This window comes from Bubalus bubalis, chromosome 12 (genome assembly GCF_019923935.1).
Source record: "Bubalus bubalis isolate 160015118507 breed Murrah chromosome 12, NDDB_SH_1, whole genome shotgun sequence".
NCBI lineage: Eukaryota > Metazoa > Chordata > Mammalia > Artiodactyla > Bovidae > Bubalus > Bubalus bubalis.
The window spans coordinates 93,722,153-94,821,422 of NC_059168.1; the positions used below are offsets into that span (position 1 = coordinate 93,722,153).

Sequence of the window (1,099,270 nt, forward strand, 5' to 3'; positions counted from 1 at the left end):
TTTAGGGAAATCTTGATGGAGGTGAGCGAGTGGTAAGACCTTGAAAGACAAAAGCATCTTACCAGGCCGAGATGGAAGATGGCACTGCGGGCCCCAGATGTGCACATGCAGGGCAAGCAGCCGAGGGGCAGAAGTGGTCAGTACCCAGACTCTGGGAAGAGTGCTCTTCCGACCACTGCTGGTCTTCCTACGCTGCAGCCCCCGAGGAGGAGGCTCCCAGACAGGCCGTCCTTCACCACCTCACCCACTTCTCTGCAGCAGGAAGAAGAGAGCAGTGCTCCCCGCACCCGACGGCCCCTGCTTGCTTGACCTGCCCTCCACGACCCTGACACCAGCCTCTGGATGAAGCAGGCTGAGCTGTAGGCCCCGGAGAAGGGAAGGCGGTGAGTGAGCCCTGCCCCGTCTTCTCTCCACAGCCCACATTGCAGGCCTTGGGCCTGGCAAGTGGCCGGGCTGTGACAGGAGCTCTGCAAAGGCCGGCACAGGGACTCTGGAGGACAGATGGGATCCCTTCGCTGCTCAAGGCCAGAGGGCACGTTTCTGGGATCCATGTTCCCGGCCAACCAGGTCGAGTCCAGAAGGGCTGGCCTGCCCCTGGCTTTTCCCTGCCCCAGGGTCACAGTGTGAGGAGGATAGGGGCTTGCAGAAATCATCCACTCAGCGGCTGTGCCCTGTCAGGAGAAAGGCACCCCCTTGGCCCATCAACCTTGGCAGACCTAAAGTGACCAGGGTCATCCCAAGAGAATGAACGAGCTCCACCTTGGGTGAGGGTGGGCCTGGATGAAGTGGTTTGGTGACTGGGAAGCGGCTGGAGCTCAGAGTGGGAGGAGGTGCAGAGGTGGTCGCGTGCAGCAGAGGGGCCAGACTAGCCCCCCAGGAAGCTGAAGCAGGGTGTAGGTTTCAAGAAGCCTGGCTGTGAAAGTCAGTCGGGGGGGAGGAGGGTGGTTGGAGGGAACCGTGGTAGGAAGAGCAGTGACTTCATGCTGGAAAACTGGCATCCTGGTTCTGACCACATGACCAGGGCTCCACTTCTCCCAGACTGCAAGACATGAGACAGGCTGAGTAGCTTGTTGAGCAGATCTCCGGGGGGCTGCTCGCTGTCAATGCGGGCTGAAGGCAGCTCATAACAAAGGCAGGAGGGATCCACCGCCCGGTCTCCAGGAGTGCAGTCTCCATCTGTGCTGAACCCCAAGTCCTGGCGGCAGGAGAGCACCATGCGGGGAGTGAAGGAAAGAAAAACCCTCTAGAACTAAACCCCAAACAGCACTCTCAGCTCTGAACTGCCCAGGAGCTGTGCAGAAAGAGGAGGTGCCAGGCCTCTTGGACCTTTTGGTTCATCTGGATGATGGACGTGTGAAGGGCTGTGGTGCTTCACTTGCTCAGAGATGCATCATTCTGACCCTGGGATTCAGGCCACCTTCTCAGCTTCATTCAGACAGAGTGTGAGGAGAAGCAGGTAGCTGAGCTCAGAGTGGCTGGGGCACTCAGTTCCAGAACAAAAGGACTGAACGCTCCCTATCCCTGCCCTTCCCCCGTTACTGTAGGTGTAGGAATCTGGCCCATGAAGAGGTTTCTGGCCCAGACCCTGTGGTGTCTCAGCTCCCAGCGACTAGCAGGGCAGCTGCTTTAAGATGACCACATGGGCCGCAGGTGGGAATAAACTCACACTGCTTCACTGCAGGCACACCGGGGCTTCCCAGGTGGCTCAGCAGGAAAGACTGCCTGCAACGCAGGAGATGCGGGTTTGACCCCTGGGTTGGGAAGATCCCCTGCAGCAGTGGTAACCCACTCCAGCATTTTTGCCTAGAGGATGGGCAGCAGTCCATGGGGTCGCAAAGAGTCGGACACAACTGAGCACGCATGCATGGGCACAGCTGGACCAAAAGCCCTGGGTTCAAGCCAAGCCATGACTCTGGATGCGCACCTCAAGTGGGAAGGTCACATCTCCCTCCTGAGTTCTCTGCCATGGCTTCAGCGCTCAGCTCTATCTTATGTGCTCCTGTTAAGCTCGGCCCTTCCCCTGTGTTCTCCCTCCAGTTGATGGAACAGCCCTATTAAGTGATGCTGTCCCCAGATTTGAAGGTGAAAGGCTTGCCCATGGTGACAGGATCTTGGATTTCAGTGCTTTCTACCAGGTACCACCACCACCACCTTCTCTGGCCCAAAGCCAGGCAAACAGTGCTCCTCCCGTGAAACCCTGGTTTCAGGGTGGGAGCAGGGCCCCCGGGAGAGAGCAACAACTGGCTGGCTCCCCTTGCCATCAATGCGCCCACCCACAGCTTTCGTCCACTCACCTGGAGGGCAGCAACAGGCCCTGGCCTGGCTCCCCCAACACCCCTCCCTGGGCTGCAGGGCATCTTTCTCATTCTTCGGGGGTGAGCCGAGACCTTAGAGTTACTGGAGCAGTTACTGCAGAACCTCACACAGGGAGCAATGGGAAGAGCTGTTTTTCAAGTTGCTGCCACCATTTAGAAGTTCTCCCTCGGGCAACTGTCTTTACCTCTCTAAGCCTTAGCGTCAAGTGGGAAACCCGTCAAGAGTAAGACTGAGGCAGGTGTGTGAGACCCCGACGCCTAGTCGAGGCAGCGGCCACAGCTCAGCACTCCCTGTGCCAGCTGTGGGTCAGAGGCTCAGGCAGCGTAAACTTGCATCATTAGCAAAGAAGCAGAGTGTCAAGGACTGTAAACAGGAGTAGGGCTGAGGCCTGGCCCTCTGCAATGAAGGGAAGGTCCTTGTCCTCAGGTGCTGAGCTGGAGGGTCAACGTGGCTCTGCACTTGGCCCTTTCATCAGAGCCAGAGTAAATCCTGCACAGAAAAGTCCAGCCCCGTGCTGTTGAAGACAGAAGCTTTTATTTTTATTCATCCAAATGAGGAAAATGCAACATGTCAGGGCATTATAGACAAGCTGCAGCAGCCAGACAAGAGGGTCGGTCAGTCTGTTAGAGTCCAACACAGTCAGTGTGGAGGAGCCGCAGTGTGGACGCTGCCTATGGGAGTCGGGGTGCAGAGAGTCCCTGTGATGAAGGCCAGGCATCTCTGGGCGAGGCACTGGAGACAGTCCACACGTGCAGGCTGCTGCCTCAGCCTTACAGCTCAGAGTCCTGCGTGTACTCGCCGCCCCAGAGTGGGGACAATCCACGGTGCTCGTATTCGCCAGTGTTTTTTAATATAATACAACATAGTTATTGCCAAGGACTTTGCACTGCAGTTATACTATGTACACTTTTGTATTCAGAAAAAAACACAGTAAATAGATATAAACACAGGTATTTTATATAGATTTCTTAAAAGCTATCTTCATCACCAGGCCAGAGTGAAAGCAAGTTAGCCAGAAGTTCGACGTCCTATGTGTAACTGTGCAGTAAACCAGAAATGTCTTCTACCCACAGCTACATGTGGCGCCGCCTGAACCCCTGTCCTGGCTGAGGGAGGGCTAAGACTGAGCAGGACCCCTTCCTCCTCTGTAAGGGACAGATGCCCTTTCAACAGCTCAGGGCTTCAGGTCTAGACTGGCTGCCTCCTTCCCAGTGAATTCTGCTCGGAATGGATGAGCAGCAAGTCTCAGTGGCCACCATTCGGGAACCCTACTACATGGCAGGCGGACCAGGGTGCCGGGACTGTAGGGCCAACAGGCCCAGCCCCCCTGCCTCCGGCAGGTGCCCTGGCCCCACCCACCTAGGGCTCCTTCAGGAGACCTGCCTTTTCCTCAGCATGTGGCCGGGCCCCAGCCACTTAGAGAAAGATTCAGCACAGCTGGGCCACCCGGTCCCCAGTCAGCTGAGCTCACAGGTACTGAGGGGACAACAGGCTCCACCACTGCTGAAAGCTGTAGTAAATGACGTCTGCCTGAGGCAGGTGGCTCACGACTCATTCCGACATCACGAGAGACAGAGGCGCCCCCTGACCAAGCATTCCCTTTGCAACCTCAAGACCCTGGAAAGGAAGTCTATCTGGAGGTTGACACCAGGTCATGAGACATCGGAACCACCCTTGATCCCTGGGACGTGTGGAAAGGCCCCTGCCTCCTGAGAAGCCACCACAGTAAGGGAACAAGGGGACCAGCAGTACTCCACCGCACCACATAGGGCCAGCCTGGCAGGTGAAGAGGTATTTCAGGAACCTGACTGAACTCCCAAATGTCCCTCATGCAGGGGCCATCATCACTACCTGGGCATCAGGGCCGCAGCTGAGGGAGCCGGTGAGGCGAAGAGTCAAGGAGGCTCAAAGGTGCAATGCAAACAAGGAAAGGAGGGTAAGCTTAACCACAACTTAAGCCCAAGGGTGTTTGTGAGGAGAGGTGCTCATGCCATCCTGAAGGGAGCAGAGAAGAGGCTGGATACTGGGAATTAGGTTCAGCGTCCTTGATAATAAAGTACAAGTGGAGAAGACAGTCTAGCTGTCTATGACTCATTTCCCTAAACAAAAATATTAAAAAGTCTTCCCAGAACAAATATTTAGGTTAGATTCAAAAAAGAACTTTAGACCATCATCTGTTTCCCTAAGCAGGAAAACGAGACAGATGGTATCAAGCTCAGGACCGTGGGCTAGGACAGGGTGACTCCACAAGGGTCTGGGTGCCCCGACACGAGTAAGCCTCCCTGTGAGGCCAGAGCTGCCGTGCAAGGATACGCCTGGTGCCAGAGCCAGCTGCACCTCTGGAAGATACGAGCCACATGTGTTGGAGTTACACACCTACTGGCATCCCAAGAGCCCCACCAGGAGCCAGATGAGCCCAGCAACAACAGCGTGTGTGCCCTGCAGCCAGGACTTCGCAGCAACTAGTTCCACCACCCTCACCTGATGCCACAAGCTCACTCAAGCAGGCAGTTCCTTAAAGTCTCCCACCAGTATTAGGCCTTTCCCACATCTGCCCAGCGGCTCAGGCAGCACCAAACCCCTCACCTGCTGGCTCCATCCCCAGAGGACCCACAGGCCACATGAGGCTGACCGCACCCCCTCTCAGCTGGGGGGCCTTGTCTCCTGAGCTGCAGGGGAGCCTCACCTACTCCCACAGGCGTCCCTGCAGGCACTCGTGCTCTTCTGAAGCCAGCACCCTCCTGACTTCATCCACACCACAGGAGAATGCTGGCAGCTCATAGCCCTGAACTTCACCTCGGTGCTCAGTCAACAGCTGTGCCCTTCGTTTGCTCAGAAACATCTCTGAGGGAAAATACAGTGGCCAGTAGAAACCACTTAGTTTTTTTCATTGCCCCAACTTCACGGAGCACCTTGGGGCAGGCACTGTGTCCGATTCGCAGTCGTCCCTGGCGTCTGAGATGCACCTGAGCAATGACTGCTCCAGCTTGTGCATCCCGCCTCAGCAGTTCACAGGCTTCAATTCCCTCCCACTCCTGCATAAGGCTTTCTTGCCAGGTGACTCCATTCTGAAGCGAGGGAAGCCCGTCCCTAGCATTTTTCACCCTCGTACACCAAGGCCCTCAGCCAGCATTAGACCAGAGACAAGGTTTCATTGATGTTGCCCTTATAAGGGACTTCTGAATAGCAAGAGAGAAGCAGCACAAAGGTGGCAGACCTGGCCATGTCAAAAACTGGGCCCCTCATGCCACCGGGAGTCAGAAAAGCTGTCTTGACTCATAGGCCTCCCCTTCCCACTCGAGTTCCAACACGGTAAGCAAACTGGGTGAAAGTCCAGACTGTAACAAGCCTGATCTTCCCCAAGCAGAAGATCTTTCTAAAACATGTTGTCGTCATGGCACCGTCCTGAGCACAGCCTCCACATGGCTCCCTAGCAGCCTTACCTCACACGTTCCTCTCTGGAGCTGGTCACCGTGGCTTTCCCTCGTTTCAGCACCCGCTTTGGGCAAGAGCTGCACACCTAACAGACATGCAGGAAGCCTTGTGGGAAGGTGGATGGGTCCAGGCAGCAGATGTGAGGAAACGTCCAGTCATGATTACGTCAGAGGGACTGGAAAGCAGGAACTAGAAAAGTGTGGCCCACAACTGTCTGTATACGCTCAGCTGCTACAATGGCAGCGCCGAGTGGCCATGACCACCGAACAGGCCACACAGCCTGAAAGACTTACTGACACCAAGCCTAAGGCAGCTTCCACGTTGTGACACATGGAAAGGCCCACTGGGCCGAACAGAGAGACTCCCAAACATCCCAAAGGCTTGATGGGCTGTGTCTCAGTGAACCTTGACCTTTAGGGCTCTGACAAGTGCTCAAACCACCGCTGCCTCTTGCTCCCCAGCAGAGCTACAGAACTGCAGACGTGCAGAAGCACCACCCCCTCCCCACCAACTCCTCCGAGCTCCCTGCCCACCTGGGCGGAATGAGCCAGAGGTGGCAGAACAAAACAGGCCCAAAGCAGAATTACTAGTAATCTTAAGAGTCCCGCCTTTTCCTCTTTAAAGTACTTGTAGAACAACTGCATACCTCCCCTGGCTAAAGGCCTTTCTCTACAGATGCTGAATCCAAGGGACTCCACCCCTTGCCAGGTGAAGAGGCCTAAACATTACTTTAAAAAGCAGAAGCCCCTGTACCAATGACCATCCAGTACCTGCCACTCCCTTAGACGGGCAAACTCAGCAGAGCTGGCTACAAACCTCTCCATCCATCACCAAAAAGCTTCCCAGAGAGCACAGGAGGGGCACGGGGTGCCATGCCAACCAGACTCTCACCTCCTGGCCCAATGGAGGCAGTCCCTGCCACCCCCCCCCCCATTCCTATATTAGTCTCAGGCATCACCATCGTCCGTCACCTACTGCACAGGGGCCCCCCATGCCCCTGCTGGGTGTGGGTTCCTGTGGTTCCCTGGCCCCACAGCCTCCAGCCCAACCCAGGCAAGGAGCCTGGACGTGAAGAAATGCCCTCCCTGCCTCTCAACCCGCTGGCTGCCTCCCTCAGCCAGCCACCATCCTTCACCAGAGCACCTGCACCAGCCTCTCCGTTCAGTCCATCCTCATCCAGCTGTCCAAACTGACCTCCAAAGTCCTCTCACCATCCTGGAGGATGGTTATCACTGAGGGCAGAGCACCTTTCACAGAGTGGCCCCAGACTGCACACCCATGTGCCACTTCACCTTCCTTGCCATCCCAGTTCCATCAACAAGCACCTCCATGCTGTCCCTTCTGCACGCACCACACCGCCCTCGAGACCCCCTCGAGACCCAGCTGCCCCACTGGGCCCGTGGATGCCCGTCTCTGCGGGAAGCCTCAGCTACCTCCCTGGAGCCCCTCACTCTCAGTTCTCAGTCTGCACAGGCCTGGCTCTGCTCCGGGATGGAGTGGGAGTCCCTCTCGCAAGCATCCCCCTACCTCCTGGGCTCCTCGGTCAGGTTTCACCTTCTACTCGACTAAGCCGAAAATCCTGACATTTTCTTCAGCGGCTCCTTCTGCCCCAGCACAGCGTGATTGGGAAGAGGAAGTGACAGTGGATGTTTCCATATTATCCATGTGCCCAGGACAGGAGTTGTGGTCCCGGGAGTGGCAGCAGTCTCATCAGCCTTCCGTGCTGACTACACTGAGGACCAGGCTCCATGTGGCCAGGAGACCAGGACTGTGTGGGCAAGAGGCCAGCTGTGCAGGCTATCAGTTTACACAGAACACGGATGTGATCGGTGACACTCCCAAGACCACTTCTCCCCTCTTGGGCACATGCATTTATTGGAAACACTCACTGCCACCTTAACTGCCCAACTGGCTGCACCAGAACCACCTATTCCCTTCTGGAGCCACATACGACAAGTAAACAGAAGCCCTCAGGATACCTGGCAGAGAGGTCCACAGTGTCTCCACATCTGCCCTTCACCAGCCTCATCTCTCTCTCTCTCGAGGTTCTTTCTGCTTTTCTGAGCTCCTCAGGGGCCACCCTCCAGTTGATGTGGGAGGAGGGACTCCCCTCCAGGGTGATGGCACAGCCACCATACTTGCCATAAAGCTGCCTCCACAGATGTCAGAGAGCTGAGCAATTTCTGAGATCAGCTACGGGCTGGAAGGGCCCAGTGAGGCCCTGGCCCCAGAACTCTGGAAAGGTGACTGAGGACGACCCCTTCAGTTAGAGCAGCAGAGAAGGCCTAGCCAGAAACAGGACTGCAGACAACCAGAACGTGGATGAAGCTCAACAAAGAAAAAGCACCTGTCAACAGCACATCCCTTCCCCTCGTCCAGTGCCTGGGGGCCTCTCCAGTGGCAGTTACTGGTTTGCACATATCCCAGGGTTCTGTTATGGTACAAAAGTGGGTCTGTGGAAACAGCGGTGCAGCTGACAAAACGACAACGCGCAAGTCGCAGGGCCCAAGGATGGGTGTCAGCAACCCTGCCCAGGAGCCAGCTGGCATGTCTGAGCAGCCAGAGAAGAATGAATCTGAAGTCTGCTTTCCTTCTCCCATGGTGGGAGGGGGCAGGAGTCGGAGAGCAAGCTACACAGGATATATTCCAGAAGTCTGGAAGAAAGGTAAGTAGGATGAATGCATCACAAAGAGGAGAGGAAACTGTTGCCAAATGGTTTTGGAAAATAGGACAGGCAGCAGACTGGACTGCCAACACCAGCCCAAGTGTGAGCACAGCGCTATCAGAATGGGTGGCCTGGGCCACTTACCAGCTATGTGATTTTGGGCAGGTCGTTTTGTGTAAGCCTCTATTTCCTCATCTGTCAAAGGAGAGAACTTCTAGATCCCACAGTTGTGGTGGTGTTCAAATCTCCTCCCTAAGAAAAAGCTGCTGTGAACTCTAAAAACAGAAGAAATGGCACTGCTTCTGTGTGGTGAAAAACTCACTTATTAGGAGCCACAATGTTTTGCCACAAATAAGCTGGGTGGTTTTCAGAGTCTCTTGGCTTCAGTTTCCTTGTCTGTGGAGAGGGAACCACATCCCTACGCTGCTGCTGCTCTGAGCGGGACCATCAGGGCAGGGCATGGTGGCAGCCGGGAGAGGACTCTGCTGCTGCCACACACACGGGGCCAGTCTCTCCACAGGCCACGGCTCGGGGGCTCCTGCAGTCTGGGCTGAAGAGAAGGTTCTTCTCCCTGATCCCCTCCAGGATTATGGCTCATGGCTCAGAAAAATGGCCAGCTGTCAAGGATGGCAGTGACTTGGGGTCAGGGAAGACTCTCCCTGAAGAGGATTCTGTATCCATCCCCACACCCCACGGACCCTGACCAGAGACCCAGCCGGCACTACCCTGCTGAGGCGCTAGTGAGGGGCCCATGGCCTTCCCTGAAGCCAAGTCCAGGGGCCACTCCTGGTCGGCAGAACAGGCCACTGCAACCTGTCCCCACCCCCACCTCTGCCCCAATGAGCCACACCTCGCCAGCTCTCCTTCAGAGTCTGGCTCCGACACCCCCACCTCCAGTCTCAGGCCAGACAGCGTGTACTCAGAAAGCATTAGCTGAATGAAAACATACACCTCAATTTCTCACTAATACTCAAACAGAAAAACAAGCCTCAAATACAAAAGCTTCCTCTGTTTATACAGCCACACCTCAGCCTTCCAATCTATCTTTCCAGTTTGTTGATCTTTTCCAGTCACTCTAAAAGAAAATAGCCCTATTTTCAGCCAGGATACTGGTCTAAAATGACCTCAAGTTAAAGCCTAGACTCCAGCACAGATCCCAGGATTGGCCTGAGCCTGTGAGCTCCAAAGACCCTATGACAGTGAGGCCCCTGGCTTGTGTGCAGGCCCTTCACAGGCTCCACGTGGCCCTGCCTTGCTGCCCACACACCACCTTCCTGTCACCCAGCATGCTTTCTCACTTTCTTTTAATCCGCAGCTTGGTGCTGCAGAAAAAGGCACTGGCACTTAAAGCCTCTGGGTTTCAGTCCTGACTCTAGCCCTTCACTCTGAGCATCAGTTTTTTTCATCTGTAAAATCTACCACCTTAAAGAGGGTTGAGAAGAAAAATGTCCAAGTGCCTGGCACACACAAGATACCAATTTTAGCGTCTTTTCTCCTGCTCTCCTTTCTTCCATCCACTGCTGCCCAGAGGCCCCCCAGATGAACTGACTTGAGGGCTACCAGTAACTACTTGGGACATTCAGCTAACATGTGAATGCAGAGACTGTTCTTCCATATGGCACAAAAGGATCAAGGGAGGAGAAAATGAAGCAAAGCCTAGAGAAACCAGGCGCCTAGGCAGCGCTAAGAGAACACCCTCCCGGCAGTGGCTCATTCCCTCACCTCCTTGGGGCCATAAGCAGCGAAAAGATGACTTGGGACCACATCTCCAGTTAGGAGACGCTAATCTGACTCTCAAGCAGCCCGGGCAGATGGTGGCAATCCCCATGCTACCCACCAGCAGAGACAGCAGAGTTCTGCCAAGAAAGACCCTCCTTAGAAGGGCCAAGTAATTAAGGTGTTACCTACTGATTGGTCAAGACAAGACAAAACAAACAAAACCCCGAGGGCTTCCCACAGAGTTTATTAATGAGGCAAGGATCCCACTCAACAGCCACAGCAGTGGAGTGGGGTCACTTCTGCCAAGGCATCACTTACACAAGTATTTCTTGAATTTAAGAAAAACCTCCTGACTGCAAATCTATCTTATTTGCCTTTAGAAGTAACAGTTCTGTCTACACAGTTTTTTTAACCTCAGAACATCACCAAACTCAGTCTGCATTCCCCACACAGCTCACCTCCACAGGCAGAGAGGTGCGGCCACAACCTCCAGAGGCTCCTGAGGTTCAATGCGGACACGTGTGAACCAGAGACACGAAGATGCTCACCCTTTATTCAGTCCAGCCATCTATATCTATATATATATATCTGCTGCTGCTAAGTCGCTTCAGTCGTGTCCGACTCTGTGCGACCCCATAGACGGCAGCCCACCAGGCTCCCCTGTCCCTGGGATTCTCCAGGCAAGAACACTGGAGTGGGTTGCCATTTCCTTCTCCAATGCATGAAAGTGAAAACTGAGAGTGAAGTCGCTCAGTCGTGTCCAACTCTTAGCGACCCCACGGACTGCAGCCTACCAGGCTCCTCCGCCCATGGGATTTTCCAGGCAAGAGTACTGGAGTGGGGTGCCATTGCCTTCTCCGATATATATATCTATATATATCTGTATCTATATATATATATATATCATTTTTTTTTTTTTTTGCTGAAAAGCAACTTCCCAGCTGTGTCCAGATAGATAAATGGGTAGATGGACAGAGAGACAGATGTGTAACAGGCAGAAGGGAGGCCTTATGTGGTGATAAGCACAGGATTTTTTAACCCCCAAAATACTGCAGGAAACTGTAGAGAGAGAAGCGCAGAAGGCTGTTTAGAGAAGCGTCTGCGTCGACAGCCTTCTAAGCCTGTCTCCCAGTCTCCTTTTTCTTTTCTGTGCTTTATGATAACTTAGTTTCTACCTGCCAAATAAATGGTGAGCTCTGAATGTCAGATTCTGGGGCTAACTGTAGTCACACAGTTTTTTCTTACTAATGCTAAGACAGGGAACTTGGAATCAGCTGGCTGACATTGTAAGCTCAGCCCCTTTGAAGTTGCAAGCTCACCTAAATCCCAAAGCAAGTATTACAAACTCCTGGCAGCAGACTGTCCAGTGACTGACTACCACACAAAAACACAAGCATCTTTATCCAGCGTGGACCTGCAGCCACCTCACATACCACGTCTCACCAAGTGTTTGCTCTGGGTCTGTCTTGACCCTAAGATGCTAGGAGTCCTTTCCCAAAGCCAGGGAGCACCCCAAACCTGCGTACACGAAGCAACCCACACAGTTCCATCCGAGCGGACCACGCACCTGCTTCTCCACTCCCTGTCAGCACAGCCTGGCCAACCACGGTAAAAGCAGTCAACATTTACTGAGCACTTCCTATGTACCAGGTACCATTCAAAGAACTCTGTGTATTACTCATTTAATTCCCAGACCCTACAGGAATTCGCTGGAGGGAGAGGAATATACTCTGGCCGAGAGTCCCACATGGTTTCTATTCCCTATTTCTAGCTGTGCTGTAAAGCTTACATAACCTAATTTGCATTACAGTGCTATTTTTAAAAATCTCCAAAGATCACTGCTTCAAGCATCAATGGAAGCTGTTAGCTCTTACCTAAAATGATAATGTGGAAAAGGATATCTATTCTTATAACTAAGTCAACTTCAATCCTTGACTAAAACAGACTTTCTGGAAGATGCTATTAGGAAAGGAAGGAACTTACATAAGAAGTACTAGCTCTGTAAATAGCTGCTAGAGAGGAACACATCAAAACTGAACTCACCACAGTGGTAGGTAGTTTCTTGGCTCTGCAGGTGGTTACTCATTTACCACCCATCTCCCTTCTCGGCCTCCTAGTGACACTGAGAAGTCTCTGGTCACTGAATGGCATGGCCTCAGATGGTTACAGAGAAAAGTCTGAATACAACAGAAGCTTTCTTATTCTGGGCAACCTCAGAGGGACCACCCCCACCCCAGCACCACCACCAGGCAGGCAGGGCATACGCTGAACAGGAGTCACTTCAGGAGGCCGTTCACAGAGCAGGCGGCTGGTTCTCAGATGAGGACTCTAGGTTGCTAGAAATCTAACTTTGGGGAGAGGGGAGCAAATCTCCTTAGTTCACTCCTCTCTCTCACTACTAAAGATTTACCTCCCACTGCAGTTATTAATGAAACCCAAGACAGGGAAATAATAATGAATGACTGATTTATTATAAGAGTAAAATTCCCCTCACTTGTCACTGAAAAATGATTAGTGCTTAAATTAACCACTATTATTCTTTGCTACACTATAAAAACTGCTTTAAAAGGACTGGGCTATTTGTTATTCATTTCACTCATTTATGTGGATAGAGGTGCATGAACATAAACCAGAGTAGGTTTCAGGCTCTCAAAACTGTCAGGGAAATATTTTAAATGAATCAGTTTCCAAATGATGTCCATTTCAATGCTATCAGAGGGCCCATATTATCAAATAATTTATAAATAAACTATTAACTAAGTTAATTTTCTCCTGACACTGCTAATGTGTTGTCTCCCAAGCTGGGAGATTTACAGTAGGCCCAACTCCACCAGAAAGACACCCTCCGACCTAAAAGGTCCCCAGTGGGTGGAGCCTGTGTCACCAGAATCCAGAGAAGAACCTGGCACGTACAGGGCTCTCGGGTGCTTGTTCAGGACTGGAATGTTCTTGGTACTAGTCACCTAGGCCTCATACAACCTTTTACAGATGCCAAAGCCACATTCAACATACATACAGATTCTGTATGGGAAAAAAGTTGTCCCAGCAACCTTCAAAGTTAGTAGGAAAAAGAAAACTGCTACTTAGAGACAAATATAAAACATAAGCTTCATTTTAATCTATATATATATATATATATATGTATATATCAAATACAACCTTAGCACAGAACATCTAATACAAATGAAATCCATTTATGGAATACACTAAATGAAGCAAATCCTTTTCAAAATATTTGGCCTAACCATATTTTTTAAATGAACCCCATGATGGTGAATAGGTAGGAAATAAATCATCTATCTAACCTGGAAAAGATGGAATTCCTTACATCTATTTGGTCTCTGCACACCAGGTATTCACCACTCTGAGTCTTAACATACTTGGTTCTGGAAATAGTTTAACTCAGTCAATTACATATTTTTCCATAGTTACCTTAATATTTTGGTTTTTTCATTTTCTATTGCTTTTTTTTATGGCTTCTTGCTGCTGTTGTATTAGGGCATACAACACAGATCAGAGATATTCCTTTCTCAGAGAACTCTCCGAGAAATTGGCACTTTGAGCCTCAGCTTCTGTTGCAGCTACACATAAATGGGTCCTGCCGGCACTGCTCCCAATCTCGCTGCTTATGAAATTCTAGCACTTTGGCTGAAAGAGTGCCCTGACGTTAAAATCTTCTTAGGTGAACACATCCCACCACCAAATTCTTTTATTTAAACAGATAAGTGTGTGTAATTCGCATATATGTTATATCATAATTTCTATACACATACACACACTTAGTGAAATGTCTCTTGAATACAAATTACAAGGGTATTATTAAAAAACAAAATGCTGAAAATAACTATTTTACATTTAGATCATAAAAAATTTTAAAGTAATGTGATGACAGAAGACCCAAGAGATCAAATACATCATATATGATTGTCATATATGCATGTTGTGTTCATTGATTTTTAATTTTCTCTTTAATCAGAAAATAAAAGAGCTTACCTTTGTATACTGAGACCACAGCTTACAGTCACTATATCTCAGCCTATTTTATACAAGTGATATGGCTACGAAGGTCCGAGGAGAACGAGAATAAAGTGAGATAAACGTGCTGAAAACTGCTTAAAAGTATTAACCTGAAATACACAGAGGGTCCAACACCAGTTTTAAAAATACATTAACGAGGTATTCCCAGCTCTTCAATTAATAACGGTGACTGACTGATTCATGATTTTCAAATATTTCACCAAAATTTTAAAAAAGAAGAAAAGGCTAATACCAGCAAAATCTATCAGTGGTTTGTTCCCCAGGTTAACAATTTGAGAGCCTACAAACGACTCAAGGAGCCCTCGCATCCCCGCACCATGCGCTGTGTCTAGTCAGCGTGAGGTATGTTGGGAATCTCTTGGACCAATTACCTTGCACAAGACATGGGGCACACCCGCAGCCTCGAGAAACACGGCTGCAGGCTACCTCCCTGGCTGGGTGCCAGCCCCCATGCAGAGAAATATGGCTTCAAGGAGGACCCCTATCTCTGAGCAATTATAATAGCACTAACTGACGCAGTCAGGAATGCAACTATTCAGTTTATGTGCTAAAAAAGTTTAAAAATTGTCAGAAGATAGCACAGCTCATACACTAATTCTAAGTTCTACATTGGTCTGTAGACTCCCTGACAAAAGACTAGGCTAGGAGGGGTTAAGTATATCCAGGTATTGCTAGGTTTCCAAAGGAAAAGTTTTCAAACAGACACCGTGGCTTTGAATAAAGTATTGCTCTTCTTTAAAATGCTCAGTCACTGCTTTCCAAAAGGAGGTGTCAAGAGTGCTGTGTCTGAAAGCTGGAAAGCCTCAGGGGGTCACATTTCTCTTAAGATCAAGACATAGAAATTGCCATTTCAAGCCAGACAACCTGATGGTTCTAGAAGTCAGAGAAGAAATCTTGAGGGCCCAAGTGAATAATAAATGGTGCGACGCTCAGAGGCTGGCAATAGGGGCTGTCAATGAAAAAACCACCTACAGTGGAGAAAAGAGCAGAGAAGCAAAACTTGGTGTTAATGTCACAGAATTTGGTGAAGCCAAAAGCTTCATTTATATTTCTCTGCTCTTTCAGCTGTAAGTGGAATTTTCATTACAAAATGAAGGGGTGGGACGGGCAAAGGGGGGTGGGGGTAGGGGTGGGGGAGGACACTTAATCCATTACAAAATTTAAACAGTTGAACTTGCATGGTTACCACTTCTAACAAAGGACTGACAGCTCGATTATTTTAAGTAAAGCAGAGAAATGTCAAAAGTTTGCAGCAACTGGGCAGGTTTACAAAACATGGTTAGTAACTTCCAACAAACAACAAATTAAAAAAAAAAAAAAAAAAGACTTGGTAGAAACCATTTGAAATGACTGCCATCATGGTGGAAAAGAGCACAGCTCCCTTTGCACCGTTACAGAGGGGTTGAGTTGCGTTACAAGTCAGCTACTTTGAAATAATTTTCTAAAGAGAAATCTCCAGAGAGATTCCAACTTGGAATGCAAATTTGACAATCAATTTCAAATAACAATACAGCTGCAGCTGCCAATTAATAGTATTCCATAAACAAAGAGGGCTGTTGTAAATAATTAAGAAAAACTGGACACTACCAGCCATGCTTTTTCTTCTCAGTGATGGCTCTGTTTCATCCATAGGTCAGCAAAACAAATCAATGAAACATGAAAACTCCCAGCTGAGATGGGCCCTTCTTGTGTAGGTCTAGCCACTAATGCACAGGATGAGAATGGTAAGTTCACAGCTACTTCCAGCAAGTGATGAGGTTTTATTAAAGTATCACCCACCACTGATACAGACAAAAGGTCAAGGAGCTGAAGGAACAGACAAGCTGTGGTGTAAAAATCAGATATGTGATTAAGTAACACTAACATTTATTTTCAACTGCCTGTTTCATGCTTGTTTAGTGGTCCCAGAGAAATTGGGTACATAAATTTGCCATATTTTGAAGCCCACTCTCAGCGATGAGCACTATTCAGCTCCAAAAGACAGAAATGAAGAAAGAGGAGGAAAGCTAATTCAAACTAAAAATGGACAATTTTAAGACACAGCAACTTGTAGATATCAACACGGGACCACAATGTTGCCTTCATGGGGGTGAGTACCTTAATGAAACCATTACCTTCTAGTAACATCATAGGCTTCCAAAGGAGGTGAGAATGCAAGTGGAAGACTTAGGTCTGCACCCTTATAGAACAGCACAATGTTACCGACTGATCATTTTTCACCAGCTTAATCAGGTGTCTTAAAAAATAAATGCTGACCCATGGCTGAAACCTGTCACTTTTCACAGCAGCACTCAACAAGAACTGGGACAATCGAAGAGCAAGTTTTTATGGGGACCCTGTTGCTGCTTTAGATTCTGATGTAATTGAAGAGGATAAGAGACCCTTCAATGAATTCCAGAAAAATTGCTAATCTTCTATCTACATGAAAAAAGCCAGGGAGTGAACACAGTATCTTACAGAGTGAAGAAGGCCACAAGAACGAGAGGGTCATTGATCGATTAATTTATTATTTTTTAAAACTTGGAAATTCGGAAACTAAAATAATCACATTCCTCCTTCCCCATCTCTGGGTAGTGCCATCATTTTAATAAGCCATTGTCAGATAACAGAATAAACCTTTATCGGGGGATGCCCTTGTACAGCAGGAGTACAAAGGGCTTACAAAGTAAATAGACGGGCTCAAACTAACAATCGTCTTTGCTTTGTTTTATCATTTTACTTACAAATGAATGGGTTTCTAGGGCTAAGTTATTATTAGTTTTCAATTCTTTATAATTTGATACCAAAACATATCAAAAATAATAAGCTAAAACAATATTCAAACCCATATTTTATTGGCTTTAATTACACACTTCAGTATTTACAAAGTTAAAGTTTAAATGAAAAGTCTCTATTGTATTAAAAAAAATAACTACAGCCCGAATTAAAGTGCCCTGGGGCAAATACAGATCAATCAGCTAAGCATCAGTGACTGCGTCAGGAACCAGGCAGTACTCTTGTGTTACAACAAAGCAGTTTATTTGTGATCAGTGTTTGAGACTCTATACATCCTTCACAAATTTAATTTTACATAATCTGATATTCCTCTTAAAACTTAAACTTTGAACTGCTAGACTTATTTCCCTAGAACAGAAGGGCTGGTATAAGTTATTTTCCGGAAATGAGGTACCGTTTCACAGAACTAGTTTCTTTTTTGTTTGTTTTCAAGTTTTAGAGAACTAAATTTGCATTTGTTAAAATCAAAAAGTAGGAAAAGATGTCCTTTACAAATAATTTTGATCAAGTATGTGTTCAAAGAAAGCAGGATAAAAAGGCTTTTTCGCTAACATTCTGTATGTACTGGGTTGTTGTTGGAATAGGAATTAGCTTCTGTCATTTGCTAAAAGAATGAGTAGTGGGGAACAGGATATGTTGGGAATTTCATAACGGGTAACAGAACCATTCTCTTGGGTAAACCTACAGAGAAAAGAAACGGAGAGGACTCCAAATAAGTTTAATAATCCAATAAAAATTTCAGGTTAAAAAAAAGAATCTTACAGAGATTATCATTAACCTTTTCCAGATTAGTCAGTCAACATGTACCATTATGAAAGAGGCCCACCAACTTTGAAATTACTCTTAATAGTGTGATAATATTTGCCACTCAAAATTAAGATGGCTACATCACAGGAAGAATGATATCCAAAAAGGGATTTCATTTGAGTGAGCTGCCATCAATTATAAAGCTCAAAAGCAATGCCATTGATATGCTAAAGTGACTCTCAATTCGGCACATCACATATTACAGGAGAAACAGGGATTGTCAAGATTCAAACACAGCTTTCTGTGCAGGCCTCAGCTCCCCAGAAAGACAGTTCCAACTGGAGTTGTGACCAGGTATTTATCTTAATGGCTAATGCCAATATTGGCATGGCAAATCTGGAAAGATTAATTACTTTCTTAATTTTGTAATTAATGAGTTCTTGTGGCCTCACAAACTTCTGCATACTCAAGCATGATTTGAAATCTGCTCCTTGTTTCTGTTCTAATGTTTAACCTATGGAGAAATCACAAAGCAGCAACAGCAGGTATCTGAGAGCACCAGATGATCAGAGGGAAACTACCCCACATGCAACAGCTTTACGAAGGCCAAAGACATGTTTACCTTACAGCCAAAATAAAGCATCGTTTTAGTAAGTTGGCATCACAGTAACATTTAAAAACCATATCTTTTATGTGAAAAATGGGGGCATTAAATTTCACCAGCTTTGGAAGTCAGTTATATGACACATGGAAGAGAGGAGCCTTCTGAAGAGCGGGCTCGGAGGCCACAGGGTGGAAGTTTAATGTTAGAGGAAAAGGAAGAACGAGGGAGAAATTAAAAAGATTGAGGAAAAACATGAATGTACCTTAGAGCCTAGATATGTAAGTGTTTTAAAGAAAAAAAGCTCTTGCAAACCTAAAGAACATGGGTCTTACTATGTCTAAAAGAAAGGCACCAACTTAAGGACCTGCCCTAGAAGGCAGATGCTTTGGCTTTCACACAAGACATATCACAATGAGTCCAGTGAGTCAAAATGTATTTGGATAAACTGACCAGACCTAATTCACAGGAAGGAGAGGTGGTCGAGATATGCAGAAGTTGGCTGAATGGTAAAAGCAAATGGCCAAATCAAAAGAAGCTAGAGAGTTTGAATTTAAAATAAATTCTAAAAGACAGCATATTCCTAAATGAGCCCCCAGTTCCTAACCCCCTCCCCGTATCTAAGAATAAACAGAATACGGGGAGCCCCTGGCCACAGCTGAGTATGCCAATGGAGACATGCAGGTAAGGCTGAAACTCCAGACTCTGTTCTCAACCTTAGAGAAAACCTACCCCAAGTGTCAGTCTTCCAGCTTCCCTACATCTTTCCAGGTTGTAAAGGATCTATCTTAATGGGGAAAGTGCTCAAATTGTTCACTTTCTACTTATTTCTATAGTTATGAAATCAAATGAAGCTTCAATTTAGCAGTGTCTTAAAGACCCATAATTTCCATCCAAACAAAAATGGGAAAGCTGATGTATGAAGAGAAAAAGCACAAGCAAAGGCCTGAGGCTCGTGTGAAGGACCAACACCACAAGTAGCAGCACAGGCAAGGTCCTTCTCTTCCGTGTGCACGCACGCCCAGCCTAGGGTCGTACTGGGGCACACGCACTCGTGTTGCTCCACACGCATGCTCTCACACACTCACATGAGCACACACACACTGGCGCTCTTTTTGCTCTAAGTGACAAACATTCTGCAGATGGCTGATTCTATACCATGTAGCACCCAAGATAGGAAAAATGTCTAAGAGAGCATATCACTGACTCCAAACCTACTGCCTCCATTGCCACATAAACCTCATTCAAAAGTTATCCAAAGGGCCACTGAGGTTCATTTCTGCATTTGCCTTTATTTTTATTTTTGAAGGGAGAAGAGATATTCCTATGATTTTCTCACATGTACTACACAGACTTTCTGCAGTAAGAACTTCGGTAACACTGCTGTGGATAACCCTGCATCACTCTCTGGGACCTGTTCCCTTCACCTCCACAGCAAAATTCACAACAAAGCATAACACTACCAATGTGAAGTAAGTACTTCCTATCCCTAACTCAAATCACCTGCAGTTCATACAGTTTCTAACCAGAAACTTAAATGTGCCTCTGTTACTGGCAGGCAGCCAAGCTAGGAACTGGGTATGGCCCTTCAGTAGCCTTTGAATGGAGTGTAAGTTGGCTGTAAGAAGAACTACTTAGAATATTTAATTTCAATATGGTCAGAAACAGGCAATTAGAACAAGCAGTCCTTCAATCAGGCAAAGCAGAGAGAAGAGCAACTCCAACCAAACCAAGAACCACAAGGTTGTGGCATTTTCAAAGGGAATTTAAGTTGGGTCACTAGAATGAGTAGGTCTGAGATCCTCCAATTCATTTAAAGAAACCCTAGATACAAACTGTGCTTTGGATTGCTGTGCAGAGAGGCTAAAAGGAGAAATCAGTAAGAGTGTACATACCATAGGCAGGGGCAGCTGTGCCGTAACCATAGGGTGTTCCATAGCCTGGTGCAAAGAAGGAGAAAGCAGATCAGTCAGGACAAAGGGCAGTCAGCACTGGCCCGATTCACAAGGAATGTCGCCCGACACCTTGGGCCCTGCCTGAGGCCTTCTTCCAGGTGTGGCTGAACAAGAACCCTTCCTAGGATGGCCCTAGCCCACCAATCCCTCCATGCCTATGCAGATTGGAAGCTTTTTATTATGGCCTACCAGATACCGACTACACTTAATTCTCACTACACTTACCACATTACACTGTAGTTATCAACTCTACCTGCATTCCCCACTAGAATGGCAGAGACTCAAGTCTTATACATCTTTGAATCACCGGAACCTAGCAGAATGGCATGTAGTAACCACTCACTAAACATAATTTGTTCAACAAAACAATACTCAGAACCACTCAAATTACCAATTTCTCAAAGTTGGATAATAGAAATTTCCAAGTCTTTTTTCAGAAAGCAGTAACAAGAGCAGACTAAAGCCGCAAATGCCAGTAAAGAGGCACACACATCAGGCTGCAGGCTTGAGGCCAAGCTCCATGCCTTGCTTATATCCTAATTCTGGGCCCCAGCACAGGGTCTCTCAATAAATGTTCCTAAAATTGACATTAGCATCTGGTGCCTATGAAAAGGCTCATACTGTCAACATAAACTAGTACAAAGAACACGTTTTTGAAACAATTAGTTCTACCACTAGTTTCTTATATGTCCTTAGATATCTAACTTTTGAGCTGCCACTTTCATCTATAAAATGGGAAACCCTCCAAGCTACTTTATAGTTTTATAGGGATTAGAAACAGTATGTTAACAGAAACAATCTTTAACCTTTCAGTAAAATGACTTTAAAACATAAATATTAAAACACTTGGGTAAATCTCTAGGAAAAACAGAATAAAGGCACAAAATCTACACGGGCCCTTCACCTTGTACCAAAAACAAATCCAGCCTTTTAACCTCACAGCCCCTTTTCCTACAATCATTTCTGCTGCTAAAATGATTTTTTTTCCTTCTTCTTTAGCTGATCAACTCCAACTCATCCTTTAGGAATCACCTCCTCCGTGAAGTCCCCTAGGCTTGCGGTTCACTTGGCCCACCCCGTATCATCGCTTATATTGTATTTCATGGTGCTTTCTAAAGTGTCTGTTCTCATCCCAAGTGACCCCAAGCATTCCCTGGGGCAGACGCTAAATCTTAAGTCATCTTTGAATGTTCAGTTCCAAATCTCTCGTTTGAGACAAAATATTCAAGCGTATGTTGAAAAAAAAAAAAGTAAACTGCTTTTGGGGACTAATTGAAACATTTTCATAAGAGATAAAATTTTTCACTTTTTAGTCTACACTTAAGTCATAAACCTAGGGGCTGTCATAAACCTAGGGGCTGTACAACTGAGTCTTTAGTGCTCACTACATCATATATTTCAAGAGGACAAAAGACAGCTGAAATAAGCAGTAGGAAATGAACAGCAGGAAAAGTATCAGAAGCCCAAAAAGAATTTAATGCTTAAAAAAGAATGCTGTATACCAAATTTATTCCAGGAAAAGGCAGTTGGTTGGCAAAGGTTATAGTTTCAAAGGCTTTACTAAAATCTCCTTAAAGAGAGAAACTATAACTGCTGAGCTGGCCAGTAGTTGTACTCCAATACAGGCTACTAGCTGCTAATCCTGGCTTCCCGTCCCACTAAGCAAGGTGACTTTGAACTGCACGCACTATTTAATATTTACCCTCTCAGAGCCTCAGTCTTCTGCAGAAACTGACAGCAGAGGAATGCATTTAAAAACATGTAAAAATACTACAGTCCCTGCTGCAAGGAATATGCTCTGCAAAAGGCATATAACCTATTCATAATCTAATCTGACCTCATCTGAATGTTCTCTAGGCTCTAAAAGAACTTCCTTTTGAAAGCCTTCAGGAGACAGGCCTTTCACAGAGGTCAGGGCAATGATGTAAGAGAGAAGCTACTAGGATTCCCTCACAATCACTTCCACCAGCAGATGGTGGCTGGCCACCTGAGTGAGGACAACATCCCATGACCCAGCAGCTGAACACACCCAGACAAGCACATCACCAAAGGCAAGACAGTTCACCTCAAGCTGCCTACTACTGTTTAATGAAAGCCGCTTCCTTTAACGAGACGTTAAACAAGGCAAAAAAAAAAAAAAAATTTAAATTTCCATATAATAATGACATGTACAGAAAAAGGTCTTAATTTTGGACACACAAACTGTATCAAACTGTAACCACCCTCCTTCCTCCCCTGGTCCCACTGCCACTGGTCTTTCAGCGTCTGTCTCTTTCAATGGCACCACCTCCAACCCACCTCCTGCAGCTAAAGATCCTGCAGGGACACTTGAAATCTCACTCTCCACAATAAACCAATCAATTGCCTCTCAAGTTGTTCCATCTGCTCACTTCCTGCCACCCTTCGACTTCCCTACACCCACAGGAGGTGCCTCCACTGCCTCCTATCTGGGCTCTGAGTTTACAAAAACCTTCTACTGGGTCTTGGCATGCCAACTTCTGCCCCTACAAGTCATCTTCATACAACAGAGAGTGATTTTTACAAATAAAGTCTGATCTCATCACTTCTCTTAGAACCCTTCACGACTTCCCACTGCACTTAGGTTCTAAGACCAAAACCCAAACCAAGACCTCCAGGACTGGGACTAAACATCCAGCTTCAGCTCAAATCGACCCTACCCCCTCCCTGGGCTCTCCACACTACAGACTGGTCTCATCCTAGTTCTTCAAATGAGTTAAGTTCCCGCCCACCAGCACCACAGGGTGCTGACATGCTGGTCCCTCTGCAGGCAGTGCTCTTCCATCTGAATCTACTCTAACTCCTACTCATTCTTCAAAGCTCAGTTCAAGTGTCACGTCTTCAGGAAAACCTTTGAGTCCCCAACAGACTAGACTAGGTTTCCCTGTCACGTTCCCTCTCAGCACTGTGCCTTTCTCCTTTATCACAGAGCTTGGTCAATCGTTAGCATTCCATTAATATATCTCATCTTTATGCCAAACACTCCAGGAGAAGAGAATGCCATCCTGCTCTGTGTCAGAGCAGGCACACAATATTTGAATGAGAGAGTACATTCTTTATATGACACATTTTTGAGCTAAGCCCCTAGTGGATCAACTTCTAGAAGCTTAACTCCAAAGCCACATTATCCACAAAACTTCCCAAAAAGCCTATCCTAATTCTTTCTTGGGGCAGGGGGGAAATAACCCACAATCTAAGTGAACTTCTTATGAGTGTCACACAGTTATGCAAAAAATAATGACAAGACCCAATCTTTACGACAATTTATCTGATCAACAACTACAAGAGGTTTACTTGTCAAGTTCAAACTTCCATGCTTGCACAATTACAGGAATTTAACTTAACTTCAAGGAGACAGCTGTATAGCTACTGCTAAAATGATATAAAGATTGGAACAGAAGACAGAAAGAAGGCTTCTTTCCCCATCTTCCTCAAGCCATGCTGTGAAATGGAAATAATACAAACTTTGGAACTAGAAACTCTTACATTCAGATCTCTGCTCTGCTGTTTACAAGATGTCTCACACTGAGCTCACTGCCTCACCTCCCTAAACTTTAATTTTTCCTCATCTGGAAAAAAACAGAAATAATTTCTACTTGAGGAAACACTGTGAAGACTAAAATCAAGTAACTGAAATCATTTATATGTAAGTATCTACTGAATACTGAGCACTGAATAAGAAAGCTCCCCCTTTCTTTTTTATGTAATTCTATAGCCCTTGATGATTCACCAGACACTGAGTTAAAGAAATGCTAACACCGTCAGGCTTCACCCCAATTGAGCAGCCTCTTACCAATCGTTTTTCTCACCTGTGATACCCAACCTGTCATCTGTGTCCCTAATGAATACACCCTGCTCAGTATCCAAACTCCCCAGTGTGTGGAATATCTCTGAGCTTTCTCATTGTCAAAATATGTCCCCTCCACCAGGTGCAATATTCTTCATCTGTCACCTCCCTCCAAAAGGCCTCTAGTCATTCAGCAGATTACCAGGGGAAAACCTAATAAGATTCTATAGACTCTCTTCTTTTAAATTTCAGTGCACACGCATCCTATACCTGTATTATGTTTCCAGAAACCCTCTGTAACCCTGGAAAATAAAGGAGAAGCTATTCTTGGAAACTGTGGCCCAGAAAAAGGAGGCAGACATCTCTCAGGTTGTACTATACCTGGAGCTATGTAGCCGGGAGCAGCTGTGGCCCCAACAAAAGCCCCCCTTGTTAGAGTTCCTCTTCCTCTGCCCCGAACAGCTTGGACTGCTGCGGACACAGCTGTATTCACAACACCCTTTGCCTGTTAAAAATAACACATTTCATTACTGAGAGAAATAAGATCATCTCATCAACCCTGTAATGTATATAACCTCTACGAGAAACTTGAGCCTGTACATGACACAGGTCATCTATGCCTTTGATGACTTCAGTTTATCATCTGTAAAATAAAAATGACATATTACAGAGTTAGTCCAGAAAATATGCTGACATATAGAAGTATGCTGGGCTTCCCTGGTGACTCAAATAGTAAAGAATCTGCCTGCAGGAAACCGAGGTTCGATCCCTGGATCAGGAAGCTCCCCTGCAGAAGGAAATGGCAATCCACTCCAGTATTCTTGCCTGAAGAATCCCATGGACAGAGGCTCATGGAGGGCTGTAGTCCATGGGGTTGCAGAGTTGGACACGACTGAGCGACTAACACACACACAGAAGTATGCAGATAAAGTGTTCTTATCACTTGAAGGTTATCCAGAAACAGTTCATTTTCTACACACACATTTCAGCAGTCAGATTACATCCAAAGTTATTTTAGGCCTAATTAAAAGTAATTACAGACACCTGATATCTAGGTTCAAGATCTACTGAATTCTCTTCAACAAACCAAAAAACACAGCAAACCTCCTACAATTAGCTATGAACCTGAGTTAGGTTTAAAAAGAAAGAGGTGGGGAAGATTAAGACAGGAAGACCAAAGATGTGAATGCCAGTCCCTGCTCTAAGTAGCTGAGACCTCAGGAAGAAGATTCCTCTGGCAGCGGGGATGGGGGCTGTGGGGTGGGGGTGGGTGGGGGTGGGTGTGTGTGTATATGGGTATGGGTGGGTGGGTGTGTGTGTGTGATCTCTGAAGTCCCTTCTTGCTCTAAAATGCCACAGGACTCTGGTAAAGTCGCAGAATTTCTTTGGCAGTCTCCCCTCTAATTGTAAAATGGGGATTATGACATCTACTTTGTTTTCCTTACTGCAGAGTAGAAAGAGCAACTGCGAAAACAGATATAAAACTGAAAAGTAGACAAGGAGTAACACTATACAGGAATGCAAAAACATTTCTTTCGGAAATTGAAATTTTAAGAAATAAGAAAACATCTAGATTTAAATTAAATATTGTTTACTTTTTAATATAATAATGCAACAAAAACTCAAGCTCGGGAAACTTAAGAAACTAGTAACATTCCCTGCTATAACCAAGCTTCAGGGAAGGAGGTTCAGAGCCTCAAAAGCGTTGCAGAGCAAGTCAGCAGCACTACACACAGTTTAAACAGTCAGTGCATACACCCATTTATCTCTCACTGAAAAATCCCCAGCTTTTTTCCTCCTAGGATAGCCTCTATTGCTAGTATGACTGAATAGAAGACAGCTTCAAGGTCAAATGTATCATGAACAGAGAACAGCCATCTTCCTTTCTGGCTGAAAAGAAAAATCCAACCCACAAATCCAAAATAGACTGCTTCTTGGCTGTCAAGCACATTGAACACATGAGTTTTATATCTTCTAGTATGGAAAATTTCTAAAAATGAGTGAACTTCATGCAGACTTTTTTTTAAACACAGCTTAGTCAAATGCAGTCAGGAATTAGCAATCTGGTGGCAGCACAGTGACTCCACACAAATCAAACTCCTGTCTCCTAGAACCAAATCTAACTACCTAATAAGTTATCTGCACACAGGCTTTATAAACACTAAAATTAAGTGACCATATACAAGATGTATGCACAAGAAGAACACACCAAAACAAACAAGGTCACAATTATCTTTCTACTAATTTAGAACATCTTATAAAAGATTTTCAAAAAAGAAAATCCATTTATCCTTTCTCTACACATGTACCAATACAACTTAAATGCTTTATTTGTATTTCATCTCAGTAATAATTTTGTTTATATTTTGAATTCTAGAATATAAGCAGTGTTTATTATAGTAAATACAAAAAATGTAAATGAACACAAAACATATTTCTAAGATGGATATCATATACAATAGGAGTATGCCCACAGTCTTGGGAACAAGAAAAATCAGGTTTCAAGGGAAACCATTACTGTCAGCTGTGTTACTACAAGCAGTGTCAATGCGTTCAAAGTGTTCTATTGTGATCTATTCTACCCTGTTAACAATGGACTTTGCATATGCATACTTAACACAGAATCTTAAATAATCTATGCTTCCTTCTACTGGTCTAAAGATTTTTACTTGACTTTTCCCTATCACGTAATATATTCAGATATTATTATACCAGTATTCTCCACCAGAGAGAGAATGTGTCTTATATTTAGTTACATATCTTTTCCCCTCACAATCATGCACATAGTGTATGTCTAGAAAATATTTTTGAATATGTAAATGAATGCATGGGAGAATCTGTTATTCAAAAGCGTGCAATTAGGAAGCCATCTTTTCTTACTGCAATCCTTGCTACAATCCTGGGCTTTCCGTAGCTCTGACATTTCCAGTGTCAGTAACGAACAAAAGCAACACAGGGTCAATTTCTACTGTGCTGCCCTCAAAGAAACCCCAAAATAAACAATGTAAAAGGACAAAACTGGAAAGGAAAGAAAACAACTGCGGGCTGGGATGAGAATAAGCCCAACACTCTTGGCAGCTTCCCTAAACAAACGCAGGATCTCATTAGAGTCGCAGCCCTTCAACACTGCTTCATCAAGAGGACTTGAAGCCCCAAATATTTAAAGCCAACGGTCTCCTTTTAACATAGGATTTGCCTGAAAGACCACAAAACAGGGGACCAGTAATCATATTTCTATTATGCATGATCAACCCAACAGAAAAAGTTGCCAAGTCCAAGCAAGAAAAATAAATAACTTCAGAAAAATCTCAAGTGGCACAAGGACATGAAAGGAGATTTCACTCTGGTGGTATCTTTCCAAGGTTTAATGCTTATCTCATACCTGAGGGATAATCTTCTTTTTCTTATTATTTGCTGCATTGGGTCCAGAAAACAGCTTCTCCAGGGCAGCTAAGGCTGCACTTGCCTTTGCCACTTTCTTATTGGGACCTGCACCTCTGAATTTTTGTCCATCCACTTCTACCTAAAATCAAGAACAACACTCTGCAGTTATCCCATGCAATTCCTCTGTGTAGTTTTAATTTAAATGTATCATAACACAGAAAACAAAAACACCAAAAGTCAAATAGTGCCATAAGAACTGACTGAGTCTAACTCTTTTTAAAAGTAAGCTCAGAACAACCTATGTCTTTGAGGGGGAAAGTAAGGTTGGCTTGTATCTAGGTACATACCTCCATCACAAAGCGTTTGTCATGGCTTCCACCAGTCTCCGAGATGAGTTCGTACTTGAGACCTCTTCTTTTTTCATTGAGCTCCATTACAGGATTTTTGCCACTTGCTGTGAGGATAGGGCCCTGAGTTCTTACCTAAAAGGAGGTTCAATCAAGGAAGATTTTAAAGTATTAGATTTCTTATTAATACAAGTATACTATACTGAAAAAGAGGCTCAAAAATTATACTTTAAAGCATTGGGGAGCTAGGATGCATTATTACTTCTATGTATGAATGACAAAACATCTCTAAAGGGACAGAAATCCTACATACAGTGAACACTGCAGGAAGTCATCTTGCCAGCCTGTCATGGAAGCAAGGAGGTCTCCACAAAGCAGGATGCTAGAGCAGTGGAGCCTGGCCATTACCTGACACTCCAGGCTCTGATCTAGTGTGTTCAAGATCTAAGAACAAAACTATAAATGACTGACAGTGTAGGTAGAAGAGTAAAGATTCACATTCAATGTTTTTTACCTTTAGGATAAGGTTTAAACAGCTCTCAATTTGGGAGATGGAAAAAAATATGCCTACACACCTCTCAGTCTCTAAAGAGATTTGAGGGAACCAACAGTAAAAACAGCAGGCTACAGACTATGAATTCTGAAATTTAAAAATAATAAAAGCAGTCATTCCCTGCCCTCAAGGATCTAGAGTACAGTGGGAGGGACTGATCTAATCACTATGAAATAATGAACACTATAAAGCAGGTGCATGTTATGGAAACACAGTACAAGTAATTATTTTCTAGGGCAAACAGGATAGTTTTCCTAGAAGTGACATACAAAACTGATCTTAAAAGGTAAGTAGTACCAGGCCATGATAAGGAGGAAACCTAGAAGAAGGGCATTCTGGACGGAAGAAACAGCCATGCAAAAGCCCAAGAGAAGGAAAGAATATTTGGGAAATGTAAATAAATTCTATTTGGCTATATTAAGGGAGTGAGGAGACAAAAGCAGAACCAGATTAGAAACACCCTTGATGTAGCCAAGCCATAAAGGACTTCAAATGTCATGCAAATGAGCTTCAACCTTATTATGGACAACAGGGAGCCACTGGAGGATTTAAATCTGAAAAGCAGGGCCATTACTTTACTAACAAAGGTCCATATAGTCAAAGCTATGAGTTGGTTCATTTCGTATGCCCTTACTATCAACCACAGTACCAAGTACAGAACAGATGATAAATAAGTCTGTATTTACTAGTAAAATCTCTTTATCTTAAACTAATCCTCTTGGTGTATCAGTGAGATGTCTTTTTCTTATTTTATATTTGCCCTTCTTTAATATAGTGTATAATAATGACAAATCTAGATAGCGTATTAAAAAGCAGAGACGTCACTTTGCCCACAAAGGTCACATACAGTTTAGTTTATGGTTTTTCCAGTAGTCACATATGAAAGTGAGAGCTGGACCATAAAGAAGGCTGAGCATCGAAGAATTGATGCTTTCAAACTATGGTGTTGGAGAGGACTCTTGAGAGTCCGCTGGACAGCAAGGAGATCAAACTAATAAATCCTAAAGGAAATCAATCCTGAATATTCATTGGAAGGACTGATGCTGAGACTGAAAACCAATACTTTGGCCATCTGATGTGAAGAGCCAACTCACTGGAAAAGACCCTGATGCTGCGAAAGATAGAAGAGAGGAGGAGAAGGGGATGACAGAAGATGAGATGGTTGGACGGCATCACCTACTCAACGGATATGAGTCTGAACAAGCTCTGGGAGATGGTGAAGGACAGGAAAGCCTGGCATACTGCAGTCTATGGGGTCTCAAAGAGACAAAATCATGATTAAATTAGAAAACAACTCTAGGAGTGATGGAAAGAATTGACATAAAGATAAACTAGCAGTGAGGAAGAGAAGTAATTCATGTAAGAGTGCGAAGCTTAGGACTGAAAATCACAAAATACCACATAACTACAATTTTAGAAAGACCCAATGATTGAGCACTTTTTGAGGTTAGAGATCATGTCTATAATTCTGCCACAGTAATTGCTCAAGAAATGGTGAACAACAAGTATATATAATAGGATTTTAATGTATATAAACCTAACGGACAGCAAGATTCTCTTAAAATACTCTATGTTGATTCAATAAGGAGTTGATATTATCAAAGTGGAACGCTGGACAATTTTACAAGATAATGTTAATAAACATTCCTGGATCATTTTGTTAAAAACAACATTTCTTGAAGAATTTTAAATAATCTACATTTTTTTAAGTTTCAAGGCAAAATTCTGGTCTCCGTCTTTTAAAGGTAATGAGTAATTTCTGAAATTATTCTATGAGGTAATCACTCTCTGTTTTCAAACCTGAAATCACTTTTTAAAAATATTTAATTATTTTGTATTTGGCTGTACTGGATCTTAGTTGCGGCATGCAAGATCTAGTTCCCTGATCAGGGGTTGAACCCAGGCCCCCTGCAGTGGGAACGTGGAGTTTTAGCCACTGGACCAACAGGGAAGTCCCCTGAAATCACTTCTATAAAAATGAGTCAAGACAAAAATAAAAGTTCCATTACTACATTTTACGGAAGCAAAGCAAAGACGGATTCACTACCAGAACTTCCATATACTCTCTTGCTGCTGCTGCTACTGCTAAGTTGCGTCAGTCGTGTCCGACTCTGCAACCCCATAGACGGCAGCCCGCCAGGCTCCCCCGTCCCTGGGATTCTCCAGGCAAGAACACTGGAGTGGGTTGCCATTTCCTTCTCCAATGCAAGAAAGTGAAAAGTGGAAGTGAAGTCGCTCAGTCGTGTCCGACTCTTCGCAACCCCATGGACTGCAGCCCACCAGGCTCCTCTGTCCATGGGATTTTCCAGGCAAGAGTACTGGAGTGGGTCGCCAGTGCCTTCTCCGATATACTCTCCTAACTGCTGCTAATTCAGCCCACAGTGCTCTGCTCTCTTAATTTCCTTTGAACAGTCTGAACCTTATAATTAATGAGCTTTTTTTCTCTTAGTGAGCTTCCCAGGTGTGCTGTGGTAAAGTAAGTAAAGTCACTCAGTCGTGTCCGACTCTTTGCGACCCCGTGGACTGTAGCCCACCAGGCTCCTCCATCCATGGGATTCTCCAGGCAAGAATACTGGAGTGGGTTGCCATTTCCTTCTCCAGGGGATCTTCCTGACCCTGGGATCGAACCCAGGTCTCCTGCATTGCAGGCAGATGCTTTAAACTCTGAGCCACCAGGGAAGCTGTGGTAAAGAACCCACCTACAAATGCAGGGGGCATAAGACACTTGGGTTCAATCCCTGGGTAAGGAAGATCCCCTGGAAGAGGGCATGGCAATCCATTCCAGTATTCTTGCTGGAGAATCCCATAACAGAGGAGTCTGATGGGCTACTGTCCGTGGGGCCACAAAGAGTCGGACACGAGTATTTATAACACTGCCAGCAAACCATCTTGGCCTGCCTGTGACAACCACTTATGAATGACTGGTCCTCTCCAAAGGCAGGTGCCAATCCACCACATCACAAGAGGAATCAGGAATGGCTTTCACAGGCCTCAGCCCTAATCAGTTCCCTCCATACAGGCCTACCTGGTACTTCTCAGACATCTACTCTCACAATTCCAGATCTCTGGTGGCCCAGATGGTAAAGAATCTGCATGCTGTGCAGGAGATCGGGAGACCTGGGTTCGATCCCTGGGTCGGGAAGATCCCCTGTAGAAGGGAATGGCTACCCACTCTAGTATTCTTACCTAGAGAATTCCATGGACAGAGGAGCCTGGCAGGCTACAGTCCATGGGGGTCACAAAGAGTCGGACATCACTGAGTGACTAACATTTCCACTTTCCTTGTCCAAGAATGTCTTCTTTCCATCTCTTCCCCACAGAGCAAATTCCTCTTCATTATCTCAAATCAAGCTCATATATTACTCTGATTTTACATGTGTGTATGTTTCATTTTGCAATCATGGCTCTTATCACATTATATCATAATAATGAATATATTTTGCCCTTCTATCCTCAGAACACTTTAAGGCTCTGGACACAATTTTTGTAGCATCTAGTAATATGCAGACACTAAAAGGAGTTTAGTATCCTCCCTCATAGCTCAGTGGGTTAAGAATCTGCCTGAAAGGCAGGTAGGAGACCTGGGTTTGATTCCTAGGTCGGGACAACCCTCTGGAGAAGGAAATGGCAACCCACTCCAGTATTCTTGCCTGAGAATTCCATGAATAGAGAAGTCTGACAGGCTACAGTCCATGGGGTCTCAAGAGTTGGACACGACTTAGCGACTAAACCACCACCAAAAGGAGTTTAGTACTAAGTCCTTGATAAATATTCATTCTTACAAAAGAAATTTTAAAAAAATGTCATATAAGCTCTTGCTAAGTTAATTTTCCTTATGTAAAATGCCACAAGCAAGGGCCCCTTGAATTTCCAATTAAGCCATGTATCATTTCTACTTGGATTTTTGTAAAATTCTATTATCTGTGACAATGTGTCATAGGTCAGGACTACTCAAGAGTCTGAGGAACAGGCTATGCCCTCTTTAGGGCTGGACCAACTCAATGATGACCTGACCCCCACAGCTTAGAACAGATTTCAAATAATCCTAAATTTCCCTCATTAGCTTTTTTTTTAAGTTTACAAACATACATAAATACATTCATTCATTGATAGCCAAGCAGCTGGCAGGATCTTATTTCCCCTACCTGAGACCAAACCCAAGAGACTGAACCTAAGTCCCTGCAGTAGAAGCATGGGGTACTATCCACTGGACCAGGGAATTCCCTAGATCTTTTTGCTTTTCACGCTTCAGTTATTGTTGACATTCTTGATATACTGTAATTGTGAGATGCTGGACATGACTCCCATGGCCAGCAAAAGAGAAATGCTAGTTAAATTAGGATACATCCATACAGTACACAGTTAGGCTTACAAATATTTTTAGAGTTAAGTGAAAAAGCGAGATGTAAAACTGTATGAAAGTATCATTACCTTCATAAAAAAAATAACCAAAGAAAAAAGGCTGGATAGAAATAAACAAAAATATTAATAATGGCTGCCTCCTAAATACAAACACCTGTATATGCTTTTGATTATCTCATTGGTACTTCTCCAGACCTCTCAAATTTTTGACATTAAACATACATTACTTTTTTTCTAAGAAAAAAATATATAAGTATACCTCTAAGGTACTGGAGGTTTCAGTTGTAGAATTTCCAGTATTATTGCTTGAGTTTGAAGACACTGTTTCATTTTTGCCTTCGTTATCTGACTTTTCATCGGAACTCATACATTCAATATCTGCATCAAAGCCCGTTGGGTATCCCATTGCCTGCAGTACCTGTAAAAATTACATTAAGATTCAGTTTTATTCAAATACCAGACACCTCAGAGAATAGACGAAATACTAAGAACACCAGTTTCAAACCCAAAGCATTTGAATCCATGAAACGCATTGCAGGGAAAAGCAAGATGTTGCTTATCTACAAATCCTTGGTTAAACAAGCTTTACCTACCAGGGTATCACCACAAAAAAATGGAGGAAACCTCCTCAGAGTAATTAGGTTTAAATAACAGATAACAGAAATGCAAACCTGAGGCTACTCCGAGTTCACTTAATTTGGAGATGAGGACTTCTCTGATGGCACAGTGAATAAGAATCTGCCTGCCAGTGCGGGGGACATGAGTTCCAGTCGCGATCCAGGAAGATATCATATGCCAAGGAGCAACAAGGCCTGTGCACCACACCTACTGAGCCCGTGCACTGCAACCAATGAAGCCCACATTCCTGGATCCTGCGCTCCACGAGAGAAGCTACCCGCATGGGAAGCTTGCTTACTGAAATGAAGAGTAGCCCCCACTCACCACAACTAGAGAAAGTCCACGCAAAGCAATGAAGATGCTGTGCAACCAAAAATTAATAAAGTACATAAATAATTTGGAAATGAGAGATGGATAAATAGAATAGCCAAATTCAGCCAATGAGGTAGCAGTAATTAAAAGTAGGGTGGCACACTATGAAAAGTACACTGGGCTAGAAAGGAGAAGACCTGATGCTCTAACCCTCTTCTCCTCTGATCCTCAATTTTCTAATTTGCAAAACAGGAAGGCTGATTAATTGACCTAAGTTTTATGACTCAATGCAATAGAGAAAATTAGCACAGAAAGGAAATCAAGACATTTTCTTTACCTTGGAGCCAGTTTGCCTGTTAGTTACGAAATTACAGCTGTAGCTTCCTACTATCCATTCCTTTGGCTTCCATCTTAAAGCATAATCAAGACTTGAAAGAAAAGATTCAGTCCTTGGGTTCATCCTCTGCTGCTAAGTGAACCAGGAGCAAGTCTAGGCGTGTATCTCCATCCTGCCTGTCAAGGAGCAATTACTCTATGGCTCCCTCCCATGTTTATTCTTGTGTATTTCCATTCATGTTTGGCACTTCTCATCTTTTTTAAAATAGTTTTCCAAACAGTTTGTGTGCATGTGTGTGTTTGCAAGCCTTTTAAAACCTCCTTCCAGGTTAAACTGCTTTAGATGTTTGCAAAAGAATATGTTCATGAGCACTTTTTATAAGCCTCTTTCAAACAGGCTGACACTGAATTGTCAGTCACTGACTTAAAGGTCTGTACCAAAGTTAGGTTCCTAAAGATCCCTGTATTTGTCTAGGCTTTTGAGTATGTTTTAAGTTGCTTGAGTGTAAAAGCAATGGCATATTTCTTTATAACCTCAACTATACCTAATAGCTTTCTCAAAAACCTGTAATGGTCGCCACACAAATGAGAAAGAAGTCAAACAGCCTAGTCTTTATAAATGACGGCATCCTGTACAAAGGATTTTGATAACATACATGAAATTACGCTAAACAAAAAATGGGCAGAAATAGAATTCTAAACCAAGAGAACCTGAAATTAATTCACCCAGTTCATATGGAGAACTTGGCATTCTGTTGAACATTTCCAAATTGTAAATAAATTCTCTGTATTCAATGGGAGTAAGGCCAAGAATACTTTAACATCCTAAGTTCTAAAAGGACTCAAATAGTACTTCACACTAAGTATACTAACGTCACTTGGTTATATCCTCATCATTATTTGTAAAAAAAACACCTTCTCTACTGCCCAAGTCCTGCAAATACGCTCTCTCTGAGAAATTCCATCTCTGAAAGAGCAGTTACCAGTCTGGAATTAATACCAGGTTAACACAGGCTGCAAGTCAAAAGCCAAGAGTCCCAAAGAAATTTGATTTGTTTACTCCAATAAAAACTAAAGACATGCAGTTTCTCCAAATTTAATACAGATAGTTAAAAGAGAATAATGTAAATTATTTAACACCACTTCTCTCTGCCCTTTTTTCACATATCAGATTCATTTGTTTTTGTAGCAACATACTTCAATACATTTATAAAAATTTCATATAAATGGATGGATAATCTCAAAGGATATTGCAAATGTGCTTACAACACAGCACAACAAAAACATTTTCAAATTAAGTCGTATTTCTATGAACACATATTCTGAAATTATTAACTAGCATAAGCCACAAAAGTTAAAAAAAAAAAAAAAGTATGGAGTTCTTGGAACTACAGAACCAATTTGTTTGGAATCAGTATTAAGGTAAAAAAAAAACTGGTATACCAAAGAAAAGTGAGTTTCAAATGTCTGGCAAACAAATCAAACCTAATAAACAAATCAATTGAACTGAAAATCACAAGATAATCCCTGGAAGAAAGGTGAATAGAAAATCAAGGGTAATCACGCCTGTTCTCTTCTGGCAGGGGGTTAAGGCTGAGACGGCTGATACCCTCAAAGATGAGGGACCAAGAGTGAAAACGTTAAACACCCTCTCCATGGCTCTCCACTCAGGAGAAAGCCATACGCACAGGTTACACTGGTAGAGAACTGATGGCTCCAGAACTTCTGCAGAGGGGCTTTATTTCTTGCCCCCTTCACCTGATCTTTTGCCTACAATGACTAAGATTCTTTTGGTGGAATATAGCTGATTATGTCCATAACGATGTCTTTTGTGAGGGATTGTCAGGAAAAAGAGGAAGAAAGGGAAGATTGGCCAATAATCTTCATTACTTTAGGGTATGTGCTGCTAGGCAGCCAGGCTCCTTGAGCAAAGCTCCTTGAGCAAAACTGGTTTCTTCTTGTCTCATTTTGATTTCAGTGCTGTTCTTAACAGGTACAGAGGTCTACCAAGTTACCGAGTAAAGAATTCAAGGATTTTTATCTAGTGGGACCTACTTTTATAAACACGTTACATATAAAACACACTCCGAAATTCACTTATAACAGAATCTATAATGTGATATAACCTTTACAAGAAGGCAATTTGGCAATATATGCCTGACATTTAATAAGAAATCCTAATCCTTTGCTAAAGGCAAGGGAAAAAAGGAAAGATATATGCATTTGAATGCAAGTTCCAGAGAACAGCAAGGAGAGATAAGAAAGCCTTCCTCAGTGATCAATGCAAAGAAATAGAGGAAAACAACAGAATGAGAAAGACTAGAGATCTCTTCAAGAGAATTAGAGATACCAAGGGAACAATCATGCAAAGATGAGCACAATAAAGGACAGAAATTGTATGACCTAACAGAAGCAGAAGATATTAAGAAGAGGTGGCAAGAATACACAGAAGAACTATACAAAAAAGATCTTCATGACCCAGATAACCACAATGGTATCATCCCTCACCTAAAGCCAGACACCCTGGAAGGCGAAGTCAAGTGGGCCTTAGGAAACATCACTACAAACAAAACTAGTGGAGGTGATGCTATTTTAAATCCTAAAAGATGATGCTGTTAAAGTGCTGCACTCAATATGCCAGGAAATCTGGAAAACTCAGCAGTTGGCCACAGGACTAGAAAAGATCAGTTTTCATTCCAATCCCGAAGAAAGGCAATGTCAAAGAATGTTCAAACTACCATACAATTGCACTCATCTCACATGATAACAAAGTAATGTTCAAAATTCCCCAAGCCACGCTTCAACAGTACGTGAACCATGAACTTCTAGATGTTCAAGCTGGATTTTGAAAAGGCATAGGAAACAGAGATTAAATTGCCAATATCCACTGGATCATAGAAAAATAAGAGTTTCAGAAAAACATCTGCTTTATTGATCACGCAAAAGCCTTTGACTGTGTGGATCACAACAAACTGTGGAAAATTCTTCAAGAGATGGGAATGCCAGATCACTTTGTCTGCCTCCTGAGAAATCTGTATGCAGCTCAAGAAGCAACAGTTAGAACTGGACATGAAAAAACACACTGGTTCCAAATTGGGAAAGGAGTACGTCAAGGCTATATATTGTCACCCTGCTTATTTAACTTCTATGCCGAGTACATCATGCGAAATGGTAGGGTGGATGAAGCACAAGCTGTAATCAAGACTGCCGGGAGAAATATCAGTAACTTCAGATATGCAGATGACACCACACTTAATGCAGAAAGCAAAGAATAAAGAGTCTCTTGATGAAATTGAAAGAGGAGACTGAAAAGGTTGGCTTAAAGCTCAACATTCAGAAAACTAAGATCATGGCACCCAGTCCCATCATGTCACAGCAAACAGATGGGGAAACAATGGAAAACAGTGAGAGACTATTTTTTTGGGCTCCAAAATCACTGAAGATGGTGTCTGCAGCCATGAAATTAAGACACTTACTCCTTGAAAGAAAAGCTGTGACCAACCTAGACAGTATATTAAAAAGCAGAGGCATTACTTTACCAACAAAGGTCCGTCTAGTCAAAGCTATGGTTTTTCCAGTAGTCATTTATGGATGTGAGAGTTGGACTATAAAGAAAGCTGAGTGCCAGAGAATGGATGCTTTTGAACTGTGGTCTTGGAGAAGACTCTTGAGAGTCCCTTGGACTGCAAGGAGATCCAACCAGTCCATCCTAAAGGAAATCAGTCCTGAATATTCATTGGCAGGAATGATGCTGAAGCTGCAACTCCAATACTCTGGCCACCTGATGCAAAGAACCTACTCATTAGAAAAGACCCTGATGCTGGGAAAGATTGAAGGTGGGAGAAGAAGGGGACAACAGAAGATGAGATGATTGGATGGCATCACCAACAGATGGACATAAGTTTGAACAAGCTCCAGGAGTTGATGATGGACAGGGAAGCCTGGCGTGCTGCAGTCTACAGGGTCACAAAGAGTCAGACAGGACTGAGCTACTGAAGTGAATACATGTTTAATGAATTAACAGATCACTCAAATGTGCTTTCTTCTTCTTATTTATTTTTGGCTCTAATGGGTCTTTGTTGCTGTGTGGGCTTTTCTCTACTTGTGGCGAGAGGGAGCTACCCTCTAGCTGTGGTGTGCAGCCCTCTCACTGCAGTGCCTTCTCTTGTTGTAGAACATGGGCACTAGGGTTCGAGGGTTTCAGCAGTTGTGGCTTTCGGGCCCTAGAGCACAGACTCTATAGTTGTGGCACATGGGCTTAGCAAGGTTATAGCATCTTCCCAGATCAGGGATCACACCAGTGTCTCCTGCCTTGGCAGGCAGATTCTTTACCACTGAGCCACTAGGAAAGCCCTGTGCTTTCTTCTTAACCTAGCAATTCCATCTCTAAAATGTATCATAAAGGATAATCAGACTAGTTCACAAACATGAAAAGCAATCAACTCAATGCATCTAAATCTAAATGGATTAGTTACATTATGGCAGATTGATACTAATAAAATATTATACCATCACTAAAAATTAGAGCAAACTTTGTTGTTATTAAAAAAAAAAGCCTCATAATAAATTTTTAGATACACAAGAAAGCCATGGTCCTTATTTTAAATATACATTTTTGTATATACAGTATGTTGGTCCCTCCATTCCTTATGTGAAACCCTTGGAGCCAGATTGTTTTCACAATTCCTAATGATGCAAAGTTTATAAAGCTAAAACAGTACATTTACCAAATATTTTCCAAATCCTCAGTGGATTCTCAGGTGCCACCCCATGTGTGTGCATCAAACTTAGGGAAATATTTTTCATTTTCAATACTTTTTTGAAATTATAATTTTAAAAACAAAAAGCTTAGAAAAATACATACCAAAATATTAATGGTTATTATGAGGACAAACAACATCTAAATCTTGTCTTATTGCAAAATTTGCCACTCTACTAACTCCCCCAAATTTGCCTAACTGAAATCTGCTATGAGGCCACTAGCTTATATTACAGGTTATTACAAGAAATAACCCACAGACTGTCACAGCATCAGAGATGCCTCTGAAAGACATCACTGCTTCATGATATTGCTTTGACTCCTTTTTATGAAGACCCACCCAAGGGGAATGCCAAGCGACCTTTAAACCAAAACAACTCTTGACTCTCATAATCAACTGTCATAGACAAAGAACTGATGTAGATATTTCACAAGCTTTCTGGGTCAGATGTTAGAGAACTTATATTCAAATTTGTGACTCATTCACAGCATACTTTACAACTAAACTGTATTTTTAGCCTTATTTCTAAATTCACTTTTCCCTCATTCTTAGTAATCTTTTTGTCTCGTTTGAAACTCATACTATTTCGACATACTTAAAAAGTACTCCCTTTTAAACAACATACCCTATTGTTCTATAATTTTATGGCTAAGTTGTAATTTTTCTGCATTATGCTTATTACCACTTAACAAATAACTGACCCATGTATCTAACCACTGTCTTTCTCCCCATCCTATCCTCATTAGAATGCAAGTTCCAGGAGGGCGGAGACTTTGTTCTGGTCACTGCTATATTCTTAGCATCCATGAGAAATGTTTACATTTACATTAATAAATACCTGCAAACTGGAATGATTATGAAAACAGACCAATTACATCTTATGTCATACTGTTACATACCAGAACTTTTCTGAAGTTAAAAGTTATCTTCTATCTACATGATCTTTGACATTTTCATATTTCTCTGCAAGAGGCCAGATGTACTCATGGATAGAGTCTAGCATTTAGCAACTTTCTACAAACTTATATGCATAACTGACTGGTTCAATCCTGGATCTTATTCTTTATGGAAATATTTCAAAATACAGAAAAAGCACCAGTTGCAAAAAAAAAAAAAAAAAAAAATCATTAATTTATGATAGAAAAAAATCTGCAAATAACAAAATATCCAATGACAGGAATGTTTAAACAAGTAACAGTATATCTATTATAATCATTATAATAACACAGCCATTAAAATACATTTATAAAGATTTTAATAACATGGAAAAATACTGATGACATGTGAAATGAAAGAGGATTAAATTACACATACACTGTGAGCTCAACATAAAAGAAACAAAAATACTGTTGTATATACTATATAAAATATTAATGAACTGCCTCAGAGATAAGCAATTAACATAGATTTTCTTTCCTTTTTTCTGTGTTTTGCAAATTTTGTATCATCAATACATATTATTTTATAATCAAAAAAGAATAGTTTTGTGATTCAGAGGTAACAGAAGTCTACACGCTATTGTCATTAAACTCCTGAAAATTCTGTTAATATACCATAGATACATAAGCACCTTATTTACAACATAAAATAACAAAGCATTTTTAAGTAAAATAAATACTGTACCTTCACTGCTACGTGAAGCTTTGCTGTTTTCTTGGATGGTCCTGAGGCTTCATATGTTGTACCATCCACATCTACAGACATTGTGAAGACTGGGGCATGGACAGGGCCAGACTGAGATAACAGCTTATACTGAAGCCCAGGCCTGATCTGATTCAGCCTCATTAGTGCATTCATAAGGTCTATTGCTTTACTATCCAGAACTGCAAGAGAAAGAGGAATGAGATCAGAAATTAGACCACTTGCTTTAATCTATGTTTTTGTAGGTTCCTAGTAATAGTAACCACTATAAACTCAGGTTTTAAAAAAGCAAGAATTTCAAAATGCACATATAAATTCACTTCATAAATAATTCTAAAATTACTGCTTAAATACTTACACTAACATCATTGTAAAAGTAACATGCATTAACATCTTTGTTGTTCTTTAGTTGCTAAGTCAATTCCAACTCTTGGTGACCCCATGGACTGTAACCTGCCAGGCTCCCCTGTCCATGGGATTTCCCAGGCAAGAATACTGGAGTGGGTTGCCATTCCCTTCTTCAGGGGATCTCCTCACCCAGGGATCAAACTAGTGTCTCCCGCAATGGCAGGCGGATTCTTTACCCATCAGGGAAGCCCATGCATTACCATATTAATTAATTTTAGTTTGCCAATATTGATATATCTTAAGCAAATGGTGCTTGAAAACAGAAGCTATTCCTTTTCTTCAAACTCGAATTCAAATCAATCAAAGTCTTCACTTTTTAATTTTTATTTTCCTGGGACATAAATCCTTTCTAGTTCACATCTATAAGAATAAAGATTTTACACACTTTTCCTTAAGTTTCGTTTCATCTTCTTATTGGGATCTTTATCATCCCCTAATCCATCTTCAAATGGCCTCTTCAGAGCTGAAGACCCAGCACCTAAAAAAAGGTACAAGAGATTATCAGTTAAAATAGTGATTCCACTTACTCTACCAAATATATTTAATATGTTCAGGAAGGAAAAATCTTAGGAATCACATAAGGACCATAAGACCCTTTCACGGATCAATTGAAAATGTAGGGACTTCGCTAGTGGTCTAGTGGTTAAGACTGCGCTTCCAATGCAGGGGGACGTGGGTTAGACCCCTGATTGAGGAACAAAGATCCCACATGCCACATGGTGTGGCCAAAATATAAAACATTTTTTTAATTTTAAAACATATATGTGTTCAATACAGTTCAGTCCAGTTCAGTCGTGTCCAACTCTTGCAACCCCACGGACTGCAGAATGCCAGGCTTCCCTGTTGATCACCAACTCTCAGAGCTTGCTCAAACTCCTGTCCATTGAGTGGGTAACGCCATCCAACCATCTCATCCTCTGTCGTTTCCTTCTCCTCCCGCCTTCAATCCCTCCCAGCATCAGGGTCTTTTCCAATGAGTTGGTTCCCCGCATCAGGTGGCCAAAGTATTGGAGCTACAGCTTTAGCATCAATCCCTCCAAAGAATATTCAGGACTGATTTCTTTTAGGATGGACTGGCTGAATCTCCTTACAGTCCAAGGGACTCTCAAGAGTGTTCTCTAAGACCACAGTTCAAAAGCATCAATTCTCTGGCGCTCAGCTTTCTTTATGGTCCAAGTCTCACATCCATACACGACTACTGGGAAAAAGCATAGCTTTGACTAGACAGACCTTTGTTGGCAAAGTAATGTCTCTGCTTTTCAATATGCTGTCTAGGTTGGTCATACCTTTTCTTCCAAGGAGCAAGCGTCTTTTAATTCCATGGCTGCAGCCACCATCTGCAGTAATTTTATAATCTTGTAATAGCAAAAACTATTAACTGAATCTTCATGAAACAATATTAACCCTTCTTATATTTATTTTTTCATTTATTCAAATATATTCATACAAATATCTATGCATATATTCACAACTGTATATGCATAAACAGAAAAAAGTTTGGAAAGAAAAATATCAAAATGTTAAAAGTAGTTATCTCTGGTAGTAAGATTTATTTTCACTTATGTCTTTTCAAATATTTCTCTAAGTTAACATTTATTGTATAAATTTTTAAAGTCAACATGTTAAAATCTCATGCTTTTGGAAATCTGATTATTTCTCATACAACAAAATAATTCTGCCTGCCCATTCAAATTCCTAGTCAAGATTTTATTTACAGCTCATTTCATTAAGTTTTCTTCAGCTTCTCTCTCATCTCAATTTTTTATAAGAGTTTCTATGATATCAGAAATATAAAGTGTCATATGGAGTCTTGTGTCATTGTCTATTTCATACATAGACACCTTGTGTTTCCTTAGTGCTCTAGGAAGGTCAAAGATACTTTCTCCTTATCTTGCATCTTATAAACTATCTAACATAAGACTTAGAAACAACATAATGGGTATGGAACAAAAACTAAAAACTAGTATTATCAATTTCTTAGATAAAACAACTAGTTAATAATACTGGCAGACATAAAGCAGGAGCTTTATTGTCCAAAACAAAAACAATCAGAGAAAAGCTTATCAAAGCAATCATTAAGTTGCATTAAAAGCTGCTCTCTGATTGCCTGGAATTCACTAGCTGGCTTAAACGTACAGATCTGTTCTCTAAAATCTCCAGCTACATGAACAGTTTGCATGGATTAAGCTTCATTCTACCAAGTACCTTAAAAGACCTCTCTGTGTTTTCACCTTAAAAGCTGGTTGTTGGGTTTCCTAAAGAAAAGTTATGCTCAAAAGATTCATGCCAAAAAAAAAAAAAAAAATTCATGCCATAATGTTTCCAGATACTTCTTGGAGAAAACTACATATTCTCTGATCATCAAGATTTATAATCCCTTTGGGTAAACACTGACTTCGGCATTTCCTTGAGTCAATACCTACTACTCAGGCCAATCAATCTTGATGTTCTCTCTTCAACAGAAGGCAATATCTACTTATATCTGCTTAGTATTGTATTTCATCTGCATTACATAAAACTGTGTATATGCCAGTCTTCCAGAATGCAGTCTTCAAGAGATAGAGTTAAGAAGGAACAACGTCTATTCAATCATTCTCCCACTCATTAAGTTGCATTAAAAGCTGCTCTCTGCCTGGAATTCACTAGCTGGCTTAAACGTACAGATCTATTCTCTAAAATCTCCAGCTACATGAACAGTTTGCATGGATTAAGCTTCATTCTACCATCCCTGCTACTGGACAAGGGCTGTAAAATCTGGAGCTAATCATAATAGTAACAGGGGTGGAGAGCATGCCCTACAAAAAAACAAGCTGTTCTCAATACATGTAGTACCTAGAAACAAGAAGTGGTCATTTGAGAGGCAACAATTTTTAAAAACAGGTGAGGGGGGTTCAGGTTGGGGAACACGTGTACATCCGTGGCGTATTCATGTTGATGTATGGCAAAACCAATACAATATTGTAAAGTAATTAGCCTCCAATTAAAATAAATAAATTTATATTAAAAATAAATAAATTTTTAAAAACTGTTTTAATTAAAATACAAAAAAAAAATAAACAGGTGAGGGCTTACCATATGCCTGGCACTGTTCTTAATACCTTATATGAATTAATTTAACAAGCATCCTATGAAGTCTGTACTTCATCATTCTCATTACAATTTCATTCATGTATTTATTCAGCAACAAATATTAATAGAGCATACTTCTATGTTCAGGACAATTTTAGATGCTAGACAATGAGAACAAAACAACTTCCCTGTTTTTAGAGAGTGTGTGCGCACCTGGTGGTGGAGACTAAACCCAGCATGTCATCCAGTCCAGGCACAATGGAGAAAAGTAAGAGACTTAAGGGAGAGCAGACACTGCCATTTTTTAACATGTGGTGCCCATCAGAAAGGTATCACTTATAGATAAGGTAATTAACTGACAAAGACTTGAAGCAAAGAAAATTCAGCTATTTGGGGAAAGAGCCCCAGGAAGAGAAAACTCAACTACAAAGGTCTTCCAGCAGGAACATACTAAGAAACAGCATAAAGGCCTGAGTGGTGGAGTGGCATGAACAACAAGAGGACAAGAGAAGACGATGAGCAGGAGCAGAAGTTCTCAACCTTAACTACCACTAATTCACCAGACAAAATTTTGGAAAATACAAAAGTTCCACGTCTAGTATGAGAAAGTAAGTCAAAGGAAACAGACTTCCTAACGAGAGTAATTAGAAAAGCCGGACCAAATGCAGAATAAATATCTGCTTCTGTACAATAATGAACTATGGAGTCAAGGTCCAGGAGATGAAGGAAGCCTTGCGCTGGGGGCCACATTTCCTTTGGAGGTATCTTCCACCCCCAGAAGAAGCCACTAAGAACTGAACAGAGCACTTCTTAAAAAACTTTATTATGGAAAATTTCAAACACTCACAAAAGGGTAAAGAGTAGTATAATAAATTCCCACTAATCCATCAATTAGCTTCAAGAATTATCAATATGTGGCCGATCTCATCTCATATTTATCATTCTCTCGTCCTCTACCTTTTTGTTAAACAATAGATTCTTGTTGGTTATTTATTTTTAAATATAGCCATGTGTACATGTCAATTCCAAACTCTGTAACAATCCCTCCCCTTCAGGTAATGGTAAGTTCTGAACAGAGTACTTTTAATAGCACCCAGGTCTCAGGGACCAAAAACTGAACTTCAAGGACCTCCAAAAGAGGAAGGCCTGGTGAATTTCCCACACTGTGGGGTAGCGCTCTCCAGTGCCATATATGGGAAGTAAATGAATTGGAAATAGTCTGGATTTCACAAGGATTGAGACCCAGCTTCAAATCACCAGAATGCCCAATTCCATTAGGATGATCCAGATTGCCAATTCCACTAGCCCAGAAAGAAATATAAATCCTCCCTGAAGGACGGCATCATTACCCTAGTCTTTAAATTCTAAAAGGTTTTCAATTTACATCTCCAGGACTCAAAACAAAAACACATGAAAAGACAAGATATTCTAACAAAAATCATGAGAATCAGCAGAAAATAGAAACAGATCCCCAAAAGACTCTGATGATGAAGCATTCTTTCAGAAACAAACTGTATTAAAGAGAACGATCAGACTTCTGAAAAAGAAAAGACATCAAGAAGAATTTCTGCCCCAATATCTAAAGCTAGAAAAGCCAAGATTCTAGAAATTAAAAACTGAAAGACCTACGATAGGAAACAGACAATCCATAATTGAGGGGAACTGACATACCTACCTCAATAATTAAGACAATAAAGTTTTAAAAAATTATACTACAGATGTATAAGATTTAAACAACATGACCAAATGTGACCTGACATGTAAAGAATATTCTGACTCTACCAACTGCAGACCATACACACTTTTTCAAAGTATGAATCATTTATAAAAACCAACCATGTGCTGAGCCATAAACTAACTTTCAAGAAATACCAAGTTCAGTTCACTTCAGTTGCTCAGTCGTATCCGACTATTTGCAACCCCATGGACTGCAACACGCCAGGCATCCCTGTCCATCACCAACTCCGAAAGCTTTTTCAAACTCATGTCAATGGAGTCGGTGATGCCATCCAATCATCTCATCCTCTGTCATCCCCTACTCCTCCTGCCTTCAATCTTTCCCAGCAGCAGGGTCTTTTCCAGTGAGTCATTTCTTCGCATCAGGTGGCCAAAGTATTGGGAATTTCAGCTGCAGCGTTAGTCCTTCCAATGAATATTCAGGACTGATTTCCTTTAGGACTGAATGGTTTGATCTCCTGCAGTCCAAGGGACTCTCAAGAGTCTTCTCCAACACCATAGTTTGAAAGCATCAATTCTTCAGCACTCAGCTTTCTTTACAGTCCAACTCTCACATCCTTACATGACTATTGGAAAAACCATAGCTTTGACTAGACAGACCTTTGTCAGCATAGTAATGTTTCTGTTTTTTAATATACTGTTTAGGTTGGTCACAGCTTTTCTTCCAAGGAGCAAGCGTCTTTTAATTTAATAGCTGGAGTCAACATGTGCAATGACTCTGGAGCCCAAAAAAATAAAGTCTCTCACTGTTTCCATTGTTTCCCCATCTATTTGCCATGACATGATGGGACCAGATGCCATGAACTTAGTTTTCTGAATGGTTAATTTTAAGCCAGCTTTTTCACGCTCCTCTTTCACTTTCATCAAGAGGCTCTTCAGTTCCTCTTCGATTTCTGCCGTAAGGGTGGTGTCATCTGCATAACTAAGGTTATTAATATTTCCCCCAGCAATCTTGATTCCAACTTGTGCTTCATCCAGCCTGCCATTTCACATGATGTACTCTGCACAGAAGTTAAATAAGCAGGGTGACAATATACAGCCTTGACATATTCCTTTCCCAGTTTGGAACCAGTCCATTGTTCCATGCCCAGTTCTAACTGTTGCTTCCTCACCTGCATACAGATTTCTCAGGGGGTAGACAATGTGGTCTGGTATTCCCATCTCTTGAAGAATTTTCCACAGTTTGCTGTGATCCACACAGTCAAAGGCTTTGGTATAGTCATTAAAGCAGAAGTAGATGTTTTTCAGAAACTCTCTTTCTTTTTTAATGATTCAATGGATGTTGGCAATTTGATCTCTGGTTCCTCTGCCTTTTGTAAATCCAGCTTGAACATCTGGAAGTTCATGGTTCATGAACTGTTGAAGTGTGGCTTGGAGAATTTTGAGCATTACTTTGCTAGTATGTGAAATGAGTGTAACTGTGCAGTAGTTTGAACATTCTTTGGGACTGGAAGAAAAACTGACCTTTTCCAGTCCTGTGACCACTGCTGAGTTTTCCAGATCTGCTGACATATTGAGTACAGCACTTTCACAGCATCAACTTTTAGGATTTGAAATAGCTCAACTGGAATTGCATCACCTCCACTAGCTTTGTTTATAGTGATGCATCCTAAGGCCCACTTGACTTCATACTCCAAGATGTCTGGTTCCAGGTGAGTGATGACACCACTGTGGTTATCTGGGTCGTGAAGATCTTTTTGGTACAGTTCTTCTGTGTATTCTTGCTACCTCTTCTTAATATCTTCTGCTTCTGTTGGGTCCATACCACTTCTGTCCTTTTTTGTGCCCATCTTTGCATGAAGTGTTCCCTTGGTATCTCTAATTTTCTTGAAGAGATCTCTAGTCTTTCCCATTCTGTTGTTTTCCTCTATTTCTTTGCATTGATCGCTGAGGAAGGCTTTCTTATCTTTCCTTCGTATTCTTTGGAACTCTGCATTCAGATGGGTATATCTTTCCTTTTCTCCTTTGCCTTTCACTTCTCTTCTATCCACAGCTATTTGTAAGGCCTCCTCAGATAACCATTTTGCCTTTTTGCATTTCTTTTCCTTGAGGATGGTCTTGGTCACTGCCTCCTATACAACGTCACAAACCTCTGTCCATAGTTCTTCAGGCACTCTATCAGATCTAATCCCTTGAATTTATTTGTCACTTCCACTGTATAGTTCTAAGGGATTTGATTTAGGTCATACCTGAATGGTCTAGTGGTTTTCCCTACTTTTTTCAATTTAAGTCTGAATTTGGCAATAAGGAGTTCATGAGCTGAGCCACAGTCAGCTCCCAGTCTTATTTTCGCTGACTATATAGAGTTTCATCATCTTCTGCTGCAAAGAATATAATCAATATGATTTCAATGTTGACCATCAGGTGATGTCCATGTGTAGAGTCGTCTCTTGTGTTGTGGGAAGAGGATGTTTGTTATGACCAGTGCGTTCTCTTGGCAAAATTCTTAGCCTTTGCCCTGCTTCATTTTGTACTCCAAGGCCAAACTTGACAGGGGGTGGGGAGCAATGGAATCACACAAAGCATGTTCTCAGATCACAGTAGAATAAGTGAGCTCAAAAATAGAGATTAACTAGAAAAATCTTCATTTGTCTAGAAATTAAACAATGACATTTAAATGGCTTATGTGTCAAAAAACTGATAACAAGGGAAAATTAAAAAATAGTTTTAACCAACTGATAATAAAAATACTAATGTAAATAGAGTACAATGCACATAAATCTGGGCATAAAGGAAAACAGTCTTAATAGTGTATATGATAATATAAGAGGCTAAACACTAATAATGAATTCACCTCAAAATTTTTCTTAAAAGAACAGCAAATTAAACCCAAAGGACGTAGTGAGGAAGAACAAAGGATAAGAACAGAAAGCAATGAAATAAAATACAAGAATATGCCAGGAGATAATCAACAAACTCAAAAGCTGATTTCTTTTTAAAAACTGATAAATCTGTAGTGAGAATGATCAGAAAAAAAGAAGGTACACAAATGTATAAAAGAGGACATCGATATTGCAGACACTAAGAAGAGGATCTTATAAACTGTATTTAAATTTAGATGAACAAATTCCTAGAAAAACACAATTTACCAAAACTCTCATAAGAAGATAGCTTGATACACATTAAGGAAATTAGATCCTTAAGTTAAAACCTTTCCACAAAGAAAATCTCACACCCAAATGGTTTCACTGATAAATTCTTCCAAACATTTAAGAAAGAAATAACATCAATATTACACAATCTCTTCCAAAGAACAGAAAAAGGACAGACGGATACTTCTCAACTCATTTTAAGAGGCCTGTAAAACCTTAGAGCCAAAATTGGACAAAACACTACAACAAAGGAAAACTGCCGATTAATCTAACACACAAAAATCTGTGTTTCTATGATCTGCTCACAAAAACCCCCACAAGGTTGTTCACAGCATCTTTATTTGTAATTGTCAAAAACTAGAGACCAACAAAATGTCCTGCAATAGGTGCATGACTTAACCAAACTCTGGTTCATCTGTGGCACAAAATCCTACTTAACAGTAAAAAGGAATAAACTATTGACATGTGCCAACAACTTGGATGGGTCACAGAAGTATCAGGCTAAGTAGGGGGATAAGGATCTCAAAAAAATCACATAATGATAACTTCATTGATATAAAATTCTTGAAGTAACAAAATTACAGAGATGGAGAAAAATCAGTAGTTTCCAAGGCTTGAGGGCTTCCCTTGTGGCTCAGCTGGTAAAGAATCCGCCTGCAATGTGGGAGACCTGGGTTCGATCCCTGGGTTGGGAAGATCCTCTTAAGAAGGGAAAGGCTACCCATTCCTACTTGCAAAGAGTCAGACAGACTGAGTGACTTTCACTCCAAGGCTTGAGGATGGCTGAAGGAAGAGGAGTGGTATTGCTCTAAACAGGCCGCATACACGAGTTCTCTGTGGTGATGAAATCGTCTGTGTCTTGACTGCCATGGGGTTTACACAAATCTACACATGTGATAAAGTGGCATAAAACCTATACCCACATTGTATAAATGTCAATTTCTTGGTTTCCATATTCTCCTATAGTTACACAAGATGTAACCACTGGGAGGAACCAGGTGAAGGTTCCATGGGACATCTCTGTACAATCTTAGTAACTTCTTATGAATCTGTAATTATAGATAATAAGGGGAACAACAAAAAGAAAACTGCTGCTTTATTGAGAACAGATAAGATGGGCAAGGAAGACCAGGTACAGCAGACAGACAATAACAAAGGCAAGAGATGACAAGGGCAACTTAGGCCAGGATGGCACCAGTGAAGAAGTTAAAGAGCTGAATACCAGACACACTTTGAAAGTAAAACAGCCAGGTTTGCTGATGATGTGCATGTGGGTGAAAGAAAGAGAAGATTCAAGGGTGAAGGTTTTTGGCCTGAGCACAGAGATGGGTAGTTTCCAACGTCTGGGATGGTGATAACAATGGGAAGAACAGGTGAGAAGGAGGGTAAGGACAGGACATCAGAAGTGTGAGGTGTCTGTGAGACATCCATGTGGAAACACTGAGAGGGATTTAGATAGGGAGGGCTGAGGTCAAGGGCTGGGAGTCTAGAGTGAAAACGTAAACTTGGGAATCTGCAGTGAATAGAAGGTATTTCAAGACAAGAAACTAGATGACATCTCTGAAATAGTCTAAATGGGTGTAAATAAAGAAAAATGGTTTGAGGTCTGCACCCAGGACACTTTAATATTCGAAATCAGGAAGATAAGAAAAAACAAAGACAGCTGAGGAAAGTACAGTGGTATAAAGATCCATGACAAAGTAATGACCTGGAAGTCAAATGAAAAGTAGTACTTCATGTCAGAAAAAGTGTCTGACAATAGCAAATGTTGTTGAGGATATAAAACAACAGGAACTCTCATACACTTCTGGTAGGAATATAAATTGCTATGTGTACAACTTCCTAGATCTTATACTGGTCTACAGTAACTCCTGCATCTATACTCCAGAAGGCATATATAAGTAAGCTCCCAGCAACAATGTGGATGGCTGCCAAAAAAACAAAAAGAAGCCTAATGTCCTTCCAAAGTACAATGGCTAAGCTACAGCATATTCATAATGGATACTACATAAGTATAAAATGAACTATGACTATGTGCAGTAACATGAAAGTATTCCAAACAACACTGGACAGAAAGACGCCAGTCACAGAAGATTAAATTCAATAGGATTTTATTTCTATAAAGTTCTAGGCAATAGCAAATTAAATTAAGAAAGCATACAAAAGTGGAAAAGCTTTAAAGAAAATCAAGAATATTATAAAAAATCAGTAGTTTAAGGAGCAGGGAAGTGATGTGTTAGGATAAATAAATGTTTTTGAGAAGCTGACAATGTTCTGTTTCTTAACTAGGATGGTGATTATATGGAATTTTTAAATAATTACTTTTTTAATGACACGACTGAGAGACTGAACTGATCTTATACTTTTCTATATATAACTAATTATAGCAGAGAAAGTATTCACCTGTGTCCAGTGTTACTGAAAAAGTCACAGGAAAGACTCAGAGAGATGAGGAAGAAAGTCTGGTTGGAATAAGCTTTAAAGAAAGTGAGGAAAAGGAAAAAAAAACATACTCCTATAAAAGGGAGCAGCTTCTTCCTGTTGGAGAAAGTTGCAGAATCAAGGAGGAGTTTAGCTTTGTTTTTCAAATGAGAGACATTACAGCAGGTTTTTATGCTGATGAGAATGGTCCAGCAGAAAAGGAGGAATTCATGCTGATGAGAAAAGAAAGAATTGCTAGGATGATGTTCATCTGTAGGCAAAAGGGGATGTGATATAGTGAATGAGTAGAAAGGCTGGGCTTTTCCCAGTCAAGGGAAGGAAAGTTAAGTGCAAGGGGACTTCAAACAAACAAGGTCATCAGTTGAGAAGGAGGGCTGGGGAGAAAAGTATAAAGTGACAGAAGATGTTCAACAGCTGTCTAGGAAAATTGGAGAACGCTACAACTTACAAGAGAATTGCCAGCCAACACAAATAGTCTACTTAAGGCTAATGTCTGAAACTTAAAGGGAAAAGAGTTAAGATGTCCAAGTATTTTTTTCTTCAATGATGTCTGACATAGGGAAAGAGTTGGATTTCAACCAGAGTTGCTGGGAAGAGAGGATCAACAAAGAAGGTATATGCTACGGAGTGATCAGAATGACAGACCACGTGACTATAAGCAGAGAAGTGACACAAGTGAGAACATGAGGAAGGTGAAGCACTATCAGAAGTTAACAGAATCAGTGATGAGTATCAAGAATTGGAGCAGAAGTACTAGACATTATGACAACTAGAGGCAGTTACAATGTGGGCTTTTTGAGAATGAATTAGGGAGGGGGCACAAGTATACATACTGAAGACAAGATCTAGGATATGTCCTCAAAATGCACACCTGAGACGAAGTAGAAAATATTTGTGAGAGAGGATGTCAAGGAATTAAGAAGTCAGAATTCTAAAGAAAAAAATCATCTAAATGCATATTGAAATCACCAAGAATTCTAAGAATAAAGTTTAAAAGCCAGGTGCTAAAAACATGAAAGCATGAAGAATAATGCAGCTCCTGTCTGGAGGCAACGGCCTTAACTCCCTCATCTTACGGCCAAGCCATGTAGCTAGTAGTAACTGATAGGATTCAAATGGAAACACCAACTGTCTGGTTCTATTTTAAGCTAAAAATTGACAGACCAGTAGTTCCCAAACTCTTGAGAACTTTAACTCTAAAGTTAAAAGAAGTCTAAGTCACATAACAATAAACTTTTACTATCCAGTAAAAGACAAAACACAAAACCAGAAGAACTACTACGAATTCAGTGACTAAAATAAAATTTTTCATTATTAACTCTGCTGCTGCTGCTAAGTCACTTCAGTCGTGTCCGACTCTGTGCGACCCCATAGACGGCAGCTCACCAGGCACCCCCAACCCTGGGATTTTCCAGGCAAGAACACTGGAGTGGGTTGCCATTTCCCTCTCCAAGGCATGAAAGTGAAAAGTGAAAGTGAAGTCGCTCAGTTGTATCCGACTCTTAGCGACCCCATGGACTGCAGCCTACCAGGCTCCTCCATCCATGGGATTTTTCCAGACAAGAGTACTTGAGTGGGGTGCCGTTGCCTTCTAGAATCTACAAATATATATGAAATTTCTATTCAGTCATTCAATCTAGAGACATGGTTATGTGAATCTCTTTCAAAAATGCTGCTGAGTGAGCACTCTCTGCAAGAAAATGGCCATCATTCCACAAACATTTATTGAGCATTGGTTTGTAACAGCTCTGTGGTGAGCTCTGGAGGATTCCTTACCCCTGAGGAATTTACAGAAGAAGGCAGTGATGCTCAAACTTTTCAGTCTCAGGACCACTGTATCCTCTTAAAAAACTGAGCACCCAAAGAACTGATAGGATTCAAATGGAAACACCAACTGTCTGGTTCTCTTTTAAGCTAAAAATTGACAGACCAGTAGTTCCAGTTTGTTTTGTGGGTAGTGTCAATAAATAGTTAACATATTAGAAATTAAAACAAAAATTTTAATACAAAAAATTCATTAGCATCAGAGGGACGATGCCATCACAAGTCATATGCAACTTCTAGAAAACTGTAAACACATGAAAGAGCAGAAATGGGTGAAAAAAAAAGTTTTAGTATTATTATGAAATAATTTTGATTTGGTAGACTCCCTGAAAAGTGTTTAGATACACTGGAATTCTGTTCTTTGAATAAACAGATTGGGCCACTGCACTATTTTTGTCATTAAAAAAATTATTAGAATAGTATCATTCATGGTAGGTGGGATGCCACAGGTGAAAATAACTGGTGTTAAACATCCCACCTTCTAATATAATAGGGGAGAGAGGGAGGAAAAGAGGGAGGGAGGTTTTTTGTGGCATAATGAGAATAAGATTCATATTGCGTATCTACTGTTTCCAAGCACTGAGCTGGGCATATAATCTGACAATAGCTAATAAATTGGGAGTAATACCCACAAGGCAAGAGATGAACTAATTGCTCAAGGCCTAAAGCTAGTGAGCATGGGCACTGTGAGGGGAACCAGGTCATACTGACCCTAAAGCCTGTGCTCTTTCTGCTGAAACTCTGAGTTCACACAGACTAGAACAAATGGAAGACAGTTCTGAATTTTCCAATATATTTTTCTCCTATATTATGCTTATGTTTTCTCTTCCTTGGTTACATAACACTTCCAAGCATGACAAGATCATCAAACTGATGAGTGACCCTGACATCTCCCCCTAGCTTGTGACTTTTCTCTTCACTTCAGACCAAGGGTTCTCAGAGTGCCATCCCTAAGTCTATGCCGTAATGGAATCTGATCAACAATAGCCAAATGAGTTTGTCACTAGAAAGAACAAATGAAAGCAAGTTGATGTCACTGATGGGACAGAAGAAAATGAAGAAAAGCAGTAAACGCTCTTATATATGACTTAGGTTAAAAATTCAAATGCTCTCAGCTCTAACAAGAGAAACATTTCACAACCATCTCCATCACCGCCCACATGCAACCCCAATACAAAATATTTATACTCACCTTCTTTATCAGTAACTGACCAGGAATATTTCTGAAAAGGCTTACTAGATGGAAGGGGGTCCATCTCCAGCACTTTATAAATCTGACCAAAGGCTGATAGTCTGAGTGCATGCTAAAGAAAAAAAGATTATATTTATTAAAATTTTTCATTCATAAAGCCCTTAGAACATCTAGCTAAAAACACATTCATAAAATGCTATTATTATGATGACAAAAGTCCCCAACAGAAGACAAGAAAAAAAGTTTTTAAATAAATTACATGATACCATTCTTTCTAAGAGACCACAGTCATAGGGCCCATCTCCTACCTGTGCACTGTGGGTAATATCTTCTTTTTGCTGGATGGTCATATAGCTCAGAGCATCTGTTGGATCTCGCTCACAAGGATCATGAAGACCAGGACCCCCTTTGGCAAAGGCAAAAAAAAAAAAAACAAAAAAAAACACAAGTACCATTCAGAACTGAACTTAGAATTCAATAAACTAACACAAAATAGAAAGAAAAGAATGGAGAGGAAAAAGAAAAGAAAAGGGAAAAAAAAAACAAAACCTAAAAGAACAAGGTTAAAAGTCTGCTGAATTAAATGGAGTAAAATGGACACTTATTTTCAGTATGTTAGTATTTAAATGTCCTTATTTTACTAGAAGTCATTTGTATATCGAAGGTCAAAATTGGGTCTTAACTCTGAGAATTTAGAAACAGCATGATGAATCACCCCAAATCTTTTAAGGGATTATATATGGAAAAAAGGACCAAATTTAATTTTTCCAAATTAAACACCAGACTGCAAACAGAATGAAAGTCATACATTTTAACTTAACATAACCATTTTCAAATTCAGAGTTCTGGGTAAAGCAACTTCATAGCAGACACAATATCTTATTAGTACCTTTTATGTTAGTACATATAAAACATAAATTACAATTATTGAAAGAGAGTTTTATGACACTTCTAGTTGCTAAAATTCAAAGCAAAACAACTCCTACACATCATTTTCCTGTGTAGAGGACAAACTTAGCACATAATAGAAAACTAAATTTAAATGAAATTGTTCTGATTCTTCTGCCTCCAGAGTTTGAAACCCTTACCAGGAAGTAGAATTCCAGATGCCAAACACTCCATTACTCGTCTCAAGGCCTCCCCAGCGCCCAAAGGTCTATTACAAGTACCTATAGACTTTTCACATATAAGCTCTAGTGGCTAGAAGATATTAAATTACAAATTAGTACATGCACCAAGTGTTAAAAGGTTTCCAGTTAAATGTGAGCTGACATTTCTATCTACAATGGAGGCCAAAAGGTTAAAGTCCATTTAACATTTAGGGCCCAATTAACTTTTCCCACTTGATTATCAAGTTTTACCCCAGCCAGAGTGCTTAAATCAACCCTTTTTGAGAGTACATATTCAGAAGACTTTTTGCTACAAAAAGTTTATTTTCAGTTACCCTGAAAGGATTACTAAAGAAACTGCAGTCATCTAACTTAACAAAGATTTAACAAGCCTTCATGTAGGTTAGTAATGGCCAATAAATAATCAGTGTTCAAATCCAGCCCACCTATCTCCCACTTTACCTAGGATGGACTCAAACCATAATAAGACTTCATTCCAGACATCCTGCCCCAAGTAGTACAACTGGAATTAAAAAAGGACCAAATCTCCATATTTAATAAACTAAAAGGTTCATGATGCCAATATCAAAGTAATAATTGTTAAATTAATCTAAAATAACCCTTTATAACTTTACTTGTTTTATACATGTTCTTTACTGGATCAAGCATAATAATTTCCAAATTAATTAAGTTTGGCAACATACATTTTAAACTATGGTTAACTGTACTATTCACCTAACTTTAATTAATATGAACTTATTTTTAAATGTCTGTACTCAAAAGAGAAAGGAAAAGAAGATATGGGAACCTTATACTGGTATACCAGGTAATTTTTATTTTAAATGGAAGTAGCACTGAAAGAGAAATGTGCCAGTCAAGCATGCTTTTCCAGGCAGTAGGTCAATAATAATCAACCATCAGTGGAGAATAAAAGTGCAGGAAGACACTCACTTTTAACAGGTAAAGAACCTTTTGTCAGAAAAATTATCTCAGTCTCTATAATATGAGTATGATGAAGTAAGAGAGACATTTTTCACATATAAGCTCTAGTGGCTAGAAGATATTAAATTACTTATTAAATTTACATATTTTACAAATTAATGTAAATTTATAAATATAAATGTATGTATAATACAAATTAAATTCATAAAAAAGAAATCATATAAAAACCTCTATAATTTTTTACCAGAACAAAAATAGATAAATGCACACCTTAGCTAATTCAGAATACAGTAACATATAATTTCTACCAGATTTCCTCTGACTATAGTTTCATGATTTGCTTTTAATCATATTTAAGTACTTACCCATCCTTTTAATGGTGCCCATGTGGGGACTCTGTTGCACAAATCACGGAGAATGCGGAGGACAATTACACACGACTTTAATCCATTTGCCCTTGCCTAAAACAAACAAAATGATTCCAATATCCCTGTTGAAATCCATTCTTCATTTTAAGGACACTGATCATGGACAAGTTCTTTAAAATGAATACTAATTGGTCAATCATTCATAAGTTGTCAAGCAAACCAAAAAATCAAGTTATTAAAAGCATTAAAATTATGGTTTAGAAAGGCAGAGTTTAAAGTAAAGGAAGTATATTATTAGAATTGGCTTTATAGCCTCATGGCAACTCCATTTTTAGCTTTTCTCACCCATGTTTGCATTTTATAAGCTATCATTTGAAATTCAGAGTACTAAGTCCAAAAGGATTATATGACAATTAAACATCATTAACTATAGTAGAAGCTATAGTAGGCATTTCACCTAAATTAAATCGTTTACTCCTACAATAACACTAAGAGGTAGAGCGCACCCCATTCTATATATTACACAGAAACCATTAAGTGGCAGGTGTTCCAAATGAAACCTGCAAAAGGTTACAGTAACAATAAGAGAATAACAAAAAGCCAACCTGAAACCATTTGGCATGTCGAAGAGACGCCAAGGCGTTCAGGCATTTCTGCCTGTCCAGTAAGTCCGGAGGATCTTTCATCGCAACTTTTTCTAATAGGAAAATGGGATAAAGAGAGACAGATACAATTTGACCAAGGGATTCCTGTCAAATTACCAAACAATAAAAATAAAAAGAAGAGCAGCATATGAGTGTAACTAATAAGACTCCCAGAAGATTTCAGGTTTTGGCTTTGTTGCTTTCTTTTTAGATTATGTGCACTATCATTACTTAGGTAAATCATCAATAGAGCCATTCTGCGCACAAGTACAACAGGAGCACAAAGGCATTCGCTCAGTCAGTAAACAAATCAATGATCACTGCTACATACAGTCTGGGATCTTATTAAGCATGTATGTAACATCACAGGGCACAAAATAGGTACATAGCACTTTTCCTTTGACAAAGTACAAAAAGTGGAAATCTGGGACCAACAGCAATAACAACTTTTCTGTATAGAAGAAGGGATTTTAATCACTAATCAGTTCTTAAGGAAAATTAGGGCTTAGGTCATCAATTTGAGATATACTAACAATACACTGAGCATGGCAATTTTATTTTACAACAAAATTAACTCATCCAACAAGATAACCATTAATAGAAACTTTACCCCACTGAGGAGAACTCTTCCAGTGTAACCATGGAGCTCTCTGTTTCTTCTCTAAACCAAAATTATTAAAACTAAAATATGAAATATGGTGAAATACATTTCAAGTTTTGCATACCTTTTTTTTCCCCAAAAAGTAGCAAAGAATACTACTGAAGTACAACTATCTGACTTGCCTTAACATTTCAGAGTTGGACTGGATGGCCAGGAGCAGCAAAATTAAGAACTCAAACATGTGATTAGTGACAAATATTCATATTTGAGAAGATGTCACAAGATACTAAATCCATGTTTAGATAGCCAAATTTATTTCCTCTTAGCCGCTAAAAAGTGGGTTTTTAAACGTTTGAAGAATCGCTGCATTAATTTAAATGCATATAACATACAAATGTTTCTTGGAGAAGTCTTTGTCTAATCCAATTAAGTCGTATTTACCTTCCTCTTTAAAGAACTTACAGAGCCCACCAACACTTCCTGGTACAATCAGACAGTCACAATCTCAGCAGTATGTTTATGTGGGCTTTCTTTATTGGCTTCAACATGTCAAGGCTGAAGTGCTACACACTTATTTTCTGACCAGGTGAGCCCTACAGCAGATACTTGCATTGTTTCACATTAATATCCGCCAACAAATTCACAATACAGGGTCTCATTTCATCACCCCTTTTTCCTCATAAAATGGAAAGCCTCAAAAAGAAATGATAATGTGCTTTTATTTATAAACATAAGCAAACACACTATAGGTATTTACTTCATAGGCGACCTAGTTCCTGTCTTTGCATAATTCTTTTGAATGACACAAAACACAGAAGTAATTCATTTTCGTGTTTACATGTCAAAATGTTTAACTGTGGTCAATACAAGCATCTGTGTAAAGCTCCCATACAAAGCAGAACTACTATAAATGAACAGTTAGAATCTCTTAAAAGTTAGACATGACAAAGGTTGACTGACTGCTAAATAATGTAATCTCAAGAAAAGGAATAGACCACGCTTATTTTTTAGGACTTTAAGAGTAAAGCAAACTATGTTTCATTCTGTCATTGGATCAAGTAGGAGTATCAGGGCAGGAGGGCGGCAGCGGGCAAGATCAGTGGAAGAGGGGAGGGGTCAGAAAAAGTCTGGGTAGGAAAAGACAAGGCCAAAGAACTCCGTTTCAACTTTCTGATGCTACCGTCCGGTGAACAGAGCTTGTAATTAACATCTGCTCATCGCCACACAGACAGTTTTACAGGGGAACAATGGCAAAAGTGTTTAGATAAATTCTCTTATTCCCAAAGTCAAATTATATTCATTAATTCTTATTTTAAAAAACTAGTGACATCAGCTTGCTACAGACAGTCAACATTTGGAGGCAGTAGATTCTACTAAAAAGAGATGAAAGGGACAGGCAATGAACAGAAGACTTGACTGAATTCCCTTTAACATCATCATCAGCATGGCCATGTTTCTTCATGCTCTGATAGTCAAAAAATCCAAAATGTTTCAATATTCATGAGGTGAGAACAGCAGAGTGGATGTAATAATTCATCTCATTTTACCTTCTTCAAAGTTTATTTTAAAACTATATAAATTTATGCGGCACTGTAGTGCTACTTGTAAGCCTTGCTTGCCTATTTCTTTTACATAATTAATAACACAGTTTTATATATTTTCATTCATTAAAAAATGTGGCAATCACAGAATTGCTGCTGGAAAAACACTGCACTTCTCAAAGTAGAACCTCGAATTTAACATTTCTGTATAAACTTTAACATAGGTGTTTCAGTTTTGTAGAGAAACAAAGCTTTTCTAATAAAAAAGGCATCTTGGTGTCTTTAAATCAGAAACAATGGAACTATGAACCATTTCATTTTTTTCCTATAGGACCAGTATAACAGATTTTAAAAAAAAAAAAACAACATAGGGGATAGTAACAAAAATGCCAAAAGCAAAGAAAAACAGCTTTTAAAAAAATTCATTGCTCAATAACCTGGCATCAGAGCACGAAGGTACATAAAACATTCTAAACAATGGAAGCACTGGAAGGAAGTCTATTATGCCTAACTTTTATTTGGTTAGGGGTTAGATCTGTGACCAGAAACACACCGTCCTGCAGGAAATGTTGGTCAGTTTCTCTACATCCCTTACATGCAAGCTAACTCTTTGCCTGTTCACAAAAACACTAGCCTGCAGATGGGGCAGGGAAAAGCCAGAACATGATTGTGTTAAATAGAATTTATGTGTCTGGAACCTGAGTTCTTCAAAGGTAAAACAATCAAGCTGGGTTATCATGAAGACCTCCCTGACATTTCAAAGTTGGAATGAAGCTGAGCTACTGAGTCCATACTGACAGAATCTCCAAGGTAGCCTGAAGAGATCCGAGCAGTCCTTCTCTCAATTCCTTGAGGCTGTGTGAAGAGCAGACATTATGCTTCAAGTCACTATCCATGAGAAACCTCAGGCTACAATAATATGAACAGGTAAATGTAGCATGAAGGTAAAACAGAGCACTGTTATCCTAGTTTATGACAGAAACATCACTAGATATGACTTTTCTGCAATGCCTCAGTAGGCAGTGGGCCACTGGAAAGATAGGGGCTACAGGTTTACACAGGACAAGGCAAGTAAAGCAGCTGGGGAAGGCAGGAGAATAAAGACTGCAGCATTGTTAGAAATCCTAGTTGTGACCTTTGGACTAGTCTTCCACCTAACAGGACTCACACTAGTGAACTTCTGACAAACCGCACTGGAAGTTCACACTGGCAACTAAGGGGCACTTGGGCAACTTTTTTGTGACACCCTGAGAATCTCCCCTAATATTGAGCACTGCAGTTTATCTCAGTCTAAGTTATCACAAGTGCCTTTGAAGTTTCCCTATCCACTTGGTTTCAAAGTATGGTAAATACAGTAAGCAGATGGATTTATCACCCTCATAGCAAATATACTTCTGGTTTAAAATCACAAGCACCAAAAGCAGCTTGGACAATGGGACGCTCAGAAAAACTAAATCAGCTAAGATCTCCTACGATCATCCTATATAGTAACTGGACTTGAGAGTCAGAAGAGATGGGTGAAACATCAGACTTTCTTCATTATAAAACAGGACAACTATCTACCTCATAGCTGCTGCTGCTGCTAAGTCGCTTCAGTCGTGTCCGACTCTGTGCGACCCCATAGACGGCAGCCCACCAGGCTCCCCTGTCCCTGGGATTTTCCAGGCATGAACACTGGAGTGGGTTGCCATTTCCTTCCCCAATGCATGAAAGTGAAAAGTGAAAGCGAAGTCATTCAGTCGTGTCCGACTCTTTGCAACCCCATGGACTGTAGCCTACCAGGCTCCTCTGTCCATGGGATTTTCCAGGCAAGAGTACTGGAGTGGGGTGCCATTGCCTTCTCCAACTCATGGCTATTGAGAGTTAAATCATATATGAGAAAGTGCTTATAACACAGTAAGTTATAAAATACCTTAGCAAAGCAAAATCTTTTATATATATATATTACTTGAATTCTGAGATGTCCATTGTTAATGCTTCTTACACACCAAACAGTTCTATTTGATCAGATAATATGCTAGCTATAAAAATTAATTTAACAGGTTTTAATTGCCTACTAAGTATTAGGTACCACTCAAGGTGCTACGGATAAAGGACATGGGTAGGGAAAAAGACGTCTGTCTCAATGAACCATAAACTTTACATTAATAGTAAGTCAGCTCATTACTAGCACTGCAGCAAATATAGTATACTGATTCCAGTACTACACATCAATGGGTATTTAACAGTTTAACTCTGTTTGTGTTTACTACTTCAAACCTATTATTACACATTATTCTCGCTGTAAATTCAAGGCACTTTGAGTAGATGAGTTTGTGCTGTGACTTTTTGCTTACTAAACTAAGTAACTACCACTGTTTACTAATCAATCACTTTGTGCTGGGTATTGTACAGGTCATATTATTACATAAATTCTCTCAAACAACTTCTAAAGTATTCATTTTGAAGTGAAGACACATGTCCAAGGCACACAGTAACAGTTAATGGAGTTAAGGGTCAAACACTTGGCTGCCACCAAGGTCTGTGTTCTTTTTGCTATGCCTTCTTTAGCAGGAAGCATGTAGTAATGCATGTATGTGTGCATGTCAGGTCGCTTCAGTGTGTCCGATTCTTTGGGACTCCAAGGACTGTATGTAGCCTGCCAAAGTCCTCTGTCCACGGGATTCTCTAGGCAAGAATACTGGAGTAGGTTGCCATGCCCTCCTCCAGAGGATGTCCCCGACCCAGGGATCTAACCCACATATCTTATGTGTCTCCTGCATTGGCAGGAGGTTCTTTACCATTAGCGCCACCTGAGAAGCCCCATATAGTTATAGGGAATGGTTATTCTACAGGGCCTTCAAGTAAAGGGTTAGAATATAGAAAGAAGGCTGACAGTACAGGAGGACTCTTACCTGTGAAACAGTAAATAATACCAAAGAAATTCACTATAGTCTGGCCACTGAAAATCCAAACAGCAATAGGAAATGAGTAATTAGCTAGAGCCACTTCTGCAGAAACACTGAGAAGAAAAGTGTGGTGCTCTCACCAGATTCAGTCCTCCAGTTCTGCCTGCTCTCAGACATTTTTCCTTTTTGATTTTACCCAAATATGTCCCAAGGAAAGGGAAACACATGAGGTATATACTGTGAACAGCCTGTTTGTTCTGTGGGAGAAGAGAAGTTGAGATTCTGCAGGAAAATCTCTTCCCAAAAAGTATTTACAACGCAAATTTTTTTAAACTTTGAGAAAGAAAATGAGTGCATATTTTTTTAAAGAGATTTCTCTCAAACTTAGAAATTCCTGGAACCCAAATGAATCTGTACTTTCACCCCATGCAGCTGAAAAGAACTGCGTCAAGGCAGAGGAGTTAACTGGTGGGATGAAAGAAACCCTGTAGAACTGTACAGCCCAGGTCTTAAATGCTTACACTGGATCCTCAGTTACCCAATAACACACAAAACTGCTAGCACAGATCTAAAAACTTCGACAAAGTCCAAATTAGACAAAACGAGCAAATTATGAGAGATAACAGGTGAGTGGGCAGGGCTGTGAGGTTAAGGAAAACAGCAAAGCAAATCTTGCTGCCATTCAAAAGGAGAGGAAGTAACGTGTAAAAAATTAGATTCAAGCGGATTCTTTCATCTTATCTGATCCCACGCAATTATGTTAACATCAGCTGATGAGATTGAGCTTATAAAGAGGTCTTGCAATCCTTTAATAACCTGAAGACCTTGAACAGACTATGACTCTCCTACTCCACTGGAAATTCCATTCTGCAATAACTAACCTTCTAGTAAGGGTATAACATACTAAGATCAGTTTTCAGGTCCTCTGAACCTAGTAATAAAGGCAACAGACTAAGCTTAAGAGTTATCACTGAAACCTTAAAATCCCATGTAAGTGCACAAAACCATGGAGGGAAAGAAGCCTGTTGTTCTCAATGCTTTCAAAGTAATGGGAGAGATGTCTCCAGCTGCAAGCAAACATTATTTAGTCTTTGGCAACTTAAAATCTAGACAAATTTAGCCTCTGGCAACTTCAGTCATCTTCTCATCTCTCTATACTCAAAGAATTTTTAATAATATCTATAACTATACTTAGAAATGGTTAGTTTTACACTAGAGGGTCAAATAGAACACAGCTTACCAGAATTAACAGAATTATCTTGATACTTCAGAAATCATTTTATAGTTCTACAGTTAATGGTGAACTGTAATGCTGTTAAAGAAATTAAGCCATTTAAGAATGGTTCTTCAGAGGTGTTAGAGATACTATATACAGCCCAAAAGAAAAAGTACAGGGATAAACCCAATTACAGAGTGGATGTACTTTAATTTTAAACTATGATTCATAAATGTACCTAGTTTATATCTGTTGGGTATGGTATAGCTGATTTTAGTACCCAAAGGACTTCTTTAAAAAGGAAGTCTATCACTTTTACTTTAAGAAATCCTATGAGTCATGCCTTCAAAACTTGAAATTCTAATATCTATGATAAAATCTGTCTTTTTCTTCCTTTATCATCAACTTGAAATAAACTAAGAAACTGACCAATACTTCTTGCTGCACTGGTATTTCAGGTAGGGGAGTAAACAATGGAACTTGCTGAATATCTAGTGATGAAAAACAGCAACATGGAGTCCTTGATGGCCCAGTTAGGCCACATTGCCTCTAAACTGTCATAACAGAGAGAGGCCAGTTGGTCAAAGGTCTGACACAGGAGAAATAGCACACGGCAAGTTTCTAGAGACAGGACTAAGAGGCAGAAACAAGCTGATGTGAAAGGATAAAAATATTCAAAAAGAAATCCAGCTCCAACAGTACTTCTTAAAACGGAATAGATTTCTCACTCCACTTTTATTTGACGGCATTGCTATGCAGAAATTCTTTTTAACTTCAGAAGAAAGTCAGATTAAAATTCCCACATATATAAAATCCTAAATGTTAAAAGGATCACACACCTCCTAGAAAAAAATTTTTACTAAAGATTATTTAAAAAAAAAATAAAAAGCCCCCCAATTTATCTCTCTTACATTACAAAACACTTAGGCAATTAAAGCATAATTCTTAAAAAGTTACTACATGTAAATTTGAAAACAGTACTGTTTTGAACCACATTTAACCCTAAAATAAGACCTAATAACCAAGCTATCCAGAACAGGTTAGCTGATACCAATAGCAATGCAAAACTAGACAAAGTAAAACAGAACACCAAAACAGTATAAAAATTAAAGTGGATTTAAAACCAACATAAGCACAGGTTTTTCTGAATTAACATATTTTAGGTTGAATATAAACATTTTTGCAAAATACAGAGATCGTATAGGAATAAATCTGCTTAAAATACTCTGGGTGGCATAAAACAAAAGACAGATTATTTCTTAAATCCACTGAACATTATTAGTGCAGCATTTAAGAGAGGTCTTATGTGAACAAAACAAATGTATATTTATATATACACATCTATGTCTCTCTATATATACATATACATATACATATATATACACATGTGTACCTCCGTCCTTCTTCTCCAATTCGTCTCTAATTAGAGGGGAAGTAAGTATCACCTTCAAAGTTAGCGTGGGTTCTTTTGTATTCCGAATTATAATAGATGCCTCATCTACACATTGTTCCACTTGATATTTCTCTTCTGTGAGTTTCTGAAAGTCACCAAGATTTCAAAAACAGCCAATTAATTAAAATTTCAAAAAATGAATGATTCCCCCCTTAGTCTTGGTTTTCAAAAGTTAACAATTAGTTTTTACTGTTCTGAAAGAGTAATCTTTAACTAGTTCTTTAGGGCGGAAGTAACATTTCTCTCTCCCAACTTACCGGCGAATCCTCTTTCTCCATCCCTCAAAAAGCAACCACAAGGTCAATCATCTATTCAATTATTAAACAACATTTGAAATCATTCTTTCTAATATTTGAAAGTGAAAGTTACCAAAAGCATCATTATACAACAAAAGGTAAATTATTGTTCTTGAAATTATTATAAAGGACTTATAGAGAATAATAAGTTGCTGGGAATGCTCTCTAAACCAATATCTTTTTTGATAGGACAACCTAAACAGGAACTTCCACTTGCTAATAAAGATTTATAAATATAAGATTACCTAATCTTTTATGTAAGATTATGTAGATTTTTAAAGAAAATCAAGTAAGAATAAATGAAAATGGATCTCTGCACAATCACTCATCAGTAGAAAGGTTAACATAAACAAGTAACTAACTTCCCATCTCTAACAAGAGGTGTCAGAGACCACTCCAGTGAGACCTTCTCTGGGACAAGTCATCTGACATCCACACAGAAATGTTCACCGCTTCTTTTAACAATTATACAAAAAATTATCACCAACTAGGATTGCTTTTAAGTATACATTTAATGTATTACTATACATTAAATATATATAGTTCAGTTACACAGGGCCTTTCTTGGTGGTAAAATTTAATATATATTACCTAATATCAATAGTTGAACAGAAACAATACTGGGTCTCTCTACTCAACTGTGCATTAAGGGAACTCAAAGTCATTTATATAAGAACAGCATTTTACCATTAAACATCAAAAAAAAGATAGAAAACTGAAAATTCATTACCCTAATTTTGAACAGAGGAAACCAAGAAAGGGAAAGGCCACATAGTGGCTGGAAAAACCAGAACTAGAGTACAGAGAAAAAGCAGGAAACTGATCACATATACTCTGCATAAGAGCAGTAAAGATGTCTCAGAGAAAAAAGCACAGTCAATTTTTCAACTGTACATGCAGATCACTCTTTAAGACACATCCAGAGTAATGAAATATGATATGAGTGTTGGGCTAGACTAATTCTAATTGACTCTGGTTTTGGTCATCCTTCTCCTTCCTCTGCTCAAGGGAAGTTCTAAAATCACCATAGAAAAGAGTACATAGAGAAAAGGTCTGATATAATCCCAATTAATTAAGGTACCCTGATAACTCAAAGTTTTGCTATGATAAGTGCTCAGGGAAAAGGTTTTTAATTCATAAGGAAATAAGTTCGTATTGTATCAGAGATTGGTTTTCCAAACGAACACCAAGAAAAAAGGTGTAGGCAGGGAATAAATGCAAAAATCCCATTTAAAATGATTTTCTAAACATTTTTGTATTAATAATAAGATATCCATGCTTGTGTATACATATAAAGGCATAGCAACTATGTGTACATGTATATAAATTACTATCAAGTGACTCCCCATTTATTTGGGTACCTCTACCCAAACAGCTACAGTCATGGATCCCAACCATTACACAAAGCAGCTGGTTTCATTGCTGGATAACTCTATTGGCTATGTTAAAATCAGGTATGTTTCTTAAAATGTCCACCACTGGTCTTAAGAGTTCAGGCCACTTTTGCCTTCTCCAAGAAGCTCTTTAAAGATCTGAAGATACTTGTATCTTTTTTCAGCTTCTCTAGTTTTAAAAGCCCTAGTCTCTTCAAATTTGAAACAGTTTACACAGTCTGCATTCTCTCCCAGGCCCTTCCCTCAAACACTTGCTAGCCTGACAAAAAGTTTAAAACTGTGGTGCCCAGAAATAGAAAAGACAGAGTTCACACAGTTGTGAACTACACAGAGAAAGCTCTATTAGTACAACTGAAGCTCCAATTTCCTGCATCTTCAATACTGAGAAATACAACAGATCTTCAATTTCTTACAGCACTGATTCTCAACCCTTTTTCCATCCTGACACATCTGAAAATATGACCACTCTTATATAAAACAGAACTCACTAAAGAGAACAGAAAAGGGGGTGAGATGGTTGGAAAAGCCTCCATATGTCCAACTCGTTGCTTATTACCCTAGTACAAATTTAAGAATAACAATGTTCACTATAATAAAAGCAGAAATAAATGTAAAAATAATGGAAAAAAGATGGATTTTACAACATTAACATTCTAATAACAAAAAGTATAGTCAGAAACCCGTTACTGAACTTTCTTTACTGTACTCCATGTTGCTTACCACTCTCCCTTCTCAAATGATCACACGATTTAGTCTTTAATCTTTTATATCTTTCTTTAAAAGAAATGAATTTAACCCTTGAAAGAACAGAAACTTTCCTTCAATCAGAACTAAAAATGGAAAAATCAAATATATTTGCTCACTTAGAAAGTGTTAAGATCTAAAAATGATTTTTTTAAAAAAGTGCTCCAGAAATTAATATAGGAGAATGTGTCAACAAGTAACACAAATTTGAGTTTCAGGAACGGCAGATTAAAGTCAGGAAGATGGTTCTGAAAATCAGTTGGTGAATATGAAAGAAAATGATCCAGTAACAAGGCTAATAAAGACAAATTTAGAATTCATTTTACTTTGGGGGGAAAAAGGTCTCCACAGAAGAAATACAAATAAAGGAAACCAACTACAAAAAAAGAGAGCATTCAACAACTCACAGTTCAACCTTGTGTACTGATATCTATTTATGCAACATGGATTGAAGGACTGATATAAAATCATCAAAAAGATATAATCTAATTATACCAAAGGTAACATATCTGAAAATGAAAGGTGATCACAGTTTTCAACTGACCCTTGGAGCAGGCTGGTAGAGCAGGTCCTAAAGTGACCACAGCCCTGGACCACCAGTTGCCTTCAGCCCTGGGGAACAGGCTCCAGCAGCATCCTCCAGGAAACATGACAACAGTAAAATTCTCTTAATGCATCCCAGTGTGAAAAAGGCTCGAAAACAAGGAATTAATAGTGAGTTTCTATTAACAGAATGAATGAATGAAATGAAATTAACAGAGTCGTCAATTTAAAAAATTAGCATCTTTCAAAGTTTCCAGTTGTCCAGGCTCTTTTTGTTCTTTTCCACCCTATATCAAACCTTCTAGAGAGTTTTATAACATTGAGAGGCCTACTCTGGAAAACATGAAGACTCTCAGCAAGATACGTCTGAAAAATTTAAGACTGTACTTTGAATACTAATCACCAGAAGTTTGCCTTAGATGTGATGGATGATGCACAGACCCAGAGTAGCCGTCTATACCTACCTTTTACGTTATCAATTTCTTTTTATTAAATTAATGAAGATCACTACCTATTTTAACCTTTTCACAAATTCTCCTAGAGGTACAATTAAACTGTACTCACCTGAATCTGAACAGGAAGATTATCTTTGACTGTATTTAACAGGGTCTCTGTGGGTTTGTCTTTGCACATTAAAACCAGCTCCAAGTCCATATCATCTTTAATCAGCAAGCCTTTTGCAACCAGGCCAATCCTCATTACACCACACAATGTCCGACCACCTTGATCCCTAAAAATAAAAGTCTGAATGATTACTTTCACAGCCTACTTCTGAAACTATAACTTAATCATCACTTGGTTTTCTGGATATCCATATGAATTGATAAGGGAGAACATAAATCCAGATATCCAAAATTCCACAAAAGTAAGTCTCAGATTTAAGGCTCATAAACTACCTTACACAAAGAACCAATAGGGAGACTGTTTCAAATGATAGATCTCTCAATTCTTTATTAAATCTATACTGCTTAGGAAAATCCAAAAATACTGTAGCCCCTTAAATATCTTTTCAATTATTCAAACTTCCTCCTTTTATCTTTTAATTAGCAACTAAAGAATTGTGAGAAACATGAACACCGTGGTATACTAAGAAAGAGCATCAGAGTGGAAATGAAAAGACCTGACCTCTGCTCCTAGCAGTGCCTTCTGGCTCAGTATCTATAACTGTAAAATGGCTATTGGCTGGGTAAGCCTTAGCTCTCTCCTTGGTAGCTGTAGCATTCTAGGAATCCATACAAGTTTATGGGGAAAGCAAAATAATGTGATAAAAGTGAAGAGCTGAGGAACCCAAAGATGATCTGCCAACACACACATTCCAAATCCAGTGGTAACCAGAAGAACGAACATTCAAAGAATATCAAGTCATGAATGGTGCATAAGAATAACATTAATATCTATCCTTGATTTTAATACCTAAAGCTTATTAGTTCATTCCCCTCAATTACAAATGAAAATGTAACTAAACTTAATGGTCATTCAACAAGTAAGCAACTGTTTGAATATGGAGAACATACTCCAAATTCTCCTGCTTCAGAGGCTCACACTGCAGATTAAGTACAAAAGCTGTTTAAAACCTGCTTAAGAAGGAAGAAAAATGTGACATCTGAGAACAAACTGCATGCCACAAATCTCATTTAGACCTAACAAAGAGCCTGCATTTGAAAGACAAGGAATGAGAATCTCAAAACTGGTGATTAATTGTTCAAGTTCACAGAGAGTAAAATGGTGCTGCAGTCCATGGGGTAGCACAGAGTCGGACATGACTGAACAAGTGAACGACAAGATTCAAACTCAAGCTGATTTGACCACAACACTCAAGCTCTTTACGTTATGACTGCATCATAATTTCAGAAAAGAGAAAGATCAAAATTAGAGACTTCAAGCAAGGCAAACTTCAAGAGTGACTTCAGCAGAGTCATGATTTGGTTAAAGAGAAAAAAAAGGTCATTCTAGCTGAGGGCAAAGAGTCAGCAGAGTTGAGCCCAAGTAAGCAGAGTTGGAGAATGAACTGGAGAAAAGAGAAACAGAATAGTGGCAATGGAAACAAGACAGGAAATCATAAATAACTCAGCCACAGCTCAGTGCCTGGCACACCTGAGAGAGTCAATAAACATTAAAGCAATGAAAAATTATAAGGGTGGTACAAGTATAAAAAGAAATAAAAATCATTTTGAAGCAAGTAAACCAAATATAGGGCATTATTTGATATTAAGAATAGAGTCTGTCATCTTTGATTATTTTTTCCTCTGTATTCGTATTCTTTCATCTTTCTCCCAAACCTAGTAACAGTTTATCAATTCTCCCCTCATAATCACTCTCAAACCCCTGTCTTCAAACTAGCTTCTTTACAGGCTCTTACTACGTCTCACCTAACTCCTAGCATCTCATCTACTATATAGAGTATGTTACAACCAGAGCAGTCTTCCAAAGGCACAACAAGGACGGAACTCTGCCTGCGTCTTTCCTGGTGTCCCACTGAACACTTAGACATGGGTTTATTGGGAAGCAATTTAGGAATGAGCATGACTTCCTGTTTTGAATCCTGGATCTGCCACTTGCTATATGACACTGGACAAATTACAAATTACTTGACTTTGAGTCTATTTCTTCATTTGTTTAAAAAAAAAAAACAACAGAGTAATATCTTCCTCAGAACGGTACTGAGAATATCATTTATTAATAATTAGCATAAGTAATGAACTTAGCCCAGAGCCTGGCATATATTAATAGCTCAATAAAAAATAGCTATTATTCTTTAAACAGTCCCGATACTTTTTCCTGATACTTTTTCACACCTAGATCCTTGCTGATATTTATTTTTTCTTCTACTCTCCCTGTCTGACAAACCCTACTCACTCTCTGGAGAGCCAATTGCAAACGCTACCTCCTTTGTGAGGATTTTTCTGATCCCCAGACCCCGCACCTAGTGTTTCCCTGCTCTGTACTTTCACGTTTTGGTCATGGATAATCAAAGTGAAGATGTGAAGAAAAGGGGATCCGAGTCTGACAGACTTGAATGTGAATCCTGACTCCACCACACACTCAGTGACCTTAAGCAAGGTAAATCTGTTATCGATTCTGAGTCACTCTTTCTTCATAACCAAATATGAAGCACTGGAAATTTAAGTAAAATGGGGGTGGAGGGCAGGCAACAGTAATAGAGACTAGCAGATTTGTTGTAAAATAATGTGAAAAGTAATCTGATACAGTAATTGGCACTCAATAAATAGTAGATGTTATTAACTAGCCCTTATTAGCTTGCTTATTCCATTCTATACCATAACTATGATATACTTGGTCTTACCATGTAGAAGACAGCAAGACTGAGCAGAGAAACTAAGTCTTAATTCAGCTCTAAATTTTAGTAATGAATTTGAATATGAGGTATTATAAAGCAAGTGACCCCAACAGGGAATTAATTTAAATTAAGCTAAATATTTCTAAAATACATATAGTGGGAACTTGTGAGTCAGTTGTAAAGAGGTAAAACATGAGCACACAGGTAAAAGCTGTTTAACAGTGCCTGGCAACAGAAGGTCCTTATAAAAACAAGCAAGCCCTCCCTGTCTCTGGGCCCTCTGCAGTGCTTAGCACACATCAGGAGCATAATTCGTGTCTATGACCACAACAGCTCTGTCTGGAAGCCATGCCTGCCTCTGTTTTATATAAAATAGGGACACAATCGTTCTACACCTTAAGCTCTACCACACGGGAAGAATCACACCCAAGGGCTCAACCCAGGAATGTTTCACAAACTGGAAACACTTTACAGAGTCCACACAACACTATTTAAAAATTCAAACAAAGCACACAGTACATCATGTTTTAAACACCTTGACAACTCAGCAACCTGATCCAGTTCAACAAGTGTCTACTGGAGCACTTTCCAAGAGTCTGTTCAGCCTTGACAGCATAGAGATGTATTTAAAAGGACTGACTTCGCTGAAAAATACTTAGAAATGGTAAAAACAGCAAATCATAGAAGCTTTACCACAATAAATGGTATAAACACATTCCGACATGCAACTTAAACACGGAATGCAGGAATTCCCTAGTGATCCAGTTGTTAAGACTCGGCACTTTCACTGCCGTGGCCCAGATTCAATTCCTGATTTGTGAACTAAGATTACACAACCCCTGCAGTGTGGCCAATCAATCAGTTAATCTACAAGTAAGGAATTTATGACTATTTAACTTGTGCGGGGACTGAGATACAAAGAGCTTCATTATTGGATGATACTACTAATTACCAATAACTGTATATTTTGACAGTATCTTTTTTAAACTTATCATATGCAAGAAAAAGTGAATTATATTGCCAAGAAACTTCAAGGTGACAAATCTATAGCTAATGTATATATTACCTGTAATAAGTTAACAAAGTCAAGAAAATATAATCTTCAGCTAAAAACAGATACTGATTTTCTTTCATCTGAAGATGGAAAGGTTACACTATCTTTCAGCTAAAGAAATCGATTTATCAATACTCTCCCACTATTCTTTATCTACTTATCATACTGATTTAGAATTGAAAGGCTGAGAAAAAAATTCTGTAGCTTCTATCCTCAATTTACCAGTTGTAGTCAAAGTAATGTTCTTAATCCTACGAATACAATGCAGTCAAATGAGCTTCATCTTTCAAAGTAAACTATATTCTTACTCCAATCATAGTGACATTGCTCACAACAGTAACTCTAAGTTTAGCAAGGCATAAATAGTTTCCTAGTTCTCACTCAGCTTTATCTCACTTATAACTCACTTTTGCTGCAGCACTGGAAGCACTGCTGTAATAGCTGAAGGGTCTGGTTCCCATTAGGCCATTCATTCAATACCCAATGAGCATGTACTACATGCAAGACACTACACTGGATCCTGGGAGTCGACGAGGAAGATACAGTCAAAAATACCTTTGGAGGACATTCTCCTGCACTCTTTCTTCTACATCAGGATTTTTAAACACCTGAAAAAATGACATTTTACGACTTCCCCAGAGACAAAAAAAAAAAACAAAAAAACTAGTGTTTATTTCTGAATTTAGGAAACTAAACCAACACATGAAAAAGATGACATATCACAATCTCTGAAACAGAGGGTTTTTTTTAAAGGGCTTATATCCCTTTTTAAAGGGATCCTGAACATCTCTCTCCTGTTTCTCTGATCTAATCCTTATTCCTCTTCTACTGTCCCTTCAAATTTAACTCAGAAAAATTCCACATTTACTTCCTTGTTTACAGTCATATAAATGAGAAAACCCAAAGAACACCACATACCAAGTGTAACCCAGTGGGATGGGACCCTGGGCTTTTCTGGGCACTACAAGTAAAGTGTCACACAAAGGTCAGGTCACACTTACTTGGAATAGGTGTCTACGGCCTCTTCCTTCTTTACTTCGGTCTCACCCTCTGCTTTTGTGCCTTTACTTGTTTCATCCAGCCAATCTGACACATGTTTAAGAGCACACTCAACAGTAGATACCATATTCTGAACAGCTTCAAGTTCCTCCGGAGATGGATAAATTGTCGAATGTTTCACCATAACATGGCGATCATCATTGGCAAAAGATCTGATAGATCTCTGTCAGAAGATGAAAGAAAACTATTACTTTGATAAAAGAAATGGTACCTGAAAAGGATGACTTACAAATATATTTTAGTCAAGTCACAGCTAATAACTGTTGTGATTAGCTATGTCAAACTGTTGTAAAATAGTTAACATTGAAACAACAAAAAAACTGCTCAAGAAAGGAAGTAAAAACCCACACCAGAAAACCTTAAATCTTTCATTCATGTTTTGGAAAAGTTCACACACATCACATTCAGTATTATGTATATTCCACCTTTTAGCTGAACAGATGTGTTTTCAATATCACATCAAAAAAGGTCATCCATATCACACATCATTGGCAAGGAACAGACACTTCCTAGTTTCGGGAGAGTATATAGAAATGCATACAGGTGACTCATGATACCCAGTCACTCCTTTCCAAACTGCTGAATACTTCTGCACTTTGAAAAACTGAGATTTTGTAATATAATAATATAAAATACAAAGTTATATGTGAACAAGACAGTAAAACTATGGGCCACATCAGAATATTACTTACTTTTTGGCATTCAAACCTTTGGTGTGATGCTTTAATTTTTAAAATAGATTAGTAGGAGATATTCCAGGTTCCAAAATGGGGAAAATAAATATTGTAAAAGAATTAATTTCCCAAACTAATTTACAAATATGTACACATTCTCAATCAAAATTCCCTCAAGATAGATTCATTTTAGTATTTCACAAAAATAATTTTAAAGCTCATGGGGGTGAGGGGAGGGATCAATGACAGCATTAAGAACTATTCTACAAAGGTGGATGGGTGGTACCATCATGCTAAAATAAAATATCAAAAATTTAAAAAGCAATAATTAAAATGACATGCTGGCCCAGAAATCAGTGGAGCAGATTAGCACCTAGAAATAGAATGAATTTCATGAAATTTTAATAGAGTAGATCCTTCACACTTATGAGTCACACATCCAAAAACCTTTGAATATCTCCAAATTTACAAATACCATTAAGACACTTGTACCACTACACAGCAAAATGAACAAGCTACATTTAAAATGAATAAACTAGGAAAAGAATTTTCACCAACTATGACAAGTGATATATATGAAGTATTTAAGCAGTAAGAATATCTAGACTGCAACAGATAAATAAGCTGAAGAGGCAAATAATTCATTTCATATGAGAAGAAATACAAGTTATAGTGTCATTCATCACAGCTCACCATAAAACTAAATGACAGAGAAAATCCATCCCAAGTTAACATTTTTCTCCACCATTCACAATTAAAATATTAGTAGAGTTCCTTCTTTAGAGACCAAGTCAACTAAGTTGCTAGAACAAACCCAGAACACATTTTTTTTTAAATAAAATCTTTCTTAAAGAAATACCTTCAGACTTGCTAAACAACATATTTCAAAAACACAGATGATTAATATTTTGTGCTTTTCCCCACACTTATCTTTTTTAAGCATTTTCTTACTTACACTTAGTGGTGGGGGGGTGGGGGGGAAATCACATATCCTTCAGAACCAAAATAGGAGGCAAAAAAATTTCAGCATATTTTACCAATTAAAAAATTAATTCAATTTAAGTATGAACTTTCCAGAAAAACTAAGGTTTCTAGGATATTCAGTTCAGTATTCTCAATACACTCAATATTTGACCTTATTATTTTAAAATCAAAAGCACATGAAAAAAAAGGTGTTAATTTTCAGTTAAATACACACACACTTTACAAACTGCAAAACCTTCAAATCATTACTTAAAGAACTGGTTCAGGACTTTAAAACACTGAGCTTCAGGTAGAAGGCTAGAGAAAAATTACATAATTTCAAGTTCAAGGTCACCTTAGCCATTTGTATCAGTTTGCTAATACCAGTTTTATTATAAAATATTATTTATGAGCATTTTCTCCTTTGTATTTAATAATTTATGGACTGCAGGCTCATGGGGCTCCATCTTGTGGTTTAAAGGGCTCGTAATAAATCTGAACTCATTTGCTTTGCTTAAATAGTAGAATGGCATCTTCAGCTGATGCACTGGAGCCAAAAATTAACACCACTGTTTTTACTTGCCTTCACTGTTAATAGTTTCAACTTTAAATGACTGAGCTCTTTGGTAACTAAATTAAGGAATTATAAATTATAACCTACCATGGTTTTCTATAGTATTTTAGCTTCTTCTTCCGATCCTTTCCCCTCTTTCTTGTCGTCTTCACTAGACACTGCTTTGTGTGACAGTACCTCCTCATAAGCCTGAGTCCCCTGATGGCTCAGAGTCAATATGGCAAAGATATCCGAAGGCTTGTTCTCTAGAGTACACTTGCAAGAGAAAAAGAAAAACAACTTTTCAAAAATGCTTATTTATGATTAGTTTCATATCAGAGGGTGAAACCCATAAACATATTACTGAATAAAACAGAACAATCTTTATAGTGGAAAATTACTTATTTTAAACAAAAGCTAAAACATCCTTTGAAGGCCTGGGCCCAAGAGCCTAAGTGATATGACCAGAGAAATAACTTTTTTGGTAGCCACAAAGTAGCAGACAACTGACTTGTATTCAATGAGATGAATATATTAACAAACACAGATTCAGTAAAGAAATACAACCAGAAAATGTAATACTACTATTGGTGGGGAAAATGTTGCAATTAACCATGACATTTTCAACAGAAATTGGCATCAGTCAGGCCTATCTGAAAAGTAGATAAGGACACCTGGAAATATAACACTTTTGCTTGTAACCAAGAGGCTTTTCCCTTTGACACTGCCATCAGACTTACAATATATGTTGGAACAATATCTCTTCTTTAATCATTTCAGGCCTAAAATTCAGCATGCTTTTTTGGCTCTCCTCTCCTAACTCCCTAGAGACCTTACTGCCCTCTCAACCTATATGCAGTGCTATGCCACACTGCTGAATATTCACTCAATCCTTATTTCATTACCCATGAATGGCTGTCACCAGAATCCCACGCATATTTCTGCCCAGAGGCCTAAGACTCATTCTATTACCCCTATGTTCCACTTTTGAGATTTCATTCCAGGTAAGGTAAAAATAAGCTTTTCTGAACACTGCTGAGGTCCTTATACACAAGCCAGCTGTAAAAAAATAAAAAAGAAAGAAAAACTAGAGACTATTAAAATAGAACATATACATTACATGACTATCAGGAAAAACACACACACAGAAGACATGAACACCCACGAGAAGCAGCTTCCTCTTCATCGCAGTGTTGTGTGTGTTGTGCTGTGTTGTGTGTTCAGTCGTGTCTGACTCCTCGCAACCCCATGGACTGTAGCCCACCAGGCTCCTTTGTCCGTGGAATTTTCCAGGCAAGAATACTTCCTTTAAATTTTCCCTTGAACAAGGAAATCCCCTTTTTACTTTTATCTACAATAATTTCCTAACAGTTACTCTCTTAAAGAAAAAAAGATCCTTTTTGAATTTTTAGGACCAGCAAAGTTAAAGGTGACATTTAACTCTACCCAATACTACAAATGAAAAAAACAGATCCACATTCACAGTCAAATGATACTAAGTTATGACCTACATGCAACGCAATTCACATCTTATAACCAACTTCCCTGACTCTGACTTACAAAATCCACCTGAAATAAGCCAATGAAGATTGAGTTTTTTAAGGTACATAACAACTAATTATGGAAAGATTGAGGGTAGGAGGAGAAGGGGACAACAGGATGAGATCATCATCAACTCAATGGACATGAATTTGAACAAACTCTGGGAGACAGTGAAGGACAGGTAAGCCCAGCATGTTGCTGTGCATGGGGTCGCAAAGAGTCAGACATGACTAAGCCACTGAACAAAATAGATGGAACTTAGATTATTCCATATATCAAATCAAAGAGGGAACATACATATACTGCAAATCACAGGGTCCTTTTGTACAACAAAGTTAAGACACAAACTAAAACATGATCAATGGTAAGAGACATTTCAAAGACCACCCTGTCACTAGAATTTTATCTTTCGTATAAAGATCAAACTATACTATTTAGAGTTTTTTGCATTTCCCATTTCCAACCTCACTCCATTCTAGAGGATTCAACCATTCAGTACTTGGCTGTGAATCCTGCAGCCAAAGACTGCTGTACATTTACATAAGAACTGAAAACAAAATCCACAAGCTGCTCTCTATAAAAAGGTAAAACCAGTAAGTCAAACATATTATGAAAGTTGGTTGAAAACAGAAAAAGAGAGAAGAATGCTAAGTAAAAGTTGATGTAGTGGGACTTGCCTGGTAGTCTAGTGGTTTAAGAATCAACCTTGCAAAGCAGGGGATGCAGGTTTGGTCCCTGGTCAGGAAACTAAGATCTCACATACAATGGAGCAACTAAGCCCAAGTTATGCAAGTACTGAGCCTGGGTGTTCTGCCCATGTGCCACAACTAAGAACAAATGCAACCAAATAAATATTACCAAAAAAAAAAAAAAAAAAAAAGCTGACATAGTGGAGAAATTATGGATCACCAACAGCACTTTTCAGTCATTAGTATGGAAAGTAAACACCCTACCCAAACATCAAGCTCTGGGCCCTATTTGCCACTTTTATTCAACAGTTTTAGAAATCCTAGCCACAGCTATCAGAGAAGAAAAAGAAATAAAGATAATTCAAATTGGAAAGGAACAAGTAGACCTGTCACTATCTGCAGATGGCATGGTACTATACATGGAAAAGCCTACACACATCACCAGAAAACTATTTTGTTGTTCAGCCACTCAGTCATGTACAACTCACTGGACTGTACATGGAACCCCATGGACTGTAGCACCAGGCTTCCCTGTCCTTCACCATCTCCCAGATCTTGCTCAAACTCATGTCCATTGAGTTGGTGATGACATCAAACCATCTTTTTGTCTGTCGTCCCCTTCTCCTCCTGCCTCAGGGACTTTTCCAATGAGTCAACTCTTCACAACAGGTGGCCAAAATACTGGAGCTTCAGCTTCAGCATTAGTCCTTCCAATGAATATTCAGGGTTGATTTCCTTTAGGATGGACTGGTTTGACTGACCTCTGTGCAGTCCAAGGGACTCAAGAGTCTTCTCCAACACCGCAGTTCAAAAGCATCACTTCTTCTGCGCTCAGCCTTCTTTATGGTCCAACTCTCAAATCCAAACATGACTACTGGAAAAACCATAGACTTGACTATATGTGACCTCTGTGGGCAAAGTGATATCTCTGCTTTTTAATACACTGTCTAGGTTTGTCATTATTGTTCACTATATTAAAGATAGGCAAATACAAAATAAGAAAAAGACATCTCACTGATACACCAAGAGGATTAGTTTAAGATAAAGAGATTTACTAGTAAATACAGACTTATTTATCATCCATTCTGTACTTGGTACTGTGCTTGATAGTACAGGGCATACGAAAATGAACCAATTCAGATACATTAAAAGAAGAGCAAATACATATAAGTTCAATAATTCTTCCAAATCCCTTCGAATAAACTTTTCCTACATGGTGGCATTAAGTTTCTGTACAATACTAACTTGAAAAAAAAAAAAAAATACTGAATTTCAGTATTTTCCTCTGGAAATTCCATTTTCTATATTAAAAAAGCACATATGAGAAAGCTAAACTGGAAAACCCATAAATTACATATACCTACTCCAAAAATCCAGCTTTTCATTCCTACCTGGAAACACCTATCATGATGGAAAAGTTCAATCCCACCACATCATTTGAAGCCTTGCAACACTGGACACAGGCAAAAAGGTCCCTACTCCACTAATAAATAGTGTAAACAAAGACGGCAGGAAAGCTGCTCTCCTAACATAAGAGGCACTGCACAAGCCGGCTAGGTCAATCAGAAAGCTTTCTGAACACTTACTATCAGTGAGCAGAATGGAAAAGATGTTATTAAGTAACCTGTTCAAGGAAGTGGTAACTAGAAAACACATCTCCTCACCGAAGGCACACACACTAGCCCTTCCCCATTCCTGACAACAGGGACAGAAGGACAGAGCTGTATCCCCCAGTCAGATGACTCATTTGGTTAAAGAACCAATAATTCAGTGCATCTCAACAAGTCTTCATTGAACATCTATAATAACCCAGCCACTGCTCTAAGCACTTAGACTGGATCAGTGAACAAAACAGACAAAAATTCCCACTCTTCTAAGTCCAGAGAGGGGAAAACAACCAAAAAACAATAAATGTAAAAATAAATAATCTAAACAGTATGTGAGAAAGTGTGAAGCCATATGGGGAAGAAAGCAGGGGACAGCACAAATACGTGCAGATACTACACAGAGGAGGGTAGGATTATGGTTGGTCTTCATTGAGAAGCTGATGCCTGAGTAAACCTTGATGGGGAAAGGGCATGAGCCATGCAGAGATCTCAGGAATGAGTATTCCTGGCAGGGGAAAAACAGTGTACCTGGTCAGATGGAGACACAACAAGGAGACCACTGTGGTTGGAAGGTTGAAGCAGGGTGAGTGAGGAGAGAAGGGCAGTGAGGACTGCGGGTGGAAGTAAGGGACCAGACCACACAGGGCAGAAGCTGGCAAACTTTTTCTTTAAAGGACCAGATAAAAAGTACATTAGGCTTTGGAACCAGAAGGTCTCTACTACTCAACTCTGCCTCTGCAGTGCAAATGTAGCCATAAGACAGTATGCAAACAATTGAGTGTGGCGGTATTCCAATTTAATTCAATTTTTATTTATAGGCACTGAAATTTCAACTTCATCTAATGTTATTTCACAAAATACCAGTTTTTTTTAACGATTTAAAAACAGGAAAATCACTCTTAGCCCACAGCTCATGCAAAAACAGGCAGTGGATCAAAGTGGTCCCAGGGCCATAGTTTGTCAACTCCTAATACAGGAGGTCTTTCTAGTCACTTTAAGGATTATGGCTTCTACTGAGTGAGACACCCTTAGACTGCTTTGAGTAGAGAAGTGACAATATCTGACTACGTCTTAAAAAGATCACCATGATTGCTATGTTGAAATACATAGTAAAGAGGGCAAGGGTGGAAGGAAGGGTGTATCACTAAAAGAGTTTAGCAATCAGAGTATGGATACATTCTGAAGGGAAAGATGGCAGGTCTTCTTAATAGAATGGATGTGGAGTGGGAGTGAAGTGGAGGCCTCAGGACTGACTTCTAGGTTTTTGGTTTGAGCAACTGAGTTATGGAAGGTGCATGCAGAGGCGGTTTTGGGATGAAGATCAGGAATTCAGTTTTGGACATGTTGAATTTGAGATAATTATTAGATAGCCAAGGAGGTAACTGGATATGAACCTAGAGTTGAGAAGAGACGTCTAGATCAGGATACAAATTTGATGCTTTTCAGTATATAGGTAGTATGTAAAGCCACAAGATCACCAAAGGATGATGATTAATGAACATGGAAAAGGAAAAAGAGGCACAACTAGAGTCAGCAAAGTGGCCTGAGAGATAGGAAAATGAAGACTGTGCTCTTCTGAAAGTCAAGTAAAGAAAACATGAAGCAAGCTCCTGATATAGCATAAGAATGGAAATCCTAAGTCTCACTCCTTCTTTTACTACTAAGGATGTTTATAATTCAAGGATTTTGAAGTCTTGTACACTACTGTGTATCAGTTCAGTTCAGTCGCTCAGTTGTGTCCGATTCTTTGCGGGCCCCATGAATCGCAGCATGCCAGGCCTCCATGGCCATCACCAACTCCCGGAGTCCACCCAAACCCATGTCCATTGAGTCAGTGATGCCATCCAACTATCTCATCCTCTGTCGTCCCCTTCTCCTCCTGCCCTCAATCTTTCCCAGCATCTGGGTCTTTTCAAATAAGTCAGCTCTTCGCATCAGGTGGCCAAAGTACTGGAGTTCCAGCTTCAAAATCAGTTCTACCAATGAACACCCAGGACTGATCTCCTTTAGGATGGACTGGTTGGATCTCCTTGCAGTCCAAGGGACTCTCAAGAGTCTTCTCCAACACCACAGTTCAAAAGCATCGATACTTTGGCGCTCAGCTTTCTTTGTAGTCCAACTCTCACATCCATACATGACCACCGGAAAAACGATAGCCTTGACTAGACAGACCTTTGTTGACAAAGTAATGTCTCTGCTTTTTAATATGCTGTCTAGGTTGGTCATAACTTTCCTTCCAAGGAGTAAGCGTCTTTTAATTTCATGGCTGCAATCACCATCTGCAGTGATTTTGGAGCCCAGAAAAATAAAGACAGCCACTGTTTCCCGTTTCCCCATCTATTTGCCATGAAGTGATGGGACCGGATGCCATGATCTTAGTTTTCTGAATGTTGAGCTTTAAGCCAACTTTTTCACTCTCCTCTTTCACTTTCATCAAGACACTCTTTAGTTCTTCTTCACTTTCTGCCACAAGGGTGGTGTCATCTGCATATCTGCTGCTGCTACTGCTAAGTCGCTTCAGTCGTGTCCGACTCTGTGCGACCCCAGAGATGGCAGCCCACCAGGCTCCCCGTCCCTGGGATTCTCCAGGCAAGAACACTGGAGTGGGTTGCCATTTCCTTCTCCAATGCAGGAAAGTGAAAAATGAAAGTGAAGTCACTCAGTCGTGTCCGACTCTTCACGATCCCATGGACTGCAGCCTACCAGGCTGCTCCGCCAATGGGATTTTCCAGGCAAGAGTACTGGGGTGGGTTGCCATTGCCTTCTCCGCTGCATATCTGAGGTTACTGAAAATTCTTCCAGCAATCTTGAGTCCAGCTTGTGTTTCCTCCAGCCCAGCATTTCTCATGATGTACTCTGCATATAAGTTAAATAAGCAGGGTGACAATACACAGCCTTTACGTACTCCTTTTCCTATTTGGCACCAGTCTGTTGTTCCATGTCCAGTTCTAGCTGTTGCTTCCTGACCTGCATACAGGTTTCTCAAGAGGCAGGTCAGGTCGTCTGGTATTCCCATCTCTTTCAGAATTTTCCAGTTCATTGTGATCCACACAGTCAAAGGCTTTGGCATAGTCAATAAAGCAGAAATAGATGTATTTCTGGAACTCTCTTGCTTTTTCGATGATCCAGCGGATGTTGGCAATTTGATCTCTACTGTGTATAGTTTTGCCGTGTTTTACTATTTACAAGAATTAATCCTCTCCTATTCTATCCCTGCTTCAGCCCATCTTTGGTGAAAACTCTGAGAACATCAAGCTCCCCTTTAAAACCTTCAATGACTACTCATTAGCTAAACAACTGGTATCCACTGAGATACTGGGTGTCACCAAGGCCCTTCACAATACCACACAGATGCAATTCTGTCCCTGTTATTCCTCTCATCATTATAGTTCCAACCAAAAAGAAAATAATGAATCTTCCCCAGAATACCATGCAACGTGCTAACACTAAGCTTCACATTAACCCTTTCCCTTATCTGGACTGCAACCTCCGCCATGATCTGTCCTTGTTCTAGTCATCAAATGTCCATCTCAAATCTACCCTTCCAGGAAGCCTTACTTAATACTTGAGGTTAATATAATATCTTCCTTGAGTCATCCAGTCCTTTTTCAACTTCATTTATGACACTTCTCTTACTCAGTTTTCATTATTTTTATCATAAGCTCCTTAATGAAATTACTTACCTTTATCTCCACAGCATCCAGTAAACATGCCCTGCACTCAGGAGAGGCTCAATAAAAATTTGAATTTAACCCTAGATTTCTCTTTCCTTAGAGAGAGCCATAACTTAGAAGCCTCCATTTGAAAGATCACCTTCTCTTCCCACACATTTGCATGGCTGTCATCATTATAGTGACTTACAGGGAATTTTAGACTCTTCTTCCATAAGCACAATTTCTACTATTTATTTGACTTATTTCACCCATCTTGGATTAATCCCCCAAACTCTCCCACTCCTTCAGGACTTTATTAGTACTTAACTTACCTCTAACTCCTGGCATAATTTTTCGTAATTTCCATAACCAGATAAATGATCCTTCTAAATTCTGGACTCTCCATTGCTTCTACTACATTCCTCTGATGTTTTCATCTCCTTTCCTACCCCAGGCACCCACTCCTCACCAGGGCTCACAAGCTACTAACCCCAGCACTTTTCAGTCCCTCCATCTTTTGCATGCCCTCATTTTTGTCTTTATCTAACTGAAGTTACACAATCCATCATTTATCACTCACTTTCACCAGCAATCCCCTTTGTTATCCTATCCTGGCAAAATCCCAACCCTTTTAACTATACCCCACCAGTAACACTGGAAATTGGGGCGGGGGGTGGGGGGAATCATACAATAGTGTTTTTTTTTACTTCCAAATTCATGATCTAACCTTTAAAGGAATAACCAACAGTTTCCAATCCAAGCAGGGGTGGTACTGCAACCTTCAGGGATTTACAAATGTGAGGTAAAGTGTTCTGGCTGTCTCAAGGTAGAATCCTGGCATTTGCTAGACATCCTGCAATGTCCAAGGAGACTCAATGAAAACAAATATTTACTTCCCACTTTCCTAAGTATAATTTCACATCTTCTTTCATCTCTTCACATCTATATCTTCTTCCCATATCCTCAGATTCCTTCTGCTTCCTTTACTGTTGTTCTTTGGTCACTAAGTCGTTGTCCAACTCTTTGCAACCCTATGGACTGCAGCACACCAGGCTTCCCTGTCCTTCACCATCTCCTGGAGTTTGCTCAAACTCATGTCCATTGAAATGGTGATGCCATCCAACCATCTCATCCTTTGTCGCCCTGTTCTCCTCTTGCCTTCAATCTTTCCCAGCATCAGGGTCTTTTCCAATTAAGTTGGCTCCTCACATCAGGCAGCCAAAAGTATTAGAGCTTCAGCTTCAGCATCAGTCCTTCCAATTGAATATTTGGGGTTGATTTCCTTTCAGATTGAATGGTTTGACTGCTTCCTATTTCAAGCAAAATATCAACCTTGCTATATCTTTTCCCATATATTATTTCCTTCCTGTTATTACAAATAAATTGTCCCTATTCCTATCTAGTGGAAATCTCTCTACTCAAATCCTCTAGACCCCATCCCCTCAAGAATATCACTCCAGGATTTCCCCAGTGGTTCAGTGGCCAAGACTCCATGCTTCCTCCGAAAGGGATACAGGTTGAATTCCCTAAGGGACGTTTTGCATACCATGCTAGTTCTGCATGCCATGCAGGTGGTCAAAACAAAAAATCAAAAAAGAGTATCACTCCAGTAATCATCCCTGTCCTCTCGAATAACTTTCTTTGATTCTTGCCTCCCCGTGGCCTGTTTCTCTGCCCATCTTAGGGCGTAATTCTTTGAGTTTACCCTTGGTTTTCATTTCCTCTTCTCCCGTTCTCTTAAACTCACCTCAATCAGCCTCTTACCCCAATGCTTCACTCAAACAGTTCTTGTCAGGTCCCATAGGACTTCCATGGTGTTTAGTGCCGTGAACAATTCTCAGTCCTTGCCTTTAGTCTACCTTCAGCAACCGGTGACATAGCTGACTTCTCCACATTTAAACCTTTTACCTCCTTTGGCTCCCACCCAGTACACCACTCTCTTCCTACTTCATAAATTACTCTCTTTTCTTTCTTATCTCCACAATCTAAATGTTAGAATGCCTCTGGACACAGATCTCACCTTTAATCTCTTTACTATCTTAGACCGTTCCCTTGGCAGGATCATCCAGGCTTGATGTTTTAAATACCATGTATACACTGAGGACTCCCAAATTTATACCTCTCTGGGTTCCAGACTCCATTCAAGTACATAACCAACATAACCCACCTAAATATCTAATAAACATCTTAAACTTAATGTGTCTCAAACCAACTCCTGATCTGTCCCTCAAAAAACACACAACAAAAAGAAACTTTACAAACAAAAAAAACTTTACCACTCCTGGTTGCCCCTCTCTCAGAAGCCTACTACCCCATCCTCCAAAAGCTCAGGCCAAAAACTTAGGAGAGTCATCCTTGACACCTCTCTTCCTCTCACACCCACATCTAATCCATCACAAAATCCTTCACCTTTACCTTGTTCTCTTGCTTCCCCACCTTAAGTTCATTCTCAGTAACAGCCAAGACAAGGAAGCAACCTAAATGTCCCTCGACAAATGGACAAATAAAAGAAATGTAGTACATATATACAATGGAATGTTGTCCTCAGTTGTTCGGTCGTGTCCGACTCTTTTGCGACCCCATGGACTGCAGCCTGCCAGGCTCCTCTGTCCATGGAATTTTCAGGCAAGAACACTGGAACAGATTGCCATTTCCTATTCCACAGGGTTTTTTCCACCTAGGAATTGAACCCACATCTCTTGCATCTCCTGCATGAGCAGGTGGAGTCTTTACCACTGCACCACCTGGGAACCCCACAACAGAACATTATTCAGCCAAAAAAAGAATGAAATAATGCCATTTGCAGCAACACTGATGGACCTAGAGATTATCCTACTAAGCGAAGTCAAGACAGGCAAAGACAAATATCATATGATATCACTTATATGTGAAATCTAAAAAAATGATACAAATGAACTTACTGTAAAACAGATACAGATTCACTTACTTGGAAAACAAACATAGTTACCAAAGGAGAAAAGTTGGGGGGGGGGGGAATAAATTAGAAGTTTGGGATTAACCTTCTAATTTATCAGATCAGATCAGATCAGTCGCTCAGTCGTGTCCGACTTTTTGCAACCCCATGAATCGCAGCACGCCAGGCCTCCCTGTCCCTCACCAACTCCCAGAGTTCACTCAGACTCACGTCCATTCCTCCCCCAAACAGGAAAAGGAGTACGTCAAGGCTGCATACTGTCACCCTGCTTTTTTAACTTATATGCAGAGTACATCATGAGAAATGCCAGGCTAGATGAAGCACAAGCTGGAATCAAGACTGCCGGGAGAAATATCAATAACCTCAGATATGCAGATGACAACACCCTTATGGCAGAAAGTGAAGAGGAACTAAAAAGCCTCTTGATGAAAGTGAAAGTGGAGAGTGAAAAAGTTGGCTTAAAGCTCAACATTCAGAAAACGAAGATCATGGCATCTGGTCCCATCACTTCATGGGAAATAGATGGGGAAACGGTGGAAATAGTGTCAGACTTTATTTTTGGGGGCTCCAAAATCACTGCAGATGGTGACTGCAGCCATGGAATTAAAAGAGGCTTACTCCTTGGAAGGAAAGTTATAACCAACCTAGACAGCATATTAAAAAGCAGAGACATTACTTTGCCAATAAAGGTCCGTCTAGTCAAGGCTATGGTTTTTCCAGTGGTCATGTATGGATGCGAGAGTTGGGCTGTGAAGAAAGCTGAGCACCGAAGAATTGATGCTTTTGAACTGTGTTGGAGAAGACTCTTGAGAGTCCCTTGGACTGCAAGGAGATCCAACCAGTCCATTCTAAAGGAGATTAGTCCTGGGTGTTCTTTGGAAGGAATGATGCAAATGCTGAAACTCCAGTACTTTGGCCACCTCATGCGAAGAGTTGACTCACTGGAAAAGACTGATGCTGGGAGGGATTGGGGGCAGGAGGAGAAGGGGATGACAGAGGATGAGATGGCTGAATGGCATCACAGACTTGATGGACATGAGTTTGAGTGAACTCCGGGAGATGGTGATGGGCAGGGAGGCCTGGCGTGCTGTGATTCATGGGGTCACAAAGAGTCGGACACAACTGAGCAACTGAACTAAACTGACTATTTATAAAATAGATAATCTACAAGGATCTACTGTATAGCACAGGGAAATCTACTCAATGTAATAACCTATATGAAAAAAGAATTTGAAGGATATATGTATATGTATAACTGGATCACCTCACTGTACACCTGAAACACAACACTGTAAATCAACTATATTCCATTATAAAAGTAAAAGTTTTTTTTTAAATTAGGTCATGTCATTTCTCTGCTCAGAACCTGCCAATGGCTTCTGGTTTCTGAGTAAACACCTAATAAGTGAAAGTGAAGTCACTTAGTCATGTCCGACTCTTTGCGAGCCCATGGACTGTAGCCTACCAGGCTCCGCCGACCATGGGATTTTACTGGCGTGGGCTGCCATTTCCTTCTCCAGGGGATCTGGTCTCCTGCATTGCAGGCAGACACTTTCCCATCTGAGCCACCAGGGAAGCCCCAAACACCTAGTAATGGCCTACAAATCTCCAATAATCTGATTCCCATTAACTTCTTGGTCTCATCCCCCCCTCCAACTATTTGTGACCCATGCCATGGACTGCAGCCCCCAAGGGACCCTCTGTCCATGGGATTCTCCTGGCAAGAATACTGGAATGGGTTGTCATGTCTCCTCCAGGGGATCTTCCCAACCTAGGGATTGAACCCATGTCTCCTACATTGGTGGGCTGGTTCTTTACTACTGAGCCCCTGGGGAAGCCCTCCCATTACAATGTCTATGGCCAAATCTAGGTCTTCCTATAGCAAAAGCTGATAAGACAAAATCTACAGGGGTGACAGAATTTGGAGGCTGAGTTCTGCCAGGTTAGAGAAACTTGGGAAGCACCTTAGACTTTCCATAGATACTCCAACACAAGTATTACTTGCCTTTTTATTTAAAATTGGAATGTTTCTAAGGAGTATTGCCCCCTGTAGTGTTTGTGGACCTTTCTAACAGTGACAGTGGCTTCAGCTTACACACTCTGATACTCTGAAAGTCTTTGGTTGTTCCCCTAGTCAAACTCTATGTAAGAATATGTCTCATTCCACTTAAAAAAAAAAAAAAACTTATACTCCTTCTTGATGAGGGAGCTTCCAAGGGTCATATGTCCAATGTCAGTATTTAAATTGAAAAAGTTGTTAATCCCCAAAGGCTAGAGCTAGAGCTAAGGTACTTTCCTGTCTAAGAGGACCAAGGAAGATTCCTTTTGTTTCTGAATATTTTAAATTTAAACAATATTTTGAATTTACAAAATAAATTTACATTTCATGCATACAGACAAAATAGAATGTTAACAAAAAAAAACTGTATACTTACCATACACAGCTTTTCTTACATATTAATGTTTTGTCAAATTTGCTTCAGATTGTTTTTCTAAGAAATAGTATCTCAGATTAAGTATTGTGTGTATATCCCTCCTTGATCCCTCTTTTCCCAGGGATAACTACTCTTGAATTTTTTGTGTGTTGTGTTGGATGTTTATATTGAAAGAAGTGTGTGTGTTTCTATCTATAAATTATATGGAATATTTTATACATTTTCAAGATTAAATAAAAGCCATCATTTTGTACTTATTATTCTGCAACTTTAACCTTTTCACTCAACCTTGTTTTGAATTTAGATGGTAAAATGTATCACTGTAGTTCATTTACTGTATAGATAATATCTTCATTTTCTTGCTGATGGACACTTAGGTTTCCAGTATTTTGTGATTATGAAAAGTGCTGTAGTGAGTATTGTTGTTATCTTACTGTGTTTTATGTATTGGAGTTTCTCAGAACAGTATTGCTGCTTACGTAGTATTTCCACATTTTTTACTATCAATTATTACTGAATTGCTTCCTTCACTGGTTCTATCCTTTTATAATTTTACCTGCTTTGGTTTGCACAGTTACATCATGGATTCTCTAAAGCAGACATGTTTGTTGTACTGAAGAAAATATGACATATGACAATCTCATTTTACTACAGATAAGTGGAAATTTGTTTGTTTAGATTCTTGATAAATTTTTTCCTGTTTAAAAACCTTATTACAGAAATGTTCAAACCTCTACAACTGGAGAGAACCCCTGTGAAGTACAGAGAAAATATCTGTCATCAGTTTTCAGTAATTATTAACATATGGCCAGCCTACTTACTTCACTCTCCCTCATCCCCTCAACTAGATTATTTTAGAGAAGATCCCAGATTTTCACTTAATTTCATCTGTAAATACTTTACTAGATACTCTAATCTCTGTATAGTATATATCTACCACTCTCCCAAAAGAAACCCACACTTCATTATCACCCCCAGAAATAATTCCATAATGTTATCAGCTTTTCAGCATTCAGATTTTTCAATTATGTTTTTTCAGTTTTAGCTACACTATTTTTATTTATTTTTAATTGAAGGATAATTGCTTTACAGTAATATATTGGTTTCTACCAAATATCAACATGAATCTGCACTATTTGATTACACTGTGAAAATATATACTTTTAAGGAATACATTTAAGCAGTGTCATATAAAATATACTTGTAGATTTCCGATTTATCATGGAATCATGTTTTAAACAGATGGTACCTAAAAAGTAATCTAGTTGTAGTCTAACCCTTTTACTTTTGTAAATGAAAGCATTGAGGCTCAGAGAGGTTGAAATTTATTTAAAATTGGACAGCTTACTGTAGCAGAGTTGGAATTAGAAGGCACATCTTCTGACCCTAAATCCATTGCTCTTACACTAATTACACTGTGTTGCCTGTGTCATGTTTTTCATCAGTTTTCTAAATCTAGCATTATTAGTATTTTTTCCATTGGCTTTTCATAAATATTAGACTACGGTATTGTCTGTGCAGTACTAATCTTGTGATTTACAACAGGTTGTATTTTAAAAGGAGTTTGTGAAAGGGTTGAATTATAATAGCAACACTTGTGCCAAAGATATTGAGCTGTTCTGAAAAGCTGCTTGTCTCTTCTGACCTAGATACACAGTTTCCAACTGTGGCAGACTATGCCAGAAAGGGAGAATGAGTGCTAGCAAGAGGCTGGAAATTAAATTATATTATTGAGGAATCTGATATATTTCTTCATTTTTAGCACTGTTGTATATGAAAATTTTTCTGTATTGATGTAAGTAATAACTTGAATTTATGCAGTTTTTTGCATTTAAGACTTACGGTTTATTTTGCTAAGGTGAAAACAAAATGACTTGTTTTAAAATTGGTTGTTTTTTTTTTAAACATTACTCCTTATTTGTAACTAGATTGCAGGTTTTAAAATCATTTTGCAAACCTAACTAAGGGAAACACTCTTGTCCATTCTGTCTCCAGATATGGTTTCTTTGTGATGCTCTGTTCTGTAGAATACAAAAAGTCTTTTGAAAACCAAAGACAGTGTCTGAACCTTGTTTATTACCAAGGTGCCAGTTTACACTAAAGTGTGCTGTCTTGGACACAGTAGGGCAGAGAATACTGCTTACTGGCACATTCATTTCCCCGCACCCCTTTGTTTTTTGATCAGAGCTGTCCCAAGATCTATAAATTCTGAAGATACTCTGATGACCTTCTATCACAGCCGCTCACAGCCGCTTAGTGAGAAGACAATAAATAGGTAATGTGGCACATATATTTCAGCCTTTACTTCATGTTTGATCATGATTTAAAGAACTAGATCTTTTAAAGATCACTCTGCAAAATTAAATATATACCTGCTCTTTAGACGCAGTACTATGAATTTAATTGCTAGAGACCCAGCCCAAATTCTAGGGATAGCTCTAACAATGTGTGATCACAGACAATATTTAACGTCACTTAACGTCTTTGGATATTTGTGCTTTAGCATTTTAAAGTTTATTAAAAAATTTATACCATTGTATTTTTTCACTAATTTTCAGGGTTGTTGTAAGAATAGAATGTGATGGTGTATGAGAAAATATTTTGAGAAATTCATTTGCGTTTCTCCTTGGGTGCCAGAACTGCTATATACGTCCAAAACAAAGATTAAGCAAAGTAAAGATATCAAATGCCAGTAGTAAATCCTATATGGAGACAACAGGATCAGAGGTGTTTTGGAGGAGGGGTTGCTATTTTATATAGGATAATCAGAGTTGGGCTCATAATGAGGTGACATTTGAGCAGGCACCTAAAGAAGCAGAGGAATTGTGTGGATGTCAGGGATAAACTAGTAACAGCTAGGCTTCAAGGGTGGGGATTGTGTGCATTGTTTGAGAAACAGCAAGGATAGTAGTCCGGATGGAACATAGTGAGTGAAGATGGGAATGATGGCCACATCACTTGGCCACAACAGTTGGCCACAACAGAGCACACGCACACATATTCTAATATGCTCCTCATTCTGCGTTCATTTTTCTAAACTATCTTCTTCCTTCACTGTTATTCTATCATTGCAATCTCAGGACTTTCAATGTCAGCTTTAACATGAACAGATATTGGCATATGAAATGAAAAAAAGGCCGAGGATTCCTTAAAAACACAAAAGTGCTGACTACAAAATATGAGCATATTAAAATCTAGAACTTCTGTTCATCAAAAAAAAACGCCCCAAAGAAAGTTGAAAGAATTAGCTACAAACTGGAAAGACTTCTGGAAAACATACATCCAACAGAAGTATCAAAAATATAGAAAGATGACTTAAAATCCAAAAGAAAAGCACAGACAACACAGAAGGGGGGGAGAAAAAAGTCATAACCTTTTCACAAGGGGGGGAAACCACAAGACCAATAAAAATGAAAACCACTTTATATCCACTAAAGCTGTAAAAATTAAGACTGGCAATATTAAGTGTTGAAAAGGAAATAGATCCATAAAGTCTTTTATAGACAGATGGGAAAAAATGTTTTGCATAATTTCCACAAATCAAATAATCCCATACACAGGGATTTGACTCCTAGGTATACACAAAGAGAAACTTACACACATACAGAGACAAGACATGCACATTAACATGTTCATAGCAAAACTGTGCAAAAAAGCAAAATCCTTGAAAACATGCAAAATGCCCATTCACAGAAGAATAAATGAATACACTATGGTATATTAATGCATTGGATTGTTATTCAGCAATGTGAAGGAACTATAGAGACATATGGCAATATGGATAAACCTCAGCAATGCAATATTAAGTAAAAATACTATGTCCCAAATGGCTACATATAGAGTATCTTTTCCAAATAAAAAGATACACTATCTAAGAATCTATAAAGATATGATAAAGCTATACGCAAAACCAGAAACAAGGGAATGGTGAATACAGAATGCAAGCTGAGAATGCTATCGCAGGAAGGCACTGGGATAGGGGTAGCTGGGAGAACCAATGAAGGGAGACTTCATAGGGAGAACCTATGAAGTCAGATGTAGGTTACTAAGGATTAACTTTTGTTCTGATGGTGGGTTCACAGAAGCTTATTAAATTTTTAAAAATAATACAAAAACAGGGATTTCCCTCAGTGGTACAGTGGATGAGAATCTACCTACCAAAGAAGGAGACACTGGTTTGATTCCTGGTCCAGGGAAACTCCACATGCCACAGGGGAACTAAGCCCACGCGCCACAACTACTGAACCCTCAGTCTAGAGCCTGCAGCTGCACCTGCTGAAGTGTACAGCTAGAGCCCGTCTCTGCTACAAGGAAGCCACTGCAGTGAGAAGCCCACGCACTGCAACCACGAGTAGCAGAGTAGCGTCCACTCGCCGCAACTAGAGAAAAGACGACGCATGCAGCAATAAAGACCCAGGCCAGCCAAAAATAGATAAATTATTTTTAAAATAATAATACAAAAACAGACTATCCACTGGCAAATGAGCATGTCATAAACAAGGTTTATGTCTAATCCATTACCCAATTCGGTGCACTTATCCAATTTTTAAAAAAGCTTCTTAACCTATGTTAAATTTTTTACTAAATTGAGTTTTGATCTTCCTAATTGGCGTATAATTTTTTTAATCTAAGTCAAATCCACTCAAGTGCAAACATTTATTAAACTGTTTTCCTCATGAGGATAATAAAACATATGAATTTCTGATACAGTATCCTAAGTTATTCTGTCTATTACTATGGATAAGTCACATAACTACGCCCTGACTCATGGTATACTCAGCACAACAGCACTTGTGAAACTGCAATGTAGTAAGTGCTCTTAGTTTGCCACATAACTAAAGCGAACAAAAACGTCCATGATCCACAGAAAATATCCGTACTTTTCACAGGATGACTTCTTGCTCACCTACCTCTTAAAATATAGATGCCAAGTAAAAAGAGTCTTCTTACTAATAAATAGCACTTTCAAGTTATCCTCAGTAATTTTACCCAACCTATCATACAGAAAAAGACAGGTAAAATGCAAAATTTCTTCCTTAACACAGATTGTCTCAGTTATCAGAAAACTTAAAATTAAGGTTTTCATAATAACTCAACTTAATAAACAAATGCATATGTATATATTTAATACTTCAAGAAAGAATAAGAGTATAAAAATAATTTGTTCTACTTAACCTCTACTCTGGCATGCTGCAGTCCATGGGGTCACAGTCAGATACAACTGAGCGACTGAACTGAACTGAACCTCTACTCGACATTTTGTAATTTCCAATTAATATGGTATTTATAGAACAATATATTCACCTACCTGACAGAGGTTCACAAAGACAATATATAAATAACTGATAAACACTCATGAACAAATGATATTCAGATGTAAAAAGCATCCCCTCATATAAATTTCCAATGGGAAACAAACCTCAAACTTCTAAAATGATGTATTTTATTATTAGCTGAAAAGGTTTAAAGCGTTCAACCATCTGAGTAATACTAAGCAGAGAGAGACAGAGACACACAAAAGGGAAAGACCAAGTAACGCAACACAAGTAGTGATGTGAAAAATGAATTCGGTTGTTTTGTGAAGTATTATTATTCATCCATCCAAACACTCCCAGATCTCCTACATTTTTGCAAGATGGAGTCTTCACATCACTATCAAAGATATTATCCTTAAATAAGCAGGATAACAACATAAAAAGCAACAATGAATTAGGAATATTTCCTACGGACATTATCACTAGGCAAATAAGACACTAATGAATAAAGTTGCATCTTAATACACATTCCCATACAACATTATACAAAGTAACTTTTTTTAATTGAAGTATAGTTGATTTACAAAGTTGTGTTAATTTCTGGTGTACAGCAGGGTGATTTAGTACATCATGAGAAACGCTGGACTGGAAGACGCACAAGCTGCAATCAAGACTGCCGGGAGAAATATCAATAACCTCAGATATGCAGATGATACCACCCTTATGGCAGAAAGTGAAGAGGAACTAAAAAGCCCCTTGATGAAAGTGAAAGTGGAGAGTGAAAAAGTTGGCTTAAAGCTCAACTTTCAGAAAATGAAGATCATGGCATCCGATCCCATCACTTCCTGGCAAATAGATGGGGAAACAGTGGAAACAGTGTCAGACTTTATTTTTCTGGGCTGCAAAATCACTGTAGATGGTGACTGCAGCCATGAAATTAAAAGACGCTTACTCCTTGGAAGGAAAGTTATGACCAACCTAGACAGCATATTCAAAAGCAGAGACATTACTTTGCCAACAAAGGTTCGTCTAGTCAAGGCTATAGTTTTTCCTGTGGTCATGTACGGATGTGAGAGTTGGACTGTGAAGAAGGCTGAGCGCCGAAGAATTGATGCTTTTGAACTGTGGTGTTGGAGAAGACTCTTGAGAGTCCCTCGGACTGCAAGGAGATCCAACCAGTCCATTCTCAAGGAGATCAGCCCTGGGATTTCTTTGAAGGGAATGATGCTGAAGCTGAAACTCCAGTACTTTGGCCACCTCATGTGAAGAGTTGACTCATTGGAAAAGACTCTGATGCTGGGAGGGATTGGGGGCAGGAGGAGAAGGGGACGACAGAGGATGAGATGGCTGGATGGCATCACTGACTCGATGGACGTGAGTCTGGGTGAACTCCGGGAGTTGGTGATGGACAGGGAGGCCTGGCGTGCTGCGATTCATGGGGTCGCAAAGAGTCGGACACGACTGAGCGACTGAACTGAACTGATATACTTTTCATATTCTCATTATAGGTTATTACAAGATACTGAATATAGTGCCTGGGCGATACAGCAGGACCTTCTTATTTATTTTATACATAGTAGTTTGCACAAAGCAAGTCTTATAAAGCATTACACGAAGTAAATTCAGCATCACAGATAATCCTGTGTGGTTCAAAGTCTCATCATTTGACATATGGAGAACAGAAGACAAAAATTAAATAACTCTGACAAGGACATGTCAGTGACTAAACACAACTCAGGTTTGCTGACCGACTTCTATTCACAGGAAACTAAAGAAAAAGCAGCAGCGTGTGAGTCAGGAGACCAGGGCCAGAATGCTGGAATGGCCACTGACAGCTTAAAGGCCTTTCCCCAGTCCTGTGGATTCTGCTTCCCAAAATCCTCTTGCCCAACCTGCCCTACATGCCTCACAAGGCTACCGTTAGGATCAACTGACTAACCGTTGTGGAAGCTGTACTCTGTAAAGTACAGAGTTATATAAAGAGGAAAAGATTATCCTTCCAACCTAATGACAATGAGTCCTGAACTCAAGGGACAGCAATACAATACCATGAGCTTGTGACTGCTGTTCTGTTGGGTTTTTTGGTTTGTTTGGGGGTTTTTTTGCAACAAATTCTGCAAATCACAAAATCTAAATCACAATAATTCAATGTGTGATTCATAAATGGAAAAATACAACTAGGCTCATTTATTAAAACTTGGTATTTTATCAAGTCAGGACAATGGAAAAGACAAAATTTTCTCTGCCTGAAAAGACTTCCCCACCAATCCTTATCAGTGTTAATGATGATGCCACAGTAATAACAGCAAGAACTTTATGTATGCAAAGCACCTGGTTAAGCATCTTAAATGCATTACTTCATTCAATCCTCAAAACTCTCTAATGGAAACATGATCATATCAATTTTACAGAGGAAACAATAGTCCAAAGGAGTGAAATAACTAATTTGCGATCAAGCACTACTAGTCAGTGGCAAAGCCAGGACTGGCCAGACCACCGATCTACAGAACTGGAGCTCTTTGTGGTTATATATCATCTGCCAAAAAGGCCCACTGATCTCAAATGCTACCTCTCCAGGAAGGCTTCCTTCATCCCAAACAAAGTGTAAAACTAATACTCCCTCATATGCATCTGTGTTTGTGTGTGTGTGTGCATATGCACTCAGTCGTGTCCAACTCTGCAACCCCGTGGATTGTAGCCCCCCCAGACTCCTTTGTCCATGGGATTTCCCAAGCAAGAATATTGGAGCTGGTTGCCATTTCCTTCTCCAGGGGATCTTCCCAACTCAGAGATCAAACCCCTGTCTCTTGTGTCTCCTTCACTGGCAGACAAATTCTTTACCACTGGCACCACCACTGGCATGACCTGGGAAGCCTGCCATATACATATATATACACACACATACACACAGTTATACAAACATACATATAAAAAAATTAGCATGTAACTCATCTGAGTCTTGGGTTCCTCATCCTTGAAGAACTATCTGCTTCAACAAGACTTGTTTTGAAACTAAATAATAATGTCAGAGACATTGAGACAGAAACATGAAGTTATTTGGCCAATCCCATAGGGTAAGTGACAGACCTAAGACATGAATTCACATTTATTTATGCTTAATAACTAATGTTATTAAGCCAGTTGCCTGATTCCAAAGCTTAGTGCTCTTGATACTATTTATTAGCTCACCCAATCTCTGAGCCTCTCAGATATTAAGTCTTAAGGCTGGAGTGGGTTAAATTATGCCAATCCCATCTGCTATTCGGTCAACAAATATTTACTGTAACCAAATTTTTAAAACTCAATACATACACTGCTGATAATGTTCTAAAACTCTAAGAACAGAAGGCCCTCAGCTTCCAAGAGTGATCCTGGACTCTTGTCTTCCAGAGCACAAAGTAGATCTAGTCCCCAAACTACATAATACTGAGAGAAAGAAAGGATCTCTGAAATTTGATTTCCCACCTCTCTGCTAGAAATATCAACCAAGCCCAATGAGTAACCTATTTTCAGAAATAAGATGCTGAACTCTTGGAATGAAATTTTCAAAATACCATCCCTAACTTCTTAAACCCTCTACTCTCACTATACATTCAGCTTAAACAGCACCTCGTGCAGGAAATCCTCCCCGATCTTGATCTCCACTTCTGCTCCTTCTCAACCCTTTGCCAAGCTTGGACTGATTACACTGCACTACATTACAGTAGTTTGCCTCCTGGCTCACCACTTGGCTACTTTGTAACTATACATTCCTTGAAGGCAGATATCCTCTGCTGTATTCTTAGAGTATACCATAGTGCTAGATACTAAGGTCTCAAAGATTTGTCAAATAATAAATGACTAATGACCCAATTATGATTCTCAGTACTTCTGGTGGGGCATATGAACAGCTCCCCATCATTCTCCATAGCTGCAGCACAGCTAGACTGCTCATTTAAAACAGACAACTTGCCATAGGGCTGTCTCTATACCAGGCTCTAGGCAAGCAGCTGCTAAGACCACAGCTACTATGCACCCTTTGGTTGCTAAGAATTAAATCCAAGCTCTTAAGAGTGTGTGAAATGCTGACCCTGATTCATACCAGGTGCTTCATTCCCAGATAATTCATTTAAGGAACTATTCATATAAATTATAGGGGCTTCCCTCATAGTTCAGATGGTAAAGAATCTGCCAGCAATGCACCAGATCTGGGCTCAAACACTGCTACTATATCATACGCAATTATATAACCAATCCTCTAAAATCATCACCTTGACAGTTAAGCCTCCATTTTTGATCCCCTATGTGCCACAGACTGTACAAAGGCACTAATCATATACTTTAACATTTATTTCAGCCCTACAAGGTAAAAAGCATATGATCAGTCTCCATTTTAAGGTTGAGGAACTGAGACTGAGATGGTTAAGCAAATTGTCCAACAGTATCAAAAGGCAAATCTACAGTTTAAACTCAAATCTATTAGGTGCACCCAAAGCTATGGGTCCCTAAACTAAACCACCCTCAAGTAAAAGATAACCTGCTTTGTCTGCTTCACAAGGTACTGTCAACCAATGAAAAATTAAGCTAAGGAGTCTGGAAGATACAAGTGCAGGTAGGCTCTCCATCACCTATTATATATATACACTCAACCCAAAAGACAAAAGGTGCTTCAAAAATCAAAACTCTTATGATGAATAGAAGTTATATAATTCTAAATGACACTGTCATGAGAAAATTTAAGTCACTGTTACAAGGTGGCCTTTTTCAAAAACAGTTATTCAAAGTGACAGAGCAGAAGGATAAAATGAACATCTGTTAACAGGGTGGTTAAAGGTTAGGGAAGTAGACCAGAAGAGAAAGAAGAGAGGAAAAAAAGTCTTATTCCAAAAATAACAGACCACATGCAAAATTAGTCCCTTGCCAACTTTTAAGAAACACAAAGAATAAGGAAAATATAACAATCTTTACAGGAATTCTCTTTTTATGAAAAATTGTCAATTAAAACAAAAAGGTTCAAATCATTAGCAATTAGACCACAAAATATGTGAAATACAATCTAAAAAACGACACCTTGTATGCAGTTCCCCTAGACTTACAACACCTGTCAGCACAAGTACAGTAATTTTTCTAGTCAAATCATTCCATTCAATGCATCTGTTGTTGTTATTTAGCTGTTCAGTCGTGTCCAACTCTTTAGCAACTCCATGGACTGAAGCCCTCCAGGGTCCTCTATCCATGGGATTTTCCAGGTAAAAATACGGAAGTGGATTGCCATTTCCTCCTCCAAGCGATCTTTCCCACCCAGGGATTGAACCTGCATCTCCTGCGGTGGAAGGCGGATTCTTAACCACTGAGTCACTGGTGAAACTCTCAATCAACATGTAGCAACATAATCGTTTATAATCAAGTCACTAGATAAAGTTCAGTTCAGTCGCTCAGTTGTGTCCAACTCTTTGCCATCCCATAAATCACAGCACACCAGGCCTCCCTGTCCATCACCAACTCCCAGAGTTCACCCAAACTCATGTCCATCGAGTCTGTGATGCCATCCAGCCGTCTCATCCTCTGTCGTCCACTTCTCCTCCGGCCCCCAATCCCTCCCAGCATCAGGGTCTTTTCCAAGGAGTCAAATCTTCACATCAGGTGGCCAACATATTGGAGTTTCAGCTTCAGCATCAGTCCTTCCAATGAACACCCAGGACTGATCTCCTTTAGGATGGACTGGTTGGATCTCCTTGCAGTCCAAGGGACTCTCAAGAGTCTTCTCCAACACCACAGTTCAAAAGCATCGATTCTTCGGCGCTCAGTCTTCTTCACAGTCCAACTCTCACATCTATACGTGACCACTGGAAAAACCATAGCCTTGACTAGATGGACCTTTGTTGGCAAAGTAATGTCTCTGCTTTTGAATATGCTGTCTAGGTTGGTCATAACTTTCCTTCCAAGGAGTAAGCGTCTTTTAATTTCATGGCTGCAGTCACCATCTGCAGTGATTTTGGAGCCCCAAAACATAAAGTCTGACACTGTTTCCACTGTTTCCCCAGCTATTTCCCATGAAGTGATGGGACCGGATGCCACGATCTTCATTTTCTGAATGTTGAGCTTTAAGCCAACTTTTTCACTCTCCTCTTTCACTTTCATCAAGGGGCTTTTTAGTTCCTCTTCACTTTCTGTCGTAAGGGTGGTGTCATCTGCATATCTGAGGTTATTGATATTTCTCCCGGCAATCTTGATTCCAGCTTGTGCTTCTTCCAGCCCAGTGTTTCTCATGATGAATTCTGCATATAAGTTAAATAAGCAGGGTGACAACATCCACACTTGACATACTCCTTTTCCTATTTGGAACCAGTCTGTTGTTCCATGTCCAGTTCTAACTGTTGCTTCCTGACCTGCATATAGGTTTCTCAAGAGGCAGGTCAGGTGGTCTGGCATTCCCATGCCTTTCAGAATTTTACACAGTTTATTGTGATCCACACAGTCAAAGGCTTTGGCATAGTCAATAAAGCAGAAATAGATGTTTTTTTGGAACTCTCTTGCTTTTTCGATGATCCAGTGGATGTTGGCAATTTGATCTCTGGTAAGACAGTAGGTGTTCCGAGAGGGCATCAGAGGGCAGACACACTGAAACCATACTCACAGAAAACTAGCCAATCTGATCACATGGACCACAGCCTTGTCTAACTCAATGAAACTAAGCCATGCCATGTGGGGCCACCCAAGACAATGGGTCATGGTGGAGAGGTCTGACAGAATGTGGTCCACTGGAGAAGGGAATGGCAAACCACTTCAGTATTCTTGCCTTGAGAACCCCATAAACAGTATGAAAAGGCAAAAGGATAGGATACTGAAAGAGGAACTCCCCAGGTCGTTAAGTGCCCAGTATGCTACTGGAGATCAATGGAGAAATAACTCCAAAAAGAATGAAGGGACGGCGCCAAAGCAAAAACAATACCCAGTTGTGGATGTGACTGGTGATAGAAGCAAGGTCCGATGCTGTAAAGAACAATACTGCACAGGAACCTGGAATGTTAGGTCCATGAATCAAGGCAAATTGGAAGTGGTCAAACAGGAGATGGCAAGAGTGAACGTCGACATTCTAGGAATCAGCAAACTAAAATGGACTGGAATGGATGAATTTAACTCAGATGACCATTATAGCTACTACTGTGGGCAGGAATCCCTTAGAAGAAATGGAGTAGCCATCGTGGTCAACAAGACTCCGAAATGCAGTACTTGGATGAAATCTCAAAAACGACTGAATGATCTCTGTTCGTTTCCAAGGCAAACCATTCAATATCACTGTAATCCAAGCCTATGCCTGAACCAGTAATGCTGAAGAAGCTGAAGTTGAACAGTTCTATGAAGATCTACAAGACCTTTTAGAATTAATATCCAAAAAAGATGCCCTTTTCATTATAAGGGACTGGAATGCAAAAGTAGGAAGTCAAGAAACACCTGGTGTAACAGGCAAATTTGGCCTTGGAGTACGGAATGAAGCAGGGCAAAGGCTAATCGAGTTTTGCCAAGAAAATGCACTGGTCATAGCAAACACCCTCTTCCAACAACACAAGAAAAGAGTCTACGTATGAACAGCACTAGATGGTCAACACCGAAATCAGACTGATTATATTCTTTGCAGCCAAAGATGGAGAAGCTCTATACATCAGCAAAAACAAGACTGGGAGCTGCTGTGGCTCAAATCATGAACTCCTTATTGCCAAATTCAGACTTAAATTGAGGAAAGTAGGGAAAATCACTATTCAGGTATGACCTAAATCAAATCCCTTATGATTATACAGTGGAAGTGAGAAACAGATTTAAGGGACTAGATCTGATAGACAGAGTGCCTGATGAACTATGGACGGAGGTTCATGACATTGTACAGGAGACAGGGATCAAGACCATCCCCATGGAAAAGAAATGCAAAAGAGCAAAATGGCTGTTTGAGGAGGCCTTACAAATAGCTGTGAAAAAAAGAGAAGCAAAAAGCAAAGGAGAAAAGGAAAGATATACCCATCGAATGCAGGGTTCCAAAGAATAGCAAAGAGAGATAAGAAAGCCTTCCTCAGTGATCAATGCAAAGAAATAGAGGAAAACAACAGAATGGGAAAGACTAGAGATCTCTTCAAGGAAATTAGAGATACGAAGAGAACACTTCATGCAAAGATGGGCTCGATAAAGGACAGAAATGGTATGGACCTAACAGAAGCAGAAGATATTAAGAAGAGGTGGCAAGAATACACAGAAGAGCTGTACAAAAAAGATCTTCACAACCCAGATAATCACGATGGGTGATGACTGACCTAGAACCAGACATCCTGGAATATGAAGTCAAGTGGGCCTTAGAAAGCATCACTACGAACAAAGCTAGTGGAGGTGATGGAATTCCAGTTGAGCTATTTCAAATCCTGAAAAACGATGCTGTGAAAGTGCTGCACTCAACATGCCAGCAAATTTGGAAAACTCAGCAGTGGCCACAGGACTGGAAAAGGTCAGTTTTCATTCCAATCCCAAAGAAAGGCAATGCCAAAGAATGTTCAAACTACCACACAATTGCACTCATCTCACACACTAGTAAAGTAATGCTCAAAATTCTCCAAGCCAGGCTTCAGCAATACGTGAACCATGAACTTCCAGATGTTCAAGCTGGTTTTAGAAAAGGCAGAGGAACCAGAGTTAAAGTTAAGCCTCACTTAAAATTACAATTAGCTACTTGTTGGGTTATCATCACTGAAGACTTCTGATTTAATACTAAACTAGTCTAAACTTAAAAGAAATATGTAAGTGGTGTCCAGTCTTAATTTATTTCCCATTCTCTTTTATGACAATAATTGAAGACACTGGCATTTTAATATTGCAAATCCACACTACTTCTCTGACACATGTTTGCTTTTCTTCTTCTTAAAGATTAATGAGCCTTCACTTAAATGTATTTCTAGTCTGTCAGTCCTGATGCTTGAATGGCTTTATAATTTCCCTTGGAATAAAATTTTAACAGAGAAAGCAGTTTTTTATTCTTTATACCTGTGGCAGAAGCTTAGTTAGCACCCTCAGGTTGCACACAATTTCCTGAAAAAACTAACTCAAATAGATAATGTTTCTAAGTTCAGCAACAAGCACAATTCCTGTATCTTTCCTATGTATCTTTATAGCTTCTTTCTACAATATACTGTTTCATCAGAGGTTTAACTAACACTGTCTCCTCTCCTCTCTTCTGACTACAGATTCTTAACAGAGAATGTTCTCTTCACTCTCATTTTTAGTGACAAAATGAATTAACTTAGGAGTGGATTAGGAATGATATACATGTAATCAAAAACGATACAATGGGAAAATGACCTAAGTGAATTATATAGTTCATCCACATACATGGATATAATTCTAAAGATTTTATGTTCTCTATATCTAGGTGCATGCATGCTCCATCACTCAGTCGTGTCCAACTGGACTGTAGCCCACCTGCCAGACTCCTCTGTCCCTGGAGTTTTCCAGGCAAGATTACTGGAATGGGTTGCCATTTCCTACACCAGGGGATCTTCCTGACCCAGAGATAGAACCCGGGTCTCTTGCACTGGCAGGTGGATTCTTTACCACTGTACCACCTGGGAAGTTCCTATATCTAGAAGCAGAGGTATAAAAATACAACAGTATTTATCCTGGGGAATTCTCTGGTGGTCCAGTGGTTAAGACTCTGTGCTTCCATTACAGGTGGAGCGGATTCAACCCCTAGTTGGGAAAGTAAGATCCTGCATGCCATGTGAGGTGACCAAAAAAATTAATAATAATATTTATCCTATACACATTCTACTGATGACTAGAATTGTGATTAACCCTGTGATAGGCACTGGTTACTAACATACATAATTTCATTTAACAATAACAATATTAATAAAATCACACTTAAAACTTAAATCATGTTTACTGTATTTCAAGTACTGTTCTAATAAATACATTGCACATATTTATTTAATCCTCAGGACAATCCTATGAAGTACTATTATTCTTTTGAATTCACAGGAAACTGAGGCTTTAAAAAGTTAACTTATTCACAAGTGTAAGTGAGGAAGTGACAGAGCCATAGTTGAAATTTAGGTTAGAACTTGGAATCAAGCCAATCTCTTATCCTGTAATAATATTTTCTACTTTCCTTGTATTACCCCACCCCAAACAACTCTTCAAAGATTCTGTGACCTAAAACATAAAGAACAGGAATTTATAGCTCTCCATAATGAGGCACCACTTTACGTACAACCTTATCTCCAACAATATTTATAAACTTCAGCTAGAGTCAACTCAACCTTATCATTCAGCCCTCCAAGCCTTTTTTCATGTGATCTACCCCTGATTTAAAGCAGCCTCTACAATCTCTACCCTCAACAACGTTTACCCTCTGCCCAGAATTCAGACAAAGTTCCACCCCCTTCATAGGACCTGACACCTCCAGTGAATTGTGAAATCTCCTTTGCATAAAATCTTGCAGTAATTATTGCAAGCTATCATCATTTTAGTTATTAACCATTTACTATCTCACATTGCAAACTGAATGTTTTGGGCATAGTTTTCTATAAACTGAGGATCAGAAATAATGTCTCAAAAATCTGGTATTCACCTTGATTCCTCACATAGTATTATACATGTAACAGAAACATAATAAATACCACTGAAAAGGTAAATATGTACTTTTATTATTTTATTATTATTTAGTGAGAGGCGGTAAGACAAAGTAGAAAAAAACAGATGTTGACACTCAACAGACCTGGATTTTAATCTACTACTTGCTAGCTGTTTGACGCTTGCAAGTTATCCTGAGTTTCTAGTCTCATCTAGTCTTCATCTCACAGGGTTGCTATAAAACTTAAAATGAGAAAAAAGGACAGATCACCTTCAAAGGAGAGACAGACTGACAGCTCTCAATATCTATAATGGAAACCAGAAAACAGAGGGAAGTATCTTCAATGGGCTTAAAGAAAATAATTTCCAATACAGAATTCTATACCCAGGGAATGTATTCTTCAGGGATGAATGCAAATAAAGGTACTTTCAGAAAAACAAACACCAAGAGACTTTGCTACCAGCAGACCTATACTAAAAGTAATTCTAAAGGCTGTTCTTCAAGCAGAAAGCAAATTATCATAGATACAAGACCAGAGATCGAGACATGAAAGGAGCAAAGAAAGTGATAAATATATGGGTAAACCCAAATGAGTATCAACCATAACTAACTTGTGGGGCTTTAACATAACTAACTTGTGGGGCTTTAATATAGAAAGCATACAGCTACAGTATCATATAAACTGAGATGAGGGTAAAGAAAGTTTAAGTGCTCTAAGATGCATACATGGCCAGGATAAAGGGTTCAGTTCAGTTCAGTTTCTCAGTCGTGTCCGATTCTCTGCAACCCCATGGACTGCAGCACGCCAGGCCTCCGTGTCCATCACCAACTCCCAGAGTCCACCCAAACCCATATCCATTGAGTCAATGATGCCATCCAACCATCTCATCCTCTGTCGTCCCCTTCTCCTCCTGCCTTCATCTTTACCAGCATCAGGGTCTTTTCCAATGAGTCAGTTCTTCACAACAGGGGGCCAAAGTATTGGAGCTTCAGTTTCCACATCAGTCCTTCCAATGAATATTCAGGATTGATTTCCTTTAGGATGGACTGGTTGGATCTCCTTTCAGTCCAAGGGATTCTCAAGAATCTTCTCCAACACCACAGTTCAAAAGCATCAATTCTTCAAAGCTCAGCTTTCTTTATAGTCCAACTCTCACATCCACACATGACTACTGGAAAAACCATAGCTTTGACTAGATGGACCTTTGTTGGCAAAGTAATGTCTCTGCTTTTCAATATACTGTCTAGGTTGGTCATAGCTTTTCTTCCAAGAAGCAAGCGTCATTTAATTTCATGGCTGCAGTTACCATCTGCAGTGATTTTGGAACCCCAAAAATAAAGTCTGTCACTGTTTCCACAGTTTCCCCATCTATTTGCCATGAAGTGATGGGACCAGACACCATGATCTTAGTTTTCTGAATGTTGAGTTTTAAGCCAACTTTTTCACTCTCCTCTTAATGGTATCAATTAACAATAGGCTCTAAGAAGTCAAAGATGTATGACTGAATTTTCTAAGAAAATCACAAAAAGAACTGGGGGGCGGGGGGTGGGAAACACTGTATAACTTCCAGAGTAACCAGGGAGAAAAGTGACTTATAAAAATATCCCAGCCCTCATCTTTCTGTTTTTCATGTCAGTGTCTTTTTTTAGAAGTCCAGGCCAAATGTCTTATCAAGTACCACATATTACAATTTCTCTGATTATTTCATTTCTGGCAATAACATAACCAGAGGTGATGCTATGTAATTCCTACTGCATCAGCAAAGGAGAATCTGATGTCAGCTCAGTGATCTTAAGTTTAATCACTTGGTTAAGGTGGTGAATGCCATACTGTAAGATTATTTTCCCTTTTGTAAACAGTTTCCCTTCTTGGCCAATGTAATTATTCTCCCACCTTAGCCAAAGAAGACTTTCCTCTCTCCCCCTTCCCTTTCCCCTCCGTGGTATGAGCCTTCAAAGAGAAGAAACTTCAAGCCACTTTATAAATGTTTTATTTTTTATTTTTGACACAGAGAGGAAAAAAAACAAAGTTGCCAGTGCAGAAGAACAAGGCAGAAGAGAAGTTGGACAAGTCACTTTGGAGACACTATAGTCAGTCAAAATTCCAAATGGACTGAAACTGGCAGAAGGTGAATTTCCTCTCTCTCCTGTATTATACTCTACAACATATATTTTAAAAAGTCTGACCTACTGTATAGCACAGGGAACTATACTCAGTACCTTCTAAAAACCTATAATGGAAAATAATCTAAAAAGAATAGATATGCATAACTAAATCACCTTGCTATACATTTGAAACTAACAAAACATTGTAAATCACCTATATTTCAATTTAAAAAAAATTTTAAGAAAAAGAACCCAATCTGAATGTTTAAAAAAAAATTTTTTTAACTGACTGCCACATAATAAATCATGCAGAAAATAAGAAAAAAAATCTACTCACATTTTTATATTAGCTCTAATGTTTATAAGAACAGGTGAGTTCCATTTATGAAGATACTAAGAACTAAGAGATAAAGCTAACCAAATAAACACCAACCCATGCTTTGTCTAATCTGTGTCCAATCACAGGCCCAAATCTTTTCTTGTAACTGTTCTCTAACAGCAGAACACACCAGAAAAACACAATTCTTCATTCACAGAACAAAACAGCTTTCATTAATTCCTTCCAAGTCCAGGAACCAAAAAGGGCTATTTATTAACTACAGAACCCAATGAGATTCCACCTGACTTAATTCTACACTATCACCACTGTTTCCAATATACCATTATTCATTGCTAATTCAGAAAACTAAGATCATGGAATCCGGTCCCATCACTTCATGGCAAATAGATGGGGAAACAGTGGAAACAGGGGCTGACTTTATTTTTCTGGGCTGCAAAATCACTGTAGATGGTGATTGCAGCCATGAAATTAAAAGATGCTTACTCCTTGGAAGGAAAGTTATGACCAACCTAGACAGCATATTCAAAAGCAGAGACATTACTTTGCCAACAAAGGTCCATCTAGTCAAGGCTATGGTTTTTCCAGTGGTCATGTATGGATGTGAGAGTTGGACTGTGAAGAAAGCTGAGCACCGAAGAATTGATGCTTTTGAAGTGTGGTGTTGGAGAAGACTTTTGAGAGTCCCTTGGACTGCAAAGAGATCCAACCAGTCCATTCTGAAGGAGATCATCCCTGGGATTTCTTTGGAGGGAATGATGCTGAAACTGAAACTCCAGTACTTTGGCCACCTCATGCGAAGAGTTGATTCATTGGAAAAGACCCTGATGCTGGGAGGGATTGGGGGCAGGAGGAGAAGGGGAACAACAGAGGATGAGATGGCTGGATGGCATCACTGACTCGATGGATGTGAGTCTGAGTGAACTCCAGGAGTTGGTGATGGACAGGGAGGCCTGGCGTGCTGCGATTCATGGGGTCTCAAAGAGTCGGACACGACTGAGCAACTGAACTGAACTGATAAATCAAAAATTGGAAGTAACCCATATGTCCATCAACAGACTGTTATATCCATACAATGGGACAATGTGAAACCAACTCCTGCCATGCACAAGAACATCGATGAAGCTCACAAATACTTACAGAAATCACACAGACAAAACAAAGCATACAGCTTTGGTTATATAAAGTGTGAAAACAGGCAAACTAGTCAAAGTTAGGATAGTGGTTACCCAGATGGGGCAGGGAGGTAGAAGGAAGTGGGCAGTTTCCAGGAGGGCAATGAGAGATTTCTGGGGTGTTGGTAATGTTCTATTTCTTCTTCTGGATGTTAAAAGGATGAATTCATGAAAATTCATCGACCTGTATATACTTCTGATTTATGTACTTTGTTTGATTACACCTCAATTAGAGTTTACCTAAAAGTTTACCTAAAAAAGACAGATGGGGAAAGAAGTAGGCGGCGAAGCAGACTAACATTTACAATCTACTAAGTAGGAAGCACATATTAAGTTCTAGAAACTGTATGCAAATTATCTAATCTAATTTGCATAAGTGTGTCATTACTTTTAGCAGCCCCACATCTGAACCCTCTTTTCATGTTTATGGAATCTCCCACCTGATTAGACAGAGCCCACCTTCAGAAGGTGATGCAAAAATAGTGACTCAAAGAAACTGAGTCCTCAGACAATCCATTCTAACAAGTGCTAGCATCAGAGCAGCTTCATCTGGCTTTTAGAGACTGCAGTTCTACTTATAGAGTCCAGCACCCCCCAAAAGTGCTGGCAGCTAAAACCCCTGTATCTGTGCCTGGGATACACAACTTCTGAGCCAGTCTCTCCATCCCTCCAAGAGATTTTATGGGCCAGCTAAAAATATTTTATTCTTAAGTTCCCTGCCATTTGCTGAGTCACTTAAGCCATGTCCAATTCCTTGAGACCCTATGGACTGTAGCCCACCAGGGTCCTCTCTGTTCGTGGGATTTTCCAGGCAAGAATACTGGAGGTGGGTTGCCACCCTCTCCTCCAGGGGATCTTCCCAACCCAGGGATTGAACCCACATTTCTTATGTCTCCTGCACTGGCAGGCGGGTTCTTTACCACTAGCACCACCTGGGAAGCCCCAGAAGTTCCCTTGTCAGACAGAGTCAACTTCTATTGTTTGGAACTATGGGTTCTGACGAATAGATTCTCAACTGATAAAAGTGAAAAAAGATTCAACACTCTAAAAAACAGTTTGATACTTTCATAAAGTTAAAAGTCACTTAACATACAGTCCAGGCTTCCCTGGTGGCTCAGCAGTAAAGAATCTGCAGGAACCACAAGAGATACGGGTTGGATCCCTGGGCCGGGAAGATCTCCTCAAGGAGGAAATGGCAACCCACTCTAGTATTCTTGCCTGGAAAATTCCCATGGACACTGGAGCCTGGTGGGCTACAGTCTCTGGGGTTGCAGAGTTGGACACAACTGAAGCAACTTAGCACACACGCTCACACCATACAGTCCAGCAATCCCACTTCCAGGTACTTACCAATGAAGACTTATGTCCACCACCACCCCCCCCAAAAAAAGATATATATATATATATATATGTAGATTTAGTACAGATATAGATATATCTATGATACATCAGAAGATGTGTCAGAGCGTGAAATGGCAGGATGGCATCACCAATACAATGGACATGAACTTGGGCAAACATTGGGAGATGGTGAAGGAACTGGAGGCCTGGCATGCTGCAGTCCATGGCATCGCAAAGAGCTGGACACAACTGGGCGATTAAACAATAAATGATACATGAAAACGTCTACAGCAGTTTTACTTGTAATGACCAAACATTAGAAACCGAAAAACCCACCAACTGGTGAATGAATAAACAAACTGCAGTACAACCATACACTGGAATACTATTCAGCAGTAAAAAGATATCAACTCCTATACTTGTATGTGGAATCTAAAATATGGCACAAATGAATTTATCTATGAAACAAAAACAGACTCACAGATATAGAGAACAGACTTGTGACTGTCAAAGGGGGTGAGTATAGACTGGGAGTTTAGGATTAGCAAGTGCACACTGTTATATATAGGATAGCTAAGCAACAATGAACTGGGCATCCCTGGTGGCTCACTGCCAAAGACTCTGCCTGTCAATGCAGGAAACGTGGGTTCATTCCCTGGATCAGGAAGATCCCCTGGAGAAGGAAATGGCAACCCAGTATTCTTGCCTGGGAAATCCCATGGACAGAGAAGTGTGGCAGGCTACGGGTTCACAGGGGGGTCACAAAAGTCAGACACAGCTTAGTGACTAAACAAAAACAACAACAAAGCAACAAGGTCCTACTATATATATAGCACAGGGAACTATATTCAATATCCTACAACAAACCATAATGGAAAAGTCTGTGTGTGTGTGTGTGTGTGTGTGTGTCTGTAACTGAGTTACTTTGCTATATAGCAGAAATTAACACAACACCGTAAATCAACTATTCTTCAATAAAATAAATTTTAAGAAAAATCAACTCCTTGGTTCAAGATGACAAAGCAGAAGGATGTGAGCTCATCTCCTCCTGCGAGAGCACCAAAACTGCAACTACCTGTTGAAATACCATCAACAGGAGGATGCTGGAACCCACCAAAAGAGATACCCTATGTCCAAGGACAAAAAAGCAGCCGCAGCAAGACAGAAGGAGGGGCGAAATCATGATAAAATCAAATCCCATAACCATCGGGTGGGTGACCCACAGACTGGAGAACAATAATACCAAAGAAGGTTTCACACTATTGTGTAGGTTCTGAACCCTGCATCAGACTTCCCAGCCTGGGGATCCGACAAAGGGACTGGGAATCCCCAGGGTATCTGGCCTTGAGGAAACAGTGGGATATGATTATAGGCCTTCCAAAGGACTGGGGAGACAGACTCCAGTCTTGGAAGGCAAAAACAAAATTTTGAACGCACCAAGATGCAGAGGAGAGAAGCAGTGACCTCACAGGAGACTGAACCAAAACTGCCTGCTAGTGTTGAAGGGCCTCCTGTGGAGGCGTGGGTCGGCAGGGGCTCACCACAGGGACAGGCGCACTGCAAGGTCCTTCTTGGCCTAAACCCTCTTGGAGTTTGCCATCAACCCTGCCATAGAGCTGGCATACCCCAGGGGTCAGTAACCTCAGGCCAAACAACTACCAGGGAGGGAGTGAAACCCCACCCATCAGCAGATAATTGGATTAAAGCTTTATTGAGCAAGGTCCTGCCCACCAGAGCAAGACCCAGTTTTCCTCATCCCTCCCATCAAGAATCTTACACAAGCCTCTCAGCCTCAGCCATGAGAGGACAGACAGAAGCAGCGGCAGTCTCACAGCAGCTAAAACAAAAACCATATTACAGAAAGTTAATCATGATGAAAAAGCAGAAAGTTATATCCCCAATGAAGGAACAAGATAAAATCCCAGAAAAACAACTAAATGAAGTGGAGATAGGCAACCTCCCAGAAAAAGAATTCAGAATAATGATAGTGAAGATGATCCAAGATCTTGGGAAAAGAATGGAGGCAAAGATTGAGAAGATGCAAAAAATGTTTACCAAAGACCTAGAAGAACTAAAGAACAAACAAACAGAAATGAATAATACACTAAAAGAAATCCATAGCAGAACAGCTGAGGCAGAAACACAGATAAATGACCTGGAGGACAGAATGGTAGGAATCACTGCCACAGAACAGAATACAGGAAAAAGAATGAAAAGAAATGAAGACAGCCTAGGAGACCTCTGGGACATTACACACACCAATGTTCTCATTATAGGGGTCCCAGAAGGAGAAGAGAGAAAAGGACTTGAGAAAATATTTGAAGAGATAAATGCTGAAAACCTGCCAAACATGGGAAAGGAAATAGTCAAATCCAGGAAGCACAGAGTCTCCCAGGAAGGATGAGCCCAAGGAGGAGCACACCAAGACACACAGGAATCAAATTGACAAAAATTAAAAACAGATAAAATATTAAAAGAAACAAGGGGAAAATGGCACATAACATACAAGGGAACTCCCATCAGGCTATCAGCTGATTTTTCAACAGAAATTCTACAAGCCAGAAGCGAAGGGCATGATATATTTAAAGTGATGAAAGGGAAGAACCTACAACCAAGAATACTCTACCCAGCAAGACTCTCCTTCAGAAATCAAAAGCTTTCCAGATAAGCAAAAATTAAGAGAACTGAGCACCATCAAACCAGCTTTACAACACATGCTAAAGGAACTTCTCTAGGCAGGAAACACAAGAGATGGAAAAGACCTACAGAAAACCCAAAACAATTAAGAAAATGGTAATAGGATCATATATATCAATAATTACCTTAAATGTAAGTGGATTAAATACACCAACCAAAAGACATACAGACTGACTGCATGAAAACATGTGCATGTATGCACTTCCACTTACCACATCACTTTGCTTGACACTCTCCCCCCAAATTGTACAGAATTATTTTCTATTATTAAGTTAATCATGTTCCCATTATGGCTTCCAATTATAATTTATCTTTTAATTTTTGTCTGGCTATTGATTGTGAAAACTGATAAACATCTTTCATTATGGTGATTATGTAACTATTGCTCACTTAATACCATTGTATCATGATTGGTCAACAGAAAAATAAATACAACTCTGTATCACCAAAACTAGGATGTAATAAAAACACAAAACCTGTAATCACTTTTGAAAATCCAGATGCATATCAGAATTACCTTGGAATTTTTTGGAAAATACAAATACTCAGATACTCCTTTTTTTCTCCAGGTATGTTTCTAATGAGCTTCCCTGGTGGCTCAGAGGTTAAAGTGTCTGCCCGCAATGCGGGAGACCCAGGTTTGATCCCTGGGTTGGGAAGATCCCCTGGAGAAGGAAATGGCAACCCACTCCAGTATTCTTGCCTGGAGAATCCCATGGAGAGAGGAGCCTGGTAGACCACAGTCCACGGGGCCCTAAAGAGTTCTAATGAGCAGTCATGTTTAAAAACAACTGGACTATATGTAAAAGGTTAGTTTTACTAACCTTTTATCTAGTTTGTTTCAAGTTTTCTATTTCACATTCAGTGCTCCCATCTCATTTAGTTTATGTTCTCCAATTTCTCCATCTCTTCCTTTTTTATGTTTTTTCTCAAGGCTTTATCAAGGGCTGTAGAAAAGCCTTCCTATACATATATATAAATATGTACAATATATATTTTAGAAGCTTTAAGGATTTTTGCCTAACTAAAAAAATTGACATTTTGATTCCACTTGTTTGACTTAGTATGAATAGAATGCTAGATTTCTAATTAAAAAATAGATATGCAACAAGCAACACAGGTTTACTGTATAGCATAGGGAACTACAGTCAATATCTTGTAATAACCTATGATGGAAATAACAAAACTAATATTATGTGTCTGTATAACTGAATCACCTTGCTGTGCATCTGAAGTATTGTAAGTCAACTATACTTCAATAAAATATATATATTTTTTAAAAATTAATTCCTGAAGTATGCATAACATGTATGAACCTCAAAAGCATTAGGCTAAATGAAAGAGACTCAAAAGGAGTCATATTTGGAACTTTCCCTAGTGGTCTAGTCATTAAGAATCCACACTTCCACTGCAGGGAGCACAGGTTCAATCCCTGGTCAGGGAACTAGGGCCTCACATGCCACTCAGCACACCCAAAAGAAAAAAAAAAGGAGGCATACTTAAAGGATTCCATGTATATGACATTCTGGAAAAAACATAACTATAAGGGACAGAAATTAGATCAGGCTGTCAGGGGCATTAGATGAAGGAAGGGAACCGACTGCAAAGGAACTTAAGCAACTTCTTGCAGAGATGGAAAACATTTTATATCTTGATTGTGGTGGTGGCTACATGACTGAAACAGTCTGTCAAAATTCATAGACCTGTATACCCAAAAAGGATGAATTTTACTCTATGTAAAAAGTGAAGGTGTTAGTCACTCAGTCAAGTCTGACTCTCTGTGACCCCATGGATTGTAGCCCACCTGGCTCCTCTGTCCATGGATTCTCCAGGCAAGAATTCTCTTCTCCAGGGGATCTTCCTAACGCAGGGATCAAATCAAAAATTTCAACACCTGTCTCAGACACTACCCTCCCCATAAAGCTATCCATTTTTTGCTCTTTTCACAAATATTTCTTGAATGACTAGAATGTGCCATCCCCTGTTCTAAACACTTAAGACACAACAGTAAACAAAACAAAAATCACTGCCCTCATACAGCTACACCCTAGCAGAGGGGTTGGGAGGGAAAGCAATATATCATTTGTTGTTCAGTCTCTAAGTCGTGTCTGACTCCCTGCGACCCCATGAACTGCAGTACACCAGCTTCCCTGTCCTTCACTATCTCCTAGAGTTTGCTCAAATCCATGATCATTGAGTTGGTGACGCAACCCAACCATCTCATCCTCTGCCACCCCCTTCTTTTGCCTTCAACCTTTCCCAGCATCAGGGTCTTGGATTTTCAATGAGTCAACTATTCGTATCAGGTGGCCAAAGGATTGGAGCTTCAGCAACAGTCCATGCAATTAATATTCAGGACTGAATTCCTTTAGGATTGACTGGATTAATCTCCTTGCTGTCCAAGGGACTCTCAAGTCTTCTCCAGCATCACAGTTCGAAAGCATCAATTATTCAGGGCTCAGCCTTCTTTATGGTCCAACTCGCACATCCAAACTTGACTACTGGAAAAACCACAGCTTGGACTACACAGACCTTTTCCAGCATAGTGATGTCTCTGCTTTTTAATACGCTATCTAGGTTTGTCACAGCTTTCCTTCGAAGGAGCAAGCATCTTTTAATTTCATGGCTGGCATTCACTGTCCACAGTGATTTGGGAGCACAAGAAAATAGTCTTTCACTGTTTCCATTGTTTCCCCATCTATTTGCCATGAAGTGGTGGGACCAGATGCCATGTTCTTAGTTTTCTGAACGTTGAGTTTTAAGCCAGCTTTTTCACCCTCTTTCACCTTCATCAAGAGGCTCTTTAGTTCCTCTTCACTTTTTGCCATTAGAACATTATCATCTGCATATCTGAGGTTCTTGGTGTTTCTCCTGGCAATCTTGATTCCACCTGATTCATCTAGCCCAGCACTGAAAGTGAAAGTCCAACTCTTTGTGACCCCATGGACTATAGCCTACCAGGTTCCTCTGTCCACGGAATTCTCCAGCCCAGAATACTGGAGTGGGTAGCCATTCCCTTCTCCAGGGGATCGTCCCAACCCAGGGATCAAAACCAGGTCTCCCACTTCGCAGGCCGATTCTTTACCATCTGAGCCACCCGGGAAGTCCCCAGCCCAGCACTGGTCATCTGAATATATCATAAACATCCTGTGTAACTGAATAATGTAGTCAATGTCACAGTCAAGTGCTATGCAAATAAAAACACAGCAGAGTAAGAGGAGCCCAGAGTGTAGGAAACGCAAGTTACAGAATTAAAAATTAAAGTCAGCTAACTGACATGATAAATTTTGAGCAGACTTGACAGTGACGAATATTTCAAGTAGAAGGAACGGCAAACACAAAGGCCATGAGTCTAAAACATGTCTGGCCTGCTTGAAAACCAGCAAGGAGGTGAACAGAGTGATCAGGGAGAACAACGGTGGATGAGGCCAGACAAGTAATAGGGTTAGATAACATAGGGCCTTGTTTGGCTATCACTCTTGGACTGCAAGGAGAGCCAACCAGCAGATCCTAAAGGAAATCAGTCCTGAATATTCGTTGGAAGGACTGATGCTAAGGATGAAACTCCAATACTTTGGCCACCCGATGCAAAGAACTGACTCACTGGAAAAGATCCTGATGCTGGTAAAGACTGAAGGCGGGAGGAGAAGGGGATGACATAGGATGAGATGGTTGGGATGGCATCACCAACTCAATGGACTTGAGTCTGAGTAAACTCCAGGAGTTAGTGATGGACAGGAAAACCAGGCGTGATGCAGTCCATGGGGTCGCAAAGAGTCAGACACAACTGAGCGACTGAACTGAGTGAAACAGGGAGCCAAAGTAGGGTTTGGACAGTAAATGATGATCTGACATATTCCAGAAGGATTCTTCTGGCTATTGTATTGAACTAGACTGCTGGAGGCAAAAGTATCTACAGCTGAGGATCTGACAGGATTAGGACTCTTTCTACAAAGATCCAGGGGACAGATGATGATGGGAACAAGATGGCGGCAACAGGGGCGGTGGGGAGAAGTGTTCCAACTCTGCATGTACTTTGAAGGTAAGACCAAGAGGACTTCCTAGCAGACTGGATGTGGCATGTGAGAAAGGAGGAATAAAATTAATGCCAAGGTTTTTGCCCTGAAAAACTGAAAGATGAAATTATCTTCATCAAAGACAGGGAGATCTGGAGGCGGAGCATATTATAAAGAGAAGAGAAGGGGTTTGGCTTTAGACATGTTCCATTTAAGATGTTTACCAGACACCCCAGTGAGGTTTAGTAGGTAGTTGGGTATTTGGCTCTTAAGTACAAAAAAAGAGATATCAACATGAAAGCCAGTATAAGCGAGTATTAAAAGATATAGAAGTACTGATATGATCCCCAGGGGAAACTCCTATTCTAAAAAGTAGGGAGAAAGAAAATAATAAAAGAAACTGAGAAGGATTGACCAATAAAATGGGAGGTGGGCGGGGGGGGGGGGGGTGGGTATGAACGTGTGGTATTCTGGAAGCCAAAAGTAAAAAAAAAGTATACCAAGGAGCAATGAGTGATCATGTGTCAAATGCTATTTATAGGTCAAACACAATGATGACTAACAACGTACTTTGAATTCTGGTACTTTTATGTTATCGATGACAACCTTGTCAAAGGCAGCTGCAGTCAAGAAGGAGGGGAAAAGCCTAACTGAATTAAGCTGGCTTAAGTGAGAATAAAATGGAGAAACTGGAACCCTCATACACTGCTGGTGGGAATGTAAAATGCAGTCCTTTTGGAAAACGGTCTGACAGTTCCTCAAAATGGTAAACATAAGGCTATCTTATGACCAGCAATTCTCCTCCAAGGTATGCACCCAAGAGAACTGAAAGCACATTCTCACAAAACCTGAATATAAATGTGTCTGATCAGCATATTTCATAAGAGCCAAAAAGTGGGAACAACCCAAATGTCCAAAACCTGAAAGATTAACAAAACATGGAACTCAACCACGGAATGGAATGTTATTCAGCCATAAAAAGGAATGTAGTGTTACAAGACATTTTACTTAGTTAACCTGAGAATAGGTTAACTAAGTAAAAGCAGACAGACACAAAAGGTCACATATTGTTTGGTTCCCTTTATGTGAAATTTCCACAAGAGGCAGACCCACAGAGACATAGGTAGATTCCAAGAGAACAAGCAGAGCTACAGACTGAGGAATAGAGTGACTGCGAAGGGATAAAGAGTTTTTTATGGGATGATGAAAATGTTCTGTAGACAGTGGTGATAGATGCACAACTCTGAATATACTAAAAAAACCACCGAACTGTACACTGATGGTGGTGAATTTTATAGTATGTGAATTATATTTCAATAAAAGAATAACAGAGGAAGAGGTAGAATCAGTTCAGTTCAGTTCAGTTGCTCAGTCATGTCCGACTCTTTGCAACCCCATGGACTGCTGCACGCCAGGCCTCTCTGTCCATCACCAACTCCCTGAGTTTACTCAAACTCATGTCCATTGAGTTGCCAACCATCTCATCCTCTCTCATCCCCTTCTCGTTCCACCTTCAATCTTTCCCAGCATCAGGGTCTTTTCAAATGAGTCAGCTCTTCGCATCAGGTGGCCAAAGTACTGGAGTTTCAGCTTCAGCATCAGTCCTTCCAATCAACACCCAGGACTGATTTCCTTTAGGATGGACTGGTTGGATCTCCTTGCAGTCCAAGGGACTCTCAAAAGTCTTCTCCAACACCACAATTCAGAAGCATCAATTCTTCAGTGCTCAGCTTTCTTTATAGTCCAACTCTTACATCCATAAATGACTACTGGAAAAACCACAGCCTTGACGAGACGGACCTTTATTGGCAAAGTAATGTCTCTGCTATTTAATACGCTGTCTAGGTTGGTCATAACTTTTCTTCCAAGGAGTAAGTGTCTTTTTATTTCATGGGGGCAGTCATCATCTGCAGTGACTTTGGAGCCCAAAAAAATTAAGTCTGCCACTGTTTCCCCATCCATCTGCCATGAAGTGATGACACTGGATGCCATGATCTTTGTTTTCTGAATGTTGAGCTTTAAGCCAACTTTTTCACTCTCCTCTTTCACTTTCTTCAAGAGGCTCTTTAGTTCTTCTTCACTTTCTGCCATAAGGGTGGTGTCATCCGCATATCTGAGGTTATTGATATTTCTCCCGGCAATCTTGATTCCAGCTTGTGCTTCTTCCAGCCCAGCGTTTCTCATGATGTCTCTGCATAGAAGTTAAATAAGCACGGTGACAATAAACAGCCTTGACATACTCCTTTTTCTATTTGGAACCAGTCTGTTGTTCCAGACTGAGAGAGAATGGGAGGGAAGAAATTAGAAACAATTGAATAGAGACAACTTTCTAAAGTTCTGCTACAAAGGAGAGCAAATATATAGGACAGTACCTAGCAATGAAGGTAGGGTCAAGAAAAAGTATTTTTTAAACTGGGGGTATTTGAAATAACATGCTTTATACACTGATGAATGACCTAATAGACAGTAAAACAGTGATATAGGGAGCTGGCTGGCAGCAGTGATTCTTGGACTAGTATCCTTAAGTAGTTCAAAGGGGGTGGTATTCGGCATACAACTAAAGATGCACAGATGCACTGATAGTTCATCATGTTAAAAGGAGGGAAGGCAGAATGCACAGGCACAGAGTGCCTCAGTCTTCCTAGTGAAGTAGGAAGTTTCTTAAGAAGCAAGGTCATCAGTTGAATGGGAGAGATGTTATACCTTTAAAGAGAAAGGTGATGGTACAAAAGAGCTGTCTAGAAGAGTGATAACACTAGGTACATATGTCACTGCCTGGCAGTATTAAGGACCCTCTGAGGTTCAAGGGCATGAACTTAAGATCAGTCAGCACAGCTGTGGGAGTGTGCGTGTGCACACATATGTACACACATGCACTTTCCAGCTATGTTCAGATGCACAGGTACAAAGTAGAAGAGTCAGCTTAACCAGGATTACAAATTTTGCCAAGTAAGTATGATAAAGCAAGAAGGGCATGGTAATTGAGGGTATATGAAGAGGAGTTTGTAAAATTACTGGCTATGGAATTTACACTGGGTGAGGAAGGAAATGAGAATGTCAAGAAGGTAAAAGACAATGAAAAAAGTGATAAGATCATGGGCCTGAGGTCCACGGAAAACAAAATCACTAGAGGAAGAGAGTCCAAGGAACTAGAGGCTGGTGAGTGAGAATCATCATCTATGGGTTAGGTCATACCTAAATGCTCAAACCCAAGAAATCATTCCAGTTTCTGAACAGTAAAGAAAGTCTTACAATTATCAAATAATTTTGCATCCTGCTGCCCTTTATATGCCATCCAAAATGGAAATACTGGCACGCCTGATGCAAGTCCCTACATTTTTATCTATATTTAGTAACTTACATAAATTTACCCCTGGCATATTTTAGGTACTAATAAATACTTACTGATGGATACAGGACCCTGATGAGTTACAAAGCTATGTAGTGAAGGAAAGTAAAGACCAACGAGTGAGCAACTGTCCTTACCATATCACATATAACAGAGACAATTTCACAGCATTTACAGCTGTCTGCCTTTCAGACTACATCACACAAACAATTAACATTTACCAATCATTGTCCTTCATATTTACTATTCAAAGACACTGCAGCCGATGAGGCAATTTTCTATGTTTGGCTGCAAAGCCTATACATTATTAATAATTAAAACTAGAGAAGACACAGCCATTTCATCAAAAGAAATCTGTTTTAAAACTGTTTTAACTGAAACAGCTTGCATCTTCCACATGTTTTTCTTTAGGAACACACATACATTGTTATTTTAACCAAATACATTCTTTTTTAACTTCAGGTAATAATGGGGGGAAAGTGCTCACTTCAGCAGCACATATACTAAAATTGGAACGCTACAGAGAAGATTAGAATAGCCCTGCGCAAGAATGACACGCAAATTCGTGAAGTGTTCCGTATTTTTATAAAATTCATTCTAATCCAAATAATAATAATAATAATAATGGGGGGAAAGCACAAGGCTTAAGAATTATGTCCTGGAACTTCCCTGGTGGTCCAGTGGTTAAGAATCCATGCTTCCACTGTTGGGGGCCCAGGTTCCATCCCTGGTCAAGGAATTAAGATTCTACATGCTGCACAGTACAGCCAGAAAAAAAAAAAAAAAAAAAAAAAAACAAGAATCATCCCCCCCCAAATATAAACTTATTTTGAATTCTAAAGCAATTACAAAATCCTCTGTGCTCAACTCTATCTCTTCATCACAGAATGTAGGAAATGAGCAATTTTCCTGAAACCTAGCGGTTCTCATCTCTGCATCAGAGTAAGGAGCACAGGAAGCTCTGTAAACTAGACCTTGTGCTGTTATACCACCAAGGACCAATTTAATTGGTCTGGGGTGGGATGTAGGTTACCAATAATTTTTTTTAACTCTCCAGAAAATCCTAACATACAAACAGGAAAGCAAACTACAGACCTAATCTAATCCTTTCATCAGCAGCCCATACTTCAAATTTCATGTCCAACTTACTGCCTTCTACATATCTCCATCTGGAAGGTTGCATGCACACCCCAAATGCAAATGTCCAATCCTACAGTCAGCATCTTTTTCCCAAAGCATATTTTTTGTGTTTTTGTTCTGTAACATTTCTGATTACGAAATATAACTTAAATGCACAAAAATGCATAAAACATATAAGTACAATTTAACAGTCCTAAAAAAGTACATCTGTGATTATCAGCCAGATTAAGAAATACACAACTAACAGCAAGCACCTCAGTATCCTATATATCTTATCTTGGCTGGTATCCCAACTCATCCAGCCACCATCAGAATACGGGTTATCATCGTAAGATTTCTCCTTCTCCCAATCTTCAATAAACCCAAAGTACTGAAGATTTTACTGCCTAAATATATCTCCTGTTCTTTTTCACTTCCATTTTCTTAGTCCAGGCTCTCATGAGTTTGAACTTGTCTCCAGTTTAACCAATGAAATGGTATCTTAAAATAAATCTGATTGTGACCTACTCTTGCTGGTTTCCCATATGTTAGCAAGATAAGATTCTCCTTTGAACTGGCCCTGATCTATATCTAAATATCTATCTACCTACCTACCTATTTCTCTCCCTCTCGCTTTCCCATCACTATGGAACTTGCCCCACTTCAAAAATTATACTGCAGATATACTAACGTGCTTACAATTTCCTAAACACACTATGCCATTTCCTGTCTTTCTACCTGTTCTTCTGCAGCACACATGGTTCTTTCCCACTGCTGAACTTGAATTTACTTTCAGACCCAACCCAGCCACCAATTTCTTCAGGAAGTGGTCTCGGACCACCACTCTATCCCTGAATAGTGATTCATTCTCCCTCTATGCTATTTCTGTACCCTGTTCTTGTCTACAGAATCATTTATCAAACTCGTACTTAGAAACAATTTTCAGTGGCAGCCTCATTTCAACAGCCCCACACCTGCTTCAGGAACCGTCCTTTCTCCATCCACAAAGGCAGGCTTCCAATAGGAGATCCAAACTTCAAAACCTGCCCTCAAGCATAGCTGAACCAGACTGGGCCAATCAGACTCCAGCATGGGCCAATCAGACTCCCTCCCAGAAACCTGGAATTCAAATTAAAATAGAAAATTGGTATCTCCATGTGGCTGAGAACTATTAGTTTTAAAAGAAAGGCTATGGGACTTCCCTAGTGGCTAAGACTCCACAACGCAAGGGGCCAGAGTTTGATGCCTGGTTAGGGAACTAGATTCCACCTGCTGCAATGAAGACTCAGCACAAGCAAATAAATATTTTTTAAAAAGAAAGAAACGTTATGGAAGCAGCCATATTCTAACCATATGTACTAAAAAGAGGAGAAAGCAAATCTTCAAAGAGAAAAGAAAGAATAGATGGGCAGAGTAAAACAAAGGTAAGAGGAGACAGTTCTATGGGCCTTCCAGTTATTCCTAGAAGCTGCTCTGATTCCTTCCTGTTCTTGAGTTTTAAAAGCAAGACCTATATACTGAGATACTACAGATTTCTATTACTTGCAACAAAAAGGTCCAAGTAATACTGGATTAACTTTCTTACACATTATCTCTATTAGCATCCTGAAGGCAGAGGCTGTCTCTTCTATCTGCCAGACCAAGACAGGTCCTGGGAATGTCAGTTCAGTTCAGTTGAGTTGCTCAGTCGTGTCCAACTCTTTGCGACTCCATGAACCGCAGCACGCCAGGCCTCCCTGTCCATCACCAACTCCCAGAGTTCACCGAAACTCAGGTCCGAGTCAGTGATGCCATCCAGCCATCTCATCCTCTGTTGTCCCCTTCTCCTCCTGCCCTCAATCCCTCCCAGCATCAGGGTCTTTTCCAATGAGTCAAATCTTCGTACGAGGTGGCCAAAGTATTGGAGTTTCAGCCTCAGCATCACTTCTTCCAATGAATACCCAGGACTGATCTCCTTTAGAATGGACTGGTTGGATCTCCTTGCAGTCCAAGGGACTCTCAAGAGTCTTCTCCAACACCACAGTCCAAAAGCATCAATTCTTCGGCGCTCAGCTTTCTTCACAGTCCAACTCTCACATCCATACATGACCACTGGAAAAACCATAGCCTTGACTAGAAGGACTTTTGTTGGGTGCTCATTAATTAATATCATCCATGGCAGACTTAAGAGCTGTGCATTTTTCCATATGTAAATTTTAATTTTAAAAAAATGTAACAAGTTTGAACTCCAGCTAATTATAATTAACATGTATGTCAGTGTTTAGAAATAAACTGTAAGAATGTCTGCAACTTATTTTGTAATCAAAAAAAAAAGATTGATAGATAATGGGATAAATTGATGGATAAACATGATAAAGCAAATAAAAGAAAATGTTAATTGCTGGGGTTGAGCTAATTGTAGAATATGTAGGTGTTCACTGTATAATTCTTTCAAATCTTTTGCATTTTTAAACTTTAATAATAAAATGCTTAGAGAAAAATGTACCAGCAATACATCTACACTGACTTATATGGACAAGGTCCACACACATAACTGATTGTACTCCTCTCTGCCTTAAAATGAAATTTCAAAGGACTTTAACAGATACACTAGATAACTCAGCAACTTCCTTTCACTGATTAAGAAATTTTAAAACTGTTTTGTCTGTCTTTCCAGTTCATATGGGTTTTATAATGACAGCTGTTAGGCACAATTAAAATGTAAAACTAAATACTTCTAATTTCATACTTCTAAACTCCTTTAAAACTAGTTTTAGAAAACATAATAAAGTTAGATGGGGAAAATTCAAATCATGTTTTCTACTATCAAGACCATTCATCAAGACAAAAGAGCTGGCAGCTTTATACTGTAAACCTCCCCTTGACAAGACAGAAAAATACACTAGGAGAATAAGAAGAATCACAAAATCACAAAGTGCTGAAACTAGTCAAAAAGACTAACACAAGATTGTTATTTGTCAAAAAGAAAATTAAGACCCGAAGAAGTGATATATCTTGCCTGATGATGATGTGAAAGTCGTTCAGTTGTGTCCAACTCTTCATGACCCCATAGAATATACAATCCATGGAATTCTCCAGGCCAGAATACTGGAGTGGGTAGCTGTTCCCTTCTCCAGGGGATCTTCCCTACCCAGGGGTTGAACCCAGGTCTCCCACTTTGTAGGCAGATTCTTTAACAAGCTGAGCCACCAGGGAAGCATCATCTTGCCTGAGGTCACCAACAACTTTTTAGGAAGGCTCAGACTCAAACCCTGGACTCATGACTAAAGTCCAGCGCCCTTTCCAACCTCTCCTGTGGTTTTTATCTTTTTTTTTTTTTTGGAAGAGTAATATTACATAGGTAGTTCAGTGGTAAAGAATCCACCTTCCAATGTAGGAGATGCAGGTTCAATCCCTAGGTCACAAAGATCCCCTGGAGAAGGAAATGGCAACCCACTCCAGTATTCCTGTGTGGGAAATCCCACGGACAGAAGAGCCTGGTGGGCTACAGTCCATGGGGTCACAAAAGAGTTGGACTTAGCAACTAATCAACAATAAAATATTACATGAAGTGCCTCATTTCAGCTTAAATATTTAATATTTTTCAACTTGTTTAATTTTTTTGTACCACATGTTCAAATTCTAAATACAAGTGAATACAGGAATCACATTACAACCAGGATTCAAATGATATACCTTATCATTCACTGTAACTAAACTTCATTAAAACAGCCTGAAAGTGCTATTCCACTGTTTTAGGCAAATAAAGACACATTGACAGAATTTTAGCAGTAAATGTGCCTGCATTCCTCGTATGTAGAAGTTCAAAATTTAACATGTACTTTCCCCAAAAATGAGTAACTCAAAGCTACAAAAACTAGAGAATAAGCCTTAATTCAGCCTATTTTTGGTCTTTTTTTTTTTTTTTTTAATTCAGAGTGTATTTTAGAGTATATTTACTAAAATAATGGATTACAGATCTGGATAACTGTATTTTTTCTTGCAAAAGCATTCAAGAAATGCTAGTCTGTGTTGTATAAAGAGTGTGGTTAGGCTTCAGTGAATTATGATGCAATTACTGTATTTCTACTGAGATTTCGTCAGACAACTGAAAATCAAAGCAAAGACTAGACTCCTAAGATACAACTTCAGCAGAATACACTGTTATCCCACAGAGCCATAGGTGACCAGCCAGATGCAAACAAAATAGTGTTTCTTTTCCTATCTCTGTTTCATAGCAAAACGAAAGCTGTAAGGAATGTTGAAAGGGTAGCTCTCTATATGCAAAATAAATTTAAATCATGTTACTTCTATTTAATAAAAGACACTTTTGAAATAATTTAGCAATAGAACGCTCAACAAGACAGAGTTCCAAGAAAAATAACCAAAAATAAGTCAACCAGAATGAGCTTGCTGTCTGTTATATTAAAATGGAGATATGTAGAAGTATCCAGCTTACTCTCTGATTAATAATCCATCTGTACAAACATTTAACATTCTGCCATAGTCCACAGCTTTCAACCCCTAAATCAGATTCCCACAAGTGCTGTTGCTGAAAACACCTCACCAAGAACACCTCAACACTGATGAAACACTCAAAATACTACAGAAGGGCATCATACTTCTAGTATGTCAGTAAGGAAGGACCCCTCTGCTACAAAGCAGAATATGTTCCCAATTTCTTGAGCAGCATGTACTAACATGGTTTTTTAACACATGGTAAGTACAGCAAAATTATCTGTGAAATTACACAGATAAGCCCTGTATTTCAAAAAGAATATATTTTTCCTACTGAGAGAAAATGTAACTGCCACAATTATTTTGTTTCTTACTTCCTTTACTCATTTTACACATCATTTTATCTACCAAAAGCAAGGCTAGAAAATGTAACTTCTAAACAGAATAAAACCTCTCGTATTTCATTAACTGACATACCTGAAGTAGGATGTCATTTACAAATGTAATGATGACAATGAAGCAATGCAAGTTCTTGATGAACTTTCTGAATCTTCAAAATAAGACCAAATTATGCCAGTAATTTGTTAGTATATTATACTGGACATCAGTAATACTGTATTGGACATATTGTTAAGGAAAGATACATTTAAGAGCAGTGATAATAGTAAGCATAAAAAATGCTGGATAGATTTTCTGCCCAAAAAATTGTGTGTTATACAAATTGCACTTTGATGCCATGATATCTGCATGTGAAAGTCCCAGCTCTACAACTTCTTTGAAGTTCTCTCATTTGCAATGGGAATACCACTACTTGGCTAAAATTGATCTGTTGATAGTCACCTCACAGAGCTGGTACAAGAAGCAAGAGCTGAATGTGTATAGTCACACTTTGTAAACATAACACTGGGTTGCTCTGGCATTCCTACTGAAATCTACAGCATTACAGCTGTGGAGGAGGCAGCTAACTATCCACCAAAAGCCACTGTTTCTTCCAAAGTAAGAGAGTTGTAGTGGGGACAAGGTTCGCCTCCCTTCACATTTTGTAGCTGAAAATGAACTCCTCCCAAGAACATTTCAACACTGATGAAATAACTCAAAATACTACAGAATGGCATCCTACCACCCAGTCAGCAAGAGAAAGGACATGACATTTCCCAATCCCTCTGCAGCTAGATAAGGCAATGAGACTAAGCCCTCAGCAACCAAAGTGAGCAGAAATTGTACTTGCAACTTCCACCTCTCTTAGACAATGTGTCCAACAAAACAACCGTGGAAGCCAGGTACTAAAGATAGTAGGATCCCCATCAGCCCTATTGCCTGAGCTCCCTAAATGCCTTTTATGGAGAGCCATAGGCTGAGGCAGAAAAGGCAATGGCACCCCACTCCAGTACTCTTGCCTGGAAAACCCCATGGACGGAGGAGCCTGGTGGGCTGCAGTCCATGGGGTCGCTAAGAGTCGGGCACGACTGAACGACTTCCCTTTTACTTTTCATTTTCATGCATTGGAGAAGGAAATGGCAACCCACTCCAGCCTTCTTGCCTGGAGAATCCCAGGGACGGGGGAGCCTGGTGGGCTGCCGTCTATGGAGTCGCACAGAGTCGGACATGACTGAAGCAACTTGGCAGCAGCAACAGACTGAGGTGGATACCTGCTCTGGGCTATTACGCACAGGATTTAGGCATTTTAGCTGATGTATTTCAGGGCTCTAATTCAGCAGCTGGGGTTACTTAACTAATATTAATAGCCAACCCCTCACACAACAAGGTAATGGGTACAACTTAAAAATCCCTAACAGGAGCTTAACAAGCTTCCAACATCTTCCCACAAAGAAACACATAAAAGATAAAATTCCCAATGTAAGAGTTTCCCGGAAGGACATTATCTGAGAAGACTGTTAAAGTTTTAAAGGTAAGAGAACTGGCCCTGAAATCAGACTGCCTAGGTTCAAATCCCTGCTCTATCACTTGCTAACCGTGTAACCCTGGATGGAAATTAACCTGTCTCACATGTAAAGTGAGAATAAAAACAGTACTCACCTTATTATGTTGTTGTGATGTTTAAATGAAAAAAAAAAAAAAAAATTCCATGCTTAGCAGAAAACATGGCATAAGAACACTCAGTAAATGTTAGCTTTTATTATTAAAACTATAAAAATTATGATTCTGTAAAATTTCACTGAGCTGATCATATACCAATAGTAAAGTTACTGGAATGCTATCAAGATTCTCTATAGTCTAGTTACTAGCGCAAAGTATTCTAGTAGATATGCAGTTAAACCTAGATTCCCTGAAAGGCAAATTAAGAGGAGTTCACTCTCAGTATTCAAGAAAGACAGCTGCATTGAAGAAGCATGACCTAGGGTCTGGTCATTTGCAAACCATTACAGTGACCAAGAGAGAACAGTGCGTTGTATTAAAACAACCTAATTTCAGGACAGGCTGTACAGGACTCTAATGGCACTGGTTTTCTAAAAGAGAGAGTCATCCTAGCATCCCAAATAGGCACAAGGATTTATAAACAGTTGAGAAACAATCTAAAGATGTGAAGGGAGATTACCAAGGAAACTTCAGAAATTTGTCCTGCCTTTGGAACAATAATCTTATAGCATAGAGTTTTGTGACTAATACACCTACAAGAGAAAATCCATAACAGACTTTAAACCTACGTGTATCATAAAAGCAATTCCATATTTTTAAAAAACACACTCCAAAAATAAATTCTACACTGTAATACCATCTGGAGAGAAAGCACAAGTTCAATAAATTTACAAGGAGAAAGGTAAACTCAATTATAACATTACACAAGTTTTAGAATGAGAATCTTTTAAGTGTTACTAATGATTTCCTCAGCAGTAGCAGTAACATTTATGCTTTGGTATCCCTAAATATAAATATATTTAAGTAAATAAAACAAAATAAAATATTGGGTTGGCCAAAACTTTGTTTGGGTTTTTATGTAAGATAACAGAAAAGCCCAAATAACTTTTTAGCCAACCCAAAGCCCTGTTAGTACAGAACACCTACCCTGCCCTCCCTGCCTATCCAAATCCTTTTTTCCAGGGCCACATTTACTCACACTGCTCCAATGAGGTCTAGAGAAAGACGTTTACCCTGATCTCTTTTATTTGTACCTGTAGCACAAATTTAGACTCCAGGGCATTGAATGCCTTATATTCATATGAGTATAACTTAACACCAAGAGCAAAAACTCCTGAAGGGAAGAGATTGTCATCCTGTTTTGCTATGCCTGTTTTACTCAGCCTGAGCTGACTAAGAATGATTAACACCTACAATTCACTGAATGGCTCACACTGAGCTAGGCACTCTAAATATTTTTAATGGAAAGTTATAAAAGATTTGATAAATACAAATTACTAAATGACATCTGAATTTACGGAACATGTTAATGCTGCTGCTAAGTCGCTTCAGTCATGTCCGACTCTGTGCGACCCCATAGACGGCAGCCCATCGGGCTCCCCCGTCCCTGGGATTCTCCAGGCAAGAACACTGGAGTGGATTGCCAATTCCTTCTCCAATGCATGAAAGTGGAAAATGAAAGGGAAGTCTCGCTCAGTCATGTCCGACTCTTAGCGACCCCACGAACTGCAGCCTAGCAGGCTCCTCCGTCCATGGGAGTTTCCAGGCAGGAGTACTGGAGTAGGGTGCCAGTGCCTTCTCCGACATGTTAATGAATATCTGCAAACCAGTCATCTAACAACAAAACTAGTGCAATCTCGTTACAGTAGAAGCAACCCATACAGTCTTCATCTTCACAGCAGCCCTATGAGAAGGCAGGGGAGACACAGGCTCAAAGGGACCCAACCAAAGTCACAAAGCTATTAAACGTCAGAGCCAACATTCAAACCAGGTCTTCTGACTAAGATGCCAATTTTCTTTCCACCATATCTATTCTGATACTTGGATTTACTCTTCTCTTCTGCCTAAGTCCTACTATTACTCTTTAAGCTTCAACTCCTCCAAGAAGTCCTCTCCAACTACCACAGGTTACACTTTTTTCACCTCTTTTTTCATCAAAGTTCAATGAAAGAAAGGTCTAAATTTTACACTTCCTTTGTTGTTGCCCCCAGTTTTAGCACAACACCAGGAGCAGTTACTTAATTGCTGTGTGTGTGTGTAAATATATTTGCCACATATCTGAATATATACACATTTATGTATGATAAATGTATACGTAATATAAACTCCTTACCCAGGTTACAAAGTCTCAGCTGATCTGGCCCCTGCCTACCTCACCAAACTCTCATCTGCATCTCGCTCTCTGGCTCCCCCTCCCCCTCCTGGTTATACTCACTCCCTCCGTCCTCCTTTTGGGCCCCTCCCACATACCACCGTGTCCCTGCACTGCGCTCGCAGTCCTCTCTGGCCGGCAGTCTTGCAGCCAGAAAGACTCTTTCTTAACCTTCGGATCTAACTATAAACGAGATCTCTTCAGAGGCCTTCCCCAATCATCCAATTAAGTAGCCACCCCCATCACTCTATCTTAATATCAACCTATATTTTAATTATCTGCCTAGCACTTAATGGTGTATTTCTTGATTACTTATTCTCTACTTCAACACAGGAACATAAGGTCAACAAAAGTAGGGACCTTGCCTGTCTTATTTACCACTGTATTCCAGTGTCTAGAACACTGCCTGGCCCACAACAGATATTCACAGGGGTGTTGAGTAAATACATTTATGAATAAATTAACAATTACTTCCATTCCCATTACTCGATTAATGGTTTTAGCACCAAAGTGGGGAGGGGGGCTTAAAAAGTTAACATTTTGCTAGCTATAAACAAATCTCTCCATCTATTTGAAGTAGAATACTTTTTCTACAGAATTCCTTCTCTAATCTCATTCCAATCTCTAATTTCATTCTCATCTCAAACCAATGGTAAAGATGCACCATAGTAAAGCTACCAATTTCCCCCAAATTGATCCACTGATTTAATGAAATTCCTATCAAGATTTTTCTTACACAAACTTTTTCTAAAATGGCAAGTCACAAGATCTAGAATTGCTAAAACAATTTTGAAAAAGAATAAAAGATGAGGAGTCACTCCCCACCCAAGTTAAAGACTTACTATACTGCTACAGTAAGCAAGCCTGCTGGTACCAGCAGAAGAGTACACTTAGATCAATGGAACAGAATAGAGACCCAGAATTAGAATCACACAAAACTCGGTCCAACTGGATTTTGAAAAAGGTGCAAAAGTAATTCAAAGAAGGAAGGATAGCCTTTTCAACCAATGATGCTGGAGGACTTGGACATGAATAGTCCAAAAAAAAAAAGAAAACAAAAGAAAAAAAATAAAACTTTGACCTAAATCTCATAGCTTACATAAAAAACTAATTCTAACAGATCACAGACTTAAATGTAATACTACAGAAAATCTTCATAACACAGAGCTGGGTCTACAGTTCTCAGACTTGACATTTTCAGACTTCACATTCTCAGACTTGACACCAAAAACAAGACCCATAAAAAGAAACTGATAAACTGGACCTCATCAAAGTTAAAAACTTTTCTTCTAAGAGATCCAATTAAGATTTTAAAAAAATAAAGTTAAAAACAGAGAGAAAATATCTGCAAACCATATATCCAACAAAAGACTTCTGGCTAAAATACTGGGTAGCCAAAATGTTTGAATACATAAAGAACGTTCAAAGCTCAACAGTAAAATAAAACAAAAACAAGCAATCCAATTAGAAAATGAGCAAAAGACATTTCACTAAAAAGGACATATAGATGGCAAAAAACACTTTAAAAGATGTTCAATATCATTAGCCATTAAAGAAATACAAATTAAAGCCAAAATGATATATCACTACATATTGATCTGAATGGCTAAACAAAAAATAATTCATTGCAAAATAGTACAGCCACTTTGTTGGGAAGATCCCTCCTTGGAGAAGGGAAAGGCTACCCACTCCGGTATTCTGGCTGGGAGAATTCCATGTACTATATAGTCCACAGGGTCGCAAAGACCTGGCTTCATGGGAAATAGATGGACAACAGTGGAAACAGTGTCAGACTTTATTTTTGGGGGCTGCAAAATCACTGCAGATGGTGACTGCAGCCATGAAATTAAAAGACGCTTACTCCTTGGAAGGAAAGTTATGACCAACCTAGACAGCATATTCAAAAGCAGAGACATTACTTTGCCAACAAAGGTTCGTCTAGTCAAGGCTATGGTTTTTCCTGTGGTCATGTATGGATGTGAGAGTTGGACTGTGAAGAAGGCTGAGCACCGAAGAACTGATGCTTTTGAACTGTGGTGTTGTAGAGGACTCTTGAGAGTCCTTGGACTGCAAGGAGATCCAACCAGTCCATTCTGAAGGAGATCATCCCTGGGATTTCTTTGGAGGGAATGATGCTGAAGCTGAAACTCCAGTACTTTGGCCACCTCATGCGAAGAGTTGACTCATTGGAAAAGACTCTGATGCTGGGAGGGATTGGGGGCAGGAGGAGAAGGGGACAACAGAGGGTGAGATGGCTGGATGGCATCACTGACTCGATGGACGTGAGTCTGAGTGAACTCCGGGAGTTGGTGATGGACAGGGAGGCCTGGCGTGCTGCGATTCATGGGGTCGCAAAGAGTCGGACACGACTGAGCGACTGAACTGAACTGAGCTCCTTTCACTTTGGAAAACCATTTGGCAGTTTCTTACAATGCTAAGCACAGTCTTTTATCATATAATACAGGAATCGCACTCCTAGGTATTTATCCAATGAGTTAAAAATTTATGTCCACCTAGACATAGATGTTTATCAGAGAAGGCAATGGCACCCCACTCCAGTACTCTTGCCTGGAAAATCCCATGGATGGAGGAGCCTGGTGGGCTGCAGTCCATGGGGTCGCAAAGAGTCGGACACGACTGAGTGACTCAACTTTCACTTTTCACGCATTGGAGAAGGAAATGGCAACCCACTCCAGTGTTCTTGCCTGGAGAACCCCAGGGACGGGGGAGCCTAGTGGGCTGCCGTCTATGGGGTCATACAGAGTCAGACATGACTGAAGTGACTTAGCAAAAGACACAGATGTTTATAGCAGCTTTATTCATAATTTTCAAAAGACTGGAAACAAGATCTTTCAATAGGTGAATCAACAAACTAATATATCCACACAGAGGAATATTATTCAGGAATTTAAAAGATGAGCTATCAAACCACCAAAAGACATGGAGGAACCTTAAATGCATACTGCTAAGTGAAAGAAGCCAATCTGAAAAGGTTATACATGTATGATTTCAATTACAGTCATCCCCTGTACTCAATCCACTCATCTGCGATACTCAAATTCATTGGTATCCATAGGTTCCACATCTGTATATTCAACCAAATGAAGACTGAAATTCCAAGGTTAAAGACCCACAGATATGGAGGACTGATTGTATATGACACTCTGGAAAAGGGAAAACTATCACTGGAAAAAGATCAGGGGGTAGGGGAGGGATAAATAGGTAGAACACAGGGAGAATTTTTTAGGATAATGAAACTATTCTGTATGATATGGTGGATATAGATGTACTTGTCAAAATCCATAGAACGAATAACACAAATAGTGAACCCGATTCATGGGGTCACAAAGAGTTGGACACGACTGAACGACTGAACTGAAATGAACTGAATGTAAACTATGGACTTTAGATTATAATGTATCAATATTAGTCCATCAAATTTAACTCGTGAAAGATATTAATAAAAGGGGCAAGCAGTGAAGGAGAAAGATATATATCTGTATTAACCTGAAGTTGAACTCTGCTCAACTGTCTGCAAACCTACAACTATCCTAAATAATAAAGTCTGCTAATTTTCCTCAAAAAACAGTAGTAACGTCATATGCTAGTAAAGATGTAGAGAAATTGAGCCATTCATATATTGCTGGTGGAAATGTAATGCTACATCCTCTCTGAAAAAGTCAGCAGTGTCTTATAAAACTACTGTATTCACCATACAATGAAGCAATTGCACTCTTGGGCATTAATCCCAGAAAAATGAAAATGTATATACAAAAACCTGTATACAAATGTTCACATTAGCTTTACTGGTAACAGCCAAAAACTGGAAACAATCCAAACGTCCCCCAATTAAACTAAGACATTTCTATCTACCATGAAATACCACTCAACTATAAAAAGGAACAAACTATTGATACACAAAACTACTTGGATGGATCTCAACAAAATTGTGCTAAGTAAAAAAAAAAAAAAAAAGCCAATCTTAAAAGATTACATACTGTATGATTCCACTTTTATAACATTCTTGAAAGACCAAATTATACTAATGGGTTTTTATTGAATATATTATTTCTTAACAACAGCAAGAGAATCTACAATTATCTCAAAATAAGAATTGTTCTACACTCCAAAGGTTAAAGACATAGTCTCCAAAATCAAGTATTTCCCCTGGGTGGGCCGACAAATTTCCCAGAGCAGTGGGTCTCAGTCTCAGATGCATATAAGAATCACCTCTAAGAATTTCGATGCTTAGGCAGTATCCTAGACCAATTCAATTAGAATCCCTTGAGGTTAAAAGGTGATCCGCACTTTTTTAAGCTCTTAGATATTCCAATATGCAATTAAGATTGAGCATCAGTATCTGCCAAAGTAAGAGAGTCTTTTCAAAAGCAACCCTTATTGCATGCCAGGATTATTAACAAGAGTTAAGGATCTGGCCATTAACAGTTCGCTAAAATCTTAGCTACAAATCTCACTGATTTGTACTCACCCAAATCTCACTGATAAATCTCACCCAAATCTCACCCATCTTCCAGAAACAGAAGACTCAAAAAATTAATACAAGAAAGATAACAGTTCATTATGATCTATTTTTAAATAACATCCTTCCTTGGTAATGGGAGTTTGAATCAGAAGTTGGGAATACTAGGTTCATTTTCATCTGTGAAACTTCTATAAATATAAAAATGGAACCATTAATTTGGCTTTCCAAAATCTTTCAAGCAAAAAGGTTACCATATTCCATTTAAGATTTAACCTAAAATCAAAAGGAAGGATTTGAAACAATCTCAGGACTTTCACAAATTTAACTACCTACACACAAACCATGAAGCTTTCCTGGTGGTTCAGCAGTAAAGAAGCCGCCTGCAATGCAGAAGAGGTAGGTTTGATCCCTGGGATGGGAAGATCCCCTGGAGAAGGAAATGGCAACCCACTCCAGTATTCTTCCCTGGGAAATCCCATGGACAGAGGAGCCTGGCGGGCTACAGTTCACAGGGTCGCAAAAAAGTTAGATGACCGCACGTGCGCGCACACACACACACACACACACACCCCCCATGAGAACAAGGCAAATAACATGAAACATTTCAAATGAACTGCTCTTTTCCACCTGCATGTAAAAAAGCAGCAGTGGCAGCATCACAAACACATCAAAAAAAGATTTAAAACTAAATGTCATGTAGGAACACTAAACACACCCAAACAAACCCACATACCACATAATTCAACACATCCGGGTAGCAGTAGCTAAGAAATGGAACAGCATGGAGATTGCAAGGATCTGGCAGACTGGTTTAGAAGAGATTCACATCTCCTTTGCCTTTAATTTTGCCTGTTACATTACCCAAATAGTTTTTGGTTTTAGGTTTGTCTGGAGTTTGGAGCAGGGGGGGATGATTCCACTATATAAATTATCAATTTAAAACAGATTCTCAGTCCAGGTAAATTAAATAAAACACACAAGAATGCTATAAAAAAATTCGACACCTGTATGTTGCTTAAAACATTAAAGTGATAAGGTCATTTTTAAATATGTGTAATCTTTTTACAAGTTCAGAAGAACCACAAATTATGGAGCTACAAACCACCAGCTATTCAAAAGAAAATTGTAGCTTATAAAATATTGGCTGACTGCCAGTACAAATGAATTTTTTTTCCCTCAAACCAGCTTTGTAAGCCACAATACTCTTTCAAAAGTGACTATAACCATATTATCCAATCAAAGAGTAATGTATTAGACAGTAAAGGTAAGTTAATTCTTGGCCTAAAACAAACTGTAAAGTCCACAAATTGTTCACCAACATAGTAAAATACCACCTTAGAAAATTTCAATTCATTACTATTTTACCATAATTTAATCAAGTAACTAAGTAAAAATTACAATAAAAAATAAATTTGGAATCCAAATACCAATCAACACCTTTAAAAGGAGAAGAATAACCACCATCCACCCTCCGCTTAAAATAGTCATCCTTTGAAAAATCGCAAAATTCCCCACTACAATCCAAAAATACTTCCTTAAAACTCACTGACCAAACAGAAACATAAAAGAAAACACTTTGGAGACAGACAAGGGTTCAAATCCCAGCTATACAACTTCTTAGCTATTAAGTCAATTAACCATTCCAGGCCTCACTTTTCTCCTTTATAAAATGGCAACACCACTGTTCACCTCACAGTGAAACTGTTTCAAAGATCTAAAGATAGGGCTAAAGATGTAAAAATACTGGAAACCATACAATTCTACAAAAATAAGGTAACAATGTGAGAATAAAAATATATATTCCAATTTAATTTTGCAAGCCTAGATTAATTACTCTATATGAATTATCCAGTCTAGCTTAACTGACATAACGACTATCTAAGTATCGCACTTTGGCCTCGTCAAGACAATGGCCTCCTCTCTCCCTCACCTACTTAAATAAAACTCATTCTACCCAACACGGTAGATGTCACGCTTGTTACAGAGAACACTGCATTAGTTATCTTTTCATGAGATTATACATCTAACCTCTCTCACTAGACTACAAACTACTGAAGAAAAGGAATCCATTTTCATAACGTACATCTTTTGCTCCGTTTAGTCACTGAGTCCTGTCTGAATCTTTTGCGACCCCATGGACTGTAGCACATCAGGCTCCTCTATCCATGGAATTTCCTAGGCAAGGATGTTGGAGTAGGTTGCCATTTCCTTCTCCAGGGAATCTTCTCGACCTAGGGATGGAACCCACGTTTAGTAGTACCTTAACACAAAGTGGTATCTATAAAAAGCACTTAAATATTCAATGACCAATTCACTGCACTTCAAAATTAGCCCACTTTTTAGTTCAAGGAATATATTAGATAGTTTCTGAGACTGAGACTTACACAACAATCCACTGCATTTTAATTTCCACATTACCCATTATTAAGTTGCAGTCTGCTTATCTGGTCACTACCTTTACTTTGTCTAATGCACAGTTTCTCTAACTGTGATCCAGGGACCTCTAGAGGTCTTCAAGACACTTCCAAGGGTCTAAAAGGCCAAAAGTATTTTCACAGTAGTACTAAAACATTACATGCCATTTTAACTCTCATTTAAACTCACAAGCGTAGAGTTTTCTAGAGGCTACAGAATGTATGGAGATATTATAAAATGAAATATATCATGTCCAGAAGTTCAATATAATTTAGCAAACCAACATTTTCCAAATGACCAACATACGATGTTACAAAATCACGTATGGATAAAGATCCATTCAAAATGCAACAGATCAACAAATTTTAATGTGACAAATGTAAAAAGCTCACTGATCTGGTTTCAAATTCCATTAAGACACTACCATTTGTCAAGTTCTAGTACAGTATTAAAGAAGAATACCCAAAAGTATCAGAAAAAGCTATTAAAATACACCTCCCTTCTTTCAAATTAAAATCTGTGTAAAGCCCAATTCAACTAGAACAACATACAACAGATTAAATGCAGAAGCACCTATCAGAATGCAGCTCTCTTCTATTAAGCTATACATTAATGAGATTTGCAAAAATGTAAAGCAATGCTACTCTTACTATTTTGTGTTTTGGAAAACAGTTATTTTTCAATAAAAATACATCATTTACAGGAAGTGGGGGAAATGGGTAGATGTTGGTCAAAGGGTACAAAGTGGCAGTTATGTAGGATGAATAAGTCAATTAATCTAATGTCAAGCATTATGGCTATAGCTAATAATACTGTACTGGATACTTGAAATTTGCTGAGACAGAAGATTTCAGGTGATTGCACTACCAAAAAAAAAAGAACTACACCAAAGACGGATATAGTAATTAGCTCAACTATGATCATCATTTCACTAGATATATGTTTATCAAAATATCATGCTGGGTACCTTAAATATATGCAATTTTTATTTTTTAAAAAGTCACCAAACAACATTTATAGTATGAGAGAAAGAATTTATAACTGCATAGAAATAGTTCTAGAAGAATACATGCTAAACTCTTGACCACAGGCGTTGGAGTGTGTATATGACAGGAATGAAATAATTTCATTTTTTATTTTGATTCTATATTACTTTAATTTGCATGCATAACTTTTGTAACTTGAAACAAAAAATTTAAAACCTAAAACTTAAAACATTTACTTACACATATATAATTTAACATTTCTTATTTTAAATGAATAATTATATACATTTTATCAGGTATAATTTCTAATAATATAAATATCAACAGATAAAACTCTCATAAACAAGAGATCCTTGGGGTCCTCAATAATTTTTAAGTGTATAAAGGAATCTTGAATTCAGAAGTCTGAGAATTGCTAGCCTAACTAAACGTAGGTGGATTCTGGTGTTCCCCATTCTATTCCCATTTTCCTTGGGAAATGCCAAACATTTCCCAGGAAGGAGCAACGTCAACACTGTACAACTTGGAGCAGCTCTGGAGTGCAAGATGAGTTTTACTCTCATTTTGCAGTAAACAGTCCTCTTACAATGAGCTACTATATTTTTCAGTGAAAGGATTTGGCAAAAACATTAACCATTCTCACTGATTCCCATTTCATAAAGAATACTCACTTAACCATATGATCTGTTTTAAGTAATCAAGAAAAACAGTACAACGTAACACAGCCCTTGCGTCCATAGCCTATGCCAGGCACCATGCCTTACTTACATTACCTCACAATCCTCACGGCCCCACAAGGTGTAACAGGGCAGGAAAGAGATTCAGATGCTCTTGACAAAGGTCATACTGTTAATAAATGGTGGAATCAGGACGCAGAATCAGGGCTGAGCGATTTCAAAGTCCAGGGCTCTCTCCACTCTACCAGGTTAGCCCTCAGCACTAGACCGGAAATCAGACCTGTCACCTGCTCTCGTGTCCTGAAGCAACTCACAACTTCTCTCAGCCAGTTTTCTCATCTACAAGATAAGCTAGCTGATCTCCAAAGTCCCCTCCATAGCTAATACTCTTGGATTATAATTCATTACAACTCCAAGCCTACAGTTTAGAGTAAAAAGCCTTTTGTATGCTTTTCTGAACACAACAAGAAAAGCGAAACAAGTAATGGGGAAGTAATGAGTAAAATTAATAGACTAGGATATAGATTTTCATGCTTTAATATTAACAGTCATCATAAAATATACTATAAACGCTAAGTAGGCACTTGGTACTTCTTTCACTCCAGGCAACCAGTACTTTCTTGTTTGACATAAGCTTGGGCATTCAGCCAGCAGACATCTCTGAAGGTGGTAAGAACCTGTCAGCATGCAACACATGAACACCTCACCGAAGGCCAGCTATGAGGAGCGAATGCCTCATCATTAGCTTGTACAGGGAGCACCTTCTAATCTGTGAGGTAAATTATACAATAATCAATGGAGATATTTGCCAAGCATTTCTGAGAAAAGGACAGCAAGCTGCAGGAAGTAGTGAAAACTGACACACGGCACTTCAAAAAAAATAACAACAAAACAAAAAACCCAGGAAGGAATGTATTGATCTCAGAATGTGCACTTGCTGTGAGGCTGCGCTGTATTTGCACTGCACTGATATTTGTCTGCTGCTACTGCTAAGTCACTTCAGTCGTGTCCGACTCTGCGACCCCATAGACTGCAGCTCACTAGGCTCCGCTGTCCCTGGGATTCTCCAGGCTAGGCTACCAAAATTTAGACCTCTTTCTACAACAATTACAATCTGAACACAGTTTAATGTGTGCCGGACACTGTACTGAGCCCTTTAGAGACATCACTCTTTAATCCTACTTGGTAGAGTTATGAGGTATTATATTATTTTTAAAGGTGAGAGAATGTCTTAGAGCTATTAAGTGGCAGAGAAAGGATTTGAAATCTGACCAACTCCAAAGCCTGTACTCTTTATGATATGATTTTACTGGTTCCAGAGTGAAAAAACTCATCCTGGTCAAAGGAGAAAAATGATGCATAATATCTGAGCCAAGTTATTATATAAGGGCATTTTAAAATTTTTAAATAAAAAGTTTTTAAGAGTTTGGAATCCATTTATGTAAGTACCTACTGTTTAGATTATTAGCAAAAGTCACAGGGTCACTGTAGAAAATCTATACTTCTTTGGATAACTATCAATACACTTAAACTCAGGACATTTGAGATGGCCACTGTTGTTTCAGCTTATATTATGTTTACATAACCATAAAAAAAATTATTTTGTCCAAAATAGCCAGGAAGCTATCTTTTACATCCTTTTCACTCAGAACCCAGCATATCAAAGCAAATTACTCCAGTGCCTATTACTCAGGAGAAAAGAAGTCATGTCATTCAAAACACAGTAAAAAGTGACAAGGTTTATGAGGTGACTTACTAGCCCCTTTGAGGGGAATAACTGAAAATTGGCCTACTAAAGTTATTTCAAATTTTAAAGAAAAGATATAATTAGGGTTTTTTTCAACAGGGGCAAAAGTGTAATTATAAAATCCTTCAACAAACACAATTTGAGTTATTCTTTGGAAGTAAACCACCGCTTTTTAAAAGTATCTAAAATGGAAAACTCAATCAAGTTCCAATACTGTTATGACCAGTCATATGGTCATATGCAAAATCAATTTACAAAATCAATGCAAATCAATTTAAAATTTTAAAAAGAAAGTAACAATTCACAAAAAATTAATGAGAAGGCAAAAAATAAATATAGAATTTCTAAGAACACACCTCAGAAGCTACACTGCAATCTCTTCTAATTGTATATATATGTCCATTAAAAGGTTCCAAAGATTATTTCCTATTTTGCTTTTCCTGTATGGAATACAGGTATTAATTGGTCAGGACAAAGTAGTTATTACTGCAGACACTACCAAGACCAGTAAACTCAACTACTCCCCTTTTCTTATACACCTTCCTGCTAAAATCATCCTGGCCCACCCCCAAACACCACCCTTATGGCAGAAAGTGAGGAGGAACTAAAAAGCCTCTTGATAAAAGTGAAAGTGGAGAGTGAAAAAGTTGGCTTAAAGCTCAACATTCAGAAAACGAAGATCATGGCATCTGGTCCCATCACTGCATGGGAAATAGATGGGGAAACAGTGGAAACAGTGTCAGACTTTATTTTTCTGGGCTCCAAAATCACTGCAGATGGTGAATGCAGCCATGAAATTAAAAGACGCTTACTCCTTGGAAGGAAAGTTATGACCAACCTAGAGAGCATATTCAAAAGCAGAGATAATACTTTGCCAACAAAGGTCCATCTAGTCAAAGCTATGGTTTTTCTGGTGGTCATGTACGGATGTGAGAGTTGGACTGTGAAGAAAGCTGAGCACAGAAGAATTGATGCTTTTGAGCTGTGGTGTTGGAGAAGACTCTTCAGAGTCCCTCGGACTGCAAGGAGATCCAACCAGTCCATTCTCAAGGAGATCAGCCCTGGGATTTCTTTGGAAGGAATGATGCTAAAGCTGAAACTCCAGTACTTTGGCCACCTCATGTGAAGAGTTGACTCATTGGAAAAGACTCTGATGCTGGGAGGGATTGGGGGCAGGAGGAGAAGGGGACGACAGAGGATGAGATGGCTGGATGGCATCACTGACTCGATGGACGTGAGTCTGGGTGAACTCCGGGAGTTGGTGATGGACAGGGAGGCCTGGCGTGCTGCGATTCATGGGGTCGCAAAGAGTGAGCGACTGAACTGAACCCCCAAACAAGACAATCCCTTACGTTTGTTGCTGTTAGCCAACTTTTGGAACCAAACCAACATGGATTCAAAAAACAAGTTCACAATTTACCAGTTAAATAATGCCAGAGTTACTGAACAAAGCCTTAGTTTTCTCATCTGAAACAGAGCAATCTTTCTGAACTGCTAGTGTAAAGATCAGAGGTAATATGTATAATGCATGTCGGCTAGTGTTGTTAATCATAATGTGACTGACACTTTCTTTGGAATGCTGCTGCTGTTATAAATACAACATGTCCATTACTAAATAACATGAAAAAAATTCTCTCTTTCTGGCAAATCAGAGATGGGTGACCTCTAATACAAACCTGCTATTGCTGACCTGGTCAAAGTAAATATATTTATTTTAATTATTTAAAATTTTTTATTTTAATCGCTTAAATTTTTTTCAAACTGCTTAATTGGTCAGGGGTTTCACTTTGGAATGACAGAAATGTTTTGAACTAGTTAGGGTGAATGGTTGCTCAACATATGAATAAACTATATGCCACCAAATTGTTCACTTTAAAATGATTAACCTAAAAACAGTAATTGTCAAAGGAGACAAGGGAAAAAAACCCTAATTGTTCTTATTGAACATCATTAGATGCCAGCAATGTGATAAGTTAAACTAAGTTTATTCCAAGTTTTTTGGTCTACATTTCTAACACGGCAGCTTGACACGGTGGAAGGAGTCCACACCTGGAGATCAAGAAACCTATTTCTCATCCTAACTCTGCCACCAGTGAGGTGTGTGATTTTGAACAAGTGCCTTAACCACATCTGTCAAAGAACAAAGCAAGACTAAAAAGATTCTTACAGGTTTCTCATAATATTAAGATGGTACACTTTATATTCTTGGCAAACAAATTAAGTGAAAATTGCCTACGGTCAAAAAAATTATAATATATGCTACATCTGCTAAATTAACTACCATATGTACAATATAAGTACCTTCTCTGGACTGAAAAATGTAAGTTATCCTAAACAGGAAAACCTCCTCTCATTTCAGGGTAATTGGGTTCTACAGACTCCTATTCACTGGGAAGTAAGAACAGACTCTATAAGGACAGTGCCAAAACCATATTCACTGACATTATGATCTAAGCACAAAGGAGAGATGACTAATGTGGTAAACTCAAGGTCACCATTCCAAACCAAGCTGGTGAAGCTGCAAGTTCTTAACAAGCTCAACGATGCCTTTTTATTCAACTATTTAAAAATGCACCAAGTATAAAATTATAAATATCATGCATCATTAGACAGTCTATAAATAAAAGCTGTATACCTTAATCAACATTTTTTTGCAAATAATTCTTTTTTCCTATAAATAACCTTGGGGTTAAAAACGCCTCCTGCTACAAGGCTCATGAAAATGATATAAATCTAAAAAGACCTTATTCTGTTTTTGAATTTGCCTGGAATAGAAGCTAAATCCTCTTGTTATCTTCTGGTATTTTGTTAAGTGTAGGTTGTTAAAGAATTGTTTTGGCAACTAACACCTTAACTACCATTAATTAACATAGAATGCTTGTCTTCCTCTCCCTCTCCTATGCCTCTAAGTCCCAAGGCGAAAGAAAAAGAGCGGTATGGCCTGATCCTACAAACCTTTTCACTCAAAGCAATCTCAACAAAGTGATCAAGGTAACGAGTTGAGAACTCTGTTGTTTTCACTGCTAAGATATCCACAGCCAATGAATCAGCAGTAAAGGAACATTCAAAGGGTAACATTTAAGTTGTTTCAAGCTGCTAAAGTGCTTTACAACTTAGAGAAGCTTATCTAACAAACTTAGTGAAACAAGTGGCTGCTGCTGTTGCTAAGTCGCTTCAGTCATGTCCGACTCTGTTCGACCCCATAGACAGCGGCCCACCAGGCTCCCCCGTCCCTGGGATTCTCCAGGCAAGAACACTGGAGTGGGTTGCCGTTCCTTTCTCCAATGCATGAAAGTGAAAAGTGAAAGTGAAGTCGCTCAGTCGAGTCCGACTCTTCACGACGCATTGACTGCAGCCCACCAGGCTCTTCCGTCCATGGGATTTTCCAGGCAAGAGTACTGGAGTGGGTTGCCATTGCCTGGAGCCACTCACAAATCAAAAGAAAAGTTTGGATGACTTGAAGTTTCCCAAATCAATTATCAAGATTCAGACCTCAGGAACAGTTTGAGCAACTGAATCACTACTCTGTCATTAACTGTATGAAAATGAAGGCACAAAGCCACAGATGCACATCCTTTCTAAAGATTCCTGATTTTCAATCAGAACAACAATCACCTATGATGTCACCACCACACTTGCAAACTGAATATCCAAACTAAACTAAAAGTGTGCCCTGATCCCATCTCTCCTGGGTCCCGACTTCTCTTCAGGGCACCCCAGCCTGGCCTGTCAACTACACCTGAAACCCTGCAGGCTTGGAGCTCAGCCCTCACATCCAGCTACCAAGTTTCATCAGTTCCAAGGCATCCTTTTTATACCCATTTGCACTACCTTTATCACATTTTTCCTCAAACTGTTATAATGGCATCGTTAATCACGTCACTATATGTGCTCTGGCCCCTCTTTTCACATAAAGTTGTCAAATTCATAAAGAAAGCTCTAATAATGTCATCCCTCCACTCTTGCTCAAATCAAAACCTTTCACTGAAGCCTCACTGTCGACAATAAAGTTTGAATTCCTCATTCTTACACTCAAGACCTCTATCAGTGACTCCAATATTCCACTGCAAACACACTCCACCAAGTCCTTTCATATTCCCCTATCTTTAACTAATTGAACCACTTTGTTCTTTTCCACAGAAATCATTCTTATTTTGCCAGTGCCGTCCCCTCCATATGGAATTCTCTCCCCCTTTATTTCATAATCTAATCCCAATTTTTATCTGTGACTCAGCACAGGTACCACATACCAGAAGTCTCTCCCTATTCCCCTTAGCAGAAGTAATTTCTTGCTCTTTTAAATTCCTCAGCCATTTTCTCTCTTAAGTACTTATTTTAAAAAATTTATCGATATCTCAAAATCATACCATCACCTTCCCCTCATAGACTAAATTTTTGAAGGTCAGGGTCAATGTTTTATCTTTGTATCCTCCAATGCAACTAGTACATAACAAGGACTCAAAATTATAATGAATAAATAATAAAGCCTATTAGCAGTCTCAAGAAAAGATATTCATGAAGAAGACAGAAATACATCATAAAAATTTAAAGGTACACAGTATCCATGGGAAAAACCAAAATCCCAACTATAGCATCCTTTACAAAGTGACAGACTATAACTAATAAAAGAATAGTTCACTGAACAAATACTCAAGTGCTTGCTTAGTGCTAGGCACTATTCTAGATGCTTTCAAATCTACAGAAGACAAAAACAACACTAATCTTTGGTTTTATGGAGCTTATATATACTAATGAAGGGGAAAAGGCAATAAACAAAATCAGCGAGAAAAACATACCATAAGTTAAATGGTTTAACTGGTATGGAGAAAAAGGTGGGAAAGGTAGGACAGGGAAGGCCAGAAACAGACGAACCGCCATTTCAACAGCGTGGTAAGAGCAGGTCTCTGGTTTCCTAGGTGGCACAGAGGTAAAGAATCTGCCTGCCAAGACAGGAGACACAGGAGACAATCCCTGAGTTGGGAAGATCCCCTGAGTTGGGAGTAGAAAATGGCAACCCACTCCAGTATTCTTGCCTGGAAAATTCCATGGACAGAGGAGCCTGGCAGGCTATAGCCCTGGGCGTTGCAAAGAGTCGAACACACACACGCACACACTAAGGCCTCATGGAAAGGGGAGACAGGCACAAAGACCTGAAAAAGATGAAGCCACCCATATATGTGAGAAACAGTATTCTAGGCAGGGCAAATAGCAAATACAAAGGACAGGAGACAGGCATGTGCCTCTCATGTGAGAGGAACAAGAAGGCGACTGTGGCAAGAATGGAGTAAGCAAAAAGAAAAGTTCAAATGCCAGAGAGGAAAGAAGGGATCCAATCACTTACAGCTTTAATAGAACCTGGCCTTTTACTCTGGGAAAAGATATGGAATCCCTGAGGGTTCTGACCGGCAGGAGACAAAAATGACTTAGCTTCTTGAAAGAATCATTCTTGCTAGAGTATTGCAAACAGACTATAAGAAGGCAAGAGTAAAAAGGGCCACTGTAGTAATTCAGAGGAGTTGATGTAGACTTAAACCAGTAGCGCTGATGAAAACTGCTCAGAGTCTGGATATACTTTGAAGAAAGGACTGGCAAGATTTCTTGGGGAGTCAGATGTGTGTGAGAGGGAGAGAAGCAAGGATGACTCCAAGTTTTGGCCTGAGAAACTGGAAAGATGGAGGAAGCTGCTATTTACTAAAATAAAATGTGGAAGACCACGAAAGAGGCAGAGGAAATAGGGAGTTTGGTTAAGACAAGTTCAGTATGAGATGCCAACGAAATATCTAAGTGGAAGTGCCAAAATACGCAGTAACCTGGAGTTTCAGATAAAAATTTGGAACTTACTGGCACATATATCATATTTAAAGCCATGAGGTTGAAAGAGATCACCAAGAGAATGAGAATAAAGAGCAGAGATCCCATGGGACAGTCCAATATTAAGAAGCAGGAGTGATAAGAAAGAACCAACAAAGGAGACAGAGAAGCCAAGGAGGCAGGAGGAAACCAGCAGAGTGTGGTGTCCTAGAAACCAGAGCATAAAGCATCTGAAGGAAGGCGGCACCTACTGCACCCAGTGCTGCTAACGGGTCAAGTGAGAATTAAACGTGGTGGTTTTGACAACAGCAGTGACGGAGCTGGAAGTTTCACTGTAGTAGGTTCAGGAGAGGACAGGAAAACTGAAGATGAGCAGAAACAACCTTTTCAAGAAGCTGAAAAATTGAGTTGTAGTTAGAAGAGACAGTGTGGTCAAGAAAAGGTCATTTTAAAAAAATAATAAATGAAATAATAGTGTATATATGCTGACTGGAATGAGCCAGTAGGAGAATAATGTTGCTACAGGAAGGAAGGAAGAATGGATATGATTTCAACTGTTACAGAATTTTACCAGAAGAGTCAGATAGCTCGATGAAGAGAAATTTTACTAGGTTAGTGGGCAGGAATTCCAGAGTACTGTTACCCCTTGTGATACTCCAGAAGGGAGGAGGCCACCCCTTAATTCTAATTCACATGGCACAGGAGGCTCAGAAGAGAGGTTGGGCCATTTACTGAGAATCTTCATGTTAAGTATTTTATATGTTATTTCATTTAAGTTTAAAATAACTTCATCAAGTATTATCTTTATGTTACGATAAGGGAACCAGAAGCTCAGAGAGAGCTAGTAATTTGATTAACACACAAAGCTGGTGAGTGGTAGAGCTATGTTTCAAATTCAGCTCCGAGTATTAGATAAGGAATAATTGTTAATTTAGAGGGTTAAAATAGTTTGTGAGGTTCTTTTTAAGTTTCTGATCTGTTAGAAATACACACTGAAGTATTTAAGGACAAAAGCACATGATGTCTAAGATTTGCTGTAAATACTCCAGCAAAAACAATGACAAATAGTAACTGAATGAGGGATTGATGAAACAAGAGCAGCATCTTGCTGCTAATTGTTGAAGTTAGCTGATGGGTATACGGACATTCACTGTACTGTTCCTTTTTATGTACCTCTGAAAATACCATGATAAAAAATAAAAATCCAGGACCTCCAAGTCAAACTGCTCATTACTTCAAAGCCTGTCCTTAATTTCTGCTCAATCTTCCCTTAAAAAAAAATGCCATATGCTTCAGAGCTTACAATTTTCTTATCTTCTTTAATTCTCACTATAATTCTGTAAATTAGGGGTTTTATTCCAATTTTATACATGAGAAAAGAGATCTACGACTAGTAAACAGCAGGAGCAGATCTCTGGGCCAAGCCTTTCTGTGCCAAAAACATTCTTCTACTACCCGATCCAGCAATTGAACTTGCACAGGGTCATCTCTGTGCCCACCTGTAAGAAGAGTCCACCCAAGTCTAGCCTTTTCCCTCAGATTCACTGCTACTGCATCATCCTAGGACCCTGCGCTTCCTAAGAAGGACAAGCATTACTCCAAGTAGTCCTTAAAAAGACACTAAAAGAGGCAGGTTTCAAATTTGCTCAGCCATCAACCTTCCTTGCAAAATGTGGGGACTATCAGGAATTCGATATACAGCTTCATAAAGAGTGCTCTGAAAGTCTATCTCTGCTCTAGGGTCAACTCTTGGTTCCTCCATTTCTTTAAATGTAATACTCTGCTGTTCACTTACACAGCTATCACAGGGACCAAAGTCCAGGTATGTGAACTCTGAGCTCTAAAAATAAACGACACTACTAAACAATAATGCTGACCAATTTCAAAAGCCTGTTTTGTATAACTCCACATTTACCCCAAAGCTGGCTTATCAGAAAGCATCATGGTTAATACTCATTTTTAAGATACTATCTTTTAAAAAGCCTCATCACTAGTATGGGTATCTGTTCTTCCATGCAAACCTTGGCCTTATAAGCTTATTTACAGCTTACATCAAAAACAACCAAAAATATGCATACCTACGGTGCCAAATGCTTATTTTCTCTAGCTGCTAACCTACACTACCAAAACTACAACACCTTTCCCCTCCAGTTCAATAGCTTCACTAACTAAACCTGAGCTGTCCAGGGTTAAGAGCTACCCAGTATCCCATGGTTCCATTAGGTTAAAATGTAGATTGCCTAAGCTCTAGAAGCCTAATCACTGCATAATTAGATGCAATGTTTGAGATTTATCTGGAATTATAAACATCTTAAGAATGAACTGCCTTCATCTTAACTTTCAGAAACAAAACACTTCATCAGGTCACCACTACCCATCTGTCTTAAAATATACTGATTTTCAGGCAGGCTGACTGAACATAGGTAACCACAGTTATAGACTTCATTCCCATGTTTAGGACCAGTCTATCTAGGAAAGGATCTGTTCTTTACTGAAAACAATATTATTGAGCCCTACTAAGAAATCTCAGGTCTGGCACAAAACATGCCTTTAAGCCAAAAGTTAACACGTGTTTGCTGACTTAAACGGACAAAACAGGCAAGCAACACAAAAAATTAAAATAAATCTAGACAGTCTTTAGGACAATTACTTTCTGCTTTATGTCCATAGTATTAACTGTTAAATTCAATTCATAAACAAAAGACTGATCTAACCAACTGGATATTGTGTTTCCCAGCACCTGGAAAACTGCAAAGAACAGGAAAATCTGCAGGTGCAGAAAGAAACTCCATCTTATCCATGACCCAGAAATGCCTTAGAATTTATCACACAACCTGCTACAGGATTCTCGCTTTTCAAATGGAAATGAACCATGAAGTCACACAATGCAAAACTGTGATTTTATTACTGATATAATCAACTGTACCCTTTTGAGTTGTGCTAAAGTTAACTAAAGAAAGCAGATGTTCTACACAGTGTTAGTTATGTCAGAAGTTAAGAGAATTTGAATACCAAATAACTAAAATTTAAAGCTGCTTCATTCACTCTGCAACACACATATTGTTGAGATAGACATCGTAATTCTCAAAAATGATACACTTATAAGGCAGAAAACCAATACAACACTGTAAAGCAACTTTCCTCCAATTAAAAATAAACTTAAAACACCAATACAGTGTTTTAAGAAAAACACCAATACAGTATACTAACGCATACATATGGAATTTAGAAAGATGGTAATGATAACCCTTTATGTGAGACAGCAAAAGAGACACAGATGTATAGAACAGTCTTTTGGACTCTGTGGGAGAGGGCGAGAGTGGGATGATTTGGGAGAATGGCATTGAAACATGTATAATATCATTTTGAAACGAATCGCCAGTCCAGGTTTGATGCATGATACAGGATGCTCTGGGCTGGTGCACTGGGATGACCCAGAGGGATGGTATGGGGAGGGAGGTGGGAGGGGGTTCAGGATGGGGAACACGTGTACACCCGTGGAGGATTCATGTTGATGTATAGCAAAATCAATACAATATTGTAAAGTAATTAGCCTCCAATTAAAATAAATTTATATAAAAAATAAATAAACTTTTTAAAAAATGATACACTTAAAGGACCCTCAAGAAATAAAAAGCATGAAAGTGACAAATCAGGTCCTTTGGTCACCTTATTATTTAATGTATGACCTAAAAGTTAAAGAATTGCAAATCTTTCAGGCTCAAACCATTTAAGTATTCAGCTCACCACTAATCTGGTCTCAGTATTTTATTCCTTTCTATTTTAACTGACATATAAGTTTAACATACATCTCTCAATAAACAGTTTTCTAAAATTAGACTGAATTATGAAGCCTCTCATAATTACCTGTCAGAAACAGTTTTTCTACAGCTGAATAAATTTTTAAAAACAAGCAATTTTCCAATAAAAGGATCCATGCAAAACAAATGAAAACAGAAGAGCAGTAAGATGGGTAACGGTGTCCAAAATGTTATAAAAGGTAGTAAACTACTAAGAATAGATCAGTTAGCATAGAAAGACTATTGTCAGGGCTTCACATATTACCAAGCTCAAGCAAATTAATGCCTAATAAAGCAACTTACTATTTACATTTTTGCAATGTCAATCAGGACCAAAATCTGGAGGTTTATTTTACAACTAATAAACCAAATAAAACATTTAAAAAGCATTTAAAAATTATTCCCTCACAAACAGAGCATAACCCGTCAATGGGCTTAGTAATGTCAAACAGATACGGTAATTATTTGCTAACTAAAAATTAAAAAAGGAAAAAGTATGCAATAAATCTGAAAAAGGAGGCTTAATGCCACTAGAAGCAATAGCTCCATTTTTCTGTTCAAGTCACCCAAAATTAATCAATTTTCTACAAAAAACCATAGGGAAATGTATTACATGTATTATTTCTGATTTAGAAATCGAATTCTCTGAGACATAAAAAACATCCTGTCCCTGGAAATTCATACTTAGAACTCAGAATGTCTCTCACAAGTTTCTGCTCAGACTGAAGAATTCAAATCAGCACCAATACTTAGCTGCACAAATGAGCCAGGAAAAATCAGTAGACAGTAGAGCAAAGAATGAACAAACTTCAATTTGCCGATATCTCTAATAGTCACAGAAGTTTCATCTCTATCCAAGTTTCTCACTACAAATTAACCCACCTAATGCCAAATTATTACTTGACAGGCTAACATGAAATAAAGAGTCAAAGAAATAACAGCTATTACCCCTACTTACATAGTGCTAACCTTCCTGAAAGGTTTAAACTTGTTTTATATAAACCATCTCAATTCTCCTGGGAGGTAGATAAAGAGTCAGGTTTCTGGAGGAGAAACAAGCACAAAGGGATTAAGTATCTTGTCCAGCAAGTCACAAGTGAAAATAAAACCAGACCCAATTATTTAGCCTACAAAGTCTAAACAACCTGCTTGCCTTGGTTCATAAACTTAGGATAATATTTTAAAGTGCCTACAAATTATCCCAAACCTTAGAACTTCACGGAACAATACATATAAACAGAACACTAAACCAGAATTGAGTATTTTGAACAAGAAAGTACTGCTTGCTCCAAATCAATTAAATGAACCAACACAATGGACTTAAAAAATACAAAGAGAAAACAAGTCAAATGGGAAAGAATTTTCAAAGGTCACTCTATTCATCTTATATCCTACTGCTCAAATTCTCTGCCAGGAAGCCAAAGGGGTCAAACATGTTCGTTATAATTACATTAAATACATGTATCAAATCTCAAAACACTGCTAAGAGTTTCAAAAAAAGGCATTTATATTTTTAAAAACTTTGCCCTCCAAAAATAAAATCTTATAGCAATGCCTTTAGAGCATTATTTTTCTGCCTTCATGATACACTTCAAATTTGGATTTTAAAAATGACTGGTTTCCAGTTTATTTTTAAAATATTTATACTTACAGATAGAGATTACTTAAAATGTGGTGTTCTGTTCAGCCTCATTATGTTTAGGCAAGATTCCCACTTCCACTCAAACTTATTTGAACTCACAATGGCTGCATTATTCAAACTAACAATTTAGATACTTCCTAAATGGACAAAAGAAGAAAACTAATCAACCCAGAAAGCTTCCCAAGGTACCAAAGAGGACCTTTCATGTGAGATCATACTAGGTACCACATTAAACACTACCCGAAGCCCAGAAAGCAATAATTGAAGTTACATCTGCAACATGATGAAATAATTTTTTTTTTGCAAAATCTGACAAGACTGAACCTTCAACTGTCAAAAAGGAAATCACTTTCCAAGATTCTAGAAAACACTGCTTACTGAGGCAGTCTCAAAGCAGTTTCCTTAATCCTTCCAAATCCCAAAGAATCTAACACAAGCCACAGAACACTGAACTAGACCTGCTGAAAAGTCTGTGTTCAAACACCTAAAGGTTATTTCATAACACATAACCCCCAAAGTCTTTCCACAATAAAGCTAACACTGCACTCCCCAACTCAAATTAAAATAACAGAAAATCCAAAAGCCTCTATTAATAAACTTTACTTGAACTATTCGGGAGACAACCGAGGATCTGTTATCTCCACCTTGAAAGAGTCAAAGCTCCATTCCTGCCACTTTTAGAAGCTGGATGTATTTAATACATTACCTCTGTCTGCCTCTAGCATGGGACTGAGATATGACATCACTCAGATGCCTGAAAACTGCCCTATTACCCAGAAAGCACCAAGGTATCTGATACACCGCACCAAGGTATCCTTTCCTCCCTCTGATGCACAGCCCTCAAACACGCTGGGCCCTGCCCTCTTGCAGAATCTTCACAAAGAAACCTGCCCTGAACCTGCTGCAGTCCTGCTTCTATTCACTCCAGGTGCGCTCCTCTTGACCCTGCATGGCTCCTCTATTTGCCCACTCATCAGGCCAATGTGCCAGAATGATACTCCACCCACAGCTCCTCCAACCAGGGAGTGTGTGCTCAGCTCTCCCTTATCCCATCCCCATTCACTGGGTTCTGGAACTAAAATCAAGGCTTCCTGATCTCTCTGATCCTAGAAGCATGAACTTTCATATATGGTAAAGGGCTTAATGTCCTCCATTTTCCATTAACATCATTCCAGAATCCACACACACACCCCTCACACACTCCAGTTCCTCTAAGGCAATAATTTAATCCTCTCCCTTTAGGGTTCCCCCCCCTCAAATTCTACACTCTGCCCTTCCACATACTTTCACTGACCCAAAACATGGTGGCTCCTTTAGTCTCTCAAGACCCAAAGTTTTCCAGGCTTTCCTCACACTTCAGCACCCACTCCTTCCGCACTCTTTCAAGCAACCAGTTTTCCTAATTCTCCCCAGGCTGAATAGTCATTTCCTGCTCTAAACCTGGGCATCCCACTTCCCCCACCACCACCCCAAACCCAAATCCAACCTACCACATTCTAGTCACAGACATGTCTACATACATACCCACCTTACCCTTTCCTTACCCCACTACTGCTGGCACTAGGCATTTTTCAACATCCTCTACTCAAAAATATCCTATCTTCCCCCTTTCATTCCCTTTGTTCCCTCCTACCCACTTCTACCATAGCCCCCAAACCCATGCTTCTCTCCCTCCCACACTGTACACAGACCTGTACACTTCTTTGAACCTACTCCTACTGCACTCCTCTACTCATCTCCCCTCAGCACGCACCACGCACCCCCTCTCTTTCCTTCTCCCCAACTTCCCTCCACAGGTCCTGCCCTAGAAACACTTCCATCTGTCCTCACACCTCACCTGCCACTCCAAGAACATTTCCCTCCCCCCACACACACCTCTGGCCCTGACACTGCACTCCACTGGTCCCCTCCCAAGTCTCCCCAACCCTTAAGTCCCACCTCTTGATACTCCCCACCTTCATTCATACTTCCTCGAGAACACCCTCCGTTTCACTCACTCTGATCTCTACTAAATGCCCCAGTACCTCCTCTCGTCCCCACCACCCTTCACTACCGTCAGGACTTCTCTCCCAAACCCCTCAAACTCAGGCCCTGCTCCAATCGCCCGCCCTCTACTCTTCTCCCCTGAGCGCCTCACCAGATCAGATACCTGCTTCTCCTCTCACATGCTCTTCCCTGGCAGGGCCCATCTCTCCAGCCTCAGACCCTCCTGCCTCCTTCCTGGACAGACCCTGTCCTCACACCGCTCACCGGGTCTCCTGAAGCCTCTGGGCCTACCCTCCCGTTCCTCCTGCCTGAACACCCTCCATTTCCCTCCCCATCACTCCAGAGACCCTCCTTCCACCCACCCCCACAACCTCTTTCCACGCTCACCCTGCCACACTGCCCCGAGCCGGACACCTTCTTCCACATTTCCCTTCACATTTTTGTCCACGGTCTTCCTGCTATCTGGCCCCACTCATTGCCCCTCACACGTAGCCCCGGCCGGGACATCCGCCTCTTCCATGCCTCCCTCGATTCCTTCCAATCCCATCACACTCGCCCCCTGTCCTCCCTAAGCCTCCTTCACACCCTCCCGAACCCCCACAGGCTGCCCCCACTCGCTCCGGCCCCCATGGGTCTCCCGAACCTGCCCGAAGGGCCTCACCCTCCAGTGGGCCAGATCCCTCTACCCTTCCTTCTCACCCAAATCTGCCCACACCCTCCAGCCGCCCCCCGCAGCCTCTCCCCCAGCCCCTGCCCCCAACGTCCTCCAACACCTGCCCAGAGCCCTTCACCCTCCATCCTACCCAGAGCCCCCAGCGCCGGGTCTCCTCACACAGCCCACGCCCTCTCCCCGCTCGGGGCCGGGACCCTGCCCCCCCACCCCCCACCCTCCACGAAGGTGAGGAAGACTGCCCGCTGCCCTTGCCCGAAGCAGCCAGGGCACCGCAACTGCGGCGGCGGCGGCGGCCACAATGCTGGAGCCACGGGGGCCGGGATTACTCCCTGCTCTCCGCCCCGGCCGCCGCTGCCGCCACCGCCGCCGCCGCTGCTAAGGACGCACAACAAACAATGCGGGGCCCGGGCCGGCACCGCCAACCGCCTCAACCGCCGCCTCAACCGCCGCCCGCCCGGGACAGCCCGCCGCGCAGGCGCCTGCCCCTCCGCCGCAACCTACCCGCACCGCCGCGCTCTGCCCGCGCCCGGTCCCTGCTCCCGCTCCGCCGCCGCCGCCACCTCGTCAGCCTGCGTCTCCGGCTCCTCAGCCCAGCGGCGGCGGCTGCGGCGGCTGCTGCCCTGGTGGCGCTCGCGGCTCCGGTCTCCGCTTCGGCGGCGGCGGCGGCGAGCACGTGACACTGTCGAGCGCGCCCATTGGCCGGGCCAGGGGGCGGGCCCCGCGGCTGCCGGGGAACGGAAAGCCCGCCCCCTCACTCGTCGCGCGCCCCCTCCACGCGCGCTCTGCCGCACCTGAGAGCGCCGGCCAGCGCCCGCCGCCGCCGTGCCGCGCCGCCGCCTGCGCCAACTGCGCACCTGGGAGCGCGCAAGGAGCACACGCTGTGGCGGCCGCATGCACCTGCGAGGAGACGCTTACGTAAACTGCGTCGCTGCCTCCCTCCCGGCGGCAGGCCCCCGCCTGCGGCAGCACCTGAGCCCTGCTGCGCTAGCGGCGTAAGTGCTGCGGAGCGGGGACGAGCTGCGGAAGGGAGGCCAGCGAAATCCACGGAAACTTCGTAACGTCCGAATCTGGGAGCGGCTCCCGGTCGCCACTAGGGCGAGCCGGCCTCTCCCGCCCCGCGCCCCAGGGCGCTGTACCCCCGACCCCAGCGGCTACGCAAATGGAGTAGGTGCCGTAACGCCTCCCCAGGTGGAGGAGGGGGAAGTTAATGAGCTTTGACTAGTTAAAAGGTTGAAACCCAGCCTCCACCCCGCCAGCACCAACCAGCTGTGTGACCTTGACCAAATTACAGAACCACTCTGATCCTCAGTTTCCTGGTCCGGGAAACTGGGACAGTAATTCTGATTTAGGAGTCATTGGAGGGATGGAAGAAAAAAAGAGAGAGAGAGACAATAGGTGAAAAGACTGTAGGTGCAAATTCTTCTAGCACATTGCAGGTACTGAGCAGAAGTTGCATTTTAGTCAACAACCTCCTCTCCTCCCACCCCTCAGGGACCTCCCTGGGACTGAGATGGGGGCCAGGGCTTCTCTGACCTCCTTAGAGTTAGGTCAGACTTTGGCTGAACCCTGGCCCAGCACTGCTGGGGAAGAAAGGAAGATTTGCTTTTTAGTCACTAGCTGGCACCTTCTTGGCACCCAGCATTCTGCCGGCGAGGTCGGACCTCTATCAGTGCCTCCTGCATGACAGGTCCTGTGCTAGGGGGCTGGGATGCACAGGTGAATGAGATAGGAAATTACCTGCCCTAAAGGAATTTCAAGCCTAGAGTGGAGACGACCTGACCACTCAGTGCCAAGGCTTGGAGAGCTGGGGGTACAGCAGGGATCTCCCACAGCAGCCCCATCGGGGGCCCTTCCACCTTTTAAACATACTAGGCCCAAACATTTTAACACTTTGCTTCATTCACAGAATAAAGTGTAAACACTCTAAATCAACTTTAAAAGCTTGAGTGATCTGACCTTAAGTTTAAGTGCCCTTTACTTTCCCTCCTCCTTTAGGCCAACTTGACCCTCCAGTCACATTGAACTTAAGAACTGTAGTTGACATAGTATGGCACTTCTGAGCCTCCTGAGCCAGGTGCTAGGCCCCAAATCATTTTCAACACCCTCTCCCCACCCCCAACCACCATACCTTTATCCTCCTAAAAAACTCCTTGGCGTTCTTATCAGCCATCTCAGAATGTATTCGCCTCAGAACTCCTTAGCTGCCTCCAAGGCACTGTCTAAACTCCCTCCACTTGGCACAACAGCCTCATGAAATGATGAATTCTTATAGCACTAGACTGTAATTTTTTTTTTTTTGCTGTCTGTTGCCTTCCTGGACTATATGCACCTAGAAGACAGGGTCATCTCTCTACCTGGGTGGGATAGGGAACACATGAGATGAGATCATTAAAGTTAGGCTTTTCAGGAAGAACATGAGTCTGCTAGGGGAAGGAGGGACAAGCTGCAGTGAAAAAATCTGGGTTCAGGGTATACTAGCTGTGTGACCTTGGAAAATCAGTCTCCCTGGGTCTTACTTATCTATCAAGTGAGATAATAATATTGCATACAAAATATGGTTGTTGTAAGGATCCAATGAGAAATATATCTCAAGCACTAAGTATGATGCTTGGTACTTGCTAAAATGTAAAAATGTTCTTAAATGGAGGACTGGACAGCATTAAGTATTCAATAGTATCTCTTATTTCAGTATCTTTTTTTTGGGGGGGGGGTGGGCACAAGGGGCAGCATGGTGGGATCTTAATTCCCTGACCAGGGATCAAACCCATGCCCTAGCAGTGGAAGCAAGGAATCCTAACCATTGGACCGCCAAGGAATTCCCTCCAATATCTTTTTTAACTTAAGTATAACTGATTTACAATATTATGTTAGTTTTAGGTGTACAGTAAAGTGATTTCAGTTCAGTTCAGTCACTCAGTCATGCCCAACTCTTTGAGACCCCATGGACAGCAGCACACCAGACCTCCCTGTCCATCACCAACTCCTGGAGCTTGCTCAAACTCATGTCCATCAAGTTGGTGATGCCTTCCAACCATCTCATCCTCTGTCATCCCCTTCTCCTCCTGCCCTCAATCTTTCCAGCATCAGGGTCTTTTCCAATGAGTCAGTTCTTAGCATCAGGTGGCCAAAGTACTGGAGTTTCAGCCTCAGCATCAGTCCTTCCGATGAATATTCAGGCCTGATTTCCTTTAGGATTAACTGGTTTGATCTCCTTGCAGTCCAAGGGACTCTCAAGAGTCTTCTAACACCACAGTTCAAAAGCATCAATTCTTTAGCCCTCAGCTTTCTTTATGGTCCAACTCTCACATCCATACATGACTACTGGATAAACCATTGTTTAGACGGACCTTTGTTGGCAAAGTAATGTCTCTGCTTTTGAATATGCTGTCTAGGTTGCTCATACCTTTTCTTCCAAGGATCAAGCATCTTTTAATTTCATGGCTGCAGTCACCATCTGCAGTGATTTTGGAACCCAAAAAAATAAAGTCTCTCAGTTTCCATTGTTACACCATCTATTTGCCATGAAGTGATGGGATCTGATGCCATGATCTTAGTTTTTTTAATGTTGAGTTTTAAGCCAGCTTTTTCACTCTCTTCTTTCACCCTCATCTTCAACTAAAGGCTCTTTAGTTCCTTTTTGCTTTCTGCCATTAGAGTGGTATCATCTGCATTATCTGAGGTTGTTGATATTTATCCTGGCAATCTTGATTCTAGCTTGTGATTCATTCAGCGTGGCATTTCCCATGGTGTACTCTGCATGTAAGTTAAATAAGCAGGGTGACAATATACAGCCTTGACGTATTCCTTTCCCAATTTTGAACCAGTCTGTTGTTCCATGTCCAGTTCTATCTGTTGCTTCTTGACCTGCATACAGATCTCTCAGGAGGCAGGTAAGGTGGTCTGGTATTCCCATCTCTTTCAGAATTTTCCACAGTTTGTTGTGATCCACATAGTCAAAGGCTTTGGTGAAGTCAATAAAGCACAAGTAGATGTTTTTTCTGGAACGCTCTTGCTTTTTCAATTTAGTTTTATTTATATATATATATGTGATTTAGTCATATATTTATCAATTTAGTTTTATATATACATAAAAGTGACTTATATATATGTTCATATTCTTTTTAAAATTATTTCCCACTATAATTTACTAGATTAGATTAGATCAGATCAGTCACTCAGTCGTGTCCGACTCTTTGCGACCCCATGAATCACAGCATGCCAGGCCTCCCTGTCCATCACCAACTCCTGGAGTTCACTCAGACTCATGTCCATCGAGTCAGTGATGCCATCCAGCCATCTCATCCTCTGTCGTCCCCTTCTCCTCCTGCCCCCAATCCCTCCCAGCATCAGAGTCTTTTCCAATGAGTCAACTCTTCGCATGAGGTGGCCAAAGTACTGGAGTTTCAGCGTTAGCATCATTCCTTCCAAAGAAATCCCAGGGCTGATCTCCTTCAGAATGGACTGGTTGGATCTCCTATCATTTATTACAAGATATTAAATGTAGATCCCTGTGCTATATAGTAAACCCTTGTTATTTATCTATTTTATATGTGGCAGTGTGCATCTGTTAATCCCATACTCCTAATTTACCACCCCCTCCCCTCCCCTTTGGTAACCAAAAGTTTGTTTTCTATGTCTGTGAGTCTGTTTCTGTTTTCTCTTATTCCAGTATATTTCCTGGTTTCCAAAGTACTTGCCCTGAGAGGTACAAGTCAGTCTGGTGTTCCGATTGTTTCCCCACCCCTCCCCCAACCCTAGGCCACTGTAGAAAGAAGTTGGAAACATAAAGGTGGCCAGTCTGACCTAAGTGGCGGGTGGGACCTAGGGGATGGGACATCCCTCAACTTTGTGCCATCATCTTTCTAAATCTACATGTAGCTCCAGCCATTCTCTCATCCTCCCCTCTTTGTACAAAAACTAGCTCTTCTCACCAAGACTAGGTCCTTCCCCTGTGCCTGGATGCCCTCCTTACCTACCCTCTAAGGAACTTCACCCCTTAATGTGCCTCTGTCGTGGTCAGCCTCTTCTTCTCTCCTGGATTCTTTCCATTGTTTTCCAAACAGTCTCTTCTATTCTTTAAAGAAAAAGAAGAAAAGAAACAAGATCCCCAGGTGATCACATGCACCTTGCTGTTTGAGAACCATTGACCCAAAACCAACAGCTTCAGATGCCAACTGGAGGAGACTTGAACATCACAGCAAAATTGTGGTTGCTGACATGATTTTCTAAAATGGTGAATAACCCTTGGTAGAGTCTGAACACAAAAAGGTGTAATCTTCATTCACTTTGCATAGTATTTGCCTCCCTGGAATATTAAAATCATGCTAGAATGTACTTTGTCTTTGTTTGAAAAAGGGAGTTAGTTGTTAGGCTTAGATAATTGTACACAGGACTTTCACTTATGTAAATGCCCAGTGTGACATTCAAAAAATCATGATGCCTAATTGTCCATGCATTGCAGGATATCTAGCATTCTTCACTTCCCTGCGATAAATGCCATTATGACTACCAAAACTCCATCACAAATGTCTAAAAGCTCCAAGTGAGTTAATTCTCTGGCGTTCCAATGGTTAGTACTCCACGCTTCCACTGCAGGGGGCCCAGGTTCAATCCCTGGTCAGGGAACTCAGATCCCACATGCCACAAGGCCAAAAAAAATTAAAATTTCTTGAACTGAAGAAAAATGAAAATGCAACATATCAACTTAATAAAAAAAAAAAAAAGATTAAAAATAAAAGCTCCAGGTGAGAACTATGGCTCTAGACTCTCATTCAACAGCCTATTCAGGATATCTATTTGGTCTCACACAAGCTATGAAACTGTTCATAAGTGCTGGATCTCTTCCCCGAAACCCTGAACCTATTGCCCCTCCTGTTCCCCATTTCAGTTCTCTCGTTGAGGCTATGATAGTTATTGATATTGAATGACCAGTAGACTGAAGGTTTCACGTGGGCAGAATGTTTCTTTGATTTGTTCTCTTTGTATGCCTTAGAATAGTGCCTGGCATAGAGTAGGCACTTAAATATTTATTGAATGTATGCCCAGCAGACTTTCCCAGCCCTAACAAACCTCAAAAAAGAAAAGAAAATACCAGGAGTTCCATGTCAGAAAGCCCCCACTTTCCAGAAGGACTTCTAATATCCCTGATACTTCTATCAGTTAAACATGCAAAACAGCACAGATCTACTGCTGACACTTTCCACCAAAGTTCTCTCACAGGAGGTCTGAGGATAAAGCCCAAATTCATCCACCTCAAGCATAACATTTCTTTGAAGTCTCACCTTTTATCTTTTAAATTCATACACATCTCACCTTTTATTCCCATGTTTAACATGAAAATAATGTTTAAAATTACTTCCCTTTAGGAGAAAAATTCAAAGCCCAGGACTTCCCTGGTGGCACAGTGGATAGGAATCTGCCAATGATGGGAGCGTGGGTTTGATCCCTGGTCCAGGAAGATTCCACACGCCGTGGAGCAACTAATCCTGTACAACTACTGAGCCCAAATGCTGCGACTACTGAAAGCCATGCACCTAGAGCCTGTGCTCTGAAACAAGAGAAGCCACCGAAATGAGAAGCCCATGCGCTGCAACTAGAAAGTAGCCCCCATTTGCAGCAATTAGAGAAAGCCTGTGCAAACAGTGAAGACCCAGTGGGACCAAAAGTAAAAGTAAATAAAAAGTTAAAAAAAAAAAAATTTAAACCCATTTTTCCAACTCTTCAAGAAGAAATTCACTCTATCAAGTGGCTCTGAATAGTCCCTGGCACACCACCAGCTAGCCCTGATGGTAATTACACTAACAGCCAACATTTATTAAGCACTTATTATATTCTAGGCAGTATATTATGCACTTAACATGCATTGTCTTTTTTTTTTTTTTTTTGGCACTCAGGATCATAGTTCCCTAACTAGGGATTCAAACTCATACCCCTTTTAATGAAAATGTGGAGTCTTCAACCATGGGACAGCCAAGGAACTCCACATCATGTCTTTAATCCTCATAACAATCCTATAAAGTAGGATTTTAATTTTCATTTTAATTTAAGGCTCCAGGAAGGTATGTAACTTGTACTAAGGCACAGAGCTGACAAGTTAAAGACCTGGGATTCAACTTGGTATTTTCAATCACTGTGCTGTCCACTCCAGTTTGAAAAGCAAGTTTCTTGACTTTTAGGATAAGATTACTTTCAGACATCAGGAATGCCCTAAGAAATCACCCAACCCCAGTACTTTGCAAACTAGGGAAAGCACTGCAGTGTCTGGATCTCTGGGTGCACACACTTTTAGGGTCCAAAAGTTCTAAGAGAAGTTTCTAAATTATGTATCTTATAACCTACAAATAATAATAATATAAGCATATTTTGGATGACTGGGACAGCCATCTTATGAGTGATTCCTGATGCCCTAAATTTAGTGCTCATGTTGGTCCAAAAGGATTGCCTAAAACGATGGGTTTAACATAAAATGCAGATATTTTAGACTAGGGGTCAAATATTCAAGCCAGCAAGAAATCATTTTCCTTAAAACAGTGACTCTTAACTAGGTGTAATTCCTTCCTCATCCCCTCAACCCCTCGTCTAGGACATTCAGCAATGTCTGGAGGCTTTTTTTTTTTTTTTTTTTTTTGGTTTTTATAACAACTGACATCTAGTGGGGAGGGTCCAAGGATGATACTAAATATCTTACAATACACAGAATAGCTCTCTTTCCCCCCATAACAAAGGATAATCCAGCCCAAAATAGTGGTGCCAAAGTTGAGAAACCAAGCTTTAAAAGGAGTTCTATGGGGGAGAAAGAGAACAGAGTAGAAGGAAAAAGATTGGAAGTGAGGCTTCTCTAAATGAGCCTTGTTAAATAGCTTTGACTTTGAAATCCCATAAATAATTTATGTAAATATTTAAATCATTAAGTCATATAAATTTTTAAATAATCCCTAATATGAAAAACAAGTCAAAACATGAACATAACTTTATATGAGGTTGATAATATGCCCGCAGGAAAAAAAAAAAAATTACCCCAATTGACCTTAAAAGAAAGTACTTTTGACCATACATCTTCAATGAGATATATTCTAAGCATAAAGGGGAAAAAGCAGTAACAAAGAGATCTTGAATTTCTCTCAATAATCTTATTTGTTAGGAATGATACTAGCATTGTTGTTTTAAAATGTCTATCTTGGAATAAAACAGAGTAATTATTATCTCTCATGGTCCAATAGGTTGACTGGGCTTCACTGAGTGATTCTCACTTGGGGTCCCTTATGAAGTTGCAGTCAGAGGTCAGTTGGGGCTGAACATCCAAGATGGTTCACTCATGCTCTTAGCTGGGGAGCTCAACTGCAATGTGAACTGGACTACTTATATGCAGCCTCTTTGTATGTCTTAAGATTCTCACAACAGTAGCTCTTAAAGCTAGTCCTACAACTGGCCCAGCGTCATCGTCCCTGGGTTCAGTGGATCACGGTAGTCACAGGCCCGACCGGACCGAAGTGGGTGGAGATACAGACTCCATTAAGGAGTGCTACATATGCTCAGGAGGGAAGAACTGATGGCAAAGACAGGCCACCCATAAGAGATTAGTACAGCACCACTATGGGAAATGGCCTTGCCTCTGTTTAAACGTCTCTCAAGGCACTTCCCTGGTGGTCCAGGGGTTAAGACTGCAATGGCTGTGGGTTTGATCCCTGGGTGGGGGGCGGGGTTGGAGGGGAGAGAACTAAGATCCCACATGCTGCAGCGTTTGGCAAAAAAATAAAAATAAATTTCTCTCAAATCCAGCCTATTCTCTCCATCCTCCCCTTCTCCCCACCATTATCTTGGTCCACCTCTAAGAGTGGAGGCCTCATCTCCGCTCATTCTGTTACTGGATAATTATTGCATACTCCCTGAAAGTTTTCCAGAAGACCAGATAGCCAAGATAAAATGCAAGCCTTAGTAAGGTGAAGCTCACTGAAACATTTAAAGGAAAGAACTTGCCAGGAGGTCCTCTTATGCTGCCACCGATGGTCACTATGCTCCTTTCAAAGGCTCACTTCTTAAAAAGAGGTCACAGAAATCGTCCTTGCTGACTCCCAGTGAGTTTGGATTTCTTTAAAAATAGCTTGTTCTTCAAGTACAAAAAATAACATCTGAGACGTTTGTTTAAGTGTGAAACACACCTTTGTCATGACTCAGTACAGGCTGAACGGAAGTTTATTAAACTTTCCAAAAAAGAAAAATTTCCTCTTGAACCAAGAAAGCCTGAGAGACAACAGCTTGGGGTGAGGGGTTGCTGGGGAGGGGGGCGGGGCGGGGAGGGAGCGGTAGGAAGAAAAGAGACAGACAGGTGGAGCAGGGAGAGAAGCAGTAGAAGGATCTTGCCCATCCTGTGAAAGCAGCTTTCACAAGACGCTCCTTCCACCTTGAACGACCTTCCTCCCCTCAGCCAGCCCGATAATATTCCTGTCCTCCTTGCAGCCTCATTTAAATTTCACCTCTGTGAAGCCTTCTCTGACCCCTCCAGGCAGAGTTACTCCCTCCCTCTTTGTTCTCAAAACACTTTGAATGGGTCTTTATTATTAGCACATTGTATTGAAGTTGTCGGTTTACAGGTCTGTCTCCCTTCTTAGGCTGTGAACTCCTCAGCATCTCCCCGGCAGAGGTACCAAGTGAGTCATCAGAGAGCCCCTCTGCCTGGCGCCAGGCCGGGCGCAGGCGGGGTGTTGGGAGAGGTTGTTGATAAGAGATGGTCTTGCTGGGAGCCGCCTTCCATCCTGAGGTCGCAGCTTTCATTCCTTGTTCTACTTTCCAAATGCCTCCTGACTCTCCACAGCCTCCAAACGCCAGATCTTTCAATCTACCTGCCTCGGAGCCCTTTCCAGGCTCTGCCCTCACTCTGGATACAAAGGAAGAATTGTGCTTGCTGCTACCTGAGGCCTGCTGCTGCCCTTGTCCACCGGATCACGTGCTCTTTGTTTCTGCAACTGACCCCCTTTCATGCCCGCATCATTGATAATTTTCCCTTTCTGGCAAACTATTCCACCAAGATACAAATATTCCACTTTTTCACAACTAAACACACACACACACACACACACACATGACTTACTCTGCAATTATCCTATTCTATCCTCACCCCACTGTACTCTGCTCCACTTAATCTTATCAAGGTCATCTGTGTCTTCCATGTTGTTGAATCCCAGTGGTTAGTTCTTTCTCTGCCTCAGTTTACCTCCTGTCTAATGCACCCCATTCCCTGCCTCTTCCCCACTGCCTTGGCACTGTGACTCTGCCAAGCCTCAGCAGCATCCAAGACCACTGTTCTGCTCTTTTCTGGAAAATCTTTCTTCCAGGGCTTCCAGGACTTTCTAGGAAATCTTTCTTCCAGGACTCCACGAGCCCTCCTTATTTTTCCACCTCACTGGCCACTCCTTCTCAGTCCCTGTTGGGCTGCATCCTTTCGCTTAACCCTTCTTCTGTTGGGGTTGGACTGCCCCAGGGCTGGATCTTCAGACTTCCTCACTATCACACCTACTCCATAAGTGATCCATTCCAATCTCAAGATCTGACATAGCCCTGGAGACTGCTCAGATTGCCATCTGCAACCCCAGCCTGGACTCCAGACTCAGTGGCTAATTGCCTGTGTCTTGGACATCTAAAAAGCATCTCAAGCTTCACATATCTAAAATCAAACTTGTGACATAGAGAACAGATATGTGGACATGAGGGGGACGCAGGGGGCGATGAACTGGGAGAGCGGCATTGAAATATACACACTGCTATGTGTAAAATAGCTAGCTGGTGGGAAGCAGCTGTAGCACAGGGACCTCAGCTCGGTGCTCTGTGATGACCTAGAGGGATGGGAGGGAGGCTCAAGAGGGAGGGGATACATGTATATTTCTACTGATTCCTGTTGTTGTAGGGCACAAACTGACACAACATTGTAAAGCCATTATACTGAATAATAAATAAATACATAAAACCAAACTTGTGCTTCCCCCCCAACTCATCTATTCCCTCACCAGGGACCCCGCATCTCAGCAAACTAAATGGCACGACGATTGACTGAGCTGCTAAAGCCGAAAGCTTTGGACTTTATTTTCTCCTCCCTCACCTCATATCCAACAGTTCAGGAAAGTCTATCAGCTCTGCCTTCAAAATGTACCTGGAATCTGATATTTATTCACCACTTTCTCCACTACAAATGTTGTCCAAGCAATAACTGGTCTTAACTGGTCTCCCGGATTTCAATCTTTTCAACGCAGCAGCTAGTATCAGCCTGTGGGAACAAAAGATTATGCTCTTATATAAGATGCCAAAGGCTCTCCCTTTCCAAAAATTCATCATGTCCTACAAAGTCTCACAGTCTCTGACCCCTACTGGCCTCTCCCACCTCGTTTCTCAATCCCTCCCTCGCTCACTGTGTCCCAGCCACATGGCACTCCTTTTCTCAAACAGATGAAGAACGCTCCTGTCTCAGAGCTTTTGCACTTGCTGGTCTCCTCCCAATCTCCAAACATCTGCACGGTTTACTCCCTCACTCCCTTCAGATTTCTGCTCAGATGTTACTTATTCAAAGGGGCTTTCAGGACCACCCCATCGAAAATAGTTCTCTCTCATTCCTTATCCTACTTTATGTTTCTTCATAGCACTTTTCAATTCCACATTGAACCATAGTATATTGATTTGCCTTTTATTGCATATCTCCCCTGCCCCGAGCTAGCAAGTTCCATGAGAGTAGTACTTGCTCATCATCAGCTACAGCTTTATCCCCCTCAATGCCCCTGGTGGCTCAGATGGTAAAGAATCCATCCACCTGCAATGCAAGAGACAGGGGTTCAGTCCCTGTGTCGGGAAGATCCCCTGGAGGAGGGTATGGCAAACCACTCCAGTATTCTTGCCTGGAGAATCCCACAGAAGAGGAGCCTGGTGGGCTACAGTCCATGGGGTCGCAAAGAGTCAGACACAACTGAGCAACTAACGCACACAGAGCCAGACATACAGGAAGTGTTCAATCAATTCTTATTGAATGAATGGCTAGCCACCTAACTGACTAAATGAATGCATTCACTTCTTTTTACTGCCCTGCCCTAGGCCAGGCTTCAGCATTTTCCATCTGTGTGATAGACTGTGAAATAAGTCTACAAATTCCTCCTATCACATGCACACCCCTTTGCAACGTGACTTTGCCTTGCCTCCTATCAAAAGGTGGAGCCTCTCTCCCCACCCCTTGAATCCAGGCTGGCCTTGTATGTTGCTTTGGCTGGTGGAATCAATCAGAAGGGTTAGTGTACGACTGCCAAGGCTAGGCCTTAAGACATCTTGCAGTTTCTGTCTCCACTCTCTTAGAACACTGCCCCCAGAGCACCATGCTGAGAAGAAGTCAAGGATGAAAGACCATCTGGAGAGAAGTGCAACCGCTCCAGCCAGTCTGGCTCCCAACCAGTCCACCAACTGAAGGCCGCTGTGTGAGGGGGCACCAGTGAGGTCTGCAGGAGAACTGCGAGGCCAATCCACAGAATCAGAAGAAATAACAAATCATTGCTTAAAGCCAGGAGATTTGGGAGCTGTTTTGTTACGCAGTAACAGATAACCATAGAATCTGCATAGTTGCAGTGGCCTCTCCTCTAGGTCCTCCTCCTCCTGTCTTAACTCCAGGTCATCCCCACAGATCCCCAGAGTGGCCATCCTAACTTGAATTCACACCAGATGAACAATTTTGTTAAGTGTTCAGTAACTCGCCATCTTACAGAGTAACACTGAGCCTGTGTTGTGTTGTATGAAAGCCTCCGAGATCCAGCTTCTACAGACCTCTTCAACCTCATCTCCAAACACAGTGGCAACCTCTGCTGGGAAGAGCAGTTCTCAGACTCTGTGCATCAGAATTACTTGGGGAGCTTCGAAAAATTCCAGTGCTCAGGCTCTTCCCTCAGAGACTCAGAGATTTAATTGGTTTGAAATGGAACCTGGGCAACGGTATTTTTTAAAAGCTCCCCGGGGGGATACTAATGTGTAGTCAGGATTGAGAATCATTGAGTTAGAGGATCTAAAAGTGTATTTTAAAATTGCTGATCTTGCCTTCAAGGAAATTCAGAAGCTTCAAGGAAAGATTAAATTATGCTCAGCGCTCTTTTAGCATTAAGTAAGCAATATTGTGTTCTAAGTTTTGGGAAATTGGTAACAGACTCTATGAGAACATTCTTTAATTATTTGAAACATTGAATTATCAATACTTTATTTCTTCCACTCTAAGACACACCCTTTTCATAGTTTAATATTTCTGAAATCAGGCTCCATCTCATCACTAATATGTACACTTAACGTTATTTTGCTTCACCCAAAAAGCCTGTAATTAGATTAAGGGTGTGTCTCATTGCCTGTGGTGATCACAATCAAGGAAGTACCTTTCTGAGATGTGGCACGTGCAAGTACTACAGCTTTGATCCCAACTGATTCTCCCACCAATCTGGTGAGGCAGAGTTTTTAACTATGTTTCATAAATAAATCATTGCTATGGTTTTTTGATCATTTCCTTTGGGCCAGATACTGTTCTAAGTATTTTGCAAATACTATCTCATTTAAACCCCACAGTGACCCAAGATGTGCACACCTTTTATGCACAGGGAAACAGGGCTGAAGATGCTAAGTAAAGTGCCTGGGGGTCACACAGCTGGGAGGCTTATGGACCACAGTCCAGGGGATTCTGAGTGTGCTGTGGGGTTTTCAGGAGATGGTCCTCCCTGCTTGTTTCATAGAATAAAGTGCAAATGCCTTTACCATCTGTCCCCAAATTATATTTCAATGGTAATGAAAAATCCAGAACTTCCAGGTAGAGAACAGTCATCAACTGAGAAGAATCCCAGTAACTGAGAGCCCACAATGTGCCAGAACTTTGCTCATATTATCTCTGATCTTCCTAACATCTGAGAGTATTTGCCAGGGGCTTGGGTTGGTTTTGCTGCTAAGCCCCGCTCCTCTTTCTTCAGGCTTTTCCTTTGGGTATCGTCTGTGTCCCTTAAGGCTTCCCTGGTGGCTCAGATGGTAAAGCATCTGCCTGCAGTGTGTGAGAGCTGGGTTCGATCCCTGGGTCGGGAAGATCCTCTAGAGAAGGAAATGGCAACCCACTCCAGTACCCTTGCCTGGAAAATCCCCTGGACGGAGGAGCCTGGTATGCTATAGTCCATGGGGTCACAAAGAGTCAGACATGACTGAGCGACTTCACTTTCCTTTTTTTTGTCCCGTAGCCTGCAGTTTTGGCAGGGCTGTCAATTAAGATTTCCCATCCCTGCCTGGTCAAGGAATAGGTGAGTGACCTGAGTTAGACCCATCACCTTTTCTAGGGGTCTGATCCTTGAACAGAGTGAGGCACGGTTAGAAAAACCGTGTCAAGTTGAATCATCCCAGTGATAAGGCCCTGTCAATAACAGTAATATTTATTGAGTGTTTACAGTACAAGGTACTAAGATAAGTGTTGATGGACATTAATTCACTGAACCTTCACAAGGATCTTACAAAGGAGGCCTGATAACCCTCCTCTCTTCCCTGTCTAGCAGCTGAACAAACTGAGCCAACAGAGCAAGGCCACACAGCCCTTCTGGGCAGAGCTAGATTCAAACCCAGACAGCCTAACTCTGGAGCTCCAGGCTTCCCCAGTAACTCCATCGCTCCTCTGTTGTACTCTTCTTTAGATTCTGTCCTTGGGCCTTTTCTTTCTGAGCCTGGCTCTTTGTCCTTGCCTCAAAGTCATCCACATTACAGCCTTCCAATAAATTCCCTTTACACTCATGAGCCAGGGTAGGTATCTGTGACTAAGAAACCCTAACTAATTAAAGGAATATCACTCCTGCTTGTCGATGCGCAGTCAAGCCCTGAGGAGGTTAAAGAACTAAAAGCAGGTTAAGGAACTAAATAATACCTATCATTTAGGAATAAGAACAGTAATCACAGTAGCTAGCATTTTAAAAAGGCAGGCTACAAGGCGCACTCTGTTATCTCCTTTAAACATCACAACACCTCCCCACCTCCTCCGCCATGAGATCAAGTTGTGTTTTTTAATTGAGATATAATTTACATGCCACAAAATTCCTTCTTTTAAAGTGTACAATTCAGTGGTTTTTAGTATATTCCTAAAGTGGTATACCCATCACCACGATCTCATTCCAGGACATTTTCTTCACCCCAAAAGGAAATCCCATACCCATTAGCAGTCATTCTCCATTCTTCTTTCTGGCAACCACTAGTCCACTCTCTGTCTCTATGGATCTGCCTATTCTGGACATTTCATATCAGTGGCATCACACTATGTGATCTCTTCGACTGGCTTCCTTCACCGAGTACAGTGTCTTCAAGGATCATCCTCACTGCAGCATGTATTAATACTTCACTCCCTTTTATTGATGAATCCATTGTATGTATGTACAATCCATCCACTGTATGGACATACTGCATTTTTTTTAATCTAGTTATCAACTGATAGAGATTTGAACTGTTTCCATTTTTCCATCCTTAAGAATAACACTGCTTCGGGACTTCCGTAGTGGTCCAGTGGTTAGGAATCTGCCTTGCAATGCAAGGACTGCAAGTTCAAGCCCTGGTTGGGGTACTAGGATCCCACATACCACAGAGAAACTAAATCCGTGTGCCACAAGTACTGAGCCCCTGTGCTTCAGAGAGTGTCTGCTGCAACTATCGAGCCCACACCCCACAACTAGAGAATCCATGCACCGCAACGACAGAGGTCACGTGACACAGCAACGATCCCGCGTGCCACCGCCAAGACCAGATGCAGTCAAATAACAAGTAAAAATGATGAATAACACTGCTGAGAAGATTCATGTACAATTTTTTTGTGGATCTCTGTTTTCATTTGTCTTGGGTAAACACCTGGGAGTGGAATTACTGGGGTCATATGGTAACTCTACATTTAGCCTTTTGAAGAACTGGGCACGGCTATTATTATCCTCACATTATAGGTAAGAAAATGGTGCTCATATTGGTTAGGGCACTCAGAACCACAAGGCTTAAAAGTGGTGGCTGGGCTTTGAGTCTGGTCTGGCTGTCACAAGCACAGAAAGGAAAGAAGCCTTTGTTCTAAAAAAGATCACTAGCAGTGTGGGATTTTTCAGGAATTTAATGCTGCTTCAACCCTCAGCAAAACACATCTTCATCATCATCACCGTGATTACTACTCGCTACTATGTGTTGAGTGCCTGCTATGTCATTGGTATTTTATATATTATTTGAGTGCCTGTTATGTCATTTGTATTTTATATACTATTTGTCTTAAATCTTAAAACAGGGACGCCTAGTGGGGGTCAGACAGCTCCCAGTTTGTTTCCTGCTCTGCCACTTGGGCAAGCAACATAACCCCTCTGAGACTCAGTGTCCTTATCGGTAAAATGGGAACAATAGGGATAACTGTCTTATAAAATGATTATGAGGTCTTATAAAATGATTATGAGGTCACATGAGTTAGCACAGTAGAGTCAACAAATACTAGTTTTAACAAGAGCTTGTAAAGACCTAAAACCCGTCTCCTACACACATTTTCCAGTTGAGAAATGGAGACATTTGATGTAGTCTTCACAGTCATGTCCAGTTCTTTGTGACCCCGTGGACTATATAGCCCACTAGGCTCCCCTGTCCGTGGCAAGAATACTGGAGTGGGTAGCCATTCCCTTCTCTCAGGGATCTTCCCAACCCAGGGATCAAATCCAGGTCTCCAGCATTGCAGGCAGATTCTTTACTGTCTGAGCCACCAGGGAAACCAGGAGTGGAAAAGGTGATGCTTTTTCATCTTTCCACTATTGGTCCATCCTCTGCTCTCCCCACTCCACCCAGGGACCACTCAGACATCTTGAATTTCTCCACTCTGCCCTCTTGACCTAATAAGTGTCAACCTTTGGGGCCCCTACTGATGCCCAGCCTACCCTCCCTTTCCCTCCGCATCGGACCGTGTCTCCCAGGATATCCCCTCCTCCAGGAGCTCTGGCTGGACTTTAACTTCTCAGGACCTGGGCATGCACCAGGGAGACCATCTTGTGGAGGGGAAAGAGTATGGGCTTTGAGTTCGAATTCTAGCTCCATCCCTTAGAGATACAGCTTCATTCCCCTGGTTCTTAGCTTCCTCAAACGTCAAATGGGAAAAATGGTTATACTTTGCTGGACTGCTGCAAAGATTTGTGAATGCATGTCAAGCATCAGGTGCCTGGTGCACCACAGGCATCAACACATGCTCACTACCTTTTTCTATCCCTGTTTCGCTCATGGGGGGTGATGAGGAGAGGTGGAGGCTTCCAGAAGACAAAGCTCAAAGAATCTGCAGGGCTGAGGAAACAGCTTGGCAGCTGGACTGAGAGCAAAGGAGGCTTGGGGGTGGCAGAGATCAAAGGCTAAATTATGCAGATTATTCCTTTGTTCCTTGTAGTTTGCACTTGCCTTGGTGCCTCCTGGGGCGCAACGAGAAGCAAGCTCACACCATATGCACACAGATACACAAAAGCACACATGTGCAAACACGCACACAAACCCAGATGCAGGTGGAATATATCCTACTGCACCACACCAAACAAGCACATGGTCGTGGGCACCCTTGTCTGCTTACAAGTGCATGTGTGTATATACTCCAAACACATACCCATCCATGTGCTCACCCAGTCATTCGGGAGCTCATGTGCCCATGAAAATGGGTAAATGGACAACCATGTGGGTCCATGCAAGCACATGTACGTGCATAGACACACGTGTGTTCACAACCCCACAATTTGACACTAGAATGCACACAAATTCTTGTCTACGTGTGTGCGCCCTCTCAAATTCCCAACTCTAAATAGAAGCATAAGCTGCAACATATGTGCCTCCCTGTCGTGAGGAGAGAGGAGGCTGTAGAAAGACAGCTTTGCAAGATCACGTAGAGAAACTGGCAGGGGTTCCAAGCACTGCAGAGAAGGTTGAAGGGATGGGGGTTGTCAAAACAGTGGACTGGAAGAGGACAGAGGATGAGATGAGTCTCTGAGGGAGAGGAGATGACCCCTGAAGTCACCCGCCTTCAACTTGAATCCAAATTGACCAAAGGTTTATACCAGGGGCTCCCAGACTTATTGATCACCAGGGCTATTCACAGCCAAACAAGGCTCAGTAAGCACACTTAGCATCTCCAATAGGTCAGGCACTGTTCTAAGCTGTGTGCTTAAATCATTTAAACATCAACAAAAATAATGCTTAACATTAATATTATCATTATTGATATTATAATTCTCCTCGATTTTCAGACTGAGGAAGCTGAGGCAGACTATCTGGCATGCCCTCAATGATGGGACACCCAGATCTGGCTTGACCTCCGACTTATGACCTCTCTGGACTTGCCATCTCCAGATTTCCTACTGTGCCCCCTCCTCCCTCCTGGAGTCTCCACCATCCTCTGAACACAGGTTGGCTCTCCTTTACCCTCAATCATTCATTCATCACCATGCAAAATGTGAGTCATTTACTCCTACTCATGGTACAGACTAAAGAAGGTTAATATAGTTGGGGTATTGGAGGTGGGGACAGAAGGAGTTCAGACCTACCTTACTTGGGAAATGACTTTTTTCAGCTTGCTGAAGTATAATATGTAATAACTGCACATATATTGAAAATACATATTTGTTACATTTTGACATATATTGATACTCATAAACCATCACCACACTCAAGACAGTAAATATAACTATCATATACAAAAGTAGGAGATGACTTTTCAGATGAAACATGAAGCAGAGTTGACTCCTCCAGGTGATGGAAAAGTAGGAAGGGAGAGGGAAGAATATTTTAGGGAGCAGAGACCCTTCCAGCTAAGATCTTTTGGAAAGGAAAAGCAGGTTTCATCTGAGAAACTCAAAGAAGCTTGGAGATCCCCTGGAAGAGGGCACGGCAACCCACTCCAGTATCCTTGCCTGGAGAAACCCATGGACAGAGGAGCCTGGCGGGCTACAGTCCACAGGGTTGCAAAGTTGGACACAACTGAAGTGACTTAGCATGTACACAGCACACACACTCAGTGGTGGGCAGCAGGGAGCAGGGAAAAGTGGGAGGAACAGTTCCCAGGGGTCAGGCGACAGGAGCCAGCACTGGCCCCGCCCTGAGGTTGAGATCTCTACCAGGGTCCTCATCACACTACAGGTCAGGACCACCCTGGGAAGGAGGCAAATTGGAAGCATTTCCTCCGTGGACCAAGACAGCAGGGTTCTCACTCATCAAGGGAGGTTCCTGTAGCCTATTTCTGGAGGCTGACCCTGCAGAAGCCATGGTAGCACTTAGCTCTGAGCATTCAGCCTACTTGTTAGCTGGGACGTTTTTAAATTTTTAATTTGTACTTCAAAATCTGTAAAAGTTTTAAAATTCTTATTTTGAAGTTTTTGTTTGTTGATAGCTCAATTGGTAAAGAATCTACCTGCAATGCAGGAGACCCCAGTTTGATTCCTGAGTCGGGAATCCACTGGAGAAGGGATATGCTACCCACTCCAGTATTCTTGGGCTTCCCTTGTGGCTCAGCTGGTAAAGAATCTGCCTGTAATGTGGGAGACCTGGATTCAATCCCTGGGTTGGGAAGATCCCCTGGAGAAGGAAAAGGCTACCCACTCCAGTATTCTGGCCTGGAGAATTCTAGTCCATGGGGTCACAAAGAGTCAGACACTTTCACTTTTACTTGTCGTCATTTGGGTTTTTTTTTTTTTTTTTTTTTTTTGGTCTTACTCATGGCCTGCAGGATCTTAGTCCCTCTACCAGGGACTGAACGATCCTCAGTCATGAGAGCACGGAGTCCTAACTACTGGAATGCCAGGGAAGTCTTGAAGGTATTTAAAAATTACCATAATCCCACCTGCCTGGATATGACCAATATTAACATTTGGGGGTATATTCTTCCAGACACTTTTCCATACCTAATTATTACATATATGTACATATAATTTTTAAGGGATCACACCAAGGGCAGGTTTTTAATCTATATTTTATTGCATCAGTCGCATCTGACTCTTTACGATCCTATAGACCATACCCTGCCAGTCTTATCTGTCCATGGGATTCTCCAGGCAAGAATACTAGAATGGGTTGCCATGCCCTCCTCCAGGGGATCTTTCCTGACCCAGGCATCAAACCTGTGTCTCCTGCATTGGCAGGTAGGTTCTTTACCACCAATGCCACCTGGAGAGCCCAAAATTTAACAATATGTTATACATGTTTCCATATCTATAAATATAGTACTATAACAAACAACTCTTTATTATTATATATTTTAAAAGTGCTGTGATAGGCTTTCTTGCTTATATACTATACACACTTCCACAATTATTTCCTTAAGCTATCCAAGGACTACAAATACATATCTTCAAAATCAACTCTATGGAGAAATTACATACTTTTAATAATTTTGATATATATTGCCAAACTGCTCTTCAGAAAGCCTGAAGCAAATTACACTCAAATTTTCAGTATATGAGTGTTTCTCTTACCAAACTGTTGCCAAAACATATTGTGAACTAGCAGGTTTTTCTTCTAAAGTTGGTCAGTTAAAACAGCATCACACAGCTGCTTTAATTTGCATTTTTAATAGCTAGCAAGGTTGAGCTAGCAATTTTTTATTAGTCATTTGTATCTACTTGCATGGGTTTCCTTTCCTTTTTTTTTAATTGCAAAGAATAATTTCATGGCTTCTTCTAATTATTAAAGTACTACATTCTGACTACAGAAAATTTAGAATATAATAACAATAAAGAAGAAAATAAAATTTAGTCAGAAACCCACAATTAATCATATTGTAGATTTTTTTCCAGGTAGAGTTAGAAACAGATCACATATTTAGAAAACCCAAATAGGATCATGCTCTATATAGCTTTACATACTGCTTTTAAATGCATTATAGAACAGTAATTTTCCCATGCTATTAGGTATTGATTTAAAAACATGATTTTAACATGTGCAAAAATGTAGTTATACCATAATTTACTTAATAATTATCCTAATTTAGACATTTAAGTCCTCCCAATTTTCTCTGGTCATAAATAACAGATTAATAAATACCTTTATTCTCAAGTTTTTTTCTTTTTTATTATCTTTAGCATAAATTCCTGGAGGCAAAATTTTTAGATAAAAAGGTACATATAATTTTTTTAAAGGCTTCTCATAACTTAAACTCTGTTTCAATATACACTGCCATTACCATATTTAAGGAGTACCTGTTTCTTGACACTGTTGCCAATATTAGGTGAAATAAGGCATCTCATTATTATTTTCAGTTTTGTTCATTTGATTACAAATGAACCTGAGAAATGAACTGATGGTATGTCTTATTTTTCCAATCCAACTAGTGGTGACAGAGGCTGGAGGTAGTGGGTCATCCTCCACCACTTACCAGAGAACTAGGCACAGTTTTTTAAAAATCATCTTTGTTGTTTAATTCACATTTTAAAAGAATTTTAGTAATATGAATAGCTTTAGTTAAAAACTTACTGGTCTTAGGACTTCCCAGGTGGTCTAGCAGCTAGGACTCCAGGTTTCCAATGCAGGGGTCCCAGGTTTGATCCCTGGTCAGGGAACTAGATCCCATATGCTGCAACTAGGACCTGGCACAGCCAAATAAATAAATGAATATTTAAGCAGTGCTAGTTGCTCAGTTGTGTCCGACTCTTTGCGACCTCATGGACCGTAGCCCATCAGGTTCCTCTGTCCATGAAATTCTCAGGGAAGAATACTGGAGTGGGTTGCCATTCCCTTCTCCAGGGGATCTTCCTGACCCAGGGATTGAACCTGGGTCTCCTGCATAATAAATAAATAATAATTTTTAAAAATGAATATTTAAAAAAAAAACCTTACTGGTCTTTTCTGCCTCTAGGTTTTTTGACTCCCTCTTGTGAGTCACTCTCCATATATCACCAGAGTGATCTTTCTAAAACACAGGTCTGGGCTAGGATATTTTAAGTGGTGGTGGTGGGGAGGGGGTAGCGCACAGAGCCTTCTTGAGTCGTCCTCAGAAACCCTGCTCAAAACGGCAGCAGTGATGCAGCTTTTATAAACAGTAGCCTCATTCATAAAAGCACACCTGGGCACTGGGAGTATGATAAACCTGGAAGATAGATAGTACTTCATGCCAGGAGTATCACACATTGTAGAAAAGGAAGGAACCACAGCTACACAACAAGGACAAATCCCAGAGCATAACGAGCAATAAAGCAAGTTACAGGACACCATTTCAGAAAGCATGAAACTAAACATCATATGGTTTTTCCAGTGGTCATGTATGGATGTGAGAGTTGGACTGTGAAGAAAGCTGAGCACCGAAGAATTGATGCTTTTGAACTGTGGTATTGGAGAAAACTCTTAAGAGTCCCTTGGACTGCAAGGAGATCCAACCAGTCCATTCTAAAGGAGATCAGCCCTGGGTGTTCTTTGGTAGGAATGATGCTAAAGCTGAAACTCCAGTAGTTTGGCCACCTCATGCGAAGAGTTGACTCATTGGAAAAGACTCTGATGCTGGGAGGGATTGGGGGCAGGAGGAGAAGGGGACGACAGAGGATGAGATGGCTGGATGGCATCACCGACTCGATGGATGTGAGTCTGAGTGAACTCTGGGAGTTGGTGATGGACAGGGAGGCCTGGCATGCTGCAATTCATGGGGTCGCAAAGAGTCAGACACAACTGAACAACTGAACTGAACTGAACTGAAACATCATAAGGTTACATGTTACACGTTACAAGCTGTGACAAGAAATGGTTTTGGTGATAAAATGACTTAAAAAACAAAATAGGGGTGTAATAAATACAAAAATCAAGCTGGTAATTATAAAAAATAAAGCACGAGTCTGGGACTTCCCTGGTGGTTCAGCAGTTAAGACTCCACCCTTCTACTGCAGGGAACAGGGGTTCGATCCCAGGTTGGGGAATAAAGTTCCCACATGCTGCATAGACAAAAATAAAGAACTTCTTAAAATAAATAAATAAAAACAAATAAATAAATAAAACACAGGTCTAATGGTGTCAGCCCTGCCTAAAACCTTCAGTGGCTCACTATCTCTTCCAGAATAAAGTGTAAGCCCCTCGACCTGAAATTTGCAGCTCCTTGTGGTTTTGCCTCAGTCTTCCTTTCCAGACTCTTCTCCAATGGACAACCCCCACACCCTACCTCCCTGACCCTACAACTAATCTCCTAGCCACATCAGACTCCACTTTGCAGCTTCCTATTCAAATTACAAAAGGAGGGCCTTTATCCACCACTGCTCCCCTTGCCCAGAATCCCTTCTCTCCTTCTCACCTGGCAAAGGCCTCCCGAGCCTTTGAGATCCAGCTGAACGTCTACTTTCCATATTCCCCAAAGAGAGAGCAGTTTGTTCTCTCCCCTATGCCCCTATGATCCAACGACCACACCTTGTCATCATCCTTGACCTGAGCCCCCAGCTCCTCCACTGCACTCTGCATCCTTAGGGGCTGAGACTTAGTGCGCACACTCCCCTCCCCAGGAGTCTGGCAGACAGTCTGGGCTTCACATGTGTTTGCTGTTGAAGAACAGTGTCTCTCTGATCATTAATATTTGGTTATAGAGCGCACACTCTGACACAAAAGCTGTCATCGAAGATGTATAAATTAAAACATGAAACTTCTCATCAGGATGTCTCCCAGGAATGGCTGGGTCAGAGCGGTTGGCTAGCTGGGAAGGTGTTTAATAAGAACCCCAGTTAATTAACAAGAGAAAGATTCCTTTGTGGTTTGCTTCAAGGCAGAGGACAGCCAGAAGCTGGTGCTGGAGACAGATTCCAGCTTCGCTTCAGGTTTCTTTCAGAACTTTTAGAGTTAAAAGAGCAACTTGACAGTGTGACAATGTCTAACCACTTTGACCTCCCATCCCACTGCCAGGAACCCAGACTAGAGAGATACCTGCTCAGTCATGCAAGGATACGCATGTGAGGATGAGCTGTTATTGCATTGTTAGGGAGAAAGATAAGCAAATCATGACTTACCCAGCCATGGAATCCAAACAAAAGTTTAAAAGTGTTAGGTAGAGCTGTCCATTGTGAGATGACAGTGAAATTCTATGTAGGATTCCATTTTGCAAAACAACAACAAATTATATACATGGGTGTGTGTGTGTGTGCGCACACACACACACACACACACACACAGAGTTTATAAAGGTCTGAGAGAAGATCTAGGGGCTATACATCTAATCTCTGGGGAGAGAATTGTGGGGGAAGGAAGGAGTACTTTCACTTTTTTTAAAAATCATCCCAGCTGTGGGTTGTTTCACTTCTTACAAGCATATATGAATTTTGTAGTTAAAGGGAAGATAAACAGAGTCAGTTCCAAAGCTGGCTTCCAAGTTATCTTCTCAACCTTGACTCACAGGGCTTCCTCATTCCAGGGATAATCAAGTGACAAGAATCACTAACCACTGTGTCAGTTGTGTTTTCTTTCTTTTTTTTTTTTGAAGTCTTTATTGAATTTGTTACAATATGGCTTCTATTTTATGTTTTGGGGTTTTTTTGGGTGGGGGGAGGGCAGGAAGCCTGTGCTATCTTAGCTCCCTGACCAGGGATGCGATCTGCAACCCCCTGCATGGCAGGTGAAGTCTTCACCACTGGGCCACCAGGGAAGCCTCAGGTGTGCTTTCTTCTCAAGCATTTTCTGTCTACTAGGTGCTTTGACTATCACAACAAATCCACGATAGATACCATTATTATCACTGCCATCTTACATCTCAAGAAACTTGGATCCATGAGTATCTTGAATTTATCAAACTCACACACACAAAAAAATCATCAATGTTAGTGGAAAGGCTAGAATGGCCCCCTTATATTCTCCTAGCAAGACTATAAATCGGTACAAGGTTTCCAGGGAGCAATTTGACAATACGCATTAGAATTCTTTAAAATCTGCATCCCTTTATCCAAGCAATTCCTTTTCTAGAAATTTATCCCAAGGATATAATTAAGGGACATGCACAGAGTTCCAGCCACAAGGATGTTCATTTAGAAGATGCTTATGATATTGAAAAGTTGGAATCCACTTCAATACCCAAGAATAGAAAATTACTTAAATAAATTATGTTTCATTCATATGAGAGAATATGATAAGGCCATTAAATAGTGGTGAAGAAGAATATTTAATGACAGGGAACATGGTTCATGATGCATTTTTAAAAGCAGGTCACAAACAGTATTATATTAGTCCATTTTTCTTTTAAAAAAAAAGGAAAGAGAAAACATCGGTAATATACACGCATAGAGAAACAGCAGAAAAAAGCACACAAAATGTTAGCACCTCTGGGAAGTGAGACTACTGAAGGTTTTTTAATTGACTCCTTTTCTTAATTGTATTTTTGTATTTCTCCCTTGCTAAATGCCCTATGATAAAAGTGTACCATTTTAAATTGTATTACACTTTTTAAAAAAGATTCATCTCCTTGCTCTTTCCCCTGCAGCAACTTCTGTGGTCCTGCCTTTGTGCTGTTCTCCCTCCAGATCCTGCCCTCTCTACTCCCAACAAACACTGCTCATTCTATGAGGACAGCTCTTCCAGGAAGGCTGCCATGATCTCTGCTGGCTTCTGGGTTCCCCAGCTCACACTCAGCTTTCAGTTCTTCTTGCATGAGACACGCGTATCATGCGACACTGCCAAAGTGTACTGGGAAGTGGTTCATCAGCCCGGGAAGCTTAAGGCATCTCCAAAGCAAGCACTCAGCCCCTGGTACTTTAAATAGATCTGACTGGTATTTGGGTGCCTAAAGCCCAGCAGCCCTCAAAGCCCCACCCTTGGGCTTTCATGGGGGCTCTCCCATTCAACCGGCCTCACTCTCTTCTTCATGCTTGGCTCACTAATCTCTTGGTTCTCCCCACATTCCCAGCAGCCTGTGGGCTTGCCTTGCTCTGACCGCTGGTCTTCCCATGCTTTGGAGTTCAGCTTTTGGTTGCATTGATGTCTGCATAATAAGCAAGACGTCTGGTCCTCAAGCCCTTCACCAAGCACCTGCACAAAGTCAGGGGTCAAACACAACCATAGCATTTATGTGCTAAGTATCTTATTATGTGTTAGGCATTCTGCCAGGTGCTTCACTGGCTGGTCGCCTTTATTTTCTGCATAATAATAATAACCATAGCTGTCCTTTACTGAGTCCTTACTCAACTCCTTACACGAATCCCCATTCTCCCAAACATGGATGAAACTCTCAAAGAGGTAGGGTGAGTTGCCCAAGGCCACAGAGCTAGTATGGAAGGGGCTATGCCCCATCTCAAACCAATCCTTGTCTGAGCGCCAACTTATCCCCTTACCTGGTACCTATGCTGCTCCTACAACTATGCTCTGGGATGGGTGTGAGAGATAAGCAAACTGAGCTTTGACAAGGTTAAGTTATGGTTCAAGGTCATTCCAGCAAAGTATCAGAGGGGCCTGGGAGCTTAGCCCAGGTCCGGTCTTGGCAAAGTACTGGACAAATAGGAGGGTCACAAAAGGGGAGAGTCTGGTGGGGTTGAGGAATAGGGCTAAGGTCCCCACCAGGAGGGCAGAGGTCCAGGGCTGGGCTCCAGTCTCATCAGAAGAAGTAAAAGCCGGGAAGAGAAACTTCCTGGGGCTCCCCTCCACCCCAGAGACACCATCCACATGTCTGGTACAGCACAATCATTTCTAGATTGTGTTATCTGAGTGTTAGTCACTCAGTCGTGTCCAACTCTGCGATCTCGTGGACTGTAGCCCACCAGGTTCCTCTGTCCATGGGATTTCCCAGGCAAGAATACTGGAGTGGGTTGCCATTTCTTTCTCCAGGGGATATTGCTGACCCAGGGATAGAACCTGGGTCTCCCGCATCGTAGATGGCTTCTTTACTGTCTGAGCCACCTGTCTCACCTTAAATCCTCTCTCTAAGGAAAGGAACCTCATAACCTCCTTTCAGTGGATGAGGAAACTGAGGCAGAGGGAGGTTCGGTAACTTACATAGCTTGGTGCTCCACAGGTACAAGGTCAGCGTGGACCCCACAGTTGCTTGTACCTCTTTCTGTGTCCAGTCTCTCTGTCCATCTCCCCCTCAAGGCCACAGGCGCCTGGGGAGCAGATGTTTTATCCTCGGACACCCGGCTCAAGGCCTGGCTCATAGATGTTTATTGGATGGGCAGAGAATTGTGCTATCTCTGCCCTCTTGGCCTGGTGTGGGGAGAAATCGACTTCGCACAAGAGCACAGCATCCACTGTGAAATCTCAAGGCTGCCAGATGCCCCTTTGCGCTTGCCCTGAGGTTGCTGAGAACGAGAGGCAAGAACCACCTCAAATCAAGACAAAATGCATTTGTGGTTTTGAAGGAAAGTTGTTAGAAGACAGAATCTGTCTTTCAAGGCCAAGGTTGCGCCAATTCCATTTACTTAAAGTAGAAAGAAGACAATCCTGCCCCGGTGAGTCTAGGCCGGCTTGCAGGAAGGAGCGTTTGTTTTTTTTTTGCTGAGTATCCACCGCGGACTGCAGGAGAGAGCGGGCAGGAGGCCGTGGAGCCAAAGCAAACATTCTGAAGTCAGAGATAATGGGAGAAGGTGGGAGGAATGGGAATAAGTTTGGAGGCCAAGCAGGAAACAGGTCTGAAAGGAAGGGTGGGAAAGCAGGAAGCTTTCCGCGCTTTTATGAAAAGATGGCCCTCCTGAGTTTGGCGGGCAGGTCCGGCTGGAGCCGGGCTGGCTGACAACAGCACGAGCCCACCCTGCTCCGCAGCCTCTTCCCGGCCTGCCCCCTCCCTGCCACCCTGCCCGGGAGCCCGAGGGCTTCTGCTAACAGAGAGCGCCCCATCCCCCAACCTCTGTCTTCCGTGGCTCCCTGTGGCCAGTCTCTTAGAGGCTGGGGCATCTCCGGCTTCCGCGGCCACACGCCGACCCAGCCCTCTGCGCCCTTTCAGCTTTCATCGCCTCCTTTCTGTAGCACCACCCTGGGATCCAACGCACCCACCTGCCTGCTCTTCCCTAAATGAACTCTACCTTTCCCAGCCCTTGCAGTTCTGTGCTCCCCACCCCGACCTGCAGCTGTCTTGCCTCCTCAAATAGCATCTCAAGGGACTCTTGGCTCCACTTCTTGAATCTCCCTAAGTGTCTTCCCGGAGCCGGCCATGCACCAAATGCTCAGTAACTGCCAGGAGAACCAATCAAGTGGCCAGAATGCTGGAGAACGGAGGGTTCTGGACAAACCCCGTGTCCGTCCGGTCAGCTCTTACACGGCTGGATGTCTTAGGCTGGGGTCCCGGGGAAGCAGCCTCTGAGAAAAGGATTGGGGTCCTAACCGTGCATGTGGGAGGTGAGTGTCCTACAGGATGCCCTCAGAAGCAGGGCTCCATCCCTCCGGGAACTTCTGGGAAGGGGGAAGAAACACCGCTTAAGAGTTGCAGCCACCTCGAGGGGCCAGGACACTGGGTAAGTGCCTGACATCGCCCCTTCATCTTGACTGAGGGCAGTGCTGGGGTATTTGCCCTGGGCACCTGTGGCCAGCTCCTGGTTGCACAGCTTCTCACAGAAGGACCCTCACCGGCAGGCTCCAGGTGAGCGGGAGGGGCGGGGTGGGCAGTGACATCTTTGCCTCCAGACGTGGGCTCTGCTCTCCCTGCCTTTGCACCTTTGCCTATGCCGGTCCCACACCTGGACTGCCCCCTTCTGGGCCTCTCCCACCAGCAGGGGAATTCCTGCGCCCCCAACATGGCCCAGCCAAAGGGCCTCCGGAGCAGGCTTCTCCTGACCCACCCCAGGGGAGTCAGTGCCTCTCTGTACAGCCCCATTCTCCTCATCGCGTGTGTAGTTCCCCCAGCACCGACCCTGTGTTATCACTGAGTCCAGTAGTGGCCCCGGGTCCCATTTGCCTGCCCCTCTGACCCAGGGGGCCCTGTGAAGGCGGGGTCTCCCTCTGGTTCATCTGCGTCCCTAGCACCCAGCAGAGTGGAAGTGTCCAGTGAGTGAATAATTGAGTGAATAAGCAACAATAATTCATGGAGTGCTTACTATGTGCTAGACTCTGATCTAAATTCTTTACATGTGATGACATTTAATCCACATGGCCACCTATGAAGGAGGGGCTGTGACTATCACCAACATCCGGAGGAGGCGCCCAACCACAGAGGACCTAAGGTACTTGCCCAGGGCCCTGCATCTCTAAGTGGCCGAGTGGGGCATGAGCGGGAGACCTTCTCTGGCCCCTCATCAGCACCATGTTCCCACCAGCTGGGCCAGAATAGAGACCCAGCTGGCTGAGGGCTCCTCCAAGCCACCCCATGCTGGGGGAATGGTGAGACAGGGGAACAAAGGAGGCTGCAGAGAGGGGCCTGGAGTCCACCCTCCCAAGAGCCAGGAAACTGCCCAGGCCCTGATAAATGGAGCTGAATATGGAGTCCTCCTGTGAGGGGGAGCAGCCTGGGTGGGTGTGAAGGGTGTCAGGTCACATGATTTCCGGGAGGGCTGTTGTGACAAGAGTGTCCCAGCCAGACGGCCCCTAACAGGCTTCTCAGCTGCTGCTTATGCACGATCCCAGGTGCCCCTCAGGACTGCCTGCTCCAGCCCCATTGACGTGGGGAGATATGGGCTAGAGGGGTCAGTCCAGAGTCGCAACCAGAGCTGGGGCCTCACATGACGGGTGTGTGACTCTGACGGTGGCAGTCTTTCCAGTTGTGTCTCAGACCTCAGTCAGGGCAACCTTATCTTCCCTGGGGGCGGAGAGAGAGAAGAGGGAGAGAGAGAGTGCACCAACATTAAGTCAGGCTCTCAGTACGTATCAGAAAAACCTCATTCCATCGTCATCACAGCCTTATGAGAATAGGATCATTACCTTCCTTTCAGATTTGAAGGAACGGACGCCCAGAGAGGTTAGGCAACACAGCCAAAGACACACAGCAAGGGGCTGGAGAGCTAGAAAGGGGACCCAGTTTGAAATGGCCCCAAAGTGTAAAATCTAACAGGTAGATAGAAGAGGACATTGGAGGGATTGTAAATTCAGTTCAGTTCAGTTCAGTCCCTCAGTCTTGTCCGACTCTGAGACCCCATGAATTGCAGCACACCAGGCCTCCCTGTCCATCACCAACTCCTGGAGTTCACTCAGACTCATGTCCATCAAGTCGGTGATGCAATCTAGCCATCTCATCCTCTGTCATCCCCTTCTCCTCCTGCCCCCAACCCCTCCCAGCATCAGAGTTTTTTCCAATGAGTCAACTCTTCGCATGAGGTGGCCAAAGTATTGGAGTTTCTGGAGGGATTGTAAATTAAGTTTGGCCAAATCGGATTCTGAGGTTGCACTGTTTACCTACAACCTACTAATCTATATGCACTTCATGCCAGAGATTCCTCACACCACAGGAGACAGGCTGCCTGAGAGACCTGCAACTCAGACAGTTCACCCTACAGCAGGCATGAAGCATACAGCCAAGGTCATGAATAAGAGGAGGATACACACTTCCTGTGGCCAGAGGCAGCTGATGGCTGGCCGCTGACACAGTGGTCTCTAAGGCTTGAGCCCTAAGAGATGCCAAGGGTCTGGGCAGCAACCCCTGGGGGTTGGGAGGAGGGCAGGGATGCACGAAGGCATCTCAGAAGACAAGACACGTTTCTGTTAGCCGCTGAAATCCCAACTGTTTCATGAAATTTTATCTAGCCTCTGGGGGAAGAAATAGCTGTGCTCCAACAAGGGCAAAAGCACAGATGCAGAGGGGGGAAAAAAGAACTAGTCTCTGAAAATGCAGAGGTTGGAAGGTGCTTTCCAGAGGCTGCACTGAGGTAAACTCAGCGGTAAGAGAGACATCCGTTCAGAGGATGACCGTTCCGTGGTCATCCCAGGGCAGGTCTGGGAAAGATGTTTTTCTCAATGATGTGACAGTGAACTTGCAGCAACTGCTAAGAGTCAGCTGTTAAGGAGAGCTGGAATTCTCTTTATTGCTTTAGAAAGCTTTGGAATTAATAGGGAATCCACCATGCAGGGTGGAATGCACTTAACAAATACCAAAGGCATTTAAAAATTTAAGACTAAGGGTTACAACTGTATTTTATCTTTGCAGAGTTTCTCAAACACTTTCACTTGCATTAAAACACAGGAGCTGCAGAATTTTAACAGGGCAGAGGAGTGGCCGGCATTACACATTTTCTTTTAAAACAAACATTTTTTTGAGGGGGTGGAATTTCTTGGTGGTCCGTGGTTAGGACTCCATACTTCCACTGCAGGAGGCATGGGTTCAGCCAAAAAAAAAAAAAGCCCCCAAAACTAGCTCTTTCGAGATATAATTCACATACCATACAGTTCATCCATTTAAAATGTACAGTTCATTAGTTTTTAGTATATTCACAGAGTTGTGCAAGTACCACCACTATCTAATTTCAGAACACTTTCAAAAATAAACCATGTATCCATTAGCAGTCATTCCAAACTCCTTCTTTCTCCCAGCCCCTGGCAACCACTAATCTACTTTCTGTCTCCACGGGCTTACCTATTCCAGACATTTCGTATTAATGGAATCATACAGTATGTGGTATTAATGGGTTGAGTTGTGTCCCCTTCCCTCAACACACATTGAAGTCCTAATGCTCAGGACCTCAGAAGGTGACCCTGTTTGGAAAGAGGGTTGTTGCAGATGTAATTAGTCAAAGTGAGGTCTTGAGGGTGGACTAGTGACTGGTGTCCTTATAAAATGGGGAAATTTAGGGACCTCCCTGGTGATCCAGTGGTTAAGACTCCGAGCTCCCAGTGCAGGGGGTCCAGGTGCCATCCCTGGTCGGGGAACTAGATCCCACTTGCTGCAACTAAGAGCCAGTGCAGCCAAATGCAAACATACATACAGACATATTTTTTTTTAAAGGGGGGAAATTTGGATAAAGGGAGATGGTTATGTGAAGATGAAGGCAGAGATTGAGGTGATGTACCTACAAGCCCAGGAATACGGCAGATTGCCAGCAAACCACTAAAAGCTAGGAGGGGCATGAACAGATTCCCTCAGAAGAAAGCAAAACTGTTGACCCCTTGATCTTGGTCTTCAAGCCTCCCTCCAGAACTGGGAGGCAATATATTTCTGTTGTTTAAACCACCCATCCTGTGCTATTTTGTTACAGCAGCCCTAGCAAATGAATCGGAGAAGGCAGTGGCACCCCATTTCAGTACTCTTGCCTGGAAAATCCTATGGACGGAGGAGCCTGGTAGGCTGCAAAGAGTTGGACACGACTGAGCGATTTCACTTTCACTTTCATGCACTGGAGAAGGAAATGGCAACCCACTCCAGTGTTCTTGCCTAGAGAATCCCAGGGATGGGGGAGCCTGGTGGGCTGCCGTCTGTGGGGTTGCACAGAGTCGGACATGACTGAAGTGACTTAGCAGCAGCAGCAGCAGCAAATGAATACACAGGTTCTTTAGTATCCAGCTTCTTTCATGTGGAACCATGTTTTCTAGGGTCATCCATGTTGTAGCATGTGTCGGTGTTTCATTTCTTTGATGATCAAATCATATATTCTTTTATTTTTTTGGCCACGCCATGTGGCATGTGAGATCTTGGTTCCCCAGTCAGGCATTGAACCCATCACCTCTGCATTGGAAGTGTGGAGTCTTAACCACTGGGCTGCCAGCGAAGTCCCCAAATCATATTCTACTGTATGGATTTTATTTATCCATTCACCAGTTGATGGGATATGGGTTTCATTTGCTATTATGAAAAATGCTACTATGAACATTCTTGTACATGTTTTAATGTGGACACATGTTTTCCTTTCTCTTGGGTATAGACCTATATTTATTTTCCAGCTGCGGATCCTAGGCCCCCATGAGACAACTTGCCCAAGGTTAGTGGCTAGACCATGGAAAAACTGTCCCTCCAACTTACATCTGTTGGATTTCGAACTCAGAGGTCTTTCACCTCTTATTAGGCTAGACACACTCACACTCGTGCAAATTTGTTGACATGTACACACATTACACCCACACACGACAGACAGTCCTTTGACAGACAGTCAAAGGAGCCCGCTGCTTTGCCCAGGGTACAGTAATTCAACAAAATCTATCATCAAACAGAAGTGATGCGATGCTGAGGGAGATACTGAGACTCCCAAAGAATAAATAAGTCAGGACATTGATTTGAATATTACCGAGGGAAAGACCAAAAACATTTAAAGGGGAATAAAGAGATTAGTGATCAGCCAATGGCTCAAATGTGGTCTCCCGTAGCACGCACACAACTTGTATCGATTGCGACGAGGTTTCTGGAAACAAAAGCAATTTACCAGAAGAATAGTACACGAGTCAGAGATGTTTATGTGAAGAGAGCCTCATCTGAAATCTGTCCGGGGCTCTGCTCTCACCATCCAGTTACTCAGTGAGGGCGGGAGTAGCTTACATAAGCAAACTGGCCTCCGATGGGGCGAGCACAGGAAGATTTGATTTCACCGTTTCTGTGAGCGAGCAGGATCAGAAGCTATTCTGAGCGGCCTCAAAGGAAAAGCGCCAGAAATCATAAATAAAGAAGAAGTCAAGCGTGTCCAGTGGCCATATCAAATGTGACATTCCGGCAGAATGTGTGAACATGGTGTCTTTCAAGCTGCTGATTCTTTAAAAAAAAAAAAAGAAAATACCTTAATTCCCAGTGACAATAGCATTCGCTGCAGTTAAAACCTAACAGAAGGCAAAGCAATGTGGGGCATAAAGAAAAAAGTAACACTTGGAGGAATGCAACATTCAGCCTTTCATTTAACAGACATTTATTTTCGATACCTTCTCTCTGCCTGTCCTTCTGGCCCCACTGTTCTCAAGTCAGTTGCCCTTCTTCATTTTTCCCCGTACTTTTTTTATTGCTCCCTGACCATACATTATTATATGTTTATTTGCTTATGGCCTGTGATGGCTAATTTCATGTGTCAGTGTGACTGGGTCATGGGGTGCCCAGGTATTTGGTCACATGTTTTCCTGGGTGTGCCTGCAACAGTGTTTTTGGAGGAGATGAACATTTGAATCAATGGACTTTAAGTAAAGCAGGTTGTTCTCCCTAATGTGGGTGGCCCTCATCCAGTCAATGAAGAGCCGAGTAGAAGAAGAGACAGAGGAAGAGGGAAATCTGCCTCCCTGACTGTTTGAGCGAGGACTTTGGCTTTTTCTGCCCTCAGGCTGGAATCTACGCCATATGGTCTACTGAATTTCAGGCCTTTGGGCTCAGGCTGGAATTATATCACAGGCTTTCCTGGGTCTCCAGTTTGACAAATGCAGACTTGAGGGGTTTTTAACCTCTATAATTGTATGAGCCAGTTAGTACAGTAAATCACTTGCTATAAATACAGATAGAGATGATAGAGACAGAGGTATATCCCGTTGGTTCTGTTTCTCTGGTGAACCCTAATACATGGCCCATCTCCCCTTGGAATATAAGTTATCTCACTTCCAGGTGATGGCTCCAGCCTCCTAATTCATCTCTCTGGTTCTCTTTTTGCCTCCTCCTCAATTTGTTTTTCACCAACTGGAAGGTTATTCTCCTGCTTTAAGTCACCAGGGTTTCCTCTGGGGTCCAGAGGGCCAAAGAGTAGACAGCAGGCCAGGCTCCCTGTTCTGGAGGCCTGACATCTGGCAGCTACAGATGGACACGCTTTCTGACCGGCTCTCTGAACTCAAGTGACTTGACTTTTCTCAGGTGCCCTCATGTCTCAGGGATGCTTACCCCTCTGATCACTCTCTTATCTACCTGTCTGCCAAACTGGGCCTCTCTGCTCCTTGCCTCCCTCCAAGAAGGTAGGAGTCACACGAGTCCAGCTCAGGCTCCTCAACAGGTCAGCCTTGACCCTAAAGCCTGGTAACAAACTCAAGCATATACTCAGCTCACTCGCTGGCACACTGAAAGTGCTCAAAGGTGGGTAGCACTTATTTGCTGCTACTGCTGCTGCTAAGTCGCTCCAGTCGTGTCTGACTCTGTGCGACCCCATAGACGGCAGCCCACCAGGCTGTCCCTGGGATTCTCCAGGCAAGAATGCCAGAGTGGGTTGCCACTTCCTCCTCCAATGAATGAAAGTGAAAAGTGAAAGTGAAGTCACTCAGTCGTATCCGACTCCTAGCGACCCCATGGACTGCAGCCTACCAGGCTCCTCCGTCCATGGGATTTTCCAGGCAAGAGTACTGGAGTGGGTTGCCATTGCCTTCTCCAGCACTTAATAGCAGCTTTATTGAGATTATAATTCACACACCACAAAATTCACCCTTTAAAGTGTGAAATTCAGTGATATACTCAGAGTCGTGCAACCATTACCATTACCTGTTTTCAGAACATTTTTATCACTGCCAAAGAAACCCTGTTAAAAAAAAAAAAAAGAAACCCTGTTACCATGAACAGTCCCCTGTTCTTTTGCCCTCTTTCCAGTCCCTGGTAACCACTAATCTGCTTGCTGTCTCCCTGGATTTACCTATTCTAGATATTTCATATAAAAAGAATCATACAACATGGGGTCTTTGGTGTTTGGCTTCTTTAATTTAGCATCATGTTTTAAAGACTTATCCATGTTGTGGTATGTCTCAGTCATTCAATCTTTTCTAATTGCCAAATATTATTCTATTGTATGGATAGATCACATTTTGTTTCTTCAGTCCCCATTTGACAGAGGTTGGGTTGTTTCTGCCTTTTGGCTATTACAAAAAATGCTTCTGCAAACATTCATGGATAAGTTTTTGTGTGGACAAATGTGTGGATGTGGGCAAGTACACAGTAGTGAAATTGCTGGATCATATGGTCACAAAGAATAGCAAGAAGAGATAAGAAAGCCTTCCTCAGCAATCAGTGCAAAGAAATAGAGGAAAACAACAGAATGGGAAAGACTAGAGATCTCTTCAAGAAAATTAGAGATACCAAGGAAACATTTCATGCAAAGATGGGGTCAATAAAGGGCAGAAATGGTACGGACCTAACAGAAGCAGAAGATATTAAGAAGAGGTGGCAAGAATACACAGAAGAACTGTACAAAAAAGATCTTCACGATCCAGATAATTACGATGATGTGATCACTGACCTAGAGCCAGACATCTTGGAATGTGAAGTCAAGCGGGCCTTAGAAAGCATCACTACGAACAAAACTAGTGGAGGTGATGGAATTCCAGTTGAGCTATTTCAAATCCTGAAAGATGATGCCGCGAAAGTGCTGCATTAAATATACCAGCAAATTTGGAAAACTCAGCAGTGGCCACAGGACTGGAAAAGGTCAGTTTTCAATCCAATCCCAAAGAAAGGCAATGCCAAAGAATGCTCAAACTACCGCACAATTGAACTCATCTCACATGCTAGTAAAGTAATGCTCAAGATTCTCTAAGCCAGGCTTCAGCAATACGTGAACTGTGAACTTCCTGATGTTCAAGCTGGTTTTAGAAAAGGCAGAGGAACCAGAGATCAAATTGCCAACATCCTCTGGATCATCGAAAAAGCAAGAGAGTTCCAGAAAAACATCTATTTCTGCTTTATTGACTATGCCAAAGCCTTTGACTGTGTGGATCACAATCAACTGTGGAAAATTCTGAAAGAGATGGGAATAACAGACCACCTGACCTGCCTCTTGAGAAATCTGTATGCAGGTCAGGAAGCAACAGTTAGAACTGGACATGGAACAACAGACTGGTTCCAAATAGGAAAAGGAGTACGTCAAGGCTGTATATTATCACCCTGTTTATTTAACTTCTATGCAGAGTACACATCATGAGAAACGCTGGGCTGGAAGAAGCACAAGCTGGAATGAAGATTGCTGGGAGAAATATCAATAACCTCAGATATGCAGATGACACCACCCTTACGGCAGAAAGTAAAGAGGAACTGAAGAGCCTCTTGATGAAAGTGAAAGTGGAGAGTGAAAAAATTGGCTTAAAGCTCAACATTCAGAAAACGAAGATCATGGCATCCGGCCCCATCACTTCATGGGAAATAGATGGGGAAACAGTGGAAACAGTGTCAGACTTTATTTTTCTGGCCTCCAAAATCACTGCAGATGGTGACTGCAGCCATGAAATTAAAAGACGCTTACTCCTTGGAAGAAGAGTTATGACCAACCTAGACTGCATATTCAAAAGCAGAGACATTACTTTGCCAACAAAGGTCCATCTAGTCAAGGCTATGGTTTTTCCTGTGGTCATGTATGGATGTGAGAGTTGGACTGTGAAGAAGGCTGAGCGCTGAAGAATTGATGCTTTTGAAATGTGGTGTTGGAGCAGACTCTTGAGAGTCCCTTGGACTGCAAGGAGATCCAACTAGTCCATCCTAAAGGAGATCAGTCCTGGGTGTTCATTGGAAGGAATGATGCTAAAGCTGAAACTCCAGTACTTTGGCCACCTCATGCGAAGAGTTGACTCATTGGAAAAGACTCTGATGCTGGGAGGGATTGGGGGCAGGAGGAGAAGGGGATGACAGAGGGTGAGATGGCTGGATGGCATCACTGACTCGATGGACGTGAGTCTGAGTGAACTCCGGGAGTTGGTGATGGACAGGGAGGCCTGGTGTGCTGCAATTCATGGGGTCACAAAGAGTCGGACACGACTAAGCGACTGAACTAACCATGGTCACAGTATATTTAATCATCTAAGGACATGCCAAACTGTTTTCAAAAGTAGTTGTAGCATTTTACATTCCCACCAGCCATGTAACAGGATTCTAATTTCTCCACATCCTCATCAACACTTGTTATTGTCTGTCTTTGTTTTACGTAACCTAGTGGCTGCTGCTGCTGCTACGTTGCTTCAGTTGTGTCCAACTCTGTGCAACCCCATAGATGGAAGCCCACCAGGCTCCCCCATCCCTGGGATTCTCTAGGAAGAATACTGGAGTGGGTTGCCATTTCCTTCTCCAATGCATGAAAGTGAAAAGTGAAAGTGAAGTCACTCAGTCGTGTCCGACTCTTTGCGACCCCATGGACTGCAGCCTACCAGGCTCTCCATCCATGGGATTTTCCAGGCAAGAGTACTGGAGTGGGATGCCATTGCCTTCTCCATCCTAGTGGACATAGTGCTTAATATTCATCGTGGGAACTGGGGTAAATGTTGTGTGCTCAAGAACCCACCCAGCCTCCCTGTTGCCCATCCTTCAAGATGCTGACCAATCTCAGTTGCCAGATTCCTACTTGGCTTCCACCTAGCATCTCTTTTCCTTTTCCTGGCTCCATCCCTCACTTTCTCATACATGGAGACACCCTTCTCTCTGTGCTATTGGTAGTTTTACCACCCCAAACTAGATAAACATCTAGAACCAGGTACAGCTACCTGCCTGAGGAATATGACTGCTGTCTGGACCTTCCAGGGTTTGAAACCAGTGTTCTTGGTATGGACTCCAGCCCACACTGAGCCCAAGTACTCTGTCCCTTTAGATACCACAAGAGGAGACAGAGTTAGCTCTGATTAAGGTCAGTTCAAGATACAGTTAATGAGGGACTTCCCTGGGGGTCCAGTGGCTAAAACTCTGTGCTCCCAATGCAGGGAGGGCCCAAGTTCGATTCATGACCAGGGAACTAGATCCCACATGCTGCAACTAAAGATCCTGCATGCTGCAACTTAGACCTGGTGTAGCCAAATAAATATTAAAAAAAAAATAATAAGTGGAATTTCCCTAGGTAGTCCAGTGGCAAAAAATCCACCTGCCAATGTGGGGGACACAGGTTTGACTCCTGGTTGGGGAACTAAGATTCCACATGCGACTGGGCAACTAAGCCCATATACCACAAGTACTGAGCCCATGTGCCCAGAGCCTGTCCTCTTCAAGAAGAGAAGCCACTGCCATGAGAAGCCCACACACTGCAACGAAGGGTAGCATCTGCTCAACACAACTAGAGAAAGCTCCGACAGAGCAGTGAAGACCCAACACAGCCCTCCCACCCAAACAATAATATAAAAAATACAGAACCTACACAACAACGTATTTACAAAAAAAAATCTTTAAAACAAAATACAGTCAACGATGCATGGCAACAGTGGTAACACTGGCCAGCATTTATTTATTTGGCGTTCCCCATCGGCCTGGCACTGAGCTAAGCACTAACACACATGCTTTTTGTCAATCTTTATGACAGTCTTGTGAAGGAATACAGTTTTTCCCATTTTACTGATGAGGAAATTCTGTTGAGAGGACGAATCACTTGCTCAAGGATACACAACGTGCAAACACTACAACGTAAGCCATGGGTCATCCGAGGCAGAATCTGAACGCTTACCTGGTATGTTGCACCTCCCGACGCTTTGGAGATGAGCGAGGTGCAGTCCTGCTCTCCAGTTCCAGGTACCAAACTCGGGAGGAGTTTCCTATTGATGCTGTATGTAACAAGTTAACAGAAACCGAGTTATACACAAACTCCAAACAACACAAATTAATTATCTTATAGTTCTGGGGGGTCCAAGTTCCCTGTGGGTCTTAACGGGCTAGAATGAAGATGTGGGCCGGGCAGGGCGGCATTCTTTCTGGAGGCTCTGGGAGTGAATCCCTTTTCTCATCTCTAGTCTCTCTAGGCTGCCTGTGCTCCCCTACTTGTGGCTCCTTCCTCCATCTTCAAAGCCAGCAACTTTTTTTGACCTTTGGTTTTCCAATAATCTCTCTAGGATGGCCACTTTGGCTCTAAATTTGAGAAGTTCTAAGACTTTGCAACCCTATGGTTTGTTTGTTGTTTTTTTTTAAATTGAGCTCACCCGAGGACCAGAATGGGCCAAAGCTACCAAAATGTTCTCAGCCCTTATCAAAAATGCGAAAGTGTCTTGACACACGCTACAACATGGATGAACCTTGAAAACATTATGCTAAATGAAAGGCCACATATGGTATGATTCCATTTCTATGAAATCTCCAGAGTAGGCAAATCTATACAGACAGAAAGTAGACACACGATTGCCAAGGGTTGGAGAAGTTGAGGGGAAATAGTAAGGGACTAGTAGGTACAGGGTTTCTTTATGGAGTGATGAAAATATTCTGGTTAGTGGTGATGGTTGCACAACTGTGAGTATACCACTGAACTGTATACTATAAAAGGATGAATTTTGTGGTATTACAATAGGAAAAAACATATCTGACTCCATATTGGATGTTTCTTTTACTTTAATCTTTGTATTCTATTGCTTTTGCTGCAAGTTAATCACCAAAGGCATGTTGTCTGTAAGCTTAAATTATACATAATTGCCCGTCTCTGGGAACCCTGCCACCCAGGTAATGAGTGTTAAGCTAAAACATCATTGTTTAACTTCTGACCAGGCCCACCTGTGCAGGGTGGCAAGAGGGAAGAAATCAACACATCGCCTACAGTGTCTAACTGGAACCAGGATTTTACTCGCTCCCCTCCTAGAATTCTAACACAGAGACGATGGCTCTTTGGGATATTTATCCACCATCTTCTTGGTCTACTGGCTTCCCAAATAAAAATAAAGTTGCTTTTCCTTGCTCCAACAACCCCTCTGTCCATTTACTGGTGAGCAGTATAAGCTTCAGCAAAGCGCAGCCGCTGCTCCTTACCTTGGACGAGGGGTATCTCCTCACCTTTGCCCTTCCTGACCTTCAACTTGGGATAGCTCCTCTACGCCCTCCTGCTCCCGCGCAGCCACGGCTCCTTGGGCGTGGGTTGGTCCTCCTGGCGGCCGCCCCTGGCCTCGGGCGTGGCCTTGGGCATGGGGTTGGTCCTCCTGGCTGCCGCCCCTGACCCTCAGACACGGGGTAACTCCTCTCGGCCGGCCCCCCTGACCTCGGACGCCGGGTAGCTCCTCTCCGCTGTTCCTGCGCCGTCGCAGTCTGGCACTCTCGGCTGCTGCCCCTGACCTTGATGGTCAAGCTGGTTTTAGAAAAGGCAGAGGAACCACAGATCAAATTGCCAGCATCCGCTGGATCATGGAAAAAGCAAGAGAGTTCCAGAAAAACATCTATTTCTGCTTTATTGACTATGTCAAAGCCTTTGATTGTGTGGATCACAATAAACTGTGGAAAATTCTGAAATAGATGGGAATACCAGACCACCTGACCTGCCTCTTGAGAAATCTGTATGCAGGTCAGGAAGCAACAGTTAGAACTGGACATGGAACAACAGACTGGTTCCAAATAGGAAAAGGAGTACGTCAAGGCTGTATATTGTCACCCTGCTTATTTAACTTCTATGCAGAGTACATCATGAGAAACGCTGGGCTGGAAGAAGCACAAGCTGGAATGAAGATTGCTGGGAGAAATATCAATAACCTCAGATATGCAGATGACACCACCCTTATGGCAGAAAGTGAAGAGGAACTGAAGAGCCTCTTGATGAAAGTGAAAGTGGAGAGTGAAAAAGTTGGCTTAAAGCTCAACATTCAGAAAACGAAGATCATGGCATCCGGCCCCAACACTTCATGGGAAATAGACGGGGAAACAGTGGAAACAGTGTCAGACTTTATTTTTTTGGGCTCCAAAATCACTGCAGATGGTGACTGCAGTCATGAAATTAAAAGACGCTTACTTCTTGGAAGGAAAGTTATGACAACCTAGATAGCATATTCAAAAGCAGAGACATTACTTTGCCAACAAAGGTCCATCTAGTCAAGGCTATGGTTTTTCCTGTGGTCATGTATGAATGTGAGAGCTGGACTGTGAAGAAGGCTGAGCACCAAAGAATTGATGCTTTTGAACTGTGGTGTTGGAGCAGACTCTTGAGAGTCCCTTGGACTGCAAGGAGATCCAACCAGTCCATTCTAAAAGAGATCAGCCCTGGGATTTCTTTGGAAGGAATGATGCTAAAGCTGAAACTCCAGTACTTTGGCCACCTCATGCGAAGAGTTGACTCATTGGAAGAGACTCTGATGCTGGGAGGGATTGGGGGCAGGAGGAGAAGGGGACGACAGAGGGTGAGATGGCTGGATGGCATCACTGACTCGATGGACGTGAGTCTGGGTGAACTCCAGGAGTTGGTGATGGACAGGGAGGCCTGGTGTGCTGTGATTATGGGGTCGCAAAGAGTCGGACACGACTGAGCTACTGAATTGAACTGAAGTATAAGCTTATTTGTGAGTTACATCTCAATAAGGCTTTAAAAAATGTGATAAGTGTAAAAGGTGTTCTTGGGACACAAGGTCTCTTAGTCAAATCTGGGCTTTGGGAAAGGCTCTCCAGAGGATGCAATGGAAGATGAGTTAGTGTCAAATGAAGGAAGATAGAAAGAGCATGTAGGCAGAGGGAGCATGGAGGTGTGAATAAGTATGGCCTGTTGATGAGCCTTGTTAGATGAATGGACAGATGGATGGACAGACAAGTGAATGAATGAATAGTGGAGGGAGGGTAGATGAATGGAGGTGGGTCAGTGGATGCAGTGGCAACTTAGGCATGCATAACCTAATGATCTTATCTTATCCAACAGTTATCTCAGCATTTATGGCTTACTCCCTTGATGTTTGGGTCAGGAATTTAGGGAATGTCAAAGATGAAAGACACAGTATGGCCCCTGGGGAGTCTGCAGTCCTGAGTGCAGAGTTGTGGAGCCACATTACTCTTGGTAGGGGACTTCCCAGGAGAGCCACCAATGGTTACAGTTAGGGGACAGACAGAAGGAGGAACTAGAGAAGAAGGTGGAATCAGAGAGCCAGGCAGGAACCAGCCTGGGGCAGCCTCACCAATCAGCCCTGCAGGGAAAAAGAAGCCATGGAACAGGATACCATCAAGGTGGCATGTCCTCTGGGGAGGGCCCTAGCATCAGACTTAGGAGACCTACATCCTTGTCCCCTTTCTGCATTTTAATCCCTAGACTGAAATGACTACAGGCTGGACACTAACTCTCTCTGGACTCCACTTCCTTGTCTGTTTGATAACAAACTCACCACTTCACGGCAAAAGGGAGGAGAAAAAGTGGAAGCACTGACAGATTTTATTTTCTCAGGCTCCAAAATCACTGCGGACAGTGACTGCAGCCATGAAATTAAAAGACACTTGCTCCTTGGAAGAAAAGCTATGACAAACCTAGATAATGTATAGGAGAGACATCACTTTGCCCACAAAGGTCCATATAGTTAAAGCTATGATTTTTCAAGTAGTCATGTATGGGTGTGAGAGTTGGACCATAAAGAAGGCTGAGGACTGAAGAATTGATGCTGTTGAATTGTGATGTTGGAGAAGACTCTTGTGAGTCCCTTGGACTGCAAGGATATTAAGCCCATCAGTCCTAAAGGAAATCAACCTTGAATATTCATTGGAAGGACTGATGTTGAAGCTCCAGTATTTTGGTCACCTGATGCAAAGAGCTGATTTATAAGAAAAGACCCTGATGCTGGGAAAAATTGAAGGCAATAGGAGAAGGTGGTGGCAGAGGATGAGATAGATAGCATCACCGACTCAATAAATATGAATTTGAGCAAACTCGGGGAGACAGTGGAGGACGGAGGAACCTGGCGTGGTGCAGTCCACAGGGTCACAAAGAGTCAGATACTACTGAGCGACGGAACAATACATGAATGATGATGAATGTGAGCTTGAAAGTTTCAAAGGCCCTTCGGTGAAATGGAGTTGGTGGGGTTTTGAGACTCAGCAAAGCAAGGGCAGAAACATCATTTCCAATCAGTGCCAGGCAGTGTGGTACAGAGGAAAGAGCATAACCTCTGGCCTTGGATAGTACTGAACTCTCATCCAGCCTCACCCCTTACTAGATTCAACATCTTGGGCTAGCGCCGTAACTTTCCAAGCCTAACTTCCCTCATTTGTGCAACAAGGTTATTAATGCTTATCTCGCAGAGTTCTTGGGAAGCCTTAAGTAAACTGAAAACTGTATGGACAGCACTCGACATTTATCAATTTTTTAAAAATGTTAGTTCCCATCCCTTGATTTTATCTCTCTGCTTAGTGCACATATTTTAGGTCTTAATCTGCACCCTGTTCCCTCTTCCTCCGAGAAGACCCAGCACCAGGGTTGAGCCCCGGGAGCCATGAGTATTACATAACCCTGGTCCCTTGGTCATAGTTGATTGGACTCTGCTGGGCGCCTGTATCAGTGACACATTTGAGAGCCAAGTTTACTTGAGTAAACAAAGGACGGAAAGAAGGAAGAAGAGAAGTTTCCTTCGTGTCTTGACTTAATTTGATCAGCTTCTCACTGACGCTTTGGGTACCTCTCTAGACTTATCCCTGAGGCTGAAGGCCTGACTGATGTCACCACATCACCGAAGGTCTTCCCTGTGGTCTGCCCCTGACATGGACCCCTCTGAAGAAGAGAGGGTACGGGGGCAGACAAGAGGAAGGACCCCGCTGAGATGTGCTGACCTTGGCCAGGAATGGCCTCCTCTGGCTGGGCCAGAGATTCACGGCTGGGTGTGCGAGGCAGCCTTAACGACTAGCAGTGACTCAGGTGGTCCCTGAGGGTTCCTGATAAGGAGGCTCAGGACAACAACGAAGACCGGAATCTAAGCCTCCCGACTCCATTTTGTGCAGACAGGCCCTTGAGGGTCCAGTGCTTCTCTGATGGCCATGGGGCGCCATCTGCCAAAGCTGGTCTGCTCTAGGGCCCCTCCAAGCTGACTCCCCCCATCTCAGCCGTCATGCTCCCTGCTTCACCCCCCAGTGCCTCTCTCCTACCTTTATCCCATCTCCTGGCTGCCGCCGCCACCACTTTTTATTCATTCCTGGCTTTCAATCTCTGTTCTCTTACTGTGTCTCTTGGCTTCTGGCCTTGCAAAAACAGAGCTCTGCCTCTCTCCGGAGGCTGCCTCTCAAGCCCCGAGAGGGAAGCACGTTGGCTCCTTTGATCACTGTTATCTGTGCTCAGTACATGGGGCTCAGCCAGGCTCCTCCCCAGGCCGCTGGCCCACCTGTGGGGTGGCTGCCTTTGTGTTGGGTACACACCTTAATCCAGTGTGCAAGGGTGGGTCAGCCAGGCACCTTTATTCTAGAAGGGGCCTGGGTCTGGCAGCTCTCAGAGAATGCTACATCTTTCTCTAACATACCTGGGGAAGGAGCAAATGAGACTGTGGAGGTGACTATGCTTTGAAAAGCATAATGGGCCTGCTGGCACAGAATATCTACTCTTCACCACATTAACAAGGCCGTCACGTTGCTGCTCCTAGGGAACTTTTGCTTCCCTAGGACTTGTGGCCAAGGGCAGTGGGTACCAATGGCCCTGGTCTGTGATTTCCAAACCCCTCTCCAGGGAAGTTGCTGGGACAGCCAGCCCCCCTCCACCTCCCCCCACTAGTGCTGCTTCTTCGAGAACCCTCCTTACCTGCTTCTCTGCTGCAGCTCGTCTCTCTGGGCTCTCCCGACAAGGTGCACAGAGCCCCACGCTGCCCGAGGGCTCCCAGGTGCTTGCATTTTAGAGCTCCTTCCATGGGAACCTCAGAACATTCCCAACAGCTGGGGAAGCAGCGCCCTCTTCTTTTCAGCCTTGCCCTCGGGGAGTAGGGGGAGGAGGCTCGGCCCTTCACTACCTTCTAGCTCACGTGAGCTAGCCTGTTGAAGAGAACGCCTCTTCCTCTGCCAAGGTCCCAAATTCCAGAGAAAGAACCAAGGCTGGTTCAGCTGGGGTCAGAGGTCCGTACCTGTGCAACCAGCTACAGCCAAAGGCCATGTTGGAACCATCTCCACAGACAGGCAGTGGGTGACAGTGGAGGGGGTCGTCCAGGACCAAGCCTTCACACCAAGGAACCCGCACATGTCACAGTCCTGTGCTACCAGATCTCTGATCTCTCCCTGGCACTTGAGCCAGTGACCCAGACTGGCATCAGTCACCTGGACCCTCTGCTTCCTTGTGGAGCTTCCTACCCACCTCTGGCCTTGGAGATAGAGTTTCTTCTCTCCCCCTTTTTCCTTTGACTGTTATTCTTTGCACCTCAGGGCTGGACTCTCAGCCCCCAATTCCCTTCACTTGTTTTGGAATCCAAGGGATGAGGGGAGGGCAGGGTGGCCAGCTGATCATCAGATGGGTGACCCTGACATCTTGGAGTTCCCAGGCTGCCCTGCAGCTTAGGCCCCCTTCTCCTACCTCTAGATATATTCTTTTCTTCTTCTTTGCTAATAGCTATCCTGAGATAATAATTCACATACAATATAATTCACCACCTGTTTAAAGTGTACAATTCAACGTTTTGTTGCATATTTTGTGTTCACAATTATGAAACCACCACTCCAATTTGCAACATCCCCCTCCAAATCCCCATTAGCATCATTCACTTTTTTTTTTTTTTTTTGGCACCAATTCCTCCCCCCACAGCTATAGACAATCCCCAATCTACATTCTGCCTGTATATATTTTTCTATGCTCGACATTTCATAAATGGAATCATACATCATATGGTCTTTTGTGACTGGCTTATTTCTCTTTTTATATTTTTTAATTTATTTATTTGACTCTTTTTGGTTGTCCCATGCAAGATTTTCGATCTTCATTGCAGCACGTGAACTCTTGGTTGCAGCCTGTGGGATATAGTTCCCTGACCAGGAACTGAACCTAGGTCCCCTGTGTTGGGACCACCAGGGAAGTCCCTTGGCTTCTTTCATTTAACATTTTCAAGGTTCAATCACATTGTAGCAGATATCAGTACTTTATTTCCTCTTATGATGGAATAATATCCCATTGTATGGACAAACCACATTTTTATTTATCCATTCATCAGCTGGCAGACAGTTGAGTTGTTTCTTCTTTTGGGCAATTATGAAGAATGCTGCTGTGAAAATTCATGTAAAAGTTTCTGCATGGACTCATTTTCATTTCTCCTGGGTATACAGCTAGGCGTAGAATGACTGGGTCATACGGTAGCTCTATGTTCAACTTTTTGACGACCTGCCAGGCTGTTTTCCAAAGCGAGTGCACTATTTTGCATTTCCATCAGCAGTGTGTGAGGGCTCCAAGTTCCCCACATCCTCGCCAACACTTGCAACTACTTGTCTTCTTGACTGCAGCCTTGAGAAGTTCTTACTGTCCATCCTTGAAGGACTTGCTCAGAGGCCAGCTCTTCTATGATCCCCTCCTCTCTCCCTGACTTCTCTCCTTGGATTCCCTGCCTCCTTATGATTCCATGTAACAGGACCTTTATAAAACTCCAATGATGCCAAGTGAAGGCCTCCTGCTTGGGCTAGAGTCAGAACCAGTCCCCTCTGGCTCATGTGTGATTTGAATGGAGATTAGTGAAAGCCCAAGCGAAATCAGCCCTCCATAAGCTGCTGTCACAGGTGAAAGCTTCCATTAGAACCGTTCCCCTAGGACAAGGGACTGGCCCTGAGCTTACTCAGGGCTCCATTGATTTGTAAAACAGAAACTCACTTAACTCCATACAGAGACTTGTCAGGGGGCAGAGCAGTATTTGGCATTCAGTCTCCATTATTCTGAAAACAGTAATTAGATTTTTTTTTAAGTCCATTCTTCACCCTCTCTTAGTCTATTTGGTTTAGGTGGTCCTGGACCCAGCCAGAGGTAATGGCCCCTGTTTGGCCAATCACAATAATGGTTTAGGGTCACGTGACCAATTCTGGGCCAGTAATAATCAGTCCTGGGACCTTTTCTAGATGAGCCAATGAGTCAGCAGAAACACTGATCTGCAGAGGGGAAAAAAAGGAGATATGCAGAGAAAAAGCAGGAATGGGAGATTGTGTGGCCTCAGGGAGAGAGGTCAAGAGCGAGAGATGTGGAGTCAGAAGCAGCCTGTTCATTCCTATGGTTTCTGGCTGTGCTTTCTGCAGTGGATTTCATGACATTCCCCCTTGTTTTATTATACACCCCATTTTCAGTTGAAATTCTTCACTAGTCAAGATTCATTCACTTTTGTATTGATTCAATTTTGTATCAAATTAGCTTAAACAAGAAATGGGAGATCTCTGGGCACACAACATCGGAAAACTCAAGGGATAAATCCAGGTATGGCAGAATTTAGAACCTCAGATGACATCACTGAGAAGTAGTCTCTTTTTCTCTGTGTCGGCATCCTCATTAGGCAGGGTTTCCCAAGAGGTAGACAAGATGGCCCCAGAAACTCCAGGCTGTATAGAGACCCCTGAAAGACAGCAAGTCCTTCCCAAAAGCTCAGTAATGTTGGAGACAGATTCCCATTAGGCCCCAGATCTGCCACTGCTGTTAGTGCTGTTCGTACATGCCTTGGTGGTGTGTGCATGCTCAGTCATGTTGGATTCTTGGTGACCCCCATGAACTGTTGCCCACCAGCCTCCTCTGCCCATGGAACTTTCCAGGCAAGAATACTGGAGTGGGTTGCCATTTCCTCCTATGGGAGATCTTCCTGACTCGGATTGAACCAGCGTCTCCTGCATTGGTAGGCAGATTCTTTACCACTGAGCCACCTGGGAAGCCCTTAGTGCTGTTTACTTTCAGCCTAATGGGGTTAGGGGAGGGGAGGAGGAGAGAAAGAGGAAGAAAGGCATAGGATTTGTTTAGTACCTATTGGCTTGGGGGTCACTGTTCAACCCCTTTACCTGTGATGGAGCCCATTCACAACCTTGGCTGATTGCCAGTGAAGGAGGGCCAATCATGTTCAAAGAACACTCCTTCTGTGCCTGAGACTTCCTGGACCTGAATATGCAAAGATGGCAAGATTTGGGACAGGGCCTGAGAAGTTTGAATTGTTCTGTCTAGAAAAGTAGGAAAATTTGGAGGGGGTTAAAAATAATAATTGATAGTGTGATCACTCATCTAGAGCCAGACATCCTGGAATGTGAAGTCAAGTGTGCCTTAGAAAGCATCACTACGAACAAAGCTAGTGGAAGTGATGGAGTTCCAGTTGAGCTCTTTCAAATCCTGAAAGATGATGCTGTGAAAGTGCTGCACTCAATATGCCAGCAAATTTGGAAAACTCAGCAGTGGCCACAGGACTGGAGGAGGTCAGTTTTCATTCCAATCCCAAAGAAAGGCAATGCCAAAGAATGCTCAAACTACCGCACAATTGCACTCATCTCACACGCTAGTAAAATAATGCTCAAAATTCTCTAAGCCAGGCTTCAGCAATACGTGAACTGTGAACTTCCTGATGTTCAAGCTGGTTTTACAAAAGTCAGAGGAACCAGAGAACAAATTGCCAACATCTGCTGGATCATGGAAAAAGCAAGAGAGTTCCAGAAAAACATCTATTTCTGCTTTATTGACTATGCCAAAGCCTTTAACTGTGTGGATCACAATCAACTGTGGAAAATTCTGAAAGAGATGGGAATACCAGACCACCTGACCTGCCTCTTGAGAAATCTGTATGCAGGTCAGGAAGCAACAGTTAGAACTTGACATGGAACAACAGACTGGTTCCAAATAGGAAAAGGAGTACGTCAAGGCTGTATATTGTCACCCTGCTTATTTAACTTCTATGCAGAGTACACATCATGAGAAACGCTGGGCTGGAAGAAGCACAAGCTGGAATGAAGATTGCTGGGAGAAATATCAATAACTTCAGATATGCAGATGACACCACCCTTATGGCAGAAAGTGAAGAGGAACTGAAGAGCCTCTTGATGAAAGTGAAAGTGGAGAGTGAAAAAGTTGGCTTAAAGCTCAACATTCAGAAAACGAAGATCATGGCATCCGGTCCCATCACTTCATGGGAAATAGATGGGGAAACAGTGGAAACAGTGTCAGACTTTATTTTTCTGGGCTCCAAAATCACTGCAGATGGTGACTGCAGCCATGAAATTAAAAGACGCTTACTCCTTGGAAGGAAAGTTATGACAACCTAGATAGCATATTCAAAAGCAGAGACATTACTTTGCCAACAAAGGTCCATCTAGTCAAGGCTATGGTTTTTCCTGTGGTCATGTATGGATGTGAGAGCTGGACTGTGAAGAAGGCTGAGCGCTTTTGAATTGATGAGCGCTGAGAATTGATGCTTTTGAACTGAGGTGTTGGAGAAGACTCTTGAGAGTCCCTTGGACTGCAAGGCGATCCAACCAGGCTATTCTGAAGGAGATCAGCCCTGGGATTTCTTTGGAGGGAATGATGCTGAAGCTGAAACTCCAGTACTTTGGCCACCTCATGCAAAGAGTTGACTCATTGGAAAAGACTCTGATGCTGGGAGGGATTGGGGGCAGGAGGAGAAGGGGACGACAGAGGATGAGATGGCTGGATAGCATCACTGACTCGATGGACGTGAGTCTGAGTGAACTCCGGGAGTTGGCGATGGACAGGGAGGCCTGGCATGCTGCGATTCATGGGGTCGCAAAGAGTCGGACACGACTGAGTGACTGAACTGAACTGAAAAATAATAATAATAATAATAGCTGACATTATTAACACTCTGCTAAGGGCTTCCCATGGATTGCTTTATGAAATTCTCACCACCAAACCTGTTATCTTCAGCTTTTATTATCCTCAGAGAAAGATGAAATTGATGTTCAGTGAGTTTAGGTAACTCTCATATTATCACATAGCTGATGAGATGCAAAGCCAGGCTCACAGAGTCAGGCCATATGGGAGCAGAACTCTTGCATTTAACCACTGGACTATTTTGAGTCTCAAGGAAGAGAGGTGTGAAAAAGAAAATGAGGAAGAGAGCCAGGATTATTGTACAACACAGGGAATATAGCCAATATTTTATAACAACTAAAAATGAAGTATAACCTTTAAAAATTGTGAATCACTATATTGTACACCTGTAACTTATATAATATTGTACATTGACCATGTCGTTGCTGTTTAACAACTAAGTCATGTCAAACCCTTTTGTGACCTGATGGACTGTAGACTGCCAGGCTCCTCCATCCATGGGATTCTCCAGGAAAGAATACTGGAGTGGGTTGCCATTTCATTCTGCAGGGGATCTTCCCGACCCAGGGATTAAACCCACGTCTCCTGCATTGGCAAGCGGATCCTTTACCGCTGAGCCACCAGGGAAGCCCACATTGACTATGCTTCAATTAAAAAAAAATTTTTAAAGGAAAAGAAAAGAGCCAGGCTGGGGAACTGTGTGAGATAAAAGGGTCCATGAAAACTTCTCAGGGGTGAAACTTTAAAGAACAGCACTGTCCAATGTCTGTTTGAAGTTTTTATTGTCGCACTTGAAACCTTCCCTCTGACTTCCCGAAATCTCCCTCTGCCTGCCTTCCACACAAATACCTCTGCGGTGGGTTTCTGGTGGAAATAGCAGAAGGCGACAGCCACATTCCACATCTCAGTCAGGGCGCTGTGAAAACAAAACAGCAGACCTGGGTCAGAGGCCTGATCCAGACACTAAACGAATTTAGCAGAAGTCGCTGCTCTGATGCAGAAGGGAGGGAGAAAATGTAAACCAGAGTGCTCCAAAGCATAGGCGGTATCTTTGCATTCCCACAGGGTGTGGAATATGGCTTTGAATTGATATTTTTGAAATCATAAAGGATTGGGGGGGTGGTCCAGCTGATACATGGGTTACGTACAGAGGGGAAACTGAAGCTGAGAGATGCCCCAGTTCCCCATTCACCTCCCCATGCCCCAAGCCTTGGGCTGGCTGGGTTTTGAAGATCGACTCCAGTTTACACAAAGCATGGAGTGGGCCAATGACTTAGGTGAGAAAGGAACCAGGGAGGGACTTGGGTTCCTTGGGTCCAAGTGTCTGAGCCGGAGCATAAGCCCTCTTGCGGGAAGTGACACGGATGAACTTAGGGGGAGTGGGCTGGCTTCGCTACCTTCGGTGGGGAGGGTCCCAGGCCTGGCATGTGGCTCTGTCTGCAGATGGGCCTCAACTGGCTCGTGCTGTAAGCCGAGGAGACAAGGGGGCAGCGAGCCAGGCTGAACTTGGCCAGGGACTCCGGTGAGAGACTCAGACCTGCCTGGTAAACTCTGATGAGGGGAAAGACTGGAACGCTGGGCCCTGAGGGGGAGGGGGTATGGGGGGCTGACTCAGAGGCGGCCCTGAGAGGCAGCCAGAACCGGAGGAGGGGTGCAGGAAGCAGGGAGGTAAACTTGACCCGCCGCCCACCTGGGCAGGCTCAAGGCCATTTGGTTTCCCAGAGCAGCTGAGAGATGCGTCTTGTCAGTTGCCAGAGGGGCCAGAGCCCGGCCAGGATCTGGCGGCTGCCCGGCTCTCAGGCGAGTTCCCGCAGCTTTTCCTCCCTCTCCTGAACGTTCCATTGGCTCCTCTGAGGCTCCCTTCCCATCCTCTCCCATCCTGCTTTCCCTCCGAGGCTGCAGCATCCCTTCTATCTGATGATGCCCAGATGTCCACCTCCCGAGAGTCCCCGACCTCGTACCCACCCCTGCCCCCGCATTGCCACAGACCCCTCAGCCTGAGAGGCCCTGATTCACACTCCCCTCTGCAGCCCTAGGCCTGGGGAGCAAGACTCCCTTCCGCAGTCCTTTCTCTCCTTACGTCCCCTGACCCCCAGGAGAGAGCTAGACCTTGAAGTCAGGTCCCCAGCTAGCCCTGTTTACCAGTGGGTGGGCGCTGGGGGAATCCGATCCCGCCCATGCCTGTGTCTCCTACGTTGAAGCTCTCCTCTTCCTGTGCCTGCGCTCTCCCTCTGCTGTCTTCCCACCCTGGCTGCAGAGGTGGTTGGCTAAGTGTGGCCTGAGCTCTCTGCTGCTAGCTGCTTCCTCTCTGGAAAGTCATCCACGTGACGCTGCGTCAGGCCTATCCCACCTGGCCCAGTGAAGGTGATGGGATCCTGAGATTTGGCCTCGGCCTTGGAGGAGAGGTCTCCTTGGTCCTTAAACCAACCTGGGTTGAGGGGCGGGCTCGCCATTGATCTGAGGGTGTTACTGGCACCAACCAATAACACGGTGACCTGCATTTCCTGAGACAGGCTAGTCCCAGACCGTGCAGAGAGGGGTGAGTGGAGAGACAGGTGTCCCGCTTTCTGGGTCCCTCTGCTTGATCCATTCAATAAAGCCTCATTCTGTCCTGATTTCTAACCATCTTTCCCCTTCAAATCAGACCCTTTTTTGTGTTCCCCTCATAGACGGTTTATTAAGGACTTTCAGGTCCCTGGGTTACAATTATGGCACAGCTTTATGTTTTCAATAACAGCGACCAGCTGGGCTCTGCAAACCCCTCCACCAGTGGGGAGTTATGCGCCTTTGATAGTATTTGGTCCAGTTTCAAACGTTCAGACAGCTTTTGATTATGAAAGCAATCTTTCTCTCGTTAAGGTCTGGTCATTTCAAAACTTCAGGCTCAAATTTGATCCCAAACTTTCTTCTTCCTCCACAAGGTAAGCTAAGCTGGGAGCTCTGGGGGCTGGAGGTGTGAGTGTGGGGTCTGTCAAACACAGTCACACAGTCACACACACGCACACCCTTCCTCCGTGTGATGGTAAGGTCTGTCACACATACACACAAACACACACTTCTTCTGTGTGAGTGTGGGTCTGTCTCTCTCTCTCTCTCTCTCTCACACACACACACACACATACACACACACACACATACACCCCCTTCCTCTGGGCTCACCCCCCAGGGTTGGGGTCAGGGGAGCAGAAGCAGGGAAATGGCCATCCCTCTAGCAGCACCTGGCCAGGCTGTGGTTCCCCTCCTGTGAGTCATGGCTGTGGTGTCTGCAGGTCTGGAGGTAGTAAGTGGAAGCCCCCAGGCCCCTCTGACCAGGGACCCAATCCCAGGCCTCTCCCCCAGGCACAATTGGTCCCTCCCAGACAAAGCTACACCTTCCAGTGACCCCTCAGCCACATCCCTCCAGTGCCGAGACCCCAGCCCCAGGCTACAAAGGTTCCAGGGAGCCCATCACCTCCACCTCCTCCCAACCCCCCACATCCTGCACTTGGCTTGACCTCTCTACCTCCAGGTACCAGAATCCAAAGGACTCTATTCTGGCACTGTGCCATCACATCCCCCTGTGCTGGTCTTAGGGCAGGTGGCAGTCCATGGCTAAGTCCATACCATTCGGGTAAAGACATGTCAATCTCCCCTTCTTGCAGTCACCCCCAGACTTTACAGTCAGTACCTGTGGGCTCCCATTTCTCCACGCTGGGGAGAACCACCAGGCACCTGCTCTCCCGCCCTCTCCCTGCAGGTCTCTGAGTGGGGGACAGAGGCATCTTGCGATTGTTAGTTTCCTCAAAAGGCAAGTTTCTCCAGGCTCTGATGCTCTCAGTGGTAAACCCACCAAACCTGTTGGGCCTCTCTCCCACAGGGGCCCAGAGTCTCAGGGTGATCTCTGGACAAAGATTCCTATCAGGACCTCCCGCTGTGCTGTTCCACCTGCCCATGCTGGGCCGGGACCCCAGAGACCCCGGAGTCATCCTAACCACCTTTCTCTTCTCACTGCCCCTGCGACAAACCTCTCCTAGACCGTCAGATCCACCTCTCTGCTCCCTGTTCAGTGTTCAGTTGGGCCCATCTCTTCTCACCTGGACATGCCCCTCAATGCCTCCTCTGCCCCAGTTCCTTCCACCAATGGCAGTGACCTTCCTGAAACTCCTCAAATGTTAGTCTAGTTATATCCCTCCCTCTACCATCCTCTGCTGGTTCCCTAACACTAGGGAATATTCTAGCTCCTGCTCCCACATTCTAGGCCTCTCTCAACTTGAGCTCCAGCTTCCTCTCCAGCTGAGTCCACACCTGTTAGCCACTGCTGGCTTCATCTAGTACACAGCCTGACCACTGGTCGTGACCGGCCCTGGCTCTGTGTTGAGGGCTGTGAGGATGAATCAGTAGGAAGGAGAGTGCTGTGATCAATTAGTGATGCCTGCCATGGGCCCCGGCTAGCAGAGCTGCTGGGTGTTTGCCACCCTGTTCTACCCAGGGATCCAACCTGGGTCTCCGGCATCGAAGGCAGATTCTTTACTGTCTGAGCCACCAGGGAAGCCCCAGTTCCAAACTGTCCACCTTTTCCCACTTGGAGGCCACCCTGGACTCTCCATAGCACACTGCCTCTGTAAACTCTCCACTTGTCCCCACCCTTCCATGACTTCACACATGCCATCCCCCCTGCCAAGACTCCCCTCCACTTGTCCTCCATTGTCAAGTAGCCCATCACTTTTCCATCTTTCTAGACTTAACTGGGGCAACCTTGCATCTTTATTGCCCAGGTTTACACTGTCAGTTCAGTCACTCAGTTCTGTCTGACTCTTTTCGACCCCATGAATCGCAGCACGCCAGGCCTCCCTGTCCATCACCAACTCCGGGAGCTCACTCAGACTCATGTCCATCAAGTCAGTGATGCCATCCAGCCATCTCATCCTCTGTCGTCCCCTTCTCCTCCTGCCCCCAATCCCTCCCAGCATCAGGGTCCTTTCCAACGAGTCAACTCTTCGCATGAGGTGGCCAAAGTACTGGAGTTTCACCTTTAGCATCATTCCTTCCAAAGAAATCCCAGGGCTGATCTCCTTCAGAATGGACTGCTTGGATCTCCTTGCAGTCCAAGGGACTCTCAAGAGTCTTCTCCAACACCACAGTTCAAAAGCATCAATTCTTCTGCGCTCAGCCTTCTTCACAGTCCAACTCTCACATCCATACATGACCACAGGAAAAACCATAGCCTTGACTAGATGGACCTTTGTTGGCAAAGTAATGTCTCTGCTTTTGAATATGCTATCTAGGTTGTCATAACTTTCCTTCCAAGAAGTAAGCGTCTTTTAATTTCATGGCTGCAGTCACCATCTGCAGTGATTTTGGAGCCCAGGAAAATAAAGTTTGACACTGTTTCCACTGTTTCCCCATCTATTTCCCATGAAGTGATGGGACCGGATGCCATGATCTCCGTTTTCTGAATGTTGAGCTTTAAGCCAACTTTTTCACTCTCCTCTTTCACTTTCATGAAGAGGCTTTTTTAGTTCCTCTGCACTTTCTGCCATAAGGGTGGTGTCATCTGCATATCTGAGGTTATTGATATTTCTCCCGGCAATCTTGATTCCAGCTTGTGTTTCTTTCCGTCCAGCATTTCTCATTATGTACTCTGCATAGAAGTTAAACAAGCAGGGTGATAATATACAGCCTTGACATACTCCTTTTCCTATTTGGAACCAGTCTGTTGTTCCATGTCAAGTTCTAACTGTTGCTTCCTGACCTGCATACAGATTTCTCAAGAGGCAGGTCAGGTGGTCTGGTATTCCCATCTCTTTCAGAATTTTCCACAGTTGATTGTGATCCACACAGTCAAAGGCTTTGGCATAGCAATAAAGCAGAAATAGATGTTTTTCTGGAACTCTCTTGCTTTTTCCATGATCCAGTGGATGTTGGCAATTTAATCTCTGGTTTCTCTGCCTTTTCTAAAACCAGCTTGAACAGGAAGTTCACGGTTCACGTATTGCTGAAGCCTGGCTTGGAGAATTTTGAGCATTACTTTATTAGCATGTGAGATGAGTAGCCCACCATAATTATTAGTAAGACCTCTTTACTCTCATATGAGTCCCAGTCTGCACTGTGAATTATGTACACTCACCCTGACTCTAGCACATATGATGCTAAAGGTGCCTCCTGTCATTTTTAGGGCTGTCTTGCCAGTACCCAGCCCAGTGTCTGGCACAGAGAAATATCTTAGACTGGAGTGGAATTTAACTGGCTGGAAGACAGAGAGAAAGCAGCTGGCAGGGTGAGAGGCGGAGAGAGCTGGTGTTGACTGGCACTGGAGTGGCCCCAATGCCCAGTGGACCAGTCAGTTACCTGCATTACAGGAAGCCGGCGCTTCCCATCGGCCCCTTAGCTCAGGACCCCGGGGGATGGGCCGAGATGCAGAAACCCGAGGTGGGAGACTATAAAAAAACTGACTGAGGGGGCCCAGATCCTGCTAGCCCACCAGTGTCATCTGAAAGTAAGACATCTAAAAATACAGCTGCAGACAAACAGGAAGTGGGTGCAGCCAGGAGGTGGCTAAGACACAGCTCTTGGTCTGCACTGCCTGCCGCCCTGAGGGTATCCTGGCGGGGGCACTGGCACCCCAGGATCTTCGCTCTGGTAGTGCCCCCTGCTTGGAAGGTTCCTCCTTCCCTGGACTCTTTCCCTATGGAACTCCCCTTCTGGAAGCTCTCAGCTTCAAGGACACTTCAAGAAAGCTGTCTCTGATCTGTCACCCCTCCCCTCAATCTGGATAGATTAGTTCTGATCTCTCCTCCATGGCTCTGTCCTTAGATCATTAGTCTGCCTAACCCTGACCAAAGCCCCTCATACACCCTGGGTCAGAGGGCTTAAAGTCAGGCGCCTGGGCTCAGATTCCCCTGGCGGGACCTTGCGCTGCATGCTCTGCACCTCCTCTGTAAAATCTTTCCTTGCCTGTAAAATGGAGACAGTTTCAGCAGCCGCCTCTCTGGGTGGTTATGTCGGTAGTGTGCTTTGAAGCACGTCACATGTCTAGAACCTTCCGTGACACCTTGTAAATCACCTTATTATCAGCATTCAGTACTATTACTTGAATCCTAAAGGAAATCAACCGTGGAATATTCATCGGAAGGACTGATGCTGAAGCTCAGTTCAGTTCAGTTCAGTCACTCAGTCATGTCTGACTCTTTGCAACCCCATGGACTGCAGCACGCCAGGCTTCCCTGTCCATCACCAACTTCCAGAGCTTGCTAAAACTCACGTCCATAGAGTCAGTGATGCCATCCAACCATCTCATCTTCTGTTGTCCCCTTCTCCTCCTCCGTTCAATCTTTCCCAGCATCAAGTTCTTTTCTAAGGAGTCAGTTCTTTGCATCAGGTGGCCAAAGTATTGGAGTATTGGAGCTTCAGCAACAGTCCTTTCAATGAATATTCAGGGCTTATTTCCTTTAGGATTAACTGGTTTGATGTTCTTGAAGTCCAGGGGACTCTCAAGAGTCTTCTCCAACACCACAGTTCAAAAGCATCAATTCTTCAGCACCCAGCTTTCTTCACAGTCCAATTCTCACATCCATACATGACTACTGGAAAAACCATAGCTTTGACTAGATGGACCTTTGTTGGCAAAGTAATGTCTCTGTTTTTTAATATGCTGTCTAGGTTGGTCACAGCTTTTCTTCCAAGGAGCAAGTGTCTTTTAATTTCATGGCTGCAGTCACCATCTGCAGTGATTTTGGAGCCCCCCAAAATAAAGTCTCTCACTGTTTCCATTGTTTCCCCGTCTATTTGCCATGAAGTGATGGGACCAGATGCCATGATCTTCGTTTTCTGAATGTTGAGTTTTAAGTCAACCTTTTCACTCTCCTCTTTCACTTTCATCAAGAGGCTCTTTAGTTTCTCTTCACTTTCTGCCATAAGGGTGGTGTCATCTGTATATTTGAAGTTATTGATATTTCTCTTGGCAATCTTGATTCCAGCTTATGCTTCATCCAGCCACCATTTTGCATGATGTACTCTGCACAGAAGTTAAATAAGCAGGGTGACAATATACAGCCTTGATGTACTCCTTTCCCATTTTGGAACCAGTCCATTGTCCCATGTCCAGTTCTAACTGTTGCTTCTTGACCTGCATACAGATTTCTCAAGAGGAAGGTCAGGTGGTCTGGTATTCCCAACTCTTGAAGAATTTTCCAAGTTTGTTGTGATTTCCATAGTTTGTTGTGATCCGCAGAGTCAAAGGCTTTGGTGTAGTCAATAAAACAGAAGTAGATGTTTTTTTGGAACTCTGTTGCTTTGCTTTTTTGATGATCCAAAGGATGTTGGTAATTTGATCTCTGGTTCCTCTGCCTTTTTAAATCCAGCTTGAACATCTGGAAGTTCTTGATACTATTGGAGCCTCACTTGGAGAATTTTGAGCATTACTTTGCTAGTGTGTGAGACGAGTTCAATTGTGTGGTAGTTAGAACATCCTTTGGCATTGCCTTTCTTTGGGCTGGAAATGAAAACTGACCTTTCCCAGTCCTATGGCCACTGCTGAGTTTTCCAAATTTGAAGGCATATTGAGTGCAGCACTTTCACAGCATCATCTTTCAGGATTTGAAATAGCTCAACTGGAATTTCATCACGTCCACTAGCTGTGTTCATAGTTCCACTTGACTTTGCATTCCAGGATGTCTGGCTGTAGGTGAGTGATCACTCCATTGTGGTTATCTGGGTCATTAAGATCTTTTTTGTACAGTTCTTCTGTGTATTTTTGCCACCTCTTCTTAGTATCTTCTGCTTCTGTTAGGTCCATACCATTTCTGTCCTTTATTGTGCCCATCTTTGCATGAAATGTTCCCTTGGTATCTCTAATTTTCTTGAAGAGATCTCTAGTCTTTCCCATTCTATTATTTCCTCTATTTCTTTGCATTGATCCCTGAGAAGGTTTTCTTGTCTCTCCCCGCTATTCTTTGGAACTCTGCATTCAGATGGGTGTATCCTTCTTTTTTTCCTTTGCCTTAAGCTTCTCTATTTTCTCAGCTATCTGTAAGGCTTCCTCAGACAACCGTTTTGCATTTCTTTTCCTTGGGTATGGTCTTGATCACTGCCTCCTGTACAATGTCATGAACCTCTGTCCATAGTTCTTCAGGCACTATGTCTATCAGATCTCATCTCCTGAATCTATTTGTCACTTCCACTATGTAATTGTAAGGGATTTGATTTAGGTCATACCTGAATGGTCTAGTGGTTTTCCCCACTTTATTCAATTTAAGTCTGAATTTTGCAATAAGGGGCTCATGATCTGAGCCACAGTCAGCTCCTGGTCTTGTTTTTGCTGACTATATAGAGCTTCTCCATATTCAACTGCAAAGTATATAATCAATCTGATTTTGGTATTGACCATCAGGTGATGTCCATGTGTAGAGTCGTCTCTTGTGTTGTTGGAAGAGGGTGTTTGCTATGACCAGTGCATTCTCTTGGCAAAACTCTGTTAGCCTTTGCCCTGCTTCATTTCATACTCCAAGACCAAACTTGCCTGTCACTCCTGTGAAGAGTCAACTCATTAGAAAAGACCCTGATGCTGGGAAAGCTTGAGGGCAAAAGGAGAAGGGGGTGGCAGAGGATGAGATGGTTAGATAGCATCACTGATTCAGTGGATATGAATTTGAGCAAACTCCCAGAGATAGTGAAGGACAGGGAAGCCTGGAGTGCTGCAGTCCATGGGGTTGCAAAGAGTTGGACACAACTGAGCAACTGAACAACAACATCTATTACTGGAGGGCAGGGCTGAACTGATACTCTTGCCTCACCCTGGAGCCCCAGTAAAGTCCTTGACTTGTTTATCAAGTGAACACATTTTCTTTTAATGTACCACTTGGTTCCAAGAAAAAGACTTAAGGCCACACGACAACACGTGCTATTGAAGAGTTTTGCAAATGTTAGAGCAAGCTTAAAATGTTAGTTATTTTTCCTAGGCAGCCCTGGTCTCTCTGCATGGATAACCATCCCTCCCCACCACGGGCTGGTGTGAACCAGCAGGACCCACTACACTGGGGCTCCCTCCCTCCCAGAGTGCCTGCCTCTGGTCACAAGAAAAGTCTGTGTCCCAGGGCACTGAATTGAAATGTGCCTCGCATCACTTCCTGCCACCGGTCCCGGTTCTGCCCTTCAGGCCTTGGCCTGAGAAAACCTGCAGGAGATTTGAGCACCGGGAACCTGGCAAATCCTGGATGTAAGTGTAGGGTGTGGGGTGGGGGGGTGGAGCGAGGGCCTGGGGAGGTGCCCTGGGCTGGCCGGCCATCCCTCTTCAGGCCTCTGAGGGCAAGTTGGGCATGTGAGAACGATGGAGCTGTGTTTTAGTTAAACCGTTGCTCTTGCAGGAGTCCCAGGGAGCCTGAATAATTGACAGTGTGGTCAGCAGCTGACCGCTACTTCCAAGTGTGGTGGAAATTGACTGGGTCAACATTTACTGCCCCAGCCCCAGGAGGCCCCGGGGTCAGAGGTGAGAAACACTGCCGCGTCCTGCCATCCTAACCAAGCAGTGGGACCCGAGTCAGTCAGGCCCGTCTCTGAGCTCAGCTCCATCCCTCAGCCAGTCTGCTTCTTCTCTTCTGTGGGGCCAGGAATCTGCTCCTCATGGCAGGTAGATGGGGAAAGTGTCCACAATCAGAACACGGATACAAACGATGGGCAGGAGGGGTAGGGTGAAGAGTCCTATTTGGGTCTGAGGGGTTTGCCGCAGTCTGGAGGAGAAGGGGGTTCTGGAGCTGATGGAGCTGGAACTGCGGGAGGCTGCACCATGAAGTGGTCTGCAAAGCTACAGGAGCTGATGAGGGCGTCCAGGGCGAGGGCGGCGCAAGAGGCCTGGAAGGCCACTGATAATTAAGGAATGGGGGTGGGCCTGGGAGAGGACACCCCAGGGGGACAGCGAAGGAGCTGCCAAGGAGCAGCAGTGGGGCAAGGTCAGAGTGTGGAAAGCTGCTCAGAGGTTAGGGAGGATCAGGACTGAAAGGGACTGTCTTCCAGATCTGGGGGGCTTATCAGGGCCCCCTGTGAGGGCAGTTGTAAGAGTGTTGCTGGGTGGGTGGGAGGAGAACCAGGGCCATGAGTGGAGCTGAAGGGTGCCCAGGCACTCACTCACATGGGTGATACCCAGATGCACAGGGCCATGAGGGGAGCCAAAGGGCAGCCAGACACTCACTTACATGGGTGATACCCAGTTGCAGCTCTGGGATCATCAGGAACACAGGATTTAGACCAGATCAGCCCCTATATGTACAAGTCCTAAGTTTGTATCTGATATTAATTCTTTCTCAGCCTAGTCCCTGTTGTCTTCACTAACCTCTTCCCCCCACAATCGTCATCCAGTGAACTCCTATTCACCCTTCAAATCCCACTTCGAATATCTCCTCCCACCCTAGGCAGTTCCTGATGTCTGCCCACTTAGAGTTAACCCCTCTCCCCTCTGTACCTTGGACTTTCTTTCTTCTTTTGTATGTGCGTGGTTGTTCATTCATTCATTGACAGGTGTTGACTGCACACCTACTATGCACCAGGCACTGTGAGGACCCTGGAGGTTCAGTGGGAACAAGACAAATGGTAACAAACTCTGTTTCCAACCAGCTTAGGCCAAAAAAAGTGGGAAGCTCAAGCAGACAATGGATAACCAGACTGCTACTGGGCAGGGCCGCAGCTGGGCCAGGGGTCAGGATGCTGCCAGCTCCCTCCGCACCGCCCCACCCCGTTTTACGCCTTTCCTCTTTCTGTCTCTCCAGCTTCCTTTCCTACTCAAATTTCCTTCCCCCACTTTGTGGAAAACAAAACTACTCTTAACTCATGAGTCCCCACCAGGGAGGCTGTAACAGTTTCCCCCAGTTCTAGTTTTAAAAAGACAACTGCGGAGAAGGAACTGGTTGGCCAGGTTTGGGTCAGGAGTCTTGCTTCCTTAATCAATGAGCTGATACTAGAGAGTGAATCATGTGATAATGACCTCCCTCTAGGGACTGCCTGGCTCTACAGAGTGGAGAGAGGAGCTCACCCCTGGAAGAACTAAGGACCTTCTTCCAGTAAGAACCATGCAGGGAGGATGGGATGGTCCTCCAACCAGATCCTAAGGCGAAGGAGACCTATGTTGTTGACGAAGGAATACTGGTACCAGCAGTCTGGGGGCTACAGTTCAGAGGGTCCTCACCTTCTTGGTGTCCTGGACCCCTCTGGCATCAAGGGAAGAGTGTGGGCCTCTTCTCAGGATAATGGTTTTAGAAGCACAAATGAAAATACATGGGATCACAAAGAATACCAATTATGCTGATTCTTAGGAACTTAACTGTTGAAGGAGTGTGAAAAGACATTGGAAATTTGCTCTGAAATCTCCTGGAGGGGAGAGATGGGAATCCCGGCCTTTGCCTTGAGGGTGGAGGCTGTTAGACCTGCCTGGGGCCTGGAATGGCCCTGAAGGAAGCTGGCAAGCAAGGAGCTCCTTGGAGGGAGGGGGTCAGTGACCAGGTACAGCAAGCAGGGTTCTTGGCAGCCCCGTCAGTGGAGACTGACTCTGGTTAATGTAAAGGAGGCGTTTGGGAAAGTGTCAGGTGCGGCATACGATTGATGGGGGACTGGAGAAACAGGTTTGACGGGAACCCAGAGAGTGCCCGCCCAGCCAGGATGCCACGCTGGAGTGTGCCGCTTGCCAGCTGGTCGCCACGGCTTCGGCTGGCACCTGGAGATGGTGCCATTCTGCGGCAGCGGCCTTTAAAGGTCCACCTGACGCTGGGCCTCTGTGCCACTCCAGCAATTCCCAGACCCGGGAGGGTGTGTCCAGACTTTAGGGCTTCCTTGGTGGCTCAGCGGTAAAGAATCTGCCTGCAGTTCAGGAGACCCGGGTTCAATCCCTGGGTTGGGAAGATCCCCTGGAGAAGGGAATGGCAACTCATTCTAGTACTCTGGCCTGGAGAATCCCATGGACAGAGGACTCTGGCAGGCTACAGTCCATAGTGTCGCACAGTCGGACACAACTGAAGCAAGTAAGCAGCAGCAGCAGTCCGTATTCTGGCCACAGAATACATGTCCTGGTCAGCTTCTGCGGTGGCGGGAGTCTGCTCACCATCTGGGAATCCCTCAAATGGATACTGGCTAACCAAAGCGACAAACTTCTGCTACGCCCAGTTCTGAGGAGTGTGTGTGTGTGTGTGTGTGCACACACATGTATGAGAACTGAGGCCCTGGGTCATCTTCTCAGTGCTGTTCTGTTGAGAGCCCAGCCCGGGCCTGGGGTGGTGTGAGGTGACATGTAGCCCTTGGGAGAGAGGCTCTCGCCTCCCTGGAAAAGGAGACATTGCTGGCCTGATCCAGAGAACAGGGCCTTTCAGGAAATGAACCCCTTTTCCCCATTTCTTCTCTGCAACCCTTTAGAGACAAGGGTTGCTGCTGACTCCTTCTGGAATGAGTTAGCCAGGGCCGTGGGAGTCTCAGACTGATCATGGGCGGGGGTGGTCTCTCAAGAGACCAGGCATCCAGTGATCAATGGACAGGGCTCAAAAAGATGAGATCTTGGGGCTAACCCAAGTCCAGGGGGTAAGACTCTGAGTTCCCAATGCAGGGGTCCTGGGATTGATCCCTGGTCAGAGGATTGAAGATCCTGCATGCCCCAACTGAGACCCAGTGCAGCCAAAGAAATAAGAACAAAAAAGATGAACTCTTACTGAGAACCTCAAACTGGGGGCATGGGTGACCTGCACCTCCGTTTCAGTACTCTCTGCCCACACAGCTTTCAGCCTAGACCAGGCCAGCTGTTCACCCATCTGTCTCTTCTTCCTCTGAGGCACACAGCCGGGCTACGCTTCCCAACCTTCCTTGCAGTTAAGTATTGAAAGTGACCTTGGATCAACTGATGCAACACAGACAGAGGTGGCCTGATCCACTTCTAGGCCTATGTTGTTGTTTAGCCGCTAGGTTGTATCCAACCCTTCTGTGACCTCATAGACTGTAGCCCGCCAGGCTCCTCTTTCCATGGGATTTCCCAGGCAAGAATACTGGAGTGGGTTGTTGTTTCCTTCTCCAGGGGATCTTCCTGACTTAGGGATCAAACCCACATCTCCTGCACTGTCAGGCAGATTCTTTATCACTGAGCCACCTGGGAAGCCCAGAAGTTTTTATAAAAATCCATAAAACCGTGCAAGCCTCCAAATTCTTCTTCCAGTCAGCTAAAAGCAGATGATTCTGAGGCTCTCGAGGAGGGTGTAGCCACAAGGAGGGAGCCTGGGTCCCTGAATCACCACGTGGAAGGCCCATCCACCCATCACCCACCACCACATCTGCCCCATGAGCTGGAAAGACAGCTCCTCTGTGCCACGGACACCGGGGCACGGCTCTGCAGCAGTGGGGCTTCACTGACACACTCAGAAGACGACCGTTGAGCCAAGCTGCTCCCCGATCATGGATGAAGCACTGGCCTGTCCTGGGCCTCAGATTCCTTGACTACCAACAAAGACCTACTGTATAGCCCAGGGAACTCTACCCAATAAATATTCTGTAATAACCTATATGGGAAACGAATCTGAAAAAGAATGAATATATATATATATATATATATATATATATGTATAACTGAGTCACTAATGCTGTATACCTGAGACAAACACAACACTGTAATCAACTCTACGCCAATTAGCAAAGAAGTCACACTCACACAAACATCCCTTGACTAGATGAGAGCCCGGGCCAGGTACTCTCTAGGGAGGGACCTTTCCTTCTGGGGCAAGGCAGAATTTTAGCTGCACAGTTGCACGCACGCACGCGCGCGCGCGCACACACACACACACACACACACCCCTGCACTATAAGGAGGCCCAGGAATGATTTCGTGACAGTATTTTTCTCAAGACCTAAATGAGGACAGCAACCTGGAACCTTGTTTCTAACAGACATAAATGTAACAAAACACACGCTGTAGACCAGTAAAATGCGAGGGCCAATTCCAGTGATAAAATGCGCTGTTTATCTGTATTTTTATACCTTCCAGGGTCATAAAAAGAACTACACTCTCGTCAGATGGTGTCCACGCACAGACAGCACTGCAGGGAGAGAGGAAGTGGCAGCTTTTGTTCTTATAACCTTGTGATCCTCTGGGACTAAACAGCCATCCCTGTTGGCTGTTTTCTGACTCCTCCAGGGCTGGGGGAGGGCGCGGGGTGGGGGGGTACAGCAGAAAGGGAACAACAGCAGATGCTGTGGAGGATGGTTTCTCCCCTGGCTCCTGCTTCTCCCCTTTCTTATGGGGAGAACGGTACCAGTGAGGCTGCGGTCTTGCGCCGGTACTTTGTCACAAAGGTCCTTGATGCTAACGACGGCTCACACTTGTCTACCAGGCACTGCTTATGTGCACATTGTGCAAACTCATTTAAACCTCCTGATATAATTCGGCAGGGGGCATTGTCCAGATAGGAACACTGGGGCACAAAGAGGTGGAGCACTTGTCCAAGGTCACACAGCCAGCCAGTAAACAAGTTGATGTCTCACCTAGCCAGTTCTGGCTCCATGGCCGCCTCTCTAGGTTGGGAGAAAGAGGCTGATCCTTATTACAAAAGCCACCAGAAGCAGAGAAAATGAGAAGGAAAGTGAACAGAAACTCGCTGCTGGGTGGTGGCCCCCAAGGGACATCTGGCAATGTCTGGAGACATTCTTGGTTGTCACAAGTGGGAGGATGGATTACTTTCGTCTATCCGTCAAGAGGTTAGAGGTCATGGCTGCTAAACATCCTAAAAGGCCCTGGACTGCTCCCACCTCCAACAAAGAATTATCCAGCCCCCAAATGTCAGTAGCAGCTAGGTTGAGAAAACCTGCTCTGAGGTCAGGCAGGCCTGTGACCTCTGCCATCTCCTAGCTGTGTGGCCTGGGGCAATGGGCTCACCCACTCTGAGCTTCACTGTCTTTAGGAGAACCCTGGGTAGGGTATTAATGAGGCAAAGCCTGATGCATAGGAAGTGCTCAATAGATGCCAACTCTTGTCTCCACCTTAGCCTTCCCTGCCCTTCCCCATCCTCACCGGCCCCAGGCCCTGTCACGTTTCTTGACAGAGAACCAGAACTGGCCCTCCCCAGTGAGCCTGGGAGACTTAAGGAGTTTATATTCCCCTGCTCACTCCTGGATGTGCCGCCGTCTTCAGTGCCTCTAATTACTTATTTAAAGGCTATCGATTCCTTGGCTGCTGCTCGGAGGCCTCACGGAATTGCCTGTCTCGCAAAGAGCAGAAGCGCCTCGGCCTCACGGTTGCGGCCCCAACCTGACATAACCAGGCAGGGGGTTATTTGCGCCGGGGATGCTCATGAAATATTCATGTGCTGATTTAAATACCGAGGATGTCGGAGCTGGAAAGAGCCAGAGAGATTGTATCAGCAAAGCTCACCCTCGTCCAGTAGGGGATGTGGTTGGGTTTGGTGGGGAGGGAGGCCAGCACGTGAGGATTCAAGACAGATACCCAAGCCTCGGGCTCACTGTGTGACCTTGGGCAGGTCACTTGCCCATCCTGGGCCTTTGATTCCTCCACTGTCATGAGAAAAAGGGGTGGTGAGGCTTAAATGAGGTGGATATACAAGAATAAATGTAGCACATAGTTGGCCTGAAAGATTTAACTGTGTTTAAAAGTCAGCAGGCTTTATAACTGGTTCACTTTGCTGTGCTAGAGAAGCTAACACAACAGTGTAAAGCAATTACACTCCAACAAAAATTAATAAAAAAGAAGTAAAAAAATAAAAAGTCAGCGAGCCTGTCTGAGCCTTAATTTCCTCCTCCAGAAATTTCCTGGGGCTTCCCAGGTGTCACTCGTGGTAATAAACCTGCTTGCCAATGCAGGAGATGTAAGAGACATGGATTGAACCTCTGGGTCAGAAAGATCCCCTGGAGAAGGGCATGGCAACCCACTCTAGTATTCTTGCCTGGAGAATCCCACGGATGGAGGAGCCTGGTGGACTATAATCCAAAGTGTTGCAAAGAGTCAGAGATGACTGAAGCAACTTAGCACACACAGAGAAATTTCCTAGGGTTGTTAAAGCTAAATGAGGTGACAGATGTGATTACCTTATACTAGGCAGAGACAAAAGTTTGGCTGATAAATGTCAAGTGCATTTAACTAACATGTATCAGTGCCCAGGTGCTGTGTTAAGTCCCAGGTACTGTGCTAAGGGCTTAACAGACACTAGCTCTCAGAATCTCCCAGCAACTACGGTGGAAGGTATTGTTGTCTGAGTTCCACTGTCCTGCTGATAAACTGACCGCTGGGGGTGGGGGCAGCGGAGTCCTGATTTGTAATGTTTGCCAATTTCCCTGATGTAAACAGTCCCACCAGTGTGACGGGCCAGTGTGATGTCACTGAACAGATCCGCGATGAGATGTACGTACCACTGGATCCCTGATTAGAGATGAGGAAACTGAGGCTCAGAGAGGTTGAGAGATTTGGCCAGGGTCACACACCATGATGGGTCAGAACCAGGACAAGGCCACGCGTCCTTTCTCACAGTCCAGTGCTCCTCTCAATTAATAAAAAATAAGTAAAAAGTAAAAATACTTAGGGCAGTGTGGGGGCCACCTTGTCCTCCCCTCCCATCCCAAAGCTAGTTCAGGAAGCCAAGAGAACCAGCGTTCGTGGAGCACTGGCTCCAAACTGGGCCCTGTGCCGGGTGATTAGAGATGACACCTTCTTACTGATTGATCCCAACAGCATGTGAGGAATTCTGATTGCCAATTAACGGAGAAGGCAAACAAGCCTAGAGGGTGCAGTGACTTGCCCAAGGCCACAGAGTGGGAATGAAGGAGAACTGGGAATTCGAACCCAGGCCTCCAATGACTCTGAAGCCCACGTAACTTCCTCTGCCCTTGCCCTGGACCCCAGCCCCCAGACTGCCTGATTCATGGAGGGATCCTTGTGGAAACCCCACTGGCACTCAGACCCATTTGCTCTCCCAATTCACCTTCTTTCTCTGTCTCAATGATGTCTATTTGAATCAACTAGAATTTAAAAGAAATCAGTCATTAGGCCCCAGGTCAGATCACGTCTCAGTGGAAGAGGAGCAAGGACCAAGTGGCCCTGGTGTTAAAAGCTTTCCAGGGGATTCTGAAGTGCAGCGGGTCCTGGGAATCACAGTCCTGTTATTTTGTTATCCCTGGTGCCCCTGGGAAGAGGCAGTGGCGAATGGGGACATGTCAGACCCTAAAGGAGGATCCCAAGTGCCAATTGGGGTCCAAGGAGGACCCCAATGGCCCTCAAGGATACCAAGGATGTGTTGGTGGGGGATTGTTTCCGCATCTTAAATGGACACACGCCAGCTTCAGCGTCTTCCTGAATCAGTTCCCTTGTCATAGAACTGACCTCCGCGGACTGTGGTCACTGGACAAGCACACAGGGCAGCTTTTTTCCTCCCCCTGACTCAGCAGCCCACCACTCATTTATTCATTCACTCAGCACATGTTTACAGGGCCAAACACGGGACTGAGTGCTGGGGCACAACAGTGACCAAAGAGTGCATATGGACCAGTGTGTGCAACCGGACGAGAAAACCTGCATTCACAATTGCTGGGGATTTTCTGGCTTTGCTCAGAAAAATGAATCGTACTACAGAGGGGAATGGCAATCCACTCCAGTGCTCTTGCCTGGAGAATCCCATGGACAGAGGAGCTTGGCGGGCTACCGTTTGTGTGATCGCAGAGCTGGACACGACTGAGTGACTAACACTACAAGAGGAGGCAGGAGGGCCATGCTGATGTCTTGCTTCTGAAGAGGAAGGAGAGGAAGAGAAGAAGGTGGGGCAGGAGGGAGAGAGGCTGGGTTGGGCTAAGGGGCAGGGCGATCAGCGCTGGGCAGCTGAGGAAGCGGGGTTCCCACAAGTCTGGGCCTCAGGGCTAGGTCAGCGGGCATCTCCCGGGTCACCCCCAGGGAAATCGTTAAAGGGTGTCAGGTCCATTGCCTTTGTGATAGAAAAAAGGAAAGAGACAAGGCAGGATCACAAAGAAGACAGGGCTGCCTCCTGCCGAACTCCTCCCGTTTGGCTGAGTCAGCGATGCCGAGAGGCCTCCCTGGCCTCAGAACAGAATTGCAGGAATCTGCAGATATGCTAGGGTTTCTCTGAACAGGGATGGGGGAAATGAACTGCTGTTTTTCTCCTCTGGTTCTAGCTGCTGTCTTTACCCACTCTCACCCTGCATCTTGCCCATGTCTCTGAAAGGCCACTTGTCTCAGACTTCACAGCACTCGACAGTCTAGAAAGCCCTTGCAAAGAGCTCTATGGCCCCTAAAGTGGTTTATGACACTGAAGTGCTTTTCGGATTATAAAAAGCTAATCCACAACTGCCTCCTTAATGCGGCAACATTTACAAAATGCTCTGCAAGTCACAACGTGTTTTATAGTTTGCGCTGTCCTCTGCAGTCCAAAAATGCTTGCCTCTCCAGAGGGAACTTTCTAGTTTGCAAACCCTGGTCACACCCCTCACCGCATCTGAACTGCAGAATTAGCTCCATGGTGAAGGCTAATAATACCTATTCCTTGTACAGCACTTAGAGTGTGCCCGGCAGCTGTGTGAGAGGTTTGTGTGTGTTAATAGGCTTCGTGGGCACAACAACCTGGCGAAGCTGGTATTTCTATCATCCAAGTTTACAAATGAGGATGCTGAGGGCGGTGAGGTAAAGTGCTTTGACCAAGGTCACAGCACAGCAGAGCTTGCATTTGAGGCACTGAAGTTTGATGGGATGAAGGCAGCTTTTGTATCCATTTTTTCAGACGAGGAAAACAAAGGCCCAGCTCTGCCTTGCTCACTGTGTCTCAGCACATCTTTTGGCTTCCCTTTTCCTTTTCTGCCGAATCAAGGGATAAGCCTGCCTTCGTCTGGTCTCTTCCCAGCTCTGAACACATGTGGGACACAGCAGTGAACTGGAGAAGGGCCAGGCCTGAGAACCCATGTTTGCCCTGCTCCCTGTGTGGCCACCGTGTGGCAGGAGCCCTGCCTCGGTCTCTCCCTCTGGGGTTCTGCTCTGCTCTGAACAGAACCCAGAGACCTCCTGCCTCACAGATAGGAGGAGGGAGGGCAAAGTGAGGGGTGTGAAGCACAGGGAACTTCTCTGGGGGCCTGACTCCAGGAAGGGAGCTGCAGAGAAGAGAGTAGGCTCCCCTGGAGAAACTTTACTGAGAGCCTGGGGGGAAAAAATCACATAGTCCAATCCCAACCCACTGTACAGATGGGAAAACTAAGGCCCAACAGGTGAGAGACTCATCTGTGGTCATGCAGTGCACAGGATGCAGAGGTGGGACTAGAATTTATTTCTACACTCTTCCATGGCCCAAGAGGGCAACTGGCTTTTGGTCTAACAAGGCCTCAGACATTTGTTCATTCATTCATTCAGCTACTTAGTCAGCTAGTCATTTGACAAACGTTCTCCATCTCCATTACATGCCAGACCCTGGAAACAACAGTGGTGGGTACAGTCATGGCCCCGATTCTCATGGAGTTCACAGTCTAGAGCCGAGCTGTCCAACACAGTAGCCACATGTGTTCTATTATGCACTTGAAATGCAGCCTGTCCAAACTGTAAGTGTAAAAGACACACTGGTTTTTGAAGATCTAGTAGGGAAAAAAAGTTTTAAAAAAAACTCAGTTGTTACATTGATTACGTATAGAAATATTTGGAATATGTTGGGTGAAATGGGCTTCCTGGTGGCTCAGATGGTAAAGAATCCGCCTGCAATGCAGGAGACCCTGGTTCAATCCCTGGTTTGGGAAGATCTTCTAAAGGAGGGAGAGGCAACTCACTCCAGTATCCTTGCCTAGAAAATCCCATGGACAGAGGAGCCTGGTGGGCTACGGTCCCTGGGGTTGCAAGGAGTCAGACACAATGGAGAAACTAACACACACTGGGTGAAATAAAACATTAAAATTAACTTCAGCTGCTTCTCTTATTTTTTTAAGTAGCTACTAGAAAATTAAAATTAAAAATTACTCAAGTGGCTTGTATTATGTTCCTCTTGTGCAGCGCTGGTCTATAGGGAAAGTCTGAAAAGGAACAAATAACCCCATTGGCAGCCTTACCTTTATGCTGACATCAGCCAGAGGTGCAGATAGGCTCGGACACCTCATGGAAAGCTGATCCAAGACACGACGAAGGTCCAAGAGCTGGAGCCAACTTATCTCGTTCTTCTCGGCTCTTCTCCTCCTGAAGGCCCCAGAAACCCCTTTTGTCTTTCTTCTTCCTTCGTTTTCTTTCCTTCTCCTCCTCCCAGAATCCAAGGCCAGCTCACCTTCAATCCCATTTCAGGCCACCACCTGCAGGCTCTCCAGCAGCTGCAAGGCCGGCAGAGAGGCGCACGTGCGGCAGGCCCTGACTGCCCCCCTCCCAGCCCTCACAGCTGCGGCCCATCACCAGTAGTGACTCACCTGATCACAAGTGAGATTTGGGCTGCGCAGGGAGAGCACAGGAGGATCTGACCTTGGGGGAGGCCAGGAGGAGGCAGCATTTGAGCTGAGGCCCGGCTGCAGGCAGATGTGACTTCAGGGGACAGGAGGTGACAAGACCGGCTGTGCTGGGCTCTCAAGGGGTCCTGAGAGCAGGCCAGCGTTGCCTGGCTGGGACTCAGAAATCCAGGGCCGTGATGGTAGGTGGGCTCTGGGAGTGGGCAGAGGCTACATCACAGGGCCGTGACAGCCTTGAATTAGGTCTTTCTCTGGAGGGCACTGGGGAGCCCTGGAAGGTGTGTGAGCAGAGTTGTTCCTGGAAGCCTGATGCTTTCCCTGCCCCGGGTCGAGGATCTCAGGAGGCAGAGCCTGAAGCTGGCTCTCTTCTTCGGAAAGCTGGCCCTGCTGGAATGCTAGCTCTACTGCTTCCCAAGGTCCCCTGCTGTGTGACCTTGACCAGACTGACTTCTCTGTGCTTTGGCTCCCAGGGCAGCCGGGATGACAGTGGTGATTCTCTGGGAGCGTTTTTGCAAAGATCCAGAGATGTGCTGCCTGCGAGGCACTTGGCACAGAGTAGGTCCACACATGGCTGTCCCCTTTCGCGTTCCCAAGTTGCCACATCCGTGCCCCCGCGCCTCAGGCAGCAGGAAGCAGGATGGGGGAACGTCTCCGAGCCCGCCAGAGTATTTATAGCTGTGTTCTGTCAGCTCGTTGTTGTTTTTCGGTTGCATATATATTTTTACATTCTCCTCCGTCACACATGGCTTCTCAGTGGCTGAGAAACAGTGCGGGTGGGTGGATGCAGAGGGTGGAGATGGAGGAGGTGGAGCCAGATGGCCCGGACAGCACCTGGGCACCTGAGGACCAGCCGGGGTCAGTGCTCTCCAGCTCAGCAACCATCACTGGTTGCTCCTCCTGTGGCGGGAGGAGCCCCCAGGCCTCAGGGCATTTTTCTCCCTTTGCCCTCTCTGCTCCACCCCGCAAGCGGCCTGCTTCCTTGGACAAGCACAAAGCAGGAGAAAGCACGCTGGACTCGGCCCTGCCACTCACCAGCTGTGCCACCGGGAGCAAGTGCCTGTCCCTCTCTGAGACAAATTTCCTGTCCTGTGAAACCGCAGCAGTGATTCCACCCTCTGGAGCTGCTTTGAGGACTAAAGGCAAACCTGAATCGCAGTAGCTGTTATCGACTGGATGCGCTTGTCTTGTGCCCCCAGGCCTTTGCTTGGGCTGTTCCCCCGACCCCTGTCCCCGTCCCAGGCCAGGAATTCTCTCCTCCTCCCAACCTGCACCTCCACTTGGAGAAGTCCTTCAGGGTCCACCTCTTCCAGTCCTCCTCCAGGTGCCCTGCAGAGCATCCCGTTCTCTCTTGGAGAAACTCTGAGAGTTCTTTGCCCCAGTATTCTTTCTCCTCTGAAGATAGTTTACACACTCCTTGCTTATAAAAACAGCCTGCACCCACCCAGTGCAAAGCTTTCTCATGGTTCCATCCTGTCTTTGCACCATCCCCCGGGGATTGGGCACCGCGTCACCATGCTGCCGATAAGGAAGTGGGTTCAGGAAGGAAAGTGAGTCATCCAAGATCTCCTCCAATCAGGACTTCCAACTCAGGGCCTCACAGTCATTGCCATGAGCAGTCATGGGCATCTGCTCCTGCCCTGTGGCGGGCAGGTGCCCTTGGAATAAAGGTTGGTCCAAACAGCCCCTTTTGTACGGGACTTGGGGCTCTTCTCCCAGTCTAGGAGCCCATCAGGGCCAACTTTCCGACCTCTGAGCTTCTTCCCCCCCAACCAGGGACCCCCGCTGCCAGGCCTCACCTCCAGCTCTGAAGTGGGGTGGGGTGGTGGTGGGGAAGGAGAGCACCATTGCTGGGCAGCAGCCTGGAAAGGATTCAGACCTTTCTGAGAGAGGGGAAGGGGCCTTTTCCTGGGAGCCAGAGGTGGAACAGTGGCGATAGCCTCCACCTCTCCACTCTGCAAGACCAACCTCTCAGCTTTGCTGCTGTTTCTCTCCTTCAAAACCTCCTTACTTGGGACTTCCCTGGCCATCCAGTGGCTAAGACTCGGAGCTCCCAATGCAGGGGGCCTGACCATCCCTGGTCAGGGAACTATTATTAATAGATCTCACATGCCGAAAAAAAAAACAAAAATAAACTTCACAAACTTACCTTTTCTCTCCTGCATTAACCCATCCTAACTCAATCATTTATTCATCAATTATTTAGTTAATTTATGCACTTGCTCACTGCCTGGTGAATCACGGCTTCCCTGCTTACCAGCTGTGTCTCAGTTTCCCCATCTGTGAAATGGGGGTAATAATAATACCCACCTCAAAGGATTGTGCTGACACAGCAGCCGGTGTCTAGTGGGCACTTTACAAGTATCTGCTCTTAGGATGATTTTTCACTGACAGCATTTTCTAAGCACCAATTCTGTGCCTCGTGTCACATGGTGACCAAGGTAAAGAAGCTCTCAGTTTAGAGGGAGAGGTAGACAAGACTAAGGGGGATGCCCACGTGGCCTTGCCTCTCCTGTGTCTGGATTTCCTGCTTTAGTTCCCTGGCACATCAGGGGAGCGGGAAGAGCACAGGCCGACCCTCTATTTGCTAACTCTGTGCTCTTGGGTGGCGGATTGAACCCCTTCTGACCTAATTTTTTTTTAATTAATTAATTTTTATTTTTTGGCTGTGCCATGAGGCATGTGGTATCTTAGTTCCCCCACATTAGAAGCACTGAGTCTTAACCACTGAGTCGCCAGGGAATTCCCCGTGACCTCAGTTTTTCTATCTGTCAAGAGACCCAGCAGTAAGAATCTGGGGAGGAGGAAACGAGCTCATGTGCGACCCTCCTGGGGCTCACAGTAGTCTGCTTCCAACAACGGCAGCAAGTACTGTTTCTGGTGTCTGGTGTGACTCGAGGCTCCCCAGGGTGCTGTGGAATCCCTGGGGGCTGAGACCCAGTTTCTTCCCCTTTCCTCCTCTTGCTCCCCCACCCTGGGTCCACCTACTGTCTCTCACCTCCACTCGGATGTTCATGCACTTCCTCCCTCCTGAAATATCCTCTCTCCTGTCTCCTAGAGCTCTGATTGCAGTTCTTCGCGGCTTCCGGCCCCATGTAGCATTGCTTGCAAAGCAAATCTGGGGGCAGACCCACACCCTCCATTCACCTCCAGACTTACTTCCTGCTGCAGCCACGCCTCCAGGAGCCCACCTACTGGAGGGGCCAGGTGGGCTGGCTGCAGCCTCACCAAACTAGCTGGCGGTTGGGGCGTTATTGAGCTCCTGTGCCCTGAGGCTAAGCCCATAGGGCCATCTCAGGGTCTCCTGCCCACCAGCTCCCAAGGCCCAGAGAACACTCCCTGGAGAGATGGTCCTGTTACACCCACTCACAGCATCCTGGATTGCTTCTTCCCAGCACTAAGCACAATGGTGATGCATTTGTTTTTTGGTGGGTGTATTTGTTCAATACGTGGCTCCTTTGCCAGCCTGTACATGCCACATAGGGTGGGCCCTGCCCTCCCTGTCCCAGTACCCAGGCCACACCTGGTACGTAGAGGATACTCACTGCACAGCTGTGGATGGATAGACGGATGCATAGATGGTTAGGTGGGTACATGGATGCGTGGATGGATGAGTGGATAGACAGATGGAAGGATCAACAGTGTGCGCAGATAGGGAAAGTGGTTGCCTTAGCCACTTAGTCCAATTCATGCTGCTATAACAAAATATCGCAGGCTGGTGGAGGGGGTGGGGTGGCTTTGAACAAAAGACCTTTTTCTCACAGTTCTGGAGGTTGAAAAGTCCAGGATCAAGGTGCTGCCAGATTCAGTGTCTGGTAAGAGCCCACTTCCTGGTTCAGCCACCTTTTTGGTATAACCTCACAAGGTGGATGGTATCAACACAACGGACATGAGCTTGAGCACACTCCGGGAGATGGAGAAGGACAGGGGAGCCTGGTGTGCTGCAGTCCATGGGGTCACAGAGAGTCGGACACGACTTTGCAACTGAACCATAATACAAGGTAGAAGAGACAAGGGAGGGATCTCTCGGGGGCCTCTTTTAAAGGGCAGTATCCCATTCTTGAGGGCTTCACGCTGTAAGACCTCATCACCTCCCAAAGGCCCCACCTCTAAATACCCTCACCCTGGGGGGTTAGGTTTCAGCACATCAATTTTGGGGGATCCAAACATTCCGTTAGCTACGGCCTTCACTCTTCCATACAGATGAACAGAGGACAGGAGAACAAGCGTCAGGAACTCTCAAGGTGAATCCCAGCTCTGCAGGTCTGGGCAAGCTTTGTCCCCTGCCCGGGCTGTTTCCTCACCTATGTCGTGCCCACCACCATTGTGCCAACCTCGAGGAGATGGTGTGGGAATCAGAGCATATGAATTGGAGGGCCCTGAGAGGAGCAGTGTGCTGCCTGAAGCAGGGGCTGACTGCAGTTACTTACTCAAGGACCGCCCACCCCTCTGTTCCTCACTCCCTTGCTGCCCTGCAGGCGTGGGGACTTGGTCAGCAGCTGGTTCAGGTGACCCACGGTGGGGGCGGGGAAGCCCCTGGATGGCGTTTCTTTGGGAGACCAGCCTCTGCTTGAGCCTAGATACCACAGAAGCATAGACCGGTCCAGGATCTGAATGGTTCTGCCATGGGTGAGGCTTCCTCCTCTGCCAAATGGGTGACAAGAGAGGCTCCCAGGGCGGCTCCGAGGAGACAGTAGGGTCATTCCGTGGAGCCCAGGACCCTCCCTGCTTGAGAAACGGCAGCTATGATGATGCTTCTCGTTCCCAGTTCGTATTGATGTTCCATAAAGAAGATCTCTGGTGGTCCAGTGGCTAAGACTCCGTGTTCCCAATGCAGGCGTCCAGGGTTCGATCCCTGGTCGGAGAACTAGATCCCGCACGCCGCAACTGAAAATCGCACATGCTGCAATGAAGATCGAAGATCCTGAGTGCCGCAACTCAGCCACCTCAGGATCCAGCCAAGTAAACAAATAGTAAAAAGAAGAAGTAGGTCCCAGTTAGTTGTTTTTGAAAACACCTCCCTGAGAGGTGAGATTCTGTGACTCTGAGGGCATGGCTGATGGGGTCGTCAGCCAGCCTCTTCCACTGAGGTTTACTCTGCTCCTACCCTCGGTCTCAGTCAGACTCCCGTCCCTTCCACTTACTCTCCCTTAGTTCTGTCTTAAGTGTCCTCTGACTTCCATGAGCTACTTGGGCTCAGCCTGTGGCCAGGCTCAGGCCTCAGTCTGGGACCAGGACTGGGGCTCAGTCTGTGCTTAGAGTCAGGGCTCAGCCTATGGCTGACACCGGGGCTCAGACTGGGACTAGGATCAGAGCACGCACCGGAGCTGAACGTAGGCTCTGCCCGTAAGCAGTATTGAGTCCAGTTGGTGACCTGGACTGGATCTCAGTGAGTGCCAAGGTTGGGCTCTGACTGTGACGAGAACTGCAGACTGCAGTCCTGGAAAATGACTCTGAGCTGCAGGTTTACTGGAGTGTGTCCACCTGGAAAGAAGTGGGAAGGCAGGACTGGGCAGAGGGAGAAGCTTGCAAGAGAGGCCCCTGCAGGGTTCCCTGGGGCTGTGACGGTCCTTCTGCGTCGTCCCAGTTGGGGTGAGGGAGCTGGGCCTTTGCAGCTCCCCAACAGTCAGACACTGGACTCCAGCTGCCCCGGGCAGGGGGCATTAACTCAGTGAACCAACAGCTGCCAATGGTCCCAGCAGCTGGGGTGGGTAATTGACCTGAGGGGGACTCTAGAGCCCCCAGGACCCCTTACAACCAGCTTCGGGGCTCTGGCTCAGACCAGGGTCTCAGCCAGATCCTGAGAATAGAAGACACATGGAGGCTGGATGTCCTCACAGACAGGCTCTCTGTGCCTGGCTTCCAGGACAGGGCCTAGGCTGGGCAGCACAGGCCTCAGCTCACACGTGGAGGAGGAAGAGAAAGTAAGCAGAACCATCTGGTCAGCCTCCCCCAGAGGCCCAGAGAGGGTCGGCCACCTGCCTGAGGTCACACAGCCGCCCAGAGCAGAGCCAGGCCTGGGGCCCAGGGCTTCTGAGTCCAGAGCTTATGTTCTCTTGACAACACCAGACTGTGAGCCTGTTAGAAAGCAAAGGCTGGGGATGGGAGGAGGAGAGGTTCTCCACCCCATCCTTAGTCCGCCAACTCTGCTGCCTCTGGCTGGCCCACCAGGACCCATGCCCAGGGGAGGGAGTGGCATCTTGCGGGCCGGCAGCCCTTCTGGGTAATGAGGCCCAGCCAGCGGTTTGCAGGCCTTACAACGTGAATAATTTATTTGAAACCAAGTCTGGGAACACTGGATGATTTATTTAACAGGGGCTGCTGCTGGGGAGAGGGGAGGGCGACTTTGAACTACAAGAGCAAAGTGGTGCCTTGTGGATGGATTTAGAGAGGCCTATAGACCTGGGTGGGGCTTCCCAGGTGGTGGTAGTGGTAAAGAACCCACCTGCCAAAGCAGGAGACATGAGAGACACAGGTTTGATCCGCAGGTCAATCCCCTGGAGGGGGGCATGGCAACCCACTCTGGTATTCTTGCCTGGAGAAGCCCACGGACAGAGGAGCCTGGAGGCCCACAGTCCATGCAGTCACAAAGAGTCGGACACGGCTGAAGCAGCTTAGCACATGTACATGTAGACTGGGTTCCAGTTCTAGTTCTGCTTCCTGCCAGCTGTGACTTCACCTCTACGTGCTTCAGTTTCCTCAGCTGTAAAACAGGGATAATCGAGTTGTTAGAAGGATAAAACGAAGCAGAATTTGGAGAATGCGTCAAATCATGTCTGGCTCATAGTAGGTGCTAGTAGGGACCGAATAAAGGAAAGCTTATACATAACAGGAACTCAATTGACCATCTGCTCTATGCTGAGCCTCATGCCCAAAACATTACAGGCACTATTCCTACATTGCAGATGAGAAACTAGGAGCTCAGATAGGTTAAGTCACCTGCTCAAGCTCACACAGCTAGTCCTGGAAAAGCAGGGATTTGAACCCACAGGGCCTTCACACTTAACCACATTCCCATATCAAGGACCCGGCACACAGCTGGTGTCCAGTGAATGACCAACTCTTATTTTACTGAAACTTGTCCTTTCTCCCCTCACCTGCTATTAAATTTGATTCTAATAACCAGTCTAACAGGTGGTCAGGAAGACCGTGGTCCCCGTTTCTCAGACGAGACGGCTGAGGCTCAGGGCCCACAGCCCCAGATGGAACCCAGGCCTCCAGACCTTGCAGCCGATGACACAAGTGTGATGTAACCATTCCGCTGTGGGCGTGCCCGCTTGCCCCTGGGCAGCAATTCTGGGGGCAGAGCCTATGTTTTGGTTTCGCTTGATTCACAGAAGGTCCTCATTAAACGTGAGACAAAGGGGGCTTCCCTGGTGGTCCAGTGGCTAAGACTCTGTGGTCCCAACGCGGGGCTCCCCGGTTTGATCCCTGGTCTGGGAAGATTCCATATGCCACAGCTAAGATCTAGCACAACCAAATAAATAAATAAAATATTAAAAAATAAAGCAATGATTTATATATATACATATAAACCCCAGGCAGTAGATGAGCTTTCTCTTTCCATCTTGCATTGCCTTGCCCTGCCCCCATAAGACACACTGGAACACTCCCACTCATGCACTCCCATGGGGTAAGGAGCGGGTGGGGGGTGTAGCTGGGGCTGGGGGACATTGCGGCTCCCCGAGCTACCTGCCCACTTGCTATGAACCACCCTGGCTCTTCCGAAGGGTGTGGTCCTTGGCCTCCCACAGGGGGCAGCACTTCACCCATCTCAGATTCCCGAGCCCTTGCCAAGGCATGTGGGGTAGGGGGTGTCTCTGCCCTCTCCACACTGACCTGGATGTCGGCACCGCCTGGATGTGAGCAAGGGGATGTAGCTGTTCAGCCCAGAGTGTCAGCCTGTGGCCACAGGGCTCTGTGTGTGTGTGTGAATGAATGGGAGTGCATGTGTCTGTTGTGTGTGAGTGGCATGTTTGTATAATAGGTGTGCATTGAGGGTATTTCCGAATCTTGTGTCCATCTGTAGTTATTTGCAGGGGGTGTGTGTGTTCCATGCAGGTGTCTGTACATATTTGAGCTTCAGATCTGGAAGGATCAGATGTACGTGTGTGAGCACCTGTGTATGAGCATGAGCATGTTTGTGTATGTATTGGGGTGCTCTGGGTGGCATTGTGGGGACGTCTGCATACGTCTATCCAGGCAGGTGTAGGTCTATGTGAGTGAATCTGTGAGCCTGTGGAATCTTGAATGCGTCCAGGTATTTGCATATCTGTGGGATGTGTATGTGTATATGTGTATTTGGTGTGTGATGTGTGCAGACACACAGGAGTATACAGAGAGAGCCCCAAGCTTTGGAGTGGGGAGTCTTTGTTGCAGGTCCAACTCTGCCCTGTGACCTCAGCTAGACCGCACCCCATCTAAATTGCTGGCAACCGGAGCTTGGTTATTTATGAGGCTTCAACTCGGGGCTCCTGGCCCAGAAGAGGTGGCTGGAAGTGCGCTCTAATGGTGTTGTGGGCAGGTTTTGTTACAGGTTATTAAAATCCTGTTAGCATTATTTTGGGCTTGGATTTGCTCTTTCCATCTGACTGAAAAGGAAATGGATTTCCTGTTTCTGTGTCTCTATTTGTTATTCATTCTTTGTTTTCATAAAAATTTAAAAGATTGCACTATTTAGACTCAACTCGAGAGACCAATCACTTTTCCAAAAAGTGTGATTCTGCCACTCCCTTCCCTGCAGCCGGAGCCATCCTTCAGCCCATCCAAATGCCCAGCTGTCCTGGCATTGCTCCCTGGTGGCCTCCAGCCCCCCGAATGTGCCCCACCCTCCCGGTCACCTCTGGGCCACCCTTGCTCTCTGCACTCCTGCCATACTGCTCGCTGGCCCCTCCTGGAACCTGCCAGCCTCCAGGCCTCTGCCCATGGACGCCCTCTGCCCCCGGGGTGCCAGGAGATGTGGAAGGTGGTGCTCGGAAACCTCCCCCACACCAGGTCTCTGCAGGAAGGGTGGGGTGGCACTGGCCGGTACTCTTCTAGTTTGAGAGCTGCCCTGATTTGGGGAGCTCTGCTCCGTTCCCCTCCCCCAGGTGGGGCAGCAGCGCTGGCCTGGATTGGTGTTGCCTCTGACAGTGGTGTGACCTTGGCAGCTCCCCTTCTCCCCGTGGGAGCAGGGGATGCGCACAGAATGAGACAGGATGGGCTCGCAGTACTCCTCACCCACAGTCCCTTAACCTCTGTCCTCACCTGCCTACCCCCCCAAATGCTCCCCCATCCTTACAAGCTGGCAGCTGGAGGATGAGACAGCCCTGAGACAGTGAGCCCCTGGCAGTATCCCCAGAGCCTACCTCTGAGCAGTGGGGTGGGTCCAGTCCCCCTTTGAGAAGGGGGTGGCAGCTGGCAGCTGGTGGGCGAGGGAAGTCTGGCCTATCTTGGAGCTCCCTCTAGTGTCTGCAGAGGGGCCTGCAGCCCATCCTTCAGGGCGGAGAGAGGACTGGGTTTGTCTGGACCACCCTCCCTGAGCCATCTTGCCAGCCTCTGTCTCCACCCTTATCCATTCATCACTGGGGGTTCACTAGGCTGGGGTTCGGGTACCTCTGGCCTCCTCCCTCTTTCTCAGCCCCAGCAAATATCACGTTCTGTTGTTCCTGCTGCTCAAATGCCCACCCCCATCTCTGTCCTCTACCTTCCTCTCTCCTAATTCAGACCCCCTGGCCTTCCCCTGGAATACCTGTTCCTTCCCTTCTGCAGGGCACCTTCCTCACGCCTCCCAGAGGGCACTCTGCCACATACAAACCTGATCGCATCACCCCTCTGCTTTAACCCCTTCTGTGGCTCCCCAGTGCCCCCAGGACAAAGCCCAGCCTCCTTGGCACCTTTCAAGTTCTGTGTGAGCCATCCTCTGCTGATGAAACTGCCTCTGATAACAGCCGCTCAGGCAGTGTTTCAGCTGTCTGCCGTCCCGCAGGTACAACGGCGTGATGCCTTCTCCCACACCTGACCTTTGCCCACGCTGGGTCTCCCCCCATGTATGCTTTCTGCCTCCTCTCTCACCAGAAATCTCCCACCTCCTCTAGCAAGCTGCCCTCCGACAGCTGGCCTCTATGTCCTGGGGCTCCCACCAGGCTCTGAGCTACTGCCTCCCAGCACTCTCTGGGCATCTGTCTTTCTACTACAGGTGAGTTCCCCAGGGGCAAAGGCCGACTGGCTCTCACTTGTGTATTAACCACCTACTACACGCTCTTCCTCAGGAGGGCACAGACATCTTGGAGCAGAGCATGGCCGCTCAACACTGGGGCTCTGAGTGAAGCTGTGGGGTGCACCTGACCAGACCTGGGGAAGACCGAGGCTGCTCTGAGGCGGTGATGTCAGAACTGGGTCTTAAAAGAATCAGCCAGGTGTCAGCACACCATTCAACCAGGGTGGGATTTCCAGGGAGCAGATCCCAGGAGCAAAGACTAACCAGCCAAAAACCAGCTGGGGAGTGTGAGTGAGTGTGTATGTGTGTTCAGCTGGGGGTCAGGGAAGGGGGCAGGTGGAGCTGGTGGTGAAGGTCCTCCTCTGGGGAGGGAAGCAGGCAGCTGCCTGTCAAGGATTAGGGCATCCGGTCCAGGAATTTAAACTTGGCCAGGGGGTAACTGGAACCAATGACTTGGGATTTGGAAAAGTCCCGCTGGTGGCTGGTGGAGAACCCAGGAACCTTCTGGGCGCCGTTCTGGGAATTTGTGGGGATACATTCAGTTGTTGTGATGACTGGGGGCCCCGCTAGCATTTGGTGGGTGGGCCCTGGATGCCGGCCACCCTGTGATGTGCAGGACTGTCCCCACCTTGGAGGATGTCCCGCAAGACTGTGACTTTCGAGTGTCCGGCCAGACATTCACGAGGAGGAAAAATACCTGTTTGTAAGTGTCTGAGCCCAGGACCCAGGTATAGCTTGCACTGGAATAAGAGCACTTTTGCAGGAATGCTCAGAGTTTTAATATACACTGAATTTTCTAGAAATACAACTTTCATGTAAATTGAAGAAACTGCTCTTTATTTTGTTCAGAACCTTACCCAGAGTTGTTACCATTTGGGAAAATTACCTACTTAATGTCAACAGTACTTGTGGTATTTGAGTTGCTAATACATCATACTACATAGGTCTGCATGTTGGGGCTGTTGCATGCAGGGGGGTTCTGCGTGTAGGCGCATGCTTCTCATTATTTTATCATGTCTTCCAGTGTAAATCAATTAAGAGTATTTACAACTAGAAAGATCTATCATCTTAAATTTAACCGACCCTCATTCTGTTCTTAACATGTGCCAAGCACTGTTCTAAATGCTTCATGAATAATTACTTATTTAATTCTGATAACAACTCTATGCAGTCAAGTGCTGCACAAAGAAAAAAAAAACTTTTTTGACTGGGGAGCTAACTGAGCACAGAGAAGTTTTAAGTAACTTACCTAAGGTCACACAGCTGGGAAGTGGAGAAGCCAGGATTTGAACCAGTGTCTGTACACATCACCGCCAGCCTACAAGGGCTCCCTCGGATATTTCAGTCAGGGCACTGGGATTGTTTTCTGCTGAGGAACTGCACGCGCACGTAATTTCATTTCAGGGTAATAAGGGGTGTTACAAGACATTTGTTATCAAGGGGGAGTTAAAACAAAGTTAAGAACCACAGGCAGAGAGCTTGGGAGAGAAGTGGGCTGCTCAGGATGCTCACCCGAGGAGGGTTGTGTGAGATAGGCAGGGGGCTGGGAGCAGACCCAGACACACCGCAACATTCTGTGGGGGAAAAGGGAGCAAGGAACAGCCAGGCAGGCAGGAGGGAAGCAGGGGAGAGAGTTCCAAGATGGAGGGAGCGGGTGACAGCGAGGAAGGCTTTGGAGAGACCCAGTGAGGCCAGGGCTGAAGGCGGCCCCACACTTGGCCCCAAAGAGACCTGGGTTATCTGAGCAGAGAGCGCCTCCAGCGGAGCTGCGGTCGGAAGTGCACCCAGGGCTGGAGGAAGGAGCCGGAAGCCCTCTGCCTCCCGCTGCCTCCCAGCGTGGGGGCGGGGACGGAGCCGTTCGGAGGGCCGCCGGCATCTGCGAGGCTGTGGGGGGCAGGCAGTAACCACGCAGCCCGGGGGAAGGGAGATGTAGTGCCCTGCTGGGGGCGACCAGGGCAGAGGTCACCTTGGAAGAGGCCACCACCCCTCCCCCGCCTGCCCTGGGGGCAGTAGCCCTCTCTGCACGGAGCTCGGAGGTAGACACTAGTATTGCTCCAGTTTACAGATGGGGAAACTAAGGTTCACAAAAGTAAAGACAGACCAACAAAGTCTTGCCTAGGGGCACAGGGCAAAGTCAGGATTCAAATGAATGGGGCCTGATGCCAAAGTGGGAGCTCAGTTATGTCCAACTCTTTGCGACCCCCCTGGGCTGCAGGCCACCAGGCTGCTCTGTCCATGGGATTTCCCAGAAAAGAATACTGGACCGGGTTGCCATTTCCTATTCCAGGGGAACCTTCCTGACCCAGAGATGGAACCCGTATCTCCGAACCTGTATCTGAGGGCAGGCAGATTCTTTACCACAGAGCCACTAGAGAAGACACTAAAGTAGGAGGTACCGACCACTAAGCTTTATGACTACATCTCCCTACTGTTGGTGGGCACCCACCCCAAGACTGGGTGCCTCTGACCAGGGTAAGTAAGTGTAAGTGTTAATCGCTCAGTCGTGCCCGACTCTGCAACCCCATGGACTGCAGCCCACCAGGCTCCTCTGTCCATGGGATTTCTCCAGGCAAGAATGCTGGAGTGGATTGCCATTTCCTTCTCCAGGGGATCTTCCCGACCCAGGGATCGAACCTGGGTCTCCTGCACTGCAGGCAGATTTTTTACTGACTGAACTACAAGGGACGCTCTCTGAGCAGGGAGCAGGCAGCAAACAACTCTTGAGCTGAGTGGAGTGCAAGTAGTCACCCTCCAGTCAGAGGTATGGGAGGGGAAAGGGTCGATGACAGGGTGTCCTCAGTTCGAATCCCGCCCCTGCACTGATTAGCCGTGGGACCCGGGGCAGCCAGTCTCACCTCTCGGAGTCTCAGTTGTCTCATCTGTAAAATGGGGTCAATGCTGACCTTGCAGTGTCCTTGAGGGGATAAAATTAGGTCATGTTGGCTTCCTTCTCCCTTCCTCAGTCCCACCCCCAGGTTGGGAGGATGGAGGAAGTGGACTCTCCCGAGGGACCATCCTCTCACAGGGCCTGGCCTACTCCTACTGGCTCTTCTCTTCTCCAGATCCGGTCGCCCGCGGGTAACCTCGGTCGACCTACCGCCCGCCGCCCACTCCCAGGCCCTTGCTTCCTGCTTACTCGGGCTCCCCCTGCCGGTGCGTTGAGTTCTCGCATCCCTCCCTCAGCGTCCTCATAGCCCGCCTCGGTGACCTCCAGACCTCGCAGGACAACCCCCCATTCTGACCACAAGGTGGCGCGTGGCGGCCGCAGGACCCGGGCGTGGGGCAAGGGCGGGGTTGGAATTGTTCAGTCGCTAAGTTGTGTCCGACTCTGCGACCCCATGGACTGCAGCACGCCAGGCTTCCCAGTCTTTCAGTATCTTCGAGAGTTTGCTCAAACTCATGTCCATTGAGTCGGTGATGCCATCTAACCATCTCATCTTCTGTCACCCCCTTCTCATCCTGCCCTCAATCTTTCCCAGCATCTGGGTCTTTTCCAGTGAGTTGGCTCTTCTCATCAGGTGGACGAAATATTGGAGCTTCAGTTTCAGCATCAGTCCTACCAATGAATAGTCAGGACTGATTTCCTTTAGGATCGACTGGTTTGATCTCCTTGCAGTCCAAGGGACTCTCAAGAGTCTTCTCCAACACCACAGTTCAAAAGCACCAATTCATTAGTGCTCACTCAGCTTTCTTTATAGTCCAACTCTCACATTCATACATGACTATTGGAAAACCATCGCTTTGACTAGATGGACCTTTGTCAGCAAAGTAATGTCTCTGCTTTTTAACATGCTGTCTAGGTTGGTCATAGCTTTTCTTCCAAGGAGCAAGTGTCTTTTGATTTTATGGCTGCAGTCACTGTCTACAGTGATTTTGGAGCCCAAGAAAATAAAATCTGCCGCTGTTTCTACTTTTTCCCTATCTATTTGACATGAAGTGATGGGACCTGATGCCATGATCTTAGTTTTTTGAATGTTGAATTTTAAGTTTTTTCACTCTCTTCTTTTACCCTCATCAACAGGCTCTTTAGTTCCTCTTTGCCTCCTCCCATTAGAATGGTATCATCTGCATTATCTGAGGTTGTTAATATTTATGCCGGCAATCTTTATTCTAGTTTGTGATTCATCCAGCCTGGCATTTCCCGTGATATACTCTGCATGTAAGTTAAATAAGCAGGGTGACAATATACAGCCTTGACGTACTCCTTTCCCAATTTTGAACCATTCTGTTGTTCCATGTCCAGTTCTAACTGTTGCTTCTTGACCTGCATACAGGTTTCTCAGGAGGCAGGTAAGGTGGTCTGGTACTCCCATCTCTTTAAGAATCCACACACAGTCAAAGGCTTTAGTGTAGTCAATGAGGCAGAAGTAGGGCTTAGAATGGGAGCTCAGAAAGGCACCCTTCTGACCGCGGAGCTCACTGTAAAAATGTGGGTGTTTGTGTCTGTGCATCCAGAGACCCAGGGGGCTGTGGGAACCTTGGGGTCCTCCTGTTCTCTGCTTGGGGCTTCCTGGATCTCTGAGAAGCAGAATAAAGAGTACTTGCTTCAGCTCATTATCACCGCCATTTTATAGGTGGGGAAACTGAGGCCCAGGAAAGGCATTCACGTGCTGGGGTCACTCTCTAGTCAGTAGTAGAGCTGGGCTCAAACCTGGATCTGTTCAGCTGATGAGACTGTACTTTTCCCAACAGGTGGAGAAGGGCTTCCACGTGGAGCAGGGAGAGGTGAGAGAATTAAAGATGATTTTGGTGGGGAGCTCCAGAAACCGGGGTTTCCCTGGTGGCTCAGATGGTAAAGAATCCGCCTGCAATGCAGGAGACCCAGGTTTGATCCCTGGGTTGGGCAGATCCCCCTGGGGAAGGAAATGGCAACCCACTCTAGTACTCCTGCCTGGAGAATCCCATGGACAGGGAAGCCTGGCGGGCTACAATGTATGGAGTCACAAAGAGTCGGACAGGACTGAGCAACTAACACTTCACTTGTAAAAAGCAAGAAGCAGCCCCCACCCCATAAGGACCAAGCCGGGAGGGTGGAGATGGGGCAGGGATTGGACAGGGGCCCGCCCAGGCCTTCGGTTCCCTCTCTGAGCACTTCCTGGCGCTGAAGGACAGCGGAGCCACTGCTGCCCATGACCTGCGTGACACCCACCGCTCCCTTCCCAGAACTGCTACGGACCATTGCCCATCCCTCCCACGCAGCCTGGAGCTCCATCAATTACTCAGGTCTGTCTCTCCGGACAGTGCCCTCGGGGTGTCCGGGACACATACAGAGCCCAGCAGAGGGCCTGGGAGGCCTGAGTCCATGGTCACTGAATTGGGGCATGAGGGGTGAGTTGGCAGGGGCCAGCTGCTCATTTCAGGAAGTCCTTTCAGTGAGGGGATTCTCCTTTCACCGCAGCTGAGGGCAGTGGAAGAATGGGCTGCGTTTTGATGTTGTAGTGCCTTTGAGATGACCTAGATTCCTGGGTCCAGGTCCTCGAAAGAACTCCTCCTTCTTCACGCAAATAGATACTATTCCCCTCTCCAGCCTGGAGCAAGCAAACATCAAGTACAGCAGGAGACTGTAAGGTTAGACAACAAGAAGGACTTCCCAGCAGTAGAGCAGGGAAAGCTTGCCGCTCAGAGCTGCCGTAATGGGCTGCCTTGGACTGTAGGGAGGCTTCTGGAGTCATAAACAGCAAAGGCGAAGATCTAGGCAAAGGGGAGAAATAGAAGAGACTCAGTTTGTCTGGTGAGGGGGTGGTGAGAATGGGGGCCTTAGCCTGGGGGCTGAGGTGAGAGGGGCTGTGTGTGGCAGTGTGGGAGTGCAGAGAAGGGGTGGGGAGACCAATGGACTTGGAGAAGGAAGAGCTGCCAGGAGTTGGTGGTGGACTGAACGTGGGGAGGGGGGCTTCAGCGGCACGGGGAAGGGTGGTGGGGAGGGGGTGGGCGCCTTTGTGGGTGGGAGGGAGCCCTGGGAGGGAGCAGGATGGGAGGACCAGGCTGAGTGGTAGGGGCTGCAGCTTCCAGCAGAGGGGAGGTCTGGGAGGGGAGCTTGGCCAGGCTGGGGAGGGAGCTGAGAGATGATGGGGAGGAGGGCAGAGTGGGATTGCTGGGAGGATTTGGGAGTAGCTGGATCCTCTGGTGAGAACAGTCCCCAGAACAGAAATGTCTCTGGGAGGCTGAGGCAGCAGGACCTGAGAGGTGGGAGGACAAGGCGGTGGGGGGGCTGCGGTTCAGGAGGGAGAGAGGGGTGGGCCCTGAGATGAGGTCAGACCCATGGGGGCTCCTGAGGCCTCATCTGGAGTCTGGGGCCCCGGGCCTGGGGGAGAGGGGTGGCTCAGACCCCTCCTCTAGAACGCTGCTCAAGGTGGAGCCGCCAGGGAGGGGAGGGGGAGGGGGAGGGGGAGGGGGAGGGGAGGGGCGGGCGGGCGGGGCCGGGCCTCTGTCCACAGCATTAGTGCTGGTTGGAGGGAGAGGGGGGTGTGGAGCCAGCCTGGCCGCCTGTTCCCACAGCCGCCGAGCAGAGTGCTGCCATGGCGCTGGCCCGGCCTGGGACCTGGGACCCCAGGCCCTCGGCCCATCTCCTGCTGCTGCTGCTGCTGCTGCACAGGGCCCCAGTCCTCGCCCTACCGGCTGGTGAGTTGGGGTCCCAGGCTTGGGGAGCCTGGGGCTAGGTCTGTCCACAAAGCAGACAGCCCAGGCCGTGGGGCTGTCCATGTGGGCGCCAGGCCCGACGGTGAGGTGCACAGGGTGCGCTGCTGTGGGGCACTGGAGCTCGTGCCATCCAGGGGGGACTTTCTGGGGGGATCTTGGCCAGCTGTGGTCCCTGTGGTCTGGGTAATGGGTGGGCTGTTGTGCCCTGTAAGGCGGGGGGTGGGGGGCGTTGGGCTGGGGTGTTCTGCCTGTGAGGCCTGAGTCTGGGGAGTCTGATGTGAGCTGTGTGCAGGTTGTGGACGGTGCGTTGTGGGTGCATTTAAGTTGTGAGGGGGGACAGCTGTCCTGCACGAGCCAGCAGTTGTATCTGAGGCTCTGTGGGTGTGATGGGCTATATCCCAGTGTGAGTTGTGGGGCATAAGTTATCGAGTGGGATGAACTGTCTCTGCTCTTGACATAAGGACATGGGGTGGGGGCCGCAGACCCCAGCCCAGTGGATTGCGGTGGAGAAGAGGGAAAGAGACGCAGGGTTTCTGCCTGCCTCGCTTTCATGGGTGTGTGTGTGTGTGTGTGTGTGTGTGTGTGTGTGTGTGTGTGAGGGACAGGGCTGGGGATGCTCTGGGGTCCCTGGGGGGTGGCTGGGTACTGTTGCCCCCCACACTCCTGGCATTCCCAGATCAAGCTGAAAGGGCTTTGTGAAGCCAGACTGTTCATCAAGAGGTTTTTGCTTTTGTCCAAGTGGATTCACGTGTGCGCGGGCTGGAATTCTTCCTGGGGGGTCTGGGGATGCTTTGTCTTGGTCACTATAGCTACGGGGCCAGGCCTGGGAAGCCTTGCGCAGGAGGGTGGCCTGGCCTCTGCAACCCAGCCGCTGGGGGAGCCCCCACCTCCTCAGAGTCCCCCCCAGGCCCCTACCTGTGACCTTCTTCAGCCTCTAACAGGACCCAGCTCACAAAACCTTTGTCTCAGCTCCCCTCTGCCGGGTCCTTGGGGAGGATGAGGTCCCCCCACCCCCCACCGTGTGCAGCGAGGAAACTGAGGTGAAGGGAGGGATGGGGGCTTATAAGCTGGGCCCTGAGGCAAATCGAAGAGGAGCTGGGGCCTGCTCTCTGCTCTCTGCACGAGGGGCACGGAGTCCTGGTCTGGGTATCTGGTGTCTGTCCCCAACCCGAGAGTGCACACATATAGATCACACACATGCACACACGCACCTGCACACACATGTGCACACATAAGCCACATGTGTGCATTCACATGCACACCCCCCCACAGCAGCACAGTCAGGTGGCGTGCACCAGGGCACGCACCACCATATGAACAGGTGTCCACAGGCACATGTAGAGCCAGCACACATGCACTTGAGCACACACACCCACCTGTGCGTGACACACATGGGTGTGCGTTCGTGCGCTAGTGTGCCTTTCCGTGAACCTTGTGGCAGAGTGAACACTGAGTAGATGGGCGCTGCAGAAGGGCACGGACACTGATCCACACACTCACCCCCACCTAGCCCTGCTGGGATCCCCAGGGCCAGCCTTTCCCCCTGCGATTTCAGCACAGGGAGCCCCCTCCCTAGGGATCCCCAGAAAGCTTGGGTGGGGGTGCTATGGGAATGAATATTTCTGGAGACCAGGACCCCAGGGCATGACTGCCAGGAGGGCAAGGGCAGGAGATGACATCATTTGAAAAGTAATTTCCATTCCAGAGGGGATGGGGTTCTGGATGCCCTGGGCCTCTGGCTCTGCCGCCCACCCCTACCAGGCCCTGAGCGGGGCCCCTCCGTCTGGGCCCGCTCGGCCACAAAAGCCTGACTGGTTGCTAGGAGAGCACCAGGCATCTTGAAGCACAGTGGGGCATGTCGGGCTCTCACATCCCTCCCTCCCTGCCGCCTGCTCACCCGGGGAGCCTGGCTGACAAAGGGGTGGCGAGTCCAGCCCTTAAACCCAGCTCCTCCTCCAGCCCGAGCTGCGTGGGGACCTGGAAGACAGAGGCGGGGAGAAGGAGCCACATGCTAGCACCCTAACATCAGGATTTGTTGGATAGTCACTGTTTGCCCCATGTAAAGATAATGAATAAATAATACACCAGCCTTTACGTGGCAGCACTGTGCTGCTGGATTTTTGCTGTTGTTCAGTTGCTAAGTCATAGCCAACTCTCTGTGGCTCCCTGGACTGCAGCATGCCAGGCTCCTCTGTCCTTCTCCCCGAATTTGCTCAGATTCATGTCCACTGAGTCAGTGATGCCATCCAACCATCTCATCCTCTGCTGCCCACTTCTCTTCTTGCCTTCAATCTTTCCCAGTATCAGGGTCTTTTCCAGTGAGTCAGCTCTTTGAGTCAGGTGGCCAAAGTATTGGAACTTTGGCTTTAGCATCAGTCCTTCCAGTGAATATTCAGTTGATTTCCTTTAGGATGGACTGGTTTGATCTCCCTGCAGTCCAAAGCTACTGTGCTAGCATGATGGAATTTAATTCTCACAACAGCTCTGTGAGGTCAACTCTGATACCCCCAGTTTACATAGGAGGAAAGCGAGACCCCAAGAGGGTCAGTAACTTGCCCAGAATCACACCTGGTGTGTGGCAGGGCCAGGGTAACTTGCCCAGAATCACACCTGGTGTGTGGCAGGGCCAGGATTTCACAGCCGCCTATGGGACAAGTCTATGGGCAGTCACCTCTTTTCTCTGTGCTTCTCTCTAAAGGCAGCAAACCAGCTCATGCTGAGAGCTGCTACAAGAATTCAGCAAGAAAATGCAGTGGTTCTCTAAATTAGGTTTGGCGTGAAACCCCGTTTCAAAGGAAATTTTAGACAGAAGCCAGAGGCCACTAACAGTTAAAAGTGGCCTGTTGGGGTGGCAGGTCTGGAAACCCATTTGCTTGGCCTCACCCTCCTTCCAGAAAGTGCCTGCCTCCATGGCTCCAGCCCTCTGAGATCGTGGTTTGGAAACACTGGGATTTGTCAATGAGGACAAAGGATAGGCTGTGGATCCATGACGGCTATTGTTGGGATCATCAAAATGCTGCCTTTTAACCTCAGGAGATAAACATTCTTGTAAAAGACTGTCCCGAAGGAACTCTCCTCCCTTGTTAGAGTCCTTTAGCCCTTTCCGGATGGCTCTCAGTTGCGCTGCGCTGTTTCAGCCCTGCCCTTGGGGCCTCATGCTGCTAGATGGATAGTTTCTTCCCTAGAAGCATGTCTTAAGGGATCTTGGGTGGCTTCTTAGATATATTCTCTTTTTTGCGTTGTCAAGATGAGAAGCTTCACAAAACCCACCTTCAGCAAACACTTCTCATGAGTTGGCAGTTCTCACTAGGCCTGTTACAAGTGCACATAATGTAGGCATTACTAGGCACCAGCAAGGCCTGGAACACCCTGGGATTGCTAGCAGCTGGGTTCAGGGTGGACAGGGAAGACTGCCCTCTCCGCCCAGGCTGATATTGGAAACTGCACTCTTAGGCAAACCTTCTGCGTCTGGAGTCTCTTTCAGTGCCTGGGGGAGGCTGGGCTAGAATGCTCTAAAGTGACAATATGTGGGTGGCAATTGAGAATTTGCAGGATGGGCGTTTCAGAAGCACTGGGAGATGTGGACTTCTCACAAGGCTGGAAATGATCTGCTGCTTAGTTTTTCGAGGGGTGATCCTGGGCAAGTTAAACAGAAGTTTTCTTAATGGCCCCCATCCTTTCCAGTTTAACTCAAACTCAATAACGTGATATAAGACACGTAGCAGAGCTACACATGCACTCACAAACGGTTCCTGTTACTATAATCCTGTCCTTTGCTCGAAGAAGATTCCTTTCCGGGAGGTGGGTTCTGGGCCTTCCAGGGCAGGGCAGCAGGTCCGAGGGGAGGGGCGAGTGTCCGTTAATCCTTCCCTGGCCAGGTCGTCCCAAGCAGCCTGAGAGGTCAGGAAGGATTTGTAAAGATAAGCACAGGCCCCTCGTCACCCTGGCAACAGGCCACGCCCCTCCAGCCAGACCAGGAAGGCCCCGCCTCTGACCCGCCATCCTCACCTCTCCTCCTTTCAGCCCTGGGCGAGCCTGGCCTCCTGGGCTGGCTCCCTGAAGGCAGAGAGCCCAAGGTCAGTGCTCGTTCCCAAGCCTCAGTGTGCAAAGAACTCCCCAGGGAGCATGTTGCAGTGAAGATTCTTGGGCCTCGGAACCCAACAGTTCTGCATCTCTGGGTCTGGAGTGGGGCCCTAGCATCTGTATTCTTAATACAGGCCCTGGGGTGATGCTGGAACCCCCCAGGGTGGAGGCTCTGGAGCAGTGAGACCTGGGTTTGGATTCCAGGCCCTCTTGGGAAACTGTGAAGTCGCTTATCTCTGAGCGTCACTTTCCTCAACTGTGAAAAAGGAATGGTAGCACTCTCTACCCCCTAAGGTAAATGTGAAAACAGATTACACAAGAGAGATGGCTGTCCCTCTGGTGCAGAACTCCGCTCCACTGCATGCCTCCTGGGACAGAGGGCTCCCTCCCTCTTTGCCTGCAGGAAAACTCCTTCCTCAGTGGGGCCGGGCTCTGTCTCCTGGGGCCACCTGCTCCTTCAGGGACAAAGCACCTTCCCTGTCCCCCCAGGCGCTGTCTCTCCAGTCTGCTCTGAAATAGAGGGTTCTGAATCAGGGGGCAAAGCTCCAGATTGGGGTGGGATCCCTTAGGATGGTCATGCTTTCCTGGTGGCTCAGCGGTAAAGAATCCTCCTGCCAACGTAGGGTATTCGATCCCTGGGGTTCGATCCCTGGGGTTCGATCCCTGGGTAGGGAAGATCCCCTGGAGAAGGAAATGGTTACCCACTCCAGTATTCTTGCCTGGGAAATCCTATGGAGAGAGGAGCCTGGCAGGATACAGTCCATGGGGTCGCGAGAGTCGGGCACGACTCAGCGACTAAACAACAACAACAAGAACCCTTGGGTCACACACACGAGGAGTGACACCTTGTCGGGATCAAATGAAGGGCCTGCTGGCACAGGACCTAGGAGACAGGGTTCCTCACAGTGGGAGCTGCGGTTGCTGTGCTGATCCTCCTGAGGGCGCTGGGTCCAGGGACCCAGGTCAAAATGGCCAGAGTTCTCACTGAAGGCTCACTAGTGCCCAGCAGGGCTTCACTCACGTCCCCTCGGTGGCTCCTCACAACAGTCACAAGGTGGGCACTGCTCACACCCCACTGTTCACACAAGCTGGTCTGATGCCCATCACAGCATCCTCCCCTCTCCTTCAGACTGTTTAGCCCTGGGGGACAAGGCTGACCAGCCATCATGGCTCAGGGCGGGAAAAAGACAAGCTGCCCATAAGCCCCTCCCAGAGGCCCAGAAGCCCCCTGTCCTCACCCATGCGACCAGGCTTGGGGGAGTGGGGCTGTGGGCAGAGAGGGTCTGTGAACCTCAGCGCCCCAGGTCGTCTTGGCCGGACAGTGTTTCAGACCCTCTGTCCCCCTTGGCACAGGCCCGGCCCTGGGTGGGTGCTTGCCCCAACCCCCTCTTAGTGAGAATCTCCGGGAGTGAGCCCGTGCTGAGTTGTACCACGTGCTTTGGGAGCCGGGGGTGGGGCTGACAGGAGGTCTCTCCTTGGATCATTGGCTGGTACCTCTGTCTCCCTGCCGGTGGACCGCCCTGCCTGCTGGAATGTGGATGACGCCTGAGAGGCTGTCGAGCCTTATCTGGGGGTCTTCGCTGGGGAGGGGAGGGGAGGCACAGGGCTCGAAGCTGTGCTGGGGCCTGGTTAGTGTCTGGATGACAACCTGGGTGGGGGTGGGGCACCTTGGAGCACCAGGTGCGGGGGTGGGGGGTGGAGGGGGGCGGGGGTGTGCCTCCTTCTTGGGGGCCGCTCCCCTCCCCCATCACGTACGGAGTTCTTTGAACGTGTGGGCACTTGACTGCCGTCCCAAGGCTTGCAATCTGCCCTCATCCTACCAGGCACGTACGTTATCATCCCTCAGTAGGAGAAACGACTTGCCCGAGGTCTCACAGCTTGTTTTGAACTAGGGTTTGAACCCAGGGCTCTCTGCCTTCACAGCTTCTAAGTTCTTACAGGGGCTTCCCTGGTGGCTCAGACAGTAAAGCGTCTGTCTGTAGTGCGGGAGACCCCGGTTCGATTCCTGGGTTGGGAAGATCCCCTGGAGAAGGAAATGGCAATCCACTCTAGCACTCTTGCCTGGAAAATCCCATGGACGGAGGAGCCTGGTAGGCTACAGTCCATGGGGTCGCAAACAGTCGGACACGACTGAGCGACTTCACTTTCACTTTGGGCTTCCCTGGTGGCTCAGACGGTCTTACACCAGCTTGACACCGACAGGCCCTTAGCAAAGGAGGGCGGGAGGGAGGCGGGCCGCGGAGCAGGAGGTGACCCTCTAACAGAGGGAGCTCTGCCTCGTGGAGACGTGTCCAGTGGCTGGAGCTGGGAGTTTGGTCAGCACGTCTCACTACCTGCCCTGAACCCTGTGACTGCGGCCAGTGCGGCAGCTCACATTTACTGATGGCAGATCCGGTGAGAAGTTCAGGGAGGGGAAGCGGGGTGGAGTGGGGAGAGGGGCCTTTGAAGTCCTCCATCTCCAGTTTCACGTAGGGATGGAATTACCAGACCCCCAGCGGGAGTGGCGGAGTGGGCAGTGGGAGGCCAGGGACCCCTCCCCAGGTGGGGCTGGAGCACGAGGATGGACCTTGAAGGCTGAGCCAGGACTCAGGCCAGAGACCTCACTTTCACACTTGAGCCTGGACCTGCTCTCCTGTAAAGTGGGCCCAACAGGGACTGCTTGCCTGCCTGCAAGGGGTGCTGCGGGGATGTGCGGGCACTGGAGCACGGAGCTCACAGGGTCAGGGGACGTCTGCTCACTAATTCTGCCTGGGGAGTCAGGCAGCCTGGGTCCTCCTTTACGGAGGAGACACTCCCCAAACCATTCCCAGATCTGGGTGCCTGTTGGGACCTTGTTTGTAGACCCCCTGGCCCTCTCTCCTGAGTCCGGACGACCTCCGCTGCTCACCAACTCTGGGATCTGGGGATGGGCCTGGGTGTGGGGAGAGAGGTATCCCAGCAGCCCCTGTCCACCCTGCCCAGCCAGTCTCCTTTCTCTGCAGGGACGGTGCCTTCGGAGACCCCGGGCGCCTGCGCCTCAGACCCGTGCGCTCCAGGGACCAAGTGCCAGGCTACAGAGAATGCTGGCTACAGCTGCGTGCCCCCAGAGCCCCGGGGCTGTGCCAGTCAGCCATGCCACCACGGCGCTCTGTGTGTGCCCCAGGGCCCAGGGCTTGATGACTTCCGCTGCTACTGTGTGCCAGGATTCCAGGGTCCACACTGTGAGCTGGACATCGACGAGTGCGCGTCCCGGCCCTGCCACCACGGGGCCACTTGCCACAACCTGGCCGATCGCTACGAGTGCCACTGCCCCCTCGGCTATGAAGGTAACGGCCCCAGCTGTCCCTGGAGACATGTGTAATGTTGGTCCTGTCAGCGACTCAAAGAGGTCAGATCGTGAATTTGGCTTTGGCCTTAGCATAGAGACCCCCTCTAGGCACCCTGGCAGTTCTGGGGTGTACCCACTCTTGGTCGTGCTGCGGAACTGATGCTTCTCAGGCTACCCTGGCAGCTCTGGATGAGAATGTGGGTGAGTGAGAACTCGCACAGTGCCTGGCACAGAACAGGCACTGGACAATGTTATTTCAGTCCCTTGTGGGGTTTGGGTGATGATTGGGGCGGAGACACCCTTCGGGCGTCTCTGGGACTAGAGTACAGATAGGCGTGGTTTGGCTTTAATGAGGACACGTCTAGACAGTATTTCCAGTATCGATTCACTCCAGACCTGTCATTTGGTGGCTCATCTGATGCTTCGAGAGCATGAACACCCCGGTATGGTTCAGGTTGTCATGCAGACCCCCCACCCCTGTGAGTAGCCCCCCCCAGCTCCTGCAGAGACACTGGTGGTCTTGCTCAAACTGTAATGTAGATGTACCCCCAGGGATGTCTTGAGGGGGACAGTTCCTTCCTCCAGAGTATGTTCCCGTCCCGGTCCCATCCAGGCTCCAAGTTGAGAGCAACCTGGAGCAACTGCATGCACATCAGGAAGGAGGGCACAGCTGGGACAGGTCTGGGGGTGAGGCTGGATTTAGGGCAGCCGGGAACCTGCAGTGTGGACACTCTGGGTTCCTGAATTCAGATGACTCTCTCTGACTGCAGAGGGCAGTTTGAGGTCACTCAGAGGTAGGCATACAGACTGGGGGGCTGGGCTCCAGGAGAGGAGCTGTATCATGGAGAGACATCTCGGCACACAGATGAAAATGAAACTTCGGAAGTGGGTTCTGTGTACCTTTCTCATCACGTGAGAGTGCAGGTGTCTGGACAGATTAGTTGTGGACGTGTGAGGAGGTCATGCAAAAGGCCTCTGTCTCTGCCAGCATCCACGGGTTTCTGGACTCCCTGAATGCATTTGTGGGAACCGTCTGGGTGGGGGGTGCCAGCAGGTGTGTGCGTGCCCGGATGTGCGGTGCTGACGCTTTGGGTAATGCTTTCTGGGTGAGCTGTGGATATGAGTGGGGGCAGCATCTGCTGTGATTCATTTCCTGCTCCTTCCACTCTGAGCCAGGCGGGGGAGGTTGGGATTCCAGGCCGCCTGGGCCTGGCTCCCCCTGGCACAGAGGGTGGGAGTGGGGCTGGGTCACAGGAAGGAGGGGCTCTGTTTTGTGCTCACTGAGCCGGGAATGGGGGAAGGTTCCAGCTGGAGTCAGCTGGGTCCCTGGCCCCCCATGACCAATCCCACTGAGGGAGCAGAGGCAGGGCCACCGGAGTGTTCGAAGGCAAGTGGGCTCCACGATGAACTCTGGCAGCTCGTTTCCAATCTCTGAGCTCCTCTATCTCCTTTCATCCACGCAGCCCCTCCCACAAGTGTCCCAACTGATTTAATTTTGTCCAGGACTGAGAGGGTTCCCAGGACACAGGATTTTCAGTTTTAAAAGCAAGATGGTAGTTTGTCAGAAACCAACACAATTCTGTAAAGCAATTATCCTTCAATTAAAAAAATAAATTAAAAAAAAGCAAGACGGTACAAGGGAAAACCCGAAGGAGCTGGTTACCTTGGTCCAGCATCTTTCACTGGGGAGTGCCTCTCCTTGCTGGGGTCCCTCCTTACACCCTCCACAAAAAGCCAGCAGAGTGAGCCTTCTAAAATGTAGAAAAGACCGTATAAGTCAGCCGCCTAAAACTTTTAGGATAAGGTCGGATCGTGTTACTTGGCCCCAAGGCCTGTCACCACCCGCTTTCTTGCCCCACCTTCTCCACTCTCCCCTTGTCTTCACCAACAGTTTCCCTGGAATCCAACTACCCGCACAAGCACTTATCTTAGTCTAGACAATGCCTTCTCATCTTTCTCGACTCCCCAGGCTAAGACCCTGACTCTCGCCGTCACAGCATCTAGCACGTACCCACAGTAAAGCTTATCAAAATAGAAAAATCAATCCTCATTTACGTAATATTGACTAATCCCCCGTGTCCCGGGCTAGACTGCGGTGAGCTCTAGGGGCCAGGGAGGTATGTGTTGTTTCCCTCTCACTGCTATTGCTGGCTCAAGAAACACCTGCTCTGGAAAGACGCACCAACGGATCCTCTCCGGATCCTGACATTCCGCTGCTGGTCACGCTGTCTGGAGTGGGTCTGGGGTCAGCCTGGCTCGGCTTCTTCCGCTCTCCCTCTGGGCATGCAGATGTCCGTCTGTCTCGGGCCCTGTCCAGGCGTGACCTGCGAGACGGAGGTGGACGAGTGCGCCTCGGCGCCCTGCCTGCACGGGGGCTCGTGCCTGGACGGCGTGGGCTCCTACCGCTGCGTGTGCGCGCCGGGCTACGGGGGCGCCAGCTGCCAGCTGGACCTGGACGAGTGCCAGAGCCAGCCGTGCGCACACGGGGGCGTGTGCCGCGACCTGGTCAACGGGTGAGCGGGAGGCCGTGCCCCCGGGCTGGGAGGCTGCGCGGTGTGCCGGCGCGAGGGTACGGGGAGGGGCGCGAGGCAGGGGGCTGGGGGCTCGGGCACGTGCTCAGCTCGGGCCGCGCGCTCCCTTCAGGTTCCGATGCGACTGCGCGGACACGGGCTACGAGGGCGAGCGCTGCGAGCTGGAGATTCTGGAGTGCGCGTCGGCGCCCTGCGCGAACAACGCGTCCTGCCTCGAGGGCCTCGGGAGCTTCCGCTGCCTCTGCTGGCCAGGTGTGTGCGCATGCGCGCGCGCGCGCTCCCGGAGGGGCGCGGGCACAGGGTGCGGTGGCCCGGCCTGGGATGCCAGTGCGGGTGTGCGCTGGTGCAGAGTGCGCGCACGTGACTGCAGCTTCTCTGGGCCTCGGTTTCCCGATCTGCGAAGCAGGGCTGATCATAGCACTTACTCCTGGGCTGTTGGGAGCCGCTGCGCAGTCCTGTCAGACTTTTTGCGATCCCATGGACTGTAGCCTGCCAGGCTCCTCTGTCCGTGGGATTATCAGAATACTGGCGTCCGTTGCCATTTCCTTCTCCAGGGGAACTTTCTCCGGATCGAACCCAGGTCTCCGGCTTGGCAGGTGGATTCTTTACCACTGAGCCACCTGGGAAGCCCATTGTGAGGAGAGTAAATGAGTAAAGCCCACGAAGCCTTGGCACAGGGCCCTGCAGGAGCAGAGTGCTCAGTGATCCTAGAAATACTAGTGATATTAGTCACATGTTGCTGGTGAAGGCGGTCCCGGTCACTCCTGTCCCCTGTGTGCCCCTGCCTCAGAGTATCTGGATTGGTGTTCTGAGTTGCTGTCCCAGCCTGGCCCTGGCGGGCTTGGCAGCAGTGGAGGAGTGCTGCCTGGTGGCCCCGTGTGACCCGATGCCCATGTGTGTGTCCCTAGGCTACAGTGGCGAGCGCTGCGAGGTGGATGAGGACGAATGTGCGGTGGGCCCCTGCCAGCATGGGGGCCAGTGCCTGCAACGCTCGGATCCGACCCTCTATGGGGGCGTCCAGGCCACTTTCCCAGATGACTTCAGCTTTCGCCAGGCTGCTGGCTTCGTGTGCCGCTGCCCTCCGGGCTTTGAGGGTGAGCCCCCTGCCCCACTTCTAGGGAAGCAGGTCTGTAGTGTCCAGGTGCAGGGGAGGGATGCTGGAGTTGGGTTCAAGCATTTCTCTCTGGTCTCAGTCTCCCTAGCTGTAAAAATGGGCCGTTTCCAGTTCCAGCTGGGCTCTGAGGGGGCCGAGGGAACCACAGCTGGGCCTCTTGCAGGGGACGACTGCGGCGAGGATGTGGACGAGTGTGCCTCTCGGCCGTGCCTCAGTGGAGGCCTCTGCCAGGACCTGCCCAATGGCTTCCAGTGCCACTGTCCAGACGGCTACACAGGTGCCCGGGGTCGGGTGGGCACTGGGGCAGGGCCAGGTCAGAGTTGGTGGGCCTGGGGCAAGAAGAGCCCCTCTGGCTGATGTGTGGAGGCTGGGTTGATGGGGTTAAGGACATTAGGGAGGAGGTAGGGGCAGTGGCCCAGGCAACAGGAGAGAGGGCTGAGCTGCGACCTGGGCTTAGGGGGTGGGAGTGGAGGGAAAATGTTTTGGAGTGGAGGTTGAGAAATACTTACTAGGGGCATGCTCCAGGTCCTGAGGGTTATTCCAGGCGTGAGGGGGATGTGTCAGAGATGAGGGCTGAGTTTCTGCCCTGGGTGGCACTGGGTAGAGAGGATGGTGGGTTCAGTCATCCACCCTGAGTCTGTTTGTGGAGCACCCACGCGAAGGAGTCTGGGTGGGGGGCTGAGACTGGGGGTCAGGAGTGTCATCCTGGCAGTTGGGGTCAGAGGCGGCCGAGGTTGTCTGGGAGGAAGTGTGGGGTGATGGGCAGAGAGAGCTCTAGACACCTAACATCAAAGGGCTGGGCAGAGGCCAGGGCCTGCGGGGAAGGGGACAGAGGAGGTGGAAGCGGCAGGGCCGTGTGTGGGTGGAGGGTGGGGGCCGTGTTACGGAAAGCTGGGGGACAGTGTCTGGAGAAGGGTGGGGGGGAGCTGGGTCTGCAGAGGCCTCTCCCTGCCTCGGGTACGGTGGACACACAGACACACAGACATCCTTCCCTGCGGACACTGATGAGCCCAAGGAGCGTCCCTGCTCCTCTGGAATGCCTGTGGCACCTCCCCATGCCCGCCCTCATTCCTGCTCAGAATGCAGGGCCTCCTCTCCCTGGCACGGTTCCTGGGCACCCGCTCCCCAGCCCAGGGGAAGGAGGGGGCGATCATTGCCATCCCTTCCACCCTCACCCACACACAGATGCTGGGGTTCAGCCTCCCACTCCCAGGTGGCCAACACCCCTGGGCACCCTGAAGGCCCATCTCCTCCCCCCCACGCCCCAGAGCTGGGGTTCCCTGAGTCCTGCCCCAGAGGCAGTGGCCTCGTGGGTGCCTGGCACACAGTGGGTCCACTGCAGCACGCCCTGCTCTGCAGAGCGCTCTCTGCACTGTGCTTCTCCTCAGCAGGGCCCCCTGAGCTTGGGCTCTGACCCCCCAGCCTTACAGAGGAAGCCGGAGGGGCTCTCTCGAGGGTGTGTCATCCCCCAGGTTCAGTAGGGTCAGCGGAAGCCCAGCTCCTCCACACGCTGAGCTCAGCTGACGGGTGACAGGGAGGTCAGCCCTCTGAGGTCAGGGCCCGGGAGGGGGAACCCCGGCTGTGGGGCTGGGCTCCTTGCCATCCTCCCTTTGGGTTGTGCTGGGCGTGGGGGAGGCCAGTGCCTGGCATTCCTGAGTCCGTGCTGAAGGAGGAGGCAGCTGGCCAGGCGGGGAGCACGGCTCCCCAGCCTCGGTGCCTGCCCGCCACTCTCAGCCCGTCCGTGGGGACATGCAATGGGGCTGCGGGCTCTGGGGACCTTCCTGCGGGTGTTGTGGCTCCTGGCAGGTAGGCAGGGTGGGGCCCTCGGGCAGGCGGAGGTGGAGTGCTGGGGCTGGCCGTCCCCGGAAGGTGGCGGTGGTGTTTGTGGGCTGACTGGGGCCAGGATTCAAATCCTGCTGGCTTCTCTAAGTTTGGGTCCCCCCTGGCTGGGTTACGCAGGCAGGTCTGGCCTCAGTGGTTGTGTGGAGGTTGTGACTGAGCAGGGGTGGGGCTGTGGCTTCTAGATTCATTCTGGGGCCAGAGTACCTGACCTGGGGGCTCTTGGAAGGGAGGGTGACCCCACTGCCAGAGCAAGGGTCCTAGGGTAGAGGGACGGGGGTGGCATTAGAGCCAGGGCCTGCTCCAGCGCCACAGATGCATACACCCACCCCCGCTCCCTATTCCATTTCATCGCTCCGTTCACAAGGGCCATGTCATGTCCTTTGCTGGACACCAAGGATGTACCCAGGCCCCTGGAGGAGATCTCAACTGTGTAAACAGATATTTTCAATCCAGGGTTCTGGGGAACTGTGCCTGGGAGTAGGCAAGGAATTGGGAGGGACACAGTAGCTTGCGGTTGAGGGCCAGAGAAGGCCTCTTAGAGGACTGGTCATTTGAATTTGGGCTTTGCTGGATGAGTAGGAGTTTGAAAGGCAGGGTTAGGGAGAATGAGGCATGCCGAGCAGAGGGAGCAGTATGAGCGAAAGCCCAGAGGCAGGACTTCCAGGAAATGCTTGGAGGAACAGGCAGCTCGAGGTCTGTAGGGAGGCGGGTTGACATCTGAACGCCTGATAGTGCCCAGGCCATGAGGGATCGTGAGTGCCAGGGGGAGTGATGGGACATTACGCAGCAGAGGAGCTGGGCCAGGTCACGCGTTAGATCTCTGGCTGCTCGTAGAGATGGATGATGGAGGGGGTTCTGAAGACTGGTGAACTAGAGATCACACGTTAGATCTCTGGCTGCTCGTAGAGATGGATGATGGAGGGGGTTCTGAAGACTGGTGAACTAGAGGATGCTAGACTGTGGCCCAGAGAGTTCGTGAGTCCGGGAAGGCAAGGTGGGAGGAAAGCAGGCACTTTGGGGATGGACCGCACAGGGCCTGGAGACTCACCAGACGTGGGAACAAAGGGAGCATCCTGGATTCCAGCCTCCAGTGACTTCCAAGGACCTCAAGAAGTCCTTTGAGAATTGGGAATGGGTTCAGTTGATGGATACTGAGCTCCTTGTCCCAAGAGGCAGGTAGGCTCTAGGTCAAGACTGTGGTTCTGGCCTTGGTGCTGAGCCTTGGCCTGGTCTCTCCTGAAGGCCCGACGTGTCAGGAAGACATGGACGAATGCCTGTCGGAGCCCTGCCTCCATGGTGGGACCTGTGAAGACACCGTGGCAGGCTACATCTGTGGGTGCCCCGAGGCCTGGGGTGGACTGGATTGTTCTGTGCCACTCACCGGCTGCCAGGGCCACACTTGCCCACCAACTGCCACCTGCGTCCCTACCTTCGAGTCAGGGGTTCACAGTTACACCTGCCACTGCCCACCTGGTACCCATGGACCTTTCTGTGGCCAGAATACTACATTCTCCATGGTGGCTGGGAACCCCGTACGGGCTTCGGTGCTAGCTGGCAGCTCCCTAGATCTGGCCCTGAGGTTTCGTACCACGATACGTGTGGGTGCCTTGGCCACGTGCTCTGACGCTCAAGGCAGCGTGGAGCTGGCGCTGGTGGAGGCCAGGCTTCAGGCCACACTCTGGAGCCACGGCAAGAATGTGCTCGTCCTGAGGCTGCTGGAACCACCCCTCAATGATGGCCACTGGCACCGGGTGGAGGTGACGCTCCGCCTGGGGGTCCTGGAGTTGCGGCTCTGGCATGAAGGCTGTCCCGCCCACCTCTGTGTGGCCTCCAGTCCCATGGCCACGGCTGCCCCGGCGCCCACGCCTGCTGGGTCCCGCGTCACCCAGCTGGGCGGCGTGGCCTTTGCGGGCTGCCTCCAGGATGTGCAGGTGGATGGGCATCTCCTGCTGCCCGAGGACCTTGGTGAGAACGTCCTCCTGGGCTGCTGGCACCAGGAGCACTGCCAGCCTCCGCCTTGTGCCCATGGAGGGGTCTGCGTGGACCTGTGGACTCACTTCCATTGTGACTGCCCCCGGCCCTACAGTGGTCCCACGTGTGCTGATGGTGAGGCATGGGCCAGGTGGGCCCCAGGGCAGTGGCTGTGCCTGCCGTGGCCTGCAGGCCTCACGCCTGGCACCCTCTCTCCCTGCAGAGGTTCCTGCTGCCACCTTTGGCTTGGGGGGCACCCTGAGCTCTGCCTCCTTCCTACTCGACCAGCCGCTAGGCCCCAACCTCACCGTGTCCTTCCTCCTCCGCACCCGGGAACCTGCTGGCCTTCTGCTCCAGCTTACCAACGATTCGGCCGCTGGCCTGACAGTGTTCCTGAGCGAGGGCCAGATCCGGGCAGAGGCACTGGGCAGTCCTGCTCTGGTGCTCCCGGGGCGCTGGGATGACGGGCTCCGCCACCTGGTGACACTCAGCTTCGGGCCTGATCAGCTGTGGGGTGTGGGGCAGCAGGTGCACATGGGCGGCAGGCTCCTCCCCGGTGACGCCGAGCCCTGGGGTGGGCCCTTCCGAGGCTGCATGCAGGACGTGCGACTCAATGACCTCCACCTCCCCTTCTTTCCACCACCGCTGGAGAACTCCAGCCTGCCCAGCGTGCCCGGCCGCGGGCAGTCCTGGAACCTCACCATGGGCTGCGTCTCTGAGGACACATGCAATGTGAGTGCCAAGAGGAAGGGGTGGGTCCTTTTTCCAGGATCTTCCCTGCATCTCTGGGAGTCAGCATGCCCTTCTACTGGTCAGGGTAGCACCAGGAGGTGGGGCGCCTGCCCACGATTCCAAGGCTGAAGACAGAGCAGGGTTTGCTTCCATTTCTTTTCCAGCAAGCTGATCTTGCCCTCTGGTAGTCCCCATACCTTCCCTTTCAGTTGTGGTCTGAGACAGACACCCTGGCCTGGGCAGAAGGCTGCCCAAGACTTTCTGCAGGAGTTGTTTGGTGGACAGGGACACCCAGGGTCATGAACAAAGCACCAGCCCTAGAATTGGAATAGCCTGGGTGTGAGCTTGGGCTGCTCTGTTTACTGCCTTGGTGACTCAGGCAGGTGGTTTCTCCTGAGCCTCAGTTTTCTCATCTGAAAAATGGGAATGCTAGTTACTTTCCTATCTGTTTGTGAGGAGGTGATGTATCTGCAGTAGGTGCCCAGTGAAGAGCCACTGTAGGGATGTTTATGGTGGGGAGATGCCAGCCCCAGGCCTGAGCCAGTCCCTGTCCTGATTCTCCTGCAGCCTGAGCCCTGTCTCAATGGTGGGACTTGCCGCATCACCTGGAATGACTTCCACTGCACCTGCCCTGCCAACTTCACCGGGCCCACCTGTGCCCAGCAGCTGTGGTGTCCTGGCCAGCCCTGTCTCCCGCCTGCCACCTGTGAGGAGGTCCCTGATGGCTTTGTCTGTGAGTGCCTGCCCTGGGCAGCCCACATGCTGGACACCCAAGCTGGCTTAGATCTGCCACCTGCCTCAGGGCTCAGGGACAGTGGACAGGATGGTTGCAGCCCCAGTCCACTGCACTCAGAGGACAGGCTCTCTGGAGGAGGAGAGCACTTGCTAGGTTTTCAAGGGCGAATAAGACCTTGGGCACAGGGAACGACATATCAGCAAGGGGGCAAAGCACGTGCAAAGGCCTGTGAGGTTTATAAGAACTTGGAACTTTCTGGGGGAGCCATGGGGGCGCCTGCAGGAGAAGCCCATGCTCAGCATTTTAAAAAGAAGACAGTTCAAAGGATTGCAGTGAAGAGCGAGTGGGCGGATTTTCTGAAGGGGTGTTACTGCCTGGTTTGTGACCTGGGGGGCGGGGTGGGTGCCCAGAGTTGGTTCTCTGGAGGTAAGAGAGTTCTATGAGGTATGGGGAACACTTCCTGGGATTAGATCCTAGGTGGGTGTGTGTGCCCCCAGGCCCAAACGGCGGGGGTTGGGGGAGTGGAGGCGGCGACTGGTCCCCACATCACCCAGATGTGCTTGGGTTGGTGTGGGGGCCGAGAGGCCGTCCTCCGACGCTCTCTCCTCCCGCAGGTGTGGCGGAGGCCACGTTCCGCGAGGGACCCCCGGCGGAATTCAGCGGGCACAACGCGTCATCGGGCAGCGCTCTCAGCGGCCTCTCGCTGGTCTTCCGCACGCGCGACCCCGAGGCAGGGCTATTGCGCGCTGAGGACGGCCCGGCCGCCGTGTGGCTGGCAGTGCGCAACGGCTCGCTGGCGGCCGGCGTGCGCAGCGGCCCCGGTTTGCCCCGCGCGGTGCTGCCAGCACCAGGGCCGCGTGTGGCCGACGGCGCCTGGCACCGCGTGCGCCTGGCCATGGAGCAGCCCGCGGCCGTCGCTTCGCGCTGGCTGCTCTGGCTGGATGGCGCGGCGACGCCGGTGTCGCTGCGTGGCCTGGCCGGCGACCTGGACTTCCTGCGCGGCCCGGGCGCCGCGCGCGTCCTGCTGGCCGAGAACTTCACGGGCTGCCTGGGCCGCGTGGCGCTCGGCGGCCACCCGCTACCCCTGGCGCGCCCGCGGCCCGGCGCGGCCCCCGGCTCCCTCCAGCCCTTCTCGGCCCGGCCCGGAGCGCCCGCCCCGCACCTCGGCTGCAGCGGCGCTCCCGTGTGTGTCCCCTCGCCCTGCCTGCACGGCGGCGCCTGCCGCGACCTCTTCGACGCCTTCGCCTGCGCCTGCGGCCCGGGCTGGGAGGGCCCGCGCTGCGAGGACCGCGCCGACCCGTGTCGCTCGGCGCCCTGCGCCCGCGGCCGCTGCCACGCGCACCCAGACGGTCGCTTCGAGTGCCGCTGCCCGCCTGGCTTCGCAGGCCCGCGCTGCAGGTGCGCTCGGCCGGCCGGGGTGGCCTGGGTCCGAGGGGTGAGGAGTTGAGGGTAGGCCCCCGGGGGCGGTGGATGGGACAGACTACACTGGAAGCCCGACTGTGGAAGCGCTGGTTCCATCGGCCAGCCCCGTCCCTTCTCTGAGCCACTTCGCTGTGATCTGTAACTTGGGAACAACAGCCCCCTAGCGTTGCCAGATAAAATACAGGACACCCGGGTGAATTTAAAGTTGAGATAAACAAAGCTGTCCTCTGGGAGTGGGGGTGGAGGAACCAGAGCTAGTGTTGGAAGAAAACTTAAGAGGCTTTCCTGCGGAGCTGCCCATCACGGACCTCTCCCCCCTCCCTGAATCCCGTGGGACAGGGGCAGAGAAAGATGCTCGGAGTCTTGGCCGCTTCCCATATTCAGTTTGGCTATGACTTCTAGCTCTTTCGGAGCCAAGCTTATGGAAGGGTGTCTGGCAGAGGTCTGACTCCCCTTCTCCCTGCAAAGAAGGTCAGGCTTTATGTCCAGGAGCCTGCTTTTACCCCTGGAGGGTCCTTACCTTTCATCAGCTCCTCCAAGGTCTCTGAGCCGCCAAAGGTTCTGCCAGGGTCTAGCTGTGGTACACCTTGTTGGGGGTGGGGCTGGAGCAGTAGAGTGGCAGCCCGGTGTCCCACCCCTTCCACCCCAGACACCGCTTCCATGACTTCCAGCAGGGCCTGTGGGAGGTGGCCCTGAATTCCTTGGATGATGATGCAGAAGGCTCAGGTTGCCTGAGTGACCCACAGGGCGTGGGGGTGGGCCAGGTCCCCTGTGTCCTGACCCAAGTCCAGCCCCTGTGCTTTCTCTCAGGTTGCCTGTCCCACCAGAGGGGTGCAGCCTGAACATCACCTGTCTCAACGGTGGCCAGTGTAAGGAGGGGCCCCAGGGGGCCAACTGCAGCTGCCAGGAGAGCTTTGCTGGGCAGAGGTGGGTCTGGGCTCCATAAGCCTGGGAGGTGCACTGGGGAGTGTGGAGAGTACAGATCCAAAGGCAGGGAGTGGACGTCCGGATCCCCTCCAACCAGGGCGGGTGAAGTGGGGTATGGATCCTTGCTCACCTACTCAGCCCTTACTGTCATCACTGCGCTAGACACTCCACCTCTGTCACCTGAGATCTTTCCTTCTGGGGCTTCCAAGACCATCATCCTCTGTTACCAGACACCTGCTGGAGAGTAGTTGCCTAGTGGTGTTTCTTAGAGCACCACACTCAGCATCAGGACCACATGGGGACACTATGCAAATAGAGGCTCTGGGTCCTCCTGTCAGAGTCACATCCCTGGGCAGGCGCCTTTACACAGGCTCCCCTGTGCTTTCAATGGAGTGAGAGGGTCGTTCTTGGTCACGAGTGTTGGGGTGAAGGGGTCTGCTGTGTAATGAGGGTCGTATTCAACTTAGGTCCCCCTGGCAGGGCCCAACCGGCTTGGGACCATGCTGGGGGCAGCGGGTGAGCGGCGTGGAGGGTGTGGGGCGGGTTTGAGAAGGTAAAGGAGCTGGGGGAGCTAGAGGCAGCCTGGGAGGGAGCAGCTTCCTCAGCCCCGCCCTCTTCCCTGCCTCCCAGATGTCAGATCCCCTGTGAAGCCAACCCCTGCTTGAATGGGGGCACCTGCCGGGCAGCTGATGGGGTGTACGAATGTGTCTGCAATGCCAGGTTCTCAGGCCAGTTCTGCGAAGTGGTGGTGAGTGATGGCCGACGGGGAGAGTGGCCTGTTTTGGACTTTGTGAGATGATGTTGTGGGGGGTGGGGGGCGTGTGTACAGGGCCTGTGGAGCTATTCCTGGACCAGCCCTGTCACAGGGTGGGGAGTAGCAGGCCAAGGAGACAGGGCCCTTCCACACCCCTGCACTGGAGGTCTGTTCATTCTGGGGGAGCCTGGGGACCGCCCCCCACCCCCCCACCAACCATTCCTCTGGGGACCACAGTGAATTCTGGGATTTACGTTGGTGGATATAGGAGCCTTTAATCTCTGGTGGTTTCTGAGCCAGGTTTGGAAAGTAGGAAGATTTGGGGAGCCCAGGACTCTTAAGCCAGAGAAGGCTTGGCTGCCGTGAAGGCAGGCTCAGCTGAAGGGGGCGGTGGAGAGGGGGAATAGATGGAGGCCAGCAGATGGCCTGAGCATGCACCTCCCTCTGGCCCCCTCCGCTCCAAGGGGCAGAGCGGACTCTGCAGGCCCAGGCAGAAGTGAGCCAGAGTGGGCCTGGCAAGAGGGGCACGAAGCCTGGGGAGGCGCCTTGATCTCCACAGGCTTCTGGCGGGCCGGGTCATAAACCCCAATCCCCTCTGCTTCTGGGGAAATGCTTCCTTTCAAGTTGAACTTTACAGCCTCTGGCTCCCCCTCCCGCCCTCCTCCTAGGGAGGAAATGGCTTTACAGCTCCCCCAGGCTGGCGGCTGGCCTGCCCTGGTTGCTTCGGGGCTGGGGTGAATTTTTCTCTACAGCCTTGGGCACCTTCTTCAGGGCTGGGGGCTGAGACTGGGACCCAGGCCAAAGTGGGCTGAGAGGTCTCATGGGATGGAGGGAGGGCCGATGAATCTGAGACCCTGGGCCTCTGCCCCCTCCCCGGAAATCTGTGATTCTGGGGCTCTAGAGCTCCAGGTCTGTAGAATCTTTTGATGGGGCATCCAGGTGTCTGTCTGGGCCCCCCACGCCTGGTCTGTGTATCTCCTGGGGGTGGGGGCCAACTGGGGGACTCTGAGCTCACCATCAACCAGGTCAGCCTGCTCCACCTCATGCCCTGCACGGGCCCCCTGGCCCTGAGATGCCTCCCACTTCGGGCTTAGGCATGGTCTCCGCAGACCTTCAAAAAACCAGAGCACCCTTTGGGGTTGGGAGGATCAAGTCCCATCACTTGTTTGGGTGTCTCTTGAGAGAGTGGGGTGGCAGGGCTGGGCGCTGAGGCCCACCTTGGCCAGCTGAAGGAAGGACCTCTGGCTGGAATTCGAGACTGTAGGATGGTGGTGTGAGCTGGGCATGGCGTGGCATGGTGTTGGGGGTGGACAGAGGGCAGTGCCAGTCCTGGTTCGTCAGCCCCTAGTCATGTGTCTGGGGGAATCTGGGCAGAGCCTCCGTGTTCTCCTCTCATACTTACCGAGTGTCTACTGAGTAGGCTCTCCTCTCAGCGTTTTGGGGATACACGGGTGGACAAAATAAACCAAAGATTTCTGTCCTCACGGGCGGCCTCACTCTCACTTCATCAGATCACTGAGGTTTACGTGAAATCCCACGCTTGGTGTTGAGCTCCTACTAGGCATTCAATAAATGTGTTTCTCTTCTACCGGAAGCCCTTGGTTGTACAGGAATCCCCTTGCAGTGGCTATGATAGGTGGCTCCTAGGCACTTGCTCATATACCCCTGGGGCCAGGTCTCTCACTTGCTCTCAGGGAAGCTTCCGCCCCATGATGCTTTTTTCCTCTCCTCTGCAGGGCCCCCGGGTCGGGGTGGGGTCTCCCCAGCTCCACTGTCTCAGGCCTCTTACTGCGTCTCTTGCAGAAGGGCCTACCACTGCCGCTGCCGTTCCCGCTGCTGGAGGTGGCAGTGCCTGCGGCCTGCGCCTGCCTCCTCCTCCTCCTCTTGGGCCTCCTCTCAGGAATCCTGGCAGCCAGGAAGCGCCGCCAGTCGGAGGGCACCTACAGCCCGAGCCAGCAGGAGGTGGCTGGAGCCCGGCTGGAGATGGACAGCGTCCTCAAGGTGCCGCCCGAGGAGAGACTCATCTAGGCCCACCTGGCTGCAGCTCCAGCCCCTGTGAGGGCCTCGATTTCTATCTGGAGACTCAAGGAGGCCACTTCTGGGAGCCTGCAGGGAAATGGCTGGCCCCTTTTTAGCCTTGGAGAGCTGCTGCAGGGCTCAGGATACCTGCTGGGCAAGTGTCCCCTTTGCCAGGAGCCCCTGCCTCTGCCCCGTGCTGGGCTGAGGGGAAGGGGCGCGCTCAGGGAAACAGAGGGGCCTGTGAGGTTGTGGACACTCACTGTCCAGCCACCAGGTCTCGCCTCGGCAGATGCACGGCTGTGCTGGGAGAAGCACCTGTGGGTGCACACGATGTGTTTTGGGAGTGTGTGTGTATACGTACATGTGTGTATGTGTGTGTGTGTACCTGGGACTGTTGATCTGCACGTACCCATGTGAGTGTTAGGGATGGGGTCACGGATGTGCTGTCCTTGTTTGTGCGTGTGATCGTGTAGTGGGTGCAGCTAGCCCCACGGAGGAGCAGCTGGGTGGAGGAGACCACCTTCTCAGTCCCGGGACAGTGGCAGCCCGGGGCCACGAGTGCTCCTGGAGGCCAGGCCAGGGCTGGCCCAAGGACCAGAGCCCCAGCTCTGGCAGCTTCTCCCACCTCCCGTCTCCGGAGGCCTGGAGGCAGCTGGAAATCAGCGGGAGGGGGGGCAGGAGCCAGAGGTTAATGTGTGAGCTCCCAGTTCTCCTAACAGATGCTCCTGGAGGGAGATTTGAGTGCCCTGCGCTGGAGCCAGGCGGTCTCTGGGATGTGGACTGCGGGGCAGACCTGCAGGAGCTGGGGGTGGAGTTGGGGGGGTAGTGTCTGGGCCCGCGCAGCCTGCCTCTTGCGGGCCTGTCGCTCGGAGGACGCGGAAAGCAGCCCTGGCCTACCTCACAGGGCTGTTGTGAAGATGGTGGGTGACTATGGGGAAGGATGGGGCTCTGGGACTCGTTACAGTCCAGCCTGTTGTGGGGCTACCTGGGTCGTCCTGTTAGGTGTCCGGAAGGGAGAGGGAGAGCGCAGGGAAGGGGCCTCCCCGAGGGGCAGCCAGGGGGCGATGAGGATGGAGGAGCCACCCTCCCTGCCCACCTTGTGCTTCTCCAGTTCCTCCCGCACCAGCGAGGTTGCTCCCTCACCTGCAGACCAGTGGCCTCCCTAACGGTCGCTGGGAGGATTCGAGGAGAGGATGCGCAGGAAGCCCTCAGGGTTGTTCCCTGAGGCAGGTGCTCAGCAAACATTGGTACCACCTCTGTGTCGGGGCTGGTCCTGTGGACAGACACAGATGAGGGGAAGAGCTGGCTGCTTTGCTTCCGGCCCCTTCCCTGGTGATGCCGCCACACGAGGATCTCTGACAGGCATCTGTCTGAGGGCCTGGCCTCTGAACTCCAGAGTCCCTTTGTTCCTGACCTGGAGATGTGCCCTTTGGTCCTTCCTGTTTCCCAGGCCAGCGCCCCCTGTGCCAAGACCAGGAGACCCCTTTCCACTTCTCGATTGTAGGTTGACCTTACCCAGGCCCCCCAGGGGTCTCATCCAACTTCCAGAGGCACAGGAATCAGTGGGAGGTGGAGCCATGTGGTGATGGGGCCACGGGATGGGGTGGGAGGGCTGAGGCTGGACGCTAGGCTCCAGGGGCTTGCTTGGTCCTTAGCCTGTAGGAGGTGGGACCAACTTTCCCTGTGGCTCCTGGGAAAGGCAGGGAGAAAACATCTGGTACCATGAGCTTAGCCAAGCTGCTGCCTTGATTAGTTAATCAAGTCAGAGATTTGGCAAACCTGTGTTTTTGCAGATTCCTAAGACAAGACATTCTGGGTGGAACCCCAGTGTATAAAAGCTGGGTGGTTCTTTTTTGTCCTCCTCTTGTTCTTGAGAGTTCTGAGAACTTGTAATTTTCAAGCACAGACCAGGGAGGGAGACACAGACAGAATGATGGGCAGGTGGGGGTGAGGGGTGGGGACAGTTAAGGGTGGGGACACCCTTAACATCCACTCTGGGTGCTTGGTTCAGGTATCCTCTCCAACCCAGCCAAGAGGTGCAGTTTCCCAGGCTCTGCCCTTGCTAATAAGAGGTGGTTCCAGGTATCCCCTTGAGCTTTACTTTTCCTGGAGCCAAGGTGCCTTTGACATCATTGGTGACCTGGAGCCCTGCTGTGTGGGGCCCGACAGCCCTGTGCCCAACTGTGACCAGCCTACCCCTCAGAGGCCTGAATGGGAACAGGCTTGGGGGTAGGCCAGGGTCAAAGCCTTCCTGACTACTCCATGGGTCCCGCCTCTACCTCTACAAAAGCAGATGCAGAAGGTTCCCCAAGGTGGAGTCCCCTCCCTGCAGAGCTTCCTCAGGACACAGGGATACCAGCTTCTCTCCAAGAAGATTTTATTGAACGCACACACAAAATTCATCCTTGGATTTGCAGACTCAGTCCAGCAAGGGAAGAGAGAGCAGTGCTCTTGTGAACATGGTGCTCTTGCCACCGGCCCCAGCCAGGGAGACCATGGGGTGGGCTCGGCTTCCCTGAGGCCACCGAGCACCTCTTGCCTTAAGACTCTGCCCGCCAAGGGGGCTACCCTGTCCTGACGGGGCTCGGGGGTCTGCCCAGGATGGATCTGCAATCTCTGCTGAAACACCTGAGTGTCCTAGAGGCGCCCGTGTGGCCCAGGCGTGACGCAGCGCCCTGCTTCCGGTGGCCAGAGGACATTGCCGAGACTGAAAGAGAGGACTTGCCCCAGGGGCCGGGACTGCCGAAGGCGCTAGTGCGGGGCCAGCAGCCCTTCACACCCCATGCTGTCGGAGCAAACCTCAGGGTCGGGCCTCGCTCACTCACAGGTGGGGGTGGTCTCCCAGTCCCTCAGATGATGACAAGGCTCCCTGGGGTTACAGGGGCCTCTAGAAACCCCCTTGCCCCCTCAGACACCCCTGAGACTGTGTGTCTGACCATTCACAAATAGGAAATGAGAAATCAGGTCAAAATGTTCACAATTTCCTGCATGTCTCAGATGGTTGTTTTCTTAAATGGTTGGGCCATATTTTAACTTGGTTTATTGAAACTAGTCAATTTCAAGATTCCATCAAATCAATAAAAGTAAAAAGGAAAAGAAAGATAAAAGAAATAATAACAAAACATTTCAATTCAGCTTTGGTGATGTTGGCCTCAGGAATTTCTATGCTGGCAGGAATCACAAGGTGGGCAGGGAGGGGGTGACTCCAAGCCCTCCTGCCTCTAGGCTGCCAGAAGCCAAGCCTGCCCACTCACCAGGGCCCTGGAGAGGGGCTTAGTGCCCTGCCCCCTCTTGCCCCAAGGAGCCAGGCACTGGGACCCTTGCATCTCTGTGGTGGTAAGCTTGGCCTTCCAGTGGGGGTCTGGGTGTCTGCTTCTCAGCTCTGCCCCCTGAGACCCACTCGACAAGAGTCTGAGCCTCATGTGATCATAACTGGAGACCAGGAGAACCTCTGGGGACCCGAGGGAGAGTGTGGACAGCGGCCGGACCCGTCCCAATGCTCTTAGGTTTGCCTGTTGCCGTCTTGTCTTCTATAATCAAAGTTGCTGGTGCTCCCGGCCCTCACGCAGGGCTGGCTGGGGCTTGGTTTGGTTACCACAAGGGATCCCGTGGATCCCTCAGCCCCCAGATCCCAACCAAGTCAGAAAAACGGAGGTGGAGGGGTTGGGGTGAAGACTCAGTAAAGAAAGAGTGTGCATATTGCTAGACAGGGTTTGGAAATGCCCCGCCAGGTAGATCCTCCAGCTGGGGAGGGGTGGGGGAGGGGGGTTCCTTACTTCAAACTCCAAACCACGTGCCTCTCGTGCAGACGAGCTGGTGTACTGCCAACACTCGTACCCATCGAGGTGGGGTGTGCGGGCTGGGCTGCAGCTGGGGCAAGAGAACGGGGCTCAGGAGGAGACATCCTGAGGACGCGCGGGGCTCCTGGTGGGCAGTTTCCAGAGGGAAGGTGGGTAAGATGTGGCCTGGGGCAATCGCTGGCCCAGCTGACCTCTTTAGTGCAAAACCCAACTGGGGGGGCAGGGGAAGGGTCGGGACGGGACAGGCACCCAGGAGCTGGGTCGATTCCCAGGCTGGAACTGGCGCCATTCTCCAGAGATGGGCAGTGTGGAGAGGAGGAGGGGCGGCAGAGAGGGTTCCCATCCCTTCCCACCAGTAGAACCTGGGCAGAAACAGCAGCAGGGGAAGCAGGGCCGGCCGGCCTTGGCTCGCCCCACCCTCAGCGCTGCTCACTCGAAGGTCTCCCATTGCTTCCTGAGCTGCTCCACGGAGCCGGGGGCCGGGGCCGAGCTCACGTCTTGCTTGGTTTTCCGTAACAAATCCTCAAAGGGGTCTCTGGCCCCTCGTGGAGCAGAGGGCCGCAGTGCTGGCTCCAGGCCCTGGGGGGGCCTGGCTGGGAGGAGTGGGGGGTCTCCAGGCCTCAGGGCCAGCCCTTGCTTGGCCTCGGCGGCCCGGGCACTTGAGCGGGCCAGGGGCAATGTTCGGATCCTCGAGGGGGCGACTGCTGGGGGACCCAGAGGCTGCAGGGAGTGGGTACCCATGGGCACTTGGCCAAAGAGGTTGGGCATGGAGAGGGCAGACAGGTTGGGCTGAGATCGATGTGGGGCACAGAAGCCAGAATTGGACAGCAGGAGGCTGGGGGCAAAGGCTGGCCCCAGGGAAGCAGGAGGGGCCCCAAAAGGCCCAGCTGGTGCAGAGACCAGGGGCATGGTGGGCAGTGTTGCTGGCAGAGGTGGGACAAAAGGATTGAGTGATGGCTGTGGAAATGGGGTGGGGGTCCCCATGGGGGGAAAGCTAAATTGGGGGGTAAATGGGGTGGCTACATTTGGGGCTGTAGGGCCTGGTGGAAGGGAGCTGCCCGACCAGGTTGTGTTAAGTGGGTCCAGCAGGGCCAGCAGGGCATCACTGCTGCTGCCGGCGGTCCCTGGGGCCAGGCTGAGTGGCTGGAGCAGTTCGGTGGGGTCTTGGGGTGCAGCACTGGAGAGGAGCCCAGGGAATGGGGTTGAGCTGAGGGCAGCCTGCCTTTCCCGCTCAGCCGGCAGTTGCTCCAAGAAGTCGCCAAGGGCGATGCCGGGGGCCTGGAGCTTGGCTGGGCGGGCAGTGGGAGGCGGGGGCACGATGCCCAGCTCCGGGGTCTTCCTGCCCTGGGGCCGGGGGATAGTGATGCTGCCCAGGGTGGGTGTGGGCACCTCCTCCTTGTCGCTGGGGTTCAGGAGGCCGTTCTGGTTCTGGGGCCTGCAGGGTGAGGCCAGGGAGTTCCCGAGCAGGGCTGAGGGCTTCTCGGGGCAGGTGGCGGGCGGCTTGCTGGGGATGGCCATGTCATCCTGGCCTAGGCTCCAGAGCCTGCTGTGTGGGTGGGCGAGCTTCAAGGCCCCTGGTGTCCCACGGCTTCTGTCACTTCTGCCCAGGTCCAGCCTCTGCCGGAAGAAATGAGGGAGGCAATGACTGCAGCTGACCAGGGACAGATTGGCTCTCCCCACCCCCTCCTGTGTGCCAGGGGGACACTGGGGCTGTGGTCCTGGGAGTGTGGCCAGCTAGGTCTCTGGGGCTCAGGGAAGTTGGGGGTTCGGCCCAGGTCGGCAGTAGAAAGCAAGCCCAGGCTTCTCTCACTAGGGTGGCACAAAGGGTCTCCAGAGAAAGCCCTGTCTTTTCAAGCCAGCGCTGCTAATTAGTTTTAGGAAAAGGACTCCATCTGCTGACCCTCTATTGGCCTGACCCATTTTATTTTTCAAAGCATGTGGGCACTTTCAGCCACCCCTGAGCCCAAGAGGGCAAGTGAGGCTCGGAGGCTGGGTGAGGGCACACTGGCTGGGAATGAAATAGGACTGGGCTCTGTCCAGCTCTGCCACCTGCTGGGCCACGACCTGGGTGTCATGTCCCTTCTCTTGGCCTGAGCTCCCTCATTTGCAGCCTGGAAATAGCAATTCCCTACAGATGGGCTTGTGTGAATCATCGGATATGTGTGCTAAGTTGCTTCAGTCGTGTCCAACTCTTTGAAACCCCATGGACTGTAGCCCCCCAGGCTCCTCTGTCCATGCGGATTCTCCAGGCAAGAATACTGGAGTGGGTTGCCATGCCCTCCTCCAGGGGATCTTCCTGCCCCAGGGATCGAACCCCTGTCTCTTAACATCTCCTGCATTGGCAGGTGTGCTCTTTACCACTAGTGCCCCCTGGATACGTGGGAGCTTTGTGAATTCCACACTGTGACCCAGGGACTGCAGAGTCAGCAGCCGCCTGGCACAAGTGAGGAGACAGGCACAGGTGGCGACAGACTGAAAGTCTCAAGGAAGATCAGGGGTTACAAGTGAATATCCAGAGCCCAGAGCTCTGATCCACAGGCTCTTCAAGGAGCCTGGTGGGGTGGGGACAATCCCAGCTCCATCAGGGGTCATGGTGCCGCCCATGAAGCAGGGGGCAGATTTTCATCAGGCTGTAGCTGTTCTCCAGCGATCACTGTGTGCGAGGCTCTGGCCACTGGCCCGCCTGGCAGAGTTTGCAGTCAGAGTGACTCTGAGCACTGGCTGAGGGACTTGGAAAAGTGGCTCTTTCTCCCTTGGTGTCTCACTGTCATGTGGGAAAACCTGCCTCACGTGCAGAAAGTGCCCCCAGCCCGTGTCCACCTCCAACCACCATACCTGATAGTCAAAGGTCCCCGGCTGCTCCCTCAGGTCTTTGGGGGTCCGAAGGTCTTCCAAGCTTTTGGCCTGGCCCAGCGGCTGCAGCGGGACTTCCATGTCGAGGTTGCTGAAGACATCCTCCAGGAGGTTGATGCTGGCGGCCCGATCGTGTGGAGCTGGGGTGGGGCCCACAGGCTCCCGCGCTCGCTGCTCCGGGCTTTCGGCCTCGTCCCCTGCACTGTCTGACTCCTTGAGTGTCCGATATGGCTGCGGCCTGGGGGGAGGCAGAGCAGGCTGGATTCTCCCACCCAGAGCCGTCCCGGGAGGAGCAAGCAGCCCCCACCCCGGAGAACTTCCAGGCCTCAAGGAGCACAGCTGGGAGCCTTGGGAGAGGAGAGTGTCCTGGGTCCCTGCGAGTGCAGGTGTCTGAACGGTGCCCGTCAGACAGACAGACAGACAGACCTGGGCTGATCTCGGGTTCCGCTCACTGAGAGGCTTTGGGCAAGTTGCTCTGGCTCTAGCTTGTACCAGGGAGCCCACTTAGTTTCCTCCAGACCACAAGACCTACCACAGAACTGGTCAGCAGGCTCCCACACCATTCACACAAGGCATGAGGAATGGGGCACGGCTGGAGAGGGAACCGGCAGGAGGACTCACTCCTGAGCCCGTTGTCCGTACCCTCACCCCTGCAGCAGTCGGGTCCTGGGCCCAGCCTGTGCGGAACTGAGCAGGGGGAACTCTCCCCCAGGGGGCTGCACAGTGCACCCCAGGACCCTCAGCCGTGAACTACCTAGGCCTCAGCCTGTGCTGATCTCGGTTCCAGCCCTGGTGCCATCTCTTGCTGTGGGACCTTGGGCAAGTCACTTAACCTCTCTGAGCCTCAGCTGCTCCCCCGTTCCAGAGTGCACGTCCTTGCAACTGGTGGTGGAGATGACACGAGCAGACGTGGTGCCGGCTGTACAGCAGGCATGCTGAGGCTGTTAACACATCCTGTGCATTCATGCACCAAAATCTTATAGCCAACCCAGGTGCTGGGGACACTGGGTGCCTCTCGCTATCCTCTCTCACAAGCCTGAGCCCCAGGGTACATGGAGAATGCTGCCCAGACCTCTTGTGAAACTGGGTCAGAGTAGCATCCTACCTCCAACCACAAGGCTCTGCCCCCTGGGTCAGGCCGAAACTGCTCATGGCTCTGGTAAAGTGGGGAAGGTTGCCACCTGGTGGTCTGAAGGCCCACTTGCATGAACCTCTGCAGGGGGACAGTCAGTAGAGGAAAAGGGGCTCAACTAACAGTCTAGACTCTGGGCAAGGACTGCGTCGGACTGTACTATCTCCCTGAAGCCATACAAGCAGCCCATGAAGTAGGACTCACGCCCTCCACTTTACAGATGAGGAAGCTGAAGCTCAGAGAGGCCAAGTAACGGAACCTAAGTCACACAGCACCTAGCAAGAGGCAGAAGTGGAAGCCAAGTATGAGAAGCTTCTAAAGTCCCTCACTTGCTCTAACTAAGCCATCTGACCAAGCTCCTTTGACCAAGTTTGAACACAGTGAAGGGGACAAAGAAAAGTCAGTGTGCTTTGTAGTTAAGGAAACAGAGTTTCTTTAGAAGGAATTCATTTTAAGTGGCCGTTTCCCTTTAAACACACACAAAACCCTATGCTTTTCATAGATCATGGTTCAGGGAGTGAGCATTATTTTAAATAATTAAGGCATCAATTAATTTAAAAAGAACGTGGCCAGCCAGACCCCACGGTGGGGGTCCTTGGCTGTTATCTGTGTGGGATCCTTTTACCAGCAAGGCAATTGTAAGTTGATACATGGCTGGACATTTCTTGTTCCAATGATGCAATCTTTATTGTAATTAATAATAGAAATAATAACTGATACATTAAGTCTATGATATTATAGATACTATTGCTTAGGACAAGGCTTTTCTCCTAGTTTTAATGAAGGAGATTCACTGTACAGACCAGGCAGCACGCAAAACTTGGGCAACACTGGCTTAGGGCACTGCTCTTTAAGTGAGGACCTCAGGAGGGGGCTGACTTGCCTGCAGTCACAGGGGAGCTGGAGGCACAAAGGGCCAGAAGCCTCTTGCCTGTGGGGGCAGTGGCAGGAAGAGAGCTGTTGGGCTTGTCGGGTGCCCCAAGGAACCCACAGGCCCAGCCTTGGAGGAGAGAGTGGGTGCAGGGAGATAGTGAAGGGGGCTGACAAGGGGGGAGCAGGGGGAGAGTCCCTCTTATGTAATCGGGCCAGAATGGTTCACTCCCCAAGGTCTGCTGTGGGTGTTCAGCAAAGGGCAGTTCCCTTCCCCTGAAGGCTCCCATTAGAAACACCATGCAAACAGATAAACACAGACCAGAGCTGGCCCTCTGCTCAGTCCCAGCTGGGAAAAGCCTGTGGGTGGAGAGGCAAGAAGTGGCGAAAAAAACAGGCAGCCACCAAAGCCCAGTTCCCGGAGTGGCTGTGGTGAACCTTCTTTTTCTCTTTGTTGCAATTTGTAATTAGAAGGAGGCTTAGGCTATAAATAATAATGAGAAAAGTTATCTTAAAGTCAGACAAATCGGTAAGATCTTTGGCTATGCCATCATTAATATATATATATATATATATATATTCCATACCAGTAACTTTTTTTTGTTTTTTTTAAACTTTAAATCTGACGCTCCATCTCCATGGCTTCCCAAGGTGTGCTGAGATAAAGGAAGACTGGGCAGCAACAACCAGCCTAACCGTAGCCGATGCTGCAGTCGGCAACCCCATTAACAGTCCAGTGCATTTTCCCTGTGAGGAAGGAGACCGATGTTCCTGTCTCACACCTTTACAGCCCAGTCACCCTTGTCACCTCACCCCATTGCCACAGGCCCTGTGGGGCTGGCAGAATGAACACCCTGGGAGGAGGCACACGGGGGGCCAGGGGAGGTGCGCCACCCTGCAAGCGGGCACCGGAAGGCAGCAGCCCCAGGCACCCTCCCCACACACAAGCACAAGCTGGCCACCCCCGCCCCTTCAAGTGGTCCCGGAGAGTCACCAAGCCGAGCTCAGGAAAACGGAAGAAGGAAGGAGAGACCATTCAAAGGGAGTGGAGAAGAAAAAGCTTTCGGTGAAGCCAGAGCTCGGGCCCTCTTCCCGCTGGCACTCATCGTCAGAGGAGTCTTCGGAGAGGAAGACAGCATAGTGTCGCAAGGGCCTTACGAGGCTGGGGCAGAGGGAGACAAGAGAGAAGACCGTTAGGAGGCACCTCAGGACTCCGCGTGGTGGGGAGGGAAGGAGGCCTGCAGCCCGGTGCCTGACCCTGGCCTCCCTCTGCCGGCCAGGGAGGAAGCTGTCCAGAGAAGGCCCGACGGGCCCCCACGGTGAGGAAGCTGGTCCCGAACAGAAAAGAAACTGTGAGTTTGCCACCTGTGTCAAGAGCCTTAAATGCATCTATGACCTCATGATTTCACTTTCATTTAGATATCCCAAATTGTAGCAACAGATTATGCACAAAGATGTCCATTACCGCTATGTTTATAAAATATGAGACAATCTAAATTTCTGCAGTAGGAATCTGGTGAAGCGAATTATGGTACAGTTGGCTGAGTATTATCCTCTCATTAAACTATGTTTATAAAAACCTTCTGTCTCATTTGCTAATGGAAAAATGCATAGATAAAAGACTGGAAAGGCAGGTGTCTAAATGTCAACAAAAGCTAGTGGATTATGGGTGATTTTTTTTTCCTTTCTCCCATTTTTTATTTTCGTATCTTCTACATTTTCTCCAATGTGCATATCTACTTCAATAATCAGGAAAAAATAAAAAATGAAAAAGTTAAAGAAGAAAGTGAGCCACGTGGAAGAGCACTCGCAAGAAGGCCCTTTTCTGATTAGCGGCTGCTCTCTGGAGTCTCCCTCAGATGCCTCTTCAGAGAGTCTTTTTCATCTGTGATGTGGAAATTAAATATTCATTGTTATAAAAAATACATCTCCCTTGTCAGCCACCTGTGAGCTCTACCTCTATAAACACAAACACATACACAGCCCAGAGAAACTCCACGCTGGCTCCTATGAATTATACACTGACCAGGGTGTGTGAGAGGCGTGTGTTCAGGAGAGAGAGGCTGGACCCCACAGCTCTTGGTTCAAATCCTGGCCCCACGGCTGCTGCCCCAACATACAAGTGGGGAGCCGGCAGCTCACGCCTCTGCCCAGTGCAGAGGGCTGGATGCACACCGAGGGTCTCCTGGGCACTGGTGAAATTTGGAGAGGTACCTCAAACACAGGAGACACAGGGGTACCTGATCGGGACTATCTCCTCTTTCCCCAAACCCCAGCCAGAGCAGTCTCCTTTCTTTGCCTCATATGATGCAATTCCCTTCTGACTTCATTTCAGGAAGAGGAAACGTCCAAAAAAGTGCATGGGTACCAGGGCTGGAGGGTAAATGAGAGACAGCAGCTATCCCTGGGTGGACTGGGCGAGTGAGCTGTGACCCATCATCCCTGGTGCTAAGACAGTTGTTACCCAAGGATATCTTGTTCTTTCAAATGTGGAATCAAAGCTGGCGCCCAGGGCTGAGGGCCCAGCACGATCACGCTTGACCCTTCATTGCCTTGCACTGTCTCTGGAAGTTAGCCAGGCAGAGTTTCGTCCTCGTACTGAAGGGGAGGTTGAGGCTCAGAGAGGGGAATTCACTTGCCCAGGGCTGCACAGGGAGGTCACCACTCTCCTCTCCTCTCCCAGGCCGCCTTCCCAGGTGTCAGGGACAAGATGCATGTCAGCCCGCCAGGACTGGGGGCAGCATGGCCTAGAACATGCATTTGTCTCTGCTCAGGAGAGAGAGCAGGAAGGTCTGACCCACAGGAATGTGCCCTGGCCAGCACAGGGGCCAGACTGGGAGATAAAATAGGGCTCAGCAGAAGGGCCACTTTCCACATGGCCCCTGGAATCTTGCTCTGAATCACAGTCCTGGCCTTGCCAAATCTCTGTACGGTGACTTCACCTCAGCTGGTCATGCAGTGTCTAAAGCATCAGCAGTACTGATGTTCAGATGTGTCTGGAATGACTTATTCATCTGTCTAAAGGTTAGGAGGACCCCTTCTTACTTGCCAGCACTGGACTGTTGTCCCGAGTGGGGTGGGGCGCAGGGGGGCAGGCACTCTGCCTTAGGCTGCACTCAGAGAGCTTGTGGAAGGTGCCGGGCAGGAGTTCGGGCTTTGAGCAGGGCGGGCGCTGCTTTGTGCCTGGCCCGGCCATCTCCGGGCTCTGAGCAGGGCGGGCGCTGCTCTGTGCCTGGCCCACCCATCTCGGGGCTCTGAGCAGGGCGGGCGCTGCTCTGTGCCTGGCCCACCCATCTCTGTGCTGCTTTCCTGCTGCCCCCGTCACCTGCCTTTGCCTTTGCCTGCTGCACTGACTGCCCTGGCCTGCAACACTCAGCTCAAACCGCTCTCCTAGATGCCTTCCTGGAGCGCCCAGTGGATTTTCTCCCTAGATGGAGTGGGCTTCTCCTTGGGCTGAGTGGTTTAGCGCTTCATCAGTACAGCTGTGTGTGCTGTGCTTAGTAGCTCAGCTGTGTCTGACTCTTTGCGACCCCATGGACTGTAGCCTGCCAGGCTCCTCTGTCCGTGGGGAGTCTCCAGGCAAGAATACTAGAGTGGGTTGCCATGCCCTCCTCCAGGATCATCAATAGAGCTGAACCTCTTGCAATTCTGTTTGCGATGAGGTCCTCAAGGGCGGCAGCCTGGTGCATTCTCTCTATCCCCACACCCCTGGCACAGTGTTAGTGCAGAGGAAGTCTGCTGAGAGACTGAGCAGAAGCCAGCGTGCTGGGGAGACAAGGCCTCACACGCGCCCATTTTATCCCTCTTTCTGGACACCCACCAGGCACACGATCCTTTACTCAGCTTGAGGATACAGTGTAGGAAGGTCCCCTCTCTGATGTGGAGAAAAGGGAACCCTCCTACACTGCTGGTGGGAATGTAAATTGGTATAGCCACTATGGAGAGTCGTATGGAGGTGCCTTAAAAAACTAAAAATAGAGTTTCCATGTGATCCTACAATCCCACTCCTGGGCATATATCCAGAGAAAACTCTAATTTGAAGGCATACATGCACCCAATATTCATAGCAGCACTATTCACAATAGCCAAGACATGGAAGCAACCTAAATGCCCATCGATAAATGAACAGATAAAGAAGATGTGGGACATGCATACACAATGGAATATTACTCAGCCATAAGAAGGGATGAAATAATGCCATTTGCAGCAACATGGGTTGGACCTACAGATTACTGCACTAAGTGAAATAAGACAGAAAAAGACAAATATCAGAGGATATCATTTTTATGTGGAATCTAAAATGTGATTTAAATGAACTTATTTACAAAACGGAAACAGACTCACAGACAAAGAAAAACTTACGGTTACCAAAGGGGAAGGTGGGTGATAAATTAGGAGTTTGGAAATAGCAGATACAAACTACTATATATAAAATATATAAATATCAAGGTCCTACTGTAGAGCACAGGAAACTATATTTAATATCTTACAATAAACCATAATGGGAAAGAATATGAAAAAGAGTATTAATTTAAGAATGAATAGGACCACGTTTATGGATGAAAGTGTTATACATACGGGGGCAGGTGGGAATCTCAGAAAAATGCTTAAAATAGTATCCACAAGGAGGTAATGTGCCAGTGTCTTTACATAGGTTATCTCTACCACCCTGCCCCCACCCCCCAGCAGGAAGGTGTCACTGCACAGATTTTAGAGAGGACAAGACTGTCATAAGTCCATTCATCCACCTGTCTTGCCCAGTCACCCACGCACCCAATCGAAAAGCACAGCCCGAGTGCCGACTGAGCAGACCCAGTGCTAGATGAGCACTGGGGGTCATGGTGAAGAAGAAAGGTGTGATCAGGCCACCCAACCGGGAGGAGACGAGCAGGGACTCCAGTTCAGAGCCCTCTCCTTCCTGTCCTCTGGGCTGGTGGAAGATTGTGTACATGTGGGCCTCGTATCTCTGCTTGAGTCAAACTGAATGAGGCTTTGGTGATGCTCAAATCCATCTTGAATGCATTTCCAGAACCTGTCCAAGCACAGTCCCCTCCTCTGGCTTTGACAAGCAAGCAGAGAGCACAGCTTGGCACATTAGCTGCATGCCACTAAAGCTGCCAGCAATATCTGGATTCATATGAGAGCCAAGAGCCTTTGTGCTGGACTCTACCTTGGTTTTGTTGGATCAGGCTGCTGCACTTCCCATCATTGTCAGAATCCAGTGCCTCCCCCGGGCACATCACAGAGGTGCTTGGGGGTGAGGTGGGGGAGAGGGAGCCTCACGGTCCAGCTCAACATTTTCCTCTCCAGCTGGCTCTTTTGATCAGGCCAGGCTGGTCGGGCAGGGCTTCAACATGAGGTCCCGGGTGCCTCCTGGACACACTATCTGTCTCTCAAGAGTGATGGAAATACCCAGACAAGAACTCGGCCATGTGGTTTGATGCGAGTTTCTTCAGGTCCAGGCTTTGGGCCGCATGGATGGCGGTGCGACACTATAGCAGTATTTACACGTGTTGGGCCAAATGCTGTCCGTACGGTTTCTGATTAATACTCATCACATCATCCTTATTCTGCAGACAAAGCAGCCAAGGCTCAGAGAGGCAGAGTCACTTGCCCAGTGTCACACAGCAGCTAAGGGCAGAGCATGGAATTTGGATCCGCCTGACTCTAAACCACTTTGTGATCCTGCCTCTTTAGTTCTGTGGATCTGAAACAATGAAATAAGGGGTTGTGTGTTTCTCCTTCCACTTTTGATAAAAGGTGAGATTTCAAAATAAACGTATTTAAATTCAGCTGCTCATGTTCGCCCATGAAACATACAGTCAGATATTTGTCAGAGATAAAGGATGAACCGTCGAATACGTCCAGGTTTAAATTTTTTATTAGCTTAAGGCAGAATATGAAAAAAAAAAAAGCATACCTCTTCCCTCATTAACCCAATTCAGCTACTACCCTGCAGTCTGCCACCCACCACTTGCCTGGATTTTATTACACACAAAGAGCTGTCTGTGAAAAGGCAGGTTGTGGCAAACTTGGCTACCCAGTGAGGGCTGCCGGGGTCGTGGCGAGAAAGAAAGGCCCGCTGTCCATCACATTCAGACCCCAGCGTCTCCCACGGCTGCGCCCGCCTCTGCCCACCTCATCTCGGCGCGGAGCTCCCGTGCAGATGATGCCCTGAACCCTCTCTAATGTTTGGTGTGACGTGTCGCTGGCTAGCGCGCGTCTGACAGTGGTGACAGGCGCGGCTGCTCCTTTTTAAATACCATGTCAGAGACACGGCGTCAGGAAGCGGGGACGTGCTCTGTGGCTCTCTGCCGTGCCGGGATCGCACGGGCTTAGTTTTTAATGAGGAAGATCTGCATCTCGAGAGTTTTTTTCATGTGTCACATCGCGTGGACAAATCAGCAGCACGTCACGCTGGCCCACAATGAAATGCTGACAAATGTAGATATTTCAAATTTAATTGACATTTAAATATACTTGAGATAAAGAAGGGGGAAAAAATCAGCAAGGACTTGGTCTCCAGAGGTAACGAATGAGGGGAGCTGGTGATCATGTTTTAAAGGATCATTTCATTCCAGCACAAAGGATCTTTACTTTACTGGACGCCACTCTGGCATCCACTGATTACAAGGCTCCTGTTGGGCCGCTGGGCAGGGACAGGCCCCAAGACAAGGCCCGTCTGTCCACCCTCCCCCAAAGTGCCAGCCAGACCGACCTCGGGACAGTCATTGTACCTCCCTGAACCTCAGTTTCTTATCTGCAAAATGGAGATTCTACAGCCCTCTTGTTAGTCTTGTCACAAGAGCTGAATGAGGACACTCGTGAAGGGCTTCACACGGTGCCCAGTGCACGCTCAGCTCCTGCCCAGATGCTGCGCTCACCTGTCCACAAACAGATTTTGCGCCTCTCCACCCTGTTCAGAGTCTCCCCTGGGTGTTCAAGGATGAATAGGGTGGTCCTGCCTTCAAAAATCTCCCCAGTCAAGGTTGCTGGTCCCCGGCTGGGCACGTCTCAGCACATCAGAGTCACCTGAGAGCTCCCCCACCTGGAGGCGCTGCCATGCCTCCCTGCCAGCACCGCTACACAGGGCCGATACTCTGGAGGGTACCTTAGCACATACGTGGGTTAAAAACAGAGAAAAAGGCTCTGAAGCAAGTCTCTTCTATGGAAGGGACGAGTGTGGTGGAGGACCCATAAGGGAAGCTCTGGAACGTCCACTGGAGCTATTCCATGTGCCTGGGGCAAGGCTAGGACTGCTAACCAGGAAGAAGAACTAAAGACAGATATGGGAACCTGCTGGACCTGCGGACTTTGTTCTCAGCGGTAGGTGAATATCTACTTAAGAACAGCAATGAGAGACTCGCTGCTGTGATGAGAAGGTGTCTTCCTGTCCTGTGGACTGGTCGAGGGTGGATGGTGAGTGTGAGGCCAGGGCCTTTCCTTCCTGTTGGGGACTTGCCCTGCCAGAGTGCAGTGGTGTGTGTGCCCAGCTCAGGGGCCCCTGGACAAGGCGCCACCTGGGAGGTGACATGGGGGCTGGGCTTTAATCGTGAGTCCAACAGAGGCTGTACAGTGGCCTGGAGGTGTCTCTGTGGAGGAGTGGGCACGGGGGCTTGAGGGTGGCAGGTGGGGTTGGCAGGGACCAGGTGGTGTGAGGTCGGGGTGGGGCGGTGGTGGCCTGGGGAGGCGGCACGGGGCACTTACTGGCTCCACTGCCCTCATCTCCATCTCCTGGGTTAGTTGTGCCTTTTACCTTTCTTTAGTATCTTGCTAATTGTCCACTTATTCATCAACCTGTGTCTGTCTATCTGCCTTCCTCCCACAAAGATCACTAGTGTAGACTTCCCATGTCCACACCCACACCCAGCAGGCTGAGGAGACCTTCCCTGGTGCCGGTGGACACTCACGCAGGCGGAAAGGCCTGGATCCACTCTCCCACCCTTCATGTTCTCTGCTGGAGGGAAGACGGGGAAGGGGACACCTTGGGGGCGCTCTCCTTACCCGGAAGAGAAATTATGTAGATGCTGAGAAACACCCATCCCTCATCCTGAGGACCGTCTCTGCCTGCCAAGAGCGCAAGTCTTTTCTAGGGACTGCGGCAGCAGTTGTGGGAAGGTGTCTGGTGTGGAAGCAGTGGATGTGGATGTGGGACCCAGTGGGCCTGGGTATACGTGCTGGAGCCAGGGCAGGTCATTCCACCTGACAGAGTCTTGGTTCCCCCGTGGCTGGGTGGGCTGCCAATGCCTTCACTGTGAAGACTTTGTGGGAGCAGGGGAGGCTAACCAAGATGACACATGTCAAAGTACTGGGCCCAGAACAGGCGCTTGGGAAATGGTGACATGGAATTTGGACTGGGGAGGGTGCTTGTTGGTGTGGCAGAGCCTTTCAGAGGAGGCTGAGCTCAGTGACATCTTGAGGAGGGGGTGCTGTGTCTGAAGGCATCATAAAGGCTTGGCTTTTCAGTTGCATCTAATCCCCTACTGTGATCGCTCCTGGGAGAGTCCCTCCTTCTGGGTGGTAGGTGAAAGTGGTCGACATGAGGGCTTCCTGTGTCTTCCTGGGCTGCTGTGTATGCGGGGGGCCCTACGGCAGCTCCTGCTTTTCTAGTCTGGGCTCAGGCTTCACGTCTGGCTTCTGTCTTGGCTTTGTCTCTGGGGCCTAAAACTCACCGGTGGGGAGCGGGCAGGGGCCAAGTTTGGGTCAGGAGCCTCTTGCCTCGCTAATTGAGTCTGCACCCGCCTGCTTGGTCTCCTGGCGGCTTGCCAGGCCATAGTGCCCAGGAAGCTGCCCCTACCTCCTGGGTCCTAGGGCGCAGCTGGCACCCTGGAGATTGCTCCCGGGGCTGATTGCAGCTTCTAGCTCTTAGAGGGCCAGGCCAGGCAGGTGCTGCTAAGCCTCCTAATCACACCTGGCTCATAGCAGGTGCTCTTTACACATCTGTGGTTGTTAACTGACACCAGCCCTCATCTCCAGGACGCTGGGCTGTAAGCTGCCCGCAGGGATTCCTCCGTTCACTCATTCAGTAAATATCCCTGAGCAGAGCTGGGCCAGGCTCTGGTCTTGAAGTTGAAGAGTCAAAGCTGATGGTCACAGAGCCCTGCCCTGCTTACAGACTGTGGGGGTGTGTGAGTGTGCGTGTGGCATGCGGTGATACACGACACGGTAGTTCATGGCTTCGTCAGGGGGAGTCCTGGGTATTGTGGGCTTGGGAGGAGGCAGGCTGCAGCAGTCATGGCTGCTGACTGAGGATGCTTGTGTGGCTCCTATGGGCAGCTTCCCAGATTGTGTTCTTTGGGATGTTAACAGGTATTGCAAAAAAAAAAAAAAAAAAGACAGCAAAGAGAGTTGTGCAATGTCTCAGACTGGCAGCTGGTGGGCCAGGATGCTGCCCAAGTCTGCGGATGCCAAGCCAGGCATGTACACCAGGCCCTCACTCTTGGGCAGCTCTGGGTCTGGGCAGGAGGCAGAGGGGCTCCGGTTGTGATCCTGAGCCAGAGGCCGTGCTGAGCCCAAGGAGACTCAGCATGGGGGCAGGGGAAGTGGGGGTGAAGCAGACGTCATCTCCTGCCAGAGCATGTGTGCAACCAGCCTGAAGAGATACGACTGCAAAGTGTTCTGAGACCTGGTTTTTGGGCAGAGCTCTCACTAAATGCTTCTGGCAGCTTCTTCTGATCTTACTTTAATCTTCGGGGGCTTTGGGTACTGGGGTCATGCAGTGCAATTCAGATGAGCAGACTCTCCAATTCCTGAGCAGTGGGGGCTGGCCGTTTGGTGCACACACTGCCTGCCCAGCCAGCACCACCTGCAGAAGTACTCCTCGTCCAGAAGGATTTCTAAGGCCAGCCGCATGTCCCGATGGGTCTCTGGGACCCAGATTCCCGGGGATTCCACAGTTCTGACGGGAGTGTAAAGTGGTGTGATTCTTTCAGAAAGTTATTTAGCAACACAGAACAGAAATCTGTCTAAAAGACTGGTTAAGGACAGACTTTCCTGGCAGTCCAGTGGTGGAGACTTGGGGGTGTGGGTTCCATCCCTGGTGGGGGAGCTAAGATTCCATGTGCCTTGAATCTCACATGCCTTGAGGCCAAAAACCAAAGCAAAATAAGAAGCAGTAGTAACAAATTCAGTAAAGACTTAAAAAATGGTCCACATCAAAATATCTTAAAAAAAAGGAAAAAAAGCCTGGTTAAGGGTTGGTCTTTGGCGTTACGGGCAGCTCTCCACTACCTAGCTGTGTGGCCAAGCGCAACCAGCACTTCCTGGAGTCACAGCCACTACTTCTATACAACAGAGCTAATGACACCTACCCCTGCCCCCAGATCCCCATGAGGATTTAATGAAACCATGTATGTAAAATGCTTAGCATGCCGTATTCAGTTAACGGTAGTTGTTCTTATAATGATATAAAAACTTGGAGGACAAGGACATTCACTTTGGCATTTTTCACATTTGTGAAAAACTGGAACAGTTTACAAATCCCATATAAGGGGTGTGGTCAGGCAGACCACATAGATACACACAGGGGGATCTTCCATTCCATGGTCACCACGGGGCTAACAAGGACATGGGGATATCGGCCTGTAAGAGTGGCTAAGACAGACTTTCCTGGAAGTCCAGTGTACAATGCGATATTGCAAGGAGGCTGGCAGCTCTGCAAGATACATCTAGAAAATCTGCAGAAATGCTAGTAAGGGGTGGAACTGAAGTAGTGGGATTCAGAATGAACTTGTCTCTTTTCCTTAACTTCCAGCTCACCTGTAAGGCTACTGGGTTATTTTTACAAACAAAGAAAATTACTGGTAAAGAGCAGTTTTTTTACATGGATCTGGCCAGAGAAATGACAGGGCAATGGCTTACAGGCCCCTGGTGGCTGAACATAGACTATTCTCACTTACTTATTTCAAACTCCAAATAACCAGCCTACAGCCGGTCAAGACTCAGGTGGCTGGAGGGTGCTCTGTGTCACCTTTAGCGGACAAGGTATGCACTGAAGGAGCTCAGTCTCTGCGGCTGGCAGGACTGGGCACACCTCAGATCTACAATGGGCACAAGCTCTGTCACCATTAGGACTCAGAAGACAGCCCTATCCTTCCAGGTTATTGTGAAGATTTGAAAAAAGGTGAGGACTGCTCCTGTCTCCCTCCCAACTCTCACAGCAGAATGAAATTTCACGAATGAAAGAGAGGCACCTGGGGACCAGTAGGTCATCCCTTTCCTTTGGTCTCTGCTTGCTGTGTGTGGTCCTGAGGGGCGGGCAGTACTGAGCACAGCGCTGCCTTTTACAGCTTGCTATCGACTCTTTCTAAGCCTTAGGTTGGATGGGAAATTGCCCCATATCTAGCAAGCCGGAGGGAAGATAAGGTGGGGCCTGGGAGCCATGCACGCTCCCGTTGAAAAGCCTACCTTTGATGGGGTGGGGAGCTGTGACCTCAGTATGCCTACTGCAGCCGCCATCATCCTCATAGTCATAATTAGGTTCTTAACAAAAAGGGCTGGATGCTGCAGAAGAAAGGACCAGGCCTGTCATCGAAGAGATGATCTCTCCATTTTCCAGCCCCCGGACCTTGGGCAAGTTATGGAAAGCCTCTCTCCGAGCCTCAGTTTCCCCATCTGTTCAATGGGAAAGCCACTACCCACCCTTCACCATCTTCAGGGATGTTCAGTATATGTTACTTCTCTTTCCTTCCCCAGATAGAAACACTCAGCCACCAGAGAACACTGCCTCCTGGGCTGGAAGAGGACTGAACAGCTCTGGTTCCCAACCCCAGGGAAGCAGAGAGGAAGGTAGCGTGCAGGATAAGACACCTCAGGACATGGAGCTCTCTGGGCAAAGCCAGGAGAACAATGGACCCCCTTGGGCAGCACAGTACAACCGAGAGAACGAAGCTGAGCAGCACTGGGAGTCCTGGCCCTGCCGCTTTCTAACTGGATGGCCTGGAACCCTGGTTCATTCCTTCCCGAGCCTGAGTTCCCATTCTGTGGGAGGGATGCCTAAGAGGGCCCAGAACACATCAGGAGCTCCACTGTACTCGCTGCCAACTGGCCTCTGACCCGCGGCCCATTCCGTCGGATCCCTCCTAATCCTAACTCTTACCCTAGGGGATCCTTGGGGCATACCATCAGTCATGCTGTGAATAATAATGTAAGTAGCTAATACTTCTGGAGAAGTCATCACTGAATATTAATGAGCTAATGTTAACCGAAAAACAGAGGGAAATGTTATCCCCAGAAGACTTCCTAAAGGATTCTTCCAATTGCCATCAGATGGTTTTGAGGGGCTAGGACACCTACTTTTCACTGGGGAAGAAAATTTAACATAGCAAACATTTTGCTTTGGGAAATTGCAAGTCAATAAAATTTAGCTGTGGGATTCCCTTTAGGGCACCCTTTAAAATCCTAAGACGCTCACACCTGGTAGGTTTTTGAAGATGTTTGTGGAATGAACGGATGCAAGAATGGACATAAGTTGGAGCACAAAAAAATGGACTTCAGTGAAGGCAGTGGCCAGCATGCTGCGGCCTCCATGAATTCAGATGCCGCTGCCGCAGGAGGCCGTGGAGACCGACTTATTCTGAATCAGCTCCATCTTGTGGTCCACATAGTTAATTATTTAATGTGCTTTTTGGAAGTGAGAGTTGGGGCAAGAAGTCAGGAGGACCAAATCCCGCCCTCCACTTCAAAGATCCTGTGTCTCCTTCTGCCGCCAAAAATCCTCCAAGTTTCTGATGCACTCTGGTATTCCCAGGAGAGACAAAGATTGTGATTCAAGAGAATCCAGGCCAGATTAAAGGGCCAGGCACCGAGTCCGTGTGCCCAGCACTGAACCACCCGCAACAAAGCCCCATTAGGATGTGGCTCCTGCCCGCCGGCTTGTCTTCTCCTGTCTCCCGACACAATGCTGACAGGCTGGGGGGGGCGGGTTCTTCCCCCCAAAACAACATTTTATGAGGAGTCTGTTTTATTAAAATATTTTCCGCTGGATGCTTCCTGTGTTTCAAGAAGTTGGTCTTGCCAGCTGGAGCTGATGACAGTTGAGAAAAACACATCCAAGTGCTGTTGTGACATGGCATTTGGAAGTGGAGCACGACAGGGGGCGGGGGCAGGGAGAAGGCAGCATGGGAAGAGACGCAGGGAAACACCCGGGTTACACCACAAATGTCACTGGCGTTATAGGAATACAGCCCTGCCCTCCCTGCCCCCATAAAAAAAAAAAAAAGTGAACAGAAACTCTTGGAATGATGTTCTAAAATATACCTCCCTATCTCCTGGTGGGCCACTGTTATGGTGGAGCACTGTTAACGTGTGATCATAGAGAACTTGTCATTTGTCTCCTATAACTGCCAGTTTGCCAGCCCACTAAACTAGCCAACCCTGCTCCCACCGGTTCATTTCAACCTCAAATGTTTCCCCCAAAGAGATCCAGAACAAGGCATAATGCAATAAAACAAAACAAAACCCACACAAAGTGGTACCGACCTAGCTCTGGTAACCACCAGAATGATGGGGGTACCAGACACTGGCTCTTTGCATACACTGACGAAGCAACCTCCTATCACGGGGCTGGAAAAGCAACAGCATAAATACGTGTGGTGGGGAGGTCCAAGCTCTAATCGGGAACTTGGCCACAAATGGGCAATGCTTTTCGGTAGACTGGCAAGTGTTGGTGTGTTTCTGGTTCAATGCAAGGATATTCTGGATTTGCCTTTCAGTATCTCCAGGCCCATGACCCTCTATCCAGTACATAAATATTATGTACTGGATAATAAAATATTTAGTCCAGTTTTAAAGAGATGACTCTAAAGAAAAGTGACGCATTTCTTCCCCCTAAAGAGAAATCTTTGGGCTCTGAGGCACTCTGAAGCCACACTGCATTCTCTCCACAAGGGGGCAATCATAATCCACGGCAGGGAAACAATCCACATTCCCTTTGTGCACAGCTCAAGTAGTCCAGTCCTCTCGTCCAAATTCTCCGTCACCACGCATCTCCCAAGACACACAGACACACAGGTTTGAGGGCCTCCTAGGCAGGCTGGTTCTGTAACCACACCGCAGTCTCCAGTGATACTGAACTATATACCAGAGAATCCTGGATGACAGGCAGGCTAGGCCACAGCCCGGCATCTGAGAATTACTGCTTCCTTTTGGCTCCTATTCTCGCTAGGACCTGCCATCTCTCTTAACTTCCTTCTCTGAGAACTTTTCTGAAAACAGGGCAGCCAGGAGAAGCACTGCCCTCTTCACCCAAGGGACATCAGGGTCCCAGGGGCAATGATTTTGGTTCTCGCAAAAACCCGAGGTGGATTCATGTACTTTTCCGGGCGTCACGGGAAGCCGGCGTGTAGCTGCTGAGTTGTCTGGGCAGAGACCAGGGGCTGTGCATCTTGGGGACCAAGGGCAGACAGCATCCTCTGATGGAAGCAGTGCTACCTTCTCCAGACAGCGCTGAAGCCAGGAGGCCTCTCACATTCACACCGCTCACCTCTGGCTCTGGCGTTCCCCTCACCTACCCAACGTCCACCCAGAGAATGACTCTAAGCCAGTTCCTCTGCTTGCTATGGGGCATGAAACCCAGCACCTGTCCTGAGGAGCTCTGGGCCCGAGAGCTAGAAAAGCAGACTCATGATGAGCTAAACGCTACGACACAGGTGAGCAGAGGTGCTGGTGCGGGGGGCGGTGGATGAAGATAGCCCTGGGTGTACCTCCCTCGAGCAGTCCAGGCCTAGGAAGGTGGCGCGTGTGTGAGTCGCTCAGTCGTGTCTGACTCTTTGCAGTCCCAAGGACTGTAGCCCACCAGATTCCATGGGTCTTGGCCCTCATTAAATAGGCAGCCTCTTCAACTGGGTTCCTAACTCTCTCCTGCTGACCCTCTATTTTTAGCGTAAGAAAAAGCCGAGAACCACTTTCTGAGCTTGTCTGAGTACCCCGTGGGTGTCACCACTCAAAACCCAGCCTGGTGCCCGGTGTCCTGGCCTCGGGGGCCTCCTGCTGGTGTGACAACTGCCAGCGGAACCGACACTGAAGATCAAGCCCTGCTCCCCGACTGACCTCTTTGTGAAACACCCGCTCAGGGCTCCGGGGAAGCCCTTCAAAGGCCAGGGCTGCCGCGTGGGCTCCACAAAGCACTGGCCCCCCTGGGCTCCTGCAGATAGAGGGGAGGGGAGGACGGGGTACTCACTGGTCGGGGCTCGAGACGGATGTCCTTCGGGCTTCCACTGTGATGTTGCTCTTCGGTCTTTTAACGACGTGTGGACGGGGAGGGCGCACCTAGAATGGGCATGGGGAAAATCCCCAAGAAGGGCTGAGTTGGAAAAGCCATTCAAGGACATTTTCAAGATGCAGGTAAGCAGCCCTAAAACAAACGTTAAGGGATTTTCAGAGCACAGACTTAAAGGCTGTGCTTATGATGGAGACTGTTGAAGTGGTGGCTGATCTGTGAACTGGAATCTGTGGCCTACTCAAAGGAGAAAGGCTCTTCTGAAGGGCTGGGTGTCCTGATTTGCACCCAGCGGGTGGTTCCACCTGCTTCCTCGTGGGGCTGCCCTGGGGGCTCAGCGAGACACTGTCTGGGCACGACCCAGAACAAAGAGGCCCTAATGGTAAGTCCCGCTTGCCTTCTCCTGGAACCTGGAAACCAGTTTGGTAGAACAAGGAGGTTTCACTCAGACTTTGTGTTTAGGGCACACATGCCTATTTTGTTCTTTTTAACAGCTGAATTATAGGATGCTTGTTTTACTCTCTAAGTGGGAGGGTGGAGAAGCAAATACTAACAGCATCAGGGCACCAATTAAAGTCCTCCTTCTGCTCTCCTGGGCAGCCCTGTGCAAGGCTCGGTCTGGACCCTCACACAGTCCGTGTGGCCACAGACAAGCTCAAGGGCCGGAGCCGGGGGTATTGACAGTGAAGTGCACAGTCTCCTGGTCCACGGCCAGACTGCAGAGACACGGTGGTTTTTTTACTACCTATGGCCTCTGAAGGTTAAGATGAGGGATTGTATAAAAAGACACTTCCTTTTCATACTAGAGCCGGTGATGACAGTTAGGCTAAGAATTTCTAGGTGTCCTTAGAAGAACACTCGTCTGGGCCAGTCAACACTAACTGGCTTTAAACTTGGCACCACCCTCTCTGTACAATGCCAGAGGAGGACTGGAGAGAGCCTATCTGTGAATTTTGTTGCCAGTAAGAAGGACCGAGCAGCCCAGTGCGGGCTGCTCCTGTTCTGCAGACGAGGGACCACTGCAGGCAATGCCACAGTTGCTGAGGTTAGTGGACAAGACCGAGAAAGAGAGCACAGGCACGCTCCAAACCCTGTGCCCTCTTCTGGAACCTCCCCCAGCCCCAAACCCCACACTGCTGGGTGACACAACACAATGGCCTCGGAATACAGGCTACAGAAGTTGGCTGCATAAGAGACAAGTCTTTACTGAGTTTCATCAGGCCCTCAGGCCTCCTCACATCTGATCTAACCAGAGTTTTTCCTGTGGAACAGCCAGTCTGATCTCAGCCTGGTTTGGCAAATCAGAGATGTGGTAAAAGCCAAGTGCATTCCACTGAACTTGCTGTCTGCTATGGGGTTACTGTGACGATCCAATGAGCTCATGGAGGCGAAGCGCTGGCATGGGGCCTGGCACATGGTAGGGGCTCAATACAAGCTCATCGTGCTTCCCTGTGACCTTATCAATAGCAGACGGAAGACAGGGGGCAGCTCTGAATTAGAAGATGGATTTACGATGGTCTCACCCTTGCCTAGCACTCCGCTCCATGCCTGTTTTAGTGACCCCCTCAGCTGGATTTTTTTAAATGAATGTTGCTGCTTGGAATCTAAGAAGCGCATAATAATGTTGCTATTATTATCATTGCTATTAGAACAGCGCCTTCCATGGTGCAGACAGACGTCCAGTCACTGGCTGCTGAGTACACGAGTGGATCCACCCCCGACCCGCGCTAACCCTGAACTGGTTTCTGGCCCAGAGCCTGCCTCCTCTGGCAGCTGGTAAGCAGGATCACCTGGTTTGCACCTGACTTTGCACCACAAAGAGGGCATGCAGTTGGGGCAACTGCTGCCTTGCCCCGGGGTCCTGGGGTGGGGGCTTCAGGAAGGTCAGACAGTAAGGCCCGTTCGCCTGTCCTTGCCCACAGCTGCTCCTCGTACAATAGAGGTGGGTTAGGAATGTGAACTTGTGGCTGAAATGGGGGGATTAAGTTTGTGGCAACTTCAACTGAACTTGCAACGTGGTGAAACATGGGGAAAAAGAACAACAGAGCTAATTAGACGAGCTGAGCTGTCAGAGTGCCGCTGAATGGCTCAGCGCCAACAAACAAAAGGAATGGGTTGGCAATCAGCAGGATCGATGGAGAAGACTGCTTCATTAGGGATGATAAACCAGACAGAGCGGGAGAGGGAGGGGTGGGAGGGGGAGGGCGGCAGTGGAGGCGGGGGAGGGAGAGAAAGGCTCGGCAGACCCAGAGACAGTCACCCGCATGGCTGCAGGCACACCCAGAGTCACACGCACGTCTGACTGGTGTGGACAAAGCAGACGCAAAATTATACTCACGGACAGACAACCACCCAGAGACATGCATGGAGGCATGGAGATGCCAACAGACCCATAGTCTCGCAAATACTTGCAGAGGCACACACAGGAGAAGGCCCACGCACGGATCTCTCTCTCTCTCTCTCTCTCACACATACACACACATACACACACACACACACGGCCGTGGACGTACAGCTAGAGCCACACCAGACACAGACACACACAGACAAAATGGTTTAATTAAGCCCGAATCACAAGATGATGCAGACAACTGGCCCGTCATATTTCAGTGATCAGATCCATCTTTCCAGGGTGCTTAGGAGGGGTGGGGGCTGGGGATGAGGGAAGAAACCAGGCGCACACACAACGCGACCGGCGCACCAGCACTCCGGTCCCAGCCGCGCTGGGGAGAAAATGCTAAACAGGGATTTAGAGCTCTGTTCAAGGGGGACTTGAGGGGAAAGTTGGGAAACCAGCCAATTCCCCACTGGATTTAAAACCTGAGAAATCTAAGTCGGCAGGGTTAAATGTGTATTGAATACAAAAGCACCGAGTACATTTGATTTTAATGGTGAGCAAGAAATAATAAATACAGAGCTTATAAAGCGCTTCACATGCGGCCGACCACAGCCTGCCTCTCCCCTGCACGCCCCAGCCCACTCCCCTGAGTCCACAGACACTGGCAAGGCTTTCTTCTGCTCTTTCCTTTCTCTTCTTTTTACAAAGAAAATCTAAATCCTCTGGTCACATCTGAACTCCAGCGACAGGTGCCAGGCTACAAAGCTCCTTCCAAAAAGGCTGGATGCTGGCCCCCGCGCTCCCACTGCCCTGGGCTGACAGCCATACTTCTGCCGAGAATGCCTGCGGCTAAGTGACCCAGCAAAGCCCGGTCAGGGGCCAGAGGCTCCTGACATGGGAGCTTGGCAGGCCGTCATCTCTGAGGCCCTCGAAGCCACGGGCTCATACTCCATGTCTCCCAGGTTCACCCCTAGTGTGCAGGGGTGCCCATGGAAATGCTTGCGTGAGGGCACTCAGAATGAACAGACCTGGGGCACAAGGGAACGCAAGGCCCAGAAAGCACAGAACTTCTAGGGCTCCCACATTAGCCCCACAGTGACCCTGCTTTGGATGAAGGTATTTGGGTGGGCAAAACTGGGCTACGTGTGTCCACCTTGTGCCAGGGACTGTGCTAAGTACTACAAATATACGACCTCATAACCCCACCAGGTAGGTAAAGCAACCCATTTTATAGATGATGAAACTAAGGCTCAGAGAAGGTATGCATATGGCCCCACGTCACACAGCGAAGAAGTGTCCAAACTGTGATTCAAACTAAGACAGGCCTCTCTGGCTTCCAGGCCCAGGAGGATCAGTTCTGTTCGGCCACCTGCCTCTTCAGTGTCTCATAATCCTAGACCCCCGAGTGCCAGGCCAGTCACCTCCCACACTAGGGCAGTGGCAGCAGCAGCTGCTACTCAGTGTTCAGGGCAGTATTTGCCTTCCCAAGTCCTCAGTCACTGGTGGATGTGGCTGAATTCCAGCCCTCCGCACCCCAACCCCCCAGGCTGTCCGGGTCCTCACACTGGCTACACAACCTGGAGTCAAAAGTAGCTGTCTCCAGCTTCTGAGTTCTTCCAAGGGGAGCAATCCTGCCCCGGATCCTACTAAGAGATTCCCTGCCATCTTTGATCCTAGGTCCCTCCAGGCACTTCTTAGTGCTAGCCACTGGATGACTCTGGCTTGGGAGAGGCTGCTTGGTGAGGAGTGAGGAGAGGCAGGGCAGAGGCAGGCCTGGGCTCAAAGGCCAGCATGGCCTCTGATTATCTCTGTGGTTTCAGCAGCCAACTGGGGACATGGCATCTGCCTCCTCTGGGTTGTTGTAAGGACAGAGGAGCAGAGTCTGAGGCACGTTAAAGGTGCTGACTAAATGTCAGTTCTTCTCACCTCTGCATCCGCTCCAGGGCCTAACGCTGCAGTAGCGATTCCATAGGAAACACAACCTACCCCTGATTAAACTTTTCTCACCTGAAGGTTCTCCCCCCATCCTTTGTACTAAGATGGACTCTGTGGAGATGGAGGGCCCAGGGAACTTGGTATGCACGAAAGACCATAGTTTCTAGAGTCTGGTGACCCCTTCGTGTAGTTGAGGGACTTGGGTTAAGTTACTGAGCATCAGTTTTCTCATTTAAAACAGGTGGAGGAGATGCCTACTTCATAGAGATTCTGTGAGGCTCAGCTGGGATGATATGACTAAGAATGATTCGCTGACTATGAAAATCCTAGGTGAATGATTAAGAAACTGGGTCATTCCTTAGAAGTTTTAAGACTGAAAAATCTATTAAGAAGAATAAGAACCGCTACTGTGTCCCAGGCCCTGTGCAAGGAGCCTTACAAATGACGTCTATACTCACGCTCACAAAAAACCTCCATGAACAAGGGTGTATTAGAGAGAGAGGGGCGAGGCTCAGAGAGAGCTTCAGGACTTGCCTAGAGTCACACAATCCGGGTATCAAGCCTGGCTCTGTCTATTCCCCAGATCCACGTTGCTATTGACTGCACTGAAATTCTCACTAAATCACACAACACTTGACCCTGACATTGGCTTCCTGTCCCCCAGAGCAGTTTCTCTTTGCTGTTTGTGCCTCCCACCCAATGACAATAAGCAGAAACATTCCAGCCCCTCGACCGCTGTGCTGACAATGGTGCGACTGGGGTACGGGATGGCTCTGTCACGTGTGGAACCTCAGTGTCATGGCTGCCTCCACCCCAGCCCTGCAGCTCCCGTACACGGGAGGGAAAGGAAGGGAAGGAAGACAGCGCCACAGAATGTTCCAACATCCACGCAGAGAAGGCCACCCATCCGACATTAGGTACGTGTGACAAGGATTCAAACCAGACACAGTTTGAGAGCACTCCTAACCACTTCTGGTTTGGTGCCATCTGATTCAAATAGATCTTCACTCTAATAAACTCTTAAAACAACAACAACAAAAAAAAGCCAGACACAGCTCAGCCCAGTCACCTGCAAACCCTCAGCTCCCACACTTTTCAAGATGGGTGTGGACAGCACAGCGGGGAGGGCAGGAGGGGCTGGGACTCGGGTTTGTGGGGAAACCTGATGGCCGCTGGGCTGGAACCAGACCCCTTTTGCTTGACTGCAAGAGTGGCGGCTGCTTTGAACAAGAAACAGAGAAACTCTTCTCTTGGTCAACAGCCCTCACTCAATGGTCCCAGCCAGTTTCCTTCCCACTTTAAAGGAAGCTGCTAAAGTTATCAGGCCTCAGCATGACTGCAGCCTTAGCTCACAAGAAAAAGGACTTCACTGATGCTGAACACCGGATCCGCGCCCAGTATTTTCCCAAGGCGTTTCTCTTGAGAAGACATGGATGGGTCCCTGTCCCTTGCCTGCCCATTCCCAGGTGTTGGTGGGTTTATCACATCTCGTCCTGCTTTTCTGCCCTTCCTCGGATCTTTGCTTGGGAATGTGGAGCCCCATGTGCGGCCCGGGAGAGGAGGAGACTGGTCTCCATCTGAGCCGGCTCGATATTCTCTGGGCGTAGCATCCGCCCCTGGGAAGGGACATCAAGTGCATTTCCAAACCAAGATCTGGCGGAACGAGACCCCTGCTGCCAGACTTCTGTTTCCTTTGTGAGGAAGAGGCGGCTGCAGCCTTTAAAGCTCACTGGCTAGCAACGTGGCTCAACCTAGGAGACGCGCTCAAACCAGGCACGCACGGCAGACACAGCACACAGCAGCCCCGCTACCTACAGCTCCGACCTGCAAGTTGCCAAACTGATTCAGAAGAAAGAGACAGAAGCTCAGGAAATGCAAGTCCGGGTACATGCCACACAGAGGGAAGCTGAAAAACCCACTTCCTGGTTTTCCTTGGCAAGGCAGCTGAGTTCAGACCCCCGAGGTTTAGTCAGGCGGGGAGACGGCTCAGGCAGTGTTAGGTGAGAGGGCAGAACCACTGGCTACTCACGGGCCTCGAGCGCTGTATCTTGGGAGGCGGCGGGCGAGTGGGACGGAGTCTCTGTGGCTGCATTAAAGTGGAAACTTAAGGAATCAGTACACACAGAGGTGGTTTGATGCATTTTCACACACAGCTCCGGGCATCCAGCCACCCAAGCCTGAGCCCAAGGGCCATCTTTGATGCCTCCCACTCCCATGGCTGGCTGCCGGCTCCTGCACACCCCATGTCTGAGGCCCTCTCCTCCACCTCCGGCCTGGATCACTGTTATCAGCTGGGCCCCCGCCTGGAGCTCCTCAGCCATTCTCCACTCTGGCCGAGAGTAGTTTTCTTAAATGCAGTGTGACCTTGCCACCCCCAGCTTTGAGACTCTGCTGTCCTCTCCTGTCCTGGGGTGACAGTTCACCAGGGCCCTGGGCTGGCGTTCTAAATCCTCTAAGACCTGGCTTCTGCTGTGCCCTACCCAGACCCCTCCCAACCTTCCCCCCATGCTCACTCGAAGACCCTTGCATGGCCCGAGGCTCTCAGGCCTGCTTCACGCCTGCCCAGCAGGTGGAATGACCCGCCCCACCCTGATCTGCCTGGCAAACTTTGCTTGTCCTTCGAGACTCTGCCAAGGTTGGGTGCTGTCCCCCAGTGCTCCCACTCATCACCCACTATCGCCCCGTGTCTGCCCCTCTGCCCTCCTACTCCTTCAAACGTTCATTTCCTTGAGGGACTCATCCCTGTACCATGGGGAAAATGTATCTTCTTAATAAATGTCTGATGAATAAATACAATTTGCACAAAATGCTTGGCTTTTGAATAAAAATCAGTGGAGCACAGATCTCATAGCTCACCCCTTGAACCCTCTGTGTCGAAAGTCAAGCTTTGTTCTCTCAATAGCCTGCCCAGATATCTAGATGCCCTGGACAGTGGGGCAGATGAACACAGTGTAAGGAGAGTAAAGTCCACACTAGACCAAGGTCACGGACACTTGGCAAGCCCTGGGAGGCTTCTGGTTGGTTCTTCCCATCAGCCTCATGGTTCACAGAGGTCCATCATTACGCCGCAAAGTCCAGACCTGCACTTCCCACGACAGGGGTCAATGGCCACACAGGGTGAGTCCAAATTCAGATGTGCTGTTAAGTGTAAAATGTACATTGGGTTTTGGAGACTTAGTTTGAAAAAGAATGCAAGATATCTCAATAACTTTTTATACTGATTATATGTTGAAATGAAAATGTTTTGGATATTTTGGTTAAATATATTATTAAAATTAATCTCGTCTGTTTCTTTTTAATTTTTAATACAGTTACTAAAATATTTAGAATTCCATATGTGGTTCACATGTGTGGCTCCTGTTACATTTCTCTTGGACAGCACTTCAGAGCTTCACTTGGTTGGAGTGGTCCTCCAGGCAGCAAACCTGCCTTACAATTCCTTCTCCACACCCGACTCCTGCGGGGAGAGGCTGTGTCTCCAGAGTCCCTGGATCCCTGGTGCCCAGCACAGGGCCAGTCGGAATGGCCTATGGAGAAAGTGGGCTGACAGACTTAGTGGAGAACTGGGGTCCCTCATGGCGCACTAAGAGCACATCTGGATGGAAATCAGCCTGGCTTCCTGGATCCTATGCTGTTTGGAGTGTGGGCAAACCCACACTCGGAGATCCTTCTTCAGCTGGAGGCTGTCGAGGGTTGGGATGCCACCCAGAGAGACGAGCATGGCTGCCCGCAGGCAAATAGGCTGTGGTCCTCGTCCAACCCCTCAACTCTCACACACACCCTCTGCTCCCCTTGCTCTCGGCCCTTCTGCTTCTGGGTGGCCTCCTTCTCGAGCTCCAGAGCCTTCACCACTAGTCACCTCTGACCTGGCCGGCGGGGGTGGTAGTGGGGCTGGGGGCTTAGGAGATGACCTCTGGGGTCAGACAGTCTCACACTGAACCCAAGCCTGCGATTTAACCATCCAAGCTTGACTTTCCTCATCTGTAAAGGCAGGTAATGGCACTATCCACCCTAGGGGACTGTTAGAAAGTTTCAATGAGATGATGTTTGCCAAGATCTTTGGCCAGGAGACGCCAGCAACTATCACCATTAGCAGCTTTCCCATCCTCCAGCTTCTTCCCCACCCCCCCCCCCCACCCCAACCATCTTCCATCTTATTTCAGAGTGGACTTTAAAACAAACAAACATGCCCAATTATGTTCTTTGTCAGCCTAAATCATCCCAGTGGAAGGCTGGCATCTCCTGAGCTATCTTCTGAGAAATACCATCCTGGGAGATGCATTGTATGAAAGAAGAAAAGGGGGTTCCCCTGGCAGACATGAGAAGTGTTGAGTCTTGCTCCGTTTGGAGATTTACGACACTGGTTAGCACAGCAAAGCCTGTCAACCCTTCTGATAAAAACGCTACCCTCAACAGGCAAAACAGTATTAACTCTTCCCTTCCCCCACCCTGCCCCATAAAAGTCCTGCTTCCCATATTTATTTGAACAGACTCACATCCCCTATAACACCTGTTAAATATTCCCTGGAAAATGCTGACTGAAGTGTTCAAAGCCCTCCAGAGTCTGGGCCCCACACATAAGCCTCTGCAAACTCCTCTCTCCCTCCAACCCTGCCCCACTCACCCCCTTGCTCTCCCTGAAAGCTCAGGTGTTCTTGAAGGCTGCTCCTGAAACACCTTCCATTTCCCTTTGTCTCACTCTTGGTGCCTCCGTTCATACTTTGCTATCTGTCTCAAGCACCACCTCCCCCAGGGGGCCGGCCCTGCCCTTCCCTGAGCCGCGAGGGTCAGATGCTCTGCCTGCCATGTATTCTTGGTACAAAGGTTGTAATTATCAGCTCACTCATCTAACGTCTCTGCTTATCCTGGGGTCTAGTGTGGTACTGGATAAATAGGTGCTCAGCAAGATTTCTGACTGAAGCTTCCTGGCACACGTAGGAGAAACACAACGAATGTCAGTTCTCCAGATTCTGTAATTATTTTGCTTTGATTGTCATCAGGAAGTATTAGCTCTTTCGCAACCGAATTTATAAATGGTGGGAAAAGCTGCCTCTTGACCACACCCAACCTAGAAACCAGGAGAGTAAACCAGGGGGATTTATAGACACCGAGAGAGGGTAACGCGGTCCACGTGTTCTGAGCGAGACACGGGGTGGATCACAGCAGCTTCCCGAGGGCAAGGCACTGCTAAGAAGCTTCTGCCTCTTGGAGGGGAGAGGGTGAGAGCGCTGCTGAGCTGTAGTGGTTGCTGTTCCCCAAATATGCTGGGGGGCATGACAGCGGGGGACACAGGCTGAGGAGAGATGAGTTCTCTGGGGACAATTAGAACAGGCCATAGCATGGAGTGGTGGTGACTTAGGGGGGAGGAGCGGGTGCAGAGGGAAGCTAGGAAAAAAATCAACTCAACACACGGTTTTCTAGAACATGGCTCCAGTGCTCGGGAAGCTGAATCAGGGAGTGACTGAATGTGGGGCTACAATAGGTTGAGGTGAGGCCCGGGAGGACTGCACATTGCTGGCCAGACTCAGTGAAAGTCATTTCAGTAAACTGGAACCCCCGCACCAACCCCACCCATGCTCTAAGTCCCAGGTTCAGGTGGCCTTGTCTGCTTCTTCCATGGCTCTAGTGCCAGGAGCTTATCCTTCCATGGATAGGGACACAGACTGGAGGGAGGGAGAGTGGCCTGCTCTCAGGCCTCTTGACTGTAAATCCAGGGCCCCTCCCACAGCTGCACAAGAGGAGACCAAACCAGAAGAGCCTTGGAGCAGAGAATTGAGAGGTCCAGGCACTTTTACAGAGAAATCACGTCGTGTGCGATCCTCAATTCCCTGGCTACACGGATGGCTGGTTCTTAAGTGAGTTTAAAAAGGCTAGGCCTTTGGCAATCTTTGGCTAAGAAGAGTTCTGTTCAGCAGTTGATCTGGCATTCCAGTGGGGGCACTGGAGGTTTCAGTGGCCAACATAAGCACCCGCCTTTCTGAAAGTCACGTGGAGTCCAGATGCAGATTCACTCTCTCAGAGTGGAAAGATCCCTCCCGTGAGCAGTGATGGAACAATTGTCTGGGGCCAGGGCCTGGGGATTCAGGAGAACAGGACAGAGTCTGTCCTTAAGGGGTATATGATTCAATGGAATTTGACCTACTTCTCAGAAAAATACCTTTCTTAGAGTACAAAAAGCATTGCTAAAACCCCAAGAATTAGACTTTGGAAAGACTCATGTTCATGACTTGGCTCTGTCATTTTCTAGTTGAATTCAATCCTGGCTTTGCCATTTGGCATGTTATTCAATCTAAGCCTCAGTTAAGTCTTCTGTAAAATGGAAATAACTCCAGAGTCACCAGCACTGGCATGAGGATGCTATAGGAGGGCATCCCCGCTGTGGAAGGCTCTCGTCTGGCAACCTGCTGATGAAATGAGAACATCCGATCCTCTGTCCCTCCCTTAAATCCACAAGTCTTCCCAGAAGAGTCTTGTGAACGCCAGGATGTTGGCTTTCGAAGGAAGCGTGCTTTGAGCAGGGCACTGTTGAAAGGGACTGGGTTTTACTAATCTCTTCTATTTACATGATGTATTTTCCTTTCAAAGCATTTCTACTTCTCTTCTTTCCTTTGAGCCTCACATTCCCTGGTGAGGCAAGTTAGAGGAAGGTTATTTCCCTGCAGAAGAGGCGGCCCAGAGAGGTTAAGTGACTAACATGAGGTCACCGAGCTAGTAGCAGGAACTAAAACAAGTAGGTTTTCTTAGTCCATTGTGCTATCCTTGTCAACCGAAACTTCCAAAGTCATCTGGAATCCTTTCTGATTTGGTTTTTCTACTCCATATCCTTTCTGAAGTTGGACTCTGCTGTTAGGAGATCTGTGCCTTAGAAAGTAGGCTGGTGAGAGAATGACTGACATCCTCGCCTTCCTTATTTTAGCATCTCTTTCCAGTGCTTTCCAAAGAAGATTCTTGTCTCGATTCATTCAACAAACAATGGAGTATATTTTGTACAAGCGAAGGGCACAGTCCTGAATAAGACCCAGTCCTGCCCTCAGAGGGTTCCCACTCTGATGGAGGGGTTATAACAGAGGAGAGAGGGGTGCTGAGGTGTGTGGAAGCACCGGAGGGGCTCTTCTATCTGATGCGGGGGGAGTACAGAATTTAAGTGCACGAGATGGGAACCACAGCGATCCAGCAAGACTAAGTGAGGGTGAATATGAGGATGGGGTAGGTTGGGAGGAATGGCCTGTGGAGGTCACGTAATTTAAGGCCTTAAATGCCAGCTTAAGGAGTGTGGGTTTTCTCCTGAGTGCAGTGGGAAGAATTCAGGTAGGAAGGGACATATCAGAGGCCTTTGGTGTTCTTGCCATAGAAGATGGGTGGGAGGAGGTTGGGTAGGCTCCTAAGAACATACTCTCTTCCAGCTATGGCCTGCCTAGGCCTCCATGTTGTCAACTCACCAGCTGGCCACGTGACTGCTGGGAGATGTGGACATGAGCGGGTAAGCCCCAAAGTGTGACTGACACGAAGTCCTAGAGAAGAGAGGGACTCTTTGACCTCTGCCAGTCTCTGCCTGGCCCTCGGCGTTTATATCTGTCAGCTCTGGGGACCAGGTGAGTATGGTCATTGGCTATGAAACCCACATTGATGAGAACAGCATCTGATTTGCAGCTAATTTGTTGATGCAGCAAAACACATTGTTTCCAAAAGGTCAGGAGGGGAAGCTGTGTTGGAATATCAACTTAATTACCTGGGTGGCATGGACGAGCGGGCACCCAGCACGGGGCTGCAGGGTGGAGAACACTTCACTGCTGGGCGCAGACCTGGGCAGATAGTAAAGCAGGGGTGGAGGCGGGGGCAGCCCGCGAGGGGGCGCAGAGCCCAAAGCTGTTGTGGCCTGCTGTGAACTGACGCCTCGGCAGGGTACTACTCGCCAGCCCAGGAAGCCTCATGCCAGGAACAGGGGTCATGACTCCATTTCACAGACGAGGGGAGGCAAAGACTTGCCCAGGGTCACACCGAGCAGTGGATGAGGGTCAAAGAGCTCATCTCACGTTAATCACACACTGGTCCTGTGATGGACGTGGGAGGGGTCGGCTGTTCCGGAACCAATGCATGGATTTTCCCAGTCCCTAAGGAGGACACACCTTGGACCATCCCTTCAACATTCCTTCAAGGTCAGAATCAGTCTCCCCATTTCATTGCTGGGAAAGCAGGCTCAGAGAGGGGAGACACGCACTACCTAAGGCCACGCAAAGATGAAATGTCAAAGTCAGTGAGGCAACAGGCTAGACTGCAAGAAGGGACCAGAGGTATGGGGAAGGATGAACAGAGATGCCGAGCAGCTTCACTGAAGGCTGAGGGATATGCACGCAAAGCTTGGGGTAGGGCGGCACCCAGGGCCTCCGCACTTCCTGTTCCAGGAGCCAGAGAAGGTGGGGTGCATGCAACGGTGGCTGGAGGCATAAGAATGGTGGCCTCCAAGGTCAGCCTTAAAGGGGGTCTCAGATCCTCTGGGTCTGAATGGTGTCCTGAATTGTCCCATTTCTGTCAGATTTTCCTCTACCCACCCAGAGGAGGCCCTGGCATCAATGGGGAGACAGGGGAGATGCTGGGGGCTTCTCTGTCCCGGGGACGTGCTCCAACCACATCCGCTGCCAGCAATGGACAGGGTGAAACAGAAAATTCACAATTAAACCCCGTCACTGTTTAACGAGGCAAGAGTTCACCTGGTTAATTTTCCTGGCTAGTAGCTACATCAATGCTCTGACCTGTGCATGAAACGGCCCCGGCTGGGAGAGGAAGACAAAGCTTTCTGTGGCTTTACAAAGGGCCTCTGGGCTGAGAGCAAGGCTCCTCTACTCCTTGGGAAGGGAGAGCCACTATTATGCAAGGTATGGAAATAAAAGAGGGCTTCTTTTGATAGGCCTCCAGAAAGGAGTGTATTGAAGCTATATTTGCGTGGAGTGTCTCCTTTGAAATGCCCAACCAGCTCTCTCAGGCACAGCTCTCGCCTGTCCCCCAACTCCTGTCATTATCTTGAATCCTCTCGTCCACACTTGATAGAGCTGATCCTGCTTGTTGGGGAGGATCAAATGCTTGCCTCCGCTTCAGAGTGCCAGCGAGGGTGCCGGAGAAGACTGCGCTGGTGTCCTACAGCACGTGTTCTGTACTGACAGTGCTGGCCAGGCCCTGGGCCCTTCGGGGGGACCCCAGGGTCCTCGGGCCCTGCGGTATCTGCAGAAGTAACCCTCAGCTCCAGGCTGTAATCTGGGAGGGTGCTCACTGAAAGACGCTGTGTGGGACGGACTTCCCCATCAGAGCTGAGTGAGAAGTCTCCATCCTGTTGCACACACAGAGAGGGAAGGTGCTTCTTCGTGGGAGCGGGAGGCAGGGAGGGGCCTCACCCTGGAGCACCCTCGACAGGCCATGGGTTACCCAGTATATCCCAGTCAGTTCTAAAGCTCCAGACAGAGGTGCGGCCATGACCTCTCCTGCCTGAGTCGGCACATTGCACAAGGAAGCTGGTGGGGCTGGCCTTCAAGCGCTGGTTGTCAGACTCTGGAGACAGGTCCCATGTGCCCGTGGCTAACCTTCCTCAGGCAGCCTCGATGGGGGGCTGGGGGCTGAATGTTGCCCTCGAAGAAAAGCTGAAGCACTTGCCGTTGGGTCTGGAAGCCGGTGTCCCTGGAGAGAGGCCGCCGGGGACTCAGCCGCCTCAACAAGTCACCTTGCGAGGCCATTCTCTCCACCGGGCCCGTGAGTGAGAGCTGAGCTGAGACGGTTTCGCCTGGTCCTGAGAGCGAAGCATTCTTCCCCGATGTTGACAGGAGTAGTATTTTGTAGTGGTGCTGGTTAATTTGTAGTGGCATTTGTGGTTTGAAGCCTTGTCAAGATCCCTGATTACTTCCCGTGCAAGGAGCTCGGCTGACGGGGAAGTTCACATGCTGAACAAAAGCGGCAAGGCAGCTGGGAGGGAAGGCAGCGAGGGGGCCGGGTGACCCCGGCCGCTTGGGGGACAGAGGCGGGGGAGGGAGGAGGGCCAGCAGTGGGGCAGGGGAGGGGGGGCTTTTGTCTTTAGTCAGGTGCAGCTGCTCGGCCTCAATCGGTGGCATCCCTTGGCGGCCTGAGGTCGGGCAGCAGATGTGGCCGTGGCTGGGCAGGGGCCAGGAGCCTTGCTGACGCGTGCCATTCTCTGCCCAGACAGGAGCAAGGGGCGGGGGCTCCACTGCTACCCACAGCGGGGCAGCCATCTGGGATGCCATCAAGGGTGCCTAGGTGACATTCCCAGGAGGGGGCGATGCGAGGAGGGGCTTCCAGATGTTGGGAGGGAGAATCCCCCTCCGATAGCAGTGGCAGGTGGGGGGTGGGTGGCTGTTTTGAGGCACTTGCTGTGTTCCAGGTTCTGTTCTAGAAGTTCTACCTGGAAGGTCTCTAGTGATCTCAACAACCCTGCAGAGAAGGTAAAACTCCCCATTTGGCAGATGAAGAAACTGAGGCTGCACTGCTCAGTGACTTGCCCAGGCCCCACCGCTAACAGGTGGCAGAGCCGGGCTCCAGACTCAGGTTAAGTCTGATCCCAAAGAAGCCTTCCATCAGACCTGATACACAAATGGCAGAGGAAGATGCTGAAATTTACCCCTTGAGAATGAGGGTGCTCCCCGCTCCTGGGGGAGTTCTTCCCCCCACCCCTCGTATCCTTTGAGCTTTTTGCCTTGCTAGGTCTGTTCTGACCACACAGACATGTTCGTCTTTGCAGCCACCTACATGTCCCCAGGCCTGCATCCTGACTGGGGGAGGGTTTGCTCAGTACGTTTAAGGGCCAGGGCCCACTCAGCAAAACCAAGGCTAATTTATCATCTCAGGAATGATGTCTACCCCAAGCAGTACACTGCTAGGAAATTAAAATAAACATCTTCTCCTGATTCTGCAGTTGTACAGACAGAATTGCACAGAATCCTGTGATTCTCCAGAAAGGGAGTCTGGTGATGATGACAGCTTCCACATGGCTCAGCCCGCCACTGGCAGCCCCCGTCCCAGCCCACCCACAGCTCAGGGGACTGGTCACATCCTGTCGGCAGTCCTGGACAGGCTATTCAAGACCCGGTCCCTGGCCCGCCAGCTCCGTGTCCCATCATACCAAAGGCAGCCCCCCTGTCCAGCCCCACAAAGGGCTGCCCTGCGCTTCTGTGCCACAGCCCTTCCCAAGGCACGTGCTCGCTCTGTGTGCCCTCCCCACACCTGCCGACCTGGTGGGCTCAGCTCTTCCCTCAAGCCTCTGTCCCCTTCCCGGACGCTGTCCCTCTCTTTCTGACTGGATACAGCCGGGCTTCTTTCTTCTGTCCCTCTGCTAAAGACAAGGGGCTCCTCACAAGTGCCATGGTTATCTTGGTCACGTCAGGATCCTGGGCTGTAGGTGCAGGGCCTGTGCATGGTCGGTGCAAAGTAGATGCTTGCCCAAGACTGTAGGACTAGCCTAAAATGGTCAGCAAGACCGTCGCCCAGCATTTGACCGATGTGGACCAACTGGCTGTCATCCTGTCACTGAATGCTGCTGTCCACTAAGCTGGCAATGTTTCTGATCAGGAACGGCCTGCTTCTGATCAGCAAAAACTCCCAACCTACAGGCATCCTGGTCTAACGGGTTGAGCCCAAGGCCACCCCAAAGAGCAAGACTTTCTGAGGAGAATGCACAGGTGGGAAGCTTAGATGTGAAATACCCCCCATATATTTCATGTCATATTTCCCCCATGTCTGTTAAAGACAGTCAGGTTTGCCAGACAGAGATGGGGTTTTTTCCCCCCCCCCCCTTCTTCCCTCAGAACAAATGGATGGAGATCCTGGTTTTAAAATTCCTGGACCCTGGAATACATTTCTATCTGTGTCAAAGTCTAGCCCTCCACCGCCTCAGCAGAGTTTAAAATCCTAGCTAATAGGTTAACAACTGTTTTTCTTCAGCTTCAAATGAAGAATATCAGAAGGCTGGGGGGATATGCAGCTCTCCAATTTGTACGGACTGCACACAGCTCCCTGCAACGTGTGTTTGACAGGACTGACATTTTGTACCGCTGTGAGATGGGAAAACGTGTGACATTTTTATTCATGGTGGCGTACGCCCTTGTAATGATCAGCTCTGGTCGATGTGCTTACCGCAGCAGCCCCAGAGCCCTCGGAGAACAAACAGGAGCCCAAGGTGCCAGCAGTTCGACTGCCTTATTAAACACCGCCAGGATCCTAACGAAGACCAACTGCTGGAAAATCTCACTGTCAAATCCTCAAGGACATTGTCAGCGCACAGCTAACTGCATATATTTTTCATTTAAAATACTGAAATCCAGTCTTGTGCCATTACAACCAAGGGGAGGGGCACCCACTCCCATGGCCATTCTGTCAGCTGCCTCTTTGGAGCTCCGGATGCTGGAGCCGGATGCCCAGTGGGGTTCACGACTCGAGAAGGGGGCAGTGGGAGATGGGAAACCGACCTTCTGAAAACGCAGCCCAACCTGAAAGTTTCAGGGCTCTGGTGAGAGTCACTTGAAAAGTCGACCCACCAACTCCTAAGCCTGAGTGAATGTGCATAATGAGAAAACCCGATTCCCCCGCAAGCCGACTGTCTTCCTGGAGGTACAGCCCCTCACATCCCGCTCCTCGGTGCTCAGCAGCCTTCTGCTGGCGGCAGACCCTAAGCCAGCTGTAGGAACACACGGCCATGGTAGGCTGCACACCTTGGCGGCAGAGCTGCGCGTCAGGGCGCCCACCTGCAATCTCACCACCTGCCTCGACTCCAAGACCTCGAGGTCAGCACGCAGGAGGACCTCCTCCCTTCGGTGGTCATTTCAAGTGCTGATGCACACTGATGGATGGCAGCCAATCACATGGCGGGCCCCGGAGCTTCTCCTGGTTGTTACGCAGGGTGGTTTGGTTATGGCTGTTCACGCGAACGTACTGATGTATTTATTTTGTAAGTATGTATTATTTATGCAGTGCCTCTATTTCCATACTCCAGCCCTGATGCACCAAGACACACTCTGCTATTTATTTATGGGGTCCTTGGCGTAACAAGCCTAACAAGACACCCCTGTGTGGTTCTTAACGGTTTGCAACAAACTGTAAGTGGTTGGCTAAACAACTGGATGTTCTCCATCCATCACGGGCAGAGGCTTGCATTTTAAGAGGCTGCCCATAAAGCTGGTTTAGCATAATATTGTACATCATCCTTGGCAGAAATGCCCTGGGATGCTGAAGAGCTGGCAACCCAGCGAGAAGGAGCTCTAACCTTCCTCGCTATGGGATGGGGCATGGGGTAAGAGTAAGCCATGGATACCGTGGTTACAGTCCCCAGAGTGAGGGGGGAAAGAAAGGCGGATGGAAGACAGTCCGGCAGAAAAAGCAGGACAGTGAGGCTGGAGGTACCTTGTCTCTGCCCAGCTGGCCACTCTGTCTCTCCACAGAGCCTTTCCAGTGATCCCGTTCATCCTAACACACGCAGCTTTCACTGCAGGCTGCCCCTCAAACCTCCCTTTAGAGCACGCTGGCTGGAGGAGAGAAATGCAGCCGGCAGCCGGCCTTGTGCCATTCCAAGGTGAAGGCAACAGCTCCCAGGGAGGGCATCCAGTGGACTGCGGTGTCTGTCTGTCTGGTCTCCTGGACCTCTTTCCCATCGTCCCCTCATCTTCACATCCATGAGCTCCTGCCGGAGTGTTGGCAGTGCCGTTAGTCGTCTCACCTGCTTCCTCCCCTTCCTGCAGCGGCTCAGAGTGGATCCTCCAGGGGCCATTCCCTCGAATATAAGCCCGCACTGGCTCCTGACACCCAAGAGATACCATTCAAGCTGCCCCAAGGCTTGGTCCCCAACTACCTCTGCAGTCTGACTCCTGGCCCTCCCCAGCTGCCTCCTGGCCTCTCCCTGCCCCACACTAGCCCCTGCTTCTCTGAAGAGTTGGGACTCTCCTCCTCTTTGCTCTGTCATTCTCTTTACCTGGGATGCCCTCCTCCTCTGGCTCCACCTGATGTACAACTTATCTTTCAAGATTCAGCAGAAAAGTCACTGAGAAGGCACCCCTGTTCTCCCCAGACATTCTCAGGACTTCTCTCCAGTCAGAACACCTATATCCACTACCTTTTCTCTTTGCATATGGCTTGTTCACTGTGTCTCCCAGACAAAGAGTGCCAAGAAGGCAGGACACACATCTCATGCCTTTGTGACCCTGGGGACTGGACAGGGCTTGGAATCCAACATGCCTCATAGTACACTGGATAAGTGAAATAAGGCCCTGAGGGCATAAAAAAGTAACTCAGGGTTCTGCCCGACATCAGGTTTTTTAACCACAAAGACAGGAGGGCAGCAGGGGGAGAATTCTTAGCTGGTCATCATGGCTTGGGCAATGGAAGGTGTTTGGTAGACAGCTCAGGGGTGCAGGTGCCCCTCTGTCCTAGAGCACCACCGTCTCCTGCCTTCTGCCAACCGCTTTACCCAGCTGCCTCCTCAGGCACCATCTTGCCAAAGGTCAACTTACTGCCCCTCTGGAAACGTTCGCTATCAACCTCTCCAGAGAGTGAAAACAGGGATCCACCGAGAAGGGGTGAGGGACCAGGACATCCCAAGGAGGGTGACCAGGTGGCTGTGACCATGGAACCATATGGCTGATGGGCAGTAAGGTCTCAAAAATACAGTTTACATTGCTTCAGGGCAATGTTAATCCCCCAACACTTGGCATGTTAAGTGAGATATAATCAGCGATCCTTTAGGAGGAGTCCCTTTTACATATTCTCTTCTAGTACTTTTATTACATTTTAAAATTCTTTATAGTATAAACAAAATGATTTGATATTCCAGAAGACATGGAATTAAGCAGACCGACAATAAAACTAAGCCGGCAAAAACAATGGCCTGAATTAGGGACACCGTCAGCGCCATTTCAGGTCGAGTGGGCAGGAGGCTGGCGAGGCCGTCTTTGCTGCTGTTGCCACCAAGCTGCCCCAGGTCCAGCGAGCTGAGCGGTGTGGTGGAAGAAGGCGGGGTCCTGAATCTGAATCCATCCTACCAACCAGGGGATTAGGGTAAGGCCCCGGACCCCAGTGAGAACTGGGGCAGTCATGGTCCTTCCTGCATCAGTCTGGGGAAGATGATGTGAGAAAATGCAAACGCCCACCGATCGCACTGCCCGGCGCCCAGCAGGCCCTCAGAAGGGCAGCACCACTGGTGTTCTTACCCCTGTGTGAAGAAATTCGGGGCTCTGTTAGGTTTATTCTGGGGAGAAACAGAACAGTGACCTTGACCTCCTTAGCCACCCTAAGCCGCACTGCTGGATTCTAAGCATGTCCCAAACAACTGGCAGCCACAGCCAGTTACCCCAGGAACCAGACAGATCTGAGGCAGAAGGCTCGATGAGAGAGGTACAGTGAGGGGAGGGCCTGGGCTCCAGCATCAGGGAGGCCTGGTTTGGAAATCTTGCTCTGCCACGTACAGTGTGATCTCGGGCAAGTTGCTTGACCTGTCTGAGCATCAGCTTTCTGGGGATAATAACAACTGTACCGATGTCATAGGGTGTTGAGAAGCCTCAGGCAGGTGACAGCTGTCGAGGGGCCTGGCTTCCACGAGTAGGTCTGCAGGAGCATGAAAACCAGCTTGACCCATCTGACCCCTCCTCATCCTGCCACCTCCCAGTCAGCCCTTGTCACACCACCCCCCCATCCCACCCCCCCAGCACGGCCAAGTTAATCATTCACTTCATCCCCAAAAGGGCTCAGGGATTGATGGGGGACAAGGCGACAGGGAGCTCTTGGCACAGCGCTCCCATGGCCGCGGGGTGGGGACCGCCAGCGACACTGAGCTGACTCTCCTGGAGGATCGTGCTTGTGGGATAGAATGTATTTCCAATATATTATGTTTTATTTCCCCTTCCCTGCTGGGATAAACTCTCCACCTTTGGCACAGAGAATTCTAATCTGAGAAAATGCCTTCTCTGGTCTCGCTGAATCAGATTTCCTGCTCCTGTCCTGCTGGGCTCAGTCTCTCCCTGGCAGGGAGCTGCTCCAGCACAGACCTTAAAAGAAATGCTGCTTTTGGGCTCTGGTCAGTCCTCTGGCAAAGAGGCCCCGCTGTCACACTGCTGAACACAGACAGACGTGGGGGACGCAGGAGGCCTGTTGCCCTCACATGGCACTACACGCAGGGGTCCTCAAGTGAACACAGGCCTGCAGAACAACAGCTAGCCCTCCCTTTGGTCTCTCCTGTTCTCTGAAATGACTGGCGGTTCAAGGGCATGGGGAGTGCACAGAGCTGCCTTCCCCTCCGCATGACTCAGGGCCTTCTGTGTAGTCAGTGTTCACCACTCAGTCGCTCCCTAGACTCCCTGGGCAACTCATCTGCACAGGCCCTAGGAGGCTGCTAAGGTCACGGGGAGGAGGTGGCCACTATTCGTGTCTGGGGACAGTGTGGCTGGCACAGGGAAAGTGCTGGTCCAGAGCCGGGAGGGGCTGGCTCTGGTGGGAGGAGTCAGGGAGCCTTGTGGGCCCTGAGAGGTTGATGGCATTTTGTTAGTTGGACAGAAGAGGAAGGACATTGCTGCACTGGAGACAGTAGGAGCCGATTTGTCTCTGGGTCCCCCAGCACCAGATCGGGGCCTGGACTGGAGCAGATACCCACAAACAGCTGGTGAAGGCATGAATATGGAATTGTGTTGGGCACTTTAGGAGAGGCAGGGACCCTGCCCCGGGTGGGGACACTTAGCAGAGTCTTGTGAGTGAGAAGGAACTGGCCTGACATCATGGACACAGGTGCCTCCAGCCCAGCAGGCCCGGCTGTGGGCAGGGTTTGGGGAGGGGTCTGGGGGACTGGGTAAGTCCTCCTGATCATCCAGCATGTCCGTGTCTGGGGAGGAACTCCTGGAGAGGGACCCCCCATTCCAGAGGGCTCAAGGGCTCGCCTATCTCACTACTTGCTGATGTTTCTGATGCCCCTTGTGCCTCCCAGATCAGCAGACGAGAGTGACTGGCAACCGCAGGGATATGAGGGATGCATGGGTATAGTGGGACTGATGCCCAAGTGGAACCAAGGTGGGGCAGGTTTGGGGAAGGCCAAGGACAGCCTAAGACAGTGCAGTGACTGGAGCTCGTGAGACAGGAGTGGATGAAAAGCAGACACTGGAGCTGCCAAAGCAAAGGAAATGATGGAAACCACAGGGGTAGCTGGGTTCCCCGTAGAGTGGGGAGTCAGAGGGGACAGGCCAGAGCTGGGGAAGAGCTCTGTCCAAGGGAAGGAGGACAACAGACAGCTCCCTTGGTGGGAAGCCTAGTTCAGAACTCCTGCCTTGTTGGACTCGAACTTCATCCAGCCACCAGTTTCCTGCCAGGTGGCCTGATTTCCATTCCTTGGTGTGTTTCAGTCGGACCTTTCTGGAGGCTCTACCTTGGGCCAAAGGAACGGTTTAGAAGGCAAGAATCCTCTACTGCAACTGGCCAGAGAAAGCCATGGGGAGTGCATGGACAAGGTATAGGGAATTCCAGGGCTTAATTGAAGTCAGTTGCTACCCCATTCTAGAACAGGCTACAACGGCAGCTGTGTTTGGTCTCTCAGGTTCAGAACCTTCACCAAGTATCTGAGACATGGCCTGAAGAAAGCTGCTCCACATAAACTCGGACAACGAGCTCTCTGCGCAGTCCTTGAAGCTGATGGAGAGCAAGGGCGTTCGCTAAACATTGCGTCTACTCTACAGGAATCTCCAGCAAGTCAGCAGTGATGAGGTGATGGGCGCCTCCTGAGCATGTTGGCGGGGAATCACCCCCCCTCAAACCAAACTGGTTGATGTTTAAAACAAACAAAAAGGAATTTTGAGACGGCCCATGACATGATCACACACCAGATGGATTCTGTCCACAGGACGACACTAAATCACTCACTGTGACACTGTGGGCCCCCCGAAGTCAGGATATGGCCGTGTGATCATCAGCGTTTTCACAGGTGCGGAACAGAATGGGGATCCATGATTACCTGCTGAACAAGTGACCTTGGCTCTTTCTCCGCTCCTGGGCCCTGGTTGCCGCTGACCTGGCACACCCCACTCCCTGGAAGCTGTCACAGGCGACTGTGTCCATCTCTGTAAGCCGTGAGCCCTGACTGTACCCCTGTGCATGCCTCCCTGCCATGCACTCACTTGTCCCCTCTCTATCTGGTGCCTGGCTGACTTCTGACCCTGATTCTCTACCATGTATGCTCTTGATTTCAAGATTGCTCACTGCTCTGTGTATGAACTTTTCTGTCATCAGACAGGAGGACAAGGGTCTGGGACGATGGCTCCTGTTTGGCCTCTGTGCACACTTATCGGTTTAATCTGTTTGCCCTTTTGATAACAGGCCCCCTGATTTCCTTTCCAGGAACCACCCTTCCTTCACGTCTTAGTGTGTGTTTCAGGAAGAGCCCTACCCCTGGCACCCAGGGAACCCTTGGCCACAATGAAGGACTCTAAGACCGGCATGTGACCCCATGCTTTCTGCGGCAGTTACTAGGAAGTGACTCTCTCCCGCTGTCTTGCTCCTGGCAGGTTATGGCCAGGAGCTGCTGCAGCTACCTGGCCACCAGGAAGGGAAAGTCCCCTGAGAACGGCACCAGCAGAGGAGGCCAAGCCAAATGCAGCCAATACGGATCTGATTGATGAGATTTAACGTCTGGATCAAGCCATACTTGAAGCTGGTATGAGGAAACAATTTCTCTTTCGGGGTTTATGTCCCTTGCAAACCAAAGTAACCTAACTGATGTAGATTCCCTGGTCCTGGGGACTGGACTAGCTCCTGCCACCCCCAGTACTAACCCCTACACATGTCCAGTTTCTACCTTGCATGCAAATCCCAAGAAAGTACCCAGTGTGCCTTTCGTGTCTAGTGATGGGTTTGGTGTGCAGTGTACACCAGGTGCAGGATACCAGCTTTCTCATGTTGGTGTCAACTGAGGCCCAGAAACATTAAAGAAGGCCTGGGGTCTGGAAGGAAACTAGGAACAAGGATTACCTGTGGTTCAACATCCTGGGATCCTGGGTCACCTGCCTAGGCTGCGGCATAGACCCCATCACAACAAAACCAGCAGGAAACTGCCGGGTTTTTAGCACAGAGCTGGGGTTTGAACCTGAGGTCTATTAATAGACAAATGGCTTTGAATCTTGACCGTGCTTCTGAGTTGTAAACCTTGGCTAATCCCCTAACCTCTCTGGGCCTTGCAGAGGAGACAATACCTGAGACCCGGCCGTGGCTGAAAGGACTAAGTGGGCTAGCTTGTGGGAACTGTCCAGCCTGGCACCTGAATTGGGACACAGACCCACTTCTCCAGGTCTCAGCGAGGTGCCTGGCACATGGTGAGCAATTCAACGTCACGGCCGCCCTCCACTCCCTCACTGCTCTTCAACCATAAGAGGAGCTCCAACTGCTGTGAAAGTGCCCAAGGCCTAGCAGAAGAGGGGTGGATGTTACCCCCTAGCCCTCTGCAGTCCCCCTAACTTGTGCTGAATTGAGGTCAGGTGGTGGAGCTTAGAAAGCAAATTGCAATTTTGAATCTGGATTTTCATTTAGCTGCTGATATTGCTCAGCTCTTCCATGGCATGCCAGGAGCCCTTGAACTCCTTGTGGCAAGAGGAATACTATCTGAGAAGGCAACATCGTATGTTTAATAAGAAATTGCTTGGATTTTCAACTCAATCCTTATGAATTTCCAGAATCTGACCTCCCTTTTTTGATTGGCAAGTTTTTCCTCTTGAAGTCGAACATGGCTGCTCATGGGAGCAAAGCCTGGCCTTGTTAATTTTGCATCAGAAAGCTGTCTCTGGGCTACCTGGACTTTTTGGGAAAGTGAGGCCACATGTGTCCCACCAGTTGCCCTCTCCAGACAGACCTGACAAACCCACAAGGGACCACAATCACTATGGGTGATGGCAGAGAGGGAGTCAAAAGAGCTCTGCAGCCGCCTGCCGGCGCTGAGGGCACAGCTGCCTTCCAGTCACCCTGCCGCCGGCAAGCAGGAGCTGGAAGGAATGGAGCTGGAGACCACCCCAGACGTGCCTGCTTTTTCACACAAAGTTATGGCTGAAAGAGTGGAAAAAGGAGTGATGGAAAAGGGGGAAATATGATTTGGAAACAACAGGGATTGAAGGGGCAGCCTGCAGAGGGCTCTGCCTCGTGGTCTGTGCAGGCGCGGCTGGTAAGTCAGGCCAAGAAGGCACTCTGGCCGGCAGACCACAACGTTCACTTCTCACTCACGCCTGGTGCCCCAGCCTGCGCCCTGGCCCCTGCCGCTCGTGTGTCTGAGTCAGACTTGGGCACCGTCTCCTGGCTGTGCCCCCAGCGCCTCTCCCTCTGCCCCACGATGCCAGCCCTCCTCGGTTCAGTGCTGACTTTCCACAAGAGCGCAGGCCCGTGGGTCAGTTACATGTGTGCATGAGCTGGGGTGGCTGCCACTGAGGGTGTACGTTCTGAGAGACGCCGGGTGACGGGTGCTGGGAAGACAGGCTGACTGGGAGGCCCTGTCCGTGGGTGACTGACATCTGGCTCTGCTTCTGCTCCACTGGAGGAAGCGACCGATGTTTACTGAGCACCCGTGTGCAGCACAGAACCAGGCAGACAGTGCCTCACTTAATCCCTATAAGGACCTGTGATGTGAATATTATTATCCCCACCTTCAAGCTGAGAAAACTGATTTCACCGAGGTTAAGTTACTGAGGGCAGGTTACCAGCTTGTTAGTGCCAGAACTGAAAATTTAAGCCCAGAGCTGCCTGATGCTCTATGTTCAACCACACTGCTTCCATCAGCTGATCAGCCTTTGCCTTTCAGCAGCTAAACTCCTGGGGGCATTGGGGTGGTGGTGCCATATTTACTTTCTCTCTCTCTCTGTGAATGGCTGTTACATATGTGTGTGTGTGTGTGTAATTTTTTGGCCATACCATTCTGAAAGCAAGTTTCAGACGTCACCTAAATACCAAAGTGTGCACCCCTGAGGCATAAAGATAAGCTCCTAAAAACCATGCATCAACAATAGCTCTATCATGTCACCTAACATCCCAGTCCATCTTCAGATCTCTGAACTTTTCAAAGAATATCTTTGATGCTTAAAAAAAACAAATCCAAGTTCATATTTTGCATTTGTTTATACAGCTTAGTCTCTTTTACAGATGAAATCTTTGCTTTCTGGGAAGAATTCAAGGGGCACTGGACCTTCCCTTCCCTTGCCTGCTTTCTCCCCAGCTCTCCTCCTCTCCAGGTCCACTCATTTTGGGAGTCTGGGGTGTCCCAGAGCCCCCTCACCTCCCCTCTTTTCCTGGGGCATTTAGGACTAGCCCTTAGGAGCTCATAAAAACACAAAACGGAATGAGACAGGATCTAAATTCCTATAATACAAATCTGTCTCTACTTGGAAACAAAACCCTTATTTATGGAAAATGATTTGGAATTTGCTTTTGACCACTAATGGAATATTCATTTTCCTTTTTCCAAATGAATGGAATTATAAGCATAGCAACTGAAGTAAAACCAAATAACCTGGATACACAGAAAGTACTTAAACAATAATCAGTTATTAATCAGTTTAAAAATCCACATAAATAATAAAACCCTAAGACGTTTACTGAAGGCCAGGTCAGTGCCAAGCCCTGTGGTGGACATCCCAGGCTCACATTCTCATTGAGGGAGACAGGCAGGCATTAAAGATGTGATCACAAAGCTGTGTGAGATGCACCGCATGTGCCAAGTTCTGAGGCAGGACAAAGACAGGAGCAACCAACTCAGTCGGGAGGATTTACAAAAGGGACCGGCTCTGAGGGCAGACAGGCAGATAGATCATCACGGGCCTCATGGTCTACGTCAAGGGTGATGGGGAACCTTCAGGGGAGGCGAAGGGCAGGGAGGTGGCACGGCCACTGGTGTGTGGGTCAAGTGAGGCTGTATGGGGATGCAGGGCAGCTGAGTCTGAAGGTCAGTTAGGAGGCTGTGGCTCAGTCCAAGTGAGCGGTAACACAGCCTGACCCACTGCTGTGTCAGAGGTGTGGACAGGCGAGGGACTGGGCAGTGTCAGGGGGCAGAAGGGAGAGGCTTGGGAGGGTGGTGGGGAGCAGACCCGGGTTCCTGGATGGACCTCACTGCGGTGGGAGGTGCAGGAGGAGGGGCCCGTGTAGGCGGGAGTGTACCCTCAGCATGTGGGGTGAGGTGTCGGGAAGGACGCGAACCTCGGTTGGAGGTGTGTGGGAGGCAACGGTGGAGTTGAAGGGAATTGTGTGTGACTTCTAAGCCCAATGGGGTGGAGGGGTTCCTCAGAGCTGAGGGTGCCAGGAAGGTATTCGCTGGCAGGGCAGCTTTTCCAGCCCAGCGTGAGCCTGGCGCTAAACAGCCTGGCTCAAGCTTGTAAAGTCAGAACTCTCCGCATGCACAGACAACAGGCAACCGCATTCCAGGAGCAGATCCTAAGGGTGTATCCCAACCACTCCATCCCAGGCCTCCAGAAGCCATGGTAGTGCTTAGTTTGAGCTTTGGTTTAACTGGCTTTTCAAACTTTATGTTAAAGAGGTTTAGAAAGCTTTGCTCAACTGGGAGAACAGACACGTTTCAGTGCACATTTTTTTGGATTCTATCAGATTGGAAAGCAGGCAATTACTTTGTTTGTAGGATCAACTAGGGGTAACACAACGAAGCGGGTCCTAGAGTGGGTCTGCCCTGTCCTCCCACCTCCTGAGAAGGCCCAGTCTCTGGCCGAGGCCCCCGGCGCCCAGCAGCACGCGTCCAGGACTAGAACCAGTGTCCCTGGGTGCCACTGTCATGCAGCCCCCAGAGCCCGCGAGGGAGAGCTACACTCAGGTGAGAGAAGAGGGCTGCTGCTGGTGGGGGAATAAGAATTAGCTCCTAATTCAAGCAAACGTCTTCTGGGCCTGTTTCCCCATCTGTACTATATTTATGAGACCATCTTCCTTACCACTTGACATCAAAGATTCAATTAAGGACTTCCCTGGTGGTCCAGACTTTGTGTTCCCAATGCAGGGGACCGAGGTTTGATCCCTTGTCAGGGAACTAGCTCCCACACGCTGCAAGGAAGATTCCGTGTGCCACAACTAAGACCCAGTGCAGCCAAAGAAAACAAAACATTCAACCAAATTAGTACATAGGTCTTTTCAAAGAGGGGTGGATGGGACCAAATCCAGGAGCCCTGAATGATGTGACCAAAGACTGAGTTCTCCATTGGCTATAATAGTCACTCAATAGTGCCATATTTTCCCGATAGGGATACAAGCCACTCACACCCATGATTGGTGATGTGGGAAAGTAAAAATAAATGTAAATGTCTTCTAAGTTAAAAAAAAAATTAGATGAGTACAGAAGTGAAAGCACCAAGTAGCCTGTCCACTTAATTAAACACGGGGAGCACAGCAGTTTCCAAGGGGTGCTCCCTCTGCTAATTCCTCAGAGGGGGAAGAGTTAAGGCAAGATGTCTGGCTGAGCGGCACCCAGACCCTGCTGGGGAGGACAGGGCTTCCTCACTCCTTCCCCAGCCACAGAGAGGAGAGCAGGCCCACTTCATACAGGAGAGAAAAGCACGGGGACACCTCAGGTTCTCTCTGGGCCCTCTGGCTCTCAGTTGCCAGGAGGGGAGAGCATCTCCATTGAGTCTAGGAGATGGAACTGAGCATGCCCTGTGCTCCTGGTGCCCACCCCCCCGCCCCCCGCCCCACTACACACACACAGCTGCCAGTGCACAGGCACCCTGGGCACCGCCTGAAATTGCCCACATTTTCTGTGGGGCATAGCTCAGTCTTTTCAATTCAGAGATGAGGTTTGAGCAAGCCCATTTGGCTTCAGGTCTAAAGCCATATTCTCCTTTTAGCCTCTTGGTAAAAAAACAAAAAACTGGCATCCTTATCTCATTTGACTGTCTCCCGGGCCTTCTTTCTCATTTGATTCTGAACTTGAGAGAAAAAAAGTTATTACAGCCTCCTTAGACCTAAACATTTTCCAAGGTAGGAAAAGATATTCTCGAGTCAGACACTTTTGAACTCTTTAAAGAAATTAGATAAGGATGCAGAGGCTAACTAAAAATCCATTTACTTGACCTTGTTTGGAACCATCGACATGGCTCATGATGAACTGTGAGTGGTGTTACATTATGTCTGCTTTAGAAAAGAAATGAAAGGCTAGAGAGTTCAGTTTGTTGTCTTTTAGTTACAGGGCCCAGCTTAGGTCCACAGACAATGGGCCTGCAGGGGAAGAGGATGTCCCTGTGGGGGCCCTCAGAGAGCCCCGAGCTCACCTCTCTCACTGTTCTCATCACTCTGGGTTGGGCTGTCCATTTGCTGGTCTGTCACCCTTATTATATCCCACAAGGACTTATCTATCTATTTATTTTACACATGGATGAACAGATGCAGAATCAAAGGGAGAAATGGTCATAGTCTTGAAAGAAGAAGTTCCAGTGAAGCAGAGGCAAGAAAGTACCTTTTCTCCCCTGAGGGCTCTGCAAAGGCCACCCCCTACCCTGCTGCAACCGGCCACAGGTCTCCATGGAGTCCCCGGCTGGCTTCACGGGCACTAACTTTGCAAGGTGGAGGGATGAATGTAATCAAGACCTCACTAGTCTCTGCCTCCAGTGGAAAGCTAACTGTTCTTAAAGAATGAAATCCACAGGAACACAGACTCAAGGCAAGGGTCTTTCTGAGGTTGGCGTGCACTGTCTGGCTAGCTTAAATTATTTCTCCGGAACACAGTAGCTTTACTGGACATTTCAAACAGAAGCTGATGTCTCTGCTTGGTGAGGGAACTGAAGTGGGCTCTGGGGGTGAATCGTCCTGTGCTGGCAATATGGTCCTGGGAAGGTCCCTGAGCTCTGACTCTGGCTCGAAATACAGCTAAGGACCTCTTCCTCAGAGGGTATGGCAGAAATGACACAAGTTTTCCAAAAGGAGAATACGTACTATTAGGGCTATATGAGTAGTTTAGGTAACACATGGATGGACCTTATTTTTTTAGATAGACCTTATGAAAATATTGGGCCAGTATTGATAATCTATGGGTTTATCAACATCACTGCTTAAGAAAGTAAAATGTCAGATTAGTATAAATGTCAGGTTGGAGTCTGTTTAAAGAAAAATATGAAGTGAAAAAAAAAAAATAGTACAGATAGAATACAGAGGAGAGTGTGGCAAAAAACTCTGAAATGGAACTCAAAAGGCTTCTTTGAGAATGCATGGCCCCTGAAACACATGCCTGCCGGTAGAAGGTGCTCTAGAAACACTGCCTATTCTGGTCAATGGTTCATCAAAGCAGGCACCCAGGGAAGGACTGAAGGCCAAGCTAGCACCAGGGCAAAGCTGGAAAGAGTTAAAAGAAAGGGGTCTTGGGTTTCCCTGGCCCATCCCCCCTGCCGCTAATCTGTCACTTAATGAAGAAGCTGTGGCACAAGTGAGCTGGCTGGCAGTTCACTTACAGCAAACTGATTAAGAATGTTCAACCAACAGCAGACTGTAGACCTTTCCAGAGAAAATAAATAGAGTGTAGACTGTATGCAAATGTGTTTGTCACTTTGACAGCACGTCTCAATTAAGGCATCTCGCGGCTGTGGGTAGGCTCTGTGGCTGCAGCTGGAAGGGAGAGCCCGCTGCATGGCTGATACTTGGGGCTTGACCTTAATCCGCATGCATGCATTAAAAAAAAAAAAAACCCTGCCTTCCTGTACACTTGCATAATGCTGGCAGCCACGTGAGGGAAGTGACAAACGGGGAAAAAAAGCCACTTTCATCCTCTCCAGTTTACAGACCTGTGAAGGCACAGACAGCTCTTATTTCAACAGAGTTTGGGGTGGCTTTTTTAATTGTTTATCCCCCACCCGTGCGTGCACACACTCTTATTCTGCATTTAGCTGGGAATGACATTAAAGCATCTCTACTTCTCGCTGAAATGGAAAGAAGGTCTTTCTCCATTTCAAATAGGGCCTCCTTTTTTGTGTTTCGAAAATGGAATGTTTAACACCATGAAATCCCTCTCCCCCGCCCCCTCTTTCTCTGTAATGGGCTCCAAACTCCAGAGAGGGGCTCTTTTCATGGGAAGGTTAGTGTGTGCAGGAATGAGGACAAAGGAAAGCAGGAAGCTGGCTCTGGAGTGCCATGCTGGCGACAACCAACCGACCGGGGGCTGCGCTTTCAGCAAACACAGTCAGAGAACTAGGGTGCAGATTCCTCCAACAGGGCTTGAACCCCAGGAAGGGGCAGCTCCTTGGGGTGCAAACACCGATGAAATTTGAAGATAATCATTAATCAAGTGAGCACTGCCCTGTGCATGCCTCTTTCCTATACTACACTTCAATTTTTATAACATCCCTTTAAAGTGTAAAATCAGAAAAGGGGGATGGATATCTCCAAGTTTAAGATGTATGAATGTATTATCTAAAAATATTGATTACAGAAGAAGATTCTTGTGTTTCAACAAACTCATCCCTCACCATAATAACCCACCACAACAGTTTCATTAGTTCCCTTCATTTCTAAATAGCTCAAAGTCTGGTACATAGCAGGCACCTGATAAATGTCTGTTAAAAGCAGGAACATTTTAAATGCACGCTTCTAGATCTTTTAGGTGATAACATAGCATCATATTAAAGATAAAATCATGAAGATTATTTTAATCACGCTTCATCTAATTAATGGTTAAGAATCAAGTGACTTAAGAATGAATAACCGTGCAAATTCTTATTACAGTCATAGCTTGCTAACAGAGCCATTTCTCACAAATCAAGAAATTATGACTTTGGCTCATCAAGAGAGTCAATTCAAGAGAAGAAGAGGAGGGTATACAATGTTTTTTAACCAAAAATATAACCACTGATAGGACATGGATAAGAAAAATTTCAGTTTCTATGTTTTACTTAAGAGGAAAAAAAAATCAAACAACTGAACAATGTTTTAAATGCTCAGGTTGAAAAAAGTTGGTTACAGAATCGAATCATGAGAATTATAGTGCGGGTGTTTACTCTGAGAAGCACGACCCCCAATATTGATTTTCAGGAAGTATATTAATAAAGAACTCCTAATTGATTTTTTAAGACTTCACTTGTTGTCTTTTATTTGAAGGTGCAAAGAAGGGCCTGGGATGCTGAAGTGTTCTAATGAGATGCTTAGCTAACAGAGGCACCTTAAACCGAGTGCCTTGGAATGGAGAGGCAGCAGCTGCATTTAATGACTTCACTTAACAGTTGAGCTGGTTTATGACCAGAGCCACACTGTCTTCTCAAAATTTCTGAAAATTCACCTTTTTGGAAACATGCTTCTACCAAGTGAACCTTGACAATGTGCAGAACTCCATGGAGTTTTTTGTTTTGTCAGAGAGAGCTGAAATGAAAAACTGTTTACATGTGCTATATTGTCCGCTAAAACAACAGAAAGCCCAGGCCAGGCAAGGGGCCAGGTACATACCTGTCCAAAGTGGACTGTGATTGGCCGCCGGTCTTCTCGGAACTTGGGGTCCTTGGCCTCTACCAGTGGGGATGGCGCAGTCTTTGGCAGCTGCTCTTCTGTGGTGGGGGCACAGCCATTCTCAGTGATGTCCTGCAAGCAGAAGTTCCATGGGGGGGTTGGTGTCTGGGTTATGGCCCCTGCCATGAGCACAGGGGCTCTTTCCCACCCCACTGCTAAGACGCCTGCCAGAGAACCCCCTCTCGGACACTCCTGCTAGAGATGGAGGAAATGGAAGGCTAACTTGGCCCTTTCACTTAGGGAAACCAAAATCATGCACATTATATTATAAAGACTACATAATAATTCACAATAGTGGGGAAGACCTTTCCTCCTGCTACCTCACGCAGTTATTTTAATTTTTATATATTCACTGTCTGCATGCAGGCATTTAAAAATTACTTGCAATCACAACTCGTGCATAATTTTACATTCTGTTTCTTCTACTATAAACATTTCCATGGTACAATACAGTCATTAGAATGATCATTTTAATGGATGCATAATATTTCATTGAGCAGATACTCAATAATTTAATAAACCATTTTTACTACTACTGGGCATTTAGATTGCTCCTAATTTTTTTTTTAAACTTTTTTTTTAAACATCACAGGGATAAACACTGCCATCTTTCTTTCTTTTAGATTAATTCTTTAACAGAAATCCATAGGAATGCAACTGCTTGATCAAAAGATATACACATTATTAAGGCTTTTTATTCATTCTACCAAACTGCTTTCCAATTTACACCAACTACCAGCAATGGATGTATTATCAGTTTCACCATGCGTGTTAGCCATACCGTTTTAAAAATGTATTGCTAATTTAGGAGGTGAAAAGCTAGACCTTGTTGTTGTTTTAATTTGCATGACTTTGATGATTTGTGAGTGTGGACATTTTCTCCGCATTTGTTCACTGATGACGTTACTGTTTGTGAAAACCGTGTGTTCCTGCTCCCTCCTTAGCCTTAGTCTTTTCAGCAGAGAATGAAGAAAGACACTTAAGTCTGAGTTAGGATTCTATGACCTGGAGAAAATTTAGGGAGCCAGTGTCATCTTTTTTTTTAATTTAGAAATTCACATTTAATTTGTGCTTGTGATAAATAAAGTCAAATTTTAAGGTAAAGAAAAACCACAATGTGCAAAAAGCAGTGACGCTCCTTTCCCTAACGCTAGCAGCTGACTATCCCCGTGGGTTCTTCAGGACGTGGATGGTGCCGACTTGTGCAGTGAGGATCATATGGCTTTATTCAAGTCAGGAAAGTTGCTTAAATCTTCATTTAAGCAAGGCAGAGAATAAATGTACAAGTAAAAAACATTTAAATCGTTTTTTTTTTAACTAAGTAAAAATAACTCACAGCTAGAATAAAATAATAAATACAGACAGAGGATGAGATGGTTGGATGGCATCACTGACTCGATACACATGAATTTGAGCAAGCTCTGGGAGTTGGTGATGGACAGGGAAGCCTGGCATGCTGCAGTCCATGAAGTTGCAAAGAGGCGACTGAGCAACTGTACTGAACTATTTTCATTGCAAAAACAAATACACATTTTGGTCAACAAGACACATACCCTTAGTACTCATTAAATACTGCACATAAAAGACATGACAATTGATTGTTCTTACTGAGTTAAATAGAGAGAATGGTGGCACGTGGAGGAAAGTGATCCCTTACTAAATAATAATGCATTAAAGAAGAAACACAGAACATCTTTGAGCCTCAGTTCCTCACCTGTAAAATGGAGCTACGGTAGCTATGAGGAATAAAGATGATTAAGCCACATAAATGTCTAGAACATTTTTCCTCAGGAGTGTCCTATGTATGGTACTCAATAATAATAACTGAGTAACTACTAACGAGGCACTCAATAAACTATAGGGAGTAAATAAACTATGGTGGTTTAGTCACTAAGTTGTGTCCGACTCTTGCAACCACATGGACTGTAGCCTGCCAGGCTCCTCTGTCCATGGGACTCTCCAGGCAAAAATACTGGAGTGGGTTTCCATTTCCTTCTCCAGGGAATCTTCCCAACCCAGGAATCAAACCCAGGTCTCCTGCACTGCAGATAGATTCTTTACTGAGTTACAAGGGAAGCCCCAAATCAACTATACTTTAATAAAAATAAATAAACAATAGGGACTGCTCCCCCCACCCCTCCTCTCTATATATTCAACTCCATACACCCAGCTGAGTCTCTGTGCTGCTTGGTAACAACACATGGAGATGGTGACCTCTTGGTTTTGCTAGGCAGGGCTTGCACCAAGTGGCCCCTGAGTCTCAGCCGGGCCGAGGCTCAGTGATGAGAGAAGCTGCCGCCAGCCAATTAGAAACAGCTCTCTTGGAAAGGGGCTGCCCAAAGGTGCTCAGGTCAAGTGGAACAAAGAGAGGGAGGGACTCCTTCGGTGCCACAAAGTAACAAAGGGCACAAGGGGCATTATGGATCCAGTGGGGTTACTGAGAGGACATACATAAGAGGTTAAATAAAGCCAAACAAAACAGTTCACTTTTAGTTCAGGAAAAGTATTGCACTGTATGTGACTGGTTGGGGAGAAAAATAAAGACATGAAGCAGTAAGGTAAGCTAGTAAGAAAATATTGATAGTAATGAAAACTATAAGATGATAACTATTTTTTAAAATGTCTGTTGTAGTTTTGGGCAAAGTGTCTTAGCTTAAATTTTTAAGTTAAAATTTCAAGTAAAAATGTCCTAGGTTTTGTTTTTACCATTAACTAGCTATCTGATCTTTCCAATTCACTCAACCTCTCTGTACCTATTTATTTTTACAACAGGGAGACCACCATCTGCTTGGCAAACTTCAAAGCTGCTAAGAGAATGGGTTAAATGAGATGAGATGTGAGGAAGCTTTGAAAAATGTCTAAGTCCTGTGCAAATTGAACATGAGACTTATTCCCTGCAAAATGGAAAAAGCACCATCTAAAAGGAAGAGCTTCCCTGTCCCTGTGCTGAGTGCCTACTACTTGCAGTCACTTCTCCAGACCCTTGACCTTCACTATCACACTTAGCTTCCACAAGAACCACAAAGTAAATGGGATTATCACTCTTTTATAGGTGAGGAAACAGGGCTCAGAGAGGGCAAGTTACCCAAGACCACACTGCTAGAAAGCGGAGGAGCCCAGGGTGATGTGATTTATACCATATGGACCCATGACAACAGCACAAGAGAAGGTATTCTGAGTCAAGGAGGTGCTCAAAAACTCATCAGATGTGACCTTGTCCTCAGAAACCCTATCACAACAAATCGTTGTAAAGTTGAATAGAACATTTGGAAGCCAAATGTGTCCAGTATACACATGTGCTTGTGCATCAATATATATGTTAATTTTCTTTAGTTAGAAGACCCAAAGGTGCCCGAGATTTCTTACAAAATCCTGGGGCTCGCCCCACTAATCTGTTAACTTCTTCACTATTTCTTTCACCTGGGGTAGGAAAACTGCTTCCTCCCAGGATCCTAGAGAGCAGAGAGGGAGAAGTCCATCAGGAAAGAAACAGGGCCAGCTCACACCCTCTCCCGCAGGTACCAGCAGAGATCTTACATACTGCATGGATCCAAAAACACAACATTTGGTACCTGTGATTAAAGAAATTGTCCTTTAAGAATTAACTGAGATGCCATTAACAAAGAGAATGGTAAAACTCTCATACTCTTCTGGTGGGAACAGAAACTGCAATTCCTATCAAAACCCTAAAAGAGGAAAGAGCCTCTGGCCCACTAAGTCTACTTTCAGAAATTTATCCAGATGGAATAATTAAGAATTCCTGCAAGGTTTACCTATGAGGATGTTTGCCTAGAAAACACTGGAACTAACTAAAGTGTCTAGCAATGGGATTAATGAATGTATGTACATCTATCAGATAAAACTGTATGTGGCCATTTAAAACAACATGTGCAGGAAATATTTAGTATTTTGAGAAACAGTCAGGATACAGTGAGTGAAAATACAGGTTATAAAATTCCCTTTTTTCCTTGTTGATGTGTTGAATTTTCTCCACAATTTTTTTTTTTTTTTTTTGGTAAATGCTCAAAATGTCCTTAAAAAAAAAATCAAGAAGGTAACAGGCAGGGTAAATCTGTTCCTTCCTGAAGAGTCACACAGGAGGAAGACACTAGATGGAGCTGCGGGTAAGAGGCCGCTGAAGGTTGGGAGATTTCTCCCATGGCTCTGTTCAGAGCTGGGAGATTGTTAGTTCCCATCCCTTGGTCAACAAAGGAGTCAGAAAAGAATACAATTTCTATCACCTTCCCCAGGCTGGAATCAGAGATCATGCCTGGGATCTAATCTCCATTTGCCTGTGGAGAAGGCAGGGACTGAGTCCCTAGGAGGAGTCTCGAGATGGGAACCCAGAGGAAGAAGGGGGCTTGGCATGGCCTTGGGTGGGAACTGGGGTGAGGGAGCTGAGGCTATATGACTTCATGAGGCAGAGATTCCAGGAGAACATTCCTGGCCCATGGGAGGCAGGGAGGAGGGTGCCTGGAAGACTACTCTGGTGGCTGTGTGGAGGACCAAAAGGGAGAGGCTCCCAGCCCGGCCATGCTCTCCGGGTACACGCACACGGGTGCGTGGGCAGACTAGCCGCTCCAGATGCGGGATAGAAGAAGACAGACAGGTTGGAATCTCCCATTTGCCAAACGGCTACTATGTGTTGCTGTTTAAACCCATTATTTCTTCTAGTCCTTACAACAGTCCAGTAAAAATCTCTATTTCCCATAGTTTATAAATGAGAAAAACTGGCAGGACTGAATCCGGCTTATCTGTCTGCTTCAGAGGCCCCAACACCACACCACAGAGTGAGGGCTTTGAAGGCTCTCGTGGGTGTGAGGCTGGGGCCTCCCATCTCTGACTTAGCTTCCTGGTCTCCATGTTCGGATTTGTGCAGTGTCCTTCTTTTCCAGACTACTTCACGCTACAGCAAATGCAAACTATGGGATGAATATTGATAGCAAAATAGTATCCAGAGTTGGAATTTCTGTGATTTGAGGCTGCAGCGGAGACAGGGAGCTGACAGTTGTGTGATACAGTGTGAAAACGTCTGTCCCACAAGAGTCCACCTGGGTCTCCCAGCCCCAAAGGTGCTGCCTCACTCCCTTCGATACACTAGGAAATGCTTCTCCAGAAACTCAAGTCTTCACCGACTCAACTGTGAACCTGCTCCTTTCAGTCACACAGACTCTGAATCGACAAGCTCGATGTATCTTTAAAAGATCAAATATTTAAAAAGGGCTGTGAGGGAATTCCCTGGAAGTCCACTGGTTTGGACTTGGCCCCTTCACAGCTGCAGCCTGGGCTGGGTTCAATCCCTGGTCGGGGAACTAAGATCCCTCAAGCTGTATGGTATGGCCAAAAAAAACCCAAAAAAAGGCTGTGAAACGGGCCCATTTGACTCAGTCATTTTAATTTTATACTGAAGAAAATAATATTATTTTTCAGGGGTTCTCCAATAGGCAAAAAAAAAAGAAAAGAAAAAAAAAGGGACATCCTTACATAAATATTTTAATGTTCCTCATAGGAAAGAAGGAGTGTGGGAATAGCTACCGTTTTTAAAAGAGGGCATTTGGTGCAGCGGTGTACAACACTGCAATAGAAGGAGGTTTGTTGAGAGCCACAGCCCAGCCATGTAGCATCCTCCCAACAGGCCAGGTCTGGTGGGGAGGGGCTCTGGATGAAAGAACTGATTTTCCCTTTAGAAAGTGATGGCTGGGTAGCATTCCTTGCCATTTCTTCTTCCTAATTTTGAGCAAGTTAAACTTCAAAGAAGGCTAAGCTATAGAAGAATTTGACCACCTTGCTCCATTTATCCAGAGAAATGTGTTATCCATCCTTTTTTGTTGTTGGGCTAAAGCAGAGCAGGTATGGAATAAAAGCTACACTACAGTCTCTATTAACAATTACTTGCCAATGGTCACAGGGATACTTTGAAAGCTCCTCTTTCAGAGGCTTTGAAAGTCTGCAGCACAAACGAACGAGGGATGGAGAAGGGCCCTGCTCAGTCATATTAGAGATGGACCTCCACACACCATGTTGACCTCTCCACAGGTCGGCCCGCATTTTCTATTTGCAATTCAAACCCAAGGCAAGAGCGAAGAGGGCAAGGTTGGGTTCTTGATTATATCTGTGGGGTCACCATTGCTATGCAGAGTTAGAGGAGGCCAGGTGGCAACCCAGTACATTTGAAAATTAGGTCTTTGTTGGGAACAGCCTCGATTTTGTAGCAGAAACCAAACTTGAGATGTCTACATGGGATGCATCTGGGGAGCCACACACATATGTTGCCACGTAAAGGGAAGGTGGAGGGGTAAAAAAGCCAAGGAAATATTTTCTACTGCGGTGAGAGAGGTCAAACAAAGCCAGATCCTAAATTAGCTCAGGAAAGGGAGCTGGAGCCCTGTGGAAGACCTGGTCCTGTCTGTCCCGAACAATGCTAGAGTCTCAATTACAAAATGGCTCTTCCAAGAACAACTGCAAAATATCAAGTCTGCAGAAATCTGTAAGACCGAAGGGGGAAAAGTGAAAATGGAAAAGGGTGCACTAATAGATCTGTCAACAGTCTGATGGTGACAAGCCACATTTCTATGAAATGCCTTCACCATTGGTGTCACCTGAAATGTACTGACACTCTCTATAGAACATTATCTCCTGAAGCTATTCTTGAAAAGACTGGCAGGGGGAAGAGGAACAGGGGAGGGAAGACTCTGCCTCAGATGCCATCAAGGAGAGGAAAGGGAGATGGTAGGGAGAAGAGTGATCTAGATTGTCTAAGTGAACCTTTGAACAACATCAAAAACCCTCAGTTTAACTGGTTATTTGCACAAATTTTACCCATCATAAAAAGGGGATTTTCTTAAGGCCTGATGCTTATGTGTACAAGGAAGGAGGCGATGGCCTGCAGAAAACAGATCTGACCAAGGAGGCAACATGTGTCCTCTGCCTGAGGAGGGGACCTTTCTCTGCTTACTCCAAGTAACCTTCTAATACCAGCCTGATGTGGTTATCAAGGAAGGAGAGCCTGGCCCTCCCTGCCCCTCCATTTTACATCTGCAATCCAATTCAGTTATGCATGACTGGGATAGGAGATAAAAAGGTGTATTTAGGGACTTAAATAACATCCAAGTAAAGGCTTCCACCTGCCAGTCTCTGGCGGAGTGCAACAGACCACAGTTAAGGTCTATCTGAATTTACATTAGCAGGATTTTTATTTCCAGGACTTGAATCTCAGCTGCTAAAAATTCACTCCCAGCTGAAACTAAGAATGTGAATGCTTAGTCAGAGCAAATTATTTTGCAATTAGAGGAATCAATTCCTTTGACCATTTCAAATTAATGAGAGGTCCTTTCTGACTTCTAAAATTAAAACTGCTTTCAATTTTTAAAAAAACTGCCGAGATAGACAAAGATCCTTATTACCTGGCACATTTTGGGGGTGTGGAGATAATGAAGTAAGTGATCCCAAACATCTTTTGGAAAACAAAACACTTGTTTCAAGAAGGCAGTATGAAATACTATAGAGGTAAGAGCACAGACGCTGAAGCAGATGAATCTGGAATTGAATCCTGGCTCTGCCAGGCTCCACCAGTGTGACCTTGAACAAATTACTTCACCTTTTAACTGGGGGTCTCCTTACACAGGATATGAGAATAATACCCCCCAGAGTGGCTCTATGGATTAAATGTGAAAGCTCCTGGGCTGGACCATCCTTAGAAAGTGCTTAATGAAGGGTAGCAATGCTAACACTGATGCTGATATTCATAATAATATAAAGATGCCCTCTCTGTTATAGCAACTTCCCTGCACAAGTCTAGAGAATCAGGTAGGGGCAGTCTTAGCCAGGATGCAGTCTGTATGATTTTATATGACTTTACTGATGGTCCATGAAGACAATCAAGAGTCTTTCCCTGCCCCTTGGGTCTCACACATGAACTGCGAGCAGAGCCTGCAGCGTCCTCCTCAAACCCACGTGCAGGCTGGAACCACGGCAGTCATTTCCCTGGAGGTGCTTCTTGATTTTGGTTACAACCAGCCCCAGGGCAGAGGTCAGCTGTAGGAGCTGGTAGTGCTGGGGTGGGGAGGCCAAGCCAATCTGTATGGACCCTAGTGAAGTGCGGGCCCAGTGGGGTGAGCAGGGGACAGACTAACAGTAGTAACTCTGAACTTGCTTGCCTTTGTGGGTTTAAGCCAGTCTTAATGTTATTTGAAGACAGTTTTTTGTCTGTGAATATTTATAACAGTGTGAAAACTCCCGGACAGCTGGTAATGCATTTTGAAGTGTGCTAACAACACTGTATCAAACAGCCTCTATTGATCACATCGTACTTTTTTGTGGCCACGCATTTCATACACGGTGCTTATACATTTTGAATAAGAACTTCAAGTACCTTTTGCTTCAAGCGGTTTTTCACCTCTTTTATTCCCATTTTTGCATGATCTTTTGCCTGCATGAAAAATTAATTTAAGTTAAGATTCCCCTTCTGTTTCCAGCAGGGACTGTGCTTGATTTCAGTCCATCGTGAATCACCTTCTCTGATTACTAGAAAAAGGAAGGAAAATGGGATCATCAAGTTGAAAACATAATGGCTATGAAAACAAATACAATGTTGAAAGGTTAAAAAAAAAAGCCCTTAAAGAGGCTACACAGATTTTATTTTCTGCATTTTGATGGCACTGATTTTTCCCCACCTCTGAAGCTCTTCTTCTGCTCTCTGTAATTATTTATCTCTGCAGCCTGGCGACAGCTACCAGTAAGAGGAGAGCAGCAGCTTCTCCAGCTGCAAGGTTCAGAATATCCACTACGCTTAACCAGGGCAGGGCTTCAGGACCAATTTTCTGCCCAGGCCAAATAGACACATCACTGGGTTTCTCTGATGCCATTTCGTAAATTTCATTTCAGCAGACACCCTGGCTTTGACTTTCTGTCATTCTACGACCTGTGCGGTTCTCTTGGCAGCCACCCACCCTATTAAAATAATTACTATTTAAGCACAGAAAGGACTAACAAAATTAAAAATGGAAATAAAACAAAACCACCCCAGTGAAGTGGCTCGGAGTCAAATTAGGAAGCAGGAGAAACCATGAGAAAAAATACTTGAGGCTCGTAAAAGATGGAGCATCGGGAACCGGCGCTTTCTCTTATTTTCACTCTGCTGTGGGCACAAGTTTCACAAACAATGCATTTCCTATAGGGCGGTGATGAGAGAGATGATGAAGAATTTGGGACAAAAAAATGGGCATGTGTCCCACCATGAGCATCCTTCAGGAACCTGCAGAGCAGCCTCTTTATTCTGACATAATAGCGAGGATACACACAGGAAAGGTCTACCAGAACACCCAACAGACCACAGCTTCTGGGTCTTTGGGATGGAGCACTGGAATTTTAGCCACCCCATCTACATCTGAAAAGCTAAAACAAGTAGCCGCCCATTTCTCTATTGCAGCAACTGTGTGCAGAAACATTTTAAATGAAAAAATGTCACTGACCTGGTCATAAAACATCAACGCTAAACAATTCTGAGAGCTTTGAGAGCTTTAGGAAATAACACAGCAGCCCCCAAATCAGCTCTGCAACACAGGGTTCAGTCTAAGAGTTTTGTCGTCATGCTCAGGAACAGATCTGTTTGGATCCTGAGACCAAGACCAGTACTTACGAACTTATAGACAGTCTTCATGGCCGGGTTTGCTTTCGTTTTTACAGTATTCAGAATTGCTCCACTTCCTTTCTATAATAAAAACGTCAGTTAGCAATTTGGACTGAAGATACAGTAGGCCAACAGCAACAAAGACCTCTTCTCTTTAATCAAGTTAAGCAACATTTCAAAAGTGTGTAACTTAATTAGAGGAACAGGCTTAGATGGTGACTGGTCCTGGGCAATTAAATCCCGACCACAGCAGAATCCCTATGGGTGGGTGTGGGGGCAGAGGGGGGATGGTGGATGGTGATGGAATAGCTGAGATGGGACCCCAGGCTCAGTATTGTGCTTGGCACCTGTCTGCTGGCTGGGAGGAAAGCTCATCACAGGCTCTCTGAGGCAAAGCTTTCTTTGGAGTGATCTACAAGGAATTCTACAAGAAATCTACAAGAATTTCTTCTCAAGAAATTCTAGTTACCACGGACAACACTAGGATAAGTTTAATAACAATGGATGCTAACACTGAGCTGGGGCAGAAAACTGGGGGCGGATTAGGCAAGGTTATCCGGCTACTGTGACTACCTTAAGTCACGCACCCTCCTTTCTTCCCCCTGGTTTTCTGTGTTGTTTTGTAAGGACTCACGGTGGGGATGCCCCGGTTTAGGTTCTGAGGGTACCAAGCCACTAGAGGGCAGGTCTCTGCCTTCAAAGACCCCCAGTCTGGGGGGTAAACAAGTGCCACCCAAGGTGGCAAGAACCACACTGGCCATGCGCACAAGGCAGGTGGCGGCAGCTCATTGTGTAGCAGGATGAGGAAGGCATCAGAGGATGAAATATTTGGCCCATGAAGGAAGAGTAGGCGCTTGCGTTGGGGACAGCGCAGATAAGGACATCCTAGGGACAGGAAGCAGCTCGTAAACAAGCGCAGAAGCTGTAAAGCCATGGCATGTTCTGTGAGTAACAACAGTCAGCGCATCATAGGAGGACTGGTGAGTGGAACAGAGAGCCAGACGGGGTCAACCACAGAGGGCCAGCATGAGCAGTCCATACCCCAGAGAATTTTTAACCAAGTGCATCACATAATCAGATTTGTGGTGATTTGGAAAGATATTGGGTTGGCCCAAAAGTTCATTCGGGTTTTTCTGCAACAATCCCAACAGATTTGAATGGAAAGAGAAACTGGATCCAGGGCATATACAAAAGAGTCAGACATACTATATAATTATTGGGATTAACTTTTAGCACAATTTTTGGTAACTGCCTATATTAGAAACCTTGAGCTTTAATTAAAAACTTCAAAATTTGACCTAGAAAGCATTCTCTGTTGTAGGATAATAGGAAATTTTCACCCACTCATTTGTTCCATACTGCTTTCCAAAATTACTCAGTATCCTATTTCAATGGTCCTTTAGAGTATTAAAACTCCCTTTATCAATCAATCAACAAGTCCTTATTGCTTGTCTGTGATTTGCCAAGTGCCATGTTTGGCCATTCGAGAAGAACAAAAGAAACCTTTCATTGAGGAATTGCTTACTCTCGGCCAACTGCAGCCACTTCCAAGGGACCCGCCTTGGCAGCAGTGTGCTTGGCCCACGAGCAGGAGAGCACACTTATCACACCATGCTGGGGCTGCCTGTTTATGTGCCTGCCTCCCCAGCAAGAGCGGGATCTCCCTCAGGGCAGGGCCTGTGTCCTGCTTCCCACTGGATCCCAGTACCCAGCGCAGCGCCTGGCACACAGAAAGCCTTGGGTACATACTCACTGACGAACCCATTTAAGGAAAGGCAACCATCTGAACTCTTTAGTGGCTTTTGAAGCCCTAGCACCTGGCTTCTAACACAGTCAAAAACTGTTTACAACAATAGTGAGGGGACGAAAACTCTCAGTGATGCGTTTTCCATCCTCCCAGGAGCCTCGTGCTGTGAAAGTATTTCAGAGCAGGAAGTGGGACCGATTTTTGGGTTTCTCATGAAAAGTTCCCAACTGGTCTGACCCTAGAAAGAGACCCCTGGAAATCCTCTGAGGAGGCAATATCCTCGGCCTGCTTCCTGAGGCAAGGAAGCTTCTCCTGCCTCTCACTGAGGGCGGGCTTTGGACAGTCTCTTCCTGCTAGTCTCCACCTGGCACCAGAATGGCCTGGCTTTACAAACAAAAGTATCTTCAGCTGGGCGCACACAGTGCCCTGGGCCGAATGACAGCACTGTGGGTGGCAGGGGAGGAGGAGGGTGGCCAGCAGCCGAGGAGGGGCCCAGGCAGCTCTGCGGGGGCGGCACTTACCCGGACTGTGGAGAGCCACTGGTGGTACAGCTTATCACTCCCTGGGGCAAGAGGAGGCAGAGAAGCTGGTATTTAGAGAAGTCATACATCCGCCCTCAGGAGTTCCTCAAGTTGCTTTCAGCATGCAGGACTTGGAAAGCTCAAAATCTGGAGAACCACACGGAGGCTCCCATGCCCCTCCCTGAAGGAGCTGCTGCCGCAGGTTTCTTTCTCAGAGTGCTATCTGATCCTATCAGTGTCCTGAGTACAAACCCAAATCCTCCTTCTTGCCTACTGGACAGAGGTCAGACCCCTTAACAACCCTGCTTCTCTTCCTCTGTCTTGTCTTGGCACTGCCCACTGTCTGCCTCTCCGTGCTGTACTACCATTCTGTACAACCTCAGGCTCCCTGATCATGCATCCTCCAAGCTGTGCATGCCCTCACAAATGCTGTTCCCCTTGCCTGGCTAACATTCCCTGCTCTCTCTGCTGCACACACTCAGTGACCAGCTCAGTCATTTCCTCTGTAGGCTTCTCCCACTCCTTCCCTTGAACTGGAGGGAAGGAGTTACCTGTTCTTGTTACCTCTAGAATAGGTAACATCTATAGGTCCATGCTCTCTAAAATCCTGAGAGTCATGCCAGGGCAGGAGCCACAGGGCCGCGTGTCCAGTGTAAGCACACGTTCGGCCTGTCTTATGCTAAAGTAGTACCAGGAAAAGGAAAAGGGGGTGCTGTGGGGAACGGATTCATTTTATCTGGTGGGATAAGGAGGTCTTATCAGCAGACAGCTTTTCTAGAAGACTGAATGACTTGACTTAGTTTATCAACACCTGAAGCCTGTCTCCTCCCCAGAACCCATAAATTCAACTGTTAGGACACTTCTCAAACCCGCCTCCGTTGTAAAGCTCTCATGTTACAGAGTGAGCGTTAATAGAGCCCTGTGCTACTTGCAAAAAGACCTGTGTCTGCTCCTTTGCCTGCAATGGTTTAGTCTGTATTTGTTTTTGGTTGTGAGTTTTCTCCTGGCAGTCTAAAAGTTCCCTGAGGGCAGAACTGGCCCCCTCTCATTCTTACTGTACAGAGTTGTGGTCACAGAAGAAGGCATTCAGGAAATGCTCCTCAGTGATTTCCACACTGGTTTTATTGTTATTGATTACTGTGCTCTCCATGCAGCCCAGGTTAGTCGGGCCTGACAAAGGGGTTCGTAGGTGAGATAATGCCTGGCTCTAAGAATTTATGCCCAGTTAGATTATCCAGCACAGTCCAGACCAGACACATGCCCAGCAATAAGAGGGGGCCTGTAGCTGACTACCATTGTTTTGCATTTAGCTTTACTTTGCCAACAAAGACTGAGGCGCTGAGATTTGGAAAGGCGGACAGATTGGGATTCAGGAGGCAGGGTCAGCCTCTAACACTTCTCTGGGCCTCAGATGCCTCCTCTGAAAAAATGAGAGCCTGATTCCTCTGGTTCTAAAAGTCTACAGAGACACGGCCCCTGCGATGATCTTCACATTTTAAAGAAACATTTAGCGATCCTGTGCCAGGGTCTGTCCTGGGTGTCTGTACACACCTTTCCTCAGGGTCTCTGATTTCATCTCAACAGGACTCCTATGAGGTAGGCACTATTACAGTCCGTGCACAGATAACACTTCAGTTAAAAGAGGTGAATGACTCACTGCTAGGCAGTGAATCCAGGTCTCCTAATTCAGTACCTTTTGTGCTTTCCACTGCATTGTGTGGGCCACCACATTATCTAGACTTCACCCACCTGGGGGGGGGGGAAGCAAGTGACCCCAAGATGCAGGACTTCAGTTGCACCAGTGCACATGTCATCAAAAAGGGAAGGGAATTCCTCCAACGTTTCAAGGCCAAGTTGGAAATCAGTCTCTCTTTCATCCCCAGTGAAGGAAAAAAGAAGTCATGGCCACTCCTTGTGAACACACCCCAATCCCACACACAGACCACAGCTCATAAAGAAAAATGAACTGCCCTTACCAGCATACTCGCTCATGTTGATCTCCTCTTCAAAAACATCACTGAAGCCCTCGCCAGAATTGAGAAGGTCTAATCTACCATCGATAAACTATACAAAGAAAGAACAAAAGCTTATCAGCTTGTACAAAGAAACAGGGGAAGGCCATTCAGCTGGGCTCCTTAGTATACGACCAAAGAACCAAGACAGGAAAAGGCCTTTGGAATTGTGAGTTTAAAAAACTGGCTGTGTGTTTATGATAACTTGTTAAACTGCATGGCATATTTGCAAAAGCACTGTCTGGTGGCTAAGCACCCTCCTTGCCCAGTCTCCCTCCCCAGACCCTGGGCCTCTTTGCACTGAGGCCTGAGTCCCACCCATGTCTTCAGCCTCAGTGCTTAGAGTGGAGGCGGCTGCAGAAACCCCACTGGGGCCCCAGACGCTGACCAGGCAAGGGAGGCTGGGCACCTGTTTAAAGAGCTGCAGCTGGGTGGCATTCTGCAGGAACTGCCTCATGGCTCCTGAGCGATAGTGCGACACGAAGGCTTCCTCACAGAAGGTGATTGGCTCCTCCTGGGAGACAGAGATAAGATGGAGAGAGGAGGGTTAGAGGGAAGGAGCGAGGCCATCAGTGCTTGAACTCTGGCAGGTGGCACTCCTACATCCGCCAACGTACCTAACTCTCACAGACCTGTGAAGTGGCTGTTATCCTGGTGGCATTCTACTCTACGGATGAGGAAGCTATTTCAGAGAGGAGGAGACATCTCCCAAGGTCACAGAGCTGGTAGGAGGCAGGGTGGGAATGAAGGGCAGGATTCCAAACCCTGGCCACTTCCATATTAGCCACAGTCATACCCCAACAGCAAGTTATGAGATGTGTCCTTCAGTGGGATGATTCCCAAACTTTTCTTTGCACTTGTAGGAGAGGAACCCGCTCTTTGGATAGCACTTTATACATAAGGAGCCCTGCTACCTTCAACAGCCCAGATGCTCTGGGGGTGGTGGGGGTGGGGATGCTGGCTGGGCTCTCCTTGCTGGCTGGTCTTCTCTCCACCCCATGCCCCTCTCCCCATCCCATACCTTTGCAGTCCCTAAGGCAGTGAACACAGTTTGGAAACCATTTATAGAGTGATCTTAACCAGTAGCAAGTTATAATTTTAAAATAATAAACAGGGATGATCAAAAATAAGATTTTATCACCCAGGTAACTTTGTGCTTATGCTGTTTGATAAGGAAGTTTGCTTTTACCGAACCACATTTTATGAGTCAAGAAAACGACACCCTAAGCTTAAAAAACCACCCATCTTTGTAGTCAACACCTCAATCCTTCTTTGAAGGTATTTGGAGTACTCATCTACACAGACAAGGCTTTAATTTCAACAGTGTATTCTCAATTCTGAAAGATCAGACTTCTACATCTTGAACTGAATTAAAGGTACCCCTCCTCTCACAGACTTGGTGGCAAACACAGACATTTGAAGCTTCACTTTTATCCTGCTTTAATGAGTTAGGTGAGTGTTAAATTTACTGTGTAGCTGCTGTAAATTCCGAGAGTCCCTCCTGCTTAAATCCAGTTAATATTAGCTCAGCAACTGAGCAGACTTACTGCACAAGGATGACCCTAAAATAATAGAGTAAGGGGGATATTTATTTGTATACAGTTGTACCCCACCTAATTTTACAAAGGAACTGAGGCCCCTAAAACAAAGAAAAAAAAAATCGGTGCTGGAAAATACATAAACATATAAAATGTATTTATTTGTGAAAAGAGCATCTGGATATGCAGGTCCTATGTGGTTTCTAAAATTAAGTTACAGGGACTTTCCTGTGGTCCAGGGGCTAAGACTCTGTAGTCCCAATGCAGGGTGCCCGGGTTCAATCTCTGGTCAGGGAACTAGATCCCACGTGTCACTGTATGCTTCAACTAAAGATCCCACATGCCACAGTTAAGACCTGACACAGCCAAATGAACTAACATTCTTAAAATGAAATAAAATAAAGTTACAAAATTAGCTCTGAGCTTCCCAGCTGCCAAAGCAAGAAGGGAAGAATGCAAATATTACACTGTCTATGAGGAGAAAAACACACATCAGTTCCTCAGGGGAAAGAGTTTTCATGACATTTATTACTTTGGCATGAATTTATACCTTCCTTGCTGCAAAGTGGAAAGATCAGCCAGTGAGAACCAACAGAAGCCCACCTGGAATTCCATTCCTGTGGTCTGGAAGTTTCTCACCCTTGGAACCACAGTAGGGCAATTAATTCTTTCTCCAGGAGGTCTCAATCATGAGCACAATGTCTCTCATACACTGATCACTGCTAATAAACACTGTCAGTTCAGATTTCTCTCATTCCAAACTCATGTCTCAATCCCCACCTGGATGGAACCTCAAACTCAGAAGGGCCCCAAAACTTCCAATTACTATCCCATCTGGACTGCACTCTAAATCTGCTTTTCTTTCTGGAGTTATCATCATCCATGGCTGCTCACAGTAGACCTATCAGACTTCTGAGTCTGTCCCCTTTCCCCAGGGCAACGTCTCATCAGCCTGTCCCCTGCTCTCCATCCCTTGGCACAGGCCTGACTGCCATGGTAGGCGTTCAGCTTTATGTGGCTCTCTTCTTTTGTTCCTCCCCAACCACTTTAATTCTTCTGGCCAGAGAGATTTCTAAAATGTAAATTGGATCACATCACTATCCTACTCAAGGACTGTGGAGATGTTACATTTGGGTGCTTATCTAGTCCTTGCACTAGACTATAAGCTTCATGTGGGCAGGAGCAGTCCCCAGCTTTGTTTCCCAGAGTCCTTCTGTGTCACTTTCCTATGTCCTGTACACCTGATGCTTCAAATGCATCTCCTAGTCACAGGCCAGGTCCTTTCCCACTTCCTCCTGTGCTTTTGCCAGTTCTGCTCCTTCTACCTGGGCTATCATCCTTTAAACACAGGCCTGTGTGTGGCAGTCACACACCCCTACTCAGTGCTCCCACAGTGCCTGGTACACCCTGCGTGCAGGGTAATCTTCACTGGTGTCCCCATGACCAGGAGCTCGAGAGGGCAGAGGCCCTGCTGGCCTCACTACTATACTCTCAGCCCCTAAGTAGAAACTCAGGGATACTGGTTAAAGAACCACAGAGTGTGTGTGGCCCTGGTTCTTGTCATAGGAGCCCTGCAGTCTCTGTGTGGTTGAGATACCGCTTAGCTTGATGGTAAGGAGGTCTCAGAGCACGGGGCCTGATGAGTGACACTTGTGTCCAGGGAGCTTAGAGCTGCTCAGAGGAAATGCTCATTGGAGCTGTGAGCATTCATTCCTGGAGATTTGGCCGAGCATTGCCAGGAAGAAGTCTGCTGAGGGATCAAAAAACTCAAGTTTGCAATCAGATTTGTATGGAAGAGTAGCCTGAGGCAGGCTTTAGCTGTAGGAGAGCAGAAAGAATCTAATCTTTGGGGAGACATGAACATGTTGGGGCTGTTGTCTATTTACTGGAGATGACATCCCCCTGGTCAGATGTCTGTGTCATAGAAACAAACTGAAGGACATGGGCACGGATGGGAAGGACTTAGGGGAAATGTGACAGAGGGGGCCTTTCACACAGAGAGCTCAGAGAACGTCAGCCGTGTCAGCTGAGAATGGAGACAAGTACTGCGTATGGTGCCGGGCTGCTGGGCTGGGTGGCAAAATAGCACCGGAGTCAGAGAGGAAAAGGCTAATCCTTTCTGGGCAGCAGGTGTGAACTTGGGAGAAGTGGACACGTTCAGTGGAGCCTGGGAGGGTAAGAGTCAGGCGAGCCGTTCCCACCCAACGGGCAACCGTCCTGCCCTAACCTGGTGCTATTACTGGAGGCACGTGTGAGGTCTGACCGGCAGCAGGCACAGAGGGCGCTTTCCCTTGCAGGACTCATCTTCTAAGGAAGTGAGCATACTCACGGTTCACCTGATCCTTACAGAGGAGCAGGGCACATGCCCCGCACAGGGCCGAGTCTGAGTTTTACACAAGGTGGCTTCCGAAGCCCAGCCCTCTCGTGTATGGTCTGCTGTAGACTCGGGCCTTTCTCGAAGGCCTCAATTCTGTCTCCCCTTGGACACCTGCTGGGGAGCACAAGCCTTCTCTTCAAAGGGGGAGCCCGTCACGTTCTCCGAGCCCCTCAGAGATGAACTGCTCCCAGGAGGGAGGAGGTGAGCTGCGGTGAAGGTCCTTTCTGCCACAGGCCCAACTCAATGCCTACCCATTTGCACCCGCTTGTCCACCCCCTCCTGCAGTTGAAATGGCCGCCCCCATTCTGCTCTCTGCAGCGGTGGAGGGGAGTAGGGAAGCTGTCTCGTTAATTCCCTCCTTTGTAGGAAGTGCTGATTTAGTTCTCCTGTTAGGCTGATTAAACCCTTTGTCTTCTTGGGCGACACTCTAGGCGCTGGGGCTACTGACTGAGCGCGATTTTAATTCAGGCAAGTCAGGCCGTGAGCATTCAAGCTCAGATCGCATTAGTGGAGTTTTCCGTCCCTGACCCGAAGGACAGTTAAACACAACTGCTTAACCCTATCAAGGACTTGGTTATGAAAAGACAAGTTTTACTCCTGGATTATCTTCTTGACACATGGAGTCAATAAAAAATTCCATTATTGATGAGTCCATCTTTGTTAACAGGTGAAGTTGGTGATTCCAAAGGTTTAATTCCAGAAATAAATGGCTTTTATCCACAGCACTGAGAGTACTGGCATAAAAATAAAATCTCCCATCAGATTCTTCAGCATCTTTCCTTGTTCTGCTGATGTATACTGAAAGCATCAAATTCTTATTTTTCTTCATAAATTTAATTTTTACCAAAATTTTATGTGCATATTTATCCTGCAATTTTAGGGGAAAAATGAGGTGCCCATTCTTTATGGACCTTCCTTAAATTTAAAAAGTGATAATTCTGGAAGATTCATCCATCCAAAAATTTTGAAACACCTACTGTGTGCCTGGCTCTGAGTTAGAGAAATACAAAGATGAATAAAATACAGTTCCTACAAGTAACACTAATAATCAAATGAGGGCTAGGGAGAGGATGAGGTATGTATGGATGATACAAGAATGGCAGAATGTTATGTTTATAGCAGCATTATTCACAAAAGTCCAAAGATGGAAGCAATCCAAGTGTCTACAGGCGAATAAACAAAATATACATACAATGAAATATTTTTCAGCCTTCAAGAAGAAGGGCTTTTTGGCACATGCTACAGTATGAATGAAACTTGAAAGTATCACGCTAAGTGAAATAGCCAGTGACAAGAGGACAACTCTCCTATCTCTGGAGTTGTCATCTTCACAGGGACAGAAGTAGAATGGTGGTTGTCAGGGGCTGAAGGGGGAAGGGAGGGGAGCTGTTCCCTAAAGGACATGGACTTTGTTTTGCAGGATGAAAAAAGTTAGGGGTGGCCAGTGGTGATGCTGCATGGCAACGTGAAGCGTGAACATATTTCACGTTCCTGGGCTGTCCACCTAAAAATGGTTGAACTGGTAAAATTTATGTAATATATATTTCACCATAATTAAATTTTTAAAAATGATACAATACTTATAGTTGTAGAAGCAGTGCAATAGGTACATAGGAGTTGGTGTATTTTGTACATATTTGAAATTTTCCATAACAAAAACAAAAAACCTCCTGTTACCAAGGAGTCTGGCTACTTCAGGGAACAAATAAGCACAGTACAGCGTGATGACGGGCACACCAGAGGGCTGGTTCTGGTTTTTCTGGGTAAAGCCATCTTTAAAAAAAAACAACAAAACTTAAAAAAATTAAAGAAGAAATTGGATTCATTTGAGGTAACACAACATGGTGGAGAGAGAATATGTCCTGGGGTCAGAAAGTCCTGGACTTGAACCTGGACTCTGAAGATACTGGCCACGTGGTCTCAAGTAACTTGTCTTCTCTCATCTGCAACAATGACTCAAGGAGGGCCCATCTCTTAGGGTTGCTTCTAAGATTCAGACAGATGACAACAAATACATTTTGCACAAATAACTATTCTTGAGGGCAGAGACTGGGTTTTACTAAGACTGATAACATAATTTGCAGAAGCCAGTGTAAAAGAAATAAGCAGGAAAAAAGTGCTGTTGAGTACTAAAATATAAAGCTTTTTTTTCTTCATGATCTCTTTATGGTGCTTTTAAAGTTTGCTATTTAATGTCATTCCATGTAAGGAAAAAAATAAGAATTTAAATTATTAGCATGGCTTTAATTGTTCAGCTTTGTATCATGCAATGCCAGTTCTAAATGCTAACATATGTGGAATCGTATTTTGTAAATCATATATGCATTCGTGTTTTGTTCTTACCAGACAGTGGAAATGCTGCACAAAACTAACTCAACTGTTTTTTCTTTCAATTTTTGATACACACACATTTTATTAACATTCTCTGTCTTTGGCTTACTGACGAGAAAAGAAAAGGGACGGTGGTTGCTCCATCTTTTTCTCTTCTTCCTTGTCATTGAGGGAGGAGGTGGTTGGCACACAAGGATGAGTTAGGAACGTGACAGGTTTCGGCGGTCGTTATTGGTCTTCCTAGAACACCCCTGCCTTCTCTCAGTGCTGAAGAACTTCTGGCTCTGACACAGAGTGTGGACTCTGGGGCCTGTCAGTGGCCCTGTCGCGGCCGCAGACACTGACACGTTTACCCTGCCAGTGAGCTCCATGCGTGCTGGGTGAGCTGGAGCACCCTGTGCAGACCTCTTCTCCCGCGCACACCCCACTGCCCCTCAGCCTCCATCCACAGAGCACAAGTTCGAGGGTAAAATTGGTAAGGAAGTTTGAGATGGTGACAGAAGAGCATAAACCACACACAGGCCATCTGTGCATAGGGCCGCGGCTGCATACCGCACAACATACACCAGTGAGGCCTCCGGGCTTCACACTTCTCTTATCCCCCTCTCCCTTCACAGGCTAAATACTCCGTAGGGGCTCTGGTTGTTGACTCTGTTTGCCATCTGGCTGGCCAGCGTAGAACAGCTTTAGGCAAGTGTGTAGGTTGACGGAGGTGGGGTTTCTAAACTCCTGAGCGTGACACGCAAATCTCTATGTGACCTTCCCCAGCTAATGTTTCTTGCTTATGACCCATCTACCTTGTCCATACGCTCATTCCCTTCCAGAAAGTCTGGACTATCGACTACCCACTGCTTTACACACTCTCACTCTTCTGGCTTCCTTCTTCACGTTACTTCCTTGTGAGAACCTTACCTGATGCCCTCAGGTGAAGAGAGCCTCTGTTCCTCCTCCAAGCCCCTACACCTGTGCCCACCGGCCTCTTCCCAGCCCAGGGCAGACTCCTAGAGGTGGGCTAGGACCTGGCATGCAATAAACATTAGCTGAGTCACTGCAGGAAGAGGCAGATGTGGCAGCGGGACACAGAGCTCGGCTCCAGCCCCAGCTCTGCCCCTGCGCACACGGCTGCACCCTTGGATCCCCATTCTCACCACCTGCCACAGGGGATCGCTCGGGGGTTAAACAGGGGTGAGTGTGATAGTGTGTTTAGTAATGCTTGACCATGGCCATGCATTAGAATCACCCAGGGCACTTTCTTAGTAGTTTTTAAAACTCCCCACGTGACTCTAATATGGCCAAGGTTGAGAACCATGTGCAAGTGAAAGTGACCAGCACAGCATCCATACCAATCAACGTTCATGTTTTGAAATTTAAGAGTATAGAGAAAGTCAGAGAACCTGGCCCTGTTTATCACCAGTAGTCCCAAACCAACTGCATTTTGTTGAAGTACCTCCAATTTCCTAGCAAAATACCCTAATCACTGGCCAAAGTGCAGGAGAGCCATATCTTGCTCTGAGGTTTGAAGGGTCCTTCTAAAGTCTCCCCTGAGCAGCCAGTAGTGTTTGCTCCGGGTCTCAGCACCACTCTCAGCTGGGTCAGAAGGGCTGCTCCTCACGGGGTCGGGCAAGGACCCTCGGTGAGTTCCCAGCAGACACGGAAAAGGCTGAGGATGGTGTCCAGCCTAGTATATGCCAAATACTTACTCCTGGGAGGCAGGGAAAGAGAGAGGGAGAGTTGGGACAGAAGGATTAGACTCCAGCTGATTCAGGTTAGCCAGAAGCAGGCACGAGTATAGGGTGAGGAGGCTGAGGTCGGCTGAGCACTTGCTCTGGACCAACATGTGTTAATACCTTCCCCTCCCGGAATCCTCACCAGAATCGTGGGCACCCATGAATGACTCCCACTGCACAGATGAGGAAAGGGTGCCCCGGCCGATGAAATGCTTTGCTCAAGGTTCCAGAGCTGGTGGGTCTGAATGACTCCCAAGTGCAAGCAGCTCTCCCCGCAGCCTCAGAGGCACGTGGTGGTCCGTGCCTGAGTGCCAGCAGGGGTGGAGGGTGGTGGGAAGGTGGTCGAACCACAGCCAGAGTCATGGCTCTGGCGGGGCTGGGCCGAGCCATGTTGGGGGATGAGAGGACCAAGACAGTCTTTCGAACCACGCATCTGGTAGCCCAGGCGCGCCAGGGACAGCCTCCCAGGCTGGGCCCCTGTGACTATAATAAGCCCTAAACAAAGAATCAATGTGTCGCTGAAGGCGGCTCACTGTTGGGATGATTTCAGCAGGGAAATGTGGGCGCCCGGCGAGAGCTCCTCAGATGATATACAGGGCCAGGGACAGCCGGGCTGACAGTATTTGCCCATTCGGGCGGGCCAGCCGCTTGGTATTGACAGGAGACCCCACACACTCTTGCTAGATTACAGTAAAGACATTCAAATCACAGGCGCGCGGCCCACACCCAGCTCCTCTGTGCCAGCAGCCCCTGCCTTCTGCATTAACCGAGACAAACAGGGGGAAGTCAGGAAATTCTGATTAGCAGATGAGCCGGGAGGCTGCGGAAGCCGAGGAGACACGACGAAGGGGGTCCGCGTGCATACCAGCTTAAGATTTCCTTCCCATAAGAAATGCAGATGGCGGCGGCTCGATGGGAAAGCAGGTGCCGTGATTAAACAGAGGCCGCTCACTGAGCGCTGCCTGCCCTGGGCGCTCTCCTGTGCATCGTCTCACTCTCCAAGGCCACCTGTGAGGCAGGTGTCGCCGAGATCTCCATTTGACAGATACAGCTACTGAGGCTCAGAGGGGTGAAGTCACTGGCCTCTGGCCATAGAGCTGGTCACAGACAGAGCCAGAGTCTGAAGCCAAGTCTGTCTGGCCCTGGACTCATGTGACACAATATTATTTAAAATATAACACAGTATTTGTATCTCTCTCTCAAATACAGAGATAGTATTTGGTGTAGCAACTGCCACTGGGGCTCCTCTGGGAATTCGGGGTGATGGAGTAGAGGCGGTGAGGAAGGGTGGGCTCTGGAGAGATGAGTGAGCCTGGGCTCCACCCTGGGCTGGCAGGAGCCATCCAGCTCTGGAGCCTCTGTTTTCTTACCAAACATGCCGGTGACAATCCCCACCTTCATCCTCTGAGGACTCATACCATGACATAGGCAGATCCCAGGAGCAGTGGCTGGGTTAGTGAGAGCTGGTGACCACCCCTCACTGAGTGAACTGCCACGCTGTCCCCAGTAGGGAACCACACAGGGACACGCCAAGATCTCAGTGTCAAACACCTTCTGCTCAGCCACCGGTGGGCCTCGCTGTCACTGAGTGCCACATTCTCGGTTTTAACACAGTGACCCTTACATTCCAAAGTCCCAGGAAAGGATGTGCCGAACTGACTAGAGACGAGGATTTTGTTTCCTGAGAATGAGGACAAGACAGTTCAGGAGCACATACTGGAGAGGGGGTGGGTTTGGAGGGCCTGGTGGTCCCCTGGGCAAAAAGCAAACCAACCTGAAGAGCGACCAGAAGGAGAACCAACGTTTGCTATGGCCATGGGAATACGGGACTCACAGATCAAAAGGCTTTTAAAGCGCACAAAAATAAAACTGGAGCAGCACAAAATAATTCTGTAGAGAGGAGAAATCCCAGCTCTCTGAGTTAAGTGAGGGGGAGACAGACAGACCTCACCTAAGATACACCAGTCCTTGGTGACACGGCCCCCAGGGAGCTCATTCACGGTACTGTCCACATGCTGGATTATCGGGCTCACTCACAAGGTCACAGACACATGACCAGGCCTCTCCCAAATGTCATTTATTCAGGGCCAACCTCTGGTGTCTGGATGGGGTGTGCTACCCAGGAGGCTCTGGCAGCAAGTTTTTAGTCTTGAGCAAATGGCAGCATTGTGAAGGGGAAAGGGGACAAGGAGAGGAGCCGAGATGCTCAGCTTGGCTTTGACTCTTTCTCCTTGTCTGGCCTTCAATTTCTTCATCTATGAAATGGAAAGGGACTGGGCTAGAAAATCTTCAAGGTACTTTCAAATGTTAACATGTACCGTTTCTAGACACCCATCCAGGTCACTCTTATAAAAGACCTTTCTCTACAAGGTCACCCACGCTCCCCACAGTGAATGTGCTTCTCTGCACAGCTCTCCATGCAGAGCTGGGAACAGGGAGAACAGCTCTGCCGCTTTCTGCACGGTGGAAGGCCCTGAGCTCTCGGAGACAGTTTTCTTATTCCCCAAATGGAAGATACATTTCTTACCTCATGGGGTTATGCGGGGATCAACAGGTGATTCACATAAAATCAAACTCAGGCCTTGACTCCTAGAGGGGCTAAAAAATATTGGTTTTCTACCCCCAAATAATGGTTGTTCTCTGCCAGAGTGTGCTTCCTGTGACTTACTTCAGGGCCTGTGATGTGCACTCCCTGTCCAGGACACACATCGGGTCAGTGGGGTCAGGACCATGATGTGGAGCGACAAGAAAAGGATAACGCCCACAGAGACCTCTGTGGAGCCCCTGCCTGGGCTGGGCATGGCAGGCACGTGGAATCGTGCTTGAAGGCTGGATCTGCACAACAACCCTACCAAGAGAGGCTCTTTATCCTCACCTTGCAGAGGGACACGACTTGCCCAAGACCACAGCACTGCAAAGAGCCAGGGCTGTATTTGAAGCCCTTTCTGTCTGTCCCCAAAACCCAGACAGGCTCTTCCTGCAACACACCAGGGCACTCAGAGCATGCTTAGTTGCCCAAACTCTTTCCCACTCTGGGTTTCTGGGGGCACTTGAGACAAAGAAGATGATTTCTCACACATGAGCCCTTTCTCACGTGCTGGAGTCCCAGCCTAAGGAGACTGGAGTCTCTATATGGGGATTACGTACTGTCTAGGGACTCGAGAGAGCCTCAGAGCAGCCCAGAGCCCCAGAGTGGGGAAGCCAGTGAGCCTCTGTGAGCCTGTTTCCTCACCTGTAAATTGGGGATATTACCTACTTCATATCGAGAGGTTTGAGATGATACCATATTTGCCTAGATGCCAATTCTGAGGGCACAGAGCAGTTGCACAAAGGCAGTTCAGGTCCTAACAGCTCTTTTCAGATGCCCTTTGAGAGCTGGGTGCTTCATCTTGTGTGGGGCCTTCTGCATCTTTCCCTCAACAAATACCTGTGATGGGGGCTGTGCGGGGTGTGGACTGTGAGAGCACAGACAGGGTGACCATGCAGGGCACAGCGGCGGGGAGCTCCGAGAAAGGCCGCGTGGCGGGGAGGGTGGGGGGACAGCAGCACTGATACAGAAACCGAGCTCCAAGGAAGGGCAGGCGTTCACTAGATCGCAAAGCAGAGGGGGCCAGGAGCAGCGGGGCGGCGACAAGGAGTGCGCGGTGAGGAGGTGCTGTCGCTGGGGCTCGAGCGGCACGCCACAGAAGGAGTGAGTGAGACAGAGATGCCACCTCTCTTCTTGAGAGCCAGAGATCTGAGGAGTGGTGAATGCTGGACCCCTATAATACACAACTGCCAAGAAAGGTGCAGAAAATAATTTACTCAGCACGCGCCAGCAGCTTGCCCCTGAGCAACCCACCCAGCCCTGAGCTGAGCCTCCCCTGTCCGAGGAGCAGACTTCATTCACAGGGAAAGAAGGGCTTCATTTTCTCAGAGCCTCATCTTCAAATCCACCCGCTATGGGCCAGGCTGCGGGCGGAAGTCCCCCCTCCTCGCCCTTCCTTCATGGATTAACTGGGGACAGCTGCCCTGGGATACCCCCGCCTTCCTTCTTCCTGCCTTGGCGGGGTGAGGCGTCCCTGCTCTGGGTTCCGCAGCCCCTGTGCCCTCCCACTGTAGCCCTTCCTGCCGTTTCTGTACTCCTGGCCGCCCAGGCGTTCCCTCACTAGATGCAGACTCCTCGTGGGCCCAGGTGGAGTCTTACGTGGCTCTGCATCTCCTGTTCTAGCACACTGCCTAGGTCAGCACAGGCACTCCGATGCTTGTTGAATGAATTATTCATTGCAGATAAGGCTACAGGAACACTTCCGAGAAAGAGGCCAATGGGGTGGAGAGCAAGACAGACAAACTGAGGATGCGAGCGTGAGGGTGAGCGAGAGGAAAGGAGGAGAGAACGTGGTGTGTGTGCTGGGAGGGGTAGCGAAGGGAGGCGGGAGGCTGGGAACACTGTCTAATTAGACCACATGTGCAGAGCAGCATCTGGCTCAAAGCGCAGCAGTTTACACCGCTCCTGGAGTTGTCGTGGAGACAACCACATGACCAGCCTGGAGCCGAGACTCGGGGGCAGCAATCCAGATGCACTCCTAACATATTCTGACAGAGAGCAGATGGGCAGCTATTTGCAGGGCCAAAAAATGCCAACTCCGCTCCCCTCCAGACCTGTGTGCCCTCACTGATCATTTTCATCTTGTAAAGTCATTCTTATCTGCCCTGGAACCACCAGTTCCTCCCATGTAGGAATCAGTGTGAAAGCTGCTATTTCTGTAGTTCTCCGACCATCACAACTTCCAGCCTGCTCTTGTGAGCGAGGAAATGTCACCACCTTTAATGAAGGGGTCCTCTCCGTTGGGCTCCGCTGCTGCAAGTCTCCTCCCCCTTCCAATCTCTTTCTTCACCATTAAAGGGTCTAAATTCCTCAGTCTTTAGGTCCCACTAAACAGATCCTGGATCAAGGGCAATGTTGAACAAGTGTGGGGAGAAAAGAGGCTTTGTGGCTGAGCTCCTGGCCAGGCCAGGTACTCACCTGGGCGTGCCCTGGGCCTCTCTCAGCTCGATTTACTTCTCTGCAAAATGGGCTTTGTAATATCTACTTTCATGGGGTTATTTCAGGATCAAAGTAAATAATTATAGAAGATCCCTGAAAATAACAAAATCCTATAAAATTTTTTTCACCAGGATAAAAGTTCTTTATAAACCTCAAAAATTTTAGGTAGAAAGCTCATTAAAAAAAAAGGACAAAGAATGACAGAAAAGTGACCAAAAAAAAATCTTAGGTTCTATATGAAGCTTGATTACCCAGGTATGTGACAAATTTCTTATATCTTTGGTGAGGGGGGAAAATATCTAGTGTTGGAGAGTCAGGTTGGGTTTGAATTCTGGCTCTGATGCTTACCGGCAGTGTGATCTTTAGGAAGCAACTTAAGAGTTCTCTAGAGCCGCAGGTTCTTTATCCATTAAATGGGAATAATCATTTTTACCACTAATGACCTAGTTCAATATAATGACAACATATATAGGCACTCAGTAAAGGTTTCCCTTCTTCCTGCCTGATCATTTAACAGAATCAAGTAAGACTGAGGATAAGGAAGAGTAGTTGATCATTTAACAGAATCAAGTAAGACTGAGGATAAGGAAGAGTAGTAGAAAGTGTGGGTTCAGTTAGAGTGGACTGGAGTCACCCTTCCTGGCTGTGTGGCCTTTGGGAAAGCACTCATCTTTTCTGAGCCTCAGTTTCCTCTTCTGGAAAAGGAGGAGAATAGGACCTACCTGTCACGCTGCTGTGTGGTCTACAGGGAACAGTGAACATAAAGCAGTTAATAAAGGCCATCATGATTCTCCCCTCTCTTACTGGAGAAATCCTCAACTCTTTTGGCAAAAATTACACTTTTTATGTGGGTCTAGCCTGGGGTACATATGCTACACTGTCTCAAAAGAAATGAGTTTCCTTTTTGATGGACAGGGCATAAAGTGACAAAGTGAAGTGAGGACTGGGACCAGAGGTGTGGGCTGCTTTGGGCTCCCACCAGCGCGGCATCCCGGCCCAGCCTGCTGCCTGAGTGGCGTGCGTGGCGGGCTTGTCCAGGTGCGCAGAGGCTTATTTATAAAGCACCGCAGGGCTTCCCGCTGCCACACATGCCTGCCATCGCAGGTGTGGGGAAGGCCTGGCTAAAAATACTGCTAACGTGGGTTTAATGTCGCCCAGCAGAGACTAATGATTGTTTTAAGTAAATATTAATTATAAGAGTCGCCTGGATAGAGTGGCATGAATATTCCTGCACCTACATACGCAGGCGAAGAGCCTATGTGGGGAGACAACTTCTTACATACCTCCTCCAGGGAGTTATTTAATGACTGGAGGACTCTAAATACTTGGGCCAATTCCTGGTTAAAAGAGTTGGGAAGTGTTTCAATATGTGAGATACAGGGATTTTCCTATCTGAGAGACAGATGATCTTCACCAGACCAAATAGTTGATTCGACTGGGCCCTTTACAATGAAAAACGATCACAGTGGTGCGGAGAACCCTGATTTGGTTCAGGGTCCAGCACACTGGCCAGCCGATCGCAGGGGGCAAGTATCTGCCCAGGAGCCTGGAGGTGGGGATCACAGGTCTCTTCTAGTGCTTTGCTACTTGTGTCCCCTTGGGCATGCTCCCCCCCGGCTCTGAGTCTCGGTTTCCTCACTTGTATGGGAAGCTAACATTGGTTGATCATTTTGATAATGGTTCCTACATCTGGTATCGCAAGGAGACTCACGTAGGGATGGCCTTTTAAATGCAGATTCCTAGGCTGTGGCTCAGACCTTTACAAAGCTGCTCAGATGATTCTAAGGCATTTGGGAACCTGGGTGGGGTTCCTACTACTACAAGAGTAGTAGACACTTACACAGACACCTTTCTAAGCGTTTTATGTGTATGTCCTCATTTATTTATTTTTCCTCATTTAATCCTTGTAACAGCCCCATGAGGTGGGAAACGGAGGCACAGAAATGAGTTAACTTTTCTAGGTTCACACAGGCAGGATCTGACACCCAGGTGGCCTGGCTCAGGTCTGTGCCAGACCTAGACTGTAAGCAGCAAGGGAACGGCAGCTCTGCTCCTTTTCTCTACCACTGGGTCCTCAGTGCTCAGGGCAGAACCTTCTGGAGCAGGTGATGGACGCTTTCATCAAATGTCCAAGTGCTTTTAGATAGCATATCTCACAACATCCCAAGGAAGATGCGATCATCACACCCTCCATTTTCAGACAAAGAAATTGAGGGCAGGACAGGGTGATAACCAACTTGAGGCCATTTCTGAGTGATGGGTGGGATAAGATTGGAGGCCAGGCTTGGCTTGCTCCTGTATCTCCTGCTATGTAGCCAGGCAGCACACAATGGCAAATTCCTGCTCCACAAGATGGATGTAAGGATTAAATGGATTTAAGACTCCTCATACACTAAACTGCTTCCCAAATCCTCCCAGTAGACTACTTCTATTTCTCCCTAGTTGTTTACTTCAAAGTACCTGTTGCTATGACCCCACACAGTTTTTAGAAAAGAGAAGGTCCTCAGAGGGGTCTTTATACCTGAGCTCTTTTGCTGGGACGTGTGGACAATAACAGTTCTATGTAAGGCTAAGACATTCAATGGTCAGGGCCCCCAGACTCTGACTTTCTAGAACCTGGATTCATGATCTTCCAGCTCCTGATCTCTTTGTCCCAGGGGTGTTTTTAAGTCCCAAAGTCTTGTCCAACTCTTTTGTGACCCCAGGGACTGTAGCCTGCCAATGTTCCCTGTCCATGGGATTTCCCGGGCAAGAATATTGGAGTGGATTGCCATTTCCTTTTCCAGGGGATCTTTCTGACCCAGGGATCAAACCTGCATTTCCTGCATTGCAGGTGGATTCTTTACCATTGCGCCCCTGGGGAAGCTCTGGTGTCCAAAGTCCCTACTGTAATAGACAAAGCTGAGGGAAGGGGGTGGGACTGCATCTGACCCAGCAGGACTTGGGAGGGACTCAGCCCAGATAACCAAAGCTGTCCTCTGTAGAAATTCCTTGTGAAAGTCTCAACCTGCACTGTCACAGTTGAGTTATTAAGTCTTCCAAAGGCTTCTGGAGTCTGTCCAGGGGATGGGCATCAAGGGGATGGGCTGCAGTCTGTGCCAAGGCACTACGGTGGCTGTGACTTCAGCCATTTCCTAGTCCACAAACTAAGGGCAGTTCAGTTCCCAGGAAATGGCAGGCCCCTTCCAACAGGGGCAGGCAGGTGTCTTTTCTTCCAGAATATCAGATCACCATGACTGTCCTTCTTTCCTTAATAATAATAGTAGTAGTAGTAATAATAGCAGTAAACACTTACTGAGTGTCTGCTATTCACAAACAGTATTCCAGTTAGCAGTTAACATGCTGAATTATTTAGAGGAAACTGTACTGAGACCTGGGCTTCCCAGGCGGTGCTAGTAGTAAAGAACCCGCCTGCTAATAAGGGAGACGTAAGAGACGTGGCTCAGTCCCTGCGTTGGGAAGATCCCCTGGAGGAGGGCATGGCAACCCACTCCAGTATTCTTCCCTGGAGACTCCCATGGACAGAGGAGCCTGGCGAGCTAGAGCCATGGGGTCACAAAGAGTTGGACACGACTGAAGCCACTCAGAACATACTGGTATCTGCAACTTTCTCTGAAAGTGCATCAAAAATAGGTGCAGTGAGAGACGGAAAGATACCTGATGCAGCAGACATGGTAAGATGTTAATTTAGGCACAATCTAGCTGGTAGGTATGTGTGTATTCACTGCAAAATTCTTTCAATTTTTATTGAAACATTTTAAACAAAATATTGGGGGGAAACCCACAGAGGAACACGAAATATTAGGTATCACGGGGCAAGGGTGGTGGCAGGCAGGATGTGTTATTCTACAATCAACTAGTTTTGAGGAGACACCGAACATGACATTGTGTTATCCAATTTATTGCTGATCTAGTGATAGGGAAGTAGTAAAAGTGAGTTATAAACGAAAAAAACAAACTATTTATTGCACATCTACTCTGAGCCAGGCCCTGGAATAGTAATGGCTAACCTGGTCAGTCTCTCTCCCTTCAGAGTGTAGGGAGATCGCTGCCCCTACCCCTGCTACATATATGTGATGGGAATGTGAAGGCATCTACCCTCTTTTGACAGATCTGGAAATAAATCTCTGAAAGGTCAAGCGACTCACCCAAGACCGTATCACAGGTAGGTGGTGGGAGGGGGTTCCCACCTGTGCACGTCTTAAGTGCAAAGGCTGGGTTCCTTCTTCTGCCACCTTGCAAAAGGTCACCAACACCATCAAATCTCACTTGCTCTGGAGGAGAGGAACTACACAGAAAACTGAAATCCCAAGATCATTTCCAAATTTCATTCCAGCCATTCTTTTCAACCCTGCCCCTCATCAGACTGGTTCATAGATTACTAGCAATCAACTTAATTGTCTTCACTTGGGAAATCTTTCAGCTTTGAAGGTGGCTCCCCAATCACTACCTTATATAATGCTTGTGTGGCCCTGAAAGGTGACTCTGGGATTTCATCTGCCCTGTGACAGGCTGTCTGCTGAGTCCTCCCTTCCCCCTGCCCCAGCACTAGTGGGGGCTGGTGAGTATGGCAGAAGGACAGGAGAAGCTGCCTAAAGAAAGCACGTGTTTGACAGAGTTTTGACTGGACAGTTCCAGGCTGTCTGCCTATTGGGCTGTTTGCCCCTTCAGGACCCCAAAGGCCTTTTGCCAATAACCTCTCCACAGGGACCAAAAGATTCTCCCTCTTGTTCTGGTGGTACACTGGGAACCTCTCACTTCTTGCTTCCTTTAGAAGATAACTGCAGGGTAATTTGAGGTTTCCGCCAGGGGGACTGTTAAAAAACCATCCCAAGAACCCCTGGAAAGAGCTTTTATTTAGTAATGATGAATGGGGAAAGCAAGTGTCACCTGAATTGTTTTACTAGCAACACATTCCCTGTGTCAGGACAGATAGAAAAAGAGAGCTGGTAATCTAAGTCACTTAGGAACAAAGTTGTTTTAAGAGAAACACAAGGTGTAACAGATTTCCTGCTGCAGGGTGACTTGACTTCTAAACATCCAATCCCCTGAGCCCTCCCTCTGACCCTGGGAGGCTGTGCAGGTTGGTTCTTGCCTACTGTCGCCTCCCTGGGCCCTGCTTCCAGGCTCTCCGTGCCCTCTCCTGCTGACCGCCACCCAGAGGGATCTTCCTAACATGCCACTTCCACCATCTAGCCACATCACACCCACTCAAAGCACTGTCCTTCTTGTTGCCCCGTGAGGGCTCCGAGGCTCCTCTCTGTTGGCCTGTGAATGCCCCAAAGGCTCCTCCAGCCACACCTCCAACGCTTACCCCCGCAGACTGGAAGTGTCGATCACCACAAACTGCCTGCAGCTCCCCGCACCAACCACACTGCTTCAGACCACCCCATTCTTCTCGTTCCTCCCTTCCTCATCAGGCTAACTCCTACTCACCCTACAAGGCCAAGCTAAGGTGTCATGGCTTGTAGGAGTCACCCCTGTCCCCGGGTCCCCCCTCTCTGGAACTTCTGTGGGCTCCCATGGCACCCCAAGCCAACCTCTATCACCTCATACAGTTCCCTGTTTACACAGCCTGGCACACAAGTGGCACTGAACACCTGTGTGCTGAATAAATGAATGAAAGAATGAATGAACTGTCTACAGTCCCGTATGGGGGTGAGTCCCATGAAGTGAAGCTGCTTTCTGAAAAGTAAAAGAATACCAAGATAGTTCGAAACAGACCCACACCATCCCAGAATTTTTCCTGGAGCAGACGGCTGCACAGCAAGGCTGCAATTATAGACACGCACACACACACGTGCACACATTGTTTAAAAAAATTCATAGAATGTACTTAACGCTGACTTTTTTTTTTCTTATTGGAAACCTGTTTACAATCTTGTCCACTGTCAGTCTTAAATGTCACTTTTCAGAAAGATGGCTGCTGCCAGGAGAAATTTATTTTCAAATTGAATCACAGCATGTTCATGCAGAGAAGCGCCTCTTTTGAATCTCTAAATTGGAGGGAATTCAGCGAAGAGAACGCGAGGTGATTAGAATCTGCAAAGGCTGATTCAGGAGGAAAAATTATGAGGCTAAAATATGCATGGGTGAGCTAAACAGCCGCTATTAGTTGGTGGAGATGGTGAAGGCAGGATAACAACTACCTAGAAACCGACCAGAAAAGCGAGGATGCACAGGAAGAAGTGAAAGCAAGGCCAAGGGAGTGGGAGAATGAAATGGGGGGCGGGGAATCTAAGCAACAGGAAGAAAGCACACTTCTACTGACTGCCCATCTGTGCCAGGGACTGTGCAAGGCAGTCTTACTGGTTCAGCTTTTGCCCATTATTATTCCTGTTGTAAAAGTGACGAGTCTGAGCTTCTGAGAGATGAAGAGACCCAAGTAAGGAAGTGGGGTGTGGGCGTCAGTGTCTACCAGCCACCCTCCCACCAGCTCACGACTAAAACAAGTTTGCGGCAGGCATCACTGACCCTGCTATTTGCCAGAGGAAGGTGATCAGGGAGGGCTTCCTGGAGGGGGAACACGGTAGCTGAAGCTGATTATGCTTCTTTGTCCCTGCTCAGAAGAGAACTGTCAGCTTAGGAAGCTGAGCTGGACCTCAGCAAAGCTTCCTGAGCAGATCCCCTCCCTGGGGAGTGTGAAGTGCCTGTCCTTCGTGGCAGGTTCTGTGTTCCTGCTGAGCCAGCCAGCAGGCACGGTGCAGACTGGCTCTTGTACCTTTACGCCAAGTGAACTTGAGCCAGTCTGAGCCCAATTTCTCCCCCGAGAAAATGGAGCTGATGCTACCAGCCTCATGGGGATGTTGTGAGGATGAAAGAACCGGCACATGGTCGGAACCCAGTATGAACATTATTTTTCTTTAACACAAACATTGCATATGCTGTTGATCATTCCCTTGACCTGGCAACTGTGTACTCATCCATTAGGACCCAGCCCACGAAATGATGCCTTCAAGAAGCCTGTCCCAAATCTGCACAGTTCCCCCTACACCAACCCCAGCCCCACCCACTCCCCACCCTTCTGAGAGTCCAGCAGAGGCCTTGAGTCAGGATTGTGTTTTGCTCACTACTAAACCCCCAATCCCAAGGGCAGGGCTGGGCACATGGAAGGTGCTCCAGGGTCGCTGGTGAGTGGATGGCTGCGGGATTTGTTAGTCCTTCCGTATGCTGTTGATGACCCCCCAGGCGGCCTCCAGGAACTCAGAAAACTAGTTCCAAGTACAGCAAAGGCTGGACCTTGCTTGCTGCTTCTGTGTGCAGACTCTTTCTATCTGGAAGGCCAGGGCTTACCAGCCCAGGCCCTGGGGTTCTGTGGGTTCCCCAGCTGTTAGTCAACCTGATGCTTGAAAACTGGTGTTTACTGGAGTCTCTCCTAGGCTCCACCTGTTGTGAAGGAAGTGTCCTGGGTTGACTAATGTGCCATTCTGATGACTTCTGAGGGAGGGTGTGTTCTGGGTGGCTTGGGCTCCAGAGTGGGCTGGGCTGGGGATCTGGGCTCTGTTGTTCACTATCCACTTGACTGTGGGAATGTTTTTAAGCTAACCAAGCCTCAGTTTGTTGTTTGCAAAATGGGCATAATATAATCTACCTCACAGTGCTGTCAGGGGAACAGACAGATTTTATGCCTGACTCAGGGCGAGATGTGTGATGAAGACTCAGTGGCTGGTAACTGTTATTACAATCCTATTCGTTCCATCTCCTCGAACTACATAGTAAACTGCTTATTTTCTAATAATTGTGGTTGTCCAACATAAGCTATTACTTAATTCATTTAAAAACTTGTTTAAATCTGGTCATAGTGACTTGGTTCTGTGGAGTTGGCACCTCTGGTCTTTGAGAAGCCTGAGTGCCTATCCTAAAAGCCCTCTATCCAGTCCCCAAGGAGCCCATGCCAGAAAACTCTCTGTGTCCCCGGCCATCTAGTAATCCTATCTAGTGGGCCACATGGTGAAGGGAGAGAGCTCGGTTTCTGTAGACAGAGGGACCTGGGTTTGAATCCCACCCTGACTCCCAAGCCCCTGGGCAACTTACAGCAAAACGGCTCAGGTAGAGGCAAAGGGCTGTGGTGAGGAACTGATGTTTGGATCCCAGTGTCCTGTGATCCACCAGGGCACGAGAAGAGGGCTCCCCACCCGAGGGTTCCTCCAGCCAGCCCTCTGACACTGTCCGTCCCCTGCCTTTAATCAGTGATTGTCCTAACTTCAGGGTGGCTGTCTCTTGACTCACCAACACTGACTGACAACCTACTAACGTACTGGGTGCTTTCTAGGTCCTGGGGAAGGTGCAGTGGTCAGGAGGTCCGAAGCCTTCACCCTGCATTTGAGGGCCTCCTGCTCGGGCCCCTCCCTTCCCTTCTTGCCTCAATGACCCCCGCCCCTGCTCCCTACTCTGCAACAGTGCCAAGGGCCTTTGGGTCTGCGAATATACAGGGCGTGCTCTCACCACTGAGTCTTTGCCCAGGTTCCTTCTGCTTGGATGGTTCTTGCTCACATCATCCACCGGCCTGACTGTGCCTCCTGCCCTCTCCCCGTCTCATGCACGAGCTTCCCGCAGTGCACGGTGTGGTGCAAGAGGGAGGCCCTGGGCAAGAGCAGGGAGTTCACTGGCTGTGGTGGCCCGCAGCCTTGGTCTTCACTGGCTGTGGTGGCCTGCAGCCTTGGTCTTGCCCAGCTCCATACCTTCCCATCTTGTCACCTGAGGCAGGTGACACCACTGCTCTGCCCCCACTTCCTCTCCTGTGACACAGACATGGTAATGTCTGCCTCAAAGTTTCATTTCAAAGAATACAGGAGACAATGGGAGGCATGTGGAAAATGGCAGCTATTGTAATTGTCGCCATAGTTTCCTGCCTGTTCCTCTAACTAGACTGGGAACTCCCTAAGGGCAGGGGCCATGCCTCTTTCCTTTCTCAGGATGCCCCATGGGAGGTGCAGAGCCTGGTGCACTTGAAATGAGCAAGTGACAAGTCTTGGGGAGATGTGTCTCTTGAAATCAAAAGCCTCTTTGGTGCTGAAGGAGTTAAAATCTGCTCGTGCTTATAAACAAGCCCCATTTCAGCTCAGCACTATCACTGGGTGTGAGTCACAAGGCTTAGCAGGTGTGGGCAATAATTAAAGGCTTCAGCAATCTACCTGGGCAAGGTATTTTTGCCTCTTATTCCAAAGAGGAAAGTCTCTCTATGGAGAGCAGAGGAGCTCATTAATGAGACTAATTAGGTGTAAAGGGGGTAGAGGCTGGCATCAGCTGCAGCTTGGAGAAGCTAATCATTAAGCTCTGTAATCTCCTCCACGGAACACAAGCAGCTCAGGCTCAGAGGCTTGAAGCAGGCTCCCACACCTGAGTACCTGACCATGGGCTTTGGATAGGCTGCAAGGCCTTACCTCCTCCCCCTGCCACGCTCCACCAGGACACTTTTCTCTCTCTCTCTCTCTCTCTCTCTCACACACACACACACACACACACACACACACACACACACACGCACGCGCATGCACCCATGTGGCGTCGGGTCAGCTTCCAGCAAAGGATGCGGCTCATCCAAGAAGAGGATTTTCTCTTAGTGTTTCCTCACCCCTGAGGAAAACGTGCTGGGAAGTTGTGCCTTGGGTTTCATAAGCTTTCCTGGATACAAGGAATGGATCAAAGAATCTACTTCTTGACCTCCACATGTGGAAGATGAAACTCCATGCCTAGAATTCCAGATAGTCTAGCCACCATTAACATTTACTTGGCACTGACCTGTGAGCTCAGGGACCTGTGGACTGGGAGCTGGTATCCCAAGATGTCCTGGATACACTGACACATGGTAGGAAGGACAGGAGGGAGGGCAGTAGGGAGAGAACAGAGGGACGGACTGGGCCACTTTTCTCAACTCTGTGGCTTTGGTCAAATCACAACAACCCCAAGCCGTAATTCCCTCGTCTGTGAAAGGAGTATAAGGAGATCATGGGTGCAAGAGCATTTTCAAAAGTATAAACCACTTATAGAAGTAGTTCATTTATAATTATCTTGCATTAAAATTTCAGTAGAAGAAAGAGGCTGATCATTGAGGAAGTGGGAAAATAATTCCAATAATGTCTTCACTCAGGGCTTGAGCTTGCCAAGGGCAGATGTCCTTGACCAGGGCTGCGGAGACAGAGAAACTCTCACCTGGAAAATGGGCTCTTGGATGCTGGAGCCAAAGATACAGAGCTCACATCGGCTTCAGCCCAGCTGCCTGCTGCCTGGGATGCTCTCCATCTCGGGGATGTGCCTCAGAGACTCCTGGGAGGCAGGGAAGGAAGCAGCTCGGCTCCATATCTCCCCCATGAGACCACACAGCCCCCTCTGACCTTCTATACCCAGAGCCATGTCCGACAGGAGCCAACACACCCTGAGGGGCAGTTTTCTAGGGACACCCTCCTTGCCTTTATAGCCTCAGCTCTGCCATGAGCACCGAGGTGAAGCCTTCCCTGATACCCAGCTTCTTCCCTCCCCTTACCAATCTTCTGTAGTCCTTTAATCTTCTTGGCACCCTCCACCCCACCACTGACCACTTGTTTTCATGTTTGTCTTTTCCACCCCATTGCGAATGGGAAGTAAAAATCCTTCTTCTCAATGAAGCTGATCTTGCCAACCCCCATCCAACCATGGGGTGGGCATGTGACCTATGTCTGGCCAACTGGTCTGGTAACAGTGATGGGTTCAGGGTGGCCCAGATGTAGCCAAACTGCGCCAAGTGGTCCGCCCTGAGAGCTGATGCACAGACACCATGGGTGGAGACTCACTTTAAGCTCTAAAGACCACACAGGCCTTATGCTGCTACTGCAAGAGAACAGAATCTCTTGCCTCTAAAGCAAGAGAATGTTTGAAATAAAAACTAACAGGCAAGCCAAGCCAAGGCTAACAGTGATCAGTGAGAGATGAGACATCATTTGAGCTCCTGAATCCAGCCATGGCTGTAGCAAGAGAAGCCTCAGGGTTCTCAGCTATGTGAGCCAAGAAAATTCTCCCTCATGCCTTTTTTTTACCCAAGTTAAAGTTCTACCATCTACAGCCAAGAGAGGCCAAGCCAGGGGTTTAACCAGGTCTAGGGCCGTTTTAGTCAACTTGCAGGTTATTTTCCTCCCCAATATTATCGCTGCTACCATCCTAACTAGAACAGTCTCCATATTTATCCCCCGCCCCCCTTGCCTTTTAATTATGAGCCAAGGTCACAGTTCTTGACCAGAGACAAGCAAAGACATTGCAGGACCCAAGGCTGCTCTCAGATCAATGCCTATGGTCCCCAAATTGCTTTCCTGCTTGTAGCTGTCCTGTGGACATTTTCTGACACCATGTGCTCCTTATAAAAACCATGTTTGTTTCTCTAAGTTTTCTTCTGAGATCCGTTAGAATGTTTTCTATCATTTCCTTGGTCTGAACAACAACAACAAAAATCATGAAAATATCAATATACTCCATGTCCTATAAAATCAATAGCTTTAAAATAATTGGAATTAAAAATGGGAGCAGGGGAGCCCAAGACCTGCTCCCAATAACAGTATGAAGCACTCTGAAAGGGGTGCTGTTATGTCTGGAGCTGTGATGCTTCATGTACATATTATAATCCCCATCTCACAGATGAAGAAACTGAGACTCAAGAGGGGGTGAAGTAAGTTACTTTCCATCACAGAGCTTGGCAAATGCCTATTCCTCCCTGTTTAAGGCCCAGCTTGAGTGATGTCTTCCCTGTGACCTGAGCTGCCTTCCTGGCATCTCCAGCAGAGCCCCCCAGTTACCAAGCAGGGTCTTGCTGATGGTTACAGGTGGGCCACCATAGCAGGCGAGATCTCAAGAGAGAGACTTTTGCATTCATCTCCACATCCTGTCCATCAGCACAGGGCCTGGCCCTGGCTACAGTAAATCTTCACTGGAGTAAATAAGTGGCTGAGGGAGTCATGATTTGAACCCCGCCTGCTCAACTGTAAGCCAGGGAGAGCTTCCCCTCCCCCAGCTGCCTCCATGACTGCCTCTGGTTCTCCCTGGAGGGAGGCAGGCTGGGTAGAAGTGGTTACAAGACCAGAAGGTGCACGGACAATGGTAATAAATATGTAAAACCCAGAATTCATTACATCAAGCTAATTCCAAATGCAAAAGACACCACATCCTCTGAGACATATCCCAACGAAGGAGTCTGGTTTGCGGCTAGAAGAGCGGACCAGAATTGTTTGGTCTGATTTAAATGATTCTCTTCTTGATGGGCAAGGTATCCACAAGGCTCTCCATCCTCTACTAACTTTGTGCCCAAGGGATCATCTCCCACCCAGTCTCGGTTTTAATCCTTTAAAAGAGCCTTCTTTTGGTCCCTGAGAGATCTCACCACCTGATGGCTCTAAACTAGAGACTCTCTGGTCAGGAATCTCAAAATCTGAGAAGCAGAGGATATAGTTCTCTCTCTCTCTTTTTTTTTTTGAGAATGTAGCTCTCTTAAAGAGACAGTGTTACAGCAAGATGTTAACATTGCACAAAGTAAACTGTGTCCTCTGAGGGGGAAATGCTCCACCAACCAGAAATAGAGTGAGTATTCCTCATGCAGCGCACTTGAAAACAGGCACGTCCGTGCCGTGCCTGCCTTCATCTGTCAGCCCAAAGAAAGGGAGAAAGGGCCTGGCGGGCCACCCAGGAAAGACAGCTAATGCGTACAATTCAGGCGGGCAGGAGGTCTGCAATGCTCCCCTCTAGCCTCCCACACTCGAAACGTTTCCTGTAGCGAGGGCTTCAAAGGTAGAAAGGGGAAAAAAGATTTCCCCTCTGCCCTATGCCAGCCAAGAGAATATCCTTCTGTTCCCTCTGCCACACACACACACACACACACACACACACACACACACACAGAGCTACAGGAGAGAACCTAAACTATACACCTTAGCGAGAAAGGAGGGGATTGTGTTTGAGACCATAGATGAAGGTCATGCCAAAAGCACGTGATCTGAAGTGAGAGGTTCAATTCCTATTTCTGAAACTTATGAGGACTAAAGGAGATTAGGAGAGGGTGTGGGAAGAGGCACTCCATGTGAGCTGTTACACAACAGTGGGCACACACATCTACAGATTCTGGCACTCACTAGATGGTATTGATGGGGTCTTCATTACCAACCATAGGCAAGACTGTTCTTCAGTAAAAACTAATGAGGAAAGTCTTGAAGGGCACAGGACAAAGCCCCATTCCTCCCCACTGAAGGCCCCAAACTTCTTTTCTATTGCCTTTGCCTCAGTGGTAAAGCTCCAAATAAAGTTCTCTCTCTGCTGTGGTACTGAAGGTCCCAGTTAAATGCTGCATGATCTCTTTTAAAAGATAAAAGTCAAGTTCAGCCCTATTAATCACTAACACTTTACTGAAAACTAACTAATACATTTGGTGTCTAAAAGCAGAAGAACAAGTCACATCAGATTTTGTGTTAAGGTAGCTTGAGGGTAGGGTTGGGGCGGGAGGGGAAAGTGGCTACTGTAGGTACAATACAGGCTAGTATTAGTGAGACACCTGGAAAAACTCAGTCTCCATGTGGGCAAAATGGAGAAACGTTGGCGGAACAACCATAGCTAAATGATGGGTTTGCAGCTGTTGTCGAAACTGTTGACCAAAGTGCTTTGTGTGCTTTCTACTTTGTTCTGATGCTAACCAACATCACCAATAGTGGCTTAGATAGAAGCACAGAAAATGCTGATCAAATCTGTAAAGGAGATGGTGACAGCAAGAATTAAAAAAAAAAAAAAATTCTCAGGAGACAGGAACAATGGACTGAAGCTAACAAGCTGAGATGTATTTGGGACAAATGTAAATTCCTACACTTAAGTTAAAAAAAATCAACTTACAAGTACTAGACAAGGCTGACCTGTTTTAAAAGCAATTTATATGGCAGGTGTAAAAGTGATAGAATTTTATGTTCAGTACATGTTCAGCAATGGTCAACAGTGTGATACAGTGCAAAAAAAGATAATGCAACCTGCTACATTCACAGAAGTAAAAAATCTAGAGCTGCACTCAAGTCCAATAAAGTCAAATAGAGATTTAATGCCAGTCACATATGCAATTTAAAATTCTCTAGCATCACATTTAAAAAGTAAAAACAGAAACAGGGGAAATTAATTCTAATAATGTGTTATATTTTACCCAATAAATACAGTAATTATAATTTCAATATGTAATCAATATGGAAAATTATTAATGAGTTTTACATTCTTTTCCCATACTAAGTCTTAGAAATCTTGTTATATTTTGCCCGTTCAGCCCATCTCCACTTGGACTAGCCACGTTTCAAGTGTCCTACAGCCACATCTAGCAAGTGGCTACTGTACTGGACATCACATGCCTTGAGTAAGAGTGGGGACAGGTCCTCCAAGTTTTACTCACATCAGACTACATTTGGATTTATTTAGGAAGGACAGTGACAGACTAGAGCCCTCCAGAGACTAGCTGAAGAACTCGGACGTGAAGGCTGAGTGCAAAAGGTCTTCTAGGACTGAGTAAGATCGTAAGCAAGAGATTCTAGTGTTACGTGGCTACAGAGCATAAAATTAGAACTAGAGGATGAAAACTGTGACAAGATTTGGCTCTTTAACAATAGGTTTTCCTGACACCAGGAGTGTGTAAGCACAGGCCAACTAACCTACAGAAAAGGATGTATGTAGACAGGAAGATGGATGTCATCTAAGGTCTCTGTCACTTCCAAGGTCTAAGTGTGACCACCAGGTAAAATGGCTGGCTGTCTAGCTGACAATCAGAACATGTACGTTGAAAGACATTTTCTCCATCAGGCAGTCTTCTTGGGGGACAGGTTTATTCTGGCTGTCCCTCACGGGCTGCCTGTGTGGTTCTGGTTCAGACAAAGGCACTGTGGGGCCTGAATCTGCATGATGTCTACTGTCAGGGAGTTTACAAGTGAGGGTGTGCAGAGAACAGTTCTTGCTAATGCTGTCAACGTGCTGGCTCCCAGCTGACTATGCTGAACAGAAGTGCCATTAGAAGGGTCTCTGTGTGAACGTTCCTCCTGCCGTCTCATGGGAAAAGGACACTTCTAGTTGCTCCACAGACTCCAAAGACTGAGAGGCCTCTGGCCCCTAAGAGTTGCTGGGAAGCCCAGAGCTCTGTTTGAATGTGTCACAGATACCCCAATATCAACACGTCCCCAACTCAACCCTTTATCTCCTACCCGACCCTGTTCCTCTGTGACCTCGGGTCTGGCGGAGTTCTCTGTTGACCCAGGAGGCCATCTCTGACCTGGGTACTGGCTCTCACAACCTGGTGGGAGGAGCACATGTGGCCGATATAAAGCAGACTGGCTGGGACAGAGGGCTTCCCCGGCGCCCTGGGAGGGGCAGGGGGGATGACAGAGATGACTTCCACCTGGGGGAGCCCAGGAAGACCTTTCAGAGAAGGGCCCCCTCCCCTCTCCCCCTGATGTTCATCGGGGAACATGTGTGCCGCGCACTGACGACTGCCAAGGACTCTGACGGGGTTTTGGTCCTTGGGGTGCCTGCAGCCTTCTGGGAGAGACAGGCACACGAATTATGGAGATAAAGGGCTTAAGGGAGAGGACAGAAGCTTGCCTGGGAATAAAGAAGGTCTGAGAGAAGAAGGGGTGGATGCCACCCGGGCTGTCGTGGAAAAGCCAGGCAGAGGAACAGAGGGCGGGATGCTCCTGCTGCGCCTTGAACCTGGTTGGGTGGAGCCGGGAGGGTGTTGCAGGCAAAGAGAGAGCATGAGCCAAAGCATGAGTAGAGCAGCCTGGGGCCAGAGGCCCTCAAGCGAGGCCCTTCAGCCCTCCATAAGGGGACTGGAGAACAGAGGAGAATGTGAAGGGGAGTGAAAGGAGGCAATCGCTGGCCAGATCATGAAGGCCTTAGATGCTAGGACAAGGAGTTGAGACACTATCCTCTAAGACTTGGGGGGCACAGAAGGGTTTTAAGATCAGATCTGCCAGGAGTAAGTGTACATTTTTTAATACAAGAATTTTTTTTTTTTGGTCCCTGCCTTCATTTTAGTAAAAATGAAGCATTATGGAGCTGGCAAATCATCTCTGCATCCCAAAGACAGTGCGACATGTGATAATGACTGTGAAGCAAGGCTGAGCCTGTTAGCAAGAATGACCGGGGAGTGAGAGGCAGGAGTGGTGCATTACCCTCCACCATCGTGTCTTTGTTTGAGCATCATTAGGAAAGGAGCCATTAGGAAAACGCCAGCCAGGTAATAGGAGGGAAACAGGTCTTGGCAGGGCTGTGTTACCCATAGAGAAATTAGCAAATAAAATTCAGAGAAGGCAGGGGCCTCTGTGCTTGCCCATGGAGTTTCTCAGGCAGTAACAGCACACAGGCAGCCACCTGAGAAACTTGTGATGAGGCCACAGACTTGCTCAGCGCCCCGCAGCGGGCTTCAGGTGGGCAGCAGCAGCCTTCCCAGGTGGGACCCTCATCCCCAGGCTCCTCGCAAGGACTGCCCTTCACCCCCGCACTGCTCTCCCAGTCACCGGGTGATGCACCAGGGATGGTGTGAGGACCCAGGAAGCCCACCCTCCCTGAACTGACGGCATCGGAGCCTTGAGGGAGGCAGGGCGGGGCTGTCAGCCATATTCCACAACTGTGGGCAGTAGGGGAGGGAGGGACTCGGGTTATTCATGCATCTGTTCCCAGGCACTCTGCTTAGCCCCATGTTCCTCCTGTTGAAGTGATCACTCGGAATACAGAAAGCGGAAAAAAAGGTGAGGTGACTCCCTGGTCTGAGCGTTGGAACTGCCATTATGGCAAAGAGGGGTGACGCAGAGGGTGGTGTCATCACAGTGATAACTCCCTCCCCTCCCTAATTCTCTTAGGTTTCAGATATCCCTTCACCCGAGATTTCACGGAGCGCCCGGTACAAGCCAGGACCCCGAGGAGAGTTTCTATGCTGTGCAGTCCAGTCTGGTGCTTCCAACAGGAATCCCTGAAGGAATTCGGCTGGGACCAGAGATCTGATTTCCAGGGGTTAAAGTTGGGCACTCTGCCTTAGGGGTACCTGAGAAGCACTGCTGGGCGATGAGGAACTGCTGAAGGGTTACAGGTGGGAGGAGGACAGGGTGTGGAAAACGGCTTGAGGTGGGAGAGTGGAGGCTGGGGCATGGGAGGATGACTGCTTGTACCACCATCACTTCATGAACAGCTTCTGGTTCTCTCTCCTGATGGCAGTTTAAAAGAGAAGGAGACATCCTGGGTGTGGTGAGGAGCTGGGATAATCTGTCTCTAAACGTGTTCTGCAAAGGTTTCTAGGGAAATCCCCTCCAATAGGGGTGCTACCTCCTGGGAAACAGGGGATCTGGGCAGGCAGCCAGGGGCTCTTCACCTCTCCTGGTGGGATGGCAGAGCGCATTTGAGTGGGCCAGGCCTGAGGGTCTCTCAGCTGACAGCTGCTTCAATGCCAGGAATTTTCATGTCACCTTGTACTGTGGGAAGAGGTGCCAAAGATGAGGCTGGATCCCCAGAGCTTCCTACTTAGCCAGTAATACCAGCTTTTTTTTTACTGCTGCTGCAAAGGAAGCTGAAGCTGCGTGGTGGACACAGGGCCTGGAAGCTGGCCTCCTGTGAGGGTGGCTCCTAGTGGTGATGCTCCCCGGCAGCTGGGGGAGCCTGGACAGACAATTACAGCTAAGAATTTGTCCTCAACAGGTCATCAAGCCAGATCCTCTCTACAAAGGATACACAGTTTGACAACCTCATTTCCTCACCTCTGAACAGCTGCCCTCTCTCTAGAAGCTCCACCTCACCTCCTAACTTGTTAGCAAACTTCTACTTATCTTTTAAGATCCATCTCATATGTTACCTTGTCTTCTGAGAAGTCTTCAGACTTTTTTTCATACTTCTATACATCCATCTATCTCAACCCATCACTGTTTCATTCGCATATATATATTTATTTTTAATGTCTAACTACTTCACAGGACTTGAGCTTGGGCACAAGGGGCTGTACCTTATTCATCTTTTTATCACCAACAGGCAGCAGTGCTGGGCACACAGTGGGAGTCAGCTGAGTGCTTCTCAAATGGATGGTCTTAGGTAAGCTGGGCATTCTGGGAGCTGGGAATAGCCCTCGGAGGATACACTTTCATGAATACTCTGCACCTCTTCCCTCCATGGGCAGACATTCGAATGGCCCATTGCCCAAGTCACAACCTCAAAGACAAAGCCCCTTTTTCTTCTCAAAGAAATTATTTAATAAACCGTGGGTGTTCCAAATTGCCACTTTCTCCACTATGAAAAACACCCTGAGGTGGGGGAAGCTGGGGAGGAGGCAAAGGAGAGGGACAAAATATCAGATGTACATGGTCAGAGATCATGACACTTACATACCCCTAAGAACCCCTGACCAGTAATAAGCAAGTAATGTCCCAACAGAAGGACAAGAGGTTAGACTTGGATTCTTTCAAAGCCAAGCCAGAGTCCTGCTATCAGAGGCCTCTCCAGTTCCTGTCCATTTCTTACCTTCTAATGTCCCCCTCTGAGCCATCTTCTTGGCCCATGACTCTAAGCACTATTTTTCTATTGTTTTAATGGCCCCACTAAGGGCACCATTGTTCCTTAGCGGTATACACGCTTCATTCTAGTAATTAGCTGTCAGAGAAGACCCGACAGCAGCCTAATGTTGTCCGCTCAAATCATATTAATGAAATGCAATCCACTCAAATGTCCTGGATGCATATCTGTAATTGCATTAAGCAGAGAGACTGGGGACATCAGGATCAAACTTCAGTCTCTGAACAGAGCGTTACGATCAAGCACATTAATCCATTATTTCTTCAGAATCTGACAGCCAATTAATATACCAGGCCTTCATACACCAGGCAAAGGATTGATGTCCCTGTCATGGTTTTGTTTTTTAAAAAAATCATTAAAATGACTGTTTGTACTCAGGGATGTCAAAGTAAATGCTGGGTGTAATGCTTCTAATCAAAATCAATTGTTCAAAGGTGGAAAGGTAAGAAACAAACTTTAGAGAAGCACTGTCATCTCTCCCCCAAAAAAAAAGAAATTTAAAGATCTGAAAGCTTCACTGCTTTCCCTGGTGTTTTAAACAAAAAAGTAGCTAAAATTAAGTACTAGTCAGAGTTCAAAAAGCTCAACTTCATCAAGTGATTTTGAACAAGACACATTCAGCATGGGTTCTTTTGATTTTTAACACAAACAGGTCTTCATTTTAAGGATTTCACTAGTATTCACAGCTTAAGCACAAAAGTACACAGTGCGAGATGGCCCAGTCCTGAGTTTTCCCGCTTTAGTCCATAGAACACATTTTGTTAATTACCAAAGCTGCCTTACACAAATTAGAACTTCTGCCAGCCTGGGAAGGCAAAAATGAGAATAAATACCTCTTCAAATCTGCAGAATTGCACAAATGTCCTATGAGTCAGACCCACTTGGAAGAGTGTGCAGGTCAGCGGTACATTCAGGACTGTGATAAAATTTAATTAGAAGCTGCTATTAGGACACCATTATTGATGCACTGGAGCACATGAGATAAAGCTGCAGCCATGTGTTGTCCATGCCCTTGGTGAGAACTGTCTTGGTGGGGCTGGCTGCACTGTGCTGAAATCAAACTCATTTTTGGGTGGAGGACCGTAACGTGCACCCCCCATCGTTCCCCTGCCTCCTCTGGTATGTTCCAGCCACACAGCAATGCACACTTCCATGGTGGGTCCCTTGACAAATATTCCTTGATTCTTGAGTGACACCTTCAACACGGAGTCCCAACGTCCCTTTCCTGAGCCAGGGTTGGTAAGATTTCTGTGTGGCTCCACAACCCCCACGCTTCCCTCTAGCACGGTACCCACCAACACTGCGATGGAAATGCTGTGCTGCAACAGGACTCCCAGGCTGACTTCCTTCACCTGAGCATGTGCATGGCCACCTCGCGTAGGGCCCAGCAGGCAGAGTGACTCAAGAGAAGCTTGCTGAATCCAACAGAGCCTGAATATCTTTATGGCTCTTGATGTGAACTGCCACGCTGCTTCCATACTCTCTCAGCAGCATAGGCGAGTGCTTCGTGGGCATTATTCCAGTTGTAAAAATGAAGTGTGTCGATGCTGACTTCCATGGCTCACCATACAAATACTGGCTGTTTCTAGTTTTATTTCCATAGACCCATCTCCCTTCCACCTAAAACAACAAAAACCAAACCAAAACAAAAAACCCAACAATTCCACTTCTCAAGTTAAGTCCCACCCAAGCCTTGGGAAATGGGACATTGATTTTATATGCAATACCACAAAAGTAGCAGTTGCCTCATCAACCCGGACCTCATGCTGAGAGAGGGAGAGGTTGTAATTACTGTGTAAGGAGGCTTCAGTGGACAGAGAGATGTACAGGGCATGAAACATGATGTGTGCAATTTTAGGGTTCATGTCAGAAAGAAACTTTTAATAGAAGAATTTAGATGCTGACAACTAAGAGATGGATTAAACATGCAAAGCTTTGAGTGCAATAACTGCTTGAAGTTCCTATGATAAAAAAGAGTTCTGTACAACACAGGAGGGTGGGGAAGGAGGACACACCATTGACAGTGCACCTACTATGTGACTTGCACAGGCTCACTTTACATGGATCTCACATTCAGTGTCTACCACCATCCCTGCAAGGCAGGAATGATCACCCTGTCTTACTAAGGAGGCTCAGGGGAACAAGTGTTAGCTGCTCAGTCATGTCCAACTTCTGGTGACTCCACAGACTGTAGCCTGCCGGGCTCCTCTGTTCACAGAATTGTCCAGGTAAGAATACTGACATGGGCTGCCATGTCCTTCTCTAAGGGATTTTCCTGACCCAGGGATCAGTGCAGGGTCTCCTGTGCTGCAGGCAGATTCTTTGCCATCTGAGCCACCATGAACTGTTTAAGATCATCAGTGTGCTAGCCAGGAGCAAAGCTGGAGTTCGAGTCCAGGTTTCCCTTGTTCTCCTTTGTTTTGTCCATCTTTTCTCTCCATGCTGTGTCTTACCAAAGGTCAACAATTTTTCTTTTGTGAAAAGAGTTTTAACTACCATTAAAGCAAAGACTCTATTCAAAATATCCAGGAGCTTGGACACAGAAAGGTACTCAGTAAAGATGTGAAGGTATAATGAAGTGGGCCAGGGCTTTGTGGCCCAACAGGCTGGTGTTTAACTCCTGGCTCATTCATTTACTAGATGTGTGGTTTTAGGCAAATCACTTAGCCATTTCCAATACTTGGTTTCCTCATCTGAAGTATGGGGATAAAACCACAAACCATAAGAGGATCCTCTAATTTTATCTAACCATTTTCTCCTGCTTACAGGTTGAGGGATGGTGGTAATTCATCCCTCAAGCCTTAGCTCAGTCACCTCCTCAGCAGAGTGCCTCAGGGTACTTCTTGTTGACAGTAAACACGTCTGACTCCTCTACTCAACTCTGAGTACCAGGCCAAGCAGGATGTGGGTCCTCCCCTCTCTGCGCCCTCGGACTCCAGCACAGAGCAAGCATCCTCCATTCACACTTGGGCAAGCAAAAGTCCTACACTTATTCCAGTCAGTCCGCCTACACGGCAGGGGAAAGTTTAATTAAAAAGCATAAAACCTGGGAAGCCAAAATTGAAAAAGACACAAGTACTCCAAAGTTCAACTGCAGCACTATTTATAATAACTAGGACATGGAAGCAACCTAGATGTCCACTGACAGATGAATGGGTAAAGAAGCTGTGGTACATATATACATGGAATATTACTCAGCCATAAAAAGGAATGCATTTGAGTCAGTTCTAATGAAGTCAATGAACCTAGAGCCTATTATACAGAGTGAAGTAAGTCAGAAAGAGAAAAACAAATACAGTATATTAATGCATACATATGGAATCTAGAAAGACTAGTGATGAACCTATATACAGAGCAGCAGTGGAGACACAGACATAGAGAACAGACTTATGGACACGGGGCAGGGGAAGGAAGGAGGGGGTGGGATGTATGAAAGAGTAACATGGAACCAGATACATCACCATATGTAAAGTAGACAGCCAACAGGAATTTGCTCTGTGACTCAGGGAACTCAAACCGGGGCTCTGTGATGACCTAGAAGGGTAGGCTAGGGAAAGAGGTTCAGGAGGGAGTGGATATAGGTATACCTATGGCTGAATTCATTTTGATATACGGCAGAAACTAAAACAACACTGTAGAGCAATTATCTTTCAATTAAAAACAAATGAATTTAATTATAAAAAAAGCAGAAAGCCTAAACATTTACTTATTTTCCCCCTAGGTTTCATCATCTGTATGATTTTAAATGAAGCAGATCACCTGAATACACCATGGCGTCTGAATGAACAAACGTTTGTAAATGACACTCAGAAAGGATGGGTGTGGAAGGCCTCTGCAGGTCTCCAGGTCTCATGGTTCCAGTTGTGTCAGGTTGGCAGATAGGTGGGATTAGATTTTCTTAAAAGCAAATCAAAGCACCAAGAGCACCAACTTCAAGCTCTCCATGAATCCTGCTATTGTTCTTAACTGGATCATCAACATTCAAGCCAAGGAAGAAAAATAAACTCAGACATGTTTTCCCTTCAGAGTCTGGCAGACTCCTATACACCCTTTAAAACCCACTACAGTCACACTTCCTGTGAAGCCTGCCCTAACTCCTCTTCTGGGTTCCCTGAACAGGCTTCAGTAACAGCGCTTAACACGTTGTGCTGAGAGTTCTCCACACGTCTCTCCCACATGTAAGGACAAAGGCAGGGTTTCAACTCATGCTCAAGCCTCCAGTTCTGAGCTCAGTAGCAGGACTAGAATAAGGGCTTGATAACATATGCTGCGAGAAGGCAATGGCACCCCACTCCAGTACTCTTGCCTGGAGAGTCCCATGAACAGGAGCCTGGTAGGCTGTAGTCCATGGGGTCGCAAAGAGTCGGACACAACTGAGCGATTTCACTTTTCACTTTTCACTTTCATGCGTTGGAGAAGGACATGGCAACCCACTCCAGTGTTCTTGCCTGGAGAATCCCAGGGACAGGGGAGCCTGGTGGGCTGCCGTCTATGGGGGTCGCACAGAGTCGGACACGACTGAAGTGACTTAGCAGCAGCAGCAGCAGCAGCAACATGTGCTGAATTAAAGAAAAAACATCTTCATTCAAATGTGGGTTTCTCATTTTCAATAGCAAGGCCAGGACCTAACCATTAGGCTCAACTTAGGTCAGAGCCAGAGTATTGTTACACAAAAAATAAAGCCCACAAAATTTCTAAAAGGTCTATAGAGAAATACTTCTGAGCAATTTTTTAAACAACTTCCTTAGAATTCTTAACAGGGAGTAGTGAGCAGACTGACTGAAGTTCAGCTCCTGACTTTGCAATATCTAGTTGTGACCCTGGCTACTAAGCAAAGTCTTAGTTTGCTCATCGACTAAACAGGGACAACACCACTTACCTTGAGTTAAGTAATGCATGTAAGGTGACTTGCATAGTGCCTGGCAGACAGTCAGTGCTCTTAAATGGAGGCTTTCTGGGGCAGGCAGTACAGTTCAGTGTGAAGATAATGGACTTAGAAGCCAGTTGGATGGGTTTGAGGGCCATCAGCCATGTGACTTTGGGACAGTCAACCACTCTCTCCATGCTTCTTTCTCCTTACTCATCAAAGTGGAACAATTCCAATACCTGTCAGATGGTTTCAAGGACTGGCACATAGTAGGCCCCCAACAAATGGCTTCAGGGAACCAGGGAAACCTTTAGCATCAGTCTTCATCTTCTGCCTTCAACCTCCTAACCCCCAGCCCATCCTGTGTCATCACCAACTCTATCTGTGGGCCCTGGCATGGCTGCCAGGCAGATGACTTTGACTATTGGCATCCAGCTGGTTTCCTGTTTGAAGGACTCCTGGAAGCCCCAAATGCATAGAGATGTGGATTGTAATAAGAGAGGGTTCTCCTTTTTTAAAAAAATTTGACCATGCCACATGGCATGTGGGATCTTAGTTCCCCAGCCAGGGATTGAACTTGTGGTTCCTGCATTGGAAGCACAGAACCACTGGGTCATCAGGGAAGTCCCAGAGGGGGGCTCTCCTTAAAACGCACCTTGAATACTTTTCAGATACTGGTGACGCTCCCTTTCATTCTCCCCCAACTCTAGTTTCTTCTCCAGGCCAGACTAATCTTTCTAAAATGCTGACCAGACCTTCTGTTTCTACTGACTGCAGCTCTCTAGTGGGACTCCCCACCTCAAGCTCTACGTCCTAAAGTTGGCTCTACGTCCTAAAGTTGGCTCCACAGCATCAGAAGGACTTCTGCCTCAGAAGGGTTTGATGGTTAAAGAAATCTGAGAAACACTGGGTTAAACCAAGTTCAGTATGAGTAATTGCTGAGCATGTGGAGTCTTTATTGTACACAGTGTACTTCCAAGAAGTGAATCGAGTCAACTGTATTCCCAGTGTCTCTTGGCCACAGAACCCCCTTTATTAGAAGAACACCCATTACCAGTTTGAAAAACACTGGGCATGCTCCTTAGAATGGAACCAAGAGCCTGAGACTTTCCACAAGACTTTTGTTCTAGTTTTGCCCCTCCCTCTGGCCCTTCCTCAGCCTATTGCCATGTTTTAATAGTGCAGAACTCATGGCTTTGCTCCAGTATGTTGCACCCTCTCTTCCTGCCTTCTCCATTTGGTGAAACTGTGCTTGCCTTTCAAGATCCAGCCCAAATATCTCTTCTTCTGTGACAACTGCCCCTCGTCCCATCTCTTTTATCCTCCACCTCTCTCCAAAGAGTACGCTATAAGGATCCATTTTAACAAAGGGATGACCTCGGCTTGCTTTTCACATATACTGCAGCCCCCACCACAGGAGATAAGCCCCTACAGGGCAAGGCCATGAATGACCTACCTTTGTACACCTGGCACCAGGCCGTCACAGGTTAGGTGCTCAGTTATGCTGAGTAAATGCTTACCATTCAGTAAGAAAGAGCCATTGCATGCAAAGTAACAGGATTTTTAAAAAATGTGGTCTAAATGCCTTAGGTTTTATAGACTTAAAGACTTTTTATTTCTCAGAACATAAATCCTTAGCATCTGACTATAAATTCTTAGTGGATTTAAAAGCATCATGTACTTTCTGCTCTACTGACTACAGAATCTGAGAAAAGCAGGGCCAACGGGCCTTCAAAGATCTGCTGACCCTGCTCATCATTTTAAAGATGAAGAAACCAGAGCCCAGAGGAGAGAGGGGCTCTCCCAAGGGCAGCTGTCCTGATGCCCAGGCCAGCCCTCCTTCCCTGAAGCACTGTGGGCTATACAGGCAATCCTCAGGGGTACAGACATGACTGACCACCGTCTTGAGATCCAACTGCCTCCTCATGCCTAGCTAAGCTGAAGAGAACTTCTCTGCATTGGCGCCAAAATGTGCTGCCTGGTCATCATGGACTCAACGGTCATGAGCTGTGGCACATACAGAAAAGGCTCCAAAAGAGCAGTGACAGCAGGAGACAAGGAAAGCCACGCCCACCCCGCCCCGCACCTCCAAAGCGCTGGCTGGTGCTCACGATCAGTGTTGAATGATGGCAGTCACATATTTCTTCAATATAACTCTGAAGGAACTCCGTGATAATTTGGCATCAATACGCAACTTATGTTACCTAACATATTTTAACAGCTACGACTCCCGCATGAGATATTCTATATGGACAGATCTATGGTGATTGGTAAATTACAATATGTACAAGTACAAATGCCTTTAAGGAAACAGAACTTTATGTAAATATGTGCTATTTTATACAGAATCCATGCTACCTACATACACAGGTTGCTGTAATAGATGTGTAAACAGATAATTGTTGGAGAAGATAATGTTTGCCTTCACAGTGACTTGGGTTTATTTCTTTAGACAATGGAGTGTGAAGTAGGATTTGTAAGTACCCTCCACATCTTGAGGCATGTAGGCACACAGCTTTAAAAGAGTTAACATGTCTCTACCAGAAGTCTTAACAAATTGAATCTTATTTAATTAGATATTGTATTTGGGGGGAAAAATGAAATAAAATTCTTTCATTAACTAAACCAAACTCCCTTAAAGGCAACAATATGTTCCTCTTTGTCAGGACAGAATGGAATGAAATCTTTATTTTAATTGGGGTCAGATGAGGAGCCATTTGGCTTCAGATGCTTTGTTTATCAGCCCTGAGCTTTATGGCTGAACCGGAACGTGAAATATTCCATTACACAACCGTTCCACTTAAAAGCCCACTTTCCCAGTGATTTTTCATATGTTAAACGCTGTAAATATAGCCCAAGCTTGCTTTGAAATTTAGAAATAGACTAGTTAAAGATTCCCCAGTGACATGATGATCCCAGATGGCCTTGGGTCAGAGGTGCTAGTTCTTCTAGCCAGCAGCAAGCATGGCTTCCCTTAGACAAGGCCCTGTGTTGGAGAAGAGCAGGCAGGGAGCCATAATCATGCCACTGCCCCTCAGCGAGCATGAGTGTATGCCCTTCAGACACCTGAGCTGACAGGTTCCAGACTTATCAACAAGCACTTACTGCAAGCCAGGTTCTGAGTGACAGCACAGAATGGTGATTAAGAGCAAGGACTCTGGGCAAGTCACTTGAGCTTTCTGTACTTTAGTTCCCTCATCTGTTCAACAGGAAAAATAATACTGAATAGCCTCACCTCACAGGGTGTGAAGATAAATGAATAATATGCGTCAAGTGCTTTCAGAATGCCTGGCAGAGTAAGGGCTATTATTATGATTACTGTTAATAAATTTTTCCATCTCTGTCCTCATAACAACTGAGGTAAGGATAAGCAAAGCCCTTTCATAAAGGATGAAACAGGCTCAGAGAGGGTATGTTATTTGTCCAGGGTCACATAGCCTTCAATCCAGGCTTAAGTTCACAAAGAGGTGTTCCTTTCTGGACAAACAGAATAAACACACATTTAAACTTTAGAACCCACAGATGGTTCAAAATTTCTATATACTCTTTAAAAAAGAAACACATAACATTTTGATATGGGTGACCAAGAGGAGGAGAATAAATCTATAACCACTACCATTTTTTCCTATAACTTGTATCCCAAGGACTTCCTGTAGCCCAGACAGTAAAGAATCTGCCTGCAATGTAGAAGACCCAGGTTTGACCCCTGGGTCAGGAAGACGCTCTGGAAAAGGGAATGGTGACCCGCTCCAGTATTCTTGCCTGGAGAATCCCATGGACAGAGGCCCCTGGCAGGCTACAGTCTGTGGGGTCGCAAAGAGTCGGACACGACTCAGTGACTCAAACGACACTACTACACTGTGTCCCTAAGGGAGTTCTAAAATAGATCATATTATCTATTAGTACAGAAAGATGGCCTACCTATCTGATGCAGTGAATGATCCAAATTTAAAAATTGGCATCTTTATTATAACTGAGGATAACATTAGTCATGATTAAGTATGTTATTAACTCATTATGTGTTTACATGCAAGGTTCTAGGCTGAGAGCCATTCAAGTTGATTATGTGAGGTTATGATTTTTCTCCCCCAAATGGATTAAGGCAGGAAAATATAAATATAGTATTACTATTTCTTTTCTCAAAAATATTGGAACTTAAAATAAGTGTCAGAGAGTCAAAAGACAGTTTTCATGTCCACTGTGAAGTTTCATTTGGCTTTACTTGCTTTCTCCATAAAACATATTTACTCAGAAAACAACTCGCTTTTCGTCTTTCAAGTTCTAGCACCGAAATTCATCTAGAGTTTCTGCATTTTTTTTGAAGCACATCAGCAATGGGTTAATGATGACATTACCTGACAGCTCCCAAATAACACAGGCTAAGAGGGATGAAGCTAATGAAGAAATTACTCTCTCAGCTAGATTTGGCAAGTCCAGAGCCAGCGTTATACTCGACATGGCTCCTATAAAGAAACTGGGAAAGTGGCAGAGTTTCGTCAGAAGGCACAGTGTGCTTTATTTTCAGCGCTGACAACGTCTGCACCTGAGAGGGGCGAGTCAGATTCCAGCACTGTCTTTGAAATTTGCATTCATACATGCTTACAGAAAATACAGCCATTTCAAATTAAATGCATCATTCATGGTTCATAAATTCTAAGACAACATCCATATAGTTCTCTCTACATTTTCCCATCTTCTGCGAAACGTTCTGTTCTGGAAAATGTCATAAAATGAGCCGTTTCTGCAACTTCACAGTGGGTAATTTGATATGATGGTAAATCACTTCCCTTTACTATTTTCATATAATTGTGCCACAGTCTTTTGACACATAAAAAAGTGGACACCCACATACATGTAATTCACTAACTATATCTTCAGTGAGGTAAAACGATTATTTTAAAAGTTATTGATTCTCTTAACCAGAGATCAAAGCTAAGGTACCATGAATATCTGAATAAATACCAAGGAAGGGTCAAAGGTAACAAAAGTGGAACCAGCTAAAGTGCGAAGTGTGAAATTATCTTGTAAAGAAAGAAAGTGAAGTAGCTCAGTCGTGTCTGACACTTTGTGACCCCATGGACTGTAGCCTACCAGGCTCCTCTGTCCATGGAATTTTCTAGGCAAGAGTACTGGAGTGGGTTGCCATTTCCTTCTCCAGGGGATCTTCCCGACCCAGGGATCGAATCCAGGTCTCCTGCCTTGCAGGCAGACGCTTTACCATCTGAGCTACCAGGGAAGCCCGAAATTATCTTTAAAAGGTTTAAAATAATAGAGAAAAAAAGACAGATATACTGAATTTCCAGTTATCATAATGTTGTCTTAGCACATTCTCAAACTTGAAAAAGCACTGGAACCAGAAAATTCAGAGGAGAGAGTCCCCAGCTGCAACGTGCAGCTGTAGCAGCAGAGCAGTAGGAGGAGGCCCCGCTTCCGCACAGACCCAGCTCTGGCCCCTGCTTGGTCGCTGACAAGCTTTGGACACTGGGAAAGTCACCTCTTACATTCAATTCCCTGTCTCTTTAGTTGAGGAATGTAACCAAAACTGGTACTTGCACCTCTTCCCTGACAGTTGGCTGTGTGTGTTAGGAGGGCTTTGTGAACCGCAGAGCTCAAGCCAATGCCAGCGATGGATGCTGCAGGGTGAGGCTGGGATGCGGACAGGAGAGGCAGAGGGCTGCAGCGTGGCTGGGCCAGGGGTCTGGGGGTTGGCTGTAGTCTGGGGTCATTTGGCTCTCACAACAAAACCCAGCAGCTGTCAGGGCCTTGTGACTTGAGGGTCTCCACTTTGCTCGCGTGTGGAAGCTGTGTGCGGTCAATCACAAGGGAAACCAAAATCAGAGAGGAAAATGACAAAGGGAGAGAGAGGAACACAGAGGATCGAGTAGGGCAAAGTGTTCCTGGAAAATAAAAGCGCCAAACAAGAGCCAGCAGAATGGCAAAAAGGCAAACAGACGATCAAAAGCAAGAGAACAAAATGCAGGCCGGGAAGTCAGTGCCGAAGAATTGATTAGTCAAACATATGAATCTCTCACACTGAAGCAGAAATATCACAGCCCTGGCTCCTCACTGTGGAGCCCTCTCGGCATAATGGGAGCTATGAAGAAACCGGGGAATAAAGCAACTTTCATTTTTCCTCTGTGAACGCAGAGGGCCTGGCCCCATGAGGACCTTGCCTTGTGCTGGCTTCGAGGGGGAGCATGGCCCCTGGCCATGGGAGTGGGGTGCGAGTGAATGGGCCGGCACTCGGCTCACTTCACTTGAAAGCTTGAAGGCCTCTACAGACGCAGATCTCGGGCAAGAACAGCATCCTGGGATGTGGACTTATAGATTCAAATGAGGAAAGGTGAGTGTCCTTCTCAGCACCATGGGGACTAGAGTTCCTTCGCTTCTCTGTTCGGCACTCCTTCCTTGCTGCACAGGCCTACCAGTTACTCCCGCAGCCGGGAATGACAGAGCTCTGTGGATCTCAATAAAGCAGGAGCCAGAAACAAATGATGTGACTGGAAGACGCCCAAATGTGTGGGGTGGCCCCAGAAAGGGTATATGTAAGTTTGGTTGGCAACAATAAAGAACTGTAGGCAGCTTGGAACAGTGGAAGGAGCAGCAGATTTGGAGCCAGCAGACGTTGGTTCTAATACTAGCTTTGCCATTAACAGTTATGTGATCTTGGCCAAATTACCTCATCTCTCTGAGACTCGGTTTCTTAAGCTGGAAAATGGGGATAATGATACATACCTTAAGGAATACTGTGAGGATTAAATTAAATGAGACGTGAAGATGCCTGGAAGTGTGTCTGCCTCACTGCTGTGCAGTTTAGGTGATTTGAAGAAGATATGCTGCCATATTTTAAAACATTTCTGGTATTCTGGAAAGTAGAGAATGACCTCCATATAATTGTGGCTCTTCTCTGAATGAGCTACAGGAACTTGGGCCACTCAAGCTTATTTCCATTGAAACGTCACTCTGAGGCCTGTCACCTTTGGTCTTTCTTCTCTGGTGACCTCTGTGGTGGCCCAACCTGAACTCTGGAAGGAAGAACTCAGGCCTTGTTTCTCTGCTGACTCTGATTCTCAGGGCAGCCCAGGCCTTCTAGTTTACTCCATACCCAGAATCAGCCTGGCACAGGGGAAACAGCTCAGGCTTTGGGGTCAGAGACTCAGGTGGGAAAACCACATCTACTACTGACTCAGTGGTAAAGGTGTTTCTAAGTTCTCTATATACCGTGTATGCATGAGCTACTGAAAATTTCAAGAAGGAAATACCTTTTTTCAGAGTTGCTCCCAACGGGACACGTGAGATCCAACAGAACTGCTACAAATGGAAGATTTTCTACATACCTTGATGCTACACTGTAATTTTTATCAAGATTTCCACCTCTTTATCTGCTTGCCAGGTGCCAACTAAGGCCTACGGTCTGAGGACATCCAAGCTGGAAGATTCACTAGACTTAATCCAGCCCATCTTCCTTTTACTGTTGGAGAAATGGAGGCCCAAAGGGGTTAGACAATGTGCATCCATGTTACACAAGGAACTAGAAGTACTGCTTTCCGTTGGTGCTGCCCTGAGTTGGCTCCAAAGTTAACACACAGAGCACTGCTCTTGCCCACTGGTAGGAAGGGACTAGCTGGCTGCTTCACGGACAGGATGGATTGGTCGGTACAACTGTGCTTGCTGCTACCTGGAAGGCAAACGACTACAGAATAGTGGGACACACCCTTGCTGATAATTGCCTATACTGCCCACACCTTAGATGAAAAGGCAAAACTGCTCATCTCATTGCAGCTTTGCCCAACATCTATTCCCAAAGCCTCTATTCTCTAGGATGAAAAAGGTAAGAAGGAATCATCTAGAGACAAAGAGCTGCTATATACATGATATTCAAGAAATTGAAGTCAACAACCATCTAGAAAATTCCCAGACTGAAAAAAATACTTGTAACCTATATCATGAACAAAAGGCTTATTCAACCCAATATATAAAAAGTTCCTAAAAATAAAGAAGAAAAAGAATAATTAACTAATGTAAAATATACAAAATCATATAGTTTATAGGAAAAAAAACTCCACAAATTACTCTTAAATGTAAGAAAAGATATTCAACCTCACTTGTAATAATATGGATGTATATAAAATTTCATTGAGCTATCACTTCTTACCCATTCGACTGGAAACAATCCATAAGTTAGCAATATAGTCTACTGGTGAAGCTATGGGGTAACAGGATAGGAATGTGAAAAAATGAAACCCCTATGGAGGGGAATTTGGCACTATCTAGCAAAATGATATATGCAATTACCATCTGACCTGACAACCTCGCTTTTAGGATCTATCCCAAAGATATATTTAGAAAAACACAAACCGACATATGTACAAGGTTACTCATTGTGACCTCTAACAGCGACATCCAAAGAACATCAACGTGGTACTGGCTGGCAAAAACCTGTGACACACAACCACTCTGTGGAGCAATAGGGAGCTGTGGAAAAGAATGAAGATCTCTATACACTGTGATGGACTGATCTCCAGAAAAGATTGTGTGCAAAAAAAAGCAGGATGCAAAAAAAATGTATGTAGAAGCTTACTTTTTTAAGTAACAAAGAGAGGTTATGGGGGAGGGAAGTGTAAGGGTAGAAGGAATGGGGATGAAAGTCTGATTCTTTAATGAGAAGTATATCAAGAATCTTAAAGATGTGCATATCCTTTAACCTGACACTGAAATTACTGGGAACTTAGTTTAAGGAAAAACTCAAATGCCAATGAATTTCTCTTTGCGAAGCTGTTCATATCAAACCTCCACTACCAAAAATTTAAATTTCCCTCCAGGGGGGCACAGTTAAGTAAATTGTGGCAAATCTAGGCAAAGGAATTAATAGCCATTTACAAAGACACTATATACCATCTCATGACCTGAGGAAAATCTCTATGATGAAGACCACATGCAAAAGAAGAAACAAATGTACTGACTATATACATTCAATTATGTAAAAAGGCATAAAAACATTTGGAAAGAAATAGACCAATGGTGAATGCTGGTTGCCTTAGGGTGGTGGGAATGTTAAGAGACACTTTCCCCTCATGTTTGCCTGTCTTTTTCAAATTTTCTACAATGAAAATACATTATGTTCACAATCAGAAAAAACATTACACACTGTTATTTTTTGGATGTTGTTTCAACCTGGACCTTTGCCCTGGTGTGTGTTTTTATGACTGCTACTGTCATTATACCAAGAAGAGAAACATCGTAAGTGACTAGGTAGCCCTGAGTAGCATTAGGCGTTTACCTACGTAGGTCGGATTTTTATCTAGCACAAAGGACCCTATAAGTAGGAACATTCAAAGGCAATTAGTTGGTAACAATATTATAAATAGAAAAGGAGCCAAATAAATGTTTCCTGGATATCATTAATTTAGTTGCAAAATAGATTCAGAGTTACTCTGATAACCCCACATAAAGAAGGCACTCATTATAAAGACAGCCATGTGTTAAACAAGAAAATGTTAGATGCAGAGATGGCTCTGCTGTACACAACTAAGATATTCCCACGGAGACAGCAGTTCTCAAAATATCACCCTCAAAAACAAAAGCTTCGTCTAGGAAAACAATCCCAGCACAAAACTAATTGATTTGGTCCTGCCTACTTGTCTCAGAATCTGGCACACTCTTCCTCCTCCCTCCCTGCTCTGGTTTGGTCTGAATACTATGACCCAGTGCAGGCTACTTCTTGGAACGTTCTTATTTATAAAGTGAGCATAATAATTTGCTTAACAAAACACTATTGTATAGGAGTACAGAGAAGACTGGACAAGAGGCACGGGGACACACTTAGCACAGTGCCGGGTAGGTCCTGTCGATCCCATCTCAAAAGAACTCATTCCCGTCTGTCTCCACTGCCACATGCAAGTTCAAGTCACCTGCATCTCCTGCCTGGGTGATCACAGTGATTTTCTATCTGCTCTCTGTGCTTCCACTAAGGCCCCTCTCCCAGCAGCCAGCATGATGAAACAAACAAAACAAAACAAAAAAAACCAAACTGACTGCATCACACCTGTCTTAAAAACCTTCACTGGATTTCCAGACTTTGAGTAAAATCCAAACTCCCTTCCATGACCTTCAAGACTGTGTGATCTGGCCTTGCTTAAATGTCTAACTTCAGCTCAGGCCACAGGCTTTCTCCCCTGCTACGTCCTGGGCTCCCTGGTTTGGCTCCTCCAAGTTGTGGTGTCATCCTTTCACTCTGTCTCATACATCTTGCCTCAACTCACCCTGGTTGGCTGATTCTCACTCTTCATCTCTCAGGTAAAATGTCAGCTCCAAGAAGACTTCCTCAGTCACTCCATCTGAAGTAGAAGCACTGACGTACAACTCAGATGAAACATTTAAAATGATCTAGCTGTCCGCTTTCCTGTTTACTGTGTCTGTTTCACTAGACTGTAAGCTCCTTGAGGACATCTGTCTCTAGGTGCTACTATGGGCTGCCTTGTTTCCTCCTTTCTTTCTTAACACAACCACGATTTGTTCATGCCCTCACCCTCCTCCGTGAGGACAAGTGTTTCAGGCCCCATCCCAGAGGCAGGGGGTGGGTCCTCACACTGAAGCCAAGCCCAGTGGTCTCAATTTCTTTGCCAGTGACTGCTTAGGGCATATGCATGCGACTCAATTCTGGTGAATGACGCATGAGCAGAAGTCACCAGGAGAGGTTCTGGCAAAGGTTTTCTGAATCTTAAGAGATATCAGGAAGAGAAGGTCCTTTTTTCTGCCTTTTGAGACTGTTGTGAGGGTGCAATGCCTGGAAGTGACACAGTCATCTTGAGACCATGAGGAAAGCCGTTCTGGTGGCACAGGTAGGAAGCTGAGATCAGCAGATTCATGAATCCAAGAATGGGGTTCTTGACATCAATGAGTTGGCTCAATTAGCTAGACACAGAACTGCCTACCTCTGACCTATGATTGATAATAAAGTCATTATTTCAGATAGATTGTTGGCTCTAAGTTTCCCTGTATATTATTCTTTTCTCTTCTGCCTGCAATCCAGCACAGTGTCTAGCACATAGTACGTCTTCCATAAAACTTATTTGAATGAATGAATCAGAGTGTTAATTGTAAAGTATTACAAAAAAACATAAAATAAAGCCTTGATTTTAGAATAAGATTCATGCCACTTCTATGAGAAAGTGTTCAGTTTTTGTTTCTCCCCTCTTCTACTTTTTTATTAAACCAACTACAGTAAAAGTAGTTTACTCCCACTTTCTCTGAGTGAAAGAAAAAAAAAAAGAGTGGAAAAAAGAGAAAGAAGAAATTTTAAGTACAGTTCTACCATCCTAATGTAGTGCAGGACTGGGCTGTTACAGTAAAAGTTCTCACTATAAACATAGACTCTGTGTACCAAGGCAGCTCGCAGAGATGCAGTTCCCCAGTTCCTTTATGCACTAAAGTGTGGGTTTAAATTATTTTACAAATATCTCAGGAATAGGAAGAAAAATTTTCCATTGGCCATTAAGCTTCCTGGAATAGTCACAGAAAAAGCTTTTCATGTATATGGAACATCCACTTCCAAAAAAGCAGCCTAGTGGTAAAGAGGTTTAGAATCAGACCTGGATTTGAATGCTGGCTCTGCAACCCCCTTGCTGTGTGACGTTGTGCAAGTCATTTACCTTCTCTGAGCCTCAACTTCCCCATCTGTAAAATGAGAATAATACCTAATTTATAGTTTATTTTTAAGTGTGCTACTCATATGGCCCTTAGCTTGGGGCTTAGTATACTGGTAATACTCAAAAGATGCTATTATTAGGATGAAATTGTTTCTAAACTAATCCTTAAGTTTCATGATTTCTTAAAGAAGGGCCTTACATGTTGAAGGACACAGTGAAAAGTGTTAGTCGCTCAATCATGTCTGACTCTTTGCAACCCCATGGACTGTAGCCTGCCAAGCTCCTCTGCCCATGGAGTTTTCCAGGCAAGAATACTTAAGTGGGTAGCCATCCCCTTCTCCAGGGGATCTTTCCAACCCAGGGACCGAACCCGGGTCTCCTGCATTGCAGGCAGATTCTTTATGGTCTGAACCACCAGGAGAGCCAGTTGAAGGACACTGGAGTTGGCCAAATGCCATGTGTTAGTTGAGATCTGGCTTCCCAGTATTGCCAAAAGCCAGCCTTCTTCCTGGGAGACAGCAAGGGCAGTGAAAAGAGCAGAGGCCTTGGAATCAGTCAGAACTGGACTCCAGTCCCAGCCATGTACTCAAAGACTGTGACCTTAGGTCTGGCACGAAATCTCTGCTTTTCAGTGTCCTCGTCTGTAACAGGGGTCCTACTACTTACGCCTCCACGATCTGCCCAGCATCTCTGTGGACTGAGTGACAGAGCACATGGATAGTGTCGAGCACTGTGCCTGGTGCACAGGGGGGATACAATACACACTAACCCCCATTTTTTCAGTATCAGCTCTTCTTAATCATACTCAGGTTGAAACCAGAAGTTCTCACTACACAATGAACTGGGCCCCCATGGCAGGAGGGTGCAGGAATGGTAAAGCTGGTTTGAAAAAGATGACTAAATTGCTCAACAATGGCAAATACGTATAATAAATCTATCCCACAAATGTTTTATTTGGTTTTAACGCCTTGCTGAGCTGCATCCTGCTACCCTCTTGAACATGGGGGTCTCTACGGCTCACTCACACAGAGAAAATTGGCAGACCCCTTCCCTCTACCCAGAGTTGCTTCTTGTGCCCTCTGCCCGAGGATGGTAATGTCACAAGAGCAAGGGAGCTGCACAATGCCCAGAGATTTATGAAAATAAGCATCTGAATAAGGGAATGCTGTGCAGAGAGTGGTCGTGTGGGCAGGCCTGGTGCATGGGAGCAATTAGAGCAGGTTTGCAACAACTCAGTGCTGTTCTATTCAATTGCTTAAAGAATTGCCATAGCAACAGCAGCCACACATAGTAAAGTGGCAGCAAGATGGAGCAAACACTTGAAAAAGACTCTCTCTTGTTAACCCTCCTCCCCTCCCCAAAATGAATAAAGGGTCATTTTTTTCCTCTAAAATAGTCTTCCAATCAATGTCCACACTTCATGCCAAAGTGGATGACTAGATGCCCATCTTTCTTCTTCTTTTTTTTTTTTTCTGTTAATAACAGCAGCTGCCTTTTAATGATCTCCTACTATGTCCTGGGCCCTGGGCTGATGGAAACTTCACCTAATAATTCTAGCAACTGGTATTTACTAAGTACATACTATATCTGCAACTGGGGATGTGAGCTGTCCTGGACATTGTCTCTACCTTCAAGTGAGAGGGAGCCACACAAATCTGCTTATGAGATGGGGTGGCATCTGAGCCAAGTCTTGAATGAACACTCAGTGGGCACCCATTATGTGTTAGGGATCTACAGATGAATAAGAAACTCCCTTTTTCTTAAAAAAACTCTCAGTCTAATGTATAGGAGAAACATGGAGGTAAAGCATTTATGTGAGGCCATATCTAACTGCTAACCTATGGAGTTAGGAGAGCACATTGAGTAATTTACTTGACAAAATAAAACAGATTTTGGGAGGGGTGTATGGGGAAGGGCGAACATTTAGGCAGCGCTGCTTCCTGTCAGCCGATGGCCTAGGGCCCTTAGCTATGTTATGCATGGACAGTATGACAACCCCCTGATGTGTTAACAGGCTGATCTCCAACTTCATGCCACGTGCTCTTCCTCATCCTGTGGCTGAGATGTTCTTCATCCTACAAGAACCATGGGAAGCAGTAATTCCTATTTCATGTGTACAATAAGATGTGGAACCAGAGTTCAGCTAGCTGTGACTTGCTTTTAGGACCATACGGCTAATAAGTTCGACTTAGAGACTCATCCTGATTAAAAAATCTGTCTTGTTTACTTGGTATGCTGAATAGAAACAGACTGACAGGTCACTAGTGGGAGACATCATTCACAGCCTGTTCTTGGGATAGCAGAGGTTGGGGCTGGAACCCAGACCAGTGGAGTGGCCCCTTCAGAGAGACTCTATGTAGAAAAGAGTCCTCTCTCCTGCTTTCAGGGCTGTTATTAGGCACAATCTACCCTGCTGGGAAGTGGGAAGGTGACTAAAGGAAGGAGCATAGCAAGAATCCCAGCTTCCTTTTTCTGAGGCCTTCCCTGAAATATGTGCTACCCACCTAAATTCTATGAGAGAAGACACTGTTTGAGAGTTTGCCTCAATCACCTGTGTACGTAGGTGGGTGGCAGACAAATGCCACAAGCCAGGGGGCAGAGAGAAGACTGCTTTAGCTGGATCCTTCTCTTTCTGATCGATAACTCACTGAACAATTGTCAGCTGGCATCATGACCCTGCTCCATAAAAGTCACAGGGGAAAAGAATTTAAGAACATGCTCCGAACATAGGGAAAAACAGGCGGACTGTGGAGAGTCCACTTCCTTCTCACTGATGGGCAAATTCCCAGCATCAGGTCAAAGAAAACCATACATCTTCCAGGTTCATCTAGTGAGTGCTCGCCACCATTCTCTATTCAAACCTTCTCCCCTTTCCCTAGCTGCTCACCTGTCCCTTTTGTCCCCAGCCACACACACAGACATACACACACACATCTGCCTGGATGTTGCAGAGAAAACTAAAACCATTAGATGGACCCCTGCTCCAACCTCTTTTTTTCACCAGAATCCCTCCCCCACTTCAGGCTTCCTTCCCCACTGAAACTCAGACAGAGGGGCAGAGGGCCTGTTCTCTGCTCCAAGGCCAGTGTAACCACCCTGCTTTGCCAAACTCCCTCCTTCTCAAGGCCTCAATTCTGTCAAATATCCTTACCTCCCCTTTCCTTCTCATCAGCATTTTAATGCGCTCATGTTTCTTCCAATGTTAAAACAACAAACACTCTCATCCCTGCTCCCCCACTCCATTTTTCTTCCTTCCTATAAAGCCACCTGGCTATCATGATTCCCTCTCTCCACTTCCTACCAGCCAAATTGTCCAGAGGAGTTGTCCAGTTTCACCCAAGATGCTGAAGACCTTGTGGCTAAAACCCACGGGAGAATCTATGTCTTTATCTAATTAACCTCTCTTTAGTGGTTGGACACTGTTTACTAAGCACTCTTATCCCAGGCTTTGCTGTGTTAGCCTGGTTTTATTCCCACCTCTCTGGATGTATCTTCTCTGGCTCCTTCACTGGCTCCCCCAATTTTTTTGACAGCCTCTTACATACAGATGTTCTTCCTCTTATGCTCTCTTTATCTCTTATGCTTTTATTTCCCCTAGTTAAATATTTGCCATCCATATACTGACATCTCTCAAATCTCTATCTCCATCCCACTCCTCTCTCCAGATTCATATTCAAAGTGGTTCTTCTTCCTTCATCTGAGGGGACAGGAATAGCCCTACCCAGTCACCTGGCTCAGTCTGACTTTTCTTCTCTCCATTCACTCAGTTACCAAGACCTGGGGATTTTACCTCATTGTGTTTCTCAAGCCCATCCACTTCTCCCTGTCTTTTCAGCCAGGTGGCCATCGTCTTTCCCCTGGGCTATGGTAACAGCCTCCAGGGTAGGTTCTGCCTCCAAGTTTGTCTCCCTATTAATCAGTTCTCCTCACACTACTACCACAGTCATCTTTAAAATTGCCTGCATATTCATGTAATTTCCTTGCTTTAACAACTCTTCCATAGTGGTCCCAGTGATATCAGAATTCATCTTCAGCTTCCTGACTTGGCTTAAAAGGTCCTCCCTGATCTGGCCACACCTACCTTTAAATTTCACTTCTTGCCACGCCTCTTCCTATGCCAATGTCTGTTACCCTCAGAGGATGCTTCCCCCTCCCTGTTCCCTGGCTAACTTGTACTTCTCAAATTTCAGCTTGGGTATCACCTCTTGTGGGGCACCTTCACTGAGCCCCAGTTCCTGGTTGGGTGCCCCTCCTAGGACCCATCCTCATCCTCTACTTCCTCTCTGGAGCATTCCTTAAACTGTATTATATTGATTATTTGCTTGTCATTCTCACCACTGGTCTGTCTCATTCTCAGTTGCTAACCTAGTGCCCAGTGTGATTACTGAGACAAAAGAGGAGCTATTTGTGGTTACAACAACAAACAGATGAGTGAAAAGAGAGCTCAAAGAAAGGTACACTTTTTTTTGTTTGTTTTTTAAGTTCATGCTACAAGAGTGGACGGCATAAGACAGTAGGAAAAAAACACCAGATTTTTAGTATGAATCAGTTCCTAACCTTGATTCTGCAAGTGACTTGCTTTGTGACCTGGATTGATTGTTTAACGTCTTGGAATCTCAGTTCCTCATCTGTAAAACTGATGTTACCACCTTTCTCTCAGGTTGCTGTATTAAATGAGATGACATGTAAAAAGCACCTGCCATCATGCAGGGTGCATAACAGGCCTCAGAAATGTGTGTGTGTGTTTTTAATTAAGTGAAAAAGTCTAATTATTCAAAAAGAATATTTCGAGGTGCATGAGAATAGAGCTGACTGGTAAGACACATGACCAGCACTCCATCTGCAATGATGAAAGAAAGCTAAAGTCAGGAGTCACGAACTCAGTATCAAAGCTATTCTGTGCAAAGGAGAGGATTCCTCCAAAGACGCTAAATTAGAAGAACTAAGTTTCCACACATTGTTCTCATTACCTTCCTAGAAAGTTGCTGAGAAAGTGAAGTCATTTTTCTTGGGTGGCTTCTCTAGTACACTGTTCTTACAGAAAACCAACATTGCTGATTTCCTCAAGGACTGGGGGTTGCTTAAACAGAAATCAAGATGAAGAGAAACATTTGCCATATTTATTGCTGGAGCCTGATGGTGTGGAAAAAACTCTCCATACAGGGCCTCAAGCTGGAATCCTAGAAGTCACCCAAGACCAGTCCCTTTCTAGCCAGCCCTACATATTTTGACTGACTGATCCTCTCTCTTAAATCTCTCTCAGATTTGTTCTCTTTGCTCTATTTCCACTACTTAAGAGTTTTAAGTTCAGTTTTTCTTCTATGAACTACTAACGGCCTTCTCACTGGTCTTTGCTTTGGTCTCAGTTCCTTCCAACCAACTTTCTGGATGCCATTAGAAAGCAAGTGTTCCCTGCTTCAAATCCCCAAGTAACTGCAGTACACCCAAAGCTCAAGTGAAGCAGTTAAAGGATTCCACAAACTGGCCCCTGCCTCCCAGTGTTACTCAAAATCACTCTCTCTAATCCAGCCATGCCTCAGGTGGAATGAATGTGTCTTTTCTAAAGGGTTATTACTCTTACTGTCCCCTCTACTTAAAATAATCTTTTGTTTTCTGGAAAACTCTTTCAAGCCCATTTCAAGTGAATATCTACTCCTCTGAGAGCCATTCAACCTATCCTGGCAGATTTAAACATATCTTTTTTTGTGCCGTTCACTTATCTAGCACCTTCCTTCATTTTACTGCATTATAACTGTTTTTCATGTTTGTTTTCCTCATGGGCCTGTGAGCCCGCCCCCCTGTCAAAAAATATGATCAATATAGTATTTTTTTTTAATTTTATTTTATTTTTAAACTTTACATAACTGTATTAGATTTGCCAAATATCAAAATGAATCCGCCACAGGTTTACATGTGTTCCCCATCCTGAACCCTCCTCCCTCCTCCCTCCCCAACAATATAGTATTTTTAAATGAATGAATGAATGATAAAATAATGTATGTGTAACTCTCATCTTTGGTTGTTATGCCCAAGCTGGGTGGTGTGAGCTCTTACCAAAATGTTACTGAGCTACTTGAGATAAACAACAGAGACTTCTGGGGTGGCTCAGGCGGTAAAAGAATCTACCTGCAATGCGGGAGACCTGTGTTCAATCCCTGGGTTGGGAAGATCCCCTGGAGGAGGGCATGGCAACCCACTCCAGTATTCTTGCCTGGAGAATCCCCATGGACAGAGGAGCCTGGCGGGCTGCAGTCCATGGGGTCAAAGAGTCTGACACTATTGAGTGACTAAGCATGCATAATGTTACAAAGAAATTACAAGGGATGTGATCTGCACAGAAAAAAATCTGTGTGTGTTTGGACCCTTCCTCCCCCTACTATAGTGATACTCAACACCCAGCATTCTGTGGGCACTTAACAAATGTTGAATAATAACAGTAGACTTTTTATTTATAGAAAAACATTGTAAACATTTCGTCACTTCCCTGTGGCTAAAAAATTCTAAGTTTAACAACATCTGCCCAATAAAACAAAACCAAAATTCTGCTACTGAGAAAAGATAAATGGGACACAAACAAACCTTGGTGAACAGTCTATTTAGACAGCCGAAAGAATGGGAAAGATGGAAATTTTGTGTACCATGAAAGATAAAAAGGAACTAAAGTTCCATTTCTCAGAAACAACGTAGGACGAAAACGGAAAAGAAGCCAAATATAACTCCTGACACTTCTCAGGTCTTCTAGCATGTGGTACTTCACACAGGCTGAAGCTGAAGTCATGTTCATCCTCCCAGTTACATCCACCCACACGACAGGATAATGCAGTGATTTGAAGCTATTTTACTGTTCTGGGGTTTTAACTTCAGGGATGAACTCATTAAATAGAACCCAGATCAGAAGTCAGGAAGATATGGATTCAAATTCAGGCTCCTACTTCTTACTAGCTGTTTTATATAGGGCAAAATCCAATTTTTTTAAAAAATCATAAAATTAGAAGAATATCACCTATTTTGGAGATAGTACTTAAGAGTTCAGCAGAACAAAGCAGAGACAGATTAAAAGAAGATAAAAGAGTAGCTGGATAATAGCTTGGAGGTACCAATGTATTTATATAGGAGATTCCAGAATAAAAAAATATCAAACAAAGGAAACCCTAGGTTTGGCAGAGAAGTAATACTTAAAAAGATAAAGGTTGAGAAAATTCCAGAGTTGAGGAAAGAGGAGCCCTCAGACTGAAGAGACACTACAAGTACCAAGCAGCATGAATAAAAATAAAGAGATAGCTAGATACATTATAGTAAAATTGCAGAATAAAAGGTGAAAGAACTTCCTAAAGAGAAAAGATGGATTTTTTTTTTTCCAAAAGAAAGATAAGTGGGTTGATCATGGACTTTTCACCAGTGAAAACAGATGAGAAAAGACACATTTTCAAAGGAAGAAGGAAAACTGTTAATGTACAGTTTTATACCCACATAAACTATCCTTCAAGAGTCACAGTGAAATAAAAATATTTCAGACATATAAAAGGGATTGGTAGATTCTCATTGAACAAAATATGAAAAACATAATTCAGCAAGAAGAAAACTGTACACAGGGAAATGACAGTAAACACAGATGTTGGTAAATTATAAAACCAGTCTGTTTTATTTTTTTATTTTTCAAAACAGTTAATATTCTAATAATGATAAGATTTGTACATGGGGGTGCACAGTGAGTCAAGTATATTAAAATCCTCGTAGTGTTTAGGAAGAGAATAAAGATGCTAAATAATTTAGAATTGCTGATGTATGTGATTAAATTGTTAATTTATGTGTTAATTAATTGTTATCTGGGCTAGACTCCCAAAAAGATCTTCCTGGAATAGCAAAATGTCTCCCTTTTCCATTCTGTAGATGTAGTTTTCCTATTATATTTCCTAAAAAGCCTGCCTTACACTAAGCTCAAGTTTCAAGCTACTCTGTAGAAAGCTTGTTTAGGCGCTCTTCCCTGTTCTGCTTTGGTCTTTTTCTCAGCTGAATCATTTCCATTCCCTGTGAATTTCTTTCATTTTTCATATTTGAACTTCAATTAAAAAAACAAAAGCTTTTCCAATCCTCTACTCTTTCATTTTCTTCTGACATAATTTCAGATTTACAGAAAAATTGCAAGAATAGTATAATATAAAGAACTCCTATTTACCCACCACCCAGATTCCCAAAATGTCAACATTTTAACACAATGGCTTTATCCTCTCTCCCCACACATATATGACTATATTACATGTATGTTTTATCTGTATACAGGGTTTCTCTGAACCATATGGGAATAAGTTTAAGACATGATGTCCCTTTACCTCTACATACTTTAGTCAGTTCTGCTATAATGTGACATATATCTTCCTAAAATTCACCATACTTGGGGCACAATGCTCAAAAACTTCATCAGTGATATGTTAGAAATAAAATAGAAACCTCCTAAAAACAGCATGCCATTTTACACATGTTCAGCGGGTAAAAAATATATAAATACTATATGTCATTTTTACCTTGAAAAAGACTTGAAGTCTGTTGTGGAGATGGGTGTCAGAAGGACTGCAACATGTGGGTAGATTCTGAAGTGGTGGAAGAAGGATGGAGAACTGAAAGACTTGTGGACAGAAATGTGTGGTTCGTCACTTTGTTCACGTGTGCATTCTGTGTATTCTGACACATCTTGGTTAATTTGAAATCTTGGTTAGTTTAGGTGCAGTTATCTACATTCACCTAGTATTTCTCATGGATGATATCACACATAATCAAACATGACTGAATATATTATGCTCAAACTGTTCCCAAATATATCAATTGCATTAGAGCAATCTTGTGTTGTTAAAACAGGCATTATAGCAAACTGTAGTTCCTAAAATCAAGAACGGCATTTTACATAACCATTGTATGATGATCAAAATCAGGAAATTAACATTGGTACAGTAAAAATCTAATCTACAGGCTTTACTCAGAATTCACCAATTGTCCCAGTGATGACTTTGTACAGTAAAAGAAAATCCTGGCTCATATATTGCATGCAGTTGTCCTGCTGCTGCTGCTGCTAAGTCACTTCAGTCGTGTCTGACTCTGTGCAACCCCATAGACGGCAGCCCACCAGGCTCCCCTGTCCCTGGGATTCTCCAGGCAAGAACACTGGAGTGGGTTGCCATTTCCTTCTCTAAGGCATAAAAGTGAAAAGTGAAAGTGAAGTCGCTCAGTCGTGTCTGACCCTCAGCGACCCCATGGACTGCAGCCTTCCAGGTTCCTCCGTCTGTGGGATTTTCCAGGCAAGAGTACTGGAGTGGGGTGCCATCGCCTTCTCCTAGTTGTCCTGTTAGTCTTCTTCAACTGAGAATAGTTCTTGGGGTCTTTCTTTTTGTAAGACATTAACATTTTTGAAGAGTAAAAGTCTGCTATTTAATAGAACATGCCTCAACCCAGGTCAAACCCTGTACTCTTAGCTCAATCTATTACTGTTGGCTAAGGCACTATTAATGCCTGAAATCTTCCTGAATGTGATTCAAGTGTGGAGGTAGGGTCTGTATCTTTTATCATGACTTCCGTTGAAAAACTAAGTGAAATTTGCATTGGGAAACCTAGAAAATGGCAGTTACCTAACTGCCCTTAAAATAAAAGTCCCTTCTTTTAAGAAAATTAAAAACTAAAACACACACAGAAAGCCCATCTACCACAGAAGGTAATTGGCTTACCATATTCCAAAGTACAGAAGTACATGTCACTCACTAAACAGTCATTTTTAGAAGTCTGACATTCAGATTAATATTTTAGGAAGGCTATTGTGACTGGAGGAGGAAGGTTGGGAACTAACATTTTTAAAGCATCTACAATATGGTAATTATACACATTATGGTAATATGCATTTAATCCTCGAAACAGCTCTGTAAAGTTGGCGTTAATGTTCCAATTTTACAGATAAGGAATATGAACTCCTGCCTAGATTGCTCTAAATCGTATACTCTTTCTCCCATATCTCACTGTATCTTCTAAGAACTGCCAGGGTTCTCATGTGTATTAATCAACAAAAAGACAAACCAGCAAGGCTGCAGTCCAAGGCAGAGCATGAATCAAAGAAGCTGAATCTCAGACATGGATAAACAGCGCAGATAGTGGTTGTCACCGCTTTACCCAGAGCTAGCACTCACAAATAACGCTGTCGTGCACAAGCATACCTAGGACAGGGTATGTAGAAACTGCAGGGTTACAAGGCAATATTTGGATGAACTATCTCATGTGGGGCTTCCTCAGTTTCTGCTATTTAAACGTTTCTCCTGAAAAAGGAAAAGCACACTTTCTGCAGAGCCAAGCTGTGTATCTGATTCAACATTTGCCATGTGGTTGTTGAACACCAAGCTCTGCGTCAAGCAAATGGAAGGTGCTCAATATATGATTCAAGAAAACATTTTGAAAATGCTTTTAATCAGTTTAGTGGTGGGCTTTTTTCCCCAACTGGATTCTTATCTTGACTAAAAAGAAAATGGCACAATCTAGTCATTCATTCATTCACTCTTCTGAGCACACAAAAGACAAGTCTAAGGAATCTACAAGAACATTCTAGTATCCTTTGCATCCTAAGGTTTAGAACAGGAAAGTTCTAAATAACAGATGAGAAGAAACACCACTTATCTCTCTAAACCATAGAGAGTTCCTCATAATTCTTCTAGAAGTACCACACTGAAGCGTGACTTTCTCAGATTCTAAAACTTGCCATTCCCTGTGCCATAGCTGGAGTTCAGAAAGGGTATCCTCTTGGAATTTGGGGGTTGGTGACTGTGATTTCTTTGTGTGTACCCTTCCTGTGGGATATCTGGAGGGCTGGAAATTGGAGAGAAAGCACGTTCTAACTAGTCAGGTAGGTTTTAGAATAGGGTATGTGATGCTGCTGCTACTAAATGTGACACTTTAGATCATTCTGAGACTCGCGGTTCACAGCTGCAGGAGGCAATTCACCTGTCCAACAAAGTTTCTGAAGTCTTTCTTCCTAGAAAGGCTGACAAAGGTAAAGGGTGTAAATTGGATTATCTGTGTTTAGTTACCAAAAACCTGGGAAAGAATGTTTACTTAAATTGAGACACCCTGTCTCTTCCAAAGAAATCCAGAACCTCAACATATTGGGTGAAGCCACACTTCATGATCCTTAGGAAGTTGGGAATGTGTTACCCTAAGAAGGGTTCAGACCTTGCAATCTCTAGGCTGGATTTTAAATGTAAAATTATTAACACCTTATCTACTTTACAATTCCATTGAGCTGCCTTTAATTCACAATGTAATTTATATTTACACATGAAAGACTATATGTAACCCACATTAAGTCATGTAGCACAATAATAAAATGACCATCTGTGAAGCTATCCCCTAACTTAAAAAACCGACATTATCACTGCATTGTCTTGGTATCCTACCCTGTCTCTTCCTATCCCTGTCCCTGCTGCCAAGTCACTTCAGTCGTGTCCGACTCTGTGCGACCCCATAGACGGCAGCCCACCAGGCTCCCCCGTCCCTGGGATTCTCCAGGCAAGAACACTGGAGTGGGTTGCCATTTCCTTCTCCAATGCATGAAAGTGAAAAGTGAAAGTGAAGTCACTCAGTCGTGTCTGACTCTTCCCAACCTCATGGATTGCAGCCCACCAGGCTCCTCCACCCATGGGATTTTTCAGGCAAGAGTACTGGAGTGGGGTGCCATTGCCTTCTCCAAAATTGAGGGGCCAATTTATATTTTAAGCCAGAAAAATAAGGACACCTATTGCTTTACACGGTCACCAATACAAGTACTGGCTTCCTAATTTTTCACAATTTAATGGGTGCAAAATGTAATGATGCTTTGGTCTTAATTTCAGCTTCTTTGATTTATTAGTGAAGTTGAGTATATTTTCAGGATATCTGAAACATCTGTTCATATCTTTCCTCTGTTTTAATTATTATTAAAGAAATTCTTTATAAAGCCAGAAACCAAGTTTCTATCTATTAAAGTTGCAAATATCTTCCTTCAGTCTGTGGCTTGTTTTCCAACTCCCCCTGCCCCCACCCCCACACACACCACTTGCCTTTATAGTATCTATTTGTTTAGGAGTAAAGCTCTAGGTGACTTTCTCTGAGAAATAAGATTCAAAAAGATAAGAAACTGGACGTAGACCAAGATCCCAGAAGACATCTTTGAGTCTTCTCTTTCCTTCCTCTGGCACATTATCAAGTCCTGTCTTCAGGTTATACCCCAAATCTGACCACTGTTTTCCACACCCTCTAGGCCACAGTGGTCTCTCCTCCAGTTCCCTGACTTCTCCTCTGGAGCCTCTAAAGTCCTTCCCCCACATAGCAGCCAAAATAGGCTTCTTAAAACTTAATTCAAACATGCTACTCTTCTGTTAAAGTTCCTCCAATGGTTTCCACTGCACCAACGTTAAAATCCAAATACTTCCTGAGCCCACAAAGTCCTTCACAATCCAGTCTTTGCCTACTTCTCTGACCTGTCTCCTAGCACTCTGCCTCAGACACGCTGCCTTACTTTCCCTCCCCCAAATAGGCCAAACTCTTTCCTTCCTCGGGTATCTGTATCTGCTGTGTTTTTTGCCTGGAATGCTTTTACCCCAGGTAACTGTACACCTGTTATTTCTCATCATTCAGCTCTCTGGTCAGATGCCACCTCCTTGAAGAACACCAAAAAGCACCTCCACAATCCCCTCAAACCTATTACTCACTGCCCCTTCCAATGTTTTCTCCTCTTTGTGGTACTTGTCACCAACTGAAATCATCTTTCATTTTTTGTTCATGTGTATCACCTGTCTTCCTTCCAGTAGAAGCTCCATGAGAGGAGTTATTACATTTGTGGTTTTCTCAGGAAGAAATGGAAAAACAGAAAAGAAGGATTCTGGGAATTTGCTGGTCATGGTAACAGTAGTAGCATAGTTTTTTCAGTATCTTCAAATCCTCACATAAAAAAGGCAGAAAAACTAGAAAGCAAAACTTCAAATACACATGCAACATTTACAACAAAAACTGGTGAACAATGAACCCCAAAATACAAGCAGATGAGTACAAACCATCAATACTGCAAATCACCAACAGACCTGCTTGGTGTCAGTGTCTGGAGACGTGAGAACAAGTGAACCTCCAAACAACCAATATGGGTTTGCAAAAAGCTCAGTAGGCCAATTTAAGAACAGTAGTTGAAACTGGGACCTGCTGACCTACGCAACAGCTGAGAGGGCAGGGACCTACAGTAAAAAGTGTAGGGGCTGGAGCAGCCTAGCCCCTGCAAGCCTCTATGAACTTGAGAGAATGTGTCTGGACTCCCTTCCACGGCAGGGATGTACACTCTGGACAGAAGCTGCTGGGAGTGGAAACAAGACAGAGCAGCATAATGACAAGGAAGACGAATGTCTAGATCAAACTGGGAGATGGGAACACAGCTAGAAAGGTTCACAAAGCATCTGTCAAACTTTTGAATACTACCGAAAATGGCAAAGAGGGAACTCTGTGAAGTCAGAAAAGCTTTCTTGAACTCCATCTCATCCTTAAGTCAGGAAAACTAATTTCACATAAAAATGGATAATACAAAAGCACTGAGGTAAAATCCCCCACAAAGTTGTAAGAAATAAGAGTGAGATATAGCCACAGAAAATATCCTGAAAGATATGCCCACAAATAGATTAAAACTGCAATCTACTATTTCAAAATAAGCTAAAGACATTAAGAAAATTATACAAAGTGTGCAAGAATAACATATACATGAACTTTAAAAACTCAGAAATGAGGGTACAGAACTTGAATAAGAATTAGAAATAAAAGAAAAATCTTTTCTGAAATGAAGGCTAACCTAAAGGGACTATAAGAGCATATCAATATCAACTCAACAGATAATGCTTTAAGAAAAACAAAAGAAAAAGACAAAGTCTTTAAAAATAAAAAAAAACAAGGAGAAATTCTATCTTAACAGTAATATAAAGTTAAAAAATCAATTGAGATAAAAAAGATTTTAAAGAAAGTGAAAAGTACTGAAGACAGGCAAAGAAGATTAAATATACAAATAATTGGAGCCCCTGAAGAAGAAAAATGAATACGAAGAACAGAACCAATGCCAAAACCTATCATTCAAGAAAATTTTTTTGAAACTAAAAAAAGACTCAAAATTGTATGTTTCATATATGTTGAATGTGTTAGTTGCTCAGTTACGTCCAACTCATTGCGACCCCACGGACCCCTTAGCCCACCAGGCTCCTCTGTCCATGGGATTTCCCAGGCAAGAATACTGGTGTGGGTTGTCATTTGCTTGTCCAGAGGATCTTCCTGATCTAAGGAGAGAACCAGTGTCTCCTGTATTGCAGGCTGATTCTGTACCACTGAGCCATATTACATACCTGAGATGACAGAACCAAAATGACCATCCAAGACTGTCTAATAATATTACTGGACTTCAGGAGAGAAAAAACTCCTTAGCATTTAATAAAAAAGAACATGCAATTTATTAAAGAAAGAAAATTAAGATAATCATCAGACTTTGATAAGAGCAACACTTTTTGCCAAAAGAAAACATAGCAATACGTTTAAGACATTCAAGAAAAGAAAGTAAGAGCCAAGGATTTTATATCCAGGAAAACTGACTCATCTAGAAGGGGCATAGAAAGATTATTATCCACCTTTAACAACCGAGGGAATATTTTTTTTTTTAATTTTATTTTATTTTTTAAACTTTACATAATTGTATTAGTTTTGCCAAATATCAAAATGAATCTGCCACAGGTATACATGTGTTCCCCATCCTGAACCCTCCTCCCTCCTCCCTCCCCACACCATCCCTCCAACAGAGGGAATATTGTTCTCATGAGCCTTCCTGAGGAATCTACTAGGGAGCCAGCTTCAGACAACCAGAATGGCCAAAAAGCTATCACCATTAGAACTGGTTATAGTAACCTAAAGCCTGAGGCTAACAAGGGCTGATAGGGAGAAAGGCTAGTGTGTTATGGCTGTGTGTTCTAGCAAACCAAATACAGTTTAACAGCCAAAATCTGCAGGGAGAATAGGGAAAGAATACACAAAGCAAAGTTAAAAGATACTCTAATCATGCTGGTAGTAACATCTGTAGTGCTTTCTGAGGTTCCGTGAAAGTGAAGCTGCTTTGTCGTGTCCAACTCTTTGTGACCCCATGGACTGTAGCCTACCAGGCTCCTTGGTCCATGGGATTTTCCAGGCAAGAATACTGGAGTGGGTTGCCATTTCCTTCTCCAGGGGATCTTTCCAACCCAGGGATCGAACCCAGGTCTCCAGCATTGTAGGCAGATGCTTTACCATCTGAGCCACCAGGAAAGCCCATGAAAATAAATGAGTAATTATGGGATATTGTAATTCTGTTATCCCCCATGCCCTTCAGAACCAGAATTCTCAGTATACAAGAAAGGAAATATTAATGTGATAGAGAAGAAGTTAAGCAAAAGGTCTGTAGTCTTGAAGTTGGGTGGGATTTATCTATCTATATGCACATGTACACGTGTATACTAGTGTGTGTCTCCCTCCTTTGTCCACTGAAAAGGCCTGGAAATAGTGACCAATCCAGTAGTGAGTATCTTAAGAACTCAGATGTTGGTTTTGAGATATTACTTCTCACTAAAAGAAACCAGTGCTTCCTGAAGAAATGTCTGATTCTAGGTTTGGGGCAGGAAAGGTATAAGATGAGTCTGGGGCATCTTGTAATTTCAGATAACAAGGGAGCTAGGCTCACGAACAACAACAAAAAATACTCAGGGCCAACCTGAACAAATTCTCAATGGCCAACATGAGATAGTTTGAGTTTCAATAACAATGATAATTTCAATGGGCCCAAACCTATCAAATATGTTTAAATCTACCAAGTTATAGCAATACATATACAAAAGAACTGTCATGCTTTGAGGGTGTTAGGGAGTTAATTCTTTATACTAAACACTGGTAAATATAGGAAAGAATCAGCATTTACCTTGTCTTTGCCATAGCAACTATGACACTGGATAACAATATAGTAAATGAAGCAAAGTGCCTATTTATAAAAACATTCCAACTAATAAATGAAAAATAAACAATAAACTGAAAATATCCTCATTTTGCAACTCCCAATGAATAAACATATGTAGATATTAAGCATCACTGGCTACTAAAAATCACTAATTACGATGCAACCAAACTTGATATGCCTCTTGTAGCCTTGTCAAACACCACCTGCAGTCTCACCAGAAGACTGAACCTTAGTCCATCCAATTTCAAAACTCAGTCACCAATTATCAGGAAATATAGAGGACAGAGCCTGGTGGGCTGCCGTCTATGGGGTCGTGCAGAGTTGGACATGACTGAAGCGACTTAGCAGCAGCAGCATAGAGGACAGAAGAACACAGTGAACAGCACCATGATCACGCAATCAGCATGAAAGGGGTGGAGGAGGAACCTATAATTTTAAAGAGAATTTTAAAAGCCATATAACTTTTTTTTTTTTTAATGGACAAGACTAAACTACAGCATCTAGGGACATATATTTGGGTAATAAAACTATTTTTAAAAAGTATTAAAGTGAGTATGATGGTTACTTTTGGTAGGAGGAAAAGAATTTTGATGAAAGGGGTTTCTGGAGAGGGTAGAGAAAAAAGAAAGTGAAAGTTGCTCAGTCATGTCCAACTCTTTGCAATCCCATGGACGAGACAGTCCATGGAATTCCCCAGGCCAGAATACTAGAGTGGGTAGCCATTCCCTTCTCCAGGGGATCTTCTCAACCCAGGAATCAAACCCAGGTCTCCCACATTACAGGCAGATTCTTTACCAGCTGAGCCACAGTAAAGTTCTATTTCTTGTTCTGAGTACTGTTGGTCTTCAGCCATTTATTTGATTAAGGCAGTTTTCTTTATCTGTTTTACAATGGAGAGATTTTTTAAAATGTATAATGATACCTATCCAGTGGGAAATATTGTAATGATTGAATGTTAACATTTCTTTGTAAAGTGTCATTACGAATGAGAAGTCTTACTATCTTTTCCTTAAATTATGTTGTCTTGACTTTGAAAAAGAAACCTTCATACTAACTCTATTGTGTCCTCATAGGATAGAATGTAGAGAAAACTCTGCTATAAATTAAGTCATTTTTAATCATATTCAAAACTAATATTGTTGATAATGGAGGAAGTTGTGCATAAGTGGGGACAAGAGGTATATGGGAAAGTCTATCTTCCACTAAATTTTTCTGTGAACCTAAAACTGTTCTAAAATATGAAGTTTATTTATTAAAAAAAAAAAAAACACCCTACCTAATATTAAGTCCGTTCCACGTGTTAGGCACCATGCTCAGTTCAGTTCAGTCTCTCAGTCGTGTCCGACTCTTTGCGACCCCATGAATCACAGCACACCAGGCCTCCCTGTCCATCACCAACTCCCGGAGTTCACTCAAATTCATGTCCATTGAGTCGGTGATGCCATCCAGCCAGCTTATCCTCTGTCGTCCCCTTCTCCTCCTGCCTCCAATCCCTCCCAGCATCAGAGTCTTTTCCAATGAGTCAACTCTTCGCATGAGGAGGCCAAAGTATTAGCGTTTCAGCTTTGGCATCAGTCCTTCCAATGAACACCCAGGACTGATCTCCTTTAGGATGGCACCATGCTAAATTATCTCATCTAATCCTCACAACAATCCTATGAGGCAGACTACATTTGTTCTCCTTTTACAGATGAGGAAACCAAATCACAGAGCAGTTAATTAACTTGCTCAAAATTATATCAATAGAATAGTAGAACCTAGATCTATTTGACTTCTGTGGGCATTTCCATACTTGATCCATCTCTTAATGCCCAGTTTCTACTTTTGGAATTCAACTGATTTACTGAAAAGTAAAGATCAGGAAACATACATTAAGGTTACAGAAGCTACCACATACAGCACCACTTCTTGGAAACAGAGAGAAAAGAGGCATGAGTTCCCTTGAGCCCACTTGTCACAGAGACCCTCCTCTAGGACAGACTGATCTCCCCAGCACTAGGGCTTGAATCTAAGCTGGCAAGATGCTTTCCTGCATCAAGATTAAATGGTTTGGGAAATCAGAGAGATGAAAGAAACAGCTCCATGCTGCTGACAGCAGGGAGTGCAGCAAAAATGTTTTCTGTACCCTAGGAATGCAAAGTCACCACCCTGACACATTGAATTATCAACTCTGGATTAAGAAGCAAGATGTTAGAGTTCACATTTCTTCACTCGATGCTGGAAACCATCACCAAAGAGAATCAGAAGGACCATGGAACCAGTGGGGAAAAAGGTAAGTTCTAGACCCAGATGGCCCTGGCCCTCCATCCTGGCTCTCTCCTACCAGCACCTACCTCACCCAGGGGCTCTCTTTATCCCCTTCCTTGGTTTTCTTTTTTCAAATGACATTTATCACCACGTAACACAGTATAAATGGACTTCCATCTTTGTTTCCTGTCTGTGTCTCCCTAGAATACGAGATGTAAGGGCTGGGGCTTAATTTTGTTCACTGCTGCATCTCCAAGCACTTAGAACAGAGTCTGACATAGTAGGGTCTTGTTAAATGTTTGTTCAAAGTTATTGGTTTAAATTATTTCAACTCTCTTTAAGTTCCTTATCAAACCAGGGATACATACGATGCACATTTAACCACGAAAATATAAGAAAAGGGCAAGAAGTAGGCATTCAATAAATAGTGGGTTCTCCTTCTTGTATATCTTTTGCATAACATTCCTCAACAGAGGATAAAATTAATCAACTCAGGATAAAAGCTCCCCTTCAAGGGATAATGACATTTTGAGCTGGCAACTAACTTGCTCAGCACACCCTCAAACCTAGAGACCATTTTTAAAGCTGTGAACATGAGAGTAAAAGTGTATCACAGTAGGAATATGGGCAGAGAAAATCTCAAGGAAATGGTTTACGAATAATGCCAGTGAGCTGTGACTGAGGAGAACAGGGTGAGTGGAGACCTGCCAGGTCACATCACTAACAGGGACCAGCAAACCAAACATGAATAATCTCCAGTTAAAGGCTTTCCAAAATTCCTGCCACACCTCCATGGAATGCGACTGCTGGTGAATTAGGCATTCACTGGATAAAAGGGAAGCTACCCCTGCAGTCTGTTGTGGTGAGCAGAGGCAATTAACAGAGAGCAAGTGCTTTATATCCACCATCTCATTTAATTCTGAAAATAATTTTTAGGAGGGTGGTATTTTTATCCCCATAAAACAAATTAGAAACCTGTGGTTCAGCGGGAAAGGGCTTCAGAGGTTTCACATCTTGTAAGTGGTGGCTTTCCTGGAATCTCATCTTTCTTTAGCCTGTACTGAACTGATAACTACAATACATGGAGGGGTGCCTCTCCAACACTGGAATATTCCACTGCACATTCAAGCTGCCCCTACTCCAATGCCCCCAGGAAGTGAATATATTAAGAAATTAGACATTACTAGATAACAAATGCTAGCTAATAAAGTGAAGTGAAAGTGGCTCAGTTGTGTCCAACTCTTTGTGACCCCACAGACTGTATAGTCCATGGAATTCTCTAGGCCAGAATACTGGAGTGGGTAGCCTTTCCCTTCTCCAGCAGATCTTCCCAAGCCAGGGATCAAACCTAGGTCTCCCGCATTGCAGGTGGATTCTTTACCAGCTGAACCACAAGGGAAGAACTTCAGCCAATTCACTGAAGTCTGGAGTAGTCAATCAACATATGCGGATCTCTAACTCTCCTGTTGGCTCCAGGCTAAGCCCCCAAAGTTTTAAATATCTTATTCTTGTTTCAGTTTAAGATAGGAATCAGCCAGACATGTCAAAGACACCTTGTGAAGGTATCACTTACTTATTCTCCTTCCTTACAATTCAGGAACTAAGGTTTAGGGAAGTATAATAACTTGCCTAGAATCACGTGGCTGGGAAGAGGCAGAGTCCAGGTTGGCACCAGGTTTAACTATAAATCAGGTGTTTTTGTTTTGTTCTGTTTTTTTTTAACTTCACCATGTTGTTTATTATTTGCCAGGGGTGTGTGTGTCAGTAAATAGCCTAAATATCTGGAATCTGGGAGCGTTGGTTCTGAGCCTGTCTGATCTCAGACCCTCTCTCCACTCTGCTCTATTCTATACAGTGGGCAGGCTGAGTTCCCTGGTATCCTGAGTTAGCTGGCTTCCTGCCTGGTTTGGCACATGCAAGGTGCTGGTGGGAGATGAGGAGGAGAGGGAGGGAGAGGCTGAGTGTTTTCCCTCTCTCCCCTGCTGGGCTGGGCTGTCCAGCAGTGGTTCACCTCCATCTAACCCAAGCATCCACAGCACAGACCCACAGGTTCCAGCTTTTGTCAGGTGACCCTCGCCTTGGACTCAGGCACACCACCTCTGCTCTTGCTAATCTCTGGATTATCTTTGCTCCTCTGTCAGCTGGATAACCATTTACTGAATTGTTTTCCCTCCTGTAAACATATGAAGTGGTTCCTGTCATCCTGGTTAGATCCTGACTGATATATGGATCACACTGCTGGCTGGAGGGGATGGGGACCGGTGGCCTGTGGCCCTGCACTGAGAAAGCTTGAGTGATGGCTGGGCTCTGTGTCTTACTTGTTAGCCACAATCTTCTGTCTGACTAGAAAAGCAATGCTCTGGAAAAGGAACATGCTTTTTTTAACCTGAGGCTCATAGCAGTGAGACTGGAGTGAAATGAACACAGTTGGTATCCCAATTCCACGGCCTTAGAGCAAGAAACATTCATAATCAATCTTTAGCTACAGCAGTGTTTCCCAAACTGTGATGAGAAGTAGTTGATGCCTGGAATGTTAATAGGTAGTTTGTGGGGAAAAGCATTTGAAAAATGTTAACAAAGTTAATCAGGTTTCTTTATAACAGGACTGTAGTAAGGTACATTGTAAATTTTTTTTTTTTTAAGTATTACAGTATGCAATATGCAACAGTCACAAATTTTATGTGCTTAGAAAACATATCAATATCTTGGGGATCTAACATTTCAAAGACCACTGTTCTAGAAATGCTGGTTTATGATATTAGTGCTAAACCCCATGGTAAAGAGTCTGCTTGCAATGCAGGAGACCTCGGTTTGATCCCTGGGTCGGGAAGATCCCCTGGAGAAGGAAATAGCAACCCACTCCAGTATTCTTGCCTGGAGAATCCCATGGAAGGAGGAGTCTGGCAGGCTCTTTGTGACCACGGGGTCATAAAAGTCGGACATGACCGAGCAACTTCACTTAGGTCTTTCATGGACTGGAGCTGATCATTTCTTCACTTCGTCCTCAGCCATACTCCTTCCTGTCTATGCTCCAGACACACAACTGCTCACAGTACCTGACCATGCCATGTAGTTTCAATGTCCCTCACCTCTGCAAGGGCTACTTTCTGCCCTTGCTCCTGGGGTACTGCTACTGCTTCTGCATGGCACCATCCCAGGGCATTCTTCCCTGGTGAGCTTTCCCTCGGCATCCAGAAAGAAGTGACTGCCAGTGCCTTTGGATGTCCACCACCTTGTACAACATTTCACTATTGCAGTTACCAAACTTAGTGCAACTCTCTGTATACCTTTTCTCTGCCCTGCATGGCTCTTAAGAACAGGACCGAATCTTTCTTGTCAGTGTGTGCAAGCCAGTGCCCTAGGCTGGGTGGTCACCAGGTCAGGTTTGTAGAGGGGAACAAGTATACTAAGATTTTAGGCACTTGTATTCACTTCCCGCTAAGGTTTGATTATACTCGACTTAAAAACATGTTAAGTCAAAGTTCCATTGTTATGACGATCCATAATAAATTAACCCTATATGAATGTAGCTTTTATTATGATGCAAATAAGTGATTTTCTTAAAACAACAACAACGAAACCCTAGTATCAACTGAAAAACGACTAATAAGAATATTTAGTACCTGGATTAACACTGCTACCAGAAAGCTCACCACTAGGTGTCAGCCAAGGAAAAGGGGAGGAAGGACCGCACTTTAGAAATGTTTTACTTTTTCATCCAATTATCACTGTCAATATCAACTATTTAAACAACAAAATATTAGGCCATTAGAATTATCTATTAATGGGATGTTTTTAAGAATATATATAAAATTTTGAAATTTCCCCTTTGCAATTCATAAATAGTTCATAAATGGTGTTAGTTTAACCTGTATTTTTCAAGAAACATTTGCACAGATTGGAGATGCTGACTCCTAAGAGGAGACCAGATCACTATTCTTCTGAAATGACCTCAAATTGTACATAACATAGATCATATGGTAATCACCACTGGGGTGAGTGGTCAGAGGAAAGAGCATGGTTGTAAGAATCAGATAGATGGAAAGTCCGAATCCTGGCTCTGCCACTTCTTAAAAAAAGTGACACAACCTCTCCTAGCCTCAGTTTCTCATCAACAAAATGGGGCCACATCACTTCTTCCATATGAGGACTGTAAAAATCGAACAAGGGAATATATATATAAAGAGTGTAGCATAAAATAAATCCTTTGTATTATTTTCTTTTTCTTAAGACTTTGAGTCTTAATGACTTATTTAACAAAACTGTGTGTCAACTCCCAAACTGCTAAGGACACTGTAACTAGGGACTATTGTCATTTCTTCCCGTCCACAGAGAATTATCAGGCACTGTCTATGTACTAGGCTCTGTGCCAGGGATACATGGCTAACCATGACATACTACCGAAGCTTCCGTCTCTTGGCGAAGGGATAGCATAAAGTTGAATGTGACTGTCTATTTCTGAGAATATACCCGTTCCCCGCAGAAAATCAGTGTGGATGCATGTCTGAGGGATTGGGGGTGGGGGTGGGGCAAGGATATCTACAATTTCATCCTCTAAGCATCATTATGTGCCACCCCCCCCAACAAACCCACCATTACTCCACCTTACATTACTGAACCTCTACTGTGTGCTGGGTGTACAAGAAGGAGTAAGACAAAATCTTTTCAAGAAGCTCACAGTCTGGCTAGGTACATGAAGTCTGCACTGTTTCAGGCTCTAAATTGTCAAATGTTATCACTGCTTGAAAATGGATCAGTCTCTTTTTCAGAGTCTCACTGAAAAAGTAAAAGACCCTCAAGTGAGATGATCTGACTTAAGACATTGGTGACAGTAACCATGCCTCTTTGCCACTGCTTCCGCAAAGACACAGTATTTAACACTGCCACCGTGGATTCAGCTTACTTGCTGAATTAATATGCTGCCTCGTGCATTTTCTTAGCTAGAACTGAATATTTACTGGGTGTGGTGATTTTCACAGAGGGTGAGCCCCTCCAAATCCTAATGGCCTGGTGTTGGCTAGCACACGGATGCTGCGCAGGGTCTTTGTCTTACTTTTACACATTCATGGTGTGGTGTTTGTGTCAGATTCTTCCTCTCATGCTCTAAGATGAAGCTGTGGATAATTTTTTTTTTTAAACTAAGCATATATATTGTGCAACACTGAAACATTTACCACCAGTCTTTCTAAGGCATACTATGGGGAAAATGGTATAATTCATTCATTTGTTCAGTCATTCATTCAACAAACATTTAATGAGCACCTACTAAATATTAGACTATGTTTAGGACACCAAGGATTACCAAACATGGTCCCATCCTACAGGAACAAAGTAAGAAAGGAGCCAGGATTATTAAATGAGATCAAGTGAAAGCCTGGAATTCCTCCTGGATACTCTAAGATATACTAGCTGTGTTTTATTTTTCAAGTATTTTAGAACATATGGGGATTTCATTTTGATCATATTCAGTGATGCTCTTTGAAACCATACAGTAGAGCTTGATCACTGTGTTTAAGAGGATTTCCTGCCAGTTCTCATCTTCTCTCACTTCAGGACTGACTTTCACTTGAGCAGTCTACTTCTAGAGCAACGACTCTTAGTTCAGTGAGCATTCACTGTGGTGTGACTCAAGGTGCCAGGACTCCCAAAGTCTCTTCCTGAGCAACAGCAATGTCTGTGGGAGGTGGACAGTGGATATGTGGTGCCAATATCAAACAAGGGTCATCTCCCCCCAACAGGCAAAAATTGGTTTGATGAAATAGGTAAAAAGATTCTTAGTTCTATTTTCTCTTATGCCTGTTAGAAAGTAATGCACTTTGGAATTTTAAATCCTTGGTACTACCACTCCCACCTGTCTGTAAGTGCAGTAACATGAATAAATAAATATTAAATAAATATAAATGAAGGAAACAAATGTGGTTTCTTACAAATCCTTTATGCCATTATTTGAGATAAAAACTGAACTTTCATGGTTACTTCAAAAGACAGAAATAAATGGGCCAGAATCTTGGGTTTTGCCTGGTTCCAGATAGCCTGACACCTACTGAATAAGTATGGCCACTAGTGTTCTAGAACGGGACAGTCTCATTTCCTCCTCTTCCTTCTTTACCTTCTTGTCATCCAGAAAAGGTCATTCTCAGTTAAAATCCACTATTAGCAAAAAGCTACATTATCACTATTTTTCTCAATAGTCTTACAGAGTAGGTATTATCTCCATACTGTTCATACTCTTCATGGGGTTCTCAAGGCAAGAATACTGAAGTGGTTTGCCATTCTCTTCTCCAGTGGACCACATTCCGTCAGACCTCTCCACCATGACCTGTCTGTCTTGGGTGGCCCCACATGGCATGGCTTAGTTTCACTGAGTTAGATAAGGCTGTGGTCTGTGTGATCAGGTTGGCTAGTTTTCTGTGATTATCTCCATTTTAAAGATGAGACAACTGAGACTCAGGTCATCTTCTGGCAGATGCCACAGCCAGGATTAAAACCCAGGTGACTCTAACGACCGTAGCTTTCCATCATACTCAGGAGCCTCCTGAGCCACTTGGAGCCACAAGCTACAGGGCTGGTCCCTGGAGCCCTGGTGTTGGAAGCCTCTCCCCTTTTCCCTGTTGCATTCCCAGGACATGATCTGGACTTTGGATAAACACTAAAACGAGAAAAAACAGTAACCACTTATCAGTCCCTCCCTAGTCCACCACAGACTCCTGTGTCAATTCATCTAATTTAGCTCAGGCCTATAGACTTTGGCTATAATTCCCTACCTACTTACCTGGAACAAACTAGAAAATAAGAAAATCTTCTACTAACTTTTCCTATAGAACATTCATAGGTACCCATCCATACTTCACAGACAAATGTAACATTAGCATGGCCTGTATGTGGAAAACAATTTGGTGGTTCCTAAAAAAGGTAAACATAAAATCACTATATTACCTAACAATTCCACTCCTAAGTATACTTCCTGAAAAACTGAAAACAAGCACTCAAACAAATACTTGTACAGATATATTCATAGTGGCATTATTCTCAATAACCAAACATTGACAGATGAATGGGAACATAAAATGCATGGGTATATATACACATTCAGTGGAATATTATTCAGCCATAAAAGGGATGACATTCTGACACATGCTACAATGTGGATGAACCTTGAAAACATTATGCTAAGTGAAATAAGCCAGACACAGAAGAACAATATGATATGATTTCATTTATACGAAATACCCAAAATAGGCAAATTCATAGAGATAGAAAGTAGAAGTCACCAGGGGCTAGTAGGTTGGGGGAACTGAGAGTTATTGCTTAATGAGTTCAGCATTTCTGTTTGGGGTGATGAAAAATTCTGAAAATACATAGTGATACTGGTTATACAACATTGTGAATGTAATTAACGCCATTGAATTGTAACTTAACAATGGTTTAAATGGGAATTTTTATGTTATTTATGTTTTACCACAATTTAAAAAAAGTAAAAAGCAAAGGCTCTGGAGACAAACATGTGTTTGACTCCCTGCTCTACCACTGCCAAGCTGTATGGAGATTCTCGGAGTCATCCTTGAGGCACACATAGCAGTCCCTTCCATGCTTCATCTAATTTCTCCTTTCCCTTGGTTTCCTTATTTCCTTCTCTCATCTCGCTTTAAGGTTCCACGGGCTTCTTTGTTTTCTGTGTGTGTGTGTGTGTGTGTGTGTGTGTGTGTGTGTGTTTTGGCATAAAACAGAGGCACAGACAAATTAGTAACATCATTTATGTATGTTCTGGGTACACTCTGCTTGCCTCTGTGGAGGGCAGGGAGCACACACCAGGAAGCATTCTCAATGCTTTCCATTTTGAGTTGCTCCTAGGCTGAGTCAACAGAAATCTGCTTCCTTACCATGTTGTGACAAGTTGGCACCCAGAGTCAGGCTCTTGCAGACTTGTATTTCTCCGAGTCAGAAGACTTTGAAATAAGGCATACCAAAGCTTTATTTACAAAGATGGTTGGTGGAATATTAATGATAATCTCAAAAAACTGGAAACAATCTAAACGTTCAACATGAGATGGTTACAGAAATTAAGGTAGCTGTACTTGATAGAATATTCTGCAGCCATGTAAAAGAGCCTAGGATGTAATGTAAAATGGAGGATCAATAAGATTTTAACTTAAGATCTGAAAGCAATGTAAACACTTTGCATAATGAAAAACAATAAGAATGTACAAAAGGTAGTTGAGTAGTTGTATTAGTTTTGTGGAACTACAGGGATATTTTAATTTTCCTAGTTTGTAAATTTCTTTCTTTTTTTTCTTTTTAATTTTCTGTTACACTAAATCACATAAGTAGAGTTTGGGTTTTGTTTTTTAAACCATAAGATCAATGGTGTTACCCAACCAGAAGACAGATATATATAGTATTTTTCTGACCTGCTCCAACATAACCTCGTCCATTCATGCTTGAAAGCCAGGTTATCAATCTGCTTTTATCTTAATGTCTCTGTCTTCAAGGGGTTTTAGGTGGATAAATATGACTCAGCAGAATTATGTCCGAAATCAGAGGCTGAAAGGTGGATGATGGTAGCATTCCCATAGCTGAATCTGGAGCCGGGCCTCTTGGGAAGGACTAAGCAGGCAGGACTGGAGGAGCTGGCTCCTGCCCACACAGGCAGTGCCGCTTCTCTGCGGCACTGGTGTTGACTGTTGGTTTACCGTCCCCACCTCAGCCATCGTGCCCTGTGGGTAGGGGCTGAGCTCCATTCATCCTGGGGAGGCCCAGCTAGCACGCTGGCCCAGAGAGAGCCACATGAGTCTGTTGAATAAACAACTCTCACTGTGCTCCATCTATACTGGCCTTTGCACCGCTACCGGCATGGAACCGAATGCATCTTAAAGTTCCAATCCCCACCAGTTTTGCTGTTTGATATCACATTTACCAGGGACCTGCAATGGGTCAAACATGGGAAAAGCACCTTCATACACATTGCCTTAAGATGACTCCACAGAGCCATGAGCTAGGAACTAAGAAACTATGGCCAGAAAAAAGGATGCAATTAAAGCACACAATTCTATTTTTGAAAGTTTTTTAAAACTGAGGCCACTGTGCTAAGAAATGTCTTCCAAAGAGAGGGTGGTGGTGTAGCCTTATTCCGATTTCAAGATGATATAATTTTAAACAAAGGAGTGAGGTAAAGTAAGATTCTTTTTAAAATTCATTCGTTTTCCTGAGGAGGGAGAAAGGGGACTCAATGCAAATTCAAGACCCACACTGCTATACACATATTCCAAAAGTTGCAATCTTCTACCCAGCAGAGAAAGGATCCTTGGCCTAGCAATTAAAATCATTTGTCTTTTATCCCCTTCTTGCCAAAAAGGACCCCAGCCCTAACTAGTTAATCCCTAACACACACTGCTACTCCCAGAGTTGCCTGGCAACTGCTAGGAGGCGTGTCAGAGAGCAAGAAAGGCCTAAATAAATGAGCTGAAGCCTGGGCTGCTGCTTGACACGGATAAAGGAGGTTTTTCCAAATGGAGCTGCCTGGCTTCTTGTGGTTCTGTCATTAAAGTGGAGAAGAACAAGTTGGCTTGCCCGATATTGTTAAATACCTTGGGCTTTGCACCTGATATTCTCTGAGTGGTGGAAAAATGGCTCACATGCCCTTGTGATTCACCGACACTCTCCCCTCTGCCTGGCAGCACCAACCTCCAAAGCCTCAAGTCAGGGAAGAAGCAATGTACATGCACTGAACAGAGGTCGAGGGCCAACCCCGGCCCCACACACTTCTCTGTTCTTTCATTTCTTTCACCCATCCTTCCGACCACTGTTCCAAAACACACGCATTGATGCCTCTGCTATGCCACGACCTGTGCCCGGTGACGGAAATGCAGAGAAAGAGTTGTTAATGTGGAACACGAGGAAATCAGAACAAAGGCAAGAGAGAGGGTCGGGTGGAAGAAACCTGGGTTTTCGAGTCAGGCCAATTTGAGTCTGACCCCAGGCTCATAACTGCCAGGAAGTAACGGACAACTGCTGCTCCTCTCCCATCTGTGATGTGGGCAGCAAGGGGTAGTCGTGGGGAATTACTATGACCACAGATGCAAAGCAACTCAGGGATGAAGCCTGTTGGAAGCTGTCAAGCAGGTAGAAGACTCGGCTATAGCTGGATACCCTGGGGTCTCACTTTCTGATCCTCGGGAGGAATAAGTCACCTAGCCCTAAAGAGAGACCTCACTGGGGATCCCACAGGGGCCCTCTGGCCCTGAGATGGGCACATGGCAGAAGGCACAGATGGAGGGGGCAGCCTGGCACCTGGCTGGGCCTCAGCAAGGAGGCTGCCTTCCTCTTCCCTTCCAGGCAGGGGAAAGAAAATGAAGCTTGAGACTCCCCAGCCAGCTGCATTTTGAATTTTTTTTTCAGTAGGAGAGAAAGAAAAAAGGCCAAGGAGTTGAAAATCTCAAGCAAGCTCTGGGCCGTGGAGGAACTGCTGCCCATCTCTGCCTCTTGGGCTGGGATGGGCCCCTCCAGAGGGGCCCCACTGGAGCTGAGCAGAAAAGTACACGAAGCCTGTGATGTTGCATCTTTTAAAAAACCCAAGCCCTGTGACTTGGTAGTGACCTGAGTCCCATGGCCACAGCTGCTGGCCCAGGTGGGAAGCTCCTACACTGTATCCTCCGTGCCTCACATGCTCCTGCAGGCCATCTCTGTCCTCAGCCTTGGGCCGTTTCCCACTCGACCTGCCCCAGAGTCTCCCCTCCAGGCTACCAACCACTTCTGGCCACCAGCCTTCTCCTCCAATTTATGAATTGAAGGCCTTAAATGTACTCGGGTACCTTCAACTCAATAAAACCAAGTTGAGGATGCTGCCTAGGGAAATAATTCACACCATGGGATGAAGATTTATATAGAGATATTCACCACAGTGTGGTTTAAGATGGTGAAAGTTACCAACAAGCAAATGAACCAGCGCTGGGATAATGTGGTGGGCCTCCGCACTGGTTTTAGATGGCAAGGACTTGATAAAAATCTCTGTGAGTGGGGCCCAGACATTTACCTTTTTAAGAGCCTCACAGGCAATTCTGATCTACAGCCAGAGCTGAGACCCCCTGGAGTCACCTGATGAGAGATGTGCAGCCAATTTTTAAAGAGTTTTTATATGATATGGAAAAAGTGCTTACTACACTCTAAAAGGCAAAACTAAATAACAGGGAACTAGATTGCTTTGCCAGGAATGTCTCAACTCTCTAAAAGTAAAAAATCAAAACCTCAAAGTAAAAACAAAAACAACCCCAATCTTCCAACTTATCCCTCCCCCTCTTATATACAGAATAGATAACTAATAAGGACCTACTGTATAGTACAGGGAACTCAATTCAATACTCTGTAATGACCTATATAGAGAAGAATCTAAAAAGACTGGATATACATATATGTATAACTGATCCACTTCGCTGTACAGCAGAAACTAACACATTATAAATCAATTATTCCTCAATACATTTTTTTTTTTAAAGATGAGGAAAACCCAAAACAGAAAAAAAAAAAGAAAAGTGAAACAAAAAAACCCCCCAGAAAAACAAAAAAAAAAAAAAAAAAAAAAGGAAAGAAAAAAAGAAAAGCCCAAAATAAACATACAAACTCCAAAACCTAGAACCTTGGTGGAAACATGCTAACATATTATCTCAGCTCCAGATGAAAGGATTATGGGTATTTTCTCATTTCTATTCCCATTACTTTAAACCTTTCTCAAATAAGAAAAACCAACAAAAAACCAAGAGCAGTTTTGTTTTGTTTTTTTAAATAATCAGAGAAACACATAAAAGACAAGTGGCCCCATGAAGAACACCCCTTCCTCAGCACTGTGCTGCTTGCCGCCCAAGTGGGCTCATCCAGGCACTGTTCTCCACGCCTCCCATATGGCCTGACTCTAAAACCCCTGACCCCTTCTTGAGCTCACATGCATTTTGCAATCATTATTTTAATTAATCTCACAAACAATCTGGTATTGGAAGTGTTGTTATTCCTTTTTTTTTTTTTAGATGAGGGGAATTGGCTAGAATTAAATCTACGGTTTAAAAACCATCTAGATAACATGATGAGGCTTGGTCAGAAACTTTCAGGCCTTTGGCTTCTCTCTTGGCCTTACAAAAAAGAGCTATTCTGGTGCACATAAATCAGACCAATAGCATGACAAGTCTGCCTTATTTCATTGATTTATAAGATGCAAATTTCTTCACGTTTTAACATCTCTGAAATCTGGATGTCTTACAATTGATGGCATCCTTCAATTATAATTGGCAGCACCCTTTCTTAATGATACGTGAAACAGTGGTACACCTTATGATGGAATGACACGTAAAATTCAATGAAAGGTACCACGTTTATAATCAATGCTATTTTTAATGACTTCATAATATTCTATCACATGGATATACTTTAATTTACTTAACCAGTTATTTATCATTATGGACACTTAGTCTGCTCCACATTTTGACCATTATAATCTGTTACTCAGGACACTTTCACATCAAGCTGTCCCTGTTTCTACTATGGGCATCATCATCTTCTCCCAGATCTGTATCTTAGGAGACATTTTGATACTTCTTGCCCCTCATCTCTCATATCTTATCTATTTCTAGACTCATCTATCATTTCTTCTTCATAGTACCTTTTCCTGGTGTACCCACTGGAGGGCTATCTTCTGAGTTCTCCAGCAGTCCCCCGGTCTCTGCTTCTGGTTTCCTTTTCAGTCCAGTCCTGCATTACTAGTCAAACATGACTTCAGTCACATCATGTCTCTGCTCACACCCCTAGTCTAGGATCTAAGGCTCTGTCAAATTTGGCTCTAGCCTCTCCTGCAGCCAGCCCTCTCTCTCTACCCAAACCCATGACCCCAGACAAAGAGGCTATGAGGGGTCCTGCCTCCAAGTCTTCGCTCACTCAGATAATTCCACGCCCACCACAGGAAGGGTTGCTGCTATCCTTCTTTTTCCAAGTTTTCCCTTTCCTCTGAACTGTATTATGGCTCACTTGTTCCTTATAACCATCATTATAACCAAAATGTAGACTAAGTCTTCTTTTTCTCATTTCACAGTAAAGAAACCGAAGTTTAGGGAGATTAAGTGCCCTACTCAAGGTTGTACAGCCTAGAAGTACAGAGCCAGGCTGTAAACTCTTGGACTTCCATCTTTAAACCTGAGGCCTTCAAGGATGTATAGCAGGATGTTTTACTCACTCAGTCGTGTCTGAATCTTTGCGACCCCATGGACTATAGCCTGCCAGGCTCCTCTGTACTTGGAATTCTCCAGGCAAGAATACTGGAGTGGGTTGCCATTTCCTTCTCCAGGGGAGTTTCCCAACCCAGGGATTGAACCCAGGTCTCCTGCACTGCAGGAGATGCTTTACCGTCTTAGAGACGTAAGTACAAATACAACCATAAACTCCTCTGGAGGAGCAATTTGTGCCCAGATTATATACCCAGCAATATGTACCACAATCAACAGTCTCTGGACTCTAGACGTATACATGACAACAATGACATCTTTGTAAGACTGTAAATACTTCATGTCAGTATCAGTCCCAGTAGCCTAAGATAAGGACAGGCCAGTTGTCCCATTCTTACTTTAAAGATGGGAAGAAAACAGAACTTTCCTTGAATTCTATCAGTTTGCAAAACAGCACTGAACCTGACTGGTTTGGCTGGGCCCAAGGTCAGGACAAAGAATCCGAGCTACCTGTCTTGGAGACAGCAGGACACGAGAAACTTGCTTTAAGCCGAAGGGCTTTTCAGGACCTAAGGGAAGTATCTCTTAAGAAGCAAAGGCAGTGCATCCCTTCTGTCCAGTGACACAGCGGAGCAAGTCAGGCCCTAGTGCTGGATGGAAGACGAGAACAAGGTGGCTCGAGGCTGCTGTTCCATGGGCACCCACTGCCCCAACCACTTCAGAGTGTGCACCCTGGCTAAAGGGTGCTTGCTATCACTCTGTGCTTCACTTACACACATGATGGATTCATAATAGTCAAAAAGTACTTATCCAGCTATAACTGTGGCTTATGAGGCATCATGGTCAAGGTTCACTGTCAGAGTTTGCACATGAAACGCACTGTCTGATACCTACTCATCTTCTGTCATTTAATCTAACAAAATGTCTGTCTTAGGTCCCTCAGAGCCACTCTGACTAGGTTGGGCGTGGTTGCCATCTCCTCCTGCTCAGGATGGAGTCCCATGTCCTGAGAGGAAAGGGCTATCAGCAAGGTCCCCTCCAGCATCCTTTCCTATGCAGTGAGGCAGGCCCCTGGACCAATTTCTCCATTCTCCTTGGCCGAGAGGCTATGAGTAATCAAGCATCTGATGAACGCTTCTCACTGAAGTTGGGAGAACTGATAGTTTCTTTGGTTTTAGGGTTGACCTGGTGTCTTCCATCCTCACAATAACTAATCACCTCAAGGATGAGGCAACAGAGAGAGGCTCTGAAAGGCTGATGGGCTCTGGAGGCAGATGACATCATTCCCCAGTCCTCAGCACACTTAGTAGTCAGTATACCAAGACCACTCTGGGAACCTCTAAGAAGTGAGCCTCTGGATACTCTGCTCTCTCAAGTGTGGAGAAGAGGTTCCTTTGCAGGAAAAGGGCAGTGAGGCACAGAGGGAAGCATGGGCTTTGGGACAACCTACCTGGCTCTTCCACTGGTTAGCAAGTCATTGTTTCTGTGAGCCTCACTTTCCCCATTTGTCAAGTGAAGATGATCACTGCTACCCCACAGGCTTACCAGGATTTCTCAGTTTGAGCAGATGTGTACACTGCTAAGCACTGCGACCCGCAGAGGGTGCTGCTGTCCAGGGAAGGAAGGGGTCCTAACATCCACAGGAGCAGACAGTCCTCCACTCGGGGCAGCACAGCTTCCTTGTGCTAAGAGGTAGCGTGAGGGGAGCACACTTCTCCGTCTCCACCAAACACACACACACAACCTCCTTTGGTGAATTCAACAACAAGATGACTAGCAAGTTTCTTGTGGCCCTGACCAAACATGGACTTGTGACATGCCAAGAAGCTACTCACCGGCTCGATTTTCAGAGCGTTTCGGTAGCTGCCGAAGAAAGCGGCCTGGGCCTTGAGGAAGGCTCTGGCCACACCGTCGCCAGTTGTCGTGGACACCTTCTTCAGCCGGCTCTTCAGGGAAGAGATCTGATGACAGAAAGGAGACACAGGCTGAGGGCAGGGTGGGAGGACGATGGCTATCCCTCACGAGCACAGAGCTTTAGAAAACCCTGGGGAGGGGGTGGATCTGACACCTCCGCTGCTGGGAGAGCATACACACATTCAGGATTAGGGCAGGTTTTTGAAATGTAAATAAATGTTGCTCTTATTAGTGCATATCTAAGAAAAACAAAAACAAAATCACTTTCTAAGCAGTTTCAATGTGTCAGGTAATTGCTTTCACATAAATTTCTGTACTTAATTCTTTCAACAATCCTATAGAAAAGGGATTGTGTTCCTATCTTATAAGGGTATTAACAGTCTCAGAGAGATTAGATTACATGCCTAGTAACAAACCAAAGAAGTGGTCAAGTTGGAATTATGAATTGAAATCTTATAATCTGAGGCCAAACTATACAAATTTTTTTAGTTTCAATTCTATTTCCTCTTTAGATTACTTACAAATATTAGAAATAAATGGCTTATTTATAACACATAATACATTCTATATTATTATATACCTCATACCCAAAATATTTATCAAATGTATTATAAATTATATATGCCTGCAATGCAGGAGACCCCAGTTCTATTCCTGGGTCGGGAAGATCCCCTGGCGAAGGACAGGCTACACACTCCAGTAGTATTCAAGAAGTATTCATGGGCTTCCTGGTGGCTCAGTTGGTAAAGAATCTGTCTGCAATGTGGTAGACTTGGTTCGATCCCTGGGCTGGGAAGATTCCTTTGAGGAGGGTATGACAACCCACTCCATAAAGATGTGTGCTTAGTTGCTCAGTTGTGTCTGACTCTTTGCAACCCTATGGACTACAGCCCACCAGCCTCTTCTGCCCATGGGAATTCTGCAGGCAAGAATACTGGAGTGAGTTGTCATTCCCTCCTCTAGGGGATCTTCTCAACCTAGGGCTCAAATCCACGTCTCCTACATCGCAGGTGGATTCTTTACCAACTGAGCCACCAGGGAAGCCCCCATAAAGTATATATAATATATATTATTATAAAACTCATACTCTAAAGGAATAGTCATTATATAGATGTACAGAAACACACTTATACATCTTATAGATATGCATGCAACAGATTAACATAAAAAAGACAAAATCATGGCAATGGAAAAAGAATAAGTTCAGGTATAGATTTAGTATATAAACATAAGCCATCAGGTCTTATGTTTTCAAACTGTGGAAAATTCTTAAACAGATGGGAATACCAGACCACATTACCTGCTCCTGAGAAATCTGTATGCAGATCAAGAAGCAACAGAACGGGACATGGAACAATGAGCTGGTTCCAAATTGTGAAAGGAGTACGTCAAGGCTGTACATTGTCATCCTGCTTATTTAAATATGCAGAGTACATCATGCAAAATGCCAGGCTGGATGATCACAAGTCGGAATCAAGATTTCCAGGAGAAATATCAATAACCTCAGATATGCAGATGACACCACCTTTATGGCAGAAAGCAAAGAGGAACTAAAGAGCCTCTTGATGAAAGTGAGAGTGAAAAAACTGGATTAAAACTCAACATTCAAAAAACTAAGATCATAGCATTGGCCCATAAGTTCATGGCAAACAGATGGGGAAACACTGGAAACAGTGACAGACTTTATTTTTTATGGCTCCAAAATCACTGCAGATGATGACTACAGCCACAAAATTAAAAGATGCTTGCTCCTTGGAAGAAAAATTATGGCCAACCTAGACAACATATCAAAAAGCAGAGACATTACTTTACCAACAAAGGTCCATCTAGTCAAAGCTATGGTTTTTCCAGTAATTATGTATGGATGTGAGAGTTGGACCATAAAGAAAGCTGAGCGCCAAAGAATTGATGCTTTTGAACTGTGGTGTTGGAGAAGACTCTTGAGAGTCCCTTGGACTGCAAGGAGATCCAACCAGTCAAGCCTAAAGGAAATCAGTCCTGAATATTCATTGGAAGGACTGATGATGAAGCTGAAACTCCAATACTTTGCCACCTGATGTGAAGAACTGACTCATTTGAAAAGATCCTGATGCTAGGAAAGACTGAAGGCAGGAGGAGAAGGGGACAACAGAGGATGAGATGGTTGGATGGCATCGCTGACTCGATGGACATGAGTTTGAGCAAACTCCGGGAGTTGGTGATGGACAGGGAGGTCTGGCGTGCTGCAGTCCATGGGGTTCCAAAGCGTTGGACACAACTGAGCAACTGAACTGAACTGAACTGAACATCAGGTCTTACATAGTAGCTAGAAGTAGACTTCAAATTTGAGTTGAGCCTCCTAGCCGTCAAAGCAAAAAGCTTCATGAGAAGCTGTGGAATTCTTTGGGTCAAAACAGTTGTACAAATAAAAACAAAATTTACTGAAGATGAGAACTGAAAGAGATTTTTCCTGAATCCTCAACGTAGGAAAGATTGTGTGAGCTGACAGTTGTTACCCTCAAAGTCAGAGACAAGATCAACCCTCCCAGGCTGTTTCCAATAAGCCATTCATCTCAGGATGCCATATTGCACAGCTTCTGGGCATACCACTCACACTGTGTTCCACGTGAAAATTGCCCCTGGAATCAGGCAACTTGGTAGCCTTGAAACAATGGTGATACAATGGTGAGCAAAACCAGACAGCAAAATCTTAAACTTATACTCTTGTGAGGAAAATACCAATACATGTGACATTGCTACCATGATGAGCCTGTGCTAGAGCTCACCAAGGAGGTCAAGGAAGCCTTTGTGGAGAGAAACAGGCTTATACTGAGATCTGAAGGATGAGCTGAAGCAGTTAATTCACAAAGAATGGAAGAAACAGTGTACCAAACTTGGGGATCAGCATCTGTAAAGACACTATAGTGCAGAGGAGTTCAGAGACTACGGAGAACTGTGGCTTCAGTTGAGAGAAGGTGGAGAAGATAGCTTGAAATGAGAATAGATGGAAGGGCTGGGGTTAAGAATTGAATATATTAAGGAATTTTCCCCTGACTTTGAAGTAAATGTAAAGCTAACAACTGTTGTTAAGTGTGCAGGTGATAGATATATCAAGAGCGCAATTTAGGAATCTGTATGGGACTTAGATATAGGACTACCTAACGGCCTGACATTATTGAAGGATAAGATCTAGGGTAGAATTTTAAGTTCAAATAGGAAATTAGATGCAGGTGGTCCATGAATTATCAACAAATTTTTTTTTTAACATGAATGAGTAATGATTTTTTTTCTGGGTGTAGGCTGTATAGCTATATTCAGGTTCCTAAAGGTGCCTGTGAACATAAAAATATTAAGAATCTGGGATGGATTATACACACTTTTGAAACATTCCATGGACATTATTTCTTGTCAGAAGCCCCAGGCTTCTGATAAGGGGTTTGTAATAGCTTATTAAGATATATTTTACATATTATAAAATTCATTCATTGAAAATATATAATTCAGAAGTTTAAGTACAGTGACAATGTTGTACAACTATCATTACTAAATTCTAGAATACTTTCATCACCCCAAAAAGGAGAATCCAGCTTATTGGTAGGCACTTCTTACTCCCCACTACTCTTGTCCCCTTCTCCCTTGCCCCAGTCCTAGATAACCCCTGATCCACATCTTGTCTCCATGAATCTGCCTCTCTGGACATTCCATATAAATGGAACCATATACTATGTGGTCCTTCTTGTGACTGGCTTCTTTCACTTAGCAGTGTTGTTGCTGTCGGTCAGTCACTAAGTCGTGTCTGACTCTCTGCTACCACATGAACTGCAGCACACCAGGCTTCCCTGTCCTTCACTATCTCTCATACTCATTTGCTCAAACTCATGCCCATTGAGTCAGTGATGGCATCCAATCATCTCATCTTGTTGCCCTCCTCTCCTCTTGCCCTCAATCGTTCCCACCATCAGGGTTTTGCCAATGAGTCAGCTCTTTGCAACAGGTGGCCACAGTATTGGAGCTTTAGCATCAGACCTTCCAATGAATTTTCAGGTTTAATTTCCTTTAGGATTGACTGGTTTGATCTCCTTGCAGTCCAGGGGACTCTCAAGAGTCTTCTCCAACACTACAGTTCAAAAGCATTAGTTCTTTGGCACTCAGCCTTCTTTATGGTACAACTCTCACATCCATACATGACTACTGGAAAAACCATAGCTTTGACTATATGGACTTTTGTCAGCAGAGTGATGTCTCTGCTTTTTAATACGCTGTCTATGTTTGTCATAGCTTTCCTTCCAAGGAGCAAGTGTCTTTTAATTTCGTGGCTGCAATCACCATCTGCAGTGATTTTGGAGCCATAAAATATAAAGTCTGTCACTATTTCCACATTTTCCCCAGCTATTTGCCATGAAGTGATAAGACCAGATGCTATGATCTTAGTTTTGTGAATGCTGAGTTTTAATCCAGCTTTCTCATTCTCTTCTTTTGCCTTCATCAACAGGCTCTTTGGTTCCTCTTCATTTTCTGCCATTAAAGTGGTATCATCTGCATATCTGAGGTTGTTGATATTTTTCCTGGCAATCTTGATTCCAGCTTGTGATTCATCTAGCCCAGCATTTTGCATGATGTACTCTGCACGTAAGTTAAATAAGCAGGGTGACAACATACAACCTTGATGTATTCCTTTCCCAATTTTGAACCAGTCCATTGTCCATTGTCCATGTTTGTTTCTCAAAATCTCTGCTGTCTCCACATAAAAGCATATACAGAAATGACGCAGATGCCGATCAGCTGATGGAGATACATAAAAGGCATTCTTTCCATACTTAGCCTGGTGCTCATTATAAACATATTTCATCCACACTATGGCACTTATTAGTACTTCATTCTTTTTCACAGGTGAATAATATTTCATCATATGGAAAGAGCACATTTTATGCATCTCCATCAACTGAAGGGCATCTGGGTCATTTCTACTTTTTGGCTATTATTATTAATGCTGCTGTGAACATTCATGTATAAGCTTTTATGTGGGGACAGCAGAGATTTTGAGGCCAGAAACCAAATGGCAAAAATACTCACTGCTAGATCTTTTAAGATAAAAACAATCTGTGTTACTGTACTTGGGGGAAGAAACCCTGTGCCGCTGCTACAGGGGCAAACCACATGCTTCGAAAATCCAGTGTGTGTAGGCAGGTGACCTCCTTCTTGGCTAAGCCAAAAGGGATGGGAACATGTGTTGACGGGGTAGCCACTGCATCTCCATGCAGAGGTGGGCCAAGGAAATCAGTTTTCCTCTGGAAGCAGCTTGGAGCCTATCTCCACACCTGGTTGTAAATATTCTGTTTATCGTGACTCGTCCCTACCCCTCCCACCCCTGTTCTGGGACTCATGAGTCCCAGAGCCCATTCATGTGGTGAGAGCCCACAAGAAGCAGCACTAGCCACCTGGTGCCCAGTGGACTGCCATGGGCCTCCAACTTGAAATAGCAATATAAGAAAAAAACATGTTTTATTAACATGTTAAAAATATTGCCCACTTCCCACCCTCCAAATAATAAAAATTCTGCCTTTCTTAGGGACGAGGGTGACATTTCCATCCTTTGAAATAGTGCAAGCTGGTGTCACTCTTTTGGCTCCTCAAAGCCCTTGGGCCACCTGTGCTGCAGATTATTCCTCACTTAACCTTCCCTGGCCTTTCCCTTTCATTCGGGAGGTGTTTAATTACCTTGGACTCACAGGGCTGCACTTCAGGTGAGCCTCTCCTAATGGCCTCATTACCATTTTGCACAAAGAAGTCGTTGCTGATTGTAACTGAGCAAATAGGAGTGTGTGCCTTCCCGCTAGCCCCAGCTGCTCTGAAACCAGCCAAGCAGTCCTGGGTTCCCGGTGCCCCTGTGACCACTTAGGCCAAGACTTCTGAAGACCTCTCCTCACCCTGAAACAAGGAGAAGCTTTTGTCAGCACTTCAAAATTTGAAACTTCAAGTATATGCGCATCTGATAACTGGTGATAACATTCTGTCCTTTAAATAAAAGCGAGGAAGGAAAATCTGAAGCTTAAATAACCCACAGTTGTCTAAAACCCAACTTGCTCTGAGTGCTCCTGCAGATGCTGGTCAAATCATTAACATCAGGGATCATCTGGCATAATCTGGGGGGGACAGAAAAGCCAGTGGGGGTGGCTTCCTCCTTTAATGAGGTATCAGGAGGGAGACAGAAAACAAAGGGAAGAGGGTACAGAATTGAACTGGTAAGCTTCTTAGCTCTCCCATTCCTCCTCTTCTCCCATCTTGGGTAGCACAGCATCCTCCAACCAGTCTCCCAGGCTAGATTCAGACGTTAGATCCCTTTCTTCTCCTTCTTTTCCCAGAACCATTCTCCACATGTTATCACCTCCTCCCCCAATATACTCAGAACCTCTCAGTGTCCATGACCTTGGCCCTGCACTGCTCCGCTCTGCCCATCCTCTCTGATCAGTGGAGTTGTTTCCTAGATGGGCTGGCTTCAGTTTTCCCTCAGTGCCATCAATCCATAGCTGTTCTAGTATTCTCGGAAACATATGAATCTGATTTCTGTCAAAGTCCTTCAATGCCCCCACTCTTGGCCATCGCCACTTGCAGAAAAACATTCCAACTCTTCAGAGCAGTCTGTGACGCTTTCTTCAAATGGCCTTGCTTCCTTTGGCCCCACTTAACGGATACTTGACTTACACTGAATTGCTATCTAGAAGCATATACTACTCTCCAGCCCAAACACATGCTAACAACTCAGATGGAACTGTCCCTGGTCCCTTTCTGTCCCACTCGTGAACATCTATTTAGTCTTTGAAAGACCATGTAAGTGCCCATGAGTAGGGGCCTATGCTATGCTATGCTATGCTATGCTAAGTCACTTCAGTCGTGTCCGACTCTGTGCGACCCCATAGACAGCAGCCCACCAGGCTCCCCCGTCCCTGGGATTCTCCAGGCAAGAACACTGGAGTGGGTTGCCATTTCCTTCTCCAGTGCATGAAAGTGAAAAGTGAAAGTAAAGTCGCTCAGTCGTGTCCAACTCTTAGCGACCCCATGGATTGCAGCCTAACAGGCTCCTCCGTCCATGGGATTTTCCAAGCAAGAGTACTGGAGTGGGGTGCCATTGCCTTCTCCGGAGTATGGGGCCTATTAAATAAATTATACCACATCCTTGAAATACCACATAGCTGCTAAAAGAAGTGTAGCAGTACTTTATGAAGTAACGTGAAAAGATGTTCACAAACTACTCCCAAATGAGGGGAAAATACAAGTTACAGAGCAATACATATAATATGAATCATTCAGAAATATATATAAAGACATAAAGTCATTTTTATATATGGCTGTTTATATACAGGTAGTAAGAATATAAAATGCCAAGGATCAAACTAACCATGTGGAGATACTTTCACTTTCTACTTGATGCACTTTTGATTGCTTTGATTATCCTTTATAAAAAAGCATGTTACTTTTATAATGAAGAATTCAAATGAAGTGTTTCTCTTTAACAGTCAAATTAAACATTGCCTTGGGTTAAGGGAAAGCGGGAATCCAGATGTCCCCTCCTTTGTGAAGCCCTCCCTGACCACTAAGACAGGCTTAACAACGTCCAGTCTGGGCCCCCTGGACTGGCAGGTGATGTGTCCGTGAACTGCAGTGTCTACCACCTTTCCTACTCGAGTTCCTAGAAGGGCCAGCAGTGTTCCCGCAGAACTTGGCCCAGGGTTATCATCCAGCACTTCTTGCTAAATAAAAGAACAGATGAACGAGTGTTTCGACATTTTGAAAGGCATTTCCAGTGGTTGAGCCTCCTTGCTTGGAGGAAAGTCTAGGATTACGTTCTTCAGTGACTGATCATTGGAAGAACTGGTCTGGACTGAGAAGGATTGGGGGAGAAGTGGATACTCTTCCACTTCCCTTTTGCAGAAGACCATCACTAAGACTGCAACCAAAACTGCAAGGAAAATGAAGCTCTGGTCACTAAGTCAATTAAAGTGGACACCTGCACCAGTCATACTCAGCACTGCACATGCCACACGTCCAGGAACATATGCAACACAGACCACCCCATCCTGCACCCTCTTCTTGTTTGCTCTGGGCACTGCAGGCTCTACCTCTGGGCCTCTTGGCTTCACTGGTCCTCCATCCCTAATGCACTCCTCAGGCAGTAGATGTAGAGCTTGAGTCACAAATGCCTGAGATTAGAAGTCAGCTTTCCTTACTTTCTTAATCTTTCTGAGCTTCAGTGCCTTTTGCTGTAAATTGAGGTATTTGTAACATGCATACATTGTGAGGATTAAAATATGATAGATGCAAATGGAAAACAGGTGCAGCAAACTGCCTGGCTTTGCGTTTTGGTTGATTAGTACCTGGACTACTGCATCAATCCTTTCAACTGGTGGCGCTTCTCCGATTTTCTTCCTGGTCTAATCCATCCTTTGCTATGAATTACCTACAATGAGAAGCTGAGCATATCACTCCCTTCCTCTAAAATTTTCAGTGACTCCATGGTGTTAACATATAAAGTCCAAGTTCCTTAGCACAATATTCAAAGCCTTCTATGGGTTTGGCTCCAGCTCTGTTTCCAACATTATCTTTTGATCAATTTCAGGGGCCTCAGAACTGTCCCTAAGCCTGGATACACTTTATGTCATTCTCTAACAAAACTTTTCTATTAGAAAAAAATTAGAAAAAAAAAGCCGCTGACTTTCTGTAATTCTGTCAGACCAAATAGCTCTTTCTCAGGGCACATTAGTCTGTTACTTTGGTTGATGCCTAATCTTTGCAGGCCCCATGCTGGAGAAATTAAAAGATGCTTGCACATCTCATGCTGGGAACAGAGCTACACATGACCAGGGCCCAGCTCCTGTGAGATTGTAGTCAAGCACCCCCAGGCCAGCCGTAAGTTAGCTTAATACTACTCCAGAGGTGGTTCTCCCATTGAATTCATCATCATCATCATCATCATCATTTGTTGTTGCTGTTCAGTTGCTCAGTCATGTCCGACTTTTTGGGACCCCAAGGACTGCAGCACGCCAGGCTTCCCTGTCTATCATCAACTCCCAGAGCCTATTCAAACTCATGTCCATCGTGTCAGTGATGCCATCCAACCATCACATCTTCTGTCATCCTCTTCTCCTCCTGCCTTCAATCTTTCCCAGCATCAGGGTCTTTTCTAATGAGTTGGCTCTTCGCATCAGATGGCCAGAGTATTGGAGCTTCAGCTTTAGCATCAGTCCTTCTAATGAATATTCAGGGCTGATTTTCTTTAGGATTGACAGGTTTGATCTCCTTGCAGTCCAAGGGATTCTCAAGAGACTTCTCCAACACTGCACTTCAAAAGCATCAGTTCTTTGGTGTTCAGCCTTCTTTATGGTCCAACTCTCACAACCATACATAACTACTGGAAAAACCATAGCTTTGACTATACAGACATTTGTAGGCAAAACACTGTCTTTGATTTTTAATATACTGTCTGGGTTGGTCATAGCTTTTCTTTCAAGGAGCAAGCATCTTTTAATTTTATGGCTGCAGTCACCATCTGCAGTGATTTTGGAGCCATAAAAAATAAAGTCTGTTACTGTTTCCATTGTTTCCCCATCTATTCGCCATTAATTGAGTAGACCGGATGCCATGATCTCAGTTTTTGGAATGTTGAGTTTTAAGCCAGCTTTTTCATTCTCCTCTTTCACTTTCAATAAGAGGCTCTTTAGTTTCTCTTTGCTTTCTGCCATAAGGGTGGTATCATCTGCATATCTGAGGTTATTCATATTTCTCCTGGCAATCTTGATTCCAGCTTGTGCTTCACCCAGCTGGCATTTTGCATGATGTACTCTGCATATAAGTTAAATAAGCAGGGTGACAATATATGGCCTTGATGTACTCCTTTCCCAATTTTGAACCAAGCTATTGTTTCATGTCCGTTTCTAACTGTTTCTTCTTGACCTGCATGCGGGTTTCTCAGGAGGCAGGTAAGGTGATCTAGTATTTTCATGCCTTGAAGAATTTTCCACAGTTTGTTGTGATCCACACAGTCAAAGGCTTTAGCATAGTCAATGAAGCAGATATTTTTCTGGAATTCTCTTGCCTTTTCTATGATCCAACGGATGTTGGCAATTTGATCTCTGGTGCCTCTGCCTTTTCTAAATCCAGCTTGAACATCTGGGAGTTCTCAGTTCATGCACTGTTTAAGCCTGGCTTGGAGAATTTTGAGCTTTACTTTGCTAGCATGTGAAGTGAATGCAATTGTGTGGTACTTTGAATATTCTTTGGCATTGCCCTTCTTTGGGATTGGAACGAAAACTGACCTTTTCCAGTTCCTTTTTCCAGTCCTCAGCAGAAAGCCCACTGCTGAGTCTTCCATTATTTGCTGGCATATTGAGTGCAGCACTTTAATAGCATCATCTTTTTGGAATTGAAATAGCACAGTTGGAATTCTATCACCTCCACTAGCTTTGTTCATAGTGATGCTTCCTAAGGCCCATTTGACTTCGCATTCCAGGATGTCTGGCTCTAGGTAAGTGATCACATCATCGTGGTTATCTGGGTCATGAAGATCTTTTTGGTATAGTTCTTCTGTGTATTCTTGCCACCTCTTCTTAAAATCTTCTGCTTCTGTTAGGTCCATACTGTTTTTGTCCTTTATTGTGCCCATCTTTGCATGAAATGTTCCCTTGGTATCTAATTTTCTTGAAGAGATCTCTAGTCTTTCCCATTCTATTGTTTTCCTCTATTTCTTTGCATTGATTGCTTAGGAAGGCTTTCTTATCTCTCCTTGCTAGTCTTTGGAACTCTGCACTCAGATGGGTATAGCTTTCCTTTTCTCCTTTGCCTTTAGCTTCTCCTCTTTTCTCAGCTATTTGTAAGGCCTCTTCAGACAACCATTTTGCCTTTTTGCATTTCTTTTTCTTGGGAATGGTCTTGATCACTGCCTCTGGTACAATGTCACAAACCTCCACCCATAGTTCTTCAGGTACTCTATCAGATCTAATCCCTTGTATCTATTTGTCACTTCCATTGAATAATTACAAAGGATTCGATTTAGGTCATACCTGAATGGCCTAGTGGTTTTCCCTACTTTCTTCAATTTAAGTCTGGATTTGGCAATTAGGAGTTCATGATCTGAACCACATGATCTGAAGGAGTTCGTGATTTGAGCTACAGTCAGCTCCTGGTCTTGTTTTTGCTGACTGTATAGTTATCTTTGGCTTTTTTGTATAACCAGCAGCTGACATATCTTCCTTCCCACTGTGATGAAGAAAATGCTTGCAATTCATATCAGCATTCAACAAATACAGGTGTCTTTCTTCATCACTAGGTTGCAACTTGTTGGGCTAGAGGCAATAAGGATGGTATACTAGTCACCTGTCACCTCTTAAACACTCCTATTCACCTCTTTCTGTCAGTGCTGGCAACTTCAGATCTTTCAGCAGCTTCCCCACCGCTCTGAGGATAAAGACTGAAGTCGAGCCTGCAAGACTCCAGCCTTTTTCAGATCTGCGGCTCCTGCACCCCCTCCATGGCTTCAGCCACCCCACTGGGCTCCAGTCGCCCAGGCCCCTCTCACACCTCAGGATGTTTGGATAAGCTAACTCCTCTATCTGGAGTGTTCTCACCAACATCACCCCGGCCTAGCATTCAGCACCATGCAATAGGCCTTTCCACAAATAATCCACCACCTGTGTTGTCCAATATAAGAGCTGCTAAGGAGCACTTGAAATGTAGCTGCTCCGTGAGGAACTGCATTTTATTTCATTTCAATCTATTTAAATTTAAATAGCCACGTGTGAATATTAGCCAGCATACTGGACATCCCAGGGCCTAGATTAACTCCTGCTCATCCTTCCAGTCTTAGCTCAATAACACAGCCTCAGTCTGACTCTCTCAGATTAAATCAAGGTTCCCTTGTCAAATACTCTCAAGGTATCCTTTCCTTCAGAGACAAACAGCAATGTAACGATGCATTGTGTGACAGTCCATCAACGTCTGTCTCTTCCATAAGACTGAGGTTCCAGGGAGGCAAGGACCATGGCCACCCTCAGTGCTGGCATAACACTGCAAGCAGAGATACAGCTCTTCTCAAAGTCTGACTCAAGTTAGCCTGTGCAGGGGGCCCCACTTCTTGCATTAACTGCTCAGTGTCAGAACTACAGTTTAAAGTTGTTTTTTTTTTTTTTTTTTGGTGACAAATCAGATACCTATCAGCAGCTATAAGAGGGGCAACAGAATTACTTTCTCTCCCCCTTTAAAAAATAGCCCTTAAGGATTAAGGCAAATGGATTCTTCCTTTCCTGAATAAACTAGACATCAAGGCTTTGTTATAAGATCTCCTGGGGAACATGTGGGTCTGGAGAGGGGAGAGGGAATTATTTCCTTGTTTTCCCATCCTCAGGGGCACACATACATTGGCTCCTCTGCTGCCTTCACGTGGACATTGAAAATGGTACGGTACATCTGTCAGTGCCTTCGTTTTTGTCACAAGTTTGAAGTAAAAAGTTTTGATGTGTAAAGGCAATCTCACTCCCCTTTTTCTGAGTAATAGTTTCTGGGAAAACCAGGAAAAAGGAATAGGAATTAGTATTTATCAAGCACTCTACTAGGTACCAAAAGCCATGGTAGGTGTTTTCATACCCAGCACTGCATTAAAATTTCAGAACAAGAAGGCCAGGGGGATGGTTATCCCCACTATACAGATGAGAAAAGTGAACCTTAGCTCCAAGTCACACAGACAACAGAGCCAGGGGCAGAGGCCAAAGTCAAGTACAAATGTGTCTTACTCCAAAGTCTGTGCTATTCCATTAATTCTCACTGCTGCCAGGATTTTTTAGACAAGCAAATAAGATTTGTCCACAATACTGGTTTATTTTTTCCACAGCTGAATATATCTCCATTATTGCTTCCTTTCATTCCTTGCTTTTCTGTTTCTTGCTTGAGAACATGGCTGTACCTTGACCTCGGTTGGCTTTAATTGCTTCTTCTGCATCCCATTTTCCCCTCAAAGAGCCTGGTTCTCCATGGGGGAGTGGGGCCTGTGCTAGTTATGTGGAGCTCCAAGCTGGGGCTGGCTATGACCCCAGGGGCCCAGGTTTCTGCTCCCTCTGTCTCTCCTGACATCTCATGGGCCAAGTATTAAGTCAGAAAGTTAGAGGCAAGCATTACAATTCTAAGCAGCTTTTTGACAGACAAAAAGATCAATTTTCATTATGTGAGTGGCTACTTCACTACAAGCTATAATGGCTTTGTTGAGCAGCCTGAGAAGAAACTATCAAGTCCTCAGGATGACATTCTTGGAGTAAAAAAGTACAATTTTAAAACGAAAAGGCCCATTTCTACTATCTGCCAAATAAAGCACAGGAGGGGTCATGTGCTCACAGTGCACTCCAGCCCCATCCCTGCGCAGTTAATCCTAACACCTCAGCATTGTAAATGGAAACACCAGCAGCAAAAATTTCTGCATTTGTCTATTTGTAATATTTATCTTCCTCCAAACACCTTTTTTTTTTTTTTGCCTGAAGCAGGAGAAATTGTCTTTGTTTTCCTTAAAAAACAATTTAGTTTTAACACACCACACACACATACACACACAATGAATGCAGCTGAACACTAAAAGAGGGTATAAGATTTGAGCTCAAAGTAAATGTGTATTTATAGTATTAGGTGGTCATTCAATAAAAAGATTATCTCTATCCAAATGTGTGCCTGCATGTATGCCTATGTATGTATGTATCCATGGAGTATTTTCAAAGAAGGGTTTTCTCCCCCATACTTCTGGCAGTTTAGGTTTAAAGGTCAGATTTAAACTATCACCATGTTTCACAACGCAATCTGTGCAGTGCTGCGTAATGAAATGGTTCAGTAAAGGTGCTCGTGGAAATTCTTTTAATTAGGTCTAAGGCTTTTCAGTTGTCAACATGAATAAACCAAGAACCATTCTCTTGCAAACACAAGGCACAAAATACAAATGCAAGTTACCTTTGAAAAGACAGATACACACTTGTAAAAGGAAAGTTATAATACATGTTTTTTTACAACATATCCTTCACCAATTAAAAAAAAATACAAACCAACATCTTCCAACAACAAAATTGACTGAAGATCAGAAATAAAGTGGTTACTCTATTTCTAATGAATCAGGACACATGCCTGGTTCTAATGAAAAGTATTTGGAGGAAGACTAAAGTTAATCATAACTAAAAATGTTTACTAAGAGACTGACTTTCTTCATGAGCAAAAGTCACCTTTCCATTTAACTATAATTAATCCTACAGATCAGCAGTTTTTCAGCCAGACATGTGAATGTCCCATAACAACTCCCTCAAATTGAATGATAGTGATTAAAAATGTACCAAAATGCACTTTTGCCCCCCCCCAGCATTATCAGAGACCCAAAGATCAGCATACCACAGTAGAAACATCAAGATTCCTGCTTTTCAAAGCTGTGTGCTGCTGCTGCTAAGTCGCTTCAGTCGTGTCCGACTCTGTGCGACCCCATAGACGGCAGCCCATAGACACACTAAATTATGTAGATTTGGAATTCTCAGCTGTCTGCTCAAAGTTGAATCTAGGGATTGAAATTCACAAAATGAAAACTACAAGACATGGAAGATTGCTTAGGGAAGTTGGCTTGTATTTGCATTGAGCTCTGATGGAAAAAGGAAAACTAAACAAATGATTCCAATCATCACCAATAGTTCATATTTAGATGTATACAAAGATGTTCATAAAAGCCAAATGTCTGGCCAGAGACTGATGTGGAATGGGACAATCCTAATGTAGAAATGGCTGCATGTAATAAACGTGTAATAAATCCAGGCCTTGATTGATCAACCAAAGAATGTATGTCTGGCAAACCCTGAGTTCAAATTCTGACTCAGCTGCAAGGCATCTTCTTTACTTCTTCCCTTCATTTATCAAAAAAGGGGTAAAGTACCTCCCCCTTGCCCTCAGGATTGTTATGTAGATTAAATGTCAAAATTTTAAAGCTTCTACCACAGTGCCTGGCACACAGTAGGAGCCTAACAGGTGGTGACTACTCTTCCATACTAACCCAACTCCAAAGCCAAAAAACTACCCAAGCCATTATTTTAGCATATAAAATAATGGGCTCACAATGAACATTTTTCTAGGGCATCAATGACTGAAATGTCACTCATTATGCTAAGCTTATTGACCCAAACATATGTGTCGTTGCTGCTGCTGTTGTTTTTCAGTTGCTTCGTCGTGTCTGACTCTATGTGACCCCATGGACTGCAGCACACCAGGTTCCTCTGTCATTCACTATCTCCGGGAGTTTGCTCACACTCATGTCCATTGAGTCGGTGATGCCATCCAACCATCTCATCCTCTGCTGCCCCCTTCTCCTCCTTCCCTCAATCCTTCCCAGCATCAGAGTCTTTGCTTAAGAGTTAATGAGGTGCTTGGTGTTTACAAAGGAAAAAGTAGGATTTGTCTCCGCAACAATCCTGGGCTGAATGGATACAGATTTCCATGCTTAGGAATGCAGCCAGGCTGGATCCCTGGTGGATCACATGGATATATCCACACAGACTGAGATATCTCCCAAGGGGATCTGGGCATCTCCACCTCCTCAGGGGAGGGAAAAAAAAAAAAAAAACAGGAAGGGGGGGGTGGGAAGTACATATAATAGATGTGTTTCACAGTGTCCCTGCTGTGATGAACAACTTGATCCACTTACAGTTCCAAACACATGATGCATAAAAGAGCTGACAGAAATTCAATTCTTGCAAAGAAAAGCATCTGCTCTCTAGTAGGAACGGCCAAATATTAAGCAGTTTTAAGGCAGGGCAAAGACCTAGAGGAGCAAACTTCATTATCTAGATAGCCGGAGTCAAGAAATGCAGGAGATCACAAATGAACGAAGAAGTAGCCGAGATTCCAAGCATTAATTACCCAGAGTAAGATGATTCAAGTTAAATCTTTGTTACGACAAATATTAAACCCAGCTGTGTTTATGTAGCAGTTGTGAAAAAGAAGGAAAAAAAAGAAATCCGTGTACAATATCTGTGAGCTCTGCCAGTTAATTGAATTCGCTGGCAGCACTTCCTCTACCACGAGCCAAACATCCTCAAAGATAAAATGTAGCTTTTAAACAGACCTGGGGAAAACGGAATCAAGAAATTTCAACCAATAAAACACAACTCTTTACTGGTATAAAAGTAAAGTAAAATTCAGTAATGAAAGGAAGGAAGTCTCTTAAACATTTACTGCATTCCAGAGTGTGGAGTTGTGGTTTATTGCCAAGGTCTCTTCTGATGTCCCACAGAGCTCCTGCTCCAGCATCTTTAATGAAGCCCCATAAACTCCCATAAAATACTCGATTGTTGACAAATCATACACACACACACACTCAGGGCAAGGCCCTCTGGATCACGACATACCTTCCCTTCTTTCATGAAATTTACAAGTCATGGAGTGGACACTGTCATGGAGAGTGGTCCAGCACAGAGCAGACACCTATAGATAGTCCCCTAAAGCACAAGCAATGAATGACTGGATAATGGTGATGCTGATAAGAGTTCTATTCAGCAAACTGTCCCCTGACCCAAGTCCGATATCAGATTTGGGGTGGAGAGAACTTGGCCAGATTCTAAGAACCAGAGAAGCAACAAGAGGTTGGGTCCAACACCTTAGTCTGCAGTGCAGTAGATTCTATCTACTATCTATCATATTCCTGACCTAACTACCTTAGTAGATTCCCACTGCCCAAAATATGAAGTCCAAACTTGTTTTTATGACAGAAGACCAGTTCCCAGCTGATCTTTTCCATCTACTTCTTTAGTTTCATCTTTTGTCCTTCCCAAACACACACTCTGTGCTCCAGCTGGACTAAACTATTATTCCCTGCCCAAACACATTACCCTTTTGTTCACACCTCCAGCTTCAATGCATTCCATTCCCGCCTCCCAGTATGCTCGTCTCTCCTTTTCCAGGAACAGTGACTGTTTCTTGTACATCTCCATGTTCCTATGGTCCAACACACTGAGCACACATCCAAAAAACTTTGGCTGGATAAACAATCTCCATTCGTAAACTGGCTATCGACCTGCCCTTTTGCGACACACTGAACCAGAAGCATCTGGAGGCTCCTGTGGATGGAAACAAAGCTGCTGGTACAAGATGTGCCAGGAGAGCAGGCAGAGACTATAAAGGGCCATATTATGGAGCCTGAATTTTACCCAGAGGAAAATGAGGAACCATTAAAGGGTTTTAAGTTGAAGAGTGATATTCACGTTCCAGATTATGCCTTTATTTACAGCAGTAGAGAATGGTCTGGGATTGGATAAGTGGAGACAACGCTGGAAGTCCAGTTTTCTATAGCTGTTTTACTAACTAGCCACTGACCTCACTGGGTCTTAAATCTTCTCTGCATCTGTTATACCCAATACAAAGTCTGACACATAGTAGGTGCTCAGGGAATGCCTGTTTTGTTTTTTTCTGGCTTTACTGAGGTCTAATTGACAAAATTGTGTACATTTGAAGTGCACAAGGTGACAATTTGATAAATGTATGTATTATGAAGTAATCACAATTAATTAACATATTCACAATTTCACAGGGTTACTTTTTCACTGTGTGTGGTAAGAATACACCACACACAGTGTTAAGATCTATTCTCTTAGCAAATTCCAAGTATGAAAAGGAGTATTACTAACTATAGTCACCATGCTGTACCTCAGATCTTTGGAACTTTATTATGTTATAATTGAAGTTTGTAACCTCTGACCAACGTTTCCTCACAGGAAATACCTGTTGAATGATGAAATCTTCTATTAGAGGATACTAACAGTATGTTTTAATGTGTTAGAAGGATCAAATCCATGAGGGTAAAAGTCCACAATGCCTCTACACATAACACATAAGATACTCAACACAATCAGAGCCTGTCCATCTCCCCACTCAGCATTTTTCTTCCTATTGGGATTTTAAGAATGGTTTTTCGTAATGTTTACTATTAGTTCAGACATTTCCCAGAAGGACAGACTGCTAAGCCGGATAGCCTGTGATGTCTGCTCCCTTGCTTCTGGGATTAAATGCATTGTTGTCTCGTAGGCTGGCACATCAACACCAAGGAGGCCCTGCAGCAGCCTCTATAGAGGCGGAGGGTTCTGGGCCTTTGGAAAAACATGGCATAGAGAAGCTCCAGCCAACAAGCTGTTAGCAATGGCCTAACAAACCAAGGCCATCTCTGAGCAGGGGCTGCTCTCTATCTAAGTAGCATACTAAGCAGAGGTACTCCAGAGGCGAGGCAGCAAGCAGACTCCAGGCTGATTTGAATCTGGACCTTTCTGAACCAGTTTTGCCTTTGGACTCCCATAGACAGTCAGTTGCATGGTACAGCCCATTTTTAATGTAATCTGAACCAGTCCTGAGGTCACAATTAAACACGATGCTGTCATTCATTCAGTGAAAAGTTACTGAGTATGTGCTATATATTGAACTCTGGGGCAGAAACAAACGTGAAGAAGGAAGAGTTTTTAGTCCCTACCCTGGAGGGGATTGAAGAGAGGACACTAAAAGACAAAAATAACTCCCATATAACATGATGAGTGCTGCAAGAGAAGGATGAGCCACATACTTTGAGAATACAAAGAATACAGCAATCAACTACTGAGGGAGAGTCAAGGAAAACTCGATTCTAGAAAGACCAGAAAGCTGACTGGAGTTGGAAGAGACTGAAGACAGGACTGTAATGAGGAAGCCATGGCCAATTTTCCAGTTTCACAGAAGAGAAGTACAGGGTCCAAACCACTACCAGCCTCACACAGGTGACAGGGGTACATATACATACATATGATCTTCACTAAAAATTATACGGATTTTAAACAATTTTTCAAAAGTAGGTGCTAACTTTCATGTTAGTGATAAAAGTGAAAACTAATACAATCTTTCAGGGGAGATGGTGGTATTTAAAAGTATGCATCAAAAGCCTTAAATTTTTATATACTCATGATTCAGAAATTCTACTTCTAGCAATTCATGCTGCTGCTGCTGCTAAGTCACTTCAGTCGTGTCTGACTCTGTGTCACCCCATAGACGGCAGCCCACCAGGCTCCCCCGTCCCTGGGATTCTCCAGGCAAGAACACTGGAGTGGGTTGCCATTTTCTTCTCCAAGAAATTTATGGAATTTGAGTAAATGAGACAGAGATTTAGCTACAAATCATTGGGATTCCCTGGTGGTTCAGTCCTCCTACTAATTCAGGAGACGTTGAGTTTGATCCCTGGGTCGGGAAGATCCCCTGGGATCTCCTGGAAAAGGAAATGGCAACCTGCTCCGGTATTCTTGGCTGGAAAATCCCATGGACAGAGGAGCCTGGCAGCCTACAGTCCATGGGGTGGCAAACAATCAGACACAACTTAGCAGCTAAACAACAATGTCCATCATATAGTTTAAAATAATGTGTGTGTTAGTTAGTTCAACTCTTTGCAACCCCATGGACTGTAGCCCGCCGGGTTCCTCTGTCCATGGAATTCTCCAGGCAAGAGTACCTAAGTGGGTAGGGAGCCATTCTCTTCTCCAGGGGATCTCCCCAATCCAGGGATTGGACCTGGGTCTCCCACATTCCAGGCAGATTCTTTGCTGTCTGAGCCACTAGGGAAGCCCTTAAAATAAAGCAAAAGTTGAAATTATCAGGTCAAATATATTATGGCTCAGACAGTAAAGAATCTATCTGTGATGCAGGAGACCCAGATTCGATCCCTGGGTCAGGAAGATCCCCTGGAAAAGGGAATGGCTACCCACTCCAATACTCTTGCCTGGAGAGTTTCATGGACAGAGGAGCCTGGCAGGTTATAGTCCATCGGGTCACAAAGAGTCAGACATGACTGAGTGACTAACACTTTTACTTTCATATATTATGGTATAGATTCATACAATGAAATGGTAGTTCACACTTTAAAAGGTATGAGTTCTTATGATTAAAATGGTCACACAATATCAACGGCTTTCTTTTTTTTTTTTTACTATGATGTAATTAATGCATTATACTTGGTAAACTAGTATTATATGTATATTAAATACAATATATTTAATTAAAAAGTTTCATGAACTGATGCTTACCCATATTATCTGTGATATACTCTGATATTTCTTGTTCAACTCCATTTAAAAAATGCTTGCTGTGACCCATTAAGTTGATTTTATGGTTTCACTAATGGGTGACTATTTGCAATTTAAAGAAAACCACTTTTAGGTTGTAAAGTAAAATCCCAATGGCATTTAGTAATCATGACCAAAGAGTCAAAATACTTGGCACTCAATATACCCAGTGAATTATAGTTGTACTGTACACTGAATTTCTCCTGTCTCTTTTGAAAAAGGAACTCTGCTCTTCAGAGATCTTTTGCTTTTCCAGATACCTGTACAAAGTGGAGTTAAATGTTGAATAAATGATTTTTCCAAGATCTAGAGTTCAAACCAGACTGCATATTTTGCTCTGTCTTTCATTCACTCACTCACTCCACAAACATTCACCGAGTGCCCCTGTGAGCCATGCACTGTGCCAGGGCTGTGTTCACACCATGTAGAGCCTAAATGCTTAGGAGGGGAAAGAGTTATGATGTACCAAGTGGTATAAAAGAGGTATGGAAACAAACGTTATGAAATCCCAGAGAAGTCAGTGCCAAATTGTGGGAGCATCATATTGACAGAAGTGACATTTGAGGGGTGCCTTATAGAACAAACAGGTTCAGCCATGCAGAGAAGCAAGGGCGTCCTAACCAGAGGGAAGAGCATAGAAAGAAACACAGAGATGTGGAAGAGCATGAGGCCTTAGGGAACGGGATCACTCTGTGTGTGGCTGGGAAATGGGGTGTGAATAGTGAAGAGACACAAGATGAGGCTGAGAGGTTGCCTGGGGTCAGCGTCCAGCTCGTGAAGAAATGGATGCTGCATAGAAGGACTGGAAACTACTCTGGCCTGGGGCACTGCGGATGCTCTGTGAACAGTATCTTTCTTCTCTTGCCTTCTTCCCTTTCTCACATCAATGAAGACTGCTCAAGGTGGTTTCTCTGTCTCTTCACAGACTTAGAAACCTCTTGGATATCCCTCTAAAATTCCACTAAGAAACAAGAAGAAGTTTAAGTGATTTAATATGCAACATTAAATCATTTGTGATTTTTTTAATCCAAAGTATATGGAAAAGAAAGAGAAACTATAGTCCTGAACACATACAAACCATAAAGTCAAAAGCCAAGTATTCAAGTGTTTCAGGAGACAGGAGGAAAGATGATTTTTCCATCATAAAACTATTCATTTTGATATTTGGCAAAACTAATACAATTATGTAAAGTTTAAAAATAAAATTAAAAAAATAAAATAAAATAGCCAAAAAAAAAAAACCCAAAAAACTAGTAATAATGGTATCACAGAAAATTTAGAAAATGTTAACTCATAACTTTACTATCCTAATATACCACTGTTGATAAGTTGAAAGTTCTTTTAAAAATCTTTTACTTATGAGTATCTGGGTGTTTTTTTCCACTATAGTTATAGTAGAGATATCATTCAATATTCTGCTTTTTTTTTCACTGAATTGTATCCTTAGCATTTCCTGTGTTGTCCACATTCTTTATCCCCATCATTTTTTAGTGACTGTATGGAACACCAGTGGAATAAATCACCTTAAATACTCCCCTTAATTTTGGATATTAAGATTGTTTCTAATTTGAGTTAACATAATACTATTTGGTAAGGTGGCTTTCTCCATTTAGAAGTATTTGTTGGAAAAAAATCTTCAAAGTAGAATGCATACAGTCAAAAGGGAATACGTACTTTAATGTCCTATTACATATATAACCACACACGAAAGCCTGATTTAGAAGAGCATCAATCAGGTTATAGAAAGTATGAAGTAAAAGAAAGTAAACAGATGGTAAGGGTCTTCATATACTCATGCATACACATGAGTGCCTTTGGCCTGTGAGTTTCAGGGCAAAGAATATAAGAAATGACCCTGACTGAGCTCTGGGAAATCAGTGATAAAGTGTGGTATGTCCACATCACTGGAAGCCTGGAAGAGTTTGAGCTCTCTTTTACCAAGCTTTTTAAAAGCCTTACAAACTATCCATTGGCTAAACAGCATACAATTAACACTCTTGAAGGAACAAGAGATGCTCTTTAAATTTTAAGAGGGAAACATGAAGAGTGCTTAGTTAAATGGCTGTAGAGGGAGGGACATGATGTTTCTGTTCTCAGCATCCACATGGGCTTGAGATGAACGTGAAGTCTATAAACAGGCCTTGACATCAATAAAAGATGGACTATTCTTGTCATATTCCTTCCCCTAAATCCACAGCTAGGGAACAACACAATATTGTCAGTGAAGGCAATACATCTGCAAGTTTCATGATCCCAGCATAGTACAACAGTGTTAGCCTTGCCAACTTTTTTTTTTTTCAAAAGGTACAAAAAACTAACCGAGATAAGATTACAAAATTCAAGACTAAATTGTCTAGGCAACTAGTAGAAAGCCAAAGCCACTCTGTCTCCAAAGTTACCCCATGACCCACATTCATAAATCATGTGAAAATCAACAGAGCTGTTCTGAAAGCTACTCAGTTAGAACTTCTTTTAAAAATTAATTTCTAAGTCCTCTTCCTTTTAAAAATTTACTGTATCAAGTCATAATTAATATACAGTAGAATGCAAACATTTAAAAAGCACAATTCAATGAGTTTTGACAAATATATACATCTGTGTAACCATCACCACAATCAAAAAACAACATTTCGTTCACCTCAAAATGGTCTTTGGTGCCCTTTTCAGTCAGTTCCTGCATTCTCCATCCCAGGCCAGGGTAACTGCTGGCCTGCTTTCACCCACTATAGACTAGTTTTATCTCTTTCAGATTTTATACACAGGAAATCATATAGTATATTCTCATATGTATGGCTTTTTTCCCTCAGTGTAATATACTCAAGATTCATCCATATTGCTTTGTGTATCACAAGTATGTTATAATGAATAATGACTCATGCAGTAAGAAATAGGGATAAAATATTGTTTATCCATCTAATAGCTGATGAACATTAGGGATATTACCAGGTACTGTTTACTATGAATAAAGTTGCTATAAATTGGACTGTGAAGAAAGCTGAGCGCCGAAGAATTGATGCTTTTGAACTGTGGTGTTGGAGAAGACTCTTGAGAGTCCCTTGGACTGCAAGGAGATCCAACCAGTCCATTCTGAAGGAGATCAGCCCTGGGATTTCTTTGGAAGGAATGATGCTAAGGCTGAAACTCCAGTACTCTGGCCACCTCATGCAAAGAGTTGACTCATTGGAAAAGACTCTGATGCTGGGAAGGATTGGGGGCAGGAGGAGAAGGGGACGACAGAGGATGAGATGGCTGGATGGCATCACTGACTCGATGGACGTGAGTCTGAGTGAACTCGGAGAGTTGGTGATGGACAGGGAGGCCTGGCGTGCTGTGATTCATGGGGTTGCAAAGAGTGGGACACGACTGAGCGACTGAACTGAATTGAAACACTCATGTACAAATCTATTTGGATTATACATGTTCATTTATAAAATAATGGATAAATACCTAGGAATGGAATGATTGGGTTATATTGTTGGTATACATTTGACTTCAGAGAAAACTGCGGAACTGCTTTCCAAGGATTGTACCATTTTATGCTCCCACCACCAGTGATGAAAGCTTCAGATCAGTTGTTCTACATCCTTGCTAAGAGCTGTTATTGTCAGTCTTTAAAACATTTTTTTTTTAAGTCAGGCATGACTTGCTTACAGTAAAATTTACCACTTTCAATGGCTAGTTTTATGAATTTTCAGAGATACATATAGCCATATAACCATCCACACAATCAAAACATAGAACAGTTCCATCATCCCCCAAATTTCCCTTGTACCCCTTTATAGTCAGCTCCTCCTCCCACCCTCTGCTCCTGACAACCACTAGTTTGATTTCTCTCTTGATAGTTTTGCCTACTCCTAAATGTTAAATAAAAGGATTATTTCACTTGGCATAATGTGAGAGTCACCCATTTTGTTGGATGGTACTCAGTTTCTTTTGATTGCTAAGTAGCATTCCATTTTATGGGCATAGCACTGTCCCCTACCAGTTAAAGGACATTTGGAATGCTTCCAGTTTCTGGTGATTATGAACAGACTGGTTAAATACATTCACATACATGTGTTAGTGTGCATGTAAGTTTTCATTTTCTTGGGTGAATACCTGAGATTGGAATTACTTGGTCACATGGTAAACATTTAAGATACTCATTTTTAAGAAATGCATGGTCTTTTTATTTTAGCCATACCAGTACCTTCCTTGTGATATTAATTAACACCCTCACAGAGCATCTTTCCCTGTACTTATTAGCTATTTGAATATCTTTTATTGTTAAGCATCTCTTCAAGTCTTTTGCTTACTTTTTAACTGCACTGTTGTCTTATTCAGTTTAAGGGGTTCTTTATTCTGGGGAAAAAGTCCTTTTGCGGATATAAGTATCAAGAGTATTTTCTCTCAGTCTGTGGCTTGCCCATTTGTTCTTAAAATGGTGACTTTTGAATAGAATCAAATTTTACCTTTTATGAGGTTCAATTATGACTTCTTTTATGAAGTGTATTTTATGTCTTGACTAAGGAAACTTTGCCTACCTCAAGTTCATGAAGATTTTCCCCTATATTTTCCTCTATTCATTTTACAGTTTTTGCCTCTAAGCTTAGGTCTATAATCCATATTGGGCTAATATTTGCATGAGGTAAAAGTCAATGTTCATTTTTTCCCACATAGATATCCAGTTCTTCCAGTAGCATTTGTTGAAGAAAACTATCCTTTCTTAGTTGAATTATTTTGGCATATTTATTGAAGATCATTAAACCACTTATGTTTGGGTCTAATTCTGAACTGTTTATTCTGTTCTATTGAACTCTTTTTACCTACAATGCTGATCTACATTCACTATAACTTTATTGTAAATCTTAAAAGTAGGTAATTCAAGTCCTACAACTTTGTTCTTTTTCAACATTGTTTTGGCTATTCTAGATCTTTCGCATATTCATGTACATTTTAGAATCAGCTTTAGCTGTTTTTTCTTTTTTAAGCCATCTGGAATTTGGGCTGGGATTACATTGAATCTATAGATCAATTTAGGAAAAATTAACATCTTAAAAATATTGAGTCTTCCAGTCCAAAAAGTGGAATATCTTTCCATTTGTTTAGGTCTTTTAAATTATTTTCTCAGAAATGTTTTATAGCTTTCAGTATACAAATCTTGCACATATTTTGTTAAATTTATTCCTAAGTATTTCGTGTTTTGTGTGCTATTTTAAATGGTACTTTAAAATATTTCATTTTCAATTGCTCATTGCTACTATAGAGAAATACAGTTGGTTTTGTACACTAACCTTATCCTGTACCTTTGCTAAATTTATGAGATGCCCCTCTTCAGGATCTTCCTTATACACGATCATGTTGTCTGAGTAAAGACAATTTTTCCTTTCTTTCTAATCTTTAGTGCTTTTATTTCTTTTACTTTTCTTAGTGAATGGTTAGAAACTCAGTACAATGTTGAGTAGAAATGAGCAAACACCCTTTTTTTGTTCTCATTCTCAGGTGTAAAGCACTGTATTTCACCACTAAGTATGATGTTAGTGGTAAGTTCTTCCTACATGCTCTTTATCACAATGAGGATACTTAAGTTTGCTAAGAGCTTTTATCAAGGACAGATATTTAATTTTTCCTAAAATCCTTTTTTTTGGGGGTTTATGTTTTGATACTGCTTTCCTTTTTCAGTCTGTTGATATGATAAATTACACTGATTTATTTTCAATATTTAACCAGTCTGTACACATTTGATCATGATATACTGTCCTTTTTATATACTGTTAGATTCAATTTGCTAATATTTTGTTAAAGATTTTTACATCTATATTTATTAGGTATATTGGTCAATAGCTTTCTTTTCTTTGATTTTCATGTCAGGGTAATGCTGACCTCAAACAATAAGGTGGAAGGTGTTCCTTTCCTATTTTCTGAAAATGTTAGTGTAAGATGTATCCTTAAAGATACGATAGAATTAATCAGTGAAGCTATCTGGGCCTGGAGTTTTCTTTGTGGGAAAAGTTTTAACTACAAATTTCTTTAATAGAAACAGTAATATTTTTCTATTTTCTATTCCTTCTTCAGTCACTTTATATAACATGTATTTCAAAGTATTTGTTCATTTCATCCAATTCGTCAAAATTATAGGCGTCAAGTTGTTCCTAATACTGCCTTAATTCCTTTTTTTCTCTCACAGTAAAGTTGCAGTGATAGTAGAGAGACTGCCCATGTACTCCTCACCCAATTTCTGTTTCCCATATCTCACATTACCATGACCCATGTCGAAACTAAGAAACTGACACTGGTATATTATTATTAACTGAACTCCACACCATATTGTGATTTCACCAGGTTTTCCATGAGTGTGTCTTTTCTAACCTAGGATCCAATTCAGAATTCCACACTATATTTTATTGTCATGTCCCTTTAGTCTCCTCTGGTCTGTGACAGTTTCCCAGTCTTTCCTATGTTTTTATGACCTTGAGAGTTTATTTACTTACTTTGTTCTGGACTGTGCAGCATGTGGGATTTTAGTTCCACCTGCAGTAGAAGTACAGAGTCTTAACCACTAGACTGCCAGGCAAGTCCCTGGCCTTGATAGTTTTGAGAAGTACCTGATAGAAGGTCCCTCAATTTGAGTTTATCTGAAGGTTTTGTCATGATTTGACTGGGTTTTTAGAAAGAATATCACAAAGGTGACGTATCCTCTTCATCACATCATATCAAAGTTACACAATATTCACATGACATCACTTGGTTAAGGTAGTTTCTGCCATTTCTCCACTAAAGTTCTCTTGTTCCCTTCACATACTTTAGTTTTTGAAAGTGAGTCACTAAGTCCAGCCCACACTTAAATGTGTAAGTGTGTGCGTGTGGGCAGGGGTGGGGTGGGGAGATGGAGATTAAACTCTTTCTTCTAAACAGGATAGTATCTACAGATATTATTTAGAAATATTCTATAAGGGAGATTTGTCTCTTCTCCCCTACCAATTCTCCTCATTAGTGTTTGTATGGTATATCTTCTCTATCCTTTTACTTTTCATCTATCTGACTCTATATTTACAGTGGAATTCTCACAGATAGCATATAATTGAGTCTCTTAAAGAGTAATTTAATATCTTCCAATAAGTGGATTATTTAGACCATGCACATTTAATGTAATAATCAGTTAAGGTTGGATAAGTCTATCATCTTGCTAACTTTTCTATTTGCTCCATCTGTGTTTGGTTCCTTTATTTACCCCCGACCCTCACCAAATCTTTTGGATCTTCATATTATTGGCTTATTAGCTATATTTCACTGTTTCATTTTTTTTCCTTAGTGGCTCCTCTAAGGTTTACAATACACATTTTAAGAGTATACTTTCAAATAATATTATACCACTTTATATAGAATTTAAGAACCTTAGCACAGTATACTTCCATTCTCTACCTGTCCTTTATGCTACTGAGTTCATATATTTTACTTTCATGTATAGCACATAATACACAGATATTATTTACTTTAAATATTCAATTATCTTTTTTAGAAATTAAAAGTGAGAAAAGAGTCTCTTCCATTTACTCACATATTTACTACTTCTGGCACTCTTCACTCCTCACTGTCCAAGTTGCTCTATGGCATCATTACTCTCCCATGTGAAGAGCCTCCTTTAACGTGTCTTACAGTGCAGGTCTGCTGACAATGACTTCTCTCACTTTTATTTGTCTGAAGAAGCTTTAAATTTTGCCTTTATTTTAGACGGATATTTTCACTGGATATAGATTTTGAGGTTGACAAGCATTTTCTTCGTTACTTCAAAAATGTCATTCCATTCTCTTCTGGCTCATGTTGTTTCTTACAAGAAGTCTTCTGTCATCAATTCTTTCTTTTATATAATGTATCTTTTTTCTTTAGCTAATGTTAAACTTTTCTTTGTATCACTTGTTATCATGATACACTTTTGTGTGGTTTTGTTTGAGTCTATTAGGCTCAAGATTCATTGAGCTTCCCGAAACTCTGAGTTTACTGTTTTCATTAAAATAGGAAAAAAAAATGGCCATAATCTCATTAAATATTTTTTTCTGTCCCTCTCCTCCTTCCTCTCCTTCTGGTTCTCTAATTACACACGTTAGTCCTCTTGATATTACACTAAAGGCTCCTCGAGGTTCTCTTTACTTTCTATGCTTTTTCAGTCTTTTCCTTTCTATGCTTCATAATGGATAGTTTTTATTGCTATGTCTTCAAGTTCATTGATCACTTATGCTTGAGTGTCTAATATCCTTTTAATCCTATTAATGAAAATTTTATTTCAGGTTATTATATTTTTCACCTCTAGATATTCCCTTTCATTCTTTTTATATCTTCCATTTCTCTCCTAATTCAGTTCAAGTCTTTCTTTAAATTCATGAGCATACTTATAACTTTTATAATGTCTGCCTTAAGGTTCTCATCTGCTAATTCCATCATATCTGTCATTTTTTAAGTTTGTTTCTATTAACTATATTTTGTCTTGGTTATATATTACATCATTTCCGATTCTCAATATGTCTAGTATTTTTTGATAGGATGCTAGATACTGTGAATGTTACATTGTTGGGTGTTAAATTTTTAGTCTCTTTTAAAAGTGGGCTGCTAAGTCGCTTCAGTCGTGTCCGACTCTGTGCAACCCCATAGATAGGCAGCCCACCAGGCTCCCCCGTCCCTGGGATTCTCCAGGCAAGAACACTGGAGTGGGTTGCCATTGCCTTCTCCAATGCATGAAAGTGAAAACTGAAAGTGAAGTCTCTCAGTCGTTTCCGACTCTTCGCGATCCCATGGACTGCAGCCTGCCAGGCTCCTCCATCCATGGGATTTTCCAGGCAAGAATACTGGAGTGGGATGCCATCGCCTTGTTTTGACAGGTTCATTTTCCTGTATATCAGGTTGATCCTGATAAGTTTTAAAAAGAAACGGTTTTATTTAAAACTTTTTACTGAAGTTTAACATACATATAGACAAAAGTACACACATCACTCATGTCCTGCTTGATAAATTCTTGGTCATGTACCTGGCACTCAGATCAAAACCCAGCACATTACCAGCATCATTCAAGCCCTCTCTTATGCTCCTCAGGGCTTGATTTTTAAGCTACACGAGGGCAGGGCTAAAATTACCTTTATTCTAGAGCTAATTTAGACTACTCCACCAGGGCATAGCCTCTGGGGTCTCTAATGATTGCCTGAGTGATCAACAAGCTCTCCTTACTTTGGTTGGCTAGAGCCTGAATGACTCCTACTCTGTGGAAGCTCCCCTCTACACATGGGCAGATCTGTCTACAGCAGATGAGCCAAGAGGACTCAGTTTAGATTTTTTTGCTGAGTAGCTCCCTTGTATCTGGTACTCCGACCCACAAATTTAAACCACCTCCCCCTCAAACTCAGATGTCTAACCCCTTGATTCAGCAAGACTGTTGTGCTTCACTGGGGAGTCCCCTCTAGCAACAGAGTTTAGAAAATGCTTCAAGGCAGAAAGCCACGAGGACCAGAGTCTTCATCTCAATTGCTTCCTTTCTCTCAGGGATTATATTCCTGCACTGCCTGTTGTCCAATATGTGAAAACAGTTGTTTTCATATTTGCCCAGAGTTTTATTTGTAAATGGAGGGAGGAGAAATTCAGTTCCAATTATTCCATCATGGCTAGAAGCAGAACAAAGGCCTCTTTTAATAAAATTTCCAGCATGGATGCCATGTTTTGCAAGATTTCATCTACCAAAATAACCCAATCCATATGTCCCTTCCATCCTTCCATCTATCTATTCAGTGGCTGCTACATCCCTCAGAAACAAAGATGAATAAAACTTGATTCCTGCCCTCAAAGAACTCACAATTAAAAGGGAAAGCCAGAAATGTATATTGCTGGCTGGTAAGTGTAATTTTATAAGTAATACAGGGGCTTCTGAGAACAAAGAGAAAGGTACAGTCAAATCTACTTAGAGAGGTCAGAGAAGGTTTTTACAGTCTTACATTTAGCCCAAGTCTTATAAAATGAATAGAGATTGACAGATGGAACAGAACATTCGGGACAAAAGAAACTGTATGCAAAATATAAAGTAATGAAACAACATGTAAACTTGGGAGAATTATTAATTCCAAACACCTATAACATAGAGTTTGAAGCAGGGAGAGGAAAGAGCTAAAGTTATGGGGAAAAAAATGGGAGGATCGTATCAAAAAGGAGGGCCTTGCATACCATGCTGACCATCATTCACATCCATAATTCATCATCACTGACTCCACCTACAGAACTTTATACATATTATGTTCATTACATTTAATTCTCACAACCACCTTATAAGGAAATTAAGCCTCAGAGAGCTTACATAATTTTGTCCAAGATCATATGATAAGTAAGTGAAGAAGCCAGAATCTAAACAAAGGTCTATCTTATTCCAAAACCAACAAAAGAAACTTGCCTTTTAAATCTATAGGAACTGGGAATTATAGAAGGATTATTTTTATTTTCAGAAGTTGTTTTTTGTTCTTAAAACTGTGTTCATTGATGAAATGGTTTTTAGTTGGAGGAAATAAAGTTAAATTTATGTTTTAGAAAGGGCTCTCTGGTACAAGAGTAACAAGGGCTGGCATCTGAAGAACCAGTTCCGAGGCTGCTCCAAACAGTGCGGGAGAGGAATAAGAGCTTGGATTAGGTGGTGTTTAGGATGGATGGCGAAGACAATTTGAGAAACTTTAAGAAGCACAATCTGCCAGATGCAGTAAACAAGCAGCTTTGACAAAAGGGGAAATGGTTAGGTCAACTGGACGTATTGAATCATTGAAAGGACACAGTTCTGTACCACGCGCAGAGGACAAAGGTGTGCTGGATGAGATTTCTCCCTCTCAAGGACTTGACAGCTCACACAGCCTCAAGGAAGGCAAGCACCTTTCAACACTAGATGGTGGGGACATCACGAGTGCCCAGTGCTTCAGTCCTAACTGCTACTGGCTCTGCTGCCATAGGCCCAGCATCCAGATCTGAGACTTGGAGGGCAAGGTCATTGCAGGTGAACTGAAACAAGAAGTTATCAGTACCAGTGGCAAAGCACAGTCACCCCAATAGCGCTGTATGCTGGCTTTGTATGCTGATGGCCAAACTCTGTTGGCTGCGGCAGACAATCTGGAACAAGTATGGCAGGTGACCATCAACACCCACTACAAACAGCTTTAAAAACAATAAAACTCGTTTTCTCATTAAAAAAAAAAATCAAATCTTTGAGTCAGATCTATGAATCCCACTGAATCACAGTAACTACTGTATGGATCACTCACGACTATATTGGAATCTTTGATGAGTCTGGAGCCCCATTCTGGAAACCACTGCTGTAGGACCCTTCACAATCCACCTTGTAAATGGGAGGTCCTTTTCATGCAGGCTGAGGAGTGTTAGGATAAGGAGGGAACCAACCGTCTTCTAACTCCGCCTGTACTTACTGACAGTGATCTTATTAAAGACAAATGCGGGTACCGTTTATCACACACTGACAACATGTGAACGTGGCGCCAAGCACCTGGTGAACACCACATCTCACTCACTTGCCACGACAATCTAACCATAGGCCTAGTACTCCTCTTTCAAGGATGGGAACCTGAAGCTCAGCAAGAGGAAACGACTTGCTCATAGCTGTTCTTTTGATCAGGAACCAAAGATTTGGTTCCCTGATCATTCAAAAGGCATCTTGGAATGTGGCATCTTCAGGAGGCTTCTGTTACCCTCCCCCTGGGCAATTCTGTGTCTGATTCTTATTTTCTTTTGGCCTCTAATATGCTATACCTTGAGATATATGTAATTTACATGTTTGTTTCCCCTAGTGGAATATGCTCTTTGAAGGAAAGGACTAGATCTGCTTTGTCTTTGCTATTCGAAGTGCAGCACCGGGTCAGGGCACCGCCTGTGGCACAGTTGGTCCACTCCATGGTTTCTGAGCCGTCAGTCACTCATCCCCAGCTGCCTCGGGCTCTCAGCCATTCCTCGTACCTCAAATACCCCAGGTTTACGTTCTACATTTGCTCAGCAACTACAAGGTCCATACCTAAGACATCCATGACTTAAAGAGAGAACTTTTCCACTGAAAGGGAAGTGGAATAGAAACCTCAAATTCCTTGGATCAAAAGAACTCAAATTACAGCCAAGAGGTCCAAAGACACCAACCACATACCCTGTCCTGATCAACTGCAGACCTCACAGGGCTGGCATTTTCATCTTTCCTACGCTGTCATCTCTCTCTGCCTCAGAGGCGGGCCATGTACACAGAGTGGAGGCAGCATGGGCGGGGCGTCATCCATACTAGGCTCCGACCACAGCTCTGCCCTCACCAGCCTTATGGCTGGTGGCAAGACATGCGCCCCTCGAGCATCTTTTCTCCCGCACCTACTCCATGGAGCTAGGATGCCAACTGAATGAGACCCCAGATGCAGAGGCACCTAGAGGGGCACTGGGGCCGGTAGCTCTGGAGTGACAGAACTGGGTTCACTTCTGTGGCTCCCCTTCTTTTTAGCTCTGTGGGTAAAGTGAGGATGAGACAAATACCTTCCAAGAGGTGTGAAGCGTAAATGGAAGGTCAGTGATGAGTGTTTAGCATGTAAAAGTCAGTGAATTGTACCACTGTTCAACTATGGTACAAGTAACTCATCCTTACAAATGACCCCCCAAAACCTTGCAGCGAGTTAAGAGCAGAGTCTGAAACCCTGCTGCCAACCAACCATTCATCAACAAGCAGCAACCTCTCCCGGGCAGCTAACCCCCAAGGGCCACTGGGACTCCTGGCAGTGATGCAGGGCAGTGCCCACTGGCCACCACGCAAACCCAGACCTGCATAGTGCACACAGTTAGGAGCACCCACCCCTTCCAGTCTGGAAGCCAGCATGACTCTATACACTTTCTCTCAAGCAGAGTCATGGACACTAAACCACAAACATTAGAACTGTACTTCTGAGGGGACCCCAATCCTCCTCATTTGTATGAATGATGGGGCAGACTGGGTCTACTTCGAAAAGCCACACATAAGGCAGCTCTGAGGTATATGGTCAGGTGTCAGTGTGGCAAATGTGGCAGCCAGTTGCTTTCCCCTAAATAGGCACACCTTCTGTCTAGTCCTGAGGTAACTAAGAAAAAACAGATTTAGGGCACGTGGAGCCACATTCAGAACACCGGCAGCAGATACTCTGCCACATGGGAAATGGCTGGGTTTGACGATGGCACAAGAAAAAAATGTAGGCTTGAAGTGCCCCAAATTGCTCACACTGAAGCCCTTCTGCCTGCCTTTGGTGGGGTTACCTGGGGAGGTTGTTCTGTTCTCTAGACACGGCAGTGGCAATGGGGATGGCAAGACCCCCTAACTCCCCAGGAAGAGAGGCTGTCTAGACCCTAGGGTCACTTCAGGTGAGGGTTATGAGAGCAATACAAAACTGAAAAAGTGAACCACCTCCCAACTTCCTTCACTGAGACAAAGGTTCCAGAGGTCATAACAGAAAGCAACTGTGGTTCCTAGGCCACAGGAAAACCACAGCAGTCTCGACCTCTTCTCCTCCCCAAACGCATGTTCATGGCCACTGCAGGAGCTCCCGGGAGTCAGAACTCAAGAGCTCATTACCCACCACATCATTTGGGAGGCTCTGGAGGTCATCAAAGGGGGTTTCCAGGGTGTTGGTGTCCACATTCAGGATCACGACATCATCCAGGGCCATGCTTCTGACTTTCTGCAAGTAAAAGAAAAAATCCAGAAGAGAAAATCATCGAACTGCCATGAAGACACAGACATTTCCCTGGCTTCCTCAGGGAAAAGGGAGTGAGGAGGAAGAGTGACATCTGACAAAGTGTACTGTGTGGCAGGTGCAATGCCAAGCAGTTGACATGTGAGGCCATCTAATTATCAGAAAAACTCCGTGAGTTTCTACGGTTATCCCCAACCCCCAGGAGCGAAAAGGGTTTCAGAGACTAAGCTAGATGCCCTGGGTCACACAGCTAGGGGGACAGATCTTTACACCCCAACATTATTTTTTTCCCCTATATTTTCAAGTTAAAATAAAAAAGAAGAAGCTGAAGTCTAAAGCTCTGGCTCCAGGAACTCAGATATACAGTTAGCTCTTATTATAGTCTCATTCCATCCATCTCTTCTCATTTACCAAAGATTACTTGGCCATCTCTCTCAGATCTTGGCATTCTTGGGTATGGAATATGTTGTACAACCTAGTGTTAACATATTAACATTTCTCTTAAACATTAAGTAGAAAGGTCATACTTTCAATTTGGTTCCATTTTGCACAAAAATCCAGTGAATCATGGATCTCAGGTTCTGGCCATAACCCATTCTTCTACTGGTATAACAACAAGAAGGGTAAGGGAGGCTTGTGCCTACCAGGTGTTCATATTTGGTGAGAGGATGAAGGGACTGTCTGCAGAAATGAAGAGCCTACCAGCCGGCAGTAACTCTCCATGGTTTGTAGAAGTGTAAGCCTATGAGTAAGCTAGTTTTCAATCACATTATTTACCCACTGCTAGAATCCACCTCTACTTCCCCTCACCTGCTTCCTACTGTCAATCTCCTTCAATCTTCTTACCCCATTATATATCAAAGCTCATTTCTTTAGAGTCTGTAACTTTCATTTTGTCCTGATTAAGTAGAAAGACCCTGTAATTTGTGGTCCAAATTGGGACACTTGTGGATATGAAAGAGTATATTATATCAGGGCAGCAGCGTAAGATGAGCTATGTGGTCACCCTATGTAGAAGGGGTCAGTTTCATCATCAGCCGACCTCTGTGCTACTGGGTATGACTGTGCAGGTGTGCACTGCCCAGCACGCCCCGCTAGCCAAGCTGAGGATGAGATCTGCCAACCCACAAGCTTGCTGACAGGCATCAGTTGAAGGCGGGGGTAGGTGCTGGTGGAGGGAGAGAGGAGATGCCCTTTCCTAATTCATCCCAGAGCACTGTATGGGTTAGTGATGGAGCTGGATGTCCCAATGGCTGCTAAAGCCTATGTTTGCTAATGCCCTGGAAAAGGACAACAATTACAGTGTAATAGATGCTCACATGTTCTATGCTTTACTTACTAATTTTTTATCAATCCCTGCAAAGTGTACCCTATTATCTTCATGTTTGGTAACTTGAGGAAAATGAGGTTCAGAGAGGTGAGGTGAGTGGCAGAGGTAACGCAGCAGTGGCCACCTACACAGCCTGTGCTCTTGCACGGCACTTAAGCCTCCTTATTCTCAGACACCCCCAGAGAAACCAAATTCTGCCATGCTTGTTGCTCTGAGCCCTAGCACCCCTTGGCCTGCCTGCCTCCCCCTGTTGGGGTGTGGGTTCCCTCAGGGGCTCATCAGTTTGGTTCAGCACTGCATAATAACCAGCACTCAACAAAATGATTGGCACCTGGTAAGCACTCGTTAATATTGGTTGATGTTTGTTGCCTCAAATCCCAGCCTCGAAGACAGACTTTGGTACCTAAGTAAACATTTTGAGATTTTTCTCAGCAGGAGGATGGAGCCATGCTGGTCAGAAGCCTCCTAGAGTTGAAACAATACTCCCAGAGGGCAGGGTCCTGGAACTCTTCCACTCAACAAGACCAGCAGCCTCAAATTTCGTCCGCTGTTGACTTCTTCAGGGGCTAGTCCACAAACCTATCAATCATTTCATACATTTACTAAATGCTTCCTGTGGGTGGAGAGCCACAGGGGAGGGACAAGATTGCCTACTTAGAGGTTTATTTTTTCTTCCAAACCCCAAAGCTCATATTAACTGACTGCTTTATTCACAGGGTAAAAAGCTAGCAGCAAGCAACATTGATAACTAGTATTTTACAAAGCACAATCCCATTTTACAGTTGAGAACATTAAGACTCATGAGGAACTGTCCGGAGCTCCTTAGCTGCCTTACTTTGCAATCTAACTGGTTAAATACTTAGCAGTGCACAAGCAGGGAGTGACAAAAACAGCCTCAGTCAGAACCTTTTTCACTTACATCACATTTTAGAGCTCACAAAGCACTTGCTCACAGATTCTTTCATTCTCAGCAGTAGCTGGAGATGAGGGGTCACCATTTTATAGATGAGAAACTGAGCCTTAGAGAGGTGAAGGGGCTTGCTCAAGGTTATATGGTTACTAATTGGCCCCTTCATCTGTAAAATCAAGAAGGTAACTGTGACTATCCCTCTTAGCCCTCTTCCTTGTGGACTGCTGTGAGGACTGGAGGTGGTGTGCGCACAGCACTGGGCACACAGTAGCCTTATAGTAGGTTTTATTATTGCTATTATAATATACACATCAGCCACGACCCCAGTTTGGAAACTATAGTGGCAATGACCTAAGGGCAAAAATCCTCTGGTCCCTTCTGGTAACTGCTGGGCTCTCACTTCAAAGGCAGAGACCCTGGCACTGGACACAGAAAGGGAGAAGGGGTCATGGGGGGCTCCAGAACTTAGCCAGGGACTCCAGGCTGCTGCACCCCACAATCACTAATTTTGCCTCATCTGACCTCCAAAGAGCTCCAGAGAGCCCCAAACAGATGGGGGCAAGAGGCCTGGCCACTGGAGAGAAGCCTGGGCTGAAAGGCCCAGCGACAAGGCTGTTGATACTGGACCAGGATCGGGTGTTGTTTCTGCGTTCCCAGTGGGGCCCCGCAGCACAGACCAGCCCTTGTAGGCTCTCCATGGCTGGGCTGGAGCAGGCTTTTGATTTCTTCCCACTCCTGGCTGGAGGACTTGCTGCTTAAGCTGTGTGGAGTGTTTACTTTTTGAACAATGGCAGTAGGCTGAAGAAGAGGAAAAAACCTGGCCCTTTTTTCTGACTTAGCAGGCCAGGGTCCCCTTAGTAACCAAAATGCTTGTGCACCAGGCTCCAGGAGGAGCTGGGTCGGCACAGTTTCCTCTCATAGGACAATGCTGCCCTCCTGGTGGCAAGGCCTCTTCCAAAGGGGCTGGCATGGACTCAAGGGCCTTCCTGAAGCTCATGTTCCCAAGGAAAGAATCGGAGGCCAGCTTGGCCGGATGGTGCCCTATCCTTGAAAGGCTCAAGGAAACAAGAGGAAAAAAGGCAAAAAACAAAACAAAACCCACAAAACCTCTTAAGCTGGGGGGTGGGGTGGGTAGTGCTGATGGAGAAGGAAACTGGGCCATTACTGTATGCCTGCCTTTAACCCTGACTATGCTATGAGGGCGATATCAAAGGAGGAGGCTCAGAGAGGTCAAAGAAACTGGTCCAAATCACACAGATAAGGAGTGACAGAGCTGACTTTTAAACTCAGAATGACTCTTTCTGAAGACGTCCTCAAATCAGCTGCTCAGACTTCAGAACAAGTATCTACATAGGGCATGCAGCTACACCAGCACGCTCAGGGCTTGCTTCCTCTTATGCAAAAGGACCCTTGTCTTTTGTATCATAAAAATTACGTAGGTAAAATGTATATATATGGCTGAGTCCCTTTGCTATTCACCTGAAACTATCACAGCACTGTTAAGCACCTACATCCCAATACAAAACAAAAAGTGAACAAAATACATATGTTTAAAAAAAATTGGAAAGACAAAGAAGTTCAAAGAAGAAAACTGTGGTTACCCTAATCCTCCCCTTGGAGATAACATTTTGGTGTATTTCCTTCCATAACTCTCTGTCCCAATACCTCCTTTTAAAACCACAGTTGAAGCAATTCATAATGTTTCTTTCTGATTTTCTCATTTATTACAATATAAGCAATATTTCACTTCATTAAAAGCTTTGTGAAGATCATTGCTAATTGCTACAAAATGTTCCACTTCCTAGAAACAAACCCAATCAAGCCCCTTTTATTGACTATTTCCAGTTTTTAAGAAAATATTATAAATATTGTTGAGAAATCTGTAGGCATGAAGCCTATGCTTTAGGATGGATTCCTCGAAGTGGAATTTCCTTTCCACTTCTTAAAGAGTGTCCCTCTCAAATTCAACTTTGAGAGAGATATCTTTACTTCCAATTATTTTAAAGTCATTTTATCCACAGCTTGTGTTTCCTACTCTAAGTGAAGAAAAATCAGCAAAGACACGAGCAGATGTCAAAATAGTCCTCCAAAAACCCTACCCAATTAAAACACTTACTAGTACCACAGCACACCGAGACAGCTCTCCGGTAGCTCGTCCCACCAACACATTCCCTCTCTTTTTAGTTACAACATATGCCAAAGCTCCTGCCAGCTGCAAACCCTCCCCCCACCAGACTCTATAGGCTTTTTCTCAGAATGAAAAAAAAAAAAAAAAAGATACTGACATGCACACCGGCTTTCCAAATGGCATTTCTTGCACAGAGAAACACACAAAAATGGCATCTTCCCATAAATACTGTTAATCAAAAATGTCTTTCTCTTTATGTTTTGTCACAGAAATCTGACCTGTTTTTCAGGACAAGAAAGGGGAAAAAAAAAATCACAGCATGCGAGGTGGTCAGGGGAACCTGAGCAGACACAGATTCAGCCTCATAAATTCTCCAGCTTTTAGATGGGGATCATGGTAGTACCCACCTCACAGAGTTCTCGTGAGGATTAGATAAGCAAATGTACATAGAGTTAGCAAGATTCCTAGGACGTCCACCGAGGAATTCAGCCAACAGTGGCTCTCCTGCCTGTCACCTCTTCCTCTTGGAGCCTCAGCGAAGCCTGGTTAACCTTACCCCAGAGGGCTTGAGGGAGCAGCAGTTTGCCTTTCCTCATGTGAGCCTGTGGTTTACTCCCACAACCAGAATAATACATCCATCTAGAGTATTAATCCAGGCATTTGATCCCTTCTCTGGTGTGTGGGCTTCTTGGGGCCACCAAAACAGATCTCTGAACTTTCGGCTCCTACCCCAGTATCTGGCCCACAGCAGGCAGTTTCTGAATGAACACATGAATGAAGGAGAGGCAGCAGAGCCTAGACATGAGGAGCACGGGATCCGAAGCCAGTGTGTCTGAGCTCTCACTCAGCGCCACCACTCGCCAGCTGTGTAAACTTGCACATTTCACTTCACCTCTCTGCACCTCAGTTTTCTCCTCTATAAACAGTGCCTACATCTCACACTTGTGATGAGGATCAAATGGGCTAACATTTCTAAAGCACTTAGACTAATGACAGGCACATGAGAAGCTCAAGACAAAATGAAATGTAAATTAAATGGTCTTTTGAGGGTGATGAAAATATTCTATATCTTTATTGGTAGTATATAAAACTCAGAATTCATTGAATTGTACACTTTAAATGGGTCATTTGTTGTGCATAAGTTATAACACAATGAGTTGATAAACACATTAATGCTTTGTCCAGAATATAGAATAAAACCACAATGCTACTGCTGCTGCTGCTAAGTCACTTCAGTCATGTCCGACTCTGTGCAACCCCATAGACGGAAACCCACCAGGCACCCCAGTCCCTGGGATTCTCCAGGCAAGAACACCGGAGTGGGTTGCCATTTCCGTCTCCAATGCATGAAAGTGAAAAGTGAAAGTGAAGTTGCTCAGTCGAGTCTGACTCTCAGCGACCCCATGGACTGCAGCCTACCAGGCTCCTCCATCCATGGGATTTTCCAGGCAAAAGTACTGGAGTGGGGTGCCATTGCCTTCTCTGAAAACCACAATAGACCAGGAAAAATAACAACGTATGAATGATGGTGACCAAACGCCACATGAAAAGGTAATTCTGTCCCGAGCTACCAACAATGTACATTCTGATTTGCAGCTGTGTTTGGCTCCCAGTCTCCTTCCTTTTTTTGTGTAGCCTAGGATTTTTAAAACTTTTTTTCTACTCATACCCTCCTAGGATAAATATAGAGTCCAATGCCCCTGATATTCTTCCCGACACAAAAGTGGGGTCCACTTGAGAACCACTCTACCTTCAGTGGATCTTCTCTAGTCGAGATTTCACTGAACCTTACTTTCTAAAGTTGATTGTGTGAAAACAATGGGTCCTCCCCAAGGCCGGCTAAAATATAAAGTATCAGCTGCACTTGTTCAAACCACAGCAATCTTCCACACAGATAGGGATGACCCTGTTTATCTAGGGAGGGCATTGGGCAGCGAGGGACAAAAGGCAGGACTTAGAATCAGGTCATAAAATGAAAAGCAAGGATTTGCACTGGTGAGGTAATGCAGAGGATCCAAAGAATGGTCAAGAGCATGTGCTGCTTCCCTGGTGATGAAGGTGGGGGCTGGAGGTGGAGCAAAGAAGCTGGTTCTAGACCTTGATGAGCAGGGGCCCAGGTCCATCTCTGCTGCCTCAGCTGAGCACTGGGGTCCTTAACTTGGATGGAGGCTGTGGGGAGGGTGGGTCGGTGAGGTGGCATGTATGGAATTCATGAGCCAGGGAATGGTCAATCTTTTCTGCTGTCCTTCCACCAGGACCATCATCAGGGCAGAGCTACGTCTTCTTTATCTTTGCAACTCCAGTGCCCAGGATGGTGCCTGACATAGGGCAATTGCTGATTAACCGAAGAATGAGTGAAATACTGTGGCTGGGCCCACTCTACTGGGAGGCAGGCCTGGTACAGATGTCAGTGTGAGCCCCAGTGGACAATGTAAGCTCAATATGAGTCTGCACAGGAAGTGTGATGGGAATAGCAACAATAATAATAAACAATAATAGACAATAACAATAAACATGTAAAATCATTACAACTAATTCATGTAGAATTAATTCACAGTTGACAAAGAAAGTAAGATAGGCATTACCATGGTAGCTAAGATGTGGGTTCTAGAATGAGACAGCCAGCTTCAAGTCTTGCCTCTGCAACTGCGTACCTTCAGTTCTTTACTGAGTCTCAGTTTTCTCATCTATAAAATGGGGATAATACTACCTACTCTCCAGCAGTGTGTGGTGGTTTAAGGGGGATACTGTGCTGTGCTGTGCTTAGTTGCTCAGTCGTGTCTGACTCTGTGCGACCCCATGGACTGTAGTCTGCCAGGCTCCTCTGTCCATGGGGATTCTCCAGGCAGGGATACTGGAGTGGGTTGCCATGCCCTCCTCCAGGGCATCTTCCCAACCCAGGGACTGAACCCAGATCTCCTGCATTGTAGGTGGATTCTTTACCATCTGAACCACCAGGAAAGCCCCTTGTGGGATAATACATGTAAAGAATTTAACACAGCATCTGGATGCAATAAGTGCAATAAATGGAAGGCTCTCAAAAGCAAGTTTCTATCCTTGCAATTTGAAAGTAAGACTAGAATTCCAAGACTGTATGACTGTGAACAACTGATTTTCAGACCAAAGGAAAAGGCCAATGACTCCACTACTATGATTTTAAGCCATTAAAAACCACTCCAACCTATTGTTCTTTTCCTGGCCATGTCTTCTTTCCCTGAGGACATGAGCATATTCTCTGGAGCCTGAATTGCCCAAGTCCAAGTCCCAACTCCACCAGTTCTTGGGCAAACCCTTTAACCTCCCTGTGCCTCAGTTTCCTCATAAGTCTGATGAGATTAAAATAGTCCTGACACCCAGGACAATCATTACCCTTGGGTCAGAGGGAGAATGACTACAAGGGGGTACAAGAGGGGCTTCGGGGGTTCGTAGTTGATCTGGTGGTACTTTAAAATAGCTGCTTTAAGATAACTCACCTTGCTCTACACTTCAGATGAGTGTACACCTCCTATAAATCTCATACTTGAGCAAAATGTTTACAAAAAGCAAATAATATAGACTTCACTGGATTGTTGTGGTGGTTAAATGCGTTAATATACGTATAGTACCTATAATAGTGTCTGGCATATAATAAGCACTGGGTATTGCCTATTGTTACTATGAAAGCAGTACAGTAATAATTCTACAAATAAAAAGGATGCAATATAGACTATATGTCACTGTCAGAAAATTTGTTTGCAAAGGTAGACCCCTCCTAGACACCTATGGCTTTTTCAGTCAGCCCTGTCCCCTCTCCAGTGAGGAGAAAAGCAACAATATTATTGGGTACCTCCCAAGAGACCTGTGCAGTCCTGAGTCAGCCTGCTTTGGGAGAGTAACAGGACTGAGTAGGGGTCAGATTGGACTTTGGGTTTAACCTTCTTTAATTCCTACTTACAGGACCTACAGCAGGTTATTTAAATGTAGTTGAACCTCAGTTTCTTTCTCTATAAAATGGGGCCCTGACCATGTGCTACACAGGATTGTGACAGGATTAAGTAAAAAGGAAAAAAAAAAAAAAAAAGAAACATTTATTTTATACCTATGTGACCAAGTTCCCATCTGCCTAGGATGCTGGTCTTGGCTACAGGCAGGCCTTCTCCCTGCTGGAGGGACCCCTGAGGCTTGTAAGCAGTCTCCTCTCTGATGGCTGAACCAGCGACTGAGACAGCACCTCTGACACCAGCATCTAGACCACCAAGCAAAGGGGACAGGTCTAGACTGACTTCCTGCAAAAACACTTTGCTTCAAGAGGATGCATCCATCCTCTTAAATCAGAGCATTATCAAGCCCACAAAGTGCTTTGCTTTGGCACTGTGTGGAAAATCCAGTATTCGTTTCTCTTTGAGAAAGGCACAACTGATATGGCTCCTGGCATTGCAGTTTATGTCTCACTTAGGTATAACTTCTCGGCAGCTTTCTTTCCTTTTTTAAGTTCTGAAAGGTACGGAATATGGTTAAAACTAAACCAAAATCTGCATCTTAATAGTTCACCAATCTAAACTTTATCCTAAACAACTACTGCTGGACTTCACACCGTCACCTCTTAAAGGCTGGTTACGTGGGGGCTGAGGCAGAGCTAACTTTACAGGGGCCTGCACAGAAACAGGGACTGTGTTAACTCTGCATCCATCAGATGACTGACTCCCAGAACAACAAAAAGAGCTCCTAGGTGATGTGTTCCTCCTGTGGCCCGACCCTTACATGTACCATTTAATGCAATCCTCATGACACCCTGTGGAGAAGGCACAGTGGTAAAGAATTTGCCCACCAGTGCAGGAGACGCATGGGACGCGGTTCAATCCCTGGATCAGGAAGATCTCTGGAGTAGAAAATGGCAACCCACTCCAGTATTCTTGCTGGAAAATTCCATGGGCAGAGGAGACTGGCGGGCTACAGTCCAAGGGGTCACAAAGAGTCAGAAACGACTGAGCGTGCACACTGCCTCATGACACGCTTGTGCGGAAATAAGGAAATGCAGGGTCAGAGAGGCAAAATAATTTGTCTAAAGCCCACGGCTTAGCAGCAGCGGAGATAACACCAAACTCAGATGAACATCAAAAACTCTGTATTACCCAGTGTATCTTGCTAACTGCTCTGAGGGCAACTGTAATTTAACAGATGTTTGTCAGGGACACACAAGAGGAATCAAGCAGCTTGATGGCTGGTCCAGACACCGTTAAAATTTTCAAGGGAAAGAGTTTGCTATGGAATACTGTACCCATTTGGATGGATAAGGACACTGAGGCTAAAGAGATTAATAGTTTGCTCATGTTCTCCCAAATAGCGTTTGTCAGAGAAAGGATCTGAATTTGGGTTCTCCATGCCAGTATTCCTTCCACTATACAGTCCATATCAAATGTACTCAAATACATGCGCATGTATATGAGAACATAACAAAGAACAGCATGGGGAGCTGCTGGCCTCCTAGGAGGAGGGGAAAGAGAAATTAGAGGGAAAGTGGAAAGGACAGGAAGAGGAAAGGCAAATATTCAGGTATTCTAAATTCTCTATTCCCTCCTGAAATCTCAGATACACGTGGAGAGAAGAGCGACATTTTCCTTCCCTTCCTCTGGCCCCAAAGGTCACTGAGCTGCCAAGCAGTTGATAAACGTAGTGGTTTTTCCTTTGGAGCCAGGAGTCACTGATTTGCTCCTTCCTGCTCCACAAAATTAAAAATCTGAGTCCAGCAGTTCAGAGGACCCCTGAAAACACTGCTGGAATTTCCCAGGGTGCTTTAAACAGAAACAGAAACTTGGCAGGGGAGGGAAGTGTGGAAGCACCTCACAGCTCAGGCCAAATCCTCTCCTCACAAGGTAATAAGCACTGATTCTCATTAAAAAAATTCAAGAGATTTTTCAACCCAAGTCAGCAAAGGGGCTATTTCTCCAATGGGCTTTTCCTCCTTTTCTGACCATCCATCCATTGGACATTCATTCATTCACCCATTCATTCACACATTTGGTTAGTCATGTCAACCCAATGCATGACTAAAAGGTGATCTCTAAACTCAAGAGGTTCCCAGCCTACTTGTGTTGGGGTGTGGGGGAGAGGGAGTAAACTATAATCAATAAGCCTAAGAAAAGGCACAGTCATAGGAGGTAGAAAAGACCTCACTTTGGTGAAATATCTCCATTCACACAGAGCCTGCCCAGCTGCCTCCTCAGGACGGTCATGGGCTACGGCTGCAGACTCTCAAGGTTGGTATCCTCGCTCACTCACTCACCAGCCAGGCAGCGTTTTTGGGCAAGGCCCTTTTCCTCCTCCAGCAACAATTTCCTTATCTGTGAGACTGGGACTTGATGCTCACCTTCGGGATTGTTAAAAGAAGTCATGGTAGGGCATGAGCTTCATAGAGGGCCAGCCACATAGCAGAAGCTCAGTCAGTGCTGACCCGCCTCCTTCTAAGACTTTGGTTTCGCCAGCTCTGTGGCTCACTTTAGAAGTCCACCCAACACAGCACCACCACCCCACCTTTCCTCTGTTCCACCAGAATGGAGGCGTGAGTCCACGTACATCTATGACACAGCTGAGGTTTTACCCCAAACGGAAACACCCTTCCTACTGCTAGAGACTCAGTTTCCTCATTTGTAAAAAGAGGACGAGGAAGGTATCAACACCGTTCACCTCCACTGCAAAATGCAAACAAGAGATGAGGTGGAAGAGCGCCTGGAAAGACATGAAGATGGCCAAGACATGGATCACCATGGATTATCTTCATCCTGCAACACTCTGCTCTTCTACAAAATCTTCCTATTTCTGCTCCCACAGCAAGTGGCCTTCTCTGGTCCTAAGCAAGTATAGTGGGCAACACATATTTGGCTCCCCAATTAAAACTTGATTAGTGATGTTTCTAATTAATTCATGTGTACCTGTCACTTTTCCCTTAAAGTAACTCGTTTAACTATACTATATTTACATACAATGCAATACCACCACTGTCATCTATAAAATATTGTAGAGTTCGAAAACACTACATTTAAAAAAAATACATGATTTCATTTGATCCTCAAAGCAACCTCATGGAATAGGTATTATTATTCCCATCTCACAGAAGAGAAAAATGAAGCTCTTGTCCCAGGTCCTGAGAAATAGCAGAGCCAGGATTTGAGCTCTGGACTGCCAGTCCCCAAAGCCTGGTCCTCTTGTCCTCTCTGTGGGGCCTCCTCTCCTTCTCTAGTTTACCAAATACTGAGGACATTCACATAGGTCACATATTTCTTTTGTAACCTCCATGGATATATTTATCAGAGGCTAGATATATAATAAAAAACAGAACCAAAAAGCAGGGCCAGTATCATTTTTCTTTGTACACACTAAAACACTTCACACAACAAAATAATTTGGTTTGAATTCTTGTCCTACTAATCATTAGCTGTATGACTCTGGATGAGTTACTTAACCTTTCTGTGCCCAAATTTCATCATCTGTAAAGCAAAGCCATTACCTCTAAAGCACAGATGTGTGAAAATTAAATAATGAGCGTAATGCATCCAGCAGTATTTCAAAACTAGTATCCATCCAATTTGAAATGATGAAACTTAAATTTAAGAGTTTCACTTGGGGTTTAAGGGGATGATGATTCCCTAGCCCCAAAATGGTTTGGGGTCACTGTTTCAGAGAAGAGGGCCCTCTTTCCTCCCACACAACTGCCACTTGCCATCATTCATTCATCACTAACCACAGCAAACCTGGACTCCCATCTCCACCTGCCTTTTATTTGAAATGTCAATTTTTAAAGAGTGGAGAGGTTGGAAACCCAATTTAACAAGCATGCTGAAACATTGTTTATTGCCCCCATAAACATGGCTTAGTGAGAATTACGGACTTAATCAGAGTGAACTTATCTCCCGGTGAAAAGGAACACTTTAAATTTCAGAAATGGCACCTTCACTGTGAAAATCTCTTAACTTTTCAAACAAACGACAGGGGGTCTTAAACATATGGGCAGTAAAGGGGCAGCCATTACTGTGATTTGTCTTGCCCAAGAGCCAAGGAGCCCTAAAGGTCCATAACAACTTTAAGATCTAGGAAAAATATTTGGAAAATCATATTCAGGAGACATGTCTCTAAAAACACCCGAAAGGTCTGCCAAGTGGGAAGTAATATCAGTAGAGTTGCTTGGGGTTGCCAAAAGAAAGGACCCTGTCGTCATTAGAACAGGGGCTATTTAATAAACAGAAGCACTGAGAAAGCTCACCTTTCCTCCTGTGTGTAAGATTAACCATTTAGCAATAGGCAATATTTTGGGACCAGCTTATCACAAGAGAGGTGCTACATAAATCCCAAAGGCTGCTAAACGGTTTGTGTGATTTTTTTCTTTTTAAAAAACATTTTCAGAGGATGAGGTCCTGTGAACCCCAGCTTCCTCATTTGAGGCTTAAGACTGCTCTGATCATTCCGGAAAAGGTTTTCATAAAGATGCCCCATTTTGCACAGAATGTATCAGCCTGGCTGCCAGAGGCAGGAAAGGCAACAGATATAAAATTTTATTATTTCAATGCCCCAGTAGCAGCCAGGAGGACTTAATGAAATCGCCAAGATTTACAATCTGAAATAGCTATTGCACAGACAGATATGGTTAAGGGAGCTGTGCCCTCTGACCTTTCAACCCTTTGATCCTCACACAGCAGGTGGCCTGGAGCCCCCTCCTGGGCATCTTCCCGCTCTTCCGACACTGCTGAACCTTGATGTGCAATAAGTCTGACCCTACACAGGTGACTCTCACAGTGCTTATCACCAGCAGCTGCTGCTAATGGAACAACCCGAACCACTTGGCCTCGAGACTCTAACTTCAAGATGCTGGGAGAGGGATCTGCTGTGCTGCGTCCAAATGGTGCTGAAATGATGCCCGATAGTTCAGCCCCAAGTCCAGTTGCTCGGAAATGCTTAACGATGTCATTACCAAAAACTGTCCTAGAAATGAAACTCTGATCTCCTTCAATCCATACTTTGAGTTTAAAAAAAAAATCACAAATCTCAAAAAAAAAAAAAAAAAAAAAATCAACCCCGAAGTCCCAAATGCATCTCTCAGAACTTCCCTAAAACCATGTGCAGCAAATTTATACCAATGAAAATCAAAACAATTTTTGGAAACCTAAAATTGACTGTTTTCAGTTCCATGAAATTTCATTTAAAAAACCCCATATGCCAAAATGTCCAAATTCTCTTATTTTTAAAAATTGGGATGACTTCCAAAATCATAGCTATCTTTTTCTTCCTTTTTTTTTCCTTCTAAAGCTAAGGATGGGTAATGTGCATATGTACTTATCAAGCTTCATAATTTAACCCATTCGGTCAGTACAAAATACTTTCAATGAAATGCTGAAGAGGCAGGATATAAATTTATTACGACTGCATCCTTTAAAACAATTGACTCCTAGGCACCAGGATTTAACAGATATTCTGTTTGGTTAAGAACGTGTCTAGGAGTCTAGGCAGGCCCAGTCTGCAGGTTTTCGTTTTTGTCAGATATTTGGGTTTATCGAAGAAAGGGTTTTAGGCAGGACAGAAAAAACATGCTGTGGGATGTTGATAATGTCCAACTTAAGAGCCACTGTTGATTATATTTAGGAAAAGCTCTGAGCCCATGCCTCTGTTTCTAAACAGACATAATACAGTGGCCTCATTCGTTACCTGCAAAGGCATGAGCTTAGGTCCTGAATGTCTGAACCCAATAAGCAAAAAAAAAAAAAAAAAAAAAAGCCCCACTTCTTTTGTAGTCTAACAGGCATATATTTTAAATGCTCAACTTTAAATTCATTTTGAAATCAGCTAAGAATCAGACTATATGTAGACAGAGGTTTACAGGCTTCAATTTTAGTCATACTTTCTTCTATAGATAAGTTTAAGTTTAGTAGAGAGAGCAGTTTAATGGAGAAATTGGTTTAGTAGGGGGAAAAGAAGGTAGAGTTATTATATTACAGTGTGACCACTCTGTACAAAATTATTATTAAGCCCTCTTCTTCAGAGATGCCCACTGGAAATGCTTTATTAATAATAGCAGCTACCTTTGAGTGAGGGTCTACTAATGTGCATGGAACTTCAGCCGTATTATTTCTAACTGTCATCATTTTAAGGCAGGTGACCCCGTTTTGCAGATGAAGATGTTATGGCATACATGCACAGATGCTCAGTGAGTTGCCCAAGCAGGACAAATAGTGGAGCTGGGATTCAAACTCCTGTCACTGGTCACTGCCTGTCTCCTAAAACCCTTGGTCCACCCACATTTTTCCCAACAAAAGCAAAACAAGGACAAACAAAACAATATGCAATAATTCTTGCATAAAATGCCAGATTTCAGCTTGCTTACACATTTCCATGGTCCATTTAAAGGCCTTCTGAATCAATTATTTTAGGTCATTAAGGGGAAGTTTAATTTGGTTGACAAACACCCCTACTGTGGTGACCTCACATATCAGCAACAAATGTCTGATGGTCACAAACCTGTACCGTGAGTCTGCTGAGCATGGTGTTAAACAAAACCACATGTGCTCTGATTCCAAGTGGGATTTGACTAGGCCGACCAAGGGTACTGCTCTTCAATCATCATATGCTGGTCTCTAAGCACCCATGATGGCCCTGCCCCTAATCACTTGCAAGGAGTTTATGAAAAGAAGTCACCAGTCCCACGTGGCTGTGTTCGGTTGAGAGTGCCTTTAAGCTAACGAAATTTAGAAAAAGTCACTCAGTAAAAAGTACAAAATGAGGCTGAAAAAGAGGGCAGAGCCAACCTTAGGTAGATGTCTCAGCTTATTTTAAAGAAAATTTACCAGTTCTACACAGACATATACTGATAATCACTTCCATTTATTTGGCGCCTACAACGTGTCAGGTACCAATTTTCTAATTTACTCCTCATTAAAAAGTTCCTATGAAGTGGAGAATCTACCCATTTTACAAGCAAGGAGTCTGAAGCTCAAAGAGGCACCTTTACATCCCCATCTGCAAAATAGGAGCACCCCTCTCAAAGGTGTGACAATTAAAAATTACATGGCTCAAGTGCCATGCATATTAGTAGAACATCATTCAATGGGTGATATTATTATTATTAAATATTTTCAATAGGCATCTCTTCAGAGGATAACATAATAGTAGTTTTGTACAAAGTGGTCAAACTCAAACTGTGTTTCCTTCTGCTAACCTGATTTCTCCTTTAAACAAAGGAGCATGTTTAAAGTCGCCTAGTAGCAATGGAGCTAGAATTTGAATCCAGGTCTCCATAACTCTAGAGGCCAAGAATTCTTTCTACTCTGTTCCATAGCTTCCTGCATGCTGCTCTTTATCTTAATCTGATAGAAATTTGGTTAAGTTCTTTTAGTAACAATTTAGAAACTTAGGTTTTCTTTGAAGTCAGTTTCAACATTGCTAAATCGACTGGCTAAGGGATGACAGGAAAGTTGGAAAACAAAAGCATCAATGATGGTTTTGCATTTTCTACTGGGATCCTCCCTAATAAATTACCCAGTTTTTCTGATCTATAACAGAGGGCTATGTCATCTCACAAGAGAACATTTCAGTCACAACAAATTAGACTGAAAATGTACTGACTGCAAGAGATACTTAAATCAGCCACAAGTACTTGTTCCCTTTGATTACATAAATTACTACTAGATTTAAGTTGCTTTATATTAACTAATTCCAAAATTAAGATAAGTGACATTTAAGAACCACACTCATTTTAAAAGCAGATGCCATGAGGAGGAGAGAGCTTCTAGAGGAAATTCATCAGGTGAAATCCAGAACATTCTTCAGGCTCTAATTTTGCTCTGAATGCTCTGGATGTGACAGATTCACATGTGATGATTTTGCTTGATAACAGCATGCTAAGGAAATTCTAGCAAGACCAAGCTACTGGCCAATTCTTTTTCTTTTTATATGATTAAGCAAGCATTAGGGATTCATTGATCTAAACTTTGCCTCTTATTTTTATAGTACTCACTATGAGGAATAATGTTTGGTAGAGTTTTTTAGAAAAAGCTCTTCACATCCATTATATCAATTAGTTCTCACAACTCTCTGAGATGGATAATATGATCTTAATTTCACTAATGAGAGAATGGAGATTGGAGAGGCTAAGTAACCAGCTCTAGTCACAAGTGTACTCAGAGCTTTCCTCTGGAGAAATACGAGGCTGGCAAACGTCACCCCTCCTTTCCCCTCGCCACAATCTCCAGCACGCGGCCTGGAGGCCTCCCTGAGAGGGAGAAGCTCAGGCAAAGGTGAGAGTCTGTATGCCCAGGGCTGGGGTAATCTACACAGCCTCATCCAGGGGCTCTGGGGTTTGACAAGTCCATCAGAGCAGAGAAACTGGATGCAAATTATTTTCTCTCTCTGAGCCTCAGCTTCCCCGTTTGCAAATACGGATATTTCCTCCTTGGCAGAGAGATTCTTAGGATGTGCAGAAGTGAGAACAGGTGGAGCACCCAGCACTGTGTGTGGTGTCGAGAAAGACACAAAAGATGGTAGCTCCTTCCCAATGGGAGGGCCTCTCCCTTTCTTGCTAAAGCTCTTTCCATGAGCCTATGACTGGAATTACCAGGTGGAATTTTTCAGGCAAATATCACCTTTTTATAAAGCAGGGCTATGACTACTCATCACTAACAAACAGATCTCACATGCAGTTTCTCAATTCTTGTGAGGACAGATGCACAACCACCACCTATACCTGCATATAGTTATGGCCCAGAGTTTCTGCATGAATCACAATATTAACAAGGGAAAACTATATCCGACTACTGTCTACCTGTGGAGTCCTATGATAAAGCAAAACGGTACATGGTAAACAAGAAATATTCTTCTAACACTCAGCATGAAACTTTTAAAAAATAAACATTAAAAAAATGAACAAAGGATTAAAGACTTCCTATGCCAGAGAAAAATGAAAAGAAAAAACTAGTTAAAATGGTGCCAATTCAGTTGACAGATATTCAAGTTCTCTGCGAGGTAAAGGGGGATAAAAGTTATTTTTCCTTGTCTGTAAATAAGTAAATCCTGTTATTTTGTGTGAAAGCTTCACAGTTAAACCACTACAGACACAGACAAATACCAGATCTGGGTCCTAGCAATCAAGAAGAGGCATTTCAGATGTGGACTGGGATGCTGTCCATGGAGTGGTGGCTCAGTGCTGTCCCAAGCACTCAGTGCATTTGCAAAACCAGGCTTCCATGTGCTCCAGCTAAACCTTCCCACATAAAAGATGGTGAGGAAGAGAGGTAAGCTGTGGGCTGGGCCTGTCTCCTTGTGCCCACATCACATGTGTCTTGAAATTGCATTAGTGGGAGAGGTAGGAAGAGGCCTTATGAACTTGGTACCTGGGTGTCACTCTCCCTGTTCCTACCACCTGGAACTAGTACTTAGTATACATCCTAAATTTATCCTCTCAAATTTGAGCTGTAGAAAAATTATCTAATTCATAGAAAGTAGTTGGAAACACAGAGGAAACAAAAATCTAGTAAAAAATGTGCTTAAAACTGCAAAGAAAGTCTTCACTACGAACATCTCTATCATGGTTCAGAAGCCTGGGTTTGGGACAATAACATCTGAATTTTATATATATGGTTACTTAAGAATTACCTTGATCTTTACAAATATCACTCTACTTTATTAACTTGGTTAAGCCATTTCCAAACATTTTATATGGAAGGACCGTGGTTCAAAGAGCCCAGGAGGAGGCAGCCTGACCATGTCCCTCCCCTATTTACACCCTTCAATGGCTCCCCATTGCCCTATAAAGTTGAGACTCTTTAACACGGCTTACAAGGCCCTGGATGGCCTGGCCCTGGCCTGCCTCCCTCAGTAATCCTCTCCCTACTTCAGCTCCATGCTCCTGCCAGACAATGAACTGTTCAGACCTCCTGGGAAATGCCATGGTCTACACTGTAAATCTTTGTAGATGATGCTCCCTGTCCCCTTGGTGGAAGACAAATTTATCTGCTCAGTTTCCATTCAGGCATTCCTTTCCTCTGAGAAGCAGAGCCCTCAAGGCTCAGTTTGCTGTCTTTAGCACAGCCTACAGCTTCTCAAACTCCCTCCATTTACTTTCTCCTTGTCTGCATCTGTTCCAGACAAAACTCTGCAGGCACAGAGTGTGTCACACTCACCATTTTATATAGAACCCCTAGTGCAATACAACGCCTAGTACACATCAGGCTCTCCAAACATTTCTATAGAAGGGGGTGCGTACCATGTACCGACCACAGGCCATACACTGGGATACGCTGGACATACATGGAACTCATTTCTTTAATCTTTACCACACTCTTAAAAGATGGGTCCTAAGGTCAGGAAGCAACAGTTAAAACTGGATATGGAACAACAGACTGGTTCCAAATAGGAAAAGGATTATGTCAAGGCTGTATATTGTCACCCTGCTTATTTAACTTCTATGCAGAGTACATCATGAGAAATGCTGGGCTGGAAGAAGCACAAGCTGGAATCAAGATTGCCAGGAGAAATATCAATCACCTCAGATATGCAGATGACACCACCCTCATGGCAGAAAGTGAAGAGGAACTAAAGAGCCTCTTGATGAAAGTGAAAGAGGAGAGTGGAAAAATTGGCTTAAAGCTCAACGTTCAGAAAACTAAGATCATGGCATCTGGTCCCATCACTTCATGGGAAATAGTCTGACACAGTGGAAACAGTGTCAGACTTTATTTTTCTGGGCTCCACAATCACTGCAGATGGTGACTGCAGCCATGAAATTAAAAGATGCTGACTCCTTGGAAGGAAAGTTATGACCAACCTAGAAAGCATATTAAAAAGCAGAGACATTACTTTGCCAACAAAGGTCCGTCTAGTCAAGGCTATGGTTTTTCCAGTGGTCATATATGGATGTGAGAGTTGGGACCGTGAAGAAAGCTGAGCGCCGAAGAATTGATGCTTTTGAACTGCGGTGTTGGAGAAGACTCTTGAGAGTCCCTTGGACTGCAAGGAGATCCAACCTGTCCATTCTAAAGGAGACCAGTCCTGGGTGTTCTTTGGAAGGACTGATGCTAAAGCTGAAACTCCAATACTTTGGCTCCCTCAGGCGAAGAGTTGACTCATTGGAAAACACTCTGATGCTGGAAGGGATTGAGGGCAGGAGGAGAAGGGGACGACAGAGGATGAGATGGCTGGATGGCATCACCGACTCAATGGACATGAGTTTGGGTAAACTCTGGGAGTTGGTGATGGACAGGGAGGCCTGGTGTGCTGCAATTCATGGGGTTGCAAAGAGTCGGACACGACTGAGTGACTGAACTGAACTGAACCACCCCTATAGATGAAGAAAGTAAACACAGACGCAAAATAACACTGACATTACTACTGAGGGGAATGGTCAAGCAGGGAATTGGAAGTCCATTTATCAAGTTCTTATGAAGTACCACTCCCACCCCCAGCAGTGTCTCCAGCACTGTTGACCAGGAGAAAATAGGGCGGGTACAAGCCAATTCTACTGAAATTCTTTCCCTAGGGAATGAAGATGATAATCCCTGGAACCCATGAGTCCCTAAAACACAATTTCAAAGCCATCAACTCAACATAAATGGCTTTAAGGCCACTAAGGAAATAAAAACAGCAGTGGCTGCTGACCTTCATTGAACTCATGCCACTGCCCCTATTTCACAGGCGAGAAAACAGGCGCAGAGGTCCATCGCCTTGCCCAAGATCAAACAAGGAGGGAGCAGGAAAGCCAGAACCCACGGCCCATTCGCACTGACACATTTTTCTGCCTCTGTGGAAAGGGGAGCTTCACCTTCAGGCTAACCTGAGCCTCTGTCTGCACTGCATCACTGCTATCACCTTTCTTTCCTGCTTCTTGACCATTCCACCACTAGGAATTAAAAACACAAAAATAAAACAAACCACCTTCTGTATGCGTTCCTCAGGCTCTGAGGCCTGTATACAGAGCACTGTTGGTGAGGCTTGGAAAGGAAGATCTTCATTTATCACAAAAGGAGAAGGAACACACCTACCAGACCTGATATGGCACCCCACTACCAGACCTGGCACAGAGCAGGAGCCGAAGAGCATCTCCTGCACTCAACTGAGGTCGAGGGAATGAAGGGAAATAGTTACTGTGTAATCTGGCCGCGTTTTGGTATTTCCTAGCCAGCTAACAGGATCATTCTCTCCAAGAAGAAACTAGGTCTATGCCAATACCCTTGGCTATCCCGCTAACTTACCACCAGCCTCAAATTAGTGTTTGCTTAAACGAGAGAAAGGATATAAAAAGGCAGTGGAGGGATAAGAATGAGAATCAGCTAGAAACTTGTCACTTTAGAAGGAAGGCAGACTCTTCTAGGTGACTATGTTACCAGCTCTTACCCTGTAAGAGCATGAAGGCTGGAATTATATCTTCTCCCCAAATAACCTTTTTTCAAATGAGAACACTAGGTTATAATTTATATTTCTTTTTGTGCAACAAATTTGAGTGTCATAAAAATGGTTAAAAAGTCTTCCTATGGTAGCTTTTTCTAAACTTTTATGAACATCTGCCACATTCATTTGAAGTTTAAAAAATTCTGGCACATATGCAAAGGCATAATAAGGTGCCTATAGCTTTCAAGAAAAAATAACAAGACAGTAAAAAATAAGCCTTTTGCTGAATTGCCAGTAAGAAAACTAGTGTGCAAGAGGAGATGGGCCCTGCCTAGCTCCTTCCTGAAAGAGCTTACCTTTGGGCCCAGGTACATGCTCCACCCCAAGCATTATAGCCCACAGTTCTTGGAAGAAGTCTCAGGGAAGCATCTCTTTCATTTGAAGGTATAATAGAACCAGATCAGTGCAATCAAAAAGCACGACTAGAGCACTCCGAGTCTGAACTGAAATCCAGGGGAGATCAGGAGACTACATCTCTTGACTTGGGAGTTCACAGCTGCCTCACACATGTGGGCAATGCTGTTTTGTTTGAGAGTGTCTCAGCTGGCTTCAAGAGTGGGGCAACTATTATTTTGGTTTTTCTTTCAGTTCTGACCACGTATCAGTACAGCATGGCAAACTCCTCCCTAATTTAAATCAGCAGGGCTAAGATTTATCTTGGCCAGTGCTTCCCAAAACTTCTCATTTAAAACCCTTCAAAAGCTGAGGAGAGTGAACTTGGAACCATTCACCTAAGTGCAAAACTCTGTCTCAAGTTTTAGCTCCAAAATAATGCATGTTGTGCACTGCATGTTTTATTACCAAAAAACCCCCCTTGTTTTCAATTACTACAATCATATAAAAAGTAAAAAAAAAAAAAAAAAAAAATTGACTCCTTCCATCTTTAAGTAAAATTACGGTGCTGGGTTCCCTGAAAGGAGAAGGCAATGGCACCCCACTCCCATACTCTTGCCTGGAAAATCCCATGGATGGAGGAGTCCAGTAGGCTGCAGTCCATGGGGTCGTGAAGAGTTGGACACGACTGAACGACTTCACTTTCCCTTTGCACTTTCATGCATTGGAGAAGGAAATGGCAGCCCACTCCAGTGTTCTTGCCTGGAGAATCCCAGGGATGGGGGAGCCTGGTGGGCTGCCGTCTGTGGGGTCGCACTGAGTCGGACACGACTGAAGCGACTTAGCAGCAGTTCCCTGAAAACAGCAACACCTTTTGGAGGGCTCTAAGTGTGTTCTGAATTCCAGGTTTCCATGCACTTCTTCCATCCTTCTTTTCAGAAAGCCCCTGTTGGGCATCCTGCTGGGTACTGAGGACACCACAGTGAACAAAGCATTGTCCCTGTTCCCAAAGAGCCCCTGCTCCTAGGGCTGATGGAGAGGACAGGGAAGCCAATAGCTGTCATCCTGAGCAAGAGGTAGAGTAAGCAAAGGCAAAAGTCAAATGGGAGGCCTCTCAAACAGCTGGGGAAGAGGAAGCTTAGCGTGCAGGGGGCACAGGGATGTGGGGGTGTTAGGGACCAGCCAGAGCCCTGGCTATCAGGAGACAGTGAGCAGACAGAAGGCTTGACAGCAGCAGGGAGATGAGCAGACCCAGGGGTGTGGCAGAGGCGGCTGGAAGGCGGGCTACTGAGCTCAGAGCGACCAGGTAGAGGGCAGCCCCTACATGTTTGACAGGGGTTGAATTTAATACTCATCTGCATACCTCTATGACCTAGCAAAATGTGTGGAACACAGAGGCCTTGATTTAGATTTTTGAATGAAAAACAAGGCTTTGCAAAAATCTAAAAAAGCAAAGTAAAACATCTATAAAGGCTGTGAGAAAGGAACCGAGGGAGAGACATGTCAGAGACTTTGTGACTGAGTAGAAAGAATAAGGAAGCAGATGCTCAGCCACGCTCAGTGTCCCCTTGTGGCTTTTCAGCCGATGGTGCCACTCACGGGGACCAGGGACAGCGGGAGGGGAGTGAAGGAACTCGATGGGTATGTATGTACAGATAATAAGGGGTTTGGGGAAGACTGAATTTGAGACATCGATAGTACATCTCGGTGACCTTCAACTGGGACTTGCAACTCTGGGCTGTAAGTTCAGAGAGAGGCATGTCAGTGTTAGAATCACAGCTGGGAGTCATGGACATCACCTTAGTAGCAAAAGCAAAAAGTCTTTAAAAAGATGGCCAGAGGGTATATAGAGAAGAAAAGCAAGCCAAGACTGGAAACCTGGATAATGCTTAAGGTAAAGGACCATGAAAAGCAGTCAGAAAAAATCCGTGCTGGAACAGTCCGGAAGGCAGAAGAGGCAGGAAAGAGCTGTGGATGCTGATAGACCAAATGGTCTTTAGATTAGTGTTTCCAACTGTACAACAATTGGCACGAAAGGTCTATTAGCAAGTATTCACTTTCAATTTTTCACACAGGAGCTTTGAATACACCCCCAAACTTGACAAACAAAGGTAAAACACAGAAGAAATCTCTTCAATCTGATCTAAATACACCATCCAAGATAGTCCATAAACTGTGTACTGTATGTGTTCAGGGCTGGGTGATGACAAGGAGGAACTGTTAACAGAATGTAGGAGCCACATGGCCGTCCTGTCAAATTAGAAATTTGAGCAGATTTCTGTGGTCTATTTTGATCAAGATTCTCAATGTCAAACAAACAGGTTTTTCGATAACCAACTTGTTTCATTTTCGTAAGCACAATAGCACAGTGTGCAACAGTGAAGAAGCAGGTGGTCCTCGTCGACGTGAAATGAAGGGAACAGAAGAAGAGAAGCGGCACTTCCTTTAAGCCATGCAAAGCATCATTGCAGACGGACATGGCTTCAGCTTTTCCCTCTGAGAGCTTGTCTCCTGTGCAAAACAGCCAAGTCCCCTGCCTCCTGTCCTATTTTGCTCCAGTGCAAATTCAGCTCTCTCCCGAGGAGGGAAAAGCTTAGGGTTCATGTCGACAAACCAGCAACACTGACAAAAGCACAGAAAAGTCCTTTAAAAGAATTGCTATCTACTCAGTACAGCCATGCAGAAAGCAATCTGTCCTTAGATTCATAGCTTTGACCAAGCATTTCTACTTTAGGGGTTCTATGCTAAGGAAGTAAGTCAAGATGCAGATTAAGCCTTATGCATAAAGATGTTCACTGAAATGCTATTTATAATAGTGAAAAATTATAAACAGCATAAGTGTCCAACAGTAACGGGAAAATGGTTATGCTGTGGCATATTCAAACAGTTGGAAGGACAGGTAGCAAATTAAAAATTATTACTGACAGTAGACAAAAACGCAGAAATCCCCATGCCATAATATTAAATAAAATAAAGACATAAAATTCTATACCATATCAGCTAAGTACATTTATACAAAATATATATTCACAGAATAAAGACAAGGACGAAGAATAATAAAATGCTAACAGATGAATCTGGAATAATGATACTGTGGATAATTTTAATTTTCCTCTTTATACTTCTATATGTTTTCTATACCACATTTTCTACAGAGAAAAATGTAATATAGTTGCAGTGATTTATAATAAACATCATTTTGAAAAGTGAATCATTTTCCTTCCCTCATTCAAACCCTTGAAGAACCCTTTCCTCCTGCCTCATTGAACTTCACTCCCTCACCCATGAAAACTGACAATCTCCAAACAAAGTGGAAAAACACTGGAAACAAGAGCCCAGTGGAAAGGGTCTAAGCTGAACGCCCAGCTCTGTGCAGGAGGTGTTGCTCTGACATACTCCCATGTGTAGCGCGTGAATCCAGAGACTGCATCTTTCCCACTGCCGTGAAGCAAACAAAACCGCAAGCAGAGCGATCCGGGGAGGAGAGAAGTCAACTTACCTCCATTAAACTTAAATGGATTCCTATGAGGTAGGGCATAGGAGCACTGTGAAGAGAAACAGAGACACACAGCTGCTTTAATGTCTGTTGCTTCTGACAAAAAATTACAGATGGTTCACTATTTGGAGAAAAACTGTTTTAATAAACGTATGCACAGTTACATTTCCTTTCACAACAAAAATCCTAATATGTCATTTTGTTCCCAAGCCTAGAAACTTAGGAAGGATTTCAGAAGGCAGGCAGCCTTGGAAGCAGTATGAGTGGCGGGAAGAGTGCTGACCTTGGCGTTAGTCCCTAAATAGCAGGCACGTGATTGCATAGCCTCAGTTGCCTTACCTTTAAAATGGCATTTTGGAATCTAACTGCCAGCTTGCTATCAGAATGAGAAAACATACACTGAGTGACCAGTATGGTTCCTGGTACAAATGGGAACCACTGTTGCCATGATTACAACAGATAAAGCAATTAGCAATGTCAGATGGAGGGCATAACGTGCTTCAAAGAGGAATGATTTTTTTTTTTAATTTGCTATTTCCTTCTGCCATCAAAAGATGTGATCTGTCTATTCTAACTGGACAGAGAATATCACAGACAGTAAGCATCTCCAACCCAATTGCACACATGCCATCTGATGATACTGTAATTCAAAAAACCTTTTCAAAGTGCTTCATTTCCAGAGCAATGGATTCCCTTAGTTAGTGACTGAGCAGGAGGCGAGAACCCAGCTCCAAGGGCTTTAAAACCTGGGTATCACGGATTCATTTCCCTTGATTTCAGGTGCACACACATACACATTATCATTATGTTGCTATTTACCAATGATAAATGGGATAAACATTATACAAGGAACTTCAAATTCAACTTCCTTAATTCACACAACCTTACAAGGTAGGTATTACGCCCACTTCACAGAGGAGGGAGTAGACCCAGGGCACGTAAATCACCTGATGCTTTCGAACTGTGGTGCTGGACAGCAAGGAGATCAAACCAGTCAATACGAAAGGAAATCAAACCTGAATATTCATTGGAAGGACTGGTGCTAAAGCTGAAGCTCCAATTCTCTGGCCACCTGATGCGAAGAATCGACTCATGGGAAAAGACCCTGATGCTGGGAGATTGAAGGCAGGAGGAGGAGGGAGCGACAGAGGATGAGACGGTTGGATGGTGTCACTGACTCAATGGACATGAGTTTGAGCAAACTCAGGGAGATAGTGAAGGACAGGGAAGCTTGGGGTGGTGCAGTTCATGGGGTTTCAAAGAGTCAGACAAGACTGAGCGATTGAGCAACAATGCCACAAAACAAGCAGCAACCCTAGGATTTGACTCCAGAGCTTCTTCCTCTATGGCACTTTGCCTTTGTAATACTGGACTGAACATTCCCAATCCCACCTCCCACACAGTGTTTTTCCTGGGAGTAGTGGAGGGAGTAGAGATGAAGGGAGAGATTGTCAACTTTTCCATCTGTCTCTCCAATGTGTGATACACCCTGGGAAAGGTACAAAGGATATTTTATGAGACCAGTGGAAAGACATCTGCCTCAGTCTGAGGTGACCAGGTACCTTCCCTGCAGGGCAGCTGGTGGCTTGGAAGTAGACCTAGGAAGGTGGCTTTCTTGGGGATAGGGTAGGGAAACAAGGAGTGAGTGGTAAGAAATGAAAAAGGGGAGGTTTTCTTTCCACTGAATGCTAAAGAGTTTAGGCTTTATCCTGAAAGCAATGGATAGGCAACGAAGGTTTTTGAAACATCAGATGTGCATTTTAAAATTGCTCAAACATTTAAAAATAAGAAAGAGCACAATTCCCTCATTACCATTCAACAAATAAAATTCTTCAAGCAAAAATCCTTCTCCAGAATATAAAATGTACTCCTTACTACAGATCTCAGCAGTAATATATCTTGGGAGCCTGTAAAACAGACTTGAATATTAGCAGCACAGTTTGGGAAATATTCTTTTAGAAGACTTTTGTATTTGATAATAGCCAAAGAAAGAACTGAACATGCAACTGCAGTGAAAGTGGAGTTGTCTTTTCTTTCCTTTTTTCTTCTTCTCTCCTTTAAAAAAAAAAAAAAAAAAAGGTATCTGCTGTGCACATTCAGCTTCCCTTCGCTTCCAGGGGCAAGGAAATGCCCTATGATATTTTTTCCCCTTAAACTGTAAACCATTAGTTTAGCTGCCAGCTACACAAATGCTCAAACTTCCCAGTGTGCCTGGCTCTGCTGTCCAAGCTTTCTCTAGTGTACACTGAAATGAATGTGTTTCTAATTAAGTAGCTTCAGGAACACGACAGCTTCAATGTCAAAAATACAAAGTCTGAACCCTGGCAGGAAGTCTTAAGACTGCAAATGTCTCATCTAGTGGAACCTTGCCTAATGTAATGAAAGGAAGCAGGAAGAGTACAGAATTCCAGAAAAAATGGCCACTTATTAATGTGTCCAGAAGCACAGCCAAACACATAGAAGGGAGAAAAACTCAAATCCATAATATTTAACCAAATCTCATAAACTTCCCCAGCTCCCACCAGCACCGTCATGCAAGTGACAAATGACCCTGAGTTTTAATTAGAATTTCAGAACTGAAATTCCAAACAAATGAGCTAATGTATAGAAAAAGACACTCAAACAACTCAGAGAAAGGTAAAAATAAATATCCACAGAAATTTATATAATTTAACTATAGGCTTTTACCTTAAAAAAATTTTTTTTCTAGAATTTTAAATAGGTGTTAATGCCTTGTCTCTTTGTCTTGCAATAAAAACCAATGAAAGAGAGGAAAAAGGAGTCTTAGAAGTGAAGGCAGACGTAGAAAGGGACAAAGTGAGACTCACTCTTCAGGTACCATTAGGTAGGTATTTTTTTTAAGCCCAATAATTTTCCAAAGAGTAATTATGGCTTATCATAGAAATGTAGTTTCTTAGCCAACTTAGGGCTGAAATAGCTCGGTATTTAGCAAATATTTTAAAACACATTTATTCTGAAATCACAGCACGCCATGTTTTTTATGAATGCAAATTTGGACAAATAACCTTTTACATTGTCATCGTTTGCTTACATAGCCTCAAATGCATCCCTGAATCTACCGCACTTTTGCTCTGCAAATATACTGGTTACAAATTTCAAATGGGGAGAGGGAGAGAGGGAAAAAAAAGAAAACCAGAGATTCCTTAAGATCTTAAAGTAGCAAGTATGTAACTGGGTAATTCTACCTACATTCTGAAAACAACTTTTATTCTCAATAATATCTCAATAGTTATGGCAGTTACTGACTTCTCTCTCGCTCTTTTTTTTGTTGTTGTTGTAAAGAGAATGGAAACACTCATGATCAAGTTATCACAACTACTTTTATTTTTACATTATTCTCCTCCAATATTAACACTAACATTTTAAAATACCTTTGAAATTACAGAGTGCATATATTTTATTGCTTTCTCATTGGCTGCATTAACATTTCCCATATTATACCGCAACCTTTGTGATTGTTTTAAAGACTATATAATATTCCACCAAGTAGGGATGTCCCTTAATTTACTGAACTCTATTGCTAGAGTTAGACATTAAGTCACTTCCATCTTTTCACTATGAATAACATCATAACGAAAATGAACAATCTCATGTGCACGAATTTTCAAACATGGAATTACCAAGTCAAAGGGCAGAACTGTTTTTAACATCTTTTGTTATATTTTGGCAAAGTGTCTTTAAAAGGGCAGTACCAACCCCAGTGGAAATCTTTCAGGACTGTTGCAATGATTAGCGAGAACCCATGAAACGCCTCGCCCAGGAACACCACATGGTAGACTTGGTCAGTCATCATGTCCCAGCGGTCTCTCGTCACAGCCTGGGTGGACATGGCTGATACCACTGGACTCATTCTCCTAGAGCCCAGGGTTTCCTGTTTCTACCCTTGTTCTGAAGGGCACCTGACAAAATCCTGGTGAGGACAGCTGAGACTCCATGAGGAGCATGCGGTGCTTGACACACATCACCTCTACTCATGAGTTTCTGATTCCAACATAATCTCTTGTCACTTGTCTACTTACTAAGTTCAGTCACGTTGCTTATCACTTTCTTTGGAGGGCAACCTTTAACCTTGATTTTATGTACCACCAAAAATGCAAAAACCACCAAGTAATCTATGATTCATTACTTGCTTATCACACACAGTGACAAATTTTTAAAACCACTCATTACTATTTCTTAAAAAGAAAATATAGCAAAAAACTTGGTTAAGCTAGTTCTAAAAAATTTCATATTCAGAACCTGACTCATCTGGATCATCTTCTGATTCAGAGTCATCAATGCCCATGTTTTCTTTAAGGGTATCTCAGAAACAAAATGTAATACTTTTTCTAGATGCTATCTATCTTCTTTTGTTAGCTCCCAGAAAGAACTTGCTTGTTGACTATCAAGAAAATATCAATGCAAATAGCTGTTTCACCAATAGCAAATGAACACCATGCTTCTATGCTCTGGTGCCTTTCAGTATTCACACTGACTTTACATTTCCATGTTGAATCTGACTGAGATTTGGAAGACATTTTAAATGGAAAATTTGACACCACACATGCAGAACCAACAATGCACATAATTAAAGGGGTGATAATAATAAGAGCTGGGTTTCCCTGGTGGTTCAGTGGTAAAGAAACTGCTTGTCAATGCAGGAGATGCAGGTTCAATCCCTGGGTAGGGAGGATCTCCTGGAGAAGGAAATGGTAACCCATCCCATTGTTCTTGCCTGGGAAACCCATGGACAGAGGACCTAGTGGGCTATAGTCTATGGGGTCGCAAAGAGTCGGACATGACTTAGTGCGTCAGCAATAACAACAATATCAACAGCTATGACCAAGTTCATGCACAGACAGGCTACCACAACCGTGTCACAACTGTCTGATGGATGACAGCAATTCTGGGACGCACTGTACACCTCTGAGTTTTGGGACAGGGTGTATCTGCCCTAGGCCTTTGTTCTCTGGGAATTACGGCACTGCCTGACTTCATCAGCGTCACCCTGGAAGAATAAAAGCTATTCTTTCTTCCTTCTCCCCTGCAAAGCAGAGGAGTTATATTGCTAGCGTCAAAGGCAGGGACAACATAATGACCTTTACCTGAAAGGTGTTTACTCTGAATCCTCTTAAGGGAAAAAGGAACTAATATCAATTGAGTTACTATAAATCAGCTGCCTTTATGCATCACTTCTGTACAATTTTCAAGGCAACTCTGCAAGGTATCACTACTATCCACATTTTCAGATGGAGAAACAGGTTCGGAAAGGTGAAGTAACTTGCCCCCAGGGTCACAGAGCTAGTAAGCAGTGAAGCTGAAATTCAAAGTTAGGGCTGTTGGACTGAAAGCCTAAACTGTCACATACTCAGTACTAAAGCCAAAGGAAGAGGAGTGCTGGGAAACCGAGGGGGCTGTTCACCCAGTCCTCTCACTGACTCCAGGCCTGCGATGCAGAGCACTGTGCTTAGAGGTAGATTCTGTAGCATGAGCTCCTTCCCAGCAATGGACAGGCAAGCACATGGATACTGCAGACTTATTAATGATCCTGTAGTCCCCGTTCATCATTACTGCACTTTCTCAATTTGCTAATTTCTTTCCCCCAGATAACCAGGGCCCTCTTAATTATGTTCCCCTGAGGAGAGTGGCTACTAATTGGAAAAGAGTCAGGTGAAATAAAGGAACATTGGCTGCCCAAATACATAAAATGCAGCTTCCTGAGACAAAGGCAGAGGGGAGGAGAGATGAGATGTGGAGGGAGGTATGGGGGCCTCCACCCGCACGCGAGCAACACCTCTTTGACCTCGGTAAGGATATAGCTTAGAGCTCCCAGGGGTTTGGAAGGGCCACTCTTTCTTTTCGCATATTAATACACAGTGAGCTCTACAATGTACATATCACAGCCCCCGCCTTGCCTCTCAGAGGCATACCACCTTTTAGCCAATACCCAAATCTGCAAAGGGATCCCACCAGTCTTTCCTCAGTTCACTGTCTTTAAAGAAAGGAAACTCTGGTCTTACACATTTGAGCTTTTCTACCTTCCTTCCTCCCTCCCACTCGAAAAGAAACCAAAGTGTAAACACAATTCATCTTACAGTTTAAAATTCTGCTCTGAAATAACGAGGCCCAGCATTGTTGGAGAGGTTAAAGGACAACAGAATGGGGAAAGGAAAGCGAACAAAAACCATACAACACACCTTATTGGAGAACACAAATAATTCTAGTTTTCGTCTTCCTAAGAGTGACCAGAGAGATGGGCCACAGGCTAATACAATGGCCAGAGTTGCACAGGGAGCCAAGAAGAGCACATGGTGTCTGTGGTGCACTCGCCTCAGGCAGCACTAGGCTAAGGGCACGACGGGCATTTTCTCACTGGGTCCTCAGGACCACGGTACAAGGTGAGTACTATCATCGCCACCAACTATACAGATGAAGAAACAAAGGCTGGGAAGCTGAACAATTCAGTGAGGTCACACAGCTAGTAAATGGCGGCCCTGAGACTAGAACCCAAACCTGTCTTACTGAGTCGGAGCAAGCCCACTGTTCCCCTAGGAGCTCAGCATGTGCCTGGCTATGGAAGAAGAGCAGAAAGAGGTTTGGAGGTTTTTTCCTAACCTGTTCCCTGGGGGCCTGCCAGCAGCTGTGCAAAGTCTCGGGCCCTTCCACGTTCTGTTCAAGACCCTGGCCAGCCCCCTCACCACAGGAACCCCAACCTGCCTCTGGGCTGAGCCACATGTGTCTCTGTGGGCCCTTCCCTGTGTCCTCCAAGTCCTACTGAACCCCGCGGTCTGCCAAACATCCCTTCTCAGATCACCCCAAGGTTGCTAAAACCTCCCTATTCAGAGGATATTGTCTGGGTTGCCCATTTGGCATGAAGCACGTGCTAATTTATATGGTTATTCCAGACTGTCGGGCATGGAGAGCCAAACTGTGTTTCCCATTCCCCAGAGTCCATGGTGGGGCCATGAGAAGAGCAGGAGGAATAAAGAGGCGGGGATGTGCTGGGTGCTCACCAAATACCAAGGGCTGTGCGGGGGCCCTTATCTCATTTAATTCTCAAATAATCCAACGTATACCATCCATTTTATAGATTAAAAAAGGGACCCTCAGAAACTTGCCCATGGTCACAGTTAATGGTGATTCCAGCCCAAATCCTCCTCCTTTAAAGTTTCTTATGATTTACTTTTTTTTATACCATTATGTTACACTTAAGAAAAAAATGGGCATTTGACAGTTATAGCTGAAAAATAAAATAGCAAGTGGACACTTTGTAGCCAGGATAAAAATACATTTGCAAATAGCTTAAATGAGCTGATATGCTTTCTTGTTCTAAACGGAATTTCAGGTAACTTATAGGAATATGTTTAGTACAACAGAAAAATATGAAAAAAAAAATAGAGGCAGAGGGAAAGAACAGAAGCCGGGGTGAGGTGGGCACTTCAGTGTGTGCTGCAAGGTTCTGCATGCCTGCTGGGGTGGCCACACCTCTGGCTCTGAGTCCTCCAACTGCCAACCCAAAGAAGGAAACAGGATTGTCACACGATTCGCAGTGTCCACAGAGAAAAATAAACTAGTCACCTAGGAGCTTCAACTTTAAAAAGGCAACTGAGGAGGGGTAAGAGAGAAAACTAACATCCTGTGGTGCATTTACTAAGTGTTCAGTGTTTTCCATGTCCTGGTCAGTCAATATTACTATGCATCAGGTGCCACACTGGACAGGGGATAGACAAGAGAAAAAATAGTTCTGAACCCTACCTATTTAGAGCTTACATTCAACAGCAGACAGCAAATAAGCATATTCTTGTAGGTGCGTAGGCCACTGTGAGGAGAGTTACAAGGTGCCTGGGGGTAGACCTGAGATGACCTCATCTCATCCCCACAGCAATCTTGAAAGTCTGATCTCCATAATTCACAGAGGAGCCTATGGCTCCAAGAGGTTAAGTGACTTGACAAAGGTCACAGCTGGTGAGAGGCAGAAAATATGACTTGAAAGATGGAAGGGGTGCAAAATGCCATTAGTTAATCGAGATTTTCTTAGGGAAAAAAGGATTTAACTTCTTGCGCGGCTTCCAACAGGCCCTCCCTGATTTATGAGCAGTAGCACAGGATGAAGGTCCATGTGAAGATAGGAGCAATCTTAGATTAGGAGGCAGTACAGACTGCCGAGCTGCCATCCGCGTTTCAATGGCCAGAGCATGGGGCTTACAGCAATGGAGGAGCTGGGTGCACAGTGCTGGGTGCTGGGGATGGTCTGCTAATGCAAGACATGTGAGTATCGGAGCTGACCGTGAAGCGGGGGAGGGAGGACAATGTCCTCCTGAGAGTGGCCCTGTGGCTTCCTGGGGTAACCCTGGGGCTTGGCGAAAGAGCTGCAAGCCACCAAACCCAACCGAAACAAACACAAGAGTTACAAAGATAACGACTGGATGGAAACCCAGAAAGGTCAACATCAAAGCCTAGAGTAGTTTGCCCTTTTATGCCTCCTCAGTCTACCGGAAGGAGACAGACTAGGGAAATCAGGAAGGGCTCCATGGCTAAGACCACTGCGGCAGGAGAAGTTAATCACAGAGGAAAGGTCAGGAGACAGGGCTCTCTATTGCCCCCAGAGAGTTCAATGAGAACCATAAGAGCCAGAGCCAGGTCACAAAAGAAGTCTCCGGTTTGAGCCACCAGAGACCCGTGAAACCCTCATAGAAATGCAGGAACGAATGATGCACAGAAAAAATGAGAAGAGAAAAAGAGGTTTTGGATAAATAAACCAAGAGAAATTAACCACCCAAAATAGTGTAAAAGTTGAAAATGCAAGAGGTAATGAGGGAAAGAAAATCTTTCTTTGTTTTTCTAGGACTAAGAAACGTCACATGTCAAGATGCATAGCGTCCAATTACATTCTCAGCATAGCCTCCCAGTCTTTCAAATATTCACATGGAAGACAAACCCACATTTGTTGTGAGGTTACTCTGAGCTGAGCACTGAACTGCTGCTTTGTGCCTTCTTCTCATGAAAGAGGCAGGAACACATCCCCAAATCCCCACCATGAGGGAACCTCCTCCTGAACTGAAGCTTCTCTGAAGATGACGTTACATGGCCTGTGGCTCCTGCTCTACTGGTGACCACAAACATATGTAGAATGTCTTTGCTGTCGAGGCCACTGCACTGTCTTACAAGTGTCAGAGTTTTCTAAGTGTTGGATTCAAGATAGTCTCCAGGTCAGAGAGGAGTGAAGAATTACCTATCAGATGTGTCACAAGAAATCGAAAACCAGACCAAGATAAGCACAGGTCAGAGCCAGCTGTGTCCCATGGAGATCAGGCAGAAACTGGGGCAAAGGAAGAAGGCTGTTGCCCCTCATCACATCAGGCAGCAGAAAGAGGACTGGGAAGTGGGACTAGCAGGGTGGGTCCAGATACTCAGATGCAGATGCAGCAGCAAAGGAGGTAGAGGGCCATGGGGCAGTGGGCTGCAATCATGAGTGTGTCCCAAAGAGAGGGTCAGTCCAGTTGCTCAGTCGTGTCCGACTCTTTGCGACCCTATGGACTGCAGCATGCCAGTCCTCCCTGTCCATCACCAACTCCCAGAGTCTACTCAAACTAATGCCCATCAAGTCGGTGATGCCATCGAACCACCTCATCCTCTGTCTTTCCCTTCTCCTCCCACCTTCAGTCTTTCCCAACATCAGGGTCTTTTCAAATGAGTCAGTTCTTCGCATAAGGTGGCCAAAGTACTGGAGTTTCAGCTTCAGCATCAGTGCTTCCAATGAATATTCAGGACTGATTTCCTTTAGGAGTGACTGGTTGGATCCCCTTGCAGTCCAAGGGACTCTCAAGAGTCTTCTCTAACACCACAGTTCAAAAGCATCAATTCTTCGGTGCTTGGCTTTCTTTATAGTCCAACTCTCACATCCATACACGACTACTGGAAAAACCATAGCCTTGACTAGATGGACCTTTGTTGACAAAGTAATGTCTCTGCTTTTTAATATGCTGTTTAGGTTGGTCATAACTTTCCATCCAAGGAGTAAGCGTCTTTTAATTTCATGGCTGCAATCACCATCTGCAGTGATTTTGGAGCCTAAAAAAATAAAGTCTGACACTGTTTCCCATCTATTTCCCATGAAGTGATGGGACGAGATGCCATGATCTTAGTTTTCTGAATGTTGAGTTTTAAGCCAACTTTTTCACTCTCCTCTTTCACTTTCATCAAGAGGCTCTTTAGTTCTTCTTCACTTTCTGCCATAAGGGTGGTGTCATCTGCATATCTGAGGTTATTGATACTTCTCCCGGCAATCTTGATTCCAGCTTGTGCTTCTTCCAGCCCAGCGTTTCTCATGATGTACTCTGCATAGAAGTTAAATAAGCAGGGTGACAATATACAGCCTTGACGTACTCCTTTCCTGGTTTGGAACCAGTCTGTTGTTCCATGTCTAGCTCTAACTGTTGCTTCCTGACCTGCATACAGGTTTCTCAAGAGGCAGGTCAGGTGGTCTGGTATTCCCATCTCTTTCAGAATTTTCCACAGTTTATTGTGATCCACACAGTCTTACTAACAACAATAAAAAAAATGTATTAAAAACTTAATGGATCTGGACTCAAACAGTGGTGATGGCTACACAACCTTGTGAATACGTGAAAAACCACTGAACTGTACACTTTTAAAATGATTAATTTTATGGTATATGAATTATGCTTCAATTTTTAAAAATCAAATGGAGAACCTGAAAAGGCAGTTTTGCTATAGAACTTAGAGAGTATAGGTATGCTGCTGCTGCTAAGTCGCTTCAGTCGTGTCCAACTCTGTGCGACCCCATAGACGGCAGCCCATCAGGCTCCTCTGTCCCTGGGATTCTCCAGGCAAGAACACTGGAGTGGGTTGCCATTTCCTTCTCCAGTGCATTAAAGTGGAAAGTGAAAGGGAAGTTGCTCAGTTGTGTCCGACTCTTAGTGACCCCATGGACTGCAGCCCACCAGGCTCTTCCGTTCATGGGAGTTTCCAGGCAAGAGTGCTGGAGTGGGTTGCCAGTGCCTTCTCCAGAGTATAGGTATAGATTCTTACAAATCCATGGCATCAATAATGCAAACAGCCATCTTTCCTCTCTCTCATTTTTTCCACCAGGAAGACAGTTTACTCAGAAATTGTCCAAAGCTTGCTCCAAAGGCTCCTGGCACTTTCAGTTTTGGGTGCTGCTGAAGGAAATGAGGGTGCATCTCAATACAGGCCTCAGTGACTGTCATCATCTAACAATTTCTGTTTAGGTACCTACTTGATGCTAGGCTCTTTATGGAGAACTGTATTTTTGATATATTCCTGTGGATGAGAAAAGAGAAGTTCAGAGAGACTATGTGATTCAACTAAAGACATATTCAGTAGGACCAGAGCCAGGATTTGGACCCAGAGGTTTGACTTCCAAGCGTGAATTATCTTCTCCTACTCGGCCTCTCTGCTGGAACCTCAAGGTCAAGTTCAGCCAAATTTTAATATGGGATTTACCCAGGAATCTATAATTTTACTTTGTTCAACCAACATACATCGTTTGTGAACTTTCTAACCATTAGGTCCAGGACAGACCTAACTTCCCTCCTTGTTTTGTCTGAAACTGAAATCCTGGTCCTTATCCCCTCTTAGGCTTCCAGACAAGTTCTTGCTGCAGCGGTTGCTTGCTCTGAGCAATGGACCTATCATGGCCCCTTGATGCTTCTTAGCTTAAAAAAAGAAACAGAAACAAACTGTCCCAACTTTTGCCTGGACGCCTGAGTTCTTTTGTGAAGTAGTATTTCCTCAGGTCCAGAACCATCTATAAGCCTCTGCCTTTCTATGTCCAGTGCTAGAGACATAAAGGCACTCATATTTACTTGCTCCAAAATGGAAAAGACGCAGTTTTTGCTTAGGTGTTAGAATCCAATTTTGATTGATTATATATTAAAGAATTTTAGTGATACTTGTCTACCTAATCCACTTTCATCCTATCTGGATTTGCAAACTTGCACTGGATTGTTGAATCATATATATGTGTGTGTGTATGCACATGTACATATTAATATATATTGACTATAAATACATATCAATCTTAACAGAAATCAACCCTGAACACTCATTGGAAGGACTGATGCTGAAGCTGAAGCTCCAATACTTCGGCCACCTGATGCGAAAAGCAGACTCATTGGAAAGACTCTAATGCTGGGAAAGATCAAAGGCAAAAGGAGAAGAGGGTGGCAAAGGATGAGATGGTTGGACAACATCCCCAATTCAATGGACATGAACTTGGACAAGCTCCAGGAGATAGGGACAGGGAGGTCTGGCGTGCTACAGTCCATGGGGTTGCAGAGTTGCACATGACTTGGCAACTGAACAACATAAATACACACACATATACAGTCAGTAATAACAAAAATAGTACCTACTCTTTATGGTCACTTGCTGTTTATCAGTGTGTGGGTGCTGCCACTTCAGTTGTATCTGACTCTTTGCGACCCCATGGACTGTAGTCATCCAGGCTCCTCTGTCATGGGATTCTCCAGGCAAGAATACTGGAGTGGGTAGTCATTTCCTCCTCCAGAGGATCTTTCCAACCCAGGGATCAAACTTGGGTCTCATATCTCCTGCATTGGCAAGTGTGTTCTTTACCACTAATTACTATTCACATTTAACAGAAAACTGGCTTAGAGGTGTTCAGCAACCTCAAAACAGTAAATGGGGAAACCAGAACCAAAGCTGGAGTTTTATGTTTCTACTATACCACACTTTGTTGATTTCTATCACTGACACCAAGAATATCAATAATTTCACTTTAGCATCAATTTATTCCCAATACCCAGCTCTAGTCACATCCATTTGTCGTTTCACAGCTGTGTCTGGACTGTTACCCTTTCACCCACATGGACCATGCACCCTGTAAAAAGGCATATTAAGACTGTGTGCTAAAAATCCTAGATGGAATACATGATGTAGCATGGAGGGGGTTATTCAGAACCCCACATATAGTACAGATAAAGAGCCTAGAACTAGTATGTCTCACAGAGAATCTAAGCATGCCCACTCTGAGTGGAAGAATGAATCCCAGAGACATCTAGAAATGCCAGAAAATACAATGAATTTTACAAAGTTGGATACAAAATCTAAACCTTAACTGTGCACATTTAACTTTTTAGTTCAGTCATGCCCTCAAAGAAAATCAGGAGTTAGCTACTAACTTGGCTCTTGGCCTGGCTGCCCTTTGGGGGAAATATGAACTTGTCCTGATCTGTTTGGAAATATTTTATCACATATTTAGAAATACATTAACAGGTATCCAGAATAACCCAAATGTACAATTCAATTTGAGAACTGATTTGGTCCTTATTTAGGACTACTTCTGAAGGACTAAGGGAAAAAAGGGAATTTACATGGAAAATACCATATGGCTTCTATTGGGACCTTTTATTAGCAACATTTAATTAGCATAGTGCCTGGTACAGAATAAGTGCTCTACAAATATTTGTTGAATGAATGAATAATAATGAATGATAACATTAGTCCACAATTATTAGCCAGTCATCAAAAAGCCTATGTAAAGAATTTTTTCCACAAAATCTTGGTGACAGGCACAGCTTATTCTCTAATTCTTTAAAGGACATTAGTAAGGAAAGCTTTAATATGAAATGGCCTTGGATTTCAAGTGCAGGCTCTACCATTTCTTAGTTGTGTCATGGTGGGTAAGTCGCTAAACTTCTCTGATCCTCAGTTTCCTAATCTATACAATAGAGCTAACCTTGTGCCATGCCATGCTAAGTCACTTCAGTCATGTCCAACTCCTTGCAGCCTATGGGCTATAGCCCACCAGAGTCCTCTGTCCATGGGATTCTCCAGGCAAGAATACTGGAATGGATTGCCATTTCCTACTCCAGGGCATCTTCCTGACCCAGGGGTCAAACCCGCGTCTCTTACGTCTCCTGTATTGGCAGACAAGTTCTTTACCACTAGCACTACCTGGGAAGCCCCAATATTTACCTTACAGTTTGATTTTAAAGATCTGCAGTAATGTTTATAAAGAGCTTGACTTGCACACTGTACTCCATATATGGTGATTATTATTATGAAAGGGAATGCTGATTTTCATCAGCAAGTGTATCCCTCTGTCCCCACAAAGGAAGGCTCTTCCAATACTGGCCAAGGTCAGGACTGCCATCAGCCAAGGTAGGGAACATTCTCATTTTCACTTTCAAAATCAAGAGAATGGCACAGCTCTAAAGTAGAAAGGAACCAGCAGCACATGTTTTTAAATATTCATAAGGGCTGGAAATGTCTTACTCCTTTCGTTTTCTCTGCCATCTGCTTTTGTTTCTTTTCTTTTCATTCTTATGCCACAGCTGCAAATGAAAACAACCATACAATAACCCAAGTTAAATAAAAAAAATCAAAATAAAAACAATCTGATGGGTAAAAAGAGAAGATGAATTATAAAGTTTTTCCCTGAGCTCACAAGGCAGCAGAAACAAGAAAAACGTTTGATGTGAGTAAAACCTTCTGGAAACCAAAACCCATGTCCCATGTTTATAATAAGCGTAATAAGAGCAACCACCATTTACTAAATGGCCCCTATGTGCCGCTTGATATCAGTATCTCTAATTTCTAAAGCCATTCTTCAAAGTAGGTAAATCAAACCCATTTTACAGAAGACAAAATGCCAAATCAGAGAGGTAAGATAGACTGTTAATGGTTATACAGCTATTAAGAGATGAAACAGATTTGAACTTGGGCCTCTCTGAATATAAAGCTCAGACACTTTTTCTACCACTCTCTCTAAAAATGGGAAGGAACATGAAAAAAATTAATTTGGGAAATATTTAAGGCAGACTATTTGTATTAAATGGATTTTCTTCAGATAATTAAAATCTGTGATTATAGCTCTAATTAAAGTTAACTTAGATAATTGGTTGTTGTATTTGTGAATGTGCAATTAGTCTTCCATATAATTGCTGGGTTTCAGCATCATACTTTCCATGTACTCACTGCATCCCACAGCTTTGCTACATTGGCTTCTGTGTTACCAAAGGCCCACGTTACAGCTCTTAGGGTTTCTGGGTCCAAGGACTATGATCTATAAGACCAATAGTAGGGTCTGGGTTCAACCCTATTTTAGCATGTCTTTGTCCAGAAGTCAATGAACACCTTATCTTCAAGTGTAATGTAAAAAGCTCTTACAGCCTACACTGTTGTCCTGAAAACTCCTAGCAGCATGTACCTGAAGAAAAACTGGCAGCAGTGGTCCTCATGTGTTAATTACACTTGCAAAGTCTATTATGCATAGAAAGGGCACCTGCTGGCAGTGAAAATGACTAGAATCTGCCCTTCCTGTGCAGTGAGTAAATTGAGAGTTCATTTCTACAGGAGATAATAGTTTTCAGATTCCATTTCGTGTATCCCCTGCATGGGGACGTACTTAACATTTAAATCATCTGCAGAGGAACAAACCTCCTTCAAATTTACATGTTTCAGGCTCCTAGCACTTTACTTAAAATGCTGGTTATCCCTGCTGGCTCTTACCACCAAGGATTAAACTCAACAGTGGTGAAAGTCACCAAGCACAACAGAATAAAGTTATTAGCATTGACTCAAATTTCATGACATTTGTAGTTTCTGACCAAAGCAGTGGTAGCAGGCTGAAGGTGATCAAATCAAGCCTTAAATAGAGGATCTGTTTTTTTCTCTTGGGGTCTTTTATTTCATCATTCTTACATCTTGCAGTTAATAAACAGATACCAATCCCCACAGGCCTGTAATCATCCTATGGTCAAATGTCAAAAAGTTCTTTCATGAAAACAAGAGACCAGCAGAGAGACTATGATCACACAAACAGAAACTTCCAATACGGAGCCTAATCACAAAACCCACTTGGGCTCTAAAAATTAACAAGCCTCAACTATGAGCTTTTAGAGTGAAAGTTTGAGGTGACAAGGGCTTGGCAACCGTCCTTGCCAAGTCTTCCCTTCTTGGTTAGAGCTGCTGCACCACTGCTCTCGGTCAGGCTGGTAACAGTCCTTGAGAGGCTTAGAGATTGAGAGGAAGCTGAAAAGAGGATTGTGGGTCAGCTTCCACAGGGAAAAGTGAAACAGCTAATAAATCCTCTAAACAAACAAGAAAGGAGAGCTGTGACCTGAGATGGCTGGAAGTAACAACTGGCCAGAATAAACATTGATTTTTTTTTTAATGAAACTTTTCAATTACAGAACTATACTTTTTCATTGTTAGAAATATTTGAAAGTATGGAAAATAATATAGAGATCATGCAGAATTCTTCTCTCTCCCCCACAACACAAATCACTGTTAACATTTTGGTGTCTTTCCTTCCAGATTTCTGCCTGTCTATATGTTTGTTTGTGTGTATCTAATTTTTGTGTTATATATATATATATATACACACACACATAATTTTTGTTTGTTTTTATAAAAATGGAATAGTGGTGACTGTAGCTATAAAATTAAAAGACACTTGCTCCTTGGAAGGAAAGCTATGACAAACCTAGACAGAGTATTAAAAAGCAAAGACATCACTCTGTCGACAAAGGTCCCTACAGCCAAAGCTATGGTTTTTCCAGTAGTCATGTATAGATGTGAGAGTTAAACCATAAAGAAAGTTGAGTACTGAAGAACTGATGCTTTTGAATTGTGGTGCTAGAGAAGACCCTTGAGAGTCCCAACCAATCTTAAAAGAAATCAACTCTGAATATTCATTAGAAGGACTGATGCTGAAGTTCCAATACTTTGGCCACCTGATGCAAACAGCCAGCTGATCGGTAAAGACCCTGATGTTGGGAAAGACTGAGGGCAGAAGGAGAAGGGGGCAGCAGAGGATGAGATGGTTAGACAGCATCACTGACTCTATGAACATGAATCTGAGCAAACTCCAGGAGACAGAGAAGGACAAGGAGCCTGGTGTGCTGCAGTCTGTGGGGTTACAAAGAGCTGGACACAATTTAGTGACTGAAAAACAACAACATCTATTTTAGGGAAAGTTACTAAATCTTTTGCAGCCTTGGTTTATCGACCTGTGAAATGGAGCTAATAATACTTGTCTTACAGGGTTGCTGGAAGAATAAAATGAGATCACAGATGTAAAGAGATGGTCCAATAAGTGATGAGGGGACAGGAGGGAGGCACAGCAGAGATTCAAATGTGGCAACCATTGTTATCACTGATGTTAGTGACGGAGCATTTTTGTCTTCAGTTTTGGGACTCTGAGCTGCTGGTTTTAGACTAGATAACAATTTAGCAATCAAAACTTTCCAAGTAATGGAAAGTGAAAGCTGTACCATGAGAGAGGCAGAGGGACTATGATGACTTTCTCAGCTCCACCAATCCCTGCACACCCAAGCCCCTTGGAGTTCCTACCTGAAGCATCAAAACACAGCTAAGCCTCTTCCAGGAAGAATTCCATGTCAGCCTCCCTCCCTTCTTCAACTAAAACACATTTCACTCAATAGTGAAATTCCCTTCAAAAGACTTGCCCTCAAAAGAGTGTTTTGAAGCCTGGCTTGTACTCCCAAACCACAGCTGAGGGCAAGTCTTACAGAACGTGCCAGGGCATAGCTGAAACTTGAAGACCTTGGGGATCTCAATTGTTCTTGACACCAGTTTCCAATTTGTCTTAAGGAAAAAAAAAAAAAAAAAATCACACAACTCTTTGGTGCTTTGGTTTCCCTACACCAAGGAATGGGGAAGGTATTATCTACCCTCTTGAACTCTCTAGAACGCCAGGACGTATATGAAAGCTGTTTGGAAACAAACAGGCCAGTGCAATCTGGTGATCTAAAATTCAGATCACTTTGAAGTTAGTATTTTTAATTTACAGTCATCAACTGCATTACAAGTTATTGACCTGAGATGCCTGATCATTCTCTGGAGAAGGAACAGCAGAGGACAGGGTGGGCAGCGGCCTTACCAGCAGTAGTCCAGCAGATGTGGAGGCAGAACAGGGATGTACACGTGCTGCCAGAACATGGGGTAGAGCATCGCAGCAGACCCATGGATGCAGGCAGTCAACTGCAACAGAGATTAAAGATTCAGAGCTAAACAGCTGAAGTTGGGAGACACTCATTTGAGTTCAACAATAAAATTAAATATATACTTATCAACATATTTAGAATAAGTTAACTCAATAACCCTAAATCAAACTTAAAAAGAGCTTCATTTTCCAAAAAATGTATTTTTTTTCATGATTATGAAGCTAATATACAATGACAATAGAAACTTTAGAAACTGGAGAAAAAGATTAAAGTCATCACCATCTGAAGATAACTTAACATTTTGGTATATTATCCATACATGTGTATGTGTGTGCTCAGTCATGTCCGACTCTTCGAGACCCCATGGACTGTGGCCTGCCAGGCTTTTCTGTCCATGGAATTTTCCAGGTAAGAATACTGGAGTGGGTTGTTATTTCCTATCCCAGGGAATCTTCCTGACCCAGGGATCGAACCTGCCTCTCTTGCATTGGCAGGCAGATTCTTTACTACTGTACCACCTGGGAAACCCATTACCTATATATACAGTAATTTACAATTACTGTAAATACAGTGTTAACTTTCCCTTTAAGTTAATATTATTTGCTGGCATTTTCCCATATCTTTAAGTATTCTTAGAAAATATCTTTTAATGCCACCCAATGAACTTCTCATATTATATTTAAGCACTCTTCTATCATTAAGTTATATACTTGGATCAACTCAATAACTTTTATATACGGTTCCTACATGCAGAATTTAAAGACAAAGGTTATAAATATTTTAAGGCACTTAACAAATATAGTAATACAAATATAATAAATGTATTCATATAATAAATAGATGAAGGGTTGAGGCTCTTTATACTCCCCCAGCCATGTACTGGACTGCTGGCCTCTCTGTACCTCACTGTACCTATCTTCATTTTATTTTTACTTCTCTGATCATGACTGAAGTTGAACATCTTATTATATGTTCTGAACTATATTTCTTAAGTAAATGATCTGTTCATATTCTTAGTCCACTTTTTCTAAAGAGAATTTAGTATATTTTAATTGATTTAGAAGAAATTCTGGATATGCAAAGGACAGTAATCTTTTGTAAGGGTTTTTGAAAACAATTTATCCTTATTTAATTTTCTTTGAAGTTTTGGGTAAAGAGAAAGCTTAAATAATTACATGGGCAAATGTTTCCCTTCATGATGGTTTCCACTGTTTTTATTCTAAGTCCTCCAAATTCTTCCTCAGCATTTAACTCTTTAATCCATCTGGAATTAATTTTGGTTTAAGGGCTAAGGTGAGAATTTATTTTTTCCACAGAGTTAATCAATGGCTCCAACACTGTTTACTAACATCCTTCCACTCCCTCCTTTTTTGGCCTGTCTGTATTTCATATTTCTTTTTTTTTCTTAAGAGTTACATATATGATACAATCAGTATTTGATATAACAGAAAAATTAGGAAATGAAGATACAATGGAATAAAACTGCTACAAAATTCAATACAGTGAAAGAAGGAAAAAACCAACACCTTTGGAGATAGGGCTATGAAGTGACAAAAGCCAACAACACATGTTTCTTCCTGTCTTTTTTCTTTAATGTTTCTTTGGTTTCTGGGAAGCCTGTTCCCATGAGGACTTTGCTTCTTTTGGAAGCTGTTAACCAGCCTTTGCTGACAGAAGGACATTTACGTGGCAAAAGAGTGACGCGGCAAGGCCCAGTTAAAAGAATCCCAGAGGTTAGTGTAACATGAACAGCTTTAAATTGGATATTCTGCTGATGGTTCACAGTTGTGAGAGCTGTGTATTAAACCCAAGGCTGCTACTTTTTTCCCCTCCTTTTCCCTCCAGACCCTGTTCTTTAAATCAGGTACATGCCATGAACAGGAGCTCATCCAACAAGCGCTCAAAAGCAAGTCCCAGTGACTCTGACAAGGCTTGTAGGTTTAATCCATCTTTTCTCAACCCATTTTGATAGGTTTCCACATAAAAAAGGCTGTCTGTCATATTATACATGACTAATATCTTCAGGCTTAGAAGAGATAAAAAATCTTTGCTGGTGTTGAGTGAGTGGAAAATGAACCAACTTTACTCCAACTCCACCCTGAAGTCAGGCTGGAGGGTTTACATCAGGCTTCAATCCCAGCTCTCTTCTTCTCCATCCTTTAACCAAGTGCCAAAGTACTCATTCTAAAGTGCAGGTCCAGTCATGTAACATCCTGCTTTGAATGTGCTTGGGGCATACCTGGAACAGGCATGTCTTCATGTCTGCAGCTCCCCATCTACCTATTGAGAAGCATCTCCAGCCACAGTCCCTACTATCTTCTCCAGGTTTATCCTTGGAATAAACTGCAGATTTACAAGTAGATATATACTCCTTTTCTTGCCCTCTGTATTCTCGCAAGCCCAGATCCATGACCCTAGAGTCTGTTCACTATCTTTTTCTGCAAAGCTTTGCATGGCTCCACTGGGCATGTGTCTCCTTTATTCATGGGATTATAACTGTGTGAGTTTGTCCTCTCACTGTAAAGGGCAGAAGGACCCTGTCTCTCTTATGCTCAGTGGCACAATAAATTACACATATATACACGTTTATGTGCTAGGTAATGCAATATTTATTGAATAAACAAAAAACAATTCCCACTTAGAATATACTCATAAAGACAGCCAGTGGCTTGGTTTTTCATGCTCCTTGACCACCATTTTCATGAGTCTCGGAGAATAGGGTTTAAGACTCAAATTCCAAAATAATAACAGTAAGCTTGCTGCTGCTAAGTTGCTTCAGTCGTGTCTGACTCTGTGCGACCCCATAGGCGGCAGCCCACCAGGCTCTGCTGTCCCTGGGATTCTCCAGGCAAGAACACTGGAGTGGGTTGCCATTTCCTTCTCCAATGCATGAAAGTGAAAAGTGAAAGTGAAGTCACTCAGTCGTGTCCGACTCTCAGTGATCCCATGGACTGCAGCCTACCAGGCTCCTCCGTCCACGGAATCCTCCAGGCAAGAGCACTGGAGTGGGGTGCCACTGCCTTTTCCGAACAGTAAGCTTAGAGATACAAATACACTACTTTTGGAAAATCAAGTCAATGGATTCATCCATCCATTTATTTAATAATATGCCTACTCTGTAACTCTACAAAACACCAAATAAATAAAAGCACTTAAAAATCTGTATGGTGCCACCCAGATACAAGGTATCATCATCACGTGTATTCACCAGTAATTCTCTTTGAAAAAGTCTTTTAATAGAATGTTCCTGGTTAAGACAGAACTTGAATACCAGCCTCTTTTTAGTTTAAATTGGTTTGAGTCTAAATCCTATTTCAAGCAACACAGTGGCACGGATCTTATCTTCAGCCAATGTCCTTTTCATGTCTCTTTAGCCTAAAAAAAAAAAACAAAAAAACCTAGAAAGCTAAATTACAAGGTTTTAAAATTACTTATCCTTCCTAAAAATCAGACTTAAGATGTCTGATCATCATTTTCACTGGGAGATTTTCTCAGTGCCAAATCTCTGCAGCTATAATAAAATGCTCTTACCCATTTGGTTAAAAAACAAACAAACAAACAAAGAGTTCTTTGGCTCTTTTCCAAAATACTAAATGACACACACAATGTGTATCATTTCTTAGAAATAATGGCTACTTGGACCACAGAAAAGCATTATGATACATCTTTGCTTAATCAGAAATAATATATATTCCATACATTATCATTAGCCACTTACTTTAAAAAAAACAAACCTCTAAAACCAACCCTATTAAAAAAAAATAAGAGTCCTAAAGGACTATGCTCATTCCTTACAGAACAGAATACAAAATTTAAAAGTAATGAAAGTATATAATTTGGATTGTCATCAACAAGGGGGTATTGTGAATATTTAATTGAAGTGCAAGTTGAGGAAAATGATCCTATCAAAATCTCACTCAGTGGGAGAATAGAAAGATAGTATGTGTAAAATTTGCCCAAAGTCATTAGTCACAATGAATATTCATCAGAAGCCAATTATCAATCCCATTTAATGACACCCCAAAAGATTTTGCCCTAAAGCAGCTGAATAGTCTAAGACTCCAGACAAAACTAGACAAATTACACAGCCAACAGCTAGTCTAGCCAGGACACAAATTGTAAAGTAAACCACTGGTGGGTTTTTGGACGCACTTTTAGCAAATTCTGTCCTCAATTAAAGGTGCACAAGGTCAGTCTGATTTTGGAGCTTTCTTTTTGGCTGCATAGTTTCCTTTGAGGCAAAGGGAGAGAAAGGAGAGGCAGTGGAGGTAGGACACGAATGAAGAGCAATCAAGGATAGGGTTTGAAAGATCAGAGACACATTTTTTTTTTTTAATTTGAGGTATTTCTTAGGGATAATACCCAGATTGTCACAATCTTAGATACCAATCCAACTGATTCCTAAGAGAATCCTGCAATTTAACATGGAATAAAAGTAAAGAGACCTTCATTAAGGAAAAAAAGGAATCTCAACAGTGTATGTGCCAGGCACCCTGCCAGGGGTTTACGTATTAAGTCACTTTAGTACTTCAGTTGTGTCCAACTCTTTGCGACCCTATGGATTATAGCCCACCAGGATCCTCTGTCCATGGGATATTTCAGGCAAGAATACTGCAGCGGGTTGGCATTTCCTACACCAGGGTATCTTCCTGACCCAGGCATCAAACCCTCCTCTCTTACAGCTCCTGCATTGGCAGGCGGGTTCTTTACCACTAGCGCCACCTGGGGGTTTGTTGTTGTTGTTCAGTCGCTAAGTCGTGTCTGACTCTTCACGATCCCACGGACTGTAGCCCACCAGGCTCCTCTGTCCATGGGATTTCCCAGGCAAGAATACTGGAGTGGGTTGCCATGCCCTTCTCCAGGGGATCTTCCTGACCCAGGGATCGAACCCACGTCTCCTGCATTGCAGGCACTGGCAGGCAGATTCCTTACCACTGAGCCACCAGGGAAGCCTCTGGGTGTTTAGGATCTTGCAAAATACTGTTTTAGAGGTAGGAGTTTGTGTGTGTGTGTGTGTGTGTGTGTGTGTGTGTGTACACATATGTATTCAACACCATACTTCACAGATAAGAAAACAGTTTCACAGGTGAAATGACTTGCCCAAGGCCACACAGCTTGTAAGTGACAGATAGGACTCTGTAGTAAGAGACATTTCCAGGTCTGTCAGACTATAATAGGCACCTCCACAACACAAAAGTTAACTACAAATGTTTTGAGTGTCTATACTGTGCCAATACACCAGGCTCAGGATTCTGAACTGGGTGACATATTGTCCCTGTTGGCATGGCCAAATTATGTAGAATTTGCCATGCTGTTAGATGATCAAATATCTAAAGCAAAATACCAATCAACAGAAAATGATTTTAAAAACAAACACAGCTGATCATTTCCTGAGGATAAGTTACATTTAAGTAAGGTAGTGTAGTATCTTTAATCCATAGGAAATTCTAGAGAATGAAGTAACAAGTGTTAAAGGGAAAGGTTTACATTCCCATTTGGGCACTGGAAAGTCCTACTGGAAAGTCTGGCTTTCACACATTTTCATGGAGTATCCACTAAATCTCTTTTTGATCTGAGCAAGTCATTTCCACTCCTGGGTCTCAATATAGAAAACAAGAGGTTAGATTACATGATCCCTGTCCCCACTTTCAGTTTTGACAACTTTGATCTAGAGGAACTGCTTACCCTTTGACATAAAGAATGTTTCTCCTCTGCCCCAGTTCACTTTCCTCAACCATACTAAGTACAAGGACAACAGACTGTCTCAAAGTTGGTCTTGCTCTCTCATCTCTGCAATCATGGGCGCACCTGAGATTCATGTGGTCTCCGGGAAGCACCACCTTTCAATCACCTCATCTCCATCTCCTGACTGTGGAGGGTACAGCCTTCCTCCATGCTTGGCCCTTGACACTCTAAAGGTCTCAGAGGTAGATAATCTTAGGAGACCAGGGGCATGAGACTAAAGATGTGAGTTCCTTAAGGACAGAGACCACATTTGATCCTCTCTTTATCTCTAACTATGCTTAACACAGAGCAGGTGCTGAGTAAGTGTTTGGGGAATGTTAGAATGCCTCCACCTTAACATCATGAGGAATGGTAGACAAGATTATCACGCATTTAAGAAACTGCCTAATATATCATAATAGAAGCTAAATTCTGAAAAGATATTGAGATTTCAAGTTTCAAAAGTTGAAAAAAAGGAAAAAAAATCAGATCATCAGATGGTCAGAGTCATTCTTCAAATACAAGAACTCAGAATGTTAAAAGATTAAACTGACACCGGCTTCATCACAGGGTTAGAGGCATCTGGATTTCTTCTCTGAACCCTAACATCAGGAAACTGATAAAACGCATATAGAAAGAATATCAGATTATTAACCTTAAAGACGGGTCATTTTTCAGTCTACTTATTTCAGCCAAGAATAATCTTATGTAAAACAACTGTACAAAACTGTATGAATCTTACAAAAGTTGTTAGCTTTCTCAATTTGAGAACTAGATTCTTCTATTTAATTATAAGGCACCCTTCAAGTCATAAGGAAGTAAATGGTGCAGTGATTCAGACAATGTGATTCAAACAGTGTTTTGATTTTTATTTTACTCTCACATGTAAAACCCACTATAAGATCAGCAAAAAGTCTTAAGTAAAACCTTCGGGGACTCTGAAAGTTAATGTACTCAAACCTTCGAAGAGTATCAGAAAAACCTTTAATTATAAATGGCTCAATTGTATTTCCTATAGTTAGTGAGGGAAGAGTTGAGTTTTCAAGAAACTATCCAAGATGCTTTAGGAGAAAGAGAATTTAGAAAACCTAAGAAATTAAAGGCCTTCAGCTATTCTAGACAGAAACTGGGCATGCGAGCAGAAAGAAGGAAAAGAGTAAAGAATGTTCTGCTTTTCTTAGAAGTCAAATTCAATGCTTCAGTTTTTGTTTGTGTGTGTGTGTGTGTGTGTGTGTGTGTGTTTTTGTGGGGTTGGAAGGTCAATCTTTCTTCAAATAGTTTTTCTTTCAGTTGGGTGGAACCCATCTTACCGCTTGCTTCTCCACTATTCTCTGGGGAAAGGGAAGGGGAAAACTTCCACAAAAACCAACATAGCACCATGGAGTCAAGTTGAGAGCCTTCCACTAAGAGAAAGATCATCCAGACCAGGAGCAAGCTTTCCCAGGCAATCACTTGCCTACTCAATCGTGTCTCTTCCCGCCCTCCCCTCTTTGTTCTTAAAGCTACTTACTAACTAGAGTGATCCGAGTAAATTATTAACCAGAGCAACAAGTTTCACACCAAGATCTGACACTTCAAAACATCAAAGCAATTAAAACCATCAGAGAAAAGTTTTAGCTACCAAAGCAGAGGCAGACTCTGTGGTATTACAAACTACGTGTAAATAAGCCTGCAGCATCACACGTGAGGAAACTGCAGACTTTTTTGTAAGATGATAGAGACAAAAGATAAAATTACATTGGGACTGATAACAATTCATTTTAATTCATGGACAGCCACTTCTCCATTCTGTGCCTGTGACAGTGTAATTGATCCTGGAGTCAGGACATGCCCTGCAGATCCCTGCAAAGGTGCAACCATTGTCAGTGAGTTCCAGCTGGCACTCAAGAAAAAAAAATCTATTTTCCACCTCAAGTCTAGCATAAGTGAATATTTATATTTCTTTGAAAATATTCCTAAGGTCATAATTTGTATTTAGCTAATTTACTGCTTTAATAAAGAATCACATTTTTTAAAAGAAAGGAAGCATAATTGAACACAGAATCATCAATACCTAGCTATCAGTCATCCCATATGTGAAAAAGAAACTAAGAAAACTTGAGGTAGTAGGAGTTACTAGATTTGAAGGCACAGGGAGAAAAAAAAAAAAAAAAAACTCCCCCTGTATAGTTTTGTCAGATAAATTCAATCTCAGAAAAGTAACACTGAATTCAGAAAGATTGAAGCTATGACCAGATATCACAGTGACCACTTACTCAGCATTTACTATCTGCCAAGCACTGTTCTAAGTGCTTCACATATACAATGTAACTCATTTAATCTTCACTGTAGTCCTATAAGGAGAAGGCAATGGCACCCCACTCCAGTACTCTTGCCTGGAAAATCCCATGGACGGAGGGCCTGGTAGGCTGCAGTCCATGGGATCGCACAGAGTCGGACACGACTGAGCGACTTCACTTTCACTTTTCACTTGCATGCATTGGCGAAGGAAATGGCAACCCACTCCAGTGTTCTTGCCTGGAGAATCCCAGGGACAGGGGAGCCTGGTGGGTTGCCGTCTATGGAGTCACACAGAGTCAGACACGACTGAAGCAACTTAGCAGCAGCAGCAGTAGCCCTATAAAGTAGGTAGCATTATTGTTCTCATTTATAGATGAGGAAATTAAGATTCCTAGATGTCAAGGTCTTGGATATTGTGTGATCTTGTGTAAGGTCACAGTAGTGGCAGAAGTAGGCTATAAACTTAGGGAGATGAGCTCCAGAGTTTGTGCTCTTAGCTCACAGGAAACTGCTTCTGTGATACGATCTGAATTAAATCGACAATTACTGAGTATACACTATGTGTACACACCATGCCCTTAAGCAATTCAAAATAGAGAGAAAAAGATCAAAATGCACACAATCAACTTCAACACAAAAGCATTATGAAAGAGGTACTATAACAGAGGTTCAAGTGTGCTAGCATATAAAGAAGGAATCTTTAATTCTGCCTGGGGCAAGAATCAGGCCTGCCAGCCAGAGAAAGAGAGAGAGAGAGGCAGGAGGGCAGAACCTGGAAGGATGAAGACAGGAAGCAGTTAGTCTTCCTCCCTGGGAGTCTGCTCTGGTGGTAATGCTGGGTCAAATGAACACAGCAGTTTCTTAGGCCACTCCAGCTCTACGCAGTAATGCCTGTGGAGATTTGAACAGGAAATGACAATTTAGTCAATGACTATGTGACTAGTGAGAAGTGGGTGGATATGGAAAATCTCATACGAGTTGCCATGACTATTCTGTTGCTTGGATTCATTCACCATCTACTCTCACCAGTTGTACTAATTAAATCTTCAGAGCTCTTCCAGGATCTCTATTGCCTTCTTTGCTTCAGAAAGTCAATCAGTTTATTGCCCCAAAAAAGTAGGATTCAGAGTCAACATTTACTAAATGAGTAGTATGTGTCCAGCAATGGGCTACTGGCTTTCATATCTCTGAAAAACTCTGAGGGGAGTATTAACACTACCCTCTTTTTACTGAAAAGATTAAGTTTCCCGGGGCAACATGGCTAGGGAGAATCAAGTTACACAGGAAGAACTTCAAAAAAACCATCTTGACTTGAAGCCTGGTGCTCTCTCCTCCTCTTGTCCTTTTTCTTGGGAAAAGCTAGCAGAAGCAGGGCTGTCTGAATCATCTAGCAGGGAAAACACATAGATATCAAGACAGCACAAGAGAAAATACATGAATTTTCACAAGGTCTATATGAACTCCTAATGATAAGTCTAACCTCACATCATACTTCATTTGCTCATCAGTGACCATGCTTTCAGCTTGCAGAAATAAAAAAAAAAATTGAGTTCTTGACTTCTGACCACAAAGTAGGTGCTCCAATTGTGTTAACAAACTCCACACAGATGTCTGCCAATGTGAGTGCCATTAGGGCTTTTTCAAGTATATTAAGATGTCAGTGACTTGGAAGGAAAGTTATGACCAACCTAGATAGCATATTAAAAAGCAGAGACATTACTTTGCCAACAAAGGTTCGTCTAGTCAAGGCTACGGTTTTTCCAGTGGTCATGTATGGATGTGAGAGTTGGACTGTGAAGAAAGCTGAGCGCCAAAGAATTGATGCTTTTGAACTGTGGTGTTGGAGAAGACTCTTGAGAGTCCCTTGGACTGCAAGGAGATCCAACCAGTCCATTCTAAAGGAGATCAGTCCTGGGTGTTCTTTGGAAGGAATGATGCTAAAGCTGAAACTCCAGTACTTTGGCCACCTCATGTGAAGCACTGACTCATTGGAAAAGACTCTGACGCTGGGAGGGATTGGGGGCAGGAGGAAAAGGGGACAACAGAGGATGAGATGGCTGGATGGCATCACTGACTCGATGGACGTGAGTGTGAGTGAACTCCAGGAGTTGGTGATGGACAGGGAGGCCTGGCGTGTTGCGATTCATGGGGTTGCAAAGAGTCGGACACGACTGAGCGACTGAACTGAACTGAACTGACTTGAATATCACCTCTTGGTGCTCTTTGGTAGAGATCTGATTCTTAAAAGAGTCATACAAAAAAGTTATCAATCCTATAATCTAGTGAAAGTGAAGTGAAGTCGCTCAGTCGTGTCCGACTCTTTGTAACCCCATGGACTGTAGCCTATCAGGCTCCTCCGTCCATGGGATTTTCCAGGCAAGAGTGCTGGAGTGGACTGCCATTAAGGAACATAACAATTTATTTCACAAACTGACTACACCACTAAAATAATACACAAGATACTCTGCCAATGTTCTCAATGCAATGGCTGAAAAGAAACATCACCTCTCTAGATCCATTTATACAGATTTATCTAAAACTACCCTAGTAGACTACATCAGCACCCAACAGTACTGAGAGATTAAATTACTCTTAGCTCTTTCCTGTTCTAGACTGTTGCTGCTAAGTTGCTTCAGTCGTGTCTGACTCTGTGCGACCCCACAGACTCAGAGCTCTTTCAGAAATATGGAAATAATTTTTTAGTGCTAATCTGTACTCACAAATGGAGAAGGAAATGGCAACCCACTCCAGTATTCTTGCTTAGAGAATCCTGTGGACGGAGGAGGCTGGTGAGCTGCTGTCCATAGGGTCGCACAGAGTCGGACACTACTGAAGCGACTTAGCATGCATGCATGCATTGGAGAAGTAAATGGCAGCCCACTCCAGTATTCTTGCCTGGAGAATCCCAGGGATGGCGGAGCCTGGTGCGCTGCTGTCTATGGGGTTGCAGAGTAGGACACGACTGAAGCAACTTAACAGCAGTAGCAGTACTCAGAAATGCTTTCTAAACAAACTTAATCAGCCTTTATTATATAGTCTCAAGATGAAAAGGACTCTACTGATGCAAAATAATCAAAGAATAAATACTGTCTTAGAGAACTGGTCCTGAATCTGGTTATGTATCAGTAATTTGGGAAACTTTAAAAAAATAGACATTCCACAGTCTCATCTTAGACTTTTTGAATTAGAATGTCTAGAGGTGGTACCCAAGAACTTAAATTTTTATTATTATTTTTAATTTATTTAAATTGGAGAATAATTAGTTTACAACATTGTGATGATTTTAGCCATACATCAACATGAATCAGCCACAGGTATACATTTGTCCCACCCCATCCTGAATCCCCCTCCCACCTCCCTCCTTACCCTATTCCTCTGCAGTTGTCCCAGAGCACTGGCTTTGAGTGCCTTGCTTCATGCATCAAACTTGCACTGGTCATCTATTTTCCATATGGTAATGTACATGTTTCAATGCTATTGTCTCAAATCATCCCCTGCTCTCCTTCTCCCTCTGAGTCCAAAAGTTTGTTCTTTACATCTGTGTGTCCTTTGCTGCCCTGCATGTAGGATCACTGGTATCGTCTTTCTAAATTCCATATATATGCGTTAATATATAGTATTTGTCTTTCTTTTCAACTTATTTCACCCTGTATAATAGGCTCCAGGTTCATCCACCTCATTAGAACTGACTCAAATGCATTCCTTTTTGTAGCTGAGAACTTAAATTTTTAATAAGCTGAGTGATTTCTAACACAACTAACTCAGGGATCAGCATTTGGGAATCACTAACAATCTGAATCCTCTGTCTAGTCCAAAACATGTGTTCAATGTGTTAAAACAAGAAGGGCAGGAGAGGAAGGTAAGAACTAGTAGGGAGACCATGACGGGTTGAAGTCACAGCAATATTTAAAGTACTGCAAATTAAACTGTTGTTACTCTATATATTATATAGCTTATACATCCTCTATAACATCAATGTTCTTCATTCTTATAGTCTAACATGAACAAGAGAAAAGGAACTCGCACATAATAAATGAAGAACCTGGTTCAAAAAGCAGCTAAGTGTATTTACATTTAAAGACCAGAGAAAAACCACATAAATAAAACATACCAATCTTTTCTATTTCCTGCCAATGGAAGTTCCTTTCATTTATTTCTAACAGTTTTTAATATTCTCTGAGCCACAATAAAATTTTATGTGATGGAGATTAGAGAGGCTATGCTATTTGAAAGTTTGGCTGCAGAGTCTGTATTTCATGCCACTTCATTACATTTTGTTAAGGATTTCCCTCTTCACCAAAAGGGATTAGTTTTCTTCTCACTTCTTTGAATACTCTTCTTAGGTTGTTAGTGTGAACTAGGTTAATCTCTCTTTTAACATATAAAAGATGAACAAACAAAATGTTCAATTTATTTTATTTTTTTAAATGGAACACTAAATTTAGTCTTAGAATTCTCTGTTTGGTAAGTTTCCAGTTACAAGGTCTTGGCTTCCCTTGAGCACAGTTTGAAACAAAATAATGCAGTTTGTTCTGATGGCTGGAACATGCAGAGTGGAGTATGCAGGCAAAGAGGCTCTGGCTCTGGTCCAGTATTTCAAACCTTAAACTGCCACTCTCATCTAGGCTTCAAGGGCTCCAGATAAGCAAACAGGATTAGTTATTTCTAGCCCAGAAGAGCTAGAAAAGCTTTATACACATCATTTAGGGACATAGCCCACTCTACAAGTCAGGGTAGTCATGACCAGGTAGATCTGATCAGGAAAGAAGTAAAGATGAAGCTAAGATCTGAAAAATTCCCTAGTCCACAAACTGACTCTTCTTAGGTCACAAGACCAGGTGGTGCTAAAACAGTGGATGCTGTGGATGGAAGTGGATAGGACAGGACTGGAGCAAGGTTGGGAAGTTCCCCAACCCTTCACACCAACACTGAAGTGTCTACTAAGGCCACAACTGAGGGTGCTGGGGGGAAAAAGAAATATCACCCACCACTCTCCAGGCCATCAAGTCCTGCCCAAGACACATTTTCTGGGACTAATAGGAAGAAATTGACAGGGAGAGATACTGGGCTTCTTTTTTTTTTCCTTCTCTACATGGTATACTTGGAGAAGGAAACAGCAACCCACTCCAGTATGCTTGCCTAGAAAATTTCATGGACAGGGAGCCTGGTGGGCTATAGTCCATGGGGTCACAGAGTCAGACACGACTGAGTGATTAAATGACATAACATACTATTAGAAAAATAGTCATTCTTTTCATAGTTGTGGGTATCACACAAATAATTAGGTGTGGAGGCTCAATTAATTAGGTAACAGCCTTGCCACCAAATTGTACTTCCTTCCTAAGAACTTGTTTGAAAAAGCATCTCTTAAGTGTGACAGATATTCTTAAGAGCGTGCCTCTGGTTCTTGTGACAGTCCCCACACAAGGGTTCTGATGTTTGTTTGAGAGGTGACACCCAATAAACATAACCTGGTCCTCACAGCAAGCACTCTGAAGGGGCCAAGATTCATCTGTGTAATTCCTGGTTGTTTCTCCCTTTTCTGAAGCCAAAGCCTCCCTTCCCCAGACACAGCATCATAATGACCCACCTGCATATCCTTTTCTTCTATGACTAGGGCATAACCTTGGGCAAGAGAACCCATCTCTCTGAGTGGACAGATCATTCTGTAAAGTGGGGATAATACTGCTCTTCTAGGACTTCTGTTGCAATTAGATGATATTATTTCTATAAAGGCCTTATTTTAGACCTACTTGCTATCCACAAGAGTTACCAAAAAACAATCTCAGTTCAACTCAGATATGAAAATCTGGAAGAAAAATGGGGCCTTTGTGCTAGAAGAAATCTCACTGAAGCATTTACATTAGAGAACAAGATGTAGTTAAATCTTCCCTATTTATCATTTATAAAGGAAAACAATCAATATACACTGCACAAAAAGAACAAAAAGTTAACATTTTTCTTACACAGAATATCACAACATTATTGACCGAGAAAGCCTGAAATGAATATTACCTGACTCTGAACTAAACATGGCTGGGTTTGTCTCTATTGACACACAGTCAGTTTTATGAAACATGGCCCTCTGGGATGTTCAACAGCTTTTATCTTTCAGATGCTTGATGGCTCTGAGAAGCATCAAGCCTACATCTGTATGAAACAAAATTGAGAAAAATGTGGTTTGTCAAGGTATGGCAGGCCACATCTGGATCTGTCAAGAGAGGGTCATCAAAAACTTCAGGCTACAGTATTCTTTGCATTTTCCTTCATCAAAAAGATAATAAAAAGTCAGTATTGAGCAAGTAAAAGGCAACAATTAGAAAGCTTTTAAACTCTAAAATTGAAGAGGTCCAAAGGCTCAGAGAAGGCATTGGCAAACCACTCCAGTTCTCTTGCCTGGAAACTCCCAGGGACGGAGGAGCCTGGTGGGCTGCCGTCTATGGGGTCGCACAGAGTTGGACATGACTGAAGCAACTTAGCAGTAGCAGCAAAGGCTTGGATAAAAGGGATGTCTACTCAGTTACTTATCCCCAGAGAAACAACACAAAACAGATCAGGATGTTGCTGATCCCCTATGAGGTAAAAGAAGACCTTCTCCTTCCCTAAAGAGATATCCACCATCAATTAGTAAAACTTAGAACTCAGTTAAGAATCAACTGTCTGTTTAAAAGTTTTTAAGCCAAAGTAATGTGTTTATAGCCTGAAAAACGAAACAAAAAGTGTTAAAGGCTTATACTACTGACAAATAGCAGCCCGTCTCATGATATCCCTTACCCTTAATCAAAAGTAATCACATTCAACACAATATTTATCTCCTTATTTTTAAAAAGTATTTAATTTAAATTTTTAAACATTAATCTTTGACTTCCCATTATAGATATTAATAATTTATCAAAAACATATACATATATCTTATGCCAGACTGTTCTAGGAGTTTCGCAACTCATTTTATTTGACATGAGGTCATTGGTGACCAAACAGAAGCTGTTTCAGTGGAGGTAGGGGCTAAATCACAACACAAGACAGAGGAGAGAATGAGAGGAGCGGAATTAGACAGTAAACAGAAGTAACTCTCTTGAGGAATTTTATTCTAAAAGGAAGAAAAGAAATGGGATAAAAGGGATGTGTTTAAGGATGTTTTGTTTTGAAGTTTGGGAGACACTATACTGTGCTAGTAAGTACTTAAGACTGTACCAGTAAAGAAAAAAAAAAAAAAAAAAAAGATGCAGGAGAGAGAAAGCTCAATGCTGGAGGAATTCCGTAAGGTGACAAGAAGGATGCTGCAGTATTAGCTTTCCTATGAGGCACTCCTTGGTCATCTATCTAAACTGCAATCCCTGCCACACCAGTCGCCATCCACTCTCCTCCTCTGCTTTATTGTACTCCTTGTACTTAGAACTAGCTACTATTCTGCATTTTTAACCCACCTCACTTACTGATCTACTCTACTAGAACATAAGCTTCATATGAGGACAGGGACTTTTGCCTATTTTGTTCACTGCTGTGTCACCAGTACCTATGGCAGTGCCACAAAAGCGATTTGCTGAATGAAGTCTGGTGGACAAGTGGAACGGCTGCCCTAGAGAGAATGGACAGTTCATCCACAACAGAGGTGAATGGAGGACTAGCTACCACAGGTTGACAGGTGTGGAAGGGGCTGGCGCCACTCTCTCCTGAGCACTTTCATTAGATAAAGATGGAATTTTAGGTAAGAAATATTTTTCCCTTAGAAGTTTAGGCACTGCTTCACTATCTTCTCATTTCTAGAACTGCCACTGCGAAATCTTGTGCAAGTCTGATTCTTAATGTTTATACAATGACTACTTTGTCTCTATCTCTGTATTGTAAAATTTCATGATAAAAATGACTTTTTAACTTTCAAAGAATTCCTGAAGCCAAAACCTCCCTTCCCCTGACACTACATCATAATGACCTATGTGCCTGTCTCTTCTATGACTACCATGTGGCCTTAGGCAAGTTAACCCCTGTCTCTGAGTGAATGGGTCATTCTGTAAAATGGGGATAATATTGCTTTTTAAACTTTTAAAGAATTCTGAAATATATATACACATATAAAAGCACATATACCATATAAGCAACATTTAAAAGAGAAAAGATTAAGACTCCAAAACCCAGCAGCTGTTTAGAGTTGGCCAACTACAGCCCAAAGGCTAAGTTTGGTGTGCTTTCTATTTTTGTAAATACAGCTTCTTAGAAGAGTCACTCTCACTAGTTTACTGACTGTAAACGACAAGGTCGTGCTGTGCGCATGTTAAGTCCCTTCAGCTGTGTCCGACTCTTTGCGACCCCATGGGCTGGAGCCCACTAGTCATCTCTGTACATGGGCTTCTCCAGGCAAAGATACTGGAGTGGGTTGCCATTTCTTCCTCCAGGTGATCTTCCCAACTCAGGGATCGAACCCATGTCTCATGTCTCCTGAACTGGCAGGCGGGTTCTTTACCACTAGCGCTACCTGTGAAGCCCTTGAGTCCAGTAAATGCATCAAAGACCATATTTACTATTGGCCCCTTTAAAAATGTTTGCTGATCCCTAACACAGCTCAAGACAGAAAACAATATTTCTGATGTCACATGTACGCCTCTTCCGAACTGTACTCCTTTCACTCCCTCTGAGGAAACTACTACCTATATTTTGTATTAATCATTCCCCCTCCTTGTATATGCATCCTTAAATAATATGACATTTAGTTTTTCTTACTTGAACTTTATATTAATGAAATCATATTTGATATTCTTCTGTAGCTTGTTTCTTTTACTCAGAATTCTGTATGAGAGGTCCAATCATATTGATAGTGGAGTTCATCTTCACTTACACAGTATTCTACTGTACAACTATGCAACAATTTATGAGTTCTCTGTTGATGGTTATGGGGGCCGGGTTTACAAAACAAAACACTATGCTATGAACACGGCTGCACATGTATCCCACTATTACATGATCAAAAACAGTGTGTAGGTATGTGCACACAGTCCCCCCCACCCCCCACCAATTCTGCCCAAGAGTGGAACTGCTCAGTTTTGGGCATATGCAAATACTTCTGTACCACATACTCTTCAAAGCGTAGTACATGAAATTCTCTAGAACATCTGCAACATAACACTTGGCTTTATCAGACACCTAATTTTTGCAAACCTAGTGTTTTAATCACTGTAGTTTTAATTTGCTTTTCTGCGATTAATGTGGTTGAGCATCTTTCCGTATATTTATTAGCCATTTGTGTTTTTTCTGTGAAATGTTCATTTGTGCTTTTAGCCAATGTTTCTATTGATAGTTTTGTCTTCTGCTTTTTTTTAGTGTAGTTTTTCATATATTTCAGATATTAATCTTTTGTCACTTTTATATATAGCAAATATCTCACCTCAGCTTGTGACTTGTCTTTCCATTCTTTGAATGGTATTTTTTAATGACAAAAATTCACAATTTTAATCTTTCTCTTTATACAATGCATAATTTGAATTATTTAACTGAATCCATTTCTATTCCAAGATCACAGATCTACTCCTATTTTGTCTTCTAACAGTTTTAAAATTTTGCCTTGATCTATTTGGAATTCAGTTTTGCATGTTGTGTAAGACATAAATTATCTTTCCTGTGTGGATAATCAGTTATTGAAAAGTCCATCCTTTCCCCCAGATTTTACAATGCTACCTCTGTGGTATATGAAGAACCCACACACATGTGATCTGTTTCTGCAATTTCTATTCCATTCCACCAATCTATTTGTGTATCCCTACACCATTACTCCCCAGGTGACAGCTAGTGGTAAAAAATCCACCTGCCAGTGCAGGAGATGCAAGAGACTAGGGTTCAGTCCCTGGGTTGGGAAGATCCCCTGGGGAAGGGAATGACAACTCACTCCATTATTCTTGCCTACAAAATCCCATGGACAAAGGAGCCTGTTGGGCTACAGTCCATGGGGTCACAAAGAGTTTGACAAGACTGAGCATGCACGCAGGCACATGCCATTAGTAGCATCTTAATTACCATAGCTTCATATAAAGTCTTGATGTCTGGTAAAGCAAGCTTTGGGCTTCCCTGGTGGCTCAGATGGTAAAGAATCCGCCTGCAATGAGGGAAACCTGGGTTCAACCCCTGAGTTGGGAAGATCCCTTGGAGGAGGGCATGGCAACCCACTCAAGTGGGTTGCCTAGAGATTCTCTTGCCTAGAGAATCCCCATGGACAGAGGAGCCTGGTGAGCTACAGTCTATGGGGTCCCAAAGAGTTGGACATGACTGAGCGACTAAGCACAAAGCAAGCTTTACCAACAATTCTTTTTCTTCAAATATGTCTTGGCTCTTTCTTTGGCTTTCCACATTAGTTTCATAATCAGTTTGCCAAGTACTATGTAAAATCCTACTGGGATTTTGAATAGAAATGTATGCAATCTACAATATACATCATTTTGGAGTGAAATGATGCCTTCAATATAATGAGTCTTGCTATTCATGAACATGGTCATGCTTTTTCTCTACTGAAAATTCACATATCAACATATGAATTTCCCCTTGCAATAAGTTAACATTGTGAGTTATAATAATAGATTTTCTAGTATTACCAGGCTTACATTTCTGGAATAAAATCAAGTCAGTTACTATGAATTATATTTGTTATGTATTTGCTACTGTTTAGATTAAGATTTCTACAGTTATGTTAATGAGTAAGATTGGCTGATAAGTTCTCTTTTGTGCGTGTCTCTTCAGGCAGCTGAAAGTCAAAATTATACAAGTGTCACAAGAAAAGCTGGGATGTGTTCTTTCTTTTTTCTTGACTCTTAAGAAGTTTGTCTAAGATTGAAATTACCTGTGATAAAACATACTTGTAAAACCATCTGGGCTGAGTGTCTTGGAAAAAAATTTTTTATATATAGATTAAATTTCTATAAATTAAATGACCTATTCAATTTTTATTAAGAAGAAACAGGAAATTCAATTTTTATATTTCTTCTTAATTCAATTTTGGTAAATTATATTTTTCTGTTCATTTCACCTTAGTTTTTGAATATTGGCATAAAATGAGTAAAGAATTTTCTTAATACCTAAAATTTCTGCTGCATCTGCTCATTTTGCCTGCTAATTTACTCCTTTATTTCATTTTAGTTTTGGGAAGGAGCAGAAATAACTGCCTGTTTAATCCACTACATTTATCTAAACAGTATCACACAAAAGGTACATTCTTACTTATCTCTAAGACTGAGAAATAACAGAACATACTACAAACTGTTGTATGACAATTAAATGAGTTAATAGATGGAAAGGGCTTAGAACAGTGCCTGGCACATACTAAGGGATCAAAAATACTATGATAATATCATAGAGAATTCAATTCCACTGTTATGATGTCCTATTTTTGTTCCACTTAAGTTTAATAGTTCAAAGCAAGAGTAACTTGGTTATGGACTAGACTCTTTCAAGTTTAATAGTTCAAAGCAATAGTAACTGGTTATGGACTAGACTCTTTCAAATGTACTCAATCTATTCAGTCTCATCAGGAAGTAATGATTGGCAATATTCTCATTCTGAAACTCAGTCTGGTGTTCAGGCCCTGAGATTATGAACTACATTTACAGTCCAAAATAAAGTGCAAAACAAAGGAAGAGGTCTATTATGGGCTGTTTTCCCTTGAGGGCAAGGGCCATGCTTCTATCACCTACTAGTGCTATAAGCCTAGCACCCAACAGGCAATTAAAAAATTGTGCATACCTGACAAGCAAACAATACCAAAAAAATAAAATAATAAAATTACAATGGAAGCCATAAGGAAAATTCTAATGGTCTCACTAGTTTGCACTTATTAGGTGCCTTGAATTCATAGGTAAACACATAAGTAAATCAGAGGCCTATGATTCTATCCATAGGTCCTTCAATAGGGAAATTTCTACAACAAGGTCTTTTTACCCTTTCTAACAGTCCATTTCTTTATATAAGTTTTACCTCAAAAAAAAAATACTGTAAACACAATAAATTTTAGTTAACAAACATATGCATTTGGGGGAAGCATAGTGATGTTTGTGATTTACTTTGAAATACATCAAAAAATAAGATGGCTTGAAGAATGGTATGAGGAATGGATAAATATGTGCCAAAGGAAGCATAGTAATCTGTTAAATGGCAGAATCTAGATGGAATTATGCAGGTGTTCACTGCAAACTGATTTCAATTTTTCTATGTTGGAGAATTTTCATAACAGGTACTGGGAAAAATACAAACTCTTATACTTAGCAAATTAAAAACTAACATAAAAAGAATACGAAAAAATTTGTATTATATAGTGAAAGTTATTACAATAAAAAAAGAGTTCATCCCAATTTTTAACCCAAGAACCCTATAAGATAAATGGAAAAAGATATTAACAAAATGCAAATAGGAAAAAAAATGCATGAAAAATATTCAGTTACTTCTAACTAAAAAAATTAAAAATAAATCAAAGCTGCAATACCATTTTATGCTATTTTGTTAGGAAAATTAAAGCACATGTCCACAAGCACACATACAACTCTGGCAAGGATGCAGTGCAAATGGTACACTCATCCACAACTGGCAGCCTCCACAATAAAAAAGCCTGTTTGGGAAGCAATTTGGCATCCATAAGGCACAGCATCTATCTGTCCTTTGACTTGGTGGTCCCAATTTTTAGAATATGAATTGTATTAGTCAAATGAAGCCAAAAGATGTTCACTGCAGTGTTACCTACTAAAGGATTAAACTATGAACAACCTAAATGGCCCTCAAGAGAAGAAAGATTTAGCAAATGATGACACATCAGTATAATGGAATATGACAGAGACATCTAAAAAATGACAATAATGAAAGCTTATATGGAAATATTTAAAGTGTTCATCACACACAATCAAACAGGAAACTACACCTGATTGTTAAGCTACAAGAATAAATAAAATGTGCATTGACACTGTAAAGGGACATGAATAATTAATAAAAATGACATGTTATTATCTGAGAGGATTGTGGATGATTTCTAAAGTTTTGTTTTATCTTTCTGATACATCTTTCAATTAAAATAAAATGAAACAGCCCATTTCAAGACTGTCTACTCACAGTGCTGAGTTTGCTGCAAATGATGAGTATCCGGCGTTCGTAGAGCATACTGGCATACAGATGTAACATGTTGTTTACATCCACAGCCACAAAATATTCTGTCAGATTTCTCTAGGAGAAAGAAGAAGGGGAGGTTTGTGGCTTATTTTCTTTGTTCTTATTAGAAACAGTATCTAACAGAATCTAATAATCAGAAAGTATACTTCCCTCTTCCCCTGTCCTAGTCTTTCTCCCTGGAAGACCAGATCTCAGTCACATGTAAATCATGAAATGTGAAGTTGGAACAGAATTTAGAGATGAAGTAGTCTGAGCAACCACACCTCTGAATGGTGATTACAGTTTACCACATGAGGTCACATGCAACACTTTCAGTTCTGAAAGGTGAGCAGGACAAGAAGTCTGCAATCTCACAAATGAGGAAATCAAGGCAAGAGAGAGGTACCGAGATCAAAAAACCTAATGACTGGTAAAGACAGGAAGGAAACGGCAATCCACTCTAGGACTATGGCCTGGAAAATCCCATGGACAGAGGAGCATGGTAGGCTACAGCCCATGGGGTCGCAAAGAGTCGGACACAACTGAGTGACTTCACTTCACTTCACAGCTCTAATGCCAGGTCCTAGAACTTTCCCAATGCACCATGCCATATGTGTAAGCAAAAGAAAGTACCCAGGGACCAAAACGCTTCTGGCATAGAGCCTCTTTTTGTCCAACAGGCTCCCCCCGCAAAGGCCGGGCATGCTCCTCTCCAGTCATCACTGCTGGGGTCCCCCATCTCCACAGTTTACATTCTCTAAAACGGCTCGGCTGGAAGTAAAGCAATTTTCAAGATCTACAATTTCCAGGTATTTCACTCAAAAGACGGGAAAAACCATTGAAGACAAGCAGCAGCAAGTTGTGACAATGCAGTGTTTTAAACTAGCTTTTGTCTGTAGCCTGGGCTTCATTCCTTTAATTAGTACTATAGATTGGTACTCTGCAGATTTCAGAAAAAAAAGTAATGTGTTTCATTTCTGCAACCCTTTCTATACCCACCTGACTTTAATAATACACATGAATATGCTAATTTCTTTAGTGTTACGGGTTTTCAATGCCATACAATATAATCCTCTGAAAATGAAGGGGGTTGGAGAGGGAAGGAACACTATTGCCAGGGGTTGCAGTTTATAATGATGAAAGATCCATAACCCATAAATTCAAGTAAACCAGGTGGATTTTATATGCAAAATAGCATAAAGTGCTTTTCAACAATATTATGGGTTGGGAATAAGAATGGGCACTTATCTTATGATTTATGATTGTTTGATTTGAGTACCAGTTTAACTATTGACCTTTGTAAGTAAAGCATGTGTGAATTAACAGGTCCCCATACTGACTACCTACCAAATACCAGGCACTGGACCAGGTACTGTTGGCGGTGTAATTTTAAGCAATCTTCACAAAAATCCAATGAGGTATTATTCTTTCCAACATATAGATAAATTAAGTCTGGGAGAGAGTAGTAACTGGTCGAGTTACTACTGGACCCCAATGCAACACCATAGCCCATATACTTTCTCTTATATTACACTGTCCCTCTTAAATACTTTTAAACATCCACAACATACAATGCTTTACATATATTATTTCACTCATCTTGAAGCCACTCCTTGGACAAATATCTCTTCTGTGTGTGTGTATCCAGACATGTCTGACTCTTTGCGACCCTATGGGCTCTAGCCTGCCAGGCCCCTCTGTCCATGGGATTTCCCAGGCAAGAATACTGGAGTGGGTTGCCATTTCCTCTTCCAGGAGATCTTTCTGATCCAGGGATCAAACCCACATCTTGTGCGGCCCCTGCACTGGGAGGCAGATTCATTACCACTGAGCCACCTGGGAAGTTTTATTATCATCTCTATATACAGATAAGAAGACAGAGGTACAGAGGAGTAACTTGACCAACGTCATACAGTAAGTGGATAAGGCATTGTTCAGTCCTGGGTAGGTTTGTCTCTAAATCTGCGCTTTTTTTCTTTACTGTTGCTGTTGTTCAGTCACTAAGTTGTGTCTGACCCTTTGTGACCCCATAAACTACAGCACACCAGGCTTCTTTGTCCATCACTATCTCCCTGAATTTCCTCAAATTCCATTGTTTTTTTTTTTTCTTTATACACCGCTAAAAATAGTGGATAAAAATCTATATTTGGACAGAACAATGCAGGATCAAAGTATGGCCAAAGAAAAAGTGTTTTTGTTAAAAACTGTTATTCTATTTACTGAGTAATCCTTATGTGCCAGACAACAGGTACTTTACCTATTTTCTCTCTAATCTTCTCAACAACCCTGAGAAAGGCATTATCATCTCCATTTTATAGATGGGAAAACTGAGGCTCAGGAAGGTTAAATAGTCTTCCAAAGGTCACCCAGCTAGAAAGGGCCAAGCTTCCAAACCAAGTTTCCTGAACCCCAAACTCTGGCTCTAACCACCACAGCAATTTGCCTCTTAACAAACTTGAAAAACAAAATAAGCAAGCAAGAAAGCCAGTCGGAATTGGTCAACAAGTGTATCTCTTGCCCAGTGGACTGAGGAGTGCTGAGCTAATGAAGCCAGGGTAGGGTTTGTTCTGAAGAGTGACACGGCAGAGCTATTCTCGCAAACAAAATACAAGGCCCTCAGCTGAGCATTTCAGTCAAAAGCTTAACTGCTGATGAATTACATGCATTTTTCTTTTAGGAGAGGATGGAAGTAAAAAGAAAATAGAAATGAGGAGCTTAAAGAAGGCCAGAAAGCCCATTAGCACTTTTGACAGATCCAAAGATAACTCTGAAGCCACCAAAACGTGGCCTCAAGAGTCTGCCAAGAAGCTTCACGCTGGGTAGAAATATGTTACACAGCTTGCCGTCCAAATAGGGAGACACAGCGTCAGAGACAAATCCTGTGCCTTATTTTGGTGGGAGAAAAAAAAAAATCACAAGGATACTTCTGTGGATGGGAAGGGAACATTTCTGAAATAAAAACACCACTTGGTTGAGGCATAACCCCCAACCCAATCAGGTTCTGAAGGATTCAGGTGCTTGTTCCAAAAACTCTACACAGGTATGTTAAAAATATGTAACATTTAACCAAATTCTCTCTAAACTGTCATGTACTTTTTTTGGTATTTCTCATCCCATCTGTGCTGATTACCAAGATATTTGTGTCTAAACAGAAGCTGTCTTTCTTATCTGCTTCCTCCCTGCCTCTCTCCTTCTGGGACACCACCCGCCTCAGCAGTGGGGAGTGGGTGGGATTGGCCACAGCCCTGGGAACCTCGCTCAGCCCTGGGAGCACCTGTGGGGCAGAGCAGACCTTGGGAACGCCTGGAGGGAGCCCTTGCAGTTCCCATCAAGCCTCATCTCAGAAGAAAACCCCTCAGAGAGAGGGGCCTCCTTCCCCCTGCCTTTAAGCATCTGGTGGCTTAAGCTACAGCAACCCTCAATTTCTCAAACCTGTCATGCTTTTCACACCCCTAGGCCTTTACTTCCATTGCTTCCTCCACCTAGAATGCTTTTCCCTTCCTTAAGGACACCCATTTACTTTTCAAGACCCAGCTCAAATGTCACCTCCTCCTGAAAGGTTTCCTCAACTCCTCATTTTTCAAGCTGCCCTTTGTGCTTCCATGACAATTTGTCCCTATCATATAATCACTCAGTTACAAGTATGTTTTTGCCACCAGACTGACATCCCTTTGGGTGAAATGACGTATTCCATCATCTAGCAGTTTGATGAAAGAGGGAATCAATGAGTGGAGAAAGCCACTGACTGAAGACTACGGCTCATTAGCTCAGGTGTGAGCAGGGAGGTGTAAGAGAAACACGAGGGCTTGGATGGTGTGTTAGGAAGAATGCAACACTTGACTTCAGAAAACCTGGGTCTGAATTGGATGAAGTGATCAATTACTTAGTAATGATGAAGGGCCCACAGGAAAAGAATTGACATTGGAGACTCACAAAACCAGGCAAGGTAGCTTTAAAAGCCATCTGAAGCTACATTATTTAAAATGTAAAGAAATAGGCAGTTTGTTCATCAAGTAACTAAGGCAGGGGGTAAGGAGAACTGTACACAGAGGCAGGTGCACATGTCACAGCTAGACCAATCATATTTCTCGGATAGGTAAGAACACAGTATAGGGAGTGTGCAATAAGAAAAGAAGGCTTCCGTGGCAAGTAGTCCTGTGTCAGGACTGCAGCCAGAACATATTGTGAGCTTGTATTTATAAAATACACAGGTATGCCACTTTCTCCCAGCACTTGGCTTCAGTGGAATTAAGTCTTCAGTCTTCCATTTCTGTCTCCTATAATCAGCTAGTCAACCAATACTGCTGACTCCTACTAAGTGCTTAGTAAACCCTGGGAGCTGTGCCCACAGAGATTAACTACATATGATCCCCACTTTCCACAAGTGGCACTGGACCCAGAAACCTGGTATGCCAAGAATTGTCAGTTCAGTCACTCAGTCATGTCCGACTCTTTGCAACCCCATGGACTGCAGCATGCCAGGTTTAGAACTCTGATGCTGGCTAAACATGCTCCACAGCTGGCTGAGAAGGGAAGATTCAGCTCTGCCAGATGGATATGGGGTGAAGGCTGGGGAAGACTTGACATAGGAGAAGACACTTGCTCTAAGCCTCCAACAGGGGGTTCACTCAGGGCACAGGGGAGAAGCATGTTCTAGCCAGAGGCAAGAGGGAGAGAGCGGCTCTACGCAGGTCAGTGGAGTGAAGGGCAGGGTGCAGGGCAGGGAATGTGCTGGGGTAGAGAAGCTGGGTTCAGAGCCTATGGGAGCCTAGACTTTCCTCACAGCTAACAGGGAGCTGCGGAAGGATTAGGACATAAGCATATCTGTGCTACATAAGAATCTCCCTAGAGGTCCTGTGGAGGATGTACAGGAGGGGGCAAGCAGCTAACAGGTGCTACTGCTATATTCAGGGAGAGAATGAATAAAACAAGTTATTCAAATAAAAACTTTACATATGGATGTCACAGATCTCTGTAAACTGGAATCCAGGACTTGATAATGGTTAGACTTGAGAGGGGGTTGGAAGGATCTGGGACAAGCCCCTGAATTCCAGGTTCCTGTGCTCCACATCTGTCCACTTGCCTGACAAGTTTTTTTTTTTTAAGGGAAAGTCCAGTCTTTTGATGAAGAATCAATTGTCCTTCTAAAGAACCACCAATGCTGTCAAACAAAGTGTACCCCTAGTCTTGGGCCCAGTGTCCTGGGTTATAATGTCATCATGGCTAAGCCAATTATCAATTATCAGGGAATAACCACCTCCTTTATTCCCTGATAATTACTCTTCCATGTGACTCATCTTCTAGAAAAGGAAAACCTTGCTTAGAGGGACTGCTTCCCAGTGTCTATGCTCAAAAGGGCTGAGTTTTCTCAGTGCCAGTATGTTTTTTAGGCTTCAGGAAGAACAGTCCTTTTATATTCATGGAGTTTAAGCATTATTTCAGTTGCATATAGTTATGCGCCTCTGAGCATCCTCCTTTATGTCTAGCGTTTATTATATGGGCCCATTATATAGGGTTAAGAAGCAGGGACACGAAATTGACCACTTCCCAGGCTGAATGGGGCTCAGTTCTGAGGAAGGTCTCTGGTTAACAGAGACAGAGCAGCCTGGAAGTTAGGCTTCAAAAGAGGCATGTGCTGTACAAGTTCCTTAGACTCTCCAGGCTTTTCATCTCCACAAAGCAACAGCGGCGAAGAACCCTTACAGCTCTCTCTCTGTGGCTCTAAATCCAGACAAAGAAGAGAGGAAGACACCTGGCAGAACACCATTTCCCCCAGGAGAAGCCCCATAATGGCTGCTGCCTGCTAGCTGTCCCTGCTGGTTGCCGTGCCAATCCAGGTGGCTGGGGACTTTAGGCTCACTGTGATCCACGCCCCGGGTGAGGAAGCAGGTGGGGATGGGTGTGGTGATCAGGGGTGGGGAATGGGGGGTGGGTGCAATGAGCCTCAGGATGGAAGGGGATACAGTGGAGCTTAGAGAAAAAGCGTCTTAGGTTCAGTACCTTAGGGAAATGAGATAATCCCCAAACCAAAGAACAGACTCTAAGCTGGGTACTCCTTGGAGCCTTTGAAACAGATGCTAGTCCGCCCCACGGTCTGTCATTTTATTAGTCTTTGTCACTCTCAGCTTCATACACAGTATAGATGATAAAGACTTACTGTACTATGTCTGGAAGAGACAGTACAAGAAGCTGGTTTTGCCCATGGAACTTATTTCCTGAAACAGCTCCTGCTCAGATTATTTTACCATAATGTAAATCTTTAAAATCCTCAATTTTTAAAAAAGAATTTAGGTTACTTTAGTTGTGTAGGATTCTTAAAAAGGAATTATAAATTTGGATTCTAAAATAATCAGTTTGAGAAAGAATCCCACTCACTCACATAAGCAATCAAGTCAGAGAAGTATATTATAGGAAAGAAAGCAGAGTTTACCCAGAGGTCAACTTTATCCCTCTGTGTGAATGGAAAAACCATTAGAATAAACAATTACCTGACAACTCTTAATAGCAACAATGGAATTCTCTATAATCTCAGGACTTGATAATAGGTCTTCTACTACCACCTCAACTTTGTTTATTTTTGAAAGTCACAACGAGTTCATAAATCTTTTCTATATCATGGTGCATCTTTTGACAAAGCGGAGTCTGGCCAATGTTATATGTAACTGTCCATTCTAAATGCTTTCCTCGCATCATTAACCACTTGGAATGACACAGGCCAGATAATTAAGACAGGTTTGTTTAATATTCTAAAAGAAGGTCTATATGATTATCCATTAATCAAAAGTAAACTTCAAAACCTGGCCACTAAAAAAAATCCCTTATACAGCCAGTTTAAAAAGTAATTATTAATACGTATTTGTTTGTGATCTGTGACTTTTTAAAAAATGCAGGTCAACTGTTTAAAATTTATAAAAATTTATGCTCATTTAATTACTGCCTGTATAAAATTCACTCCTACATGTGTTAGCTTGATAGACAGAAAAAACCCTGAAGAGCAATTACATAGTGATAGTTTTTCAGTGAAAAGCAAGAAAATATTTTTACACAGAAACTGAAGAAATAATGAGAATTAACTTCAACAGGGATCTGAAAATGGAAAGAATTAATTTTCTACATTTGCTTTTCATTAACATCTTGCAGACTCACTGGCCCAAAAGCCAAGTGAAAGGAACTGTTATTTTTCCTTCTCCTGAGAGTGACTGCATTGCTCATTCATTCAATCATTTCATAAATGTACACTGAATATCTACTCTGTTCTAGGTACAGTGTTAATAAAGGAGATTCACTGCTGAAAAAATACTGACCCCTGTCCATATGGAAGCAGAAACTAAACACATAGTCACACGATTAATTATATAATTTACACTTAGGATGAATGATTTCTTAGGAAGGTACTGGGAGCCATGGAGTGGAGGGCCAGGACCCAGCAGCATCTCGGTGCTAGAATCAGACTGACCCAAATGTGACTGGCTGGGTGGTTAGGGACAAGTTACTTTACATCTCTGGGCTTCGTTTCCTCTGCAGAATAAGGATAACAACCACATTGTAAGGTGGCTGTGAAGATGTCATGATATAACAAATATTAATAGTACCTGATCTGATCCATGGTGGGTGTTCAACCAGTACTACCTCCTTTGTCTCTCATGTTAATCCTTCCCTGAAATCGTCCAAAGAATAGGATTATCTGGTGACAGAATCAAGTTTCATACCCCCATCCTTTTACCCTTTTCTTGTTCTCTTAGTTCAGTATGTTCCTAAGAGGAGATAATCATATAGTATACACAACACCTTCCACATGACAGGCACGAGTGTCCTGGACTCCATTCCTTGCACCATTTCCAGTCAACGGTGGCTGCTAAGAGGCTTTCGTAGCCAAACATACACTCCATGAGAAGTGTTGATCTTCACAGCCAGGAATGTCAGCAAAAACCAAGACAAGACAAGCTCCAAGAAGTAATGCACCTAACCCTCCACAGCGACTCAAGAGAGGTTAAGGCTAGAATTAAAGGAGAGCCAAAGGATGAAGGGAAAGAAAGGATCATCAAAAGCAGTATCTCTGTTGCACCAGGCATTGAACTTGGAACTTTACATGTAATACTTCATTTGTTCCTCCCATTTTGCTTTATTAGATGAGGAGCCTAGAGAATATAAGCATCTCAAAGTCCCCAGAGTGGCAGAGCCCAGTGTTTGGCTGTCTCCAAAACTCATGTTCTTTCCACCAGCAGACTACATCATATTAACAACTCCTTCGTTATTGCTTGTTTCAATTTGCAATGCAGCAATTTAGTCATTTTAAATTAATCCTTGAAAAATCACCAAGAGAGTAAAATGCAAATTTCAACATAGCTAGAGCTCAATAGTGAGTCTATGTCAAAAATCACACAAATTGGTCCTACATAAGTTCAGATTCTCCTTAGAGGAAAAGCTTTCCTGCTTCATTTCATACTTGAAATAGGAAAAACCATTTCTTTTCCTTTTTCCTCATAAATATCAAAAGTCAACTATACGGAGGCAGGGGGGTATAATGGAAACAAAATGTTTTGGTTCCTTACAAACCCGGGTCACTACACCCCATTTGGAAGCAGACCTTGGGCTCTAACCTCAGGCCTGTGAGCCCTGGGTCCCCACATGTAAAATGAGGCTCACATCTACCTCTCACAGAGTAGCTGTAAGGATTTAAATGGAACCATGTATGTTAGGAGGCTGGCAGATTGTTTTTATTATTCCTGCTTAGAAACAAACAAGGCCAGCCTTTTACTGGTTTGCAAAGGAGGATTTAGAGGACAATGGGTCATATGCAGGGAATTGGTTCATTAGTGGCAAAATCAGCAGAGGGAATGCAAATTTTTTTTTTTTAATGGTGGGGGCAGGGGAGGTGGCATACACTGCGGAAAGGAATTGGAGGTGGGGCTAAGAAGAAGATGAAGTTTTTTTTCCTACACTATTTCTAATCTCAGCAATTGTGGTTTTGAAAACTGAGAAATTACCAGGATTTTCAGGTACCTTACAGTTCTTAAGGAATTCACAGTCCTTAAAATTAAAAAATTAAAAGATGAATTTAACTTAGGCAATGATTGCTATTATAACATTATTTATAATAGCAGAACATTAGAAACAATCTAAATGTCTATTAACAGGTGAAGCATAGTTAAAACATGCAGGCATTTCCATGGATTTAACACATGTATTTGCTTTTCTCTCTCCTGATACCATGCAACTATCAGCTCTCAGCCAGGAAAAGTCACAATGATATAATTTTGAAAGGCATAAACCTCAAAGAACAGGAGAAAAGAGAGTAATGGAAGAGAGATGTCAAAATTTTTGGAAGCCAGATGTTATTAAAGAAATGGTTTTTAACCTGGGTCATTCAGCCCCAGTGAACTTTTAGCGATGTCTGGAGACACTCACAGTCGTCACAGCTGGGGATGGTGGTACCATCTTACAATGGATAGAGCTCAGGGATACTGTTGAACACCCTGCAGCATACAAGACAACCCTAAACAACAAAGAATGATCTGGTCCAGGGTATCAAGAGTATCAATCAAGGTTGAGAAACTAGAGAAGACTGAGTTGGCAGCCCAGAAAAGTCTGGGACCAGGGCAGAGGGCAGCAAGTATCCAGCCCAACTCATATCACAGAACTCTAGAAAAGTTCAGGAATTGGAGACATCCAGCACCTCTAAAGGCTAAGGGAAGGGTGCCAATAAAAATAAGAGTATTCAATTCCAAGATTCTCCTCTCCCAGCTCACTCAGCTAGTCAACTAGCCTTTTGGCACCCTTCCTGAGAAATAAATGTTTACTTTCTGGTAACCAGAAAGACTTGGGGACACTAGGTACAGCTGAGCACAGGGGATAAATAATTAAATAAAAACAGGAGAGGTGCTTAAAGTATACATGCTAAATGTTCATATCCTATAAGCTACCACCCCACTCAGCTTCCAGAACACCTGTAATAAAGCTTACACTATTGGCAAGAGAAAACCGACTGGTCCAAAAGGAAAGATTTTGATATGATCATTAATATCTAAATAATAGCCAATTTCAATGTCTTCCCCTCTGTGACCCAACTATTCCATCAAGTAGATGAATATTTAATTTCTAGTTTTATTTCATTGTAATAAAAGACAGTGGCCTGTGAAAATCTGAGTTTTCCTATTTTGAATTCTTCAGTGCAATCTAGCACATAATCAATTTTCATAAATGTTCCAGGTCACATCCCTGGTTTCTGCTCTTTCTATAGGACTTTTCCAGTTTTAGGGGTGTTTCTTCACTGTCTATACCTTATTGACTGCTCAATAATCATCTCCTTTAAATTGCAGAAATTCCTCAAATTTTCTAGTTCATGGTGGCTCCTTCTGCCATTAAGTGGACATTTTTCTCCTTAATTTTATAGTTCTTTTGTCATTTCAATGGAATTTTGAGGGAGATAAAAGGTTAAATTATGGGCTCACAGGGTAGCAAAGTATATGAGAATTCATTTTCTAGTATCAAAAAGATTAATGTTTAAATTCCAATTCTACCACTTCTTGAAATATTATTCAGCCTTAAAAAAGAAGGAAATTCTGACATGCTACAGCATGGATGAGCCACAAATGCATTATGCTAAGTGAAATAAACCAAACACAAAAGGACAAATATTATATGATTCTCCTTAAATGAAGTGCCTAGAGTAGTCAAATTCATATAGTCAGAATAGTGGTTGCCAGGTGATGGGAGGAAAAAGGAAATGAGTTGTTTAAAGAGTTGGTTTCAGCTGGGAAAGATGAAAAATTCTGGAGATGGGTGTTGGTGACACTTGCGCAATAATGTAAACGTGTTCACCAATGAAATTATACATTTAAAAGAGGGTAAAACAGTGAATTTTATGTTATGTATATTTTGCCCCAAGTTAAAAAAGTAATCAAGTGCCTTAGTGGTAGTGATTCTGTATTTAACTCTACACAGTACTATGTACAGTTCAAGTAAAATATTTTGAAATATGCCTTAAGACTAGACTAGCTATGTGATTCAGCTTGTTCAGGGGGCAAATATTACCCTCTGCTGTCTCAGACTCAAGTTCATTGCTACGTTTTTAAGAGACAGGGGTGGGGGTCCTTACACTTTTATCCACAAATCCTTTACTTTCTTAAAAGTGAATTAAAAAATGTAGTAGGAGCACAATTCTACTTGAGTATATCTACCCTAATAAAAAAAAAAAGATCTTCACGACCCAGATAATCACGATGGTGTGATCACTCACCTAGAGCCAGACATCCTGGAATGTGAAGTCAAGTGGGCCTTAGAAAGCATCACTGTGAACAAAGCTAGTGGAGGTGATGGAATGCCAGTTGAGCTATTTCAAATCCTGGAAGATGATGCTGTGAAAGTGCTGCACTCAATATGCCAGCATATTTGGAAAACTCAACAGAGGCCACAGGACTGGAAAAGGTCTGTTTTCATTCCAATCCCAAAGAAAGGCAATGCCAAAGAATGCTCAAACTACAGCACAATAGCACTCATCTCACATGCTAGTAAAGTAATGCTCAAAATTCTCCAAGCCAGGCTTCAGCAATACGTGAACCGTGAACTTCCAGATGTTCAAGCTGTTTTAGAAAAGGCAGAGGAACCAGAGATCAAAGTGCCAACATCCGCTGGATCATGGAAAAAGCAAGAAAGTTCCAGAAAAACACCTATTTCTGCTTTATTGACTATACCAAAGCCTTTGACTGTGTGGATCACAATAAACTGTGGAAAATTCTGAAAGAGATGGGAATACCAGTCCACCTGACTTGCCTCTTGAGAAATCTGTATGCAGGTCAGAAGCAACAGTTAGAATTGGACATGGAACAAAAGACTGGTTCCAAATAGGAAAAGGAGTACATCAAGGCTGTATATTGTCACCCTGCTCATTTAACTTCTATGCAGAGTACATCATGAGAAACGCTGGGCTGGAAGAAGCACAAGCTGGAATCAAGATTGCCGGGAGAAATATGAATAACCTCAGATATGCAGATGACACCACCCTTATGGCAGAAAGTGAAGAGGAACTAAAAAGCCTCTTGATGAAAGTGAAAGTGGAGAGTGAAAAAGTTGGCTTAAAGCTCAACGTTCAGAAAACTAAGATCATGGCATCTGGTCCCATCACTTCATGGGAAATAGTCTGACACAGTGGAAACAGTGTCAGACTTTATTTTTCTGGGCTCCACAATCACTGCAGATGGTGACTGCAGCCATGAAATTAAAAGATGCTGACTCCTTGGAAGGAAAGTTATGACCAACCTAGAAAGCATATTAAAAAGCAGAGACATTACTTTGCCAACAAAGGTCCGTCTAGTCAAGGCTATGGTTTTTCCAGTGGTCATGTATGGATGTGAGAGTTGGACTGTGAAGAAAGCTGAGCACAGAAGAATTGATGCTTTTGAACTGTGGTGTTGGAGAAGACTCTTGAGAGTCCTTGGACTGCAAGGAGATCCAACCAATCCATTCTGAAGGAGATCAGCCCTGGGATCTCTTTGGAAGGAATGATGCTGAAGCTGAAACTCCAGTACTTTGGCCACCTCATGCGAAGAGTTGACTCATTGGAAAAGACTCTGTTGCTGGGAGGGATTGGGGGCAGGAGGAGAAGGGGATGACAGAGGATGAGATGGCTGGATGCATCACCGACTCGATGGACATGAGTTTGGGTGAACTCTGGGAGTTGGTGATGGACAGGGAGGCCTGGAGTGCTGCAGTTCGTGGGGTCGCAAAGAGTCGGACATGACTGAGCAACTGAACTGAACTGACCCTAATAAAGAAATCTTCGTATGAGAAGTTCTTTATACAAAAGCATTTTATTTACAAGAAAAAATAAAACCAACTCGATTCACAACAGCAAAGAAATAGCTAAGTAAACAACACAGCAAATTGAATATTATGCAGTCAAAAAAAATGATTATGAATGAAATGGCAAAATGCTTATATAAGAGGTAATTCTAACTATGTAAATAATACATTCTAAAAAGACTACAATGAGACACCAATATGTTAATAGGTGAGTAATTTGCAAAGTATGAATAATGATTATTTCTTATCTTTATACTTCTTTATTTTTCAAATATTCTCTATATGGTTTTGCTTTTATAATGTATTATTTTTATAGTAGGAAAATATACCCCTTTATTTTCTTTAAAAATTAGTAAAAAATGAAGAATAAAAATTTAATTCACATCTGCCCAAGTACTTACATTCTCAGGGATGCTGGGAAGTTCTCTGGTATCAGGCACAGTAAAATAAGAATGCTGTAAAGAAAGATAAAAAATATTTATTCCTGAAAAAGTATGCAACAAGCACATTATTCAGAAACCAGGTAAATGATATGAAGATAATTCCTCACTCAACTAAAGAAATAAGCGTTTCACTCATAGAGAATAGTCTAAGGAATATTTTCTTTGGATAATATTGGATTAAAGCCAGATACATTAAATCACCGTTTGGTAGATGGAGTTCTTTTCCATGAGAGAGGAACATCTTTAGGAAATACAAAAGAACAGTTCAAAGAAGTTAAAGGCTAATTTCTCATATGACATTTTCAGGCTACTGAACACATGAAAGCTGCAGACTTCATAATTTATTGTTCACTGAGGCATGTGGACTCCAGGGACCAAATATCACTAGGTTTACTCATGAATGGTCTTTACCAACCAAACCTGCAATTTCATTTCAGCATCTGAGATTATACTCATCTATAAACTGTGGGCCAAATCTGTCCCAAAGGCCCAAGGGATGGTAAGGATAGCTCCAGCAGAGGGACTGCGGCACTGAGACACTGTAGATGGCTAACAGTGGAGAATGTCTCTCAACTACGCGTGCTCTCCAAGTAAGCCTCCTGACTTCCAGTGCAAATTCCAGTGAAGGGAGCTGAATCAGTGGAGTTGAAACCCTGACCTGTTCAGAGAACTTTTAAGGAGACATCTCCATGCATGTAACAAGCATGTGTCTCTGAGTTAAATGAAAATAGGATGAACTGATGACACCTCCTCTGTGCTCCTAAAGACGCAGAGAACAATGGCAAGCAGGAATGGAAAGAGCTTGGTGCTGGCCAATTAAAGAAGGGATTGTGCAAAGGCCAGGAAAGGTCACATACAGAGAATGTCAGCTTAGCCATGGCCTAAGTTCAAACCTAGACCCCCAAGTGACATTTCAGGAAGTTCCCACCCCCCATTCTTGGATAACTACAAAATAAGTAAGTCTCTGGAAAAATGAGTTGCACAGGCTTCCTAAAATGAAAGGCTTCCAATAACAAAAAGGCCAACAATAACATTATAAGCTATTTTTCTAATATTCGGCAGATATTTACGAACATCTGCTACATGGAAGGCTTTACCTTCCAAGTATAAAGTACCACCAGATACTTTATAAACAGTATCTCTAATTTCCACAGGAAAATTTAAGAAATTATCTCCATATTACAAATGGGTAAAGTAAGGCTTAGAGAAGTAAGTGACTTAAGGTCATACAGCTAGTTGGTGACAGAACTAGGACTGAAACCAGGTTTGCATAAGCAGAGCTTTGTCCTCCCATGATAACACACCGTTATACCTCTGCTTTTTATGAGCAAACTATAGCTAAAGCTATTTGAATTAAATAAACTAAAAAGTAAAAAGCAACAAATATTAAAAGATAACTTAAGAAAACACCCTTTGTAGTGCATTATTCCAAAATCTGTGTCTTTGTGCCAAAACATTATATATTAAGGATTACAAAAGAGGGGACATAGGTAAACCTATGTCTGATTCATGTTGATATTTGGTAAAAACCAACACAATAAAGAAATTATCCTTCAATTAAAAATAATAATAATAAAAGTATTGTAGTAGAGATCATGTAGCATATTCGTTATGGGAAACTAATTAAGTCAACTCAAGAACAAAGATTAAAATAGTAAAAGTAAAATACAAGGTTAAATTCGATGCCATAAGATACCAAATTTTATACCAAATGGCTAGAAGGCAGTCCCAGGAAATGTTCAGTAACGGCAGTCCACATGGTGATGAATTCACTGAATAAGGATTAGCACAGTGAGGGAGAAAGGACTGGAACTGCAGAGTCAGCCACTTAATAGTTATGTGATCATAGGCAATTCCACTTAATAGCTCAGAAGCTATTTTTTTTTAACCTGTAAATGGGAACTGTTCAGAACAACTGTTTTGAAGAATAAATGTTTTATATTTGAAGTGTCTAGCATTCCATCAATGGTATTTTAATAGAAAATTATTATTACCATTCTCAACTGTAGGTTTATATTCCAATTTTTCTCAATCACCTACAGCAGACACAGAAACACTCTTGTGACTGAAGACAAAAAGTCCAAGACTGTCATTTTATCATCTTTTCAGGCTTTATAATCTAGATGAGACTAACTTTTCAGAAATGAAACACACAGAGAGGAATTCCTTGTGAACAGGAAAAAAAGAAAATATCTGCCTTTACAAATGCAACAGATTGTAAATAGTGAGCCTATGCAATCCCCAAACCAAGTAGTCCCCAGGCTGTCCTTTGAGATTCTGTCTTGCTCCATCGCCCATGAAATGCTGGGACCAGAGGAGGTCAGAAACATTCCTAGAAACCACTGGCATGAAACAGCTGCACCTTCCAACAGTTCTTCCTGCCCCAGCAATGGCTTGTCCTTGAGGCCTGGCAGCCACTCAGGGGAAGGAGAAGGCCCTTCCTCCCCAGCAGCTGGTGACCCAGCCCGGCTACTCCCCAGCTACCTGTCGGATGTCATTACAGACTGAAGCAGGGAGATCAAGCTGCTTAGGAAAAGGGACAGAGACAAAGGCAAGGTTGCTTAGCTCTGCAGCAGGGAGTGGGGCAGGTTTAAAGCTAATTTCTTCATCTTTTTCAGATATTCTTCCTTACACAATATTTCTTGGAAAAGGCTTCTTTCCCTCCTCTGCTCCACTGCAATGAGCAAAAGCCTCTATCAATTCCTTCTTTCCTTCCTTTCTTTCAACATTCATGGCCTAGTGGAAAAAAACATAGGCTTGGGTTTAAAAGCCCCAATCTCACTGATTAACCATACGACCTTGGATGGGCAAGTATCTTTTCCTCTCTAAGTCTTAACTATGACATAAGAATGCCAATATCTATTTTTAGAGTTGTTTTAAACATTAGAGATATATACTTGGCATAAATTAGGAACTTGGTATATAGTAGATGTATTATTAGTTATTGGCAGTAATACTGCTTTCAATGTGATCATCATAAAAAACCTTTCCATGTTCATTTTCTTTAAGAGGGCAAATACTGAGATAATTACCATTGACTATCAACACTGTACCTGCTTCTAGTGAAGCTGAAAGACAAAGCTTTTTAAACATTCAGACCCTACAACATTGGGGAAAACAGCCCCTGGATAATCAATAGCTGGCCAAAGAGCGTCCATCTGAGAATTCTGAAGAAGGTCATGACTAGCATTTGACCCAGAGAATTACAGTAACTAAAATATGAAAAAAAAAAAAAAAAACAAAAACCCTTCTTATCCAACACCTTATCTGATAGATGAGGAAATCGAGGTCCATGAGGTTAAAGGTTTTGATTAAGATCACTCAGGTCATCAGCAAAACTATGACTTGGGGATTGAAATCTCCCAGTTTATAATTCAGAGGCTTTTCTACCCAGACCACATAGCATGTATGTAAGAGAGTTCAAGGAAACAATCTGGCCAGGAACTGTGCTAGGCAGTCTCCATTCTCGTCCTCAAGAGAGGGTGTGCAGTCCAGTGGGGGAGATAGGAAAACAGGTTGTTCCAAAGTGTTGTGACTAAGTACTGCAAAGTGTACAAGATGCTTGGGACAAAAAAAGAAAACCTTACCTAAGCTTTCGGGGGTATGAGGGGATTTCGCTGGAATAAAAATTTGAGTTGAGTTCTGAAGGATGAGTATGGGTTACCCCGGTAAACAGGGGAAAGGTGGTATTGAAGGTGTGGGGAAGCAGGATGGGCCTCAGCAAAGGCACAGACACAGCAGTGTTGTATGGGGTCACCAGGTGGAGGAGGCGAGCATGAGGCAGGGAGCCCCAAGACAGGGGTTGAGGAGGCAAGGGTTGGCTGTCCCATTCCAAGCCCAACACCTGCCATCAGGAGATGCTAGTGATGGAATGATAGACAGGAAGAGAGGAGCATGGGGGCATTTGGGAGCCCTCTCTCATGAAATCCTAGAGAAAGAAAGAAATACAACTCCCTGGCCTGTCTTGAGATCTCTAAGTATTTGGGGGTGGGGAAGGTACATATGACAAAAAGACAATCTCATTTGGCTCTTTCTTATTGTTAACAATGGAATGGTTTCTCAGTGATTGCTAATATTCTGCCCCCACTTACCACACTGAGATGAACAGACACTCCTGGGTCAGGGATAGGAAGTTTGTACAGAGTTTCAAGAAGCTCATTCCACTGACTCTCCTGAAAGAAAGAAAAGGCTTAAGTAACAAAGGCAAGACTGAGCCCTTAGTCAGAGACCTGCAGGGAGGTCTGGGCACACAGTGAACTATGGGCCGTCATGACTGAGAGGCCTGGGGAGGTGCTGGCCCCACAACAGAAATAGGTTTGATATTCAAGTAGAGTTGGACAAAAGACAGTGCTTATGGCTCAATAAAAGAACCAAATAGATCCTCCCACACCAAGTTTGACATTTTCTACTCAGTGAGACACCTACCATGACCGCCTTTTATGGATCATATACCATAAGCTCTCAGCAAATCTATCCTCTCAACTCCATAGCAACAACTTTTAAATGCAAACAATCCCAGCTTACAGGGCGGGGGTGGTAGGGAGAAATAACGATGACACTATAGATCTTGTCTTTATCATCATTACCCTCAATTAATTGTATTGAGTGTTCACCAGATACACACAGCAGCCTCCAATTATGGAAAGTTAAAAATGAACTACTACAACAGCGCGCCATGGAGGCTGGTGGCTGTGCATTTTAATTAGAGAAATCGAGCCACAGGATGAAACATAAAGCAGCACAAATTATTCGATTGAAAACAGATTCACCTTTAAAATGCTCAAAAGAACACTGCTTACAGAATCATCCAAAAGCTATTTTTCCCACCCTGTGGAATTCTCTGTGCTGATAAAATAGTAATAAGCTTACATTTGTACCCATTTGGTAGCTGTTTTCAGCCTCACAACTACCTCACTTGACAGACTGAAAACTAAGGCTCCGAAAGGTAAAGCAACTTGACTCAAATCAGCCAGCTGGGAACTGCACAGCCAGAAGCTAACCACAGGTTTTCTGTGTTCAAACCCAGAGCCCTCTCTGCTGTTCACAGCTGTCTTTGTTAGTGAATTTAAAGGAGAGGGAAAAGAGGATAAGTCCAGATTAAAATTGTTTTTTCAATCTGAATTCATAAATTACTCAAATTTCTCAGAGGGTAGAAATGAACATGTGCAGGCACACAAGTTTAATTTTGCTTTGAAACAATCTCAAACTTACAGAAGAATTTTAGGACATTACAAAAACAAAAACAAAACCCTTTATTTTCCATTTGAGGGTGGATTACCAGTATTATGCCCTGTCATCCATAAACACCAAGGATGTTCTCCTACATAACCACAATCAGGAAATTAACACTGAAACATCATCATCATCTAATCCTCAGATCCTACCAAACGTTGTCAATTGTGCCAATAATGTCCTTGATAGCAAAATAATCCAGTTCAGGAACAAGTGCTGCCTTCAGTTGCTATGACTCTAGTTTCTATCAGTCAGGAACAGTTCCTACATTTGTAAGAACTTGACAGTGAAACCAGTCACTTTGTAGAATAATGCTCACTTGTCTGATGTTTTCTACTGATTCAGATTTCAATTCATCCCATTTCTGCTGACGCTCACTTTAATCATTTGATTAATTCATCTGATGTCTCTACTGTAAGATCAATCATTCTCCCTCTGTGTTGAGTAAGCATTTTGTGAAGCAATACTTTATGTAAATCAATAGCTTTTTAGTTTCTCTTCACTTTCCGCCATAAGGGTGGGTTCACCTGCATATCTGAGGTTATTGATATTTCTCCTGGCAATCTTGATTCCAGCTTGTGCTTCTTCCAGCCCAGAGTTTCTCATGATGTACTATGCATATAAGTTAAATAAGCAGGGTGACAATATACAGCATTGATGTATTCCTTTTCCTATTTGGAACCAGTCTGTTGTTCCATGTCCAGTTCTAACTGACCTGCATACAGATTTCTCAAGAGACAGGTCAGGTGGTCTGGTATTCCCATCTCTTTCAGAATTTTCCAGTTTATAGTGATCCACACAGTCAAAGGCTTTGGCATAGTCAGTAAAGCAGAAATAGATGTTTTTCTGGAACTCTCTTGGTTTTTCCATGATCCAGTGGATGTTGGCAATTGATCTCTGGTTCCTCTGCCTTTTCTAAAACCAGCTTGAACATCTGGAAGTTCACAGTTCACATATTGCTGAAGCCTGGCTTGGAGAATTTTGAGCATTACTTTACTAGCGTGTGAGATGAGTGCAATTGTGCGGTAGTTTGAGCATTCTTTGGCATTGCCTTTCCTTGGAATTGGAATGAAAACTGACCTTTTCCAGTCCTGTGGCCACTGCTGAATTTTCCAAATTTGCTGGCATGTTGAGTGCAGCACTTTCACAGCATCATCTTCCAGGATTTGAAATAGCTCAACTGGAATTCCATCACCTCCACTAGCTTTGTTTATAGTGATGTTTTCTAAGGCCCACTTGACTTCACATTCCAGGATGTCTGGCTCTAGGTGAGTGATCACACCATCATGAAAGTGAAAAATGATAGTGAAAAAGTTGGCTTAAAGCTCAACATTCAGAAAATGAAGATCATGGCATCTGGTCATGGCATCCCCATCACTTCATGGGAAAGAGATGGGGAAACAGGGGAAACAGTGTCAGACTTTATTTTTTGGGGCTCCAAAATCACTGCAGATGGTGATTGCAGCCATGAAATTAAAAGACACTTACTCCTTGGAAGGAAAGTTATGACCAACCTAGATAGCATATTAAAAAGCAGAGACATTACTTTGCCAACAAAGGTCTGTCTAGTCAAGGCTATGGTTTTTCCAGTGGTCATGTATGGATGTGAGAGTGGGACTGTGAAGAAAGCTGAGCGCTGAAGAATTAATGCTTTTGAACTATGGTGTTGGAGAAGACTCTTGAGAGTCCTTTGGACTGCAAGGAGATCCAACCAGTCCATCCTAAAGGAGATCAGTCCTGGGTGTTCATTGGAAGGACTGATGTTGAAGCTGAAACTCCAATACTTTGGCCACCTCATGTGAAGAGTTGACTCATTGGAAAAGACCCTGATGCTGGAAAGGATTGGGGGCAGGAGGAGAAGGGGACAACAGAGGATGAGATGGCTGGATGGCATCACCGACTCGATGGATGTGAGTTTGGGTAAACTCTGGGAGTTGGTGATAGAGAGGCATGGCGTGCTGCGGTTCATGGGGTTGCAAAGAGTCGGGACACGACTGAGCGACTGAACTGAACTGAACTGACTTTGTGTAAATAACACATTCCCCTTTTAATTTATCTATTTACTTATTTATATTAGTATGCACACATGGTCTCCTGTTTTATTCAAGGGGTTATAACCCTTTTGTATCATTATTTGTTCTGATGCTCAAATTGTCCCAGATATGACCAGTGAAAATCCTTTGCTCCTTCAAACTCACTTTTGTGTCTTTCTGGCATTTTTACATCATTTTTTTAGATTTTAATTTCTTATAATTTTTTGCTTTATTACTGCTTGAAACAAAGTAGTGACTCTAACATCATGAACAATTAAATAAGGAAGCAGGACTGCAGAGTAGAGAAGAGAAATAATTTCCACAAAGCAAGAAAAAAAAAAAAAGAACTTTATTCAGTGAGATCTCTATGACCCACATGATTAGCAAATTTTGAACTGCAATTTCACTCTGTGTCTTTAACCAATTATTCTTCTGGCTCAGCTTTATTTATTTACTTCTGGGAAATAGTATACAAAGCTTTTTATTTATATTTTTAAATTAATTTTTATTGGAGTATAGTTGCTTTACAGTGTTGTGTTAGTTAGCAAATGAATCCGTTATATGTATACATATATCCCCTATTTTTTTTTATTTTCCTTCCTGTTTAGGTCATCACACAGAGCACTGAGTATAGTTCCCTGTGCTATATAGTAGGTTCTCATTAGTTATCTACCTTTTGCATAGTAGTGTATATTTATCAATCCCAATCACCCAATTCATCTCACCCTCCCTTCCCTGCATTGGTATCCACATGTTTGTTCTCTACAACTGTGTCTCTATTTCTGCTTTACAAATAAGTTCATCTGTACCATTTTCTAGATTTAACATATAAGCAATATTACATATTTGTTTTTCTTTCTGACTTATTTCACTCTGTATGAAATAAGTCTCTAGATCCATTCACATCTCTGCAAATGACACAATTTCACTCCTTTTTGTGGCTGAGCAATATTCCACTGTATACATGAATGACATCTTCATCTATACCTCTGCTGATGGACATTTGGGTTGTTTCCATGTCCTGGCTATTGTAAATAGTGCTGCAATGAACATTGGGGTGCATGTATCTTTTTCAAGTATAGCTTCCTCTGGGTATATGCCCAAGAATGGAATTGCTGGGTCATATGGTAGTTCTATTTTTAGTATTTTAATGAAACTCCATACTGTTCTCATGGGTTTCCCAGGTGGCGCTAGTGGTAAAGAATCCACCTGCCAATGCAGAAGCTGCAAGAGGCGTAGGTTCAATCCCTGGGTCAGGACTATCCCCTGGAGCAGGAAATGGCAACCCGCTCCAGTATTCTTGCCTGGAAAATTCCAGAAGCACCTGGTGGGCCACAGTCCATGGGGCCACAAAGAGTTGAACTCAACTGCACACGTACTGCCCTCCATGGTGGCTATACCAATTCACATTCCCAACAACAGTGTAGGAGAATTTCCTTTTCTCCACAACCTCTCCAGCATCTATTGCTTGTAGATTAAAAAAAAAAAAATTCATTTATTCAGCTGTACTGGGTCTTAGGTTGCAGCAAGCAGGATCTAGTTCCCTGACGAGGGATCAAACCGAGGTCCCCTGCACTGGGAACAAGGAGTCTTAGCCACTGGACCACCAGGGAAATCCCTGTAGATTTTCAGATGATGGTTATTCTGACCAGTATGAGGTGATACCTCATTGGCATTCATTTGATTTGATTGGCATTTATTTCTCTAATAATTGGTGATGCTGAGCATCTTTTCATGCGTTTGTTGGCCATCTTAATGTCTTCTTTGGAGAAATGTCTATTTAGGTCTTCAGCCTATTTTTTTTCTATCGGGTTGTTTGGTTTTTTAATACTTAGCTGCATAAACTGTTTGTATATTTTGAAGATAAATCCCTTATCAGCTGCTTTATTTGCAAACATTTCCCCCCATTCTGAGGGTGGTTTTTTCATCTTGTTTATGATTTACTTTGCTGTGCAAAAGCTTTTAAGTTTAATTAGGTCCCATTTGTTTATTTTTATTTTCATTTACATTATTCTAGGAAGTTGCCTGGAAAATCCCATGGACGGAGGAGCCTGGTAGGCTGCAGTCCATGGGGTCGCGAAGAGTGGAACACGACTGAGCGACTTCACTTTCACTTTTCACTTTCATGCATTGGAGAAGGAAATGGCAACCCACTCCAGTGTTCTTGCCTGGAGAATTCCAGGGACGGGGGAGCCTGGTGGGCTGCTATCTATGGGGTCGCACAGAGTCGGACACGACTGAAGTGACCTAGCAGCAGCAGAAGCAGCAGCAGGAGGTGGGTCAAAAAAAGATCTTGCTGTGATTTATGTCAAAGAATGCCGAAGAGTGCCCTGCCTGTTTTCCTCTAAGAGTGTCCAGCATTATATTTAGGTCTTTAATCCATTTTGAGTTTATTTTTGCGTATGGTGTTAGGCAGTGTTCTTAACACATTCTTTAACATGCGGCTGTCCAGTTTTCCCAGCACCACTTATTCGAAAGACTGTCTTTTACCCCCTGTATATTCTTGTCCCGATGTCATAGACTAGGAGTGTGGGTTTACCTCTGAGCTTTCTATCCTGCTCCACTGATCTATAATTCTGCTTTTGTTCCAGAATCATGCTGCCTTGATTACTGTAGCTTTGAAGTAAGGTCTGAAGTCAGGGAGCCTGATTCCTCCAGCTCCATTTTTCTTTCTCAAGATTGTTTTGGCTATTTGGAGTCTCTTTTGTTTCCATACAAATTGTAAAAAATGTTGTTCTTATTTTGTGGAAAATGCCACTGGTTATTTGATAGGGATTGCACTGAATCTATAGATTGCTTTGGGTAGAAGAGTCTTTTTCATAATATTGAGTCTTCCAATCCAAGAACATGGTATATCTCTTCATTTGTGTCATCTTTGATTTCTTTCATCAGTGTCTTAAGTTTTCTAAGTACAGTCTTTTGCCTCCTTAGGTAGGTTTATTGCTAGGTATTTTATTCTTTTTGTTGCAATGGTTAATGGGGTTGTCGCCTTAATTCTCTTTCTGATCTTGTCAGTGTATAGGAATGCAAGAGATTTCTGTGTATTAATTTTGTATCCTGCATCTTTACCAAATTAATTGATTAGCTCTAGTAGTTTTCTGGTGGCATCTTTAGGATTCTCTACCTATAGTATCATGTCATCTTCAAACAGTGACAGTTTTACTACTTCTTTTCCAGTTGGGTTCCTTTTTAAGATTACTTTTTCTTCTCTGATTGCCATGGTAGGACTTCCAAAACTGTTTTTAGTAAGAGTGATGAGAGTGGATATCCTTGTCTTGTTTCTGATCTTAAGAAGAAATGCTTTCAGCTTTTCCCCAATGAGAATGATGGTTGCTGTGGGTTTGTCTTATATGGCCTTTAAGGTACATTCCCTTTATGCCCTCTTTCTGGAGAGTTTTTATCATAAACGTGTGTTGCATTTTGTAAAAAGTTTTTTCTGCATCTATTGAAATGGTCATATGGTTTTTATTTTCAGTCTGTTATTATGGTGTATCACTTAACTGATTTGCATGTATTGAAGAATTCTTGCATCTCTGGGATAAATTCCACTTGATCATGGTGCATTGGTGGCTTGCTAATATTTTGTGGAGGATTTTTGCATCTATGTTTCTTGGTGATATTGGCCTATAATTTTCTTTGTGATATCTTTGTCTGGTTTTGGTATCAGGGTGATTGATGGTGGCCTTGTAGAGTAAGCTTGGGAGTGTCCCTCCTTCTGTAATTTTCTGGAAGAGTTAGAGAAGTTATTAGCTCTTCTCTAAATGTTTGATAGGATTTACCTATCAGCCATCAGGTCCTGGACTTCTGTTTGTTGGAAGATTTTTAATCCATTTCAATTTCATGATTAGACTACTCATATTTTCTATTTCTTCCTGATTTAGTCTTGGAAGGTTTGTCCCTTTCTTCCAGGTAGTCCATTTTATTGGCATATAGTTGCTTGTAGTAGTCTCTTACGATCCTTTGTATTTCTACAGTTCAATTGTAATTTCTTTTTCATATCTAGTTTTACTGATTTGAGTCCTTTGCCTTTTATTCTTGATGATTCTGGCTAAAGGTTTATTAATTTTATTTATCTTCTCAAAGAAACAGTGTTTAGTTTCACTGATTGTTGCTATCGTTTTCTTCTTTTCCATTTCATTTATTTCTGCTCTGATCTTTATGATTTCTTTCCTTCTATTAACTTTAAGGGCTTTTTGTTGTTCTTTCTCCAGCTGCTTTAAGTGTAACCTTACGTTGTTCAAGATTTTTCTTGTTTTTTTTGTTTTGATGGAACTGTACTGCTATACACTTCCCTCTTTTGCTGCATCCCATAGGTTTTGGGTGGTGTTTTCATTACCATTTGTTTCTAAGTCTTTTAAAAAATTTCCTCTTTGATTTCTTCAGTGGTCCGTTGGTTATTTAGTAGCATATTGTTTAGCCTCCATGTGTTTGTGGTTTTCACAGCTCTTTTTTTTTCCTATGCAAGTGTGACAGTCACTCAGTCGTGTCTGCTTTCCGACCCCATAGACTATACAGTCCATGGAATTCTCCAGGTCAGAATACTGGAGTGGGTAGCCGTTCCTTTCTCCAGGAGATCTTGCCAACCCAAGGATCGAACCCAGGTCTCCCATATTGCAGGCCGGTTCTTTACCAGCTGAGCTGCAAGGGAAGCCCTAAACCTGATTTCTAATCTCACAGGGTTGTGGTCATGCTTGATATGATTTCAATTTTCTTAAATTTACTGAGGCTTTACAATAAAATAAATTAAAAAAAATTTTTTTCCAAGGCTTAGTTTGCGACCTAAGATGTTATCTATCCTGGAGAATGTTCTGTGCGCACTTGAGAAGAAACTATATTCTGCAGCTTTTGGATGGAATGTCTATAAATATCAATTAAGTTTATCTGGCCTAATGTATCATTAAAAGCTTCTGCTTCCTTATTAATTTTCTGTCTGGATGATTTGTCCATCACTGTAGGTAAGGTGTTAAAGTCCACCACTGTTATTGTTACAGTCAATTTCCCCTTTTACGTCTGTTAGTGTTTGTCTTATGTATTGAGGTGTTCCTATGTTGGGTGCACAAATATTTAAAATGGTTATATCTTCTTTTTGGATTGATTCCTTGATCATTATGTAATGTCCCTCCTTGTCTCTTGTAAGAGTCTTTATTTTAAATTCTATTTTGTCTGATATGGGTATTGCTACTCCAGCTTTGACTTCCATTTGCATATGGTATCTTTTTTCCATCCCCCACTTTCACTCTACCTGTGTCCCTAGTTCTGAAGTAGGTCTCTTGTGGACTGCATATATATAGTTCATGTCCTTTGATCCATTCAGCCAGACTATGTCTTTGGGCTGGAGCATTTAAATTTAAGGTAATTATCTATACATATGTTCCTACTGCCATTTTCTTAATTGTTTTGGGTTGTGTTTTGTCGGGTTTTTTTCTCTCTTTTATATTTCCCTCTTAAAGAAGTTTCTTTAGCATGTATTGTAAAGCTGGTTTGGTAGGCTGAATTCTCTCAGCTTTTGCTTGTCTATACAGTTTTTCATTTCTCCATCAAATCTGAATGAGATCCTTACTGGGTAGAGTAATCTTGCTGATTGTTTAGTCACTCAGTCATGTCTGACTTTCTGCAACTCCATGGACTGCAGTCTGCCAGGCTCCTTTGTCCATGGGGATCCTCCACGCAAGGATGCTGGAGTGGGTTGCTATGCCCTCCTCCAGAGGGTCTTCCCAACTCAGGGATCGAACCCAGGCCACACTGCAGGTGGATTCTTTACTGACTGAGCCACCAGAGAAGCCTAAGAATGCTGGAGTGGGTAGCCTATCCCTTCTCCAGAGGATCTTTCAACCCAGGAATCAAATCAGGGTCTCCTGCATTGCAGATATATTCTTTACCAGCTGAGCTACCAGGGAAATCTTGGTAGTAGATTTTTCCTTTCATCATTTTAAATATGGCCTTCCACTCCCTTCTGCCCTGCATAGTTTCTGCTAAAAAATCTTATGGGGAATCACCTTGTATGTTATTTTCTGCTTTTAATATATTTTCATTGTATTTAATTTTTGCTAGCATGTTTCTCCATGGATTTATCCTGTATAAGACTCTCTGCACTTCCTGGACTTGAGTGACTACGTCCTTTCGCATGTTAGGGAAGTTTTTGACTCTAATTTTCAAATATTTTCTCAGACCCTTTCTCTTCTTCTGGAATCCCTATAAATCAAATGCTGTTGCAGTTAATGTTGTCACAGAGGACTCTGAGACTGTCCTCATTTCTTTTCATTCTTTTTTCTTCATTCTGCTCTGCAGCAGTATTTCCACCATTCCATCTTTCAGCTCATTTATCCATTCTTCTGCTCAGTTAGTCTGCTATTGATTTCTTCCAGTGTATTTTTCATTTCAGTTATTGCGTTGTTCAACCGTGATTATTCTTTATCCGTGTTCTTCTAGGTCCTTGTTATCTTCTTGATCTATATCTCTATTCTATTTCTGAGATCTTGGATCATCTTTATTATAATACTCTGAATTCTTTTCCGGGTAGATTGTCTATTTCCTCCCTTCATTTACTTGGTCCTCTTGGTTTTTACCTAGCTCCTTCATCTGCAATATTTTTTCCATCTTCTCAATTTGTCTAACTTACTGTACTTGCAATCTCCTTTTTGATGGCTGTAGGGTCACAGTTTCTCTTGCTTCTGGTTTCTGTCCTCCAGTGGATCAGGTTGGTCCAGGAGCTTGTGTAGGCTTCCTGGTGGGAGGGACCAGTGCCTGTGTTCCAGTGAGTCCTGTCACTCTGATGGGAAGGATTACATTGGGTGGGGGCGGTGCATTGGGGTGTCTGTGAGCTTACTATGACTTTAAGCAGCCTGTTTGTTAATGGGTGGGATTGTGTTCCTATTTCGCTGGTTGTTTGGCCTGAGGCTTCCAGCACTGGAGTCTGCAAAAAGTTGAGTGGAGCTAAGTCTTGGTATCTAAGCTAACAGCTGTCCCTTCCCTAGGTCTGCTCTCCAAATCCCACTTTTCAGCACCCAGCCTCCCTCCACACCAGCACACACACAACTCAGGCTGGGGTATGCAGGCTGCACAGATCTTATTCTGGACTACCTCTCACAGACTGGTTGCTGGTTCCTCTCCGATCCTCTGAAGTTCCTTCTTTGTCCCAGCTGACTTCCCCAGAGTGAAGGGGTTTCTCTGAGTGTAGGAATGCCTCCTCATCCTTCAGCTCCCTGCCAGGGGTGCTGTTCCCTTCCTATTTATTTCCTCTTTTCTTTCTTTCATCCTATTTGGTTGTGTGGGGATTTTTCTTGTGCTTTTAGGTGTCCAGAGAGTTCTGCTAGTGTTCAGTAGGTGCTCTGTGAGAACAGAGAACAGTTCCATTTGTGGATATATTCTTGATGTACTTGTGAGGATAGGTGAATTCCACATCCTCCTATTCTGCCATCTTGACCCCTCCACCCCAACATGTTTTGAGCATCTCCTCACTTTTGGCACAAAAAGATATTCCAGACTCATCTTTTCACAAGTATAAAAAGAATTAGACATTTCTTCATGGAGTCCCTGCTCCTTTCAGTAGAAAATGGATTTCAGTTCAGTTGCTTAGTTGTGTCTGAATCTTTGCGACCCCATGGACTGTTTTCCAGCATCAGGGTCTTTTCCAATGAGTCAGTTCTTCATGTCAGGTGGCCAAAGTATTGGAGCTTCAGCATCAGTCCTTCCAATGAATATTCAGGACCTTAAGGATGGACTGGTTGGATCTCCTTGCAGTCCAAGGGACTCTCAAGAGTCTTCTCCAGCACCACAGTTCAAAAGCATCAATTCTTCGATGTTCAGTTTTCTTTATGGTGCAGCTCTCACATCCATACATGACTATTGGAGAAACCATAGCTTTGACCAGAAAATGGATTTAGGAACCAAGATTTGGGCACCCAGGTATGTGCTCCCTGCTACTTGTGTACAGTGGAAAACTGGGGGTGCTCACTGCTACTTGTGTACTGTGGACCCCAGGCCCTTCCAGTGGATAGGGCCAGGGGACATTTCTCTCACACGCACAACCCACAGTACACAGTTACATCTCCATTTTCTGTATCTGTCACATATACTGAAAGCCATGGGGTTCGCACCAATGACTCATTTCAATCCAACACAGGAATAATCCTAGTTTCTTCTCTTTACATATTTTAACTATATTCTAGCCAAAGTGAAAAATGTTGCCTTTATTTCCTTAATATATCGACTTGCTTGTATGTAAGCAATCTTTTATCACTGTCCCTACCTCCCTCTCCATCTAGATGTCCTTCTTACTCTGCTCAAATACTGACATCCAGTGGTAGGCCACCAATATCTGCCCCCCTCCCCTGGATCTCCCACCAACAAAAATGCCCTCCTTACCCCAGGGTTCATCACCCTAGTGCTCAGCCATTGCTGCTGTCCTCTTTCCACGTGCCTCCTCTAGATCCCACTGAAGTTCTGACATCTGGTGCCCAAATAAAGCCAAGACAGTCACCACTGCTGCTGCTGTTGCTAAGTCACTTCAGTCGTGTCCAACTCTGTGTGACCCCATAGACGGCAGCCCACCAGGCTCCCCCGTCCCTGGGACTCTCCAGGCAAGAACACTGGAGTGGGTTGCCATTTCCTTCTCCAATGCGTGAAAGTGAAAAGTGACACTGAAGTCGTTCAGTCGAGTCCGACTCTTAGCGACCCCATGGACTGCAGCCTACCAGGCTCCTCCGTCCATGGGATTCTCCAGTCAAGAGTACTGGAGTGGGGTGCCACTGCCTTCTCCACTGTCACCACTGTCCCACATAAATAACTGCGTCATTGCTTAGCCTCCAACACCCTCAAACAGACTGCTCACTCTCTCTCTGGATCAGACGCCCTCCTCACCCTCTGCCATCCCTTCTGCCGAGATGTCATCATTGCTTTATTCAGGGCCTGATAATCACTGTGCATCAGTGACTCAGACAGACACCCTCATGATGTAGCTCAGACTCTGTCCTCCATGCTGAGCCATCACAGTCACTCCCCATACCCTTAACTGAAGCTCACCTACCCTGTACAACTTTCTCAATGACTTCTGGACTTGGGGAAGACTTCTTTTTTTTTTTTTTTTTAATTAAATCTCTTTCTACCTGGTCTAATCTGATAACCCACACCTTGCAAATAATCAAGCCAGTTGCAAGCAGACTACTTATCTTCTGTGTCATAATTTCTTTGACCAGAAGAAATTCAATAAACAGAGTCTTTCGTATAAGGGAAACAGACTCCACTAGAACAGATCACTGAACTCAGTTTCCAACATTCCAAGAGGCAGGGTCCTTAACTGGGGCAAAGGCCCAGAGGATTGGTATACCAGTTTTACAGAGTAATAATCCTATCTCCCCTGTGCATAGTTTGTTACCCACCTAATATTTCCTGTACCCCAAGACATGTTTTTAAAAGTCTAGTAAGTCTTTTTTTTTTAAATGACTGGAGCTTATATATGGTGGGGAAAAAATGTGAGTTAAGTTCCAATTGTAAGACTGTTAAGAGCCTACATATTATACAATTCTATTTACTAAAGACATCTTTCAGTTTTAAATGAAAAACCAAATGTTTGACAAAAGTGAACCATGAATCGGAAGTCAATGAACAGATCCAAGGTGGCTTCAACTCATTCATCGAAGAGTAAACCATTTCTTTTATGACAGAATTCCCTGATACCTAAAGCATCCTTTCGGAATGAGTGTAGTGATCCGGGGAGCCATTTCTATTAGTTATTTCTTCCATTTACTGTGGCCTCTGGAATACACTTGCCAATGAGTAAATCTAACTTAAAGATTTATCCATTATTCACACAATTTCTACCTTTTCTTCAAAAATGGCATTTCCCAAAATGTGTTCCAGGAAACAATGGTATCTCAGAATGCTGTTAATATTTGTCATGGAATTAAAAGGTATGGGGCTGTTGTGAATTTCTAGGTAACATAGATTTCTCCACTGTAGGACTTTTCAGAGTCTATGTTACAAGAATTTTAAGGAGACAAAAATGAGGCACAGCTTTCCCTTTCCCTGACCCCAGTATTACTCACCTATGGTACTCTTTTTGAATGGAGCATTTTTTAAAATTAATGTTCTGTAGACAATATGATGGGCTAAACTCTAACATTTAATAATAATGCACCTCTTTAATTAAAAATCTTAGACCATTTACAAGAAATGAAACTATAATAAGTTAGTTATATAGACAAATATTCAACTAACTAATAATCAAAGAAATGAAATTAAAACAATGAGAACTGTTTACTTGTCAAGGACACAATGAAGTCATCAAAAGTTAATGATGTCACTGTGGTAATCCATGTATCCATGTACTTTGCCAGTAAAGGGTATCTTTTACCCTTTACTGGCAAAATACAGGAATACAATTCTTCTGGAAAGAAGCCTGGCAAAGGTTTTAAAATATTTATGTCTACTAACCTTCAAATGGCCCATCTGAGATTCTCCTTTTAAGGAAACACTCCAAAATGAAGAAAATGTTTTATGTTCAAAGATTAATGTTCAAAGTTAATGGCTATACAATAATGGAAAAAAATCCCAAATAATGAAAATTCCTAATAACAGAGAAATGTCTCAGTAAACCAAGGTACATGATACATGATACACAGCCATGGTAAAGATTTACAATGTTTTTATTATCATGGAATAAACACTTCCATTACTATGGTACCTAAAATTGTGGGTCTCAAAAGTCTAAATACAGTTCCAGTTGCCTCTTGACACCCATGGAAGACACTTCAGCGTGTCATTTCTTCCAAAAGTACAGTGAGGTACAGCTGAACTTTTAAAGTGATTTTCAGACCCTTAAAAAAATTACTGTAAAAGCACAAGAAAGCCCTACTGAAATGGGACTGGGACACTGGGTTAGGTCACTTGCCAGTTAAGTGTTTTATTGACAAACCCTAACAATTCAAATTTGTGCCTCAGCAAAATTATTATTTAATACATATCATGAACTTTCAGAGCTGTTTGGGAATATGAGATGGTGAATATTAACTCTGAATGCTAAGGGCCTATTTATTATGTATTTAATTCAAAAAGCAAAGGAAGAAAACATCCCAAAATGCTAGCAATATTTATTTGAGGTTGGGGGGAAGGTAGGGAGACATATTAGGAGCGACTTTCGTTTCCTTCTTACTGCTTTCTGAATTTCCCAAACTTTCTATAATGGGAATGTGTTACTTTTTCAGTAAACGTTTTAGTGAAATACACAGCACGATTATTTTTATAATTATAAAAGTTAAAGTTTACTTATTAAACAGAGTAAAATAGAAGGTAAATACCTGTCCTTTTGTCGTGTAATCTGCCAAGATGTTAAGTAGCTTATAAAATACTTCGAACCAGGGGAGATAGCTGAGGGAAGAAGAGGAAACACATGAACTATTAGTATACAGGTCAAAAACTTTAATCAGGAGCTAATTCAAGACAGTACATTTCAGTTTCTCTTTATATCCTGAAGGGCCTTCCTGTTGTAGGCTGTGCTAGAAATGCAGACTGGTAAAATGCTAATTATTTCTGAGATTTAAAAAAATTGCCTGTGTAAGGCAGAGGATTGAATGTCCATTATAAATTATTCCCATGCCTCAGAGCTAGAACAGGTTCATAAAGAAGAAATTCAAAGCAGACTCTGCAATGAGGAACCATCTCTGAAGAGGCCCCCAGGCTGCTCCCACCACACCCACCCCTTCCAGGAAAGCTTCTATTCAAGTTCCTCAGGATTGGACGCACATAGCCACACATATACTCGCATGGACACACATACACAGCACTTTCACCGCTGCTGTGTGCAAGTGTCCCAAAGGCCCCAAGAGCTTGAAACCATTCATCAAACTTTCTATTATAATACAGCCTTCTCTGTGCTTATTGCAGCAAGAGCTCTGACTCTCTGCCCCCACTGCCCTCCAGCAGTGGAGGGCATGGTCCTGACCATCATGTCCCTTAATTCTGACGAGAGCCTGGTCCTGACCTTAGTCCATCCTCTGTGTGGCTCACAGAGTGCTCTAAGACGTGAGTGTAAGTGGCCCACTGGGTTACATTCCTGCAGAGGCGCCCCATCACTGCAGGACTGCTCAGGACAGCATTCGGGGCTCTCCTGTCAGGTCCTTGACCATCCTTCCAGTCGCCCTCACTTCGCACCCCCATATACACATTCCTCTCACTGCAGTCATACTCTTGAGGAACGTCTAGGCGTTCTCAAGACTGCCCGAGTCCGCGCTGCATACACTTGGCACTATTCTCCCTCTGACCTTCATGGTCTCCTCTAGCTGACTTCTGCTCATTCTCCTAATAGTTCCCCACTGCTGCCCTGTCCCCGACTCTCAAGCCCTAATTCCCCTTTTTCTGTACTGCCCTATCACATGCAAACTATCTGTCTTCCCAACAGATTAAACATGACAATAAGGAAGGAATCACATCCTTCTTTACTCTGTCTTCCCAGGGCCAAGCACGGAGCCTGGCAGACCCTCAGTGCTCAGTGTTGATAACAAACAAATACAGCAGAGGCGTATTAGTGCTACAGAATTATTGCTAAAACATATTCCTATTCCCAAGAAGTTTTTTCACTTAAAACATCAATAGCTTTGTTCTCCATAGAAAACTTTTCCAAAATGACATCAAACAGTCATGTGGGAAGAGTATCCTATCAACTGCTTGCCGTCATGCTCACATCTGCCCTGCTGCGCTCATAGTGTCCATTACCAATAGAGTGGAGGACTGACTCCATCCCACCAGGCAGAAGGAAATCAGCGCCCTGGACAGATTACCAGCTGTACTGCTGAGGGTAATAAATGAAGTGAGAGGGAACAGAGAGGATAGATAAAGTGCACAGCTCTCTGTCATTAATGTCTGTCTGAAGCCAGCACATGCTACTGTAAAATTTAAGTAGCTTATCAAAATATACTGATAAGCAACTTAACTTTTCACTTCTCTGACAGTATTATCACTTATGTTAATATGCTTCAATCAGCTCTGGCAACTGCATATTGATTATTATAGAGCAAATGACTGCTGCCACTTTACACAGCATTTACTTTGGCAGAGTAATGTAAACATTCAAGAGGGATTAGGGAGGAGATAAGTTTCCCTCTTCCTATTCTGTTAAATAAACCTCTGCTGAGTTAAAAGCCATTATAGAATGAACAATAAATCCCCTCAGAAAAAACTCCTGCCCAGATTAGAGGACGCTCAGTAAACAAACTCAACCAAGGATTACAAATATCTTTTTTTTTTCCCCTGAAAGAAAAAAATACCACTAGTTAAATCCAGCGGGAAGGGGTCGGTGTGGGGGAAGCAAAAAGAGAAAATATTTTCTTGTAAGGAAACCATGGTTTCAAGTAAATGAGAGCAAAGTTGCAGTCATTTTAGGAAGACTTGAAGGGACATGGGACAGGCTGCTTCTCTGATAATTTAGGACTGTGGTGCACAGGAAGCAGTTCTGGCCACTAGGTTCAACTGACCAACACAGTTTGTGAGGATGCAGGAGGGTGACAGGCTACAGTTGCCTGGCCCACAGCCGACTGTGCCCAGGATCTCACACTCAACCTCGACCCCACCAAATCGATTCTTTTTGGCTACACTAAACAGAACGCTCAGCCATGGGAGGTTTTGCAGTTACCCTGGAAATCAGCCATCTCTCTCTCTCTTCAGCCTGACCGGACACAACTGCTCCCCACATGTTGTCCCCTGTGCGCTGACAGATGAGTATCTAGCGATGGCAGTGTTAAGGTCTTGAAACCAAAACCCAGCTGTCTTCTTCTTCAAAGGATCCCTCTTTTCCCCTGTTGGGAGGCCAGGGTTCACAGCTGAACTTTATCCAGTGGTGTTTCCTGTACTGCTTCATTAGTGCCGACACAACAGCTTCGAGCTGCTGGCAAGGGTGCAGGTGAGGATATGGAGACCCTCGGCTCCATTTTGTGCTCGTCTGTCAGCACGAAGTAAACACTACTTCCCAATCCAAAGGCAGGAAACAAACGCTCCATTGTGCTGCTCGCTCCTCTCTGGATAGCTAACGGACTTCCAAACATCTCAGGGCTTGCTCAACTTGCTCCCTTCATGCAACTGCTCAAGTTTGCAATGCAGAGCATCACCACGTGTTAGGCTCAGTTCAAGGCTGGGGCCCCAAATCCCAAAGATTCCCTGCATTGAAGAAGGCCATGGTCCTTTGTGGGAAAAAGAGATAATATAACCAAGAGTAATAGTTTAGGTGGGGGTGCTGGATCTCTTTCCCAAGTGCTTTATTTAGCCTAGGCTTTTAGATCCAATTATTAAATTACAAGGGAACATGAAAACAAACAAACAAAAAACAGTCTCAGTCATGTCCGACTCTTTGTGACCCCATAAATAGACGGACTATACAGAATAATGACATGAGTTGAGAAAGTAAAAAATTTAAACCATGGTTTTAGAGGAGGGCACACAATGGAGAGAACAGCTAGTTTTATCTGCTGGTAGGAGTCAATATGCATCACACAGAAAGGTTGGGCTTCGGCTAAGTCTTGAAAGAGGCTGTTCTTAGTGTATGGGAAGAAGGTTGGAAGGGGTGGAGATAAAGAGCACAGGAAAAACACACACGCAATGGCTTGCCAGCACAAACCTGGGCATGACTTGAGAACTGTGTGCAGCTGGAATAGCCAGAGAGTAGGGTGTGCAGGCTGAAAGATGAGGCAGTGTGCAGAAGGGTCAGGCTCCGGAGGGGCTCTCATGCCAAACCCACGGGCCTCCCTTTTATTCTGTAATCCGTGGGGAACCATAGGGCCAGTTAAAGAGAAGAAACATTTTGAAGATGAGTATTTAGAGCCAGGCAGAAAGTGCTTATTTCCCACTCAGCACAGCCCAGTGGATCATCTCAGCCCTGCCAGAGCCAGTGTCCACTTTGCTACCCTAAAGAGAAAACCTTAGATAATACGATCTGGTAATACACATAATTTGAAAAAGATCAACATAAATGCTCGGGCTCTAGTATGAACAAAAAAATGAAAACTACTTTATAATAAACGGTTTAATATTTAAACACTCAGGCACCATTTTATTAGGAGATAAAATGAAACAGTACCTCCTCGAGGGGCTTGTGGCAGATGTGCATCTACTTGTGTTGAGAATGATGAGTTTAAGGCTAAGAAGACTGACATGCAATATGGTTTTTCAGTTTTTCTTGGTGATTTCCACTTGCCTGAGAAGCTCTTAAAACTCCATCATGGGTACTCTAAGGGAGGTATCCCTTCTTTTCTTACTTCCCATCAGCAGATTTTTGTCACCCAGGATTTACTGGATGACAAAACATCCCTTGGCTAAGGCGATTTGCCATTCAGTTGTTAAAGCTTTCATATTAACCACCCCCACCCTCAAAATTTAAAGAAGCAGAGCAGCACAGCACATGGGAAAACACAGACGTGAGTCGACTCTGCATGAATCTCAGTAGCAACTGTGACACCTCAGGGAAGTGATCTCTCAAAGACTCAATTTCCTCTTCTATAAAAAGACACATACCACCTAATGAATGTAACTGCTGTATCCAAGAGACATCCAACCTAGGGCCTGGAATACTCTTCCTGTCCCTCTCCGCCTAACATTCTTAGTGTCTGCTTCAGAGGCTCCTCCAGGACTCTGTATACCCCATGCCCTGCAGTCACCAGAGTGGACAGCAGAGTACAAGCTGTTATTAAGAGGAAAATACTCACACATGATATGACCACTTAAACCAGTAAGTCCCCACTCAGCCCTTCAAGTTTGACTAGCATCTCTATCTACCCCACTGCTAGTGTCTTGGATGGTCCAACATCTACAAGAAAATGCAAATAAAACTACAGCCTCTGCAAACAATGCAGAATTTCATGAAGCCCTTGTTAAGATGCTGGACACCTGCTCAGAGTCAAGGCAAAGTGAGTAACAAATGAAGACCTGGCAGCATTAGACCAGGAAACAAGGGATGAGAGAAAAATCAAGAAAAACAAGGATGGTGGCACCAAAGTCACGTCAAAAGAAAATGAATTCAGTATCAAAGGGTTAAGAGAAGCTTTGGGAAAACTGATGACATCTTCAAATACTTTTGGAAAAATGACTGCTTTTATGATTATGCTATGAAAGTTAAATATGATATATTATTATGTCTGAAAAATCAAAAAACCTCCCCCCAAACCCCACTTGACTCATTATTCTAAGATTTAATGTGTTGCTAGAATAAAAGCTAGATTTTATCCAAATGAATTTATTTTTAAAGTTTATTTCTTTTCCTAGATAAAATTTTAAAATAAATCTCCCTTCATTTTTACTATAAAATTTTGGTTCCACTTAAATAGGTGCATTTTAGTCCCAGCTCCTGGGCTTATCCTACATGAAGACTCACCTTAGTTCTTGATTAGTGTCAACTCCATGAGAACAAAGATCAAGACTGTTTAGTGTTTAATCTCTAATATGTGTTAAACATCCACTAGGTCAGAACTTCCCTTGGCAGATGTAACTCATCCCTACAGTTTCTACTGAGGCCATTACCACCAGAGCCAGAGAGAAACAGTTAACCAACTCTTACTGGAAAGTGGGGCTTCAGACTTAGGAGGTGGGGTTTTGTGTAGAAAAATGCTCCAGAAACAAAAACAATTGCTATCCGTGGACTGCTGGAGTCTGTGACAAATCACTAAAATAGAGTGAGCACACATTCCAAGCAGATCAAGAAGTACCCACAAACTTAAGATTTCTTACTCCTTGTCCTTCAGCATAAGTAAATCCCACTATCCACTTTTTTTTTTTCCCACTTTAAGTACTACGGGAAAATGTCACAAACTAAACTGATTATTGCAGTTTGATAACCTAATTTTTCAAGCACAGGTAAACCTCTAAAACTGCCCAGGTATCCACTGATCTGTTAGTGTATCAGGCCCCAAGTTTCTCTGGGTTTGCTCTAAACTTGCTCTTTCTCCCATCTCTAATCCATCTCTCCTGCTCTTCAAAAGATACTCTTCTCTCGAACCTTACTGAAGAGAAAAGCTCTAACATGAGCTTTCCTCCCTCCCATTCCTACACCTCTCATGCCCTCTCCTTACCCTCCCAACTGGAGGCAGAAAGTGGGAAGACTCTAGACTTCAACCACACTGTCTTCTGTAAGGCCTATCTTCTCCCTCGTTATACTCAGTCAACAAGGCTTCCCATCTTTAAGCCCAACAAAACCACCCATGTGTGCAGTTTTCACACATACAGTTCTCAAACTACAGCTTTAGCATCGAGGTGAACACATGTTCCTCCCTATGAGAAAAATATCCACATCTTCCTGAGCTAACCGCACAAGCTTCACTGAACATTTTCTGGACTTTAAAATGGAGGTGACATTTACAGTTCAAACATCACACATTTCCAGATCGTTCACTTTTCAAATGCTGTGGTCAATCATCCATGAAACCACATATTCCTCTGTATTTATTAAGAGCCATCTGATGTATGGCTGGCACTCTGCAAGGTGCATGAGTAATGAGATCCAGGACCCAGCATTCGGGGAGCTCACTATCTCATGAAGGAAGCAGACACACTAGTGTTCTAGAAAGTTTTCCCATGGAAAAAGACAGTTTGCTGATCAATTTTACACAGACTGCTAAGCCAGGAGATCCACCTATTCTGTCACTAGCTGTGGCCTGGACCATTTCTCCTCCCCAACATGTGAAATGGGGATATTTAACTTACATGGCGATTGTGAGGGGAAAACATACACATCCACCACTGAGCCTGAAACAGACTGAACAATGTTTTTCCCTGATGAAATCATACTCTTTCGCCATTAAGATCAAAAGTTGGAATAACCTAAATAAGAAAAAACAAACTCAATCCCCTTTGGGAGATCAGAGATAGTTTCACTCAATCTGAGCGAATATTCTACTTTGCTCACAGTTGCTAATCCCAAATTGTAAATTTAGTATGGTTTCCAGTTAAGCTCCAGAATCTCTGATTTATGTCCATAATTAACATCCCATTGTGATAGCTATTATATCTATGCAGGAAAATGTATGTACTGAATGAGCAGAAATATTAATTTGCATTAAAAAAAAAACAAGCTGCCATAAAACATCTGTGCTTACATAAAGCTACCCAAACATACACTTGGATTTGATTTTGGAAAAAAGACTCTCTTCTCTCTTGATGGGTATTCAATAATTGTTGCTTTTAGAGAGCGGATCTGTCATCTTCTTTTCTATGACAGCATTACTATGATTGAGGGAGATTGCTCAGGAGGAAAGCAAGGAGACACTTTTCTGTTATCACCGGTGAAGTGTTGGTAACAGAAGATCTGTAGAGTAATGACACCTGCACTGACAATTCACTGTAATTCTCAGATATTTTCCATTGAGCCCAGAGAGGGCGAGCACAGAGGCCTTTCATCATTTTCCTAAGAGAGTTTATGATGCAGCCCACTCCTGCATTCACACACCTGCAAGTTTTTTTCCCATTCAGAGCATCTTATTTTATGGTTTAAATTACTACTGTAATATAATGTAATGGGTTAGTGAGGGTCTAACCATGGCCCACCTTACAGAAGCTTTCATAGACTAAAGGAGAAACACATTGTCTCTGTTGGGGGAAAAAAAAAAAAAACACAACAAAAGGAAGAAATGGCTACACAAGAAATCTTGTCCTACTTTCAGTAGTAAACAACAAAATTAATTATCCCACTGAGACAACATTTGATATTATTCACATTTTAGAGCTTGGAAGAAGAAGCTAATGAGGAAAGGGGGCAATTTATCAAGTGTTAGGTGCTTTGACATATTATTCTTTACAACAACTCTATGAGATAAATTATCATTCCATTTCACAGAGGAGAAAACCGAGTCTCAGGGAAGCAAAGTGATTTATCTAGGACAGTACAGCTACTAAAAGCACAGCTCAGACATAAAATTAGTCCAACATGATTTCTATTCTACTCACTCCATACAACACAGTGTTAATTGTACAACCTGATCAAGTGCAATAGTCAATCCTGAGATGAGGATTTAAAATCCTTAGCGTGTAGTTCTTACTGTAATACCTTGATAAAATGAAAGCTTGCCTCCAAAGGCCCCTCGGCTCGAAGCATTCTGAGCAATCCAACTCTGGCTGCCTCCCAACAATTCAGCATGTTTTCTTACTTTGCCAGCTCCAGGGACACTAGTCATGTGTCAGCTCTTTACTGCTTTAGGAATTAGTGTACACGTCACATTCAGAAACACAAATATAAATAGCTCGATTTAAAATGTTTTAATCAAGCATGACAAAAGATATATTTTAAGCTTCCAGGGCTTCGTGTCAAAAACCAATGGCTTTGTGTCAAAAACACACCTTAGAGGTGTGTTTTTTAGGAAATTACCTCGAGAAACAATGGCCTGTGTCATAGATTCTTAGACTGTTGCCTTTTAAAGCACAAAGCTTTAAATGTATGCTTATGGTGACAATTAAGGAAATGCTAGATTAGACAGGGCATCAGTTTTCCACAAATAGCACTTAAATTTAAGTTCATTTCCACCCCAGATCTCTGCTTGAATGTTGTATCATTCAGTCACAAATCTCTCTATAAAAGTGTCTGACTGTCTCTTAAAACCATTTATGCTCTATGCTTCAGTGCCTTTCCTTGGCAACTTTTCCCATATGCTTAACTTCTTTCAGGAAAGCAGTTCTGTCTCAATTCACAGGACAGCAAACCAATCAACACAAGCAAGCAGGCAGGTAAAGAAAGGAAAGGAGATGGGCACACAGAGAGAAAGCAGGATATAGATGTAGCTGGTCCAAGAAACATAATGTTTTAGAAGGCAGAGAGTTTTAGACCAAAAGAAAACTAACCAACCACCTACCCCCAAGCAATCAGAGAGCCCTGAACTTGAATTTATAACCCAAATACCCTGTACCATATGCAACTTGAGACACACAACTGGTAGCACTATTGGGGATTTATGACTTATGACTTGTTCATATTTAATTTGTAACCAAACACTTCCCCTTCCTCTTAGCTACCTTAGAACTCTTGATTAACTCTTGTTTTCACAGGTCAGAGGTTAAATAAAGGAAGGGAAACATTCTGGGGTGAGATTGCCCAGAGCACCACATCCAAGAGTGACCTGTGCAAGGAGCATTAAAATAAGTGATAAGACTAGAGATTGTTCAAGACAGCTGATGTTCAAAGCCTCCTTTGGGTACAAGGCAGGATCTTGCAACTAGAGAGCTGGCAAAAAAGGCAGACAGGAAACTGCTCTCAAGTTACCTTTTGTGACAGAACAACTCTCTTACCAAGAGGTTTCTCCCAAAATATTTTTGGAAATGAGACTGAGGCTTTAAGTGAAGGTAAAACAGAATTTGTAAAAGCCAAATAGCTCTTCTCCTCACTTTGTTCTGCCAGATGCATCTGTCCTGCCCATCAGAGTCTCCTATTCCAAAGAAAACCTGCACGGCTAGCTCATCGGGTTTTTTTTGTTTTTGTTTTTGTTTTTTTTTGCAGACCTAGGCTAGCATGAGAGAAGCAGATTTCTTGTACACACAGAGGCACAGCTATCATGCTGAACAGGATATAATCTGTCCAACTGAAAGACTCATCTTGTTCCAAGTACCTATACTGGTGTGCCATTCATCATGCACCAAACAGATCAAAATAGTAATAGCAGAGACCATCATTTATTCTGGAATACCAATTTATGCCCATCTCATTTATTCATTCGTCTCTTCATCCCTTCCTTCCTTCATTCATTGCCTAATATAAGCCATGCACTGGATTAAGAGTTGACTAAGGCATAGCTTCCACTAAAGCAAGTCACTGATTTAAATTCGTATGTGAAACCATTATGGAATTAAAAATGATCTGATAGAGGCAACATAACAAAGTTTGGAAAATGTGGGAAGCAATGGTAAGTCACCCCGCAAGGAGCTAAGGCACATGTTTTCTCTGCACTATAATCACAGAACACAGCCAGAGCCTGGAGCAGGCAGTTTCCTCAGCAGAGCCCTTCAACAGGACAGAGGAACCCAATGCTGAGCAACCTGAGAAAGTAGGCATCCACTACAAAGTGATCAGAGTTGAAAAATAAAATGCCATTAGTCACTCTCTGCTGTTTCCCTGACAAAATATCCTACTTATTTTTAAAACAATTTTTGTGCTTATGGCTTATTGCTTTATTATAATCCAGGGGAAGAAATCCATAATGCTACAAAAGCTTAAAACTGGAGTCATTAAACTCTCTTAAAGTGTGATAGCTTAGAGGAAGGTCAAGTATTTGGTTAAACAAGTCATAAGTCATCAGCCCCCAGCAGCACCACCAGTTGTGTGTCTCCCTCAAAAGAAACCCTAAATACTAATCTTTAGAGACAGGAAGCTCAGCCAGCAATCCTGGCAGAAACAGGTTTCTTTGACATAAATTCTAAAACTCATATAGTATGAAAGAGAGCAGGAAAACTGTCTTTCAGGGAATAACTGTTAAAAGCAGAATATGAAGGTTAGAAAATGTATCCATGAATTATTTTTACTTTATTTCCACCAGCATTAAATTATGTAACCATTTTTGGTGCTTTATTTTAAATGGAAGTTCTACATGTCTATAATAGCAAAACATATGTACATACATCTAAATATGTGCTAAAAGAATGGTTAAATAAATTATGATATATCCAGGCAATAGAAAATTAGGGTTTAGAATATTTTTAGAAATACTGTAGGAAAATGCCCATGAAATAATAGACAGTTGATTCAATTGTGCAGGTCCATTTATACATGAATTTTTTTCACTAAATGCAATACCTGCATTTTCATTTTACAGATCTTTAAGTAACTGTGGCATCTGGTCCCATCACTTCATGGGAAATAGATGGGAAAACAGTGGAAACAGTGTCAGACTTTATTTTGGGGGGCTCCCAGATCACTGCAGATGGTGACTGCAGCCATGAAATTAAAAGACGCTTACTCCTTGGAAGGAAAGTTATGACCAACCTAGACAGCATATTAAAAACCATGATTTTACTTTGCCTACAAAGGTCCATCTAGTTAAGGCTATGGTTTTTCCAATGGTCATGTATGGATGTAAGAGTTGGACTGTGGAAAAAGCTGAGTGCCGAAGAATTGATGCTTTTGAACTGTGGCGCTGGAGAACACTCTTGCAAGTCCCTTGGACTGCAATGAGATCCAACCAGTCCATCCTAAAGGAGACCAGTCCTGGGTGTTCACTGGAAGGACTGATGCTGAGGCTGAAACTCCAATACTTTGGCCACCTCATGCGAAGAGTTGACTCATTGGAAAAGACCCTGATGCTGGGAGGGATTGGGGGCAGGAGGAGAAGGGGACGACAGAGGACGAGATGGTTGGATGGCATCACCGACTCAATGCACATGGGTTTGGGTGGACTCCGGGAGTTGGTGATGGACAGGGAGGCCTGGCGTGCTGCAGTTCATGGGGTAGCAAAGAGTCGGACACGACTGAGTGACTGAACTGAAGTGAAGTAACTGTGGGGAAAAGTTTGTGTTCGATTACTGATCACAATACCAAAAGATTGAATCAAAAGAACTACAGTCTGAATCCTGCTTCTATGCAAGCTGTTTCAGCTTCCTGCCCTTAGGGCAGTCATTTATGGACTCTTCTCCTTTTGAGGCAGGGACTGCACCTCTAACTCCATGTTTTCAAGGGTCAACTTTAGATTGAAAAAAAGTAATATTTACAAACTACATATCATATGCAATCACATACACTCATAGAAAGACTAGAAGATAAAAAATTAATGGTTATCTCTAGGTAGTGGGATTACAGATAACTTTGTTTCATTCATCATCCTTCTCTGCATTCTCTATGACTTATCTACTGAGCATGCAGTACCTTAAAAATTTGATAAAGGTTTTTTTGTGTGTTTTAAGTACTTGATCTTATTCATAATTATAAATACTTGGAACCAGGCTAATGTACAGTAATTCACAAATTATGGACTATCAAAATAATGGAATACCTTTTAAAACTTTTGAGTGTAGGATTTATTTTTTTTAAAGTTTGATGTTATTAGAAAAAAAATTATTTGAGTCACAAACTTATAAGCATAAAATTTTATTTTTTATTTTTACTTATTTTTTATTGAAGTATAATTAAAGTACAATATAAATTCCAGGTGTACGATATAGTGATTCACTTTTTTTTGAGGTTATGCTCCATTTATAGTTATGATGAAATGTTGGCTATATTCCCTATGTTGTACAAATACATCCTTGCAGTTTATTTTATACATAATAGTATGCACCTTTACCTCCTACCCCTATACTGCCCCTATCCCCCTTGGAATATTATATATTCATTAAAAACAGACTACAGGAAAATATTTCAACATAGAAAAACAATAACAATATATTTATATATAAAAGCAGGCTCTATAATATGTACAAATGATTTTTCATTTTGTGTGTTTTCCTGTATTTCCCAAGCTTTCTACAATACATATGTATTACTTTTATTTACTTTAAAAAAATTTTTAAAGCCACATGTGTGATTCCTCTCTGCCTACCAACTTCCAAGTGATTTTGTTTCACTGTAGGGAAGTGGATTGGTTAGGGAGAGCAGAATCTAAAGCCTATCCTCTTGTTTCCTTAAGTGTGCTTGATTAACTGTGACCACCCAGTTCTCAAAGAGGTTCTCTGGATGAAACCAGACCATGCTTATTACGGATCTCAGTTTCAGGGAAGAATGGTGGGTTAATAGGGTTTTCAGTGATCTTCCTTACTGTGGGAGCAATCAGCCTCCATAAAGCTTGGTGGGTCTCAGAAAGGAGACACTCAGTTATGCAAGGCCATGTTAAGTTGAGAGGGGAAAGAAAAAAGGGTCAGAATCTTTTTTTTTCCCTGTTAGATTTTGAGGCCAAATCCTCAAGGCTGGATAGTTCATATAAACATTTAGTATCACAGTAAACTGTGGAAAATTCTGAAAGAGATGGGAATACCAGACCACCTGACATGCCTCTTGAGAAATCTATATGCAGGTCAGGAATCAACAGTTGAGAACTGGACATGGAACAACAGACTGGTTCCAAATAGGAAAAGGAGTACATCAAGGCTGTATATTGTCACCCTGCTTATTTAACTTCTATGCAGAGTACATCATGAGAAATGCTGGGCTGGAGGAAGGACAAGCTGGAATCAAGATTGCTGGGAGACATATCAATAACCTCAGATATGCAGATGACACCACCCTTATGGCAGAAAGTGAAGAGGAACTAAAAAGCCTCTTGATGAAAGTGAAAGAGGACAGTGAAAAAGTTGGCTTAAAGCTCAACGTTCAGAAAATGAAGATCATGGCATCTGGTCCCATCACTTCATGGGAAATAGATGGGGAAACAGTGGAAAGTGTCAGACTTTATTTTTTTGGGCTCCCAAATCACTGCAGATGGTGACTGCAGCCATGAAATTAAAAGACGCTTACTCCTTGGAAGGAAAGTTATGACCAACCTAGACAGCATATTAAAAAGCAGAGACATAACTTTGCCAACAAAGGTCCGTCTAGTCAAGGCTATGGTTTTTCCAGTGGTCATGTATGGATGTGAGAGTTGGACTGTGAAAAAAGCTGAGTGCCGAAGAATTGATGCTTTTGAACTGTGGCGCTGGAGAACACTCTTAAGAGTCCCTTGGACTGCAAGGAGATCCAACCAGTCCATTCTAAAGGAGATCAGCCCTGGGATTTCTTTGGAAGGACTGATGTTGAAGCTGGAACTCCAATACTTTGGCTACCTCATGCAAAGAGCTGACTCATTGGAAAAGACTCTGATGCTGGGAGGGATTGGGAGCAGGAGGAGAAGGGGATGACAGAGGATGAGATGACTGGATGGCATCACCGACTCAATGCACATGAGTTTGGGTGTACTCGGGAGTTGGTGATGGACAGGGAGGCCTGGCGTGCTGCGATTTATGGGGTTGCAAAGAGTCGGACACAACGAGTGACTGAACTGAACTGAACTGAAGCATCAATACATGCCAGCCTGTGCTAGACAGCAAGATAAATACATAAGCAAGACACAGCACTGTCTGTCCTCAAGGAACCTAGGTCTCTCAGGGTAAGATAGACATGTAAATGGTTAATCTTGATGCACTGTGAGGCTGCTGTGATACAACGGGGCACTGAGAGCTGTGGAAATGCTGAGGAAGAGCATCTCAACCAGACTTGGGTATTAGCTAAACAAAGAAGAGAAGTTAGATGAAAGAAAATTGTACTTCCAACTGGAAGGACAAAATACACCAGAGGCATAGAGACAGTGGACTACAAATGACTTGAGGTGGTTGTTTTCCACTTAAAGATAAGGGCAAGATGTTTATCTGTGTGATTTTTGGGGGGAATCAGTTGGGAGGTTGGGTTGGGGGGTGCAGATGGGATTCTTGGCAGTAGAAGAAAATGAGAATAGAGAAATCCAAAAAGACCAGCTTGTGAGGAGTTTTATGTACAAGACTAGGGAGTTTTCCTCTTTTTCTGAAAGCAGAGTTTTAAGAGGGATTTGATCAGTTTTGTTTTTTCAGAAGTGCACTTTAAAGACAGAGTGGACACTGAACTGAAAGGGGAAGTCTGGAAGCAGATAAACTCAAAGGTTCTAAGAACCAGGTAGCTGGCAGCCCTCTAAAAAGAAGGTTCTAATAGCTAAGGCTTATGTCAATGCTCTTTTAACCACTTAAAGAAATTACTGAATGCAATTAAAAAGATTTGGCTCCAGGAGAAGAACTAAAAACTGAGTTCTTATTAGGCAAAGGCTGGCCTGAAGATTGAACCTCCTACAGAATAAACATCTACTGTGTGAGTCTTAGGAGAGGAGGACAGCCCAGAACAACAGGCTTGTTTCCCCTACCTATTAGAGGGCTCCCCCTGAGCTATAACTTCATCTCTCCAAGCCCACTTTCCTTTGCCAAAGGACAATACTTTCTATTTATACTTTCTATTTATCTAACAAGGCCATCATATAGAATGAATTAAGCAACTTAATACAAATTTAATTATAACCTTTAATGCAAATAATACAGAGTGCCCATCAGAGTCCACAGACCACACCAAGCACTCAAAACCAGGTGGCTTCTATTGTGATTATTAGGTAGGAGATGGTTACCTGCTCTTTCAGGAGGAGGAGTGGTTCTAAGCCACATTTTGGATTATTTCAAATGCCTTTAAAATGCTGAGCACCACAAGTGTTAGGGGAAGCACACTGACTGAAACCGCTCACCCTGGCCAGCTACCACAGTAACCATTTGCATGAGCTGTTTTACGACAGGAGGTCCTAGTAAAGAATATGGAACTAATAAGCCACCACCAACCAGAAGAGTTTGAGAAAGGTCAAAAGAAGACAGCACATGTCTGACCACCTCCCAGAATCCTTCTCATTGGCATCCATCTTGGCTGAGTGATAAGTGCGCCCCCAGGAAGGACTCTGAGTGAGAATGATTGGCCAAAGACAACCCAGAAACTAATGCCATCACCATGAAACCCAAGACTGAGAGTCACGTGGCAGAGCAGTTCTCCTGGGTTCCCTTACCCTACTGCTCTCTGCCCAGGTGCCCTTTCCAATAACATCTTTTGCTTTGCCAGCATGTGTGTCTCCTTGGACAATTGTTTTCCAAGTGTTAGACAAAAGCCCACTTTGGGGCCCTGGAAGGGGTCCCCCTTCCTGCAACACAAGCATGGGTGTATTCTTTATAATTACTTTTAACATTTGTCATAAAAGAGGGGACTAGGGTCAAATAAATCTTATTAATACTTATGAACTTGAAATACTAATCAGCCATGAAAAAGAATGTAATTTTGCCATTTGCAGCAACACGGAGGGAGTTGGAGGGCATTATGCTAAAAGTGAAATAAGTCAGACACAGCAAGACAAATACTGTATGATATCACATATAAAATGTAAAAAATACAACAAACCAGTAAATATAACAAAAAAGAAATAGACTCATAGATATACAGAACAGTAAACACACCAGTGGGAAGAGGAAAGGGAGGGCAATAAAGAGATAGGATATTAAGAGGCACAAACTATTAGGTATAAAATAAACTATGAGGACATAATATACAACATGGGGAATGTAACTATAAACAGAGTATAAATTTAAAATTCTGAATCACTGCATTGTATACTTATAAATTATATAATATTATACTACACTTCAATAAAAGTAAATAAATACACTATACCTCCCCTCAAAAGAGGGAAAAAATATTTATCCACTTGATACAAAAGATTTCATTTCAAAAAAAAAAAAAAAACAAAGACTGAATAAAAACAAAGAAAAAAGATAGGAATCATAAACGTGTCACTAGTAATGTTTGAATGATTTCTCAGTTAATGACTCTTTATAAGATAACACTGCAAATAATTACTTAGGCTCTCCTGACTGAAGGAATATTACATATTGTTCTTGACTAATTAAATAAGACTTAAGCCTAGATTTATGTTATAATGATATAAAAGATAGCAACAGTAATAAGACTCTACAAGCTATCATTAAACAAACATATGGATGTTAACATTTTTACCTTTCACAAATGTTTGAACTTAACTTCTATTTTAAAATATAGCAGCTTCAGTTAATTCAAAGATCCATTCTCCATACTGAGCCATTCACAGGATGGGAATGAAAATATCTAGTCCCTAAGCTATGTCAGGCAGGAACCAAGCAGTTCAAGGGCATTATCTCTACTCCCCTTCTCTACTCCTTGCCAGAGCTACAAGACATGGGTATCATCAGCTATAACTAACAGAAAGAGAAACGGAGGCTCAAAGGTGTTCAGTGACTTGCTCAAGATCACCAAGCTACTAAAGCTGCAGTCAAGATTTGACGTAAGGTCTTCTGGTTCCAGAACTCATGGTACTTTTTCTTTTTTATAAATCAATTTCAAATTATAAAAAGTGAAAGTGAAGTCGCTCAGTCCTGTCCAACTCTTTGCAGCCCCGTGGACTGTAGCCCACCAGGCTCCTCCGTCCGTGGGATTCTCCAGGCAAGAATACTGGAGTGGGTTGCCATTTCCTTCTCCAGTGGATCCTCCCAACCCAGGGATTGAACCCAGGTCTCCTGCATTGCAGGCAGATGCTTTAACCTCTGACCCACCAGGGAAGTCCATTTACACATGATGAAGCCCAACCATTCTATGTATACATGAAGAGGAGTTTTGATAACTATATACATCTGTGTAACCACCACCACAATCAGTATGTACAACATTTCCAGGACCCCTGTAGTATCACTGACTCAATGGACATGTATTTGAGCAAACTCTGGGAGCTAGTGGAGGACAGAGGAGACTGGCGTGCTGCAGTCCATGGGGTTGCAAAGAGTTGGATGGGACTTAGCAACTGAAACACCATCACCACCACCCCAATTGATCCCCCTCATCCTTTGTAGAGTGTCTACCACATTATACTGAGATCATCTCTTTACCACCTGTTCTTCCCACCGTTCAGTTCAGTTCAGTTGCTCAGTTGTGTCTGACTCTGCGACTCCACGGACTGCAGCGTGCCAGGCCTCCCTGTCCATCACCAACTCCTGGAGCTTACTCAAACTCATGACCATTGAGTCGATGATGCCATCCAACCATCTCATCCTCTGTCATTCAAAATTTACTTTTTTTTAACCTCAAATTAAAATTATTTCACTTGGGTGTATAGTTCTATGAGTTTTGACAAATGTACACTGTGGTGTAACAGCCACAGACAATTAAGACAAAGAACACTTCTACCCCATATCACTCAACTTACTTATGCTGTGCTTTTGTAGTCAACAGTTCCCCCACTCCCAGCACCTGATCAGTTTCCAATTCCTATAATTTTGCCTTTTTCAGATATGTCAAATGAAATAACATAGTATGTAGCCACTGTCATAATCTATCAGGGCTTTTATTAAAACTTTTAAGCCACACTGTATATTTTAGCCTTTTCTTTATTCTTCCTAGAGGACTTTGCCATTTCCAAACTTAGATTAAGACAAGTTTTAATAGTGACATATTCCCACAGTCATTCCAATGTTTCACAACACCAAGGCACTAGCTGTTGCTCTACCCCAGGTGAGGAAATGTTACAGGAATGCCTTCAGTTCACTTAATGCATTAAAACAGTATATCATTTGCAAACTTCCTTGTTATGTTATTTAATGCAGAGTTCGAGAGAACAGCAAGCAGAGATAAGAAAATCTTCTTTAAGTGAACAATGCAAAGAAATAGAGGAAAACAACAGAATGAGAAAGACTAGAAATTTCTTCAAGAATCTTGGAGATATCAAGGGAACATTTTGTGCAAGGATGGGCATGATAAAGGATAGAAACAGCAAGGACCTAACAGAAGCAGAAGAGATTAAGAAGAAGTGGCAAGATTACACAGAAGAACTATACAAGAAAAGTGATAATGACCTGGATAAATCATGATGGTGTGGTCACTCACCCACAGCCAGACATCCTGCAGTGTGAAGTCAAGTGGGTCTTAGGAAGCATTACTACAAAAAAAAACTAGTGGAGGTGATGGAATTCTAGCTGAGCTATTTCAAATCCTAAAAGATGATGCTGTTGAAGTGCTGCACTCAACATGCCAGCAAATTTGGAAAACTCAGCAATGGCCACAAGATTGGAAAAGGCCAGTTTTCATTACAATCCCAGAGAAGGGTAATGTCAAAGAATATTCAAACTACTAATGATTGCATTCATTTCAGATGCTAGCAAGGTTATGCTCAAAATCCTTCAAGCTAGGTTTCAGTAGTACGTGAACTGAGAACTTCAAGATGTATAAGCTGGGTTTCAAAAAGGCAGAAGAACCAGAGATCAAATTGCCAACATCCGCTGGATCACAGGAAATGCAAGGGAATTCCAGAAAAACATCCATTTCTGCTTCATTGATTATGCTAAAGGCTTTGTGTGGATCACAACAAACTGTGGAAAATTATTCAAGAGATGGGAATACTAGGCCACCTTACCTGTCTCTTGAGAAACCTGTATGCAGGTCAGTTCAGTTCAGTCGCTCAGTTGTGTCCGACTCTTTGTGACTCCATGAACCGCAGCACACCAGGCCTCCCTGTCCATCACCAACTCCCGAAGTCCACACAAACCCATCTCCATCGAGTTGGTGATGCCATCCAACCATCTCATTGTCTGTCGTCCCCTTCTCCTCCTGCCCTCAATCTTTCCCAGCATCAGGGTCTTTTCCAATGAGTCAGTTAAATAAGCAGAGTGACAATATACAGCCTTGACGTACAGCTTTTCCTATTTGGAACCAGTCTGTTGTTCCATGTCCAGTTCTAACTCTTCCTTCCTGACCTGCATACAGGTTTCTCAAGAGGCAGGTCAGGTGGTCTGGTATTCCCATCTCTTGAAGAATTTTCCACAGTTTGTTGTGATCCACACAGTCAAAGATTATGGCATAGTCAATAAAGCAGAAGTTTTTCTGGATGTTTTTCTGGAACTCTCTTGCTTTTTCGATGATCCAGCAGATGTTGGCAATTTGATCTCTGGTTCCTCTGCCTTTTCTAAAACCAGCTTGAAGTATGCAGGTCAAGAAGCAACAATTAGAACCGGACATGGAACAAGAGGCTGGTTCAAAATTGGGAAAGCAGTATGACAACGCTGTATACTGTCACCTTGCTAACTTACCTTATATGCAGAGTACATCATGTGAAATGCAGGCTGGATGAATCAAAAGCTGGAATGAAGATTGCCAGGAGAAATATTAATAACCTCAGATATGCAGGTGATACCAACCTAATGGCAGAAATTGAAGAGAAACTAAAGAGCCTCTTGATGAGGGTGAAAGAAGAAAGTGAAAAAGCTGGCTTAAAACTCAACTTTCAAAAAAGCTAACATCATGGCATACAGTTGAATCACTTCATGGCAAATAGATGGGGAAAAGGTGGAAACAGTGACAGACTTTATTTTGTTGGGCTCCAAAATCACTGTGGACGGAGACTGCAGTCATGAAATTAAAAGATACTTGTTCCTTGGAAGGAAAGCTATGACCAACTTAGACAAGAGTATTAAAAAGCAGAGACACCACTCTGCCGACAAAGGTCCCTATAGGCAAAGCTATGGTTTTTCCAGTACTCATGAATGGATGTGAGAGTTGGACCATAAGGAAGGCTGAGTGCTTAAGAACTGATGGTTTTCAACTGTGGTGCTGGAGAGGAGGACTCTTGAGATTCCCTTGGACTGCAAGGAGACCATACCAATCAATCCTAAAGGAAATCAACCCTTAATAGTCATTGGAATGACTGATGCTAAAGCTGAAGCTGCAATACTTTGGCCACCTGATGTGAAGAGCCAACTCATGGAAAAGACCCTAATGCTGGGAAAGACTGAAGGCAAAAGAAGGGGGCAGCAGAGGATGAGATGGTTAGGTAGCATCACCAACTCAACAGACACTTAGAGCAAACTCAGGGAGATAGTGAAGGATAGGGAAGCCTGGTGTGCTGCAGTCTGTGGGGGTTGCTAAGAATCAGACGTGATTTAGTGACTGAACAAAACAGGTGTTATTTAATACCAATAAATTACCTAAGATACATCTTACATATGAATGAAAGAAACCATCTGTCTACACTGGGGTCGTAGGATATCCTATCTCTGTATTGCCTTGCTTTCTTCTAGCTATGAGGCCAGCCCAGAGGTCTGACCATAACACTATGGGTAGTGCCAAGGGTTTGCTCCAAAACCAGAAAAAGCAGAACCCAAGCTCCCTGTCACCTGCCCAACCAGATGAGTCAAAGGTGGTGTGAGAGCAGCCAGTTGCTCTAAACTGTTCAACCTTTTCGTTTTATAGCAGAAGAAAGGGAACTTCAGAGAGTGGAAGAGACTTACTTAGAGCCATGCATTTTTCAGAATCAAAAGGGTATCTCAACAAACCCAGAATGTTGTCCCCAGTGAAGAGATTAGCAATCCCTCAGTATTATTCTCGCCTTTCTTTTTCTGCTGTATTTCCTACCAACTAGAATGCAAAAGAACATGGCTTCTCTTGTGTGAGAGGATGTAGAGTAGTTGCTGTCTTCAATATCTAGAATTGTCCTGAAACATCAAAATTTCAGTTGGATTCTACAGGAAATTCCCACAGTCTCTTACTAACCAGGATGTGAAATAATGTCTGTTTAGCTCCAAATTTGAGGATCTTTCTGTCTCCTGCACATTTTGATATCTGTTCTGACAACAATCTGGCTTTAGTATTCTATGGCTCATTTAGACATCAAACATGTATTGATGTGAGGCCCTTTGCTGCATCCTGGGCTAGCAAGTGAATAAGATGCAGTTTCTAGTTTTAAGAAGCTCAGTGTCCAGAGGGGGAACCAGACACATAAATCAACAAGGGTAATTACTGAGATAACTGAATTGAGAAAAGTGTGCACAGTCACCAATTATCTCTCACATGAGCTTGCACACACATATACACTCATGGGGCAGATGACCAGCTCCATCATATGTGGCAGAATTTCTTCGAATCTTAACGGGGCTTAATTCTAGAATTAAGTAGAAATGGTCACTTTAGAAGAACCTTTATTTACAGAGGACAGTTGAACAAAGGCTACTGGAGCTCAGGATCCAATTGTGATCCCCAAAAAGGGCCTCTTGATTTTTATGAACAATTTTCTTCTTCCTTTTACTCTTAATACAGAAAAACTGGCACCTTTGTCTGGGTCCAGAATATAAAATCAGGAAATAAAATGGCAAGTCTTACAACTGCGAACTTCAATCAGCTCATTACAAACCAAAGGGACATATTTGAATGCATGTTGCTACATTCATTTACCTATTCTGCCAAGCCATTCAATTACATGATTTCAGATTTTGTATAAAAAATACAGCCATGTTTCTTTCAAAAGCTAGTATTTGGAGAAAGGTGATTAGAACAGCATGCTATGATACATTAATACAGTGGTTTCATTTAATGGACAATGGCAGTTGCTCAAATGCTTCCAGTACTTTAAATTATTACACTTAGAATTCATGACTACAACGTGTCTCGACTTTTTTCTTTACTGCTGCACAATACACTCCATTGCCACTGTGAATGCAAACAAAACACATTATCAGAAGAGTTTTATTAGCATTTATAATCTTAACGAAAGTCATTTCTAAAGGTGGGGGGCAAGTGTAGCGGGTTGTGAACACTAAGAAGGATAAAGTGCCATAACTGAGGAAAAGTGGAAAAACAGGAGAAAAAAGCTAAAGCAGAAGAAAAATCTTAAACAAAATTTAACATCTCCTTGGAGAGAGAGGACACAAAAGAGAGGTAGTTTATTCTAACCAGAAGCAGCTGTTGCTGTTCGAATTAGGAAGCATTCCTAATGAATCAGCAGTTCTTATAATAAATACACTCCCCTTTGAAATGTGAGGATTCCGCTATGAGAATTTCTTTTGATATATTTTTTACATGAACTCATTAGACAGAGAAGAGGCAAGGATTGAGCATGTTCCTTTCTAAATTATGACGGAGATCTTATCCATATCAAGTCTTCCCAAGGTTAGTTAGGTGGGGCACAGGAAAACAAAAAATAAAAAACACAAAGCTAAAATGATTTTTACAGATCAGTATCCTTTGCAACTCACTTCAAGCAAACTTTGTAAGATGCTTTGTTAACAGTGACATCTTACAAAATACCTGCTACTACTCTATCAAGATCCAGTTAAGTTTAAAATGAAATCAGAGCTATACAAACAATGAAAGAGGCCTGTCTTTTGCATTCATTAAAAGGAATCCCCAAATTCCACCATGGTGAAGAGCTGCTTGCAGAGTATATCCTGTTCCCCAGATATCCCTCTTGCCATTTTAAGAAGAAAAAAAGGAAAAAAAATGCATATTTATAAATATGCACACAGGCATATTTATTTCATCTCCACCTAGGTTCCATATTACTTTTTCTTTTCTTGCATTTAAAACTGCCATTTTAACAAAGGTTTCTCCAAGTAAAAATCACTGTGCTCCTATTAACAAAGACCGAAAATTTAAAGGGACATCTTCCCATTAGCAGAGGTAAGAGAAACTGGATGGGCATTATTCTACCTATCAGTTTTCTTCAACTTTTAATCTATCAGTCCTTCTCCTCTTCTTCTACGGTGGGGTTCCAGGATTCTTGGACCCTTAGTACTCAATTCAAACACCAGGAACCCCAAAAAGAGTTGTAGAGTGACATAAGGAATAACAGAGAGACTGTAAAGCTGTCTCATCTTTCTCCCTTAACACCAATGATACTTAAGTCTTAAACTTGGAAATGAAAATGAAAGGATATCCTAAACATAAACATCATCTTTAAGCTGCTTAAAAACAACCCTTTTCACAAACTAAGACATGACTTCCTATCTCACTTAGGTCACTTGTGCTCTCAACAACAGGGCAAGGAAACACAAGGATGATAGGCAGACCTGCAGAAAACAGAAGCCAAGGACCAAGATGCTTTAACTCTCCCATTACCATGTCATACAGAAAAGGCCGAACAATGTACCCTCCGAGGTAAGGAAACTTGCACCACATAGAGTAGGAGTGGTAGACTACTCTGATTCTATAAAATCAAAGCCCTAATACAGGTGAATCCGGGGAACAAACTAAGGAGTCTTGAGGAAAGATCCCTTTGTTTAAAGGTCTGTGTGTGTGTGTGTGTGTGTTCTACATTCTGAGTAATTAGAATAGTGGGGGTCAAAAAGGCTCAGGAAATGAGTCTGAGATCACTTGATAAATGTTAAATGTGTCCTTCTCTCAGCTGAAGAAAACAAGGTAGACAGAAAGGGATTGAGTGACTTGACCAATGTTACCTAATTTTGTTTTAAAGTGGGACTAAATGTCCTAGGGGATAGACTACTAAAAATTAGTGCTCCTTTCTTTTCCAAAACAAGTAACCAGCAAATATTTCCACAGAATTCCCCTGCAAATCTGTATTCCAACAGGAATGCCTGTCCTGGCCTGGTGCGTATTTGGCCCAGGCCTTCATCAACCAAAAAGGACAGCTCTGCAGTCTGTACACTGTTTCATCCCATGTGCTACACTGGACAAGCACACGGGCTTTGGAAATATTTTATTGGATGAGAATGGATAAAATACATGAAGGACTGGCAGGGGAAAAGAAGTTTGATATCTGAAATGTAGACAATGATTTCTACACAATGATATCTTCTTCAGAGCTGCTTATGACAGCGAAAAAATGCAAAGAGCTTGCAAAGAGCTTAAAAATTAGCAGTGTGGGGCTGCCCCGGTGGTCCAGTGGTTAAGAACGTGCCTTGCAATGCAAGGGACACAGGTTCAGTGCCTGGTGCAGGAAGATCCCATGTGCCGCAGAGCAACTAAGCCCCAGTGCCACAGCTACTGAAGCCTGTGCACTCTTAGAGTCTGTGCTCTGCAACGATAAAAGCTACCACGCCGATAAGCCTGTGCACCTCAATGAAAAGCAGCCCCCACTCAAAGCAACTAGAGAAAGCCCACATGCAGCAACAAAGACCCATCTCAGTCAAAAAATTAAATAAACAAATAAATCTTTAAAAAAATAATTAGCAGCATGTTTTTTTTAAGGGCTGGAATAAAAGACATTTGATTATAAACCCAAGGTTCACACACTAGCGATAGGTGACCTACTGAAAACTCATGTTTTCCTTTTCTTTAAAATGGAACTAACTACTTGAAAGAGCTCTTGCAAGGATTCAACAGTATAATTCATGTGACATGCTTAGCACAGTTTCCATGTGGAAAGTAATCAATAAGTGGCAGCTAATATTACTATTATAAATTTCAACAGTAAAGATCATTAGATTAAGTATGAATCTCCTATGTGATTTAGTATTATGTGGCCATTAAAATGTCTTTCAGAGAGACAAGTTTAACATTACAGAACTATATAAAGTGAATGTCAGATAGAAACTCTATATGATCTCAAACATGTAAATTTAAAAATATGTGGGGGAAGGGGCAAGGTGGGGATAGGAGATTAAGAGGTAAAAACTACTATGTTTAAAATAAATAATACACAAGGATGTATTATACAACACAGGACTATAATAGCCAATATCTTTTAATAAATTTAAATTATAATCTATTAAAATACTGAATCACTGTGTTCTACAAATTAATATAAGTCAACTACACATTAATTAAAATTTATTAGTAGCCATATTAAAGAAAGTGAGAAAATTAATATGTGCATATGTATTATATGCATATTATATATTTTTTAAATAAAAGACTAAAAGAAAATGCACCACAATTTTTACTTTTGGATGGTGGAATTAGAGATATTTTCTTCTTCTTTATTGAAAAACATATATTCATTCAAGTGTTCCAACAACAGTGTTCCATCAACACTTTCTCTTGATAGACCATCCTCTCCCCACTCCCTTTAATCATCTTGGCACCTTTATTTAAAAAATAATTAACTGATTCTCTATTCTTTTCCACTGACCTATATGCCTATTCTTGTGTCAATACCACAATGTATACTATTGATTACTATAGCTTTACAACAAGAATTGAAATCAGATAATGTATTTCTTCCAACTTTATTCTTCTTTTTTCAAACTCTGTTTGGCTAAGCCCTTTGCCATATGAATTTCCATACAAATTTTAGAATCTAGCTTGTCGAGTTCTATTTAAAAAGCCTAGTGGTATCGCACTGACCCTGTAGATCAACTTGGGGGAACTGACATCTGTACCAGTAAAGGTCCTCCAAAGAAACAGAATCAATAGGACATATATAAATAAAGAGATTTATTTTAAGGAATTGGTAAAAGCAAGTCAAAAATATGTACGGCAGGTTAGCAGACTAGAAACTCAGGCAGGATTTCTCTTACAACTGTGAGGCGGAATTCCCTCTTTTTTTGGGAAACCTGTTGTTTTGCTCTTAAAGCCTTCAACTGATTGGGTGAAGCCCACCCACATTATAGAGAGTTTCTTCCTCTATTTAAAGTTAACTGATTATAAATGTTAATCACAGCATCATCTAGACTAGTGTTAGACCAAACAACTGGGCATCAGAGCTTAGCCAAATTACGCATCACAACATCCTGACAAGAGTGAGTCTTTGAATCCAAGAGCATGCTTTATCTCTTTACTTACTTAGTTCTTCTTTTAACATATCTCAGCAATGTTTTATACTTTTTGGGGTCAGGTCATGCAAATATATTGTCGAGTTTACCCATAAGTACTTCATATTTTCATATTACAAAAGCACTGTTTTAATGATTTCAGTTTATAATATTAATACCAATTTCCTTAACTCACATTATACACAAAATCACCAGAAATGGGTCAAGGACCTAAATATGAGATAAATCTATAAAGTGTCTAGAAGAAAATATAAGAGAAAATCTTTGTGCTCTTGTATTATGCAAAGACTTCATAAGATACAAAAACCATGAACCATAAAAGAAAAAACATCAATAAACTGGATTTTGAAATTAAAACCTTATGGTACGTGAAAGATACTTTTAAGAAAATGAAAAGCCAAGCCACAGACTGGAGAAATATTTGCAAGGCACATTATCTAATAAGAGACTTATAGTCAGAACATATTAAAAAAAAACAAAACCTTATGATTACTAGCTCAATCATAAGACAAAGAACCCATTCTTAAAAATGATCAATAGGTTTGAAAAGATGCTTTACAAAAGATGATGTGCAATATCTTCTAGTATATAAGTACATGAAAAGACTTTCAACACTATAAATCATCAGATCAGATCAGATCAGATCAGTCGCTCAGTCGTGTCCAACTCTTTGCGACCCTATGAATCGCAGCACACCAGGCCTCCCTGTCCATCACCAACTCCCAGAGTTCACTGAGACTCATGTCCATCGAGTCAGTGATGCCATCCAGCCATCTCATCCTCTGTCGTCCCCTTCTCCTCTTGCCCCCAATCCCTCCCAGCATCAGAGTCTTTTCCAATGAGTCAACTCTTCGCATCATCAGGGAAACACAAATTAAAGTCACAATGCGATACTGCCATAATTCAACAGAATGACTAAAACGAAAAAGACTGACAATATCAAGAGTCGATGAGGAAGAGGAGCACTGGGAACTCATGTATTATTGGAAAAGGAATTCTGTAGTTTCCTGTAAAGTTATTATACCTCAAGACCCAGAAAAATCATATGTCCATACAAAAACTTAAATATGAATATTTCCATCAGTCTTATTTACAGCAATGAAAACCTGGAAACAACCCAATGTCTATCAACAAGTAAATAAACTGGGATATAGCCATACAACAGAATACTACTCAGCAATAAAAAGGACAAACTACTTATCAATGCAACATGGATGAATCACAGAATGTTATGCTGAGCAAAAGAAAGCTGGACATGAAAGTGTACGTAATGTATGATTCCATTTATGTGAAATCCTAGGAAAACCTAAGCAAATCAACAGTGAAGCAAAACAGATCTCTGGTTCCTGGGTTGCTGAGGGTGACTAAAAGGGGTGTGTGTGTGTGCTTAGTCTCTCGGTCATGTCCAGCTGTTTGCGACCCCATGGACTGTAGCCCACCAGGCTCCTCTGTCCACGGTATTCTCAAGGCAAGAATACTGGAATGGGTATCCATGCCCTTCTCCAGGGGATCTTCTTGGCCCAGGGGTCGAACTTGGGTCTTCTGCATTACAGGTGGATTCTTTACCATCTGAGCCACCAGGGAAGAACAAGAAACTTCTGAGGGAAACAAAAAACTCTATATATCTTGACTACAGTAACGTGGTTACATATCTGTATACATTTGTCAAACTTTCATACCAATTTTAAGTGAGAAAGAGAAAGTGTATGTGTGTTTACATTTTTTAGATCTTCCTTTTTGGCATATGGAGATATTTTGAGAAACTCTCCCAATCAATACAATTAAAATGATATAGTTACACACACACATAAACACACACAATCTTTAAACGTAATGCTAACCTGGCAAAAAGCATAGGCTCCAGAGAGCAAAATATGAAATGGAAACTCAAACTCAGAATGGAAAATTAGCATCAAAGTTGGCTTTTACCCTGAAGCTCTTTGCCAAACGATGGGCTCTTTCAGCCCCCAAATAATAGAGATAGAAGGCAGAAATGAAAGGAGATAAAGCCTAGAAACCTCTAAAGATATCACAACTTAAAGCTTGAAGACTACATCTCTAGTGGAACGATAAAAAGAATTGAATACATTCTGCTAGTAGAGAATTTTCCATTCTTGATGTTCTCACAGGGTGAAAGGCAAACATCTCTACTGATACTGACGATTTCTACCTAAAAGTGTGTTCTCACATAGATCTGCAATCCAAAATTTCACCTACAAATTTGGATAAAATGATCAAATGATAATATAGAGCACCACAATCATTAGGACTCCTGGCGAACAGCCAGAAAAGAGTGGGTGACATTACTCATAACATGGTTTAAATAGACAAAAAGAAAAAAAATATGAAAAAGATAAGCAACATGAAAGAGAGTGAACAAGTTAAACACATCCTAATCATATTTCCAGAAGGATATAATAAAAAGAATGGAGAAGAAGCAGTAGTCAGAGAAGTAATGGCTGAGAACATTCCAGAATTGCTATTCCAGAATTTTGCTGATCCACAAATCCCAAGCAAGATAAGTGAAATCCATGTCAGAGACAAAGCACTATGAAAATGCAGAACTCCAAATAAAACAGCATGAGAGAAGAAGTGATTTCATGTAAGAACAACTATTAGACTTAACTCATTTGGGGCAAGTAAATACACAAGTAAAAGCAAATTAGAAACATCAAAGGACCTCCTTAAACTAATAAAGAATTAATACATAAGATCTTATTAGAGAAATATTAAACTACTTTAAAATTGGGAATAATAAAAGAGTATTCACTATCTGTCTCTACACAACACTGTACTGCAGACACAGGGCACCACAACCAAAGAAGAAAATAAAAGGTATAAATAATTGAAAGACGACAAGACCAAACAGTCACTTATAAGTTAAATACTTTTCTATCAGAAACCCAAAAGAAATTAAAATTAGTAGAATTAATTAAGGAGCTGGGCAAAAAAAATCAATATTCAAAAATCATTTGAATTTCTAAAGAATAGAAAAACAGAAAATGCAAAAACAAAATGCAAAAGGTATTTGCCATTTACAAAAGATATTTTAAAAGTTCTCAGGAGGAAAATGATCCAAAGACATGCAGGATCATTATGGAAGAAAAATATTTAGAGGGAGGGCATGCCACACAGCTTGTAGGATCTTAGTTCAGCCAACCAGGGATTGAACCCCATGGTAGTGAAAGCACCAAGTCCTAACTACTGGACCACCAGGGAATTCCCAAGAAACTTTTAAATGTTACTGTTAAGTCATTTCAGTCGTGTCCGACTCTGTGCGACCCCATAGACGGCAGCCCACCAGGCTCCCCTGTCCCTGGGATTCTCCAGGCAAGAACACTGGAGTGGGTTGCCATTTCCTTCTCCAATGCATGAAAGTGCAAAGTGAAAGGGAAGTCACTCAGTCATGTCCGACCCTCAGCGACCCCATGGACTGCAGCCTACCAGGCTCCTCCATCCATGGGATTTTCCAGGCAAGAGTACTGGAGTGGGGTGCCATTGCCTTCTCCGTAAATGTTACTAAATGATATTAAAATAAGACCTAAAGAGCCTTATGTTGAAAAATTGGGTAGGAAGACTCAATTAATAGAGATGTCAATTCACCCTAGACTTTTCTATGTATTCAGTGAAAAGTCCAATCAAAATATCACCATGGCTTTTATGAAATTTGATGAGTTTAAAATTTACATGAAAAGGAAGGACCAAGAAAAGCAGGATATTTTTGAGAAAAGCAAGGAAACTTTCCTGACAGGTATTAAGACTATCATAATCAACACAGCAACCGATTAGCACAAGGATAGACAAATTAGCTAACAGAACAAAACGAAAAGCCAAAAATAAGACCATGCATATAGGAAAATGCTCTATGACAGGGCTGGCACTGTAAATTCCTAGGGGAAAGACTAGATACTCAAGATGTTATAAGGGCAATTGAACATCCAAATTAGGGGGTGAGGGGAATGAATCCCAATTATATAGTGGCCATAAAAAGCTTTTCCAGGTGGATTAAAGCTTTAAATGTGAAAGGCAGAAATGTCAAACTTTTGGAAGAAAAATAACTCTGATAACAACTCAGAACAAAGACATTATAAAAGTACATATCTTAGTATCTCTCATGAACACAGACTCAAAAATTCTAAACCAAATATTAACCAACCAAGACCAGTAATATACTAACAAGAATGAACTATATTATTAAATGGATTGGTAGAACATTTTAAAACTCTATTTTAATTTACCATTTCAAAAGAATAAAGAAAATAGATGTTTATAGCAATATATGCGGAATAAACAACAAAACTCAACATCTATTCATAATAAAAACTCTTAGAAAACTAGGAATATAAGGAAACCTCAATTTAAGGGCAGCTCTAAAAAAATCTACAGCTCAAACTTTACGGTAAAACACTGTTCTCCCTTAAGCACTGAGAACAAGACAAAGATAATCGCTCCTCAGTTCAGCTCAGTTGCTCAGTCTGTTTGACTCTCTGCGACCCCATGGACTGCAGCACGCCAGGCTTCCTTGTCCATCACCAACTCCCCGGAGCTTGCTCAGACTCATGTCCATCGAGTCAGTGATGCCATCCAACCATCTCATCCTTTGTCAGCCCCTTCTTCTCCCACCTTCAATCTTTCCCAGCATCAGGGTCTTTTCCAATGAGTCAGTTCTTCACATCAGGTGGCCAAAGAGTTTCAGCTTCAGCATCAGTCCTTCCAATGAATATTCACGACTGATTTCCTTTAGGATTGACTAACTTGATCTCCTTGAAGTCCAAGGGACTCTCAAGAGTCTTCTTCAACACCACAGTTCAAAAGCATCAATTCTTCAGTGCTCAGCTTTCATAGTCCAACTCTCACATCCATACATGATGACTGGAAAAAACATGGCTTTGACTACACAGACCTTTGTTGGCAAAGTAATATCTCTGCTTTTTAATATGCTAGGTTGGCTATAGCTTTCCTTCCAAGGAGCAAGCATCTTTTAATTTCATGCCTGCAGTCACCATCTGCAGTGATTTTGGAGCCCAAGAAAACAAAGTCTGCCACTATTTGCATTGTTTCCCCATCTATTTGCCATGAAGTGATGGGACTGAATGACATGATCTTATTTTTTTTGAATGCTGAGTTTTAAGCCAGCTTTTTCACTCTGCTCTTTCACTTACATCAAGAGGTTCTTTGGTTCCTCTTTGATTTCTGCCATAAGAGTGGTGTCATCTGCATATCTGAGGTTATTGATATTTCTTCTGGCTATCTTGATTCCAGCTTGTGCTTCATCCAACCCAGCATTTCACATGATGTACTCTGCATATAAGTTAAATAAGCAAGGTGACAATATACAGCCTTGACGTACTCCTTTCCCAATTTGGAACCAGTCTGTTGTTCCATGTCTGGTTCTAACTGTTGCTTCTTTACCTGTATACAGATTTCTCAGGAGGCAGGGAAGGTGGTCTGGTATTCCCAACTCTTGAAGAATTTTCCCAGTTTGTTGTGACCCACACAGTGTAAGGCTTTGGTGTAATCAATAAAGCAGAAGTAGATGTTTTTCTGGAATTTTCTTGCTTTTCCTACAATCCAATGGATGTTGGCAATTTGATCTCTGGTTCCTCTGCCTTTTCTAAATCCAGCTTGAACATCTGAAGTTCACGGTTCACATATTGTTGAAGCCTGGCTTGGAGAATTTTGAGCATTACTTTGCTAGCATGCGAGACGAATGCAATTGTGCAGTAGTTTGAACATTCTTTGGCATTGTCCTTCTTTGGGATTGGCACTGATTATTCTTTGCTCACTTCTGAATTTGACCTCAGACAGCCAGCAGCCTCTTACTGTCCTCCCCCTTCTTCCGGGTACTTTCCCATATCCAGTTAAGTTTTCTGCAAAGGCTTGCCTTCCACTAGCATCAAAGATTACTATGTCCTTGGTACATGACCACGGACATGTACCTCAACAATAGCTACTGTCCCCCCACCATCTCTGTAGGAGCCAATTCTGGCAGATATAATGTATACCATCTACCTTGTGAACTGTATTTCTGATGGTACCTATTAAACTGTGTTAGTTGCTCAGTCATGTTCAACTTTTTGTGACCCCATGGACTGTAGCCCTGTAGCCTGCCAGGCTTCTCTGTTCATGGGATTCTCCAGGCAAGAACACTGGAGTGGGTAGCCACTCCCTTCTCCAGGGGATCTTCCTGACTCAGGGATCCTACTCAGGTCTCCTGCACTGCAGGCAGATTCTTTACCATCTGAGCCACCAGGGAAGCCCAAGTACCTACTAAAGTTGCTCCTAAAACTTGGCCATACTCATTAAGAGGTGGAAAATGCATGGCAAATTTTCCACCTAAAATCTCTAAGGAATCTGAAACCAAGGTTTCCTCAGGCCAAATGATCTAAAGTTCAAGGGAATATGGGGAGAGAGGTATTCGAAAGGAAAAATTAACATTTGTTCAGCAACTACTGTGCCAGACATTTACCTATACATGCTATCTAATCCTTGCCACAACTCAATGGATAAAGAATTACCAGCAGAGATAAAGAATCCAACACTCAGAAAGGTGTAGTAACTTTCTCAAAGTAGCCAGCAATTGGTAGACAATGTTTTGAACTCAGGTCTTTCTGATTTCAAAGTCCAAATTCCTTACCTAGCTATATAAGTAATACTCAGATTTGTACATTTTTGCTAAAAGCAATAATCTAAAATTATAAAAATGAGGAAAAGGTAACTACTGAGCAATATGATGTAAGATATTCCTCTGTTTTGTTTTTTATACCACTAAGCAGACTGCGTAACAAGGCACCATGTATTAAGAGTTTTAACTGGCCTTTTGTTTGATTATAGGCAACAAGCAACTGGGACATCACTCTCAGAGTCTGAATGGCCAATTCTGAAGGCTGAGTCCAACGAAACTATTACTCTAGGGTATCCCTTCTGACTATTCACCAGCAAAGAAAGAAAACCCAAATGCAGTTTAATTGTCAAGTCATGTAAAGGTGATTTATCTAAAGAAAATTCAGCATCAAACAAATCAGGTTTGCACTTTTAAGAAATTCTGATAAGTTTAAAATTTGCTAGGGACCTCACATTCCCTTAAATATTAACTAAAAAGTCTTGAAAGAGACCATTTCAATTTCTCTCTCCCATCTACCTTGGATGAGTAACAGGTATTTGAGAATGTTTATACAAAAAGAAATAAATATATATCAGTGTTTACATATGAATTCAATAGGTTTTCTCTTCAAACTTCACTGCTACTGTGAAATACCACCAAAAACCAAAAACATCATTTGTACGTGGGACAGAAGCAGTCATCCAACACCCTGGCCTTTCAGCTATTTCAGTGACCTGTCATCTTTGATGACCTTCTTTATTGCACTTCAGCTATCTCTTCCCTTGGTCTCCTCTTGACCTTCCCAGTGCCAAATTAAGACTCCCCAGTGCTAAACTACTCTAAACCCACTTTCCTATCCTTGGTGTTTGCTCACTTTACAACTCCTACATACTTGTTCTGAACCCTCATACCAATAGTCTCTTCATTCTCTCCCTTTATCAGACCTAATATTCTTCACTCATGCCCTTACCAGAAGGTTCATCATATCAAGACCCTAATGGCCCACATCTCTTATCCTTTCATCACCTTTGCATGGAAATCTTTTATCCCTGAATGAATCTAACTATTTACTTTCTCTGTGCCTACACTGAAGCTGATGTGCACAACTGGGGAAAAATTCCTCACCGATGTTATCCCTCTAAAAATTCTACCTGTATAAAAAGTCTACAGCATCAATTAAGCCTTCAATATCACCCAGCAATTGTTTTCTCACTAGTCAGCCTAGGCAACTATTTTAAATCTTCTCCAACATCCACTCAAACATCTACTCTCCATACACTCTCCTTTTTATTCTCAATATCTTATCTCACCATTCATTTCTTCAAGACAATAGAAACTAACAGACAAGAATTGCCTCAACTTTCCAACAACATTCATTTATTCTCTATGTATGAAACACCACTGGATATCTGGGGTCTGGAACCAGATCACCTACATTCTTATTCTAGTTTTATCCTTTGGATAAGTCACTTAACTTCTTTGTGCTTTGGTTTATTCATTTCTGAATTGGAGATATGAATAGTACCAGCTTTGCAGGGTAGTTGTGAGAGTTAACAAGAAGCATATTTGGAGCATTTAGAATGGCGCCTGGCACAAAGTAAGCATGCCAAAAATTTTAGCCACTACCCACCACCATCATATGGGCTTGCCTGAGAGCTCAGTTGCTACAGAATCTGCCTGCAATGCAGGAGGCCCCGACTCCTGGGTCAGGAAGATCCACTGGAGAAGGTATAGGCTACCCACTCCAGTATTCTTGGGTTTCCCTTGTGGCTCGGTGTGGGCTTCCCTGGTGGTTTAGAGGTTAAAGCGTCTACCAGCAATGTGGGAGACCTGGGTTTGATCCCTGGGTTGGGAGGATCCTCTGGAGAAGGAAATGGCAATCCACTCCAGTATTCTTGCCTGGAGAATCCCATGGACGGAGGAGCTTGGTATGCTACAGTCCATGGGGTCGCAAAGAGTCGGACACGACTGAGCGACTTCACTTTCACTTTCACTTTGTGGCTCAGCTGGTAAAGAATCTGCCTGCAATGCCTGAGACCTGGGTTGGATCCCTGGGTTGGGAAGATCCCCTGGAGAAGAGAAAGGTTACCCACTCCAGTATTCTGGCCTGGGGAATTTCATGGACTATATAGTCCATAGGGTTGCAAAGAGTTGGACACAACTAAATGACTTTCACTTTCACCACGATCATGACAACTACATGGGCCAGGCACCAGATGTATACAAATCTATATGCAATCTTTCCTCCTCCCCTTCTGGTATAACATAAGAGAAGTCTGTGCCTCCTCCAAGGCCAATACCTCCACTCTTTCTTTCAACTGGGTTTAGAATAGGATAAAACAGAAATAAATACAGCCTAATGTGAGAAGACCCGGAAGGCAAACATAACTAGCCCAAGGTCATAAGGCTATTAAAATGTAGAGCTGGGTTAAGAAATCAAGTCAGCCTCTGTAACTACATCATTCTGCCTTCTACATTTCCTTCAGATTTGACAGAAAGTTCTCCCTAAATACTTCAGCTCCTGTTACAGAAGTAAAGCTCAGGTTTGACAAATGAGAATTTCCCCCAAAGTAAATACGGGCTTTTAAAGGCCTGAAACTACAAACATGCATAAAACACTCTAAATTATGGAAGAAGGAGTACCGAATTCTGAAGGTGGTCAGAGAAGGCTTCACAGTCTACAGGATGCCAACAGGAATACTGTGAACAGAAGTATGCAGAAAATCCCTGGCTGAGAGTTAACAAGGGGCAGGGAAAGCCTTGACAGTGAGAAAAAGTTAGAGCTGCTACCAGCAGGAAATCTCCTGGACATGACAAAATCTGTTTAATAAAAAAGGAGAACATATTAAAACTATTTGGCATGTGGGCCCAAATCAAACGGTACAGCATGAAAGTCTGGAGATCACCTGAGGACTAAAAGCAGCGTCTCTTCAAGTAGGGAGTTAGAGTTCCAACAGCTGTCAAGGAATCCTGATCCTTCAAATACTATTAAAGAGGTAATATAAAAGAACTTTAAGGAGTAACTGTGGAGGTGGCAGATAAGAGATTTCACTATGTTCAGAACACCTGGAATCACTTAAGAGACATCTGTTATCATCTGGGAATCAGAGATTAGAGTGCAAGACCACTGGTTTAGGTCAATTCAGAATAGCATTTCCATTTCTCTGCCCAACTGTTCATACAAGTAGGGCTACGGGACTTTGAGCTTTTCATCACAGCTTTACATGGATTCCTTGTCATGGCACTTAAAACTATATAGTTCTCCTACAAATCAGGATAAATACAATAGATAAATTATAAAATTAAGACAGTGAGAATATTAAAAAAGTTAGACTATCCTAAATATCACAATATGCCAGGAATTCTTATATACAGTATATTTAATTCTCATGAGAGTATAATTATATATTTGATTGATTAATAAAATTATTATCTCTAACCTGATGTTTAGAAGTAAACTATCTTGCTCAGGGACATACAGTTCATACTGAGATTCAACTCTCGATCTATCTGATTTTGCCACTATACCTTTTCATATAGGGAGAGCAGGGTGAAAAAAATCACAAAATGATGTCCCTTCACAAAACTAGACCAATGGCTTACAGACAAAAGTCATCTAAAAACACTGGAATTTACTTTTTAAGTTACTTAAAAAACAATGTGTTTAATTAGAAGCATTTTTGCCCAGCAGGAGTGTTAGAAATGATCAAATAACGCAAAGACAAAGCAGTGGCATTCTCTGCTGGAGAATGTACAGCTGGCTGGATCAGCCTGGGTGGTGAGCACCCCTCACCCTTAGCACTGCTTCACTGGAATGCTCCCAGAAGTCATTCTGGTGGGCTGGGACTGGTGTTCTTTTCCTTGCAATGCTTTGGTCACAGACATCAACCCCAGTAGTGGGGGAGGCTGAGAAAGCATGCAAGTAGCTCCCCCCAGGCCACCTTGTTAACTACCGGGTCGGAGGGACAACAGCCCTCAGAGCCAGCTCTGTCATCACATGTGCTAAGTCGCTTCAGTCGTGCCCGACCCTGCAACCCCATGGACTGCAGCACACCAGGCTCCTCTGTCCATGGGATTCCAGGCAAGAGTACTGGAGTGGATTGCCATGCCCTCCTGCAGGGGATCTTCCTGACCCAGGGATCGAAAGCCACATTTCCTGTCTCTTGCATTGGCAGATGGCTTCTTTACCACCAGTGTTACCTGGGAAGGCCCAGAATGATCATCACACAATGCCGTACTGCTCTGGCATGAGAAAAGTAGCATAACTTTACATACTTCCATACGCCTGTGCATTACTATAACTATAAAACAATGGAGAAATTGCGGAGAACAAATAAATTGAAAATGGATTCCATTCTAGGCTCTCTCTTCATAATTGGAGTCCCCAGGTTGGTTGCCAGGAACAAACATTTCTCAGTAACAGATTTCACTAACTTCTTAGAAATTATTTTTTCACCAACTTCCAATATATGTTTTGTATACAAGTTAACTTCTCTGGATTAGCAAGAAAAATAAGAATACATTGTTGCAAAAAGTTAACCCTGAGGCTTAAAGACCTTGGGATGGCAGGGTATCAGGTTCTGAAACTCACTCATGAACAAAAGAGGTGTTCAAGACATCCATGGTTAGCCGGTGAGGAGAATTCTTCAGCAAACTACCTAGGGTTGGTGTTCAGCGGTTAACCAGCATTTCCCTGGATTTGAACTCTGCTGATTCTACCCCAAGGTACCCAGATTTTAGGATCATCAACTGTAGGACTGGAGCTCAGGGAAATTTACACTCCAAAGTTAGATTTTAAAGCCACAACAATTGCCCCTTAAGGGCATAACTTGTGCTGCCCTGGACCACTCTAGGGAGAAGCCTCTTTCAGGATATATGTGATCTGGGTTACTACCAAAAGCACAGCAAAGACTATTTTCATGTATTCACTTAACAAAGACACTGTAAGAAATTCTAGAGAGTGGCAGGAAGGCACAGCATAAGAACAAGGGAAATTACCTCTCCTGAAATCATTGTTTCTCAGTTGGCATCTTCACAGATCTCTACTCCTGGGTCAAATTAGATCTGATCAAGTAGAGAGTAGACCCATGGATGACACTTACCTTCAAAGAGGAAAGAACACTTGTGATGCCCATTTGTCTTTAAAGGTTCCCAAACAGTAACAGTATTAAGCTCTCATTTTCAGCATTAGCTGAAAGAGTATTCAAAGCCTTAAAAGGGAGAAGAGGGGAAAGGAAGGGAGCCTGCCGAGGCATCACAGCTGTCTTGAAAGCTGGAAGACCGCTGTAGTCACAGTCCATCAGTTTCATGCCTGTGGTTTCCTTTCATTCTCAGAGTCAATTTAAATTACTAATAATCAGAAAACCTACATGACAAGACATCTATTAAAGACAACTACTAATAAAATCAAAACTAAATATCAAATCGGATCATGGTACGGCTGGCTCCTGGGTTATAATTTAAGCTTGCATGAAGTGCAAACTAATGCAATGGAGGCACTGCTCTGAAGAACAAAATTAATTGCCTTTGTGAGTTCTCCCAACTCACAACACTCCTTCAGGGAAGTTACTGCTTTGTTAACAAACAGTAGCCACTTAAAATCCCAGATGTTATTAGTGTCCCATACCTTCTTGGCAGGACAGAAGCGAAGGAATAAATTTTTGTTCTCAATAAACTATGCCAACATTTTAAAGTTGGGACCACTTTACCATAATCATATGAATCATAAATACAAATACATAATCTAGTTTTTAAGTCTTATACAAATAACTGTCTTGGTGAGTGAATGTGGTTACTTCCTATTTTACTATTCCTTTTACCTGCTAAAGTTACTATGTAAAATACACAGAGAAAGAGTAAATACGGTTACATTATAGCCCAAGAAACTCTGCAGTGTTTGGTGGCATTTGACATAAAATTTAATTGAGAACATCAGATTAGTCAGGTGACCCAGATACCACTCTCAGTTCTGATCAAGTAACCTTGGAGAAGTAACACCTTCTCTGGATCTCTTTGGGAAATTGAGAAGCAAAATGACTCTGCTAATAAGCGTGGCTGTCAATTTCACGAGAGTGGAGATTTTCTTGATTCCCACTGGAGTCCCAACACTTATTTGTTGAAAAAATGAATAGAGTCCATACAATGGGCCAAATTCTCACAAGAGGTATATAGGGCAACTTCTCTCTTCCCTACAACACCAACATCAAAGGAAATGATTATCTCTATTTCACAGACAAGGAAATGAAGTTTAAAAAGAAACCTAACTGTGCAAAATCCACAGCTACTGGGTGGAGTGGGGATTTGAACCTAGGTTTGCCTAACACTAAAACCTAACTTCATATTTATTTCCACTAAGAGCAAAATAAGTGTTTCTGTGAAATTTAATTATTTTACCTATACCACACATCCCAAATGACTTTTCATCCATCCCAAAAAACAGGATATACACCATTTTTAACTCCTAAACCCTATTTTAATTAGGGCTTTTTTTTTTTTTTTAAACACTTCGCTTACATTTAAGGAATTGTGAGTAACCCAGTGGACAGAGCATTGCAAGAGCCTTTCACAGTCTCCCAAAGGTTGCCCTTTGGCCACTTCATTTCCTCCAGCTTTTGCCAGAGTGCATAGTTTATTTCCGATCATTCTAATTCACTCACTGCTGCAACGCCAGTGTGTTACTGGAATGGCCCTATCGCTCTAGCATGAACGCTCCAAATTTCTGCAAAGCAGCTACAAAAGCAATTTTGGAAACATACAACTCTTAACAACTCTCCCATCTGGGTTTCACACCGGCTCCTTCCTCCATAAGCCTGCAGAAGTCACAGGCAGCTCCTGTTTTCTGGGAAACTAGCTGTCTTTTCATCTTGCTGGGTGTATGTTATGTCTGTCTGTCAGCAAATTGGGAAATGGCCTCCATCCTGACAGATACATGTTGCAAAGCCTTAAAAGCACACACACTAATGTGAAGAAAAAGGACATTTTTCTGTTTTTGGAATCTGGTTATTTGCTCTTTACAGCTTTTGTGTCAAGGGATTGGGATTTCCCAGGTAGATGTACTAATGTAAAATGCATTAGTGTTAAGGTGGGGGCTCCCAATCCACCCAGGGCCAAAGGGTTAATACAAAATGACAGAATTTAATGACTGCTATTATGGTTGCCAGGCAACCAAGAGAAGGTGTGCCATAAAGGCCTAATTAATGAATGAGGTAGCAAGAGTTTCTGTTAACTTGGTAAGCAGTTCACAGTTCACCATTGGTTGGCTTTGCCCAGATGGTAATACTCTTAAGCTTTCTTAGCTCCACTGAGCAGCAGCAAAATAATGTGATTATAGTTGCAGCTCTGGCTAAGTTCTGACATCTATTCCATACTCAGTGCAATTTCTCAAATCAGTTGAAACAAGAGTCTCCTACAAAGATTCGTATCAGGGATTATATGCTTGCACTTGAATCCGGGTCCAGAGGAACAGTGAGATGGTTATTTTCTGAGCACTCTTCTGCTCCAGTAACATTAAGAATAATCAAAATTTACGGTCAAATCTGAATGCCATTGGAATTAGAGGATTTGTTGGGAAAATGTTCTTTACAAAGTAAAGGACAGATGACAGTAATGAAGGACTACAGGGGGAGTGTCCACAACTTGCCAACGGTCTGTACTAATGTCTTATGTTCATTATCTCTACCTTTCCACAGCTCTCTAAGGTAGGAAATACTGCTCTCACTTTATGAGCTAAGGCTCTGAGATACCGTTAATAAGTATCTTGTTCAGCATCACACACATTGCTGGAATGTGGCTGAGCCAGGATTCAAATCCTGTCCTGACTCCCAAGCCCATTCTCTCCACAGCACGCTATGCTGGGGACGACATCGCGATGACAACTGCCCTCCTGAGAGTACTCGCTTGGTGTCAAACCAGAGCTAACACTTAACATCTATTATTTTATTTGATCTTCATCCTTATAACAATGCAGATTTTGTTGGAATTATTAATCTCCTTTTTAAAGAGAAGGAAAATGAAATTCAGGTATCTGGCCCAATCAGAAATCTGGTAAATGGGGAAACACTTGAACTCAAATCCTCAGTTCAAACCCGCTGTTCTCTCACTGTGCCACACTACCTCCGCTCTTAAATTAGGACTGGCTCTAATTTCCATCCTGAAAATGGACATTACACTCAATTATTCTATTTTCTCCATGCCACAGGCATCAATTAAATATGTGAACTTTTCTTTGGACAGTGTACCTTCTACACCAGAATGTAGCTCAAAAGTCACCACCTATTCAAACAGGGTTAGGTCCCTGAAAGCAGGTGTAATGGATTGGTGAGACAGGAATAAAGGTTTTTCACCCCCCAACCCTCAGCTAAGTCTTGAAGAAAACAGAGAAAACAAGAGGGGCTAGGGGCACAGAAGAGGCAGCAGTCTCAGACGGCCCGAGATCCTAAGGGAAAGTTCTTACTCTTTAAGGGAGGAAGGCCTGTGCATGCTGAAGGGCCACAGTGGGGCCCCAGATGAACAAAGGTGAAAAAAGTGGAAGAAAGACTGGGACCGGTTACTCTCATTAGTGGGCCCGCAACTTCAAATGTCATCAAAGTAGAGGACCAGCTCAGTCTAGCAAAAGATCAGAAGAACTGCCCCTCCAATTCTTTCAATCGCCAAAATACAGTCTTTTCACTAGCACAGACAAATGTTCGCTTTTCTTACTATTTAAAATACATTCCAACCTTTTTGGACTAATCATGGCAGAGTTAATTTCATCCTTTTTTTTTAATGGTTGGGCCCAGGATTATTTACAATTGACTCTTGCTTATCTATGGCAGGGGCTTCCCTGGTGGCTCAGATGGTAAAGAATCTGCCTGCCATGTAGGAAAACACTGCAATGTGTGAGACCTGGGTTTAGCCCCTGGATTGGGAAGACTCCCTGGAGGAGGGCATGGCAACTCACTCCAGTATTCTTGCCTGAAGAATCCCATGGACAGAGGAGCCCAGCAGGCTAGAGTCTATGGAGTCGCAAAGAGTCAGACATGACTGAGCAATTAACGCTTTCACATCACTTTTATCAATGGCAAGCTTTAAAATCCTAGACTGATTTCCTGCTGCCACTCATGTGTGGGCTGCCTCAGTTCTGCTGTTTGTGAGCATACACGCAGGGAAGACAAACAATACTAGATAAAGCAAAATGGAATCAGAAAACTAAATTATCTGCCCTTGCCCAAAAGAAATGGCATTTATTCATTCAGTCAACAAATATGCCATATGCATGTAAAGGCAACATGCTAGGTATTTAAGTATAACAAGCAGGCCTTTTAGATTATAAGCCTTCAAGATTTAGAATGTAAATGATATTAATAGTTCTTCCAAGTGTATAATTAAGTGAGAACTATCTTCTGCCTCAGTCTGCAAAGCTCACTCACTTGCTCACTTACTCTAATACCTCAACTCTCCCTTTCCCTATCTCCCCCAACACAGGCCTCAGAGTTTCCCTTCTGTCCTATTAACTAATTCATCTAAAATGGAAAATAATTTCCAACACACACATCTGATTTTGCCACCCCCCCCCTCACCCCAAGATTCTCCAGGTCACTCTTTACTGAAGGCGGGCTCAAGTCCAAAAGCCACACATGGCACGTGGTGTCCTTGCTCTCTGATCCTCCCCACACAGGCCCACTCTGCTGCAGGCACACTGAGTGACCTGCTGCTCTTTGCCCCTATCCCAATCAGCACCTATGTGGGTAACACACTCATCTGCCCTTCAAGTGTCATCTCACTTCTGAATTTATTAAGTGAGCAACCTTCCCCAAAGCTTTCTTGTTTTATATATTTATGACACTCAAATGTTACCATCTTCTCTTACAAAAACACCTAACCTCTGCGTTGCCTAGTTCATAGTAGAATGCAATATTTACTGAACTGATATTTATTGAATGGATGGCCTATAACTAACTACAGCATATATAACTATAACATACTACCAATTTTATATAGCAAGAAAAAACTACTCAAGCTTGATCTTTGCTTGCTACCCAGATTGTTAAAAAGAAGAAGAAAATTCCAAATTTTCCTTCCTTCTTTCATTTTTCTTCCTTCCTTGAACTAGCTCACTAGTTCAGCCTTTGTAGTCTTAGCAATTAGTGCTTACTCCCATCTTTCAAGTCAGTTGAGATGCTCCAATTAACCTGCATTTCTCATCCTTACCCCAGAGTTGGAAATTGAGAGCCACTATATAAAACATGCAGCACTCCTCAGAAGAGGGAGGATTCCAGAGATCACACATGTGGGACATCTAATCAACTTCTAAATTCACATATACCTAAACTTTCATAATGAGACTTTAGTATGAATTTCATTCTTTTTACTGAAACACTGCATTCTCAGTGCTGGCTCCAGGCCAAATCTGTCCTCAACTTTGGCACTGAAAGTTCACCACCTGAAGTGAGGAGAAGAGGAGAGAACGGAAAGAGAAGCAGAGGACCATAAAATTGCAAAAATATCCAATGAGCACACTTGAGAAGAAATGCCTGGTTGATTTAAAATGAAAACTAGGATGCAGACAGGAGGTGGCAGCATGGACTTGAGGTCTGAGCATCAAAATGCCTGGCCAGGCCTCCCTAACCTTTTCTTCAAGGCTGTGCCACTGAGGCTAGACCATAACCTCTCTGAGCACAGGCCTGTCCTTTATAAAAGGAGCAACTCACTTGTCATAGTCTAAAGGATATTCTAAGAACAAAAAGACTAAAGATAGTAAGCAATTCCTGTAAGAATCAAGCTGGAAAAATGTAAATTATCTCCCAATGCTTTCATAGCTGATACAAAATAGTCAAAATCTGAGCTTGCATTCTAATTTTGACTAATATTCTAAATTGGTTTCTAATGACTCAAAAACATGAAACTGGCTTTATTGTATGCCATTTCAATCTGGCTCAAAAGCCATTAGCAAATCCATCTATAGGAAGATTCTTAGCAAAGAGAAATTCAAAAGCAACTTTTAGTCATTTTTGAAATCTCCGTTTCAATGAGTTCTATCTAAGTTTACAGTAAAACATCCCTGCATCTGTAATGCCATTCAGAGAGCAATGATACCAATTAAGTATGCCTCAAACCTCAGTAATTGTTAGAGCTTGATATGGCTAAAAATTTAGAAGTTGAATATAAAACTCTCTCACGACCCTCATTATATTTTTATTCAAAAAGTTGCAATATTAGTAGCATGATTGTGAGTTAAATGCTAAACTTCAGCGACATTCAGAGACATCATTTACAAAGTCTTTTAAGACACTTAAAAGCTGAATGGCTCAGGTCTTTGATGTGACTGAACGCTTTGCAAACCAACTTGAGAAAAATTTCCTTTTCTCCAGTATGCAAAGGCAGCTGCCCATGACTACAGGTTCTAGAGTGTGATTTGGAAGCATTTTAGCAATACTCCTCATAATTCAAACCCTGGTTAGTGTCTGTCTTTAAGGGTCATTGTTGGCCAGATGGAAAATATTAAGAAAAAGATATTGCAACAAAACCAGAGGCTGTGGAACACAGTTGCAAGCCCCAGTTAACCACAAGCAGACCTGCAGGCGGGCTCTGCTCAGCTATGAGCAGAACTCTGGCGCATCCTCTCTCTGCCCAGCAGCAGGAGGGCCCCAGGCCAGCTGAGAGCAGCCACTGTGCCAAACAGACTGTGCGAGTCTCACTGCTCCGATGCTTCCAGAGAAAGGGGGAGAATCGATGGGCTCCTTTGTAAACAACTTCTTGTGCTTTCAGGCTGTGACTGACTTCAAAGGTGGCATAACTTAATTCTGTCACAAATTATGCCATGGAAATCCTGAGGCCATTTTCTTCCTGAGGAAATAAATACCTAAGTGGTGGTCGCTTATAAACTAGATTCTAACAGGTAAACAGCAAACAACAAAAGAAAAACAGGCATAACTTTTAGCAAGGAAGAAAAATTGCATGGCCAAATATAATTTTTACTCACTATTTAAACCCATTTTCAGTAAAATCTTGCTGGATATTTTTAACAGACCTTAAATTTTTAAAAGTTTGGGTTGACTATGACATTTCTGTATGTGTCTGTCTCCATTAACAGCTCCCAACTCAAAGTACTGACTCACCCTCAAATATTTGTTTTAATAAAATGTTTTAATTGCTAATAACGACTAAACTTTATTAAAGGCATAGATTTCAACAGGCATTCTTCTGAAGCCTTTATGTATATCAAATTTCTGGAAAAAAATCATTTTACCAAGAAAAACTCTCATTTAGATGTAAGGAAGTACATGATGTAAGACAACTGTTAATATCATTATTCCCTTTACACAAAGGCCTAGGATAATTCAGTAATAACTTGTCTAAGATTTACTCTGACTATGAATCCAGATTCTTTCACTACTCCATGCCACGTCTCCAAAGCATTTGAACAAACTTTAGCCATTGCAAGCATGGCTATTTCCGAAATGCAGTGGACCATGAAGCCCCTGAGGACAGGGATACGGCTTTATTCATAGCTGAATCCCCAGTATCCAGCATGAAAGGATGAAAAGAATGAACGAAGAGTAATAGAAGGAAGAGCCCCAGGCTTTATACCAGTTGCCCACATGCAAGCAGACTTCCCTGGTGGCTCAGTGGTAAAGAATCCGCCTGCCAATGCAGGAGATGTGGGTTTGATCCCTGGGTCAGGAAGATGCCCTGAAGAAGGAAATGGCAACCCACTCCAGTATTCTTGCCTGGAAAATCCCAAGGACAGAGGAGCCTGGCAGGCTACAGTCCATGGGGTCTCCAGCATGACTTAGTAACTAAACAACAACAACCACATGCAAGCACCCAAGACAGGCAGTGTTCATAGACTACAAGTGTCACAGGAGAGGGTACAGTGCTGGATGGTTCTGATAACTGTGGGGAAAGTTAGTGCATAAAGAAGAGGTCTTGTATATGGATTTTTAACCTGGGCTCTAGAGACCATAGAGGGGTTCTGTGAAAACCTTTAAAGTCTATCAAACTTTATAAGGACATCCAAAAACATTTTTTTGAAGAGTTTCTGGAGCTTTCAGCATATTTTCAAAGGATTCCCAGCATTCAAAAAAGTTAGTCCAGTGAGGTAATAAAGTTGGAGAAGACTCTGTTGGATAACAGAGTGGGGAAGACCAAGGCCTCTGGTGGTCAAGGGCCTGTGTTCAAGACATGCACTCTGAGCAGTCACTGAATTCTGATCAGATCACCCTCACTCTGAAGCTCAGTGTTGTCATCTGTAATTTACACGTTATCACAAGAATTAAGGGGGATAATGGATGTTAAAATACCAGCCATGATACTGTCTCTCTACCTGGCTGCACTCCAAGTATTTATAATACACAACAATAACACATGAGCAGGAGATGGTACAGAACCACTGAAGGGAATATAGTGAAACTAACAGTTGCTCTTTCTTCCCTGAAACTATTTAGTTGTCAGAATAAAAAACAAGGAAATGTCCTCATTTTCTAGTGTCTACTATAGAGCCTCATTTTTATCAAGCTAAAAGTTAATATCCATACCTTAAACTGGATTTTTTGAAGTAGAAGAAGGTGAATTGTATTCTCATATGCAAAGCAAAACAAAAGGAATTCTAAAATGCCTATGACATCTGCTTAAAGAAGGAAACATGGATTCTGTCTCAAAATTCATCCATCTGTACAGAGATCCTCTTTTTCAGATCCTCCCAGGTATATCCTTTGAAGCTGCCTTCTTTGACATCATAATTACAAAATGGTACAAGGGCTAAGAGATAACAAGCAGATGAGGACTCAAAGAAGAAACATCAAGAAACAATCTTTTACTTGCTAGATACCTTAAATGATAGGAAAATACCATCAGAAAACAAAGACTATAAATTAGTGTGAAGCTCATGAAAAATTACTATTTATTTTTTTCACTATATCATTTACATTAGCAGCAACAACAACAAAAAAAAGGGCGGGGGGAGAAACATTTAGGTATAAATCTAACAAAATATTGTGGGACTGCTATACTGAAAACTACAAAACATGGAAGAAAGAAATTAAAGAAGTCCTGAAGAGAAAGATGTATGGTGTTCATGAATCAAAAGAACTAAAAATTTTGTTAAAATGTTAACTTTCCTCAAACTGATTTACATATTCAACCCAATATTAATCTAAATCCCAGTAGGACTTTCTGTAGATATCAAAAGCCAAGGAGCTAAAAGAGCAAAACTAGAACTAGAAGAACTAGAATAGCAAATACAAGTTTGAAAAGAACACAGCTGGAAGACTCAGGCTGATTTTGAGTTACTACAAAGCTATAATAATCAATATAGTATGGTATTGACAGACACATAGATAGGACTGAGTTCAGGAAGAGATCTCACAAAAACAGTCAATTTTTGACAAAGATACAAAGGCACTTCAATGGAGAAAAGATGGAATTTCAACAAATGTTGCCAGGAACGACTATATGTCTGCATGCAAAAGAAAAAAGAAAAAAAAAACCAGCAAAACCTCAATCTTATACCTAGAAAAAACTAATTCAAAATGGATCATAGACCTAAACGTAAAATATAAAACTTTCAAAAAGAAAAATAGGAGAACATCTTGTAGTCTTAAGTTAGGCAATGGTGTCTACATAAGACATTTAAATCATGGTCCATAAAAGACTGATGTGTGAAGAATTAATAAAAATTTAAAAATTTACATAAAGTCATAGAAAAGTGAGTTTTTACAGACAAGTCAGAGAAAAAAAGTCTGCAACTCACATATCTAACAAAAGATTTATCAAGAATACTTTAAAAACTCTTAAAATTGAACAATAAATCAACATTTTAAATGGACAAAAGATTTGAACAGATACTTCACAAAATATGATACACACATGGCAAATAAGTACATGAATAGATGCTTAAAATACACCACTCGTTAGGGAAATGCCAATTAAAACCAGAACGGATACCACTAACATCTATTTAACAGAATAGCTAAAATTTAGAAATAGTGATAATACCAAATACATAGTGAGGATGATAAGCAGCTGGAGCTCTCACACACTGCTAGCTGCTGTTGTTCAGTCACTCAGTCGTGTCCGCCTCTTGGCAGACATGCAAAAATGATACAGCCATTCTGCAAACCAGTTTGGCAGTTTCTGGTAAAATTGAATATATACTCAGCATATGATCTAGCAATTCTACTCCTAGATTTTTACCTGACAGAAACAAAAACTTGTGTTCACACAAAAACCTTTATGCAAATATTTACAATAACTTTACTCATCATCATAAAAACTGAAACAACCCAAACATCCTTCAGTGGTGAATGGATACTTTCACCTACTTTACAATAAAAAGAATGAGTCACTGATACACACAACATGTTGTTGTTCAGTCGCTAAGTCATGTCCAACTCTTTGCGACTCCATGAACCACAGCACGCCAGGCTCCCCTGTCCTTCACTATTTCCTGGAGCGTGCTCAAATTCATGCCCATTGAATCAGTTATGACATCCAACCACCTCCTCCTCTGTTGCCCTGTTCTCCTCTTGCCCTCAGTCTTTCCCAGCATCAGGGTCTTTGCCAAAGTACTGGAGCTTCAGCTTCAGTAACAGTCCTTCTAATGAATATTCAGGGATGATTTCCTTTAGGATTGACTGGTTTGATCTCCATGCTGTCCAAGGGATTCTCAAGAGGCTTCCTCTCCAGCACCACAATTCAAAAGCATCAATTCTTCAGCACTCAGGCTTCTTTGTGGTCCGACTCTCACATCCATACATAACTACTGGAAAAACCATAGCTTTGACTGTACTATAGCTTTTCCAGCAAAGTGATGTCTCTGCTTTTTAATGCACTGTCTAGGTTTGTCATAGCTTTCCTTCCAAGGAGCAAGTGTCTTTTAATTTTATGGCTGCACTCACCATCCACATTGATTTTGGAGCCCAAGAAAATAAAGTCTGTCACTGTTTGCACTTTTTCCCCATCTATTTGCCATGAAGTGATGGGACTAGATGCCATGGTCTGTTTTTTGAATGTTGAGTTTCAAGCTAGCTTTTAAAAAAAAAAAATATATATATATATATATTTATTTTAATTGGAGGCTAATTACTTTACAATATTGTATTGGTTTTGCCATACATCAACATGAATCCGCCACGGGTGTACACGTGTTCCCCATCCTGAGCCCCCCACCCACCTCCCTCCCCGTACCATCCCTCTGGGTCATCCCAGTGCACCAGCCCCAAGCATCCTGTATCATGCATTGAACCTGGACTGGCGATTTGTTTCATATATGATATTATACATGTTTCAATGCCATTCTCCCAAATCATCCCACCCTCTCCCTCTCCCACAGAATCCAAAAGAGTGTTCTATACATATGTGTCTCTTTTGCCGTCTTGCATAAAGGGTTATCGTTATCATCTTTCTAAATTCTACTTATATGCATTAGTATACTGTATTGGTGTTTTTCTTTCTAGCTTACTTCACTCTGTATAATAGGCTTCAGTTTCACCCACCTCATTAGAACTGATTCAAATGTATTCTTTTTAACGGCTGAGTAATACTCCATTGTGTGCATGTACCATGGTCAAGCTAGCTTTTTTAACTTGCCTCTTTTACCCTCATCAAAGAGGCTCTTTAGTTTCTCTTCACTTTCTGCCCTTAGGGTGGTACCATCTGCATATCTGAGATTGTTGATAGTTCTCCCAGCAATCTTGATTCTAAGGAGTCATCCAGCCCAGCATTTTACATGATGTACTCTACACGTACATGACTTCCCTGGTGGCTCAGATAGTAAAGCGTTTGCCTACAATGCGGGAGACCTGGGTTCAATCCCTGGGTCAGGAAGATCCCCTGGAGTAGGAAATGGCAACCCACTCCAGTACTCTTGCCTGGAAAATCCATGGATGGAGGAGCCTGGTAGGCTACAGTCCATGGGGCCACAAAAAGTCGGACACAACTGAGCGACTTCACTTTTCACTCTACATGTAAGTTACATAAGCCAGGTGACAATATTCATCCTTGATGTACTCCTTTCCTTTCTCAATTTTGCACCAGTCCATTGTTCCATGTCCAGTTCTAACTGTTGCTTCCTGTCCTGCATTGAGGTTTCTTAGGATGCAGGTAAGGTGGTCTGGTATTTCCATCTCTTTAAGAATCTTCCAGTTTGTAGCAATCCACACAAAGGCTTTAGTCTAGTCAATGAAGCAGAAGTAGATCATTTTTTTAAAATTCCCTTGCTTTATCTATGGTCCAAAGGATGTCGGCAATTTGATCTCTGGTTCCTCTGCCTTTTCTAAATCCTTTTTACATCTGAAGTTCTCAGCTTACATATTGTTGAAGCCAAGCTCGAAGGATTTTGAACATTACCCTGCTAGCATGTGAAATGAGTGCAATTGTAGAGTAGTTTGAACACTCTTAAGCATTGCCTTTCTTTGGGATTGGAACGGAAATTGACCTTTTCTAGTCTTGTGGCCACTGCTGAGTTTTCCAAATTTGCTGGCATATTGAGTGCAGGACTTTAACAGCATCATCTTTCGGGATTTGAAATAGCTCAGCTGGAATTCCATCACCTGCATTAGCTTTGTTCATAGTAATGCTTCCTAAGGCCCACTTGACTTCACACTCTAGGATATCTGGCTCTAGGTGAGTGAGCACATCATCATGGTTATCCAGCTCCTTAAGATCTTTCTTGTGTAGTTCTTCTGTGTATTCTTACCACCTCTTCTTGATCTCTCCGATTCTGTTAGGTCCTCACCGTTTCTGTCCTTTATTGCGCCCATCTTTGCATGAAATGTTCCCGTGGTATCTCCAATTTTCTTAAAGAGATCTCTAGTCTTTCCATTGCTTGCCTCTATTTATTTGCATTGTTCACTTAAGAAAGCTTTCTTTCTCTCCTTGCTATTCTCTGGAACTCTGCATTCAGTTGGGTATAACTTTCCCTTTCTCTTTTGCCTTTTGCTTCTCTTCTTTTCTCAGCTATTTGTGAGGCCTCCTCAGACAATCACTTTGCATTTCTTTTTCTCGGGGATGGTTTCAGTCACACCTCCTGTACAATGTTACAAACCTCCATCTATAGTTCTTCAGGCACTGTCTACCAGATCTAATCTCTTGAATCTATTCATCACCTCCACTGTATAATAATAAGGCATTTGATTTAGGGCATACCTCAATGGCCTAGTGGTTTTCTGTACTTTCTTCAATTTTGCAATCTCCTTATTGCAAAAGCTCTGAATTTTGCAGTAAGGAGCTTATGATCTGACCCAGTCAGCTTCAGGTCCTGTTTTGCTGACTGCATAGAGCTTCTCCATTTTCAGTTGCAAAGAATATAATCAATCTGATTTTGGTATTGGCCATCTGGAGATGTCCACATGCAGAGTCATCTCTTGTGTTGTTGGAAGAGGGTGTTTGCTATGACTAGCGCATTCTCTTGGCAAAACTCTTGTTAGCCTTTGCCCTGCTTCATTTTGTACTCCAAGGCCAAACATGTCTGTTACTCCAGGCATCTCTTAACTTTCTACTTTTATATTCAATCCCCTATGATAAAAAGGACATCTTTTTTTGGTGTTAGTTCTAGAAGGTCCTGTAGGTCTGCATAGAACCATTTAACTTCAGCTTCTTTGGCATTAGTGGTTGGGGCATAGACTTGGATTACTGATATTGAATGGTTTGCCTTGGAAATGAACCAAGATCATTCTCTCCTGTTTGAGACCGCACCCAAATACTGCATTTTGGATTCTTCTGTTGACTATAAGGGCTACTCCATTTCTTCTAAGGGATTCTTGCCCACAGTAGTAGATATAATGGCCATCTGAATTAAATTCACACATTCCAGTCCATTTTAGTTCTGTGATCCCTAAAATGTTGATGTTCACTCTTGCCATCTCCTCCTTGACCACATACAATTTATCTTGATTCATGGATCTAACAGTCCAGGTTCCTATGCAATACTGCTCTTTACAGCATCTGACCTTATTTTCACCACCAGATACATCCACACTGAGCACCATTTCTGCTTGGGCCCAGCCTCTTAATTCTTTCTGGAGCTATTTCTCTGCTCTTCCCCAGTAGCATATTGGACACCTACCAACCTGGGGGTTCATCTTCCGTTGTCATATCTTTTTGCCTTTTCATACTGTTCATGGGGTTCTTCAGGCAAGAATACTGAAGTGCTTTGCCATTCCCTCTCCAGCGGACAACGTTTTGTCAGAACTCTCCACCATGACCTGTCTTGGATGTGGCCCTGCACAGCATGGTTCATAGCTTCCTTGAGTTACACAAGGCTGTGATCCTTGTGATCATTTGGTTAGCTTTCTGTGATTGTGGTTTTCACACACAACATGGGTGAAACTTAAAGACATTTTCCTATGTGAAAGAGCAGTCCCCAAAAGATATAGAACACATGATTAGATTTTGCAGCATTTTATAGAAGACAAAAGTTTAGGGATGAAGAAGAGATCAGTCGTTGTCTATGGCTGGTAACAGGTATGTATGTGTGTGCTCATTCATTCAGCTGTATCCGACCCTCTGTGACCCCATGGACTATAACCTGTCAGGCTCCTCTGTCCATTGGATTTTCCAGGCAAGAATACTGGAGAGGGGTTGCCATTTTCTCCTCCAGGGGATCTTCCCGACCAGGGACTGAACCCACAAATCCTGCATCTCCTGCACTGGCAGTGGATTCTTTACCACTGAGCCACCTGGGAAGCCCTGTTGGCAACAGAAAGGGTTTAACTACAAAGGGAATTTGCTTATGGACTTATGGAACTCTAGTTTAATTGCAGTAGTAGATATGTTTTGACCCTGCATTTGTCAAAACTCATAAAACCGTACATTTCAAAAAGTGAATTTAAAATAAACTAAAAATGACAAAATAGGATTAAAAGTCATACTATCTCAAGTTTGACAAAAAATAGATTTAAACTTTTCTAATGTGTCCACTCACTTGATCAAATTTGTTTAGGAATGTAGCCTCTGGAATTAGAAGAATTCTGCCACTTTTTAGTTGTTTTGCTTCAGGCAAGCAACTTAATCTCTGCAAATCTCAGTTTTGTCTGCGTAATGTGGTCCATAGTGCCCTCTCCAAGGTTATTTTGAGGATTAAAAGAGAGAATGCATGGAAAGCACTCAGCAAACTGTAAGCATTTAATAAATATGAGCTGTTACAATGTTACACTCACCCCCAAACCAGAACTACTTTTAGATTTCCCCTGGTGACTGAGACCTTAAAGAATCCGCCTGCAGTGCAGGAGACCCGGGTTTGATCCCTGGGTTGGGAAGATCCTCTGGAGACAGGCATGGCAACCCATTTCAGTATTCTTGCCTGGAGAATCCCCATGGACAGAGGAGCCTGGCAGGCTACAGTCCATGTGATCACAAAGAGTAGGACACAACTGAGCAATTAAGTACACACAGCACAAGACTGCACTATGAAACCAAGTAAAGTCAGCTATTCAGAGAAAACTGTTTAAGATACACAGATGACTAACCACTTACACAGGCATCTAATAGCCTCTGCTTTCCTTAGCAGGGTTGAATATTACAACTTATTGTTTAATTATATGTCTGCCTTCAAACCCTGGGTCACGTGAAGATGAGGAATGTGTATGTCTTATATAACACTCCATCTCCAGTGCCTATACTGGAATACCCAGCACCTACAGATAACCAGTAAATGTCTCCTGAACCTAAGTCAGATAAGCAGAAAGTATGTGATGGAGGCAGCACATAAGAGTGGGAGGAAAATGAATTTTAGAATCAGATGAGATAAGTTCAAATACTGCTGCTGCTGCTGCTGCTAAGTCGCTTCAGTCGTGTCCGACTCTGTGTGACCCCACAGACAGCAGCCCACCAGGCTCCACTGTTCCTGGGATTCTCCAGGCAAGAACACTGGAGTGGGTTGCCATTTCCTTCTCCAATGCATGAGAGTGAAAAGTGAAAGTGAAGTCGCTCAGTCGTACCCGACTCTTAGCAGCCCCATAGACTGCAGCCCACCAGGCTCCTCCATCCATGGGATTTTCCAGGCAAGAGTACTGGAGTGGGGTGCCATTGCCTTCACTATATAATATTAAAAACTAATATGAACTTATCCAGTGACGTTGACAACTATCTAATCTAATTGTCTTATTTTACAGATGAGGTTGGTACAGGTCAGACATCTTGCCCAATGTCACCTGGCCTATCAGAAGTATATACAGAACTTGAAACCAAGTCCTAAAACTAGTATTTCCTATATACTACACTGCTGCCAATGAAGACTGTCTTAATTAACTACCAATGCTGTAAGGCTATTGACCTTAAAGTTATAGAATGTCAGTGTAACTTACTGGTATTTTTAAGACTAAGTTTCATTAAAGTCAGTGAGGTAAGCTAGAGGAGTACCTATGTCTGAGTTACAATTGTTATTATACTAAGTTAGAATTACTGTTGGGCTTCCCTGGTGGCTCAGCTGGTAAAGAATTCGCTTGCAATGAGGGAGACCCGGGTTCGATCCCTGGGTTGGGACGATCCCTTGGAGAAAGGAAAGGCTATCCATTCCAGTATTCTAGCCTGGAGAATTCCATGGACTGTATAGTCCTGGGGGTCACAAAGAGTCAGACACAACTGAGCAACTTTCACTTACTTACTTAGAATTACTGTTGGTATCAACAGGGAAGACATTTAAAATTTTACACACTTAACCTTGAATTGAACTAAGTCACTATGTAATTGTGCAATTTGAATTAAATTTACTAAGAAAATCTAGCTATGTTTGGCGTGGGGGGGGGGGGGGAACAGAAGCAAAGACTTTCATGTGCATCCCTTGATCTTTAAAATAGTATTATATGATAACAGGAAGTACCAGGAAGAGATTTCAAACTTTTCTGCAGGGGACTTAGCAGCCATCACAGCACTTCAAAGGGAGCAAACAGTGGATTGATATGTATCGTGAGCAACTCCCATCCTCTGGAAATATTTTGAAAACAATACTCTTAAAACAAATGTACCTGAATTCCAAGTGTGTAACTGGACTGTTATTTGGTAACTGTTATTAAAGTTTTGACATTTACATTCTAAGCTATTACGTAACCAAAAATATAAATATCCTTCCGGGAATTTATAATCTCAGAAAATTCTTTCAAGACCATTTAAAAGACCAGTAAAATAACAAGTTTACTGGCCTTAAGCTGAGAAAACTTCCTAGAAGAATGACAAATTTAAATAGAGGAACAATATCCAGAATGTAAAGTGCTAAACAGATTAACATTTATCCAGGGAGTCACAACCAGCATTTGTTAAAGAGGATTTAGGATTAATAGTTAAAATGAAATTAAATTTAAAATATTTAAACTAATCTATGTTTGCTTGTTACACACACAAAAACAGTCACTAAATATAACTTAACGACCCTAAACAACTCTTTGCTGATTCTCCTTTTACAAAGTGAAAACCTGAAGAGAGACAATCACCACGAAGCTGCAGTGCTGACACCCGGGCCAGATCACATCAAACAGTGCCTTCCGGTTCAACACAGCACAAGAGAATAAAACAATTTTTTCCCAATTTAAACTTGTCCCTAGAGCTGTAAAGAATGAAAAACCGCCGAGTCAACACCTTCTGGGTCTACGCTTACTTGTGTATATGTTTTGGGGGGTGGGGAGGCGATGTTTTTGTTTGCTTGCTTTTCAGTTTTTACTTCATGCATCTTCATTCTATCTACATACTTTTCTGTCTGTGACTGCCCCCACCATTCATGGGCTTTGTAATGCTCTGAAAACTTGCATTCCAAATTATTAATGGAACAAACCTCATATCCTAAAGTGCCAAAAGAATTGGCTACTGGTACAGAAACCATTTGAAGGACACTAGCAACTTTTGTTAAGGCTATTGTTTTATAGTTAAAGGACATTCAGAGCAACTTGAACTAGACCCTTCTACTATCAAAGAGTGCAATTCACTAGGTTGCCTAGGATTTGGCTGGCAGGCCATCCTAATATTTATCTGAGGACAACTTTCACCTTAGGCTAAAAAATACTAACACAGAGCTTGAAATTGACCAAAGTGAGGAAAGTAAATACTATGGAAAAGACATAAACTGGATTTGCTGTGGCTATTACTCAAATGATGGAACTTGCAATATTTTGTTGTAACATGTTCACATGTATGCTTATGCACATATACAAATTTTAAAAGCTAAAAACATATTAGTATGTCTTTCAGCTTCAGCATAACATTCCAGCCTTCACCCTAATCTAGAAATGCTTTGAAAAATAAAATCTGAGGATTTTAACCAGTTATCTGCCATACTCTCAAGAAAGGTGTTGAATCACTCTGATTTCAGTGTTGCTTTTCAATAGCAATAGGTGGGAAAAGAGGGATTTGTAGAGTTTTCAGAATTGACTTAAATTTCAAATAATTCCCTTATAGACACTAGAGCAGGCCGTGCAGTAAGGGTGTAAGAAGGCCTAGCACAAAATTCATGTAGGAGAGAAGGGAGAGAAAACAACAAGCAAACTTTGGGTTTTCTTCCTAAGCTTCAGGATCCTTATTTTCTTATTGAATGCAAATTTTAAAGCATTTATCTTTCCTAAGCCCTACAACTAAGTTCCTACTCAGAGTAAGGATAATCTTCTGATATAATAAACCAAGGGAGAAAGCCAGACTTTAAAGCATCTGGGAGCTACAAATTAAGAAATGTAGTAGCCCACGGAAAAATCTCAGTCCAGCTTAAATATGACTTGTAACTGAAAGTTATCTCAGATTTTTAGGTCCCACTTTTGAGATGATGAACTCATACTGTCTTTTAATGAGAGGTTCATATCTGCCTTTGATGTGTGAAAGACACTCCCAGCTGGAGGAAAGTACAAGAAAGATCTAAAATATTTGCTTCAGCTGCAAAGAGCTATTAATGAAAGTTTAGAAAATGAGGTAACATTAGGGGGAAATCTTTAGAAGAAAAGATGACATACTCTCACTTTATGAACTCTTAGGGGAAAATATTCCCTCAAAATAAAATCTGACAAATAATCTCCCCTTTTCTACACATGAGAGTTGCTCACCCTCCACCTTGTTCAGAGTACATTTTTTAGTGCCCTGGTATGTAGGAGACAAAAAAGGAGAGGGGGGGGGGCCCGCTTCATATAATTTGCTATTCACACAAAACACCAAGGTTGAAACTCACATAATAAATACAGAGGTTATGAAACCCAATGGATTCATCAGCTCAAATACAGGAGAGCTTTAGAATTAATTCTTGTAAAACAACATTTACACGTGCTTAAGAATAGGAGCACTTACAGTGAAATCCTGTGAGAAAGGGAACTGAACACAAGTTCAAAGAATTCCATGTAATTCTCTGTACTGTGTAATGTTCTGAGATTACTTGCATCTTAATGGACAAAAGGCAAGAATTTATCTATCTAAATATATTCTCTAACAATCTTATCCACTCTTAGTATAGTGCACAGGCACAGAAAACAACCATCATTTCCATAGCCCATAGCCTAGTAAAGATTTTCTGGCTTCCCTGGTGTCTCACTGGTAAAGAGTCCACCTGCCAATGCAGGAGACGCAAGTTCAATCCCTGGTCAGGAAGATCCTCTGGAGAAGGAAATGGCAAACCGTTCCAGTATTTCTGCTTGGGAAATCCCATGGACAGAGGACCCTGGAGGGCTACATGGGGTCGCAATGAGTCGGACACAACTGAAAGACTAAACAAACAAATAAACAAACATTTTCTATTTAGAGTTTGGGATATTTAGATCACTCTTAGCTGATCTTCAGAGTGACTAAATTCCCTGATTGAGCAGGGTGAGTCTTAGAGTCAGCAAAGTATTTGAGACTTTTTCTATGACACCCTTTGACAGACAGCAGGAGAGAAATATTTGATGAAAATAATAAATTCCTTTCTGAAAAACAATTGTTTTTAACATCTATATCAGGTGTTTCATATAACATTTAACCTATATGTTAACAACTTTACAAAGTAGGTCTCATTATTTTATAGATGTGGGAAATGAGAATTAGAAAAACTTAAGTGACTTGATTTGTCACATGGCTAATAAGTCAGAATTTGAGTCTAGTTCTAAATCTAAAAGCTTTGCATTAGAATTTTAGGTCATTAAAACATTAGGACATCATCTACCTTCTGTGGAAGTAATAAATGGTCTAAAGGTAAAGGTATTGAGGAAGGGGTATTATTTATGTGTATGTGAACAAGCAAATACTGGGGCTGGGAAATAAGGTGCTTGTTTGTTTTTTACCAATTTTATTCATTCAACAAGAACTTAGGGTACACCTATGATAGATCAGGTATTCTCATATGTTCTCAAGCACATCTGAATTCTTATAAAGTCTCTAGGAAATTAAATAATTTCTCTTAGAGTTTCCATATTTCTAGCCTATGTGCCATTGATTCTTAGGCCAAGAATCCTTTTTCTTCTTACACGTGACTGATTAAAATCACACCAAACATCAGCAGCTTTTACAAGTGGTAAGTTTGCTGGAGTATTTATGTTAAAAATAACAACTTCAATGGCATAACTGGAGATAAATATTGCATTCCAACAACCAAAATTTAACAAGTAATCAAGTAGAGAGAGATATGGACTGATATGATTGTATAACTCAGGATGATAAATGATAATCAAGATAGCTTTCCTAACCACCATCAACATGGTATAGTATTAAAATAAAGAAACTCTGTAAGCAGAAAAACTGTTTCCTCTTTTTAGTCTAATTAACTTTTTCATTTTTTCAAAACATTCCATTTGCATCCATGTCTTTAAATTCAGATAATGTAGTCTTTAAAGATAAGAACTAGAGAAAATACTAGTTTCTAGTCTCAATTACTATGCTGGTTTGCAGGGCCTCTAAGGCCCTTTCTTATAACTTTTTTTGACAGAGAACAAAGCACAAAAAACTGCTTAACATTCTCATGCCTCATTTCCTCAACCAGTAAAATGAAGGGATATCCTGGCTACCCATTCAGCTTGATAAAAACTGAAATTTGTTAAGTAAACCCCCAGAGTGGATGCTGAGTACCATCCAAAAATGTGTTGTTCTACATTTGGGCAACGCAACACCAACGAAAAAATTAAATCAAGGGTTTTGAGGAGAGAAGGGAAAGGCCAGAATCATCACCATCAGAAAGAAAGGGCAGTCAGTTTCTCTTTTCCTTATGTTGAGAGAGAATTCTGAATTGTCTATCCCAGCCAGAACACTAGGAAGATGTGTTCAATCCAGGCCAGAGTGTTGCTTTTGGAGTGAAGGGGTATCGCAGTGCTCTGGAGTTCAGTTTCCTCCGCACATACACAAACACAAGTGCACAGCGCCCCAATGCTGTTTGTCCCCTTGGCTTCACAGCCCTGCCAGTTGGCAAACCCAAGCCAGGAAGTTGTCAATTCCAATTGCGTTTAAGGCCATGTAGTCCTATTAAAGAAGCCTTGCTGGTTAAGGGGCGTCCTCTGTTTCCAAAGCATGGGAAAAAAAAAAGTGGGGGGGGAGGATCTGCTTAGATTGGAGCTGGCAACTTTCACTGACTAGAGTTTTCAAGGAGCTATGAATGAGTTTAACAAAGGAGGTCTGTGGCTAGTTTCTGGCTGAAGTCCATGTCAACAGTTTTTAAGGTCACAGGCCACACTAACTAACATTTATTCCCAGCAGACCCTGCTCTAAACACAAGCTGTAAGTAGTACAAATTTGGAATTTTTCTGTAATCCCTTGAGATATTCCTGATCCTTCCACATGTTTCTGCTCAATTAAAAACAATTCTCACTTTGCACCACAAGAGAGGCCATGCTCAGCAATCTCAGTCCATCCTTAGGGTAGATGAACAAAAACCTGGCAAATCAAAGGGCTCGAGTGGGGAAGGGGAGGAATTCAGCTGGATCACACTGAAAAGTGCAGACAGCTCCCCAGGGGCTCAGTTTGTGAAAGCATAAAACGGGTTATGACAGAGATCCTGAGGCCATAAAAAGCAGGTTTGAGGCACGAATTGGGAATAGGTTCCTAGTCTTTTCACACAAATAGGATAGAAATTTCTGAGAAAATTAAAAGATCAATAAGAAGAGTGTAAAACAGTGGTAATCTATAGAATAGATGTTAACTATCCCACTGTGAAATTAATATAATCATTTCTCAGTTAAGATGAACTTTTACTTTCACTGTTTCTAAATTCAAGATGCTTCTTGAAATCAATCTGAAAACTCAATACAACTCCTATTTTCCCCTTGAAAAGCTGTTTTTAACCTCTGTGGTACATTTTATAACTAATAGTATTTTTAAATTTTGCAAGGCAACATGGGAATAATTACTTTAAATTGAGCACCAAAAATCTCATCTAATCCTCATGGCTACCATGGGAAGTATTTTCTGTTTTACGGATAAGGAAACTGAGGCTCAGAAATGTGAAGTGACTTGCTTCCATTCCTATGGCTAGTACACAGTCGAAATGAAGTGTGAAGACGAGTCTGATTCTAGAGCTTAAGTCCATTCTGGAAACTTAGGAGGGGAAAACCATACTAGAGCATCAGTGGTCATTTTGGTAGTTAAAGTACTACCATTTGCAGCATTCTATATTTGGAATCATGTTTTATATGAAGGTAGTTATAATTTTTCCAAATTAAAAAACACATAAACTGTGGTGCAATGAATATTTGAATTGAACTTGACAGGATAAAATTGCTAAAACTACTTCATTAAAAACATACAAAGAAGAAAATTTAAAACACACGTGATCCCATTACCTAACTAGTCTCAAAGTTAATGCTTAAAAGTATGCAATCACCCAGGCTTTTTTCCTCTAATTTTCTTACAAAATAGAGATATCATATATGAAAATTTGTATCTTGCTTTTTTTGTAAATCTTAGATGTTTTCCATGTCATTAAATAATCACCAAAAGCATAATTTTAATGGTATTAATTTAGCTAACTCCCTCCATTAATTGTTACTAATTTCTCATTCTATATACTATAATAAACATCCTCATACATAACTGTACATATATTTGAGTTTTCCTCAGAAGATTTTCAAAAATGGGAACAATTCATATAAAGATTGTGAGTACATATCACCAATTATTTTCCAGGCATGTTGGATCATTTTCCACTTGGACCTACAGTGTATAAGTGCCCACCTCATAGCCACTCAGTATCATCTTCAAGTTGATGTGACCAGGCTCACATAGACTTGGTTATGTACATGCCCACACAAATCCCATGTATGACAATGACATGTATATGTTACAACTGGTCTATCCTTCTTTTAGAAACTCCTGAGCCACATAATGTTGTAAGCTACCAGAGACAACCTTACCAAGATTTTTTGCCTATATTATCTCTAGTCTTCAGCACCACCACACCCCCCCAAAAAAGTAGATATGAGGAAATTAAGGCCCAGAAAGAGTAAATGGAGCATCTAAAAGCACATTTCTGCATCAGCAGGACGAGGATTCAAATTCTGTTCTAACTCCAGACCATGCTCTTTATGCCATGCCATCTCACAGCTCATTTCACCTCAGGGATGATCAACTTGCTTCTTACAACCCCAGCAATGCCTCTTCTCTAGCAATGCCTCTTCAGACAATGAGGCCAAATTAATCTTTAGGGAAATAAAGAATGACAAGACCCAGATCTCACAGGCTTTGAGAAAGGAGAATAGCAAGTTGCATGTCTTCTTTTAAAAAGCAGTAAGTGGCAGCAGTGTGGAACTAGAAAGAGGTTTACACACAGTTGGCAGAACAGTAAAAGGGCATGGCCACTTTAGAAAACAACTTGGCATTATCCAATAAAGCTGAAGATGTATGTACCCAACACACAGCTATTCAACTCCTAGGCTCATATACCACAAAACCAAGTGCCTTTGTGTACTAGGATATCTGTTCAAGAACGTTCATAAAAGCCACAACCTGGAAACAGCCCAAATGGCCACCTATAGTTGAAAGCATAAACAAATTATAGTATGGTCATACAATATGTAATACTCATATAGTAAAGAGAAGAAACAGCATGGATGAATCTTAAAAACTGAGCAAAAGAAGACTTAAAATAATTTCATATTGTATAATTTAATTTATATAGGTTCCAAACCAGACAAAACCATACCATATTATTTAGGGATACATACACAGATGTAGGGCTTCCCTTGTAGCTCAGTTGGTAAAGAATCTGCCTGCAATGCAGGAGACCTGGGTTTGATTCCTGGGTCAGGAAGATTTCCTGGAGAAGGAAATGACAACCCACTCCAGTTATTCTTGCCTGGAGAATCCCATGGACAGAGGAGCCTGGCAGGCTATAATCCATAGGGTCACAAGAGTCAGACACAACTTAGCAACTAAACCACCACCACACAGGTGAACAAATTATTCTGAGGTGTTGGAAATTTCTTAACTGGGTAATTACATGAGTATTTGCTATATAATTTTTGTATGTACTTATGTGAGTATATATACTATATAAATATATGTACACACACATATATATACTTACATGTGTATATATCGCTAAAATCAATGCATTTTCCTTTTGCAGATTATAGTTCACAGTTTACAAAAGAAAAGCACAGGGTTGTAGTTAAACATTTACATAGTAGATAAAACAGTACTTAAGTTCTTTGTGTGTACTATTAGTCATCACAACGAAATTCTCAATTAGTATTATCCTCAATTCACCACTGAAATAACTGACAAAGATGAATGCTGGGTAAATGAAAACATTTTATATTATTAATCCAATTTTCAAGAAGATTAAAAATTCAAATATAGTACCAATTACCAATGTTCATTTAATTATAACGTAAGTATTAAATTTGAGGAAAGACAAATTCAGGGAGTCCCACTGCATGAAGGTAAACTATCTCTTCAGATAAAAAGACCAGGGATAATAATCTCTGGGGAATTAAAAAAAAAATTTTTTTTAAGGTTAAAAACAAGTATTGCTTCCAGTGGTTAGGGCACAAAGGCTATCTTTACTTAATGAGGATAATCAACACTTAGTATATTTTCATATGCTAATAAAGAAAAGGTACAAATTAAAAATTTCTTTAAAATGATAACCAAAATTACCAAATATGTATTCCTTTTAAAATAGATGACAGCAAATGCCTAGCTCAGCAGGAACTGGCCACTAGCAAACATACTTTCCTTTAGCTTGGAGTTGCTTTTGTGGCTTTTTGGTTTTTTTGTTTTGTTTTTTATCCCCCCAAAGACTTCTTGTTTTCTTGTGGGAGCAGGATTTTAAAACTTAAAAATTTTTTTAAAAGAAACCAGTCATTATGAGTTCAAGCAAAAAAACTACAGGACACTGATTTCTTTTTCCACCACACGTTTAAGTAAGTTCTAAAATGTCAAGTTTTTCTTTAGAGCCCAGCATTTTTTTTGCTGCATTTTGGGCTCATTAATACACATAAAGAGCTAGTTAAAATACCAGACTGAATAACTGAACAATGGGACAATTAACCCCAAATACAAAGCTCCACCTACTTTACTTCAAAGACATCTGAAATATAATAGATTAGAAACCATAAAGGATGATTCTCAGAATTAATTTTGTAATACATATTGCTTTGTATTTTAGATAGGGATTTAAAATCTTCATAGAGGTACTCTAACACTTCTGAATTGAGTTAGAGACAATTGCCCTTAGCTTTGCTGAAGGTTACTGGTAGTTTCACTTGCCATGAAAGAGAAATAAAAACCTATTCAATTTCTACTGCGTACTATAGTACAGAACTTAATTTTATCTACAATGTTTAAAAAGTCCCTAAGTTTCTACATGAAATTTTAAGGTATGTATACTTTCTTTCCAGTCAGAATATAATATACTCAAAATCAATTGCTGTGCAACTTTAAAAGTAGTCCCTTTATGCTACATTACTTTTGCAATTTATAATATAACTTACAGTGGTAAAAAGGATTACTTTGAAGATATAAAAGTGAAACACAGAAAGGAAAAGTAAACTAAATATATTATTTGTCACTTGATATAACTAAGACTTTTGATACTATTTCTATACTTTTTTGGGCTTCCCTTGTAGCTCCGTCGGTAAAGAATCTGCCTGCATTGCAGGCGATCCGGGTTCAATCCCTGGGTTGGGAAGATCCCCTGGTGAGGGAAATGGCAACCCACTCTAGTATCCTTGCCTGGAAAATGTCATGGACAGAGGAGCCCGGTGGGCTGGGGTTGCAGAGTCGGGCACCACTGAGCGACTAACACTTATTTGAGCTTCCCTGGTAGCTCAGATGGTAAAGCATCTGCCTGCATTGCAGGAGACCTGGGTTCGATCCCTGGGTTGGGAAAGTCTCCTGGAGAAGGAAATGGCAACCCACTCCAGTTCTCTTGCCTGGAGAATCCCACGGATGGAGGAGCCTGGTAGGCTACAGTCCACGGGGTCGCAAAGAGTCGGACATGACTGAGCGAGTGCTTTGCCTTTGCCATACTTATTTAGGTTCATTGTTTTCAGAAGTTAGCAACTATTCTTCATTGTCAAGAAATGGGTAATAGCTCACATGTTAAGATAAAAAGTAGTTGAGTTTTTTTAAAAAATGTAATTAGCTGAATGACAAATTCACTAGAACAAACGCATTTTTAAAAGAACATAAGTCTTAGCAGGAAAAAAAAATTTTTTTTGATAACTAAGAGCTTCTTGTCTTGTAAATCAATTTCACACAATTTACAGTCAGAAAGATTCTCAGGAAAGAATATTTAATGATATGTAAAGACACTTACTTACAATATGATAAATGAAAACACTGGACAGAAAACTATAACTACAGCATGATCCCAATTCAAGGAAAGAAACACATCTAGTCATTATGGGAATCATAAGATGATAGACTGCTTTTCTTACTTTTCTGAAGTTTTTTAAATTCCTCTAGTGAGGAAGTATATCTTCACAACCTCAAAAAATTTTACATCTTAAAAATAAGTGACTCATAACTGATTGTAAGCATTGTGGGCTCTTCAAAGTGCAGATGGCATAATGATTTTTCTCCTTGAAATGATGTAAAGAGGTACACTATCTCAGTCTTCCAGGGCTTTTCCATGACGGACAAATGTTAGACTTCCTACTGCTTCTAAAACTGATCACTGGAAGGGCCAGAAAACTTAAATTCAAACTCTTCTTTGTATTCACAAATCTATCTTGCTCTTAAAATAAGAGTGTAGCTTAGATCCAAAGGGCAATTTTAGGTGTGAAGCATACTGAGTTATTTTCCTTTCTACCTCCTGCCCAGTGAAAAGCAATGATAAAGCTCAAATAAATACACTCTGCTTATTGTTGCTATTGTAGGAAAGTGGTTTGCTTGCAGGGAGGTCCAATAAAAATTGATGACACTCAAACTCAATCAAAAAGCACTAGTGGCCTCTCCTATAGAATGCTTTTCCTGTCTTCCAAAAAGGGTCCCTCATATGGAATTGTTAAGATTCTCTTTCTCTCAGAAGGCAGGCTCAGTTTTACTGGTTTTCTGTTCAAACATACCTTACATCAGATATAAAGAAAACTGTATCATTTTCTTTACTCTATAATCATATGGCTGGATTGTTCACACAGAATGCAATGACACTGGCCCTAAGGAAATATGACTTTTTGATGCTTGAGGCAACTGAGTCTTGAAAAACCTTAGTCCCAGGTGGTCTTGTGCTTATTCTCCCAAGTGGAAAAATCATTGTCGTATCTTGGACAAGACTCTCGATTGTGGGGTCAGAAAACTGCTATCATCCAGCTAAAGAACTTGGGACAAAAAAAATCTTTCCTCTGCAGGTCTCATTTTCATCATATATAAAATGAGGATGGGCTGTAGTACATTTTTCTTAAGAGGTCTTTAAATTCACTTCTGAAATCATTCTGCAAAGGTGAACAACCCATCATGGTTCTTTTATCTAAATATATATGATGAGAAACACGCATTAAGAGCATTAAGAAAAGGAAGCGTTCTGCCTTCGAAACATACAGTGAGATCATACCATGTCTATTGCAATGCCCAACTCGTTCAATCCCAAAATGAAAATTTTCTTTTAGCCAAAGTCTTGGATTTTGGCAAACCAACCCTGAGCCAGGCTGGTTTCCTTCGTAAAAGACCAGGAGGAGTGAAAAAAGCTTCTTCCTCCAGTGGCTGGCCCTGAGGCTGGCTGCTGGTGCAGAAGACACACCTGTCTTTCCAACTGCCCAGCTTCCCAGCCCTCAAATGGTAGGCTACTAGGAGAGCAAGAGCAGTTTTATTTATTTCCCTTTCTCCTCTTTAAAGGTGATTTTGTTAAAACTGTACAGCTTGTTACCATTGTCGAATTGTGACTCCCTAGAGGATTATATATTTCTAAGCATGAAGGCATCTGTGTGGCAATAAAACATGCAACAGGCCCCAACCACTTCATTTTTTTTTAATTAAGAAAAAAAAAAAAGTTAAAGCCTCCCACAAAGTGATGTTCTGATGAGCACACCTCCCATGCAAGCCTTTCAAAATACTCTCAGAAAAGGCCCTGGGCCCAGTAAACCAGAGCCTCCACAGGCCCCATCCCATGGGTTCAGTTTCTGACAGAAGCCATGTGCCAGGATCCACAATGAGTGGAATTATAATCTGCCACAGCAATCAAGCCTTCTCCCAGCTGACCATCTAGAAAACAACATTGACCCATCATACTTTTAAGGGAAGGAATTAAAAAGAAATCAAACAGCCCCAGAGAGATGGAAACACTCGAAAAGCAGAGGAAAATTTTCTGTTAAATAGTATGAAAGATCCAGGTTTCCCAAATGGCATTTAAGGCATTGGGAAGAAAGGCTGATGTCTCCCAGAGGGGACCCAGCTTTGATGCCCAAACTGCCCTCAAACATCAGGCTGTACATTTTTGTACAGCAGGGTACCCTCAGGCGAGACAACCATAAATAGCTTAAAACAAGAATAGGAGATTCCATCTGTTTCTGGAATATTTCAGCAGCACCTGCTTTCAAGGTAAAACTCTGGGAGCTGTCCCCACAACCTTCCTTCTCAACTCCCTTCCCCATCCCCCATACACTTATTTTAAACTGAAGCAGCTAAAACACAATACAAAAGGGTTTCTGCCATTCCACCTGCCTAAGGAAAGAGTCCTTTGATTTTTCTCCTAAACTGTATGTGTTGTTTAAAAAACACTGGAGCAGTTAGAGAAGCCCAAGTTCTCAAAACCAGACTCTATTACTTCTAGCTTCTTTTTTTCTGTGAAAACCGAGCTTTTCTGTTTATAGTAGAAATGAGTACAATACAGATGAAAAAAGGATGCAATAGTTGTTCTTGCCATTAAGTCAGAAAATGTTCCAGATCCTCACTTAACACAAAGTTTAAACATAAGCCCACACGCCAATCTGCATGGAAAGAAGGATAATAACTCCCCAATAAGATCCAAGGAACACATTCTATTAAGTTATTAAAAAAAAAAAAAAAAACACTAAAGTTGAGTCTTGAAAATTCCAATCTAAATCAGATGCTATTCCCAAAGTGATGTACAGCATCCCTCTAACAATAATCAGAAAACCCCAAGCTTGTGTAGATAGCAATTTCATGTACAAACATCAATATTTCTAACACCTGCCCCAGACCATCAGGTGACACAACATTTTCTATGGGATAAATTCAAAATCTTGAGCATGGCCCACAAAGACTTTCACAGTCTTGTCCCAAGACTTTTATGGCACCGTCTCTCGCTATCGATCTTTCATCAGAATTCTCATCATTCTTTTACTGTAACTTTCATTTCTCTGGACCTTTGTGCACCAGTTCCCACTGCCCAGAGAGCTTTCCTCCTGTTCTCCTCCAGGCAAGCCTCCACTGATTCTCTAAGGTCCAATTTAACTGGAACCCATCAGCAACACTTTCTCTGATTCTCCAAGTCAAACATGAGCTCTGCCTAATCTGTGACCCCAAAGAAACTTACGGATACATATTTTTTTAAAAAAGCATCTATCACAATATATTTTAATTACTTATTTACTAGTTCCTTCCCAAAGATGAAGTGGCCCCCAAGACAGTAAGGGTAGTAGAAGTGAAATGGGAGATGGGTATCAAAATCAGAGGTGGCCTGGAACAGTGCACCTAGAAGCAAATTCAATTTCATATTTGATAAAGGACAAAAAGTATATATTGTTAACAGTTTGAAATACCAAGTTCAGAAAATGCAGCTTACCAAACTCTTGGGTGAATAGGACAACTGAAAGGTTCTCATATGGGGAGCTGAGGCTAGATCTGTGTCTCTATTTTAAGGGACCTTGAGGTAAAAAAAGGCCAAAGACCACATGTTATGCATTGCTCGTTCTTGAAATATGCTAGATATGAAGATACCTACTAAGTGAATACAAACTTTAAATGTTAGGCTAAAAAAATTTTAGATGCCATATTGATGAAACAAGTTATTTCTTCCCAAAATGGATAAGAGGTTCTGAACAACTCTATTTGGATATAAAGATTGTTACTCAAGTTTTCTCAAGAGCTGAAATAAGATCCCTATATATTAAGTAGAAAATTGTAGAACACAAATACTTTTAAAGTGCCTTTGTAAAGAATAAGTTAATACTATATGGCTTATCTTCCATAATCTACTGCTCCCCACTCTAAGCAATACAGTTATGACTTTGAACTCCTACATTTCTTCTGATCATCCAAAATCAGAAGCTGCTTATAAATAGCATATTTTATTACAGTTTTAGCCTTGTTGGGTCATGTGTTTTTTGGGCAAAAGAAGCCACAAAAAAAGTGATCTAGGTCACTTTGTCTTTGTCTTACAATATTAAGATTTCAGAGGTAAATATTAACTATATATTAGACTCAGATGGTGCTATCTGAGAATGCTAAAATACTTTCTTGGATTCTTGGGTTTATAAAGAAGAACAACTAACTTACTCATAACTCATGTTCTCCTAGCTGGTGCTTTTAACCTGGGGCTTCCCAGGTGGCACTAGTGGTAAAGAACCCACCTGCCAATGCAGGAGACATAAGAGATGTGGGTTCGATCCCTGGGTTTGGAAGATTCCCTGGAGGAGGACATGGCAATCCACTCCTGTATTCTTGCCTAAAAAATCCCATGGACACAGGAGCCTGGCAGGCTACAGTCCATAGGGTTGCAAAGAGTCAGACATGACTGAAGCGACTGAACACACACACACACGCACACAGCATCTAGTAACTAGCTAAATAATATAACGGTGACTCTCAAAGAAAAGTAAAATGCTTTAGTATAAAGAATCAGTCAATTGTGGAAGGAAATAATGCATTTGACTTTATATACCATGGTACTTTTGTTAATAAGAGTTTTTACTTTAGTACAACTACATCTCTGTCAAGGTTAGCTGGTAACAAGAGTTCAAAAAAACTTTGAAAAAGAATTTTTTTAAATAAACTTAGGGATTCAATCCTTCATAAAACAAGTATTACTAACTGTCTACTATGTACAGAGACATTCTTTAATATGCTTTGGATGTATCTGTGAACAAAACAGGTTAAGAATTCCCAGGCTTCATGAAGCTTACATTCTAGTGGGGAAGAACAGACAATGCCCCTAACAATGAATCTAGTAAGTTATATTGAGTAAAGGATGTCTAAGAACCTTTCGTTGTAAAATTATGTCTAAATTTTGTAAAATACTAATGACCCAATCCTTTATGGACACAATGCCTGTCCACTGTGTCACTGAATCCAAAGTGTAAGAATCAAAGGTGCACCTCTTACGACTAATATGAATTGTCTGGTAATATGAACCATGCTTCTGCCAACAACAGGACTTCGTATTTTCTCTTTGAATTAGTATCCAATGAGGCCTGTCCTCCCACTTGAGCCCCCAGTATTCTGCTTTTCCAACTGAATGGGATGGTTCTCCCTGTCTCTGAAAGTCATGCACTCCTCTGTCAAGCACTACACTAAGTGATGGGGATGCAGATGCTGCTTAAACACAACCTTTACCAGTAAAGAGTTAACTGTTCACTAGGAGAAAGACAAAAGAAGATCAAGGCTTATGAGTGGATAGCTTAAGAGTGCAAAGCATGCTGGGTGCATCCAGAAGATGGGATGATTACCTCTGCCTGGAAAAGGGGACTCTGAGAAATGCTCAAGCTGAGCCTGGAAGAATGGGTAAAAATGTATGAAGGCAGAAAGGTCTGATCGTTCATGTGGTCTAGGAAGCAAATGAGCTTGAGAGAGAGAAAAAGTGATCCTAAGAAGCGAAATCCTAGAACAGTGGGGGCTATGTCTGCACAAATGCCATCACCAGGAACTACATCCCTCATGGGAAGAAATGGAAAAGCAAAAGTAAAGGTGGCAGCTGAGCAGACTTAAGAGTACTGGGCACACTGAGAACATGACTGGAGTTTAAAACACACATTAACTAAAGGAAAAGCATCTGAAGCAAAGCAAGAAGACCAAACAGCAAAAGAAGATGATGCTAAATAATAATGTAACCCAGACCCAAGTCCCACCAATGTTCTCTTGGAAGACCTCTCCACTGGACATGTCACCAACCCGTTATCCAGGGTTAACAGCAAGTTCTTCCACTCACATGCTAGTCTCAACCCAGCAATGTTTCCAAATCAAGCACAGGGAAAGTGCCATTTTGTGTGCCCTGTACCTAAGCAAAAACTGAATAAGATAAACGCAGCCTTCTGTCCTCATGTTAAATACCCATGAAATGCATGTCCCAGAATCCATAGAAGACTATTTAAACTACAGCCACTATGCTCTGGGGCACTAGATTAGCAAGAGTAAGAAGACACTATTCCACGGGCTCATTCTATGTGTTATATATAGCATATTGTAGCAAGATCATCCATCTCCCCAGCTCATCTCGGGAACTCTTCAAGGACAAGGACTAGCTAATAGTAAGACTCGATTAAGGACTGACAAACAAGTGAATGAATTAACCCACCAAATTTTCCCCTATAGCTCCTAGCTAGTACAACAGATAGAAAACACACCAATTGCTGCTATTTTTCATTCTAAATGATAATAGCAAAAGGCTATTCAACTAGCTTGTCACAAACATGGCCCTACATGTAGATACAAACTCCAGAATCAGGTATGAGCAATTTTTAAACTTAAATTTTTAAATAAACAGTTTTCCACTCTCTGAAGTGTGCTGAGTGGTTGCAATTGTACCAATTCAAGAATCTCCCTTCCCTCAATGCATACACCCAAGCTTTGAAAGAAACATCACATCCCAAAACATTATGGGACAAAATCTTTCTGCAAAACTTCAAGAACTTGGTTTCAACCCTCATCTCCCTGAATGACTACATAAATATGCAGTGTCCTAGCCAAGGCTGAAATACAACATCAGACAAAAATGTAAGAGAAAATTTTCTTGAAAAAAAATTGTTAAATAAAAAAGTAAATAATAATTTATATCAGAGTCTAATACTCAGGGCAGGTAGTCCTTGGGCCTGGGCTAGAGGCGTGCTTGAGAACAGGAGTCTTGCAAAGCAGCCGGGTTTGTACCTCCATCTTAAGGTCTTCCCAGCAGTTGTCCTCTAGTGTTCAAATTAGAGATACTATGCCTGATGAAGGAGCCAGTGGACTTCACTGATTAAACACAATAATAAGATTTGTGTAGAGAAATGCAGAAGTAGCATTTCTGACTGACAGTTACAGAGCTAAGACATTGAAAGTTAGCCCTCACCACCCCCCTGGTGTTAGGGTGTGTGTGTGTCTGGGGGCAAGGGGGTCTGCTCTTAGTGAGGAAGAAAAGAAAATGCAGAGACTAGTACACCAGAGAACTACTCCTTCTGGAATTCATAGTGGGTCTGGCCTCTTATTCCTAGGCTCAAGCCCAAGATGGGGGACCCGGGTTTTGTCAGGGGCGCCTCCCTGCTGTCCTGCCCTGCGCTGCTGCACATGAGCAGAGACAGGAGGCAGGCCCCTCTGACACCTACTTAACGGAGGCAGATGCAGAGGAGAGTGTGTGGGATGCCTTTACCTCCCCCTCAGGAGGCGCCCAGCAGGAGCCCACAGAGCCAGCAGCTCTGAAATCAGATTTCCACACATCCTGCAACCCCGGAATATGCCTTACCCCTCTGGCAGGAGGAAACAGAGCATTAAGTAAGTGTGCTTCTGGTGTGTGAAGGGAATTTTGGAAGACCTAAAGAAGCCTTCTCACAGGATTCTGCACTTTTTTCAAAACCTCTACAGAGGGAGCCAAGTTGGGAAACAGTTACTTACTCATTGACCCGAAAGGGGCAGGGGTGTTACTTTGAGAAGGACACAATCAGTGTCTGCAAGACGTCCTGAACTGCAGACACATACTTTATTAATAATCTTACATACACAAAATGTCCAAGGGAAAGCCTAACAGGCTAATTTCTGACAGCTCCAGATAACAGAAGGAGGAACTGAAGCCATACTGATTCTCCAGTTTCTGCACACTCCACAGATGCAATGATCCCTTTTTCCACCCAAGGGATGTGATACAAATAAATAAATACAATTATCTGTAGAACTTAAAGTGCAAGGACAACATTGTAAAGTTCTTCTCCCCAAGTGCAGTGACTTATGGGAAGCAGATAGGAAAATAAAAAGAACAGCTGGAAAATTTAATTACAGAAGACCAACCCAAAAGCTGACATTGTTTCATAGAACTAGCCAATAGCCAAAGCCATTTTCCTTACCTTAAGATACAGAAGCAACTCTTTGCTCCTGAAGATAAGCGGCAGAACCCGAATCTCTGTTTGCTGTCAATGTCAGTGAGCACGAATGTGAAGTTCTGGCCAACTTGGCTAACTGTGAGGCTGCGCCAAAGAGAACAAAGGGGAAAATGAATGTGCAGTAAGTTTCCTGATAAAGTATCTAATCACAACAAGTCGTTGAACCTGTAACATTTCCTTTCTCAGTGGAATTCTTTATAAATGAACTTAACATTTACACACTTCAAGAGAAAAAACTGAGTGAGTATTTTTTTAAAAAGAAAAAGACAGCAAGCAGTGACCACCTCATCATAGCTACCAAACCTCCTACTTACTGCACTCAGGCAGGTGTCCCTGTTGAGCACTGCATCCAGTTTTGAAAGGTGCATCCTATTAACCTCATTTTACAGATGGAGAAATAGCCTAGAGTGCCACTGTGTAAGATGTCAGGTGGTAAATTGCAAAAAGCTGAATTTTAAACCTAGGCCTATCTGACACCAAAGTCTTCCCTGCCAGTTTGCTGGTAATGATGCTCACCTGATTATTCCTCTAGTTCAGAAAATAACAGGGACTGCAACAGCAGAATTTAAATGCCAGCCACAAAGTTAGACATTTGATATTAAACTATCTCATTTACTTTCACAACAACCCTGGAGCTTCAAGGATGTTCCCATTTTACAGAAAAGGAAACTATAGAACTTAATAAGTAAATAACTGAATCAAGTTCACAAAGCCACTAAGGGGAGGAGCTAGAATTCAAAAGAGGGCAGGGTTAGCTATTACTTTCCTAAATTCCTGTACCTTTCATAATTTCCAAATTTATGAGGACTATATTTTATATTTTACAGGACAGAAATAGCAAATGTCTTATCAATGCAAGATATTTTCTGAGAAATGGAAACAAAGTTTTACAGAAAAGCATTAAAGATAAAAACTAGAGGAGGAGCCAAGATGGCGGAGGAGTAGGACGGGGAGAACACTTTCTCCCCCACAAATTCATCAAAAGAGCATTTAAACGTCGAGTAAATTCCACAAAACAACTTCTGAATGCCGGCAGAGGACATCAGGCACCCAGAAAAGCAGCCCAACTCTTCGAAAGGAGAGAGAAGAAATACAGCTCCATCAACCAGAACACCAGCACAAGCTTCCCTAACCAGGAAACCTTGACAAGCCACCTGTACAAACCCACACACAGCGAGGAAACGCCACAATAAAGAGAACTCCACAAACTGCCAGAATACAGAAAGGACACCCCAAACTCAGCAATTTAAACAAGATGAAGAGACAGAGGAATAGCCAGCAGATAAAGGAACAGGATAAATGCCCACCAAACCAAACAAAAGAGGAAGAGATAGGGAATCTACCTGATAAAGAATTCCGAATAATGATAGTGAAATTGATCCAAAATCTTGAAATTAAAATGGAATCACAGATAAATAGCCTGGAGGCAAGGATTGAGAAGATGCAAGAAGGGTTTAACAAGGACTTAGAAGAAATAAAAAAGAGTCAATATATAATGAATAATGCAATAAGTGAAATTAAAAACACTCTGGAGGCAACAAATAGTAGAATAACAGAGGCAGAAGATAGGATTAGTGAATTAGAAGATAGAATGGTAGAAATAAATGAATCAGAGAGGATAAAAGAAAAACGAATTAAAAGAAATGAGGACAATCTCAGAGACCTCCAGGACAATATTAAACGCTACAACATTCGAATCATAGGGGTCCCAGAAGAAGAAGACAAAAAGAAAGACCATGAGAAAATACTTGAGGAGATAATAGTTGAAAACTTCCCTAAAATGGGGAAGGAAATAATCACCCAAGTCCAAGAAACCCAGAGAGTCCCAAACAGGATAAACCCAAGGCGAAACACCCCAAGACACATAGTAATCAAATTAACAAAGATCAAACACAAAGAACAAATATTAAAAGCAGCAAGGGAAAAACAACAAATAACACACAAGGGAATTCCCATAAGGATAACAGCTGATCTTTCAATAGAAACTCTTCAAGCCAGGAGGGAATGGCAAGACATACTTAAAATGATGAAAGAAAATAACCTACAGCCCAGATTATTGTACCCAGCAAGGATCTCATTCAAGTATGAAGGAGAAATCAAAAGCTTTTCAGACAAGCAAAAGCTGAGAGAATTCTGCACCACCAAACCAGCTCTCCAACAAATACTAAAGGATATTCTCTAGACAGGAAACACAAAAATGGTGTATAAATTCGAACCCAAAACAATAAAGTAAATGGCAACGGGGTCACACTTATCAGTAATTACCTTAAACGTAAATGGGTTGAATGCCCCAACCAAAAGACAAAGACTGGCTGAATGGATACAAAAACAAGACCCCTGCATATGTTGTCTACAAGAGACCCACCTCAAAACAGGGGACACATACAGACTGAAAGTGAAGGGCTGGAAAAAGATTTTCCATGCGAATAGGGACCAAAAGAAAGCAGGAGTAGCAATACTCATATCAGATAAAATAGACTTTAAAACAAAGACTGTGAAAAGAGACAAAGATGGTCACTACATAATGATCAAAGGATCAATCCAAGAAGAAGATATAACAATTATAAATATATATGCACCCAACACGGGAGCACCGCAGTATGTAAGACAAATGCTAACAAGTATGAAAGGAGAAATTAACAATAACACAATAATAGTGGGAGACTTTAATACCCCACTCACACCTATGGATAGATCAACTAAACAGAAAATTAACAAGGAAACACAAACTTTAAACGATACAATAGACCAGTTAGACCTAATTGATATCTATAGGACATTTCATCCCAAAACAATGAATTTCACCTTCTTCTCAAGCGCACATGGAACCTTCTCCAGGATAGATCACATCCTGGGCCATAAAGCTAGCCTTGGTAAATTCAAAAACATAGAAATCATTCCAAGCATCTTTTCTGACCACAATGCAGTAAGATTAGATCTCAATTACAGGAGAAAAACTATTAAAAAATCCAACATATGGAGGCTGAACAACACGCTGCTGAATAACCAACAAATCACAGAAGAAATCAAAAAAGAAATCAAAATTTGCATAGAAATGAATGAAAATGAAAACACAACAACCCAAAACCTGTGGGACACGGTAAAAGCAGTCCTAAGGGGAAAGTTCATAGCAATACAGGCACACCTCAAGAAACAAGAAAAAAGTCAAATAAATAACCTAACTCTACACCTAAAGCAACTAGAAAAGGAAGAAATGAAGAACCCCAGGGTTAGTAGAAGGAAAGAAATCTTAAAATTAGAGCAGAAATAAATGCAAAAGAAACAAAAGAGACCATAGCAAAAATCAACAAAACCAAAAGCTGGTTCTTTGAAAGGATAAATAAAATTGACAAACCATTAGCCAGACTCATCAAGAAACAAAGGGAGAAAAATCAAATCAATAAAATTAGAAATGAAAATGGAGAGATCACAACAGACAACACAGAAATACAAAGGATCATAAGAGACTACTATCAACAATTATATGCCAATAAAATGGACAACGAGGAAGAAATGGACAAATTCTTAGAAAAGTACAACTCTCCAAAACTCGATCAGGAAGAAATAGAAAATCTTAACAGACCCATCACAAGCACGGAAATTGAAACTGTAATCAAAAATCTTCCAGCAAACAAAAGCCCAGGTCCAGACGGCTTCACAGCTGAATTCTACCAAAAATTTAGAGAAGAGCTAACACCTATCCTGCTCAAACTCTTCCAGAAAATTGCAGAGGATGGTAAACTTCCAAACTCATTCTATGAGGCCACCATCACCCTAATACCAAAACCTGACAAAGATCCCACAAAAAAGAAAACTACAGGCCAATATCACTGATGAACATAGATGCAAAAATCCTTAACAAAATTCTAGCAAACAGAATCCAACAACACATTAAAAAGATCATACACCATGACCAAGTGGGCTTTATCCCAGGGATGCAAGGATTCTTCAATATCCGCAAATCAATCAATGTAATACACCACATTAACAAATTGAAAAATAAAAACCATATGATTATCTCAATAGATGCAGAGAAAGCCTTTGACAAAATTCAACATCCATTTATGATCAAAACTCTCCAGAAAGCAGGAATAGAAGGAACATACCTCAACATAATCAAAGCTATATATGACAAACCCACAGCAAACATTATCCTCAATGGTGAAAAATTGAAAGCATTTCCTCTAAAGTCAGGAACAAGACAAGGGTGCCCACTTTCACCATTACTATTCAACATAGTTTTGGAAGTTTTGGCCACAGCAATCAGAGCAGAAAAAGAAATAAAAGGAATCCAAATTGGAAAAGAAGAAGTAAAGCTCTCACTGTTTGCAGATGACATGATCCTCTACATAGAAAACCCTAAAGACTCCACCAGAAAATTACTAGAACTAATCAATGACTATAGTAAAGTTGCAGGATATAAAATCAACACACAGAAATCCCTTGCATTCCTATACACTAATAATGAGAAAACAGAAAGAGAAATTAAGGAAACAATTCCATTCACCATTGCAACGGAAAGAATAAAATACTTAGGAATATATCTACCTAAAGAAACTAAAGACCTATATATAGAAAACTATAAAACACTGGTGAAAGAAATCAAAGAGGACACTAACAGATGGAGAAATATACCATGTTCATGGATTGGAAGAATCAATGTAGTGAAAATGAGTATACTACCCAAAGCAATCTATAGATTCAATGCAATCCCTATCAAGCTACCAACAGCATTCTTCACAGAGCTAGAACAAATAATTTCACAATTTGTATGGAAAAACAAAAAACCTCGAATAGCCAAAGCGATCTTGAGAAAGAAGAATGGAACGGGAGGAATCAACCTACCTGACTTCAGGCTCTACTACAAAGCCACAGTTATCAAGACAGTATGGTACTGGCACAAAGACAGAAATATAGATCAATGGAACAAAATAGAAAGCCCAGAGATAAATCCACGCACATATGGACACCTTATCTTCGACAAAGGAGGCAAGAATATACAATGGATTAAAGACAATCTCTTTAACAAGTGGTGCTGGGAACTCTGGTCAACCACTTGTAAAAGAATGAAACTAGAACACTTTCTAACACCATACACAAAAATAAACTCAAAATGGATTAAAGATCTAAACGTAAGACCAGAAACTATAAAACTCCTAGAGGAGAACATAGGCAAAACACTCTCTGACATACATCACAGCAGGATCCTCTATGACCCACCTCCCAGAATATTGGAAATAAAAGCAAAAATAAACAAATGGGACCTAATTAACCTTAAAAGCTTCTGCACATCAAAGGAAACTATTAGCAAGGTGAAAAGACAGCCTTCAGAATGGGAGAAGATAATAGCAAATGAAGCAACTGACAAACAACTAATCTCGAGAATATACAAGCAACTCCTACAGCTCAACTCCAGAAAAATAAATGACCCAATCAAAAAATGGGCCAAAGAACTAAATAGACATTTCTCCAAAGAAGACATACAGATGGCTAACAAACACATGAAAAGATGCTCAGCATCACTCATTATCAGAGAAATGCAAATCAAAACCACTATGAGGTACCATTTCACGCCAGTCAGAATGGCTGCAATCCAAAAGTCTACAAGTAATAAATGCTGGAGAGGGTGTGGAGAAAAGGGAACCCTCTTACACTGTTGGTGGGAATGCAAACTAGTACAGCCACTATGGAGAACAGTGTGGAGATTCCTTAAAAAACTGGAAATAGACATGCCTTATGATCCAGCAATCCCACTGCTGGGCATACACACTGAGAAAACCAGAAGGGAAAGAGACACGAGTACCCCAGTGTTCATCGCAGCACTGTTTATAATAGCCAGGACATGGAAGCAACCTAGATGCCCATCAGCAGATGAATGGATAAGAAAGCTGTGGTACATATACACAATGGAGTATTACTCAGCCATTAAAAAGAATACATTTGAAGCAGTTCTAATGAGGTGGATGAAACTGGAGCCTATTATACAGAGTGAAGTAAGCCAGAAAGAAAAACACCAATACAGTATACTAACGCATATATATGGAATTTAGAAAGATGGTAACAATAACCCTGTGTACGAGACAGCAAAAGAGACACTGATGTATAGAACAATCTTATGGACTCTGTGGGAGAGGGAGAGGGTGGGAAGATTTGGGAGAATGGCATTGAAACATGTAAAATATCATGTATGAAACGAGTTGCCAGTCCAGGTTCGATGCACGATACTGGATGCTTGGGGCTGGTGCACTGGGACGACCCAGAGGGATGGAATGGGGAGGGAGGAGGGAGGAGGGTTCAGGATGGGGAACACATGTAAACCTGTGGCGGATTCATTTTGATATTTGGCAAATCTAATACAGTTATGTAAAGTTTAAAAATAAAATAAAATTAAAAAAAAAAAAAAAAAAAAAAAAGATAAAAACTAAAAATTCCTGCATCAACACAAAAATCAGCAGACCACACAAAAAACTAAAAACATTTCAAAAAATTAAGAAGCATATTACAAGTCAGATTAATCTAGAAACTCTTTTAAAGTTACAAAATGTTTTAAAATCCACTTTTTAAAATCAGTTTACCAGTTAGCCTTTGGATTCCTCTTTAAAAAATCAAATCTTATACTTTCCTGGTGGCACAGTGGATAGGAATCTGCCCGCCAACGCAGGGGATACAGGTTCAATCCTTGATCTGGGAAGATTCCACATGCTGTGGAGCAACTGAGTCCATAATCTACAATTACCAGGCCTGAGCTCCACAACAAGCAAAACCACCCCAATGAGAAGCCTACGCACCACAATGAAGAGTACAGCCCCCATTGCCCATAACTAGAGAAAGCCCACGCAAAGCAATGGAGACCCAGCACAGCCAAAAATAAAATTTTTAAATAGTTAAATATTACAAATTATAGTATACAAATTTATGCAAACAAAATATTTTATAATTTGACACTGACTTATTCAAAGGAACTTATTAACTTGTATTTTATATATATATTTTACAAAACATACTCAAATTGATAAAATATTCAAATTAATGCTCTCACCTATAATTTGCTATAAATTGTCAGTAGAAATGAAAAATCATGGTTCACCAGGCCTTTTCCAAAGGCAGACTGACTGAGTTTTTGACAGCATATGAATTAAGTCTTTGAATATGGATAGCGTTCTTTTCTAAAATTCCCTTATACAAGCCACATAAGAAAATTAAAGTATTTTAATTTTAAAAGACTATCAAAGTATTCCAGGACAAAAGGTCAGTGGACCCTACCTGGTCATATTTAAGGAAATAATTCCTTCCCTCAAAGAGTGGTTAGAGATTACAAGAAAATAATTCAGAAAGCAAAGAGAGTTCCAAATCTTTTTTAACTAGGAAGGTGAACAAAAACAACGTAGGAATTTAAAAGCAAGATGGTAATAAAACAGGTGTAAGTAAGTAATGCTATCCCTCCACCTTATGTAAGCCAGAAAAAGGAACACATTCCTATAAAAGTTATAGAGCTGTCAAGGGGATACCAAAATGCTACCTTCTTATGGCTGTTATGTTTTATCTATAAAGCTTGGATACAGTGTTACTATGGTGACTTAATACTATGTTTTAAAGGGGGATTATATGATTAATTTTAACAAGGTTGAGAACTGAAGATGTGTGAGAAACAGAATTCTAGCTCACATAATTAAAGTGGGGGAAAAAAGTGGGCCTCATCAGGGGAGGGGGAAACCCTGTATTATTAAACTATTTAAAGCAACAGGTCAAGATGATTCTAAGTTACAGATAAGGTCATGCTTTTATGAAGTACTATTATGTATTCATATAAAAGATGACTGTTCATTATTTTAACTAAGGTTTGGTTTCACTTCTAGAATTTTTAAAAAGAAGAATCCTAGAAGGAAAGGTACTGATACAACTAGATGAAAAGAAAATACCCAGGATTTCTAGGAAAAGGACACAGAAGGAACACAACTTGGTTTGTGATCTGAGTGTCCTTAACTTCTCTATTATCTGTTCACTACCTTTAAAAAGGCTGAAAACTCTTTCAGCTACATTGTAGGCTCTAAGAAAGGTTCATTACTCATTTGCTTGGTTCAAATCCCAACTCAACCACTTGCTAACTGAGCCTTAGTTTAGCAAGTTACTTAACCTCCTGAGCAGCTCAGTTTCTTCTCCTGAAAACAATCATCCAACTCAAAGCATATTTGGGGAATAAGTGAGTATCTGGTACAAAGGCTAGACCACAGTAAGAACAATTAATAGAAGAGACACAAGTTGCTACTTGCAATGAAAACTAAATTTCATCTTAGAATCTTCTTGACTCAGCTTTGTAATATTTGAAAGTGGAGATAGGAAGGCTGCCTTTCTTTCCTCTCTATCGCATCTTTTCAGCAAGGGGGAGTCTTCTGGGTGACCAAGAAAGTTGCTCATTCTTACATTAAAGTGAAAAAGATTCTTTTGGGGGTGCCACAACTTAGAAGGGGGGCACTTACTATTCTCAGTTGATTGACTTTTTAAATTCCCAGCAGGATGAAGTACAAGTCATTAAGAGCCCCAGATCATTAAATCCTAAAATATTTTTTCCTTGGACAGTTCAAATTAACATTCAAATTGAGTTCAGATTAACTCAAAGGAGTCTTAATCTTCAAGGAATTTATCATTCCCTCTCTACTTGCTGAGGTAGTCTGTAACAGTGTTCACTATTTCTCCATAAAAATGACTGTGGGGAAAGGATTGGCTTTCTTAAAGACTGCAGTTTTTGTGATTACCTCCAGGATCAGAATCCATATACTTTTTTAATAAAAATCATATTTCATAATGATTAAAGGCAGTGGGAACCTTAGAAACCAACTCATCCAACTCTCTTGTTTCATAGATAGGGAAGTTGAGGCTCAGGATGTTTTATTGTGGTGGTAATGGTGGTTTTGGTTTGATTTTTTTCTTTTCAAAATAACCAAGACCAAAAGAAAAACCCACGCACAATTCTGGTTGAAAATCCTTTCCATTCTGCCACACTGCATCGAATACAAGGAAAACTCGCCCAAGAAGTTACTAGTTTAAGGAACTCAGGTATGTGAGGAATTCAGATAGTTGTCTCATCAAACAGACTAACTATACTTCCCACTAAGCAAGAGAAATCAAATTTGAGTACTTCCAGAATTAAGCCCAAGAGACCAGAGCCAGTATCACCCTTAGCTGTGCTTTCCACCTAGCTGTCTAGGTGAATACAGAAAATAGAAAACAACAACCATCTCAACCACAGACTTTAAATTTCATGCTGCCTCTTAAATGCCTGTCAGCCATTCAAGACCCCTCCTGCAGCATTTTGCCTAATCTTCAAATTATTTATAGGTTCAATGTATGAATGGTATGAAGCACGTGGATGGATAGTTTGATTCCAATCTTCCAGTCAGAAATCAGATTTCCTATATCAGCCTCACTTTTAAGTTTGAAGTGAGATGGTGGGATGGCATCACTGACTTAATGAACATAAGTTTGAGCAAACTCCAGGAGATAGTGAAGGACAGGGAAGCCTGGCACGCTACAGTTCATGGGGTCGCAAAGAGTCAGTCATGACTTAGCGACTGAACAACAACAACACTTATAAGTTTAGCTACATATCTTATAAACCAAGTAAGTACACTGCGCACTGGAACAAGTACTGAACACATAACATCCATCCCGCTGTGGAGCTGCCTGTCTCGATGGAGAAGCATAAACAAACACAAAGCATATAGCTCGTGATAGTGTTATATGAAACCAAAGAAAGAACAAAGAGGAAAATGGAAGAAAAGGGAAAAGCCCTACTGAGATAATATGGTCAGAGACAGCTTCTCAAAAACGATGACAATACCGACCTAAAGGATGGGATGGAGTCCCTTCACTCCGGAAGCAGGGGACTTGGTGTTTCAGGCAGAGAAAGAGCTTCACAGAGAAGCTGTTTCTTTGGTTAGAAACAGCTGGGCATGCTCACGGTACAAAAAGGACTTCAGTACATCTAAGGCACAGGGGAGCAGGAGGAAGTGATTTAAGAAGGTGCTAGATAAAGCAAGCACCAGATCACGCAGAGTACTCCATAGATCATGGCAAAGAATTAAGATTGACTGTTTGATTGATTAGTAAGGGCAATGGAAAGGTATTCAGTGATTTCAATCAAGAGAATAACAGTCTGGTCTACAGTTCTATAATTTTTATCTGACTCTTAGATGGAAAAGTTTGGAAGAAGGCAGAAGCAGAAAGAGAGAAATCAGGAGGCTAGAGCAAGTCCGGGTGAGGCTAGATGGTGGCTTAACTCCTGTACTGAGAGTGAAAATGGATCAGGTGGATAGATGGAGTCAGCAGATGAACTGAGATAGAGTAAAAAGGCAGCATATTACCATTTAATGGTAGGAAAGACTAACATGCTTGGGAAGAGCTCCAAGAGTTTTATTTGTGATATTAAGTCTAAGAAACTTGTAAATAGAAATGTCGGGTACATAACTGAACACACTACATAGGAAATCTGGGGAAAGGCTTGGGCTGCTGCTGCTAAGTCACTTCAGTCATGTCCGACTCTGTGCAACCCCATAGACGGCAGCCCACCAGGCTCCCCCATCCCTGGGATTCTCCAGGCAAGAATACTGGAGTGGGTTGCCATTTCCTTCTCCAGTGCATGAAAATGAAAAGTGAAAGTGAAGTCACTCAGTCGTGTCCGACTCTCAGTGACCCCACAGACTGCAGCCTACCAGCCTCCTCCGTCCATGGGATTTTCCAGGCAAGAGTACTGGAGTGGGGTGCCATTGCCTTCTCCAAGGCTTGGGCTAGAGCTATTAATTAGAAAGGCATCCACGCAAAGATGGTGTTTCAGAGAAATACAAGAGAAACCAGGACTAAGTCAGAGAAACACCAGTTTAAAGGATGTGCCGTGCTGTGCTCAGTCGTTCAGTCGTGTCTCTTTGCGACCCCATGGACTGTAGCCCACCAGATTCTTCTGTCCATGGGGATTCTGCAGGCAAGAATACTGGAGTAGGTTGCCATTTCCTACTTCAGGGGATCTTCCCAACCCGGGGATGGAACCCAGGTCTCCTGCATTGCAGGCAGATTCTTTGCCATCTGAGCCAGCAGGGAAGCCCATTTAAAGGATGAGTAGAGATCAACAAGGAAGAAAAGAAGAACCACCAGGCAGAACAAGCAGGAAGGAGTGGTCAACTGTATCCACAGGCATCAAGATAAAAGACACCTACCGAATTGAGCAACATGGAGGCTTCAGACAATCTTGATAAGAAAAGCTCTAGCTGAATGTCAGAGCAGAAGACAAGCTTAAGAAGGCAGAGCAATAAATTAAATAGTGCACGTAACTCTTCCAAAAAGAGGAGAAATAGGCAGTAACTGAATGGGCATGAAGAATCAAAAAAGTGAAAGTGAATTCGCTCAGTCGTGTCCGACTCTTTGCGACCCAATGGACTGTAGCCCACCAGGCTCCTCCGTCCATGGGATTTTGTAGGCAAGAATACTGGAGTGGGTTGCCATTTCCTTCTCCAGAGGATCTTCCCGACCCAGGGATTGAACCTGCGTCTCCCACATTGTAGGCAGACACTTTACCATCTGAACTACCACAGAAGTCAAAAGACTTCATGAAGAGTCAAAAATGGCTATTATTTTTAGGATGGAGGAATACCAGACTGTTTTTAAGCTGTTAGGAATAATTCCATACAGAATACAGGCAGAGGCTTATGATGCAGGAGAAAGAAGATGAAACAGTAAGGTTTGGACTTTGGATTAGAATCCCAGATATACCACTTACTACTGATGTGATGAGCATAGGCACCTTTCTGAGCCTTATCTCTAAAATAGGAAAAATATTTACTTTGCAAAGTGGTTTTAAAAATTAGAAATAATGTATACAAAGTAACTGGCATCTAATAGGTACACAGTGGAAGTAATTATTATTGTTATGAATTTATAAAATTTGAGAGATGGAACTGAAACATTTTACCGAACCTGTTTATTACAGCTTCCCAGCAAGTACTTATTGGGCCATCTACTGCCAAAGCATCCACTGCAGCTGCTTCTCCTTTCCCTCAATGTATATGAAACATCAGACAGGAATCAAGTTTTATCATACTACCACATCTCCCAACCTTTAGTCATATGAACCTCAAAGCTTCCTTCCATAAACACACCTTTCATCTGCCTAAGACTCGGGTTTTTTACATTAGCTGCGCAAAGATCCAATTGGCAAAAATGGCATTGACCCAAAATGCCCGGAGACTAAGAGTAGGTAACACACTGCCAAATATCTGCTCGAGAAACTCACTCTTAACAACAGAGATGCCTCCACTCCCTCATCTATATGAGCCTGGCAAAGTAAAAATGAATCATAACTAGATAATCAAAAAAGTATCAAAACAGAACAAGTATCAAAACTAGAAGGAACAGCAGGGATCTAGTTCAATTCCCTCATTTCATCCACGAAGAAACTAAGGTGCTCGTGGGAGAAGTCACTTGTCTAACAGTACAGAGCAAGTCAACGGCAGAATGAAAACTATAACTGAGGTCTCCTAGTTGCTACCCCTGATGCCCTGTCCACTAAAGCCCAATTGCTTCATGGTTCTCGAATGCTATACAAAATGGTCACGGGGCATAGATTAATCAATAGTTCAAACTAAACCAAGGGATTAAACCAAGGATGGAAAACAAGGGATGAAGGTGGCCAAATGGATTCAGTTTTGAAAAGTACAGCAGGGTGAATGTATAGAAGTGGAAGCAAGAAGAAAGGTCTGGGCAGACACATGCCAATGCACTAATCATGTGCCTCAGTTTCATCTTTCAATTATCTGAACAAAAATGGGTTTAATTTTCTTCAGTTATCTGAATTTTCTACTTCTCACAATAAATATATTTTGCTTTTGAAATAAATGTTAAGAATGCTTGCTTAATTTGTGGTGTGATGGATCTAATGGTGGCAGTATGATATAGAACAAGTACGATGGAACTGGAAGTCATACAAATGTGGGTTTCAAAAGCAGCTCTACCACTTACCGATGGTGGGACCTTGGGCACATTACTGAACCTCTCTGAGCCTCTGTTTTCTCATATGTGGCTTTATGACAATGGCAACGTTGCCTTTAGTTGTAAGACAACATTTAGATGTGTAAGCCTTTAGTGAAGGAAAAGAACACAACACAATTCATGGCACATAACAGATACGTAAGAAAACGGTAAATAGCATCAGAACCACATTTGCACCTGTGATAACATCCTAAATCATTAAATGATGGCTCTGCCCTTGAAAAGACTGTCATTTCACTTCATGCTCATGTCACTCGTGTGCACTAGTATAATTAATAGGACAACTGAATGGTAGCTGGTTTTATGGTTCTGAAAGAAGACAAGCACAAACTTGGAGAAGAATAGCTTTTCCATCATCCAATGAGTCTCCTGAGTGCTTTGACCAACTGAAGCAGCTTGCCAGCTATCGAGAGCAAGTGAGTAGCACTGCAATATGAAGTGGTATTCAAATCTTTAAGAGACTGCTTTCATAAATAATAATAAAAATTTTTGAGAGTGATACAAAGATCTCAGCACTGTCACTTCACTGTTCCTTTCCATCAAGAGCCTCAAGTATAGTGTAGGGGAGACATGACTTTGGCTTGGGAATAAGATTATCTGCTTTTTATTCCCCCAGCTCTGTAATTACATAGTTGTGATATAAACAAGGCATTTCACCTCTACAGATCTTACTTTCCCTTCTGTAAAATGGGATGCTTGAGTCAGATGAATTTCAGCTTTAAAGTCCTGTGGTCTTATTCCCACACATTTTCAAGACCCCCTTTCTTGCGAGAGTCCAAGCTCTCCGGACACACACAGTATCCTCAGCAGGAGGCTCCACCTGCTCGGGTCAAATGATCTCTAGATCTCTAGGCTCATTCAGTTTCTTGTCTACTTTGCTCTTCAGTGTTGGGATCTCCCATTTAGCCCCTTCTTGCTGTCCTCGCAGTCTCAATACAAGCCTCACTCACTATACAATGTTTTCTTTAACCTTCTCTGTCTTTCCCAACCTCACTACCCTTTTAGATAGATATTGTTTACTGTCTTTACAAAACTTTCTGGACTAGACTGAGAAACATGTGAAGAGTATGATACCATTTCCATATCACCCAACGTAATGCTACACATCCTGAACCTTCCTTGGTTCTTTTGTAAAAAGAGATACCACCACCATCTATCACCTAGAGTTGCTGTGAAGAATAAATGAGGTATTACTGTAAAAATGTCCAGAACATTGACTAGAATCATTTAAGAACTGAAATACTAATTCTCTTCTTTCCCTCCCTCTATTTGGTGACTGGTCTTCCCACAAAGTGGTCTACTAAAAAAACGTACTCATTTTGGGAGATGGACATCTAAACTGTGCTAACAGCCTAAGCAATCCTTGGGTAAGTCAGAATTTCTCTACAACTCAGATTTCTTCCAGTGAAGAAAACAGCACTTGTTCTCATCTTTTATGATAGGAGGATAAAATGAGATAATACATGAGAAAACACTTTCTTTTGAAGAGCTACCAGCATTATTATTTTTCATAACTCCTAGCTTCAGAAAGAAAAATCTTAAAACAACAGATGAGACAGCAAGATGTCAATGTTAATGGATGATTTGATGAGGACTGTGAAAATCCCACTCTTGATATATACCAGAAATATCAGAAAGTTGTATTACTGTTCCTTGAGGTAGAAAAGCACAGATACTGAAAAGATTAGGAAGCTTTCTTTTTTGAAACTAATCACCTGGAGCATTATTTATCTCTCATGCCAACATACTTTCTAAGTCAAACAATGTCATAAGTACATCTGGGGTTTCGTGGGTCTTGGAATCTGGACATATCCATTCAACTGTGCTAACTGCAAGCTAATAAAAAACAGTGACATTAAAACTTCAGTTGTTTTTTTTTTTTTTTTTGGTAAATAAACTTAATTGGCTCAGTCAGTAAAGAGTCTGTCTGCAATGCAGAAGACTGGGTTTGATCCCTGGGTTGGGAAGATCCCCTGGAGAAGGAAATGGCAACCCACTCCAGTATTCTTGCCTGGAAAATCCCATGGACAGACGAGCCTGGTGGGCTACAGTCCATGGAGTCACAAGAGTCAGACACGACTTAGCGACTAAACCTACCTACCTAAACTTAATTATTATCATCTTCTCTGCACTGAAGTATGCCATAGGTAGAAGTGGGGCAACAGAAAAGAAAAAATGCAGTCCCCCAAATAAAGTGATTTATTTGTATCAATGAGAGTTATCAATGCCTACAGGGTGGGTAAAACAATACAATCTAAGAAAGAACCATTGCACACAGTAAAGATTAAAATATATCCATAAAGAGACATTTCAGTTCCAAATGTTTTTGTGAAAAAAAAAAAAAATGAGGAACACAATTAGAGGAGGCTAATTTGGAGAAAAGCATTTTAGAAGAAAGATGTTTTTCTAACAAAGTAAAGCCATCAGACATTACTAGTGACAAAACAAATTTTAGGACTATGCTTTTAGTCCTAAAGGACTAAAACCTAAGGACTTTGCTTTTCTTCCATTCTAGAATGTAATTACTCAGACAGGTAGGTAAGTAAAGATGGGTGTGTGGCGTGAGAGAGAGAGGGAAGGGGTGTGTGTGTATTTGGAGGGATTTAATCTCCTTGCACATTTCTTCTAGTATTAGTTTATAAAGTCAAGTAAGGAATACCTATCCAAAACAGATCACACTCTAACAAGGAGTCATATAAAAATATATTCTTATTTTTCTTTGTTAAACACCTCACCACATTTTTAAAACATTTCAGCTTGATTAATCTGTATAAATATGTCCCTGCCATAATTTGTAATACAGTTTATAAGCGACTGGAGGAGATTTCATGCATCGCTAATTCATACATACAAATGTGAAGTTTGCATTAAACCTCTCTAAACAAAACCCTATTTCCTTGCTTTTTTTAGAAGCAATAGGATAAAGAAAAGACAAGAGGACTCTCATTACAAAGACTGACCCTCTTAAAATTAAGGCTATTCTGTTTTGAGCATCAACCTGCTACTAAAACAGCCCTGGTTACCAGGATTTTAAAAGGCCTGAGTCTGGAAAGACTACAGTGGTTGACTGGCTTAAAAAATAACATGTTAGAACCAGAGAAAACAGTGATTATAAGTGGTTGGCAACATTCCAGAGCTGCTTTTTAGTACTCCTTTGCTTTTTAGTACTCTTTTAGACTCCTTTGGCTACCAATTCCCATCTCACACCATTCTTAGGTTTATGCCAAATAAACCAGGACACTGCGACTACAAAGTGTAGAAAAGATCCAAGCAGAATACTACCCATATGCACTCCAAATCACTAAATTCTTTCAGGCCTGCCTTGTCTGGGTATACTAAAATATACAACAGAACCTTCCTGAAGATGGGCACACTGTATAACTTTCTTGGAACAGATTATGGCACTTATTATTTATAATGATATTTTCTAAAACCTCTATCACTAAAAGTAGAATTTTTAATATATAACATTTATACAGTTTCATAGTTCAATTTTCCATGAAGAGAACATTACAAATAGGCAGCAATCATGTGAAAAAATAAATGACTGCAAAAATAATGTTTAAACTATAAAGAAAAATATATAGACATTTCTTGAAATTAAGATAATTGTTTTGTCATTTTATTAACACTGTTAGTAAATTATAGTTTTATTAGTTAAAAAAACTTCTAAAATTGTTTTAAAAGTAAGCCATTTATAAATAAGCTATTGGCTTATTTAAAAACAAAAGCAGTCCCTCAGACTATTTTAAAGTAGTCCCTCAGACTATTTTAATTATCTTCAAGTTATCATATTTGTACTGCTTCAAGAGACAGTGAATCATAATGCAATACTAAGGAAATATTCAGATGACTTATTTTTTAGTTTAGCAATCTATTGAAAATGCTTATTTCCCCAGAGATACTATGCTTAACCAGCTACACAAAATTCAAGACACTATTTGGCAACATGCCTTTTAAATAGCTGAATACCTTTGAACAATTTGGGCCTATGTTGATTTAAAGTTGAAGTCTAACAAATTTAAAACAAAGTCCATATAATACTCACCAGGCAATATTACTTGGTTAAGTAAAATACATTCATATTTCAATAAAAATTAAATAGAACTGGATTAAATACCAACCATTCTTAATCATGGTTTGAGTCTGATAACCAAAATTTAAAAATTAATGTCACATAAACTACATCATACAAACTAACCAGTGCAAAGCTCTAGGCTTTAAACTTTTTGATGGTATCAATAAAATCCCCAGGAAAGGCGAATACTGTAACTCTCCTTGGAACATAGGTGTTTTAAATCATGGTTAAACAGACAGAATGTTAAGAATGGTATGGTTTTTATTTTCCATAGCAAGTTTATTGACACTTTTTCTTTCTAGTAAAGTTTGAAAATCTGATACTACCTGTCCACATAGAAGGGGAAACAAAACTTGGTCAGAGTCTGTAGAACTTCCTGTGGAGAGAAAGAGAGATAATTTATACATCTAATGGGACCAATAAATCTAACATTAACCACGGCACACAATCTAGCAACTTTACCCTAAAGAAAGAGGAGACAGATGAAGAAATATGGGCTTTATCAATTACATGGGAGGAGTACCAGGCAGTCAATCATGAGAAATAATAAACATGATCAAACTTCATTAAAAATGAAAAATTAATCAAGAATCACACATGGGCAAGCAGCAGGAGTCGTGCAGGAAAGCTCTGAAGGGAGGGAAGCGGGTGGGTTGCTGAGTGTTAACACCCCTCCAGGGACCATCTCCAGCCTGACCATATGGATCAGAGTGAATAACACTGAGCCACATGGGTTTGGCCTGGCAGGGCCGCTGTTGCTGGCACCATTTTTGCCTGTTACCTAGGAACAGAGGGGGCCAGGATTAGACAACGCTTCTCAACATCAATAGGCCAAATCACAAGCAAAACAGAGAACCAACTTGAAGATAATTGTCCCCAAACATTATCAACTACATTTTTTTTTAGAGTTTAAAACTTTATTTACATTATAAAGAAGTTACCATTTCTGGCATGAATTTATTTTGTAATCAAAATATAAAAATTTTAAGGGTGCAGTATTTTTAGTCTTTATCATTAAATATAATTATCAAAATTGTACACACTTACCTGCTTGCAATTAATAAAAACCCAAAGTAAACTACCAGTTTAAATTTCTTTTTACAAATATGTAGGTATATAACACCAAACATTATTCCGGGAAAGTATGCAAAAGGGTACAAGAAAAACCAGACCCTTCAAAGAGTTATTCATAAAAGAGAAACTTCTAACATTAAGAATACTATATGAGACACAATATAAAGTGGTATACGACTTTTCCTAATAGATACACTGCACGTATAGAGAATATATACGCTGCAACAAACTCAAGTAATTATTATTTCCTTCATAGAATTTTCTCTAACTTGACTTAATTTTAATAGCAAACTTGGACAGACCACAGTTGGTGCTTATCATAAGTTCATAGACCAATGTTATAAATTTTGAAAAAGTATTCCTTTCATGCATTTGATTTGCTTTTTAACAATTTAAAATCCCAACTTCAAGACAAAATGAAGAACACATTTTTCAGTCATTGAGAAGCTGGTTCAAATTAAAACAAACCTGCCCATTGCAAATCCTAATCCAAGTGATAAATTAAAGATCAGTTTACAAATGTAGCACTTTTCTAACCAATAATAATGAATTATCAATGCTAACTGAATTGATGCTTCTCGCTTCATTTATTTTTAAAACCAGTTCTATCATTCAAGAAATAAACCACATCAATCTAATAACCCACTCAATGAAGCAGAAAGCACATTGACTTCCTCTGCCAGAGCATGTTCTGCCTACATAATTCAATTGAGCATATCCTACTTTTTAATATCATTTTGGACTGGATGTATATCACAGCACTGTTAAGGCACGTCATGAAACAGAAAAGGAAAAGAAAAGTGAAAAATGGTGAGTAAGAATACTTCAGCATATCCTGGGGGCATTACTAATACATTAGTTAATTTCATAATGTGGCATAGTCAAAGACTATATATGTATGTGTGTATGTGTATATATATTGTTTTAAAATTCATGTTAAAATAAATTGCAATAGGTAACAGGGAAACAGAAAAACAATGGCAATTTCTCAATGCATAATGTTATTATCAGGCCAATACTGGCAAAGAGATTATACAAAATATTCATTTTAATGTCTGCAGTTTTAATTATAAAATATATTATAACCGCCCACAAACTAGGCTCTTAGGATTTACATGCAAAATGAAATTCCTTACAAATTCCTTTCACATCAAGTTTCAAATACCACAAAGCATTGCTTGACTCTAGTTTAGGTACCAAGCATTCTTTAAAACTCAGTCCCCTGTGCTCACTCATTGCCAACATCAGCTAAAAAGACATTTTATCCTTTACCCTTCAAAAGTTACAGGTGCAGAAACACTCCTCTACTCTATGCTGGAGTTGAGCTGCCAAAAGGCCTCAAGATTTTTTGAAAGAAAAGACCCCCATGGCTACAGCGGAGTCAGAGAAATCTGATATGACCAACTTATTACTTACTACAATATAGAAACTACTTACCACTTTCTAATGTCAAGAGTAATAACCAACCATGAACTTGTCTGTCAGATAATATTAGAACAAATATCAAAATACCCAATGTAGGCCGAGTATAACCCACCTCCCAAGAGTTTTCCTTTTTACTCAAGAAAGCAGTGGTAAAGTCTAATTAAGCAATGGGATGGAGGAGGGGAGGAGGGAAGGGAATAAAGGCAAATGTAGGCACATGTTTGTGCATTACAATATGTTTCTTCATGTTTGTGATATTACAAGAGCTTGATATTCCAATTTAAGTCAAACAACATGGTGGTGTGCTGTCAGAGAAGAAAACAAAAATGAGCATTACTCTCTGTTAGGCATATTCACACATTATCTCAATCAGAACTGAAAAATTAACTTCTCAGTTTGGGGAGGACAGGAAGAAGGGGAAAACAAGTAATGTTTTCTATAAACAAAAACTGATGAAACAAACCAATTTTCTTAATACTAATGTTCTCCCCTATATATAAACATTTAACTATCTGATCCTCTCATTCCAAAGAAAAACACAATTAGTTTGATATGAAAAGTACCACTCTCTGAGAAAGGGGACTTTAAAATCCCTGATTTAAACATATTTTGAGCATTATGCTTATAGGACAGTATCCCCCAGTCTTTCAATATTAACTTTACTGGGAAAACAGTCACTAGCCAGTTACCAACCCCTTTTTCTCTCTAGAACCTGTGTCTCTGGCTAGAGAACTTTCTTTGTGGAAGGCAATTTTCTTGTTTCCTCCTCTCTATCTCTGTCTGTCTCTCGCCTACCCAAGCTCTTTCAAACAACTAGCCTCAGTACAACCTCAACTGCCACATAAATCGGTCTTCGAGATGCAGTACAGCTGATGAAATGTAAATGACCTCATTGCTAAGGCAGGGGGTGGGGAAGACTGTGCCAGCTCTCCAGATCAATTCCCAAGTTTATATTTTCACAAATCTTTTTATGTACAGTTTGATTTTTTAACATTTTAATGAGCAAAAAGTGCATCTATAGTAGCCAGTCACCACAGTTAAAGTGCAGGGCATGAACTAGATCCCAGGAGGGAACCAGTCCACCATGTCACCACTGGCTTTAGGACATTCGCCACCTGGTTCCATGTCCCCAGGTTCCAACTCTTTTCATAATCAAAACACTGCTGACATTATAAACCCCAGACGGGTTTTCTAAAATCCCTCCCAATCAATATATCCAACACATAACTTATTGGAGACAACACTGAGCTCATTGATTAAGGTGAGTTCAGTAGCAAAGTTTTCAAAATAAATGAGACAAGAATACAGCATTCAACCCCTTTGTGTCACCAGACAATTTATGAAATAGGCAATTTCCAAAAGGGCTTTTCTTCCCAACACAATATGCAATACTTCATGTTGGAAGAAGTAACAGCAGAGGGGGCAGGGAGAAAGCGTGGAGGGTGGGTAGTTGCACTAACCTTTCAGTTATGTGTATATTAAGCAGCAGATCACACAGCACAGGAGAAAAGCAACATCTACAAGCTCTGCCCGCAAGGAGATAAACCAAATCTCAGAATGTGAATCAAAATATGAAATCAACAACCCTAAGTCTGGATTTACTTGCAAATGAAAATCAGAAATGAACTCAAGATTTAGTTGTCTTCTTTGGATTCACTTCACCCAATTTGAATTCTCATAAAGTCAGAGGGTCCATCAAAGGAACTTATTCCAATATGGACAAAGTCAATTATGTTCTGTTGAAACTGAGATATTACCTTAAAAACCTGGTAAAATTTTACATTTATAATATTGTCTATAATAGAATTCCATCTGGAGGCAAAAAAAGTTTGAAGACTAAATTTAATTTAGTTAACAAGGATTATTAATAATGAGAAGGCTAAACCAATTCCCCCTGGATTTGGGGTGTGGAGTGAGAGGGTATATGAGATCCTGCAACACCCATCAGTTCAGATGTCAAATACTTTGTTTTCATTACTTCACTGAAACCCATAAGCAAAAATTAGTTGTGTTTAGTAGATTAAAACAACTGACAGTCAAACACAGACATACACACTCCACAAATAAATGCCACCTGAAAGACAAAAAAATAAATGCCACCATGCTGATTATAACATCCAGTGGGGTCACAAAATGTTGGGAAATGAGGCACATTCTCGACAGCTCAAAAGGAAAAAGAAAATGTGTGCAGGAAAAGATTTAAATAGAGCAAAGAGATGGCTTGAATTTTAAAATATGTAAAGCTATAATCAGCCTCTTTGTAGATTGCTGGTATAGTGGTCAATAATTTACCTTTGTCCAAAAAAAGAGTGGAGGAAGAAGCAGGGAGACAGTAGAGAGTTAACTTGTGTAATATCTAATATGCATAGTTAATACAGTAATTAAAAATTAAATTATAATAATATATAGAAATTCACCATTTTCTATATCATGTATCATATACGCTTTATGTCTAAATTATCAAGGACATTAAGTACATCGGTTGAAAGCTAATTTATTTGTTCATTTCAAAATGTAGATGTAGATCAGTGGAGCCCAAATACTGTTTCACTGTTTCTAAATACTCTATTTCTAAAATACTCTGTTTCTATGTTTAATTTTTTTTTTTTTAATAGCATGAGGGAAATGCTGACCCTCTAAGTCCTGCAATTGAGATCAGTGCAACTGACTTGAAAGACAAGTCTTTGATTGATGATCTTAAAACTCAAGTTGAAAGTTAAAAAAAAAAGAACACACACAAAATCCAAACATATAAAAAAGCTAACAAAATTTCTACTTTAAGCCATTTCAAGTTAAAACCAGGGACTCCAAGTGAAAGCTAACAGAGGTTGTAATGCTTATGATTAGGAGAGTAAAACAGAAGGTAAGGTCTTAGAAGCTTAATTAGCACTAAGTTTAACGAGGTTGATCAGAAATTTCCCAAATATGAAAACAGGAAATACAATTTTTCTCCTTCACTAGAAATGTCAAATTAAACCCAAGATCCATACTACAGTTACAACCAAATTTTTGTATTTTTTTTTTTTCAGTGAGAAAAAGCTTTGAATAAGGGATTTTACAGAAAGGCCTTTCAACACCCAAACATAAAAGCCGGGTCAAATTTCTAACAACGCTGCTCAAATGCTACATACAGAGTCTGCTTCTTTTCTTTGGTTATGGCAATACTTACTCCCAGCTCACTTTTTATAAACTTTAGTTAATTTTGAGCCATACATATGTTATCACTATGCTAACTTGTGTAATATCTAATATGCATAGTTAATACGGTAATTAAAAATTAAATTATAATAATATATAGAAATTCACCATTTTCTATATCATGTATCATATATACTTTATATCTAAATTATCAAGGGCATTAAGTAAATCGGTGGAAAGCATACAACAGAAGAGCCACCTCTAGAACTAATTCTAAATCTAAATCTTCGTGACCTTTTAAGTCCAAAGTAAAAATACTCTTATAAAAAAATTTTAAATTCTACACAATCGCTTTATCCTTTTGTATCTTTCCCTTTCTTTAAATATTACTTAAAACAAAGTTGTCCCCTAATTACAATATTATGTAACATCCTACATTCTCAGATTTAATTTTATTAACTTTAAACCTTACAGCAAAAGGTTTGAAAATGAGAGAGCTATATTTACAAGGTCAATGTTTAATAATCTTTTTTACACTGTTTCAAATACTTCCAAAACAAACAAATGATTTGGTTAGAATCTCCACAATTAGCATTCAGAGGTATCAGTAATACAATTCCTTACACTTAACAGTATTACTCTATAATATTTTGCTTTGTTAATTTCCCTAAACCTTTCAAATCCTATTGTCTGAACATTTATGTTGTCAGTTTATATAAAAGAAAGGAAGGTTGGGGGAAAATGCAGGGGCAAGGTTGGGGGGAACTTTGGTGGGGGACATAAATCAGAAGGTACCAAAGGAAGAAAGTCCCAACAGTGAAAGTGCAAATATCATTTTACTGAAGCAACTTGCCCTCAGGAAGATACTACTCAAAAAAAAACAAAAAACAAAAAAAAAAAACAAACTACTAAAAGAAATACTATTTTGTAAGCATATTAAAAACTGTCAGATTTTAAATATTTTAAATGCTCACTAAAATGTGCACAGATGGGCAACTTTTCTATTCACATTAGTCTAGGAAAAAAATCTTTCATTATCAAGCTCAAAGTCCTTGAATTTTTTAAACTTAATTGTGCCTCTGTTTCTTAGAATTCACACCCCAAGGCCAAAGCTTTCCTGCCACCAGCCCTTCAAATCTGACTTGGACATTACACGGGAGGAGGCTCCAAGCCTCCCTGAGGTCTCACTCCTTTTACAACACGAGAAAAAGCAGTCGATAATGGGCCCATGCTGAATTCACTGCTCTCCACGTCTCCTCTTGGGACACAAGCCTAGCAGATGTGATAAAAACTGTGTCAGAGAAGTGGCTCTAGTTTGTGCCTTAATGACAACTTAAACCTCTAAACCAATACAACCAAAGGACTAACAGAACTGGCTGTTACCTCTCTCTCCTGCCAATCTTCGAATATCTCTGAACTAAATTAGCACCTCTACCCACAACATCCCCTGCCACCCCATAAAATCCATTCTAATTTTAAAAGATAAATGAATTCAGCAAACACACTGGCGGCACAAGTGTCTGGGCTCTGTGTGTGTGTGTCCTATAATTAAGCCCTAGCACATATTTCACGTAGTTTAGGTTTTTCCAAGGTATGATTGTGCATCCAGGTATCTTAAAGGACTGCCTAGTATATTTCTTCTGATCACCATTCTGATGACCATATTAACACATACAACTGGTAGCTTTACAGTTCCCCAAAAGTGCCTAAAGGCCTAACAGTTATTTTTAAATACATTCACCCATAGGAAAGAAAAGTGATATTCTGAGTTAAACATTCTAATTATTAAAATTTATACAGGAGAATTTTTAAAACCATGGGTGGTTATACTTTTCTTTTAACTTGTAAGAACTCTTTGTCTAGCTTAATGATATGGTAGCAAAAAAATAGATTTAAATGTGTACTTCTGATAACATTTTCTAAATTCTATAATTCAGCCTTCAGATGATAGGCCTTTTTACCCAGTATCTTGAAAGCCTATTCAGTCACAATTGCATACCCACTTAATCAGCAATCATTGTTCTGGGATGCAGGACTTTGTTGTCAAGACAAGCACCAAAACCTTAAAAAAAATTTTTCAGAACTGGCATAAGAAAAAAGTGATCTTTGTCAGACAAGGACAAATTTATGCAAATCTTTTATAAACATTCACAAACATTTATTTAGCTTTTGAAATGTTGGCCTCATTTGAGAGCATGAAAATGAGGGGGAAGTAGGAAAACGCAAAGGACAGCTTAGAAGCTGGCACGCTACATAAATATTCAGAAGGAAGATTATAGGATTCATGTTAGGCTGTCTTAGGCTTCTCCAAAGTCCACACAGAATAGCAAAGAACAAAACTAACGAGAAGTACAGCAGATGTTAGACAATGCATCAGCCTCTTTTCCTCTCACTTGGCTATACTTGGACGCTTTTATATTTTCTTTCAATATGGTTAGGTCATTCAAGGATTCTCCTATAGACTATGTATTGTGGCTACAGATCTATAAGCTGGAGGTCTGTCAGCTTTCCAAAAGTTTCCAATGAAAAGGCATTATGCAAATTCTACTTCTCCTACCCTCTTTCAGGGGGGAAAAAAGCCTCCAGTATGCAGTCATCGGAGTATTGGAAGCCCCAGCCTTCATTTCTGTATAGCTGTGTTTGCCTCAGGGCCACGCTGCTTGTTTTGACAGTGGATCCCCCTAGATAGTTGGGATTAGTCGAGCTTGTTTAGATAAACTTGAAATCAAGGCCTTCTCTAGGTAGACAGCTAGATGTAGCTACCGAGTTTCCAGCTGCCTCCTCCTTTCATCCCCAAACAACTGGAGACTCACAGTAGCTATCACAGCCACAGGCTATGTCACATACATAAGTACAAAATTAAAGGCTGCTAAAAGAAGCCTTTGTAAGTTTTAGTGCTAAAATAAGGAATCTGTACTGCTTGGTTTATACAAATTATTCTAGCACTACCAGTATGGAACTGAAATCATCAGTTAACAAGGCATATTAATCAAGGTTCCCAGCTCCTTCAAGTAGACAGGATCATAGTTTGATAATATACCTAACCTTCTGCTTCTTAGCTCTTGTATGAGAGTAATCACTTAAAATGTTGAAAAGGAAATAATAGGCTTTATTTATCCAGTGGCAGGGGATGTCAGACACTGTCAACCAACACTGTGAGTAGAATATGAAAATCAAAATGTAAATATCATATCCACTTTTGAGAGAGAATTATTTAGCAATTGATTAGACAGGGCCTCAGTACACCATCATCTCCAATTACAGAACTGTTTCACAATCAACTTTTATTTTCCACAACTTGCAAAGTCTGATGGAACGATATCAGGAGGATTCAAGAACTGGGGAAATTTATACTCAGAGCAGAACAGATCGATGACAGCTCATTACAAAGACAGAAGGCAAGTGATATGAAACACTATTGATATAAAAAGTATACAATTCAAATAGTTTTCTAAAACCTAACACTCAAAAGATTTTACTCTTTTGCAACTAGAAAATGTCTCTTCAGAGCACCAGAAAACTATAAAGAAAATAATTCAATTCCCCATATATGTTTTATTTCATGTTACATATCTTGCTCCAACACATTGATGTTTACCTGAGGCTGCCTGGGATAACCTAAACACAACTGAAATAGGTTTAAACATTTTCCAGAACTATTATGTGATGAAGCATACAATACAAAAGGCTTCTGACCATACTGTCAAGTCACACAAGGCAATCTTCAAGCAAATTCACATATCATCAATGAAAATGTGCTTTCATAACTTTATAGTTAAGTCACTACTTAAAAGAAAAGACTTAAGACACATAAGAAATTCTGAAACTGCAGTCATCATTTGAAGTTTTCTTAAGAAAGTTTTGGGTTATTTCATGTACAACTACCAACTAAAGAAGGGCACACCAAACTTCTTCTATAAAGGGTCTAGTAGTAAGTATTTTAGGCTTTGTGGGCCACTTATAGTCCCTGTCACAGATTTTTCTGGGTTCCCCTCTTTACCGACTCTTCAAAAAAAGTAAAAATCATCTTAGCTCAAAAGTCACAAAGCCCTAACCTCTGATCTAGAATGTCAAGAAACCTGGTCTTGACCAAAGTATTGGTCAAGTACTACCAAAGCAAACTCACCAACACTCCAAAACTCAAATGTAGAAATTCCTGAAAAGTAAAATGACGGTCCCAATCATGTTAGTTGTCTGGTGATCCAGCAATTCACACATGATTATTGCTAAATGGCCAAATGTCTACTGCATACAAACATGCTCTCTTTTGGGAAAATGATTTAAAATACAAAGAAGTACAAAGAATTAAAAAGAAAACATATTTCCATCACTCAGAATTCACAACTGTTTCATGGCATGGACTCTTCAGAGAAACAATTTCTTCTTATATTAACAGTTCACCACTACAATTAAGGTACAGGAGTCTTCTTGACAGAAAAATGGATTCATGCTCTCTGGATTCTTAAGAGCTCTTCAATTTGAGAGTTATTTTGTTTATAATACTTTTAAAAATAAATTTACTGAAGTATAGTTGATTTACAATGTTAATTTCTGCAGTACAGTAATGTGATTCCATAGTTTAAAATATTTTAGAAAGCAATATTAAAAGAGAAAAAAGCTTTTTCTGGTGCTCTCCAGGCCACTCACTCACACACATGTTATATGTACACCCAACGTGCTACTGGATGTAGAATACAGAAGAGCCTCTTCTTGACTCTCTCACTTCTCAATTTCTGCTCCGCTCTCCAACTCCTTTTCCCTTTATGGGTTTCCCAGGAATTTATCTTCCTCCTTCTCTCTCTGTATCCTCCTCCAATAATATAGTCTACTTTACCATCACTGTGTAAATAACTCAAACTCAAATCTTCATTTCTAAACTACCTCTCCACTCCAGATGCCCATTCCAGCTTTCTTTTGAACACTTCTTCCCCATGTACCATAGGTACTTCAAGCTCAACATGTTGAAAATTCAGATGCATCATCTAGGTCCTAGTACACTGCTGTCTGCTAATCCCTTCCACACCATGAGAACAAGAAAGAATTTCAGTACTTGGGGTACAGGATCCATTCATGTGACTTTGATTCAAATATTTGCTGTGGTTGTTGAATTTCAAAATAACTCTGAAGAAGCCTTCCTAAGTGTCAACTAACAAAAAAAAGAACAAGAGTCCCAGAAATCAAGAATATTTCAAAGTCATCTCTAGATAAGAAAACTGGTATATTTCCCTAAGTAAGATAATTTAGTACCAGACAACGTGCTAATGATCCTGTCTGCATGGAGTTTTCAATCTAGTTGGAAAGACAGATGTTATGCAAAGGAATACGCTAATGCGCTATTAAAATTGTGACAGCACACTCTCTTCAGTCCTTTCACAGCTTCTAAGACAAAATGACAGGGGCTTGAATTTAGATGAAAGGGTCAAGAAAGACATCTCAAAAGGCAACATTTTGAGCTGAGACTTGAGGAATGAGCAGATGTTTAGAAAAGCTAGACTGCATATGAAAAAGCAGAGACATTACCAAAAAGGTCCATCTAGTCAAAGTTATGGTTTTTCCAGTAGTCATGTATGGATGTGAGAGCTGAACTATAAAGAAAGCTGAGCGCCAAAGAATCAATGCTTTTGAACTGTGCTGCTGGAGAAGACTCTTGAGAGTCCCTTGCACTGCAAGGAGATCAAACCTGTCAATCCTAAAGGAAATCAGTCCTGAATATTCATTGGAAGGACTGATGCTGAAGCTGAAACTCCAATACTTTGGCCACCTGATGCAAAGAACCGACTTACTGGAAAAGACCCTGATGCTGGAAAAGATTGAAGGTGGGAGGTGAAGGGGACGACAGAGGATGAGATGGTTGGATGGCATTACCAACACAATGGACATGAGTTTGAGTAAACTCTAGGACTTGGTGATGGACAGGGAAGCCTGGCATGCTTTAGTCCTTGGGGTCACAAAGAGTCAGACACGACTGAGCAGCTAAACTGAACTGAGGTGTTTACCACACAAAGATTGCAAGAAGGACAGGGAGAGGAAAATAAATAACAGCAAAAATAAACAACAGCATGAGTAAGAGCCCTTGCCATATTCAAACAAATAAAATAAGCATGGCATGATGGAACAGAGGAGGTAAGGGAGAGAGTGGCAGAGACCAAATCATGCAGGGCAGTAGAGGGCATGTCAGGGAGTCTGGACTTGATTCTTGGGCACTGGAAGTCACTAGGAAGGTTTGAATCTTCTGCAACCCACTTGCATGTCACTTCCTAACCTTTCTGTCTACTCCCAAATCTTCTAGATTCCCAGGGGATTCAGAAGCTCTTCTCAGTGAGCTCCTTGAGTCTCCTGAGCTCCCATGCCAATCCTATTGCCATCATGCCTATCATAAGACTATCCATAATCTCAAGACCCTCCATTTCCACAGGAGGGGAAAGACACACAACTGGGTGCCTGTCAGACCTCTGAGATGGAAGAGGAGCCTCAATAATGATCCTAGCAGCTGAGAGAGGGGTTGTGGTGGAAGAGAGCAACATAGCAACTGTACCAGATTTGAATAGGATCAGCTTAAATCTCCCTTCAGAACCTCACAGTCTACATGTCTTCTTGTTTAAGCTTCATAGGAAAGCAGTGAGACCAAATGGACAAAGAAGAACTGAGTTTATCAGAGAATCAATATTTATTCTTAATACAGAAAATGAAAAGAATACAGAAAACTATTAAATCCATATTAAATGTAACAGTAGTCATTCCTGTCAAAGGTTTACCATTGATGACCTAAACCTAAGAATTATGTATATAATTTAAAGTACCTAATTGATTTATCTAAGTTCTTCTGTTTCAGCCTGTATTTTATTTTCCATATACCAATGGTCATCTGCCCTCTGGAGGAGGTTAAGCAACAAGTGGAAGGAGACTGACAAAGCCGCCTATGTGTGTCGCGTCTTGTGCTAGAAGCTTTACATATACACAGTGATCCTACGAGTAATCTGATATTGACATTACCACTTACCCGCTTACACATGAACTGAGCCTTGAAAGTCAGGTAAATTTATTTTCTGGCAGAATAGCAAAGAAATTTGCCAACCTGGAAACAGACAGTGATGGAAAAGCTAAGATTCAAACCCACCTGCATCTCTCCTGGGAGCTCAAGCTCCTCCCATCTTATTTTCAAACTGCAGCAGTGGAGTAAAAGATTTTTGTTGTTGTGTCAAAAGCCGTAGGTTATGATAACTTTATGTGCAAGTTCGCCCAGCTTACCCTGGTTATGCTCATTCAGTCGGTCACTCAGTCGTGTCCAACTCTTTGCGACCCCATGGACCACAGCACACCACGCCTCCCTGTCCATCACCAACTCCCGGAGTTTACTCAAACTCGTGTCCATCAAGTCGGTGATGCCATCCAACTATCTCATCCTCTGTCGTCCACTTCTCCCGCCTTCAATCTTTCCCAGCATCAGGGTCTTTTCAAATGAGTCAGTTCTTCGCATCAGGTGGCCAAAGTATTGGAGTTTCAGCTTCAACATCAGTCCTTCCAATGAATATTCAGGACTGACTTCTTTTAGTTATGCTCATTATCTCTATGTTATCATGGTGCCCCCTTGTGCACTCACAAGTGTCCTGGATTGGATGCTATGGTCATTAGCCTTTGAGAAAGGGAAAACAATGGCTTATGTGAAGGGTACTACTGCCTTATAATGGGAAGCTGGGGAGTGGTATTAGAACAGTCTTTATCACTTGACTCAAGGCTCTTTATCCATATTATTGGATTTAACTACATTCTAGGACTTAATGCAATACCAGACATCAACAATTACACAGAAACAGCAAAGTCTTCTCTTTACTTCATTTTCCTTATGCTACATTAGAAAACATTTCTTATTAAAAAACTAGACTAATTCAGGTGTTGTGTACATATCATGCCTCCTTCTCCTACAAATTCTACAAAATAAGAATTTTGTTTTACAGATGGAAAAAAAAAATGATGCTGCAAAAGTAAAGCCTTTGCTCAAAGTAACATTTCCAAAGTCAAATCTCATATAACATGGGGATACTTGCCTTTTACTTTTCTTTGAATCAAACATACCCTTTCAAAATAACTTAAAAGTTTTTATGGGGGATGAAGTTTGTTAAAAAGTTAAGTGAATAATGAAAAGTATCTTGGCTGTCATTATATATGTTTGTTATAACAGATACATTTTTTAAATTCAAAAATATTTCTCAATTTACCAGGAGTTTAGATCTCTAGGTATGATAAACATTTGGCAGGTTGGAAGAATTCTCTGATAAAAATAATGTTCTTAACAATCACTGTTGATACTTCTAAAACAAGGCAACATGTTTGAAATATATTCAAATATAAGAATCTTAAATTCCTCTGTTAGGCAAGGTGAGATTTACTAAGTGTGTGTTTTGGTTTGTCCTTGCTGCTGCTGCTAAGTCACTTCAGTCATGTCCGACTCTGTGCAACCCCATAGACGGCAGCCCATCAGGCCCCCTTGTCCCTGGGATTCTCCAGGCAAAAACACTGGAGTGGGTTGCCATTTCCTTCTCCAATGCTCCTACTTTGTTCAAATTCTGAGCCCAAAGATCATAGTGTGAACACTATTTGGTTGTTTATTATTATAAATCAAATATTTGCCTATTAACATCCATGTACAGTACCAGGTCCTACAGATGAGACATATAGCAGGCAAGAGTCCCTGACTTTCTGCCTGGGGGAGAAGAAGGATACGTAAACAAGCATGTGCAATAAACTGTTTTAAGTTTTCTGACAGAAGTATGGTCAAGGAGAAGGCAGGCAGTATCAAGTCCACCCAGGGGAAGTCAAAGATTCCTCAGAGGTGGTCATATTTCAGCTGACTTTTGAGAGGTGGGTCAGCATTTACTAAACAAGCAGACTAGGTATTTAAAATATTATATAAATGTCAAATAGTTAATAATACTTAGACTATTAAATAAATATTATATACATATGAAATATTATAGAAAAATATTCCAAGGATAAAGGCAATGTGAAACAGTATTACATATTTCACAAGGTTGATATGACAGTACATGATTTTTGGTAAATTCATTTTTTTAAAAAAACAATGTTAATTATCTTTTCCATTTCTACCTACCAACTCTACCTGCTATATAGATAGATACAGATATACATACACACACATATATACACACACAAACTAGTTCACAGCCTGGGCTTCATGTTTTATCACATTTGAAATCTGAAACTGACCAAACTCTGAAATTATGGTAGGAGAAGGAAATGGCAACCCACTCCAGTATTCTTGCCTGGAGAATCCCAGGGACGGAGGAGCCTGTTGGGCTGCCATCTATGGGGTCGCACAGAGTCGGACATGACTGCCGTGACTTAGCAGCAGAAGAATATTAACTCCACTGCATAGAAGTATTTTTTGAATGAAAGTAAACACAAATAATACAAAGTACTACCTGCAACTAAAAAGGCTAATTTACAAGGACAGTGGGACCCATGACTGAATTTGAGGTTTTAAAAATGGAAAGTCTCAATATACAGATTTCATAGCAGAAATAAATAAGAGTAATTATTTAAAATCCTTTTATTACCATTTAAAGAGTTTCCATATTTTCTGTACATTTTCAGTTCAGTTCAGTTGCTCAGTCATGTCCCAATCTTTGCAACCCCATGAACCACAGCATGCCAGGCCTTCCTGTCCATCACCAACTCCCAGAGTCCACCCAAACCCATGTCCATTGTGTCAGTGATGCCATCCAACCATCTCATCCTCTGTTGTCCCCTTCTCCTCCTACCCTCAATCTTTCCCAGCATCAGGGTCTTTTCAAATGAGTCAGCTCTCTGCATCAGGTGGCCAAAGTATTGGAGTTTCAGCTTCAATATCAGTCCCTCCAATGAACATTAAATTTCAGGACTTGTTTCAGGTCTTATCTCTTCATCTTTACTTGACAAAGTACTCTGTCTTACTTTTCTGACCTCTCTAAATTTTGCTCTAGAACAGTGTGTACTTAGAAAGAAAAGATTTTTCAGAATTCTTCCTAGGATCAGTCTGAAATTCTCAAGGCAATGTTATCACACATAACCCTGCTGCTGCTGCTAAGTCACTTCAGTCGTGTCCGACTCTGTGAGACTCCATAGATGGCAGCCCACCAGGCTCCTCCGTCCCTGGGATTCTCCAGGCAAGAACACTGGAGTGGGTTGCCATTTCCTTCTCCAATGCATGAAAGTGAAAAGTGAGAGTGAAGTCGCTCAGTCGTGTCTGACTCTTCGCAACCCCCTGGACTGCAGCCCCCCAGGCAATACCTGACAAAACAAAGGCACCAAAACCAGGTTACCCTGTTACCTTGCATCTATTCCCTAGAAAAAGTAGGCGCTCTATAATAATTGGCTATTGCTAAATGTCAGGTATTATTCTGAGCACTCTACACATCTCAAATCACTTTAAACCTCACAAGAATCCCAAGATGCCTTTACTATAATTATCTCTAGATCACAGGTGAGAAAATGAAACCCCAAAGACGTAAATTCCAGTAAATGACAGAGCTGTCTCCAAAAGTTTTGTGCTATCCTTTCTGGAATCTGAACTCCTTAGCAATTATGTCTGTGTATTAATATACTTCATATTCACAATTATTCACTGGCCCCTAATTTATCCTAACTGCTAAGAAGAGCCAGTAATATCGACTATGGTCATTCCTATATTTGAAGAGTACACAGTAAATAAATAATACCATTATTTATTGGGCTTCCCTGATAGCTCAGTTTCTAAAGAACCCACCTGCAATGCAGGAGACCCTGGTTTGATTCCTGAGTCAGGAAGATCCCCTGGAGAAAGTATAGGGTACCCACTCCAGTATTCTTGGGCTTCCATTGTGGCTCAGCTGGTAAAGAATCCACCTGCAATGTGGGAGACCTGGGTTCGATCCCTTGATTGGGAAGATCCCCTGGAGAAGGGAAAGGCTACCCACTCCAGTATTCTGGCCTGGAGAATTCCATGGACTGTATAGTCCAGGGGTCGCAAAGAGTCGGACACGACTGAATGACTTTCACTCACTTAAACAATACAAATAAAGGAATCAATGCACCAAGTGCTCAAGTGCTGAGGATAGAGAGACTAAGTCAGGGCAAGTTTCACAGAGGAAGTGACAAACTGGACATTTAATGTTGAAAAGAAGTATGTTGGATGGGAGGGAAGTGAGAAAGGCATTTCAACCATAAAAATATCTTGCACAAAAATATAGAAGTGGGAGAGAGCTAACCATGCTGGGAAATAGTGAAACATTCTATCTATGTCTGGTTATAAAGGGAAGTGGTAGGAAACCAGGCTGGAGGTTGGGGCAAGGTGATGGGCCTTAAATCCAAGTTAAGAAATGTGAAGTAGATCTTGAAGGCACCAGCGAACCATCAGGAGTTTTGATGTTGAGAGAATTGGTGTGACTTGATTTAGGTTTTAGAAAGATATTTCTGGCCATCTTATAGAAGGTAGTGATTACAAGGTCATTGGGTTGTAGGTCATTAGAAAGACTCCACAGGAAAGAAGATGAGTGTGAATGAGGAGAGAAACAGCAGAACAGGACAGACTAGAGAGCAATTTAGAGGGATAATAAACAGTGCTTGATGCAGGCTTGCAGGTACATCCAAATGAGAAACAAGGACTGATTAAGTAAGGCTAAAGTTAAGACTCAGACTACAGCTCCCAAAAGCAAGCATAATTCACTTAGTTATCAGAACTGAATAACTCACCAGAAATTAAGACTCTAATACTATTCAGAAATGTCTAAAATATGCCAGAGCTTTTTGGGAGCCAGAATAAAACCAGGAGAATACTTCTAATAGGAATATATAAGCATTATGTAATTTCATTTCCTAGGGTCAGGTTCAAGTAAGAGGTAGTACAACATAGTACAACATGGCCTGGCATGACTTCAGAAAGAATAGCTCAAAAAGAATTTGTCTTTCTAATGAGTTCCTTCTATATAACTGTAACAGCTGGGGAATGACCAAATTGGGACAAAATCTTCAACTCAAAAGAGCCTTAAATCAGAAAATGTATCAATTTTTCAACTGAATTTGGCTAAATGTTTAAGGTTTTGAAATACAGCTTCATTAAGAAGCCAATCCAACCCCACCCCATTCTTAAATTCACCCTTTTCTGGAAATGGGGTGGGAGGGTGGGGAATAAAAGATACACATATGACAAGAATAGCACCCATTATATACAAAGTGGTTTTTCTTCAGCAAACACTAAAAGTTTTCAATCAAGGTAATAAATGTGACTTGTAAACAGCACAGGGAGAAATAAGAGGCAACCTGTGAAAGATTATTTTTTAGGATTACTTTTTCCCATCCATGAGCCTATAACTTGTAAAATATTTAAATAAGAATGGGACACTTTCAAACATATATAAAGAAGCAGGCACTTAATTTGGGATGCATTTATACACCTGAAATCTTATCAATAGATTTTTTTTTGAATCTGTAATGTGTCCCTCAAAATAGCTACATTTGATGATAGTAAAGACTGCCCTACTTGAAGAAAGCTGCTTCAGCCTGGTGCTTTGTTGCCATTATGCTAAACAATTACTTCCTAGGTTTTAGGGTCTGAAGAAATTAAGAGCTTCTATCTGTGGATGAGAAAATTACAATTCTACCTACAATTGCAGACAGATAAGCTATTAAGAAATATGGAAATTGACCTTTTTGAGTAAGAGGGTTTGAAAAAAATCCATGAATCAACAGTGACTTTTAGAAAAGCACACATCTAAAATAGACCTAAAAGATGATCTTCTTTAAAGGCAGCTCCAAGACCTTCCACTTGAGTTTCTCTGTACCACTCTTGTTAACTTCACTAACTTCTATGGCTTCACAACACAAAGAACAGGAAACTGCAGAACTATGATTACACGGTGGTATCACTACCCAAAGCTTCTAGTTTTCAAAGTAGTATTCACAATTTCTGGCCATGCCATTGTTCTAAACCTAGCAAAACACTCTGAACATGTATTATCTTTAGGGGAGATGAAATCTTCTATTTCTTCCTTCCTCTTTACCTGGTACGGTGTCCAGATCATATTCTGCAGACACTATACTTATTAATCTCTCACTCAATTAATGCACAAAATCAAATCTAGTCTCCAACACAGTTTCTGCCACCAAAAACAGACAAGGAGGGCAGGAAACCCAGAAAATGTAGCTACTTGTAAGTTAGCATTTTTAAAGCCAGATTTTGGAATCATTTTAAAGGGTGGCCTCTTGAAATTTTACATAAGTAAATCCCTTGGATAATATTCAAATCAATTGACAAATTCTGTTCCATGGCATATAGTGTCATTGAAAGTTTCCAGGACCAAACTTGACTTTACCATTTAAAGTGGATCAAATCTGAATGAACTGTATGAGTGGGCTGGAAGACCTACTTTTGGAGAAAAAGAGGAGGGAAAGAAAGCTCAAAAGTTTCCAACAGGATGGGAAACACCCAGGTCCAATTCCATTCTTTGTGAGCTTGGTGAATGCAAGGCCCAAAAAACCACAAACCCAAAGTCTCAATTCCAACTGGTGGATTCTATGACTTTGACAAATCACTATAGAAAGACCAGTGGAATCTTTGTGGAATCAAGGTCACACTTTATACAAACCAGGTACACTGCTGCTTATGTTTCTCTGCTTAACAGTTAAACAATGGGAGAATCAAATTTTATCATTTGTTTTCCATTTTGTGTAAATATTGTACATGTGTGTCATATTATACAATATTGGTGCAATGAGGCTTTCTTTCACAGTAAGAAAAAATGTAGGATCTGTGCATTATATCTGTAGCTTTATTAGAGAGTATTCTTTCAATTAATCAGGGTAGGAACAAGTTTTGAATAGAAATGTCCAATTTCTGGCTCAAGATTTTGAAGAAAATAACTTGGAAATTTCCATACAAAGATGCTCACTAAAAGAAGGAGGCAATCGCCAACACATAAGTAGGGAGTCTTGATTAAATATTATCTCTGTTGCCTTTCAAATCAGAATTTTTCAATCTACGTATATACTGTGAATAACTGAGCTTAAATTTTTTTTTTTTAGAGCATACCTGAAGAACCATGAACAGATGAAAACTCCATATTTAAGCAATTACATGCAACTCAGAAATGCCAATTTCCATCACAATTAGCCTAAGTTATGCAACATATTTTTGTTCCTTTTTAGTATATAGGTGATGTATGTTTTTACAATTTGCTTAACTGCCTATAGTGAAATTTTAAAATCACACAGACCATATAAAACCATAAAAGAAAGGGTACCTTTTTATTTTTCCCAATGTACCATGTTTCTACATTGCTTATGGAGCTTATACAAGAAACACTGTTAGTTTCTATATAAAGATTTCCATAAAATTTTTATAGATTCTATAAATGCATAAAGATTGTTGGTTTCATTATAACCTCTGTTTCAGTGCCAGTGGAAAGAAAAATTACCTGCAACTCTGAAAAGCGATCTACAAATACAGGGACGGGTAGGTATGTTCAGACCTCTAGCTAAAGAGCTCTAACACATTCGCTATATTTCATCAAAATATAGATGAGCGCAGGGGAGAATCAACTTCCAGCACATTCAACTCTAATCACCACTCTCAGAACAAACAGGCTATGAAAAAGTGCAATTGTGAGAACAAATGATTAATTCTTCATGTTTTAGTACAAGAAGTAAATCACATCAAAACTAATGCATTTTTAAACTGTAGGTGTAATGCCTATTATACTTGACACGTTACAAAGCTACTTATGGAAATCTTCTCTGTGATGGGTTACTATATCTTTATTCTAAATTATCTCATACTACATGTTATAATTACTAAAGGCTCATTTTTTAATCTGAAAAATCAAGTTTTAAAGCCAAAGATGGGATTTGGACGAGAGGGGTGACCATAATTTGCTAACATGCAAATTTAACTATCTTCTCCTTCAATTCAATTAGTACTCATTAAAACTACACTAATCACAATGAATAAAGTTTTACCAATTATTTCCATAATTATGAATGAATACAGTAAACATCATAGAATAATTATAAATCCACTTAATTACAAGGCTATTTCTAGCAGGGAAAGAAATTCGTGGTTTTCTTTCTTATTTTAATGCTAGATTGACATGTTGATAGCTTTGAGAAACCATTTCTAGAAATGAAACATATTATTATGATTATGCTTTTTTAACAAAAATTTTCTATTAGACAGGTTTACTAAGAGCTACATTATCTAAACTTAGAGTAAGAGAATGAAAAGAATTTCATTTAAGTTCCCAAAACCAAAGTAACTCAAAAATTGTATCTGTAATTTAGTAACTTTAACCTTAAAAAAAAAATTAGATTAATTCAGATTACACTTAAGAAAGATATAACTTTTTAAATTTCACAAGTGTGTTGTTAACAGGTTTTTGGTGTTTATTTTTTTTTTTCAATGCAGGATCCATTCCAATTCAGGATCCTACCAATGTTGATGTTTTAGTATTTAAACTAGCTAAGCATTAAACAAAAGCAGATGAATAAGTAATATGAACTCTGAAAAGACCCTGCTTTTGCCTTTGTTGTTGTTTGTTTTTCTCTTTCAAAATACATAGGCATTGCATATCTTTCAGGAATTAACAAAGCCTGTACTTTCAGGTTTTAAGACAGTAAGCCTAGCAGATTTTAAATGAAATATTGAGTGCTACAGTGATTTAATGGTTTTAAACCATAGATGTCATTGCAGTCTGAGGGTGTCACAGACAACTTAAGAAAGAAAAAAAAGGAGGGGGGCACAGAGAAATCACTTTGTCAGTAATTACCATCAAGAGTCCTAAAATGTGGCTCAGGCTGCTCATTACTACTTCCTTCTGTATCAAGACCCTTATTTACATTTCAGATTACATTTTTTATGAAACAGTAAGATCTATCAGAGCTGAGAGGACTGAAATAATGAGGGGAAAACATTTTAATAAAACGTGTTGGGTCTGCATTACTTCCGTGTCAGAAAGAAAGGCTACTTCTGTAGTGATGGATCATTTATTCTGCTTCTAAACGAGAAGCAAAAAAGATGAAACTGATGAACTTTTACTGCCCATTTGTCTTTAGCAGACAATTAAGACAGAGAAGATCAAAATGGATTATCATACCACGCAGACAACTGGCCCAACAGTAATACATCTCCGGGACCACAGATTTGTAACTCTCTTTTATCCCTCCCCTTTCTTCTTACTTCTTTTTCCACTCTAAAGGCAGTGCTAGCTTTGTGGCTCAAGGAGAGCCAAAAGGCTGGTCATCATTATTCAGTCACAGATGTCAATCTAACCTCCCTTTTTTCTCAGTTTCTAAAGCAGTGAGCCACAATAATTTGTGACAGATTCTTTTACTGTAAGGTACAAAGAACACACAGAATAAAACATCTAGCAGCAGCAAGCGTCTCTGATCAAGTGTGCTGGTACATGGGAAATACACTATATGTAAAAACAAGCACTAGTAGTTTAAGTGAATGGGGAAAAAACTGGGCGGCGGGGGGGTTGTGTGTGTGTATAGTAATAACTGCTATACTTTGTGGTGAATTATCTCAAATATTCCTTATGGGTTACATCACAAATGTGTTAATACTAGAAATATTGTCTAGATTAAGTACATATTCAGCATTTAAGGCTTATACGTAATAGATTTCTAAGAATTCCTGTTCTTATCAAAGAACACATGTATACCTCTGGCGGATTCATTTTGATATTTGGCAAATCTAATACAGTTATGTTAAGTTTAAAAATAAAATAAAATTAAAAAAAAAAAAAAAAAAAGAATTCCTTTATAATAGCACACCAAGGGGAAAGATAATTTGGCTTAATCCAATAAATGTTAAGAAGAAAAAACATTTAATATTAGAATCCAAATTATAAAAACGTAAATAAAAAAACGCAGGTCTCAATTCCTTTACTACTAGATCAACTCTCAAATTTCTTGGGGAAACACTGTGTCAAATTGGAAGAGATACCAAGTAAGGTAGTGACATGCATACATTTATAAGTCTACATCCAGCCTATGAGTATCATCCTCCAAATCTCCAAACTAAGTCACTGATCTAAACAAATGCCTATCCTAAGAGAACTTTAAAATAGCTAAAAGTTATTATTTTTAGATTCCTATTATAATTTTGAATTATTTCAACTTTAATACATAAAATACTTATAAGACTATTTATTAACTAAAGTAAAGAGAACTAAGTTAACAACACAATACTTAATCAGTAAACAGGGCACTATACGCAATGACAGAGTCAATGAAAATCTGTATTTCTCTTTATTTCTATCTCACATTTCATGTGTATGTATGTGGAGCACCTGTATATATACATACTCTACCCAAACATAAACACATACATACATTTAAAGAACATGAAAAAATAAACACCAAATTATCACAGTAGTTATCTCTTGAGTAGTAAAATTTCGATGACTTGTATTTTTTTTTCTTTTCATTCTTTTATTTTTGCTTTATTTCCTAAATTGCTTTTTGCTCATGAACATATTACCATGCAATTTTTTTTAAAGTTACCCTCCTCCCGAAAAAAAAAGATCATGGTGCTCACAAATTTCAGATACAGCAAGAAACTATGTTTAAAGGAATAAACCCAGGTGTCAACTATGTTAAGTTTTCTCCTACATAATTTTTTCTCATTGGGTAATTCAGATCATGGGACCAAAAAGGTAATCTGCCTAGACCACAACATTTTAAAAGAATGATTTTCTTAAGAACTATGTGCATGTGTGCTCAGTCACTCAGTTATGTCCAACTCTGTGACCCCATGGAGTACAGCCTGCCAGGCTCCTCTGTCCATGGAATTTTCCAGGCAAGAATACTGGAGTGAGTTGCCATTTCCTCCTCCAGGGGTAAGAACTATGGCAGCAAGTCTATTCTAAACAAAGCTTTAAGATGTTCCACCCTTTAAACATCGTCTAAAGAAAAAAATCTTTATAAGATCCTATAATCTTTGGATTGTGTAAATTAAATCCAAAGGGTTCAATTCCATACCAACTTAAGGTAAGATAAAAATTTAACTTTCCTGTTGGAAGATGAAGCCAGGGTGGAGTGAGAAAATGACTATTTTTGTTAAATTTCATTTTAAAGTCTTGAGGTCATATGCAAAGCAAACTATACCAGTTTTCTTGGGTTCTTGTACAATCCATCTCATGACAAAGCATCTTATTATCCTGATTATCCAGTTATATTCCTAAAGATGTATGAGATGCCTTGTCCTGTATACAACAGGCCACACTAAAAAGGTGGTAGTACTTACTGTACTGGATACTTATATTCCATCGTACTTACCCTCATCCAAGGACATTTTTTAATACACAAAATTAAATGGAGGCACTTCAGAAAAATGTTTTTATTTTGTACAATATACCACATGTAAAATGCTTTCTAAAGTTTATTATGTAATCGAGGATGCTTTTATTTCAAAACCTTTTAAAAATAAGTATACCAAAATGCATGTTTGGTATACTAACATAATATACCCCCAAAAGCTGGTATACCCCAAAAAGGTATGAAACATTTCCAATATTTCTCAAGATAGAAACTGAAATCCAGAATGTATAACCTGGATTTAGTTATAAAGAGTAGAGCAGCTTCAGAACTTTAGCAGTATTTTGTGAGTAAAATAGTTCTTTCTACTCCATTCCATGCTTGCAGAATGCAAGAAATTCAAGATGGCACAATGGCAAGACCAACTCGCCGAACAACTTTCACTACCATCATTAAAACCACCCTCACCCTAAAGACCATTCTTGCATGTGTATCTATCTTCTCCTTTAAGTACTACCGTGACACAGTTTCATTATTCATTTCCAATTTTAGGAAATGTTATAAGCTTCCATCCTCCCTACCTTTTTGTTATACTGGTTCCTGACTGCTTAAATAGCATTGAAAAAAAAAAAGTTCACAGGCAATCCAAAAAGGATTTGCTAATGAACTGCAGGCTGTAACATACCTCAAAGTGAAAAGTAAAATTTGTGATAGGTTTTCTTCCTTACTTTTTGTGTATGTTTCCCGTGAAGGTAACACCCCAAATCTAGCACCAATATTTTCAATCCAACTTCAGTATGTTTTACTTTTTGTCTTAGGTTCATAATTACTGTTTCCCTTCCTTCTAAAAATTCATTTATCTCTTTCAGTAAAAAGAACAGTAATAATATGTTGAACAACTCTGAAATAAATTTTGTCATGTAAAAAATTAATTACGCATTCCGAACCTGGTCACTGTAGTCCTCCGGGAATTGCCTCTGCACCTCAGGATCTGTAAATAATTGACAGATAATATTAATTGGCTTTGGATTAGTGAGCAAGCAGAGGATCACACATTAATATTTGATCAGAAGATGATAGCAGCCCTGGCAGGGGATCCAAGGGGGGCAGCTGAGGCTGCTACGCTGATGAGCACAAGGAAGGACTCAGCAAGGCACTCCCACTACCCTCCTCCAGAAATACAAGAAAGAAAAATTGTAAAGACCCGATGCTACTGTTAACTTTAGACTATTACCTAATGCAAAAATCTTGCCAGCTGCAAACTGCCCTCAATACATTTTTCCAGAGAAAGTGAGTCTTAAATCTGCTTAACTTTTCTTCTCTTATCAGAAGTATCCTTTCACAGCTACAGATGTGGGCTTGGTATGTTCGGGTAGGGGTGGGGTCGGGGGCTGGAGTCGGGGAGAAGTCAGGGTGAAGGCAAGGATCAGATAAGAATTCTTTCAAGGAAGAAATGCAAAATTTCCTGTTTTAAAAAATAAATTCTTCCCAAAATATTTATGCTGTCTTGAAAATAGATGAAATTTTTCAAAAGAAAACAATACACTTTTAGCTTGTCAGTATTAACAAAATATCATATGAGATTAGACTTGCTTAGAAACTATAAAAATACATAGGTGAAGATACCTTTCATGACCAATCTGTTTAAAATGGAATCAGGAAAGTGGTCACTTGATTCTTCAACATAATTGCAGGATAACCCAATGCCATGATCTCTAAATCAATATAGAAGTGTACTAATTAAAAGCTATTAACACTCCATTTGCTATTGATTAGGGAAACATTCAGTCTTTTCTAAAAAGAGAGATCTGGTTCCTTAGAGACACATTAAGAAGAGTGATCAGAATAGTATCTATTTGAGAAATCATGTATCAATGCAAAATGCTTTCATAAAACCAAATATTTGAAGGTCCCCAACCACAGTCCCCATAGTATATACTACTCAGTTGTCATATCTATCTTCTAAAATATCAATTTACTACTCCATAAAAGTGAATCTATGTAAAAGTCAAAGTCCTCAATGTCACAAGATAAAAATGCAATTAATTGTTCTACAATTAAAGAATCAAAAAGGGGGGAAATTATGGGCCTATTCACAAACTACATTTAAATCTTAGAAATGCTAGTTTTCAAGTCAATGGATGTCATTTTTCAACACTCAAGACTAATAACAAAAGGAATATTCAAAAGGTTACACAAAAAGCAGAACTTCCCAAAACAGGTGGTGCAGAAAAGTTGAAACTACCTGTACACTACTGTGGCTCTTAAAGTGTCTTCTGGTTGACTTTAAAACTAGGGACAAATTTCTTTACCCTCATCTGCCAATACTAGGAAGACACCAATGATATGTCTAGACCAGTACTAGTGAATTCTAGAGTAATCCTCATTGCAGTACCTTGCAGGGCTGCTCTGGTAAGTCAGAGGAAGTAGCTGCTGAAAACACACAAGGATTGTGGATGTTGTGACAGGAGGCCAGAAGGCACAATCTTGTGGCATGAAAAGCACTAGGTCCCGGGCGGGGGTGGGGATGGGGGAGGGGGGAATGGGGACTTGCCAGCAGGATGCAGAGAGACAGCCACAAGCCCAGCAAACCCCTAAAATGCGCTGTGGGGGTGGAGTAGAAGATCCAAAAAGAGGGCTCTAATTCCTAAAATATACATAAATGACTCTGTCCAGAAAAATAACTGGTATTTTAGGATTTAAAATCTGCTACTGAGACCCACCCCCCACACTCCCCACGAAAATGCAGCTCTAAGTCACTGATGGACACAGTAATACAGAGGCTGCAAAAGCCACAAAATAATCTAAGGCTTACTCTTTTTCTTCCAGTTGTCATGTGGTGAACAGTTAACTCTTCAACAAGAAAACTTCATACAAAACTGACTCACATATAAATCTTTAATATCAAGTCCTCTTTTATGCAATAGTTTGCTTCTTGGGAACCACAAAAATATCAATGGAAATAAAGATGGAATAAAGTAAAAAACTACTTTTTATCACCATTTCTGAGAGGATGAATATCAGAAACCAAAATTTGTAGTATATTCTTCAATTTTAAAAATGTTTGCTTATAAGTAGGAAAAGGAAGGTCTTTAAATCTCTTTAACCAACTAAGCCAACCATGTTAACAATAAACTACATTAATAATTTTGTGATTTTTTAAATGCATTTTATTCATATATACATAGACTTGTAAAAAGAGAAGGAAAATAGATGAAAAAGATCAACTTGTTTTAATACAATGAAAGTAAAAACGACCATGGAACTCCAAGATGGGGGTCATTCAAACCATATTATTCTAAACACTGCCTCAATGATAGGCAGCATCAACTAAGTACCTCCATCAACTAAATTCCTTCAACTGTCCTGAGACTAACCCTAGAGTGGGACTCCCAGATTTTAACACAATCATGTTCCAACATAATACATGGGTTATTATTTACAATGACTCAAGCATAAAGCTTTTGATTCCCTTTCTGTAAGACCCTGAGATTTACAAAAAAACTTCATAGGTCTTTAACACTCTCAACAGCAACATTAAAAACAAAAAAAAAGGCAATGCCTTTTAAAACTAAAGCCCAACTTATAAAGTTCCATTCAATTAGCTCAAAGATCCAGTCTGACAGTTAATAAAACTATGAAAGCCATTTTGTAAAAATTAACACAAAAACTAAAAAAAAAAAAAAAAAATTGTATGAACTTTCTTTAAATGTCTATTTTGCACAGGGGGTTGAAATCATTTTTCACATTGAGTCAATTGCAATGCCTTAATGTCACCAAAATATCGACATTGGAAACATCTGAGTTAAAAAGGTCCAAATACAATCTGCTTTTCTCAAGCAACACAACACCCGCCTTGCTAACAGTTTCAGCATGGCACATGTACAAAACCTAGCACCCTGCAGTTCAGCAAACCGCCTTTAAATTTTCTGTCTGGCAGCAATCCACTTGCGTGTCTGTATGCTTTTACAAGTACTCTATGTATTTCATTGCATCAGCTGCATTTCTTTGAGTTTTAAATGGTCTGGGAACATTTTATGACATGTTCTATATCTTTATATGGAAAATAACATACACTGGAAAACTGTGCATCAGTCTAATATTTATGTATCTATTTCTTTACCCATCATCCAATGCTATAATTGCTAATGCTCCAAAATTTCTTCTCACATTCATACCCTCACTGCCAAATGCAGTGTCACCAAACAGCTAACTTCCAATGCAAAAATCTGAAGATGAGAGTACTACCAAGGAAAAAAGGAAAAATTAACAATTTGTTTAGGCATTGGTAGCAAGAATAGTTATCAGCATATGTCAAGCTTTCTTTAAGAATTGTCCCTCTGACAGAAAACTAAGAACTTAATATAGTAATGCACTACACCCTTCTTTCTCAGCAAATTTCTCCAGATTTAACAGATTATTTAAAAAATTAAAAATCAACTTCAACATCTCCCAGGAAAACACAATCCTTTTGTTGAAAAGTATTTAAAATACCTTGCTAACAAGATGTATGGTATGCGAGAGTCCATACGTGACTTAACCACATAAGGCTAAAAAGAGATAGCTGGCTCTAGAACAAGATTTTGCATTATGTCAATCTGATGAGACACTACCTTTTCTCAGCACTGTGACCATGCAAGACACTGACCCCACACTGACACATGTATGCCACTTCCACTGGAGGTCACAAAAGCATTTCCATATTTAAAGCAGACAGTTTACAGTATAGGACTCCCAAGAGCATAGTCTCATTCAGGAGTAGATGTGACATGACCATGCTTAATAGCCTACGTCTTCGCAGCAAAACAAAAACAAAAAAACTGATCTCAGAAGAAATGCATTTTTTTTTTTTAAAGAAAAGCTAATTTTCTTCTATCTCAATAGCCTTTTTACTGTAACGTACTATTAAATCTTTAAGATATACCAGATTGCCACAGGATGTTTAATTAATAGAATAAGAGTTTGGGCAAGACTTACTGGAAAGGCACTATAAATTATTTTACACAGGCTCCAAAACCTTGAGTGCTGCCTTAGGCTTAAAGTTTCTAGAAAACGTGGCAGACAGATCTTTTACGACAGAAATGCAAAATAATTCATAGAAGTACCGTGCTTATGTATGAGGGTCCATTTGTAAACTGGTAACTAAAAAGTGTACATACACACAAACACATAGCTTACCAAATTTTTTTCCTGTTTTCCTTTGCCACACCAATGACTGACTCCATTTGAAGGGTCAAGGCATGACACTTTAACTGATTATTGAAAAATACACTGATTTCATTTTCTGTGAAAGGTGTAGCAACTTCACCGTAATCAAATGTTACAATCTTCTACAATTGGAGCTCTTTTAGGAAATTTAAAAGAAACTGCAAATGTAGCCATTAACATGGAAATCTACATTGCTTTCACTTTTAACATGCTAGATATCAAGGCAGAAAATGTTATATTTAACACCTACTAAATTCCAACCATTATTTCTAGTATATTTCAGTCAATAAGAGACAAATAGTGAACACATTTAAGCTTACAACAATAAAAATATGTCCCATTAAAGTGAGACTTTAAAATGAGCTATAACGATATAATCTCATTGTTCAATTTCATGGAGTTTAAGATACTATCTTCCTTTCCCCTAAAACCATAAATGTTAATCCCAGCTGTAATCAGATTTAATTTTCCAGATGAGAAGATGAGAATATGCTGCAAATGAATATAGTCCATTACACTGCTCCTTCCCTAATGACACTTTCCATTTTTATATACTAAAAATATAGACCCTCAGAAAATAGTCTGCAAAGTTGTACATTTTGAGGACAAACTCAATCTTCCTCAACACACTTAAACTGTCTTTTAATCTTCAAGAAGAGAAGTTAATTTTTCGTATCATGTAGAATTAAAGTTTCTTGACAGGAGAACTGCAAACTGGACTGCACTAAACTAATAAAGAGCTTCAAGGACACTGCCTGTTAAATCTGGTTTAGCTACAAAAAGCTTCACCTACTTTATTTTATAAAATAACTGAATCATTAGTTTAGCATTTTAACTAAATGCAATCATTCTAGAAAATTATTTCATTTATGACTTAAAATTCACTTATTTAAAAAATACATTTTTGAAAGAAAAGTTTCACAGTTAAAAAAAGACACATTTTCCTTTTCCATGATAATGAAACAAAATGATTTATATTGTCTTTTAAAAATTATCAATTAAAAATTACTGTATAGGACAACTTGGTACTTTGAGGTGGCTTAAATGGGAAGAAAATCCAAAAAGAGGGGATATTTGCTGTACAGCAGAAACTGACTCAACTATGTGAGGCAACTGTAACTACAATTTAAAAAAAATTAATAATAAAAATAAACTACCTATTTTAAAAATTATTGATTCCAAAATGCAGATTTTATTCTGAAATTACAATGGAGAATAATTTACTGATTTTTTTAAAAATCATTTCAAAGTACTTTAAATGAACATTCAGCCTTCATACACCAATGGAATTTCTTACTTTAAAAATCTATTCTAGGTATTACCTTTTTGCTCCAAAACGTGAAAACTGTTAAGACATAAAAACTTTGAGTCATCACCAATTTTTAACCATATTTCTACTCTAGACTCTTCCCTCAACAATAGCATTTAAAATACATTCAAATACTAATTCACAGCAACCAGCCTAATAAACAGGAGCGGTTCACCATCTACACCTATAATGAAAATCCAAATAGCGTTATTCAGTAAAGGAGAGCACAACCCACCTCAGTATGTTAAGCAATGGAACCATTCACGTGCCAGATTTCTCCTCAAACTAACCATATTTTGCCTTTCAGACATATCCTGCTTCGATGTGACTATTTATGAATAAACAACAGACACTGACCTATTGTTTTCAGTTGTCAGAGTTATGAATGTAGTACAGTTACCAATTAAGTGAATCAACAAGTACTAACTGCATCAGCTGTCCTACAAATAATGAGTCCATTGACATTATGCAGTACAATAAGAGAGTTTCATCTCTTTCTAGAGAATGCTGATAGATTTTGACCGGCAAATACCACTACTTACTGATAATTTGAAATATTTCTCATAAACCAATTTCACTACAGGAATACAAATCTGATCATTAACCAAATTTCTGCTGTGTAAACCCAAAAATCAAGCCTAAGTCAAATTCCAAAGGGAAATTTAAAACAGAAAAGAGATGGTATGCTGGAAAGAAGGAAAAAGTCAAAAGAACACATTCACTTACACTTACCTTGTTCCCTACTGAATATCCTGGTTTTCAACTTTCACTATTATTTAAGTATTTAGGGTTTCTTACACTGGTTCAAAGTTTAGAACTAATCTGTAAAAATCTATCAGACTGATAAATATTGAAGAAGGTTTTTAATGGTTATAATCTCAGGCTTCCATTTAATTTCTCTAGGAGTTAAGATTAGTTTTACCCCCACCTTTTTAAAGATTATCACAAATACCAGATTTTTATTCCAATGTGAATAATTACTTCAGACGTAACCTGAAGGACAGCTGTGCCTTTTAGGTACTACCAAAGTGGGATCACTGCATATGGTCTTCATTAATAGAAACATATTACATTTGTCAAATTTGGTGAAAAGAGATAACTTAATTATCTACTCAAATACAACTACTGACTGAGTACCCACTATGTACTCAGCCCAGCCCCGGGATCAAACCCTTGTCTCCTACGTCCCCTGCACTGGCAGGAGACTTTACCACTAGCAGGTTTGTTTGTTTTTTGTTTGGTTTTTTTTTTACCACTAGTGCCACCTCGGAAGCCCTTGATCAAAAGTGGAAAGTGTAAAAGAATTAGAATAAGCATGAGGAAGAGGAGAAGAAAGATCCAGTACAACTAAATAAAACCCAGTGAACAGGAGGGGAGTTCTCCTGCCCTTGGACAATCCCTGAATCCAACAAGAAAAAAGTTACCTCTTCTTTTCTGGCAAAAACTCAGCTAAAGAAAAACCACAGCGTGTTAGTTCCAAGAGCCCTCACGCCTCACTGTTTACCTTGATACAAAAGACAGTCTCTCTACTTCTACTGGGGAATTGCACATGACTTCACTTATGGCTCAGTTGGTAAAGAACATGCGTGTGCAATGCAGGAGACCTGGGTTCGGTCCCTGGGTTGGGAAGATCCCCTGGAGAAGGAAAAGGCTACCCACACCAGCGTTCTGGCCTGGAGAATCCCATGGACTGTATCCATGAGGTCACAAAGAGTCGGACACGACTGAGCAACTTTCACACCATGTGCCAAGCACTATAACAGGCATTTTACATAAAATGTCTAATTTTATCCTCATGACAAAGCTATGATATTGGGACTATCACAATTTTATCATAATTAAAAAGGCAGTAAGTTATCACTCATTCAAAGTTAGAAAATCAGTATTTATACACGGTGCAAATCCTCTAATGTGATCGGCCCCATTGATCAATAAGACATAGTCTTTGCTCTCGCTGAGTTTACAGTTTAATGCAGAATACAAAGAATTAAACCAGCAATCATTGCAAGGCCTGGTAAATGCTATCATAGTGATTAACACAGGGGCACTGAGCCTAGTCCTGGCCAGGACAGAAAAAACTTCAGGGAAGAAGTGGCAGAGCCATGTGTAGAGTCCAGGGCTACTCCAGGGTTCACCGCATACCACCACAGGCCCCTTCTGAACAGCCTAGGGGAGAATGAATAAGTATTTGTGAGTCCAGGGCCCATGTTTTACTTAGCTTTGTCTCCTACAAAATGTCTTACAGATTATATATACCTAACAGATATTTTGGCATAATAAAATAAATAGAATATAATAAATTCATTAAATACTCTGTCTCTCCAAATGGATAAAAGGCCAATTTCAAAACATCCAATTGAAAAGAAGCCTTTGAATGCAACAGGCTTACTAAAGATACACTGGCATATAGTAAGCACACAATAAATATTAGTTGTTGTTATATTATTAACCCCAGTGGAGAAATAAGTAAGCACTATAAATTAGATGGCTACAGATGTATAGGTGTACCTCAAATTGGAAATTCATGTGTTCCTGAAATAAACTTTTATAAACCCAATTAAAATTTTCCCATTGCCTGCTATTACCTACTTAGAAAATATTACAACTTTATCAGAAACTGATTTTCTCTGCATCGTCAGTGGTTCAAAAATCCTTTAGCTACAGTTTATTTGCCTCCTGGCATCTGTTTGCTAATGATCTGTAAACATCAAATGCACCAGGGACTCTCCCAGACTTATTGAAACCCTGAAGTGAATCTTTGTATAAACTGAAGGACCTTTCTGCTAATTCCTTTGCTTTCTAAGTTTGCATTCTAGATTTCAGAAATAGTTTTATTAAAGATTTTTGCAGTAATAATTATAATGCTATCAGCTACCACTTCCTGAATGCCTAGGTATACCAGTTGTTGCCACAGGTAGTTTTATTTTATTATTTTATTTAATCCTAACAACAACTCTGCCAGGTAAGTAGATGTAGCCTTATTTTATAGATAAGAAAAGTGAGACTCACTAAGAACAAATTCAGAGTTAAGTAACAGAGCTGGGGTTCAGCCTAGAACCACCAGACTACTAAGAATCCAACACTGGTTTTCATTTTTGCCTTTATTTATTTATGTTCTCCTGTTCATCTGTCTTCTAGTCATTGTTGTGTCTCAACAATAAGAATACAGCTGGACAAATAACTAAAACATGTGATCATGAAACATGCTTTAGGAGATTATGAAGGAGAGCTTTCCAATTTCTCTATTTAAATTTTTTTGCCAAGTTCAGGATATAAATAAAATGACTCCAAAGTAACTAACACTCAATTCAAATAGTAAATACAATATTTCAAAGATAAGTTCATATTAAAAATTCAGAGTAATTTTGAAGGCTAGAGGTTATCCTTGTATCGTTTACGAAAAAAGTCACTGGCTAAACAAAACAAATAAGAACACAGAAAAAAAAATGTCTTCCTATATAAGAAAATGTGTTTCCAAGTACCTCTAAACCAAACCACAGTGAGAACTAAGGCCAAACTAGTACACACAGTATAGATAAAGCCGACACACCAGCAAGGGAAACATACTATGCCTGTCAACCAGTTTTCTTATACCAAAATTCTGCCTTTCTTTCCTGGAGAAACAAGTCATTGTTGCCTAGTTGTTATCTGTATCATTAGAGAAGCAGTGCCTACATCCTTTATTGCTTTTGTGTGTGTGTGCATGGTAAAATATACATAACATAAAATTTGCCATTTTAACCATTAAGTGTACACTTCAGTAGCATTATACATTATTCACATTATTGTATAACCATCACCATCATCCATTTCCAAAACTTTCATCTTTGCCAACTAAAATTCCGAACCCATTAAAAAAAATTAGCCATTGTTCCCTCCCCCTCCTCCAGCCCCTGGCAACCATCATTCTTCTTTCTGCCTCTATGAATTTAACTACTCTAGGTACATCACATTAGTGGAGTCATACAATATTTGTCCTTTGATGACTGGCTTATTTCACCTGGCAATGTCTTCAAGGCTCATCCATGTTGTAGCATGTGTCAGAATTTCCTTTCTTTTTAAGGCTGAATAATATCCCATTGTATGTACACACCACATTTTGTTTCTCCATTCATCTATCTATGGACACAAGTTTCTTCTATCTTCTGGCTTTTGTGAATAATGTTGCTATGAACGTGTGTATACAGGTATTTGTTCGAATTCCTGCTTTTCTTTGATATTTATCTAGAAGAGGAAATGCTGGGTCATATGGCAATTCTACATTTAATTTTTTTTAGAATGGTTCTTTTAATTTTTACTAGTATCCTGTTAGCAAAATCATTTGAAGGTCCCATAAACACATCCCTGTAACTTTCCCTCATTTCTTACTCCTTTGGCTAACTGTGGAAACTATACTCTTGAGAGTAGTCTTATATGTTATAACTTGGTCACTTTCCCTAAAACCCTGGTGGTCTCCAACCTGGATAGTCTCCAAAATGTACAGAACTAAACTTGACCATGCTTTATTCACCACACTTGGACTCATTCTGAAGAATTATTCAGATCATCTTCATTAACTTCCTACTTTAATAAACAGCTCTGTTTGGTTCTTCTAATATGGCTGAAGACTTTCATGTTTTTAAAAAGCTAGAATCCTTAGCCTGGCCATTAAGACAAACCCACCCAGGACTTCCCTGGTGGCTCAGAGGTAAAGAATCTGCCTGCCTATGCAGGAGACAGGCTCACTCACCAGTCTGGGAAGATCCCACATGCTGCAGAGCAACCAAGCCCAGGCATCACAACTATTGAGCCTATGCTCTAGAGCCCGGGAACCACAACTATTGACCCCACGTGTGTACCACAACTACTAAAGCCCACGTACCCTAGAGTCCAAGCTCCGCAACTAGAGAAGCCATCACAATGAGAAGCCTGCATACCACAACTAGAGAAAAGCCCAAGCAGTAGGAAAGACCCAGCACAGCCAAAAATAAATAAAATTACATATATAAAAAAGACAAACCCACACAATTTCATCTCTATTTCTTAAAAACAAATTCCCAAATCTAGCCTGCCTGATCAATTTACTTTCCTACAAAACCTGACGTCTTCTCACGTCTAAATCAGACCATGCTGTCAGACATCAGAATTTATAAATTTGGCCAATTATATATTCTTACATGAATTAATATTCAATCACCCTGGCACTTAAAAAAATTAAAAAGGAACCATGTCCACCGTCTAAAGTGCAGTGAATTTTACACATGACTGGTAAATGAACAGCAAGCTGGCACATTCACTTACACTGCTCCCCGAATCAAGAAGCTCCTTTACGTCTTTCTAGCACTCATGGTCAGCTGGCAGCAAAACTCTCAACCTCTACATTCCCAACACATTCTCACATTCTTACTGTGGTCAAAAGCTGGCTTCCTCGTGAGCCCTCTCAAGCGGTGAATGTTTCCTCTCCACTTCTCTTCCCACTGACCTGAAGGTGGAGTAGGTGGTCTCTGCTCCTTGTTGTCACTTTAGGAAACTTTCTCCTTCATTTTCCAAAACTCCAGATTTCAGTAGAGTCACTGGAGTATATTCCTCCTCCTAACTCTGCTGTCATCTACTGCTTTTCATTCCTTAACCTTCATGAATCCTGGTGCACGGCCCCTCACTCTGCCACTACTCCCACCACGGTCTTATTGATTTTGCTACATATTCACTTAGATGATGCTTCTAAATCCCAAAATTCTTGATTCTTTGCCCTCCTCCCTGCCCAAGGAACTTGTCTTCCAGCAATCTCAGCTACTCATTTCCAGGGTCATACCTGAACTCCACAGTTCCAATAACTGAAACCCCCTCAATAATCACAATCTCAAGTACCTCAGGCTCCAACCATGACCTACCTCCTTTCCTTCAGTTCATTCTTCTCTAAAGCATCCCAATTTCATTCTTCAATTCCACAATGACCTACACTCTATCAATCTTTTCACTGCCCTTCATCCACCTCAAATCTACACTATCTTCCTTACCTAGCTTAAATTCTATTTTGTAACTATTCCTTCACCAACATCCTTGTCTCCTTCATGCCTCTCTTATTTTGTCCTCCTTCCCTGGCAAAACCACAATCCTTGTTAAATCTAGTTATCTACCTACACCCCTGTACCTGACTGTGGCTAAAGAAATCCGCACAATTGTGCTAACTTTAAATTTGAATTACTCACTGTTAAGTGAGCTTTAATGTGACTTGGTAATTATACCACATTTTCCTTAAGTCATTACTCTTTTACTCTCCTTAATGACTATGTCATACTTTCTCCAACTTTCCCAACCTCGGTTAACACTGATTATCTTAACTTGCCCCTCCAGTGAGAAAATTGGGCAATCAGAAGAGAACTCTCACAAGCCTCCTCTGCCACTTTTATCCACTTATTATCTCTGACTCCAAAGACTCTGCCTTCATCCCATTACTATGAAGAACTGCCCACAGAGTCTGAAAAGACCCTTCCTCCACTTGTGAACTAGGATCATATCCCCTTTCACCAACTCAAATACTGCTCCGCCAATTCTTTTGTTCTATTAATTTTATCTCTCTGCTGGATCTTCGCCATCAGCATGCCAATCTATTTTTTCTGCAATATTTTTAAAAGGTCAAGCCCACCTCCTCACCATGGCTACCTCTCCATTCCTCTCATCCTTAGTCAGTCAGTTCAGTAGCTCAGTCATGTCTGACTCTTTGTGACCCCATGGACTGCAGCATGCCAGGCCTTCCTGTCCATCACCAACTACTGGAGCCTACTCAAACTCATGCCCATCACGTTGGTGATGCCATCCAATCATTTCATCCTCTGTTGTCCCCTTCTCCCACCTTCAATCTTGCCCAGCATCAGGGTCTTTGCCATTGATTCAATTATTCGCATCAGGTGGCCAAAGTATTAGAGTTTCAGCTTCAGCGTAAGTCCTTCCAATGAACATCCAGGACTGATTTTCTTTAGGATGGACTGGTTGGATCTCCTTGCAGTCAAAGGGACTCTCAAGAGTCTTCTCCAATATCGTACTTCAAAAGCATCAATTCTTCGGTGCTCAGCTTTCTTTACAGTCCAACTTTCACATCCATACATGAAGACTAGAAAAACCCTAGCTTTGACTAGACAGAACTTTGTTGGTAAAGTAATGTCTCTGCTTTTTAATAAGCTGTCTAGGTTGGTCATAATTTTTCTTCCAAGGAGCAAGCGACTTTTAATTTCATGGCTGCAGTCACCATCTGCAGTGATTTTGGAGCCCCCCAAAATAAAGTCTCTCACTGTTTCCATTGTTTCCCCATCTATTTGCCATGATCTTAGTTTTCTGAATGTTGAGTTTTAAGCCAACTTTTTCACTCTCCTCTTTCACTTTCATCAAGAGGCTCTTTAGTTCTTCTTCACTTTCTGCCATAAGGGTGGTGTCAATCTGCATATCTGAGGTTATTGATATTTCTCCCAGCTATCTTGATTCCAGCTTGTGCTTCATCCAGCCCAGCATTTCGCATGATGTACTCTGCATATAAGTTAAATAAGCAGGGTGACAATATACAGCCTCTCATTCTATTTAAAGCTATATTCCTCAAAAGGGTATCTATACTCACTGTCACCAATTCCTACCCTCTTACTCTCTTGAACCATGCCAACCAAGCTTTCACCCCATCACTTCTCTAAAACAACTCATGTACCAATGACTCTCTTACTCTTGACATTAATTAATCCTCAGTCCTCACCTTACCTGACTTTCAGCAACATCTGACACCATGACTGCTTCCTCCTCCTTGAAGCACTTTATGTGGCTTCCAGAGCATCTCACTTCTCTGTCCCACTGTTGCTCCTTGGGCTTCTCACCGACCTCTTCTGAAAGAAGAGCCCCAAAGTGTTGTCCTTGGACTTCACTTTTTCTTGGTGGTCTGTTTTGCTAGTCTCTTTCAGTTTTATTGACTTCCCTGGTGGCTCAGCGGGTAAAGCGTCTACCTACAATGCGGGAGACCTGGGATCAATCCCTGGGTCGGGAAGATCTCCCGGAGAAGGAAATGGCAACCCACTCAAGCATTCTTGCCTGGAAAATTCCATGGACGGAGGAACCTGGTAGGCTACAGTCCATGGGGTCGCAAAGAGTCGGACATGACTGAGCAACTTCACTTTCACTTTTTCAGTTTTATCACTTCAAATATGCACTGTCAACTGCATATTTCTCCAGCTCTGACCTCTCCCAACTCCAGACTCATTTATCAGTCTACTCAAGATCTCCAGTTGGATATCTAACAGACATCTCAAATTTAACATGTCCATCACTGAACTCCTGTTGTTTTCCTCACACTCAGATCCAATCTGTCAGCCAATTCCTAGGAGTTAATTCATCAAGGTTCCCCTAGCTTCTGGGTTCTACAACCATTCTGAGGTATGGCTCAGTGGAGATACGTGAGGAACGATGGCTTGAGAAACAGGGCTTACAGGATAGGTGGGTTGTTTGGGGTGGCGGGGGGGGGGTGGAGGCAGAAGAACAGTTAGGTGGGCAGCAGAAGCTAGTACACAAGGGAAAGGAGAGGGAAGAAAAATAATCCCAATCCTACTAAAGTTAACCACTGTCAAAGTTTCAGTAACTTCTTTCAAGTTACTGAAGAAGTAACTCTTTTCCAAGCCTGAATAAACTTGGATTCTCAGAGAACTTCCTTGTGCTCAGGGTTCACTGAAACAAAGGTACAGCAGCAAAGCTGCCATCTTATTGCTTCCCTAAGACTTGCTCACACAATCCCTCATAGACACATTTGAATAAACAAGCAACCCAGCCCTGAGAACAGGAGTGACGCTTTGTCAAGGTTGGTTCTTCCCAGCTGCAATCTGGGGGTTACTGAAATGCAAGTTTCTATGCACAAGACAAAGAGGGGCCAAACAATAACAAAACGTCAGAATAAATTCAGAGAAAAGTTTGTTACAGGGCCCTGCAAGGAGACGGTTATCTCATGCCTGAAAAACCCCAAATTCCCAAAAGCTTTCAGCAAAGCCCTTTAATAGGAGAAGTGAGGGAGGGCGTAGTTATCGTTGCAAACTTCTTGGTGTCAGATCCTTTTTTCTTGAGGTCAGGTCATGGTCAGGTAATGATGTTCCTGTAACCTCCACCAAAACAAATGTTAATTCTCTGTTCTGACAAGAAAGGGCAAAGTCCCAAGACACAATGTTCACCCTCCCAGGTCCTGGCTAAGAGGATGTAGATCTCAGTTGGCAGCCACCTTCAGGGCCAGGTCCCCAGACACTGGCCAGCTGTCATTGCTGAGGGAGCCAGGCACCTAACCCAACTGACTGTTAGGCTGCCCAGAGGGGGAAGGGTCTCACAGACTGTGACCCAGGCAGGCTGCCACTGCTATTAGGTCACAGAGACAGGAGCTGGGAAAGCGGTTCACCACTGCCTCAAGGCCTGGGCCCACCCAGTGGGTGGCCTTGGCGAGGGTTCTGGAGCCCTGCAGGACACAGCCCCCTAATCTGTTTCCTGGGCTCCCCGGCTCTCCTGCTGGCCTGAGGCTGGGTGAGCTGGAGGACCCCTGGGAGACCAGGGATCTGCCTCTCACCTCACTGTCCACCTGACCACCACCACTCTGCTGACTGTTGGCCAAATAGCCCACTAACCGTCACTCATTGACAGTTGCTTCCTTGTGGGAGGGGCTCACTGTGGTGCTGACCAATGGCTGAGCAGGACCACTAATGGGTCCTGCAGTAACTGTTGCTTGGTAAGAGAGTGTGGGGGTCATGGCATACAGCCAGAGCTATGTGTTAAGAGCTGCACTCAGCCACACTCTGTTACAGTTCTCAAGACAGTTACTGGTTCTCAAGATTGGACCTTCTTGGATAGGGCCAACGATGGGAAACTGAAGGCAAGGACAGGCTAGGAGTCCAGCCTGAATAAGTAAAGAACACTCTGGCCCAATGAGGAAAACAGGACAAACGTGAAAGATCAGTCATTCACCTGGAAAGAAATAGGAGTCAACAATACAGCAGGGCTGACTGGGAAAGGTCAGGATTTCAGGTACAGCCTGAGAGTACATACAGTTTTGGTAAAAATTCTGCTACATAAGCAGAAGATCCACCAGAGGAACGGAATAGTTGGTTACCTCAGAAGTTGTTTACTGTTTTTATATGCTTTCTGCCTCTGGGTGGCATGGAGGAAAAGTGTTAGGCATCTACTAGATGCCAGTCAATGTTCAAAGTGTTTCACATTCGTTATTGTACTTAATCCTGAAAAGTTTATGAAGCAAACTTAATTCCTGTAAGTTCCAGGGGACCCCAGAAAGGAAGTATAGCTGAACTTTGTTGTGTATGTTGAGCTACCATGGCAGCAGTATATGGTTTGTCTTCCAAAGGGTGTGGTACTGGAAGAAGGAATGCTACCTGGACTGTGTGGTCAAAGAAGAGGGCTGTGGTGGTGCAGTGGGGTGCAGGTGTTACTGAATCACAAGTCCATGTACCCGACACATAGTGAGGCCAATCAATGCTAACCATTAGAGTCTGGAACAGAGAAAAAGGTTTATTACAGGTTCATGCAAGGAGATGGGTTGCTCATGCGCTAAGAGCCCCAAAGTTACTGAAAGCATTCAGCAAGCCCCTTTAAAAGCAAAAGGTGAGGGAGTGGCATGGTTAGTTGCTACAAACTTCTTGGTGTCAGATCCTTTATTCTTGAGGTCAGGTCATGGTCAGGTAATGCTGCTCCTGTAAATCTCTACCAAAGAAATGGCATTCTCTGTTTTGACCAGAAAGGGCAAAGTCCCAAGGCACAACTTTCACCCTCCAAGGCCCCAGTCCTGGCTAAGAGGAGGCAGATCTCCATTGGCAGTTCCTTCACAGCTAGTTTCCCATACCCTGCCCAGCTGTCATCCCTGAGGGAACCAGGCACCAAACCCAACTAGCCTTCAGTCTCCTCAAGTCACTCAAGAGGCAGGAGCCAGGTCCCACAAACTGCAACCCAGGCAGATGGCCACTGCCATTAGGTCACAGAAACAGGGATGGGGGAAGGGATTCACCACTGCCTCAAACCCTGGCCCAAAGCTAGTGAAGGGCCTTAGTGAGGACTCTGGAGCCTTGCAGGGCATAGTCCCCAGTCTGTCTCCTGGGCCCTTCAGCTTACCTGCTGGCCCAAGGCTAGGTGAGCTGGAGGAACTTCAAGAGAAGGCCTGAATATGCCTCTTACCTCACTCTCCACCTGATGACCACCACACCACTGACCCTTGGCTGAATCGCTTCCCTAATGGGGCCTCATTGACAGTTACTTGTGGGCAGGGCCCACTGTGGTGCTGACCAATAGCTGAGCAGGACAACTAACCATCACTCACTGAGAGTTGGCTGCTTGTGGGTAGGGCCCACTGAAGCACCAACCAACAGCTGAGCCTAGTAACATGGTGTGGAGTAATGAGACCCAGCAATGGCTGCCTGCTAAGGCCTGTGCTCATCCTGCTCTGTTATACAGGGTTGGTGTGTACTGGCTAGGATGTGTAGAGAGAAGGTATGGTCAGTGTCTTGGGAAAGCATTCTCCAATCTGTGATTGTTGAATCCTATAAACTTGTCACAGAGTGTGGCTGAACACAGACCACAGTACACAGCCTTTGCTGTGCACCATTACCCCAGCTCTACCCAATTAACAGGCATCGGTTACCACGGGACCATAAGTGGTCCTGCTCACCCACTGGTTAGCACCACAGTGAGTCCCTCCCACAAGCAACCACTGTCAATGAGTGACAGTTAGTGGCCTATTCAGCCAACAGTCAGCAGACTGGTGGTGGTCGGGTGGACAGTGAGGTAAGAGGCAGATCCCTGGTCTCCCAGAGGACTTCCAGCTCACCCAGCGCAGGCCAGCAGGACACAGCCCCCTGCAGGGCTCCAGAGCCCTTGCCAAGGCCACCCACTGGCCAGGCCCAGGCCTTGAGGCAGTGGTGAACCTCTTCCCCAACTCCTGTCTCTAAGGGTCAGCTGGGTTAGGTGCCTGGCTCTCTCAGAGATGACAACTGGCCAGTGTCTGGAGACCTGGCCCTGAGAGTGCTGCCAACTGAGATCTGCCTCTTCTTAGCAAGGAGCAGGACCTTGGAGGATGAACATTGTGTCTTAGGACTTTGCCCTTTTTTGTCAGAGCAGAGAATAACATTTGTTTGGGGGAGAGGTTTTCAGGAACATCATTACCTGACCATGACCTGACCTCAAGAAAAAAGAATCTGACACCAAGAAAGTTTGCAACAACTAACCATGCCCTCCCTCACCCTTCCTATAAAAGGGCTTTGCTGAAAGCTTTCAGGGAGTTTGCGGTTTTTCAGGCATGAGCCACCCACCTCCTTGCTGTGCCCTGTAAAAAACCTTTCTCTGTCCCAAACTCTAACATTTTGTTATTGTTTGGTCTCTCCACGCATCAAGCACAGGGACTTGCATTTCCATAACAAAACTACCCTGACAACATTTCCCTTCCCAAGTGAAAAAAAAGGAGTCCAGTGAATTAGTTGGTCATTCATGGCTAGATTATTTTTACACATCACAATTAGTGATGTGTTAGGTACTAAGACGAAGAAGGCAATGGCACCCCTTGCCTGGAAGATCCCATAGACGGAGGAGCCTGGTGGGCTGCAATCCATGGGGTCGCTAAGAGTCAGACATGACTGAGTGACTTCACTTTCACTTTTCACTTTCATGCTCTGGAGAAGGAAATGGCAACTCACTCCAGTGTTCTCGCCTGGAGAATCCCAGGGACGGGGGAGCCTGGTGGGCTGCCGTCTATGGGGTCACACAGAGTCGGACACAACTGCAGTGACTTAGCAGCAGCGGCAGGTACTAAGGAGGCATCAAGAGACAAGATCCTGTGGTTTCTCCTTGATAAAACACAAGGAATAGTCTCCTAAAATGACCCAGGTACAAGAGAAATTAAGAAGCTTTGAAAAGGAAGGGTGAGTAGGTGACCTGTAAGAAAAGTAGCAGTCTCTGCTAGAGAACTGTTGGCTCTCTTTCACATCAACATAGTCTAGAGTTACCAAGGTAACCAACATTTCAACTTTAGTTCTTTTATCCTTCTTGCCTGAAGCCTTGACCAGACCTTGTTAAACAATCAACTGGGCCTCCCTTTCCTCTCACAGCTTCCAAAATTGAAGGCATTTCCCAAAGAGATGGGACACTATACACCACAGCTCACCACCCTGAAAGATGCCAGAAAAGGGTTACAGAGAGATGCTTCCGTCTTCCCCCTGCTCCCATCAGATTAGCAAAGGTTCAAAGTATGGGAAACATCTGGAGTCAAAAATCTGGGGAAATAAGCACTCTCATATTTAATTAAGAGTGTAGTTGGAAAAGGAAACGGCAACCCACTCCAATATTCATGCCTGGAAAATCCCATGGACAGAGGAGCCTGGTGGGCTACAATCCATGGGGTTGCAAAGTCGGACACGACTGAGCAACTTCTGTGTGAGTGTGTGTGTGTGTGGTTGGACAGAAAGTAATTTAGTGTAATTTTCACCAGCACAAATACTCAATTTTAAATGTCTACGCCTTTTAAATCACCAATTTTACTTATAAGAAAACATCCATGGATTTCATGGAGATCAGTGTCTTCTGCAAAGAAATTCATTAGAGTGTTGTTCAAAACACTAGTATTGAACTTTCCTGACAGTTCAGTCAGTGGTTAAGACTCCACACTTCCAATGCAGGGGACACAGGTTTAATCCCTGATTGGGGAACTAAGATTCCGCATGCTGCACAGCATGGCCAAGAAGAAAGAAAAAAAAAAATGCAACACTGAAAACATGAAGCCACCTAAATAACCAATGGGGTAATAGTTAAATAAACTATGGTAAATCTATGTAATAGAATGTTATAGAGTCATTCAGAATGATTTAGGAGAATGTGGAACAACCAGAACTGCCATTTACTGTTAGGAACAATAAACTGGTACAACCACTTTAGAAATTATTTGACAATATTTAAGTAGGCTAAACAAACATACGCCCACCTTATGACTCAGCAATTCCACTCCTAGGCATATAGCCAAGAGAATAAGTGTACAGGTGTATCAAAAGACATACACAAGAATATTCATGGTAGGTTTATTGCTAATAGTATAAAATAAGTATCAGTCAACAGAAGGATAGATAAATTGTGGTATATTCCTACAGTGCAATACTATATAGCGATTAGGAAGAACAAATTACATGTAACACCATGGATAAATTTTGATCAAAAGAAACTAGATGACCCCATTTATATGGAGTTCAAAAACCAACACTAATATATAGTTATAACGATCAAAACAGTAGTTGCCTCTGGGGGCAGGAGGAGAAGGGAGGATACTGACTATAAGGACACACAAGTGGATCTTCTAGCTGTACTGAGGTATAACTGACAAATAAAACCTGTGTATATTTAAAGTATAACTTGAGGCTTTGACATATTAATATGTAAACATTGTGAAATAATCAATCAAGCTAAATAATCTATCCATTACCTAATATAATATATAGTTACCTTTCTTGTGTGTGGTAAGAACACTTAAGATCTACACTCTTAGCAAATTTCAACTAGGTACACAATTCAGTATTGTTAACTAGAGTCACACTGCGGTACCATAACTGAACTTGATCTTGGTGGGGTTACACAAGTATATACATACATTAAGCTATTTGTTCTTGCTGTTTAGTTGCCAAGTCATATCCGATTCTTGAGCAACACCATGGACTGTAACCCACCAGGCTCCTCTACAATTAACTTTGTGGATTTACATCTTTGTAAACTGCAATACCTTTTTAAAAATAATGAATTGATTAGAACTATGTATGAAGGATATGGAAAGGTGTCCTTTTTAATAACTTTTAGTTGAACCTCTGAAATACTCTTATATTGAGTGCCATAGAGATTTAAAAATATTAACTTTTTAATAGCTTGTCTTTGGTATATTGCATGTATCACATAATTTACCCATTTAAAGTGTATAATTCAATAATTATTAGTAAATTTACCAAGTTGTAAATCATCACCATTAAGTCAGTTTTAGAACATTTTCATTAAACTAAAGAAGTCCCTCATGCCCCTCTACTGTTAATCTATTTTCCTACTCCTGTTCCAAACAAGCAGTAATCTATCTGCCCCCTATCTTCCCAGATTTGCTTTTTCTGGACATTCATCTAAACGGTATCATACATTGTGGGGTCTCTGCATCCTGCTTCTTTCTTTCCCTGAGCACAATGTTTTTCAAGTTGGTCCATGTCATGGCACATATTAGTAGTTTGTTCCTTTTTACACTTTACTAGTTTCCTATGACATGAATATACCACATTTTATCTGACTTCTCAGGTGATGACACAAATACTAACTTTTTGCAACATTCCTATCCACAAATACAGCTAAAGCATCACCCATAATCCTCATCCCATTTTCCTCCCCTTTTCAGAGGTCACCATTGTCTTGAGGTTGGTGTGCAGCCCTTCCCTTCATGCTTTTATACAGTTAATACATACAAATATACCTATGACAAAATATAGATTTGTTTTGTATTTTTATCATTGCCATATCTGGTTTACAATATGTAATATTTTTCAACTTGCTTTTTTTACTCACAATTATATTTTTAAGGTTTGTTCATTTTGTCTCAAGTAGATTGGATTCATTCATTTTAAATGCTATAATATTCTCCAACTACAAATATGTCATAATTTATCTATTCCCCCTACTGATGACCATTTAAGTTTTCAATATATTTCTACCATTAAAAACGCTATACACATTTCTGATTGTGTCTCCTTGTGCACATGTGATAATTTCTCTACACTATCTATGTACAAGTGGCACTGCTGGTTCCCAGGGTATGAATACCTCCACTTACTGTTACCAGCTCTTAAGAGCTTTTGTTTCCCGACACGCTCACCAACACTTGCTATTATTCACCTTAAACATTTTTCTGCCAGTCTCACATATGAAATGGCATCTCATGGTTTTGATTTGAATTTTCTTGATTTTTAGTCCTGTAATCTTTTCACATGGTGGTTATTTTAATTTGTTCTTTTGTGACTTGCTATTTAATATTTTGGTCTATTTTTCTACTTATTTCTTTCAGTTTCCTTATTATTCCAGATCTCAAGCCTTGCCAAATTTTTCCTTCAATCTGATCATTTTGTTTTGTTTATAGTTTGTTTGGTTTTTTTTGCCATACCAAAATTTTAAAGGTTAGTAAGGTCAAATCAAGTCTTTTACCTCATGATTTGTGCTTTTCCATATCTTACTTCAAGAAAGCTTTTTCCTATCTATACCTTTAAAAATATTTTCACATTTTCTTTGAAAAGCTATGAATTTTTGTTTTTAAGGCAGTTCTTTAATCCAGCTGTAATTTATTTTTATGAATGGTGTGAGCAGGCAGGAAACTTGTTTCAAATGGACAGCCAATTGTCTCTGCCTGGTGACACCCATTCTGCTCTTTAACTCCTAAGGGCAGCTGGCAAAGCCTTCCTCATCCAAAAAAATGCCTCGAGAAAGAGTTTTATATGTATTAATTCCTTGAAATATGACAAGTCATAGCTAGTAAATTTGGCAGAACAGAATATAACAGAACACACTGGGTTAATTTTTCTTAGACCCAAAGAAAAAGACCTGATTCACATTTATCCAACAAAAACAATGAATCCAAACAGATAACAGACCACCAAGTAAAAACACTAAGCAAGAGCCAAGTGGTCAGATATTTCTACCAGATTTCTTTTATGAATCATGAAATATCAAGCTTTAGGAGCATTTCATGGGGACACAAATTCAAACTTTTACCTAGCCCTAAACTTCACAATCTCACAGCTTCCTTCTTTCCAAAGCTTAGTTTTAGAAAAAGGCCACAAGGAAACTGCCTATCTCAATAATTACAATGTTAAGAGAAAAGAAATGCCTCATTTGATACTGCTGCAATCATCTCTAAGCGTCATTCATAGTGACATTAGTACATAAACAAAAATCATTTCACCAATATAAATCCTCATGCAACTACTCTGGAGATTTTTACATAATGTTACATTTACCACAATAATTTACATAATGTAGCTAGAATCAAGCAGCTAAATTTGAATTCTTTGTTCTCATGAAAAAGGGAAAGAACACCATTTTAGTTAATGATATGTTTCCGAATATGACACTACAAGGCATTCTTCAGGAGGTATATAACATGGACATTGATAATTTACTGAATAAATTCACTGTGATCAATTCTTTTATAAAAATTCACAGGAACTGTTAATGAAAGCATATGTTAATTTAATATTTTTCACCCCTTCCTTCTCCTGCCATTTATTAAAGCCTAACTTATTGAGAATATAATTTTTAACAGTATTTCTTTGCAAATGCTATACTAAAACTGCTGTATAATTACCTTTTAGATTGCAAATTCTCATTCTACATACTTTATAGTATATTTTAAATCCACTTAAAAATGTAAGCTCAATGGTCAAGAAAACAAAAAGTACTCTTTGGTTTAAAAAAATCATTAATCATAATAAACTCAATTAGACACAGTATGAGGTTTTCCTCAAAGCCATACAATAATAATACAAGTATTGTATTGTTCAAATATTCTCATTGTTATACAGGTTGTCACATTTCATGTTTAATAGGAACTGACTCAAAGAGACCTTGAAACAAAAGTATCCTAACCAAGCAGCAGTTCCCAAAGTGTCATGCTAAAAAAACATTACTTTCCAATTCACACAATTCAAACAATCAAATCAGAGAACAATCACTTCTTTATTAATAGAACAATACACACTAGTTTCCTCTGTCCAAGTGATGCTACCTAAAAAATATTTAAAGAAAAACTAAACATTCACTGAATGATATATTTGTGAGTCTACCAATGATTCCAAATTTAGCTGGAAACAAATGAACTCAAAGTCCTTAAATGAATACCTAATACTGACAATTTTTTTCACTAAAAATATAAAACTGAAAATGATTCAACATATAAAGACCAAACCCCACTAGAAAAGAAGTATTGTGGTTAGGTAAGACCTTCAATGTCACTGAGACTAAGATGAGGGAAATAAAACAGTACCTTAACAAAGATATCACAAATAGCTTTATCCTTCAAAATTATTCATTCAAGATATAATTTGCTCCCCTACAGGTTCAGATGACAATGCAACTAACTTAATACAATCTAGGCACTGTCTATATATGCACCTTCTGTTTTTAAATCAGTAGGAACCACTGACCAGCATAAGCACTATTTCTAATTAGATACTCAGCAATTGTATAAAGTATGACGCCCCCCTCAAATACACATTTGACCATAAAACTAGTTTAATAAACTCACATGACTATAGACAACTGCACCATATTGAACAGGATCTTAAAAAGGATCAGAAAGTCAGTTATTCCAAATAGCCATTTTACTGCAGATCAGGGATAACCTCCAATCACAACCCCAAAAGGGGGAAAATGTTTTATTAAAAGCATGTTTTCTAAGAGAATTCCTAAAGATACACAATATTATGTTCTATCTAATTTTCCAAACTGACTTATTCTCCTTTATTATATAATATCTAGTACATGGATAGGCTAAAACATATCTATCATTTAGTCTTTCAGGACAACCTAGTAGTCTGTATTCCCCCCGCCCCCCAAAAAAGTGGTGTAATAATTAGAAGGAATAGGAAAACTTACTGCAACTATTCAGAGGATAAGGAAAATGGAAACAATTATTGAGGGCCTATTTGGCAATGGACCCCAAACTAACTTAACATTTCCTTTTTTAATTTTCACAACAATCCTATGAGATAAGCAATATTATTCTTAATTTACAGATGGAAAAAACATATCTTAGAGGTTAACTGATTTCCCCAAGGTTATGAAGCTATTAAGTGACAGAGCCAAGACTTAATTTCAAATCTATAGGATTTCAAAGTCCAAACTTTCATCTGCACCAAGCTCTCCCCATTAAAAAAAGAAGGTGAAATAGGCTTTATAGGTTAAACTGAGAAGTTAAATGCTGTGGATGAAGCTGTTTCTCAGGAGATTTATAATTTCAAATAAGTAGTTTATAAATGTATTCAATATGACTCTTTGTTAACTGGGAATGTTAATCTGGGAATCAAAAATCTGTGACAAATATCAAAACAATTTGGAGGAATATAAATAATTACCTGTCTCTCTAATACTAGGTTTGGGGGCAACAGAGTGATTCATTTCAATAGTCCCTTGAATAGAAGCAAATATCATCTTACTTTGAATTCACAAAGGACTGGACAGTTTTCAAAGAGTTTTCACAAACTTTAGAATTCATAAAGCCCTCAAAACAATCCAGTAAAAAAGTTACAGGAATATAGTGGATACATAAAAGAGGAAAATACAAAGAGGTATTCTAAATGCAGACAGTAGTGCTCATCAGTCCCACTAACTCCACACCTTCTCACAGCAAGAGAATACTGCCCCGTTCTAAAAATGTCCAAACTCTCTACATAAACAACTCCAGGTGCTACTATCATCATTTGAAAAATGACAAAGTTGAGGTTCAGAGCTTAGGCTATTAATGAGGGCACAAATTAAGTGTCAGGGACAAGATTGAGAACCAATCTTTGGCCTACAAGATTAGAGATTATTACTGTCCCTAGAACTGCTTTTAAAGATAACTCATCTTTATACCAAATTATAATAGGAGATGTAAAGTTACACAGATTTCACTGTTCAGTCGCTCAGTCATGTCCGACTCTTTGCGACCTCATGAATTGCAGCACGCCAGGCCTCTGTGTCCATCACCAACTCACGTCCATCAAGTCAGTGATGCCATCCAGCCATCTCATCCTCTGTCGTCCCCTTCTCCTCCTGCCCCCAATCCCTCCCAGAATCAGAGTAGTATTCACTGTAGGAGAATATAAATAGTAAACAGCACACTGGTCCACATGTTGGGAGGCCTGAGGAAGAACATATCCTTTTATGTGAAGACATACACTTAAAGATGCTAATCATCCGTATGTAAGTTGTAACAGTAACATAGAATGGGAAAGATTAAAGATCTCAAGAAAATTGGGAGATATCAAGGGAACATTTCATGGATGGGCTAAGAAATGGTAAAAAGCTAACAGAAAAAGAAACTTTGAAAACTGTGGTAGAAGAGCATTTAACAGCTATCTACTGAGAACACTTTTCCATACTAATTTTTAAAGAATAGCTTTACTATCAGATCCTCTGCCTTTGTTTAAAATTACATACGATTTAAACACATGCACACATAGGTACACGTATAGAATGTACACATACACATATGTACACATACCGAAGGGGACTTCACTATCCAAACTCTAACCATCCTAACAGTCAGATAAATGTCTGGATGAGTCTCGAAAATCCAAATTCTTGCTATGTGTCATTCCAAAATTAGGAATTGAATACTAAAGATTCAGATGATGCAGTAGCCTTGTCACCCAAACTCAAGAAAAAAGAGATTCTGAGAATAAGAAATAAATATTTGATATAAATTGGAGTGTGTGCACATGTGTTAACATATCCCAGAATGTCAGCAATGATTATACCTAGGAATTGAGATTAGACACTATTTTAGCTTTTTCTTTTTGCTTTTCTGAATTTTATAAATAATCTTCAATGTACCTATTCTAAGTTAAAATTTAAAAGATTATCTTAAGATATAAATTCATATCAACCATGCAAACTAATACATTATTTAGGGATACTTACATATGTGGTAAAAGCAATCATGAAAAGCAAGAAAATAGGGGAAAATGAGTGGTGAGGGGACCACGGATGTTACCTGAGGGTAGAAATGAGGGACAACAGGAGGGCAGATTCAGGGAAGGAGCAGACAGAAGGCTTCCAGGCCTTAGCAATGTTCCATATAAGCGAACGTGATAGTTTGCCTTCCAAGATGTCCCTCACAATTCCCACCACTCCTTTGGCACATGGAACTTCTTTCTCAAAGTCATGGAGTCTGCTGGCCCTTTCCTTCAACTGGGCTGACTTCATGACTTGCTTTGAACAACAGAATGCAGTGGAAATCATGCAGAGCCATTTGGGGGCCTAAGCCTTTAGAAGCTCGGCAGCTTCTGCTTTCATCTTTTTGGGACATGACTTCAATGTTATCTCAGGCTGAACTTCTGAATGAAGAGAGGCCATATGGGACAGAGAATGGCTCAGCCAGGACTTAGCTGTTCCGGCCACCTAGGTGAAGCATGAGACACATGCATGGAGTTCAAAAGATCAATTCTTTGGCGCTCAGCTTTCCTTATAGTCCAATTTTCACATCCATACATGACTACTGGAAAAACCACAGCTTTAACTAGATGGACCATTGTTGGCAAAGTAATGTCTCTGCTTTTTAATATGCTGTCTAGGTTTGTCACAGCTTTTCTTTCAAGAAGCAAGAGTCTTTTGATATCGTGATTGCAGTCACCATCTGCAGTGATTTTGGAGCCCCAAAAAATAAAGTCTCTCACTGTTTCCACTGTTTCCCCATCTATTTGTCATGAATGGATGGAACCAGATAACATGATCTTAGTTTTTGAATGTTGAGCTTTATGTCAGCCTTTTTACTCTCCTCTTGCACTTTTATCAAGAGGCTCTTGAGTTCCTCTTCGCTTTTTGTCATAAAGGTGGTGTCATCTGCATATCTGAGGTAATTGAAATTTCTCCTGGCAATCTTGATTCCAGCTTGTGCTTCATCCAGCCCAGCATTTCACATGATGTACTCTTGCATATAAGTTAAATAAGCAGGGTGACAATATACAGCCTTGACGTACTCCTTTCCTGATTTGGAACCAGTCTGTTGCTCCATGTCCAGTTCTAACTGTTGCTTCTTGACCTGCATACAGATTTCTCAGGAGGCAGGTCAGGTGGTCTGGTACTCCCATCTCTTGGAGAATTTTCCACAGTTTGTTGTGATCCACACATTCAAAGGTTTTGGCATAGTCAATAAAGCAGAAGTAGATGTTTTTGTGGAACTCTTGCTTTCTCGATGATCCAACGGATGTTGGCAATTTGATCTCTGGTTCCTCTGCCTTTCTAAACCCAGGTGAACATCTGGAAGTTGTTGGTTCACATACTACTGAAGACTAGTCTATACTTTTGTCTTATCTTTCTGTCCTAGTGTTTTTTGTTTGGGCTACGACAACATGGTAAGATAAAGAAGCATGCCATTGAAAACCACTTTAGAACAGTTTAAACAGCACAGGCATCCTGTGCAAAGATGTGAATACTGACTAGCTAAAACCATCTGGAACTGGCAATTTTTTAGTAGTGTTTTGACAACTTTATCAATTTCCTCCGTGAATACTGTTCCAGCTAAGTTTTCTACCTGTTCTTCATCTACTTCGGTAGTACGTATTTTCCTCTAAAATATTTATTTCATCACATCGTCATAGAAAAACAGTATTCTCATGTATAAACGCAACAGATTGACTATATACATAATAACAGAAATTATTTCTGAGCGTTGGAAAATTTTTATATTGCAATTTCCCAAGTTTTCCAAAGTAAATCTCAGTTTTAAAATGAAAAAAAGTAAAGAATAAACAAGAAACCACTGTATAGCTCCTGTTCTAAGAGTAGCACAGCATCTAACTCACCAGTCTGCAACAAGTGACAGAAATTCATAATAAGAAAACATGAAAATTGAACTCTGCTTCTTGACCATAGTCTTTTCTTACGATGGATTAGAGGTAAAATTTTGTATTATTTGAGCATTTTCCATTAATAGCTCAAAACATATTAACTCTAAGGAAGGGGGCAATCTATGCTTATATAAAATTTTATAAGATCCCCAGGATATTCTGTTTCATCAAGTCTGTAAGAGTTCCAAACAGGTCCCTTAACAGGGCTGCTTTCTCATGCTTTTAAAATCCACTGGTGTCTCTAGCTTTGCAGGGGATGGGATCCAGTTTTTCAGCCCAACAATATGCAGAGGACAAGCACACAAAATACCATCCCAGTGGATACAATAATGCAGCAACAACCAGAAGCTCCAGCCTCCCTTAGCTTTTATTATCATAATTTATGCATCCTTAGAGACTGGAATATAAAACAGTGATTAATGCTGAGAACGTCACCACCGTCAAAGGTTGGAACTGACCACTGGCTTTAAGGAAGGAAACCATAATTCAGTTACATGAACGTTTATCAACCCCATATTCTAAAAATCCACTGAAAAATGAAATCACTTACCAAGCTACCACAATCAAAACTATTATCATCTTAATCCTTTAAATGCTGTGGTTTCCTTTTATCTGGGTCTGTCTTTCTATAACTCTACATAGAATCTGGTTTTTTATACATCTGTACAGCACTTGATTTTATCAAACTAATATTAACAGCCATATAATATAAAGTCACTAGAGTAATAAAATTTAATAAGAGCAATAATTTGAGCTATTAAAGAATGTCATTATGACAGATATAACTATGCTAACATCAACATTATACAGTATACATAAGACAGATGTCACCATAACAAATATTAACAATATGGAGATACATTTTCAATATAGTGGAAAAGGCCAGAGTACACAGTATACGTAAGTAAAAATTTCTTTAAAAAACAACAGGTTAGAAATAGATATAGGCTCCACATAAAGGGGTAAATTAGTAATCCCAGAAGTTTTGGTGATTGTATTGATGCCTAAGGAAGGTTCTAGGGCCTTGAACAGTGTAAGAAGTCAGCAAAGGCATAGAGAGTAACATTTCTTGAAAAACTGGATATATCCCCTTTTAGCTGCCCTAACTTAAACACAGGGTTGCCTATAGGTTACACTACACTGTGCTATCGCTACAATAGCGGCTTTCAGACTTCTTTCTTTTACCCATAATCCATATAAGAAATATGTTTTATCTCCAACTGGTAATACAGAACACCCACAAACCACAAGTTCCAGGAAACACTACTTTTCTTTGTTGCTTTGTTCAGCCACTAACTTGTGTCTGACTCTGTGACCCCATGGACTGGAACACACCAAGCTTCCCTGTCCTTTACTGTCCCCTGGAGTTTGCTCAAACTCATGTCCATTGAGTCAGTGACGCCATCGAACCATCTCATCCTCTGTCGCCCCCTTCTCCTCCTGCCCTCAATCTTTCCCAGCATCAGGGTCTTTTCTAAGGAATCAGCTCTTCACATCTGGTGGCCAAAGTATTGGAGCTTCAACTTCAGCATCAGTCCTTCCAATGAATATTCAGGGTTGGCTTCCTTTAGGATTGATTGGTTTGATCTCCTTGCAGTCCAAAAGACTCTTCTCAAATGTCATCTCTAGCACAACACTTTGAAAGCATCAATTCTTTGGTGCTCAGCCTTCTGGATGGTCCAACTCTCACATCTGTACACAACTACTTGAAAAACCATAGCTGACTACACAGGCCTTTGTTGGCAAAGTGATGTCTCTGCTTGTTAATATGCTGTCTAGGTTTGTTATCATGTTATTTTATCTGATAATAGCTATTCTATTCCATTTCACATTTTAAAATTCACTTCGTGGCCCACTAAATTGATTTCATTACCCTCTAGTGGGCCATAACCTATAGTTTGAAAACCACTGGGAGGCCTTTCTTAATGCTTAGGGGGAAAAAAAAAGAAAGAAACTAATACCAGAAACCCATTATGTACCACATAATATGCAATAAGACATCATTTGTGTCCTAATTTAATTTTCACACCAACCCTATTAGGCAGGTAATGTTCATTGATTTCAACAAATATTCATCCCTTCAACAAATTTACTCAGTACTTATGTGTCAGGTACTGTGCTAAACTCTAGAAATAACTGAGCAGTGAGCAAAACATGCTATCTATGACCATGAAAGAAAGATACTAAATGAGAGGTAAATATTATAAAGAAAAACCAGAGCATGCTATGAGAGCACATAATATACAGACCCAACTTACACTGAGAGATTACAAAAGGCTTCCTGAATACCACTGGAGCATAGATTTCAAGGAAGCAAACGAACTGGACAAAAGTAGGGAAAAGGAAAATGGTGTGGGCAGAGGCAACAGCAGTGACTGGAGAAGTCCTGAAGCAGGAAAGAATTTGGGTTAAAAGAGGAAATAAAGAAGGCCAGTGTAAGCATCACTGAGCACAAGAGAAATGAAGCTAAGGAAAAAGTCTTCTGTCAAGCCATGCAGGATCTCACGGGGCACAGTAAGGACTTTAGACTTTATTCGGGGGTAAAAAGGAAGGCATTGACAATTTTTGAACAAGATAGAGTGGAAGGCAGGGAAGAGGATCAGATATGGAGAATGAACTAGAATTAGGCAAAGCTGAATCTAAGTTTAGTTAGGTGGCCACAACAGTAGTCTGAGTCATACTTTTCTCACTTCAACACAGGTCATGGCAATGGAGGTGAAGAGAAGTTAGGAGACTTGAGATAAGAGGTAGAATTGAAGAGATAAGAGTAAGCCAGTGACTACAGAGACCAAGACAGAGAGACAAGGAGACAATGACTCCCAGGTTTCTGGTACAAACAACTGTAAAATGGGCAAGCTATAGAATAAAAACTTTGGGTGGAAGATCCTAAGTTCAGCTTGAGATGCCTATAAGGAGAAATTTAAGAAGAGCATGCAGCAGACAGAGTTATCATATACCTAATAAAAGTCAGAGACATACTGGAATCCTGCCAAGACTACTGAACACTGAAATCAAAGTTCTTTCACAGCATTAAAATAAAGATGAGATTTATGATGATGACAATGATGAGTATGATACGCATCAGCTAGCAGTTATTGAACTTTTTTGTTCCACATACTCACAACCACTCTACTGAAGCTGCTGAGGCCTAGAGGGATGAACTGTTCTGCAGAAGTTGACAAAGGGGCAACACCAAGATTGAAAATCAGATCTAGAAAAGGTCTGAAATTCTAAATCACAGTGTCTCTCCAAAATTGGGATACCAATATCTTCAGCTCCCAATCACCTGCCACCAAGAGAATGAAAGTTCTTTGAAGACACAGCAGAGCTGATTCATCTTTGTGAACCCTACCACAATGCCTCATTAGTGGTTTGCTGAATGCAATATGAAGAAGTATGTACTCAACTTACTGTTAAATCAATGTTTTTTTAGATTTGGAAAATCACCAACAGATTACATATTATTAACTTTTTTCCCCCTAATGTATATAATTTAAACCCAAAAGGTGAAAGATGAAGTCGCTCAGTCATGTCTGACTCTTTGCGACCCCATGGACTATAACCTACCAGGCTCCTCCGTCCATGGGATTTTCCAGGCAAGAGTACTGGAGTGGGTTGCCATTTCCTACTCCAGGGAACCTTCCTGAACCAGGGATCAAACCAGGGTCTCCTGCATTGTAGGCAGATGCTTTACCGTTATTAACTTTTTTTTCTAATGTATATAATTTAAACCCAAAACTCTTAGTTAACTTTTGAAACTGTGAGGGTCACAAAATAAGTGAAAGATGTCAAAATGGCAATAATGCTCTTCAGATAGGTTACATATTCTATACAATATTTTTCCTGACACCAGCATACCTTATAGTCTATATCTAAGGTAGTACTAAATAAGCTATTATTCTGTTTTAAAAGTGAAGGTTTCAGCTATCTACTCTAGAAGAAGAGTAAACAATTAGAAAATAAAACAAAACTCCTCTACTAACCAGAAGTTTGGCCTCTGGAGAAAAATGTTAACTTCACTGTGTGATTCCAAATGTTAACTTCACAATGTTAACTTCACTGTGCAGAGTGAAATTTCAGTTCAAGAACATTAGTATTACTTACACATCTTATATAAATCTTACTTACAACTAGAATGACTGAAATTAGTTCAAAGTTGATTTCATGGTATGTACTATAAGGAGACCTTCTAAGAAAGAAACTTTGGCTCCATTTACCCAATAAATGGTGAACAGCTTTTAAATGTGTAGGAGGCATGTTTACCACACTTCATAGACTCTAAGAAGCCACTGAGAGCAAGATGCACCAGTCTATGACTATGCCTGCCAAAAAAAAAAAATTTTTAATTTAATTACAGTATAATGGCTTATCATGTAAAATTAGATTATTCACTTCTTTAGAACAGATTTTTTTTCATCTAACACTACTGTACATACCTAATAAATAGAATATAAGCACAGTAATGTGGCTCGGACAGTAAAGAATCTGCCTGCAAAGCAGGAGACCCAGGTTTCATCCCCAGGTAGGAAAAATCCCCTGGAGAAGGAAATGGCAACCCACTCCAGTATTCTTGCCTGGAGAATTCCAAGGACAGAGGAGCCTGGGGGTTACAGTTCATGGGGTCGCAAACAGTCAGACACAACTGAACAATTTCCAAACACAGTAACTTAATGGAAGTATTTCTAAAACTTCTTCACATTCAGAGAGCAACTCTTCTCAATCACTCTTCAACTCAAAATTCTCAATCCAGGCTGCTTCTAACAACATCATCCCCTGTGCTACCAGGAACACTTGGTGATACAGCTTTTTTTTTTTAATAACTATCATCTCCAAGATTTTTTTCCCAAGCTGCTGACACTCATTCCACAATGAATGCTGACCTTATTGGAGGATCTCAAAAGAAAGTTTTCAGATGAAAATCTAGATTCATATTCCTTTCTCAGACAGTTCTGAAATGTCAATAGTGCCACGTGGTATCTTGATACCCCAGGACTAAAAGCCCAGTTCTTCCATGCTTCAGCAATGACATCAAGACAGCTGCCTGGCCTGCACTGATTATAAGACCCCATCTATTGTAAGATGCATTGTGATTTCAGACATTAAACTAAGGGAGAAAATGTGTTCCAGAAGTTGTCCATAAGGTAATCTGGCTCTAACTCTACAAGATGGCACATTTATCACATGAAAGTCTCATCTGGAAAGGAAAACATGGTTGACTGTAATTTTGTACCCAACTGTTCACTGCTCCTTCCTGGAGAGATTATACATCCCTGCCTATTGGTGTATGACTTGCAGTATGCCCTTCTCTATGGAAGTAGTGGCCAAAGAAACGTGAATGTGAGTGATCTGTGCCAATTCGCAGCCAAAGCTGTGCAGGCCATTATGTCTCCATTGTTTCTCTTTCCTTTCACCATGAGAGAGGCATGTCTCAGCTGAGTGCTGCTCCTTCAGTCTGGGTCCCTGATTGAGATACAGAGCTGACCCTGGAGCAGAGCTACAATGAAAACACACTGTGGGAAAGTAATAAACTTGTTTTTCTCAGCCATGGAGATTTCTGGGGTCCTTTCTGTTAACTTAAGACAGAATAACCGAGGGAAAGTTTATCACAACCGAATATTCCTGATATGAACTCTAAAAACCTACTTCCAAATGGCAGGGCCTCCAACGCTCCTCTAAGCCACCACATTCTCCCCTGTAACCTACTGTGTGGCACATACTTCCCCTTTGTCACGTACTTCTAGGCTACTTGGATCAAACCACTCCTCACACCACACTCCACGCTACTCTTGATTCTTTTGGCTTAAGCTTCTCAATACTAGTTCTCCTCTTTGCATTCTCATCTTGCTCCTCAGACTTGATTCAAGATACCATTTCCCATTGAATCCCCAATGAATCTATTCCTGTTCTCTGCCATGGCCTGCCATCCCATCTGTTGTGTCCCAGAACCCAGCAACTTTGGCACATATCCTGTGGACAACCATGTCACTCCATCAGATGTGTTTCAAACACAACTAGATTCTCATAGTTGGAGGTCTATCAAGAAGTACTTTAAAAATCCTCTTTCAAACTGAATATGATCCAAAGCAATATGAAAAAAAAAAAACAGTTAAAACAATGTAAAGTATGACTCTAGAACTAATCATCTAAAGCTAACTTAAAGGTGGAAAATAACTTCTAAAATTCTAACAAATCTGTAATTAATCACACAGTATTGAATGAAAATTATACACTGAGATTTAACAAGAAATCAAAACTTATAATGTATGGCAAATATTGTACATGGAAAGTGTTTTTTCCATTGAAAAATAACTAAATACAACTAACTGTGTAGGTGGATTCACATCCAATTATTCATGCATACAAAATTAATTATAGGTTTCTACACTCTACAGTACATATATATACCCACAAAATACTGATCCTATTTGAACTTGTTTCTCTGTCATTTAGATTTCCTGTGTACTTGCCATATAACATCAAAGTACTTGTTACCCTCAAGTCCAAAGTCTGAAAGAGAAAGTGGACTAGAACAGGATTATTTACTGCCTCAAGGGAAAGATTCTGTTGTGATCTTGAACAAATTCATTAATGTATTCAAACATCTGTTGACTCACAAGGAAAATGAGGGGAGTACCATCTTCCTCAAGGAATTAATGTTAAGAAAGTGAAACATAATAACTAACTTAAACCAGTGCCTGAATAAAGGGCTCCATTTTTAAAAGCTAGTTGAACTTCCATTCCAGTAAAGGAGAACTAGAATTTAGATCTATGTTTCTATTCATAAAAAAATAGAACAGATGAATACAAAATAAAAAAGAACAACCACTCAAAGGCATCAAAGAACTACCAAAAAGGTATCAAATTACATTGTGCCAAGATTCCAGAGATCCTTTAAAAAAAGTTTTTTTCCTACCTTTGGGGCCACATTTCTCCTAAAGGTATGGCTGATTTGAGGAAAGGTAGGTAAGAGGCTAAAAGGTGATCAAAGTTTTCACATTACCAACAGGTTAACAGGATGAAACTAAAATTCAGGGCCCATAAAAGGGAGATCAAGCTTCCCAGATGTCACTGGTGGTAAGGAAAACGCCTGTCAATGCAGGAGACATTAGAGACATGGGTTCAATCCCTGGGTCAGAAAAATTCCCTGGAGGAGGGCAGAGCAACACACTCCAGTATTCTTGCCTGGGAAATCCCATGGACAGAGGAAGCCTGGTGGGCTACCCTCCATAGAGTCCATAGGGTCACAAAAGGGTCACAGTCCATAGGGTCACAAAAGAGTCACACATGACTGAAGTGACTTGGCACGCACACAAAAGGGAGGTCATCTCAAGAAGCACCTCTGGCTTTTGGCAGGAACCCTGAATAGTTACGCCTCATGATAAAAATGCAGTTCAGCTTAGTTGCTCAGTCATGTCCAATTCTTTGCAACCCCATGGACTGCAGCATGCCAGGCCTCCTTGTCCATCACCAACTCCTGGAGCTTACTCAAATTCATGTCCATAGTCAGTGATGCCGTCCAACCATCTCATCCTCTGTCATCCCCTTCTCCTGCCTTCAATCTTGCCCAGCATCAGGGTTTTTGCCAATGGGTCAATGATTCACATCAGGTGGCCAAAGTACTGGAGTTTCAGCTTCAATCTCAGTCCTTCCTATGAATACTCAGGACTGATTTCCTTTAGGAGTGACTTGTTGGATGTCCTGGCACTCCAAGGGACTTTCAAGAGTCTTCTCCTACACCACAGTTCAAAAGCATCAATTCTTTGGTGCTCAGCTTTCTTTATGGTCCAACTCTCACATCCATGAATAACAACTGGAAAAACCATAGCTTTAACTAGATGGACCTTTGTTGGCAAAGTAATATCTCTACTTTTTAATAAGCTGTCGAGGGTGGTCATAGCTTTTCTTCCAAGGAGCAAGTGTCTTTTAATTTTATGCCTGCAGTCAACATCTACAGTGATTCTGCAGCCCAAGAAAATAAAGTCTCTCACTGTTTCCATTGTTTCCCCATCTATTTGCCAAGAAGTGACGGGACCAGATGCCATGATCTTTACTTTCTGAATGTTGATTTTTAAGCCAACTTTTTTTTTTTTACTTCTCCTCTTTCAATTTCATCAAGAGGCTCTTTAGTTCCTCTTCAGCTTCTGCCATAAGGGTGGTGTCATCTGCATATCTGAGGTTATTGATATTTCTCCCAGCAATCTTGATTCCAGCTTGTGCTTCAGCCAGCCCAGCATTTCTCATGATGTACTCTGCATATAAGTTAAATAAACAGGGTGACAGTATACAGCCTTGACATACTCCTTTCACCATTTGGAACCAGTCTGTTGTTCCATGTCCAGTTCTAACTGTTGCTTCTTGACCTGCATACAGATTTCTCAGGAGGCAGGTCAAGTGGTCTGGTATTCCCATTTCTTTCAGAATTTTCCACAGTTTGTTGTGATTCACACAGTCAAAGGCTTTGGCATAGTCAATAAAGCAGAAGTAGATGTTTTTCTGGAACTTTCTTGCTTTTTCAGTGAGCCAGTGGATGCTGGCAATTGGATCTCTGGTTCCTCTGCCTTTTCTAAATCCAGCTTCTACATGTGGAATTTCACGGTTCATGTACTGTTGAAGCCTGGCTTGGAGAATTTTGAGCAGTACTTTGCAAGTGTGTGAAATGAGTGCAATTGTGCAATAGTTTGAACATTCTTTGGCATTGCCCTTCTTTGGGACTGGAATGAAAACTGACCTTTTTCAGTCTTGTGGCCACTGCTGAGTTTTCCAGATTTGCTGGCATATTGAGAGCAGCAATTAAACAGCATCGTCTTTTAGGATTTAAATTGCTCAACTGGAACTCCATCACCTCCACTAGCTTTGTTCGTAGTGATGCTTCCTAAGGCCCACTTGACTTCACATTCCAGGATGTCTGGCTCGAGGTGAGTGATCACACCATCGTGGTTATCTGGTTCATGAAGATCTTTTTTGTGTAGTTCTGTGTATTCTTGCCACCTCTTCTTAATATCCTCTGCTTCTGTTAGGTCCGTACCTTTTCTGTCTTTTATTGTGTCCATCTTTGGATGAAGTGTTCCCTTAGTATCTCTAATTTCCTTGAAGAGATCTCTAGTCTTTCCCATTCTATTGTTTTCCTCTATTTCTTTGCATTGATTGCTGAGGAAGGCTTTCTTATCTTTCCTTGCTATTCTTTGGAACTCTGCATTCAGATGGGTATATCTTTCCTTTTCTCCTTTGCCTTTCACTTCTCTTCTTTTCTCAGCTATTTCTAAGGCCTCCTCAGACAGCCATTTTGCTTTTTTGCATTTCTTTTTCTTGGGGATGGTCTTGATCACTGCCTCCTGTACAATACCACAAACCTGCATCCATAGTTCTTCAGGCACTCTATCAGATCTAATCCCTTGAATCTATTTGTCAATCATAAGGGATTTGATTTAGGTCATACCTGAATGGTCTAGTGGTTCTCCCCACTTTTTTCAATTTAAATCCAATACCACCAAGATGGTGGAGTAGAAGGACATGCGCTCATCTTCTCCCACGAGAACTCCAAAATTACAACTTTCTGCTGAACAACTGTCGACAGGAGAATGTTGGATTCCACCAAAAAAATATACCACACATCCAAGGGCAAAGTAGAAGCCCCAGCAAGATGGTAGGAGGGGCAAAATCACGTTTAGTATCAAACCCCATACCCACCAGAGACGTTCAACTCAAAAAAACTTGTGTGCATCAGGAGATCCCACAGAGACTGAGCCAGACCTGCCTTTGAGTGTTTAAGTGTCTCCTGTGGCGGTACGGGGTCAGCAGTGGCCTGCCACAGTGGGAGCGGCTCTGGGTACAGCAGACCTGGGTATGGCATAAGCCCTCTTGGAGGAGGTCACCATTAACCCCACCATAGAGCCACCAGAACTTACACAGAACTGGGGAAACAGACTCTTGGGGGGCACAAACAAAACCTGTGTGCATCAGAACCAGGAGAAAGGAGCAGTGACCCCACAAGACACTAACCCAGACTTGCCTGTGAGTGTCCAGGTGTCTCAGGAAGAGGTATGAGTCAGCAGTGGCCTGCTATAGGGTCTGGGGCATTGAGTGCAGCAGTAAGAGCACAGGACCTTTTGAAGGAGGTCACCATTATCTTCATTACCTCCACTACAGTTTGGCCTCAGGTCAAACAGGGAGGGAACACAGCCTGGTCCATCAAAAGAAAATTGGATTAAAGATTTACTAAGCATTTACTGTGAAAGTGCTGCATTCAGTATGCCAGCAAATTTGGAAAACTCAGCAGTGGCCACAGGACTGGAAAAGGTCAGTTTTCATTCCAATCCCAAAGAAGGGCAATGCCAAAGAATGCTCAAACTACCGCACAATTGCACTCATCTCACATGCTAGTAAAGGACTGCTCAAAATTCTCCAAGCCAGGCTTCAGCAATATGTGAACCATGAACTTCCTGATGTTCAAGCTGGTTTTAGAAAAGGCAGAGGAACCAGAGATCAAATTGCCAACATCTGCTGGATCATGGAAAAAGCAAGAGAGTTCCAGAAAAACATCTATTTCTCCTTTATTGACTATGCCAAAGCCTTTGACTATGTGGATCACAATAAACTGTGGAAAATTCTGAAAGAGATGGGAATACCAGACCACCTGATCTGCCTCTTGAGAAATCTGTATGCAGGTCAGGAAGCAACAGTTAGAACTGGACTAATAGGAAAAGGAGTACGTCAAGGCTGTATATTGTCACCCTGCTTATTTAACTTATATGCAGAGTACATTATAAGAAACGCTGGGCTGGAGGAAGCACAAGCTGGAATCAAGATTGCCAGGAGAAATCTCAATAACCTCAGATATGCAGATGACACCACCCTTATGGCAGAAAGCGAAGAAGAACTAAAAAGCCTCTTGATGAAAGTGAAAGTGGAGAGTGAAAAAGTTGGTTTAAAGCTCAACATTCAGAAAACGAAGATCATGGCATCTGGTCCCATAACTTCATGGCAAATAGATGGGGAAACAGTGGAAATGGTGAAAGATTTTATTTTTTTGTACTCCAAAATCACTGCAGATGGTGACTCCAGTCATGAAATTAAAAGACACTTGCTCCTTTGAAGAAAAGCTATGACCAACCTCGACAGTGTATTAAAAAGCAGAGACATTACTTTGCCAACAAAGTTCTATCTAGTCAAAGCTGTGGTTTTTCCAGTAGTCATGTATGCATGTGAGAATTGGACCGTAAAGAAAGCTGAGCGCTGAAGAATTGATGCTTTTGAACTGTGGTGTTGGAGAAGACTCTTGAGAGTCCCTTGGAGTGCCAGGAGATCCAACCAGTCACTCCTAAAGGAAACCAGTCCTGAATATACATTAGAAGGACTGATGCTGAAGCTGAAACTCCAATACTTTGGTCACCTGATGCAAAGAATTGACTCATTTGAAAAGACCCTAATGCTGGGAAAGATTGAAGGTGGTAGGAGAAAGGAACAACAGAGGATGAGATGGATGGATGGCATCACTGACTCAATGGACATGAGTTTGAGCAAACTCCGGGAGTTGGTGATGGACAGGGAGGCCTGGCGTACTGCAGTCCATGTGGTTACAGAGTCAGACACAACTGAGCGACTGAACTGACTAACTGAACATGGCCCCACCCATCAGAACAAGACCCATTTTCCCCCTCAGTCAGTCTCTCCCATCAGGAATCTTCCAAAAGCCTCTTATCCTTATCCATCAGAGGGCAGACAGAATGAAAACCACAATCACAGAAAACTAATGATAAAAATGAAAAGGAAATAATGATTCCTCAAAGACTGAAGCCCATCTTCAAATGATCTAAATCTCTGACTGGCAGAGAAGAAGGATGGGGTGAAAGAACTTGAGATTGTTATTGCCCCAAACTAAACACTCTAAACTTCAAGCAGGACAAATACAACACAGTACAACTGGTGAAAACAGAAGATGAAGAGGAAAACCTTAAAACCAGCCAGAAAAAAAGAAACATTACCAAAGGAACAACAATAAGATTTATAACTGACTTTCCAGTAGAAGAAATGGAACCCAGAAGACAATGAGATAATACCATTAAGATTCCAGGAAAAAATATCTGCCAAACTAAATTCTTATACCCAATTAAAATATCTAAGATGAAGATGATAATCTAGGAAGAAGAAGGTGGGGCAGCAGCATGGGTTTTGAAACTCTAAATAATCTAAATAAGTTCCTCTCCCAGGATAAGGCCCTACACTGAAGCGAAATGTGGCTGAAATTAAAATGAATGAAAAAACTACAAGTTAAGTAAAATTAAATTTTCATATAAATGAGCAACAAAAACATGTTAAAGTAAGATCCAATAGGAAGTTACAACAACAAAAACCAGAATAAGATTCAGACTTATATTCCTACAGACAATGAAAGCATGTCAGAAAAACACAGCCACAAAATAATCAAAACTGTAATATTCTATTTCAAAATAGTTAAAATATATTAAGAAAATTGTACAAGACATGAAAGAACAGAAGTCAAAACTGTAAGTGTACAAAAGAAGCAATGAACTCAGCAAAGAATCAGAATTAAAAGAAAAAATCATTTCAGATATGAAAACTAATTAGAGGAAATATGAAAACAAACACATATAACAGATAGAGCCTGAAGAGAAACATAAGTGAGGGTAGTGAGGGCAGGGGCAGAGGGGGCCCAAAAGAAATGAAGAAACAGAAAGGATTCAAAATAAAGTACCAAATTTTGAAGAGAGAGGCAAAGAAAATCAAACAGATAACATGAAGTAGAAGTCATTCAGTAGTGTCCAACTCTTTGTGACCCCATGGACTATACAGTCCATGGAATTCTCCAGGTAAGAATATTGGAGTGGGTAGCCTTTCCCTTCTCCAGGGGATCCATTCAACCCAGGGATCAAACCCAGGTCTCCCACATTGTAGGCAGATTCTTTACTAGCTGAGTCACAAGAGAAGCCCAAGAATACTGGAGTGGGTAGCCTATTCCTTCTCCAGCGCATCTTCACGACCCAGGAATCGAACCAGGGTCTCCTGCATTACAGGTGGATTCTTTACCAACTGAGCCATCAGGGAAGCTCCCAAACATATACACAATTAACGATAAAAAGAAAAAAGCAAGAGAAAATACACTAAAAAATACTTAATTCAAGAAAACTTGTTAAAATGTAAAAAAATAAAAGCTTTGAAATTATATATTGAATAAACACACCAAGTACCTCAGACTATTAACCTAGAACATCCAACGCCAAGACATAGTCTAGTAAAATTACTCGGCTTTGGACCAAGATGGAATAAATGTAATGACAGAATTTGCTTAAAGCCTGAACCAAGAACAAAAAACAAACCAAAAAGAAACAACAGTTATCAAGACACTAGACATCAGGAAGTAAAGGATAGTAGTCCCAGAGAATGAGAGACAAATAAAGTAAGTCTATAGTTGCACCAAATTGCTGTCAAGTTTCCAGGAGGGTGAAGCCAGGAGAATCCCACCAGACTCTTTTAGTTGAAGAGACACAGCTGAGGAAGTCGAGGAAAATCAAGGTGGCCAAAGTTAGCAGGGTACAGGACCAAAGAGGAAAGAAATGCACAGAGCACTCTGGAAATTCTCAGAGGGCCCCTCTTAACTATTCAGGATAGTGCTGATCTACACATGCATGTGAGGAAATTATCTAAGGATGGGGGAAAATCATCCTAGAGGTTTAAAGGGAAGAATGTCCATACTTATACAAGGCCACAAACAGTGACTGTTCCTCCCAGCTAGACAGAAAAAACACTCATGATTCACTGGATACTACCTAGAGTACAAAGAAGGGTCTTACCTCAGTAGTGGGGAATAATTAGCCCCAGATTAAATGTTGCTTTTGGCACTAACAAGTCTTAAAAGCAAGAATACAAAGTATCAAATTGTTTCCAAGTAAATCAACTATGATGCTGGGAAAGATTGAAGGCAGGAGGAAAAGGGGAGGACAGAGGATGAGATGCTTGGATGGCATCACTGACTCAATGGACATGAGTTTAAGCAAGCTCCAAGAGTTTGTGATGGACAGCGAAGCGGGGCATGCTGCAGCCCATGGGGTCACAAAGAGTCAGACATGACTGAGTGACTGAACTGAAGTGAAATCAACTATGCATCAGAAAACTAGCTCAAGAATATTTCAGTTCAGTTCAGTTCAGTCACTCAGTCGTGTCCAACTCTTTGTGACCCCATGAATCGCAGCATGCCAGGCCTCCCTGTCCATCACCAACTCCCAGAGTTCACTCAAACTCATGTCCATCGAGTCGTTGATGCCATCCAGCCATCTCGTCCTCTGTCATCCCCTTCTCCTCCTGCCCCCAATCCCTCCCAGCGTCAGTCTTTTCCAATAAGTCAACTCTTCGCATGAGGTGGCCAAAGTACTGGAGTTTACAGGAATACAAAAATATCCAGCAAGGTAAAATTCACTTTCTTTGGCATCCAATCAAAGGTTACCAGGTATACAGAGAAGCCGGAAAATACAAAGTAATTCATTATCCTGAAAATTGTTAAGAAGCCACCATTTATCTTACCTTTAATTATGAACAGAAACACAATGACAAAGTAGTATATCTCTGTACAAGTATTCCTACTACTAAATTAATGGATCAAGGCAGTGAGTAACAACATCTATTAACATAAAGGGAGACAACTGGACATTCTGCACCTCCACATTAAAAAAAAAAAAAAATTCACTAACACCTATGTCTTGACAAAGAGATCAAACATGATTCTAATCAAGCCTTCAGGCCCATGAGCCAATTTGAAGAAAACACAAAGGAGAGAGGAACAAGTTAAAACACACCATGAGTATGCAATCAGCAAAATACAGACTATGGGAAACTAATAGGTCACATGCCTGGTGTTCTTCAGTAGACAAATTTTAATAAAAAGAAAGGGATATAAAGTGAGCTTCCCTTGTGGCTCAGATGAGAAAGAATCTGCCTGCAAGGCAGGAGACCTGGATTGGATCCCTGGATTGGGAAGATTTTCTGGATAAGGGAATGGCTACCCACTCCAGTATTCTTGCCTGGAGAATTTCATGGACAGAGGAGCCTGGTGGGCTACGGTCCATGAGGTCGCAAAAAGCTGGACACAATTGAGTGACTAACGCTTTTCAATTTTCTAGTAATTTAAAGGGATCCATTTAAAAGCTTTAATGTATAAGACTAAACTATACTGCCTAAGAAGGCATACCTGAGTGATAAAATTATGAAGAAACACAAGAAAGTGATTACTATAAAGTTAGGACAGTTATTTTAAGGGAGGAGACAGTTAAGATTGAGATGGGCCACATGGAACATTATTTCAACAATTAAAAAGGAATGCAGTGGTGATATGTTCCATAACATTGATGAACCTTGAAAACTGTATGCTAAGTAAAAGAAACCAGACACAAAAAGCCACATCCTGTATGATTTCTTATATGAAATGTTTCAAAATAGGCAAATCGATTCAGACAAAAGTAAGTTTATGGTTGCCAGGGGAATAGGCTTCCCCAGTGGCTCACACTGTAAAGAGTCTGTCTGCAATGCAGAAGATGCAAGAGACATGGGTTCAATCCTTGGGTTGGGAAGATCCCCTAGAGAAGGAAATGGCAACCCACTCCAGTATTCTTGCCTGTAAAATCCGAGGGACAGAGGTGTCTGGTGGGCTACAGTCCATGGGGTTGCAAAGAGTCAGACATGGCTGTACAACTGACACAGAGAGGATCAGGAAAAAGGGGAATGACTGCTAATGGGCATGGGCTCCTTCTTAAGGGTAATAAAAATGTTCTAGAATTAGACAGTAGTGATGATTGCACAACCTTGTGAATACCCTCCCTCCCCCCAAAAATTCAATCAGTAGTATGCTTTAAATGGTGAATTTCATGGTATGTGAATAAAACTTCCATTTTAAAAATACCAGATGAAGTAAACTTTAAGGCAAAAATCATTACTAGATATAAAAATGGTCCTTTCATGACGATAAAAAGTTTAATTTATGAGGAAGAAATAATTCTCAATTAGTATGCACCCCTAATAATACCACCTAAAATGTACAAAGCAAAAACTGACAGAACTACATACAAGGATAAATGAAAAAAACAAAATCATATTCTATGATCTGGTTTATACACCTTTCTTCTGCAACTAAAAAAACAAGAAAACAAAAAGTTAGTAAGGGCACAGATGAACTGAAAAAATCTTGACCTAGTTGACATAGAACACTGCAACAACAACTGCACAATACATGGAACATTTACCAAAAAATGACCAAATTCTGGGCCATAAACCAGGTCACAATAAATTTCACATGATTAAAATCATAAAGAAGAGGAGATCAGTAACATTTTTCTTAAAGGGCCACAGAGTTAATTATTTTAACTCATGGACTAAATGGTGTATATCATAACTATTCATTCTGCTGTTGTAGCAAGAAAGCAGTCATAGATAATACATAAACAAATGAGTATGACTGTGTTCCAGTAAAATGTCACTTATAAAAACAGATGTCTGACCCCCTGGGCAATAGTTTGCAAACCCCCAAAAGACTATGTATTCTGGCCAGATTCAAATTAAGCTCAAAACCACCAGCAAAAAATAAATAATAATTTGAAAAATCTCTATGTGCTTAGTCGTTCAGTCGTATCTCTTTGTGGTGGCTCTTCTGTCCATGGAATTTCCCAGGCAAGAATACTGGAGCGGGCTGCCATTTCCTCCTCCAGGGGATCTTCCTGACCCAGGGATCAAACCCACATTTCTTATGTCTTCTGCATTAGCAGAAGAGTTCTTTACCACTAGTGTGACTTGGGAAGCCCTGAAAAATCTCTAGATGGTTGGAAATTGAAAAGTACACTTCTAAATAACATTCAGGTTAAAGTCAAAATAAAAATTAGAAGATACACTGAACTTTAAAATGAAAACATTAATAAACTTTGTGATACAACCAAAATCATGATTACAGGGGAAAACATAACCTTTATTTTTTAAAAGATTTAGCAGAAAGTAAGAAAAGCTGAAAATCAATGATGTAAGCCAGGATAAGCAAATTATAGTTCCAGGATCAAATCCAACCCACCATCTGTTGTTATAAATAAACTTTTATTGAAACGCAGACCTGTCCTTTGTTTACATATTATCTATGGCTGCTTCCCTTTTACAGCAGCAGAGGTGAACAGTTATAATAGAATTGTATGATCCATGAAGTCAAAAATTCTAATTAAAAGACATAATTTAGAATAGCAGAGAATACCAAATATCCAGGAACAGGTCTAATGAAAGGTGAATAAAACTCCTACACAGAAAGTTGTAATAACGAGAAATTACAAAAGACTTAAATGGACAAATATGTCATGTTCATGACATAATGCTCCACGTGAAGACTAGTGAGGTTGCTCAGTCGTGTCTCACTCTTTGCGACCCCATGGAACATAACCTACTAGGCCCCTCTGTCCATGGGATTTTTCAGGCAAGAGTACTGGAGTGGGTTGCCATTAAATAATCAACCTGTTCCAAATATTTACCAATTCAATAGAATCCTAATCAAAATTCTACCAAGATGTTTCAAAGAAATTAACAAGTCAATTCAAAAATTATATGAAACTATGAAGACCAACAATAATCGAAAAAAATGTTTAACAATAATAAAATGGAAGAATTTACATTACTAGATAATACAACTTATTTTAAAACTTCAGTATTCATTCAGTTGATACGCATACAAGCAAAGATAACTACATCATGAAGAGACCCACCGATATATGGACTTTTGATTAATGAAAAGTAGGGGAGAAGACGGAGAAGGCAATGGCACCCCACTCCAGTACTCTCGCCTGGAAAATCCCATGGATGGAGGAGCCTAGTAGGCTGCAGTCCATGGGGTCGCTGAGAGTCGGACACGACTGAGAGACTTCACTTTCTCTTTTCACTTTCATGCATTGGAAAAGGAAATGGCAACCCACTCCAGTGTTCTTGCCTGGAGAATCCCAGGGACGGGGAAGCCTGGTGGGCTGCCGTCTATGGGGTCACACAGAGTCGGACACGACTGAAGTGACTTAGCATAGCAGGGCATAGCATAGCATAGCATAGCATAGCATAGCATAGAATAGGGGAGAAGAGGAGGAAAAGTGGCAGAGGCAGCCAAACAGTTGCCCTACGCCTCATACCATGCTCCCCTCCCCCACCAAAAGAAAAAACAAAAAATCAATCAATTCCAGGTACACTGCAGACTACATATGAAAGGTAAAATTAAATGTTAAAACTTCCAGGATAAACACAGCAGACACTCTCTTAAATCCTTGGAATAGGGAAAGAGTTTTAAAATAGGACACAAAAAGCACATAGGATATATGTGAAAAGTAAAAATTATGGACTATATGAAAAGTAAAAATTTCTACTCAGCAAAAGACCCCATCAAGAATCGAAAGACAGCCCCATTCTTGCCATTTTTATTCAACATAACACTGGAAGTCCTGGCCAGAGCAGTTAGGCAAGAAGAAGAAAGAAACAGCATCCAAATTGGAAAGGAAGAAGTAAAATTGTTCTATCTGCAGATGATATAACCTTATATAAAGAAAACCCTAAAGACTTCATCAAAAAATATTAGAAATAATAAATGAATGTAGTAAAGTTGCAGGGCACAAAATCAACATACAAAAATCTATATTTACATTTCTATATGCCAATAATGAGCCAGCAGAGAAAGAATTATGAAAACAATTCCATTTATAATCATGTCAAGAGAATAAAATACCCAGGGAATAACTTTAACCAAAAAGATGAAAGAGCTGTACACTGAAAACTATAAGACATTACTGAAAGAACCTGAAGATGATACACAACAAGAAAGGTATTCGGGGCTCCTGGACTGAAACAACTAACGTTGTTAACATTTCCATGTTATCTAAAGCCATCTTCAGATTCAATGCAATTCCTATCAAAATCCCAAGGACAGTTTTCAGAGAAATAGAACAAAAAATTCTAAAGTTTGTATAAAACCACAAAAGACCTCAAACAGTCAAAGCAATTCTGAGAAAAAAGAACAAAGCTGGAGGTATCACACTTCCTGATTTTGATCTGAATTACAAAACCACAGTAAACAAAACAGAATGGTATTGGCAAAAAAAAAAAAAAAAGATACGCATCTCAATGAGTAGAAGTGAAAGCCCAGAAATAAACCCAAACACATATGGACAATTAAATTACAAAAAATGAGCAAGAAATAAACAATAAAGAAAGGGCAATCACTTCAATAAATGGTGCTGGGAAAACTGGACAGCCATGTGCAAAAAAAAAAATGCAAAACTAGACCACCGTCTCACACTATACACAAAAATCAACTCAAAAAATATTAAAAACTTAAATGTAAGACCTGAAACCATAAAACTCCTAGAAGAAAACATGGACAATATGCTCTTTGACATCAGTCTTAGCAATGTCTTTCTAAATATGTCTCCTCAGGCAAGAGAAACAAAAACAAAAATAAAAAAATGGGACTACATCAAACTAAAATAGCTTCTACACAGCAAAGGAAACCATCAACAAAACAAAAAGACAACCTACCAAATAGCAAAAGATATTTGCAAATGATATACTTGACAAAGGGTTAATATACAAAATATATAAAGAACTCATAGAACTCAAAAACAAAACAAAAACCCAATTTAAAAAATGAGCAGAGAAACTGAATAGACATTTTCTCAAAGAAGACATACAGATGGCCAACAGGTTTGAAAAGTTGCTCAATAACACTATTAGAAAAATGAAAATCAAAACCACAACGAAGTATCATCTCATACCTACTAGAATGCCTGTTATCAAAAAGGCAAGAAATAACAAGTGTGGGCAAGGATATGGAGAAAAGGGATCCCTCATGCATTGTTGACAGAAATGTAAATTAGTGTAGCCACCTATAGAAATTAGTATGGAGATTTCTCAAAAAAAAAAATATGAATAGACTCACCATACAATCCAGCAATTCCACTTCTGGGTATTTATCCAAAGACTATAAACACACTAATTCAAAGATACGTGTACTTCCATTTTCATCACAGCATTATTTATAATAACTAAGATATGGAAAAAACCTCAGTGTCCATTAATAGATGGATAAAGAAGATGTGGTAGATACATACAATGGAATACTATTCAGTCATTTTTTAAAAAGATAAAATCTTGCTGTTTTTGACAACATGGATGGACTTTGAGGGTATTAATCTAAGTAAAATAAGCCAGATGAATGATTAAAAAAACCATATGATTCCTCTCATATGCAGAATATTAAAAAGAAACAAAATTAATGAACAAGCCAAACCAAACAAAAACATGTACATATAAAGAACAGAGTAGTGGTTGCCAGAGGGGAAGATGTGGGGGGAATGAAATAGGTAAAGGAGATCAACTACATTAATGAATGAAAACAAATCTTTGATAGTAAGCACACTGCAGGGTATACAGAGGTAGAAATATAATGTTGTACACGTGAAACCTAAGTAAAGTTATAAACCAATATTACCACAAGTTTTAAAAAAAGAGTGGAAAGATAAGCCATAGACTAGAAGATAAGGGTAACAAATATAACCAAAGGACTTATAATCATATTTTTTAAACTAAAAGAAAAACAAAATAGCCAAACAACCAATAAATATATTAAAAGATGAACAATTTCATTACTAATAGGAAAATGAAAATTAAACCACAATGAGATACATACAACCACCTAGTATGGCTAAAATTGAAAAGAGTTTTTATATATAAGTGTTGGTAAAGATGTGGAGCAATGGAAACTCTCACACATAGTTAAACGGAAAGCAAATTAGTTTAATCACATTGGGAGAACTGTTTGGCATTTTATGCTAAAGTTAAACATGCACATATTCTATGACCTAGCAATTTCACTAAGTATAAATCAACAGAACAGAAATGTGAGAACATAAGCACCAAATATATTCAAAATAATGATATATGCTTCATTATTAGAAATAGCCAAAAACAAAAGGGAAATGTCAATGTCTATAGACAACAAAATGGATCGATTATGGACTATTCATACAACAGAACACTGCATGGCAAGGAATGAAATGAGCAAACTATAGTCACATAACAAGAATAATCTCATATATGTGATGGTGAGCGAAAGAAGCCAAACGAAGAAATAAACACATTCATGACTAGTTATATGATTCCACTTATATATGTTCAAAAACAGGCAAAAACAATCAATGTTGTTAGAAGTTAAGATAATGGTTCTCTTTAGGGAAAAAGGAGGGGGCGATGTTTGGAAGTATACATAAGGATGGCTTACAAGATGCTGGTAAATGTTCTATTTCTTTACCTGGGTGGGAGTTACATGGCTTAACTTTGTTATAATTAATCAAGTTTTTAACTTATAATTTCTTTACCTTCCTGTGTACTTAAACTTTTTCTAAACATAAAAACAAAAATGATTAGCTTAAAAAAAAAGTTAGCATGCAACATGTTTTGTCAGCCAATTTTCTTTCTTCTCTAAAATCCTTGGGGGTGGGGGGAGGTGAAATTTCCTATAATGATTAAATGAGGCCCCTATTAATTCTGAATCAACAGGATATACTTTGAGCTTAAAAGGCGTAATATTTGGATTTTAGAAATAGGATAGCAGAACGTCATCTTCAGCTTCACAAGCAATGAAGGTTTCTCAATTTGCCTCTGTGTTTGATTTAACTGGAGGAAAAATACCCATATATTTTTCTGCACATAAGCTTCCAAGTGGGAAAATGAGAGTAATTCACTTTTTAAACTTTAAAAAGATAATCTGCATTTATAATACACAACAGTGGGTCTCAAAACCACAGTTTAAGCAGAATACAGTGGCTCGTTTCTTATTATTACTACTGTTAGAAGAATGATTCTTTGACACAAATTAAGATATTTGAAATTCCTTTGCCAAAAGAAAAATAGATGAAAGGTATCTACCTCCTCCAAAATTTAGCAAGCACCAAAATTTATTCAACACAAAAGGATCGTGGCATACTGATAAAACAAAAATCAGTATCATTTACTGAGTTTTATTATGTGCCAGGCACTTGCTAAGCATTTAAGATATTTATTTTATCACAGCAACACCACTATGAGGAAGACAGGATTATTTTTTCCATTTTATAGATGAGGAAATAGAGGCTTATATAAGGCAAATAATTTGCACACAATAAGTAACACAGGGGACATTTAATTAGTTTTTCAGTTTGGTGTAAAAAATCAGTTTTCTATTTATATTTTCTATTTTGTATCTTTTTTTATCTTGAAATTTTGAGCTTAAGTATTATGTAGAGTAGAGAATGTGCACAGGTATGTACATACATACACACATACTCATAAGGGTTTTAAAGACAAAAAACAACCCACATCTGCAAGTCCACTGTGCAGCACTGCGCCTGACAGAGCTTAGGTTTGCTCCAAGAAACAAAACGGACTTCTCAATGATAGACGAACAAGCCAAAGCACTGCATATAGTAAGTCTACAAAGCATTAACTGGATTAATTAGCAAGGGATTTGAGAAGCAGCTTGGAGCTAGGAAACCAAAACACTAAATTGTTTAAATACTTTGGCAAAAGATCAAGGTTTCTAGGCAGCACTGGGTCTCCTTCCATCCTTTTCATTCCATGTTTTAACACATTTAACCTGTCTGAGGTACTTTTTCATGAAATATGAATGACATTGTCAAAATACCAAAAAGAAAAGTGAATTTAAAAAATACTGCAAGCTGTTACCAATTCTGCCAACATGCGAGAGCCCAGGCAACATTAATTACAAATCAATCGCTTAGGATATAAACAGCTCTTATCACTGGTAAACTCTCCCTCTAAAATAACTTGCTTTAGAGGAAAAAATAAAAAAGCAAATGTCTCTTCTATTATACTTGGTGACCTAATCAGGACAAAGAAACAAAATAAAACAGGAGAAAATGCATGGAAGAGTAAATGTGAAAAAGGAATCCTAGCTAGATGAACGCGTGGAATGCTACAAGAACAGCACTATCATTTAGAAATAATGAAGAGGAAGTGGTCAGGGTAGGGACACTCACTGAATGGGTTTCTGGTTTCCAGGAAGTAAGAATTTTTACAACGCAAGTGATTTTCACAAACACATATGGCAGCAAAATGATAAAAGAAAGCTTTCAACTACACAATCATGGAGGGGGAAAAAAAAATCTAGTTTTATGAGGGCCAAGCACACACATCGCAACCCCTCCCCCAACTCCACCACACACAAATGCCCAATCAAAATAATAAACTCAAAAATCAAAGGGTTCTTCCAAAAGTCTGGTTAATCTAGAATCTGGCCACAAACTACTAATTTCCCTCAGTCTATCTTGACTATCTCTTAATTTTCCTAAAGGGTTAGAGGAAAATCTAAGTACCTTTCTACAGCAAAAACTCAAAATTCACTACAACACTATTCATTTATTCCAGTGGGTGGAAAAATAAGAAAGAAATCACTAACTTTCTATCAAAATACATTCAGATTTCTATTATATACCATTAGGTTTCAATAGACATAAGTACAAAAGTGGGAAGAGCTTCAGCTACAAAGCTTGGTGAAAGCAGTAATGGTTGTGGACGGTTTTCTTAGCCTCCATCAATTAAATGATGAACACGCTCCATCTTGGAGCACTGCAAGGATAAAAGATACATCTGCACTATAAAGTAGCGTATCTGATCAAAGTAGGTGTTCACCAGTTACTATTATTTCTTGGTATACGGTATGTAAAGCTTCAAGGACAATACGAATTCTTTGCTGAATGAGAAATTTTATTGACAATTTCATAAACAAGGCTCTGGCAGATTATGGTGAGTTGCTATATGCTGTTCATGAACAAAATTTATTCTAGTATGTCCAAGGCACTATGTCCTCAAAGAGTTCACAACACTCTCACATCAATTGTGCACTTTTACAAAATAACTGAGGAAAAGCTAATGGGCAGTAATACCCCTGAGTTTACATATGAACTAACAAGACAGAGGAAATCAGAGAGTTAAACAGGGCAGCCAAGCTCATATAAATTTCCTGACTATAGGTGTTTCATTCACTAAGCTTGGCTGCTTGTAAAAGAAAAAAACACACAAATTAATTTTTTTCAAATAAAATTATAATGAAGAAAGTGAGTGAGTGGAAGTCGCTCAGTCGTGTCCGACTCTTTGTGACCCCATGGACTACACAGTCCATGGAATTCTCCAAGTGAGAATACTGGAGTGGGTAGCCTTTCCCTTCTCCAGGGGATCTTCCCAACTCAGGGATTGAACCCAGATCTCCCGCATTGCAGGTGGAGTCTTTACTAGCTGAGCCACAAGGGAATTCCAAGAATACTGGTATGGGTAGCCTATCCCTTCTCCAGCAGATCTTCCTGACCCAGGAATCAAACCAGTGTTTCTTGCATTGCAGGCAGATTCTTTACCAACTGAGCTATCAGAGAAGCCCGTTTTCCAAAAAAAATGAGAGGATATATCATAAAATTTCCAAAAGAAAAGTGGCCCAAAAGGGTAGACAAAAATGTATTACACTTTGGGTTTAAGTTTTTTATTTCATATTATTGAATTTTTTTTAAGTGACAATATCATACACTATTCAAATCTGAGGAAATACTAAAGAACTACTGTATTATAATAATTTTCCACACAGGTATACATAGCTTTTTAAAAATATTTAATGCTGTCTTAAACTAGTTGCTTATTCACATTACAAAATTCACTACTTTTTCACAGAAGTTCTGTTTTATTTAGCAGTGGCTAGTTTACATAAAACACTAACAACAAAAAACATTAGAGGATACTTATTGCACAAAACAGGCTACAACTATATTTGTTATCTTCTTTAGTTTCCCTCACTAAACATTTATTGCATACCTACAGTAAGTGAGGTACTCTGAATAACTTGTATCACTAAGTGTCTTATGCCCTTTAATTCTCAAAACAACCTTAGGAGGCAAATGGCAATAATTCTGCATCACTGATGAGAAAACTGAGATCCAGAAAGATTAAGTGCCTTGCCCACATTAGGGTACTGACCATTGAAGGATCAGGATTTAAACTCTACACTAAGCATAAAACCCGTGCATCTTAGACTATGCAGGTTGCGTTCCCATATCCCTGCATTCTTTGTAATTAAAATATTCAAAGGGATACCCCATCACACTGCCTTCACAGACACCAGTGTCTCATCACTCAGCGAAGATTCTGCACAATTAGCTCCCTCTGCCTGCTCCCAAAAGGACTGAGCATCTTTCAACAAACCAGGTCAAGTTAAAGAAGAAAACATAACTTTAAAACAGTCTTGTTGCATTAGCACAACCCAGAAGCAACCAGATTCCCTTATCCAGAGTTAAATACACGAATACAAACATTCAGACGTATACAGCTTTTCTGAACATTGAAAAACTATTTTTAAATTATTTTCCAAAGCTATACAATTTCTATAAGGAAAGGTTGCAGGTACAGTTAAGGAGTCCTTGACCCTAGTGTTGCCAATCTTACTCCAAACCTCAAGGTTAGAACCTCTCTTCCTAACGAGTTCCAACAAATCTTAGGCAAAAATTAAGAAAGTTGAAAATGTGCTCAAATGTAAAAACCAAGAAAAATGTTAGTCTACTTTGAATTCAGCTAATGTAAGTTGAAGGCATAAGACAAACCAATGCAAATTCCACATCATTCTGACGTTCACACATTCCTCTTCATCAGCTGCTGATGAGTGAATCTGCGTTACAGAAACACATTTGATAACAAAAAATTGTACCAGCTCCTTCATTCCTCACAGCAAGCCTCGAGGATGAGCCCCATTAATAACTCCATTTTACATATTAAAAAATAAAGCTAACTCATATAGTCTATCATCACACAGCTTATAAATGGCAGCACCTGAACTAGAATTTACGCTTTTAACTGAACCATAAATGAAGCAAAACCTTGTTCCCACAGTGAAGTTGAACACTCCAGAACACACCTGAAACATTATCTTAAAAAGAGATATCACAGACATAGGCATATTCTTTTTGAAGTAACACAGTATAGTGGAAAGATGCAGGCCTAGAATCAAATCACCAATCTACTACTTACTAACTGTAAGTTAATTTCTCTGTGTCTTGGCTTGCAACAACTATAAAAATAAAAACAACCATTCACATTTTATGGGTTCCAAGAAGAATAAGAAAAAATATGCACACATGTATACATATACATGTATATGTGCACCCGTGTGTGTGTGTGTGTGTGCGCGCGCTAAGTCGCTTCAGTTGTGTCTGACCCTGTGCAACCCTATGGACTGTAGCCTGCCAGGCTCCTCTGTCCATGGGATTCTCCAGGCAAGTACTGGAGTGGGTTGCCCTTTCCTTCTCCAGGGAATGTTCCTGACCCAGGGATCAAACCCACATCTCTTATGTCTCCTGCATTGGCAGGTGAATTCTTTACCACTAGTGCCATCTGGAAGTTGCATGTATGCACACGTGTGTGTGTGTGTGTGTATGTGTGTAAAACAAACAAAAGGGCAACAAATGCTGTCATATCCACACTATTATCTACCTCTTGAGTTTGCTTCATCTCAATACTCAGAAGAAAAATGATAATGATGATGACTCTTAAAGAGCAAATGCAGAACCTAACCAGGTCACCAGAAAATTGAAATGCTGACAAGAAATTGAAGAAGAAAATGGCAACCCACTCTCATATTCTTGCCTGAAGAATTTCATGGACAGAGGAGCCTGGTCTATAGTCCATGAGGTCGCAAAGTGTTGGACATGACTGAGCGACTTTCACTCAAAGAAATAGCCATATCAAGAGTCATCAGTCACAATGAACCAAACCCAAACACCCCAAAAACTTGCTTAAATTGCATCAGATATATCTACCAATCATTCAATGTGGCACCTGGAAAGAAAACCCAACTAAGAAAATTTTTCCTTCTAAATTCAATTTCCTTGCATAGTGGTACGCAAAATCCAACTACAGATTTGGACCCTCAGGGAGTCCTACTTTAGAAATCTAATACCAAAAGAAAATCACATCACCTGCTCTCAATGGTAAACTCCAAAATCTCCAAACATTTCCTCAGTTTCCAAATACTGCAGATGACTGAGAGAGTTCATATACTTATTTACAGGCAAGTTCTCAGCACATTAGGTAGAAATTATCTTTATGTGTATATCATCTCCACAAAGGCATACATGGGCAAGGGTCATGTCTTATCCAGCTACATTCACCCATGCTCACCCACGGCCCCCCAAAAAGGCAATGCAGCACAACACACCTGGGTGACCACAGGGACCATCCTTCAGTTGAGCCACATACTCTCTGCTGGGAACAGACAAAGAAAATGTCTGCTAGCCTTGGAAAGCCAAATTTGAAAGATCATATAGCCTGACGATGCCAACATGAACCATAATCAAGATAAGCAGGGAACCAAGGAAGCCAACAGGGGAAAAAAGGAGAATAAGCCACCTCATGATGGACCTGATACAATCACCCCAGTCCGTGACTTTCAGCTACAGTTTGTCCTCATGAAGCACAGCTACATTTTGCTTCCTATTCTTCCCTGTACAACAGATTCCTTCACCTCCATCCCTGCCTTCTTGAGATAGTTTTAGTGAAATTCTACTCCTTGCATTCAAAAAAGCCTTAACAAGGACATTAGCCCAAAGCCTGATACACAAAAAGGATTCAATTAGACATTTTAAAACAGGAGTATAAACCTTATGAAACTGATGTTCGATGGGCAGTCCCATAATTACAGTTCCCTCAACAGACAGACCAAATTCCCTTAATCCACTTACCAAAAAATTGCTGAGGAAATAAACAGTATTTGACACATGACAATTTATTCTAATTTATCATCCAATAATAATTAAAAGCATTCAAAGCTTACAGTGAAGTTCATATTGCAATTCATATTTTCTTTTAAATTAAATAATTTGGAATCTTGTGAAGAGTCCCACCTTTCAGCTTATTATCTCATTCTTGTGCAAATACAATCTGTCTATCAACATATTAGCATTTCAATCACCTTTGCTTTTTTCATAACTGGGAGAAGCTGTCTTCATTTATTCCTATTGAGCATATACCATCTATGAATTATTTCTAAAGCTAGGCAGTAAAATTGAATTTAAATTCAAATAAATGAGAAACTGAAACTATTTCGAAAGTAAATGTAAGACACTGGTTCAGTATATATGCTCCCAAATAGAATAAACACGCTTTTCAATGATTAACTCACTTTAAGCTGCAAATAATATGCTCTGAATTAAGTTGCTATAATAGTTTGAAATGGAAAACGAATCTCACAATTCAAGAATTTTTTCTATTTTTTTTTTAAGAATTCTGCATCAATTTATATTTCTGAGGTAAATACAACCACCATTCAAAAAAATTTTTTTTCTAAGTCCCCTTTAAGCACTCCTTTAAGGCACTGACCATAAATGGTGTAATTTACCCTGGACATCATTAAAATGTAAAGTTAATGAGGATTCAGCTGAAAACAGAAGGAATGTAACCTATTTTCAGGCAAAAGTTCTAACACAGCAATCAGAGGAAAAAGCTCTTTGATGTTTCTTTGTCTCTTCTCATTAATGTTTTTTTTGTCTCAAAAAAAGAAAGAGACAAGACTATTTAAACCAAAATTTATATATATATACACATGCATACCAAAGTTTAAACACAATAATTATAACAGAACTCCAATGAGGTCATTAGAATTTTTTTGTGTGAGATAAACAAGAGTTAGTCATGTAAAGATGGGGATAACACCACCTACTTGGCAGAATTGTTGCAAGGTTTTGAGATATTGTAAGTAAAGTGTGTAGCCCAGTAACTGATGCATGGAAGGTACTCACTGATATTAATTCTCTCCCCTTTTGTCCCTCTGGTCTCCAAAGGCCCAGTAGAGTGCTGGCACAAAAGCAGTGCTCAAAGGACAGCCATTATTATGATCACACATGATGCATTCCTTTTTCCTGTTATATTAACATGATGTATTCCCTTTTCCTGCTATATTAATCCTAACCTTCTTTTCAAGATTTATGCAAGACTCAGCACCTCCTGTCACTAGGCAGGTGGGGCATTATCCAAATAACCAGCGTGGAGTAAACAGTCCCACGTGACCTTTTATCATGTGAAGTGCCTGCACAGGTATAAATATTATATCCTCTCCGGTTTTATTGCCTCATTTTACAATTATACTACTAAACAGCAAAATAGCATGCAGAATGTTAAGTGGCATTCTGCTGCTTGGAATTTTATCCCAAGGCTCCATTCAGAATAACAAATGTGGGAGCTATTTCATCTCCACTCTATTGTGAAGAAAGTCATCACCTTTACTTAAATATATATAAGTATTTGGCTTTCTGTAATCCATTTTGCGTTAAGTGAAATACAAAATTTAAGCTTAAATCTTAAACCAAATGTGACAATTACCAAGAAGGTGTCATTTAGGAAGTTGATTTCCAGAGAGCTTACCATATACTTTGTATGAATAACTGTTATTATCAATTTCATAACCTCAGTATACAAAGCCCAATCAGCAATAAGTGGATCTATTAAAGATGATCCACCCCTATATAACACTAGAATCCAGAAATTCTCTACACCCAAACAAAAAAATTGTAAATTCAATAATCAGTTTTTCTAAACATTAAAAGATCAAAATAATGTTTCCCAAGCAAATTTCATCTTAAAAGCATTTCCACATAAATTATCTCATTGTCACTGACTCATTCATTCCATAAGTATTTATTAAATCTTCTTAGTATTGAGTACTGGTCATACAGTGATAAAGAAAACAGCAGATAATAACTACTCTCTCCGAGTTTTAGGTCCAGTGGAGAAGCTCAAACAAACAAATAGCCATGTCAATAGCTAAAAGAGAATACAGTATTATAGAACAAGTTTACTTTGGTGATCTCAAAAAGTTTCCCTGAGGAAGTAATGTCTGAGACAAGAGTGAAGGAATGGGAGTTAACCTAGTTAACAAAAAGGGGCGGAGGAAGGGTAAGGAAGGTTTAGGATACTGGTAGCTGAGATGGAAAGAAATGACTAAAAGACATTTGGGTAAATCAATCAAGTATTTATAATGCACTGAATAGGCTGAGTGGGATGGTAGGTGACCAGGATAAATACAGTAGGTTTCTAGCATTCAGAACTGGATTAAAATTTTTTAAAGTCTTGCTGACTAAAAAGGGAACATATCTTCATCTGGGTTAATGGGGAAATCGAGTTAGGATTTCGACATTTTGAATTTCAGATGCCTCTGAGGCATCCAAATGTACTAGGAGCTCAGAGGAGGAATTTCCTACCTCATTCATTTATTCAACATGCAATTCCTAAGAAACAATTATGTGTCAGTCCCCAAGCTCAAAGGAGATGAACAAGATGCTGAGCTGCTCTTTGAAAGAAACAAACACAGTAACAGAGGTGCAGAAGTGCACTGACGTTCAAAGGAAGGAGAAACAAAGACTGCCTGGACAATCAGGGAAGACAAGACGAAGAAAATTCTTTAAAGATAAACAGCAATCCCTAAATGGAGAAAGGGAAAGGCGTTTTAGACAAAGGAAAAGCCTCTGAAAATGGTAGTTTGCAGTAGCTGCAAGTACAAAGGGTATGAGTAGTAAAAGGAAAAACAAAAGGACCAGGGGTCCCTGGTGGCTCAGCGGTAAAGAATCCACCTGCCAATGCAGGAGACAGGAGTTCAATCCCTGGCCCAGGAAGATCCCACGTGCCACAGAGCAACTAACCCCATGTGCCACAGCTTCTGAGCCTGTGCTCTAGAGCCCAGGAGCCACAACTAATGAGCCCACGTGCTGCAACTGCCAAAGCCAAGTGCCTGGAGCCCATGCTCTGCAACGAGAAGCCCACGCACACAACTAGACAACAGCTAGAGAGTAGACACCTTTTGCCACAACCAGAGAAAAGCCCACGTGCAGCAACGAAGACCCAGCACAGGCAAAAATGAAATAAAACTGCTAAAAAACATAAGGACCAAATCTGCAGAAATAGAAAGGCTTATAAGAGAATCCTATGTTCTTTCTTCCAAACAATGTGAACAAATTAGACAATTTAGATAAAATGGACAAACTCCTAGAAAACCACAAACTACCAAAACTTACTCAGGAAGAAGCAGATTATCAAAACAGACCTATAACAAGTAAAGACAATAAATTACTAATTTTAAAATGTCCACCAAACAACAAAAGTGCAAATCCACATGATTGCACTGGTGAATGCTACCATACATTTTAAGAATAACGAAGACCAATTCTTCACAAAGTCTTTCAAAAAATACAACAGAAGAAAAACTTTCCAACTCTTTTATGAGCGAAGTATTAATGCTGATAGCAGAACCAAAATATACATCACAAGAAAAGTACAGATATGCAAAAATCATCAACAAGGCATCAGCAAACCATAACAAGTAACACATAAAAAAAGAATTAAGTTGGGTTGAGCAGCTCCAGCTCCACCTCTGGTGCAGGGCCCGTGGACTTAGTGATACAGCAGGACCACTGGATCTGGAAGGTGGGTGGGCAGAGCCAAGCTGCTCATTTAAAAAAAAAAAAAAAGAATTATACCCAGGGTGAGCCGAATAAGTGAAAGAAATTAAGAGGTACAAGCCTCCAGTTATAAAATAAACAAGAGCTGGATATGTAATATACAGCATAAAGAATATGGTTAATAACATTGTAATAACTTTGTATCCAGACAAATGGTTACTAGACCTATCATGGTAACCCTAAACCAAATCACTATGTAGTGAAACTGAAACATAATATTGTATGTCAATTACATTTCAGTTAAAAGTAAAAAAAATATACACCATGCTACTGCTAAGTCATTTCAGTCGTGTCTGACTCTGTGTGACCCCAAAGACGGCAGCCCACCAGGCTCCCCCGTCCCTGGGATTCTCCAGGCAAGAATACTGGAGTGGGTTGCCATTTCCTTCTCCAATGCATGAAAGTGAAAAGTGAAAATGAAGTCGCTCAGTCGTGTCCGACTCTTAGCGACCCCATGGACTGCAGCCTACCAGGCTCCTCCATCCATGGGATTTTCCAAGCAAGAGTACCGGAGTGACTGAAATTTATTCCGAGGATGCAAAGTAAGCCTAATATTCAAAAATAGATAAATATAATAAATCATCAGTTCAGTTGCACAGTCATGTCTGACTCTGTGTGACCCGATGGACTGCAACACACCAGGCTTCCCTGTCCACCACCAACTCCTGGAGCTTGCTCAAACTCATGTCCATTGAGTCGGGGATGCTATCCAACCATCTCATCCTCTGGCGTCCCCTTCTCCTCCTGCCTTCAATCTTTCCCAGCATCAGGGCCTTTTCCAATGAGTCAGTTCTTCACATCAGGTGGCCAATGTATTGGAGCTTCAGCTTCAGCATCAGTCCTTCCAATGAATATTCAGGACTGATTTCCTTAGGATTGACTGGTTGGATCTCCTTGAAGTCCAAGGGACTCTCAAGAGTCTTCCCCAACACTACAGTTCAAAAGAATCAATTCTTTGGCGTTCAAATTTCTTTATACGCCAACTCTCACATCCATACATGACCACTAGAAAAACCATAGCTTTGAGTAATCGGACCTTTGTTGGCAAAGTAACGTCTCTGCTTTTTATGCTGTCTAGGTTTGTCATAGGTTTTCTTCCAAGGAGCAAGCGTCTTTTAATTTCACGGCTGCAGTCACCATCTGCAGTGATCTTGGAGCCTAAGAAAATCAAGTCTGTCACTGCTTCCATTGTTTTCCCATCTACTGCCATGAAGTGATGGGAATGGATGCCATGATCTTCATTTTGTGAATGTTGAGCTTTAAGCCAGCTTTTGCAGTCTCCTCTTTCAACCTCATCAAGAGGCTCTTTAGTTCATCTCTGCTTTCTGCCATAAGGGTGGTGTCATCTGCGTATCTGAGGTTATTGATATTTCTCCTGGCAATCTTGATTCCAGCTGTGTGTCATCCAGCCTGGCATTTCACATGATATACTCTACATATAACTTAAATAAGCAAGGTGACAGTATACAGCCTTGATGTACTCCTTTCCTGATTTGGAACCAGTCTGTTGTTTCATGTCTGGTTCTAACTGTTGCTTCTTTACCTGCATAAGATTTCTCAGGAGGCAGGTAAGGTGGTCTGGTACTTCCATCTCTTGAAGAATGTTCCACACATTGCTATGAAAAGGTTTTAGCATAGTCAATGAAGCAGAAGTAAATGTTTTTCTGGAACTCTCTTGCTTTTTTGATGATCCAACAAATGTTGGCAATTTGATCTCTGGTTCCTCTGCCTTTTCTAAAACCAGCTTGCACATCTGGGAGTTCTCGGTTCAATTACTGTTGAAGCCTAGCTTGGAGACTTTTGAGCATTATTTTGCTAGCGTGTGAGATGAGTGTAATTGTACAGTAGTTTGAACATTCTTTGGCATTGGCCTTTCTTTGAGATTGGAAAGAAAACTGACCTTTTCCAGACCTGTGGCCACTGCTGAGTTTTCCAAATGTGCTGGCATAATGAGTGCAGCACTTTCACAGCATCATCTTTTAGGATTTGAAATAGCTCAGCTGGAATCCCATCACCTCCACTAGCTTTGATCATAGTGATGCTTCCGAAGGCCCACTTGACTTCGCATTCCAGGTTGTCTGGCTCTGGGTGAGTGATCACATCATCATGGTTTTCTGGGTCATTAAGATCTTTTTTGTATAATTCTTCTGTGTATTCTTCCCACCTCTTCTTAATATTTTCTGCCTCTATTAGGTCCATACCATTTCTGTCCTTTATTGTGCCCATCTTTGCATGATATGTTCCCTTAGTACTTCTCATTTTCTTGAAGAAATCTCTAGCCTTTCCTTATCTTTTTTGTCTAGCCATTCTATTGTTTTTCTCTATTTCTTTGCATTGATCACTTACAAAGGCTATCTAATCTCTCCCTGTTATTCTTTGGAACTCTGCATTCAGATGAGTATATCTTTGCTTTTCTCTTTTGCCTTCCACTTCTCTTTTTTTCTCAGCTATTCGTAAGGCCTCCTCAGACAATCATTTTGCCTTTTTGCATTTCTTTTTCTTGGGGATGGTCTTGATCACTGCCTCCTGTACGGTATTACAAACCTCCATCCATAGTTCTTCAGGCACTCTATCAGATCTAATCCCTTGAATATATTTGTCACTTCCATTGTATAATCGTAAGGGATTTGATTTAGGTCATACCTGAATGGTCTAGTAGTTTTCTCTACTTTCTTCAATTTAAGTCTGAATTTGGCTATAAGGACTTCATGGTCTGTGCCACAGTCAGCTCCCAGTCTTGTTTTTGCTGACTGTATAGAATTTCTCCATCTTTGACTGCAAAGAATATAATCAATCTGATTTCAGTATTGACCATCTGGTGATGTCCATGTGTAGAATCATCTCTTTTGTTGTTGGCAGAGGGTGTTTGCTATGAACAGTCATTCTCTTAGCAAAAGTCTGCTTTTTCTGTACTCCTGCTCTTGTACTCCCTGCTTCATTTTGTACTCCAAGGCCAAACTTGCCTGTTATTCCAGGTATCTCTTGACTTCCTATTTTTGTATTCCAGTCCCCTTTGATGAAAAGGACATCTTTTTGGTGTTAGTTCTACAAGGTCTTGTAGGTCTTCATAGAACTGTTCAACTTCAGCATTCTTGCCTTGAGAACCCCATGAACAACATGAAAAGTATTCGAGTAGTGCCTCTACTACCTGGTAGTCATGTGACCTTGGGCAGATTATATAATGTCTGCATGCCACAGTTTTTCCATCTGTAAAATTGAGACAAAAATAAGTATCTCCTGGGGTTTTTGTGAGGATTAAATGAGTTACAGGTAAAGTATATAGAACAACAGCTGGTTAAATAGTTAAGTTCTATGTAGGTCACAGCCACCATGATTTTTAGCGTAACTATTAAAAGTATAGAAAAAGCATCTAAAATTCAATTATAAGGGGGAAAACAAGAATTAGAAAAATGCTTGATTAACCCAAAGAGGGGAAGAAAAGAAAACTTTAAAAGCATTCCCAATGAAAGACAGAGATATCAAACTACACTTTAAAAGATCCAGTTATATGTTGCTTACAAGACATACTTCAAAATAAAACTGAAAAAGCAAATAAAACAATGAAAATATATAATTTGATGACTTTTGACATATGCACTAACACATGAAACTATGAAAACTATCAGTCACCCCTAAAAGTTTTCCCCTGCTTCTTTGAAATCTATTCCTTCCTCTCCACACACCACCACCCATCTCTAGGAAATCCCTGATGGGCCTTCTGTCATAAACTATAGATTAGTTCTCACTTTCTAGGGTTTTACAGAAATGGAAGCAGAAATGCTTTCTGTCACAAACTATAGATTGGTTTTCACTTTCTAGTATTTTATATAAATGGAATCAGAAAGTATGTACTCTTTTGTAGTCTGGCTTCTTGTGCTCAGCATAATCATGCTGAGACTCATCCAAGTTGCTGAACAACTTGATCCTTTTACTGGGATTCTATTGTATGTATATAATTCAATTTGTTTATCCCTTCCCAGCTTGTCCGAACAGCAAATGATGTTAAAATTAAGAAATGACTCCTGGGTAAAGGTCAAATCCATGGCCCTCTTAAGATACCCTGTCTCAAGATGATGCTGAGGGCATAATTTTAAAATTCTCTATAAGACCTCCAAAAGATCCAATGTGGTACAGTAGAGAATCATTCAGTGAAACAACAGGGCTTTTAGGAAATTTAAGAGTATGGTTCCTCAGTGGTCTTTTAAATCTTCTCCAATACCACAATTCAAAAGCATCAGTTCTTTGGTGCTCAGTCTTCTTTCTTTATGGTCCACTGCTCACGTCTATACATGACTATTGGGAAAACCATAGCTTTGACTGTACGGACCAATGCTGGCAAAGTGATGTCTCTGCTTTGTAACATGCTGTCTAGGTTTGTCATAGCAATGTATGGAATACTGAAAATTAGAACTGATTCTCAAGAACATCCTGAAAACATCACCCTACATGTATTTTACTAGAGTGACATAGCTCAAAAACATTATCTGATCAGAGTACAACTAAAGAAAAACCTTCCAAAGGTGATTTTTTTTTTTTCATTTTAAGTTTTACAGTAAATAATAAGTGATAGGTTATCAACAGGGCAGAGTAAAGTGGACTCCTCAGCTGTTGCATAAAAGAGAAGGGAGGGGAAAAAAGGAGGGAGGGAAGGGGGAAGGAAATATTTAACTTAAAACACTTTCTTTAAAGGCCCCCGAATGGAAGACAAGGAAATTATCAGCTCCAGCATGTTTACTCTGCTAACACTTGGGCTCTAGGGAACAAATCCTTCCATGAGGGTTTTTAGGAGATTTCTTTTTTTTGACACAATAAGGGCTCAATGATAGAGTAAAGCCACCATTCAGCATCACTCCAGGGCAGCACGTAGAGACATCTTTCTGTCTTGAGATGCCAGCTTCTCAATAAGACTACTGTTCTTTTAACTGGGCTAGAAAGTTTCTCAGACACAGTAGTACCTCTTTTAGATAATTATTTGCAACATACCCAAAAGAGCAACTTCTAAGATATCTTCCTGGAAAAAAATAAGTATATATCCTTATCTTTAAAAAGTCACCTCTGTTGTCTGAGCATGTAATTTGCAAGAAAAGGGAAACCTTGGGTGAAATAAACATTGGGCAGCAATAACTGAGACAGACAAAAGTACTTACAAATCAGTTTTGAATTTGTTAAAGTACCTTATTTTAAGCCTGATCATTCTTAGTACTTTTCTTCTGGCAAATCAACCCTCCTAGTCTCTTAAACAAATGGCCAGCAGTGAACATTCATTCCAGCTCCAAGCTAACTCTTCTACCCAGGAACCTGAGACTGTTACTTGACCCCAATTATAGCTTTCCTAAACAACTACTGAGACCCTTGAGGCTTAATACTTTGTCTCAGATCAAAAAAATAAAATTCAAACTGACCCAGAAAGCAATCCAGAACCCAAATAAACTGAGTGATTTAACCAATTTAGGCAAATGATTAACAATCCAAATGAAGTCTCTCTCTCCTCTTCTGTCTCTTGGTCAAACATATCTTTATCAGTTACCTAGATAGTATCAGATACTGCATAGCCTACTGCATACATAGTGGTAATAAATGCAGTGGATGAGAAATAGAAGATAATGAACCAATCTTTGATACACACTAAATCTCTTTTCCACCCTGCTAGGAAAAACAAGGCTAAGTCCCCGGAGATATTCTAGAAGTAAATGTAACTGCAGGTAAAAATCCCACTCTAAAAAACACAATTACAGTGTCTGGCTCAGAGTAAATGGGGCCATTTCAAAAGCCTCACAAACTACTGATACTAATGTTATCTTGCTTATTTGGACAAAATAAATTCCACAGAATGAGAAATTCTCCATAACAAATATTTTTAAATATCTCTTCATTTAGGTAGCTACCTACTAAATAGGGTTATCCATTGGAAAAGAATTTAAGCAACATTGTTCTTGACCTAAAGAATAAAAGAAAAGAGCTATAATACAATATGCAGGGTATCAAAAGGAAAATCATCTAACCAAGTCTGAATGGGGCTGGGGAAGAGGAGGAGGTAAGGGTAGACAGAAGGGATGGTTAAAAAAGATCTGGAAGAGGGGGCACCTGATCTGAGTCTTAAATGAAAGTAAACAAGGCAGAAAGGAGAAAGAAGATGGTAAAGAAAAAGGAGGAAGCAGAAGAGATTTAAGTGATATAGCTACAGCACAAGGTCAACGATGGTCAACGATGGGCTGGTGAAGTAACAGGGAAGAGGGAGTACTAAGTCATGAAGGACTTTGTATGATGCTAAGGATTTGAGTATTACCATATAGATAATGGGAAGGCATTACACAGTTTACTCAAGATATGGCAACAATTATATCTACACATCTTACTGACAGCAGGACAGAAGATGGGCTGGAAAGGGGAAGACTCCAGTTAGGAAACCAATTAAGTGACAATAATTCAAGAAGAATAAGGAGAGCCAGAACTACAACAGAGGAAAAGTTGGATGATGAAGAAGAGAGACAGGAAAGAGACCAAGAAATTAGACTTCCTTTTTCTCTCCCCATCGTCCTAATCAACAATTCAATCCTAAAGCCAAGGTAAACATCCATACTTGGTAAGAAGGAACCACAGTGGTTCAGAGCAGTGTCTACATAGCTCCCAACACAGGGAAAGAGAGTCCAAGCAATATGAGGAGTGTCCCTGCTGTAAGGGACAATCCAGTATAGGTGTCAGAACCCAAGAAAAATAATGAGAGCATACACACAGAGGAGTTGCCCAGCACTAGAAGTCAGAGCCCAGGCAGGGAGAAAAAGGAATCACAGGGAGCAGCTGGCTGGTATGGGTTATCAGAGCCTAAACAGTTTGAGAAGAGTGCCCATGTAAAATGGGGAACTGAGGAGGATTAGTGCATTTAAACAGGGTAACAGGACTTCTGCGCCTAATACAGGGTATCAGATCCTAAGCAGGAGGAGGAGGGCAACAACTCAGAAGGAGGTGGCAGTCAGGTATGGAGTATCAAAACCCAAAGTGAATAAGGCATCCACAATGAAGAAACCAGCCTGTCATGAATTATCAAAGCCCAAGCTGGATGAGGTATGGCAGAGGCAGAGTGGCAAATGGTGTCAAACCCTGGTAGGGTAAAGAGGGCATCCATGCTGGGAAGGAGGTAGTGGTAGCCATGATGAGAGACTGGTCATGTACTAGAGAATGATAAAGTAAGTTAGTGTGTTAAGGATAATGGGAAGCCAGGTGCTTGCTGCCAAAAAAATAAGTTAATAATAGGGGAAAGGGAGAAAGCCAGAATGAATCTTGTGGTGTTAGACTGAAATTGGAAGTACCGAAAATACATCAATATACACAGATGGATACAGAAATACACTTAGATGTAAATGTGTGTTCACATATATATCACATACTCTTCTAGTTCCATCCACCAGGAAGGCCTAGGAGCAGCAAGAGCTCAATAGCAATGAACACACCCAGCATCCAGATTTTTGCTATTTTTTTAACTTTTTGGCTGCACCTCGAGGCATATGCAATCTTAGTTCCCCAACCATGAATCAAACCTGTGTCCCCTGCAGTGGAAGCACAGAGTTTAACCAGTGGACCACCAAGGGAAGTCCCAAATATTGCTTTTTTAATAGCATTCTCCATTCAGTTCAGTTCAGTCCCTGAGCCATGTCCAACTCTTTATGACCCCAGGGACTGCAGCACACCAATTTTCCCTGTCCATCACCAACTCCCGGAGTTTACTCAAATTCATGTCCATAGAGTCAGTGATGCCATCCAACCATCTCATCCTCTTCATCCCCTTCTCCTTCCACCTTCAACCTTGCCCAGCATCAGGGTCTTTTCCAATGAGTCAGTTCTTCACATCAGGTGGCCAATGTATTGGAGCTTCAGCTTCAGCATCAGTCCTTCCAATGAATACACAGGAGAAATGATTTCCTTTAGGATGGACTGGTTTGATCTCCTGGCAGTCCAAGGGACTCTCAAGAGTCTTCTCCAACACCACAATAAAAAAAGCATCAATTCTTCAGCACTCATTTTTCTTTATAGTCTAACTCTCACATCCATACATGACTACTGGAAAAACCATAGCTTGGACTAGATGGACCTTTGTTGGCAAAGTAATGTCTCTGCTTTTTAATATACTGTCTAGGTTTGTCATAGGTTTTCTTCCAAGGAGCAAGTGTCTTTTAATTTCATGGCTGCAGTCACCATCTGCAGTGATTTTAGAGCCCAAGGAAATAAAGTCTCTCACTGTTTCCATTGTTTCCCCATCTATTTATTTGCCATGAAGTGATGGGACTGAATCATGATCTTCCTTTTGTGAATGTTGAGTTTTAAGCCAACTTTTTCACTCTCCTCTTTCACTTTCATCAAGAGGCTCTTTAGTTCCTCTTCACTTTCTGCCATAAGGGTGGTGTCATCTGCATATCTGAAGTTATTGATATTTCTCCTGACAATCTCAATTCCAGCTTATGCTTCAGCCAGCCCAGCATTTCATATGATGTACTCTGTATATAAGTTAAATAAGCAGGGTGACAATATACAGCCTTGACATACTCCTTTCCTGATTTGGAACCAGTCCATTGTTCCATGTCCAGTTCTAACTGTTGCTTCTTGACCTGCATAAGATTTCTCAGGAGGCAGATCAGGTGGTCTGGTATGCCCATCTCTTGGAGAATTTTCCACAGTTTGTTGTGATCCACACAGTCAAAGGCTTTGGCATAGTCAATAAAGCAGAAGTAGATGTTTTTATGGAACTCTCATGCTTTTTCGATGATCTAACAGATGTTGGCAATTTGATCTCTGGTTCCTCTGCCTTTTTAAAATCCAGCTTGAACATCTGGACGTTCACAGTTCATGTACTGTTGAAGCCTGGCTTGGAGAATTTTGAGCATTACTTTGCTATTGAGCAAGATGAGTGCAATTGTGCAGTAGTTTGAGCATTCTCTGGCATTGCCTTTCTTTGGGACTGGAATGAAAACAGACCTGCTGAGTTTTTCAAATTTGCTGACATATTGAGTGCAGCACTTTCACAGCATCATCTTTTAGGATTTGAAATAGCTCAACTGGAATTCCATCACCTCCACTAGTTTTGTTCATAGTGATATTTCCTAAGGCCCACTTGACTTCGCATTCAGGATGTCTGGCTCTAGGTGAGTGACCACACTATTGTAGTTATCTGGGTTAGCATTCTCCACTAAAAGAACCAAAGCTCCTTGGAAATATGGCAGATTTCAGAGCTAAGAAAAAAATAAATAAATAAAAGATGAGCATGGAACATCTTGTGCCAGAAAGCAAAGAGGTACTCAAGGAATGGTGAGGATGTGTCAAAAGAGTAAAGTGCCCTCTCAAGCTGGTTCCTACTGATCAAAGTTGGAACAAACTGCATAATGCAATTCATTAAAATAGTCTAGGAAATTCAATAATAACCTTGAATAAAAAAGGAAATTCTGAGTCTGAAGTCAAACATACAAATAATCTGAAAGTGTAAAGAGAAAAGGAATATTTATATCATTTCAAAGTACTTTCCCCCAAAACACTTATAAAGATGTAAAGAGAAACTTTTCAATAGAGACGCCTGGCAAACTATCTTAATCACTATCTTAATCAAGTGATCATCCTTAGCAATGGGACAAGTCAAAATTGTGCACTATCCGACACGAGAAGAGCAAAGTATCACTTCTGTGATTGTCCTGCCAAAGATGCTCATTGCTGTTGTTGTTCAGTCGCTAACTCGTGTCTGACTCTGCAACTCCATGGACTGCAGCATGCCAGGCTTCCCTGTCCTTCACTTAAATGCTTAACTTCAATCTAACCACAAGGAAACATAAGACAAACACTAACTGAGGCCTGCAATCTTCACATGTCAAGATAATGCAAGTCAAGACTGAGAGCTGTTGTCAACTGAGGAAGACTTAAAGAGACATGAAACTAAATGCAGCTTGTGATTCTAAATTGAATCCTATTGCTTTAAAGACCATTTTTGGGAAAATAAACTGTGAAAAATTCTTTGAGATGGGAATACTAGATCACCTCACCTGCCTCCTGAGAAACCTGCATGCAGGTCAAGAAGCAACAGTTAAAATCGGACTTGGAACAACAGCCTGGTTCAAAATTGAGAAAGGAGTATATCAAGGCTGTATACTGTCACCCTGCTTATTTCACTTATACGCAGATTACATCAAGTGAAATGCCAGGCTGAATGACTCACAAGCTGGAATCAAGATTGCTGGGAGAAATATTAATAACCTCAAATATGCGGATGACACCACCCTTATGGCAGAAAGAAAAGACAAACTAAAGAGCCTCTTGAGGAAGGTCAAAGAGGAGAGTGCAAAAGCTGGCTTAAAACTCAACATTCACAAAACGAAGATCATAGCATCCAATCCCATCACTTCATGGCAAACAGATGGGGGAACAATGAAAACACTGACAGACTTTCTATTCTTGGGTTCCAAAATCACTGCAGATGGTGACTGCAGTCATGAGATTAAAAGATGCTTGCTCCTTGGAAGAAAACCTATGGCAAACCTTAATAGCATATTCAAAAGCAGAGACGTTACTTTGCCAACAAATGTCTGTCTAGTCAGAACTATGTTTTTTCCAGTGGTCATGTATGGATGTGAGAGTTGGACCATAAAGAAGGCTGAGCGCCAAAGAATTGATGCCTTTGAACTGTGGTGTTGGAGAAGATTCTTTAGAGTCCCTTGGACTGCCAGGAGATCAAACCGGTCAATCCTAAAGGAAATTAACCCTGAATATTCACTGGAAGGACTGATGCTGAAGTTGAAGCTCCAATACTTTGGCCACATGATGCGAAGAGCCAACTCACTGCAAAAGATCCTGATGCTGGGAAAGATTGAAGGCAGGAGGAGAAGGGAAGGTGAGAGGATGAGATGGTTTGAAGGCATCACCAACTCAATGGACATGAGTTTAAGGAGATGATGAAGGACAAGGAAGGCTGGCGTGAGGTAGCCCATGGGATCACAAAGAATCAGACACAACTGAGTGATTGAACAACAAAAACTGGGGGAACTGGCAAAACTGGGAATTAGATGGCAGTACTATATCAATGTTAGTTTCCTCGTTTCCATGAGTATATTGTGGTTATATACAGGAGAATTGCCCTGTTTCCATCAAATATTGAATTTTTGAGGGGAAGGTCTGCAACTTATTCTCAAGTGGTTTGGATTAGGGGGAGGCATAGACTTGCTTGAAATGTAATTACAACTTTTCTATAACTTTGAAATTGTTTAAAATATTTTTAAAGCTTTTTAAAAACATGGGGAAAGATACTGTGGTTTAAGTGAATGTAGGGAGAATCTTGACTTTCAGGTTTCTGGGAGTGTAAGCAAATGAATGAGTATCAGTGCCATTCAACAAAGCCTTAGGAAAGAACTAACAGCTTTTAGGATTGGCTCTTCAGTTTTGTTTTGCTAGGTGTGGCCACTCCACTCTGGCCAGGAGTTGGGGTAGAAGATTGGGGGAAAGGGGTGCTAATTCAATTTGAAGAACCTCTGGGACATTGAGAAGCAGCCGCTGGCAGAGAAGCCAAGTCTGGCACCCAGGAGTCTGGGCCAGAGAGATAGACTGAGAAACTGTTGGTCTCTAGGTGATAGCAGAAACCAAGGTATGACTGAGATCACACTGGGAGAGTTTATACTCCATCACATTCCAGAAACAATCTGAGATGACTTTTGAAAGCATACATATAGTTAAAATGATTTAAAAAAGTACACATGAAGGACTTCCCTGGTGGATAGGAATCTGCCTGCCAATGCAGGGAACATGGCTTTGATCCCAGGTCCAGAAAGATTCCACACATCATGGAGTAGCGAAGCCAGTGTGCCCCAAATACTGAGCCCACACTCTTGAGCCTGCGAGCTGCAACTAGTGAAGTCCATGTGCCTGGCGCTTCACAACAAGAGAAGCCACTGTGATGAGAAGCCCACGCAACACAGCAAAAGAGTAGCTCCCACTTACTGCAACTAGAGAAAGCCCAGTGCAGCCAAAAAATAAATAAAAATAAAAAACACACGTGTAAACTGAGGGACTAAAGACAAAGGGAAGATTAAAAGGGGGGGAGATAAAGTCAGGGGAAACAATATTATGTAAAAGTGCATAATAAAAAATGCATATGAAGATACTAGCTTACTAAGAAAGCTGCATATAGCACACAGAGCTAGAAGGCATATAGCCCTAAGGTTCCTGAGGGCCACAGAGAACATACAGCAAAGAGGAGCCTGTGAACACTGCACGGACGCCCGTCTACCATACAGTCTGAGCTTCCTTCGTTAGCACTGACCAGTAGTATAAATCTGACGTTTTCCTTTTGAAAGAAAACACGGGTATATCATTTTCTGTTTGCTATCAAAATGAGCTTATATTTTTACACAGTATAAATAATAAAAGTTCTTATGTTTTTAAAATCATTAAAACACAAATCTATCTACAACCATGAATGCTTTCTCTTCATTTATAAAATAAATTAAGAAAATTAACAATAGTAACAAACATTTGCATGGGTTTACAGTTTGAAAAGCATTTGTATTTACTGTACATTATTTCACTCAGTCCTCATACCATCCACAATAACAATCAAGACTGGCACAGACTTAATTTCGCAGGTTAATAAATACGTTCAGAGAGGTCAAATTATGTATCCAAAATTACAAGGCCGATAAGTAGGTGAATTTGGACCATAATTTCAGTTTTCTGACTCCATGGTTTACACGTTCATTCACTCATTCATCCAATTATTTATGGAACACCTCTCAAAGAACACTGTCCATTAGGTACTGTTGCTATGAAGATCAAATAAAAGAACATGGGGCTGTTTACAAAGTGTGAAGCCTAAAAAATGATAGCTATTTTCAAAGTATCATCATTAGATCACCCTTTAAAGATATCAGCCCTTCATACATTTTGGGGAAACTAAATATGATATGGAAATAGAAAACATGCATAAAATTGGGTTGGGATATATTGGAAAATGCATAAGTAGAGGAGTGGGCTAGGATGAAGCTGGGATAGGTAGGGGATAGATCACAGAAGATCTCATTTGCTCTGCTAATGAGCTTGACTGTAGCTTATGGTGAAAAGAAGACAGAAAAGTATAAGAACGGGAGTAATGTGGTCTCAGCTGTGCTTTTGAAAGATCCCTCAGATGACAACATTAAATATGGATGTGAAGGAAAACATAAAGGACAGTTAGGAGGCTATACTAATAAGCTCGGAAAAAGAGGGTGCACGCCTGAGCTAATTGAAGGTAGCCGCTTAACTTTAAGCTAATTTTAATCTGCAACATTGTGTTGTCTCTGGTCTCTAAAGACCTAAGGGAAACAGACAGGCCAATAGGCCCTTGGAAAGAACAAGCGTTGAACAAGCTGCAAGTCATACTATGGACAACTGAAAAAATAAAACAGACTCATCCCTGGGACTTTGTTTCTGCAGTGGAGTTACACAGTATAATTACTATTCTTATTAATCTACAGGGAGCCTACTTTAAAGTTATTAGTTCATTGTTTCTTTTTAATCTGAATGATTCTCAGTAATTAAAGTTTTTATCAGTTACAGAATTCTCTATAGCGAAATAGAAGAGCTTACTTCAGATGCATTATGCTTTAAGCAAAAACTAACACTCATTAACAAGATTACCTGTTGTGATTAAACAAATACAAACTGTTTGCAAAGTTTGTAAATGAGTATAACAGCATAAAAGTAAAGCTTACCACTAACCACAAACCTTATTTTCTTAACTCTTCAAGTCCATGCAGGAAATAGCAATCTCTCATTTTTCAGTTTCCCACTTCCTCTCTGCATTGCCTAATAAACACCTATGCTTCACTTTCCGCTGCTTTAACTTCCTCAATTGTATCTGCTAATAATGCCTAAGCATGTTGAACAAAACAGCAGCCCCTGAAAGAAAGCCTGTGTCCTCTGCTTTACAGTGCTCCACATGGCATAATAGAGTTTCTAACAGTGCATCAGGTTGTAAACGTTGTCCATATTATGGAATCTCAAGATGGCTATTTTGTGGAAAACATTAATTATATGTACAAAAAGTTCTTAACAAATCTTTAGTAAAGGCTGCAATTAATTTATGGAGCCATGAAAAGTATACAAAGGGTATCAGTGATAATACTAGAAAAAAGAAAGAGTTTCATCTGGCCATTAAACTGCAAAGTTCATGTCTAATTTGACTGGTAAGAGTCAGACCACAGACTATTAAACTTGGAAGGGATCTTAAAGGTAGTCTAGTCCAATGCCTATGCCCCCACTTCAAGGGTAAAGAACACATGTAAGATCCTGACCAATGCTTACACAGTCTATTCTGACATCTCAATTTATTTAGAAAAATTCTCCTTCAAATATTCAAGTTTCAATTTGGCAGTTAATTTCAGACTGCAGTTAAAAGGCACTAGCTGTCAGTCAGATCTCTCACCCAGTTCCCTCCTGAAAAGAAAAACTGACAGATCACAGGAGCTTTCTTTTGTAAACCAATTCTGGAACTTTCATGCTTCTTATTTGTTAGGTTAAAGGTTAAATTGCTGACCTGTGCCCTCCTGCTTAGCGGCCTTCCCCTTTTTCTGTAAAGCTTTATTTTGGGGCTGTATTTACATGGATTAGTCCCTTTTCACGCTAAGAAGGAATCTGTTCACAGCCAAAGCCTTAGTTCTGGTTGTACAAAAAGCAGCCACAATTATTCACCACCAGACAATGACCATATTGTGGATTTACAAAAAACCCACCCCAGCCATGGAAAGATCTGTTCTTGCTGCACAAAACAATAGAAGAAAAATCTTATCAAGCATTCAAGAGAAAGCAAACAAAGCAAGCCCACTGTGAACTTGATGAAGATGTCAAGCTCCTTTAAAATATATATATATAAATCAACAAAGAGGGGTTTTCTTGTAAAGTCTTGGGAGTGAGACTTTTTCTAGTCTGAGTTTCCCTTTCTGGTTAAACACAGCCAGTAGCAGCAAGACATTGACAGCCAAGACCAGCAAAAAGCTGCCATTTTCTAAGCACGCTTACAGACACTCTTTTAAATGCACAATGCAAAGAGGCTTTCCTTTCCAAATATGCCCAGTGCAAATGCCAGGCAAATCATTTTTAAGCTAGTCCCTTACTACACAAGCTCTTTCAGCAAAGGCAAAATTCCTGTCCCAATCTCTAAGGAACAAACATAGGCTACTTCCCCAACCTCTAACTTACTAACTCCTTTGAAAAAAGAAGGGGGGGGGGGGAGGGCAGGGGGTGGAGAAGGCATTGGATTTAATTAAACCATAGCTCCAATAAGATTTCCTCATCTGACACCCATTAAGTATTATACACACCCTGTTTCTTTGGGATGGGTTTGAATGACAGTTCTCAAGTCACAGAAACAAATTTTCACTGGGAACATTTTATGTAAGGTGAGGACTTCACAGCTGCTACAAAAGCTAACTCCAGTCTAGGACACAGCTGTCTAACAAGACATGAGAGCAAATACAAAAAATTTCTCTCATCAACATGTCTTTCAGATAGATGATTTCTATTTTCTTTAGGCTAAAATGACCTAAATCCACCACCAGCAGAACGCCATTCAAGTAAAATAAGAAAGTGAAATAAACACTAGTAGAAACGAGCATTAAATGCACACCTAAGAATCCCTAAAATATAACTAATTTTTTTAAACAAATGGTACTTTAATTCATCACAGAGCAAAATACTAAAATAATACTTTATTGTTAACAATTTCCATCTGTAACAGTTTGTCTTTGACACAGCCCTTCTCAGTCCTCTATTCCTCTATCTGCCTCTCCATTGCCCTAAGCCGTTCCTGCCAAAAAAAAAAGGCAATACCAAAAATGTCCAGTCACAGCTATATCCATTGAGTCAGTGATCCATCCAACAGAGGATGACATCACCAACTCAATAAACATGAGTTTGAGCAAACTCCAAGAGATGGCAAAGGACAAGGAAGCCTGGCATGCTGCAGTCCAGAGGGTTGCAAAGAGTCGGACACGGCTGAGCAACTGAACAATAACCAAAAATTTAGCCACAATTTATAACTTGAGAGTAATATAATTTGTCTTCTTTAAAAGGGGGCTGAATTTATTAATATATGTATAACAACAGGGAACTGGTTAATCAAACTCTAAGGCTCTGATGGAACCTTCAAAAATCAAAATGTTTAAGATAACCAACTTTTTAGGGGAGTCTACATCGCAGGGCATGTGGGATCTTAGTTCTCCCCAACCAGGGATCAAACCCGTACCCTACTACAGTGGAAGCATGGAGTCTTAACCACTAGGCTGCCAGGAAGTCCCTATGATAATCATCTTAAGGTCTTACTTTTTTTCATTAAAAATGTACACCAAAAAAGAATAATAAAAATTAAAAAAAATAAAAATGCATACCTGCAAGGTTATCAAATGGGAGTATTCAAAACCTGAGAGTGGGACTGCAATAGAGGCGATTTTATTCTAAACTTCCTATAAAATTTTGTCTTTTTGATAGTACTTTTAGTGTGATCATCAGTGCTGTGAAAATGAGACAATTCTGGCCAATGGTCCTACTTAGATGACTATGACCACCACAGAAAGTACTTCCGTGCAAAGCCAAAGCACAAGAGTCTTAGAAGTTTGCTTACTTTGAATTAGGAAATTTATGATCCCCGAGAAAATAAGGATGGCGCTACAAGGACCAGAACACAAAGTAGGAAGTACTTAAACTCCTCACCAACTTCTAGGAGGAACAAGATTAAGGCACAAACTACACTCAGAGTCAATTCAAATGTAAATGCTCCGCTTCCTCTCTAACAATGATAAACTCCCTCAGAGTTAATAGTTTCTCCCTAAGAGATTCATCTCTCTTTTCAACTTAGAGGTATGTTTTGGAGAAAAGGAAGAAACACATGGTGGGGCTTAGAGCAAAACCTTTTAAATTCTTTGTCATAAAAGCTGTAGAGTAAACTACATTTCCTTTACTAATCCTTCGAACACTTGTTAAACTTGAGTGCGCTGACAACTTTGCCACTGCAATCACATTTTGGTTTCTAACAAGTTAAAAAAAAAAAATACTGTGGTTGTACTAAATTGTATTACCATCTTCCCTGAACTCCAAGTGAGAATTTATGCTGCCTGCACAAACTGTTGAAAGAGACACTCTCTAGGGAGAAATAACTTTTGGCACATTGCATAGCAAAGCTAAAGTTACAAAAGCAGGCTAAAATATCTCTTTCACCACACATATATTTTCATTCTCATTTGCTGCCTCTCTCTCTCTCTTCCTCCCCACTCTCTTGTCTCTCACACTCACTAACATGTAAACACAAAAACATGCTATGCCCTCCATAGGCAAAGGCACTGTTTTGGAAAACTCAGTTTAAGTTCATATCTGGAAAACTTTTAAATTATGCACAGAAGTTTTTTCTTTTTTAAATCAAGTATGTACATCTTTTTGTTACACAGCTTTTCCATGTCTTAGGAAATAATAAAACTCCACATTGCTCATCAAAATAAATTTTAAAAATACAGAAAATCATTATCAAGCATTTCAAAGACTCCACAGTCCTCCAAGCTATGAAAAATAATACAGGTGTTCTTTCATGTCAGGAGGCTGAAAGAGCAGAGAACAATGACTGGACAGAACTAAAGAAAACAAATGAGGCGCTGTTATTTTATAGTTAGTATTTTATTTACTCTTCACAGCAACTCTAAAAGATAAACATTAACAAACATATTTGCAAGTAAAAAAACAAACAAAAAAAACTTCCCCAAGGTTACTAGCTGTGGAGCCATAATTCAGACCCAGCTCCACAGCTCCTTCCACTACACCCACTGCTCCAGCCAGAAGACAGAGTGGGCAGCTTTTACTGAGACAAATTCTCATGATGCCGGACCACCAGGCAGTTTCCCAGGGGCAGCAGAAAAAGCCTAAAATGCAAAAAGTATGGGCTGTTGCCGAGGCTTGAAGTAAATGCTTCATTGTACTCTGGGAAGTCTGATGGACATGTACTAAATGAAGAGGAAAAGGCATTCCTCACCCAGTGAGACAAGTGTAAGTGCGCTTTCCTCTAAACTTATCCTGAGCACCTCTGTTCGTAGAAAAGGCAGAATAACATCTTCCAGAAAAACCACTAGAGAGAAAACTGCAATATAACTTGCTTCTAATATAAATCCCCTCCCTCTAGTTCGACCTGAGGATTTCCATTAAAAAACAGAATACAGCGAATTGAGCAGCCGTTCAACCTACTGGAAATGAGATATTTATCAACAATAAAACTGCAGAGACTAATCAAAATATCAAGGTTTGCTATAAACAGCTGCAATTGTGTCATTTCATTCATTTGCCCAACAAATAGGTACTGAGTGCTTACCATGTCCCACTCACTGTCTAGGTGTCTAGGTGCTGGGCACACATCAATGAACTGAATAAACAAAGACCTCTGCCCTTTCAGAACTGACAGTGTGGTAGCACAGGGTCTCTCAGGCTAATCAGAATCTGCCTAAGAGTCATATTTTTTTAACTAGTAAAAAGAAATAAACTATTCCTCCATGGGTCCGCAAATGCTTTGCCTTCTGTCTGAAATGCCTCCTGGGACCCTTCCCGAGCACCTATCACACAGCAAACTTTAATAAAAATTGCTGAATGGGTAAAATATGATTAAAAAAAAAAAAAAAAAAGATCTTTCTAAACAAAATGGAGAAAATGTAGTAGTGAACAGCCCTAAATCTCAACTTATAATGGGTCTAGGCCCGAACTTTAATCCTACAGCAGACCCAGAGCAGCTCAAATAAAACCTGAGTAAATTCAATCTCCATTCAGCAAACCCAAGAAAAATTAGGTCGGCTTGTTCCAGGGTCCAACCTCTAGGATTAAGAACTTTTTCAAAACCTAATCCGGACTTGCTAAGGTTGCTAGACGTAAGAAAGGACCTAGTCAAGCCTTCCAAATGCCCTGGGCCTAGAACTGCCTTAGATCTGGTCTCAATGCCCTGTTATCACAGTATAGAAGGAACGAGCCTTCAATATGAAGAGGTGACATTTCCTCAGTTCAGACCCCCAATGACCCTCAACTTCTAGTTCGAAGGATCAAAACAAATGAATCCAACTTATAAAACACAGTTCAGACTGAGAGGTGCTCTGTGCAGTATCCTGTGCTTAATTCTTTAATATTTTATCACTTAACCTTTGCAATAACACTATCAAGTACTATCAATTTCATCCCCATTTTACAATTTAGAAAAGAAACTAAGACAAGGACAGAGACTAAGTAATTTGCCCAAAATCACACAGGGAATAAGTCATAAGTGGAGTTGGAATTTGAACCCAGATGATCTAATCCTAGAAACCAAGCTCTTAACCAGATTTTTGCTAATAATATTTTTGAAGTTTTACGGGGAAGAGAGATAAGAACTTCTATTAACCAAAAAATTTATCAGGAAGAGGAATAAACTAAATGTTATGCTGAGCTGATTTTCTATTTCATTGAGAGCCATGATGAAAATATTTTTCATTTCAGCCTTTGTAGAAAATCTTCCCCAAATAATTCGGTCAATTTTTCATTCATAGCAAGTACAACCTAACAAACCTAATGGCACTCTCTTCCTGTGATGTTCTACAAGTCAATTTCAACATTCTGAGTATCAGTGATGATTACCACTGAGGACAGAAAACTGAGCTAAATATACACTAACTATTGACCATATTCCAGAAATGAGCTCTTTTAATAAATCTCTGATACCAACTTACTTTCTTGGCATGTGGCTCTTCTCACAACTAGACAGACCAAAGAACAAAAATCTCTGGTAGTTGAGGACAACTGTGACATAAGTGAAGAAAAAAATATATACATTACTCACTGGAAATTATCCATGTGTCCAAAGTGTACTTTTCTGGAAAGAACTCAGAATTAATCCCACATTTTCTGAAATAGAAAACTGGTCATCCAGACAGTTTCCTTTTCATCAAGTTTAATATCTTCACTATTGTTCTAGTATTTTGAACCCTTTCAAAAAGGAATTTAATTGTATCAGAAGGGAGATTTAACCTCTTAAAAATCACAATTGTGGGAGGTTTCATTGTTTGGAGTTTATTGTGGTTTGAAGTTTGGGTTTTTGTTTCTGTTTTAAGGATGATGTTGAATTAGGTCATCACAAGAAAGCCTAATTTGTACTTGTTTCTGCGTTATGCATTTTAATACATAATGTCAACCAGAAACTAGCACTTGCCATCTACCTCTACAAGGATTAAATCACATGCTGCCACAGCTGCTGACCTCCAACAGCCCGCTGAAGGAGTTTAGGGTGGAAAGCAGGAATGAGGCAATCTGTGCTCCAGGAAAACCGGCAGGATAGATCTTCAGACAGTCAGATGTTCTCAGGAGCTGATTTTATGAGCCCAATTCTTGTATCTCCTCATATCTAGAAAAATACTAAAATACTTCATGGTGACAACAGTTTCTCGTGACTTGCAGAAACTTCATGAGACCAGCAGAAATTTTATAAAAAATAAACATGCTTGATTGCATGTACTCCCTCTTTACCAAAATCACATATATACTGTCCTCCCCCTTACCTCTTTGCAACAGGTTCTCAAAGCTATCTGAGGTGCTGCCTCCCAGGCTGCAGTCCTCACTGACCCAAATAAAACTTAACTCACAACTCTAACATTGTGCTTTTTTTTTTTTAAGTAGACAATACTGTCTGTAATTCACCAACAAATAGATATAAGGTTCCTTTAAACAACAAGCAAACTAGAATCAGTTTAAATAATTTTCCCATGGTCAAAGAATTAGTTGGTGGCACAAGAAATCTGACTTCAAAGACTACAGTCTCTCCACTACATTGTTTTTTATTACAAATTATTCATGAAGATATGAGTTGGCCCAAAAGTTTGCTCAGGTTTTTCTGCAACATCTTACAGAAAAGCCTGAATGAACTTTTGGGCCAACCCAATAGACATTGTTATAACCTAGACAGTAATTCATCTGCATCTATTTTCAAATAAGGCTTTGTGATAACATAAAATTCTAATGCCTAAGAAACATTAAAGGTTAAAAAAAAAGTCTTAAATCAAGCAATTTCTTAAACTTTCCTGCTGGGCAAAGCAAGCTCATAGTGATAGCTTTCCTGAAGATTTATTTTTCTAATAAAAGCCTTTAGGGAGATTGCATGTTATCAATGTAACATAAAGAAGGAAATGAAATGTGTTGTGAAATAACACCAAAATAAGTTCCAAGGCTAGAATATAATTTCCTAAAGGTTAAATAAAGTTTCCTAAGCAGTTAAAACATGAGGTCCAGTTCTGTCTTACAGAGCTCATATTCCACTTTCTAGAGTCTAGCACAGCGATGAACCTAAAGTAAGAGCTCAAAGAATAAGTGATTAAAACTGTAACCAAAAATTAAACGTATAAAACTCAGTCATGTAGATTCCTGGGGAAATAAGACTTATATCACAGTTTTTGAGAAAGCTGAAGATACACATTTTTTTCAGCACTGAAACTTCATCATTTTGGTTATAATTCTAAACTATATTATATCTCACTGCTTTTTTGAAAAGTATATTTTAATAAAACATTTTTCTGATGACTGCAGTGAACATTTATTTTGGCTGCCTAGCATCCATCCATTCTCCCTTCCACTGGTAATAGCACCAGATTTTCCTCTGGGGAACAACCCTGCCCCATTCTCAGCTACAGAACCCAAACGGCACTGAATAGGCCTCCCACATACACACTCCTTCACTCCTCAATCGGCATCTCAAAGTCACCCACTCAAAACCACCATGATCGGTTCACAGAGCAGTCTATGACCCAAACGAGGCCTATTACAATGGTCTTTGGGTTAATGGCTCAAAATAATATAAGATACTCTTTTTCCACTTGGGTGACTAAACTGGTAGATACAAATTTTGGATTTGCTAGTAGCCATCTTTGCCATCATATAGGGACCACTTGCCCAGAAATGCATACAGAAGACAAAAAACCAAGAGCTAAAGATATGACAAATCTTTGAAACTATATGCAGAACACCTAGATCCAGCAAAATCCAAAGCCAGTTTTACCAGTGCCAATTCTCAATACTGAGAACCAATAAATTCCCTATTTTGCTCAAGCCAGATTTCATTGGGCTTCTGCCATTCTCGGCAAAAACAATCTAATGCAATGATTTGAAGTTATCAACATAATCAACTGTGCTGATCAATATAATACAGAAAAATCTTCAGGGCAAACCAAAGCACATAGGGTATAAGCTAAGAGCTTTCCCATAAATAAAATATTTAAGTTTGAATGCATGGATTCTGAGAAATCTACTCTGGCTAGTTTGTTGTACTTCCCATTTTTCAGCTGCATTAGACAGATAACAACTGTTGGACATTAGAGTTCTACACAGATAGGATATCTTGTGTTAAATAAAAATAACATAGTAATTTAAAATAACAGTATAATAAATTGCTGCTAAGTCACTTTACTCGTGTCCGACTCTGTGCAACCCCATAGATGGAAGCCCACCAGGCTCTGCCGTCCCTGGGATTCTCCAGGCAAGAACACTGGAGTGGGTTGCCATTTCCTTCTCCAATGCATGCAAGTGAAAAGTGAAAGGGAAGTCGCTCAGTTGTGTCCAACTCAGCGACCCCATGGACTACAGCCTACCAGGCTCCTCCATCCATGGGATTTTCCAGGCAAGAGTACTGGAGTGGGGTGCCATTGCCTTCTCCGATAAATATTAATTAAATTATTAATAAAATATCATTTTATTAATAATAAAACATACTCTGGAATAAATCTAACCAAAATAAATACAAGAACTACATGAGAACTACAAAACTCTGATGAACAAAATCAAAGAATTAAATAAATAAAGATATATTCCATGTTCACAAATCAGAAGTCTCAATACTGTCAGGATGTCAGTTCTTCCTAACTTGATTTAAAGATTCAACACAATAATACAAAAAATACCAGCAAGTTACTTTGTGCATATCAACAAACTGATTCTAACGTTTACACAGAGAGGCAAAAGGCCCAGAATAGCCAACACAATATGAAGAAAAAAAACAAAATCTGAAGACTAACATTAACTGACTTCAAGACTGATCATAAGTTATAGAAACCAACACAGGATGACACTGATGAAAGAACAGACAAATGGATCAATGAATCAACAGATAGCCCAGAAACAGACCCACAAAAATTAGTCAACTGATCTTTGCTAAAGTAGCAAAGGCAATACAATGGAGCAAAAATGGTCTCTTTTAACCAATAGAGCTGGAACAACTGGACATCCACACGCAAAATACTGAATATAGACACATACTGAATCTTTCCTTCATGCCTCACAAAAATTAACTCAAAATAGATCATGACCTAAATGTAAAATACAAAACTATAGATTATGATCTTGGGCATCTTGATGACCACAAACAGGACCTATGAAAGAAATGATTGATTAGCCAAACTTCATCAAAATTAAAAACTTCTGCTCTGCCGAAGACAATATCAGGAAAACAAGAAAAACAAGCTATAGACTGGAAGAAAATGTTTACAAAAGACACATTCAATAAAGGACTGTAATCCAAAATATACAATGAATTCTTAAAGCTCAAACATAAGAAAACAAACAACCCAATTTAACAAATGGGCAGAAGATCTTAACAGAAACCTCACCAAAGAAGATACACAGATGGCAAATGAACATAAGAAAAGATGCTCCACATAATATGTAATCAGGAAGATGCAAATTAAAACAATGATACACCACACACCGCTGTACACCTTTAGAATGGCCAAAATTCAGAACACCACCACCACCAAATGCTGGTGAGGATACAGAGCAGCAGGAACTCTCATTCGTTGGTAGTGGGAGTGCAAAGTGGTACAGCTAACTTGGAAGATAGCTTGGTGATTTCTTACAAAACTAAACAGACTCTTGCCATAAAATCCAGCAATCAGGCTCCTTGATATTCACCCAAAGGAACTGCAAACTTATCTCCACATGAACACCAACATGTGAATGTTTATTAGAAATGTTATTCATAACTGTCAATACCTGGAAGCAACCAAGATGTCCTTTAGTAAGTCAATGGATACATAAACCATGACACATCCAGGCCATGGAATATTATTCAGCACTAAAAAGAAATGAGGCATCAAGCCATGGAAAGACATTAAACAATATGATTAAGTGAAAGAAACTCATCTGAAAAGGCTACATACCAATATGATTCCAACTATCAATATATGACAATCTGGAAAAGGCAAAACTGGAGAGTAAAAAGATCAGTGGTGGGAATCATCGAGTGGACAACAGGGAGGGTTAAACAGGTAGAACACGAAATTTTTAGAGCAGTGAAAATACTCTGTATACTATAATGATGGATATATGTCATTATACATTTATCTAAATTCACAGAATATACAACACCAAGAGTGAACCATGACATAAACAATGGACTATGGGTGATTATGACAAGTTAATGTAGGTTCATCAATTGTAACAAACATACCACATTCATGGGAGATGTTGATAATAGGAGAGCTTGTGCAGGTATGAGGTAGGCATATCCAGGAAATTTCTGTATCATCCTCTCAATTTTGCTGTGAACCTAAATCTTCTCTTTAAAAAAATTAAACCTTTCAAAACAATAACAACCCCTATTATTTGAGAACTTTCTTATCCCAAGCACTAAGCATTTTACTTTAATCCTTTCAACTGAATGAAGTAGGTACTATTAGGACCTCCATTTTATAGCTGAGAAAATGAGGCTCTGAGATTGGCATTTTGTGACAATAAAAATAAACAAACTCGCTGCTCACATGGATTTTATTGTTTAGTGGATCAATGAATTCCTAGTCCACCTAGAAGGCCATAGGCCTAATACAATGAACCACAGATACAAGCAAGAAGAAACACACTGCTATGAATAAATCAAAAATTGTGAGACTTCCCTATTTCGTAATTTATACCCATATGGCCCTTAAATCACACACTTTAGAAACAGGAAGAAATCTGGAATCAGTCCCAAATAACCAAACATTAAGAAAATACATTGCTCACTTTCTGTTACTTTGTAAGAACAGCGATTCAAAGTCCATTCTACATACCAATTTACAGCATCAACACTGTGTAATAAAAAAACATAGCTTTAAGCAAGGATATACAATTAAGGTAAAATTAAAAATGTGATTTCAATGGGGAAAAAAAAGCAATTTGAAAAAGGCATAGAGGAGGGCTTTAGAGAAATTAAATGTTCTATTTCTTGAGTGTTAGGCACATGGATTTACCTTTATTCTTTAAACTACACATATACATACATATATATAAGTTGTGTCACAGTTTTTATAAACTTGTTTAAAGAATACAGTCACACTAGCGTTCAGATCCCAACTCAGAACTTTGAACAAGTCATTTCCTATCTGTAAGCTTTAATCATTTAATACTTATTGAAGTATGCAAAGCATACTACTATATGCAAAGCACTACTCTAGATGTTAGAATAACAAGTTTAAGAAACAATTTCCACTTTCATTGAACCCTACTTTTCTTATTTATGCAATTGAGATGATACTTATTTCATTAGGTGGTGGGCAAAAGCTTAACTGCACTGAACTCTCACCAGGCTCACCTCTAGTTTAAAGAAACAATCATTGTAACAATCCTAAAATACAAAACACACTGTAATTCTCAAAACTATCCCTGATTTTTTAAAGTCAGCTTGAAGAGTACAGTGAGGTAAGGTTCCACGTCTCTATCCCAACAAGATGTTTTCTAACTGGAGTATCAGGTACTTAGAGTTAAGAGAAATTACAAAGATTAAGTAATCCACGTCTTTTGAGTGAGTAGTAATTTGGCCCTATTCAGTTCAGTTCAGTCGCTCAGTCGTGTCTGACTCTTTGTGACCCCATGAATCACAGCACGCCAGGCCTCCCTGTCCATCACCAACTCCCAGAGTTCACTCAAACTCACATCCATCAAGTCGGTGATGCCATCCAGCCATCTCATCCTCTGTCGTCCCCTTTTTCTCCTGCCCCCAATCCCTCCCAGCATCAGAGTCTTTTCCAATGAGTCAACTCTTCGCATGAGGTGGCCAAAGTACTGGAGTTTCAGCTTTAGCATCAGTCCTTCCAAAGAACGCCCAGGACTGATTTCCTTTAGAATGGACTGGTTGGATCTCCTTGCAGTCCAAGGGACTGTCAAGAGTCTTCTCCAACACCACAGTTTAAAAGCATCAATTCTTCAGCACTCAACCTTCTTCACAGTCCAACTCTCACATCCATACGTGACCACTGGAAAAACCATATCCTTGACTAGACGGACATTTGTTGGCAAAGTAATGTCTCTGCTTTTGAATATGCTATCTAGGTTGGTCATAACTTCCCTTCCAAGGAGTAAGTGTCTTTTAATTTGGCCCTATTACACTGCTACAAATCAGGATCCATATCTTAACACTCTGTAAAGTGCATTTAATTTTACTGGAAAATTCAGAAGAAGCAAAATAAAAGCTAAAGTAATCAAGTAATAAAAGTAACAAAAAAATTTTTTAATTTAAAAATAAAGTAATAAAGCAAAATAAAAGCTAAAGTAAAGGCAGGAGGAGAAGGGGATAACAGAGGATAAGATGGTTGGATGGCATCACCAACTCAATGGACACGAGTTTGAGCCAGTGCCAGGAGTTGGTGATGGACAAGAAAGCCTGGCATGCGGCAGGCTTCATGGGGTCGCAAAGAGTCGAACATGACTGAGCGACTGAACTGAACTGAATTATGCTGAATCAAAAACAAAAAACATTGGAAAAAACAAAAACTCTAAGTCAAAGAGATACATGCATCCCAATGTTCATAGCAGCACTACTTACAATAGCCAAGATATGAAAACGACCCAAGTTCCCATCAACAGACAATTGGTTTAAGAAGACGTGATGTATACACACAGTAGACTACTACTCAGCTATTAAAAAAGAATACTGCCATTTGCAACAACATAGAGAAACCTAGAGAATATCACAGTAAGTGATGTAACTCAAAAAAGACAATTATTATACAATATCACTTATACATGGAATCTAAAAACAAAGGAATCTATACACAAAACAAAAACAGACTTGGATATAGAAAACAAACTTATAGTTAACAAAGGGGGAAAAGGGAGGGATAAATGAGGAATATGCAATTAACAGATACAAGCTACTATATGTAAAACAGATAAACAATAAAGATCTACTATATGGCACAAGGACCTATTTTCAATACCTTGTAATAATCTATAATGGAAAATAATCTGAAAACACATACACACAGCCACAAGTGGTAGAATCAGGACTTTAACTTCATTCCCGTGACATCTTCCCCAGAATAGCTGTCTAATATGACCTGCACATGCAGTAAGGAATTCAGATATATAGGAAAAGAAAAATCAGGCTTATAGAGAAAATAAGGGGAGAGACAGTTTTCATTCATGAAAGTTGCAAATTTCTTTTTTTTTTTAATTGAAATTTAGTTGATTTATAATATTGTTATTTTTAGGGGTATAGCAAAGTGATTCAGTTGTATGTATGTGTATATATATGTGTATATATATATGTATATAGGGGTATAGCAAAGTGATTCAGTTGTATGTATGTGTATATATATGTGTGTATATATGTGTATATAGGGGTATAGCAAAGTGATTCAGTTGTATGTATGTGTATATATACAACTGAATCACTTTGCTATACCCCTAAAAATAACAATATTATAAATCAACTAAATTTCAATTAAAAAAAAAAAAAGAAATTTGCAACTTTCATGAATGAAAACTGTCTCTCCCCTTATTTTCTCTATAAGCCTGATTTTTCTTTTCCTATATATCTGAATTCTTTACTGCATGTGCAGGTCATATTAGACAGCTATTCTGGGGAAGATGTCATGAGAATGAAGTTAAAGTCCTGATTCTACCACTTGTGGCTGTCCAACTTAGACAAATACATTAAACTCTTCGAGCCTCAGTTTCCTCAAAAGTAAGACTCATCTTAGAGGGTTATTCAAGGTTTAAAAAGGAGTACTACAAATGACTGGGATATAATAAGGACTCAATGAATGTTAGCTATTTTATCACCATTCTTTAAAAGTTTGCAGTGATTTATTATCCAATTATTATTGAAAACAAGAAGATGATAAATTTTGTTAATACCTCTTAAGAATATTTTAATCTGAGGGAAAACAACTCTCAAAAAAGGCTTTTTCCTCCTCTTCGTCTTTTAAAGAGACAGCATAAATTGTTTATTTTTCAAGTCAATTTTTTTAAAATAGCTAATGATGATCATACACTGATCACAGGCGAAGATCCCAGAATCAGAGTCCTATAAATGAAAGCTTAAGAACAAATCTGGCTCTCAATTATTTTAAGTGAGCCAACACTCAGTTTTCTTCATGAAACTGCTAATACAGAAATGTGAACAGATACTTAGGAGAGATTTGAAAGCCAGATGTTTTGTTTTGTTTTTTAAGATTACTGCTCAACTCCAAGGTAGCTGAAAAACTCAGTCAACCAAAGCATCACATCTTAAGCCTTCTTTTCACAGAGTTCTCACAACAGTTTCTCAACTTGACTATCTACATCTTTTTGCTGCTAAGTCACTTCAGTTGTGTCCGACTCTGTGCGACCCCATAGACGGCAGCCCACTAGGCTCCTCTGTCCCTGGGGTTCTCCAGGCAAGAATACTGGAGTGGGTTGCCATTTCCTTCTCCAATGCACGAAAGTGAAAAGTGAAAATGAAGTCACTCAGTCGTCCCCGACTCTTAGCGACACCAAGGACTGCAGCCTACCAGGCTCCTCCGTCCATGGGATTTTCCAGGCAAGAGTACTGGAGTGGGGTGCCAAAGTGCATTAAAAACACTGGGAGAAGAGCAGACAGAGGGAGGCTGGTCTGGGAACAGCCTTGAGAAACTCATGCTGCCACTCCCAGTGTGAAGCAACTGCCCAAGAAGAGTGCTTACAGCAGTTTCAGAGATGCCAGCTGTAACGAAACACTTGTGTCTGATATGCATTCCAGAGTGTAAGCATGGTCAGTGCCATCTGATCAAGGGACTGGGCAGGCTCATCTCTCTTGCAAGAGCACCCTTTTTCGAGACCTTCAGTCAGATAGACTGAACTCAACTCTGGGAATTTTCACAACCAGAGGTGACTGTATTCCTATTCTGGGATCCCTATGTAAGGTGGGTTCTTGAACAAATAGACAAACTGGAGAACACAAAATGAAACTGGCAGAAAAAGGCACTAAAAAAAATAAGAACAACAAAAAAAAATAAGAACAAAGTAGATCAAAGATCCACTCAAAATGATCTAACTTCTTTTTCTAAACATTAAAACCATATACCTAAATAACAAGATTATACACAAAAGATATTCACTGGCATTATTTACAACAGGAGAACCCTGGAACCAATCCAAAGATGTAATTATCAGTAAATATAGCACATAGATATGATGTCATAATTTATAACAACTAAATTGATTTTTAAAAAGCTGTATTAATAATTTTAGGAAAAGTTTAATGATTCAAGGGAGAACAAGGAAAACACATACATGTAACATAAGTTTGGGGGGAGTTTATATATTTACACACACACAAGGCTATAAGAAAATAAATCAAAACATTAGTTATTACTGAGTGATAATTTTTCTCTTCTTTATAATTTTCAAAATTTTACACGTGGTCAAAAACTAGTACAAAAACCAGCTACTAAACTTTTACAGAAAAATAGAAAAAATATACACTATGATAATCTGCTAATACATACTCAAGTGGAGAATTTTGTGTATTTTTTTTTTTTACAATGAGAACATAATATATCACAGTACAAGAAAAATCGTAAGAATGAAACTCTCACAGACATTTATAGAACAAAACCTATACTGACTCCTCCAATTAAAGACCCATAAAGTAGTTTCAGTGCTCTCTAACCCACCTTCTCACAGCAGGGAATTAATCCCTCTGGGGGATGCAAACAAACTTCAAAGAGAAGATTATGCCCAGACACTAGTACTGTATATAGCGTAAGGTTTATACCTAAGTTTATTCAGGTATTTTGGCAGAGATCAGAGATGCAGATCCAAGAAACAAAGACTAATTTTAAGACAGATTCTTTACAGTCATCTAAATGGCAAAAATAATGCATTAAATAGTATCTGAAAAAGGCAAATATAAGTTGTATTAGAAAAAAGAAAGGTTGTAGTAGACAAAAGTTATCTAAAATCAAATATTTGACAGCTTATTCACTGGTATTAGCAACTGGGAAATCCTAGGAATTCCCAAACAAAGTAAGCGGTACCGTGAGTTCAGTGTGCGTACCCAAATTTTATTTGCACAAACTTTGGGAGAAGGTACCACTCAGTGTCATAGGTCTGAATGCAGTATCTAAGTAGAATGGACAAATTACATGTCTCTTCCATGGATGTTATGGAATGCTCTTCAGAGCACAGAACACATGACAGTTAACAACACCTTCACGACTTCATACACGAAAAATAATGGATGGGGAAAAGAACTGTCTTTAACATCTAGTAATATTTCTTACTGGTCTTTCTCACATTTGTCATCCTTTTATCGTGAGGTAATTTTTTAGGCGTTACTTAGAAGTACCTGACCATTTTATAAAAACATGTTTTATGTAGAAGAACAGCATATTTTAGTAATTCGGCTTTATTTAGTTTCCCAATTTTTAAAAATTTTGGATAAGGAATCAAATTTAAGTTTAGCTTTTCTGGACATTAATCATCTAATAGAAAATTAAAATACTTGACATATTAAAGAATGTGAAAGACAAAACTACAAGTTTCTTGGAAGAAAATATAGGACAATAGCTTCATATCTGTAGAGTAGGAAAATATCAATAAACTGTAGGTATGAAAATCAAGAAGTTTTGATCAAAGATACCAGACAGTGAAAGACAAACTATAGAGTAGGAGACAATATCTACAACCCACCTGATCAGATAACCTACATAATGTACAGTTTCTTATAAAACAACACAAAAAAGACAGAAAAAATTTAAAAATGATTAAGCCTTTAACAGGCACTTTAAAAAAGAAGATATTTTGAGAGGTCAATAGTGTATGAAAAGGTGCTCATGTGCTCAATCTCATTAGTCACTGGACAAGTATACAAATACCAACAATGAGGAGATACTACTATACAACTATCAGGTTGGAAAATAACACCAAATCTAATTGTATTAAGGACTGTAAAGATGTTGAACAACAAAGACCAAACACCACTGGAAGTAGTGTAGATAAGCAAGATCAACTTTGAAAAACAAGCTAGCGTGATCCAGTAATCAAGTATGGTATACATCCTATGTATATGTTTACATGCACCAGGATTTAGGTATTGATATAAAGGTCACCACCACATTGCTTGTAATAGCCAAAAATTGCAAACAACCTCAAGTCCTTTCAACAGTAGGATAAACTGTGATATAATCTTAAAGTGTTCTACACTGCAATGAAAATAAATGACCACCGTATACACAGCAACACAGAAAACCCTTACAGACTTGAGTAAAAAAGCAGCAAAACTACATACAGAATAATTCTATAAAACTCAGAAACAGGCATTATTACTAAATTAAATTTTTCAAGGAGGTAAACTTATATGGTAAAACTACAAAGAAAAACAAAGAAATGAGTATCATAAAAGTCAGGATAGTAGTTACCTCTGGAAAAAGGGAGGCAGGGACTTCTGGGGCGCTGGCCAGCCCCACCTCTAACATTTACAGGGCCTAGGCCTAGGCAAGAGTACAAACTGAGGTCCACAAATCATATGTCTAAACATTTCAAAGATGTGAAATAAGCTAATAAATTATTAAATATGTTCCATTATCACAAGTACTTGGAAGGCCAGATTCACACTGAGAATTCTTGAATTCCTGAGAGTTCTATGTAGGAACATGGTTCACAGAAAATTGGCCATTGGCCATCTCTCCCTTTTCCATCCCACAGTGCCAGGAACCTCACACACAGGGATGCAATCGCCTCCACTCCCAAGTCCAAGCTCCATGCCATCCCCTACTCCCCACAAACAGATACCCTGAGGCCACCCTTTGGGTCTAGGGGTGTGTATACCAGCAGCCAGTTGACCCTCAGAAGGACAGACCCCAGGGAAGACTCAGACTCTGGAAATAAGACTCTGGGGCCACTGGGTCAAGAAATTCTTAGATGTGAGCTACTCACAGTTTGTCTAGGATGGAAGGATTCACGATCTAAGCATGTCCCACAGACCCTATGGACTTGCCTGAAAAGGGCACTTCAGAAAAGGGCCAAAGCATAGGGCAAGGGCAGGAGTTCTCTTGCCAGGACCAGAATTTCCTTAGAACCAAGCAATATTATGTCTTCACCCGGATAACAGTAACAAAGATACTCACTCTGTAACTATTAAACTGTACACAAAGGTTTAATGTATTTTTTCCCACAAATAATGGAATGGACATCACATCTCTGCTGATGTGATACACATTGAGAAGGACACATATGATATTTGAAATACTCCTATCCAAAATCCATAACCTGAATCTAATCATGAGGATAGAATCAAACCTAGGGACTTTCTACAAAACAAGAGACTTAGGTTCTTCAGAAACATGACATAAAGATTAAAAAAGGGAGGAAGGGATTGCAAAACTATTCCAGACTGAAAGAAACTAAACAGCTGTGAAAACTAAATGGATTACATGATCCTGAATCAGATTCTGGATCAGAGAGGGGAAGTGCTATAAAGGATATTATTGGGACAACTGATTAAATATGGACAAAAGACATTAACTTTCTTACTTCAGTAATGGGACTACAGTTATTTAAGAAAATGCCCTTATTCTTAGGAGATATATTCTAAAGTATTTAAGGGTGAAGGGTCACAATGTCTGCAACTTATTCTCAAAATGTTTAGCAAAAAAATACAGTGATCAAGCAAATAAGGCAAAACAGTAACAACTGATGACTCTAAGGAAAGCGAGTATACACTTAACTACTCCTGTAACTTATCTTTTAAAATATTTTCAAATTTCTAAGTTTTTAAAAAGTAAACTAAAGGGGTTAAATGAGACAAGAGTTGCCTACAGGAAGAGGAATTAGATAACTGGGAGAAGAGGATATGGTAAAGACGTTTCATTTTGTACACTCTTCCATCTTATTTGTACTTAAACTTTGTTCATATTCCCAAAAAAAAAATTCATTTTAACTTTGGGAGGAAATAACTACAGCACTGAAAGGGGGAACATTAGCAACTGTAGAAATAAGAAAAAATTTTGTCCCTAAATCTATCAAATCACAGCCATCACCAGCTAGTTACTCTGTCAAGTGGGCTCACAGAGGTACCACAGCTCGAACACCCCTAGTATCGGCTACCTCCCTTCTCAATCCAGTAGTTTGCACAGTTAGAGGCACAACTTAAGATGAATATTAACATTCTAGCTCCAGAACGACCATAAGTTTATAACATGTCCATTAATTCAGAAAGTGAAACACCCAGGGATCGAACCCAGGTCTCCCACACTGCAGGCGGATTCTTTACTGTCTGAGACACCAGAGAAACCCAGGAATACTGGAGTGGGTAGCCTATCCCTTCTCCAGGGGATCTTCCTGACCCAGGAATCAAACAGGGGTCTCCTGCACTGCGGGCGGATTTTTTACAAGCTGAGCTATCAGGAAAATGCTAATAAGTTTATAACATGTCTCATTAATTCAGAAAGTGAAGCTCACAGTTTTCACTTTTGATATTGAGAAATGCATCTAAGAAATGCTAGTGACATTGTACAAAGCCCTGGAGATGCCATGGAGAGATGTGTATAACATGGTCACTGTCCTCAAGAAGGCAACTTAGAGGAAGAAGACTTGAACCAAAAGCCCTTGCTATTCCACACAGTAGCTGTAAGATCTTGGTAAGTTATCTGACCTCTCAGATGCTATTTTCTCATAGGCAAAATGGAGATGCCATTCAACTATCTTTAAGAGTTGTACTGTAAGTACTTACTAGGTACATCAATCATGTAGACAACAGAACAATAGATACTCAACAAAAAGGTAACTATGTTATGAGCATTACAATCTAAGTAAAATAATGAAGTAGAAAATATGCCCAAGGTTGTACAGACAATGACAGGCGTAACTACCACTGGAATCCTGATTACTCCAAGTTTCTAATCCAAATAAACTCATTCTCCATAAACACCAAATAAATATACACCAAATAAATATACACAACTGCTGTTGTGTAGACCAAGAGCTGCTCCCTAATATATCTTTGGCAAACACATCACTGTCTTGGGTACCAAGAAAAAGAACACTAGGCCAGAAGGTGATTTTTGCTCATTAACCAGGAAGGATTTTAGGTCAAAAAGTGATTTACTCAGCCTGAACAAGATACTCTAATCTTATCCAAGACCCTGTTGTCCAGGAATACGTGTGCAAATTAGCCCAAAAGCTAAAGCCAGAGGAGGTGTTTCCTTCAACTAATTTTCAACCTCTTTTTTAACCAGCTGACATAAAATTTACTGAATTAAATCTATTTCAAACATCTCCTCCCAGTTTAGTGGCAGAGATTTCCCTTTATATTATTTTATAACCTAATTCTAAACCCTCTTTATTAGCAAGGTGACAATAGTTCATACTAAAATGTTGACTTCCAGGTATCTCTGAAAGATACAAACTAAAATCCAATGGTTACAATGAATAAAGCCATAATTCAAGGCTGTTAAAGCAATGACTCTTAAATTGTTCCCTAGGATGATGTGCGCACAGATAAAAGGGAAAGACACTTAAACACACTTAAAGATAAATAAAAGTTTAGAATATTCACATATTATCCAATGTACATGGCTATGTCATACAATAAACAAACATGCCATATCATAATGAAACATGCATACCTGAAAGAGTGCCACCTGTCCTAGGATAGGCCACTTCAACATACACTTCAAAGGTGGTCTCTGGGTTTTGCCTACAAAAGAAACAGACCGTGATTACTGACAAGGACTAAGGCAGCATGAACAGAATATGCAGGCTGTAAAACAGGGCAAACCTTGATTAAAATCATTAGCTCTCCAACTTAATGGCCGTGGAACTTTGGACAAGTTACTCAACTTCTCTGAGCCATAGCCTTCCTAATCTATAAAATGAAAATACCTAAGCAGAATTATTATTGTGAAATGTAAAGAAAACAAACAAAAATTGCCTAAATACAATGTCTAGCACATAATAGGTTAGCCGTTGTTATGATTTTACAGATGTTATATTTCCCATTTATACAGATGGATCTCCAAAACCAAAAGAAAAACTTTGAAGAAATTCAAACCAAGGCAACACTAGCACAATGTAACGTGCTCCCTCATACTCCAGGATAAAATATTCAGGTGATGACATTAACTTGCTTACTTACAGGTGTTAAAGACTCAAGAGAAACAGCATCCTATCTCATTAGGCTATTATGAAGACAGGATGCTAATCTAAAATTTAAGATACTGTTTCCTCACGGCGGGGGGTGGGGGGAGGTGGGGGGTGGGGGGAGGCTTCCCCTGCATTGGCAATGGCAAGTATATGAATGTTCATTACTATATCCTTTTACCTTTTTATGTCATGAATATTTCATATTAAGTTTTAAAAAGATCACAGCACTAACAAAATGTTAACAGTTGTTCATTCTGAGTGACAAGAACATCGGGGTTATATTATCTTTGTATTTTCTCTTTTCTCTTTGATTCTAAAACTACAATAAAAAGATTATTTCCAGATTGCAAGAAAATCATTTAGCAGAAGAAAATGTTACACATTCAAATGTCTATGACTGAATTCTATTTTAAACCTGACAACAAAGCTCAGAGAAGAAACTTTGAGTTGCCTAATCAGATCTAAGGGAATTGCAATCAACTAAATACCTTGAATTTGCCCAGCAGATTCCACTTTCCAAAATAACTATCTCATTTACCTCTTTTCATCCTCATTATAATCTTATGAGGTAGGTGGATCAGTCATCACCCTCACCATACAGGTGAGGAATCTAAAGCAGAGAGAGTCTAAATGACTTGGTAGTCTCACAACTAGTTAGAAACACAGCCAGAACTGCAACTCAGACCTCCAGGCACTCAAATTCTGGGTTTCATTGATTCTAAGATGAAATTTGTCTCCCACATTTTCCCATGTTTTACAGTCTATTGCATCTTACAAGTCTAAATGGCAATTCTTCTTAGTAGTACATATAGTAACAGCGCATCTTATAAATAATGGCATCTTGGACTCAATATTGTAATACTCCCGCCAATTTCTCAGGAGTAGTTGCAAGTCAGGGATCTACTATTTCTCTTGTGAAGAACCATCATTTCCTTACTGAAGAGAAATTTCAAATGTGCCTTAAATAAGTACCTACAGTGAAAAGAGTTGCCTGCTCTAAAATTCAAGGGATTTAAATATACCTTTGTCAAATATAATTTTTAAATTAGACAATAAAGCAGAGTATCTTACTTAACTAAAAGTAAACTCAAGTTTTAAGAAAGCTATTTTAAAATGCTTTTGTACTTTTTTTCCCCCTGCAAGAGGGTACAAAAAGACCAACAAGGTCAGCATCCTTTGGTCACCAAAACATTTGCGGAAAACACCATATGGAACATCCCTTGATTCAAATGATCTAAAAGTAGAGGGTTTGTTGAAAGAAAGGAATATTCTAAGTTCATCTAAAGAGCACCAAGAAGATTCCCTCTAAAACCTAGAAATATCTTTAAGCCTATTCTGCAACTGGCTGAATTTCATCTCAGAATTTCATTCCTCTGGATTAAGATAACGGCTTTCAAAGTGTGTTCTGCGGGACCCTAGGACTCCATGGAGATTCCTCAAAGATTCCATGCATTTTTTTTAACCCAAATGTCCACTTTTAAGTTTATTTTTCTCTATTTAAAAAACTGAAAGGAACAAACATGAGCATGCAAAGGTGTTACATACCAAATTTGTTTTTTTAACAGTGGAGCATTAATTTGTGCCACTAACTTAAGGTGTTTTGTACAGATCTGCTGTCTAACTGAAGAACATTCTAATGGTGTCTAAACTCTATCTCTGCTTCTTCTCCCTTTCTCTTCAACACTTCGGCCAGGCTTCTGAACTCACCACACCACCAAAACAACTTGTCATGATCACCAGTGTCCCCCCCCCCCCCCATTGCTAAAATGTGCCAAAATGGTCAATCTCAAATGCTTGTCTTAACCTCTCAGCAGCATTTGACACAGCTGATCGATTTGCCCTCCTCCAAACACTTTCTTCATGTGCCTGCCAAGACATCACTCTCTAGTGGTATTCTTGCTACCTTACTGGCTGCTCCTTTGCTGATTCCTTCTCAGACAAAACTCTCCTACCCTCGAACTTAGTGCTAGACCTCTTCCTGCCTACACTCATTATCTAAATGATCTCATTCAGTCTCATGGTATTAATTACCAGGCAAATGCTGATGAGCTCTAAAGTCCTGTCTCCAACCTGACTTCTTCCCTGACCCTAGATTCCCTCATCCAACTGCCTCCTCAACATCCCCATCTGGATCTTCAAGAATTTTTAGCTTAACAAATGGCACTTTTCTTCCTCAAACCTGCACTTCCTGATATCCAGTTACGCAGGCAAAAAAAAACAACAACAACAACAAACAAAAGACACCAAATCTAGTATCACCCTTCAGTCCTGTTTTATATGCCAAATCAATCAAACAAATTATGTTGATTTAATCATTAAAATATATCCAGAATCTCAATGATTCTCAGCATCCCCAACCGACTGTCCTTGATAGATCATCAACATTTCACCTCATGGGGACTCTCTGCGACCCCATGAATCACAGCATGCCAGGCCTCCCTGTCCATCACCAACTCCCAGAGTTCACTCAAACTCATGTCCATCGAGTCGGTGATGCCATCCAGCCATCTCATCCTCTGTTGTCCCCTTCTCCTCCTGCCTCCAATTGCTCCTAGCATCAGAGTCTTTTCCAGTGAGTCAACACTTCGCATGAGGTGGCCAAAGTACTGGAGTTTCAGCTTCAACACCAGTCCTTCCAATGAACACTCAAGACTGATCTCCTTTAGGATGGACTGGTTGGATCTCCTTGCAGTCCAAGGAACTCTCAAGAGTCTTCTCTAACACCACAGTTCAAAAGCATCAATTCTTCAGTGCTCAGCCTTCTTCACAGCCCAACTCTCACATCCATACATGACCACTGGAAAAACCATAGCCTTGACTAGACGGACCTTTGTTGGCAAAATAATGTCTCTGCTTTTGAATATGCTATCTAGGTTGGTCATAACTTTCTTTCTAAGGAATAAGCGTCTTTTAATTTCATGGCTACAATCACCATCTGCAGTGATTTTGGAGCCCCAAAAAATAAAGTCTGACACTGTTTCCACTGTTTCCCCATCTATTTCCCATGAAGTGATGGGACCAGATGCCATGATCTTAGTTTTCTGAATGTTGAGCTTTAAGCCAATTTTTTCACTCTCCACTTTCACTTTCATCAAGAGGCTTTTTAGTTCCTCTTCACTTTCTGCCATAAGGGTGGTGTCATCTGCATATCTGAGGTTATTGATATTTCTCCTGGCAATCTTGATTCCAGCTTGTGCTTCTTCCAGCCCAGCGTTGCTCATGATGTACTCTGCATAGAAGTTAAATAAGCAAGGTGACAATATACAGCCTCGACGTACTCCTTTTCCTATTTGGAACCAGTCTGTTGTTCCATGTCCAGTTCTAACTGTTGCTTCCTGACCTGCATATAGGTTTCTCAAGAGGCAGGTCAGGTGGTCTGGTATTCCCATCTCTTTCAGAATTTTCCACAGTGTATTGTGATCCACACAGTCAAAGGCTTTGGCATAGTCAATAAAGCAGAAATAGATGTTTTTCTGGAATTCTCTTGCTTTTTCCATGATCCAGCGGATGTTGGCAATTTGATGTCTGGTTCCCCTGCCTTTTCTAAAACCAACTTGAACATCTGGAAGTTCACAGTTCACGTACTGCTGAAGCCTGGCTTGGAGAATTTTGAGCATTACTTTACCTAGCATGAGATGAGTGCAATTGTGCGGTAGTTTGAGCATTCTTTGGCATTGCTTTTCTTTGGGATTGGAATGAAAACTGACCTTTTCCAGTCTGGTAAATTTTATGTTATATGCAATTTAGTACAATTTAAAAAAAAAATGAGGAAAAAAGTCCTTATAAGGTCCTACATGATCTGGCCTCTGCCTATCTCTCCAATTGCATTTCAGAATTCTCTCCTCTTGCCCACGGCATTCTAGCCACACTGGTCTTCTGTCTGCCCCTCAACACATCTAATTCATTTCTATCTTGTGGCCTTTTACACTAATCATCATATAGACGGCTCTTCCTGTCATTCAAAATACAACTTATACCTGACCTCCTCCAAAAGTCTTCCCCAACACACTCTCTACCACTGAATTTTAATTCTACACATCACAGCAATCACAATCTTGTTTCTCTCCTCTAAATGTAAACTGCAGGAGAGCAGGCATTTTTGTCTGTCATACCCACGAGTGTTTCCCAGGTGCCTAAACAGTCCCCGGCACACAGCCAGAATCAAATATTGGAAAGGAATAAAGGAAGTACAGACTAGCCTTCCCGGAGTCTAAAAAATTTCAATAATGATAGGAGTGATTATACACTTCTGTGACTCAAACTTCAGCACATTAAAAGATGAAATTTCAAGCCCCACCTCCAGGGTACCTGGGGCAGGACCCAAGAATTGACATTTCCAATAAGTACCCAGATAATAGTGATGCTACTGAACTAGTGATCACAGTTTAAGAACCACTGATCTAGTTAAATGGAACTCTTCATCTAAATAATTAGTACATACAATATAAAATAAACATAAGGTGTACCTCAATAATCCATATCAACAGTGCTTTTGCAATAAAAGATTTCAAAGGATAAAAGTATTTGTGGAAACAATGACGCTAACTTCTCTTCTACTGTTATCCATAATCATTGTCTCATTCTAATCAATTATAAACCTACCTAACTTTCTTACTCAGTTCAAATAGCTGCCAGAGTTCTATTACATGGAGCCAAAGATTATGACAGTTTCTTCAGGGGAAAAAAAAAAAAAATGCTGACTACCACACTAAAAACCAACCAGACTATATATGTTATTGTCATACTTATCCATGATCATTTACATGTTGTATTATAGAAGAAGTAGTGATTAATGTTGTGACAAGTTAAATAACACACCAAGCAATATACATAAGGGCCACTGAAGTCAATGAAGATAGAAGCATTTTCTACTTCTATGCAAATCAAAAAATAAGTTTTTAAGTTTCTCCTCTAAATGCAAATGACCAAGCGACTTAATATTTTCATTAAACCATTACTACAACAACAATTTCCAGAGACTCTGTGGAACTACCTTGAGACTACTTACTTCCTCCATTACTCTTTAAGATGCTTAATATTTTCAACTACTTGGAACTGAAAATCCAATTTCTGTCCTAGTAACACTCCTGCCAATTCAGTACATGTAATGATCCAGTGGTCATGTATGGATGTGAGAGTTGGACTGTGAAGAAAGCTGAGCGCCGAAGAACTGATGCTTTTGAACTGTGGTGTTGGAGAAGACTCTTGAGAGTCCCTTGGACTGCAAGGAGATCCAACCAGTCCATTCTAAAGGAGATCAGTCCTGGGTGTTCTTTGGAAGGAATGATGCTAAAGCTGAAACTCCAGTACTTTGGCCACCTCATGCGAAGAGTTGACTTATTGGAAAAGACTCTGATGCTGGGAGGGATTGGGGGCAGGGGGAGAAGGGGACGAAAGAGGATAAGATGGCTGGATGGCATCACCGACTCGATGGACGTGAGCTTGAGTTGGAGTTGGTGATGGACAGGGAGGCCTGACATGCTGCAATTCATGGGGTCACAAAGAGTCGGACACCACTGAGCGACTGTACTGAACCGAATGATGCTAAGAATACAATGTTCTGAGCCAGTTTCCAGTACAGACCCAAGATTTCCCAGAGCACATTGTATCTTAACATATTACCATGAAAATGTCCTGCTTCTGCCATGATATCCCATCATCAATTGCCTCACACTCCTATACCTCCATGATCTGGAACTCTGCCCATCAGCCAAGCTCTTTTTTTTTTTTTTTTTTGCCATCCACCCTTTCCTTGAGTGGTCTTGCACCCTAAGATCCAGCCATAGGGAACTACTTGTAGCTCTCTGAACAAACCATGCTCCAATTCTCTAGTGACAATATCATTACCATACCACTACTTGTACCTACTGTTTCGTATGTGCAAAGCACGATTACATGATTAAGCACTTTACATGCATTATCTCAGTTAACCTTCAACAACCCTATAAGTGTTATTACCCCCAGTTTAGAGATAAGGACCCTGAAACTCAGAAGATAAACTAGCCAAAGTCAAAGCAAGGAAATGGCAGAATCAGCATGAATCACCCAAAAGCACTAACCACTTTACAGTTCTACCTTATTCAGCTGCTCTTCTGCAAAGAACTGTCTTTCTAGTCTTTTCCCCTTGACAAATTCATTCATCAAGCCTTAGCTTAGGCATTTCCTCCTCTCTGGGAAGCCTTCTCAACCCCCTACCCTCACATCCTAGACTGAGTTAAGTGCCTCTCCACTGTGCTCCCATCTCTGTGCAAATGCTATTGCACTTCCACATTTTTGCAGCTCTAACACATTTGACCCTGATGCAATTACAATTACCTGGGGAGCTTTTAAAGGTCCTGAGGCTCAGACCACACCCCAAAACAATTAAATCAGAATCTCCAGGCATTGTTTGTTTTTTTTTTAAACCTCCCCAACTTATCCCAATGTGTAACCAGAACCACCACTGTGCCTCTAATTAAGTATCTGTCTTCCCCACTAGACTGGGAGCTCCTTGAGGGCACCAACTGTCTTCTCAAATGCCTAGTCATAAACCTGGCACAATAAAAGTTTGATGAATGAGTTTTCCTCTGACATGTGACACAGAGTTTCTAATTCCCAATAACTGTTTCTCTTTCTCTAACAAGAAGTATGCTACTGAAAATGCCCTGCTTATCCCTGACTGTTATTCTTTAAAGATGTTTTCCTTTGGAGTCAAAGGTATCAATAAGTCACACCTGCTGACAACAGTCTCTGCTCTTAAATACAAAAAAATGACACACAAGCAGTTAAAATGTGTTTGAAGGAAGGGAGGTCTGCTCAGTTCTTGCCTCTGGGAGAATGAAGACTGAGAGTAAGCCAAGAGAGATTTCTATTCAATACCACCCTCTTCTGAACACTCTCGGCGATGCCCTGGAAGGGCCATGCTCAGTGCTCAGGGCCATGTCATCAACATGATTAAGTACACTCAGCTTGAAGTCATGAAACAGACAAAAGCTCTGACAATATTCAGGCAGCAGGAAAGCTAATTTTTTTCTTTAAAAAGCATCATGTTATTGATCACTCTGCTGGATCATCAGCTTTCAATTAGGACCTACTTTTCTTCGATTACAATGTATTATGAGATTAGGAGAAAAATGTAACACTAACTCCTCACAAGATGAATCTTTGCTGCGTAATGTAACCATGCCATAATGCTAGGCCCTCATACCTTTAAGTGTTATTTAGAAGTACTAAATGAGACATACACAGTACTGGGACCCTTTATTTCACAGCTATCAGATATTCACAGCAGTTAGTATTCTAAAGCAAAATAGCAGCCTATTCTCTATGGACTAGGGTAAAACTTCAGCACACTGTCTCCTTAGTTACAAACTGATATGCTGAGGGGGCTGAGGCATTTCAAAATTCATACCAATTGAACTGTCTTAAAGTTGACAACACGGTCAAAAGAAACTGTATACACTTCAGAATGTGCTAGCATACATCACCTAATAAACATTGATTCCTTTAAGCTAGATAAACACACAAAAAGGTAGTGTTAATATTTCCAACAAGTCTCCATTTGTTTCAATAGCCTCTGAAATTAAAGCTGTTTTTCCAGGCTGAAAATGCTGTATCAAAGGGTGCTTTCTAACCCATAACAAGTTAACACCTCCATAGAAGAACGCTGTCATTGTCGAGACTTGTCAGAAAATGATTAACTTAGTTGTGTAATTATACAAACATGTCATTTCAAGATTTTGCACTTAACTTTTCATTTCTAATAATGTTCTCAGGATCAGATTAATAAAGATACACAGATATTGCTGTGAGAGGAGTTACAAAGTTTTACCTTACCCATTGAGTCCTATGCAAAGACTCTTACGCCACGATGTGCAAAGTAAGTTAACTCGAAGAAGCTGGATCCCAAGCAGATAGAGCCCACGTACCCCTCCACAATGTACAGTACTCCACGCACTTTTAATAAGTTCTTTCCTGTGCTGAGCAACAGTGCAAAATCTAGACTCTCTAATCATATTAATAGCATCAGCAAAGATGGCATCCATTTCCTTATCAATACCTTTGCCCTTAACTTTTTTAAAAGCCTCCCCTAAGTTTTCTTCTGCTCTTTCTGAACAATTTACTCCTAAAACTATCATGTGGGCAGAGGAGGGCAGATGCCCATGTTGGCAATGGCTCAGCATGAGATGTTAAAGCCTGAGCAGGGTGAGGAAAATGTCTCTACAGAGGGGTGACCAGACTAGTGACATCAGATCGTGAGCAAGGCCCACACTGGGAGGTGGCCTGGCCAATATAATGTCAAATCAGAGTGAATGAGGAAGGCATCTACTGAGGGGAAGCACCCTGGGATGAGAAGCCAGAACTTGAGTGGGGGTGAAAAGAGCATCAGTGCTCAAGGGCAGAAACAACCAGGATGTTAAAACACAAGTAGAGCGTGAACAGTGCGCCATGGAGGGATAGTCCAGCATGAGTGTCAGAGCCCGACAGAGTGAGGAGCATGTCCGAGCAGAGGGACCCTAGAGACAGGTGGTGAGCCAGAGCAGGGATGAGGAGGCTGACTATGTGGGGTCGGAGACTTGCCCAGCATATTGGGGATTCAGAGGGCATTTGGGGCATCCACAGGGCAGTGGGACAGCAAAAGTGAAAGTGTTAGTTGCTCAGTCGTTCCCGATTCTTTATGACCCCATGGACTGTAGCCCAATGCCAAGCTCCTTTGTCCATGAGATTCTCCAGGCAAGAACACTGGAGTGGGTTGCCATTTCCTTCTCCAGGGAATATTCCCAACCTAGGGACTGAACCCGGGTTTCCTGCATTGCAGCCAGATTCTTTACTTTCTGAATCACCAGGAAAACCCCAGTGGGAGAGCAGGGTCATGTCAAACCATCATCGTAGGCACTGTGACCCCAGGAAAGCAAGGGGCTGATTATCCAAGTTCAAGGATATTCAGGAATTATAAACTGCTTTTTATTTATTATTTATTTATTAGATCTGCTTTTTCTCAGCACAGAGTACTAGAGAAGAGAGAGCTACATAGAAAGAGAACTCCAGAGACCTGCAAAGGGCCCTCCTTGAGTATACAGCTTCAGTATTGATTTGTGTGTGTGTGTGTGTGTGTGTGTGTGTGTGTGTAAATTACTTGTGCTAGAGGAATAAATCTCAGAGATAGCCTGGTACTCACAAAGGGACAAAAATAATCCCTGTTTCCACCAACCAAGGTTAAAAAACAAAACGAAACAAACAAACAAACCCTCATGACTCACAGTGCATGAGGCAGAGAACACAGTAGGGTGTTACCTTAGCAATGGGAAATAATTATCCCCAGACCAAGTCCTATTTCAGTTTTAGCTAACAAACCTTAAAAGCATGACCCAGAAAGTGTCAATAACTGAAAAAATATATGAAACAACAGTTTTCAAAACATCAGGCAATATACCACAGCAATCCCTTGAGATATGGAAAACAAATGAGATGAGCCCATGATTGCCTCACACTACTAAACTAAGCCCAAGAATACTTACAAGAATACAAAACTACCCAGCACCTTACAAGGTACAATACACAATGCCTGTCAGTCAATAAAAAATTACCAGATATGCAAAGAATCAAGAAAAAACAACCAATAACGAAGACAAAAAGTAACCTAGAACTGACATAAATACTAGAACTAGCAGTTGAGACATTTCAAGTTGTAATAACTGTACTCTGCGCATTCAAAAAGTTAGAGACATGGGAGATTATAAAAAGAACCAAATGAATTTCTACAGACAAAAGCTACAACATAGGAGGTGAAAAATGCACTAAATAGGCCTAACTACAGAGTTAACTCTGCGGAAGATTAGTAAACTTGAAGACACTATTTTAAAACTTATCCAAGATCAAATAGAGAAAAAAGATCTCAAAAACAAAACAGAGGATCATGACCTGTGGGACAGCTTAAAGCAGCCTCAAATATCAGGAATTGGAATTCCCAGAACGGGGAGGGGCAGAAAAGATATTTGAAAAAAATAATGGTCAAAACTTTCTAAATCTGATGAACACTATAAATGTACAAATCCAAAAAGTTCAACAAACCCAAGCACAAGAAACATGAAGAAATCTAAGACAAATGATAAGTAAGTTGCTCAAACCCAGTAATAAAGAGAAATCTTAAAAGCAGAACAAAACACACATGTTTCATTCACAGGAGCAAAGAAAAGAATGACAGCAGATTTCTTGTCAGAAGCAAGGCAAAAGAGAAGCAGAGCAACATCTTTTAAGTACTGAAAGAAAAAACTGACAACCTAGAATTCTATTCCCAGAGAATATTTCAAAAGTGAAGGCAAAATAAAGATTTTTCAGACATTACAAACGCTGAAAGAATTCATCACCAGCAAATGTGCACTGTAATAAATGTTAGAAGTCCTTCAAGCAGAAAGAAATGATGCTAGATGGAAATATAAATCCATACCAAGGAATAAAGAACATCAGAAATGGTAACAACATTAACTAAAGGAAAATGATCATCTCAGTAGATGCAATTTCACTGGAGAATTCTAAGCTTTTAAAGAATTAATACCAATTCTATACAATATCTTCCAGAAAACGAGAGGAAGAAACACTTTCCAACTCACTTTACAAGGCCTGTACTACTCTGATAACAAAACCAGACAAAGATAGTACCAAAAAAATAAATTCTACACACGCACACTATAGACCAATATCCTTCTCAAATATAGACACACAAATCCTTAACAAAATTTTAGTAAATTCAATAATATACAATATGACCAAGTAGAGTTTATTCCTCTGATGCAAGACTAGCTCAATATTGAAAAATCAATGAAGTCGACATCATATTAAAGAAGAAAAATATTCTTTCTCTAGGCTAAAGAAGAAAAATCATAATTACATCAATTCATGCAGAAAAAGCACTTAATAAAATTCAACATAATTTTTTAAAAAAGCTCAGAAAATTAGCCTCCTCAACCTAATAAAGGAACTCAACAAAAAAACCTATAGTTAATGTAATACTTAATGGTGAAAGACTGACTATAGGATTGGGAACAAGGCAAATATATCCACCCTCACCACTTCTCTATCACACTAGAGAGTCTAAGCAGGGCAATAAGGCAAGAAAAAGAAATATCATAAGAAATGGAAGGGAAAAAAATAAATTGTTCCATTTGAAGACAACACAACTATCTACATAGAAAAGAATATGGAATTTAAATTGAGATAGACTCATTTTCTCTTTCCTATCTACAATTCTTCCATTTCCAGATGACCTCCTTCTAAAAATTTCTTTGTAATCCTTCTCTAATGGCGTCCAAAGCAAAAATCATAGATTTGGACAGCTAAAGATTTACGACTTCAAAAGCACAAACCATAATGTGAAAATATGATAGATTTGATTACATCAAATTAAGAATTTCTTTTCAACATAGGAAAATTTTGCTTAAAACTGAATTTTGTTTAAAAATAACATTTAGTTATTTTTTCTGTGACCTGGGGAAATACATCCAGCCACATTCAATTTTAATAACAACCTTCAAAATTGCTACTTATTCATCCATCACTAAGAAGTAGATATATGCATACTGTAACTCTATGAGACATACACACACACCTCTCCTTTTAAAAAAGTGGGGGGACCTCAACTTGATATCTAATAAGTTGAGTCAATCAAATTCTCTCCCCTAAGAATTCAGAACTGAGTCACAGAGCTACAATCAGTTATGTGACTTTTTCTAGAACTTAGGTCTGCTGCTGCTGCTGCTGCTAAGTCGCTTCAGTCGTGCCCGACTCTGTGCGACCCCAGAGACGGCAGCCCACCAGGCTCCCCCGTAACTGACAAAACTCACCTGAGGAATCTTTTTGAAAACACAGATTCCCAGGTCCCAGAGATTCTAATTCAGAGTATCCAGGGTGGGGTCCTAGTAAAAAATGTTAAGTTCCCCAGGTGAGTCTACACCAACATCGACCACAAGTAGGAAAAGCCCATAGAGAGGAGGGAGACAGAAAAGCCAATACAAGAGTTTGTTTGACCCTAGAAAGACCCGGAGTATGTGGGATTACCTGAAATACTGACTGGGAAACCTCAGCTCCAAGTGTTTAGGACTAAGTTCTATGTGACCTACCACCGACACCTATTCAAGTGTTTGTTATTCCCTTAATATAAATATCATTGACAGACAGGAAAACTAAATTTCCATAAGATTTTCAGCTACAGCTGATATGCTCACTCACACAGATAAATAATAAAATGACGGTTTTTAATTTATAATAGAACATCTTTACCTTTCACATAGTTTATTATAGATTTACTCTAGATTTATTGACAGATGGCACTTAATCACAGATATAAAGTCACCAATATAAGGAAAGGCATCTTGGAATACCTAAGGAGCCTAAGTTCAAGGCCCTTCAGAAAACTTCAAAACCAACTGGAAGAAAAAATAATCCACAGACCACCTTTGGAGCAAGTTTAGTTCAGTTCAGTTACTCAGCCATGTCTGAATCTTTGTGACACCATGGACTGCAGCAGGCCAGGCCTCCCTGTCCATCACCAACTCCCAGAATTTACTCAAACTCATGTCCACTGAGTCGATGATGCCATCCAGCCATCTCATCCTCTGTCATCCCCTTCTCCTCCTGCCTTCAACCTTTCCCAGCATCAGGATCTTCTCAAATGAGTGAGCTCTTCACATCACGTGGCCAAAGCATTGGAGTTTCAGCTTCAGCATCAGACCTTCCAGCAAATATTCAGGACTTATTTCCTTTAGGATGGACTGGTTTGATCTCCTGGCAGTCCAAGGGACTCTCAAGAGTCTTCTCCAACACCACAGTTCAAAAGCATCAATTCTTCAGTGCTCAGCTTTCTTTATAGTCCAACTCTCACATCTACACATGACAACCGGAAAAACCACAGCTTTGACTAGATGGACCTCTGTTGGCAAAGTAATGTCTCTGCTTTTTTAATATGCTGCCTAGGTTGGTCATAGCTTTTCTTCCAAGGAGCAAGCATCTTTTAATCTCATGGCTGCAGTCACCATCTGCAGTGATTTTGGAGCCCCCAAAAATAAAGTCTGACACTGTTTCCATTGCTTCCCCATCTATTTTCCATGAAGTGATGGGACCAGATGCCATGATCTTCGTTTTCTGAATGTTGAGCTTGAAGCCAACTTTTTCACTCTCCTCTTTCACTTTCATCAAGAAGCTCTTTAGTTCCTCTTCGCTTTCTGCCATAAGGGTGGTGTCATCTGCATATCTGAGGTTATTGATATTTCTCCTGGCAATCTTGATTCCAGCTTGTGCTTCTTCCAGCCCAGCGTTTCTCATGATGTACTCTGCATAGAAGTTAAATAAGCAGGGTGACAATATACAGCCTTGACGTACTCTTTTCCTATTTGGAATCAATCCATTGTTCCATCTCCAGTTCTAACTGTTGCTTCCTGACCTGCATATAGGTTTCTGAAGAGGCAGGTCAGGTAGTCTGGTATTCCCATCTCTTTCAGAATTTTCCAGTTTATTGTGATCCACACAGTCAAAGGCTTTGGCATAGTCAATAAAGCAGAAATAGATGTTTTTCTGGAACACTCTTGCTTTTTCCATGATCCAGCAGATGTTGGCAATTTGATCTCTGGTTCCTCTGCCTTTTCTAAAACCAGCTTGAACATCTGGAACAAACATATAGGAAACACCCTCTTCCAACAACACAAGAGATGACACTACACATGGGCATCACCAGATGGTCAATACCAAAATCAAATGATTATATTCTTTGCAACCAAGGATGGAGAAGCTCTATACAGTCAACAAAAACAAGACTGGGAGCTGACTGTGGCTCAGATCATGAACTCCTTACTGCAAAATTCAGACTTAAATTGAAGAAAGTAGGGAAAACAACTAGGTCATTCAGGTATGACTTAAATCAAACCCCTTACTATTATACAGTGGAAGTGACAAATTCTAGGGATTAGATCTGATAGAGTGCCTGAAGAACTACAGGTGGAGGTTCGTAATGCTGTACAGGAGGTGATCAAAACCATCCCCAAGAAAAAGAAATGCAAAAAGGCAAAATGGTTGTCTGAGGAGGACTTACAAATAGCTGAGAAAAGAAGAGAAGCAAAAGGCTAAAGAAAAAAGGAAAGATATACCCATCTGAATACAGAGTTCCAAAGAATAACAAAGAAAGATAAGAAGGCCCTCCTAAGTGAACAATGCAAAGAAATAGAGAAAAACAACATAATGGCAAAGACTAGAGATCTCTTCAAGAAAGTCTGAGATACCAAGGGAACATTTCATGCAAAGATGGGCACAATAAAGGCAAAAACGGGATGGACCTAACTGAAGCAGAAGATATTAAGAAGAGGTGGCAAGAATACACAGAAGAACTATACAAAAAAAGATCTTCATGAATCAGATAAACACAATGGTATGATCATTCACCTAGAGCCAGATATCTTGGAGTGTGAAGTCAAGTGGGCCTTTGAAAACCTCACTACAAACAAAGCTAACAGAGGTGATGAATTCCAGCTAAGCTATTTCAAATCTGAAAGATGATGCTGTGAAAGTGCTGCTCTCAATATGCCAGCAAATTTGGAAAACTCAGCAGTGACCACAGGACTGGAAAGGTCAGTTTTCCTTCCAGTCCCAAAGAAAGGCAATGCCAAAGAATGTTTAAACTACTGCACAATTACACTCATTTCATACACTAGAAAAATAATGCTCAAAAGTCTCCAAGCTGGGCTTCAACAGTAAGTAAACTGAGAACTCCCAGATGTTCAAGCTGGATTTAGAAAAGGCAGAGAAACCAGAGATCAAATTGTCAACATCCATTGAATCATAGAGAAAGCAAGAGAATTCCAAAAAAAATCTACTTCTGCTTCACGGATTATGCTAAAGCCTTTGACTGTGTGAATCACAACAAACTGTGGAAAATTCTCCAAGAGATGGGAATATCAGACCACCTCACCTGCCTCCTGAGAAATCTGTATGCAGGTCAAGAAGCAACAGTTAGAACTGGACATGGAACAACTGACTGGTTCAAAATTGGGAAAGGAGTATGTCAAGGCTGTATATTGTCACCCTGCTTATTTAACTTCTATGCAGAGTACATCATGAGAAACGCTGGGCTGGAAGAAGCACAAGCTGGAATCAAGACTGCCAGAAAAAATATCAATAACCTCAGATATGCAGATGACACCACCCTTATGGCAGAAAGCGAAGAGGAACTAAAGAGCTTCTTGATGAAAGTGAAAGAGGAGAGTGAAAAAGTTGACTTAAAACTCAACATTCATAAAAGGAAGATTATGGCATCCAATCCCATCACTGCATGCCAAATAGATGGGGAAAAAAGATGGGAACAGTGACAGACTTTCTTTTCTTGGGCTCCAAAATCACTGAAAAGTAGTGACTGCAGCCATGAAATTAAAAGACGCTTGCTCCTGGAAGAAAAGCCATGACAAAGCTAGACAGTGTATTAAAAAGTAGAGATGTTACTTTGCAGACAAAGGTCAGGTCTGTCTAGTCAAAGCTATGGTTTTTCCAGTTGTCATGTATGTTATGTGAGAGTTGGACTATAAAGAAGGCTGACCACTGAAGAATTGATGCTTTTGAACTGTGGTGTTGGAGAAGACTCTTGAGAGTCCCTTGGACTGCCAGGAGATCAAACCAGTCCATCCTAAAGGAAATCAGTCCTGAATATTCATTGGCAGGACTGATGCTGAAGCTGAAGTTCCGATACTTTGGCCACCTGATGGGAAGAGCTGACTCATTAGAAAGGACCCTGAGCTGGGTAAGATTGAAAGCAGGACAAGAAGAGGACCACAGAGGATGAAATGGTTGGATGGCATCACCGACTCAATGGACATGAGTTTGAGCAAGCTCCGGGAGATGATGAAGGACAGGAAAGCCTGGCGTACTGCAGTCCATGGGGTCACAAAGAGCTGGACATGACTGAACAACAACAAAATGTTTATTATCCAGTTTACCAATAACGAACCTATGGTACAGATAAGTTAAAGTACTTGCCTGAGGTCAGGTATGTAGGAAATGAGGAAGCTGGGACTAGGACCCACACATTTTCACTCAAGTCCATGCTCCTAACTATTAAGCTACAGCTCAGAATGCCACAACACAATTTAGAAAATAAAGACAAAAAATACAATATAAGCTCCAAGGCTCCCAAATGCAATCAGAAATAAAGATACTCATTAGCATGCATGCAAGGCTGTTTACAATTCAGTCTTGGCTAGACCTCTCAGCTTCATCTGCCACCACCCTCCGCACCAACACACACACACACACACACACAAAACACACACACAGTATTACAGTCACATTGCACTTATCAAACTTTAATCACCCTGCATGCCATGTATGTATACTTACCATTTATTGAACTATCGCAGAAGGGCTGGGCACTGAACAAAAGCTCTTTATACAACACACCTCATTTTTATCCACATGACAATACTGTGAGGTAGGAAATATTTCTGAATTTCACAAAAGTATCTTAGAGAAATTAAATAGCTTCCCTAAGGACAAATACCTTGAGTATATGAACTCAAACCCAGGTCTGTTCTTACTTCAGAGGACATGTTTTAGATGCCAGTTTGCCTGCCTAAATTTGCTGTATTTCCAAACAACGTGCAATTCATTCAAGCTGCATCTAGAACAGTGATTAGCAAGTAGTTGGCATTTAAGAGATATGTGCTAATGAATGAAAGCCTCCTCTTTGGAGGCTCCTCTGACTTCCTTACAAAACTCAGTTGCTCTCTCCACACTGTCACAAGGCCTGTTTCAGAGCTCTAGCATAAGGATTCCCAGGAGGTAGTCTATACTTTCTACTTACACGTGCATATTATCCACTAGACTGGGAATATTGTTTCACTTCATCTCTACTCTCAGCCCCCTAGTAAAGACTTCGCTTTTAACAGGCACTAAGTTTGTTAACTGAATGAATTTCCCTGAGGAGGAAAGGAGAGATGAGTAAGAGATTGATGATTCGTATTAGAACTTCTTTTTTCTCGGGAAACAAAACAACATTCAGAGCTGTGATATACTTAACTGTGTGCTCTATAAATATTTCCAGGTTTCAACTAGCATCTCAGGCATTTAAATTTAACTTATCCAACATGTATTTATGAGTAACCTAAATACATAAGTATAACAGCTCTTACTGCTGCTGCTAAGTCGTTTCAGTGGTGGCCGACTCTGTGCGACCCCACAGACGGCAGCCCACCAGGCTCCCCCGTCCCTGAGATTCTCTAGGCAAGAACACTGGAGTGGGTTGCCATTTCCTTCCTCTAAGGAGCTTACAAACTAGTCAAGGAGACAAAATCTAATATAAAGGTAAACAGTCAAATATGAGCTCCCATGAGGAAATACATGACTAGGTGTCACAGAAAAGGTAAAACAAAATGCGTTTACAAGTTTGCAAGTTGAAGACTTCATTCTGGGCTAAGGCTGTGGGTCCAATTATCTGTGGACAGTTGGCAGGAAGACAGTGCAATGTATTTTCCATACAAAGGTATTTAATTCAATTTTTAAAACTGTCCCTAATTTAACATTATGTTCTTCCTGCTTTCTGGATGTAAAAATGTAATTTCTTTTCAAAAATAATGGTGAGAGGATCATTTTTACATAGTTCCACAAAACTGGTTTTTAAATTTTTATTGGTAAAAACATTCCAAATATTTGGGAACTGCTGAGTTAGAGCATTCAAGAGAAGCATGATGAAGAGGTAGAATCTGAAGTGAACACTGCAGAATGAATAGGATTTGGCTAGTTGGGGAGGAAAGAGATTTTCATCAAGGGGAAGAGGCTGCACAAAGTACAGAGGTATGAATGTTCATGTAAAATTTGAAAAATAGCAACTAAATCTGGTTAAAACTTGGAAAAACTGCAGCTGCAAATTTCATTTCTGGCAATATGACAAGGTAAGTACCTTTCTGAACTTCCACTGAAAACAAGTATAAATAATGGATCTTTTTCATCTTCTCAAATAAACACAGTGATGAGCTTACAAGAAAATAAGGAAGATTCAGATGAAAAACCAAGTGAAGACTGAAACCCAAGAAGGCAATCAAAACACATAATCTAGCTTCCTCCTTGAAGGCATTCACATAGACCAATGCAAGCTTCATTCTCCCAGTCTAACGCGTCTCAAGGAATGCAATACAAAACTAAGATCTAACCTAAGGCAGAAAGTGTAATAGATACCCTTCCCTAATAATTTAAAGTAGAACTACAAAGGTGATCAAGATAAGATACCCATCCATACATGTACCCATTCAGGAACTATAGTGAAAACCACTAGTCTCAAAACTTGGCATTGAGAAAGAAAGGAAAATCCTTCTGCAAGTTCAACCACAAGCTGGCTCTCACGGGGATTGCTATGGAATGGTCAAAAAACCCTCAACCCTGGAATTTAAGTTAAAATGGTCACAAACTAAAAGTGGCCACAGGACACTAACAAAAAGAATTACATAATCTTCTCTGGAAAAATTCACTTCAACCTTGGCCTCAAAATAATTTTCACAAAAAGGTCCAGGAATTATGAACTCATGGGCAAAAATTAGAAAATCCTCAGGAAAACAAGCCCATTAGAACTTCAGAAATAAAAGACGGCAGAATCAGACGTTCAGAGACTTCAGATACTTGAATGATAAGTCTGCTGCTGCTGCTGTTAAGTCGCTTCAGTCGTGTCTGACTCTGTGTGACCCCATAGATGGCAGCCCACCAGGCTCCCCAGTCACTGGGATTCTCCAGGCAAGAATACTGGAGTGGGTTGCCATTTCCTTCTCCAATGCATGAAAGCGTAAATTGAAAATGAAGTTACTCAGTTGTGTCCAACTCCTAGCAATCCCATGTACTGCAGCCTACCAGGCTCCTTCGTCCATGGGATTTTCCAGGCAAGAGTACTGGACTGGGTTGCCATTACCTTCTCCCAATGATAAGTCTGGATAAGCTTAAATGACAAGCTTAAAGAAATAAAAGTGACTGAAATTAATAAAGAGTAAGAAACTATGACATGATCAAGCAAAATTGAAAAAGAACAAAAAAATTCTCAAAATAAAAGAATAACACAATGGATGGCTTAGAAGCAGAAAAGATACAACCAAAGAGAATTTGTGAATATACAAAATTATATAGAATAGTATTCAGAGAAAAAATACTTTACAAGAAAGCAAAAGACACAGAAGATAAACACCGAAAATATAGAACTAGTCAGTATTCAAGAGGGGAAAAGAATGGGTTATAACAAATAGCAGGTTTTAGAAAACTGGTTTTAATACTCTACCTTCTTAGGTTCTCCTCTTTGCTTAGTACTGGGTCAGAAAATAGCTGAAAATTGACACAATAGACAATAGAACAGACAATAGACAGACACACATTCACTAACCCCAATTAATGCAATTAAATCTCTCAGTCCTCCCACTACGAGGTCTAGACTACAGATACATCTATAGGAAGAGCACAGCAGAACAGAGTTAATAAAGCCCCACCTTTTTGACCAGCAGAACAAAAAGGGAGCCCTAGAGAACTGGAGAGACAGGAGAGGAAAGCTCAGAAAAATGACAGATAAAGTTAGCTTTGAACTTCAAGACTCACCTCTGAGTCCATCTACAATGTATGAGGGCTCCAATTAGCCCAAATTTCCATCAACACTTGATACTGTCAGCCATTCTATTGACTGTTTCGGGGCTTTCCCAATATTGTTTTAATTTGCATTTTCCTAGTGATTAATGCTAAGCATTTTTCATAAGTTTATTCATCTGTATATCTTCTTTGATAACCTTCTTTGAGAACATGTCTGTTCAAATCTTTTGCTCATTTTTCTCTACTGGATTGTGTCATATCGAGTTGTAAGAGTCTATATACTGAGTTTATATATAAATATGGTAGACAAATATTTTATATGAAGGCAGCAATGGAAATAGGAAGAACTGATCAAATGTGTGAGTTTTTGAGAAGTCTGGTTTGTCTTTTCATTTGCTTAAAGAGTGTCTTTTGATAAGTGAAAGATTTTAAATTTGATAAAGCCCAATTTCTCAATTATTCATATATAGTTTGCTTTTCTGTCCTACTCAAGAAGTTTGACAGCACTTTATCAACAGATTGGAGGGACAAGTGATATGTGAGGAATGGAAAAAACTCCCAGATTTCTGCCTTGGATGAATAAATAAATGCAACACCAAATTGAGAGTATCTTCTCAAAGGACATTCATAACCCACCATTAATTCAAATCATCTTTGCTGGATTCCTATTTTCCACTGACCTCCCAACAGCATTCTACATTGCTTACCTATGTCTCTTCTTTCCCCTAAGTTCAAACCTTGAACCTTGTTTTAATATATTCAGTTTGAAAACAACTCTCATAGCCTCACCTTTCTTATCCATGCCAATGATTTCCTAATCTCTCCTCTTTCTTTCGGTAATAGTGGCATCCAACATTTATCGAGGGCCTTACTCGGTGACAGGCACAAAGCCTGGCTTCTGAATGCCTACTGCATATTTCTCTTCGGCCTATCGGTGGTTTGCACCCAACCCAGTTCATCACTCAATGCCAGTTCTCCCTCCTGACTCACCAGTTCCTTTCTACGGTATGTTTACGCTCCCAAACTGGTAAACACTGATATTACCATCTTTCACTTCAGCTTCTCCTCTCTTCCCAAATTCAATTAATTAGTAATTCTCCAACTATGTTACCTGAAACACTGGTGTGTTGGAACATAGACAAAGGTGCAAAATGTGGCCTTTTCCCAATATGTATGAAAAAGCTAAAGTAATAGAATTTTAAGTTTTTCTACTAAATATTTTTCTTAAACTTCTCTCACCTGCTATTCCCTGTCTGTTCTAAAAAATAATATAAAGTGGTATCTAATTTAGGAAAGAAAAGTGTAGTTTGAAATTTAATATATAAATATTTCACAGTATTCCTCAGAATACCATGATTTTGAGGTACTCCATCATCTGAACGTGTTTGAGAACCACTGAACTAATAACGTGCAACTCATATCCCTGCTAATTGTTCTCTCCTGTGCAATATGGAACTTTTATGAGGAAGACAAAACAAGGTGGGAAGCGTCAGACCAATTTGGCTGAGAAGAGATTAATAAATGGGCCACCAGAACACTCTATAAATTTCTTCCTCCTTAATTCTAGCCTATGACTGCCTATTCTCTAGCACCAAAGAGAATAACCAGCTTATGGGCAGAGTAGAAACAACTTTCATCCATCAGTGTCAGAAAGACTAACATTATATACTAGTCACAGCCAGTGAGACCCCCCAGGTTGCACCCTCCAGTTAAATCAGCATATTCTGAATTGTCTTTCTCTGGTAATAATCAGTATTTACTCTAGGGATAAAGCATAACAATCTTAGCCTAAGAAAAATACAAACAAATGTAAACATTTATAATCCCGAGGGGATTTGCCAAAGCCACATGGTTAAGGGATTATCAGTTATTTGGAACCATCACAAACATAAATAGTTGAAAGTTAAATATATAAAAAGACTACTATTTTGTGAATGAAGTACAGTCACACCAAACTTCTGTGTCAGGTTAAACTTTCATTTAATTATTTAGTATTTATTAACTATGTGCCACACATTGTACAAGTCACTGAAGGTGTAACAGTGAGCAAGACTCTCCCAGCACTTGACTTCATGAAGTTTGCAGGCTACAGGAAGACATTCAAAGAAGAGTCACAGCCAAGGCTGATGGGCAGAGTTCCTCCAAGTGTAGCAGGAAGAGTAATGGGGATGCTCAGAGGTTTTTCCAGAGTTCTGTTTGAGCTAAAACCTAAAGAATGATTAAAAGTTAACCCACAGTATGTGCATGTGTGCTCAGAGGTAGGAAGTGAGGAATGCTATGGATGAGGCTGGGGTCAGACAAGATTGGAAAGGGGACACTCAGAGTCATTATATATATATATATTGTATTATATATATATATTGACTTTATATTATTTATTATATATAATAAATATATTATTTATATTATATTATTGACTCAGAGTCATTTTATATATATATATATATATATATATATATATATATATATATATATATAGGCTCCAAATCTGGAGAAGGCAATGGCACCCCACTCCAGTACTCCTGCCTGGAAAATCCCATGGACGGAGGAGCCTGGTGGGCTGCAGTCCATAGGGTCGCTAAGAGTTAGACACGACTAAGCAACTTCACTTTGACTTTTCACTTTCATGCTTTGGAGAAGGAAATGGCAACACACTCCAGTGTTCTTGCCTGGAGAATCCCAGGGGCGGGGGAGCCTGGTGGGCTGCCTGTCTATGGGGTCACACAGAGTTGGACACAACTGAAGCGACTCAGCAGCAGCAGCAGACTCCAAATCTAGCTCCCCCACTCATAACCCGTGTGTCCTGGGCAAACAACATCTCTGACTTTGAAAGTGAAAGTGTTAGTCACTCAGCAGTGTCCAACTCTTTGCGACCCCATGGACAGTAGCCCTTCAGGCTCCTCCGTCTATTGAGTTCTCCAGGCAAGAATACTGGAGTGGGTAACCATTCCCTTCTCCAGAGAATCTTCCCAACCCGGGGTTCAAATCTAGGTCTCCTGCATTGCAGGCAGATTCTTTACTGTCTGAGCCACCCAGGAAGTCCCACTTTATTAGTAAAAGGGGATACTAACAATTCTTATCCGGTAAGATTATAGTGAAAAATAAATAATATACTGAATGCAAAGTTATTAGCTTCCCACTTGTTAACTCTGTGACTTTCGGATATTGGAAGTCTTTTTCATCTGCAAGATGGGGATCATAGAAGTACCTACTCCACCAGGTTGTTAATGAAGGTATTAATAAATTCAAAGACTAAGTGTGAAGATTTAATGAGTTAACAAATGTAAAGTACTTAGAGTAAGTACCAATGTTCAAAAGAATTCAGTTAATGTTGGTCATTATTTTTATATTAATAGGCAGAGTCAAGATCTCAAAGGGTCTTTTAAGTCATGTGAGATATGTGGATTTTAATCTGAAAACACAGGAAGCAACTGAAGGATTTTAAGTAGTGAACTGACATAATCAGATTTGCCCTTTGGAAGACTTACTTTGGATACTGATTGAACTGGAGAAAGACAAGAGTGGTAGAAAAAACATTGGTCAAGAGACGTTACAGTCATTACGGTAAGAGAGAACGGTGACCGGGATCAAGAGAGGATAGCAGTGCAAACAGAGACGAGTGTATGAATCAACAAGCTGATGTTTGGATTTAGGATATGAGATGTCCCTAGCATCTTACTGATCTTTCCTTCCCTCCTACCCTCCATCCACCCACTAGATTCATGAAATTTCTTTAGTTCTCAGTACTCGTCACTCTGTAACTGACTCCCAGACTATACCTAAAGATACAGTTTCTTACGACCTTCAGGTCCAAATTTTAACTGCCCTTGGAGAGCTCCCCACAGATAGTAACCTCACTCAATATAACTCAAATCAAACCAATGATTCATTTCCCCAGAAACATCTCAACTTCCTTATTTTTAATGCTGGCTCTGCCACCTTTTTCTCTCAGTTACCCAGGCTACAAATTCTGCAGTCATAATCCATCTGGTCATGAAGACTTTCCAATCTTCTGACACTATGCCTTGACAACTCTCATTGATACCTGAACTACTAAAAATAAAGGCATATGTGATGCAAAATAAAAGGAAACATCCCAGTATCAGCCCTCATTACCACTCTTTTAATATAACAGGTTAATTTTTCTTCCCACCTTCGGCCACCTTACCCTTCAATCCTGATTATTACACTCATGGATCACTCACACACACACATGAACACACTGTAATAGGCAGGGGGAGCTACCTGATATCTTGACTTTCTTTTTAAAGTAGTTATATTGGTTATAATAATTATACACAAAAAGTACAGTGAGAACAGAGACAAAAATAACTCTAATGGAGTACACTCTGGGAATTTTAGTTCTTTTGCATGTTATTAGTTGAAAATACAAGAGTATCAGGCAGTAAGGGAATAAAATTCTACCTCACTAGTGCAAACACCTGCTAATCTCTAGGAATTCAACTGGGAACAATGAACATGAACCAGTTCTTCAACCACAGACCTGAGAAAGGGATCTCACTGTCAGCTGTGGGCATAAAGAACAGTACTCATGGTACCCCATTCATCCCACCTGGGGCAAACAGCAAAACTAGAGAGAGTCCACCTTGCTCAAGGGCATATGGAAAATAGAACACCTATTATAAATATTGCAAATGGAAAGAGAACATCATCTCTTGGAGAACAAATATACTTCTGAAAAAGATTAACATATTTTAGGAAAGTGGCATATTTAAATAGAGCAGAAACATGACTTCAACAAAACAGAAACAAGGGAGAGAAAAAGAAGATAGAAAGACAACAAATGAGAGCCTTTTAAATAAGGATGAAGGAAAAGGAGTGACCTCAAAGGAGAATAAAAGATCATAGTATTAGACACATTACCTATGGTATGTGGTATTCCTGCCAAAATGTTTAAACATGAACTTTTAACATTAAAACAAATCCTAAATGGAGGACTTTTAAAAAAACAATGGTCAGGATTCTTTAAAAAGTCAATGTCAGAGACAAGAAGAAAAAGAGAAAGCAGAAGAACTGTTTTAGATGAAAGGGCACTAGAGACAGGACAGCTAAATACAATATATGATCCCTAATTGGACTCAGACTCAAAAACGAAAAGCTGCAAAAGACATTATTGGAACTGGGAGAACTTAAATATAAATTTTATGTTAGATATATTATTTTGTGAATGCAAAATCTCTTCATGGTGATAAAAGAATTGTGGTTATATAGAAGAATATACTCGTTCTTAGGAGATATAGGCTAAAAGACTAAGAGATAAAACATCATGATGACCATAACTTGAATTGGTCAGTCAAAAAAAATAAATAAAATAATATCTGTGTATATAACAGAGAAGGGGGAGTGAGTTTGAATGCAGAAGGTGGAAGGGAGGGATTATCTATCCCCTGATATTATAGGGAAACACAAATAAGCATTTTCCTGTTCACATTTCTCACTACTTATGAGTAATACTTCGGAGAAGGCAATGGCACCCCACTCCAATACTCTTGCCTGGAAAATCCCATGGATGGAGGAGCCTGGTGGGCTGCAGTCCATGGGGTTGCGAAGAGTTGGACACGATTGAGCATCCTCACTTTCACTTTTCACTTTCACGCATTGGAGAAGGAAATGGCAACCCTCTCCAGTGTTCTTGCCTGGAGAATCCCAGAGTCAGGGGAGCCTGGTGGGCTGCCGTCAGTGGGGTCGCACAGAGTCGGACACGACTGAAGCGACTTGCAGCAGCAGCAGCATGAGTAATACTTAATTTTCTTAAATTCAATAGAGACTTCCCTTGCTAATCCAAAAATCAGTAACCACTGATAACTTTTTACACTAAAAAAAAAAAAATCATACCATTTCTTTAACAGTTTTTTAAGGTAGTCCTCTTTCTCATAAAGCCAGTATAATCTTGATACCAAAATCTAACAAGAACATTACAAAAAAGAAGAATTATAGTCAAAATCATGAAAAAAATAAAATAAAATACTAGTTAACTGAATCCTGCAATATGTATAAAAAGGATATCAAGACCAACCAAACAGGTTTATCCCAGGAATGCAAAGTTACACATTTGAAAATAAATGTAGTTCACTTCATTAAAAAAGGGGGTTGAAAGGGATCAAAAAATCATCTCAGTAGATGCAGAAAATGCATTTGATAAAACTGAACAGCCACTCATGACAATAGTAACTGGCAACCTGAAACACCAACTGATGAAAACCAAAAAAAAAAAAAAAATTCCAACAAAAGTCAGCTCTAATTGAAGGGCCTGAGAAGGGGCCACCTAACAAGTCAGATGGAGAAGGCAATGGCACCCCACTCCAGTACTCTCGCCTGGAGAATCCCATGGACGGAGGAGCCTGGTAGGCTGCAGTCCATGGGGTAGCTAAGAGTCAGACACGACTGAGCGACTTCACTTTCACTTCTCACTTTCATGCATTGGAGAAGGAAATGGCAACCTACTCCAGTGTTCTTGCCTGGAGAATCCCAGGGACGGGGGAGCCTGGTGGGCTACCGTCTATGGGGTCGCAGAGAGTCAGACACGACTGAAGCAACTTAGCAGTAGCAGCAGCAACAAGTCAGAAAACTTTTAGGAAATAACTACCAAACAATACAGAAAAACCTGTGTGGTCCCACCCTCACTCGAGTCAGCAAAGAAAACACAGGGAAGCAACTTAGATTTCTACCTTTGCCAGGCTGTGCCGAAGTATCCCATCCACCCACCCCCTGCCAGTGTGGTGTTAGAGAAAGTCATGTAGGGAACCGGGGCTTTCCTTATACCCACTGCACAGTAACAAGGACTCTCACAACAAGGTTTCAGTGGAGACTGTGGAAAGCCTGGACTTCCATACTCACATGGCAGTAATTGAGGCCATAGAGGGAGCAGCAACAAGGCACCACTTGCACCCAGCCAGAGAGATACTGGTGGAGGTCTCCTGGGAACCAGAACTCCCACCTCAGCCCTGCAGGAAAAGGGAATTCTGCACCCTAGGTGTCAATGAAGACTAAACATGAAACCTAGTCATATACCTGAATCTGACAATATGAAGGCAGAGTGCCATCTTCCCCTTCCAGAGCAGTGTCATAGCGAGCCAGTTAAAAGACAGTGGGAAAATAAACTTCAAAGCTCTGCAGGAAAATTTTCCAACCTAGAACTCTATGACCATACAAACCATCCATCAAGTGCAAAAAAGCAGACATTTTTCAGACATGAAAAGACTTGTGAGAACTCAAACGCATTCTTTTCGCAAGTCCACTTGTGTGACTGCCTCCTATAAAAACTTAAATCTGTCCTCTAGAAAACAAAATAACATAGGGGCCAGGAAATAATGAAGTAGGGGAGTGGTGAAGGGACATTCCAAGATTACAACAACATAGCTGACTTTATACAAATCAACAGGAAGTTAGGAAGAAACCATCAGGGAAAAAAAAAAAGAGCCCCAATAAAACTAAGTTTGGAAAAAATTAACAATATGGTAAAGTAATGCAAGAGAGGGGAAAAAAGGGATTTAAAAACTTGGGGAGGGAGGAGGATTTTTTTAAATCAAAATTCAAATATGGCTCTTTCCCAGTCTTACTTTCTGGGCTGCCAGCAGCAGTGCAGCACATATGGCCAAGTCCAAGAACCACACCACACATAACCAGTTCCAAAACGGCATCAATAAACCCTAATCACAATGGCTTTTTTAAGGAGGAGCCTAAGTTCCTAAGGATCTTGAACTTTTTCAAGAAACACAAGAATGCTGTAAAGAAGATGCACACCAATAAGACAAAGGCCATCAAAGCCTTTATCAAGCTCAAGATCCTGAAAGGCATCAGTCCTAAAAGCTTGGGAGACAAGCTTTAGCAGTGACACGGCTCTGCTGATCTGAGGCTACCGCAAGGTCAAAGTCAAAAGCCAAAGCTCAGGCTCCCAGAGGTGCCCTAGCCCTCACAAAGGCTACAAGTAGAGGTTTCAGTTTGCCAACAGGAGGATGGAAGCTTACTCGTGTGATGTCTTGGGCTGCTCTTTACACAAGGATGTTGTCCCTGTGCTATTTTGTACATGTAAATGTAAAATATATACACAGCCAGATACAAAACAAATTTAGCATAACTTTAAATTCTGAGTGGATTATAAAAGGTTATATGACCTTGATGTTAAGAACATTCTCCGTCAAATGAGATCATGACAACGCTCCAAAAAAGAAGAAAATGTTATTCTAGCACCCTACATGGCCTATGCTAAACAATATTTAAATATTCATAACACAGTTTTTAGAGTTAACCTAAAGATAAATAATGGAAAACTTGGTCCTGGTCATGGATCAGAACTAAAATGACCTATCTTTCCCTTAGAAAGTGGGCGTCAAAAGACACTATTGAAAGTTAATGGAATAAAAACTATATTACATTAAAATACAATCATCATAAAAAATAGAAATATAGATACATATAAAACAGCAGAAGAGGAAGAGAGACATATTATAAAGGTACTCATCATCTTCCATTTCAGAGTGTCAACAAATACTGTCTAAACTTAATTTAATTAAGAGACAGAGATTTATCTAAGGGTTATGGGTTAACCAATAGAAGAGCTAAAAATCAGTTAATAGAGGCTGTTTCTGAAGAAGTACAGTGTAGGGTAGAGAATTATTACTCTTCATCATGAGCTCTTACAAACGATTTGATTTGTTATCACACGCATTAAGAGCTCTGATTAAAATAAATTTTAAAGTTTGACAAACACATTCTGTTGGTGAAGCTGTAAGGCAACAAAGCACTATCATATGTGGGAATATGAAATGGCTCAATCTGTGTGGAGGAGAATTTGACACTTTTTACTAAAGTTTATTATACTACTTTATAATTTTTTTAATATTTATTTATTTGGTCTTAGGAGAAGGCAATGGCACCCCACTTCAGTACTCTTGCCTGGAAAATCCCATAGACGGAGGAGCCTGGTCGGCTGCAGTCCATGGGATCGCTAGAAGTCAGACATGACTGAGCGACTTCACTTTCACTTTTCACTTTCATGCACTGGAGAAGGAAATGGCAACCCACTCCAGTGTTCTTGTCTGGAGAATCCCAGGGACGGGGGAGCCTGGTGGGCTACTGTCTCTGGGGTCGCACAGAGTCAGACACGACTGAAGCGACTTAGCAGCAGACTTAGCAGCATTTGGTCTTAGGTGCAGAATGTGGGATCTTTTTAGTTGCAGCATGTGAACTCTTAGTTTGTGGCATGTGGGATCTGGTTCCTTGACCACGGATCAAACCCAGGTCCCCTGCACTGGCAGCAAAGGGTCTCAGCTACTGGACCACCAGAGAAGTCCTTTTAATAATTTTACTAAAGTAACATTACATATAAATTTACTCCTTGACCCAGCAATACCACTTCTAAAAATCTATCCCAATGATATAATGGTAGAAATACAAAAAGGGACATACACAAGACTATTCATTACAGCATCATTTATAATAGCACTGGGAGCAACCTAAGGAGCATCAGCGTGAGACTGGTTGAAAAACCCATGACCACCTATCCACTGGAGTACTGTGCTGTCCCTACAGAGAAATGAGAATGACCTCTATATACTATTAAAAGTTAACTCTTTACAGGGAATAAAATGAGAAAAGTAAAGTAGAAAAAAGTGTACATAGAATACTATAATTTGTTTGAAATTTGTTGAGGGGAGGGAATATGTTGATGTATTTACCTTTTTTCTAACAAAATGTAAAAAAAAATTTTTTTAACTAGCAACCTACAGAGGGAAGAAACAGGGTGATGTGTGAAGGATAGACATTAGACTTTTCTGAATATACCTTTTTTGCAGATTTGGCTCTGAAACCATGAAAGTATTTTATGTAATTATAAAACAAAATTATTTTAAAAAAGCAATCACAAAAGATCGAAAGAAAAAAACAACTATGAATTGAGTTGGTGACACAACCACTGAGAAAGAAATCATTTCTAGTGGTTTCACAACACTAAATTGACTATACAATCCTAGTCCACATATACTCTTAAGGACAAAAAGAATCGCCAAATTGAAAAAACACACCTGTCTTCAGTACATACTGTCGGTAATGCTGGTTGAGTTTCATGGATATGGTGGGATAAAGCAAAAAGAATACTTCTGTTGGCACTATTGGAAATCAGAAATTTTGACATGAGTGATAAGAGATTCAGATGTAAGAATAATGAGGCTAAATTAAAATGTGATAGTCCTGAACTGTACATATCAATATGAACATGTGATATAGTTTACCTTAAAAATACACACATACACACACACAACTTCCTAGTTTCGATCCCTGGAGGAGCCTAGAAATAATGACTGACCTAGTAGGAAAAAAAAAGTTCTAAAACCTAGACTGAAATATCTAACACCACCTCCCACCAAAAAGAAGCCAGACTCCTTAGAGAAATAGCAGAAAACAGGTCTGGAGCAGGAAACATACAAGATGAACCTGGAACATCTAGGTCATCACACCAAAAGGCAAGGGAGCTATTAAAACTACTGGGATTCTGTCAAAAGGACTCAGGACATTAACCTGAAGAAGCTTCCACTAGACAAAAATAGGGCAAATTAACATCCATGAGGATAACTACAGTAAAGTGAAATATAGCAAATGGGTTTAAATCTATTAATATCTGCTTAAAGTGATACCCAGAAAGAAAAAAATCAGTCACCCTGGGAAAATGCTAGAAAACAGTTTGAAAAATGAATAAAATGATTCAAATATTTATTATGCCTTTCCCATATGAACTGCACCTCAGGGTGACCAAATAGTTGATATGCAGAAGTTTTTCTTTACAGAAGTATTCTAGTTAATATCAAGAAGAAATGATGGAAGTAAAATCATTTTATAGCCTCTAACAAATTAATGGATCAAAAAAGAGATAACCAGACATAATTTGCTTCAAAATAATCAAGGACTAGAAGGTGGAGAAGAGTTATCTATAAATGGAACTAAGAAAGCCATAAATTAATAAGTGCTGAAACTGAGTGATGGGTATTTGGGGACTCATTACACTATTCTCTCTGCTTTCATAATGTTTAAATTTTTCCAAAATTAAAAAAAAAAAGATAATTTTAAGTATTCAGAAAAAAGGAATGAAGCTATATTTAAAAAGAGTAGAAGTGAACAGTGATACCATCCAAACAGATGAACATGAGTGAGTGAGTGAAGTCGCTCAGTCACGTCCTACTCTTTGCGACCCCATGGACTGTAGCCTACCAGGCTCCTCCCTCCATGGGATTCTCCTGGAGTGGGTTGCCATTTCCTTCTCCAGGGGATCTTCCTGACCCTGGGATTGAACCCGAGTCTCCTGCATTCCAGGCAGACGTTTTAACCTCTGAGCCACCAGGGAAGATTTAGAATTTTTTCTAAAACTGAATAAAATTTTCAATTACTGGTGAGAGAGGAGGCACAAAATATTCTTAAATGTTATTATAATTTTAATTATTTGCATGCTCATCTTGTCTCTGAGTAAATTTAAAAGTTTTTCTCCCAACCAGTAAGAGGACTAGCACTTTGCATATACCAGGATCACAAACCTTCAAATAAATTCAGTAAAATATACAACACATCATCCTAACACATTCATAAAGAAAAAGCAAATACTTAGTCTTTAAAAAAAAAAAAAAAAGCTATAAAAAGGAACACCTGCTTTCTTTTGAGAACTTTTTTTTAAGTTCAGATTGCTCAGACAAGTATGTCCCATTTACTCCAAACAGTACTAATGAGAGCTGCCATCAGGTGGCTCAGTGATAAAGAATCTGCCTGCCAATGCAGGAGACTCGGGTTCAATCCCTCGGTCGAGAAGATGCCCTGGAGAAGGAAATGACAACCCACTGCAGTTTTCTTACCTGGGAAATCCCATGGACAGAGCTGTCTAGCGGGCTACATACAGTCCATGGGGTCGCAAGAAACAGATATGACTTAGTGACTACACAACATTTACTGAACAGCTAACTAAACAGCTATTTTTTTGCTGAAAGTGTGAGTTGTCCAGTCATGTTTGACTCATTGTGACCCCAGGGAGACTGTAGCCCACCAGGCTCTGTTCATGGAATTCTCCAGGCAAGAATACTGGAGTGGGCAGCTAATCCTCAGAACAACTCTAAAAGTAGATTTATTAGCTTCCTTTCATAAATTAAAAAAACTGAGGCTCAAAAACTTAGAACTCAGATGGGGATTGTGAGTGCTTGTGGGAACTCAAACCTGAGGGTCTCCGAGGCCCACACCACCCTCACTCCTATCACGCCCTGGAGGACAGTAACTATTTGCTTGGAGTGAAACAGTATCTTTACCAAGATTGGTTTCCTTCCTATTTATTCATACAGCCTAGGCGAGATCAATGCAACATCCCTGAAACCTTTCCCGTGGCTAAAGTAAATTCAAAAGTTTATTTTTTCTCTCTTCCTAAAACCTAAGGTGGACAGATTTCCCCTCAGAAACTCGGGCAAGCCCACCTGAAATCTTACTCATCTAAACTGAGCGCACGCATTCACTCTGGCACCCTTAAAGCTTTCTTTCTTTCTCACCACAGACTAAAATGCTTTCTCCCAATTATAACTTTTCACTTTTCCTCAGAAAAGCAAACATATTATATAACCAGTCCTCACCTTCCAAACACCCATTTATAACTTTGCTAACCTTAGCAAGTCATCTTTGATTCTTCTCTCACCTCTTGCATGTAATTTGTCACCAAGTCTTGTCAATTCTACCTAAAATCTCTGTCAAACTGTCCTTTTTCAAAAACCAAAACCTCACTTCAGGCCTTGATCTTCTGCCATATAAACTAAACACAGTTCTATAAAACAGTAGTCTCCAAATTTTTTCCATGCATTCCTCCCTATGGGTAAAAAAAACTTGAGCATACATCTATGTATTTTTATTTATAAATTATAAGAATGCCTTACTATACAAATCTATAGTATATTATTAGAAAACACAGAAACAGAAATTTTGAAAGTTATGAAAGTCAAAGAAAGTGAAAGTCACTCAGTCATGTCTGACTCTGCGACCCCATGGACTGTACAGTGGAATTCTCCAGGCCAGAATACTGCAGTGGGTAACCTTTCCCTTCTCCAGGGGATCTTCCCAACTCAGGGATCAAACCCAGGTCTCCCACATTGCGAGCATATTCTTTACCAGCTAAGCCACAAGGGAAGCCCAAGAATACAGGAGCACATAGCCTATCCCTTCTCCAGCAGATCTTCTGGACCAAGGAATCGAACCCGGGTCTCCTGCATTGCAGATGGATTCTTTACCAACTGAGCTACCAGAGAAGCACTTTGAAAGCTGATATAGAAACAAATAGAGATTCTAATATATTTTTTTCACACCACAGTGGATCACGCTTCACAAGCCTGAGATATCACTGTTCTAAACTACTGCTGCCAAAGTAATCTTCCTAAAAACCCAAATCTGATCATATTACATTCCCAACTCAATCCTTCAATAGCATCAGGTTGCAGTGGCACAAACCTGCTTTTTCAACTTTATCACCTATAATCTTTATGCACATATTCTGCATTTCAGCTACATCTGTAATCTCCCTATGTCTTTTAAAAACACAATTCACCTGGAATGCCCTTATGCTTAATGTATACAACAGTATCTCTAGAAGAAAAATACATTCTAAATACTGTAACCAAATTACAAGTGAACTTTGGGGATATAACCTATCTTTTCTACAGGAACACATATGTTTTCTTACTTCCTTTATTTGGTTCCTTTTCAAGTCCAAAATACTTGGAAAGAATGGATATGGATTCCAATTAAAGTAGGACCAACTTTGTTTTGTTTCCTTTGGTTTATTTTTCATTGTTTATCTTTCCATTTCTCAACAAAATCCTTTTAACCAAAAAGGATGTTTCAAATCCAAAGATTAGTTCCCTCTAGAGCCAGGTAAAAGACTAAACTTTGCAACTCACAATAAGAATTCCATCTGGAGAAGTACTGTATGACATGCCTTCATGACTGAGCAACTGAACTGAACTGAACTGAAAAAGAAATGATACAGATGAACTTACAAAACAGAAAGACACTCACAGACTTAGAGAACAAACTTATGGTTGCCAGTGAGAGGGACGGAGGAAAAGGATAGTTAGGGAGTTTGGGATGTACATGTACACTCTGCTATATTTAAAATGAATAACCAACAAGGACCTACAGTATAGCACAGGGAACTCTGCTCCAAGTTACACGGCAGCCTGGAGGGGAGGGGAGTTTGGGGGAGAATGGATACACGTGTATGTATGGCTGAGTCCCTTCACTGTTCACCTGAAAGTATCACAACACTGTTAATTGGCTGTACCCCAAAACAAAATAAAAAGTTTAAAAAAAAAAATGTTTAAAATCCTTTTGTGGGGTTTTTGGCCACAAAAGGAATTTCAGCTGGGACCTTACACACAAATTTAACAGTCTAGAAAAAAAACTTTTTTTTTTTCCTACAGCAATACTTTGCCTGTTTTAACCTTCCTGTCTGCTGTGCAGACCCCTCCAAGTTGATGGCAATGGCTCAGACTAGAATGATAGAGTTGCAGCAAAACATTTTCCAGAAAAGTCATGAAAATTCAAGGGACTACCTTTGGGTGCTAATAATGGAAAACTCAGTCTCTAGCAAGACTTTTTAAAGTTTTGTGTTTGTTTTTTTTTTTTTAATGTGGAACATTTTTTAAAGTCCTTATTGCACCTGTTACAATCCTGCTGCTATTTCATGTTTGGGGTTTTGGGCCACAAGGCATGTGGAAAAGCTCCCCAACCAGGAATCGAACCTGTACCCCCTGCACTGGAAGGCAACGTCTTAACCACTGGACCACCAGGGAAGTCCCTCTAGCAAGACTTTTGTTCCACCACCCCAAGTCTTTGTACTCTCTCCTATGGAGACCGAGAGGGGAGCACCGTGGTGGGCAGAGGAAAGAGAAGAGGTATTAGAGGGCCCTGGAGAGGAAGTCACATTTCAACTCCTACTCTTATCCCACAGAAGGAAGATATGTCAGCTGTGCTACACAAAGAAGTCAGTCTGTGGTGCATTTTGGTAATGGAATCCTTTAACAGGCTGTCCAAATAAAGCCCAGAGCAGAGCAATCTTAAAAAGCCAAGGCTGCTTCTCTGTATCAGAAAACAATGATGGGCTTATCCCCACTTTGCAGTCATATAACTTCTCCTGTTCTTCCTCCAGAAATCCTTCCTCCCTTCTCTAAATCTCACTTTTCTTTCGGTTCCAGTTTCACCCTCTTCTGAGAAACCTATTTTGATCTACTCTGATCTTTCGTTTTCTATACAATTCTTGAGGGCCAAATCATAACCACAATGAGACTCTACTTGACACAAAGTGGTGCAACTGCTTTGGAAAACAGTTTAACAGTTCCTTAAAAAGAGTTACAATATGATCTAGCAATTCCACTCCCAGGTATATACTCAAGAGAAATGAAAACATATGTCCACACAAAATGTTCACAGCAACATTATTCATAAACAGTGAAAAAGTGGAAACAATCCAAATACCTAACAACTGATTAATGGGTGAATAAAATGTGCTTTATCCATAGAATGAAATATTATTCAACAACAAAAAGTAATGGAATATTCATATATGTTATCATATGGATAAATGTGGGAACCATTATGTTTAATAAAAACAAAGAATTATATATGATTCCATTTATATGGTAATGCCTAAAATTGACAAATCCATAGCAACTATAAGTAGATCAGTAATTGCCTAGGGCTAAGAGGGTTTGGGGGGAATGGGTAGTAACCGCTAATGTATATGGAGTTTCTTTCTGGAGTGATGCAAATGTTCTGGACTTGGATAGTGGTATTTGTAAGTATACTGAAAACCATTTAAGTATATACTATAAAAGAGTAAGCTTTATAGTATATGAACTATATCTTAATAAAGTTGTTTGCAGATTACCGCAGCCTGCAGTAGGCCCTGCTCAGGGCCCCAGTCTCACCCCAGCCTCCCCACAACCAGTCACTACGTAAACCCACTATCAGCTCCTGATAGTGCCTGAGGTTTTCTTGCCTCGAGGTGCGTATATGCTCTACTCTGCCTGGAATGAAGTCTTGTGAGTCTCTCTACATGACTAATGACTTATCCTTTAAGTCTCAACTGAAATGTCATCTCCACAGTAAGCTCTCCCTTACTGTGCTTCAGTCGTGTCCAACTCTTTGCAACCCTATGGAATGTGGCAAGCCAGGCTCCTCTGTCCCTGGGATTCTCCAGGCAAGAATACTGGAGTGGGTCACCATTTCCTCCTCCAGGGTATCTTCCTGACCTGGGAATTGAACCCATGGCTCCTGAATCTCCTGCACATGGGCAGATTATTCACCTCTGAGGCCCTGGAGAAACCCCTCTCCCTCACTCAGTTCAGTTGCTCTGAACTGCTCATGTCTGACTCTTTGCGACCCCAGGGACTGCAAATCGCCAGGCTTCCCTGTCCATCACCAACTCCTGGAGTTTGCTACCAGGCACATAACATAGTACTTCCATCAATTATGATAATAATGATGAATATAATAAGTGTGTGACACTCTTCTTAGTGAGATAGTAAGTAAATGAATGAATGGATAAATTTCTTGGTTACCAACCTCAAAAAGGTCATGGTCTGACAGGGACAGAAGACAGGCATACAGGCTAATGTACAATAAACACCACCACAAAGCCAAATCGGCTGTCCTGTTCTGTCCCTATGCCTTCAAATCCTTGAGTATGCTTTTCTCCAAGCCCATAAATGTCAGGCTTCTTCAAACTCACTTAGAGTACTTCCTTCGATTACTTACAATCCACTTCCTGCCCTTGGTGCCTGGAAACAATTTCTAGGATGTCACCACAAACAATATTAAAACTGCCACAGTTTCCTGCTGTGTGTCTACATTATCAGTTAAATTGCTTCGTATTAACCACATTCCAGTCCACTGGGATCACTCAAACACTAAAGAAGATTTAAAGATACCTGTCGAAGATTGCCAGTTACCATTGCTCCTTTTATCTCTCTAGATATATAAATATCTGCTCAGGTTTAAGGTTAGGAGCTTCTCAGAATGCTACCTGTACACCGGTAACCTTTCCTGTCACCCAAGTAGATATCTGAGGCAAATCAAGATTCCTTTACTAAAACGAGGATGAACTATAAACATTCTTCAGAAAAAATAAGAAATTGCTGCCTAGACCAGGGCAATTCAATTTAAAAACTTATAAACAGCCTTCCTCCTCAAGAGTTCAAATTGCTGTTACTTTTTAACTCTGTACATTCATCTTGGAGCCTTTAGGTAGGATCACAATTCAGATCCCAACATATTTCATAAATGCATTCCATAAACTCTTCCTAAACAAACTGATGTATTAGGTACTGGGTCTGACACAAGGAACTTAAAGACAAGAAAGAATGTCCCTGCTCTCAATGCAGTTTATGTTGGGCTTAGTCTCTTTGGAGACACACAAAGAACTAAATTTAATGCTATGACAGTGATAAATATGGAGGGGGGGTTCATAGAAACAGATGAAGGACAGCTGGCCTAGAGAGGCAGGCGCAGAGAACTGGCATCAGGGCTGGCATCCAATCTAAGGCCTACAAACCCCAATTCTCTCATTTAAAAAATGACTAATAGTACCTACATCATTGGGCAGTTGTGAGGAATCGATGGAATGGTTCACACAGAGCATTACTACCATACCTGACACAGAGATTACATTCAACCACCTTAACTTAAAAGGAAAGTTTCATCAAGCACTAAACCTCAACACCCGTGCCGAGCAACTCAACTGCTTTACTAGTCCTATAACAGACACCAGCTTCATAATTACACACAGTATTGTTTTCAATCAACTTTCTTATTTTAATGAGAGACTGCTGAGTCCTGTTCTGCATGTTCACAATCTAATTCCTAGATCTTCAAAACCTTCTTCTCCATCACCTGAAACACACAGTTCTCTGACATTTCTGGAATAAAATAAAGCAGTTTTCTTAGTCTTTTGATAGAAAAAGTATAAAAGAAACTAACAATTACTGAGTTTTTAATACGGGTCCAGCAGTCATGTTGATACTGTATTTATTGCTCATTATGACCCTGCAATATATAGCCTTCCTCATTTTACCCTCAGGGTAACTGAGGGAGAAAGACGTTATCTGTACAAAGTTTCATAGTCAGCAGACAAAAGTGGAATCTAAATCCAAATCTGATTCCATATTTTTAGCCTGACTGGACCAGCCACACAGTATCAGAGATGAGGAAAAAGCACAGGCAGCCTGCTTGGAGGGGCCCCCAAGCTCTCTTCCTTCACCCCTAAGATTGTCCTACACAATGCAGCCTGCACACTCAGACTTCACCTCAGCCAGGTGAATATCTTGAGCTCAGTCTGTGATTTCCTGTCCAGATGGAACTGATGGTCAATAGTGACCAAAGCCCTGTTTCCTCCAAAAATCAGGGAGGCACCTAAGAAAACCACTTCCTCACCACTTGTCCGTCCTTGTTCCTACCTGTAGGCAGAAGCTTCCTAATCGACAGTCACCGTAAATCACAACTACTTTTCATAATTTCTCTCTTCATATTCTCTTTCAGCCTACCTCACAGGTGAAACTAACATATTTCCCATGTCTAAGTTTTTACCACCAAGCAATCACAGAGAAGGCAATGGCACCCCACTCCAGTACTCTTGCCTGGAAAATCCCATGGATGGAGGAGCCTGGAAGGCTGTAGTCCACGGGGTCGCTGCAGGTCTGACATGACTGAGCGACTTCACTTTCACTTTTCACTTTCATGCATTGGAGAAGGAAATGGCAACCCACTCCAGTGTTCTTGCCTAGAGAATCCCAGGGACAGGGGAGCCTGGTGGGCTGCCATCTATGGGGTTGCACAGAGTCGGACACGACTGAAGCAACTTAGCAGCAGCAATCTAGTTTCAAGATCAAGGCTATTCTTTATACTAATTTCACACCTAACAGAATTTCACACATAAATTCTCTTGCCCAAGCACTCAGATAAATAGAGATGGGTTCCACAAAACACTGTGGAGAAATGTTTTTGTCAACCTGCAACGTTCAAGAGCAAGACACAGATCTGATGCCCAGTCATCTGAACTTCCACTTGGATTTTCATGCTGAGTCTGACACTGACATGCCTCGTATCTGGCAAGTTTCTGAACTACTCTGTAACAAGAAGGACAAGCATTCTCAAAGGGATACCCTGCAACTCTAAGGTGGCTTTTGTAAAGTGTTTCTAAGTGCTATTGAAATCCAAGTTTACAACTCTTGCTTGGAAGCAGGAGCTAAACTTGGAGTGCCTCTTTAATCCCAATGCTTCACTACTTCTTTTTACCTCCCAAGCTTCTTAAGCCTATTTGGAGCATGCTTCTCTCCCCTCCCCCACCCCCCTCATTTCCGCAAAAATCAAGAATTAACAGTGTACTCATCCAACTCTTCCATTTTCATTATCATAATAAGCAAACTTTTCTAGTCTCAGGGCTGCTGCAGCCTGTTGGATGCGTCTGGTGAATGGAGACCTAAGCGAGTCAGGGGACTACAAGGCTGGCCAAAGGTCACACTGCATGGACACCAAGTGAACAAGACATGCAATACTTGAATAATTACTAGATTTCGCCCATAAGGCCCTTCCCCTTTCAAACTTCCCTAGCATAATTCTCAAAATGCTGAAGTAAACACATTCTTCAGACTTTCTTCTAAGCAGGTTTAAAGTATCCTTTGAAAACTGTTTTAAGGAAAAGCCTGCACTGTTAACTTTGTTTTTAAGTGCCCTTAAACAATTCTATTACTCATAGAGAAAAAGTGAACATTTGTTAGTGATTAGAGATAAGGCATCTCGTGTTCTGGAACTGAGGAAGGGAGAGGCCGAGAAGACCTGGCTGGGAGCGGAGATACAGTCAGAAGCAACACACCCAAGAGAGACAGCATAAAAGTTGCACTTTCCAAAGTCAACTTCTACGTCTAGAAAGAAGGCAACAATGTTTCAATGGGTTCTGAAGTCAGATGTATCAACATTTTCCCCAGAAATCTAACCCCTCACCAGGGACTCCAGATGAATGAATGAGTGAGGGAATTTGCCAGATTGGATTACAAAACCTTTCCAACAATTACCAAGATCAGGTGCTCGGTTACAGCACAGGGGAATCTTCCCTCACAGCCTCAAGGGGAGACAGGAGAAGAGAGAAAAGGGCCTCCTTCCTCCCCAGGACATCCAGACCTTAAGTCCTTGAGTGGCCCCTCCCTCTGAAAATCTCTCACGACTTTTATGGCCCCCCCCCCCACCATAGGCCTTAAGCAGCCAAGCTGCCACCTCAGGACTGCCCAACTCTCAGGGGCGCTCCGAACACCCATTTGGGGAGTTGCTTCTGGAGATTTCTCGCCCTACCCCCAACAGTTCTGTGACCATTTTCAGAGGCTCTCTGTAACCCCGGGGAGGAGGCCACCTTATAATCAGCTGTCCCCGCCCTCAGGTGAGGAGGGGACACCTGACCACTGGCGCCCTTCCACCCCGCGCGCACCCCGCCCCGCGCCTCCCTGGATCGTCATGGCAACAGTCCCCCTCCCCGCATGACGCCAGCACGCGGGGCGCCCCTGGGGTCCCGGCAACAAGTCCCCCGCGCGGCCCGAGGCCTGCAGCCCTTGCCCGGCCTCGCCGCCCCTCGCCCGGCCCGGCTCCGCCCAGGCCGACCACACTCACTTGATCCTGGAGCCCATGGTCCCCCGGCCTCCTCATGGGCCCGCGGGCCCCGCTCGGCGCTGCGCTGCGCTGCCCGCCCGCCTGCGGCCAACCGGCCTCCCTCCGGCGCTCTCCCCGCCCCTTCCTCCCTTCCCTCAGGCTGAGCCCGCCCGCTCGAGTCTTGCTCCCCCGCCGCAGCCGCCGCCGCCGCCTCCCGGGGTTAATGCACTCGCTTCAGCCGGGCGAACGCCATGGTCGCCGGCGCGCGTGCCCGGCGCGCGCCTCCCCCTCCGCCTCTCACACCGCCGCCCCCTCCCGCCCGCGCCGCCGCCGCCGCCGCCGCCGCCGCCCGCGGGGGCTGTCGGGAACTGTAGTCGGCTCATGGGAGGCGGGGCGCGTGAGGGCGGAGGGGTTGGAGGGGAACCGCGCATCAGCAGGTTGGACTCCGGGAACTCGGTGCATGGTGTCTTCCGGGTGATGGCCCCTAAAGACATTCCCTCCCACTGTTCTCCTGTAGAAACCAACACCTGCAACCCCCCCCCCCCAAATGATGTTTATCCCATAGATAGAGACCCTCAAGCTACCATTCCTGTCTTGCGGAGTCCTGCTACCCAGTGGCTCTGGCTTAGAGATAAACTGTCTGCCACTCAGGCCTCCATGAAATGACAGGTTTTTCCTTTGAAAACCCCACACCTTCCAATAAGTTCTTTAAGGGAGCCATAGACCCTCTGTCACACCAGCCACTTCCCCAACATGGTTCTTGGTGGAGGCCCTTCCTCTCACCTTAGACCTTTAAGGAGACCTCACATCCCCACAGGAAAGCCACCTGGGGGTTCATGGGACCCATTTAGTGGCTCTGCTCTGCCCTACTCTTGAGGACCTCTGCCTCCCTTTATTAGCCCTTTTTTTTGGGGGGGGGGGGGTGGCCTCCAATACAGAAATCTCATGACACCATAACAGTATCTGATAGAGATTCAGTCAAGGCAAATGAAGATACTTGAGAGCCAAAATCACCAACCTCCGCCCCCTTAGGGCTCACTTCCATGAACACCCCAATATCATCCCCTCTAGGCCTGAAAGAATCCTAAGTGAAAGTTGCTCAGTCGTGTCTGACTCTTTGCAACCCCATGGACTATACAGTCCATGGAATTCTCCAGGCCAGAATACTGGAGTGGGTAGCCTTTCCCTTCTCCAGGGGATCGTCCCAACCCAGGGATCAAACCTAGGTCTCCCGCATTGCAGGGGAAATGGGGGGGCGGGGGCGAGCAGGGGCGAGGAGGGGGCGGATTCTTTACTAGCTGAGCCACAAGGGAAGCCGGAAGAATAACAAAGACAGCTATAATGATCGCTGCCTTTAGCTACTGTTTCATGCATGGGTGAATAGTACCCTGTCTGAAGCAGGCACCATATTTCCCCTACATGGTTCGCACCAACCCTGGCAGTAACCTTGTGAGTTTATCCCCTCTTTTCACAGAGCAAAATGCGGCATGTGCTCAACGTTACGTTTCTAGTAGCTGGTGGAATGGAGATTAGCAACTAGACTGAATAATTTCAGACATGTGATGCAGTTACGCACCTTTGGCCACAAGTCAGAAGACACTATAGGTTCATGGTTCACTGCTGAATTAGGCTTTTCTTCTCTTTTTTTTACACTTTTCTGTTCTGAAATGCCATTCATCTCTTCTGCCATTTTAGCTCATAAATTCATTAAGTGTCTCCCCAGCCCTCAGTCACTATAATAACTAGCCCCAGCCAGGCAGAGAGGAAAGAAAGCAAGAGGAGCTCCATTTGGAGTTACATTCTGGATAAAGATAATCTCTCACTTTTGCCTGTGCCCTAAGGTTGAAGGAAGGCATAGGATGAACTTTTTTGAATTAACACAAAAATTGAAAATGTCCCAACTGCCCTTTTGAATTCAAAGTCTTTTCCATCCAGACACCAACACTGACTTATAAACACCCTCAGGACCAAAGCTCTGCTAGACAGGGAGGGCCTCTGTGGTGTTTATTTACCTTGTTTCCTATGAACCTTCTCCAAGGAATAGTTGTTATCAAGATCTCCCCTGGAATGAGCGACCAGTTCAAAGGCTCTGAGCAGGAGACTGTAAATAAAACAGAGTTATTTGGTGGAGGGCAAAGCTGGATGCTTTTCAAAGGAGGTTGTAGCCATCCTGGCCACAAAAATGTCTGAGTGCCTGTTGGGTGGTGGTGGTGGTGGTGGTGGTGGTGCTGATGGTGGTGGTGGTGATGGTGGTAGTGATGTGTGTATGCTGGAGGCAGGGAGACTGGAAGGGAAGGGCTACATATCTGTCCAGGTGGCCTCTGAGACTGCAGGGTGGTCCAGGGAGAGAGCATCGAACTGGGAGTTAGAAGTCTGGCTTCTGATGCTAGCTGCATTGCTGTGACAAGCGGAGATTTTAAGCAAGTGATTAGACAATTGTCTGCTTCAGTTTCCTCCTCAGTAGAATGGGTAGAGAGCTCAAGGAAAAGCTCACATCATAAGAGAGAGTGTGATGGAGGAATTAAGAGGTCAGGCTCTGGAACCAGACTGCCTGGGTTCAAATCTCAGCTCTGTCTCTTGCTAAATTTGTGCCTTTGGGTACAGTATTCCCTGTCTCTGTGCTTCCGATTCTCTGTCTGTAAAATGGAAATTATGGTAATAGATCTATCTTACTGAGGTGGCATGGGAATTAAATGAGTTAATGATGCTCATAAAATACGTAACAGTGACTAGCATATAATAAGCACTCAAAAGTTATTATTAATAGTATTAATCTTCATAATAAAAAGTCCTGTACCTGGATTCAGGACACCTGAGTTCCCAGCCCAGGATGTAATTGTTTGCATTCTGAATCAATTAGACGTAAGTTCAAGTCAGTTGCTCACTCATGTTTGACTCTTTGCGACCCCATTGACTGCAGCACGCCAGGCTTCCCTGTCCATCACCAGCTCCCAGAACTTGCTCAAACTCATGTCCATCGAGTTGGTTATACCATCCAACCATCTCATCCTCTGTCATCCCCTTCTCCTTCCTGCCTTCAATCTTTCCCAGAATCAGGGTCTTTTCCAACAAGTCAGTTCTTCATCAGTTGGCCAAAGTATTGGAGCTTCAGCTTCAGCATCAGTCCTTCCAATGACTATTCAGGATTGATTTCCTATACAACTGACTGGTTTGATTTCCTTGCAGTCCAAAGGACTCTCAAGAGTCTTTTCCAACACCACAGTTCAAAAGCATCAATTCTTCAGCACTCAGCTTTCTTTATGGTCCAACTCTCACATCCATACATGATTACTGGAAAAACTATAGCTTTGACTAAACGGACCTTTGTTGGCAAAGTAATGTCTCTGCTTTTTAATATGCTGTCTATATTGGTCATAGCTTTTCTTCCAAGGAGCAAACATCTTTTAATCTCATGGCTGCAGCCACCATCTGCAGTGATTTTGAAGCCCAAGAAAAGAAAGTCTGTCACAGTTTTCATTGTTTCCCCATCTATTTGCCACAAAGTGATGGGATTGGATGCCGTGATCTTCCTTTTGTGAATGTTGAGTTTTAAGCCAGCTTTTTCACTCTCCCCTTTTACTTTGATCAAGAGACTCTTTAGTTCTTCTTTACTTTCTGCCATAAGGGTGGTGTCATCTGCATATCTGAGGTTATTGATATTTCTCCTGGCAATCTTGATTCCAACTTGTGCTTCATTCAGCATATTTCACATGATGTACTCTGCATGTAAGTTAAATAAGCAGGATGACAATATACAACCTTGATGTGCTCCTTTCCCAATTTGGAACCAGTCCATTGTTCCATGTCGGGTTCTAGCTATTGCTTCTTGACTTGCATATAGTTTTCTCAGGAGGCAGGTGAGGTGGTCCAATCTGTTGAAGAATTTTCCCCAGTTTGTGGTGATCCACACAATCAAAGGCTTTGGTGTAATCAATAAAACAGAAGTAGAACTCTCTTGCTTTTTCTATGATCCAACGGATGTTGGCAATTAGAAGTCAGTTCAAGTGTAAATGATAGAAGACTGAAATAGCAGTGGTTGAAAAAAATAGAAGTTTATTTCTCTTTCACCTGAAGTCTGGAGATAAGGATTCCAGAGCTGGTATGAAAATCCCATAAATCATACTCATTTGAAGTCATAGCGATAGGACAGGACAGTTGATTTAGTCTTGGGATGGTGGTTATTCTGCATTAGATTGTAAACTTGTCTTTGTGCCTCAGACTGTGACCTCTTTGAGGCTGGTGACCCACAATTCTACCTTATTGCTTCCCTATCCTCTAGGTGCAGCTTCCACCACATGGTCCAAGATGACTGCTTGAACAATCCAGACATCTAATCTGCAACCAGGACAACAGAAAAAAAGGCCATCCCCATGCCAAGTCCTAATCTTTAAGTCCATTTTCCTGGAGTTGCTCCTACTTCTCCATTTACCTTCCACTGGTCAGAACTTAGTTATACAATCACATCTCTAGGAAATATAACCTTTATATAAGAAATGAAAGAAAGAAATCGTGTGCACAGCTGAAGCCAGGGTAGGGGCACATTTCCAGGGAAGAAGGAGAGGTCAGACATTGCAATCTTAGCCAAGTCATGCTTGGCTATGTGACCCTGGTCAAGCTCCTGACTTTCTCTGGCCCTCAGTTTCCCTATCCAGAGTAAGAAATTCAGGCTAGCTGACCTCTCTCCAAAGTCCTTTTGAGTTCTAAAGTTCTCTAATCAGTAGCTTATTGTTTTATAATGTAAACCTAGGTGAATCTGATGTCATTCAAATAAAAGGAGACCTCTCTGCCAGCTGCATAGCATAATCAACTGTTGGAATTAAAGCCTTCCGGTGATGAGAAGTGGCTTAGGAACTTTACCTTTGGGACTGTTGTCAAAATAGGCTAACTGAACATATCTAGCAGATAAGAAGTCCAGCGATGTGTGCGATACCACCCGGGCAGACGCTGATGCTCCTGAGTTTTTAAGTTGGCTCTCACTCCTCTGTACGTGTTTGGTTTTTCTGCTTAGAATTTAAAGGACTATGTCTACTGAGGGAAGAACAGCAACCCCAAGGAGCACTAATACCCTGCTAATAATACAATATGAAATGGCAGGACTGATGGGCCAGTCATCTGTTGTTCCCAGTACACTTTGTTGTGGTTATATACATACTTGTTTTTGTCGTTCAGTTGCTCAGTTGTGTTCAACTCTTTGCTACCCCATGAACTGCAGCACACCAGGCTTCCCTTCCTTCACCATCTCCTGGAGTTTGCTCAAACTCATGTCCATCAAGTTGGTGATGCCACCCAACTATCTCATCCTCTGTCGTCCCCTCTCCTCCTGCCTTCAATCCTTCCCAGCCTCAGGGTCTTTATCAGTGAGTCAGCTCTTTGCATCAGGTGGCCAAAGTATTGGAGCTTCAACTTCAGCATCAGTCCTTCCAATGAATATTCGGGGTTTATTTCCTTTAGGATTGACTGGTTTAATCTCGTTGCTGTCCAAGGGACTCTCAAGAGATATAATTTACATGCCATAAAATTCACTGTTTTAATATGTACAATTCAATGTTTGTTAGCATAGTCACAGAGTTGTACAACTACCACCAGTCTAATTCTAGAACATTTCATTCCAGAAAGAAACCCCACACCCATTAATAGTCACTCACTTTTGCTGCCCTGCTCCAAGCCCCTGGCAACCAGGAATCTACTTTCTGTCTCTATAGATTTGTGTATTCATACAAGTGCAATTATTTAATGATACGACTGAACTTTCTGTGTGACTTCTTGCATTTCACATAATATTTTCAAAGTTTGTCCACGTACCATCTATCAGTACTTCATTATCTTCTATTGTGTAATAATATTCGATTGTATGGAGAGGCCATATTTTGTTTCTCCACAATTGTTATTGATGGAGACTAGGGTTGTTTCCACTTTTCTAGCTATTATGCATAACACTGCTGTGACCATTGGTATATAATTTTTTGTGTGAGCATATGTTTCTAATTCTCTTGGGTTTTGTGGTTATATTCTGCAGGAAGATCCACAACTTAATTAATAGGAGTGCTGCTCCACTCACTCAAAAAGCGAAGGTTAGTAATAAGGTAAATTTGAGATATCCAGAATCATATCAAGTTAAATGGGTTTCTTTACTGAATTTCTTGTGAATGTTCAGGTTAGCCACGCGCATTATGGATCACCTAAGAGGGGAATGTTGTCGATGCATGTTGTTATTTAGTCCCTCAGTAGTGTCCGACTCTTTTGTGACCCCATGGACTATAGCCTTCCAGGCTTCTCTGTCCATGGAATTTTCTAGGCAAGAATACTGGAACAGGCTGCCATTTCCCGCTTCAAGGGATCTTCCCAACCCAGGGATCAAACCTGCACCTCCTGTGTCTCCTGCATTGGCAGGTGGATTCTCTAACACTGAGCCACCAGGGAAGCCCCATGTAAGTGGGATCATACAGCATTTGTCCTTTTGTGATTGTTTATCTCACTTAGCATACTGTCTTCAAGGTTAGTTTATGTTGAAACATATGACAGAAATCGCTGTCATTAATTTATTAATTTATCAATAAATTTCTATTGTTTATCTTTTCAAATGTCACTGGGTGGCTTCCACCTTTTGGCTGTTGTGAACAATGCTGTTATGAACATGGGTATACAGATAACTGTTTGTGTCCATGCTTTCAGTTCTTTTGAGTTTATACTCAGAAGTGAAATTGCTGAATCATGTGGTAATTCTATTTTGGCAGTTGGGGTGGGGAGGGAAGCCACCATACTGTCTTACATTCCCACCAGCAGGCATAAAGGTTCCAACTTCTCCATATCCTCACCAACACCTGTTATTGTGTGTGTGTCTTTTCCATAGTAGCCATCCTAATAGATGTGAGGTGGTTGTGATTTGTATTTCCCTAATTAGTGGTGCTAAGCACATTTTAATGTGCTTATTGGCCATTTGGATACCTTATTTGGAGAAATATCTAAGTCCTTTGTGGGCTTCCCTGGTGGCTCAGATGGTAAAGTGTATGCCTACAATTCAGGAGAGCCGGGTTTGATCCCTGGGTCAGGAAGATCCCCTGGAGAAGGAAATGGCAACCCACTCCAGTACTCTTGCCTGGAAAATTCCATGGATGGAGGAGTCTGGTGGGCTACAGTCCATGGGGCTGCAAAGAGACACGACTGAGTGACTTCACTTTCTTTCTTTCACTTTCAAAGTCCTTTACTCATTTTTTAATCAGGTTGTTGTTGATTTGTAGGAGTTTTTTATGTATGCTAGATATTAACCTCATCAGTTAAATAATTTCCAAATGCATTCCCCCATTCTATGGGTTCCTTTTCCACTCTGTTGAAGTGTTCTTTAACATAAAGTTTAAAATTTTGATGTAGTCCAGTTTATCTATTTTTTCTTTTGTAATCTGTGCATTTGATTTCATATCCAAGAAATCATTGCTAAATCTAATGTCATAAGGGGCTTCCCTGGTGGCTTAGAAGGTAAAGAATCTACCTGCAAGACATGAGAGCCGGGTTTGATCCCTGGGTTGGGAAGATCTCTCAGAGAAGGGAATGGCAACCCACTTCAGCATTCTTGCCTGGAAAATTCTATGGACAGAGGAACCTGGTAGGCTATAGCCCATAGGGTCGCAAAGAGTCAGACACGACTGAGCATAAAACTTTTCCCTTATGTTTTCTTCTAAGAATTTTTATAATTTTAGCTCTTACATCTAGGACTTTGATCTAACTTAAGTTAATTTTTCTATTGGGTGTAAGGGAAAGGTCTTTGGGTTTTTTTTTGGTTTTTGGTTTTTTGTTTTTAGAGGCTAAAAGGGCTTGATCCCTTCCTCTTATGTGGTTAATAATCCAGCCAGAGTGCTCACCTGCTAATTGTATGCTTCATTATTCCATTATTGTTAACAATACTACCTTGCAAACACTTAATGGTTTGTATTTTCCCAACTGCTCAATAATCAGAGAGTGCTATTATCCTTGCTTTAAAAGTGAAAGTGCTGATACATAGCAGGTGTAAGTGACTTACCTGAGATGAAACAGCCAGAAAGTAATGGAGCCAGGACTCAGCCCAGATGGCCTAACTCCTATTGTGGGTCTGTTAGTTTCCTGAGATATAATGGTTTATTTTAGTACAATTTTTCTTCACTGATTTATTCATTAATTCATCAAATATTTTTCTTTGTGATAGAGTAACTTCATATTGTTAAAAAATTAAAAAACAAGAATAAATAGCACATATAATTCCTTTGTAGTCCTCTCCTGGCCATACTTGGATGGAAAATGATGTACTTGTCTTTCCTTACAGAAGCTAAAGGCATGCCCTCTGTGTGTGTAACCAGGGGCAAGTTAGTAACCTCTCTCAGATTCAGTGTCTGCATTTGTCAAATGAGGATAATAGTACCTTTCCCGCAGGGCCATTATGAGAATTTAATGTGTTAATACACATGAAGCACACAGATTGACCTTGCACTTGGTAATGGCTCAATGTGAACTATTACACAGTTGTCTTCTTAACAATAAACAACCAATAAAAGCCAAATTCTAAGAAAGGCCAGTGAAAATTGATGATTTAAGACCTTGGGTCCCATAATTAGCCATGTGTATCAATCAGCAGTGCCTGTGATGCTTGTTCATGCTATGGAATCCAGAGTTCTTATCCTGGATATTCTAATTCAGAAGCATGATCAGAAACTCTTGTTTCTAAAGAAGCTCTTCAGGGGATACAGATCCACAATCAGGTAGGGAACCACTGATTTAAGCTCTACCTAGATGCCAGCATGAACTGAATTCCCATTAGTACCTTCAGGGCCTCAACAGGCCACCTGCTCCTCTTCCAAGTATCATTAGCTTCCAGCTCTGGGTCCTGCATTCCCCACACTGTCTTCGTAAAGCAGTCAGTGCATCTGGCTGAACATTGTTAGTACTTGTAGGCCCAAGGCAGGTGTCATCAGCAATCCATTCACTCATGTACCAAATCCCTCCTATGTGCCAGGTCCTGTGCTTAGAACTTTTTTACTTCCTGCTGAGGCTCATTCCTCTCCGCAGCCCCTTGGTGTAACATGGTCTTACTGTGCTTGGTGGCTAATGCTTGTAGTCGGGGATACTGCTATAGATTAGAGGGTCTGTGGATTGAACACAATACTGAGTGGACACCCTGTCAAAGGATCTCTGTGTTTTCGAACTTGCTTCTGACCCTCTTGCCTTGCCCCTGCTGCCCAGATCTCTGGGCTTTCCAGCTCATTACCTTGCAATTTGTTCTTCCACATTCCTCCTCTCTACACCTCTATTTTTACCTCTATTTTAAATTTTATACACGCTCTGTCTGCCCAGCCCTGACCTTGGCTCTTCTCCAAACCACCTTGTGTGTTCATTCTGCTTGTTGGGGCTTCTAGGACCCCCTGCCCTAGAGCTCCTCCCACTTCCACCCAACATGAATATTTTGAGCAAGACTCAGGCCTAAACTCCAGAGGTCCTGTTCTCCTCTTCCACATTGAAGATGGTCACCATGTACCTCCACCCTTTAGGAAGTGAGCTGAAAAGTTTGTCGGACTTTGCCCCATTTACTCTTGGACGCTCTTGCCAGTTTTCCTTTACTTTATAATTTTCCCCACATGCATTTTAGGTACTATTAATATATATACTGTAAGTTATCAATATTTTCCCTACTTATTTCAACTACCGCTTTTCCTAAGCCTCACATAACTAGTATTTTGCTTGTGAGCAGAAAGTATAATTGATAAAATTCTTTTTTTTTTTTTTGATAAAATTCTTAAGTTTCAATCCCAGTATATCTCCCACTTCACAAATCAAGGCACACAAAGTGAGTGACAGTGACATACTTGCCTTAGCATCTGAGTGGAGATTAATACCGCAGTTCTCTGACCTCTTGGCCTGGGCAGAGTTTTTGCTGGTCAGTCAGAGTAGCCATGACACCGGGGAGAAGATCCTCTGATCCAATTCAATGACAGAGTATTTTTAATTTATAGGTAACTTACTGAGGTCCTCAAAGGGGACTGTACCTCCTGAAAATAATGACCGGACCTTCTGTGACCTCTGCTTCCAGTGGTGAAAGTCAAATTGCTTTAGGAATAATAGAAGCAATATTGTGTGGTGGTTAGGGCACAGGCCGCTTAGGGTTGAATCCTGGCCCTCCTAGAGCAAATTGCTTAACCTTAACTTGGTTTTCTCATCTGGAAAATGGAGATATTATTAGCACTTGCTTCATGGGGTGATAATGAGAATAAAGTTATTATATCTATAGACACTGAGGACTCAGCAATAGTTAAGTATTTGATAAATGAAGAATTATCATAGGTACAATTGGTGACCACTGACCACGTGCTTTACTCCCATTATCTTCAATCTTTGCATCACCCCTGAAAGGCGGGTACTCAGACACACTTTCAGAGAGGACAGGTGATTTGCCACAGTCACCCAGCCAAAAGCAGTTTAAGAGCTGAGCGCTGTGCTAAAGGGCTGTCTGATCCCCAAGCTGCCTCTTCTTCCAAAACAACTTCTACCAATTCTCATTCTCTTCTCTGTCTCTCTCAGCTCAGCTAAAAATATCCTGAGCAGCATCCTCATTAGCTAATATGCATACATTATTTTTTGCTTTCTGAACATAATTGGTTCATTCAAAGGGAAGGCTTCCACCTACATGAAGGAAGGAGCTGAGCTGCTCTGCAAAAACTCATCTGAATCCAGAAAAGTCATCTCCCTGTGGAAGCCCCTGTGCTTCCAAGCTGGTGTCCCTAGCTGGATGGCAGGGAGGCAGAGTGGAGAACAAACCTTCCATTCACACACTCCTGCCACACTGGAGCTGAGTGACTTTGGGTAAGTCCCTTCCCACTTCCCAAGAGTCAGTATCCTCAGCTGTTAAATGGGGCTTCTAGAAGCACTTGCATTAAAGAGTTGTGGTGAAGATCAAGTGAGCTACCCTGTGGGGACTAACATCCGGTATGCAGTCCCTCAAAATCTGGGAGCTTCTATGACACAGGTACCCTGTGCAGAATAAACATCCAACACCTGCAGGAGAAACAGGATCGCCTAGTGATGAAATGCTCAGGGTCTGGAGCCAAGGGGATGATGGCTCAAACCCCCAGCATGTCCCAGGCTCTGGTTCTGTGACACAGTTTCTCTCTCTCCCCAAGCCTCAGTCTTCCTGTAGTAAAAGAGATATAATCTATATAAAGAGCTCAGTAATGAACAGTGGCTGCATTCACAGCAAGCCTCCCCAACCAGATCATCTCTCTAATAGCAGTGGGAGTAATTGATTTCTGCTTCCAGGGCAGCGCACACACGGACACCACAGTGTGTTCATCCTGGGGCAGAGCGTGTGTGCTCCGGGCAGCTAAAGCCAAACTGTCTGCCCCGAAATCTCCTGCTGGTAATGCGGCCGATGACAGCTTAATGGACTCTTTACCCTTGAATGCTAAGGGGAAAATAACTCATGGCATTATAACATATGAATGTAATGTGGATTTTTTTTTTCTTCTTGAGCATTGGAGAGAGAGAGTCAGAAACACATGTAGACTTGAGCCAGCAATCTCAGTCTCCCTCTTCCTGGCCCTGTCTGTGTGGGGGACAGATTTAGCCATTGCAATTAACCAAATCATTCATGTTTGTAAAATATAACCATATCCATATGTGTGTTTCCTTGAATGACCTGGATGCAGGACACAGTTTATGATGAGAGGATGTGAATGTTCCTAAATTATTGATTTTTTTCCAGGGACAAACCAGTTTTGTCTGGAATGGATAGGCAAATGTACACACTCATGTGCACACGTGCATGTGCACACGCACACACACACACACGCACACACACATAGATGCACACTGTTGTTATGGAGAAGCTGGTCAAAGATCCACCTGGATGACTTTCAAAAAGCCACACCATTCTGACCAGTCAGGTAGGAAACCCCCACTGTGGGAAGTTAACATTTTCCTCTTCCCCACAGTCTGAGAGAGGAGGGAGGTAGTGGCAGCCACAGATACCTCCATCAGATTGAGAGGGGTCAGGGAGGCAGGAATGAGGGCAAAGAGAACCGTGCGCAAGGGCAGGGAGACCACAGACTTGAAGAGTCAGATTGACCTGAGTTCAGATCACCATCTCCTCTTCCTCTTCTTGAAACCTCAGCTTCCCCAGCTGTATAGTGAGTTTCTTTCCTCCTCCTGGCGCGGTGCTATGAGAACTAATGACAAGGCAGGTAAAGACCGAGCAGGACAGGAGGCCCGGCGCCAGGCTCAGGGTTGTGCTGGGTGCATGGGGGCCTTGCTCCTCCCCACCGGGGGGAGATCTGGGCCAGGCAGGAGGCATCCCAGCAGAGTCCAGGCTCCTGTGCAACGCAAGCAGAGTCCTCTCCAGCCACCAAGAGACTTGCCGAAAAGGGAGTGTGTGGAAGCGCGCGGCTCTCCATCTGGCTAATGTTCACTTGTGTTTCCTACTGGAGAGCATCACTTTTTTCACCTCACCTGGTTTGTTTACCCAAACAAGCTGCTCATTAACAACACGAATTGCATTTTCTGCAATTCTGTTGACAGCACAAATGTCTGCAGTCAGCTTGGGAGTTTGGTGGGAACTGTTGCCGGATTCCACCCAGCCCAGCCAGTGTGGCTTCTGAGGAAAGAAATCCAGTCCATGCAGGGGTGTGAGGTGGGGGGCAGGGAGCCTGGCTAGGGCCTGCTGTCTAGTCCCACCCAAAATCTCCAGACCCTGAGTGGAGACAGGGCCCTGGGCCCTCCTGGAAGAGATGAGGCGCTTTCCAGAAAGCAAAGGTAGACAGAAGATTTTCAAGCAGGAAGGAGGTGGGTGGGGAAAGGAGCCAGACATGAAAGAGCAGATGAAACTCCAGACAGAGGTACAGGCCTGGCAGGGGGAGGCCCAGCCTCCAGCAGGGAGACCCTGAAGGGCTTCCCTCGTGGACCCAGCAGAGCCTACATTCAACTGTCTTCAGCACCTCCGGCAACAAGAAGCAGATGAGAAAAATAAAAAATAATTATCTCTCTTCTTGGTTTGGCCCCACAAGACACTGAGCTCAACCTGGTTTGCCAAAGCACTGCTCTCTCATCTCTGTTGCTTAAGCAGGAAGAAAGACAAGGTTTTTAATGTGTGTTCATTTATTTTAAACAATGGCCCTCAGAACGCTTTCTTTTCTGTCCATCTCCTCATTCAGTAAATTTCCATTGATGGTTTACCGATTGCCATACAATTGTTGCTGAGGGGTAAGGAGGTGAGAAAAAAACATGGCCCTGCCTTTTTGTAGTTGGTAGTCTAGTGGAGGGAGTGATATTAAATTGTGTATCAGATAATTGCAAATTATGATGAGTTGGATAAAAGAAGTCCGGGATGTCATGGAAACACGTAACAGGAGAACTTGACCTCTGGCAGGGGCCATTGGGGGCATCTTCTCGAAAAAGTGGGATTGAAGCTAACCCCAATTAAGAGAAGTTATCTAACTGAAGAGTGGCGAGGGACAATGGGCCTATGTGTTTGGTTTCGGATTTCATCAAGACACCAAAGAAAGTCTTTAGGTTCCTCCTCTGTCTGAGAGAAGGCTTGTATGAAACCTGGGAAGTAAATGGTACCTGCCTGACTATTTGAGATGAGCTGTAGAAGGCAAAGCCCCAGCCAAGACCATGGTCTGGCAGGTAGTACATATACACACGTATTTGTTAATGGAAAAATAACATAGCAAAGGGTGCAGTTTGGAATTTCATACAAGAGACAGCATATGCAAAGCCTTAATATGTGCCCCCCATATGAATGTTAATAATAAATCAATAAACAATACTATTGTATCTGCAGTGACTCTCTCTATATCATCAGAGTTGAACTTCATAGCATCTCAATGAGATTAAGTCATCAAGCTCACAGTTAGGGAAATCCCCAATTCAGGGTTCTTCTGCTTCTCCATGATGTTAACTTACAACTTGCTCATGCCTGCTCCTCACCCTGACAGACCTGGTTCTTAACACAGCTCTTACCTCAAGAATAGGTGATATCAATTATCCAACAAGACCCCCATGCCCAGAAGTAGGACAGAAAACACTGGGGCCAAAGAGCCAGACCATCCTTCCTCTCCTTGCTTAGGGGATCAAACATTCCTCATTGTGGCTTTTACTTTCCCCACCCTCTTCTAAAAAATTATTTATTCTGTAGGGCTTCCTGGTCCAACGCAAAGTCAAAAGGAGTGAGATAATAATAGCAGAGACGTGTTGAGAGATTGCCCCCATACCAGGCACTAACTAAGTGCGTTACTTGTATTAACAGATTTAATTCTCCTACTCACCCTATGAGGAAGACTCTTGATCATTCCCATTTAACAGATGTGGAAACTGAGGCATCAAGCTAATGACTTGTGGATAATAGCACCCATCATACTTCCCAATCCCTTATCCCTCTTCAACTCTTTCTGGTGGTGGATCAACAATTGTTGATCCCTTCTATGCACCACACACCATGTGTACATGGTTTCATTTAATCCTTACATGAACCACCAGGTAGAATTGGTTTTTAACCCTCATTTTACAGAGAAGAAAACTGAAGCTCGGAAAGAGAAGTAACTCATCCCAGGTTCCTGGGTTGGAGAAATCCTGGTCTGTTTGAGTCCAAAGTGTGTGTACTCAACTTCCAAGCCAGCAGGATTCTAGTGCATTATACTGTCTCCCGCATTCCTCACCCAGGAAATGTATCCACAGTGACACCATCACACCAGACACAGTTGAGAGGAAGAGCATCCAGCCTAGACTTCAATCTTCTCACTTGAAAATGGAGATAAAAATCCCTAAATCCTAGAATGATTTAGCAGATTAAATGATATTGTGTCTGTTAACTACTGGGAACACAGATGCACTTGAGAAATCCTCTTTAGCTCCCTTCTCCCTACTCTCTCTTCCCAGTCATTCAAACTGTCTTGGTTTGCCTGAGTCCATCCAGTCCCAATGGGTGCCCATACTCACCATCAGCCAAGGCAGGATGTTCCTTGAGGGTGGAAGAGTTGACCTCTCTTCCAGTTTCCTCTGGGCATTGTAAGGTGCTGTGTACACCTACGGCCTCATACAAATAATCACTAATAGCAGTAATAAACCACTAAGCTTTCATTTACCGCCAAGCACAACGCATTCTGACATGTCCCTCTAGAAAGGCAAGCCCATGGCTGCACAAACATGGGAAGTCATTTTCCAAATGGGCATTTTCCTTGGAAGAACTAATTTAGTTTCATTTCTAGCAGGCTGCATTCCTGAGTCCTTTAAGTACAGAGATTTCAACTGGCTGGGGTATATCCTGGGCTCAAGTGGGGGCCATTGCTCAAAAGCAAGAAGACCTTCAGCACCAAGCAGCATACACTGGCTGGCGTGCATCCTGCAGGTGGGGAAACAGACACCCAGAGATGGGATAAAAACAAAGTAACCTAATAATCATCCCAGCTAGCATTTACCAAGCTAGAGATAATGGTAGAGACTGTTCCAGAAGAAAGTCTCCTCCAACAGGAAGCAATCAGCCACCAGTTAGAACAACCTGAATGAGGTCAAAGACTTTTCAGACTGGTAATGAAAAAATCTGAGCCTTTTCAGAAAGCAATTTGGTGTATGTGACAAAAGACTTTTAAAAGTCCATGATTTTTGAGGAATTCCAAGGTGATCCAGTGATTAGGATTCTGTTTCCACTACTGGTGGGCTCAGGTTCAATACCTGGCTGGGGAACTAAGAAACCACAATCCACATAGTGTGACTGAAAAAAACAAATCATACTTTGATATAATCATTTCCTTTCTCAGAATCTGACATCAATAATCAATGATGGAGACAGAATAAATGCATAAAAGGGTCACTACAGCATTACTTACATATGGTTTATTTTTTTAATTGAGTGTCTCTTATGTTCCAGGCAGTATATGGCACTGTCTGATGGTAGATTAGACTTCAGATTACCCAGGGCCATTAAGTCCCCTTCATTCCCTAGGGAGGTAATGTGACAGGATAGAGGGATCCTGGGAGTTGGAAAGACCTGGATATTTTATTCATTCTTTCTTTGATTCACTCACTTGCTGCTTCTTCCCACAAATATTTGTTTAAAACCCTTCTATGTGAACACAGAATTACCATATGACCTAGCAATTCTAATCCTAGGTATACAACCAAAATAACTGAAAACAGGTATTCATGCAAATACTTGTACTTTAATGTTCTTATCAGCATTATTCATAATAGACAAAGGTATAAACAATGCAAATGTCCATCCACCAACAAAGGGAAGAATAAAACGTGGTATATTCATACAATGGAATATTATTCAGCCACAAAAGGGAATGAATTAGTGATACACATTGCAACATGGATGATCCTTGAAAGCATTATGTGAAATGAAAGAAGCCAGGCACAAAAGGTCATGTATCATGTGAGTCCACTGATATGAAATGTCCAGAACAGGCAAATCCATAGAGACAAAAAGTAGATTGTTGATTGCCAGGGAGTGAAGAGAGGCAGAAATGAGGAGCAACTGCTTAATGGGTACAGGGAACACTTTGGGGATGATGAAAATGTTTTGGAATTAGATGAAGGTAATGATTACACAACATTGTGAACCAAATGCCACTGAATGGTACATTTTTGAATGGTTAATTTTATGTTATGTGAATTTCACCTGAAAAATAATCCTTATGTGATTTTTAGGGAATTAGATACTTATTCCAGGAATGAGACAAAATTCCTGTCTCCATGGAGCTTGGGGTAGGCGGTCAACAAATGAGTAAACAAAACAAAAAGAATGATCACAGGTTGTGTTAAATCTAAAGCAGGGGATGGAGGTAGGAAAAACTGTGTGGGAAGTGGGGTTTTTCAGGTCTGGAAGACTCTCTGAAGAGGTGACATTTAACAAGAGCCAAATGAAGTGAAGGAGTAAATGATGTGGATATCTGGGTGGAGGGGGTTGGGGGTGGGGAAAGGATGTTCCAAGCAGAGGGAAGGGGAGGTGTAAAGGTGCTGGAGCAAAGTTGAGCTTGGCTAGTTGTAGTCCAGCAAGGAAGCTGGTGTGATGCAAGCAGAGGGAACAAGGGAGTGTCTGGAAGGAGGCAGCCCATGGCCTGCCTGGGCTGCCCTCTCTGAACCAAGTCCTCATTTCTAAAAGTGGGCCAGAATCCCTACCTTGAATTTCAGACACAAGGATGGGAAAAGATCCCAAGCTTCACAGGCCGGTGAGAACAAGTGCATCAATACAAAGTCTTCTCTTTCTGGATTCTAGAAAACCAGACTTTCATAGTTCCAAGCAGGTCTGAGGTTCTCAGGGGATCTTAACAAGTGTCCACATCCCAGACCTGGACATCGCACACTGTCTTACCTGGACAAACCAGGACCAGGCAGAGCCCTGCCCTTGTACAGAGGGCACTTCCAGTCCTCTGGGCCTGCAGCTCAAGCCACCACCTAGGAACCATCATCACCCTGTGAAGTGAGAACACTCCCGCTGTGTGCTCAGTTAGTGAGGGTGGGTTCCCACAGCAAGGCTATTTGAGCCCCGAGTGACACAGAATTCAGAGAGGTGTTTCGATTCTTTCAATTCAAGGACGTGGTCCTTCGCTCCCTGGGGCACATAGCAGGAGGACTTTCATTGGCACCCGGGCTGACCTGCCTTTTAAAGTCTCTCTGGTTATACCCAACAGCTTGATGGGAAGCACTCTCAGGGCCGCCAATGTAGCAGGGTTTCCATCACCCCGACTCTGTCTTGTCTGGGTAAATCCAAACCTCTGTGGGGGGCGGGGCTCAGTGTGTGCTGGATACTCCCGTGTGCTCCCCAGATCCACTCTCTGCTCTCCACCACTCTGCTCTGTGCCCCAAGACTCCAAGTGACGTGACTGCATCAGCCAGGTTCACCTTCCCTCTGGCTCCTGGTTGGGTTCCGCCAGTGGGAAACACCAGCAGAAGACTGGAGGGAGGAGGGGAGGGCCATGGGGCCCTACTTCCCACTACACTGCAGTTTGTAGAGGCTGCTGCTTCTCTCCTTGGCCACGGACTCCACACCAGTGACACCTGTCTGCAGCTGCAACACACATCAAATTCAGGAAGCTCCCCCTCGCCCAGCCTCTCACACCAAGGACAGTAATGACTCCCCTATTCTTGCTAATCCGGGGATGCTTCACCATCCTGTAGCCCTACCCATCCATGTAGATCTCTTTATTGAACTCCTTTTATGTGTCCCCTCTTGAACATGTCCCCCGTCTCCATCTCAGACCCAGAGTGATGCCAGGAAAGCCTTCCCCCCCACCCCCAGAGGAGCCTCTCAGCTCCTACACAATCAGTGAATGTAAGCAAAGAACATCATCAACTCAAGCCCCCTTGTCAGTCCAGACAAGCAGCCTTGTTTCTTATAGCAATAAGGGGTGAGCTCTTCCAGATCCAAGTTGGAGATGAAGAAAGGCTAAGGATAAGCACTTGGAAAGACATCTGAGGGTGAGCTCCTTTCAAAGCAAACAGAGCTTTGGAACAGTGGCGAGTTTTGTTATGACTGGTGGAAGCAGGGATGGACTACAGCCACAGGCATCTCTTCCTGGCTTCTCAGCCCTGTAGTTCCAACATGGACAGACATTCTGGAATGAGACTGAGAAGGACTGCAGCTAAAATCTGGGATCTGATTGGGGGAAAAGAAGACAGGATGCAAGCGTGTTGGAAAGACCCAAGTTAATAGTTTGATTTCTCTCAGCTTTTCACAGAGTAAAAGAAGCAAAGGTGAGATGTTTATTTTCAAAGCAAGCAACATATTTCTTATGTTCTTATATTTCTTGTGACAATATCTCCGCTTAATAGCCTTATCATGTCTGATAACTTAGGAGATAAAATACGTTTCTTTGATCTGAGCTAGTCAAGAAGAGTGACAGCTGGCATTCCGCACACAAATTTAGTGCCTTGTCTAATTGTGTTGACTTCTCATTATTGGAAAATCTCACGACCAGTAGAGAATTTTTTTTTTTTTTACTTTATCAGACTGTTAACCATTTCCTAGCTCCTACCCCTACTCCACCCCTGACACACACAGCCTCTTGGAACTGATACCTTTCCAGAGTGGAGTCAAGGTTGAGTACGACTCAGCTCCAGGCTACAACTTGCATGAGAGGCTCTTGAGGCTTGCTGGTCAAGAAGTGGGTCCTCCCCGGCCCCGTGTGTATCTCCTATTCCAGCCTGGGGTGGTTATGCCCATTTGAACCCAATGAGAGCATCTATCTAGGCTGATTTTTAATGGATGTGTGTAATTTTATTGGGAGATCAGGATTATTTGCAAGTAAAGGCTGGAAAATAGAAATGCATCCATGTTGGCCCCTGGATGGACACATAAAGTCCTAGCTTATGGTGACTGTTGGAGTCTTGGTTTGATTTGGTTGTTTCCCCCCTGGGTGATCCAGGGGGCATCACCGCCTCTTTCTGAGCCTCAGTTTCCCTAAAGGTGAAACACTGGGCAATGACTTGCCTACTTTAGCTTACACTGGACTCACCTGGAGGTCTTTGTTAAACACGGGTTGCTAAGCCTCAGTGTTTCTGATTCAGTCTGGGGAGGAGGGTCCTGAAAATTTGCATTTCTAACAAACTGCCAGAGAGGGACCACACTTTGAGAGCCACTTTCATGCCCAGTGGGGCAGATTACATGAGCTAAAAGATGTGTGAAAGACCCAGTGCAGGGCAGGTCTGAGCTTTGCTCAGTGGTTCTCTGTATAAACCATATACCTGCATACACAGCCTAAACCGTAGACCTGCATACACAGCCTAAACCATAGACCTGCATGCACAGCCTAAACCGTAGACCTGCATACGCAGCCTAAACCATGGACCTTATACGCAGCCTAAACCATAGACCTGCATGCACAGCCCTGGGAAAGCACAAAGGGGTGAAGAGGAGAGAAGTCTTCCTGGAGGTCGTTTGACCACAGAGGCCAGAAGGAGGAAGTGAACCAGCGAAGCTCATCTGTGGGCCGGCCAGCCCTCTTTGCTGAGAAAGACCGTTTAGCATTTTCCCCCTGAGGCAATGGCTTTCTAACTTTTTCTGTGACCTAAGAGAAGAAATTCATTTTACATCACCACCCTGAACACACACATGCATGTGTGTCACAACGGAAGCACAAAACAGGGCTTCTCCCTGCTCTGTGTGATGCACTCTAAGATTTTCAGTTTTATTGAGTGTTAAAAACATTCATTGCACAATCATTAATATTAACTAACTTAAATAGATGCTGTAATAGATTGCACACAGGGTGCATCTGACTCAGGTTTAGAGGGGTGTTTAAATCAGAAGTGGGCTGGGGAGAGAGGAGGCAGGGAAGGTTTTTTTATCATAGCTAACCCTAGGAAGTGCTGACAATGCATCAGTCACAGTTATAAAATTGAGCAAAGTTTCAGATGAACAGGTTAAAACACACACACACTTGTGTGTGTGAGTGTGTGTATATGTGTGTGTATTTTGATTCATTTAATCCTCATACCAGCTCTCTGAGGTAGATGATATTATCAACATATTCATCTGCCATTTTACAGATAAGGTTGTAACCTGCCCAAGGTCAGATAATCAGCAGGTGGCAGATGGGACTCAAACCTAAGAACCCTAGCCCCAGATTCTGTAATCACAGCCACTCTGGCCCACTGCATCTCTGTGCTAATGGATTGCAATCGACACTATCCCTGGAGACCCTAATCATGGCCCATCCTTTGGATCAACAAACATTGAAAGGATTTCAAGTGCCAATCAGAATCCTGTACATTGGCACAGACCTAAATCAATTGCTTCATTTTCTTTTTCCACAAGTCCCTACTAGGAGCCACCTTTTTTTTTTTTTTTTAACCAGATACTGGAGTACATGCGAATTAGTTAATTCACTTGCTCGTATGCTCAACATGTAGTCACTGGCACATCCTCTTTGCCCAATCCTGCGCTGAAGCAGCCAAAGCTGGGCCTGACACTCAGGACTTGGGGGTCCAGGGACAATCAGGGGGCCCTCCCTTGGTTTTACTGACTGTTCCATCTGGATCCCTTCTTTTCCCATACAAAAACAAAAGACCAAGACTCCCTTCTCCTGTCTTCCTCGCTGCAGCTTAAACACATAAAATACCAGGCAAGCAAAGATGATTTATGGAAGGTATTAATAAGGCCAAATTTGTGGTGACTGGTTTGGTTGCAGTCACTCCTTCCCATGCTCTGGGCAGTGAGAGTTGCCAGGTAACACCTGTTAAACTAATTCTGTGGTCCTTCTTTGGCCCCCATCCTGCTGACTTCCTGCCTCTCTCAGGATGCTCTGCAGTGGGCTTTGATGCCAGGGAGTGGGCAGGCTGGCCCTTTGGGGAACCCCCTTTGCTAGTGGCTTAGCCAGAGCTTAGCTTGATTCCTTCACATCACTCCCAAGGTGCACACTCACCAGCCTGAGGCTCTTCCTCACTGAACAGATTGCCCGGACTTTGGCCATGGTTTGAGATCACGCTGAGTTAGTATTCTAAAGCTGTAAAGCCAGTTCTCTCTGCTTTAGTCTTTTTTTCTCTGTCTCTGAGCTTCGTATTCTCTGTATGCTGATCTGACTCAGAACATTGGATTTCTTTCTGATAATTTCTTTATGAATGGTAAAGACTTGGGCTTTGAATCAGACAGGCCTGGGGTTGAACTCTAATCCCACCACCTAGGGGCTCCATGCCCTTGGCCAGTGACTTTATCACCTGAGCCTCAGTTTCCTCAACAGAACATGAGGATGAAAGAATGAGTGTAAAGATTAGCAGAGACAAAGGAGACATGACTAAATGCAATGTTGTGTGCCAGATTGAATCATGAGACAGAAAAGGACAACAATGGGACAACTGATGAAATCTGAATAAAGCCTGTAGTTTAGTTAATAGTGTCATGTGCTAAGTTGCTTCAGTCGAGTCCAACTCTTTTCGACCCCATTGACTATAGCCCTCTAGGCTCCTCTGTCCATGGGATTTCCCAGGCAAGAATATTGGAGTGGGTTGCCATACCCTCCTCCAGGGGATCTTCCCAACCCAGGGATCAAACCCACACCTCTTATGTCTCCTGCATTGGCAGGCAGGTTTTTTACCACTAGCACCACCTGGAAAGCCCAATAGTGTCATATCGATATTAGTTTCTTACCTCTGATAAGCGTAATTGGTCATGTAAGATGTTAACATTAGGAGAAAGCTGGGTGGAAATGATACAGGAGCACTTTGCATTATCTTTACAACTTTTCTGCAAATCTAAAATTATTCCCAAATAAAAAGTTAAAAAGGAATGCCTATAAAGCACTGGGCACAGTGTCCAGATCCAGGAGATTCTTGAAAAAAGTTAGTTATCATCATCATGATGACACTCTTATTGATTCCTTGCAACTCTATGCTGCTGCTGCTGCTGCTAAGTCGCTTCAGTCGTGTCCAACTCTGTGCGACCCCATAGATGGCAGCCCACCAGGCTCCCCTGTCCCTGGGATTCTCCAGGCAAGAGCAACTCTATGAAGTAGGTGCAATTATCAGCCCCATGTTACAGACTTGGAAACTGAGACCCAGAGACGTGACAGTCTTACCCAAGGTCACACAGCTAGGAAGTGGTAGAACCCAAGTTCGGTCTAGCTCTGCCATCCACGCTCTTACCCACTCTGCTCCATAGAGTGATCATTACTATAATAAATAAGTAATTATCACTACTTATGATAAGTAATAAGGAGTGAGGCAGATGGGTATAAAACAAGCACAGATTTTAGACCCAGAAAGTATTGGGTTCAAGAGCTACCTCTGCTGTGAACCCGGGGCAAGTTGTTTAACCTCTCTGAGCCTCAGGTCTTTTGTCATTAACGTGGAAATAAATGAACTCTCAGGCATCTGAGATGACAGTGGAGGGACTAATACATAGCAGAAGCTCAATGAATACTAGTTCTTGCTCCAGCAACAAGTCTGACCTCCTGGTCGGACAACCGCCTCTCACTCAGGGGATCGAGCAGGGATTCTTACCTGGCGGTCAACTCTGATGCTGCCAGTTACTCACTGTGAAGCTTTGAACAAGCTGCTTCACGTCTCTGAGTGCCAGGTTGCTCAAGTATTAACTGACGATATACGTCCCTGCTTTGGAGGATCAGTGAGGGAATTAAGAGATGTATCTGAAAAACCCTCAGCACAATGCCTGGCACAAGATGAGTGCTCAGTGAATGGTAGATACCATTTAACAAGGATTTGATTCTCTCCCCTTATAGACACACGATACAGTGGCACCTCTTGACCCCCTGTGATGGGGGTGGGGGGTGACATGTTCTTGGCAATGAATTTTGAGTAAAAAAGTGACATGTATCATTGCCAGGCCAGGACACCTGATTGTCCGTGGGAGAAACTCCAAATCCCCTTTTACTCTTAGAGACAATGATCATAAACAAGAAGATGGCTGCTCATCAGTGTAAGTCCTTTTGTGACCAGATGAACAGCATCCTCATTTTGACCCATGATGGACATGGAGCATGAATGAGAAATACTCATTTATTGTGTTAAGGCTCTGAAGTTTTAGGTTTTCTTACTATTGTAGCAAAATGTAGTTTAACCTATATAGTAGTTATATTAAATAACTGTTATAATAAAAAAGTATATATTTATACACACACACACACACACACACACATATATATATATGCCATGTTCATTTACAAAGCACACTCAGTATCCCAGCAAACCATAATTTATCTCCATTTTACAGACGTGGACATAGAGGTCAAGGATGCTTGTCCAAGATCACATAGCTGGAAAGTAGCTTAGTCTGGACTTGAACATGGTTTCAAATTTCCAAATCTGCCTATTTATAGCATGATTACCAGCCACAAGCTATGCCATTCAAGATGAGTTTGGGTCCGAAACGCAGATCCCTGAGAGGTTTCTCAGAGGTGGTGACAAGGTTGAACTTTACTTTGTTCTCTTTCCATCTCTGCCTCTCACATCTTGCTTTGCTCTTTCATAGTTTTAATATCTGAAACCTCACACCAACCATGTCAGTGATGCAAATGTTTTCAGAAAACATGTGCTGGGCATATGATTTCAGCCTAAGCTCTAGTGCTTTGTGATTTCTGTATTTTTCAACCAGACAGATACTTCCCTGCTCTGCAACTCCATTGCATGCTGGGCCTTTACTGTGAGTTCATTTTAGAATCTTATCCAAGCTCCAGCCTCTTATCGTTCCATGGACCTGAATGAGTTACTTACCCTGCAAACTGCATCCATAAAGTGGGTTCATGAAACCTTCCTTCCCTGTGAAAAGCAGTTTTCAAACTCTGTAGAGCACCATACAAGAGTTGGTGGTCACCCAGCACTTCACTTATATATTCAACAGCAAGCATTTATTGAGCTTCTACTCTATACGGCACTGAAAGCCTAGAGATAAGAAATGAATGAGACGCTGGGCTTGCCCTCAAGGAGGCAGTATGTCGTCATGGTTAAGAGCACACATAGTGAAGTCAGACAGGAGTCCATTCCTTATTCTGACACTCACTTGTGTCCTTAAGCTTTTTTTTTCTTCAACTGCAAAATGGTGATGATATTAACATTTACTTCAAAGCACAGTTGTAAGGTTGAAAAGAGATGATGCCTAAACAGTGCACCTAAGAAACAGGTAGGAAACACTGAATAGGGTGACCGAGCGGTGTTTGGGAACGTCACTAGAGCTCCCAAGTGTCACAGTGGTAAAGAATCTGCCTGCTAGTGAGGAGATCCCTGGGTCGGGAAGATCCCCTGGAGAAGGAAATGGCAACCGCTCCAGTATTCTTCGGAGAAGGCAATGGCGAGCCACTCCAGTACTCTTGCCTGGAAAATCCCATGGATGGAGGAGCCTGTTGGGCTGCAGTCCATGGGATCGCTAAAGAGTCAGACATGACTGAGCAATTTCACTTTCACTTTTCACTTTCATGCACTGGAGAAGGAAATGGCAACCCACTCCAGTGTTCTTGCCTGGAGAATCCCAGGGATGGGGGAGCCTGGTGGGTTGCCGTCTATGGGGTCATGCAGAGTTGGACATGACTGAAGCGACTCAGCAGCCAGTATTCTTGCTTTGGGAATTCCATGGACAGAGAAGCCTGGCAGGCTACAGTCCATGGGGTCGTGAAGAGTCAGACACAATTAAATGACAAAGCACACTCATATAGGAGCTCTGTAAATGTCTGTTGAAAGAAAGAAGGAAGAGAGTAATGCATGGACACGAATGAATGTGAGCTTCCATGAGGGATCTGGCCAAGTTGACCTTGATCTGATCTAAGTGGAGGCCCCTGGGACTACACTGACTAGAAGGCTTGGCATCCTGGGACCCTAAGCATCAGGAGCCATCAAGGCCATGAGCACATTATAGCCTCCGCGGCATGTGAGAAAACATTCTTCTAGCCGGCACTCCCACTTGGGCAAGCAAGTGTTAACAGGATAGTGAGAAATGAGGAGTGAACATATGGAATGCCATTCTAATGCAGAAACCTGGGACTAAACAACTCAGTGGCATGGAGCAGCCACCCTCCAGGCTCCAGCGGCTCCACTGGGCTCCCTTTCTTTCTCTGAGTGGTTTGGCAGATACCGCCAGCTCTGGTTTCAGCAAACAAATTTACATCCAGGGCTGAGGCCACAGGTGGATGATCAGGGCTTTGGGGTCAGGCAGACCCAGATTTGAATCCCAGCACTCCACTATCCCTCTGCAAGATCATGGAGAGGCCCATGCCCTGCTCTGAACTTGGATCCTGTATCCATCAAGTGGGGATTATACCACCTTTCTCACTCACATTTATTGAGTGGACTTTATGTGCATTTCCTGTGTCCACTCAACACACAATAATCCTAATATGAGTTATTACTATCTCCATTTAGTAGATTAGGAAACTGAAGTTTAGAGAGGTTACAAAACTTGGAACTTCTCTGGTGGTCCTGTGGTTAAGAATTTGCCTTCCAACGCAGGGGATGCAAATTCAATCCCTGATTGAGGAACTAAGATCCCACATGCCTCAGAGCAACCAGGCCCAAATGCCACAACTAAAGAAGTGCTCTGATGAAGACCCAGCAGAGCCGTACACACAAAAAGACTAAGCGGTTACAAAAGTTGCCCATAGCAAGCTGGATCTGAACTCAGGTCCGTCTGACACTGATGGCGATGCTTTCTCCACTTCCTAACTGGAAGACATTTGGCTCCCATTTCTTCCACTTCAAATTTCTTTAAATCTGGGAAGACATGGGGAGAAGAAACTCATTTTTAAAACCAATTTGAATAATTAAATTTGGCAGCAAAAAGCTCAGTATCAGAAACGCTTTTTTCACCATTCCATTGCTGAATCTGTTTAATGTGTTTTGAACCAGCTTAGTTCGACTACTTATGAAATGGAGCAGGAGTTGAAATTTTGAAACTAGCAGCGAGGGGTCACATCTCTATGTTGTTCAGAGAAGTCTATACTCAAAGTTGGCTTCCCACGGGAGCCATGGGGAGGTCACCCTCACCTCTGAATTCAATGGGGCTCTTTAAAGGCAAGAACAGCAAGAGAGAAGGCACGAAGGAAGACTTGAAGAAGGCTTTGCGTCTGAAGCCATTTATTTCCATAACAAGCATGTTTCATCTTCAAAGCCCTTTACAAGCCATAGTTAATCTTCAGAACACCTTAGTGAGGTGAGTGCATGGCATTATCTGGGCTTTATAGGCCAAGGTGGCCCAGGGGAGGCCTTTGGATAGTCTGGCAGGCCAGTCTAGGGTTTCCCAATCCCAAACCAAGTCCATTCAATTAATCCTCAGAAAATGTTTCCTGATGTGAAGGAAGCTGGGTAGGAAGAGGAAGCATAAGAACTTGGAACACCTGCAGAATGTAAACCCATTAAATGTGGTGTTGTTTAAATATGTTTCATTTTATTGGAATTATACATGGATTGTTAATTCTATTTACAGAACTAGTAATAGCAATAACTCACATTTGTGTTGATGTATTTACCATTTTAAGGTATCTTCATATGCAGTAGGTCAAGTGTAATTTCATTCGAGGCATATTTATTGAGCACTTACTTAATGCCAGGCTCTGAGACGCCTGGGGATGGAGCAGTAAAGAAGGCAGGTAAGGGCCTGCTCTTATTGGACATGTGGCCTGGTGTGAGAATTATTATTCTTCCTCCCCTGTTTTCAACAGATGATGGAACTGAGGCTTAGGGTCACACAACGAAGGGGTGATGGAAGCAGAACTCAATCCAGGTTTGGCTGATTGTGAAGCTTGTCTTCCAGCCATGTACAAAGATGCTCGTGGCAGTGGTGCTGAAAATGGCAAAGAATTGGAAACAACCTGCATGTCCACTGTTTAGGAAATGGATAAATAAAATGTGGGAAATCCATGAAATGAAATACTACAGCAGTCAAAGGGAATGATTTCCAGCTACTTACAGATAAAGTCAAAAGGAAAATGTAAGAAACAGATGTATAACATATCAATTCCACAAAAATTCAAAGCATACTCAAAGCAATGTGATATATTTATATATTTGTGAATAAAGGTATAGAAGATGGATTGAAAGGCCACATTAGATACATAATCATGGATGGACCGAAAGGCCACATTAGATACACAAGCATGGATATCTCCTTGTCTCAGCCCCCTACCTTTAAGTCTCAAGGAGGTTATGAGTTAAAGGTAGGGGACTGAGACACAGCAGACGTGGGTTGGATCCTTGGTTCAGGAAAATCCCCTGGAGGAGGCAATGCCAACCCACTCCAGTATTCTTGCCTGAAAAACCTCATGGATGGAGGAGCCTGGCAGGCTAAAGTCCATGGGATCACACAGCGTGCACATGCAAGACTGAAAAATCAGGGGTGAGGGTGATGCTAGATGAAAAGAGTGGGGTGCCACAAATCAAGAGACCCAGCTGACAGACTCAGTTCATGTAAAGACCCTTCCAGGGCCCCTCTAAGACTAATAACATCACAAGACACACACATCATCTGCTCTTTTCCAGGCTATATTCTCTCCCCTCAATCTCCGTGTCGAAATTGCCTGTCGAATTTGAACCAGCCAAAAAATCTAAATGAAAAACAGGAACAAAAAGAGCAAAATTTGAAACCAACTTGAGAAGTGAACAGTGTCTGTTTGGGCTGCAAATGGGTGCTGTCGAGCGTGTGTGACAGCCGTCATGGAGCAGAGACCAGAAGCAGCAGAGCTGTGAGCCCTTCTGGGACCAGGCCTGTCCCGTGGACCAGGTCAGCCACAACGCCACAGAAGCCGTGGGGCAGCAGGGGAATCAGGGGTGGGGACTGCCCGCAGAATATTGCCTCCCAGAGCCACACTTGCCTGCTTCCATGTTGGTTTCCTGCCATGGCATGATCAATTCTTACAGATAACATTTTCTAAAAGTTGAGTGGTGCCAGGCAAACCATGCCAAAGCAGCTTCATTTCCATGCGTGGTCTTGGTGGATGGGGGAGGCTGTAGATTCAGAGTGATTCTGAATTCCAGTAAGGCACTTGAAGGAATATTTTGCCCACCTGGATCTTCCTAAAATGCAAATCTGACCTGGCCCCTCCACTGTTGAAACAATATGCTGGGAACTCCTTGGATATACACAGGAGGACTTGAGTGATCTTATCTCTGCCAAACTCTCACCCTGGTGCTTCCCCTCCCCCTATCCCTGCGAGCCTTTTCCTGCCTTGTTCCCAAGGTTGATCTGTATCCAGTTTTGAGACTCAGCTGAAATGTTACCTCCCCACAGAACTTCCCAGACCTTTCCCCTTCTCCTGCTCCACTCAATCAGGAACCACTTGACATATCAACTACTTCACTTACTCTGTGTGAAATGCAGAGGACAGTAAGCCTTAGGGCTAGATGTGCCTCAAAATTTAGGATTTTTCAGATTTTATAAAATAGCTGAGTTTCATATAGCATATTTTATTTTAAAAAGCTTGAGCAGAATATGGAGCAGACCACTGTTAAAACCCCGTACTGTTTCTGCAGGAAATGCATGAATATTCACACACTAAATGAGGATTGTAAATAGTTTCATGTCAGGCCAGGCAAGATTTTGTCACTAAACTTCTGAAAAAAAATGTTGGTATTGTTTTTCAGAGCATCTAGGATTTTTAAATTGTGGACCTATATTATTATTATTATTATTCCATTTTTTGTTCTACCATCATAACAACAATCCTTAGGACAAATACAAGCGCTTAATATTCACCAAGAATTATGCAAAACAATTGACATAAATAATCTCATCCTTAGGCCACCATGAGGTACAAAGAAGTTCAGTAATTTACCCAGGTAAATGACAGAGTTGGGACTTGAACGTACAGCTCTTCTAACACCAAAGCACACTCTCAGCCACCACCCCCTAGTGCAGTTCCTTGCTGCTCTTTACACATCATGGCACTTATCTCCTTTTGCAGCAATTTATTCTCTATGAGTTTATCTCTCCAACTTTAGCCCCAAGCAGCTCTGCTGTGGGGACTTGGAGCTGCCCCATCCCTGCCCACTAATGAATGAATGAAACCCACATACATGGGACGGTGACTGTTGTGAGCCTGATGAAACTGTCGTGATTGGCTGTGTCACATGTTAATGAGTGGATTGATGCCACCCATGTATTCACACACCAACATGGTTGCCTATCTGCCTGCTAAGGGCCCCAGAGTCAGGTAAAAGCATCAAGTCAGCTTCCCTGCCCTCAAGAGGTTCACAGTCTAGGAGGAGAGACAGGATGTATCTCCCTGCCACTGTAATATGAAGTCATATGACAGGATATGACAGATGTCCACATAGCGCTTAGGAGCTTGGGGGAGGAGAGGCTATCCCCCTAAGGTTCATACAGGGCCTTGTGGATATATCCCTTAGCTATTTTTTGCATTAAAAACCATCCCCGGGACTTCCCCAGTGGTCCAGTGGTTAAGAATCCACCTGCCAACACAGAGAACATGGGTTTGATCCCTGACCTGCAAAAATCCCACATGCTACAACTACTGAAACCCGAGTGCCTAGAGCTGGTGATTTGCAACAAAAGAAGCCACCGCAATGAGAAGCCCATGTACCACAAGTAGAGAATGCTTACTCGCAGCAACAAAGACCCAGTGCAGCCAAAAATAATAAAAATTTAAAAACCATCTCAAAACTCAATGGCTTAAAGCAATTGTTTCTTTAGCTCATGAGTCTGTGGGTAAGCTAGGCAGTTCCACTGATCTGAGCCTGCCTTAGCCGACCTGGGCTAGGCTCACTCATGTATCTGAGGTCAGCTGGTGGATGAAGTGGGGCTGGTTGGTCTCAGATGATCTTGGCTGAACAACTCAGCAGTTCTCCATGTGTGATTTCTTCTCCTCCAAAAGCCCATGCTAAGCTTATTCACGTGACAGAAATGAGGGAAGGGGCAGTAGGAATTGAGGAAGTATGTAGGGTACCTTGAAGCCTAAATTCTTATCTCACAGGTCAGCTGGGAGGGCTAACTAAACTGAGGCAGAGAAGGTTGACTGAGTCATGGGGGGCCCAGATATTCAGCTGACCACTGTTCTGGGCATGTCTGTGAGGGTGTTTCTGGATGATATTAAATTTGAATCAGTAGTCTGACTAAAGTAGATTGCTCTCCCAATGTGGGTGGGCCACATCAAATCAGCTGAAGGCCTGAAAAGAACAATAAAACTGAGCAAAAGGAAATTCCTGTACCTGACTACTTTTCAGCTGAAACTTTGGTCTTTTCCTGCCTTCAGACCGGAACTGACATATTGGCTCTTCCTGAGTCTTGAGCCTGCTGGCCTTCAGACTGGACCAACGCCATCAGCTCTCCTGGGTCTCTAGCTTGCCAACTGCAGATCTTGGAACTTGTCAGCCTCCACAGTTGTGTGACCCCATCCCTTATAATAAAAATGTATCTCCCATTGATTCTGTTTCTCTGGACAGCCCTGACTAATACAGAACATGTCAAGCACAAAAAAGACTCTTGATGGCATAAGAGTTGTTATGCCCTCTTCTCCCCCAAGCAGTGAGGTTAGGTTTTTCTTTTTTGGGGCTTCACTGTGTGGCATGCGGGATCTTAGTTCCCCATCAGGGGTTGAACCTGTGCCCCCTGCACTGGAAGCATGGAATCTTAACCACTGGACCACCAGGGAAATCCCTTTTCTTTTCTTTTTTAACTGAACTTTTCTTTGAAGTATAACAGGTACAGAAAAATGCATGAATCATAAGCTTGATGAATTTTCTCAAAGTGAGCATGTCTGTGTAACCATCACCTCTATTAAGATAATCAGACCCTCCCTGCTCACTGCCTCATCCCCCCAAACAAGTACTTTTCTGACCTCTAGCCCTGTAGATTCATTTTGCTTGGTTTTGAACTCTATATAAATGGAATCAAATACCATTTTTATCTGGCTTCTTTCACTCGACATTATGTTTGAGTTCCTAAGATTTACTCAACTCAACAGTTCATAAGATTTACTTATGTTGTCACTTATGGCAATGATTTATTCTTTCTTGCTGCTGTATAATAGTCCATTATATAACTTTATCATGTGTTAGTGATTCATTCTATTGTTAATGGATATATGTCTCATTTCCAGTTGGGCAAATACTTTAAAAGTTGTTAATGCAGAAGGAAATGCAACCCACTTCGATATTCTAGTCTGGGAAATCCTATGGACAGAGGAGCCTGGGGCAGGCTACAGTCCATGGAGTTGCAAAAGAATTGGACTTAGTGACTAAACAACAATAAGCATTCAGGTCCAAGGCTGCAAAGTACAAGAAATTAAGCAGAAAACAAAACAAAAGTTGTTAAGAACATTACTTGCTTTTATTGTAGTAAAGGTACGTAACATAACATTTACCCTTCTGACCACTTTTAAGCACACAGTCCACGGGCATTAAGTGCATTCACATTGTTCTGCAACTGTCGCCGCGCTTCATCTCCAGAGTTTTTCACCTTCCCAAACTGAAACTCTGTACTCATTCAATGAAATGCCCTCTCTCACCCCTCACCCCTTAGTAACCACTCTTCTACTTTTTGTCTGTAACGCTATGAACGCTTTTGAATATGTATTTTGGTGCATATATTCCCATATTTCTGTTAGGTAAATAATAATGACTGTTTCAGGTATGCATATGATCAGCTTTTGAAAACAACATCAAACCCTTTTCTAACATGGGTGTACAAATTCACACTCCTACCAGCAGAATACAAGAGTTTCATTGCTCCACACCCTCACCATGACTTGGTATGGTCAGATTTTTAAATCTCAGCCATTCAGAGGTGGGTGAGGCAGTCTCTCACCGTGACTATGATCCCTATCTCTGTGATTTCTAGTGACATTGAGTACTTTGTCATATGCTTATTGGCCATTTGGATTGCTGATACATACCAAATATGAGTCCTTTGATAGATAAATGCACTGCAAATACACTCAGTTTGTGGCTTCCTAATTTTTTTCTCTCTTCATGATCTCTTTGATGAACAGTTCTTAATTTTGATGACATTCAATGTATTGGTATTTTTAAATACTGGTTGAAGTTTGTTTGGTTACAGTTTTTGTGCCCTATCATTTTTCTGTACACCTGAAACTAACACAACATTGTTAATTAACTACAGTCCAATGTAAAATTTAAATTAAAAAAATTATTTTAAAAAGTTTTTGTGTACTGAAATCTTTGCTTACTGAAGGTCATAGAGATAGTCTCCTTTGTTTGCTTCTAAAAGCTTCATTGTTTTATCTTTCACACTTGGATCTGACTAAAAGCTAATTTCCCCTGTGAATTTCATGACACCCCCGTATCTGGCTCCCTACTCTTGCCCTCCAGTGTACCCCATCACCTCCCCTCCTCACCGTGTTCTGGCAAATGAAGTAGAAGACTCAGCCTCCTCTAAGAGCCAGCAAAGCAACTGAAGACTCAGGTTGGTGGGAGAGGAGTGGGGAGATATTGGCTGGACTGACAACCATTGTGGTGTCCACAGTCCATTTCCAGCTGGGAACTTCTCAGCAGAGGGACGAAGGCTATTCTTCCTCAAAGAGACACTGCTTCTCCACTCCAACCTGGCTGATCTGAAAACATAGTCAGGGCTCTTCCTAGAGTGTGCAGGACACTGGAAAAATATATTTTGCTGGGCTCCTGTTTATGCAAACCATTTGAGTCACTCAAAATCTGCAAGTCAGCACCATTCTGATGGCCCAGTATCATAAGCTTCTGCAAAATTCCACATGAACCACCAGGAATAAAAGATCCGCTCACTGGACCATCTTCTTAGAACTGGAGTCTGTCTGGTACACATGGGCACAAGGCTTGAAGCTCTTCAAGCATCTGATTAAGGGGAGATGTTAATCTTGCATCTGATTAAGGGGAGATGTTAATCTTAAGATGGCACAACCAGCTCAGCCAGTGCCAGTCACCAGAGGGGGCTTAGAAAATTCCAAGGCACTTGAAGAAGGAGGATCCACTGAGAAGCTGATGTGGAAGAAGGTCTAAGAATAATCTGGATATGTCATACCAGAGTGTGGTCTGGGGGTCCTGGGCGATCTTCCCTGGTCAAATCTTCACAGTCCAGTTTCCTGTCTTCTCCTCGTTTGGGTCCTATGTTTCCTGGAAGTCCCATTGTCTGGCTGAATTCTTGGTCTACCGGCTCTCAAGCTCATAAGAAGTCACAGCCTTATTTTCATTTCTCCTTTGGGTAAATGATACACACTCAACTCCTCCCCCATTCTCATCTCCATCTTTCTCTGCCTTCTCTGTTTCTTTAATTCTGCATCACTCTCTCTTTCCCTCCCTTCTTTTTCTCATTTATCCCTCTACTTCTCCTCTTCCTCTTCCCCTACCAAACACACACACAATTTGAGCCCTGCAGCCCCCAGACTTCTCTGGGCTCAACCCTTCTCCCAGGCAGGCATGCAAACCATATGTGGTGCCAGGAACAAGCAGGAGCTTGGCGGATGTGGCGTGGCAGCCTGGTAACCATTTGTTTTCACAGTCCTCACCCTGCTAATATGTTGAAGCATCTCCATGCTTTAACCCTCTTGTGGCTGGTTGTTGTCTTGAAGGAAGAGACAGAAAAGCAAAGAGTATGAGAGAGCTTTGAAGTTCCCTTGTTTGTTTATTCATTCACCCAGTAACCATTGGTCAAGCCCTAAACTGCCCTCTGTGGGGCCTGGCTGGGGTCCTGGGAAGTAGAGATAAAGCAAGCGGGCTTGGTCCAGCCTGAAGGGAAGTGAAAGTCGCTCAGTTATATCTGACTCTTTGCGACCCCATGGACTGTATGTAGCCTGCCAGGCTCCTCTGTCCATAGAATTCTCCAGGCCAGAATACTGGAGTGAGTTGCCATTCCGTTTTCCAGGGGATCTTCCCAACCCAGGGATCAGACCCAGGTCTCCCACATTGCAGGAGGATTCTTTACCAGCTGAGCCATCAGGGAAGCCCAAGAATCCTGGAGTGGGTAGTTTATCCCTTCTCCACTGGATCTTCCTGACCCAGGAATCGAACTGGGGTCTCCTGCATTGCAGGTGGATGCTTTACCAACTGAGCTATCAGGGAAGCCCAATTTTAATTGGGTCTCTTGCATTGCAGGCAGATTTCTTTACCAGCTGAGATACTAGGGAAGCACGGACCAGCCTAAGAGGATTTCATAAGCTAAGGAGGGAGAGACATGGCAAAACTGTTCATATTTAGCCTGATACACACAGTGACAGAGGAGGAGGGGATGCTGGAGCACCAAGGAGGGCACCTAACCCAGCTTTGGGGTCAATGAGGCCTACTGGAGGAAGGGTTGCCAGAGCTGACTTGTACAGGTCAGCATCAAGGTCAGGTGGGTGCTAGCCAGGCAAGAAAGGAGGACTGAATATTCTACACAAAAGAAACAACAGGTGGAAAGACACAGAAACTTAAGAGACCCTGGTACACGCAGGAAACTGTTCAGAATGGTCATGTGTGTGTGTAGTGGGGGTGGACAACACATAGAAATTGAAGCTAGAGAGGAAGGCAAAGTCCAGGTCATACTCTGAGGACCCTGAAAGCCTGGCTGAATAGCTAGGACCTTATTCCAAAGGCCATTAACAGAGAGTGACAGAGTTACATTTGTGTTTCCATAAGATTCCCGTGGCTTCAGGGTAGAAGAGGAATGGGAAGAGGGTGGCAAGAGACAGGGGGACTGAAGAGGAGTCCCTGCCTCTCTGTGGTGCCTCTGCCCCTCCAGTGGGGACCATGGCCCCCCTTCCATCAGCCTTTATCTCTGCTTTGGGCTTGTTCCTGGGCAGCTTCATTCACTTCACCAAGAAGGCCATCCGGGCTGGGCCAGGACAGGCAACTCCAAAGTCAGACTTTCCTGGGTCCAGCCATAGCCTCAGGCTGCCAGGCTTCTGGACTTACCCTGACTTCAGGGGAAGGAAGGGACAAAGAAGCCCAATGCCTTAGGCAGGTAGGGCCCAGGCTCAGTGTGACCATTACCCACCTGGTACTCACATGTCTAAGCGAAGCTCTGAGGCCCAGGTGCCCCCTAGTTTCAGTTTTTAACCACCTACCTGCTGGCTGAGTCCACATGGTAGGAAAACCTCAAAATCTACACTCATACTGCCAGAAGGACCTGGGGTCCTGTCCTGTCCTGTTGTCACGTTTTGGCTTTGTGTGCCTGGGCAAGCCACTGCGCCTCTGGGCAATTTTCCTCACTTGCAAAATGAGATTCTGCTCTTTACCCTTGGGGACTTGGGAGATTTGCAAGATAGGTTGGAAGCGTTATACCCAAAGTCAGACACGTGTGGGCATTCAACGAATGGGACAGTGATTGTCACCTTTGTGTTGTCTGATGGCTCTAGTTGGAGTCCTTACTAATTATGTGACCTTGGGAAATTTACTCTCAGCAGGACTCTGTTTCCTCACCTGTAAAATGGGAATAATAGCAGTATATATTGTAGGGAATTGTGAGTTAATCCAGAAAAAGGGCCTTGTATGTAGTAAACATACAATAGTATCTTCTCTGAGTTTCTCATAACAAGTCTATTTTTTTTCTTGTGATTTGAAGATACCACTGAAGCCAGAGTGGGTAAAGAATCTGCCCACAATGCAGGAGACAAAGGGTGCATCCCTGGGTCAGGAAAGTCCCCTGGAGGAAGAAATGGCAACTTACTCCAGCAATTCTTGCCTGGGAAATCTCATGCGCAGAGGAACCTGGCGAGCTACAGTCCATAGGGTCACAAAGAGTTGGACATGACTGAAGCAACTGAGGACACACACACAGAAGCCAGACTCCTTGAACAGAGCCCTGAGATGCAGCTTACATCCAAGTATCCCCCAGACTCCATATAATACAAGACAGTACTCACTGTGGAAATGTGCCTGGTGGAATGATGCCTGAGACATTTCACAGACAATGTTACCAAGACTAATTGGAGAGTGAGGTGTGGGTTTTGTTCAGTGAATTGTTTAGCTGAGTGTCACATTGGGTGAGCTGTAAGTCACTTCTAGGTTGGAGTAGGTCATTCATTTATTGTCAATAAACTCTGATACTTTCTCTGTGCCAGAGAGGGATGCCGAGGGAAGCACACTGAAATTACTGCTTCTTATCAACGAGCAGACATGTTACTGAAATTTCCTAGGTGGATGATGTAAGCAAACTCCAATTCCCTGCAAGAAGAGCCAAGAGTAAAATTATTTCTTCTCTTCCAACAATTCCATATGATGTTTCCAGGTCTGGCAAAGACATTCCCTCTATTTAGAATCACCGAGTCTTAGCTTTCCAAGAAAATTCTAATGTAGCATTTCATTTAATCTGCAAACAACCCTGTGAAGAAGTTATTATATCCTTCCTGTAGGAGAGGAAGCCAAGAGACCCAGTGATCTACACAGATCTACCAGCTAAAGAATGGAACAGCCAGGATTAGAACTCAGCTCTTCCCAACTTTGAAGTTCACATTCCATTCTCTGCATGATGCTGACCTGCAAGCCCCCCTTAATACCCCATTTACTGTGATTCTTTTTTGAGATTAAGTCCTCGGTGAAGAAAGTTTGTCTTCAAGAAGGAAGATCCCACTCTGAATTCCTTGATTATGGTTGGTTGAATAGCATCAGTTTTTTCCCCCCAAACCTTTCTTTTTTCTTGTTATGAAGGTAATTCATGCCTATTTTTAACAATTTAAACATCATCGGAACATTTACAATGTGTGAGTCACAGGTATTCCCCTCCCCCGAAATAACAGCTGTTAACAATATGGAACATATTCTTCCAGTCTTTCCCCATGCAAATATTAATAACACACACAAGTATCATAATAATTGTTAGCATTACAGAAATAAAGCATACCACACACCTTTACAAAAATTTAACACTATATTAAGAATATCGTTCACTGTCAGTTCATAAAATCTGCCTCATTCTTTCTAACAGGTGGCTTTAGACTGAATGTGTCCCCCTAAAATTAATATGTTGAAACATAATCTCCATTGTGAGGGTATTTGGAGGTGGACCTTTGAGAGGTGATTAGGTCATGAGGGTGGAGCCCTAACAAATGGGATTAGTGCCCTTATAAAAGATACTCCAGAGATCTCCCTCCCCTGCCTTCCTTCTGCCATGTGAGGTTATAGTGAGAAGATGTCCATCTGTGAACCAGAAAATGGGCCTTCACAAGACACCAAATCTGCCAGCATCTTGATCTTGGACTTCTCAGCTTCCAAAACTGTGTGACAAGTTGTGACTTTAAAACATCAAATTTCTGCTGTTGTTTTAAAGTCACACAGTCTATGGTGTTTTTGTTACAGCAAACCAAACGGACAAAAACATAGGTGCATGATAATTCAAAGTACAGATCCGTAATTTTTCTCACTACTCCCCTGTCGATGCCTACTTTGCCTGTTGCCTTTTATCATTTACAAAAAAACTTTGCTGGAAGGATTCTTGAACTCTGTCCTGTTGTGCCCTGCACTCCTTAGTTGAAGTATTTATAATCTCAACTGAGCACTTCTGTGAATGGCTTATTCAATGTTTCTCTCCCTTACTAAGCTCTGAGAGTTTTTAAGCGAACCTAAAGGGATCTTGTCTGTGTGTTCATGGGATTATCTCGGTGGTGCTTAGCTCAGGGCCTGGTACATAGTAGACTGTCAATAGATTATTTTGTGTGAACACCTAAAGGAACACATTACTGTGTGAATCTGTGCATACTTGCGTTTGTGTCTGCAGGGCACATCACTAAAAGGAGAAATGTCAGGCCCAGGGTGTGCTTCTTTGAAGCATGTTTACAGGCTGCAAAGTTGCTTCTGGGGAAAAAATAAAAAAGAACTGATGAAGTTAGGAGGTTAGGAGAGGGCTGGTTTCCCCACACTACAAGGAAGACAGGCTTTGGGAGAACATGAGGGTATAGTTGTAGTCCATTATGTCCCATGTCGGTCGCAGGGAACCCAGTGATGACACTTCCCCAGACTGCCATTAAGGAGCTCTCACCTGTCGCCTGCTACCCAGAGAAGAAAGGAAATACAAAGTTGCTTTGCCTCAGCAGGGGAGACAGCCCCCTCCCCAACCCCAGCACATGTGGGCACTGCCTGCTTCTAGCTACCCCCCACCCAGCCTCCAGCCCCTTGGTCTCCCTGCTACCTGGCAACCAGCAGTTAAAGATGCAGCCTTTGAAGTCTCTGTCTGCCCTGCCAGCTTTGGTATGGCCACCCCGTGCCCTCTCCTCAAAGTCAGAACAGGACCAACACCCAATACCTGACTTTAAAACCAGGGATTATGCCATAGCTGCGTGGGGCTGGGACCTCAGGCAGTGGGGGCAGCAGCAGAGCCTGGGGCCAGGAGTTAGAGAAGTAGAGGGACAGCCTGCAGGACCTCTCTGACTCAGGCCAAGAACTTTTTCTCATCTAAGGGATCACTGTGTGGGGTTTCAGCGGTATGTGCACATGGGTGTTGGTACCTCCCTTGTGGTCCAGTGGTTAAGAATCCACCTGCCAATGCAAGGGATGTAGGCTCCATCCCTGGTCCATGAAGATCCCACAGGACACGGGGCAACGAAGCCCCATGAGCCACAACTACTGAAGCCAGTGTGCCTACAGCCCGCTCTGCAAACGACAGTGCATCTGTGCTCCGTTGCTCAGTCACATCCGACTCTTTGCAATCCTATGGACCATAGCCCGCCAGGCTCCTCTGTTCATGGGCTTCTCCAGGCAAGAACACTTGAATGGGTTTCCATGCCCTCCTCCAGAGGATCTTCCCAACTCAGGGAAGGAACCCGCATCTCCTGCGGCTCCTGCATAGCCGCATTCTTTACCACTGGGTCGACAGGGAAGCCCCCTGCAATAACAGTAGCCACTGTAATATGAAGCCCCCACACCGCAACTGGAGAGTAGCTCCTGCTTGCCCCAATTAGAGAAAGCCTGTGCACGGCAATGAAGACCCAGTGCAGCCAAAAACAAAACACAGACAATGTGCCCAAGAGAACAGTTGGGACTACTTTTAGACTGTGGTGGTGGAAGGTAGCACCCCAAGGAGGTAGCATTTGGGCTGGGAGAGGGAGCCAGCCCAGTAATGATCTGGAAACAGAGTGTTCCTGGGGGAAGGCATGAAAAGTGCAGGGGCCCTGATCCAAGAACGAACTTGGTGTTTGATGGTCTGAAGGATGATCAGAACTGGAACATGGTAGGCCAAGGTCAAGTCAAGCGGGACCTGGTAGGCATGAAAAGGGTTTGGATCTTGTTTTGCATGCAATGGGAAATCATTTCCTACTTTGTATGCAAGTTACTCTTGAACATCCATTCATTCATCACTCATTCATTCAATCAGCCAGTTGGCCAGTCAGTTGACAATCCTTCTCTGAGCCAAAGCACAGAGACCGGGGAGACAGATGAATGAGAGACAGCTCTTGCAAATCTCATAGCCTAGTGAGTAGACAGTGTGGATGCAGATACTTACAACCTAAAGGGACATGCAGAGGGATATTCAAGGTGCTATGACCCCAGAGCACTTGTTTCTGAAGTGGGAGGATCGGGGAAGACCTCCAAGAACACACGACACATTTGAGCTGGATCTTGAAACACCAAGCACCGCGTTGAACCACCGCCATGCTCGATATACATTTATTAAGGGAAAGAAGGAAGGGAAGGAGGGAAAGAAGGAAGGGAGGGAGGACGAGAAGGAAGAGGGATGAGAATTTTCCAAGTGCTAAAAAGAAAAAGAGCATCTGAAGCAGAAAGAAGTACATGTGCAGAGTTTTGGCGACACGAGACAGTGTGGAAAGGGGTCATAGGTGATGTCCCAGGTAAGAAGTGAGCAGAACACTTGCCCCCTCCAGTTCAGGAACTCCTGCCATGCATGCCACATAGTAGACGCACAGTAAAAGGTGATGGGTGGGGTGGTATTTAATGTAACTTGCTGAATATTTCAGTCTCTTGACTTCAAGGCACATGCTGGAATTGTACCTCTCTGCCATATGTAGAATTAGGTGTGGTTATGTGACTTGTCTTGGCCAGTACAATATGAGCTGAAATAACATGAATCACCTCCGAACAGAAGCTTTAAGAGCTGGTGAGTGATTTGTGGTGCTCACTTTTCCCTGCCTCAGCAATCACAGAAGCCTGGAGAAAGAGCTTTGCGCAGCTCGGGTCCTTGAGGGGAATAATATAGATAGAGCAAAGGTCCTGTCTCCAGTCAACCTGAAGTGTGCAGATAGGATAAACCACTGAGATACTGGGCGGGGTGGGGTGGGGTTGTTACTGCAGCGGAACGGAAGCTCTCCTGATTCACAGAATGAATGAGTGAGTGAGCAGAGATGAGGGAAGATTTCTGAGTTAAGGCAGGGGTATGTAGCCCCTTTGGAAGTTATGGGTGTGGAGAGGCTGTCAAGGAATGAATCATCTGAAGCCCATTAAAAATATTTCTTGAGACAAAAATTGTGAAGTCTGTTAATTTAGCCAGTCAAAGGGAAGTGGACTATCCTGCCAGCCACCCTGACCTCTCCCAGTGACTTTCAGTTCTCTTCTTTCCCAGGAACAGCAGTCTGAGCTTCCTACGAGCATAGCTGTAGCCTTGGTCCATCGATTGGTTCATTGATTATTTCCCAAATATTTCTTGTGACCTAGTCTCTGATAGAGATAAAGATAGAGATAGAGAAAAAGAGGAAGAGAGAGAAAGATGTCCCAGTAGGAGAGATTGAGTTGGCTTCCCTGATGTGTGAGCAAGGTACGGAAGAATGGGCCAGAGTTCATCAAATGGAAAAGGCAGGAAGAGGAACTGAGGCAGAACAGTCAACATGTGCAAAGGCATAGGGTTATGAAAGACAAGTGAGGCCCTCAGATGGACTGAATGGCAGTGGTGGAGCCAGAGGCTTAGGCGTAGAGAGCTTGTGAAGGGCTTTGAGTGGCACACTAAGGGATGTGGACTTCTGTCCTTACATCAATAGTCAGCTAAGGTCTTTGGGCAAAAAAAGATAGGTCTGGTGAGAGTTGAGTTTGGGCTGTGAGAAGTATCAGGCAGGGGTCCCCCAGTCCCCACCTTCCCACCTTGCTCTCTGGAAGTGCAGTCCCAGTGGGACTAGTCCTTCCTCTGTATTTCCAGTGTCTCCATCCTGTTGCTTAGCAACCTCCTGCAGACCCCCTACCTGCCTCCCAGATCCCAACCAAGCCCAGCCTTTGCCCAGCCAATAGCGTTGTTTCCTCCATCTTCTTATCTAGACAGGGACTTTTTAAACAAACAGCTGTGAGTGAAGGCTCTTGTGCCCACAACCTGGATTCAAGTCCCAGTCCACCAGTTTCCAGCTGGATGATTTGGCAAGTGAATCTCAGTTTCTTCATCAGTGAAATGGGACTGACAAGTGTATATACTTGATGGCACATAGTAAGGTTCAGTAAATGATCAATGTAATTATTATTAACAAAGCGCTACCTTGTAGGGGACAAGAGTGATGTTTAATGTGTGTATAGCACTGGGAAGGAGGGAATGTTACATATTTCCAGCTACTCTGTAAGCTCTTTGGACTCATAGCTTGCACCCAATATGCCTTGAATCTCCTTGAAGGCCCTGATCTACCTGTGTCCTGGAGGGTGGACTAGCCAGGTGGATGAAAGGTTTGTACCAGGGACATCTCCCTAAGCACAGGGGTCTGTGTTTCTCTGTCTCTAAACCCTGGGACCAGGGATGGGCAGCTGTAATGTGCAGCTACGAAGGTCCACCTGCCTCTGCCTGAGATGGCCAGGTCTGCCTATGTGATGATGCCCCACCCACTTTAGAAGGTGCCTTTAGTAAGTGGTATGCGCTGGAAAATCCCAAAGGCTTCTTCTGGAATGAGCCTGGTTAAGTTACAAGCACAAAGGGCTTCCCTAGTGGCTCAATTGGTAAAGAATCTGCCTGCAATGCAGGAGACACAGGTTTGATCCCTGAGTTGGTAAGATCCCCTGGAGGAGGAAATGGCAACCCATTCCAGTATTCTTGCCTGGGAAATCCCACGGACAGAGGAGCTTGGTGGGCTGCAGTCCATGGGGGTTGCAAGAGTTGAAAATGACTTATCGACTTAATCACCACCACATACCAACTCCTAACAGTACAGTCTAACCTCACACTATATTTGTGCGCCAGTGACTATGCTTTCATCTTGCAGAAACCAAAAAAAAAAAAAAAAAAACTTCAGGCTGGGAAGATCCCCTGGAGAAGGGCACGGCAACCCACTCCAGTATTCTTGTTTGGAGAATCCCATGGAAAAAGGAGCCTGGCATGCTACAGTCCATGGGGTCACTAAAGAGTCAGACATGACTGGAATGATTTAGCACACACACACACAATGGATACAAAACAGACCTGGAGCTTTGGTCATACCCGAGTCCTTGGGATAATTGGGATAAATTTTTCCTTAGGCCCAAGGAGGAAGGAGCCAGCCTCTGTGGCGTGACTGCTACATGGGGGCACCTGCACACCCAGAATCTCATCAAGTCCTCTCAGCACCCTTGCAAGTCACCCTTCTTGTCTGACTTACAGATGGGGTCTCCAGACTCAAGAAGCCACTTGCCACCCAGTTCTAAGGAGCAGAGCCAGAGGAAGCAAGCTATACCTGATCCCTTAAACCAAAGACTTTAATTTCTATGAACTTCGGGGGAACATGTTCTAAAGAATCTCTTCTGCCAGGCTAAGCCCTTTCACACTCTTTCTAGACAGTAAATCTGAGGATCTCACCCTCTAATACTCACCTTCAATGTGCTTGGAACCTTGCCATGGCCCACCTTGGCCTACTGGCTGTCTCTCACCTTCCCCTGAGCCTTTTCCAGCCCCCAGCAGGCCCCAGTCCTTCGATCGATTCACTGCTCCTAATAATAACTTCTGGCCTTTGCCCATGTTTTTCCCTCTGCCCACAGGACTTCCCTGCACCCAAATCTCTGCGTGGAAAACTTAACTTTTCCTTCCCGGCAAAGCTCCAGCCTCACATCATCTGAGAGACCATCCTTGGGGCTCCTATGAGAACTCCCTCTACATAGTCTGCTAAGGCACTGCTGTCTGTTTAGGGTCTTTCTCCACCACTGAATCACAAAGTCCTTGAAGGCCAAGGTGCTTGTATGCCTCAGACTTCAAATTCAGCAGCTCACCGATTTTGGAAGTGAATATTGATCTCTGCACATGTGATCTTCCTCCTCAACAGAGGGTACTTGAGGGCTATGACTCAAGGCACAGCAGTGCCAAAGGTTCACTAAACCCCTGCTATGACCTAGGTCACAGCCAAGCAGTTTATTATTTATTTTTAATTAATTAATTTTGGAGGGGGCTGTATTGGGTCTTTGTTGTTGCACAGGCTTCTGTCCAGTCGCATCTAGTGGAGGCTACTCTAGTCGCAGCTCACGAGCTTCTCATTGCAGGGGCTTCTCTTGTTGCAGAGCACAGGCTCAGTACTCGTGGCACACAGGCTTAGTTGGTCTGCGGCATTGGAGTCCTCCTGGATCAGGAGGTCTCCTGCCTTGGCAAGAAGATCCTTTTTCTACTGAGCCACCAGGGACACCCCCAAGCACTTTACATAGAATCGCTCATTGACTCCATGCCCCTTGTGAGGAAGGTTCTTTTTTTATACCCATTTCACCCATGAGAAAACTGAGTCCCAAAGAGTTTAAACATCTTGCCCAAGGCTTCTTCATCTACTTAGCAACAAATCCAGGATTGTTAACGGAATCTGATGCCATTCTTTTCATATGTTTTTTCAATCTGTCAAAATTTACTAAGGCTCTGCTCTGTAGCAGGCGGCGTTTTAGGCACTGGGGACACAACGGTGGACACTAGATAAGATGTGTTTGTGTTTGAGTATGAGTGTATGAGTGTCCATGTGTGTGAGAGTGAGTGTGTATGTGTAAGTGTGTAGGCGTGTGTACATGCACATGCATGGTAGAGGGTGCAGGTGCTGACCAGGGTGAGGATTAGGGAAGGCTTCCCAGAAGAAGTGGCATGCAAGCTGAGATCTAAGAGTGAACCACTGTTAAGTTGGCAAAGGTGGGGGTCAGGGAGCCACTAGGAGAGGGAGCAGCAGAGGTCAAGGCCTGGAGTGAGGAAGAAGACAGTGGCTCGGAGGAACTGGGAGAGGAGGAGGGCAGAGGCTGGTGGGAGATGAGGCTGGAGAAGCAGGCAGGGAGTCCCATCACAGAGGGCCTTTCTAAAAAAAGTCACCTTCAGAGATTTTTGATGTCTTAGCAATTCAGTGCCCACAGACTGCTGAGAGTTCCTCTGTTAGAACAGAGAAGGGAGACCCAGAGACTGAGAGGGAGACAGTCCAGCTCTCAGACAGCTCTGGAGTGGAGTGGAGCAATGTGGACTCCAGGGCCAGAAGCTGGGAACCCTGGGTTCAGACCTTGGGGGCTGACTGGCTGTGTAGCCCTGGGTAAGCTGCTTTATCTCTCTGAGCTGGTCATTCCGTGTGAAATAAAGAGACCATTCCCTATGTAGGTGCCCTAGAAATGCTCAGCCCTTCATTTCCTCCCGGAGAAAGGCACTTATTTTGCCCAAGAGGGCCAACTCAGGATGGAATAAAACATTTATTGGACATGCTCTGATTCCTTGCAACTCCCAGCAGGCAGTAAAACCCAGGGCGGAAAAGCTGTCCCAGGGACTCTCTAAGATGAAAGGCGTCCACTGTAAGGCTGGGCTCCCTACCAGCTTCTTATGGGCCTTCGCTGCCAGCCTCCGGGCTGCCTCTCCACTCTGCCCAGAGGTCAAATAAGCCAAAGTCTTCTGTTTTTTCCCATCTTTTCACTCTGCCCCTGGACCAAGGAGAGTCTGACAAGCCTGGAGCTGCCACTTTCCGGCTGTGTGTTCCTGGGTAAGTGGATTTCCCTCTCTGAGAATAGTGGTTAAGGAGGTGGGTTCAAGTTCCTTCCTAGCTGTAAGGCCTGGGGTAAGTTTCTTGTGAGATTCCACCTCCTTATGTGGAAAACGGGAGAAATAATGACCAATGTGATTTTTGCAAAGGACAAAATAGATGATGAATGGAATACATTTGCCTAAAGCTTGGCACACAGCACTCAATAACAGAGGGCGGTTGCCTTTGCCTTTTAGCTAGGAAAGGTTTTTATTAGAAATAAAGGAGGGACTTCTCTGGTGGTCCAGCGGTTAAGAATCCGCTTGCCAATGCAAGGGACAGGAGTTCAGTCCCTGGTCCAGGAAGACCCCACATGCCGCAGAGCAACTAAGCCGGTGCGTCCCAACTACTGAGCCTGCACTCCAGTGCCTGCCACCCACAGCTGCTGAAAGCTGGGCGCCCTAGAGCCCGTGCTCCGCAATAAGAGAAGCCACCACAATGAAGCGTGTCCACCACAACAAAGAGTAGCCCCCTGCTCGCCACAACTACAGAAAGCAACGTACAGCAATGAAGACCCAGTTCAGCCAAAAAATACATAAATAAAATAACATAAAAAAGAAGTGAGGGAAATGTCAGCTTTGGTTTTTTTCATTGGGCTGAATACGCGTAATATAAGAGTGATCATTTTAACTGTTTTACCTGTACAATTCAATGGCATTAAATACATCCATATTGTCGCATAATCATCCCTGCCATCCTTCTCCACTTTCTCATCTTCCCAAACTGAACTCTGCACTCACTAAACAGTAACTCCCATTCCCCCTCCCCCAGCCCCTGGCAGCCACCGTTCTAGTTTCTGTCCCAGGTACCAGGCGGCATTTTAGGCACCTGCTCCAGGTACCTCATACAAGTGGAACCACACAGTATTTGTTCTTCTGGCAGTGGCTTACAGATTTCATTCAGCATAATGTCCTCAAGGTTCACCTACGTTGCAGCATGTGTCAGAATTTCCTTCCTTTTAAAGACGGAATAATATCCCACTCTATGTATATACCGTATTTTGCTTATCCATTCATCTGTCAGTGGACACGGGCTGCTTCTATGTTTTGGCCACTGTGAATAATCCTGCTATGAACAGGAGTGTACAGAGATATCTGTTTGAATCTCTGCTTTCAATTCTCTTGGATGTGTACCTAGGAGTGGAATTGCCAGATTTATATGGTAATTCTATGTTTAATTTTTATAGAGTGTGTTTTAAGGCCTCCATTTCTTGAACTTAAATGGAGGCACCATGGCCAGAGAGGGGCTCCTTCTCCACCCCTCCTCCCTCTGCCCACCATCTGGCTTTGGTGCCCAACTCAAGCCTCCTCTGAGTTATGCTGACTCGTATTGTGGTGGGTATAGAAACTGGTGTGTTTCTGGCCCTCCATTGACACATGGCATCCAGCCATCCCTTATAGGGCAGCTCTTGCCTCTGGCTTCCACTTCAAAGAGGAATTTAGGGGCCCCCTCCTGTTTGATAGAGCTCCCTAGATGAAGCTAAAGCACTGCCGCCTTGGCTCAGCACCATTAGGCGGATTACCTCTTCCTGCTGCCAGCCCAGGGGACCCCCACCCCAGGGCATCGTTGTCTCCACAGCGCCACTGGCTTTCAGGGTCTGTGCCTTGGCAGGTTAATGCCCTGGTCGCAGATATGAATTTTGGGACCAGACAGATCTGGGCTGGAGACCTGACTCTAGAAGTTGCTGGTTCTATGACTTTGAGAAAGCCACTTCTCCCTTCCGAGCCTCAGTCTCCTCATCTATAAAATGGGGGCAGTAATAGACTCTGTGAATAGGGAAATTGAGCTAAGGCGTGGAAATCCCTGAGCCTTCTGCCTGGCACAGAGCAAATGGTCGGTAAATGGAGCTGTCATGGCCGTAATCTTCACCTGGTCAGGCAGGAGCCCGAAGGAGGCAGAGCTTCCCGATGGAGGGGGCAGGGCTGGGATGGCAAAGCACCTCTGAGTGGGCCTCAAGGTCCCAGTTGAGGACACTTGCGAGGAGACTCCAGGTTGGTGAAGCCCAACTCCTTTCCTCCCCATGGGTCTATCTTTTCTTTCTCTTTTTTAAATTTTATTTTCGGCTGTTCTGGGTCTCCGTTGCTGCTCAGGCTTTTCTTTCGTTATGGTGAGTGGGGGGCTACTTCGTAGCTACTTCGTGGTGTGTGGGCTTCTCCCTGCGGTGGCTTCTCTTGCTATAGAGCACAGGCTCTAGGGAACGTGGGCTCACTAATTGCAGCTCCCAGACTCTATAGCACAGGCTCGATAGTTGTGGTGCGCAGGCTTAGTTGCTCTGTGGCATGTGGGATCTTCCCGGACCAGGGATCCAACTTGTGTCTTCTGCATTGGCAGGTGGATTCTTTACCACAGAGTCACTAGCAAAGTCCCCATGGGCCTATCTTAATTTAAATTCCCTTTCCTTATTATGAGTTGAAGTTGGGGAAGGGAGCGTGCATTTATGGAGTATCATTATTGTGCCTTATTGTGTCTCATGGAAAAAGTGTCATCCTTACAACTTTATCATTCTTTGATTGAATAGAAGAATTTTTGTGAGAAAATTGGCATTTATGAGAAAAATGTCATCAAAATGGGCATGTACAGGAGGCAGCGATATGGAAGTTGCCTCCTCATCTCTCTTTAAACCACTGTATTTGAACAGGACATTAGTGCTCACATGATTCTGTCACATGCTGCGTGGGTCACCTTGACCCACTTTACAGATGGTGACACTGAGGCTCTGAGGTGTGAAATGGGCCCCACAGAGGACTGGAGTTGGAAATAGCTCTTTCGGTTTTAATGGATTGCCATTATGGGATGACATAATGGGTTGAATGGTGACTTCCAAAAGGAGACGTTCATGTCCAGGAACCAATGAATATGACCTTATTTGAGGGGAAGAAATGGGTCTGCAGATGTAATTAAGTTAAAGATCTTGAGCTGAAGTCCTCTTGAATAACACAGGTGGACCTTAAATCCAATGGCAAGTGTCCTTAAAAGAGGCAGAAGATGAGAAGACACAAAGGAGGAGAAGGTGGAATGCCTTGAGCCAGCAGCAGCTGGAAGAGGCAGGCAAGAATTCTCCCCTACAGGCTTCAGAGGGAGTTTGGCCCTGCTGACACCTTAACTTGAGACTTCTAACCTCCAAAACTGTGAGAGAAGAATTTTCTGTTGTTTTAAGTCATCCAGTTTGCATTGATTCGTTATGGCAGCAGTAAGAACCTAACGCACTGGTGGTGGCGGGACCCCCTAGATGGCCTGCTCTTCAACATAAGCCCTCTTTTGCACGACCACTCCAGCCTCCCCTCTGGCCTCCTTGCCGTCAAGCTCACTCCCTTCAGTCCCTCTGCTGCACTGTGACTGCCAGAGGGATGTTACTAAAATACATCACAGCATTGCATTCCTGTTTGAAGCCTATCAGCTAGAACTGTCTGTTCCAAGTGACAGAAAACCCAACCCAAACTGGCTTACACAAAAAGGAAATTTATTGGCTCATGAAACTAAAAAAGGCCAGGAGCTAGGGCTAGCTTCATCTTGGCTGGATTTGGGGCTCAAACAACATCGCTGGGACTCATTTTGCTCTGTCATGCTGCCTTCTGCTCTGTTGGCTTTGGTTTCAAGCTCGGCATGGCAGTGAGACGGTGGCAGCAGCCCCAAACCCTGCATCCTGTTAAATTAGAGACCAGCAGAAAGGTTCAAAGACCTCTGTCAAGTCCTCAGGCCCAAGTACTGGATTGGCTCTCATTGGGCCTGCTTAGCCATCCTTCAACCAATCACTGTGGCCACAGGAATAGAATGTGCTGATTGGCTTAGGTCTAGGTCACATGTTCCTTCCTCTGGCCTCAAGGTGGAGTTGCCTCTATTAGAACCACAGGGACTGACTCGGAGGGAAGAAGGGATATAAAGGGGAAGATGCAATCCCAAAAGACAAGTCCCACCTCAAGTATAGCAAATGAATCCTGAGCAGCCAAAACAAAACAAACAACAAAAACTCCCCCCAAAAAGCAAACGCCAGGGAAGAAGGGTAAACATCCACTCGGATGCTCTTCACTGGTTCTGCCAAGACACGTCAAGATCTCAATCTCTGGTCTCCAGCCTCATCTCAATTCCAATTTGCTTGACAACTCCAGGCTCTTTACTCTGTCATCTTATCCAACTGTCCATTCCTAGCCTGGCTGTGCCTCTATGCCCTTGTCTCTCGTCCTGTTCTCTTTCCATCTGCCTGTCTCTCTTCCTCCTTATCTCTTTCTGCTGGACTCCTTTCTCCTGTGTCCTCTGGCATGTGTCTGACCATGTCTCCTGGATGTCTATTTCTTCCCTGGCCTCTTCCCCGATCCTTAGTTATTTGCAAAGTCCAGAAATGCGCCTGGAATCTCTAGCTTTTTCATCAGACTGAGAGAACCCCTCGAAGGCAGGGCAGCCTTAGGAATTCTCGGCCAGGACTCCCTCCTATTCTGTGAGCCTCCTCCCGGCTCCCCTTTCTCGGCAGGGCCTCTCTGCCCTGCCCAGGAGGGCAGGAACCCTCAGGGCCACCTGGACAGGGTGGCTGTTTGCTGCCCTGAGGACCCAGGCTGCTGTGGCTCTCCTTAATGAGCGTGCCTTCAGTGACACATTCATTATTCCTGTTCGGTCGCTTTGAGTCAAAACTGATTAGTTACACTTACCGCCGCAAAGATGTAATGATTTTATTGTTTATCTTCAATTTATTTTGATTAACATCTCCGTTTTCTTCATTGCAAGTGCAATTAGGTGCAATCTAACAGCGACTACTTTAATTTTGTTGAAATTAAGATGAATAAGTGACGGCTTATGGTGCTTTGTTTAACAAATAAATCATAGTTAAGAGGAGTGTATTAGTAATAAATGAAAAAAGACAGCTTAATTAAAATGCATGGAGCCAGCCTCTTGATGTACATCCAAAATCCAAGTCTGAATTCCAAAAATCAGAGAGAGCTGAGGGTTAAGAAGACCCTCGCTGCTTCTCACAACAGTGATCAGAAGATGACAGACGGCATGTTTTGCTTTGGAGGCTGCTGGGCAGAGAAGAGCAAGGCATACACATGACCCTTGTAAGCTGGTCACACCTTGTCAGCCAACACCACCAGGAACCCAGTGAGAAACCAGACTCAGAAGAACACAGGAAAAGAAGCCTCATCCCCAGGAGGGATCGGCTGCCAAGCCCACACCCTGAATTCTCTCTGGGAACCCACTGAGGGCAGGGGACAGGTTGCTCCTTGCCCCACCCTCCAGGTTCCCTTGGGAGGTGGGAGAGCCTAATGCCAAGCCCAGAAACCCAGAGTCAGTCTCTCAGTGAGATCTCCTCCCTTCTGGGCTGACAGGGACTTCCCCATCTCTTGATTTGGAAACAAAGTGCAAAAAGTCAGCCCTGGAAAGTTTCCCGTGTGAAGTTTAAAAGCGCCTGTACTGAAGAGGCTGGCTTTGAAGCAGCTCGCTGGGGCCCCTCGGCAGGCTCCTGCGAGTCAGAGGGCCGGCACGTCTCAGATCCGCCGCAGCAGCCTCAGCAGGGCTGGGAAATGGGAATTGTTTTTAAGCTGAAAAATTACTCGTAGAGCTCACTCCTTTACCACCACCCTTCTTTTGTTCTCAGTCATCTCCTTCCTCCTCCTTTGCCTCCTCTTTTGCTTCCACTTTTTAGTGGCGAGAAGCAGGCAGACCTGGGTTCACATCTGGATGCAGGCTTTTACTAGCTGTGTGACCTCAGATTGGTGACTTAACCTCTCTGGACTCCAATGCTTACTCAGAAAAGGGAGAGCAATGCTGCCTCTGAGACAGTGGTGCTATGAAGGTTAGTCAAGATAACTGCACAAAAATGTGCAGGTCCTGCCTGGCCCAGAGGAGGAGCTCAATAAGCATTAGCTCCCTCCCTCTGTACAGATCCTCCTGTTTCCTCCTGTGTGTGTATTGCTCTTAGCTAGACCTTCACAGACAAGTCTCCTCATCCTTTCTCCTGCCTCACTTACCTCCTGTTTATCCTTAGTCCTTCTGCATTTAAACTTCGCTTTTCCTTTTCATCCATCCTCTCAATGCATGTTACTGAGTGCCCACCTTGTGCCAGGCCCTGTGTGACATCCTGAAGACTGTACAATGTGAGCAGACTGGAACAGGCCTGGCCTTAAACAGCTTCCAGTCCCACGCCTCAGGGCCCCTTCATTATGGTCATTATGGTTCTGTGTGTTCAAAAGTGTCTTCCCTGGGACTTCCCTGGTAGTCCAGTGGTTGAGAATCTGCTTTCCAATGCAGGGGACAAGGGTTTGATCCCTGGTTAGAGAACTAAGATCCCACATGCCACAGGGCAACCCAGCCCATGAACCACAACCAGAGAAGCCCACGTGCCACAAAGAAAACCTGGCACAGCCAAACAAAAAAAAAAAGTGTCTCCCCCATGAAACAAGCACTTTGGGAAGACAAGGGCAATGTCCAGCACAGAACTTGGCACACAGCAGGCTCTCAACAGCTCCTGACTGTTCGTTCCAGCAACAAATGCCAGCTGAGGACACTCCTTTGAAACTGACTGTAAAGGGCACAGAGAGGAAGGAACCATTCCGATACATGGTCTGGGGGAGGTCATGCTCCTGGGGCGGCACAGATGCCAAGGAAAGCAATGACACTGCAGGTGGACAGTGCTGGGACAGGGCAGAGGAAAGGACAAGAGATGACAACTCCCTGAGACAGACCACGGGCAGAGGACACTTATGGGGACTGAATCTTGCTTCACCTGGCTTCCAGTCAAGAAAAGGGAAATCAGGGCTCATACGGAAACAATGAGGCCTGGCTAGGCTCCTCCTCCATCTATAAGCTCCTCCCCCTCTCTACCTGGTCCCGCCTACCTCTCCAGCCTCATCCCTTTCGTTCCTTCTGCTTCAGCTACACTGGCCTTTCTAGGGATATTCCCTTCTGCCTTTCCAAACAACCCCCCACCCCCACCCCACCCCTGAACTTGCTGATCACTCTTCTAAGAACTCTCTCTTTAACAGCACATTCCCAGTTTCTACAAATTGCAAGCCCCACAGCTGACTTCAGGTCTCACCTTGAGAAAACCCTTCCTGAGCCCCCAGCCCAGGTCAGTTTCCCTGGATGTTTGGTTTCAACTGTACTCTCTACTCCTTCATGGCACTTGTACAACTGGCATGAAATAATCATGGAATTGGTATCCAGAGTCTCTCTCTCGGGATAGCCTGCAAATTGCATGAAGACAGACAGATGTGGGTTCAAGGCCTTTTAGTGTGTGATCTTGGGCAAGTCACATCCCTCGAAGTTTCAGTTTCGTCACCTGTGAAACGGGAACGGTAACTACCTCTTTTTTAGGATTGTGGTTGGGATCATTCACGGTATGCCTCATGTGTCTATAGAAGGTTATTTATTCTGTCTAGCTTTTACTCAAAAAATTCATAATGAGGATTACACTGAGGGTACAGCTATTCACAAGACAGGTTGTCTCTGAAGCCACACTCCATCCAGGAAACATCTTTGAAGCTTAAAAGTCATTCAGTGTATGTGTGTGTGTGTGTGTTAAGTCAGGGAGGAATAGGCTTTTTCCTGCTTGGGATTAAGGACAGGAGAGAGTGTTGCCCTCCTGCTTGGTGTCAGTGAAGGAGGAACCAGCAAGTGCCAGGGCATGAGATGTTGAATCCATCTCTGAGATCTGCCCTGGGGACCACAGATGTTTCTCGCTAGAGGCTTTCCAGACCCCAGAAGAACCCACCTTTGGCTTTTGAGACCCCACGCTTGACCTTCCCAGCTGAACTGGCCTTTTGGTGGCTGTCTGGCCCAGGAGGCTGGGCGACTGGTTTTGCGGGGCACACTTGACACCTGATGAGCCCTAGTCGCCAGGCAGCTGCCACAGTGACTGCTGCTCTTGGGTAAGTATGAACTCCAAGAGGGACAACCAGAGTCCAGGAACACTTCCCGCCTGCCCTCCCCGCGGCGGCGCCCCTCCCAACCACATCACCGAGAGCGAGCCACTTATTAACTCCTTTCAGACACGGAAACTGCAGCTGGGAGGGAGGAAGTGACTGGTCCGAGGTCTCAGAGCAGAGAAATGGACTAAGTTCTGATTCCGAGGCTGGGACTGCTGCTTCAAGGCGGGAGAGATACATAGTCCTCCTGAGCATCGGGAGCAAGGAGGGGTGGAGAGTGAGGGGAGGCAGAAAGAAAGAAGAGAGTGTGGGTGATAATGGTGAGAACGACCGAGGAGAGAGGGTAAGAGAATCAGCACCACGGAGGCAGAGAAAACAGGCGCCGCGAGCAAGAGAGCTGGGGACAGCGGGAGGAACTGGGAGAGGAAGGGAGACAGAGAAACGCGACAGAGACCGGGAGATGGAGAGACACACGGGGAGGCGGGCAGAGACGGACCGACGGAACGGCCCGAGCTAGTGACAGTGCGGGGCGAGCGCGGGGGGAGCGCGCGGCGGGCGCGGGCGGGCGGCGGGCGGGGGAGGAGAGGCCAGGATGCGGCGCCGCGCGGGCCCCCGCCCCCGCCCCCGCCCGGGCCGCACGCGCCCGCAGCCGGATGACCGCCGCCCCGCCCGCGACGCCGGCCCTTGCGGACCCGAGGCGGCCGGCAGCTGGCGGCGCGGGCCGGGCCGGGGAGTCGCGAGCCCCGCAGCGACGGCGGCAGTGCCCCGGCTCGGCGGGCCCTGATTGATTTGTCAGCCGAGGGGATCCGCGCGACGGGTCCTCGGCTTCCCCAGGCGCGAGGCCTCCCTTCCGCGCCTCGCCCGGCTCCCGGGCCGGTCCCGCAGGCTGGAGCTCCCCGCCCCTCGCCCCGGGCCCCGGCGCCCCTCCTCGGCCCCGCTCTCCGCGCCCCTCCTCCGGCTCGGCCGTGTTCGCCCGCGGGCCCTGGGGCTGCCCGCTGCCCCCTCGCCCCCCCTGGGCACCGTGCCAGCACCCCCAGCCCTCACCCTGCCGCTCCCCCCCAGCCCCGCGCCCCCGCCCCTCGCCCCTCGGCCCTGGCCCGGGGCCGCCCGCCGAGCCGGCCACACCCGCGGCGGAGAACTCGGAAAGGTAAGAGGGCTCCCCAGCCGCCCCGAGGGGCAGGGGGCTGCGGACGGGGGCACGGCGGGCATCCGCGTGCCGGGACTGGGAGACGCCGCAGCCACCGAGCGGGGACACGCGAGCTCCGTGGGCCTGGAGGGCGCTGGGCGAGTTAGAATCGCATCGGAGGACCCAGTGGGAATTTATGGGTGAGACAGTTGCCCGTCTTTCCGCCCTGGAACTCGGGGGTCTCGCTCTCAGGCAGAGATCTCTGCCCGTATCTTTTATCTTTTAAGGAATTCTCCTCCTCTCTCACCTTCATCTCAGAGTCTCTAAAAATTTATGGGACCGTTTTCCTCTGTCTCTTTTGAGGAATCACCTCTTTGCCTCTCTCTTTTTTCAGGCAAGAATCTCTTCTCATCCCGTTCCCCAAGTAAGCATAGTCTCTCCCTGCCTCATTGAGAAGGATTTTCTTCGTCTTTTTCACTCCCCAGTTGAGAAGCAGATTTTCTCTTCTCACAATTTACCACCGTCTTCTTCTCTCTTACCCATTATGAAGGCTAGAGTTCCTTCTCTGTCACCCTTTCACACCGTTTAATTCTGAGGATGCTGACTCCATTTGAGTTTTCAACGAGGGGATGGACCTGTCTGTTTTTCTGGTGCAGGAGCCAGTTATGGGCACTCCTCACCCAAAACAGGTACCAGCCATCCCCATTAGCCTCCAGGCAAAGGGCAGCTGCCCAGGTGAATGGGGCATCTGTTTCCAGGGGCGAGGAGGGAAGACTTCACCCAGAAACAAAGAATTGAGACCAACTGAGACTGTCCCAGCCTCTTCCAAGACTGAAGAACCCCAGCTTCTGGGCTGAGGGCCCACATGGAGGCTCCCTCCCCCACCCCTTTAACTTTAAAATAGTTTAATGAACACAGAGAGAGAAATCATTTTTTTTTTTTCTTCGTGGTGAGCAGTCTACAAAGAGAAAGGGGAAAGGAGGGAGAGGGCTTTAACTCTGATCCCCGCAATTAGTTCCCTGGGAGTGGGAAGGGGGGGCAACCTAGGAGCCTCAGTTCTTCAGATACAAAAGCATTTAGATCGCTTTAGACCGGTTAATCCTGAGTCTGGCTCGGGTCTCTTTTGTTTCCCAACTCCATTGTGGGTTTTGTGCAGTTTCTCTCTGTTCGCGTGATTGACTAGCCAATGGATGGTAATTATCCAAATGTCCCCTCTGTCCTTTGACTGACTTCTCCGTATTATGGGCAACTGTCATGCATTCTGTCATTCCATATCATATTACATGTATTATCATATGAAGTCTGCCCCCCCACCCCCGCATATAAAGGAGGGAGCCTCTGCCCAGATGCTGCTGCTTTTAGAAGGAAGGGCCCCGAGAAATTTGTTCTGGGCACAATTCGGAATACAGAGCAGGGGACTCCAGAAATGGGAGGTTCTGCAGGTAATTTGTTTTGCTGGCTGGGGGTGGGGGTGGGAGGTGGTCTCTGGGGTTGGGGTTAGAAAGACTGTGCTGCAGACTTGGAGCAGGCTTGCCAGCTGGTATTCCTCTGACTCGATGATTGGAGCGGTTTCGACAGATTGGAGAAACTTAGAACCAGTTTCTGGTATTTTGACCTCGGAATATCAGAAAAGTCTGCAGGGCTGAGTCCTTTTGGGGGATATTGGAGCTTAGTGGCATGTGCTTAGGACATGAGATCAGCCCTTGAGATCCCAACATACACCCCTTCTACTTGTGTCTCTTCCTAGAACAAGCCCTTTGCACTCTTGTTCCCGTTTCCTGCCAAAGAGACTAGGGACAGAGGAGCCAGCTGTGTCTGTTCCAAACCCCTAGTATCTGATGCTGAACCTCGGAGAAGGGACAAGCTTTTCCAATGATGCTTTTTTTTTTTTTTTTTTTTACAGATACACTTAGTGCCCCTTGGTGCAATTGTGCATGCCATCACTTAAGAGGGAGGCAGGATTTATAACAAGGAGGCTTTGCAGATGGAGACTCTGGGGTCCTCTGAATCTGTGGGCAGGACTAGCCTTTCTTCTGCTAAAATGGGGGAAAAAATGTTTTATTATTACAGTGGATATGAAGTACCACCCAGATGTACAGCCTCACAGTTAATTACCTTGTTCTTCATCAAATATATGAGCAATAAACTCTCCAGGAAGGGAGGGAGGGGTGTGTGTGTGTGTGTGTGTGTGTGTGTGTGTGTGTAAATAGATAGATGAAATCAGGAGAGAGAAACCAACACTGTTTTTAAGACCACAGAAAAAGACTGTTTTATAGGAAGCTTGATACACTGCTGCAAGATGCTTTGAATTTTTCGATGATCAAATATACATGATCAAGCTGTGCATGTTAGGGTGTGAGGTGCACTGATGGTCAATGGCTATTGATCAGGCTGTTAAGTGTTTCTGCTCAGTTTTATAAATATAGATGGATCCCAGATGATTTAAAGAATTGGATAGTTAAGAAACTGGCATTCTACATTTCTTTGGAGAAGGGGAAATGGTTGGTCAGTTACAAAAAACACAAACCATTGTTTACTCCTCCCCCCACCCCACCCCCACCACACCTTGTAAAAGGAAAACTTTTGCCAGGGGTATTCACAAACTGAGTAAAAATATTCCAAGTGTTTTGTTTGGGGTCTACTCAAAACAGTCACTTTACTTGAGCATTACACAGGCTGGGAGTCTACTTCCCTCTCTGTCTCTGCCTCTCTCTGTCTCTCTCTCTCTCTCACCCACCCATCCACCCCACCCCCCGCCCCCCCAGCCACACACACACACAGAGGCAACCTCAATTTTGACCCAGACTGACATGCTGTTGAAGAGATGGGGAGAGTGTCATTTTGGGGAGTAGGATCCAAGGTCCTTAAAACCCTTCTGGTTAGGAACAGGGTGAACTGGCCACATGGCCTTTCCAATTAGCTGATTTCTCACTAAAGATTTTTTAGAAAAGTGGGGGGGACATGGAGGAGTGAAGATTTAAAGATAACCTCTAATTGGTCTGGAAAAATTCAGCGAACACTTAGACAACCTCTCTATTTCTTTTACATTCTCTCTCTCTCTTTCCTCCTGTCTCTTTCACTTTGCCTCTAGAAATTAAAAGTGGACTTGGAAAGGAAGAGGCAATGAGGAACAGTTGAGAAGGGGGAGAAAAGAAAGCAAAGTCTTTATTTTTTAAAATTGTGTTGCATGACAGTCTTATTTGTAATCATCCAATTAGTTGTTTTGTAAAAGGTCATGTTCAAGAAAATCAGCCTTCACCTAGATCAGTGAAACTTAAACACACAGACAATTTATAGTTATGTTTTGGTTTTATATCTGTAAAAGACAGAGAGTGTGGATTTTAGATTTTTCTGTCTGGAAATAGCTTTTCCATCTAAGAGCCCTTCACTGGGGGAGCTCAGACATTCCTATTGATAAATCCTCCCTGAAAATGGAACTGAAATTGGCATCCCTCAACAAAGTTGATTCACCTAGAAATGGATGAATCAGTCCTGATTGGGTGGACATGCCCTTTCACCTCATTGTGCCTGACCTATCACTTAATTAATCTCTCCCAGATGCAGAGCTGTTGACAATGCCAAAGATAAGCAGTATTTTGAACAAAGCAGAGAGCTTTTTAAAGCACAAGGCACAGGGAGGTTTGATGCTCTTAAAAATTTGTAAACCATCAGCATTTAGATGGAGTTTGTTATAGCTGAGACTCAGAGATGGTCCCATCTTTGCTAGAAACTTTCTGGGCTTTTCTTTAACTGCTGGTATCTATCTACACTCATTTTCTACCTCTCTCTTCTGTCCCTGGATCCCTTCTTCCTGCCACTCCCTCTCTCTGGATTCAGGCTATCCACGGCTAGTTTTCTCAAGATTGTTCTCTGCCTCCCAGCCTTGTCCCTGCCTCTTCAGATGCTTTTGATAGTATTAGGGCTATCGAGGTGGTCAGCTTCGAAGGCTTTGGGTGACAAAATATTGACTGCATCTGCTAGTGCCTTATGAAGGAGGACATTTGTGCTGCAGGCACCTTGATGACATACAGGGAGTAGTTCATTAATTAAAAGACTTGCTAATTGCTGCTTGAATTACTATACAGAGAGAATGAAATGAGTTTGTAAAAAATGACAATTTGGGGATTTTTTTTTTTTTTTTTTTTTTTTTTTTTTGCCTCAAACATTCTTATAAGCAGGTCCTAGGAAATGTGTTGCTTTTACTCATGCCTCTATCGTCAACTATTCAATTGAGCTTCAATTAATGATAATATATGGTCCGGGATCCTTACTGGGCTGACTGATGGAAGAGCTTTGTTGAATTTGGTGCAGGTGGCACTGTTTAATAAGCACAGGAAAGAGTGAATAATGTAGTGCTTGGAAAGAGAAGTAAATGCAAAATAGATCGCTCTAATTATGGCAGCCCCCAGAAATGGAGATGCAAGCTGAAATGGCCAACTACCCGGGAAATTCCAGAGATGATTGTCCCCTGCCTTTTTACTTGTGAGGACTAATGGTAGCTTAAAAGTAAATTTGGATGAGCTCATCTGCTTCAACACAAGCACAAATTCAAAATCTAGGTCTGGTGACCTATCCACATTTGCGTTAACTATCTAGAAGCCTTTACCAGATAGTACAATTCAGCTCTAAAACAGGGCCATCTGAGCATTCCTTCCTGCAAGAGATCGGCACAAGCTCATTACTACCAGTCTTCATGCTTTACTGCAAAGTGTCAGGAGATTCTGTTTTTGTTTTTGTTTTGTTTTGTTTGAATTTCTTTATGCCTGGGAAAATGAGTCTATTGGAAATCAAAGTGTGAATACTTGAGCAAACAGAATTTCCCATATACCTGCAAGGGCTCGTAATGATTTTCATTCATGCAAAGATAATCGATGGAACATTAGTTGTTTTAATTAATGGAAGAATAAAAATGGGGGAGGGGGCAAGAGGTTGGGCTTCAGTTGAAGCTTATGTGGGAAATGACTCGTTCCTCACCTAAGGAGACAATACCAGCTCCCCAAATAGCAGTAGAGGTTTGCTAATCAAGCCAGTGGAAAGTTGGGCTGGGGTAGAGAAAGGGCTCTGCTGAAAGCGCAGGGAGGGACGGTGACCACGCTGAGCATTTTCCCTTCCGTGCAACCTCACTGTTCCCCTCAGAAATGTACCAACCACTTCACAGGAGAGGAACCTTCTTCCTTCCCAGGAAGGTGCGGTTTGTGCTAGGAACCAGTATGTTTTGTGATGGTAAAATAGTGCCAGTGGCTGGGAAGCCAAAATCAACATTCTTTAGCCGGGATTAAGGAAGGGCTGGGGCTGAATACTTGTGAGCTTCGGGAAATGGGCTGACGGACCAGACTGCGTGTGCTAGATGTGGGGCAATCCATATGCAGTAATGTGTCCTGTGTGTGCTGAGAGTCTCTGGTTGAGGACTCGTGGGAGAGCCAAGTCCAGCATCTTTAGCCAAAACCCCCTTTTTGTTCTATGGAAATGTTTACCAAATCCTCCTCCAGTCTAGTCAGCGCTAGCTGGGTACCCGTGTCGATTAGTGTATGTGAAGCTTATAAAAGGTTTATGAGGGAACCTTTGGTTGGAAATAGAGTTTAGGGGTATACTGCTGTTAGAGAGGGGTGGCAGAGATGTCTCTGAACGGAGAAAAGACTGTGGTAGGAATTTTTCCAGACTCAAGCGCATGTAGATACAAGAGTTGTCAGTCAAGAGTTCAGCTGCTTCCTCCCCCATCCCCACTTTTTTTCCCCATACAATCTTCCTGATTTTCCTTTTAGCAAAATGTGGTTCCCTGTGTGAGGTAATTCATTGCTGTTAGTTATGCTCCTACCTAAAAAGCAACCAGATTAACAGAATGAGCAAAATTCTAGGACTAGGGTCCCTTCTAGGACTGAGTAGTATTCTGGGTTAGGTTAAGAAAAATCACTCTCAAGCAATGGTGGTAGGTACACCAGTTTTAAAAAATGACACGTTGCAATATTTACTTTTTGTGTGTGCTTCCAGGGCAGTTTACATCTTGCATGGAAATTAGAAGGTAGAGAGATGCAATTAGCTTTGTGTATTTGTTACAATAGTGCTTTCGGAATAATGTGATCTGACAGATTTACATTGTTGACAATGTGATTTAAGCGGACCCAGATACAAACTTTCCCCACCCTAATCAATAATGGTAAATCCTCTGCTGAGATGAACACTCTCCAGCCTAGTATATTCATATTTCTTTTGCCGATTCCCTGTAATAAAATTGAACATTTTGTCACCACTTTGAGAAACACTGCCAAACACCTTAAAACACATGTCACACGCCAGCAGCCCCTCATTTCCCTCCTCCGGGAGTTTCTACATCTGGAATCATAATCACAGATAAAAACCTTGACAAAATTGCATCTGAGCACATTCCTCTCCGCAGCCTTTACTTTCTCATAACATTTAATACAATATTAATACCTGCTACCGAAAGGCAGGAGGGAGAAAAGGGCTGCCAACCTCCACGTTTCCTGATGCATCATGTTCAAACCTGAAATTCACACTTCGTGTTTCATTTTAAGTTCAGTGCATTTAACAGGGCCCTAGAGAGAGGGCCCTGGTTAGTTCCCCAACCTGCTCAGCTGACGCCCTGGGAGGTGGTTTCGGAACTGTTCAGATCGCTGCAGGGATAAGAGGAGGAGGAACTGGGCTCTTCTCTGCCTGAGTCGGGCCAAGCCATTTATCTATCAACAGATGTGGTATTCTTCCTCAAAAAAAACTAAGGGCCAGCTAATTTATATTGTCAGTATGAGTAACCAGCAGATTTTCGGTAAGGTTTGACCAAGGCAAAAAGAGTTGATTTCATAATGTGGCCATGCCTGAGCTGATTTGCTGCTGACTGACAGCCTCTCACATCAGTATAAAACACTCCCCTCTTTGCCTCCCCTGCCCAGGCCTGGGTAGAAGGGGGTCATTTTTGAAAATATGAGACTTTTCTGTCATCCTTGTGACTCGGCTTCACCCTATCTCTTCTTGGAGATGTCCACAACCCCACGTTCCTGCATGGTGGCAAGGAATCACCATTCCTCTGCTAAACAAACTCAAGACAGAGGTTAGAGAGAAGGGGAAAGTGCAGGGAGCTTCCCCCACTGGGGGGTTCCTGGGGGCCTGTGTAATACACTGGAAGTGGGCTTTCAGTTGGTAGTTTTGTTCAGTCCTCGCCATTCTCTAACCAGAATTAGAGTCAAGACAGACCCCAGCAATCCCAGGGAGCCCAACCAGCAATGCTCCCTCCCCTTTTTAAAGTTTTTAACCACCAGGTTTTTGAAATGAATAACTAGCACCTCTAGTAGCAGCCTCACTGTAGAGAGACACACCCCCATAAACACACACACACACACATTTCCCTAAGCAAGACCTACTTCACAGCTGAGCAAGGTATATAATTTGCTGAAGGGTGCAACCCTGAGAACAGGAGACATTACACTTTACTCAGGGAACCGAGGCAGGCAACTGGCCCTGTGACTGCAGCCAACAGCTCTAAGAACACAGTTCCTCCTGCTGCAAGGCAGAGAAGAAACAGTTGTCTTCACCTCTTTCTTCTTTGCAGTTATTATCCAAAAGGCTTTCCCCACCCCAATCCCCAGCACCATCCTCAGTGTTTCAGATCATCCGTTGGCTGTGCCCAAAGGGGGTCCCCGGCAGGCCGGTCTGGGGCCAAAGAGGGCGGCTCCCCCTGCGCGGAATCCTTCCCTGGTGGCTCCCAAATCAGGCGTTTTCTCTGCCTGCCTTTCCCTCGGGAGAGACTCGAGAGGCTGCAAAAATCTGGGCGCCCGTTCGCTCGCTTGTCAAGAAGCAAACTGTCTTCACATTCTCCAAGAGCAACATCCCTGCCTAGGAAAAGGAAAGAAGAGGCAAAATAAATAAAACCAGTTAATGTTGTAGTTAACTTGCAAATCAAGTAAATCTGTTGGTGCCGTATTTGAGAAATAAACCATCAGAGCGTCACAGCAAACACACACTTCTGAACGTCTTCATTTTGATTTAATGGTATATCAGCGTCAACTATCGCTTCCTCTGCTGGTACACACGGCCTGATGCCGCGGGAGGAGGGTGCCCATGTTTATCACCGAGTGAGATGACTAATTACACCTTGTCAATCACCGGCTATGAAGACATAAAACCAGCGCGCACAATGAAGTAGTTGCCTGCAGCGTCAATTAGTTGGCGATTCGGAGGTTATTGCGTGGCCCTGCTTTGGCCGCCTCTAATAACGGGACAGAGCGCCGGGAACGGCGCACTGATCAATCACCCTCCTTCCGCGGCTGCCCGGCTCCCGCCCCCTCTTCTCCCGCCAGGCCCGGCCTCACTTTCTCTGGGCTGCATGTGCTTCCTCCCTCCGCGGCCCCGGCTCCGTGGCGCCGGCAGCCCCGGGAAGTTTCCGAGCGGCAGCTCCGCAGCCGGCAGCCCGGAGCCCCGCAGCCTTCGGGGAGCGCCAGGGCTGGTGGCCCCTTTGTTGGAAGAGGCGTGGAGGGAGAGCTTTTGTTCTGAGTTAGTCACGGTGGCCGGCTGGAGGCTGCTACCTCATTATGCGCCGGGTCTGCCTGTCTGCGAGGAAGCAGATGGTGGGGAGGTAGGCAGCGGCGAGAGTAGCCAGACCTGAATTCCGTTCACCTGTCACCTCCCACGGAAGGCAGGCTCAAGCGACCTGGGGAGTCCTTTCCCCTACCTGGGGGAGGGGCGTCGAAGGGCCTCTGTTTCCGGCGCTTCCGAAGGTTCCATTTACCTGCGGATGCCTGCTCCCCCCACCCGCCGCCATCCTCGCGGCTGCGGCTTCTTGCACCGTGTAAATGTCACTCACGTGTCAAGATGTGTGTTTACAGCCTGTTCCTCTCCTTGTTTAGTCTCCGTGGACAGGGCTCAGCGGTTGTGCGATGTCCCTCTTGCCGCTGGCGGAGATTAGCAAAGTTACCGGCCTCTGAACTCAGGGCTGGGGTGTGTGTGGTGTGGGGGGCGGGAGGGGTGCCCAGATCCCGTGGCGGGAAATGAAGTTTGAGCCCTTTGCGGACCCGAGAGCGTCCCAGCCAGACACGGAGGGATACATACGCGGGCGCACCCGGCGGCAATCCTGTCAGGGAATTCGGGGTCGGTCGGCGGTGGGTGTGGGCTGCTGGTCAGAGAGGTGGCGAAGAAAGCGTGTGCTTACAGACATGGGGGAAGTGAAGAGCCGCAGGGTGTGTTTCCACCTTTCTGGGGAAGCCCGCGGCAAAGAGTAACCGAGTGCTCCTCCCCCGCCCCGCAGCTCCGAAGGGAGCCAGCCCCTCGAGTTCTAGGAAACGCATTGCATCCTTCCAGCTTGGGCACAGAGCTGTACCACGGACAAACGCTCAAGTGCTGTTACATTTTTTTTTTTCCTACCCGTTGGGCAACCTCCCGATGAACCGCGGTGACTCCCAGATCGGATCTTCATTCCCTCCTTTCTTTGAAAGAAAGTGCCCCAGATGCGTCAGTAAAACATGCTTATGTGTACGCGTGCGGGCGTCAGTGTGCCTGGGCGCTGGCCTTGTGCAGGCGCTAGAGCACACACACGTCTGTGTGAACACTCGCGCACGCGCGTCTTTGGGTTGATGGTCCGTTCCTCATTTGAGGGCATCTGTGCATGTGCAGCATGTACACACATTCTTGTAACTTCGAAAGTTTTGCAAATATGCAAAACATGGTCTCAGAGAATCCTACACAGGGATCTCCATAGAGTTGTCTGAGAGTGGAATTGTACCTATAACTGCAATTTTCCAGTGTATAGATGCATCCTCCTGCCTGGCATTATATACTTACACTCGAAGTGTTTGCCAATGAAGATGAACATGTGCATTTGCACACAAAGCATGTCTGTGCTTGGGCATTACAAGCTCACATGTAGTTGTCTGAAATTCATGTAAGACTTGTGTAAAAGTATGTTTTGTACAGCCTCAGTTCTATGCCCTGTAAGGTAAACTACACAGATCCTGGCTAGCCCCTTACCTCTTGTTGGCAAGCAAGTCACTGCACACGAACCCGCCTCCAAGGCAGAGCCAGGAGACTGAGATTCTGTAACTAACTAGCTCATTCAGTTTTTCTCCACAATCACTTTTTATTCCCTAAATCCCTCTTCATCACCCACCCCGTCACTCCCAAGAGTCTCTTGGTGGAGCTTGAAGTCTGGGGGTTGGGGTGGTAGTTGGGACTCATGCGGCAGGCCAGGTTGTTGAAGAAGTGGTGCAGCCAAGCTGCAGGAAGGATGCCCTTCAATAACTGGTTTGTGGCATGAGGCACCCAGCGGACAGCGCAATGGGCCTGTGGTTTTTAAGAACCTCAGTGATACTAATGTAGCTCGGAGTGGGGAAGTTTTTAAAGGGAAGAAGAGAGGAAAGGAAGTGATGAAAGAATTTCCTTAGTGCCTACTATGTTCCAGGCATTTTACATTCGTGATCTCTTTCGCTCATCACATCCATGTGGAGAGGGCTTTCTTGTCCCTCACTTTAAAAGATCAGAAACGGGCGTAGGGAAGTTAAGTCACTTGCCGAAGTTTACACTGCAAGTCAATGGCAGAACTAGGATCCGAACCCATGCCTTTCTAGTTCGTAAAGCCACGCTCACACTCACTCTTCCAGGTCGGAGAGAGACCGGGAAGAGAGAGTGGGAACTACACGCCGGGTCATTAATTGGGCCATAGCTCGCTTGGAGCCAGGGTAAGCTGACTGGCCGCCCTCCCCGGGAGCCACAGCTCCCGCCGGTTCCTGCCGCTCTGGCTCAGCCGGGTCCACGGGAGGCCTGCACGGCAGCCCGCAGCCTCGCAGCGCGAAGCCCAGGCGGAAGACAAGACTCGGCGGGAAGCGTCCGAAGGCTCCCCGAGCTCTGCTTCAGGCCGGCCTTCCCAGGCTTCCCCAGCCGGTGCCCGAGGGGCGGCTCCGGGCCGAGGTATTACCCGAGGGAGCCCTTCCTCAAGCATCTTCTGGCGGCTGCGCCTTCTTAGGATGGAGACGGCGGGGAGAGAAGGTTTAGTTTTCCTTCCCGAAGAAAATCGCAGCAAACTGTTTGTAGCTTAAAACTCCAAACCCCGCGCTCCCTCTCCTCCCTCGCTGGCTCCCGCCCCCGCCCCCCAGCCTCGCCCACCAGCTCCCACCATCTCGTCGCTCCTCTCCTCCTCTTGCGGTTCCCCTCCCTCTCGGGTCTCCCGCCTTCCCAGAGCACGCGCTGCCGGGGCCCGGGGTGCCGGGTGGCCAATGGCGCGGCGGCAGGACGTGATGTCAGGCGCGGCTGTAGAAAAGGCGCGGACGCTTGGCTGGCGCGGACTGCAGAGCCGGGGCTGGGCTCGGCGCGCTCTTGGAGAGCGTTGCGCGCGGCGGGGCCCGCGGCCGGCGGCTCCTCCTCCCACTCTGCTCCTCCTCCTTTTTCTCCTCCTCCTCCACCTCCGCCTCCTCCTCTTCCTCCTCCTCCTCTTCAATTCTCCTGGTGTCTCCGCTCGGCTAGCTGGCTCCGGAGAAACCCCTACTCCCATAGCCGACCCAGCGCCTAAGCTGGTCGCCTTGGGCTGGGGGCACACCCCAGGGAGGGGAGAGGTCCAGGCAGCTGGGCCGCCGCGGGCACCTAGTCGCTCCCCAGTGAGCCCCGACCGCAGCCGTCGCCGCCTCGGGCAGAGTTTGCGCTCCTGCTTTGCGCCCGGGGCGCCGAAGCCGGGCGGGCAATGCCCGCGGCGTGAAAGCGCCCGCGGCGGGGGCCGACCTCTGTCCTGGTCTCCTGCCCCCTCCCGCACCCCACCTCCTCCCCCACCCGCCCCGTGCCCTTGTGACCCTGGCTTTGGCGCCGCCGCCCAGGCGCCCCGCGATGTAGCTGCCCCCGCGCTTCGGCGGGAGGCGTCCTGGCCCGCGGGCGCCCGGGGCCCAGGGCCCGGCCTGGGGGCACAGCCGAGCTCGGGCGGGGCCGGGGCCGCGGTGGCGATGCACCGGGCCCGTTAGTGCGGGGAGCGCCAGGCAGCTGAGGCGGGGGGCAAGCCCTCCCGCGGAGGAGCCGCGCCCCCGGCCCCGCCGGTCCCGCCGCGATGCTGTTCCACAGCCTGTCGGGCCCCGAGGTGCACGGGGTCATCGACGAGATGGACCGCAGGGCCAAGAGCGAGGCTCCCGCCATCAGCTCCGCCATCGACCGCGGCGACACGGAGACGGTAGGCGCACGGCTGCGGGGTCCGGGCCAGAAGCTGGGACGCGGCCGGATCGGTCTGCGCCTTTGCTCTCCTAAGTTTGGGGGCACTTTGGGGAGTGTCCTTCGTGCCGCGCGGGACTGGACGCTGGGGACCTGCGAACAGGATACAAGGCCCGTAGCTCCCGGCTCACGGGAAACCCGGCTGCTGGGGCGGAGGAGGGAAACAAGGTTGAGACCGAAATTTCAGACCCTAAAGGTGGAAGAGAGCATTTCTCCCGAAGTGGGAGCGAAGTCCTACCCGCGGCCCGATGGCTCTCTTCTCACTTCAAGGGGCTCTTTGGTCGCCAACCCCGCGCTCTCCTCGGCTCTGGCCGCCTTCGGCGCGGGGAAGGACGAACCAACCCGGCAGCACCGGGGTCTCCAGCCGACTGGAGCTACTCTCCGCCTCCTGGCAATCCGGGTTCCCGTCCCAGCGCAATTTCAGAGGTCGAAGTCTTCCAGGCCAGCGCTCTTCGTTGTTCGCATCTCAGGCCTCCGGGCTGGCCGTTCAGGCTCTGGCCTGGTTCTTGTGGAAGGAGAGTCCATTCGGATCTCCACACCTGGCTCCACCAGCCCAGCCCCAAATAGCCAGTTCCTTGCCTCCGACCTTCCTGGGGGCCAGACAAACAGACACTGCCCAAGCCAGGCCCCGCAGTGACCTTTAGAGGCCAAGGAGGTGGGGAGCAGCAGCGAAGCTTCTCTGCTTGGAAAGCGAGAACAGCAGCCCCAGTGCCTCTGCTTCCAAGCTCTTCTTCCGGAGTTGTACCCACTCAGCCTGTCAGGTTAGGAGAGGATTTGGATTGGGCCTGTCCTGCGTTGGGAGACTTTGAGGGTGCCCATGCATCACACTCACCCTCTCTCAGGACCTAAGAGGGCCCCAGCCAATGTGGCAGAGGTGGTAGCCGCGCTATTTGCCCTGGCCTAAACCTTCGGCTTAAGAATTCAGAGATCACTGGGGTTAGGGGCCAAGAACTCGACCGGGTCTCTGGAGAGGAGTCTGGGTGGAGGGTGACTTTTATAATGGTCATCTTATCCCTTTTCTTGGGGCCCAGCAGAGTGGCTCCTTTAAGAAACAGTTTGGGGACAGCTTTTGGAGGGCTTGGCTGAAGTAGCCACGACTGCCCCCAGTCCCCCAACGAAGCATGAGCCCTTCGGGAAAAGAGCAGAGGGGACAGGAAGGGGAGAAAGTAAGGAGGAAGGTCTGTCCAGGCCAGCAGCCGGTCCCGGGCCTGCGACCGACTTGGGCTGCATGGGCGGACCTGGATTCTGAGCCCCTTGGATATGGGCCTTTTGGCGTAGAGGAGGCGTACCACACACCCTGGCAGCCACCCCGCTGCGTTTAGGGCTAGCTCGAGCCACCGAGGGAGCTGCGGGTGCGTGCCTGTTTACCCGCGGCGCGGCGGCGGTGGGGTCGCAGGCTGACGCAGGCGCTGCGGTCTCGCGCCTCCCTCCCTCCGCAGACCATGCCGTCCATCAGCAGTGACCGCGCTGCGCTGTGCGCCGGCTGCGGGGGCAAGATCTCCGACCGCTACTACCTGCTGGCGGTGGACAAGCAGTGGCACATGCGCTGCCTCAAGTGCTGCGAGTGCAAGCTCAACCTGGAGTCGGAGCTCACCTGCTTCAGCAAGGATGGAAGCATCTACTGCAAGGAAGACTACTACAGGTAGCCCCCACCTCGGGACCCACCGCCCCCGGGGGCAGCCAAGGCCCCTGGTCTCAGATCCAGTCTTGTCCCAAGGGAGGGTTCCCTATGTAGTTTCCCCCCTTCTCCAAGCCAGTACAAATTGACTGACATCCTTTTTAAGCAACAATCTGAGGGAACTCTTGGAAAGATTTGTGAAGTGTCGGTGGAGAGCCAGAGAAAAGCAGAAGCTGCCCTCTTTTTAGCTTAGACCAAAAATAAGCTTGAGTTGGGCACCCTTCTCCCTCTGAAGTTTCTTGGGTCAACTGGGGGGAACTGAAACAGGCACCCCCAGACCCAGGCAGTCTGGACTGGTGTGGAACAAAGTTGGAGACAGAGCCGGGGATCAGATTGGGTGCATTTCCGGGTCTTTCCTGGAGATGGGAGTGAAAGCTGGCCAGGATTGAAGAACCGGAATCACTAACAGGCAGGCTCCAGGCTCCTTGGTTCTCTTCTCCTGGTTTAGGGTTAGGTCTGCTTATTTCAACCCCACCTCCCCTTCCCCTGCTTCTGTCTCTCTCCCTGTCTCTGTTTCTTAGGGATTACAAAGGTCTGTAGGATGCCCAGGCACTGGTGTGGAGGGCAGGGGTAGAGATTGAGGAAGGGATGAATGGGAAGTTTCCCTTACTCCCCAGCGAGGCTTTCCTAGGGCTTGCTCAGACTCTGGGTAAAGTAAGGCCTTTGTAGACACGAAAATGGTTAAGGGAAACTATGTTTCAGAGTAGGACCAGATATGGGCCAAAATCTAGTTCCCTCTTGCCCCATCCTCCAAGTTAAGACCCGGTTGCCCATCTTGAGTGGATTTCCACCAGTGGTAGCAGCGGTGCCTGGAGGAGGGATATGGGGAGTACCCAACCGTGTGTCCCCATAGTCCCTCCCTCGGTGGTCCCTACAGGCGGTTCTCTGTGCAGCGCTGCGCCCGCTGCCACCTGGGCATCTCGGCCTCGGAGATGGTGATGCGAGCTCGGGACTTGGTTTATCACCTCAACTGCTTCACGTGCACCACGTGTAACAAGATGCTGACCACTGGTGACCACTTCGGCATGAAGGACAGCCTGGTCTACTGCCGCTTGCACTTCGAGGCGCTGCTGCAGGGCGAGTACCCCGCGCACTTCAACCACGCCGATGTGGCGGCTGCAGCGGCGGCAGCCGCCGCGGCCAAGAGCGCCGGGCTGGGTGCAGCTGGGGCCAACCCTCTGGGTCTTCCCTACTACAATGGCGTGGGCACGGTGCAGAAGGGGCGGCCGAGGAAGCGCAAGAGCCCCGGGCCTGGGGCGGATCTGGCCGCCTACAACGCTGGTGAGTGTGAGGAGCCGCGAGCGGGCCCGACGGGTTAAGGGAAGGTGCACAGAGTCAGAGGCTGAGAGCAAAGTGAATTTCAGTGTGCTGTACATGTTTACTTGTGTCACTCTGGGTGGCACTCTTGGCTTCCCCAGGCCCACCAGATGACCTGGCAGAAGCGCCATTAGCTCTCTGGGCTCCAGCCTGTGTGCCCTCGGCTGGAGTGGTCTTGGTGCTCCTGGTGCAGTACCTCGAAGCCGAGAAATCTTTTAGAAGGTTTTTGTCTTGGGCCTTTTACCCACTTGGCTGAGCAGAAAGTGCAAGTATCAAGAAAGCATGGCAGAGCCGACACCACACAGGCTGTAGGTTGGCATGGCTGAGGGAGAGGATCTGGGGCGATGGTTGAGCGAGGCCGAGTGGCAGGGGTCCCAAGAGAAAGGACTGGCGGTGGCCCGGGGCCACTGAGTTTGGCCTGGCTTGCGGCCAGGTCATGTAAAGTGTGCTGTGGGCTGCAGGCTCGGGAAACTTGGGCCCAGGAGCCTCTTGAGCAAAAGCAAGTTGTAGCGTCCTGCCCGATCCTCCTGTTCCACCAGGTCTCGGGTTCCCCCCCTGGTTTTTCTTCCGAGTTCCAGGTGACAGCGGGGCGCCGAGATAAGAGCTGCGACCCTCCAAAGCCGGCGCCCCAGGATGAGACCGAGAAGGCCTGGCTTTGCGCCGGGGTTGGGGTGGAGGGCTTGTTTCGCATTTCCGGCGTCTTTGAACCCTGGGTTGTTCCGGGAGAGGCTCTGCCCCCTCTCGCGTCCCTCCTAGCTCAGGACAGCTGCAGTGGTTCTGAGGCCCGTCAACATCTGCCCGAAGTCTGCACGGCCGGGAAGGTTTATGACTCCCTGGGCTTCTGAACTTGATAGAGTTTATTTGCAATTACTTTCTTTCTTTCGTTTGGGGCAGAATCGGATTCAGAGACTTTGTTTTCTTCCTCCTTTTCGCCTTAGTCTAATGCTCAAGTGGAAACAAAACAAAACCAAACCCCTGAACTGTGCGGAGAGGGCTGTGGTGGGGAAGAAGTCAGGATTATTTTCATCTTTAAAAATCTGAGCTGGCATGGGCAGGGGGTGGAGAATGATAGGTGGGTGGGGGTCCCCTGTTCGCTCCAACGAAGTTGTTTGTTGGGTGATCATGGGGCATATGTCTTGGTGTGTGGAGCTGGGAGGAAAATACAGCCCCCAGTCTGGTAAATGGTAAGGTGGCTGCAGCGAGGTCTGCAAGGCAGATTTAAGATTTGTTGAAAGCTCTGTAAGAGATGTGGCTTTCCAAAACTTGCATCCCTCGGTCACCCCCAACCCTGAACAGACTACCCTGAGTCCAGATCCAGTTCCCCAAAACAAAGCGGGTCTATTTATCAAGCGCAGTTGGTCTCCAGTAGAAAGCAGCAGGCGGGCTGGGCCACAGGGCTCCTGATGGGTGGGGAGTGGGATTATGTTTTCCCTGGGCAGACAGGTTTGCAATGGAAAGGTAGATGGTACAGCGATTTATTTGTGCTTTTTGCTGATCCTCCACCTTCCCTGAGGAGGCCGCGCCACTCAGAGCAAGATGTGGCTGGAGGCTGAGTTTCAGAGAAGCTGGCACCTCTACAAGTCTGCCCCACGCATGCCTTCTCCGCCTTTTCTCTTTGGCCCCTTTCTCTTTTTTTCTCCTTTTGGGTCTCTAGGCCCCCCTTTCTCTCTCTGCGTGTGTCTCCAGGTTTCTCAGTTCCTGTCTCTTTCTCCATTCCGGTGTTCGTGTCTCTGGCCTTGGCCCGGGCTTTCTAAGCTGGTGGAACCCGAGCAAGGCGCGCTGCCCGTGGCTGTGCGGATTGCTTACTCCGGGCTCCCGGACTAGATTGAGAAATGGGGGCGCCTCTCCGACCAGGCCTCCTTCTCCCCTCCCTGCTCCCGCTGAAGAGAAAGGGCCACAGTGTGGGCCGCGGGCTGTTGGGACTGGAAAGAGGGCCCCGTGGAGCGTGCGATTTCGGTGGTTATGTCCGGGCAAGTGTGTGTGTGTGTGTGTGTGTGTGTGTGTGTGTGTGTATGCGCGCGCGTGATTCCGATTGTGAGGACTCGAGCTTGTTGGTGTGAGTGTCCCACACCCAGGGGCCCAGCCACACGAACCCCCTGCAAAGCTCATCGCTGTGGGGGACAGTCGATGGAGGAGCAGCGGCACCTTACTACCGGGCAGTGAGCTCGGGCAGAGTGGGGAGGGGGCGCCGTCGGTGCGCCCGGCCCTCGCTTAGGGAAGGACAGTTAGAGCGGCGGGGCCCGCAGGATCGGAAAGTCCTTCCGGGGCGGTGGCCGCCGCGCTGGCCCTCCTCTGGAAGCCCCTCTGGTCCGAGATCTTAGCTCAGGTCCCGGAGGCAGAACTGAAACCTACCCCACCCGGGCCTCGGGCGCGGCAAGGCGGCCGGAGCCGGTCAGGGGCCCGGGCTCTGCGCCTTGCATCCGAGTTTGCCCGCCGCGGCCACGGGAGTCCCGCGCGGACCGGCCGGATGCCCAGTTCCCCCAGCCCCAGCTTTGTGTGTGTGTGTGTGTGTGTGTGTGCGCGCGTGTGTGCGCGCGCGCCTGGCGGCGTAATTACTGATTTGATTCCAATCCATTATTTAGACAATTGAACCTACAATCTCGTCTTTAGTAAAATGAGGCGAAGTCAGATTTGATTACAGGTTCAGTCCCAGCGACAAGAGCTCGAAACCCGATGGGTTAATAACAGATCACGAGTAAATTATTCATGATTTTACGAGCTCTTTAGCTCCATTGAATCGGCCTAATTGAGAGGAAAAAAAAAAAAAAAAAAAGAAGAGAGAAAGCTTGGTTCTCCCCCTCCCCTCGTCCCCTTGCTCCTCCCCGGATCCGATCCTGGGGAATCTCCACCCGGCTGGGAAGCTGGGGGCCAGAGTGAGGGGACCTGGGGCAGCAACCGAATCTGGGCCCAACAGCCGCTCCTTTGCCCCTAGTGCAGTCCCCTGCCCTTGCTGCTGGCCTGCCTGGGCCTTCCTACCTTGGGCCGAATTCTTTTCTGCCCTCCCCTCCTTTTTCCTCCTTCCCCTTTTCCTCCCTACCCGGCCTGTAACGGCTTTGAAACAGCCACGCCAAAGGGACCCGGCCTGCCCAAGACCGGGATTTAGTTCCTTAACCTGGACCCTTCACCACACTGCATCCCTACTATTTCTGGGCCTTGGTGACCCCTCTGGCTCTCTCTGTGTGTCTCCTAATTTTTTCTGTCTTTGTAGCTGTCTCTCTCTGGTTCTTCCATATCCACTGCTTTCTTTTTCTCTCCCTCTCCTCTTTTTTCCTGGCTCTGTCCATCTTCCCCCATCCCCCTGCCCCCACCTCTCCTTTTCTCTCCATTCTCTCTTTTTTCTACATCTGTCTCTTTTTCTCCTTTCTCTGCCCTTTCCTTCTCCCTCCCCCAACCACCATCCGCGCCCGCCCCCTCCCCAATCTAGGCCGAGCTCAGGGCGCGTCCCTTGGGTGCGTGGGGCGCCAGGGTCCCCATGGAGCTCATTAACAGCAGCAAGGCCCAGGTGGGGGCTGGGCGGAGGAATGGGCCCAGAGATCCCCTGTGGGGAGGCCTGCCCTACTCCCCACCCCTCCCTACCTCCTGTGGAGCTGGGGACTAGGGGCAAGAAGAGGGTCTCTCCCCACAGCGGGGGGCAGGGCAGTTTCCATGGATCCCATTTGGAGTCATTCTCTGATCCCCTTTAAATTGCTGGATCCCCATTCTTTACTCTGGGTGCCTCAGTGAGAGTAAAGCCCAGCTGGAGAACTTGGGTGCCTGGTTGCCTGTGGGAAGGGGCCTTTAGGAGGTGTAGCTACTTGCTGACAACTTCAAGGTTAGGGATAAGACCTGCATCTTGCACACTTTTTCTGCAGGGGATTACTCCTCAGTTGGGCAGGGGAGGAGTAGGCCACCAGGGGAGCAGAAGTGCTTCTGAGGTAGTATTGCCAGATAAAATGCAGGTCTCCCAGTTAAATTTTAATTTTGGGTAAGCGACAATTTTTTTTTTTTAGTGTAAGTGTATCCCTTACAACATTTGAATTTTAAATAAAGGAAAAATACAATTTTTTAGTGTACGTGTATCCCACACAACATTTGAATTTTAATTCAATGAATAATTTTTTTTTAGTATAACTGTATACAGTGCAATATTTGAGTTTTTGGCAAACAACAGATTAATTTTCAGTATAGGTATGTCCCATGCAGTATTTCAGATATCATTCTAAGAACTTGTTCATTGTTTATGTGCGATTCAAATTTAACTAGACAACCTATATTTTTATTTGCTAAATCTGCAGCTCTGTTATGGGCATGTGATGAAACAGGAGATATATTCCCAGCTGCCCACTTTAGGGGGGACTGAATTAATCTCCTATGAGGCACTCCCCAAAGTAAGATGGCTCAGGATGTATTGAGGGGATCTTGAGGGGATCTTGGAGAGGGGTCCTGCATGTCCCCATCAGCCACCAGGTTGCTAAGCAACTTTCTGAGGCCCGAGGTTTCCATCCCTGTCCCCCACCCCCAGTGCCTTCCAGGCATTGGCAGCCCCAGCTGGGCCCCTTCTGGATAGGGACACGCTCCCCAAAGAGTCATGCTTCATCTTTGCCAGCCTTTGTGGTGTAGGGGAAAGAAACAGCAAGGAGGCAAGAACTGCAGTGTTGAATCTGGGCTCAGCCTTAACCAATGGTGTGGCTTCATTTCCCTTCGTGTTAGTCTCCTCATCTTTAAAATGGGGTGAATAGCAATTGGAGCAGTAGTGAAGCCCTCCCTAGCCCCACCCCCCCATGTATGTAGGGCCAAAGGCATACCCTGGGTGTGGAATACATGTTAATTTCTTCCTCCAACTTCCTTCCCTTTCTGGCTAAGTACTGTGCCACTCCTCGAAATTTCCAAAGATCGCTTAACCTCTCTGCCTCCTTGATCTCGTTTGTAAAACTGAAAAGCGGCTGCCTCACAGGAGTGGTGAGGATGAAGCTACAAAATACAATTTCCAACCTCCAGCCCAGCATTTCCGGCCCAGGGCTAAGGGGTCCTGCAGTACTTTGGGTGTGGGTGGGAACGGAGAGATGAAAGTGGGTGGAGGGTTTGGGAAGGCTGCAGACTGCATTTCTCCTTAGGAGTTCGGGGAGAAGCGGGAAGGTAATGGGCCTGCTGTGTCCGAGGTCAAGTGATTTCCCTTTAGGAGCCTCAGTTTCAACATCTGTAAAAAGGGAGGAAATAATGCTTGGCTCAAAAGGTTTTGAGGATGAAAATGTGCATGTAAAGCCCATTAGCACATCTTGTGGAGTTGAATGTCATTGACAAGTTGTTATCATTACTATTTTTATTGTAACATGATGGCTCAGAATGTTTTTTGGAATTTCCTAGAGCTGGGTTTGAATCCAGCATTTCCAAGCTGAGAGACCCCGGGTATATGGCTCAACCTCAAATTCCCCTATAAATCTATAAAATGGGATAATATCTCCATCTCAGCGGGGTGCGGCACCCGCAGTGTGGTCCTGAGGCTAGAAACATTTGGCGGATCGTGAGGTGGGTGTGGACTTGGCAGTGTGGGGGGGGGGGGGGCGGGCCAGGAGGTTCACCTTCGGCCTCTGCCTTCCCTCCCCAGCCCTGAGCTGCAACGAGAACGACGCGGAGCACCTGGACCGAGACCAGCCGTACCCGAGCAGCCAGAAGACGAAGCGCATGCGCACCTCCTTCAAGCACCACCAGCTTCGGACCATGAAGTCTTATTTTGCCATTAACCACAACCCCGACGCCAAGGACTTGAAGCAGCTCGCGCAAAAGACAGGCCTCACCAAGCGGGTCCTGCAGGTCAGCCGGGCCGGGGCTACGGGTGGGGGCCTCGGTGGCGTCAGGACCCGAGGAACCTGTGAGGTGGAACCCCACAGCGGCTGTGGGCTGCGGGAGGACCTCCCGTTCTATGTCCACCTATCTCTTTATCTTTCCCTGTTCTCTGTCTCCATCTTTTCAGTCTATCTCTGGCTGTATTTCAAGCCCCCCACCCCCACCCCCGCCCTTACTCTGAGGTCTTCTCTCTCCTCCAGTTTTTGTCCCTCGGTGTTTCTGTTTTGTGTCTGTGGATCCCTCTGTCCTCTTTGTCTACACAGTTTCTTTTCTTTCTTGTAAGCAATTCTTAGTTGCTATTTATTACTCAAGTGACACACAAATATGTTCATGTTGTAAAAGGTTCAAGCATTTCAGATAACTCTAGAGCTCCCCTCCCCACCCTGGCCCCTTATACCACAATGCCGGTCCAAGGCAACTGCTGTTAGCCCTTTGCTCCTTCTGCTGCTTGCTCCTCGCTTGCTCTCTCTAGTTTCTTTCTTTCTGTCTCTCTCTCTGGATTTTCCTTCTGTTTCTTTGTTGTTTCTTAGACTCTCCCAGAAGCAAGGTTTGGTAAGGGAGAGGGGTTAGGGCAGATCCCCTGGGTGGAAGTAGTTGGGTGCCTCTGAAACTGAGCAGCCTTGCGCTTGTATGTGAGTGTGCTCTCTCGATAGAGAGGATCCAGAGTTTTCACCAGATTTCCTAAGGGTCCCTCCATCCCCTCAAAGATGTTAAGAACCTCCTTTGGGGAGTCCAGGGTGACCCAAATTCATGACAGTGTCCTGGATCACCAATTTTTAAATCTTCAGCTCCTCCTCTTACTCATTTCCTTGATCCGCGGCCTTAAATCACTTAACCCCTCTGAGCCTCAGTTTCCTTATATATGAAATGGGCACAAAAATTATCTACATTACAGGAGGTATTGAGATAATGTAAGTCCCCATCACAGTAGCTGGCACTTAACCACTCAGTGGATGGTGGGTGAGAGTAACATTAACTAGATTCATCAGTTAACATATTAAATAGTATAAACGATTATTCTGGTGGCTGGACTTCAGTTTCCCCATCTGTATAATAAGGTGGGAGAATATCTCCCTTTATAGCCAGTTTAACCAGTTTGTTCCTCAGACCATGTGATTGTAGGGATAACAACGCACATTTTGAGGTAAGAAAATCGAGAGAAGAAGTGATCTGTCTGTGGTCTCATAATAGGAGGAGTGGTGCTGGGATTTGAGTGCAGGCTAGTCCGTCCAGCCCCCAAGTCTTTGAGGACTGAGGGCCCGGGGGTGACTGGCAACACCGGTAGGTGACGGGTGATGATGACCCTGAAGGCTGTGAAGCCACTCTTAAGTTTTCCCGCGAGTCTGTTAGGACTTAAAAAAATCCAACATTTTGGGGGTGACAGAGGTAGCAGAGGGGATTGTAGCGCGGGTGAGGATCCGCAGGTCTCCGGAGACCGTGGACTCCGGGCACCCAGTGCGGCGCACCAGGAGTGGGGTCTGGGGCAGCTTGGTCTCGCCGGTTCGGTGATGTAGCGGAGGGAACTGAGGGCCCGCCAATGGGACGCCGTTGCGCCTCTTGGGCCCGCCCCTCTCCCCCCTCCCCCCAGAGCTCCGCTAGCCCCGCGGTTGCGTTTGGGTCAGCCTTGCCCAAGGGTTTCTCTGGCTGGGGCTCGAGAAGAGGCGGGGACCCTGCCGCGTCCCCGCTCGTTAGGGTCTCGGGTCCCGCTGGTCCATTTCCCTCGGACTTGTCCTTTTGGGGGTTAGAGGACCCTCCTTGGCGCCCCCTCTGTTCCTCAGCCCTGGGGGAATTTGGACTGTAGGGAATTCCTGGGGGGAATTTGGATCTGCAGCCGACACCTTCTCTCTGGTTAGTAGTCCTTTCTTTCTAAGATGCCTTTATGGTGAATTGGTGATTCTCACCTTTCCATGGAAAGGATACGTGAATCAAGCCCTTGGAGCAGGCAGGGTCAGGAACAGGGGCTTGAAGTCAGGCAGAGCTGGTTCCCTTCTGTCCCTGTACTTAGTTGGATGTGTGTTTTGGGTGAACTAATTACTCCCTCTCTGAGCCATAACTCTCTTATCTGTAAAATGGGCACCATTAGGGCACACACACCTCCACACTTAATCCAGATTAAATGAAATAAAGAGTAAGCACCTGTAGTTGGGTCTGAATGTGGAGTGAGGAGCCAGTCTCTTTCAGCCTTAGTAAGGCAGGTGGCTTGATTTAGGAGTGTTTTGCCATTTCCAGCATAGTTACCTTTCATCTGACCAAGTACCTATTGACATCAGGCCCTGGGGACCCAGAGATGGATGAGCCACAGCCCTGGCCCTGAAGAATTTCAACTATTAGGTGTCAAGACTGACCCACGATCAGTTTCCCCATAGTGTGATCAATTGGGAGGGGAGGGATTCTGTGGAAGACCAGGGGAGAGACCAGTTACCTACCCTGTGTGTGAGGAAAGGTTCACCTCGGTGACCTGGGTCTAGGCTTGCCCCTCCTCCCCTAGAATCCTGAGCCAGGGCTGTTAGCACCTGCATGCCCTCTCCACATGGGGACTTGTAAGAGCCAGGACATAGGACTAGTTGACAGAAAGAGAACCACTGACAGTTATGGTATGTCTACTAATCAGTATATGCTTGAGTGGTCTCCTGTGTCTACTATGTGTTAAAAGGCTTATGACATACATTTACTCATCAAGTCCTCACTATCAGGCATCATGATAGTGATACTCCTCCACTGTATAGATGAGAACATTGAGGCCCAAATGATTTTCACTTGCCCCAGGTCACACTTTGCTGGTAAGTACAGAGCTGGATCCAAATCCAGGCCCATCTGATCAATGGGCATTGCTCCTTCTCCTCTAAGCCAGTCCAGCAGAGACTGCCTCTGAGTATCGTTTAGAGCCTGAACGTCACTGGGGTGAGGATAGTTGTACCTGAAAGGCACACTGGACCACTGTTCTCCCTCCTCCCCTTTCTCCCAATCTCCTGTACAAATCCTTAACATTCCCTAATGGCACAACGGGTCATGATTATGCAGCAGTTTGTGAAGCATTGTCTTTCCAGTCAGTCATCTGTCTCCCTTACCTTAATATTTACCTGCTCATTTGCAGATGAGCAGCTAAGAACTAGTGAGATGAAGTGATTTACTTGAGGATACAGGAACCCATATTGGCAGGGTGGGGCCCTCTCCCAGGTGTTCTGACTACTGATGGGCCAGCTGGGGGCAGTTTGGGGCCAAGCAGCCGGTGGGGCTTTGAAAGGTAACACCTTTCTGACATACCAGCAATGTGATTTGGACACTTTAACGTCTCCTCTCAGAGCCTGAATCCTTGTCTTTGAAGTGGAGATAATAATAGTTTGCACCCTGAGAATTCCTGAGGATTGAGACAATGAATGGGAAGCATGGTGCCTGCTGTTACAAAGTAGGTGCCCATGAAATGGTTTCTCATCACTGGCTACACCAGCTTAATGGTGCTAGGCCTTGGGTGCCCCCTGCAGGTTGTGGTCTGCATGGTGGGGCAGGTTGAGGTTGAGGCTGTGTTCCCAGAAGTAGATGATGTAGGGTGTGTGTGTGTGTGTGTGTGTGTGTGTGTGTGTGTGTGTATGTGTATCTAGGGGTTCTGGGCTGTTACCGAATCTGTGATACATAAGCACCATCAACATGGCGGGCCTGGGGTGCAGTATCCCTGCCGGAATTTGAAGCTGATATGACGTCCAGACTCAGTTCTCCCACTGACTCCCTGAATGGTTATGAGCAAGTGACTTAACCTCTCTGAGCTTCAGCTATAAAATGAGGATGATAATGCTTTCCTAGGTGGTTGCAAGGAGTAAATAAGATGACACAATGGGTAATTTATAAAGTACATATTAGGGACTCAATATATACTATATTTCATACACATTTAACCTAGCACGGTTCAGTCTACCATTCCCTTTTGCACACATTTAAAAGTTTAATTATCTTCATTTTGCAGATGAGAAAACTGAGGTTCAGAGAGGCTAAAATCCTTGCACTGAGTCTCACAGCTATCAGTGATGAGAGGAGTCAAGCCAGGATTGATCTGATTCCAGAGCTTTTCCAGTACAGTATAGTATAGGGATTGAGATTCTCAGCGCCCCCTCCCCTTGGATCTGGTTGCTGAATGCAGCAGTGTGTATGTGTTAGTCACTCAGTCGTGTCCAACTTTTTTTGACCCCATGGACTGTCGCCTGCCAGGCTCCTCTGTCCATGGAATTCTCCAGGCAAGAATACTGGAGCGGGTTGCCATTTCCTCCTCCAGGGGATCTTCCCCACCCAGGGATTGAACCTGGATCTCCTGCATTGCAGGCGGATGTTTTACTGTCTAAGCTATTAGGGAAGCCCCGAATGCAGCAGTACAGAAGGGAGACTAGGGAAGGAGTGAGTCGTAGATGCCACGTCTTGGTAGGCAAGTGGGAATTCTGTTGTAAAGCCCTAGGGGCATAAAACATGCTCAGAATTTTCACTACCAACAGCAGGACAGTCTTAATACTTGTCACCAGTCAGCAAAGTGACTGGGAGACAGAATGGCCCCTTGGACAGAGGTCCATTAAGACGTTAAGCTTTACCAATTCTTGGAGACCACTCCTCAGCACCTCCATGCACCTCCATGTTGCCTCTCTTTTCTCCTGGAGAGGTGTCAGGAAGACAGAATATTAAGGTGCCATAGACTTGGGGAAGGAGCTGATGAGCTGATGGATTTGGATGGGTGGAGGTCTCCCTAGGGGTTCTGGGTGTGACTTTGAAGGAGAATACATTTTAACAATCAACAGTTTAAAAACATTCTTCAGATGACATTAGTCATCACTAACTTATGTGAGCGCTCAAGACCCGAGGATACGAGCTTTCCTCTGTTCACTCACTTCAACGCGTACCCTGAGCTGCCATCTTCTGGGCGGTGCATGAGGTACTGAGTATTCAGCGGTGACCCCAGCAGTGAACAGGCCTGGCTGGAACTGTATGGTCCAGGGGGGAGACAATGTCCAGCAAGGTAGTGTATAAATAATTAAAATGGTGATAAGATTGAGCTCTGTATTTTTCCATATATTTGAAATATCTCATAGTTAAAATATCTTTTAAGTGATTCCAGGACCAAATAAGTTTGCAGTAGGCTCCAGACTGACCGTGTTCTTCTCTCGGTGATCAGAGTACATTGGCATTAGCACAGGTACTGAGAACTCTTGAGGAGATTCAGCGTTGTCTAATCCAACATTTCCCAGATGTTTTTGGCCACAGAGCTCTTATTTAACTCTTGACAAAAATAAAATAGAAAAAGTGCTAGGATGGAAAAATATAGGGGTGCAACAAGAGCAGAAACGTGAGGCCCTGACCTGGGGAGGGTGGTGGTCAGGGTGGCTTCACTGAGAAGGTGAGGTTTAAACTAGGCCTTCAGTTCACTGAGCCTCAGCTTCGCCACCTATAAAACGGGGAGAGTGAACATTGTTCTCCTGCCGTTTGTGCAGGACTATAGGGACTGTTTGATCTGGAAATGGACAGCTGAAGTTGGAGGGAATTTTATAGATGATTTGGTCCAAATCGCCCATTTTAGAAGAAAGGAAACTGAAACCCATAGATGTAGACTGACTTGTCCAAGGCTCCACAGCAAAGTAGTTGTAGCCCTGAAGCTGGAATCAAGGGGTCATGATGTCCAGTCCACTGCTCACATTTTTTATTCTTTCAAGAAAACTTTCTTTAAAGTTTATAAATAGCCCCACCATACAGAAGGTTAGAAAAATAGAGGGGAAAATTACCCTTATGAGGACATGGGAAACCAATAATCCAGGTGTACAGTTTGGAGGTCAAGTAGTGGGTGGGGGTATGGGCCCAGCCTGCAGGGACTCACCTCTCAGCTCTACCTCTTTGGCTGGACTGTGGGCCTCACTCTCCTCACCTAACCATAATATTAGTGTCAGCCTTATATGGCACTAACTGGAGTTCACATGTGTAAAATGCTTAGAACATTGCTTGGTCGTTCGTTGCCTTGTGAGTGGATAATACTGGTCGTTATTATTTGTTTTATGAAGTTATGATACCAGAGGATATGATTCATTATTCTTTTTTCCCTCACGTAACATTCATTGCTTCCCTGATGGCTCAGATGGTAGAGAATCTGCCTGCAGTACAGGAGACCTGGGTTCAATGCCTGGTTTGGGAAGATCCCCTGGAGGAGGGCATGGCTACCCGCTCCAGTATTCTTGCCTGGAGAATTCCATGGACAGAGGAGTCTGGCAGGCTACAGCCCATGGGGTCGCAGAGTCGGACACGAGGAGCGACTAAGCACACGTAGCACAACATTCGTTACAAGACATTTGCTCTGCGACTGCGTGAGTGGCTGGGTCCTGACTTCCACTCGTCCCATCTTTGGTCAGATGCTTTGGGTGCAGCCATTAGTTTTCATGTCATGAAAAAATGCCAGTGGACATTTTGGGGCTTGAAGCTTTGGCCTTCCTGCTGGTTTCTTTAGCGGTGGTTCTGAAGGGGATTTGTGGGCAAAAAGGGTTTCCCACTGGCCCTCCTGGCCTCCTTGATGAAAGAATCCTGTAGAAGGGGATTTGTGAGGCAAGGCGCAGCCTGCAGGGCCAGTGGGTATCTGAGGAGGGGGCACGCAGCCATGTGGGCTACCTCATTCACCTGGGACTTAAGCCCCGACTGAGGCACCCCGCCCCCGCCCCGGGAGATGAAGAGGGAGGGCCGAGTGGGTAGAGCAGGTCATCTTCCTTGCTGCGGTTGCCCTGGAGTCACAGCCTGTGAGCACCCCCAAGAGGCCATAGAGATGGTGTGGTGCGGGCCAGCCTCCTTCCTGTATAGACAGGGAAACTGAGGCGGACCCCGAGGTAGGAGACTTGCACAGGTCACTTGGGCAGTGGCAGAAGCACAACTGGAGTTATGAAGTTACAACCTGCGCTCTTTCCACTACACTACAGTTGCTTCTGTTTATTCACTCACGTATTCATTCATTTATTCATTCACTTGCTGACTCACTCAGGATCATGTGGCAGGGAGAGCATGGACTTTTTAACGGCAGATCATCCTGAATCCTAACCTCCGCTTGGCCTTCGTGTGACCTTGGGCAAGTGACTTTGCCTCTCTGAGCCTCCTCTCTGGTTTCCAGTCTATAAAATGGGGATAATGACAGTACCCCCCTACTTGGCCTGTCATGGAGATAAGCTGTGATGGTGCGTGTTAGAGGAGGGACTGGTCCCTGGCACAAAGAGCTCTGTAAATGTTATCTGTTAGTATTGCTATTAACTCAGTGTGTGTGACATGACTCTTCATCTTTGCCAGTCCCTGTGTGATATCCCCAGGGACATGAAGATGGCTCAGACAGGGTCCCTGTTCTAATATCCTCTTGGGAGGGGATTAAAAAAAAAATACCCTGGAGAATTCTGGTGACGCCTGGCTTAGGGTGAGAAACAAACTCCACATAAACCCCCACGGCAACTGGCTTTTGCTTGAGTTGTTGACTTTCATCCGCCAGATTCCCAGTGCCTCAGATCCAGTAAAGCAGAGAAGGCCGTTGTGAAAGATGGTGTCATTGTTTACAAACCACTGTTAGGGGCAACGCCGGAGCAAAGCAAACAGCCAGCAACTAACTGGTTCCAGCCCTTCCCAAGGGCTTGGAGCCCCAGACCAATGGGCGATGTACTGCCCCCCCACCCCCACCCCCTGGGCTTCCTGCTCCTGCTCGGAGAGTCAGACTCACAGGGTATTCACGGGGCCACACACTCTTAGGATAGGATGATGGCAAGAACATCAAGGCTCCAGCCTTCTTTGTCTCCCCCGTCTGCAATGACACTTTGGGGGAGTCGTCTTCTCTCTCTGAGGGTGTCTGGGGACACCTCCATCATTTTCTCTGTCAGTCATTCTCTGGCCCAGACAGACACACAGTCTCACCCCTGAAGATTTCTGTGGGTTGAGCAGGGAAGAAGCCCCGACCCCAACCAGTGCCTCTGGAGGCTGGTCTTAGAAGCACTGTCCGTATTTGTGAGCCCCCAGAAGAGGTGATGGGCTTGCTTTGGGCAGAAGGCCAGGGGAAAATGTGCTTTCTTCCTGGAAGGAGCCAGCATGCATGGGAGAGAGCTTTGTTTCCCAACTTCACAGTGGCCATCTCTCTCCTTACCCCAGGATTCTTGAGGCTGTGCTTTTAAATTGAGCCCAAGTGGTATCAGGCCACCAAAAAGACGGGTTGGAGGCCACAGGCCCCCCTCTCTGGGGTGGTCCCCAGGGTAGGGTGGGGCCAGGAGTTGGTCCTTCCCATCCCTGTCTGAGACACAGGGAAGACAGGCAAATCAGGCACATCTGGAAATATGCAACTGGACACCCCAGAATCTGTAAAATTCCCTAAGCCCCTTTCTTTTATGGGGAGGTTTCTGGCGGGTGTTTTCCTCACGCAAAGGGAAATGAAGGCGCCCAGCCCTTTGGCCTTTTTTTCTTTGCGAACTAGGACCTCCCACCCCCCCTAGATTCTCTAGGCTTCTCCCGAAGTATTTTGAGGACCTCAGGGTACAGTGGGATCTCACTCTGCAGTTTGCTAGTGGTGGGAGATGCTGCTGTTTGGACAAGTTTTGATGCTTCGTGTGTACAGGCTCGTGTGCAGTGGCGTGGGCATGGATGTGTGCCTGTGTCTGCGCCAAGGGAAAAATGAAAGCAAACCCATATTCTCTCTTTCGGGCATTCTTTTCATACCAAGCTCAGTAACTTCCCTTTCCTCCCCCATGAAGGACGCTGGGACAAGGGCAGGTTGGGAGAGGGGGGTCTTTAATCAGGCAGTTCCCAATCTGCCTGGAGACCTGAAACCCAGTGGTCCAGGGTGCCCTCTCTGAGTGATGGTGGCGGGGATTAGGAGTGGTATCGTTTACCGACTTGAGTCCTCTGTGTTCTTTACACCCATTCTGGTATTTCCCAGACTTACCATGAAAAACTTGAAAACTGGTACCAACAAGGACTTGTGGGATCTTTTGCCTGCTTAAAGTTGACTGCTGAGAAAAATCTGTCAACCATGGTCAAAAATGATGGAAATTTGGTTTGTGCAAATCTTCCAGAAGAGAAGAGAAGTGCAACCTGAGCCACATACATAATTTTACATGGAAAATTTCCCAGTACCTTCGTTAAAAAAAGAAACTTGTAAAATTAATTATAAGGCTATATCTTGTTTGGCCCAATTTGTCCAATAGAAAATATATTCATGAAAATAAAAGTGACCATTGAGATATTCTACCTCCTTCTGATATGGTTCTACCATTCTGATATATGGTTCTCAGCTACAGACCAGCTGTTTAGGGGCTAGGCTCATTTCAAGTGCTGGGTAGCCACATGTGGCTAGTGGCTACAATATTGGAGAGTGGGGCTGAGTTCTGGACTCTTCTAACAGAAGGGGAGACCCCCATTACAGGCAGTTTGAGGAAAGGATGTTTTTATTGTATTAAGAACAAAGTATTGCCAGCCAGACCTTTAAAAAAAAAATTTTTTTTTTTTTTTTAAATTTATTTGGCTGTGTTGTGTCTTAGTTGCAGTACTGGGGGTCAATTAATGCCCCAAGGTATAAGGGACCCTGACTCCCCAACCAGGGATCAAACATGTGTCCCCTGCATTGGAAGGCTGATACCCCCAGGGAAGTCCCTAGCCAGACTTTTAAATAAATCCCCACCCCCACCCCCATTCGGGCAGAACCTCCATTAGCATCTCTGGGCTTAAACAGTTGGGGCGATGCTCTGCTCATCTCCTGGTCCTGCCCGCCCCGCCTTCCTCTGATCAACCCTTCCCTCTCCCCCACGCAGGTCTGGTTTCAGAACGCCCGGGCCAAGTTCAGGCGCAACCTCTTACGGCAGGAAAACACGGGCGTGGACAAGTCGACGGAGGCGGCGCTGCAGACAGGGACTCCGTCGGGGCCGGCCTCGGAGCTGTCCAACGCCTCGCTCAGCCCCTCCAGCACGCCCACCACCCTCACAGACTTGACTAGCCCCACCCTGCCGACTGTGACGTCCGTCTTAACTTCTGTGCCTGGCAACCTGGAGGGCCACGAGCCTCACAGCCCCTCGCAAACGACTCTTACCAACCTTTTCTAATGACTCTCGGCCCCACCCCCACCTCTGCCCCCGCCCCACAATTTCTTTAAAAAAGAAATTATCTTTAGTTGAATTCCAAGTGTATTTTAAAATAGAGGCTTTGAGCAACTAACTAACCACATTTTAGGATCTCGCCTGGAAACTGAGGAAGAAAATAATTGCGCCCCCCCACCCCCGGCTGACACAGCTCTGTGGACTGGAATTACTTGGAAGATCTATCTGCAACACAACATTTGTGTCACTGTACAGTTTTGTGGACTGAGCGAGGAAAAACAACAAATAATTTAAGTTGGCTAGAGCTTCTGTATTTTCAAAGACTGCCACGTGCCTTAGGAATACTGTTTTATCTCCATACTTTGGATGACTTGTTCATTTTTTCTCTCCCTCTTTTTCTCTGTATATTTATGACCAGAGCAAAAATGTAAAAAAAAAAAAAAAAAAAGGAAAAAAAAAGTTTGTTACTTTGAATAGTCCTAAACAGAAAAGAAAAAAAAAAAAAAAGGAAAAAAATCAAACCCCCTCCAACGGTCGCTTTGTTGTTTTAGAATTTTAAGGTGGAAGTCTGTTCGAATATCAGAATTTGTAAAATCTAACAAGTAATAAAACCACTTATTGAAACTAGTTGGTGCTGCTGCTGTTGAGTGAGGTGTGAAATTCACAGAGATAAATTCCAAAGTCTTCCCCTCTTTATGATATTTAATTATAATAATTTATAAATATTTATTTATAATATTTGTGGGGTCCCTCTTTGTGCCAGACTTTGGGCTGCTTGTTGGGATCCAGAGATGAAGTAGAAACAATCCTGCCCTTAAGGAATTTAGAGTGGAGGCAGAGACAGACAAGAGATCATCTTAGCATGTGTGTTATGTACCAAGTGAGGAGTGTGTAAGCAGAATGCCATTCATTTATGCATTTGGTCTTTCAAAGATTAAATAAGCGTGCCATGCTGGATACATGTGACAAAGGTCAGAGGCCATCACACCTGCCTTTTCTGCTCTTCTCTGGGCTGGAAGGGTATGTCACGCAAGGAGGGAGGCCTGTTCGCATACGGAGTGAATGCCATCACCAAAGGGCAGCTTAAGCTCAAGCTTTCCTAATGAAAGACACAGAATTTCAGAATCTTCCACCAGGGCAAAACCAAATGAATTTGGTTCCTTTACTAACAGAGCGTCAGGTAATCACAGAAATCCAGAGCAAAGATGCATCCAGAGAGGACGGACGATGAGAGCAGGCCGAATGACGCTGGACTCTACTGTTGAGCAGTGTGAGCTGAAGGAAGTCGTTTCATCTCTCCCGGTCCCAGTTTCCTCAGCGAGGGGTCAGTCATGACCCTTATGTGGCTGCTGTAGTGGGGGTGAAGGGAGGTGTGTTGAAGGGCCCAGCAGAGGACCCGGCATCCGCAGGAGTTCAGTGTATTTCATGGAATGACAAGTGACATCTCAGGACCACCTTGCAGGTGGAGAGCAGGAATGTGTGTATCCAGGCATTGCCTTGCTAGATGGATCAAGCAGGTGTGGCAGCGGTCCACTGGGTATCTTACATCCCACCGTGTTTTGCCCCGAGCCATGCCACGGTGCACTGTTTTTGTTACCAGCTCGATCGAATGCCAGCCATCCTCTAGCACAAAGCCCCGCAGTGGCCCACCAACTTGAAAATCCGGAGGGAAAATCATGGCTGCTTTGAAGAGACAACAGCCAGGCAAGATTGGGCAGGGGAGCAATCCAGCCCAGGACGGTGATCTGTCTCCCTTCCGCCTCCTGCCATCATGATGGGGAGCTGGCTGAGCAAGGGAATAGGGAAGAAATGTAAAGCCTGAAGTGCCTCACTTTCTGAAATGTTAAACACACCCACACTCACAAAACACTATTGTTTCTATTTAATGCCTGGTAAATAGAGATCAATCAATTTTTTGAAAACTTTTATACTGATGTATAATGTGCATAAAGGGTGCATTTCTGAAAATGAACAGCTTGATTGCTGTTTCCAAATGGACACACCTATGTAACCACCACCCAGATCAAGACACAGGACATTGACAGCACCCAGAAGTCTCCCTTCGGCCCCCTCCCTGTCAGCCCCTCCCAAGGTGGCTCCTATTCTGACTTGTAGCACCAGGGATTAGTTTTATCTGGTTTTGATCGATACATTTTTGTTGAATGAATTCAGGATTGCCCAAGACTAACCAACTTGCCTGGGGTCAGGCAGCTAGTGGTAGAGGAGCCAGGATTTGAACCAGATCTGTCTCCAGATGCCAAGCTCTCAACCTCAAACAGATACATTCATACTCACACACCCAAGCATGGAGGTTAAGAGCCTCAACTTTTCTGCCTGTCAAATAGAATAATAGAGTCTACACCTCGTTGATGACTGGGTAAGAGAATGCAAGCAGAGGACCTGGCCCATGGACAGCCACACATATATACCCTGACTCCACAGACATGCACACGTATGCTCTTGAGGCATTAAAAGGATGGATAGACCCACAGGCTAAGATGCTCACTCCCAGACAGCCCCACATATCTTGCAGACAGACATAAACAGGCCCAGACGCTCACAGATACATGGAGACAAACACCTAGACCACCCCACACAGGGAGACCCGCACACAAACCCAGATGTGTACGTACGCAAACATTTGCAGGCACCCAGACGCCCCCGCAGAACCAGGCTGTGCCCCCTGCTCAGGCCCGGACAGAGCCGAGTCTGATCCATATCTCTGTCAGCACTGCCACCCAGACAGAGCAGGCCCTGGAATGATGCCCGGGGGTCCCCCGCCCCCTACTTGGGAGCAACTTCTGTAGCAGCGCCCGCTGTTGGGCCAGGGAAGGGGGTGCTGCAGAGGAGGCTCTGCTCTCCCCAGAGTCCAGACTGAGAATAACATACACGGAGTGCGACACTCAGAGAGTGACAGGGACAGGGAGGTGGGGAGGGAGGCAAAGAGTGGGACACAAAGAGAAAGGGACGGTGACGAAGACACACAGGCAGAGACAGAGAGGACAACAGGGACAAAGATAAGGGCAGAGAGGCAGAAGGACAGATCCCTAACAGACAGGGAAAGGGAGATGGAAAGAGAGAACAGCCACAGAGTAGCGAGAGAGATAGAAAGAGAGGGAAGAGCCACAGAGTAGTGAAGAGGCAGAGAGACACAGACAGGGACCCAGGTTAAGAGACAGAGTCACGGGTGGACGGACGGCGTGATGGAGACAAAGGAGGTGGAGGCTGAGAAGAGAAGAATCAGAGATAAAGGGAGGTCCTGAGAGATAAAGGGAGAGCCAAGAGAGACTGAGACAGAGCAAGGGAAACAGGGATGGTCGCTTTGAGGCTGGTGAAAAGTGACAGAGAGGGAGAAGGTGGCACCGGAAGGACAGCAGAAATAGAGACTCAGGTTGGAGGGCAGGCACTTGGTGGGGCAGGGGCTGAGTCTGGGCTCAGGCTGCCAGCCCAGCTCTGTCCCCTGGTGATGGGAGGGAGGAGATGTTGTCATCATTGCCACATGAGACTCTGAGGCAGGTTCCCACCTCCCTATATGCTCCTCCAGAGGGGACCAAGAGACCATCACCAAAGCCTTTTGGGCTCCAACCTGCTGTGAACACAGAGAGCCTCCTGGTTCCTGAGACCTACACCCAGGAACAGGCATTTCCATTTCCAAACTGCAAATTAGGCAGTTTGCAGGGGCTGAGGTTTTGACTATGAATGTGCTCCGTCCTGTCCCATCCTATGAAGTTTCCTTTCCCCTGGAGCAGGGACATTGGGGGCAGATGGAAAAGACCTTCCACAGTCTTCTTTGCCTTGCAAGAATTCTGGCAAGGTACTTAGTCACTCTAGACCTCAGTATCTTAATCTGTAAAATGGGACCAATAGTATCCACCTTATATAGAGGTATTGTTAGGATTCCATAAATGAGTGTACACAATGCTATATTCGTGGTCTGACTAAATATTAAGGGAGCTACAGGAGAGAGGTGAGAAATTGTTTGAAGAAGTTGGGAGAGACTCCAAGAAGGTGTTGTGTGAGTTGGGATCTTGGACAAACCAAAAGTGACCTGGTGGAGAAGGGGAGAAGGTGAGCATTCCTGGTGAGAACACAGCAGGACAGGCAAGGGGATTCAGAGCACCCTGGGGAGTGGGGAGTAATTTGATGGCTGCGGGTGCTCTGGGAGGTGGGTCAGCTTCAGCTCACAGACACCTTGGATACCAGCTGGGGCTTGGCCCTGGGGGCTTGGGGAGATACCTCTGATCCCCGTGCTCTTTCCTGAGCAGACCGCCTTCCCCAGGTGTACTCAGGTCGGAGTCCCACGTGGCAGAACCAGCTTCCTGGAGAGGAAGAGTTGGCCACTGTGGCTGGTGAGTCCTGCTGGCAAGAGTGGACAACTCCAGGCTTCATGTGCCAGCTGAAGCCCCAGGGAGGGGCTATCCTGGATCGTCCAGCCCCTGGAAACTCTAGGAGTTCCAGCAGGTCCTTCGTACCATCCTTTCCACCTTTCCCTTCCTCTCTTCCTCCCTTCTCCATGGCCCGGTGCTGGGCATTGAGGTCTGCAGTGCCCAGTGGCTCAGTCATGTCTGACTCTATGACCTGATGGACTGTAGCCTAAAGGTACCCAGCCAGTGAGCATCAGAACTAGGTTCATCTTGCTCAAGGACACTTGTTGTTATTGTTGTTCAGTTGCCCAGTCGTGTCCTACTGTTTGAGACCCCATGGACTGCAGCACACCAGGCTTTCCCATCCTTCACTGTCTCCCGGAGTTTGCTCAAACTCATGTCCATTGAATTGATGACCCCAACCAACCATCTCATCCTCTGTCATCCCCTTCTCTTCCTGCCTTCAATTTTTCCCAGCATCAGGGTCTTTTCCAATGAGTCAGCTCTTCGCATCAGGTGGCCAAAGTATTGGAGTTTCAGCTTCAGCATCAGTTCTTCCAATGAATATTCAGGGTTGATTTCCTTTAGGATTGACTGGTTTCATCTCCTTGTTGTCCAAGGGACTCTCAAGAGTCTTCTCCAGCACCACAGTTTGAAGGCATCAGTTCTTCGGTGCTCACCCTTTTTATTGTCCAGCTCTCACATCCATACATGGCCACTGGAAAAACCATAGCTTTGACTAGATGGACCTTTGTGGGCAAAGTAATGTCTCTGCTTTTTAATACGCTGTCTAGGTTGGTCATAGTTTCTTCAGGCATGTCCTGTGCTGGTCACTGAGGATACCAGTGATAAGACAGCCCCTGCCCTTGTAGAACTCAGAGTCTTGTGAAGGATACCAATGTCAAATAACCTCAAAGTGACTATGGATGTCTGTGACAAGGTGTATGTGAGACCATACACATAGGTGAGGGAAAGAACAGCTTCCTGGAGGAAGGTGTCACAGAGACCAGATTCGTGAGTGGGAATTAACTCAGCAAGTGGGAGGGGGAGGGGGAGAAAAAGGAGTAGCAGCATGTACAAAGGTCCTGAGTCGAGCAGGTCCGAGGCACTCAGAGGTAGCTAGAATGCCTGGAGCTTTCAGAGTAAGTCTGAATGGTGGGAATTTGGGGCTGGAGACATGGCCATTTGCTTTCCAGGCAACTTGCCTGTATCTTTATTCCAAGAGCACCAGGAAACTGGAAAAGATGTCCGGGCAGTTGGGAACAAAGATAAAGGTGCAGTCAGATGATGGGGCACCCGACTGCATGGAGGCAGAGGAGATGGGCTGGCTATGGGGAGGGAAAAAGGGGACAGAGCCACAACTGGGTGGATGGTGGTGCCTTTCGAGGCAATGGGAAAATTTGTTGGGAAGAGGTCGGGGGGCGGGGGAAATGACCAGGGACTTGGAGTTTATGATGCCTTTAAGACATTGAAGTGCTGACCCATTCTTCCCATCAAGGGGCCCTGAGTCGCGGGAGGGAGGTGTGAAAGGCACTTGGGACATTTACATTGCTTCTCTTCTTTGAGTTTCCCATCCCTCCTGAGCAAGTGGGTCCTTAAGCTGGTGTGTGAGACTTAAGTCACGAGCTGGCCTCTGCCCACCTCTCTGGAGCAGGACTCGGGCCCTGTCCATCTCTGGATTTAAAGCCAGCCAAGTACATACCAAACTCACCCATGCTTTATACGCTGGGTGAGCCCTCTGGGGGTCCTTCCCCCTTCTCCCTTCAAAAACTCCTGCTCAGTTGCTCCCTCCTTTATGGACGCTTGCTTGCTTAGCCTTCTTCCCTCCTGACCCTGCTGTAACTCGGGCCCTCAGAGTTAACTCACCACACAAGCAGTGACGTGTGTCTGTCCCTATTCACACCCTGCCGCAGGCTCCCTGGGGCTGGTCCCTTCCTGCCTAGGTCAGCACAGCCAGCACGCCGCTGGACACGGGGTTCCTAGTAGCATATCTAGAGCAAGTGAGCAAAGTCATGATGGATATGTAGGTGCATGCTTAAGGACTATTTTACTCTCTCACCACTGTAAGCTCTATGACTCAGTGTCCCTGTGTTCTTTATATCACACCCAGCCCGGTGCCTGGCAGGTGGTGGGTCCTTAAAAAAAAACACCTCCTAGATCCTGGAGAGATTAAGTGTCAGCATGGCCCTTATACCTTTGGCCCTAGACGCTGTGCTGCTACCTACTTCTGAGATCCTGGGCGAATTACTTTACCTCTCTGAACTTCTAGCATCTTAAATCTGTAAAACGGAGGTAGTGGTTAACACCTACTTCACAGAGTTTCGTGAACACTGAAGGATGTAACTCAGAGTGCCTGGTACGTAGGATGCTCTGCTGGGGTGGGGGTGGGGGGTCGGGGGAAGGTGTTGCTATTCATTCAATTCAATTCAGTCTTTCACTTCAGGCACCTTTATGAGTCTTTGCTCCAACAGAAGAGGCGAGGGAGGGGGCTCCACTGTGGGACGGCCTCAGAATTTCTCAGCCAGAGGCTGGGGTGGGGGTGAGCTTCGGGGCGGTTCCGGGCAGAGGGGGTGGCTGCGGAGCCTGGAGCTGCTCGAGGAGGCCTCTGGGGACTGGGGAGGAGGCGGAAGCCGGAGCTGAGGTCGGATCCGGCAGGGTGAGGAGCCGAGATATCCTGCGGGGGCGCCCGCGGAGACCTAACCGAAGCTCCGGGGGGAGCCGCGCCGGCACGGTGGGGACTGGAAGAGGGACGCCAGGGGTGGGGCAACAGAGCCCCCGCAGCGACCGGGCGAAGGGCGCCCCCTGGCGGTGCACCGCGGCATTGCTCTGGTGGGGTCCGCACTGTTGAAATGCCCTGCAGGGAGGTCAGAGATCTGTTGTTTTAGTCGCTAAGTTTTGCGACCCCATAGACTGTGGCCCACCAGGCTCCTCCGGCCATGGAATTTCCCAGGCAAGAATACTGGAGTGGGTTGCCATTTCCTCTTCCAGGGATCCTCCCGACTCAGGGCTTGAGCCCTCATCTCCTGCATTGGCAGGCATTTTCTTTGCCACTGAGCCACCTGGGGAGCCTCAGCTGAGAGACCTGAGAGCTATTCTATTTGGGGCTCTGGACGCTTTCCTCAGCTTCTGCTTTGGAGTGCCTAAGGTGTGCCAGGTACTGCATTAGGCAGTGTCCAGGGCTGTGACGGCATGGACTCACACAGCTCAGGGATTGGCACCCAGGAGGTCCCACCAAATGTCCTCTTTTCCTTTAGGCTCAGTCCTGCAAGGCTCTGGGCAGAGATGTTGGGCTTAAGCCTGAGGTGTTCCCCAAGTATGGAAATAGAAGAGGAAGTGCGATTCCAATTCCAGGCACCCATCCTGGGCTCCTCTGGGGGCCCACTCTGCACTTCCCTTCCCAGTGGCCTCCATGAATGAGGACTGAAGCCCATCTGCCTGGTGTGTGATGGATGGGCAGGTGTGGGGTGTGCTGGGTATAGATTGGGGGGAGGTGTGTTTTGATGTCAGTTTCTGTTTGTGTCATTTTGGTGTGTATGTTAATTTGGGGGTGTCTAAAGGCAATGGCACCCCACTCCAGTACTCTTGCCTGGAAAATCCCATGGATGGAGGAGCCTGGTAGGCTGCAGTCCGTGGGGTTGCTAAGAGTCGGACACGACTGAGGGACTTCACTTTCACTTTTCACTTTCATTCATTGGAGAAGGAAATGGCAACCCTCTCCAGTGTTCTTGCCTGGAGTATCCCAGGGACGGGGGAGCCTGATGGGCTGCTGTCTATGGGGTCGCACAGAGTCGGACACGACTGAAGCGACTTAGCAGCAGCAGCAGCATGTCTTTGTTGGGGGTTTCCCAGGAGGTGCAGTGGTAAAGAACCCGCCTGCCAATGCAGGAGATGCAAGACACTCAGGTTTGATCCTTGGGTGGGGAATATCTCCTGGAGTAGGAAATGATAGCCCACTCCAGTATTCTTACCTGGAAAATTCCATTGACAGAGGAACCTGGTGGAGTACAGTCTATGGGATCGCAAAGAGTCAGACATGACTGACCATGTATGCGTGCACACATGTCTTTGTTGAGATATGTGTGTCTGTGATCAGGTGTGTGCATCTTTGTTCAGGGATGTTTGTCCATGTGCGTCTATGACTAGGAGTGTGTGTCTGTGTCTGTGATCCAGAGTGTGTGTGTTTGTGATTAGGCATGTGTGTCTTTGTTCAAGGGTGTGTTTAAATCTGTGTGTTCACACAGGGATAAGAGTTCAGATGAACACAGGTGTTCAAGGGGGTGTCTGTGTACTGTAGGTGGGGGTAGGAATGCTGCAGTTTGGGGGTTTGTGTTATGGGGCTGAGGGTGATCTGGGCCTGTCTGAGGAGGGGGTGAAAAGCCCTAACCATGTTTGTACCCAACAGAGAGGTGGCCAGGCCCCTACCCTGTTCCCTTACTGCAGCCCTTCAGGACCAGTGCTTTCCTTTCCTCCTTCTTCCCTAAGCCCTACCCATACTGAGTCTAGCTTTCTATGCTCATCTTGGAGATGAAGAAACCAGGCCTCGAGCAGGGAGAGACTGGCCCAGGACTCTCAGCCAGAGGGCAGTGGAGCCAGGGTCCTGGCCAGACTCCCAGCTCCGGCCTGAATTCTTTCTTCTCCAGGAGGGCACTGCACACCTTGCGCCCAGCCTGGGGCAGGGGTGGGGATGGGTTTCTGGGCTGGGCTGCGTGGGGAGTAGGGCACAAAGGCCCAGTGTCTGCCCTGGCCTCTCCAGCCTGGCCCTGCCCTGTTCCGGGAGCTGGTTGGGTGTCCAGCGCCAGGCTGGGCGAAGAGGGCCACCTGTGACATCCATGCTCACCTGGGGCCTGGCCCCAGTGCTGGACCCACCTGCCCCACCACCCCGTGTGCTGACTCTCACTGGGTGTGACCAGGAACTAACGCTTTGCCCACATTTGGGGCTCATCGTGCCAGCTCTCAGCTGGCACCCATTCAGGCCCAAAGTGCTTCAGCTTGCCCTGCTTAGAGGAGGGATTGATGAGTAATTAGGATCGTGATGATACCAACACATATATTAATAGAATCATAATAGTGGCTACTGTTTGCTGAGGCCTCACTATGTGCCATGTCTAAGCTTTTGAAGCAGGTTCAAGGGTGGCAGTGGTGCAGGGTGATTAGGACCTTGGGTTCTGGCGCCAACCAGACTGCTAGGATGAGTCCCTTGCCAACAGTTCCCTTGGGCAAGGTCTTACAATCTCCCTGCCTCAATTTTTCCAGCTGTAAAATGACCGGAGATGGGTTAACATACAAAAATCACTTAAGAATCCTGCTGGCAATGACTAAGTGTGCAACAAATACTACCTCTCACCACTGTGATCTCCTTGGTGCCTCACGACATCCTAGGAAGTACATACTATTGTCCTCACTTTACAGATGAGGAAACTGAGGCTGAGCCATTAGCCATACATTGCAAAACAAGGGGGCATCCAGGCTGGGTCCTGGGAGCAGGCCTGATACCAAAGCCTGTGTCCGAGGCTGTGTTCCCCACACAGGCCTTGATAGGATAGTCCGTAGCGGATAAGCTCAGTTCTCTGATAGTCCAGAAGGTGCATCAGCTTGTTAGAATCTTACCAGAGCCTGAAGATGGGTATTTAATGTTAGCACCTCCCCGGATGAATGGAGAAATCGCAGTCCACAGAACGTGCCTGGCCCAAGGTTACACAGCAAGCGGGTGGCAGAGCCAACACTTGACTCCAGGTCGTTCCACTGTTAAATAGCATAGTATGTGTTAGTCGCTCAGTCATGTCTGACTCTTTGCAACCCCATGGACTGTAACCTGCCAGGCTCCTCTGTGCATGGAATTCTCCAGGCAAGAGTACTGGAGTAGGCAGCCAAGTCCTTCTCCAGGGGATCTTCCTGACCCAGGAATCAAACCCAGGTCTTCTGCAATGCAGGCAGATTCTTTACCACCTGAGCCACCAGGGAAGCCCTAAATAGCATCATTTTATGTAATTAGGGTTTCAGGGTGTTCCTACTGTGTGCCAGGTGTCATGCCAGCAGTGTGCCCACTTTAGCTTTTGTGATTCATATAATATTCTCTTTTTAAAAATTTATTTATTTTTAATTGGAGGATAATTACAGTGCTGTGTTGGTTAGTGATTCCTTGCTCTCTGTAATCCTCTATCTCTACCCTCTAGGCTGGGTCCCCTTAGAGGACAGAGCCAGAATGTGATTTATCTCCGGGTGCCCAAGGCCAGCGTGAAGCCTGGCACGCAGGGAGTGCATAGCCTGGGGTGGTAACATGGGTGAGGAGGGCTGCTAGAAGGAGCAGATGAAGGGGGACTTGGGAGGGAATGTAAGTGGGGCACCTACCTAGCCCTTCCTGGGGGTCAGGAAAGGGTACCTCGAAAAGCAGATATTTGTGTCGAGATGGAAAGGGCAGGTAGGCATAATATATTTACATCTGTGGTGACTTGTTTCTGTGTGATGCTGTGTGCCTGACATAACAATGATAAGTGTGATTTAAAAGTTTTAAGGAGTTCCCTGGTGGCCTAGTGGTTAGGATTCTGGGCTTCCAGTGTTGCGACACAGGTTTAATCCCTGGTCGGGGAACTGAGATATTTACAAGCTGCATGGTGCAATATAAAAAAAAAAGTTTTATAGTCATTATCACATTTAATCCTCAAAATGTCTCATTTAATTCTCAGTACTTGAGGTTGCTACAAGAATTAGCCCTATCTTAGGGACTTCCCTAGTGATCCAGTGGTTAAGATTCTGCCCTTCCAATGCAGGGGACCTGGGTTTGATCCCTGGTTGGGGGACTAAGATCCTACATGCCATGCAGTGGGGCCAGAAAAAATAATAATAAAAAATAAAATAGCCCTATTTTATAAAGAGACTTGGGCATAAGCTGATGAGGTTCTGGAGCTGCTGGAGCTGGAATTGCAACCTTGGTCGTCTCCCTCCCTCCAGGCAAAGATGGAAAGGGGATAGGGAGTGGGTAAGAAAACCCTCAGCTGTCTCATTTCTTTCTGTCCAACACCTCTGTGAAGGTGCCTTAGCGCTCCTTAGTTTTAGAAGCAAGAAGGAGGTGCCATGTGAAGATGAGGTTTCCCCCCTAATTTCTTGCTAGCTCTGCTTCCCTGGTGGCTCAGATGGTAAAGCGTCTGCCTGCATTGCAGGAGACCCAGGTTCGATCCCTGGGTCAGGAAGATCCCCTGGAGAAGGAAATGGCAATCCACTCCAGTACTCTTGCCTGGAAAATTCCATGGATGGAGGAGTCTGGTGGGCTATAGTCCATGGGGCTGCAAAGAATCGGACACGACTGAGTGACTTCACTTTCTTTCTGCCCATCTTCAATTCTTCCCTGGTTCCCATACCTCCATCACCGCGTTGCCCCAGAGCAGGGCCAGGCATGCACCAAGCACTCAGTGGAGTGCTGCTGATGGATGCCTGGACCAGCCCCTCCTGGGCTCCAGGCTTGGGCGAGGACAGGACCAGAGTTGGAGGCCCAGGCTGGTGCTAGGGCCATGGGAGAGTGGTTAAGAATGAGCATTAATTAAATGCCTCCTGCATGCTGGGCTCACGTGCAGGGTGGCTTGGGCTTGAGGGTAGGGGCTCTGGGTGGCCTCCGAAGAGCTGGGCTTCTAGCACATGGGACCCCCAGAGTTTCGCTGGAGCCCCCAGGGGAGCTGTCAGGACGGAGCCTCTCCGGGGTGAGCCAGCGTCTGGGGCCCACGGCTCTGAGCAGGCCAGGAAACGCCTGCTGGTGCATTTGTTTTTCCATCAACAACAGGCTTACGTAAACTCCTCGCCGGCTCTGAAGGCTGCCAGCACTGGGGAGGCGGCCTTATCTGATGGGGGCTCTGCCAGGGCCGGGGTTCCCTGCATGTCCCGGCACAGGCCCCATGGAGAGAGCCCCACAGTGGGTGGGGGGGTGGGGCTTGGCACCGGGCCCATTTGTCCCCCAAGATTACCAGGGGGAGCCAATCTCTGCCCCAGACTCCAGTTCCATGTTCCCAGTCCTGCATATGCCCATCAGGTACAGTACCCGCTGTACCTGTGCCCCACGAAGGGAGTCAAGCGGACTGCAGTGAGGTGTTGGGGTTGCCCAGTCACCCCAGGTTTGTGCTGACCCAGTGGTTGTCAGAATACAGCTTGCTTGGGAGAAGAGGTTGGTTCACAAGCCTTACCTTTAGAGATTTCTGATTTAATAGGTCTGGGGTGGGACACACTATCAACAAAAAAAATAAAAACTTTTTAGTTAGAAAACACTTCAAAATTACAGGAAAAGTAGGAATTTTAATACAGTAAATTCCCATACAACATTCTTAGAGTTACCAATTGTTCTTTTGTGTGTGTAGTTGTTGTTTGTTTATTTATTTATTTTTGGCCACACTGTGTGGCACGTGGGGTTCCCTGACCAGGGGTGGAACTTGTGGCCCCTGCAATGGAAGCTTGAAGCCTTAACCACTGGACCTCCGAGGAATTCCCGGTAGAGTCACAATTGTTAGTCTTTTGCCACCTTTGCTTTCGCTGTCTCGCTCTCCATACTCTCCCCTTCCAATTCTTGACATGGATATTATGTATTATTCCCACTTTACAGATGGGGAAAACTAAGGTTTAAGAGCTGAAATAACTTGTCCAAGAAAGTGGTGGAGCTGACATGTAAACGCAGATCTCAGATGCAAACTTTCACCGTTTTTCCTTCTTTATGATTTTCTTGTGTTTAATACTTTGGATTTTTTGGCGTTATTCACACTTACACATAGTATTGGAAGGTATTATGTATGCTGTTTCCTCACTTTAGTATCTTAGCTCCTTACTTAAAGGCAGGGTTTGTTACTGGTTTCATGTGTATCTGTTCAGAAATACTCTAATACGAACAAAGCTAGTGGAGGTGATGGAATTCCAGTTGAGCTATTTCAATTCCTGAAAGATGATGCTGTGAAAGTGCTTCACTCAATATGCCAGCAAATTTGGAAAACTCAACAGCGGCCACAGAACTGGAAAAGGTCAGTTTTCATTCCAATCCCAAAGAAAGGCAATGCCAAAGAATGCTCAAACTACCGCACAATTGCACTCATCTCACACGCTAGTAAAGTAATGCTCAAAATTCTCCAAGCCAGGTTTCAGCAATACGTGAACCGTGAACTTCCAGATGTTCAAGCTGGTTTTAGAAAAGGCAGAGGAACCAGAGACCAAATTACCAACATCCACTGGATCATGGAAAAAACAAGAGAGTTCCAGAAAAGCATCTATTTCTGCTTTATTGACTATGCCAAAGCCTTTGACTGTGTGGATCACAATAAACTGTGTAAAATTCTGAAAGAGATAGGAATACCAGACCACCTGACCTGCCTCCTGAGAAATCTGTATGCAGGTCAGGAAGCAGCAGTTAGAACTGGACATGGAACAACAGACTGGTTCCAAATAGGAAAAGGAGTACGTCAAGGCTGTATATTTCACCCTGCTTATTTAACTTATATGCAGAGTACATCATGAGAAACGCTGGGCTGGAAGAAGCACAAGCTGGAATCAAGATTGCCAGGAGAAATATGAATAACCTCAGATATGCAGATGACACCACCCTTATGGCAGAAAGTGAAGAGGAACTCAAAAGCCTCTTGATGAAGGTGAAAGAAGAGAGTGAGAGAGTTGGCGTAAAGCTCAACATTGAGAAAACAAAGATCATGGCATCTGTTCCCATCAATTCATGGGAAATAGATGGGGAAACAGTGGAAACAGTGTCAGACTTTATTTTTGGGGGCTCCAAAATCACTGCAGATGGTGACTGCAGTCATGAAATTAAAAGACGGTTACTCCTTGGAAGAAAAATTATGACCAACCTAGATAGCATATTGAAAGGCAGAGACATTACTTTGCCAACAAAGATCCATCTAATCAAGGCTATGGTTTTTCTAGTGGTCATGTATGGATGTGAGAGTTGGACCATAAAGAAGGCTGAGCGCCAAAGAATTGATGCTTTTGAGCTGTGGTGCTGGAGAAGACTCTTGAGAGTCCCTTGGACTGCCAGGAGATCCAACCAGTCCATCCTAAAGGAGATCAGCCCTGGGTGTTCTTTGGAGGGAATGATGCTGAGGCTGAAACTCCAGTACTTTGGCCCCCTCATGTGAAGAGTTGACTCATTGGAAAAGACTCTGATGCTGGGAGGGATTGGGGGCAGGAGGAGAAGGGGACGACAGAGGATGAGATGGCTGGATGGCATCACCGACTCGATGGACGTGAGTCTGAGTGAACTCCGGGAGATGGTGATGGACAGGGAGGCCTGGCGTGCTGCGATTCATGGGGTCGCAAAGAGTGGACACGATTGAGCGGCTGAATTGAACTGAACTGCACTGATGGCCTAGTTTCCCCACGAATGGTGTTGTTCTGTTCATGTTGTTCTGCTCCTTGCTTCCTCCCTGCCCTTAGCTACATAGATTTTTCCACACTGTAAATATAAAACTGTTCCATTCTTTTAAAACAGTCCAGGGAATCCCCTGGTGGTCCAGTGGTAAAGACCCGGTGCTTTCACTGCCAGGTCCTGGGTTCAATCCCTGTTTGGAGGACTAAGATCCTGTAAGCCTCTGTACGGCCTTGGAAAAAAGCAAACAACAACAAAACCCCCATAAAAAAATAGTCCATAGTATTACACCAAATAGATGTTCCACAATTCATTTCACTGTTGCTCTGCTGATGGCAAGTTAGGCTGTTTCTAATCTATTGTTATTATAAGCAAAGCTGCAACAAGTAGCCACATCCATACATCAACTTGCATGTGTACAAGTGTATTTGTATGGCAGATTCCTAGAAATAGACTGACTGGGCTAAAGGGTATGTAGATTTTTAATTTACTTAGATATTGCCAAATCTTTCTTCAGGGAGGTTGTACCAATTTGCCCTCCCACTTGCAATGAATGAGAATGCCTGTTTCCCACACCCTTGCCAACACAGCATGTTATCAAACTTTTTGATCTTTGTCAATCTGTTAGATATAAAATGATATCTCGTAGCTGTAATTTCATTTCTCCTGCTACAAGGGAGGTTGACCGTGTTTTCATATGACTAAGAATCATTTACATTTCCTTTCCTGGGAACTGTTTGTTTATATACTTTGCCTATCTTTTAATTAGGTTGGTTTTTTTTCCCCTTCCTGATATGTAAGAGTTCTGAAAATAGCAAGAATATTAGCCCTTTCTCAATAACATATGATATGTCTATAATATATATGCCTTTTGACTTTGTTTATGTTACTTTTCATGAAGAATTAAAATAATTTTTTGTGGCCAAATTTATAAATCTTTTCATTTGTGGGTTCTTTTTTTCTTTTTTTTTGCCATACTTCGTGGCATGTGGGATCTTAGTTCCCCTACCAGGGATTGACCCTGTGTCCCCCTGTGGTGGAAGCACTGGGTCTTCACCACTAAACCACCAGGGAAGTCCCTAGATTTTTTTTTTTAATTATACTTTTAAAGGCCTTCCTTACTCTGAGAATCCTTTTGCAATTATTCCCCAGTTTTGTTCTAGAATTTGCTTTGGCATGCAGTGTGAGGTAGGGGTTCAGCTGTTTCTTCGGATGTCTGTTTTGCTGTCCCACTGCTATTGATTGAATAATTCACCTTTTTGTTATTGGTGAGTAATGTTACATATATATGTATGAATCTTTGCAAAATATCAATAGGAGTTTTAAAAGAAGCAAGCTGACTCTAAAGTCCTTATGGCAAAATAAGTAAGGGAATTCTGAGAACCTGAAAAAGAAGAGTAATGGAGGGTACTGGTTTTGACAGATATCAGAGCACAGCATAAATCTACAATGGGCTTCCCTGGTGGCTCAGTGGTAAAGAATCCACCTGCCAATGCAGGAGACCTGGGTTTGATCCCTGGGTCAGGAAGATCCCCTGGAGAAGGAAATGGCAACCCATTCCAGTATTCTTGCCTGGGAAAGCCCATGGACAGAGGGGCCTGGCGTGCTACGGTTCATGGGGTCTCAAAAGAGATGGACATGACTGAGCGACTAAACAACTGCAACAAGCTTACAATATTTTAAACAGTCTGCTACTGGTGCATTTTAGACAGATGGATCAATAGAACAGAATAGGAAATGTGAAACCATATTTGCAGTGGGTAAAACTGTATCTCCTGCAAAGATATGTTCAAGTCCTAAGCCTAGGACTCAAAAGTATGATCTTATTGGAAATAGAGTCTTTGCAGATGTAATCAAGTTAAAATGAGATCATACTGAATTAGGGTCATTTTGGATTAGGTTTTAACCCAGTAGCTGGTGTCCTGGTAAGAAGAGGGTAATTGGGAGGAGAGGTCATGTAGGCCAAGGCAGAGATTGGCATTCTGCTGCCACAACCCTAGGAATACCAAGGCAACTACCAGAAGGTACGACAGGCTAATTGGGTGATTTGTTCCACCAGAGTCACCAGAGGGAGCCTGGCCCAGCTGACATCTTGATTTCAGACTTCTAGGCCCCAGAACTTTGAGAGAAAAACTTTCTGCTACTTAAAGTTACCCAGTTTGTGCTAATTTGCTATAGCAGCCCTTGGGAAACTGATATCGTAGCCAAATGCCTAGGGGAACTTAGTCTGTGACAAATGTAACCACTGCCTTCTATCATCTCGGATAGTTTCGTCTGTTCTTGAACTCCATATCCATGGCGTAATACGGTAAGGACTCTCTTGCGTCTGGCTTCCTCGATACAACACAGTAAAGATGTGATTCATCCACGTTGCACCTGCCGGCGGTTCATTCCCTTCTCATGGCTGTGTCGTGCCCTGTCACAGAAATACACGACAGCTCAGCGATCCAGTTTCCTGTTGATGGCACTTAGTCCTTTCCAGGTCTGGGTCCGTTATGAACCCGGCAGCTATGAACACGTGTATCAGGTATTCTGGTTGACGTATGCACTCAAGTCTTGAGCATACACCCAGGAGTGGAAAGGAATGTATTGCTATTACCTTTGTTACAAAACAGGTTTGGAAAGATTGACAAATGACTTGTTGTCGCTTTAAAAGGAGCATGTAGAGAGTGTTGTATGGGAGGTGAATTCAGAGCTCTCTGGCCCCCCAGTTCTAGTGTCCAGACTGTGTGGTTGGATTCCAGAGGGAAAAGTCAAGACAGGCATGGAGGATGAGGCATGGAGGACACGAGCTGTGTCGGGACCTTTCAGGCCCCTCCCAGGGAGGAGAGGACAAGGTCGCCCAACACACTGTCTCTAAGGGCAGACACTATGAGATTCCTGTAAAGAGTCTGATTTGGGGCCTTACTCTCCCCACCTGTGCAATGGGCTGGGGAGTCGACTCAGTGCATTTCTGAGGCTTTGGGGTCTTTGAGCATCTGCCTGACAGTTTTTTCTTTCAGCCCCTTTCCTCTGCCCCCTAGCCTGCTGTCTGAGGCAGTATTGACTCTGGCAGGTTTTAAAGGGGTAGGGGGAAGGTCCCTGAGCACTACAGCTTCTGCCAGGGTGAACTCTGTGATCAGGGCCCCAGAGACCTCCTCCCCCTCTACCCAGGCCTCAGCTGTGCCTCAGGCTCCCTGGGTATCCAAGGGAAGAAGGGGTGAGGCGTGCCAGCCTCAGCTGTTTCCATGAAGTCAGAACAGCTGCTGTGCAGAGTCTGGGAAGTTGTTGTTCTGCCAGGGGGGCACGCCAAGGGAGATGCTAGAAGCAGGGCCCTGGCCACATCTGGGCGATCAGATCACCCCCAGATGAGCTCAGGACTTGCCCCCATACCTAGTGGCTGAGCAGAAGTCCTCATCAGCCCAATCAGATATTCTTTGGTCTGGTGAAAACTGTCAGCAGGGCATTTAAGTGACTCCACAGCCTAGCATCACCACCCACAGGTGCCAGCCGAAGACACACACTAACCTGGGAATAGTGCTTAGCAGTCCACGGTAGCATTCACTCGTTTGGAAAAAAAAAAGAAAACTGAACTGAAAATCTCAGAATGGCTCTGGATCAACATCCTCTCCCCGCCCCTCCTTGAACGACGGTTCTTCTGTGGGGGTATTCACTCCCTTGGTGGTTTGCTGGGAGGATTAAATGAGATGATGTCTACAAAGTGCTTCTCTCTGTGCCATCAGCAGTGATACACCAGATTGTATTGTTGCGGTAGGATCACGTAGGCCTTGGGAGGCAGTCCTGGGAGCCGGGGCTTTGACCAGGGAAGCCTTCTATACACAAGGCACGTGAGTGTTATCTACAGCTTGAAAGCATATGGGACCCTTCAGAGTCCTTTTTAGGTATATTCTCCAGCTCTCCTTTGAATGTGTCTACAAAGTCCTGCCTCACAGGGCTTTCCTTTGTCAACCACACCCACTGTCCAGTTCTTCTGGGCACTGGGTTTCAGAACTGTTGGACCTGAGCCCTGTGTAAATAGCTGATTAGAGTGTATCAGGAGTAGTATTGATACTTACTAATAATAACAATAGTATCATAACAAAGGGGCTTCCCTGGTGACTCAGTGGTAAAAAACCCATTTGATCCCTGGGTTGGGAAGATTCTCTGGAGAAGGAAATGACAACCTACTCCAGTATTCTTGCCTAGGGACAGAGGAGTCTGGTGGGCTACAGTCCATGGGGTTACAAAACAGTCGGACACAATTTAGCAACTAAAAAGAAAACAAAACAATAATAGCAATACAATTGATATTATTGCATGTCTGGATATTTGTATCTGCATTATGAAGAAATAGCCACATGAATCGTTTGAAGGGTATATTTAGGACGGTCAGACTTGTTCTGTTAGTTCGCTCAAGCTGTCATAACAAAAATAATACATACTAGGTTAATAAACAGCAGAAATTTATTTCTCACAGTTTGTAAGTCCAAGATCAAAGATCTAGAAGATTGGTGTTGGGTGAAGACCTCTTCCTGAGTCAAAGACAGCCATCTTCTCACTGTGTCATCATGTGGCAGAAGGATAAGGTGCTCTCGGGAAAGCTCTTTTATAAGGGCACTAACCCCATTCATGAAGGCTTTGCCCTCTTGATCCAGTGAAGTGAAATGAAGTGACGTGAAAGTCACTCAGTTGTGTCCGACTCTTTGCAACCCCATGGACAATACAGCCCATGGAATTCTCCAGGCCAGAATACTGGAGCCATTCCCTTCTCCAGGGGTCTTTCTAACCCAGGGATCACACCCACGTCTCCCACATTGCAGGTGGATTCTTTACCAGCTGAGCCACAAAGGAAGCCCAAGAATACTGGAGTAGGTAGCCTATCCCTTCTCCAGCAGATCTTCCCGACCCAAGAACTGAACCTGGGTCTCCTGCATTGCAGGCAGATTCTTTACCAACTGAGCTATCATGGAAGCCCCTCTTAATCTAATCACTTCCCAAAGGTCCCACTTCCAAATACCATCACATTGGGGTTAGGATTTCAGCATATGGATTTGGGAGGAACACATTGAGTCCATAGCACTTGATGTTCACCACATTACTCAGAGTGGCTCAGGGTATAGGGGCATGGAGCAGGGTCAGAAAGATGGGCAGGTGTGCTCCAAGTTTCTCAGACTGATGGTCAATGGCGGGCCATTTGCTGTCTGGTTGGGGGGCTTTGTATTAAAATGGCACAGACAGAGAAAAGGAATGGGCTTCAAATATGAGCTCCAAATCAGTCATTGAACATGGGAGTTAATTTGTGATCAAGTTGCTTCAAACACTGGCATCTCTGTGTAGCTTCTCCATGATTAGTAGAAGCAGGAATTGATTTATTTTACTGTGGGTAATTATCTCCCTGGTTACACAGGAGAAGCCACTTAATAATAATAACAAGAACTGGTATCCATTCTTTCTCTGTGCTAGGCACGTTTATGCATTTTATCTGCCTTATTACTTGAAATAACTCAGGGAATGGATGTGATCATTAGCCCAGAGAGATTAAATAACTTACCCAGGTAGTAAGTGGCAGATCTAGGATTCAAACCCAGGTTCACCTGTCTGATGGCCAAGGCCATATTCTAAACATCTAGCCTATACTGCCATGAAAGTGAAAGTGAAAGTCATTCAGTCTTGTCTGACTCTTTGCGACTCCAAGGACTATCTAGTCCATGGAATTCTCCAGGTCAGAATACTGGAGTGGGTAGCACTTTCCTTCTCCAGGGGATCTTCCTAACCCAGGAATCAAACCAGGATCTCCTGAATTGCAGGCGGATTCTTTACCAACTGAACTATCAGGTCAATCTTAAAGGAAATCAGTCCTGAATATTCATTTGAAGGACTGATGCTGAAGCTGAAACTCTGATACTTTGGCCACCTGATGTGAAGCACTGACTCATTGGAAAAGGCCCTGATGCTAGGAAAGATTGAAGGCAGGAGGAGAAGGGGATGACAGAGGATGAGATGGTTGGATGTCATCACCATCTTAATGGACATGAGTTTGAGCAAGCTCTGGGAATTGGTGATGGACAGGGAAGCCTGGCATGCTGCAGTCCCTGGGGTCATAGAGTCAGACAAGACTGAACAACTGAACTGAACTTAGCCTATACTGCATCCTGCCTTGGGACCTGCATTTTACCAAGTCCAAAGCTCCTGGTCTTTCTGGCTGGAACTGGAAAGGAATTGATGTTGCTGGATATGAGATCAACATAGAAAATCCATAGTGTGCTATCTATCAGAAATAACCAATTAGAAAATGTAAATGTAACAGGAAAAGGATAGGTTTTAAACTATAAACTCTAGTAATCAACTAAAGATGTTTCTCAATGAAGAAATGAAAAGTATTATTGAAGAATACACACATGCACATAAGAATAATTCAGAAAACTAAGATCATTGTATCCAGTCTCATCACTTCATCGCAAATAGATGAGGGAAAAAATGGAAACAGTGACAGACTTTATTTTCTTGGAATCCAAAATCACTGTGGATGGTGACTGCAGCCATGAAATTAAAAGATGCTTGCTCCTTGGAAGAAAAGCTATGACAAACCTAGACAGCATATTAAAAAGCAGAGACATCACTTTGCTAACAAAGATCAGCCTAGTCAAAGCTATGGTTTTTCCAGTAGTCATGTATGGATGTGAGATTTGGACCATATAGAAGATTGAGCACCAAAGAATTGACCCTTTTGAACTGTGGTGCTGGAGAAGACGCTTGAGAGTCCCTTGGACAGCAAGAAGAGCAAGCCAGTCAATCCTAAAGGAAATCAACCCTGGATACTCATTGGAAGAACTGATGCTAAAGCTGAAGCTCCAATACTTTGGCCACCTGATGAGAAGACTCATTGGGAAAGACCCTGATACTGGGAAAGATTGAGGACAGGAGGAGAAGGGGGCAACAGAGGATGAGACAGTTGGATGGCATCATCAACTCAATGGACATGAGTTTGAGCAAACTCCAGGAGATAGTGAAAGACAGGGAAGCCTGGTGTGCTGCAGTCCATGGAGTTGCAAAGAGTAGGACACGACTGAGCAACTGAACAGCAATCATGTTCATGAAAAGGAAGACTCACTATCATAAATACTTTAATTTTCAAATGAATTGATAAGGTCTATGTAATTTCAATTAAAATTTTAATAAGACTTCTCATTAAACTTGTTAAACTGATCCTAAAATTCACACAGAAAGGTGCACAGATAGCTAAGACAAATCTGAGATAGAGTAACAAATACCCTGACTGACAAAACAGCATGGTATTGGCAGAAGAACAGATACATAGGCCAGTGGAACAGAATCAAGAACCCTGAGACAAGCCCATGCATATATGGCCAATTAATTCATGACAAAGGAGCAAAAAACACACAGTGAAGAAAGGACAGTCTCTTCAACGAGTGGTATAGGGAAAACTGGACAGCCACATGCAAAAAAATGAAACTTGACCACTATCTCATTCCACATACAAAAATAAACTTAAAATGGATAAAGACTTGAACGTAAGACCTAAAACCATAAGACTCCTAGAAGAAAACAGACAGTATGCTCTTTGACATCAGTCTTAGCAATATCTCTCTAAATATGTCTCCTCAGGCAAGGGAAACCAAAACAAAAATAAACAAATGAGTCTTCATAGAAACGAAAAAGCTTCTGCACAGCAAAGGGATCTATCAATAAAGAAAAGACAACTTATTGAATGAAAGAAAATATTTGCAAATGATATATTTAACCAGGCGTTAGTATCCAAAATATATGAAGAACTTACACAACTCAACAACAAATTAACAATCCAATTGAAAAACAGGCAGAGGGAACTGGATAGACATTTTCCCAAAGACACAGAGATGGCCAATAGGCACATGAAAATGTGCTCAGCATCACAAGTTATTAAGGAAACACAAGTCAAAACCACAGTGAGGCATCACCTCATGCCTGTTAGAATGGCTATTATAAAAAAGACAAGAAGCAAGAAGAGTTGCCAAGGATGTGGACAAATGAGAACCCTCACAAACTGTTGGTGGAAATGTAAATTAGTACAGCCACTATGGAACATTGTATGAGTGTGCCTCAAAAAATTAACAGCAGAACTACCATATGACTGAGCTTTCTCACTGCTGGGCATTTATCTAAAGAATAAGAAAACACTAATATGAAAAGATATATGCATCCTATATTTCACTATGCTAGTATTTACAATAGTCAAGATATGGAAGCGAGCCAAGTTTCCATCAATGGGTGAATGGAGAAAGTAGATGTGGTATGTCTATATAATGGAATACTACTCAGTCATAAAAAGGAAGAAATCTTGTCATTTGTGACAAAATGGATGGCCCTTTAGGGTATTATACTAAGTGAAATAAGTTAGTTGGAGAAAGACAAATACCATATGATTTCACTCATATGTGGAATAAAACAACTAAGCAAAAACCAAAGATAAATGAACAAGCCTAACCAAATAAAAACAAACATAGGGATTTAGAGAGCAGAGTAGTAGTTGTTAGAGGGGAAGAGGTGTTGGGGGAGGATAAAATGAGTAAAGGAGATCAACTGTGATGATGAAAACTAAATTTTAGGGGGTGAGCACAGTCTTGGATATACAGAAACAGATACGCATATGTGCTCAGTCACTCAGTTATGTCCAGCTCTTTGTGACACTGTGAACTATAGCCCACCAGGCTCCTCTGTCCATAGGATTTACAGGAAAGAGTACTGGAATGGGTTGCCATTTCCTTCTCCAGGGGATCTTCCTGATCCGGGGATCGAACCTGGATCTCCTGCACTGCAGGCAAATTCTTTACCACTGAGCCACCTGGGAAGCCCACAGAAACAGATATGCAATATATTAATAACATTATACACACGAAACATAAAACACTATAAACCAATGTTACTTCAGTAAAAAAAATCTTTAAAAATCCTGATTTATAAACCAATGTTTCTTCAATAATGATCAATCTTTAAAAGTCCTGATTTATTATGAAGCTTTGATAATGAACACATCCTGGTTACTAGCACAGTGGTAGACAAATAAATCTATGAAACTGAGAAGAGAACACAGAAACAGACCCAAGTTATATGGGACCTTGGTGTATGATCAAAAAGCATTGAGGGAACGGATGGACTATTCAAAATTAGGGTTTGGAGAAGCTTTCCAAATGGAAAAAAAAAATTAAATTAAACCCTGTCTCACACCATACAGAAAAATAAATGAGATGAATTAATAAATTACTAATACACATGACATCATTTATATAAAATTTAAAGCACAATAATATTATGTATTATTGGGGGGATTTAAAAAATGGACTGGGTGGGTGCATACCAAATTCCTGATGGTAGTTTGCTTCTGTGTAAGGAAGGGGATGGTACTGGGAAGGGGTATAAAAAAGGACTTCAATTTGAAAATCTTTAACATTGGTTCTTTTATTAAAAATGTCTAAAGCAAAAATGATGAATCATCTACATTTATTAACTCAGGGTGGGAGGTGTGTGTGGGTATTTGTTACTTTATATTCACTGGGTTCTAGTTATTGAGTGTGTCAGTTCACTTCAGTCGCTCAGTCGTGTCCGACTCTTTGCGACCCCATGAATCACAGCACGCCAGGCCTCCCTGTCCATCACCAACTCCTGGAGTTCACTCAAACTCACGTCCATCGAGTCGGTGATGCCATCCAGCCATCTCATCCTCTGTCGTCCCCTTCTCCTGCCCCCAATCCCTCCTAGCATCAGAGTCTTTTCCAATGAGTCAACTCTTCACATGAGGTGGCCAAAGTACTGGAGTTTCAGCTTTATCATCATTCCTTCCAATGAACACCCAGGACTGATCTCCTTTAGAATGGACTGGTTCGATCTCCTTGCAGTCCAAGGGACTCGCAAGAGTCTTCTCCAACACCACAGTTCAAAAGCATCAGTTCTTCAGCGCTCAGCCTTCTTCACAGTCCAACTCTCACATCCATACATGACCACTGAGAAAACCATAGCCTTGACTAGACGGACCTTTGTTGGCAAAGTAATATCTCTGCTTTTGAATATGCTATCTATATTGGTCATAACTTTCCTTCCAAAGAGTAAGCATCTTTTAATTTCATGACTGCAGTCACCATCTGCAGTGATTTTGGAGCCCCAAAAAATAAAGTCTGACACTGTTTCCACTGTTTCCCCATCTATTTCCCATGAATTGATGGGACCAGATGCCATGATCTTCGTTTTCTGAATGCTGAGCTTTAAGCCAACTCTCTCACTCTCCCCTTTCACTTTCATCAAGAGGCTCTTCAGTTCCTCTTCACTTTCTGCCATAAGGGCGGTATCATCTGCATATCTGAGGTTATTAATATTTCTCCTGGCAATCTTGATTCCAGCTTGTGCTTCTTCCAGCCCAGCGTTTCTCATGATGTACTCTGTTAAGTCGCTTCAGTCATGTCTGACTCTGTGCGACCCCATAGACAGCAGCCCACCAGGCTCCCCTGTCCCTGGGATTCTCCAGGCAAGAACACTGGAGTGGGTTGCCATTTCCTTCTCCAATGCATGAAAGTGAAAAGTGAAAGTGAAGTCGCTCAGTCGTGTCCGACTCCTAGAGACCCCATGGACTGCAGCCCACCAGGCTCCTCCGTCCGTGGGATTTTCCGTCTCTACATGTAAGTTAAATAAGTGGGGTGACAATATACAGCCTTGACATACTCCTTTTCCTATTTGGAACCAGTCTGTTGTTCCATGTCCAGTTCTAACTGTTGCCTCCTGACCTCCATATAGGTTTCTCAAGAGGTCTCTCAAGGTATTCCCATCTCTTTCAGAATTTTCCACAGTTTATTGTGATCCACACAGTCAAAGGCTTTGGCATATTGAGTGTACATCTGTGACTATATATGTATCTGTGTACATAAGTGAATTTCAAGCCTTCACTTAAAGGTGTGTGCATTTATGGTACTTCCCGTGTTCCTGCTTCTTCTGGCTGCCTTGCCAGCATCTTCTGCTCACTTTGGCCTGTAACATGGGAGGAGCAGCCCTGTTGGGCACCCGGTGACCCTGAGTGATGAGCACAGCTGCATGGTGTGTCAGAAACCTGCTGTCTTCATACCTCTCCCTGGAGGCAGCTCCTGAATCTTCTGGATAACAAACGCCTCCAGGGTGGGAGCCCACGGAGACGCATAAGATTCCTCTGGACTTAGCAGGAGCAATGGCAGAGGCAGGGGCTGCCTCCCACAGGCTCCTCAGTCCACTCTGAATGCCTTGATTCCTGGAAGCCAGAACCACAGACAACAGAAGTACTGAATGAATGCCTCCCCAAGAAAGAAGAAATGACCCAGCGCCAGATGGGGGATGGAGCCTTGGCTGGGCAGGGTCTGTCTCCTCTGTGCACTGTCTTCTTTGAGACCACGGGAAAGTGGCTTCCGTCTCTCAGCCATACACTAAGTCAAGGGGATGGTTGAGAACAGGATGACCAATGATGCCATCTCCACGTCACACGTCTGCATCTGTGGAAGACATCAGTAATCAATCAGCATATTTTCTGTCTTAGGTCCCACCTAGCTTCCAAATCCTTCTCAAGCAAACCTCTGAGACCAGTCTGCCCCAGTTGCATGGGAGATGAAACCACCCTTGGTGTGGATGAGTCTTCAGGGTCTTTCTGACTCAGATGTTCTGGGTTCCCAACCTCTGGGTGGTGGTAAAACACCCTGGAAACTTTCTCAGTTACCTAGTCCGGAAAATGGGATGAGAATCCCTCTGAGGTCTGCTATTAAACTGATTGAGGGAGAAGACGTGGAATGTGCTCACAGCAGACAGTACCGAGCATGGGAAGGACATGTAGAAAGTACAGTAGAGGCTGATTCAGGAGGAGGCAGTTAGCTCCCAGGTCTATCGTCACTGTCTTCCCCACTTCTACCTTGGCTGTGAGGAGCAGCCAAGATGTCCTGGGCTCACGTGGGCACTGTGTTGGATCCATTTCATTTCCTTCTTACTCATAAGGTTAAAAATAATTACTATAATGATGAGAGTAGCAAACAGATATAGCTTTATGTGTCTTGTCTGCTTATTCTAAGTTTTTTACACATATTAATTCATTTCACATATTAATTCATTTCACATAATTAGTTAATTCATGTCCACAGCTGCCCAGTAAATGGGTACTGTTATCATCCCTACTTTACAGATGAGAAAAACTGCAGAACAGGCTGGTTGAGTCACCTGCCCAAGCTTACCCAGCTGGCAAGTGTCAGAACAAGAATTTGGACCCGGGGAGTCCCAAGTGTGAGGTTTTCCTGCCATTCGTAAGGTGTGGGCTGCCACCCCCATTTAACAGATGAGGAGACTGAGCCTTGGAGAAGACAAGTGCCCAAGTTGCCCAGGCCTCCCTGAGTGGACAGACGAGAGTTTAACCCCGTCTGTCTGGCTTTTTTCCTGCCCATCCCAGTTTGTCCTGGGACCTGCACGCTCTCAGGAAGAATAGCAGAGCATAGGGGCTCCAAATTGGGGCCGTTTGAGCCTGCAGGAAGTCCATACAGAAGGTATGCCGCTGCCCTCAGGAAAGGGTGAGACTGCCACGTGGGAAGGTGCTGTGGACCCTTGTAGGCAGCCTCACTGAGGCTGAGGAGGGGGCAGAGTTTGGGATTGCCGTTGTGGTTGGGCCCCTCCTTAGGGTGTAGGACTCAGCAGGGCTGACCACCCTCTTCGGGCCAGGAGGACACGGGAGCCAGGGCCTTTCTAGGCTGTGTCATGATGGTTTATGTACAAGATTGCTTCTTGGAGCCCAGATTCCTTAGGCTCTTCCTCCAGGTTATTTAGACCTGTCTCTGCATGGAAGCCATACTGGTGGGACCGAAGCTGGTGTCTGAGCATCATTGTTAGAGGAAACTTGAGGGGGTGAGCCAAGCTGGCCCTGAGCCTGTGTCAGAAACATGTGTGTGTGCACACACACACACACACACACACACACACACACTCATTGTCCCACTCATACTCGCACATACAATCTCCAGTTCACACTCAATAGACCCACCCCCGGAGGTCATGAGTGAAGAGGGAGGATCCTGGCTCACCAGCCACTTAGGACCTCTTTGTTGTATGGCCTTGAACAAGACACTTTGCCTCTCCCAGCCTTACTTTCCTCATCTGTAAAATGGGCACGACAGTCTAGTAGAAACCTCGTGGCTAACCTGATTGGTTCAAGCAGTTGTTTAGGTAATCAAAAGGTTGGCTAAGAAAAGCAGTTGTTAAAAGTGAATTCATAAATACCTTAAATATGTTCTAACATAAAAAAATCAGTCGGGGCCAAAGCTGCTGCTTTGAGTTCAAGTTCTCTGGCTGGAGTTCTGCTTTGTTTCACCTGTACACACAGAACATCGCTGAAGATTTCCAGTTCTGTTTTTTCTTGTTTTTAAGTGGAAGGCAAGGACACTTGTGAAGCAATTTGAACTTGGAATTCCACATTGTTATTATCCCCTCCCACTCAGAATCTCTGCCATAAGGAAATCAGCAGATTTATTTTTAGCAATTCATCTTTATTGCATATTTCCGAAGCACTGGACTTAGTTTTTCTCAAAACATTACTTTCTCTTTTCTGCAATCAGATTTCATGAGTTTTGTTTTATTCAGATAAATTGTATGATTACACCAATAAATACAAATTGGCCCAAACTTTTGGGGAACCGGCACTTTCCCAGCTGTCAAGTGGTTAAGACTCTGCCCTTCCACTGCAGGGAGCATGGGTTTGATCCCTGGTTGGGGAACTAAGATCCCACATGCCATACACACACCAAACGTCCCCCCGCAAATAACCCCAAACTTTGGGGAACAAACTCTCCTGATTCAGCCGGTGGGAACAGAGCTTGGGCAGGGTGAAGAATGCTGCAGAAGTCTGAGCCATCAGCACTGGTAGGCAGCATCAGTGACTTCTGACCAGGGACTGGAGGGCCGCCAATAACCCGGTTTGTTGGTTAAATGCAGTTCAGTTAAGATAACGTCTCTGGAACACGTGTCAGGACTGTTGGGAGCATGAGAAACAATTTAGGCCTCTGGTCCAGCCCACGGGGGCCCTCAGACCTGTGGCTCTGGCTGCTACCCTTCTATAGCTCATCATAGCACTTGTCACCCTGACTTGTGAGGGTCAGTGTCTGACTCCCTGCACTGTGAGGCTTCTTGAGGGCATGGTCCCCTTCTCTGGCTCTTCAGAGCACAGTGCCAGGGTTTGATATGGTGTCTGGTTCCACAGACCAGACACCATATCATATTGTGCTCTTAATCACTGAATACACACGCCTAAATACTGCGGGCACAGCGGCACTGCCAGTTGCCAAACATTCTTCTAGAAACCAGAAAAAGACTCTGCCTTTAACAACCAGTTTCTAGGTCCCTTGTGAGTGCCCCATGGAGGGTCCTGCAGCTGACCTCCTGTTTGGAGCCATGGTCCCAGGCCCTGAGCAGAAGAAAGGAAGCAGTTGGGATAAACACTCCATCTGGGTACCCCACAGCAGTCCCTAGGGTTTGTGACCTTACTGTGACCTTCCAAGTCACTAGATAAATTCCCAGAATGAATTTAACCTCCTGATGAGGGATGTTTAAGTTGTCTCTAGCCTTATCAAGTTACAAGCCATAGTGCAATGAACATCCTTATTTACACATATTTTTAGTCTTTGTTGTATTAAAAATAAAGCTCAAAGCTCAGTTGTGTCCGACTCTTTGTGACCCCATGGACTATAGCCCGCCAGGCTCCTCTGTCCATGGAATTTTCCAGGCAAGAATACTGGAGTGGGTTGCCACTTCCTTCTCCATTGTTGTATTTCTATAGTTTAAATTGAAAAGTGGCGCTGCTGGGTCAAAGAACATATGCATTTTTTCACTTGAGTAGCTATTTTAGGAGGAGAACTGTAGTGGCAGCCTGGCCATCCCAGACTTCACCAGCCTGTACATAAACATGCTATCCCACTGACATTAGCCCCCAAGTCCCAGTGGTCCTGGTCTTTGCCTAGTCGCCTTCAAGGCTTCAGCCATGCCGTTGGACTCTCCAGCTGTTTGGTTCATCCCCAGTGATGGGAGGATCATCCCTTACTTGCCAGACACAGCAGCAAGATGTTTTTTGATGTCCATTGCTGCCAGGACCCCTCAAGGTAGCCAAGTTGCATTCTGGTTTATGGAGGACAAATGGGGGCTGTGGGCAGGGGAGCAGGATTCCCCTTTCTCTACCTCTGGGTCACTTTTTGTCTGCTGGGCCCAGAAGCAGCACTACCTGGCCAAGGCCTCATTGGATCTATCCTAAACCCAGTTCCTTCAGTCTCTTGGGCTGATCCTTTCGGCACAAAGGCCTAGAGAAGACTGGATTATTGTTCCTAGCTCTTCACCGTTTCTGTGAAATACCCAGGCAAATCCTTTGCCACCCAACTTTGCAGTGCCTCCCAGGAGAGCAAGTGGTGCATATTCCAGCTTGCTGTGAGGTTGGGCCTCCTGGTAACCAATGAGTTTGGTTTCTTCCTGGAAACCAATTGGTTTCAGCCAATGAAGAGTTAGCAGTCATGATGCCAGCAGAGCTTTAAAAGTACCCCTGTTGTTCAGGCTTAGCCATCCGTCATGAGAGGAGCACACCTGGGGTAGCTGGCCGCTTCTCCCAGAATGAGAGACACACAGAGCAGACTTAAACTTGACCTACAGCCTGCAGCTAAGCCCAGCCTACAGCAGGAGAGCCCAGCAGGGCTAGCACAGTCACTGACTCATGAGTAAAAAGTAAATACTTATTGTTACTTTCTAGTTTGGGGGCTGTTTGTTATGCAGCTTTATTATAACAATAACTGACTAATACAGGACTGAAAAACAACCCTTTGCTACAAGGTCTTTAGAACATCCACTTTCTTTTCTAGGATCTTCTGCATCCAAAATAATTTGACATGTACATACTGCTTCTTATTTATTTATTTATAAATAAAATATTGCACTGGGTCTTTGTTGCTGCCCTCGGGCTTTCTCCAGTTGCAGAGAGCGGGGGCTACTCTCACTGCAGTGCGCTGGCTCTCACTGCAGCGGCTTCTCTAGTTGCAGAGCACAGGCTCTAGGTGCAGGGTTTCAGTAGTTGTGGTTTGCGGACTTAGTAGCTATGGCACACGGGCTAAGTTGCTCCTCGGCATGTGAAATTTTCCTGGACCAGGGATAGGACCCATGTTCCCTGCATTGGCAGGGGGATTGTCATCTACTACACCACCAAAGAAGTCCCCAAATAATTTATTCTTATTCAACAACCACAATACTAAAACTTCCATGATGTCAACCCATGCTAAGGACGGCTAGTTTAGAAGTTCCATAACCATTCAGACTCATTCCTGGCTTGGGCTTATCTGCTATATAATAATAGCAATAGTTATTCTTCTTCTGGAATTTCTGGCATAAAAAACCCTTTCCCAGTCCTGATCTTATCGATAGTCACAAACAGACTCATGAAGCAGGTGTCCCCACCCCCATCTTACAGGAAAGAACTGAGATGACTTGGTCAAGATTCCCAGGCCTTGTGAGGTCTCTGGGGAGCGATGGTTCCTGTGCCCTCTCTATCCAGACATGGTCCTGCGCCTGCATCCTTGTCAGTCCCATCCAAGCCTTCTTCCTGCCACCTGCCCAGGTCCTGGAGGAAGCTTGTGTCTGCGTCATGCCTCTCTCTTCTTGTCTATGCTGAAGGCCAAAGTGAGTATCTCTCTGCCTTCAGGTTACATCTTGCACCTTCAGGACTTTCTCAACATTGCCTCCACCTAGAATTTCCTTCTTCCCCATCTCCATATGTCTAAATCCTACACATTGTGGTTAAATATTCATAACATAAAATTCACTGCTGCTACCGCTGCTAAGTCGCTTCAGTCGTGTCCGACTCTGTGCGACCCCGTACATGGCAGCCCACCAGGCTCCACCGTCCCTGGGATTCTCCAGGCAAGAACACTGGAATGGGTTGCCATTTCCTTCTCCATAAAATTCACTACCTTACTGTTTTAAGTCTACAGCCCAATAGTGTTACATGCATTCACATTGCTGTACAACCAACTTCCAGAATTCTTTTCATCTTGAACATCTGAAACTCTACACCCATTAAGCAACAACTCACTGTTCCCATCTCCCCCACCCAGACCCTGGCAACCACCACTCTACTTTCTGTCTCTAAGAATTTAACTGCTCTAGGTACTTCAGATAAGTGAAATCATACAGCATTTGCCCTTTAGTAGCTGGCTTATTTCACTTAGCACAATGTCTTTAAGATTCTCTCATGTAGCATGCATCAGAATTTTCTTTCTTTCTAAGGCTAAATAATATTTCTTTGTGACCCCATGGACTATTCTGTCCATGGAATTCTCCAGGCCAGAATACTGGAGTGGGTAGCCTTTCCCTTCTCCAGGGGATCTTCCCAATCCAGGCATCTAATCCAGGTCTCCCTCATCGCAGGCAGATTCTTTACCAGCTGAGCCTCAAGGGAAGCCCAGGAATACTGGAGTGGGTAGCCTATGCCTTCTCAAGAGGATCTTCTCGACCCAGGAATCGAACCAGGGTCTCCTGCATTGCAGGTGGATTCTTTACCAACTGGGATGTCAGGGAAGCCCTAAATAATATTTCATTTTATGTATATGTTGTGTTTTAAAAATTCATTCATTCATCAGTGGACACTTGGGTTGCTTCCACCTTTTGGCTTTTGTCAATAATTCTGCTATAAACATGAGTGTAAAAAATATCTTTCTGAAACCCTGCTTTCAATGAATGTGTGTGAAATTGCTGGATCATGTGGTAACTCTATTTTTAATATTTTGAGGTTCCTCCTACTGTTTTCCACAGCAACTGTGCCATTTTACATCTTCACAAACAATGCACAGGAGTTCCAATTTCTCCACATCATCTCCAGCACTTGTTATTTTAAGCTTTTTTTAGTAGTAGCTATCATAATAGGTGTGAGGTGGCACCTCACTGTGGTTTTGAGATACATTGCCCTAGTATATCCTACCCATTCTTCAGTGTTTAGATCCGATGTTGCCGCCTCTGTGTCATTTTTCCCGCACCTCCCTGTCCCCACACAGCTCTGGACTGTGGTATCTCCACTCTTGCTCTGCCCCTCCCTCTTTTTCTCCCTCCCTTCCTCCCCATCCCTTCTCTCTGTTTTCCTCCTTTGACTCTTAATGTCTGTTGTTTGTATCTCTTGGAAGGCCCTGAGGCCTTGAACTCTTGACTACCTCTGTCTCCCGCTCCTGTAGGGTGTGCAGGGACCTTGACTGAGCCACCTCTGGGCTCCCAGAACTGGGACGTGTTCACAGAGCAGATACACAGGGATTTGGGAGTGACTGAACAATGAATGGATGGGTGTGCGGATGATGGGAAGGAGATGGAAGCACGAGTGAGTGTGTGATGGTGGGTAGATAAGTTACACGACCGGGAGATGGAAGTGTGGGTGAGAGAAGGATGTTGGATTTCTCTCTGTCAAATGCTTTCCTGTCACTTCTAGACACTGAGCATTTTCATGACTCTACTCCAGAGACCTCCAAAGACAAGCTCCCCCTTGGGAGCTCTCTTATTTCTCCTGAACCCATTCACCTGGGCCTTTTTTCTCTTCTGATTCACCTCCCTCAAAGTCGTCAAGCAAGGGGCAAGGAATGCCTGAAATCCAGCCTTCATTCTGCCTGCCAAGTTGCATGCCTTGATAAGAGCTTCATCCATCAGAAGGAAGAGGCATTTTCTTTACACACAATGTGTTTCTCCCAGCCAAGTTTGAAGGGCTGTGATGGCTCAGAGGGGTGCCTTTTCCTCATTTAGATGAAGACAACTGTTAGGTAACAGGTGGCTCTGTCTCCCCACTGGTTCTCACTCTTCTGTCTTATTTCTCTTTCTTTTGTCTTGCTCTTCTCCCTCCTCCCTCTTCCCCCAACTCCCACCCATTTATTCTCCCTTCTTCACTCTTTCCTTCTACCACGTGGCTGGGGAAAAGAGCCAGGACTGGGAATCTAGATCAACTTTGGTTTTAAGCTGCTATATTTTTGATTGAGTTACTGCACCTTTCTGAGCCTCAGTTTCCCCATCTGTAAAACAGAGCTAACAGTTCCCAACCATCAGGGTTGTGTGAGTTAAATGACATAATGTGTGCAGAGTATCCCATAACAGGGACAGAAAAATGGTAGTCATTGCTTTTATCAATATGATCATCATCAGCCTCTCTTACATATATAAAAATATCATACTGGAGACCTGGGTTCCATTCCTAGGTTGGGAAGATCCCCTGGAGAAGGAAATGGCAACCCACTCCAGTATTCTTGCCTAGAGAATCCCATTGACAGAAGAGTCTGGCGGGCTACAGTCCATGGGGGTCAGAGGAGTCGGACATGACTTAGCAACTAAACCACCGACTACCACCACCACCACCAAAAAAAAAGACCTGTCATTTATATACCATGACACACTAAACATCCATCTATTGCATTCTCTCTACCCTTTACCTGGAACTCTTTTTTGTAAATTGAGCCTTTAATCTTTCACAACTGTGTCTTTTAAATAAAATACCCAGGCACAGGCTCACAGAGGTATCATTTAAATAAGTGAATTGATTAAATAAAGTCTGTGCCTAAGTGTTTGTTATCCATTCACTCAACCAGTGATCTACTCTTCTACGTGAAGTACAGTCATGAGAGCCTGCCCAAGTGTAATTTCACGAGGCTGGGGCTTGAGTCGGTCATTCATCTCTGTAGCTCGGGTGCGCAGGACAGGACCTGCCACAGAGGAAGCTCCTATAAGGATTTGTTGAATAAGGGAATGAACGGTGTGGCTGTTGGGCACATGTTCCCAGTGCCTTACCCATGTCCCTTCAGCCAAGGTCACCTGCAGACAATTCCCTATAAGTTGAGGGCCTACTGTCTCTACCTGAGGGTGTCCTCTGGTCATGCTCAGCCCACCTGTGGGCAGTCAAAAGTGCCCTAGCAGAAATCCTCAACAAGGAGGGCAGGGAACTAGAGCCCCATCAGCTGGAAACTTTTAAGGCATATCCTCTTGAGGATCCTCAATGGGATTAAGCTCCAGTTGCCCACAGTCAGCACCCCTGCTGCTGCTGCTGCTAAGTCGCTTCAGTCGTGTCCGACTCTGTGCAACCCCATAGATGGCAGCCCAACAGGCTCCTCTGTCCCTGGGATTCTCCAGGCAAGAACACTGGAGTGGGTTGCCATTTCCTTCTCCAATGCATGAAAGTGAAAAGTGGAAGTGAAGTCTCTCAGTCGTGTCTGACTCTTAGCGACCCCACGGAGTGTAGCCTACAAGGCTCTTCCATCCATGAGATTCTCCAGGCAAGAGTACTGGAGTGGGGTGCCATTGCCTTCTCCAGATCACCCTTGCATTGACAGACAATTTATCAGCTTTTTATTTTCCCTATGTCACTTCCCTACTCCCTCACCATCTTTCCTGGGATCGTGTCCTAGATAAACTATTTGTGCCCAACTCATTGTCTTGAGGAATCCAAACTAAGACAAACGATATGAAAATTTTGTCTTTCGGCACATGAATCATTCAGTGTAGGAAAGCTAATTTATTTGAGTAGTTACGAATCAACTCATTATTCTGGAGAACAAAAATAGTTATGGTGTTTTAGCCTGTCTTTTAATTAATTAACTAATTGGCTGCACTGCACAGCATGTGGGATCTTAAGTTTCCCAACCAGGGTTCGAATCTGTGCCCTCTGCGGTAGAAGCACAGGGTCTTAATCACTGGGCAGCCAGAGAAGTCCCAGTAAATACTCTTTGAAAGCTACAAAAGAGGATTCTATGTTTGTTGAATGTGAAGACAATAATGTAGAGAGCAATGGTGAAGAATGTGGGCTTTGAATCAGATGAGTGGAAATCTTGGTTTATCACTGAGTAGTTGGATGACTGATGAAAACTCCCTCTGCCTTCCTAAACCTCAGTTTCCTCTTCTGTAAAGTGGAGATAATAACTCTATGCAGTGGATCTCATTTTGGTCTTTGGATTCCTTTACACTCTTAAAAATTACTGTTCTTCCCAAGATTTGGAAATTTCACAGCCAACTGTTTCTAACACTTTCATTCAATTAACAAATATTTATTGATCATCTTCTATTGTTATATTAAAATTATTGCTTTACAAGCAAAAAGAGTTTTGTTTTTTTTTTTAAGAGTTTTAATTTATGTTAGTTATTTGTTGTTGCTGTTCAGTCGCTAAGTCGTGTCTGACTCTTTTGCGACCCCATGGACTGTAGCCTGCCAGGCATCTCTGCCCATGGGATTTCCCGTGGAAAAACACTAGAATGGGTTGCCATTTCCTTCTCCAGGGCATCTTCCCAAGCCAGGGACTGAACTTATTTCTCCTACTTTGCAGGGTGCATTCTTTACTGCTGAGCCACCAGTGAAGCCATGTTAGTTATATGTATTGATATTTACTATATTATTAATAACATTAAAAGTAAAAATTTAAGAATATTGATTTACTGAAAAAAACAGCACTAAATCCATTATCTATTAACATAAATAGCATAATTTTGATGAAAAATATGTTTTCCAAAACAAAAATATGTTGAAAATATGGCATTCTTTTACATTTTGCAAATCACTTTAATGTCTGGCTTAATAGGAAAAAACTAGATTCATATTTGCTTTGGTAGTCAATGTGTTGTGATATGCTGTTTTGGTTGAATTATATACAAAAATCTGACCTCATGCAAATACGTAGTTGAAGAGAGGAGTATTTTAATAGCTTTTTCAGATAATTATGGATATTCTTCTTTGTTACTACACCAAAACTTGACAAGCAGTCATTTTCAAAAGGTTAGTTGCAATGTAAACTCTGAATCATATTGATAAACATTTTATATTCTGTTTTATAAAAATCTGTTGGCTGGTCTTGCATTTTAAATGGATCTATTACCTACACATGACTTTGTAATATCATGCATCATCACTTGGAAAATATTGGTTGACTGTATTAGGCATATCTTCCAAATAGTGACATAGCTCAATATACAATATCAAAAAGTTATACTTAACAACATCTCATTAGTCTATAATTGTAAGGAAGCTATCAAACTCAGTTTTCTGTTGAAAGCTCAATTTTATCATTGGCAACAAATGCCAAGAATTGTTGTCCTGGAAGTGACAGGCTCATTTCTTTCATTTTGAAGAAATGTCTGTCAAATGCCCAAGTCTGATTAAATAAAATTTATATATCCTGTGAAAGAACTTTCAAGTGAAAATGGTATTCTGTGAAAAAAGTGGGTAGTTGAGCTTGCAACTCAAAGAGTCATACATTCCTTTTCCTTGTACTGAAGCATGTATCAGAGGGAATTCCCTGGTGGTCCAGTGGCTAAAACTCTGCACTCCCAATGCAGGGGCCCCAGGTTCAATCCCTGGTCAGGGAACTAGACGCCCCCCCCCCCCAACCCCCGCCCATGCCACAACTAAGGGTTTGTATGCTGCACTAAAAGATCCTGCATGCTGCAACTAAGATCTGGTGTAGCTAAATAAATAAATATTTAAAAAAAAAGAAACATGTAGCAGAAGGGTTTCCTGTGTACTCCCCATTTTTAGTGCTTAGTTGCTCAGTAGTGTCCGACTCTTTGCGACCCCACAGACTGTAGCCCGTCAGGCTTCTCTGTCCATAGGGATTCTCTAGGCAAGAGTGCTGGAGTATGTTGCCATGCCCTCCTCCAGGGGATCTTCCTAACCAAGGGATCGAACCCAGGTCTCCTGCATTGCAGGCAAAGATTCTTTACTGACTGAGCCACCAGGGAAGACCATCCCATTTTCTACACAGCATATTAAAAAGATATTAGACTCTGATGCTGGGAGGGATTGGGGGCAGGAGGAGAAGGGGACAACAGAGGATGAGATGGCTGGATGGCATCACTGACTCGATGGATGTCAGTCTGAGTGAACTCCGGGAGTTGGTGATGGACAGGGAAGCCTGGCATGCTGCGATTCATGGGGTTACAAAGAGTCGGACATGACTGAGTGACTGAACTGAAGTGAACTGAACTCCAGGGTTGAAACTTAATAATATTAGTAACTTTTACTGATTCATCATGTTCATTTTTTAAACTGCGGTATTTGGTAATAAAGAATATAATGATCATTAGTGCAGTTTTTGACACGACCTTGGTTTACCTTTGCTTGTTCAATGTCAGTGCTAACATCAAACTGTGGGAAAGAAAGGCAAATAACTTCTAAGTACTGCTGTTAAAATATTTGACTTGCAAAATCTCTGAAGCAGTCCTGGGGATGTCTGGGATTTGCAAATCATACCTTGAAAATTGCTGACCCTATTTAGTGAGATGTTGTAATAACTGTGAATATATACATATATATAAATGGCATCATATAGGTTCTCAACTCAAACTGTTTCCTCTTCTTCTCCAGCTATGGCCCAATGACCCCTTCTTTAAGAAGGCTGTTCATCAACGCTTTCCTTTACTCTGTTACTTAGAAATAATGAGATCAGTCCTCTCTGTCATTCACTCTCCCACATGGGAGACCCAGGGAATGTGTGAGACCCAGGGAAACCTGGGAAGACCTAAGTCTGAGACTGTTTAACTCACAGATATACAGAGAATTCATCCATCACATAGTGATCCATGTAATTGGAGCTGGTCAATGTCCAAGTCCTAACCTGATTCTGAGTCCTAACCTAATACTTTGACAAATATTTTGTAAGTCTCAGTCTTATATTCTTTAGTCTTCTCCCAATTCTGCCTTTTTATGACCATGATAATCTACTTCAAAAGAGGCAAAAGGAGGAACTTCTCTGGTGGTCCAGTGGTTAAGATTCGCTGGTGGTCCAGTGGTTAAGATTTCTCAGAGGTCATGGGTTTGATCTCTGGTTGAAGAATTGGGATTTCACATGCTTTAAAAATGAAAATTAAAAAGGGAGAGAGAAAGAAACTCAAAAGAGGCAAGAGGAGAGCTTTCTATTCCTATCTTGTCCAAGGGCATTGCCTATGCTATACTCTCAATAAGTTAAAAGAAAAATTAGTAAGATAATAAGTTTTCCATAAGTTAAAAGTAAGCACTGTTGAAGATTCCAAGGATTATATGAACTTTACATATCAAAGAGACTGGTTTCTGTCAGAAAGATGCCAATGTCAGTGATATTCTAAAGCAGTCAGATGAGATGATAGAAAGAGCAAAGGAACTATAGAGAATCTATTGTGTACATTTCTGGCCATTCAAAGCATTTGTAAACAGGAAAGTCCTCCTTGTCTGAGTTCACTTCCAATTCTGTTTTATTGTTAAATCCCTTTATTACTAATATTTCTCACTCCTTTTTTCCTTGCAGAAGATTTCTAAGAAGGATGGACAAAGTCCTACTTCTTCACGTATCATTATGAGTCAGGTTGCTTTCCCAGCATCCAAGACAATCCATCCCAATGAGAATAATGGCATTTTTCTGGAGGTTACGGGAGAAATAAGTTATTTAAGAATCTTGGGGCACCAAGAAAGAGCAAGCCTGGTGGACACTTCAGGTCTCAGTGAGGTAGCAGGACTGGGTGTGAGTGGAGCTGTCAGACAGTGGGAGGGGTGGCCCAGAAAGGGTAGAGGTAAAATCTTAAAGACACACTTGGCTGAACTGTATGAACTGCTCATGGATAACTTCTTCATCTGGCCTGGAATTCAATGCCATGCTGGTGCCATTCTTTCACTTCTCCCTAGCCTTCTGGACCAGGGTTTCTGCCATGGCCCATCAGCAAGTCACTGTGTGGGGCATTCATTCAATAAATGTTTCCTCAGAACACTTTTAATTTCAGGCTCTGAGTTGGATGTTGGTGTTAGACATTGCTCAGCCTCTATTCCTGTCCTTGATTGCTCTTGATCTTGTAGGGGAGTCAGACCACCACATTCAACTCATTGTGGTAAGATTTATGACCCAGGGATTTCCAAGAGGCAGTGAGTCCAAGATTAGCTACTCCACCTATTCCATGGTATCAGAGTAGGGTCCCGAAGGATGAGTAGAAGTTTGGCGGGCGGAGAAAGGTCTTTCTATACTAAAGCATGTGCAAAAACATACAGGGGTGTGAAAGAACATGGCTTTCTCAGGGAGAATGAGAAACTACAGTATCACTGCTTAGTGGGAAGAGATGGGGATGAACATGGGAAGGTGGAAACAGGTCAGTTGGTGAAATACCTTGAATGTCACTGTTAGGAGTTTGGACAGGGAGGAGAATCAGGGAAGTGTCAGACTCAAGCCTGGGCTTGCTGAACACTCAAGCACCACCTTAGAGGAGTGAGAAGTTCCCAGCCTGACCAGGAGGATCTTATCTACTTCCTGCTGCAGTAGAAACTAATTCCAGGATGTCAGAGGCTCCAAGGAAGCTAGATAAGGCAGGCATACAATATTCCTGGCTGTGAAAGGCAGGGATGAGAAAAGAATCATTCAATGTATTTCTGAGCCATTGAAAGCAATGTAAATCTCATTAACATGTATTTGTTTAACTCCTACTGTATGCAATGAGATGCATATGTATGCTGTATGAGATGATCAGCATCAAAAAAGGGTGTTAGTTATTCAGCCCTGTCCGATTCTTTGTGACCCCATGGACTGTACCCTGCCAGTCTCCTCTGTCCCTGGAATTCTCCAGGCAAGAATACTAGTGTGGATAGCCATTTCCTTCTCCAGGGGATCCTCCCAATCCAGGGATTGAATCCAAGTCTCCTACATTGCAGCAGATTCTTTACTGTCTGAGCCACTGGGGAAGCCTGATCAGCATCAAGCCTAAGGTCAAATACCCATGCCTGAGAGCTTGGTTCCAACCTCAGCTCTGCCACTGATTTGCTGAATGAACTTGGGCAAACTGCTTCTCCTTTCTGGGCCAAAGTTTCCCCAATGGTCTAATGTGGGACTTAGATTTGAGAATTCTGGCCATGACTTCTAGCTCTTCCATTCTGTGACTCTGACTTGCTCTCTGATCTTGGGCAAGCCCTTTCCCCTTTCTAGGCCTCAATTTCCTCATCTGTAAAATGGGAGGCAGGCCTAGACTTAGCTCAAGATACACAGATCCAGGGCAAAGGACACCCAAGTCTCCCCCTTCTCCCAGCCCAGGGTCCTGAGCCATCCCTCCAGCACACTTTAGCTTCCTCTACATTTCTCATCAAGATGCAACATACTTTAAATAGCATCTGCATGACTGGCTGGTTTTTTTTCTTCTCAGAGAAGCTCTCTACAAAGTGTGCCAAGTGGCAGCTGTCAGGGCCGAGGTGGCATTTCCCTCAGTGATGCTGACAGCAGCTGTCCCAGCGCAGGCTGAATGGAATGGAAATGACATCATGTTTATTCAGGAAAGATGTTCCCAGACCCAGATCAGTGTCAGCAAGATGCCGGGATGCTCGAGGATGGAAAACATGCCCGAGACCAGTCACTGGATCTCTTCTCCTGGAGCACACCCTGCACTACACTCCCCCCCACCCCCACCTCGCCTCACAGAGGCACTGTACCCCGTGCCCTGCAGACCCACACCACCCCACACAAACACATCTCCACACATACCACACACCCCGACACAAAAACACCCACCACGCACGCGTCCCCCTCACACATCACCAGACACATACCAACACACGCCACAGTGGCAACACACACATATGTACCATGTGTTCATGGATACACAAACACCCAAAGGCATACACAGACGCACATGGTCACTCCCAATCTCCATGCAGACAACCACTCCTCACATATACATTCAGGTAGGGGCAGGGCAGCTGGGACGGAGAAGCCCCAGGTGCTAGTGTATAATCTGAACTTGCTTCTCTGTTGCTTCTCGACAATGGGTACCATCTAGTCCTTCATACTATTTCAAGGACTGAACAGCAGAGGCAATATCTTGTGTCAAGAAGACTTTGGAGTTAGGCAGACTGAATTTAGTCGGGACCATGAGTTCTGATGCTGAAGCTGAAGCTCCAGTACTTTGGCTACCTGATGAGAAGAGCTGACTCATTGGAAAAGACCCTGATGCTGGGAAAGATTGAAGGCAAAAGGAGAAGGGGGTGGCAGAGGATGAGATGATTAGATAGCATCACCAACTCAGTAGACATGAGTTTGCACAAACTCCAGGAGATAGTGAAGGACAGCGAAGCCTGGTGTGTTGCAGTTCATGGGGTTGCAAAGAGTCGGACACGAGTTAGCAACTGAGCAACAACAACATGAGTTCTAACTATGACACTGGGTGTGATCTTTAATCACTCTGAGCCTCAGCTTATACATCATTGAAATGGGATGTTTAAAATAATCAGGATGTGTAGAAAGCCCTAAAGGTGCCACCAAAAATATAGAATAAACAAATTCAGTAAAGTTTCAGGATACAAAATCAAAATATCAACACACTAACAATGAGTTATCAGAAAAATAAAGAAAACAATCCCAGTCACAATAACATTAAAAACAATAAAATACTTTAAAATACCTAGGAATAAATTTAACCAAGAAGGTGAAAATAAAAGCTATAAGATGTTGGTGAAAGAAATGGAAAACACCAATGGAAAGATATCCTATGTTCATCAATTGGAAGAATAAATATCGTTAAAATGTTCATACTATCCAAGACAATTTAGAGATGCAATGCAATCTCTATCAAGATTCCAATGGTATTTTTCATAAAAATAGAAAAAAAAATCTTAAAATTTGTATGGAACCATAAAAAATCCCAAATAGCCAAAAGCAATCCTGAGAAAGAAGAACAAAGCTAGAGGCATTATTCTTCCTGATTTCAAACTATATTACAAAGCTATAATCAAAACAGTATGGTACTGACACAAAAACAGGCACATTGGCCAATGTAACAGAATCAAAAGCCCAGAAACACACCCACTCATATATGGTCAGCTACTATTTGACAAAGGAGCCAAGAATAATACTTTTCAATGGGGAAAAGATAGTCTCTTCAATAAAAGATGTTGGGGATATTCACATGCAAAAGATTGAAACTAGGGACTTCCCTGGTATTCCAATGGTTAAGAATTCACCTGCAAATGCAGGGACATGGGTTTGGTCCCTGGTCTGGGAGAGTCCACATGCCTCAGGGCAACTAAGCCTATGAGCTGCAGCTACTAAAGCCGGAATGCTCCAGGGCCCATGTGCTGCGACTACCGAGCCTGTGTACCCTAGAGCCCGTGCTCTACATCAAGGGGAGCCACGGTGATAAGAAGTCTGCACACTGCAGTGAAGAGTAGCCCCTGCTTGCTGCAACCAAAGACCCAATAAAGTGAAAGTGAAAGTCACTCGGTCGTGTCTGACTCTTTGCGACCCCATGGACTATACAGTCCATGCAATTCTCCAGGCCAGAATACTGGAGTGGGTAGCCTTTCTCTTCTCCAGGGGATCTTCCCAACCCAGGGATTGGACCCAGGTTTCCCGCATTGCAGGTGGATTCTTTACCAACTGAGCTATCAGGGAAGCATAAAGACCCAGTAAAGTCACAAATAAATTAAAAAAAAAAAATTTTTTTTTAAAAGAAAGAAACTATACCCCTACCTTCCACCAATCACAAAATTAACTCAAAATACATTTAAGACCTGAAACCGTCAAACTCCAAGAAGAAAACATAGAGAAAAAGCTTCTTGATTTCTACAGAAGCTCCACTCCAACTATAAAGGGCTCCCCACAGATTTTGTCCCTGCTTCCTTTGCTTACCCAACACCACAGCCCCTGGATTAGATTAACTTGTAGATTCTATTGCCTACCCTCCTTTCCATATGACTTCCCTGTTGCTAAAAAAAAAAAAATAAAAACAGAAAAACTGAACAGCTACCAACAGTAGAACACCTGCTATGTGCCAGGCACTTTAATTATTTGTGTCATTGAAATCTGACAACAATTCTGTGAAGCAGGGAGTCTTATTCCCATTTGACACGTGAGAAACTTGAGGTCAAGAGAGGGACAGTGACTTACCCAAGGTCACAGAGTCAGTTTTAGCACATCTCCTGCTCCTGACGCTGCTATTTCCACCCTGGCACTGGCAGCACTTAGCTTCCCTGAGTCAACACTCATTCCAAGATGGGTGCAAGATGGCAGGAAGCAGTACTGAGATTGGGGGTTGCTTGTCGGGGGATGGAGACATCCTTCTCTACCCTTATTTTACACACAGCTGCGGCTAATATAAAACACAGCATCTGGAATCAGATGGTCCTGGATTCAAATTCTAGCATTGCCACTTCCCTAGGCAAGTGACGGCACCTCTCTGAGCCTCAGTTTCCTCATCTAAAAAATGGGGATGATCAGAGTACCTACCTCATGGGTTTGTTGTGAGAATTCAACAAGGTAAATACTATATGTGTAAGTACAGAGTTTAGAACATGCTGGGGAGAGGTGCCTAAATGGAGTGAGAATAGCAAAACATCAATAGCTGTTGAAGTGAGTACATGAATATGTGGGAGTTCGTTCTATTTTTGTGTATGCTTGAAATTTTCTATCATAAAAAGGTTTTGAAAGAGTTTATCTCAGTGCCTGCCACTAATGTTAACTGTTAATATAAGAGGAGGGGTAGGGTGGGAGTGGGTAGGGGGGGCTTTCCTAGGATGGGGCTACACCCTATAACACAGGATTACTCTCACCTGAAAACAGGTGCAGCCACCCAAAGGGTCAGGAGTAACTGTTAAAAGAATTCACTGACCTGCCCTGTTTATCTAGTTTTCTCCTGTTCTACTTACCTCCCCACTCATAATAAGGCCCCACTGTCCCCCCTCCTCAGCTGGCCTAGATCCTGCCTGCTCCGTCCTGGCACTGCACCACAAATGAAATGATGATATTCTGGTTTCATTCCCTCTTTTTTCCCATCTGTTTTTTCTCTTTTTAAAAACAGCTCTATTGAGATACCATTCACATATCAGTCACTGTATATCTTCTTTGAAGAAAAGTCTATGCTCAGTTTGTAATTTTTTGTCTCTTTTAATTATTGAGTTGTAAGCATTTTTTATATCTTCTGAATATAAATCCCTTATCTGATATATGATTTGCAAATATTTTCTCCCATTTGTGAGTTCATTCTCTCTTAAGTTGGAGTCTCTCCTTCCAGATGCCACCTGATCTCAGCTTTGCTAAATCCTGGAAATTTCCCTGGGGAATGCTGCTTGCTGACTGTGTGACCATGAGCAAGTAACCTCTCTGAGCTTCAGTTCCCTCATCTGCAGAGAGTGGGCCATGATGCCTGCTTCACAGGGTCACTGTGACAAACAACGTGGTGAGGAAATAAAAGCCACATGGTAAATGTAGTTCCCAACGCCCTTACAACTGGAATCTACCTGAAATCTACTTCAGATGCCTAAAGGCATCATTATTTGAGGGAGAGTCATTTACTTAATGTAAATTGTATGATATTAAATTATACAAAGTTGCTATACAAAATTATTTAATATAAAGTTATTACTATTTAGAACCTGTAAAGTATAGCACTCATCAGTCACTCCTGGTAGAATCCAGGCATTCAGCTCTTCCAGTCCAAGATGTACTGGGTCCATGCCTTTGTCCCCCAACTTCTTTCCTGACAAAATAAAAATAGAAGGAGAAAAGTTAAGTTAAACAGAGAATAAGTCCACAAGAGCAACTGTTGAGAGGGGGAGGGTTCACCATCTTTCTCTGGAAACCAGGAATTTCAACAAATGTGTGAAAGGTAGAAAACAGATGGGAGTGGGCCGACGGATGGAATGGGCACAGCCTAGAATACACTCCGAGAGGGTCCCGGAGGAGGTGGCAGTGGAGGGCCAGGGAGAGATTCTACCCTCGGGTCAAGGCAGGAGAGGGGGGCTGAAGGCAATACCTTACCTGCGGGTCTGCACATGGGATCACGTCTGATGGCCTCTCCAGCCCTGCACTTTATCTTCTGTAGAAAGCAGTCTGCAGCATCTACCCAGGCTGAAAAGCAGAAAGCTCTTTTGTAAAGAGAGTAAGCATACTGTCTGGGAAAGCTGAAGCTCCTCCTATGCATTTTGGTGACCTACAGTGAACATCTCCCCAGTCTGACATTTGGGTGGGGGGCCTCCAGTTGGCTCTCAACATACTGGCCTTAAAAACCAAGCCCACCAGTCACATAACCCACCTCTCCCCACCAGACCACACAGTCAAAATCTTCTGTTGGTGAGAGGCCTCAGAGAAAACTAATCTCTTTACAAAATAGCAGAGGAAACCCACACGAGCCACCCATTCCATTTATAAATATGAACAGACACCCAAGGAGCAGCAAGCATGTGAAGAGAACCAGCGTCGTGAAAGAGAAAGATGAAGCTAAACAGTGAAACTGACCTGGAGGAAACAAAACTAATTCAGAGAATGGAGAGAACTTTACAAGATCCCTTAATTCATATATTCAGTTAGAAAATATAGCCATAAAACAAAGTCAGGTTGTCATGAAAAAATGAGCAATCAGGTGACAAGAAATAACTGAAGGATTAAAATTACAATTGCAGAGAAAACTTCATCAAAAAGCCTGGAATGTAAGGCTGAAGACACATTCCAGACTATAGAGCAAAAAGTCAGAGTTTAATGTATATGTTATAAATGTATATTATAAAGACAAGTGCTGTATGGACCACAGAAAACAGAGGAGAGGAAATAGCCAAGGAAATAGCAGCAGAGGAACCTCCCGGGTGGTCCAGTGGTTCAGAATCTGCCTCCCAATGCAGAGGACGTGAGTTTTATCCTTGTTTGGGGAACTAAGATCCCACATGCCACAGGGCAATTAAGCCTGTGTGCCACAACTAATACCCAAATAAAAGATAATTAAAATAAAATAAGAAATAGCAGAGAATTTCCCAGAGAAAATCTTTACAATGAAAGGACCTAAAAGGTACCCAGCATGGTGAATGAGAAAATTCCCATATCTAATGCACATCTTCATGAATTATCAAGGTAGAGAAGAAATCCTAAAAAATTTCAGAGAGAAAAAGCAGTCCACCAACGTAAGAATGGAATCAGACTACCACTAGCCATTCCATCAGCAACACTGGGTTCTAAGACAAAGGAGAAATACTTTTAACATTCTGAAAGAAAATTATTTTCAACTTTAGATCTAAACCCCTTCTTATTATCAGTCAAACATGAGGGAGAGAATTTTTTAGACAAGCAATGACTCATAGTTCCATGTACCCTCTTTTAGGAAATATTCTAGAGACAAAAGGCTTCCCTGGTGGCTTAGATGGTAAAGAATCTGCCTGCAATGCAGGAGACCCGGGTTCAATCCCTGGGTTGGGAGCATCCTCTTAAGAAGGAAATGGCTACCCACTCCAGTATTCTTGCCTCGGAAATCCCATGTCCACAGGATCACAAAGAGTCGGACACGACTGAGTGACTATAACTTTCACTAGCAATAAAAAGGAAACCGACCCAGGAAGAGAGAGACATGGGGTTCAGGAATAGTGGGCCAACCCAAGGTGGAAGAATGACCATGAGGTTGCAGGGTTAGAAAACACTTGAACAGAAGGGAGAGGAGATTGGTTGGGTCAGGAAGAGGAAATGGGGAATTTGATAGACTGGTAGAATAATAGAAAATTTTTTTTTAAAAAAAGGAAGATATAATACAGCGTAAAAGAGGGGGGGAAAAGCAATTCAAAACTCCAGGAAAAGCAAATATTTGTAAGAAAGTCACATTCCAAATACAAAGCAAACTAAAATATGGCAGTATTTTGAGTGTTTGAGAGAGCTTAGGAAAAAGAATCAGTTTTACTGTGATATTAGGACAAGTCTCCTACCAGTGACCTGGGGTCCTGACACTGGGTTTTAAGACAAGAAGTGGAAACCTAAGATATTACTTGACTCATCAGTGAATAATGTTTACATACTTACAATAATATAAATGCTCTTTCTTGAATTTCAGTATTTAGAGTAAAACTGTGGATGAAATACAGAGGTACAGGCTGTGGCTGATGGAGAAGGCAATGGCAACCCACTCCAGTGTTCTTGCCTGGAGAATCCCATGGACGGAGGAGCCTGGTGGGCCGCAGTCCATGGGATCGCACAGAGTCGGACACGACTGAGCGACTTCACTTTCACTTTTCACTTTTCACTTTCATGCATTGGAGAAGGAAATGGCAACCCACTCCAGTGTTCTTGCCTGGAGAATCCCAGGGGAGCCTGGTGGGCTGCCGTCTATGGGGTCACACAGAGTTGGACACGACTGAAGTGACTTAGCAGCAGCAGCAGGCTGTGGTTGAAGGATATAAGTACTACATGTGAAGAATATAAGTACTAGCAACCTTGACAACGTGAAAATAAGGGTGTAGCTGGCAGAAAGGAGGGACAAAGTAGGGGTGCAAAGTTCTTACTTTCAAAGTGGGGAGTCAAGAAATACTCATTTAAAAACTGGTTTAAGAGTAGTAAGCAAGAAATGGTTTAAAGTAAATTATTTACATACCATTGAAAATGTCAAAGGTAACAACTGGAAGACTTAAAATAATTACTTAAGTTTCAAACACTGGAAGAAAAAGAAGAAAAGAGGTAGACTAAGAGAGCTAAATTCCCATCTTTTAGATCATGGGGTTGATCATGGTATAAAGATGATAAACCAAGAAATAGAGGGAAAAACGCAAGTTAGCTAGAGATACTGAGTTACCCACTAGAGAGTCAGAAAGACAAACTATTTTTTTTGTTTGTTTCCAAAAGTTGCTTTTCCCAGGTGAGACGGGTGGTTGAGGGTGGGAGGGAAAAGGGTAGAAGACTTGTTTTTTATCACAACCTCTTCTGTACCATTTGTTACTACGTAGGCATAGTGCTGTGATTCAAAAGGGATTGTTTAATAGACAAAAAGAAGGGTTCCAGGCATTCTAAAAGGAACAGCTTAAGTGGGTACAAGACTCCCTGTCTGCCATCTGGCTGCCATTTAAATAATTTCCCCTCCTGTTTAAATCCCAGCTTTGCTTCCTGACAGGTCTTTGATTTGGGCATGCCACTTCTCCAGCCTCAGCTTTCTCTCCTGTAAAAAGGGAACAATATCCTTGCCTAGTCAGGCAGTATAGACTACATCACGATGTATAAACATCCCAGTGTCCTTCTTCTTCCCTCCCCAGCTCCCTGCTTTCCCTCTGACATCCTAGGGAGGCTTTTTGGAACCTGAGGTGTAAGACTGTTTTAAAAATTCAATCGAAAAAAAAAAGGCCTCAGTCCCTAAGAAACAGTCTTTGCTGCACAGTGGTGAACGGATGTTTTGCCTTGGTGCTGTTTCTGCCTTCCAAGGAATGGTCTGGACCAGCTGGCGTGTGCATGTGCCTGTGTGTGTGTGTGTGTGTGTGTATGTGTGTATCACAGCCTAGTGGTCCCTATTTAATACTTGGGAAGGCGGTGTCAGCTGGAGGCTGCCGTGCTGCAAGCTTCTTGCTGAAAACGAAGGGCAAGGGGGTGACTGCTTAATGACTAGATGTTAAATGTTCCAAACAATTTATACATTTAGAATCCTAAGTTTTCAAAACTCAGCCCGCCGCGCGGTTCTGCAGATCTTGTTTATAACACATTCGGCTAAAATTATCTCAGTGCATACTGCACCTCCTATAGCACAGATGCTCCGGAACCTCAGCTCTGTTTTGATCCCAGATATTCGTGCTGAAGCTATTTGTGTTCGCCGTAAATGAAACACGAAACCGAGGAACAGTGGCTCTGGTGGTTTTTATAAATATATGCCTAATCTTCACGGCAGGCACTGGGGTTCAAGTTTTATTTATGTGTGTTTTTGCCTCCTGGTGCCTCCAGGGGCTTGTTTTCCCATGTGCCTACAGGGGCTCCTGCCTGTATGGGGAGAACAAGGCAGGATGGAGCTGAGTCTCCTTCCTGAGGACTGTCCTCATCTTTGTCCTGGGAGGCAGCTCAGAGCAAAGCAAAGATCATGGGCTTCAGATTCAGCCACTACTTGGGGGCAATTCTTCCCCCTGCCTGACCTTACCTTCCTCATCCATGAAATGGGGACAGTATAATCTCCTATCCACAGAGTTGTGAGGATTCTATGAAATGCTCAATAGATGTTAGTTCATTCATTCGAGGGGTATTTACTGAGTAGACCAGGGTTATTAAGCCCTGTGCTATATTAGATCATGTGAAAAGCTTTAAACACTGCAGAAATGTAAGCCCTCCCCTCAGATCAAACATTTATGTCAGAATCTCAGGGCCAGGGAGACCCAGGCATCAGCTCTTAAAATTCCCTAGTGTTTGAGAATCACTGACCTAGATAAGTGCTTCCCAGACTTTCATGTGCACACAAGTTCCCCAGGATTTGTTAAAGTACAGATGGTGGTAGAGTAGGTTAGGGGTTGGGGAAGGGCCAGTGAGAGCTGCTTCTCCAAGGAGCGCATGGGTGATGTTGATGCTGCCAACTTGAAAGGCAAGGTTCTAGGCACTGTTGGTTCCCATGGGTACCAAGTTAGGCTGGGCAGAGGTAGTTACTGCCTACAAAGATCTTACAATTAAACAGGCGATGACCATGATAAAGGTTACAACAAGAGAAGTACAGTGCCCTATGGGAGTGCATAGGGTACCATCAAATCAGGCTTTGGGAGTGGTGGTGGGAGGGTGTCAGGAATAACTTCCTGGAGCAAGCTAAGTTTTGGCCAGAAGAAAGAGGAGAGATGCTGGGGAGACTGATGCTGGCAGATGGAATAGCATGTGCAAAGGGTCAGAGGCAAGAGAAGGAAGCAAGGGCGAGGAGTTTAGGGTGACTGGAGTTTCCAAGTGAAGCTGGATCTGTAAGCAGGACCTAGATTACAAAGCAGCTTACTGGTCCTTAAGGTTCAAGGGACTGACATTTATCCAAAAAGAAAGGGTAGGGAAAGCAGTGAAAAGCTTACAGTGGGGAGAGAGCAATCAGGTTTGCCTGATAAAATTATCAGTCATCCCCCTTGCCCCATCTTCTCACCAAACCCCGTCAGCAAAGCATCTCTGCAGAATACAATTCAATACCAGCAATCAATGAGGAGGTCAATCAAGTCCCAACCATGCTCAGAGCTCAGAGCTAGCTGCTGCTGGGCGAGGTGGAGATAACATTGACCTTGTCCCCATCCTCTAAAGTTCTTGACCTGTGTGTGTTTGGAGTGAGGGGTGCCAGGAGACAGACACCCAGAGAACATGAATAGGAGATGGAGTCCAGTAGATCTGGGGAGAGGAGTGTGATGTGTGATGGGAATGAAAGGGGCAGAGAGGGGTTCTGATAAGGCTTCTGAGAGGAGGAGGACTTTTGGAGGCTGATACAAGGTCAGGGAAGAAAGGAGAGGGCATTCTGGAGGGACTGCCATGGGACATGCTGACCAGACCAGCAGAGCCTCAATAAGGAGTAAGGGGCCAGGGCCCAGCTAATGATTCCCAACACCTGGCACTCAATAAATGTTTGTTGAGTGAATATTGAAGGTAGTGTGGGTTATGGACTGAATATTTGTGTCTCCCCAATATTCACATGTTGAAATACTGACCCCAGTGTATTTGGAGATGGGGCTTTTGGGAGGCAACTGGAGTTAGTTGAGGTCATGAGGGTTTCCCAGGTGGCGCTAGAGGCAAAAGAACCCACCTGCCAATGCAAGAGACATAAGAGATGTGGGTTTGATCTCTGAGTCGGGAAGATCCCCTGGAGAAGGAAATGGCAACCCACTCCAGTATTCTTGCTGGAGAACCCCATGGACAGAGGAATGTGGCAGGCTACAGTCCATAGGTCGAATAGTCGGCTGCTACTAAAGCGACTTAGCAAGCAGCATGCACACCAGGTCATGAGGGTGGGGCTCTCATGACGGGATTAGTGTCTTTATAAGAAGAGACACCAGAGGGCTCGCTGTCCCTGTCCCCCTACCCACCCCAACCCTCCCATGTCTCTCTCTCTCTCCCTTTTTTTTTTTCTCTCCCTCTCCCTTGGGTCTGCAAGGGCACAGTGAGAAGGCCATCTGTAAGCCAGGAGGAGAATTTTCACAAGGACCCAAATCAAATGACACCTTGATCTTAGGCTTCCCAGCCTCCGGAGGAGTGAGAAAATGATTTATGGTCTTTTGTTATGGGCCCCCCAAGCTGACTAAGGCTGGTGCAGTCTGAGTGTGAAGGGTCTGGCTGCATTGATTCCATTGGTTCTGCTGCCAAATTCTTCAGATACTGTAACACTTCTGCGTGGTTGGTAAACAGTTGCTGGCCCAAATCCCCAATCCTGGACAGCAACCGCTGCCACCTGATACCAGGCCACCCAGCCCTGACACCAGGCCATCCTGGCTCTCCCTCAGACTGCTGGATCGTTTCATCCTCAAGCAACTGAAGAATTAATGTCCTGACTACCAGGTGACCTTGGGGACCCTGCTCCAGGGCTACTGTCACTGATAGGGCCACATGGTCCAGTTGTTAAGGATTTGGAATGTCACTTTTGGCTGCTAGGAACAGAAGGCACCTCTGGGAGACTCAAGTCCAAATGCAGGTGAGCTGGAGGACCGGGCTGGCTCCCTGAGGCAGGGGTTGGATGCAGACAAAACTGGGGCATGAAACCCTTAGTATCCAGCCCAGGAAACGAGCTTTATCTCATGCCGTGTTTCTCTCTGCACTGCCTGTCTGCTCCTCTCCCTCTCTGGCACCTGACTTCCTTCTCCTGGGTCCTCATGGCAGGGCATGGCCAATAAGTTGTCCTAAATTTAGGTGTCCTACGGTCTAGCCATCCAAAGAGCCTGACCTCTTGTCAGTTTTCAGGTCTGATTGAGCCAGGGACAGCTTCTGATTGAGCCAGCTTGAGTCACGTGCCCAGGCTGGACCAATCAACTGCAGCTTGGGGCGGGGTCATGCTTCCCAATAAGGTTGCTGCGGCCAAGTCACTTCCGACTCTGTGCGACCCCATAGACGGCAGCCCACCAGGCTCCCCCGGCCCTGGAACTCTCCAGGCAAGAACACTGGAGTGGGGTGCCATTTCCTTCTCCAATGCATGAAAGTGAAAAGTGAAAGTGAAGTCGCTCAGTCGTGCCCGACTCTTAGCGACCCCATGGACTGCAGCCCACCCAGGTTCCTCCGTCCATGGGATTTTCCAGGCAAGAGTACTGGAGTGGGGTGCCATTGCCTTCTCCCCCCAATAAGGTTGCCAGTACCCTAATGCTGCGGGAGAAATGTGCTTGTGTTAGGAGTCGGAGATTAAGAGGTAGTTTCCAAAAGAGGACAAAAGTCCCAGAAATGAGAAGAGGCTGGGCAGCCAAATAATAAGCATCCACTAGCCTAAGCTGAGGAATGTGGGCTTTGTAAATAGGCCGTGGGAAGCCACGGGAGGTTTTGGAGGCATAGGCCGATCTGAATGAGGAAAGATTATTCCAGTAGGTGTGTAGAAGAAGATGAAGGAATAGACAGGGACCAGTGTAGGTCACTACAGTTTTCCAGGACAGACGTGACGAGGATGCTATTATTATTATTTCCAGGACAGAAGTGATGAGGATGTATTAAGGGTTACAAAGCAGGCAGAAGAGGGGTGGGGATGTAGGAAATCAACAGGGGAACGTGACAGGGAGGGGTCAGGGTGAATCTCAGCTGTGGTCTTGGTGACTTAGGGCCCCAGTCATAATTTGGGAGTCATTCCTGTGGAGGGTGATGGGTCAGAACCCTGGAGAAGGCCAACATTTCACACTTGGAATCCACCTGAATCCCTTCCCAGGGTGGCTGAAGAGAGGAGAGCTGAGATTAATCCTCAATATCAGGAGAAAGAGATTGCTATGATCTTGTTAATCTTGCAAATATAGGAATATGGGCCTGGCATATTCACAGCTAGGAGGCTCAAGGAATTTCTCAAAGGTTGAACATCCTTATCAAGAGTCAGCAAACTACACTTGTCTTGAAAATACAGTTTTGTTTGAACACAGCCCCACTCATTGATTTACAGGTTATTTTGCCTGCAAAGCCCCAAATGTTTACTATCTGTCCGTGACACTGAAAGTTGCCTGACTCCTGTTCCATCTCCGTTGCCCCAGCTATCCCTCATTGCAACTGTCACCCAGCTCCAGAGACCAAGGACCACAAGTCTCTTCTTCCGCAGAGTAAGACCCAGACAGCCTCCGGGATGCACAGATTGAAATCTCTGTTTTTAATTCAAAAGTGTGAGTCCCGGTTTACCAGGGTCTACCTGTCAGTTCTGAAGTCATTACCAGGTTGTATCCCCGGAGGCCTGGTGAGTCCTTACGCAAATAGAATGCCTGGGTGTCCCCAGCTGTGCCAGCATCCTGGCAGCACCTGGATTAGACTGCTCCCTGGGCCTTCTCTTCCCCTGGAGAGTGGATGTCAAAGCATTAGCAGGAAGGCTGAGGCTGATTATGAAGCTGCGGAATGAAACAGCAGAGAGGAAATCCTGACAATCTGACTGTGAGGGCCGGGCGAGGCGAGGAGGGGCAGCCAGAGACATCAGTGCGAACACCCCGGGTGCACTCCCCAGCCCAGCCAGGATGGAAGGAGGAGGGTAATTAAGAAGGAACTGGAGGCGCTCGACAGGGTAAGAATGAGGGTTTCCAGGTTTGAAGGTTGGGTTGGGGGGAGTCTGAGCTTGTGAAAAATGTTTAACACAAAACCAAAGGTGCTTTAGGGTGGTCTGGGGAGAGAGATTCGAGATAGAGACACTGTTTAGTGCTCATACAATGCTAAGAGAGACAGAACATTTTGGTTTCTTCCTGCCCCTCATGAAGGAGAATGGTATTCAAGGAGAAGGAAGAGCTAGTCCTAACAGGAGTGGCTCTTATGTACCAGGCATCCAGCTTCAGTCTATTGTTATTTTAGGGTTTTTTTTTGTGGCTGTAACACATCCATACAGAAAACTGCACAAATAATAAGTGTACCGCTCAGCAGCTTGTCACAAATTGAACACACCCATGTGACCTCCACCCCGTGTCTCCTTTCCAGCCACTGTCTCCTCCAAGGGTGGTCACTACCCTGACCTCTGATGCCCTAGATTGGTTCTGCTCCTTTTTGAACTTCCTGTAAATGAAATTATAAAGTATGTTCACTTTTGTGTTAGGCTTCTTTCACTCGGTATTATGAGACTCACACACACCGGTGCCTGCAGTTCTAGATGGTTCTTTTCCATTGCTATATCGTATGAATGCAGCACGGTGTGTGTATCCATTCTAGTCTTTATCTCCCTCTATTCTACAGTCCACGTTCAATCAGGATTGGGTTTTTTTACATAAGAAAAAGGTATGAAAAATAATATCCTTATATTAGTTCAGAAAAGTGTGTGTGTGAGTCGAGAAAGAGAAGGAGAAAAGGGGGAGAGAGAGGGAACTCATTCTATTCTGATGGACATTTGTGTGGTTTCCAGTGTGGACTGTTATGAATAGCTCTGCTGTGGACAGCCTGTAATCATGCTTTGATGGAAACATGCACACATTTCTGTGGGATATACTTAGAAGTGGAGTTTCTGGACATGGAATAGATGTAGATTTAGTTTTAGCTGATACTGATTAGGAAAAATTCTTATTCACTTTTTATAAACAAGGGGGCTAAGGCTCAGTGAGAAGTGATTCTCCCTAAGATGTCCAGGTTCCTGGGGTCTAAAATCTCTGTCATTTCCTCCCAAAGCATCAGCCTTTGGAGAGGTCCCTGGTGATGGGCTATAGGGCTTACATTGTGTTTTGGGGGAGGGAGTGGTTTGTTTTTGTTTTTTGGGTGTTTTTTTTTTTTGGCTGTATGGCATGTGGGATCTTAGTTCCCCAGCCAGGGTTGAAACCCGTGCCCCTGCTTTGGAAGAGTGGAGTATTAACCACTAGGCCACTAGGGAAGTCCCGGCTCTGCATTTAAATCATCATTTTCAGACAGTTGAAAAGACTTGTCAAAGATGCCCCCCAAAATGGATCTGTGCTTATGTGAAGCCGGAAGGGATAATGCAAGTGCTGGGACTTTAAAAAGTGTCTTTGGTTTTACTTATAAAGAAGTTGCCAGTCACGCAGGTTGTGGCAAGACTAAGGCTGGGGGGAGGCGTCATGAATATTTACCCAGAGGTGGAGTTCAGGGACCAGGTCTGTATGGATGCTGAGAGTGTAAACAGAAGGTGGAGAAGAGGTGGGACCAGAAGCCAGGAAGCCAGAAAAGGCCACACGAGGCAGCGACATGGGGAGCAGGTGCTGGGCAGTGGGTTTGCTTCTAGTTTCTGAGGGTGTCTGGCTACCAGGGTGGCTTTAGTGTCAAGTGTTCATCTGTCTGACCAGGCAAAGTGGAAGCTTCCAGGGTGGCCTGGAGATGGCCGAGTGTGTACAGGGGTTGGTAAGGGGGTTGATGGATGGTCTTATGTGGTGTGTGATCCCTGAGTGCGTACATCCAGGGTGAAGAAGTGTGTGTGAGCAGGTGAGGTGGGACTTCTGACTTTCTCCTAACCAACAGAACATGGCAAAGGCGATGGGCTGTCACTCCTGTGATTAGGTACATACACCAACACACACCACACACACACACACACACACACACGCAGACAGCTCCATCTTGCTAGCATGAGCTAGAGAAATCCTCCATGTTGGTGGGTTGAAGTAAGTCCCTTGAGACAAGGAGCTGCAAGCAGCCTTCAACCAATGTCCTGCAAACAGCTGGGGCCCTCTGTCATGCGCTGCAGAGAAACACATTCTGCCAACAACCTGAATGAGTTCGGAGAAGGACTTCCCCCCACTTGAGCCTCCAGATGAGAATGCAGCCCAGTGGCCACCTTCTCTGCTGCCTTCAGAGGTTTGGAGCAGAGGACCCAGCTAAGGCACGTCGGACTCCTGACCCACAGAAACTGCAAGATAATGAATATGCGCAGTTTTAGGCCGCTGTGTGTGGGCATTTGTTATACAGGGAGAGAACACCAGTATGGTTGTGTGTATCTGAGTGGTGCAAGCTGTGGGCCACTCCGGGCGTTTGTGAGAGTGGGTGTGGATTCGGATGGCATGTGTTGGAATGTGTGTTTGTGGTGTTTGAGTGTGCATCTAGGTGTGTGAATGGTTCTGTGTGTGGGAGTGGCAAAGGGATGTGTGTGTGTGCTAGTATATGTATGTGTCTATGAGTGAGCAAGTGTGTGCGTCACACATATGTGTGCTGTGCCTCCTCCCCCCAGACTCTTTTTATTACTTCCTCCCTGGGTTTGATGTTGGGGGTGAATAAAATTTAAAGAGCTCTAAAATTTTTTAGAAGAGCCCTAAAGGGAGTGGAGCTTTCCATGCATGAGTCATTACCAGGAACACCTGTGAACTGTTGATTTTAATTGGGCCACAGCCGTCAGGTTGCAAGGGGAGGGAGAGGGCCCTTGGACGGTCTGTCCCCAGCCCCCATCTCCTGTCAGATCTTTGGGTAGGTACAGAAGCAGGAGGGCAAGAGGGCCCCTGGAACCCTTGTCTGGCCAGACTCTCAGTCCTCCAGGAGGCAGTGGATAAGGGCTCAGTGCTCTGGGGACATGGGCTGAGCCTAGGTCTTGCTGGTGCCTCACCCAGGTCTCAGGGCTCCTATCCATCTGTCTCCTGTTTCCCTGTGCCAGGAACCACCACCTGAGACCTGGGCACCCCCGCCCCTTCGCATCCACACACCCGCTCACATAGACAAATGCTCATCTGCGAATGCAAGCCACACTTGCAGCGACAGTGGCGAGGGCTGGTAGAGCCCCCGCTGTGTGCCAGGCCCTCTGCTACACCTCTACGTACGTTAGATCCTTGAAACAAACTGGGAGGGGGTACTCACCATCCCATTTCACCCAGGAGACTAAGGCACAGAGGGTTCACGAGTAATGCATGGTCACCACTGCACTGACCCGCACACAAGCACACACACACACACACACACACACGTCCACACGCCTGCCCCCGTCCAATTACATCCCACATGCTCACACTTACTGATACTCACACACATTTGATGAAGACATCCAAATACTTGCCTGCCTTCTCAGCTGACAGTCACACGCACACACATGTGATCACACATGCAAATTCGGACCCTCACGCACACAGGTGTGTTCACCACCTACATGTCTTCTCCCTCGGATGCAGATACACCACCTCCCCCCTTAAACAGCCACTCACACTGACCTCAGGCATGGTTGAACATGATCTCAGCCTCAGAACTCCTCCCAGGCTCCTCCAGTTGTTAACGCAGGCCAGTTACGTTCCTTGCAGAGCTGAACCCCCAGCCCACTCCCTGAGGGCAGAGCTGGGATGGCTTCTTTGTGGGCCTGCGGTGGGGCTGGTGAACTCATGGGTTCTCACAACTGCCCATCTGCAGGGACTGGAGGAGGCGGTGCCTCTCAGGGCCCCTGAGATGGGCAAACCTGCCCACTTCACCACCAACCCGGCTCCTTGTCTATTGTCCATGCCAGTGAGACACAACCTTTTCTCCACTGTCACAAACATGATATGTGACATTTGCGTGAGCCACTCACTCCCACCCTGGCACTTGCAGGCACTGGTTGAAATGCCCACCCTTCCTCTCGCACTCAAGAAGTCATGACAGGAGGCCAGCGAGGGGAAATGATGTCATCATAGCCATGACCCTAAACAGTCAGGCACGTGACTCATGATTAGTGCCATCTGTTGGCCTCTGAGGCCTTTAGGGCCCTGGGTCAGCTTTAACTTTAATATCTAAACAAAACGACCACCCCCACTCCATGAAGAGCAGGACCGAGTCCCCCTCCTGCCTCTGCCCGGTCACAGCCACCTTGTCGCTTTCCTTCACTCTGTTTGGCGATACGGCTTGTCTCAAGCCCATACTGCAGCCTGTTTCTCCAATGGCTCCATGTCTTCGTGCCCAGCTCCCTCATAGGCCACGGCTCCCCAGGCTGCTGGGCACAGCAACGTGCCCTGGCATTGCCAACCTTCTTCCTTCATTCCCCGAAGAATGGCCCACACAAGGCCATTGAGTGCACAGGAAGCAGTTTCTCATGAAAGTTGGTTGTGATCCCTGCTGGCCCTCCCGCCATTCTATGCCATCTTCTCCATCACAGGGGGGCCCCTCTCTAGACTCTTCTCTTCTAGCCCCTCCTTCTCAGCACCCCTGAGCCATTCTAAATTCCTTTTGAGGCACTTCACTGTCTGACCTCCTTCCCCCAGGGCCCTGCCCAGAGGCCTTCCTTGACCAAACTGGCCCATAGGATGCTGCCTTAACAAAGGAGCAGAGTTCCCCAAGAAGGACACCTGCACTCTCCCAGGCCAACTGGCTCACAGCTCCTGCCACCTTCATGAAAACAGTTTCTACCATTTCACCACACCAGGACACAGGACTTGCCACCCGCCACACAACAATGCTGATCTAACTCCCCTGGCTGAGGCCATGCCTGAGTTGGAGAAGAAATGGAGGCGTGAACCCACACCCCTATCTGCGGTGGGGCAAGCAGCTCTGTGTTCAGTGAGAGACTCATCTGATTCCGGAGGGTAATTCACACTGCTGAGGAGAGAAGGACTCGCCTCCTCCTCTCCATCAGTGATTGATTCATTCAGCAGACCTCCCAGAGGCTCCTCTGGACTGGAAGAAGAGGGTAGAGAAGAATCAGAAGCAGGGAAATGGTGAGTTAGCAACACAGTGCAGTGAGGGAGAGAGATGAGCAAAGAGGCTTTATGCAAAGTTCCTGCCACAAAATTTTCCTAAAGCCTCTCCTCCCCCTCCCTCCCTCCTGCTCTTTCCTCCCCACACCTCCTCCTTTTGGTCCCACTGTGTGGTCTGCAGGCTCTTAGTACCTGGACCAGCGGTCAAACCTAGGCCCCCTGCAGTATAAGTGCCAGGTCCTAACTAATGGACCATCAGAGAAGTCCTGCTTCTTTCTCTTTTGCTCAAGAAACCATTTAGAAGCAAGTGAGAGGGAAGCTTCAATTCAGGCACTCCGGTATCCTATGGCAAAGCAAACTTCTCCACCCACCTGGGTCTCCCACAGCCAACACTGAGTCTGTCGCCCTCCCCAAAGCCTGCTTGTCACCCTGGCTGCCACATTTCTGTGCAAGGTGTTTTGGGGGTGATGCCAAATGCTGCCTTCCTCATGCTTTAGTGAGTCTACCTCCTGGCTCTCTCCCTCCCTTCCTTCTCCTACCCCAGAGGAGGCAGAGTGACTTTTCTGACTGATGGTTTGGGGAAGAATCAACTGGGCTCAGTCTGCCCTTTAATCCTCTGTGAGCAAGCTGCCAACAGAGAGTAAGACTTCTCTGATGCTCTTCTCTGCCCTGCTTCCTGGGCCAGCTGCCCATGTCAGCACTTCCCAGGGGCGCATGGACCTTCTTCTGGGGTTTGGCTTGCAGATCTGTTTGACTTTCACATAAATATACTCCCTCACCTGGCTTTCATCAGGAACCAAGGAGGCATCTGACCTTCGTCAGCCTTGGCCTTATTTCTTAAATTGATCAGAACTCAGATGGGGAAGAAAGTGGTTCTTTATTGAACTTCATCAAGAACTTCAGCAAAAGGCACCCCTGTCCAGCTGTCCCTTAAATAAAAATCCCACCTTGCCTCTTCCCTCATCTCCATGCCTCAAGTTTAACTAACGCTTGTCAATGCAATGCTTACTAGACACTTTCAGACTCAATCACGTCACTTGATTACCAACCTCCTCCCTTGTCTAAGGTGCCACCGTGTCCCGAGCAATCACAGCTCCCTCACTGGCCTCCCTGCTGGCACCCTCCCTACCTGCTGTCTTCTTCTCTCCTGGCCATGTGACAGGTGCCCAGCGTCTGTCTCCATCCCAAGTCCTCACTCACTACTTGAAACATCCACATCCTATTTAGAGGGGACCATTCCTCATGTCTCCCCCTTTTTTTCTCACTTTCCCTCTGGACAGGGAGTCTATTTTTATTTTATTTCATGGAATTCATCTTTTGAAATAATTAACCACCTTCTTGCAGCAATTTTTCTTCACCCAGGAATGCAAAAATCACATAACACATTGGAATATTTTTTAACACCCACTTTAAATTATGCAGTTGCAATATTGTGATAAATATGTAGATCGGGGGGAGTTGGGGCAATATGTTCTGAGCCTGCAGCTGGACTCCATCCATCCCAATCCATGGAGGAGGTCAGTGGAGGGAAGGGACACCAGGCACTCTCCTTGAACACCCAAAAGCAAGACTTGTCCTCAGCTTTTCCTTCCTCTGCAAACCCAAGATCCAGAACACAGCCCATGCAGCCGCTGCCCCCTTCTCTGACTGGATTCTTTACGTGCCTGACCTCACTTCATGCTCCCGATAACCTTGGAATCAGGACTCCAGTTTAACAGATGTGCAAAGTGAGACTCAAAGTGGCCAAGCAAATTGCCCAGGAGAATGAGCAAGCCCAGCACTGCTGTGCAAGCAAGAGCGTTTCTGGTCAAGAGGACTATTTCATGACTCCAAGATGACTGTCACATATCTTTGCCTTTCTCCTCATTTCTCTAATGCTCTTCCCCCCTCCTCATGCTCAGTTCATCACTTTGCCTTCCTGTCTCCCTGAGGATGTGAAACAATCTGAAGAGAACTATCTCTTTGGATTGGAGATGTTGGGAAATATTACCTAATGGTTCTCTGGTTAAGAAGGCAGTGGTCTTCCCTGGTGGTCCAGGGGTTAAGAATCTGCCTGCCAATGTAGGTGACACGGATTCGATCCCAGGTCCAGGAAGATTCCACTTTCCACAGAGAAACTAAGCCTGTGTGCCCCGACAAGAGAAGGCACTGCAATGAGAAGCCCATGGTCCACAACCAGAGAGTAGCCGCTGCTGGTGGCAACTAGAGGAATCCCGCACACAGCAACGAAGACCCCATGCGGCCACGAAAAAGTTTAAAAAAGAAGACATTGATCTGTAGCACTTGCCAATTTCCATGATTTAAATCTTCCCACTGTAGCCTATTTCAAGCTGCCAATGGTTTACTAACCGATTCACCAAAGGTTCCTGTAAATTTAACCATCAGTTCTTCTGAGCCAACCCCAGGGGTGCTACCAGGCTGAATCCACCTGCCCCAGGCCCTCTTGCACCAGTGTATTTGCTCCTTCTCCACTTTTCCTGCTCTCACAAAGTGCTCCCCACTGCCCCTACCTCTTCGTGAGGCTGGTGCCTGCAGGGGAATGCCCCAGAACCCTCCCCTATCACCCAGCAAGGATTGCTGCTGCTGCTGCTAAGTCGCTTCAGTCGTGTCCGACTCTGTGCGACCCCATAGACGGCAGCCCACCAGGCTCCCTCGTCCCTGGGATTCTCCAGGCAAGAACACTGGAGTGGGTTGCCATTTCCTTCTCCAATGCACGAAAGTGAAAAGTGAAAGTAGGAAGTCACTTGGTCGTGTCCGACTCTCAGCGACCCCTTGGACTGCAGCCTACCAGGCTCCTCTGTCCATGGGATTTTCCAGGCAAGAGTACTGGAGTGGGCTGCCATTGCCTTCTCCGCCAGCAAGGATTGGACCCTTGCAAATACTGCCTCTCCCTCCTGAGGCAGCCATTTCCTGCTGCATTCGATCCATCTATCATCACACAAGCACATTGTGATGTCTCCTGGAAGAAAAGCTTCCCATGACCCTACATCCTCCTCCAGGCACCGCCCCATCTGGCTGATCTCCTTTGGAGCAAAAGTCTTGCAAGAGCGTCTGGAGCTGCCATCTCCACCCCTTCCTCTTCCATTCACTCCTCAGCCTACCTGGTTTGGCCTTCATCCCTATCACTCCTGAGTATGCTCTGGCCAAGTCCCTGCAGTATAAGTGCTGTGGTCTTTGGCTCTTTGGCCTCTGCGTTCTGGAGGGGTTGGCAGCAGCTACGAGTCTCTCTGCCACACCTGTTGAGACTTTTGTTCCTGCCATTCCCCCCCCACCCAGAATACTCTTGACCCAGATTTCTACGTGATGCAACCCCTCACTTCCTCCAGGTTTCTGCTTCAGTGTTGTTTCCCTGACCACCTGGTTGAAAAAAGTGTCCGTCTTCCCCTCTGTGTCCATTTCCCTGCTTTATTCTCCCCACAGCTCTCATCATCACTTGACCTGTTACATATTTATTGATGAATTTGCTCATTGTGAATGGCAGAATATAAGCTCTCTGAAAGCAAGGGTTTCCTGTTTTGGTCGCTGATGTATTCCCAGCTCTTAGAACACATAGCAGGTGCTCAGTAAAAATATTTGTGAGCCAAGCAGATTAATGAATGCACGGACAAAATAGTGGAACTAAAATTCAGATCCAGGTCTGTTTGACTTCAAAGCCTGTAGGCTTTCCTCTCTGCCACCCAGCCTTCTTTGGAGTTATTTCTATGAGCTAAAAGCCTCCAGGAGCTACTTCTCACTCCTAAGATTTGTTTGTTCTGTCGTGGTCTTGCTGGTTTCCCCCCTTTTGGGCACCGTAGTTAGAGGCCCACTTCTAGCTTAATTTTTCGTGGTACCACATGGCCTTTCGGAAAAATCTAAAATCCTGAGCCTGGCATACACAGCCTCCCCATCTCCTGATCCTGACATCCTTCTCTAGTCTGCCCTCCTGAGCCTGGCAGGGGTGCCCCACAGCCAGCTGAGGACTTGCAGCTCCCATCCACCCCAGATTCTGTCCCGTGTGTTCATTTGCTGCCATAACACAGTGCCACAGACTGGGTGACTTAGTCAATCGAGATGCAGTGATTGGTTCCAGCAGCAAGAAGTCCGGGGTAGAGTACGGGAGGGCTCGGGAGGATCTGCTCCAGGCCTCTCTCCTTGGCTGTGAGCAGCCGTCTTCCCCTGTGGCTTCACGTTGTCATCCCTCTGTACGTGTCTGTGTCCTGATTTCCTCTTCCTATAAGGACACCAGTCATATTGGACTAGGGTCCTTCCATACGACCTCATTCAACCTTCATTACCTCTTCAAAGGCCCTGTCTCCAAATACAGTCACACTGTGAGGTGCTGGGGGTAGGACTTAAATATGAATTCCTGCCCCTAACATCTGGCCAGGCTAACTCGATTCCCTAGCCCTCCCCTTCTCTGACTCCACACCCCAAAGGGGGCATCTTCTTTCTTTTTCTGCACTCCCTTGAACTGCCTTTCCTACCTCCACAGGGCATGCTAGGTTGGAATAACTGCTTTTTATGTATTTTTCTCCCTTCATTCGACTATGAAGTCCTTGAGGCCATCTGAAAGACTCACTTGGGAGCCTGCTTTTGGCCTCAGCACAAGGCCCGCACACAGTAGGTGTTTTGGAGATGACTGAGCACAGGCAGAGACAAATGGCAGGAGGCACAGAATGGACAGGTTTTGAAGCATTTCTTCCTGTTGTTAAAATGTCTTGCTGCTTACTATCTCCTGAAACAATGCCCTGGAGCAGACAAAATAACAAACTGCCAAGAACTACAGCAAACTCCGGGAGACAGTGAAGGACAGGGAAGCTGCAGTTCATGGGGTCGCAAAGAGTCAGACGTGACTTGGTGACTGAACAACAAGAACAACATCTTTCCTACTCCCATGGTCAAGAGTAAGAGTTCCTTCTGACTTGTTCTGGGGTCAACTCACTGTGTTTTGAGAAACTGAGGCCACTGAGACTCCTTGCATTTAATTCTGACTGCTTTCACTAGTTGACTTTGTGAGCTTGGTTTGCAGTTCACTTAACCACTGTGAGAACCTGTTTCCCTCTGACAAACGGGCATCATCAACCCTGACCTGTTATGAGCATCAGAGAAAACAATAGGAGGCTGAGTGCTTTGAAAAAATTCAGCTTTGTTCAGATGAAGATGTTATGTTATTGAATCCTAAATGGTGACATAGAAATTATTTCCCTTGAGTATTGTATGTATTTCTGTTAAATAATAGAACTTTCCTGATTTGGAATAATTGGGGGGAGAGGGTGTTTGTGAATTAGAGATATGTCTGAATTATGGGACACTGCAAAATTTTTATTACTTTCAAATTAATGCGAATTAATGACTAACCCTTTATTGTCAAGACATGATCCCTTGGGAGCATTGCTTTAATGAACAGATAAGCATCATGGGTAATTAAGCATTCACTATAAATAAGAGGGTGCAAACTGAGTAATTTTTAAAGCACTGGGAAACTTTTTCTTATGAAAGCTAACCATCCTTCAAGTACCCTTGGTGTACTTGGCAAATATTTTCATGATACCCCACTTAGGTCAGATTGTGAAAAATTCTGAGTAAGCAGGATGGTGAGTCACTGAAGCGTGGCTATTCCCCAAATGACAGGCTGGGGATGGTGCTCAGAGTGGCAGGTGCTGGCAACCAGCAACCTTGTGAATTGCCCAGGACCCCTCAAGCCTGCAGATGGCTGAAGAGCTGGCAATACATTCAACAGCTACACCCCCATCACACACATGCACGTGGCCTTATACACACAGCCATTTCTCATTTGTGTGTGTTCTTGCATACCTAATTACATGTGCACTTACATAAAAGTCACACACAATCACATAACACAGCTATTCCTACACTCACAGATATGCACACACCCAACCTTATGTGTACACACAACACAACAAAGACAATCACAAAGGTTGAGCATGCCACTTAGGATCCCAATCCTGGGTAAGAGAGAAAGGGTCTCAGGGGACTCCATGCATGTCTTTCTTCCAGAGATGATAGTACACAAGATGGGCTCACTCTGCTTCTAAAAAGCATGAGGTAGGACTCTTTACTCTCCAGCTTGTCAGGGAGAAAGCAGAGCATCCCTAGAAAAGAATGACAGAAACAAAAATCAGGAAACTAAGAACAACAATAATGGTGAAAAGATATTGGGCACTTGCCATATGCACCTGTGCTAAGAATTTTAATGCATTTCTCCCCTGCTTCTTGTGAGAATCTCATGAGGAAGGGGATATTATCATCACCATTTTACAGATGAGGAAACTGAGGCTAAAGGGCTAAGTGACTTGTCTAAAGTACCATAGTTAGCATGTGCTGAGCTAAGAGTCAAGCCCAGGTTTGCCTATCTCCAATAGATATTACCCAAACTCTGTATGAAATTCAGAACAGATGGACCCAGCCAAATAAAAATTGACAAGACAGTGTGTGTGTGTGTGTGTGTGTGTGTGTGTTCAGGGGTTTACACTGAATAGGCAAAGAAGGAGAGAGGAACTGGTGCTCTGGGAGATACAACAGCCTATGGGAGTAGGAGGAAAGCCAAGCCCCTGGGACAACCTCCAACATTAAGGAATCTGAAGCTGACTTCACTGGAAAGGACACATGGTGATTTGTGTCTCTGCACTGAGAGTCTCAGAGTCAGATACCTGAAGTAATTGTAGTCACCAATTTATGGAGCATTTATGGAGAAACTGCTAAACCCTTTAGAAACAACATATCCTTTGACTCACTCAATAATCCTACAAAAGAGGTACAATTACTAACTTGGCTTTATAGGTGAGAAAACAGGTTCAGAGAAGTTACCAAGGCAGGAAGCTAGTGAGTAACAGAGCTGGGATTCAAACCCAGGTCTGGTTTACTCCAAATCCCATGCTCTTTTCTTTCATTGCCTGTACCTGACTCATCTTGCTGGAAGATGTTCTAAGAATCATCATGGCTTTGACCACATCCCTGAATGGAGAAATGGGCACTAACAGAGATTCTGGAGTCTTGGCACTTTTTCCTACAGATTACTGAAATTGGAAAGGAAGAAGAGGAGGCAAGAATTATTAGGTGTTCTTGAAAATGTTTGAATTTCTGGATACTGGTTTAAGAGATTGGAGTAATGAGAAGTCTTGGTTAACAATCAGTAGTCAACAAACATTATTGCGCTTTGTTCTTGTTTTTATTTTACTTATTAAGCTGGAGCTCTTGGAACCAACCCAACAGACATTCAGTGAAATGTACAGGAGGAAGAACACACACATCTGCTCACCGTGGGAAAGATAGCTTTCATTCTTCAACTGTATTTTGAACATGGTGATAATGGTTGGAGAGAAAGTCATGAAAACACTCCCTTTGATCTCGAAGACCTGTGAGAATGTTAGAGGTCAACGAATGAGGAGCAAGGGGGAGAGAATGGAAGAGATGGCAATCTTTTATCAGCACCGTGGACAGCAGCCAAGCAGGCAAGGATGGGGAGCTGTCCTGGGTACTAGTGCTAACAGCTGGGAGAAGACATTTATCAAGTCGGCTATGTGCCAGGCACCATTCCAATGCTGTACAAATGGCATCTCATGTAATATATCCAATGGGGCTTCAATGTAGATGTCATTTCTCCCATTTTACAGATGCAAATATTGAAGATCAATGAAAGAGAGCATCTTGTCCACATACTCACAGTAAATAATAGAGCTGGGATCAGATCAGATCAGATCAGTCACTCAGTCGTGTCCGACTCTTTGCGACCCCATGAATCGCAGCACGCCAGGCCTCCCTGTCCATCACCAACTCCCGGAGTTCACTGAGTCTCACGTCCATCGAGTCAGTGATGCCATCCAGCCATCTCATCCTCTGTCATCCCCTTCTCCTCCTGCCCCCAATCCCTCCCAGCATCAGAGTCTTTTCCAATGAGTTAACTCTTTGCATGAGGTGGCCAAAGTACTGGAGTTTCAGCTTTAGCATCATTCCTTCCAAAGAAATCCCAGGGCTGATCTCCTTCAGAATGGACTGGTTGGATCTCCTTGCAGTCCAAGGAACTCTCAAGAGTCTTCTCCAACACCACAGTTCAAAAGCATCAATTCTTCAGTGCTCAGCCTTCTTCACAGCCCAACTCTGACATCCATATATGACCACAGGAAAAAACATAGCCTTGACTAGACGAACCTTTGTTGGCAAAGTAATGTCTCTGCTTTTATGAACCTATAAATATCTGGCTATTGATCTAATCCCTCTTCCCTGCTATCTCCCACCCTTAAGACCCCCAACCCCCATTCTCACCAGAGTGGGGACTCTACCTCATATCTCTCTAGGGCAATCATCAAAAACAAGTGATCTTGGGCCCAGGCTAGTGAGGGCCTGATTTGTGAGTCTTTTGGTACTGGGAGCAGAACCCCTGGGAAATGGAGTGTCTTATTCACTCTCAGCCATCCACCTGTCTTTCAACCATGCCCAAAACTTTGATCAGGGGAAGACAGTGGCAGCCCTGGCTGATAAAGGGGACGAGGTGTCATGCAGGCCACCTGAGATGAAGGCACAGAGATCTTCACCACAGGTTCAGGTTTCCCATTTCAGAACCCTTTCAGATTAGCAGAGGTTATAACACTGCATCAGCAGTCTCAGCCCCTCTCCCCAGGGGGTGCTGCCCAACTGACATCCAGCACCTCCTGCTCCCTGAGCCCCAGTCTGAGCCCTACTGCTTTCCATGGGAAAGATAAGGCTGAAGGGCTGGGCTGAGCTATTTAGAAGAACTTTGAATTCTGAGCTACAGAATTTAGATTCTTTGACACAGAAAATGTGGAGCCTCCCAAAAAATCACCATCCATTTTTTTAAGTCTATATGAAAACCTGGGCATGGTACTTGGCCATTCCCATATATTTTGTCATAAAATCTTCACTACAATCTTATATCCCTGGTGGCTCAGTCAGTAAAGAATCTGCCTGCAATGCAGGAGATGGGGATTTGATCCCTGAGTCAGAAAGACCCCCTGGAGAAGGAAATGGCAACCCACTCCAGTATTCTTGCCTGGTGAATTCCATGGACAGGGGAGCCTGGCGGGCTAAAGTCATGGGGTCACAAGAGTTGGACACAACTTGGTGACTAAACCACCACCACAATCTTGTAATAGACTACCGTGAGATAGTTACAATCATCCCATTTTTACAGGTGATGAAACTGAGGTCCGGTGGCGGGGGGACTTGTCTGATGTCACAGAGCTGATTCTGGGGGCAGAATCAGGATGAAAACTCTGGCCTGTGTATCTCCTAGTTCTGCACTCACTCTCATGCGGCCAGAGAACATTGGCCCCCTGAAGGCCAAAGACCTAGCGCTCAGGAGAAGGCCTGAGATGGAGGCTGGGGCCGAGGGGGCTTAAGGATCTGCCTCATTAGGGATGGGGTCCCCACTGTTGCAGCCATTAACCCGTCTTATAGGGGGATTACATGGGAGCCATACAAATTAATGGTACTTTCTAGGAAGAAAGGTTTATTTGGGGCTGTCTACATGGGCATGGGGGTGGTGGTCTCTGGACTGTCAAGAAGGGGGCTGAAGCTAGGAGTGGCTCATGCTAAAGGAGTGCCTTAGAGGTTACTCCAAAGACCAGAAAGCCACTCCCACCAGAGGCAATCCAGCCTCAATCTTTGAGTCTCTGTTCCCAGGCCTCTCAGCCCCACAGATTCTTTCCCCTTCCTCCCAGATCCAGCACAGTTCTCCCAGGCCACACCCAGAGGAATCCTTCTCCTCATGGTCACCTCTAGACAGATCATTCTCATTCTAAAAAGATGCCTCTGCAAGACAAGTTTTCGTCACTTGTAAAGAGGGAATAATAATATCCACCCAGAAGTATCACTAGTTGTGAGGATGAGACATGGTCACTGGGTTGCCTGGGCAAGCCCTGGGCCACCAGGTGATCCCAGGACAGTGAGCCAGGACTCTGGTTCTGAGAGCATCAGTGGTCTGGCAGCCACAGAAGGAAGGCTTAAATTAATGGCCACTCTGGAAGCTGTCCAAGGCCTTTGCAATTCTGAGCTCACCCCCAAAGCACCCCTTAACCCAGGCTTTTGATCACTCTGCATTCCTTTTTGTTCCCCTTCAGTCATGATGAATCAATTGTAAGTCCCCAAAGGTGTGATTTTCTCTCACTTCTGGGACATTGCCAATGCCGCCCTCTGGCTGAAGCTCTCCTCCACTCTGATTCACCAGCTAGTTCCTGCTACACCTTCAGGTAAAGACCTCAGCTTAGACACCGCTTCCCTGAGGGAGCTTTCCTTGACTCCCTGCCTGGGCAGGTATCACTGCTCTGGTTCCCAGGGTGCATGTGCACTGGGCTGTGGGGTGACTTGGGGGCTGAATGGAAAATGAGGCAGGAGAGGCGAGGGTCACTGCCTCCATAATCGACACCTATTGCTGGAGAGGGAGCAGCAAGCAGCAGGAGGTGTGGGCTGGGGCTGCGGCACGCCACTGTGGCAGCCACCTGGAAGGTTTCCTGAGCTCAGCCTCTCCTGGGAGGGGCCCAGGTGTGGCGCTTTGTGAAGCTGGCCCCGAGGGTGGCTCTGCTTACTGGGCGGGTTGGAGTGGGAGGTAGCAGCCGGTCCTCAGAGGATCCAGGCCACCAGCTGGCAGGATTTGGTGCAGTATGCCCAACCCCCAAGCTCTTACCTGCCAAGAGGGGCCAGGGCAGGCAGGGAGGAAGTCTATGCCAGGACCCAGATCTAAGTCTAGACTCAGCTCTGCACAAACTCAAGTCAATACACTTGGTGTGTGACCCTGGACATGGCCAACATTAAAATGTGTGACTGTAAGTCTGCTGGGAACCGACTATGTGTTTATGTGTCTGTATGTATCTTTGTACACAAGCGTGCCATATGTGGGGGCCCATGCACATATGTGTGCCTGGAGGTGTGCACCAGTGTGTCAACACCTGTAATCTGTGTGTGAACTCATGGGTATGTGACATATGCAGCTGTGTGTTAGCAAACAGTCTAGTGATCGGGCACGTGGCTTCAGACTTTTACCCACTGGGACTCAAAGCCCAGTTCAACCACTTCTGAGCTCTGTGACCTCAAGCAAGTCACTTCGCTTCTCTGAGCCTTGTTTTCCTCATCTGTAAAATGGGGGCGAAAATTACCGCGTGCATCCTGATTTTTGCAAAGGGATTCAGTAAAGCAGTATATGTTAATTACTTAGCACAGTGCTTTGTTAACTGGAAACACTTAATAAATATTGGCAATTAACATTTGTATTATATGTGGTTGTCTATGAATTTATGTGTATATCTCTTATGTGTCTATGAATTTATGCATGTGTTTATGGGTCAGTCTGGGATTAGGCATACATTATCCTGTGTTTATGTGTAAACACATATGTATGTGTGAGTATGTGCCTATATTTCACCTTTTAAATAAAACTTTCTGTGATTCCCTGGAAGCTCAGGTGCCAGGGCAGCCACTAGGAATGAGATTTATGCTCTTGTGCCTATTTTCTCTGTCGATTCGGTTGTGTCCGACTCTTTGTGACCCTATGGATTGGAGCCCACTAGGCTCCTCTGTCCATGGGATTTTCCCAACAAGAATACTGGAGTGGGTTGTCATTTTCTTCACTAGGGGATCTTCCCAACCCAGGGATCGAGCCTGTGTCTTCTGTGTCTGCCACAATGCAGGCAGGTTCTTTACCACTGAGCCACCTTGAAAGTCCTGAGATTTACGCTCCTAACACATCTTAAAACCTCCTTCCCTGACCCTTAGTCTTTGAAAAGAGATGATTGTTATTTCAAAAAATAAAAATCTGAGTTCTCTGGAACTCACACACATATCAAGCCCCTGTACCTAGGTAACATGTATGCACACACGTGTACATACATATTGCTGTGTTGTTGTTTAGTCACTGCATCGTGTCTGACTCTTTTGTGCTCCCATGGCCTCCAGCCTGCCAGGCTCCTCTGTTCATGGGATTCTCCAGGCAAGAATCCTGGAGTGGGTTGCCATTTCCTTCTCCAGGGGATCTTCCCCAGCCCAGGGGTCAAACCTGTGTCTCCTGCACCGGCAGGGGGATTCTTTACCACTGAGCCACCAGAGAAGCCCTGTACATACACATTAATGTCCGTGAGTGTCCACGGCTCACCCGTGTAGCCCGTCCGCAGCTCAGGAGCCAACACAACTAGCAGGCAACAACTAGTACTTCTTAACTGAGTGATTCCATCTTGACCTTGGAAGCGAGCAGAAGTTCTTGCAAGCAGAAAGAGTCCTGAGCATGACAGCTAGAGAAGGGTGGGCCTTGAACCCTGCCTCCAATTCAGGGCCATTGTCACCGCATGTACCTTACAACAAAGAGCACAGATCTGAAGTCAGATGTGGGTTCAAGCCCTGCTCCCACATTGGCCCGAGAAATAGGAAGATTCACTTGGCGCAATTTCTCTGAGCCCTTTGCCTGGACCCAACCCCAACCCTGGTTGCTGCAGATTGAAGAGACTCAGACCTAGTCTTTCCTCAGGAAGTTCCGTTCCCCCACAGACCACCCCAGCAGGTGTGACACACCCAAGGAATTGTGGGGGATGACTGGGTGCTCATGGAAGGTAGTGTCCAGCCAGTCCAGGGACCAGGCAGCTTTGCTACTTGAAAGGCAGACTAGGGAAATGGATAATGAAATTGCGAGTAAGTGCTTAGCAAATGTACAGAGTAATTTCAGGTCGGTTGAATCTAATACATTCTAAAATGGAGGTTATATTCATACCCCAGTTGTTGTTGTTTTTAACATTTTGACTATTCACAGTAGCCAAAAGGTGGAAAGCACCCAAACATCCATTAGTGGATGAATGGGTAAACAAAATGTGATCATTTTGTGGGCATGAAATATCATTCAGCCTTACAAGGAAGGAAATTCCGACACAGGCTACAACATGAATGATCCTTGAGGATGTTATGTTAAAGGAAATAAACCAGATACAAAAGGACAACACGGCCTGATTCTGCTTATGTGAGGTACCTAGAATAATTAAAATTGGGCTTCCCTGATAGCTCAGTTGGTAAGGCATCCACCTGCAATGCAGGAGACCCCGGTTTGATTCCTGGGTTGGGAAGATCCCCTGGAGAAGAGATAGGCTTACCCACTCCACTATTCTTGGGCTTCTCTGGTGGCTCAGCTGGTAAAGAATCTGCCTGCAATGCAGGAGACCTGGGTTCGATCCCTGGGTTGGGAAGATCCCCTGGAGAAGAGATAGGCTTACCCACTCCACTATTCTTGGGCTTCTCTGGTGGCTCAGCTGGTAAAGAATCTGCCTGCAATGCAGGAGACCTGGGTTCGATCCCTGGGTTGGGAAGATCCCCTGGAGAAGAGAAAGGCTACCCACTCCAGTATTCTGGCCTGGAGAATTCCATGGACTGTATGGTCCATGGGGTCGCAAAGAGTCGAACATGACTGAACAACTTTCACCTTATAGAAAGTAGTAGAATGGTGCTCACTGGGAAATGGAGGGAGGGGAAGGGGGAGTTGTTGTTTAATGGGTACAGAGTTTCAGTTTTGCAAGATGGAAAATGTTCTAGAGTACAGCAGAAACCAACACAATATTGTAAAGCAATTATCCTTCAATTAAAAATAAGTTAACAAACATTCTAGAGACACAGGTTGATGACGGTTGTGCAACATGGCACATGTTGTACATGTGTACATGTGTACATGTGAACATACTTAATGCTACGTGATGGGGTTCAGATGATAGATTTCACATTATGTAGATTTTACCACAACAAAAAATGGTATTTGTATTTACATTTTTAAAAGTCAGATTTATTGGGGTAAAATTTACACAGTAAAATTCACCCTTTTGAATGTGTAGTTCTACGAATTTTGACAAACAGTGCCACAATCAATATATGGAACATTTCCATCATTCAGATGTTCCTTCACGCTCCTCTGTCATCAGCGACCCCCAACCCCCAGCCCAAACCCAGCCCGTGGCAAACAATGATCTCTTTTCTGTCACTGTAGCTTTGCTTTTCTTTAACGTCATATGGATGGAATCGTACAGAATGCAGTCTTTTGAGTCTAGCTTCTGTCACGTAGCATAATGCATCTGAAATTCCCCATACTGTGGGTCTTGACAGTTCTTTCCTTTCTATTGCTGAGTAGTATTCCAGTGCATAGATGTACCACAGTTTATCCATTCACCATCAAGTTATTTCCAGTTTAGGATGATTATAAATAAAAATGCTGTGAACATTCTCAAATAGGTTTTACATGGATGAATGTTTTCACTTCTTTTGGGCACATACCCAGGAGTGAGATTGCTGAGTCATACAGTAAATGAATATTTAACTTTATGTGAAACTACTATTTTCCAAGATAGTTATACCTCTCTTTGTTTTTATTTTTTTTCTAGTAGCTTATTTCATCGTGTTTTTACAAAAACATCTCTCCATGATGGAAGTGGGGGAAAACTCTGGCTTGATTCTATCCCAGTGTTAGTTTGAGAAGCTCTAGTTTGGAAGGGATCAATAGATGAAGTACTGAGGTGAAGACTTTTCAGCAGAGAGAATAGCAGGTGCTAAGGCCCAGGGGAAGGAGAGGGCTTGGCACACCTAGAGAACTGGGAGCCTGGGAGGGTCAGGGGCAGCTGGTGAGCCCTGGGACTAAGAATGGGGTCAGCGACCAGCTGGTGCAGGATAGGACTGAATTGAGACTTTATCTGGAGTGGGTGAGGAGAACCACTGAAGGATCTTAAACAGAAGAGGAAAATGATTTGATTTACATTTCAAAAAAGTTCCTCTGGCAGTTCCCAGGCCAAAGATAAGGAGACCTAGGGTATTGGAGCAGTGAGGCATAGTGTGATTTGGATTTGGGGGTGAGCTAGATGTCGGTGGGGAGTAAGGCTTTAAGGGGGTTGGGGGGCCCCCAACTTCCCTCCCTTGGGCCAGGTGCCCCTGCAGGGGCGTCAATGGGCGGATGCTTGTGGAGGGTGGCAGTCAGACAGGGGCTTGGAGACCTCCCAGTGCTGCCTCCAGGAGTGCCTCCCCAGCCCAATCTGGACCCAATTCAGCTGTCACTCAGCAGGCCAGGCCTCTGAAAGGCCCCCAGAGAGCGGGTGATTTGCGCGGGCCTGGCCAGCCCACTGTCCCACTGGGATTCGGTCTTTGCCAAGAGTAACAAAGAACTCAGCAAAGAGCTGGCTCTGGGCTTGGTGCAGGAGGAGGGGGAGGGGGGAAGGGGCGGTGCTCACCTCAGGACCAGGCAAGGCGGAAGGAAGGGGTGGCTTTTAGCCTTCTCCGCAGGCATGTGTGAGTCTGTGGGTGTTGGAGCCTCTATGCACATAGTCCTACACTGTGTGGAGGTGCAGAAGTGCACACGTGAGTATCTGCGTCTTGCATCTGTGTGCGTGTATCTAGAGCTCTGTGTGATATTCGCTGTCTGACCCTTCAGATCCTCTCTCCACTCTGCTCTGTGTCCCCTAAGGAGCCCGACCCAGGCACACATCAACCAGACTCCCGCTGGCTCCTATTAATAGTTGAGTTCAGCCAACTGTGGCTCAGCTGGTGAAGAAACCGCCTGCCATGCAGACCTAGGTTCAATCTCTGGGTTGGGAAGATCCCCTGGAGAGGGGGAAAGGCTACCCACTCCAGTATTCTGGCCTGGAGAATTCCGTGGACTGTATAGTCCATGGGGTCACAAAGAGTTGGACACGACCGAACGACTTTCACTTTCATTTTTCACTTTCGGCCAACAGCAGGCCCAGCCAGCAGATAGGGCAGGGGGCTGGACAGGTTGGCTCCTTCCCCATCAGGCTGTGGATCAACAGTGGCTGTGGTCCCGTCTGACCACCACAGTTTCTGTTGGGCGGTCCCCTGACAAGCTTCAGCTCTCGCCAACTCCCACAGTCCCTCCCTTTCCTGACCCTTCAGGCCCTGGGATGGTGACCTGGTTCCCTGCTACAGCTAGCTCCCAGGCGGTCACTGTGGCTTTTCATTTGCCCTTCACCCTTTCTTCACTCTTATAAATAGCCTCTTTGTTAAATTTTTCTCACCTGGTTTGAGTGTTTCTTGCTAGGCTCCTGACTGAGACAGCAGGTGCAGACGTTGAGTAAGTGACCACGTGTGGATAGTACCTCTCTTGGCAGGGCTGTGCCTGGAGAGACCTGCATGCACATCAGTGTGTATTGTTGCTGCTGTTGCTCAGTTGCTCAGTTGTGTCTGACTCTTTGTGACTTCACGGACTGCAGCACACCAGAAATGGAAATTCAACGCACAAAACATTATCACTACACAGCTATTAAATGGCTTAAAAAGAGAAGGGAGGTAAAAAAGGAAGGAAGGAAGGAAAGGGGAGAGAGGGAGCGAGGAAAGCAAGTGAAATAGAGGAGAAAAGGAAATACACAAACTGACAATAGGAGGTATGAATGAGGCTGCAGAGCAGCTTGACTCTGCAACCCCATGAACTGTAGCCCACCAGGCTCCTCCGTCCACGGAATTCTCCAGGCAAGAATACTGGAGTGGGTTGCCATTTCCTTTTCCAGGGGATCGTCCTGACCCAGGGTTCAAACCCAGGTCTCCCACACTGCAGGCAGATTCTTTACCTTCTGAGCCACCAGGGAAGCCCCAGTGCGTATTGTGCACATGTACAAATATGCATGGGCTATGTACACGTGGGCATCCTTCTGTGTGCCCATGTGACCATTTGTGAATCGGGGCAAATGACACAGATGCCTATGTGGGTATGCACATGTGCATTTTTTAAAATTGTGTTTCTGTATGTCCGTGGGTGTGTATGTCAGCTGTGTTTGGTGTTTTGGAGTAGGATGATTGTGAGTGGCTATGAATGTGGGCTGGCAGGGTCACAATGGGAAGGAGGCCTGATAGTGGCAGCCGCAGTCTCCTCCTACAGGCTCCCAGGCAGCTGAGGATCACAGAGTGGCTCCTCCCAGGCTCCCCCTTGGGGCCTCTTAAGAAGCCATGCCCTTCCAAAGAGACCTGATCCCAGGAGTTCAGCTTGTTTTGTCCAACAAAGATCACTGGGGACCCTCACTGCCTCTATAACTACCCTCTGGGATGCCCCCTCCCCTGTTCCAGGCTAGGGGGAGGTAACTTCCTTTAATGGCAGTTTTAGGATCTCAAATCAGGTGCAACATCAGACAATGTTCAGAGAGCAAAACCCCTTCTTACTGAAAGGGTTAATATCTTTTTTTTTTTTTTTTTTTTTTAGGGTTAATATCTTTACTCCATAAAAGGCTTATGCAAGAAAGACAGGAAACCCAGGAGTTATAAAGAACTCTCCAAAAATAAAATATTTTATGCAGTAAAAAGAATCAAAGAAATTTAAAAGACAAACTGGGAATAAGTATCTATAATTTATATTGTGGAAAAGAGTAACATCTACAATATATAAAGAGTTCCCACAAACAAATAAGAAAATAACAGTTATCCAATAGTAAAGTGGGCTAGATATGAGGCCAAGTATTTCAGAAAGAGATATTACAAATGGTTAGTAAGTAGATGAAGAAAAGGAGCTCATTAGTAACAATGAAAATTGAAACATGTGAGGAAACCACTTTTTGCCCAACAGTCTTACTAAACTAAAACACTGGTGATATTCAGTGATGAAGTGGGTATGGGGAAATGAGCACACTCATATGCTGTTAGTGTGTGTGTGTGTGCTCAGTCATGTCTGACTCCATGGACTGTAGCCCACCAGGCTCCTCTGTCCATGGAGTTTTCCAGGCAAGAATACTGGAGCGGGTTGTTGTTTCCTTCTCCAGGGGATCTTCCCCACCCAGGGATCAAACCCATGTCTCCCATGTCTCCTGCATTGGTAGGCAGATCCTTTACCACTGTGCCACCTGGGAAGCCCCATGCTGTTAGAGAAAATATAAATTAATTTTACAATTCAGGTCACTTCAATTGCTCAGTCGTATCCAACTCTTTACGACCCTATAGGCTGCAGCATGCCAGGCCTCCCTGTCCATCACCAACTCCCAGAGTTTACTCAAACCCATGTCCATTGAGTTGGTGATGCCATCCAACCATCTCATCCTCTGTCATCCCCTTCTCCTCCTGCCTTCAATCTTTACCAGCATCAGGGTCTTTTCAAATGAATCAGCTCTTCGCATCAGGTGGTCAAAGTATTGGAATTTCAGCTTCAACATCAGTCTTTCCAATGAATATTCAGGACTGATTTCCTTTAGGATGGACTAGTTGGATCTCCTTGCAATCCAAGGGACTCCCAAGAGTCTTCTCCAACACCACAGTTCAAAAGCATTAATTCTTTGGTGCTCAGCTTTCTTTATATTCCAACTCTCACATCCATACATGACTACTGGAAAGACCATAGCCTTGACTAGATGAACATTTGTTGGCAAAGTGATGTTTCTGCTTTTTAATATGCTGTCTAGGTTGGTCATAATTTTCTTCCAAAGAGTAAGCGTCTTTTAATTTCATGGCTGCAGTCACCATCTGCAGTGATTTTTGAGCCCAAAAAGATAGTCTGCCACTGTTTCTACTGTTTCCCCATTTGCCATGAAGTGATGGGACTGGATGCCATGATCTTAGTTTTCTGAATGTTGAGCTTTAAGCCAACTTTTTCACTCTCCACTTTCACTTTCATTAAGAGGCTCTTTTGTTCTTTGCTTTCTCCCATAAGAGTGATGTCATCTGCATATCTGAGGTTATTGATATTTCTCCTGGCAATCTTGATTCCAGCTTATGCTTCATCCAGCCCAGCGTTTCTCATGATGTACTCTGCATATAAGTTAAATTAGCAGGGTGGCAATATACAGCCTTGACATACTCCTTTTCCTATTTGGAACCAGTCTGTTGGTCCATGTCCAGTTCTAACTGTTGCTTCCTGACCTGCATACAGATTTCTCAAGAGGCAGGTCAAGTGGTCTGGTATTCCCATCTTTTTCAGAATTTTCCACAGTTTGTGGTGATCCACACAGTCAAAAGCTTTGGCATAGTCAATAAAGCAGAAATAGATGTTTTTCTGGAACTCTCTTGCTTTTTCAATGATCCAACAGATGTTGGCAATTTGAAGTCTGGTTCCTCTGCCTTTTCTAAAACCACCTTGAATATCTGGAATTTCACGGTTCACGTATTGTTGAAGCCTGGCTTGGAGAATTTTGAGCATTACTTTACTAGCGTGTGAGGTGAGTGCAATTGTGTGGCAGTTTGAGCATTCTTTGGCATTGCCTTTCTTTGGGATTGGAATGAAAACTGACCTTTTCTAGTCCTGTGGCCACTGCTGAGTTTTCCAAATTTGCTGGCATATTGAGTGCAGCACTTTCATAGCATCATCTTTTAGGACTTGAAATAGCTCAACTGGAATTTCGTCACCTCCACTAGCTTTGTTTGTAGTGATGCTTCCTAAGGCCCACTTGACTTCACATTCCAGGATGTCTGGTTCTAGGTGAGTGATCACACCATTAATTCTAATTAATTTAGGGAGAAATTTAGTAATATTTATCAAAAAATAAAGTATGTGTATTCTGTTGTTGTTCTGTTGCTAAGTCACATCTGATTCTCAGTGACTCCATGGACTGGCAGCATGCCAGGCTTCCCTATACTTTACTGTCTCCCAGAGTTTGCTCAGATTCATGTCCATTGAGTCAGTGATGCTATCTAACCATCTCATCCTCGGCTTCCCCCTTCTTCTTTTGCCTTCAATCTTTCCCAGCATCAGGGTCTTTTCAAATGAGTCAGCTCTTCACATCAGGTGGCCAAAGTACTGGAGCTTCAGCTTCAGCATCATCCCTTCCAGTGAATATTCTGGACTGATTTCCTTTAGGACTGACATTGACTGGTTTGATCTCCTTGCTGCCCAAGGGATTCTCAAGAGTCTTCTCCAGTACCACAATTCAAAGGTATCAATTGTCTGGTATTCAGCCTTCTTTATGGTCCAACTCTCATATCCATATATGACTACTGGAAAAAACATAGCTTTGACTATACAAATCTTTGTTGGCAAAGTGATGTCTCTGTCTAGGTTTGTCATAGCTTTTCTCCCAAGGAGCAAGCGTTTCTTAATTTCATGGCTGCAATCACCATCCACAGTGATTTGGGAGCCTGAGAAAATAAAATCTGTCGCTGTTTCCACTTTTCCCCTATTTTGTCATGAAATGATGGGAGTGTGTATTCTATGTGCCAGCAATTCCCCTGTAAAAATTTCTCCTACAAAATTACTAGCATATGCATGCAAAAACAAGGTTACTCCCTGCAGCATTGCCAGTAATGCAAAAATATTAGAGACAACTTAACTGTCCTTCAGGAGAATCAGGATTGAATACCTTGTGGTATATCTATAACTCTGGAATACTATAGCACTATCCAAAAAGAATGAAGTAGATCTATCTTACTGACAGAATCTCGAATATTTATTTATTTATTTACAATTTTATTTTGTTGATTTGTGGTTGTGCTGGGTCTTCATTGCTCTGCGCTGGCTCTGTTGTTACTGTGGTGAGTGGGGACAACTCTTCGTTGCGGTGCTCGGGCCTCTCGTTGCAGAGCACAGTCTCTAGGTGTATGGGCTTCAGTGGTTTCAGCTCATGGGCTTTAGCTGCCCTGAAGTTTGTGGAATCTTTCCAGACCAGGGATCGAACCCATGTCCCCAGAGTAGGCAGGCAGATTCTTAGCCACTGTACCACCAGGGAGGTCCTCGAATATTTTTTTAAAACTAGTTTATTCCTACATGTTTTTTCAAAATATTTATTTGTTTGGCCGTGTGGCATGTGGAATGTTTTGTTGTAGCTTGCAGGCTGTTACGGCACATGGGCTTCTCTCTAGCTGCCGAGCATAGGCTCTAGAGCACAGACTCAGTAGTTGTGGCACATGGGCTTACTTGCCCCAAAGCATGTGGTATCTTAATTCCCTGACCCCAGATCAAACCCACATCCCTTGCATTGGCAACCACTGGAGTACCAGGAAAGTCCCTTGAATATGTTTCTTATTATGAAAAGCAAAATTTACAACAATGCATGTTAGACAGTTCTCCTTGTGCTTCTGAACAATTTGGTGTGTAAAAAGACTTAATAGTGTGAAAATTGTTAATGTGCTTTAAAAAAGTTTTTGATCTTTGCAGTAGTTTGTCAGGGATCGTCCATCAATCTGGGGGGAAATGGGAACATCTAGAAGAAGGAAAAAGACAACAGCAAATTCAGCTTCAGACATTCAAAAGTAGGATTTTGTAGCTTGACAACAGTCAACTTCGTAGAGTTTCTATTTATCAATTAAAAATTTGGCCATGTGGTTAGCTTTGGGAGGAAAGATGTGACCTTGGGGAAAACCTACCCCAAAGACAGAGTGGGGAGAGAAGGGTGGGGAAAGCAGTGAGAGAGGGAGACAGGAGGGCCCCAGTTCCTACCCTTTGAGCCTTGGCTTAGGGATGGCAGCTGGTTAAGGGCGTTAGTGAAGGGAAAGTGAAAGTGTTAGTTGCTCAGTCATGTCCAATTCTTTGCATCCCTGTGGGTACCCACTAGGCTCCTCTGCCCATTCTAACCTCTCCAGGTTAGAATACTGGAGTGGGTAGCCATTCCCTTCCCCAGAGTATCTTCCCTACCCAGGGATCGCACCCAGGGCTCCCATATTGCAGGCAGATTCTTCACCATCTGCGCCACCAGGGAAGCCCATAGTGAAGGGATGTTATCATTAATGACAAAGAGGCCATGGCCTCCACTCTCCATTTTCACCTTAGAAAGAGATCATCTGAGGACACCACCGCAAAACCTGGGCTGTGGTGCCCGGCTTCCGAGATGACCCTCATGGTCACCTTCTTGGCTAGTCCCTATTGGGACCAGTTCTGCTGGAGTTTGCTACGGACTGAATTGTGTGTCTTCAAAATCCATATGTTAGCACCCTAACCCTCAATGTGACTGTATTTGGAGACAGGACTTTGGAGGTGTCTTTGTTGTTTAGTAGCTAAGTCATGTCTGACTCTTTGCGACCCTGTGGACTGTAGACTCTGTCCATGGGATTTCCCAGGCAGGAATACTGGAGCGGGTAGCCATTGCCTTCTCCAGGGGATCTTCCCAGGCCAGGGATTGAACTCGTGTCTCCTGCACTGGTAGGAGGATTCTTTACCTCTGAGCCACCAGGTAAGCCCTTGGGGAGGTGATTAAGGTTAAATAAAGTCATAAGGGTGGGATCCTAATCCCACAGGACTGGTGGCTTTATAGAGCTCTCTCCTAAGAGAGTTTCTCAGTCTCTGTCTCTCTGCCATGTGAGGACACAGTAAGAAGTGGCCATCTACAAACCAAGAAGAGATCTCTCACAAGGAACCAAATTGGCTGGCATCTTGACTGTGGACTCTCTGGTCTCTGCAACTGTGAAAACCAAACTTCTGTTGTTTAAGCCTCTCAGTCCATGGAACTGTTCTGGCGGTCCAAGCTGACTAAGACAGAGCTCTCGAATTTTGGTAGGACTTGTGAGCAAGGCATGACTGTCGTTTGTTCTGGGCTCTCGTCAAGGATGTGTGTGTGGCAAACCCTCAGAAGACAGGCAGAGAAAGAAATGTCTCCCTCTGTGGCAAAGGGCAGGCATGCTCCTGCCCATTATAGAAGCTATGGTTTCCCTCAGCTCAGAGCTCTCTCCTCTAATACAGCCCACTGAGCGAGCAGATGACTTCTAGCTCTCTTTATGCTGATCTGTGGGAACTGGGCACTGGGTGAAAAAAAAATGCTGATTCTTTGGCTGTTGCTATCATTGTGAGTAGTAAACTGTCCTCTGTGTCTGACCCTGGAGCCACATGTCTTCTGTCAGCATCCAAGAAGTGAGAGCATCTAAGAAGCCTAACTTCTTAGCTTGTAAGTAGGGTAAAAATGGCAGCCTCCTCATAGTCCCTGACAATTCACCCCTACACTGAATCAGACCTGACCGCCATGGCCAATAGAATACTGTGGAAATGATGCTATGTGATGCCTGGACTTCAAGACCAGGTCACAGGAGCTGATACAGCTTCTGCCTGGCTCTCCTGGGAAGCTCACCCTTGGATCCCAGGCACAGTGTGCTGAGGAAACTCCAGCTGCCCATGCAGACAACACAGCCCTCACTGGCTTGTTAGAAATGTGAGCGAGCCAACCTGGAAGTGGATCCTCAGTCCCCGTCAACATTCTGCAGCTCTCCAGCATCTTACTGGAATCTCAGGAGTCATTCAGCCAGAACTGCCCCATCAAAGCCACCCCTAAATTACTCACTCAGAGAAATCAATGACAAATATTAAATGATGACTGTTATTTTAAGTCATTGCATCTGGGGATGGTGTTTTAACGCAGCACAGGTAACTAATACATGGGACACAGGTTCCATCCTTTAGTGGCAGGGTTATCCAGCAGAGGGAGATTTTGAGTTTTCCTGAAATCCCACGTGGTATGGAAGATGAGGTGAGAACTGCAGACCTGCCTGAGGGCTTCTGAGCCTCACTTTTCCCATCTGTATAATGGGAGGATGCTGAGAGTTCTCCCTTCCTAGGGTTGTGGTATCCATGTAAAGCATGTAGCACAGTGTACATGGAGACATGAAGTTACTGTTAACTTTGGTGTATAACAAACTCCATCACGAGCATGCACTGCTTTTAATGATTTTTCTGAGAGGTTAAAAATTCAGAAAAACCCAAAGAGTAGTACAATAATCACTCATAATCACACAGCCTAGATTAACAACAAATAGCTTTTTGTCGCATCTGGATAAATCTTTTTTAAAATTTTTTATTTATTTATTTGGCTGTGCCGGGTCTTGGTTGCGGCATGTGGGATCTTTAGCCTGTGGGATCTAACTCCCTGACCAGGGATTGAACCCAGGCCCCCTGCTATGGGAGTGAGTCTTAGCCACTGGACCACCAGGGCTTGAAATCTTTTAAAAATTTGACAGCAATATATAAATATGTTCTCCCTTTGAGCAACTGACCCAAATATTAGGATGAAGCTGGGACCCTCTTGACCACTCCCCAAGTCCCACTCTTCCCTCCCTCCCCTGGACACAGCAGGAGTGTGCTCTGTTACCTCTGATGGCCGTTTTTCTCCCAATGCCACTTAATGATGTCACGGCACAGTTAGCCCCACCTCCAGCATCACCTGCAGAGTCTGCCCCATAGCCCCATGTCAAACCAACACACACCAACTGTGTGTCACCTGTGTGTAGCGAGGTTCACTCATTTATGATGTCATCTGTGCACAGCCAGGCTCAGTGACACATAAGCCCAGAGTCACCTGCCCACAATCAGCCACAAACAGCCATTTGCGGTCCCAGACTCCATCCATTGGGGCTTCCCTGGTAGCTTAGGCGGTTAAGAATTTGCCTGCAATGCGGGAGACCTGGGTTCAATCTCTGGGTGGAGAAGATGCGCTGGAGAAGGGAATGGCAACCCACTCCAGCATTCTTGCTGGAGCATTCCATGGACAGAGGAGCCTGGCGGGCTACAGTCCTCGAGGTCGCCAACAGTCGGACAGGACCGAGCGACTACCACACTCCATCCACTGCGCCATGTGGTATGACATCACACACAATGTCACAGGACACGGGCGGGCCCCGCCCCCCGCGGAGCCCCGCCCACAGGACTCACTACACCCTGGGCGCGGCCGCCGGCCAGCCTGGGGCCTGGATCGCCCGGCTTGGAGGCCTGGACCCAGGCCCTGCCTCCACCAGCAGGACCACCATTCAGGGGCTCCATCTCAGTGAGCTGAGGAGGCCCGGGCCGCTGCGGAAGCGAGAGCGAATGCAGAGAAAAGGCTTTGTTCTTTGTGGGCAGGTCATTAAGGGGAGCTGGAGCCCCTCTGCCAGCCCCTCCCCTCCCACAAAGGAACAAAACAGCAGCTATTTTTAGATTCGTGTCAAACTCCCTCAGACCCTGGGGTGGGGAGTCCCGTGAGAGAGGCATTTGTGAGGGCTCTAATGAGCGGCAGCAGCAGTACAGGGCCGACTCTCCAGGCAGCTGGCCCCCATCTCCGCCAGGGGAGGAGCCAGCCCCGGATGTTCCTGAGACAAAGGGAGGCCCGAGACAATGAGAACAATGCCCGGGCTCCCAGGTGCCTGCCTGTCGGGGAGCACCCCCCTACTTGTGCGAGGAGGTCCCATTGGGCACAGCGCGTGGGCATGGGGGGCGCTCCTTCCCTGGTTGAATGCACGGGGCACCTCACAGGCCCCGTTTCCCTGAGGAGGCTACCTGGGACGAGGGGGTCTTGTGCCTGACAGCGCCTGGGCTCTTGCTACTACACAGACGTCATGTGATGGGCAGTTTTGGGGTCATCCAGCTAAGAAAGAATCCCAGCTCCGAACCCTTAGAGCTGTGTGGCTTTGGGCCTCAATTTCCTCACCTGTAAAATGGGAACGATCATTCTCACCTCCCAGGAGTGTTATGAGGAGCCCATGACGCATAAGTAGGTCCTCAGCAGGCTGAGCTGTGAGCTCCTCGCAGAGCAAGGGCCTCATCTACAACACGGCTGGAGAGCCCAAGACACTACCTGACACACAGTAGGTGATCAGGAAACTTTGTTGAAGAGGTTACTGAAGCGTCCTTAATAGCCTTCCGCTCTACAGGCTTGCCCCAACTTGGGTCGCCCTCTTTCCAAGACTTGCCCGCAGGGTCCTTCCTCTTGGAAAGAAATTTGCCCTCTAAGACCAAGTCCCGGTCAGCGGGTGTCACCTCTCCGGGCTGGGAGCCCTATATTGCAATGACAGAGCCTGGCCACCAGGGGGCGCAGTCTCTTAACGTTTCCACACCAGCTTGAGTCCTTCCCACCACCACTCAGCCTGGAGCGCTGGAGATGGTACCCCTCACCGAAGAGGGTATCTGTCCACCTACTCAGCCAGAGATCTTGGGGCCATGCTCCTAAAACGCTGTGGAGGAGCAGCATTACAACCAAGACTGTCATCTTGCAATGGTTAGAAAGAAGCACTGTTCAAGTCTGACCTGCTTCTCCCGCATTGCAATGTCCTGCCCTCACAGATTATGGTGACCCATTGCTGCCCCAGGCTTACCCCACCAGACTTCAGGATTCCCTGTTCTGTACCCTCCCCTCCCCAGCCAGAGGAGCCCAGACCGTCAGAGCCAGAAAGTCCTCAAGCTGATTTGAGTGTCTCCTGCCCCATTTTACAGACGGGAAAACTAAGGTCCACAGAACAGACCTCAGGAATACACAGTGAGGAGGTAACTGGACCAAGACCCAAACCTGGGTTCTCTTTTTCAACTTGTGCTGTCTCATGCATGAGCTGTTTCACTGTTGTTCTGTTGTTCTTTAATTGCTAAGTCGTGTCCAACTCTCTTATGACTCTGTGGACTATATAGCCTGCCAGGCTCCTCTGTCCATGGAATTTTCCAGGCAAGAATACTGGAATGGGCTGCCATTTCCTTCTTCAGGGAATCTTCTCAACCTAGGGATCAAACCCTTGTGTCCTGCTTTGGCAGGTGGATTCTTTACCACCGAGCCACCTGGGAAGTCCCACTGTTATTCTAGGGGAAGGATAAAAGGGGAAAGAATATTTTCAAGGACTTCTTATATTCTGTTCTAGATCTTTGCCTAGATCTGTACCTGCATTATTTGGTTGAATCCTCTACCAACCCTTTGAATAAGGAGTTATCTCCATTGATGAATGAGGAAAGTGAGGTCTGGTGAGGTTGCCTGAAGTTTCACTGCAAAGAAATAGCAGCACTCATATTTGCCCCTGGAGCTGTCTGATTCTCAAATCCACATTCTTTCTGTTCCATTAGGTTGAACTGTATAAAATTGCCATTCCCAGAGGTCAAAGTTTTTAAAATACTTGGTGTTATATGTTTAAGTTTAATACTATGCCAAAGGGACTCTCTTATCTTAGAGGAAGGGGCCATTAATTGGAATATTCTGGTGGCAGCGGGGGTGGGAAGGTGAGGGGAAGATTTCTTTAAGAGTAAAACACCCTGAGGAGATGACTATTGCAGGAGAGATTATTCCCTGCCCCCCAAAGCACAGATAAGATTCCTGGAATGGCTGTTGGCTCTAGAGGCTCCAGTTCATGAACTTCTGACCACAGAGGGGTCCTGCATCTTGGGCAGGAGGAGAATTGGAGGAGGGTCTTGAGGGGAGATGTGGCCTCTCTGGCTATGTCAGGGAGGCCCCTTGGAAGAGAGACAAACCTACATGATATAAATTTAGGATGTCACATAATGCCACAGAATATCGTGGCAAGAATGCCATAGAGTGCTGTTGAATGTCAAGGAATGTCGTAAAATGCTCTGGAATGTCAAAGAATGTCACAGGATATCGTGAATTCTTGTAAATGTCATAAATTGTTGTAAATGTCAAAAGATGTCACAGAATGCTGTAGATGGTTGTAAATGTCATTGGATGTCAAGGACCACCTTCCAGTGTCATCATAGAATGCTGTAGATGGCTGTAAATGTCATGGAATGACTTAGAACGTCATCCTAGATCTCCTAGACCGTTGTAGGCTGTTACAGAATGTCGGCATCACAGAATGTCATGGAAAGTTCCAGTCAGTTGGAAAAGACTTTGGGTTCCAGGTTTACCTGCTTGTTTTGCAGATGGGAAAACTGAAGCCCAGAGAGGAAAAGGGGCTTGCCTAACGAAGCTCACCCAGATAGTCACTGGCAGATGTACATTCAGCATCTGGTGCTCTGGACTCCCAGCCCAAGCAGCCTCCCTTGGCTGACGCTCCTGGGGACTAATTAACCCTGTGATGGAAACAGTGGTGCCCAGTGGGTATTCAGCAAAATTCCCAATTCTGGCTGGCACTAGCCCTATGTCAGAATGGGGAATTAACTCCACGTGTGGGGCTTTCTGGTCTGGAAAGCGAAATAATGAGGTCTTTACACTGAAATCAACAACATTCCTTCTCTTCAGCGGAAAGAGGGTGGGTATGTTGGGGGAGTCCTCAGAGACCTCTCCAGGCCCTGGGCCAGAAAAGGTGCCCCTGGGCTGTCCTGGCAGCTGCTCCTTGACAGCCAGGGACTCAGAGGTGCCCAACTTTGTAGACAAATCTTGGCAGAGGCCCTGGGGCCCAGGAGGCTGGGTGTGGGTCTCAGAGGTGGGGAAGCAAGGGAGGGACCCTGGAAGGGTCTTTCCAGCCGGATGTCAGGCAGGCAGGAAGGATATCACTTTGGCTGAACCGACTGCCCTGAGGGGAATGGAAGTCAGCAATAGGAATCCAAAGAGTCCCACTGTCTTGGCAGGTGGATGGATGAGGAGTCATGGAGGCGGGTGCCAGATGCAAGTGTCTTCAGGAGATGGTCTTCCCTGGTCTCTGCATCTAGCAGGAGACTCCCCCTGTAATCAGACATGCTCTACTTTCCTCCTCCTGTCCCCAAACCCCAAATCTCTCCCTCTCCTCCCCCACTCTTTCCTTCCCTCTTGTAAAGATCCCCACCCAGAAATAGCTTGTCCCCCCTCCAGGGTCCTGAGCGGGCCCCTTGGTTCTAGAACCATCCTGAAGTTTCCTTGATGCACACCAATGGGCATAGCCCCAAAGCTCTCTGCCCTGCGAGGGGAAGTGAATTGGGGAGACTCCCAGGGCTCTGTTCCATCCCTACCAACATGGAGTCCCCTTCCCCTGACTGCTAGTCTAGGGACCTTTCCAGGCCCAGAGCCAATCCAGGGTGCCCCCCCGCCCTGAGGGGAGAGTTGGTAGTGGCACTGAGCCAGCTCGCCAGGGAAGGTCCCTCTGGCAGACACTGGAGCTGGCCCAGGCTGACCACAGACACCATCTAGCTGAGCCGGGGGTGGGCAGAGGGAGGGGCTTTTGCCCCCCGGGGCTGGGCCAGCAGTGACTTAGACCCTTAGGCACCCGCCCTCTTAGCAAAGCCTTCCCTTCTCTCAAAGAGTTGGCTCCCTGCAGCTGTAAAAATAACAAGGTCCCAGCAGAGCCTGGTGGCAGAGCTGAGTTCAGGAAGGGGCACGAAGAATGTGCAGGAGGAGCTGAGGAGAGAGGAACTCAGGCAGAGAAGGCCGTGGCACTGGGGGGCCTGCGGGTGACCAAGGGCTGTGTAGGACCACGGGAGGAGCTGTGGGATTGGCCCCGCTCTTGTCCATGTTAATGAAGCTTTCTAGCAGTGCAAGTGTATGTGTGCAAAGTCACTTCAGTCATGTCCTATTTTTTGCAACCCTGTGGACTGTAGCCCACCAGGTTCCTCTGTCAATGGGATTCTCCAGGCGAGAATATTGGAGTGGGTTGCCATTTCCTTCTCCAGGGGATCTTCCCGACCCAGGGATTGAACCCGCGTCTCAGGCCTTCTGCACTGGCAGGCAGGTTCTTTACCACTAGCTCCACCAGGCACATGTGTTTTGGAGACTATACGTCTGCATGTGAGCACATGTACCTGAGTGTGTCCTCACCCTGGTGGGGTGCTGTGTATATATCCACTGATGGGTGTCTGCAGGTCATTCTGCATGTTGGAGTATATGTGTGTAAACCTGGATGTGTTTCCATGGGGATGGATGTGATTGTGCACATGTGTATCAAAATAAAAATGGCCTTAGCAGCAGCCATCAGAGAATTTAGTTTAAAGACAGTGGAGAGCAGTGTTGAAGAGCTCTACCCTGGACTCAGGAAGATCTGAGTTCAAAGCCTGCTGGTGGCACCTTGGGCAGGTGATTTGGCATCTGTGAATTTTAGTTTTCCCTCTGTAAAACAGGGACAATACTAGCGGCACCCCCATAGGGTTATCATGAAGTTCGAGGGAGACAGTGAATGTAAAAGGGATCTGTGAACTGTAAAAGGCTGACAAGGGGTGGGAAAAGATGGGTAATATGGCTTGTGGTGAGTCCTGAGGAGAAACACAGTAATACTATGCAAATCACGTGTGAGAATTGTAGCGGGAATAAGAGAGCAATAGAAGGAAGTGTCAGGCCCTAATAGGGGGAAGTGCGCATGCTGGGGACAATATTTATCCATGTGCCAATGTCAGTGCATTCCCACCCCTCCCCCACCCTCCATCCACTGTTTGCCAGCCTGTTCCCAGATCTTGAGTCCTAAAGAGTCAGAAGAATGGATATAGGAGATAGGAACAGAGAGATGGAAGGAGAGACTAGAGGCTGAGATGATGCAAATGATAAAGAACTCGGAGGAAGGGAGGAGAAGAAGGAAAGGAAAACAGAGAGGGGATCGTGGGGACTGGATGTGTGAAAGGCCGTAGAGCAGGTGCAGATGTGAGACTGGGGAGCACCGAGGGGCTGGGGAGAAGCTGTGAGTTCTGACCTGGATCCCTTTAATGTTCTTGAAATCCATGTACAGGCTGAAATTCTTAATATCCTATTGGATGGCGGTATCTTGTGACTTCAAACGTGATTCTGGGCTGAGACTGGACCATTTAGGACCACCAAATGGTCTATAGTCTAATCAGCTACCCTGGTAGCTCAGATGGTAAAGAATCCACCTGCAATGAAGGAGACCCTGGTTCAATTCCTGGGTCGGGAAGATCCGCTGGAGATGGTTTAGGCTACCCACTTCAGTATTCTTTGGCTTCCCTGGTAGCTCATCTGGTAAAGAATCTGTATGTAATGCAGGACACCCAGGTTCAATCCCTGGGTTGGGAAGATCCCCTGGAGAAAGGGAAAGGCCACTCACTCCAGTATTCTGGCCTGGAGAACTCCAGGGACTGTATAGTCCACGGGGTTGCAAAGAGTCTGACATGACTGATCGACTTTCACTAATCAGCTTTGTCTAAGGAAACTGGTCTGCCTCTGGGTGGGACAGCAGTTTGGGGAGAAGGAGATGATGGTGAGCTAGGCAGATCCCTCCAAAGGCCTCTTCCAATGAAGGGCACTTTTGATCCTTGGTGCCAGAGGCATCCTCCCCAGGCAGGTGCTTCTCTGTCCCAACCAGGCAAACAGGTGGAAAGGCTGGAGAGGACCTCAGGGTCCTGGGGTTAGGGCAGCTTGGGACTCCCAACCTCCAGCCAGGGCTGGTTCATCTGTATATACTCTCTGCCCCAAAGAGCTTGTATTATAGAAGAAGAGACAGAAACCATATTTCTATAGGACAAGATAAGAGTAACAATAAAGGCATTACAAGGCAGAGCATAGGGGAAAGTGTTGGCCAGTTCACCCATGCAGAGAAAGGGAGCCACAGAGGTGGTGACCTTCAACTTGAGTCTTGAGGTCTGAGCCAGAGAGAGCCAAGAGGTCATGGAGGGAATGTGTTCCAGGGAGGCAGGAATAGCCTGTGCAGAGGGAGGCTGTGAGAAGCCTGGTATGTAAGAGAAAAACTGGGAGGATGAAGCGTGGGCCGTGAGAGGGAGGATCCAGAGCAGGAGGGGCAGGGGGAGGAGATGAATGGGGGAAGGAACTTCAGAGACCATATCAGGGAGCACTTGAATTTCGGAGTAAAGGGAGAGGATTGTATCTTGAAACAATGAGGAGCTTTAGAGATGTGGAAGGTTTTAATCAGGGAGTAACGGGATCGAAATGGCATTTGAGAGAGATTACTCAGCCTGCCAGGTGGGACCCAGGAGAGGAGAGGGGAGGCAGGAAGGCAGTCAGTGTGAAATAATGGCAAACACACGGAGCTTTATGTGTGTTATTTCATCTTATCTTTTTCACAACCCAAGGCAAGATCAGCATTCTGTTTTTACAGATGAAGAAACGGACTTGAGAGATGAAGTGGATTTCCTAAGGTTGCAAGTGGGACTAATCTGATGCCACAGCCCTCAGTCTCTGAGTCATGAGTCTGGGGTGAAGTGCATGGGGTCTGGGTTCGAGTCTTCAATGGAATGTGTGACTCTGACATCGTCTTGGTGACTGACGCAGGGCTCTGGGCCTCAGTCTCCTCATCTGTACAATGGGGTTAATAAAAGCATCCACCTCATGGGGGTGCAAGAATCAAGTGAGTTGATCCGTGCACACGGCCTGGCAGGCAGTGATGGCCAGCTGTCACGTGCTGCCATCACGGAGCCACAGCCATGAAACATTCAGCCTGAAAATACAGGGAAAGCAGCTCTGGGCTGGGAGAAGGGAGAGGACTTGAAAGACGTAAGGAGTGGGATGGGAAGGATATGGTGGGAGGACAAGGAGGGAGGATCCTCAGGTGAAGACTCGAGCCCAGGCAGCCTGGACCCAGACCTTATGTACTTCACCCCAGGCTTGGAGACAGAGGACTGTGGCATCAGACAGGTTTGGTTTGCAAGCTGTGTGACCTTGGGAAAGTCACTGGCTGTTCTGGGCGGCTCTGGGGGTTGGCAGGGCTCTTCACTTCTCTGGGGGACTGGAGGCTGAGCAGGTTCAGGGGATGGGGTTACTGAGGGATACTGTGTCTCCAGCTTCTATGAGCATCAGCCAGTCCCCAGCTGCCTCTGCAGTCTGGAGAAGAACTGTGAGCTGCCTCTCAGCCCTGACCCTCACTCAGACAAAGACCTGTGCTCAGCTGACTCTCCCAGGGAAGCCTTATGACCTTGGCAGAGTCTATGGATGGACCAGGGTTCACCAAGGCTAGCCAGAGGCCGTCTCCTCACCAGATCTGGGACCCCCATCCAGCCTCAGAGACACTCCCAGGCCCCTGCTGGACTCCTGGCAGCAGTCCATGCTGAGCGGACCTGGAGCCTCTGCAGGGCAGGTGTACCGAGAGAAATGGGATCTTTTTCTTGTGCGATTTTCTCATGTGAGTCAACATGATACCACTGCCAGGAAAGTAAAAGCTTCTTTAAAAATGTAGGATTTTCTCCTAATATGTCATTTGGGGACTATTTAGGATGCCAAGGCCTTTTCAGTGTTTTAGAAAGAATGGATATATTTGTGAAAAATACTGGCCATACATATTCTTTCTTCTGAGCCCTCTATTATAAATGCCATTTAAAAAAAATTAAAGGAAAAAAATAAGGCAAAATGTACCAAACAGCAGTCCCTGTGGGAGGACTGTGTAAATTAGGGATGCTGCTGCTGCTGCTAAGTCGCTTCAGTCGTGTCTGACTCTTTGCAACCCCATGGACTGCAGCCTACCAGGCTCCTCCGTCCATGGGATTTTCCAGGCAAGAGTACTGGAGTGGGTTGCCATTGCCTTCTCCAAATTAGGGATGAAGGACTGCTTTTGAGTTCAGACAGCCCCACGTATGAATTCCTCTTCGGTCCTTCCACATCTTGAACAGCAGGCAAGTTATTTTCATCCGTTGGGGCCTCAGTTTGTTCATCTTCTAAATGGGCATGGAATTTCTGCAGTATTTTCTGACTCCAACAGCCAGTTCTCCAGACACCTGCTGGCATCCAATAATTCAAAGCAATTCTGACATTACCTACCTAGAATTAGCATCGTATCCCACAAGTTGCAGGTCTGACAAGATAGCCCCCACCTCAGATGCCAGTTGCATCTGACCAACTGACTGTAAATTGGGGTCCCAGGACCCCTACTTCAAGTTCAATAATTTGCTAGAACAGCTCCCAGAACTCAAGGGAGAAGACTTGCATTTGCTGGTTTATCATAAAGGCTGTAACTCCATACCAGCTAAATGGAAGCGATGCATAGGCCCAGAGTTTCCATTCCTTCTCCAGGTATGCCACCTCTCAATACCTTGACATTCCTGACAGTGTAGACAAGAGGAGTAAAGAAGCCAATGCCAGAGGGTGAGCCCAGACTGAGGGTTTGAGGAACCTGAGCCACTGTGAAATGCTGGGGGTGGGATGTGCCTGCAGGAGCCACAGGTCAGTAGAGGGAAGGGCAGGACAACAGGGCTGGCCGGGGCCAGGTGGCAAGGGGCTGGCCTGGTGACCTGTTTGTGGCTTCTTCTCTTCTTTAAATTGTCTTTAAATAAAAGTGGTACTGGAGGAGGGCATGGCAACTCACTCCAATATCCTTGCCTGGAGAGTCCCATGGACACAGGAGCCTAGTGGGCTACAGTCCATAGAGTTGCAAAGAGTCAGACACAAATGAAGTGACTGAGCACACACACTCGCAGTATTTATTTAAAAGATCCCTTGGAAACATTCACTGGATCTGTATAGAAAGGTGAAAGAAAACAAAAGTCAGAAGAAGTCCATGTCCAAACATTAACTAATAAAATTATTTGGTTTATTTTCCTCCCATAGTCATTTCTTTTTTTCCCCATAATCATTTCTTTTACTGTATCTATCCATCCAGCCATCCATCTATTTATCCATTAGCTCAACATTCAGAAAATGAAGATCATGGCATCTGGTCCCATTACTTCATGGGAAATAAATGGGGAAATATTGGAAACAGTGTCAGACTTTATTTTTGGGGGCTCCAAAATCACTGCAGATGGTGATTGCAGCCATGAAATTAAAAGACACTTACTCCTTGGAAGGAAAGTTATGACCAACCTAGACAGCATGTTGAAAAACAGAGACATTACTTTGCCAACAAAGGTCCATATAGTCAAGGCTATGGTTTTTCCAGTGGTCATGTATGGATGTGAGAGTTGGACTGTGAAGAAAGCTGAGCGCTGAAGAATTGATGCTTTTGAACTGTGGTGTTGGAGAAGACTCTTGAGAGTCCCTTGGACTGCAAGGAGATCCAACCAGTCCATTCTAAAGGAGATTGGTCCTGGGTGTTCTTTGGAAGGAATGATGCTAAAGCTGAAACTCCAGTACTTTGGCCACCTCATGTGAAGAGTTGACTCATTGGAAAAGACTCTGATGCTGGGAGGGATTGGGGGCGGGAGGAGAAGGGGACGACAGAGGATGAGATGGCTGGATGGCATCACCGACTTGATGGACGTGAGTTTGCGTGAACTCTGGGAGTTGGTGATGGACAGGGAGGCTGGCATGCTGCGATTCATGGGGTCGCAAAGAGTCAGACACGACTGAGCAACTGAACTGAACTGAACTGATCTAGCATCTATCTGTCTTATCTATCAACCTACCTATCTATCCATCTATCATTTATCCATCCATCCATCACCCATCTATCTACAAAATGGTGTCATAATATTCTTGATGATTTTCAGTCTGTCTTTACATGCTATGTGTGAGCATTTCTATGTTATTTAACATTCTCCTATGATACCATTCCCTATTTTAGGGAAATATGGCTTCTTGTTTTTTAACTTTTTATTATAAAATAGAGAGAGAGAAATCTCAAAACACAGTGTATACCTTAATGAATTATATACCTTAATGAATTATAATAAACAGACACTCTTGTGACCACTACCTGGTTCAAGAAAGAGAATTCAGCCAGCTGCCCAAATGCCTCTTGATGCTTGGCCCAGTCTCAATTGCTTCCTTCTCTCTAAAAGAACCACCACCCTGGTTTTTATGTATGTAACTCTTTTGCATTTCTTTGTAGTTTCATCACGCTAGTGGATATACTTAGAGACTATAGTTTAGTTGGACATTTAAAAAAATTCAATATGCCTTTTAAGTTCTTTTAATCTATAGATTCCCCCTTCATTCTGTTCTTTTCCTTAAAATCTGTATCTTGAGGAAAGCTGCCCATTTGGCCTGTAGGAGTTCCACAGTCTGAATTCTGTCCAGGGCAATTCATTGTGTCCTCTGTCTGCTGCTGCTGTTGTTTAGTCAGTCAGCCGTGTCCAACTCTTTTGCAAACCCAAGGACTATATAGCCTATTAGGCTCCTCTGTCCATGGGATTCTCCAGGCAAGATTACTGGAGTGGCTTGCCATTTCCTTCTCCAGGGAATCTTCCTGACCCAGGGATAGAACCCACATCTCTATGTCTCCTGCATTGCAGGATAATTCTTTACCACTGTGCCACTGGGGAAGCCTATCCGTTGTACTTCTTGCAAACTCTCATTTTTAATGGTCCTGCCATGATTTGTAACCAATGCCTTTGGATTGCCCAGCTTATTTTTTTGAATTGCTATAACAAACACCACTAAGATGAACATGCTCATCTATGCACCTTTGTGTACTTGTGGCTACCTTGTTCTGCTGGGGCCTGTCACCCTCCCCTCCCCTAGCCACCCTCTCCTCCCCTCAGTCGGGAACAATGTGGTCTCACCTTTGGGTCAGCCTGAACAGCAGCCTCAGCCCACCTGCAGGCAGGGCTGCAGCCCATCAAGCTGCTTCCCAGAGCCCCATGACACTCTGGGTCCCACCCCACCCCATCCCCCCATCTGAGTTTGGTTCACTTTCCCACTCAGAGACCCCTTCCCACTTGGTCCAGTCTCTAGTCCTTCCCCACAACCCATATTTCTGAGGTCCCAGTAGCGTTGGGAATGATCCCACCCAAAATACAGCTTGTATTTTTTTTTCTTTGTATGTGGTTGAAGTATTTACATATTGAAAAAAATGCACCCCAGCCTATGCTATTTGTGGCCCACACCATATCCGCTGGGGCCACCTCCAATATCACCTGCAGCTGCGGTGGCCACCTAGGGTTTTTCCAAGACAGCTGGAAAGTCATCTAGGGGAGTTGACAGTCTTGTTGTCAGTTTTCTTTCTTTCTTTTTGTTTTAAGATTGATTTATTTATTTTTGGCTGCACTGGGTCTTTGTTGCTGCACATGGACTTTCTCCAGTTGCAGTGAACGGGGGTACTCTTCGCTGCAGTGCTCGGGCTTCTTATTGCCGTGGCTTCTCTTGTAGCAGAACGCAGGCTCTAGGTGTGCAAGCTTCAGTAGTTGTGGTTCACGGGCTCTAGAGCATAGGCTCTGTAGATGTGGCGCATGCGTTTAGTTGCTCTGCAGCATATGGGATCTTCCCGGATCAGGGATTGAACCTGTGTCCCTTGCAATCGCAGGCGAATTCTTAACCACTAGACCACCAGGAAAGCCCTTGTTGTCAACTTTCAATCAGTGGATATGTTTGGGGAGCCAGTGAACAAATGCCCCTGTTTTCTGTCCTTCAGAGAGACAATTTTCAAATGTATTCTACACCCTTTCTTAGGAATTCCACGGCAGACTGACCATCACTTGCCCATTCCAAAGTGCACCTTTTTCTGGTGTTCTCTCCTCCCCTGTATCATTCCTCCTTTTCTTGCTTCAGTCTCGTGGTATGACCTCACGATTAAACTTTCAGTCCCCCAAGACCTTGTCTCAGGCTCTGTTTTGAGGGGAACTCTAGTTAAGACATTCATAGTCTGGTGACTGGGCTAACCAGAGTCCTCCAGAAGTAGGCAGCTTGAGAATCCACACCAAGGGGGCTGACACTCACTGATCTCTACAGTGATGCTATCTCCTGTGCTTGAGAAACAGGCTGCAAATTAGGTGCCCACCTTCTGCCCGCCTGAATAGGAGATTTGAACCTCGTGGCAAAAAACCCTTGTCATTTCTCCGAGAGCATAGTAGTATGTTTCATTTGCCTGTTTCCAAGTAATGGCACATAAAATTGCCATGTGGAGACCTGAACTAGAGGAGAGAGACAAAGGCAAAGTGCCTGTGAGTCACCAGGAGTCAGGGACCAGACATGACCACCATGAGGTTCAGTGAGGTTTGTCTATTTTGTGAGTTTTATAATTACTTTCTTCATTTCAGTTTTAAATTAGGTTCATTGTTTTTTTAAGTCCCTTTGACAAAAAAGAATTATTATTTTTAAACTTGGAAGAGCTCATTTGATCAATAAGAGTCTCTAAAAAGTCAGACAAGAAGACCAAAGACATATTAAAATAAAAATAAATCACATAAAAAAGACAAATGGCCAGTAAAAAGTAAAAACATGACCATCTATTCTAGTGAGCAAAATAAATGCAAATTAAAATGGCAAGATGCCCTCTTTTGTCTAACAAGCTGGCAATGATTTTAAGATGTTTAAAATGCCTAGACAGTGTGACAGGCTGCCATTTATTCCCCCAAACACAACCTCTCTTCTACTACAGCCGAGTCATAGGTGGGCATATGAACCCCTGTTAGGCGAAACACATGAACTGAAACTGCCCACCCTGGCCAGGCACTCATTTGCATGAATTATTTTAAAGCAGGAGGTCCTAGTGAGGAACATGGAACTGATAAGCCACCACCAGCTGGAAGAGTTCAGAAAAGGTACGTGTCCTACCACTTCCCAGAATTATTCTCTCTGGCATCCACCTTGGCTGAGCAATGGGTGTACACTAGGAAGGACCCTGAGTCAGAGTGATTGGCCAGTGAAAACCTGGAAACTAATCCCATCACCATAAAACTCAAGACTGCAAGCCACATGGCAGAGCAGTCCTCCTGGGTTCTCTTACCTTCCTGCTCTCTGCCCTAGTGCCCCTTCCCAATAAAGTCTCTTGCTTTGTGAGCATGTGTGTCTCCTTGGACAATTAATTTCCAAATGCTAGATAAGCCCCTCTTTTGGGCCCTGGAAAGAGTCCTCTTTTCTGCAACACGCCCAGCTAGAAACTATATTCCCAGGCTCCTTTGCGGCTAGGTATGACCATGTAAATAAATTCTTGTCAACAGAAGTGCTAGAAGTGATGTTTTTAATTTTAGTTTCACTTGTGGAATGTGAAGTCAAGTGAGCCTTAGGGAGCATCACTATGAACAAAGTTAGTGGAGGTGATGGAATTCCAGTTGAGCTATTTCAAATCCTGAAAGATGATGCTGTGAAAGTGCTGCACTCTATATGCCAGCAAATTTGGAAAACTCAGCAGTGGCCACAGGACTGGAAAAGGGAAGTTTTCATTCCAATCCCAAAGAAAGGCAATGCCAAAGAATGCTCAAACTACTGCACAATTGCACTCATCTCACACGCTAGTAAAGTAATACTCAAAATTCTCCAAGTCAGGCTTCAACAGTACATGAACTGTGAACTTCCAGATGTTCAAGCTGGTTTTAGAAAAGGCAGAGGAACCAGAGATCAAATTGCCAACATCCATTGGATCATAGAAAAAGCAAGAGAGTTCCAGAAAAACATCTATTTCTTCTTTGTCGACTATGCCAAGGCCTTTGACTGTGTGGATCACCAAAAACTGTGGAAAATTCTGAAAGAGATGGGAATACCAGACCACCTGAACTGCCTCTTGAGAAATCTGTATGCAGGTCAGGAAGCAACAGTTAGAACTGGACATGAACCAACAGACTGGATCCAAATAGGAAAAGGAGTATGTCAAGGCTGTATATTGTCACCCTGCTTATTTAACTTACAAGCAGAGTACATAATCATGAGAAACAGTGGGCTGGATGAAGCACAAGCTGGAATCAAGATTGCCAGGAGAAATATGAATAACCTCAGATATGCAGATGACACCACCCTTATGGCAGAAAGTGAAGAACTAAAGAGCCTCTTGATGAAAGTGAAAGTGGAGAGTGAAAAAGTTGGCTTAAAGCTCAACATTCAGAAAATGAAGATCGTGACATCTGGTCCCATCACTTCATGGGAAATAGATGGGGAAACAGTGGAAACAGTGGCAGATTTTATTTTTTTGGGCTCCAAAATCACTGCAGATGGTGATTACAGCCATGATATTAAAAGGCACTTACTCCTTGGAAGAAAAGTTATGAGCAACCTAGACAGCATATTAAAAAGCAGAGACATTACTTTGCCAACAAAGGTCTGTCTAGTTAAAGCTATGGTTTTTCCAGTAGTCATGTATGGATGTGAGAGTTGGACTATAAAGAAAGCTGAGCGCCGAAGAATTGATGCTTGTGAACTGTGGTGTTGGAGAAGACTCTTGAGAGTCCCTTGGACTGCAAGGAGATTCAGCCAGTCCATCCTAAAGGAAATCAGTCCTGAATATTCATTGGAAGGACTGATGCTGATGCTGAAACTCCAATACTTTGGCCACCTGATAGGAAGAACTGACTCATTTGAAAGACCCTGATGCTGGTAAAGATTGAAGGCAAGAGGAGAAGGGGACAACAGAGGATAAGATGGTTGGATGGCATCACCAGCTCAATGGACATGAGTTTGAGTAAACTTTGGGTGTTGGTGATGGACAGGGAGGCCTGGCATGCTGCAGTCCCTGGGGTCACAAAGAGTCAGACACGACTGAGCGACTGAAATGAACTGAACTGAACTGTTGTACTAGTCAGTGTTCTAGCAGGGAAGAGACAGCAGCCTCAAATTGGCTAAACTGGGGAGAGCTAATCATAGGGACAATTTATGAAGGAATGGGCTGTTTGTAATAAAGAATTTTGCTGGCCTTTGTCTCTGGTTCCTGGGAGGTAACCACCAAATCCTTGGTATTTCCTGAGTGATAGGCGTGTGTTTGTTATTCATGATGGGCTCCTCAGGCCACATAGGATAGTTTATGCTTTTAAGGCGACTTGTGGTAGGCTCTTAGAAAGTTAATGCTAATGAGATGACTCAGGATGGAGGATGACCATACCAGAAGTCCAGCCGTGTGATTAGAGGGTTAAGGCTTTGAGCAACATGATAAAGCAAGTATTCATGAAGAAGTAAGTATCAGTTAGCCAGCAAGAGTCTGTTCACTTGAACTCAATCAATGTCCATATAATTATATCTCACTCCCTTTTCCCATTGCTTGAATTTGGGTCTGATTTCCTGTCTCTGAGACCTGCCCCATCTGCACTCTGTCCAGCTGTGTTTTAGATTGATAACATTGGATTCTCACCCACTATATACACTTTCATTCATGATTTGACCACAGCTTCTTTGATCTGACTCCCACAGTTATCTATCTTGTTAGATCCTACATAAATAACAAATTCTAACACTTCCCTTTCAGAATTGTTTACTCTCAAATAGTCCTTTTCTCACCTCTTAGCATAGTCTGGGTCCTGTTTATTTATAAGATGCATCTCTGGTAGCTTCAGGAAATTTGGTCCTCATGAACTGTGGCAGCAGTGTGGGAAGTGGCAGGATGCACTGTAGGAAAATGCAGACCACGTTTCAGCACCAAGGAGAGCTCTGAGGGAGCCGGATGATCTCATACTGACAAAAGCTTTTTATCCTGGGAAGCTCATGAATACCCCTATAGGTCACACCCACTGGAAATAGTTGTTTGTCCCTGGGGTGACAAAACATTTCACTTATTATGCTAAGTATAATGGACTGATAGTGGTTACCCAAAGTGCTCTACTGGAGAGAAATTTAAAATCTTGTTTGCGTTCAGTAGGAAATTGTTCTAAGATTGATTAATGATGTCTGCCACAGGTGGAAAATTAGTAAGTCAGGAACTGTTTGTTACTTGTTTGCCAAATCTAGTCTAGCTCTTAAGGTACATATAGAAATTCTATGTACGTTTTGCTATATCTGTCTATATTTTCCTTTTAGGTTCTGTGTGCTGTTTTTTGTTTGTTTTTAATGAAGGCTTTCTTGCCATGAAATTATAAAAATATTCTTTTATTTTTTTCTAAAGCTTTCATATTTATATTTTAAATCTCATACATTTTGTTGGTCCACTCATATCTTCCTTATCTATAACATAAAGTTTTAATAACTATAACTTTGCATTTGGCTAGCTTATAGTGAAGTGGAAATCTCTTTAAGATGTCTTTTTTAAGGTTTCTTGGCTATCCTTATGTATATTGTCTCCTTCAATGAACTTTAGAATCAGTTTGAAAATTTCCATTAGAATTTTAATTATGATTGCATTGAATTTATAAATTAATTTAAGGAGAACAGAATTTTTGTGATTTAAAATCTTCTTCAGGAACACTGTACATCTTTTTTTAAGTCTTTCTTTACATATATCAAAAATGTTGTGTACTTTTCTTTATAGAGGCTATATTCATTTCTTGTTAAGTCTATTCCTGAATACTTTACACTTTTTGATACTATTGTGAGTGCCATTTTCCATGTAAAATGTTATAACTGGTTAGTACTAGTGATTTAAAAGGGCTTCCCTGGTAGCTCAACTGGTAAAAAATCTACCTTCAGTGAGAGAGACCTTGGTTCAATTTCTGGGTCAGGAAGATCCACTGGAGAAGGGATAGGCTACCCACTCCAGTATTCTTGGGCTTTCCTGGTGGCTCAGATGGTAAAGAATCTGCCCACAATGTGGGAGATCTGGGTTCAATCCCTGGATTGGGAGGATTCTCTGGATGGGGGCGTGGCAACCCACTCCAGTATTCTTGCCTGGAGAATCCCCATGGACAGAGGAGCTGGGCGGGCTACAGTCCATGGGGGTGGCAAAGCATCGGACACAACTGAGCAACTGAGCACAGCAGCAAAGGTTCAGAAAGCTACTGAATTTTGTATGTTGTTCTTATATCCAAACTCTTTACTAAATTCTACTAGTTTATAATAGCTTTTCATTATTTTCTTTTTGGATTTTCTGCACCTATTCCCTTCAAACAGTGATAGTTTCTCTTTGTTTTTCAATATTAACACTAAATCATCAATATATCTTATATTTTATGCCTTTAAAGGTAAGTTTCAGGCATCAGTACACATCATCCTTAAGCACTTTAGCATGCATATTTTTAATTAGTATTCAATACTTGTTTATGATTCTTTTTTTTCTCTTGAATTTATACTGCTTCATGCATAGAAGATCATACAACAGCATATTTCTAATTTTTCTCTCCCATCCATTGTGGTATTAGGCATACATTTTACTTTTTATATGTTATGAACATAAAATACATTAAATTTTATATTTGATTTATGCTATTTTCTATTTTTTTTTCATATATGAGTGTAGGTCCAAGTTGTTGTCTGGTATTTTATTCCTTCTACTTAAAAAAAATCTTCTAATGTTTTTAGTGTAGATTGGCTGATTATGAATTTTCTCAGTTTTTATTTGTCTAAAAATTTTTCTTCTAAATTTTTGAAGGGTATTCTCATTAGGTAGATTATTCTTAGTTGATTTTTTTTTTTTCTTTTAAAACCTTAATGATGTTACTATAAGGGCTTTTGCTTATGTGGTTTCTGTGACAAGTCTGCTATAATTCCCATCTTGGTTCTTCTTGTGTCTTTTATCTCTGGCAACTATAAGATTTAAGATTTTTTTCTTTATCTTTAATTTTTAGCAGTTTGAGTATGTTGTAACTCTTTTTTTTTTTTTTTTTTTTAAAGTTTCCTCCTTGGTGTGCTCTGAGCTTATTGGATCTGTGATTTGTTGTCTTTCATTAATTTGGGGAAATTCTCAGTAGTTATCTCTTCAAATATTTCTTCTGACCTGATTTTTCCTCTTTTCAACTTTTGGGATTCCAGTTACATGTTTTTATTGTTATTCAGTCACTAAATTATGTCCAACTCTTTGCGACCCCATGGACCACAGTACACCAGGCTTCCCTGTCCTTCACTGTCTCCCAGACTTAGCTCAGATTCGTGTCTTCTAAGTCAGTGATGCTATCTAACCATCTCATCCTCTGCTGCTCTAGTGTCCTTTTGCCTTTGATCTTTTCCAGCATCAGGGTCTTTTCCAGTGAGTTGGTTCTTTGCATCAGGTGGCCAAAATATTAGAGACTCAGCATCAGTCCTTCCAATGAATATTCAGGGTTGATTTCCTTCAGGATTGACTGATTTGATCTCCTGGCAGTCCAAGGGGCTCTCAAAAGTCTTCTCCAGCACCACAATTAAAAAGCATCAATTTTTTGGTGGTAAGCATTCTTTACGGTCCAACTCTCACATCCATACATGACTACTGGAAAAACCAAGGCTTTGACTATATGGACCTTTGTCTGCAAATGACATCTTTGCTTTTTAATAGATAGTCTAGATTTATCATAGCTTTCCCTCCAAGGAGCAAGCGTCTTGTAACTTTGTGGCTGCAATCACCATCAGCAGTGATTTTGGAACTCAAGAAAATAAAATCTATCACTGCTTCCACTTTTCCCCCTTCTATTTGTCATGAAGTGATGGGACTCAATGTCATGCTCTTAATTTTTTTTTGAATGTTGAGTTTGAAACCTGTTTTTCCACTCTCCTTTCTCACCCTCATCAAGAGTCTCTAGTTTCTCTTTACTTTCTGCCATTAGAGTGGTGTCATCTGCATATCTGAGGTTGTTGATATTTCTCCATGCCATCTTGATTCCAGCTTTTGATTCATCCAGCCCAGCATTTTGCATGATGTACTCTGAATATAAGTTTAAATAAGCAGGGTTATAATATACAGCCTTGTTGTACTCCTTTCCCAATTTTGAGCCAGTCCATGTTCCATGGCTGCTTCTAACTGTTGCTTCTTGTCCTGCATACAAGTTTCTCAAGAGACAGGTAAGATGATCTGGTATTCCCATCCCTTGAAGAATTTTCCACAGTTTGTTGTGATCCACACAGTCAAATTCTTTAGCACAGTCAATGAAGCAGAAGCAGATGTTTTTCTGGAAGTCCCTTGCTTTCTCCATGATCCAGCAAATGTTGGCAATTTGATCTCTGGTTCCTCTGCCTTTTCTAAATCTAGCTTGTACATCTTGAAGTTCTTGGTTCACATACTGCTGAAGCCTAGCTTGAAGGATTTTGAGCATAACCATCAGATCAGATCAGTCGCTCAGTTGTGTCCGACTCTTTGTGACCCCATGAATCGCAGCATGCCTGGCCTCCCTGTCCATCACTAACTCCCAGAGTTCACTGAGACTCATGTCCATCGAGTCAGTGATGCCATCCAGCCATCTCATCCTCTGTCTTCCCCTTCTCCTCCTGCCCCCAATCCCTCCCAGCATCAGAGTCTTTTCCAATGAGTCAATCCTTTGCATGAGGTGGCCAAAGTACTGGAGTTTCAGCTTTAGCATCATTCCTTCCAAAGAAATCCCAGGGCTGATCTCCTTCAGAATGGACTGGCTGGATCTCCTTGCAGTCCAAGGGACTCTTAAGAGTCTTCTCCAACATCACAGTTCAAAAGCATCAAGTCTTCGGCACTCAGCCTTCTTCACAGTCCAACTCTCACATCCATACATGACCACTGGAAAAACCATAGCCTTGACTAGACGGACCTTTATTGGCAAAGTAATGTCTCTGCTTTTGAATATGCTATCTAGGTTGGTCACAACTTTCCTTCCAAGGAGTAAGTGTCTTTTAATTTTATGGCTGCAGTCACCATCTGTAGTGATTTTGGAGCCCCCAAAAATAAAGTCTGACACTGTTTCCACTGTTTCCCCATCTATTTCCCATGAAGTGGTAGGACCAGATGCCATGATCTTCGTTTTCTGAATGTTGAGCTTTAAGCCAACTTTTTCACTCTCCACTTTCACTTTCATCAAGAGGCTTTTACGTTCCTCTTCACTTTCTGCCATAAGGGTGGTGTCATCTGCATATCTGAGGTTATTGATAGTTCTCCAGGCAATCTTGATTCCAGCTTGTGTTTCTTCCAGTCCATTGTTTCTCATGATGTACTCTGCATATAAGTTAAATAAACAGGGTGACAATATACAGCCTTGACAAACTCCTTTTCCTATTTGGAACCAGTCTGTTGTTCCATGTCCAGTTCTAACTGTTGCTTCCTGACCTGCATACAAATTTCTCAAGAGGCAGATCAGGTGGTCTGGTATTCCCATCTCTTTCAGAATTGTCCACGGTTTTTGGTGATCCACACAGTCAAAGGCTTTGGCATAGTCAATAAAGAAGAAATAGATGCTTTTCTGGAACTCTCTTGCTCTTTCCATGATCCAGGGGATGTTGGCAATTTGATCTCTTGTTCCTCTGCCTTTTCTAAAACCAGCTTGAACATCAGGAAGTTCATGGTTCACATATTGCTGAAGCCTAGCTTGGAGAATTTTGAGTATTACTTTACTAGCGTGTGAGATGAGTGCAATTGTGCGGTAGTTTGAGCATTCTTTGGCATTGCCTTTCTTTGGGATTGGAATGAAAACTGCCCTTTTCCAGTCCTGTGGCCACTGCTGAGTTTTCCAAATTTGCTGGCATATTGAGTGCAGCACTTTCACAGCATCATCTTTCAGGATTTGGAATAGCTCCACTGGAATTCCATCACCTCCACTAGCTTTGTTTATAGTGATGCTTTCTAAGGCCCACTTGACTTCACATTCCAGGATGTCTGGCTCTAGGTCAGTGATCACACCATCCTTATTATCTGGGTCGTGAAGATCTTTTTTGTACAGTTCTTCTGTGTATTCTTGCCTTCTGTTCTTAATATCTTCTGCTTCTGTTAGGTCCATACCATTTCTGTGCTTTATCGAGCCCATCTTTGCATGAAATGTTCCTTTGGTATCTCTGATTTTCTTGAAGAGATTCCTAGTCTTTCGCATTCTGTTATTTTCCTCTATTTCTTTGCATTGATTGCTGAAGAAGGCTTTCTTATCTTCTTGCTATTCTTTGGAACTCTGCATTCAGATGCTTATATCTTTCCTTTTCTCCTTTGCTTTTTGCTTCTCTTCTTTTCACAGCTATTTCTAAGGCCTCCCCAGACAGCCATTTTGCTTTTTTGCATTTCTTTTCCATGGGGATGGTCTTGATCCCTGTCTCCTGTACAATGTCACGAACCTCATTCCATAGTTCATCAGGCACTCTATCTATCAGATCTAGGCCCTTAAATCTATTTCTCACTTCCACTGTATAATCATAAGGGATTTGATTTAGGTCATACCTGAATGGTCTAGTGGTTTTCCCTACTTTCTTCAATTTAAGTCTGAATTTCCAATAAGGAGTTCATGGTCTGAGCCACAGTCAGCTCCTGGTCTTGTTTTTGCTGACTGTATAGAGCTTCTCCATCTTTGGCTGCAAAGAATATAATAAATCTGATTTTGGTGTTTACCATCTGGTGATGTCCATGTATAGAGTCTTCTCTTGTGTTGTTGGAAGAGGGTAACATGTAAAATGAGCACAGTTGTACGGTAGTTTGAACATTCTTTGGCATTGCCCTTCTTTGGGAATGGAATGAAAAGTGACATTTTCCAGTCCTGTGGTCATTGCCAAGTTTTCCAAATTTGCTGACATATTGAGTGCAGCTCTTTAACAGCATCATCTTTTAGGATTTGAAATAGCTCAGCTGGAATTCCATCACTCCCATAAGCTTTGTTTGTAGTAATGCTTCCTAAGGCTCACTTGACTTCAGACTCCACGATGATTGGCTCTAGGTGAGTGACCACACCACCGTGATTATATGGGTCATTAAGATTTTTTTTGGTACAGTTCTTCTGTGTATTTTTGCCACCTCTTCTTAATTTCTTCTGCTTCTGTTAGGTCATTATTGTTTCTGTCTTTCATTGTGCCCATCCTTGCATGAAATATTCCAGTTACGTGTGTATTAGGCCATTTGATACTGTCCCACAGCTGCAAGTCTTAAATCAGTCCTTTCACCATTTTCTAAAAGATGCAAGCATCTTATAGAATTTTAACCCTATTTATCACTTCTAGGGTCTTCCCAGGTGATGCTAGTGTAAAGAATCCACCTGCCAATGCAGGACATGGAAGAGACATGGGTTCAATCCCTGGGTCGGGAAGATCCCCTGGAGGAGAACCTAGCAACCCACTCCAGTACTCTTGCCTGGAGAATCCTATGGACCGAGGAGCCTGGCGGGCTATAGTCCATAGGGTCACAAAGAGTCAGATGAGACTGAAGCTACTTAGCATGCATATATCACTTCTAGACCTTTGTAATATTGATGCCATATATTTTACTTTAACATATTTTGTAAGCTCCATAACACATTTGCATTATTGCTGTTATAAACAGCTTTTATCTTTATATTTATCCGTTTTTCTTCATTTTCCATTCTTTTTTTCAGTTCCATGTAATCAGCTCATTTTCCTAATCTGAAAAGGCTTTCTGTGGTTTGAAAATTTTTTCTTTAGTATTTCTTATAGCACAAATGTGCTGGCAATAAATTTTTAACCTATATTTATAAGAAATGTCATGATCTCACTTTCATTTTTGAAGGCTATTTTTGTTATGTATAGCATTCTATTTTGCCACATTTTTTCTTTCTACACTAAGGATTTCATTCCAGTGTCTTCTGGCTTCTATGGTTTCCATTGAAAAGTCAGCTGTAAGTTTTATTGTAATTCTTTGAAGATAATGTGGTAATGTGTCTCTTCCTCTTCTATGTCTCTTTCCCCTTTTAAGATGATGTCTTTTGTTTTCAGCACTTTGCCTATAAAGCCGTCTCATGTGGTTTTCTTCGGTTCTATCTGCTTGCAGTATGCTGAACTCCTTGTGTTTTGGGGTTACTGCCCTTCTAACTTTGAAAAATTCTCAGGTATTTTCTCTCCAAATATCAGAACTACCCCATTTCCTCTCTTCTCCCCTTCTTGAACTACAATTACACAATTTTAATAAAGAGAGGAAGACTCCTTATTTTCATTGTATCTCACATGTCTTTGTCTCTGTTCTATATATTGTAGTCTTTACCTCTTTCTATGCTGCTGACCTATCTGGACATTTTCTTCTGACATATTTTCTACTTCACTCAGTTCAGTTCAGTTGAGTTCAGTCGCTCAGTCATGTCCAACTCTTTGCGACCCCATGAATCGCAGCATGCCAGGCCTCCCTGTCCATCACCATCTCCCGGAGTTCACTCTACTTCACTATGCTATGCTATGCTATGCTAAGTCACTTCAGTCATGTCTGACTCTGTGTGACCCCATAGACGGTAGCCTACCAGGCTCCCCCGTCCCTGGGATTCTTCAGGCAAGAACACTGGAGTGGGTTGCCATGTCCTTCTCCAATGCATGAAAGTGAAAAGTGAAAGTGAAGTCGCCTAGTTGTGTCCTCTACTTCACTAATTACTTCTTAAGCTGTGTCTAAACTGCTGTTAAACCAATTTAATGGATTTTAATTTTAGTTTTCATGATTTTGTTTTAGGATGCTTATTTGATTGTGTTTTTATAAATTTAAAATAACTTGAAATTCTCCATCTTTTCATTCATCTTGTCCATCTTTTCTGTGATTCAATTTAACATATTACTCATAGCTATTAAGTCCTTGTCTGGTAATTCTAGTATTTCATTCATCTGCTTGTTTGCTTCCACTTTTAAATTGGTTATTGGTCACACTTGCCTGCCCTTATACATGTTTAGTAATTTTTAAAAAAATATGCCACACGTTGTATACAAAAGAATTACAGAAGCTCCAGACGAAGGTTTTTTCTGACTCTTTGTTATACACATTGAACGAGGGAACTGATCACGTCAATACAATGAGGGACTGAGCTGGGTCAGGGCTGACTTGCACTTTTAGTAAGTCTCAGCCTATTTCTGATTTGTTCTTGTTCTTCGGACATGCTCTCCCTTCCCTCCACCCCCAAGCTTTTGGTTGAGAGACTGGAAAGTCTTTGACTCCTCAGCTCTAAGTAATTATGAGAAATTCAGTTTTTCCTTTGCAGTTTTGAGCCTCTTGATGATGAGAGCACCAATGTTTGTGGCAACCTCCTCCCTCTAGCTTGATAAAGTACTGTTAAAGCAGATTTCACTTCACTTTTTGGAAGTTTTTGGACTAGCCACTCAGTCTACCACACAGACCCAGAACTCAAAAAATGTTCTGTGGACACATTGCATTGTGTACGCCTATAGATTCCAACCTCCTCACTGGCTCTACAAGGTCACCAAAAGCTTTGCTGTCTTCTTGATATAGATCCTCAGCCTAAGCCAAGCAAGATCCTCACACTCAGCCTAGAATTGGAAAATGCTCTCAAGGCTGATTACCAACTCATCTGGGAACGGCTCTTCCTCCTCTGCATTTTATTTCATCTAGACCTCATTACTACAGCTCTGTGACATTTTTAATAATATGATTTTACAATTTATCTCTTTTATTCCTATTTAATGTAATCTGGCCTGCCACAGCCTACTACATCCTACTCAGAGAGAAAATTCTCCTTCCCTTAAATGTTCAAGGCATATTTAAACTTACATTTTTCTTTATATGTCTAGAATTTCTCAGCATCTATATTCTCTCTTTGAACATGTTAAGGACACTTTCACTCCCCTTTCCCACCTCTGAATACATCCCACATTGAGGTCATCTGGGGTTTAGTTCCTGGGTGGTGGTTGTCATTGCTTCAGCGGCTGTTAGACTTAGCCACAACATTTTACTATTTTTTTCATAAGTGTTTCCTGTATCCCATGTCTTTTTTAGCCTTGTGTTAAAATTTTTGTTTTCTTTGATGACAGTAATTCTTGAGTAGTTCCTTCAGAGAGTCTGTGAATAATAATTTTTTCAGAGAGTCTGTCCCAAAGTTTTCATTTTGCTCTCTTGAAGGCTAGGTGGGTTGGGTATAGGATCTTGGGATCAAAACAATTTTCTCCAAAAATCTGGAGAATTCCATTGTCTTTCAAAGAGAAATTATTTGCCAACCTGATTCTTACTCCTCTGAGGATAAGCAGTTCTCTCTCTCTTTCTCTAACTTTATCTTTTAAGACCTTTCTCCCTGATATTTTACCACTATGTGTCCAAGGGGTGAATCTCCCTCCTTCCATTTATATGTTTAGCACTTGATTGATCCTTTGAATCTGAAGACTCTTGCCTTTCTTCAATGGAAATGTTCTCACTGATTAATTATCTTCTTTCCTCTGTCTTTCTGCTTTTGGAACACCTACTAAACACTAGATGAGTGTTGAAACTTCCATATCTAGCCTCTTTGTTATTTAACTGTTGTTTTTTTTTTTTCCATTCTCTTCATCTCAGTCATTTTACCCAACAGTTGAGATAATCCTTTAGCTTATTTTTAACTCACTAATTTGTTCTTTCTTTCTCTATTCTTTTTTTGGCCACACTGCACATTTTCCAGGATCTCAGTTCCCCAACAAAGGATTGAACCTGGATCTTGGCAGTAAAAATGTGAATCCTAACCACTAGACCACCAGGAAATTCCCACTAATTTGTTCTTTCAAAATAAATTTTGAAATATTTCAATGATACACAAAAGTATAAAGAATTAATAATACAAAAACATGCTGGCACACATCACCCAATTTTGTCAACTATTACCATTTTCCTTATTTTCTTCATATTTTTATTTTTAAGAAATAAAACATTACCAATATAATTGAAGCTCTTTTTATTCTCTTACCAATTCCATTCCCTTCCTTCTCACTTCAGGGATAACAGTTATATCAAATTTGGTCTTTATAACCTTAAAAATACCTTTTACAAAAGTGTTTCTATACTATATCGTTCATTTAAGGGCACTATTTCATAAATTTTAGCATTTGCGTAAAATTGTGTAACCACATCGCAATCAATACATAAAATAATTCCATCACTCAGAAAGGTATCCTTGTACCCCTTTGCAGTTGATCCTCTGCTCTGATCCTGGCCCTAGACAATTGCTTTCTGTCATCATAGCTTTGCCTTTCAATAACTTCAAATAAATGTAATTGTATAGTGTATGGTCTTTTGAGTTTGGTCTATTTTACTTATCATAATATTTTTGAGATTCGGTCATGTTTTTGCATGCATTACTTCATGGTTTAGTACTTTTTATAGCTGGATAGTATTTCCAAGTGTGGCTATACAATAATTCATTTATCTGTTCGCCAGTTGATAAACATTTAGATTACTTCCAGTTTGAGTCTCTTCTGTGTAATAAAACTATGAACATTTATGTATAGATCTTTGTGTGGACATATGCTTTAATTTCTTTCGAGTAAATAACTGGAAGTTGAATTGCTGTGTTATGCGTTGTGTGTGTTTAACTTTATGATTCTAACGTACTGTTCTCCGAAGTGACTCTGCCATTTTGCACTCCTGCCAAAAATCTATGAGAATTCCAGTTGCTCTATATCCTTGCCAACACTTGGTATTGCCAGTCTTTTTAACTTTAGTATGTAATGGTACCTCATAATTATTTTAGTTTGTATTTCTCTAATGACTAGTGAAGCTGAGCATTTTTTCATGTAACTATTTCTGTTCATATATGTGCTTTCATGTGTTCAAATCTTTTGCCCATTTGTTCTGTGTTGTTTATCACATCACAAGAGTTCTTTATATATTTTGAATATGCACTTTTTATGTATGTTTTTCATGTAAATTTTATTGGAGTATAATCATCCATGTTACAGTGAATGCATCAAAAGTATATCTATTATTTTCATGTTTTAACTATATATAGTAGGCATTATACCAATTTATCATTCTGCATAGCCTCTTTTTGTTTCACTCGGCATTATATTTTTGAAATTTATCCCTTTGGATACGTGTAGCTCTAGATGATTCATTTTGTCTGTTGTATAGGATTCTATAATGTGACCAAACCACAATGTGTTTATCCAATCTGTTGGATTATAGGCTGTTTCCAATTTTTTGCTATTACAAACAGTTTCGCAATGAACGCTCTTATACATGTTTCCTTACACACAAACATAAGAGTTTCTCTGAGCACATACCTAGAAGTGGCATGGGAGCTGCATATCTTTAAATTTATTCAAATTTCTCTTTGGCTATATTCATTCTACTATTCAGCCAACCTACTGAGTTTTAAATTTGAACAATTATTTAAAAATTTCAAGATCTCTTAGTGACTCATTTTAGTAACAGCCTGTTCTCAATTTATGGATATGTTAGCGTCTCCAGTCTCCCTAGGGATGGTAATCACACTACTTTAAAGACTTCTTTTTTGTGTGCGGTCTCTCTTAAGTTATATTCTCTTTAGTCTTATGTCTTCTCTGTGTTAAATTTTATGTCTCTCTTGCACAGTGTTGATTTTCCTCAAATGCTTGGATGTTCTTGGTTTTCTGCTCACCTTTGCTTTAAGAATTCCTTTTTTTGCCTGTTTCTGAAGGATGATTTTAACCACAAGATCTTGCCTCTGATCATCATTGTGAAGGAGTTCTGCCTATGAATGGTGTGTGATAGAAGTTGGTCTTCTTCCTATTTCCTAGGGTATCACTGGATTCCTCAGAGCACATTCCTCACTCTCAGACCTAAACGTGTTCACTCCCTATGCTGGCTCAGCACAAGGGGAGTGGTGGAGGGCAGCTGGGCAGAGATGGGTCAGCCTGGCTGCTCTAAACGCAGCTTCTCGATTGCTCGGTCTCATGATTGCCCCAGGTCCCCCGTGCTGCTCTGGGTACCCCCTGATCCTGTTGACTCTGAGCTGGGAGCATTCCTGGAGCCACCCCGACTCCTTGCACAGTGATGCTCTCCTTATGTGTTTTGGGCTATGGGCTCCTCTGTCAATCCAAGCCTACCTACTTTCCATCTTTCAGGAATTCCACAAAGTTTCTGGTCCACTGAGGACTTTCTTTCTTGATTTATACAACTGTTACAATAGAATACATTTACATTAATACATATTTTTTTTTTCTGTTATAACTAGAGATTTGAGGAGCTAGGACTGGACCCAGTCTGTCATTTTAATCCAGTCTCTCATGCTTCTTTTCTTTAAGTTCCACCTTCTCTGTCTTCCTTGGAACTCTTGGTCCTTGGGTCTCTCTGTCTCTCTTTGTGTCTCTGTCTCTGGCAGTGGTTCCGTTTCTTTGTCTTTCTCTGACTCCAGTTCTGATTCTATTTACATCTTTCTCCTTGGCTTCTCTAAGCCTTTCTGCCTCACCATCCCCTAATCTCGGTGGCTGGTCTGCATCAGTGGGAGGCTCTGGCCCCCACGGCTGGCTGGCTCTGGAGCAGTTTGTGGGTGGGGGAGCCCCAGATTGCTGCAACGTGGAACAAGGATTTCCAACACATGCTCCCTCTGGCAGCCTGCCACCACAGCTCACTGCCTGCCAACATCACACTTCAACTTAAAGAGGGAAAACTGCCAGACCAATGTTTTAGCTACAGCCCCGTGTCAGGGTTGCATGGGGGATCTCACCGCAGGCCCTGCCAGAAGTTAGAGCTGTGAGGGGACTGGGGAAGGGGCTTGGGGCTGCTTAGTGTTGGTGGGGGGTCCTGGCTGCCACTCTCTCCCATCTCACTCACACTGAATATCAGTAAGTTTGCTTGGAATGTACTTTGAGTGTCTCCCAGGATGGGGGCTCTTCCTGGGCTTAGTTCTCACCTGGGCAGGTAGACACCTCGTGATCCTGCTTTCTCTCCTGTCCTGTGCCACCCACAGTGTGGTCGCCTCATCCATCTCTGGGCAGAGTAGCTCTGTGCTGTGAACTGAGACACTGTGAGCTCAGGGAATGGTCTGGAACTGAGGAAGTCAGTGGAATCACTCTGGTTTTACTGGTCAAGAGTTAGGAAATGTCAGCATTTCCTAACATTTCATTCTTATCAATGAAGAAGCGTTCATTCTCACCAATGAAGACATTCCCTTCCCTCTCAGTGCAAAAGTTTTTTCTTTTCTAGAAGTGTACCCCTGCCAACCTAGAAGTGCCTATCCTTGCTAGTACAGACATGCCCATCGATTCTAGCAAACATAAGGATTCCTATTCATATCAGTGTAGAAGCACATCTCTCTGCTTATGAGACGCACCCTTCCCCTCTAGTATAGACTCACCCGTTCTTTCTTTCACGAGAATCATTCCCAGTTCAACCACTTCAGATGCTTCTGTTCTGATCGGTGTAGAAACATCCACAGCTGTGCTCGCTATCCTTGCCAATACAGAAGCGCCCTCTTGCTGACTCCTGCCAGAACTCAATTTACATGTCTCTTCTTCCAGGCAGCCTTCTCCTTCTTTCCTGCATGTGCAGAAGTTCTCAGTCAGGGCAAGGGAGAAACATGCTCATTTCTACAATGTAGAAGTTCCTGGCACAGTCAGTGCACTGTTTAGTATTCCTCCTAATGTGACTTAGTCCAGTGTTCCAGCAGGGATGCGCCCATCCCAGACCCAGGCATGATGCCTTTTATTTATTTTTCACTATCATTTGCAAAATTGGAGTGTAGTTGCTTTGGACTTCACAGGTGGCGCTAGTGGTAAAGAACTGGCCTGCCAATGCCAGGAGACATAAGAGACATGGGTTGGATCCCTGGGTTGGGAAGATCCCCTGGAAGAGGGCATGGCAACCCACTCCAGTATTCTTGCCTGGAGAATCTCATGGACAGAGGAGCCTGGTGGGCTACGGTCCATAGGATTGCAAAGAGCTGGACATGACTGAAGCAACTTAGCACACATGCGCACATAGTTCCTTTACAGTGTTGGGTCAGTTGCTGCTGTACAACAATGTGAATCTGCTATCTGTATACAGTACCCCTTTTCTCTTGAGCTTCCCTGCCATCCCAGTCCTCTAGGTCATCACAGAGCACCAAACTGAGCTTCCTGTGCTATGCAGCAGCGTCCCACTAGCTGTCGGGTTTACACATGATAGTGCACATATGCAGAGAAGGCGATGGCACCCCACTGCAGTACTCTTGCCTGGAAAATCCCATGGACGGAGGAGCCTGGTAGGCTGCAGTCCATGGGGTCGCGAAGAGTCGGCCACGACTGAGCGACTTCACTTTCCCTTTTCACGTTCATGCATTGGGGAAGGAAGTGGCAACCCACTCCAGTGTTCTTGCCCGGAGAATCCCAGAGACAGCGGAGCCTGGTGGGCTGCCATCTATGGGGTCACACAGGGTCGGACACGACTGAAGCGACGCAGCAGCAGCAGCGCATATATGTCAATGCCGTTCTCTCACTTCATCCCACCCTCTCCTTCTCCACTCTGTGTCCACAAGTCCACTCTGTCTGTGTCTCTATTCCTGCAGATAGGTTCATCAGTGTCAAATCCTCCTTTTAAGAGTACAGTGGTCCTTAGAGCTTCAAATATAAAATTAAGCACGCATGTGTGCTAAGTCACTTTAGTCGTGTCCAACTCTTTGCATCCCTATGGACTATAGCCTGCCAGGCTCCTCTGTCCATGGGATTCTCCAGGCAAGAATACTGGAGTGGGTGGCCCTGCCCTCCCTCAGGGATCTTTCTAACCCAGGGATCCAACCCATGTCTTTTATGTCTCCTCCATCGGCAGGCCGGCTTCTTACCATTAGCGCCACTTGAGAAGGCCGCGTGTAAGCGTAGCAGTACCCATTCTAACTAGTATAGAAATAGTGATTATTGAGAACACAGAGGTTCCCGCTCCTATCTGGGCAAAAGTGCCCATCGGTATGGAAGCATCTCCCGGTGGGAGTGTAGAGGCTCCCAGCGCTGCCAATGTGGAGATACTCCTCTGCCACTGGAGGCAGGCACCTGGCAGACACTGAAGGAGTGTGTATCAGCGAGGGAGGGCAGCTGGAAAGGCAGGGTGGGGAGAGGGAGCCACTTGATCAAACCGACAGCCTGGCGGAAGTGCCGGCTGCCAATATAAACAGATAAGCACTAATAATCACTCTTTCTTAAAAGCCCCACTTGCATGTCCCATTTTCCTGAAGACGCCACCTGCACAGCTGCTCCTAATCAAGGACCATTTAATTCGTTCCCAGATCATTGTCTGCACTAATTGTCTTAAACAAACCGAAGTTCATTTCACCTTATTCCCTAAAGGCCTGGAGGGCTTCTAATTACCTGTAGGTGCTTCTCCACACAGCCCAGCTTCATTAAGGATCACAATATGTTCCTCTAATACGTTTCCCATTAAAATCCAATGGGTTCCCATCAAAATGAGTTATGTTCCAAGAAAAAAATCCACTAAAATATATTTTAATTAAAGTGAATTGGATATTGCATATGACTGCTTCTACCAACAGGTTGCACTTGGGACCAATGCTGGCAGGAAACTGAGGGGAGAGATGTGAAAGAGAGAGGATGAGAAGGGGCAAGAAAGTTCAGTTGTGGGGAGAAGAGTTTGGAATCAGACAGTGGCGAAGCTACTGGCGTTGTGACTTTAGGCAGCCACCTTACCTCTTTGAGCTTCAGTTTCCTCATATTTAAAAAGGAGATAATAATTCCTAAGCTTTCAGTTTATTTTTGACTGGAATAGAGATCATATATATATAGTGCTTCACACAGAAAAAAGTACTCAATAAATGTTACTATTATATAACATTATAAATATATATTGTATTAGTCAGCCGTGCTGAGTAACAAACAACCCCTCCTCCCATCTCAAAGGCTTACAACAACAAATCTTTATCTCTCAAAAGAAGAACTGCAGGTTAGCCCTGCCCCTTGTGTCTTCTTGTTCTGCAACCCAGGCAGAAGGATCAGCCCCTCCCTGGGATATGTCATTCTCATGGCAGAGGGCAAAGGGCAAGAGAGCAAGCTGAACTATGCACCTGTGTTCAAGGCTTGTGCTACACATTTGGGTGTCATGTCACTTACTTTCCAACGGTCAGAGAAATTCACTCATTTGAGTGTGGCCCTTGTGCTGAGAACACTACCCACTTACCAGGAGACAGGGCAAGGGCGGGGTTTATAATCTTCCTACAGGAAAGGAATGAATAATTGTCAACAATAAAATAATATGCCACAATCCTATCACTAGTGATTATAGCAGTGTTTCTCAAGTTTGCCTTGCAATAAAAATCTCCTTGGGATCAAAATAGAGAGACCTGAGTCCCAATTCAGAGCTACTAAATCAAATTCTCTGGAGGAAGGTCCTAGGAATATGTATTTTAATGTATCTCAGATCATCTTTATCATGAAGAACATTTGAGAAACATAGATTTATGGAATAATGGATAAAAACTTTGATTCAGAGAGATCTGAGATTGCAAATTGTCTCCACCATGTATTAGCTGCGTCATCATGGGAAAGATTCTTAACCTCTGAACCTCTTCATTTGTGATAACATGTACAAACCATATAGCACAGTGTGGTACAGGGCAATCCTTCAATAAACATTAGCATTTCCTATTTAAAAAATAACAATAATAATGATGATAATCAATGCACTGCAATAAATAGTAACTCCAAGAACAATAGTATTAAATAATGATAATGCTAATAATAAATATAATAATAATGTACAGGTAAGAATTCAACAGGAAGAGCTATCTACAACCATTGGCTTTTGCTCTGAACTTTTTGGTAACAGTCCTTGACCCCAGCTACACATTCGAATCACCCGTGGAGCTTTAAAACATCCCAGTGCCTTGACCTTATCCCTGGAGATTATGGTTTTATTAGTCCCAGGGGTGCTCCACGCTGGTCAAGCTCCCCAGGTGTTGCTACTATGCAGCCAAATGTGAAAACCACTGCCCTAGGGTCTTGCTACTCAAAGTGTGGTCCAAGGACCAGCAGCATCAGCATCCTCTGGGAGCTTGTTAGAAATGTGGAATCTCAGGTGCCACTTTGAACCTGAAGAATCAGAATTCAAAGTTTGACAAGACTCCTAGGTGATTTTGCACTTGCAAAATTTGAGAAGCGCTGTCTCCAACGACCTCATTCCCCACCCCCTGCCCCACTTCTGGCCCAGTGGTTGCATCCTTCATCCTCTCGGTAACATTCAAGGCTGATGTTCCATCTTTTTAATTTTTAATTTAATTAATTTTTTTGTTTTTGGCTGTGTTGGATCTTCACTACTGAGCAGGCTTTTCTCTAGCTGCCGTGAGTGGGGACCACTCTTCATTGCAGGGCACGGGCGTCTTATTTTGGTGGCTTCGCTTCTTGTGGAGCCGGGTTCTAGGGGCACAGCCTTCAGTAGTCGCACTGTGTGGGCTCTAGAGCGCTAGCTCAATAGCTGTGGTGCATGGGCTTAGTTGCTTCCTGCCGCATGGGATCTTCCTGAATCAGGGATCGAACCCATATCTTCTGCATCGGCAGGCAGACTCTCCACCACTCTGAGCCACGAGGGAAGCTCTGATATTCCGTCTTGAAAACCCCTCTCCCCCATCATCTTCTATCATACCACACACTTCTGGTTTTCCACATTTTTGGCTTCTCATCTTTTCCCTCACAAACACATCTCTGTCTGCCTTGCTCTTCCTCTCACTGTCTCTGTCTCATTCCCTCTCCTCTGTCACTTCCCTTGTCTCACTGTCCCTCCTTCTGTATGACTGTCTCTCTCTCTCTCATCTTTCTTGCCTCTCCTATAAGCACATTTCAGTCTCTCTATCCAGTCTTTTTTCTGCTACTTCAGGAATAGGCAGCCAAGTATGGCCCCCTGACCCAGTTTTATGACTCGTTTCAAACAAGCAGCCAAAAAGGCAGCCAAGCATTTCTGAATCTCAATACCAAAGTCACAAGAGAGAAGCTGATTGGCTCCACTTGAGTCAGCATCCAGCCCTGGTCCAGCCAGCTGTGATGAGGGGAGCAGAGAGATGGGGGTACTAACAGGGTCTGTGGAACTCTGCTCTGGGAGAGGGGCTGGTCTCCAAGGAGGGAGGTGGGGGGCTGGAGGAGCACAAAGGATGCTCACCACACCTGCCTGCCCAGGTGGACCCTCTTGGTGATTAGTTTTGGCTTGAATCAAGCTTGACTTGCCCATCCCTTTGGCCACTGTTATCTGAACTTCCGGTGGGTCCCCATTGTCTTCATTCCAGCACAGGCTACTTCTGGTCTTGGAGCCTCAGCTTCCTCATCTATGAAATGGTGACAACAGCCCCTCCCAGCAAGGCAGTTGCAAGATCCCACATGCCATCATGTGGGCAGAGTGCCCAGGGCCCTGTTGGTCAAGGTACCATGACACATTCAAGTTCCCTAAAGTCCCAAAAGTTCCCCTCGTCTTCATCTGCCCACCCCCTCCTCCTTCTTCCTCTCCTGCCATCACCATGCTCCCCCACTGCCAGTGTGGTCCCCGGATGCCTTGTGGTCACAGTCGGTGAGACACACCATCCTCCTCACCACATATGTATCACTAATTTGGAACACACACCAGGGTGTCCTCACTTAGCTATTGAAACCACAAGCTCTGATCATCTTTTCAGTCAACTGAGCCTCATGGCTAGCCTGGCTGGGCTCCTTGCAGACCAGCCATTGCCACCCAGCCCCCCTACCTGAAATCAGGTGGGGGCTACCAGATGGTGAAAAAGGGAGGCAGGAAACCCCAGTGTATATAGGACACCAAACATTCCAGGTGCCTCTGAGGGCCCATTGCTTTATGTTTCTTGTTGTTGGTATTATTTTCTCATCCATTGAGCAAATGTCCCCCATCATCGTTTGGGTAGGGGGCTGGTCACTGGAGACTAGGAGATGCAGTCAAACAGGTGCTGAACTTGGGAACCTCAGCCCATGATCTAAGGCTGGCCAGGTCTCACCAGCCTATGGATGCAAAAAAAAATCACCTGCAGATACATACTCAGTCCCCCAACCCACCTCCTTGCCCCAGAACTCCAGTCTACCTCAAACCCTCCACCTGCCACCCCCATGAGATAGTTCTGGTTGTCCCCAGTGGAGTCTTGCATGAGCCCACGAACCCGACTGGGTTGTGTTGCTCTCTGTTTCCTCTGCCTCTCTCACTGGGCCGTGGCCCTCTCTGGCCCTGTGGGCACTTAGGCTGGCCCCTGAGACATTCAGTCTGCAGCACCAGGCTCTGCTCCACCCAGACCCTGCCTCGGCCTTGGCCCAGCCTCAGCCCTCTTGAAGATTTCCATGCCCGAGGTCCAGGCAGCTCCTGGGTCTGTGACAAATCACTTTATGCTTAGTCAGGAGGCCCCTACAGCAGAGGGGCCCCACAGTGATGCAGCTTCATTAGAAACTGCTTTTTCAGTTTAAACTGCACAACAGCTCTCTCCCTTGGGTGTGGCACCAACCTCACTGGGATAGTGGCAGTAGGGGGGCTTCAAATCTGGAATGCTCCTTTTTGCTCAGGCCCTGTTGCATACTGCAGAATCCATGTTTTCTAAAGATTAATTCTCCCTTCAGGGCCATGCAGCCTATCCCTGTGCCCTGACTTCCTTTGGCCATCCTCAGCTGCAAGCAGCAGAAACCCCAACCCCACTGGCAGAACGTGCCGTCTCACAGAGGAGAACCCTGCCGGGAGGCAGGGCTTCTCCCAGGTCCACGGCTCTGTGCTGGGTCAGGTGTGTAGCTCAGCAGGTATTCACTGGCCACCCCCTCCCCTAGGGGGGGTGGGTGTACATCCCAACCTGCCATGCTGGCGGTGGCCGTGGGGCTTTCTTTGGCCTTTGGAATGTGAGCCAAGTCCCTAAAAGTGCTTGTGTAAGAGACTGTCTTCAAGCCCCCGTGATCTCCCAGGAGAGGAGCTTTCTTCCACTCACTGCAGCTCCTTCAGCCCTGGCCCCAGAATAAATACGTGTGGAACAGACCGGAACCCAACCCACAGCCTGCAGTGTGGTGCCCAGCCCCGCCTGGAGTAGCTGAACCACAGTGAACCTGCTGACCTGTGACCTCAAGCACTCTCAAGAAAGCCCCGTGTCACTTGCTGAGTTTTGGGGATGTTTGTCTTGTGGCATTATCCAGCAACAGCTCGGGCAGTCTGGGTTGGGGGTCACTTCCTACAGGCCTGTCCCCACAGGTCTCAGATGGCTGCTGCAGGGCCAGCAGTTACGTTCTCAGACAGCCACGTGGAAAGGCAGGAGAAGGGAGCTTTTCTGCATGTGTCTCTTGGTTTTCATCGAAAGGGACACATTCCCCCCTCGACATCTCCTCCTGTCTAATGGGCAGAAACACTCGTGTCTAGTGCCTGTCACCTGCGTTCTGAGCCATCACTGACAAGAAAAATGGGCTCACCGAGATTGGGTCACGTTAGGGAACATCTCCTCTTACCTTGTGGTGGGGCAAGGGACTCCATAAATCATAGTGATGCCTGGCGGTCAACCAGACTGAGCGGGTTCCATTAGCCAGGAAGGAAGTGGGCCACGGCAAGTGAGTGGGAACCCACAGATGCGGCCACAGACTCTTGTGGCCCCAGGAAACCGACAATCAAGAGTACTATTTCTTAATGCATATGTCAAACACCTAATGAACAAATGCATGTGTTAAAACAGCACCCTGATCCTTATTTCTCTGTGTTTCCAGCAGGTCCTCTCTCTATTTGCTACCTTAAGGCAGAGGTGGACTGCCAGATTTTTTGCAGAACCATTAAATAAAACATTAGGCAGACCTCCAAAACATAAGACAGATAAGGACAGAACACTCTGGTTTATAGGCGATACGCGTGTGTGACAGCGGGGGCCAGGGAGAAGGATGAAGGGAGACCTGACCCACATTTGCTTGGCTTCCCTCTTCAGCCCTTCCCACCCAGGACCACTGAGATATTGCCAGAGAACCTAGGATTCTGCCTAAGTCAGTTAGGAAATCGTTGTATAGCAAAAACAAAAGCCTCATTTATTGAGTAGTTACCATGTTCTAGGCAATTGTGCATACATTTGCACCTTTAATCTGACAATATCCTTTATGCAGGGCTCCATTCCCTCCCTCCAAATGGAACTGGCCTCAGGACCATGCCCCAAGCTGGCAGTGACGTGTTTGGGAAGAACATTCATTCTGGAAGCCAGTGGTGGCTTTCAGGAGGCCTGGGTTCGAGTTCCAGCTATGACTTTGACTTGCCGTGTGTCCTCGAGCAAGCCTCTTAACCTCTGTTGCTCTCTGTACCCTTATCTGCACCATGACATATTGGGTTCTCATGCTCTGATGCCCCAGGACCTACATTGAGGCCACCTCCGCTAGCCTGAATTGACACGTGCTAGGCAAGTCCTCCCTGCCGAGGAGGCAGAAGCAACCTTGAAGGGCTTGGGCCCCTGAGAGAGGAAGTGGATCTGGAACCTCTGCACCTCCACCCGCCCCCACACACTGCCACCATCTGACCTGATTAAAACCCAGCCGGTGGGGCCTGCCGGTGACTCAGTCCCTTGCTCTATCTGATTGTCAAAGTCGATTCCTAGAAGTTGAAAGTCACTTCTCCTCTGCCGCTACCAGCGCCTCCACCTCCCCCACGAGGCGAGCTCTAATTCTGTCCCTTCACCACAGAGCCAGGACGCAGGTGGTGACAGTGTAAGGGGCTTTCAGGGGAAAGTCTGGGTTGGAAATCTAGAGGTCAGGCCATGCTGGAAGGGGTGAGAGAGGCCGAGAACCATCCTCGCTGGGGAGGAAATAGGATCTGTAAGCAGGAGGGGACACAAGACTCTGCACTCACCAGCCGTGTGACCTCAGATGCAGTATGTCATTTCTCTGCCTCAGTTGTGTGTAAAATAAACAGGACGACTCTCCTTCCCAGTTTTACTTCTCAGAGATAACCAAGGCTAATAGCTCAGAATGTGTTCTTCTGGACTCTTCTCTTTGCAGACACAAAGCCAGGAGAGGGAGAGAGGGAAAGATGGAAATAGAGATGAGAAGATTAGAGTGGCCTCAACCATTGTAACCACAACAATGGGATCACACTGGACAAGGAAGCGGCGAGGATATGAGCATGCTATGAAGACCTGCTTTGGGGAGCGTTTTTCTGTCTCCCTCACCAACCTCCAAGAGAATCACAGGCACGACCAGAAGCAGGAACTTGGCCTTTCTTGTCACATCCCAGCACCCGGAGTGGCGCCAAGAGAGGTGGGAGGCAGAGGAGCCGCAGCAACGTTCAGGGGCTGCCACCGCGTCTCATCCCCTGCACCCACCTTCCATGGCTGCTGTTCACTTCCACCTTCCAAATCTCCTTCTCCAAGTCCTGAGAAGGACACACCACCCCTGAGTTACACAGTGAGATTCTGGGAAACATAGTTTCGTTAAGTTGACACAAAGCAAAACCACCCCCCTCCAGATGCTCAAGATCCCCTGGGACGACACTGTGACAGAGAGCAGGAGAGTGAGGTCATCTCGGGTACATCAGTGAAAGTGTCTGGCCCTCTGCCCAGGTGAGTGTGAACTGCCCTGACTCTTCTGAGGAGGATGGAAAAGATCATTCTACAGATCGATAGTCACACTAGGTGCCAGCATCTATGGCGTTCTGATGCAGTATTGGTGATGGGGGCTACCACGTACTTGAGTCTATGGTGCTTCCCCATCATCTCTGATCTACTGGGTTCTTACAGGGGCTCCACTGCTGAACCGAATGGGGATATAATAGGAGCCACCACTCCTCTATCCTTCCCGTCTTTGAGGGTAGTACTAATCTCTGCCATTTCTCCCAGCATGTGGCCTACCTCTGGTTTACTATTTTGTCTAGAAAGGGGAGGTGCAATCTAGAGCCCTCCTCTCATACTATAAAGTCTTTTATACCATAGGGCAGGGAACCAATGAGAATTCTGCCAGCTATTAAGTATATCCATCCCAGTCACACACTCAGGGACTGGAGAGATGACCGTGGGTGAGTCTATGACCCAACAGACCCACTGCGAGATGGACAAAAGCCAGCGCTCATCTGTGGCCTCCGTCCACCCCACGATGGCACGCAGGTGGTTCTCTGGTCTTACATGACGCATCCATTCTCATATGTTCACCCTCTGAACTTTTGATCCCTTCTCTGCACTCAGCCAAGGCAGTTTTGTTATCTCCAGCTCCCTGTAGACCAACTATGCCTCATGTCTACATGTCTCAGCAGTGTTAGGAGTGTCTCAGGGCTCCTGAGTCATTGGAGAGTTGTTCAGTCGCTCAGTCATGTCCTACTTTTTGTGACCCCACGAGCTGCAGCACGCCAGGCTTCCCTGTCCTTCACTATCTCCCGGAGTTTGCTCAAACTCACGTTCATTGAGTTGGTGATGCCATCCAACCATCTCATCCTCTGTTGTCCCCTTCTCCTCCTGTCCTCAATCTTCCCCAGCATCAGGGTCTTTTCCATGAATCGACTCTTTGAATCGGGTAGCCAAAGTATTGGAGCTTCAGCATCAGTCCTTCCAATGAATATTCAGGGTTGATTTCCTTTAGGATTGGACATTGGACAGTGCTCCTTGTCAATCTAGCCCTCTATTCTCCTTGCCCTGATAGAAGACCTTTAAGACTTCCTCCCAGGGGTGTTCTGGCTCCTTCAGTTCTTTCAGTAGATAATTTGTTTCTTCCTATTAAAGAGGAAATGTGAACTCCCTCAGACCACGTTGAGAACTGATTTTAGTTACTGGTCTGCATAACAAGGGGCTTCCCAGGTGGCTCAGTGGTAAAGAATCTGCCTGCAATGCAGGAGACGCAGGCTCTATCTCTGGGTCAGGAAGATCCTCTGGAGAAGGAAATGGCAACCCACTCCAGTATTCTTGCCTGGGAAATCCTATAGACAGAGGAGCCTGCCAAGTTACAGTCACAAAGAGTCAGACATGACTTAGCAACTAAAGTTAAAATTTTCTGCAGAGCAGTAGGAGAAGTGGGGGATGCCATGGAGGAATCCACGTCATTCGGAGAGGCAGGCACCCCAGGGCAGACCTTTGCATTGTCTCCCACCACCAGGAGACTCTAGCAAAGAAGAGAGACCATTTCTACTTTTCAGAGGTTCAGGGGACTTTGAGGCTCAGGTTTATCAAGCAAATCCATACAGATGTTCCCATCCCAGTTCTCAGGGCCCCAGCTTTCTCTGGCAGCTCTTCTATCAGCCTGGAAGATCCACAGGGGCTGTGAATTCAGCCCCTGTTCCTCCACTACTCTTTCAGTTAACTCTTGGGTCTGATTTTCAGTACAGTCTGCCCCCTCCAGCTTCAGGAATTAAGGGGCGATCAAAGCACGGCCCTGGCAAACTTCTGGCTTTCCAGCTGAACCCTACGATGATAGTGGGCTGACCTGAGCCTGTCATTTTCTTCCTTCAGGGCTGTCATGGCAGTTGACCTCAGCCAAACAGTCTACAATCCTTCAAGTTACCATTGTGCCCCATCTCTCAAGGGCTAGAGCTACTGGATAAACCAGTGCTTTCCCTTCCACCTGCACCTCTAATCCAGTAAGAAGAGAGTCTCAGCAAAGATGAGGCTACAGCATCCCAGGTACTTGCTAACGGTGTCATCCCACTGCACTCAACACCAGCAGTGTGGTACTGGCTGCTGTCTGGCTAGTGACGGATTCCATTCCAGAAGCCCACCCTGAGAGTCTATTCCTACGACCATTTGCATTACCAACTGTCTTTGGTTGGGTGCCCCCAGAAGCAGATCCTGAGGCAAGGATGGAGTATAAGCAGCTAGTTTATTTTACAGTTCCTCCCATAGAAGGAAAGGCAATAATATGTGTATTAAGAAGCAGGTTCCCGTTGTGAGCAGCCGAGGCTCAGGTCCCTGGGACACTGACAAAGCAGAACATGCCCTAGATTATCCTGCCCGAAGGGCAAGGAAGCTGGGGTATGTATCCTCCTGCTGCTGTGTACCCATGGCTGAGTGTTGCCCCTGGGGGTGTTAACAGCCTAGTGATTCTGGCCTCTGATAACCAACTCTGCAACAAGGTGAGGAGGAAGCACCAGAGCGGGCGAGCACAGGTGCCTGCATCTGACACCATCAGCAAGTGCAGAAGGGATACAGGTGGGGCACCCACAAAGGCTGCTGACACCTATCCGTTGAGAATCAATGTACACCACAGGCATTGAAACGATTCAGTTCAGTTCAGTTCAGTCTCTCAGTCGTGTCCGACTCTTTGTGACCCCATGAACCGCAGCATGCCAGGCCTCCCTGTCCATCACCAACTGCCAAAGTCAGCATACAAAGAGCTGAATTACTGACAGCGTACTATACTTAAGCCCTGGGCACAGTGTTACTCATCTCAATAGCACTGCTAGATGACTGTTTTTAGGATCCCCATTTTACAGATGAGGAACCGAGACACAGATATTGAGCCACTGGCCCCAGATGGCAGAGCTGTAAATTACTGTACTCCAAGCTCCACCCAGGCTCTAACTGTGTCTGGTTTTCTTTAATAATGCATATGAATACATACTTAATATATTACATGACTGATAAATTAATTTAATATCTGTGTGCAGTAAATTCTCTGAGGGCAGGAATAAGATTTTTTGGCTTCAGTATTCAGAGTACCTAGCCCCTAGCTGGGAGAAGGCAATGGCACCCCACTCCAGTACTCTTGCCTGGAAAATCACATGGATGGAGGAGCCTGGTAGGCTGCAGTCCATGGGGTCGCTAAGAGTCAGACACGACTGAGCAACTTCACTTTCACTTTTCACTTTCACGCATTGGAGAAGGAAATGGCAACCCACTCCAGAGTTCTTGCCTGGAGAATCCCAGGTATGGGGGAGCCTGGTGGGCTGCCATCTCTGGGGTTGCACAGAGTTGGACACGACTGAAGTGACTTAGCAGCAGCAGCAAAAGCCCCTAGCTGCCATTTGACAGGAACTTATTGAGTAAATGAGTGAATGACTCAAGAAGAGATCAAGAACTAGCAGTTTCTTCCTCAGCTACTGCTAACTGTGTGATTTTGGATAAGTCTCCTTCCTTGTGTGGCCTCAGTTTCCCACTCTATAAACACCCCACACTAACCCTTGCCTCCTAGCCATCCAGCCCCTTGCTCCAGAGCCATCCTTACAGAAGTTTCTGGATTCTCTTGGAGCCTAACACTCCGTTAGCCTTCTCACTGCTCTCCTCCAATGACCCCATCCTGGCTCCATTTCTCATCTTGATCAGCCCCGCCATCATATCATCATATTTGCCTGGTGACACTGGACACCAATGCCATCTCACACCACTGAATATGGCTGGAGAAAATCACACAACCACATTACCAGGTTCCATTCTAAATTCATGACCACAGGCTTCAAATGGGCACTTCAAGTTGCCCCATGGAGCCCTCTGTTTCTCTTCTTTGGAGTGACTGCTTCTGGCTTTTTCCCTTTCTTCTCTCTGTCACACTTATCAGCCCCTGGTCACCCCTCTGGCTCTCAGTAGATGACCTCACCCCAGACATCAGTTCAAAGAGCAGGTGCCAGGAGCCATGACAGTCTCCTAGTCATGCCCTAGGAGACTATCCCATGATGCCCTAGGTGCCATCCCTCCCTCCTCCCATCTTCTCAGGAGAGTCTCCTCCTCCTCCCCCCCTCCCCCACCTGCCATCATCCTCTCTGTCACCCAACCCAAATGGCCTCCAGGGAAGTGCTCCAGGGGGAGAGGCAGGAGGCGGGGAGCCTGCATCCACCGCTCTCTCTCCAGCCTCTGTGGCAACGTGCTTATCTGTCTGCCCTGGTCTGATCCAGCTTGAGCCACCCAAACTCCCTGTTTGATCACCCAAATGGAATCTCAGCTTCTCTTCCATTTGGGGCTCCGTTCGAGGACACACCCCTCGACTCTAGATCTGGGCCCAATTTCAGCCAGTTCAGAGAGGTTTGAGCTGGTTCAAGATGAATGCATTCAACTAGGACCAATTCCAAAAGATTTAAATCAACTGCACCGGTTTATGTAGCTCAGAAAAATTCTGCTGATCCAGCAGGGCTAAAACAGGCCAACCAGCGTAGCTGTGGACAGGTAGGGTCATGGAGCCCCAGCCCACAGCATGTAGCTTGAGCCAGTCCAAACCTGTTTGCTGATCCCATCCAGTTTGCTCTGGTCATAGTGAGCTTTTTAAGAGGATTGGGGCCCCATACAATTTTGCTTGAAAAAAAAAAAAAAAGCATTTGGAAACCACCAGGGGAACGATTGCTTAAGATGCCTTCCAGCACTGTTCTTTTTTAAAAAATAATTTTTATTGGAGTATAGTTGATTTACAATGTTGTGTTAGATTCAGGTGTACGGCAAAGTGAATGAGTTATACACATACATGTATCCACTCTTTTTTAGCCCTGCTCTTAATGGCATCAAGTGCCAAGGAAAAGGCCAGTACTGACTTCTGCCTAGGCTGTTTTATTTTTAAATCTTTTGTTTTAATTTCTTATTTTTAGAGCCTTTGATTTTTGGAGCAGTTTTAGGTTTAAAACAAAATGGAAAATACACAGAATTCTTATATAATCACCCACTGTCCCTATTATTGACATCTTGTATTTCTATGGTATGTTTATTACAACTGATGAACTAATATCAGTTCGTTATTATTAACAACTAAAGTCCATAGTTCACATTAGGGTTCACTCTGTGTGTTGTGCATTCTGTGGGCTCTGAAAACATGATATGACACGTAGTCACCATTATAGTACCACGTGGAATAATTTCACTGCCCTAAAAATCATCTGTATTTTATCTACTTATCCCTCCTCCAACCCACTGATCTGTTTACTGTCTCCATTTGTGTTCTTCAGTCACTAAGTCATGTCCAATTCTTTCCAACCCCACAGCACACCAGGCTTCTCTGTCCTTCACTATCTCCTAGAATTTGCTCAAACTCGTGTCCATTGAGTCGGTGAGGCAATATAACCCTATCACCCACTGTCGCCCTCTTCTCCTGCTCTCAGTCTTTCCCAGCATGAGAGTCTTTTCCAGTGAGTGAGCTCTTCACATCAAGTGGCCAACGTATTGGAACTTCAGCTTTAGCACCAGTTCCTCCAATAGATATTCAGGGTTGATTTCCTTTAGGGTTGACTGGTTTGATCTCCTTGCAGCCCAAGGTTAAGAGTCTTCTCCAGTACCACAATTCGAAAGCATCAATTCTTCAGCACTCAGCCTTCTTTATGGTCCAACTCTCACATCTATACATGACTACTGGAAAAACCATCAGTTCCGTTCAGTTCAGTTCAGTCACTCAGTCGTGTCCGACTCTTTGCGACCCCATGAATCGCAGCACGCCAGGCCTTCCTGTCCATCACCATCCCGGAGTTCACTCAAACTCACGTCCATCGAGTCGGTGATGCCATCCAGCCATCTCATCCTCTGTCGTCCCCTTCTCCTCCTGCCCCCAATCCCTCCCAGCATCAGAGTCTTTTCCAATGAGTCAACTCTTCGCATGAGGTGGCCAAAGTACTGGAGTTTCAGCTTTAGCATCATTCCCTCCAAAGAAATCCCAAGGCTGATCTCCTTCAGAATGGACTGGTTGGATCTCCTTGCAGCCCAAGGGACTCTCAAGAGTCTTCTCCAACACCACAGTTCAAAAGCATCAATTCTTCAGCGCTCAGCTTTCTAGCTTTGACTATACAGACTTTTGTCGGCAAAGTGATGTCTGCTTTTTAATATGCTGTTTAGGGTTGTCATAGCTTTCTTTCCAAGGAGAAAGCCTCTTTTAATTTCATGGCTGCAGTTACTGTCTCCATAGTTTTGCCTTTTCCAGAAGGTCATAGAAGGTCATACAGTTGGAATAATACAGTATGTAGCCTTTTCAGACTGGCTTCTTTCATTTAGCAATATACATTTAATGTTCCTCCATGTCTTGTCATGGCTTAATAGCTCTTTTCTTTTTTTTTGGTAGTAAAATATACATAACATAAAATTTTCCATTTTAACCACTTTCAAGTGTATAGTTCCATGACCTTTAGTACATTCATAATGATGTATAGCCATCACCAGAACTACCCCTCTCCAGAACTTTTTTCCTTTTCCCAAACTGAAATTCCACTCACCATAAACAATAACTCCCCGTTCCTAGTTCATTTCAGTTTATTTATCCATTTACTTATTGAAAGACATCTTGATGGCTACCAAGTTTTGACAATGATGAATAAAGTGGCAGTACACATTTGCATTGGGGATTTCCCAGGTGGCACAGTGGTATAGAATCTTCCTGCCAATTCAGGAGACGCAAGAGACACAGGTATGATCCCTGGGTCAGGAAGATCCCCTGGAATAGAAAATGGCAACCCGCTCCAGTATTCTTGCCTGGGAGAATTCCATGGACAGAGAAGCCTGGCAGGCTACAATTCATATGCCAAGAGCTGCACACGACTGAGCGCCTGAGCACACACACACCCCGTTTGTTGTTGGGGTTTAGTAGTTAAATCATGTCAACTCTTTTGTGATGCCATGGACTGTAGCCTGCCAGGCTCCTCTGTCCATGGGATTTCCCAGGCCAGAATACTGGAGTGGATTGCCATTTTCCTTCTCCAGGGGATCTTCCTGACCCAGGGATGGAACCCACGTCCCTTGCATCTCCTGTATTGGCAGGCAGGTTCTTTAGCACTGAGCCACCAGGGGAGCCCTATCCCCAGTTTACAGATGAGCAAACTGAGGCTCAATGAAGTGAAAAAAGAACGCTTGCCTGTGGTCATGACTCTATGAATTGGCAGAGCCAGGACACCAAGCCAAGCTTTCAGGTTTTGAGAAACACGCAAGATGCAGGGGGAGGGCAAAGAGATGATGTCCAGGTTTTCATCCCGCTCTGATTTGCTCCTTTTCTCTTTTTGACGAAACAAATACATTTGTTTTCTGACCTGATCATTCTTGGAGGAGAGTCCTTCCCTTCCCCGTCACTCTGTCATGGGGATAGCTTGCTGACTCAAAGCCAAAAACCCACATCCCCATCCACCTACACACTTCACTGCAAATCCCCCTTCCTCGCCCAGCTACAGCTCTGGACTCACTTAGAACCAAAAACATCTTCAAGTTGATGAATCCCTTTCTCTTACAGGTCTCTTCTCCCCTTGGTGTCCTGTGACTATGGACTCCCTGGGAAGACCAAGAGGGGCAGGCCTGTAGGGAGATGTTGCAGGCATCAACTGCTGTGGGTGGTTTTCCCTATGGTCAATGGTGGACTCCGCAACAGAGCTGAAATTCATGGGGTCATATTACTCTGGATTCAAAGGATTCTCAACCATCAAAAGGACTGTACCAATCCACACCCACAGCTCGGCCCCTGGGCCTGGTCGGTAACCCCCAACTGGCCTTCCTTCTCTTCCCCACACCCTGCTTATTCACGCCATCCCCAAGCCCCCTTAAGTACCAATAATGGAAGTGCTTACTAGGCCTCACAACAATTCACCCTTATATTTTATTTATAGCTGACAAAGCTCCAAGCAGGAAAAATATAATCACACTTTAAATAATGGAAGTTGTAGGTATTAGAGCTACACGGGCAGTTACTGGAGTTGCCTCCATGTCTCCCTGCAGACCTGACGGGGTGCATGCCGACTGCATTTTTAATTTTTAAAACATATTTCTTTCCAAATTATTCCACGTTACAGAGGAGCCACATTTATGGGGGTGATAAATTACTGTAATAAAGTGCCTCTTCCTCAAATATATAGGACGCGGCCACGCTGAGCACAGCCCAGCATGGGTAGCCCCGAGAGAGCAGTGGGATGTCCCACTGCCTCGCTTCACACTTTAATTATTTGGCCAATGTATCCTACATTTTTAATACAGTCACAACTTTTCTTTAGGCAAAGAATTCAAACTGCCCACTCATTTGTATTTGTGTGTGTCCTTGTGCAGAGGGGCACACCGATGCGGGTTCCTGAGTGTGTGCCCATGGGTAGTGAGGCATGCATGGGTGAAAATAAATGTGTGTGGGGCATACGTGTGCATCTGTCTGTGAATATGCACATGTGCTGATGCCTGTTTTCACACCTGCAAACGTGTGTGTGGCGGCAGCTGGGTGCCCCGGTGCACATACCTGTGTATAGACACAGCTCTGAGGGCATAAGGCATGTGTGTATTGGCACACTTATGTGGATATGTCTGCGTTGGCTAAATGCACACGTTTGTGTACTTTTCTTTGTGTATACACAGCACGCTGGTGTGGAAGTGTGGGTTCAGGTGTGTTATTCTAAGCTGCCCTGCCTTCTCCTCCCAGACCTTCTTGTGCATTTGAATCATTTCTTCTGCATCAAATCAGTTCCCCTCCTTCCTCAAACTGTAAAGCACAGACACCAAGCCATGGGCTCTGAGGTCAGACTGCCTGGATTGAAACGTTCCTTACTAACTGCGGCACTGTGGGCGAAACTCTCGGTACCTCACTTGCCCCATTTGTAAAATGGAGCTTGGATTAAGAGTACCTACCTCCTAGGACCGCTGGGAAGATGAATGCATCTAATATGTGCCAAGCAGCTCATGTGCAGGGAGCGCAAGCAGTAACTGTCGTTCTTCCTGACGGCCATGGCACAGGCTGCTGGAACCATCCTTGGAAAGTTACCTCCAGAAGAAAGCCAAGGATGGAAACCAAGAGTTGATGAGGGAGTGGCTTAGCTCAGCCCTTGCTCCAGTTTGCCTGGTAGGAGTAGGGCCTCAGGAGTGCCCCTTGGGAGCCTGTGCCTATCTCCACAAGCTTGTGGGTCCCAAAGGACAAGGCTGTGCCCATTTCATCTCAAGAAGAGTCCAGTGGAGCAGGCCCTGTGAGCATGTGCTGTGTGGGCAAATGCATGAATGGATGAACTGGGTGAGGGATGGGTGTAGGCAGTTTAGTTGGGAGGCAGTGATCTTGGGAAGTAGGAGTGTGCAAATGAACTGATGACTCAGCGGGAACTTGGGACTCAGTACCCAAGTGGCTGTATGAAATGTGCCTGGAGTTGTCCACCTGGTGACTGGCAAGCTGGGGCACTTTGTCTTCCATTCCTCCCTGGGTAAGGGCTCTCCTGGGGACACTTCCAGCCCTGGCACTTCTGGGTGCCCTGTGAAAAGCTATCCAGCTCCTGTGGTACCAGAGAAAGTTCCAGATGGGGAAGTGGAGATGTGGGAGCTGGGGTGGGAAGATGCCCTCTGCGGTTAGGATGGTCCCTGCTTGGCAGGGACTTCAGAAATGGATCAGAGGGATACAGGCAGTGCATGCAGAGCTTCTGGTCTGGGTCAGCATTGCATGTACAGACTCACAGATGGATGTGAGGGTGGACAGACATGGATGCCCATGTGAAGGTTGGCAAGCTTTCTCTGAACAAGGAGGAGAGAAGCTGGTTGGTGGGGTGCCCTTGAGGCCCACATCCTCCCCTCCAGGACAGATGAAGGCTCCCAAATTGTCAAAGCTAGAAACGCAGGAGGGGAGGCAGCCAAGAGGCTGGTGTCGGAGACTGCCTCTGGCAGATGTTCCTGGTCCACTCTTGACTGTCACACAGCAGGCCTGCCCCTCACAGACACTTCTCCTGCAGGACTGAAGCCCCTGCTCGGGATTGGAACCCAAGAAGAAAAGCAGGAATCAGAAAGCTAATTCTACCGCCTCATCTGTGCTATTCCTGGCCACACCCACCAGATCCGCAACCTCCTGGCTGCTTTCGCTTCCCCGCAAACACTCTTCTGCCTCCTTGACTTCGCATATGCTCTTCCCTCTGCCTGGAATGCCTTTCTCCCATGGTCACCCTGGAAAATTCCTCTAGGAATCCATCAGGGCTCACTTCAAATGCCATCTTCTGCACTAAGCCATCTGGCCCAAAGAAGCCCTCCCTCCCCTCTGCTCTCTGAGGACTTTCCTTGGTCCCCAAACCAGGATGCCTCTGGGGTTCTAATAATGCACTTGCTGGCACCCCTGTCCCCACCAGCTTTGGGATCCTCAAGATCAAAAACCATGTATGTGTTACAGCTGCATTCCCGGAACCCAACCCGGAGCCTGGCTGGCCTCCGGGGCCTCAGTTGCCTCATCTGGGATTGAGGGTGATAATGGTGATATTATCATGGTGATATTATCATGGTGATAATGGGGTGATAATCACACTTACCTGATCATATTATTGTGAAGATTAGATGACTGAAATTTTAAAATGCTGTGCTTAGAACAGTCCCTGGCATGAGGTAAGCACTAGGTAAGTGTTGCTATCATCAATGTGCTTTGGAATGAATTTACAAGGCCTGAATGGAAGGGGAAACAGAATGGCCAGTGCTCACAACTGCCTTCCATCACCCCATTATACAGATGAGGACACCGAGGCTCAGGAAGAGCCGCACAGCTAGAAAGAGGCCGAACCCGTGTCCTCCTCACCCTGGAGAGCCCTGTCTCCCTGTGTCCCTGTCTTTCATCCTCTTGGTCTCTCTTCCTCCTCTCCAGTGTCCTCCTCATCCCAGTGGGCTACGAGGGGCTGTCGAGGGGTGTGAGTAAAACATGGGCACTGATTCATTAGCAAATCTGGGGTCACCAGCTGTGTGACCCTGTCGTGCTGGTGGTGCCCCCTCCCTTTTCCTCAGTTTCCCCATCATCTCTTGGGGACTTTGGGGGCCCTCTCCAAGGTCAAGTTTGCCACGAAACTGGAAAAGCTGAAGCTTCATGGCTCCTCAGTTGCACAGGCTCTTTCTACATAAGAACTCACTTTCATAGGTAAATTTGTATTTGTGATTCTTTTGTTCTTAAAGATGGACTTTCAAAGGACAAGCCTCAGCAACGCCCCCAGCCCGAACCTGATCTTCCCCAAGACACTCTCTCAGGGCTTTCCAGCTGGATGTCAGCAAGGCTGGCAGTGCATCCACCCCACCCCGTTCTCCCCAGAAGTCAGTTCCTGCCCAGTGTTTCTCCTGTAGCACAAATGGGCACGTGGCCTTGGAGGAGGAACCTGGAGAGCGTACAGTAAGTGAGGCTCCAGGCTGGGCTTGAACCCCGGTCTTGCAGCTCCAGAATCAGGCTGGTGCAGCTGTGGGGAAGCATGTGGGCTGTTCCTCAGCCCTGAGTGCTCTGAGCTGTGGCTCAGAGAGTGACTGGGTGCCTCTGTAGGGGCCCAGGCACAGGGGCAGCTGTGGGTGGGGGTGTCCAGGGATGGCTGCTAAAATAAGTAGCAGCTTCCTCTGAAACGCCTCTGCGGTCTGTGCAGGGGAAGGAAGTGGAGGCCCGGAAACAGGAGGAGGCAGAGAGGTGAGAGGCCTGAAGCTGCTGCCAGCACCTCAGAGACCAAGCTAGGGCAGCCCCCACCCACCCAGATACCACAGGGGGCCTGGGCCAGGCTGCAGCCTTGGAGCCTGAGGAGCTCAGGCCCAGCCTTAACACAGCCCAGACTAGAGAAGCCCTCAGGCGAATCTTGGCCTCCCCCAAAGCCTCCCCAGTCCCTGACCGTGTCTGGCCTTTTCTCTACCTGGAACGCTCTTCCTCACCTTTTGCTTTAAGACCCAACATGAATGTCACCTCTTTTAGGAAGCCTTCCCTGATTGCCCCATAGACACACACACACACACACACACACACAGGAACAGGTACCCGCAGACCTTCACTGTAAATGGTGTATTCACCGTGACAGCGGGCATTTACTGAGCGCTTCATGTTTACTGAGCGCCAGGTGCTCTGCCTGGATGATCTACTGAATTCTCAAAAAACATGATGCTACGTTTCTATCAATAGCTTCATTTTACAGAGGAGTAAAGTGAAGGTCAGAGAAGATGAGCGACTTCCTTGAGGCCACACAGTCAGATGATGGCCGAGCCGAGAGTGTAACCCAGGTCTGAGTCCACAGCTCGGTCATTTCACCAGGTCCCATCCTCTTAGACTAGGATGTGAATGGTTGCCCCCAGAGTGGTGCGACACACCTGCACGCGGGAGTCTGAGCTGAAATGCTAAGAATGATAAGTTTCAGCCCCGCCTTTGCCTGCTCTCTGGAGTAGCTGGGACCTATCATTGTTCTAAGGGGAGAGAGAAGGCCAGGTTGTAATCAGGAAGCATTTTGGTATAAACATTTCTGGTAAACTGTGAAGAGATCTGAGAAATAGGTCCAAGGCTTCTCTATTGAGTTGCGTTTTCTGTTGATAGATCTGCCCCCCTCAACCCCACCCACCAAACTGTCAACTGTGAGCTCCTTGCGGGCAGAGACCAAGCCTTGGTTTATTTGTCCACTGGAGATTGCTTGGTACCCAGGAGGCTAGGACAGACTTGTTAAATGAGGGAATAAATGAATGAATGAAGATGGGTCCCTCCGATGCCATCAATTAATAGGAATGGCATCATTCCAGCTTAAAAATGCTAGGTTGACCTCCCTGCGTGCCAGCCTGTATAGGTGCCAGGGGTGGCTGACCATTTGGACAGAGTCCAGCTCAGGTCAGTGTCTGGCCAGGAGGTCCAGGAAGACTTCCACGAGCTTGCCCTCAGACAGGGCTGCACTCTAGCCCCTCAGGCCTGGGTCCACAGCTGCCCCTCATGGCTTTTCCAGCCTCCAAAGAGAAGGCCTCCTTGCTGCGGTTGCAGCAGATCCGAGCCTCCTTGAGAGAAGAAGGAAGTGAAAGTGCTGTGCGGGTGAGTCATCGGGGGTCCTGGGAGGGCCCAGGGTCATCGTGGAGGGAAAGGCTGGGCTGGAAGAGACGTCAGAGTGGGAAGCCTTCCCAGGGCCCTGGAGGAAGACCTTTGAGGGTGCCCCAAGGGGAGGGGCCTGAAATCACCTCCTGCCTCCCTCCCCACCAGACACCAGGATCTTCAGCTTGGAAAAGAGAATGTGCAGGAGACACCATCCCGTTGCATGTCTGAGAGCTGTTGGGGGGCATTTGGGGCCAGACAGGGAAGTCACAGAGGCCATTCCCACCCCGGGGGCCGCGCTCTGGTGCCGAGCGGTCTCCCGGCAGACACAATGGCTGACGGCCCTGGCAGTGGTACTGGGCAGTGGTCAAGGCATGGGCTCCGGGTTTGGACCTCCTGACCTGGAGTCCCAGCTCTGCCCTCAACGAGCCGCACAGCTTCTCTCCATACCCTCAACTTCGTCCTCTGTACAGTGGGGTCATGGTCCCTAACCTAGAGTGACATGATTAAATACATTAACACATGGAAAGTGCACAGAGAGGGCCTGGTCCAAGGAAACTTGCAGTGAACAGCGACAGTTGTATCAGGCACAGTCTCCTCAGGAAAACTGAAACACTCTCAGTTTTGAATAGAGGGAAGATCACTGCAGATGGTGACTGCAGCCATGAAATTAAAAGACACTAAGTCCTTGGAAGAAAAGTTATGACCAACCTAGATAGCATATTGAAAAGCAGAGACATTACTTTGCCAACAAAGGTCCGTCTAGTCAAGGCTATGGTTTTTCCAGTGGTCATATATGGATGTGAGAGTTGGACTGTGAAGAAGGCTGAGTGCCGAAGAATTGATGCTTTTGAACTGTGGTGTTGGAGAAGACTCTTGAGAGTCCCTTGGACTGCAAGGAGATCCAACCAGTCCATTCTGAAGGAGATCAGCCCTGGGTTTTCTTTGGAAGGAATGATGCTAAAGCTGAAACTCCAGTACTTTGGCCATCTCATGCAAAGAGTTGATTCATTGGAAAAGACTCTGATGCTGGGAGGGATTGGGGGCAGGAGGAGAAGGGGACAACAGAGGATGAGATGGCTGGATGGCATCACTGACTTGATGGACGTGAGTCTGAGTGAACTCCGGGAGTTGGTGATGGACAGGGAGGCCTGGCATGCTACGATTCATGGGGTCGCAAAGAGTCGGACATGACTGAGCGAATGAACTGAACTGAACTGAATACAGGGGGTGGTGACTCAAGCATTGAAGAGCCGAGACACTATCTGAGAGATGCTGCTCCCAGAAACCAGAGATGGTAGGAAGCCTGGAGGCCAGCAGGAGGAGGTGACTTATCAAAGTGGAGCATAAGCTAGTAGAGACAACAGACATGACAGCAGGGAAGGGTTATGGGCCAAAGAGGATGAGGAAAGAATCTGGGGGCGGGACAGGCCAAGAACAAAGGGATACAAGAGAGTGCTACAGATGTAGATAGATTTCAGTCCTGTTCTACTTCCTCGTGGTACCACCTTCGTTCAGAGCCTTAATTTTACTTCTCAGAGCCTTAACTTCCTCACTGATAAAACAGAAATAAAATAGCACGTAATAGTACCAACCACTTATATGAACTTCAGTTCTCACAACAGTCCTGAGTAGCAGGTACAACTATCAATATCACTATTATACCCATTTCGCAGATGAGGGAATGAGGCACAGAGAGATCCCGTCACACAGCTGGGAAGTGGCAGAGTAGATGTGACCCAGTCTGTGTCTTACTCTTAACCACTAGCCGCGGTTCACAATTTTACCATCACTGGCTCTCTTCCCAGCTGGTCTCATCCGACTCAATGCCTCTCTCCGTCTCAGAATTTTACCACAGCCCCCAACTCAGATTGATAACCAGCATCTGCTCCCAACATCTGACTTATCACTTTCCTCCCAGGCTTGGGCCCCTGGAGTCCCACTGATGTGGGTATGAGCCCTGGCTCTGCCATTTTCCATCTAGGGAGCCTGGAAGAAGCCACTTCCCTTCTAAAAGCCTTGGTTTCCTTGTCTCTGGCCCAGGGAGCTTGGTCCTGAGTTTGCTGGGCTGTGGTGGGGACGTCATGAAGCCACACTCAGGACACCTGGGGCACCGGGAAGGAGGTGCAGTCCATCAAACTCTTATCAGAAGTTAATCATATCTGCAGTCCTGGGGACGAGGCCAAGTATTTCTTTGCTTTTCCCAACAAGTCCTCTGCAGGTGCATCATGGGAAAACATGTTAGGCATTGCTTGTTTGCTTTCAAGTGCAACTGCTCATCTCCTGCAAACTGCTTTTCCTGGGCTCCTTTGCCAGGTTGAGCTAATGGGAAGTTCTGGGAGGAGATTAGAGAGTGGGAGAAGCCAGGATATCCACCCCACTGCCTCCACCCCCGCGTTCTCTGCTTAAATGGAGGAGGGGTGGTGGAGCACGTCATTTTTCCAGCACTGGCTGCTGTCTTTTGTGTCTTTAGCTCCTAAAGAACCTTTGGTTCCTGCCATGATACAAACCACCATTAGGCAGTATCATTCGGCTTCCCTGGTGTCTCAGACCAGGGAAGAATCTGCCTGCAATGCGGGAGACCTGAGTTCAATCCCTGGGTTGGGAAGATCCCCTGGAAGAAGGCATGGCAACCCACTCCAGTATTCTTGCCTGGAGAATCCCCATGGACAGAGGAACCCGGTGGACTACAATCCATGGGGTTGCAAAGAGTCGGACATAACTGAGCATCTAAGCACAGCACAGAAAGTATCATCACCTTCTCCACTTGTCCCTTCTGTCCCTGCCCGAATTGGATTGCCTCACCATTTGCTATTTGACTCTTCCCTCTCCCATGTAATCAATTCCCTGTATTAAACTTCCTCTGTTTGAAATACCAAGAGTGGCATCTGTCTTTCTGTCTGGCTCCACTCACAGCAGGCATCTAGGATTTTCCTTCCCCTAGAATATCCTCCACTTCTCCAAGCCTGGAGTCTTTATCCTGGAGGGTTGGAGTCAGATCCCTGAGGGCATGTGACGGGGAAGTGGACAGGGCTCTAGCTCCTTCTAGCTCTTTGCAGTGAACCTGCTCTGAGGGGACAAAGCTTTCCGATACTAACGCTGTCTCCTGCAGCATAAATGGTGTGTGTCATGTGCAGCGAGGCTGTCTCCTTACTGTCCTTTCCCAGAGGTTCTCCAGCACCAAGTCAGGGGAGGGGAGAAAACAGTGAAGGAGGCAAAGAATGCCACATTGGGCCACACTAGCAGGGGACTTGGATGGAGCAGGTATTCAGCAAGCCTGTCTCGTCTTCCCCCTTCAGAGTCGTCCCTGGGACTCAAGCCAAAGCCTTGAATTTTAAAACCAGCCCTAAGGAGAAGGCTTCCCAGGTGACGCTAGTGGTAAAGAACCTGCCTGCCAATGCAGGAGACTTAAGAGACGTGCGTTCTATCTCTGGGTCAGGAAGATCCCCTGGAGGAGGGCATGGCAACCCACTCCAGTATTCTTACCTGGAGAATCCCATGGACAAAGGAGCCTGGCAGGCTACAGTCCATGGGGTCTCAAAGAGTCAGACACATTGAAGCAACTTAGCACGAGAGGAAATGGAGGTTTTCTTCAAGCCAGGGCAGCTGCCCCAGGGGCCCACTCCACCAAGAGCAAAGGACCAAGGCACAGACTCTAATGAGTGAATTGAGGGTGTGGTCCTGCCTCCCAGCCAGTACCTCTGGGGCTCCCATTGAGGGCTGCTCACAGAGGTCCTTCCCTTCCCTTCCAGAGCACTGGGTAAAGGTCACTTCAGTCAGCCCCCTGACTTTAGCCCATGGCAGAAGCCGATCAGCTGGGAGACTCTGGCGGGTCTCTCAGATCCTTCCAGGTGTTTTCTATCTCAGGCTCTGAGTTCCTGGCTTCATCCATCACTTTGAAGCCTCCTTCCCCTCACCCAGGGACCAAAGCAAATCCGAGGATTTCTGGGATCTCAAAGTCTCCCTATCTGCATATTCTTTGGGGCACATGCAAGGCCCCCACAAAGGTAAGAGGAGCCCCCAAACTGCTCCTGTCCAGCCTTACCCTCCATGGTAAGTGGGAAATGAGGGCTCAGAATAGAGACCTGCTGGAAGCCTGCAGTCATTGGCAGGTTGTGGGGAGCCATAGTGGTGAAGCAGGTGATGAACTGGACCAAGGCCCCAGGGATACCCCGTCCTGCATCGGCATTTGGACAAGCACCCATACTTCATGTCACTCACAAGTACCAGAGGACACACGCATCTACAAACCATCATATGCCCACAGAGACCACAGTCTCGGCAATTTAGGGGCTCACACTTGCATAAACACAAGCAAACATGTGCACTCCAATGGGCAGACATACCCACCCCTGATGTGTACCCATACGTGGGTTTATATCTATATGCATACTCCTCAGCCCACACTCATGTACACATGTCCCTAGGGAATCACACCCACATGCACAATATCACATGTATGCAATCTGCTACACATCCCATAACATGAGTGCATGCAAACAGCTCACACACACACACACACACACACTCATTAGCTCGCCAAGGTGCCCTCAAACATCTGGACACACTTCACACACTGCAGGCTGGTGAACTTCTGTTTGTGCACCCACGTGAGCAGATAGACACCCCTCCAGGATCGCTCCCATGCTGGTGACCCCGGGGATGACCACAGGTGCAGACACAGTGATGCTGCCTATGTGCACACACCTGGCCACACAGAGCCTCCTCTGCCTTCTCCATGGAACGGACCCTTCTTGGTAAGCCCTTCTCAAGGAATCAGCAGCCACCTGGCTGCCTTTGGGACTAAGAAAACACCCTGCTCCCTCCCCAGCCCTGTCCCCTAAGCTGGGTGGCCTGGGTCCTGGGGGAGGCGGGGAGGACTGCCCAGCTCAAAGTCTGGGGCCAAAGTCTTGTTTGCAGGCGCAGGACGGAAGTTGCACAACCTGCCCCTGTGGCCGGCAACCCAGCTCATTGTCTCCAGCTTCCCCTTGGCCGCAGGCCCAGGCCCAGCCAGCCAACCTGTTTCTCTGGGGAGGATGGGGATGGTGGCTCCTCTCTCCCCTGCCTTGGGAACTAGTGGCCAAAGGACACTCCACTGGCCCTCAGCCATATATGCCACTCACTGGAGGTGGAGATGCACAGAACTTACCAGTTGGGGAGCTAAAACATAGGACAGGCAGGAGGCTGGCCCAGGGTGACACAGCAAGCTGGAGGCACAACAGGGCTTGCACCCAGGCTCAATTTTCTCTCTAAGTTTAAGAATGATCATGCAGAAGCTCAATAGTTCTAATGCAGATGAGCATCTGGATTTAGATGGAGGGGACCCTGGAGTCTGTGAGTAGGAACCACCCTTCACCCTCAATCCCCACCATGGCTAAGTTAGTTCATCAGAAGATCAGTTTGCCATATCACCAACTCATTGAGCTAACCAAATTTACCCCTACTTTAAAATACTCTTTTTGATTTGTAAAGTTTCTAACAGTGTATATGAGATGAATCAGGAAGGCCCTCAAGGGCCGTGGAAAGCCAGACCCCTCTTCACTTCTGGGAGCTACAGCTCAGGCTAGGGTGCAACCCCCTGTCCCTCGGTCTTTATTTCCAGTTTCCGCAGCAACACGGAGGTGGCTTAGAGATAAAGTAAACAATCTGAAAATCCCAGAAATCTACAGCTATTCAAAACCATCCCATGCCTGCCCTATTTTCTCTCCTTCCTTCCCTTCCTCCCACTTCCACTCCCTCTATCCATTTTTCCTTCTGCCTTTGTTTTTTCTCATCTCTCTAGTTCAAGCTCACAAGGCAGGTCCTAGTAGGCTGGTATGATAGCCCTTATGGGCAGAGTTAAAGTTGGGTGGGGCAGCAGCCCAGTGGGTCAGAGGATAGGTCTATATAGGGGATGGAGCAGATGAACAATCCACCGTGGATTAAAGGAGCTAGTTTTCTCATGGACAGTTCAGTTCAGTCACTCAGTCATATCCAACTCTTTATGACCCCATGGACTGCAGCATGCCAGGCTTCCCTATCCATCACCAATTCCTGGAGCTTACACAAACTCATGTCATTGAGTCTGTGATGCCATCCAGCCATCTCATCCTCTGTCGTCCCCTTCTCTTCCTGCCTTCAATCCTTCCTAGCATCAGGATCTTTTCCAGAGTCAGTTCTTCGCATCAGGTGGCCAAAGTATTGGAGCTTCAGCTTCAATATCAGTGCTTCCAATGAATATTCAGGACTGGTTTCCTTTAGGATTGACTAGTTTGATCTCCTCGAAGTCCAAGGGGCAAGGACATGGATAAGGGAGGTACAAATATGGAAAGGAGGACCCTGAAGAACCCCGTGGTGTTGGATTGAAGTTGAAACTATCAGTGAGCTGCTGCTGCTATCAGTGAAAGACATGCTTTAAAGAGTTTGTGCTTGTGTTTTCTTGGCTCTGTTCACTGAGAAGGTCTGAGAGTAGCAATGCTTCAGTAGCAAAGAGCACACTTACCTCCAAGATCGTATTTTCAGAATACCATTCTCCCCTAAAAAGGAATTCAGCTCTTTGGAGGAAGAGTTGATTGCCAGACTGATTTAGAGAAAGTACTAGTTGAGTCTGGACATGTTGTTGTGTCAGAAGGTAAAAAATAAGGGGATGTGTCAAAAAGATACAAGAGCCAGATGGAAGGGGCTTTTTATGGCCAAATCTGGTGTAAATTGAGCATCAAAATAAATGGTAGTGCTGGATCACAGCCCATCGAATGAAACAGAAATCCATGAATCCATATTTCTAAACAAACAAACAAATGAGTACATGGACAGAAGAGAATGCTTTTCCTTATAGCAGAGTGCCAAACAGTAAATGAAAAAGGAAACTCACCTTTTGGCAACTATTATGATTGTTATTTTAGGTCAGAAACATCAAAGACTACTAAAACAATAGAAGTAAATGGAGTGAAGAATGGGATTTTTAAATCTTGTTACAGTATCCCCACACAAGATACTTATTACTTACAAAAGTAACAAAATATCTTTACAATGGGGAAACGGGATAAAATGATGAGTTAATCAGTTAACATCACCAGTGTCAACAGATCAAGACTGTGCAGCACTTGAGAGGGGGCAATGAGAAAGCATAGCTTATTCCTGTGATAGTCACAATATGTAATTAGGAGAAAACAAACACAAAGTGAGCAACATTCTCCAAAACAATTGCCTTGTTATCTTTAAACACCAAGAGTGTGAAACTCAAGGCAAGAATGGAGGGAGACTGGAGGCACATAGACGGGATGTTAGGTTGGGTCACCCTCTACTCCTGGCATCACGGGGGCAATTGGTGAAGCTTGAATGAGGTGTCTGGATGAAAGGCACATGCCATTCTTTGTACTATTCTTGCATGTTTTCCACAGTGTGAAATATCTTAAAATTATTTTTAATCCCATATAGCATAACTTTATGAAAGTGTTAAAGGAGGCTCCTGGATGGATGTCTCCAAGAAAAAGAGGAAGCGGAAGTGTTGCCTGATGACCTCATCTCCTGAGGGAGAATTTAGGATGACCTGGAATGAGAACCCAGAAAGCAGGCAAGCAGAAAACAGGAAAATGCACAATGCTGGGAGAAAGAGAAAGACTTTCAAGAAATAGTTGTAGGGACTTCCCTGGTGGTCCAGTGGTTAAGAATCCACCTTCCGATGCAGGGGATGTGGGTTTGATCCCTGGTCAGGGAACTAAAATCCCACATGCGTTGGAGAAACTGAGCCCACAAGCCTCAACTAGAGAGCCCATGTGCTGTAAGGAAAGATCCCACATAATATAATGACCAGCTGCATGTCACAACTAAGACCTGATGCAGTCAAAGAAATATTTTTCAAAAAGAAAAATAATAAAATAGTCATTATAAAAGAGAAAACATTCAGTCATGTCGACTCTTTGCAACCCCATAGACTATACAGTCCATGGAATTCTCCAGGCCAGAATACTGAAGTGGGTAGCCTTTCCCTTCTCCAGGGGATCTTCCCAACCTAGGGATCGAACCCAGATCTCCTGCATTGCAGGCAGATTCTTTACCAACTGAGATATCAGGGAAGCAAAAAAAAAAAAAAAAAAAGAAAACTGTTGTAATCGTAGTACTCTACATGGCTGGGCTCTCAACTGTATTTACATTGTCACAAGATAAACCCAGAATTTTTAATCTAACCAAAACTTATGATATAAGGAAGATAGACCAGGAGAAGCAGGGAAGGAGATTCTATGGGAAGGAAATTCTTATTGTCCAAAGTAGGAAGATGATAGATTATTATATTTAAAGCTGAAAATCAAGAAATAACAGTATATTTGGGATAGAAAAGAACTTTTTCTTATAACTTGTACCTTGTTTAATGATAATTGTGTGTATTATGCATTAATTCCTTCTGTGTGTATATATATATAAACTCAATGAAGAAAATGTCAAAATAAATTTATATAAAATTTTTAAAAAGAAAGAACCATATGAGTCTGCTATTTAGAAGTATAAAGGAAGGAAAAAGAAACTGCTGTGTCTTGCTGAAAGCAGTTGCCCCTGGTGGCTGGGAATTGGGGGCAAAGACAGATTAGACAGGAGACTGCATCCAGAACAAAGTGCATGTATAAGTTTAATAAAAGTTGAAATCAAAATAGAAAAATATAATGAAAAGAAATACATTTTGAGCAAAGCAGTAAATTTGGACAACTGGTGAAGCTGACTGTTTAGCAAAATCTGCAAAAGAATTCCCCAAATGCTAAAGTGCTGATGAAACATAAAGCTACTTTTTAAGAGATAAAAAAAAAAAATCAGTCAATAATGAAAATTTCCCATGTGATACTATGGAAAAAATATTCATAGGGGATTATTTAAGAATAAATGAACTAGAAGAGTAAATATTTTATGACCCTTAGCTTTGGCCACATTGAATAGACCTTGAAATGCTACCAGGAAGGAAATAGGTCCATTAGAAAAACATACCTTGAACATAAAAAAGAGTATTACTTAAACAGGTTTTTGGAAAATCAGTCAATTTAGTAATATGGGCTAGTGGTCCTTCAGTGAGACTTTGGAGAACTAATATTGGTCAGATTGGCCTTCAGAGGTTTGGCGGTTAACCCTGCATCCAGAGACCTTTCCCAAGACCCAGGCCATTCTCACCCAGGTCCAGCACCAATCTCATCAGCAGTCTGTCTCCCTGGAGGAGAAGGTTCACACTCTTCTACACTACAACCTTCTTCTTCTACACTACAACTCTGTGTAGTGTAAACTTATAACCCTATTTTACAGATGAGAAAATGAAAGCTTAGAGAAATGAATTGACTTGCCTGAAGCCTCATAATCAAAAAGTAGCTTAACTGGACTTGTCATATTGGTCCATGAACTCTAAGGCCAGGCTTCTCTTGCTCCCTGGCCCCTGGCTCTCCCACCTGCTGGCGCCAGACCTAATTAGAGCCTTGCTGGCCCCCGAGATGGGCTGGGAGGCAGATGTGTCATTAGAGCACGAGATGCTGGGAGCTCGCACCATGTGTCATTATGTTTAATTACATGAGTTGAGGCTTCTGCGTGGGCTGGTGGAGCCAGAGCGTCTCTGTGCCCAGGTGACCAGGGAATTTCTGTAGCCAAGTACTGGGGCAGGGGCTGCTAGAGGTCCTTACTACAGCCCTGGGAGCAAGGCCCATGTTTCCTGCGTCTGCTGGAGAAAGCCTTCTTTCTGAGGCTACGGGGAGGGTCTTGGTGGGAAGGTGCTGTCCTTCATGCCTCTCTGGATGTTTTTATCCAGACTCCCACCTGGGCAGGCAATGGAGTAGAAGGAGAGAGCTACACAAAGGGAACAGTCCCCAGGTCCCCTGATCCTGTCCCCAGACAGATACAGGCTCACACACACATACACACACACACACACACTACATCAAAACATGGTTTTGCAACTTTTATCTGAACCTTTGAGTAAAGAGCTGGTTACACATTTATCAATGGCCTTGGGTGCTTGCTCTGGGGGAAGGGCAAGTGAGAAGGAATGTCGAACAGGAAGATGGGGTTTTGTCCTCTCTGGGCAGAGATGCCTGGTGGAAGCAACCTTTTCATATGTTCCACGAATAAACAGGTATTGAGTTGCTTCTGTGGGTCAGGCATTGTTCTAAGTACTGTTGTTGTGAGGTAAAGTTCCTGATTTTAAGGGGTTTACTTCTAAGGAATAAGAGACAATAAGCATACAAATAAATGTGTAAAGTGCCAGATGGTGACAAGTGGTATACAGAAGTAGGATGACAGTGAGGAGCACATATTCATAGATGATGATTTGGTTGGAGAAACAGTCAAGGCACTCTGCCCTGGTTTGCCCGGGCAAACCCAAAGGATAGATGGAGAAAAACGTGGGTGGTAGAACAAAGGAGCTCATCACTGCAGCTGCCTCTTCCTCTTCAGCCTCTTCCTCTAATATTTCTTTTCTTTAGAAAATTAAATATTTTAAATATACATAAATTATGGAAAATTTATGACAACTACTCACGTTTGAAAAATGAAACTTTAGATTTGTAAAAAACCAAAACCAAACTTACAAAGGCAATCAAAGCTCCCTATATTAGTCAGGAAAAGCTAGGTATGTGGTAATAACAAACAACCCCCAAAATCACAGAAGTTTTAAATAATAAAGATCTATTTCTGTCTCATACTCTGTATCCAAAGATAGTTGACTGGAGAGAGCTGTATTCATTCAGGAGCCCAGACTGATGAATGGTCCCCATTTTATGGTGCTGTGATATCAGTAGAAGACTTCAGGATTCACTATGTAAGAAAGGAAGTATGAAGACCCACACGTTTGCCCTTGAATGCTTACAATTGGCAGGGGCATATGTCACTTCTGCTCATGTTTCCCTGGCTAAAACAAGTCATGTGTCTATGCCCAACTTCAAAAGAGCAGTCAAACATAATCCACTTATGTGCTTTGAAGAAGACAAGAGCCGACACATCGGTGAGCATTGTTAATATCTACCACCTTCCCCATCTAATTTCCATCTATCCCTCATTCCCAAGTATAAGCCCCATCTGGAAGTTGTTGTGTATAATTTTTATTTATGAACTATTAACTTCCGATACACCTGTATATGCATACTAAGTCGCTTTAGTTGTGTCCGACTCAATGGACTATAGCCCACAAGACTCCTCCATCCATGGGATTCTCCAGGCAAGGGTACCAGAGTGGGTTGCCACGCCTTCCTCCAGGGGATCTTCCCGACTCAGGGATCGAAGCCGTGTCTGGTTCTTTACCATAGTGCCCCCTGAGAAGCCCTAATATACCTGTATGTATCAGTCAACAATGTGTGTATGTCCTCGGTCGCTTAGTCCTCTCCAGTTCCTTGCCACCTCATGGACTATACCGAGTCAGGCTCCTCTGTCCAGGCAAGAATACTGGAGCGGGCTGCCATTTCCTTCTCCAGGGGATCTTCCCAACCCAGGGATCAAACTCGTGTCTCCTGCCTGTCTCCTGCACTGGCAGATGGAGTCTTTACCATTTGAGCTATCTGGGAAGACTCATCAGTAAATAATACATGGGAAGAAATCACAAAGAAAAGTAGAGCATAGGTTTAACTGAATGACAATGAAAACATATCAAAGTCTGTGTGATGCAGCTAAAACAGTATAACAGAGGAAAAGTTATAGCATTAAATGGATATCTTAAAAAAGATGAATGTTCCAAAACCAAGGATCTAAGCTTCTAGCTTAAGAAACTAAACAAAGGAGAGCAAATTAAACCCAAAGCAAGCAGAAATTTGAAAATAATATAGATAAGAGTAGAAACCAGTAAATAGAAAACAGAAAAACAAAAGAGAAAATAAATGAAACCATAAGCTAGCTCTTTGGAAATATCAACAAACTTGATAAATCTCTAGCCAGACTGAACAGAAAAAAAAAAAAGAGAAAGATACAAAAGTGAAAAGGGGAGTTCCCTGGTGGTCCAGTGGTTAAGATGCCACACTTCCACTGCAAGGGGCGCCAGTTCAATCCCTGGTTAGGGAAGTTTCACACGCCAGAGGGTGTGCCCCCCCCCAAAAAAAGGAACATCCCTGCAGATCCTAGGAACTTTAAAAAGCTGTAAGAAAATGTTTATGACCAACTTTATGACCATAAATTTGACAACCTAAGTGAAACAAGCAAGGGAATTCCCTGTTGATCCATTGGCTAGGCCTCGGTGTGGTCAAGGACTTTCCTGATAGCTCAGTTTGATTCCTGGGTTGGGAGAATTCACTGGAGAAGGAATAGGCTACCCACTCCAGTATTTTTGGTCATCCCTCATGACTCAGCTGATAAAGAGTTCGCCTGCAATGTGGGAGACCTGAGTTCAATCCCTAGGTTGGAAAGATCCCCTGGAGAAGGGAAAGGCTACCCACTCCAATATTCTGGCCTGGAGAATTCCATGGACTGTATAGTCCATGGGTTGCAAAGAGTTGGACATGACTGAGCAATTTTCACTTACACTTACAAGGAACTAAGATCCCACAAACCATGCAGTGAGGCCATAAAAGAAAAAGAAAAAAAAAAAGAAACAGGTGAACTCATTGAAGGACACAAACTATCAAAGCTCACTCAGGAAAAAATAGACAACCCAAAGAATTCTATGTCTATGAAGGAGCAGGAACTAATGGCTAATAAAAGGTTTCCCATGAAAATATTTCCAGGGCCAGATGGCTTAACTGGTAAATTCTCCAAGTTAAATTCACTTTAAAAAATGTCATTATACATAAACTCTTTCAGAAAATAGAAGGGGAGGGTACTCCTCAACTAATTCTCTGAGTTCAGAATTACTAATATCAAAACATGACAAAGACAGTATAAGAAAAGATAACTATAGACTTACATCCCTCGTGAAAATAGGTACAAAAATCTTTAACAAAATATTAGAAAATAAAATCCAGCAATATCTAAAAAGAATAATGCATTAAAACTAAGTGGGGTTTATCTCAGGAATGTAAGGTTGGTTTAACATTAAATAATCAATCAAGGTAATTCACTATATCAACAGATTTAGATAGGAAAAAATATATCATCTTAATAGATGCATGAAAGACATTTGACAACATTTGAAACACACTCATGATAGAAAAAAGAAATTCTCAGCAAACTAGGAACAGAAGGGAACTTCCACAATCTAATAAGACCTACAGCTAACACCATACTTAATGGTGAAAGATTGAATGCGTTCCTCCTGAGATTGGGAACAATGCAAGGGTATCCACTGCCACCACTTCTATTCAGCATTGTATTGTATATCTTAGCCCATCCAGTAAAAGAGCAAAAAATAAATAAATAGCAAACAGATTGGAAAAGAATAACTAAAACTCAACCTATCCATTGACAGCATGATCACCCATGTAGAAAACTGCCCCCAAATTAACTAAAAATCTAATAGGAATAATAAGAATATTTAGCAAGATTGCAGGCTACAGGACTGATATACAAAAATCAATTGCATTTCTATGTACTAGGAATAAAATTTTTGAAATGAAAATTAAAAATCAGTATCACTTACAATAATGGCACCAAAAACATGAAAAAACGAAGGGATAAACCAAATGAAATGAAATTTGTACACTGAAAACCATTGTCAAGAGAAATCAAAGGGGACATAAATAAATGGATAAATATACCATGTTCATGGATCAGAAGACTCAATACTTTAAGATATCAGTTCTTCCACAATTACGAATAAACACAGTTCCAATCAAAATCCCAGTGGGCTTTTTTTGGTGCATGCTGACAAATTGATTCTAAATTACATATGGAAATACAAAGGACTTGGAATTGCCAAAACAATTTTGAAAAAGAAGGTGAAGTTGGGGGATTCACACTACTTCGTGTAAAGTAACAGTAAGCATGACAGTGTAGACGTGGCCTAGGTTTAGATCTATGGATTAGTGCACCAGAATAGAAAGTCCTGAAATAGACCCCTACTCATGTGGTCAGTTGACTTTTGGCAAAGGGATCCAGGTAATGAAATGGAGAAATAATAGTCTTTTTGTTTTTCAAGAAATGATGTTGAAACAATCAGATATTTATTTTTTAAAAAAGAACTTCAAACTTTGCCTTTCACAATATGTAAAAATTAACTCAAAATGGACCATAAACTTAGTGTAAAATGTAATCCTACAAAAATTATAGGCAATAATACAGGAAAATATATCTGTGACCTTGTTGGAAAAAGATTTGTCAGGAGGCAAATAGTATAAATGGTAAAAAACAAAAAAATTGATAAACTGGACTTCCTCAAAATGAAAAACTTCTGCTTTATGAAAGTCACTGTTAAGAAAACAAAGAGAAAAGCCAAAGACTGCGAGAAAATGTCTGGTAAAGAACTAAGATCCAGAATTTAAAATCTTTTAAGTTATTTATTTATTTATACTTTTTGGCAGCACAGCCTGGCTTGTAGGATCTTAGTTCCCTGACCAGGGATTGAACCCAGCCCCTGAGCAGTGAGCGCACAGAGTCCTAACCAAGGACCACCAAAGGATTCCCTTAGAGTTCTTTAAAGTTAACAAATGACCCAATAATAAAATGAGCAACAGCTTTGAAGAGACACTTCAAAGAAGACACATGGATGGATGGCAAATAGTGCATGAAATACTCAACGCCATTATTCAGTAATCAATGCAAATTAAAGCCACGGTAAGTCAGCACTACACATATATAGAATGGCTAAAATTTTAAATCCTGACTACATCAACTTCTGGTAGGATGTGGAGCAACTAAAAAGATACACTGCTGGCAGGAATGCAAAATTGTACAGTCACTCTGGAAAAGAGTTTTGTGGTTTCTTATTTAGTTAGCTATATGACTCAATAATCCTACTCTTGGGTATTACTCAAGAGAAGCGCTAGTGGTAAAGAAATTGCCTGCCAATGCAGGAGACTTAAGAAATGCAGGTTTGATCCCTGGGTCAGAAAGATCCGCTGGAGGAGGGCATGGTGACCCACTCCAGTATGCTTGCCTGGAGAATCCCATGGACAGAGGAGCCTGGTGGATTACAGTCCAAAGGGTCGCAAAGAACTGGACACGACTGACTTTAGAACGCAGGCAACAAAAACACATGCCCATAAAGAACTTGTAAATGAATATTTATAGCAACTTTAATTGCAATAGTCAAAACTTGGAAAGAACCCAAATGCTCAACAACTGGTGGACAGATGAGCAAAATTAGGCCATTTCCACATTGGAATACTGCTGCTGCTAAGTCACTTCAGTTGTACTCAGCAATTAAACACAATAAACTACTGAAACGTGGAACAAACTCAACATGGATAAATCTCAAAAGCATTGTAATGATTAAACAAGTCAGACACTGAAGTCTCACACTGTATGGTTCTGTTTATATAACATTCTGGAAAACACAAAACTATAGGAACTGAAACCAGATCTGTGGTTTCCAGTAACTTGGAGTTTGGGTGAGGATTGACTACAAGGGAGCATGAAGAACTTCTGGGGTATTGGAAATGTTCCATATCTCAATTGCAGTGGTGGCTACAAGACTGTATTCAATTTCTCAGTTCAGTTCAGTCGCTCAGTCCTGCCTGACTCTTTGTGACCCCAGCAGCACACCAGGCCTCCCTGTCCATCACCAACTCCCGGAGTTCACCCAAACTCATGTCCATCGAGTCAGTGATGCCATCCAGCCATCTCATCCTCTGTCGTCCCCTTCTCCTCCTGCCCTCAATCTTTCCCAGCATCAGGGTCTTTTCAGATGAGTCAGCTCTTTGCATGAGGTGGCCAAAGTACTGGAGTTTCAGCTTCAACATCAGTCCTTCCAATGAACACCCAGGACTGATCTCCTTTAGGATGGACTGGTTGGATCTCCTTGCAGTCCAAGGGACTCTCAAGAGTCTTCTCCAACACCACAGTTCAAAAGCATCAATTCTTTGGCACTCAGCCTTATTCACAGTCCAACTCTCACATCCATACATGACCACTGGAAAAACCATAGCCTTGACTAGACAGACCTTTGTTGGCAAAGTAATGTCTCTGCTTTTTAATATGCTGTCTAGGTTGGTCATAACTTTCCTTCTAAGGAGTAAGCGCCTTTTAATTTCATGGCTTCAGTCACCATCAGCTGTGATTTTGGAGCCCAAAAAAATAAATTCTGACACTGTTTCCACTGTTTCCCCAACTATTTCCCATGAAGTGATGGGACCAGATGCCATGATCTTAGTTTTCTGAATGTTGAACTTTAAGCCAACTTTTTCACTCTCCTCTTTCACTTTCATCCAGAGGCTCTTTAGTTCTTCTTCACTTTCTGCCATAAGGGTGGTGTCATCTGCATATCTGAGGTTATTGAGATTTCTCCCAGCAATCTTGATTCTAGCTTGTGCTTCATCCAGCCCAGCGTTTCTCCTGATGAACTCTGCATAGAAGTTAAATAAGCAGGGTGACAATATACAGCCTTGACGTACTCCTTTTCCTATTTGGAACCAGTCTGTTGTTCCATGTCCAGTTCTAACTGTTGCTTCCTGACCTTCATACAAGTTTCTCAAGAGGCAGTCAGGTGGTCTGGTATTTCCATCTCTTTCAGAATTTTCCACAGTTTATTGTGATCTACACAGTCAAAGGCCCTGGCATAGTCAATAAAGCAGAAATAGATGTTTTTCTGGAACTCTCTTGCTTTTTCGATGATCCAGGCAATGTTGGCAGTTTGATCTCTGATTCCTCTGCCTTTTCTAAAACCAGCTTGAACATCTGGTTTTATTGAGATTAGAGGGGAAGAATGATAAAGCAAACATACATATAAATATATATATTTATATATAACACATATATATAAAAATACATATATATATATTTATATGTGGTAGAGAATGATAAAGCAGATGTGGTAAAATGCTAACATTTGGGGAATCTGAAAGTATACAGAAATTCTTTGCTCCATTTTGCAATTCTCTCTAGTCTGGAATTATTTCAAAATAAAACATTAAAAATTATCTTTGAGACTTCCCTGGTGGTCCAGTGGCTAAGACTCCACACTCCCCATGCAGGGTGCATGGGTTCGATCCTCGGTCAGGGCACTAGATCCCACATGCTGCAACTAAGAATTCACATGCCGCAACAAAGACCAAAGTAAATTAAAATTTTAAGTTATATATGATTGTTTTTGCATGATAAAAATGTGCATATATGGCACTAGGCAACATCCATGCTTTTACAACTTGATCTTTTTCATATCACATCATGGTTTTGTAATGTATTCGTGTTGATACATATACACGTAGTCATCATTTTCACAGTCACAGGATAGCCCACTGTGTGTGTTTCACACTATAGTTAATCTTTTCCCTGTTGAGGGACACTTAGGTTATGTCCTTTTCTCCTCTAGTACAAACTGCTGTAGCCAGCTCCCTTACTTAGATTTGTTGTGCACAAATGCAAAAGTCTTTCAAGGGTTTAAACCAGGAGTGGAATTGCTGGGTCATTAGACATGTGAATTTTTACCTTTACTAGGGAATGTGAGGTTGCTCTCTTCAGGGAGCCAACCAGACAACCCTCCAACTGGAACTGCACAAGGCCTTTGGCTGCCATACTTCATGCTGGTTTAGGCTCATCCCATCCTTTCAGGGATTCTTCATCCCCGTAGACATAAACACTGAGGCTTCATGGTTTCTCTTTTGGTGATAAAAATGTGCTAAAATTGACTGTGCTTATCATTACATATCTGTGACTATACTAAAAACTAGATTTTTAAATGTGTTTCCTTTCCAGCTTTACTGAAATAGTATTGACATACTTGTTGTTCAGTAGACAAGCTGTGTCCGACTCTTTGCAACCCTACGGACTGCAGTCCTTTTGGTTCCCCTGTCATCCACTATCTCCCAGACTTTGCTCAAATTCACTTCCATTGAGTTGGTGATGCTATCTAACCATCTCATCTTCGGCTGCCCCTTCTTCTTTTGCCTTCAATCTTTCCCAGCATCAGGGTCTTTTCCAATGAGTTGGCTCATTCACATCAGGTGGCCAAAGTATTGGAGCTTCAGCTCCGGTATCAGTCCTTCCAATGAATATTAGGGTTGATTTCCTTTCAGTTCAGTTCAGTCGCTCAGTCGTGTCCGACTCTTTGCAACCCCATGAACCACAGCACGCCAGGCCTCCCTGTCCATCACCAACTCCCAGAGTCCACCCAAACCCATGTTCATTGAGTTGGTGATGCCATCCAGCCATCTCATCCTCTGTTGTCCCCTTCTACTCCTGCCCTCAATCTTTCCCAACATCAGGATCTTTTCCAATGAGTCAGCTCTTTGCATCAGGTGGCCAAAGTATTGGAGTTTCAGCTTCAACATCAGTCCTTCCAACGAACACCCAGGACTGATCTCCTTTAGGATGGACTGGTTGGATCTCCTTGCAGTCCAAGGGACTCTCAAGAGTCTTATCCAATGCCACAGTTCAAAAGCATCAATTCTTTGGCTCTCAGCTTTCTTTATAGTCTCACTCTCACATCCATACATGACCATTGGAAAAACCTTATGAACTATATAACACTGTGTAAGTATAAAGTACAAAGAGATGACTTGATGTATGTATATGTCGTGAAATGATTACCATGATTAGGTTAGTTAACACATCCACCACCTCACCCATTACCATTTGTGTGTGTTTGTGGTGAAAACTTTTAAGATCTATTCTCTTAGCAACCTTTAAGTATGCAACACAGTATTATTAACTATGGGCTTCCCTGGTGGCTCAGCAGAAAAGAATTTGTCTGCCAATGCAAGAGATTCTGGTTGTATCCCTGGGTGAGGAAGTTCCCCTGAAGAAGATAAACGGCAATCCACTCTAGAATCCTTGCCTGGGAAATCCCATGGACAGAGGATCCTGAATGGCTACAGTCCATGGGGTTGCAAAAGAGTTGGACACAACTCAACAACAACAATTATTAACTATAGCCACCATGCTGTACTTTAGTTGCACAGAACTTACTTATCTTAAAACTGGAAGTGTGTACCCTTTGAACACTCAAAACCACTGGCTTGTACCCTTTGAATGGATGAGTTGTATGGTCTGAGAATTATGTCTCAATAAATTTGAGATTAAATTAAATTTAAAAATTGAGCCTGGTGCATTTCCTCTCTCCACTTCCTTTCTCTATATTTTTTTGCCTTCAGTAATATTTCTTGACTATTCCCAAGCAATTCTTGTTCTAAATTCTCTATTTTTGCCTCTTTTTTACCAAATGTCCTTATTACGATCAGCACATGAACTAAACTGCCAAAAGAAAGGATGGTACTGGGAGGTGGTGGGCAGAGGAGAAGTACCAAGCAAACACAAAATTCTCTCATCCATGGGGAGGCTGTGGACACCAGGACCAGGGTTAGAGTGAGGCAACCAGGGCACAACACGTGAGAAGACAGTCACCCTCAAGGCACGCAAGTACAGCTTGGCACTTGACACTGATGCTTCCTTACATACAATTTACCACTAAAACCATTTTAAAGCATAAATCCAGGGGGTTTCAGTGCCTTCACAGTGTTGTAGAATCATCGCCACTATCTAGTTCCAGAACAGTCTTATCACTCCAGAAGGGAGCCCCATATCCATTAGCACTCCTTCCCTGTTTTCCCCTTGTGCAGTCCCTGGCAACCATTAATTTGTTTTTTGTCTCTACGAATTTGCCTATTCTGGACATTTTACATAAATGGAGCCATACAATATGTGGCCACTGGCTTCTTTTATTTAGCATAATGTTTTCAAGGTTCAAGCGCACTGTAGCATACACCAGTACTCCATTCATTTCAGTCAGTCAGTCGGTCAGTTCAGTCGCTCAGTCGTGTCTGACTCTTTGCGACCCCATGGACTGCAGCACGCCAGGCCTCCCTGTCCATCACCAGCTCCCAGAGCTTGCTCAAACTCATGTCCATCGAGTCGGTGATGCCATCCAACCATCTCATCCTCTTGTGTCCCCTTCTCCTCCTGCCTTCAATCTTTCCCAGCATCAGGGTCTTTCCCAAGGAGTCAATTCTTTGCGTCAGGTGGCCAAAGTATTGGAGTTTCAGCTTCAGCATCAGTCCTTCCAATGAATATTCAGGACTGATCTCCTTTAGGATGGACTGGTTGGATCTCTTTGCAGCTCAAGGGACTCTCAAGAGTCTTCTCCAACACCACAGTTTAAAAGAATCAGTTCTTCGGCACTCAGCTTTCTTTATGGTCCAGCTCTCACATCCATATATGACCACTGGAAAAACCATAGCCTTGACTGGATGGACCTTGGCAGAGTAATGTCTTTGCTTTTTAATATGCTGTCAGGTTGGTCATAGCTCTTCTTCCAAGGAGCAAGCATCTTTTAATTTCATGGCTGCAGTCACCATCTGCAGTGATTTTGGAGCCTCCCAAAATAAAGTCTCTCACTATTTCCATTGTTTCCCCATCTATTTGCCATGCAGTGATGGGACCCGATGCCTTTCAGTAGCCACATAATATTCCATTACATGGATGGATCACATTTTGCCTCCCCCCTCATCTGATGATGAACATTTTGTTTCCATCTTTTTGCTATTGTGAATAATGCTGCTGTAAACATTCATGTGCAAGTTTTTATTTGAACCCCTGTTTTCAATTCTTTTGGGTTTAAGTTTAGAAGTGGAATTGCTGGGCTGAAGGCTTCCCAGGTGCCTCAGTGGTAAAGAATCCGACTGCCAATGCAGGAGACACAGAAGATACAGGTTTGATCCCTGGGTCAGGAAGATCCCCTGGAGGAGGAAATGACAACCTACTCTAGCACTCTTGCTGAGAAAGTCCCATGGACAGATAAGCCTGGAGGGCTACAGTCCATAGGGTCCGACAAAGAGTCGGACATGACTGAGTGACTGAGTACACACACACACACACACACACACACATACACACAAGTGCTCATCTGTGTTTAACTTTTTAAGGAACCATCTCCTTACATTGGGTTTCCCTGGTAGCTCAGTCAGTAAAGAATCCACCAGCAGCTCAGGAGACCTGGGTTCCCTGGGTCGGAAAGATTTCCTAGAGAAGGAAATAGCAACCCACACCAGTATTCTTGCTTGGAGAATTCCATGGACAGAGGACCCTGGCAGGCTACAGTCCATGGGGTCACAAGAGATGGACACAACTTAGTAACTAAACCATCATCACCACCTCCTTACATTGTGTACCTTGGGCATCCAGCTTGCTTCAACCTAGTCCAGCCCTCCTACACACTTGCCCATTTATGACTTTCATCCCCTTGTCCCCACCATCCCCATCCTCAAAAGCAGTTACGAGGCAGAGGGACTGACATGGGCAACAAATCTAAGTCACATGCAGAGGCCAGAAGGATGTTCTGTGAAGCTAGAACACAAATGGACCGTGGCAGTGGGGCTGGAGAAGTCGCCAGATGCCAGATCACCAGGCTGTCACCCTCAGAAGCTGCGACTTCAAATCGTTGGCTGCAGGAAGCCAGGAGGAGAGAAGCCATCAGGGGAGGAAAGGCTACAAAGTCTGCCTTAAGATTCAAGACCTTCCAGAAACATTGGGGGAGGTCATTCTAGTACTGACCTGCCCTAACTCCATTCAGGAGTTGAGGTGAGCCCCTTCCACTCCTTGGGTCTCAGTTTCGCAGACTGGGAAATGGACACAATAAGCTTCTGTTGTTGATTCCAGGTAGAGTCTGGATGTGAGCTGCCTTCATGATCTGTGCAGCGCAGGGTAGAAGCTTCCACTCAAAATGCCTGCCCAGGTGACTTCTAGAACATGGAACAGTTAAACCCTACTTTATTTGGCTCCACAGAAACACCTGAGAAATGTGTAGATTGAAATTCTATCAAGGGAGACTCATTTACAACATACAGGGGGGAGCTGACAACTCAAAGGAAACCAAGAGTGAATCCTCAGGCATGACGTTTGTGTTCAACAAATTGGGATTTTCATATATTGGGTTTGAGCTCAGCCAAATTCTGAAAAATTAGTTCAAACCACACAGAGGTGGAGGTGGAAGGACTTGGATGTCTATGGTTTTCAGAGCACAGGGACTTTCTCCAGAGCAATAATCTCATCTAAAGGAGGCCCAGGCCTCCCACGTGGTCTTGAGAGGAGAGGGCTCTGGGCAGAAGAGGAAAGGGGGTGCTGTGCTTTCCCCACCCCCGGTGCACAAAGCTCAAACCAGATTATATTAAGGCAGGGGGCGAGCTGATCTTACCTGGGGAATTTGTAGATCACCAAGACTGGCAGGGAAGGAAACAAGGGACTTTCTCTGGAGGGACAGGGATATTTTAGACTCCAATTCAATCCCCACATAGAGAGAGAACGTCAGCCCCATGCTAGGCACTCGGTACTTATTATTCCATCTAATTTTTCCAATAATCCCTTCATTTACAAAGCCAGCAAGGGTCAAAAAGGTCAAGTGGCTTGCCAAGCTCAGCACTGGGGCCAAGATTTGAACCCAGATCTCATGGCTTAAGGCTTGGGGCTGGTTCCATCAAGTAACCTTCAAGTCCCCTTGAGAGCTGCAAAGAGTCAGACATGGGGTGACATCTGGGGCAGAGAGGACCTACATGGGCAGGGCTAATGTGACCCCGTGGGAGGATCATTTCTGTCTTCTCTTTTTGGTTTGTCCTGGAAAGTCCCACATCTTTTGCAGAACTACTTCCTAGTAACCTTATCTGGAATGGATGTCAAGGGCAGCCAAAGACCAGGCTTGCCTTGGAGGCCTGACAAGGGAGGCCCAGGACAAAAGGTCAGTCTGTCTCACATGGCCCTCCTTGTCAGGGCCCCGCAGGTGGGTGGAGTAAGTCTATATTCGTCAGCAACCCCCTCACTGTCATGAGCAGGTGTCTGGCAGGGTAGGACAGAGTCCCCACGCTAAGGCTGCCCTTCCCCACACAGGGCTGCCTGGGATTCAGAGACTCCATGGAGAGAGCAGGGACTATAGGTTGTGACCTGGGTTCAAATCCCAGTTTCATCACTAAATTGACTAAGTTTCCTCACCTCTCTGAGCCTTGGCTAATCCATCTGTAAAGATCAGATGGAAGGGGCAAGCCGTCATGAGAGCACATGCAGTTTGTGAGCCTGTAGAATAAGCACTTCCCATCAAGGAATGGGAGCCGTTTGAGGTTTCCTGGTGCTCTTCCAGATCTTGGCCGTCACCACCAAGGAGCCAAACCTATGCCCAGAGTGCTAGCACGCCTGCCGGAGTACTGCTGTGGCCCTAGGGAGATACCCTGATGGCCCAGTCACAGTCCCGGCCCTTCTGGAGCTCATGGTCTAGGGAGGAGTCAGAGGGATGCAGAAGACAGCCCAGGAGGTGGGAAGGAGAGACTGTATGGGGTCAGGGAAGACTTCACAGAGGGAGAGTCTAAATATTTAACAACCCATTTGTCATGGTCACTGACCAGTCAGAAAGGACACTGACTGTAAACACATAAGACCCATCAGTGTGATTATGAATGCCCTGCGAAGGGGTATTTGATTTGGGTCCTGATGGATGAATAGGAGTTCTTCAGACAGAAAAAAGGGCACTTCAGGCAGAGGAAACAGCATGTGCTAAGGCTTGGTGACCAGAAAAGGCAGGGAATATCTAGAACCATATGGCTGCAGCATAAAACGCAAATGGGGAATGGGAAGAAGAAGAGAGTGTCCTGAATACCACACTAAGTTTGGGCGGCACAGTTAGGACACTACTGATGCGGCATTCCACCCCAGTGACCCTGATGAACAGGAACAGCAGTGGGAGTTTCCAGGGTCTGGACACTCCTCGCATCCTAGGCCCATGGCATCTACCTGAGGCAGTGGAGTTGCTTGGGTTTCTGGCTCCATCCTCCTGGAAGAGGGTCCAGCAAGGGTGGGCCAGGAAGAAAGGCTCAGCAAAGAGCCCCAGAGTATCAACAAGGCCCCCTATCTACTCAGGAAAAACTCAAGGATGCTTGGGGAATAAGGGGCCTCATTCTAGCATAAGCTCTGCTGTTTACGTACTGTGTGATCTTGAGTAAGGCACAAACCCTCTCTGGGCCTTGGGGTCTCCATAGACAGCATGAGGAAGCCTGTTGATTTCTCCCTTGGAAATTAAGGGTGTGCCAAGCGGATCCTCTCCAACCAGCCACACTGCCTGGCCTGGTGGGAAACATAAGGGATTCAGACTCAGGCAGAGCCAAGAGTGGGTCTCAATTTGGGGATGTCCTGGATCTTTAATTTTGAGCAAGTGTTAAGCTCTGGGTCTTCATTTCCTCCTCCCTAGAATGTGGACTTGATTGGCAAGGTCAGTATTGTATAGAATAAATGAGAACACTTGGGATGGCTGGGAAAGATAGTGAAAGTGTTAAGAGTCTTGCTCCCTCCCGCAACTTCTATGGGTGTCCTTTGCTTACAAGTCTGCTGAAGCTGGAGGCCATTGGGGACTGGAGAGGAGGGCTGCACTGTTCACTGTTCTCCCAGGACACGTCTGAGTACGGAAGGGGGCACTATTAGTACTAAATAGATATAAGCCAAGTCTGTCCAGAGGAAGTGGGAATCTATGACCCGGGTGGTGAGACGAGATACAGAAATCAAGAGCTAGCTACAGAGGGGAGGGGAGGCGAGGCGGGAACAGGCACTGTGAGAAGAAGGCGTGAGGTCTCAAGCTGGCTTTAGGACATTTTTCTGCAGGCTGTGCTGACTAGCCTATGTTTAACTCCCCTCGCCAGTGTTCTAGAAGAACTTCAATAAAGAGCTGCTCCACTTTGCAGCAGTTTGGGAATTGGTGGATTTGGGCTGGATGATTTTTTTTTTTTTAATCTCATGCATTTGCTTGCTGGTTGATTGCTTCGTTTTCTTCTTGGACATGACTCCCTGCTGAGCTTGCTCTAGGGTTGCGGGCAGGAAAACCCGGTTACAGCTGGGCTCTGCAGGTAAAGAGCTTTACGGTGGTCAGAAAACACTCATTGCTCAATGCATATCCTTCTCCTTCCCTCTTCAGCAACAGCGCCCTGGCACTAGGACCCTGGCCACGGTCCTTGCAAACCCCCAGACTCACCCATGCCTGCCTGCCCTGCAAGCGGTCTGAGTCCTCCAGACTCCCCCACCTTTCCCCATACAAGAATCCTGAGCTCTGAGAGCCGGCTGGATTGCTGTCCTTTCCGCTTCCTTTCTCTTCCTCTCTGGTGGGGGCTGGGCTGGGACGCAGCTGGCGGGGCTTGGGGGGGGGGCTCTCCCCCAGACTGCTTCTCTGCACACCCGAGTCTGCATTCCACCATCCTTAATGCCTCCTCTGGGAGCACAGGCTTTCAGAAATCTGAGAAGAGCAACCAGCCGGTGCAAGCCAGAGGGAGGTGGGCCCAGACGGGTTGCGGAGGGGCGGGGGTGGTGGTCTTGGCTTCTGCCTTCACTGCAAAGAGAAACCTCAGGCCTTCCCATCCCCTTTCAGCTGCTCTGGGCTTCCAGGCCAGGGAGAAAAGAGGGCTGGCTTTTGCTCAGTCCACTTCGGGAGATGAGGGCCAGAAAAGGAAGGAAGTTGTGAGAGTTTGTAAAGGTACAGGGACTTTGCCACATCTACCTGGTGCAAAGGTTTCCACATCAGGGACTCTTCATTGTCCCTTAGGCTTCCAGAACAACGGGGAAGACTACTTGTGGGACCAACCAGAGAGGTGGAGCTACTAGTCTGTGGTCACACGGCCAGGAAGTGGAGGTGCTGGAGTTCAAAACCAGGCTGCTTCTGTAGCACTGCCCCGACTCCAAGTGCCCGTGCTTCAGGCACAGCTGGAAATACGCCCTTCCTATACACCATCCCCCATCAACCAGCAAAACTCTTCACTTTAGGTATTTATTCATTCCATTGATGTAAGTTCCCACCTCCATCCCACTATAGTCTTGGGCTCTCAAAATGACGACTCAGTCCAGAAAGGATCGTTAGAAATTGATTTGTCCAACTCCTTCTTACAGATGGGGAAACTGAGGCCCAGAAAGGGCCAGGACTTGCTCATGCCAGACCCAGAGCTCCCAAGACACAGTCTGCTTAGGTGGAGTCTTGTCAGGCAGACTGACTTTGAATCCTGACTCTGCCGTTTATTCTCTGGGTGACCTTGGCCAGTGGACATTACCTTTTTGAGCCTCAGTTTTCTCACCTATAAAATGGGTATCATAATACATTTATTGAAAGGTTGTTGTAAAGATTAAAGGGGGTTCTAGGTTCAGACGCAGTGGCAAAGTTCTTGGCACACAGTAGGCACTCAGTACAGACCAGCAGCTGCCCTTCTTTCCCAGAGAAGGAAAAGGGAACCTTAAAGCACTGAGACTAGGGCTACCCTTTACGGGCCCTGCTGCTGCTGCTGTGTCGCTTCAGTCGTGTCTGACTCGGTGCGACCCCATAGACGGCAGCCCACCAGGCTCCTCTGTCCCTGGGATTCTCCAGGCAAGAACACTGGAGTGGGTTGCCATTTCCTTTTCCAATGCATGAAAGTGAAAAGTGAAAGTGAAGTTGCTCAGTCGTGTCCGACTCTAGCGACCCCATGAACTGCAGCCCACCAGGCTCCTCCGTCCATGGGATTCTCCAGGCAAAAGTACTGGAGTGGGGTGCCATTGCCTTCTCCGTTACGGGCCCTAAGTGCAGGATAATGGAACCCAGTGATGTATGAGAGCCAGCTTGCATAGGCTGGTGAGAGCTAACTGTTAAATGAGAGCAGGTTGTTAAATATTTGGGAATTGCAGGGCAGTTGTTGATAGGTTTAAATTAGCCGTGCTGGGAGTGCTTTACACCATTGAAATTGGCAAATGCAACATTACGGATTTTTTTTTTTTCTAGTAAAAGCATATAAGTATGGGATTTGCCGGAAGTAGGAAGTGACTCATGGTATCATTATGCTTATGTTACAGATGAGACCCTGGAGCTATTAATAGCTGTGCCAGCAAAGTGTTTCTGCCTATCACTTATAAATTACAGTCTCACTATTTCCCCACTGTGTGACCTTGAGCAAGTCAATGACCTCTCTGGGCCTGTTTTGTCAGACAGAGAAACCAAAGCAAATAGCTGGCTTATATGGGCTTCCCTGGTAGCTTAGTTGGTAAAGAATCCGCCTGCAATGCAGGAGACCCCAGTTTGATTCCCGAGTCGGGAAGATCTGCTGGAGAAGGGATAGGCAACATACTCCAGTATTCTCGGGCTTCCCTTGTGACTCAGCTGGTAAAGAATCCGCCTACAATTTTGGAGACCTGGGTTCAATCACCGGGTTAGGAAGATCCCCTGGAGAAGGGAAAGGTTACCCACTCCAGTATTCTGGCCTGGAGAATTCCATGGACTGTATAGTCCATGGGGTCACAAAGAGTCGGATACGACTGAGCGACTTACTTTCAAAGAAAAGTAACCCTGGCACCCACCTTGCAGGTTTGTTGGAATTATTAAAAGAAATGACAATTGTAAAAGGTAAAGTGCTAGTTTCTGAGTGTGACAAACAGCTGATACTAATATTCTTTTCAGCCAGGAGCTGGCTTGGTTTCTTCATCTCATCATAAGCTGGTGAGAAACTTTCTCAATGAGGAAACTGAGGCTCTGGTTGGTGAGGTGACTTGTTCAGGGCTGCGCTGCTTGGAGGCAGCAAACTAGACTCTGAAACCTGGTCTGATTGGCTCCAAGGCTGGGTTTCTGCCAAGGGTCTTGGCCCCAGCCCAGTTCTGGGGGGCTGATTGCACAGTTGGGTTGTGGTATTTGGCAACTGGCTGTAGGCAGAATGTGTGAGGTCAAAATGGCTGCCTAGCTCAGGTCGGCCAGAGCAACTCTGGCTCAGAACCCAAAGTCCACAGCTTTGAGCCGAGCAGCGCCCAAACATGCCTCCTTCTTCAGGGGCTCTGGAGCCCCCAGAACTTACTGCCTCACCTGTGGTGTACCTCTCAACCCATACATCCTGGCACGGGGGAAATCACCCGAAAAGAGCAATGACCACCCCAGACCAAGTCCCTCAGAAAATCCCTGAATGAGGGAAAATGGATTTTCTTTCCTAAGGATGGGTTAGAGCTTCTCTGCCCCAACTCCTGGCTCAGAGGTCTGCTTTGGGGCTGGGGGTAGGGAGTGGCAGTGTAAGCCTCTCCCCAGAGAAACTTAAACCAGCCTTTCCTGATTCCCGCCCCTCCCCTCTGCCTCTTCACTCCCACTCCTGTTCTGCCAGCCTCCAGTCTCCATCTGGTCCCTCCTCTCCATGCCCCCTGAGACAATCCTGGCAGGTCCCGATGCCTGGAAAAATTACACCCATTCCCAGCAAGCCGGGGGCAGGGCTGGGAAACCCAGCAACCAAATGCCCATGTCCTCCCTCAAAGCTTCCCTCACAGGGAGGATCTGGGGTCAATGGATAGACGGTGTCATCAGCCCTAAATCCAGAGGTTCCCTTGCTTCCATCTGTTCTGAGAACAACCAGTCTTGAGCTGGTCAGGGGAGCCCTCAGGCCCAGAGGAGACTTACCTTAGCCCCATATCCCAGGCCCCTCTCTTGGCCCCCAAAGTCAAGTGGACACTTGGATGCTTCAGGGAGAAATTATAGCCAACATGAGACCCTGCTGACTCAGTTCAAAGCAGAACTCTGGACCCATTAGATGGCTCCTTACACTGTGTTTTAGACAAATTGGTTAACCTCCCCATGTTAATTTTCTCATCTGGGACATCGACACCAATATCACAGAGCCAATGCCTGAACTACTCAAGGGCGTGGCTCAGTGCCCGACTGAGATGATCAGTTATTTATTTACCTGGCAAGTTATTGTTTTATTTCAGCTGAACAACAGGGTGACCATATAATTTATTGTCCAATCCGGGACACTTCTGAGAGTGAAAGGGGGCACTACCATTGATGCCAGGACAGTAGGCATAGCCCAGAACCATCCTGGGCATGCAGGGACCTCCAGTCACACCACAAACCTTAAGGCTTTCTTGTGCCAGGCTCTGGGCACCTGAAGGCAAATCCATCACCACCGCTCCCCCAGGGAAGAGAAAAAAGAAGTCACAGCCAGAGAATCGCTCAGCTCAATATTAGGAGGAACAAGCAACCAGAAGGCGAAGTCCCAGTGTTTTGTGAGCTTATGAAAGCCCTCCAAAAGCCAAAATGACATTTCCATGGTTCCCCATCTCCATGTCTGATGCCTCTAAAGCAGCCATAAATGCCAATCCTTTTAAATAGGTGCACAGTGGCAGGGACTGACAGAACATCCACTCCCTGGTTAAATTAATATCAACAGTCTCTGAGTCTGTTTCCTTATCTGCAAAGTGGGCAGATGGGCATCACTAGCTCAAAGCGTAGTTGGCGAGGTCAATTAAGAGAACACACACAAAAGGCACAGTTCTCGGTGATCATTCCAAGTCAGGATTTTAATCTGTTCATTGAAATGCCAATCACTGGAGGTCGGTGGCGGGAGCTGCAGGGAGGTACAGGGGTGTAGTAACATCATCGAGTACATCTCTGCCTCTTATTGGCTGCGTGGCCTTGAACCAGTCCCATCTGTAAAGTGAGAGTTGAAATGACAGGGTTAGGGTTATCCAAAGGACATCCCCCACCCCTGCCCATCTTAAGGATGACAGTTAACTTGTATTGTTCCCACAGCCCGGGGCCTCCTGAGTGTAGGGTGTACCATGTTAAGCCTCTAGCAGACTCAAACTTGGTGACTAAGGCTGCCAAGGGCTGGGGGAGAGAACGTTTAGCAGGTCCTATCACAGGATCAGCAAAGAAGGAAAAGCTTACAAGACGGCAAAACGCAGAAGAGTCCTGACACCCTACACTTACTGTTTGGTTCCTTAGAAACTCATCTTAGCCTCCCAAGATCCTCCAGCCCAGGGGGAATAGCACTTAATTCTACAAAAAGCATTTTCAGAAATACAATTTCATGTGACCACTGTCATCCCGAGAAGCTAACTGTCCCCATTTTACAGATGAGCAAACTGAGGCCTAGGATGAAGACATGGATTGGCTGAACTTGCACAACTGAGTTTTCAACTTTCAGAAGAACCCATGTCTGGGCTCTTTCATTGACCCAACATATCCCTGGAGCTGAGAATAATAACAACAGAAAAAATTAGCCCCCAAAGCCAAGCCTCACAAATGAACTTGGGTCCACTGGAGAAATGGCCCTTCTAAGTCCCTCCAGATGTTTTCAGTTTTTCTTGTTCCCAAATCAGACTGTAAATTCATGAGGGCAGGGCCCATGGCTGAAACGTCTGTCATCTCCCACCGTGTTTAGAACAGTACACAGAGCAGCTGCTTGCTAAATGTGGATTAAATGAAAATATTTTAAAATACTACGTAGTCATAAAAAAGGAAATAGTTCTTTGTGGAGTGATAGGAAGTTAGCCTCCAAAAACTGAAGGAAATACAAGGGGTATAGCACTGTAGATCAGATGCCATCACTTGTGTGAAAACGAAGAGAAGAAAAAAATACAGACACACATGTATACATACACACCCACACAAAACACAGCGTCTGGGAACAGAGTGTGTTTGGCAACACTTGTTCCCTCCAGGGAAAAGGAGATAACTGGGGACTAGGCTGCAGACTTTCCACCATTTTTTTCTGTACCTCTGAACTTTGAACTGTGGGCAAGTATTACATATTAAACTAAATAAATAAATATTTAAAAATTAAACGATCTAAAAATAAAGTTTGTTATTTCGTTATTTTTTTGCCTTTTAAAACTTTATTTCAACATAACTATGCTTATCAGTTCAGTTCAGTCGCTCAGTCATGTCCGACTTCTTGTGACCCCATGAATCGCAGCACGCCAGGCGTCCCTGTCCATCACCATCTCCCAGAGTTCACTCAAACTCATGTCCATCGAGTCGGTGATGCCATCCAGCCATATCATCCTCTGTCGTCCCCTTCTCCTCCCACTCCCAATCCCTCCCAGCATCAGTCTTTTCCAATGAGTCAACTCTTCACATGAGGTGGCCAAAGTACTGGAGTTTCAGTTTTAGCATCATTCCTTCCAAAGAAATTCCAGGGCTGATCTCCTTCAGAATGAACTGGTTGGATCTCCTTGCAGTCCAAGGGACTCTGAAGAGTCTTCTCCAACACCACAGTTCAAATGCATCAGTTCTTCAGTGCTCAGCTTTCTTCACAGTCCAACTCTCACATCCATACATGACCACTGGAGAACCCATAGCCTTGACTAGACGGACCTTTGTTGGCAAAGTAATGTCTCTGCTTTTCAATATGCTATCAAGGTTGGTCATAACTTTCCTTCCAAGGAGTAAGAGTCTTTTAATTTCATGGCTGCAGTCACCATCTGCAGTGATTTTGGAGCCCAACAAAATAAAGTCTGACACTGTTTCCCCTGTTTCCCTGTCTATTTTCCAGGAAGTGATGCTTATAGGAATACACTAATATGAGTTAATAAAAGCAATTCAAGTTTAACTTATTCTACACAATTTAGACCAAAAACCTGGTACGTGATTTGCTTAAAAAAAGAAAGAAAGAAAGAAAACATGATTTGCAATCTGGTTTGTTTTTCATCTATTAGAAATGTATGTAAAAGATCCCCCATCAAATGCTGCTAAAGCAAACAAGAACCTTAGAAATTAACCTCCATCTCTGAAAAATAACGTGTATTGCACTGTAAACGTTTATAAAACTTGTGCAACAAAACATTGTTGTAAAGGTTTGCTATTTTCAAAAATAAGGCATACAATGTCATGGAGGGGTGTGATGCTTCCTGCATTCCGGTCCTTACCAAAAGGTGCGATTGGTTTCCCAGCTTGCGCTGAGCAACGGGAAATCCTAGAAGGTCAAGGTCGCATTTGGCCAGTCAAGAAACTGACATTGGGTCACACAGGGAGTGAAGGGCGGGGCTAAGGTGGGACGGAGCCTTGAGTGCAGTTCCGACTGCCTCGCCAGCTAGTTAGCTGGGTTTGCTGCTCTTGAAAAATCCCCGTAAATGCTTGTGAAACGTCTTGGTCAGACACACAGACGTCAGGAGATGAGGAGAAACCCGGTAGAGAAGCTGCCCCAATTTCATAAGGTACAGTCTGAACCCCTGCAATGTGGTGACCTTTGCAAGTAACCACGGTGACCCTGAAGTTTATCATCTAAACCAAGACACTTTTGAAGTGAAAAGGTGTGCTATTAATAATCACACTCTCAGAGGACGACAAATATAAAGAAGAGTTTCTAGGTAAACCCAGACCATCCCCCACAAATGTCCACCCCTGGGAAGTTGGCAACAGAACATTTTGGACAAAGGGCCTTCAAAGAAGGTGGTCTGATCTAGTACATTATGGCTCCCTCTTCCCCGACTACCACTCACCCAAAATAATGACAACAGTATAAGCTTTGGATAAACCCAGAATCCATCTGGGCTGGATCCAAACCACCTTAGACTTTCTTCTCTGAGCTTCAGCTCCTTTATCTGTAAAACACAAATCCTGACCCCCGCCACACCACCCCACCTTGCCTCAAGGGATACAGGGAGGATGCAGAGAAGGATGGAGAAGGTGCCCAGCAAGAGAAGTTTCTATTCCCCTAAGGCCAAGAGATAATGAAACGACACGGGCTTAATCCTGAAACCCTTGAGGGTGAACAGAGAGCCGGATTCACAAATGCTGTGGGAGGAAGTGTCAGGCACCGTGTGTGGGGAGACGTTGATTCTAATTCTGGGAGTCGTTTTGCAAAGCACCTCTTCACGGTGACTCATCTAGGGACTCGCAGAAAAATCCTTTGCATTAAAAACAAAAGTCGAGTGGGGCTCCGGTTGCACTGTACCCTTTCTCTCTACCAATCTCTGCCGTGTCTGGGGTAGTGAGGCTGAGGCAGGGCATTTGCAGGGTCTCTGGGCAGAGCTTAACCTGATTTCCCCCCCAGCATGTCACCAGGGGCTGGGTCCAGGCCACAGGGAAGGAAGTAGGAGGTGAGGAAGAGGAAGGCCAGGAAAACCGGGTGGAGATGATTCCCCTCCACGCCCCCAAGTCCTGCTGCTGCACCCTCCTATCTCTGGAAGCCTACAGCGAGGCCCCAGCCCCTCCTGTTCCTGAAAGATATGCCCAGAGGGAGGGAAGACAGTGAAGGACTTCTTCAGTCCCCTAACACTCAGCCGCAGCCAACAGCTGGCTGCAGCCAGACCTGTCTCTGCTGCTGGCGGCTGGCTGTGTGACCTCCGGCCCATGTCTTGACCTCTCTGAGCCTCAGCTTCCTAACTGGCAAATGAGGACATTGGGAGTATCTGTTACAGGGGCTCTGTGAGGATGGGAACAGACTTTACAAATGGTAGATTCTTACACAGATACGTGTGGAGTGCTTCTTTTTCTCTTTAATAAGACTTTTTTTTTTACTGCATCTGGTCTTGGCTGCAGCCCATGGGATCCTCACTTGTGGTGTCTGGGCTCCGTAGTTTCTGTGCCTGGACTCAGCTGCATGCAGGATCTCAGTTCCCTGACCAGAGATCAAATCTGTGTCCCCAGCATTGAAAGGTGGATTCTTGACCACTGGACCACCAGGGAAGTCCCCTCAGAGCTTCTTTTCTCAGAGGTCTGGTGCTGCTCTCAGTTTCCTTCAAAGAGGAATTTCAGGGTCTTGCTCTGTAGCTGACTAGCATGGTCCTTGGAACATGGGGACTGTCCTACACAGAGGACCGTTTTCCTCACTCCCTCATACAAACCTCCATTCAAATGTCACCTCATCAGAGAGGCCTTCTCCCAGTACTCTCTATGAGAAAGCACCCCTGGGGGGCTCTCCTCCCCCTTCCCTGCTTTATTTTTTCCACCAAACCTATTTTCCTTTCCATGCCAGACACTTTCCTTTCTTCCCTACCCTTCACCCCTAGATTGAAGCCCCATGACAGTCCGGGTTATATTTTCTTTATCACAGTATCCCAGTGCCTAGAATAGCATCTAACCCATAGAAGGCACTGGGCGATATGTGTTGTGAATGAATGAATATTTGCTGCACAAATATAGCCAATATCACCCACCTACTAGTAAGACTGCCCTATATTGTCTCAGACCCGCTCCAGTGTTCTTGCCTGGAGAATCCCAGGGACGGGGGAGCCTGATGGGCTACCGTCTATGGGGTCACACAGAGTCGGACACGACTGAAGTGACTTAGCATAGCATAGCATAGCATATTGTCTCAGAACTTCTAATACTTTCTACTGTTTTATGCAACATTTATTTTTTATATTTAACTCCTTAATCGACCTGACACTTATTGTGAAGTATATCATGTGAGGTAAGGCTGTAGACAGATCCCCAGCTAACGCTAACCAATCTGTAGAATGATCCATTTATTGCTGTCGGCTTGTGGAAGGGCTGGTTCCTCTGGACCGACTGACTGCTGTCCCTTCTAGTATCAGCAGCACCAAGGTATGCTGCTAGATTGGGCACGCAGACACTGGACTCAGACCGTCTACAGTCCAGTTTCCAGCTCAACCACTTATCAGCTGGGTGACTATGGACAAGGGAATTTGCTTCTCTCAGCTTCAGTTCTGATTTCCCAGGTGGCTCAGTGCCAGAGAAACCACCTGCCAATGCAGAAGACACAAGAAGCATAGGTTTGATCCCTGGGTGAGGAAAATCTCCTAGAGTAGGAAGAGGCAACCCACTCCAGTATTCTTGCTTGGAGAATCCCATGGATAGAAGAGCCTGGTGGGCTACAGGCCATGGGGTCACAGAGTCGGACACAACTAGACACACACACGTAAGCTTCAGTTCCAGGCCTCATTTACCCCATCTGTAAAATGGGCACAAAAGCAGCACAAAGCCTCCTTCAAATAATGGCTGTGGGATTGAAGAGCACCAGGCTGGCGAAGTGTGCAGCCCTCAGTCCAGCGCACAGTGGGTGTTCAGTTGTTGTCAGAGATTCCAGCCAGGTGAAACCTGCTTGCTCACTGGGCAAACAGGCCCAGTGGGCATCCCCTGGTGCCCAGCACAGCGACCAAGCTGGGCAGCTGGCAGGCAGCCAGTATCAGGCCTTGGTTCCTGCCCTCCTGGGGGACATAGCACAGTTTTGCATGTGGAGGAAAAGCCCAGAGTGTGGAAACAGGAACTGTTCAGGCCAACTTTGTGGGGTGGGGTCCTCCAAGGAAGCGAAGCAGGGAACTGAGCTGCTGCCCTTGGGCCCCCATGCGGACTCTTGTCTCCTCAGAGTGGGTGTTAGGCATTCATTAATAGCGTCTCACTTCTTCCAGAAAACTTTGCACACTGACCTTTACTGGTTTGGGGGGTCCACAGAAGTGGGGAGCTACAGATGAGGGGACCTTGGCCCTCTGAGGGCAGAGAGCGGCATTTTCACCACATGGAGATACCCTTGGAGCCTCCTTCAGTGCCCGCGTTCAGCAGGCGTGAAATAAGTGCTTGTTGATTAGCCAGTTTCAATAGGACCAGGGCTGTGACTGAGCAATGTTAAGTGGTGGGTACCCAAAGATGCATGGGAGGGTCCACGGAGCTGACTGACTACGAACCCTAACCCTAAGTGTCTAGAGTCTGAGAAGAAGGGGAGACGCTGGGCCCGACTCACAGTGAGAGTCTCGGCCTCAGTTTCCCCAGCTTTGAAATGGGGAGGGGTTCCTAGGCTACCCCGGCCGTGGAGAGGGCGCCGCCCGGCGCGCCCCCAAGCCTGCGTGGCGGCAGCGCGCACGAGCACAGGGGGCGGCGCGGTCCCGCGGCGGGGAGGGGCGGGAGCGCGCGCGCGGGCCCGCGCAGGAGGCGGCGGAACCCAACGGACGAGCGTGCGGCCGCGGCGTTACCAACTCGTGTGGGACCCACCGCTCCCGCCGGCCGCCCGCCGGTCCGCGCGCCGGTCCTCCCGCCGGCAGCCGAGCCCGCCCGCGAGCCGGTGAGTGGCCTGGGGCCCGGGGCCCAGCCGGATCGGGCCGGGGAAGGGGCGGGGGCCGGGCCGCGGGGCCGTCACCCACACGGGCCGAGGGAGGTGCGCGTGCCCGCACGCGCGCCCGAGGCTCCGCGGGGGAGAGCGAGCGGGTGTGCACGCGGGAGGTCGGGGCGAGCGTGAGCGTGCGAGTCTTGAGTGTGTCCCAGGCCGTGCGTCCGAGCGCGCGTGGGCGGCGTGTCCCTGTGCCACTCCGGGTGTGCTCGCGGGAGTGTGCGCGTGCCTGTGGCCGAGTTGGTGCGTGTGCACCACGGAGCGTCGGGGTCGTGGGGTTTGGTGTGAGTGAGTGCGGGGGAAGTGGGCCCGGCTCCCACTTAACGCATTTATTGAGTGTTTACTATGTGCCAGGCGCTTCATATGAGATCTCATTTTTGTGACCGAGAATGTGTGGATTCTGGGGGGTATGTGCGTGCGCGCACACGTGTGAGTGTTCGCAAGTGATTTGTGTGCGTGTTTATGAGCCTTTGAGGACAAAAGCGTACATATGTGGATGTGAGGGTGTAACTTGTGTACAGGAGTGTGTATGTTTACTGTAGAGGCCGAGGGCCCCCTTTGCGCCCACCAGGCCTACTACCCTGATGTGCCTGCCGCCGGCTCCCATGCCAGGGAACGCATGGAGAGAAGTATGCCTGGCCTGGGCACCCAGTGGGTGCTGGGCCATCTCTGGTGAATAAGAGGAAGGGGTCAGATGTCACAGCCCAGCCCGGCCTGGGCAGGGCCACTAGCAGGACCCTCCATGGGGCTCCAGACGGAGCTGGAGCCTCTTGGCCTGGCACTGGAGGACTTGTGTTCAATTTTCCTAAATACTGTTCTGGGTCCCCGGCTTCTCTCTCCTCTCTGGCCCTGGTGCATTTTAACCCTTTCCCCAGGCCTGGGGTGCAGCTGACTCTGGGGAGACCAGTGGGGAGACCAGGGGTCCCGGGATACTTGTCTGTGTATGTGGGGGTCTCTCTCTGCCTGCCTTGCTAAGTAGATAGATCTTCATCTAATTTATTTGTATGGAGCCTGGGCTCCAGGAGGGAGCCCCTCAGATGGTGACAAATTGATCATAGCAGGCTTGGGACACAGTCTTCTGAGGTCTGTCCTTGAAGTTTTGATTGACAGGTTTTCTGTGTGTGCTTTATAAATGTTGGAAATCTCTGCAGTCGAAAGTCTTAACTGCTTTAAGGCAAACTAAAAACTGGAGCTCCCTAGTTCCTCTGGAATGTCAAAATTCGGCTTGCCTTTCTGAGGGGAACATGTCGTCTTAGGAGCTCAGTGTGTGCGCAGGCGAACTTTGGAGGCGCATTTAAAAGCCGTGGCGTTAATGGAAGAAGAATTTCATTGAAAGGGATGCAGAGCCGGCCGAAAGCGCCTGTTCCCCACGCTGCAGCTTACCGAGTGAACTTTGGACGTCTTCTTTTAGCAAACAAAACCTGGAAGGAAACAAAAACGACCCACATTCTTTTTCTTTTTTGTTCTAAAAAATGAAAAACAAAACCCACCTCTGGGTGTGCTGGAAAAGCGGCCTCCCCTTCCCCCAGCAAGGCCAGGCCCTCCCCTGATCCCCCACCCCCAAATAAAATATGCCTGTGGGGAGCTGTGGATGAGTCACTCGCTGGCAGAGAGCCCCACGGGCAAACATTTGGGAAGGTTCTTGCCTAACTTCCCAGAAGAAAGGCCCAGGATTTAAAATGGTCCCTGTGGTTTGTCAGCCTCTGCCGTCCCGTCTACTTCGGAAATGACTAAAAAGTAGTTTCTACCTCCACAAAATAAAGTCTCAGACTTAAGCAGCAGCCCAGGTTGGTATGGGTAGAGGGCCACTCAGGTTTGAAGAAACGGAGCTCCTGGCTTTGCCAAATGGCACTTCTGGACGTTTCGAACAAGAAAGCAGGGGAAGGGGAGTCACATTTATGAAGCACCCACTGTGTGCTGGACACTGTTCTGGGCACCATAATCCTTCCAAAAGTTAGGCTGTGGAGCACAATTCTGGCTTTAATGCACAAGGAAATTAAGGCTCTGAGAGCTCAAGCCATGTCCTGGGACCACAGAGAGGAGGTAGAGGCAGAATCCTGTCCCCTGCCTGACTTCAAGCCCATCCTGTTTCCACTGGACCAGGTGCTGAGTGCTTTAATGTATATACACTTAGTATTCACTGCGAGGTAGGGGTTATTATCTCCATTTTACAGATGAGAAAACTGAGGCTCAGTGATGAAATGCTGTGCATAATTTTATGAAAGTTATGCACTGTGGCTAATGGCCACCGTTTATTAAGGGTATTTTATGTGCTGAGCATGGGCCTAAAAGCTTAAGTGCCTTATTTCATTCAGTCCACTCACCAACACCATGAAATGGGAACAATCAATGATGCCTATTTTACAGATGAGGGCACTAGGGCACAGAGAGATTAAACAGCTTACAGAAGATTCCATGCTGATATGCTGTTGACCTTGAATTTGAACCCAAGCTTGACTGAGCAGAGCCCTTCATCTTCTCACTGAACCTAGAAAGTCACAGTGGCTGTGTACCACGTGCCTGGCGCAGTGTAAAGGTTTGGGGTTGTTATTCTGATCCTACAGAGAGGAAGATAAGTAACGTGGGCAAAGTCATTGACTGGCAAATGGCAAAGTCAGGATCCAAACCCACATCTCTGATTGCAGAGTTGAGGTTCTTAACTTTAAACCAGGTCTGTCTGCCTTTGTCCTTCTGTGGTTGCTTGCTGGGCTCCAGACTCCTGGGAGAGGTCTTCCTGAGGCCACTGCCATCCTTGCTCCTCCCCTCCGGCCCCTCTGGTGCAGGTGACCAACGCCCAGGGCCAGCGCTATCAGATAGAAGGGGCCACAGTTCACATTTCTTCTTTCCTCTCGAAGTGCCAAAAATTGGTTTCAGAAGGGAAGTGTCAAAACAATTGTCAAAAAGAGAAGAGTATTCCCTTCCCCTTCTTGGGTCGGACCAAGCCAGCAAGCTGGAGGGTGGAGAGTGGAGGGCCCTGGTGAGTCATCCGAGATTAAATATGGGTTGGCACCTCCAGTCTTGTGTGGGGAGGAAGCAAGCTAGGACACTGCCCTCAGGAAGAGCCTGGCATGCTGACCCCTGGTGATGGCGAGTTACCTCTGTGGGGCCTGACTCTCAATTCTGAATATCCGACAACAGCATCATTTCTACGTAGGCTTCTTGTCACTTGCCATTTCAGTCCCTTGCCTGTCTCTTTTCCCAGTTCATTTCCAATTTACATCACGGTTTATATGACACTGTACTAGAATGGAATGCTGTGTGCGAAGATCTGTGTGGTTTGGGATGTAGGGTGCCCCGTGCATGTCCTTTGGTACTAAAAAGAAAAGGTATCTCTCTCCCTTCTGAGTGTGTTCTGCAAATTGATGAACATTTGCAAATTGCCTTGAGATGCGTTAATTTAAGGTGTGAAATAATAGATCTTGTGCGAAGGCCCAGCCACATTTCTGGCATGGTGGATTTCTCTCCCGTCTGGCCTGTGATTTAGGGAGGTAAAAATAGTCCTTCTTTCTACATTTTTATCTCTCTCTCTCTCTCTTTTTTTTTTTTTTTTTTGCTGATGTCATTCTTAGGAAGCGGTTTTGCCCATGCCACAGGCCTTGCCTTGGCCATCTCTTCGGATGGTGGTCAGAACTTGGAGCTCTGGGGAGAGGGTGCTCGTGGAATGAGGAGTTGTCTGAGTGTTTGTGAAATTGGTTTGAAATGAGCAGGGCGATGGATGGCCCACCTTGGCCAAAGACCCTCAGTGGCTTTTTGGTACTTGGCCATTTTCTCACTTCTGACTCTTGGGTAGTGACAAGATAGTCTTTGGGAAAATGTTAGTTTAAAGAGGAAAAAATCAGGCCAATGGCTTCATCCATCCCTGCCTGATCTGGGTGACATCCATACAGTCCCTTCCTTTGGCCCAAACTGAATTAAGGCAGTGGCCTCCTCTGACTTGACATCCAGACAGAAGCTGACACTGGGGGAGATCTGTTGGTGGTGTAATTTCCTGTGACGTTCAATTTGGGAACTTGGACTTGCAGAGTGATCTAGCGTTTTGACATCTGTCCCTCTAACAAGACTTGCTTGTGTGGAAACAGACCCTCATACACAACCTCTGCTGTTGTCTCCAGTTCTGGATTTTTCCACAGACCGCTTCTCTGGTGGTCTGGTGGCAAAGGCCAGGTCTCCGAGCCACGCCTTCTTGGCGTCTGCTGCAGGATCACTGCACCCCAAACCGACTTGGCGCAGTAGCTGGCTCTGTGTGGGGGGTGTGGTGGGGGGCGAGTGACGCGCCTGACGAATTGAAAGGTGGCCAGCTGGGATCTGAAAGGCATTCAGTTCCAACGGCCTTGATCCGCGTGGAGCCGGTCTTTCTCTTTCTTAGACATCTGCGTGATGGTGACCTCACAGAAAAGAAAAAGGGGCTTTATGTAGGAATTCCATAGAGTGTGAAGGAATTCGACAAGGGAAGGGGGAGGGAGGCGGCCATTGAGAGCCTGCAGACCCTGTGTTTCCTTGGAGTTGTTTAACCCTCACACTTCAGAACTGGGCTGGGGGAAGGGACAGTGCTCATTTAAGGAGAACTTCTCGAGGCCCCTGAGTTGAAGTTGAGGCCACTAGTGTTTAGTCCCCCTCTGGTTCCTGGTTGTCCTCAAAGTCTTGGATACTGGGGATTGTTGGGAAGAGACCTGCCTCAGTCGTGTCTGACTCTTTGCGACCCCATGGACTGTAGAGTCCATGGAATTCTCCAGGCCAGAATACTGGAGTGGGTAGCCTTTCCCTTCTCCAGGGGATCGTCCCAACCCAGGGATCAAACCCAGGTCTCCCGCATTGCAGGCAGATTCTTTACCAGCTGAGCCACAAGGGAAGCCCTGCCAGGGCACACTGTTACTTTATAAACCACCTTTGGCTCTGATCAGTTTAGGCTGCACATGAGGAATTCAGTAGGCTTGCCATCCAGAGAAGACCTGTGTGCCCATTTTACAGAACAGAAACTGAGGCCCAGGGAGAGGAGGGCACTCACTCACAATCACATTGCACATGTGAGCTTTGGCACCCAATAAGTAAGGTGGGAGGCTCAGACCTGCCACTTGTGAAGTCAGTCACCTCTGGGGGGCCTCAGTTTCCTCATCCGAAAAACAGGGATGGTGTTATGACCGCATAAAATGTGAGGGAAGAACTAAAATAATGTGTACAATATGCACGGCATGTGGGTAACATCTCGTAAGTGTTTAATGAGAGACTAGGAACTATTTAATTACCAAGGACCTGCCCAGGGTCACAGGGACGGGAAGGTCATCTCTTTGTCAGAAACATTTTCAGTGCCCCTGTATCTTGAGGCCTGAAACAAGGCTGAAAGGGAGGTTGTCAGGGGGGCCCCTCCAGGTGCCAATGAAGCACTTTTCTCTGACCCTGACCCTCAAAATAGATCATGGGGGAGACAGTGACAATTTGGAAAGACACAGGATTTAAAGGTCAGGGTGGCCCTGGGCATCTCAGGGAAATGTTTTGAAATCGGTATTTTGCTTTCTTGTCTACCTACCACCCCTCCGCTGTCGCACCATGGCGAGGAAAGTGAACCTTACAAGTTTTTGCTGTGTCCTCTTGGAGTTGGAGGGTCTTGGGAGGCCCGGAGAGCTGTGTCAGCCTCGGTGTGTTATTACGCGAGGCATATGTTTTGTTGATTATTTACACAGTGTCAGCCCCGTCAGAGGTCTGTGCGGACAGAGCAGCTGTCGTAGACCTGGGCCGGGACCGGTTGTTCTCGGCTGGAAGTGGGCAGGTGGCCCTCTCTGCCAGCAGGGTCCTCACAGAGGGTCTGCGCAGCGAGGGCTGAGGGAGTCTGCATGTTTGGCGCCCTCTCTTAAGCTTCCCTTGTGGTTCAGCTGGTAAAGAATCTGCCCTCAATGCAGGAGACCTGGGTTCGAACCCTGGGTTGGGAAGATCCCCTGGAGAAGGGAAAGGCTACCCACTCCAGTATTCTGCCTGGAGAATTCCATGGACTCTACAGTCCATGGGGTCACAAAGAGTCGACATGACTGAGTGATTTTCACTTCACTTCATTTAAGCCCCTGGAGTTCCCTCAAGCTGGATTGTCTTCTCTGAGAGGAGAGATTTTGTCCCTCGGGACTGGCCACCTTCCTGAGGTGGCTTCTGTGTTCCTTTGTCCAGCTCTTCACATCCAAGACCCTGCCATGGTGTTTGTGGTGAGGGAAGGGCCTCAGCGGGCTCTGGAGATCTCTGAATCCCGTCCCTCCCCAGCAGTCGCCTCAGGCTAGGGCTTCACATGGGCCCAGCCTCTACTTTCTCATCTGGCAAATAGGCCAGTAACACCAGGAGCCAGGCTCTTGATTCTGGGGCACTGTTTGGGATGATTTGCCTTAGAAATCCAAGTTTAGGATTAGAATTCTGAAAAGGAAGGTCCTGGGATCAGAGCTTCCCCTGAGAGGCCACTAAGGATGAGGGACATCACCTCCCTGAAGGGGGAGGGGGCAACCCGACTCGTCTTACCTGTTTGATATAAGGAGGTTTTGCTCAGGCATCATTTTAATAAGAGAAGGTTCTTATATGAAATATTCAGAATCTATAAATCCTTAGAGACAGAAAGCAGATTGGTGGTATGGGGGGCCAGGAAGAATGGGGAGAAACTGCTTAATGGATACTGGATTTCCTTTTGGGGTGATGAAGGTATTTTGGAGTTAGGGAGAGATTGTGGTTACACAACATTAGAAATGTACTAAATGCCCCTTAAGTTTTAATTTTCAAATGGTTAATTTTATGTGGAAAAACATTTTTATAAGGAAAGTTTCTGATGCTTAAAAGTAAAAGCTTAAAAGCCTCTCATTTTACAGATGGGGAGAATGAGGCCCAGAGAGAGGCTACGACCAGCCTAAGGTCTCCCACATAGGCTGTGGTGGTTCTGTGGCTGAAATCAGATCACTCTCTAAGCTTTCAGGCCACGGCTCTGGTCATGGCACCTGGGCCCAGGCTAGGGTGAAAAGTTCGATACGGAAACAGACCGCTCACTGTTGTGTGGGTTGAGTGGACTCCATTTTGTTAGCCAGATACGCCCTTGCTGGCTGCTGTGTGGTCATCTGTCCACTCATTCACTGAAGAAATACGTCCTGACATTCTGGGTCAAGTGTTAACCCTGGGAGCTGGCATCGAGACCCTCTAACAGCCCCACCCCTGGGCCTCTCGCCACCTGGTAGGGACAGAAGTTGCGTCATGACCCCACTGTGGGTGCTTGTGAACAGTTTGCAGCAGGCACCCTTTGGGACTCACTATCTGGGGAAATGGGCGGAGGGGAGCTTCCAGGAGGGAGGGGCTCCCCAGCCTTGAGGGAGACATGAGGTTTGCCAGCAGGATGTCGAGGCCTGGAGGCCTGAGGAGGCTGAGATAAAGGGCGGGTAAAACTGAGGGTGGGGCCGTGGGACGGGGAGCTGGGAGCCTGACTGGGGTCCAGGGTTGTGGGCAGACCCCAGGCTGTGCAAAGCCAGGAACTTCCTGCCACTTCCTCAGCCTGTAAGTCCTTCAATAGAGCCTTTGTCCCAGACACTCACTACATGTTACATTCTGTTGTAACCCTTTATGTGGATTAACTCACTTCATCCTCCTGCGGTTCTGTGACTCAGGTACCGTTATGCCCATCTGATGGACAAAGAAACAGAGAATCCAGGCTACGTGGTTCTAATCACCATCAGCCTTTGTGTTGCGAGAAGCCTGTGTCGTGTGGCCTGGTCTGAAGGCTGCCGTCTGGAAGTGCCCGTTGTGTGGGCTGTGAGTTACTGGCCAGGCCCAGGGCATTGGAGAGGGTCTCTGGGCAGCTAGAAGGAAGAGTATGAACCAAGAGGCAAATAGTAGGAGAGGAGGTCCCCTGGAGCCAAGTCCCCCGGCATCTGTGAGGTTTGGTCTTCATTGCAAGAGCAGGGGGGTCCCTGCTACTTCTGCAGCCTTACTCTTCACCAATGTCCCCCTCATTCACTCTGCCCCAGCCATACAGCCTCCCTACTCTTCCTCAAACATGCCAAGTGAACTCCTACCTCAGGGCCTTTGCACTTGCTGTCCTGGCTTCATGAAACCCTCGTCCTCCTAATATTCCCATGACTTGCTCCTGGTCTTCAGCAGGCACTGAAAAAGTCACTTCTCCAAGGAGACCCACCATCCCACCCTATCAGGATGAATCCCACGTCCATGGCTCCCCATTCCCTGGACTGGCTTTATTTCAAGGCCCCTACCCGCCCCTGGCACCATGTTTCTTATCTGCCTCCCAGAATGGACCGTGACGCTGTACGGGTGCGACTTGGTCTGTGGGCCGCAGCTGCACCTCAGTGTCCGGCACTGCGCCCAGCAGTAGCAGATGCTCAATTAACTTTTGTTAATGCACGGAGAGTTTTAAGTGTGTGAGTGGCAGAATCCTCGAAGAATGTTTAGGGACTTCCCTTGTGGTGCAGAGCTTAAGAATCTGCCTTCCAATGCAGGGGGCATGGGTTCGATCCCTGGCTCTGTGGGATCTTATGCCATGGGGCAGCTAAGCCCCCACACCCCTACTCGAGAGCCCACAACTTGAGAGCTTGTGTACTGCAAGGAAGAGCCCACACAGCCAAAAAAAAAGAATGTTTATATAGAGTTACCGAGCTAGTGGCAAAGTTGACTGGCTTTAGGGACCCCTCTTCATTCCTTCCAGTGGGCAGCAAAGGGCTGAGTTGTGTGTGACAGGGCCTCCCTGTGCAGAGGTTTCTTACAGAAAGACTCATCCTTGGATTATTCCAAAAAGGAGGAACCTAAACACAGGGGTTCCTGCCCAGAGTTGTGGGGGGGCTGTTCTCCTTCCTCTGCCCCTTTTCTGCAGAGGTGGCTCCAATTCTGCAGATAGTCTGTAGAGGAGGGGCATTGGGTAGGATTGGGTGGGCACCATACCATGTCTTAAAGCTGTGTTTTCTGTCAGGCACACTTACTTTTTTAGAAGACATACCTTTTGGGGGCTGCTTGGGGAAGGGGTAGAGATTAACTCTCCCAAGCACCTTGGGCACAGACATTTGGTGTGCAGCAAAGGAACAGGAGCCCCGATTCTGCCCCCGTCCAGAAAGCAAAGAACCCTGGGTTGAAAAAGGAGACAGTTCCCTAGCTTGGTGTGGCCTTGGTGGGCCACCAGGGTGGGTGCCCCGATGGCAGGATCACTGGGCACCACAGGGCAGACAGACTGGAAGCCCACCCCATGTGTTTGGCGGGTCCAGCCAAGTCTAGCTGGATTTAGTTACACCGCGATCTCAAGCGTGGACTTGGAGTGCCTGACTCAGTATGTGTGCATTTCCTTTGTTCGTCTCCCCCAGGAATTTTAGTGGCCTTTTGTGTTTGTTTTAAATGCCAACCTCTTCAGCCAACCCAAGAGGAAATGAGGACTGGGTTTTTGTGCCAGAGGCTGGGGACAAAGGTGGGGCCTGCCCGTTCTCGATGGTGACAGCGTGACGTTTGGAGAACACACAGAGAAAATGCTTGTACTCTAAGCCAACAACTGTCATTTGCGAATATTTTTGTGATCTCCTGGGACATCAGGCGTCAATCGTCTATAGGTTGGACACATGACCGCTGTTTCCAAACACCCAAGATGGCAGTGGTCTGTGAAAGCATTTTAGTGACATTTGGGGACCAAAGAGGCAGTTTGGAAGAAGGTGTTTGGTTGATGGTGTGTGAGAAGTTCCTGGATGCTCGCATGGCTTAGGGGGTGGCATCTTTGAAACTGCACAGCGCTGAAAATTCCGGGACATATGGTCACTGTGATGTGCTAATGTTAGCAATCGAGATCTTTAATTACCCAGAAAAACCCCTTTGCCTACCCACTACGGGTTACTGGAGAGCTTTTATTTCTCAGGAGGTGGGTCTTACACAGTATAATTCGGACCAGCAGACAGGGAGTCATTATCCCTCATTCATTTATTAGCTAATTAAGTGATTTATCTGGTCACGCATTTATTCCTTCAATTGCTGTTCATCCAGCAACATTCAGTGGATTCTACTGTAGGCCAAGCCTGATGCTGGGCACTTGCAGGGGGTGGGGAATGAAACAGGGGAGCAGTTATAACTGAATCCCTGCTGGGTGCCAGCCCATCGGGCGGTGCTGTGGGCAGCAGGTGAATTAACTTACATCCCAGTGGACATTTGTAGAGCACCTACTATGCGCAGACCTGTGAAGATCCAGAAAGGGACATGACAGCATTCAAGGGGTTTGAACTCTAGGCCCATCTCATAAGGCTTTTTTTCAGTCCCGGCCCTCCGCTTGCTGTTATAAACCTGGCCAGCCACCATTCACAGGCCACACAGTGACGTCCCCGGAATGAACCAGAAACAATCCAGAGGCCCCAGGAACCGACGTGAGAACAAGGCATCCCCTTCACACGTGACGTCTCAGTTCAGCGTCTTGCCACCACCCAGCGTTCTGAGACAGAATGTGAGATCTCGTGGTTGGCTAAATACATAAATATTTTATGTCTCGATATTCTGAAAATGAAGCCCAAATGCGCAGAACTGTAGCACATCAGTGCTATAGATCATATGTTATAATAATCTGATGACATGTTGTTTAAATATTTATGGACTGATGTGACATGACAATGGGGGGAGAGAGCAGTCTCGGAGCAGAGTCGTGGCAGATGCTAGGAAGGAGGGAGCAGACTCGCTCGGTCCCGAGAAGCGTGTGCGATGCTCAGATTTCTCATTGAGTGATCTGGGCTTTCACGGCCATGGCACTGGCTGTGTGCTGCGTCCTGCGCTCACATCACCTCACTTACCCCTCACAGCAACCCCCTCCAGGATGGGACTTTTATTAACCCCAAGTTACAAATGAGAAACTGAGGCCCAGGGTAGGTCAGATCTGCCCCAGGGCACACAGCTGGGGGTGGCTCAACAGTGTAGTCTGAGCTCTTAGCTTCTGTGAATTCCGCTCTCTCAGTGACGAGTCGTGTCAGAAAAGCCTGGTTGACCCCAGGCTCGGTACCAACTGGACTTTACAAACTGTAGAAAGGAAGGGGATGTCTGTAAGAGGTCAAGTGGGAATAGAAACCCCAGGAATAAATATCTACGCCAGGACGAGGCCCCTGCAGCCTGGAGCTGGTGTGTGATAGGGGCTCAGATACGGCCTCCACCTTGTTTTTGTTCTCTGTTGGCTTTGCAGTCATCTGGGGAGGTCACTGCTGACTGTCCTGCTTTAGCGTCTTTGCCTCTGCTGTTCCCACTTCCTGCACTGTCCTCACCGACTGGCCAAGGACACCCCTCCAGCAAGGGAGCCCCTTCAGTCTCCAGAAGCCCCAGGAGGTGAGTCAGGGGGTCCTTGCCTTACAGATGAGGGGTCCCTGCCCACCTCCCAGAGCCAACCCCATGCCCCTGCCTTTGGGAGGCAGCCTGCCTATGCCAGCTCTTCCCTCCACACCCTCCCTGCCCCTTTGCTGGACTGGCCCTCTCCACCTGATGGTGCTGCCAGCGGTCCTGCCCTGCGATCTAGTTGATCGTCACCTCCCCAGCCTGGTCCACAAGACAACCATAAGTGACTAATGATGGGACTTCAAAGGACAAGACCGGGAGGCAGGGTGGGTAAGGGGTGGGGGGCCTTGTTCTAAGAAGCTCCTTAGGCAGTGATGGCCTTAGACCTGGCAGCGGTGTCTTCTAGCTCTGCCAAGGCCCAGGGAAGTCCCCAAGAGTCAGTAAGCAAATGGAAGGCAGGGCCAGCTATGTAATTTGGGGGCCCTGTACAAAATGAAAATGTAGGTCCCCTTGTTCAGAAAGTAGGAAGAAAGCTTTTTCCTTCCCTTTTCCGTCTCTTTCCCCACCTGCTGTGATGTTTTTAATTTGCTGTTTAATGCCATGATACCTTGGGCACAGGGACCCTCACAGGGCGAATACAGATCCTAGCAGATGCCACTGGCCCTACCCTGTGGCTCGGCGGGCAGATGCACCTAACCGCACCCCTCACCGTGCCTGCACCCAGGCCCTTGTCAAGAGTGGAGAATGTCAGAAGTTACTGGGAGTTGGGGGGCGGGAGGATGGGAGCAGGCAGCTGTGATCCTGGGCAAGGCAGGACCACTCCAACTCTCCAAGCTGAAGCTCCACACCCCCAGCACGTGCAGCATTGTTCCACAGGCTTCACTTAGAAAGTGCAAGTTCAAAGATAAAGTGGGCTTTCAAGAGAGTGAATACAGAGCATGAAACCCCAAGCAAGGGGCTTCCTGCTGAGGACAGGGCCAGATGCTACGACGTGGCCACTTGCCCATGAAGCTGGCGCTGATGGGAGGACTGTAACCTTTCAGAAAGAACAAGGTCCCTGTGTCGGGTCTCGGCCCAGGACTGAGACCAGTCTTACTGGAAGGTTCTGCTGCAGGTACCTTCTGCAGACCGCTGGCCCCGGATGTGACTGCTGTCCGGTGGCCTGCTGGCCTCTCTCCTCACCCTGGGCCTCTCGAGAAGGACACTTCGTGATCATGGGCCCCCTCGGAAATGCCCCCCTCCCTGCTGTAATCCCTTCTGTCGTTGCCGGATGTTCCTGCATTGACAGACCCATCCCCTCTAACTTCCTGAGTGACAAGGGTCAGAAATCAAATGATAAGTTTGCTGACCTGCTTCCTCGGGAACAACGCCAAGCAGGTGGTGCCCCGGAGATCAGAGGGGGCTGGGCACTCGAGTCCACCGGCCACCCACGCTGTTCCCAGCCCTGGAATCACGGTGAGGGGGTGGGGGTGGGGGGTTGGGGGTGGCGGGGTGCAGCTTCAGGACGTCTGTCTGGCCACTCCCAAAAACATGAATGAGGGAGGCTCAGGAAGGTTAACTAATGCTTAGTATTCAGTACCTACTGTGGACTGGCGATCTGACCAACTGCTTTATCTGTGATGCCTTAGTTAACCTTTGCAAGAATTGTAGGCTCCCCCGATTTTCCTGATGAGGATAACTGAAAGAGTCAGAGAACGAAGCCATCAGTACAAAGCTGTAAGCCACTTGGTTTGAAAATAGATTTGAACCCAAGCCCAGATGACCCCTCAAACCACTGCTCTGCACACAGTCCCAGGCACGGCTGGGTGGCTGGGTCACTGCCTGGCTGGGACACTGCCCCTACCGCTGTGTGTGCATGGGATGAGCAGGGAGCTGGACCCCAGCGGCTGCTGTTTGCAGGCTCCTGCCTCTGGGAAGTCACCCTTCTTGGCAGGGAGCCGTCCTGAAGCTGCAGCTCCATCTCTTCTCCTCCAGGATCCAGCCAGCCCTGGGGCTACTCTTAGGATCGGAGAAGAAGGCAGGAGAAGGTGGGTTAGACACACTGGGATGCAAGTCACACCTCTGCCTCTTGCTCACCGTGTCTCCTTGGCTTGTCGCTTCCCACTGGGGCCTCGGTTTTCTCACTGCAAATCAAGGGGTAATTTTAGTTCCTGTCTCGGAGGGGTTTTTGTGACCCCATATACAAAATGGGCATTCAGCAGTTGGTGGCTGTTTTTGTATTGGTAATTCATGGCACTGTGGGGCAAGGACGGCATCTTGGTGGCACCTGTGACCCTTGGGAGCACCTCTCCATGTTGGGACACTTTGGAAGTCCCTCAGCCCAGAGCCACCCTCCCCAGGGAGTTCATCCCTTTCTTGCTTTGCTTGGTTATTCATTGATTCCACAAATCTGGACACTGACCTAAGATGTATAACAATCAAGAGACAAGATGGAGCTGGCACTTCTGTGGGGAGAACAACCAGAAAACAAGAAATGGGGGAAGTAGGTCACTGACCCAGGGGTTGGAGACAGATGACCGGGGGCCGTGGGCTTGGGGGCTCAGAGTCCCTGGGCTGCCTGGTGGAGTGATGGTCCCCGAAGTCTCCCAGAGAAGGCAGTTGCTGGGGATTTAACATGCTGCCTGTTGTTCAAGGTCCCTGCTCTCCCAGGGGGCCTGGGTTGGCCTCTTGGGGTCGCTTTACCTCAGGTGTCTTTGAGAATGTGGTTTCCCGGTTGGGAGGTGGGAGCGTCTCTCAGGCTCCCCCAGGACTCTCACCGGCTCCCTCTCAGGGCTACTGGTCCCTGGGGCCACGCCAGGAAGGCCCTGACTAGGTATTACCGCACTGACTCCCCTTGGTGACCCCGTGATGCAGGTTCTTTTGGTCCCATTTTACAGACGAGGAAAGGGAGACTGAGTCATTTGCCTAAGGGCTTCGTAGTAGGTCTGTGCCTGAGCCGGGATTTGAACCCAGGCCTTTGACTCACAGAGCACACACCCTAAACCACTCAGCTGTAGTAGGAATAGCCTACTATGTGTCTGAGCGGTGCTGAGAATAGAAAGGCCATCAGTGCTCTAAGTGGACTGAGAAGTGACCATTTCCCAGGGAGCTGGGTTTGCACTTAACTCCTGGCTCCCAGGCTGTGGGGTGGGTGGCGGGGATCCCTGTGTTAGGGATGAGGAAGCTGGGGCCCAGAGAGGTTCATGGCTTGTCAAGGTCACTCAGCCCCAGGCAGCCTGACTGCAAGATCACTTGCTGTGCCTCTCGTTCACCTTGGCTATGTCCGTCCCAGCTTTGACCTACATACATATTTTGCATTTGGACAAACTAAAGTCCCCTGGGCTTCCCGGGTGGTGCCAGTAGTAAAGAACCTTCCTGCCAATGCAGGAGATATAAAAGATGTCAGTTGCATTCCTGGGTTGGGGAGATCCCCTGGAGGAGGGCATGGCAACCCACTCCAGTCTTCTTGCCTGGAGAATCCCATGGACAGAGGGGCCTGGAGAGCTGTGGTCCATAGGGTGGACACAACTGAAGTGCTTGGTATGCATTTACAAAGCCCCCAAGATAATTCAGCAGTGTGATCCCAAACTAGGGAGAGTGTGAGCCGTTTGGGTCATTGTGGAAATGGACACCCCGTCCACAGTGAAGTTGCATTTGAGATCACACTGATTCTCAGGGCAGGAAAAGCCGGGAGAGATTGACGGTGGTTATGATGGCCTATGGGTGTGAATTCCCCTGGGGACTGATGCGAGGGCCAAAGGGCTTTATGGTATTTGGGACATCAAGCCTTTTAAAAGAAAATGTTTCCAAAGCTGTCCCATCCCACCGAAGGCAAGCAGTCCTTAAACGGCAAAGGAAGAGCTGTGTTCCGTGTTCACAAAATGGTTGAGCTGGCGTTCAGGCCCATTTATTTAAACCCAGAGTCGACAAGGCTAAAGACTTCAGCTCTGAGTGGCAGCTCGCTGCCTCTCTTGCAGCAGGGGAGCGTAATCTTCAGGGTTTTCTTCCCATTTACGGGTTTTTGTGTTGTTGTATATTTGTAAAATGAGGCTTCTGCTGGCAAAAGCAGGTTTTAGCGAGCACGGCAGCTCTTTCAAGACCTAATAAGGCCCCAAAGGAGGGTGTGTTCCGGCAACACTTTCCTCCCCCCCGGGGGCGGCTGATTCCAGCTCGCTTCGTACACTTTGGGCACCGGGTACCATCCGTCTTGCCTCCCATTAACGGAATTACCGCCATCACTTCTGCGGGACAAGATAGGCCCTTTGGAACTGCCTTGGGGACAGAGGCAGGAGCAGCCGCCAAGCAGTTTTGCTTAGAGGGGAAAGGAAAGAAAAAAAAGAGACAGAGAGAAAAAACCAATCTTCTGCACAGATGGATGGTTCCTTGGGTCCTGAGAGCCCGGGCCAAGGTGGAAAGGGGCAACAGGCTGCACTTGGACACCACCCGGAGGAAAGTGGGCAAGCTGGATGGCCCCTGTCCCCAACACATAAGGAAGGGCTGGTCAGCCTGAACTCACACCTTGAGTTCAGAGAAAGGGAAGGAGGGGGACTCAGCATTTGGGGGGTCCTTGCATATGCCTGACCCTGCACCGGCTGCTTTGGGCACATCATGGGAAATGAGTGTCACTGGCTCCATATACAGATGAAACAGAAGAAGCTCAGAGAGTCCAGGAACTCGCTTCAGATGATTTCATATGTGGTGGCCCTGGGTTCGTTCGTTTTCCTGGGCCGCCCTCTGGAGAACAGCAGCGCCCCTCCGAAAGGTGACGAAGTAGCAGAGTGAGGACTCCAAGTCCAGACGCCTCTGCTTCACCCCACAACACTCCCAATTCCACACGGCCGAGCCAGCATCTCAGGGGACTTTGCTGTTACACAATGAAGCTGAACCTGTCTCCTCATCTTTGTGAAATCAAGTCCCTCGTGGGACTGTGGCGAGGGGTGGCCTAGGAGGTAACAGTCACGGAGCCCAGAGCGGATTGGTGTTCAGAACTGTCCATGCCAGTTGCCCACCCTCCCCACCGCCCCCCGCTTGCCAGGCCCCCTCCCTCTGCTGTGCTGAACTCAAGGCTCTTTTGGCCTGTAATGCCTTGCTTCTCGCTTCTCAAACTTCACCACCTTCTGGAGGCTCCTCTGACCTCAGGACACTGCTTAGGGTTTCGCTTTGGGCCCCAGGCCCCGCTGTGCTTCCCTCCTAGGCATGTCCCCTATCCCTTTCAGGCCCACCGACTGGTCAGTCCCTTGACTCGAAGCCTCTCCAGAGCCGAAAGTCCCCTTTCCTCTCTGGTCCCAGTACCCAACCCAAGGCCCGGCCCAGCGAAGGTCTGGGTGACAGACAGAGGGAGAAGAAGTGGTACACCCTTAATTTGCTCCTCAAGCCCTGCTACCATGGAGACAGCTGAAACTTGGAGACTGCGTCTAGAATCCAGGCCTCTGTTGGGGGCAGATGGGTTGGCTGGAGGGATGGAACCTGTCCTGTGGGGTGAAATTTTGTGACTCCTACACCCTGTGGGCCTGCTACAGGTGATTCCTTAAAGAAGGGTTTGATCCTGTGGGTGACAACCCTGTGGTCCTGTGATGACCCAGAGTTTGATCCTATGGGCCAAATGACCCTATGACCCTATGAGTTTGATCAAGGGTCTTGAGTGGGGGACTGGCTCCCTGAAGCCCATGTGGGACGGTGCTGCAGAGAGGGGATGGGGGCTGGCCTGGGGGAGCGAGGGAGAGGTGGGCAGCCTGGAGCCGAGGTGAAGAGGGGCCTGGTGTCAGCACTCTGGGCTCCTACCCAGAGACCCCTGTGTCTTGGCAACAAAGCCAAGGATGCCGGTTCGAAAGAATGTTCTGTCATGGTTTGAACTGCTTCAGGGCCTTGGGAATGATTCCCAGATCTTGGGAGTGATTCCTCATGGGTCCGGCCTCAGTGTCCTCCTCAGTGAAGAAGGGGTGATGAGCTGCCCTTTGACCCCATACCTGGATTTGGGGTGGGGCTGGGGGGAGACCAGGGCCTGTAGGGGGTCAGACTTGAGAGTGAGGGAGGAGAATCAGGGAGCAGTAGTGAATTCCTGCCAGCGACTGAAGGGGCTCTTGACGCCCCAGTGGCTTCGCTGTGAGCAGAGGCCCTGCGTGTGGCTGGGGCGTGTTGGGAGGGAAAGGCCTGGCTTAGGTGGAGGCTGCATGCCACGTGCCTGGTGCCTCCTCTGCAAATGCCAGTTCTTTCCTCTTAACAGTGTGGAATTATTTACATAGATTTATCAGCTATCTTTTTGAAAAACACAACTTCTCCCCCTGCTGCTACCGTTTCTCTTTAACAGAGCATCCATCAGGGGCTTACATGTGCTGTTATCTTGTAGTCCTCACCTTGTAAATGGCTTCATTTTATAAGTGAACTCAAGGCTCAGAGAGGTAAAGTGTCTTAGCCAAAGTCACCCAGCAAGGATCTGAACCCAGATCATCTCCCCTGGAAACACCTGGGGATCCATAGGGGTTAACCAGTTTGGGGATGGGAGAGCTAGACGGAGGACACAGGATATGCAGGGGCCGAGGTGTGAAACCTCCAGGTGCCAGGAAACGATAAGAGGCTCCATGGAGTCGATGTGTTGGCTGGGATTAGGATCAGAGGTCAGGAGGCCTTGGATGCTACGCTCTGGAATGATGACTTGATCTGGAAGCTTTGAAGGTTGATAAAGGAGGGAGATACAGTCAGGACAGTGTTTCTGGTGGTGTGTGTGGAAAGTGGTCTGGTGTTACGGAGGGTGTTCAGGCCAGGAGACTGGGAGGCTGGTGTGGTTGTCCGTGTGGGCTCTCCCAGAGCCTCTCACCTGCCTGCCGCTGAAATTCCTCCCAAAAAGAACCTTTGGCTCTCTCCCACCCACCGCCCCAGCCCCTCTGCTGGGTGTCGGGGTGGGAGGCCCCCTCACCTCCACACTCTCAGCCTCTTTCACAGCTTTCTTGTGAAAAACAAGGCCGACGCCTATCAACTTGCTGGGGACAATGTGCGAATAAATGATAAAATATGTAAAGCTCACAGCAGCTGCTTTGGGAAGGGGAGAAAAAGTGCCATGGATGTGTTATTTCCCCTAAATCCGGATTTCTGCATTTTTTTTTTCCTTTCCGGGCATGAGAAGCTGGAGTTAATGGGAGTGCGTCCGCCCGGGAATACATTTATTTCCCCCGATTTCCAGGCGGTCTCATTAATCTGCTAGAGACCCAGTTTTCTAATGCGCTTCCTGGGAGCCCGTGGTATCGTCACTGTGATCGAATTCCGACTCTCTCCTTATTGATTGATTGATTGGTCTGGAGGAGTCAGAGGCGAAGCTGTTCGTATGAGCAGCTCTGAGCTTTAATGTTTGTCTGTGGCACGTTGTTGTAGGGTTGTGGGGGGAGCGGGCCGGGGTCCGAGGCCCCCCTGGCCCACGCGGTCGTTGGCCTGGCTTGCAGGTACCTGTGGCACGCAGCGAGGAGCCAGGGTCAGGTTTGGTGTGAGGCTGCGTTGAAGGGTCAGTGGTGCCCGGAGGGTGAGCTGGCTGCCCCCTGGAGCTGTCTGGGCATCGTTTCCACAGAGGATGAGCCTAGCTTAGCCCAGGAGCCCTTGCACGCCCCCTCTCAGAGCCAGGTAATGCCAGGGTGGTTCCAGAGGAGATGAGTCTGTCCCAGGGGGCTGGGCGCACCCCTCCCACCCTGGTCCCTCACAGGGCCCAGCACTCACTTGGGATGCAAGCTAAATATTTTTGTCTTAAAGGGATGAATAAGGGTGACTGGACTGATGCATTAGTTACTGTCTGGGTGACTTCATGTGCCCGGGTGGGGTCTCATTTCATCATCACCAGAACCCATTTTTCAGCCGAGGAGACTGAGACTCAGAGAGGTGAGGATCGTGCCTAAGACACCCAGCAGAGAAGCCTCGGCCTGCTCTTCATGAGATGTGTCTGGCCCTCCACTCTGGTTAGAGCACCAGCCCCTCTACTTGTTAGCTTTTCCCTCTTTCTTTAAAAACTATTTATTTATTATTTATTTGGGCTGTGCCGAGTCTTAGCTGTGGCACATGGGATCTAGTTCCATGACCAGGGATCGAACCCAGGCCCCCTGCACTGGGAGTGCAGTCTTAGCCACCGGACCATCAGGGCAGTCGCATAGCCTTTCCCTCTTGATGCCAAGCTCCCCAAGGGCTGGACGTGGCTGCCCAAACCAGGTCCATGCTCCCTCCTCCCTCTTCCTTTCCCTAAGCTGTGTTTTCGCAAGGGAAGGCTGCAGCCGGGGCAGGTGGGCCTCCTATGTGCCACGCACACCCGGAACACTGCCTCCACAGTCTCATTAAACACATCAAGTGAGCTTTTTAAGGAGGGCTCCCTCCCCGTTTTCATATCATGAAAAGTGAAGCTCAGACAGGCTATGAAACTTGGCCAAGATTTCCCAGCAGATAGGTGAAGGACCCCAGTTTTAGATTCAGGGAGGACAATCGCCTACTGAAACAGACCTGCTGGTGGAGAACGGGTGGTTTTTTGTGGGCTGACCAGGGGCGTGATGATTTAGAAGGCTTGACTTTTTCAGCGGTCTAACCTGGGGCGTGATGACGTCAGAGGCTTTCTCACCAAGAAAGAGCAGGGAGTCCGCTCAGGTCAGGCAGGGTGACCGGGGGCTCCCTGGGCCCCCTGGGACACATGGGGCAGTAAGGGCCCCAAACCACACCAGTCTCAACCATCTGCTCCAGCCCTTCTCTTTCTGGCTTCAGTTGCCCTACTGATCATTTGCTAAGCAGTTTGCTGCACGATCTGATTTAATTGTCCCAGCGACCCCATGAAGCCGTATTCGTTCCACACCAGCCCGCTTCTCAGCTGCGTTTCCCTCATAGCACTTATTGAGTCTGAAATGGCCGTGTCTGCTTGCTGCTGTGTCTGGATCCACCTCTTGACCACACACCTCTAGAGGAACAAGGCTCTCTGCTTTGTGCCTCAGACAGCCCTTGGCTCTGTGAGCTTCTTAAGAAAAGCCTGGCAAATGATGACGGAATGAAGGAACCTCGTTTTCTTGGCCCGCAGAGCACAACTCTGTGCCCTTGGTCACCCGCCGGGGCAACATGGACCCCCTGCCCGTCGGGGGCCAGCTGGGGCCTCTCTTGCTGCCCAGCCTTCAGCCTGGAATTCCAGGTGTGCCTGGGTGCCCGCAGGTTCACGCCGCCCAAAGAAACTTTCAGACTGCGCCTGTGGCTTTGGATCGGCTCAGAAAAAGCGTGTCCTGTGACTGCTCAAGGAATCTGGGCATTTAGCCCAGAAAAGAGTGTGTTTCCTGGCTTCCTGAGAGCTGGGGCCCACCCTGCCCCTGGCCTGGGCGTGTAGAAGGGGAGGGAGGGAGAGATGGACGCCAGCCCTGGAAAGGCGAGGACGTCTGGCCTTATCATCTAAGGTTCCTGAGACTGTCCAGGCAAGGCCACCCCAGCACGGTGGGGCAGAAAGTTTCCCCAGTGTTGGGGGCATCTCTAAGATGGGATTAGCACTCTCGAGTTACTGGAAAAGAAACATTCCTTAAACTCAGACAGCTTATGATCCCCAGCGGCTCTGCTGGCCACCTCACTGGTCACCACGCGGTAGTCGTGGGTGCAGTGGTCACAGAGCTCAGGGTGACTGGCCTCCATTGGGTCGTCGGGCCACCCCCCGGGGCCAGATGTTTCGAAAGCCACTCCCTGCAGCGCCAGGCATCTGGCCTCTCCCTCCAAGGCTGGGCGCGGGTTTACGAGGTGTCTTTGAGGAAGGCTGGAGTCATCCGGCCCGTGATGTCTGCTCGTTGCATAATTTCACAATTCGGTTTTCTTTTCACAAGAAGGGTCAGTGCTTCTCTCTCCTTCTCCCTCCTCCTTTTTCCTCTTTTATTTTCTTTCCCTCTTGATCCTCCCTCATTGACTGGCCCGGAATGCCTCCGCCCTCTGGCTGGGAGATCACCGAGTCCTCAGAGGAGATTAACTGGAATTACCCACAGGTTAACTGGAATATACTTGTCAAGTCTCTGAGATGGAGAAACCTCCTTTTTGTACTCGGAGGAGAGTGGAGGAGGCCAGCCTCCCTTTTCCTCAGCGAGGATTTAAAAAAGTCATCCAGGAGGGGTACAGCGGCTGGAATTTGGTTCCCAAACCCCAGACCCAGGCCAGGTCTGGGGCTGTGGGCTGTCTCACTGATCCTTGGTGACATGAGAAACTTAAGGACAGGCCTGGCCTCAGCTACTTTCTTGTGTTGGGTGTCCTTTTAAGCAGGATGGTGATGACAGATAGAAATTATATTTTAGATGTCAGACAGCGCTGGCAACCTTATGTCCATCTTCAGAATTTGGGAGAATCATTACAGGCCTGTGAAAGCCCTAGGCCCATGCTCAGTCACTCAGTCGTGTCCGACTCTTTATGACCCCGTGGACTGTAGCCCACCAGACTCCTCTGTGCATGGGATTTCCCAGGCAAGAATACTGGAGTGGTTTGCCATTTCCTCCTCCAGAGGAATCTTCCTGACCCAGGGATGGAACCTGTGTCTCCTGCATCGGAGGCAGATTCTTTACTGCTGAGCCACAGGGGACCCATCACTAATTAACTTCCTCTGAAGCACCCGAAACAGAAGTAGAGTCTGAAGGAGTCTTCGACGCCTGGAGAACCCGGGGAACCTCAGCTGCACATGGAAGGCCAGCTGTGCTTGTGGGGCGGGGGGAGGTGGGGAGGGGGTGGCAGGGAGCGTGTTGGTTTCCTTGAGCTGCCATGACAAATCCCTGCCAGTGGGGTGGACTGAAACAATAAAAACTGATTCTCTCACAGTCCTGGAGGCCAGAGGTCCAAAATCAAGGTGTTGGCAGCGTTGGTTCCTTATCGAGGCTCTGAGGGTGAGTCCGTTGGGTGCCTTGCTCCCGGCTTCTGCTGGTGACCAGCAGTCCTTGGCGTTCCCTGGTGAATACACACACCTCTCCTGTCTCTGACTCTGTCGTCATGTGACCGTTTCCCTGTGTGTCTCTGAGTTCAGGTTTCCCTCTGCTTATAAAGATGCCAGCCATTGGATTTAGGGCCACCCTAATCCTGTGTGACCTCATCTTAATTCAATTGCGTCTGCAAAGACCCTGTGTGAGTTTTGTAGGGATGCTGTCTGACCTGGTACAGGGCTGAGGGTAGGGCATAGCTGAACCATAGTCCTCTGGACTGTCTGCGGCCATTTGCATTGGGTTAACCAGGGTACCCAGGGGTCCCGCCAGCATTCCAACAGAGGAGACAGATGTGCACAAGGACCCCAGTTCAGGAAGGAGAGTCATAACCCCCAACTGTATAGACTGAGAGACCCTGGAGGTGACCCGGGCAGGGGCTCGCTGACCCCAGTGCTCTGCATCCTGGACTCGCTGGCCACAAGCGTTTAGTCCTTCAGTGGCACCAGCCCAGGTAGCTTAGAGCCAAGAGCCACTCCTCTTCCTGCACGAGCCGCCAGCCGTGGCCGGGCTCCCCCGTCAGGGAGAGGGGCCCCTCCCAGTATGACAGGGCCCCGCCACTCTGGGTGGTGCATGCCAGTGTGGCCTCCGCCTGCTATGTGGGTAAAGGGCAGCCCGCAGGGCATGAAGGAGGGATCCCAGGCTCTTTTGTTTCCCCAGGGACTCTTATCTCTTTTGGCAAAAGCCCTGTGACCAGTCGTTTCCGGAGACACGTCCCAGCCTGACACCTCCTGGCCAAGTGATCTTGAGCAAGCAAGTCCTGGGCCTCTCTGCATCTCTCTTGGCCTCTCCCGGGCGATAGTCGAGTTTCCAGCCGGGCCCATTTCTGAATTAGGGAACGCTGTATGAGAGTTTGTAACAACCTTTTGTGAATCTTTCTGGTGCCTAGCACAGAGCTCAGTGAATACTCAGCAAATAGGAGAGCATGTCTCCAAGCCCAGAATGTACACTCCGTGGCCCTCCTGAGTTACAGCCCCAGAAGGGTCTCTCGAGAGGGAGATTCTGTAGGCATTTCCTTCCTCCTGTCTGTGACTGTCACCGGAGATGACCAAGGCAGGGGTGGGGAGGTTAGCGTATGGAGGCTTGATGCTGCTGAACTGTGATGGGGGCTTTCATTCATCACATAACTCATTGAGTAAAATCATACCTCAGCTTGGTACCATGGGTGACAGAGTGTGCAAAAGAGCCTGGAAGAGGAGCCTGGAGACCCGAGTTCTGGTGCTGGCTTTGCACGCCTTACTGGCTCTCTGTGCTTAGGGTCGCTCCCCCCACCTCCCCACCCATTTGCAGAGCTGAAGCCACGGCTGTTGTTAGGGCCTCTGTCCCACACCTAATGCTGGGCCCATCCAGCTTCCAGGCCTTTGCACAGGCTGTGCCATCTGCCTGGAGTGCCCTCCCACTGCTCCTCCGCTCAGAGCAGCTTCTTCTGAAGAAACAACCCCCCATTCTTCAGGCAGACTGCAAGACGCTTCCTTGTGTTTCCACACTCTGGGTGTGCAAAGCAGCAGTCACACTGGCTTGTAGCTGTGTTGGCTTGTGAGACTCCTCTCTCTCTCTCTAAATGGGGAGCCCCACTGAGGATGGACACTGGTTCCAGTACCTGCTGGTTGATTGAACAAATGATTGAAGGTCCTTGGGCCCATTACTTCTCTGCTCCAAGCCTCAGTTTCCTGTCCTTCTGCTTTCAAGCACAGGAAGTGGGCTGGTAGATTCTTTGGGGGGTTATTCTTAGGTCTCTGGTGAGACATGAGATCTCAGATGAGTGGATTCAGGGTTTTTCCTGCTCCCAGGAATAGAGCAGTGCCTTGGTGGCAGCTGTGAGCGTGTTTGATGAACGACCGCCTGCTGTTGGTGCAGTGGTAGAACACCGCGTGGGAGATGTTCTGGATTCTCCGTGCAACATTCCCACTTAGTGGATTCCAGTGTCTTGGGAAAGCCTAGATTGCGGTAGCCTCGACGGCATGGTCCTGACTGCCGTTGCGTCAACCCTCTCCACCTATCCCTCCGCAGGGGTTCTTCCCACTTTTAGAGGGAAGCGTGTGTGCTTCCTCTAACATTCTCTGTCCAATGCCTGAGACTCCGTATGCACCCGCCCTGCAGAACTCCCCCTGTGTGTCCTTGTCTGGCCGGAGCTCCCCTTCATGATGTGGACGGCAGGCTCCGCCGGGTTCATCCGCATCTCCCAGGCAGGCAAGGAATTTCAACCTCCACCTTTCCCAGCTGTGGGAATCGGCACCTCTGTGAGCCTCAGTCTCCCCATCTGCAAAATGGAGATAGTAATGCTCACTCTGGGAATGACCCGGCAGACCTGAACATGTGATAGTGCGTGGCTCGGAGTGGGAGCACGTTCTCATCATGAGTGTGTCTTCCTGGAGAGATCCGAGTGACACAGAGATCAGCGGTCTGTTTGTCGAAGCCAAAAAATGTCCGTTGTCTGAAGAATTCTGTTTTGGAAGACAAGCCCAGGTTTTGGGTCGAACCTTATTCCCTCAGGAATTTCACGGTTGAGCATCCAGACAGATTTTATAAGCTTGGTGACCACCCAAGCCTTTGAGCCTTCCACGTGGATGTTCCCAGGTCAGGCTTATTCGGGAATCTCTTGCCCAGCTGGGCTGCTTGTCGCGTCGGTAGCATCATTTCCAAAGAGCAGGTTCTGTCTGGCTGTGAATAGATGTTTTTCTCTGTCTTTCTTGGATGTCTGAATGGCAGTCTCCCTCCTGCGGTCCCAGAGGCCGACCTGAGTGTAAAACTCCAAAATGGACATCAGAGCAGGGTCATCCATGCATGCTCGGACTCTGGGCCCCCAGTGAGCCTCAAAGAGGTGGGCCAATGGCTGCTGTGACCTGGGAGTTTCCTGAGGGTCTCCCGGGATGTGGTTATAAAGGCTGCTGAGCAAAGTGAAGGAATCAGAGTTCGTGGACAAGGTAGCAGCTGAGAGCAGCAGGCAATTTAAGAAGGATGGCTCGGGGTCTCTAGAAATCTGCCTTCTGGCATCCAAGACACAGATGCAAAGCCCTTGAGGGCAGGAGGGACTCTGGTGATATGCCTCCTGCAGACTGAGGGCTTTGTGGCTCAGTGGTTAGAGCCACGCTACCTGAGTTCACACCCCAGTTCTTCCACTTATGCTGGACAGCACACCTGACCTTTTTGTGCCTCCGTTTCCCCCTTGTGTAAAATGGAGCTAATTATGTACTATAAAGGGGTCAGGAGGTTAACCTCACTTAAGTGCATTAGAAGAAGGCTCAGGGCATAGTAAACTGTTGTTCAGTCACCAAGTCGTGTCCAAATCTTTGTGGCCCATGGACTGCAGCATGCCAGGCCTCCCTGTCCCTCACCTTCTCCCAGGGTTTGCCCAAGTTCATGTCCATTGAATTGGTGGTGCCATGCAACCATCTCATCCTCTGTCGCCCTCTTCTCCTGCCTTCAGTCTTTCCCAGCATCAGAGTCTTTGCCAATGAGTATCAGTAAACTGAGGCCCTGAGAGGGCAAGGGGTTCGTCCGTGGTCATCCAGCAAGTCATAGAGCAGCCAGGCAGAAACTCATGATTCCTCATCTCGTGGACACTCCCCCCCCTCCCTCTGCCCCCTCAGTCAGACTGTTTCAACTCGCCTTCTGCAGAGGAAATCGCGTGACCCCCTCAGCCCACAAGAATTCAGACTGTACAGAATTTCGGAAACCTCTTCAGGCTGGCCAGGGGCCTTGTTGCAATTCCATTCAGCTGCTAGTTCTTTTTCCTTCCCTTTTTTTCTTTTGAAAGCTGCAGAAGCTTTCCTTTTCTATGTCCCCAAAGAGAAAAATTAACCTTCTGGCAAAGGAATTTGAACTTAGGTACCTGCTCTGTGTCTCTGAACCAACCCCTGCCCTCTTTCTGAGCCTCAGTTTCCTCATCTGTAAAATGAGAAGAGTTCCCTCCCCCAACCCCCCGCCTTGGCTGGACGGCCCCCACCTGCCAGCCTGTAATTGCTTTGGGGACAAGTGAGCTGAGACGTGCCACCCAGAGCGCGGATCCGCGTTGACGGTCGGGTGAGCGCTGACTAAACTAAAGCTGGTGACGCATCCTTCTAGGAAGTGAGGTGAAACCCACCAGAAATGCTGCCCACTTCCGCCCACCTCCTGGTTGCAAAGGTTATTTGAGTCATCAGAGTTGCCTGTACTTTTCTCACTGTCTTGTTTCAGTGAAATGCTCCTCGGCCCCTCTGGGCTGAGGCCCGATGGCCAGGACTGTCCCATCTGCAGATGTCAGGACTGAGGGGCTTGGCGGGCACCCCAGCCACGAGCTCTGGAGGCTGCCAGCCCAGGGGGTGAATCCCAGTTCCCAGGCTGGTGACGCCACCCCTCTCTGAGCTTCAGTCTCCTTATCTGCGAAATGGGTGGGTGAGCCCCGCCAGCAGGGTGAGCTGGCAAGCCCCAAATAGTTGGACGGGAGACCCCACTCATGCTCTCTTCTCTCCTGCTTAAGAGGCCCTGGCTCTTCTGGGCTCCGGCTGGGGCACTGGAGATGTTCATAGGCCCGAGTCCTCCCTGACTGTGGGGGACAGAGGGACATTCGGCCAGGCCAGGAAGTCTGGAGGCAGACCTTCACCCATCAGGGCCAACAGCAGCCTGAGTGCAGCCCTCTCAGCCTTCCAGTGGGGAACCATGGGCCCAGGCGGGGAAGGACCCAGAGCAGGGAGGCCGTGGAGCCTAGACTAGAACCCGGGATCCTAGACCAGGAGTCCCTTCGCCCTGGGTTCTCCTGGCACCATCAGGGGGCCAGCCTGGCCGAACCTGGGAATTTAGAGATGGGTGCCATCATGGGCCTGGAGTGGAATTGGGACTGAGCCCTATTTTGATAGGCCCTGGTAGGGCCCTCAGGCAAGTCACGTCCAGCCCTGAGCCCCTATTTCCTCATTTCAGAAACAGGCATCTGTCCTGCTGGGCCCACCTCTCAAAGTTATCCTGAGGCTTCATAAGATGGTGTGGGTAAAAATCCATCTGCAGAACAATCAAGAACTGTCCAGATGTGAAGAATTTGATAATTGTCATCTCGTGGGGCTTTTCTGTATCCCTGTCCCTCAGTGCCTGGTACAGAGTAGGTGCTCGTTAAGTGTTGAATCAATGAAGAACAATAGGTATCATTTATTAAGCACCTGCTATATACTAAGCATCACCCAGGGAACTTGCTGTGAGGTGCTGTAATCCTCACAACAACCTAGGATTGCAGGTATGTCCCCATTTTACAGATAAGAAAGCTGAGGCTTAAAAAGTAAAGTCATTTACCTAAGGTCACGCACAAGTGGAGTGTGAGGAAGTCAGGATTCACACCTGACTCTGAAGTCCGTGTGTCCTTCCTGATGCTCACAGTGGCCTGCTGGGTCACCCTCTCCCTGGGCTATGCTGGTGTTTAACAAATAGGTCCCCAGGCCAAGGGGTGGTGGGGTGGGAGGGAGAGGGATTTGCACAAAGCCTTGACTTGTAGCATTTGCCAATTTCCATGGAATAAATATCCTACCATGCCTGATTGCAGGCAACCAACATGGTAACTGTCTCACAGAACCCCTGAGAATATAGCAAGCAGCCCCCCACAAGCCAGTAGTCATGGCTCCAGTACCTGTGCACCCCTCCACTTTGCAGCCCCTCCCATGTCCAAGGAAGGCCACCGTGTTAGCAGTGTCCCCTCTGTGGGACGACAGACTGGAACCAAGCAGATGGCTTGGGTGGGCATACCTAGACCCCTCCCCACAGCCCTCTCCCTGTAGAACCCCTAGAGCTCCCTGGGGTCTCAGTATCACACAAAGACTCGGGGAGAGGGGGATGGATGAGATGCGAAAGCTGATCTGTAGCACCGAGACTGGAATATTAAGGCCTGCCAGCCCCACCGTGTGCGATATTCCTGCCAGGCCCGGAGCAGAGCCCTGTAAACGCCGGGATATAATGGACAATAAAAGTCGCTGGAAAATAGTGAGTCTCCTAGGACCACTGTCATCCCTGCCACACGCTGCTTGCTGCAACCACGAGCCCTGTGATCATGAGGCACGATCGTCATGTAAATATATAGGGTCTCTCGCCAGCCGTGGGCCAAGATTTATTTTATTGAGACAGTGCGGGGCGGGAGGCGGCTCAGGTTCATCGTCCTGGTAACTTTGTAAAATGCTTTGCCATCATTTCCAGCTTCCTGGAGAATACAGCAGGAGCCAGTGTGATCTCTCCCATTTTCCCCCAAGGGGGGAGAATCCCTATAGGCGGAGGTCACCTCCTGCCTCATTCACAGGTCATGAGATCAGGGACCCCTGAGGAATGAGGACCAGCCTTATTGTGACAGTCGGTTCACAGAGTGAGTTGCCGGAAGTAATTGTGGAAACGTTGCTGTTGAATGAGCGCTGGTTCTTTATGGCGATAACGGTAATCATAATAGTAGCAACAGCCACATTTATTGAGCTCTTGTGTATGCCTTGTCCTGCTAGTCCTGAGCTGCTGGTGTTCCGCCTGCGTATCCTCCACTTTGTCCTCATAACCCCATGAGATGGGTCCTACCCGGCCCCTGTTTACAGAGGAGGGAACTGCACAGAGGTAGCCCAAATTCCTGTGGCTGGACAGAGGCAAGTGCAGGATTTGAACTTGGGGCTGTCAGAGTCCAGAGTCTGTGCTGGGCTGCCTCACCTCACTTCCGGGCCTTCGGGTCCCAGATCAAATGCCACCTGCAGATCCCTGCAGCCCCCTTGATTGGCCCAAGTTGGAATCAGTGGCCCCTGCTTTGATTCTGCAGTGTAGTTAAGCACTTTGATCTGGTTCCCCCATGACCACAAGGACTCAGGCCTACCTTTCCATCCAGGCTCTGTCTCTCTCCAAGTGGGACATGTCCGGCGAGTCATGTGACCTCGCTAGCCTCAGTTTCCTCATCTGTCAAATGGATGCACTGTCTGCCTTGTAGGGTGGCTTTGTAAGCACACACGCTCCCGACACCCCTCAAGGATCTGGCCTGCATCTCTCATCTAACGGGTGCTCTGTGTGTGGATGCCCCGTGTACACATTCCACCTCCATGGTTGTGTTTCTGAGAGCCAGGAGGCCTCTGAGCCGTCTCCCCACATGGCTGTGACTTGTCACGAGGGAGCGTGACTTGTGGGGAGGGCAGTGTGCAGGGCCTGGGGGTGCTGACAAAGCCTTCCAAGGCCAGAGAGAGAGTCCCTTAGCAATCCCAGACCCAGAAGGTCTGGTTTTCCTCCCAGACCTGAGCCCAGGATTAGATAGAGGCTCCCAGAGCTCAGATACAGTCCGCGCCAGTGAGTCGCAAATCCTCCGTCAGCCTCATAAAAATTGTTGGCCCATGAAGAGCCCTCCTGACTGCAGAGCCTGACCCACCCATGTTGTAGGTGGGGGAAATGAGGCCAGGAGATAGGCCATGACTTTCCCAAGGCCATGTGGCCCTTTGAGATTCCCAAGTGAGTCCTGAGCCACCACGCCACACCCCGGGGCTCAGAGTGGGATTCACCCTCGAGGAGTTAAAAACGGCCGCCTAACTTCCCAGGCCAACTCAGGGACTGCCGGGGTCCTGGGGGTGGAAATGCGACACAGGAAGGTCCAGGGCCACACCAGAGATTATGTGCTGGCCCAGAACTCCTCAAGGGGTGGCAGGACTAGAGGGAGGAGACACTGTTGCCCACAGACTGAGCCACACTGAGCCTCACGGAGGTCATGTTGGAGGCTCATGGTGACCTGGGAGGCTCTGAGAGTCTGGGGACCACTGGGACTATGCCTCTCAGCACAGCTCCGCCCCCTCTTACGAGTCCCAGGGGGACAGGTGAGGGGTGACTGGCAGGGCATATGTGCCCACAGGCATGGAAACTGATCAGAGCCGAAGTAGACTTCTGGAAGGTTCTGGCTACTCCAGTCAGGAGGAAGAGAAAGACTCCCACAATCTGTGTTTCTCCAGGGTGCTAGCATGTCCTAGATGAGCATCCTGGAGGGCATTCCTCTCCAGCAAACCGGAGGCCAGAAGCAGAAGAGAAACAATGGTTAGGCAGAAAGTGCCCAACCCCAGGGCCTGACCGGCCTGTCTGGAGCCTCTACTATGGGTGCAGGCGGATGCCTCCCAGCTCGCCGGGTCATGAAGGACAGTCCTCGAAGCGGTGCCCCATGTACCGGGGCCCCGCACACCTGCAGACCTGTGGACAGCTGGCCAAGGGCCCAGCCACAGCCACCCAGGGGGCCGACACCTGGCATATGCCCGACAGTTGGACCCGGCTGGTGGGGAAGGTGCGCTGGCAGGTGGCCGAGCCCCGGTGCCAGGATCCAGCTCCCTATGTCCTCCGGGGCCTCAGCTGCCATATGCCCGTGTCAGTCCCAGCGGTGGAGCTGCAGATGGGGCGCGGGGGGTGGCTGGCCCAGACTCTCATTCTGGAGACGGAGGCAGGTGCCGGCCACGGGAGTTCTTTCCGGAGACGGAGGGCTGGAGCGGGCCTGGAGGCGTCCCTGCCTTCTCTCACGTGCCTGCAGGTCCTCCAGCCTCCGTGCCTTTGATCCCACTGTGTTCTCTGCCGGGACTCCCCTCCCCTCTGGTGCCAACCCTGGTCATCCTTCCAGGCCCCCCTGGACTCCACCTCACTTAAGGAGCTGGCCATGACCTTGCCTGGGTCACAAAGTGAGGGTCTCTCCGGCCTTTCCTTGGGGGCTGTCTTACTGCTCTGTTCTGGCTTGTGGTTATCTGTCCCCGGGTTGCTGGGTGCTCTCCTGCAATCCCATAAGAGCAAGGGGGTTTCCATCTGTCTGGTCTTGGGGTCACCAGTGGTCAGCACTGGCGCTGAGCAGAGACGGCAGCTGGAAGGACGTGTGGAAGGAAGGGAAGGTGGGAACTCTGAGCTCTCAGTTTCTGGACACATGCAGCCTGGTTTGGGAGAGCGTGGGGCCGGAACGTAAGGATGTGATGACACTGACGCCATTGACTGGGGCTCTGTTGTGTGTCGGGCCCGGGGCTGAGCATTTCCGAGTCCCGTAATGTAGCCCTCCACAGTCTGGGCGCTGTGTACTCTTGGCGTGTCCCCGTTTTACCCGTGAGGGCCCCGGGGCCCACGCAGCTGGGGCGCGTCCAGAGCCAGGACTTGAACTTGGTGCCGCTGCCTACCAAGGCTCTCATCTCTTAGGCAACAGGTCTTTTTGGCTCAGCTCACAAAAGAGAGATTAGAAAGTATTCAGCTTTTATTTTTTTAATTTGTTTGGCTGCGCCAGGTCTTCGTTATGACACACGGGTCTAGTTTCCTGACCGGGGATCCACCCAGACCCCTGCCTAGGGAGCGTGGAGTCTTAACCACTGGACCACCAGGGAAGCTTCTAGAAAGGGTTACACTTTTAAAGAGACAGCAAGAATATTTATGGTTCTTCATGTTTGCTGAGCCCCAGTGGGAGTGGGTGAGGATGGAGCACCGGAGCTGAGGGCAGGACCCCTCTTCCCTCCGAGGCTGGTGTAATCTCTGTGTCTGCGGCCCCGGTTCTAGGTTCTGGGTTCTCGGTTGGGAGTGAGGGGGTGGTGGAGCCTGCAGGGCAGATTCTGCTGCCTGACCTTGTGGGTGTGGAGTGGGTTTAGGAGGCCGGGTCCTGGCCAGGCGCTGCCACTGCTGTGCCTGTGGCCCTGGGCCAGTCTCTTGCCCTCTGGTCCCAATTCCTGGAGAGTAAAATGGGGGAACAGGACCGAGCGATCCCAGAGTGGACTCTGGTTGCATTCCAAGCCCCTCAGCTTCGGGTACACAGGTGCTCTCTCTTAAGACTGACTGGTGGCTGCTGCCGTCAGATTCCTGTCCCTGGTGAGCAGCGGGCTCCCTGGTGGCAGTGACAAGTTCCTTTCACCACAGAGGTGGCAGCCGGAGCTATTTTTGGAGCAGCTCGTGGTGGGGGAGTTTCCTTTTGGCAGTGGCTGGGGACGGGAGTCTTGGGCAGGGGAAGTCCCGTGCAGAGACCGGGCTGGCCCCTCTTCCTCCACCAGCCCTGGCACAGAGAAGCCACCCAGATCTCCAGAGGTCCTGGGACCGTGTGAGCATCTACCTTTCAACCCCAAGCCGACACCTTCCCGGAGCTCCTCAGGAGCCACTTTGCAAGGTACTGGCCTTTGCCCTGCCTCCCACTGTGGGGAGCCCCTCACCCTCTCCAGCCCCCTGGGGCTGCTCTCTTTGCCCTTGAGGGTGTGCCTAGCGAGTGACAGGGAGGCCCTAGAGACCTCTGGGGCCTGGGCTCACAGAGCAACTTGACCTTGGCTGCCTCTCTGCCACCGCTGTCCCCTTGACCACACACCTGGTGGGGACTGCCAGTGGGCCAGGGCCATCAGCCTGGCATGGCCTCTGTCACTGCCCAGGTTGGAGGGGTTCACACTGGGTGATTCCAGACTTTCCAGAACTCCCAAGGTTACGAGGGAAGTGGAAAAAGTACTGATAACTCTTCCCTCTCTGGTGTGGGTTTTGGCTTCCTGGGCCCTTCCTGATGTCTGAGCAGTGAGGGCTCCATGGAAGTTTATTCTGCTGGGAATAGCCATCTTTTCAAACCTTAAAATGAGAGCAGGAGAGAAAATTAGGGGAGGCCAGGGGTTGAAGAACTTCCCCCGTGGAGAGACCACCTGTGGGATTATGGATGTCCTCCTGGGGCCCAGGGCGGGCTTTTTACAAGCGCTGAGCCTCCATCTCCCCGAGGGTGGCTCTGCTGGGCTTCCCCCTCAGCTGTTGGTTGGCAGGGCAGTATCCGTGGTCTGAGACAGGACACAGGGCCAGAGGAACTTCTGCTCTCCCAGGCTTCTCCCTCCTGCCCCGCCCCCCCTCCGTGTTTATGTACTAGATCACCCCCCGCTGGGGCCACAAGGAGAGTGATTTGGTCTCTGCCCTTGAAGAAATTCTCTATTTGAGGGAGAGGAAAACGTGGGAACAGGCAGTGATGGCATAGAGACCAGGCCAGTGGAGACTGGGAGTCACTCACTCACTGTCTGAGGGAGTCCAGGAAGGCTGCCTGGAGGAGGTACCCTAGTTTGTGCTCAGAAGGAAGATCCAGGTTTGCCAGGAGGCAGTTCATTCCAGGCCAGGGGAAGCAGAACCTACCAAGGCCTTGAGGAGAGAGCAAGTTCGTTTCCCTGGCAGATTGGGGTCCTTGGGATGGTGGGTCTGCCCAAGGGTCCTGAGGCTCCTTGCAAAGGGAGACCACCAGCTTCCCCCAGCTCCATGGTCTCCAAGGATGGCACTGGGCAAATGAGATTAAAACCCAGACTTCAGAGAGTCAGAGCTGGGTTCTGACACAGGTGCATGCTGTTGAACAGCATCACCAGCTTGGCAGGTCACTTGGCTTTTCCGCTGCTTGGTTTCCTCATCTGTGAGAGGGTGGTGCAGACTCGTGGGGGAGCATGCCGGGGTGCTACAGTCACTCCCCGGTGCAGAGCACAGGCTGGGCAGATCTTCCTTCACCACGTCCTGGAGCCAAAGGCCTTCCCAGGGAAGAAACCAAATGCCTCATTGCTCTGAGAGATGCTGACGGTTCCTACATTTTCTTTTGCTCACAGAATTGAGTTTTATTACCGAAGGAGGAAAAAGTAAAAGGTGATCGGGAGCCTCCTTGATTTTAAAAAGGCTCAGGAAAGCCCCGCAGTGCAGGCATGGTGTGTTTTCAATTGCCTGGTGACCTCTGCCTGATCTGAGACCTCGGGGAATCTGAGCATGGAGGCAGGTGTTTCTTGCTTGGGGCATCAGGAGGATGCAAGGAGCCCTGCCTCCACTGACTGGTCAGAATTTTACTCAACCAGCTCCCACTGGACACCCGTTTTGTGCCTGGTCCTGGGCGAGGCCTTGACGGTTTAGAGATGACTGCTGAGCTCAGTCCCTGCCTTGAAAGGCCAGCAGAGGAGGAGGGCAGAGTGACAGAGGGAGCAGTTTGTACCCAAACAACCGGACTTTGGGGAGAAGCCTGTGTGAAAGCCGTCAGATGAGGAGGGGGGCCTGGTACAGCTGACTGCCCCTGGGTGCCTACCCCAAGGGGTCCAACTGTGTTCACTTTATGGATGCGGGAGGGGGCGGAGCTTTCCCAGGGTCCCACGAGAAGTCTGAACCTGATTAGGGCCCAGAACCCAGTCCTGATACAGGAGACGGACTTTGCCTCATGGGAGGTCCTAGGTTCCAGGCAGAAGCTGCAGCGTGGAAGGACGTGGAAGGTTCAGGGTGCTGTGTGGTTGGGATGGGAAGGTCCTTACGTGCAGGGGCCTGGGGCGGGGTAGGCTTACAGGACAGCAGGCCAGCGCCAGCTGGACAGAGTTTGGGATGCCTCGCTCAGGAGTGTGGGCCTCTTTCTGGGGAGTTGTTGTTTTTTTTTTTTTTTGGGTGGGGAGCAGCAGGTTGCGATTTGTGTCATGTTGAGGGAGGGAACCTCTCTTGATGGGAGATTGGGTCATCAGGCAGAGCCGACTCCAGGGACCCCACTGAGAAGGGCCCAGGCCAGCAGAGGGCAGGGTCTCTGGGTGAGTGCAGACTTGTTTGGGGAAAGGACCAGCAGCCTAGATGAAGCCCAGGTATGGGTTGTGAGAGAGGGCGAGGCATCCCTGCGATGAGCCTGCATTCCCACTGGCTTCCTGGGCAGACAGGAGACCCCATCGCTGACATGGGGACCCAGGGAAGGGCAGGTGAGTCCTCAGTGCCTGGGACTTTTGGTAGTCGGGGTCGGGAGCTCTGGAGAGAGGCCCCGGGCTGGAGAGAAATGGGGGTGAGTGGTGGGTGAGGAGATGCAAGCCAGAAGAGAACGACGGGGTGGGGGTGCCAGAAGGAAGGTGAGCTGAGTGGGCAGAAAGGCCCCATTGCTGGGTGGGCACTGCGTTGTCCCTTCAGCCACTGGCCTCCAGGTTCTGCAGGCCCACCCTGTGGGGAGACCCCACTCCCCTGAGGAGGGGGCTTAGGGACCTCTCTGCACAGGCCACACCGCCCTTCCAGGGGCCGCATGTGGCCCCAGGTCTCACAGAAGCCAGCCTCCTGCTGGTCGTGGAGCCATGGAATCTGAATAGTGAGTGTGACTTTGGGGGTGGGATGAGGGGACCCAGGACCAGTCGGGAAGCCAGACACCGTCTGTGGCTCTTCCCCTGCAGCTCCCTGGCCCCTGTAACTCTGGCCTGAGGTTGAGCTGCTTCCTGTCAAGTGATGAATGGGCAACGTCTCCTTATCTCAACCCCAGAAGAGAAGGGGGGCTGGGATGGGGGAAGCAGCAGCCAGAACCACACCCCAGGCCGGAATTCATTCATTCCCTCCCTCACTGTCCAAGGAAGTATGGACCAGAGGAGGCAGGCACACTTTGGTTTCAAATGTCAGTGCTGCCTGCTGCCTGCTGAGTGACCTTGGGCCCGTCACGTAACCAGTCTGAACTTTCGTTTCCTCCTACGTGGATTGTAGCAGCCCCCGCGCAGAGTGGCTGTGGGGTGGAGCCAGGCGTGTACAGCTCTTGGCATGTCCCTGGCGTGCACACAAGGAGGGCCCCACTAGCGCGGGCTGTCATTAGGACTGGTCCCTGTGTGGGGGCGATCCTGACTGCCCAGGCCTCACGCGAGGACACCGGGTCATCGGTGGTGTCCCTTTCCCTCGTTACACAGCCTCCCTGGTCTGAGCAGCAAACGGCAGACTAAACCCAAGCACCCATCTCCTTAGGGTCATGCCCCACTTTAGTAAGAGCCCTGCTGAAGGCCAGGGCGGGAGGCATGTGTCCAGGGGCTTTGCAAAGGCAGCCCCAGTTCTCGGAAACACTGAGGAGGGTGTTTGCTTTGGCAAGTCATGTTTTCCTTTGGAGCCTTGGTTTCCTCATCTGCAAAATGGACCTGGTGGCACCACTTGGGATTCCTGGAAGATGTCAAATTACTCGGCCTACGGAGGCATTGCTGTGGGTGCTGGCTGACGCTGAAGCTGGTCTGGCCTTGACCTCCGCAGTGGCCAGCCTGTGAACTGCCTGGCCTCCTGCTGGGCTTCAGAGCTCCGTCTGTGTAGGGGTGTATTGGGCCATGCGGGCCTGTGGCACTTCTCCTCCCCCTGCCGCCCCAGCAGTGGGCACCTTTCCTAAGCTTCCATGGCCAGCATGGAGCTTGCTGGACCAGCAGAGCTAGCCCCTTGTGCCCGTTCTGGGGTCAGGCCACTCCTTCTGTGTATGTAGGAGGGTGGGGAGTCACCAGGTTGGCTTCTTGCTTTGGAAAAATGACTTGTGAAGCTTTTCACTCAGCTGGCAGGAATAGAGAGGGGCCTTCCCCAGAGAATGGGCAGAGGGTATGGCGTCCAGCTGAGACCGGGCCTCTGGGGTTGTCGGTGAGGTTCTTCTAAGGGTGTGGCAGCCTCTCAGCCTGGGAGCCACACAGGCCTTCACCAGCTCCACCCCCAAACCTGGGGTAGTGACGACCCTGCCCCTGTGGACACACCAAGAACGTGGCTCTGCATAAAGCCTGTGACCTGATTGCATACACGTGTGCACATGCACGCACACGTGCAGAGAAGGGCAAGTGGACACTCGCTGTTCCCACTTCAGGGCTGAGGAGCATGGTGAGGTGTAGACGGATACTGGCACCCCCACGACCCTGGCACACTCAGGCCTCCAATCCTGGCCCGAGCTGGGTCTTTGGTCTGAGCCTTCCTGGTGTCCTGGGTCGTTTTACCTGGGAGGATAAGGCCTCTGTGAGCCGCCATCCTCCACAAAGTGTGGTATTTGGCAGGAGGCGATGGAGGGACACGACTTTGCCCTAGAGGAAGTTTTAGAAATTGGGAGACAAGCGCCAGGCGACAGTGGTGGTCAGAAAGTCCTCTTGGGGAGCCTAGGAGCCCAGCCTGGGAGCCAATCTCTTCCAGGAAGTGACCAGACTAAACCCACTCACCCACCTCCTTAGGGTCACACCCCACATTAGTAAGAGCCCTGCCAAAGGCCAGGGCTAGGGGAGCTTGTCAGGGGATTTGCAAAAGCAGCTCCAGGTCTTGTAAACGCTGAGGAGGGTGTTTGCTCCAGAGTCACCCCAAAGAAGCCATGCAGTGGAGTAAAGAGATCATGATCTGGGATCTAGCATCCCAGCTCTGTCTTTTACTGGCTGTGTGACACTGGGCAAGTCCCTGCCCCTCTCTGAGCCCCAGTTCCCATGTCTGTCGCATGGAGTCAGGCCCTCCTCCGCTGTCCAGAGGTGGTTAGTGGAAACGATGCTGGTAGCAGCTAAAGCCTCAGCGGACCCTCCTCTGTCCTGAGGCGTTTACGTCTGTTAGCGCAGTTAATTCTCAGTGACCCTCAAAGGTAGATCTTAGCCCCATTTTCCAAATGAAGGATTAAAGGCAGCCAAGCCAGGATTTGAACCCAAGGCAGGTCAGGGTCCCAAACAGGCCCTGGGCCTTCCCCACCAAGCTCGTCCCCATCCAGTCCCCGGGCACCTGGGGGACAGGCACATGTGTGAACCCAGGCTGGAGAGCCCTGGAAATGCAGGGCTCTCACTCCCTGCAGAAGAAAGGCCCTCTGTGAGGTGGCGCTCAGTGTGGCCTGCGGCTCCGGGTCTCACATTCCACAGATTTTTGGCCCCTGACTTGGGCTTGGCAGCCTGGGCCCCATTGTTCTGCGACTTGGCAGGAGCCATGAGACAGGCAGCTCCTGGAGGTGCCCTGTGTGCAGAGTCCTTACCCTGCTCTTCGCGTCTCATCCCTTTGCCTTGATCTTTCTGCAGCTGAACCCCCTAACAAGGGGTTTCTGGCAGGAATTTCCAGGGGTATGAAAAAAAGTGAAAGTGTTAGTCGCTCAGTCGTGTCCGACTCTGCGACCCCATAGACTATAGCCCGCCAGGCTTCTCTGTCCATGGAATGCTCCAGACAAGAACACTGGAGTGGGCCTCCATCCCTTCTCCGGGGGATCTTCCCGACCCAGGGATTGAACCCCACTCTCCTGCATTGCAGCCGGACTCTTTACTGTCTGAGCCACCAGGGAAGCCCTGAGATATAGCCAAACAGAATGCAAATCCACTGAAATCCATCACCCTGGAAAACCCTAAGAGGCAGAGGCTGTCTTGAGCCTGGGTGGCGCTTTGGAGGCAGAGTAGGGTTCAAGCATTCCTCTGTAGCTTATTTCCAACATGATATTTTGTGTTCCCTCTCTGAGCCTGAGTCTCCGCCTGTAAAATGGGTCTTTCGACAGCCCAGGCTAAGTGGAAGAGATCTGGCCACTGGATGCCTTGGAGAGAACCTTCACTTCCTTGCTTCCTCCCCATCCCTCCCCCTCTGTCTCCTTTCCTCTCTGTGTGGTTCTCTCTGGCACTTGGGGGTGCTGTGACTTGCAGACTCCTTTCCTGGAACAAAGGCCCTTCCTCCTCACAGGGGCATGAGCTGCAGCCAGTTCTATTAGGTTCTGGGCAGAACCGTTCTTAGGAACAGGAAGTTACCCCAGGGGGTTGGCAGACCAGGCATGCGGATGGCAGTACTGCATCCGCTCGATGCCATCCCGAAGAGAGAGAGCTCTGGGGTCCATGTAGGGGAATGGCCCCTCATGGCCCACTGCCCCCGGGATCACCCCTGCCCACTCAGCACCGCCCCACTTGTGAATTGGGGGGCAGGAGTTGTTCTGTGGGGACTGCTGGAAGGAAGATGATGTTCTGCTGGTAAAGACCTTGGGGGTGCAGAACCAGGGGTTTGGGGCAAAGATGCTGTCACAGGTCTGCACCCTGGCTCCGCTCCATGTGATCTGGGCAAATCTCTTAACCACCCTGGGCCTCAGTGTCCTTGTCTGTTAAGTGGAACAGTAACAGAATCTGTCTCGTGGAGGTGATGTTAAGAGGCGATGGGCTAATGGAGGTGAAGGGTATGTGGGCCCCAGCATGATAAGGACACTCAGTTCAGTTCACTTGCTCAGTCATGTCTGACTCTTTGAGACCCCATGGACCGCAGCACACCAGGCTTCCCTGTCCATCACCAACTCCCGGACTTCACTCAAACTCATGTCCACCGCGTAAGTGATGCCATCCAACCACCTCATCCTCTGTCTCCATCTTCTCTTCCCGCCTTCAGTCTTTCCCAGCATCAGGGTCTTTTCCAATGAGTTGGTTCTTTGCATCAGGTGGCCGAAGTATTGGAGTTTCAGCTTCAGCATCAGTCCTTCTAATGAATATTCAGGACTGATTTCCTTTAGGATTGACTGGTTGGATCTCCTTGCAGTCCAAGGGACTCTCAAGAGTCTTCTCCAATACCACAGTTCAAAAGCATCAAGTCTTCTGTGCTCAGCTTTCTTTATTTTTACTTTTTTTGTTTATATTTTTACCTGTTGCTGCACATGGGCCTTCTCTAGTTGTGGCAGGTGGGGGCTACTCTCTAGCTGTGGTGAGCAGGCTTCTCATTGCAGTGGCTTCTCATCGTGGGAGCAGGGGCACAGGCTCAGGCTCAGTAGATGTGGCATGTGGGCTTAGTTGCCCCGCAGCATGTGGAATCTTCCTGAACCAGAGGTCGAACACGTGCCCCCTGCACTGGCAGGTGAATTCTTAACCACTGGACCACCAGGGAATTCCTATTGCTGTTACTTCTGATGAGCCCAGGGCCCCTTACTTTTGGGGCCTGTGTGAGAAACGGGGTGAACTCCTGAGAGCCTGCAGACCACCTCTGGGTACAGGTGTTAGATGATCGCTACATGGGGACATGGGAGGTGACGTTGACAAATACCTCCTAGGTCTCTGCCCAATGTGACTTGCCCAAAGTCCCAACTGGGGAGTGACAGAGCCAAGCTATAAATCCAGGCCTGCTGGCCCCAGGAGGCTGAGTGGGGCAGGACATGGGAACTAGAGATGGCTGCGTTGTGGTTTCTAACCCACGTGGTCTCTGAGCAGGTAGGCAGGTGAGCGAGTCACGTGCAGACCTGGCCTGTGGGCCGTGCCTGGTGCCTTCCGAGATAAAGACAGAACCTTCTTGCTGAAGACAGTTCTCCTCCAGCCTCCCCCCCGGAGGTCTCCCTAAGGGCGGAGGATGGTGAACATGTCACCCCGAGGGGTCTCGGGGTGCAGCCCGAAGCAGCTGCAGAGCCTGCAGGAGTCTCCGGTTTTATCTTAAAATTCATGCGCATTTTACATTTTGTTCCCTCTGTATCGGGCTTATTGTCGCACACATTTCCCTCCTGAGTAACAGCACTGCCCGGGGAAGCTGCTCGTGTTTATCTGTTTATCCCGGGGCTTTTCGTACCCAGGTCCTCACTGTGTCACCCGGGGCGAGGGGGTGGGGGGTGTGCACTCCAGTGCAGAAGCCCAGGCACAGATGGTTGGGAGGTGCTGAGAGGCTGGGGGCCCATCTGCACTTCAGGAATCCTCCTCAGAGGCCTTTGTGGAGGAGGAGACCCAGAGGTCCAGGCGGAGGGAAGCCTGGGCTGGGCCAGAGGTGGGGGGAATAGGGTGGGAGAGACTTCAGAAGTACAGGCACACCCTGTAATACCCTCTGAGGGACTCTCATTCGAGAGATGAGCAGAGAGCGATATCGAGAGATCCACCTCTTTATCTACACATACATATTAGGATGAAGATCATAAAATGCCATGAAAATGAAAACTGATAATGTTTGTCGCTCAGTCATGTCCAACTCTTTGTGACCCCATGGACTCTAGCCCGCCAGGCTTCTCTGTCCTTGGAATTCTCCAGGCAAAAATACTGGAGTGGGTTGCCATTCCCTCCTCCAGGGGAATCTTCCCGAGCCAGAGATCAAGCCTAGGTCTACTTCATTGCAGGCCGAATCTTTGCCATCTGAGCCACCAGGGAAGCCCCAAATTACCATGTGTGGGGGTCAAAACTGGTGACTTCACAGGGAGGAGAGCATCGGGCCAGGCCATACTGGGCAGGGGGTCTCAGCACCCGAGACTTCCTGCTTGGCTGAGGTGGGCACCACCTGTGGACAGTGCCCTGCCCCACGTGGCCTCGCTTTCTGCCATCTCTTAAGAGAGGGGTGCGAGGGAGGAGCTGGGCCTGTCCTGGGGACACAGGAAGGTTGGGCGCTGGACAGCAGTGTGCACATTCTAGGGAGGCTCCTGGAGGGCAGAGCCAGGGAGGCCAAGGGTCAGGGTCAGCGGGTGATTCAGGGCTTGGTGGCCACACTTTGACAGGTGTTATAGTCATCTCGGAGCCTGGGAGGGCTGGCCTGTTGACTGCCAGAAAAAACTACAGTGGAGAGAAAGGAAGAGCAACATGTGACCAGGTCTGCAGGGCTCTGACTGTGCCAACCCCAGTTGTGAGGGGGGTGGGTTCGGTGTGGGTTCCTTCCCACTGCCCAGACCACCCCCTTCATGTGGGGCACGTGTGCACTCAGGAGACACGTGCAGCCAGGCTTGCCGACCCCCTGGACCAGAAGCCTGTCAGCTTGGACTTCGGCTGGTGGGGATGGCCAGGGATGACCAAGTTACTCATAGGTGGCGAGAGGCAAAGTCCGTTCAGAGAGAAAGATGGTGTCCGGGTTCGGGTTCTCCAGAAGCAGATGCTGAGACGAGGCCATGTGGGCAAAATCATGAGGGAGTAGGGGAGCAGACAAGCAGGGGGTGTTATTTTAGACCAGCTCACCCCGCTTGGGTGTCTACAGCTCAGAGTTGTCCTGACCAGGAGCTTGCACACTCGCCCCTTGGCCACTGATTCCTGGGGATGGGGACTCCAGCACTTCAGAGGGTGTAAACAGTGCTGCTCCAGTAGCCTGGCCAGGCCTTCTGGGTTCTGTTTGGAGTGGGTCAAGGGAGAGGTGCCCGCGGGAATGCCAGGGCCATGCCTGGTGGAAGGAGCAGCAGCCTAGTTGGGGGTGCTCATCACTTGCCTGCTCTGCACCCCATCTTCCAGGTGTCCCGTGGGAGCCCGGGCCCGGCCCTGGACACTGCAGGTTAGGTGCTGCAGAAATGCTGGTGCGTGAGTGGAGGGCTTTCCTCCTGAGGAGGAAAAGGGGCTGTACAGCCTCTTATGTGCGCCTGGGCCTGGGTCCTACCCAGGCCATGCCTGTCTGCTGGGAGTGATACTGAGATGGCCTTCAGCTCAGGCCTGGGCACATGACGGGTGCTTCATCACGGACAGCTACTGCGGTTACTATGGCAACTGGTGGCTGGCATCCTTGCCTCTCCTCTCTGAGGGGGCCTCTGATGTGGCTACACCAGCCCTGGAGGTTGAGGGAGCTGCTCCTGTGTGCCGAGGGCTCTGCCCCTGCCTGGAGGTTTGTACAGGACTGTGAGTGGGACCCTCGGCCTTCCCAGTGTCTGGAGTGCCAGGGCCCAGCAAGGATGGGGACGGGCGGTCCTTCTTGATTTGAGACTTGCAGTCTGACTCATGGTCGGTCTCTCTTGGCCACTAAGTTGCCAACCTGGGATTGTATGGGGTGAGGATGGGGGGTCAGGCATGGGGGACAGCGATGTGGAAAGAACAGGCTGTGGAGTCTGGCCCATGTGGTGTTGAATGTGGTGCCTCTCTTGCTGGCTGGCAGGCCACCTTTGGGCTTTTCCTGGCTCAGAGCCTGCTTCCACCTCTATCCAGCGGGGCTGATCCTAGCAGCCTGGTCGGGACAGCGTAATGGAGGGAGGTGTGTCACGCAGGCTGTCAAGCCCCAGCGCTGCCACTTCCGAGCCACATCACCATGGGCAAGTTACCCGCCAGCTCGGCCCCTCAGCCTGCACATCTGTAAAAGGGGGCAAGTGAAGGTGCACACGCCTGTGTGTAAGAAAGCCCTCATTTTCTGTTGCAGCCCGTGCCCTCGCGAGGCTGGCATGCAGGATGGCAGGACAGCCCAGCCACATGCCCCATGGAGGGAACCCGAACAACCTCTGCCACACCCTGGGGCCCGCGCACCCTCCTGACCCACAGGTAAGCCCTTCTCCATTATCTGCAGTGCATCGGAGAGTCTGGGAGGATCACTGATCCCTGAGGCTGCTTCATCCCGGCCACAGGAGGAAGCCCCTCGGCAGCCCCCAGACACCTTGAAAGCTTCCCGTGATGGAAGCAGAGTCACTGCCTGATTGTTCGGTCCTCCACCTGTCAGCCACACTCACAGATGCCCTCTGGGCTGGGACGCCTGGCATTGGACCTGCCCCTGGGGTTTCCATGTGAACGAAGGGCTTTATTTCAGAGGGATCAACGCTGGTTAGAAGGACAGATGTAGAGGGAGTCCTGGAGGCCTGGGCAGAGTGAGGAGCGCAGGGGAACAGGCAGGGCACACCTGGGATCAGAATGTGCTTCCTGACTGAGCTGGGCTCCTCCTTTCTGGTCTCAGCTGTGCTCTGGCCCTCCCTACGGGGAGGGGAGCCTCTTTGTCTGGAGGCAGCAGAGTTTCAGGGACACTGGTTCCCTTCCACCTGCCCCACCCACCCTCTGTGTAGAACTTTGGAGATCCAGGCAGCCTTTCACAGCTTTTCAGAAAATGGCTTCTGGGATTCTGGGCTGCCCGCACACCCCACACCTTTCACGTTGCACCTTTCCCTAGGGTGCAACCCTCGACTCCTCCAGGCCTCAGTCCAAATGCTGCTGCCCCTGAGGAGCCTTCCTGTTCCCCTCCCTGCTCTGTGCTGCGCCCAGACCTGTGCACAGGCGCTGGGTCAGGGCCACCATCGCATGCACTGGGACACTGCCTCTCAGGTCTGCCTCCCTTCCTAGACAGAATCTTCTGGGTGGGGCTTCACCTGCCAAGTTCGTCAGCTGCATGCATCCACCCAGGACACGGTCATGTGCTAACAGAGCCAGGTCTGCTTTTAGGGAGCACACAGCCTCACGGGAGAGAAAGACAAGAAAGAAAGCAGAAGAAACTGGGGGCCATGGAACTCCAACAAGGCATGTGGTCTAAACTAGGGAACCAGAGAGGCCTCCTGGAGGAAGTGGCTTGCAGAGACCTAAAGGGGGACAAAGAGCTTGGCTGGACAGATTGGCCAGTGCCAGATGCTGTTGGGTGCTGTGGGCAGCCCGGAGTGATGAAAAGTAATTGTTGAGGGTTGGCTTTTGTCCCAGGCCTATGAGACCTAAATCAGGAGGAGATTCAGAGAGAGCCACCTTCCTGAGTCTTGTTAGGATTGCCACAGCTTCTAACTGCCTAGTTTTGTTGGAAGACTTCAGGTGGACTGGTGTTTGACCTTCTTGGGCAGGGTTGCCATGTACAGTTGTACAGGTTCTGCACTGCCCAAAGGTGCCTGGCCAAGGAAGCAAGGTGAGTCTGAAGTCCTTCTCCTGTACCTGAGCTCTTATTCCTCTGTGCTTCCTGGTGTGAGACTAATCAGCCCAAGGAAAGGTGCACCTCTGTAGATTCACACAGAGGTGATATGTGAAATACAAACGGCATATGTGTGCGCACACAGGAGGTCCACAGGCAACTATGCTGTTCATCCTCCCCATCCCAGTCACTGGCTGGGATGTAGGGGCCCATTTTCTCGGTGAAATGTGAGGAGGCAGGTCCCAGAAAGCTGGGAAGCTCATAGACACTGCTGGTCCAGGGTCCACCAGGACACCTCCCCAATGGCTGGGGGCAGTGGGCCTCCTCGGGTAATGTAGCAATTTGTCACATTAAGTCATTCACTAACAATTGAGTCCCCCTTGATTAATCTCCCAGAATTAGCCAGTTGCATTTTGAGCAATTAGGGTTAATTACAGCCTCATTTGGCAGAGCAGAGAGGCCTGTAATTATCTCATGGACAAGGCGAGGAGGTGGTGGGCTGCGGTGGCCGCACCGTCCGGGTGCCTCTTTGCACATGTTGGAGTGGGTAATGACGCAGTTAAGTGTGATTAGATACGCTTACTCAGCATTGGCAAGCAGCTGGCGGGAAAGATGCCCCCGGTCCACCAGTGTCTGGCCAGGTCTGCAGAACTGGGGCGCAGCCACATTGACGCTGGGGCTGCTGCAGGGTGGGGCTGGAATGAAAAGAGTCAAGCGCTCTGTCTCCCCTCATCTCATAGAGCACTGGTATTTAAACACTGTCTGGGGAGAGATCATGGCTCGAATCTTGTCTGTTTCAGGACATAGAAACACCTCAAATTGATGGCACAGGCATTTTCCTTTATGGCAGGAGGCACTGCTGTTTCCCTGAAGTCATCCTTAGAGAAAAGAGCCAGACTGCATGATGGCAAGAATGCTGTGCTCTGGACCAGGCAGGATGTGGTTCCTCACTCCATTCCCTCGCTAGCCAGGTGACATTGGGTAAATGACGTCTCTGAGCCTCAGTTTCTTCTTCTGTAAAATGGGGCCACAGAGTGAGATGATATGTTTTAAACACCCAACATGGTATTCAGCATTGTGGGTGTTAAGGAAATGGTATGTGATTGATCTTACTCTTATATTCTAAAAATCATTTTAGTTTTCACAGCTCAAGAGCCCAAGGCTGGAAATATCCCCAGTGTAGAAAAAACAATTTAGTTAACATGCAAACTCTGACTTTTGTTAACCTTCTGTGTCCAAGGCTAGTGGTTTGTTCATCTGAAGGAGCTTTCTAGCTCTGGGTGCTGTCAGCCTATGAAAATAAGTTTGCTGAACTGGGTAGAATTTTACGTGAATTTCATATAGACTTGGAGAAGCTGAACATGCTTGCTTTTATGGAGGTTTCAAATGAATGAATGAATGGAGTTGAGAAACAGAGCTTAAAATGCCCCTTTGGTTTATGATTTTTAACCTGTTTGCTTCAGAGCATTTTCATCAGGAAAGAAATGCAAGGCTGAGCTGACCCACTAAGAACCATATGAATTTCCAAGAAGGAGAAAGGTGTTCTTGTCTGAGAAAGCCTCAGTTAACGTGTCTTCCATTCTGGAAAGTCTTTGCAAACCTGCTTGGGACGTGCCAAGTTCAGTTATATTCGTCACTTCGGAGAGAGGAATGTGCGTATGTTCAGGGGATGGGGACAGCTGTCACTAGTTCCGCATGGCACCACAATCTTCATGAAAATCTTCCTAAAGCAATAGTGGTAGATAAGATTTAATGATCAAATATTAATGGCCATTAAAATTCAAGAAGTGTTTGCCAAGTGTTATAAATTCAGCGAGTGCTTGTCTCCTTTCTGCCTTGGGTCTGCTGGGGAGCCCTTCACATAAGTAGATAAAGACCGTGTAGAGGAAAGGCTCCCAGGGAGGGATGAACTGATGCAGAGGGAGCCTGGAGAATGGGGTGGCTTGTTTTGCCCCAGGGATTAGGGTTGATAAGGAAGGCTCTAGAAAGGAGATGACATGTGGGCTGATGATGATCAGGAGTTTGGGGTATGACAGGGAGAGGGGATGTTCAGGAAGAAGAAGGAACCCAAGCTGAAGGTGCAGGATCAGTCGGGTTAGATAAGCATTGAAATGCCTGTGCTTAGGTAAGGTAGCGCAGCAGGTGTTTATGAAAGGCCTGGCATCCCGCTGTCGTTTGGCACTGTACCTGCAGCAAACGGGAAGCCTGTTACGGATTTAAATTGACAAGGGGTTGGGGTTTTAGGTCCCTGGTAGCTGGTCACGAGTCAGGTGAAAATAGGAGGTCACATGATGCTTTGACCTTAAATGGGCTGGACGCGAGGAGGGAAGATTCCAGAGACTTCCAGCAGTAACTGAAAGGATGAGGGGGAGAGGGAGCTCGAGGATGTGGCCAGCCTGCTGACGTGGGAGTTGATGCTCTTCATGGTTTGTTTCCCTTCAAGTCTTTGCTTGTTAGTCGTTGGAGCCGGTTCCAAATTCTCTCATCCGTGTGTTTAAGCTCAGCCTTCCCAGAGCTTGGTTTGTGAGGCTCGTCCTGGGGGCGCTGCCACAGCCGAGATGATGTTAGGGTTTGTCATCAGGCGTCTAGATGTTCGGGCATCTTGCTCACCGTTCCCATGAGCCGATGGCACAGAGCTGAGTGTAGACAGACTTCCAAGTTGAGACAGTCTCGGTGGTGGTTGTACCTACTATTGCAATGCCTGGCACTTACCTCATTCCATCCTCCTACCAAGCCAGAGGAGGAGATCTTATTTAAAACTCCTCTCTGCAGGGGAGGAAATCGAGATGCGTGGTAAGTTGTCCGTCTTGCTACCGAAGGGAAAGCCAGCAGTGACTCCAAGTCCGGTGGCCACACAGAGCCCTTCTCACCACTTGGGCTGCAGGAGGGGAGGCTGGCTTCAGGTACGAAATTAGCCAGACCATGAAGAGCTGAGTGGGTCTGGCCACGTAAAGAGTCTGACAATATGGACTCTCTGTAAATCACGCCCTTCTTTTGTGCCAGGCAGATTTAAAACACATCGCTGTATACACATACACACATACACTGAATCCATTAGAAGTTCCCGGCACACAATGTCAGATGTCTTTAAAGGTGAAGTTCGTTTACAGGAAATGTCATTCTAATGAAGTGTGCTTTTTAAAATCGTAGAAGCGGTTGCCTTAAAATTAATGATGCATTGCAAATATCAGGGAAAAAAGACCCATACAGTGTAAAGATGATTAAAATTCAGGTCAGAAGTCTGACTTAGTCAGGCTAAATTTTTTAATGAGATTTCAGAAAATTAATTGGGCGGATGCATTTTTATTCTTTTAACATGTAATTTTATGCTCCTGTTTTTTTGGTTTTTTTTTAAAGGATTTGTCGATGGCTGAGGCTTACCGTGGTTCAAACATTTTAAACTCAAATTAACACAGGGTGAAGGGCGTTTGTGGCCTAATTTGATCTGACTTGGGAAAGAGAGCTAGGTTTCACCAAGCTTTCTGGGGTGGCGGTATCCTGGAGTGGTCCAAGACACCGGGTCCCCCTGCTGTTTGTCTGATGTTGTCCTCCCATCTCTTGGGAGACTGGGGTCTGGGCTAGAAGTGACTCAGGACCTTGGCCATGTCCTTGACTCGTGACCCCACCAGATTCCTCCTGCTGCCCAAGGAGTTGTTCCCAGGGGTTCCTCCTCTCTGAGATCATTAGTGCCCCCTCTCAGGCCCACTGCCACCTCCCTGTCCCTCCACCCCATCTCTTCTACCTTTGGGGGAGAACTAAGGGGCTCCCACCATGGGGAAGGGGGATGAATAGTCAGAAATGGCCTCTGGTGTCCACAGCACAGCCTAGAAAGGGGGGCAAGCCTGTCATCTAGTTCTTTGTCCTTGGCAAACAGCTCTGGGTGACTGATGGAAGGACAGTCAAGTCAGAGACTGCAGGTACATCCATCTCACCCATTTACTGTAGCCAGAGGATGTCGGGTAAATGACCTCTCTGAGCCTCAGTTTCCTCATATGTGAAATGGGGCTATGAAGACCTATTTAAGTGAGATGGTGTACTTTAAACATCCAGCACCATGGGTGCTAAGGAAACGGGATGTCATTGATCTTAGTCTTGCATTTTAAAATACATTTTACTTTTTATAGCAAGAGAATCCAGAGCTAGGAATATGCTCAGCGCAGACCCTCAGTGGAATGGGAATGCAAGTGGTATTGATAACGCCAGCTGACAATTCCCTGTGTTTATTCCCTGGGCCAGGCTCCCACCTGGCTGGGCACTGTGCACTCCCTGCCTTTGTTTCTCCCCAGCCCCTGGGAAGTCTGCATTCCTCCAGACATTCTGCAGTGCCAAACCAACAGTAATAACAACAACAAACATGATAATAGCACCAAATATGCAGCATTTCCTAAGTACCAGGCCCTCTTCTAAGTGTTCACTCATTAACTTATTTAACCCCCAACTGCCCTCTGGAGGGTTGTTGGACAACCCTCATCTCACTTAAATAAGTCTTCATAGCCCCATTTCACAGATGAGGAAACTGAGGCTCAGAGAAGTCATTTACCCGACATCCTCTGGCTACAGTAAAGGGGTGAGGTGGACATACCTGCAGCCTCTGAGTTGACTGTCCTTCCATCAGTCACCCAGGGCTGTTTGCCAAGGACAAAGAACTAGATGACGGTTGGACAGATGATGGTTGTCCAACAGATCCCAGCTGGACAGATGAGGAAACTGAGGCCCAGAGGGCTTGCTAGGAAGTAGCAGAGCCAGGACTTGAACCCAGGCCTCCAGGCCCCAGTGTCAGCATTTCAGCGGACTGGGCCAGAGTGGCAGTCACCTCTCTGCTACCCTGGGCCCTGGGGTTGTGTGTATTTTCCCTAGGAGGCAGAGTGGGGTCCCCGACGTAATGGGACAGTGTTAGATGAGCCATTTTCAGAAAGGCCGTCAGGAGGGGTGACTGTCGGCCCCACCGTCGCGTGGGCTGTTTGGGGCCAGCCCTGTCTTTGCCCAGCAGCTTAGAGCTCCCAGACCCTCTTCTCCTGGAGGTCCTGGGGCTGGGTTTCTAACATCCCCATCATGGCCCACCTCTCTCCCCTGCAGGAACTTGTGGGGGGCCCACCCAGGAGGTGGGTGGCAGCAGGAAGAAGCCTGGCCTTTGGGGGCAAGAACTCAGTTCAGCTGTTCCTTTTCTGCTCCGAGTCCCTGAGTTAAATTGGGGTCAGGACTCTGCTGGCTCAGGCAGCTGCACCCCCAGAAGCCCTGCGTCCCATAGTGACCCCCGCCTGAGCAGGGGTCCCCGCAGGGACAAGGCCCTGTCCTGACCCCGGTGGGGGTGGCAGCAGCCCCCGGAGCCCCCTCATGCTGCACTGCCCCCTGGGTAGCCTGCCCCCTCCTGGAGCCTTCCTCTAATTAGGTTGGATGGGTTGTGATAGGAAATGCAAATCTGGGTCATCGCATATTCAGAAGTGCAGGGCCGTCAGCCAGGCTGGCTGGGAGGTCCCTATCCTTTGGGATCTTCCAGCCATGGAGCTGGACCACATGGCCTCTGGGGAACATCCTTGAGGTGGGTAGAAAGTGCCAGGGACTCTAGCCACTCATCACTCTGCGTTGGCAGAAGTAGGACCCTTAGAGAGTATGCCCTCCAGACCCTCACTGTCCCCAGGGAAACAGGTGGGGCACAGAGACCTTGCCCCATGTCGCCGGGCAGCGTGCCTGGCTTTCCGTCATCTGGGAGTTCAAGTCCCAGCTCCCATCACCTGGCTGTGCCTCAGTGTCCTTAATCATAAAGTGGGACCGATAAGCCTTGTTTTACAAGCTGTTAGGGGACTTCAGTCGTTAAACCTGTCTCATCACCTAAGACACCAGCAGATGCATGGTCAGTGCCAAACACACGAGAGGGCATGGCGCTATTGTCCTGACCACGTGTGGTTCCTCCAGGGGCCCAGAGCGTTGCCTGCTCGGGGGCGTGGTTTCAGCTGTGCCCACAGAAGTGACAGTGGCCGGGTCACAGAGTCTCTCCTGCTCCCGGCTGTTTTGAGCGCATTTCATTGTGTCCTTTGACACACATGCCCTGGGCACCTGCTTGGCAGGGCAGAGCCCCAGTTCAGGGGGCACAGAGGGGACTAAGGCGGAGGCCCATGGTGGGGGCACAGGTGGGGCTCAGGAGGCTGAAGCTGGGAGGCCTGACTAGTCACAGGGTCTTGACAGGAAAGCAGAGTTGGGTGGTAACATGTACAGGGTGAAGGGAGTATCCTGTCCTGGTTCAAATCCCCGGTGTTACTCGCGGTAGGGTCTGGAGCCTCCCCTCTGAGCCTGTTTTCTGAATGGAGTCGCAGTGACGTCTGCTCACAGGGTCC

The 1,099,270-nt window shown here is 44.3% G+C and overlaps 5 protein-coding genes, 8 long non-coding RNA genes and 2 other non-coding genes across 30 annotated transcripts in view; 8 read left to right on the plus strand and 7 right to left on the minus strand.

The window, feature by feature from the left end:
• Positions 1-11,024: 11,024 nt before the first annotated feature.
• LOC102404061 (spermatid perinuclear RNA binding protein) lies at positions 11,025-153,891 on the minus strand. Of its 2 annotated transcripts, none has more exons than XM_025261647.3 (18): positions 153,728-153,891; positions 75,582-75,749; positions 73,226-73,446; positions 68,437-68,602; positions 64,836-64,980; positions 57,158-57,249; positions 56,550-56,645; positions 55,222-55,333; positions 54,442-54,539; positions 54,134-54,245; positions 41,163-41,255; positions 40,352-40,551; positions 32,962-33,120; positions 27,788-27,922; positions 27,439-27,579; positions 24,438-24,561; positions 20,192-20,236; positions 11,025-14,262 (listed from the first exon to the last, which is right to left on the minus strand). In XM_025261647.3, exons 2-18 carry the CDS (start codon positions 75,582-75,584, stop codon positions 14,258-14,260), a joined length of 1,947 nt encoding a protein of 648 aa, XP_025117432.2. In that variant the 5' UTR covers positions 75,585-75,749; positions 153,728-153,891; the 3' UTR covers positions 11,025-14,257. The 2 variants fall into 2 exon arrangements, with proteins under 2 accessions (XP_025117432.2, XP_025117431.2); XM_025261646.2 differs by lacking the exon at positions 11,025-14,262 and adding an exon at positions 16,661-17,629 and having other exon boundaries at positions 153,728-153,890.
• Positions 119,681-119,786, plus strand: LOC112578306. The gene has a single exon (XR_003102598.1). It is a non-coding gene; the product is annotated as a U6 spliceosomal RNA (small nuclear RNA).
• A 32,548-nt stretch (positions 153,892-186,439) lies between the features above and the next one.
• Positions 186,440-193,726, minus strand: LOC123328640. The gene is made up of 4 exons (XR_006543610.2): positions 193,665-193,726; positions 192,358-192,454; positions 188,439-188,475; positions 186,440-186,752 (listed from the first exon to the last, which is right to left on the minus strand). It is a non-coding gene; the product is annotated as an uncharacterized LOC123328640 (long non-coding RNA).
• A 10,270-nt stretch (positions 193,727-203,996) lies between these two features.
• LOC123328642 lies at positions 203,997-224,534 on the minus strand. The gene is made up of 3 exons (XR_006543612.2): positions 224,341-224,534; positions 214,745-214,843; positions 203,997-204,229 (listed from the first exon to the last, which is right to left on the minus strand). It is a non-coding gene; the product is annotated as an uncharacterized LOC123328642 (long non-coding RNA).
• A 199-nt stretch (positions 224,535-224,733) lies between these two features.
• On the plus strand, positions 224,734-226,176 carry LOC123328641. The gene is made up of 2 exons (XR_006543611.2): positions 224,734-224,903; positions 225,689-226,176. It is a non-coding gene; the product is annotated as an uncharacterized LOC123328641 (long non-coding RNA).
• A 15,215-nt stretch (positions 226,177-241,391) lies between these two features.
• Positions 241,392-272,433, plus strand: CRB2 (crumbs cell polarity complex component 2). Of its 2 annotated transcripts, none has more exons than XM_044926323.2 (13): positions 241,392-241,534; positions 248,617-248,940; positions 251,260-251,455; positions 251,586-251,725; positions 252,382-252,567; positions 252,751-252,864; positions 255,672-256,535; positions 256,624-257,132; positions 257,700-257,865; positions 258,483-259,266; positions 260,101-260,217; positions 260,848-260,965; positions 272,297-272,433. In XM_044926323.2, exons 1-13 carry the CDS (start codon positions 241,432-241,434, stop codon positions 272,303-272,305), a joined length of 3,630 nt encoding a protein of 1,209 aa, XP_044782258.2. In that variant the 5' UTR covers positions 241,392-241,431; the 3' UTR covers positions 272,306-272,433. The 2 variants fall into 2 exon arrangements, with proteins under 2 accessions (XP_044782258.2, XP_025118136.3); XM_025262351.3 differs by lacking the exon at positions 272,297-272,433 and adding an exon at positions 262,775-264,120.
• On the minus strand, positions 248,959-251,262 carry LOC123328644. The gene is made up of 3 exons (XR_006543614.2): positions 251,125-251,262; positions 250,606-250,693; positions 248,959-250,521 (listed from the first exon to the last, which is right to left on the minus strand). It is a non-coding gene; the product is annotated as an uncharacterized LOC123328644 (long non-coding RNA).
• DENND1A (DENN domain containing 1A) lies at positions 265,351-792,665 on the minus strand. Of its 9 annotated transcripts, none has more exons than XM_044926324.2 (24): positions 792,405-792,665; positions 751,643-751,713; positions 670,355-670,476; positions 657,063-657,106; positions 615,042-615,161; positions 543,197-543,266; positions 528,729-528,809; positions 524,596-524,649; positions 511,358-511,468; positions 490,216-490,316; positions 472,305-472,350; positions 447,587-447,688; positions 413,829-413,954; positions 332,918-333,022; positions 332,473-332,560; positions 330,497-330,537; positions 328,238-328,309; positions 326,972-327,028; positions 318,541-318,672; positions 293,165-293,221; positions 286,824-286,912; positions 272,679-272,807; positions 269,626-269,881; positions 265,351-268,407 (listed from the first exon to the last, which is right to left on the minus strand). In XM_044926324.2, exons 1-24 carry the CDS (start codon positions 792,419-792,421, stop codon positions 267,220-267,222), a joined length of 3,279 nt encoding a protein of 1,092 aa, XP_044782259.1. In that variant the 5' UTR covers positions 792,422-792,665; the 3' UTR covers positions 265,351-267,219. The 9 variants fall into 9 exon arrangements, with proteins under 9 accessions (XP_044782259.1, XP_006072264.2, XP_044782263.1 ...); XM_006072202.4 differs by lacking the exon at positions 670,355-670,476 and adding an exon at positions 632,517-632,566 and having other exon boundaries at positions 792,405-792,663; XM_044926328.2 differs by lacking the exon at positions 670,355-670,476 and having other exon boundaries at positions 792,405-792,664.
• LOC123328643 lies at positions 362,109-367,882 on the plus strand. Its single transcript, XR_006543613.1, has 4 exons — positions 362,109-362,225; positions 362,337-362,563; positions 363,493-363,552; positions 367,751-367,882. It is a non-coding gene; the product is annotated as an uncharacterized LOC123328643 (long non-coding RNA).
• Positions 792,666-852,501: 59,836 nt separating the features above from the next.
• On the minus strand, positions 852,502-855,108 carry LOC123328645. 2 transcript variants are annotated; one of them, XR_006543616.1, is made up of 2 exons: positions 854,902-855,108; positions 852,502-854,425 (listed from the first exon to the last, which is right to left on the minus strand). It is a non-coding gene; the product is annotated as an uncharacterized LOC123328645 (long non-coding RNA). The 2 variants fall into 2 exon arrangements; XR_006543615.1 differs by lacking the exon at positions 854,902-855,108 and adding an exon at positions 854,554-854,881.
• A 3,485-nt stretch (positions 855,109-858,593) lies between these two features.
• LHX2 (LIM homeobox 2) lies at positions 858,594-878,272 on the plus strand. The gene is made up of 5 exons (XM_006072200.4): positions 858,594-858,728; positions 860,206-860,408; positions 861,322-861,725; positions 867,346-867,551; positions 877,364-878,272. Exons 1-5 carry the CDS (start codon positions 858,609-858,611, stop codon positions 877,649-877,651), a joined length of 1,221 nt encoding a protein of 406 aa, XP_006072262.1. The 5' UTR covers positions 858,594-858,608; the 3' UTR covers positions 877,652-878,272.
• A 36,368-nt stretch (positions 878,273-914,640) lies between these two features.
• On the plus strand, positions 914,641-914,713 carry TRNAG-CCC. The gene has a single exon. It is a non-coding gene; the product is annotated as a tRNA-Gly (tRNA).
• A 101,703-nt stretch (positions 914,714-1,016,416) lies between these two features.
• LOC123328735 lies at positions 1,016,417-1,020,741 on the plus strand. The gene is made up of 3 exons (XR_006543764.1): positions 1,016,417-1,016,931; positions 1,017,507-1,017,681; positions 1,020,341-1,020,741. It is a non-coding gene; the product is annotated as an uncharacterized LOC123328735 (long non-coding RNA).
• A 13,175-nt stretch (positions 1,020,742-1,033,916) lies between these two features.
• On the minus strand, positions 1,033,917-1,041,454 carry LOC123328646. The gene is made up of 3 exons (XR_006543617.1): positions 1,041,288-1,041,454; positions 1,036,841-1,036,978; positions 1,033,917-1,034,616 (listed from the first exon to the last, which is right to left on the minus strand). It is a non-coding gene; the product is annotated as an uncharacterized LOC123328646 (long non-coding RNA).
• Positions 1,041,455-1,048,480: 7,026 nt separating this feature from the next.
• Positions 1,048,481-1,099,270, plus strand: part of NEK6 (NIMA related kinase 6) — a gene marked incomplete in the record, with an annotated part of 83,021 nt that continues 32,231 nt past the window's right edge. For 2 of the 5 annotated variants that reach the window (XM_045162313.1, XM_045162314.1), the window contains 1 exon segment: positions 1,091,487-1,091,605. In XM_045162313.1, the coding sequence (XP_045018248.1) occupies positions 1,091,516-1,091,605 (90 nt within the window). 5 annotated transcript variants of the gene reach the window in all.

Excerpts from the sequence above, each read along its gene's own strand:
- LOC102404061 (XM_025261646.2), bottom strand. Across the intron at positions 54,246-54,441 it reads ATATTACCCACAGTGCACAG|CATGCACTCAGACTATCAGC; the intron begins GTAGGAGATGGG and ends TTTTTTCTTTAG. Across the intron at positions 27,923-32,961 it reads AAACCTCCAGTACCTTAGAG|GTAAGAACTCAGGGCCCTAT; the intron begins GTATACTTATAT and ends ACCTCCTTTTAG.
- CRB2 (XM_025262351.3), top strand. The coding sequence starts at position 241,432 with ATGGCGCTGGCCCGGCCTGGGACCTGGGACCCCAGGCCCTCGGCCCAT. Across the intron at positions 251,456-251,585 it reads TGCCGCGACCTGGTCAACGG|GTTCCGATGCGACTGCGCGG; the intron begins GTGAGCGGGAGG and ends CGCTCCCTTCAG. Across the intron at positions 251,726-252,381 it reads CCGCTGCCTCTGCTGGCCAG|GCTACAGTGGCGAGCGCTGC; the intron begins GTGTGTGCGCAT and ends GTGTGTCCCTAG.
- DENND1A (XM_044926324.2), bottom strand. Across the intron at positions 490,317-511,357 it reads TTTGCAGCAAACTCAGCACT|TTGACTGCCTGCATCCATGG; the intron begins GTGAGTAGACAG and ends TCTCTGTTGCAG. Across the intron at positions 330,538-332,472 it reads CAACATGAGCGAGTATGCTG|GGAGTGATAAGCTGTACCAC; the intron begins GTAAGGGCAGTT and ends CTCTTGCCCCAG.
- LHX2 (XM_006072200.4), top strand. The coding sequence starts at position 858,609 with ATGCTGTTCCACAGCCTGTCGGGCCCCGAGGTGCACGGGGTCATCGAC. Across the intron at positions 858,729-860,205 it reads ACCGCGGCGACACGGAGACG|ACCATGCCGTCCATCAGCAG; the intron begins GTAGGCGCACGG and ends CTCCCTCCGCAG. Across the intron at positions 861,726-867,345 it reads TCTGGCCGCCTACAACGCTG|CCCTGAGCTGCAACGAGAAC; the intron begins GTGAGTGTGAGG and ends TTCCCTCCCCAG.